The sequence below is a fragment of the Lissotriton vulgaris genome, chromosome 1_2, assembly GCF_964263255.1.
Source record: "Lissotriton vulgaris chromosome 1_2, aLisVul1.2, whole genome shotgun sequence".
In the NCBI taxonomy this organism is placed as follows: domain Eukaryota; kingdom Metazoa; phylum Chordata; class Amphibia; order Caudata; family Salamandridae; genus Lissotriton; species Lissotriton vulgaris.
Genome location: NC_141686.1, coordinates 93,532,809 through 94,686,241, shown reverse-complemented (window position 1 = coordinate 94,686,241; position 1,153,433 = coordinate 93,532,809). Strand labels below are relative to the sequence as shown.

The window sequence follows — 1,153,433 nt, the reverse complement described above, 5'->3', positions numbered from 1 at the left end:
GAAGGAAGTCCGTGGCGATCTTGAAGGATTTCCTCTTCTGTAGCGTGACTGTGGATAAGTCCTGAAACAGGGTCACAGGGTGGTCCCGGAATCGGAAAGGTTGCTGCCCTCGTGCCTCTCGGAGGATCCGCTCCTTCAAGGGAAAGTTCGGGAGGAAGGCCAGAATGTCCGGAGCGGGCGCCGTAGCTCTGCGGGGGCGACCCACCCAATGTGCCCGGTCTATGCGAATCCGAAAGTCCTCCGACTCTCCCAGGATCGCACGGAAGAGGGCCACCAGATACGCAGTCATGTCTTCACCCTCCTCACCGGACGGCACACCGCGGACCCGTATGTTGTTCCGCCTGGACCGATTTTCAAGGTCCTCGGCGTGGGCCTGTAACTCAATCTGTTGCTCCCGCAGTGGCAGGACTTCCTGCTGCAGATGGGTGATCTCCTCATCCCTAGAGTGACCCGCTTCCTCCACTGTGTTCACACGTTCCCCCAGGGAGTCCATCTCTCTCCTTACTTCGCGGACCTCCCCGGCCACCTCACGCTTGAGCGTTTTAAAGTCCTCCCGGAGGGAGCTAAACAGCGACTCGAGAAATGATCTCGTCACCGGGGGCTCTCCACCATCTGCCCCCCTGGTCGGGGCCAGGGAGGTCGTGGCAGGTTGGGCTCCTCCGCTGCGTAGGGCGCCGCGTCCCAGCATTTCCGGCAAGGTCCGGTCGCCCCGTCGCTGTCCCCTAGCATTCGACATTGTAGCTTAATAGGGGACGCTGAGGCTTACTGTCCAGCAAAGAAAGCAGCTATATGCCAGCCGGGAGCGGCCCACACAAAGAGCACCAGGAAGGCCGAGCTGCCCGGCCGGGGTTCACAAAATGGCCGCCCAGAAATGTCGAGGGGCCAACGCCCAAGATGGAGACCCTCTCTCCGTCTCCGATCTGAGATCCAAAAATCCGGCCGGTGGGCAAAGTCACGGTGCGACGTTCGCCGGGGTCCGCGGCTTCAGGGAAAGATCTTCCCCGGGAGTCCCGTTCCTCAGTCCCACACAGACCACCAGCCGAAGCGATCCCCTCCAGCGGGCCTCCTCAATCCACGGGCTGGCGTAGTGAGGCAATGCCGACTCCGCCTCCGCTCTGCACCTCCGCTCCGCTCCGCTCCGTACAGCCGCCTTCGGACAACTCCGAGCCGCTCGCGAAGCCGCTGCCGACTCCCACTCCGACAGGTCCTGCACTGCTGCGGGCGTCACACCCCTGAGGCCGGTCGTTCCGTCTTGCTCCGAGGGTCGGGAGACTCGCGGCTTCCGGCTCTCACTCAGGCCATTCAGCGGGCTCCGACCCGGCCTTTACCGATCAAAATCGCACCCTCGACGGCGCAAACCAGGCTCAACCGACTCTTCACACCTCCACCGTGGGCACCAGGCTCAGTTGCCGCTTGATCCGGGGGGGAATCAGCGGTTACAAGCGGTGCAGGAATTCAGGGGTCCGGGAGCTCTCGGCAAGTGCGACCTCTCAGCCCGCCATCTTGGCCACGCCCCGCACTTTTCTCTTTAAAGGGATATTGGCCGCTTTTAAAATTAAATGTTCCCCTGCAACAAATGTGAACACATGGATGTCGAGGTCTACTGTCCCTTGCACTCACGGTAAATTCCAGGGGGTTGAAATAAACCCCCTGCATGAATAATATCCATTAGAAAGGAAGTTTAGCAAGGCCACAATCCAGTCAGTGTGCAACATGATGACCTCCTCCCTCCAGGTTATTAAGGACAATGTTTACAGACCTGGACTTTTTTCTTTTGTGAGATAAACAAATGCATTCTGGGTCTTCCAGTCTTGTTTTGCTTCCAGTGAATTATAATAACACCCCTGAAAACATGATTTGTAGGTGACTGGAGATAGTGTCCTGGAGTGAGTTGGTCACTGTATTATTCATTCTAACCGCCTTTAGTACGCCGAAACCTTGGTTCTTCACCTCATCTCATGCTTGTTTCTAATTCCTCTTTTGTTTTCTGTGGGTTTCCGGTACGGTTTTCACTTCCTAAATAGTCGACTGCGAAACAGGCCAAGTGTATTCCCTGAACTGTATTTAGCCTCTCATGGGTTCTTTTTTTTCAAAGGTTCTATTAGAATTCCAAACCTGTTATAACTACTGCCTACATAGGTTGATGTTCCTTATATCACTGGGGGGAATTCTGATGGAGGTTTAGGTATCCCAAAGTATTTTCACAGTTTTCCTTGGAAATTCACTGTAAATATTTCCCAGATTAAGTGTAATTTACTTTCCAATTGGTCCATACATTTCATCAAAGCCATCAAATCCACATCAAAGCAGCAGCAACATGGGGTGTTGAACCAGAGCTAAATTAGAAAGAAACTACTTAACAAAAAAATAGAAACCCATCAGGAAAGATCTCTTCAATTTTGCAGTAGCCTTTAAAAAACACAAATCAGTGGTTTGAGGCCATGACAGCAGCCATGATGGCTACCAAGCGCGGAGCTCCTACAACCACAAAACTCCGGCGGTGGTTGTTGGGCACTTGTCCCGGCAAAATCCCGATCGATGTAGGGGAGACCGGCGGCTGGGCTTGGGCACTGTGGCAGGATCTGGGGGGTTCTGGAACACCTAGGCGGGTGTGGCTGCGAACACGAGCCACCACCCACTGAGGGACAGATGGCCTCAGAGGCCTGGCTGTGATAGGGACCATTGGGGAGCCTGAGGCCACCCTCCCGCCCCACTTACTGTGTCAGGCAGGGTCCCCCGCTCCTATATTGCCTAGTGGCATGCCACCTCTGAGTCAGCGGACTATCTGCCATGTGTTGAGTTTGCGCTGCCCTGTTGCAGGGCCTATATCCTCATGTCCTGAAGCCTGGTCTGCGCCGGGTAGTTGATCCTTCCTGTATCGAGGAGCAGAGAGGACATCTGGTCTACGCGAGCTGGGATCTTGCCGGCAACACTCCTTCTGGTGTGGTTGACCTGGGTGCTGCGGGTGAGCTATTTGTTTTTGTGGGCTGCTCTTTCTGTCACGGGGCGCAGATGACCCAGCCTGTGCCTGTGGTTGCTCTGGATGCCGTAGGGACTCTAGGATTGCTCTTGTGGATTCACTACTGGAACATTGCTGATCTGGTCCACTAACTAAGCTTTTTGGGTAAGTCAGTGGATGTGAACGGTCGCCAGGGCCAAAAGGGTTTCAGACTATTAAGGACTTGTTTAACCTACCCTGCATCCTCTTTTTTCGCGCTCTCCTCTTGCACTGCCTGTTGTTGCCACGACTTATTGATACCGGTTTTTGCGCTGACCCGGCGAGTTGCAGGAGGGGGTGCCAAGACTCTTAGGCAGGGACAGTCATTACTGACAGGAGATTCCTTCTGTTCCTGAGCCTCCGTCTACCTGTTGATCATCATAACAGGGAAAATCAATGCTAGACAGGTTAAACTCTTGCTCGATTACAGGAAACCACCTTGTCGCGCCTAATGAACAGGCGGGGGCCACCATGCCAATGCACCAGACCAACCAGACATGACAATTCTGCGACTGTGCTCCTCATCGATAGATCATCACTCGTCAGAATTGATGGCACAGAAAGGAGGATCTCAGAGCTAGAGGACATCCTTACTCAACCCAAATCCAAAGTAATAACATGATAAATGAGGATTTCTATGCCAGATCACGAAGAAACAATAACCGGATAGTGGGCATAGCGTAATCCACAAATACCGGCAAGATGAAATGAAATGAAAATAACATTTGTAAAGCGCGATGGCTACCCTGAGGCGTCCCAGAGCTATAGACAGGACGTGTACGTGGAAGGGAAGGCAGAGTGAGGGGAATTAGTGAAAGAGGAAAGTCTTTAGAAGTTTGCGGAAAGACAATAAGTTGGGTTCTGCTTGCAGCGGGAGAGGAAGAGAGTTCCACAACTTGAATGTGTTCTAGGAAAAAGAGCGGCCGCCGCATCTCGCTCTTTTGATTTTGGGGATGAGGGTGAGGTGGCCTAAAATTGATCGGAGCTGTCTGGGAGGCTGATAGGGGGAGATCAGTGACTGACATACATCCGGGCCGGTATTCCAGAGTGTTCTATGTGCAATACATAGGGCCTTGAACTGAATTAGTTTCCTGACTGCGAGCCAGTGGAGGTTTTTCAGTCCAGGTTTGGGGGAGAGTCGGCGTGGGATTTGCAGAAGGGTACGGGTGGCACAATTTTGGATAATCTGAAGTTTGTGAACAGTGGATTGAGGGGCCCCCAGATATAGAGCGTTCCCGTAGTCCAAGCGGGACAAGATGAGGCCCTAGACCATGATTTGTCTCGGCTGGAGTGGGAGCAGGGGAAGGATTATACGTAGGAGTCTGAGTAGGCCATAACAGGAGGCGGAAAGCATCACTGCTTGGTGGTTAAAGTTCAGTGATTGGTCCAGCCAAAAGCCCAGACTTTTTACTGTACTTTTGGGGGGGTTGGTGGGGCGGCAAGGCAGGCGGGCCACAGTAGGTTGGAATTGGGTGGAGGGGAATGCCCCAGAAACATCAGCTCTGTTTTTTCTCCATTTAGTTTGAGGCAGGAACAGCCGCTCAGATTAGGCGAGGCAACGTTTAGAGCCACCATTTTTATGCCAAAAGGGCGGACGATCTCGGCTAGGGAGCTCATATAAACGTTGAATAAGGTAGGGCTCAGGGAGGAGCCCTGAGGAACACCATATCTGAGTGGGAGACTGGAGGAGAAGGAATTGGCCTCAAAGACTTGGAAAGACCGATCTGCTAGAAAGGACCTAAGCCAGGTGATGGCTTTCCCTGAAACACCTAAGTTGTTAAGTCGGTGGAGGAGTATCTTGTGATTTACAGTGTCGAATGCGGCACTTAAGTCTAAGAGAATAATCGTTGCATTTCTCCCTGGTCAAGAATTTGTCTGGTCTCCTCCGTTACTGCGAGGAGGGAAGACTCGGTTCCGTGCTTCGGACGGAACCCTGTTTGGGAGAGATCGAGCAGGTGGTTAGCCTCCAGAAATCCAACCAATGTCGCGTTAATATGCTTCTCCACGATCTTGCTAAGCCAAGGTAATAGGGAGATTGGCCTATAGTTGCTGGGATTGTCTTGGTCAAGAGTGGGTTTCTTTAAGATTGCCCTAGCCATGGCGTGCTTCCATAGTTGGGGCACTGTGCATGATGAGATGGAGGCGTTAAGCAAATCCAAGACAGTTGGGAGAATGTTATCAATAGCCAGCATCAAGGTTCATGGTCCGTGTTTGTTTACACTTATCGTCTAAATGTTTGGCTGAGATAGCCTGTCTGGAATGTTTCTTCCGGAACAGGTGCACAGATCTTTAGGCCCCATAATACACTCTGAATGCCTCCCAGAGACCTATAATCGCACGAGTTCTGAGTTTACGGGATCGGGACTGCAGAACTGCAATGTTAAATGTGTCATGTTATATCCCGCTCAGCTCCATGTGGACTTGGAGTGGATTACCTCAGTTTTTTCCTCCACTGAGGAAGCCACCAAGTGACTGTTCTTGCAGAGTTGGCCATCCTCTGCTATAACATCTCCCTCCCTCTTGCCCCCTTGCCGCTGAATGATGACATCATTCTGGGAGTGGGGGAATTCTACCTGGTCGAGACCTCACAAACCACTACGAACACCATGGTAACTTACCTCTGCTTTAATGTGTATGCTTTACCGCTGCCTAGCCTCATGGTGGGTATCACCACATTGGTCTGTTCTTTTTACATTGTCTTGGACAGTGTTTGGCGATTGTATTTATTTATCGCTAAATGTTTTTTTTTATTGAGGGCTAGTACAGCTGACAGTTGGGGATGTCAGTTTGGGTGGGGTGATTTGGGTCTGAGCATTATTTTATAGGACAGTACATTCCTTATGATCCGATTGTATGCTTCACTACTCTACATTAACACCAAAAATCCGCGTCACATTCCATAGTCATTATATGTAGCAATATTACTCGTAGAAAGAACATTTCCCTAATATCCTGGAACATTCGAGGTCTGAATGACCACCGCAAGAAACATCGAGTGCTTGCCACTCTAGATCAACACTCCATTGATTTTGCTCCCCTTTCAAAAATACATCTGCCCCCTCCTCCCCCTCCGAAGCACGTCATGAACTTTGCTTAAAAATGGTGTCCCCATTGGTTTTTCTCTTCATTTAACACATATTCAGGAGGAGTTTGTATCCTATTTTGCCCGCATACGGAGGGATGATTCCGGATTCTGATAGGATCTTTAGAAACTGTAAAGTTCGCCAAAGTGAACATATATGCACCAATTATCGACTCTCCCCATTTCTTCCTAGATATTCTTGCTACATTACGACACTTGGAGACAGAAGGAAAATGCTACTTACCAGTATGCATCTGTTCTTGGCATGTAGAACTGCAGAGTTGTATACTTCGCATTAGATCACCACCTGGTGATGGGCTCGGATGATTGCACGTAGTTGTCGTCTTGGAAGAAGTCTTTGTAGTCACGAGATAGGTGACTCCTCCCTTGGACTATAGTGCATATGGGCATCGGCTCCATCAGATTGTTTTTCGCCATGATGGGAAATGATGGAGTTAGTAGAAGTAAAGAAAAAAAGGATGTCCATGCGTGTGCATCTAAGTAAGATAAAACTGGAACAGATACAGGTCCCGGGGAGGCGGGAGGGTGAGTACAACTCTGCAGCTCTACACGCCAAGAACAGATGCATACTGGTAAGTAGCATTTTCCATTCGAGGCATATGAGCTGCAGATTGTACACTTAGCATCGATTGTGCAGCAGTGTCTCCCCTAGCGGTGGTCACCTGTATCTGTTGCAGTAGTTTGAAAGAGAGTTTTAAGTACAGCTTGGCCTACTGCAGCTTGCTGCTTGGCTTGCACGTCAACACAGTAGTGTTTAGTGAAGGTGTGTGTTGTAGACCATGTTGCTGCTTTGCATATGTCCTCTAGGGGGATCTTTCCTAAGAAAGCCATAGAGGCTTCTAGTTTGCGTGTTGAGTGCGCTCTAGGAGGAACTGTTAATGTACGTTTTGCTTTTTGATAGCATATTTGTATACATTTTACAATCCACCTTGCAATGCCACCTTTAGAGATGGGGTTGCCTTCATGAGGTGGAGAGAAAGACACAAACAGTTGCTTTGTTTTTCGAAAAGACTTAGTCCTATCTATATAGAAGAGAAGAGCTCTTTTAACATCTAATGTGTGTAGAGCCTTTTCTGCCACAGAGTCTGGGTTTTGGAAAAACACAGGTAATTCTACAGATTGGTTTAAATGAAAAGGAGTTATTACTTTTGGAAGGAACTTTGGATTAGTTCTTAAAACCACTTTGTTACGATGTAGTTGTAAAAATGATTCTTGTATAGTAAATGCTTGTATCTCACTTACTCTTCTAAGAGAGGAGATTGCAATAAGGAAAGCTGTTTTCCACGTGAGGAATTGCAGTTCATATTTATGTAAAGGCTCAAAAGGGGGTCCCATGAGCCTTGTAAGAACAATGTTTAGGTTCCATACTGGAGAAGGTGGCAACCTGGGTGGCATGATTCTTTTTAATCCTTCCATAAATGCTTTAATTGCAGATACTCTGAAAAGAGACAGATGTTGTCTGTTTTGTAAATATGCTGCAATTGCTGTAAGGTGCAGGCATATGGATGAATATGCCAAGTTACACCTTTGTAAATGTAAAAGGTAACAAATGATATTCTGGATTAAGCATCTAGGGGGTCAATTTGGTTATTGTTGCAATAAATGGCAAATCTCTTCCATTTAGCAGCATAACAAGCTCTGTTAGTAGGTCTCCTGGCCTCTTTAATGATGTTCATACAGTCTGGTGGTAGGTTAAGATAACCAAACTCTAAGACCTCAGGGGCCAGATCACCAAATTCAGTTGATTTGGGTCTGGATGTCAGATGTCTCCATGGTTCTGCGTGAGCAGGGATGGAGTCAGTCGTAGCTTTTGGTGTGGAACTAGAGATAGTTCTAGCAGTGTGGTGAACCACGGTTGGCGTGCCCATGTGGGAGCTACTAGGATTAGTTTGAGAGACTGTTGTCTGAGCTTGCGCACTACTAATGGTATTAGTGGTAGTGGTGGAAAAGCGTTCGCAAATCTGCTTGACCAGTTCATCCATATCGCATTGCTCTTGGACTGCGGGTGCGGAAACCTGGCGACAAAGATTGGGCATTTTGCGTTTTCGTGTGTGGCGAACAGATATATGTCTGGATGACCCCACTTGTGAAAGAATGGTTGAAGAACCTGCAGATGTAGTTCCCATTCGTGAATTTGTTGTGTCTGCCGACTCAACAGATCTGCTATCTGATTGTGAACTCCTGGAAGGTGCTCTGCCAACAGATATATATTATGTGGATTGGCCCATCTCCAAATGTTCTGTGCGAGCTGGGACAGTTATAGAGAGTGTGTCCCCCCTGTTTTTGTATATAATACGTCTGTCATGTTGTCCGTCCGAATCAAGACAACTTTGTTCTGTACTTGTACTTGGAATGTTTTGAGTGCTAAGAACATTGCTAGCAGCTCTAGATGGTTTATATGGAACAATTTTTGTTGACTGTTCCATTGTCCTTGAGTTGTATGATGTAGGAGATGGGCTCCCCATCCTGTGAAAGATGTGTCTGCTGTGAGCACTAGTTGTGGAATAGGTCCGAGGAACGCTCACTCTTTTGTCAAGTTTTTGGTGTTCCACCACTGCGGAGAGCGATGAGTGCGGCTGTCTACCAACACCAGGTCTGTTATTTTACCTTGAGCCTGGTTCCACTGTTGTGCTAGACATTCCTGTAACAGATGCATCTGCAGTCTTGCATATGGTACTATGAAGATGCAAGATGCCATCATGCCTATTAGTCTCATGAACACTTTGGCTTGCAGAGGTTGTTGCTGTTGAAAAACTGTGACTAAGGCTTGAATGCTCTGTATCCTTGGTGGACTGGGATACGCTAGAGCTGTAGACGTGTTTATTGTAGCCCCTAGATACTGATGTATGCGAGAGGTTTGCAGGTGCGACTTGGTGTAGTTGAGGGTGAACCCTAAGTCGTGCAACGTTTGAATTGTCTGATGTGTGTGTTGGACACACTGATTGAATGACTTGGCTTTTATGAGCCAATTGCCTAGATAAGGGAAGACATGTATTTGTTGTCTCCTGAGATGTGCTTCTACTACTGCTAGGCACTTTGTGAATACTCGTGGTGCCGTTGTCACTCCGAATGGAAGGACTTTGAACTGATGGTGTTGTCCTTCCAGTACAAACCTTAAATACTTCCTGTGAGCAGAATGTATAGGAATGTGGAAGTAGGCGTCCTTTAGGTCTAATGTTATAAGGAAATCACCTTTTTGCAGCAGTGGGAGCACTTGTTGTAAAGTGATCATATGAAAATGATCTGATTGTATGTAATGATTGAGGGGCCTGAGGTCGAGAATAGGTCTTAGTGTCCCGTCCTTCTTGGGAATTAGAAAGTACAGCAAGTAAACCCCTGTTCCTTGATCTTGTAAAGGGACTATTTGTATTGCGTCCATTTGTAGAAGTGACATAACGTCTTGTTTGAGCAGAGTAAGGTGTTCTGTAGACATTGGACGCTGCCTGGGTGGTATATGTGGAGGTGTTGCTGTAAGTTCTAGGCAGTAGCCATACTGGATAATCTGTCGCACCCACCGGTCTGTTGTGATGGAGTTCCAGACAGGCAGGAATTGCGTTAATCTGCCCCCCACAGGAGTGGAATGCTGTTGGGGGAGCAGAGGGAAGTCCCTGTTTTGAGGTGGAAGAGGTTTGATTACTGTTGTTACCCCGACCTCTTCCTTTATTGTTGTTACCTCTATATCCTCCTCTAAAATATCCCTTGTTAGAGGATGTTTGTGTGTTGGATTTGAAGGATGTTGTGGTATCTGCACCAGTTTGATTGGAGCCCCGTCTATAGAAGGAGCGACCAAAGGAACCTCTCATTTGTGTGGACTGTACAGCTCCCATAGATATGGCAGTGTCTGTATCCTTCTTCATTTTCTCAAGTGCTGTGTCTACTTCTGGACCAAACTATTTGTTTTGATTAAATGGCTGATTTAAAATAGAAGTTTGCACTTCCTGTTTAAATCCTGAAATGCGTAGCCACGCATGTCTTCTAAGTACGAAACTGGTATTTACAGCTCTAGATGCAGTATCCGCTACATTTAGTGCGCACTTGATTGAGGCGTTAGAAATAAGTTTGCCTTCCTGTATGAGATCAGTTGCCTGTGCCTTATACTGGTCAGGTAGATGTTCTAGCAGTTTCTCTTACTGATCATAATGAGCCTTAACATATCGGGAAAGTAGGGCTTGTGTATTAGCTATGCGCCATTTGTTGGTAGCTTGCGCAGCTATTCTTTTGCCTGAGGCATCTATGACCTTGGATTCCTGGTCAGGTGGGGGTGCCTCACCTGACGTTTGTGAGTTTGCTCTCTTCCTAGCATTTGACACAACTAGTGAATCTAATGGTAGTTGTCCTTTAATGTAGGCTGGATCTGCAGGTGCAGGCCTATATTTTTCTCAATTTTAGGGTTTAAAATTCTAGTACGTAAAGGGTCTTTAAAAATTTCAGGAGCATGTTTAATGACCCCTTTTATCATAGGAAGAACTTGAACAGATCTTTGCGATTGTTCAAATGTGTCTAATAGAAAATCTTCCTCTACCTCATCAGAATGCATAGTGACCCCATGGTAAATGGCAGCTCTGTTCAATAGATGCCCAAAGCCAATGTTATCTTCTGGTGGAGAAGGTTTTGATGGGTATGCCTGTGGATCAGGAATATCTGGTATATCCTTTGGGATTGGGTACCCCCAGTCTGTATCATCTGTAGGGTATGGGAAAGGCTCATCTGTGTGTATCCCTGTTCCTAAATTATACTCATCATCATTTTGAGGTGAGTGTGGAGATAAGAGAGGAGAATGTGAAGGAGACATCTGTGGTGAATTGTTAAGAGGAGCAGGAGAAGAAGGTGTAGGTGAGGAAGGGTGCATAGGGGATGTGGCAGAGTCCTTCTTCTTAGCAGGAACCAAAGGTGTGGATGTTTCATCTGCCTTCCTTTTCTTGTGAGGTGTAGAGGACACCTGACCTGTCTTTTGGTCAATGTAGATCTTCTTTTGCAGAGGATCTGACTGGAAAAGTTCTTCTCCTTGAGGAACCTTTGTCGGTGCCGATTTCTTCGGTACCGGACGAGGTTGTTGCTTGTCTTTAGCCTTAGGAGTTTTACAGTGTCCTTTGGCGTAGTTTTCAAAGCCGAAGATGTTGTTATCGGTGTCGTGGGCTGTTTCGAGGTCTTGGATGCGTCAGAATCAGGCTTTGTCGGTTTCGGCACTGAAGACAGTGTCTTCGGAGTAGAAGCTGGTCTCTTCGGCTTGGAGGCGTCGGACGCTGGCTTCGTACCCTTGTCTTTAGAAGTCGACGGCTTCGGAGCCGAGACTTCTTTCGGTTTCGGTGCCGAGGGAGCGGGTGTGATCGGCACGTTCGGCTTGCTCGGTACTGAGCTACCAGAAGGCTTAGTTACTTTCTTCGGAGCCGGGCTCGATGGCGGGGCTGTCGATGTGGTTTTTCGGTCGCGAATGGGCCCCGGAGGCAAAGTGGTTTATTACCAATTTTGTGTGAAAATCTGAAGACCGCCTCAACGGATCTCAGAAATTTAAATTTAAATAAATTAATGTGTGAACTCCATATACCCTTAGTATTAAAAAGTATCCCCAGATAAGAAAATGTAAACGTCCTCTCAATACTAACTCCATCAATATAGTGTGTTCTATTCCTAGTTTTCTTTTTGCCTCACGTCATGACTAAGGTTTTCCTCAAGTTAATTTTCAGGTGTTTTTCAGTCATGAAGGTTGTGAAGTTATCCATCAGGAGTTGCAGGCCATTTGATGTCCTAGAAATTAGGACAGCATCATTGGCATATAATAAGACTGGGGTAACGCACTTACCAATTTTAGGAGCATCAGCTCTCAGACTCTGTAATCAAGAGTCAACTCCGTTATTATAAAGTGAGAATAAAAGGGGGGCGAGGGTACAACCTTGTCTAATCCCATGAGTAATTCTAAAGTGCTTTGTGCATTCCCCATTCTCGCCAAAACATATCCTTAAGTTTAAATGAGCATATATTTGCGATAAAAAGCGAATAATATCCTGTGGGGAACCCATCCCTTCGAGCGTCTGCCATAACTTATTTACTAAATCAAATGCACTAGATAAATCAACAAAACAAAAGTGAAGGGAGCCTTCCCTGGCGTGGGAGTATTTCCCTATGAGCAGCTCAAGGTTAACAAACTGCTCAATCGTTCCAATACACTTTCTAAAACTGTACTGGACTACGGACAAGATTTTTTTCCTTTACCCAGCATTCCAATCGGCCAGCATTATTCTGCCCATTACTTTCGATGTTGAATTGAGAAGGGATATTGGACGGTAGCAGCTCGCACTGCCTCTGTCACCTTTTTTAAAGATAGGGACAATCACACTCTCAGCCCAAGTTGCAGGTATCACCGCATTGATAGTTGCATAAAAAAAGTTATATAGGATAGGTACCCAGAACTCCATGTTATAACTAACAACATCGATAGGGTCCCTGTCCGGGCCTGCAGCATTCCCGCTGGCACTGTTCTTGAAGGCGGTTTTAATCTCATCATGGGAAATGATTTCTAATTTAATATTGTTTAATAAAATAATGTTACTATTCTCAATTATATTATTAGTGTGCTGTGTGGAATAAAAAATGGCTTCAAGATCAGTTAGCCTGACATCAGGCGTCACTAAGGTATCAACTTTAGCGGATTGGGTATCTTTAAATAATGGCTGCTCCATGGTTTTCCAAAATAGGATGGAATCTTTAGTCTCAGCTGCTTAAATCAAACTATCCCATGCATTATCTTTAATTTCCATTTTCCTTTGGTTTATTGCTTGGTTATATCGTTTCCGTAGGGTACTGATATCTTCCCTATTCCTGGGGATTGCTTTTAGTGCTTCCTTTAAATACCTATTAAGTCTAGAGCACTGCTGATTGAACCATCTTTGGCAATATTCCCTAGTTATCCTAGTCTTGCGTTTCAGGTCTTTACAGATTTCAACTGAGATGTTTAAGAAGGCCTTAACAATGTCATTACTTCTAGAAGAGTTATCTAGACATGTTATTATGTGGTTATTTAATTTTTGAACTATCCTTTCTGAAAAAACGGTAGGATCAACACCGATCCATTTTATAGAGGTCCCATTTTCACCCTGTGTTTTTATATCACCAGCATGGACACATGCTTTTGCTATGTGGAATATACTAGAATGTAATATTAGTAACAGAGGATGATGATCACTGAGTAGACAGGGCTGTACACTACATTTATATACAAGGGGCCTAGAGTTCCTTGAAATTAAAAAAAGGTCAATGCATCAAGATGACGTAGCTCCCTTAAATGTATAATTAACGCACATTCCCCCACGAGCATCCAGCTCCATAATTTCCAGATTATGTTTATACATGGCATAGTTTATTATTTCGCCATAATTATTGTGAGGAAAATGTGAAAGATTATCACCTAGTTCATCTTCATAGCCGCAGTGGGACCCTGGTGCAAGTTTACATGGTTCAATGTTGAAATCCCCCGCCCAAATTAAAATCGAATCGGCCCGGCGCTCTTTAAGAAATTAACCAGCTTTTCCTCTATTGATGAAATAATCTCATGTCTTGAGGAGTTGAAAATATTATTATAAAAATTAATCACTATAATATCCTGTTTTCCTTTAACTGAAAAGAGTTGAAACTGAAAATGCTGTGCTTTAAGAAGTGTTCTCTTTGAAGTCAGGGAGTAAGATACTGATATTATTACTTTTAAGCCTCCACTCGCTCTCCCAGCCTTTGATGGATTTGCTTTAGTGAAAATTGTTTTAAAACCATTAAAAAGAAAGGTTTCTTTGAGCCATGTTTCTTGTATTAAGACTAGGTCGCAGTTTTGGATGTTTTTAAGCCAAGTTATATCATGCAATTTGCTCTTAACCCCTGCGACATTCCATGTCATGGCTGATAAGATCACGGTCAGCCATCTTTATAGATGGGGTGGTGTTATTCCTGTGACATTGTATCTCAGCTTCTACAGAGGTTACACCAATACCAATAGGGGAGGATATCGTTTTTTTCCCTTCATAGGTATATGCCTGCTCTGTGCATGCTACTTCTACCAGTTTACTAGGCTGGGATATAATGTGATCACCATCATCCTGATCAATATAGTCTCTCCTTCCATTAATCTCTGTACAGTGTTCACTGTTATACCTTAACTTAAAACATGAGCTCAAGTCAGCAGCAATACTATTGGATGCCAAGAATGCATTGGACTTTCTGGAGTAGCCATTCCTTTTGAAGAACTTTCGTATCCCAAGCAGCTTCCAGGCCCTCACCCGATCGCTCTATATTATCCCTACTGCCAGGAATACAGTAAATGCCCTCGTATCAGCTCCATTTCAAATACTCAGGGGCACCCGGCAAAGATGTCACATATTCCCCCTACTCTTTATATTAGCAATGGATTGCCTGGCTCGTTACCTCCAGGAGCGACACCAGCATAGAGTGGTGTCCTCCTGCTCTGGAAAACTCTTACTATCAATGTATGCAAATGCTATTCTGATTTTCGTCAGACACCCAGATGCTGTGTCCCCACCGATTAGAAGAATTATCAGATTTGATAGGCATTCTGGCGATACCATCAAAATTAACATATTTCCACTTACTGATCAAGGCCATGTCTGCTAGAATACCCGGTTCAGTGGGTCACAGCTTTGCTTAAATATTTGGGAATTATCCTACACAGGGAGGTAGAATCCATTATTTGTTTAAATTATGACCTAGCCATAGATACCCTACGACACCTACCCGACACCTGGGCAAAGCTTCTGTTATCTCTGGCAGGCAAAGTGGAACTGTTAAAAATGGCAATTTTACCGTTGTTTTTACAAACTGTAAAAAATATTCTAGTCCCCCTTAACAAGCACTCTTTTCAGACACTCAAGTCCCTACTGAGTAACTTTCTCTAGGCTAGCAAGCCTGCTGGGATATGCTGGAACACAATGACCCTCCTGTACGATCGTGAGGGCATTGAGGTTCCCAATTTTGAACGGTATTATTATGTGGCACCATGCCACTATGCGACACATTGATACCGCCATGATGCATGCCTCCCCTACCTGAAACTTGAATGGGAACAGGTAGAGGGCGGACCTCTGACGTCAGTTATTCCACAGCTGCAGCAAAGCCCCAAAGACAGGTGCAAACGGTTGTTACAATAAGCTGGGTATGACACACTCTGGGTCAAAAAGAGGGGACCCCTTTTTTATTTTCCCTGACAATACCCCCTTTACACAACCCCTTACTGTCACTCACCTTAGAAAGAACTGTACAGAGAGCCCTGCGTAAAATGGCCTTATAGGAATTAGTCCGCCTGTATGGGGCATGGCAGCTCCTTACGTTATAACAATGTTAGGCCTGAGGTCACCCTACAGCCTTAGATATTTTACATTTTCAGGACTCCGTAGTACAGTTCGAGAAAAGATCCTGGCCAGTATGGCTGAACAACTGCAAACACAACTAAAATCTACTGATAGGGGACGTTGTCTCGCCGAGCAGCAAGATGACCACTCTTTGAGTGTGCTCTGCCGGCCGAGACAAAATCTGTTCATTATCCGATTTTCAATGAGACCAGCGGCGCTGGTAATTATAAGGAAAGTGTTCCCAGTGGTGCGGGGCACATAAGGGTGACATCCAGGAGGACTGAGAAGCCATGGGCAGCCGGCCATCCAGAAAGGTAGAACAGGCTACTATGGACTATTCAGGGACTATGTTGGGGGCAGCGCTGCCGCGTCGCTGCCTGCATCACACTGCGGTGCTGCTCGCTCCGGTGCAGCGGGCTGTGGTGTGGTGTTGGCGGCTATGTGCGACCCTGTGGAGGATCTTGAAGGACCCATGAAGGGGCAAAATTCCAATTTTGCATGGCCTTGTAGGCCCGGGAACCTGAGACGACTGAGGTCGCTATCTTGGAGTCGGAGTTAACAAGTGAGCGGCATCGCTGGGGAGATCGTGCTGGCTTGAGGGCGTACCAGAGCAGACCCAGGAGCAGATGAAACATGCAGTGGCAGGCGAAACGGACAGCGACCCAGATCGCACACTAAGGTGAGGTAACAGGTGGGGCCAGGAAAGACTGGAGATGCCAAGCCTGTTCACTGGGGCGAGCGCAGGCCCCTGGTGCCAAACTTAGCAGCAAAATTAGCTGGAGCTGCTGGTGGGAAACATTGAAAGTGTGCGCCCGGCTCAAAAAGCGCCTTGCTTCGAGGGACGTTAACAACACTCCTTAAGTCCAGGGGGTGTGTTGGGTGGTCACTCTGCACCCTATGCCCTGGGAATTACAGACTTGGGCAAAAGGCCTACATTCCCAGTCGAAACCACAATCTCTGCCACTCTACGGACATGGGAAAAAATTATACCAAACAGTTGAAATTAGCCTTTGATAATAAAAGGCTGACAAGGCAAATGGACTCTGGAACTGAAGGGGAGGGTGATAACCCCTCTACGGCAACAACAGAAGACAGAGGAGAGGATCTCTGCATGCTTTTGCTGGAGATGAGGTCCAGTCTAAAGAGCATTGACCCCAAACTGGATGTCCTAACCTCCCAACTGGACCAGAAGGAAACTAGTAGACACGTACGAATCAAGGCTGGACCAACTCGAGAAAGGCACTTTGGATACGCATGATTTTGAAATCGAGGCCAAAGAGCAGCTTTTGCAGACGGATAAAGTCTTGACCCTGATCAGAGCTAAGAATGACAACCTGGAGGCTAGGTTAAGACGCAACAACATAGGCATAACGGGAATCCCGGAGATGACGGCCATATTCAAAATAGAGGTTTAAGTGTAGGAGCTCCTGTGTGAGTTTTTTGGCTAATCAGTGGTTTCCATTGTTAAGGAGGCACATCGCACCTTGGGTTCAAAACCACCTGTGGGATCCGCTACCCGACCGATCTTGGCCCGGCTGTTGAATTACCAGGACCGAGATGTTGTGCTGCGCCTGGCCAGGGTACATGAGACCATACAATACAAAGGTAACACTATTTCATTTTTCCCTGACTTCATCCCCACGGTACAGGCAGCGAGTTTGTGCCAGCCAAACACCTACTTCTGCAAGCGGAAGTTCCGTACTCACTACTCCTTCCTGCCAAATTGAAAGTCACACAGGATGGCAATGCCCATTTTTTCAGATGCTAAATCAGCAATGAAGTTTGCCAAACGTGAGCAAACAGAAACGTGCTGCGAAGTTTGCAAATGCCCAAAATCCTGATAAAAGTCTCAGTGACAATGACTGAAGGCTGTATGGGGCTGGTGATCATTCTTTGCTTTGAAGCAAAAGGACACTGAGTATACATTGACACAGACACATAGAGGAATAGCTGTACATTTATGCAAACACCCAGCTGTTACATGCTATGACAATCAAGCCGCGACTTAATATATATGTTGTTGGTTCTCCTCGTTGTTGGTTCTCCTCATTGTTCTCGGCCACCCTGCCTCACTGCAGGGCTGTGTACCGGAGATCCCAACCCTCCAGTGAGAGTTCCCAAGTTTTGCTGCCAGGTTCAGATCTGGAGCACACTGTTCAGTTTGTTCTTCAGGGGGGGGCCTATTACACAAACTAATCGGGGGGTTGGTGTGGGTTGGGGGAGGGATTGTTACAGTTGGGAAGTTAATCAGGACAGCAATAAATAATGATGTTAACATTAATGCAGCATGCAGCAATGATCGCACCATTCCAAAGAGCTTGGAGCGGGGCTCGTGGGGAGGCTGCTCTTAGAGTGATGCCACATAGTGTAATCATTAACCACTTTAAACTAGACATACAGGATGTGGCTGGTCTGCACACACACCTCGTGTGGACATGAATGATTACAGGTTTTTAAATTGGAACATCCGAGGGCTGAATGGCTGCAGGAAGACCCGACTGGTCCGTTCTAACTTAAGTAGGCATCATATTGACATATGTTTGATCCAAGCAACCCACTTAAACAGCTTGTCTCATCTTAAATTATATCATAAACGCAGGGGCATACCTTTTCCTCTATTCTAACTATGCGAGAGGGGTAGCAATTTTAATCTGACAGGGGCTAGACTGGAAAACGATAGATTCACACCTGGACTCTGAAGGCCAGTTTGTGATTCTGGGCGGCATGCTGGGAGGAGTGAAGATGACACTCGCGGCAGTGTACGGGCCGAATCTGACTGCCCTGAAATCTTTTGTAATGTATGGGTCAAAATACAAATCTTAGGATATGACAACGTAGTGTGGGAGAAGGGTGGGGGGATTGATTTTAAGACTGTACTGAATGACACCCTTAACAGGAAAGGTACGTCTCACACTATGCATCCCAACTCTAGGGACGCTTTGAATGGTATAATAGAGGACGAGGTCTGGAGACACACTGGGGTGGCGGAGGGCACATGTACATCAGCCCACCATGGAGCTTGGTCCAGGTTAGACTATTGGTTGGTCTCGCAGGACATTGCAGCCTGGACTAAGGACATCACATATCTCCCTTGAACACTATCAGATCAGGCCCCTTGTTTACTACAGCGGACTGTCCCGGACACACCACAAAAAGTGTTTAATTGGAGGCTTGCCATAAACACCCTCCTGGACTACGCTTTCAGAGAGGAGATACACAGGGACATTGAAGAATATTTCGCCACTAATGCTAGGTCTGTATCCAAACAAGCAACACTTTAGGAGGCGTTCAAAGTGGTGATACGGGGGGAATGCATACCACGCCATGTTGGGGTGCTTAAGGCCATTAGAGGCACGCTAGTCGCCCTCAAGGCCCGCATCAAGGAGCTGGAAACTACATACTATATCACCAAAGACCCTAAGCTTTTACTGTCAATTAAAGAGCTCATTACGGAATTTGAGGAAGAGGCACAACGAGAGGTGAAATGTATGGGCAAGCACACCCAAGCTAGACGCTACAGGGAAGGGGATAGGACTGGCAAAAGCTTAGCGAATATGCCACACATCACCACTTACATATCTGAAATCATTGGAGAAGATTCAACACTAGTCAGAGGCACCCAGGAGGTCTTGGACCGGTTTACCAACTTCTACACCAAATTATACACCACTACCCATTAGACAGTGCCAGAGAGGGTCAATCTTTCTTGGACTCTATCAAACTGCTGTGGCTCGGGAGGGCACATGGAGAATATCTGGATGAACCATTCACATCTAATGATATTCTGCAGGTGATTAGCAGCCTGCACATGGACAAGGTCCCAGTCTCTGATGGTTTAACAACTGCGTTCTATAAGGCCTTTGCCGATTTGCTGGCGCCCGACCTCCTTGCGGTCTTTGAAGAGGCTTAGACTACTGGCATGCAATCCCCATCAATGCGGGAGGCGATTGTTCAAACGCTACTAAAACCCGGACAACCAAGACAGTAGATAGATTCCTATAGACCACTACCCTTGATAAATATAGATGCAAAGATATATGCGAAATTGCTCACAAATAGACTGCAACCTCTGCTCCCTCTGATAGCGAGGCCTGACCAGTCCAGGTTTATCCCTGGTAGATCTTCCACTCATAATCTCTGCACCTTTTTCACAGTGCTACATTACTTAAATCCTAAAGTAAAGGCGCTCGTGGTATTCCTAGATGCTACTAAAGCGTTTGATGCGTTGGAATGACCTTATCTATTTGCCACAGTGGGGAGGGTCGGGATCAGTCCGAATTTCATAGCACAAATAAGACTGCTGTACACAGCTCCTTCAGCCAGACTGCGTATGAATGGTATGCTTTCGGGCCCCTTCAGCATATCCAGAGGAACCTGTCAAGGATGCCCCCTTTCCCCTCTCCTCTTTGCTGTAGCGATGGAACCAATAGCGGCAAGGATTCGCCAGCATCATGCGGCTAGAGGATTGGGATTCAGCACCAGAGGATTCCTAATCAAGTAATATGCAGACGACATGACGTTATGTATCACTGACCCAGAGGTTAACTTAGATTCATTACTCAGGGAGCTTACAAAGTTTGGCGGTCTCTCTGGAATATTTATAAACTGGGCCAAGTCTACCCTATTTCCACTCACTGAGGCAACCAAGCATTTCGACCTGGACCATCCATTGAAATGGGCGGATGGTCCGGTGAAATACCTGGGCATCTGGCTAGGTTGGGACTAACAAGAAATATGGAACTTTAAATATAGACGTGCTGTCTAGTGGCTAGAAGGGAAAATAAAAACATGGACTAGACTGCTGATCTCTACAGCCGGTAGAATCGCTATAATGGTCGTATTGCCTACATTTCTATATTTATTTGTTAATATTCCAATACCGATCACCCAAACCTTTTCAAAAACCTCCGATCTTTATTAATCTCCGTGGTCTGGGTGGAGAAGCAAGCACGCGTTTTCTGGGAATTGCTCACACTCCCTCTCATGCAGGGAGGATTGGGAGATCTGGATATACTGCTCTATGCGTCTGCACAATCAATCAATCATTTGTAAAGCGCACTACATACCCGTGAGGGTCTCAAGGCGCTGGGGGGAAGGGCGCTACTGATCGAACAGCAGTGTCTTGAGTATCCTCCTGAAGGTCAGCAGGTCTTGGGTCTGGCGTAGGCTGTTCCATGTCTTGGCGGCGAGGTGGGAGAAGGATCTCCCACTGTGGTTGTTCTTCGGATGCGCGGGACGGTGGAGAGTGAGTGGTCGGTGGAGCGTAGCTGGCGGTTGGGGATGTAGAAGGAGAGCCGTCTGTTGAGGTAGGCTGGTCTGGTCTTGTGGAGTGCCTTGTGTTCCTGGGTGAGGAGCTTGAAGGATATCCTCTTGTTGACAGGGAGCCAGTGCAGGTTTCTCAGGTGAGGGGTGATGTGGTCGTAGCGTGCTACATCGAGGAGTTTTGGATGCGTTGTAGTCGTTTGATGTGCTTGGTCGGGGCTCCCGCATAAAGGGCATTTCCATAGTCGAGTCTGCTGCTGACGAGGACCTGGGTGAATGTCTTTCTTGTATCGGTCGGGATCCATCTGTAGATCTTGCGGAGCATGCGGAGGGTGTTGAAGCAGGCGGAGGAGACGGCGTTGATGCGCTTGGTCATTGAGAGCGTTGAGTCGAGGATGATTCCCAGGTTGCGTGCGTGGTCAGTGGGTGTCGGGCTGCCCCCAGTGCGGTCGGCCACCAGGAGTAGTCCCAGGCTGAAGGGTTGGAGCCGAGGATGAGGACCTCTGTCTTGTCCGAGTTCAGCGTCAGACGGCTGGTCTTCAGCCAGTCGACGACGGCCTTCATTCCTTCGCGGAGGCTGGCTTTGGCGGTGATGGGGTCCTTGGTGAGGGAGAGGATCAGCTGAGTGTCGTCGGCGTAGAAGGTTATGTTGAGGTCGTGCTGTCGGGCTACGTGTGCGAGCGGGGCCATGTAAATTTTGAACAGCGTCGGGCTGAGGATCCCTGCGGTACGCCGCAGATGATCTCGGAGGCTTTGTAACGGAATGGGGGAGGCGGCCGCTCTGGGTTCTGCCGGAGAGGGAGGACATGGACCAATCCAGAGCCTTGTCTCGGATCCCTGCGGAGTTGAGGCGTGCCCGTAGTGTGCGGTGGCAGACGTGTCGAAGGTGGCAGAGAGGTCTAGGATGAGTGCTGCGGTCTCGCCGTTGTCCAGCAGGGTCCTGATGTAATCGGTGGCGGCGATGAGGGCAGACTCGGTGCTGTGGTTGCTGCGGAACCCTGACTGGGAAGGGTCCAGGATTCTGTTTTCTTCAAGGTATCGGGTTAGCTGTCTGTTGACGATTTTCTCGATCACCTTGGCCGGGAAGGGCAGCAGAGATATGGGCCGGAAGTTCTTGAGGTCTCTTGGGTCTGCCTTAGGTTTTTTGACTAGGGCGTTGATCTCGGCGTGTTTCCAGATCTCTGGGAAGGTCGCGGTCTCGAGGTAGAGATTGATGATGTTGCGCAGGTGGGGTGCGATAGAGCGGTTTGCTCTGTTGAAGACGTGGTGTGGGAATGGGTCTGACGGAGAGCCGGAGTGGATTGTGCGCATGGTCTTGATGGTGTCATCGATGTTCACGCTGGCCCAGGCTAGCAGGGGGTCATGGTCGATGGTATGCGAAGGGTCTGTTGTGTTGCTGTCTGTTGGGGCTGTCTGGGTATTGAAGCTGTCATGGATGTCTGCTATCTTGCGGTGGAAGAAGGTGGAGAGGGAGTCGCACAGGGCTTGCGACGGCGGCATGTCGTTGGTGTTGGAGAGTTCCTTCACGATGTTGAAGAGCTCCTTGCTATTATGTGCATTGTTGTCGAGGCGGTCTTTGAAGGAGGTCCTCTTGGCCGCCCTGATGAGGTGGTGGTGGTTGCGGATGGCGTCCTTGTGTGCTGCGTGGCTGTCCGGAGTTTGTTCACTGTGTCATTTCTCCTCTAGTTTCCGGCACGCTTGCTTGGAGGCTAGGAGTTCTGGGGTGAACCAGCTGGCCCTCTTGCTGGTGTCTATGTGGGGGTTTTTCTTCAGCGAGACGAGGGTGTTGGCACTGTCCTCGATCCAGCGTCTGAGGCTGTGTGCAGCGTCGTCGGTGTTGGAGTGTTCGGTGGGTGGGCTGAGAGCGAGATCTGTTGGGTGCGATGGTTTGTGGTGGGCTTCTGGAAGGCGAAGTGGATACAGCAGAGGTCGGTCCAGAGGAATTTGGTGGTGTGGCTGACAGAGACGTGCGGGCTTGAGAAGACGGGGTCGAGCGTGTGGCCTGTGGAGTGGATGGGCGTTGGGACGAGTTGCTTTAGTCCGAGGTTGGCGAAGTTATCGATCTGTGTTGTGGAGTTGTTGTTGTTCTCAAGGTGAAAGTTCAGGCTTCCGAGGAGGATGTAGTCGGTGGAGGTCAGGACGTGTGCGCTGATCAAGTCGGCGATGGAGTCGCAAAACTGGGGGCGGGGTCCGGGGGTCGGGTTGAACGCACAAGCTCAATTTTTACATTACTAGATACACTCACTATGTTTCAGCCCCATGTAGCTGTGGCGGTTGGTACTGCAGCCCCAGTCCCCCTCGATGTGGCTATTTATCAAACATACCGGAGACTGAAGGACGGAATAGAAAAAGGTTAAACCCTTTGCTGGGCTTGGGACAGGCTGCGCACTAGAGCTCGCCTGGAGATATTGTATGCCCCCTCGGTCCCTTTACCACAAAAAAACAGTTCCCACAGATGGCAGATGGTGGGAACGTAGCGCTGGCAAGATCAATGAGATTTGAGACCTTTGCAGATCTCTATCCTAACGATACCTTCTACGCCCCACCGGTAACTACGGCCGAAGGCACAAGGAACTTCTCAGAGTTGTTTCTCTATTTTAAGATCAGAGCAACATGTAGACAACTACATGCCACCTTACCCAATCCCCCCACTCAATGACCAGCCCTCAAGCAGATGATCAGAAACGCTTTGCCCCGTAGACTGCTCACACAACTATACAGCTCCATGCAAAGCGTAGCACCACTAACTAATCCCAAGGCCCAGCACAGTTGAAAAGCAAACCCAGATGGTCAGATAACGGTTGAAAAATGGGCTTTCTGTTGTGGCCAACTCCAAATGCTCTCACCAAATTATAGACTGAGGTTAATACATTTTAAATATCTACATAGATTTTACAGGACCCCCTCATCGGTTATATCATATGGGTATCAGACCTGATGAGAGTTTCTGGAGATGCGGGTTCGTTCCTGCCACCTTCCTGCATATGTCCTGTATTGCCCACCTATTGCTACCTGCTGGGCGGACATATTTAGCAAAATTCAAGAAATACTAGGGGTACCTAGCGAACCTCAGCTGATCATCGGATTATTGGGATATGTGAAAGACACTGAAGCAGAGACCCGCAAATTACACTCTGTTGTTGCTTTTGTTAGCTAAACAGAGTGTCCATTCATTGGGGTGACAGGAGAGCACCCACGATTAAGGCATGGATACAAGATGTCACCTTCAATCATACTCAATTAACTAACTTTTGGGTATATATATCAACAGCTTCCAGACCCAAAAATATATGGGGTCCCTTTCTAGACTGGCTCAAAATGCTCCAAAATGATAACACTTCCTCCCCAGTGCGTGCAGAAACTCATGGGTCACAATCACGTGAATCACAAACATGTGAATAAATTCCCCAAAACGGATACTTTGAGTAGATATTATAAGCAGACACTTGCATGCCGCCTGTTGCGGGCCCTCTGTGAGAAGATAACAAACATATTAACATGTAGCAATTTCAATGTGGTCTAGCCAAATGTAAAATGTTTCTATTGGGCACTGTAGAAGTGTATATTGCTTCCTGACTGTTCTGTTGTGTTTCAAATGTACACATTCTTGTAGGATTCTACACCCGATCTTATAGATTATCCTCTGTGATGTAGAATGTGTACCGTTTTTGAAAAATGTCAATAAACAATTTTTTTTTTAAATCTCTACTGATGGCTATCTCAACTATATGCCAGTATGTCACAGCATTAAGTTATTAGGGCCATGCCAGTCACACAAGCATGGGATGGTTACTTAGGGCGTACCTTTATCTGATTTGTAATGAAAATACTGCTGGACCTAAACTGGCAGAAGATCTTTAAATAATCACAATTAAATCATCCACTTTAAATACTTACACAGGGCCTACAGTACACCGGCTCGCCAGCACTGGATAGACCCAGCTCACCCTCATTATTTAGCTGTTGTGGTGCAGAACATGCAGGTTTTTCCCACATGGTATGGGAGAGCCCTTCACTTCAATCTTACTGGGAGCAGGTTCTTGCATGTTGGTCCAAATGATAAACTATCACCTATTACTCAATTCGCTTATAACACTTATAGGATATGTCAAAGACATACCCAAAGGAATCAAACATTTCCCAGAAATAGCTTCACTCTGGGCCAAACGTAGGGTTTCCATATACTGGGGAAGCCGCAACACTCCTAGGGCAACTGACTGGATCATAGGCCTGACAGTCTGCAATGATCGAATAGAAACCTATACATTAATGCTTCCAATAACCTCATGGCCGAAATCAAATGGGGCTCCCTCCGAACTTGTTTATCTACAAAAACCATTAATGAGCACAAGTCTCACCATAGACACACCAACTTCTATTCCTACCTGAAATTTGCATATATACTTGCATTAAGTGATGCTGGGACAGCAGGTTCGAGACATAAGGAAACTAGATGGAAACTGGGTGTTAACCTTTTTGTGATTTTAATTTTTTCCCACTTTGCATTCAAGACATTGTCTGTGGATGTAATTATATTTAGATGTTACTTACTATTAGGGTTCTATTGCAGATGCGGCTCACTGTGGCTGAAACTGTTGTTTAACTAAAGCTGACATCACAAGTGTACTAAATGAATTGTTTTTGTTTGCCTTTGAACTAAATACAAATATAAAAAATTAAAAATAATAAACAAACAAATCAGGCAGTAGAGTTCAACAAAAGAAAATGCATGGTTTGAAACATGTAAAAGTTGTGAAAACCTAAAGAATAGCTTACATCCCACCAAACTGACCAATAAGGCATCCATGCAGAAGCTACTTTGCTAACTTTTCACAAAAAGAAAAGATACTCTTAAATATCCTTGGTGCTAAATTTCACGCACATACCATATGCCTGGAATACATAAAGAAAGGTGCCTTAAAACATCGAATCTTACAGAGCTGAGATATTGCGCTCTCAGCTCCTTTGCTACCTACAAAACAGACATGCCACAACATCATGCTTAGCCAAGACTGAGGAGATCCCGACCTTTAGCTCACTTGAGGCATATATTACTATATCAAAATGACTACGAGGGGCCAAATATCCTCAATATACAAAACTTTAATTCATTATTAACACACCAGACCCGTGTACCAAGCAGAGAGAAGCATGTAAAGGTGGTACAAACCCTCTCAAAGACGAGGAAAGGGCATTTGGGCTGATGGCACTTTGGGAATCTGCAGTATTCATGGGATACCACAAGATACAATTTAAGTATCTGCAAACGATTTACTTTACACTGAACCGACTATGGCGAATGCAGAGAAGTTCAGACTGAGCATGTGTCAGATGCCCAACAGAAGAGGGACACTACCTTCAGCGATCTGGTCGTGCAGGATCATTTGTCCCTACTGGGAAGTGTAGGTTCTGTCAATGGACCTACTTGCAAAAATGACCAAGGATTGATATGGGCAGAAAAGGCTTTCAAGCAATTTGGGTTACTTCTTGCCAAAAGAGATTTTGTCTAGAACTGAAGAAGCTGCGTGGCCTTGATTGCACAGATGTCAAAAACAAGCCTAGACACATGTTGCACTCCAAATATATAAGAAAGGCTAGGGGATGCCACCAGAAGCACCGGAAATCTGGGAGAAATGGCTTCACTATCGTGGTGGGATGGGGATGCAAATCAATAACTGATCAACAACTAAATTCAAGTTAAGCTAAGAAATTCTAAGGGATTCAGAAAGTTAATTAAACAAAGTAACAGCTGAAATGTATTAACAAGAATATATGTACAGAGAAGCATGTACTTGTGTTGATTAGTGACAAGTTGAAAGTATGTTTTCTTTGTTTATGCAATGTATATATATATATACATGACAATAAAAAGATTTATATTAAAAAAACGACGGAGATTTACTGAAACATGATGAATACTACTAAGGCAGAACAGCTGGCAAAAACACTAACTGGTAAATATGAAAATAACCCCCATCTTAGCCAAGTAAAAATTGAACTTGTGCTAAAGAACAACTTGCCTTAACGGAAAAATGAATAAAGAGAACAAATAAAGCATTAAATTTCCCCAATTTTCACTTGTGTAGCTGTGGGTGTGTTGTTGGCCAAAAGAAAAACAGATATTCCCTACAATGAAGGTGTTGCATTGGTTACTAGTAAAGGGCGTAGCTTCGGGGGGAAGGGCGGGGGAGGGGGTTGTTACAGACGCCTAAATTAATTTATTCTGTAGTATATAGTTGGGTACAGGTGCTTTGAATCGGATATGGTGAGCTATTTGTCAAATTTCCCTTGGGATTTTTACATAAACTTGCAAACAAAAAAAAACACACAAACTTGTCTCTGTTACAAAGCTCTTAAGAATGGTTAGTTTACAAAATATTGAATTATAAGTACCCCTCACAATTACACTCCTCTCCCTTTCTAATACTGCTTAAGGCCCCTCCTCCTGCTTTGCTTCTCGTTTAATGCTTTTTAACGCGGGTGATTTTTCAGACGCTTACACCATTCCCCAAATCATACTGACCAAGCTACGCCCCTGATTAAAGGAACTTTCCAGAGCAGGTCGTGATGGTCTCTCCTTTATTCAGGATTTCGTGACTCAGAGGTAAGAGCGATCCTTTTCAGTAGCTGCGGAACAGGTTGATGAATGAAGTCACACCAACAGATAAGTGTCCCCAAAAAGAAGTCTCAGTCAGTAGGAGGAAAAAGCCATTTACATAAAAAACCTCGAGGGAAGTGGTAGGCCAGTTGAAGATAACGAAACAAAAACCAATGACCACAGAGTAGCAACAAGGCAGGACGGGAAAAAGGAAGGAAGGAAAAACAAAAGAGCCATGAGCAAACTGAACCCCAACAGAAAATAGGACAAGCAGGAGCAAAAGTCATAAGGACAAAACGCAAAGCAGGCGGGTGGGTCTGTCGTACTGGCAAAAATGGAACTAGAAGCATGGTGGTGAGCGTTAACATCCAAACTGAATTCTTTTATATCAGAAGTAAGCAAGAAAGTGAAAACGCAGAACCGAGAAGGTAATGCCTTATAGATTTGGGCAATATAAACACAACATCATGAAGACTGCTATCTTGAATGGGCTGAATGTTTCATGTCCTGCCTCCATATTGACACTGACAAGGAACAGAGTTTCCTGAAATGGTGCCGCCAGCAAACAACTAGTGCGAATCATTTGATTGGAAGTACATGGAGAGAAACCCCAGAGATGGTCTCTCCCCATTAAACTCTTTTTCCCAGCTGTTGGCAAATACGAACTCCTGCAAAAACTTCAACCATCTACAGACAGGTGACAGACCCAGGTCACAACGTGCTCTTGTGTTCCAATTACCTCCATAGAACACGGCACTAGTCCCCCACAACTAGGCTAGTGCGCCATGGAAAGAGGACACTGCCATAAGCTCCTCTTCTACAATACTGATGGAGCACTATTGTTGTAAATAAATTCTGCTCGATGTAATCCACCTTAATGCATGTTTTTATAATGTGTGTGGAATTCCTAACATATAATAATAGAGTATACAACACATGAAATGTGCATAAGGCACAAGTATGATTTTCTTAGTTAATACCATGATATTGCTAATTGGATGTTATTCTGTCTTCCTAATTCCTAACTGCAGAAAATAAACGATAAAAGAAAAAGCTTTAATCTTCATAAAAGTATAATGTAGGGTTTTTAGAAATTATTCTCTGTTCTGCTAAAATAATGTAGGACTTTGAGTATACATATTTTGCCTGTTTCTGAATAAGCCTTTAGAGTTCTTTCCAGTCTAGGCAAGGGATGTAGATAGCATGAATGTAACCATTTTAATGTTTAAATACATTTGTAGCTAGGTTTTATTCCTCTTCCTCTCTTGGAAGTTATAAAATATTTAGACAAATAGTGTTTAGAAAATAGTAGTAAATTCTCTGTCAGCAAACTGTCACACCATTGTGGTTAACCAATAGAGGGTCTGGCTGAAGAAAGACAATGCAACATATTAACGGAAGAAAGGAAGGAGCATTCTATAAAGATTCCTGTGGAAAAGTGTTCCTCGGCTTGTTCACAAGATTGGTGACCGTTCCCTGGTTCGTGGTATGCTGAATGTCGTGCTGATTCCTGATTCTTTGGCTAGCGTTACCTGCTAATCCTGAGCGACTTTTCTAGAGACCTTGCACATCATCGGCTGGTGATGCTGCTCTTGCTATTACCCAATGGCCGTGGGGTTAGCTTTTCAGACTAATTGCACGCTGTGCATTAGTATTTTGGTTAAGTAAGTCAACTGTATTTGCTAATGTTTTCTCTCTCTCACTCCTCTATGTATGATGATCTAATGGCTTCATAAATTAGCGGTTATGATTATTGTGAATCTATTCTGTATCTTTGTGAACCAAATAATAACATTCTAATTTGTTTTTGTGTTTGACCATTCATTTTATGAGATATTAAGAAAAAATCTAAATAGAAGAGAATAGTGTTTGTCTTTATTCCTGAGTTTCAAGTTATTTGGCCATGTTTATAATGACTAAAGTTTAGCGTATTTCTTCATTAAAGGTCCTCGTTGAGGAATAGCGTTCTGTCTTTCATTATTTAGTCCCTTTTAGCTCTACCAAAGATTCATCAGAGGACCTTTGATATTGCTAACTGTGTGATAGTGATTTATGGGCCCGTCATTAGAGTTATGTTTCCAATAATTATTTAGTGGTTGGTGTGGATAAGTGAGATGACAAAAATTCCCCAACCCTTCCGCTGCATAAATATTGAGTGCCGAGACCGCGGGGATTCGAAGAACAAATGCCTTGAGACATCTGTCCTTTGTCCATTTCGGGCGATGCTCCTATGTGTTCTACAAATATTATAGCTGACAAAACATATTAAGTGACAAGACTCCAGGTATGTGGTGTGGCATCACTTTTTGCATGACTAATGTAGAAGAGACACTGTCTGTGCAGGAGCCTGTTCTTTGGAGCCATTTCTCACTGGATTGAAAGGTATGCTATCCTTTTTTCTCACCAGAAACTGTGCCAGTAACCATGCCTCTAGTATCCCTGCACTTCGTTTTTTTGTAATGTAGCCTCACAAAAAAAGTCACAGGGGTAGAAGTGGTAAGCCAAAGGTGCTAAGGAAGAATGTAGGGAATTTGCCAGATGTTTCTCAGCTAAAAGCAAACTCTATGGAAAAACAGTGTAGAAATAATCAGGGAACAAGGAATAACAATGAAATGTTTGTCTAAACTGCTGTGAACTCCTCAGACACTGTTTTCATTGTGCTGAGAAGCTAATCTGGGAGAAAATTACAAAAAACAAATTGATGGACAGAATGTAGATCAATGTCTTACATTCACCCCAGTACAAGGATCTGGGCCTAAATCCATCGTTTTTTGCACTCCACACCACCCTGGGTTAGATAATGGTTTTATGCAAATCAGCTCTGACCCTGTGCCCCATGGGAACAGTCCAGTCCGAACTACACAGCCATATCTTTCCCAGACCGGAATCAAGCATCCGAGGACCGGACCGGTTTCGAGGTAACACCTCTCATCAGCCCGGCTAGCTTGACTCCAGTGGTGTGGAGGCTCTGGGACCCACGTCTGAGCTACCCCAGTACACTCAGGGAGAAAATTACAAAAAACAAATTGATGGACAGAATGTAGATCAATGTCTTACATTCACCCCAGTACAAGGATCTGGGCCTAAATCCATCTTTTTTTGCACTCCACACCACCCTGGGTTAGATAATGGCTTTATGCAAATCAGCTCTGACCCTGTGCCCCATGGGAACAGTCCAGTCCGAACTACACAGCCATATCTTTCCCAGACCGGAATCAAGCATCCGAGGACCGGACCGGTTTCGAGGTAACACCTCTCATCAGCCCGGCTAGCTTGACTCCAGTGGTGTGGAGGCTCTGGGACCCACGTCGGAGCTACCCCAGTACACTCAGGGAGAAAATTACAAAAAACAAACAAGCATCACAGAAGGGGATCAACAATTTGAAAAACTTACAATCACTGCCCTACAGCATCTCCATCACAGTATGTGTTCTTTGCCAAATTGTATTAAGTGTTGCAGATATGTGTAGAGACTTTAATTGGAGACGTTGGATGTTTCTCACTGAATAGAATTAGCGAGATGCATCAGGCATTGTACTGCATTGAAGTAAGCTGAAGTAAATAAGCCTTTAAAATGTAGACCAATACCTTGGGGAAGAATGGAATTCCATACGGTGACACAGCTCACAAAAATGGAGTCGATGGTGCAAATACAAAGGTTGAAACTATATTTAAGTGACAAGTATTATTACATTTCAGACAAAAGAGGAAAAAAAGAGGAGGCAACTCTAGAGTAAGTTTCTATCAACACCAAGATATCGCAAGGATCTCTTGAACACATGGAATACACCACATAGAAAAATATAGGCCAGGGAAACACTTTGTGGTCGGTCATGGTAGAGAGATCAGAAGCTTGGGAGTGAGAAGCACGGTGTTGAACAAAACATGGATGTCATTGGTGATCAGTGGAGATGGACAATTTGTTGTTCTGGGGGATTTGGGTCGTTCATGGATGATCTTCCTGTAATGAGATGGCTTCTGCTGACAACTTTGCATGCAGATAGTGATGGAGATGCCTTAAGGTCCTGTGGCTGAGTATGTACTGAAGGGGGAATAACTAGAGCCTAGTCATGGTGCCGAAGAATCTAGGCGCAGCTAGACGTTGAAATAATTGGGTGGTGAGCCTCCAAAATGTAGTGTACAGAGCAACTGATTGACCCAGGGAGCATTAGGAATGGACTAGTGGGTTAAGATCAGCAACTTGCTTATGGCAGCCATCTTGGTGAGTGTGCGTGGAGGTGAGTGAGCAGCAAGCAGGTTGAAGAGAACCTGATTTACGAAGTTTGGAAATCTGCCATGGGTGGAAAGAGTAATGTGGGAGCCTGGGTATAAGGCTATCACTGCAGTCCAGTTTAATTAGTACTAATGAGGTGATAAGATTTGTAGCAGAGTGGAATGAGAGGTGAACGGTTTTTGCAAATCTTGAAGAGGTGGGATCAGGCAGCCATAGCAGTGGCAATGACAAATTCGGAGAGGCACAGATGGCAATGAAAGTAGACTGTGGTTTCTGGTGCAGGGTGACGTGATAATACGATCCCGGGGAACTGGATAGAGATGATGGGAGTGAAGAAGCTTTACTAGAGGCTTCGCTGAGGAAATCAGGTTAAAATAAATCAAGGTTCTTCATAGTTACCAGGTCAAAACCGGCCAGGGTCTCTGGAAACTGGACTTTTAGTTGGATGGCAGCCTGGATTGCATCTTTAGCAGTGGTCTCATTACAGCCCCTAGAGAAACAAAACATGGGCAAAGATAATTGATAAACAGGGGGTGCTATTTTGAAATTAATACATTCCTTGTTTGGAGAGTAGCTACCCATAACTGCAGAGAAGAAATGGGGAGGAGCTGAATCATGCCTGTAGTCTCAATGTGAAACAGGGCACCTCTTTACACTGCAACAGGATATCTTTATCAAATCTCTGCAAGGCTAAGACATAGGATCCCAACATCTGGTATAAAGGGGTGTCCATCATCAATACTGTCTCTGGGATCCGTTATGTGGGTCTACTACTTGCAGAGCAGAAAGAAGCCTAGCATTCCCTGACTCAGGAGTGAGGTATGTAAAGTCACTCCTAACCAGGTCAGTGTATAGTTCAATCCCTACTAAGGAATACTCCAGATCCATCCTTCATAGCCTTATGTACAGACAAGCTTCTCTGCCTTCCCCATCCAACTTGGGAACGGTTCAAAATAGCTTGCCTCAACAAGCATTCGCAATGCAATAGGTCTCGCATTTACACAAGTTTAAACTATTGGCATTATAAATGACATTGCCTTTTATTTAGGTTTTAAAAACGAAAACAAAAATAAAAGGCATTGTTATTCGCAATGTCAATAGCTCAAACTCGCGTAAATGCGAGACCTATTGCATTGCAAATGCTTGTTTCCCTTACCTTCCAGTTAACTGGTAACTTGCTTCTTGCTGTTTTCGCTTGTCCTTCGTTGATGCTGTTTGCTTTACAGTAAGATACGGGTGCATTATCAGACCTGGGGCATACAATAAACGGGTCGTCTTAAATTGAAACTTTCAAAGCTCTACACTAGTGTACTTTTCTCGTGCTCCATAAAACACATTCCCACCCCGCAGAGAGTAGTATTCGAAATATATGCAGGTGAAACGGAATATCCTTCGCAAGTGGCTTCTAATCAGCTGTTGCAAATTCTTCAGTTACAGGCTTGTGGTGAATAATTTCCTTCTACAGCGTGTGTGGCCTTCAATCATTTGAGGCCCTGTTTTAGTCTCTTCACGCACAAGAAACAGGACAAGACAGGCAAGCATCTGTGACACACGTTGAAAGGTGGAGTCGTGTTTTCCAGGCACCTATAAAACAATTCGTAACGCAGAAGCACTTAAGAGACAGTTCAAACCCCATAAAGTGGAAGAGATTGAAGAGCATTCTGGCAAATGCTTTTCACGGATGCAATTGCCATGATGCAGGCAGATATACACGCGCAGACGTTCAAACATTTGCACTACAAAGGGACACCATGCATATCAAGTAAGTGGAAAGAGCGCGTACTTTGCAAGAATGTGGCATCGACCCTTTGCCTAATAAAACACAAGCCTAGGCTCTTTGCATGCAAAAGAGGGAGGGGTCACATTTGGATCTGCTGAGAAAGACAGGATATCACACATGGGTACACTGAGGCAAGACATTTGTCTGGAAAAATGGGTTCATCTGCCTTGTAGTCTGTGAGGCCCTATGTTTGACCACGGATCGATTTACATTAACTACTGATGGAATCCGCATGGGGCCAATAAAGGGAGAGTATGTGGCGTATCAACCAGAGCTGCGGAATTTAGAACTAAGTAATATGGTTCGAGTCTCGGCGTCCTGTCAACATCCTGTGATTCTGGCCAAATCACTAAATCTCCCATTCCTACAAAAAATGTGTCCTTGTGTAATGAAACTGGTGCTCATGTAAGGCGCTCTAATACCTTCGGTTCGAGTTCAGGCGATATAAAACTGCAACAAAAAAAACAAGCCCACAAAGCTGCACAATGAAGTCACAGGCATACTGGAATTGCCCTGAAGATTTGTCAGATGGGCTCTCTCCACAGTGCAGCACAAAAGCGGGCCGTGCAAACCCCATAGTGGTACTGAGTGACACCATGTGTGCAAAAGGCGCGCAATACAGCAAGCGCACGTAAAAGCTCATGGGTTACGCCCTCGTTGGTGCTGGTATCTGGTGATACCTACAGTCTAAGAGATTTAATGCTGGAAATGGCAACTCGTCGTTTCCGTCTCCACAGGTCGGTACATCGTTCTGAGTAATGGATTTACTGCGCTTGAGGTGTTAGGCGCTATTTACAGAACACGTATTGTTTAAAACTGTCATTTGAGCTGGGGCTCTGCAGAGCGACCTTTATGGGGTGAACATATTCCAATCCTAATTTACTGTATGTTGTAGCGAAGAACATATTTTTGCACCCTTATATGGCACGAATTTGATCCAAAGATATTGAAACGCTTTCCATAAGCCCCAGTTATGTCAAAGGCGATCAGTTTTTTTGTTTTGCAGGCACGGGGAAATTAAGGGATTTGCCCAGAATCACAGGAGAGCCGACACCGGGACTCAAACTTTGTTCCCCTGTTCCAAAGTCTGAAGTTCCTGACAAAAACACAAGCACCTTGACAGTTTAGCTCTGAATGGGAAGTTACAGCTGACGAGACGTTTTAAATGCAGAAATTAATTTTAAAAAGATCTTGAGATGTGCGCGTGGCTGTTTTGCTCGAAGGGAGAATTTATACACTTTATTATGCTTTTTCTGATTAGAATCGTGAAAAGTCAAGTTCCGTGGTGAAATATTTGGCTATTAATTTAATTTGTGACGTTTGCTTACTGCCTGCCCATTGTCTTACTCACGATTTACCACACATAAGTCACGCGCTCGCCCGCGCCGCTAGACCAGGGAAGGGCGGCAAAACACTGACGTGTTACGGTTTATACTGATACAACAGAACGTGGTGGTTTTCCGTTCAAAGGACCTCTTTACTTAGCTGGTCTGACACAACTGCAATTTTCCTGCAAAAACGGTGTTGTTTTAAATGCTAACGAAGGTTCAAAGCCGGGTGCTTCACACAACGGCATTGATGAGCGCAGCACTCCCCATTCGAGAACAGCTCGCTGTCTGCTTTTCAAGAAATGTGCATTCATTGTGCTCGAACCCTCCCAAAAGGTCGGGAGCCCATTTTCCGTCGCTGTGAGTAGACACCCATTAAAACCAGTAACGCCTCTCCCCTACCTCCTCCATCGCCGAGGAACGCGCAGGAATGCCTGCCAAAATGCACAAAAAAAAATAAAAATTAGCCGCAAACGCGAGAATGAATCCTGCCCCTCCCGGACTGGTGACCTGACTCATGGTTGCCATGGCGATATTTTAAGAAAATACGCTTGCGACACCGTAAGTTATGTCACCCAGTCCTCAAGAGGCGGGATCACAGCCGGACAAATCATCCAAACAGGGGCATTGTCTAATGGCAGGCCTCCATTTCGCTAGGCCGGCCAATGGCAGAAGGGGCGTGGTTTCATGCCCCTTCTTGTTTACAAGAACTCTCGCCTGCAGCAGCGCATGCGCTGCAACGCAGGCTTCGACCTAAAAATGAATCCTACTTAAAAGGACTCACGGAGGTTAAAAATAGTGACTGATGTTAAAAGCAAAAGAATAAAAATGTGCATACATAATGGTCTTGCCCTAGACTGAAAACGTTCTGGAAGGAAATTCTAAGTCATGTATTGAATACCAAATACGACCCGACCCTAGAACTACACTGCTGGTCTTAGGAAATACAGAGCTAATTTATTTTATCTACAACAGACTACAGATTCATTACCAATATGCTATAGGACGCAAAACAGCTAATAGCACAACAATTGAAGTCCACAGCTGCTTCTACAATACAAGAATTAAACTATGAATGGTACTAGCAATGGGAAAATGGACATAGAAGATAAACGTAAGGGGTTGTAAATATTATAGCACTTGGCAACCTCTGAAAGATTATCTGGCGGTGCCAAGTTGCCCAAAATTGTTGTGATCACTCCGACATACAGGTTAGTCTGTGGACTATTTTTTAAGGGGGAAATTAAAATTAAGTAGTAAAAGATGATGTGGTAGAGGGTGTAAATGAAGACTGTGTAATATGTTAATAGCCTAAACACACCCTCGAGAATATCTGAGATGGTGAGGGGATAATATAGGTTTATGAGGTTATGGAGATGAAGTGTATTATTGTAATTTTGATAACAGGGCTTCAGCCTAATCTAACTGCAACCAAAATATAGTCGGAGAAACAAAACAAATAATATAACACAAATCCCTTTCAAAGCAACCAAATAATCAGAAACCAATTTAGTGTCAAAACAAATTATTAGAAACTAGCAGCCCGTCCCGACGTTGTCCAGGTAGGCTTTGCGAGGTGAAAGGTACTCACCAGCATTACTCACCCCGGACACGGGCAGCTCCTTCCTCTCTCTTACCAATTACCCCTTTTTGCCCACTTCCCCTCACCTGGCCTTCTGTTCTGAGAGCCTCAGCTTCACCTGTCCCGGCCATCCACCTGCGCACCTAGTTCCCCCCCCCAAATCTCCTGAGCCCAGTCACCTCATCCTCACACTATCACTCGAGTACACTCACCTCAGACTTCCCTCATCTCAGCCCACTCCCATGTGTACCCCATCACCTCCTCAGCCTATTACATTAAATCACTTCACCTTTTAATCTCTACACCCTCCCAACCCGTCAGTTACACTTTACACCTCAGTCAGACCCCTCACCTCATCCCACCCATGTCCTTGCTTTCACTTTCACTTCTTCAACCTACCAAAAGCGTACCTTTCCTCACCCTACCAGGAACTCCCTTACCTCTCTTCAGTCTCCTTCACCCCTCCGTTCACTCCGTACCCTCTCACCATGATAGCCCGCGTCATCCTCGGGGGCCGTCTCAGCCCCACGGCCCCACTGTCGCCACCGCTCTCTTTACCATGATGGTGGCGGACATTGCACTGAACTGGGTGTCGGTTCCGCACTCCTCCCCGCTCTCCTGGTGCACGCCGAACGCCGCGTTACTTTTCCTGCCCACGGCTCCACTTTCGCCGCCACTCTCTTCACCATGATAGTGGCGCACATTGCACTGAACCGGGTGTCGGTTCCGCGCTCCTCCCCGCGCCACGCCTACATGCCATCGCGTTGTATGCGCACATGACGCCGAACGCCGCGTTATGCGCCCATGAAGCCGAACGCGGCGTTCATATCACTTTTCCCCTAACGTTATTTCCCCCCCCCTAATGTATATGGTGTGGTGCTGTATAGCCTATATCCATCTCCTGGACCTCCCCTTTCCAACGCTGTATTGGGTGTTGTGATTGGTGGTGTACTTTTCGAGTTTACCCGCCTCAAAGGTTCCCAAATCTCGCTTTATAATAGTAGTATAGATATAGATAGTGAAAGCAAACAATTGTGTAATGATAGTGCAGCTAAGTTTAATGTTGAATTGCAGTGGTGTATATGTGCTTTAATGTTTATGTTGTTCCTGTTTTGTGAATTTGTGATGTATGTTTTGTGTAATGTTTAGCAATTGTAATGAAATCCTTGAATGTGTAAAAGGTAGTGCTGTGTGTGTTTGCACTCCAGTATTGTGAAAGGCTGTCCTTTACAAATGTTTTGGTTTTAAAAATTAGTGGTCCTTTATTAGTCCCCTACTTCTTTAGCTACTATGTAGATGTCTGATTTGCACAGCGGAGTTAATGCTTCTTAAATGTGTGAACAGTTGAGTGGATAAAGGCAAGCGAAGTGTGTGATTGACAAAGCTTAGTTAATTAGTATAAAGCAGCCCTGAATGTGGCACTTTAATTACCCTTACTGAAATGGCAATTTTGGTTACAGTTGGCCCCCTATTAGCGAAGTAGTACAAAGTGTAAAAGTGCCTTAGGGTTATGTCAGGTATTGCTTTTGTGTTTGCCCTCAGGTGAAAGTGAAATTTGAAGATGTAACTGAATGGTACTTTAAAAGGGCAATAGTGTCGCTGAAAGTTATCCAATTATGGCGAGAAAAGAGTGCGGTTGCTGCAAGTGGTGTTAATTAGCCTACAGCACAGTGTGTGTGAAGTTATGTCAGGTATTGCTTTTATGTTTGCCCCCAGGTCAAAGTTAAATTTGCAGATGTAACTGAATGGTACTTTAAGAGGCCAATAGTGTCGCTGAGAGTTATCCAATTATGGCTTGAAAAGAGTGCGGTTGCTGAAAGTGGCGTTAATGAGCCTACAGCACAGTGTGTGTGAAAGTATAAATAGAGTGAATAAATGAGTGATGTGGTTTGTTGTGTGAGCCCCGTGTGAATGTTTTATGTAGTCCAAAGGCTGTAAGTCCGTTTTGTATTGCGCAGCAATAGTATAGAGTGGCACTTGGAGCAAGCCTTTGTTTGTACTGTTGAAGTAATGTAATGTTTTAAACTCCATTTTGTATTGGGATGCAATTTTCGATAGTGGCACTGTGAGAAAGCCTTTGTTTGTAATTGTGAATGAATGTCGGCACTCAGTAATTGTGGTGTTGTTCTTGAAGTGTTGTCAATGCAAATGCGAGTAGAGAGTGGCAGTTCGACGAAGCCTTTCTTTGTAATTGTGAATTAAAGGCCGTCGTCTTTGGTTTTTTTTTATGTTCTCGAAGTGGTGTGAATGATAATGTGAGAAGATAGTGGCCCTGCAGGCAAGCCTTTCTTTGCAATTCCTAAGTAATGTGTCGCTCTCAGGTAGAGAGTGGCACTGCTTCAAATTATGGCAATGCGACTGTTCGTAGCGTTGAAGCTTGTGTGTGTCGTTTCCCTTGGCTAGCCCGGCCCTATTACGAAGGTGCTCGTTAGAGAAATCCGTGAAGGGTTTGCATAGTTCTTTTTGTAAGTACAGTGTGAAAAGTGTAAAATGTAGCGTGATTGGTTCTTTTGCAAGCCGCGCCCCTTTTTTAACATTGAGCACAGCGAGAAGGAACGCGTAGTGAAGAGGTGTTCCACGCCCCTTATGACAGCGTGCGTGTGCCCCGCCTCTTTTACTTCTTGCCGCGCTCCTTTGATGATGGCATTCAGGGACCCGGTGATAATGCGGCTTTAATGTATCGGCGATTGAAATCCCTGGGCATGTAAGTGCAATGCCATTATTTGTATTTGTGGCGCCCTGCAACCGGCGAGTGCTTTTGCAAATGTTTGTGTGCGTGAAGGCGGAGAGGCTTAAACTTGCAGCCCTCTTTCAGTTATACCCGGCCCTTCTGACAGCGTGCGTGTGCGGCGCCTCTTGTACTTCTTGCCGCGCCCCTTTGTTTATGGCATTCACTGGCCCTCTCATAACGCGCCATGAATGTATCGGCGAGTTAAGTCACTGGCCGTGTAAGCCACATGTCATTTGTTGTGTTATTGATAAACCGCTGCTTTTGCAATCTTTGTGCCTCAATTTGGAGTGCTTTTGTGTGTGCTTGAATCTGCAGCCCATGAGTTTGTGCCGCCCACAAGTTTACTTTGACACGCCCATGCTACTCCCTAACAGCAGAACAACACCCACAGGGAACTACTTTACCCCTAATGTTGTTTGCACTTTGTAATGTATATGGTGTCCATATGTATAGCCTATGACCATCTCCTGGAACTCCCCTTTCCAACGCCTTATTGGGTGTCGTGATTGGTGGTGTACTTCTGGAGTTTACCCGCCTCAAAGGTTCACAGTTCTCTCTTTATAATAGTAGTATAGATATAGATATAGATATAGATACATTATTTTTTCATAAATAATAGAAAACAAACCAAAGAATAATGTAAAAAATATTCATATTAATTTCATTTAAAAAGTAAACATTTTGTGGACTTCACAGCAAATCCCGGGTTTAGTAACATAATTTAAAGTACAAGAGGCGGTAAGAGGTCAAAATACTGCAGGGAACGGGTTAGGTAGAGAAATGAGGGCATGGAAAGTGACATACACCAAAAAAATGTGGTAAAAAAGAGTAGCATTGGGGAAGAGGAAAATCAATTTAAAAAGGACAAAAAGGTGAAACATAATAGAAAGAGGAAGCTGAAGCCCCCGGCATTTATTACCCCGTCAGTAATTTAAAATGTCCTCTATGTCATCCTATGACATAGAGGAAAGGGCTAGCATTATGGGGAAAAGGATCTGTGCAAACCTTGAGGAAAAACCAAATAGGGTACAAATTTTCAAGGTTAATTACACCTTTTTACACCTAATTTACACATTAAATAATACACAAAGGACACATGTGATAAAGAAATTCTATGAATTGATTTTCATAACCCAATTCATTGTACTTATATTGAAAATATTAAATACACGGTTTTGGTGAAATGTATTTGTGTTTTGTGAAGACATACAACCACGTGAAACAGTCCAATCTCAAAAACGTATTACTCAAAAAGGATAATTTTGAAACTTATGGCGAATGGTACAGGGAGCGAAAAAGTGAACAACAGGAGTGATTTTGAGTGGTGGCCCCCTTTCCCCTAGCAGGACACCTGTTCATCAATAATAGAAATGATTTATTAACTACCTCTAACAAGACACCTGCAAACCATTAATTCAACTGATCTATTAATTTAGGGCATGTAGAAGTAGGAAAGGAAAAGAGAAATGGAAGTTATAGGACTGGTGCTACCATAACTATCAACCATTTATATTCATTAGGTCTTGAACTTTTTTCTCTAATAATATTTTCAATGTATTAATTCCCTTACAACTGCATATTTACCTTTTTTGCTATTCTGAATGCGAACTTTGTCTGAAACAAAACGACCATTATGTTGTTTTGAGTGTGAACCTTGAGCTGTAGACTCAGCTCCTAAACCTTATCCCCCTTTCCAGTCCTTATCTTGCACCCAGGACAAAGTTGCTCTGCTGCGAGACTTCCCAGTATACACTAGCAACCCATTACCTATAAATTGCACATGGATAGATTCCTACTTATCTGTATACTATAAATCCAAATATTGCCTGCCTGCCTCCTTTTGTGGCTAGTATATCATAGAGGTACTGTAACTGTACAGTCCTTCTCCTTCCTGGATGGTACAAAGTTTCAACCTTGGAGCTCACGTTGTCTCCCTTGAAAAGGCTGTAGGCAAGTCTCTGTGGGCTTTGAAGGTTTGAATCTTTTTCCTGCAGGTTTCATACACATGTGTAGTGCTTGATTTGTAAAGGAATGAGTGCTGGTAGCCAAAGCTTTGCTCAGAAGCCCACATTGGGCACTATTAAATGTCAGGGTGGTCTTGAAACCACGTCGTGTCTCTTTGATACACTTCGAGACACCCACTGTTCCATTATCTCAGACTTGCAGGTTACTACTTTCTCCCTTTCTGTTTTTCCGTCTTTCTCTTTCTTTTTTCTCTATTGTATGGTTTCTCCTCTTTTGCTCTCAGTGATTGTCAGATGAAGAAAAATAAGTGCTAGTCCCCAAAAATGACTGCTGCTGGGCCCCACCGGCTCAAAATAAGAACTGCAAATACACAGCAAATACATATATTCATTTAGCCAACTTAACCAACTTAAATGTTGGGATAGAAATACAAAACAAAAGCTGCTTGTGTTGCTACGGGGCTTCCTACCTGTGCACTGTGTAAATAATTCTGACTCCCACGAAGTCTGGGTGCTCACTGACAAACTGCTCGGCCACATCTTTGTATGCTTGAAGGACCCACGCCCTGTCATGAACTGTCCCGTCCAGTTCGTAGACCTGCAATATTAACAGCAAATTGGGTGGTAAAAACTTAGCCTGCAAGACATTTTTCAAAAATATGAATTCTCCTTGTTAATAGGATGTGTTCTGTGTTGTGCAGAGTCCTGGTATGTCTTCTGGTGAAGGAGCAAATCTTCAAGAGTGCAGCGATAGTAGAAAGGCTGCAGATCTGGCAAAATTATTTTTTCCATACTATCCTTAAGGCAGAGGAAATTCTGCTGGGGATTCTCCACCGTGGCGACTCCTCCAACTGAGGATTTAACCCTTTTGCTAAAAATCACAGGAATTTCCATTACCACTTAATACTAAATAAGGCCCAGAATGTTATCACTTTATTAAGTCTTCACATGGAAGCCAGGGAAAGGAAAACATAATAACTTTATGAACTGTACACACGAGTAACATAAGAATTGGTACATGTAAGTAACATGAGGGAATTATCACATAGAAGGTGGTAATTAAATTACAGTGTCGTTCAACTGGAGGAGCTCAGAACTTTAACAGATTTTAAACATTCACGGGAAATGCCTGAGGACAAAGAAAGGAGATTCCTCAAATCCTGCTCCAGAGATTAATAGAGGTAGCACATGCCAGGCTGTCAGCAATTAACTGTTTAGTTCCTTCTTATTATTAAGCACACAGTGTGTTTCATGACCCCTTGCCATCCTGGTCAGGAACTCCAGATGGTGGGGTCCCTCTAGGCTGATCCTTTTTCTTTATTTGGCTAAAGTGTGTAGCACAACTGTTACAGCCTCAAAAGTTAAAGTACAACCCTATAAAAATGACACACAAGAGTATGTCCGGCTAACCAACAATTTTAAAACTATTCAGTCTCTACAAGAACTCCTATTTAAGGACTAAATATTGGAAGCACCACTTGCTAAAAGTTTGTTTATTGCCATCTTTGAAGAATACTCGACTAGGATCCAAGTACCTAAGACACAAAATAGTACCCTATGCACCTGCTGAGGTTTAAGCTCAGACCTAGGAGTGGTAGGGTCCTTTTAGCGGCAGGTCCTGTTTTATGGAATGCTCTTCCGCTGCAACTCAGAGTATCACCGTCCTTTGCCAGCTTCAAAGCAGCTTTGACACCCTATCTCATTTAGACTCCACTTCAAAATCAATAGACTTATCAAGGAGAGAGAATACCATAAACATGCCGACATTCATTCAGTCATTTCAATCAATATTATTTGACAAAGACTAAGACTAAGTAGAATATTACTTCTATGTGTATAATACTATACCCTCAACTTTACGTCATATTTTGTACAGAAACGGAGAGATCAGATTGTGGCAGAGCTCCAAGAAGTAAACCTCAACTGCTCCTTAATACCTCTTGTTTCAAAAAAAGATCCACTATCAAGACATCCTTCTCCAGAAACACGCTTAAGATATAGAATGTTCTTCCCTGTGGCTTAAGACTTCTACCTTCTTAGGCTAATTTACTATAAAATGGCTAATTGTGAATGTCCTATGAATGTCCTATGCTTCAACTCATATTTTCCACACCTCAATTGCAAGAATATATACCTTCATCCCTTGTACATTCTATTCGCTTACAAATTATGATGTGTTTCAACCACTCACAACTAATTTATGGTTCACTATAATCGTAATCTTGGCTACTTGTTGAATGCATATCTAAATCAGCCACTTTTTATATCCTGCTGTAGTCCATTAAAGCAAAATTTATTCCTGCTAGTATCATTGATATATTTATATTGTTGTAGTAACTATCAGCCGATCGGCACCTTAAAGCACGCTGACACTCTAACTGGTTTGTAGCACTATATCAAGAACTATAAATAAATAAATAAATAAATAGAACCTACAGTGTTGTGGAATGCAGTGAAATGGGCTGATCAGGCAGGCCAGACAGTATTTATCTGGCGTCAATATGTGGTTTGCTACAAGGAATTTAGAAAGTATTACACTTGCATATTTTTTTGTGTAACAAAGCCCAGAGAAAGTGCATTTTTACACCATTTTTACACATGCTAAGTTTCTCACTGTATGGGAATACATTATACATTTATTAAATATCTTTGGTGCTTCTTAGAATTACTGAAAGGTGGTGCTCTGGAACGTTTTCCTTCCTTCATTTCAACCTTACCTCTGCTCAAGGACTCCCCCACAACACATCACACACAGCTTCCGAGAACATAACCAACAGAGTAGAGTTCCATCTCTAGGAATATTCAAGTGCTTCACTTTCCTGTTCACAAATACAAACAAACTGCTGGTCTGAATCAACTTCATTAGGGGTTTTAGCTGCATTTTGTAGTGCCTCATCTATCCCCATAATTTTCAAGCACTCAATTTATGTCTACGTAACTTAATCAAGTGTATAAAAGATTTCTATTGCAGACCACTAAATGTATGGGTGAGAAACCAGAATCACATGACAAGTAGCCATCTATGTGCCAAAAACATTGAGGTGAAGTCACTTGGTCACCACTGTCGAGACTGGTGCAGGCAGGCAGGGTTCTGCACCAAAATTCCACAGCAGTCTTCAGAGTCTGTAGAGTGGTGTGGCTTACTGGTTAGAGGCGGCAGAGGTCGACCCGGGACCAGGGTTCGATTCCCGACGCGGCAGGGTCTTGGGCCATGGTCAGCGGACTCGATAATTCTCGCCTCGGTGCCTACTCCAACCATGGGTCCCACTCAGCAACTCTGGGCAATAGCTTGCTTAATCTCTACTAACGGCCCCATCAGCGCCGGGGATACTTGTCTTCACCTTGGAGATGCCCAGGAGGGACCATTTCACAGGAAAAGCCAGGATGGGTTCCCCAGCGGTATACAGCGCCGGGACGCCCCTTTGCTGGGGCAGCTGTGCGCTTTACAAGTATACGACATTTAACATTCTCGTTGCATCGCTGCTCTTCTTTGTCCTCTTCTGGATCTGTCTAATCTGAATTCCTGGCATCAAGGGTGCCTTCTAAATACTCAATTCAGGGGCGTTAAGGGGAGTGACAGGTAGTAACCAATGGGATACTTACCTCTAGGGTAAAGGTCCAACAATAAATATCTGCTATTGTGTAAAATTAAAAAACGAACAAAATACAAGTTCACTGGAAGGGAAGTAAGAACACTCAAACAAGTTATAATCATAAAAAGATAGTTCCTTTTTAGGTCTCGCTGAGCCAGCGCATGCTCTGAACTGCGAGACATTTAGTAAGTGGGTTTTGAAAGTGCTTACCCACAGGCTTTTGCTGGCCTCACACTTGCAGTTACACGCGCGTACGCAGCCGCCATCTCTCTTTCCTTCGTCACAGGTCATTAAGTGCATCGCGATCACTTTCCCCCGGCCAATGCTTGTTGTAGTTTGTTCTTGGGCTTTCTTGCATTGTCTTAAATTAGTGATATTTGTATTGCGTATATTCTGCCATTTGAACTTGCGTTGTGTTACATTAGTGATAGCTGTATTGCGTATATTCTGCCATTCGAATTTCGCGGCCACGTAATTTTCACGGCCGCACGGCCAATGCTTGTTGTAGTTTGTTCTTTGTCTTGCGTATATTCTGCCATTTGAATGGTCTTGTAGAACTTTGGCCGTCCAAATAACTTTCCAGGTTTTGAGAATTCGTATCATAAAGCAGAGTCTAAATCGTCACGTGATGGATGATGTGTTGCATACATTGTGCTCTCTTCCAGTTTTCGGTTAGGAGGTTGTGCCTTATTAATTGAGCTGTGGGTACAATATTTTGGCATCTGAGGGTAGATGCCTTTGCCAATTGCTTATACACCTTTGGAGCACATTATTTTCCACGTGTTATTCCCCAACTGTGTCAGAGGAAGGGAGGTAATTTTCCTTGCTCGCATTAGTTCTTTAGCACCCTGTCTACGCCATTATTACACTTGTTGTGCCACCCACTCTCTTCCAGCCTCTCTCCTCCTCCTCTTATCTCCTCAAATGTCTCAACATTCGGCTCTACAGCTAGATCTGCTGTCTCTTCCTAAGGCTATCTGCCCCATGTCCCTTCCTTTCTTCTCTCTCCCTCTGTCTGGCCACCTCTACCTCCCTCTCTATGATCCGCGACGCTCGTTATCTCCGTCTCTTCTTCCCACATCTTTCTAATCTACCGCTCCACTGTCCACCTGTCTCTTCTCTCCCCATGCTCTCCCTCACCACCTTAATTCGTCTCATTCGTCTCCCTCTCCTCCTCGGTCTCGCCCCGCCCTCTACCCGTCTCTCTTAATTTACTACGGTTCACTTATCTGCAGGGCCCTGGAGTGGCAGGCGTTGGAGGCTGCGCCCATCCCATGGCAGCTCACAGGCCCTCCTTGGCTGCGAGTCCCTGATAGGGAGGGCTCTGCAGAAGGTCGCTCACGCAGATAGTGTGACAGGGCACAGCCTTGGACGTCGCAGCACTGCTGCCCTTCACGCCTGGTTCCAACCTCTGAACGGTGCAATGTGTGCGCTCTGCCACTCCCTGAACTGCTGCCCTCCCCCACACCCATGAACTGAACCACCCCGCGGCACTAGCTTTTTTATGTTTGTTTCTGTTGCCCTCCATGTCTCTTGCCTTACTTCTGCCTTCCTTCCAGGTGCCAGCCAGTACACTGCTAACCTTGGTGCTAGGTCACGCTCTGCACTGCCGCCCTTCAAGCCCTGTGCCACTCACTCTGTGCGCCGATGACACCACAGCCTGCCCCACCCTCGGAACTGGGCGCTGCGACCATCTGTAGTTTGCACAACGCACGTCACAGCTTCTATCCCCGATGCTTTCTAGGCCATATTCAATGCTGCTGCACTTTTCATCCTGTAGGGGCTTAAAGAATTAGTTCCAGGCCCCAAGGTTTTGCTCAGAAGGCCACTGTCAACTTTATAGAAGGTCGCGTTGCCAAATACCAACGCTGCGTACTGTAATACCTCCATGCTCTCTGTCCACATCCTGTGTCATTCTCCACACTGTTACTGTGCATGCCTAAGCCCTAGTCTGCGGCACTCCTCAGTGGAACCCATTTTGTGACTGCTTCTGTCCATTTGCATGCACTGCACTTCATGCTCTGTACTACCCTCCCCAATGTTGTACTCTGTGCCATTCTGTGCGCCATTGTCCTCTAGGACCCGTGCCACTCTCTACAGCACCACTGCTCTGTGTCACTCTTACTACTGCCCTCCACTCCAATGTGCAATCCTGTCCTACTGATGGCACTGTTTAAGATTGACAACCCCCTGCCTAATATACTCTGTAGAAACCACTCGTCAATTGCTATGTGGAACTGTAGATACTTCTCACAAAAGACTAAACAAATTAGATAAAAAAATGATCTCCAAGATGAACCTACCTGTATACATGCATGTAATTAGCACACACCTATCTCCACAGCAACAAAGGGATAAACTGCAAATGCTACTTACCAGTATGCATCTGTTCTTGGCATGTAGGGCTGCTGACATTCATATCTGTGCATAGATCGCCGCCTAGTGTTGGGTCCGGATGATTGCACATTGTTGTCCTGGAAGAGTCTTCGAAGTATCACGAGATAGGTGGCTCCTCCCCTGGACTACAGTGCGCATGGGCATCGCCTCCATCCCCAGATTGTTTTTAGCCATTGGCAGAGATGGAGTGAACTATGTGAGTGATGACCATGCTATGAGCATATATATATATGAATACTGCAGCTGCTACAGGCGCCGGGGAGGAGGGCGGGCGATATGAATGTCAGCAGCCCTACATGCCAAGAACAGATGCATACTGGTAAGTAGCATTTGCAGTTCGAGGCATGTGGGCTGCTGAATTCATATCTGTGCATAGAATACATAGCAGTCCTCCTATTATTGGCGGCCGCCCGTGCCAGCTGCAGCAGTTTGAAAAAGTGTTTTGAGAACAGCCTGACCAACAGCTGCCTGCTGTTTAGAGTGCACGTCTACACAGTAATGTTTAGTAAAAGTATGTGTGGTAGACCATGTGGCTGCTCTACAAATATCCTCTAAGGGAATGTTCCCCAGGAAAGCCATAGAGGCCCCCAACTTTCTGGTGGAGTGGGCTCTTGGTGGAATTGTGAGAGTGCGTTTAGCCTTAGCGTAACAGATCTGAATACATTTCACTATCCACCTAGCGATACCAGCTTTTGAAATAGCGTTACCTTTGTGGTGTGAGGCAAATGCAACGAAAAGTTGCTTGGTCTTTCGAAAATCCTTTGTCCTGTCAATGTAGTACATTAAGGCTCTTTTAACGTCAAGGGTGTGGAGCATCCGCTCCGCCAGCGACTCAGGGTTTTGAAAAAAACACTGGCAACTCAATTGTCTGGTTCATGTGGAATTGAGATACAACCTTGGGTAGAAATTTAGGGTTAGTGCGGAGCACCACCCTGTTAGCATGTACTTGGAAAAATGGTTCTTGGATGGTGAGTGCCTGTAACTCACTAACCCTCCGTAGCGATGTAATTGCTACTAAGAAAGCCACCTTCCAAGTCAGAAACTGAAGCTCACAAGAGTGCAGTGGCTCAAAAGGAGGACCCATCAGCCTTGTAAGAACCACATTGAGGTTCCATTCTGGGGCTGGTGGTGTCCGTGGTGGAATGACCCTTTTGAGTCCTTCCAGAAATGTCTTGATAGCAGGAACCTTGAAAAGTGATAGGTGTTGCCTATTCTGGAGGTATGCGGCCATAGCAGACAGGTGAATGCGGATGGAAGAATACGCCAAATTGCATTGGTACAGATGGAACAGGTAACAAATGATGTTCTGAATGGAAGCATCCAGCGGGTCAATGTCGTGGTTTACACAGTAAACGACAAACCGCTTCCATTTAGCCGCATAACATGCTCTAGTAGTGGGCTTCCTTGCCTCCCGAATGATGTCAATGCAATCGGGGGGAAGATTGAGGTAGCCAAACTCTAGGACTTCAGGAGCCAGATCGCCAGGTTGAGCTGTTGCGGATCTGGGTGCTGAATGTCGCCATGGCTCTGCGTCAGAAGGCTGGGTGTGAGACGAAGCCTTTGATGCGGTACCACGGAAAGTTCCAGAAACGTGGTGTACCATGGTTGGCGAGCCCACGTTGGAGCAACCAGGATGAGAGTCATCGAGAGCTGCCTGAGCTTGCGTGCCACCAGCGGTATCAGAGGTGCTGGGGGAAAAGCGTACGCAAATCTGCCTGACCAGTTCATCCACATCGCATTGCCCTGCGATTCCGGGTGTGGGAACCTGGCGGCGAAGCTTTGGCATTTTGCGTTCTCCCTTGTGGCGAACAGGTCTATCTCTGGATGACCCCACCTTCGGAAGTACAGTTGGAGTACTGATGGATGTATCTCCCACTCGTGCATTTGGTGGCTGTGCCTGCTGAGCAGGTCCGCCATCTGATTGTCCTTGCCTGGGAGATGCTCCGCCATGAGGAATATGTTCCTCTGAATGGCCCACTTCCACATGCTCTGAGCCAGATGAGACAGCTGCGGAGAGTGTGTGCCTCCCTGTTTCTGAATGTAGTACATGGCCGTCATGTTGTCCGTCCGGATCAACACGACCTTGTTGCACAGATGTACTTTGAATGCCTTTAAGGCCATGAAGATCGCCATCAGTTCTAGTACATTGATGTGCATCTTCCTTTGCTGTAGTGTCCATAGCCCCTGCACTGTGTAGTGGAGTACATGCGCTCCCCATCCCTGGAGAGAAGCGTCCGTCGTCAGGATAATCTGTGGCACAGGCTCTTGGAACGGTCGGCCCTTGCAAAGGTTTTGTGGATTCCACCAATGCAGAGAGTTGTATGCTCGACCGCTCACCAACACTAGGTTTGTTAGTTGCCCGTGAGCCTGAGTCCACTGACGTGCTAGGCACTCCTAAAGCGGACGCATATGTAACCTCGCGTGCGGGACTATGGAGATGCAGGAGGCCATCATGCCTATCAACTGCATGAACACCTTCGCTGGAAGCGAATGCTGAGGTCTGAATCGTTGGATCAGCGTCTGGATACTGGCGATTCTTACTGAATTTGGCTGCGCAGTGGCTGCCAGAGTGTCTATTGTCGCGCCCAGATACTGCCGTATATGGGCGGGTTGGAGATGGGATTTTGGGTAATTCAGCGAGAATCCCAGATCGTGCAGGAGATGAATGGTGCGGGACACGTGGTCGGCGCACTGCTGTTCTGACTTTGCCTGAATGAGCCAGTCGTCCAGATAAGGATAGACGTGGATGTTCTGGCGTCTTAGATGTGCCGCCACAGTCGCCAGGCACTTTGTAAAAACTCTTGGCGCTGTGGTGACCCCGAAAGGCAGAACCCTGAACTGGTAGTGCTGGTCTTGAATTGTGAATCTGAGGTACTTCCTGTGTGAAGGATGCAGGGGAATGTGAAAGTATGCATCCTTGAGATCTAGCATAGCCAGGAAGTCCCCCTGCCGAAGCAGAGGGAGAACCTGCTGCAACGTGAGCATATGGAAGTGTTCTGACAGAATGTACCAGTTGAGGGGCCTGAGGTCCAGGATGGGCCTGAGGGATCCGTCCTTTTTGGGGATTAGAAAGTACAGAGAGTAAACTCCTGTTCCCCTTTCTTGCAGTGGAACGAGCTCTATTGCTCCTTTTTGCAGCATGACTTGGACTTCTTGCTGCAACAAGTGCAAGTGCTCGCCGGACATAGGACGGTTTCTTGGAGGTATGTTTGGAGGAGTGGAAGTGAGTTCCAGACAGTAACCGAACTGGATAAGAGATTTGACCCACCTGTCCGTGGTGATGGATTTCCACGCGGGCAGGAACTGCTGGAGTCTCCCCCCGACCGGTGTTGTGTGGTCGGGGGGCAGTGACAAGGTGTCACTGTTTGTTGGTGGTGGAGGACCTGGAGCTGTTGTTTCCACGTCCTCTGCCTTTGACGTTGTTGCCCCTGTAGCCACCTCTACCCTTGTTGGTGTATGAGGTTTGGGTGTTGCTTTTAAAGTACTGCGTGGATTGTGATGCCTGACCCCTTGAGGTGCCTCTGTTATTGGAGCGGCGAAAGGAACCACCTCAAAATTGCTGGGATTGGAGGGCCCCCATAGACTTAGCAGTGTCCGTGTCTTTCTTCATTTTTTCAAGGGTCGCATCCACTTCAGGGCCAAACAGGTGGTCTGGATTAACTGTTTGATTTAAGATGGTTGTCTGTATGTCTGGTTTAAACCCTGATATTCTAAGCCATGCATGTCTACGCAGTAACACACTAGTGTTGATAGCCCTGGAGGCGGTATCAGCCACGTCCAGTGCACACTTAATGGAAGCGTTGGTGATTAGCTTCCCCTCCTGAATTAACATTTCAGCACCCTCTTTGTACTGATCAGGTAAGTGCTGCAGAAGTGTTTCTAGGGTGTCATAGTGCGCCCTATCGTAGCGTGCAAGTAGGGCCTGCGTGTTTGAAATGCGCCAAATATTAGCTGCCTGTGCAGCAATACGTTTTCCTGAGGCTTCAAAGATCTTCGATTCTTTATCTGGGGGAGGAGCATCACCCGTGGTTTGCGAGTTTGCCCGCTTGCGTGCGTTGGATACAACCAAAGAGTCCAGTGGCAAGTGTCCCTTGATGTACGTTGGATCAGTGGGCGCTGCCTTGTATTTTTTGTCAATACGAGGATTGATGACTCGCGCCCGAGTGGGATCCTTGAAAACCTCAGGCGCGTGCTTCAGCACCCCCTTGAGCATAGGCAATGTCTTGACAGTCTTTTCAGCCACCGAGAAGGTGTCAAACAGAAAATCGACATCCACTGGGTCCGCATGGAGGTCGACATCATGGTTAGCCGCAGCTCTCTCAATCAGAGCGTTGAAGGCTGCTGAGTCCTCTGTTGGAGAAGTTTTTGCTGCAAAAAGTTGTGGTTCATGACCTGTCTGAGGGTCCTCAGGGTCGCCTCCAGCAGACCAAGGTTCATGGACCTCCTCCGGATCCGAGTACGCTGGATAATTGTACTCGTCCTCCTCATCTCCGTCGCCTTCCCCAGCGATAGAGTGAGCTGGTGAGAGTTCTAAATTTTGTGGAGATGCAGGCTCCACAGGGGCAGAAGTACCCGCAGAGTCCAACTTCCTTTTGAGTGGAATACGAAAATGTTCCAACACTGGCTCCAGGGTGATCTTCCTTTTAAGGAGAGAGAGTTTGCCTGTGTTGGCGTCGATGATAACCTCTCGACGCTCCTCGTCCGCGAGTGGCTGGAGCCGAGGCTGCGACACCACCAATGATGCTTTCGGCGCCGACACCAGCTTCAAGGGCGCCCCGGCCCCGTGTTTTGGAGCGAAAGCCTTCGGCGTCGTCTTCGGCGGCAGCGTGAAATGGATTGGCGTCTGCGCCTTTGCCGGTTTCTGTGGAGGCTTCGGCACCACATCCTTCGGTCCGGGAGCCAATGCGTCCTTCCGAATACGTTGAAGGGACTCCGTGACCTTCTTGGTCAAGGACAGTGAGGGCTGGGCCGGCTCGAGCGATTTCCCCGAGTCTGGAGTCGGGTCGGCGATCAAAGGCACGGTCTTCGGAGCCGACACATCACCACCCTTGGCCTTGTCGACCGGAATCGGCGCAGCCAGAGCTTCGGGGTCGTCTTGACGATTCTTCGAGGCTCTTTTCGGGTCGTCGACCTTCTTCGGCGCCGACGCGGCCGCGTCGGTCGTCTTCGCCTTCGGCTTCGACACCGGGGTCTTCGGGTCGGCCATCTTGGCGCGGCTCTTGATGTCGGCGGCCATTTTGGACGTCTTAGGCGCTGAGGCCTTTGGAGCCTTTAGTTTCACCAGTGCGACTTTCACTTTCGGTTTCGACACCGCTGGTGTGGACCCTGATGGCTTCACTTTCGGTTTCTGTACCGGGAGTGGCGCATCACCAATGTCCGTGGCTGGGCCCGGAGGCGGGGCCGTGGGACGAGTAGTAAGGTCTTGGGTAAGGCCCGAAGGCGATCCCTCGACCTGGGCCGTATAATGGGGATTGACCCCTGAGTCAGTCTGAGGATGCTCCTCCTCTGAGCTATCCTCCACGGTGGCAATGGCCCCGTCGTCGTCCCCTACCTCTCCGACGACTTCCTCAAACTCCTCGTCCCCCGCGTCGTAGTTTTCATCCTCCGACGCCGGGCTGGAGTCCGAAACTTGTAGGACGGTGTCGTCATAAACGTCTTCCTCAAAGATGTTGTCCGGCGGGGGCGCCGATAACTGGGCCTGGAGTCTAGCGGCCCTACGAAGCTTGAGAGTCTTCTTGCACCGGAACTTGGAGCAGGCCATACACCTGGCCTCATCGTGGTCCGGCGACAAACATTTGTTGCACACTGGGTGCACGTCGAGGTGTGAATACTTTGAGGTGCACACCGGGCACCTCTTAAACGGAGTTCGTTCCATGTTGAGTAGTCTGGAGCGTCGTGTAGGCCCGTCCGCGCCGACAGCACGCGGAAGGGCAGCAAGTGTTCGGAGCCGATGAATAAACAAAACCCGAACGATGGACAATACCGACGCAAATCCTAAAGACCTTTTGGTCTCAAGTTAGGAAAGTTAAACAACTATCGATTCCGACAGAGGGAACCGAAACACATCCGAACCCAATGGCGGAAAAAAACAATCTGGGGATGGAGGCGATGCCCATGCGCACTGTAGTCCAGGGGAGGAGCCACCTATCTCGTGATACTTCGAAGACTCTTCCAGGACAACAATGTGCAATCATCCGGACCCAACACTAGGCGGCGATCTATGCACAGATATGAATTCAGCAGCCCACATGCCTCGAACATGACCATATCCTTATCTTATCAGATACCAAATCCTGGCAGTCCTGTACCTCAGTCTCAGTTGAAGGGGGCAACAGAGGGTGATGTTCAGGATGTTGTCAAAGATATCAACTTTACCTGTTGGGGCCTCTGCCGATTCAACCTAATATTTGAATGTAATGAAGAACTACTGGACCCTGCTGTGGACGTTACAGAGAGGTCTATCCATGTCAGGTTTATTTAGAAAACCTCAAACAGACGCGAGTCAATCCTAATGAGCGAAACATCTTCATCCCCTTCCAATTGTGAACCATCCTGCACTGCACCCTGCTCTGTGGTATATTAAAACAAGCATTGGCGTAGCCAATAGGTCTCGCCTTTGGGACCTTATAAGTGTTTAGCCATGCAACAGTTAATGTTGTTGCAGTATGGCTATTGTGCTGCATACCTAAATACTTATAGGGTCCCAAAGGCGAGACCTATTGGCTATGCCAATGCTTGTTATAACTTTAACTTGTCTGATTTTTTTTTAACTTCACTTTTAGTGAAATTGTTAAAAGTTGGGAAAAAGAACCCTATTGAGTTGAACGAAAAATAGCAAAAAAAGTGACTGGTCACTGAAGGGAAAAATGCTCTTTGTGAAAAGACAAAGATACTCACTGGGCAGCTCTGACAAAAAAAAGCCCCATAAAATGTTAGCAAACATTTAGGCATCATCTTGCAACAGCAAATACAAAATGGAATATATACAGCAACCACTTTCTTGCTTGGCTAATGCCCGTTTCTTCCGTGCCCTGTGATGCGTTAGTATGTGGGAGAGCTGTCATTTTCCTTCCACAAACACACTACGGGGTGGGGCCAGATAAGGGAAATGTAACCTAGCGGCCAGAGCTGCCACCTTTAGAACTGAAGAACCAACTTTATGACCCAACTTCGACTCAACCTCCTGTGATCCTAGGCAAATTACTTTATCACCATATGCCAAAAAAGAAAACATCTGACCATGTGTAATGTAATCTGGTGATCATGTGAAGCGCTTTAATGTCCTTAAACTGAGTTTGCGCTACATAAAACTACCAAACAACCAAAATAAGGTCTGGTTTCATCCAGGATGGTGTGTGCTCTTTCATAGATGCCAACGCACTGCAAATCAGCATACGTTTTACATGAAAGCCGTCCCATGATATGCCATTGCGCGGAACTTGCCTGTCTGCCAGCAGTGATGGGTAAGGTTTTTTGTCCGGGTAATTTTTTTAACTGACAGTATGAAACAGCAAAATGAGTATGGAGGGCCAAAGTATTTTTAGAGCCCTTCCGATCTAACAAAGACCTTAACTAAGTGACTATTCACAGTGACACGTCTGAATCTTTAGAAAATCCAATGAAACACTCATAAATGTGAAATATCCACTGGTACAAGGTAAAACAACTTGCAAGATTTCTTAAATGGGCCTATACTGACAGCAAACAAACCAACATGGAAACTGACTATACCTGTGGCAGTAATGCCCGCAGTTCGATGTACTGGATATTGTCATCATAAAGCTCCTTTAAACCTTCATAAAAGTACTTCTTGAAGACCGGGGCGTAGGAGACGAGGCTGATAGTAGCAAGGAAGGCACCCTCAAACCTTCTCCAGATAGAGCTCTGGGTTGGATAGGCCTCCTCAGGATTCTCAGTCACCAGGGACATGTTCCTCACCAAACTGAGGAAAAACAACAGGATGAGAGCAGTCAGTAGGAGAAGGAGATTGTACATAGACAAACAGCAACAACAATTTCTAAATGTGCTTCATCAGAAATACTGAAACAGATTGCAGATAAGGAAATGTTCAGCTGTCTGCTCTATCCATAGTTTGGTCTACTCTACAGTACACAAGCAATTCTTTACCTCCAGCTTTAGCCTTCCTTCGTCATGCTACTGTGTTCTGTGCCACTTGAGTGCTTGTTTTTTCTAGCCATATTATTACTACCCTGAAATAACAGACTTTCAATTTGGGACGCACAGGATTTAGAGAAGTAAAGGCATACCCCCTGTATGTTTAATTTATCACTAGGAGTGGGTCCACCCCTGTCCCCTTGACTGTGTACATTACTTACGATCATACGCCTAACACCAAGCTTAATGTTTTCTGCAGCCTGGGATATGGGGTGGCCAATGGCCTCAACTCTTCCAAAACTTTCTTATCACCTTAGCACCCCCAGGAAGGCTCCAAAGCAAATTACTTTCCCATAAAAGAGATCCTAAAATAGTTGTAACTTATTTGTCCGTGTCCTTGTTGCATTCTACAGTGGCTTATTTAGTGGTATGTAGTGTTTTAGAAAGACTACTAACAAACTACTGGCAATATCAAATGAAAGTGGGTGCATTCAGAGAGAATGTTTTACAAATAAGTGTACCATGAATTCTGAAAAGGCTTCTTTGCATTTCATTGATCTAAATGGTAGTATCTTATTGGTTTTTTGATATTGTTAAAATAGAACACGCTTGCAGGCTACCAAGAACTAGATCTATCCACCAGCACTTTAGCTGCATCTTTCAAACTCATCGTATCTGCCTCAACCACCTTATCCATCTGTAATTAGGAGGGCATTCAATGGGTTTTACAGCCTGTAGGAAGCTGGCTTTTTATATACTGGACCAAAACGAGGTACACTGTATAAAGCCCTTGTTGGCTTACAGAGGCAAAAATTATAACACTAAATGCTCTCTTCTGTGGTAGTATGGGGGAGCAGTAGTTTAGGCTCATCAGAGGGTGGTGCCTAGCATTTATTGTACTCACAGAGGCATTGAATCAGTCGTTTATTTATGTACATTTTGATACAAAGAACTTAGTTATCAACTAAGTACTTTTTTTAAATACTGATTTTTACAGTTAAGTAAAAAGTTCACTTAAATGCATCTTTACGCAGCAATGCTTCCCTGGTGACTGAGAATCCCAAGGAGGCCTATGCAACCCAGAGCTCTGTCTGGAGAAGGTTTGAGGGTGCCTTCCTTGCTGAATCCGCCTTAATCACTGCAAGCGAAGAGCTTAGGAAAGCCTTGGATGGTGATGGGAAGGCCGCCTTGATATTATTAGATCTATCGGCGGCCTTTGACACCGTCAACCACAAATTACTAATTAGGAGACTGTCCGAGCTGGGTGTCCACGAATCCGCCACGACTCTACTGTCGTCATACCTCCCTGACAGAGCCTTCAGAGTCGAGTTAGACGGAACAAGCTCACAATCTTTCGATCTGCATTGTGGAGTGCCGCAGGGCTCATCTTTGAGCCCTACACTCTTCAATGTCTACGTAGCCCCATTGGTCGCACTGATCAGACAATTCGGGTTTTCAGTAATCAGCTATGCAGATGACACACAAGTGGTAGTGTCATTACCAACAACGAAGACGAGGTGGCTGAACATTTTAACATCTGTTTGTCCCACGTCAACAACTGGATGCTATTCAACTGGTTTAAATTAAACTGTAGCAAAACTGAAGTCCTACTGCTGGGCGCCAACCCATTAAGCTGGTCTCCAAAATGGTGGCCCACTGAGCTGGGCGAATGCCCCACACCAGTATCCAAGGTCAAAAACCTAGGGGTGATTTCGACAACCAGATTAACTGCCTCACGGCCAGCTTCTGGGCCATATTAAAATTGATTAGGAAGATTCGATCTTTTATTTCCCCTGACACCCTGAAAACCGTGGTAACTGCCCATGCCATTTCCAGGCTAGACTATAGTGATGCACTGTATCTAGGGATCCAATCACAGTACCTGAGTAAGCTCCAACGTCTACAGAATGCAGCTGCCAGACTGATCATGAACATTCCCAAGCACGAACCAGTGTCCTAGCGGCTGGCAGCGCTCCGCTGGTTGCTGGTCAGAAAAGAATCATTTTTAAGTCACTTTGCATCACGTTCAAGACACTTCAGGGAAGTGGTCCCTCTTACCTGACTTCTAGGATAAAGTACTATGTGCCGTCCAGGAACCTTAGATCTGTGCAACTGAAACTGCTTCAAGTCCCCAGGTTCAAGCAGGCTCGTTTGGGAGGTAGAAGTTTCCTGCTAAGATCTGCTAAACTCTGGAATCTCGTGCCTCTCTCAATTAAGAACAGTCCTAATCTCACTTTATTCAGGAAAGTATTAAAGACCTGGCTATTCCGAACAGACCTCTAATGCCTTCCCGCACTCGTTCTAGTCTCGACCCTTAGTCCTCAGCTCCAAGATGCTTCCGGGCATTGGCTGCGCTTTATAAATTTAAAATCAATCAATCAATCAATCTATGAGAGAAAAGGCATATGTTGCATAGTTAATTAAGGTTGGTTTCTGGGGGTCTCCTTTGGGACTTGGGGTCATTGGGGGACAAGGTCCACAGTACCACCAGCAGTTACTGGTTACCTGCCCTGGTGCGTCTGGGACCAGAGGTGCTGGTCTGGTCGGTAGCTTTGCGTGCTACGCCGATGGAAAGAAGGAGGCCACCTAGAAAAGGGCACTAGAGGGGGACAAGGGGACAAGTCCAGGAGCTCCCAACGGGGGGCTCAGGTCACAAGGGCGCAAAGCCAGTTCCTCGGTAACCGCGCTGGGGCGCTCTGTGCAGAGTGGAAAGGTCGGCTAGGCTCTGTGCATCCTAGGGACTTGTGGTTGTCGGTTTCGCTAGTTGAAGGTGCAAAAATGAGGATTGGTGGGCCATTCTGGTAGTGGGTTTCTGCAGTGCTTACGTCCCTTAATGGCTGCTCACTCTAGGTATTGTTAAAGACCGGACAGGGCTAAAACAGGCCTCTGCTCTGCAAGCGGCCCGGTATCCCGGGTATTGGTCCTGTGTGGCTCCGGTTGGTTCTGGTAATCTCACACTAGATGGGGGAACAGATTTGATCTCCAGGAGCACAGGAACCTCTTACTGGGGGGCGGGAGGGGCTTCTGCATCATGCTGGCTGGGTAGCAGCAACTTGGTGAACCAGACTTTGCTTTTCAGTACCTGTGCACTGCAAGGGAGTAGCTCCTCTACTCCGAGGGGGATTGCTGGCAGTTTGCGAAGGGCTGTGCATCTACCAGGGTTTTGGTAGTTGCTAAGCTGCGGGACAAGTCACTCGGTCACGACTGTCGAGACTGATGCAGGCAAGCAGGGTTTTGCGCAAAAGGCCACATCAGTCTTCAGTTCTCGTTTATTTATTTATTTATAAAGCCTTGCCGCTCTTCTTTGTCCTGTTCGGGATCTGTCTAATCTGAATTCCTGGCATCAATGGTGCCTTCTAAATACCTTCTAAATACTTAATTTAGAAGCGTAAAGGGGTGTGACCGGTAGTAGCGATTGGGCTACTTCCCTCTAGCGTGCCTATACCCTCTATAGGACCAATTCATGTGCCCATGTTGTGTCTTCACTTTTCTCTGCACCATGGCATGCAGCCTGAAATGGCAGTGTGCTTGATCGTGCTGAGGGGTCCCTTAGGGTGTCACAAAATTTGTTACAGTCCTTAGGGACTCTCTTTAGCCTTTTGCCATAGGCACCAGGGGTACTATTTACTTGGGACTCACAGGGGGTGCTAAAGGTATTGAGGGACCAATTGTACAGTTTTAGGGAAAGAGACCTGGCACTGGGGACCTAGACAGCAGGAACCCAGTGCAAGTCTGTCAAAATTGCATCAGATACCGGGCAAAAAGTGGGGGGGACCACGTAAAAAAGGGGCACTTTCCTACACAGCCTTATTGTGGAAAGAAGATATAACAAGATGATATTGCATTCTGAAAAAATCAAAAGTGGACCAAACTGACCGTAACAATTGCAGACCTATTTCCAATATCCCTACCCTCAGCTCCAAGATGCTTCCGGGCATTCGCTGCGCTTTATAAATTTAAAATCAATCAATCAATCAATCAATCTATGAGAGAAAAGGCATATGTTGCATAGTTAATTAAGGTTGGTTTCTGGGGGTCTCCTTTGGGACTTGGGGTCATTGGGTGACAAGGTCCACAGTACCACCAGCAGTTACTGGTTACCTGCCCTGGTGCGTCTGGGACCAGAGGTGCTGGTCTGGTCGGTAGCTTTGCGTGCTACGCCGATGGAAAGAAGGAGGCCACCTAGAAAAGGGCACTAGAGGGGGACATGGGGACAAGTCCAGGAGCTCCCAACGGGGGGCTCAGGTCACAAGGGCGCAAAGCCAGTTCCTCAGTAACCGGGCTGGGGCGCTCTGTGCAGAGTGGAAAGGTCGGCTAGGCTCTGTGCATCCTAGGGACTTGTGGTTGTCGGTTTCGCTAGTTGAAGGTGCAAAAATGAGGATTGGTGGGCCATTCTGGTAGTGGGTTTCTGCAGTGCTTACGTCCCTTAATGGCTGCTCACTCTAGGTATTGTTAAAGACCGGACAGGGCTAAAACAGGCCTCTGCTTCTGCAAGCGGCCCGGTATCCCGGGTATTGGTCCTGTGTGGCTCCGGTTGATTCTGGTAATCTCACACTCGATGGGGGAACAGATTTGATCTCCAGGAGCACAGGAACTGACTGTAACAATTGCAGACCTATTTCCAATATCCCTACCCTGGCAAACCACCTGGAAAAATATGTTAACATTCAACTTTGCAAACATATCGATCATTTTCATCTATTAGAAAAATTTAATCTGGGTTAAGCACTGAATCTGCTATGACACACATTGTAGATGATGCATTAAAAATGCTGGACCAGAACCAAGCCTGTCTTAGTTCTCTTTGACCTATCATTGACATTTGATATGGTTAGGCACGCAAATCTACTAGACCTTCTGGAACACCTTATGGGCCTTACAGGTCTAGTCCTTAAATGGTTCTCCTCCTACTTCCTTAAAAGATCTCAAAGAGTCACGCTTAATCTCCATCTCATCCACGCCGTTCACACTTGGGATCCAACAGGGATCATCTCTTTTGCCCTCCCTCTTCAACCTATTGAAGGAGCACCTAACAGATATTCAGAGCTCATCTAACATGCAATACCACATGTACGCTGACGATACACAGCTATACCTAAAAGTTCCTCCCCTGATGACATCAGCTCTCTCAACACAACACTAATGGAAATTCAAAACTGGCTATCAACTAATCACCTAAAACTAAATACTCAAAAAAATTCCTTCTAATCGCCCCACCCAACCACGCACTGATAATGGAAGAATGGCTGGAACAGCTTACAGCCCACAAATCATTGACTCTGCAAAGTCACTGGACATTACTCTTGATAAGAGCCTCAACATGCAGGAGCACATCAGTGTCTCCACCAACGATTTCAAACATGCTGTACAAATCTTGGGGACTACCAGGGTGGATTATGGTAGAACAACCCTATCTGGACTGCCCAGATCAAAATTTGCTCCTTTGAGGGCCTCGCTCAACTCTGCCACTAGACTCATCACTGGCTCTAAAAGATACAAGCACGTCATTGCGGATCTCAAATCACTCAACTGCGTCCCTTATGAAGCAAGAATTCAGCAAAAAGTTGCCTGCATGACACATAAAGCCCTCCACCACAATACCCCTAATGATTTCATCCAGAAACTCGGACTCTCAAGCGGCTCCAGAACAACCAGAAGCTCCAACACCTTTCTCCAAAACCCTCAGAGATTCCACAAGACGAAAAGCTACAACCATGCCTTCTCTGGGAATGCCTGAACTTATTACTTCATAAAATCAAAACAAATTCCTCGGTCATATCATTTAAGAAAGAAGTAAAAGAATTCCTTATGAACAAATTTCTTCCCTAGATCACGACTCTTATCTCCCCAGTCGCTCACATGATTAATTATCTATCTAACGCGCTCTTCCGTGAAACACCAACTTTAACCCCCTGCTTCTCAACACTGTCTGGAACCTGCACTGGCCTGAACGACGACTATATGTTATTAACAAAGGCTTTATGTTGTCAGTGAATTTGCATTAAATGTGATATTACTGCTTTTGCTACTTTGCAAGCTGTAATGCTGTAAAGCACTCTGATACCAGCAAGGGTCATGTTCGCGCTGTGAAACACTATTAAAATAAAATAAAGTGTGGATAGTGTAGAGGCAAATAGAGAACGAGATAAGGGATTTCAAGGCCTGAAAATGATCAAGTAACCCCGAGATAGGATCATATTCCATGCCGCAAGCTAACAGGCAGTTCACAGTGTGATAAAGATTGCCAAGAACGCTTATGTCTTCATGGAAGTGAGGGAATTGCCATCAATAGAAGTGAAATCGTGATATACTTAGCATGGCTCAGGGAACCACAAGTGTCACATATGTAGCCCGGCCTCATCACACATGTAGCACGGTCAGTGAAAAATCTACTAGTACTAGACAGAGATAAGGCTTTCTAAAGGAGACAGGCAAACATGATTTTTTCCACAGTAAACAATGACAACATTTTTGACAATTTTTATTTGATTTTGGCCTTTTTAAAAAAATGTACTTGGATAGTTTCTTCCCTGTTCAAGTCTTCTAGTATTAAGCCAGCTGACCTTTTCTTAGGCCGGTTGATCCTAATATCTCAAATGTCTATATTCGCTCTGCACTATAACAGGGCATCTCCACTGTCTCATTCAGAGCCAGTTCCACATTGGCAACATCATTCCAGGTGCCACTAGCAAGAGGGGAAGTGGAGTCCAGGTCATTGTAAGCATTTGATGTGACCCAATGTTTGGAGAGACAAAATGCTATTCTGACGCAGGAGTTAAACATCCTTCCACCAATAGCATTCTCATTCACAGTGTAGAGATTAGCAAAATCTACAACTGTGATGTCATCAGCAAACACAGACCCAAATTGTCTGCCTCTGAAAAAGCTCTTATTTAAGGGGATCATTTGATAGTACTTTAAGGGTTTAGTGAATAAATATTACCTTGAATAAGACCCTGAGCACTAAAAATTTGGTATGCTTTACATAACCCTCAACTTTACAGCATCAGGTCTCACCCAAATTGCCATGTTCCACAAATATACTATTGCATCAAAACTACAAATGAGGCAAATCATATAGTTAGCTATGGTATTCTGTGTATTACAACAGTTAAAACCCCACTCCTAAGACTGTGGAGAGGTGTGGCGCAGTGGCCAGTGTAGCTGACTTTAGAGCACAGGGTTCTAGGTTCGATCCCTGGCTCCGGCGGCAGCTCAGCTCAGTACTGTGTGACTCTGGGCAATAGCTCACTTACTTTCCACAACGGCCCCCAGGGCCTTGAGACCTGTAAGGGTGAGCAGTTCGCGCTTTACAATTATGGATTTACATTTTATTTTTTTTACAAATGCTGAAGAAACAGTCTCACAGATAGAACCAGAAGTAGAGAAGTATACCAGGGGTCTCCTAAACACAAATCACATTACAGAATGATTACTAAGCCCATAAGGGCTCCTCGGAGGACTAATACAAACCATTAGCCTCAGTTACTCCTGATAGATAATTCCATTGCAAAGCCACCACTTTCCAGAGAAATGTCCACTTATCAACCCACCTGTTATCAAAAGCCTCAATGTCACTCAGCTGCTTCCGGTAGCTCTCAAGCAACACCCAGTCCGAACAGTTAGGCGGTGGTGGGCCCACTGGGGGAGGATTGAAAAACTTGAACTGGACCAAACCCACATTTCTGAAGCAAATGTAACAATTGGGCAAGTATGAGGCCTTCTCCACTAGCCACTTGATGTTCAGAATGGCAAAATCATGCAAGTGCAAAGCTGCTCCTACATATGAAAGGAAAAGGCAGACATGGAGTGAAACGATGGTTACGACAAAGTCTGAGCTTGCAAGAAGTGAATCTTACATATTCAATGATACAATATTATTATTAAGCTTATTACATTTTAACATACAACACCAAATGATTGCTTCTGGTCCATAGTAGAAATGCAATAGGTAGCCTGTATTAATCCATAAAAAGGTATTTTTCAGTGGTACGAGAATCTTTGTCAGATATATGAGTAGCTTTGACCAGAAACTGATGACAAGAATGGTCCACCTACTCTCGTTACAAAACCTATCTCACTTTCCCCCAGCCCTCAATCTGGATTTTCGAGTCTTCCAGAATATTTGTAGTATCCACTTGAAAGGTGTGTAGGTTTTAGAGATCAGTCTACTATTGGACTATTGGAATCTAAGCACAAGATCTCTCAATGAGTATCTCTACATGGCTCTATGCATGTTCGCTAGAGAATGCGCACCTACCCTCGACTCAAATAGGACGGACTGCAAGGATAACAGAATGTTAACATGGGAAATATGGCAAAAAGATTAAAGAGAATAATGAATACAAAAAGAAGAACTGGTAGTGATAATGTGTTTTATTTTTTATTAGAATTCAATAATGATCAATCCATAATGAAGAAAACTTTTACTGTTACACTTACCTTAACCTCTATCCAAAGCCTATCCCTTATGCTCAACTGAACAGTTAAAATGTGTGTGAGTCCCTAACTTGCCATAGGGTAGGCAGAACAAAGCATATATTTTGGGAGAGGAGATTCTAGTTGCCCTTAGATACGTCCTGAAAAACGAAGAGTAACAAGAGGAGCAGGTAGGCCGACTTGAAGTTTTAAGCGCACTATAAAGCTTGAGGCATACTGGAGTGAAGTTAAGCCAATTCTAAAAAGGCAATGAATAAACAGCACAAGTATTGATGCACTCAACCATATGCTGCAACGACTTGCCCATTTCCCCATATTCGAGGGTTAATTTATTAACCATTTAATCAACTTCGGTGGCTCCCTTGACTCTAAAACAGCACTCCTAATTGATAAGTCCTGCACACTATCAAGGAAGCTATATAGTGTCCTAAGCTCCACATCAAGGAAGAGTCTGGATTTACTATTGAACAATGTGGAGGTAACTTGGTACCTTCGACTTAACACAAATTTTATAAGAACCTTGTCCTGATGAAGGTCCTATTGATATACCGAAACGCTGCGTCGACAACTTTTGCAATAAATATGTTTTTAAATGCCTTTCAAATGTAATGACACTGTTTTTAATTGTTTGTTTGTGGCACTCAAACACTTTTAAAGTAAAACGGTTTTTATGATTGTATCATCTTCCAAATAAATTGTACAATTTTTCTATTATATTTTCTTCTATTATTGTTTTATTTTTTTATTGAATGTTCACTTGTGATTCATTATTCATGTGGCAATGGTCTGTATCTAAGGGCAACTAGAATCTCCTCTCCCAAAATATATGCTTTGTTCTGCCTACCCTATGGCAAGTTAGGGACTCACACACATTTTTTCAGTTCATTACTCCTTGTCCCCCATTGGATTTAAAAGGAGACCTCCCTGTCCTTTTTGAAGCAACTGAACAGTTAGCCTTTCTCTAACTCTATTCCTTTTTCAACACCAACATAATCCTATTTATAACCCATTACTGAATACCAATTTATGTCAGGACCGGAGGCTCCGATTATGCTTTTCTCTCTTCACTTTATTCTGTAACAATTTTCCCAGCAGCCAGAAAAGCTATAAATGCCATAGTTTTTTTCACAAGGGGTACTGCTACACCAGTTATCTTTATTTAGACCACACCCCTACTTAGATAGGTCACACCCCTTTGAGGTTTGCCCCGCACCTTTTAGAGCACCACCAGGTTTTTTTTTCCACTCAAAGCCCTCAATCAATCAATCAAGACATTTATAGAGCGCACTACTTACCCGGAGGGTCTCAAGGCGCTTGGGGGGGGGGGGAGGGGGTGCTGCTACTGCTCGAACAGCCAGGTCTTGAGCTTCTTCCTGAAGGAGAGGTGGTCTTGGGTCAGGCGCAGGTCGGTCGGGAGGGAGTTCCAGGTCTTGGCGGCCAAGTAGGAGAAGGACCTTCCTCCTGTTGTCGTTCTTCGGATGCCGGGGACAGCGGCGAGGGCGTGACTGGCTGATCGGAGATGGCGTTTGGGAGCGTAGAAGTTGATGCGGTTGTTGAGGTAGCTCGGGCCTTGATCGCGTAGGGCTTTGTGTGCGTGGGTGAGGAGACGGAAGGTGATTCTTTTGTTGACGGGGAGCCAGTGCAGGTCTCTCAGATGTCCGGAAATATGGCTGTGTCGTGGGATGTCGAGGATGAGTCTGGCTGAGGTGTTCTGGATCCGCTGGAGTCTCTTCTGGAGCTTGGCGGTGGTTCCGGCGTAGAGGGCGTTGCCGTAGTCCAGTCGGCTGGTGACGAGGGCCTGGGTGACCGTGTTCCTGGTCTCGGTGGGGATCCACCGGAAGATCTTCCGTAACATGCGCAGGATGTTGAAGCACGACGAGGAGACGGCGTTGACTTGTCTGGTCATGGAGAGGGAGGAGTCCAGGATGACGCCCAGGTTCCGTGCGTGGTCTGTCGGTTTGGGTGCGGGGCCCAGGGCGGGGGGCCACCAGGAGTCGTCCCAGGCGGAGGGCGAGGAGCCCAGGATGAGGAACTCCGTCTTGTCTGAGTTCAGTTTCAGGTGGCTGGTCGTCATCCACTCGGCTACGTGTTTCATCCCTTCGTGAAGGTTGGCTCTGGCGGTGGCGGGGTCGTTGGTCAGGGAGAGGATCAGCTGGGTGTCGTCAGCGTAGGAGATGATGTTGAGGTTGTGCTGGCGTGCGATGGCCGCGAGGGGGGTCATGTAGACGTTGAAGAGGGTGGGGCTCAGCGAGGATCCTTGAGGGACGCCGCAGAGGACTTCGGTGGCCTCTGACTTGTACGGTGGTAGTCGGACTCTCTGTGTTCTTCCGTTGAGGAAGGAGATGATCCACTCCAGTGCCCTCTCCTGGATTCCGACGTTGCTGAGGCGCTGCACTAGAATGCGGTGGCAGACAGTGTCGAAGGCCGCGGAGAGGTCTAGGAGGATGAGGGCCGCTGTTTCTCCGTTGTCCATCAGGGCTCGGATGTCATCGGTGGCCGCGATGAGGGCGGTCTCGGTGCTGTGGTTGGCTCGGAAGCCACACTGTGAGGGGTCGAGGGATCCGTTCGTCTCGAGGAAGGCGGCCAGCTGCTTGTTGACGGTCTTCTCGATGACTTTGGCTGGAAACGGGAGGAGCGAGATGGGGCGGTAATTCTTGAGTTTGGTGGGGTCCGCTGTGGGTTTCTTGAGTAGGGCGCTGAGTTCGGCATGCTTCCAGCTCTCCGGGAAGGTGGCGGTGTCGAAGGAGGTGTTGATGATGTCCCGCAGGTGGGGTGCGATGACAGCGTCGGCCTTGTTGAAGACGTGGTGAGGGCAGGGGTCGGTCGGAGATCCGGAGTGGATTTAGTTCATCATGCGGACGGTGTCTTCGGTGCTGATCGGAGTCCAGGCACGGAGGGTGGTGGTGGGGGGCGGTGGTTTGGTCGTGGCGTGCGTCCGTTGAGTGCTGAAGCTGTTGTGTATGTCCGCGATCTTGTTGTGGAAGTAGGAGGCGAGGGAGTTGCAGAGGTCTTGCGATGGGGTGATATCGTTGTTGCCGGCGTTGGGGTTGGAGAGCTCTTTCACGATGTTGAAGAGTTCCTTGCAGTTGTGTGCGTTATTGTCCAGCCTGTCCTTGAATGCAGTTTTCTTGGTGGCGCGGATCAGTTGGTGGTGCTTCCGGGTGGCAAGCTTGAGGGTGGTCATGTTGTCCGGTATTGGTTCCCTTCTCCAGGCTTTCTCGAGGGCTCGGCAGTCTTCTTGGAGCTCTTGAGTTCGTCGGTGAACCATGGGGCCTTCTTGCTGCCGGGTCTGCTGGGCGGGGTCCTCAGTGGGGCGAGTTCGTCCGCCCAGTTGCTGATCCACTTCGTGAGGTTGTCGGCGGCCTGGCTGGGGTTCGCTGAGCTGGCGGGAGGGTGCTGGCTCAGGGAAGCGGCGAGCTGGTCAGCTGTGATCTTGTTCCAGCTTCTTCGAGCAACCTGTTGCTGGTGGTGGTGGATCGTCGTTCTTTTGAAGGTGAAGTGGACGCAGCTGTGGTCCGTCCAGTGGAGTCCGGTGGCGTGGCTGAAGACGATGTCTTTGCAGGATGAGAAGACTGCGTTGAGTGTGTGTCCGGCGAGGTGGGTGGGGGTGGACACCAGCTGCTTGAGACCGAGGTTGGCGAGGTTGTCGAGCAGGGTGATGGTGTTGCGGTCGTTGTTGTTCTCCAGGTGGAAGTTGATGTCCCCCAGGAGGATGTAGTCGGGGGAGGGGAGGGCATGCGGGCTGATGAAGTCGGCGATGTCCTCGCTGAATTGTGTGCGTGGTCCCGGGGGTCGGTAGATCAGGGTGCCTCTGAGGGTGGTTTTGGGGTCCGTGTGGATCTGGAAGTGCAGGTGTTCGGCGGTTGTCAGGGTGTCGTCGGTGTTGGTCTTGATGCGGATGGTGTCCCTGTAGATGCCCTGGCAACCTCACCCGCCCCTGTCCCGCCTTCAGCCTCCGAGCCAGTCCCGCCCCCGCACCGGATTACCCTGACAATAATGGGGATTTCCCGGAGGATTCAAACGATGATACAGGGTCTTTGCGATCTTTGCGCCCGGCTGGTTCTTCCACCTCTCTGCCGCAGGACAGCTCGGGCATGCTTGATCCGGATAAAATTATTCATCCCCGGTCGGCGGCCTGGGTCCCTGGGGAAAAGGTGGCTAAGTTTGTGGCCAGCCACCTCCGCAAGGTCCTGGAGAAGGAGGTTAGGGGTTGCCTTCAGTCTGAATGTCTGCACCCTACTTTGGACGGGAAGGTGGCCTGTACACCAGAGCTTGATTCCAAAAAGGCAACCTTCCTGGCCAAATATATGAAAGAACCGTGGAAGGGAATAGACCGCTCTTGGCGTTCATGCCAAGATAAACTGCTGGACGCCATAGGGCCTTTAACCAAGATCTTGGACTTGGCGGAGGAGGCCAAAGATTCAGGGACCGCCATTTCCCCGGAGGTACTCTCCAATGGGGCTCAGCGCGCCATAACATTCTTGGGCAACGCCAACTGTGCCCTGTCGACGGAGCGTCAGCGATCTCTGCTAATTAAGGGGGTCATTAGGATTGCGGTTTTTCCGTATCCTCGGGGCCGGCGGAAGCCACCGCCGGCCCCGAGGATGCGGAAAAACCGCAGCGGACTGACCAAGGACCCACCGCCACATTAGGATGGCTGGTGGGTCCTGGTTTCCGTCCGCAGCTTTTCCGCCGCGGCTGGCTTACAACCGCGGCGGAAAAGCTCTGATATGGTGACGGTGTCTCTCAGACACCGTCCGCCATATCAGGATGGGATTTTAAAAGTGCTTTTCCGCGGCGGGTTTTCCCGCCGTGGAAAAGCATACGGATCTTCACCTAGGGGGCCCGTTGCGGGCCCCCTAGGTGAAGGGGGGGTGGGGGTGCACATGGGGGGTACCTATGGTACCCCCCTGCATTTGCATGCAGAAAGCGGCAGGCACCGCGCGGTGCCTGCCTCTTTCTGCATGCAAATGCAATGCGTGCATTTTTAACATTGCCGCAGGTGCAGCTTGAAGCTGCACCCGCGGCAATGTTAAAAATAGAGGATGTGACCGCCAGTGTGGCGGTCACATCCTAATCGCACAGGAGGGGACTCCGCAGCCCATGCGGACGTCCCCTCCTCCTCAATGATCGCGGACGGACGCAAGTCCGTCCGCGATCATAATCGGCCCCTAAATCGGACCCTAAGGGGCAGTGGCACAAGGGGAGCTCTTCGGGGATCCCTTTGTAAAGGAGCTAGGAATGTTTGTGGCCACGTTTACCTCACTGGACAATGCCCAGTCCCACATTAAGACGGTTTTCCTGCCCCGGGACTCTCAAGGGGCCAGTCGCAGTAGGGGCCGAGCTACTGGCCGTGGTGTGCACTCCGTTCCCAACAGGGGACAAGGCTCCGGGCGAGGTCAGTACTCCACCAGCGCCATTTACTCCAAGTTCTACCCCACATGGGGGCAACGGTTCAGAGGTCGTGGTTTCAAGAACAACGCCAACAGAGGAGGCAATACCAGTAAGTGTTTGGCCAGGTGCACATCTTTGTATCGGGGGTCGGCTGCCGCGCTTCGAAGACGCTTGGGCAGGTATTACAACAGATGCTTGGGTTTTGCAAACCATCCGGGGGTTTCACATAGAGTTCTACAACACCCCTCGTCAGGGGTCAAGGCAGATGGAGGTCGCCGGGCGGTCATCAACCTCAAGGAGTTCAACGGGTGGTTGGTGTACCAACATTTCAAGATGGAAGGGATCCATCTGCTCAGGGATATTCTCCTTCCATCCAAATGGATGGTGCGTCTGGACCTCAAGGATGCGTACTTGGTGGTTCCCATTCATCCATCACACAGGCGGTTCCTCCAGTTCTGCTGGAATGATCAGGTGTACGAGTTCACCGCCCTTCCGTTCGGTCTTTCCTCAGCACCTTGATGCTTTACACCATGCCATGAGAATACAAGTGTTTTCTTGCTCTTCAACTCGTGTGATGCTTCTCCTGCAAATAAAGTGCTCTTCAACTTGTTTTCACTTCGACCGTTGCTTCTCTGACTCAGTTTTTTTTTACATTTGTTAATACCTATCCTGCTTTGATTGCCAAAGTTGCTACCCCTCCCACACCAACTTCACTCTTCCACACACACTTTTCTATTGCTTCCCAACCCCTCCTGGCCCTTTAAAAACCCAGGTTACATTTTTGGTGGGCCAACAACTGCCAATTGCTGGCAGGGCACTTTGTTTTCATAAAGGCGCTTTGAATATGTTTAAATATTTTTATTTACTGATCCAGGTCGCATTTACTATCTTGGAACAGGTAAATAAACAAAATAACGGGCACATCATGATGTGTGCTGGTGCATGTATGCGTCATCACATATGACATTAGACTAGGTATATCCATTGGCAATTGCTCGGCTATTACCCCCAACCCAATCTTCTTTTGCTCAAAGTGCCATTTCAGTTTGGACTCATCCATATGCAAATCAGTCTTGACCCTGCTCCAATAGGGACAGTCCAGCCTAAACTACCAGGCCAGATCCTCCTTGAACTAGATTACCAGCAATCCTAGACCGGTTTCGTCCTGATTAAGGCTCCCCAGTAAAGTATAGCATCATAGAATCATGATGTGTATACCTGCATATACCTCATAGTGCTCTTTTTAGGTCGAGCGTCAGCGAAAGACCTATTGTTTTTGCTTTCGGGGGAATCTGAGACAGCGTTCGGTTACGCGCCTCTGCTGTCTCAGATTCGCCCTCGAGGGCGCGCACGGCGCCGTGCACATCCCCTGCCTCCCATTCACAGCCTCTCTCAATCACACACAGCCACACTCACGCATGCGCGCACACACACACATACACCCACGCAGGCACAATGCATCGGGACACACATATACACACGCACAGCTAACAGACACACAGCCACACATATACATATACACATACAGCTACACACGCGCACACACACAGTTACACCCACACACACGCCCCACCCCCCCCACTCACCGGGCTCTTCTTGTTTCCAAGGCTGCCGTGCACATCCCCTGTCCCGCACACACACAGACACGCAGGCACACACACACACGCAGGCATACCCACGCACGCACACTACATACACACACGTGCACACAGACACACATACTGCCGTCGCCCCCACCCCGCCCCGCCTTCGCACACACACACACACACAAGCGCACCAAACCCCCCCCACCCCTACAACTAAACCCACTTACCGGCACTCCGGACATCTGCAGACTCCGCGGGGCTCTTCCTCTGGCCAGGCACTCCGTGGACGCGGGCTTCACAAAACGGAAGTCCCGCCCCACGATAGGTTTCGGTTTTGTCAGTGCGCGCGCAGGTCTTGTTTCGCATATTGCACTTGGCTTGAGTTGGCAGCCACGTAGGAGCAATCGGATGTTTCAGCTTTTCTGCTGGGAGACAGGAGGTAAGGTCAGGGAGGCGAACGGCCCCCACGGATTAATTGCCTTGATAGACATCGCGCTAATGAGCTATTGATAAAATGCTATCTGCTTTGGTGCATCTTGTGTTTCCCTGTGTTACCAGTAAAGAGCAAGAGGTCCTCCTTTTCACAATCAGCCTCGTCTGGCAGACGATCTGCCATTTGCACCCATGAACCGTGCCTGCACATTGCATGCTGTCAAAATGAAACGTATTGTAAAATCCCGTGTCTGCTTATTTTTTTGTGACTGGAAAGGTGCAAAATCTTGAAAGCTCGTGTTAGAACGGGTTATTGGTTTTCATGTGCTTGTTCTGGATGCTATTAACAATGTGTGGCTTTCTGTAACCGCACAACTCCATATACACAATCATTTGAATACCATACAATATAATGGCTAATCTTCCAGTAACTGCACATGAGGGAAAACATCCTCTCGTTCAATAGAGCATCTGCCTTTCTGGTTTAGTTTCCGATTCTGTATTCAAAGGTTCTGCTGCTGTGATACTTTAAGGGCGCTGTTTGCTTCCTCATGAGAGCTCTCCCTCCAGAATACGATGCTTAAACGTTGTATTAGGTGCTGAGCACCTGCAGTGCTTCAGTTTGGAATAGAACCCTTTACTGGCCCTCACAGAACCAAGTGACGGTGTCTAACATTAGGTGTGGGCTGAGATTATTTCTGTGAATCGACATGCGCGCTAGCCATCCAAAGAATAGTGCTACGGAGCCCCGTGCAGGTTATCTGGTGCTATAGAAGCAGAACTGCCCGATACAGTGAACAAGAGTGTGTTGTTAATTACTGAAATCACAACACCAGCGCCATGCGGGCATTGGCGCAGAGAGAATTACGGGTAAATTATCTCTGTGCCTGTAAACCAAGGATGGACAAGAAGCATCCACAATGACGACAACATATACATCGCACTTTGGCTTATATCATAGGCAGACACCATGGACGCTTTTTAAGATCTAGCTGTATATGCTGATTTTTTTATGAAACAGTCTAAAACCCAAGGTTTTACAGTGAGTTTTTAAGCTTCTTTTAATGATAACCTGTGGGTTCAAGGAACACTTTTGCATCAGAGCTTTTACATAGAGGAGCTTTTGGTATTCAGATATTTTACCACTTTATCATGAGAGTAGGTTTGTGGCAGTGGAATAGTGTGACAAGGGTGTCTAAGCAGACTGGCCTCAGTTGAATTACAGCAACAACAAAACAACAGATCACCACATCACACTAACAAAACTAAACACTACTATAACAAATTAGCAAAACAACAAAATACAACACAAAAACACAAATCAGCAGCAGAACACAATAATACACCAGCACAACACAACAACAAACCGTATTCAGTAGCAGTGTGCTATTAGTTTGTGTTCTTATTTGTTATACTTGTATTGATGCTTATCATTGTTGTGTCTATGTTGTTATTTTGCTGGCTAGTGTGTTCTTGTATGAGAAATGGGACTGTCAAATTGTCTTACTGAGTCCTGCTACTATCCTGTTATGCAGCTCCCTTTACAAACTTCAGGAAACATACTACCTTCTCATCCAAAGCAGCATATCCCATTATCACAACGCGCAAAACAATTACCACTGCCACAAAGAGAACAAGCATTTGCAATGCAATAGGTCTCGCATTTGTTACAGTTTAAGTTATTGGCATTGTAAATTACAATGCCTTTTATTTATCGGTTTTGAAAACCAACGCATAAATAAAAGGCATTGTCATTTACAATGCCAATAGCTCAAACACTCGCAAATGCGAGACCTATTGCATTGCAAATGCTTGTTCATAATTTGATTTTACTAATGCTGCACAGCATCAGCCGGTATTCAGGCGTATAGTCTGCGGAAACTCCAGCTGGTCCAAAACCAGGCGGCTCGATTAGTTTATGGCCTATCACGTTCCCATCACTCAACCCCTTTATTGAAGGCGCTTCATTGGTTACCTGTTAGGGAGCGAGCCCTATTTAAAATAGGTTGTATGGTTTTCCAGGCTCCCGCCTTCATCTCTTCCCTGATCAGGGAGTACACCCCCGCCAGAGAGCTACGCTCCTCCTCACAGTCATTCCTGCTGGTCCCTCGCTATAAGCGCAAAAAGTGGGGAGGGGACAACTTTTCTACCTTGGCACCCACCTTTTGGAACTCTCTCCCCGACCATCTAAGATCTGCCACGCATTATCTTCCCTTCCGGAAAGACCTCAAGACTTTTCATTTTAAACAGGCTTTCTCTCTGTAAACTGCTTCCACTCTCTTGAATACGTGGCTGCCATCTTTCTCCTATGGTACCCTCCCTTCACAGCGCCAAGAAACCACTAGGTGAATGTTGCGCTCTATAAATATTTTTAAGTTCAAATTCAAATCAGCCAAAAGCATTTTTCTTTGGCTAAGGAGTCACATAATCTGCAATAGAGCTAGCAAAGTCAACAGATAAAAAAAGAACGATCTATTGGCCATCTCAATGCTTGTTAATTTATGTGGGATAGTAATCAGAAAAAATATCAAAAACATGCATTGCATTAATAGCCATTAGTTTTTCCTTCATTATTACATAACAGAAACTTGATTTCTGTTAAAATGAAACCTGCAGTCAGGTAGGCTTAAAAATGGTCTTTAATATGAGCAGTTTGAATACACAACCCCCACGGACCTGGATCCAACTTCAACTGTCGAGAGTGAGGTTCCAGCAAGAACATTCTCAAAAGAACTTAGAACGAAGATACATCATATAATTAACATGGTAAAAATACTATAAAGAAACTAAACCATAACAATTTCACAATTCATTTTGAATTTCTCATTACTGTACTTCATCATAGTTTATGTTTACACTTTTTCTTTGAACAATGAAGAAAATGTACAAATGTCGGACCTCAAAACGTAGATGGACCCCCAGCCTTCTATAGGGAGGTAATAACCACGTCTTGGTTCATATCTTAGGCAAACCTACATCAGAATGTATATGGCTCGTCGTGTTATTACTTTTTAATGGAGAACATCATCTAAGGCAGAACAATTTCCCTTTGCAAATGGATGTCATGGATTGTAAATGGATTCTAAATGTCATGTTGATGATGATCTATGAAATATTTTTTAAAAAGGAGTTCTAGTGTCTAGCACATTTGTATTGACTACGACCAGCTCTGAATACCATTTCACTGCATCAGTCTCTCTCAAGCTGCTCTACCATTGTATGAATTTTGGCACTGCATGACCTGTTTGAGGGACTAGCCATTTGCACCATCTATTTATTAAACCACCTTCATCATTTGCTCCTGTGGTTCCGAGTACCATAGTGAAGATCTGAATGAGGGGACAAACACATAACATATTAACTCCACACCTAATACCTCCCCCGCTAATTACTGGACATTTTGTAATGAGGTCCTTTGTATTCTCATCAGAAGTGTCTGTTGTTCGGGGATGGACTGGTCAGAAGAAGGGTGCTGATCTATTCTATGCTTGTGCCTACAGCATGGAAAGCTCAGCCCCTCCGTGCGTAGTCACCCTTGCCTCCTTGAAGACAGAAAGAGTTTATTAACTTGTCTAATAGTGAAATAGTTCTTTTATCACCTTTCCTGCTCACATGACTACACCGAGAAGCCCCAGGAAAGGTCTATCCTCCATTAAAACTCTGACAGCACAAGAGGACTCCCTCACATGGGATCCTCCATAGGGACCAGCTCAGGGCGCAGATTAAGGAATCGGCAAACACTGTGCTATACATTAACTGAGTAAAATAACATAACAGAGTACAATAAAGAAAGTAGGCTGAAACAAATGCTGAATACTCACATAGGATTCTTGTCCCTGACATGGACAGGTTAGAACCCATGGACTGCGGTACATCTTCAAACTCATCTGCATGACATCACAATTTGAGAACTCTTCCTATCACAGCGGAACCTACACATATTCCCCTCATGAAACGGTCACTTTGTCCAAAGTCACATAGACACGAACCCCAGACCCCCTCTGAATTTGACAAAACCAGCTCTGCAGCCTAAGAATGGGTCACTTTTTCCCCACTCAATACCCCATGTTCAATCATGGCTTCTCAGTGGGTTGAATACATCTATTTCATGCATCATGTCAGCCTGAGGATGTTAATATCCCCCCCAATCTGCCTACTTCCGTTCACGAGTTCTGGTGGGCTGTTGCACGCAGTATATTTTGTCTAAAATGTTTCTCTATTCCACCATTGTATTTCAAGTCAGCATGTTTAAGTATAAATCGATTTTTATTAGCAAAATACTCAATGCGAAAATACATTACAGTATCGCCTACAACCCAGCGGGCCGGCAGGGTCATATTCAATCCAGGAAGGCAGGCAGGGAGATCAAAACTCACCCAATCAGTAAAATACATAGCATCACCTACAACCCATACAAGGCCGACCGCGTAGGTAAAAGGCATAAGTGGTAGGTCTAGAATCCACAATGAGTGAATAACAGAGTCCAGTGCACTGCAGGAATTGGGAACAGCAGCCTACTGAAGCCTGAAACAAACCATTAAGTGCAAGTGGGTCTGCTTTTAATGGGAAAAACAAAAGAACACCAGGGGAACCCCCCTCCCACCCCCACCCCATCTCTCTCCAGTGAGTACAAATCAAAAGAGAAAACAAACTAGCCTGTAGCTAACGAGTGTGGTACCCTACATTGCTAGAGAGGGTCATAAGGCCCTTCAAAGGTAGCTGCACTATGCTTCCACACCATCCTCGGGAATAAATTTCAAAATCCGGAGATAGGACAGGACAGTTCGCGGAATCCAGTGGATAGAATGGAAATAAAGGGGGGCCCAGATCTTAGCATATTTCGATTTATGGCCAAGGGTAGCCATTGACAGCCTCTCCATGCCTAAACGGCACCATAAAGTCAACATATTTTCACCGTTTATTAGGTAATCATTATTCTGTGCATAACTATTCCTAGATAGTTGCCGTGTTGAGTTTCTTCATGGTTCTTTACATGTAGACACTCGGGCTTACTTTTAATTTGTGCACAATCAGTAAGTTTACTATGATCGGCACGTGCGACTTCCAATAAATATCCCGTGCGCATGCGCACTTAGGGTACTGTGTGTAATGTTGTGTTTCTTTAACATGCACCTTTTCCTTTAAGATTCTTGCTTCCCTGCTCGGGACACTTCATGGAACAAGAATGTTGTACAGTTCTTAGAATAAGAATGTGACTGTATTCTAGGTCAGTTACGACCTTGGGCTGTTGGTGGATGAGGCGATTAAACTACACTGGAGAATTACTCTTCGTTTCAGTTTAATTTATTTTCGGAAACACCACATTAATATTGGCGACGATCCTACCTCGATGCCTCAACACACAGCCTTCCCCGATTCGATCTTCCTCCCCAGCGGTTGATTTACTTGAGAAGGAAGCGTTGTCTTCCCAGCGGCTGATTAAGCGAGTCAAGAAGACGTTTGTCGACTGGATGGTGCGGTGAGGAGTACAGCGGGAGGATAATTAGTTATAAGGGGACTTTAAAAAATAAAAAAATTTAAAAAATAACGCGCTCCACGTTAACGCTACAGTTTAAAGTTGCTCGCGCTGCTCGCGTGAAGGGGCGCGATCGGAATTGAAATACGTAGCGCGTTTCAGGCAAAGCCTCTCTGCGGGTCAGTGACGCATTGTGCACACGTGCACTTCTGTGACGTAGGACGCTGTGATTCAACCGCGTCCTTTGCGTTTCACTGACAGGAATAATTGGAAAAAGAACGAGTATTATCTAAACGTTCTCTTCAACAATTCAAAGAAAGGAATAAAGCTTTGCTTAAGGAAACAGAGAAAAGGATTATCTAAACGTTCTCTTTTTACTATTCTAAGAAAAGAACATTGTTTATAGAAACAGATTAAAAGAACAATATCTCTGTTTTACTAAGTCTTTATTCCTATTGTTAAAAGAAAAAAAAAAGAGAAAATAAAGCAGAGCTGAGGCGAAGAAGTCATTGTTACATAACAATACCTATTAAAAAGACAAGTATTTGATTCAAGTAAAATTACATGTTAAAGATGAATCTTTGAAGGAGAGCAATTTTAAATATTTACAAAGAAGAAGAACACAGTCTGCATTGTAATTCAAAAATATTAGTTCATTTTTTTTTAAGGAAAAAATGCAAAATGTAACCCAGCCTGCGTTTTTTTTGATAAGTCCTGGTGAACCAAACGTAAAATGGCAGAAATGGAAGAAAATTTTTGCAAATTACGCAAGAGTATGTGGCACAAACTTAAGTGCAGAAAGAAAACACTCATTATTATTGCACTGTTTAGGAGGAGAAGGTCAGGATGTACTAGAGCATCTACCAGAACTCACAGCAGCGGAACAGAGGAACTTAAATGAGTACGAAATAGCCATAGAACAGTTAGATCGTCATTACCTCCCAAGGTTGAGCACAATAATGGAAAGATACCATTTTGGACTAAGAGGTCAAAAAAGGGATGAGTCTGTTGAAGACTATGTATCTACTCTAAGAAAATTTGCTTCTTCATGTAAGTTTGGTCAAACGTTGGAGGAAAGAATAAGAGATCAGTTCGTATTGAAATGTGCTCATGACAGTATTCGTAAGGAACTATGGCTGAAAGATGAACCACCTTTGGAAGAAGTACTGGTAATAGCAAAGCAAGTAGAGCACATGACAAAATGTGTGGATGAATTAAAAGGAGAAAAAGAGAAGTTGGTTGAACCAGAGAAGAAAACTGAATCAAAGGTTGAGGAAGTTGTTTGTCAGGTTAAAAAAGAAGATAAGGTGGACAGTGGAAAAAATGACAATGGGATGAATAGATTTAATTCGAATTTTAATATGTCTAACAAATTTACTTGTTTCAGATGTGGTAACACTGGTCATTTAGCTAATGCTCAAAATTGTCCTGCTTTGAAATCTATTTGCAATGACTGTGGGAGAAGGGGTCATTTTTCCAAATGTTGTAGAACAAAGGGAAACAAAAGAGATAATACTGGTAAGAGATGGTCTCAACCACAAGTGAAAACTGTGACTTTCCAGATTAGTAGTGGTCCATTAGAACATCCCACACATTTAGTTAAAGTGGATAATGCCATGATTGAGTTCAAATTTGATTCATGTTCTCAAATCACTATGATTGATGAAGATTTGCTGCATAAAACATTTGGAAAAGATGTAAAGTTATTCAAAAGTGATATTTTACCATTAGGTTATGGCAGCAAACCGATAAAGATTTTGGGATATTTCATGGCCACTATGGAATTGGGATGCAGAATTATTCCAGGGAAGATTTATGTTACCAATTTTGGGGATGCATTAATTAGCTGGAGAGACCAACGTGATCTAGGTGTTACACTTAATCCGAATGCCTCACCTCAGGTACAAATACTAGAGGTAGAAAACCTGCCTGATATGTTTGCAGAAAAATTTCCATCTGTATTTAAAGATGAGTTAGGTTGTCTAAAAGGCTACAAGCATTGTATAAAGCTTAAAAAAGATGCGATTCCAATAGTAGCAAAGGTAAGCAGGATTCCACTTGCTGAACAAGGAAAAGTTCAAAAGGAAATTGAAAAGTTAATTGCAAACAACATAATTGAACCAGTAGAAGCAACAGAATGGTTGGCGCCGATTGTAGTAGCAAAGAAGCCAACTGGAGAAATTTGTTTATGTATTGACTTAAGAGCTTTAAATAAGGAGGTGGTGGTAGACAGATTTCCGTTATCTAATATAGATGAGATCGTAGGTACGTTAGAGGGTGCAAGGTACTTTACTACCCTAGATCTGGCATCTGCCTACCACCAGGTAGAATTAGATACCTCTTGTCAAGAATTAACCGCATTTATAACACCCATGGGTACTTTTAAATTCAAAAGAATGCCTTTTGGATTAATATCAGCGGCCTCTGTATTTCAGAGAATCATGACACATATACTTAAAGGACTTCAAGGGGTAAAATGTTATCAAGATGATCTTTTAATATTTGGGTCCGACATGAAAGAACACAATGAGCGTGTGTGTGATGTGTTAAAAAGGTTGTCTGACTCTGGTTTGTCTCTCAAAAAGGAGAAATGTAAATTTGGTTTGGAGGAGGTGAATTATCTTGGTCACTGCATTAAGAGTGAAGGAGTTTTTCCAAAATCAGACTTAGTTGCTTCTATCGAGAACATGGCTGAACCAGTTAGTAGGGATGAATTGTTATCTTTTCTCGGAATGGTAGAATTTTATGGAAAGTTCATTGTACATTTTGCGGATAAGACAAAGAATATGAGAAGACTCACTGCTAAAAGTGTTACGTTTGACTGGTCGGATGAGTGTAAAAAAGAATTTGAGGGAATAAAAGAAGAATTAAAGAAGGCTCCATGTTTACAAGCATTTGTCCCTGGTTTACCTACATATGTATTCACTGATGCAAGTGATAAGGGATTAGGAGCAGTTCTAGTTCAAAACAAACATGGTCAAGATTCCCTAATTGCCTGTGCATCCAGATGTCTTCGTGGTCCGGAACTAAACTATTCCGTTATTGAAAAGGAATCTTTAGCTATATTTTGGGCACTTAAGAAATTCAAGTATTTGGTTTGGGGAACTAAATTTATTGTCAAGTCTGATCACAAACCATTAAAAGAAGTTTTTTGTAAAAAGGGTTTAGATTCTATCTCTTCTAGGATTAGAAGGTGGATAATATCTTTACAGGAGTTTGACTTTGAAGTACAATACTTACCTGGTGTGTCAAACAAGGCTGCAGATTGTTTTTCAAGGTTGGTGAAAGGTGATAATATATGTTGTGATGAGGAGTACATTGATGAAGATGACTTTCTCAATGTTTGTGAGGTTACAGAGGGAGTAGTAGGAAAAGATGAGTGGAAAGAAGAATTGTTAAAAGATGAAGAGTTGATTAGAGTATTAGCCTTATTAAAGGATAATAAACGTCTAGACAAACCATGGTCTCTGGTCTCCCAGGAGTTGTCCATTTCTGATGGCATGTTAACTCGTGGTTTAAGGCTTGTGCCTCCTTCTTCTTTGAGGAAAAGGTTATTATTACATGCACACTCTGGTCATTTGGGCATAGTAAAAACCAAGGAGATGATACGTACCCAATTTTGGTGGCCTGGTATGGATTTAGAAATAGAACGTATGGTCAGAGATGGCGTTGAGTGTTGTGCAAGTGACAAAATTCTAAAAGTCAGACAAATGCCAATGGTTTGTAGAGATCTACCTAATCATCCCTGGGATGAATTAGCGATTGACATTTTGGGTCCCCTCACGGGAGTATCTGATACACCTTATCTGATTGTTTTAATTGATTTATAATCACGTTGGATAGAGGTATGTGCTGTTAATGACATAACCTCAAGTTCTATTATCAAATTTTTATCTGATATATTTATGAGGGAGAGTTTTCCAAATAGCATTTTATCGGATAATGGTCCACAATTTTGTTCTACCACGTTTGATGCTTACCTTAGCAAATGTGGTATAGTACATAAACGTTCATCATTATACCATCCTGAAACAAATGGTGTTGTTGAGAGGGTCAACCGTACGTTAAAGGAATGTATTCAGTTAGCTAGAGCTAGTGGTTTGAATTGGAAAGAGGCACTAAAGGAAAGAATTGATGCATATCGTTGCTCCCCTCACTTGACCACTGGAAAATCCCCTTTTGAACTATTCAAGGGTAGAGTTCCAAATACAATGTGGTGTCCAGGATGGATGAATCTGAATAAGGGGTTTGTTGATAATCGTGTTGGTGCTTGGAGAGAGAGAGAAATAGAAAAGCAAACTTGTAGGAAAACATACTTTGACAAAGTTAAATGTGTTAAGTTTCATGAGGTAAAGGTAGGTGACCTTGTAAAAATAAAGGCACCTGTAGGGAGAAGGTCTTGGTCAAAATACACTAATGTCAGACCTGTCATTAAAGTTTTTGGTAATGCAATCAAAACACAGGATGGGAGGATTTGGAACAAAAGTCGAGTTGTGGTTGTTAAGTCAAAAAACATTGCTCATACTGTCTGTGATTCTGACTCTAATCTTCTTGGTACTATTAATCCTTCTCCGTCCTGTTCCAACTTTTCATCTAATAATCGTGGGAGGAGTCAGAGATTACGCAGTGCTCCAATGTATATGAAAGATTACGTGTAGGCAATGTTCATTTTTCCTTTATTTGCTAGTTCTTTTTATCTTCTTTTAACTTTGATTTTTTGTGTCATAAGTTGTTGTAAAGAAGGGAGATGTGTAATGTTGTGTTTCTTTAACATGCACCTTTTCCTTTAAGATTCTTGCTTCCCTGCTCGGGACACTTCATGGAACAAGAATGTTGTACAGTTCTTAGAATAAGAATGTGACTGTATTCTAGGTCAGTTACGACCTTGGGCTGTTGGTGGATGAGGCGATTAAACTACACTGGAGAATTACTCTTCGTTTCAGTTTTAACTCCAAGAAGAGCCCAGCACGCCCACTACACCGTATGTGGAAAAGAGTCAAGGCGCAAACTTTCCTTTGGGCCGCAGATGAGAACGGGGCACCTTTGTATCCAGTACTAGGGGTAAGCTCTCCCCGACCAGCTTGCAGCAGAATATTTTTCCTTCTCACCTCTGGCACGTTTACCGCCCGGGGAACTTTCTACATTTAAGTCGTGAGGCAAGACACCCCCTTAACCTGTGCAGCATGCTGCAGCTCTGGGCGCCGTTATGAGTTTGAGAGGCGTTACATTCTGGCTCCCGCAATCTATGGTCACGCAGCCACACCCCAGGACATCAGATTTTAACTCTTTGGAGCACTAAACACTGTTCTCAAACTAGAGCTTATCTGGTAAGTCACAAGACCGACCTAAGTATTCTGGAGTAGTCTTAAATCTTGCACAGGTTTTAACCATGCTTTACTAAACATCCTCGCGCGTGTATCAGCGTAGACAACTTATCGAGTGATAGGTTTTTTCCCTCCATAGAACCGTGGAACTAATCTCTTACAGAAACTCTAATTCATTGAAGGTTTTATGTCGTACCCTTTTCATTGGGCTATTTTCGACCTCTGCATATATCCTGTGAACATTAGGTATGTAAAATTTCCATTCCCTCTGATTTCTAGATTTCTAAATTAATGGTTGCCCTTTCCATCCCCTAGAAAATCTTCCCTGTGCTCGTCAACCATACATTTCCATATATTCTGCTGTTCATCTTCTGACCTAACGTGCTGTGCCACATAGGTCAGAACACATCTAATTATGATTGTTTGAGTAGTTCCCCTATGGGGTCGCATGTGGAGCATGTTTCTTCAGCTTCCTTCCCCTCATGAGTACTGCAGTGGTGGACTCTGTCTAGTAAGTACATTAAGATTCAACTGGGTTGCAAGGTCACTTGGTGACAGTTTTCTCATAGTGAAGGTTTTTTTGACCACACAAGTTGTCCACCATTTTTTATTTAGTATACATTTTGTAGTTATTGGGCTCAAGAGATTACTCAATATGGTGCCAGTGTCCCTTCCCAAAAACATATCCACAATTGGTACTTCTGCCCCCTGTAATTCCCTAGTAAGTGGTACCCTGGGTGCCTATTGCCTCGTGGCTGAAGAGGGTACCCTGGAACCCCCCAGACCCCTCACTGAGACATTGCCACTGCCCTTGCAGCTTCCATGCCCCTGTGAGGTGAAAAACAACGTCAACATGGTACCCTGCCTGGGTGCCATGACAGCAAGCACTGCCAGAAGGTACAGGTAAGTAGGCCTTACAACCTTCAGGCAGGTTGCACTATACCACAGGTGAGGGCATATCTGCATGAGCAGATATGCCTCTACAATATTAGGGTCCATTACTTAATGTTGTGTCAATTAAGCCATAGTGTACATGGGCTGGGAACTCGACAACTCTAGTTCCACAGCACCATGATGGAGTCACTGAACACAGGAGTGTTTGGTACCAAAACACTCCTCTCAATAAATCCACACCAATACCAGTGTGAGATTTCGTGTACAATGTACTCAGAGGGCACCTCAGAGGTGCCTGCTGAAAACCTACCAGCCCTGGTGTGGTTTCTGACCGGCTGTAGGCAGCCAGCCACCACCAACAAATGTCTTACTCTCCTCTGTGTTTGGCCCAAGGCTGCTTGACTACACTACCACTAACAGAGCACTTTGGGTTTTACAGTGAACCCTGTACACTTTTGGGGAACACCTGGACTCTTGCAAGGTAGAACCACCTAGTGGTAATACCATATACAGAGCCAGATTCCTACAGTAGCTTAACAAAGCAATGTGTTGCCATGTGTTTTTTAATAACAGATTTGCCTTCTTTATCTAGTAACAGACTGATACTTTGTCTCCTCCTAAATAGTGGGCTCTCTTATCTCCTTTTTTCCCCAATTCGGCCATCAGCTGAAAATGGCATCCTGGAAATAGTCTCTATACAGGGTATATCAGTCAACAGCACCCAAATACCAAGATACTGCTGTATGGTCAGAATGACTGGGGCCTTGTGGTCCCCTCAATCACATGTGATACGAAAAGCGCCTTAGTTGGCGAGTCTCTACCTTCCTAACACAAATAATAAATATAAACACCTACTAAACACCACTATGAGGTACTGCCACCGCCGTGATTTCCCGGCCCTCTTTGAAGAAATCCGTAAGTTCCTGGAGCAGTGGTCACATATTGCGAACTGCTGCTCCAGGGACTGGATGATCCTCATAATAAAAACAGCCAGAGAGGTCATGGCCGTGTTGAGTTAAGAAATAACAGCATTAGAAGAAAAATTAAATACATCTACGGCTTTGGAAGAAGCCAAAGCCAGACTTGAGAGAATCAATACAGACATGAAGGATTTTGAGATCCATCTAACTAATAAAAGAACAAAAAAATTAAAAAAGGACATCAGGTGGTATACCGAAGATAAGGCATACCCGTACCTAAATCTGTTCTATTATCAGGATTGGAATCCGAGCCAGGGCCGTCAAGGATATATAAACAGCTACAGAGGGAGGATTATCAACTTCTACGACACATATTTGTCTGATTTGGACAATGAGAATGCTCAGAATATGGCAGAAGCACACTATGACCACCGTCGCTACAGGGTCAGGCAGACTTTACAACAACCATTCCGTGGTCAATCTCCTTTTTTACTGAGGGGACAATACAGAGGGAGAAACAGGAGATGATCACCAGACAGATGGCCCCTCAACATCTATATCAACAGCCGTACTTGAAAACCCGCAATCAGCAGTACTGGCGATAGACGAGTCGACTAGTGAGGTTGACCACAGTAACAATGATGTGCTACCGATTTTTAATCTTTCCTCAGTAAATTTGAATCAAGAGGAACGTGTGATTCTTAGTCGTGGTCTTTCGTTTGTCCCGTGTACCCGTCCTAGCCTGTTTAAGATTCATGAAGATCTTTCCTCCTTTTTTAGAAAAGTGGGATTGAAAAAATTCGTCTTTGATCGACCGATGGAACATGATGATGTCAATCAGTCAAAGTGTAAGCCTCCGTACCAGTTTACTCCAACTTTGGACATGGTGGGACCAGAGGTCAACATCTTTGAACAGAATGTGATCAAAGAGATAGCCCAGGTTATCAAACATCCCCCCCCCTACACGCAGTTACTTTTCACATCTAGAAAATATGGCCTTAAATAACATCAAATAAAGATCTCATTATAAAGCCTTGTGATAAGGATGGTGGGATAGTTGTCATCGATAAAATTGATTACAATGATAACATTTGCAGGATGCTTGCTAGTCCTCGGTATTATAAAAAAAAAATCACACCCCATGAAATTATCAAAATTGTATTTCTTTTTATTTATTTATTTATAAAGTTTTATATAGCGCGAACATGATCCTGAAGGATATCAGAGTGCTTTACAATTTGAGGGACATGAAGGTAATAGTTGCAGTACAGTCATCAAAAGGAATACCAACAAAAACAAATCAAATATGCATATCAAACAAAAGGTTACGAACAAAAGGAACAACAAAGGGAAATATAATAATTGGACCATAGAGAACTGGGAGGGGAGCAAGTGACTAGTAAAGCAGAATAATACCAAAGGCAGGATTTAGGGTTAGCAGACGATCCGAGACCCTTTTAAGGTAGGTAATTGTTCATGAAGCATCGTTTTACTTCTTATTTGAAAGCAACCTTGGAGGAGGTTTCTGCATATTACTGGTGGGAGAGAGTTCCAGAACTTCGGCGCAGAGCCGGAGAAAGCTCATTGACACGTTCTCTTTTTGTGAAAGATCTGTGGTTTCAGGAGGAGAGAGTTAGCACTCCTAGAAGGTCTACCCCCTCCGGATAATTCTAGCTTTTGCGCTAGATAACTGGGGGCTTTGAAATGAAAGGCTTGGTGAGACAGACAGGCAATCTTTAGCTGAATTCTTGCTTCATAGGGCAACCAATTTAGGGATTTTAAGACTGGGAAAACAACTATTCAAGAAATGACGGGCAGAGCATTAGATCGTGGTGACATCTGTCAGGAGGAATAAATTTTTTTGAATAAGTCTTGCCCTAAAACTCCAGCCTTGTATGGGTTACCGAAGACGCATACAAATTTCCTGGATCCTCCTATGCGCCCCATTATTTCGACTATTGGCTCAAGTACTGAGCCTTTATCCAAATATGTTGACTCTTATCTATGTCCGTTGACACAGAATTATGCCTCCTATATCCGGGATACAGGTGGCATCATCAGTAAAATTGAGGGTATGCTGTATAATTCCAACACAGAGATATTGGTAATGCTTGACATTGAGGCACTATACACCAACATCCCTCAGTCAAGCGTTACAATCGGTGGCATCACTCCTACAGAGATCTCCTGGAGAGAGACCAGATGGTTGTATACTTGAATGCCATCAGATAGTTCTTATGAGCTATTTTTTTACTTTGATGGATCTGTATACCAGCAAGTAAAGGGCACCAGTATGGGAGATTTGTGCGCTCCCAGTATAGCAAACACCTACATGAGGAAGTGGGAGATCAAGAATGTCTTCAATGAGGCTGCTCCATTTTTTGACAGTGTCGGAACGTGGAGACGCTTCATTGAAGACATTTTCTTTATCTGGAAGGGAGATAGTGACTCATTGCATGAATATATACTGTGGCTAAATGCAAGTGAAAGCAATTTGAACTTCACTGCCAAAAGCAGTTCCATCAATGTTGAATTCGTAGACATTTTGTTATCTGGATCAAAGAACATCCTTGAAGTCAGCCTGTTCAGGAAACCAACGACGAAAAATACTATACTACAATATGAAAGCTTTCATCCAGCGTGCCAGAAGGATTAGATTCCCTTTGGAGAGTTCCTTAGGGTTAGGCGAAATTGTACTTGGTTGTCGGATTTTCATAAACATGGAGATGCCCTGAGAACACGATTACTAGCTAGGGGTTACCCTCAGAGACTAGTCAGACATGCTTACAAAAGGGCTAAGTACTACAATTGTAACGCCCTTTTGGAGGTGATACACCGCGCCTCCAAAAATGAAGTGGTATGTGTCGTTAATCACTCTCCGTTCAATTTCAAAATCAAACCCGAACCTATATCCGGGTACATACCAGACCCCTCTCGCACAATAAGATGCAACAGACTACTATGACCGGCCTTCCAGTCATTTTAGGTAACCACAAATGTGTGTCTTGCCATGAGTATGGGACTGCCATCGTAACAGACTCCATCCAATATCAGGGAATCAATGTGAAGTTATAAGATCTTACAAATTTGCTGGAGCCAAAATATCGTATAAATGTTGACATGTCCTTGTAGGCTGTCATATATTGGGGAGACGTCGCAGGATTTTCTCATAAGATACAGTGAACATAAATCGGCTATCCGTACGAGTAAGGTCACAGCCCCGCTTGTCCACCATTTTTTGGATAAGCAACACTCTGAAGGAGATATTAGGTGGTGCATTTTAGAAAAAATTCGAGGCCAAGCTGGCACACCTATTGACATAGTTCGTAAGAGAAGGGAAACCTTTTGGATTTTTACCTTTGACAGTAATAAACATGGATTGAATGAGGACATCCAGTGGAATGTCACCAGACCTTGGTAAAGATCATCTGTGATCCCTGTTATACTGTGTTATTATCAGGTTGGGCATTCCCTGTATTAGACGGCTGTCTAATTTTAACACGCAGATGGGTGGTTGTTATTCACACTAGCCACCTTTAAGTCGAGTTGGTATTAGGATATTTTCTTCCAGGTATTATCATATTAGATGGCTGTCTATATGTAAAACCTATTAAGGTAGGTACTGCCACTATAAATAAATTATGGGAGTGCTTCATCCCTAGTAAGAAATAAGAGTGGTTGTGGAGAATGTTGAAATGTAGGCTAGAGTATTTTTATATGTAATTTCTGGATAATGACTATCTTATCAATAAGGTAGGCGCTATATCTGTGCACTATGTCCCTTGCTTTTAAATAATATCTATTGGACTGACCAGATGAATTGAGTTGTTGACACATATGAAATTGTGAGCTGTTAGTACTAATGATTTAAGTTATAGCCATTGTAAGTGAAATTGAGTTAGAGATGGCGACACTGCACACTGTGAGCATTTTATTATAGATAGACACATTTTGTACAATAGGAAATGGCTGTCTTACTACACAATCCATTGGGACAGGGACTACCATTAATAACAACGGTAGGATTATTCAAACCCTAGTAAGAACAGTGATATTTGATGATCGACAACATAATAATCAGTAAGAGTGTATCTTTGAAAACAGCGTCAATATATTATTAAAAACATTGCCCAAACAAAGATGGTGTGCCCTTTAATGAATGGTTAGTCGGTTGTTAGTTTTGACTAACACACCACGTGAACTCGTTCAATTGACGCAAGCTTTTTCCATCTGAGCACTACCCATAAAACATCGCGATCGGGTAGACGGAAAACGTGATCCGACCCTTCACGTGACCATCTCTCCACCGTGATGCCAATCGAGGATTTGCGCTAACAAAAGAAGGTGAGCCCAAGAGTCCACGCGGTCCCCCGCGTCCTTTTTAATTAAGTTAGTGGGCTTTTGTAAAAGTACTTTTGAGTTGCTACTAGCAGGCTTAGAGAAGCTGTTAGAACTAGCTGGATTTAGGGTGTTAATTGCACAGCCATGTCCCGCGTGGATAAGGGAACATCGTAGCAGGTTTGTAGTATCGGTGAAAAGCGCCGTACGTTTGGTGCCTTAAAGCTAGAACTGGGCTCTGTAGAAACAATGCCAAATCATATTATCTAACAGGGATTGATTGGAAGTATAGAGTTTGAGCCTAACCATTATTAGGGAATGTTTTAATCCACTATAGCCATGTGCTGTCTAGTGGCTATACCTTGTCAGATACTGGTGTAGAATTTTATTATAGTATACAGAAAGGGCAGATTACGATGTTAGACCCTTCCTGACTAACACTAAATTGCATAGCCTGTTGTGAATCACGATCATTTCCTTGGATGTAATATACCCTGCACCGTTTATTTAGTAATGCTTTTTTAAACATATGAACAAAAGTTACTTACCTGTAAACTGTGGTTCTCCAGTATTGGTGTCTTTCTTAGATTGTATAAACAAAGAGATTCTATCAAGGTGAAAAAGTGATAATTTTTGTGTTTAATTTTATGAGTGATACTAGGCTCTCTCTTAGGTTTAGAAAGATGACAGCACAATGTGCTTGATAAAATACCCCTTACACACTAAAAAGTTCTTTAGTGTCATGCTTCATCATAGGGGTCTTCCCGCCCCTATAACGGGACGGGCGTGCTACGACCAAACGAACTACGCGGGAGCACTTAAGTTGTGACAGAGGCTATGTGTGGGTGTAGGGGTGTCAGTGAAAGTGTAGGGAGGAATCCTTTCCTCTGTAAGAGGATTTACCTCTGTATTGTCTGTAAGAAGTAGTTGGCTGTTGTCTGTACAATTGCTGACTCTGGGAGGAGTAACGTTGTTGGCCTTGCCGATACTGATTTGAACCTCCTCGAAAGGAAGATGTGGAGCCCCGGCCTCTTGCACTCCAAAAGGGTTGTTTTTTAAATTGAAGAGTGCCGAGAGCACGAGCAGTGTCGGTGTCCTTCTTGATCGTCTGAAGGCATGTCCAATATCTTCGTCTGCAACTCTTGACGGAAAGAAGTGGCCTTTAACCAGCCTTGCCGCCTGAGGACTGCCGTACTCGCAAATAAACAGAAACCAGTAGAAGACACATCAACAGCACAATCAATAATCTCAGAAGAAATGGTTTCCCCTTCTTGAAGGATTTTTAGCGCTTCGGCTTTAGAAGGCTCTGGTATGAGATCAACAAGGGATGAAATGTCTGACCCCATTTGTTGATTGTAACTGTCGAGAATAGCTAGAGAATTGGCCGCTCGTACCGTAAGTTGCTGCCGTAGTGGAGAACTTCTTGCCAATAGCGTCAAGGCGTCTACCCTCTCGGTCCAAAGGTGCTGATAAAGGAGACAATGGATTTCTGGCCCGACGTTGTGATGCCTGAGTAATAATGGAATCAGGCTTCGGTTGTGCGATAAGACTAGCAGGCGAATTTGGGGGCTTTGTATTTTTTATCTAGTCGTGGCAGGTCAGCAGGAATTGAATTAGGGCTTTGCATGAGCTTAAGACCTTCTTGCCAAATGAAATCGCATGAACTTGTTTCTGTGGTTGATCTTTAAAATCATACAAGAAACAGTCCTCCTCTCTGGTGACCATAGGAAGGTGAAATCTTTTTGCCGCCCTTTCCATGAGTAGATGAAAACCACCTATGTCCACCGGTAGAGAATCCAGAGGAGCTGGAGTAGTGGGAGACGGTGTTTGAATTTGATAGTTATCCCATTCCGGAAGAAGGGATCTGTCATCCAGCTCACCCTCTTCTCTGTCTTCATCATCATTATCATCATCATCATTTCCTTCCTCAATGACCTGAAGAGCATCCTTGTGTTGTACTCTGGACACTGATGTCGAAAGCGTGGCAAGTGATTCTGTAGTAAGAGGCGGTTGAAGAGGCGCTTGAGGTGCTGGCGAGGCCTGTACTGAAGTAGGAAATCTAGCATGAATTGGAGGTTGGAAATAAGAGACCAAGGCATCCGTGCCATAGGAAATGCCAGTGTAGGTTGACTGTCACAAGCTGAAAATCATCAGAGTCCTGACATTTAATTAGAAGCTCAGAGGGACTGCGAGCAGCCCGAAACCTGTCATCTTCATCCGATTCATCATCATCATCATCAGCATCAGAAGAAAATTATTCTGCTGGAGGTTGAGAAGCAGTTTAAATTGGCATCAAGGTATCCAGAGAGTCTTGGTGGTGGTGTGATACACAAAGCTATTCTTGTTGTTGCAACTATTAGAATTGCTTCTCTTACTTTGCCCTCAGTAAGTAGGGGTAGTATAATCAGAGCAACCACTTGTTAAGGGTTAGGATATACTCTTCGGTGTTTTGTATTATTTGGTGAAATATGGCACGGTTAAACTCACAGCACTTTTATAATGTAGTGTGTGCATGTAGGTCCAATTAATATCATTTGACTGTTATTACCATGGGCTGTGAACTCATTGTATTTATACTTTTTTAGGTATCCCCTGGGTGTAGAGACATTGGTTGTTATCTGGATGGTCCTGATAAAGGTGGTGCTCATCATTTTCTTGAACCACCGAAACGCGTTGACCAATTCTATTTAGAACCTGCTATATGCAGTTGCTTTAAGTGGTCAAGGAGATTGTAACCATGTTTATGTCTCGGACTTTCCAGAGATATGTAGTTGTGAATGGAGTATGAATGTAGTTGAAGAGTTATGAATGTATGAGAGTCTGTTGTAATGCTTTTTTGTTGTTTCTTTACCTGGGGGTATTTGATTTTGAGATGCGAAGATGTTATTATATTGTAAAGTAATGTATACATTATTTCAACATTTATTTGAGATGTTTATCTGATAAAAAACAATAGGAAAGTAATTTTGATAAAAGAAAGAAAATGAATAAACAGAGTTAATTGTAAATGTTTTTGGATTTTGTCATGGTTTATTTGTGTGTACAGCCCATGTTAAATTAAATTTTGAATCGTAAAAAAGAAATGTAGGTCACGAGGGAGTTTTCCTAGTGTGTTTTACTGCCACCGCCGTGTACTCCCCAAAACAAGCTTAGGGGACTACTGAAATATTAAAAAGCACGATCTACACTACAAATTGTCTAACCAACGATCACCCTAATCTGCAACCCTGGGCCCCTCGATCTCGCACAAGGGTGGATCATAGAGGCAAAGACTATAGATCATAGAGATTCCAAAGTCAAATAACTCTAGATCATTCCAAGGTGGAACCTCCTTACCAGACTCTCCGATCAAACAAAAATCTGACCCAGGGGCAAGTCTGGAAATGATACTGCAATGATGTGGAGCACCTACACGATCTAGCCCAAGAAACAAAGGCAAACACAGACGCCATGCATCACAATCTTAGACCCTATGGAATGATTTTCAAAGTATGGCGGGAAGACTAACAGAAGGAGAGGCAAGGATTGGTACGCTAGAGGACTCTGCGTTGTCTTAGAAGAAAAGAGTTGATGCACTTACAAATAGGATCAAATCTCCAACTAAAGATATATTTAAGTAGGACGGTCACAACTGCAGAGGCAACTTGTGGATATTTGGGCTCCTAGAAAAGGAGGTAGATGACACAAACTCCTGTTGCCATGTATTACTGGCACTATGAATGAATTTGTACCTTTTAGTATTCGCGCCTTTATACCACTGTTGTGTATTAGATGATTATCTTTTGTCTTCTTTTAGATACTTCCACGAAACTTGATCAATAATGAGATTGATACATTGATATTGCGCATGTACGCAGTATGCCTTCTCTATGTCACTATGTTTAGAGACGTCTTTACCCTAACCGTATGCCGGTTGACTCACCCGTTAATATTTACACGCACAATGTTTCTTCTTTCTTACTGAAAATTTGCAGACTAGTGGAAGAATCTAACACTTACCATGACAATTTCAGGTTTCTAGTCACAGCCCTCCAACAATGGTGGAGGTCAGAGCTCAAAGCACGCCACCCCACTCCTCTGTAATCTCACCAGGTTTTAACAAATGCAATGTAATATGCCTCAATGTTCCTTTAGTTTTTACATCCAACCACAATAATAGGGGCAGATATGGGTCTCAGCCATTCATCTACAGACCAAACATTGTAAGGCTACTATGCCCAAGTTACTTATGTCCAATAGTGCGTTCACGTTTATCTATTATATGCTTTTTGAACCAAATTAGTTATTCGGCAGGATTGGGTAGTAAGCCAGTTGGTTTGGGATAGGGCAGCTTCTGGTCCAAAGAGTCCATTTAGATTAGGGGTGCAAGAATGCTTCCTATGCTAATTCTAAGGGATGGGTGGAGGGTTGGTATGGGTTGGGGTTTTTGTTCCAGTTTGATTGAATGTCGTCTTGGTCTAGACCTTCATCTCTCCTCTCTTCTCAATCTCTATTCCATCTTCCCTCCTCACTTGTTCCTCCTCGCCTCCTTTCGACACTATCCCAATACACACAATATTCTCCATCAGGACACCACATACATCTCCAGAGCATATATTATCATACCAAAGAACACACTCAAAAACAAGTCGTTTCGCTCAGGTTTTCAATTGTGGACCTTCCCCTCCCAAGACATCTTACCATTATTCTAAGCTATACCACTTACTCAGCATGGTACTCCAATAACCATACTCTCTTTAATCAGAAAGGGACTTAATCATCCGGTGAAACAGAGTGGTGGCGTATTACTGCAGCAAATTGAAAGGGGACATTATCCTCTTGCAGGAGACAGACCTACAATCTATTCATGATGCAAAATCTGTAGCTCGTGGATTGCAGAGATCAGCCTCTCTACTGCCTCACGTCTGGCTACCATATAACCCTGCTGGGAGTGATAATTGTCTCTGATCAATGAACTCTTAATACCCCTACCCCGACTTCCACCAATGCAATGGCACTAAAATGATGACTTACTGGATGACCATAATAATAGAGCAGAAATTGCCAAGGCCATTGACCACTTCCTTATGGAAAACCTCCCAGATGACACATCCCCTACCACAAAATGGGACACCTTCTAAGCCACCCTGAGAGGCACTAAGGGCTACCGCATATCACTAAAAAACAAAGCTATCTCCAACCATCTCAAGAAATGATGCAGAGATTCAGAAATTAAATACAAAACTCAGACACGCTAAAGGATCATTTGTCCTAACTAAACTCAGCTCAATATTAATATAATCAAATTCTTAGAGCGCATGGAAATAGATTGACAAAGCAAACGCTGGGAGGCTTTGCAATAACAATAGAGCCAGTAAAGCCCTAGCCAACTACTTAAAATATACGTAAAATAAAACCCTCATATCAGCCACAAGGAACCCAGATGAGGTGGTTACCTCATCAACACAAGGTATCCTCAACACCTTTAAATAATTTTATGTGAAACTCTACAACTCCAATGAGCACACCTCCATAGCGACAATCAACAAATATCTTGACTCCTGCAACCTCCCAAAATTCTTACAACAAGATACACTTGCCCTGAGTAAACCCATCATAGAAGACAAAAATAATTTGGTTATATGCACGACTTCTGAACACATTTTGTCTACTTGCATAAGAGCATTCAGTACTAATGTGATAGTGGTGGAATTAGTAATAATGACATATGACATGAGATTAATATAGCAATTGGCTACTTTCAAAGAGGCAGCCCAAAAACTCAGGGATTAAGCACTTTCACTATTTGAGGGCGCAAATACAATAACATGCAAATGTGTGACAAATTACTTGCTTTCTTTAGGCCCATCTGTAGACCCGCTGCTTACCTTTTGGCATTTTCTGTAAGTAGCTAAAGACAGTGCTCCGATCAATGAGGCTCTTTGCTCTGAAGAAGTGCATGCTGGGAGGAAAGGCCCCCAACCTGATGGCCTCATTCACCTCTTCCATCTTCAGGCGCATGAGCTTCTGGTTGGCAAGGTCCTCTTGTGCATCCAGTACAATGTTGCCACCGGTATGGATGAAGAGCTCTTTTTGGATCAGGGAATTGCGGTCGCTGGGCAATGGTCTGGGGTGACTGAAAGAGGCCAAACACAGGAGAAGCCACGCCAAAGGCCAGGTGCAGTGGAGGTCCATGATCACCAGTTTACTTGAATGGGGGACAAAACACACAAATAATAAACATACATTTAAAAGAAAAGGAAAACGAGATCCAAAAAAATGAAACCCATTTACAACACATGAGAGTGGAGTAGATTCACAGTGTTTGGAATACACATTTATCCTCACCCAGGCTGAAATTTTCTGCAAACAGCTGCCAGTTTGCCCTAAGTCACAAAAGAGTTGGATTACTTATTCTAAAACACTGGTAATTTAACTCTCAACTTAGTATTTCTGCCAAGTTTGCTGAGCAAAAACAGGAAAGGTCAAATCATTTAAAACAACAAAAATAGAAATCCAGTTAAACTGCATGGCACTACACCTCGTAACCTGAGCACAAACAACTCCAGATGAACTTGATATAGTCTCATCTGGGAGGAGCAGCTTCAGTCCCTGTTGCACAAAGGTCTTCGCAGTGCATGTTTGGGAAAAACTGTGACACTTTGGAGAGGCTGCCTAACAAAAAATAAAAAGTGAGAGGGAATGCTTAAATGAATCTGAAGCAATGGCGATTGTTCTGGTAGTGTTTCAATCCATTGCTTTTGTTATTTGTGACATTAAAGAATAAAGTCAAACGTACCAAAATCACCCTCTGTCCCGCCGCAAAGAGGCATTCTAGTTAAAATCCCCTATGAATGTGAAACAATTAAATTTAACCCGAGTTGTATGCTATTAGGCTCTGTTTCAACCATCAATGGAATTTTGGCCAACTGTCTTGTCTGCAGGGACTTGTACATTCCCTATTTCCATTCTAAGAATGGGCCCTACTTACATAAGAGCTGTTTGCTAAACATTCCCAACTGACTATAAGTGACCTTTGTAAAGTGGGGCCAGTTGATAGATATCCCTGCATGTATTTATGAATTGTATACACAGTGGAGTGGTGTGGCTCACCAGTTAGAGGCGGCAGACCCGGGAGCAGAAGTCGGCCGGGACCAGGGTTCAATTCCCGACGCGGCAGGGTCGTGGACATGGGTCAGCGGACTCGATAATTCTCGCTTCGGTGCCTACTCTAATCTGGGTTCTCACTCGGCAACTCTGGGCATTAGCTTGCCTAATCTCCACAACGGCCCCCCACCCCAACGCCGGGGATGCCTGGCTCCACCCGGGGGACTCCAAGCAGGGACCATCCCACAGGGAAAGCCAGGACGGGTTCCCCAGCGTTGCACAGCGCCAGGAAACCTCCGGGTAGCAGCGCGCTTTACAAGTGCAAACATAATAATAATAATAATAATAATAATAATCTAGGAAGCTGGCTCTGTATATAAATGAGGTATAGTGTCACAGAGTCCAGTGGAACCCCAAAGGTAGGCAGAGGTAAAAGTAGATAGCACTGCCCTTAAAATGTCTAAGAATTGACTTAGACACTGTAGGGGTACAGGGCTCTCTATTTGTGGTAGTGTGGTCCAGCAGTAAGGCTTTATCAGAGGGTAGTGTTAAGCATTTATTGTACACACTCAATCAGCAAATGATATCACACCCTCAAAGACTGAACTTCAGACAAGTTGGTTATGTATAAAAAAATATTCTTTTAGTTATTTTATTTCCTAGAACCAAGCAAGCCTGGCACAGGTAAGCAATAAATACTTTGCAGTAAAAATACAGTTTTGAATTACAGTTATATATATGCTTTGGTTTGGTTACAGTTTGAATTACTCGTAATGTAATATTGTGGAATATTGTACTTAGGCTTTGTTTTGACTTTTCAATAGCAGGTCATGTAAATTACTTTTCTGATTACTTTTCTTACACAGTGTAGTATACCTGGATACTACACTGGAACATTTCCTGTAAACAGGTAAGTAAACGCGTTTTGGCTATTCAGTTAAAGTTTTCCACACTTAGAAACTTTTCACAGAAAAATAGTCAATGCTCATCTAGTGTTATTGGCTCAAAGGTAAGTATTCGGTTGTGGGAGTTGGTATTCTGGGGGTAGACACGGGTCCCCCGGGGTCAAGGATGCACTCTCGTTACACCCTCACTGGCACTAGGGCGGCCAGGTACTGAGGCCCAATGTTATCCAATGGGGGATAGGGACCACCGGTTGGTGGCTGCTTTCGAGCAGGCAACAAGGTTGTGGGAGAAAAGCTCCTGGACTTAAACTCAGGGCAAATGGGGGTTCAAGACAGCACCAAAGGTGCTCACTCAGAGGCACTAGTGAGGCCGGGTGCAGAGTGCTGTTTTGGCGTAGGGCGCCCCGTTTCTTTCAATGGGGTTTCTCTGGTTTGCAAACACACTGCAGGCTCGGGGACGAAGGTATTCTGGGTGAGACCAGCACTTGGAGAGGTAAGTTGGAATACTGGGAGTTGGCGAGACACCGTGGGTTGGGCCACCTAAGGCCATGGGGTGTCGGGTTCAGAGGTGTCTTTTAGGGTCAGATCTTCTTACCAGCTCCTGGTCGTGGTTGGGGGGGACCTTCTGGATTTAGGCTGCAGGTGTCGGCTGGAGGCCTGAGGAAGATTAGGGATCGCTAGATTTAAGGTCAGGATCGCCGGGGAGACCTCCTCGTGATGTGGGCCACTTGAACTCGGGCCGTGGGCGACGGGTGCAAAGTGGTACAGACTCACAGATTTTGCCAGAGCTGCAATCTTTGGGTGAACTAATCCGGTGTTCACGAGAGACAAAGTTTTTTCCTTGGAAGGCAGGTCCACAGGTTCTTGAGGTTGCTGGCTGCAGGACACACCGGAGGTTCGCTGGTTCGAGGTGAGGACAGGCCGGTAGGGCTGGGGCCAAGTCAGTGGGCGTCCTCCTCTTCTTAGCTTTGGCACGGCTGTTCTGTCCTTCTTTTCTTGTAGTCGTTTCTTGACTAAGGAGGCAAAGTTCGGGGGTGCCCCTAAATACAAGATTTAGGGGCATTTCAGGTAAGTAAAGGTTGGGACCAATGGGTGGGCCCTGCCCATCCTGGGGTAGGAGGCTTAGCACCTCGTCCCAGGCTGTGTATTGTTTCAGGCCCCCAAGAGCAGCAGGCTCTCGACCCAGGGGTCCAGAAACAGGTCTGGTGGTGGCAGCTGAAAGCCGCCACTCAGCCTGGACACTAGAGTTAGGTTGTTTTTCATGGGGCATCTCTAGGATGCCCTCTGTGTGCATTTTTCATTAAATCCCACACTGGCATCAGTGTGGATTCAATGTGCTGAGAAGTTTGATACCAAACTTCTCCGTTTTTAGTGCAGCCATTAAGGGACTGCGGGGTTTGTAATGACACACTCCCAGCACCATATACAATTAATGGCAGCACTGCACTTAAAATGTTTAAGAATTGACTTAGACACTGTAGGGGTACAGGGCTCATGCACCTGTACCCTCACCACTGATACAGTGCACTCAGCTAGAGGGGCGATCTATGCCAGGGCAGTGGGTTGTAGGCATGGCACACAGGGATGCGTGCCATGGCGACACTTCACTTGGTTCTGCAATAAAACATGCAGCCTGCAAAGGCAGTGTGTGACTGTAAAGTTACAGGACCTCTGAGGGTGGCACAATAAGTGCTGCAGCCATTAGAGGCTTTCCATGGTCACGGTGCCCTAGGTACCAAGGGTACTATTTGCCAGGGGGTGACATGTGGCCAGAGAGTTCCAATTCGGTTTTGTCTTCAATGCAGTTTTAGTGAAAGAACATAGTGTAAGAAAGTGGCTCTGTATATACTGGAACCAAGTAAGGTACAGTGTGTACAGAGTCCACAGAGGTTTGGCAGATGCTAAAGTCAGATATAACCTTACTCTCAAAAGTGGTAGCTTGGTCGAGCAGTAAGGCAGTATCAGAGGACAGTGTAAAGCATTTGTTGTATATACTCAGTCAGAAAATGGTCTCACACGCAAGAACTGAATTCTAGGCCAATTGTTTTGTATCAAAAGATATAGTTGTTTTATTTTAGAACCAACAAGTTATCAAAATATACTTTCTCAAAATGAGTTACTTTAGTTAAATACTTTCCAAATAGGCAATAGACTTTTTGACTACAATAGATACAGTTGTTGCAATAGGCAACACAATTTCAAACACAATGCAACATTGAACGCAATGGGAATTTCTAGTTAAATGCAATTAGTTACTTTGTAGATTACTTTTCTAACCTCAGGACTGGATCCTAGATTCAGTCCTGGGACATGTCCTGTAAACAGTTAAGTAAAAGCTTTTTGGTTACAGTATTGATTTTTAAGGAATATTATTGTATTTTAAAAGTTGACAGAAACTTTTCCAGTTGAAATTACCAATGTTATCCTATGGAAGGAAATTAAATTTGCAGGTAAAGTATGTTTGCGTTACTTTTGTAATCCAGTGCTGGGGTCCTACGTTCAGCACTGGGAGATCTATCTAAAACAGGCAAGTTATTACATTTTTATCGTTGGCACGATTTTTAAAGAATATTTGTAAGTTTAAAAAATCTACACTTAGAAACTTTTTCAGCAAAAAGCAGGCAATGATATCCTATGGAAGGAAATTAAAGTTACTGGTAAGTACGGTTAAAATGACTTTTCACGGTCAGTACTGGGCTGAAAGGTGCAGCACTGAGGTCTCTCCTGATAACAGGTGAGTAAATCGGAATTTGTTCGGCTGATTTTAGATGAATATTTTAAAGTTTCAAAACTCCAAACTTAGAAGAATTTCCAAGTGAAACCAGTCAATGTTAGCCTATGGAAGAAAAGTGAGTTATCAGCTTTTAGGTAAGTACTCGACTGGCAGAGTTAAGGTTCTGGGCATAGACTCAGGGGTCTCCCAGGGTCAGGTAGGTACAGTTGGTACACCCTCAGCGGCACAGGGGCAGCCGGGTGCAGAGGTAGTTAGGCCCAAAGGTATCCAATGAGAGGCAGGGGGCCTTCGGTTGGTGGCTGCTGGCTAGCAGGCCACGCGGCTGTGGGAGCTGGGCTCCTGGTCACTTGCTCAGGGCAAATGGGAAAGTAGGTTAGGACCAAGGTTGCCCTGACAGGGGTACTCGGGCGGCTGAGTGCAGGGTGCTTTTGAGCCGTCGGGCGCTCAATGTTATTCAATGGAGATCTTGAAAAGGGAACAAAGGCTGCAGGCTCGGGGACAGAGATTCTTCAGGAGCGACCAACACGTTGAGGGGTAAGTTGGGATCTTGGAGGATAGGTAGGCACACGGAGTTGGGCACAGGAGGCCGGAGGGGGCCGGGTGCAGGGGTGTCTTTTGACGTCGGGAAATCTTAGCCTCTGCTGGTCGCGGTTGGGAGGGTCCCTGGTTCTGAGGCTGCAGACGTCGTCTGGGTCATCGAGGAGGGTCCTTGGGCACTGGATTCCAAGTCAGAATCGCCAGGGGGACGTCCTCAGGGTCTTTGTCCACTCTGGCACCGGCCAGGCTCGGCGGGTGCAGAGTGTGCTGAATTCGCGTTCCTGGCTGGCACCAGGAGTATTGCTGTTTGAGCAGAACCACTGCTCGTGGGAGTCCAAGTCTCTAAGAGGGTCAAGGCAGGCTGGTCCTCCGGGGTTCTCGCAGGAGATGACGGGATTTAGCAGGGGCAGGTTCAAGGATCAACAGGCCGGTAGGGCTTGGGCCAATTCAGTTGGTGTTGTCCTCTTGTTAGCAGCTGCACAGCAGGTCTTCTTCTTCTTGGTCTTCTTTCTTGCTTCGAAATCGGGATCTGAGGAAGGAAGGTTCAGGGTGCCCCTAAATACTAAATTTAGGGGTGTTACAGGTAGGGGAAGGGCAGGGACCAATAGGTCCCTGTCCTAGGGTGAATACACCCTCTATCCTGCTCCTCTCCTGTGGGAGGGGGGCAGGAGCCTATCTCTGATTGGGCAGGGCCCCCCATCCTCAAGATGGTCGGAGCCCGGAGTTGTGCTTCACTTCGCCTCTCCCACCTGAGAGGTGGAGTTGGCACAGGCTGGCACTCCCCCTTTCCTCACGTAGGGTTTCCCGCCAGTCTTCCCGCTAGAGTGGGGGTCAGAACCGGCAGGGGGCAGTTGCTGAGTACAGCAAGTGGCCTGGAGAAGCTCACAAAGGCGGCCGGCCTCTGAAGCTTCCCACTGCCCATCCTGGGGGAGGAGAGTAGACCTAGCACCTCGCCCAGGATGTGCATTGTTGCAGGCCCAGGAGAGCAGGGGGCTCTCCACCCAGGGGTCCACAACATGTCTGCTATTTGGCAGCCTAGGCAGCCCTTTCCGACAAGACGTGGATTGCAGGTTAGGTTCAGGGAGCATCTCTAAGATGCCCTCTGTAGTGCATTTTACATTAAATCTCACACTGGCATCAGTGTGGGTTTAATGTACTGAGAAGTTTGATATCAAACTTGTCAGTCTTCAGTTATGTGCTGTGTTATGTGCTGTGGAGTTCGTAATGACAACCTCACAGCACCATATACTCTTAATGGCACTTACAGTGACCAAGAATGGTCCTGGGTACTGTAGGGGCACATGGCTCATGCACCTGTGCCCACACCACTGGCATAGGTCACCCAGCTAGAGGGGGGACTGATATATGCCAGGGCAGTGGGTTTGTGGGCATGACACACAGGGATGTGTGCCATGTCGACTCTTTGTTTAGTTCTGCACCAGGATACTCAGCCTGAAAATGCAATGTGTGTGCGTCAGGGTGCAGGGCCCCTAAGGGTGGCACAATAAGTGCTGCAGCCCTTCTCTGAGCACAATGCCCTGGGTACCTATGGTACCATTTACCAGGGGTTGACATGTGGCCAGAGTTGCCAATTGGGTTTTAGCTTCAACACAGTTTTAGGGAAGGAACACAGGCCCTGGGCACCTGATTGGCAGGAGCCCAGAGCACACTCAGCAATTCAGCAAAAAGTGGGGGCACACCATGGAAGACAGATGGCACTTTCTCACACATAGGCCCTGGGTACCTGATTGGCAGGAACCCAGGGCACACTCAGTCAAAGTACATCAGCAGTTCAGCAAAAAGTGGGGGCAATCATGCAGAAAGAGGGCACTTTTTGACACACAATAGATCAAATATTTGAATTGTGGAAACAAGCAACTCTACCCAGGATCACAAACATTTATTTTTCCATTTTGATCTATGTCTTTACTTCTGATGTACATTGTGGTTCATTACCCTCAGACCCAAGAGGCTGTCAATAGATGGCTGCACTAATGAACTTTTAAGTGGGCTTCCTCATTCTTCACATCCTATTGAAGGTCCCACAAAATCAAGGTCTTGAAACTGCTTAACATCAGGAAAGAACCTAGATTTGGTACCTGCCAGCATCATTAATGGCTCTATAGACGTGCATGTGCAACAAAAGGGCTTTATTGAAGTGCATAAGTGATGAAAGGGCATGTGCAAACTACTACAAGAGACCTGGGATTCTAATGGTGCTCATATTTGCAAATGTAGCAGCTGGTTTAGTGAGATTAAATATCACACTATTAGAGCAAGCTTCCTTATTTGTTTGTCTTGTGGTGGGTGTTGTAGAATATACACTGACAGTTTCTTTATTTTTTTATTGGACTTGTGTGTTAGGTTCTGGAGACCAGTGTCTGTGTCCTAAAGAGGGACACATCACTGCATTTTAGAAACTTTAACCCACCAAAGTGCTGCACCCTAGGGACATTAGCCCACTACAAAGGACATTGTAGGAGACATTCCCATGACCCACTGGACCTATAGAATCTAACCACTCACACTGCACCGCATTCCATGGAAAGTAACCCACCACATTACATTGCCTGTATAGTAACCCTTCTCAATTCACAGACACTACACTTTACTGCAAGCTACAGTTATCAGGAAACTCTTACTTTTCCCTATACTTTACCAGAGGGAGCCTTCTGCCACCATGACCGAGCTCTCTGGATGGTAAATACAGAGACATTTAAAAAAGTTTATTCAATTGTAAAACAAATAGTAAACATATTTTCCTGTTAAATATTTATGTAAATTAAATGTATTTATTTAAAAATACAGAAATGCTACACTATTAACTTAATTTACATTTTAATAATTTGAATATATTAAATGAAATCAAATAACAAGTTGCTTAGCTCCAGTAAAGGTCTTTATGTTTGATACTGCAACCAAACGCAGATTCCTCACCATTAGAATACCCCCATGCACCCGACTGGATACGGACGATTTTAAACGGCATTGCTGCGTGTGCGAGTAGGTGGTGTTATGCAGCGCTGTGGTAGCTTTGTTCGACCCTAGAAGGGCCGATGGAGCCGCATATAAGAGCCACCTCTGTACGTCAATGTCAAATTTCGCTATTGACTGTCTGTATACTCTGATACAAAGCCCAGTTTTGAGCTCTCTAGTTTAGCACTTTTTAAATGAAAAAAGAGACCTTTCCACAGAACAGAAAGGTGGGAAGGCAGTGAGGAATCTGCAATTAGGGTAAATACAAAAAGGAAAATGCTACTTACCAGTATGCACCTGTTCTCACCATCTGGTGTTGGGCCCGGATGTTGGCACTTGTTTTTTGTCTTGGAGAAGTCTTTGGAAGTCACGAGATAGGTGACTCCTTCTTTGGATGATAGTGCACATGGGCATCGGCTCCATCTTCAGATTGTTTTTTGCCAGCAGGGAAATGATGGAGTTTTGTAAGAAACAGAAAACATGCCAATGTATGCTGTATCTAAATAAGATAATACTGGAACAGATAAAGGTAGCCGGGGAGGGGTGTGTGGATCTGCAGACCTACATGCCAAGAACAGATGCATACTAGTAAGTAGCATTTTCCGTTCGAGGCGTATGAGCTGCAGATCACACACTATGCATAGATTGTTTAGCAGTACCCATCCTTAGCTGCGACCACCCTTCTCTGTTGCAGTAGTTTGAAATAGTGTTTTGAGTACAGCTTGGCCTACAGTAGCTTGTTGTCTTGTTTGCACATCTACACAATAGTGCTTTGTGAATGTGTGCGGTGTAGACCATGTAGCTGCTTTCCAGATGTCATCTAATGTTCCCTAAGAATGCCATTGAAGCCCCTATTTTGTGGGTAGAGTGGGCTTTAGGAGGAATAGGTAATGTACGTTTTGCTTTGTGATAGCAAATTTGTATGCATTTGACAATCCACCTTGCAATTCCAGATTTGATATGGGGTTGCCTTTATGCGGTGTTGAGAAGGACACGAAAAGTTGTTTTGTGTTGGGGGTGCTAGGTGGAGCACGACCAAGATGGCCGCGCACCTGTGAGGCTCCAGCCCAGCCGGGCAGGAAAACATTCATTAATGCCATCCTGTTAATTGTAGTGGGCTAATATCGTGATCGCCAGTATCCCTGAGCCCTGCTGATCACAGCGGTACCCCCCGTGAATGTGTGGCCGCCCGGACAGCTGAGAAAACACTACTGCTTTCGGCGCTGGGAGCTGCCACTTTAACGCCTCAGTGGGCCGGCTTTTGTGGAGAACACAAGCAGGCGCTTCTCCCATCTGGGGTCAGAGAGAGTGTTCTTGGATCCTCCCTCCGCATTGTGAGTTCGCTGCTTCCCCCATAACTACTGATTACCTGACGGCCCCCCATTGGGACTCACCATCCCGAGGAGTGAGAGCGCCTTTTCCACACTGACGGGAGACAGAGACCTAGAACACGATGGGCCGCACAGACACGAAACAGACCAAAATACTCTTTGAGGCCCGCAGGGCGGCAAAGTCGCAATCAACAGACCCTGCTGAATTGGAGACTGCGAACAGAGGCAAAGAGGACTGGAAGGCACTCCTTATAAGTATGAAACAGAGCCTCGGCTCCATCTACTTGAAAATAGACACTATGAACTCCAGAATAAAAGCGATGGTCCATGAAATAGATCAACATGAGACGCGCATTAAAGAGGTCGTAACCAGAGTGTCCGACTTAGAGGATGGTGCTACAGCCCACAGCAGCCAACTTACGTGCATGGATAAAATAGTGCCAGTCATCACGGAAAAGAACGAGGACTTAGAAGCGCGCTCCAGGCGAAACAACGTGAGAATTTTAGGCCTGGCAGAATCCACCAATGTGGGCCGGATGGAGGACTTCGTCGAGAAGCTAGTCAAGGACTTATTCGGCAGAGAATCCTTCTTGTCTCACCTGGTGATTGAGCGTGCCCACAGGTCCCTGGCAGCCAGGCGGCGCCGCGCCCCATAATAGCTCGATTCCTGAACTATCAAGACAGAGACATGGTTCTACGGCAATACGAAAATACGACATTGGCGTTTTTTCCTGACTTCAGTTAATCAGTGTAGGATGCCAGGGGAAAATTCTACGCAGTAAAGAAGAAACTCCAGCTACAGGAGATCCCCTACGCAATGTTGTACCCGGCGAAATTGAAGATAACGCATCTGGGGAGGCAGCACTTCTTTCAAAACCCGCAACAGATGGAGGACTATCTCAAGCGCTACAGGAGGGCTGCTTCGTCAGGACCAGAGGCACAGAATCTGTCCAGGCCTTCTTCTCCTCTCATGGCACAGGACTGACAACGCCGCTTCCTTCGGCCTGTCTCCGGGCCGCGGGACTGCTCCGATTCTACTCTCCTGTTCTGTAGGGGTGATGTATGAACTTGATTACTACAATGTACTCTATGCATCTGCCCTCAATTTGCCCCGTCCCGCCGAATCTCACTGTTCGCACGGGGAGTGTGGCGGGTGTGAGTATGGAAGGCAAAGGGTGGGTGGTGAGCCCCTAGTGTTTCCCTCCATGGGCATTCCCCAAGGGGATCTGATGTGACAGCAATGTAAGGTTTTTGTAGGGTTGGTTTGCATAAGGGGAGGGAACTTTAATACCTGGCGAGTTGGGGTTGCCGGAAAGGGAGGGTACCTTTACAGCGGAAAATGATTACCTGTTCTTATGTATGTTACACAACGGCACACATAACTACAGATCAGATGCACAGAGGAAATGGCTGATACTAATTGAGATAAGCAGCCTATCACGCTACTAACATGGAATATCCGCGGGCTAAACAACCCGAGGAAAAAAAGACAAGTCCTGGGATACCTGGAACGACATCATGTCTCAATAGCCATGTTACAAGAAACACATATAGGCGCTGAAACCCCGCCCCAGTACTCATCACGCTGGGCATCCTACCGCTCTTTTGCTTCTTACTCCACTTATGGCCGGGGAGTGGCGATACTTATTAAAAGAGGGGTGCCCTTTGTGTTGGGAGGTACAGAAGCGGATGTGGGCGGCCGCTATTGCCTTATGTGGGAGAGACTAAATTCATATGATGTGACCTTTGCAAACTATTACGCTCCAAATTTCGACGACCCCCATACACTCCTACAACTCTGGAGTAGGATCCAGGAATTAGACACCATGCTTGTGGTTTGAGGGGAGGACTTCAATATGGTGATACAGCCACACCAACACAGGTCTACAGCCTCCCCTGCCCATTACACTAACACTTGTAGTGCACTCCAGGATCTCACGAGAGACCATTGCCTTATAGATCCCTCGAGGCATATGCACCCCAATGGGAGGGAAGGTACCCACTATTTGGCAGTGCACTCTTCCTGGGCCAGGCTAGATTACGTGTTTCTATCTGCTGGGATGGCGCCCTGGATTGTTCGAGCATCACACCTAGCTCGCACGTACTCCGACTACTCCCCTGTTCTTGTGGATTTGCAACCCCCGGCACCGCTTCCCCCCTACAGGTACTGGTGCCTCAACCCCCTACATTTACAAGATACCGCCTTTAAGGCAGAGCTAGAGCAGGACATATAGGAATTTTTTTTGCGCAACCTAAACTCCGTGCCCAGTGTCACTACTGTGTGGGAGGCCTTCAAGGTTACTTTCAGAGGGTGGTGTATTGCTAAAGGAGGGGGGGGTAATAAAAGCACTGCGAACTGATCTTAACCGACTGGAACGAACACTCAAGCAGCTGGAGCAAGACATTGCCACAAACCCTGCAGAACAAACACTTAAAGCTAAGGTGCATGACACCATGTCGGAATATGAGGAACTCGCACATAAAGAATGCAAACTCCGCAGCAGACCACACATGGCCAGAGTATATGGGTAAGGCGATCAGACCCCCTAAATTCTCCAACTATGTCACCACCTTACAGGACGCGAAGGGCTCTCTCCGCAGAAACCTCTCCGACCTGCTAGAGGTATTCAGAGACATTTATAGCACCACCCTTTATTCCTCCCCAGAGAGGGGACCCGCTAGATCTGCCAGCCTACCTGGATGACACTGCCCTAACCTGGTTGGGGGACACTCAAAGGAAATTTCTCAATCACGACCTTGAATTAGATGAGATAAAGGAGGCCATAATGCAGATGCAATCAGGACGCGCCCCCGGATCGGACGGTTTACCGATCGAATTTTATAAGATGTATATACACATACTTGCCCCAATCCTTAGGGAAGTCTTCTATACAGCTCGAGAGGAAGGTTGCTTGCCGGAATCAATGCGAGAAGCGGTACTCACTTCCTTTTTAAAACCAGGGAAAAACCCAACAAGCTGTGACTCATACCGACCCCTAGCACTACTAAACTGTGAAACGAAAATTCTTGCAAAGGTTCTGGCGACTAGGCTAAACCTACTTATGCAAAAGCTAGTACTGCCTGACCAGGCGGGGTTCATACCCAACCGAGCCACAGACCACAACCTCAGAACTCTAGCCTCGGTACTGCAGGACATAGACCCCAATAGCGCTGCAGTGGCGGTTTTCCTGGATGCCACTAAGGCATTTGATTCCCTAGAATGGGACTACCTGATGGGTGTACTGGGCCGTATGGGTTTGCCAATCTCCTTTCTTCAATGGATAAAGTTCTTATACCACAGGCCGTGGCATCGGTATTGCTAAATGGTGCGAGATCCCCACCTTTCCCCGTAACAAGGGGAACGCATCAGGGCTGCCCCTTGTCCCCAGTCCTATTTGCTTTAGCCATCGAGCCTCTTGCAGCAAAACTACGCCAACACCACAACGGTAAAGCGCTGATTTACCCGGCAAGACAGTTACTCATCTCACTTTACGCGGATGACATGACCCTTTATATTTGTACACCCCATGAAAATTTGAACCCTGTTCTCAGGGAAATCACCAGATTTGGCGTCATATCAGGCATCCAGATCAACTGGTCCAAATCATCTGTTTTTTCCCTAACAGACGCTACCCCGCAACATCAGTTAGATTATCCTGTAGTATGGGAGATGGAGGAAATTAAATACCTGGGCATCTATATTATTACTAGAAACAGAGATGCCTTAATGAGAGCCAACTATGGCACTGCCATGGTCAAAATTACTGTTAACATTATCAAATGGCTCTGTTTACCACTGTCTATGGGAGGGAGGATTTCACTGATCAAAATGGTCCTCTTGCCCAAGCTCTTATACCTATTTATTAACATCCCATATTACCCTGGCAACTTCTTTTTTAACACCCTCAGAACGCAACTTACACAACTCATTTGGGGAGAGAAACAACCACATCTCCGTCTCAACACTATGAAGCTGCCATACCGGCAGGGTGGGTATGACGTGCCCAACTTTGAATATTATTATTACTGCGCCCAGGCCCACTTCGCGGCGTACTGGTTTCACCCGCCGCCTTACATGCCCCATCTTGCCGTTGAAGATCGCTACATGGCACCAGCGCCCTCAGCGACTTACCTCTTCACACAGGTGAATGATCGCGGGCGGGACCCGTCCACGGTGGACTGCACGGTGACAGCTTGGTAGAAAATAGCCTGTAAGCTGGAAGCCCCGATGCTGTCCTCCCCCAATATGACTCTGAAACGTCACCCAATATTGACTATTACGGAGGAGGGGATTTGCCGTAGGATGCTCTAAAACCTGAACAATTCCATTTGGGGGGCTTATATGTCGAGGGACGATTCCGCACCCTGACTCAGTTCTTTGACCAGCGCACACCCACGGTCATGGACACATTTCTTTACACCAGACTACGACTTAGTGTTAAGGCGACGACCCCGGCCTTCTCAGAGGAACCACCTGTATTAGAGCCATTGCAGATGTTTTTGCAGAAAGAGCCCCCAAACACGCAGTGTCTTTATTATATAAGCATATCCAGGCGGCGCAACCACCCAAAACGAGCAAGGCCAGACGGGACTGGGACAGGGACCTAGCAATTACACTATCTGATGATCAGTGGGAACGAAGCTGCACACACACGGAAGCGGTCACTGGGAACAGCAGGCTACGGCACACTTCAAGTTCCTTCATAGGCTGTACCATACCCCGGTAGGGCTCCACAGATTTCACCTCAGGGATAATGATCGATGCGTTAGATGTGGTGTGGAAGGAGCAGGCTTTCTACACCTGGCGTGGGCTTGCCCACAGGTTGCACTTTTTTGGACACAAACATTTGCAGGCCTCTCCAATATGCTGGGCACCAGGCTGACACCTTGCCCTTTGGTGGGCCAGTTGGGCCTCTCGCAGGATGTAAATACCCCACACAGGAAATTCCTAGCCATGAGCCTGCTCTTGGCGAAGAGACAGGTCGCGAGCCGCTGGGGGAGGGGGGAGGGCTCCTAAATTAAAGATTGGATTCAAACCATGACTACATGGCAAGAAAATCTAGGCCATTATGCTGGCCAGTTACCCCTGAAATCCCGACCGAAGGACATTTGGAGCCCACTGACTAGTTATCTTCTGGCGCGGGACGCTGAGGGGAGAGATGGTACGCATGTGGAAGGAGTGGCTGGGGGAGATTTGCCTACAGAATCCACCTAATGTTGCTGATCTGATCAGAAGCGGTCGCTCCTCACGCTGCTCCCAGCTCCCTGCTGATTGGTATCGTAGCGCCAGACTGCCAGATTAATACTTGCTAGCTCGCATTGCTCACAAAATTAATAGTGCCTGACTGCTCATTATATTTGTATAATAGCGCTATACTGCGAAAGTGCGCTTTCACGATCATTGTACTGTGCTGTGCTGCCTTTGCCTAACTATATCTCTTGTGCCTGATTGTGCCGGTGCCATTGCCAATTTGATCGTGTTTTAAACTTTGTGCCCCAATCCTCTTTCGCTTTTGGCTCGCAGCCATCCATTTTGTTGTTTGTTGTTGTGCCTCCCTGCCCGGCTCTCCACCCCACTCCCGCCTCCCAGCTGCTCCTCCCTCGCCCCTCCCCCTCCACTATCCACATATGACAGATGCCTTTGCGCGCAGCGGTCGCGCCCCATGCGCGCCGAAGGTGTGCCAAAGGTAAGCCCGTCCGCGCCTGGACCGCGCCCAGCGCCAGACCCCCTGGTCCTCGCAAAACCCACTCCACCCGCATAACGTATGACGCCGCTACCCTCTCAGCACTCAACCCCGGCCGTCTCCAAGACTGCTACCAAGCTGCCCAAGGACATACCCATAGACCCTTCGCCTGCCACTCCTGCAAGTTCGACTGCACCAAGATCCACACCAAATCCACAATCTCCAAACAGAGCTCTGACACTAACCACCTAAAGTGCTTCCTGCTCAACACCCGCTCGGTCCACAGACACTCCATCGAACTCTGGAACCTACTCGACACTACATCGCCGGACGTCGCCTTCCTTACAGAAACCTGGATGAACGCCTCATCAGCGCCCGACATCGCCATAGCCATCCTGGACGGCTACAAAATCATCCGAAAGGACCGCACCAACCAAACAGGAGGAGGAATCGCCATTGTCCATAAAAACACCATCCGCATCACGACCAGTACCGACGATAACCTCACATCTGCCGAACACCTTCACTTCCAGATCCACACCGACCCCAAGACCACACTCAGAGGCACCCTCATCTACAGGCCACCAGGACCCCGCACACAATTCAGCGAAGACATCGTTGACTTCATCACCCCACATGCCCTCCCCTCCGAGAACTACATTCTACTGGGAGACCTCAACTTCTACCTGGAAAAGAAAAACGACAGCAACACCACCACCCTTCTGGACAACCTGGCCAACCTCGGACTCAAACAACTTGTCAATACCCCCACCCACTATGCTGGACACACGCTCGACCCAATCTTCACCTCCAGCAAGCACATCTCCTTCGATCACACCACAGCTCTCCACTGGACGGACCACAGCTGCGTTCACTTCAACTACAAAAAAACAACGACCCTCAACCCCCCACAACCTATTCCCAGAAGAAACTGGAACAAAATTACCACCGACCACCTCTTCACTTCGCTTCACCAAAACCCTCCTGCCATATCATCGGACCCAAACCAAGCAGCCACCAACCTCACACAATGGATCACCCACAGCGCCGATGAACTAGCACCCTTGAAAAACCATCAAATCAAACAAGGTAGCAAAAAAGCCCCCTGGTTCAACGATGACCTTAAGAAATCCAAGAGGTTCTGTCGTACCCTCGAGAAAGCCTGGAGAAAAAACCCAACCACGGACAACCTGGCCACCTTCAAGAACACCACCCGCAAACACCACCAGCTGATCCGATCCACCAAGAAATCAGCATTCAAGGATCGACTTAATAACAACGCCCAAAACAGCAAGGAACTATTCAACATCGTCAAAGAATTTACCAACCCCACCGCCGGCAACAACGACATCACTCCCTCCCAACACCTTTTCGACTCTCTATCATCATTCTTCCACAACAAAATCATCGACATACATAACAGCTTCGAAAACCAGTCTGAAGACCTATCCACTCCACCCACCTCCGAACCAAAACCACACTCTAACAACCTTAGCGCCTGGAACCCAATCACCACTGAAGACACCATCCGCCTGATCGCCAATCGACCCATGTCCCCACCACATTTTCAACAAAGCAGGCTCAATTATAGCACCCCATCTCCGCGACGTCATCAACTGCTCCTTCAACTCCGCCACCTTCCCGGAAAGCTGGAAACATGCCGAACTCAGCGCCCTTGTGAAGAAACCCACAGCAGACCCCACTGAACTTAAGAACTACCGCCCCATCTCGCTCCTCCCTTTTCCTGCCAAAGTCATTGAGAAGGGCGTCAATAATCAGCTTGCCGCCTTCCTTGAATCCAACAAATCCCTCGACCCATCTCAGTCCGGATTCCGAGCCAAACACAGCACAGAGACCGCCCTCATCGCAGAAAAAGACGACATTCGAACTCTACTGGACAACGGAGAAACAGCTGCCCTCATCCTACTTGATCTCTCCGCAGCCTTTGACACAGTCTGTCATAGCACCCTCATACAACGCCTCAACAACATCGGTATACAAGGAAAAGCATTAGACTGGATCATCTTGTTCCTTGCCGGAAGAACACAAAGAGTCCGCCTCCCCCCTTTCAAATCAGAGGCCACCGAAGTCATCTGCGGCGTACCACAAGGTTCATCACTCAGTCCCACCCTCTTCAACGTATACATGAGACCCCTCGCATCCATTGCGCGCCAACATAACCTCAACATCATCTCCTACGCAGACGACACCCAGCTCATCCTTCACTCACCAAAGACCCAAACACCGCCAAAACCAACTTACACGACGGAATGAAAGAAGTAGCCGAGTGGATGAAGAACAGTAGTTTAAAACTAAACTCGGACAAGACGGAAGTCCTCATCCTTGGTTCATCCCCCGCTGCCTGGGACGGCTCATGGTGGCCACCGGCCCTGGGAACCGCACCCATACCCACGGATCATGCACGTAACCTGTGCTTCATCCTGGACTCCTCCCTCTTGATGACCAGACAAGTCAACGCCGTCTCTTCATCATGCTTCAACATCCTACGCATGCTCAAAAAAATCTTCCGTTGTATCCCCACCGAAACAAGAAAGACGGTCACCCACGCACTGGTCACAAGCCGCCTGGATTACGGAAATACCCTTTACGCCGGAACCACAGCCAAACTACAGAAAAAACTCCAACGCATCCAAAACGCCTCAGCCAGACTCATCCTAGACATCCCTCGCCAAGCTCACATTTCCGATCACCTGAAAGACCTCCACTGGCTTCCCGTCAACAAGAGAATAACGTTTCGTCTCCTCACCCACGCACACAAAGCCCTTTACAAACTAGGACCCGAATGCCTCAATATCCGACTGTCCTTCTACACCCCCACTAGCCATCTACGATCGTCCAATCAAGCCCTCGCCGATATTCCGCGCATCCATAAATCCACCATGGGGGGTAGATCCTTCTCCTACTTAGCGGCAAAAACCTGGAATTCTCTCCCCACCCACCTCCGCCGTACACAGAACCACCTCTCCTTCAGAAAGCAACTAAAAACTAGGATATTCGATAAGTAATGCACCCCCTCTCCCTCAAGCGCCTTGAGACCCTCTGGGTGAGTAGTGCGCTATACAAATTTCTGAACTTGAACTTGAACTGGTACTGAACATACAGCGGAGGGGAGTGGGAGGGGCTGTGGAGCTACTGAATACACTAGTCCAGGGCCTCGCGGACATCAAACTGAGAGAACCTGATGGACAACTGCTAATTGATAAATGAACTGCATTACGAGACTGTGGATCATATGGTGCCAACTGATGTAGAGATCTACCACTATTTCTTTTATCTGTTATTGGAACTGCGAGTATGTCATTCAGACTGTGTATCCTGAGAGCAGGGAGCCGTTGACGGTAATCAAACGGGGGATGTTCTTACCGAAGTTGTAGATGCAGGAATGTGTACAATATTAATATGTATTGGCTTCTTGTTGATCCGCCGGAATGTCTATTACACTGATGTAATGCATCGTTCTCATTAAAGGTTTTTGAAAAAAAAAGAAAACAAATGTTGTTTTGTGTTCTGAGAAGGTTTCGTTCTTTCAATGAAATAAAGGAGTGTTCTTTTTACGTCTAGAGTATGTAGAGCTCTTTCTGCGACAGTTTGTGGTTGCAAGAAGAAAACTGGCAACTCCACAGACTGATTGAAGTGAAAGGGAGAAATAACCTTAGGGAGGAATTTTGGATTTGTTTTGAGAACCACTTTGTTATGATGGAGTTGTAAAAATGGTTCTTGAATAGTGAGGGATTGTATCTCACTAACTCTTCTAAGGGAAGTAATGGCCACAAGGAAAGCGACTTTCCATGTAAGAAATAGTAACTCACATTTATGCAGAGGTTCGACTGGAGGGCCCATTAGTCTTGTGAGAACAATGCTCAAATTCCGTACCGGTGAGGGTGGTACCCTGGGAGGAATTATTCTTTTAATACCTACCATAAATGCTTTGATGGCAGGTACTCTGAATAGCGATACATGCTGCCTATTTTGTAAGTAGGCTGCTATGGCAGCAAGGTGTAACCTAATAGATATGGATGCTAGGTTAGACCTTCGAAGATGTAATAGAGAACATATAATGTGTTGAATAGACACATCTAGTGGATTGATGTTGTTGTTACAGTATATTAAGAATCTTTTCCACTTGTCTGCGTAGCAGGCTCTAGTGGAGCGTCTAGCTTCTTTGATAACGTTCATACAGTAAGGGGGAAGGTTAAGGTAACCAAACTCTAAGACCTCAGGAGCCAGGTCGCTAGGTTGAGCTGTGCTGGGACCGGGTGTCTGATCTCTCCACGGTTCTGGGTTAAGAGGCGTGGGGAGAGGTGTAGTTTTTGCTGCGGGAGTACTGATAGTTCCAGCAATGTTGTATACCACGGTTGTCTGGCCCATGTTGGAGCAACTAGGATAAGTGTCAGTGAGTGTTGCTGCAGTTTGCGCACCACCAGTGGAATGAGTGGGAGAGGTGGAAAAGTGTATGCAAATCTGCCTGACCAATTCATTCATATATCATTGACTTTGGACAATGGGTGTGGATGTCTGGGGCGAAGCTTGGACATTTGGCGTTTTCGTGTGTGGCGAAGAGATCTGGGTCTGGTTGGCCCCACATGTGGAAAAATGGTTGAAAAACTTGCGGATGAAGTTCCCACTCGTGAATCTGTTGCGTTTGACGAATTAACAGATATGATATATTGTTCTGTACTCCTGGAATATGTTGGGCTAGGAGACAAATGTTCTGGGGAATAGCCCACCAGTTTTGTGCTAGTTGGGAGAGTTGTAGGGAGTGTGTCCCGCCTTGTTTCTGTATGTAGTACATTGCTGTCATGTTGTCGGTGTGGACTAGGACAGCTTTGCCTGATATTTGTTTCTGGAATGCCTTTAGGGCCATGATTATGGCTAGTAAATCCAGATGGTTGATGTGGAGTAACTTTTGTTAAGGAGTCCACCTGCCCTGCATGGTGTGATGCAATAGATGAGCTCCCCAGACGGAGAGCGATGAGTCCGCTGTCATGACTATCTGTGGAACTGGCTCTATGAACTGTCGCCCTTGGAAAGGTTTTTGGTGTTCCACCACTGCAGAGAGCGGTGAGTGCGACCGTCTACCAACACCAGATCTGTTAGCTGACCTTGAGCCTAGTTCCATTGGTGTGCTAGGCACTCTTGTAGAAGACACATCTGGAGTCTTGCATGAGGCACTATGAATATACAAGAGGCCATCATCCCTATGAGCTGCATGAACACTCGAGCTGGAAGAGAGTGTGGAGGCTGAAATTTGGTTATGAGGGTTTGCATGCTTGCTATCCTGGCTGGACTGGGATAAGCTAGTGCTTTTGAGGTGTCTATTTTGGCACCTAGGTATTGTTGTATGTGGGATGGTTGTAGATGAGACTTTGTGTGATTTACTGTGAACCCCAAATTGGTGAGTAGTTGAATAGTGGCGTGAGTGTGATGTACACACTGACTGTATGAACTGGCGTTTATTAGTCAGTCGTCTAGAAATGGGAAGACGTGAATGTGTTGTCTTCTGAGATGAACTGCAACTACCGCCAGGCACTTGGTGAATACTCGGGGTGCTGTGGGGACTCCTTTGAATTGGTAGTGTTGACAGTCCACTACAAAGGTATTTCCTGTGAGATGTGTAAATGGGAATATGAAAGAAGGCGTCCTTGAGATCTAGAGTGGCAAGGAAGTCGCCTTGTTAGAGAAAAGGAAGAACCTGCTGAAGTGTGACCATGTGGAAATGGTCTGATTGGATGTACAGGTTTAGGGTCTGAGGTCTAGAATAGGTCTCAGAGAGCCGTCCTTTTTTGGTATGAGAAAATACAGAGAGTAAACTCCTATGTTTTGTTGGTGCAGGGGAACTGGTTCTATTGCACTCTTTTGTAGGAGGGAGAGGACTTCCTGCTTGAGAAGCGATAAATGTTCTAACTGCATTGGACACTGTTTGGGTGGTATGTTGGGGGGGTAGAGGTAAGTTCTAGACAGTAACCTGATTGAACGATGTGTCTCACCCACCTGTCTGTGGTAGGAATATGCTACTTACCAGTATGCATCTGTTCTTGGCATAGAGGGCTGCAGAGTGGTACATTTATGAATAGATCGCCATCTGGTGTTGGGCTCGGATGATAGCACTTGTTTTTCTCTTGGAGAAGTCTTTTGTCGTCACAAGACTGGTGACTCCTCCTTTGGGTGCTAGTGCGCATGGGCATCGGCTCCATCCTTAGATTGTTTTGCCCTAGTAGGGTTAGATGGAGTAGTATGATAGAATACAGATAGAAATGCCCATGTAAGTGTATCTAAATAAGATAGTGTTGGAACAGACACAGGTTTCCGGGGAGGCTGGGAGGGCATGTACCACTCTGCAGCCCTCTATGCCAAGAACAGATGCATACTGGTAAGTAGCATATTCCGTTCAAGGCATATGGGCTGCAGATGGTACATTTATGAATAGACTATACAGCAGTTATCTCCCTAGCGGTGGTCACCAGTGTCTGTTGCAACAGTCTGAAATAAAGTTTTTAGTACAGCTTGTCCCACTCTAGCCTGTTGTGTTGCCTGCACATCTACACAGTAGTGTTTTGTGAAGGTATGCGGTGTAACCCAGGTAGCTGCTTTGCATAAGTCATCTAGAGGAATGTTTCCTAAGAATGCCATAGATGTTCCTAGTTTACGTGTAGAGTGAGCTCTAGGAGGAACAGTTAATGTCCTCTTTGCTTTTAAGTAGCATATTTGTATACATTTTACAATCCACCTGGCAATGCCTGCTTTAGAGATAGGATTGCCCTTATGTGCAGGAGAAAACGCTACAAATAGTTGTTTTGTCTTTCTGAAAGTTTGTGTTCTTTCTATGTAGTACAATATCGCCCTTCTGACATCTAATGTATGTAGGGACCTTTCTGCTACCGTCTGTGGTTTTGGAAAGAAGACTGGTAGTTCCACTGGCTGATTGATGTGGAATGCTGAAATTACTTTAGGCAAGAATTTTGGGTTTGTTCTAAGAACCACTTTATTTTGGTGTAACTTCAGAAATGGTTCTTGTATTGTAAATGCTTGCAATTCACTTACTCTTCTGAGTGAAGTAATAGCTATAAGAAAGGCCACGTAGGTTCGAAAGGTGGTCCCATTAGTCTGGTAAGTACTATGTTGAGATTCCAGACTGGGGAAGGCGGTAGTCTTGGTGGAATTACTCTTTTGAGGCCTTCCATGAAAGCTTTTATTGCTGGTACTTTAAACAGGGAAAGATGTTGTCTGTTTTGTAGGTACGCCGCTATAGCTGCAAGATGTACTCTAATAGAGGTGTAAGCAAGGTTACATTGCTGCAAGTGTAGTAAATAGCAAATAATCTGTTTAGTGGATGCGTCCAGAGGGTTGATGTTGTTACTGTTACAGTATACAGCAAACCTTTTCCACTTTGCTGCATAGCATGCTCTGGTGGTAGGACGTCTTGCTTGCTTAATGATTTCCATACAGTTTGGAGGTAAATCTAAGTATCCAAATTCTATGACCTCAGGAGCCAGATCGCTAGGTTCTATTGTTTGGGATCTGGGCGCATTATTTCTCCATGGTTCTGTGTAAGGTGCATGGGTAATAATCTTAACTTTTGATGTGGCACCTGTGAGAGTTGCAATAGCGTGGTAAACCACGGCTTTCTTGCCCACGTGAGTGCTACTAGTATCATTGTCATTGAATGTTGTTGCAGTTTCTGGACCACTAATGGAATTAGTGGGAGAGGGGGAAAAGCGTAAGCAAATTTGTTGGACCAATTTATCCATAGCGCATTGCCCTGGGACAGGTGGTGTGGGTATCTGGATTCGAAGTTTTGGCATTTTGCGTTCTGATGAGTGGCAAAGAGATCTATCTCTGGTTGTCCCCATCTTTGGAAGAATGGCTGCAGTATTTGGTTGTGCATTTCCCATTCGTGTATTTGTTCTGACTCTCTGCTTAGGATGTCTGCTATCTGATTTTGAACTCCTGGTAGGTGTTCGGCTAACAGATAGATCTTTTGAGGAATGGCCCATCTCCAAATGTCCTGTGCTAGTCTGGATAGTTGGAGAGAGCGTGTCCCCCCTGTTTTTGAATATAATACATTGCAGTCATGTTGTCTGTTCTGATCAGGACTGCTTTGTTGAGGATTTGCATTTGAAAAGCTTTTAATGCTAGAAACACTGCTAGTAGTTCCAGATAATTGATGTGCACTCTTTTTTGCTGTACACTCCATTTTCCCTGCACTGTATATTTCTCCATATGCGCTCCCCATCCGGTGAGCGATGCATCCGCTGTTAGTATCACTTGTGGAATCGGTTCTAGGAACGCCCGCCCCTTGGAAATGTTTGTTGTGTTCCACCACTTCAGAGAGCGATGTGTGCGGTCGTCTACCAACACCAGATCTGTAATCTGACCTTGAGCCTGATTCCACTGTGTCGCTAGACACTCTTGCAGTGGACGCATTTGTAGTCTGGCATATGGTATTAGCAGTATGCAGGAGGACATCATCCCTAACAGCTGCATGAACACTCGAGCTGTTAGTGAGTGTTGTAGTTGACATTTTTGGATCAACGTGATCATTGTTTGGATCCTGATTGGATTGGGGTATACTTTGGCTTTTTCTGTGTCTATAGTAGCCCCTAGATATTGTTGAACCTTGTTTGGTTGCAGGTGGGATTTTGTGTAGTTCACCGTAAACCCTAGCTGCAGCAATTGAATGGTCTTCTGTGTGTTCTGAAGACATTCTTCCTGTGACTTGGCTATTATTAGCCAATCGTCCAAGTAAGGGAAGACATGTATTTGTTGTCTTCTTAGGTGTGCTGCAACTACTGCTAGGCATTTTGTGAACACCCTTGGTGCTGTTGTGACCCCAAACGGAAGGACTTTGAACTGATAATGTTGTCCTTCTACTACAAACCTGAGGTATTTTCTGTGGGCTTTGTGAATTGGGATGTGAAAGTAAGCGTCTTTTAGATCCAGTGTAGAAAGTAAGTCCCCTTTCTTCAGTAAAGGAAGTACTTGTTGGAGCGTGACCATGTGGAAATGTTCCGAGTTTATGTATGCATTGAGAGGTCTGAGGTCTAAAATTGGTCTTAGAGACCCGTCTTTTTTGGGAATTAGGAAGTATAGAGAGTATACTCCTGTCCCTTGCTGATGTTTTGGAACCTTCTCTATTGCATGCTTTTGTAGCAGTGATAGTACTTCCTGTTTTAACAATGTCAGATGATCTTGACTCATTGGACGCTGTCTGGGGGGGATGTTTGGTGGGGTAGCTGTGAGTTCTAGGCAATAACCATGTTGGATAATTTGTCTCACCCACCTGTCTGACGTGATGTTTTCCCAGACAGGTAAGAACTGTGATAAACGTCCCCCGACCGGTGTTATATGGTCTGGGGGGAGTTGTATTAAGTCACTGTTTTGGGGTTGGGTAGCTGCGGTTGTTATTATTTCCGCGACCTCTACCCTTGTTGTTGTTACCTCTGTAACTGCCTCTTGAATTACCTCTGGGTGATGTTGGTGTAAAAGAGGTAGATTGCTGGCTTGTGCCTGTATTCTTTGACCCCCCCTCTATAGGTGGACCTACGAAAGGAACCCCTTTGAGTTGGCTGTTGTAATGCTCCCATTGATTTAGCCGTTTCTGTGTCTTTTTTCATCTTTTCTAAAGTCTCATCTGTACCTGAGCCGAAAAGTGTTTTTTGATCAAAAGGTTGGTTCAATAAAGATGTTTGTACTTCTTGTTTGAACCCTGAGACCCTAAGCCATGCATGTCTTCTTAACATGATACTGGTGTTGATGGATCTTGCTGCAGTGTCTGCCGCGTCTAAGGCGCACTTAATGGAAGTGTTGGTTATTATCTTCCCTTCCTGTATAAGCTGGTCTGCCCTTTTTTGATGTTCCTTAGGGAGATGTGTGATGAGTTTTTCTAACTCATCGTAATGCGCTCTATCATATCGTGCAAGTAGCGCTTGTGTATTAGCTATGCGCCAGCTGTTTGCTGCTTGGGATGCTACTCTTTTGCCTGATGCATCTATTATCCTCCTTATCAGGAGGAGGAGCTTCTCCTGTAGATAATGAGTTTGCTCTTTTACGAGCGTTTGTGACTACAAGCGAGTCCAGAGGTACCTGTCCCTTGATAAATATTGGGTCCTTTGGGGCTGCCTTATATTTTTTATCAATTCTTGGGTTTAATACCCTAGCCCTCACAGGGTCTTTGAATATGTCTGCTGTGTGATTGAGAAGACCCTTTAGCATAGCTAGTGTTCCTGATGTTCTTTGTGCAGCAGGTGGCGTTTCTAAAAGGAAATCCTCTATTTGAGGTTCTGTATGTAAATCTACCTTATGGTATTTTGCTGCCCTATTAATCAGCTGTACAAAACCTGTATTATCATCAGGTGGTGAAGGTTTTGAGGGGTATAATTCTGGGTCGTTATCATCATCTGACCCTGCATCATAATTCTCCCATGGGTCTTCTTCATCTGGGACAGTGTTGTCATCCCCATGAGGTTCTCCCTCCACAACGACATCACCCCCTCCCAAGCCCTCTGCGACTCCCTAGCTTCCTTCTTCCACAACAAAATCGCAGACATCCACAACAGCTTCGACAACCGACCCGAAGACCAACCCACCCAATCTTCTGCAGGACCCTCACCCCCCTTGAACATCCTTAACGACTGGAACCCAATCTCCACTGAGGACACCATCCACCTGATGAACTCCATCCACTCAGCTGACCATGCCCTCACCACATCTTCAACAAAGCAGACTCCATCATAGCACCACACCTCCGAGATGTCATCAACTGCTCCCTCAACTCCGCCACCTTCCCGGAAAGCTGGAAACACGCAGAACTCAGCGCCCTTCTGAAAAAACCCACAGCTGACCCCACCGAACTCAAAAACTACTGCCCCATCTCGCTTCTTCCATTTCCGGCCAAAGTCATTGAGAAAGCTGTCAACAACCAGCTCGCCGCCTTCCTCGAAACCAACAAATCCCTCGACTCCTCACAGTCCGGCTTCCGAGCCAAACACAGCACTGAGACCGCCCTCATCGCAGCAACAGACGACATTCGAACTCTACTAGACAATGGAGACACAGTCGCCCTCATCCTCCTCGACCTCTCCGCTGCCTTCGACACAGTCTGCCACAGCACCCTTCTACAGCGCCTCAGAGACGTAGGAATCCAAGGAAAAGCACTAGAATGGATCACCTCGTTCCTCACCGGAAGAACACAGAGAGTCCGCCTCCCACCATTCAAGTCAAAGGCCTCTGAAGTCATCTGCGGCGTGCCACAAGGATCGTCACTCAGCCCCACCCTCTTCAACGTATACATGAGCCCCCTAGCGGCCATCGCTCGCCAACACAATCTCAACATCATCTCCTACGCGGATGACACTCAACTGATCCTATCACTCACCAAAGACCCTAACACCGCCAAAACCAACTTACACGAAGGAATGAAAGAAGTAGCCAAGTGGATGAAGCACAGCCGTCTGAAACTGAACTCAGACAAAACAGAAGTCCTCATCTTAGGCACCTCCCCCTCCGCCTGGGATGACTCTTGGTGGCCAGAGGCCCTTGGAAAAGCCCCCATCCCGACGGACCACGCACGGAACCTGGGCGTCATCCTGGACTCCTCACTCTCGATGACCAGACAAGTCAACGCCGTTTCATCATCTTGCTTCAACATTCTTCGCATGCTCAAAAAAACATTTCGCTGGATCCCCACCGAAACTAGAAAAACGGTCACCCATGCACTGGTCACGAGCCGCCTGGACTACGGAAACACACTATACGCCGGTACCACCGCAAAACTCCAGAAAAACTCCAACGCATCCAGAACGCTTCAGCCAGGCTCATACTAGACATCCCGCGTAAAGAACACATCTCTGGTCACCTGAAAAACCTCCACTGGCTCCCCGTAAATAAGAGGATTACTTTCCGCCTCCTAACCCACGCACACAAAGCACTTTACGATCTTGGGCCCGAATGCCTCAACACACGATTGTCCTTCTACACCCCCTCCCGTCAGCTGCGATCGTCCAACCAAGCCCTTGCCACGGTACCTCACATCAACAAAACCACTATGGGAGGTAGATCCTTCTCCTACCTGGCAGCTAAAACCTGGAACTCACTTCCCACTCACCTTCGCCTTACTCAGAACCACCTAGCATTCAGAAAACAACTTAAAACTTGGATATTCGACAAGTAATTCCCCACCCTCCCTCTAGCGCCTTGAGACCCTATGGGTATGTAGCGCGCTATATAAATTTCTTGACTTGACTTGACTTGTATCACTGTCTACATCTGTTTGAGGTGTAGATGGTCTTGGTGTAGAAGGTGGAGGAATAGCTGGCATAGTGTGAGGAATAGGAGAAGAGGGTGTGTCTCTAGGTCGAAGAGAAAGGGGAGGAGTTGTATTTGTCCCCATTGTTCTCTTTTTAAGAGGAAGAGCTTTGTCATCTAGCTGTTCATTCTTCCTCTTTTTCGGTGATTTTGTCACCACTTTGCCAGTTTGCGGATCGATAAACAAAGTCTTTTGTTTTGGATCTGTCTGCTGCTCCTGTGTCGGTACCAAAGTTCTTGGTTCCGAAAGGTGCCTTTGTTTCTGAGCGTCAATGTTCTGTGTTTTCGGCACCGAGAATTTGCTCGATTCCGATTTTTTCGGTGTCGAGTAAGTCTTCGACATAGAAGCATGTTTCGATTTCGACATGGAATGTTTCGATGCCGAGCTTTCCTTTGTATGGAGCTTCGGTGTCGATCGTTTCTCGGATCCGACATGGTGGGAGGCCGAGAGTTTCTGTTTCTGTTTCGGTTTCGTTGCCGGGCCCGAAGGCGGGGCGTCGGAAACTTTCTTCGGTAGTCTGACCGGGCTCGAAGGCGGGGTCGGTACCACACGGGGTCGGTTTTTTGGTAAGGGGACGTCGTCACTCACGGTTTGTTGAGCGTCGATTTCTTCGACATCAGACTCGTCCACTTCCGACCCGACTCATCTTCATGTTCCTCTTCTTCTTCGAGGTGCTGGGCCTCGAACAGCTCCGGGGTTGCCTCCGACTGCATTCTCGAAACCTCGTGTCTTCGGGCTTGACGGTTTCTCATCGTCGACTTGGAGGAGAAAGGCCTCCCGGTCTCGTCGACGTAGAAGAAAATGTTTATTGTTGGAGTCGAAACGCGCCGGAATGGAAATGAAATCGCGTTCGATAACAATACCGTCGAATTGGAAAGGGAATACGCGCCGAAATATCACTTTTTCTCGAAGTCGATCCGGAGCGCTTCGATCCTCATCCGAACCCGATGGCGGAAAAAAACTATCTAAGGATGGAGCCGATGCCAATGCGCACTAGCACCCAAAGGAGGAGTCACCAGTCTCGGGGCGACAAAAACCTTCTCCAAGAGAAAAACAAGTGCAATCATCCGAGCCCAACACCAGATGGCGATCTATTCATAAATGTACCATCTGCAGCCCATATGCCTCGAACATGTTGTTCCAGACAGGAAGGAACTGCTGTATTCTTCCCCCGACCGGACTGAAATGGTCTGGGGGGAGCGAAGGGAAGTCATTGGGAAGGGGTGGAGACTGTATTGTTGGTATTGCCTCTACCTTTGTTATTATTGCCTCTGTAGCCTCCTCTTTGGTAACCTCTGGTAAATGTAGACTGGGTGGGAGCCTTGTAAGAGGTGGAGAGGTTGTCAGAGAAGTAGCCTCTGGAGGTGCCTTTGTAGAAGAGCGACAAAAAGAACGTCTGGGAGCTTGCGATTGCAATGCGACCCTTGACCCTTCCAGGTAGGTCGCTCCCCCTCCGCACACCACCGCCTGTGCCTGTTCTCTTCCTCGCTGCCCCTGTGTCTCTCTGCCCGGTTTCCTTTCTGCTCCCCTTACTGCAGCCATATCTCATTGCCCGGTTTTTCCTTCTGCTCCCCTCGCGCCTCTCTGCCCGTTTTTTGCTTCTGTTGCTTAGCTGCCCCTGCACTTCTGTGACCTTTCTGTCTTGTGTGCCACTCGTTTCCCCGTTTTTTGTGACCTTTCTGCCCTTTCTTGTGATTTTTTGCCCTCTGTGCCACTCGTTTCCCTGTTTTTTTTTGTGACCTTTTCTGCCCTTTCTTATGACCTTTGTGCCTGTGTGCCACTCCTTTCCCCCTGTTTTTTTGTGACCTTTCTGCTCTTTCGTGTGACCTCTGTGCCTCTTTGCCACTCGTTTCCCCCCGTTTTTTCAGACCTTTCTGCCCTTTCTTGGGACCTTTGTGCCTCTGTGCCACTCGTTTCCCCTTCATTTTTTGTGACCTTTTCTGCCCTTTCTTGGGACCTTTCCGCCTCTGTGCCACTCGTTCCCCCCCGTTTTATGTGCCCTTTCTTGTGACTTTTCTGCCTCTGTGCCACTCGTTTCCCCCCGTTTTTTTGTGACCTTATCTGCCCTTTCCTGGGACCTTTCTGCCTCTGTGCCACTTGTTTCCCCCTCAATTGTTGTGCCCTTTTGCCTTCTGTTTCCTTTGTTGCCCTTCGCCACTGCGTCCCCGCCCCCTGACTGCCCATTCGCTGCCCCCACCTCTTGCCTCCCAGCTGCTCCTCCCTCCCACCTCCTCATATAGGCCGGCCGCTGCGCGGTGAGGAGAGTGACCCTTGACCCTTCCAGGTAGGTCACTCCCCCTCCGCAGCGCACCGCCTGTGCCCGTTCTCTCCCTCGCTGCCCCGTGTCTCTCTGCCCGGTTTCCCTCTGTTCCCCTCGCTGCCCCCGTGTCTCTCTGCCCGGTTTTTCCTTCTGCTCTCCTCGCGGCCCCTGTGTCACTCGTTTTTGCCTTCTGTTGCTTAGCTGCCCCTGCATTTCTGTGACCTTTCTGCTTTCTGTGCCAATCGTTTCCCCCTGTTTTTTGTAACCTTTCTGCCCTTACTTGTGACCTTTTGCCCTCTTTGCCACTCGTTTCCCCCTCAATTGTGGTGCCCTTTTGCCTTCTGTTTCCTTCGTCGCCCCTCACCGCCCCGCCGCTGCGTCCCCTGCGGCTCCGCCCCGCGGGCGTGCGCAGACGGGCTTCCCGCCTCCCAGCTGCTCCTCACTCCCACCTCCCCACTCATGCCGGCCGATGCGAGGTTGCGCCACTGTGGCGCATGAAGCCCATCTGCGCCCGCCCGCAGCTGGACCGCGCCCAGTGCCAGAACCCCTGGCCCCCGCCACGACGACCGCCGCCACAACGACGCCAGCACTCTGCACGCTCTCAACCCCGGACAGACCCAAAACTGCTTCAAGGCTGCCCCGAAACGCACACACGGTCCCTTCACCTGCCGGAACTGCAGCTACACCAGCCACAGAGCCGACGAACCACCCGCCAAGAAAGACCTCAACCACCTCCGATGCATACTACTAAACACCCGCTCCGCAAGCAAACACGCCGTCGAGCTCTGGGACCAGCTCAACACAAAATCCCCAGACGTCGCCTTCCTAAAAAGAGACCTGGTTGAACAACTCCTCCGCACCCGACATCGCCATAGCCATCCCAGACGGCTACAAGATCACCTGCAGAGACCGCACCAATGGAGTCGGAGGAGGAATCGCCATCGTCCACAAGAACAGCATCAGGGTCTCGACTAGCACCGTCGATGTGCTCAGCACCGCCGAACACATGCATTTCCAGATCCACACAGACCCCCAACTCCACCCTCAGAGGCACCCTAGTCTACCGACCCCCGGCCCCAGTTCAGCGACTCCATCGCCGACTTCATCAGCACACACGCCCTGATCTCCACCGACTACATCCTCCTCGGAGACCTGAACTTTCACCTTGAGAACAATAACGACAACAACTCCACAACCCTGATCAATAACCTCGCCAACCTCGGACTGAGACAACTTGTTCCAACGCCCACCCACTCCGCCGGCCACTCGCTTGACCCAGTCTTCTCCTCAAGCCTGCACGTCTCCGTCAGCCACACCACCGAACTCCTCTGGACCGACCACCGCTGCATCCAATTCACCTACCAGAAACCCACCACACACCACCGCACCCAACAGATCCCCCAATGGAGCAAAATCACCGAAGACCCACTACACGCAAACCTCCCTCTCAGCCCACCCACCGAACCCTCCAACATCGACGACGCTGCCCACAGCCTCAGACGCTGGCTCGAGGACTGCGCCAAAACCCTCGCCCAGCTGAAGAAACCCCCCCACAGAGACACCAGCAAGAGGGCCAGCTGGTTCACCCCAGAACTCCTAGATTCCAAGCAAGCCTGCCGGAAACTAGAGAAGAAATGGCACGGTGAACAAACTCGGGACAGTCACGCAGCGCACAAGGACGCCATCCGCAACCACCACCACCTCATCAGGGCTGCCAAGAAGACCTCCTTCAAAGACCGCCTCGACAACAATGCACACGACAGCAAGGAGCTCTTCAACGTCGTGAAGGAACTCTCCAACCCCAGCTCCAACACCAACGACATCCCGGAGTCGCAAGCCCTGTGCGACTCCCTCGCCACCTTCTTCCATCGCAAGATAGCAGACATCTACAACAGCTTCAACACCCAGGCAGCCCCAAAAGACAGCAACACAACAGACCCTCCGCACACCATCGACCACATCCTCTTGCTAGCCTGGACCAGCGTGAGCGTCAATGACACCATCAAGACCATGAGCACAATCCACTCCGGCTCTCCGTCAGACCCATTCCCGCACCACGTCTTCAACAAAGCAAGCAGCTCCATCGCACCCCACCTACGCAACATCATCAATCTCTCCTTTGAGACCGCAACCTTCCCAGAGAGCTGGAAACACACAGAGATCAACGCCCTACTCAAAAAACCCAAGGCAGACCCAAGAGACCTCAAGAACTTCTGACCCATCACTTTGCTCCCCTTCCCGGCCAAGGTCATCGAGAAAATCGTTAACAGACATCTAACCCGATACCTCGAAGAGAACAGAATCCTGGACCCTTCCCAGTCAGGGTTCCGCAGCAACCACAGCACCGAGACCGCCCTCATCGCCGCCACCGACGACATCAGGACCCTGCTAGACAACGGGAAGACTGCAGCAATCATCCTCCTGGACCTCTCAGCCACCTTTGACACCTTTGACATCGTCTGCCACCGCACACTACGCGCACACATCACCGCCGCAGGGATCAGGGACAAGGCACTAGAATGGACCACCTCCTTCCCCTCCGGCAGAACCCTGAGCGTCCGCCTCCCCCCGTTCGGTTCCGAAGCCTCCGAGATCATCTGCGGCATACACCAAGGATCCTCCCTCAGCCCGACACTGTTCAACATTTACATGGCCCCACTCGCACACGCCTCCAAACGGCACGACCTCAACATAATCTCCTACGCCAACGACACTCAACTGATCCTCTCCCTCGCCAAGGACCCCATCACCGCCAAAGCCAACCTCCATGAAGGAACGAAGTCTGTCCCCGACTGGATGAAGATCAGCCGTCTGAAGCTGAAATCGGACAAGACGGAGGTCCTCATCCTCGGCTGCAACACATCAGCCTGACACGACTCCTGGTGGCCAACGGCACTGGGGGCAGCCCCGACCCGCACCAACCACGCACGCAACCTGGGAATCATCCTCGACACAACGCTCTCAATGACCAAGCAAGTCAACGCCGTCTCGTCCTCCTGCTTCAACACCCTCCGCATGCTCTGCAAGATCTACAGATGGATCCCGACAGATACAAGAAAGATAGTCACCCAGGCCCTCGTCAGCAGCAGACTCGACTACGGAAACGCCCTCTACGCGGGAGCCCGGACCAAGCTCATCAATCGACTACAACGCATCCAAAACGCCTCTGCACGACTGATCCTCGATGTACCACGGCACGGCCACATCACCCTCCACCTGAGAAAGCTGCACTGGCTCCCCGTCAACAAGAGGATATCCTTCAAGCTCCTCATCCACGCACACAAGGCACTCCACAAGACTGGCCCAGCCTACCTCAACAGACGGCTCTCCTTCTACACTCCCAACAGCCAGCTACGCTCCGCCGACCTCTCACTCGCCACCGTCCCGCGCATCCAAAGAACAACCACCGGCGGGAGATCCTTCTCCCACCTCGCCGCCAAGACATGGAACACCCTCCCACTGAGCCTACGATAGACCCAAGACCTGCTGACCTTCAGGAGGATACTAAAGACCTGGCTGTTCGATCTGTAGCAGCCCCCACCTCCCTCCAGCGCCTTGAGACCCTCGGGGTATGTAGTGCGCTTAACAAATGACTGTTTGATTGATTGATTGATTGATTGATTGATTGATTTGGCTGTGTTTGTGTCTTTTTTCATTTTCTCAAGTGATGAATCGACATTAGGCCTAAATAAGTGTTCCTGGTCGAACGGTTGGTTTTATATAGAATTTTGTACTTCAGGTTTAAACCCAGAAATGCGTGGCCAAGCATGTCTACGCAGAAGGACACTTGTATTGACGGATGTGGTATCTGCTGCGTCCAGAGCACACCAAATGGAGGTGTTAGTGATGATTTTTCCCTCCCCTATAAGATAATTGGCTCCGTTTTTAGGTTGAGGACCGACGGCTGGCTTGCCAGCCGGAAGTCGTAGAATTAATTTCTTTCAGTGGGTGCTTTAAACCTGCCTCTCTCCTCGTCTCTCCTCCATTGGCTGGCTTCCTAAACGGAGGCCAGCCATTGGAGGAGAGAGGCGTCCCTCGAAAGAAGCTCCGTCTCTTTCGGATTCGGGGGCGTGTTCGTGCTGTTCTTTCCACTTTTTAGCCATGCCCCTTTTGGGGACGGCCAAACACGCCCCCGAATCCGAAATTTGCGGCCGCCATTTTTATTTTTTCGTCTGCCGTTGAGGATCGTCTTGGTCTTGTTTTAGGACTTGAGCCCTGCTTGTATTGTAGGCATCGTAGAGACCGGGGCCTCTACGGGCATAACTGCCCAAGCTGCCGACTTTGCAGGTTCCATTGGGCGTGGGCGTGGCCCAGCGTGTAGGCGGGCACGTGGGTGTGGTAAGAACCAGGAGGTGGGGACTGGCCGACTTAAAAAGTTACGAATACAGCTGCAAAGTTTGAGTAGGCTGCGCTTTTACCAAAAGCGGCGTCTGGGCCAGTATCCAGCAGGTTTAAGAGGCTAAGCCTAGTGCCATAGCTGTCCCTACTTTTTTGTTTACGCACTTTTGCGACCTTTTGTGGGAGTTTAGATCACTTTTCAAAGCACTGTGATGCCCATAGACCATGTTCCCGCTCTAGCAAAGTGGATAAATAGAGAGAGTTGCTGTCTTTCAGGGGGTTACGGTGGGTGGGTTCGGGTTTCAGGGACCTCCGTACCCTAAAGGGCGTGGTTAGCACGGAAGCGGCGCTGAAGCGGCGGAGATGGCGCTAGCAAAGGGGCCTGTGTTGTGAGGGGCTCTTGCAGTGGGGGCGTGTCGTGGTGTCAGGGGCGGGTCGTTCTTGCCACAGCAGCCCGGCCCCATCCCCCTCTGCCCCGTGTCCCGGGAACTGAGCTAAGAAAGGCCACAGAGCTTGGCGGAGCCTGATGGAGCCCCCGGCCTGAGGCGGCCATGGAGTCGTGCCTCCCGCTGCTGCTGCTGGAGAGCTGCGGCCTGCTGCTGCTCGCTGGCGGTGAGTCCAGTTTACGGCCCGGGAATGGGGTGCTATGTTTAGACCTGAGGGCGCAACAGGGAGATGTCTGTGGAAGCCCCTTCCCGCGCCCATGGTGTCACCTTACAGCACTCGCAGGAACTTTCGGGCGAGTTCAGAGCTGGAGGGAGCCCCTCACTCTTTGTGCTTCCCGAGGCCACAGCCTTTGTCCCGGAGCCGCGTTGTTCGGCTCTCTGTCATCTTCCTGGCTGCAGGCGCTGTTGAAAGCGCAGAGTGTCTTGCACTGATAGCCAAGGCCAACTGCACGCACTCTGCACTCTGTCACGATGAGACCGACCTTTAGGGTCTATTACAGCACCTTTAGCATGTAAACTTGCCTCGCACCACCTACGCGTGTAAACGACGCATACACAGACTGATCGAAAAGGGCATGTATAGAATGCATGTGTACGAACGGCTAATGGGCCATGCATTCAAGGATAGAGTACTAGCCACAGCCGAGTGCCTTAATTTTACAGTCTATGCTTGCGGGTACAGCTACTACAATGTGCACATATATAGACACGTTCAGACGGCAAACGCTCCTTATTTACAAGCACATTGTGTCATTTCTCTATGTGATGCATGGACTGCCTGGGCTATTGTGTCTGCTTGCGGTAGCTCCGTTTCTCCGTACCGATTGCTCATGCTTTGCGTATGTTTGATACAGTGCGCAAGTATCGATTACTGTAACTGTTTGTATATGTACAGCTTGCTACTTCTTCTTGAACATGCACAGATAACTTTCTCTCTGCTCTTACACTCCTTAAGCTCAGTCTGTACATGTGCTAACTACTTATACATTGTGTATATGCGTAGATCTCATGAGCAGATCTTTTGTTAAGGCTTTGCCTGTGTCTCGTGTACACGCAACCCCAACAGGTAACTAATCTTAGATTGCGTGCAAATGTACTCTCTGGGCCCACATGCTGCTAGGGGTGAATCTGTGGGTCTTACAAATACAGGCTGCATGTGCGTATCAAGTGTGTGTACACACAGGTAGTATATATATATATATATATATATATATATATATATATATATATATATATATATATATATATATATTGCACTGCAAACATTTCTTTTGCAGTATACATGTGCCTCAGCACTGCGTGCCTTGATAGACTTCTCCTCCTGTGCTGTCATGTAGAGTTTATGTTTAATCTGTATATGGTTACAGACCGCTCATGTTTGTGCTCCTATAGGGATTGTCCTTGCTGTTTGCATTTAACCGGCTCTACATGCCAATGTGTGCCCGCAATCTGCACTCCTTACACTATCACTGTGCTTTGTGCAAGTGTCTTGTGTCCGTATACAAGGTCTAGGCACTGGAAGAGGCACTAGAAACGGCCTGTCAGCGTGTGAAACAGCCATTCACACTATTGTCGGTGTGAGTACGTGTTGGCCTGCTTTAGATATCTTCTCTTTTTTTTCTCATCAATGGACAAACTACTTGTATATCGCATACCATAACTCTGAGATACCCGGCCCACGGCCTCTAAAATGCATGCCGTTTCTCTGTTTGTTTGTCATTGCTTGTAAAATGTGCCTTATTTTTGTCATCACTGGTATCTATCTGCTCCTGCTTCTGGTTTTGCGAAGGACATACTGTGTCCCAGCTGTTGTACGCTTGCATTCCTTTTTGTCTACCAGCTGTACGTGAGCCAAGTTTTTTGGAGCAATTGGTATTTTTTTCCCCTGCAACATCGGGATAATTGTTGACTTTTCTTTTCCACATTGTTAATTCCTCCGAATCTCCCGTGTTAGCGCTGCAGGTGAAATGTTAAAAGCAGTCTAAACCAATGACAACTGTCCATAAGAAAATGATGGAGTGCAGTTATTAAATCTCAGGCTTTCAGTGGGGCTTTGTTTCTCGCCTCTCAGATCAGGCTCCAGTGCTTAAATCAGTAATGATCAAAGTATCCTCCTTTGAGGCATGAACAGATGAGCCAGCCCCGTGGTTCGGCACCCGTCTCTGCCATGGAGGTTGTAGTGTAGTACGAGCTCAACAGGCGGCGCTCCCCACGGGCCTATCTCACCCGCATGAGAGAAAGGTAAACCGAGTTTAAAAACGGAGCATGCCACGAACTTTCACAAAATGGTTAATTCACAGTTGCGCTCTTACTTGGCGACTACAGCTTCCAGTGTCTTTGTCGAGTCTATATGAAAGCGAGTTCTTTTTTGTTTTGTTTTGTTATTTGTGATGTAGAAATGTGATCAAAGGTTCCTGTTTTGTGTTTGCGTCTCTTACACGATCGTATAATTGTTACTGTGTTACATTTTCAGCTAAATAGTGGCCGTTACAATATGAATGGTCACAAAACAGGACGGAGATAAAATTTAAAGTTGGCATTGTGGCTTGAATTGCGCTGCATTGTGTTTACCGTTGCCGTGCTGTATTGTTGGTTTGATTAGAGTAGCTGCTCAGAGGAAACACAGACACAAACCTTCATTTCTCTTCTGATAGGCAGATTTTTCGATATCCTTAAAAGTAAAATTCAGGCAGTATTTTTCACAACTCGGCTCCAGGATCTGCTTGACTTTTTTTATCGGCCACCCACTGTTTCAAATGATCTGTAATAACCCATACTGTCGCTCTGTCTGGAGTAGGAGATTTGACCAATTTTCCACCACGCAAGCATAACCACTGTGGGGAGAAGTGAAATGCAGTGTTAGCGTTAAGCAACTTGGTGCCACATGTACTAACATTAGGAATGCTGATTTCCTAATTGCGATCAACTCTGAATTGCAATTAGTAAATCAGTATTTCTAATGTGTGAAACTGTGGCTCTGTGTGTGTCTGTGCGTGTGTGGCTGTGTCTGTGTGTGGCTCTGTTTGTGTGTGCGTGTCTCTGTCTGTCTGTGTGTGTGTGTGTGTGCGTGCCTATGTGTGTGCTTGGCTGTGTGTGTGTGTGTGTGTGTGTGTGTGTGTGTGTCTGTGTGGGTGGCTTTGTGTGTGTGGCTCTGTGTGGGTGTAAATGCAATAGGTCATGCATTTGCGAGCGATTAAGCTATTGGCATTGTAAATGACAATGCCATTTATTTAACGATTAAGCCATTGGCAATGTAAATGACAATGCCATTTATTTATCATTTATTAAAAAAAATGTCATGAGCAATGCCAATAGCTCTACCTTTAATAATGCAGAGACCATTGCATTGTAAATGCTTGTTATATTTGTCTGGAAGGTGCTGTAATAGGGTCTCTAGCTCATCCTAATGTGCCATATCGTACCTGGCTAACAGAGCTTGAGTGTTGGCGATACGCCATATGTTAGCTGCTTGGGACGCTGTTCTTTTGACGGAGGCATCCAAGAGTTTGGACTCTTTATCAGGGGGTGGAGTGTCCCCTGATGGCTGAGAATTGGCCCTTTTCCTAGCATTGGAGACTACTAGGGAATGTAAAGGTACGGGGCCCTTAATGTAGGCTGGGTCAGTTTTGTATTTTTTTCCCGATCATGGGGTTAATAACTCTAGCCCTCACATGATCTTTAAATACTTCAGGTGCATGTTTGGTGACCCCTTTTAGCATAGGCAAGATAGAGGTGGTCTTTTGTGAGGTATCAAAAGAGTCCAATAGGAAATCCTCTTCCACAGAGCCTGTATGTAAGTTAACCCCAAGGTATTGGGCAGCTCCATGAAGTAGCTAATTAAAGTCTGTTGTATCCTCTGGAGGGGAAGGTCTAGAGGGGAAGGTCTAGAGGGGTATACGTCCTACTGTGGAACATTAGGGACATCTGGAGTGTTGTAATCGTCCCAGGGGTCAGGGGAAGAAGGTGGACTAGGGTCCCCTAGTGGCTCTTCATCAGCACCCCACTCCCTGTGTCATTAGAGCTAACATTATCATCCCTTGATGGAAGGGATGGTGTAGGAGAATGGTGTGGTGGGGGAGGTGGAGGAGGAGGTGATTGAGAAGGGATCCTGAGGGGAGATGTGGCGATGTCCCGCTTTTTAGGTGGTGGAGCCTGTGCAGGCGTATCCAATGGTCTCTTTTTTTAACTTAGAGTGAGCTGACCAGTTTTAGGGTCTTTTACAAGAGTCTTTTGTGTAGGATCTGGTGTAAAAAGCTCTTCTGATGGAGGCAGGTCTTTCGGCGCCGACTTTTTCGGTTCGGATGCCTTACGCGGCACCGACTCCGGAACGGTTTTGTGGTCTTTTGGCTTGGAACCGTAATGCTTTACAGTCTCTGTTCTTGTCTTTGGAACTGGTTGTTTATTGGGTTCCGAAGCTTTTTTCGTCTCTGAAGGGTGTGATTCAGAACGTTTAGGCTTTTTGCTCGGCTCTGTGTTGTTGAAGGGTCGGTGTTTGTTGTTTTCGGTGCCGAGGGCTTGGATGTGGAGGCAGCGCTCGGCACGGAGGGGGAGGGCGATTTCTTTTTCGGTGCCAGGGACTGTGTTTCGGTACGGATAGCAGACTGACTCAAGCACGAGTCACCTGAAGGCTTAATAGGCTTCTTTGCCGAGACCGAGGGCGGGGCATGGGAAGCAGTCTCTCGGTGTGCACCTGGGCCCGAAGGTGAAGGTGTGACCGAAGCCTTTTTCGATGGCATATGGAGGGGGTCAGGGTCAACGTCTCTACTAACGACCCGCTGTGCTCAAGTGAGGTCTTCGATGTCAGTGTCCTCTGCTTCAGAGGCGCTGTGTTCTTCGACCCGCTCCTGTTCTGGTACGTTGACGCCCTCTTACAAGAAGTCGTCTGGAATGGATGTCGACGAGCGAGTGATTGTTCTTCGAGCTCGACGATCCCAAATGGTCTTCTTGGAGCAGAAAGAGGCACAATCTGAACAGTCTCGTGCTCACAGCGAAAGGCAGAGGTTACACACCTCATGCAGATCGGTGTGGGGAAACTTCAACCCACATCGAGGACACTTCTTGAATGGAGTCCTTTCCATGAGCCAGATGCCAAGGCCCAGGTAGGCCCGAAGACCCTCGTCGATGATCGGAATAGAGGACTTCGACATTGGAGAGATGCACGATGACTGGGGTTCGCGTTAAAAAACAATACCGTAGAAAGGGTGAAGGATTGCACGTCGAAAGTGGTATCGGTAACAGCACCGAACAGGAGCGCGATAAACACATCCGAGCCCGATGGCGGGAAAAAACTATCTGAAGATGGAGCCAATGCCCATGCGCACTATCATCCAAAGGAGGAGTCACCTATCTTGTGATTTCCAAAGACTTCTCCAAGACAAAAACAAGTGCAAACATCCAGGCCCAACACCAGATAGCGATCTATGCATAGTGTGTGATCTGAAGCTCATATTTATGCCTCGAACAGTGCGTTACTAAGAAACCTGCACATCACGAGAACACGTGAGGCTCTTCGAAGCATGCCTCCAAAGCACCACAGTAGTGCCAACTACGCTTGCCGAGCAGTCGGTAGTGTCCAGCAACTTGGCCATTCTGGATGGTGTGAGCTAGGTTGGGCCTCACCAATTATGTCCCATAAAGCATGGGAAAAGCTCATTAGCAAATAGCTGAAATTTAATGATCAGAAGGCTAGGCTGGAGGAAGGAGTTGGGGTTCACTCTATTAGTGGTAGCCTGAACCACCAAACTTTCTGCAGTACAATGCTGCAGCAAAAAGTCAGGATCGCCTGCCACCGGCTTGTGACACCTGGCAGGACAGGAACAAAGCTTGGACCATTTGCTCATAAAAGTGTCAGACAAGGTTTCATTCAATGCAACTCTGTTAATGCTGCAAAATATCTCAGACTTCCAAAGTTGGCCATTCTAAATCCAATACCTCTACTGCCTGTTTCATTACCAATGCAAAGGAGGTACTCTCTTACGTTGTTTGTCCAGCGGGAGAATACAAGCCACTGTTCCAGAAAGAGTCCAACCCACTGTTCTCCTTAAAGTTATGTATAAATTATCATCATAGTGTGGGGAGAAATAATCCCCCGTATTGCAGTTGTTAGCTCCAAAGGCTGGTTGACTATCATCAGAGTATGACCGAAAAGTTGTTCTGAGGTGCAGCTCTGCGGCACAGATATGGTTCTGGCAGAATCAGAATGGACTGGGAAAGGGGGCGTCAGTACAACTTAGGAATACAACTTTATTTGTGGTTGAGACAAATTTGGCTCACAGTTAGAAAGTACTATGGATAGGGGTAAGCCCCCAGTGCTACAAGTATCAGGGACTGCATTCTCAAAGGGATCTGCATAGATTTTGGTGCCAGATTGGAAGTTGGCTCCGGCATCGAAGTGGAACCTGAAAGAAGTTCAGGAAGCACAGATGGCTTCCAGGGCAGACACACTGGCGATAATCCGACTGGAGGCCTATGCAGATCCCTGTGACCAAAAGACACCAGAAGGTGCCAGCAGACTGTCAAAGATGTGCAACATGGAATCTTTAAAGGCCACAATCTGTTGTGACGTTGTCATTGGACCCCGTAACTCTGCATCAGCTGAGGAATTGCATCCTCAGCTAGGGACCGTGAACAAGACCGTGAGGCACCCTGGCGTGCTTGGGATTTCTCAGGTTGCGAGTGGCAGGACTGAAACGAATTCCATTTAGCCTGTTTGTGCATCTGCCTCCACTTACCAGAAGACTTGGACCGCTAGAAAGACCTGTCATGGGAAGGGTCCGAGAAGGAGGAATGGATCCGTGCCCTTAACTTCAAGTGGAAGTGGGACATCTGTCACTTCTCCCAGCATTTGGCACACCAGAAGAATGTGGAGTTGTGCCCCAAACTCAGAAACCCACCACCGAGGGTGTCATAGACATCTGTTTGTAACATTCCGTGCAAGGTCTATTAACTTGAGTTTTTGGAGGGGACATGATTCCCTTGCCCACTGGGGAAAAAAGAGGAAAGAGTTAGCGGCAAGCTCCGGATCTGCGCACGAAAAAGCAGAAAGAAAGGAATGGACGTCAACCCACAGAAGTGGAGCTTATATGCAGCTCTATTGTCACTTCTGGGATGAAACTAAGTCAACGGCAACTACACAGCGCCACCAACAGTGCATTGAGCAATACTGTTTAAAATGTTCTGGATCTGGTTTGTTAGAAGTATCCATCAAAAATTATTTCTGTGAAGTAAAAATTAAAAAGTTTCTACCTAAAATAATGATATACTTTATTGAATATTAATAATTATTAAAAGCGATCGGTAGAATTAAAAGAAATGTAATTATATTTTAATACAAATTAATGTTCCATGTACTTGAAATTGAAAAGTTATTAAAATATTTTAGAATAGAATAAATGTTTTATTTTTTAAAAATGTTTAAAAATCCCTGCAATTGCTTCTTCATTCTGTGCATGCTACATGTTTAGTTTTGCTCAATTGTTCTATTGTAACTAGTATTTCTCCTATATTTATGTTCAGGTGTTTTTGATCCTCTTTACAATGTCCTGCTATTCTGGAGGTTTTTGATACCATTTGCTGTTCCTCCACCTGAAGTGGTTTCTTTCCAAAGGCATCCACTGATAGAAGTCTTTTTCTTTTGTGGAGTTTTTTATAATGCAATCTAGACATTCGCACTAGTTACGTTACAGACGGAAACATTCATTTTTGTTAGGCAAGGGGAGATTAAGTTATTTGCCGAGAATCAGCAGTCCAGCCTTACTCCTCACTAAACGCCTCCCATTTAGTAGTAAGTATGCCACCTTTTCCACCCACTCCCCTGACTCCGCCCACATTTATGACTAAGTATTTAACTTACATGTGTGAGGATGTCCCGACAGAAAAGATGGGAGAGGTGGAGGTTTACACTTGTAGGTCTATGAATTGCAATTTATAGTAAGTAACTAGTACTACAACAGCCATGGTGCTTGTTGTGGATGGGGGGTGCGCAAAGAAGGGCACTCCTTGTGTGTAATGATTGTACACCAGCCATGGTTAGAATGATTAGTATACAGAAAATCAAAACTGAGTGTGGGGAAAGTCAGTGAGTGGTTAATGCATGTAGGTTCTTGGACTGTTTCTGGCATGTTTTTCCTCACAGTTTTAACTGCTCGGAAATATACTATATATAAGTTGGGATAATGATGAACATACAATGGGAACTGTAAGGCACATGTGTGTAAGGCAAGATAAAAAAGGGTAAAAGACAATAAAATGTAAGTAGTGCTCCTGTAGTAGTACTTTGTGTACTACAAAATGCAGTTTGTGAATCAAGCCCTGTATGTCTTAACAATAGCACTACTATGTTACCTTAGAATTAATTTTAGTAAGATTATTGCTTTTTATAAAATATATGGCATGTCTTTTGTTGCTCAGTGCTTGAAAGGTATTTTGTTTATATCTCAGGCTTCATTTGCATTTTGTGATGCAAAGTGAGAACGGATGTACGATGTAGAAAGGACCACTGGAATTATATGGCAGTAGAGGACCAAATTATGCAGCACAAAAAGGCAAATTATGCAGCAAAACCAGCACCAGAAATATTCCATTCGTTGTTCAACGTACCATCTATTAAAACGATCTGAACAAAGCTGTTCCTTAAGAGTATCAGAAAGCAATGCCTTGGACTTGCCACCAGCGATCTCTGAATCTCTGCTCATTAATCTATTTGTAGCCCTTTCAGAAGGAGCAGTGCCTTGTGCAAAGGGGGTAACGACCCAGAGGCCTTATTTGAGAGACCAGGAACATACTTCAGCTACTCCATTAAATAGCTTTTAAGGCAGAAGGAATGCGAGGTCAGCCTCGCAGCCGTGTATGGCACGCTGGAGTCAAGAGAGAGCCAAATCAGCCCGAGGGAGCAGACCAGGCAGAGGGTTGGATATTTTATCATATAAAAATGGAAGGCTTATTCGCCCATAGGATTGAAGTTTACACTATATGTACTGTTTGTTGGTGCATCTTTTCATGAAACAATAAAATAGATTTAAACAAAAATAGAAGGCAATCAGAAAAATCCCAAATAGTAACAGCCAAATCTTTTGCTGAGATGTGAAGGGAGACACTAGAAAAGTAGTTTTTTGCTTGAAAATTTTCTTTTTTTCTCTGTTTTTCCTTCAAACAGACAAACACATGCAACCAATGTCTTTCACCTAAAAATAGGCTTCTTCAGGGAAGTGCTTATAGATTGAAATCAGTCACGTATTTAGTAAATTACATCGTCACACTGTGACTGTGAACGTCTGTTTTATGCGACGCTTCTCTGTATTAGTAAACCCTGGAGCAAAAGCGTCAACCTCTGAAGAGTATCCAAAACAAGCATTTGCAATGCAGTAGGTCTCGCATTAATTAAGTTTGAGCTATTGGCATTGCTAAAAATTGCAAAACCAATGGCAACAAAAGTCTATAAACTGTAGGCTAAAAATGTTTTCATTTATTTTTGTAGCATTGGTGTCATGCTGCGCTTTAGATGAACATGTTTAAAAGTAAAGTGCACTATACTGCGATTGCTACAATAGTTAATTGTGGATGCGTTAACAATTGATGTTTGCACAGATGGCTGGTGGTGTGTCTGCCTGTAGAAATTGTGCACTGATGGCTGGTGGTGTGTGTGCCTGGTGAAAGTGTGCACTGCCGACTGATGGTGTGTGTGCCTGGTGGAAGCGTGCACTGACGGCTGGTGGTGTGTGCCTGGTGAAAGCTTGCACTGACGGCTGGTGGTGTGTGTGCCTGGTGAAAGCTTGCACTGACGGCTGGTGGTTTGTGCCTGGTGAAAGTGTGCACTGACGGCTGGTGGTGTGTGTGTGTGCCTGGTGAAAGCGTGCACTGATGGCTGGTGGTGTTTGTGCCTGGTGAAAGCGTGCACTGACGGCTGGTTGTGTCTGGTGAAAGTGTGGACTAATGATGGGGTTGTGTTTGTGTGTGTGTGTGTGGCTGTGTGTGGTTGTGTGTGTGGCTGTGTGTGTGGTTGTGTGTGTGGTTGTGTGTGTGGGTGTGTGTGTGGTTGTGTGTGGGGGGGGTGGGGGGATGTGTGTGGGGGGATGTGTGTGTGGTTGTGTGTGTGTGTGAGTGTGATTGTGAGTGTGATTGTGAGTGTGAGTGTGTGGTTGTGAGTGTGGTTCCGAGTGTGGTTGGCATAGCCAATCGGTACCGCTTTTGGGATCTTATATTTAGTTACGCAGCGCAATATCCTTGGTGCAACAACATCAACTGTTGCATGGCTAAACACTTATAAGGTCCCAAAAGCGAGACCTATTGGCTATGCCATTGCTTGTTTACTAGAGGAGTCTAGAGGACTAAGAATGAGGAATTACCACTAGGAAGAGGGACACAGCTGCAGCACTACCTGGAGTACCTAGAATGAGAAACAACCTCTCCCCAGCCACGCATTGGCTTAAGCTCATTTTAATAAAGGATGTGTGTAAACAACACTATTTCCAGAATTCTTAGTTTAACAGTGAACATAAGATTCCGAATGTCATCTTTGGGTTTGCATCATCTAGTACGTGTTTTCCATGCACATATGGAAATATCGGACTTCTATATTTAAGAATGGGAAAATAAACACAAAAGTAATTATTAACTATTAAGACAGCAGCAACACGTGTTCTGAAACAACAAGCATTGGAAATGCAATAGGTCTCGCATTAGGAAAGTTTGAGCGATTGGTATTGTAAATGACACTTTTGTTATCTATGTGTTGGTTTTGAAAATAGCAAAATTAATAGCTTTGTCAGTTACAATGTCAATAGTTTTAACTTTCGCAAATGTGACACCTATAGCATTTGTAATGCAATGTGTGTTGCATTTACGTGACTTAGATGTATTGATATTACAAATAACAATGGCTTTTAATTTTGTAAATAATTAACACTTAAATAAAATGTATTGTAATTTATAATGGCAATAGCTTAAACGTTTGTAAATAACTTTTGTGAAGATTATGTTCAGTGTATTTTATTGTGACGAAAATTCAAGAACATTGCATTTGCACCTACACACACACACAGAGCCACACACACACACACACACACACACACACCCACATACACACACACACACACACACACACATATAGATGTGGTGATGGTGGATCTAGGGGATATGGTGGTGGTGGATGTGGTGGTGGATGTGGTGGTGATGGTGGATGTGGTGGTGATGGTGGTGGTGATGGTGGTGGATGTGGGGGTGGATGTGGTGGTGGATGTGGTGGTGGATGTGGTGGTGGATGTGGTGGTGGATGTGGTGAAAGTGGTGGTGGATGTGGTGGTGGAAGTGATGGTGGGTGTGGTGGATGTGGTGGTGGATGCGGTGGTGGATGAGGTGGTGGATGAGGTGGTGGATGTGGGGGTGGGGGTGGATGTGGTGGTGGTGGATGCGGTGGTGGTGGTGGATGCAGTGGTGGTGGTGGATGTGGTGGTGGTGGATGTGGTGGTGGTGGATGCGGTGGTGGTGGATGCGGTGGTGGTGGTGCATGCGGTGGTGGTGGAAGTGGTGGTGGATGTGTTGGATGTGGTGGTGGATGTGGTGGTGGATGTGGTGGTGGATGTGGTAGTGGATGTGGTGGATGTGGTGGTGGTGGATGCGGTGGATGCGGTGGATGCGGTGGTGGTGGTGGTGGTGGGTGTGGTGGATGTGGTGGTGGATGCGGTGGTGGTGCATGTGGTGGATGTGGTGGTGGTGGATGTGGCGGTGGATGTCATGGTGGATGTGGATGTCATGGTGGATGTGGAGGTGATGGATGTGGTGGTGGATGCAGTGGATGTGGTGGATGCGGTGGATGTGGTGGTGGTGGATGTGGTGGTGGTGGATGCGGTGGTAGTGGTGGATGCGGTGGTGGTGGAAGTGGTGGTGGCTGTGTTGGATGTGGTGGTGGATGTGGTGGATGTGGTGGTGGATGTGGTGGATGTGGTGGTGGTGGATGCGGTGGATGTGGTAGTGGATGTGGTGGTGTTGGGTGTGGTGGATGTGGTGGTGGATGCAGTGGTGGTGCATGTGGTGGTGGATGTGGTGGATATGGTTGTGGATGTGGTTGTGGATGTGGCGGTGGATGTGGCGGTGGATGTGGCAGTGGATGTGGTGGTGGATGTGGAGGTGATGGTGGAAGTGGTGGTGGATGTGTTGGATGTGGTGGTGGTGGATGTGGTGGATACGGTGGATGTGGTGGTGGATGTGGTGGTGTTGGGTGTGGTGGATGTGGTGGTGAATGTGGTGGTGGAGGTGGTGGTGGATGCGGTGGTGGATGCGGTGGTGGTGGATGCGGTGATGGTGGATGTGGTGGTGGTGGAAGTGGTGGTGGATGTGTTGGATGTGGTGGTGGATGTGGTGGTGGATGTGTTGGATGTGGTGGTGGATGTGGTGGATGTGGTGGTGGAGGTGATGGTGGATGTGGTGGTGGTGGTGGTGGTGGTGGATGCGATGGATGTGGTGGTGGTGGATGTGGTGGTGGTGGATGTGGTGGTGGAAGTGGTGGTGGAAGTGGTGGTGGATAGGGAGGTAAATTATTTTAGAGGGACACACAGGAGTTTTGAAAAGTTGAAAAAATCAGGGTAATCTGTACAAACCGAAAGAGAGGTAGGTGTGTGTGTCTGTCTGTCTGCCAGCCACCAGGCCTGTAGAAATGCACATCTTTGTGCAATGCATAAGTCTCTATCTGACATGATCTGTGGACACCAAAGTGACGCCTTAAGCTTGCTGCCGGGGAGCGCCCTCATTGTGTGTTTGTTTTGAATGCTCAGGAAACGAGAGCATGTTGCTGGTTGTGATGTGCACAATGCACATCTTTGTGCAATGCATCAGTCTCTATCTGACATGATCTGTGGACACCAAAGTGACGCCTTAAGCTTGCTGCCGGGGAGCGCCCTCATTGTGTGTTTGTTTTGAATGCTCAGGAAACGAGAGCATGTTGCTGGTTGTGATGTGCACAATGCACATCTTTGTGCAATGCATCAGTCTCTATCTGACATGATCTGTGGACACCAAAGTGACGCCTTAAGCTTCCTGCCGGGGAGCGCCCTCATTGTGTGTTTGTTTTGAATGCTCAGGAAACGAGAGCATGTTGCTGGTTGTGATGTGCACCGTCTAAAGGGTTTCATCTCGGGGGATTTGATAGAAGTATTTTGTTTATCACACTAGGGCAGCGTGACAGTGGCACGCCCCTGGCTGCGCCATTCAAAGCCCCGCACCACACGTCATGCTTCCGCCCGCGCTGTCCCACGCTCGTCCATTTTCTATGGACTCTGCTGACAAAAGGGTCATTTCAGCAATTCCAGAATAATATCGAAACAAGAGCATTTACTGCCGAAGCTTTTTTGTGTGTTTCTTGTACATGTGAACAGTATATTTTACAAGCACCCGTGTGCTGGGAAGCGGGCTGTGCTTCTGCACTGTTAACATGACGTGCACTGTAGAGCGGGCTCAGCACCGATGTTTTATGGACTTTTAACAAACTGTTTTCAGGTCACAACCAAAGGTAGGTAATGATATGGTTGTGCATTTCAATGCTCTTGCAATTGTTTTTAGAAGCACACGCAGTAATATATCTAATACTGTTTATTAGATCCCTAGAAAGGTGATGCTTTGCAACCTGGCGGGCAGGGGAGGGGGCGGAGCGGGTAAAAAAAAAAAAACAAGAGGGAGAAGGGGAGAGGGGAGGAGAAATGCGACACGGCGGGCAGGGGAGGGGACAGAGCGGGGAGAGGGTGTGAAAGCAGCGGGGGCCTGGAGAGAGGGAACAGACGGCGATTTGGTGATGTGCATGCGCATTTTAGGTCAATGCGCTTGCGCATTGACCTAAAAGCCACGGGCACAGCACCAAATCGCCAGTCAGTTAAAGTCTGTTTAAAGCCCTATAGTTTCGTGACCTCAATGCGCATGCGCATTGATAGGTCACGAGACCTAAAAAACATGAGTGTGAGGATGGCACAACAGCAACCTGTTTTGCAGAGATCTGAGGCGCTATTAAGGTGGCATAAAGTGACATACAGCTAACTAGCTGCTAATAACTTCCTGCTATAAAGTGGGGAAGGTCACATTTTCCAGTGAGCTTTTATTATATAAAGTGTACTTCTCTTTTTAAAGTCTCATATTTGTTCCCCAGCCCGCTGTCACATGTAATATGAGCAGCGAAAGCAACGCAGTCCTCCTGCTAGAAAGAAAAAAACACACAAAAAACTTGTGTTCGAATACAGGTGGCCACATCCCGCATAATTGGCTTTATAAGGAATATTTATTGCTAAGAAATATGAAATTAACTCAAATACAAAGAAAAAGCATGGGGTCATTGCACAGCCTCGTCCTAGCCACCCTTGTGTGTGTGGTTTAACAGTATGACCTGATGTTTTCACAGCATCATAAATATGTTAAATGAGACGAGAGTGCGCTACACAGATTTTCTGAAATATTTATGACTTAACATGTTTATTACTCACCGCAAAACCACAGCAAAACAATGAGCAAGACCCTTTAAAAGTAAAATCAATAGTAAACATTTTTTTTTAAGTTACATTTATTTCTTTTAGAAGAGGCTTCTGGATTAAGAAAAGCATGAATGCAAATAGAGATTACGCCGTGAAAAAAATGAGTAGTAGGAGGAGGGGACTCTAGAATGAGAGAAAAAGTTTTGCGAAAAAGTTTAAAAGGTAAATGGAGAGGGTCGTTTAAATAAAAAGGGCTGTAGGAATCCTCTTGGGTATATTAAAAATGAAAACTTACTCTGCATTTTAAATAACATGCATTTGTAACACACGGACAGAGGGAGTGAGGACGTGAGAGCAAAGCAAATGGGCAGCCTGTGAAGATTTATGGCCCGATGAAGGAGATAAGGTGTGCGTGGTGTGAGGATGTTGTGAGGGCTGGAAGGAAGGGGCCCCATAAGAGAGACTCCGGATGCGTGGGGCTGTATATTTTTTTGAGTAAATGTGTTCTGATGCATTTTGAGCACGAAAGTGAAATGCAGAAACCTCGAGTATTAAACGTTTAGTAAAGTGGGAGGTCAAAGGGAAGAGATGAAAAAAGTGTATCTTAACAAAACTGAATCAGAGATGGAAAGCTAGTTCCGCTGCCAGTTGTGAATAAGTGCAGCGAAGACTTGGGGGCCAGAGACAGAGGCTTTTTTTTAAGTGTCAGGCGGAAGCAGGGATGCCAGGAATCAAACAGGGAAAGGCTGTGTGTGGGTTTGTGTGGGATGGAAAAGCAACAGGCTAAATAAACCAGCAACGCTGCCACAATTGCCACTAGGCCATGTTACATGTACCACGTCATACAGGAGCTAGATGCTGTACAACATGCTAAAATACAAGAATTCAATGAGGAGCGATGATGCAACTGATGTGTCATCTTTTTTAAAATTTGCCACGAGATAAGAAAAAAAAATAGAAAAACAGAAGTAGCCTTAAAGCACTTTTGTAATAAGGCGGAGGGGCCTGCAGCAACTTGCTGCCTATTCCTCCGAACCACCCAAAAAATATTTTTAGAAAAGAATGAAGAGGTAGGAGGCAACTAAGGAGTGAGTGGGGGGAGGCAACAGGCATGGTTGGGGGAGAGATAATGCAGCACCCAAAGGAGAGCAGAGGAGACGCACACAAGGGAAACAAGGACTGGGCGAGAAGGGAGGGGAGAATGCTAGCAGGAAAAGTGATGGGGGGGGAGAAGCACACGAGTGGTGGGCGCGAATGGTGATCACTTTCACGGCTGCGTTGATGTTCTCAGTGGCCGCACGGCTCACTGAGAACATCAAAGCGGCCACGAAAGTGATCACGCAGGCTGACAAATGGTGCGCGTGCCTGGCGCACATGCACTGTACCCGATCCGCCTGCAGCCTTTGGGAGAACTTTTAAAAGCCCCTTACTTAATATCTCGCATAGCGTCGCTTACGCAATAGCTAGGCGAGACCTAAAAACATGTGAGTTACTCAGAAATCCTTTGTGCTATTATTGATAAGCCGTGCTCGGCACAGAAAGTGCTCGGAGCGACTGCTGCGTATGTGTTCACGGGCAGGCTGTTTGAAGAAGAAAAGAATAAAAAAAGAAAATTTTCAAGCAAAAACCAACTCGTCTGGTTTCTGTCCTCGCATCTCAGCAAAAGATTTGGCTGCTACTATTTTGGAATTATTGATTCCTGATCACTTTTATGTTATAAAATGTCTAAAGTGTGACCAACTAGTAGTGGATCACTTGATGTGGGCAACGATCCTTATGTGTCAAATTTGTGACTACTTCAGGTGTGGCAGTGACGAGGTTCCTTAGCTGCCAAAAAATTTTCAGCGGTAGGTGGGGTATTCTGCATCATGAAGGGGGCCTGGAGGAATCAATAGGTCAGAGGTGGAAAGCCCTAATTGTACAGTAGCCTCCATTCCTTCTATCAGCAAAAGGACAGGCACTAGGGCGGTCAGACAGGTGCCACCCCACTGACGTGTAGTTCGTACTAATCCATAGGACCTGCGCATTGTTTGGACAACATAAACTAAGGGATTGGGGCCAAGACGGATTCCGGATACCCCTGCGGGATATGTTGCCCTATAGACCAGCTCACTCACAGTGCCACCGTAAGCATCCCTAAACTATCTGAGAGCAAATGGTTTGCTGGCAACCACTGAACATGACAACCCTGACCCCTCAGGGATCGTGGAAACAGTCCAGAACTTTTTTGCTTAGTCACTCTTACTCATTTATTGTCAGAGAAATATACAGAGAATACACAGTGGGACGTTTTCAATAATATTTATTGAACCATCGTTATTCTTGCACTAAATACGTGTGCTGCAATGATTAGTAGACAGAAGCAGATAAACGTGATTACTAGCACCAAAAGCGTAAATAGTAGATGTAGGTCTACCATGGTGCTAAAACAATGTATATATGCAGACAAATAAAACAAGGCAGTAATCAAGCATACTCCTACTGTGCGAACCCTACTCTAAGCATACCTAAAGTGTGTGTATGTGTAGGGCTAAGATCCCCCCCTAAGGGACGATGCAACCCCATTACCTGATGGGACAGAGTGAACGACCCCGTCTTGGTAACGAACCAGACACCCCTCACGAGATATCAGACCGCTACGTGGTGATTTCTCAGTATGGAAGGAACTCAGTGTCAGCGTAAGTGCCTCCTCTACAAATCAATCGGGATGCTCATGTTTTATAATAGAAAGTAGCCTTGTAATTTGCATATTGATTATTGATGTTATGGATATGTAGATAGTCCTGTTGCCCCGTGGATGAAAATAGTGAAGACATTTGTACATAGTGCAAAACGAGAATTTCTACATGATGGTCATGGTGTTGTGATACTGTTGTGTGAAGCTAGATTCGTAAACAAATTTAGTTTCAGGGAAATTAATCCAACGTTGTTGTGCACGTAATTATGTGCAAAAGGTCACAGCAGAAAATGTTATTTGTGAGGACAGTGTAAGAAATAAGCTGCTTCGCTACATGGGTATAACTTGGGAATATACCAACACCGGGCGCCGACTTTGGGTGGGGGTGCCGTATATTATGGTTTTAAAAGCAACTGCTGCTGCATTCTTTACCTAGGGCACTTTTCAGGCAACAATAAAAATGTCAAAATAACTGTTGATTAATGTTCTTCGTGGAGAGAGGAAAAGAGATCGGAGTTTTGCCCAGTGGAAGTTTTGACTCACTGTAAGGGAGCGCAGAGGGTCAACAAGCCTGCTGCAAAGAACATGTACCATGCAGATCACAAAGTGCATATAATGAAAATAGGCCTGTGGTTACTGCTTTTGTTTGAGAGATCCTATTGTTACTTGTTTCCGGGTTGGTGGCAGCATCCCGGCGCCATTAGAAAGAGAAGCGCACAAGGGCATACTTCGAGAATCTCATTCTTAAATTCTGCATTTGTGTTTGTTTGCACGATTTTTAATGTTTTATTGACTAACTGTGAACGAAACGGTTATCTTTTAACTCTGGATTCTCCTACAGGCTGAAGTAGTATTAACTGTACTGTTTAAGGCACGCAGCGCAGCTAATTAATAGCGCCGCCTTTTCTTACCCTCAGACAGCAGCCCCTCTGCCCCGGTCCACCGCGGCTCCCATGCCGATTGAGTGGAGGGCGGCTCATCTACCGCGGCTCCTGGTGCCGGTCTGGTGGTGAGAGCGGGCGCCATATTGGGAGGAGTCCGAGAGCACAGGGACCTGAGGCAGCGGTCCAGCTGCTCAAGGCTCCTTCACATAAAACGTGATGTGTTGGAGGGAGCGCAGCGGACGAGCGCAGCGGGCGCGACGGAGGCGCGCCGTAGTCGCGCTAGAGTCAAGCTCGTCTGCGCTCGTCCGCGAACGTCCGGGACTAGGGGCTAAGGATACTGCCTGCTCCTATACATACACATCCGCTGATTTACAAGCGCTACGACCAACTATAATGATGTGTCCACCCGTTCCTCACAACACGGCTAAACGAACTGCTCATTTAGGTATAAGCAACCCCGCCATTCCTACAGCCGACCCTGCTCCTAAGTATGCGATGCTCACTACCACACCTAGCACTACCTGCACATTTAGGTGCATATACTTAAACACCCGTTCCATGATCAAACATCAGACGGACATTTTTCTGTTATTAACGGACATACAACCTGACTTGTTGCTATTGACCGAAACCTGGCTCACCCCGGATTCTCTGCCGGACATTTTAGCCTACCAGCAGAATACTACATTCTGTCAGCAACTCGTCCAGGAGGGAAAGCTGGGGGAGGAGTGGCCATTATTGTTAATAAAAAACACCAACTCAGACAACTGTCATCTTTGCCTCTGCCCAAGACAGAAAATTTAGTCGCTAAATTAGACACCCCCAATGGAACACTTGCACTGGTGCTACTGTACCGCCCACCTCAAACTATGGCCACATTTCCATCTACCCTAGCTGAGTCATTGGCCCCGCTGGTCACCGAACATTCTAAACTACTTTTGGTCGGGGACTTAAATTTTTGGTTTGACAATATAACGCTAGACCCCCAAGCCGCAGAGATGAAAGAACTTCTTGATGATCTCAACCTGATACAATATATCCACACCGAGACTCATCAGAAAGGTCATAGCCTCGACCAAATCTGGTCTTCGAACTTACCAATTTCCTCAATAGATATAAAACCTTGTTGTTGGTCTGACCATTACAGCATAAGTTTCTCTTTCCAGCTAGACAAGACTATCCAATTTAAGCTACAAACCTGTAAGACCATTAGGAAATGGACTTCCATGGATATGTCTGCTTTCTTAAACTTTTTAAATACTTCCCTTCCCCCAGAGAGTACCAACGTGGAGGAGGCCGACCTCCGGTTTAAAGAATGGCTTACTTCAGCGATCAATATCTATGCTCCACCCACACGCCTTTGCAGCTCTAGGAGCTCGGACGCACATAAAGGGTTCACACCTGAGCTCAAAAAATTAAAACTGGAAGTGAGGCAACAGGAAAGGGCATGGCGCTCTCAGTATTGCCCTCTAGCCAGGGCTACTTACTGCCTAGCAAGAAAGGCATATCAAAAAATACTACATAACCATAAGACCGCCTACTTTTCATCTAAAATCTTAACCTCTACTAATAAGTCGAAAGAAATCTTCAGGATAGTGAACGACCTATGTAATGATGACAGAACCTCTCCTCCGGTAGTTCCTACACAAGCACTATGCAACTCCCTGAATGACTACTTTAGTGAAAAGATTTTATTGATCAAACAGCACATCTCCACACTTCCAACTTGTGCCCCTGTGGACGATATCTTTTTTAATCCCCTAACCTTACATTCTTTCCCCCTTATTGATTTGAAAGTCTTTTCAGAGTTACTATCTAGAGTCAAATCAGGCTCCCCTATGGATGTCTGTCCCCCTCAAATTATGAAGGAAATCGGTCGAGCCATTCCCAACAGCATGATGTCCCTGCTTAACAACTCTCTCACCTCAGGGACAGTCCCCGGTAGCTTCAAGCAGGGTCTACTGATAACCCTTACGAAGAAACCTGGTATTGATCCATCGGACCTCACGAATTATCGGCCCATTTCCCTGCTCCCCTTTTTGTCCAAAATGTTGGAGGCTCACATTACCAACTGCCTCTCAAACTTTGTGGAGGAATCGGGCTATCTTCAACCTAACCAAGCAGGATTTCGGCCTGGTCATTCTACTGAGGCAGTAATACTGGCCGTCCAGAACACCTTGAGGTCCAACGCTGACAATAATCTTCACCAAGCCCTGGTGCTCCTTGATTTGTCTGCGGCATTCGACACGGTTGACTATTCCATTCTGGTCAACCGTGTCGAACAGGCAGGCCTTAGAGACTCTGCCTTGGCTTGGCTAAAATCGTTCATATTCGAACGCACCCAGTCTGTCTGCCTTGGATCTTTTTCAGCTCCTAAAATCAATTCCTTTTGTGGGGTCCCCCAAGGCTCTTCCTTGTCCCCCTTATTATTTAATTTGTATATGCGGCCCCTTCTTTTTGCTTTAAGAAAACACAAAGTCACTGTATATAATTATGCAGATGACTTGCAGTTAGTCTTTGCACTCAACTCCCCAAATGCTGTGGAGGATTTTCAAGCAACCATGACCCTAATTCAGAGCTGGATGTCTCTAAATCATCTTAAATTAAACCCGGGGAAAACCGAGCTGATTTTGCCCGGCAAGAGCGAAATCAGTTGGAGCCCTAATTTCTGGCCTACGGACATGGGCCTCCCCCCTAAGAAATCACAAACAATAAAAAGTTTGGGGGTAACCATCAATGAGGACCTCACTTTAAAATTCCAGATCGGTACCGTGGTCTCCTCTGGTTTTTTTCAACTGAGGAAAATCAGGAAAATTGCACATTTCCTCACCCACACTGCCCTAATCCAGGTGGTCATGGCCCTAATCCTTTTCCACATTGACTTTTCAAACAGTCTCTATCTAGGCTTGCCCCTAGGCCAACTTAGAAGACTGCAGTACCTACAGAACCAAGCTGCCAGACTGATCTGCAATGTTCCCAAATGGGTCTCGATCAAATCTGGCTTAGAGACCTTGCATTGGCTACCTGTGGCCCAAAGAGCCGAATTTAAAGCCGGTTGTATCATTTTTAAGGCATTGCAAGGTAAGGGCCCTTCCTTCATCAAACAGCTGATTGGCGGATACGTCCCCTCACGCAGCTTGAGATCAGCCCACAAAGACCTACTGAGGTACCTCGCTTTAAGAAGAAACGACAGGGAGGCAGCAGTTTTCATTTTTTAGCAGCAACCCTGTGGAACTCTTTGCAGCTAGCCCTTAGACAGAGCAAGGATCTTCTTGCCTTTAGAAAGGCATTCAAGACTCACTTATTCACACAGGCATATTTGAAATAGAGACTTTCGTTGATCCACCCTTGTTATGTTTTTTATCTCTTTCCAGCGCCAAGAAGCCTCTGGGTGTATGCACGCTTTATAAATTTTAAATAACATAACAAATAACATAACTTGTAGTTTATAAGTTAAAATCTTAATGTAGAACAGTGAGCAATTAACGGTCATCAGAGCTGCATGAAAACTGCAAAGTATATGTTAGATTAGAGAGTTATGATCCCCCCCCCCCCCCAGTCTTTCATTATCCTAATTTTGTAAAATTGGTTCATTTGGGTACAAAATATTCTTATAATTAAAGAGAACCCCCAACCTCGGTGTTACGTTTTAAATGTTAACTTTGTGCTTCTCTAGACCAAACACTCTTAAACTAACCTGCCTACCAGTATGGATGACATGTGACATCGACACCTTGTAGTCCTCAGTCTTATGTAATGTTTCCTATAAATTGATTTACACACCCATGAATGCTTGTCTCCATGAAATATTTAAGTGATGTAAAGTGCTTCGACATTCTACACTGATGGGAGTTGCGCTACATAATTAAATGCATCTGAGAGAGAGCGGTTATGGAGACTTGAGGAGCGCTGTTAAAGGGTATTAATGAGGGAATCTGAGGCATAGGTGGTCATTGGGGGAGCAACAAGCATTGTCGCACTGAACGGCAAATTCAGCCCTGAACACCAACTCACTCCCCTACCTCTGAATTGTAAGGGCAGACTTCCGATTCTGCTGACCATGACAGCATTAACCAGACTGATGGATTTCCTGTTCCGCTCCCACTTGTTTGTCCCACTTATAGTCAGTGAGGGCTCTCTTCCTTGTCATAAGTTTGGGGCTTGCTCTATTGGTGCTGTGTAGTACAGGCAGTTCCATACATATTGCCATACTGACAGTCAGGCCCTGGTCGCTCAGCAAGCAGTTCACATTCCTAAATGCTTTCTTCTGGCTTTACAGCATGACTTCCCCATTCTTTCTTCAAGTGCCACACAGTGCCCTTCTTTCTCTAAGCGTCTCTCATACACTTGCACAAAAGCAGCTGTCTTAGCAACAATGCACAATTCACTCACATACTTACACCCAGAGATGAACTCAACTAAAACGTAAAGGGAACTCTTAAATCCCCAATGGTGGAAAACTAAAACACTACATACTGACGGCACTCTCAAAAGCATCACACAGTAGCATCCACACACGACTGGAAGCTGTCTCACACCCCTCCAGATCATAGTCAGTCTTACACCTCAAACACACTAACATTTTCACCCTACTGCCAGCAAATACACACCCATAAGAGTAGCAGTCCTTTACTACCAGAAGCACTCTTACAATCCTTATAACCTAGTAGTCACAAACTATTGACCGCACTCACATCTCTCAAGCAGCAGTCTGACACCAAACAGCATGCACACACTTGTACTTTCGCACAACCGAAAACATTCACACCCCTCATAGTCACCACAACCTGCCAACAACAATCTTGCACCTCTCACAGAGTAACTGTCACACATTATTGCTAGAATTCCCACAACCCTCAGAGACTAGCAGCGACTATCTGAAGCTTTTTCACACCACCCACAAACTAGCAGCAAAGGTAATGTCTTCTAAGGAACTAAAAGGACTTCTTAACTGGCTGGCAAGTTTGTGTGCGATATTGTGGATGCAAAAAAAAGCCAATGGTTGGATTAACAGGTCCATGAGTGCAAGCATGAAAGACTGTGTGCATGGATGATAAAGTGCACGGACGGGTGATGAGGGAGTGCAAGTGTGTAAACTTTCAGGCATTAACCGTTACAAGCCAGACTGTTTGGCATTGTAATGGTTGGCTGTTATGGTTCTGTCTCATGAGTCTGCTAATGGTTTACTGGTGCTACAAGGCTTTACTTTCTATCCCTGCCGCCCAATACAAAGAAGACAATTCAGTGGCACCTAGAATGCAATGCTAATGGTGTGCCCGGCTTGCTTAATGCATTAGCTGTAGAAAGAATATGCAATGATGCACACACTGCTTCTCTCAAGCCTGTTAAAAGAACAAGCATTGGCAAAGCCAACAGGTCTTGCCTATGTAAGAGCTACTGGCGTTGGCAATGTGTTTTTCCCAAGATGTACACCAGTTTGGCTGCTTTTCATCATGGCTTAAGGTTAGTGGCTTGGAGTGTCCTAGAGTGGAGGGGGGTGGGGGGTAGAGTGTGTAGACTGGACATTTTGGGAGTAGGGTTCACTGGTTTAGTGGCAGAGACTTTTGTAGAGTACTGTGTCACGGAGTAAAACGGAGTAGAGTGGAACGAAGTGGAGTGGGGTGGATTAGGGTGGAGTGGCTTGGAGTGGATTAACGCAGTGGATTGGATTGAGTCGATTAGATTGGGTTAGAGTGGGTTTGATTGAGTGGTGTGGGGTGGATTGGGGTGGGTGGACTGGATGGGGTGGATTGGAGTGGGATGGATTGAAATGGGGTGAAGTGAATTGGAATGGGGTGTATTATACTGGTTTGGATTGGGTGGGTTGTATTGGATTGGATTAGATTAGAGTAGGGTGGCTTGGAGTGGGGTGAATTAGATAGGGGTGGATTGGACTGGACTGGTCCGGAGGAGGGTGGATTGGAGTGGGTGGAATGGTTTGGAGTGAGATGGATTAGATTGGAGTGGGGTGGATTGGAATGGAGTAAATTAGAGTGTGACGGGCTCAATGGATTGGATTGAGTGGGATGGACTGAACAGACCTGGGGTGAATTGGATTGGAGTAGGGTGAGGTGTACTGAAGTGCAGTGGGTTGGATTTGAATGGGGTGGATTAGAATGGGGTGGAGTGGTTAGAAATGGGGTGGAATGGGGTGGTGTGGATTGAATTGGGGTGATGTGGAATTAATTGGGGTATTTTGGAATGAACTGGGTGGAGTGAGGTGTTCTGGATTGCCGTGGGGTGGAATGGAGTGCAGTCGAGTAGATTGTATTGTAGTGGGGTGGGTTGGATTGGAGTGAGGTGGATTGGTTTGAGTGGATTTAAGTGGATTGGGTAGGGGTGGATTCGAGTGGGATGGACTGCAGTGTTCAGATTGGAGTTGGGTGCATTGGATTGGGGTGAGGTGGATTGGATTGGAATGGGGTGGGGCGGATTGTTTTGGAATGAGGTTGGACATAGTGGGGCTGAGCTGAATTGTTTTGGATTGGAGTGGTTCAGAAAAGGGGGTGGTGATGAACAGAGTGTCTGAATTAAGCAGACCACTCTTACCCAGTCCAAAGATCAGGGCTTGATCCATCACCTTTATTTATCTCACTGCACCATCCCAGCTCAGAACCTGGCTATATGCAAATCAGTCTGTCCCTGGCCCAGTGCATCATGGGAACAGGGCAGACTAAACTACCAAGCCAATTCTTCACCAGAAAGGAGACAAGCTATAGCCAAGTTCTGAGCTGGGATGGTGCAGTGAGCTAAAAAACAGTGTTGGATCTAGCCCTGATCTCTTGACTGGGTGAGAGTATTCTGCTTAATTCAGAAACTCTGTCCATCACCGCCCCATGTTGTTAAATATTCTGTCCACCATAAGCGTGGAAGGGTATACTCAGATGTGAGTCCCTTGCTCATTGCACCATCAGGATTCAAGCAAGCCGGGCCGACGACGGCTGAAATGCCAGAAACCGGTCCCCGGTAGCTTGTTTCCTTCCCAGTGTAAGAATTGGCTTGGTAGTTTGGTTTGCCCTGTTCCCATCATGCACTGGGACAGGAACAGACTAATTTGCATATAGCCAAGTTCTGAGCTGGGATGGTGCAGTGAGTTAAAAACGGTGTTGGATCTAGCCCTGATCTCTTGACTGGGTGAGAGTATTCTGCTTAATTCAGAAACTCTGTCCATCACCACCCCGTGTTGTTAAATATTTTGTCCACCATAAGCGTGGAAGGGTATACTCAGATGTGAGTCCCTTGCTCATTGCACCATCAGGATTCAAGCAAGCCGGGCCGACGACGGCTGAAATGCCAGAAACCGGTCCCCGGTAGCTTGTTTCCTTCCCAGTGTAAGAATTGGCTTGGTAGTTTGGTTTGCCCTGTTCCCATCATGCACTGGGACAGGAACAGACTAATTTGCATATAGCCAAGTTCTGAGCTGGGATGGTGCAGTGAGCTAAAAAACGGTGTTGGATCTAGCCCTGATCTCTTGACTGGGTGAGAGTATTCTGCCTAATTCAGAAACTCTGTCCATCACCACCCCGTGTTGTTAAATATTTTGTCCACCATAAGCGTGGAAGGGTATACTCAGATGTGAGTCCCTTGCTCATTGCACCATCAGGATTCAAGCAATCCGGGCCGACGACGGCTGAAATGCCAGAAACCGGTCCCCGGTAGCTTGTTTCCTTCCCAGTGTAAGAATTGGCTTGGTAGTTTGGTTTGCCCTGTTCCCATCATGCACTGGGACAGGAACAGACTAATTTGCATATAGCCAAGTTCTGAGCTGGGATGGTGCAGTGAGCTAAAAAACGGTGTTGGATCTAGCCCTGATCTCTTGACTGGGTGAGAGTATTCTGCTTAATTCAGAAACTCTGTCCATCACCACCCCGTGTTGTTAAATATTTTGTCCACCATAAGCGTGGAAGGGTATACTCAGATGTGAGTCCCTTGCTCATTGCACCATCAGGATTCAAGCAAGCCGGGCGACGACGGCTGAAATGCCAGAAACCGGTCCCCGGTAGCTTGTTTCCTTCCCAGTGTAAGAATTGGCTTGGTAGTTTGGTTTGCCTTGTTCCCATCATGCACTGGGACAGGAACATATTAATTTGCATATAGCCAAGTTCTGAGATGGGATGGTGCAGTGAGCTAAAAAACGGTGTTGGATCTAGCCCTGATCTCTTGACTGGGTGAGAGTATTCTGCTTAATTCAGAAACTCTGTCCATCACCACCCCATGTTGTTAAATATTTTGGATTGGAGTGGGGCAGATTGTTTTGGAATGCACTGCATATTGGAGTGGGGCAGATTTGAGTGGATTGCTTTGAATTGGAGTGGGGCAGATTCTTTTGGATTGGAGTGGGGCAGATTGGAGTACAGAAGATTGGAGTGGGCAGATTATTTTGGGGTGGGGCAGACTGAAGTGCGGAAGATTGGAGTGTGCAGATTGTTTTGGACTGGAGTGGGGCAAATTAAAGTGGGGCAGATTGGAGTGGGGTGGGTTGGGAGGATTGGACTGTGGTAGGTTAGGTTGGGTTGAATTGGTGTGGCTGGATTGGAGTGGGGTGGATTAAATTGGTGTGGTGTGGAGTGGATTGGACTGAGTGGGCCGGATTGGTGTGGGGTGGATACGAGTGGGGCAGATTGGGTTGCCCTGCACGATTATGTGTTAAAGCATCATTTGAGAAATTACACATAGAAAGAAAGAATGTCACTTTGCAATAAAAAAAATATCAACGTGTGAGAACCACACCCACAAGCAAACACTAAAGAAAACATGGGTGCAAAGTGAGAAAAGAAGACTTGGCAAAATAAAAGAGAGTTAACTACAGAAAATAAATCTTTGCAAATTTGTTTGTCCTGCTGGGCACGCTTTTGACTGTCACACGCCTTCTGTTTGCAGGGCACTAAAAGTGAAAACAGAACAGAATAGTACCTCAATCACTTTGAGAGCAGCGGACAGGCACTGATTAAATTGAATCAATCAGTGTTTGGTCCCTGCTCCACACTGAGGAACAAAAATTATTTAAGGCCTGCATTGACAAATTATGAGGCTGTAAAGAAGAGTGCCATGCAAGCCAACAAAATGTAAGAAATGGGTGGGCTCTAAGCCCTTTTTGTTAACAATCAAGTCTCGCAAGCGAGACGCATGCACTAGCTCATGCTCCCGCAGGCTCGACCCTAAAAAGACACTCACAACGAGAAGAAAATGGTACCGCAATCACAGCTCAACCAGCATAACCTACAAGATCCTGAAGGGGTCCCCAGCAACGATCCTTATGGCTCTCCTAGCCCATTACACCCCAGCCCGAACTTTAAGATCTGCGGACTTAGAACTGGCTGTTGTGCCACGCTTTAAGCGGAGTAGGGCAGGTGGACGCTCATTTCAAGTTTGTGCGGCGGTCCTGTGGAACTCCCTGCCCCCGGCGATTCGTGCTGAGAGGGATCTGCTCTCTTTTCGCCGTGCGGTGAAAACCTTTTTATTCCCTTAGTTTTAGCACTGTCTGTTTTTTGTTTCGTTGTGTTGTGCTGCTGCCTTGTCGGGCGCCAGGCGCTCCTTAGCTGGAGCATCTGTGCGCCTAATAAAAACGCATAACATAACATAACATAACATAAGGACACTAATCAAGATGAAGCAGTTAATTGGTCCATGCCCCACAAGAAAGAAGGGGAAGGAAGCCAGCACGCTCTGGACAATTACGAGGCAGCAAGTAAGAGTGACAATGAAGTCAACGAATGGTAAGCAGAGGGTTGGCTCCAATCCACTTGTGGAAAACGCTATGGTTTCAAGCGACATGCGTTACCGCAGGCAAGACCTAAAACAAAACTCCAAGGAGAATCTGGGGAACACAGCTTGATTTTGGCATGACACATACAGATAGAGTTATGAGCTGCATACCCAGGTAGGAGCATGAAACACACTGAACATTTTACAAAAAAAGACATGCAGTAATGAACTAACAAAGACCGTGAACAGTCAGGTGTTACACGAGAGCTGTACAGTCGTGGTTTCCAAAAGTTGGTTGGTATCAGGAGAAGAGACATGAAATTGTGTGTTTTTGCTTAAATGTTTTACTGTAGAGATTAAAATAAAATCAATCACAATACATGTATCAGCACAGATTGCAAATTGAAATTTGCATTTTGATTTCATAATTCATAAATGATATGATGATGTAATGGTATGATTTAAACGTAAGCACCACTAATGGTTGTGTCTTTTTATAAGTTTAGGGAAAATTAAATTAAGTTAAACTAATTTAAACTGTAGGGCTATTGATAAAAAATTTAAAAGAATGTTATTCTTTATTCTCATTGTACCAATAGATAATTAGATTTAAAAATACTAAGGAACTGAATTAAACAAGCAATACAACCATTGGGCTGTCTTTGAAAATGGTATGAAATGGAATCAGTAACTGTTTGTTAGACTTTTTTTTTTTCAGTGGCTTTAGCTTTTTGACCTCTGGTTTTTGACCAATTTGTATTGGTTTTAGGACTCTGGGCACTTTACCACAGCTATTCAGTGATAAAGTGCATATGCACTCAATGTAAATAGTGTTATGATATGATTTCCATGATCAGGATATTTGATTGACTAGTTAGTCCCTACAACAGTGTACTGTGCGTGCCAAGGCCTGTATATCAAATGCTACTAGTGGGCTTGCTTAATAGTAATAAGGAGTTTGGCACTAGGCGGCTGGACAGGGCCGTAGTGAACTAAGAGAAAGGGGGGGGGTTGTCCTAGCCGTCACATTTAAATGCTGCTAAACCAATTTAATAGACTAAAGGCCATCAATTAAATCTATATGGACTATAAGCATTTATTTGCTACTTCGTTCTGTGCACTTTACTCAACATATAATCGTGGGTCAGGTAAGTGCGGATACGTTTCAATCAAGAACAAATTATACATATTATGGCAAAAAATAAAACAAAGACATACAAACTTTGTGATGAAATAATATGATGTAACAAACAATACATGAAGCGTGATACATTTATATAAACATAACACCAGTCTTAGTTTACAAACGGGGCAGCTACTAGGACAACCTTTAGCATCCACATTGTGTACCAAATTCAAGAAGCTGCTACCCACAGTGAAAGGAGAAACATTAGGCCCAGTGGTGAGACAATTGAAACAAAATTTCTACTGGGAGAAACTTAATTAAAAGCAGAAGTCCCCGCGTTGTGTAATGGTCTGAGACCCTGGGACAGCCGGATCACAAATCTATGGAAATCCTAGTCTCCCCTCCCCCCTCCCCCCTCCCCCCCCCCCCCCCCGATTCGAACACAAGTCATCTTCTGAGAAAGCGGAGACAACGAGAACTTACCGGACAGCCGTGACTCTCCAGACTACGAAATCCGGTGGGTGTGAAGATCAGAGTGGTATGTTCGCGGCTTGAAACGTTGAAACAACAGTTACGTCGATCGCGCCTCATCTCAAGGTCGGTAACCGCTGACCCGGAGGTGCAACCAGCGATCCACGCATAGAATGGTTCCGACGAACCCCATGCCCAGCACTCTTCACACATGACGGATCCTGCGCCTCCCCTGCACGCCAGTCCTATCCTGGGCAGCTTCGAGGCGTGATAGTTGAAGTTAAGGTCAAGGGGCATTGCACCGGATCCCCGGTACGGTTGCAGCACACGACGAGCGGCCCGCAGAGACGACAAGGCACGGGTCTTAACATCCCAGATGCCTGACCCCTAAATGGAGGCTCACCGGACTCTAACAGGACGGCTGCAACGCCCTTCTTATCCAACAGATACGTCCTCTGCATTGATGAGTGACAGAACAGTTGGAGTCAAGGAGCAATGCACCGGATCCTCAGTGCCGATGCTCACAACTAGTGGCACGCAGTGACGACGAGGCAGGGGACTTAATCATCCGGGTGCCTGACCCCAAAATGGAGGCTCCCCTAACTAACAGGGCGGCTACAGCGTCCTTCATAGCGAAGAGGTACGTCCTCTGAAACGATGGGATACGGCTCTCTCAGCTGAGTTAAGACAGCAGAGCTCCACTGTTTTTCCATCGGAACACAGCCCCTGATTTAACGCTACTCCAGATCGGATGATACAGGACATTGTATCCTGGGTGCTTGACCTCAAAATGGCTCCCCTAATTTCCTGACAATCGGCTGTTGCATCCATGATTTAACACTACTCCGGGAGATACAGGTCATTGTATCCTGGGTGCCTGACCTCAAACAACGAATGAGCACGCTACAAATCAGGTGAACCCAAAAAAAAAAAAAGAAAATCTACTTGTACTATAATCTGGTCAAAAGTGTGCAATCTCGATAAACCACAATGCCTGACCCTAAGATGGCTGCTCCCCCAAACAACTTCTTGTGGGGTGATACCTGATCACCTCACACCAATATAAGGTAAATGGACCCACAATCAATATCTAGACCGGAGCTCTACCTTACGGAAGACCTGAGATCCTGATAATCTGGAAACCGGCCACCTAGGTGTACTCTCACTAAGTCGTCACAATTGCCTGACCCTAAGATGGGGGATCCTCAGGGATAATTACCTCTTCAAGCCTAATTACTTCCACCACGAATCCTCTAACAACTGCGCGTGGAATGGCTACTTGTACATTGTATAAACTCTCCTACTACGAGCGACACTGTGTTCAGTTCTATCTGTCGAACCCTAACCTGAGGAATACCTGCAGGCATGAAAACTCTGATACCGGTCACCTAGATAGCAATGAAAGCCCTCCTTGGAACTCATCAGGTCTCTAATGGAGCAACGGTGCCACAACATAAAGACAACACTCAGCTCGTCCTCTCCTTAGGACCAATCCCACACTCGACAGGGCAAACATTCAAGACACCCACCCACTGGACTAATTCAAAGGCCTAACCATCCTCACTAGCTCGATCACCCAGAGAAGAGCAAAACTCAACCAAGCCCCCCATCCCAACTCTCTAGGACCGACAGACTGCTGAGTGAACTGAGTGGTAAACCACACTGCCAACGAGGTCAAATTGATTACTGTCACATCAACCTCCCTCCACTCCCACTCAACGAATTACACAAAACCCCATGGCCCAAACTCCTTCTCCATCATCTTTCCCCCTAATCTATCTCTCAAAGCGAAAAGAAATTTCAAACACAGACTGATTAGACAGCACCCTGAAACACTATTCGCTGATATTTATCACCACTCCTCCGAAGGACAGCAGAAAGTGGATCTCATTTTCCACACCCGGAGACCTGCTGATTGGAATACCATTGTGAGAACACACATATCCAAAATAACCAGCACCCCTCTCAGCTGCAAACTGACGACATCAACCTCTAACCGTCCGAAACGATGTGGCAACATCTCAGTGACCATTTACAGCAACGGTACAGTACTAATTCAAGCCAACAATGACAATTTAAGATTCATTTTACGCCCTCTTCCCCATGCTACGCAACCACTCCATCCATCTCCGACATGCCCACTCAAACAACACCCTGACCACCAACGGACTCACCCCCAGGTAGAATTCACAGACCAGCCTCAAGACACGCCTCGTCAACCCCAACTTACACCCCCCCCGTCGTCACCTCTCCCCACCCCACCCCTTGCCTGACTCGCTAAACACATCCCTCTCATCCAGTACTAATCTGGAGTACGTCTCACCCGAGACTTTCCAACCCCATGCAGAGCACCACCTCTCCCACTCTCCACAACACTACCCACTACAAGCAGCTAACGTAATCAACTCAGTCACTGACTCCTAACCCTCATCTATCACCGACAATCAAGAAGCTGACACTTGAACCAAAACAGGTGATGCCACACCACACGCTCTTGACCACCCCCAAGGACAATTCAGAAAACTCCTACACTGTGAGACACTCTCTCACTAGTCAGCTCCCCCCTTCCCTGGATAGCCCCGCTTGGGACTCCCAAAACCTGAACTCCACCACCCCTGCCTCTTCGTTCATGACTCAAGAGACTGACGATACTAGGAAAAAAATTGGAGATCGCAATACTGGGCATCAACAATATCCTATCGTACCTCTGTTCTCATCTGGCGCCTTCTCTACTCCCTCACCCTATTCCCACAGTGACCAACACTAAACTCGCAAGACGCCCCTCCCAAGGCTCATGGGCACTGCTGGCCCACTATCCCCTCCCTGAACAAACATCTAAGACCCAAAAGAACAACTGCAACAATGTCCATGAGTGAGGCGGTCGATTTTGCCAACTCCTACGATGCTACTTCAACATCCAACCCCTGTTCCAAAATCAAGGTTATCATGGGAATTGTAAGAAAACGCCCCACACCCAGATCACCTAGGCCTCCAGCCACCCTCACCAATGTCCCCATGATTCCCACAACGAAGATACTCAACATCAAGGAGACCAAATGCATGCTCATTAATTGCAGATCGGCCAACACACATGCCACTGAACTGGCAGAAACCATTCTCACCAACGACAGACATTTCATTCATTACAGAAACTTGGTTAAATGAGTCCTCCTTCACAATCATGGACATACTTGTCTCCCTGGGGTTCCCAATCATCAATAAAGTTAGAACGAAACTGTAAGATCCTCTTGCAGTTGAAAAGATCAAGATGAACGCAGGCTTGATAGTAAAGTATAATCCAAGTTTATTTATAGGTAAATTTGAACCCATCCAAGCCACAGCCAGCCCAAGTAACTGTTCAGCATAAACTAAATGTAAACATTCCAGAACCTTGAGAACAGAGTTGGAACAGAATCATGGGTGATGTCATATGTTGCTATGTTACATGAGTTACAGGAGAATATCACATATCTTCCCCCCAAAATAACAAAACAAAAGTTCAAGATACGTTATCAATCAAATACATGTTTTTTGTAGTTCTAGAGGATGTGCATAAGGCAGAGGTCTTCAAACTTTTTTATGTTAAGCCCCCCCAGCTGAATTTTTTTAGATGTTGGGGCCCCCCCACCGCCTGTCAGAAATTTCTGGAATCTGGTACATTACATAATCGACCGTCATCCGCATAACCCATAACATAACTAGGAAATAACTGATTGAACCTTCTACACCCACAGCCACTTAGAAAATTAGCTCAAAACTTTACTGCTTGAAGCTTACAATGGGCATTGTACATCTCAGTAGAACAAAACAAATGACTATGTCGTTCAGCACATTAATCCTTGCACATAATGTTCATATCGTTAGATTTGTGAAACCATTTCTATATATTTTATTAAAAAGGAGAAAGAATGGGAGATCATGGTTTCCTTGCTATATAGATCCCCATGGAGTACACCGGTTTTATTGTTTCAGATGTTCCAAACTTTCCCTTCCTGGAGGTTTAGGTGCCTTATTATTGCATGGTGTTCGGTATTCTGCAGCTTTTCCTAAAAATTGATGCTTTTCTCTAGCCTGCTTTCCCTGATTACTCAATTTTTCCACACGTGTTCTGCTGCGCCTGGACTACTAAAAACTCTGCTCCCACTGCTCACCCTAAGCCTGGTCTGTTGATGTTAAGTTTGGGTTATGCTAGCTTGCTCTCCGTGGCCTTTCTGCCCTACATTGCTGTAAAGAGGAACTGGACTACAGTGGACAACATAGTCAAGACTATCTGACTGAGTTCCAATGCTGACTGGACGTACTTTTCTAAATAAATGAAAATGCATGCTCCTAACCAGGTCTGTTACCACTGTTCAGGAGCTCCAGCTTTCCCTATCCTTTTAGTTGGGAACACCTTGATGCTTGTTAGGAAATCTTCGACTCACATGCCCCTAACATTATTGAAAAGCTATGCCTCCAAATGCACATTCCTCTGGAAGAACAAATAACAGCAGTGCTACCAGGTATTTTTGCACTCTCTTTAGCTTTATCTAAAAACAGAAGACTGTTGAACAAACAGGGCTTAGCTCATTCCCATTGCAAGAAGACTAACTTTGTGAGTGAACCTCAACCTGGCTTATCGCAAAAAAGGAGATGTCTTATCTCATGGTTGAAAGCAAGATGCCACTCCTTGAATGTCTTAAATGTATCGCTAGAGGAGCTCCTCACTGACCAGCCTTTCTTAAGTACTACCACGGATAATGCACGTTGAAGGTTGCCCTCCACTCTTGACTGAATCTACATACATCCAAGTGCTCAACGCCTGTGACCAACTAGTAGTGGACCCGCTCTCCCCCAGAAGGCCTGGCTACTCGCCTCTGGCTCCTCCATTTCCAGGCCTTACTCTGCTACCTTCATATAGTGTCTTCTGCTGCTTCCAATGGGACCATGAAGGGCAGTTACTTACTACGAGGGCTACAATCAGTTTTTGCCCTGTCAGGCCTCCAGCTGCACTACCTGCATCTGGAGTACAAACTTCCAGCAGGCATAGGTGCTTTGGTGATTGAAAGGTTGTACACAATTGTAAATACCTCATTGAAAACATGGGTTGGCAGTCACCATTGTCCTCTGCTAAAATGTCTTGGGTGTGCATGTTGCGCAGCTGTTGGGCATACCTCTTAGATATGCTTGGAAGGCAAAAGCCAGACCACAAGAACTTTGACCCCTGTGACAACACAGGAAGAGACAGTCCTTTGACAAAGTGACATCACGTCTTTGCTACTCAACTAAACGGCTTTCATTTTATCGACCTCAGAAACATGTATGGCTGAGTGGACCTACAGGGAATCGAACGTGTGACCATGGTATCAAGGACATTTCTGATATTATTCCATCAATAGGCAGAGTGGAGCTGCAGGGCCTCTAAGAAGTAGTGAAAACAAGAAAGCCTTTATTGGATGTTTAAATAGCACACACCACAAATCGAACAACATCAAATCGCTTTTTATGGTCTGGCTTGACATCGCAGCTGTCGCCAGACAATTCTGTGAGTACGACTAGAGAGGGGTTTTGGCTCCGCTCCCATTTTGGGAGCCAAAAGTACATATTTTGATAGGCCAGAAGTTGTGTGCTACCATAAAAAAGTGTCTGTCTTCCACCAGCTGTGATCATTTTGTTCAGCCAGCTGCTTGAACTTGAACTTTCAGGGGTACAAACAGGACATTGTAATCGTATTAAAGAGTCTTAGATAATTTATCTTAGTCTTTCTCTGGCAGCAGCACAAATAGGATGAGGGCAGTCATTAAGCTACATGGATTTTTAGGTGTGGCTTGTCAGTGCAACCGTCACCTGACATTTTAACGTACATCAATATTATTCTACAGTTCTTTGCTTCCATACAAATACATATGCTATTTTATTTTTTGGGGATTTTTATATAGCACGAATTAGAGCCGAATATATCGAGTATCAGAGTGCTTTACATAGCACCAGTTGCGTTACATGAGGACACATTCATTTTTGTAAGGCACAGGGAGATTACGTGATTTGCCCAGATTCACAGGATGTTGAGCGTCCTTTTCGAGACTCTAACCCGGTTCCGCAGCTTTGAAGTCAACCGCTGTAGCCGTAAGGCTACATCCTCTCCCCTAATTCCCTGGTAATGCTTCAAGTTACCTTACAACATTCCTTTAAAGTCAGACCCACTGGCTCTGCCAAAGCCTGTTAACCAAGGACTGGGTACATGTCCCACAGAAGCTCAGAAAGACAAGAGGATTCATTTACGAAGTCCAGTGCCTTCAAAGGCAAAAATAAGTGCAGGTTCTCACTAAATGGAGCTGTGGAGTAGAGATGGGAGTTTGCGGTGTGGATCAGGGCAGTGCTGAAGGCGGAGCAAGGGGCAGGGCTACATAGAACCCATAAATAGTCTGAACACAAGCAACCCAGGACAGGTTTCCCTCTTACTAGGATCCATCAGCCGGTTATAGCTTGTGTGAAAGCGGTCCTGGGTTGCGTGTGTTCAGATTCAGGGAGGACCTGGCCTGGCAGTTTGGGCTGGACGGTTCCTATTGGAGTAGAGTTCAGACTGATTGGCAGTATGGATGGGTACAAACTAAGGTGGCATGGTGGGCAAAAAACAATGAACTGGATGCAGCCCTGAGCAGTTGAGGGATTGCCAGTGGCTGAGATTAATTCAAGCATCCCATACATCACCTTACTGCTGTACATTGGATAACTAACAGAATCTATGGGAGGCTGGATAGTGCTTATCAGGTAATACAAATCGACTCATGGTAAAGCACATCTGAGAGCGAAGTAAATCCAAACAAGCTGGATTTAGAGTGAGCACAACTACACACACAGAACTAACAATGGTGTCCACACTGAATGTTGAATCAAAAACATCGAAAGGGATAGAATATTGACAACAAAATATTGAAGGTAAGTAAGTCTAGATTTTCTATACCAAACTCCACCGATATGTACCCACATGGTAAATATGTATCTTCAAGGTGCTTAGATGTGGAGATAGGAATAGTGAATCTATAAATCCCTCTATGCACTTACCCTTCAATATTTTGTCACTTGATTTTCTGTCCTAGATTTAGTATGCCACAATATTGTTGGTGTCGATATTGAGTAGTACAATCAGTGAAAATAACCATTATGAAAAAAACAAGAAATAAGTTTAAAAAGTGTCAAAATCTGAGTGCGCAAATCAAGAAAAAGCAAACAGGAAAAAAGCCGGTCTTGGCTCTACCCAGAAAATGTCACAATTCCGAGCAGGATAGGAGCCACTCAAAGCAGGAAAACACAGACAAAAATCAACACAACATTAGTAATAATACCTATTATTAGCAATGCCACTGTGCGCTCCAATGGTCATCCATCACACTCCTGAGCACACAACAGGCCACCAAACCCCAGACATGGGCGCGTCTCTGTAACAGGTGTGGCCATGTGTGCTCTTGTGCTTCCTCAGATCTATACCTGACCATCACCACACAGACAGGTGTTGATTTAACATGTCTCCCATCAGTACGGTGGTAGGGGGTTCAGCCACCTTACCTGAGGTTGCCACGGTTTTAAGAGTCCATGGAAAGACTGAACATCCTAGCAAAGCCTGTGCAGCATAGAGGGAGTCTGCAAACGAGCAGCGGTGGGCACAAACAGATGTGCGCACAACAACCTGCACAGCCCATGGCCATCCCTAGCTGAATACATTCAGCCAGTGCGAAGTGGCGGGAGCGGATAGGCCAGCGAGGCACACTAATATGGAGCATGGCGATAGTGGCTTGAGCATCTGTGTGCTGCTGACTGTGCCATACGGGCACTTGTACTCTCCTTTTCTGATGAACAGATCCGGTGCTCAAGGGGAGAAAATGATAAAGTGTCGGTTCTAAGCACATTTGAGCACCGGCCCAGTTAAAGCACTGTCTACCTACATACCTATTCAAGTGATATTTCTACTAATCCCACTAGGTATACGGCATTGCATATTTATACCTTAAGAGTTACAGAAATGTGTACAGTTGTTTTACAGTCCTTCCATTATTTAACACTACGGCTAAACTGGACGGTTTGCAGTTATCACACAAATATAATTGCATATTCATCAAGAAAGTATTTAATTACGGAACAAGCAGATTAAGGAAGTCTGACTAATACTGTGTGAGGGAAGTGGCAAGACAGAGCCCGTGCATTTTAATATATCAGTGCACATTCTTTAGCATAAACTTGAGACAAATCCGTAGGTGTGCCGTTTCAAACTCATAAATGAGATTTAGGAATCGTCTTAATCAACATGAAATGACTTCAGGAGGTAACTAAATCTCTGCTCTAAGCAAACACAATTAAGGAGCATTCACCATGACCTAATATACAGGACGATGCAGGCGTAACTGAGTTTAAATGGTCTCAATGAGTGATGGGTAAGCCTGGTAGCATACTTTTATTATATGTTAGAATATGGTGGACAAATGCAAAAGTTACACAAAGACACAGGAAGTTACGGATCTAAATTACAAAGAAATCACGGTCTTGCAGAAGCAAACCACTACATTTAAAACTGCCTTAAGGGGGCTGGTTGTATTTTGGGAAGACCGGTCAGAGGAGAATTCCCATAGTAAGCATCTAGTGACACAAGAGATTTGACCAGCGCTTGGAGGGCCTGTTAAGGAATATTATCAATGAAGCCTCCAAAGAAATCTTAGCTAAAAGTGCAGAGTTTTAGAAATCATTCACTTGAAACTGCACATGGGGTCTTTTGCCCGGGATGAAACCCTGCCATGACTGCCTGTTTGCAATCGAGTTCGCCATTGGATCCAGACCGATATTGTACAGGTGAGGTCGAGCGAGAGGGCTAGACGAGGAGAAACTCATTTTAAAGGATTGTGTTTCAAGGGGTGTAAAGCGTCACTAACGAGCAAATGGTATTTAAAAGACCTGTGAAGTACTCGGTGCGGCTGTGTGTGTTACCGGGAAGCGGTCTCAGCCCAGGTTGCCACACACGGGGGCGGGGGCTGAAACCCTTGGAGATTAATGGGCGCTGCGTGCCTGTATGCTCGTCAGTGTCTGAGAAGCAGGTTTGGACCAGACCCCATCCATTGTCAGAGTTGCAGATAGAGCTGAAGACAGCAGCAAAACGTTTTTCTTTAAATTACAAGAGTATAGCACCTCGCAAATGTACCTGTCACATGGGACAGGGGGAAGGTGAGATTTTAAGGTGGAGCGCGCACCCCCCTCAAGATGATGTCGCGCCCCCCCAGGGGGGGCGCCCCACAGATTGAAGATCTCTGGCGTAAGGTATCCAAAACCGCATCATTACTCTTCTTTGAAACAGTAGATAAATCTAAATTCATGGGACCCGAAAACACAGAAATCCTATTGAGGTTCCACATCCTATGATCTTGGGTTCTTACAGCATTTTGAGAACTTTTATTGGATCCGAAAATGTAACTTTAGAACCAGGAAGTTTGATAACTACAAAATCTCCAACTCTCACTACTGTATTCTTTGTTGATTTTCTGCGATCAAAAGATGCTTTTCTTTTTTGACGCTCATGCTTTTCTTTTAAACGCCAATCCGGCTCATCTAAAGAAATCTTAGAGACAGACTCACCCATATCTCTCACCCAAGAAGGATCAACAAGGGTACAGGGATCCCTACCCTTGAAAAAGATAGAAAGGAGACTTTCCAGTAGATGAGTATGGAGTCAGCCTATAAGTCTCAACCTTTTTAAGAACTTCTTGCTTTCAATTAAGACCTGAAGACTTAGCCCATGAGATTGTTTCCTTTAACACTCTATTAAACCTTTCAATCATTCCATTAGTTTCTGGATGATAGAGCGAGCATTTTTTATGACAAATACCTCTATTCTTCAAGAAACACTCCATTTGCTTTGGGACTAATTGTATGCCATTATCTGTGAGAACTGAATCTGGATATCCCTCTCTAGCTATGCGAGAGTCTAAGAATTGTATAACTTGAGAGGTGTCAGTATTGGGTGTGAAATTAATCTCAGGCTCTTTATTTAAAGTGTCTACACACTTGAGCGAATGCTTAACTCTCTTAGCAACCTGAAGAACTTCATCTAACGAGGGTTAATCTCTCAACCAAAGTTCTTCTCTTACTCTTTCGATGTTACATCCAAACATGAATTGGTCTCTTATCCTCTCATCACATAAACTCCCAAACTTACAAGAGGAGGGAAGTTTCCTTAATTGAGTAACATACCCCTCAACAGTTTCGCCTTCATCTTGTTTCTTTTTTGCAAACTGGTACCTTTCTAGTATTGTGCTGATTTTGGGTAAGTAGTGTTTATCAAGCTGTTTAATACAAATCTCATACTCATTAAGACCAGAACTTTCCTCATCACTGAGTTGGGGCAAATGGTCAAAAACATCTTGGCCCTCTGATCCAAGACAGTGAAGAAGGAGAGAAGTTCTGCGTTCAGCAGAAAGACTAACACCACAAACCCTAGCATCACGTTCAAAAACGTTTCTAAATTTCTTCCATTTAATTGTTGGTTCACCAGGTGACATTAGGAAAAATGGAGGAGCTGTGACGTTTTGCATAATGAAGAGAAATAGAAAATTAAGAATAAGGTTTGTAAGTAAATCTCCAAAATATTTTAACTGCAAATTTGTACATGAAGCACTATAATATTAGGTAAAACCAATCATTACAGTTGTAAAAGATGAGCATCACATAAAGGTTGTTTCAAAAGAAGTTGAAGGAAACCCAGCAGAAATCCTCAATTGTCACTGTTGTTCCCACAATATTGATGAATATCTAGTAATATTGTGCGTGTCACTGAGATGACACGCCGGAGACAGTTTCTTCACTTTAGCCGCAAAGGGTTAATTAACTTATGTTGCTAGTGTGCGCGTCACTTAGAAGACACGTAAGACTTGAATTGCCGATTTGCCCTCACTCGCAAGAAGTTCATAACGTGTAGCGCATTATTGTTGATGGTATCTAGACAACAACCACATTCCCACAAAATGGCCGTCACGTTGTCAGACACGTAAGTAAATTTGTGCAGAGCGTGACATTGCCTCCATGATGACTCAATGCGCACCAACGCCAAGGAGACGCACAGAGATGCAAAGGTGATGTAGTGATGCGAGACAAAGAACTTTGAGGTAAGCGTTCTTGAGATAACAATCGTGAGGAAGCAGTTCTTACAAAAAGAATGTATTCTTTTTTAAAAGAGAACTCGCGAATCAATGTAGCTGAGAGAAGGCAGTTTAAAAATGCATCATTTACGGCACCGCTGCACTTCAGGATAAACACAACCAAAAAGAAAAAAAACGATCCTAAGCGCTGGGGCTGCACAACACACTTGTCAAAGTTCACTGCTCAGACACAAATGTATAAGTGCTACAGTTACTTCCCAAACAAAAATTCAGTGCCAAAGTTCACACAGATCGCATAAGGCCAAATGCCAGTATAAGATCCTCTTGCAGTTGAAAAGATCAAGATGAACGTAAGCTTGATAGTAAAGTATAATCCAAGTTTATTTCTAGGTAAAGATGAACCCATCCAAACCACAGTAACTGCTCAGCATAAACTGAATGTAAACATTCCTGAACCTTGAGAACACAGGTGGAACAGAATCATGGGTGATGTCATAGGTTGCTATGGTACATGAGTTACAGGAGAATATCACAGAAACACCAAGGGGGTGGCATTGCAATAATCCACAAGAACATTTCCGTAGTGGAATCAGACTATATAACTTGTTTGAACACCTAAGTGCCACCTTTAAGACGAGCGACAACAAAACACTAAACTGCCACCTCCTCTACCATCCTCTAGGCTACCGCCCCTACATTCGGAGAACACCTTTCAGACCCGACAAACCAATGCTCTCTCCTAGACTCCAACAACATAATACTAGGTGACCTCAACCTACACTGGAACGATCAAAACAACTCTCTGACCCAATCCCTGAACGATCTTCTTCGCAACAACAATCTTATACAACACTGCACTGAAAAAACCCATAACAGGGGTGCAACTCTCGATGCCATCATTGCCCACGAAGACACAATCACAATAGATCACATTCTTCCTGTCGATTGGTCAGATCACCTTATCATCCTATTCCACATCAATCAGACGTGCCACCACCCACCCTGCACACAGGAACACTTCCACTGGGTGAGAAATCTTAGACAAATCCCCCACATCGACCTGGAAGAAAGGATAAGCGCACTCCTTCCCATCACCGCATGCGAACCTTCGACAACCAAACTCACCACGCACTACAATGAAACAATAATCTCCATTCTTGACCTGATTGCCCCCCTAAAACTAAAAAAAAAAACAGGATCATTCCTTCAAGATCCTGGTTCAACACAGATCTAAACTTGGAAAATAAGACAACTAAGAGCTGCAGAAAGACTCTGGAGAAACAACCTGTCAACAATCCACCTAGAGCTACTCAAATCCGAACACAGGGAATATAAAAAACACATCAAGATGAAGAAAACCTCTTTCTTCAGTGACGCATTAAAAAAATGCCCTAAATCGACCCAATGAACTCTTTAATATCATCAGACAACAAACCTCTAATCCCCCTCCACCTGCAGTGATGGCTTCCACAGAACTATGCCACAACTTTGCCACCTTCTTCAATGAGAAAATAAACAAGATTGAGCTCTCCTTGCACTACAACCTCCAAGCACCCGACTTAGGCCCTCCCCCCGGTAATGAAGAACTCAACCCACCCAATCACCCCCTGAACAACTGGAAATCCTTCACCCCATCTCAGAAGCAGAGATCTCCAAACTGATTACCAGCTCGAAACCTTTGTCACACTTCTTGGACCCCATCCCTGCTCAACTAGCTAAGAAACTCAATCCCACCCTAGCCCTGCTTTGGACCAAGTTTATAAATAGCTCCCTAAGAACTGGATTCATGCCAGATGGTCTCAAAATGGGTCAAGTCACTCCACTTCTGAAAAAACCAGGCTCTGACCCCAATGATCTCAACCACTTCAGGCCTGTATCTAATCTCCTTTTCTTAGCAAAAATCTTGGGAAAATGTGTCCCCTTGCAATTAACACAACACATTAAAAACAACAACTTCCTAAATCCTCACCAATCAGGCTTCAGAAAAGGCTGCAGCACTAAGACTGCGATCCTGAATGTCATACATGACATTCACACCTCACTTGACATTGATCGCCGCTGCCTTCTCATCCTCCTAGACCCATCAGCAGTCTTTGACACGGTTGACCACAAACTGCTCATTAATGTACTGCGGGAAAGGGTCGGAGCAGACGAGGTGGTACTTCAGTGGTTCTCCTCCCTCCTGCAGATCCACACCCAAAGTATAAAAATGTAAAACAGCACGTCAGATCTACTTCCCGTGAACAGGGGGGTTCCGCAAGGATCAGTTCTCTCCCTAGCACTATTCAATATCTACATGGAGCCCCTCACAAAGATACTCAATAAGGCCAACATCCCCTTCCACTTATATGCAGACGTTACCCAGATCTACCTAGAAACCTCCTCTATCAATGACATACAAAGTCTAAACCTCACCCTGAAAGAAATCCAACACTGGTTATCCCTCAACCACCTGAAATTAAACAAGGACAAGACCGAAATACTCATCATATCCAACAAAGCACAGACCCCCCTCCCCTCCCCCCCAAGTCACAACATGGCTAAAAACCATTGATGCTCTAAATTGCAGACTCATCCCAGCTGACTCTGTAAAATCACTGGGAATCAATCTGGACCCTAACTTAGACATGGTCAAACACATCAAAAATACTGCCGAGAGCGCTTTCATCAACCTAAAACTGCTCAACAAAATAAAGCCATTCATCCCTCCCAATGACCTCAAACAAGCCACCCAATCCCTGGTTTTGTCCAGATTGGACTACGGGAACGCAACCCTCACAGGCACAGCAAAATCCCAATTAGCCCCCCTCAGAACAACTCTAAATGCAGCAGCCAGGATGGTCACTGGCGTAACAAATTATGAACACATCACTCCTGCTCTCAGAGAGCTAAAATGGATACCAACCGAAATGCGCGCCAGCTTCAGAACAGCCTGCCTCCCTCACAAAGCCCTACATACTGGTAAACCTGCATACCTGGCCGCCAAACTCGACAAAGCCAGTCAGTCAAGGAACCTATGGAGTACTAACACTCTATTTCTCATCCCGCCAAAAACTTGCAGACATAAAGCCTCATCATGCGCCTTCTCTGGAAATGCGCCCAAAATCTGGAACTCCATCCCAGTTCATATCAGGACTAACCCCTCCTTTCAAAAATTCAAAAGCCAGTCCAGCGAACATTTCCTCAACCGATCTCTTCCGAATAGATAGCAGATGCTCAACATCGAATCCTGTACACTGCAGTATACAAACACTCTGTTAAGAGGACTGATCCCTCTCTTACCTCTCGTCTCTCTCCGGTTCTCCCCCTCACCGATCGGGATCTATCATGAATCATGGAGCCTATCGGCTATTCTCTGTGTTTGAAATGTAGTCGTTTAATATCCCTACGCTTAATCTGCTTCTCTTTGTGTTTGAACTATACTTGTCACGAATCACTATTCTCTACTACTGCCACTGCTTGATTGCATCTTTGATACGTGTTGTAAAGCGCTCTGATACCCTCGGGTCTGGCTAGAGCTACATAAAACGCCTAAATAAACAAATAAATAAATGTAATAAATAATGCCGACGTGTTTCGATTCCCACGGTGGTTTGTGGCATTCTCTTCAGGACATGGACTGGTTTATCTAAAGAACAAGAAGGGGGTATGAATTATACACTAGGAGTGACTCAAAACTTCCCAATTACTCGAGGTTTGGTTGTGCCACACACACAAGTAGCCACTGCAGTGTCTGGGTGCAGTTTTTACTGCCACGTCAACCTGGCAGATGCACCAACTCGTCAGCCCCAAACCTTCCCTTTTCTTACATGTAAGGCGCCCCTCAAGTAGGCCCAAAGTACTCACATGGGCAGGGTGCAGTGTATGTTAAAGGTATGACATGTACTGGTGTGTTTTACATGTCCTGATAGTGAAATACTGTGTATTTTGTTTTTCACTATTGAAAGGCGGTCTGTCCAATAGGCTATCATGGGAGCTGCACTTTAATATTTTACAAACATCATTTTCCATTGTGACAAGATAGAGCAATGGACTTTAGGCTTACTGAACTCAAAATTTAAGAATACATCTTTTAGTAAAGAGGATTTTTATATTGTGAGTTTGAAAAAGCCACTTTCAGAAAATGGGTATTTTCTTGATTATTTTCTCACACAGTAAAGGGGAGAGGGTCAAACAGCTACTCTACCACCCCGAACCGCCTAAGTCACTATACTACACAAGTAAAGGGGTGAAGAGGACAAAACCACAAATAATGAAATTTTACAAACAGTGACAAACTCATATGTTTGAAAAAACTGCCCTCACTCACACACAAATATGTGTGACATGCTTCATCATCGGGTCTGCTACGACGCCCTGGCGTAGCCACGCGCAGAGCGGAGCATAGGGAGGGGGAACATATAACGTGAAAAAATCACAAACACTAGTCGTGACAAACAATGTACTAACCAAGACGTGTCAGTACAAGACTGGGTACAGTGATAGGATAAAAAAATGCAGTCAAAAAAGGTTGTTTAAAACTGGCTCATGGATACCTGATATCCCTTTATTCGTTGGTTCCAAGGTCAGGATAAAAATTCAATAACGGATGGTGGTGTTAAGGAAGGACATTTAGGACCCTATAACACCCCTCCTAAACTGCTGGAGTCAAAATGTTTCGACCTAAGCGTGCCCCCAATCAGTAGGTCACATTGGTCTTCATCAGGACATCTATCAGTCCCAGTCCCATATGAAAACTCCTTACCTCGATAAGTAGTCAAGGAGATAATGATAGATCTAATTGATCTTGTCCATGTGGAGGAAGTTCCATCAACACAGAGTACATAAGCAAGTTAATTAGCAAATTAAACTCGAAATGGCATTGTTGGGGTGGAGTTCCAAAGAGCACAACTGCTCTGCTGGACGCCTCCATCACCTCTCGTGCCCCCTTGATCTGATGCCGCAAAGGTAGCGCTACATAAAACGCCTAAATAAACAAATAAATAAATGTAATAAATAATGCCGACGCATTTCGATTCCCACGGTGGTTTGTGGCATTCTCTTCAGGGCATGGACTGGTTTATCTAAGGAACAAGAAGAGGGTATGAATTATACACTAGGAGGGATTCTAAACTTCCCAATTACTCGAGTATTGGTTGTGCCACACACACAAGTAGCCACTGCAGTGTCTGCGCACAGTTTTTACTGCCATGTCAAACTGGCAGATGCACCAACTGGTCAGCCCCAAACCTTCCCTTTTCTTACATGTAAGGCGCCCCTCAAGTAGGCCCAAAGTACTCCCATGGGCAGGGTGCAGTGCATGTTAAAGGTATGACATGTACTGGTGTGTTTTACATGTCCTGATAGAGAAATACCGTGTATTTTGTTTTTCACTATTGAAAGGCTGTCTGTCCAATAGGCTATCATGGGAGCTGCACTTTAATATTTTACAAACATCATTTTCCATTGGGACAAGATAGATCAATGGACTTTAGGCTTCCTGAACTCAAAATGTAAGAATACATCTATTACTAAAGAGGATTTTTATATTGTGAGTTTGAAAAACCCACTTTCAAAAATGGGCATTTTCTTGATTAACCATCCTGTTTGCCTCTGCCATTTGTGTACTCACCGCCTGGGTTTGGAGTGACAGGAAGCTGGGGGTGTGCATTCACACTAGACAGACACAAAGGGGAGTTAAGGTGACTCATGGCCACGCTGAATAGACCTGGCTGCAGTAAGAGTAGTGGGATGAGTTCTCGTTTGCACCTGAATGGACTGTGGCTGCCTTACACAAATCTGTCTCCACCTCCTGTAGTGAACCTAGCCTGCACCAGGCAGAACTGGTTTATGTGTGCCGAAGGAACTTTGTTTGTACCAACTTCAAAGGAAAATGAGGTATAAATATTGGGTACTGTGTTGAAGGCCAGGCGCACTGCGTAAATTTTATGAAGATGGTTTTTGTTTTGAAAAGTTTTTGTTGAGGGTTCAATGAGTTTGAGGGTGCTCCAACAAGTGACGTATCCGTCCCATACGCCAAAAAACTAGTAGCTGGTTGAGTGCGTTACCATGTGCGTAAACACATCCTTGTGATAGGGCACACCTTTGGGTTCGTCAAAGACGCGACAGACTCCTGTGTTGTTTTGAAGTGAAACGATTTTTATTTTGTTGATCAAGGTTTATCATCAATGTTCACATATCTTTGTTTGGTAAACATTTTTTATCCATATTTGATTATATGATTCATTTAGATCGAGACTGCAGTTTGTTACACAACACAAATGCTCCGATGCATTTCGGGCTGGAATAGCCCTTTCTCAAGGAGCGCTGAAACATAATAGTAAACGCTTTTAAAATGTAAGACTGACATCAGAATCATGCATAAACGTACATACCATTTTAAACAATAGTGTAGATTCAATAAGTAAACATGCTACCCTATTCACCTATAGGTGTGTTGAAAATGACCTTATAAACCATGGGGGTGGGGTATTTTATAAAAAATGTGGCGTATTTTATGGTAAGACTGGGTGAAAATTCGATGTGGGGAGTGGGAAAGACTTACGTCAATGAAGATTAGCTGCTGAGATGGAGACCTATGGGGGGAAAATAAGGTTGTGGGTGAGCGTTTCGGACCAGGCGGTGAAACGGCGCTTCTACACCCATAGGGGCCCGACTTACTTGTGAAGTTGTGGCGCTTGCGTAGCACTTCTGGTTAACCTCCGTCATCCAGAACGGTGACCGGGATTTGGTGCGGAGTATTCCGCGAAGTGGAATTCTAGATTGGCGTAGTGAGGCTGGGTCATGTGACGAGGCATAGCAAAAGGACTGGTGGTATGCCTATGGTGAAAAGGCCATGTTGGGGTAGGAAGATGAAAACAGTGGTGTGGCGAGAGAATCTCGGGGTGGGTTGAAGAAGGATAAAGGGAGCGGGTATTTATAAGGCATGTGTTTATGGGGCATGTAACTCAGGTCGAAAACAAAATACATGAACCATACATTAAAAATCATGTATGAACGAAAATGAACTCTCAAGCTAATGCTGCCAAGGGGCAAATGTGCGAAGGACGGTACCACGTGGGTACTACAAAAAAGCACTTAGTTCAAAGCGGTCATTCAGACCGTACGGTTTCATCGCTTTGAGCCTGTAAATCCAGGCTAGTTCTCTTTGAAGGAGCAGTTTATTGTTGTCTTTCCCTTCTTTTTTATGGATGATTTCAAGGACCATGTACTTCACTTGGGCCACGTTGTGGTTAGAGCCATTAAAGTGAATAGCAACGCTGGACTTTTGATTTTTAGTACGGATGTTTGATTTATGTTCGTTGAGACGAACTTTGATTTTTCTAGCGGTCTTGCCCACGTAGATCATGCCGCAGGGGCATTTGAGAAGGTAGATGAGATTGGAAGAGTCGCACGTGGCGTCAACATTAAGTTTGATCTTGAAACCTTTCATCGGGTGGTTGATGTAATTTCCAGGAATGCCATTGTTGCAACTGTTGCAGTTGTGGCACGGGCGTGTGCCAGTGTGTGACTTTTGCTCACCTGGTGGTTTGGATAAACGTTCTTTGAGGTTTTCTGTTCTTGTATAAGCAAAAATTGGAGGTTCTTTGAAGAGATTCCCAAAATCGGGCTCAGATGATAAGATACGCCAATGTTTCAAAATGATGTTTTTGAAAGTTTTACTGGCTGTAGAGAATTTTGACACTAAAACAGTTCTTTTATTGTCTTCCATGGTTGTGGATCCTTTGAGGGCTTCCTCTCGTGTAATCTTAGATGCTTTAGTGATAGCCTTATCGATGGTTTCTTGTGGATATCCTCTATTTTGAAAACGTTTGGCCATTTGCATCATTTGACTGGAACATGCATCTGGATCTGATACGATTCGTTTAACTCTTAACATTTGGCTAAATGGTAAGTGTCTTTTCAGGGAATCCTGATGAAAGCTGGTATGATGGAGGGTGTTGTTGCGGTCAGTTGCTTTTCGAAACAGGTCAGTTTCTATTCCTGTCTCCGTGATTCTTATCATGACATCTAGGAAAGTGATTTCTTTCTCATTGATATTCCATGTTAGTATTATGCGATTATCCTTGGTATTTAGGACAGTCAAGGCCTGCTCAAGGGTATGTTTGGTGTTCTTCCAAATGAAAAACAAATCGTCAATATAACGAACATATAGTAAAAGATTGTCTGTCCTGTTCGTGTCGGTGTATATGTGTCTAGATTCGAATTCACCCATGTACAGATTCGCATATGTGGGTGCTGCACAATTGCCCATTGACATGCCGGACATCTGTAGGTACCACTGTTGGTCATGTACGAAATAACTGTGATAAAGAGTGTAGATCATAAGTTCCATGAAGAAGGTTTGAAGAGGTTCCGTGATTTCACTATTCAATAAGACGTTTTCAATGGCTTCAATGCCCCCACCATGGGGGATGGAGGTATATAGGCTTTTTACGTCCGCGGTGCAGAGGATTAATTGTGTGTTATTGGTGATGTTGATTTCGGAACGTTTTTTCAGAAATTCTGTTGTGTCCTTGATGTAGCTTTTGAGCTTGATTACAGAAGGTTGTAAATACCGATCAAGAAATTTTCCGATCGGTTCATGAAGGGACCCTCTCGTAGACACAATGGGTCGAAATGGTGGATTCATTAGGTTTTTATGAATTTTCGGCAACATGGTTATAGTTGGACTTTTGGGGTGTTCCACTATAAGGTATTTCCTAGTGTGATCATCAATGGTGCCGTCTTCATGTGCTTTGGTGACTAGTTCTGTTAGTTCCGTTTTGTATTGAAAGGTAGGATTGCCTCCAAGTGGCATGTATGTTTCAGGGTCAGAAATGTGTTCTTTGATTTTTTCTTCATACATGCTGGTGTTGGGGATTACAAGAGCACCCCCCTTGTCAGCTTTTAGGCATTTGATGGTTTTGTTGCCTGCAATGTTCTTTAGTATGTCTTTGTCTTTCATGGTGATGTTTTGTCTGGTTTTTTCGTTGAAATTTATTTTGGAAATATCCTGTCTGACAAGAGTTTCAAAAGTGTCTATACTTTTGTGAGTACAGGGAGGTATAAAGGTGCTGGGTGGACGTAAGCCTCGCAATAGGTCCGTTTTGGTATCGGTGGTTGGTGGTATGAGGTTTTCGAAGAAATGTCTTAAGCGTAGTTTTCTAGTTAGTTTAAAGGTACTGACTTCTAACTCGAGTAAGTTTGTATTACTGGTTGGGATGAATGATGTTCCTCTTTGAAGCAATTTGGTTTCGTGGGTGGTTAAATGTGTGTCTGATATATTTATGACTAACGATTCTTCCTCGTTTTGGCTTTCTTTTTGTTTGCTATTTGGATGTCTTCTTGATCCTTTTCCTGCTCTTTTACCCCGCCGGGGTCTTCTATTTCGCCTGGTGCTACCTCTATAAAAGGCCCAGATGTTGTAGGGGTTTCCTCTGCAGTGGTGGTTGAGGTGTGCTGCCTTGGTTCACGTGATTCTCCTGATTTAGTGTGTTCTATGGTTGTTCTTCTTGGTGGGCGGTTTGTGCTGTCGCTGCCTGAAGATGATGTGTCGGTGTTTTGGTTGAAAGGTTTATTTCGACGACGCTGGGCGTATGCATCCGCCCAGGTATAGACCTCCCCTAATTTGTAGTCCAGGGTGTCATTAGCTTGATAGTTCATTTTCGTTCATACATGATTTTTAATGTATGGTTCATGTATTTTGTTTTCAACCTGAGTTACATACCCCATAAACACATGCCTTATAAATACCCGCTCCCTTTATCCTTCTTCAACCCACCCCGAGATTCTCTCGCCACACCACTGTTTTCATCTTCCTACCCCAACATGGCCGTTTCACCATAGGCATACCACCAGTCCTTTTACTATGCCTCCTAACCGCGTCATATGACCTCGTCACATGACCCAGCCTCACTACGCCAATCTAGAATTCCACTTCGCGGAATACTCCGCACCAAATCCCGGTCACCGTTCTGGATGACGGAGGTTAACCAGAAGCGCTACGCAAGCGCCACAACTTCACAAATAAGTCGGGCCCCGACGGGTGTAGAAGCGCCGTTTCACCGCCTGGTCCGAAACGCTCACCCACAACCTTATTTTCCTCCCATAGGCCTCCATCTCAGCAGCTAATCTTCATTGACGTAAGTCTTTCCCACTCCCCACATCGAATTTTCACCCAGTCTTACCATAAAATACGCCTTATTTTTTTATAAAATACCCCACCCCCATGGTTTATAAGGTCATTTTTAACACACCTATAGGTGAATAGGGTAGCATGTTTACTTATTGAATCTACACTATTGTTTAAAATGGTATGTACGTTTATGCATGATTCTGATGTCAGTCTTACATTTTAAAAGCGTTTACTATTATGTTTCAGCGCTCCTTGAGAAAGGGCTATTCCAGCCCGAAATGCATCGGAGCATTTGTGTTGTGTAACAAACTGCAGTCTCGATCTAAATGAATCATATAATCAAATATGGATAAAAAATGTTTACCAAACAAAGATATGTGAACATTGATGATAAACCTTGATCAACAAAATAAAAATCGTTTCACTTCAAAACAACACAGGGGTCTGTCGCGTCTTCGACGAACCCAAAGGTTTGCCCTATCACAAGGATGCGTTTACGCACATGGTAACGCACTCAACCAGCTACTAGTTTTTTGGCGTGTGGGACAGATATGTTACTTGTTGGAGCACCCTCAAACTCATTGAACCCTCAACAAAAACTTTTCAAAACAAAAACCATCTTCATAAAATGTACGCAGTGCGCCTGGCCTTCAACACAGTACTCACATAAACCAGTCCGCCCCTCCGGCAGGCAGCACGCCCCACGTAACTCACAAATATGCAATATGATGAAATTTCCAAGACAACCGAAGCTAGAGCAAGTACACTAGCCTTCGGATCTGAAGAGACTGAAAGAATATACGCTCTCATAAATGAAGACCTGACTCAATCAACCTCAAGCCGCACCAAGGAACAATGTGTTAAACAACTGATTTATCTTTCAAAACGCAGGATCAACCAAAAGCTTCACGCAAACACTCATCAAATACCACAGGGCCCTGCGCATCCCCAGAGGATTACGCATCAAATTAAAACCATCACTATGCAAAAATTCAAAAGTGTTCCAAGAAAAATGGAACGCGATCCTAAACAAATGCAGCCTTGATTTAATTCTCCTGATCGTGGAGGAACTATCCACTATTCTGTTAGAACTAACAAAAGAAATCACTGACATCGAACAAGAACTCAAGGAAGCTGTCTCTCCAGAGGATCTATCTAAAACCTTAGAAGAGATCAATCTACAATTGGATAAACACACAAAGGAAATAAACGAACGAAAGATTCACAAATTTCGCCGGGACTACAAATTAGGGGAGGTCTATACCTGGGCGGATGTATACGCCCAGCGTCGTCGAAATAAACCTTTCAACCAAAACACCGACACATCATCTTCAGGCAGCGACAGCACCAACCGCCCACCAAGAAGAACAACCACAGAACACACTAAATCAGGAGAATCACGTGAACCAAGGCAGCACACCTCAACCACCACTGCAGAGGAAACCCCTACAACATCTGGGCCTTTTTTAGAGGTAGCACCGGACGAAATAGAAGACCCCGGCGGGGAAAAAGAGCAGGAAAAGGATCAAGAAGACATCCAAATAGCAAACAAAAAGAAAGCCAAAACGAGGAAGAATCGTTAGTCATAAATATATCAGACACACATTTAACCACCCACGAAACCAAATTGCTTCAAAGAGGAACATCATTCATCCCAACCAGTAATACAAACTTACTCGAGTTAGAAGTCAGTACCTTTAACCCCTTCCATGCTGATGACGAACCCCAGCCGTCATGCACTACGGTGCTCGTGTGCTGATGACGGCTGGGGTTCGTCATGGCCCGCCCCTGTTCGTGCTGCTTCAGCACACCAGGGGAATCGCGGCCGCATCGAAGGGGTTAAACTAACTAGAAAACTACGCTTAAGACATTTCTTCGAAAACATCATACCACCAGCCACCGATACCAAAACTGACCTATTGCGAGGCTTACGTCCACCCAGCACCTTTATAACTCCCTGTACTCACAAAAGTATAGACACTTTTGAAACTCTTGTCAGACAGGATATTTCCAAAATACATTTCAACAAAAAAAACAGACAAAACATCACCATGAAAGACAAAGACATACTAAAGAACATCGCAGGCAACAAAACCATCAAATGCCTAAAAGCTGACAAGGGGGGTGCTCTTGTAATCCTCAACACCAGCATGTATGAAGAAAAAATCAAAGAACACATTTCTGACCCTGAAACATACATGCCACTTGGAGGCAATCCTACCTTTCAATACAAAACGGAACTAACAGAACTAGTCACCAAAGCACATGAAGACGGCACCATTGATGATCGCACTAGGAAATACCTTATAGTGGAACACCCCAAAAGTCCAACTATAACCATGTTGCCGAAAATTCATAAAAACCTAATGAATCCACCATTTCGACCCATCGTGTCTACGAGAGGGTCCCTTCATGAACCGATCGGAAAATGTCTTGATCGGTATTTACAACCTTCTGTAATCAAGCTCAAAAGCTACATCAAGGACACAACAGAATTTCTGAAAAAACTTTCCGAAATCAACATTACCAATAACACACAATTAATCCTCTGCACCGCAGACGTAAAAAGCCTATATACCTCCATCCCCCATGGTGGGGGCATTGAAGCCATTGAAAACGTCTTATTGAATAGTGAAATCACGGAACCTCTTCAAACCTTCCTCATGGAACTTATGATTTACACTCTTTATCACAGTTATTTCGTACATGACCAACAGTGGTACCTACAGATGTCCGGCATGTCAATGGGCAATTGTGCAGCACCCACATATGCGAATCTGTACATGGGTGAATTCGAATCTAGACACATATACACCGACACGAACTGGACAGACAATCTTTTACTATATGTTCGTTATATTGACGATTTGTTTTTCATTTGGGAGAACACCAAACATACCCTTGAGCAGGCCTTGACTGTCCTAAATACCAAGGATAATCGCATAATACTAACATGGAATATCAATGAGAAAGAAATCACTTTCCTAGATGTCATGATAAGAATCACGGAGACAGGAATAGAAACTGCCCTGTTTCGAAAAGCAACTGACCGCAACAACACCCTCCATCATACCAGCTTTCATCAGGATTCCCTGAAAAGACACTTACCATTTAGCCAAATGTTAAGAGTTAAACGAATCGTATCAGATCCAGATGCATGTTCCAGTCAAATGATGCAAATGGCCAAACGTTTTCAAAATAGAGGATATCCACAAGAAACCATCAATAAGGCTATCACTAAAACATCTAAGATTACACGAGAGGAAGCCCTCAAAGGATCCACAACCATGGAAGACAATAAAAGAACTTTTTAGAGTCAAAATTCTCTACAGCCAGTAAAACTTTCAAAAACATCATTTTGAAACATTGGCGTATCTTATCATCTGAGCCCGATTTTGGGAATCTCTTCAAAGAACCTCCAATATTTGCTTATACAAGAACAGAAAACCTCAAAGAACTTTTATCCAAACCACCAGGTGAGCAAAAGTCACACACTGGCACACGCCCGTGCCACAACTGCAACAGTTGCAACAATGTCATTCCTGGAAATTACATCAACCACCCGATGAAAGGTTTCAAGATCAAACTTAATGTTGACGCCACGTGCGACTCTTCCAATCTCATCTACCTTCTCAAATGCCCCTGCGGCATGATCTACGTGGGCAAGACCACTAGAAAAATCAAAGTTCGTCTCAACGAACATAAATCAAACATCCGTACTAAAAATCAAAAGTCCAGCATTGCTATTCACTTTAATGACTAACCACAATGTGGCCCAAGTGAAGTACATGGTCCTTGAAATCATCCATAAAAAAGAAGGGAAAGACAACAATAAACTGCTACTTCAAAGAGAACTAGCCTGGATTAACAGGCTCAAAGCGATGAAACCGTACGGTCTGAATGACCGCTTTGAACTAAGTGCTTTTTTGTAGTACCCACGTGGTACCGTTCTTCACACATTTGCCCCTTGGCAGCATTAGCTTGAGCGTTCATTTTCGTTCATACATGATTTTAATGTATGGTTCATGTATTTTGTTTTCAACCCGAGTTACATGCCCCATAAACACATGCCTTATAAATACCCGCTCCCTTTATCCTTCTTCAACCCACCCCGAGATTCTCTCGCCACACAGCTGTTTACATCTTCCTACCCAACATGGCCGTTTCACCATAGGCATACCACCAGTCCTTTTACTATGCCTCGTCACATGACCCAGCCTCACTACGCCAATCTAGAATTCCACTTTGCGGAATACTCCGCACCAAATCCCGGTCACCGTTCTGGATGACGGAGGTTAACCAGAAGCGCTACGCAAGCGCCACAACTTCACAAGTAAGTCGGGCCCCCGACGGGTGTAGAAGCGCCGTTTCACCGCCTGGTCCGAAACGCTCACCCACAACCTTATTTTCCTCCCATAGGTCTCCATCTCAGCAGCTAATCTTCATTGACGTAAGTCTTTCCCACTCCCCACATCGAATTTTCACCCAGTCTTACCATAAAATACGCCACATTTTTTATAAAATACCCCACCCCCATGGTTTATAAGGTCATTTTCAACACACCTATAGGTGAATAGGGTAGCATGTTTACTTATTGAATCTACACTATTGTTTAAAATGGTATGTACGTTTATGCATGATTCTGATATCAGTCTTACATTTTAAAAGCGTTTACTATTATGTTTCAGCGCTCCTTGAGAAAGGGCTATTCCAGCCCGAAATGCATCGGAGCATTTGTGTTGTGTAACAAACTGCAGTCTCGATCTAAATGAATCATATAATCAAATATGGATAAAAAATGTTTACCAAACAAAGATATGTGAACATTGATGATAAACCTTGATCAACAAAATAGAAATAGTTTCACTTCAAAACAACACAGGAGTCTGTCGCGTCTTCGACGAACCCAAAAGTGTGCCCTATCACAAGGATGCGTTTACGCACATGGTAACGCACTCAACCAGGTATAAATATTGGGGCCATGACCCCAGAACTTAAGATTACTGATGAACTAAGGAACCTAACAGGAAGAAGAGCTGGAAGAGCTATCAGACGGAGTACTGCCCCTTTGCTGTTGTTGCTTTGCTGGGTTAGCCTGCATTTGCTGCTTATGTCTTCGGCAGGGAAAGGACTGGACAGTTCTTTCTGCATACTAGGTATCTCCAAGTGCTTGAGGTAGAGCTAGCCTCCTCTTGGAAGTCTCAGGGAAATCTAAGACTTCAAAATGTTCTGGGTACCGGCTTCTGGAACTGGATGTTACAGCTACCACAGAGGAGAAAGGTATCCCAACGCCGTCAACAACGCCACTGCGGCTCCTTGACCTGAAGTCAACGCAGAGGGCACCGCCGGCCTTCGCACCCCAACCCTGGTCTCACTGCCACCAAGCCACTGCTTGCACTGGCACTCTGAACCGCCTCGCTTCACACCGCCTCCCTGGAATCCCCGGTGACGCCATCACTGATGCCGCTGCCTGCACCGTGACCGGATGACAACGCTCCTGGAGAATACCGAGCACCGTCCGGCTTCGTACCACTGCACTGGTCTGATCGACGACCCTGCTCCAAGCCGACATCAACGCCGATGCTAGCATCATGGTTTGGGGCACCACCCGTTAATTACACGACGCACCACCCCGTCCCACAACGCAGCTTTGGCCCACCAACGCCATCGACTCCAACTCATCAACCGACCCGTCTGCAAGCAACACGACCTGGGGGCCCCACACCCAGCACTGCCCCGTCTTGCACCGCAAGCTTTTGGTCTACAGACCACAGCAGTCCAGCAACGACAACACCGCTGCCTGCACCGTGACCTGTCAGCATCGCAACGAGCACCGCCAAGCCTCGCACCGCAGGCCTGGTATCATTAACGCCGCTGGATGACAGTCACCACTGCCTGCACCTTGACCGGAGGGCACTGCACGTCGCAACGCTTCCCCAAAGCTTGTCGACGCCGGTGCTACTGACTTAAATCTTATGGAGTTTGACCTACAACTCATGTGACTTCAAGGGCCCGACAACTCCTGCACTAACTTCCGGAATCAATGACTGCTGACGTCACTCTTCCAGAGCTCACCACAAGGTAAAACGCCCTGCATCTCCAGAGGTACTATTTATGGGTTCACCCTGACATCATAGCTGGCCCGCGACGCTGCGACTGGCAGTACCTGTTGGATATGTTTGTTCACAACGCCGTGATAGCCCCGGACGGAGCTATCGACTTCAAATAACTGTATATTAAGCCTATTTTTGCAGTATTCGTATTTTGACCACTGTATGTTGGAATTTTATCGTTTTGGTCGTTTTACACAGATGAATACTGGATATTTTTCTAAAACTGCTTTGCTGTCCTTTTGTAGTGTTTTCACTGTATTGCTGTTTGTTATGTGCAAATGCTTTACACATCGCCTCAGAGATAAGCCTGACTCCTTGTGTCAAGCTACCAAGGGGGTGAGCAGGAGTTATTTTATATGTGTAATCCCTTTATCCTGACTAGATTGGCAGATTCTGCCTGGTTTATGATCATACTCTGGCCAACCAGAAAACGTATTTGTTACACTGTTCTGATGGGATCAGCTGTAAATAATTGAAGTACTTTTTTTGAATTTGTAGCACTTTAGATAATGTGTTGCAAGGTCTCTTTCCTCTAGTTATATATTGTTACATAGATGCCAATCCTTTTACATTTATCCAGCTAACCTCAATTGGTAGAAATGGAACATTCAGAAGTCAAAATCTCAATTAAGAATTCTTTGTTTGCAACAAGAGTCCAGATATTGTCTCTTAAGGGTGTTAAAGTCTTGATTTAGAGACACAATATGAAGAGAACAATAGTAAATCATTGAAATAGGAAGGTTCCTTTATTATGTTGTAGATTCGTCCTTTGCAACTCATTTTATTAAGATGGAATAACAAGTCAAGTGGGGGTAAGTAATATTTGGCAATGACTGAAGCGATTTTTCACCCCATTGAATCTGAATAATGTGAATTACTAGCAGTAATTTCTTACATGGATTAATTTCTTTAAACCACCTTTTGCCTCTGTTGCCTCCATGAGGGCCCACCTTGGTACTCAGCCATGGCAAGCATAGCACCATCTCCTCAAAGAGGGTTTCTGGGAGATGTAGCCTAGAGTTGGCGCAGATATGACCAGGAGCGGATTCTAAAAGGTTGTTAGTCTGTACTTGGTTACATAATTCTCAAGCTTTTTTAGATGGGAGCTTCCAGACCATGTCTCAGTGTATTCTGATACTAGCAGTCCTGCATTAGTAATGACAAAAGGCAACAATGCGAGTTCCAAAATACAAAGTGTAAAAAAACTAGACTCTATTAGTTACCAGCCTCTGACCTTGGACCACATTGGTATCTGTGCATGCAGACAACTAAAAATATGTGTACAGATTCCTTTCAGTCAAAGAGGGAGGGCATTGTGGGAGCGGAGGCAGGAAGTGACGGTAGGAAGCAGCACGGGATAAGGAAAATTATAAAATACAAATGGTCGGGAGCAGTGGGAAAGAGATAAGAGGGAGCAGCAAAATAGTATAATGACATTTTGCTTTTTTTGTATGCATAGTGTGTGCTTTCATTTAACCCAATGCATTATGGTAGTTGGAATTCTAGTAAACCTTAATTGATCAGTTTGGCTAACATTTTCTATAAGAAGTGTGTGTAAAATAAAAACTACTGAGCTGGAGTATGGGTTCCCTGAAAAAATGAAGTCATCTAGTGTTACCAACACTGCATTCAACAGTATTCATTTTTATCGAACTCAGTATGATGAAGGCCTGAGTCGACTGGGACAGATTCTGAGAGAGTGTGAGCTAGTCAGCCTTTCTGCAAGCCCATGGGCCTGCTGTGCTCTCTTCAGCTCCGAGTGTGTGAAACTTATTTGTGCTCCTGTCTGGAGAAGAGCTGAGTATTTAGATGGGCTGAGTTGACACAAGCCTGCTGCTTGCCAGAACTGTCTGCATTGGAATTTATGAGCCACAGTGACAGGGTTTCTGCAGAGTTTCTGTTTATAGGTGCTCGGGTATAAATAGATATTCCCTCACTTGAGAGATATTTCATCGGTTCACTTTCAACTTCTGAAGCTTCAGGGCGGGAGAGGAGAAAAGATGATAGTGCCTGCCAAAGAAGACGGGATAACAGGTAAGCCTGCTTTCTGGTTCCCATGCTGGTGTACAACATCTGTACAGTAGACACAATGAATTGTTTGATCTAACTTTATGCCCAACATGTGATGAGGCCTTTTACTGCTACAGGAATCATGTTGTGTTGTTTGCATGTTACCAAATGACTCCACATTACCAAGGATGTAGTGCTGCAGTCCAAGACTTCTGTTATCTGTCCAAAGAATTCTGGTGCCTGGGGTTTGGATATAGGGTCTACCCAAAGAAAAGGATTATACAGGTGTGCTAATATGAGTGCGAATCAGAAAAGGGATCTTTTGTTGTTTTTATTTGACCATGTCTCTTTTATTAGAAGGGTGTCTCTCTCCCACACTTGTGGTGCCCTTCAATGAAAACCAGCAGTACTAAGGAAAGGTGCAATGGTCTGTGAACAAAAAGCCAAGTAGTCCGATTGCATAGATTTTCAAAGGCTACTTGGTACAAATTTGCGCTGCACTTATGAAAATCTATGTAATCGCGATCTCAGGATGTTGTTTTCCATCCTTGGTGGCATGGAATCAAATGCTAGCTGGTAAATCTTCCTCCTAACAGTCCAGTGGTGGGGAAAGAGGGCTGCATGATGAGGTGGTGGGAGGCTGGCATCTGTGCCAGGAGGGGGGGGCAAGGGACAGTCCACTTCCCTTTTATCATTTAAGCATCCGGGATAAAAGCAGACAGGTTAAACGTCCACTGTGGCCCGATCTGGGGGAAGTATGTGGGGCTGGAGTCTCTTGCAGGGGAAAGTCAGGGTGGGAGGGATGGCTGGTACCAAGAACCTATTCGCCCCTCTCCCAGGATTCTGCATTTGCCACATAGGCGGTGGTGGCTGCAGTGGATGGCTTGTTGACACCAGGGTTAGGGCATTCATTGGTGCAGCCGGGGAAGTGGCACCAGGGCCCGGAGACCTGAGGGGCCCACTGAACCACTAGTTGGCACCCTGGAGCTCTTCATGAAGTTCACTGTTCTAGAACACCTTTAAAGTTAAAGAAAAGTGTGCAGCTAAACCGGTCTTTAGCACTCTGATGCTTGATGAATGAACCTAAATAAATAAGCAAATTGGGCGTGTGAGAGGTGGTTTTTGCACTGGAAGCCTACTACGGCTAGGGCAGCACCAGTCGAAAACTGGAACATTTCCGAGGACCACTCCTTCTAAAAAATAGTGAGATCTACAGCTAGCCCTTGTGCCTCACATCGATGACATATCACATGTGACGGCAGTGGTGACGCCACCTCACACCATGATCTGGCTGACAATCAGTTCAGTTCTTGAAAATGGACTGCATTCTGACTGTTGCAATCTTAGTTTACTTCCATTGCACGAATTAAATGGTCACAGCCATTGGCTAATAAGCGAAAAGCCCAGAACTGGAAGCAGCATCCTCGATAACATAAAGCATGGCTCTCAACTTACGCGCCTGTGGTGCCTTGGGTAGGGGATCTGCCGTATCCCCACAGGTCACCCACCAGCCTCACTTCTTCACCTGCCTTGTTGCAACAAACACCTGCATGGGAAGCGAATGTTAATACTTTTGTGACCGGCAACTGTGAAAAGCAACAAACAGCTAAAATTCGATGTAACTATGCAAGATGTCTGAGGAGTTCGAGCGCATACAGCTGGGGAGCAGGCACAGTAAGGGAGGGCGAGCAAAGACTGAGGCAAAGAGATCGAGCACGAAGGAAGGAGAGGGGCGATTCAGTCAGTGCCCGACAGAGTAATGAATGAACCACCTAACTAACTGCATGGACATTAAACAAGTCTGATTTAAATTAATTTACCGGTGCAGGGCAAATCTTGAACAACAACAAACTAAATTCAATTTGTGTAATTGGCGAGTGCAAAGCGACAGACAAATAAAACACTGTGCATCAGTCAAGCAGGGCGGGCTCCCGTGGGAACTTACGGTTAAACAAACAGCTGAGATTACTGCCATGAAAGGAAGCAGCTGCTCATTAACAATGCATGCACAGGGGAGGAGCCAAGATGGCGGACGGGACAGACGCTTGAGCTCCCGGCTCCGTGAGCCGTCTGGCTTCTTTTAACAATCCTGATCACTTCTCCTGACCTGCGCCGCTCTATCACCGTGGAATACCGGCACTGGAGTGACTGGCGTTCTCCTGATACCTTTACCGGCGGGTTTGGCAGCAGACTCGGTGTTTTCCCCGACCTCCGGCGCTTCCCCTGGTCCCTGTGTTGATGGCCGCCGCTGGACGCCGAGGGACGTGGACGGGAAGACGAGCTGGAATACCGCTGATGACCACGGGGGTGTAAAGCGCTAGCCGTGCGACCGGAGTCGGACCCTTTCATCCGGGTCGGACTCCCTCTCGCGCTGACGGTGGCATGAACGACGCTGGAGGCCCCCCGAGACTAGCTCTCCTCTGCCACTCTGAAGAGAAACGGGCGGACTCCATTTTGGTGCGTCTTCCCGCAGTGGACGGCCGGTTCTCACAGTAAACGTGGAGTGCTCTCTCCCTGTGCTGTCCCCGAGTGGTGCTCGGAGCTCCCCCGGTGGCTACACCCTTGCTTTATTGGCTTATGTGGTCACCCCCGTCTCGCCACTAATTGCATGCAGTGGAGATGAACATGGCGCCTGTTCTTCCTGCCGAGACGCGGGCTGACCCTGGGTATATAGTGCCTGCGTGCCCCTGTGCCCCTGTGCCATTGACAGTACCGAGGGAGCAGCGGGATAGTGAGAACCGGTGTTTGACTCGGAGTGACCCGACCCGTGGAGATGTCCTGGCCGCCCTCGTGGCGTTGAAAGTGGCAATGCGGAGCACTGCCCGGGCGCTGGCCCGGAGGCTCGATGAGGCAATGACTGACACGGGACGGTCCCGGCTGGAGGATCCCCCGCCGCCCCTGCTTTCTCCTGGAAGGGAAACAATGTTGCCGAGCGAAGGGACGGTGGTGAGGCGTTCTCATGGTTACAATGTAACGTGTCTACTCATCGACGAGGATACAGTTGCGGAGACGCCCTTCACTTTGGAGGCTATGACTTTGCCCACGAACTATCTATCGAGACCCAGCTCTTCACTTTCCTTGCCAAATGTTACCCTCGCTGCATTTATCACTGGAGCTTCTGTGGCACGTTACTACTGTGTTTGGGACCCTGCGGCACGATGCGTCTTCATTGTTCCCTTTCCTCGTAAGCGGCCATCTTGCTTCTCTGTCCTGGTTGAAGGTGACTCGCAGCAATGGACAAGCCTGGAACACTTCTGCCGGTCCGGACAGGGGTGATGGCTTGCCCGTTGTCGCTTTGGTTGGATCGGCTGGCGGAGACCTGGACTGACACACATTTTGCAATATTGGCTGAGTAGTCTTTAATGTCCTGTTTTTTGCTACACGTCGCTGTCGATCTCTCCTGATGTCTACTTCGTCTGCTGGGGGGAGGACTAGTGCTGTGCTGCGGTACTGGGTGTTATTGATTCGGGTCCACCAGTTTTCTGGCATTGTGTTGTATATGGCGCAGGATATAATGGCGGCGAGGGAGACCGGGAGTTCGGTTGTTGGGTGGGCTCCTCCCCGCTTTTTCCTTTTCCTGGGAGTAGTTGGGTAGTATACTCTTCTTTCTCTCCCTGGTCTTCTGTGAATTGTGTTTCTTTTTCTCTTCCTTTTTCCCTTTTCTTTCTTCTTCTCAATTTCTCTTCTCTTACTACATTTCGGGTTTTTTGGGGAGATGAAACACTCTGCTAGGGGGGGGGGTAGGCCGTAGCCTCTGCATGTGTGTAGGGTGGGGGGGTACATTTTAGTTGGTGTTTATTTCTATGGTGCCTTTTGTTATTATATAATTTCGTCTTTCCTAGGCCCGTGGTAGGCAGACTGGGGGATGGGTGGTGGCGCGGTGTTGGTTCGGATGTTGCGTCCTCTCTTGGGGTGTGCGTACTGTGTGACCGTCCTCTGGCTGGAACTTGCATGTTGCGAGCAGCACTGATTGATCCGGGTGTTTGTTGTCGAGTCCCACCTACATGGACCTAGTTTTCTTTTTCTTGCTTGTATTAGTGCGGAGTAGTACGACCTGACCTTAATTGTCGCGATGAAAACCTTAAAATTAACCTTCACTGATCCTGAGACATGGTAATATGGTAATTACAGTGTAATCCATTTAATGCTTGCCTATAACGAAAGATATTACTGTGTCGCCGTAAAGTCGCATTGATGCTCAAATGTTATCGTGGCCGGCCGGAAGGTTGTAGGCCCGTATTTGTTCTGACTTGATGCACAATAAAGGTTTTCAAAAAAAAAAAAAAAAAAAAAAAAACAATGCATGCACACAAATTAAAACCAAAAAATAGAAGACAGCGCACAGCCTTCCATAGCATTACTGTGTGCAAAATGAGTGAGCAGCAGAGTATGCTCCTGATTCCCCTATAGGGCAGCCTCCGTGTAATTCACACGCTGGGCTGTCCTACGCAGTGCCGTCTTAAAACGCATGCGCACGCTGGGCAGTCAAAGAATTTAACACTAATTTTCCATTAAACATTTTTTTTCCTTGAGTGATTGTGTAGGCAGGGCTCAGTGGACTGCTATGCCTGGCCTATAATGCTGTTAAGACAGCCTTGGCTCTACCGCCTGCAAACGAGAAAGGAAATAATGTGCAACGGCCTCCAGGCCTTGGGTCACGTCTTATAGGCAAGCCTCGACTTCTCAACTGTATGGGTTGATATAATAACAAACGAAAGCAATACTGGAACATGAACAAAAAAATCACTCCCTTTGAAGTCAAACAAACAAAAGAGCATCTGACATCTCATCACAGTCTTTGAATGCGCAGCAAATGTGAGGAGATCAGAGCAAGATTTACAGCCCAATTTACAGAGGAGCATGGAGCGAAACACAAGCGCTTGTGTGAACTGCTCTTAGACAAAGAAGAAAGTAGTTCATAAAAAACGTGCTAAAATGGTGACCAGTGTATTGATATATTACTTGGTCTCTGCTCTCAGAGAGGGCTAAACAGAGGAAGAGGCATGATTCATGTATGCCGTGGACAAATGGGGAGAAAGAAAATGAGAGCGATGAAGGAGATAGCAAATGGGAAACCTATGGGCGGGCTGAAGCCCAGAAAGTATATAGAACATCTCTTGAAGAGACAACTCAAGCGCTGGCTAGTAGAGACATACAAAATAGGGAAAAATACAGGCCTACGCCACTTGTATGGGTTTTATGAGCCTGGTGTTGAGGGGTTGTGTTCATTGTTTTATGAGTAATGGTGTTATGTGAGGATTTATCCTGTCTCGTTTCCACCATGTGGCAAGTATTGGCAAAGCCAATAGGTCTCACCTATGCAAGAGATATTGGCTTTGACAAGGTATTTTAGCTATGTTTACAGCAGCGTGGCAGTGCAGAATGGCAAAAGGTTGGATGCATCATATCGATTTTTTTCTTATGGCGGGACGGATATTTTACAGGGAGTTCTTTTCCCTGGAATCTTGGATTCTGAAGGCTTTGCTCATCCGCAAATCATTTTTATACCTTAGAAGGGTAAAAAGAAGTTAAACAAAATAAAAACTTCTCTACATACAGGCCAGGGCATGGTGCTGCCAAGAAAGTGCCATAAACCTCAACCTTTTGCAGCAGCGAAATGGGTGAGCTTCTCAGCTTTGACGGAAAACTATTTTATTTACCCATATATGAAATTATTTCAGCAATCTTGTGCAGTATTTTCAAATCACCCTGAATACTTATCTGAGAAGCAATATTTTAATTCAAGGCCTCAGTGGTGATGCACTCTTCGCCCGGTTGTGAAACTACCTGAAACTACCTGACAGCATGCATTTCTCAGACCGCTGCTGTTGGGTGGCACAGCTTTAGAAATGCATCCGGATTCGCTGATAAAGAAGGTATGCTGGTGGTTGAGCAGGTGTGGTACCCCCATAAAGGCCCGGCTTTGGCACTGGTGGCACCAACGATCTTTTTGGGCATCCATTCCCCCTCATATGATCTCCTTCTCAGATTCCCTCACTACCACCCGGCAAAAGTGCATCTCATCTCTCCATAGTCCCTTTCTAAAACATATTTTATTTGCTTTAAAGTGCTGAGAAAAGACAAGCTTTACTAATACACTCAGCTGGCCACATAAAATACAGCAGGTATTTTAACCCTCTGTGCTACTTTATGGCGAGTCAAAACTGCCACTAGACAAAACTAGATCTATCTCTCTCTCTCTCTCTCTCTCTCTCTCTCTCTAAGAGGAACATTAATCACAAGAGTTTTCATGGCATTTTTATTGCTGCCTGAAAGCTGGATCTGCAGCAGGTGCTTTTACATCACACCTTATTGCTAAACACAGTGACCCCCCTTACCCCCCCAGAGGTCAGTAGACTCAAACCCCAAATCGACGGCCAATGTAGCCGCACCGGTCGCTTGGAAAGTCACAGAACACTCATTTGTGGTTTGTTTGTGATTTTCCATTGCCTGCACAGTTCTTTAATTTCAGTTGATAACTTTTTCTTATGTAATTTCATGCTGAAGTAGTGTAATACTTCAGTTAGGTCAGGATGCGAGCATTAGTAAATGAGCCCTGTATTTCAATTTGGTATTTTATGCGTGCAGTTGCAAACAACTATAGCACAGACTGTTTCTTGTAATTTTCGTAATCTGATTAGTGACGTTGTATCTTTGTTTTCTGAACCTCTGATGTGGGCCCAGTATGTTTTTGCTGGTTTCCAAACGCACACAGAAATTCCTTTCTTTTGAGATAAACACTCAGTGCTGCATTTCTCTGTGGGGCGAGATCATACTTGCCACATGCTTTTATGTAACATCTTCAGCCCACTGTGACTTTTGTTTTAGGCAATTTACTTGGTAGATTATTGAGGCCTTACTTGCAAAGGTAAAAGTAAAATGGCATTTCTCAGAATGCACATATTGATGACAAAACAGCCACAAATGACAGGCAACACACAAGATAATGGGTCCCTTGGCCACGATTGATTGAATTGTACAGCATACAGTGATTTCTGGTTACATGTAGTTGATGTGGATAAATAAAAACATTTAGAGGCCTCCTATAAACTTAAACATTTACATCTTGAGGTTGACACAAACATACATTCAAAAGACACACCTACAAAGTATAGAATGAGTACCTCAATGAGATTTCTTGTCCCTTACATATTTCACTCTTGCTTTTAGGTTTTTGTGTAAGTATAAAGTATGATTTCTGTGGGAGTATAACTGGCAGATTTGGGACCACTGAAATTTTTTTCTCTAACATGCGCTTTGTATTATCAACGCATTAATTGCATCCTTCCTACTGTCTACATATTTAGGTCCCGGTTCACAAGATTGGCTGTATTTGCACCAATTGGGAACTAAAATCTATGCAAGGGGTGGGGAATTGGCAAACCATGGCATGAATTGCCTAGAGAATGTATAAAAACCCACAAGCACATGAGTTTTTGGCTTTTACAGAGTCCTCCCCGAATCCCAATATCCATTAGGATCTCCCCAATGCTGCTCCAGTTTTTGAAAGAGTTGAAGACTCATATTCAAAGAACACCACATCACAATGAACTAACCATCTATAACCGAGCTTCCTATCCTATTACTAGCTTACTTTATGCTCATCTTTGACCATGTACAACACTCAGCTGCCTTTTGGCTAGGTTTGTGCTATAGAAATACCACCTACATGAAGAGCTCATCAAATTAGATCATGTGATGCTATATAGCGTGAAATGCATATATCTGTGATAGATTAAAAAAGTGTGTCCTATTATGCATTAGTGCTCTTTCTCAGCCATGGCATATCAGGTCAAAATTAAAAATGTCAAAGATGGGGACTGACCCTTGGGCCACTTACAAGAATTATTGCTGCTGCCAGCCCCACAAGCCCAAAGGGGAACCTATGTCCTAGCTGCATGTTCCTATTATCCTTCCTTGTTTATGTCTCGCCTATGCAGCGCGCATGCGCTGAAAGGAGGACCTTTAGCCGTCGTTCTGCTCTTTTTCGAAGCACACACTCTTGCTTGTGGTGGCATCTACCTTGCCAGAGCGAGCAGTGGGCGCGTCACAAGCACGAGTATGTGCTTCGAAAAAGAGCAGACTGCTCGCACACACCACTTGTGAAAACAGCTTGTTAATTAGTGCAGCGCGCGCACCACTCGCATGTTTTTTTTTTTGGGTGCCGGGTGGGGCATGTGACCAGCGCATGTTAAACTTTTTTTCACCAGCGTATTTTATTCTATTTCATTTTATTTTTCAGAAAAGTACCGTAACATCCAAAATACACTGTACTTGTAACCCATTTCCCAGACCGCTTTACGGTGAGAAGTTTGCAAAAGACCAAACGAGGCGCGCAACGCCTATTGGGATCAAAGGGCTTCATTCCCCCCCAACCCCCCTTCGTGTGCGGCAGCCCGGGCTGAGACAGCTTCCCGGTCACACACACAGCCGCACCAGAGTACTTCACAGGTCTTTAAAGACCATTTGCTTGTAAATGAGGCTTTGTTTTTTTTTCACCCCTTCTAGAGCCCCTGCATCTCCACTCTACTGGAAGTCAGCACCCCGAAAAATGTTCTTAGCCCCCCCCCCGAAATTTGCCTCTAGTTGCACCCCTGGATCAAACATAGTGAAAGGGCAACCAAGCAGTGGGTAAACTGAAAGAAAGGCAAGGGTATTTAAAGGCACCCAGGGCATGCAAGGGGACGGGGGGCAGGTGTCGCAAGAGCAGAATTTGAGATTTCTTATTTTTTTATTTGATTCATGGCAGTTTGGATGGAATGTTTTTTTCGAATTTCTTGTTGAGAGTTAAAGAATAAATTTTCTGAACATTACCCAAAGCGCCTAGAGGCTATTCTGTTTGTTTCGCCAGGCTTGCAAGACCAATTCATCAGTGTAACCACAAGTATAACGTAAGTCTGAGAACAAGGGCCCTCTACATGTCATTTTGGGAGTGTTCCATCATATATCATTTTTTATCAAAGATTGTTGCCTTTACTTTTATTTTCACTGTTTATATCTGTGTGTATATAGTAGGACTCATGGAATACATCTGAAGTACATATGTATGACTTTGGAGTATATAAGCGATGGGACCGCTCTGTGGTGCTATACATGAGCACTATGTACCAGAAACATGCACTAAGTCTTTCAGAGATTGGACCTCAAAATGTAATTCTTTTTCACATACATGCATTGTATCGCAGAGGCTATACCCCAACGGGGGCATAAATAGCCGGTGCCATAACCAGTTTCTTGGTGGCAAAAAGTGCCCGAGAGCTGGAGGAATCCCCCCCCCCCGCCAAAATACTGACCCACACCTAAGGGACAGCTATGTCGCAGGGCTGAGGATACAGGCATGACATTGGCAGAGAACAACGGGGAGAATGGTTGGTATGGAAGCACACCGGAGGGCGTTGTGCCGAGACAGGACCACTTGCCTTACGATGCCTCAAGGCTGCCGAGGGGACCTCGCGGCTGGGTGAGTCAGCCTACCAAGAGGCGGTAGCCAACGGAGATGGCGCTCGCAGCCCAGCCCCCGCCGGTTGGCCGGGCACAACAGGAGTCCGACAAGGTAGCGAGTTGGGCCTAACTCCGGGACAGGGGCTACACCCCATTCACGCGGAAGACAAAAAACAAATCCAACCAAACGACCTGCCGGTAGAAAAAGTAATTTTGCAAAGATGTGCAATAAAGTATGCTTTATGATAATGCAAAAACATGCCACAATGCCATTTATAACTGACCAAAAGGCGGTACTGAGTACCCAAAAGAGATCTGTGTATTCCTAATAAAAACTGCGGCCAACAAATGACCACCACAAGAAGTGTCTACGTTGGCTTATTTCCGAAAAGGGATACCGTGCATTAGGAATGTGATTGGTGAGAGAGTGGAGCTGATGCGGGGATTATGTATTGTTATAGCGCTTAGAGTCAGAAAGACAGAGTTTGTGGTGGTCAGGGTGGCGGGGGCATGCCTGTGTTGTGGCAGTTATGAAGTTGCCGCATTGTATTCCGGTGGTTAGTCTTGTGGCATCGCGGTCGAGAGAGGTGTTTCTCTGTTTCCTACTTGGTCCCTATTGTAGTGTTTGATGATGGGCTGACCTGCCCTAATTCTTGCATCCGTTTGAAACATATGTGACGCATGGACTTTAGACGAAGGGATGGAGAAAATGTAATTAATTCTAAACATTTTGATGGAATGTTCTAAGAAGACTTGTACCTGGATCGACTGGTGAAACTAACTTGTTGCACGAGTGGATTGCACAATAGATTTCTCAACTTCTTTTCTGCCTTGAAGAAGTCCATTTGTGTATGGACGAAGCGCGTTGGCTAGTTTTTGCTATGCACATATGAACCAACCATAAAGACAATCATTGGCATAGCCAATAGGTCTCCCCTTTGGGACCTTACAAGTACAACAGCATCAATTGTTGCATGGGTAAACACTTATAAGGTCCCAAAGGCGAGACATATTGGCTATGCCAATACTTGTTTAATTAATTGTAATCGTCCTGTTGCCTGTAGCCTGATATTTTCAAGCAGAGGAACAATCCTGTTTATGCATAGAATGTAACATTCTTGTATCCCCCAAAAAAATTGAGCTCATACCTGTTACCTGTCCTCCCCAACCCATTAGTATGCAAATTACCACACCAAAGCTCTGGGATGTACATCTTCAGAGGGCAACCCTTAACTAACTCACACTATTGTCATTAACTTTATTAACCTAACGCAAACATACCCCAACGATTATGTCATTACTACAGAGTCTTTCAGGGACCAGAAGGGTCCTGCTATACATGCTCAAATTACACTATAGAAGTTACAAGGCCCCATGTTGGACATCCCGCATGCAGTGGGTGCATTTTAGTGAAGAGCACTTTGCACAGTGCGGTTTTTGTGCCCATGGTTACACTGTTAAAATCAAAACTACAAATCCCCAAAATGGAAATGGATTTTGGCTAAAAAGGCACGAGTATCTAACTTGGGGCAGCTCGTTGGCAATAAGTATTAGAAAGTTGAAAAGCGATTACTTCAGGTCCGAAAGAGAGATACCCTTCAGTCTCTCGCACTGCAATGCCTAAGGGTAGAGGTAAAACGTATTTACGCACAAATGAATGCTCTGCAGTGTAAATTCCTCCCTTACCTCTCTTCCCGGGGCCTGCGCAGTTTTAAGGCTGAAGGGTTTGGTTGTTCGAGGACGGCCACGCCAGCAGCTGGCTGGAAGTAAACACTGCGGCTGTCAGAGCCTCTTCCCCTCAGGGACTGACTGGCTGGAACGTCTCGCGGGCGCTTCCTCGGCCCGGCTTTCACTTCACTCTACTCGCTTCCTGTTGCTGTGGGTTTGTTTCTACGGCTGCACCTGGGCGAGCAGCTCAAAGGCTGATTTACACGGCGATAAGGGAGAACTGAAAGAAATAAAAAAAAAAAAAACACCATCACAAAACAGCCTCAGTCGGCCGAACCCAAAGCACGACGGATTCCATGCATGCCGCATAAAATACTTTGTTGGACTCGTTTTTTAAACATTGGTATTTATGTTCAATGACTCCAGATAAACCGTAGACTTGAAGGCTACGTTTATCAATAAGTGACGGATTTGCATATTCGTTACTAATACCGAGCCATGGCATGGGGCTGCGTGACTATTAATACGAACATGAATACAAATACCACTGATGCCTGCTCTAATCACTGCCTGCCAAAACGGGGTTTGGCACAAACACAGCTCTCCTATCTAACATACACGACAAATGGGGCTGGGTTGCCATCAGTCCGGTTTGACTCGAAAACAACTGAAAGGTTGCACCACGGCTTGCGCGGCTCACTGGGCCAGCCTGTATTATCAGTTAAACACTCCAAGCACTTTCAGTTTTCCGATTTATGAATACGACGTTCGGGCCCCATTAGAGAAAGTTGTGACTAAAATGTTGGCGCGGGATAGTGATGTCACCGCGCTGGCAATGGACCAATTACAGGGGCAAAACACAGACGTCCCCCACGCAGCCCCGAGGTGCATGTCCAGAAGGGGGCGCCGTTTAGGGGACAATCTAAGGCTCATGGAGATCGAGTTAGGAGTCTCTGATGCTCCAAAATCTCGTGTTACTACGTGGACCAATTAGTAGCGACTCTAGGACCTCGGTCGTGTCGAGATTGATTATGTCTGAGGGAACACCTGCCCACATTTTATTTTTTCTGGGGGGCTTTGTTAGTAGGGTCAGAAGGAACAGTTGCCATCTTTCGGCTATTGTGTGCTCAGGCCTGCAGAAAGTGTAATAGAGAATTTTTCTGAGTCTGTATTGGACATTAAATGGCAAGTTTAGGAAACAGAGCTACCACGTTGCCCAGCTTAACTAACGAGAAGCTCACCCAGCCCCAGATTTTTGTCTTTGCAGCATGAGATTTGTAATCCTTTGTTTTCCTATTGTGAAATATGAAATGCGTTTCCCAGAATTAAATGGGAACGAAACCTGTACTGGATGGATTACTCACGCTTAGCACTGGGAGACTTGATATCTATGTGGTATATTTTTTACTATTCAGAAATCCAATTAAACACAGGTTGGGACTGTTAAACAAGTATTAGCAAAGTGAACAGGTCTGCTTTTGATATGGTATCAGATGCAACTAAAGGTCCCACGACTATGTGTGGGTGTGTCCCTGCATTAGGTGAGCAGATGGCTCCTTATTACAGAGACTCGACTTTTCCTTCTATGAATTTTGCTCTAACAGTGAATTCTAGGAATTGTAGTCTTGCTTGATGTTCATTGCACCAATTAGACTAACACACCTAATAATGATATGTAAAAGCAAAGTCCAGGAATTAAAAAGTGTTTACCTGAAGCTACCTGGTCGCCCAATCGCACAGCTGCCAAGTTTCCTAGGTTCATGCGTATTATTATTATAATAGAATATTTGTAGAGTGTGCAACTACCCATGTACGGGCTTCCCGGCGCTGGCTGCAAACAAGTGAGAGCCCATGAAGGATTTAATCTGCTTGGATGAAAAGGTGAGTTTTTAACTGTTTCCTAAAGCTGGGTAAATTTGGGTCTGACCCTAAGTAGATCGGGAGAGTATTCCTGAGTTTTGAGATGAGGTAGCTGAAGGACCGCCCATCCCTCCTCTTACTCTCGTGACTGGGCACGGTTAAAGAGAGAGACATTATTTTATCTCAAATCTCTGGAAGTAATGTAGGGAGTAACAAGATGTTGGAGAACATTGGCTCCCAATAATACTTTACCCTGTGAGCAATAGAGGGACCAATTGAGAGTCTTCTGAAGAGACTGCATAAGGCCGAAGCAGATGCCAGACTCTTTTCTGCTTGAGCGGCCATTGAAAGGTCTTTGTCTAGGATGACACCTAGACTCTTTACTTCAGACTTGTGGGGTGGAGGGGCATTTCCCCAAGTGTTATGGTCAGACGAATTGGTCTCAGTGCTGGATTGTTTCCTCTCACCATTACCTCAGTCTTGTCTCTGTTTAATTTGAGGCACCTAAAGGCCATCCAGTTGGATTCCCTTTCCAGACAGAAGTTTAGTCTGTCAAAGATTGCCAAAGTATTTGGTGCCAGGGAGACAATAATCTGGGTATCATCAGCATAGGAGACCATGTGCGGCCATGTAAACATCAGAAGTGCAGCTTGTACCTGACCTTATCAACAGAAGAATGGCCTGCATGACTGCACCTCAAGCAGAAGAAAGGCATATGGTTGTCTTCCTGGTTACATTGAAACCAGAGAATTGGCCTGGGAATGACTGCACAGAACATAGTGAATCAACCTGTACAGGGCTCAGCTTTTCATACCATGAGGAAGCCTTCGCCTGTGACAGTCACTCCATCTACTCAAGAAATGCAGAAGATCACTGGGGACTGTACTGAAGCAGCATTGCCAGATTCACGCCTGCCATGCAAGCTAAGGGTGTGCACCATAAATATTGATGGAGCAGGGGAGTGACAAACATTTTTGTGTACCCCTTTTAAAGTCAGATTCTCATAACTATAACATGTATTAATGGTGTGAAGTGTATTAACTAACCAACCAAAGAAAAGCATACACAGAAAAAGTACACATGGGAAATTAACTTGCTGATTTTGCAATCATTAATGTATTAATCATGTGAAAATGTCATACTGATATACTGCAGTAATGCTTCTAATTAAATAGAGCTATGCATTTATGTTTATTGTGAGTATTTTTGTGGCAAAAGGAACAAGTTTGGTAATTAAACAATGCATTTATGTAGCTTTCCGCTAGGAAACCTCTAACAGGGTGACATTAGAATGGTGGAAGGTAAACAGAAGGGCTTTAATCCTAAATTCTAACGACTTTTGTATTTGTTTTCATATTAGTTTCCATTGAGACCAGTGCGGCCTAGTCATTAAAATGGCCGTTTTGCGAGACTCCGAGAAAGTATGGCTCTACGCATGCGCGACTGTGCATGAGAGAGGTTTGAAAGGCCTATGTCCGGGCTACTGATGTCAAGGTCAGCTTGGCCTAGAACACTGGATTGAAGCCATGGGATGCTCGAGTTTGTGAGCCTGGGAAAATTGAGTGAAGTAACTACATGATGTATAAACATTACAAGGACAAGATGATGAGTTGTAGGATGGACAATTTTGACCGTATGAGAAACATGGAAGTGACAGTGCAAAATTTGGACAATAAGGAGATGAGGTGATCTTCACCACCCCTCTAATGGACCAATGAGGAATGGGTATGGACCCTAAAGTTTCAAATTTTAGTTAGATAGATAGGGAAAAAGGGTATAAAAGAGCCGGTACGAAAGAGAGAAAAAAGCTATTCCGTAATTTATTTTCGCACCACGACATGCTGTCGGATTGAATTTAGGGTGCAAAGACTTTGAATTTTTTTTTTTACTTTAACTTTTGATGGGGTTTGAAATTGAATGCTTAGTCCTGATGGGAGTTAGTCATCGAGGAAGATAGAGAGTCAGATTTTGGGAACCTGTGTCGTTTAATCTTGTCATTTTCGATGAACTTTGTTATATGATTTTCTAACTTTCGTATTTCTTAACTGTTTCGCTAATGTATGTCAGATTCATTGAAAGAATTTTTGCTGGACAAAAATGAATTAAATGTTTAATAAGAAGAAAATTACGAGCTAATTGTTAGAATTAAATACATAAAGTCATGACAGAATAATTAAAATAATAAGAGAAATAAAGATAAATGGGAAATAGTGAAGTTAAGCTGGTCTTGATTTCTATCAACTAACTTCTACTAGCTGGTCCATCGACCGAAAAGTGGGGTGCCTTGATGTTATTTCCTATGAATCTAGAGAATGAGAACTAGTTCATATGTATAAAATATATAGAGTTTCAATTTAGATTAATAGGGTGCTCCGCTGTCCAGCAGCTCACCTTCTAGTCTCACAGATCTTGGGAGCGGTGTGATTGTGTGAGTGAGTGACTCGCGGTGCTATGGGCCCCACCGACGAGTAAAGTAAGGTAGCTCCTGAGTAAAATTAGATGAATTGGGAGGGTTGTTTGAGAGCCGCGCAGGAACAATATCAAATCTACAATATTGGTGAGACAGCATACCATGGATGAAGCTTTGAAAATAAATAGATAAGTAACTTTAGAATATCGATATCTAACTCCACCTATATGTATCTATGCAGTACATATATCTTCAAGGTATGTAGGTGTGGAGAGAATAGTAAATCTTTACTTCCATATATGCACTCACAGGTAAGAAAAATGGCTATGGACCTGGGAGGTACAATAATAGGGATCTATGGAAGGGGAGCTGTGGTGTCAACTCTTCAACCTCTTGGCACAGGTTTTTTTCCCCAGGCGCATCCGGTGTGTTCCCCATATTTGCTTTCAGTGTTTCCCCAAGGCAATCACTGCCACCGATTACCACTGTTACTGACTCCAGGAATTATTCCTTTGAGTGGGTAAAATGAGCTGAGACCTTGAACTTACAGGTGGCTCTACAGAAAATCAAGGCTGAGGAAGGCAAGTCCAGGGAAATTAAAAGGGAGACGCTGAGATTAGCGTACCAGGAGCAAGAGACAAGGAAGCAGGAAAGACAGGAATAACGGGGCCATGAGGAGAGAAAAAAGGAGTGTGAGAAGACAGAAATTGAAGAGGAAAGGAAGGGAACGAAGATAGAGAGAGAGGATAGCTGGAAAAAGAGAAGCTCAAGATGGCAGCTATGAAAAGGGACTCCACATCCAACTCTATCAGACTATATGCCAAGGTTCCAAAATAGCTTATGCATTTGTATGTCAAGGAATACAATACTTTAGAATAGTTAGTCAGCTTTAAGACTGCTTGTAAAGTGCAGGCCTTTAATGATGTGTCTGTAATGAGTTACTTGCACATAGTAGGTACCGGAGTCACTTGGCTGAGCAAATGAAGGAATCTCTGATCAGATGATTTTGGCTGAAACTTGCTCAGTACCTTCAGAGGTTTAAAGAAAACGAGAGAAGATTGTGTTCCATTGAAACCTGATTCATGGTGTGCTGCATAATTGGAATGAGTGGGTGAGAAGGATGGAGGTTTGTCTTGCCCTCACTCAAAGAGGAGTGCTCTACACCACATAGGCAATACCAGTCAGATCCGACAAAAAAAATCCAGAGAAGCTTGCAGTGTTAGCTGACAACTGCGCAGCTAACAGGGTTAGGATAGGGTTGGAGTAGTACGCATGAAAGCTAAGGGGAGAGAGGAACCCTCAATAGGCTGGTTCCAAACCAGAGAATAAGGACCAAGGAAATTCCCAATTACAAGAGAGGACTCGGGCAGAATGCGAATTGGTTTCTAAGCCAGGAACAACAGAAGGGGAAGGGAGGACAGGAAGGTTCTTCTAAGCCCCAAATGTTTACATGTTGTAGGTGTCATATGGAGGGGCATTACAAGAAAGACTGTCAGGTGAAATACCCTGTTTCAGCTGCACCCATGATATAGTGTGTGTTGACTATGGGCGAAAGGCCAGAGTCGGCTATGAACATTTGAGAAAGGGACCCAGATGCTTTGAAGCACATACATCAAAATAAAATGAGACTTTTGTTGAAAGCTAGTATCAATGTGAGCAAGGATCCTAACCTGAGAGAAAGAGGAGCCAACTGGAATATTGTTGAGAGAAAGTATCTCAACCCAGAGAAGATTTTCCCTAGTGCCAATGGCTATGTATGGTTGATGTAGGGGTGGGAGAAAAAAGGTGGTAGATGTCTCTTGGGAAGCAATTTGATTTCCTGTGATTTAGTACTAGAAGCCTACATAGCTTGGACCATGATAGCTGTGTTGACCAGAGCACATGCTGAATGTCTGTCTCAAGAAGACACTGGGCCCATCCCAGATTTGCCTATACCTGGTCAAAGTAGTAGGCGGACTAGGTCAGACTCTGAGAAGGCACCGACTAGGGTGTCAATCAATCCCTACTCCAGAGATAGAGGAGAATGAGACATCTTGTCAGGGGTAGTAAGTGCTATATAAATGCAATTTACAGTTACCATTATTTAACAGACTCAGGGGCATGGCTACACCATGGAAGATGGCAGACACAGATGTGGAGCTTTTTTTTTTTTTGCACTTTCATATAGCTCAAACTCGACTCGAAGGTATCAGAGCGCTTTACATGAGCATCAGTTGCATTACAGACGGACACATTCAGTTTTAGGTACAGGGAGATTAAGGGGCATATGTATCAATACGCCGTTTTGCGAATCTCAAATTGCGAGAATTTGCGATTCGCAGTTTCAGATTCGTAAAACGGGATGTATATAAAAAATTGCTAAAGTTTTGCGATTTTATAAACTTCACAAAACATTCGCAGAATATTGATTTGCGATTTCTTAATAGCAAAATTCGCAAATTAAGAAATGGCAAAACCCGGAATCTGCCACACAGGTGGAGCTTGATGACATCACAACCAGGAAGTGGGAGTGATTAGCTGCACCTGTTTGCCTGAGCCACAGTTAGAGGCAGTTTGGAGTGCGTTTGGAGGCTGCACAGCACATCGAGAACCCCAATGGAGTCTCAGAGGCCACAGGAGGGCAAGGAGGGTGAGAAAAGGAAAAGGAAACATAAATTCTCAGAGAAAGAGCAGGATGTCCTCATAGAGGAGATGGTCTGCAGCCATGAGCTCCTTTTTGGTAAGAAAGCCCTGAAAGTACCAGAACCAAGAAAAAGGAAGATTTGGCTGCAAATACAGGAGAAAGTGAATGCTATAGGCGTGACCAATCGTACCATCGAAGAACGCGCAAGAGGTGGTACGATATGCGCCAAAGGTCCAAGGAGAGCGTGGCAGCCAGACTAAAGGAGTCACAGAAGACCGGAGGAGGAACATCCACAGCAGTACAGCTACCACTCCATGAAGAGCTGGTGGAGTCCACTCCTGCCTGAGAGTGTAAGTGGTGTGGCTGACATTGACAGCTCCGACCCTGCATCCAGCAGTCGAGGTAAGATGCATGGCAAACATTTTTGTACACCTAGCCATAGCATGCACATTGTGTATAATGTGTAAAATAAAGACAACACTTGTCACTCCGGTCCACTCCTTACAACACACACAGCAATGCATCATGTGAGTTGTAGTTGGATGTAGGATAGTTTGTGAATGAGACATAGGAAATCATGCCTAAAATGTGGGTTACGGTTAAGGCAAAAAGACAGTGACAGGAGTCAGACAACTTAAACGTTTTAAACTTTATTGAGTCCAAAATGCAGATAAAACACAAACTCATGTGTCCCCCTTTACATCCACAGCACAATCCAGGGCACTTGAGGACAATGCAGAGGGAGAAGACATACCAATTCATTTGGAGCACTCCGATGATGGGGACTCAAGTGATGACTCACATCAGACAACCATTACACGCAGGAAGCGTACATATGTGCTCCCATTGGCTCCATTGGAGGACGACTTAGACGCCACAGGGGAGGCAAGTGAGGATAGGGTGGCAAGGCAGGTAGTGTCTGACAGTCGTGGACATAAAAGACCACAAAACAGTGTGGCAGCAATTGAGGCACGCAGATCAAGGCCCAGGAGCAGCACTGGCACCGAAGAGGAACATACTCTTTTTGCTGGACTTGAGCTCAACATGCTTGAAGTTCAGCGCCTGCAACACAAAGCATTACTTTAAATTAACAGGCAGCTGAGCACCCTCAACAAAAATCAGCGGTACATGGGGGAGGGCATCATGGCCAGGGCAGGTGCCATACAAAACCTATGTGACACTCTACAACGTAATTAAACTGCCAGGGACAGGGCTGCCCAACATGCCAATGCACAACTGCACAATTATACAAAGACGGTGAACCGCCTCTGCACCACCACCAGCAACTTCACCCGTTGCAGCATTACAATGCAGCTGCAAATGAGACACTGCTGCCAGGACATTGCGAGAGGGCTGGAACAGGTCACAAGCGCAGTGGAACAAATGCAAACTGCAAATCCTGGTGGCAGCACACTCGTGGTCTCTGAGGAGAGCGAAGAGACTTCGAGTAGAAGTAGCAACACTCCTACATTGCCTGATGCACGACGTTGCAGTGGCAGACAAGGTGCAGCAGCTAGGCAGACAACGGAGGGCACTCAGGCTGAACACCGACCTGCACCAAACCGTCACCGGAGGAGGTGAACTAAACATTGACACTTTTGTGGCAAGGGGTAAAGCAACCCACCTAAACAGAATTTAGCACATTATTGATCAGTACCTTCACTGTGTACAAAACATGTGCTGGGTGCTGCAAAACATATTGAGTGTGAAGTGTGAATAAACACATCACATGTAACAAAAAGCATTTTGGCTCTGCGAGAAGTTGGCCTGATATATGATGTTCCCTAGTTCTAGTGACCATCTTGTATCAGTCCAAACAACCCTTATGGTGATTCATTGTAAGTCAACCTTATAGACCAGCTATCCTAGTGGTAGAGTGGACAAAGCAGTCTTAGGCTAAACTCTTTTGGTATGTGAAGCCAGCTGTATTACCATATGTAACCCCCTTGAACACCAAGTGAAAGGACACCACACAGGATATATATTCAAAATATATATGTATTTATTACTACAAATAGTCCCCTGAACTCTTTATGAGCACAGAAGCAAACATGTTAAAACAATTCAATCGATAGATATACAAAGTTGCACAAAATATGGATAGGCCCTGGTGGCCCCTCAAACCATATACTAAGTAAGTGGTATAAGAACCACGAGTCGAACAATGGAAAGGCCTAGGGCCTTGGGAATCGCCGGGGCTACGCTGTGATAACAATAGTTAGGAACTAGGAGGCCCACTGGATCTGGTTGCAGTGTTTAACGGTACACGCATGCACTCATTGAAAGCAATGGGTGCATAAAAGTTACAAAGTTAAAGAAAAGGAAGTCTTCCGGATGGTCTAGAACTTAGGCAATTTAGACTAGGACACTAGGAATGTAAACCTACACGGGAGCACCGGAGTGCCAGCGTTACCTCACCCACAGGAAGCGGGTGCAGTGGTGCCAAAGTGTGTCCGGTTTCGTCGTGCTGTTCAATGAAGCCTGGAGATGAAGATGCTGCAGGCGGCCTGATGTGAAGAGTTCCGGTGGATCCAAGGGTGGATCTGAAGTGGTGAAGACCTGAAAGCAGAGGGGACAATGTTCACTGTCACTAATCAGTGACCGGCGTGGAACCAGGAAGGAACCAGGCGTTGTCGGGTGCCAACAGGTGATGTCGTGAAGCTTGTCTCTTCAGCAGCGTCGACTAGGCGACGATGACGATGTCCAGGAGTCACTCAGGAGCTGTCCCACGTAGGCTCTAGTTGATGGCGGAGTCGGCTTCTTGATTGGAGCAAACAGGCCGTGGCTAATGCAAGCCACGCAGGAAAAAGAGAAGGCTTCTCACTCTAACCAGCAAGGTCAGAGGGGTTGCTGCTTTTGGGAGCAGCAAGGGCCAGTCTGGAGCAACCAGACCAGCGTTGGAAAGTTGTTGTTTGGTCGCCAAAATGGCCACTAGCCAACGGACTAGTAACCGGATAGGCATGTCGAGTGGAACAAAGCAGAAGGGCCCCAGGCAGATCTCGTGAGAGTTGGAGGGCTGGTCCTTGGTGCAAATGTAGCTCGGTGGTGGGGCTTCTCAAGATCCCAAGCACAGCGATGAGGGTACCTCAGGGGCTGCGCAGTCAGCTTCCCGTGGACTTTTCAAGAGGTCCGGTCCCACTTCTCAGGTCGCCTCCACTCGTCTCAGTTTAGCAGGGACTGTGGATCGGGCTGTTAGATGTCTGGGAGTCTGGTTCTTGTCAACCTCTGGGCTCGGGCTCCGGCAGGAGGCACGGCAAAGCAGTCGTTGACTGCTGGATGGTGCCTGTGTTCACAGGGTGGCCACTCTTCGGCCACAAGGGAGATTCTTCAGTCTTCTGAGCAGCAGAACGTCGAAGGTCCAGAGTTTCTTCTTGTGTAGTCGAATTTCAGTCTGGTTCTTGTCAACCTCTGGGCTCGGGCTCCGGCAGGAGGCGCGGAAAAGCAGTCGTTGACTGCTGGATGGTGCCTGTGTTCACAGGGTGGCCACTCTTCGGCCACAAGGGAGATTCTTCAGTCTTCTGAGCAGCAGAACGTCGAAGGTCCAGAGTTTCTTCTTGTGTAGTCGAATTTCAGGGTAATCTGCCATATTGGGGCTCAGCGCCTACTTTTACCCAATCTAGGGGCTGGACTACCTACTAGGTCCCTCTTATGGGTGGGACCAGGAAGGGGGGTGGTTACACCCCCTTTCCTGTCCAGTTTCACGCCAGAGCTGGGTCTGGAGTGCCCCAGCACCGGTTTGAACTGGCCTTTGCACAGGGACACCTTGTGTGACCCGGGCATGTCTGATTCTATTCAGCCCTACCTAACCAGATACACAAAATCCTGTCTATGGTTGGTGCTAGCACCTCCCAAGGCAGGACACCCTTTGTCCAAACCTCCCTCGCTGGAAGGACTCCCAGCAGTTCACCTTATGGTCCCTAGATGTCCCTGAGGCAAATGCAATAGCATTTAAAATATTACACATCAAGCTGCAGTTCACCTCGCCGTCCCTAGATGTCCCTGATGAGGCACATGCAACAGCATTTCAAATATTATACATCAAGCTGCAGTTCACCTCGTCGTCCCAAGATGTCCCTGATGAGTAAAATTCAAAAACATTGAAACCCTTTCATGAATGCTAAAAATTATGCTAAGCTTATCCCATAATGCTTTGCAGGGCCTTTTAGTTGTATTTTTGCCCATAACCGTGCTTGGGGTGATTCTAAGACAATGGGACCTCCACTGATTTACTATTTAAAGGGAGCAGGAATGTATAGAACCTGGGAAGAAAAAGCAACACTCGTGACGGAATGCCCCCAGCGATTGTCACGCCCCCAGCACACACCCACAGCACAATGCAGACACGCCCACAAGGGACTACTTTGCTGGCACGGTTCTTTTACATTTTAAATGTATATGGTGGGCGTCTGTATAGCCTATGTCCTTCTGCTGCAACTGCCCTTTCCAACGCTGTATTGGGTGTTATGATTGGTGCTGTGGTTCCCGAGTTTACCTGAACAAAAGGTGCAAGTTCTCTCTTTATAATAGTAGTATATATATATATATTATATATATATATATATATATATTCAATCAAAACAGGTAGCCTTAACAGAAGCTCTGCCACACAAAGTTTTTCAATGAGCACGCTTATTTGAATCCATTTGAAGCAAGTCCCACCTTGAATGAGGGTCTATGCAGGCTTTTGGTAGGAGCTTGCAGTCATGGAACGAAGGCAGGCGCAGCGCCAACGCAGGTGGTGCTGCCTTGGACACAAATTCACTGCTGCAAGTACGCTTCCAGTCAGGTTCCAGTGCCCTCTACTGGGAGAACATTGGTTTCAAATTGCAAGGTTGAAGAAGCAGCCCCACTGTGGGTTAAAGGACAGTGTACTACAAAGCCCAGGATGCAGTGAGCCTGAGACACGCCCATAGAGGCAGGTGAGAGCTATTTGAGTAGACACTACCAGGAACTGTTTGATTGACCTTCACGAACACTGCCTCTGAGGAAAGGGTCATCTCTGAAACGTCTTTCCTAGGCCCGTGGTAGGCAGACTGGGGGATGGGTGGTGGCGCGGTGTTGGTTCGGATGTTGCGTCCTCTCTTGGGGTGTGCGTACTGTGTGACCGTCCTCTGGCTGGAACTTGCATGTTGCGAGCAGCACTGATTGATCCGGGTGTTTGTTGTCGAGTCCCACCTACATGGACCTAGTTTTCTTTTTCTTGCTTGTATTAGTGCGGAGTAGTACGACCTGACCTTAATTGTCGCGATGAAAACCTTAAAATTAACCTTCACTGATCCTGAGACATGGTAATATGGTAATTACAGTGTAATCCATGTAATGCTTGCCTATAACGAAAGATATTACTGTGTCGCCGTAAAGTCGCATTGATGCTCAAATGTTATCGTGGCCGGCCGGAAGGTTGTAGGCCCGTATTTGTTCTGACTTGATGCACAATAAAGGTTTTCAAAAAAAAATAAAAAAAAAAAAAAAAAAAACAATGCATGCACACAAATTAAAACCAAAAAATAGAAGACAGCGCACAGCCTTCCATAGCATTACTGTGTGCAAAATGAGTGAGCAGCAGAGTATGCTCCTGATTCCCCTATAGGGCAGCCTCCGTGTAATTCACACGCTGGGCTGTCCTACGCAGTGCCGTCTTAAAACGCATGCGCACGCTGGGCAGTCAAAGAATTTAACACTAATTTTCCATTAAACATTTTTTTTCCTTGAGTGATTGTGTAGGCAGGGCCCAGTGGACTGCTATGCCTGGCCTATAATGCTGTTAAGACAGCCTTGGCTCTACCGCCTGCAAACGAGAAAGGAAATAATGTGCAACGGCCTCCAGGCCTTGGGTCACGTCTTATAGGCAAGCCTCGACTTCTCAACTGTATGGGTTGATATAATAACAAACGAAAGCAATACTGGAACATGAACAAAAAAATCACTCCCTTTGAAGTCAAACAAACAAAAGAGCATCTGACATCTCATCACAGTCTTTGAATGCGCAGCAAATGTGAGGAGATCAGAGCAAGATTTACAGCCCAATTTACAGAGGAGCATGGAGCGAAACACAAGCGCTTGTGTGAACTGCTCTTAGACAAAGAAGAAAGTAGTTCATAAAAAACGTGCTAAAATGGTGACCAGTGTATTGATATATTACTTGGTCTCTGCTCTCAGAGAGGGCTAAACAGAGGAAGAGGCATGATTCATGTATGCCGTGGACAAATGGGGAGAAAGAAAATGAGAGCGATGAAGGAGATAGCAAATGGGAAACCTATGGGCGGGCTGAAGCCCAGAAAGTATATAGAACATCTCTTGAAGAGACAACTCGAGCGCTGGCTAGTAGAGACATACAAAATAGGGAAAAATACAGGCCTACGCCACTTGTATGGGTTTTATGAGCCTGGTGTTGAGGGGTTGTGTTCATTGTTTTATGAGTAATGGTGTTATGTGAGGATTTATCCTGTCTCGTTTCCACCATGTGGCAAGTATTGGCAAAGCCAATAGGTCTCACCTATGCAAGAGATATTGGCTTTGACAAGGTATTTTAGCTATGTTTACAGCAGCGTGGCAGTGCAGAATGGCAAAAGGTTGGATGCATCATATCGATTTTTTTCTTATGGCGGGACGGATATTTTACAGGGAGTTCTTTTCCCTGGAATCTTGGATTCTGAAGGCTTTGCTCATCCGCAAATCATTTTTATACCTTAGAAGGGTAAAAAGAAGTTAAACAAAATAAAAACTTCTCTACATACAGGCCAGGGCATGGTGCTGCCAAGAAAGTGCCATAAACCTCAACCTTTTGCAGCAGCGAAATGGGTGAGCTTCTCAGCTTTGACGGAAAACTATTTTATTTACCCATATATGAAATTATTTCAGCAATCTTGTGCAGTATTTTCAAATCACCCTGAATACTTATCTGAGAAGCAATATTTTAATTCAAGGCCTCAGTGGTGATGCACTCTTCGCCCGGTTGTGAAACTACCTGAAACTACCTGACAGCATGCATTTCTCAGACCGCTGCTGTTGGGTGGCACAGCTTTAGAAATGCATCCGGATTCGCTGATAAAGAAGGTATGCTGGTGGTTGAGCAGGTGTGGTACCCCCATAAAGGCCCGGCTTTGGCACTGGTGGCACCAACGATCTTTTTGGGCATCCATTCCCCCTCATATGATCTCCTTCTCAGATTCCCTCACTACCACCCGGCAAAAGTGCATCTCATCTCTCCATAGTCCCTTTCTAAAACATATTTTATTTGCTTTAAAGTGCTGAGAAAAGACAAGCTTTACTAATACACTCAGCTGGCCACATAAAATACAGCAGGTATTTTAACCCTCTGTGCTACTTTATGGCGAGTCAAAACTGCCACTAGACAAAACTAGATCTATCTCTCTCTCTCTCTCTCTCTCTCTCTCTCTAAGAGGAACATTAATCACAAGAGTTTTCATGGCATTTTTATTGCTGCCTGAAAGCTGGATCTGCAGCAGGTGCTTTTACATCACACCTTATTGCTAAACACAGTGACCCCCCTTACCCCCCCAGAGGTCAGTAGACTCAAACCCCAAATCGACGGCCAATGTAGCCGCACCGGTCGCTTGGAAAGTCACAGAACACTCATTTGTGGTTTGTTTGTGATTTTCCATTGCCTGCACAGTTCTTTAATTTCAGTTGATAACTTTTTCTTATGTAATTTCATGCTGAAGTAGTGTAATACTTCAGTTAGGTCAGGATGCGAGCATTAGTAAATGAGCCCTGTATTTCAATTTGGTATTTTATGCGTGCAGTTGCAAACAACTATAGCACAGACTGTTTCTTGTAATTTTCGTAATCTGATTAGTGACGTTGTATCTTTGTTTTCTGAACCTCTGATGTGGGCCCAGTATGTTTTTGCTGGTTTCCAAACGCACACAGAAATTCCTTTCTTTTGAGATAAACACTCAGTGCTGCATTTCTCTGTGGGGCGAGATCATACTTGCCACATGCTTTTATGTAACATCTTCAGCCCACTGTGACTTTTGTTTTAGGCAATTTACTTGGTAGATTATTGAGGCCTTACTTGCAAAGGTAAAAGTAAAATGGCATTTCTCAGAATGCACATATTGATGACAAAACAGCCACAAATGACAGGCAACACACAAGATAATGGGTCCCTTGGCCACGATTGATTGAATTGTACAGCATACAGTGATTTCTGGTTACATGTAGTTGATGTGGATAAATAAAAACATTTAGAGGCCTCCTATAAACTTAAACATTTACATCTTGAGGTTGACACAAACATACATTCAAAAGACACACCTACAAAGTATAGAATGAGTACCTCAATGAGATTTCTTGTCCCTTACATATTTCACTCTTGCTTTTAGGTTTTTGTGTAAGTATAAAGTATGATTTCTGTGGGAGTATAACTGGCAGATTTGGGACCACTGAAATTTTTTTCTCTAACATGCGCTTTGTATTATCAACGCATTAATTGCATCCTTCCTACTGTCTACATATTTAGGTCCCGGTTCACAAGATTGGCTGTATTTGCACCAATTGGGAACTAAAATCTATGCAAGGGGTGGGGAATTGGCAAACCATGGCATGAATTGCCTAGAGAATGTATAAAAACCCACAAGCACATGAGTTTTTGGCTTTTACAGAGTCCTCCCCGAATCCCAATATCCATTAGGATCTCCCCAATGCTGCTCCAGTTTATGAAAGAGTTGAAGACTCATATTCAAAGAACACCACATCACAATGAACTAACCATCTATAACCGAGCTTCCTATCCTATTACTAGCTTACTTTATGCTCATCTTTGACCATGTACAACACTCAGCTGCCTTTTGGCTAGGTTTGTGCTATAGAAATACCACCTACATGAAGAGCTCATCAAATTAGATCATGTGATGCTATATAGCGTGAAATGCATATATCTGTGATAGATTAAAAAAGTGTGTCCTATTATGCATTAGTGCTCTTTCTCAGCCATGGCATATCAGGTCAAAATTAAAAATGTCAAAGATGGGGACTGACCCTTGGGCCACTTACAAGAATTATTGCTGCTGCCAGCCCCACAAGCCCAAAGGGGAACCTATGTCCTAGCTGCATGTTCCTATTATCCTTCCTTGTTTATGTCTCGCCTATGCAGCGCGCATGCGCTGAAAGGAGGACCTTTAGCCGTCGTTCTGCTCTTTTTCGAAGCACACACTCTTGCTTGTGGTGGCATCTACCTTGCCAGAGCGAGCAGTGGGCGCGTCACAAGCACGAGTATGTGCTTCGAAAAAGAGCAGACTGCTCGCACACACCACTTGTGAAAACAGCTTGTTAATTAGTGCAGCGCGCGCACCACTCGCATGTTTTTTTTTTGGGTGCCGGGTGGGGCATGTGACCAGCGCATGTTAAACTTTTTTTCACCAGCGTATTTTATTCTATTTCATTTTATTTTTCAGAAAAGTACCGTAACATCCAAAATACACTGTACTTGTAACCCATTTCCCAGACCGCTTTACGGTGAGAAGTTTGCAACAGACCAAACGAGGCGCGCAACGCCTATTGGGATCAAAGGGCTTCATTCCCCCCCAACCCCCCTTCGTGTGCGGCAGCCCGGGCTGAGACAGCTTCCCGGTCACACACACAGCCGCACCAGAGTACTTCACAGGTCTTTAAAGACCATTTGCTTGTAAATGAGGCTTTGTTTTTTTTTCACCCCTTCTAGAGCCCCTGCATCTCCACTCTACTGGAAGTCAGCACCCCGAAAAATGTTCTTAGCCCCCCCCCCCGAAATTTGCCTCTAGTTGCACCCCTGGATCAAACATAGTGAAAGGGCAACCAAGCAGTGGGTAAACTGAAAGAAAGGCAAGGGTATTTAAAGGCACCCAGGGCATGCAAGGGGACGGGGGGCAGGTGTCGCAAGAGCAGAATTTGAGATTTCTTATTTTTTTATTTGATTCATGGCAGTTTGGATGGAATGTTTTTTTCGAATTTCTTGTTGAGAGTTAAAGAATAAATTTTCTGAACATTACCCAAAGCGCCTAGAGGCTATTCTGTTTGTTTCGCCAGGCTTGCAAGACCAATTCATCAGTGTAACCACAAGTATAACGTAAGTCTGAGAACAAGGGCCCTCTACATGTCATTTTGGGAGTGTTCCATCATATATCATTTTTTATCAAAGATTGTTGCCTTTACTTTTATTTTCACTGTTTATATCTGTGTGTATATAGTAGGACTCATGGAATACATCTGAAGTACATATGTATGACTTTGGAGTATATAAGCGATGGGACCGCTCTGTGGTGCTATACATGAGCACTATGTACCAGAAACATGCACTAAGTCTTTCAGAGATTGGACCTCAAAATGTAATTCTTTTTCACATACATGCATTGTATCGCAGAGGCTATACCCCAACGGGGGCATAAATAGCCGGTGCCATAACCAGTTTCTTGGTGGCAAAAAGTGCCCGAGAGCTGGAGGAATCCCCCCCCCCCGCCAAAATACTGACCCACACCTAAGGGACAGCTATGTCGCAGGGCTGAGGATACAGGCATGACATTGGCAGAGAACAACGGGGAGAATGGTTGGTATGGAAGCACACCGGAGGGCGTTGTGCCGAGACAGGACCACTTGCCTTACGATGCCTCAAGGCTGGGCGAGGGGACCTCGCGGCTGGGTGAGTCAGCCTACCAAGAGGCGGTAGCCAACGGAGATGGCGCTCGCAGCCCAGCCCCCGCCGGTTGGCCGGGCACAACAGGAGTCCGACAAGGTAGCGAGTTGGGCCTAACTCCGGGACAGGGGCTACACCCCATTCACGCGGAAGACAAAAAACAAACCCAACCAAACGACCTGCCGGTAGAAAAAGTAATTTTGCAAAGATGTGCAATAAAGTATGCTTTATGATAATGCAAAAACATGCCACAATGCCATTTATAACTGACCAAAAGGCGGTACTGAGTACCCAAAAGAGATCTGTGTATTCCTAATAAAAACTGCGGCCAACAAATGACCACCACAAGAAGTGTCTACGTTGGCTTATTTCCGAAAAGGGATACCGTGCATTAGGAATGTGATTGGTGAGAGAGTGGAGCTGATGCGGGGATTATGTATTGTTATAGCGCTTAGAGTCAGAAAGACAGAGTTTGTGGTGGTCAGGGTGGCGGGGGCATGCCTGTGTTGTGGCAGTTATGAAGTTGCCGCATTGTATTCCGGTGGTTAGTCTTGTGGCATCGCGGTCGAGAGAGGTGTTTCTCTGTTTCCTACTTGGTCCCTATTGTAGTGTTTGATGATGGGCTGACCTGCCCTAATTCTTGCATCCGTTTGAAACATATGTGACGCATGGACTTTAGACGAAGGGATGGAGAAAATGTAATTAATTCTAAACATTTTGATGGAATGTTCTAAGAAGACTTGTACCTGGATCGACTGGTGAAACTAACTTGTTGCACGAGTGGATTGCACAATAGATTTCTCAACTTCTTTTCTGCCTTGAAGAAGTCCATTTGTGTATGGACGAAGCGCGTTGGCTAGTTTTTGCTATGCACATATGAACCAACCATAAAGACAATCATTGGCATAGCCAATAGGTCTCCCCTTTGGGACCTTACAAGTACAACAGCATCAATTGTTGCATGGGTAAACACTTATAAGGTCCCAAAGGCGAGACATATTGGCTATGCCAATACTTGTTTAATTAATTGTAATCGTCCTGTTGCCTGTAGCCTGATATTTTCAAGCAGAGGAACAATCCTGTTTATGCATAGAATGTAACATTCTTGTATCCCCCAAAAAAATTGAGCTCATACCTGTTACCTGTCCTCCCCAACCCATTAGTATGCAAATTGCCACACCAAAGCTCTGGGATGTACATCTTCAGAGGGCAACCCTTAACTAACTCACACTATTGTCATTAACTTTATTAACCTAACGCAAACATACCCCAACGATTATGTCATTACTACAGAGTCTTTCAGGGACCAGAAGGGTCCTGCTATACATGCTCAAATTACACTATAGAAGTTACAAGGCCCCATGTTGGACATCCCGCATGCAGTGGGTGCATTTTAGTGAAGAGCACTTTGCACAGTGCGGTTTTTGTGCCCATGGTTACACTGTTAAAATCAAAACTACAAATCCCCAAAATGGAAATGGATTTTGGCTAAAAAGGCACGAGTATCTAACTTGGGGCAGCTCGTTGGCAATAAGTATTAGAAAGTTGAAAAGCGATTACTTCAGGTCCGAAAGAGAGATACCCTTCAGTCTCTCGCACTGCAATGCCTAAGGGTAGAGGTAAAACGTATTTACGCACAAATGAATGCTCTGCAGTGTAAATTCCTCCCTTACCTCTCTTCCCGGGGCCTGCGCAGTTTTAAGGCTGAAGGGTTTGGTTGTTCGAGGACGGCCACGCCAGCAGCTGGCTGGAAGTAAACACTGCGGCTGTCAGAGCCTCTTCCCCTCAGGGACTGACTGGCTGGAACGTCTCGCGGGCGCTTCCTCGGCCCGGCTTTCACTTCACTCTACTCGCTTCCTGTTGCTGTGGGTTTGTTTCTACGGCTGCACCTGGGCGAGCAGCTCAAAGGCTGATTTACACGGCGATAAGGGAGAACTGAAAGAAATAAAAAAAAAAAAAACACCATCACAAAACAGCCTCAGTCGGCCGAACCCAAAGCACGACGGATTCCATGCATGCCGCATAAAATACTTTGTTGGACTCGTTTTTTAAACATTGGTATTTATGTTCAATGACTCCAGATAAACCGTAGACTTGAAGGCTACGTTTATCAATAAGTGACGGATTTGCATATTCGTTACTAATACCGAGCCATGGCATGGGGCTGCGTGACTATTAATACGAACATGAATACAAATACCACTGATGCCTGCTCTAATCACTGCCTGCCAAAACGGGGTTTGGCACAAACACAGCTCTCCTATCTAACATACACGACAAATGGGGCTGGGTTGCCATCAGTCCGGTTTGACTCGAAAACAACTGAAAGGTTGCACCACGGCTTGCGCGGCTCACTGGGCCAGCCTGTATTATCAGTTAAACACTCCAAGCACTTTCAGTTTTCCGATTTATGAATACGACGTTCGGGCCCCATTAGAGAAAGTTGTGACTAAAATGTTGGCGCGGGATAGTGATGTCACCGCGCTGGCAATGGACCAATTACAGGGGCAAAACACAGACGTCCCCCACGCAGCCCCGAGGTGCATGTCCAGAAGGGGGCGCCGTTTAGGGGACAATCTAAGGCTCATGGAGATCGAGTTAGGAGTCTCTGATGCTCCAAAATCTCGTGTTACTACGTGGACCAATTAGTAGCGACTCTAGGACCTCGGTCGTGTCGAGATTGATTATGTCTGAGGGAACACCTGCCCACATTTTATTTTTTCTGGGGGGCTTTGTTAGTAGGGTCAGAAGGAACAGTTGCCATCTTTCGGCTATTGTGTGCTCAGGCCTGCAGAAAGTGTAATAGAGAATTTTTCTGAGTCTGTATTGGACATTAAATGGCAAGTTTAGGAAACAGAGCTACCACGTTGCCCAGCTTAACTAACGAGAAGCTCACCCAGCCCCAGATTTTTGTCTTTGCAGCATGAGATTTGTAATCCTTTGTTTTCCTATTGTGAAATATGAAATGCGTTTCCCAGAATTAAATGGGAAAGAAACCTGTACTGGATGGATTACTCACGCTTAGCACTGGGAGACTTGATATCTATGTGGTATATTTTTTACTATTCAGAAATCCAATTAAACACAGGTTGGGACTGTTAAACAAGTATTAGCAAAGTGAACAGGTCTGCTTTTGATATGGTATCAGATGCAACTAAAGGTCCCACGACTATGTGTGGGTGTGTCCCTGCATTAGGTGAGCAGATGGCTCCTTATTACAGAGACTCGACTTTTCCTTCTATGAATTTTGCTCTAACAGTGAATTCTAGGAATTGTAGTCTTGCTTGATGTTCATTGCACCAATTAGACTAACACACCTAATAATGATATGTAAAAGCAAAGTCCAGGAATTAAAAAGTGTTTACCTGAAGCTACCTGGTCGCCCAATCGCACAGCTGCCAAGTTTCCTAGGTTCATGCGTATTATTATTATAATAGAATATTTGTAGAGTGTGCAACTACCCATGTACGGGCTTCCCGGCGCTGGCTGCAAACAAGTGAGAGCCCATGAAGGATTTAATCTGCTTGGATGAAAAGGTGAGTTTTTAACTGTTTCCTAAAGCTGGGTAAATTTGGGTCTGACCCTAAGTAGATCGGGAGAGTATTCCTGAGTTTTGAGATGAGGTAGCTGAAGGACCGCCCATCCCTCCTCTTACTCTCGTGACTGGGCACGGTTAAAGAGAGAGACATTATTTTATCTCAAATCTCTGGAAGTAATGTAGGGAGTAACAAGATGTTGGAGAACATTGGCTCCCAATAATACTTTACCCTGTGAGCAATAGAGGGACCAATTGAGAGTCTTCTGAAGAGACTGCATAAGGCCGAAGCAGATGCCAGACTCTTTTTTGCTTGAGCGGCCATTGAAAGGTCTTTGTCTAGGATGACACCTAGACTCTTTACTTCAGACTTGTGGGGTGGAGGGGCATTTCCCCAAGTGTTATGGTCAGACGAATTGGTCTCAGTGCTGGATTGTTTCCTCTCACCATTACCTCAGTCTTGTCTCTGTTTAATTTGAGGCACCTAAAGGCCATCCAGTTGGATTCCCTTTCCAGACAGAAGTTTAGTCTGTCAAAGATTGCCAAAGTATTTGGTGCCAGGGAGACAATAATCTGGGTATCATCAGCATAGGAGACCATGTGCGGCCATGTAAACATCAGAAGTGCAGCTTGTACCTGACCTTATCAACAGAAGAATGGCCTGCATGACTGCACCTCAAGCAGAAGAAAGGCATATGGTTGTCTTCCTGGTTACATTGAACCCAGAGAATTGGCCTGGGAATGACTGCACAGAACATAGTGAATCAACCTGTACAGGGCTCAGCTTTTCATACCATGAGGAAGCCTTCGCCTGTGACAGTCACTCCATCTACTCAAGAAATGCAGAAGATCACTGGGGACTGTACTGAAGCAGCATTGCCAGATTCACGCCTGCCATGCAAGCTAAGGGTGTGCACCATAAATATTGATGGAGCAGGGGAGTGACAAACATTTTTGTGTACCCCTTTTAAAGTCAGATTCTCATAACTATAACATGTATTAATGGTGTGAAGTGTATTAACTAACCAACCAAAGAAAAGCATACACAGAAAAAGTACACATGGGAAATTAACTTGCTGATTTTGCAATCATTAATGTATTAATCATGTGAAAATGTCATACTGATATACTGCAGTAATGCTTCTAATTAAATAGAGCTATGCATTTATGTTTATTGTGAGTATTTTTGTGGCAAAAGGAACAAGTTTGGTAATTAAACAATGCATTTATGTAGCTTTCCGCTAGGAAACCTCTAACAGGGTGACATTAGAATGGTGGAAGGTAAACAGAAGGGCTTTAATCCTAAATTCTAACGACTTTTGTATTTGTTTTCATATTAGTTTCCATTGAGACCAGTGCGGCCTAGTCATTAAAATGGCCGTTTTGCGAGACTCCGAGAAAGTATGGCTCTACGCATGCGCGACTGTGCATGAGAGAGGTTTGAAAGGCCTATGTCCGGGCTACTGATGTCAAGGTCAGCTTGGCCTAGAACACTGGATTGAAGCCATGGGATGCTCGAGTTTGTGAGCCTGGGAAAATTGAGTGAAGTAACTACATGATGTATAAACATTACAAGGACAAGATGATGAGTTGTAGGATGGACAATTTTGACCGTATGAGAAACATGGAAGTGACAGTGCAAAATTTGGACAATAAGGAGATGAGGTGATCTTCACCACCCCTCTAATGGACCAATGAGGAATGGGTATGGACCCTAAAGTTTCAAATTTTAGTTAGATAGATAGGGAAAAAGGGTATAAAAGAGCCGGTACGAAAGAGAGAAAAAAGCTATTCCGTAATTTATTTTCGCACCACGACATGCTGTCGGATTGAATTTAGGGTGCAAAGACTTTGAATTTTTTTTTTTACTTTAACTTTTGATGGGGTTTGAAATTGAATGCTTAGTCCTGATGGGAGTTAGTCATCGAGGAAGATAGAGAGTCAGATTTTGGGAACCTGTGTCGTTTAATCTTGTCATTTTCGATGAACTTTGTTATATGATTTTCTAACTTTCGTATTTCTTAACTGTTTCGCTAATGTATGTCAGATTCATTGAAAGAATTTTTTGCTGGACAAAAATGAATTAAATGTTTAATAAGAAGAAAATTACGAGCTAATTGTTAGAATTAAATACATAAAGTCATGACAGAATAATTAAAATAATAAGAGAAATAAAGATAAATGGGAAATAGTGAAGTTAAGCTGGTCTTGATTTCTATCAACTAACTTCTACTAGCTGGTCCATCGACCGAAAAGTGGGGTGCCTTGATGTTATTTCCTATGAATCTAGAGAATGAGAACTAGTTCATATGTATAAAATATATAGAGTTTCAATTTAGATTAATAGGGTGCTCCGCTGTCCAGCAGCTCACCTTCTAGTCTCACAGATCTTGGGAGCGGTGTGATTGTGTGAGTGAGTGACTCGCGGTGCTATGGGCCCCACCGACGAGTAAAGTAAGGTAGCTCCTGAGTAAAATTAGATGAATTGGGAGGGTTGTTTGAGAGCCGCGCAGGAACAATATCAAATCTACAATATTGGTGAGACAGCATACCATGGATGAAGCTTTGAAAATAAATAGATAAGTAACTCTAGAATATCGATATCTAACTCCACCTATATGTATCTATGCAGTACATATATCTTCAAGGTATGTAGGTGTGGAGAGAATAGTAAATCTTTACTTCCATATATGCACTCACAGGTAAGAAAAATGGCTATGGACCTGGGAGGTACAATAATAGGGATCTATGGAAGGGGAGCTGTGGTGTCAACTCTTCAACCTCTTGGCACAGGTTTTTTTCCCCAGGCGCATCCGGTGTGTTCCCCATATTTGCTTTCAGTGTTTCCCCAAGGCAATCACTGCCACCGATTACCACTGTTACTGACTCCAGGAATTATTCCTTTGAGTGGGTAAAATGAGCTGAGACCTTGAACTTACAGGTGGCTCTACAGAAAATCAAGGCTGAGGAAGGCAAGTCCAGGGAAATTAAAAGGGAGACGCTGAGATTAGCGTACCAGGAGCAAGAGACAAGGAAGCAGGAAAGACAGGAATAACGGGGCCATGAGGAGAGAAAAAAGGAGTGTGAGAAGACAGAAATTGAAGAGGAAAGGAAGGGAACGAAGATAGAGAGAGAGGATAGCTGGAAAAAGAGAAGCTCAAGATGGCAGCTATGAAAAGGGACTCCACATCCAACTCTATCAGACTATATGCCAAGGTTCCAAAATAGCTTATGCATTTGTATGTCAAGGAATACAATACTTTAGAATAGTTAGTCAGCTTTAAGACTGCTTGTAAAGTGCAGGCCTTTAATGATGTGTCTGTAATGAGTTACTTGCACATAGTAGGTACCGGAGTCACTTGGCTGAGCAAATGAAGGAATCTCTGATCAGATGATTTTGGCTGAAACTTGCTCAGTACCTTCAGAGGTTTAAAGAAAACGAGAGAAGATTGTGTTCCATTGAAACCTGATTCATGGTGTGCTGCATAATTGGAATGAGTGGGTGAGAAGGATGGAGGTTTGTCTTGCCCTCACTCAAAGAGGAGTGCTCTACACCACATAGGCAATACCAGTCAGATCCGACAAAAAAAATCCAGAGAAGCTTGCAGTGTTAGCGGACAACTGCGCAGCTAACAGGGTTAGGATAGGGTTGGAGTAGTACGCATGAAAGCTAAGGGGAGAGAGGAACCCTCAATAGGCTGGTTCCAAACCAGAGAATAAGGACCAAGGAAATTCCCAATTACAAGAGAGGACTCGGGCAGAATGCGAATTGGTTTCTAAGCCAGGAACAACAGAAGGGGAAGGGAGGACAGGAAGGTTCTTCTAAGCCCCAAATGTTTACATGTTGTAGGTGTCATATGGAGGGGCATTACAAGAAAGACTGTCAGGTGAAATACCCTGTTTCAGCTGCACCCATGATATAGTGTGTGTTGACTATGGGCGAAAGGCCAGAGTCGGCTATGAACATTTGAGAAAGGGACCCAGATGCTTTGAAGCACATACATCAAAATAAAATGAGACTTTTGTTGAAAGCTAGTATCAATGTGAGCAAGGATCCTAACCTGAGAGAAAGAGGAGCCAACTGGAATATTGTTGAGAGAAAGTATCTCAACCCAGAGAAGATTTTCCCTAGTGCCAATGGCTATGTATGGTTGATGTAGGGGTGGGAGAAAAAAGGTGGTAGATGTCTCTTGGGAAGCAATTTGATTTCCTGTGATTTAGTACTAGAAGCCTACATAGCTTGGACCATGATAGCTGTGTTGACCAGAGCACATGCTGAATGTCTGTCTCAAGAAGACACTGGGCCCATCCCAGATTTGCCTATACCCGGTCAAAGTAGTAGGCGGACTAGGTCAGACTCTGAGAAGGCACCGACTAGGGTGTCAATCAATCCCTACTCCAGAGATAGAGGAGAATGAGACATCTTGTCAGGGGTAGTAAGTGCTATATAAATGCAATTTACAGTTACCATTATTTAACAGACTCAGGGGCATGGCTACACCATGGAAGATGGCAGACACAGATGTGGAGCTTTTTTTTTTTTTGCACTTTCATATAGCTCAAACTCGACTCGAAGGTATCAGAGCGCTTTACATGAGCATCAGTTGCATTACAGACGGACACATTCAGTTTTAGGTACAGGGAGATTAAGGGGCATATGTATCAATACGCCGTTTTGCGAATCTCAAATTGCGAGAATTTGCGATTCGCAGTTTCAGATTCGTAAAACGGGATGTATATAAAAAATTGCTAAAGTTTTGCGATTTTATAAACTTCACAAAACATTCGCAGAATATTGATTTGCGATTTCTTAATAGCAAAATTCGCAAATTAAGAAATGGCAAAACCCGGAATCTGCCACACAGGTGGAGCTTGATGACATCACAACCAGGAAGTGGGAGTGATTAGCTGCACCTGTTTGCCTGAGCCACAGTTAGAGGCAGTTTGGAGTGCGTTTGGAGGCTGCACAGCACATCGAGAACCCCAATGGAGTCTCAGAGGCCACAGGAGGGCAAGGAGGGTGAGAAAAGGAAAAGGAAACATAAATTCTCAGAGAAAGAGCAGGATGTCCTCATAGAGGAGATGGTCTGCAGCCATGAGCTCCTTTTTGGTAAGAAAGCCCTGAAAGTACCAGAACCAAGAAAAAGGAAGATTTGGCTGCAAATACAGGAGAAAGTGAATGCTATAGGCGTGACCAATCGTACCATCGAAGAACGCGCAAGAGGTGGTACGATATGCGCCAAAGGTCCAAGGAGAGCGTGGCAGCCAGACTAAAGGAGTCACAGAAGACCGGAGGAGGAACATCCACAGCAGTACAGCTACCACTCCATGAAGAGCTGGTGGAGTCCACTCCTGCCTGAGAGTGTAAGTGGTGTGGCTGACATTGACAGCTCCGACCCTGCATCCAGCAGTCGAGGTAAGATGCATGGCAAACATTTTTGTACACCTAGCCATAGCATGCACATTGTGTATAATGTGTAAAATAAAGACAACACTTGTCACTCCGGTCCACTCCTTACAACACACACAGCAATGCATCATGTGAGTTGTAGTTGGATGTAGGATAGTTTGTGAATGAGACATAGGAAATCATGCCTAAAATGTGGGTTACGGTTAAGGCAAAAAGACAGTGACAGGAGTCAGACAACTTAAACGTTTTAAACTTTATTGAGTCCAAAATGCAGATAAAACACAAACTCATGTGTCCCCCTTTACATCCACAGCACAATCCAGGGCACTTGAGGACAATGCAGAGGGAGAAGACATACCAATTCATTTGGAGCACTCCGATGATGGGGACTCAAGTGATGACTCACATCAGACAACCATTACACGCAGGAAGCGTACATATGTGCTCCCATTGGCTCCATTGGAGGACGACTTAGACGCCACAGGGGAGGCAAGTGAGGATAGGGTGGCAAGGCAGGTAGTGTCTGACAGTCGTGGACATAAAAGACCACAAAACAGTGTGGCAGCAATTGAGGCACGCAGATCAAGGCCCAGGAGCAGCACTGGCACCGAAGAGGAACATACTCTTTTTGCTGGACTTGAGCTCAACATGCTTGAAGTTCAGCGCCTGCAACACAAAGCATTACTTTAAATTAACAGGCAGCTGAGCACCCTCAACAAAAATCAGCGGTACATGGGGGAGGGCATCATGGCCAGGGCAGGTGCCATACAAAACCTATGTGACACTCTACAACGTAATTAAACTGCCAGGGACAGGGCTGCCCAACATGCCAATGCACAACTGCACAATTATACAAAGACGGTGAACCGCCTCTGCACCACCACCAGCAACTTCACCCGTTGCAGCATTACAATGCAGCTGCAAATGAGACACTGCTGCCAGGACATTGCGAGAGGGCTGGAACAGGTCACAAGCGCAGTGGAACAAATGCAAACTGCAAATCCTGGTGGCAGCACACTCGTGGTCTCTGAGGAGAGCGAAGAGACTTCCAGTAGAAGTAGCAACACTCCTACATTGCCTGATGCACGACGTTGCAGTGGCAGACAAGGTGCAGCAGCTAGGCAGACAACGGAGGGCACTCAGGCTGAACACCGACCTGCACCAAACCGTCACCGGAGGAGGTGAACTAAACATTGACACTTTTGTGGCAAGGGGTAAAGCAACCCACCTAAACAGAATTTAGCACATTATTGATCAGTACCTTCACTGTGTACAAAACATGTGCTGGGTGCTGCAAAACATATTGAGTGTGAAGTGTGAATAAACACATCACATGTAACAAAAAGCATTTTGGCTCTGCGAGAAGTTGGCCTGATATATGATGTTCCCTAGTTCTAGTGACCATCTTGTATCAGTCCAAACAACCCTTATGGTGATTGGTTGTAAGTCAACCTTATAGACCAGCTATCCTAGTGGTAGAGTGGACAAAGCAGTCTTAGGCTAAACTCTTTTGGTATGTGAAGCCAGCTGTATTACCATATGTAACCCCCTTGAACACCAAGTGAAAGGACACCACACAGGATATATATTCAAAATATATATGTATTTATTACTACAAATAGTCCCCTGAACTCTTTATGAGCACAGAAGCAAACATGTTAAAACAATTCAATCGATAGATATACAAAGTTGCACAAAATATGGATAGGCCCTGGTGGCCCCTCAAACCATATACTAAGTAAGTGGTATAAGAACCACGAGTCGAACAATGGAAAGGCCTAGGGCCTTGGGAATCGCCGGGGCTACGCTGTGATAACAATAGTTAGGAACTAGGAGGCCCACTGGATCTGGTTGCAGTGTTTAACGGTACACGCATGCACTCATTGAAAGCAATGGGTGCATAAAAGTTACAAAGTTAAAGAAAAGGAAGTCTTCCGGATGGTCTAGAACTTAGGCAATTTAGACTAGGACACTAGGAATGTAAACCTACACGGGAGCACCGGAGTGCCAGCGTTACCTCACCCACAGGAAGCGGGTGCAGTGGTGCCAAAGTGTGTCCGGTTTCGTCGTGCTGTTCAATGAAGCCTGGAGATGAAGATGCTGCAGGCGGCCTGATGTGAAGAGTTCCGGTGGATCCAAGGGTGGATCTGAAGTGGTGAAGACCTGAAAGCAGAGGGGACAATGTTCACTGTCACTAACCAGTGACCGGCGTGGAACCAGGAAGGAACCAGGCGTTGTCGGGTGCCAACAGGTGATGTCGTGAAGCTTGTCTCTTCAGCAGCGTCGACTAGGCGACGATGACGATGTCCAGGAGTCACTCAGGAGCTGTCCCACGTAGGCTCTAGTTGATGGCGGAGTCGGCTTCTTGATTGGAGCAAACAGGCCGTGGCTAATGCAAGCCACGCAGGAAAAAGAGAAGGCTTCTCACTCTAACCAGCAAGGTCAGAGGGGTTGCTGCTTTTGGGAGCAGCAAGGGCCAGTCTGGAGCAACCAGACCAGCGTTGGAAAGTTGTTGTTTGGTCGCCAAAATGGCCACTAGCCAACGGACTAGTAACCGGATAGGCATGTCGAGTGGAACAAAGCAGAAGGGCCCCAGGCAGATCTCGTGAGAGTTGGAGGGCTGGTCCTTGGTGCAAATGTAGCTCGGTGGTGGGGCTTCTCAAGATCCCAAGCACAGCGATGAGGGTACCTCAGGGGCTGCGCAGTCAGCTTCCCGTGGACTTTTCAAGAGGTCCGGTCCCACTTCTCAGGTCGCCTCCACTTGTCTCAGTTTAGAAGGGACTGTGGATCAGGCTGTTAGATGTCTGGGAGTCTGGTTCTTGTCAACCTCTGGGCTCGGGCTCCGGCAGGAGGCGCGGAAAAGCAGTCGTTGACTGCTGGATGGTGCCTGTGTTCACAGGGTGGCCACTCTTCGGCCACAAGGGAGATTCTTCAGTCTTCTGAGCAGCAGAACGTCGAAGGTCCAGAGTTTCTTCTTGTGTAGTCGAATTTCAGGGTAATCTGCCATATTGGGGCTCAGCGCCTACTTTTACCCAATCTAGGGGCTGGACTACCTACTAGGTCCCTCTTATGGGTGGGACCAGGAAGGGGGGTGGTTACACCCCCTTTTCTGTCCAGTTTCACGCCAGAGCTGGGGCTGGAGTGCCCCAGCACCGGTTTGAACTGGCCTTTGCACAGGGACACCTTGTGTGACCCGGGCATGTCTGATTCTATTCAGCCCTACCTAACCAGATACACAAAATCCTGTCTGGGGTGGTGCTAGCACCTCCCAAGGCAGGACACCCTTTGTCCAAACCTCCCTCGCTGGAAGGACTCCCAGCAGCAGGAGGTCAGACTTGTGTCTGTGGTGGCAGCATCCATTTTGTGATGCTGAGGCTCTGTTTAACTTTAACCGGGGTTCAGGTTCTGTACATGTCGTGTCCCTCTAGAAGGGTGGAATGCTACCCCTATCGCCAGAATTGGCGAGGGGGTAGTATTCCAATTCGTATGACACCTTACTCGACATGTTTTGATAATGTCAAACCAGAGTTAGCATTTAACCGCGAGGTTCATAATGCACTTAAGAGTATATGGTATGATGCCATCAGGAAACAGCTAAAGGACATGGTTCCGAAAGGTGCAGACAGGCTCACCTCATGCTAGAGCACCATCTCACACATAACCAAGCATTCTGCCTCCAGGATTGATAAGGCCTGCCATAGGAGTGACTTATAGGTCACTGTGTGTCCTTGTATGTGTTAGATATAGAGATACTATACCTAAAGCAAGGGGTGATTACACCACCTTGCCCCAGCTGAGTGATCAGCCAGTTGTGTCAAATAGTAAGGCCAGGCCAGATTTGGCACAATACGCGCTGCAGCCCCTGGTAGGCCGTAGATGCACCTATGCCCTGGGTACCTAGGGTACACTGTACAGGGGCTCACAAGGTGATCCATGTTCCAATTGGTAAGGCACCTAAAGTGCCTTGGCATAAATTTAGAGAGAGAACAGCAGGCTGTGGGTCTGATTGGCCACATTAAGTCATAAACCAGTGAAGCAAAAAGCAAAAATTTGGGGTGACCATAGGATAGCAGACCCTACTCTCCTACACAACCCCCCCCCCCCAAACGCAGGGACAATAGACTAACCTTGACCAGTTGTGTCTTCTTGTTCTAAGTGGAAGTACCTGGAGAGACCATCTGCATTACCATGGTCAGTCCCTGGGCAGTGCTCCACTGTAAAGTCCATCCCCTGTAGGGAAATGGACCACCTGAGTAGTTTGGGGTTTTCACCCTTCATCTGATTTAGCCACAAGAGAGGCTTATGGTCGGTCTGAATCTTGAAGTGAGTTCCAAATAAGTATGGTCTCAACTTCTTCAAGGCCCACACCACAGCAAAGGCCTCCCTCTCAATGGCTGACCAACGTTTCTCTCTAGGGGTCAGCCTTCTGCTAATGAAAGCAATGGGCTGGTCTTGACCATCTACATTAAGTTGTGAAAGCACAGCTCCCACCCCCAACTCAGAAGCATCTGTTTGGACAATGAACTCTCTGGAGTAGTCAGGACTCTTCAAGATAGGTGCAGAGCACATGGCCTGCTTCAGGTCATCAAATGCCTTTTGACAGTTTCCTGTCCACTGAACCTTTTTGGGCATCTTCTTGGATGTCAAGTCATTAAGAGGAGTCACAATGGACCCATAGTTCTTAACAAACTTTCTGTAGTACCCAGTCAGGCCTAAGAAAGCTCTGACCTGAGTCTGGGTAGTTGGAGGAGCCCAGTCCTTGATGGTCTGGATCTTACTCTCCAGTGGTTGAACCTGTCCTCCACCTACAAGGTGGCACAGGTATACAACTTTACTCTGCCCTATCTGGCACTTAGTAGCCTTGATAGTGAGGCCTGCCTTTTGCAGAGCCTCAAGTACTTTCCTTAGGTGGATCAGGTGATCCTCCCAGGTGGAGCTACAGACAGCTATATCATCTGGATATGCTGCACAAAATTCATCCAACCCAGTAAGGACTTGGTTCACCAACCTTTGAAAAGTGGCAGGTGCATTCTTCAGACCAAAGGGCATCACCACAAATTGGTAATGACCTCCTGGGGTTGAGAATGCTGTCTTGGCCTTAGACTCCTCAGCTAATCTGTTTTGCCAATAGCCAGCTGTCAAATCAAATGTGCTCAAAAACTTAGCAGAAGGCAGTCCATCAATGAGCTCATCTGCCCTTGGAATTGGGTGTGCATCTGTCCTTGTGACAGCATTGAGTCCTCTGTAATCCACACAGAACCTCATCTCTCTCTTGCCATCTTGTGTGTGAGGTTTGGGGACCAGAACCACTGGGCTAGCCCAGGGGCTCTCTGAATGCTCAATAACACCTAACTCCAGCATTTTCTGCACCTCAGTCTTTATACAGTCCCTGACGTGGTCAGGTTGCCTGTAAATCTTGCTTTTCACAGGAAGACTGTCACCAGTGTCCACCACATGGGTACACCAGTTAGTCTGACTGGGTGTCAATGAGAACATATGTCTGAATGACTGTAAGACTTGTCTGCAGTCATTTTGCTGTTGGTCAGTGAGGCTGCCACCTAAGGCCACACCATCAACTGACCCATCTTCAGGGTTCTGAGACAGCAGGTCTGGGAGAGGGTCACTCTCTTCCTCCTGCCCCTCATCTGTAGCCATGAGCAAGCCCATGTATTCCCTGTCGGCATATGCCTTTAGTCTGTTGACATGGAGCACCCTGTGGGGGCTCCTGGGAGGGCCTAGGTCCACCAAGTAGGTAACCTCTCCCTTCTTTTCAACAATTGTGTGGGGTCCAGACCATTTGTCTTGGAGGGCTGCTGGGGCCACTGGCTCCAACACCCACACCTTCTGTCCTGGCTGATACTCAATCAAGACAACCTTTTTGTCATGCCAGGCTTTTTGGAGTTCCTGGCTAGCCTCAAGGTTTTTAGTGGCCTTCTTCATGTACTCAGCCATCCTGGAGCGGAGGCCAAGTACATAATGCACTATATCCTGTTTAGGTTGTTTGAGAGGTACCTCCCATCCTTCCTTCACCTGACATAGGGGTCCCCTTACAGGATGCCCAAACAGAAGCTCAAAAGGGCTGTAACCAACCCCCTTCTGTGGAACCTCCCTGTAAGCAAACAGAAGGCAGGGTAGAAGGATGTCCCATCTTTGCCTACGCTTTTCAGGTAACCCTTCAATCATACCCTTCATGGTCTTGTTAAACCTTTCAACAAGGCCATTACATTGTGGATGATAGGGGGTGGTGAATTTGTAGTTAACACCACACTCCTTCCACATTGCTGTTAAGTATCCTGACATGAAGTTTGCACCCCTGTCAGATGCTACCTCCTTTGGAAAGCCCACTCTTGAGAATACTCCCAGGAGGGCTCTTGCCACAACAGGTGCTGTTGTGGTCCTTAGGGGAATAGCCTCTGGATACCTGGTGGTATGATCCACAACCATCAGTATAAATCTGTGCCCAGATGCTGTGGGAGAATCCATTGGTCCAACAATATCAATTCCCACTCTTTCAAAGGGTACCCCCACCACAGGTAGTGGTATCAGGGGGGCCTTTGTTGTGCCACCTGCTTTGCCACTGGCTGGGCAGGTCACACAGGAGCGACAAAACTCCTTTGTATCTTCAGACATGTGAGGCCAGTGAAAGTGAGCGACAAGCCTGTCCCAAGTCTTGTTCTGGCCTAGGTGTCCTGCTAAGGGAATATCATGGGCCAAGGTTAGAAGGAAGCCCCTACATTTCAGAAGTATGACCAACCTCCTGGCTGTACCAGGCTTGGGGTCTCTGACCTCTGAATAAAGGAGCCCATCATCCCAATATACTTTATGGGTACCTTAAGCATTCCCAGCAGCCTCAGCAGCAGCATGCTGTATGAGGGGTTCAAGAGAGGGGCAGTCTAACTCTGTTTCAAGTCTGCCCTTGAAGGTCCCCCTGCCCCAAGAAACTCAACCTGGTCAGGTTCAAGCTCTTCTGGGACAGTTCCTTCAGGGGTCTCACAATCAGCTTCCTGTGAAGGCTAACCATCACTTGTAGGTCGGAGGGAAGGCACTGCCTTAACCCTACTGCTCTTTCTCTTGGTAGGTGCTTGGCCCATTGTTCCAGGATCCAAGACCTGAGGTTCAGTGAGGCACTTTTTGGCCTGTGACCTGGTCACAGCACGGACATGTGATGAAATCCCTAACATCTCAGCATGAGTCCTGTACTCCACTTCTGACCATAGTGAGGATTCTAGGTCATTGCCCAACAAACATTCAACTGGGAGGTCTGTACTTACCACAACCCTTTTTAGGCCAGTTACCCCTCGCCAGGAGAAATTAACTACAGCCACACCATGTGTAGTAGTGACTTTGCTGGCGTTGGCCACTAGGTAATTATCACCTAGTACAATCTGTCCAGGGTCCACAAATGCTGGTGTCACCATGGTGACACTGGCACAGGTGTCTCTATAGACTTGAACCACTTTATTATTTATTAAAGGTGTCTGCCTGTACTTGCCCAGGATACTGGGCCTCACAGTAGTGATCATGGCTATGTCCACATCACCGATCAAGACAGCCTGTGTGGGGATCCTGACTAGGTCAGAACCCACCTCAGTACCTAGGGTTAACCCTACTACACCATTGGCTTGGGAACTACCATTGCTTACTGTACTAGGGCGTGCAGGTGCCTTAGGGGCTCCAGTTTTTCTACAGTCAATGGTCCAGTGACTAGTGTTCTTACATGTAGAACACCATGGTTTCCTTTGGCCATCATTCTTCTTCTTCTTTTTGGAAGTTTGGGACCCCCCTCCGTGGTTTGTTGGGGCCCTGTAGAAGACTTCTGGTCTTTTGGTTTCTGTTCCCCACCCTTCTGGTCTGCTTTCTTCTGATCACCCCCTTGGCCCTGGTTTTTCTGCTTAACCCTGGTTCTAACCCATTTGTCTGCCTCCTTTCCCAATTCTTGGGGAGAGGTCAGATCTGAGTCAATCAGGTGTTGATGCAACTGCTGGTTCTGACAATTATTTAGAATCTGTTCTCTCATTAAAAGATTGTACAATCCTGTATAGTCAGTGACTTTACTTCCCAGTAACCAGCCCTCCAGAGCGTTAGTGGCACAATCAACAAAATCAGTCCAGTCCTGAGTCTGTGTCTTCTGGGTCTCTCTGAACAACAACCTATATTGCTCAGTGGTTAAGCCAAACCCATCAATCAGAGCCCTCTTCAGGACAGAGTAGTTGTTAGTATTCTCATCACTAACTGCGAGGGGCTTTTCTCTACCTTTTTCTGAAAAGGAGAGCCATACGATTGCTGCCCACTGACTTTGGGGTACCTGCTGTACTTTGCAGGCCCTCTCCAAAGCAGTTATCCACTTGTGGATGTCATCCCCTGCCTTGTAGGGGGGCACAATCTTGCTTAGGTTTCTATTATCATAGGACCTATCTTTATCCTTAGGGATATTGCTGCCACCAGTGGGTTCTAACCCTCTCTTTCAATGCTCTCTAGCATAAGCAAGCTTCTCTTTGGCCAGTGCAATCTCAAGTTCCTGTCTTTTTATCCTAAGAGCAGCTTCTTTCATTTTGGCCTCATGTTCTTTCCTCTGAGGGGAAGTCATCCCTCTCTGAGTAGGGACTCTAGGGCCATTAGAGGCATTGGAGTGCTGGGAGTCACTTGAGTGATTCCTGTTCCTCCTATACCCCTGGTTAAGTCGACTTGGAGGCCTGAATGGGGCTGGCCCATCTTCAGCTCCAAGGTGACTTAGGTTAGCCTGGCTAAGCCTCCTGACTGTACCCTGGCTATACCTTTCTCCATCAGACTCTTCCCCTCTCTGATCTGAATCATCATCATCATCATCATGGTGACTACTGTCATCATCCTCAATGAGGACAAGGGGATCCCTAGCATCTTCTGTTGGAGTCAGGACCTCTTCATCATCCCCTTAAGGGGCTGGCTCAGAGGTTGTTAGAGCCTCAGACTGTTCCAAGAGCTCTAGGAGTTGCTGAGTGGTAGGGTTGGACCCTTGTGTCAGCTTCCTTGTTGAACACAAATTTCGCAACTCCTGAAAGGTGAGAAAAGCAAATCTGGATGGTGCCTGGGGTTGGTCACCCTCCACAGTTGGAATCCCACTAGTTCCTTCTGTGCCAGCCATTTGCTCTAGTGAGGTGGATTTGTTGCAATCTACCTACTCTATGTGTTCTCCTACTAAACCTTCTCTAGTAGTTGTAGTCAGGGTGTGCTAAGCCCTATCCTCTACAACACTAAGTTCAGTAGAACCTAAATATACTATCTTGTTTTTTATATGTACCTATAGGTACCTGTATGATCTTTCACAAGGTATTGGCAAAGATTACAATGGCAAGACAACAGCAAGCTCAAATCCCAACTGCTGCTCACCAATGTGAGAAGTTGGCCTGATATATAATGTTCACTAGTTCTAGTGACCACTTTGTATCAGACCAAACAACCCTTATGGTGATTGGTTGTAAGTCAACCTTATAGACCAGCTATCCTAGTGGTAGCGTGGACAAAGCAGTCTTAGGCTAAACTCTTTTGGCATGTGAAGCCAGATGTATTACCATATGTAACCCCCTTGAACACCAAGTAAAAGGACAGCACACAGGATATATATTCAAAATATATATGTATTTATTACTACAAATAGTCCCCTGAACTCTTTATGAGCACAGAAGCAAACACGTTAAAACAATTCAATCGATAGATATACAAAGTTGCACAAAATATGGATAGGCCCTGGTGGCCCCTCAAACCATATACTAAGTAAGTGGTATAAGAACCACGAGTCGAACAATGGAAAGGCCTAGGGCCTTGGGAATCGCTGGGGCTACGCTGTGATAACAATAGTTAGGAACTAGGAGGCCCACTGGATCTGGTTGCAGTGTTTAACGGTACACGCATGCACTCATTGAAAGCAATGGGTGCATAAAAGTTACAAAGTTAAAGAAAAGGAAGTCTTCCAGATGGTCTAGAACTTAGGCAATTTAGACTAGGACACTAGGAATGTAAACCTACACGGGAGCACCGGAGTGCCAGCGTTACCTCAGCCACAGGAAGCGGGTGCAGTGGTGCCAAAGTGTGTCGGGTTTCGTCGTGCTGTTCAATGAAGCCTGGAGATGAAGATGCTGCAGGCGGCCTGATGTGAAGAGTTCCGGTGGATCCAAGGGTGGATCTGAAGTGGTGAAGACCTGAAAGCAGAGGGGACAATGTTCACTGTCACTAGCCAGTGACCGGCGTGGAACCAGGAAGGAACCAGGCGTTGTCGGGTGCCAACAGGTGATGTCGTGAAGCTTGTCTCTTCAGCAGCGTCGACTAGGCGACAATGACGATGTCCAGGAGTCACTCAGGAGCTGTCCCACGTAGGCTCTAGTTGATGGCGGAGTCGGCTTCTTGATTGGAGCAAACAGGCCTTGGCTAATGCAAGCCACGCAGGAAAAAGAGAAGGCTTCTCACTCTAACCAGCAAGGTCAGAGGGGTTGCTGCTTTTGGGAGCAGCAAGGGCCAGTCTGGAGCAACCAGACCAGCGTTGGAAAGTTGTTGTTTGGTCGCCAAAATGGCCACTAGCCAACGGACTAGTAACCGGATAGGCATGTCGAGTGGAACAAAGCAGAAGGGCCCCAGGCAGATCTCGTGAGAGTTGGAGTGCTGGTCCTTGGTGCAAATGTAGCTCGGTGGTGGGGCTTCTCAAGATCCCAAGCACAGCGATGAGGGTACCTCAGGGGCTGCGCAGTCAGCTTCCCGTGGACTTTTCAAGAGGTCCGGTCCCACTTCTCAGGTCGCCTCCACTCGTCTCAGTTTAGCAGGGACTGTGGATCGGGCTGTTAGATGTCTGGGAGTCTGGTTCTTGTCAACCTCTGGGCTCGGGCTCCGGCAGGAGGCGCGGCAAAGCAGTCGTTGACTGCTGGATGGTGCCTGTGTTCACAGGGTGGCCACTCTTCGGCCACAAGGTAGATTCTTCAGTCTTCTGAGCAGCAGAACGTCGAAGGTCCAGAGTTTCTTCTTGTGTAGTCGAATTTCAGGGTAATCTGCCATATTGGGGCTCAGCGCCTACTTTTACCCAATCTAGGGGCTGGACTACCTACTAGGTCCCTCTTATGGGTGGGACCAGGAAGGGGGGTGGTTACACCCCCTTTCCTGTCCAGTTTCACGCCAGAGCTGGGTCTGGAGTGCCCCAGCACCGGTTTGAACTGGCCTTTGCACAGGGACACCTTGTGTGACCCGGGCATGTCTGATTCTATTCAGCCCTACCTAACCAGATACACAAAATCCTGTCTATGGTTGGTGCTAGCACCTCCCAAGGCAGGACACCCTTTGTCCAAACCTCCCTCGCTGGAAGGACTCCCAGCAGCAGGAAGTCAGACTTGTGTCTGTGGTGGCAGCATCCATTTTGTGATGCTGAGGCTCTGTTTAACTTTAACCGGGGTTCAGGTTCTGTACATGTCGTGTCCCTCTAGAAGGGTGGAATGCTACCCCTATCGCCAGAATTGGCGAGGGGGTAGTATTCCAATTCGTATGACACCTTACTCGACATGTTTTGATAATGTCAAACCAGAGTTAGCATTTAACCGCGAGGTTCATAATGCACTTAAGAGTATATGGTATGATGCTATCAGGAAACAGCTAAAGGACATGGTTCCGAAAGGTGCAGACAGGCTCAGCTCATGCTAGAGCACCATCTCACACATAACCAAGCACTCTGCCTCCAGGATTGATAAGGTCTGCCATAGGAGTGACTTATAGGTCACTGTGTGTCCTTGTATGTGTTAGATATAGAGATACTATACCTAAAGCAAGGGGTGATTACACCACCTTGCCCCAGCTGAGTGATCAGCCAGTTGTGTCAAATAGTAAGGCCAGGCCAGAGTTGGCACAATACGCGCTGCAGCCCCTGGTAGGCCGTAGATGCACCTATGCCCTGGGTACCTAGGGTACACTGTACAGGGTCTCACAAGGTGATCCATGTTCCAATTGGTAAGGCACCTAAAGTGCCTTGGCATAAATTTAGAGAGAGAACAGCAGGCTGTGGGTCTGATTGGCCACATTAAGTCATAAACCAGTGAAGCAAAAAGCAAAAAGTTGGGGTGACCATAGGATAGCAGACCCTACTCTCCTACACAACCCCCCCCCCCCAAACGCAGGGACAATAGACTAACCTTGACCAGTTGTGTCTTCTTGTTCTAAGTGGAAGTACCTGGAGAGACCATCTGCATTACCATGGTCAGTCCCTGGGCAGTGCTCCACTGTAAAGTCCATCCCCTGTAGGGAAATGGACCACCTGAGTAGTTTGGGGTTTTCACCCTTCATCTGATTTAGCCACAAGAGAGGCTTATGGTCGGTCTGAATCTTGAAGTGAGTTCCAAATAAGTATGGTCTCAACTTCTTCAAGGCCCACACCACAGCAAAGGCCTCCCTCTCAATGGCTGACCAACGTTTCTCTCTAGGGGTCAGCCTTCTGCTAATGAAAGCAATGGGCTGGTCTTGACCATCTACATTAAGTTGTGAAAGCACAGCTCCCACCCCCAACTCAGAAGCATCTGTTTGGACAATGAACTCTCTGGAGTAGTCAGGACTCTTCAAGATAGGTGCAGAGCACATGGCCTGCTTCAGGTCATCAAATGCCTTTTGACAGTTTCCTGTCCACTGAACCTTTTTGGGCATCTTCTTGGATGTCAAGTCATTAAGAGGAGTCACAATGGACCCATAGTTCTTAACAAACTTTCTGTAGTACCCAGTCAGGCCTAAGAAAGCTCTGACCTGAGTCTGGGTAGTTGGAGGAGCCCAGTCCTTGATGGTCTGGATCTTACTCTCCAGTGGTTGAACCTGTCCTCCACCTACAAGGTGGCACAGGTATACAACTTTACTCTGCCCTATCTGGCACTTAGTAGCCTTGATAGTGAGGCCTGCCTTTTGCAGAGCCTCAAGTACTTTCCTTAGGTGGATCAGGTGATCCTCCCAGGTGGAGCTACAGACAGCTATATCATATGGATATGCTGCGCAAAAGTCATCCAACCCAGTAAGGACTTGGTTCACCAACCTTTGAAAAGTGGCAGGTGCATTCTTCAGACCAAAGGGCATCACCACAAATTGGTAATGACCTCCTGGGGTTGAGAATGCTGTCTTGGCCTTAGACTCCTCAGCTAATCTGATTTGCCAATAGCCAGCTGTCAAATCAAATGTGCTCAAAAACTTAGCAGAAGGCAGTCCATCAATGAGCTCATCTGCCCTTGGAATTGGGTGTGCATCTGTCCTTGTGACAGCATTGAGTCCTCTGTAATCCACACAGAACCTCATCTCTCTCTTGCCATCTTGTGTGTGAGGTTTGGGGACCAGAACCACTGGGCTAGCCCAGGGGCTCTCTGAATGCTCAATAACACCTAACTCCAGCATTTTCTGCACCTCAGTCTTTATACAGTCCCTGACGTGGTCAGGTTGCCTGTAAATCTTGCTTTTCACAGGAAGACTGTCACCAGTGTCCACCACATGGGTACACCAGTTAGTCTGACTGGGTGTCAATGAGAACATATGTCTGAATGACTGTAAGACTTGTCTGTAGTCATTTTGCTGTTGGTCAGTGAGGCTGCCACCTAAGGCCACACCATCAACTGACCCATCTTCAGGGTTCTGAGACAGCAGGTCTGGGAGAGGGTCACTCTCTTCCTCCTGCCCCTCATCTGTAGCCATGAGCAAGCCCATGTATTCCCTGTCGGCATATGCCTTTAGTCTGTTGACATGGAGCACCCTGTGGGGGCTCCTGGGAGGGCCTAGGTCCACCAAGTAGGTAACCTCTCCCTTCTTTTCAACAATTGTGTGGGGTCCAGACCATTTGTCTTGGAGGGCTGCTGGGGCCACTGGCTCCAACACCCACACCTTCTGTCCTGGCTGATACTCAATCAAGACAGCCTTTTGGTCATGCCAGGCTTTTTGGAGTTCCTGGCTAGCCTCAAGGTTTTTAGTGGCCTTCTTCATGTACTCAGCCATCCTGGAGCGGAGGCCAAGTACATAATGCACTATATCCTGTTTAGGTTGTTTGAGAGGTACCTCCCATCCTTCCTTCACCTGACATAGGGGTCCCCTTACAGGATGCCCAAACAGAAGCTCAAAAGGGCTGTAACCAACCCCCTTCTGTGGAACCTCCCTGTAAGCAAACAGAAGGCAGGGTAGAAGGATGTCCCATCTTTGCCTACGCTTTTCAGGTAACCCTTCAATCATACCCTTCATGGTCTTGTTAAACCTTTCAACAAGGCCATTACATTGTGGATGATAGGGGGTGGTGAATTTGTAGTTAACACCACACTCCTTCCACATTGCTGTTAAGTATCCTGACATGAAGTTTGCACCCCTGTCAGATGCTACCTCCTTTGGAAAGCCCACTCTTGAGAATACTCCCAGGAGGGCTCTTGCCACAACAGGTGCTGTTGTGGTCCTTAGGGGAATAGCCTCTGGATACCTGGTGGTATGATCCACAACCATCAGTATAAATCTGTGCCCAGATGCTGTGGGAGAATCCATTGGTCCAACAATATCAATTCCCACTCTTTCAAAGGGTACCCCCACCACAGGTAGTGGTATCAGGGGGGCCTTTGTTGTGCCACCTGCTTTGCCACTGGCTGGGCAGGTCACACCGGAGCGACAAAACTCCTTTGTATCTTCAGACATGTGAGGCCAGTGAAAGTGAGCGACAAGCCTGTCCCAAGTCTTGTTCTGGCCTAGGTGTCCTGCTAAGGGAATATCATGGGCCAAGGTTAGAAGGAAGCCCCTACATTTTAGAAGTATGACCAACCTCCTGACTGTACCAGGCTTGGGGTCTCTGACCTCTGAACAAAGGAGCCCATCATCCCAATATACTTTATGGGTACCTTAAGCATTCCCAGCAGCCTCAGCAGCAGCATGCTGTCTGAGGGGTTCAAGAGAGGGGCAGTCTAACTCTGTTTCAAGTCTGCCCTTGAAGGTCCCCCTGCCCCAAGAAACTCAACCTGGTCAGGTTCAAGCTCTTCTGGGACAGTTCCTTCAGGGGTCTCACAATCAGCTTCCTGTGAAGGCTAACCATCACTAGTAGGTCGGAGGGAAGGCACTGCCTTAACCCTACTGCTCTTTCTCTTGGTAGGTGCTTGGCCCATTGTTCCAGGATCCAAGACCTGAGGTTCAGTGAGGCACTTTTTGGCCTGTGACCTGGTCACAGCAAGGACATGTGATGAAATCCCTAACATCTCAGCATGAGTCCTGTACTCCACTTCTGACCATAGTGAGGATTCTAGGTCATTGCCCAACAAACATTCAACTGGGAGGTCTGTACTTACCACAACCCTTTTTAGGCCAGTTACCCCTCGCCAGGAGAAATTAACAACAGCCACACCATGTGTAGTAGTGACTTTGCTGGCGTTGGCCACTAGGTAATTATCACCTAGTACAATCTGTCCAGGGTCCACAAATGCTGGTGTCACCATGGTGACACTGGCACAGGTGTCTCTATAGACTTGAACCACTTTATTATTTATTAAAGGTGTCTGCCTGTACTTGCCCAGGTTACTGGGCCTCACAGTAGTGATCATGGCTATGTCCACATCACCGATCAAGACAGCCTGTGTGGGGATCCTGACTAGGTCAGAACCCACCTCAGTACCTAGGGTTAACCCTACTACACCATTGGCTTGGGAACTACCATTGCTTACTGTACTAGGGCGTGCAGGTGCCTTAGGGGCTCCAGTTTTTCTACAGTCAATGGTCCAGTGACTAGTGTTCTTACATGTAGAACACCATGGTTTCCTTTGGCCATCATTCTTCTTCTTCTTTTTGGAAGTTTGGGACCCCCCTCCGTGGTTTGTTGGGGCCCTGTAGAAGACTTCTGGTCTTTTGGTTTCTGTTCCCCACCCTTCTGGTCTGCTTTCTTCTGATCACCCCCTTGGCCCTGGTTTTTCTGCTTAACCCTGGTTCTAACCCATTTGTCTGCCTCCTTTCCCAATTCTTGGGGAGAGGTCAGATCTGAGTCAATCAGGTGTTGATGCAACTGCTGGTTCTGACAATTATTTAGAATCTGTTCTCTCATTAAAAGATTGTACAATCCTGTATAGTCAGTGACTTTACTTCCCAGTAACCAGCCCTCCAGAGCGTTAGTGGCACAATCAACAAAATCAGTCCAGTCCTGAGTCTGTGTCTTCTGGGTCTCTCTGAACAACAACCTATATTGCTCAGTGGTTAAGCCAAACCCATCAATCAGAGCCCTCTTCAGGACAGAGTAGTTGTTAGTATTCTCATCACTAACTGCGAGGAGCTTTTCTCTACCTTTTTCTGAAAAGGAGAGCCATACGATTGCTGCCCACTGACTTTGGGGTACCTGCTGTACTTTGCAGGCCCTCTCCAAAGCAGTTATCCACTTGTGGATGTCATCCCCTGCCTTGTAGGGGGGCACAATCTTGCTTAGGTTTCTATTATCATAGGACCTATCTTTATCCTTAGGGATATTGCTGCCACCAGTGGGTTCTAACCCTCTCTTTCAATGCTCTCTAGCATGAGCAAGCTTCTCTTTGGCCAGTGCAACCTCAAGTTCCTGTCTTTTTATCCTAAGAGCAGCTTCTTTCATTTTGGCCTCATGTTCTTTCCTCTGAGGGGAAGTCATCCCTCTCTGAGTAGGGACTCTAGGGCCATTAGAGGCATTGGAGTGCTGGGAGTCACTTGAGTGATTCCTGTTCCTCCTATACCCCTGGTTAAGTCGACTTGGAGGCCTGAATGGGGCTGGCCCATCTTCAGCTCCAAGGTGACTTAGGTTAGCCTGGCTAAGCCTCCTGACTGTACCCTGGCTATACCTTTCTCCATCAGACTCTCCCCCTCTCTGATCTGAATCATCATCATCATCATCATGGTGACTACTGTCATCATCCTCAATGAGGACAAGGGGATCCCTAGCATCTTCTGTTGGAGTCAGGACCTCTTCATCATCCCCTTAAGGGGCTGGCTCAGAGGTTTTTAGAGCCTCAGACTGTTCCAAGAGCTCTAGGAGTTGCTGAGTGGTAGGGTTGGACCCTTGTGTCAGCTTCCTTGTTGAACACAAATTTCGCAACTCCTGAAAGGTGAGAAAAGCAAATCTGGGTGGTGCCTGGGGTTGGTCACCCTCCACAGTTGGAATCCCACTAGTTCCTTCTGTGCCAGCCATTTGCTCTAGTGAGGTGGATTTGTTGCAATCTACCTACTCTATGTGTTCTCCTACTAAACCTTCTCTAGTAGTTGTAGTCAGGGTGTGCTAAGCCCTATCCTCTACAACACTAAGTTCAGTAGAACCTAAATATACTATCTTGTTTTTTATATGTACCTATAGGTACCTGTATGATCTTTCACAAGGTATTGGCAAAGATTACAATGGCAAAACAACAGCAAGCTCAAATCCCAACTGCTGCTCACCAATGTGAGAAGTTGGCCTGATATATAATGTTCACTAGTTCTAGTGACCACTTTGTTTCAGTCCAAACAACCCTTATGGTGATTGGTTGTAATTCAACCTTATAGACCAGCTATCCTAGTGGTAGCGTGGACAAAGCAGTCTTAGGCTAAACTCTTTTGGCATGTGAAGCCAGATGTATTACCATATGTAACCCCCTTGAACACCAAGTAAAAGGACAGCACACAGGATATATATTCAAAATATATATGTATTTATTACTACAAATAGTCCCCTGAACTCTTTATGAGCACAGAAGCAAACACGTTAAAACAATTCAATCGATAGATATACAAAGTTGCACAAAATATGGATAGGCCCTGGTGGCCCCTCAAACCATATACTAAGTAAGTAGTATATGAACCACGATTCGAACAATGGAAAGGCCTAGGGCCTTGGGAATCGCTGGGGCTACGCTGTGATAACAATAGTTAGGAACTAGGAGGCCCACGGGATCTGGTTGCAGTGGTTAACGGTACACGCATGCACTTATTGAAAGCAATGGGTGCGTAAAAGTCACAAAGTTAAAGAAAAAAGGAAGTCTTCCGGATGGTCTAGAACTTAGGCACTTTAGACTAGGACACTAGGAGTGTAAACCTACACGGGAGCACCGGAGTGCCAGCATTACCTCACCCACAGGAAGCGGGTGCAGTGGTGCCAAAGTGTGTCGGGTTTCGTCGTGCTGTTCAATGGAGCCTGGAGATGAAGATGCTGCAGGCGGCCTGATGTGAAGAGTTCCGGTGGATCCAAGGGTGGATCTGAAGTGGTGAAGACCTGAAAGCAGAGGGGACAATGTTCACAGTCACTAGCCAGTGACCGGCGTGGAACCAGGAAGGAACCAGGCGTTGTCGGGTGCCAACAGGTGATGTCGTGAAGCTTGTCTCTTCAGCAGCGTGGACTAGGCGACGATGACGCCATCCAGGAGCTGTCCCACGTAGGCTCTAGTTGATGGCGGAATCGGCTTCTTGATTGGAGCAAACAGGCCTTGGCTAATGCAAGCCACGCAGGAAACAGAGAAGGCTTCTCACTCTAACCAGCAAGGTCAGAGGGGTTGCTGCTTTTGGGAGCAGCAAGGGCCAGTCTGGAGCAACCAGACCAGCATTGGAAAGTTGTTGTTTGGTCGCCAAAATGGCCACTAGCCAACGGACTAGTAACCGGATAGGCGCGTAGGTTGGAACAAAGCAGAAGGACCCCACGCAGATCTCGTGAGAGTTGGAGGGCTGATCCTTGGTGCAAATGTAGCTCGGTGGTGGGGCTTCTCAAGACCCCAAGCACAGCGATGAGGGTACCTCAGGGGCTACGCAGTCAGCTTCTCGTGGACTTTTCAAGAGGTCCGGTCCCACGTCTCAGGTCGCCTCCACTCGTCTCAGCTTAGCAGGGACTGTGGATCGGGCTGTTAGATGTCTGGGAGTCTGGTTCTTGTCGGGCTCTGGGCTTGGGCTCCGGCAGGAGGCGGCGGCAAAGCAGTCATTGATTGCTGGATGGTGCCTGTGTTCACAGGGTGGCCACTCCTTGGCCACAAGGGAGATTCTTCAGTCTTCTGAGCAGCAGAACGTCGAAGGTCCAGAGTTTCTTCTTATGTAGTCGAATTTCAGGGTAATCTGCCGTCTTGGGGCTCAGCTCCTACTTTTAAGGCAAATCTAGGGGCTGGACTACCTACTAGGTCCCTCCTATGGGTGGGACCAGGAAGGGGGGTGGTTACACCCCCTTTCCTTTGTCCAGTTTCGCGCCAGAGCTGGGGCTGGAGTTCCCCAGCACCGGTTTGAACTGGCCTATGCACGGGGACACCTTGTGTGCCCCGGGCATATCTGATTCTATTCAGCCCTACCTAACCAGATACACAAAATCCTGTCTGGGGTGACGCTAGCACCTCCCAAGGCAGGAAACCCTTTGTCCAAACCTCCCTCGCTGGAAGGACTCCCAGCAGCAGGAGGTCAGTCTTGTGTCTGTGGTGGCAGCATCCATTTTGTGATGCTGAGGCTCTGTAACTTTAACCGGGGTTCAGGTTCTGTACATGTCGTGTCCCTCTAGAAGGGTGGAATGCTACCCCCGTCGCCAGAATTGGCAAGGGGGTAGTATTCCAATTCGTATGACACCTTACTCGACATGTTTTGATAATGTCAAACCAGAGTTAGCATTTAACCGCGAGGTTCTTAATGCACTTAAGAGTATATGGAATGACGCTATCAGGAAACAGCTAAAGGACATGGTTCCGAAAGCTGCAGAAAGGCTCAGCTCATGCTAGAGCACCATCTCACACATAACCAAGCACTCTGCCTCCAGGATTGATAAGGCCTGCCATAGGAGTGACTTATAGGTTACTGTGTGTCCTTGTATGTGTTAGATATAGAGATACTATACCTAAAGCAAGGGGTGATACACCACCTTGCCCCAGCTGAGTGATCAGCCAGTTGTGTCAAATAGTAAGGCCAGGCCAGGGGTGGCACAGTACGTCCTGCAGCCCCTGGGTACCTAGGGTACACTGTACAGGGGCTCACAAGATTGATCCATGTTCCAATTGGTAAGGCACCTAAAGTGCCTTGGCATAAATTTAGAGAGAGAACAGCAGGCTGTGGGTCTGATTGGCAGGCCCACAGCCACATTAAGTCATAAACCAGTGAAGCAAAAAGCAAAAATTTGGGGTGACCTTAGGATAGCAGACCCTACTCTCCTACAGTCTCATCGCCTTCATTTCTTACCTTAAAGTAGTTTTGTGTGATCTCAGTCCGTCTCTGATGTCCAGCAGCTGCCCCGACTCCTACTGCTTCCCTGCCAGCGGGAGGTGGGCAATCATCATCCGATGTGTCTGTGTCGCTCACATCAATTGTGGTGCCTTTCCTCATAGCTATGCTATGGAGCATTGCGCAGCTTGTCGCGATTTTACAGCATGTCTCAGGGCTGTATTGCAGTGCCCATCCACTTTTATGTAGGCATCTGAACCGGCTCTTTAGTATTCCAAAGGTACGTTCTATGACGCTGCACATTGATCTATGTGCCCTGTTATACCTCCTCTCCCTTGCATTTGCTGGATCCAGATACGGGGTTAGGATGAAGTCTTGCACTGCGTAGGCACTATCACCTGCAGGGATACAAATAATAGGTAAGTCAATGCCCCCCCCCCCCCAAAGATGTAGTGGATGAATGTATGTGTGCTATTATTTTACCTAGCAGGTATCACTCTTCAAACTCTCCAGCACTCAGACGTCTGTGTATCCCACTATGACTGAAGATGAAAGAGTTGTGTGTGCTGCCAGGGTATTTTGATACAATGTTGTTGATAATGTACTTAGCATTGCACACAATCTGTACATTCAGGGAATGGTAGCATTTGCAGTTCCTGAACACATATTCTGATGCTTCTGGGGGTGTAAGGGCCACATGGGTCCCATCAATGCAGCCAATGACATGGGGGAAACGTGGAATTTGATAAAAGTCAAGCTTGGTTTGCTGTAATGCCTGTTGGGTGCTGGGGAAGTATATATGATGTACTAGCCTCTGCAGCATTGCATCCAGAAAGGCATGGACAAAGCGAGATAGTGCACTCTGTGGCACCCCGCCAACCTCTGCTATGACTCCTTGAAAACTCCCTGAGGCCAGGAGGTGCAGTGAGCACAGGACCTGCACATGGGTGAGAATTGTTTGTGTCCTGCGCGTTGGGTGTTCCAAAACAGGGTTTCAGCTCCTCAATCAGGTCCAAGATGGTCTGTGGGTGCAGCCTGTACTTCTCATGGATGTCCTCTTCAGTCTGCTGGAACAGCGTGATGCGCAACCTGAAAATACGTTCCTGTCACAGTCTCCTCTGTGCAAGGGCACGGATACGCAGCCTCCTGGCTATCACATATAGTACTGCCATTGTGGAAGTTTCAGTTGCATTGTGGGCTGCTTTTTATACCTTGCACCTAGTTATCACCTGCATGCACTTGGTGGTAATTGCGATTTCTTAATTTGCGATTTTCTCAGATTCGCAATTTGCGATTTTTTAATTACATTTCATTGCAATTTCTTATTTTGCGATATCCTGTTTGCAACTTTCGCTAAGAGAGAAAATCGCAAACTAAGAAATCACAAGGATATTAGCAGATTTCATGTTATCGCAACGTAAGAAATCGCAATTTTTTGGATTTCTTATTTTGCAATGCGATTGTGCCTCATGCATCTGAAATAGGGAATTTTTTAACGCAAACCCTGTTTTTTGCGATTCGCAGCGTTTGCGACTAAAAATTTGGTTGATACATATGCCCCTTAGTGATTTGCCCAGAATTAGAGGCTGTTTGAGCCTTCCGCCAGACTTTAACCTGGTTCCCCAGCATCCAAGTCAGCCGGCTTTTCCATTAAGTCACACCCTCTCTTGCCTCACAACATTTATCCTGAGCCTATTCTGTCTGTAACACACTAGTCATTTTGCTTTCTTTCTTCCTGCAGTATTCCAAAGTGCCATTCTGGTGCACCTGCGCTATATCCATCAACATTTTACAGATCGTCGCCCAGTAGCGTCTCAGTCTAGGGAAGTCCCAAATCATGTGCACCAACCCTGCGTCGGGGCTGTGGCAGCGCAGGCAGGCATCTTCCGCTCCCTGAAACATAGTGCTCAATCTGTGAGGGGTTAAATAAGCTCTGTGCAATAACATAAATTAAATACATTTAAATTTTGGATTCCGAGAGACCTTCTTGGAGAACCCCAATATAGTTTCCCATTCCTTGTCTGTAAATGCACGGCCCACGTCCCCCTCCCACTTGTCGCGTAGCGGCGTAACAAGACCACCTTCTCAGTTTGAATTCCGTGGGTTAGCCATTTTGTCAGTTGTGCCCCGTTTCCCATTAGGTATTGCATTGTAAGTAATACGCACAAAGGTTTCATGTGTCATTTATACACCCTCTGAAAAGAACTCCCCCACCGTGGTGATAAGGGCAGTGAAATCCAGAACTGAATATGAGACTTGAGAGCGGCAATCACACGCATAAGATTGCCATCCAGCAGGTCCGCGGTATTACGATAAATTTGTATTCCGAGATATTTAAATGTATCCGGTGCTATATGGAAGGACCAGGGGCCGAATATGAAGCGCCCGCTACTCACTGCGCTACCAAAGAAGTATGCATATGACTTGGTAGCATTAATAGCCAGGCCAGAAAGATCCCAAAATGACTCTAAAATGGAGGGCATTGGGTGGGGATCCGAGTCCATGTCTTTGATATAAAGAATGAGATCATCTGCATATGCTGAGACAGTGTGGGACGTACGACCACGCATTATTCCCTTGCAGGCGGCGAAAGCACGAAGTCTATGTAAAAGCTGCTCCAACGCCAGAATAAACAGTAGCGGTGACAAGGGGCAGCCCTGCCTGGTTCACCTCGCCACCACGTATGACCCTGAAATAGGCTGACCCGTGTGTGCCTGCGGGGTGTGGTTCGTGTATAGTTAGCGCACCCACGCTATATATTCCTTAGGTATACCAAAACGAGCGAGTGCATAGAACATATAATCCCAACGTAACACCTGCCTCAAGTCAAGGGATATATAACCTTCCCTAGTTCCCGTGTCTAGCGTGCCCAGCATGACCCGGTGTAGGCGTCTGATGTTGAGGGCAGTGTTTCTACCAGGTACAACCCCACACTGTTCGGTGTGTATCAGTCAGGGAATAAACTGACCAAGGCGAGTGGCCAACAACTTACTGAGGATTTTATAATCCGTATTAAGGAGAGACAAGTGTCAATAGCTCGATATGAGCAGCGCGTCTCTCCCAGGTTTTAATAAAGAGACCACTAATGCTTGCAATGTAGTAGCGGGGAGCCCACCCCCTTCCAATGATTTGCGGTAAATGCATTGCAAATGTGGAGTCAATAAGTCGGCATATATCGCATAAAATTCAACTGGCAACCCATCAGTCCCTGGGGTTTTATTGCGCGGTAAAGCCTTAATCGCCTGCTGTTTAAAGGCATCCCACTCCACCTGGTAAGTATTAGCCGACCCCGCGTTCTCAGAAAAATAATGGGCAATCGCCTCTGAGAGGGCATTGCGGAAGACCTGGTCCTCCAGCATCGTGGGTTGTAGTTTCCAAGTTGTAATGGGGGTGGGAACCATGCCCCACTGTACAGTCAATTCCACTGGGTTATGGTCTGACAGGGTTTTACCCATATGAAGCACCAAAGTAATGGACCCCAACAGGGCACCGGAGCATAGGAACCAATCTATTTGAGTGTGTAGTGTGTGTGATGGTGAGTAAAAGGAGTACTCCCTATGCCCAGGGTGCTTTGCCCGCCATGCATCATGGAGTTCCCATCCCTCCGCCCACCGCGCATGTCCCTCTGCTTGTTTCCTGCTTTCAGTGGCATGTAATGGATGATGAGATCTGTCTAAGACAATATCTAACACAGCATTGAAGTCGCCCCCTATAACCCAAGGATATTCAGCCCAGTCTGTCAAGGCCGTGCCCGGTGTATTTAAATATTTATCCTGATCAATGGTCGGTGCGTATATACAGCCCATAATCACATGTGCCCCATCCAACAATCCATGAAGTAACACATGTCTACCGTTAGCGTCTACTCTCTGCTCTAGGAACTTAAAAGGGACGTTATTCCTCATCCACAACGCCTCCCCCCTAGAGAAAGCTGAATATGTTGTAGTGAACAGTTGTCCCCTCCATTTTCTATGCAGCTTAGCTGCCCCATCAGTGTTAAGGTGAGTTACTTGCAAATAAGCTATAGCAACCTTCCTCCTATTAAGTTGCGCCAGGACCCGGTATCTTTTGTGTACGGAACCCAAGCTCCTCACGTTCCACGTGCAGTAGGTGTATGTATTATGTAATGCCATTGTGATACAGTGAGCGTACTTGCCATGTGTTCTGTGGGAGCTGAAATCCCGCAAGCAAGGACTGCCTACAAGCCAAGCATGCAACAACATAGAAATTCCCCAATACTAGGTTCACCCATTGAACAGCAGAGGACCAAACATTAAACAAAAGTCCCACATGGATCTCAAACAATAAAGGCATCATCGCAATCACCTGGGGGGTAAAGGCCAAAACTGCGATAGTTCGTGAAAACAATGTATTGCCCATTCAGATATGTCTTGGTTACATCAGCACACTTCTCTATAAAGCTTAGTTAGTCTCTCTGGACCCACGGAGCAGCCACCACCCTTAGTACATATATTGCAAGATCACTGTATACATTACCACTCCCAGTCATCTCGGAGCACAGCACTAAAAGTCTCTGGCAACCTGAGCTGTTATCGAGGGTAACAGCGTTATGCTAGTTTCAGAGTCAGAGCGCACTGTGTCGACATCCGACGAGTGCTCCAAGTTCACAGCAGCCTGGGCATAATGAGCAGCCAAAGCTGCCGCTGTAAGGAGTGCATCCTGCTGGCAAGTCGTGATCTGTTCCGACGTCGGTCTAGTGTCCACAGTGACCCTATTAATGCCAATACCCGATTGGGGTAGTCCAGTCATTCGTATCAGGGAGGCACGACGCAGTTGTCCCGACGGGAGTGAAGTCTGGGAAGTCTCTGGTGTAAAAGTTATCTCAAGCCAGTCCGCCGCTTCCTCTGGGTTGTCGAAAAAATATGATTTTTGTCCGTGGACGACCTTCAATCTAGCCGGGAACAACAGTGCATATTTCAGATTGCGTTCACGTAGGTTCTTCTTGACTCCCAAAAAAGTAGCTCTAGCTTTCTGGACTGCAGGGGTAAAATCCAGGTAGAGAGAGATTGTCTTGTTCTCAAAACGCACCGGAGCGCTCTCTCTGGCAGCCCGCAGGATAGTGTTGCGGTCATTGTAATGTAGGATGCGTGCTATCATTGGGCGGGGCGGTGCACCCGGTTGAGGAGGTCTGGAAGGCACCTGGTGCACCCTCTCCACGCTGTACAAGGATGTTAGGCCCTCTGTCGCCACATGGTCTCTCAGGCAGTCCTCTACAAACTGTGTGGGGTTGGATCCCTTGCTGCGCTCCGGCATACTAAGGATGCGAACGTTATTGCGGCAGGATCTCCCTTCCGCTGCATCCACCCTGTCCTGCAACCCGTTCAATTGATGCTGAAATTGTTTGAGTTGAGTGGAATGCTGGGTCTGCTGGGGGATAAGATCGTCCAATGCCAGTTTGTTCGATTTGACCTTGTCAGCAAGCTTTTTGTGGTCTGCTTGTAGTAAGCTAAGATTAGTGGACATCGCTCCCATGCGCATCTCCAATGCCGTTCGTGAGTCTTGTATTTCCTTCAAGATCAAATCCAGCAGCGTGGGGATCTGCACCGGTAGGGGGTATCACATCACTGTCTGAAGCATTGGAGGGGTCGCTGCCAAAAGTGTGTTGCATTGCGCCGTCCGAGGCAGCATACGCTTGTTTCTTTTGATTACGTCCCATCGCGCCTCGGCATCCGCCTGTCCGTCATTGCTCCAGGATAGTCACTCGGGGGGCCTCTGGGACACTACACCATGCAGCTTATCCTCGCAGGTCGGCACAGGTCTCTAGTGACCACAAACCTCGTGGGCACCAGTCTCATATGTCACAGGTCTTCAGAACCCTCCACGCAGTGACTGCACAGTCCTCGTGGGCACTGTCAGAGCCGCTATTCACCGTGCCACTCACAGGTATTGGGTCAGCCCTGGTGGGAACAGACCCGATTGCACCACCAATCCAAGCCAGGACGCCTCACCACAGCCCAGGTAGTCAGTAGACGGACAGCGTCACCATCACAAGCACATGTGTACCTGGGAGCTGGGGCGCAAATGTACATCCGAAGATTCTGCAGCTGCGCCTTGATCAGCACAGGAAAGCATTGCGCACCTATCAAAGTTGGAGGCAACGTGCACACAGTACCACATTGGATCTTCTTCAGATTGTAACCTACAGCGTGCCGCTAGGAGCAGCAATGTCCAGCATAAGCGCAGTTGCACATCCACACAGGCTCTTGTGTCACTCCTTTCCACTGTCATTCATCCCCCAGAATCTGCAGCACACGTCCAAAACAGTAGGGGGTTTGGGGAAAAGCGTCCCCGCCCCCGCACCTTGCAATCCCAGGGTCTTCTGCCAGTGCGCGGAATCACACCCGGGCGCCTCTTACCCCAGTCCTCACTCGCGTGGATCCCTGGCCCGGCCGGCCGCATCTGCCATTTTGTGCTCCGCAAACGTTGGTGTGACGCAGCAACTCAAAGGCAAATGCTCATCCCAGTCACCTCGCAGAGCATCGCCGAGCAGGGGCAGCGTCTCCAGTGTCCACGCCTATGCTGCCCTGGAGCGCCGTTAATACATCAGCGCCGTTAATACGGAGCCGTTCAGTGCACTCGGCTCCGCCCCTCATCTCGCCATGGCCCCGGCCGTCCGAAAAACCAATCGAAACGAGGCAGATCTGTCCAACTTCGACCGCCCAGGTTACAGCTACTTGATCCAGGGAAGTTCCACAGTTCAAGGGTGGGTGTCCCTGCCCGTGGGTCCAGCGAGACTCAGGATATTTAGCTGGGTGTCAGGGTTGGGGACGGAGCTCTTTCAGCTCACGTCCTCCATGCCCAGCAGTTGGCCACGCCCCCCTGTAGGTTAAGCCTTTTGTCTAGGATGACGCCTAGGGATTTGATGCTGTCAACAATGATAGGTTTGTTTTTAAGTATGTTCAGATTGTCCATCTATGATTGAACAGAAGGAGGCGAAGTGAGGTAGAGAGAAGAAGGAATTCTGTTTTGGAAGAATTCAGAATTAGATGATGAGTTGACATCCAATCTTGGATGGAGTTGAGATTGGTGTTGAGGATTGAAGTGTCTTGTGTACATGTAAAGATTGAACAGGGTGAGCTTGAGGATCAGGCCTGGAGGGATGCTTTGTCCTACGCCTTGTCCTACTGCCATTGATATAGAGAGTTTTCTATTTTGCTTTTTTGATCAGCTGAGATCTGCCCGAGAGGAATGCTTCAAACCATTTGAGCACTGTGCCTTCAAACCTCATTCTTTGATTTAAAGTGTTCAGAAGAGTGTTGTGATTAACAGTGTCAAAGGCTGCGGATAAGTCAAGAAGGCTCAGGAGACAAGACTCATCAGAGTCAAGTACTCACAGTGCTTTGTCAATCACTTATAGCTGGGCTGTTTCAGTGCTGCAGCCTTGAGTGAAACCAGATTGGAATTCGTCAAGAAGGTTGTTGTCCTTGATATGTTGGGAAAGTTGCTTCACTACACAACTGTCAAGAAAAGGGAGGTTGGTGATAGGGTGGAAATTATTGAGGTCATTCACATGAGCAGGTGGTTTCTTAAGAAGTGGGGTAACCTGTCCTGTTTTAAGGGCAACAGGAAGGGAACATTGGTTATGGAAGAGGTTTACCAGACTGGTCCAGTAGGAGAGCATATAGGTGTTGAAGTCAATGGCAATGTCACTAGGGATGGGGTCGATAGAATGGTTAGTTAGAAGGTTTAGTTTCTAGAATGCTTTTGAGGAGGGCATCTTCGGTGATGACGTCAAAGTTCTGCCACAAGACTGTGCAGTCCTCATGGGGGGTAGGAAGAGTGACTTAATCCACCAACGATTTCACTTTTTCATTAAAAAATAGTGCAAATTCTGCAGCTTTCTTGGGAGGGTCATCAAATTTGATGGTTGAGGGAGAGTTGTTGGTACTTTTGATAAGGTCAAGTAGCTTTTTACGTCTGTTCTTGGCAGAGTCGAGGAGGATTCTGAAGTGCATCACTTTTTCACAGAAGATGCATTTGTGGTAGCATGATCTTGCGTAACGGAGATTGGTGAGATTAGTGGTGTAAGAAGATTGTCTCCATTGTTTCTCCAGGAACCTCAAGTTCTTTCTTTCTTCATAGAGGGATTTCTTGAACCATGATGCAGAAGGAGTGGTCCTTTGCTTTTTTCTTTGTAATGGAGCAACATTTTCAATTACGACTGAAAGACTGGTGAGACATTGGGTGGCAAATCGTTGACATCAGAGTTGTGGTCTAAGGCTGGAAGTGATCTCATAGCTGCTTTGCTCAGAATATCAAGGTCAATGTTTTTGGTGTTTTGGAACCAGGTAATAGTCTTTTTAGGTTGGCCAAGTGTTACAGGATGAGATAGGTACTAAGAGAAAGGTATGAGGAAGTGGTCATGCCAGTTTACTGGTATAGGATCAACCACAGTTAGCATATCTGCTTTGGAGATAATAAAGTTGAGAATGGAGCCCTTAGAGTGTGGCAATTTTGTGCTCTGTTGAACAAGATCATTTAGTAAGAGAAATGTGGCAAGCCTGTTGGCAGCTGAATCTTCCAGAGTGCCCCAGTGAAGATTAAAGTCTCCAAGAAAAATCTGTTTGTCGCTTTGTGAGTATTGGTCGCTAGCAAAGTCAGTGAATTCCCCGGTGAAGGCAGAGCAGTCACCAGGGGTGATAAATGGCATGGAACCTGAAAGGGGAGCTGTGCTGTATTTTAAGCTCCAGAGAAAGGCATTTGAAGGTGCGGAAAGAACTGTTGGGAATTTTTCTTTTAATTTAAGGGAGTTTCTGAAGTTAACTGCCACACCTCCCCCAACTTTATCCTCTCTATCATTTCTGATAATGGAATAGTCCGTAGGGAGCAGAAGAGCGAAAGTCGTATGAGAGGTGTCATTGAATCAGGTCTCAGTGAGGAAAAGATATCACGATTGTAAAGATTGATGATGTCAGAAATTTCGAGTTTGTGTTTATTTGCAGATCTACAGTTGTGAAGCAAACAGCTCAACTCTGAAATGACTGTTTTGGTGAAAGGGGTGTCAGGGCTTTTAGGGACGATAGGTATAATGTTCCTGAATGTTGATGCATGGATTTAAAATGGCTAATGTTAGCTGGAGAGGAGAAGGTGTAAGGGTTGGAGTTAGAAGTATTGAAGCTAGCCAATAAATTGAAAATGTCTGTTGGGGACAGATTATGTTAGGCTTTTTGGGGGCGTAGGAGCAGGGTTTCTCAGGAGATTGGGGAAGTGAGTGCTCCCCAGGGGGAGTAGGGTGTTGGATAAAGTACCTATTTTAGCACTGCATGACCAGAGTTGTGGTCACGGTGTTGGCTGCGACGCCGTTCATACTGGCAGCTGAGCACCCCAGAGGTACGGGGCTGAACAAAGCTTTGGGTGCCTGGGATCGATAGTGCTGAGCTGCTGTACGGATTGGGACACGATGAGCGGGTGTGTCGTAGGACACATAATCCCGCCCAACTGTATGTGACTGCCTGACGCAGTGCCCAGTGGACTCCCCACCCTTGTACGTGAGCTGCATTACTTTCAGTGTGCCCGATTGACTGCTCTACACCCTGAATTAGAGTCTACGCCCCTTTTGATTTTGCTGCTGGTGGGGCACTGCTACGTTCTAGGCCAACTATGCAAAAAGCCTCTCTCCCTTCTGCATTGCATAAATTGTTGTGACTGGGGGCTGTTACCTGCACGCACGGAACAACTGTTTGTTCCAAAATGATATTGACTTCTGCTTCAACCACAGCTGCCATTATGTGCTGACTGTATGAGTGGCATTTTGTCAGTATACATTAGAATCCTTGCTCCATAATAGGAAAACATACCAATAAACACACTAAACAGGTGGTGATGAGAGAAGTTTGTTTTCCTGATTTTCTGCCAGCCGGCACACTAATCTCGGAAACACCGGCAACGGGCACTCCTGCTATGCCTACATCAAACAAATCAGACAAGATTTTGCCTGCCAATCAAGCCTCTTGCACTGCATTGGAGCATAAAATAGACATAGTGGCCCTTGATCTTGGATACTTAGGGCAGGATATTGTCAGATAGAGTGACCAAGACTGAGTTTACACTAGTGGTTGTAATGCCCTTTGTGTCTGATCTTATGACGGATAGGTGAATTGTGCAAAGAGGTGCAAGAGCTTTAGGAACGGACAAAGGACAGTTAGGGGCGCTCTCGCCACAATAACATTTGCATTATTGAGGTACTTGAAAAAATTGAGGATCCCTCAGTACAGCTTTATAAAGAAAGCTGGTTCTCGGAGTCAGTGCTATTAGGTGAACAGCAAAAAAAATTTGCTGTAGACCTCTGTCCCCTGGAGTACCACAGCACCCTAAAGTTGTGCGTTTACTTAATGTGAGAAGTTGGCCTGATATATGATGCTCACTAGTTCTAGTGATCACCTTGTATCAGTCCAAACAACCCTTATGGTGATGGGTTGTAAGTCAACCTTATAGACCAGCTATCCTAGTAGCGTGGACAAAAGCAGTCTTTAGGCTAAACTCTGAATGGCATGTGAAGCCAGCTGTTTTACCACATATACTTGAATACCAAGTGAAAGGACACCACATAGGTTGTTATGAAAATAAACAGATATTTATTAACTAACATACACCTCTGAACTCTTTATGCAATCAGAGGGCTAAGCACATGACAATACTCAAAAGGAAATACGAGTTCGCACAATATTTACAAGCGCGCCTTAGGGGCACGACAAACCATATACTCAAAACAATGGAATGCGAGGAAGGAAAGTACTGTAAGGAGATCCAGAGGCTGGAGGATCGCTGGGACTACGCTACAAACTAGATAAGTAAGGAGCAGGACGCCCACGGGACTCACGTGCAGAGTGGAAACTATCACACGGGATGCGTACCAACGTCTATGGATCGTACAGTTTAGAAAGTTACGGATTCCGGACGAACCCGGCTGGATGGAGGGAAAACAACAGTGGACCTGGACACTAGGATAGTATACACAGACTTTAGCACCTAGAAGCTTAAGTTACCTAACCCACAGGCTGCGGGTGCATAGGGCTGAAGTTGCGTCAGGTTTTCTGCGTTGACCCCGGTGATGCCTGAAACAAGGAGTTGCTGGCAGGCAGCCAGATGGAGGAGTCCGGTGGTTCCAAGGATGGAACTTAGAAGAAGGAGTCCTGAAAGGGAAGGGGACAGAGTCTCGGTCACTAGCCAGTGACGGTGCTGGAACCAGGAGGGAACCAGATGCTGTCGCCGCAGTCAGGTGAAGGAAGGGTCGCTTCTCTCTGTAGCTGCGCGGACCAGGAGCTGATCTTCACGACCAGGCTGGAGGCACGAGCTGTCCCACGTAGTCTGCTGCTGTTGGCGGTGTCGGATCGTCGATCTGGACAACAGGCCTTGGCTAAGAAAAGCCACGCGGTGGAACAAAGATGGCGTCTGGTGCGGACCAGGAGGGTCCGGGGTGCTTCTCGTTCACAGGGAAGAAAGGGCCAGTCTGGGGGACCAGACCAGCAGTGTTAGATTCTTCGGGTCGTCGTCTAAGAGGTCACGAGCCAGCCGGCAAGTGACCAGACAACAGGACAAGCAGCAACCAGGCAAAAGGGCCCCACGCAGAACTCGTGGATGCTGGGGGGCTGGTCTTTGGTGCAGGAGCTGCGTCGGTGTGGGGCTTCTCAGACCCCAAGGCACTCACTCGAGGATCCCTCGGCGGTCGTGCTCAAAGCGCTGTGCAGGTTTCGCAAGATGGCCGTCTCCACGTTGCTCGTCGCACCCACGGGTCCCAGCTGTGCTGTGGATGTGGGTAGAGGTCTGGAGGTCCGGGTCTTGTCGAGCTGGGTCGTCGGATTCCGGGATGGAAGGACTCCGCAGCAAACCGCACAGGAGCTTGATAGTGCCTGCGAAGCAGGATGGTCACTCCCTGACCATAGGGGAGATTCTTCAGTCTTCTGGAATCAGGAGGTCGAAGGTCAAGAGTTTCTTCGTGGAAGTTGTGAAGATTAATCTGATTTGGAATGGGACCAGCTCCTACCTTTATTCAGCTAAAGGGGGCTGCACTACGACTAGGTCCCTCCTCTGGGTGGGACCAGGAAGGGGGGTGGTTACACCCCCTTTCCTTTGTCCGGTCTTGCGCCAGCTCTGGGGCTGGGGTGCCCCAGGAACTGGTTTAGACCGGAATATGCACAGGGACACCTTGTGTGCCCCAGGCATGTCTCATTCCTTTCAGCCCTGTCCTACCTAATACACAAAATCCTGTCTGGGGTGGTGCTAGCACCTCCCAAGGCAGGAAACCCTTTGTCCAAGCCTCCCTCGCTGGAAGGACTCCCAGCAGCAGGAGGTCAGACTTGTGTCTGTGGTGGCAGCATCCATTTTGTGATGCTGAGGCTCGAGTTAACTTTAACCGGGGTTCACAGTTACATACATGTCGTGTCCCTCTAGAAGGGTGGAATGCTAACCCCGTCGCCAGAATTGGTGAGGGGTTAGTATTCCAATTCGTATAACACCTTACTCGACATGTTTTGATAATGCTATGCCAAAGTTAGCATTTGACCGCGAGGTTCATAATGCACTTAAGAGTATATGGTATAGCGTTATCATGGAACAGCTATTAGGACTTGGTTCCGCAAGCTGCAAACGGGCTCAGCTCATGCCAGAGCACCATCTCACATAATTCCAAGCACTCTGCCTTCAGGATTGTTAAGGACTGCCATAGGAGTGACTGATAGGAATATATGTGTCCATCTTAGGGTTAGATATAGAGATACTATATCTAAAGCAAAGGGTGATTACACCACCTTGCCCCAGCTGTCGTGCAGCCAGTTGTGTCAGATTTGGATGGCCAGCCAGGGGTGGCATAATACATGCTTCAGCCCCTGGTAGGCCCTGGGTACACCTATGCCCTGGATACCTAAGGTATGCTGTACAGGGACTGATAAGGTGGCCCAGTACCAATTGGTAAATGCACCTAAGGTACATGCTTGTCAATTTAGAGAGAGAACAGCTAGGCTGTGGGTCTGATTAGCAGGCCCACAGCCAGGGAAAGTTGTAAACCAGTGAAGCAAAAAGCAAAAATCGGGGGTGACCATATGATTGCAGACCCTACTCTCCTACACTTAACACCTTGGGTGCTAAGGGGTTTCCCGCTGTGTGCTGCTCATAAGGCTTTCCCATTGTTCATGACAAGGTCAGCTGGTCATAAGCACAGCTCAACCGTGCCTCATGACGAGCTGACCTTGTCATGAGCATGGAAGGGGTTAATTATTGAGAGAGATACATTGTCCATGGGACTTGGAGAGCTGCAAAGTTCATAACTAATCTGATTACAAAGCCTTGGAGCAGCAGCCATAACAGATGTTCCTGGATGTTAAAAAGGCATTAAGAAATCTGAACATCTCCTATGGTTTGATCTTCCTGGCCAAATTTAGAGTGGTGAAAGATGGTAAAACACTCTCATTCATGTCTACAGAGTATGTCTGCTCTTTGCTGGAGGAGACTGGATATGATGTAGGACAAGCGAAGCAGTGTTTGGTGCAATCAAGGAAAGCCAGGAACCAATAATGCCACTACACATGACTGCTGAAAACTCCAAATAGGGAACAGGCCGCAGTGGTGCAGGCCTCATTGGTCCAGGGTTTGTGGGGCCGACATAGTTCGGCTATACTCCTTGGCCTTAGAAATTTGGACGCGAAGGACATAGGATCAGATGTGTCGACAACTGGAGATGTCCCCTTGCCCCAGCAAGGTGCTAGTGTCACTCCCATGACATCTGATGATATTCCCTGACCACTCCTCATCGCTTATGTTGAGGTTGAATGTGCTGATCTTCCTGGCTACTGGAATGCAGGCGAGGGCTAGCCAGGGGAGAAGGTTTACTGGTTCTTGCATTTGTGCTATGGACCTGCTCATTTTAGTGGGCCATTTTGCTATCAACCCAATTTCAGCCACTTTCTTACCACTACATGAGGAAGCACAGTTACAGTATTAGATTTCTGTTTTGCTAGTGTCACCATTCTTAATACCGAGAGTGATAGAGTGGGCTGGCTTTTGGCATGGCATGGCTTATATGCTCTAAAATACCTCAGAAGCCACTCTGTGCAATGTAAGCATCTTAGGGTTGCCTGTTAACTATGCAGAAGGAAATAAATTCAGTATTCACATCGTATTATCAAACCTTAAACAGTGCTGGTGGTAGATCCTTAAGGGCTCGCATTATTATGTTGCCACTACGACACTTCGACACTGTCTACTGTACAGGCAGCTTCACTAAATAAAAAAAATTGAGGTTCAAGAGGTACGACTTGCGATAGATCAGCTTGTATGAGGTAAGACACCAGGGCTTGATGGGTTGCCCCTGTAGTTTTATGTTTTATATATATAACTATATATATATCCAGAAAAAAGAGTTGCCCCTCGATGAGATAGCACATGCAGGATGTTTGATGCTACTGCAACAGAGAGCAACACTCGTGGACAAACTCCTCCTGTAGAATCATCCTGCCGACGTGTTTCAGGCATCACACCCTTCTTCCTAGGCAGTTTGTGCAAATGATGGCAGGCGGAGACTCCCAGTACATCCCCTCACTATAATTAAATGATTTCACTCAGGTGAGCTGTACCACTGAATTCTAGGACTGGAAGTCCATTTATTACCCATGTGGGTCACTGCCATCAAGCGCACTTAAAAAGGCACTGAGAGCAAGGAGAAACTGCAGCACACAAGAAAACTTTCTAGCAGAACAAGAAAACATGATTAAGAGATTCAGAGAAGGGGCGTGGCTTGCGCGCCATCGGCTGAGGACGTCTCTCCTGTGAGCTCCGTTACGGACCTGAGCCGCGGATGCCGTGAGGACCCTTCATGCCGTTTTTCAGACGGCGTTTTTGATACACAGCAGTGTCGGAAGGTAGACACTCTTTAATGGAGCTATTTTGCAGCCTCGATGATCACAATATTGCCAACAATTTGAAACGGTAACTTTTCTCTGGCATTTCTTCACGAACGGCCGCCATTTTGTCTGATGCCGGCGCGAATGTTTATTTGCGCGTATTCTTCAACCTCCCTCTCATTCTGGCATTAACTTGTTCGGGACATTATATTAAGATGCTCCTTTTCCAATGACTGCTCAGAACCTTTATACTATGCCTATTTTACGCTAATGCGCAACAGTACCCCTCAAGTAAAACGGCCGCCATTTTGAGTCTCCTAGCTATGATGTTTTCTACTTCCTCATAATGGCTTTGTGGTGTCTGCCTCATCATTGCTTCATAACGCTTGCTTACCACACCTCCCATGACCATCTGCCTCCTGCATTCTGTTGTTATTTTGTTTCTACAAGCCTCGGTATTCCACCTTTTGCTTCTCCAGCCTACCACTTCATATTACTGCTGTGGCATATCGCCTTGCTCATGTTCTGATCTTGGTTGATGCCTTCTTCATGAAATTGTGTGGTTTTTCGCTGTCTTCGCACTGAATACTAGTGCGTTACTTTGCGGTTTCATATTTACCACACTGTGTGCCCCTATTATTTAGAGTGCATCTCCAGTCCGGTTCACAATTTACAAGCTACAATTTCATTGGATAATCCTTACCTCTGATATCCTAACCATGGCGAATGTTTCTACTTCACCGAAGTTGGTACAGTCCGGAGCCAAGTCTAAAAGGCCTAAAAATGACCCGCCATCCCCAATTAACTCTTCCAATAACCCTGTACTGGATTCTATCCTTGAAGAGGTGCGTGGTCTTCAACCTTTTATGACTGCTACTAATGCCAAACTACAGCAGATTGAGGAGCGCTGGGTGGTTATGGAAAACAAAGTTTTGAACTTAGAACAACGAGTGAGCGATGTCCAAGACCTCTCAACTAAGATTCCATTACTTGAACAAGAGATCCACAAGCTCAAGTTACACACCGAAGATTTGGAAAATCGTAACAGACGCAATAACCTACGCGTTTATGGTGTTCCGGAAAATTTGGAGGGGGCTGACATGGTCTCCTTATTAGAAAATTCCTCCAGGAACTTTTGGAACTCCAAACTGCGTCATACCCTCTTAACATCCAGCGAGCACATCGTCTTGGCCGTCTTAACTCCAATGCCTCCAAACCACGTGGCATCATTATGCTATTCTTGGAGTTCACTGAGTTAATGGCTGTTCTGAAGGCTGCCAGAGCCAAACGTCATCTCCAGTGGTCTGGTCATAACATTTTCATTTCCCAGGATCTATCTTCTGCTACAAATGCTCGGCGTAAAGAGTTCCTGAACCTCCGTCCCATGATGAGACAGCTCAACATTCAATATGGAATACTTCATCCCTGCTTCTGCAAGATCACACATAATGGTCGCACCAAGTCCTATGATGATCCACAGACACTTCGCGACTACCTGCTAAGTGTCTCTCCTTCCACTATGGACACTGCTAGCTAATGCTTTTCCGTCTCTCTTTGTTCTCTTTTTTTATAACCATTATTCTATTTCTTTTCCTCCTGATGTATCTTTCCGCTTTATCTTTATCAGATATTTACCTCACATCCTTGTGCTTCTCCTTTTCATAATGTCCGTCTCCTGTGTGCTCGTGGGTCATGTCCTCTCTTTGGTGTACCCTCGTCTCACATGCTTTGGTTACTCTCTTTCTCTCAGATCGAGCCTTTGTGCCTTGATCTGTTCTCTTTACTTCTTTCTGTCCTTAACTATCACTCTTTCCTCCTTTTTTCTTCTCTTTCTCTTTGCTTTCCTCTCCCTAAACGGTCTCTATTGTTTTCTATGTTTGTTCGATTGTTGATCCCTTATTTTCTGACTCTTGTTGGTTTTCACATGATGAGCATCTTACGAATCCACTATTTACCTATTATGTTTTGTCTCCCCTTTTATAGTGATTTCCTTGCCATGTGTCGATTCCACTTGTCACCCATCCTCTCCTCCTCCCAACATGTGTAATTTTGTCTCTTGGAATGTGCGAGGTCTTGGTCACCCTGTCAAGCGTCAGAAGGTATTGTCGCATTTAACCAAATTCCATTCACAGGTTGTTTTTCTTCAGGAAACGCACTGCTCAGACGTTGAATCACTCAAGCTTAAGAGACAGTGGGTGGGTCAGGTTGTGTTTTCTCCTGCTGTTAACAAAAAAGGAGGGGTTGCTATATTGTTCCATAAAGCTTTAAATGTTCAAATTATTTCCTCTCAAAATGATGATGAAGGTCGTTGGGCAATGGCAAAGGTTGTTATACAAAACAAGACGATGGTTTTATTGAATATATATGGCCCTGTTCGCCCAGATCCCAAATTTTGGAAAGACATCAAACTGCTCATTGCATCTATTGATTGCCCTGATTTTATAGTAGCTGGTGATTTTAACCAATGGTTAGATCCTTTTTCAGACCGTTTGTCTTCGAGTAAATTTCAACCTGACAAAACCCATAAAAGCTTTCAATCTGCCATTGCCTCCCGTCCTTTATATGATTCGTGGAAATTGTGTAATCCTGATTTATTGGAATATACTTTCTTTTCTAATGTTCATCACACACGTTCAAGAATAGATTATATTCTGATTAGCAAATCCCTTCTCCCCTCCATTCAAAAATCTGTTATTGGTTCCATTTTTATTTCTGACCATGCTCCTGTTTATACTACCCTGGATCTCTCCCTCAGCACTGCTAAATTTAGTCGTTGGAAATTTAATTATTTTCTTTTAACGGATGCCACTTTCATGAAAAAATGTACTGAATTTTTTAATGAATACTTTTCCTTTAATAATCCTGCTGACACTTCCATTCCTAACACCTGGGATGCTTTTAAAGCTTCTTTTCGAGCTTTTACAATTTCCTATGTTTCCACAAAAAAGAAGCTCAATAAGCAGAAGTATGAGGATCAACTTAAACAGATTAAAACTCTAGAGCACATATATTTTACTTCCAAATCCTCGTCTGCCCTTCAGGACCTGATTCTTGCTAAAACGGCACTTAATAAAATTCTCACTAATGAAGCTTGTCACACCCTCCTTAAAATAAAATCTAAATTTCATGGCGGCCAGAACAAAGCAGGGAAATTGTTGGCCAACTATTTAAAAGTCAAGTCTGAACGTAAAGCTGTCGGACCAATTTTTAATGATTCTATTAATAGACTAGTTACCTCCGATGAAGACATTGCTGAAGTCTTTCACAATTATTACCAAACCCTGTATACTGATGATACACACCCCTCTGATGCGAACTTAACGACATTTTTTGACGGTCTTCCCCCGCCTCCTTCCCTCCCCGATGATTTTTCCCACTTGGAACGTGAAATTACTCTCCAAGAAATTACCATGGCCATTCGTTCTCTTAAAAAATCAAAAGCCCCTGGTCCCGATGGTCTACCTGTTGAATTTTACTCCTCCTTCCATTCCTTTTTTGCTCCTAAACTCCTTCAATTATTTAATTCTTTTATTTTGGAGGCTAAAGCCTCTGGGTCCTTTTTGGATGCTCTCATTGTAATTATCCCCAAACCTGATAAAGATCACTCCCAATGTAAAAATTTTCGCCCCATATCTTTAATCAATTATGATTGTAAAATTTTTGCTAAAATCCTTGCCTCTCGCCTTGACTCCATTATCCCTCGCTTAATCAACACTGACCAGGTGGGTTTTGTTAAGGGAAGACTTGCTGCTGATAATGCTCGTCTTTTTTCCAATGTCCTTGCCCACAGTAAACATGTCCCCACCCCGTTGGCAGCCCTTTCGTTGGATGCTGAAAAAGCTTTTGACCGTATTAATTGGCAATATATGTTCCGTGCCCTCCATTGGTTTGGTTTTGGCCCAAATTTTATATCCTTCGTTAAGCTCCTTTATGCAACACCCCGTGCCAGTATTTTTGTTAACAACCAATTTTCTAGATTCTTTTCTTTGTCCAGAGGCACAAGACAAGGATGTCCCCTTTCCCCTTTATTATTTATTTTATGTCTTGAACCTTTTCTACAGCGAATTCGTTCCAACCCTGATATTACTGGTATAAAATTTTCCTCTGTTGATGTTAAATTATCAGCGTATGCTGATGATGTCCTCATTTACATGGCTAATCCCGAATCTTCCCTTCCACCCTTTTTGCGCGAAGTTCAGTTGTATTCCTCCATATCAGGTTATAAGCTTAATTTATCTAAAACGGAAGTTCTACCCCTTAACTCGCTGTGCTTCCAATACATGTTTAGTGATACTGATTTTGCATGGTGCCCATCAAAAATTAAGTACCTTGGTATATGGTTCTCTTCCTCTCTGAAAGATACCCTTAAATTAACCTTTGATTCATTAATTAGTAAAATTCAATCCCTTCTGCAAATTTGGTCCCCCTTGTTTCTATCCTGGTGGGGTAGACTGGACACCATCAAAATGATGATTACCCCTCATGTTTTATATACTGTATCTATGCTACCTTTCAAAATTCCCAAATCCTATTTTTCACGTATTAATTCTGTATGTACAAAATTTTTGTGGAATAGCAAACATCCCCGTATTGGTTTATCTAAGTTGATCCGTCCCAAAAATGAAGGTGGTGTGCGCTTTCCTGATTTTGGCTCATACCATTCGGCCTTTTTGATCAAACAATCCTTCTCCTTGGCATACAACTTCCTTGATACTCCTGTCCCTAAGTGGGTTCTTCTGGAACGCTCTCTTTTAAAAGATTTCTCATTTCAGCATATTACTTTTATGTCAAATTGTACCTTTATATCCAAATACCCCATTTTGAAGTTTTCCCAAACTTTGCTGCATCATGTTTTTTCCTCTAATCTCTCCCCTCTGCAATGTTTTTTATCCTCTATAGTTTGGTATAACAAATTCCTTAGATATAAAGGTAAATCGTTCTATTTTAAACACTGGAAAGAAAAGGACATAATGTTTGTACATCAATTTTTTCTTGATTCCTCCCTTATTTCTTTTCCAGTATTACAAAACATGTTTAATCTACCTTCCTCATTTCTCTCTGAATATTCTATTATAACATCTGCTATTCAATCTCACTTATCCTCTCTATCTTTTTCCTCCGAATCTTTTTCTTCCTTTACTCCTGTCACTCCACTTTATCCTCTTTTTTCTACTCAACTCCCTAAAGCTGCTCTTGTATATTCACTTTTACTGTCCAATTCTTCTGTTCGCTCTAAATCCAAAATAGAGACTGCTTGGGAGACTGATCTTGATGTCTCTCTTGACATTGCAATGTGGGATCGTTTATGGTCCAGGATTTTCAAAGTCTCTGTTGCGGCACGCATTACTCAATCCTTACTTTTTTTATATCATAGAGTTGTTATTACCCCAGTTTCTATTCATTAATTTTCCCCAACCTCTTCTCCCTTATGTTGGTCTTGTTCTACAGTTACAGGTACTCTTCAACACCAATTGTACGAATGTTCATCTGTTTTATCATTTTGGACTGATGTTTGGACTATATGTATGAAAATATTATCTCTTTCCTCCCAATTGTCCTTTTTACGTATCTTTTTAGGTTCTTTATCTGAGGATATTAATATTGTTACATCATCTTCTGCTAAACTGTTAGATCTATTTATTGCTCTTGCATTTAAAGTTATCTTATCGTGTTGGAAAGACAATTCAAAACTCTCGGTCCACACATGGTGGAATTATATTTGTGATGAACACAGAATTTCTATTGCTTCCTCCACCTCTATTTCTCTGAAAATTAAATCTGATCTATTATGGCTTCCCTTTACCTCCTATCTCTCCTCTAATCCTTCTCCCTTACCGCGTGCTCCTCATCCCTTATGATCCCTCTGGTTACCTACCCTTTTTCCTCTCTTTCCTCTCTATTCTTTCCTTTTCTTCTGTTCTCATCTTTCACTCTCTTTCCTCCTTTTCTTTCTCTATTTCTTCTACCCTTCTTTCCCTTATATAAATACCTATGGATTAATGTCTTTTATTAATATATTCATATGTACTTTTCCTAAATTTTCATGACACGCTTTTTGTATTGCTCTTCAATGCTTAATAAAAATTTCTTAAACAAAAAAAAAAGAGATTCAGAGAAAGAGGCTACCTTGACTGGGTATTAGCCAAGGCTCAGGAGAAAGTCAGTAACATAAAGAGAGAAGTTACATTGGAAGATAAACCCATCCAAGAAGAAGACACAACAACCAGAGTAATTCTCACATACAATAGGGAATTCAAAAAGATATCAAAAATCCTTAACCAGCCTTTCCATTGACCCTACTGTAGGTGATACAATACCAGATAGACCAAGTATTACATACAGGGGGTAGAGACTTTCTGGTCAAAGGAGATATTACAAACACACTTTCAGGCACGCAGTCTGGTCTACAGACATTTTCTTTCCCTGCTGCCACTGCAAGGCTTGTAGGAACAGTACTATGAGGAAAACCTATCATACACCGACAGGGGAAAGAAGTATCAAACAATTTCTGACCTGTGGAACCGTTTTTCTATTTACATCCTAGAGTGCCCCTGTAAAAAGAGATACATAGGAAGCACAACACTAGCTACCAAGAAACAACTCCCTCCTTAGTTTCTTTGCCTTAGAACAGATTAAGCAGTCACAGGGGAGGTAACAGGCTATTACAGCTAGGAAAAAGGAGTCTTGGCATATAATTAATCTACAATCCAAAAGCCGGGACTGGCTTAACCAAGACGAAGAAATGAGTATTCACCTACACGAATACTGATTTACATATTGCTAAGTCATGGCCTGGCTTCTCATATCGATATATTGTACATCTTGTCTTGAGATACATGTATGCGTTTAACTATAGTGAATTTTGTGCTAATTTGATAGGATCTTAACCCACACTGTGAGAAAAGCTCATGGTTTTATTTTTATTTTTATCATAGGAGTTCCGATGTGAATACCCTGGCACTAGCCAAGGTCATAAACTATGAACACTACATAACAATAGAGGTCTCTGACAAGCCGGCACTTTGCCGAATTCATGCATTACCTGTTAAGTTATGGATATAGCAGTTTGCTTAAGCTCTTGCCAATTATAAACTATTATTATAATATATATATTTCTGCTCCATTGTCTGCCACTTGCTCCCGCACTCCCTAGTGGGTGCTCTGTCACGCGAGGGCAGTCTTGCAGCAATATCACCGCTTCAACGAAATGACCAGCACTCTCGGGAGAGTTTAATACTCATACGGATTTATTCGTACACTAGAACGAACACGTTTTGGAGGTTTCGCCTTCGTCAGTGTCCCACAAGTGCTGGTCATTTTTTGTTGGAGAGGTGATATATATATATATATATATATAAAACTTCAAGCCCTGCTGAGTGCCGTTCTTTCCCTTTGAACTTTTTAGGGAGTAGAACCATTCTCTCTCTCTCTCTCTCTCTCTCTCTCTCTCTCTCTCTCTCTCTCTCTATATATATATATATATATATATATATATATATATATATATATATATATATATATATATATATATATATATGTATGTATATTTTGATAATTGTCACTGCCTCCCACATCAAAGAGGCACCAAATGTCCATAAAATTAATCTTTGATGTTTGTGAAACATAGAAAACATACTTTCACCACTTGTCTTTCGTGAGAGAGGAAACATCCTGATTTAGCATCATTACTTCATTAACAGAACACAATTCTAAAAGATGATTATAAAGGTAAATTAAATACAGCAAAAGTAGTTTTGGCGAAAGCAATGACATCCTATATGAAATCATGATTTTGCGTCATATGAGTAAATATAATTCTAAAAGATGCTAATACTCATCAAATCAATACAGCAAACACATTTTTAGCAAAAGTGCTGTCATCCAATATGCAAAATGTAGCTAGCACCGACAGTTCGCAGTTTTGAACAAGAAGTACCCTTCCCAGTGGATACTAAAGAAACAGTGGAAGACAGAATGTTGGAGAGTCACCCACCCGTGGATACCCCAAGAACTAGGTGTCCAAATTTATTGATTTGGGTTTACTGATTGGTATTTATTTATTTATTATTTATTTATTAATGCCATTTGTAGAGCGCGTACAATTACCCTTAGGCGTCTCGGCGCTGAAATTGCATTGAAGTCTCACCCTAATCAGGAAGTGCAGAGATGTGGGTTACTGATTGAATAGCCATGTTTTCAGTTTTTTTCTGAATTGAAAAAGAGTGGGGCTAGTTCTTATATGACTAGGAAGAGTGTTCCAGAGTCTAGGGGCCGCGATTGAGAAGCGGCGATCGCCCCAGGAGGCTGTTCGGCTGCGTTGAACCACTAGTTGGTTAAGGGAGGTGGATCTGAGGGTTCTTGGAGGGTTATAAGGAATCAGTTGCTTTTTAAGGAATCGAGGTCCTTGATCCTGTAATGATTTGAAGACTGTGCACAAAGATTTAAATTTTACCCTGTTGTGGATGGACAGCCAGTGGTATTTTTTAAGCGTGTCCGAGATGGGTGCAAATCTAGGTTATTTTGAGAGTACGCGGGCAGCAGCATTCTGCACGGTCTGTAATTTTTTAGTGACTCTGTTCTGGGCATTGAGCAACAGACCGTTGCAGTAGTCTAATGAGGAAAGCACTAGAGAGGTGACTAATGTTTTTGCTGCTGAGTCTGGTAGGTAAGGGATAATTTTTCTTACCATTCGTAGCTTGAAATGGGCGTTGGCTGCCACCTTGTTTGCATGGGCCATGAAGTTGAGCTGGTCGTCGAAGGTAACACCTAGGTTTCTGACTTTGACCGTGGGGCGGGGAGGAGTGCCCAGGGCCAATGGCCACCAGGTTGCCGACCAGACTGGGGAGAGATTGCCAAAGATAACCACCTCCGTTTTATCGGAGTTAAGCTTCAGGCAATTCCTTGCCATCCACTCGCCAATAGCAATCATCCCACCTTGGAATCTCTCCGCCATCCTCTGTCCATCGCCCTTTATAGCCAGCACCAACTGAGTGTCGTCGGCGTATGAGGTCAGGCTCATCCCGTGGGCTTTGATGACACTAGCGAGGTCCGACACGTATATATTAAATAGTGTCGGACTTAGGGATGAGCCATGGGGTACCCCACACGGTAACGACAACTCAGCCGACTGGAAGGGGCCCAGTGTAACCGCCTGGGTTCTGTTGGCCAGGAAGGAGGCAAGTAGATCCCTAGCAGTGAGCTGGATGCCCATCCTCTCGACACGGTCGACCAAGATCTTATGGTCAACCGTGTCGAAAGCAGCTGACAGGTCTAGGAGAACTAATAAAGCAGTTCCTCCTTGATCACGGATGACTCTTATGTCATCAGCTGCTTTGATGAGAGCGGTTTCTGTGCCGTGGTGTTTGCGGAATCCGAACTGCGTATCAACCAGCAGATTGTTGTTTTCTATATAAGCTGATAGCTGCTGGTTCATGGCCTTTTCTATAACCTTTGCTAGAAAAGGGAGACTTGCAATAGGACGGTAATTTTTTAGTTCACCTTTATCTAGCCCAGGCTTTTTAAGCAGCGGTTTGATCAATGTATTTTTCAGTGAGTCAGGGTAGGATCCGGATGCCAGAATAGTATTACAGATGGTGGTGATAATGGGAATGACTGTGTCTGGCACAGTAGCAAGTACGGAGGTTGGGCAGGGATCCAAAGCTGATCCGGCTTTGATCGTTTTAAATATGCTCATAACTTGGTCAGTGGTGAGGGGGCTAAAACAGGTCATAATGCTTTTAGGAGTGATCATGGGGGTAATAGCACTGCTGCTAGCCTGGTCAAGATTGAAAGCTTGATAGATATCGTTGACTTTAGCAAAGAAGAAATCCGAAAGGGCATCACATAAAGTTTGCGATGGGGGTGGATTGAGATCCGGGGCATTTCCAGCAAGGGTTTTGGCAATGTGATATAACTGTTTGCTGGAGTTTTTTGCAGTTTCTATGTGGCGTGTGAAATAATCTTTTTTTGCTGTTATTAACATAGCTTTGTACGTAGCCAGGGCTTTCTTATATTTTTCCTTATTTTCAGTGTCATAGGTTCTTCGCCATTGTCATTCCCTGTTCCTGGTATGTTGTTTTTGGGCTTTTAGTTCTGCCGTGTACCACTGAGCTTTAGGCATATTTCTGTTTTTTGAGATTGATTTGGTGGGTGCCAGCTGAGTTGAGGCTTCGCCCAACCACTTTTGAAATTGATTAGTAGCAGTCGTTGGATCGGTGGATAGCTCCGGGGTTGTAGTGTTGAGAAGCAACGTTAAATCGTTAGGATTGATGTCCTTCCAAGCTTTAAACGTGCCCTTGATCGCGGGGGTCACTTTTTTTCTCTGCGGACCTTTGATAGTAAGTCTGCTAAAGATGACTGAATGGTCTGTCCAGGTCATAGGGAGAACTGAAGTGATAGACAGTCCTTCCACGTTTGTAAAGATTCCATCCAGCGTATGGCCTGCCTGGTGGGTAGGAGTCGTGACCAATTGTCTAAGGCCCATCGTGTCTAGATCTGATACGAGGGTTATGGTATCCCTATCACTGAGAAGCTCTAGATGAAAATTGAAATCACCCATTATCGTGGTAGATTCTTCTGTAGCTATAGATTCAGTAATATTGCTAAGATTTGCGAGGAACGCAGATCTAGTTCCAGGGGGTCTATAGATCAGTGTTCCCTTGAAATTATAAGTGGGGGACAAGTTTATGTCAAAATGCATAAATGCGTAAACACACTATTACAATGCAGTGGAAGCCCTTGACAGACCACACACTTAGAAAATGGCTAGGGGATCTTCTTAAATGAATAGCCAAGGAAAATCAGAATATTGTCCCCTTTAGCACAGCTAAGACTGGAAGGTTCCGTGCTAACAGAATGAGATGCCATACTCCTGGTACTGCAGGCTAAGACGGATGAGATGCCCCCGTGAAATTTGGCACTCCTTTTATACTTTACTTATTACATGTTATCACTGCCTTTTTGTAACTGGATAGAGGCGACTGTATAATATAGATCCCTTATGTGAGTGTTTTGGTGTCACTGAGAGTGTAGAGCATTCAAGTGCTAGAATAAGGATGCACTGCTTAATACTGGGGCAGATATGAATATGTTTAATGAATCACTGAAGCACGGATGACTGTGATGACCGTTATCTGGTATACCTGTGATGTGGTCTAACTGTTTCTTTTTTTCTATTAATGCTCGATCTTTCCTTAATCAATAATGCTCCTGCTATACTAGATATGTTAAAATGATATGGATGATCATGTATTGAACATGTCAAGGTCACTTATATGTCGATGAAAATACAATAAAGAGCTATATAAAACAAAGAAAAACAATATAAACTCAAAATTGATAGCTTCAGCGGCTGTACATGTTTCAAGGAATAACTGCATTTAGGAGTTTACTGATTTATTAGTGACATATCAGTATATTTGAAATGCTTCCTTACTTTAACACATTGTATGTGATATTCCGTGTATTCACGATGTGCTAATGACTTTCCATTGTCAATATTACGATGATGCACACCATTCAATTATTTTAAAAGGTTTGATACAAATACTTAATAACTTTAAATATTTATCTTCATCTTATTTTCATCCAATAGCTATTCAATTGACTGAAAAGGATTAGGTCTGATATTGATATGGTTGAAACTATTTGTTAAAAGTAAGATACATTAAAGGATAAGGTGGGTGGCCGGCAGCAAAGATGACAGCTGCAAAGTTCTGAGCTTCGCAGCCGGTCCCGACATAATCCATTAACATCCTGCACATTGAGCCTTAAAATCCGGGGTTGAGACAGTGGAGGGCAGCCCCCGTCTTCCCACTTGTCGACTGTGCCACGTCCAGGTGCTGAAGCCGTATCCGAGGCGAAGCAGCAAGGGACACGGCACCGGGTGGCATGTGAGTGGCTGCTCAGCTGAAGGAGAAGCAGAGACCCTGAGCGTGCGCTGTGGACCAGTGGGGGTCGCAATAGTAGGAAAGGGCACCTGCTGCGGCCGTGGGACCCGCTGTATATTGGAGCAGTGGAGGACACCCGCGGTGGGTTCAACTGGCACGGAGGGGCTGCCTGAGACGCCAAGGCAGTAAGGAGGCCTCGGGTGGCCCTACTCGGAAGGCCCACCAGGCGGCCCTGATTTCTCCCCCTGCATCACCTGACACAGTCGAGGGGAATGGCAGGGGGGCCAGTACGTGCCTGCTAAGGGTGGAGTGGCTCCATCGAGTTCCTGGGGTGCTTGAAAAAGCGAGTAATCCAATGACCTGGTGTGAGCTGCGCAGCACAGGAGGCCGACAGAGACTTGCAGTCGGGAGAGTGGAGCACTGAGAGAAGACCACAGAGCTTTGTTACAACTGCCTATAGAGACCTGCGTGGCCTTGGACAGCACTGGGGAATAGGCCTTATGGGCTGCAGGAAGCTGCAGATCTGGTCACCGGTGAGGGGGCCCAGAGGAGTGCAGTGGGGTGGGAGCTTCAGAGACTGCTGTCAAAACAGAGTGGAGAGCCCATTAAGACTTACTTGTGGGCAACAGAGGTTTGAGACCCTGTGAGCAGGGTGTCTGCCCCTTGCCCTCCACACATAGCCTCCCCCTCCATCTTGCTTCTTCGTCCCCTCCCCACCTGGTTTGGTCCACTCGGATTCTCGCCGGCTGCACATAGTTGGACTGAGGGACTTGGAGCAGTGCTATGGGCAAGGAAAAAGGCCCCCTCAACCTTGGAGAAAATCGACAAATTCACCCAGCCAGCTGCGGATAGGCAAGAGTGCAGTGGTGAAGGGCCGCAACCAGGTGAGGGCCAGCTAGACTCTGTTGCATTTATGTTACAGGACAGCCACAACTCCGAGTCGTCACTGTAGGGGAAGATTGGAGAAGTCAATAAAGACTTGTCCCTCTTCCACCAGGACTTATGCAACACAATAGAGAGGGGTTCAGAGGCGGAATGAAAACTGTCAGTGGGAGAGGACGAAATGAAGACCTTCCAACCTACTGTGGCTCCCCACCAGGTTTAAGTGGGCCTTCTGGAGGCCAGGTCAGAGGACACAGAGGATGCAGAGGGTAGGTTTAGGCAGAACAATATCCAGATTGTGGGCGTTCCGGAAGGTACTGAGGGTCCCAGGCCCACCATTTTCATTGCTGATTGGATCACTCCTGGGTACCCAAGGGGGCTTTGTCCAATTGCTCTGTTGTGGAGTGGGCGCACCAGTCCAATGTGGCCAAGCCACCTCCTGGACCTCCCCTACGAGGCTGTTAATAGCAAGGCTCCTCAATTTTGTGAACAGAGATGTGATTCTCAGGGCAGCACAGACTCATTGACAGCTGCAGTGTGGATGAGCCAGGGTTATGCTTTTCCCAGACTACACTTTGAAGGTACAGCAGCAGCATCACACATTCCAAGCGATTAAGGAAAAACATCGTCCTATGCCAGTATAGTACATGTTACAATTTCCCACGCCCTTGAAGGCCATTCACAATGGCGGGACTTTGTACTTTGATATGCCAGAGAGCGCCTGAGCATGGGTGGAGGAGCGCCCAGTCCTCTGGTCTTGGGGTTGGGTGGGTGCGCTATTCCAAACACTAACTCCACCACCCTTGTGCGGAGGCAGCTGCCTTGTCGCAACAGGAGGAACAGAAGGGGACACAAATCAGAAGTGGTGACGCCATTCTGCCCGAAGCAGTTGAGATCATGGTCCACAGAGGGCTCTCATGGGTGCGAAGGAGAGGAGGAAGGAGAGTAGTGATAGCCACCCCTCATGGGGACAGTGGGCGCTTGTGGGGCTTTATTGGCTGGCACAATGTGTTGACTCATAGCAACTGTGGGTGTCGGGTAGCCTACCACTCTGTTTTTTACTTGCTTCATTCAGTGGGAGGGAGGTTGTGGTTGTATTAACAGTTGGGAATTCAAAGTTGGTCCGTGGCTTATGAGGCATAAGATAAAATACAAATCTAGACAATCTGTGCTGTGCAAAGAGCTACAACACTGGTATTCAAAACCTAGAAGAGCTACTTTCATATATGCAATCAATACCTTGTTTATGAATGCATTTGTTGAAAGTGACAGTTCAGGGAAACCACAAAAGAAAGTGTCACCAAAACCGATATCATTTGCACATCATTTATTACTTCAAAAAAACTAAACTTCAGTTGATATACTAACAATAGATTCCACGAGGGGAAGAAGGAGAGTGATTTAATGTGACACAGACATAGGTTCCAAGGAGGAACACACCATAGCCACCTTGGAACATGAATGGCCTAAAAGATAAGATAAAATGTGGGACACACCTGGCTTCCGCCAGGCAGTTCTTTTATTCAAGAAGTGCACCTTCTGGGTACCAATTTTTCATTTCTGGGTTGTCATGTGTATTCCTGAGTCTACCACTTGGGCTATACAAAGGAGTCTAGGATGGTAGCCATACTACTCCGAAAGACTTTCTCGCTTGTGGTGCAGGAGGTGAACACAGACCCCTTAGAGCGATTTGCGATCCTGTGAAGTACACTTGACAATTGTGATATGAACGCTGGGGAGTGTGTATGCTCTGCTGCAGCTGCTAGAACGGACGCTTGATGGTGTGGCCTAACACTTGCTGGAGGTTACGCCTGGGTTCACATAACTTTGGGGGGATTCCAATACAGTCATGGATCTGATAGCAGATACCACGTCAATCAATCAATCAATCAATCAATCATATCATTTGTAAAGCGCACTACTCACCCGTGAGGGTCTCAAGGCGGTGGGGTGGGGAATGCAGCTACTGCTCGAAAAGCCAGGTCTTGAGGAGTTTTCTGAAGGTCAGCAGATCTTGGGTCTGCCATAGGTGGATGGGGAGGGTGTTCCAGGTCTTTGCGGCGAGGTGGGAGAACGATCTGCCGCCTGAGGTTGCTCTTCGGAAGCGGGGGACTGTAGCGAGGGCGAGGTTGGCGGAGCGGAGCTGGCGGGTGGGGGTGTAGAAGCTGAGTCGTCTGTTGAGGTACGTTTGTCCGGTGTTGTGGCGTGTCTTGTGTGCGTCGGTGAGGAGCTTGAAGGTTATCCTCTTGTTTACCGGGAGCCAGTGCAGGTCTCTCAGGTAGGGTGTGATGTGGCTGCGGCGAGGGATGTCGAGGATCAGGCATGCAGAGGCGTTCTGGATGCGTTGGAGCCGTCTCATGAGTTTAGCCGAGGCTCCTGCGTAGAGGACGTTTCCATAGTCCAACCTACTGCTGACAAGGGCCTGGGTGACTGTTCTTCTCGTTTCAGTGGGGATCCACTTGTAGATCCTACAGAGCATGCAAAGGGTGTTGAAGCAGGAGGAGGAGACAGCGTTGACCTGTTTAGTCATGGAGAGGGTGGAGTCGAGGATGACCCCTAGGCTGCGTGCGTGGTCGGTGGGTGTTGGAGCGGTTCCCAGTGCGGTTGGCCACCAGGAGTCGTCCCAGGCCAAATGGTTGGATCCGAGGATGAGGACCTCTGTCTTGTCCGAGTTCAGCTTCAGTCGGCTGTTCCTCATCCATTCAGCAACGGCCTTCATTCCTTCGTGAAGGTTGGTTTTGGTGGTGTGGGGGTCATTGGTGAGGGAGAGTGTCAGCTGGGTGTCATCGGCGTAGGAGAGGATGTTGAGGTTGTGCCGATGGGCGACGCGGGCGAGCGGTGCCATGTAGATGTTAATCAGAGTTGGGCTGAGGGATGAGCCCTGGGGTACGCCGCAGATGATCTCGGTGGTTTCGGAGCGGAAGGGGGGAAGGCAAACGCTCTGTGTTCTGCCGGAGGGAAGGAGGTGGTCCAGTCCAGGGCCTTCTCTTGAATCCCAGCGTTGTGGAGGCGTGTTCGTAGTGTGTGGTGACAGACCATGTCGAAGGCGGCTGACAGGTCCAGGAGGATGAGGGCCGCTGTTGCTCTGTTGTCCAGCAGGGACTTGATGTCATCGGTGGTGGCGATGAGGGCAGTCTCGGTGCTGTGGTTGCTGCGGAACCCGGACTGGGAAGGGTCCAGGATGTTGTTCTCCTCGAGGTAGCGGGTCAGTTGTTCAATTGCGGTCTTCTCGATGACCTTTGCCGGGAACAGGAGCAGGGAGGGTGGTGCGTCTGCCCCGAGGGTGGTGCGTACCACACACCTTTGGTCCTGGGATGAGGCGCTGGACTTGGTAGATGTCTGGCGGCTGCACCACCTATCAGAGTGGCAATACACATACTATTCCCCCATGGTACTTCCTCCTACCTAGATTACTTCCTGTTGGCAGCCTCGGATGTTAGTTGTGTTATAATGAACGTAGAAAATAAAGAAAGCCCACTCATGTCAGATATCTGCAGAAAGACTTGTATAGATGTACATGTTAAAGAAAAAATACTGGCCTAAGCAGTCTATAATAGCAGACTAGAAAGCACAAATTGAGTCAGGACCTGGGGGAGGGAAGTAGACACAAGCTTAGTAGAATAGAGAAATACATTTAGAAAGAGCAAAAATGTAAAGTCATAGACTCGCATTGCAAGAACACTTCTCTGAGAAAATATACAGATAAAGCAGCACAGATGCACAGGATAAGTGGGAGGTTAGGCCATGCAGGGCAGTAGTCATGTAGGGAGTAGAGCATTGTTAGGTTTACAAGCAAGAGTCAAGGCAAGGACTTCGTTAGTGCAGCAGTGGTTTGAAAATATAACAAATAACATGTGCACGAGTCGCATTCCATAAACATGTGAGAAGATGTTTTTGCAGAAAGTATTACCATTTGATAATATGTTGTGCTTGAGTAAATGGTTTATTAAGTACACAAATATATGATGTATTTGCGATTACAAAGTTATAAAAAAAACTTTTAGCCACATTTTAAGTTGAAGCTCAGATTACAGTTCCATGGAGCTGACTGACCTACGGCGCTCTTTTTATAAACTCTATACTATATTGTCAACAGAAGCTGTTTTGTCTTTTTCTTATGTTTGGCAACATTTAACAGAACCAGTCAGGAGTTCTTCTTGACTTTCCCAACCTACTCCAGAGGGAGATGCTGCCTGCCCTCGATTTGAATAGGTACTGCGCAAACATATTAGGTAAGCATACATAGAGGGTTATACTAAAGTCTGCATATTCGAAGATGGGCAGGGATGGTACAAGGTTGCCGTCAAAAGGGAGGGAGGGGAGAGACCGAACTTTGTACCTTAAAATTTTAAATTGCATGATTATTTGGCAATTATAGCATGGAAATGCATCCATGTTTTTTTTTTCTGTAGTCAGGATGCAATGATATGTTTAGAGAAATTAAATGTGGTGATTCCCGGTACATACCAGAAGACTAGCTTTGTGAATTCCCCTTCGAAATAAAAGGGAAGAATAGCAGGCAGTAGTGCATTACCCAGGAGAAAGTTCCTGGAAGAGAAACTCAGGAGGAAACTCCTGGAAGGGACATTCCTTCGGGAAGTACCCGCAGATATCCCAGTTAGATTCGGGGGCTAGTGTAGGTATAGTGAGACAGGACTTGGTAACAAGTATGTGAATTCTGGTGTGATAAAGAGACGGTCATTTGATCGGGGCTGGCAGGTCTTTCTTTTAAATAAGTCAGACACCGGCTCCCAAATTATGTCGCAACCTTGGTTAGCGTTTCAGTGAGCCCCGAGTGGTATGCGGAATGCCGTGCTCTGTGATAAATTTCCCTCCATTCCTTGTGTGTCAGTGCCCTGCCCAAGTCCCACTCCCAACGGCATCTGCCTGCGTTGTATGTGTGAATGTTTGTGAGAAGCAGTTGTTGGTATAGATCAGAGATTCATTTCTTCTCTGATGTGCGGGTGATCAGCCATTTCTCGTAAGGGGTGAGGAGACGCTGCGCCCCTGGTCGTACCTCAGGGTGAAGGGCCCAGTGTCGCACTTGTAGATATGCTAATCTGTCTCCCTCCTTGATGTCGTAGTCCTTTTTTAGCTGCAGGAAGGAAAGGATGCCCTCCAGGTCAAAGAGATGCCCGACGCTTTGCAGGGAGAGCGTCGCCAATCCGTAAAAGCTGCCGGGTCGAGACCCGGGGTAAAATCAGGGTTGGCGAACAGGGGCGTTAGGGGGGAGGGGAAGGTCATCAGTCCATGCTTAGTAGCTACTTTGGCCCATACTTCCATAACTGTGCTACTGATCTGGGATGCGTACAAGTTGGGTGGCCTATGTCGCCTCGGGAGGAAGGGGACACCCTGCAGTGGCATACCTGCCACTGCCTGGTCTTGGAAGAGCCAGTTCATGCTCGACTCCAGCTGGTACCACTCCACTAGGCTTCGCAGTTGCGCCGCGTAAAAGTAGAGTTGGAGGTCTGGGACTCCGACTCCACCGTAAGACGTGTTTGAACCATGGTCGGCGGCCTTGCCACACGTAGCGGGCCAGTTCAGACTGTATCTGCTTTATTCAAACCTGAGGCGGACGAAGGGGGAGCGTCTGAAACAAATAGAGGATCTGTGGAAGGAGTGTCATCTTGATGGCAGCTATTCTCCCAAGCCAAGAAAGGGAGTGGCGCCTCCATCTCCGCAGTTCCTCACGCAGCTGTGTGCGGAGTCTACTGTAGTTCGCCTCTACCGTGGCTGGGATGGTGGGGCCCAGCAAGACTCCTAGGTACGGGACTGTAGTCCTGGACCACTGTAGATCATGTTCTTCTCGCACCTCTGACAAAGTATCGGGCGACAATGAAATGTTGAGGGCGATTTTTTATCTTTGTCAAATTCCCAGATTTTAAATATCTGAACGGTGTCTTTAAGGAAGAATGACAGTATGAGCCATCAGTTGGAGAGTCTGGCGGTTAGGTAATGGGACAGCAAATTGCTGGTGTCAATTGACTTTGCCCCGAACATGGCCCAACAACTGGTTGCTAATCCAAAAAGCCCATTGGTTGCAAGTAGATATAATTCCATGAATAAAGGCGACGACATAAAGAGTAACGTACTGCACAATCACAAGGGGCAAATCATAGAGAAGTGGCAGAGTTCGGTGCAAGTTGTCACACAGTCTGGTATAAGTGAAGAAGAAAGGCAGCAATATATTTCTGATAGGTGTCCTAGAAGTGGGGAAACACTATGTCAGATACAAACACAGGGAATCACAATAAAACATCCCAAGACAAGCCTAAATATTAATAACATATGCACAGAGATAGTAGTGGTGAAGAAAAATTGGACATCCAATAAAACATCAATTTACGTGGGTATTATTGAAAAAATAACTTGTTGCTACATGAGTACCATGGTGCTACCTGATATCAGACACCCTACTACCAAGGGTGCCTACAAAAGAGTGATGAACAATAGGCCACCACTCAACACATGAACACATGCGATATCCCAGCACTAAGTAGCGTAGTATGTTAGTTATGAATTTAGTCCAAAAAGTCACGGTTAGGAAGTGTTCAGCCCAAACTTGTTTATTGTCAGAATCTTCAGAAAGATGGTACATCCAACATCATGCGGTACCGCCAACACGTGTTTCGTCACATACATGGCTTCTTCAAGGCTGCAAGATATATGTTACACAGTAACAAAAGATAATGAGACACTAGAAATCGTTCCTGTATTTACATCAATGAGAAACTAGATTTCAAGGCAGGAGTTCACATGTTTCAGATAAAATATAGATCCTTAAGTCCAAGATCACGAAAAATGAAAGCACAGTCCCCAAGTAAAGGAACCCATAGGTGTAGCACCTGGATATATGCTGGTTATTTAGAGTTGAGGAAAATTCAGGAATGAGAAAAGAGAAAGTTGTTTATCAAGTATAGGTGCACCCCAGAGAAAAACATCCACGCCAATTTCAATATCTGGTATGTGTGAAAACTATCAAAAAGTGACTACCACCCGTCTTCCAAAACAAGAGCTAAGTATTTTTGTTGCTCAAACAAACCTCTTCTCTTGATCAGTATAGGTCCTGATGTTCCACTAAATACCCCTATGTAAGTAGTTGGCCAGATGAGTTTGAATTAAAATGTATATATCCATAGGGCCTAGGAGAACCGCAGTGCCCATGTAATACTCCTGGAATATATATAATAAAAGAATCACCCGTCATATTAAAGGCTTTTTTTTTTTTTTTTTAACTTTATTGTGCAAAAAAATATCATTACAAGTATGGGCCTACAACCACAGGGCAAGTATATGACATCCCAAAGCAGCGACTGATCCCTTAGAGGTCCAGCAGGGTACAGGATACAATTTCGGCAACACAGGAAGTAGTCAGGACACAGATGTTTTTATTTTTTTTAGAAAAGAACAAAAAGAAAAACAGAAGAACAAAACTCAAGGCGAAAAGCGTTCTAGGCGATGTCGGGCTCCGATGAGGGGGACCTGCAGTACCGGATAGCAAATCAGGAGGGCAACAGAGATGACTAGGGGGGGAGGGAGTGGGGAAGTCAGACAATCAGGAAAAAGGAGTGAATTATTTCCGGAACCTCAGGATCAGGGGGACAGAGAAATGTCCGGAGTGTCTTCAAAAGGGGGGTTACAGATGTTCCCTCTGTAGGTGTTCCATTGACCCCAAATGTTACTCCACGCCCTAGGCTTACCCCTAGCCAAGTATACTGTCTTCTCTCTAAACATGCACCAGTCCATATTCTCCTTCCATACCGACACGGTGGGAGGCCGTTGGGAACCCCACAGCTGCGCAATATCTCTTTTTGCGATCATGTTCCCAAATGCCCCCCCCGGGCCTGGGCAACGTTGTAGTCATTCGGCTCCCACACATTCAACAAACATCTACGAGTCTCAGGCAGCAGAGCGACCCCGGTGACACGCTCCATTACTGCATGTACACGTTGCCAATACGCCGCCACCTCACGACACTCCCAAAGGATATGAAGAAAGGTGGCACTCATTCCACATCCGCGCCTACACAACCCATTGCAACCAAACGAGGACCCGTAACATACACACGGTGAAGAAATTTGAACTGGACGAGACGGAGACGGGCAGGAATGGCGACCTCTTTCGGGGAGGACAGTGCAGACTGCCAGTCCTCGTCATCCAGCTCCAACCCGTCTCCGGTCCAGACCTCCCTGAGACGCACAAGGAGATCCACCCGATTGGTAATTAGTTTCTTAGAAATCAAGGAGATCGTACTATCGGGCAGATGACCGTCAAGTATACGGTCCTCGAGTGGAGAAGATTCAGGAACAGTAACACCAGATGTAAAGACAGACAACAAAGCGTGGCGAACCTGTGCATACCTGAAGAACTCCCGATCACTCAACTCGTACTCATTTTGAAGCATCGCAAAGGTCTTCACCGCGCCCTTCACCCAGAGATCACCCACTCTACTAATGCCAATCATATCCCAGTTCTCACAACCTTTCGTTGTCCAGAGGCATCCCAGTCTTTCAGAAGCATACAAAGGGGTCGCTCGTGTCAACCGATCATTCCATCCCATTGCCGCATTGGCATTTTCCCACACACGCACAGCAATCTTGGTGGGTCCCGTTAGGTTCCTCCCCGCCGTCCGAGAGTAGAGCGCTCTGTTGAAGTTACCGCCGGGCAACTGATATTTATCCATCTCGAAAGCCGGATTCGGACCGGGTGCATACGTGGCATGGTTGATGGCGGACAACTGGGAGGCCCAATAATACCTCCTGATGTCCGGGGAGCCCCCGTCATACCAGGGGAGAGTTAGTTTCGCAAGAGCGATGCGTGTGCGACCGTCCCAAACAAGCCTCCTCTGTAAACCTTCCACCTCCCGAAAGTAAGCCGCCGGAATAATGTCGAAAGAGTTCTGAAGTGCGTAAAGGAATCGAGGCAGCAACATCATTTTAAAGAGTGCCGCTCGACCGAGTGGCGACAACAGCAATCTACGCCACCGAGTCACGTCCAGCCTCAATCGTCGGAGAGGAGGAAGGAGATTATGCTCATGGCGGGCAGCTGGGTCTAACGATATATAGACACCCAAATACTTGAAGCCGGATTGTGAAATTTGAATGGGAAACCTACTTGGCAAGGGGGGAAGGCCGCCCGAGATGAAATACCACACGATTTAGACCAATTAATGATTAAACCGGAGTTCTTACCGAAAGAAGTGAGAACGTCGAATAGGACGTTAAGGGATTTACGAGGGGAGGTGAGGTACAAGAGGATATCGCCGGCGTACAACGAGACACGATCTTCAAAATCGGGGGCCCACTGAATGCCCTTTATCGACGGCTCCCATCTGAGCCAGGCTACAAGTGGTTCTAGAGCAAGAGCAAAGAGCAGGGGGGACAGCGGGCACCCCTGCCTAGTACCCCTCCCGAGAGCAAAGGACTGGGACGCTCTACCATTGACGACAACCTGAGCCAGCGGATCCGTATATAGAAGTCTCACCCAACTGATATATTCCGCACCGAAACCGAACTTCGCCAGAGTGGCCCAAAGATACGGCCATTCTATCGTGTCAAAGGCCATCGTGGCATCCAAGGAAGATGGCCAGTTCCGGAAGACTCTCCGCCCTAGCGAGAACGCCATGTAAGTGCCGCAAATTGAGAGCAGTGTTCGGTGCGAAATAAAACCGGATTGATCCGGATGGATCAGGTCACAAATTACAGTGAGTAGACGATTAGCAAGGACCTTGGCGAAAATCTTCGGCTCGGCATTTAATAGAGAGATAGGCCTGTATGATGCACAACGAGCACGAGGCTTGCCTTCCTTGGGAATTACAACTATAGTTGTCAGACGCTGGTCACAAGGGAGGGTGCCAAGATCACGTGATTCCATAAGCATATCGTGAAGATAAGGTGCGACTTTGTCCGGGCGCAGTTTGTACAGTTCAATAGGCAAGCCATTAGGGCCCATAGCCTTGCCAGAATGGAGGGAACGGATTGCGGTCGCAATCTCGTCAACCGACAGCGAGGCCTCCATATACTCTCGATCCTCCTCCGACAGGCAGGGCAGCGCGATGCCCCTCAGCAATAAACGAGAGTCATCCTCATCTCTATCGGACACCGGGGAGTAGACCACACGAAAATAGTCAGCAAAACACTCCACGATCTCACCAGGGTCAGTCACATTCACACCATCCGAATTCTGAATCACAGGGACCACACGATTCGCTCTTTCTTTCTTATCAAGCCAGGCGATCAATTTACCTGCCTTATCCCCAACATCATACAGTCTACCTTGCTGTTCCCTATACATAGCCTTGGCAGCATCCGTCACAAGAGATTTATAGTCAAACTGCTTCAAGCTAAGGGCGTGGAGTCTATCCTGGGTGACGCCTAAGTCTAGATCAGCCTCCAATTCCAGTATTTCCGCCTCCAGACTCACAACCTCCTTATTTCTAGCTTTCTTGGTCTCAGCTAATAAAGATAGGGCCTGTCCCCGAATAACAGTTTTGAAGGCTTCCCACAGGGACATAGAGGACGAAACGGATCCCTCGTTCTCCAGGAAGTAGTGATCCAGGGACTTTATCAGACTATTACGGGTCCTGGGATTGCGCAGATACCAAGGATTGATAGGGGCGATCCGCCCCGCTGCGTGTATCCCCGTATCGAAACTGAGCCACAGAGGAGAATGGTCTGAAATGCCCCGGGCCAAATCTCTGATTTCCCCGACATGGGAAGACTGGACAGCAGGCATTAGGATGTAATCAAGCCTGGAGAGACTCCCATGAGCCCCGGAGTGAAAGGTGTATTGACGTTGTGTCGGATGCATCAACCTCCAGCAATCCACCAGACCAAAGGTGTCTAAGAACCCACCGAGCCAGGATTGGGAGGTGGGAAGATCCCTGGGGGGGTGGCGATCCAAAATGCCTGAAAGCACAGAATTGAAATCTCCACCTATAAGGAGAAGACCATCAGGGAGCTCCAGCATCATCCGGCCAACATCCGAGAAAGTAGAGGTCTGGAGACCCGGGGGAACGTATACAGTAACCAATGAAAGAGTCTTGCCCTCCCACCTACCAGTGAGGGCGGCTTAACGCCCTTTGTCATCAAGGATTACGTTATCAATCTCTAGAGGGAGAGAAGACCGGACCAGAATACCAACCCCTCTGGAACCAGTGGTGAACCCAGAGTGTGCAACCAAGCGATAGCCCCACCTATTCATAGCATGACACACATTCCCAACAAAATGCGTCTCCTGCAGGAGTACCACATCAGGAGACAAACAACGCAAATATTGCAGTACAACACCCCATTTTATACGATCCCCCAATCCATTGACGTTCCAAGAAATCAACCTCAATCCACTACCCACCATCCCCTCAAGTGATGCATGAGTCACCCCACAAAGAGCAGGACACCTGAAACAGAGATAAAACCAATATGCCGCCTTGAGAGAGAAAAACACACACAAACACCCCGTCCCACCCCCCAACCAACACCCGTTACAAATCCCCCCTCCCTGCACCCCTGCAGTAGACTAAGAAGCCACCCCAACATACAGTGTGCCTGTCGCCCTAACAGTCCCATTCTACAAAAAGACCCTGGAGGAGGAAAGAGGCCTGTCACCACCCGCCACCCGAACGTGGACAACAATAAGACATAATATACCAAAAAAAAAAAAATCTTGCACCCAGCTGAGAAATGTCCGATGTTCGGAGGTCAGGGACCGAAAAGTCACTTCTGTGTAGGCTCACCACCCTCGGCACCGCGAGGGTGCTCCGTCCGATCACCTTGGCCAGCCAGGGAATCCAACCAGTCACTCACATTGTCCGGTCGATCGAAAAAGAAGGTCCATTCCTCATATTCCACTCGAAGCCTAGTAGGGAAAAGCATGGCGTACTTTAGTCCCAGGTCCCGAAGATGTCGTTCAACCCCCTGAAAGCCCATCTTTTGTCTCTGGACAAGTTGAGTAAAGTCCGGGAAAAATTTACAGAGGCGTTTTCAAAGTTTACTGGGCCGCTCACTCTTGATGCCTGCAGAATCGCATCACGGTCTCTGAAGTGAAAAAGTTTTGCGATGATAGGCCACGGAGGAGCGCCCGGCTTGGGCTTACCACCCGGAACACGATGTGCACGCTCCACTGCGAAAAACTTGCTCAGGCCAGAAGGGGCAAGATGGTTCAGGACTAGATCTTCAACCAGGAGGTCAACCGAGTGGGTCTCGGGATTTTCTGGAACACCTATGACGCAAATGTTGTTGCGTCTTGCCCTGTTCTCAAAATCCTCCAGCCGATGGGACATCAGGTCATTAGCCGATTTCAAATTGCCAAGTTCGGTTTGGAGTTCCGACACATCGGCCGTGAGGCTGGAAGTCTTCAGATCCAATGACTTCACTTTCTCATTGGTCTTGGACAGGTCGGCCCTGATCAGAGTGACATCAATGGCGACCGTGTTGATTTTACGAGCCAGAGCCTCATATTGCTGGCCGATGGTCTCCTTCATGTTGGTGATGGCGCCCATAATGTCCTGCAGGGACAAATCGACAGGAGCGGACGGGTCCTCTTTGGCGTCCTCCGGGGTACGGCTGGAGAGCCCGGGGGATCCTTTGGCTTGAGTGTACTGGTCCATAACATTTGTCTGGACCGGTCCCCCACGAAGAGGCGTCTTGGTCTTCCGCTTCTCGGCTTCACCCCTGTCCGCCATGTTGGAAGATGCGCCCCAGAGGGGCCCGCAAGACCTGGTGAAAATGGCCACAGGCAGGCCGTGCACCAACAAACCACGAAAGCTGGCTCGTACGGCCAAGACAAAGCCACAACTTGACCCAAAAGGCTGTGGTGATGAAGGAGTGCTTACACTAGATGGAGGCTGGCTAGGTTCCCAACCGAGCGAAACGGTCTCTCAATCAGACCATGCCAGGATCCAGAAACGAAACCGAAAGTTGAGGTAGGGCTACCAAGGAGACCCCACAACTGTTGTTGTTCAACTTCGTCCCGGATCCGCAAGTCGCCAACTCGCCTCCAGGTGGGACCCAAAAGTTCAAAACGATGTGGTTTCGGCTGCCCAAGTCTGATTTAAATTCCGAAAAGAGTTATGGACTCAGTCGAGGTTCATCTTCAAGAATCGGTCCAATAAGTCAGGATATCATCAGGATAAATTGCGGAGAGTGGCGAGGGTCCGGGGAGCCCTGTGCTCACGCGACCATCTTGGATGGGCCCTAAGCTCCTCCCTTAAAGGCTTTTCTTGATGCGTTCCTCACAAATATTTTCGGTTCATTAGTTTGAAACATGAATGGGAGCTCACATTCTTGACACCGCAAATAGTTGTTTATATTCACAATAATATTGTAACATGTATTGCGTCAGGCACAAATCCCCAATAAATGCACCTGCTCCAGATATAACCATGGAAGAACTATTTCACAGGCCAGCGATAAGTGTGTTTATGTTCACCACTTTGGTCTCACGGAAGTATACGTGAACTCAGATAACACTGCAAAAGATCAATATGTGTTTACCACTACTGTAGGTTACCGATATTCATGGAGCACACATACATTAGTAAAGGAGACAGGTCCAAAAGGGGCATAAGTCACTGGGTAAACAAACAAGGGATTAAAAAAGTGACACTTCTGTTATCCATAGGAAATTCACATATCCTTAGGAGACCATGGAGAACCCTCTCAAACACATGACAAAACTTTCCCTAGACAAGAACATACAAAAATATTGTAAACAATGATACAAAATGTATGTTCAGGAATCCCAGTATTAATTGTATATTTTTTTATGATTTCGGAGGTTGTAGCAGTGCACACTTTTCTAAAAAGTTAGCTTCTAGGCTTTTCCCTTCAAAGCTCATATCCCAAAAAAAGGACATTGAGGTGGGCTATCTTTTATTTTTTTAAATTAAATTCAGAGGCAAATCCCAATATTGTGGTATTTTCTCTGTTCAAGTGTTCCTCCAGGTCATCATCTGTTCGATAAATATCATCCACGTAGGACAATGCCTCTTCATCCAGATTTTGAAGTAATTCAGTTACTTTGGCCGAAAACACCCCTGGGCTGTTCTTTTACTCCTGGGGGAGTCTACAAAATTGCCGCTGGGAGCCTAACACGGAGAGTGCAGTTAAATACCTGCTTTCAAGTGCTATATTTTAGCAAAAAAACAATTGAGATATCTGTACTGTTGTTTTGTATTTTTTACGCACAGTGTTATTCATTAGGGCGGCACTATGTGCATTTTGTACTGCAAATGTCTTTGTGCAAGTATTTAAATGTCTGTAATATAAAACTAGACAATATGATTTGTCAAGTTTCATCACGGGAAACAAAGGATTATTAATTTGAGAGGTGCAAGTTTCAATCACCCCTTGGTATTCAAGTTGATCTAAAATCTTCCTGACCTGTCTTTTAGCTTCTTGCTTTATCGGATACTGCCTTTGTGGAGTCGGAGTATTTTTTAATGAAATAATGTGGTGGGTTGAATCCTCATTCCATCCAACCTGGTTTTTATATAATGCCGGGGCTAGGGCTACCGCTCACTCCCGTGCCTATGTGTATTTTAGATATTTGGGAACAGGGTTGAAAAAGGCTGGTAAAATTGCTGTTTCTCCCCTAGGGCAGTCTATGACAAATGCTGGTGGCCAATCTTGTTCAGCTAATAGAATGTCATAACCAAACGTCAGGTTCTCCCAAAAGAGACCTCTAACTTTCCTGGGCTTGTCCCCCTCCATTTGGAGTGTTATTTCATATAATGTATGTGGGACACTTACCCTAGTATCAGGTGTTTCCACCGTGATATAAACATTCAAGTCCACTGTCACCAGAAATTCCATCAGTTTCTTGCCAGCTATTGTTTCTTCTGCCGCACTGCCTAGCATTAGCAGAGCCCATTCCCTGTTCATTAGTTGAGTTCCCAGAATTCTGGGCATGCCTTCTTCTTTTTCAAATGAGGTTTTGATTTGGTTTTACCTTCTTTCTGGAAGTATAGACTTGAGCGTGCTGCTTGTCTCTGGACTTTGTACGCTATTCTTGTCTGTCTGACCGTCCTTCCCTCGCTGAGTTTTTCTTTTTTATGTTTGAAAAGCTTTATCTATACTACTATTATAAAGAGAGAACTTGCACCTTTTGGCCAGGTAAACTCGGTAACCACAGCGCCAATCTACACACCCGATACATCTATGAAAATGTCAGGGTGTGTAGATGGACATAGGGTATATAAATAAAAATAAAAAAACTAAACTAAAAAAATTAAGTTTCTAAACAAAGTAGTCCCCTGAAAGTAGCGCCGGCCGGGACCTAGCGCTGGCCGTGACGCGACATGCGTGATGACGACGTGTTGGAGCGGCAGACATGGAGCTGCGGTGAAGTGAGGAGCGCAGGCGCGTCATGGCGAAGAGGAGCGGAGCGGCAGCTGAGGTAAGTAAACCTTAAAATCAGGGCGGGAGGGAATCGGAGCGGGAGGGAGGCGGGAGGGGAGCGGGTGTGTACAGAGGGGCAGGCGGGAGGAGTGGGGGCGGGAGGGAGTCGGGACGGGAGGGGGTCGGGGCGGGAGCGGGTGCGTACGTTTTATTCACATGGAGTGCACAGGCTTCAAAAAGGTAGCCGTCATCCAGAAGGCTGGGGTGTGTAGTTGTCGGAGCGCTAGCAAATGGTTGCCTTGCATGTGTAGAGGAGCGGAGTGGCTGCTGACGTAAGTAAACCTTCAAATCAGGGCGGGAGGGAGTCGGAGCGGGAGGGAGTCGGGCGGGAGGGGAGCGGGTGTGTACAGAGGGGCAGGCGGGAGGAGTGGGGGCGGGAGGGAGTCGGGACGGGAGGGGGTCGGGCGGGAGCGGTTGTACTGCCCCCAGCCCCTTTCTGCCCCAGGCAACGCTGGGGCGGGCTGCTAGATGAGAATAAAGTGATAATGACAAGTAACATTAGCAAAGCAGGAGAAGAAGCAAAAAGTACAAGTAAAAGGAATAACATTGCTAATGTCAACTAGGACACCAAAAGCATTTTAAAAGTTTTTAACGGGGGGAGGATGGAGAAGAAAGAGGGGAAGAGGGAAAAAATGTGGAAATAAAACAGATATGAAGAGTAGCAGCAAAATCAAAACAATGTAGTTAACAATCAGAAACGATATATTATATTATATTATATTATATGATAAGCAAAAATTTGTAATCCAGAAGAATCGTAAAAACAACATTAAAATATACAAGAAGGAGAGAGTAAAAACCCTCAAGGAGGTTGAAAGTTTTCAGAGGTAACAGGAACTGGTTTCTTTTGGGCTGATCTATCTAGATATGAAGTAAGGGGTAACCAATACAATTCTACATTACGAGGAGGTTTACAAGCAGAAGCAAAGGAGACATCTAATCTATGAAAGTGACATAAAGAGTTCCACCAGTGGTGTGTGGAAACGTTCGCAGGAGATTTCCAGTTAGAGGAAATGTGTTGAAATGCAAGTGCAATCATAAGATCAAAGAGTCCTTTTGAGTGTGGGGGAAGAATTAGAGAATCTGAAAGACTACCAAGAAAAAGAAGGGGGAGTGAGCATGGGATAGAAAGTGAGAAAACATGAGAAATGTGAGACCAAACATGTGTCCAGAGAACAGAACATGAAGGGCAGAAAAAGAACATGTGGAGAAGATCAGCATCAGGCGTGTTACAAGACCAACAGTTAGAGTTAGAGAAAGAATTGAAACGGGAAAGGGAGGAAGGAGAGAGATAAAGACTATGATAGAGAAAAAATAGAAATTGAGTGAGAGATGCTGAGCGCGAGACTTTTAGGATTTTCGGGCCAAAGTTTATCCCAAAGAGAAACCGACCAAGTACATCCCAAGTCTTTTTCCCAGGACAATTCCAATTTGGATTTTATACGGTCTGGGTTAGGGGAAGAAAAATATTTATAGATGATAGATGCTTTGGGAAGGATAGAAAGCAGAGAAAGAAGAGAAGAAGGAGTGGCAGAAGAAGAGGAGGAAGGAAGTGAATAGTAACGGTCAAGAATAATTTTCATAAGAAGAGTATATTTCTGCATAAAAGAAAGGGACATTGAAATTGAAGCTGAAAAGCAGGGAAGGAGCAAGGCGATAAGCCCTCAAAAAGTTGATGGATCCAAATGATGCCTTTAACCCTATCCGTGCTGATGACGGAACCACTCCGTCAACAGCTGCGGTGGCGCTGTGCTGATGACGGAGCGGTTCCGTCATGGCCCTGCCGCTGCGCCTGCGCGGCGCTGATTTCGCGCCTGCGCGGCGCGTTCTATTGAGTGGGCGGGGCCATGACGGAACCGCTCCGTCATGAGCACAGCTCAACCGCGGCTGGTGACAGAGCAGGCCTTGCCGCGCGGCCGCCCCGCCCCCTTAGTACTGCGGCGGAAAAGCCGCCGCAGTGAAGGGGTTAAGTCTCCATGAGGTCCAAGAAATAGGCATGTAATGGAAAAGAATAAGGGTAAATATGGGTAGATGTAGGAAGGATTCACGTGTAATCAGTGGTGGAGAGAATAACGACTTGAAAAGAGAGGAAGTAAACTTGAAGAGAGGAAATAAATCATAAGGGGACTTAGAAGAGAAACGAACAATCTTATCAAAAGAGAAGGGTAATAAAAATGATTGTTCAATATCTAGTCAAAGGGGAGAGAAAGAGGAGGAATCCGAAGAAAGCCAGCGTGAAGCTTGACGGAAGAAAAAGGAATTGTGGTAAAGACGGAAGTCTGGTAGATTAACACCACCATTCGATTTAGGCTTGCGAAGGGAAAGAAGAGAGATTCTAGACTTTTTATTTTTTCAAAGAAATTTCGAGATAGAGGAATCGCTACGCTTGAAATATAATGCAGGAATGTGTACAGGTAGCATAGAAAGAACATAAATAAGAATAGGGGCGATTATCATTTTAAAGGAGTCAAGTTGACCCGACCAGGAAAGAAAAAGAGGATTCCAGGAAGAAAACAGCTGATCAATACGCGAGAGAACAGAGAAACAGGATTTAATTTCATGGGGGAAGAAATAGAATTAGAGAACCAGACGCCTAGATATTTAATTTTAGTTGTATTCCAGGCAAAGCCAGTGGAAGAGAAAAAGTGAGGGAGACAGAATTTTGTCATGGGTAGAATTTCTGTTTTATCTGAATTGATTTTATATCCAGAAACACAAGAGAATGCTTCGAATTCAGATAACAACGGGGAGATGGATGTTTCCAGATCTGAAATAAATAAAAGGATGTCATCGGCATATGCGGAAAGCTTTAATTGATTATCCCCATAGGGAAAGCCGGAAATGGAAGTATTTTGCCGAATGGAGGACAAAAAGGATTCAAGGGCTAAAACAAAAAGAAGCGGAGAAAGTGGGCAACCTTGACGAACTCCTCTCTGAAGGGTGAAAGAAGAAGAAAGACGGCCATTTACAAGGCCAGAGGCTTTGGGTGAAGAATAGAGTAGGGAAATAAGAGAAATAAATTTTGGGGCCGAAGCCATGCCACTTGAGTGAAGCAAATAGAAAGGACCAATCTACTCTGTCAAAAGCTTTTTCAGCATCCACAGAAATAGCGGCCATGGGAATAGAAAGAGATGGGGCTTTATTTAAAACATTCAAGAAGAGACAGGAGTTGTCAGATGTGAGTCTCCCTTTAATAAAACCACATTGTTCTTTTCCAAGAAGATGTGGCATAAAAGAATCTAAACGCAAAGCAAGTAATTTGGCAAAGAGCTTATAGTTGACGTTTACTAATGAAATTGGGCGATAATTTTTACAAAATTTGGGATCACGACCGTCTTTTGGGATGAGACAAATGGTAGCATCTTGAAAAGTTCCTGCACCCTTACCAGATGAAGCAAAGGATTGGAAGAGTAATAAAAGCTTGGGTAAAAGAAGATCAGAAAAATGCAAATAAAATTCCACCGGGAAGCCGTCTGGACCAGGAGTTTTGCCTTTAGTGAGGGAAGATAAAGCTGTAGAGAGTTCATGTAAAGAAAGTTCAAGATCAAGGGCCGAAAAATTAAGAAGTTTTCAAAGTAAGAATGAAGCATGGAAGAAGTAGGAGGTGATTCTGGAGTATATAAGTGTTCGTAGAAGAGTTGAAATTGTTCAAGGATGGCATTATCTGTGTGGAGGAGAACATTATCAAAAGAAAAGATGGATTCAATGGAAGTGCGTTCCTTGTGAGATTTAAGATAGTTAGCTAGGAGTTTCCCAGATTTGTTGCGTCCTCCATAGTAACGTGCAGTACGGCGAAGAAGAATAGAGGAATCATTGTCCGTGGTAAATTTGTGGAAAGAGATCTTCACTCGCAAGAGCTCTGGAGACATAGAATTATTAGACGAAGTATAGAATTGGTGTTCTAATTTTTTAATATATGCAAGGGATGACTTACGTTTCTGGAGAAACTGTTTCTTTTTCTTGGATACAAAGTCAATAATAAACCCCCTTGCAGTAGCCTTAAAGGAATACCAAAGGATATAAGGAGGAGTGTTGTGATCAGAGTTAATTTGAAAGAAGTCATCAGTACAAGTACGAAACGAAGACGAAAAATTAGGGTCAGAAAGAAGTACAGAATTAAAACGCCAGCGAGAAGGCTTGGGAAGAGGTGGGAGTAAATCAATGTCCGTGATAACAGGAGCATGGTCAGAAATAACAATAGGTTCGATAGAGGAGGATAAGAGATTTTGAGTGAGAGATGGAGAAAGAAAGATATAGTCTATTCTAGAGGACGAAGCATGAGGATGTGAGAAAAAGGAATAATCTAAAGTGTCTGGATGTATGAGTCTCCAGGAATCGGAGAGATGAGTTTGAAGTATGGTATTTAAGAATGGGTTGTGAGGTTTGTGAGGGATGAAGCGAACTGTAGATTTGCGGTCAAGGAATGGATCTATACACTGATTACAATCACCTCCTAAAAGAAAAAAATCATTATGTATTGCATACATTTGTTGGTAATTAAAGGCCAAAAAGAACAGTCAGGTGGAGTAGGACCGTAAATATTAAAAACAGTTAGGGAAATTGAATTAATCAACAAATTAACCAAAAGCCATCTCCCTTCCGAATCTTTCTCCTCTAATAGTAATTTACATTTCAATTTCTTATGAATTAAAATAGCAACTCCATTTTTCTTATTAGAAGATGGGGAGAATAAAACTGTACAAACCCAGTTTCTTTTCAACTTAAGGGATTCAGTATCATTAGGATTACTTTCCTGTAAAAGGACAATATCTGGGTTATAGGAGGATAAATGGGAAAGTACTCTCTGCCACTTAATAAGGTTATTAAAACCTTTTACATTCCACGATATAACTCTAAATTTGCAAATAAAGTAAACATGTTAGCATAAAAATTGCAAAGAAGTATGAAAACATGTGAAAGCTGAAACGGAAAAAAAATGTATAAGATTGAAAAAAGAAAATATAATCAAAGAGAAAGGAGGAGAGGAGAGAAAAGGAAAGAAGGGAGGAGAAGAAAAGAGCAAAGAGGAGACAGTACATATCCAAAGGACGACTGAGAACAACGTTCCTGAAAAAATTAAACACAGGAAAAAAGGTGAAGTGGTGACACTCTACAATACGGAACTTGCAAGGGAGAGGAACCAACCGCATCAGGACGAACACAAATTCAAAAGATGACAAGCTGACTCACATGGGCTCAAAGAAAGACACCAAGGATCTCTGTTGTAGGGAAGAAGCAATCTACAAAGAATATAAAATGGTAAAGAACATTACGAGACGTATTAACCGGGATGTATATTATAAATAGACATAAGAGCAAAACATAAAATGACATTAGGAGAGAAAATCCATATAGAACACAAAATTACCATAAGGTAAACTAAACAAGCTGTAAAAATAGAAGCATCATAAAATACTAAACAAGCATGCATAACGTTCGAAAAGTTATTAACAATTGAAAGATGTGACCCAAACATCTATAGCCAAAGACCAAACAAGAGCAACAGTGAAAATGTGGCAAGAAGAAAATTCAACAAGTGTAATACTAGAAGATGAGATGATCAGCCACTTGGAGAAAACCACATTGTTCTTTTCCAAGAAGATGTGGCATAAAAGAATCTAAACGCAAAGCAAGTAATTTGGCAAAGAGCTTATAGTTGACGTTTACTAATGAAATTGGGCGATAATTTTTACAAAATTTGGGATCACGACCGTCTTTTGGGATGAGACAAATGGTAGCATCTTGAAAAGTTCCTGCACCCTTACCAGATGAAGCAAAGGATTGGAAGAGTAATAAAAGCTTGGGTAAAAGAAGATCATAAAAATGCAAATAAAATTCCACCGGGAAGCCGTCTGGACCAGGAGTTTTGCCTTTAGTGAGGGAAGATAAAGCTGTAGAGAGTTCATGTAAAGAAAGTTCAAGATCAAGGGCCGAAAAATTAAGATGTGATGTAGAAGGTTTAGGTAAGTTTTCAAAGTAAGAATGAAGCATGGAAGAAGTAGGAGGTGATTCTGGAGTATATAAGTGTTCGTAGAAGAGTTGAAATTGTTCAAGGATGGCATTATCTGTGTGGAGGAGAACATTATCAAAAGAAAAGATGGATTCAATGGAAGTGCGTTCCTTGTGAGATTTAAGATAGTTAGCTAGGAGTTTCCCAGATTTGTTGCGTCCTCCATAGTAACGTGCAGTACGGCGAAGAAGAATAGAGGAATCATTGTCCGTGGTAAATTTGTGGAAAGAGATCTTCACTCGCAAGAGCTCTGGAGACATAGAATTATTAGACGAAGTATAGAATTGGTGTTCTAATTTTTTAATATATGCAAGGGATGACTTACGTTTCTGGAGAAACTGTTTCTTTTTCTTGGATACAAAGTCAATAATAAACCCCCTTGCAGTAGCCTTAAAGGAATACCAAAGGATATAAGGAGGAGTGTTGTGATCAGAGTTAATTTGAAAGAAGTCATCAGTACAAGTACGAAACGAAGACGAAAAATTAGGGTCAGAAAGAAGTACAGAATTAAAACGCCAGCGAGAAGGCTTGGGAAGAGGTGGGAGTAAATCAATGTCCGTGATAACAGGAGCATGGTCAGAAATAACAATAGGTTCGATAGAGGAGGATAAGAGATTTTGAGTGAGAGATGGAGAAAGAAAGATATAGTCTATTCTAGAGGACGAAGCATGAGGATGTGAGAAAAAGGAATAATCTAAAGTGTCTGGATGTGTGAGTCTCCAGGAATCGGAGAGATGAGTTTGAAGTATGGTATTTAAGAATGGGTTGTGAGGTTTGTGAGGGATGAAGCGAACTGTAGATTTGCGGTCAAGGAATGGATCTATACACTGATTACAATCACCTCCTAAAAGAAAAAAATCATTATGTATTGCATACAATTGTTGGTAATTAAAGGCCAAAAAGAACAGTCAGGTGGAGTAGGACCGTAAATATTAAAAACAGTTAGGGAAATTGAATTAATCAACAAATTAACCAAAAGCCATCTCCCTTCCGAATCTTTCTCCTCTAATAGTAATTTACATTTCAATTTCTTATGAATTAAAATAGCAACTCCATTTTTCTTATTAGAAGATGGGGAGAATAAAACTGTACAAACCCAGTTTCTTTTCAACTTAAGGGATTCAGTATCATTAAGATTAGTTTCCTGTAAAAGGACAATATCTGGGTTATAGGAGGATAAATGGGAAAGTACTCTCTGCCACTTAATAAGGTTATTAAAACCTTTTACATTCCACGATATAACTCTAAATTTGCAAATAAAGTAAACATGTCAGCATAAAAATTGCAAAGAAGTATGAAAACATGTGAAAGCTGAAACGGAAAAAAAATGTATAAGATTGAAAAAAGAAAATATAATCAAAGAGAAAGGAGGAGAGGAGAGAAAAGGAAAGAAGGGAGGAGAAGAAAAGAGCAAAGAGGAGACAGTACATATCCAAAGGACGACTGAGAACAACGTTCCTGAAAAAATTAAACACAGGAAAAAAGGTGAAGTGGTGACACTCTACAATACGGAACTTGCAAGGGAGAGGAACCAACCGCATCAGGACGAACACAAATTCAAAAGATGACAAGCTGACTCACATGGGCTCAAAGAAAGACACAAAGGATCTCTGTTGTAGGGAAGAAGCAATCTACAAAGAATATAAAATGGTAAAGAACATTACGAGACGTATTAACCGGGATGTATATTATAAATAGACATAAGAGCAAAACATAAAATGACATTAGGAGAGAAAATCCATATAGAACACAAAATTACCATAAGGTAAACTAAACAAGCGGTAAAAATAGAAGCATCATAAAATACTAAACAAGCATGCATAACGTTCGAAAAGTTATTAACAATTGAAAGATGTGACCCAAACATCTATAGCCAAAGACCAAACAAGAGCAACAGTGAAAATGTGGCAAGAAGAAAATTCAACAAGTGTAATACTAGAAGATGAGATGTTCAGCCACTTGGAGAAGTGGATGTATCCAGGGCACCACCAGATTGAAGTAGAATAAAATTCTTCAGTTCACCAGGATCTTGAAAGTTTTATTTTGGTGGGTGACTTTAAAAGTGCAGGGGTGGAACAATCCATATTTAGCACCCAAAGATCGTAGAGGTGCACGAAGATTGAGAAATTCCTTCCTCCTGCACGCTGTGGCATTAGAGACATCTTGGGAGAAGAACACTCTCTGACCCATCCAGGAGATTTGACGTTTGTATCTGGCTGGCTGCAAAAAGAACTGACAAGAGATCAGTGAACTTAAAAAAAAGAATAATGACACCTTTTGGTCTTGGTGAGTCAGATGAACGTGGACCAAGCCTGTGAGCTCTCTGGATGCTGAGAGAAGTGGTAGGAGACATGTCTAAGAGCTTGGGAAGGAAAGAGGAGAAAAACGTGACAGTATCATCTCCCTCCAAAGACTCCGGAAGACCATAAACACGAAGATTATTGCGTCTATTCCTATTTTCCAAATCCTCGGTATGTTGGTGTAGGGCTCTGACTGATTTTTCTAGGGAGGAAATTCGTTGAGAGTTTGTCTGAACCTCTGAAACCTGTTGCTCTACAGACGAAATTCTAGCGTCCATAGACGCCCATTTATCTTTTAAGAGTTGCATGTCTCTACTAGTATCTTCAACAAAGGGGCGCAAAGCTCGGATCTCCTCTAAGAGTAATTACATAGAAATTGGAGAAGATGGTTTATCCGGCGATAAAGGATCCTGCTTTAAACGCTTGGTGGAAGCATTACGAGGAGAGGATTTATTGGGCGATTAAGATGTTGAAGAGGAACGGTGTGGAGCCAACCCAGCCATTTGATCCACTGTTGTAGAGACGTTGGAGGGTGCTGAAGTGGGTGAATTTTGAGTAGAATTGGAAGAGATAAAAACAAATTTCGGTTTACGCAGTCTGCCCATACAAAGAGGTATATTGTAAATATTGCAACAATATTAGTTGAAGTGGTGAGAAGCTTATGCAGATGGCAGTAACTGAGTACAGTCAGAGTATGAGATAAATTAGGATGGAGGACTGAGTGGATGCACTCAGAGAGCTCAGGAAGACATGTAGGAACACAACATTCTCATGAGAACACCTGCGAAGTCATGAGTAAAATATTATGAGAAGTCACTAAAGCTGCATTGAAAAAGAGAGACATCTATGTAAAAAAACAATGATGTAAGATGTTCACAAGGTTAATGCCCTCTGAACCTCAAACAGTTGGTGTGATGTCAAAAGATCCAGCCAGCGTAATTGAAACCAAGTGTACAGTAGGAGGTAAAAAAAATTAATTAAAGAAGTTCAAGAGGCAGAAAGTGAATCAAGCATCCCTTGGAATTGCTGACAAAACCATCCAAAAAATGAGCAGGTGAAGAAGGAAATATTGCAGACAATGTTCACCATAACGTTAGTTAATTTGGAAAAAGAAAATAGGGATAGTAGTATTTCACATCTGGGTCAAAGCCTCTTGCATCCTCAACAATACTGACTGACCCTTGGGTATGGAGAAACAAAATGGTGGCCACTGCTTTATTGAGAATCCTGTGGCGTCACCTCAAAGTATAAGCTAGCAAAAGCTTGTGTGAAAACATTGCTGTTGAGGCATAAAAAATGAAGGGCAATGCAAAAAAAAAAGAAGCAAAGAAGAGGAAATCCGCTTACAATTGAGTTGGTAGTGTGAGGTCCGTGACTTGTAATTCAGCTGCGGGACCTTCGCGAAATGGCGGCGGACATCGTGACAGGAAACGCAATGTCAGGAAGAGCATCAAAACGGCATATTTTGCTGTGAAGAGGACTGCACCAATCTCCACAAGAGGTCCGGTGCACAGGAGGGTTCCCCAGCACTCAAAGAGATTCCGGCAAGAGGAGATATAATTATTTCGCTGTCCTGACGCGGCGGAGCTCTCTCAACCTGCCGACAACTAAAGCGGCGCCGTAACCACTCGCCTCCCTCTCTGAGTTTTTAATTGAACCCTGAAAGGAACGAAAGGAACGTGTATCAGTATCCAGATACCTGTCAAGTTTCCTAATATTGTCTCGATTCCTAAGGTTGTACCTTCTTTCGGAGGGCTTCTGTGGAGGAGATCTACCTCTGGATTGAGATCTGTTTTCTTTATTTTTCAGTTTTTTTTGTAATGTCCCACTTCTTTGTAGAAGAAGCAGGTGCCTGCTTAAAGGTGTCCTTCTCGGGACTACTCATCAGTTGTGGCTTTAATGCTTTCCCACCCAAACTGTCTCTGCCTAACTTTGCATATGCAGTCTCAATTATTTTAGGTAATTCATGCTCCATTGTAAAGGACTGAACTCCCTTAGGCATTGACGGGTTGCCACTGATGCTGTTTCCCCTTTAATATTTACTAATATTATAGCTGATACCTGGGGCTTAATTACCTAATAATTTCATCCCTAAGTTCAGAGCAGGTTCTGCTCCGTACTCATTTTGTATTTGTCTTAATACATCTGGTATTACTGCTAATGACGGGATACCATGTGTTCTGGTATATATGGCAGCGAAACCTGTCCCCCGAGAGGTACAATCCTCTATCTGTGGTGTTATCCCCATGGGCAAGCAGATTGTCAGCATTCTGTGTTTTTCATAAGGGCTAGTATTTGGGTATACTGCTTCAAGCTGTGTTATCCCAGAATTGCATTTGTTCACGTTTTGCAGGCATTTAACCCATTACTGCGTGTAAAGTTTGTGGTGTAATTTTAGTAGCTGTATTTTGAACTGTATTTGTTGTAGCCGTTGCTGGCTGGACCGTGAGTGTCCTCATGACGAATGTGTCATGTTTCTGTAAAGTTTTATCAATTCTTTGTGAAGTATAAGTAAGTCTCCTCCAGGGATTGTTTCAATGTCAGGATGTGGTGTGTAGGCTGCTAATACTGGCCATGTCACTCATTCTCTTCCGAGCGGACCGATTCTTAATTTATTTCTTGTATGGGAGATGGCGCCTTTAAACCAGTATAAATGTTCCTTGTAAGTTTGTGTAGCGATCACATGCCAGGGGCACAAGGTGCTCAGCATGCTTCCTTCTTCTTCCGTCACCAAAGGAATGACTGAGTATGTGAGTGCAAGGAATGAGGGACCACTAGGGGGTGAGCAACACACTGAGCACTACTAGTCCCAGAAGCCTGACGTTCAGAATGCCGGTCGTAGGATCCGGCGCTTTGGTCCACACCGAGGCTACAAAGACCCTCCTCATCTGAGGATCGGAGCTTGACAAACTTCCAGTAGCTTCCCGAGTTCCCGCTATGAGGAAGTCTCCCACTGGAGTGCCGCGCTATCTGGTTCCCGTTGTTAAGCTTGTTTCCAGTGTCCCCGAGTTCCTGCTTTCCATCTGCCATTGCTGGAGGAATTGAGTCCCTGAGCTCAGGCTGCAGAAGGTATTTCCCGCAGGAGTGCCGAGACTCAGACTCCCCCTTTGCTGGCTGCCGGTGCAGTTTTAGACGGAGCCGTTACTTTCTCTGCCTGCGCGTTGTGGGTCCTTTTCCTGCCGATCCAGTGAAGGAACTGGAGCGGTGCGCTGACACGAACAGTAGGGGTCTCTGAGACTAGCACGACAAACTACTCAGATTCTACTGTTAAATAGGTACCCAACCAACGTTGGCGGCACCATGTTGTGTAGTTCCTCTAAAACCTATAGATGATCTGCACGTTCGGACAGCATACACTGTAGGATTGGTGCCAGACTGATTCTGAACACCCCCACCGGGTATGTTGGCTTTTTGTACCAGCTCGATCACAGTGCCACTAGATTCTCCTCTTACCAAGGAGAGAATAGTTCCCTGCAACCATCGAACGTGACAACCTTGATCCCTCAGGACCCTGGAAACAATGTACTACTTTTCGCTCAGTCACTCGTGCTTACTTAGTCTGTCTTGGAGAGATACACAGAATAAACAGGCTGGGCATTTTCAATAAGTATTTATTGAACAGTTGGTATTCTGGTGTAAAATGGATGAGCTGCAACAACCGTTAGACAATAACAGATATAAATGATTAGAAGTACTATAAAAGTAAACGGATGGCAAAGTTCTACCATCTTACAGTAATCATGAATACATACAAGTATATAAAATACATGATAATAAAAGGATGCGTACTACTACAATGCCTCCCTAATTAGATGTACCTAAGTGCACCTAGCATGTGTGCAGGTGTTCAGCCAAGTATCCCCCTAGGATAAAGTCAACCCCATTACCTGAAGTGAGAGACTGTGGGACCCCGTCCTGCTCTCGAGTTGGACACCCCGCGAGGGATGTGTTTAGACCACTGCGAGCTGGAGTGTCTGCATGCAGGAACCTCAGCGTCTCTGGTCAGTGTGTCGGCCTGGAAGTCTTGGTCTCCTCTGTCTATCTTAGCAAGATGTGTTGTATATATTCTCATAGGTCTCCCCAGGGGTCCTACCTCGCTGTATAACTGTGTTGGACTTAGGAAGACGTTGGGCATATACTTTATACATAGATATTATACAGGAGATGGTAGTCCTGCTGTGCTTCCAAGAATGCTCATGCATAATGTATGAGATTTCAAACTAGGAAAGACCCGCGTTCTGAATGCAGTGTCTTAGCTAGGTAGAAGGTCAGTCCCTGTAAACAGTTATAAGTGTAATGTAGGGAAGAATATAGGTGAATGGTTACAATGTTACCTGGGCCTATATCAGGGTGCCTATATGGAATATAACAGCGTGTTCTGGGGAGGTTGAGTGCCTGGTGGTCCCAGGAGAGCGACTTTGCAGAGGAGAATAAGGGCACCATTACTGACTACTTCAAACTTAACATAGGTCCATAAGTTGGCGTAAAAGACACAAGGAAAGGTAGCTGTTACAGTTAGAGGATGAGATTTCCAGCCTCAAACTGCAGGTCCAGGTCTCCCCCGCACAGCCAGTCCAGGGCAGTCTCGACCTGGTACACCTGAAATTTCAAGGGAAGCTGCTGGATTTAGTGAGGCTTAACTGGCTCCACTTACAGGAGCAGGTGTATGAAATGGGGGATAAGGCCTGCAAGTTAATATACTGGCTGGCGAGAGCAGACAACGCATCCAGTCTGGTGCCTGAACTGATCAATTTCGAGGGCTTGATGCTCCAGGATGCGGATCTCTCAGCGGGGTAATTTACTTTGCACTTTGGGTCTCTGTAAGCTCTGTACCCCAGAGAGGGCCCTCCATATTATTTCCAACCTGCCAGTGCGAATACTTTTGGCCTCTGAGAGTGGTGACCTGGATCTCCCCCTGACAGCAGAAGAGATGCAACAGCTATCTTCCCTATTCCTTCCGGCAAAGCCTTGGCCCTAACGGGTTTCCCCTGGAGTTGTAAAATCGATACTCCTCATTGTTGATCCCTCATTTGATGGAGCTATATTGTGATGTCCTCATATGGAGATAGCTCCCCCCAGACATTACGGGCACTTCGCTCCGGGTGATACTGAAGCCAGACAAACCCCAACAGAATGCGGGTCATGCTACCCCATTTCGCTTATCAATCTCGAGATCAAATTTCTGGCCAAAGTGTTGGCTTCATGGTTGGCCATGGTGATAGGCTCGGTGATTCACGCCGACCAGAATGGCGTTATACTGGGTAGAAGCAGTAGACAAAGGCTCCATCACCTGCACGCGATGCTTGCACGCTCTGGGGGCCTGCCATGCGATGTGGCTCTCTTACTGTTTGATATAGATAGGGCATTCAACACAGTCCATTGGCTCTTTCTTCTGGTGGTCCTAGACAAGATGTGTTTTGGTGCCTGCTTCCGTAGGTGGGTGTTTATCCTCTACATGGATCTATGAGCCCAGGTCCAGGTGAATGATGCATTGTCTTGGACATTCCCCATAGAAAGGGGCACTCGTTTTCCACAATGCTGTTCTCCCTGGTGATGGAGCATTGGCTTCACTTATTCTTATTGATGCCAGCTTGAGTGGGTTTGAGTGGCGGGAGGTAGAGGACAGTGTTTCACTACACGCCGATGACATGCTTCTTTTCCTTCAGACGCTGTAGGAGCTTGGTGCAATATGGCGATGCCTTGGGATACAAAGTAAATTGGGGGAAGTGGTCGCTGGTGCCTCTTCGGGGGGAGTCGGTCTGGAGCGAGATGGACCTCATGCTGTGGGTGGCAGGGAACAGTTTTAGATACCTAGGCATTACAGTTTCTCTTACCAAGCAGCAATACTGTGAGTTAAATACATTTCCACTAATGTCCAGGGTGTAGCGCTCTAGTGCTCCGAGGGTCTCAGGTTGAGCCCCCGGAAGCACTCCGCACAATGTATCACTTTCTGGCCAGGCGTGGCCAGAAAGCTTTAAATAAAGGGACCGAAGTGGCACGGCACTTCCGGTCCACACCAGAGCAGCAACAGTGTGTGTGTCCTGTTAATGCGCATAATAAGCGACGCAGCGCTGCAGGCCTAGCCCGGCCTCTGGGTCCCCACACTGGCGACGAGGGTGGGATGCCCGCAAACTAAACGGCGCCAGCCGGCGGCATTACCTGCCTGACACCAGCCGACCCGATCACCCCAGCTGCGACGCCGGAGAAGAGCACCTACGACGGCGGCCACCGCCGGAATCAAAAGCTACACTCACCGGTAAGCAGCGTGAGCAAGGAGCTGCGTGTGGCACCGGCGGCAGCAACAGCAGGAAGGAAGCGACCCGGCGGCAGGCCCGGCAGTGCGGGCATGCGCAGAGAGCGAGGCGTCGTCACCAGGGAGAGAAACCCTGGGAGAGCGCGAGGCCGGAGAGGCGCTTTGAACAAATCGAGCGCGAGGCCCAGCAAGCACGAGAGAGAGACCCAGCGAGGCCAACCACACCACGAGGCGACGCAGTCAAGCACAAACGAGGGCAGACAGCGCCCCATCAAGCATTGGCCAAGGCGAGTCACCAAACAAGCACGAGCAAAGACAATCAACTATCTGTTGCACACCAGATTAAACAAACGCAAACAAGCACAAGCAAGTGCAACCAACAACCGGACAAACAGTGGCTCAAACAGGCACCAACAAACACGAGCAAGTGCAACCAAGGATACAATAGAAAGACGCCCAAAAGGCAAGCGCCCAGCCACCTCCCAGCACCAAAATGACCACAAACCCAGGAGGAGCATCTGGGGGAGCCGGCCAAGCTCAGCAGGCAGCACCACCAGCGCCAGCAGTGAATCTCGGAACACAGCCACCAATGCCGTCAGCCCACACACAGATCCAGGCACTACCACCTTTCAGCGAACTGATAGACCCAGGGACAGCAGCTCCCAGATGGGCTGTGTGGTTAGGACAACTTAACAACTACTTAACTGCCACCAGGGAGAAAGACAACGAAGTAAAGAGGTCCCTGCTGTTACATTTTGGGGGCACAGAACTGTACAAGCTATTCAAACATCTCCCGGACACAGGAGATGACGATGACTATGACGCAGCAGTCAACGCGCTGAACGCACATTTCGACCCCCAGCTGAACCCGCACTATGAGCGATTCAAGTTTCGCCAATCCAGACAAAGGGAAGGAGAGACCATGGACGCGTTCCATGCGCGATTGAGGGATCTCATAAGCACGTGCACGGATGATGACGAAAAGAAAGAAGTGACCGCACAGCTCATTCAAGGTTGCCGCAACAAACACCTAAGAACACTCATTCTAAGGCAACCGCGCATCACACAAATATTGATCCTGGCCAGATCCCACGAACTATCGGATGCACGCGCAACCGCAATGGAAGCGGCCCTGAACCCGCGGGCAGAAACAGGAACCGTGGTGAAGACGGAAAGGGTGGATGCAGTCCGCAACACCAGTCGAGGAAGCAGGGGAAGATGGCCGACCAGGACGCCACGCCGAGCGTCATGCGGATACTGTGGCCGAGACGAACACAACCAAGATGGCTGCCCGGCACGTGGCAAGACATGCTCTAAATGCGGAATACCCAACCATTTCGCAAGTGTGTGCAGGGGTGGCTCCCGAGGAAGAGGGGCGTCCGGAAGAAAACCAATCACGGGAGCGGTGAAACAGCTATCGCTAGACGACGCAACATCGTCTCGATCACACAGATCGCCGAGGCAATCCCAATTCGACGAATCCTCCACAGAGGATGAAGATGAATGCTACTACGTGTCATTCGTAAGTGAACTAAAGAAGCGGCGGAGACCACAGCCAAAATGCCAAATACACATCGACGGATCCCCAGCGACTGGCGTCATCGATACGGGAGCCACCGTGAACGTCATGGGAATCCAACACTATAAAGCACTGAAACCAAGACCCAAGCTAGTCCCCTCGAAGGCGCGAATACTAACATACGGCAGCCAGGAACCTCTCCCACTGCGAGGGAAGATGACGGTCCAAGTAAAGGCAGAAGACAATGAGGTGACGACAACGTTCCATGTCATAGACAAGGAAGCAGACCTGCTCGTAGGCAGCAACACAGCGGAAGACCTCCGCCTCATTGCGTTTGCAAACGCCGTCAAAGCGCTACAAACAGAAGACATCCTGGAAATGTTCCCCACACTATTCGAGGGCCTCGGCACAATCAAACGACCACTGATCAAACTACACATCGACCCCGCCATCCAGCCAATAGCCCTGAGGGACAGAAGGATACCATTCCACTTGCGCGCAGCCGTGGAAAAGGAACTCAACCAACTTGAAGAACAAGGTGTGATTGAGAAGGTATCGGGGCCGACGCCATGGGTATCCCCAATGGTGATAGCCGAGAAACCGCGCCAGCCAGGCAAAATCCGCATCTGCATAGACATGAGGGTCCCCAACAAAGCCATTCGACGGGAGCGGCACCTCACCCCAACAGTAGATGACATCCTGACGGACCTGAATGGGGCCCAATGGTTCTCTAAGTTGGACCTTAACGCAGGATATCATCAGCTCAGACTAGCCGAGGAGAGCCGCTACATCACAACTTTCTCAACACACCTGGGGCTGAGACGATACAAGCGACTAAATTTCGGCATCTCATCCGCAGCCGAAATCTTCCAAAATACAATTAAAGAAATCCTAACAGGACTTGACGGAGTGCTGAATGTCAGCGACGATATCTTAATTCACGCCAAAACAAGTGAAGAACACCACCGAAGACTGAAGGCCACCCTACAGAGACTCACACAGTATGGCATTACTTTACACAAAGACAAATGCCAGTTCTTCAGGAAATCAATAGAGTTCTTCGGATACGTATTCGACTCAGACGGAGTAAAGGTGGACCCCCGCAAATCACACGCCATCAAGAACGCTCCAGCACCGTCAACCGCATCCGAAGTAAGGAACTTCTTAGGAATGGCACAGTACTGTGCCAGATTCATACCCAATCTGGCCACCATCGCAGAGCCTCTGAGAAACCTGACGAAGAAAGACAGCTCATGGAAATGGACGGCAACAGAGGACAAAGCATTCCACCGAATCAAAGAAGCACTATTGGACAGCACAACAATGGCCTACTTCAACACTGCGAGGCCCACCGAAGTACTAGTGGATGCCAGCCCAGTGGGCCTAGGAGCCCTCCTGTCGCAAGAATCTGAACCAGGGGTGTGGGCCCCGTTAGCGTTCGCAAGCAAGGCCCTGACAGCGACAGAGTCACGGTACTCGCAAATTGAGAGGGAGGCGCTGGCAGTAAAATGGGCGTGCGCCCACTTTCACCTCTACATATCTGGTCACCCGTTCAGAATTGTGACAGACCACCAACCGCTAATTCCCCTATTCCGTGGCACCGCTCCACACCCACCACCAAGGATTGAACGCTGGGCGATCCAAGTTCAACAATACCAAATGGACCTAGTGTACCGACCCGGGGCGAAAAACCCGGCGGACTTCCTGTCTCGCCACCCCCCGTGGAAGAATCCCGCAATGCGGATCCGGAAGTCCAGACTGAAGAGTTCATCAACATGCTAGCGACAGGCGCATGCCCCTGCGCACTGACCGCCAACGTCATCATCTCCCATTATGACAGCGATGCAGTCGTCAAGAAGGTAAAAGAAGCAATACAATCTGGAACGTGGGTTAACTTCCTGAAGGATACCAATGGGTGGAACGAAGCAGACAGGACACGCTTACAACAATTCTGGAAGATTCACAATGACCTCAGCTGCGCTGACAATGGCCTCCTACTGAGAGGAACTCGCGTGGTCATCCCCAAAGCGCTGCAAGAGAGAGCAACCACCCTGGCACACGAAGGACACCAAGGCACCCGCAGAATGAAAGCGAGGATGCGGGAGAAGATATGGTTCCCCAACATGGAGGAGGACATCGAAGCCTGCGTGCGAGAGTGTCGAGCATGCCAAATCACCAGCAGCCCCGAAGTGCCGGCCCCAATAATCACGGAGGACCACGCCCCATCGCCATGGGCATGGCTAAGCCTGGACTTCGGCAGCTTCCCAGATGGGAAAGTCACCGTAGTACTAATAGACAACTACACTAAATACCCCATAGTAGAAACAGCAGCATCGACCAGCTTCGCGAACATTCGCCCCATCCTCAGCAAGACTTTTGCCCTGTTCGGCATCCCGATGGTCATCAAGACGGACAATGGGCCCCCATTCCAGGGGAGCGAGTTTAAAGAGTTTCTGAACAACCTTGGAATCAAACATCACCGAATCACCCCGCAATGGCCACAAGCCAACGGTGAGGTAGAACGCTTTATGAGGACAATAAACAAAGTACTACGGATATCTTCCGCGGAAGGGAGTGACCCGGAAGAAGCACTGCAAGCGTTCTTAAGAGAGTATCGCAGCACACCCCACAGCACCACCATGCAGTCACCATGGGCGTTGATGCTGGCCGGACCTCGGAAAGACTTACTACCCATGGCTGACAATTGGGTTCCCGCACCGTACTCACCAGCAGACACCCAAGAAAGGCGAAGAAGAACAAACGAGAAGGCAAGTTGCAAGAGGAGGGCCCAAACAAAGACCCTGAATCCAGGAGAGACTGTGCTGATCCGAACAAGGAGGCCAGGAGGAAAATTCAAGACTCCATTCGAACCGGAACCCTGGGTCATCAAGGAAACCAACGGAACAGCAGTCACAGTCAGCCGAGACGGAGAAGAGGTGACCCGCAACGTATCGTGGTTCAAGCAGATACCCACTCCGAAAGGACAGCGCTCAAATGGGGGCATACCTGTAGCGAGGGAAGAAGGAGAGAGTACAGCCACGAACGATACTTCGTGCCTGCCCCCGGACACTGCAGAACACCCATCTCTGCCATCACCGGGACCTCCTTGAGACCAGATCCCTCCGAGAGGCAAGTGGCAATATAATCTTAGATCCAATCCACGGCCCAATCACAGACTGGCAGATTTCGCATGTTGAACTGACTGTTATAGTTATTTTGAAAAAATCCAAGTTGGGAAGGGATGTAGCGCTCTAGTGCTCCGAGGGTCTCAGGTTGAGCCCCCGGAAGCACTCCGCACAATGTATCACTTTCTGGCCAGGCGTGGCCAGAAAGCTTTAAATAAAGGGACCGAAGTGGCACGGCACTTCCGGTCCACACCAGAGCAGCAACAGTGTGTGTGTCCTGTTAATGCGCATAATAAGCGACGCAGCGCTGCAGGCCTAGCCCGGCCTCTGGGTCCCCACACAGGGCGCATCGCGACATGGAGATATGGTCTACATTGCCATTGTTGAAGGTGGGGCAGGCAGTGCTCTTTAAAATGGTGTCCCTTCCCAGTTTCCTATAAATGTAAATCCGGATTTGTAAAGTGCAAACTACTCACCCTTACGATCTCAAGGAACTGGGGGCCGGCGTGGAAATGAAGTGAGCTATTGCCCAGAGTTACATGGTGCTGAGCTCAGCTGCCTCCAGAGCCGCGGATCGAACCGTGAACCCTGTGCTCCAAAGTAAGCTGCATATTACCACACTGCCCCCTTCATTTGACACACACTTTCTTTTCTGAACTACATGCCCACATCACCAGTTTGCTATGGGTGAGCAAAACTCCCAGGGTGTCCTCTACTATGTCGCAGTTGTTTGCGTTCAACACTAGACTGGGAGGGGCAGATGTTAAATTGTACTACTGAGCCTCGTAGCCAGTGAACATCAATGATTGGCTATGGGTCAAACAGGTGTCTAGGTATAGTTGGAACAGTAAACTATACTTGGTGAAGGTCAGAATTTTTTGGGGTTTTTAAGCTTTGGTTTTTACCTTATTTTAACATCTAACTATAACATCACTTTTTCTCATATGGTTATGTATTAACATTATTGATATTATAGTCATTACATGCATAAGTGTTTGGTCGTAGCACAGTTGAAGAATTCCAAATAATATATTCCATACCACACAGCTTTCAAGAGTGCCTGGTGCACTATTGCATACTGCCATAGCTATTGATCAGTACATCTGTATTGCAAACAAACGAAAATATTCCTACCAGCCGTCCACAATCTTAGTGCATCCGCAGGTACCATAACAACACAATGGAGCTCTGTATCTGTCAAAATAACATCTAACAGTGTAACCAGACACCAGTTACAAAGCACTGTATCAGCAGCATAGACAAAAACATAATACAACGTAATGGAGAAAATCAGGAGATGGCATTATGCCCATTAACAAAGAAAATATCCACACACAACGGAGTTCCCTTTAGTGACAGGGACTCCTAAGGCAGTGTGTGCTTTTAGGACCAATGCCTTATACTTTTTAGAATAACAAGGACCCAGCAGCTTCCCCGACAATAAAGTTTTTCAAAAAACAAAACAAGCATTGATAAAACCAAAAGGCTGGCACCCAGCACCAGAGATGCCTATTGGCTTTGACAATGCTTGGTTTACTATGTTGCATCTCCTCTGATAATTCACCTATGAACCGGGCTCTTGTCACTAAAGAAATCTGCTAGAAACCTGTTGATTTTTCTCTTTTTTTTCAACAAGTTTTTGTTTTCTTCGAGGTTAGGTGGACAGAGACAAGGGGTGAGATAATACATTGCATTGTACACAGCTCAGCCACCCCTCAATTCCTTGCTACCAAATGTTCTCATTACAAACTTACCAGAACTTTAAGGCAGAGAGACCAACTTACACAAAAATTTCAAAACCTGCACCAAATGTTTCGGAGATTGAGCATTGTCTGTTGATGCTGCTAAGTCATGGAATAAGCTTCCTGGTGAGATCCGGGCCTACTCCTCCTCACTACAGTATTTCCAGAAGCTACTGAAAACGTATGTTTTTAGTTTGCAAATTTGTTTTTCTCTATCCCAGTACCCAATTTTTTAGTTTACAAGCGCCAAGAAGCTTTAGCATATGTTTTATTTATAAGTAAAAAAATACAATACTCCCTATGTCAGAGTGAGACAACCAGATGAAAGAGAGTGTTAGGCCATGGACTGGAGCCAAGAGAAACAAGCATTGGCATAGCCAATAGGTCTCGCCTGTGGGACCTTATAAGTGTTTAGCCATGCAACACTTGATGCTGTTGCACCATGGATATTGTGGTGGATAACTAAACACTTATAAGGCCCCAAAGGCGAGACCTATTGGCTATGCCAATGCTTGTTTATCTTTTGCCCTGGCCCTGGCAATATTTTGGCATTTGCATACCTCCTTCACACAACTTCACATAGAATCACATTTCCAACTAGCACACCTGCCCCTTGCCCTATGCTTTCTGATTGGATGATCATGCATTCTGAACCCCTTTATGACCAACGGACGTGCACTTTGCGAAATGTGGTCTGCCTTCTTCCTGAACTCTACAGTTCTCAAACACGGCACGTTATAAACACCAACCCACAACCTGATCTCTCTCAAATACATGGAGGCAGCTCTTTTCACACTACACTATATACATGGGTAATATGTTGCATACAAACCCACAAAAAAACATCATCCTGAAAAGATGAAATAAAATTAATTCAAGAGTAAAGGAAACGTAAAATGGAAATATGGACAACATTACAGGCTAATAGGCCAGCGTCTGTTTTTTGAAGACTGGAGCTCCCATCGGGTAGAGGGGGATCAGGACAAAATTAGATGGAACATCAACCCCCCAAGCGCAAGTGACGTCACTGCGCTCTTTCCTCTGCCTCAGTTTTGCTCGAGTCCCTGCTCCCCAGCCCGTTTGTGGTTTGTGTCCATCAATAGGCTACCATCAGGTTTCTCATTCACATTACACATTAACTGGACATTGCACTGACAGTCCTTTACAAAAATCTAAATCTGAATTTCTCTGGCTCATTGTACTCTGTTGCCCCAACGTTCCATTGACATAAGCGCTTAGGCAGTGCAAGAGCCAATTGTTTCACCCAAAAATAAAATGCTACAGAAACTGGACTTTAGTAAATGTCGTTTGCAATTTCCAATTTGGAAAATAACACTCCAGTGCAAATATATTGAATTTAGCGTCTTTACGAGAATGCTCGGAAAATTACAGTGCTTGCTAGCCACACTAAAATCATGCCTTGCCCGTAATCAAATTTGTTTTGTTCTAAGTGCTCAGCCTTACTGATTAGAGCCAGCTCTTTTTTGGTATTACTTAATCAAATTTGGGCATCGTGCCAAAGGCAGGAACACAGGCCGGTCAAAGCTCACTGAACGCGGGTCAAACGGGGACTTGGTTCTGGCTCGGTCTGCTGTATACGGAATTGAGGCATCAAGGGTGAGAGGAGAGAAAATTTTTTGATTTCCTGCCAAGTAATCGCTTTATTCCATCACAAAAGGGCTGCATGGTTGTGCCAACCCCACCTAGAAAAATACAGAAATGCACAATTCTTCTGATGAAAAAATATGTTTGAACTGCTCAAACGGGGACTTGGTTCTGGCTCGGTCTGCTGTATACGGAATTGAGGCATCAAGGGTGAGAGGAGAGAAAAAATGTTTATTTCCTGCCAAGTAATCGCTTTATTCCATCACAAAAGGGCTGCATGGTTGTGCCAACCCCACCTAGAAAAATACAGAAATGCACAATTCTTCTGATGAAAAAATATGTTTGAACTGCTTTTGTTTCCAAGTGAAGTTTGAGAGACAGAAAACAAGTAAATACAGGCATGATGTGGCCCCGTTCCAAGCGTTTTTTAGATATTTATTTAACTTTTTTGATTTGGACTTAAGGAGATGACTTGAAGAAGGGGCAAAATTGCTTTGAACAGATGATAGATTGCAATTTGTTCTCGTAGCCTGACTGTTAAATTGACATCAGAAGACTTCGGGCTCACGCAACACTGTGTTATCAGTGGCTGCGTGATCTCCCCACTACATAAGCAGTGCAGTCTTCAAGTTTAGCTATATATCTGCATCGACAAACCTAAATAAAGACAATCAAACCCACACTAAGGTTACAAAAGACGTTCTAATGTAGTTATCTAGAGCAAGAAACCCACATGTAGGAATGAAATTATTCAAAACAACTGTAATTAAAATAATGAAGTGCGCACTTACCCAAGAGCCAATATAATAAAATGATGAATATTGAGACACAGACTTGCGAAATAACTGGCAGTAAGCCGAGAGTAGGGCTGTAACGTGTTGATCGTGACTGCACAGGTAATGGTTTGAGCACGAGGTGATCTCCTTGCTAATAAGCTCTGTGGTTAAAAAAAAGCCTCGCGTGAAGCAAAACTGATGGAACTCCACGGAAGAAACGCAAGGGGCCTAGAATGACCTAGAGCTTTTAATGGCGGCGCAGGTCTGTTGGCGTGCTTAGCAGCAAAGCGTTCCAAAGGCGACAAAAGCTCGAGATAATTGTGGCGTCACGTTTTAAAGTACTGCAAAGACGTTATTATTAGAGATTATACATGCTATTGGAATTGTTCTGCAAATTCAAAACAATTCCCATATTCATTAGAGATACACCTGTTATTTTTTAAGATTTATATACTGTGCTTTATGCAGCTTAAAGATCGCTTCAGTATATAAATAACAAGCGTGCGCGCGCCTCGGACGGCAGCAGGGAGAGAGGGGAGGGGGCCTGTGCCGGTTTCCCTTGTGGGAGCGAGCAGGAACCATCTGTCAAAGCTCACTCCCACAAGGGAATCACCAAACGTGCACACGTTGCCATAGAAGGCAATGCAAAGTGTGCACATTTTTGGCTGAAAAGGCGAATCGATTGCTAAAGGTCTCCTTCCTATGCAGCGTGCTGCACGCTGCGTAGGCGAGACCTAAAAAAGGAATCTGAGCTTAGGCACCGACTGGGGTCTGAGTGGACTCGCCTCTTGCTCTGAGTGAAGGACAGGTGGTCGGCCAGTTCCACACTGCCACTGTGCCTCAGTGACGTAAAATCCTTAAGGCCCCGCAGAAGGAATGGTAGGCCCCCCACCACCATGCCCATGCCATCGAAGTTGCAAATCACTCTGTAGAAGTACTTCACCTTTGCCACTTGCATCCACATGACATCAGCAGCAGTTTCCGTTTCCGTGATATATTTAGCGTCAAAGAGAACATTGTTATTCTTTTGGGTTTAGCATGCTCTATGTACATGCACACTAAAACCTGAGCTGTGTTAATATTTTTTAATATAATATTATGATTATTAACAAAATGTAAATTAGGCGCTGAGTGTATGTTCTCCTCACTGAAAATTAAATAAGCCAGTAGGTTTTAGGGAGGTCTTCCCTATTTTAGGTGAATTCCCTGATGCATACCTTTGTCAGGATCTGCCATGACAGGCAGGGAAACACAGCATTGGCTGCCACAGACAGGGAAAAAGCGTATTTTAAGTGTAGGCCGCTGTTTTTCTTTTTTTCAGATGTCTATTCTAGTGACTGGCTGGTGTGGACTCAGCCAACATAGATGACATATATATTCTGTACTTACTGGGAAAGGAGGGGGTTAAGGAGAAGTAATTGTTTATGACTGATCTAGAGCTGCCAAGCTCTTCCTCTTTGGCAATGAGACAGAAGGAACAGTCCAGACAGCTTGTGACTGTGATGTCAGGGGCAGGAATTAAACCACATCATTTAATCGACTACATTTTGTATTGTTCTACTTTTCTTTCTCTATTGTTTATTTTTTGTAATCGGAAAAACAAGCACAAACATTCTTGTTCTTAGTAAATTTCACTGCCACCACACAGCTATTTTCAATAACTTCAATAGGAATATGTAAATAGATGCTTAGAGGATAGGCTCCTGAAATGCAGTTATGAGGGTTGTGGTGACATGACAATTTACCATGTGGGCATTTAAGCATTTAATAGTAATATGTGTGATATTATTTGAATATTTCCAACATAGTGGCCATTGTGGCCATTGTGGCAATGTATTCATTCACCCTGCCAACTCGCAATTATCTATTAGGATTCTCAAGTCATTGATAATGCACGATCAGGTGACACAGTTATAGTGTCACTCGCAAATGAGGAATAATTTAAGAGTCTAGCATAAATACCTCTCCCTAGACCTGTGGTAGCAATGGAGAAAGTGTTAGCAGGTCTTGTGGTCACTTCCCTAACGTTATTGAAGAATGAGTGTGAAGCATACCAGGTCTGATTGTGGAGAAGTATGGCACATCTTAAAGTTTGGAGGTATGCATGCATTTGTATGCTGCACTGTCTTGGAACACCACCAGTTACTTTCCAGTAGGTTTCATGCCTTTAAAATGCTGGTAGGGCTGGAGCTGGATAAGCAATATCCATGAACGTCTACTACATATGACAGTCTCAGCTTCACCTCCACTAGCCTTTCAGACATACCAGCATGTTGGAAAAATGTTTGGATTTTTATAAAGGTCACTCCACCTTGGATGAAAATGGCATCTCTGCTACTAACTCCAAGGCCTTTCCCTGTCAAATATTCTGTGTTTTCTGATTTCTTACATCCTAGGACCTCTTGCTGGTGAATTGTTTGGTGCCTTGGCACATTGCCCTGGTACTTCATGCCTATAAACCAGGCGGGGAGGGCTATGGTTGGCCTTAAGAGTGCTGTTAGATGTTAAGAGTGAAAGATGAAGTTAGATAGCAAGACTCCAAGACACAATGACTCTGGTCCTTTGAGTGAGGTACAGGAGTATGGGGACGTTGTGCATGAATCAGCCATCTGGGGCGCCGTCTTTGTGGCCTGGGGCACCTGTTGAGACCACTGCAGATCACTGGGAAATTGCAACTGTCTGCATGGTGACTGATGGCCCCCTTTTGGATCCTGCTTGACTTTGGGGCTACTCCCTCCCCTTGCGCCTGGTGGTCACTGGCTCCCTCTGTGGACCTGAGAGGGAAGTTCTGGCCCATTCTGGAGTCAGGCTGGACTTGCTGTAGAGTGCCACAGATGTGTAGTGTGTGGACTCTGTGCTGCTGGAGTTTTTAAGTGAGGGTGGCCTTATATGCACAAATGGTGGCCCAGATAAGTGTTGAAGCAGATAATAGTAGTGGAGGAATGTGGTGTACCCAATGGGGTAACAGCTGTACCTTCAGTGCCTGACAGGAGCAGATTCGGTGCTCTTTCAGGTTGATTAGATCCCTCATGCACTATGGGCAAGGACAGACCGATTGGAGGTACCCAAAAAACGAAAATGGATCAATTCACTGCCTCTGGTGCGAATGGAGGACTGGCAGCAGATGGTAGTGAGAGGCCACAGTACTCGCGTTAACCAATGGGTGCCCGGATCCTAGCGTCTACTGAAGCATCGAGCCTGGCATTACTGGCGAAGATCGAAGCCATGGTGCTGGATGTCAACCTGCTGAGAACGGATCTATGCAATGTAGCAGAGTCGTCTATTAAAACAGAGCAGAAGGTGTCCACAATGGGGGAGGAAATGACCACTCCGAAAGCAGTGGTGGGCATGCTCGAGACTTAATCAAGTAAATTGCGATTCTCCTATTAACATGACCAGAGAATCTGGATTTCATTAAAGACACGGAGGCTGACATTATGCATTTATCCTTTAATAGCAACTCACACAGCCGCACTACATCACAAAGGATAAAGTTCTAGAGTCATAACAAAGGATGTATCTAGGAGATGATCTGCCTCTTTTAAAAGAATCGCAGCAGGAAGAACTTCAAAAGGAACTGAGAGATCCGGTAACGGGAAACAACTTCGTGAGATGAAACATCAAGGAAGGAACTTCAGCAAGTCAAAGGCCAGTCGGTTAAACGGAGTTGCCTGAAAGAAAGAGATGAGTAAGAACCAAGAGCCTGAAGAGTAAATTCATCACATGGTCATAACAAGGATTAAAATCAATTGAAGTAAATCTTAAAATCATGCACAAATACAATACATCAAAGATGTAGAAGTAATACCCCTTCAAGTCGTGAAAGGGAGGAGGGAGGGATAATGTCAGCCTCCGTGTCTTTAATGAAATCCAGATTCTCTGGTCATGTTAATAGGAGAATCGCAATTTCATTACAAGACCGGAGGCCACATTATGCATGTTCGTAGCCCCGAAGGACCACCTCAGACATATGCTCGATAGGCTTACAGTAATGACGAGCAAAGGTATTAGCATTTGACCAGTCAGCAGCTTTCAGAATATCATCCAACTTACCACCTGCCCAGAAGGACTTACTGGCCATAGCTCCTCTGACAGAATGAGCTTGGAACTTAGAGAGGTCAACACCAGCGAGCTTCATGGTAGACTTAACCCATCTAGCAATGGAGGTGGAAGAGACAGGTTTGAAAGGTTTCACAAAGGAAACTAAGAGTTGATTTGCGCCATTGGGGCGCAGGAGAGACATCCTAGCGTCATATTCTTTCATGCAAGCAACCACACAAAGTTTAGGTAAGGTGTCAAAACGAGGATAGAAGATAAAATCTGACATCGTTTTGGTTCTTCTAAGTAATTCGAACTTGACACCAAACATATCATAACATCTATTAGAAATGTCTAAACTTCTGACGTCAGAAACCCTCCTACAGGAAATTAAGCACAAGAGTGTAGCAAGCTTAAAGGAGAGAAACTTTCTATTAAGGGAAGAGTTATCTGGCCAGGAACAAAAAAGGTCTAAAATGCACTTGACATCCCAAAGGGTCTGGTATTTAGGCCTAGGGGGTCTCCTTAGTCTTATACTCTTGAGGACCCTACAAATGATAGGATTTTTACCTACCGATTTACCGTTGATAGGAGCGTGACCAGCGGAGATTGCGGATCTGAAGCAGTTAATAGAGCGATAGGAAAGGCCTCTGTCAAATTGTTCGACCAGAAAATTAACGATATTCACAACAGGAGTCTCCACGGGATCCAGACTCCTTTCCAGGCACCAATGAAACCATTTCTTCCAAATGCTGTTGTATCTAAGGTGTGTCCCAGGTGCCCAAGATTCTCCGAGGAGAGAGAGAGCTGTCGACGAAAGTCCAGACAGCTCGTTAGATTGCCTGACACTTTCCAGGCAAGAAGGTTCAAATTCCCCTCGAGAATAAGACGGTGATCTTCCCCGTCTGCGTTTGAGACCAGGCCTGGAGAGGCTGGGATGAGAAAGGGAATGTCGCATGCTAGTTCCAGGGCTGTCGGGAACCAGGCTTGGGACGGCCAAAAGGGAGTTATCAGGATTAGGGAGCATTGCTCCGATCTGACCTTCTGAAGGACCCTCTGAATCATGGCGAAAGGGGGAAAGGCATAACCCAGGAAGTGGGACCAGGGTTGAAGAAACGCATTCACAGCAAGAGCGCCCGGGTCTGGCATTCAACTGAAGTAGTTGGGAAGTTGGAAGGTGAGCCTGCTGGCGAATAGATCCACGTCTATGGGACCCCAAAAGAGGGAGAGGGAATTGAAGACGTTCACGTCGAGTTTCCAGTCCGAGAAGTCTATAAGGAATCTCGAATTCCAGTCTGCTGAAATGTTCGATTTCCCGGGGAGATATTCCGCCCTGAGGGAGATTTTGTGTTCCAGACAGAACATCCAAAGTCTCCTGGCAAGGTTGGAGAGATCCGCAGACCTCGTCCCTCCAAGGCGATTGATATAGGCTACAGCGGAGACGTTGTCCATTTTCAGAACAACGGACCTCCCTTGGATGGAGTGTTTGAAGCTCATAAGAGCGTATAAACCAGCCATCAACTCCAGAAAATTTATGTGTTGGGAGGACTCCGATAGGGTCCACACCCCACCGGTGTCCTGGTCTCCAAAGCGAGCACCCCAGCCATGAAGACTGGCGTCTGATTCTAGGACAAAATCCGGGGATGAGCCAAAGATAGCTTTGCCGTTCCAGGCATCTAAGTTCTCTAGCCACCAAAAAAGTTCTGTTCTCGCCTCCGGATCTAGAGAGACAAGGTCCCCATACCACAGACCTGAATTGAGGGCTTTCCTTTTTATTCTCTGAAGTGCGCGGTAGTTCAGAGGGCCGGGGAAAATGGCCTGGATGGACGAGGAGAGGAGCCCAAGAAGTCTGGCTAGTTCGCGGAGAGTTAAAGACTCTTGTTTCAGAACAGATCTGATCTCCTTCCGGATCTTGGCAATCTTCTTGGACGGAAGAAGAAGGAGACATTTCGTGGTGTCTAGAGTGAAGCCGAGGAATTCTATAGTCCTGCAGGGAGAGAGCAGGGACTTGTCTCTGTTGATGATGAACCCAAGGCTCTCTATCAGGTTCATGGAGGTTTCTAGGTCTCTTAGGAGATCTGAACGGGATTGGGACATGATAAGAATATCGTCCAAGTAAATGATGAGGCGGATACCCCTCTCTCTTAGAATTGTAACGACACACTTCATGATCTTGGTAAAGCACCAAGGGGCAGAAGAGAGGCCGAAGGGAAGAGCTTGGAATTGGTAGAGATGTTCCTTCCAAGCAAATTGAAGGAAGGGTTGATGTTCCTTGTACATGGGAATCGTGAAATAAGCGTCCTTCAGGTCTAACTTGGCCATCCAGTCCCCTTCCAGAAGGAGATCCCTCAGGAGGTGGATACCCTCCATTTTGAAATGGCGATAAACTAGGAATTTGTTGACTTCTCGAAGGTTTATTACGGGTCTCCAACCCTTGTCCTTTTTTTGAACGAGAAACAGAGTGCTTATGAACCTTGCATCGGACCAAGGAACCTCCACTATTGCGTCTTTTTTGAGCATGGAAGCGATTTCTTCCTCCACGATCTTTTCTTGATCTTCTGAGAGGACAAAGGGGTGGGGTAGGTGTGACTGGAGGGGAATCTGTACGAAGTCTATCTTGAAGCCCCTGACGGTTTCTAAAACCCATGGGTCTTGGGTAATTGAGTCCCAAACATGATAAAACTGTTTTAGCCTGCCCCCTACTATGGGGATAGAAGAAGGAGGAGTAGTACTTACTTGTAGAGTTGGAGGTGTTGGGGGCGCCTCGGCCTCTTGAGCCACGGTTTCTCGGGCCTCTTCCTCTTTGGGGGAAGAAGGGTTGTCTAGGGGGGTAGAAGCCCCTTCCTGTTCCTCTGAAGGATGAGTAGGGTCGTTGGTTGCCTCGGCCGGAAGAGCGACCCCTTCTGCCGGCCTGGCCAAAAAGGTTGGTGTTGAAGACTCGTCTCAGGTTGTTCTGGGCTCTATCAAGGGCAGTAAAGGTGTTTACATATTTGCCAATTTCTTTGATTATGTCTTCTCCGAAAAGGAGGCCTTTGGGGTTCTGGGAGGGTTCTTTCTCCGCCATGTCACCTAATTTGGGGTTGATTTTGTTCAGGATAGATCTCCTCCTCTCAATGTTCAGACCAGAGTTGGCGTTGCCAAGGAGGACGATAGCCCTTTGGCTCCAGCCTCGAACGAGGTCGACGTTCAAGGGGGTAGAGGAGAGGTGGGACTGCTCCGCCATATCTAGGATTCTAACCAAGGGTCCCAGGACGTCCAGGAGTCGGTCTTGGCAGCCCTTGAGGGCCCTCTCCAAGCCTTTTCTAGGGTCACGACCTAATTTAAAAAGGAATTTAATGAGGCTAGGGTCAAGGTTTGGAGTCTGGCAGACTCTGTCATCAATGGTAGGTCTGGGGGATTCAGACCTCATAGTGTTTCTGGTGTTTCTATCCAGAAGGTTTCTCAACCAGCGTGCCACAAATTTTGAAACATGATCCTGCGGGAACCATTTGGAGCTGTTGGGGTGAGAAATGTTTAGGGGGGAAAACATTTCCTCCCCGATAGGGTTTAGAATAATATTCTTTGGAGTAGGTTCCGGATCGAAATGGGAGTTGAGATCATGCTGGACCTCATCCAGGTCGAAGACAAACTCGTCTGAGGGGTCTTTGGAGGAGTTGTCATCCAAGGAGGAGGAGGGAGAGGAGTCAAGACCAACATTAGTATTTGTTTGAATAGCACTATTCCAAAGTGTGCCGCGAGGGACACCGTACACATTTGTGCCGCCATGGGCACCGGTCAAAGGAGTGTCCCGAGGGACATCAGGTTCAAGTGGGGCGCGGTGGCCTCCCATCCAAAGTGAGGTGCTAGGACCTCCTATGTTTTGAAAGGCGCTAGGGCCTGTAGTGCTTCCACAGTGTTTGGTCTTTTTGGGTCTCTTACCGTGTAAGGGGAGATCCTGGGGGTCACCTGGTCTTTTGGAGAGCATGACATCCCTGAGGGAGGACATCATGCAGGACTTAATTTCTTGTTGCAGGAATTTTTTAAGCGAATCGTTAATGGGGGCAGGTGAGCTAGCAGTGGCGTCATCAGAATCCACGTCAGACATGGTGTGGTGAAGAAGGCTTATTAACAGGTAAGGTAATAATTAGATCCTCCTATTACTCCTCTCCTTTTTTTTTTTTTTTTTGGTAGGTGAAGCCTCAGGCTATTCCCCCTTTTTTTTTTTTTTTTTTTAATTTATTTAATTATATTTAATTAAGGTAATTAATTATGGATGAAGGGTATAATTATAGTGAACAGTATGATAAAGGGTGAAATAGTGGGGAAGATAGGTTCAAGGCTACAGCACAGTATTGAGGCGGTAGGGAAGTATTGGAGAGACGAAGGGACGCTTAAAAGCGTGTTTAGATATATGCCCAGATGAGGAAATTGCAACTGTCTGCATGGTGACTGATGGCCCCCTTTTGGATCCTGCTTGACTTTGGGGCTACTCCCTCCCCTTGCGCCTGGTGGTCACTGGCTCCCTCTGTGGACCTGAGAGGGAAGTTCTGGCCCATTCTGGAGTCAGGCTGGACTTGCTGTAGAGTGCCACAGATGTGTAGTGTGTGGACTCTGTGCTGCTGGAGTTTTTAAGTGAGGGTGGCCTTATATGCACAAATGGTGGCCCAGATAAGTGTTGAAGCAGATAATAGTAGTGGAGGAATGTGGTGTACCCAATGGGGTAACAGCTGTACCTTCAGTGCCTGACAGGAGCAGATTCGGTGCTCTTTCAGGTTGATTAGATCCCTCATGCACTATGGGCAAGGACAGACCGATTGGAGGTACCCAAAAAACGAAAATGGATCAATTCACTGCCTCTGGTGCGAATGGAGGACTGGCAGCAGATGGTAGTGAGAGGCCACAGTACTCGCGTTAACCAATGGGTGCCCGGATCCTAGCGTCTACTGAAGCATCGAGCCTGGCATTACTGGCGAAGATCGAAGCCATGGTGCTGGATGTCAACCTGCTGAGAACGGATCTATGCAATGTAGCAGAGTCGTCTATTAAAACAGAGCAGAAGGTGTCCACAATGGGGGAGGAAATGACCACTCCGAAAGCAGTGGTGGGCATGCTCGAGACTTAATCAAGTAAATTGAAGGCGAGAGCGGAGGATGCGGATAGAAGAACCCGCAGATGCAACCTGAGGTTCCTGGGGCTCCTGGAGGGGGCAGAGGGAAGCACCCTGGAAACATTCCCGGAGGGCTGGATTAAGGCAACATTCACAACTGCGTCACTATCATAGCTCTTTGTGGTGGAGAGGGTGCACATATCGTTGGCCCTGCCACCGTGCCCCTAAAACTGTCATAGAAATCGTTCGTAATTACAGAGACTGCAACACCATTCTGCAGGAGGCGCGCAAGAGGGGAGATCCATCCTTCGAGAACCACACCGTACGCATCTTCCCAGACTACACAAGGGCTGTTCAATTACAAAGGCAATCCTTTAATGGTGTCAAGCAAAAACTGAAAGCAATGGAACTCACCTACATGTTGCTTTACCCCGCCAAATTGAAAGTGGTCCATGAATGCCAGTCAGACTTCTTTATGACACTGGAAGACGCAAGGGACTGGTTGGAGAACGGAGCAGTGATAGGATCCTGATGACACCTTTGGGAGGTGCCTGGGTGGGACAGAGCACGGCAGGGAGGAGGAGGGAGGGCACCCGCATCAAGGAGAAGTAGACAAAGGTGAAGCTCAGGCTCAAGTGTGAAGGTGGTGGTGTGTCCAGATGGCACTCTGAACTTGGAACTGCAGTGTCAGGAGAAAGCTAGGGTGGAAAGCATATTTTTAAAAACAATTTTGACAGGAGCCGTGCTGGATCCTCGGCTCCCGCTGACATATAAAAAAAGAAGCGCAGGCTCCCGCGTTTCTCTAATGTTTAGTCCCCAGGTGGGCCAGTTCCTGGGGGCATCAGTAATTATATAAAGAAGGGGGCACACAGGGCCCCTCTCCTATGGCTTATGAAAGCCACTGGGATCACCAACACCCCGGAGCACTGTATAATATATATGCGGGCGGGCCCTTCGTGCCCCGGAAAAGACCAAACACCTAGGCACACATAAAAGGTAAATCTGTTGATATAAACACAAGTATTAGTGCTACAATAAGGTACTCTTCAGACGGAAGGAACGGTCCTCAAATGCTGTTAGTATAAAGTTCAGTCTTTTAATTCCTTGCAAGATTCAATGAACAGTGAACAAACCAGCCGACATGTGCTTTGTCGCATTAAGGAGAAGTGCTCTGCGACTTCTACAGGGCTGTACAAAGATGAAGTGGGTCTGGATAGTCGCTCAGCCGGTGATAATTCGAACCCGGCTGGGCTCTTTCCAGTCAAGGCAAATCGGGATATCCTAGTGTGTCAGGAACGCGGTAAACAAAATGCATCCCGCAAAGGTAGATCGGGTTAGATCATTCAATCGACTTGAGACATCAGGCCAGAAGGGCTGTACGTCATGGGGGAGTTCAGTACTTTAAAGAAGTACCCAATAGTTTTAATGACGCGGTTCTGAAGCTCTCATATCATGTTTCTTAAATGTACTGGAGCCCCCACAGCGGATCACTCTGTTCCAGGTGACGTGAAAACCCCTCCTTTTAAGTACCTTCGTGCCCCTGTGGCCCCAGGGACTGCTACCTCCCCAGGGCACTGTATAGCATGTATGCAGGCGTACCCGCTGGGCCCACCGGCGCCCTGAGAACTGCAACCTCCCTGGGTCAAACAATGTAAAATAAATGACGGGGCTGGCATGGACTCCTGCAGCCCCGAGAACCACCACCACCCTGGTGGCTCAAAGAATAAAATAAAGGGGGTCCATTGCGAACCCCTGGCCCTAGGAACCACACCTCCTTTGGGTTTAAATAAACATTGGGGGAGGCCACGCCGCCCCCCTCGTGGAGCCATGGATGGCTTTGGGGACTTCAACCCCCCCACGGGCTTGCTCCTGCTACCTCCCGAGGTGCCTACCCTCTGGAGGTTTCTGTTTGCTTTTTGCTTGGTGTGAGCTGACAGCTCCCACCAAGCAAAATCAAACCTAACTCCTGTTTCTGCAAGCCAGAGCTGTCAGACATCTCCTGCTTGCAGAAAGCAGAGTTTTCATCTGTTTCCCTGCATGCAAATATGCGTGCCGTGAAACCGATGAAAACATTGCTCCTGCTAGCATGGAACTGCAATTTCAAGCAGCTCGCTGCTTGCGAGAGCAATGCCAGCTCCCACAGGAGTCGGGAGCCGGGTGGGACCACGGTGGTCTTGAGTCTCCCCTCATGGTCCCGGGGGAAGAGTTGAAAAAGTAAAAACAGAGGTCAGTGACGAGCAGCAAGCGACAGAATGATGGTCAGAAACAAGCAGAATGAGGCAGAATAAATGTCAGCAGCGAGCAGAAAGAGGCAAAATAGAGGTCAGAAACGAGCATCATCAGGCAGAATAAAGGTCCGCATTGAGCAGAAAGAGACAAAATAAAGTTCAGCAATGAGCAGAAAGAGGCAAAATAAAGGTCAGCAATAAGCAGAAAGAGGAAAAATAAAGGCCAGCAATGAGTAGAAAGGAGCAAAAAAGAGTCCAACAAGGAGCAGAAAGAGGCACAATAGAGGTCAGCAACGAGCAGAAAAAGGCAAAATAAAGGTCAGAAACGAGCAGCTTGAGTCAGAATAAAAGTCAGCAGAAAGAGGCAAAAAAGGTGAGAAACGAGCAGAAAGAGTGTGAATAAAGGTGAAAAACTAGCAGAAAGAGGAATGATAACGTTGAGAAACAAGCAGAGAGGCAAAATTAAGGTCAGAAATTAGCAGAAAGGCAAAAAAAGGTCAGAAACCAGCAGACAGAAGCAGAATAAAGGTCAGAAATAAGTAGAACAAGGCAAAATAAAGGTCAGAAACAAGCTTGCTGAGAATTGCTGAGACCACATTGGAGACCCGCCCCCTTTCTCAGACACTCTGCACAGGGGCCTCCTGGTGCACTACTGGTTGGGGGATGAAGTCCCCTTGGCTGCTGATGGTCGCCGGAGGCCAAGAACCCCTACTGTTGCGACAAGTAAGTCACCCACAGCTGGGCTGCTGAGATGTGGTCGGAGGCCCGCCCCCTTTCTCAACCACTCAGCACAGGGACCTTCTGGTGCACTGCTGGTTGGGAGATGAATTCCCCTTGGCTGCTGAGGGTCGTTGAGGACCAAGAACCTCTTTTGTTTCCACAAGTAAGCCCCCCGCAGCCGGATTGCTGAGACCTCGTCGGGGGCCCCACAACCCTTTCTCAACCACTCTGGAAAAGGCCCGGGCCTCCTGTGTACTTCCTGTTGCAGCGCCGTTGCTCGTGCTCACCTCTGGCACAAAAATATTCTACTCTGTTGCGGAGTGCGGACGTTATCTGTAACTCTCTGTTCTCAATGGAACGCTTAGTTGCCAAGTTCTGCAAACTCTGAAAAGTGGGATAGAAGTTTATGCTCAGGCCTTGTTACCATGCACAGACCCACTCAGAAACTCATGCTCTCACTCACAGTTCCACTCACAGTCTTATGTAGCCACTCCCAGACCCACTCAGACAAACCCACTCTCAAACTCACACAACCACTCACAGTCCTCACTCAGCGCCTTGAGACCCTCACGGGTGAGTAGCACGCTTACAATTCCCCGAATGATTGATTGACTTTCATGCACCTCTCACTTACCCACTCAGACACTCACACACCCACTAACGTACCTATACAGCCACTCACACACCCACTCTCAAAGGTTACAGGTTACAATTAGGAAATATAATTAAAAAAAATCTAAATTCAGTGAAAAAAACAAAGGTTACAGAGGCGTTATAGTAAGGAAATAGAATTGTAACAAAGAAAAAGATTCACTGAAAAAAACGAAGGTTACAGGGACTTTAGAGTTAGGCTCACATTTCACCTGTACAAAACCAGAGAAATTCAGCAGTTATAGTTACCTGGGCTAACTATAACTTTCACCCCAAAAATCCACTGCTTATGACCTCGCATATTACATGACTCATGATGGGGTCAGTGACATCACCCCAAAAGGAATTTACAACAACAGTGGCAAGAGATGGGATCTGAAGAAGATGGAATGTACACCAGAGAGCCTTGCTATCACATCAGGCTCTAAACACCAAGGCAACACTAATGTAAATACAAAAACAAAACCACTGGCATGAAGGCAACTAGCTGGTGTGCAGGTGTTCTTTTTGTGAGAGAGCAAAATGAAGTCACTCAAAGCGAAGTGACATACGTTGCTTGGGTGGGTTGATCCAGTTTCCCATTTTATATACTGTAGCGAGAGGAAGCAAAATGTGAATGACACAAAAACCGACGACGAAGAGAGGTGGATGAAAGCCCCTATATGTAAGTACAGTATACATATCTTAGTAAAATCAAAAGGTCTTGGCTAACGCCAACCTAAACATGCTATCCCTGTCCCCTTTCAATAGACCTTCAACAAAACAATATCCTCATGCAAGGCAAAACTGTGCTAGTCATTGACATTCGACATTCTAGCTATATTTATTATATTCCACTGGCTCTGAGCAGAGGTATTGTGCTGTTGGTAGAGCTGCACACATCTTTTGCCTAAAATTGTCACCTGGCTGGTTTTATACTGCCATAACCGATATTTTAATGTCCCAGGCAGTACAAAAATGAGATAAATTGCCTAAAGCCAGTATGTATATCTTCTTATCAGTACATACTTTAAACAGTTAATGTAAAAAGAAAATACTTTAAAATATGTTCTACAGTAGCCCTAATGATTCCTGACTAATAATTTGAGTAAAAAAAGACAGAGCGGTCATGTTAAATTGAATACTGTCATTGTCATATAAAGTTCTACTTAAGAATCACATCAGCCTTTCCAGAAAATTAAAATGTGAACTGGGGACAGTATTTCTCTGGAAGGTAGCAACCCTGCCTCTTCTCCAGCCCGTTCTCTGCTGCCTCTTCCCCTCTCAGATAGCAGTGCTTTGTGGAGGACTCTCTTTATCGGGGCCCCCCACACACTCTTTTAAAGTCGCTGGCAGGCTCTGATTGAAAGAGAAACTAATACGTTATTATTTTGTTTCTCTTCAATCCTGGGTCAGCCTGTATCAGCTCAGTTCATACTGCTCCCTGCAGCCGCTTTAAAGAGACACACATAGCACAGACACGCTGGGGGGAGGGGGGGGGGGTTCTCCTTCATGTAGAAAAGAAGACTGGTCCTCCCCCATGTCATGTCCCTATCGGAATGAGGACAGACACAGATCTTATATCAAGAGCTTTATTCTAGCACAACTTGTTCTCACCCTGTCCCTACTCTAACTGCCCTTTCATCCGGTGCGACCCCTCCTCTTCCCCTCACCCTGCTAACTCCACCCACCCTAACTACTAGACTGCTAACAATGCTATATCTCCCCCTTTCTTAACAAAACAGACTTTAGTCCATTTTTACAATGAGTCTCTTTGGTGGTTTGATATCTCGGCGAGGCCGCAAGGACCTGTCTGCATTCTGATCATCACCCAGCAGTTCGCTTGACAGACTTCCACTCTCCGGGACACCACGGTCAGACTCCTCGGAGGTGGGCATGTTGGTCATATCTCTCGAGGGTCCACTCATGTCTCGAGGGCACCTCTTGAAGTATGAAATGTTTCTCGTAATTCGGCGGTGATCCGACTCCGCCGTCAGCATGGTGCCATTCTGTTGAGTAACCAGCAAGGGTTAATTTCGGAATCGACAGTCTGTTTTCCGTTGTTGCTCCTGTTTGACAAGAACATAATCTCCTTCATGTAGGGATGAAGACCACGCTCTCCTCTTGACGTCTGCATACGACTTCATCTTCTCTTTATTATGTTTGTCAGTCACTGTTACCTCTTGGTGATTGCGAACTGGCGACACGGCTCGCAGGGCTCCTTCCCAGTTGGGGATGCGATTTCTCATCGGACGTCCTAGCATGAGTGTTGCCGGGCACTTTCCGGTGGTCGAGTGGGGAGTTGTCCTATAGGCTCGGAGGACTTCATTGAGGGCTACCTGCAGGTCTCCCTTCTCAGCCGTGGCCTGCTGAAATGTCTTTTTGATTGTGGCCATAAATCTTTCAATGGTGCCATTCGCCTGAGGCCAGAGAGGCATGATCCTCCTGTGATTGAAATCCATGTGTTTCGCTGAATTCCTGCCCATTGAAGGGGGGTCCATTGTCTGTTTTCACCTCCCTGGGGATGCCCCATTGCGCAAATACTTCATCAAGCACCTTGAGGGTGCTGGCTGCACTGGTGGACGGTACGAATTGCGCGATTGGATATCTAGAGTATTCATCAATTATGGCAACCACATACTTGCCAGAGAATAGTGGCCCTTAGAAGTCCATGGCGAGTTCTTGCCACACTCCCTTAGGTAGGTCAGTCATTTGCAGGGGGGCTGGCGGGTCTCCTTTGTTGGTCAGCTGACACAGATGACAGTCTTTCAGAGTGGACTCTACCATTTGGTCGAGGAGAGGAAACCATACACGTTCCCTGAGGGCTCGCTTTGTTGCCACTATCCCTCGATGACCTTCGTGTGCAAGATCAATGACACCTTGCCGCAATTGTTTGGGAACCACGATCCGTTGGTCTCTTAGTATTATTCCGTCTGCGGTGGCAGATAGTTCGTCACAGACGTGTCGGAATGCTTGCATTTCTTGTTGGCTCGCTAGGTCATTGTCTTCTTGAGGATCATGTCTCCACCGATTGGATTGGATCCTGCGAAGTACTTTCTGCAGGATAGCATCTTGTGCCGTGGCTTCTCGGATAGCTTCCATCGGGATAGTGGGTGGCAATGCTCTGTCAGCCACAAAGTGGATGTACTCCTCGGCAATGGAAAGGCCAGAATCGAAGATGCATGAGGATGACGAGACATATAGTCGGCCGGGTTTTCAGCCTTCCTGGGTTTGTGGACAATAGTAAAGGTATACTCCTGGAGTCTCAGGCCCCATCTCTCGATCCTCGGAGGCATTTTGGATCGGGGGTTGCCGTAGATGGTGACTAGCGCCTGGTGATCAGTGATCAAGGTAAAGTCTTGCCGTAAATGAAGACATGAAAATGTTCACATGCCCATACCACAGCTAAGCTTTCCTTCTCGGGTTGCGAGTATGCCTTTTCAGGATCGGACAAGCTGCGACTGGCATATGCAACGATGCGCCGCTGGTCAGAGTCATCGTCATATTGTGCCGAAATGGCCCCCAGCCCCACGGGGCTCGCATCGACAGTGATTTCCGTCTTCCGTCTCGGGTTGAAGTACAAGAGATTGTTAGCGGACTCCACTGCATGTTTGATCTCCCTGAACGCCTGTTCACACTGGGGGGTCCAGTCAAACGGCTGACCTTGTTTGTTGAGGATGCGAAGGGGATGGCTGATGGTCGCGTAATCCCAGATGTATCTGGCCATCCCTAGGAACGATCTTAGTTCACTGACATCCTGAGGGCTCTTGGTGTTGTTCAGGGTTGCTATCTTGTCCGGATCAGGCTTCATTCCTGCGCTTGAGAAGATGTGGCCGAAGAATTTTAAAGTGGACTGATGGAACTCACACTTATCTGTGTTTAACGTCAGGTTTGCATCTAACAGAGCGTAACAAACGCAATCAAGTGCTATATCATGTTCACGGACATCAGAGCCATATACTAGGATGTCATCGCTGTAATTTAGTGTGTTGGGGATGTGTTGAATAATTTGCCGAATTGCCTCTTGAAAGATTTCTGCAGCCGATGACACCCCAAAGCTCAGTCTCTTGTATCTGAAAAGCCCTAGGTGGGTTGCAAACGTTGTAATATAACATTGTAATATAACGGGACTTGGCATCCAACTCCAGCTGATGGTAGCCTTTGTTTAAATCCAATTTTGAGAACACCCTCGCCCCGTTCAGAGCAGAGATCATGTCGCTCAGGTGTGGCCCAGGATGACGTTCTCCCTCGATTGCGGTGTTGGGCAATCGCATGTCCACACACAGTCTCACCTTGCCAGTGGTGCCTTTCTTGGGCACTATGACCGCTGGCGAAACCCAGGTGGTCGGGCAATCCGTTCATTCGATAATGTCGGCGGACAGGAGGTCATGAAGTTCATCTTCGACGGCTTTCTGGAGATTAAATGGTACCCGTCGAGGGTGTTGAGCTACTGGCCTGACCTGTTCGTTAATGTATAAATGCATTTGACAATCCTTCATCTTCCCTAGCCCTTGAAACAGCCTGGGGAACTTGTTGACAATGTCTTGATTATCGTTGACTTTGAAGAGGATCTCAACAAGGCGGAGAGGCTCTGCTGTTGGTAGGCTGAGTAGACAGTCGGCTTCCGGACCTTTGATGACGTGTATGACTGCTGGTATGGTGATGTCGTCATGTTGTAATGTCGTTGGGAATTTTCCCAGGCATTGGAGTGGTCTTTTAGACATCCAAGTAAAGACTCGGGCTGGTGCATACGTCAGTGGCGGCTCAGGGCTCATCCTCTCGTATTCCGTTACTGGGATATAGTTCAGTGATGCCCTGCTGTCTAGCAAGAACTTGGTGTCATGATTCCCTACCTTTATGTCTAGACGTGGATATTTTTTTAGTTGGTCAGGGTCCGCAATCATGTTCACGTATTCAATGGTATATACGGAGTCTCTGGACGACGATCTAGAGTCCCGGGATGGTGATCTACGTTCCCATCTGGATCTTCGTGATTCTCGGCTTGAGTGAGATGAGCCTGAGGATACAGTGGATTTTCCTTGAACGGCCCTTATGTGGTGTTTTCTGGTGTCCGAGCGGGACGACCTGGTCGGTTCACCTCGCCTCGCCTTGTGATAATCCCCACACATGGCTTCGAAGTGGTTCGTCCGCCCACACTTCCTACATCTCTGGCAGGGCAGGCATCCACATGAGGGTAGTCATACCCACATCTGTAGCATTTTCTTGTCTTTTCTGGCCTTCTTTCTCTCCGCCCCGGTTCTCGCCTTTTATTCTCCGAGCGTCTTTGATAGGACGAGGGTTGCGATCTCCACTGCTTATCTTGTGAGCTTCTTCGACTATTGCCTTTAGCTTGGACGCGACGTACATGTTCATGGCTCACATGGCGCCCAGTTTCAATGGTGGTGGCGTGTTCCTCGGCTTGGTCATATATCCGCGTCATTTCTTCAATCTCATCTATGTTGTGAGGTTTTCTTAGCAGCCGCCTTCTGAGGGTTTCTGAGTGACACCCGTCTATGATTTGCGATTTTATGGCAGCATCAGTTGAAAAGGTGTCAAATTCGCAATGCCTTGATAGCCGTCGCAGTCGGGTGATGAAGGCACTCATCGCCTCATCCTTTCCTTGGCGTGCTTGGTGGAATGCATGACGCTCATAGTCCACATTTCTCTTATGGAGAAATTTCTTGTTCAGCGCTTTACGCACTTTGTTGTAGGTATCGGCGTCTGCAGGAGGAAGGTCCTTAATTATTTTGTTTATTTCTCTACCTGCCAAGTTGCGAAGTGCGATTAGCTTTTCTTTGTCAATGGTCACTTTAGATCCCTCCATGTAATTTTCGAAATCTTCAAGCCACTCTTGCCACATGGGGTCCATGCCCCCTCCTGTGGTTAGTGTTAGTGGTTCCGGGGCCCGCAGGTGTGACCCTCCTGCCACAATGGGTTTGGCTTCATTTCGCTGTGGAGAATTATCAGGAGTCACCATGTTGGTGGTGCGCGCTTCCCGCCTTTTTATGCCGTGGACTGGTCTGCCCACTGGTGCTTGGGAGTGTCACTCGCAGTCGTTTCTTCTCTAGATTCGTTTGGGCTTGCTCGTGCTTATTTATTAGTATTATTGTTCCCTTGTATTGTCTCACGTTTGATAAAGGTCTTTCTGTAATCCGCGTGTCTCGTTCCCACGTGTTAGACACTCTGCCTGACTTTAAGATGGCCGCCCCACATTGACCAATGAGTCTGTCCTTAAGTCTGCCTGACTTCAAGATGGCCACCGTAGCTGTCTGCATGCACTACTTTCTCCCTGCTCACTCGGCCCAACTCCTTCGCTTTGGACTCACCGGCAGTCGTTTTCAGGGCTCTCACCGCGCTCAGCAGCGCTTGGCAGCACACCTTCGTGGGGGCGATGTCCTCCACCCTGAGGCACTTTTCTTTCACCTTTGGGGCTTGGCAGAGTCGGAGTGGGCTCCCGACTTCTGCTCGTGCAGCGCTCACCCGTTTTGCACGCTTCACGCGTGAGTCGCGTTTCGGCGCGAGCCGCGTCACTTCTTCGAGCGATTCAGCGCTCGGTGTTTCGGCTCCCTCTTGGGTCCCTCTCGACTGCTGGAGGGATAGGGTCACCTGCTGCTAGCTTCTTTTCTCAGGCAGCAGCTCCGTCTCCCTTGGGCAGCGTTCTCTTCGCCTCGAGGCTGCCTGGGACAGGGCGCTCTTGTGAGGTATTGTGATTAGTGGGTTTGCCTGATCCCACCCTCGTCGCCAGTTGTCATGTCCCTATCGGAATGAGGACAGACACAGATCTTATATCAAGAGCTTTATTCTAGCACAACTTGTTCTCACCCTGTCCCTACTCTAACTGCCCTTTCATCCGGTGCGACCCCTCCTCTTCCCCTCACCCTGCTAACTCCGCCCACCCCAACTACTAGACTGCTAACAATGCTATACCCCACACTTTGGTGGCTGATGGATTGTCCATTACGCCCGTGCTGTGCCTGCTCTGCCCTTGCCCTACGCCCCCATGGCAACCCGCCACCTGACCCCCTCCAGTGACTTAAGACGCCACCCACAACTCACTGTGCCTGTGACCCTCACCCCCTGACCGCAACACCAAGCTGTTCTCCAGAAGTAAGCCACTCTGTGTGGTAAGTGAGGCACATCAATTCTATATTATTGTGCAATATGTTCTTTGGTGAGTGTACTAGATTGACAGACACGATTATTTTGTCCTCATATCATTTGTGCTGTTGCTAACAACATCATACAGACTTGCTGCCTTTAGATCCATAAGCCTGAAAAACATGTGAAGGCCAGCTCAGAACAGATGGCTTTGTGAACTTAGAGTTTCCAAAGTGTGCCCACTAACCACACCTTTGTGTAGATTCTTTTTAGTCTAGGTATCAATAACAGCAAGGGCTTCACTTTTGTTTTGAATGAAAAAATGGCCATCATAGCTCTGAAAAGCTGGTGCATATTATGTGTGCCGCTAGTTTGTTTGTACAGGATATGGGGAGGGAAACACTGATAATTCTCATGGCTGTTTTGGTAAGGGAGCGTTAGTCCTCCTGCCTAATAGTGCTTCCAATTGCAGTTTGCGGCCAATGAAACAAAGCTATCATAGCTGCCAAATGTCCTATGTACAAGTATGACTAGCTGCTCCAATGCAGGTTTTGTTGTTGCATTCAAAGGCTTGTGCTTTTCGTTTTATAAATGGTATAAATTACCCTCTTTAATACTGGTGGACCTGCCCCTTTTTGCAGGATTATCCTCAAACCTTTTGTCTTCTTCTTTTTTCTGACCTGTTTTTGTTAGTGTTAGGACTCTGGGCACTTTACCACTGCTAACTAGTGCTAAAGTGCATAGGCTTTCTGAATTGGGCAGAGTAAAATGATACCCAATCCTCAAGGGGCACATTGTTTCCCGGGGTAGAAGAGTCCGAGTTTTTCCCCCATTTAACTAGGTCCCAAAACCTTTTTTGGTTATTAGAGGAAGATGCCTCCAGGAGATCTGACCAGAACTTATCTTCCCACTCCCGTTTGGCTTCTCTAAGAGTTTTCCTGTAATTGAGCCTTGCAGCCTTCACTGCAACCATGTCCCGTGATTTAATGGCTGAAATGAGAGCTGTATGTGCCTCCCTACATTTCCTATTGTACCATTTCTGGGGATTTGTTTTGGTAGGAGCATTTCGGCACGGGAGGGAGAGAAGGGATTTTAACTGATCAAAGCATTTGGTATGTAATCCCATCACATTATTAGCCAAACCAAAATCCGCCCCAACAAGTCAATTTCCGACATTTCATTAAACACATTTTTTGCCACAGTATTAATATTGTCCCATAGACACTTATCCTCCATGACCCGGGACCATTTCAATCTCCTCCTATCGTTAGTAAGTTGGGCGTCCCCTGTGTAGGTGGCGATGGACTCCTCCTGTCTCTTTAGACCTGGTATCTTTAATGACAATGACAGCGGGTTGTGGTCGCTTTCCGGGCGCTGTAGTACTGCCATGTCGATTAGTAACTGCCAATGTTCCATATTCAACAAGATGTAGTCTATGCGGCTCTGCCTCTGCCCATTATCAAAAGTACTATTTGCTTTAATGTCCGAAGTAGAGCGGCCGTTACATGCACGAAAGCCCTTTTGCAGGCAGAATGCCATCCAAGACACTGCCGCCTCTGTTGCTTTTGCCCTCTTTGCCACTTTCAAGTCGGGGATGCCCCAGACAGAGTCCTCAGCCAAGCTCCAGGTGTCTTCCATATCAAACAGTGGTTCTATGGTGCAATTTAGGTCACCAGCAAGAATGGTGACATTTCCGCTGTCCATTTCCGAAATTATATGGTCGATAGTGTTCAACAAGGGCGGACTTCGACCACCGGGCAGACCTCTAGCATAGATATTAAGAATGTTTACATTTTGCTGATTCCCTTTGCTTAGTTTGATTTGGAGGAGATCCGGATGCTCAACAGGGAGTTCAGTTGGATGAAAACCCAGAGACTGTTTCACCCAGATCGTCAGGCCACCTGAGGCCCACCCTTTGCCCCCTTTAATTGCAGGTTTAAAAAAGTTAATGTAACCCAACTTGTAGACAGGCTCAGTTGCCCAGGTTTCCTGCAACAGAATGATATCGTAGTTGTCCACAAAGTTCGACCAATCAGTAGAGGCAAGGCGGGCCTTAATACCCGCTATGTTCCAGGACAAGATTTTCAAATTGTCATTCAAGTGGACCATGGAGGGAGGTTGCAAGGGTAAGGGCTGTGTAACTCCCTGTGGACGCCCTTTATCATCTTTAACCTCTATGTGGCTAACATGGTCTATTGGAACTATGGAATTATCCTTGATCGGGATCTCTTGAACAACTATGTTGGATGGTGGATTAAGTAGCAAAGAAACTGGACCTCCACCCTCATCTACTAAATTGCTGGGTTGGTATGGACTCACCATGCTGTGCTCAATAGGCTCTTGGGCTGCTACTTTAACAAGGAAAGTCTCACTGGATGGATCGTTGAGTCAATCGATAGCCTCAAGGCCAGAGAGGGGACCAAAGTGATTAAAGAGAAAGGGACGCTGACAGTCGAGTGGGGTTAATGCCAGGGGGTGTCTTACGGCTGGGGCCTGGCGAAATAAGGGGTAGGATTGGGGGGGTATTTGCCTATGTGGGTAAAAATACGATAAGGCTAAGGTTTGTACATCCCCCTGTCTTGCAAACCTCGGTTCTCGTCGGATGGCAACTACCACCCACATATCTTTGAACGAGATTAAGATACTATCTCCCTACAAGTATTTGGTCCCATGTCCCACCCAATCTACTCTCCTCACGAATAATATCTCTGTAGGAGTGGAGGGGGGTAACGGGCGGTTTTTATTTAGCCAGAAAATGACTTTATTGCGAAGGTCCCCATAAGACTCCCTGGTACCAGGTTTTAGCGGTGCTACACCTGTCAGGACAATCGTGTGTTGAGCTGCTTCAGGTGGTAAATCAACACAAGGAGTAGTTGGTCTTTTGCGTCCCCCCTCCCTGTAGTTGGTGAGGGCAGTACGTTGGTCTCTTTGCGTGCTAGGGGGGGCAGGGTTTGAGGTAGGTTGTGGGGGAGGTCCCATAGTTTGACGCCCACCAGTATTTTGTTTATCCACTGTTTTTGAATGTGGCTTTGGTGCCTGGGCGTGGGTGCTAGTGCCTGGCTTAGAAGATGTAGTGTTAGATTTTTCACCCCCTTTAAACGTGGTAGTGTTCGGCCCTGAGGTTTTATTAGAAAGTGGTTTACCTCTTGCCATATTGTTGTTACCAGGGGCCTTAATAGCTGTTAGTGTTTTGCTGGCACCCGTGTGATTTGTGCCAATTAGTGTTTGTAGCATCGCCTGGTTTGAATTAATCAAGGCCTCCATACTATCAATTTTTGAGGTCATGAGCCTTGTCCGCTCCAGGACAGGTAGAAGTAAAGTTTTAAACATGGCCTCCATTTTTGCTAACAAAACTTCGTCACTATTAAGGCACATGGGGCAGGTACTTGAGGAGCCCAAGGCCGAGAGAGAAGGGCATAGCATATTGGTAAATACAGAGGGGATTAGAGGGTCTGGAGGAAGCTCTGACCCCTGTCTCCTATCGTCTTGGGCTTCATTTACTTTAGGAATTTTTAAATCTCTCTCTCCCGACAATCTAGAGTCCAACTTTCTCTTTTTAGTGTTGGGACCAGGATTGGGTACAGGGTGGTTGGAGGTTTCAGCAGGATTAGAGTTATTAGAGTAGTTAAGGGGGAGGTATCCAGAGAGCTGACTAGGATCAGGCCCCCCACTAATCAATGAGTCATTATCATCATCCCCCTGGCTGCATTCGGAAGCTTCTAAACTGTGCCTTTCTTCCTTCAGAATATCAGCTGGTGGGCTCGCCCCTATGCTTTCTAGATGGACGATTACGTCCGTAGAGGTAGTGTGGACGCAGTTAAAGGCAGCATGTGGGGCAGAGGGCACAGGGGAGGTGGAATTAGCTAAGGTCCCCAATGACGATCGCTTGCCACTGATGAGATCTAATGAGAGTCTTTTCTCTACCATGGCAATTTCCTTCTCCAGGATTCCAGTACCCCGTGATATAAAAGCGTCAAGGGGGCCGGATACGACTCTCTTGGTAGTATGGATTTGCACAGATCGTTCTTTGCCTGACCGTAGCGGCATTGCAGTGGATACAGATGGCAGAGTTTTACAATAATGTCCGGCTGTATTAGCAACACCAAGGAACGGAAGATATTAGTGCGGAATCCGCCGCCTACCTTATGGCCTTCCAATCGACCAGGGGGGGTGGGCCTAGGCCGGACTCTGCCGTACTTGAACGGCCTCAAACGGCCCGCTCTTTGCCCGGTCTTCGCCCTGGTCACTCCCGCGCGCTCCCGCGCAGCGGGTGCTCCACCCTGTGTAAATAGGGGAGGGCAGTAGGCGGAGCCGGCAGGGAGAGCGGCCACAGGTGGTGCACGCAGGGACTCCTGGTCACTGGAGTCCCTGCTAGGCAGCTCGCAGCCCCGCCGGCGTCCAAGATCCGATGGTGAAAGCGATGACAGGCTCCCGCTCTCTCTTCCTGCACAGAGAGAGTCACACACCGCAGCGGGACCCGCGCAGCGGGTCCGGCAAGGCGTTGATTGGCAGAACACGCAAAAGGGCACACGGAGCTTCTAACGCCAGTAAGTTCAGTCAAACAATCCCACCAGGCAAGGGAGGCGCTGGGTTTAAATGTCCACTTGTCAGAGGCGGAGCCGGCAGGGAGAGCGGCCACAGGTGGTGCACGCAGGGACTCCTGGTCACTGGAGTCCCTGCTAGGCAGCTCGCAGCCCCGCCAGCGTCCAAGATCCGATGGTGAAAGCGATGACAGGCTCCCGCTCTCTCTTCCTGCACAGAGAGAGTCACACACCGCAGCGGGACCCGCGCAGCGGGTCCGGCAAGGCGTTGATTGGCAGAACACGCAAAAGGGCACACGGAGCTTCTAACGCCAGTAAGTTCAGTCAAACAATCCCACCAGGCAAGGGAGGCGCTGGGTTTAAATGTCCACTTGTCAGAGGCGGAGCCGGCAGGGAGAGCGGCCACAGGTGATGCACGCAGGGACTCCTGGTCACTGGAGTCCCTGCTAGGCAGCTCGCAGCCCCGCCGGCGTCCAAGATCCGATGGTGAAAGTGATGACAGGCTTCCGCTCTCTCTTCCTGCACAGAGAGAGTCACACACCGCAGCGGGACCCGCGCATCGGGTCCGGCAAGGCGTTGATTGGCAGAACACGCAAAAGGGCACACGGAGCTTCTAACACCAGTAAGTTCAGTCAAACAATCCCACCAGGCAAGGGAGGCGCTGGGTTTAAATGTCCACTTGTCAGAGGCGGAGCCGGCAGGGAGAGCGGCCACAGGTGGTGCACGCAGGGACTCCTGGTCACTGGAGTCCCTGCTAGGCAGCTCGCAGCCCCGCCGGCGTCCAAGATCCGATGGTGAAAGCGATGACGGGCTCCCGCTCTCTCTTCCTGCACAGAGAGAGTCACACACCGCAGCGGGACCCGCGCAGCGCGTCCGGCAAGGCGTTGATTGGCAGAACACGCAAAAGGGCACACGGAGCTTCTAACGCCAGTAAGTTCAGTCAAACAATTTTGTTTCTCACTATTGCAAGGACTATCTCTCCCACATGGTACACAGGGTTTGTCTGGAAATTTCTTTTACATGTAATTTCCCATTGGAAGCAGATAGAGATTTGGATTTTGTGGTACTGAACTCAAAAAGAAAATATGCATCTTTTGGTAGAGTTGTTTTTTAAATTGCGTGTTTGAAAATACCACTGTTAGAAAGCATGCAATTTTTTTGCTTAACCATTCAGTGCCTCTGCTGCTGTCATCTAAGGGAAGTTAGGGGGTGACATGACCTGGAGCCTCAAATAACTCTATGGAGCCAGGACTAGATCACTGCTGAAGACCTGGCAACTTTTCACCATGTGGAAGACATAGGAGCGGCCTGAGAGGGGAGGGTTTTTTTTTGGATAATTATCAGGGACCCCCTGTTAAGGATCGACTCCTGGGTCAGGGAAACAATAATTTTTTGAAAAGGTATACACCCAGGCAGACTTTAGCTACAAGGAACTGGCTAATTCGCAACACATCTTATGAACAACATATGATAGACACACAAGTAGTAAAAAACAAGTAGTACAACAGACTGTTATGATATCAAAAATATATTTTTAATCTCGATTTCGAAGGGTTAGTAAATATCACTGTGTATATATGATGTATATTATTATTATTATTATTGGACATTTATTAAGCGCCTGGTTACGCCACTGGCGTGTCCCCGCGCTATGACAAGTGGAGTGACTGTCCCCCCTCCTCCCAACCAAGCTATCTACAGAAACAGATAAGTTTTAAGTTTTTTTCTAAACTGGATTTCGGAAGATTCCAGCCGAAGTATAGTCAAGAATTTGATACATTGATTATGAATGGCAATTCCATGATACATTATTAAAACCAAAACCAAAACAGAAAAGAAAACAATTAAAAGTTAGTTTCAGAATTATTTCTCCAAATTTTGTTAGACTTGGGCTGTGTCAACGCGTTTCGACAAATCTTTTGTCTTCATCAGGACTTTAGAATATGCAGCCACTTTTTTCTAGATAGAATGAAACAGGTTTTAGATAAATGTATGGTCAACACTTTCTAGGTTACATTCAGCAACTTTTGTTTTGACTAACCGAAGGTGACCAACAATTCACAACAGTTTATAACAGTCCATTGACAATTTTTATATTTAATAAAAACATGTTATACGTTAGCTCCAAAAGCAACGTCAAATAGGATTCATTTTCTTAGCCAGGCTTGTGTATTGCATATGAATGATAATACAGAATCGTAGAAACCACAGAGTGCATTCATTTTGGTAATAGTAACATTCCTATATATCTATATTCCAGCGGAGCCAGATAAGTAAACATTTTCTTAAGATAGGAGAGGAAAAGGTACCTTCCCATCTACAAGGGTTACGTAACATTTAAAGGCTTATTCTTATTGGACAAGTTTAGACATCATTAAGGAGTTTATCAAACTAATTCCTTATCTAATCATTAATATATTAAAAAGTATCTGCTGATTCAAACAACCATTCTTTAGTTGACTATTTTAATGGCTGCTAACTGTGTATATATCCATGTCATCCCTCAGTTCCTCATCTCTAAACGAGTGGGGACAGCCAAACCGCAATATACATTCACCATGGTTTGTTGCAGCTATTCAGCGTGATACCTAATCCCTATTCACTTTCAGGGTCATTCTAACCATTCTCTTATTATCTCGAATAATATCTTACCCACAAAGAGAAATTGGTAGTAACCTTCCACTGTAACCTTTTTTGGAAGACTGCACAAAAATGATGTTGGGAGTGAGGCACCTTCTTTATATTAGATGTGGGCGGTATGTGATATCTGTTTAATAGAAGAGACAAAACATATTGGTATTTCAGTTTCTTACTACACATTTATTATTGGGGGCAAAACGAATTAGCAACTCTGACCCCTATTGTTTACTCATTGGAGGTTTTACCTGAGAAAGCAGTGTTCACTGCGTACTTCTCACTTCTACCTCCGTTTCCTTCTTGTCAGTCTTCAACATAAAATATGGCCAAGGGTCGATTTCTTTAGCCGTCGGCAAAAGAACGGTCCACTTAATCGTTTTTAGCGGGTAAGTTCCTATGTAAATAAATTATAAATAGACTCAAATCTACTTGTATTTGTTCTGATGTTATTTAATCATCTTCAGGTAGTATTTAATGTTACTGGTTTTTATTTTTTTCCATAATTTACCTCATCTAGTAAACACAGTTGTCCCAAACCAAACGGTGCGTGATGAAAACCCGGGATCTGTGAGGAGCCGCGGTCTTTAAGGGCGTTTTTCAATTCTAACCGCTCCCTGCGTTTTACGATTAATGGTGGTGAGACATAGGAATGCTAATGATTTTGTAATCCCCAAAACATCCTGATCACTGCTGAAGACCTGGCAACTTTTCACCATGTGGAAGACATAGGAGCGGCCTGAGAGGGGAGGGGTCCTTGAGCCTGTGTCAACCAGTGGTGGAGGAGTTGCTGAGGGGACAGGGCCATGTAGTGAGAGCAGGACTTTGTGCCACTTTTACAAACCCACACAAAAAACAGTCTGCGGCAGAGGTCTAAGGTTACAAAACCAGTGATAGATATTGCCTGTGCGGAGCCTTCACACACAAGCTGTACACCCACTATATGCAGAAGTTTCCAGCTTGGTTTGTGTTTCACTATGTGATAGCAGCTGCCTCAGCGAAACAGGAGAATCAGGTGACTCCATCGAACCATGGATGTACCCACCCATAAACCCAAACAGCAGCGTCCCTTGCCTGCAGATACAGTAGTGGGGGTCAAGGATCATGCGGTCCCTCAGGATTTCACTTTAATACTGTATTATTTCCAACTATTGGGTGCCCTTGTTTGTACTATCCTTATGTTGAGTTGGGGGTTTGCCGTGGTGGTGAATCTAAGCTCATAGGGAACACTTATTAGTGAGAGTTTCTATTGCAAGGGTTTTAGGGTGGGTAGGGAAATAGGCTGCCTATGAATTGGCGGGGGTGGACAGTTCAAAGTCAGCACCTCAGGGTTGTGAGGTTGTGGGATGTTGGGCAGTTCTTTGGGGGGGGGGTTTATAAGGCACATGCAGCTACAATGTATTGTTAGGCCAGGGGCTCTAGAGGTGCCCGTGCACCTTAATAAAATGGCAATGGACTTTTTGAATCACACAGGGACTTATGCCAGAGTCACACTGCCCTGTGATGGTGCAGCAGAAACTGGGTATTCTTCCATTGAATGTTAATGGTCTGGGAGGCAAGGTCAAGCGGGGGTGGTCATATGATACCTGCGGAGGTACGGCCCAGACATTGTTTTCCTTCTGGAGATGCACCTCATTGGGCATTCATGTAAAATGTTCCATAGAGGCCGGTATAACATATTGGCCCATGCAGGTTTTTCTATGGCCTCAAGGGGGGTTGCCATTCTGATTTAAAAAGTCAGTCCTCTTTTTGGACGGGAAACAAGGGTGGACCCACTAAGAACATTCGTGCCAGTGCCAGGCACATGGCACAATAGACAGCTTCATCCTATCTCAGTATACCTGTCACCCCTAAGCACTCCCTCCCACCCAATCGATGTTCCAGGTAGACTCTAGACAATATTGGAGCACTACTGCTCCTCCTTCCCAGGGGGACATTAGTTGTGGCAGGAAACTTAAACCTGTCCCTTTCAACCGAGCTTGACAGATTTTGCCATGACGACGGAGGAGGGGCGACACAGGTGGGATGTTGGTAGGGGTCTGGCATGTGCCCTCCCCCCCTAATCGCACCCTGCAATACTTAGTGAGGCATTGTATAACATTGAAGAGGCCTTTGTCAGAATGATCACTGAACGAGAAGATCAGCTGAGTATCATCAGCATACGAGACCACTCTGACACCATAGTCTTCTATGACCTGGGCAAGTGGTGCCAGATAAACATTAAAAAAAAGGGGGCTGAGAGCCGATCCTTGGGGTACTCCACAACTCAAGGTTTTATTTTCTTTGGAGACGAAAGGTCGACACCAGACCTGCTGTGTTCTTCCCGACAAGAATGATCTTATCCAAGCAAGGGAAGTGCCTCTAATCCCTAGGTTGTGTAATCTGTCCAGCAAGATGGAGTATGAGACAGTATCGAACGCTGCGGACAGATCGTGGAGCACCAACATGGCCACCTCGCCTCTGTCCACGCTCTCTCGAATCGTCTCAGAGACTTCCAGTAAGGCAGATTCCGTACTATATCCGGCACGAAATACGGACTGTGAGTCATGAAGGAGACCTAGTAGGCGGCTAGTTGTTCCTGGACAACTTTTTCCAGTATCTTGGCAGGTTTTGGGAGGAGTGAGATGGGCTGATAATTACTAAAAACAGCTGGGTCAGCCTCAGTTTTCTTCAAAATGGGCAGGAGCATGTCCTGCTTCCATGCCTAAGGAAACTGACCTGAGGATAAGGAAATGTTCCAAACAAAAACTAGAGGGGCTGTGATTACAGGTGCAAGAATGGTGAAGATCTGGGCCGGAACTGAGTCTATTGGAGAGACAGATTTGCATTGTCGCATTTTCAGCAGATCAGTGTCCAAAGATACTGGTTCAAAACTAGATAACAATTTGCCCTGTGAGATGGAAGTATCGTGAGCAGGGCTGTCCGGCCTGCAGAAAGTGGGTTGTTTAAAGCCAGTAAAGATGTCAATGATCTTGTTATGAAAAAAATCGGACAGGCGGTCGCAAAGTTCTTGACTGGGTTCGATCTTCCTGGCAGCTGTCGCAGGGTTAGTGAATTTCTTGATAATTGAAAACAAGGATTTCGCGTAGTTCTCTGCTGCCTTAATTTTATTCGTAAAAAAGTCTTTCATCATAGCCCGTTTGAGCTTATGAATTTTTTTTAGCACGGCTCTGTAGGTGGCTTTGGCAAGGGGGTCATAGGAGACTCGCCAGAGGCATTCAAGCTTCTTGCATTCACTCCTCTCTTCCCGTAATGCTTGAGAAAACCAGGGTGCAGTAAGCTGGCCATGCGCCGAGGACAAAGGTTGCAAAGGGGCAATGATGTCTATAGCTGAAGAAAGTTGTTCATTAAATTTAGTTGTTTTTAACAAGAAGGAGAGTAAGGGCAATTTTACATATATAGACATGTGAGGTGGAAACTCCTGGTCCCCGGAATTAATGGCAATAACAAAGGAGGAGTTTCCCCTAGATGAGAGAAAAAACAATTTGCTCTTTCTTGTAAATATGGCTAGGTAAGCACAAAAATGCCCCCAATCCGTTAGCAGGACAGTAGTAGTCCTTTAAGAAGACCCCTCACTCACCAACCTGGTTGGTGACATGCTTCATCACTGGGGTCCCACCCCATAGGCCGAGTGCCTATAGGGTGTGCTACGACACCTGTCTACAGTGGAGCGGGATATTGTATTCTTTTTTATATGTGCAAATTATAGAAATGTGAGGGTATATTAAAAAGGGTCAGTACTACTCCGTTCAAGACTTTATTCCTGAGCGTCTGAACCTTAAATAAAACCAGTGTGGCACCTTTGCCCAATTATGAAGGCTTTGGTGTCTCGAGAAGTGTAATATAATGTAAAAATTTGATAAAAATAGCCAAGTGTGCTATATGCTAGAAATTATAAAGTAAACTAGGTCTACATGTTTCAACCAATGAAAAAGATTTTTTGGTTTTCGTCAGGACCGTGAGATTTACAAGGGGTGGTACGCACACGCTAAGGCGCGTCCTGCCCACATGTAATTTACAAACCACAAATATGGGTCTGAGTGTAAAAAGTGTGTTCAATCCTGGATTCAGGAAAAAACACTGAAAGCTGTTTTTGTCGCTTCTTGGGCTTCGGATGAAAACAGGACGGCGATTCTCCGTCACTTCTTAGAAGTGGTCATCTGTCGGTAAACCTACTGAGTTTCCGTGCACGAAGCCCCGATGTGGTGGGCATATTTGGAGTCCCAATAAGCCCACTGGAGGGCTATACTAAAGGACTCCCAATGACAATGTGATCTGTTTTGAGAACGGTCTCCTAAATAACAAATAATTCAGATTGTGATGAAGCCGTGTCGAACGACTGGGGGTCCAGAAAACTGCTCTGGACCTGCTTCTATCGTTTCTGGCCAATAGACCACAAGCAGTATCTCTAGGACCCTACCAATCATCGAAGGTGTCTCTGCCGTGTGGGGTCCCTCAAGGCTCATCCCTGAGTCCGACACTATTTAATATCTACGTGTCGGACCTTGCAAATGTCATCAAAGCATTTGGGATGAGCCTGACCTCCTACGCTGATGACACCCAATTGGTACTGGCTATCAAAGGGGACGGGGAGGAAGTGGCCAATCAATTCACGAGAGGAATGATGGCAATAGGTGACTGGATGGCCACGAATTGTCTGAAACTCAATTCAGAAAAAACTGAAGTGGTCATCTTCGGTCACCTCTCCCCGGGCTGATCACCTGTCTGGTGGCCACCATCTTTCGGTCCCCCGCCGAGTCCAGCTAGCAAAGTGAGAAATCTAGGCGTCATCTTCGATGCTGGCCTCAATTTTATGGCACATGCGAATAAAACTGCGGCTTCAGCTCATATGAAATTGAGAATGATTAGGAAAATACTACCTTTCCTACCGAACACGGCCGGGAAAACACTGGTCAGCTCACTAGTCCTGTCCTCCTTGGACTATTGTAACGCTCTATTCTTAAATGCCCAAGTCCGAGTGACAAATAAGATGCAGTCAATCCAAAATGCAGCCGCACGAATGCTGGCTGGGATCCCCAAGTTCGCACCAGTTACAAACATCATTAGGGATCTCCATTGGCTCCCGATACGCAGCCGTATCAAATTCAAATCGCTGTGTATTGTTTACAAGTCACTCAATAATCAAGGTCCCCACTTTCTCAAACAGAATCTTCTCCATCATGTCCCAACCCGATCTCTTCGTTCCTCTATTCAGAACCTCTTGGCTGTGCCTCGCACTAGAACAGTCACCTGGGGCGACAGGCGTTTCCTGGTTGCCGCCCCTAGACTCTGGAACACCCTTCCTGCACATATCCGAGCAAGTCCCTCCCTGTTCACATTCCGCAAACAGCTAAAGACGTGGTTATTTGACCAATAGCCTTGTATATCTTCTTTACCCAGTTGCTGATCCATCCCTTAATTAGCGCCGAGACGCCCACGGGTATTCGCCGCGCTCTACAAATGTCAATAAATAAATAAATAAATAAATATGTTATGTGAGTTGTTTTTCTAAATATATATGTATAAATATAATGTAGATTTATGATTGATATATCATGTGTAATAGATTATGTTATCTTGAATTATCAGAAGTACCAACTTTTTTTAGTGTGAACTACATTAGGACAGGAGTCTTTAAGAATAGTAAAAGTTTTTTGGTAGATTAAAAGGAAAATTGTGAGGTCATGCCTTTCTTTAAGAAGTCTTCCAAGGGGAGGCAGGGCAACAAAGGGACTCCTTCAGGCCATATGATTTCCACATTTCCAGGAGACTCTGACAGAATAAAAAGACATTGTCTTCCCTGGTTCCATGGCCACCAGATGTCTCTTTTGATGATACAGTGATAGCCCATGTAATATCATATATCTTAGGAGCATATAAAGGGGATAAGAGAACAAAAAGATTAGCATCATTGGCCATGTGGAAGATATTCAGTCAGGATTCCCAAGTAGAAGCCACAGCTCCACCCCGACATATTCTGAGATAATTAAAGGGTCCTTATCCCGTCAGGGTATTTATCCATCATTGTGGAAGATAAGGAATCCACCACCTCAATAGACTCAGTGGACACTGATGTTCCCGCTTTAGGCTATAAAGATCTAATAATAATTCCCTTGACTGACATAAACAAAGTTACACCAAAGGTTGATGACTTATTAAAAATGGGGGAGGTTGATCTTGCTCAAACAATTAATAAAGACCCTCCCAAACCTGAAAAAGTATATGAGGGAACAGTGTCCTTAACAGGAGACATTTCAGTGAAATTAAGACAAGACAATAATGGAAAATTGCTGGAATAAAAGTCAAAAGATATGTTAGAATGGGCCAGCAAGATTCCTCAAAACTCAAATGAGGGAAATGGATATTATACTAGCACCCCACAGATGAAGTTTGATTAAGGGGCACAATGAAAAATATATTAGGAAGAGGATAAGGGTTATCGTGCCATGACCACCACTGTAAAGGGAATACAGAATAGAATTAAGAGATTAAGCCTTGTTGCTGATGACTGTTCAAATATATGTAATTCAATATCATTTAAACCAGATGCAAAGCCAGTTGTAAGGGACATAGGATATGATCTAGAAATCAAGAATGTGACAGGAGAGGATGAGAAAGATAAAGAAATAAACTCAGTGGAGAGTGAAACTAGAAGGGTTCTTGACCGGAATGTGGCAAGAGGCTGAGAACAGAAATGCAGAAATATATAGAAGAAGATTAGAGGAACAAACTGCTTTTAGAGAACAATAAAGAGGAAAGCAGTAGTACAACAAGGTCTGGGCGTCTATTTCGCGCAGAAGGTATGATCGAGTATGATCGAGTTAGGACAAAGTTCCCCTCCAGCTGAAGTAAGATCCCTTCATGCACGAAAAATGCAGGGAATTACATGTTTTAAACCGAGAAAAGAAAGGAAAGGAAACAGTGATGTGACACCCAATGAAATAGTAGTAAAGGGAGAAAATAGTTGGTATAATGTTGTCCCATTTACTAATAACCTTGTAGGATGAACAGCAGGCATGGTGCCACAGATGAAAGTGTGGCCAAGAGCAGCATCCTTTGACCCTGAATTGATAAATATGGCTGATTTATGTATTTTTCAAGGTGATGGGGATCCAGAGTGGGATTATGATTATATGCAACAAAGTCTGTGTGTGTGGAGAAATATGTTTTAAGGTCTTACACACCTTATGAGGGACATGGTGACAAGAATACCGCTGTATTGCAGATGCCACTGGTGTATAAAACACAGGGAGCACAGCCTGTCTATGTTCCATGGTAACACATAGATAAAGAAAATCTAAAAAAAAGGCCTGCCTCCATTACATGAAGAAGCAGGGAAATGGAAAAAAGCATTTGAAAATGCAACAGCTGGGATACCTTTAGATTTTGGGGACGTAAAGAGCCTTTTGAGCTCCATAGTAGGGGATGAGGTGGATAGTTTAATGAGAAGTGCAGTGACACAAGGAGTAACTATTACTAAAGGAAAACATGATGGGTCTGCTTTTGGAGTAGTGCGCTTTAGAGTGTGGACTGAATTAAGGAATAGGTACCCAGACCGACCAGATATTGGAGCATTGATGACACAAACTATGTCTTCAGGACAGTCCTGTGCAGACTACATAACAATGATGCAGAAGAAGTGGGAAGCAGATGTAAGACCTGTAGACATGGGAGGTATTTGTAGATTATTCTACAATGTTTTAAAACAGGGGCTACCATGAAATATACAAGACCATTTAGATCAGGTTGTGGCTTTAGATGTAAAAACCTGGGCAGAAATACAAGCACATATTATACATTTTTGTAGATAAAAGGAAGAAAGAGAAAGGATGAATAAAGACCAAAGTGACAGAGCCCAAGCTAAACTGGTGACACAAAAAATACAGAAAAATGAGAAGGAAAAGACAGAAAAAGAAATGACTGTGCAGGTTCCTGTTGCAAACAGGAAGCAAGGAAAGGGTCAAAGAGAGGGGAGACAGATGCAAGGAAGAAGACATTTTAAATGCCATTACTGCTGTAATATTGGACATTTTATTGCTGAATGCCCATTAAGAAGAGTGATGAATTGCAGGGAGTGATAGGAATAGGGAAGGAAAGGGAAGACAAAATGTGAACACGTCAGGGCCAGCACCTCAATATGGTCCTTATCAGTATGCCCTCTATCCCCAACAACAAATAACTCCACTACCACAGGTTTATTCGCTGAGAGTCAATGCAACATGTGATACCACCAACACTATTTACATTTTAAAATGTCCATGTAGAAAGGCTTATGTAGGTCAAACAGAGAGAAAATTGAAAATCCGACTTAATGAGCACAAGAGCAATATAAGGACTAAAATGATTAAATCCACCATAGCCACCCATTTCCTGGAAGCTAAACATCAAATCAGCCAATTAAGAGCATGCATTATTGAAATCGTGGAAAAAGAGAAGGCACGGACAATAAGAAAATGCTATTGAAAAGAGCGAATTACTGGATTTATTATCTAAACACAATGAAACCAAATGGACTTAATTACAGAGTTGAATTTTTGTGTTATTTATAATTATTTCAATCATCGTGATAATATGTTAACTGTGGCACGTAATATCCACTGTCCTCGAGTGCATTGGGCGTGCATAACACACACTCTTATAGTCAAGTCAAGTCAATTAGTCTTTATTTCGAATAAAAAATTCATAAAAGACACAGGTAAAAACAACAATTCCAAATAACAACATTATACAAAGAGACCCCCATTACATTAAAATTAATGTAAAACATTAAAATTGATAAAACAGTTTACAGATTCTTTGCACGGATAAGCCACATCCAACCCAAAAATTTGGCTACACAAATCACAGATTTAGTAGAGCGTAAATCTCTTAGTTTGAGAAGGGCTGTGTGGCTGTCCCCACAATTTAAAGTTTTGCAAATTGGTCTCAACCATTTTAGTCTGGGCTGTCGATATACAGGGCATGCAAAAAATACATGGCCCAGACTTTCTGCATGAACGGGGCAAAAGGGGCATTTATCACTGGAATTCTGTGCCCACTTAGCAGTAAAGGACTTGATCGGTAAGGTTCCCACTCGGAACTGGTGGTACAGCTTGCGATCAAGCGTCTTACCGATCAAGTCCCAGTATGGTTCCAAGAAGGGGGTTAGTTTGTGCATCAGAAACTGACCTGTTAGGTTGTTAGCAGCTGAGAGGGAGACCAAAGCAGATTTTTTAGCAGCCCAGTAGAGCTCTTTGAATTCAACTTTTGATGGGAAGTTTGAGCATTCTGGGTGTAGCCATAGTTCTGGGAGGCCCATCAGATATAATATGCGCTTTACCTCCCTGAACCAAGGGATTTTTTGGGCACCCCACAGTGCTCTAACTTCACCAAGCTCTCGGGAAAATAAGCTTAGTTCTTCAGTCGTCCAAAGGCGACGCCAAAGAGCAACAAGACGGTACTGGGCCATCTCACCCAGCGGTTTACATCCTAAGTCTAAAAGCAAGGGAGTAATGGGGGAAGATTGGGGGACACCCACTAACACACACTCTTATAATAGACCAGACCAGACTAGTCATCCTCACAAAGGGCTAACCCATCCATACATAATAAAATGACAGCATCATTGAAGCTAAGCAGGGTCGACCCCGGCCAGTTCCTGGATGGGAGACCGTCCTGCGAGACTAGTGTTAACCATCTATAAACAGCAAGCAGGCGTTTTTATTTAGTCCTTGTATCGCGATAAACCGCAATAAACACACTTAAACGATCTTAAGAAGAATTGTAATTAGTTAACATATATTTAGTCGGATCCACACACACGTCATAAGATTAGTGCATCACCGTAGAGTCTAAAACGCTGGCATAGTGATTTTTTTATTCTTATCTTTATTGAACAAACACAAGAACACAGGAAGAGTGCTTATCACTTTAAATAAGAGGCCAGCGACGTGACACTTGAACACAGCGCGCAAACTGCGAAGGTCGAGTGAAGTACACGCCAGCCGTACGCCGGCTATACGGTAAAATTAACAACTACATCTGATACCGCATGGATTAGGTTGGTGTAACCGGATAATGTACTAAAAGAGAGAATGCCGTAAAAAACATTAGGCTTCTTAACCTCGACACGCCTTAAGCAAATATATGCGCGTTATTAGTTTAACCGGCAGAGCATCGCGATTGTGATCATGGGCCATTTAAACAACAACCTAGGGAGTTAACACCAACAGGGATGCTTTTCATAGCATTAGCAGCATCACAACTAGGAGGAGGACATAGCACATACGGAGACACATAGTCAATGAAATAAAATAAAGTACAGCATATGTAAGCGCCGAGGCGCTCAATGGGAGGGTGGAGGCAAATCTATAACAATACTTGAACAAATGCTATTTACTTTTACAGATTTTCTCTTGATGAAGGCATACATATGCCGAAATGCATTGGGAATACAATGGATGTAATAGAAGAATGTAATTGAAGAATGTATTACATGGCATTTCGAACGAAAATTAACTGATGTGAAATCAAACATTGGTGAAGAATAAAAACCAATATTTGAAATTTCAAACGATGGAGAAACTATTTATTCACATAAAAAATCTGAAACATATTGTTGAAGTTAAGCTGGATACACAGCAAACTACCAAGTGCCATGGGAGACAGTTCAAAAGTTTTTTGGACCGCAATCAATAGCTTTTCAGTATACACTCCGGATTGGGGAGTGATTCCTAGGAAAGCACAGAGAATTTCAAAAATGGGAATTCAAACAAAGCGGTGCACGACCATCACTTATAATTCTAAAAAGTTTGTTCAGCAGAACCACTGTGGGTCTACGTGGCCCGGAGAGAAAGGAAGGGGAGGAAATATCTTACTCTACCTCTGTCTCTTTTCTTCCTATCCATGAATATTTTCGGTGAACTTGCAGCCAATGCCATTTCATGTCACGTTGTCTGATGATGGGCGCTTGCTCTGCTTCATTTTAACAATGCGCAGCTGGCTGTATGATTGCTGCATGATTAGTTGAACGAGTCTGTTATCCGTCCCCCACACCTCAGGAATGAGCAGCCAGAAATAGTCTGCTGACTACCTTCTGTATCACTGTACCGAAGTGTGTCTGTAAGTTTGTCTACTGCAAGAGGGATAGATGACTCCTTCCCACATACACAGAACAATAATTGGGATACGAGTCCCTTTAAAGTAACACAACTACATTACTGTTTCCATCTATTGAAAATGGAGAATACAATTATGACAAAGGACTGAATATTGTGTTTCATTTAAATTGCAATATCTTTTTTGTGACTGCGATTATTCTCCTGGAAGGAAAGGAATGGAAGATTACAGTGTAGAACTAGTTTTTGGAAAGTTGTAGCTGTAGAGCAGTTGTGTCTGGTGCACTGCCTCCTGCTGGATACCAAGGGTGGTCTCTAGATGTGAATAGGTGTCTACCTACTCACAATAGGGAGGGTGTTGGTGTTGGTATTGCATTATATGCATTCATTTGAAGTGCTGTTATTTTTTGATATGCTGTCTTTGAGTGTCACAATGTATTGTGATTCATTGGGATTCTTGATATTTTGCGATTGACCTTTCATGTGCTAATTATATGTCAAATGACTGATTACCAGTCCACAGTTTAGGCTCCCTAGTAGCAACGAAGAAGTGGTCTGTGTGTGTGAAAGATGGGCAGAAAAAGGTCTGGCTGTCCTAACAGACACTAACTATGGGTTTGTTTTGTAATATTCTAGCAACAGAGCTCTTGGACCCTGAGCTTGCACAACGAATTTCAGCAGGCCCACTCCGACTATCATCCGTAAGGGGTTGATAGAATTAGTTTCAGGGGATGGTTCCTATGTGGTCGCCTGGGACATTTATGGCTGCTTGGCACCTGGTTTTCATGCTAGACTGGGTGACACGTTCATTTGCTGTGCTCCCACGCAGTGTCAACAGCCCCGTTATCTCAAAATAGACAAATCCCTTCAGTTAGATTAAATGTACGTGAGTGAGCACGTGTCCCCTCTGTGAGGAAGTGGGGGGGGGGGCACGCTGAAGTGTGTTTACCATTACAGAGCAAAATAAATGTGTTTTTTCTTTGGAAAGGATACTTCTGCCCGTGCCAAACATATATCTTTGCACTGGCATTCTCTACCATAGGGGCACAAAGCACCAAGCTGTCCCATGATGAACAGACCTTTTGCACAAACTCATAAATGAGGAAGTTAACAAAATAGAACTTTAGACAGGATGTTTCAAATACTGCTTCTCTTGTAACAATGGGACATGAAGCAGCCCGTCCGCCTTCCAAGTTCAGCAGAAAGAAAAATGAGTTGTTAAAATTATGCACAGAAAAATTAAATTTTACATTCCCTGATTTCTTTCCAAATGCCCACAACGCATCACATTGATAATGCCCCTGTGAAATGTGGAACGCCTGATAATTTCGCAGAGTACAAACAGTGATTTTTTTTTTTTAAAGAAAGAATAGTTACTGAGAAATGGCCAGCATGGTCTTTGATGATAGGATTCATTAAAGGGTTAAAGAAAACTCTTTTGGACTGGCTTTGAAATAACGATTGTGGGCCACAGATTCTGGGCATTGCGCCAAGACTAAACCACACACTACAACAGTTCTCTGTGGGTATGAACAGAACTGGTTAAAAAAGAAATGTATTATTTGCAGCGGAGAATGGAAGGCAATGCAAATTCTTAAATGTATATTAACAGAGTGATGGCATTCAAAAGTCCCCCACCCCATCTCCCAGAGTCATTTACAACAGGAGACATTTGTTGTTTTAAAGAACAAAATAATACATTACATTGAGCAACAAAAAAGCTACTTAATCAAAAAGCAGGGGGAACATAGGACCCTCCTGCCGGTCATATCTGCCCAGGATCACACAATTTGGTCAGGTTAGGTAACTGGCCATCTCAAAAAGCACAATGTTTTCGTTCTTCTTTTGCTTTTGAAGATAATATTCTTTTTAGGTTCTTTCCTTCATTCCCCTACAGAGTGTAATGCTAAAGGTTTTCACCCTTTCTGGTTAGAAAGCTCCACTGGTGCAAATATGTTCTATAATTCTGACAATTTGGCCCACACATTGCACCACTACTAATTTCTCACTGATTTCTCACCTAGCAATGGGTCACAGGACAGGGGATGTTTGGTAAAGCGTAATGCATGTGTGCTAGCTGCAGATAATTATCAGCGTGATTTAAGAGGCACACCTTTCCACGATGGAGATATAGCTCTAATTCTGGTTCATGCTTCAGCAACAAAACAGGCTCACTGCAAAATTCCTAAACAGTGGGCACGGCTAGAAAAGTACTGGAAAGGGGCAAGATTATAAGGTTTTTGCCTAACTGAATAGCACAAGGAGAAGTACTATTTTATGTATGCAGAGTTGCAGGAAATATATCAAATGATATTGTAAGGTGAATGGGCTTAAATGCTTTTTGAAGCAGTGCATTCGCCAGGGGCTACAAAGAATTGGACAAAGAGTAGTAATATTATGTTTATTTATTGATCTTTAGTAATGAGTATATGCCAATGCAGAAGGATAGTGTGCATTGAATAACTGTGCTTCATATTATGATGTTTCAAGGATATAATGTGCACACATTTAATATGTCTTTTCATATACAGGTGCAGTCTTTAGGGGTGTGTGTGAACAGGTGTACTGTAACAAAAACCACTTGTCTCTTTTGTGCCATGTAATGCGGCGCCAAATTATGGCAACAATATCATTATATAAGATCTCTAAATTAGCATTTCTGATTATGCCAGGGTTCCTTCCATAGTAGGGTTTGAATACTAACTATTACCTTATGCTGACACGTTCCACAGATATACATACAGGGGCTGAAGGTAATGGTAAGAAAAGTTACAGGGCTGAAATGCCGTTTGGAGTATGTGCAAAACTACTAACTTGCATGTTTTAAGGGTTTTCACCAGCTTTTCTTAGAAAAATGTTCCCATGCTGAGAAAGGTTGGATTTTTACTCCTTAAAGTGGCAGACATAATACTTCTTCCGAGGTTGGATAAAAGTGGAGGTGTAGATTTTCGCACGAGCAGAACTACATCTGCATATTTGCTCATGCTTAAATGCAGTTCACAAATATTTTCTAGGAGTACTATTTCCTGACCTACTTCTGTAAAGTCTTGTGAATTAACAACCATGTATATCTGCACTTAATGAAAGAACGTGGGTGCACTTTATTTCATAACTGGGCACCTAATTAGGTCTGGCATTAACAATGACCTTCTGTGTTTATTAAAATGTTGTCTCCCACCCTCTCTCTCTCCATGAGGGGATTCCTCACATCAACAGGCCAACAAATACAACATGCACAGTTGGGAGGAGGATGTGTGCAGACAAAGGAGGGGTTATGGACAAGGTCCAATGGGAAGATATGCCTGCCTTCAGCAATGCTTCCTTTCATCACACGCCTTTTTTTTATGGTCCCTCACATGTTGGCCGAGATGGCATGATCCGACTGTTTTCCCTATGTTGGTACAACTCCAAGTTCTGCCAAATAGCAGTAAGACTTTGCAGACAATGCACTGTTTGCGCACAATACAATACTGGAAAGGGCACACCAACTGCACCTCGTCATTTCCCTCCTCCCCACAGACAGACCATTTGAAAGCCTACAGATGGATTTCACAGACTTGCCTCCCACCCACAAGTACAAATATGTTTTGGTAATAGTGTGCATGTCCAGCAAGTGGACAAAAGAGTATCCCACCAAGAACTGTGATGCAGAGACTGGAGCCAAATGCCTTATAAAAAAACTCATTCCGCAATTTCGGATTCCATCCCTCCAGAGCTCAGATCATGACCCTGCGTTCATCTCCCATGTAATAGCGGAACTATGAAAGGGGTTTGGGGTCACACAGAAATTACATTGCTCCTATCACCCACCCGCAGCGGGTGCGGTGGAGAGGAAGAATGGGGTGTTGAAGAATAAGATTAGAAAAATGTGTGCATCAACTGAACTTTCATGGGTAGATGCACTACCACTAGCCCTGCTGGCAATGAGAAGAACGCCAGATAGGGTAACAAAGCTCAGCCCCCACGAAATAGTATTTGGCCGCCCCATGAACATTGTAGGCCATATGTCCACAAGCTCCACTATTTATGTTTTTGCAAGAAATTAACAGAGACCTTACGTTATCTTCACAATCAGGTTCTGCAGGCTCTTCCAGAAGCAGCAACTCCACCGCCACATGACCTGCAGCCTGGTTATTGGATTTGGGTAAAGGCCCACACCCGACAGCACTGCCTCCAGTCAAGGTGGAAGGGACCACACCGGATCATCCTAACTACAACAGCAGTAAAGTGCCAAGGGCTGACATCCTGGATTCACCGCTCCCACGCCAAGAAAGAAGAAGGGCCCGACAGCAGAGAATAAGTTCCACCAGCAACATCATTGACATCTGAGGTATCTGAGGCACCTCTCCGGTACAACCTTCGATCCACCACGCAAGACAAGACCAACAGGAAATAAGAGGCAGATACCTGCTCGGGCAGGCTAGGCCTCCGACAGAAGACAGAAGACCCCAGAGGCAGTCACCTACTGCACACGATAAGTCCAGGCCTCTAAGTATCACTCCTCCTCCAAAGACGTCTGTCTGCCTTCCAAGGGAGTGCCAACTATCATGTGCTAGTAACCTCTGACAGTACACCATCAAGGCACCAACGTTTTCTTCTAAATGGTTGACTGGCGTCTGCACCAATAGACCCCTAGGAGGTGCAGAGCCCGCTAGATAGAGTTGCTGGTGATGCTCCAATTAGGCACATAGCGGTGCATCACCCGCTAGTTATATATCAAAGACAAGGCTTTGGAAGATCATAGAACTGAATTGAACACTTGGTTAAGGGTATGCAATGACCTAAGTAGACCACAATTACGACAAATGCCAGCAACAAGATCTGGAAGGCTTAGATCTATACAGGTAAGGGTAGAAGAGTAATCCCTAATAATTCATGTAAGGTTATTGTGTCCTGGAATACAATGATATAGTGTGCTGGAACTAACAGTGCCAAATCCTCCGCTATTGAGTGGGTTAAGAGACCTTATTTTGCAAGACATCAAACAACAGCACAAGATATCGCAGACATGTGACTTGACATTTTTAGATGGCGTGATTTATACAATAGAAGAGATCGGATCTGGTCTTATCAAAGACATTAACTGAACAAGTGAAAGAAAGGAACAATGCAAAGCACAATAAGCCAAAGAACAACCAAGGGCCTTGACTCACCTCAGCAAGGCAGAGTCCATATACTTAAACAACCAAAACAAGCGCCAATACTGAGATCCAATATACTAGACAACTTTGTCAAAAACTCCAAAGATCAATTTGAAGTCCTGAAGTGGATTGAATCCATCAAAGTTAGTTTTATTTTCATGAAAGACAGAATACAAAACATTATTTTCAATATGTGTGACAACATTAATCAAGGAAAGAACAGACGTAGACACACAAATGGCAGTGCAATAAAATACAGTACAAAAAACTCATGCATACTTGTAAACTGACTCGAAACCTGATTCCGCTCACACTCATACTACTACAAGCAAACACAAACTCACAGAAACAAGCGTCCAAAGAAAGAACATCACGTAACCTGCGTTCTCAAAAAGTAAAAAATTGCTTTTTACCAGCGTGGGATATTAAGGCAGAACTAAATATGATTTACAATGTCATCCTACCTCCCCAACTATAATTCGGCTTAAATATTGCGAAACTTAAACATGCAATTACATTTAAACGCAGGCAACAAAAAGGGAGGATGACATTGTAAATCATATTTACTTCTGCCTTAATACCCCACGGTGGTAAAAAGACATTTTTTACTTTTTGAGAACGCAGGTTACGTGATGTTCTGAATTTTGACGCTTGTTTCTGTTCAAGTTCAAGTTCGGGCATTTGTATAGCGCACTGCTCACCCAGAGGGTCTCAAGGATCTTGGGGATGTGGTTCATTATTTGTCGAATAGCCAGGTTTTAAGTTCTTTTCTGAAGGAGATGTGGTTTTGAGTGAGTTCCAGGTCTTGGCGGCAAGGAAGGAGAAGGATCTGCCACCCATGGTGGATTTTCGGATGCGCGGGTCAGCGGCGAGGGCTTGATTGGACGATCTTAGTTGGCGGGTGGGTTTGTAGAAGGACAGTCGAGTGTTGAGGCATTCGGGTCCTAGATTGTAGAGGGCCTTGTGTGCGTGGGTGAGAAGGCGGAATGTAATTCATTTGTTGACGGGAAGCCAGTGGAGGTCTTTTAGGTGTCCGGTGATGTGATCTTGGCGAGGGATGTCTAATATGAGTCTCGCTGATGCGTTTTGGATGCGTTGGGAGTTTTTTCTGTAATTTTGCTGTGATTCCAGCGTATAGTGTGTTAACGTAATCCAGTCGACTCGTGACCAGTGCGTGGGTGACAGTCTTTCTTGTCTCGAGGGGGATCCAGCGGAAGATCTTTTTGAGAATGCGAAGTACGTTGAAGCAGGAGGATGAGACTGCGTTGACTTGTCTGGACATCGAGAGAGAGGAGTCTAGGATGAGCCAAGGTTACGTGCATGGTCTGTGGGTGTGGGTGCTGTGCCCAGAGCGGAAGGCCACCAAGAGTCGTCCCAGGCAGAGGGGGAAGATCCTAGGATGAGCACCTCCGTTTTGTCTCAGTTGAGTTTTAGGCGGCTATGTTTCATCCATTCGGCTACTTCTTTCATGCCTTCGTGAAGATTGGTTTTGGCGGTGTTAGGGTCTTTGGTGAGGGAAAGGATTAACTGGGTGTCGTCGGCGTAAGAGATGATGTTAAGGTTGTGTTGACGCGCGATGGAGGCGAGTGGACTCATGTAAACGTTGAAGAGGGTGGGACTGAGTGAGGATCCTTGTGGTACGCCACAGATGACATTGGTGGCCTCAGAGTTGAATGGGGGAAGTCGAACTCTTTGAGTTCTCCCAGCGAGGAATGAGGTGATCCAGTCCAAGGCTTTTCCTTGTATGCCGATGTTGCTGAGGCGTTGTATAAGGGTGCTGTGGCAGACTGTGTCGAAAGCGGCGGAGAGGTCGAGTAGAATGAGGGTCACTGTTTCTCCGTTGTCCAGGAGTGTTCGGATGTCGTCAGTCGCTGCAATGAGGGCGCTTTCGGTGCTGTGTTTGGCTCGAAACCCGGATTGAGATGGATCGAGGGAGTTGTTGGATTCAAGGAAGGCGGCGAGCTGGTTGTTGACGGCTTTCTCGATGACTTTGGCTGGGAAAGGGAGGAGGGATATGGGTCAGTAGTTTTTAAGTTCTGATGGGTCTGCTGTGGGTTTCTTCAGAAGGGCGCTGAGTTCGGCGTGTTTCCAGCTTTATGGAAAGGTGGCAGAGTTGAACGAGCAGTTGATGACATCACGGAGATGGGGTGCGATGATGGAGTCCGCTTTGTTGAAGATGTGGTGGGGGCAGGGGTCGGTTGACGAGCCAGAGTGGATTGAATTCATTAGGCGGATGGTGTCTTCAGTGGTGATTGGGTTCCAGGCGCTAAGGTTGTTAGTTGGCAGAGTAGGATCTGAGGGGGGTGGGGAGGGTTGATCGCTCTGAGTATTCTCGAAGCTGTTGTGGATGTCGACAATTTTGTTGTAGAAGAAGGAGGATAGCGCATCGCAGAGGTCTTGGGAGGGAGTGATGTCGTTAGATGCTGCGGTGGGATTGGTGAATTCTTTGACGATGTTGAAAAGTTCCTTGCTGTTGTGAGTGTTGTTGTCGAGACGATCCTTGAATGCTGATTTCTTGGTGGATCGAATCAGCTGGTGGTGTTTGCGGATGGCTGCCTTGAGGGTGGACATGTTGTCGGTGGTTGGGTTTTTTCTCCATGTTTTTCCAGGGTGCGGCATAGCTTCTTGGATTTTTTAAGGTCCTCATTGAACCAGGGAGCATTTTTGCTGGCTGATTTGATCTGGTGCTTTTTCAGGGGAGCTAATTCGTCAGCACTGTGGGTGATCCATTGCTTGAGATTGGTGGCCGCTTGGTTTGGGTCCGATGAGAGGGTGGGAGGGTTTTGGTTGAGTGATGTGAGGAGTTGGTCGGTGGTGATTTTGTTCCAGTTTCTCCGAGGAATAGGTTGTGGGCGGTTGTGGGTCAGGGTGGTTTTGTAGCTGAAGTGAACACAGCTGTGGTCCGTCCAGTGGAGAGCTGTGGTGTGATCGAAGGAGATGTGCTTGCTGGAGGCGAAGATAGGGTCGAGCGTGTGTCCCGCTACATGGGTGGGGGTGTCAAAAAGTTGTTTGAGTCCGAGATTGGCCATGTTGTCCAAAAGGGTGGTGGTGTTGCTGTCGTGTTTGTTTTCAAGGTGGTAGTTGAAGTCTCCTAAAAGAATGTAGTTCTCGGAAGCGAGGGCATGTGGGCTGACGAAGTCCGTGATGTCATCGCTGAATTGAGTGCGGGTACCTGGAGGCCTGTAGATGAGGGTGCCTCTGAGTGTGGTCCTAGGGTCGGTGTGGATCTGAAAGTGGAGATGTTCGGCGGTTCGGCTGTGAGTTTGTGTTTGCGTGCAGTAGTATGAGTGTGAGCGGAATCAGGTTTCGAGTCAGTTTACGAGTATGCATGAGTTTTTTTGTACTGTATTTTATTGCACTGACATTTGTGTGTCTACGTCTGTTCTTTCCTTGATTAATGTTGTTGTCACACATATTGAAAATAATGTTTTGTATTCTGTCTTTCATGAAAATTTGAAAATAAAACTAATTTTGATGGATTCAATCCTCTTCAGGACTTCAAATTGATCTTTGGAGTTTTTGACAAAGTTGTCTAGTATATTGGATCTCAGTATTGGCGCTTGTTTTGGTTGTTTAAGCACAAGAAGCCATCATTGTTAGGAGCAATATTGACACCAGTCTCAGGGATAATAGTGACTGCGCTGATAATAATATTTGCAAAGGACATTGAAATACCATTCATCTATGGCCGGCAGGGAGATGAGGGGTCAGAAGATGGTGATTTGGTATCAGATGGAGCAATGTAGAAGCCATCTTTCTTGTATGATACCAAATGCTGTAAGCTTTAGGGCCCTGCTAAGGTGACATAAAAAGCAGTGCACAAATGCTTGTACTTTTCTAGGTTTGATCAAGAATAATACATGGCAGGGAAGATGATCAAGTAGACCCAGATATTTCAGCATAGCATATTTTGCAATGTGTCTGGCCCTTTCTATTATGTTGCAATTATTAACTGGAAAAGCACCAGACTTATATCTTACATTACAGTGGAAAGTCCCAGAAGCTGCCCATTTGGGTCACATGTTGGCCTATAAAAGCTGTCACCAATGTCACATCTTTGGACATTCAGTGACTTTGCTGATGTATCTGTGCTACACGTTAATTTGCTGTTTGTTGGTCTCCAATTAACTTTGCTATCTTATGTGCTGACAGAGAGTGGTATGTGTTGAATCATTTATTATTTATTATTTCAGCTTCTACAACGGTTCTGAAGACAGAGGAAATACTTTTAGGGAGATGGATAGAATTTCCACCAAGACTAATTTTCAGGAAACAAGCTGGTGGTGATGAGCAAGGACAGGTGAATACCCTTTATCTTGAGTGCATGGAAATATCCAGTAGGTGGGGCGCTCTGGTGGCATCAGATAATGATGGAGTAATTTGGAAGGTCCTGATTTTTCTTATACCTGGTCTGAGACCGCGGGCTGTTTCTGATCCAGAACTCTTTTAAGAAGATCCAACCAGGACAGAGATAGTTTATACACACACTGCACCCTTGCTAGTACGTGTTTACAGTGCACAGACCACGTTACCTGTTGTGCCATCCCCCTCCAATGATATTGAAGCACTTGCAGCAGTCCCACCTTGTCTCTGGACATCAGCTCCAGATGAGGTAGGACTGATTCTATCTGCAGAACCATTTAAGATAAAGTTGAAGCCAGGTGCACAATTGCCACGTGTAAAACAGTATCCACTGTCTAAAAAAGCAAAAGAAGGTATTAGAGGGACAATACAAAGACTGAAGGATCAGGGAGTCTTGTATTCCTGTCCATCGCCTTGTAATACAGCAATTTATCCTGTAAAAAAAAACCAGGTAATGTTTGGAGGATGGTTCAGGATTTTCACCCCCTTAATGCCATAATATTAGTAGAGTTCCCCATAGTGCCAGAGCCATCTGTGATATTGAATAATATACCAAGTAACAGCAAATGGTTTTCAGTGGTGGATTTAAAGAATGCTTTTTTTAGCATACCTTTACATCCTGACAGTCATTATTTGACACCCTCCAGTTTTGATGGTGAACAAATCCAGTACTCTAAACTCCCACAAGGCTATTATTGTGAGTCTCCATCTGTGTTTAATAGAGTATTGAGAGATGATTTGTTACATTTCCAGTCAGACAGTACAGTTTTGCAATTTGTAAAACAGAACCTGAATGTGTTCTGGACACTCTCAATCTCCTAACGCTACTTGCTACTAAGGGATACAAAGTGGCCAGGAAAAAATTACAGTTTGTGCAAAAAGAAGTGCTGTATTTGGGCCAAGTGTTGTCTGCAGAGGCAAAACGATAGCGGGTTCTAGAATACAAACTATACATGATCAACTCAGCCCAAGACAGTAAAAGACATGCAGAAGGTTCTAGGCCTTTGTAATTTTGTACGTCAGTGGGTATTTGATTATGCTACCATTATACAACCACTATTGTATGCAATGAAGCAATCTAAAACTGACAACACATGCATACAGTGGAGTGCATTTCAGACATTGAATGAAGCAATTGCTTCAGCCCCAGTGCTAGCAAATCCAGACTATACAAAGAGATTTTTTATGTTTTCTGCTGCCACAGAGGGTTCCATGATATCAGTCCTTACTCAAAAATAACCAATGTGTCACAAACCCGTCGCCTATTTTAGTGGACAATTAGAATGAAAGGTCACTTTCCTTGTGAGCGAGCACTTGCAGCAGCAGGTTTTGCAGTAGAAAAGAGTAGTACTATTACAACAGGATGTGCTGTAACATTGTATGTTGAGCACTCTCCATTCGCTGTGGTGCAGAAAAGCAAAAGTACACTGACCACTCAAAGAGCAACAGGTTATGAAGTAATACTGTCAAACCCTTATATCTGCATTGAGTGTGTACACTCAGTCAATCCTCCAACTTTTTTAGGCACCCACTAGACCCCACTGATCATGACTCTAGTGCAACATTGAAGGAGGGCGATCCCTTGGCATATGAGGACCCCTTGTCTGATGGCCGACAATTGTTTATTGATGGTTCCTCATGGATAGATCAGGAGACAGGTAAAAGACATACAGGTGCAGCTGTTGTTGAGGCTATTGGTACCCCTACTGATTACACCTTGCACACATTGTACCTCTTACCCTTGCTATCCCAAGACTCAGCCCAAGTGGCTGAATTAAACGCATTGAAAATGGCCCTACAGCTTGTCAGAGTCAGCCAGTAACAATATACACTGATTCAGCATATGTAGCTTCCACAGTTCACTCAGGGCTGAAGAGATGGGAAAGGCGAGGATTTTTAAAATCTGATGGGACACCAGTAGCGCACCAACATCTTTTAGCTGACCTTATTGCTGCATTGCAAATACCATGTCAAGTAGCAGTGGTTAAGTGCCATGCACATACAAAAGGAACAGATTTGGTGTCTAAGGGAAATGAAGCTGCTGATACAGCAACAACAACAGCAAAGGGGTAAGTGGTGCTCCATCGTGCCAAATTGTCCGTGTGACGGCAGGTCTAAACAAAGTACCCTTCACTTTTCTATTGTTTTGTACGTTTTATACTGAAATTAGAAAAATGTATCTCTGTCCCATTTTTAAAAGCAACAGCCTGTACTCCTATAAAACTGCTATTATCTATGTACGAAACTTGGAAAAAATCTCAGTATGTAACGCAGTTATTTGTTATAAATGACGGCAATGAAACAAAGGAACAAACTTGCTCACTTAGAAAGACTGAATTATGAAGTCATGTAAGCACACCTGCCGTTCGGCGTCTGTGCTCATTCAATTTATGTGATGAATTGGTGTCTCCTGATGTTTTTTTATTCATATTTGTTTCTTTTTCAATTGTAAATGGATTTCAGACTTTTTATATAGCATGCTTTTGTGGAAATTTTGTATGATCCGAATAAAGCTTGTTTGACTTGACTTAACTTGACTGGATTTCCAGATCTTCTTTATAGATCAGCAACTTCAGGTAAAGTTATAATGCCTGTCATTACTTATAACAGCCCTTCGACAACTTAATTTACCAACACACAATTCTAAAAGAGTAATGATGGATGAATTACATAAAAGCTGGTTTATCCCTAATCTAGGACCATTAGTTGATGTATTTCTAGCTTCATGTCATGTGTGTTATATGTACTCTAATAAGAGGTAACCAAAAATGCCTTCATCCTCCATTCCAAGACCAATAGGTCCTTTCATAGAATTACACATAGATTTTGTAGATATGATACAAAATAGGAATGGATATAGGCATTTGTTAGTAGTGGTGTGTTCATTTTCACGATGGATTGAAGCAGGACCCTGCTCCAGGTGTGATGCTGACCAGGCAGCCAAATTCCTGGTGAGACAGGTCATACCTAGATGGGGGGTTCCAGCGGCGATAGGCAGCGATAATGGAAAACACTTTGCTAACACAGTATTTCAGCAAATTACTACACTATTAGGAGTGGAACACCAGTTTACCACCCAGAGAGTAATGGAATTGTTGGGAGGATGAACGGCTTATTGAAAAGTAAAGTGTCAAAAATGTGTGAGACACTGACAAATAATTGGCTTTACTGCCTCCCCCTTGCTCTGTATGCATTGAGAAATGCCCCTTCAAAAGATCATCATTTGACCCCTCACCAAGTCGTAACAAGTAGGCATTCTAATTTTTCTTTTAAACAAAATCAAATGATTCGTTTGGATACTAAATCTGCATCAGAAAGTGTTTGGCAAGAAGTGAATGCATACATGTCTGCCTTAACAAAAGCTGTACAGGTTTATTCTAAACAGGTTCAGCTGCAACAGGCCAACAGTACTCCACCACCCCAGCCCTTCTCTACAGCCACCAGCATCGGTTCCTGGGTCTTCGTGTGCAACTTTGTGAGAACATGGAAGGAACCAAAGTTTCTAGGCCCCTACCAAGTAGCGCAGAGCATGCCAACAGCAGTAAAAATGGAGGAGATGCGAAATTGGGTGAATGTAATGGACATTATTCTATTTTTGGCATCACTCCCACAATGAGTGGAGGAGGCAATGGTCCAAGAACAAATTATACAATGAAGAGACAGCTAAATTATATTTTTCATAGTATAATAATGAGTACAGTGGTTACGATTATTACTCTGATAATTTGCTATTGTATTATATGTTATGTAGATGCAAAAGATCCCACCCATATGGAAGAAGTTTTACGCTTTCGTAGAGCTGTTTTCAATGAAACAGATATACAACCTCTGCATGATTCTCTACTTGATAATTTGTGGTACAAAAGCATGCATGATATAGGTACCAATACACAAAATGATAGTTGTTATCTATGTTCTCTTATTCCCCATGCCATAGAAACACCACATTTAGTGTATCCTAAAGAAGTGCCTGTTAATATGACAAAATGTTTATTGCATCTTTTCTTGTGTAGGATAAAAGCACAGTTCAGCCAACGCATGTTAGTCCTATGGCAGCCAGAGTTGATACAACCCCTGAAATTTTTCACATTTTGACAGATAAAATTGAGATAATGAAAGAGATATCCAGAATGAAAGGAGCAGGGCAGAAATATAGTTATGCAAATTGGGAGGAAGCCGTATTGGAACAGGGTATTCTAGGGAGATCTAATCCACCATCCACCTGTAATAATTATTCTGCCAAACCTTTGCCCCCACATTGCGCAGCCAGTCCAGTATTAAGAATTGAAGCATCAGTATTTGCCAATAATAAATGGTTTACTGGAGCTAGATTTTCATGTAGGACCATATCTTTATGGAAAAGCACAGAAACAGAAAACAATTTGAGATTTGATGATATAAAAGCATCATGTCAGCAAGTATGGGATGAAAACATCCAGAGATATACATGGACTGGAACTAAACATCATCCTAAAATGCCTGTGAAACTAATGAGATTTTTTCTTTGATTTCAGGGAAATGGGATTGTTAAATTGGGAAGGAATCTCAATTGCAGTTCAACTATTTACAATGCCGATATGCAGGGCGGTACCTCCAGCCTTATGGATTTTTTCTGGCAGTGTGGAGCTAGAATATACACTCAATTACCCCCCGACCGGAGCGTAATCTGCTCTGGTGACTTTGCATACTCCATCTATGGTAATACCAGCAAAAGAAATAAAATATTTGCATTCCATGAGTAAAGCATCAACTTTGCTGCATCATCATGGAAGAAAAAGGATGTCTGAGTACTTTGGAACTTCAGTGTGGGCAGATGTGCCCTAAGAGTATAGGTTGTTCAATGACGCCCAAACATTTTTGGGAAGTCTGATACCAATGTTTCAAGCAAAAGCAACTGCTCGCTGGGTTCAGATCACCCGCTGGGAGCTAATGAAAACCATAAATGCTACTGAAGATGGCTTTAATGCAATTAAAGAACAGCTGCGTTCACTCAGACTTATGGTGATGTGAAACAGATATGTTTTGGACTTAATGACAGCAATTGAAGGAGGGGTATGTAAAAAACTTAATTCAGTATGCTGTACTTTCATATCGGCGAATGATGAAGATGAAGGAAATCTAACTCAGGCCATATTGACTTTGCATAACTTGCATACACAGATGAAGAAAGAGGGGGGTGCTCCAGATGAGTTGTTCACTGGCTGGTTTGATTGGGTGCCATCCTTGATGTTGGGGTTGTCTAAGGCCTTGTTGCCTATAATAGTTCTGTTGCTATTGATCCGCCTAGTATTTCAGGTTATCTTAGCATGTTACAAGAGGGTTACAGCTAAAGTGGGAGGTATGTTCCCTATAAGGAGAAATAAAGAGATGCAAAATATAGAATTTGAAGAAATACACAGGGGTAGTGAGGAAGTAGTCGAAGAATAGACTAGAGAGGGGAATGAAAGGACCTAATTATTCAGTTTTATCTGTCATATGCCCACACACTGTGAAATATCATGTAAAGACATAAAAACTGTATAATGCTGTTTAAATGGGCATGTTAAAGTTGCACAATTGTATCTGGAAAATACCTAGAGCCTGCTTTCAAAAAAAGGTCTAAATGCGGTTTGGTTTAAGTGTTTTTTTCTCTTCATTGTATTCGAGCTGAGAACGTCATGCCTAGGATATTTAACAGGAAATTCAGAGCAACAAGAATGTTTTCCATTGTAGTCTGTAAGTTTGGCGTGAGAAGTCATGAACAACAGGAAAGAGCTTCTCTTTAAATAAATGTATGTAATCTGGATGGGACATAACGGACAAGCAGAAAGCTTTTTCTAATATGAACATTGTATTAAATATTGATCTAGGCCAAAATTAGTATTATAAGAAGTAGACTTGAAGTGTATGTAAGTTGAGACTGACTTGTGCTTCGCTCATAGCACATCACTCTCCCAGCTGAATCAGCCTGGTATGTACAATAAACCTTTTTGTGCTCCCTTTTGTTACAGATGTAGTGATTAATTATTTGCACTGCTTAAAGGATTTTTTACCGACATTAGTAAAGCGCCCAAGTGATTCCTGGCTGAACCTGAGACGTGTACGGGCGGGAAATGGATGTTCGGAGCCTCGCTTAGAGAAGATCCTCTGCGACTGGGCAGAGAATGCCATGCATACAAAGAGGCAGACTGCGGGGCTCAACGGAACAGTGGACACAGAAGACGGACAAAGAGAAGAAAGTAGTGCCTAGAAAAACAAACATTTGCAATGCAATAGGGCTCGTATTTACGCTAGACCTATTGCATTGGTAACGGAAGTGCGGGTGGGCAAGAAGGCACAAACAGGAGTGTGGGGTAGCTGAGAAATCACGGACTGTAGAGGTGGAGGGGAGTAAAATAGTTTTCGAAAGTACAAAGTGGTTCGCTCACCTCTACTTTGGACCGGAGCACTACCAAATCTTCTGACTGTCCTAGCAGGGAGTGTTCATGCACCCATATCAAAATATGTATTCTAACAGAAAACTATAAAAGCAGTATTAAAAGGAACCACTCAACCTTCTTTCGTACCTGATGTCTTTCAGCGATTTCGAGTCAGCTGGGCTCCTGACACCTCACAGACTTCCTGGAACACCAAATGCTAACACCACACCTGAAAGAAGTGGTGCCGTCTCAGGGACCCCTTTGGTGATGGGCAAAGCTAGAGGCATGCCCCACATTGAAGCTTCTCTCTAGTAAAATTATTTGATTTGATTTGAGTTTTGTAGAGCGTGGTGTGTGCCCATGGGCGTCTTGGCGCTGCCTTGTGCTTGAAAGAGGAAAACTACCAGAAATCTATTCTACAAAGGAGGAGTAATAAGCCAGGTTTGTGTGATTTTCTGAAGCTAAGGAAGTTGGGTGGATTTCTCCAATGCCGTGGCCTTTGATTCCAGAGAAGGAAGGTAGCATGAGAGAAACTTCTGCCACTCCAAGACGTTTTGTGAATTAATGGTACTGACACTTTCCTAGCTGTGGCTGAATGAAGCGATCTGTTAGGGGTGTACCAGGAGATTTTATTCTTAAGAAAATCAGGATCGGTGTGATTAAGCGTTTTGTATGCTATACAGAGTGCTTTGAAGGCAAATCTCTTTTTGATGGCAGGCCAGTGAATATTTACCCTGGCCTTTGAGACTGGTTTGAATTTCTTAATTTTTTAAGACCTTGTACTGCAGCATTTTGTAGTCTCTGAAGTTTTCTGAAGATGCCCTGCTGAGCCCCAACATAAAGGGCATTACCATTATCCATCTTAGATAATGCAAAGGAGGTTGCCACTGTTTTCTGCAAGTCAGAAAGTAGGAAGGGGAACATTTTCCTCAACGCTTTTAAAACATGGAAGCAAGAAGAAGTGAGTTGGCTGGTCTGATCTTTGAAAGAGAGACTGGAGTCAAAAAAGCTTTGCAAGTTCCTTATTTTGGATACTAAGAAGGAAGAGAGCAGAGAGATGGTGGCCACTAGGTATTGTTCTAAAAGGAGGTATCCCGTCTGAAGAGGAGCACCTCTGTCTTTTTGGAATTTAATTTCAGACAATGGGAGCTCATCCAGTTAACTATTGCACTAAATGCACTTATTAAATCGAGAGGTCACCTCTTTAATGTTGTTTTTCATGGATACCACAATTTAGGTATTGTTATCGTAGGATAAAGTGGAAATGTTGTACGATCTTATAAGTTCCATAATAGGAGCCACATATATATTAAATAGTGTGGGGCTAAGCGAACACACTTTCGGGATGCCACAGGCTAGGTTAAAGGCTTAGAGCTAAAATCTCCCATGTTGACTGTTTGCTCCCTGTCAGCAAGAAAGGAGCAAAGTAACTTTAAGGCAGAATTTTAAATACTTACCTCATTCAACCAATGTTTCACATATAACCTTTTGTACCCTCACAAGGCACATAGATATTTTAGTGATACTGTTTTACAGAGTAAGCTCCCCTGTTTGGATCATCCTGGTCCCACTTCTTTCAGCCCTCCAACCTCCAGTTCAACATTTGCAAAATGCAATATGTACAACATGTATGTTAATAGCTTCATCAAAGAAGAACCAACCTTGTCTTGTTTGGTTATTTGCGACTTGAGTGGTGACAGAAACGAAAAGACAACAAATATAAATGATATAGATATTTTTAGAGTATCAAATAGGTCTATAATAATGATTGAGGTATGTTAAATCATAAATGGTGTACAAATAATTGGTTGTGGAGGATCCAGATAGGGAAGGGCATAAGACACATTTAATATGGGACCTATATCTGTAGAGCTAGGTCTTTCAAATGGGGCCATATAAGGAGGTTTACTTTGATTTTGTCCATGCTGTGCTATATTTTATTCCACCACAGATCTGTTGATTCTAGACACAGGTTTATCATTAATAAGCAAGTGTACAGAATGCAGCCAGAAGGCTTTAGAGAGCTAATCAAGCATGAATATTGTGTGTAGCGTCTGCTGGCGACCCCAAAATGGCCACCCGAAGATCAAAGGGCAAATGGTATTTTATTTGTTGTCCAAGTGGACGATTAGGTAGAGACCAAATGTTCCTGTGTAAGATAAGGGAAGGTGTATCTAAAGTGTCGTTTTCATGGAATACATAAGTGCCAGAGTGTGCTTCGAACTTGTAGCTGCGAGTAAGCAGCAGTGCAGTGGAGAAGTGTGGCTCAGGGGTTAGAGGCGGCAGACCCGGAAGCTGAGATCGGCCCTGGACCAGGGTTCAATTCCCCGCCTCGGTGGGTCTTGGGCTAAAAATTCCACGGACTCGATAATTCTCGCTCCGGTGCCTTCTCGACTCACGGGTTCACACTCTGCGACTCTGGGCAATAGCTTGCTTAATCTCCACAACGGCCCCTTGCGGCGGGATGCCTGGCTTTCACCTTGTGGATACCCTGCCGGGGTTATCTCACAGGGGAATACCAGGACGGGTTCCCTAAGCAAGCGCCGGGACACCCACTGCGGGTAGCTGTGCGCTATATAAGCTCAAATACATTTACATACACTGCATGAATCGGTATGAAATATTGAATGTGAAGAATAGATGTGAGAAAATGGGGTTCTGTTCCAGTAATTCCCCACTTTTTGCCAGCTTTTGATTCAACTTTGACTGTAAGATTAATAGGTCCCTGGTGGTCATGTTGCCAGTGCTCTTTCCCTAAAACGATTCTACAATTGGCCCTTCATGCCCACTGTAAGTCCCTAGTAAATGGTACCTAGGGCATTGGGACTGAAAAGGGACCCCTCACCTATGCCATGCAGACTGCCACTGCAGCATACATGGCCTGATGCAGACAAAAAGACAAAGCTTTTGTTAAAAGAAAATATATAAAGTTTGTATTTTGTTTTTTAGTTTTAAATAGTAGCAAAATTCAACTTTCTATGATTTATGTCTCTGCCTGTGGTTGTTACAGTTTAAAAATTGTAGTTTTAACCTGCCTGTGATTGGATATTTTATCACCTGTTTTGTGTTTTAAACTTGTGTTTTTTCCTGCCCGTGATTGCTTCCATTTAACATGTTGAGTTGTGGGATTTGCAGTCCAAACTCTGTAGTTATTCCCTCTCATTGCGGATGACTTTCAGTTTTCCCTCCAAATTTCTCCTTTGTTCTGTGCTAAGACCGGTATGTTAAAACAGTGCACCCCCAGCCACCATTTTGTGTTCACAAGCCAGTGAAACCCCCTCCCCCCCCCAGCAACATGGATATTCTACATCAGAGGGTGCTTCTGTGAGCTGTTTAAACTGTGTTTACTAGGGACTGTGCACTTCGTTTTTTGGCCAGTACAGGGAGTAGAGTTTAATTCAAACAGTATTGCTAGATTTCAAGTTAGTGAGGCCTTTACCTGCGGAAGTCCAAAGTGAGGATTGAGCCTGTCAGTCTTCTAGGAGATTCTGAGCAGGAAAAGCAGCTTCCAACTCCCTAGCCAGCAAACCTTGTCTGAGGTTGCTGGGACCTTATATGGTCTGATATTGTTTGCCACATGTGTACTCTGATTGGTGGTTGTAACGGATGCTTCTATTGAATTAGGGTTTCTGTCCTCATAGGTTGGGTAGTTGAGTGTTCTGGTTTCTGGGTCTGTGATTCAATCAATGTAGGGTTGGGACTGGGGGTAGGGTTAGGATTTCTATTGGAAGTAGGGACTAGGGTTTCCTGTGTTATTGATAGTTGGGACTAGGGTGGGACTAGTGCTAGGGTTAGACTTTTATTTGGAAGTAGCGATTAGAGCTTCTGGTGTGATTGGTTGCTGGACTGGTTGTGAGACTAAGAGTAGGGTTAGGCTTTCTATTGGAAGTAGGGACAAGGGCTTTCTGTGCCATTGGTTGCTTGGACTTGGGGTGGGACTACTGGTAGGGCTAGGGCCTCTATTGTACGTAGAGATTAGGGTTTTTGAACTAATTGGGTGCTTGGACTAGGGCTAAGATTGGCTGTAAGGTCCTGGTCTCCTATTGGTTATAGATTTTTAGGGCTAGTGTTGGGATTGGATAGTGTTAGGGCTAGGGTTCCCATTGGCTGACAGGGTCACCTGATTACTAGGGCAATAAAAGGCCAGGCTTAGGGCATATCAGCCCAGACTTCGAGTCTAAGGGCGGAGAGGACAAGGGCAGTTGCCTGTTTGAGCCAGTGAAGGGCGGAGAGGACAAGGGCAGTTGCCTGTTGAGCCTGTGAATGACGGAGAGGACAAGGGCAGTTGCCTGTTTGAGCCTGTTCGAGACTGGTCAGGGCCAGGGCCAGAAATGCTGCCCAATATACACACCTCCATTATGCATCTATATACTTTCAATGTACTTATGGATCTATATATTTAACACTTTCTTCTAATTTAGCATTTCCAATGCATTTCCCTATTTCTCAGCCTATACTTCGCTCAATGTATCCTCTACATCCACTCTCTCATTTAACCCCAAACCCCATACCACTACTATGATCCCCAAAATAACCCTTTCTAGACTCTCTCCTACTCTACCCCTCCTTGCATCATCTTACACCTCTTTTACTATAACGATCCCCCAAAACAAACCTTTTTTAACCTCTTCCCTCTTTTCTACCTCTCCCCAACCCTTCTCAATCCAAATAACTGACTAACATATCCACCACTAAAATTACTTTCATGTTTCACCATACTAATTCAACACTAATCCTGATGGGTTCCAGAGTAGCATGCTACTTGCGCTTCAAAACCCCCTTCAGGGGTAGCAAGCGCTATATAAATACAAACCTCTTTCCCTTCACTATCCCGCCACCTACCCTTCCGTACCCAAATAACTGAATAACTTATCCACTACTCAAATTACTTCATATTTTACTATACTGATTTTCAACACTAATCCTTTGAGTTCCGGAGTGGCTTGCTACTCGGCAGAAAAGCGCTTCAACATCCATCAGGGGTAACAAGTGCTATATGAATGCGAACCTTTCTTCCCCTTTTATCCCTCCGCTATCCTTTTCACTCCAAATAACTGAGTAATATGCACCACTGAAATTACTTTCATATTTCACCACATTAATTCACCTCTAATCCTTTATGGGCTTCCTGAATAGCATGTTTAAAAACCCCATCAGCGGTAACAAGCGCTATATAAATACAAAGCTTTTTTTTCCTCCTCTATCCTTCTGCTATCATTCCAAATCCAAATAACTGACTAACCTATCCACCACTTAAAATGTACTTGCATGTTTCACTATACTAATTCAACACTATTCCTCTATGGGTCCCGGAGTAGCATGCTACCCGCCGAAAAAGCGCTTCAACGCCTCGTGAGGGGTAGTTCAGGAATCACAAGTCATACCATTCCCTGAATATACAAGTTGTGTGTGATGCCAAGCACATTATCACTGACATTGTAGCTAAATACCCAGGCAGCACCCACGACTCGTTCATCTTTCGCCACAGTGGTATCCACCGCCTACTCACTAGTGGGGAATTTGGAGATGGCTACCTTCTAGGTAATTGCATAGGAAACAGTGACACAATAGTAAAGCACAGCAGTGGCAGGACAGGGTGTAACCTATTTCCTCTTGCCTCACAGGTGACAGTGCGTATGCAGTCCAGGACTTCATATTGACCCCATACCTAAATCCTGCAAACATAAGGGAGCAGAGGTACAACAGTGCCCACACTGCCATCCACAGTACCATTGAGCGGACCTTTGGCATACTCAAGAGCCATTTCAGATGCCTACATAAGAGTGGGGGAACACTGCAATACAGCCCTGAGACCTGCTGCAAGATGGGGTTGCGTGTGCCATGCTGCATAACATCGCCACCCGTAAAGGCACCCCAGTGGAGCTCAGCGATTCAGACACAGCAGATGAGGAGGGCCCAGCTCCAGGATGCTGGCCAGCCGGTGTGATTGGAGCGGCAGCAGGGCGACAGAGGCGGGGTGACATAACACAGAACTATTTCTAGGTGAGAAATGATGACACAATGCTATGTATTCAGGATAAACTGTGTTTAATATACTTTAAATCAGGATTCATAATATCACACAGCCTGTGTGGCACACAATGTGGTTAGTATTATAACGCACATGTTTGGTTCACAGTGCAAAAACAATAGATTGTCACTGTTCCACCCATTGCTATTAGTATGTCCTGGCACCTCAACGGCGGTGCTGACGTCCCATTGCTCTGTGCCCTGAGTGCACATTCACCTCATCAGCGGCATCTGCAGCCCTGCCATGACGCTCACTACGGCGCCTGTACTGTTGGGGGGTGGAGTAAGGCTGCTACGGCTTGATTGTGCGTCCTCCTCCAGGGAACTGAGGACTCCTGTCCCACCAGTAGAAACTGTCCGCAGCTGATCCACAGCACATGTGACCTGTAGTAATCCCCTGCCCATGTCCTGACTGTTGTATGCAACCTCCCGCAAGCATGCTAATGCTGTGCCGGGAATGGATAGAGGTGGCTGAGGCCAGTCGGTTAACAGCCCTTGTGAAGAGTTCAAGGCATGTGTGTAGGCGCTGAGTTTCATGGCGCCTAGCAGCACTGTCCGCCCGTATCTCCACACAGAGTGCCTCCAGGCCACCCGTAATGCCCCTGAAGCCCACCCTAAGCTGTCTTTGAATTTGACGTATTCCTCTCCCCTGCAGGAGCTGTGCCTGAAGCATGTTTCCCTCGAGGCCGCGGAACACTGACTGCTGCAGATGTACCTGGGGTTGGACGGGCCCAGCGCCAGGATGGAATGGCAGGTGTGGGACTTTGAATTGCTCGTGGTCTGGATTGTGGCACAGACTGTTCCTGGACTTCATTGGCTTCGTCATCTGTGTCACCGAGTTCGTCCTCCAGAGATGGCAATTGAGCCACTGTAATGCGCCGGGGGCGTTTGGGTGAGATGACTGGGCTGCCCTCCTTCTCCTCCTCCACTTGCCCTGGTACTGCTGCGCTGTGGGACTCTTCCTCCCGTCCAGGCCTCTAGCCCTGTGTTTCTTGTGGTGCTGTGGACGTAAATGCAGACATTAATTTGCTGTCCAGCCTTGCATTGGTAATGCAATAAATTGACTATTTGGTTTATTACGTGGGTCCTGACTGTCTGTATAATTCCTTCACTCATACACACATACTGCTTGAGCCTAGCTGGGTTTCACTGTTACACTGTTTGTTTGATGTAACTACATCTCCCTAATGCATTGCTGTGGTTGTGTGTGTGCCTGCACTGGATTGGCATCTGTGATGTGTGCCTGGGTCTCTCATGGGGTGGGGGTGGGTTAGGTTGGTATCAGGGGTGTGATGGCATACTTCTTCCCTTGTCTTGGTCCTGGTAGGTCAGAGCTGTCGAGGTCAGCCACGCCGCTCACACTCTCCGGTAGTAGAGTACCCTTCACCAATTCCTCCATGGGCGTGGAAGCGGGGGCAGTGGATGTCCCTCCACCAGTAGCTTTTGCCTCCTGCAGCCTGGCAGCAACCCTGTCCTTCGAACGCGGGTGCATATCATACCAGCGTTTTCGCAATTCCTCGACGCTGTGGTGGGTGACGCCTATGGAATTGACCTTATCTTGGGTCTCCGTCCATATTCTCCTTTTCCGGGTCTCTGGCACTCTGAGGGATTTTTTTCCAAATAAAAGCTCATGGCTCTGCACCATCTCCTAGATGAGCACCTCCTGCTCCCTTTCTGAAAACTTCTGCTTTCTCTTTCTTTGGCTTTTACCCTGCTGCTCCTGTGTAGCCATTTCTCCACTCTCTGTTGCACTGCACTGGTGCCTCAGCACTCCTTCCAGCCTCTCACTATGATTCTGAAACTCAGGTGCAGCATGGGTAGTCACACTTCCTGGTTGTGATGTCATCAAGCTTCAGCTGAGTTTCAGATTCCCAGTTTTGCGATTCCTTAATTGCGAATTCGCAAAATCTGCAAATTTTCACTTAAGGAATCGCGAAACGGGTAATCGCATAAAAATCTGTGATTTTTAAGAAATCACTATTTATTTGCAATTTTTTGTTTACATACTGATTTGCGATACTCAAAATGCGATTCACTATTAATCACAATTTGGGAATCGCAAATTCGTTTTTTCATACATATGGCCCTTTGTGAGCTGTATTAGCTCGATCACGCGTTCCGTAGAGATTATGGGAAACTTGCATAAAGCTGAAGGGCTGAGATCTAAGGCAGTGGCAGCTGGGAGTGATGAAGCAGTCCTCTTGTTGAGGTTAAAGTGGTTGTAAACTACCTCTATTTCTAAAGAAATGTTTTAGATTATCACAACGCTGTTGAGTGAGCAGTATTTTAGTTGTAGCAGGTGGGTTAGAAAAACTCTGGGCCCGATTCACAGAACTAACTTAAGACAAAATCCTAAACATACTACCAATTTGGTATTCACAGAAGGCACTTACTCATTTTGGTATTTACAGAAGGCCCTTACTCATTTTGGTATTCACAGAAGGCGCTTTGGGCCAGATGTAAGAAGCCGTTTGCGATTCGCAAACGTCCGAATTCTCAGAATTCCGGCATTTGCGAATCACAAACGGTGTTTTGGTATGTATGAGCCAAATCGCAAAATAAGGAATCGCAAAAATTTTGATTTCTTATTTTGCTCAAGCATTTAAGGAATCACAATTTTGTGATTCCTTTAATGCTATGCATCAAGCATTTTATTTTTGCGAATCCTCATTAAGAAATCGCAAATTACCACCAACTTGAAGTTGGTGGTAATTTGCCAATTCTTTCACAAATGCACTTTTTTGCATTTGTGAAGGTGGCATGTGGCGCACATACATGCCCTTAGGGCATGTATGTGCGCCATATGTACACACATGTAAATTTCAGGGGTGCATCAGGGTGTCCTTATGACACCCTTGCGCCCTTGAAATTATTCTCAATTTGCGATTCTCAAATTGCGAATCGCAAATTGATGATAACTTCACATTCATTCCTGTGGGCCTCCTGGCCCATAGAAATGAATGGGAAATTATTCCTTAATTGCGAATTTGCAAATTACGAATTCGCAAATAAGCAATAATAAGAAATCGCTAAAAATTGAGATTTGTTGAGATACATACCATTTTCCAATTCTCAAATAGCGATTCTCATAAATCGCTATTTGAGAATCGCAAATAGGTATTTTGATACATCTGCCTCTTTCTCATTTTGGTATTCATAGAAGTTAGGAGTCCATACTTTAGGACTCCTAAATGCCATCTGTGAATACCAAAAGTCTTAAAGTTAGGGTTTTTCTCAGTTTAGGAGTAGTAAAGTTCTCATAACTTTAGGACTCCTAAATTGAGAAAAATTCGAACTTTAAGACTTTCCGTATTCACAGAAGGCATGTAGGAGTAATAAAGTTAGGACTCCTAACTTCTGTGAATACCGAAATGAGTAAGCGCCTTCTGTGAATACCAAAATGTGTAAGTGCCTTCTGTAAATACAAAAATGGTAGTAAGTTTAGGATTTTGTCTTAAGTTAGTTCTGTGAATCGAGCTCTCTGTACAGTATAAAAACAGTTCCCAAGTCCAATTTGTGGCAGGCAATCTTTTCGGTAAAGTAACTAATTTCCTCTGAGATTATCAGGCTTTTATATTCCTGAATCAATAGTTTGTATTTCTGCTTTTCATCTGGGACACATCTGGGACATAACTACTTCTTCAGACCCTTTCTTGTTGACGACAACTTTTCTTTAAGTCCCTAAGCTTGGAGTATTCCCAGGGGGACGAGGGACAAGATCTATGATAGTAACCTTAAACGGGACAGTTTATAAGCAACATCCTTAATCCAGTTAGAGTGACTGGAGGCTGCTGCGTTAGCTTCTTGAGTGAAACTGGGTTGAGAAATCTCAAGGTTCCTTATCAGATCCATTCTGTTAACTTTAATCCAGGTCCTAACCAAATTAGCCTGGGTTGTTTGGTTTGATACTACTTTTGTTTGGTTAAGTTTGTTGCTAAACTGCATGAGTGGGAGGATGTCCGCCAACTGTAGCTCAGGAAGTTTAGTAAAAATACCATAGAGTATGTGTCCTGCATAGTGTGTAGGGGAATTCACCAGTTGTTTCAGATCAAAACCCAGAAGATTATCGATGAGTGTTTTTAAGTCATCATTTTCAGGATCATCTAAATGGAAGATCAAGTCCCCTAATACTGTGAAAATGCCAAGTTGCACGCTTCCATCAAGGAAGTAGCTGAGGGCTTCTAAAAAAGTGGCTCTAGGACCTGGGGGTCCATAGACCAGGAGTCCATGAAACTTCGTATTGTGATTTACTTTGTAGCTAAAAAAGAGGGCTTCACAATCAGTAACATTTACCTGGAGGCAGGAAATCTCTAGCAAGTCCTTAGGTAAAGCAGCGACCAGATCTGGAGCGGCACACTCATCAGCCCATGTTTCCGTAAGAAAGGAAATATTAGTGCTATACATTTCAAGGTACTCGGAAAGCTCATATGGATGTTTAATCATTGAATGTGCGTTCAATATAGTACCCTTTCGTTTTTGAAGTTGCGTTAAAGGAGGTATTATGGGAGCTGTCTTACTTACATGGCAAGAGAACTGGCACATATCACAGATTAAAGCTAAAGTGATTTCATGCAGTGCGGGTAACCTTGCTTTTAAATTGGAGTAAACAATCCATTGAATACTTACTCATACATGCCAACATTTTAGGACAGGGACATGGAAGATTTCAAGCAAAAAATCAGGAGAATGAAAATTCCCCATTGACTTCTATTGTAGAAAATGCAATTGCCTGAATCGGGTCTTTTGGCATGTATGCTTGCGAGCCAGACTTCCTTGCGCAGAGTGCAGTTCGGCTACAGCGGGCGCAGACGGGCTTGCTTGTGGGGTGCCCACTGAGCACATCCGCTGCGCGGACATGCTGTCATGTCCCATATATAGGCCGCCAGGAAAATAGGTGGGTCCAATTATAACTCGAAACTGGGGTCCAGCAACACCAGAAGCCTTCGCAGGCTCCCTTGTGGGAGGCTAGATGCCGGCAAATAAAAGAATAATTAAAATACGAGTGTGGAAAGAAATAATAAAATAAAGATATACCAGGTATTGAACCCACAAAAATATGGCGCCCAGTCTACACTGAGCCAGATAGCTCTTGAAATGGCACTGGTGTGCCTACAAGGAACAATCAAAGCAGAACATCCATAAGCTACCAATCTGATTTACCTCACACCAGGAATGCAACTAGATCCAACCTTCATGGGGCTAACACTTCCAGCAAGTGGTGTGGGTCATGAATTTCAAGCAATGTGGGCAGAGGTATCTTTATAGCCAATAAGAGGGAAAGAAGTGACAAACTCTGAAGTTTAAACACATCCAATCTAATTATGATTGAAACATTAGAGTCCATGGTTACCCCTGGATTCCTGAATAGGGTTGAATTGTTTTTCGGGGTCTTGTTTGCTAATGCCATATTGTTTGTGGGTGGTGTTTGATCCTTTTGGCGCATATGAATTTTTCAATTTGTGAGATGTTTATTTTCCTAGCAAGGGATCATCCTTTATGCAGCCTCTTGAGGCAATGCCCTTTTAAGTATGAGTCAAAGTCAAATGGGGTTTCATACGTAAATCTAATGTTTGTACTATCTGCATATCAGGATTAGTTGAGGTTGAAGGAGGAGATTAGGTCTGGTGGAGATCTAAGGCAAGTGTTATAGGGGGTGGAACTGTTGGGCACATTAGTCGTGAGTTGAATGGATGGACCTAAAGGGGTAAAGTGAGATGATGATCTGTCTGATGGAAAAGATGCAATCTGATTCAGTTTGCTCACTGCAATCTAATGTTATCATCATCATCATCATCATATTAATTTGATTTGGTCGAATTAGTCCTATAAAGTGCATAGCAACATCATTGCATAAAACAATCAAGAAAACAAAATACATCTAGACACATAAAAGAATCAATGCAAAATCAGAGGGTGGGTTAGAGCAATCTCAAGTTACAACTCCACTACATTTATGGACTGAACATGATGACAAACAGGGTGAAAAAATGTTGCGCATATTAAGCAAATATATGGTTCACGCAAGAAAATCAGAGTAAAAACAGAGCACACTTAATAGGACCCCGCATTATAGTGGCATAAAACAACAGGTCATGCTTGAATACATTACATTCAAATCCAACGAACATATCGGACATAAATCATACATAGTTAAAACAAGTAGACATAATGTGCAGAATAAACAAGTATAAAAACCATCCAAACTTATCAAGGTTAGGACAATATGATTTTATTCAATCTTCCTAAAATAGTAATACAAAGGCAGCAAATCACAATTAAGTTCATTAAATTCGGAACCAGCTGGGCCACGAGGGCAAATCATCAATCTGTACAAAATAGGCAGATATGTAAACCAACAAATCTATTTGGGGCCAACACAATATATACTTATAAAACTCACCGGGATGATGCTGGTAAAAAAAGAAAACAACAAATGGCTTAAAAAACAAAACATTAAAATCAAAACAATCTAGTCCAGCAGGACGCCGGGCAGTCATAAAAAATCTCGTACAGAAGATAAAGTGCATAATGAATAAGAGATCAAGCAGGACCTGAACCTATGTCAGACACCTTCCACAGCCTCAAAGATGAGGCCAGGAAGCAAGTGACGACATTGGGCACATGAACATCCGAAGTAACTGGAGGTACACAAGAGGGGGCCGTACCTGATTCAGAGATTTCAGCAGCTATAATAAGATTGTCCTTCGAGGAAAATCATAAAAACCACAAAAAATACAAAATGTATAAGATCCTGAGCAGAACAATTATCGCAAGGTCAGGGCATCAGCTTAACATCCTGAATACTGCGTGTTGGACGAGCCAACAACAGATGACATTGGTTGAGCCTGCATCTAGTAAGAAGAAACCGGTGATGACAGTTGGACACATTAAGCAGATATGGTTCAGCAGCAAGCCCTGTTAGGATCAAAATATGTCCTTGCACTGAAGCTTTTCAAGTTCTAACCCCTCTCTCTCTGCTTTCCTCCATGACAGAAAGTGAATTCAGCTCCAGGAGATATCTGCCTCAAGATGTTACAGGGTGAGTCAAACAAGGCAGCTCTACCTAGCTTGACAAAGGTATCTTGTATGTTTGCCAACCATTTGATTGACCTCCACCCTTGGAGCTGCAAACAGTCCATGACTTTCTCCACGTGCAGATGATTCTTGGGTCTCAGCAAAATCATGAGTCACCTGAACAGCAGATGCAGAGCAATAAGGTCCGTCAAATAGGGCAACCACCATTCTCATGGACCGTAACATCATGTGTTGAGGCTAGGACTGCCAAAAGACATCTGCTGAACCCATTCTCCTCCACTTGGAGCTCCCTGGAATCAATGTACCCCCACACGTCACTACTGAATGTAGCCACTGAGAATGATTTTGTCTGGTCGATCTTGGTGAGTGCTCCCAGTGGTTTGCTACAAATTCTAGAAGAAACTGAGAAAACCGCCCCAATAGACCAAGACAAGGCTAGTCGTTTTGATGTTTTCTAAGAGGGCCAGGTATATCGCTCTTGAAAAACACACCTAAGTAAGTATAGGTCTACACACTAGGTTCAGTCATTGATCGCACGTGCCTTAACCTGGGTGAAACCCATAATGGAGTTCTGAGAAAATGGAACCATCCTCTGCCCATGACATGCCCTCTCCAAAATAACCCTTCCCATCAGCTTGACCCTATCAGAGAAAGAGGTCTAAAACAGCTCAGTAAGGGCCCGATGTAGGTAATCCCAGATTACCGATTCTTAAATACCGAATCATACCGATTCGGTATTTAAGAATTGGCAATCGGGATGTAGGTAACTTTACCGATTTAATTACCGAATCGGTATGATTCGGAAAATTACCAAATCGGTATTTACCGATTCGGTAATTGCCATTCATTCCTATGGGCCTCGGTGCCCATAGGAATGAATGTCAATTACCGAATCGGTAAATACTGATTCGGTAATTGGGGGAAACATCGAAGGGTGGCAGGGTGTCACTTTGACACCCTGTTGCACCCCTAAATTGTGCATGGGTGCACATGTTGCAGACATACATGCCCTTCTGCAACATGGCACTGTTCTAAAAGCAAAAAAAATGCTTTTTAAAGGGTTTTCATTATTTACCACCAACTTCTAGTTGGTGGTAAATAACGAATTATTAAACCCCTGTAGCACTCATTACAGTGCTACCTACATGTCAAAATACAGATTCGGTAATTTTACCGAATCGGTATTTTACCGAATCGGTAATATTACCGAATCTGTATTTTAACATGCCCCTACATCCCAAACTCCGAATACCGGTCGATAACGGCCGACATTGGCCGTTACCGACCGGTATTTGCCTCCCTACATCTGGCCCCAGGTCTCTGAAACCCTTTTTTAAATACAGGCATAATAGTAGACCGAGACCAGGAAGACAGGAAACCAAAAAAGGGCTGATAAATTAAACAAACAAGGTCAAATCGGGGCCAAAAGCCCAGGTGACAATTTAATCAAGTCGGAGGGAATCTGATTGGGTTCACAAAGGTAAACTCAGACATGAAGTCTAAGTTTCGACCTGAAAGCTTGGGGCTCAATCCACAAAGGTAAACGTAGACCTGAAGTCTAAGTTTACCTTTGTGGATCAGGCCCAAAGTGTTTGTTGCACTCCTATTGGCTCCTTAGGGTTGTTACCTTATCTAACATGACTGTCCCATTAAAAGGTAATGACGACAGTGTGCAAGAGGAAGACTTGTCAACTATGATGTGAAAGTATTGGCTAAGATTATTTCTCCTTGAGTGGGCAGAGGTATGACTGTGGAAGTATTTTTTTAGAGCTTGCCGATAACGGGTTGTCCTTCATTAAAATGGCTGCTGCATACAGCATAATGACATCTGAGCCTCTTTATGTCTTTACATCCCCATCAGCATTTATGACATGCAGAAGACACACCCACCCTTCCAGGCACAACAATGGATGTGTTTTTTGCTGCAGTCATGGCCTCTGGGTGGATGTCCAAAAAGCCTCCTACCAATATCCACTCCTTCCTTAATAACCCACAGCCTCAGTTCACCCTCCCCAACTGCTCCACAACTAGCTCCCCACGCCACTCTCCTCCAGTAGCAGCCCAGCAGTGTGCTACCCCTATGCAGGCCAATAGATTAAAATGCTGGTCTACATTGTGGCTTTAGGAGAAACAAAAACAGGTCTGGCCACTGGTACCCCACCTCCTTCCTTCACAGCAGCCAGTGTGTGCACTATCAACTAGTAAATCTACAGACTGCCTGTGCCCACCCTCATCACACCTTAACTTGCAGCCCCCACACAACTCTCACTCCAGCCCACAGCCTCAGACGCAGTGCTCCACCCTTAGGTGCTTGCTCCACCTCCAGCAGCTTTCGCCTGCTCTTCCCTCTTGTACCACAGCACCGCTCCCACAAACTAAGACCCCCACAGCCTCAATCCAGTCTCCCTTCCCATTCCATCCCACAGCCTTTTACACCCACCCTGTGGCATCTAGTACTATGGTAAGAGCAGATATTCTGTGGGTGCATTTGTAGACATATGTGCATGTTTACAAGTGTTGAGTCATTGAGTGTGTGCTGTGTGAAACGTGTGCCCATGTAAGTGCTGGATGACAGTGAGTGGTGTGAATGTATGCTTAGCTTTGTGAGTGCTGAGAGGAAGGTGAATCTAAATGAGTGCACGGTGAGTGGGCTGCCCATGTGACAACTGGGTAGCCAGTGTGTCCATTTGAGTGGAGTCGGGCTATGTGAGTAATGGGTGAGCAGAGTGCCATGTGAGTTCAGTGAGTGATGCACCTGTGTAAGTTTAGGGTAAGGAGTGTGCTTTGGAGAGGGGTTCGGGCACTTTATACATTTCTAAAATTAAATTCAATTAAATTGTATTCCTAGATGCTCTAAGTAATTTACTATGTTATTGACGATTAGCAGGTAAAGTTTCAGGTGTAATTTAAATTCGGATTAATGTAATGCCAATAAGTAACTTGAGTTGACAAAATAAATCATCAGATGTTCAAAAGGTCAGCTTGTTGAACATACCTAAACGCACTCTAGAGGTGTGCTAGTCACTGAAGGCCAGACCCAAAGCCTGAGTCATTAAGATTTTTGTAACCTGCAGCCAAAAATGAGCCAAGTCTTCATGTGGCTCCTGCCGCCCAACCCCTTTTGTCAATCACCAAACCGCCTCTCTCTTACTCTAGTGGTTAAATTGTGTAATGTGAAACTAGGATACTTGGGATCAAACCGTTTACTTGTTGACAACATTGTGTGATCCTAGACAATTACCTTATTTCATTGTGCCTTCTTTTCCTTTGTCATCTCATGTGAGTGTACCTTGATGAACTTCAATTTAGGATGTGTGCTCTACAAGAACTTAAAATATGTTTCAATAGATTTTAATGTTGCTCCATATGTTATTAAAACCTTAGTAGGGTTCATATAATAATGTCCTTGCATCTTTGTTCACTAACAGCATCATCATTGGAGAAATTGATGTTTCTAGGTTTATGTTTAGAAACTGTGGGGTAGATTTGCTAAAATCCATGCAACACAACGCAGCAACCAAAGGTGAACTGCATTGAGTGTCAGGGAAGAGCAAGAAAGCACCATATCTCGTAAGTTAGCACTGATGCACATTCAGGCCGCCTAGTGCTACAGACACATCTTTGCACGATAGTGCAAGGCCTTGTGTGTGATGTTTACAATTCTTTTTGCACTGCAAGGGTACCATCCTAGTTCAAAATACAATACCTAAGCAAACTTTTCCCACGTTGGCTGCATGCTGAACAGTGCAGCAGATGCAAGGTGGGAAATGTTTGGAGAAATAAAAAACATTTTCTTTCTTAATGCCCTGCCTCAAAGAGGCAGTATTTTCTTGCCACAAAACTCTCTCTACTATTGCTAGTAGATAGGGCTTTACATGCAAACCATGAAAACATGGAACCCTCATGCACTTCCCTTGGGACATCCTCTTGACAAAAATAAAGTAAAGAAGAGCAACGCACTCCTTTGCATTACCTTCAGGCAACATTGCAGTGCAATACAAGCTTTGTGCTCAAACGTAAATTCTAAATAAACATTTACAAACTCAGCGTGTAATGTTACTGAATCTGCTCTAAGACTTCTAATAAATGTCACTTAATGCAGCAGTTCATTTTAGTGTCCTTAAGTGAAACATTTCCACATTAAAGAAATACACTTTTTGAATGTTGAAGAGTCTGTAGCACATTTTTACACGACGATTTAGATATGGTGTAGAGGGCTTTGTTTGTGTTATAGCGCATAGAGGCAAGCCCAATAATGTTCTGTGTTCTGGCTTAACAGTCCCTATTAATTTTCTGCCTGCTTCACACACTGCAACCAACTAAGGCAGAAGGCTTTAGGGCCTTGACTCTGATTTCCTTTACATACAACAGATCCATGGTACTCAAAGTCCTGCCTGGGGGCCGCATGCAGCCCTCCAGACCTTCAGATGTCCTGCAAAACTAAATTCAGGAACACATTAATGTTTTAATACATCTTGCAATCAATGTGTAAACATATGATAACGTCTATTCAGAATTAAAAGAGTATATTTCATTAACACACAGAAGTGTTACACCTTAGTACATCAAAATAGATAAGTGCATTCAGAAGCATTTTATTTAAAACGGATTGCTTGAAAACTGAGTGTAGAAATATGCAGGCTTTGGCACACTCTGACACAATGCCAATAGTGAACTAAGAGGCAAGTCAGTTGCTACGTCGAACCTTATGAGTGGTCAGGTTTGTTATTATCGATTGACAACATTAGGGTTTATGACATCAGACACAAGAGGTTTGTACAGCAAATATCCTGAACTCATGTATTTAAAGGTGCTCTCGTATCTCATAATGAAGATAAAAGGAAGGGCAAAGTGAAATTAGGCAATTGCCTAGGATCAAACAATTGGATCAAGTGGGGAAGCTGTGATGGATCCTAGGTTTTCCGGTTTCACATTGTGCAATTCTATTTCATTTCAATTCAGTAATCAAGTTACTTCCTTTTCTACATTTGCCTCTCCCCGGCTAGCACGTGTGGATGAAAGGGAAGAGGACTAGTTCTTGGGCAATAATTAATCTGCGTTGATTCAAAAGCAGTGGCTAGGTAATGATTAATGTACCTCGTTATACAAACATGTGAGGATGCTGATATCAGCCTGAGAGTAAACAAGGGGTACAGGGAGGCCCCAAGGAATCATTCCAAAGGCAAGCAATAGTAATCAGCATTTAACGCGTTTCCCATTCTGAATCAACATATCCTAGCCACCCATCCCACGCCTGGACCCCCTGCCTTAATGTCCTTAGTCAGACCCCCTTAGACAGTTCAAGATAAGCGGGAATCACTTGCAACATTTTGCAGCAGTGCACATGATACACAACGGCAAGCAGTGTGGCAATTATACATCATTAAAATGGACAAAAATTACTTAAAATCTTAGAGCATTCTAGTGCTCATGTTCTTGTTCTGCTTTGCTGATTAAAAACAAGTTATCTTAGAACAAACTGCTGTATCTAAGTTATCAGTGTGCAGAGAGAACACTGGTGTATTGGGTAACAGATAGGATCATTTAGCGTTCAGCTGTTCTTCAACCAATTCTAACAAATGTCACTTTTTCGAAAGTTTTGTGGCACATTTCTACATTTTATTAGACGTTTTAAAATTGAGCGGAGGGTCTCACTTCTAGCTTCCCTTTTGCACTATCACTGTAAATAAATCCTGTTTCTCCTTCCTAGCCTACTGCCCTGCAACTTAATAAAAACGGAATTTTCCATTGTACTAACTGTCAACAACAACTATCAGGTAATGTATTTTCATTGCAATTTTCGTCTGCAGTCATAATATAATTCAGTTGTCTACTTACCCTTTGTCCAATTTGCAGTTTCTTGAGGTTTTTAGACTCGATTGGTGGGCTAGGATCCTGCTGGCAGCAGTAATGCTACCATTTAATCCTGCACATTTTTGGATCCTGTTGTATTAAAAATAGACCCCCAACTTAGAAATTAATGGCGGCCCCTCGGTCACTGCTCTGTTTACAGCGACCGATAAATAAACTTCAGGGCTCGTGCAGAGTAGTCACTTCAGCCCTCCTCCAATTGCTCAATCCCTCATGGACCTGCCTCTGTCCTGTTTTGAAATCCAACCTAAAGGTACGGTCAAATCAATGGCTCATTGGCATTCAGACTCTGCATGTTCTGTTTGCCTTAAACTAACAGTGACAAAAGCGACTGTAGGAATCAGGAACCCCTGCAACATAGTCTATTCTCCCTCCTGCACCCTCAGCTTGTCTTGTGACCGCTGGAAAAATTATCGTTGTTGTACCGAATATGGTTAGATGAGGGCACAGGCTCCATATTGTCCCAGTTCTTTTATCTCATGTTATAATCCATTAGGCTAATCATTATATACACACACACACACACACATATATCACAACCCCGCCTCAACTTCCACCAACTGTCAACAAGACTACGCTCTGCCTCCCTTTCACTTGCTCATACTCCCGCATCTAACGAAGCAGTAGTGGAGGACACTCCTTCTCCCACATCACAGCAAAATCCTGGAACAGCCTCCGGACCATCACCTCACTTTTGGAATTCTGAATGGCCCTGAAGATCTGACTGTCCGAATAAGCCTCCGGGACCTGCAAACACGTGTATACCCTACCGGGTGATTAGCTGTGCTTTATAAATCATTATTATATATATATAGGAGGCCCTCATTTATAAATGATCCTTGTCTAACTTTGATGTCAAATTTATTATTGCCGCTTTCAGCATAAGTGCAGTTCACAGTACTTACGAAAGATGTGAAATTTAGGAAAGAAAGGTATGTGCTGGAAGGGTAATCAGATGGGTTACAAGTGCAAGGTTATGGATAATGAGTTAGTCCCTCTATTTTTGTTTTGTCGATTTTAGATCGGCCTTCGATCTTGTTAATAGGACCCTACTATGGAGAAAACTTGTAGATTATGGTATCCCGGGCTCATTACTGATCCTCATCAAACTACTGTACTCTGAAACCTGGGTTCAGGGTGCGGCTCGGTGACGGCCGATCATTATCTAATAAAATACCGGTGACACGTGGTCTCAAGCAGGGTTGTGTCCTTGCACCATTACTTTTTAACTTATTCATAGCCGACCTCTCTGAATCATTGAATGAAGTTAACTCACATCCACCGAGGCTAGCGGGAAAACAAATGTCGAATTTGCTATATGCAGACGACGTGGTGTTGATGAGCCACACAAAAGTAGGACTGCAAAGACTGATTGATCGATCACTCAAGTATTCAAAGGATAACCAAATGGTAATAAATGAGTCAAAAACAAAAATAATGGTAGTCACAAGGAGCAGAAGACAAAAAAATAAATGGATGCTGGGACAAACCCAATTAGAACAAGTTGATAGCTATTGATAGCTATCGGTATCTTGGTGTCCTATTTAACGAGAGCGGAAGTTTTCTCCCCCAAAAGAAGGATATCTCTAGGAAAGCAAATAGCTTGGTTGCCGCATTCAGACCCATACAAAAGAAAGTAACAGCCTTAACATATGGTCCTTTATTAAAAATCATATCTGCCAAACTACTACCAACTCTAACATATGGTGCCGAAGTCCTAAATGGGAAGGATGCGGAGCTAATTAACAATGCAGTGGCAAAAACATATAACATTCTTTTCAACCTACCATGTAACGCATCACAGGCACAAATAAGGCTGGAGTTTGGGATAAATAATCAGCTTTATGCCCGGCAAGGCCAAATTTTAAAAGTATGGAACCGGGTAAAAAATGACCAGGTTAATCAATTGGCACAAACATTATGGAAAGAAGTAAGAAACAATAGGAAACTTCAAGCCTGGGTATACTTAAACAAAGCAAAAGAAGATTTTGGATTAACATCAATTTGGGAAAATACTATCACCCAGGAAAGTTTTAAAAAAACAATTAATAAGCTGGTCATTCATCTATCACTGCTAAAAGATAAAGAACTACTTGTAAAAAGAAAACACTCCTGGCCAATTGTAAACGATTATAAGAAAAAACAAGTCCAGAAATATCTAGAAACTCCTTGGTCTGTCCAAAGTAAGCGAACATTTATTAGTGTGCGCTTTGGTCTATGGCCAGGTTTGTGTCATCTTCCACCGTGGAAGTTAAATGAAGGCAATATGATCTGTAGGTTGTGTAAAGGAGGACAAGAAGATATGTTGCATCTTTTATGTTTGTGTCCTGCGATAGAAGGAGAAAGGAAAGTAATCCTCAGGCGGTTATTCAATGCTAGAGGTGTAAGAACTTGTAGACAAGCACTAATGGCGTGCTTAAGCACGAACGATCTACTAATGAACTCCGCTTTTGTAAAATTTTTATCTATGATTACAAAAGGCCTTAAGGCAAATCTTATTTAGAGTTCAGCTTTTTAGAAGATTAGTAAAATTATCTGTTTATGCTCTTAAACTTTTTATTGTTGAAGCTATTTTTTTTTTTAAAGTGTACTTTTTTGTAAGATTTTAATTAATCAAACAAATAAACTTAAACTTGATAATGAGTTAGTGAAGAATTTATACACCCACAATTAAATGATAAAAGGGTTAGATCCATGTTCATCATCCCACCTGTTATCTGTACCACTGCTGGGTGGTCTACACTGGGACACTGGTTGGCTTAGATGCTTGGCCCAAGCATTCACTGCAGTCATGCATGACAGATTTCTCAGTTTTAATGCTAATTAATTGCGTACTCCTTCATTGATTTAAGCATCTGGAGTGGGTACTTTATTGCTGGTGTTTCAAAATGTTATGAAATCGTACTTGGGTAATGTTGTGTGGTTGCTCTTGTATGTTCATCTAAAGATTTGTCCTCTTGATCTCCCGGTTCCTGCTACCAGCTTTATCATTTTGGCTCTGAGGGACAGTGCTTTCCCCAGGAAGTGAGTGCTTCTCACCACTGCCTCGGAATTCTTGTTTCCAAGAAGGTATTCCACCATGGTCACAATTGTTCTGATGTCGGGATTAATGGATTGTGGTCCATATTTGTCTTTTAATTGACATGTTTGTCTTGCTGGAAAGCAACAAAAGTCAGTGATTTGCTTGTGAAACAGCAGCAAGGGCGTGAATGTGTATCATCAGAAAAACATTATTGCGGCTATTTCAGCCATATCCTCTTATCATCAATTAATAAAATGGAAAAGACAAAGAGATATGTTCCTCAAAATATGAGCCAATGCCAACGTAAGGCAATACAGGGCCTCAAAGATCATTCTTCCTTGGTTATAAAGCAGTCCGACAAAGGGGGAGCCGTAGTGATTTGGCCTAGAGAAAAATACGTAGCTGAAGGCATGAAACATGTGAGTAATGACACATGGTACCGAGCCTTAACGGAAGATCCCACAAAACAGATTCAGGGTTTGATCACTGAAGTCTTAGAGTTTGATAGACAAGAAGGGTTTTTGGGCACGATGGAATTTGTTTTTTTAAAATAAGAAATGTCCTAGAATTCCGGTATTATATCTTTTACCAAAAATCCATAAGAGCTTAGTTAAACCACCGGGGTGACCCATAGTATCAGGTTGTGATTCATGCCTTGAGCCAATATCCAAATACGTGGATTTTTTCCTTAAGCCTTTTCTGAAAGATGTCAGGTCGTATCTTAAAGATACTACGGATTTTTTGACAAAAGTTGAAGGGATAACATTCAACCCATCTACACAAATAATGGCCACGATGGACGTAACGTCCCTGTATACACAGATCCCCCAAGAGGAAGCCTTAGAGGTAATTGAGTTGTATCTAGAGAGGAGAGAGAAACCGCACAGGGTACCTACGTCTTTCATTTTGAGACTCGCTGAAATAGCCTTGAAAAAGAATTACTTTTCATTCAATGATCAGTTTTACATGCAAGTCAAGGGCACTGCCATGGGGTGTCCTTACGCCCCAGAAATGGCAGTGCTCTACATGGCACAATACGAAGAAAAATTTTTGGACAGTGACAACCCTTACTCTGGGAACATCGTCCAGTGGTTGCGCTATATAGATGACGTCTGGCTCCTGTGGCAGGGGAGCCAGACAGATCTGTTGGCGTTCCACGGATGAATTAATGCCAGACACATTGATATTAAGTTTTCAATGGAAGCAAGCACAATCAGAATGACATTTTTGGATGTGGAATTGACCTGTATTGAGGGTGTTTTGAAAGCATCATTATATAAAAAGTCCACTGACAAGAACACCATCCTGCATCATAAAAGCCATCACCCTAGAAATTTGAAGGCAAATTTGCCCTATGGCCAACTATTGCGGATACGCAGAAACTGTACGGAGATAAGTGATTATGATAATCATGCCCAGACATTCTGCGAAGAGATGAAACATAGGGGCTATCCGAAGAAACTTTTAAAGCACTCCTACAAAAGAGCTCGATTCACGCCACGTGAGTGCCTTCTACAAACTAGAGAAAAGAAAGAGCTAGACCGCTTGGTATGTGTGACTACATTCGGACCAGACACACACAAGATGAGACAAGCAGTGCTAAAAAACTGGCATCTCTTAGAAGGGCTTGAATGTCTTTTTCCCCGCCCCATCTTTGCATACAAAAAGAACCAAAGCATAGGCCAACAAATTGTGAGAGCAGATCTTAAAAAACCGAAACCTAAACATGATCTGTTGTCACTCTGGAATATGAAACCGGTGGAGGGCCACCATAGATGCGGAAATTGGGTCACATGTCCAAATACCATTGAAGGGAATGAATTCCAACATCAGGATGTTAAGTGGAAACACTTTGGCTTCTTCAATTGCAGGACAAAACATTTACTATACGTAATTATTTGTCCATGCAAAAAGATCTATATCGGAAAAACAAACCAACAGGTAAACCTACGTATAAGCCAACACAGGTCGCGTATTAAAAATAAGGTACTAACTGCCCCTATGGTTGAGCATTTCGTAGAAAAATCTCACTATGAGAATGATTTCAATAGGTCAGTACTCTTCACAATGAGCAATGTACAGCGCCCTGCTGATGTTGACAAGGTGTTGCTACAGAAGGAAGCATACCTTATCCTTAAGTTTAACAGTACATTAACTGGCCTTAATAGCATGACAGAATTGTCTAGAGTCTGAGAAGGTGGGTCCACCATAAACACTAAGCTCTGGAATGCCTTTATTGACAATGAGTAAGAACCATGAATAGTGCCACAGACTCATAACCTGTCCTTGTTTCCAACATTGCATACTGGTGTTTAATGAACAAACTCCAATGATTAGATAGTGGCATTACTATTAATACCTGTGCCAACACTACTCTTTCGCGACATACAGAATAATACATCGAAAGACAGCATATTTTTAAAAACTTTTTCATTTTTGAGTCGAACTACGTCTCCCATAATGCCTTGCAGTAGATGTTCGACTTTTCAACCCATCATGGCCGCTGCTATAATTCAGGCGAACCAGAGGGTGCTTGTGAGACTGCACACAGCGTTGAGGCAGCAAGGTAAGCGATTAAATGAAGAAACGCTTGCCTTAATACATTTTCCGGCATTGAAATACACACGGGTGACAGCATGCCTCATTTAATTGTTTTCACACAGAGCGCTCGAGAGAGAGTTGCTTTCAGACACGGCCCTGACTGGGTCGTTAGGAAGTTTGGAAAGAAGAAAGAACAGCCTGGTAATTCATAAACCAGGTATGCCAGTATCTTTTAAAAGATAAAAAGATGTATATGGGAAGCCATTCACGTCAAAATTACAGATCCCCATATACCACACCTTCAACCATGGGTAAGAACCTCCTGGTGGAGGCTGCATAAATCGAAATCAGACCCAATGATTATGCACACACGTGATCCATAAGCGGAGAACCAAGATATACCGCTTCAGACAACACCATACCCATCACGTGCATGAGGGTCTTTATTCACTGGGACATCCTCGTTTCCTGTATACCTAATGGTTGAGCAGGACAAGTGATCCATTCCCCTTTGATGATTATATGCTACTTTGGAAAGTGAATGGATCCATAATCCATCTCCCTCACCCTTGATTAGCAGTGATGAATACACCACATTGTGAATGTACCACAGCAAACTTCTCTGTTTACTGTTGTTAGTTGCTGACAGCCGCAAAATTAAATAAATTAAAAAACGCGAGTGGGTACGAGCATGGTGTGCACCACGTCACCGCAAGTGCTGCCTTCCCCACGATCAGCTTGCTATAATGCACATGCACACGTGCTCTCTTGTGCGCGTTGTAGCAAGCTGATCGCCGGCAAAGTAGCATTTCTCAGAGCCCCAAATGTCTCGGCCGAGACCAGCGCATTAGGTGGATCAGGCCGAGACCTAAAAAGCACAATAGTATTTAGAGGCTAGCCGAGTCCTGCAGTGTGTACCTACTAAAATAAATCAGCAATTTGGAAGCCGTTTTTAAGACCCTCTGAAGAGAATAAAAGTAGATGCTTTGGCACCAAAGCTAAGAAAACTTATATTGACATGATGCCTGAGAACTATATTTGTGGTCTGGTAGTGGACTTTTGGCATACACTTTTGTAATGGTCCGTGGAGTGAAAAACGTTCAATGTGATCCTAATCAGCTGTTGTCCTTATTTCAGTTTGTAAAATGTGTACGGCAGCTCTGGGTTCAGAAAAGAGGTCTTTTTAAACCACTGCTTACGTTTTTTAATGATATAAACAGTGGACATTAAAACGGATCCCTTCCAGGCTAAAACATTAATTAATTTCTGAATAATGAATGTAAAAGGGTAAAGGTAGCCATGTTGTTTTCGTTTCACATGCTTTACTTAATCTTGCATTCCCAGTGTGTGCTTTTTCCAAGATGGTGGTACTTTTCTTTTCAGGCAGCATATTACTCTTGTCTAGTGCATAATTTGAATTGAGTCGCATCCAGGTGTTTATAGTGGGGCACAATTGGGTTATAGCTGAAAGCAGTGCGAGTTTCTCTGTGTGGCAGTATAATGTTCAGTGGGGGAGAGGATGTGGCACTATGGCCAGAGCTGCCAAATTTACCTTCATAACCAGTCCACCCGACCACTCTCCTGTGGGAGCACATTCCCGTGCTTGACTTTAGAAGGCCCGCTAGACCATAGATGCCCTGGTGTCTTAGCACCAGCAGGGTTAACCTAGTGGTGGCAAGTGTGGGTTAACCCTGATGGCCGTCCGAAGCATCAAACACTAGAGCAACTGTGACTCTGTCACTGAGGTCACAGGACCCTTGAGGCCAGTCCGCCTCACACATTGATACTTCCATTGGCCTTGTTTTATCAGTATTAGTGCAACTCGTCAGGGATCAGCACTGCAGGATTTGCACGCACACCAAACTAGGGGGCATATTTTCAAGCACCTATCGCCACCACAGCGTCACTCTCAGTAATGTTGTGATGGCGATAGTGGCCTCACCTTATTTACAAGGCAGCATTAAGGGCCCGATGTAGGTAAATCTATATGTAACACTTCATAAATACCGAATCATACCGATTCGGTATTTATGAAGTGGTAAATTAGAGGGGGGGAGATGTAGGTATTTCAGATTCGGTAAATACCGAATCTGTAAGATTCGGTATTTACCGATTCTGTAAATACCGATTTGGTATCCCCCATTGATTCCTATGGGCCTTGAAGCCCATAGGAATCAATGGGCATTACAGATTTGGTATTTACCGAATCGGTAAATACCGATTCCAGCAAGGGTGCAGGGGGTGTCACTTTGACACCCTCTAGCACCCTCAATACTGGCTTGTGTGCCAAGGGCATGTCTGTCTGTCACATGGCATAGGTGTGCATGCACACATGTGCATGCACACCTGGATTCGGTATTTTAACACCCAATTGGATTGGGTGTTAAAATACCGAATCTGAAAGGCCTGTGGGACTCAGAAGAGTCCCACCTACATCTGGAAGATACCGAATCGGTAAAAATACCGATTCGGTATTTTACAGATTCTGTAAATTTACTGATTCGGTAAATATACCGAATAGGTAAATACTGGCCCCCTACATCTCAAAGTGCCAAATACCGGTCGGAAACGGCCGATTTCGGCCGTTTCCGACCGGAATTTGCCACCTACATCGGGCCCTAAGCCATTAATGTGGCTTAACGCTGCCTTGTAAATAAGGCACCCTTTCACACTGTATTTAACGAGAAAGGGGCGTGCAATGGGTGTTGCGGTGGGCGTTCCACTGCAAAACCTATTGATTTGGATGCTGCCCCCTATTTACAAGGGTTGCATAGATTGAAGGCAGCGCCAAAATTAAGACCAGGTAAAACCTGGTCTTAAACAGGCAAAACAAGACGAAATGCTTTATTTCTTCCAGTTTTTTGCTGTTTCCATGAATGCTTCCTTGTGCAGCACACATGGGTACAGCAAATTGCCTATGGTTGTTTATGTCCCTTCCTGCACATAAACAATCATTAAAAAAATACATTTTATAACTTCTATGTGTGCCGCATTAAGTAGCACACATAGAAGTTACAAAACGGCACTCAAAGATAGTTTATGTGCAGGTCCCCCTTCTTGCACATAAATAATCTTCCCCTCAACACAGGCACCCTTGTACTATGGTGTGAGGGTGTCTGCGTTGGTGCTAGGCAGCTAAAGTATGTGCCCACGCAAGGGGAAACACAGGACTGCACCCTATTCTACTAAATATGGTGCAGCCCTGCGTTTAATAGAGATGAAGCGTGTCGTTAGCCTTCTTGGCTTAACGATGCGCTTCACCACATTATTGAAAATATGCCCCTATGTGCACAAACTTCATGGTCTCTCTGCTTCATGTACAATGTGAAATGCCAAACAAATACTAGAAATTGGGATTTTTTGCTCTTTCTGGCTGCACCCCTTACTCCGCCCACTGACCCAATCTTCAAGTTATTTCCTCCCTCTGATTCGCCACAGATCTACTTTTTTCCCACTTTGACCACTGCATAAACCCAGAACTTAGTGGCAGCTCCTCCCTGGCAGAAGTAGTGGACTGAGAGTGGGTTATAAAAAAGAAATCACTTATCTGCCGGCTGCCGCCTCTCCTCCCTCCTCTTCCTTCTTTGTGAATCGCAAGCAGGACGCACCCAGGTTTCCCTATGCCAATCACAATGCTACTCTCACCATGACAGCAGCGTCAAGGTTGGTCTGAGCACCATGGTTAGGTGCTCAGACAGTGACTGGGAGCCCAAGCATGTTCTCCACCCAGGCAGTAGAATACAGCTAGTGGAGAACATCAATCAATAAATCAATCAAGGAATTTGTAGAGCGCGCTACTCACCCGTAAGGGTCTCAAGGCGCGGGGGGGTGGGGGTCGCTACTGCTCAAACAGCCAGGTCTTGAGTTGTTTCCTGAAGGCGAGATGGTCCTGGGTCACCCGGAGTTGGGTGGGGAGGGAGTTCCATGTCTTGGCTGTCAGATAGGAGAAGGATCTTCCTCCGGCGGTGGCTTTGCGAATTCGTGGGATGGTGGCGAGAGCGAGGCTGGCGGAGCGGAGCTGGCGGGTTGGAGTGTAGAGTGCAAGGCGGTTGTTGAGGTAGCTGGGGCCCGCTTTGTGGAGGGCCTTGTGTGCGTGGGTGAGGAGTCGGACTGTGATTCTCTTGCTGACGGGGAGCCAGTGCAGATCTTTCAGATGGGCAGAGATGTGGCTGTGGCGGGGGATGTCCAGGATGAGTCTTGCCGAGGCGTTCTGTATGTGCTGTAGTCTTTTCTGGAGTTTAGCTGTGGTTCCGGCGTAGAGGGTGTTTCCGTAGTCCAGGCGGCTGGTGACGAGGGATTGGGTGACCTTCTTCCTGGTTGCGGTGGGCATGCATCGGAAGATTTTTCGGAGCATGCGTAGGGTGTTGAAGCAGGATGCTGAGACGGCGTTGACTTGCTTGGTAATCGTGAGGGAGGATTCCAGGATGAAGCCCAGGTTGCATGCTTGGGCCCAGGGCGGGTGGCCACCTGGAGTCGTCCCATGCAGAGGGGGATGATCCTATGATGAGGACTTCCGTCTAGTCTTAGTTAAGTTTCAGACGGCTGAGCTTCATCCATTCTGCGACCTCTCTCATCCCTTCTGGGAGGCTGGCTCTGGCGGTGTCTGGGTCATTGGTGAGGGAGAGGATCAGCTGTGTGTCGTCGGCGTAGGAGATGATGTTGAGGTTGTGTTTGCGTGCGATGGCTGCGAGGGGGCTCATGTAAATGTTGTAGAGGGTGGGGCTGAGCGAGGAGCCTTGTGGGTCGCCGCAGATGACTTAGGTAGCCGCCGACGGGAACGGGGGGAGGCAGACTCTCTGGGTTCTTCTGGCGTGGAAGGAGATGATCACTCCAGGGCCGCGCCTTGGATTCCGGTGTCGCCTAGGCGTTGTATCAGGGTGTGATAGCATATAGTGTCGAAGGCTGCTGAGAGGTCCAGAAGGATGAGGGCGGTGGTTTCTCCGTTGTCGAGCATTGACCTGATGCCGTCGGTAGCTGCGATGAGGGCGGTCTTGGTGCTGTGGTTTGCTCGGAAACCAGACTGTGATGGGTTGAGGGATCTGTTTGTCTCGAGGAAGGTGGAGAGTTGTTTGTTGACCGTCTTCTCAATGACTTTGGCAGGAAAAGAGAGGAGCGAGATGGGTTGGAAGTTCTTGAGGTCCGTGGGGTCCGCGGTGGGTATTTTCAGGAGGGCGCTGATCTCTGCGTGTTTCCAGCACTCCCGGAAGGTGGCGGATGTGAAGGAGCTGTTGATGACGTCCCGGAGCTGGGGTGCGATGATGGAGTCCGCTTTGTTGAAGATATGGTATGAGCATGGGTCGGTAGGGGAGCCGGAGTGGATGGTGCTCATTGTGCGGGCAGTATCTTCGGTGGTGACCTGGGTCCAGGTGCAGAGGGTGGCGATTGGGTGCGCTGGTTCGGTGGTTGTGTGCGTGGTCTGTGCTCCGAAGCTGTTGTGAATGTCGGTGATCTTGCGGTGAAAGAAAGAGGCGAGTGAGTCGCAAAGGTCTTGCGAGGGTGTGATGTCATTGTTGCAGGCGCTGGGGTTGGAGAGCTCTTTGACGATGCTGAAGAGGTACTTGCTGTTGTGGGTGTTGTTGTCCTGACGTTGTTTGTATGTAGTTCTCTTGGTGGTGCGGATCAGTTGGTGGTGCTTGCGGGTGGCGTTCTTGAGGGCTGTCATGTTCTCTGTTGTCTGATCATGGCGCCAGGTTTTCTCCAGGGAGCTGCAGGTTTTCTTCGCGTTTCTGAGGTCGACAGTAAACCACAAGGCTTTCTTGCTGTGGGGTCTGCTGGGTGGTTTCCTCAGTATTGCGAGTTCATCGGCGCAGTTGGTGAGCCATTGTGCGAGGTTGCAGGCCGCATCGTTGGGGTCTGTTGTGATGGTGGGAGGGTTCTTGCTGAGGGAGGTGGTGAGCTGGTCGGCGGTGATCTTGCTCCAGGTCTGCGGGGGGCCTGTTGCGGGTGGTAGTGGGTCGTGGTTTTCCTGAAGGAGAAGTGGACGCAGCTGTGGTCTGTCCAGTGGAGTCCGGTGGAGTGGCTGAAGGAGATGTACTTGCTGGAGGAGAAGACGCGGTCAAGTGTGTCGACGGCGTAGTGGGTGGGGGTGTTCATCAGTTGCTTGAGTCCGAGGTTGGCGAGGTTGTCCAGCAGGGTGGTGGTGTTGCTGTCATTGTTGTTCTCCAGGTGGAAGTTGAGGTCTCCTAGGAGGATGTAGTCTGGGGAGGTGAGGGAGTGCGGGCTAATGAAGTCTGCAATGGCTTCGCTGAATTGAGTGCGTGGTCCCGGGGGTCTGTAGATTAGGGTGCCTCTGAGGGTGGTTCTGGGGTCGGTGTGTATCTGGAAGTGCAGGTGTTCGGCGGCTGTGAGGGTGTCTTCCGAGTTGGTTGTGATGCGGATTGTGTTTCTGTGGACGATGGCGATGCCTCCTCCGGTTTGGTTGGTGCGGTCCCTCCGGGTGATCTTGTAGCCGTCGGGGATGGTTATGGCGATGTACGGGGCTGAGGAGGCGTTCATCCAGGTTTCCGTGAGGAAGGCGACGTTGGGTGCAGTAGTGTCTAGGAGGTTCCAGAGTTCGACTGCGTGTCAGTGGACAGAGTGGGTGTTGAGCAGGATGCACTTGAGGTGATTCTTGCTGGTGGTAGGCTTGGCGGGTGCCGGCCCGGGATGGCTGCAGGTGAATTTGCATTCTTGGCAGGTGAATGGTCCGTGGGTGCGTTTCGGGGTGGCCAGGTGGCAGGCGGGCTTCCGGCCGGTGTTGAGTGCGCGGAGGGTGGAGGCGTCGTAGGTTCGTCGGGTGCGTTGGCACCGTTGAGATCCAGGGATCCTGGCGCTGGGCGCGGTCCAGGCACGGACGGGAGCAGACGGGGTTGCCTTTGGCGCGCCTTCGGCGCACAATCGGCGCGCCTGCTGCACGTGAACGCTGCGCGTGAACGCTGCGCGTACGCGCAGACTCTGCCATAAATGGGGAGTGGGAGGGAGGAGCAGCTGGGAGGCATGAGGGGGGTGGCGAATGGGAAGGGAAGAGGATCCAAGAGAAAAGGGGGCGGGCCGCAGGGGAGCAGCGACAGGGAGCGGGGTGCAAAGGCGGGAAAAGCGGAAAACAACAAAAATCACTCAGTCAGGGGTACCACACGGGGAGAAAACAACAACTGCTGGCACAGAGAATGAACGAAAAAAGGAGACATAGGAGTCACAGCCTCAGGGGCGGCAGCGAGCGGGCGGTGGTAGCAGGGACACCTGGTGCACTCAGGAGGAGCCACGCAGCGGGTGGAGCGACCGGCTCTGACGAGGTCAGGTCAGGTCACCACTCCCCGTCGAGTGGAAGCGCCTTATATGTCCAGTGGGAGGGAGGAGCAGCTGGGAGGCAGGAGTGGGGTGGCAAATGGGAAGGGGAGGGGGTCCAAGAGAAAAGGGGGCGGGCCGCAGGGGAGCAGCGGCAGGGAGCGAGGAGCGGGGTGCAAAGGCGGGAAAAGCAGAAAACGACAAAAATCACTGTCAGGGGCACCACACAGGGAGAAAACAACAACTGCTTCATGTAAAGTGCGCATGACTGTTTGGCCGGCCCAAGACGGTCAGCCAAACAGTCATGCACACTTGGGAGAGGGCCAACACTCCCCCCTACTTTGCCCCCCTGAAAACTGCCTCAGCACAGAAAAATTAAATAATAATAACATTGCACTATTATCATTTTCTTTTTCTTTTTTGCAGTGCTGAAATGCAGTGGGGTGACGCTCCTCCGACTGAGCAGAGGAGCGGAACTTCCATAGGTCTGGGATTTTGAAAGAAATGGCCATAAGTGGTGGAGCTTTTCGGGTCAGTTGGAAACACATTCGCTGTGCTAAGTAAGGGCATTTGAGTCTGTTCATAATGCATCTTCGATTAGTCAGTCAGGTGAACAGTGCACACCTACCCTGAAAAAGAAAAGGATGCTGACAGATCACAGCCATCCTCCTGCATATGCAAACAAACATTCTGATGCCAATTTGTCCAGTGTATTAGTACATGAATCAGAACTTGCAGGATCACCCTGTTCTGGCATCAGTAAATGAACTGCTTCCAGGTACTAAAAACTCTTCAGCTTCTTTTTCCAGAGAAGGAAAAAGATGAGGAAACACAACAAAGCGCTCCAGATGAACACTCAGTGGCAACACCTCCATGGGAAGCACAACAGTCACATTTAGGACGTTTCACTCTCCCCATTGGATAAAGATGAATCCTCTGCCCCGAAAGCACTGCCAACAGCTGATAATTAACATATTCTTGCTGATGCTGCGCAGCTAGATGCTCCGCAGGCGTCTACTGTATTGAACAAGTTAACAATCTATAGTCCAACGAGAGCAAGTGGGCAAGAGCTTAGAGGCACTCCCATTTCATGAGGTGAGAAAATTATACGAGAGACTACAGACCTAAGCATTAAAGCTGTGAAAAATATACAATCACAGAAACGTAATGCGAAAACATGCCAGAGCTCCTTATATTATGCACTATATATACACAAAAGCTTGAAGCACCGTGAAACACCTGGAAATATAAAAAGCGTTACGCTAGCACACCTCGAATGAGCAAAGAGTATGAAGATCCTTCAAATCCCATGCGCTTATTAAGAAAATGCACAGTAAGTATCGTTGCAGTCTATATTCCAAAGATGACTCTGGGCAAGGATCACATATAAAGGAAACATACCAACAATGATACATCATTCCTATACTATGTGCCTGGCCTTGGACAAACTTCCCTTCTCTCGACAGACCCCAGGATTGTAGGAGGTGCAAGGGAACAAGCAGTGGCGGGAGGGAGATGCAGGAAACAGGGAAAGTGCAACAAAGGGAAAAGCAGTGACGGGTTGGGGGAGGGGGTGATCAGTGACGGGGCATGAGGGATGGGTGGGAGGAGACGGAGCTATAAAGCATGAGCTCTATGTAGAGTGCTGAAAAAGAATTGAAAAAATTAGGTCCAAAAGTGGTTGTTAAAGCGGGAGCAGTGGTTGTTTTTAAGTACTTGGTCCATGCACTGGGGAGGGCTAAACACTAAAAGAGGCATTACAAAGAATGCCAGGTACAAATGGTGACAATGAATATGAGACAGACAATGGAGTGAGCAAATGGGAAGCATGTGGGTGGGCGGAGGCCCACATATTCAGTACAGCAGTCTCTTCGAGACAGTACATGCACTGTCTAGCCAATACTCCAAAAAGAACTGACGTGTGAGCTTCAGTCGTACCAGCGATCCCTGGCCTGTCCAGAGCAGAAATCAATATACTATACCTGTTGCAGGTCCTGCAATGGGTGAGTGCTGCTCACATCAGAGGAAGGACTTGTCTGTGTTGGCTCCCGAGACTGAGGAGATGCACATAAGAAATACCCTCCAAATAATATAAGAGATGAGGGTTTACTACTCTAGAATAGTCCTCGAATACTTGGTGAGTGTTTGCCAACGTCGCAGTACTTCTGACAAATGGGGAGAGTAAAAGTACGGCACGTTACATACATGCAAACATTTTAGAACAGCAAAGAGGGAGATTTTAAAAACAACAATCGAGCAAAAATCTTTTCCCCTATTGACTTCTAATGAAGCAGAGGCCATTTCAAGATGGAGACACCTAAAATAATGCCATTTATGTATTCAGAATTGGGAGTCTCCAAAGCTCTTGGCATGTATGTGTCAGTGCAGATTAGGAACTTGAACGAACATGGGCCCACAACCCTGGACATGTGGGCTTCCGTTTGTCCATATCTATAACCATTTTGGTCTTGGTCACAGAGGAAATGTCAACTGTACTTCAGCGAGCGATAAAGTACCATAATGCCCCCTCTGCCTGATGTCTAAATTTTGAAAAAGCTGCCAAATAGTCTTATGTCATGTGCGACAGATCAGGACATATCACACATATTAGTACATGTCTTACCTTTCACCTACACTGCACCCTGCCCAAAGGGGTAACTTGGGCCTACCTTAGGGGTGACTCAAATGTACTAGAAGGGAAGGTTTGGGCTTGGCAAATGGATGCACTTGCTAGGTCGACAAGGCAGTAGAGACTGCATGCAGATGCTGCAGTGGCAGGTCTGAGCCAACTTTTGAAAGGCTGCTTGTGTGGGTGACACAATCAGTGCTGCAGGTCCACTAGCAGCAATTGACTTGCAGGGCCTGGGTGCACACAGTGCACTGTACTAGGGACTTAGTAGTAAGTCAAACAAGCCAATCAGGCAAACACCAATCCATATGCACAATTTACATAGGGAGCACTTGCACCTTTGCACTGATCAGCAGTGGCAAAGTGCCCAAAGCATCTAGACCAGCAAAAACGAAATTCAGTACACAGCAAAAAATACAGGAGGCAGACGCAAAAAGACAGGGGGAAACCGTGCCAAGATGCCAGGTCTAACATTTAATGCATTAATTAACTATGAAGACTGCTTTATTAATGCCTATTACAAATTGGCCAGAAGGGTCAGTGAATTGCAGGCACTCTCTGTACACCCTCCTTGGAACATCTTCGATCCAGACAATCTGGTACTCTGGACACATGATTCTTTCTTCCTATAGGTTGTGATGCCTTTCCCTATAGGCCAGAATATTACACTGCCAAATTGTTTTCTCCATCTCATACTTCAAAGGAGGTGAGACTCCATCGTCTGGACCCAAGGAGAGAGGAGTAGCACTACCTTGATCGCACAAAATGGTTCCAGGCAGACAATCGACTCTTTGTGGGGTGCCTAGGGGCTAAGAAAGGTAAGGCTCTACTGAAATGGACCATCTCAAGAGGGATAGTGCTATGCATGAATATCTGCTATGCATTAACCAAATAGCAACCCCCTGAGGGCTTACGTACTCATTCCGCCAGAGCCAAGGTGACGATCACTGCGTTAGCCCAAGGAGTCCCTGTATTGAATATCCGTCAGACAGCAACATGGGCATCTCTGCACATGTTAACCGAGCATTACTGCCGGATGGACAGTCAGGTCCATTGTGACGGGCACTTTGTCCATTTGGTCCTGTTGGATATCCTGGTTTAAATCAGCTTTGCTACCCACCTCCCTGGAGGCATTGCTTGGGTTTTTTATTTTAAGATAAGGAATCTGTGGCTAGATGTCTCTATCAGATTAACAAGTTGCTTACCTTTGGCAACGCCTTATCTGGTAGAGACTCTATGTAGCTGCAGATTCCTTACAGGCCATCCCATCCTCCACGCTCACAGAACTGATTACAGTGTGAGGGTAACCCTTATAAGGGCTTTAGAATTTCAGTCCAGTTGTCAGTCTTCATTGTGGACCTGCATTCTTGCTGTTGACAGTTGCAAAAAGAACTGACATCATTACTCCGGGTGGCATTGATATAGGCACCGCACATCTAATTGCTGGCGCAGACAACACTGACACAAAGCTGAACGACGCCACCTACCGACACACAGGGGTACTGCTTGAAAACTTCTGTATCTAGTCTGATGCCTGGGGAATATTGTAAGGAAAGGAATTTGCGGCTAGATCGAGTCTCCAAAGATAAGTACGTCATTATTCTGGTAAGGAACAGACTGTAATAGTTAGAGGGGCCAGGTAAGCAATTGCACAAGTAGAGGGGTGTGGCAGGGGAGAGATAGATTAGTAGGTCAGGTCTCATTGGGAGCAGGTTGTGAGAAGTTGGCCTGGTATATAATGCTCACTAATTCTAGTGATCACTTTGTACCATGCCAAGCAACCCTTATGAAGATTGGTTGTAATTCAACCTTGTAGACCAGTTATCCTAGTGGTAACGTGGAGAAAGCAGTCTTAGGCTAAACTCTGAAAGGCATGTGAAGCCAGCTGTATTACCATACACAACCCCCTTGAATACCAAATGAAAGGACACCACACAGATATATATTGAAAATATATATTGATTTATTAACTATAAAATCCCCTGGACTCTTTATGAGCACAGAAGCACAAGCGTTAAATCACAAGACAGTTTAAAGTACACAAAAGTTGCACAATATGGATGAGCCCTAGGGGCCACCTAAACCATATACTAAGAAAGTGGTATAAGAGATACCAATCAGAACGGGAACAGGCCTAGGTCCTTGGGAATCGCTGGAGCTATTCGAGACTAGCAATGATTAAGTTGGGAAAGGCCCGTGGGACTCGGGTGCAGTGTCTAAAGTGCACGCACTTTCCAATGTAAAGTCTATGGTGCATAAAAAGTACAAAGTTAGTTAGTTCGGAACCTTCCGAGTGACCTAGAACGCTGAAACTTAAGACACAGGCCCTTGAGATGTGTACCAGTGTAGGAACACCGGCGGAGCTGAGTTACCTCGCCCACAGGAAGCGGGTGCACAGGGTCGAAGTAGTGTTGGGTTTCGTCACGCTGGTCGATGGTGCTTGGAGTTGAAGATGCTGCAGGCGGCTCGATGTGAAGAGTTCCGGTGGATCCAAGGGTGGATCTGAAGATGTGAAGACCTGAAAGCAGAGGGGACAATGTTCAAAGTCACTAGCCAGTGACTACCGTGGAACCAGATTGGAACCAGGCGATGTCGGGTGCAAACAGGCGTTGAGGTATAGCTTCTACCTGCAGCCACGTGGACACCGGGGGTCGAGGACGTCCAGGAGTCGGTCACGAGCTGTCCCACGCAGGCTTCTCGCTGTTGGCGGTGTCGGAAACCTGATCGAAGCAAACAGACCTTGGCTAATGCAAGCCACGCAGGAATCGAAAAATGCTTAACACTCGAACCAGCAAGGTCAGAGTGAGTGCTCCTTTTCACAGGAGCTTGGGCAAGTCTAGAGCAACCAGACCCGCATGTAGTTTTTCGGTTTCATCGCCAAGATGGCCGCTGACCACGTGGCTAGTGGCCGGGATGGCGCATCGAGTGGCACAATGCAAAAGGGCCCCACGCAGATCGTGGAAATGCTGGAGGGCTCTTCTTCGGTGCAAGGGCTGCTCGGTGGTGGGGGTTCTCAGTCCCCAAAGCACAACATCGAGGATGCCTCGGTTGCTGTGCAGTCAGCTTTTTGAGTGTCTTCCAAGAGGTCCGGTCCCACGTCACTCGGTGCCTCCACGGGTCCCTTCTTTGCAGGGACTGTGGATCGGGCTGTGAGAGGTCGGTGAGTCTGGGTCTTGTCAGGCTCTGGGCTCGGGCTCTGGCGAGAGGCGGCGGCAAAGCAGACGTCGAGTTGCTGGTTGGTGCCTGTGTTCACAGGGTGGCCACTCCTAGGCCACAAGGGAGATTCTCTTCAGTCTTCTGTGCAGCAGAATATCGAAGTCCAGTCTTCTTCTTGTTTAAAGTTTATTTCAGGATGATCTGCTGTGCAATGGCACTGCTCCCACTCTTATTCCCAATCTGAGGGGTGGATCACCTACTAGGTCCCTACTCTGGGAGGAACCAGGAAGGGGGGCGGTTACACCCCCTTTCCTTTGTCCAGCTTCTCGCTAGGCCTGGGTCTGGAAAGTCCCAGGACCGGTTTCGACTGGCTTATGCACGGGGACACCTTGTGTGCCCCGGGCATGTCTGATTCTATTCAGCCCTGTCCTACCCAATACACAAAACCCTGTCTGGGGTGGTGCTCGCACCTCCCAAGGCAGGAAACCCTTTGTCCAAGCCTCCCTCGCTGGAAGGACTCCCAGCAGCAGGAGATCAGACTCGTGTCTGTGGTGGCAGCATCCATTTTGTGATGCTGAGGCTCTGGTTAACTTTAACCGGGGTTAAGGCTACACACATGTCGTGTCCCTCTAGAAGGGTGGAATGCTATCCCCGTCGACAGAACTGTCGAGGGGATAGTATTCCAATTCGTATGACACCTTACTCGACATGTTTTGATAAAGCCAAACCAAAGATAGCATTTAACCGCGAGGATTATAATGCACTTAAGAATATATGGTATGGCAATATCCTGGAACAGCTTAGGGAGTGGTTCCCGACAGCTGCAGACAGGCTCAGCTCATGCTAGAGCACCATCTCACATATTTCCAAGCACTCTGCCTCCAGGATTGAAGAGGCCTTCCATAGGAGTGGCTGATAGGAACATATGTGTCCAGTTTAAGGTTAGATATAGGGATACTATATCTAAGTAAGAGGTGATTACACCAACTTACCCCAGCTGAGTGATCAGCCAGTTGTGTCAAATATGGAGGCCAGGCTAGGGGTGGCACAATACATGCTGCAGCCCCTGGTAGGCCTTGGAAACATCAATGCCCTGGGTACCTAGGGTACACTGTTACAGGGGCCAATAAGGTGAACCAGTTCCAATTCGTAATGCACCTAAAGTGCATTGGCAGTAATTTAGAGAGAGAACAGCAGGCTGTGGGTCTGATTAGAAGGGCCCACAGCCACATTAAGTCATAAACCAGTGAAGCAAAAAGCAAAAATTTGGGGTGACCATAGGATAGCAGACCCTACTCTCCTTCACAGGTGATGAAAATTACATTATCATGAAAAAGGAAGGTAGGAAGCATGAGAGTGTCTAGGAGTCTAGTCACAAAAACACAGCAAAGTAAGGAGAAAGTATGAAAGGATATAGGGAGAAAATGGCACAAGCAAAGAATAGAGAAGGAAAGGAAAAAAATAGACTGCATGCACAGAGCAACCTTGGCCAATGCCCTGTGGAGCTGTCCTATACAGCTATAGAGGAGTCTGGCCCCTTGGCCGTCACCTATCCAGCCGGTCATCTGACATTGTTTTTCCTCCTCTCCCCATTTGTGTCTCCTTCCCTCCCCCTCCTCCTCCCCCTGTGATTCTTTGATTCAAATTGATGTGACTATGTAACCTGTAACTCGCTGATTCAACTGATATAACTTTATCCTGTAACTCACTGATCCTCATGTAAAGCGGTCTGATATAAAACTTTGCAAATAAATAAAATAAATAAATACATACATAAAAACACCCAGTGTGTGCTTTAGAGTAAAAGAAAGAAATTACCCAAGATTAACTGGAGGCCAGGAAGAGAAGTCTACTAGAGTTCATAACCTGTTGAGGTGGGTTGAAGCAACAATACCAGGATGGGGTACACATGGGAGGAAGAGAACTAAATGCAGGGAATGGATCCAGGTAGGAAAGGGATCCAAGTAGAACTGGTACATGCAAGTGTACAAGAATGCGGGGAAACGGACAAGTCAAAGTGGTCAAGGCTCTGTAGGACTGAATGGAAGCGGTAGCCTAAGCATACAGAAAACTAACCACAACACCAGGGAAGCTGGCACAAAAGAAACAACATGTTAAATTTAATGCCGGAGGCTGAAGGAACAAGATACTCCCATAGGTTCCCCTCAAAATTGTCTGCAAAGCCTATTAACTGAATTGTCTTTAGCAAAGATGTGGGCTGTTTGCCCTTGCAAGTAAATTGAAAACAAAAATGTCATAAGACCTAAATGGATACAGGTAGTAGGAGGCACCTTCCAGTCATCATCCCACCCCACAATCCATGGTTAAAAAGGGGAAGAGACAACTGTGCCACAAGATCAGCAGGCTCAGGTCTAGGGGCAGATTTACTAACAATTTATGAAACACACTGCAGCAAGGCAAGATTCTATGCTGTTTATTGTGAATGAGAGAGAGCTGAGAAGGGCCATATTTAAACTATATGGCACACTTCAACTCTCAAGTGCTTGCACACTTGTTGCTGCTTAGCAACAACGCAGGCACCCTTGCATTATGCTAAAAGGGGTGTTACGGGCAGGAATATTTATGGTCTCATTTCTGTTTCTGTTCTCATTGAAGCAGGAGAAAAGAACATCTTCCCTTGTCCTTTGCTCTCTTTTAGCTTAATCACCTGTGGAAGAAAAGCATGGCCCGTTTACAATGCCAGCATCAGTGCAAACAATGCCCTTATGACCTTACAAGAATTACACTTTCCCCTAGCTAGCTACATACTCACTGCATAAGTAATACAGGGCATTGGAAGACATATGTGACTGTGTTGATTTCTAAATGCAAAAAGAAAAGATTCAGAACTATGATTACTAAAGAAGTCTTTTCTGTCCCTCTCTTACCTAAAGTACATAACAGTAGACCCACAGAGAGCAAGAGACTAGCCAACTATTGACAAACAGAGGCCTTCACAGGAGGGCACTGCATTAAAAATCAGGGGCATTTCATCAGATAAAAAAATGTTGTACATTTTAATATCAGGGCCGCCTCACCAAGCTGGATACACCAAGTGGATTGGCCCTGCTCAGGCCTGGAAGTAGGGAAGTTTGAAACAATTTCCAAGTCCAAGGTATTTCGTTTTCTGAGGAATCTTAATATCACACTGTGGAACTGCCAATAAAATACTTTTTGCCGTTGGTCCCCTTGAAGCTTTGGAGCAAAGTTCCCAAACTTCTTTGGTGCCTGAACTACTACAGGACGACAATTATAAAGTCCACAGGACCCCATGTGGAGTAGTTTTAGGTTCTCAGGGGCAGATTGATCAATGGGTTGCATTGCCTTTGCACCATGCAAGGGGGCACAAGGACGACACAACTACTAAAACAGATTTATCAAGCCATGCAAGGTCACCTTGCGTGGCTTGATAAATTTAGACTAACAAAATGCAGCAACATTTTCTGTGTTGCATTACTCTGTCCTAGGGAGGTGGTTCATGGCTGTTGCATGGGTTTTCCCATGCATCCACCCAAGAATGTTAGGACATACCCAGATTTACCATTCCTGGTAGACCTGGGAATGGGGCAAAATGATATGCCTTCTCAGGTCAGGCATAATGAGGATAAATATCTTTATTTCTCCTCTTTTGTTCCTACATAGAAAGAGGAAATGCCTCAGAGGATTGTTTTTGCGCAGGAAGGTGTCTGTTCCTGCACAAAACCAGCCTGTCTGCAAAGCAGGCACGCATGCACCATGGCACACGGATGCCTGCATTGAAGTTTGGCAGCACATTGTGCGCCAGTGCAAGCAAGTACAGGAATGTGCTATATTATTTTAAATATGGTGCAATCCTGTCCTTACTCTTTCACCCAGCAAGGTAGCTTTCTGCACTGCTCTGCATGAAATAATGATAAATCTGCCACTCAGGGTGACTGGCAGATGGAAACAGCAAAGTCCAGTTCAGGTCCAATTGCCACTGGTCAACTAGCATTCTTCACAGGAATGTCCTCTTCGGCTTTTTTAGGTTCCTGGAGCCGCCCAGGGGATCAGCCTCATCATACTTGGATACCTTTCTTAACTATTGTTTCAAAAGGAAGGGGGTCCAAATTACTCAGGTCCTTCTTGCCGGTCACAACAGCCAAGTGCAGCAGATTCCGTCTGCCAGGCATCCTTTTGCAAGTTCAGCATTTTTCTGAGCAATGACTAATGATGAGGGTCCAGACTTGTACAATTCATCGGCCTAAGGGGGGGACACCCTATGACACTCCTAGTTCCTCTATGACCAATGGAGTAAAGCATCCCAGGTCATGACAAATCTATTTTTACCATAGTTCCTGTTTGCGTTACTCTAATAAGGCCAAAAATGCATTGTCTCAGGACAAATCCACTATGTCAACGGTCTTTGGCCACACATAACTTGGGCTCTGAGGCTGTGGGTATGAGTGGGGAGTGTACCATGGTAATCCTAGTGCGTCCCACATCTAACACTAAAATGCAGTTTGAAGCACTCTCTGTACCCACAACAAACCCAGAGACTGAGGCCTGATAGGTCACAACAAAGCACGGTCTTTCAGTAAAAGGCATTAAATACACAAGAATTGTCTTGGCATCTTGTTCTCTCTCTGCCAAGTGTTAGATGTGGCTCAACAGACCTGTAAAGCAGGATTGGACATTACAGTGTCAACAGGATGCTCACAGCCTCCGCTGTGAATATTCTGTGGAATTCCGAGGGGTCATCTCTGCCCATTCAGGTCAGCCTATTGCTTGCTTCTGGGATGCAGTTCACACATTTTGCACACTTATTACCAGGCTTGAGAACAGTCAAGTGAATGCTGTTTAGCCTGGTCACAGCTTAGGCAGATTAATGGTAATTTCTATTTATTATTTCTATTTAATAAAAATTCCAAATCACTATGGTTTTATATCGCGGACAGCAAGACCTGCCAAACCAAAAATTGCTTTTAGGAATTTATTGCTTTAGGGACTTTGTCATGTTTATTTTCAACATGTTACACTTTTAAAGTCTCCGAACCTTGTTGACTGCAACGCCAACATAGGAGTGACTAATATTTAAAAGGGAGGTTTTTACCTATTAAAAAGGGTTAGTTTAACAATTTGCTCGGCCCGCTTTACACTGCAGCAGTCAGGCTACAATGGTAGCCCTGATGTCATGTTTCCTTGTCGTACTGAGTGGAGTGTAGATCTCAGGTGACTTTTCCATTTCCATGCCTTGGATGCAGTTAGTTTCTGCATCATACACAATGGCCTTAGCATGCCAATCAATGATTAGCCAATGACTGAAGGTTTTAGGGTTCATAGCACATACACTGTGCGCTGACAGCAGTGCCATGCTGAGCCATGCCATCTTAGTCAACAGGCTTTCAGAGATAGGAATCAGAGGCACGGTCTTCAAACTGTTATCCTCTTTCCATTTGGATAGGGCTCAATCGGTAGAGGCCAGAACCTTTCCCTCAGAACAATTCACGCTCCCGTGTCGGGTACCACAGGGCTCGGCTTTAAGCCCTACGCTGTTCAATCTATATGTTCCCCTCTGGCTAAAATCATCAGGAAGTTCGGCTTCTCAGTGGTCTCATATGCTGATGATACACAGCTAGTCGTATCAATTTACAGCAACATTGAAGAGACAGCAGATAGTTTCAACTGCTGTATGAGTAAGGTCCCTCAGTGGATGAGTCAGAACTGTCTGAAATTGAATGGGGGAAAAATAGAGGTTCTCCTGTGTGGTTCGGACACCTCAATTTGGACACCCAGATGGTGGCCGTCCTGTCTGGGAAACCTTCCTGTCCCGGTGCAAAAGGAAAAAATCTAGGCTCTATTTTTGACGATAAATTGTCCTTTAAAACCCAGATCAGCTCCCTCACCTCTTTGATCTTCTTCATCTTAAAGATGATTAGGAAAATTCACCCCTTCATTCCTCCGATATCCTTAAAAACCCTGGTGACGGCACTAGCCTTGTCCAGGCTGGATTACGGAAATGCGATGTGCGTAGGGATCCAAACGCAGCACCTTTAAAAGCTGCAGCGTCTTCAGACTGCTGCTGCCAGACAGCTGCTGGATAAACCAAACTTTCAGCCAGTCTCGCCCAAATTGAGAACTTTGCAGTGGCTCCCAGTGGCCAAGAGGATTACTTTAAAATCCCAATGCCTAATGTTTAAGGCACTCCAGGGGTCTGGTCCTCACTATCTGAAGAGTCGACTGAACTGGTACTTACCTCCGAGAAATCTAAGGTCTGGCCACCATAAACCACTACAAACACCCAGGATCAAGAGAGCTCGCTGGGGTGGAAGAAGTTTCCTGGTCGGGACTGTTAAAACCTGGAACATGCCCCCAGACAGGATAAAACACAGCCCTACACTTCTGGCCTTTAGAAAAGCACTAAAACATGGCTCTTCGTCAACTAACTCCCACACACCTCGTCACAGTTGCAGCCATGCTGTGTTTCAGGGTATTAGCACCTAGACACCTTCGGGCAGTTGTGCGCTCTATCAATGCTCAAATCAAATAGCGTTCAGAGTCTAAAACAGCAATACATTCAGCAAACAAAAGAGGTTGAGCATGTAAAAAATGAGCAATTACTCATGCCCACTTCATCATTTTAAACAAGAGTTTGTCTTACAGCAAAATGAGGTTTTCATCATGTTTCAGATTTAGTTCCAAACATGCCATATTCATTACAATGGATGCACATTCAGTTCAAAGCTTCTCGTATTACTTAAACGTTGACCATATTTGTTTTAAGGCATAACAAAATCATTTCAACTGCGGTCACATTCATATCAACATATATCAGATTCAGTTCAGTGTAGGTCATTATCATTTTAACACTAGTTAGATTACTTTCAGTGCATGCCATACTCATTCAATTGTGTATCACATTCATTTTAACATAGGGCAAATTAATTTTAACAATTGTTATAATCATTGCTATGCATGTCTTATCCATTATGACATGAGTAATGTTTATTTCAACAGATCAAGACTTATTATTACACTTGTCATATTCCTTTGAATGTGTGTACTTACAAATTCAATGAACATGTTACTTGTGTGAACATATGTCATGTATGTTTCAACATGTGTCAGAATTGTTTCAAGATGTGCAATATCCATTTCACTGGATGCTGTATTTAATTCAAAGCTTCTCATATTCATTTATGAGTGTGCCATATATCTTTTAAGGCATGCCAAATTAATTTCAACTATACTCATCTTCATATGAACGTATGTCATATTTAGTACAGAGTTAGTCATATTCATTTTGACACTAATCATATTTATTTCAACGTATCTTATATGTGTTTGAACATGTCCCATAATCATTAGACCATGGCTTGTATTCATTGCTGATTGTCTGACATTCAGTTCATGTGTGTCACAGTCATTTGAAAAAGTGTTGCATTCAATTTAATATGTATCATATTCATTCCAATGGATGTTGATTCAGTTCAAAGCACTTCATATTCATTTAAGTGTAGGCCATATTCATTTTAATATACATCAAATTAATTTCAACTGCAATCATATTCAAATAAGCATGTTTCATATTCAGTTCAGTGTTAATCATATTCATTTTGACACCAGTCATATTTATTTCAATGTATCTTATATTCATTTGGACATGTGTCATATTCATTTTAACATGGCTTGTATTCATTGATGTATGTCTGACATTCATTTCATGAGTGTCACAGTCATTTTAAAGAGTGTTAGATTTAATGTAATGTTTGACATATTCGCTCCAATGTGGGGCATATTCATTTCAGCACCAGTCTATGTCATTTCAATAAGGGTTATATTCACTGCAGTTTTTGTTGTATTCTTTTCAGCAACACCATATTCGTTTCAACATAGTTACTATACATCTCAGTATATATTTTATTCAGTTCAGAGTGTGTGTTATTTCATTTGTCTACTAGATAGTATATTCATTCTGCCATGTTTCATATTTGCTTTAACACATGTTACATTCATTCTGGTGTGTGTCAAATACATTTTGCAGCACCCCATGCATTTCAGGTGATGTCTTATATGGGGATCTGTAATTTTGACATGAACGGCTTCCCATAGATGTATTTGTTTAACGCTGTCAATCCAAACGTTTTTCGAGACCACATGCTCAAATTAGTTTTTGTATACTTGGACAGGTCTTGCAGGATTGAACAGCTTCCGCCAAGGCGCGGATTTAATACTTCTCAAATTAATCGAGATAAGTATATGAGGTATGTGCCAGTTTTTTAATTCCTGAACACGAAGTGCAGTAATTTGCACACCGTTCCCAGGCATTACAATAGCGTTGTCATATATTTTTTTCAAATAGGATTGCGATAAAGAGCGGTCCCACCTTTGTCTTCCCCCTCCATCGGCGCTGCCGCGCGCACATGGAGGTAGGTAATTCAGGTGCACTAGAAATGAATTACAATGAGATGACTTGCCTCATTATGTACCCAGACATGATTCGCGCTTTATTCTCTTGTTTGTAGTTTTACTCAGAGACCCACAAAATAACGCGCCCCCAATAAGGAATGTGAATTATATCCCTCGCCTGATCCGAAAACAACCAGGTACAAGTTTTTCAAAATCAAATAGTAGTGGTAGACATGAGGCGTACAGGTTGTCAATAAAACTTTATCGTTTTTTTGCATCCTATACAGATAAATAACAAAGCCCTGATGAGGGTTTGGGAATTGATTACCCGAACCTGAAACGCGCGGCACACTCACAAGAGCCAGACACCACATAACAGTGTTATGAAAAATAGGCATTTGTTTTGTTGCTCTTATTAACTGACGTTTGATTTGTATAAATCTTGAATGAAATTGATGTGGATACATTGAAAAAAAGAAGAAAAAGAATTTTGGATTGTCGATTGTCATTTGGATGTTTTTTTGCTTCATTTGTAATTTGCGCATTGTTTGTTTTGTCTTAAATGTAATAGGTTTAGATGTGTAAATAGTGATTTTTGTGTATTGTACATATGTAAACCTTTCCTGCCTAGAAAAAATTTTTTGCTCAAAAATAGAAGTGAAAGGTATAAATAAAAATACCCGACCAGATCTAATGAACTTTTTTATTTGGTTCTTATGAAAAGTATAGTATAAACAAAGAGAGTGTGGGCACTCACGTGTTTTTTGCTATATTTCAGCCATAAAAGCACGTATAAAATTTTTACAATTCAATAAAATGTGATCGATAGCAGCATTAGGGAACACAAATTATTAATATACACAGGTTACACAGGCATCAGAGTAGAAAGGCATGAGAATCAATTTATCTGATTAAAACCTAGTATTTAAAATTATAATTTAAGGTTAAAATCATATAAGAACTTTCTTAAAAATAGCTTAAGACTAACATCCGTTTTCAGTAAGGCATTCAACTTTGATCGAAGACAGCCACCAATAGCTAAATTACATTCTTTAGCAAATACGTTCTTTTAAGCCACATGGCGAGAAGGAATTTTGGACTCGCCACAACATATACTGGTGCTGTATCAGATTTTAGGATCCTTGGGAAGTCTCAGTAATTTCTAATAACCAGATTTCTGCACAGTTGAATGATCCATTTTGTCCTTGACAACTTATATGCTGAACAAAATAACATTACATGGGTCATTGTTTCCTCCTCCACCATACATCCTGGGCAAAAGGACTTATTAGTTACTGCATACAGCGGGAGTGACCCATATCTGAATTGAAGGTACAGTTTCCTTGCTAAAGGCGGCTGAATTAGATCTAATACATGTTCAAATTGGTATAGTGACTAAAAATCAAGGAGCCCATAGGTTAGGCTAGTAGTTTTTACTGCCTGAATTAGGCTGGTCAATTTGTGGTCTTTCACGGCTTTAGCTAATTGTTTTTTGGAAGTAGCTGCACATACTTCCTCAGGGCTAGTTCATAGGTCCTCCCTCCCCATAGCACGGAAGGAATCCCTAACAAACGACAATCAGGGTATACTACCGGCAGCCCCCAGTAGTGACATTACCGCTTCCAATTCTTCCCTATAGTGTCTGAACGCGGGTGTACTCCACAATCGCCGCCAGTATACCAGCGGTCCTGTCGAGATTAAGTCCACTATTGGGAGAATGTCCAGGTTCATCCGTAACGGAACTAGAGCCGTACTTACTGGCAAAGCCAGAATGTTTCTGATAAGCTTATTTTCAGTGAGTGATAGGGCATTGGAGGGGCAATGTCCCCACAACTCTGCCCCATATAGGGCGGCAGACCTAGCCTGAACTTTGTAAATCTCAAGGCTTATGGTTCTCACCGCACAGGTCTTGTGGACTTTCATTAGTCCTCCTATTCCCTGGGCTAGTTTCAGATTGGCTTTCTCAATTTGGGGGCCCCAACCCATCTTATCATTTATAGATAGCCCCAAATAATCAAAGATGTTAACTCGCTCTAATGGTCTGTCATCCATCAATGGATGAGGGCAGTTAGTGGAGTTGGTATTGAAGACCATATATTTTGTTTTATTGATGTTAACTATCAGATTTATTTTCTTACAGAACTGGTCAAACTCCTACAACATTCTCTGCATCTCCATCGATGACTTTGAGAGGACAAGAGTGTCATCCCCGAACATTAACGCGGGGAATTTAGGTGTCACTATTCTCGGGGAATCCAGGTCCTTTGCGGCAAGCAGATCATCAATAAGACTATTTAAAAATAAGGAAAAAAGGGTCGGGGCTAATACGCAGCCTTGCCTAACTCCCTTTCCAACGGGGAAGGGCGCTGTTAGTAGGCCATTCTTGCGATATCTTACTCTGGCTTATGTACCTCATGGAGGCGTTTAAGTTGGTGGCAAAGATATGGCGGAACTCCCATGTCCAGCAAAATACTCCACAGCTGGTCACGATCCACCATATCAAACGCCGACTTCAAATCTACGAATGTAAGATACAAGCTCCCCCCCTTCGAGAACTACATGCTTCCGGTAAATTAACTGGAGCCTAAACAATTGGTCTATAGTTGAAATTTTAGATCTGAATCCAGCTTGCAGCGGAGTCAATACATCTCCATCTTCCATCCACTCCTGTAATCTGCCCAATAGTATTCTTCCATAGATTTTCTGCGTGACATCAATAAGACTGATAGGCCTGTAGTTTGCAGGCTCAATCGGGGACCCTTTTTTAAAGATAGGAACAATCTCCGCGCCTACCCAGGTCGGCGGTGCCGGGAGGCCATAGAGAATTCCGTTAAAGAGTAATACTAAATATGGTGCCAACACTGTCTGCTCGTTTTTATACAGGTCCCCTGGAATCCTGTCCAATCCGGGTGCCTTATTTGGTTGGAGCTTTACTAAAGCTGATACTACCTCGCCCATTGTACATTGAGGTATTTCCTGTGAGAGTTCAAAAGTAAAATTGCGTTGCGGTGCCTTACTGTCACTCGAGCTAGAGTATAATTCTTTAAAATATAGATGGCAGGATTCTTCATCAATATTAGGATCAGTGGCAGTCCTGCCCTCAGTTTTCCGCGAGTGCACTAAATTCCAAAAGGATCTACTGTCCTTTGAGTCTAAAGCAATCTTAATAGCCTGCCATCTATCTGCTTCCCAGTCTAATTTGGCTTTTTTATGGTTTTCCTAAATTCAGCCCTTGCTTCCCTAATGCAATCATTGTTACTCCCCTTGAGTGCAAGCAACAAGATTCTTTGTGCTGCGCCACAATCCCTATTGTACCAGAATTTTTTTATCACTGCCGGGTTTGTATTTATTCGGCCCGCTATTGAAAAAGAACTCTCCTAGGGTCTGGACCATTTCCAGGTGTATTTCCCCGAGGTCACTATTAGGGCCTAGGCTCAATCTGTCCTGCGTTATGTGGCTTGCCTTCTCCAGTAGTGGAATAATACTTGTACAGAGCTATCGGCCAACATTTCTGGGGATTGGTTCATTTTAGCCCACCTAATCCGCCTCCCCCCTTGGATGCCTACCAGATTATTATGCTGCAAGGTATCTCCAGTAGTGCCCGCTCCCCCCAACTGGAAGTCCAGCAGAATGATTAGAGGGTTGTGGTCACTTTCACAGCGTATGTTGACGCTGAAATCAACTACATTGTGCCAGATCTCCAAACTAAGCATTAAGTAATCAATTGTTGAAGCTCGGCCGCCTATCTCAAAAGTGGGATGCCCCAGGCTATCTCCAGGGAACCGCCTGTTACAAACCCTTAGGGAATAGGTCAGTGTTAATGTTGCTAGATGCAGAACTAGGGGTGTCCACCCCCTAGTTGGGTAGATGTTAGGTGGGGGAATTGACCACCCTTCATCCTCATCACTGCTTATAATTTGAGCAAGGCCATTGAGGGCTCATTATGGCAGTTCAAATCCCCCCCAATTACAAGGTGGGTACCCCCCTCAAGTGTACTTAAAAAACTTGCCAAAGAGTCTAGGGTAGCGGAAGTGGCACCGTACTGCGCTGGCCTAGGGAAAAGATTAATAATAACTAATCTCGGGAGGTTACTGTGTGACAGGAGAATACACATGATATCTGGAGAATGCGTGTTTACTCGCCTTATCTTGCATCCTAGATGAGAGCCCACCCATATGCATAATCCCCCCGAAGGTCTACTCATAGGCCCCTTAAAGGCTGGTTCGCAGTATGCCACATAACCTGCTCTATACTGAGGGTCTACGACCCATGTTTCCTGGAATAGGCAGATCTCGTGACTATCGATGTAACCCCCCAAACGGGTTCATCCATTTTGTTCACAAGGCCTGCTATATTCCACAATAGTATTCTTAAGCCTCCAGGCATCAAACGTTTGCCCCAGCGAGGGTTTACCTCGTACGTCTCAGCCAATCCCTGGGCAGCAATTCCAGCATTTTTCGGGAAAGGTTCCTTTGTGCATTGATCCAGAACAGCACAGTCGCAGTTTGGGGCATTTATATTAATGGGGTTCTCCCCCACCCCCACTAAATTGGGCATCAATGGAGATCCATCGATCAACCGCCGCTCCTCCACATTTGAAAGGGTTTGGGAGGTTAGACCCCCGCCCACTACCGCACTAGAGGTTAGACTTTGTCTTGGTAGTGCGTTCAAGCTAGTAGTCGTAGGTGGCAGTCAATCTACCAAATCCAGGATGCTAAATCTGTTACTGAGCGGGACAGAAAACTGTTGACCGTTATAGCTACCCCTATTCCATTCAGGCTGTCCATAGTTGAGCATGTGGTGAGGTGGGGGGTAAAAATGGCCTAGGGTGTGGGCCTTAATGATGGAACCTGAAAATCTCATGGAACCCAAACACACGTGACCCACTACTCTTGAATCCTTGAAGTTTATGACAATACAGTCTCCTGGAGAATTTTTCGATCTGCTCCCCAAACAATTCACTCTTCTCACACATAAAATCTGACCTTGGACTTCTCTCGGGAGCGGTATATTATTATCTAGCCAGTGGATCGTTTTATTTTTGAGTTGGTCATGTGATTCAACCTTCCCTTGGTCTAGTTCTGGAACCCCAGTCAGTATTGCAACATACGGTGCACACTCTGGGGGTAAATCTAGGTGTGAATGGATATTCTTGACAGCTGACCCTATTTTATTTCCCTGGGTAGCAGTAATCATTCTCTGTGTTTTAGGGGCTGTTTCCTCGTGGGTACGGGACCTGTCACTAGGCACCTCTGGGACTAGTGAATTATTCATATCCCGTACTTCATCTCTACCTACAATGCGGGCCATTGGTTGCATGCTCTTATTAGAATTGGCTCCAACAGACAACCCAATACCCCTTGGGCCCGAATCACAGAACTAACTTAAGACACAATCCTAAACTTACTACTATTTTGGCATTCACAGAATTAACTTACTACTTTTGGTATTCACAGAAGTTAGGATATTGTCTTAAGACAGACATGAGACAGACTTAAGACAAACTTAAGACAGACTTAAGACAGACTTAAGACAAAATCCTAACTTCTGTGAATACCAAAAGTAGCAAGTTCATTCTGTGAATACCAAAAGTAGTAAGTGCATTCTGTGAATGCCAAAAGTAGTAAGTGCATTCTGTGAATACCAAAATAGTAGTAAGTTTAGGATTGAGTCTTAAATTCATTCTGTGAATCAGGCCCTGTGTATCCTCATTCGCTACATCGTGTGGCCTATCAAGGTTCGCTATAGTGTTCTTAATGTCATCCACACTAGAAACCATCATTTCTTCAATATTTAACAGTTTGCTTTGAATTAATGAGAGTCTATCCACTATAGGTTTCAAGGATGAGGCAATTAGTCAGCTAATTCTTTGCCAGTAGACATCGTCTGTCTGAGGTGCTCCATTGCCAGAGTCTTTCTCATTCAATGTGCCAGCGGTGGCGCGACTGTCCTGGACCGTTTGTGTGGCAGAGGAGTCCACCGTAGTCACAGCGCTGCATTTATTTGTTTTGAAGGCTTTTGGGTTTCTTCCCTTCTGTTGGGCACCCGCTCGCTTCCTCTTAGCAATTGCACCCTGCGTCTGCTCGAGGGGATGCGACACACTTTTACCACCATCCATTGCTCGTGTGGCAGGGCCACTAGTCCGTTCAAATGATGAGCCACTCGGCAGAGGAGCTATCTGTACCGATACCTCGACTAAATTTGATGCTCCAATATCCGAGATTTGCCGTTCGCAAGTACCTGTGGTCGGTGCTAAGGCAGTGGGGGCCAATTGTAAGTGTTTATCTGGGGTTCGCGCACTCACTAGCCCCCCCAGAGATGAGCGTTTGTTAAAGATTGGGTCCATAGAGAGGCGCAGTTCTGTGATAGCTATTTCATGCTCTAGAACTGACGAGGCTCCTATTATAAATTGGTCCAAGGTCCCGGTCACGTACCCAGCGCCTGTACCCTTCTTCCCCTTTCCCTCGTGTGCAGGCATCTTTGCAGAAGTCAATAGTTTTTATATCATTAATCCACTTACTTTGTCTGGAGCCCGGTTTTGTAGCGTGTCAAATGTCAGAAGGGGGGCCCAGCCCGGCCTTCCACGGTCTCCAACGGGCACAAACGGGGCCGCCCTTGGCCCGGGCTTTGCCCGGCGCACGCCCGCGTGCGCGTTCCGCGATGCGGGGGCCCCGAGCCGCTAAGTAGCGGAACAAGGAGGCACAGGTGAGGGCGGTTGAGGGGCTCCTGGGCGTTGTAGTCCGATTCCCAGCGCAACAAATGCCCCAGCAAGAGTCCGCGGCTTCGAGCGGCTCCCGCGAAGCGGGGGCTGGGAAGCTGCTAAGTAGCGGAACAAGGAGGCACGGGTGAAGGCGGTTGGGGGGCTCCTGGGCGTTGTAGTCTGATTCCCAGCGCAACAAATGCCCCAGCAAGAGTCCGAGGCTTCGAGCGTGAATGTGTAGTTAATGTCCTATTCCACGAGGATCTTGTTTACTTTTAAGTTTTCAGAGCATACCATTAGAAAGACTAGGGAATTGTTTGTTTTCCCGGATGTAAATCTTTGATCATATTATGCCTTTCTTGACTTCTAAAGTCATACGTGTTTTCAGGATGCTCTTTTTATGTAGATGTTGTTTTAGAAGAATTTTTTGTTGCAACCTTGCCTGTGCTTTGATTAGCAATTCTTGTAGGTCAAAGCTTTGCAGCTCCTTCTCTAGCATTTCGAATAGCTAGGTCCTGTGTGGAAACTCTGTGCCTCTTTCAATGCTTTGCTGACAAGGTCATTTATCTCACTGTGTTTTCTCCTCATTGCTTTGAAAAGATCAGCATTAGCATCTCTTGGTTGTATGACAGAGGCACGCATGGCTAAATCACGCATGCCTCTACCATGCAGCTCGAACAACGAAATATGTCTTAACCACGCATTCTTTTACCACGCATGCATTTACCATGCAATTTTGTTGTAAAGTCATGTTTGGTAAAGGGATATGCGTGATTAAGATTGCTACTATCCCAACCCCCCTCTCTGCCTGAAGCCCAAGAAATTCTGTCCTCCTTCCTTGCTCCCCCCGCCCTTAGGCCTAAAACCTATCTTGTCCTGTCCCGAAAACTACCCCTTCCCCTCCCCTGCCCGGGGGCCTAAAACCCTGCCCCCTTTAAAAAAAATGACCCCGCCCGCCCTAAAACTTAATCCTCTTTGCCCTTAAAATTACTCCAACCCCCTCTCCCCACCCTGAGCAATAAAACCCTGCCCCACTTGGAAAATGCTGCCCGACCTCCTGCCCAGAACCCTAAATCCGACCCCAACCCTTAGAAACTACCCCCCCAACCGATCCCTAGCCCCACTTACCTGTCCACATCTGGAGCTTCCTATTCCAACTCTTTCTCTTCCCAACCCCCCCTTCCGGACACTAGACTGTGCTATCTGCCTTAACCACGCACATGAGTGATTGAGGCAGATGTGTGGTTCAGGCAAGCGTGGTTGCGCTTGCGTGGGACTGGCACACGTGGCTCTGCCCGCGTCGATACATCTGTTTCCAGCATCTCTTCCCCGGTTAATGTATAGTTTTGGTCGACCTCTAATAAGAAGATGGTTGTACATTGTGGGAGGCTCATTGTTTTCTTCCAGAAACAGCATTTGAGTTTTCCAAATGAGGTGGTATCAATGCATTTGCCCCAAATCTCACCTTCATATCATATGTGCTTACAGCTTTTGCCTGAATAATTTAATTCAAGTTGTTTTGGATTTCCCAACTGAAAGACACCTCTTTCACATGATGTTTTCCCATCACACTAAAGATAGTTACGTGCAAGAATTAGAAAAAAATTATTTTCTTTTGGTTGACTTCCTACAAGATGAGGCTTGGTTATGTTTTTTTGCTTTGGCCTCACACCAGGGCTCTCAAAGGAATTTATTTTCAGCTTTTCGCCTCATAGTACTTTTCTGGAGCATACACTTCGAGTGTTTGGGCTACAATTGAATAGCCAGTTTAGAGCAATAATGATGTTTGGTTTGATAAAGACATCTTGGAGACATTCAGAAAATTGACTTAGGAATGCATTCCGCCCGTTGCTTATCATTGGGTTTGTAACTCACATTTGCTGGCTTTATTTACTTTAAGCGGTCCAGTTCGTGTAGGGCACTCCCGTTACCCAAACCTTGTTTACTGTATTCTTCCAGAAACTCGCTTTCTGTAAAGAGGTCTTTAAATCTTGTTCTTATCTTGTCACATTTGCTATCCATTCGAAGTCAAATGCCAGGGTGCGTCTTACAGGGAGCTTGGTCTTTATTTTTGTTTCTCTGACTTCAAAGTGAGAAGAATTATGTGACGATCATGCTGGCTTTTGGGGGCTGATTGAAGAAGGCTGTAAAAATGTTATATTGTTTATAGCACACAACAACATTTAAATGCCTGTAAATGAACTATGCTGGCGATCAAATCAATACATTGATTGATGGCATTCCTACACATTATCGTTTGAGCGCTGTATACTTGTCGGAGGGATGGTCAGAAACAAAATCTAAGAGGCCGGACTATGGGCTCAGTTTTGACTGTTTTTTGTGGTATACAATTAAAAAAATCTCAATCGATCTACAGTCCTTCTTTCTTTCTTTTCCTTGTCCTTTTTTCTTTCTATGTTCTCAGTGGTTTATTGTGGTTTTCTAAATACTTCTGTCCCGTTTTGGTGATCTGTTGCTACTTGCCTTGGTTGTTCATTTACTGTTCTGTTAACGTCTCTTCTCTTCTCTTCTCCTCTCCTTCCTTTATAGGTTCCAGTGCCAAAGAAGGACACACCCCAGGAGGCTCAGATAAAAACAGGAGAAAAGGCGGTGAGTATCAAGGTTTTCTTTTATTATTCCTCTCTATAGGAAAGACCGCCACCAAACCGAGAATGTGTGCCCACAGACTATAGGGCTTTATTAAGGTGATGAAAGGTTGTGAAGAAATAGATAAGACAGCGCACACACATGCACCCAGGTTCCCCTTTTCCTCCCTGTTTTTTCATTATTGATCCAGGGGACACGATTTCCTGAGTCTTAGTGATATTTATGTATTTAGATCATGGGCGGTGGGGGGGAGCTTTGTGCGAACAATAAAGTTAAAGGTGAAAAAAATAGATTAAATAAAATACTTTAGCTCTTGTTATAACTCTAATTTTGTTCTGTCTGGTCGGGTTCATGCAATGTAGTGAAAGAGAGAGGGAGTCAATAACCAACCCCCACTCTCCTTCCCTGTCCAAGCACTCACTGCGATAGCCGCAACTCTCCTGAGTTGCCGCAGCATTGTATTGGCTTTCCTGAGGGGTCCACCACTCTTCGGACCAGCTCTCCACATCGTTGTCTTCTGGGTCCTCTCGGTTTTCTTGGACTTTGAATCGGCATGTGGAGTCCTCTTTCTCCGCGTTCGGCGTCGTGTCTAAGTATGGGTGAATTTTGCGAATTCGCTGTCCGTGAATTCACGCGAAATGGCAAAACAAATCCGCGAGTTCGCATATTTTCCTGCGAACTCGCAGATTTTTTTGCCATTTGCACAAATAATGTGACACGTGTGTCTGTAACTTTGCCACCGCGAGGAAAGGCACGAGGTCCCTCGAGTGAGCTGTCCATCATAGTGAGGAAAGGGCGGGAAGACATTGCATACCCTACTGTGTGTGTGGCGGGGCCAAAAGGGCGGGGCTTCTATGTGAGTTCACATGCCTCTTGTTCATAAAGGGTCAGCGACCGATCAGAGCAGCATATGAGAAGAAAGCAGCCTCCTGGTCACAGGAAGAACACGGGGATTGCGCTCGAGAAACTCGCGGATGCAAAGACCTCTATCAAGGACTCTGTACCTTTGCCACCGCACCAATAGGCGCCGAGGTCCCTCGAGTGAGCTGTCCAATCCATCACAGTGGGGGAAAGGGCGGGAAGATGTTGCATACCCTAGTCTCCAACCGGTCAATCGCGAGCTACAGGTATCTCGCGGAGACCCCGGGTGTAGCTCGTGTAGCCTTTCAGTAGTATTTGGTGATATTTTGGGCTATTAGGCTTTCCGGCTCCATTTGCCTGCCCTCTCCCAAACCAGCTGCTCGGATTGGAGCCAAGCTGGGGTGGGGGCGGGCGAAGAGGAGGACACTCCTCTCCTGGAGCTGCAGACTCCTCTCGTGAGAGTCTGACTCTTGTGACATCATCGTTGGGTGCCAGCGCGGAGCAGTGGGAGACGTGACTTCCACCGCAGGTAAGCTCAATGGTGGAATTAGGGATCCCGTGGGAGGGATGGCTGACAAGGCATCAGAGCGCCGGTTAGGAAGGAAAAACGAGTGGAACAGAGGGCAGAAAGGCACCAAAAACGAGTGGAACAGAGGGCAGAAGGGCACAAAAAATGAAGCAAAAACGAGTGGAACAGAGGGCAGAAAGGCACAAAAAACAGGGAAAAACGAGTGGCACAGAGGGCAGGCGGGCACAAAAAACGAAGGAAAAACGAGTGGAACAGAGGGCAGAAGGGCACAAAAAAAGAGTGGAACAGAGAGCAGAAAGGCACCAAAAACGAGTGGAACAGAGGGCAGAAGGGCACAAAAAACGAGTGGAACAGAGGGCAGAAGGGCACAAAAAAACAAAGCAAAAATGAGTGGAACAGAGGGCAGAAGGGTACAAAAAACAGGGGAAAACGAGTGGCACAGAGGGCATAAGGGCACAAAAAACGAAGGAAAAACGAGTGGAACAGAGGGCAGAAAGGCACAAAAAACGAGTGGAACAGAGGGCAGAAAGGCACAAAAAACGAGTGGAACAGAGGGCAGAAAGGCACCAAAAACGAGTGGAACAAAGGGCAGAAGGGCACAAAAAACGAGTGGAACAGAGGGCAGAAAGGCACCAAAAACGAGTAGAACAGAGGGCAGAAGGGCACAAAAAACCGAAGGAAAAACAAGTGGAACAGAGGGCAGACGGGCACAAAAAACGAAGAAAAAACTAGTGGAATAAAGGGCAGAAAGTCAAAAAAAACGAGTGGAACAGAGCAGGAGGGCACAAAACGAGTGGAACAGAGGACAGAAGGGCCCAAAAAACAAAGCAAAAACGAGTGGAACAGAGGGCAGAAGGGCACAAAAAACGGAAAAACGAGTGGCACAGAGGGCAGACTGGCACAAAAAACGAATGGCACATAGGCAAAATACAGAATACAGAAATATAGGGGGCAGCTAAGAACAGAAGACAGAACGGGCAGAGAGGCACGGGGGCAGCGAGGGGAACAGAAGGGAAAACCGGGCAGAGACACGGGGCAGCGAGGGGTACAGAGGGAAGAAAAAGGGGCACGGACCACGTACAGGCAGCGGGGAAAGACAGACAACAGCAGTCCCAGACACAACAATGAAAATACAGGCAATACAATAAAAGCAATAAAACGTTGAAAGGCACATGTGTATAGGTTACCGTTACTTGGCAGGCGGGTAAAAATAGATACAGCCAGGATCAGCAGTAGGATTTTCGTGCTGCTGTCTGATTGTTCACTTTCCAGAGCCCTTGGGTACCACTGCCTCTTACAACTCTGCAGTTATCTGTGTCCAGTAGTCAAGGCCAAGCTCATGATGAGGTGGGGGAGGAGTAGAGGGGTATGGGGGGCATGGGATTGAGGGGGTATGACTGTTAAGTCATGATTCAGGGCCACTGGTATTATGTGGCACTGGGGGACCAAATTATGCAGCAAGTTTGACAAAATCATGCAGCAAAAAAGACAAATTACATGGTGTATTGCAGCTAATTTTGTGATAGTACTACTTTATTGTTTTGTAATTTGTAATCGTTAGCAGTGTCTCTGAAATTTTGGACCTTAATTTGGGACCTATTATTGAAATGTCTTGAAGCGTCACAAATCCAAAGTCATTCCTTTTGGTGTTCTAGGGAACTCTTAAGTCAGGCCTGTCTTGGGTATTTTGTTCAAACCACAGTATGGGCTCTGATGAAATTAGGCTTAAATTCAATGAAACTTGGCGTGGGGGGTCTCTCAGAAAAATGCGTGAGTTGCTTTGGGTTCAGTAGCTCCCGACGATTTTCACTGGCCAGAAGTAGCTCTGACTACACAAAAGGTTGGAGATACCGGCCCTAGTGTGTGTGGTGTGGGGCCAAATGGACGGGGCTTCTATGCGAGTTCACATGCCTCTTGTTCATAAAGGGTCAGCGACCAATCAGAGCAGCAGATGAGAAGAAAGCAGCCTCCTGGTCACAGGAAGAACACTGGGATTTCGCTCGAGAAACTTGCTAGTGCGAAGACCTCCATCAAGGACTCTGTACCTTTGCCACCACGCCGATAGGCGCCGAGGTCCCTCGAGTGAGCTGTCCAATCCATCACAGTGGGGGAAAGGGCGGGAAGATGTTGCATACCCTAGTGTGTGTGGTGGGGGGCCAAACGGGCGGGGCTTCTATGCGAGTTCACATGCCTCTTGTTTATAAAGGGTCAGCGACCGATCTCAGAGCAGCAGATGAGAAGAAAGCAGCCTCCCGGTCACAGGAAGAACACGGGGATTGCGCTCGAGAAACACGTGGTTGCAAAGACCTCCATCAAGGATTACATCTAATTGTAGGCGGTAGATATAGGGAGGAAGCACACCTGCCTAGCCTAGACCGTACTCACTAGTTGTTTGGGCTGATTATTATTTGAGCTTCAACTCGGGCATGTGCAAAATCCGCCCGTGAGCGAATTTGAGAATTTTTCTGCAATTTCGCGAGATTCGCGGATTGCGAAATTGCCGAAAATTCACAAATTCCGCAAGCGGAACGGATTTTGCGCCCATACTTAGTCTTGTCCCCGTCTTTATGCTGTTCCTTGGCGCGCTCTTCGACTTCCTGCTTCCGTTTGTCGTTCTGGCTCAGCGCCTCTTCCTGGGCTGGAACCTCCTCTTCAAGGCCCCCTCTCAGCTGCTTGGCTCCCCAGCGAGGCGGATTTGCCGTCAACCTGCAAGGGGAAGGTGAAAGGTTTAAGCCATTGGTCACTTCCCCTTTTCTTCTCATGCCCTCGCTCTGCCCATCTCCAGGCAAAACAGCACCAGGTAGGGATCGGGGCTCTGGTCGTGTCTCTCCCTCACAATACTTTAATCAGTAAAACTGTATGTGAGTACAAATGTTCTGGTCATTTCAATTGAAGATGTGTTGTCTGTAATGGCAGTACGCTACCATACCATGCATATTCCACGTTACCCTCCTCCACTCTTCTCTACTCTGCACCACTCCGCGCCACTGGACACTACTCAGCACCACTCCACATTATGCCACTCCACTCCACACATCATCACTGTACTCTTCTCTGCAGCACTCTACTCTACTCTACAACACTCCACTCTACTCTGTGCCAATGCACTGTACCCCAAGCTACTGTACTATGCACCACTGCACTCTTCGCTACTGCAACCTTCACCACTCCACTCTATGCCATTCTGTACTGCAATATTGCACTCTACACCACTTTACTCAAAACCAATGCTCTCTACACCAACCACTCTACACCACTGTACTTTACTCCTTTCTGTTCTACTCTGTGCCACCTCACTCTACGCTACTCTGTTCTACTCTGCATCCCTGTACTCTACGCCACTTCTCTCTGCACCACTCTTCTCTGTGCCACTGCACTCTACATCACTCTACTCTGTGCCACTGCACTCAATGCCAATGCACCACAGACCTTACTACTACACACTACTGAACTCTACAATAGTATACTCTGTAACACTGCTCTCGCTGCCACTCTACTTTATGCCACTCCACTGAACTCTACACCACTGAACTCTATGCCACTGCACTCTATGCCTCTTCACTCTACTCTGAAACAATCTACTGTCACTGTAGTCTACAACAATGCAGTCCATGCCACCCTACTATACACCACTTCACTCTAAGATAACATACTCAGCAAAACTGCATTCTCTGCCCAATCTATTTTATTCCACTCTATGCCACTGAACTCTATGCCACTGAACTGTGTGACACTGAGCTCTGTGCCACTGCACTCTATGCCAATTCACTCTAAGGCACTGTAATTTACTCAGCACCTCTGCACTCTATGACACTCTACTCTATACTACTCCACTCTACTCTGAAACAATCTACTCTGCCACTGCAGTCTATGCCACTCTATTGCACTCTGTGCCACTCCACACCATGCCAAGCCACTGCACTCTAAACCTTCGCACTCAACGCCACTGCACTCTACATCACTTTACTCAAAACTAATACACTTTATGCCACTGCACTCTATGTCAATCTACTCTGCAACACTGCACTGTATGCCACCATGCTCTACACAATTGCACTCTACATCACTTTACTATGCACCACTGTACGCCACTGCACTCTACTCTAATGCACTTTATGCCACTCTATTCTAAACCACTGCACTCTACACAACTGTACTTCGCAGCACTGCACTACCACTAAGCTCTCTGCCACTAAACTCTGTGCCACTCTACTGTGCGCCACTCTGTTCTCTATGCCACTGCACACTACTCTGCACCACTCTGCGCCACTTTCTGCACTCTAAGCCAATGCTTTCTACGCCACTCTAATCATCTGCGCACCACTGCACTCTGACACTGCACTGTACGCCACTTCACTCAACGCCTCTCTACTCTACTGTAAACCCTGTACTCTATGCTAGTCCCCGACTTTACTATGCACTCCAGCACTCTGCACCACTCAACACCACTCTTTAACACTGCACTCTACACCAATGCACTCTATGCCACTATTCTATGCCACTTAACTCAAACCTTCACCACTCCTCTCTACACCCCTTCACTTTACTCTGAAACAATCTACTCTATGCCACTGCACTCTGACACTGCACTTATTGCTGCACTACTCCACTCTGCACCACTCCATTTACCCCATTGCAATCAATGCTGCCCCACTCTACTTGACTTCACTGCGCTCTGTGCCACTACTCTGTGCCGCTGCACTCTACCCTGCACCACCATACTCTACCCTGCACCATTCCAGGCCACTGCACTCTATGCCTCTACACAGCTCTACACCACTCCACTCTGTGCCACGCAATCTACGCTGCACAACTCTACGTTGCTGCACTCTACACCCCCTTACTCAAACTCAGTGTATCCTGCATCACTGTACCGATGTCAACTACTTTGCACCACTGCACTTTACACCAATATACTCTACAATATTCAACTGTATGCCACTGCATGCCACGTTACTCTATACTGTTGTACTCTGTTACTGCACTCTATGCCACTATATTCTACTCTGCACCACTGTACTCTACGTTACTTCTTTCTGCACCACTCCACTTTACTCTACTCTGCATAACTGCACTCTACACCACTGCACTCTACGTCACTGCACTCGATGCCACTCTACTGCATTCTGTGTCATTGCACTCTGTCACTGGACCACTCTACTGTATGCCAATGCACTCTGTGCCACCGTAGTCTACTCTGCACCACTGCACTAGACGACACTCAACCCTATGCCACTGCAGTCTACAACACTTTATTCCAATCTGCACCAATCCACTGTATGCAACTCCACACTACGCCACTCAATTTGATACCGCTGCACTCTAAGCCACTGTGCTCGACACCAATGCTCTCTACACCACTTTACTCAAAACTAATACTCTACACCACTGCATTCTATATCAATCTACTCTGAACCACTGCACTATACTCTACGTATCTGCAATCTATCAATCTATGTCACTCTACACCATTGCACTCTGTCACTTAACACTGCACCACTCAATGCCGGTCTAATCCACTGTGCACCGATGCACACTTTGACAGTGCCCTCCACTCCAGTCGAGGCCACTCTTCTCTTCACCACTCAACACCAGTCCACTCTGCAACATTGCACTTTATGTCACTACTTTATACCACTCCACTCTACTCTGCCCCACTCCTATGCCACTCTGCACCACTGCACTCTACAACACTCTACTCTATGCCTCTTCAGTCTACTCCACTCTATTCTACTCTCTGTCAATCCACACTATGCCACCCAATTTTATACCATTGCACTCTTTAAACTGCACTTGACACCAATGCTCTCTACTCCACTTTGCTCAAAACCAATCCACTCCACGCCACTGCATTCTATATCAATCTACTCTGCACCACTGCACTGTACTCCATATACTCTACAACGCTGCACTCCATGCCACTCTATACCACTGCACCCTGTCACTTAACTCTGCCTCACTTAACAGCACTCTAATCCATTGTGCACCACTGCACTCTTTGACACTGCATTCCACACCACTCCAGTCTAGGCCAATCCTCTCTGCACCACTCAACACCACTCCACTCTGCAACACTGCACTCTTCGCCACTACTCTATACCACTCCACCCTGCACCACTCCTAGGCCACTCTAGTCTACTCTGCACCACTTCACTCTACGACACTCTACTCTATGCCACTGCAGCCTACTCCACTGTATTCCGCTCTGCGCCAATCCACTTTATGCCACTCCACATTACGCCACTTAATTTTATACCGCTGCACTCAACACCAATGCTCTCTACACCTCTTTACTCAAAACCAATACACTCAATGCCACTGCATTCTATATCAATCTACTCTGTACCACTGTACGCCACTATTCTCTACTCTTCGCCACTGCACTGTCACTTAACTCTGCACCACCCTACACTACTGCACTCTACGCCACTCTACTCTAGACCACTGCACTCTACAACACTCTACTCTGCCACACTGCACTCTCTGCCACTGCGCTCTCTGCCCCTACACTCTATGCCACTCTCCTCTATGCCACTCTACTCTATGCCATTCTTCTCCACGCCACAGCACTCTACTCTGCACCACTCTACGCCATTCTACTGCAGTCTACACCAATGCATTCTAATGTGCACCACTGCACTCTGACACAGCCCTTCAGGTACTGCTTTATCTTTTGCATGTTGCGAAATTTGAGGTTAGACCTGCCTCAGTCAAGGTTCAGCTGGCAGCCATCCCATGTTTCACATTTGCACCAAATGCACAATCTATATGGTTAAAGTGATCCTAAAAGGTTAATTCAGAGTATTCCCACCGGCTTGAACACCTCCGCCCACTTGCGAACTAAACACTGTACTCCGACAGCTAATGTGAGGTCCACTTTAGCCTATTCAGAAAGCCACCATTAAATTCCTATGCTGGAAAACGACTTTTTTTTCTGGGAGTAAAAACAGCAAAACGAGTCAGTGAGACCCATGCATTCATCGTTATGGGACTTATCATTGAATTTCCAAAGGACCCACATTTATTTCCAAAAAACAAACTTAGTTACTTCTAAATGATCTAGTTATCCTTATTGCAATTTTTCACAACCCAATCACTTCCGCAGAAAGAACTCTTCACTCATAGGACATCAAAAGATGCTTAACTTTCAAGATGCAAACACAACAGGTGATGGACCGAATGTGGATCAATGTCACACACTCACTCTGGGCCAAAATCCATCGTTTTTTTGCACTCCACACCACCCTGGGTTAGACAATGGCGATATGCAAATCAGCTCTGACCCTGTGCCCCATGGGAACAGTCCAGTCCGAACTACAAAAGCCATGTCCTTCCCAGAACGGAATCAAGCATCCGAGGACCGGACCGGTTTCGAGGTAACACCTCTCATCAGCCCGGCTAGCTTGACTCCAGTGGTGTGGAGTGCCTGGGACCCACGTCTGGGCATCCCCAGCGCACTTAGGGCGGAATATGCAAACACAACAGGTGATGGACCGAATGTGGATCAATGTCACACACTCACCCCAGTCCAAAGATCTGGGCCAAAATCCATCGTTTTTTTGCACTCCACACCACCCTGGGTTAGACAATGGCGATATGCAAATCAGCTCTGACCCTGTGCCCCATGGGAACAGTCCAGTCCGAACTACAAAAGCCATGTCCTTCCCTGAACGGAATCAAGCATCCGAGGACCGGACCGGTTTCGAGGTAACACCTCTCATCAGCCCGGCTAGCTTGACTCCAGTGGTGTGGAGTGCCTGGGACCCACGTCTGGGCATCCCCAGCGCACTTAGGGCGGAATATGCAAACACAACAGGTGATGGACCGAATGTGGATCAATGTCACACACTCACCCCAGTCCAAAGATCTGGGCCAAAATCCATCGTTTTTTTGCACTCCACACCACCCTGGGTTAGCTAGCCGGGCTGATGAGAGGTGTTACCTCGAAACCGGTCCGGTCCTCGGATGCTTGATTCCGGTCTGGAAAAAATATGGCTGTGTAGTTCGGACTGGACTGTTCCCATGGGGCACAGGGTCAGAGCTGATTTGCATAAAGCCATTATCTAACCCAGGGTGGTGTGGAGTGCAAAAAACGATGGATTTAGGCCCAGATCCTTGTACTGGGGTGAATGTAAGACATTGATCTACATTCTGTCCATCAAATTGTTTTTTGTAAATTTCTCCCTGAGTGTACTGGGGTAGCCCAGACGTGGGTCCCAGAGCCTCCACACCACTGGAGTCAAGCTAGCCGGGCTGATGAGAGGTGTTACCTCGAAACCGGTCCGGTCCTCGGATGCTTGATTCCGGTCTGGGAAAGATATGGCTGTGTAGTTCGGACTGGACTGTTCCCATGGGGCACAGGGTCAGAGCTGATTTGCATAAAGCCATTATCTAACCCAGGGTGGTGTGGAGTGCAAAAAACGATGGATTTAGGCCCAGATCCTTGTACTGGGGTGAATGTAAGACATTGATCTACATTCTGTCCATCAAATTGTTTTTTGTAAATTTCTCCCTGAGTGTACTGGGGTAGCCCAGACGTGGGTCCCAGAGCCTCCACACCACTGGAGTCAAGCTAGCCGGGCTGATGAGAGGTGTTACCTCGAAACCGGTCCGGTCCTCGGATGCTTGATTCCGGTCTGGGAAAGATATGGCTGTGTAGTTCGGACTGGACTGTTCCCATGGGGCACAGGGTCAGAGCTGATTTGCATAAAGCCATTATCTAACCCAGGGTGGTGTGGAGTGCAAAAAACGATGGATTTAGGCCCAGATCCTTGTACTGGAGTGAATGTAAGACATTGATCTACACTCTGTCCATCAAATTGTTTTTTGTAAATAACTTTCAAGATGGACTGCAGTAACTTTTTGCCATGGAGAATCTGGAAGACCTCTGACACAGAAAGTTAAAGATCATTCTGCAAGAAACCTAGCTAGTTCATGAGCACTCGATTTGGGAGTGCCCCCGATAGACATTTCTAGAGCTGCAGCATGGAGGAACATGTACACCTTCACAATAAACTGCTGCCTGGAGGCAGCCACAAATCGAGATGCAGCTGTAGGACAGTCAATTTTTCGGCATGTATTCAAATAAGGCGAGCCTATTTCTTTTAAATCCCATCAGCCTACTTTACAGTATCAATCGATTACAAATCCTAGCACTAATTGCTATTCTGATTGAAGTATGTGAATCTATGAAATATCGAATGCTGGAGAAAAAAACAATTTACTTACCTGTAACTGGTTCTCCTGGTTGGTATCCTTCTTAGATGTATGTGCGACCCACCCTCCTCAGGCCCACTTCAGCCATTTCTGCTGTGGTTTTATGTTTCCGCTACGCCTCGTGCTACGATGTCGGAGGTGTGAACTCCTCTGTAAGGGCTGAGTCACCGAGCGCTCTCACCTAATTGGCCGAAGGTGAGAGCTTTTCTAATGAGGTGGATGTATTAATAAAGTGGGCACCGGCTGAAGCCTTTACCTATGCTAGTGCCCTGCACTGCTATTTAAAAGTTACTGAGAGTGACCTCCCATTTCGATGGCGGGTAGTGAGCGATTCAAACATGTGAATTTATGAAACATATCAATGCTGGAGAACCACGTTTTCAGGTAAATAACTTGTTTTTTTTATATCTGAATATTCGTGATACTCTCCTCCACGAAGGTCCGAGGACAACTTGCCCCAGGGAAGGGGACTATTCTCAGATGGAGCCTGCTGGGAAACTGCATGGCAACCACAAATCAGAACCAAACACAAGGAGTCCTCCTAAGGAACTCTAAGCTGAGCAAGGAAGGGCACAGTGAAAAATAATAAGGTTCGGAGAGGGAGAGGCCAGGTATGGAACTCAGCCAAAGACAAAAAAACACCAACTCTCAATACTGCCAGGTAATGGATGTTTATCGCGGTTTACCTTTTCTACTGCCAGCCAGGACCCAGAACAGGAAGTGTATAAACAGACATCCAGCTGCTGCTTCCATCTAAGATTGGGATTCTGTCGTTGCCCAGCAAAAGGAAGGGAAAAAGAAAGAGTCACCGTCTTCTTTTTGAACCGGCACCAGTGCAGTTCTGCACACTATCTAAATCTTGAGTGCCTCATTTCTAGTCTCCAACCTGCACTTCGCACCAATGCGCTCTACTCCACTTTGCTCAAAACCAATCCACTCCACGCCACTGCATTCTATATCAATCTACTCTGCACCACTGCACTGTACGCCATAAACTCTACAACACTGCACTCTATGCCACTCTATTCCATTGCACCCTGTTGCTTAACTCTGCATCACTTAACAGCACTCTAATCCACTGTGCACCACTGCACTCTTTGACAACCTAGTCTCTAACCTCCTCCTGGGGTTTCGTCACCATCCCGGGTAACACAGCTACGCCGGTTTCCTGACAGTCACCACCTTTCCAGCAGCTTCATGGGTGTCTCATCAAGCAAACAGCTTAGTGTTGACAAAAACTCAAGCGAGTCTTGACCTTATCAGGAACAAAGCTGCTCTAACATCGACCAAATCCACAGCCCTCTCAGTATACATGACCATCCACTTGATGCAGCATCTGCCTGTCAACCAACCTACTGGCCCACTTCCGCTACAAAAAGCATACACTAACTCTCCAAGGAAAAACTGAACGGTGCATAGCATGATTGACATGAAAGATGTGATCATCACCTAATACTTCATTATAATCACTTACGATAAAGCACAAATGTAGTATTTGCTCCCTAAATTGAACTGCTAGACATCAACATGAAACTGAATCACTCACTTGTTCAAAATGATGCAAAGTCTGCAAACCCCACCCTCTATCTCTCAAGAGGCACACTCCTCCAAAGGACCGCTCACCCAACACTATCTCTCCTGAAGACACCATCGTATACACCAGCCCCAGTGCTTCAGAGCATTCCTCCACAGACATTGCCTTTACTGACTGGCTATGACTGGCTTCTGCACATGTCCTTCCCTCCCAGACTTCCTACTGTGTTGCACGCGAGCGACAGACAACCAATGTGGCCAGTGCTGTGGGAGCAGCTCAGAAAGCCTGTGAAAAACAAGCACCAGGTGGTGATTAGGAACCTGCAGCACTGGAGTGTTAAACTTAAGAGTGAATTCTGATGAAAACATTTCCTCCAAACCATAGTGCTGCTGGGCTGGAAATGAAAAGTCCAGGGAAACTAACTTTCATTTAAACATGTACACAGCTTCCTAGAGAACCACAGTTGACCAGCCCCAGAGCACAGCCAGTGGATTACAACCACTTGAACAGTGATTCTCTTGTCACAGCCTATAAAGATCTTTTAAGAGGTAATTGGAAGGATGCCTTGCCTAGACAAGAAATTTAAGACAGCCCTGGGCAGGGAGTTCTTGTTAGCCTCACTCGCTAAAGAAGCACAGACACACCTTTTGTTAGAAGTAGAAGCTCAGCCAAATAGGAGCAATAAGAAGTCCCAGGTGTCAAAACCTGTTCGGTGGATAGAGGCAAGCAGGAGTTACTGGGCTTCAACCCCGGGGATTGCAGCATTTTACCACTGATGTCCAGGACCCTGACCCACTTTGATTAACTAGTCCGCTGAACTCTACATCAGGTGCATAGAACCCAATGAAGCACAGTACGTACCTTCTAATGTAGAGTTCTAATTGCAGGTTCCTTACCTTAGAATATTCCCCAAGGCGTCAGACTAGATCCGGAGGAATTTTTGAGCAGTACCTTTGCGTGCCGGCAGGTGGTGTCGATCCGCTCTGGATGTGACGTGAGTGGTGCCTATCTCAATGCCACCTCAGCATCCTGACCTCAGCGCATTTCTTTATGTGCCATCAGCGCAGCGAGAGATACCTCTTTTTTTTAGCTTTTGTTCCCCGCATTTCTTTATGTGCCATCAGCGCAGCGAGAGATACCTCTTTTTTTTTTAGCTTTTGTTCCCAGTGTGCATAGGGATGTCTCCATAAAACCTGTGGAGTTTAAACCCTGTGGTTCCTGGCACAGACAGATGTCTGTGACAGACCCCTACCTGGTTTGTCTCTGGTGACTGGAGCCCGACTACGTCTCTAAGGCCTGCTCTGTCAGACCATAAATCCCAAGGCAGTTCAGGAGCACTTCCTGAAGCTCTTGATCACCCAATGGCAGCCGAATCCATGATGTTCCAGGTCTTGGTCTCATGGAAGGTCCTAGGCCCTTGCACTAAGTCGCTCCTGATGCTCATCATTAAATCAGATTTGTTATCTTGTAAATCACATAAGTAGTCCTAGGAGTGTAAGGAGTCGAAGCGCTCTACGACTTTCCTTAATCAGTCTAAGTCTTTGCATGGAGGGCAGAAACAGCACAGCTTTAGGCCCCGCTCCCACGCATCTGCAGCGGAGCCTGAGTTTGGGACCCCTCTGCACCTCCCAGAATTTTCCAGAACTGGAGCAAACCCCACCTGGTTAAAGGAGATTTATGAGGATATACACCTAATATTTGAGTGAGCAGACCCCACTAGACAGCCTTCATCCCCCTTGTGTTTGACCGGTGCCCCCACTGGATTCCTTCCATTGGGTTCCCCCTCGGCACCAGTCAGGTCCTTTTGGATCTGTTTGTGGGTCTAGACTGACTCCTAATGCAAGACCACAACCTTCCCCAGAGCCCTTTCAAGGGGCTCTGTTCCAGGTGTGCCAATGTCCCATCGCTATACCAGACTCTGATAGGCAGCCGGATCCGCGCCACTCTACATTGACTCTGGCACCAGTCAGAATTCAACCTTCCAAATCGCAGCCAGGGCCTACTTTTTTTAACAGATCTTGTGGGTAATGCAATTGTTGAGGATCTGAGGATCCTTCTGGTTATCCCAACCCCATAGAAGAGTCCCAGGATAATTTGTATGAGGAACTGGCAAATGCCAGTGGTTTGAACACTTCCACAGACACTGGCTTTGTCTCGCCTCCTAGTGTGGCTATGGAGAATGGGGCTTTATTTGCCTGATGGTGAGGCGGGCGGCTGAGGTTCTGGACCTTGCACTGTCCTTGGTGCATTATTCAGAGGTGCTTCTACTGGGAATCGCCCGTACTGAACTTCTCCCTTTTTACGAAGTCCTCACAGATATTCTGCTTGGGGCATGGGCCAAGCCCTGCACAGGGGCTCCTGTGCACAGGACAATTACCTGCGCAATCGCCCTGCTCCTGTGTGCTCCAATGGCAAGGACACAACAAAGTTCACCATATGCTGCGGACTGGATGCTAATAACTCGCTAAGCAGAGCGATTACTTCTTCAGTGGCACTCCATTGGCACAACTGGTTGAGGTCTACTGGTTTTTCTGGTGATGTCCAGACATCCTTATGGCTATGCCCTTCACTGGCGCTCACCTTATTAGTGATAAGGCATATTCGGCGCTCAATCTCTTTAAGGACATCAGGGCCACCGCCCTGACATTGGGACTCTCAAAAGCCCCATGGCTGCCATACTCTACCTTTCACGGCTACAGTAAGGGCTTCCAACCATGTTCATTTCAGCCCAGCCACTACCGCCAATAGGCTCCCCTGTCCTTTCATGGCCATGGACGCAGGTCCTGTGGGGCCCAAGGCGGAAGATCTGTCTAGTCACCACCACTCCCCACCCACCAGTTGCAGTCTCCAAGCCCTTTTTACCCCCTTACCATCATGGGCATCCGATAGGTGGTAGAATCAACCACCACCTATTCCGATGGGCATCCTTCACATTGGACAAGTGGATGCTTCAAACTGTTCATTGGGTTTACGCCCCTCCATTCACTAAATGCCCGCCACCAATGCAATCATCCACAGCTAGGCTGACCATCGACCACCTATACCTGCTAGGTCAGGAATTGCAGGCTCTTTTGGCCAAAGTAGTTATCGAGAGGGTGCCAACATCAGAACTAGGTTGTGGTTGCTATTCCTGCTACTTTCTAGTGCTAAAAAGGACAGAGGCCTCCATCCTATACTAGAGCTTCACCTTGTCAACTACTGCGAGCCTACAGATCCTGAGCCTCAATTGTAGGTCCCTTGTTAAACACCATGAGGATATCCATGAGCTTCTTATGGATTACTCTCCTGACTTGCTGGTTTTAACAGAGACGTGGCTAACTAGTGACTCATTGGCTATCCCAGCTTTAGCCCTTCCCTCCAACTATCTCATTCAAACTCAGAATAGAGCTAAGGGTAGGGGAGGGGGATTGGCGGTGATTTTTTAAGCCATCTATTCCTGCACTCTTTCCCCTGCAAAGATAGCCAACTGTGAAAGCGCTCTTTTTAAGTTAAAGGTCACTGACACCTTCACTTTTACTGGGCTGGTGATTTACCGCCCTCCTGGATCAGCGAGTGCTTTCCAGGAGTCGCTGGTTTTAAACGTCTCTGCTCTTATTATGCAGTCAGCTAACTTTAGTATACTGGGGGATCTCAACCTCCATTTGGAGTCATATAGTTCCCCGGCCATACTTAAGTTTCTGGGGGATTTGGAAGCCTGCCAACTATGTCAACTGGTTGTAGGATCTTCCCACTTAGCAGGTCACTTATTGGACCCGGTGTTCTCAAACATCCAGGGAATTTCAGTCTCCACCCCCAGTCCTCTTAGCTGGACGGACCATTTCCTGGTACAGATCTCTGTTAAGATTCCAGCCAGCATTGGGGAAAAGCCTCCTCCCCCTCTTTGGAGACGAGCATGGCAAAAACTTGATGGGGCTCTGTTTGAGGCTAGACTAATAAACTCCCGGCCAGATTGGCCTGTTAACTTGGATGAGGCGGATCTAGTCTATAGAGAATGGATCAATGAGTCCTTGGATTATTTTATACCTAGGAAAATGTCTAGACCCAAATGCAAACAGTCCCACTTATGGTACTGTGAGGCACTCTCAATCAAAAAAAAGCAGTGCAAGGTACTTGAACGTATCTGGAGGCGATCGTATGACTCTGTTGCCAAATCCAATTTTAGAAGTGCCACTAAAGCCTATCATAGGCTTATAAAAAAGACCAAGGCTAGCTATTACACTGATCTGATCAATGCCAGCACTAATCGCACTAAAACTATCTTCGCGCTAGTGAAGGAGCTTACTAAACCACCTGTCGGGACTAATAACATCATAGTGTCTGACTTACAATGTGAAAATCTGGCGTACTTTTTTATCAACAAAGTTCAAGTGATCTATAATACATTCAATTCTGGAGGCCCGTCTATGACTTATAGATCTGTTACAGATCCACCAGATCTTCCTTATTCCCTCGTAACTTTCCCACACATCTCTCAGACAGATATGGAACTCCTAACTTTAAGAATCAAATCGGGGTCCCCGGAAGATCCTGTCAAACCAGAGATGTTTAGATTGTGTCAGAACTCCATCATGACAGAAGGGCGGGAACTGATTAACAAATCTCTGCAGTCAGCCACGATCCCGAAATCGTGGAAGCACGCCAAGGTGATCCCCTTGCTAAAAAAAACCACCCTGGACTCTTCCAAGCCAGAAAGCTTCCGGCCTATCTCCTTGCTTCCGTACTTGGCCAAAGTTACGGAGGCTCATGTAAATTCCATCTTGACGGGTTTCTTGGAGACTAACGGGATCTTGGAGGAGTCTCAGAATGGATTCCGTGCTAAACATAGCACGGAGTCGGCTTTACTAGCTGTTATGGAACATCTAAGGGTGGCACAGGACATGGGCAGCACCTCAGCTGTGGTGCTGCTGGATTTGAGCGTGGCGTTTGACACCGTTTCCCATGGGATCCTGCTTAGAAGACTGTGGGAGATAGGTGTCAGAGATGAAGCTCTGGACTGGTTCGTGTCATTTCTATCTGACCGTTCCTTCCAGGTTCACGCTCCCCCATACTCATCCAGCAGTTATCCATTAGGCTGCGGTGTCCCACAGGGCTCTGCCCTCAGCCCCACGCTGTTTAATGTGTATGTCCGCCCCTTGGCCATAATGGCCAGGGAACGTAACATCAAATTAATATCCTATGCGGATGATACGCAACTGATTTTTACCTTTTCTAATAACACCGTGGGAGATCAAGCCAAATTTCAAGAGGACATTCTGGCCATTTCCAGATGGCTAACAGAGAACTGCCTTCAGCTAAATTCATCTAAGACTGAAGTCCTCCTTATTGGCACTGATACTCAAAAGTGGGATGAGCGGTGGTGGCCCCCTACATTGGGCCCCCCTCCCACGCCCAAGAGGGAAGTTAAAAATCTGGGCATGATTCTAGATGACGCACTCACCCTGGATTCCCACGCAAAAAGAGTCGCTGGTACTTGTTATGGTCGCCTGCGCTCTCTGAAACCTATCCTCGGCTTCTTTGAACCTTCCATCCGTCAGACAATTGTCCAAGCTATGGTCTTATCCCATCTAGACTATTGTAATGTTCTTATGCTTCGGTCCAATCTGACAGTCGTTAATAGACTACAAAGAGCCCAGAACGCTGCAGCCCGTACTTTGTTCGGTCTGCCAAAACGCTACCATACTTCACAGGTCTTACGTAGACTCCATTGGCTGCCCGTTAAACAGCGTATTCAATTTAAAGCCTTGTGTGTTATTCACAGAATGTTGCATTGTTTAGGTCCCTAAATCTTGCAAGGAATTTGTTCCTTTTATGTCCCGCCACGTGTCCTCCGCTCTGCAGATCTTTCCCTTGCCTGTACCATCAAGATCCGGAAGTGCAGAGCTGGAGGCCGATCTTTTAAGTTCCTGGCTCCAAAACTCTGGAACTCTATCCCTCTGGATGTGCGCTCCATCACTAATCACCTTCAGTTTCGAAAACATGCTAAAACTTGGCTGTTTTCTTCTATCTAGGGCTCCTTTTGAGCAGGTACTCTATCATATCCCTCTGGGTGTTATGTAATTGGGCTTGTCTGCAAGCGCTGGGATGCCTCGTTGCTGGGGTAGCCATGCGCTATATAAGCATTTTATAACATATAACATAACATAACTTCCTGAAAAAGGAGACATTCAAAATGCTCACGTTTCTCAGGTCTTGTCTGCCCTATGCCTTGGAAACTGAATGGATGGCTATTTTCACATACCCTTTATGCCAGCCCACTGACGTTACCCGTGGCTCACATTGGACCATGAGCACTTTCAGTTTGCTGTGCTCCCCTTAGGCCCTACTAGCACCCCTTCAATATTCACAAAGGTGATGGTGGTGGTTGCAGCCCATCAGTGGAGGTTAGGGGTTCCAGTCTTCCCTACCCTCAGGCAGTCATCAACAAATTCAGACTATGGCAACCTCTCACATTCGCTGGAGTTCACTATCAATGTGCTGAAGTCACACATGACTCCCTTCTCAGATGCTCTCATCAGAGAGATTTGGCAGTCTGTGCAGTTTCTGGCCTATCCTCCAGAATGGCAGGTCCAGAATATTCAGGCTATGACTCTGATGTTTCACCCTCTATCCTGGATTTCGGTGAGACTGACGCTGAGGCTACTGGGCTTCATGCCGGTAAGACATGATGTTGGCATTTGCAGTGGAACCTGAAGTCCAATGAGGGCAGCACAAGGGCAATATCCATCCCCTTGTCCAGATTTTGGAGGGAACTTCAAAAGATCTGCAGTGGTGGCTGACGAACTGCAATCGGGTCAGTGGCAAACTCCTCTACCTTCCCCAGCTAGAGCTCACAGTGGTGGCAGATGCCTCACTCCTGAGTTGGGGTTTCCAATTGGGAGAGGTGGAGACCAGAGGACTCTGGTCTCTGGCGGAGTCTAAGCTCCACATCAAATTAGTTGGAGTAGAGAGCAATCCATTTGGAATTGAAGGCCTTCCTCCCTTTCATCAAGGTAAGGCTAGATCAGGTTTTCACGGACAACACCACTGCCATGCAGTACTGCCAGAAACAGGACAGGGTGAGGTCATGGAGCCTGTGCCAGGGGACACCTTCCTGGTTGTACAACACCTGTGGGGTTCTTTGAATACTAGGGTGGATAAACTCAACTGTCCATGCCAGGAAATCATTAATGACATCTTCAAATTGAGGTGGGGCAAGGACTTTTCCACTATTGAGGATTCATTCGGCACTGGCAAAAACGTGCAATGTCAGCACTTCTGCATGCTGGAGTATCCATGGCGGCTCTTGCTTGGAGATGTGTTTTTTCTCGAGTAGAATTCAAGACTCCTGAATGCCTTCCTGCCGATACCACTCCTTCTCAAGAAGATTTGGAAAGACAAAGCCCTTCTTTCTCATGGCTCCTGATTGGGCACTGAGGTTATGGTCAGGGGTGTAGCTTAATAAATATTATCATGGGGTGTGAGCAATGATGTGGACCCAACTAAAAAAGATATTGGGTGGCCTGGGGCATGGTTTGCGCTGGGGTTCAGTTAGTGGAATTTGTTTGATGTTTGGAAAAGTAAGGAACATTCTTGGTAGCATTAATAAATATATAGAACGTCAAGCTGGCAACACTTTTACAAAGTGGCATAATGCAATGTTACAATTATATGGAATACACTAGCATATAGGCACACAAATTAGGGCATAGAGCCACTCCAGTAATATGTTGCATGTTTGGCTTGGGTGATTGAATGTAGCATTTTTTACCTACCTTCTTTAAAACAGATCATGGTTTGAAAAATGAGAACTGCAAGGTAAAAAAACTGTGCATGGCATTTATAGGCTCTAGATGTGTACTAGGGCAAACTTAAATCAATGAGCATTGGGCCTTTTCTCTGATGCCCACACCCTGCCTTCACCATCCACTGTTCAAATACTAGGTATTGAGCCAGGCATCCAGTCCTCCTTTATATTCGCCTTAGAACTATTTGCTTCCTTGCTGGACAGTGATCTGCTCTGTTTCCTTGACTATGGCAGTCCACCTCCATGATTCCAGTCTGGCTAGTTTGCACAAGGCCCCAAGTGGCCATTGGCAGTACTAGAATATAATTCATATTTTGTAAGTGTGTGGCTTTCGTCAAAATAGTTTATTCCCTTTGGAGTTCAGTAGTCCCATTTTTCCAGTTGCTGCTGGCTGGCATGCTGGTTAAACACTTTTTTGTTTGCTGTAGCAGATTAGCTTTTTCTTTAGGAGTAGAGCAGCATCCCCCACTATTATCCCTGGGCACTTGCAGGCTGCCCCCCTCATCCCACTGCTTGAAAGCAGCAGGGTACGTGGGGATGCGGAGATCCGACCAAATGTTAGACTAGGTACTGCAGGAAGAATGGAGCAACATGGATGACGAACATTGCTTATGTGTTTTATACTGTAAAGATTTTAAGTAATCCTATGGTTAATAATAATAAACTTGCCTATTCCCGGATTACTCATCCAATGGCTGTTTAGAGCGAGCTGAGACAAAAGTCTGCATATATTTTTGTCTGAGGAAAGCTTTTTCGGTGAGAGGTAGAGTAAATTGCTGAGGTGAATTACATGGGGTGGATTTCCAGATCTGTTTCTCAATGTCGTACTCTGCAGTAGTTATACAGTCATCATGCATATAACAGACCCAATCAGTCAGCCATATGGGACATATTACATGACTAACAGTAAATATAGGTGAGGGATCTTCTACCCCAATCCCCCAAACCCCCTTGTAGGTACGCCCCTGAGTATGGGATCCCGAATTCCGTGCTGTTCCACCAACATCGTAATTGGGCCCACTGTCTTTTTTACAGGTGTAATGCAAATAATCTATCCGTTGATTATTATTTTTTTAAGAATATACATTCATGTCTTTTTCATATTTCTCTACAGACCAGCCCACATTACCCCACCTGTCTGGAGGAACACATCCTCAAAATAATCAGAAAAACTAAACCATCACCTTCGGAAGTTGCTGTTCACACAACAGGCAAGCCCACTGAAGGTAAAATGTAAACAAAAACACAATTATCACAAACCATAACTTTCTTTTCACAGGTGTCTATAAAATAAATGGAATGCAAACAAAGCATTGCTAAACGAATATAAACTTTGTAATCAATAACAAGCCTAGAATGTCAACTAAATACTTTCAAAACATGTTCCCTTGAATGATGATATCAAAAGCACATGTACACACCAAATCATAAACAATTTTTTTTGGCTTCCTTTCTGTACAGATCAACCCATCGCACACCACCTGTCTGGAGGAACACTTCCTTAAAAGATTTGAAAATCTAAACCCATTTAAAGTAAAATACGAGAAACTCAATTATCACCAAAAATAACTTTCTTTTTTCAGGTGACAACTTAAAATACATTTTAATGCAAACATAGCAATACCTAAGTTTTTTATTAAAAAATAATTGTAGGCTGTCAAATAAGTAATTTAAAAACAAAAAATCCTTTGCAGGATTAAATTTAAAACACATTCATATACCAAGTCACTTATAAATGTTTGTATCTTTTTCTTCTTTCTACAATCAGATAAAGATTGGCATCAAGAAATCAGGCAAGATATATCAAATCAAGCAGGGGAAACAGACCACTGAGTTACGGTGGCTACTTTTGTTGTAAGGGAAGATTAACTGAGCCCAAGAGTCATTGGAGATGTGTGCAGTAATATGCATCACATTGCACAGGCAGAGCGATTACTCTTGGTGATTCTGTTAAAAAAACAGAGGATTATAACCACTCTGCCTCTGCAATGAAGATTAAAGTTCGACAAAATATTGAACAAATGAAAACCCACGCATCCACCTCCAGTGAACCTTCTGGTTAAGTTTTGAGGGAGGTTTCCTAAAACAAACCTATGCATCTAGCTAGTTGTATGCCCACAATTCCTAATCTACTAATCTATTAGAGACAAAAACAGACAAGTATCCCACAACGAGTAACCCCTCAAACCTACTCAGATATTAACATCCTGATGAATTAACAGTAATCTTTACTAATGAATCTTTCCTTTTGTATGATAACAAATTCCTCTAAAATGAATACTCATTTTTAGCACCTGCATAACCTTGCAAAAAGGGCGAATAATTATATTTTGATGATGGATGGTACCTTTAAATCCATTCCAGTCCCTTCAGCCAAATATACGCTAATCATGCCAACATTAATAACACCTCTGTTCCTTTAATGTACAGGTTACTGCCTGATAAGCAAGATTCAACCTATACTGAATTTTTGTCAATGATGAAAATGAAAAATCTAAATGAAAGTCCTAGAAATGTGATCATTAATTTTGACTTGTCTATGATTAATACCATTACTAAATTACGCCCAGAAACCCAAATTCAAGGATTTTGTTCCCACTTTTCACAGACATTTGGCGAAGATGCCAAAAGCATCCTTAGTTGAAAATTCCATATTAGACAGTGAACTACAATATCAATTGAAAAAACTAATTGCATTATGCTTCGTGCCACCTAACAGTGTGGATTAATAGTACACATCAATTACTGAATCTTACTACTTTACACAAAACAACTGGAAATTGGGCCCCTAACTATATTATTTTGAAGACACATGGATTGGCTTTCTAAGCAGGTCTTGTCACAGGAGGTAGCCAAGGTTCCCAATTGAATGGGGTAACTGTTACTCAACCTATTTAGACGGTGGTGCGAAGACTAATAATGCCATTGAGGGATGGCACAACCCCTCCAACAAATCCATTGGAAAAACTTACCCAAACTTTTATCCGTTTTTGAAAACTTTGAAAAAGGAGAAAAGATACTAAGAAATGAGAAAATTATGTTTAGTATGGGAAGCGCATGTAAAATCAGGGCGCGCCTGTTGCGTGGTGTCATTGTCAATGAATGGAGGCAGAAAATCTATTTTTTAACTAATTTGGTTACGCGCTGGGTTTAAACTAAAAAAAACTTCAAAACTTTATTGGCAACTCGTATCTGAACACTAATGTTAAAACGGGCCATTTCATTTAAATTTGATAAATGCTGATTTGAATAGCAATAGAATTGCCTTAAAAGAAGTTCGGTTTTGAGAGTGATGAGTAAAATATTTTCTTTGCATCTTACAGATACAAAGAATAAAATAGCCCCGATGAGAGATCAGCGACACTGTGCCTGATCTCGAAACGCATCAACACTTTCATAGGGTGGAATAAAATGTCATCTCTACGATACTAGGACCGGCTGGTCCAGTATTGATTTGATTAAGAGCCATTCATTTGCTTATAATTCCCCGTTGATTGGTTTTTCCTATTTTTCCCATTTTTTGATTGTAATGTTTGTTCTAATGTTGTTTGTGATGTTTGATGCAAGAAATTTTCTTTTTGTACTGTGTAAAGAATCTGTTTTTCATGTATGTAAAAAGTATATATAGGTGTGTAAATATTTAATGTATTGTTGTTTTCTGTCATATAGCATGTCATGAATTGAAAAAGATAATAAAAATTGACACTAAGTAGGATGTCGAGGGGGATCACAATAAATTGATCTTTTCCCTCCTAATAAGCTTGTAGAGATTTTGTGAATCGGGCAATTTGTGTCATATATTCTACTAGCAGCCCGCCCCAGCGTTGCCCGGGGCAGAAGGGGGCTGAGGGCAGCATTTCAGGCTTGAGTGCACTCCCGGCCCCCGCCCGCCACAACATTGTCTGTGTCCCGGACAATGTCGTGGCGGGCGGGGGCCGGGGCGGGAGTGCACGCAAACCTGAAATGCTGCCCCCAAACCCTGAGCCGTACCGCAGTTGTTCTGGGCCAACCTCCCGCACCGGCTCCCTCCCGTCCCGTGTCCCAGAGCCTTACCTGAGCCGCCGCTCCTCCCCGAGCTACTCACTTCACCGCCGCTCCTCCTCGTCATCACGTACGTTGCGGCCAGCGCTACGTTGTGGCCGTCAGCGTCGCGGCCGACGCTACTTTCAGGGCACTACTTTTTTTTAAAGTTATATTTTTAAATTTACGTTTTTTTTTTTAAATTTTCTGTAGCCTATGTCCATCTGCACACCCTGAGGATTACAACAATGTATTGAGTGTGTGGATTGGCTCTGTGGTTCCCGAGTTTACCTTGCCAAAAGGTTTGTGTTCTCTCTTTATAATAGTAGTATAGATAAAGGGTCTAGCCCCCACCACGTGTTTATGGACCTATCCCCTTTTGTTCCTATAAAAACATTATACTTCGGCATCCCTCTTTTTCTTTCCAAACCCTTGCAAATAATACAAAATCAGGCTGCTCTGCTGAAGAGTTTACATTGGCTTCCGGTTGCCAAGTGGTGTGCTTTTAAGATTTGATGCCTTATCTTCAGGTTTCTCCACGGCAGGAGTCCGAAATTTGTTAACAACATGCTTATCAAATATGTTTCTACACGGAATCTTTGCTGAGCCCATAAAAATGAATTACTCACCCCTCATTTTAGATTACAGCGCACTGGTGGTGCCAGGTTTTCTAACCTGGCCCCCTTTTTCTGGAATTCTCTCCCTTCTGAAATTCGCTTTTGCACTTATCTTCTTGGCTTTAGAAGTCTCTTAAAGACTTGGCTCTTCCGACAGGCCTTCTGAACTTTTTTCTAGAGCTTGGATTTTGACCAGATTAGTGACATGAAACCTCCCAGGTGTACGTGCGCTTTACAAATTCTGTTTTAACATAACATACTCAAGCAACAAAATTAATGACTGAGTATATTAATACAAATGCCTGAGTATTACTAAACTACCCTACCCAATTCCCTTAAATCCCTCGCATCCCGTGCCTAAACGGTTATGTTGCAAAATGTACCTATTTTAAATGTACTTTATTAGGGGAGAGAATTTGGACTTATGGCCAGAGCTGCTGACTTTGGAGGTGGGGAGCCAGGTTCAAGCCACTGCGTCGGCTCAGCAGCCTGTGATTCTGGGCAAATCACTTAACCTGCCGTGCCTACCAAAAATGAATGTGTTCTTGTGTAACGTAACTGGTGCTCATGTAAAGCACTCCAGTACCTTCCGGGTCGAGTTCGTGCTATATAAATCTGCAAAAACAGGAAATAAATAATGTTTAAAACTAATTACCATAACATATTAAATTCAACTTATTTTTTATATCTAAAAATGAATAATCTGTATTAAAATTGATAACTGAGAACTAATACACTTCCCCACCCATACCCTTACACCCCTCACTTCCAGGGACTAAAGGGTTGTTTCAACCTTTTTTTAAATTATAAAATTGTTAAAAATTAATTAAATATTGTTTATGCTTGTAAAATTACTAGTCAAGTATTAACATTAATGCTTGAGTATTAATACGCTTCCCCATCCAATACCCCTAAATCCCTCACATCCCGTGCCTAAAGAGTAATGTTACAATTCGTTTTTGTAATTTTTTTAATCAATACTAAAATATACTCCTTATTGACTCTTTATTAATAATACTAATGTGTTACAATTAATATCTGAGTATTAACACACTTCGGGCCAGATGTAGATAGCTAAATACCGTTCGGTAATACCGAAAATCTTTAGATTTTAGTGTTACCGACCGGTATTTAGCAATCCCCAATGTAGGAAAGGAATCGGTAATAAGAAATCGGTAAATACCGATTCCTTATTACCGATTCCTAATTTATTGATTCGGATTTACCGAACACCCAAATCGGTAAATAATCAACGGTAAAAATGAGATAAGAGATGTAGATAAATTTGGTGATACTGAATTTCCACAAATTCGGTATTTAAGAGTCGGTAATTACTAGGGGTGGGTGGAATTTGTGTAATTGCGTTACGCAAATCTCTGCGAAACGGTAAAAAATCTCTGCGAACACGCGAAATTGCTTGTTCGCAATGCTTTTTTCCTGTTCGCTATTGTTGTTTGCATGCTCGGGGGAAAATATCTCTCGAACACGCACTTTGAGAACGCGAACAAGCAAACAATTTTGCAAACTCGCGGAACGCTGAATTTTGGGCAATTTCGTATTCTCCGCGGAACGCAAAATTACCCAAAATCCGCAAATTCCGCGAGCGCAGCGGTATTTACCGCCCAGGCCAAGTAATTACCACTGACTAAAAGCAGGTGGTAATCAGGTGCACTGTATTTAAACAGCCCCAAAATGCAACAATGTGATCACTATGGCGGCCCTCTATGCTATTGCAAGGCGGCTTCGGCAACAGGCAGCAGGAGTGAGGATCTGGAGACGGGAGGAGCGCGCTTACAGACAGCGCATCACACTCTTCCAACTGACTGAGGCAGAGATCCATGAAAGGTATAGGCTACACCCCCAAACCATCCTGGACTTGATAAGGGACCTGCACCCACTCCTGGAGCATCTAACACCAAGGGCGCACGCTATAACACCACATGTGCAGGTGCTCTGTAGCCTACACCTACTTGCATCTGGCAGTTACCAGGGGGTGATAGATGCAGTAGGTGGTGTGTCACAGAGTTGCCTGTCCCATTTCTTTAACAAGTTCCTGGATGCCATGATGCAGAGAATGCATCACTACATAAGCTTTCCTACCACACAGGCGGAACTGCAGAAAACCAAGACAGACATTTACCAAAAGGCACAGTTCCCGCATGTTATAGGGTGCATTGATGGGACACACATTCCAATATGCCCAGCTACAGCCACTGAGTACATCTATCGAAACAGAAAATCCACCCAATCCATTAATGTGCAGGTAATCTGCGATGCATCCAACTTAATCACCGACATTGTGGCCAAATTTCCAGGGAGCACCCACGACTCATACATTTTCCAGAACAGTGGGAGCTACACACGCCTGGGCGTGGGAGTATTTGGAGAAGGATACCTGCTAGGTAAATCACTGTGACACAGCCTAATGTATACTGCAGGTGAATGTGTTGTTGACTGTTATTAATGGCACTGTCTTCCCCACCTAGGTGATAGCGCTTATGCTGTGCGGTCTTTCATCCTCACTCCTTACCTAAACCCATCAACACCAAGTGAGAGACGATACAATGTGGCGCACAAATCAACATGAGACATTGTGGAGCGCACGTTTGGACTATTGAAAAGCAGGTTACGCTGCCTCCACAAAAGCGGAGGCGCACGTCAGTACACACCCATCATCTGCTGCAACATCATCCCAACGTGTGCTAGGCTGCATAACCGTGCTACTAAGAAAGGCACAGCAGTTGAATTAACTGACTCTGAGGACGATGATGATGAATTTGCACAGCCAGAACTCAATGCAGCAGGAGTGGTGCCAGCACCAGATGGGAGACAACGACGGGCTGAGATCACACGCAACTACTTTTGAGTAAGTAAGGAGACACAGTCAGTTGTTGTATTTAAATGACGTAGTTTAATATATTGGCACTACGCCATCACATGAAGGGCTCAACATGGCAGTCCTATAACACCATACAAAGATGTCATGGGTTAAGTCACCCAGTCAGCTAGACTAAATGTGGCTTGCATTAACGCCTGCGGCCACGTGGAACATTACTCCATTCCCTTTGCAGACTGTCGTCACTGGCAATCGATCCAGCGCCAGCAGCTTGACGTCTGCTGCTCCTCCTGGACTCAGTTGCAGGAGGCGTTACATTGCTGCGACTTGTTGTCTACTCACTGTCCCCCACATCACCTGCACCAGTATTGGCAGCTTGATAATTTAGGAGCCCTTAAAATGCAGTGGTAACTTTCACAAGCCCCCTTGACACATCACAGCTGCAGTGTGACATTCCTTTCTTCATGGCCACGGAGCGCCTGCATAGCAGAGAAGTGGCAGTGGAGAGGCGGTTCACCGCCTTTGATTGATTCTCCATTTTCTGCTTCTCCCTGCGCTGTGCCATCCTGTCCTCATCAAGGTTGATGCACAGCAGCCTCACTGACTGGGACATGTCCCTCATGGGATTCACATTGCCTCATTGGGGAATGGGGTCAGGGAGTGGGGGCGCAGCTTGGTGTGCATGCATCTTACCTTGTTTGTTGCCAGCTCTGGCTGAGCTGTCTGCATCCCCGATCCCGCTGACGCTCTCAGGCTCAATGGTAGACTCCACCAGCAGTTTCAATGCAGTCAGTGCAGGTGCTTTATTTCTTCCTCCATCTGTCAGGCTGGCTTGTTTTTTCCTTTCGGCCATCTTCTTCTTTGCCAGGCTCCTGACGTCGTACCACCTTTTCTTGAGTACATCTATTTCACGGTGGGTCACTCCAATGGTATTTACATGTTCCTGTATTCCAGTCCATATTTTTCTTTTCTGGGATTCTGGCACTTGCAGTAACTGTTTCCCAAACAGCTTTGCGTTTTCTCTTGCCACCTCCTCAATCAGGACCTCCAGCTCCCTTTCACTAAATTTGAATTTTCTTTTCCTTTCTGCACCTTCATTTCACTCTCCTTAATGGCCATTCTGCAGTTTGTATCAGGAAAAGTTCTTTCAGTTGCTCCTGTGTTCTCCTCTGCACTCCATGCCTCTCCAGCAGATTCAGATTCAGTGCAGCTGCATGGGTGTGGCCACTTCCTGGTTGGGAGGTGGTGTGGATGCACAGGATTTGCTGATTCCTCAATTGCAGGCATTTTGAATTACCGATTTGGTATTTACCGATTTGGTAATACAGATTCGGTAATACCGATCGGTATTAAGGATTCGGTATTTATTTTTCCGAATTTTACAGAATCTGTAAAAATTACCGATTTTTTACCTACATCGAAAATACCGATTTCTTAATACCGAATCGGTAAAATTTGGTATTAAGAAATCGGTTTTTCACATTTACCTACATCTGGCCCTTTATGTATTAAAATTAATGCCCGAGTATTAAAATACTATCCCTCCCAAAACCGCTAGATCCCTCACTTACATACCTAAGAGGTTATGTTAAAATCCATTTCAATTTAAATTATAATACTTAAAATCGAAAAATTACTTAATATACACTCTTTTTAAATTACTATAAACAAAAATGTATTTATTAATAATTCCATTTTGAATGAATCCTCAAAAATTAAAAGTAATACCTGAGCATTAATACCCAAGCTTTAAAATATTTGCTAAATTAATTAGATTATTGCATTACATTTTAATTATTGATAAAAAATTTAATTAAAACTCACCTGAACAGTTACCTTAGCCATAAACGTGTTGTAAAGGCATGCATTGTAATGGCACCTGCGTTGTAATAGCATGCATTGTAATTACATACATTGTAATGGTTCCTCCGTTGTAATGGTTTCGTTTCAATTGCACATTGTGGTAATGCCTGCATTGTAGTGATGGTTACCCCATCACAATAGTTCTTGATACTCGCTAATCAATATTCCCATTCGATTGGAGGATTTTCAGGGTTAGCTTAAAAACTTGGTGGGGTACTTATTGATTGGTTGAAGCTCGTTTTTAATTATCAGTCTTGAAGTGCTGGTAAGTGATGTTCAGGGCAATCAAATTATGATTTCTTTTGTTATTTCTGAACAAGGTTGGTAGCATAGTACATATATGTATATATATATATATATATATATATATATATATATATATATATATATATATATATATATATATAATATATATATATCCTCACACAACGTTGCTCTCTGGGTTGCAGTGGCCCTGAGGGAGGTGGCGTGTACACCGGCCGAGCACGCCGGTAATCCAATGAATCCAACAGTTCCAACGTAGTACCACACGCTCTCAGAGACCCAAAAACACCACACAAAGTCAGCAGAGTCCAAGGGTGTTTATTAACACCTACTACATGTTTCGGCTTGCACAAAGCCTTGATCACGTAAGTGCCGTATCGTGCATGCAAGTTTTAAATAAAGTTACAAACAGTGACATAAACACAAACAATGGACCCTGGTCTCAGTCGAATTCAAAATCGAGGCAGCCATCTTAGAACAGTCAATTAGTACTAGCAAATGAAATAACTGCCCATAGCAAATACAAAGCCAGATAAAATAAACATTTGGTCACACTACAATGCAAAGAAACAAATGAAAATTGCAAAGCTGTTGTCAAACAGGGCGTGGTGTAAACACTTGTGCCGGAGCTCGACAATGTAAATGTAAATGTACAGGAATTTATATAGCGCAAATCACCGAGCGGTTTCTAAGCGCTTGCTTAGGGAACCCGTCGTGGTATTCCCCTGTGAGATAACCCCATCAGGGTATCCGCAAGGTGAAAGCCAGGCATCCCGCCGTGAGGAGATTAAGCAAGCTATTGCCCAGAGTCGCAGAGTGTGAACCCGTGAATCGAGTAGGCACCGGAGCGAGAATTGTCAAGTCCATGGACATTTTAGGACTCAAGACCCCGCCGAGCCGGGAATTGAACCCTGGTCCCGGGCTGACCTCTGCTTCCAGGTCTGCCTCCTCTAACCAGTGTATTACAGAACAGGGTTGAACCCGAGTAGTCAAAGGGACCTGGGTATTTAATTATTATAAACAGAGGGGTCCCCAACAGATATGGAGTAGGTGAAGAACAAAGGAAAAATCAAGAAATTTTTCAAAAAATTAAAAGGAAAAAATCAAAATTGTTCTAGAAATGCAGTGTTTTATTCACCATGCATTCATGTCATCATAGTCGAGTTATTCAATAAAGAAGATCAAATTACACACTTAATTGTAATTGGTTCATGTGCCCATAGAGAGAAGGAGGAGGAAAGGGGAAGTAGTAAAGTTAACAAGAAAGTTGTGACTCACTTTACATTCAATAAGGACAAGAAACATACATTGAGATTCTAGTATAAATTCTGAATGATCCCTATCCAAACAGGGTCATATACAATATCCAAAAAGTCTGGAAATTTTCAAAAGAGTCAAGCTCCTATTAAGCCGTACAAATCACGCCGGTGATAGGAGTTGAGGGTGGGTAGATGAACAGTCTACGTTTCGACCCAGGGTATTGTAGGATAATTGATCCTTACAGTGCGGGTCTTCTTCAGGACAAGCGGGGGAGGAGGGATGGGCAAACCTCCTAGGGTTAAAGAGAAAATTTAAAGGTCAAAATTAATTATCACAGGGCAGTACGTCCCTAACAGAACCGTAGCGGGGAAAATACCGCCCGGGAACAACGTTAAAAACACCGAGGGCTAACCATGAGGACATGTTATCTGTGAGGTCTTTACCTGCTGAGAGTTGCAGGTCAGGGTGTGACCAGAATGCTTAGAAACAAGCCGTGGGTTGCAATCTGAGGGTATCCGAGCTCTTTTAAGATATTAAGAGTCCTAGATGGAGCTACATTATTTTCAAGACCAATCCGTGTCTGCAAAGAAACATGAGGATCTAATGAGTTTGAACGTCCCGAAAACGGGTACAACTCTAATGTTGCTTTGCTGAACAGGCTAAACAATAGCCAAAAGGTCCTACCTTGTTGGGATGGATGCCTCGAAGTTGAGTAGTTGCAACTGATTAAGGGTCTGAGGGGAGAGCTGCCTTGTTATTCAAAACGGCTGGGCTTTTTGGACGCGTATTTCACTGGCCCTTTAATTTCTTTTCCCAGACACGGACTGTGAAACCTTCCAGCGCGTCCCACCTCCTGGCCTAATCCCGGACTCGGGAGACGCTACCTTATTTGAGACACCATTCACAACAAGGCATTACAGGTGCCTTTGGGTAAGCTCGTCCTGACAATCAACCTCTAAGTATCGCTTACTATGGGACGTTTTTCCCAATATTTCTCAATAGTCCTCCGTGTCTCCTTTCTAGATACGGATTTTTGAACTAGCCCAGCCGTTTTGAATAACAAGAAAAAACAAGGGTGGCTGGGCCCAATGGGAAGGAGGGTAGGCAGGGCCACACTAATATGAAATGGAAATATTTGCCTATGCCTCCGAGCTAGTTAGAGTACACACTGGTTCATGTACAAGTAAACCACAATTTATTAGTTTACCCAAAACAGTTTATGTTTTCAATTTATACTCAATTTACAAAAAAGAAATTCAGAAAAAACAGAACTAAGACCACTATCAACCTCATGTCTTAGCCATATACAATTTCAAAAACACTTTATACATATATACAGTGAACCAAACATATATTTGACATTTTGACAAAAAGTGACTTTTTACCATAAATAAATATCACCATGAATACATATATAGAACATGGACCGCATGACCTTGCACATTTGTGAATGAAAAGAACTTTTGCAAACACTTATGAAACACGGGGAGAAAAAAGAAGACAGTGTTTTCAAAAACAATTCAACTCCCACGACCTGAACAGGAAACAATCAATTAAATTTCAGGAACATTGCCCATTTCTGCGTCAATAACAATGGCCAACTGGCCAATGAACAAGAAAAAGGGGGTGCCGACGCGTTTCGAATCCTGATTAGTGACTTGCAGGATTCTCGTCAGGGCAGTGTGAATCTAGTCCATGGGAACTTGTGTTAATCCTGCCCACAGTCAGTCCTGTTTACATGGGAATGTCGTCTAGGCTTTATGGTTTACGCTGCGTTATTCTTGGAATCTTTGCCACTCTGTGCGATGTCTTAACCCACTTGAGGTTCTGCTCGTATAATTTTTGGACACCGGTCCGCGGTGACCGCAGTAGGGGTTCTGATTCTGTAACCGTGTTTATCCAGACAGTGAGCCGCTTAGTGAATCGCAAATGTTCATAAACCTCCGCTCAGTGTACTTGCTCCAGACCGGCAGACAAAGGGATGTGAATGTCCCTGGCAATTTTATTGCACAAATGTGCAAGGTCATGCGGTCCATGTTCTATATATGTATTCATGGTGATATTTATTTATGGTAAAAAGTCACTTTTTGTCAAAATGTCAAATATATGTTTGGTTCACTGTATATATGTATAAAGTGTTTTTGAAATTGTATATGGCTAAGACATGAGGTTGATAGTGGTCTTAGTTCTGTTTTTTCTGAATTTCTTTTTTGTAAATTGAGTATAAATTGAAAACATAAACTGTTTTGGGTAAACTAATAAATTGTGGTTTACTTGTACATGAACCAGTGTGTACTCTAACTAGCTCGGAGGCATAGGCAAATATTTCTATTTCACGTTTTGAATAACAAGGCAGCTCTCCCCTCAGACCCTTAATCAGTTGCAACTACTCAACTTCGAGGCATCCATCCCAACAAGGTAGGACCTTTTGGCTATTGTTTAGCCTGTTCAGCAAAGCAACATTAGAGTTGTACCCGTTTTCGGGACGTTCAAACTCATTAGATCCTCATGTTTCTTTCCAGACACGGATTGGTCTTGAAAATAAAGTAGCTCCATCTAGGACTCTTAATATCTTAAAAGAGCTCGGATACCCTCAGATTGCAACCCACGGCTTGTTTCTAAGCATTCTGGTCACACCCTGACCTGCAACTCTCAGCAGGTAAAGACCTCACAGATAACATGTCCTCATGGTTAGCCCTCAGTGTTTTTAACGTTGTTCCCTGGCGGTATTTTCCCCGCTACGGTTCTGTTAGGGACGTACTGCCCTGTGATAATTAATTTTGACCTTTAAATTTTCTCCTTAACCCTAGGAGGTTTGCCCATCCCCCCCTCCCCCGCTTGTCCTGAAGAAGACCCGCACTGTAAGGATCAATTATCCTACAATACCCTGGGTCGAAACGTAGACTGTTCATCTACCCACCCTCAACTCCTATCACCGGCGTGATTTGTACGGCTTCATAGGAGCTTGACTCTTTTGAAAATTTCCAGACTTTTTGGATATTGTATATGACCCTGTTTGGATAGGGATCATTCAGAATTTATACTAGAATCTCAATGTATGTTTCTTGTCCTTATTGAATGTAAAGTGAGTCACAACTTTCTTGTTAACTTTACTACTTCCCCTTTCCTCCTCCTTCTCTCTATGGGCACATGAACCAATTACAATTAAGTGTGTAATTTGATCTTCTTTATTGAATAACTCGACTATGATGACATGAATGCATGGTGAATAAAACACTGCATTTCTAGAACAATTTTGATTTTTTCCTTTTAATTTTGTGAAAAATTTCTTGATTTTTCCTTTGTTCTCTAATCCTCTAACCAGTGAGCCACACTTCTCCACAATGCGTCAATGCGTGTATGCACAACCCGAGTGATGTCACTGACCATGTCATGAATGATGTAATATGTGACATCATCAGCATTGGATTGCGGATGCGCGAAATATATAGTTAGTGCAACTAACTATATGTGGAATTTCATTGGTTTTATATCAATAAAATGTCCAGCTAACTATATAGGAGGAATTTCAATGGTTTTTTATATGTTAATTCCTAACTATATAAGGCCTAAAACCTATGGTTTTTTCAGTGAATTTCAAAGGTTTTTATAATGCTAATTCCTAACTATATAAGGCCTAAAACCTATGTTTTTTTCAGTGAATTTCAAGGGTTTTTTAAATGCCAATTCCTACCTGAATAAGGCCTGAAACCTATGGTTTTTCAAGTGAATTTTCAAGGTTTTTTAAATGCTGATTCCTAACTATATAAGGCCTAAAACCTATGGTTTTTTCAGTGATATATATATATATATATATATATATATCTATCTATCTATATATATCTATATATATATATATCTTTACGGGGACAGTACAGCGCCTAGTTCTGGGTCACCATACTTACCCCTTGACTTGTTTCTTTTTGATGAAGCCCGTTGCCCCTTACTTTATGGAGTCTTAATATTATCCCGAGAACCTTGCACTGACCGCAGCATAGGGTATGCTGCAACAGATCACTGCTCTCCACTACAGGAGATGCAGAGACTATATAAGCCAACTGTTGCTGATTTACGATGGCACAAGGTCGGATTAAAACTAGAGCGCTTTGGTATTGTCTACCCAAGCAGCAGGAAGCACCCAGAGTGAGAAACAGCAGAAATATATAAGAGTAAAAACTATCATATCTAAACTACAGCGATGCAGAGAAAGTGACTGAACGCGAGTTTTGGTCCGCGTTTGAGAAATAGAAGTGCCCACCCACGATTCATATTTGCACGTCTTATATAGGCGGTGCGCAGTTCTTATCGCTTCACCCGCGATCAGTTTCTAGGCACGCCACTAGATGGCATGATACCTACAGGTTGCGAAAGAAGACTCCTGTTTGAAGGCTCGCCACGTAATTTTTATTCCTCAAAAAGGTTCACTCTAACCAGCTTTTCTGACATAATGTACTGACACGCACATATATTATATTCGCTCCTACGCAGACCACGATCTCTACGAAAACTTGCAAAAATGTATTTAGTACTGTCCAAACACGGTTTTAGGGCAAATCTACCTTGTTCGACTTTCTGTAATTTATGTGTGCAGGTCTGTGTGGGAAAAACGCAAGAAGAAATACAGAGCGCATTTTCGGATACAAAATAAATAAATAAACACAAGCACGTTTGCCATTCAGCATCTTTTTGCGCAACTGGATATTTGTATGGTCACGTCACCGGTAGAAAACAAAAGCAAACAATGTGCTTGTACTAAAAAATAAGTCTGTATGGAGCTAACACATAACCTTGTGCTGAAAGGGTTAACTTGTCTTGGTTAAACACAGACTCCAGACCGATGGGAAGTCATCCACGCCTAGGTTCCAGGCTGGAATTGAAGGGATTAATGCCTCTGTCGGTACCTTTCATCCCCGTGTGTCAGAACCGCAATAATACAGGGCATCCACGCGACCAGAAAGTTTGTGATAAAACCTCTCTACCTCTTAACAAGCCAGAGGGACCGGGGCAGATAAAATCACTTTATTGAGGCCTGCTCTTGTGGGGCTTCATCTTTGGATTCTTGCTTGCCGCCAATAATATGCCATTCACAAACCCTCGTTAGTTTTGCTTTTAGAGCGGTTGTGTACGAAGACTGCAACCCTGTGGTTGCCCATTTTAAAAATCCGACATCCTCCATTGCCACTCACCTGTCTTAATGCTCAACGTTACTTTATCCAAAAAACAGAGGCAGCGTAGCGGGGCCTACAGTAACTTATGAAGGAGCGGTGCCAGCGGACAGTTGCAAAGCTCCCTCGTGTAAGTTTATCACGCATGCTTAGTTCTATTGGGCGTTGGTTCGAGGTTCCAGTGGGGCACCAGGACATGTTTATTTATTTCGCTCCGTTCCTGGAAGGAGGAATGCTTTTGAAAAGAGGGGTATTTTTGGAGAGCCAGCACTGTCTCGAGTTTCTTTCTTTGTTTGGGCATAATAAGCAGCGGCATCATATACAGCCTAGCAACACGCATCACCATTAGGCTCAACTACGATTGGGCGAGGGGGGTAGTCCAGCCGTCCAATGGGAAGCGTGTTGCCATGGGAAATGCAGCAGAGGTTCGGCAGGCCTAATTTCTACTGGTGAATGTCAGTGCGTGCGCCTGTAAGGGAGCCGCAGGTTGGGCAGGGAGTTCTAGGGAAAGGTATGGCATGGGGATGGTCTGCGGGCAAAGTCCGAACACTCCAAGGGGAAAGATATGCTTCGGGTTTGACATCAGACAGTTCCCGGGAGTGACCCAAGTGAGAAAACACGTTTACACCAGGCCGCTGTTTACCTCAACGTCGCCTTGAACTCTCTCAAACACCACGACGTCTCCTCTGCTCCCGGGGCTCCCTCAGCACACGGGAGCCCCGAACCAGCTACTCAGGCCAGCATCACCCGGTCTCCCCCTCGGTACGGGAGACCGGACATCGAAGGCTTCCCCCAGGCAGGGGGAAGTGGAAACCACATCCTAACGGCCCCGCCCACAACCAGGGGGCGGCCATCTTAAGGCAGCTCGGGCCGCGGCGGTGATCTCGGGGGGCAAAACGAGGGGTGGGCACCCTCGAAATTAAAATAAAACACATAAAAATAAAAGAGAGAAGCCCCCCTAGCCCCCACCCCAAAAAAAAAAATTCCAAAAATTCGCGGGGGTGCGCGCACGGGTGCGCGCTTATAGATATATAATTTGTTTCTCTTTTACTTTTCTCAGGAACCACTGGAGGGATTTACACTATTTTACCAAAAGCGTGATCTGCGTACCAGACACTACCATTTTGACAAGTTTGGTGTAATTCCCTTTAGCGGTTCAAGCTGTAGCCGTGTCTAAAGGTCCTATGGAAATTAACATGGGGAAAACACGTTTTGGGACCTCCCTTTTTTCTCAGCCCCCACTTGACGAATCCCCCCCAAACTTTCAGGGAAGGAGCGGAGAGGAGGGAGCCATCTACTTTGAGAAATTTGCGAAGATTCATCAACCAGCACCAAAGTTATTCCCAATAGAATGTTGGGGATTTCCTATGGAAACTAGGTCCTAACTATATATACCTACTGGCTACCGCCAGTAGGTAATATATATATATATATATATATATATATATATATATATATATATATATATATATATATATAAATTCCAACCGGAAGGTTAGTGCAACGCCTTTTGCACCAAACCCAGTGCGCAGACACAGCTGAATAAATCCAAGCCAGACTTACTTCGGATATTCTTCCTTTATTTCATAAAGTGCAGAGGTGCAACACACTGCCAAACAGACGCGTTTCGGGCGTGAACGCCCTTGCTCACTGTCAGCGGGTTAACGGTACAACATCATGTTAAATACATCAGTTAATTGCAACAACGCGCCAAAAAGTTCCTCAAACAATTCAGTGCAGTCAAAATAGGACTATAGCAGGGACCCATTCTCAAAACACACACATGTTGATTCCGCCATTTTGGAGTGGTGTATGGTTGAGTTGAAACAAGCCATGGTTTAGATTTTAACAAATTAGAGGTCTCGGTGTCAAAGATGGAATCAAGGGTTGATGATTATGACAACGGCACATTTGATGAAAGAATAGTCAAATGTAAAGTGCAAGTGCATAGATATCTTCAATGTGCAAATATTGACATGTGCAAATACGCAAGGATTTATGACTGTGCAAATACGCAACATACTTCCTGTTCAAATACATTAATAGTCAAATGAAGATATTTCATATATATACACGAATTAAAATCTATTCTTTACACTTATTCTCTTGTGCCTCAATTCCTAGTTTGTCATTCAATTAAAACCACAATTGTTTATAAAAATCAAAAATTATTTACAGAAATGAAGATTCCATATAGTACTATAACCTCCATGATTGGCATATTGTAGGCTCTGTTGATGTATTACATTGACTGGGTTCCTGAAATTTAGACTTAGAGGATCAATGTATGGGCGCGATAGATATAAAGCAAGTTGATGTTTAAGTATTACTGTACCGTAAGCAAAAGTGCAGAAATTATGTGAAGGTGAGGGAGTGCTAGGATGTCCTGCTAAAATAAACAGGAAGACATCAGGGTTAATGTGAAACAAAACAATCAAAAAATCTTTAGCTTCGCTGCTTCAGTTACATTTAAAATATGCTACTGCATAAAAATTCATCATTGCCCATTAGTTGCACAGGTGGGTGTAAATGGTTATGACACAAGATTGAGGCCTAAGGTCCCTGCCACAGACCCTAGACTTACCTATGGATAAACAGAATCATAAAATAAACAATGGATTGGCGGATACAGCGATATATTCAGAAAGACAGCTAAAGAGCAACTATGTGTTTGTACAGAAGAGGTAGCCGGACTGAAACTACACATTCGCCCATAACATTATGACTGACCAACACTATCAGAAATATTTACAGAAAGGTGCTAAGATCTAAGATATATATATCACGTTCACATTGCTGCTTGAACGACCCTCAACCAGACAACGCTGATGCCGTCGGTAGCAGCAGCCGCTACCTTAATGTCTAGAAGTACTGGATCCCGCCAAATAGAAGGAAGCAGAGACGGCACACCAGGAAACCTTGCACAAAACCCTTTATTGTGCACTCGTTAACCCAAGACGACGCGTTTCGGCGTAAGCCTTTTTCAAGTAACCGCCATTTTGTTTTTTGCCATACTTATAGTCCCACAACTATTTCAGTACACAATAGACATAAAGAAAATACTTAATGATAAAACATTAACAATGAAAAGATAAATACAACAAATTATGTTTCATTATGTCAACAATTCAGCATTCATTATATGCATGTTGGTGAGTGCGTCTAGTGCGGAAAGTAGGCGATGTCAGACTACCCCGCTGCCAAAATTATTAGTGGTCGTAATAGTTGTTGACAGTGAGCCTTACCGGGAACAATAGCAAATTAATATATTATGCACCAGGGACCCGCATATATCAATGTCAAGGTAAATAACCCTCGTGACGTAGTGCCTGCATCGGCTTGAATCCAACCGATGACTGTCGACTCGCCGCTAGGTATCATGGGAAATGTAGTCTGATACCGCGGATCGGGACCGTAGTCCCGAGGTAATACATGGGAGCTCCCTGATTTGAATGCGTGGTTACTGCCCTTAGATGGGGCTATGTCAATAGAGGAGAGCTCCCCTCGTAAATGGACCATCATATAAGATTTGCCAGGGGGTGATGGGCGGTAAAAGGTCAAGGTATGAGTGCTTTAATTTAGGATGAGTGTAAAGTGAGAAATTACGATCCAAATGCATGTGTATATACAGTGAAAATTCAAAGAAAAACATAAAAATTAAGTGACAACCAACTCAAATTTCGATCCATTATCCTGAGTATGGTGTCATGTTCCTACGTTCAACTATTAATGCATTACATACAATTCAAACAGTGGGGATAATGCCATACAGTCTACCAAATCCTAGAGGCTGAGCCACCCCACTAATTGTCTTACGCATGTCTAAACATAGGAATTTTTTAAAATAAAACGTGAAACGGTGTAACACACAACTCATTCATCACAACGCGGATGTACTTCTGCTTAGTCCCGGTCAGTACTAGGAGCCTATATGGGATGCCAATTCTTCCCCATAATTAAGTCCTTTTGGGGCCTTACTCTCCATGTCAATGATTCTTCTGGACTCTCTCATCCTAAGCTGCGTTTCACGATCCCCACCCCTAATAGTTCTGGGTATTCTATCTATCCCATAGAATCTTAGGCTGCCATTGTTACTGCCATGTTTTTCTTCATAATGGCGAGCCATGGGGTAATTGTGGTCTTTATTAGAGATGGCACGAAGGTGTTGCAGAATCCTAGTTTTTAGTGGATGCTTGGTGCTTCCCCCGTACTGGAGCCCGCACGGGCATTCCAGTACGTAGATGGCGAAATCGGTATTGCAGTTAATGGGTTGACTAATGGTGCGCGTTTGACCTGTTCCTGTTTTGTAGCTTTTACAAGATTTACCATTGCGGTCACATTTACAAGTCCCACATGTAGTGAAACCATTGGGAATTGGGGGCCATTTCGTGTTTTTGTCTTCGCCGGGATAGCTTTGAACTAGTTTATCTTTTAGGGATCGCGCCCTTCGGTACGTTATCTGTGGTCTGTTACCCACTAGTTCCCCCACAATAGGGTCAGATGTTACTATATTCCAGTTAGCTCGCATTATTCTTTCCAAGGCCCAGGCTCCCCTACTATAGTTAGTTATCATCCGGGGTGGATTGGGTCGGGTGCTATTCTCCAATTCTTTCCTTCTGGAGTCACTTTTAGATGTACTAAATAGGACTTCCTCCTGTTTTAAACCTTGGACTTTGGTCTGAGCACTGTTTAGCACCTCATCACTATATCCCCTTTGGGTGAAGCGTTCTATCATGGCCTTTTGTTCCAGATGGAAATCGGTATCGGTGCTACAATTGCGTCGAGCCCTCAAAAGCTCCCCATAGGGGATACTTCTCTTCAGGGGAGTCGGATGGTGGCTCGACGCATGCAGGACCGCATTTCCAGCTGTGGCTTTCCGGAAAAGACGTGTTGTCAAATCCCCATCCTTTACCTCTACTGCCACATCCAAAAATTCACAATATGTTTTACTGATTACATAAGTGAATTTGAGATTAAGGGTGTTATTTCCTAGATGGCTGATGTACTGTCTCGCTAGTGTTTCGGGGCCGTTCCAGATTATAAATAGGTCATCGATGTACCTGACCCACATGAGAATGTGGTCAGTGTACATCTCAGATTCTTCAGCCCAGACAACCTGTTCCTCCCACCAGCCTAGGAAAAGATTCGCTAGGCTGGGGGCAAAACAAGTCCCCATTGCGGTCCCAGAGAGTTGCCGGTATACCGCCTTTTCAAACAGAAAAATGTTTTCCTGGAGACAGAATAACATCATTTTTTGTAGCATAGTATTATGCCTCCAACAGTCCACATGGCGACTCCTTAAGTAGTGCATACAAGTTTCCACACCCTTCACTTGATTAATACAAGTATACAGAGAGCATACATCCATACTGATCATATAGTATCCCTCCTCCCATTTCACATCATGCAATCTTCTAAGGAAGTCTGTGCTGTCTTTACAGAATGAGTTCAGGTTTTGTACATATTCATTCAAGTACAGATCCAGGAATATGGATGTGTTCTCCAATAACCCTCCATTGGATGAAACAATAGGACGCCCTGGTGGTCTAGTGGGGTCCTTATGGATCTTGGGGAGGAAGTATATACAGGGGATGCGCGGGTTCTCTGTCTTTAGGAATTTGTACTCGTCAGTGTCTAATAGACCAGTGTGGTACCAGTCCCCAAGTAGTGAATGATATTCCTTAATGGTACGTCTATACCTTTCCCAATTGATGAGTTCATAACATGACGAGTCACTCAACTGTCTCATGGCTTCTTCTTTATAGTCCTTGTAGTTCATTATTACTACATTGCCCCCCTTGTCGGAGGGCTTGATTATAATGGAGCCATCGTCCTCTAATGCTTTCAATGCATTTCGTTGTTCCTTGGTTAGATTGTCCCATTTGGAATTCTTAAAATTCATTCGAGTTCGTTTTAGCTCATTCATTACCACTTGGTTGTATGCTTCTATGTTGTCGAATGGGACATTAGGATTAAATTTTGTTTTTAGTTTCAGGCCACTGTGTTTGACTCGTTCGCCTGTTACTCCACAGGCTTGTAGTATAGTATGTTCACTTCTCTCATTCGCATCAGCCGTTTCCAATGTGTACATGTCTTTCAGTAGTTCCAAGTCATGCACCTGCAGGTTGCTGATATTCGAACCCACTGGATCCGGGGTTTGTTGCTTGTTACTGGAGCGAGTTGCATATATTTTCATCAATTTTAATTTCCTAATGAAAAGAAAGAGATCCACCCTGGTATCCACATAGTTCAGTGGGGCACTAGGGCAAAAGGATAGACCCAATTGTAGCACCGAAGTCTCAACTTGACTCAGGGTTCTGTCAGAGATGTTTACGACAGTTTTGTTTGCTTCATTGTATTCTTGATCAGATTTGCACATTTTGGTTTTTCTGTGTTTCCTTTTTAACTTTCTTCTTCTACTGGCATCCCGCGTCCTCTTCCTCTTACTTTTTTGGTGGAGCTTTTGCCCCTCGATGTTTGGCCCCTCGTTTGTACTCTGTTCTGTTGGCCTGGATCGTTCTTCTGATTCAGAATTTCGAACTCCTGATGAATGGTCAGCGGAAGCTCGTCTAAAGGGATACCACGGGTGCGGTCCTCTGTGTCGGTACTCAAATCTGAGCTTGATCCAGATGTGACTGTCGTAGACTTTTTATTACTTACTAGTCTGGCCCTGATGTTTTTTTGTGCTTTATCGTATTTCCTGGCATACTTTAGTATCCGTCCCTCTGCATAGTCCCGTTTGTCCCTAATGAACTTGCGTTGTTTCTTTTGCTTGATGGTTTCTTCGTAATCTTGCAATCTCTTTGGGAGTGTCTTATTAAATTCCTCAAACAATTTTTCAGTTTTGTATTTCTCCAGTTCAATCCTGAGTTCCGCTAGATCTTTGCGTGTCGTCGTGAGATCAATTTGAGCATACTTTACGAGCATTTCAAGCATGCCCTTACAAGTCTTGGCCATGTACGATGCCCATTCCGTAAGCAAGTCTTTATTAGGATTGTCGTAGGTTGGTACAATACTGATCCTCAATCCTCTAGGGACCCTGCCCACCTCGATATAGTTGGTGAGGGAGGCCACTTCCCACCACTTATTAATTTCTCGTTTACTCAAACGTTCTAATAGTGCCAATTTCTGTTTTAAAGTGGGCTCTCCGCTGCTTGGTGCTTTACTGCTTGCTACGTTGATAGACGTAGTATCTTGCTCCTCACTGAACAGGGACAGGGCTTCAGCTTGCCTCGCTGTCTCCCATTCACTCATCATACAGCTCTAGGTTTCCTCGCGCCACTATTGTTGCTAGTGGCAGCTGCGTTTGCCTCCGTGTTCGGACTTGGAATTATGCGCGTATTGTTCCAGCGCTGGGGCAGAGGCACAGTGCTGCAGGCGGGGGGAGATAACCGGTCGGCAATCTCCTTCGAAACTCCCTCCCCGTTTCTCAACCCCACACACACAGCCCGGCTTACCCGTAGTGTTCCGCAATCTTCTCCCAGGAGGCGGTCGGAGTCGTTTCACTTTGAATCACGTTCACATTGCTGCTTGAACGACCCTCAACCAGACAACGCTGATGCCGTCGGTAGCAGCAGCCGCTACCTTAATGTCTAGAAGTACTGGATCCCGCCAAATAGAAGGAAGCAGAGACGGCACACCAGGAAACCTTGCACAAAACCCTTTATTGTGCACTCGTTAACCCAAGACGACGCGTTTCGGCGTAAGCCTTTTTCAAGTAACCGCCATTTTGTTTTTTGCCATACTTATAGTCCCACAACTATTTCAGTACACAATAGACATAAAGAAAATACTTAATGATAAAACATTAACAATGAAAAGATAAATACAACAAATTATGTTTCATTATGTCAACAATTCAGCATTCATTATATGCATGTTGGTGAGTGCGTCTAGTGCGGAAAGTAGGCGATGTCAGACTACCCCGCTGCCAAAATTATTAGTGGTCGTAATAGTTGTTGATACCGCGGATCGGGACCGTAGTCCCGAGGTAATACATGGGAGCTCCCTGATTTGAATGCGTGGTTACTGCCCGTAGATGGGGCTATGTCATGTATTACCTTGGGACTACGGTCACGATCCGCGGTATCAGACTACATTTCCCATGATACCTAGCGGCGAGTCGACAGTCATCGGTTGGATTCAAGCCGATGCAGGCACTACGTCACGAGGGTTATTTACCTTGACATTGATATATGCGGGTCCCTGGTGCATAATATATTAATTTGCTATTGTTCCCGGTAGGGCTCACTGTCAACAACTATTACGACCACTAATAATTTTGGCAGCGGGGTAGTCTGACATCGCCTACTTTCCGCACTAGACGCACTCACCAACATGCATATAATGAATGCTGAATTGTTGACATAATGAAACATAATTTGTTGTATTTATCTTTTCATTGTTAATGTTTTATCATTAAGTATTTTCTTTATGTCTATTGTGTACTGAAATAGTTGTGGGACTATAAGTATGGCAAAAAACAAAATGGCGGTTACTTGAAAAAGGCTTACGCCGAAACGCGTCGTCTTGGGTTAACGAGTGCACAATAAAGGGTTTTGTGCAAGGTTTCCTGGTGTGCCGTCTCTGCTTCCTTCTATTTGGCGGGATCCAGTACTTCTAGACATTAAGGTAGCGGCTGCTGCTACCGACGGCATCAGCGTTGTCTGGTTGAGGGTCGTTCAAGCAGCAATGTGAACGTGATTCAAAGTGAAACGACTCCGACCGCCTCCTGGGAGAAGATTGCGGAACACTACGGGTAAGCCGGGCTGTGTGTGTGGTTTTGAGAAACGGGGAGGGAGTTTCGAAGGAGATTGCCGACCGGTTATCTCCCCCCGCCTGCAGCACTGTGCCTCTGCCCCAGCGCTGGAACAATACGCGCATAATTCCAAGTCCGAACACGGAGGCAAACGCAGCTGCCACTAGCAACAATAGTGGCGCGAGGAAACCTAGAGCTGTATGATGAGTGAATGGGAGACAGCGAGGCAAGCTGAAGCCCTGTCCCTGTTCAGTGAGGAGCAAGATACTACGTCTATCAACGTAGCAAGCAGTAAAGCACCAAGCAGCGGAGAGCCCACTTTAAAACAGAAATTGGCACTATTAGAACGTTTGAGTAAACGAGAAATTAATAAGTGGTGGGAAGTGGCCTCCCTCACCAACTATATCGAGGTGGGCAGGGTCCCTAGAGGATTGAGGATCAGTATTGTACCAACCTACGACAATCCTAATAAAGACTTGCTTACGGAATGGGCATCGTACATGGCCAAGACTTGTAAGGGCATGCTTGAAATGCTCGTAAAGTATGCTCAAATTGATCTCACGACGACATGCAAAGATCTAGCGGAACTCAGGATTGAACTGGAGAAATACAAAACTGAAAAATTGTTTGAGGAATTTAATAAGACACTCCCAAAGAGATTGCAAGATTACGAAGAAACCATCAAGCAAAAGAAACAACGCAAGTTCATTAGGGACAAACGGGACTATGCAGAGGGACGGATACTAACGTATGCCAGGAAATACGATAAAGCACAAAAAAACATCAGGGCCAGACTAGTAAGTAATAAAAAGTCTACGACAGTCACATCTGGATCAAGCTCAGATTTGAGTACCGACACAGAGGACCGCACCCGTGGTATCCCTTTAGACGAGCTTCCACTGACCATTCATCAGGAGTTCGAAATTCTGAATCAGAAGAACGATCCAGGCCAACAGAACAGAGTACAAACGAGGGGCCAAACATCGAGGGGCAAAAGCTCCACCAAAAAAGTAAGAGGAAGAGGACGCGGGATGCCAGTAGAAGAAGAAAGTTAAAAAGGAAACACAGAAAAACCAAAATGTGCAAATCTGATCAAGAATACAATGAAGCAAACAAAACTGTCGTAAACATCTCTGACAGAACCCTGAGTCAAGTTGAGACTTCAGTGCTACAATTGGGTCTATCCTTTTGCCCTAGTGCCCCACTGAACTATGTGGATACCAGGGTGGATCTCTTTCTTTTCATTAGGAAATTAAAATTGATGAAAATATATGCAACTCGCTCCAGTAACAAGCAACAAACCCCGGATCCAGTGGGTTCGAATATCAGCAACCTGCAGGTGCATGACTTGGAACTACTGAAAGACATGTACACATTGGAAACGGCTGATGCGAATGAGAGAAGTGAACATACTATACTACAAGCCTGTGGAGTAACAGGCGAACGAGTCAAACACAGTGGCCTGAAACTAAAAACAAAATTTAATCCTAATGTCCCATTCGACAACATAGAAGCATACAACCAAGTGGTAATGAATGAGCTAAAACGAACTCGAATGAATTTTAAGAATTCCAAATGGGACAATCTAACCAAGGAACAACGAAATGCATTGAAAGCATTAGAGGACGATGCCTCCATTATAATCAAGCCCTCCGACAAGGGGGGCAATGTAGTAATAATGAACTACAAGGACTATAAAGAAGAAGCCATGAGACAGTTGAGTGACTCGTCATGTTATGAACTCATCAATTGGGAAAGGTATAGACGTACCATTAAGGAATATCATTCACTACTTGGGGACTGGTACCACACTGGTCTATTAGACACTGACGAGTACAAATTCCTAAAGACAGAGAACCCGCGCATCCCCTGTATATACTTCCTCCCCAAGATCCATAAGGACCCCACTAGACCACCAGGGCGTCCTATTGTTTCATCCAATGGAGGGTTATTGGAGAACACATCCATATTCCTGGATCTGTACTTGAATGAATATGTACAAAACCTGAACTCATTCTGTAAAGACAGCACAGACTTCCTTAGAAGATTGCATGATGTGAAATGGGAGGAGGGATACTATATGATCAGTATGGATGTATGCTCTCTGTATACTTGTATTAATCAAGTGAAGGGTGTGGAAACTTGTATGCACTACTTAAGGAGTCGCCATGTGGACTGTTGGAGGCATAATACTATGCTACAAAAAATGATGTTATTCTGTCTCCAGGAAAACATTTTTCTGTTTGAAAAGGCGGTATACCGGCAACTCTCTGGGACCGCAATGGGGACTTGTTTTGCCCCCAGCCTAGCGAATCTTTTCCTAGGCTGGTGGGAGGAACAGGTCGTCTGGGCTGAAGGATCTGAGATGTACACTGACCACATTCTCATGTGGGTCAGGTACATCGATGACCTATTTATAATCTGGAACGGCCCCGAAACACTAGCGAGACAGTACATCAGCCATCTAGGAAATAACACCCTTAATCTCAAATTCACTTATGTAATCAGTAAAACATATTGTGAATTTTTGGATGTGGCAGTAGAGGTAAAGGATGGGGATTTGACAACACGTCTTTTCCGGAAAGCCACAGCTGGAAATGCGGTCCTGCATGCGTCGAGCCACCATCCGACTCCCCTGAAGAGAAGTATCCCCTATGGGGAGCTTTTGAGGGCTCGACGCAATTGTAGCACCGATACCGATTTCCATCTGGAACAAAAGGCCATGATAGAACGCTTCACCCAAAGGGGATATAGTGATGAGGTGCTAAACAGTGCTCAGACCAAAGTCCAAGGTTTAAAACAGGAGGAAGTCCTATTTAGTACATCTAAAAGTGACTCCAGAAGGAAAGAATTGGAGAATAGCACCCGACCCAATCCACCCCGGATGATAACTAACTATAGTAGGTGAGCCTGGGCCTTGGAAAGAATAATGCGAGCTAACTGGAATATAGTAACATCTGACCCTATTGTGGGGGAACTAGTGGGTAACAGACCACAGATAACGTACCGAAGGGCGCGATCCCTAAAAGATAAACTAGTTCAAAGCTATCCCGGCGAAGACAAAAACACGAAATGGCCCCCAATTCCCAATGGTTTCACTACATGTGGGACTTGTAAATGTGACCGCAATGGTAAATCTTGTAAAAGCTACAAAACAGGAACAGGTCAAACGCGCACCATTAGTCAACCCATTAACTGCAATACCGATTTCGCCATCTACGTACTGGAATGCCCGTGCGGGTTCCAGTACGTTGGAAGCACCAAGCATCCACTAAAAACTAGGATTCTGCAACACCTCCGTGCCATCTCTAATAAAGACCACAATTACCCCATGGCTCGCCATTATGAAGAAAAACATGGCAGTAACAATGGCAGCCTAAGATTCTATGGGATAGATAGAATACCCAGAACTATTAGGGGTGGGGATCGTGAAACGCAGCTTAGGATGAGAGAGTCCAGAAGAATCATTGACATGGAGAGTAAGGCCCCAAAAGGACTTAATTATGGGGAAGAATTGGCATCCCATATAGGCTCCTAGTACTGACCGGGACTAAGCAGAAGTACACCCGCGTTGTGATGAATGAGTTGTGTGTTACACCGTTTCACGTTTTATTTAAAAAATTTCCTATGTTTAGACATGCGTAAGACAATTAGTGGGGTGGCTCAGCCTCTAGGATTTGGTAGACTGTATGGCATTATCCCCACTGTTTGAATTGTATGTAATGCATTAATAGTTGAACGTAGGAACATGACACCATACTCAGGATAATGGATCGAAATTTGAGTTGGTTGTCACTTAATTTTTATGTTTTTCTTTGAATTTTCACTGTATATACACATGCATTTGGATCGTAATTTCTCACTTTACACTCATCTTAAATTAAAGCACTCATACCTTGACCTTTTACCGCCCATCACCCCCTGGCAAATCTTATATGATGGTCCATTTACGAGGGGAGCTCTCCTTTATTGACATAGCCCCAACTACGGGCAGTAACCACGCATTCAAATCAGGGAGCTCCCATGTATTACCTCGGGACTACGGTCCCGATCCGCGGTATCAGTCTACATTTCCCATGATACCTAGCGGCGAGTCGACAGTCATCGGTTGGATTCAAGCCGATGCAGGCACTACGTCACGAGGGTTATTTACCTTGACATTGATATATGCGGGTCCCTGGTGCATAATATATTAATTTGCTATTGTTCCCGGTAAGGCTCACTGTCAACAACTATTACGACCACTAATAATTTTGGCAGCGGGGTAGTCTGACATCGCCTACTTTCCGCACTAGACGCACTCACCAACATGCATATAATGAATGCTGAATTGTTGACATAATGAAACATAATTTGTTGTATTTATCTTTTCATTGTTAATGTTTTATCATTAAGTATTTTCTTTATGTCTATTGTGTACTGAAATAGTTGTGGGACTATAAGTATGGCAAAAAACAAAATGGCGGTTACTTGAAAAAGGCTTACGCCGAAACGCGTCGTCTTGGGTTAACGAGTGCACAATAAAGGGTTTTGTGCAAGGTTTCCTGGTGTGCCGTCTCTGCTTCCTTCTATTTGGCGGGATCCAGTACTTCTAGATATATATATATATATATATATATATATATATATATATATATATATATATATATATATATATATATATATTTCTCCAGTAGGTGCCGCTGCCGCTATGTACAAGGATATAAAAATAATTCTACCTTTCGCGTCTATTCTGTTAAGGACACTGCGGTGAGGATTAAACTTTTCCTTCTTTGCTGTTTATTAATACGATTGTCACAGTATCCAATCAAAATAAACCTTTACGGAAAACTGTTTTTCCCATCATCATGTCGCACACTTTTACCCCAATCAGCTCATCCCATGTGTTATAAACTACCTCAACACCATTTTCAAATCCTCTCTCTTTGCCTTGTTGGCTTAAACATAGTAATCAGTAAACAAAACCAGAGTTCATAGCCAGTTACTAAAGTTAAAAAATTAGCCATAGAAGTGTGTCTTCTTGAAGCAATGTCCGGAAACTGGAACTGTCCAGGATCATCCAGGGGATGGGAACTTCAAAGTGCGATTATCCATTTCCTACTCTTTCCCTCTTGTTTGTGGTCATTGCCTAGAGGGAAGAAATGTAAGTAGTGTGTGTAATTTCCATATTGTCAGTATCATACTAGTGCAGTAATTAAAGCTTTACAATAATAGGGAGGTGTGTTGCCTGTACACAAACAATACCAAGTCCTGTGGATCAAATCTCAGGGTGAGAAAACTCTTGCCTCCAAGTCCTTAATAGAATTGAAAATTCTTAGACGCGAAAGCTAGAATTTTTCTATTCTATGTCAGGACTGGAGGCTACGGATTATGCTTGATCAAAGCTTTACCAATACCACCGAGGATATATCTAAAATCAGTTTATAGTAAAATGAATTAAACGTGGCTTCAGCGGACCAGTCCACTGCTCTCATAGGGCCTGATTTAGATATTGGCAGATGGGTTATTCTGTCACAACGGGGACGGATATCCCGTCCGATGAAATCTAATTCCCATATGATATTTTGGGATTTAGATTTCGGAGGGCTTGATATCCGTCCCCTTTTTGATGGAGTAACCCGTCCACCGATATCTAAATCAGGCCCATAATTTCACAAAGCTGCTAACTCAATGATAAAGATTGGGATGCCATTGCTCCTCTTACCGAGTGAGCCCCACACTGTAAGTGCTGCCGCCTTCCCTGAGATCTGCACAACAAGATTATAGCCCACATCCAGGCAGCTCCAACTCAGTAAGCAATTACAGCGCTGAGTATTAGAGTGCCAGGCGGGGGTAAGAGTGTGGGAAGAGAACTACAGGGAAGGAGATCTGAAAAGGAAAAGTTAGTAGACAAATATAACATTTTGAACAAGAAGACTATATAGCCCACAAGGTCTTGCTTCTCTTCTATGCTATCACCACTTAAGCACTTTGTTCATCAGATATGATACTTCTCTTATCTTGAGATTCCTTTCTGCAATAAATGCTTGTAAACATACTAGTAAACATACATCACAGACTCTCTGCAATAGTAGCTTGCAAGTTCAGAAGTCATTCTTTCCTTTCATCAAACCAAAATGTACAACCAATTGGGTTTCATTTCAAAGGTAATGCTCTTTTCATAAAACAAATGACCCTTGAGCCTGGGGCTTCTATGACCAGTCTGATAGCTACGTGCGAAACACGCCTACTAATGTAATGACAATGTCCGCTACTTGTAGTATTGAACAAACAATGAAGGGCAGTCAAGAGTCCGCTTCAATGCAGGATCGCAATGTCAGGAGCCGGCTTCTGTGCAGGGTCTCGATTGGACACTAGGGGCCTCACTACGATGTCAACACCGTCTCGGATTCAGGAACAGTAAGACTCGCACCGGCGGTTTCGCCCTACTGATTATGATGGGACTGTTCACTGTTCGGTCGGAGTCCCATTGTTCCCTATGGGAGCCCGTGTTTTGCCCGACAACACAGGCTCCTATGGGAAAATGGAGTATGCATGTAAAGCTAAGCACCTTGTCTCAGACACCCCACAGTGGCAGCCTTACCTTACAGTGCAGGATTTTACAGGGAGTCCCTTAGGTACCCCTCTAAGCCCCCAACCGAAGGCGGCAGAATGAAGTCGACACTGCTCGGGCCCCCAAAGTCACTTTCCAACAGCCTTTTCGTGTCAGACAGGTCGAACGAAAAGGTTGTTGGAAATCAATATCATAATCATTCTGAAACGCTGTTTGTAAAGGTGCAAGATGTGGTTCCGACCGACACGGCTACTCAGAGAGCCAGTCTGTAAACGATTCGGAATAACCACACGGTTTACTTTCCGACCAGGAACATCATAATAGGTCAGGTGGATTGTAAACTGACTAGTCAGTTGGGAGGGTTCCGACACGGTCTAGGAAATTCCGACCGTCGGGTGGTGGAGGCTTTCCCACCGACATCGTAATGAGGCCCTTAGCACGATGCTCAACTTCCCCAGGGCCGCTCTGCAAACTGCTCTCTTTTGCGGGGGAAATTGGAGCTCCTGCTCCGTCAGGAAACTAGGAGTCATTTGCAGCTCCCCAAGGGCAGGGCTGCTCATATTGTTTTGGGCCACACACATGATTTCTTCCCCCCGGGCAGCTGGGAAATGTAGTTCCTAAAAGGAAGGTAATGAGGAAACCAAACCCTGAGCACAGGAGAAACACCCTTTTCCAAATTCCTGATGGAATAGTTATTGAAACCTTCATAATGTATGTTGTCAACATGAATCAGACCCCGTGTCTACAACAGGGTGGGGCATCGCAATCACCTGCATGTTGAAAGGGACAAATGCCTTTTTCCACAACATGTCACACCTCTTCGATTACTAACAGTAGAACAGTACACTGTTTGGGGAGGGGACCTAGAACGCATGCTGCGCTGACACAAACTTACATCTATCTTGGCTTCCGCCATTAGCCATTTAATCAATTTTGCTGATGTGGTGGAGGAGGCCAAGCTAAAAGGCTTATTGATGGGCAATAAGTAGTTGCCCACCAGTGGACTGTCTGAATTTTCTAGTGCGATCCTCGCATTCTTTTAGATATTGAACAATACACCGGTTTGGACTGTCAGGAAAACTTGGATACGAAATTTGTTACAAATGGGTCTCGGTTCTTTTAGACAACTAGAGAGTAATTCTTTCAAGGGAAACATTCCAACCTGTTAAGTCCAGTGCCTTAACATCAGAAACTCTTCTACAGGAGACCAAGCAAAGGAGCATTGTGAGTTTAGCAGAGTTGTTTCCTGGTTAGATCTGCATAAGCAGGCCATCTCTGAAGAAAGTGTAAGATGATATGAACATCCCATTAGCCTCTGTATTTAGGTCGAGGAGGATTAGACAAGCGGACATCTTGCAGAACCCTTTTTAAAGGGGGATGTTCACCAACTGGTTTCCCGCTTACAAGAGAGAGACCGGCTGAAATAGCTGAATGATAGTTATTGACCGACGTGTAAGCTAGGCCCCCAGAAGCCAATTCTGCTAGAAAGTTGATCAAAATTGTAACTGGGGCAGCCCCCAAGGTATCCAGATTTCATTCATTGCACCAACCCAACCACCTTTGCCACGCTGAAGAGTCTCTTCTATGGGTGGCTGCAGGCCAGGATTGGGTGAAGCTCTCCCATTGTTCTGATAGGCCGGCCAAGATCCAGCGTTTCCTGAAATTTGCCAGGCCATAACATGCAACAGATTTTGGAGGATCAAAGGATGTTGGGGGCCTGATGGTTTGGTCAGACGATCTGGAAGCAAGGGAAGGCGGGCACGAGAGTCGGAAGACATCTCTAGAAGTACCGTGACCATGACTGAGCTCTCTACAGAGGGGCCATTAATATTAAATCCACCCATTGGATACAACCTTTAGCCGACACTATGGGGATCTTCTGGAAGGGAGGGCATAATGCAGATGACCATGCCAATTTTGAAGAAAGGCATCTGTGGCACTGGCCCTTGGATCCAGTCTCCAGGAAAAAGATCTCCTCAAGAGTGGTGGAGTGATAGGCAAACAGATCCATGTAGTATGGAACCCGTTGATGTTGTAAGGGTTGAAAACCAAAATGGTTCAGCTTACAATCGCTGGAATCGTCATGGTGTCTCGAGTTTCAATCTGCCACTATGTTGTTCTGCCCTGAGAGATACTCTTCTCTCATTGAGAGGCAGTTTTGGAAACAATACTGGTAGAAACTTTTCACAATGTGTATATCAGGATTTGGGATCTTGTTCGCCCTAACTTGTTTATGTATTGGACTCCTGAGTTGTTGTCCATTAGGAGCAGAATGCAGCAGTGCAACTTGTGTGCCGGTAGAGTTTTGATTGCGGAAGACCATGCCAGTAATTCTGAGCATCTTATGTGTAGGCTTGATTTGTCCAGTGCCCAACGTACTCGAGCAGAGATACTTCCGCACTTGGCCCTCAAACTCCATAAGCTGGCATCTGATCTGACAGTAATGTCTGGGTGCTAGCCAAAGATGGCCTTTCCGATCTAGGATGACATGTGATCTAGCCAAAATTGAAGTTATGCTCTGGTATCTGGGGTCAGATTTATCAGATCCTATATGACAACCCTCTTTGTAGATGATGCATTTTTTTTACTTTGGAGTGTCTTGTAGTGTAGGGGGGCTGGAAAGATAGCCTGGATAGAGGAGGCTAGAAGTCCTACTATCCTTACTAAATGTCTCAATGAGAGCGGGTGTCGGGCTAGGACTGATTTGCTTTCTTACTGGCCCTTTGGGGACATGGCCTCAAAGGGCCGTGTCCCCAATCTGAAATCCCGATCTGAAATCCCAGGAATTCCATGCACTGTGAAGGAGTAAGGAGAGATTTTATATCCTTTATCAAAAACACCAGGGCCTGGAGAAAGTACATTATTATTATTATAACATTTCTCAGGCGCGCAGCTACCCGGAGGTTTCCCCCGCCATCGGACACACGCAAGAAGAGAGAGACACCCTATTGATTAAATAACCACATTTTTAGGTCTTTGCGGGATTTGTAATAAATAGTTTCATGCCGGAGTTGTAAGGGGAGTGAATTCCACAGTGAAGGAACCAAGCAAGCAAAAGACCGACCACCCCAACGTATTTGTTTGATTCTGGGGACTTGAAACTTTGCCTGAGTAGAGGATGAAGAAGACGCGTAGGGAGGTAAGGGTGTACCAAGGCACTGAGATACTGTGGCGCTGCACCGGATTTAATCTTATGCATATAGCATAGGGCTTTAAATTTAGTGTGATTCTCCATCCTAAGCCAATGCAGGTCACGGAGAGAACCTGAGATAGAGGCCTTTCTAGATTACCGACACAGTATTCTGGCTGCATAATTCTGGACTAATTGCAGTTTTCGAACCATCTCCTTATTGGCTCCTAAATACAGGACGTTGCCAAAGTCCAGTCTGGACACAATCAAGGCCTGGATAACTGTTCTGTGCTTAGAATTTGGCAACATTCAAAGTATTTTTTTGAGCCATCTTAGGATGGTGAAACAGGTTGAGGCGACCTTAACCGCTTGCTGCCTAATAGATAGTTGGTCATCTATGATTATGCCAAGATTACGGACTGATTGTGACAGTTGGGGGAGATCACCCATTTGAGGCGGCCAATGTTGGGGACCCCAGAGAACTTTGTTTCTTCCGAGGATAAGAACTTTCCCCCAAGTTAATTTCAACCTGTTGATATGCATCCAGCTAGCTATCTTTTGCAGCCCTACCTGGAGAGAGGACACATTAGATGCCTCCTTGGTGAGAGAAGATTAACTGGGTATCATCTGCAAATGAAAATATGGTTAGCCCAGCCTCTTCAGCTATTGTGGCCAGGGGGCTAACATAGATATTGAAGAGTAATGGGCTTAGGCTAGATTCCTGTGGCACTCCATACGGGCAAGCATTGGTCTTAGAGCTTGCGGACAGAGAAAAAATCTGAAAATTCCTGCCAGTCAGAAAGCTCGACAGCCACTTGAGTGCTGATCCGACAATGCTCAGAAAACGTAAGACATATAGAAGGGCAGTCTGAGACACAGTGTCAAAAGCAACACTCAAGTCAAGCAGTATGAGTGCCACAGTTTATCCCCTGTCAAGATGTTGGCGAAGAGTTTCTGTGACTCCCAAGAGCGTGGATTCTGTAGAGAAGCCAGCTCTAAATCCTGATTGTGATATGTGTAGGATTTTTTGGGGAGTCCACAAACTGGGTCAGCTGCTGATTGATATGTTTTTCTAAGATTTTAGAAAACGCTGGGAGTAATGAAATCGGGCGGATGTTAGATGGTTCTGCCGGATCAGCATTCATTTTTTTTAGCAGGGGGAGAACCATGGCATGTTTCCAACCCACTGGTACTATTGCTTCACATTACGAAGCATTAAGCAGTTCCATAATAACATTGAGTAGTGCTAATTCCAATTTTTGAAGAATGGGAATGGGGAGAGGGTCCTTGGGAGAGCCAGATTTAAGGCTAGTTAGGATGCGACTGAAGAATGGAGTATCTAGAGGCAGCCAGTTATCAATTGTCTTGCCAGATCTTGCAATAGTGGCCTGTGTCATTGGAAGAATTGTACAGCCTGATGTAGAGACATTGATCTTTAATTGCTACTCCACATTAGTTGCTGTGGTATTAAAATCTGTATAAATGTTTTCTATTTTATCAATAAAGAACTCTGCCAGATCTTCACATTGTGCTTCATTTAACACAGATGGCCCTGGTTGGCAAGTTGCGCCTGACAGCTCTTTCACTACTTTAAATAGGACTTTAGGACTATTATGTGCCAATGAAATGATGTTATTTACGTGCTCAGCACGAGCAGCGTTACACAGGGCATGATAATCTTTTTTTGCCAGTTTATACGTTCGTCTTGATTCTGGCATATAGTCCTTCCTACACCGTCTCTCTAAAGCTTTAAATTTGGTTTTTACTACTTTTAATTTTTCAGGGAACCAAGGGGCAGGAGGGCGATGATTGTTCATTTTTTTGTTAGACGTAGGAAGACATACATCAATAGATGTCGTCAACCACGTATGAATAGTGTCAGCATCTGCTATATTGGTTGAATTGATGGCAGGTATATTATTCTTAAGATGTTGATTAAATAGATCTACATTTAGATTCTTCCAGTTTCTAAACCTCGCCTTGGTAAAAGAAGTAAAGGAGTTTTCGCACTGCATCTCCAGTTTCACCTTAAACCCAACCAGAAAATTATCTGACCAGAGTATAGGGAAGGCTGCCTGGCATGAGATACTAGCTAAATTGGGAAACATGGGGTCTAATAGATAACCTGCCTAATGAGTGGGGCCTGAGTTACAGAGTAGAACATTCATGGCTGCCAAATAGGCGGTCAAAGTGGTGCTGATAGTGCATGTAAGGTCATTAAAATGAATGTTTAAGTCTCCTAAGAAAGTAAAGTTAGTTGCTTCCAACAACAGAGGAGCGATAAGTTCTGGGAACGTCGATGCCCATGAACCTTCCGGTCCCAGAGGTTGATAAATCAGGATCCCAGAGTAAGTGAATTGTGATGTAAGCGAAAGTTTAAAATAACTGGCTTCACAGCCTGTAAAGGGTTGGTCCTCCTATTTACAAGTGTAAACATTTTTTAAATTACATAGTCCAATTCTAGTGGGCCAGGAGAGTGGATTTGTCCTGTGCCCTCAAAAGGATGTTGTCCAGATACATAATCAGCTGGACTCCTCTGGCGGGAAGGTGCTCTACCACCAGTTTCAAGACCTTGGTAAAGCACCAAGGGTCGATGGATAGCCCGAAAGGAAGAACTTAGTATTCGTACCATTGACCATTCCAGTAAAATTGGAGCTTTTTCCTGTTGGGATGGAAAATCAGAATTGTGAGGTAGGTATTTTTCAAGTCTAGACGTACCATCCAGTCTGTGCTCTACAGTAGATCCCTGAGAAGATGGATGCCTTATTGAGAGGTGGAGGGTGGTTTGATTGGAAAGGAGACCCGAGAACTCTGTTTTAGTCGTCATAATGAGAGGAATGAGTGGGGATAGAGGGCCAGGGAGGAAAGGTGTCTCTGGACCAGGGGCCAGCACTGAATAAGCATGGTCAGGGATGAGGTTCTGTGAAATCCGGTTCATAGTGGTTGTATGCTGCCCTCAGGTGACCTGGCTGCAAGCTCACCTCCCCTGAAAGGTGTTTTCAATGTTTATAACCTGAAATTCAATTTCTAGGTTGAACTTCTTGACTTTAGGCAATACATTATAGGGGATCTGGTTTGGGATAAGAAACAGTTTAGCCATGGGTGGAATTGGTAGCAGCAGGAATGTTTTTGTTACAGTAGTAGTTCTGATAATGGTAGTACTTGCCCCAAAACAGTTTAACAGTTTGAATTAAGTAATAATATGGCACAGAATATACAAGTGAGTATTCAGGAGAGCTTAGTACTCTGTGGGGGGCTGGGTATGATTATTTTGCTATCCTATTCCTTTGCCAAACCTTTAGATTGTGGCTAGAGAGCGTTGTCATCAGGGTTGTCTGCCAGAATTGTGTCTTGCCAATTTGTAGTCAAAATATATTGCCAATCACTCATGGAAACTGACTCTTAGATACAGTTGTAATGTAACCTGATGAAAACCTGTGACGCCTGCAGGGCAATGAGGAAGCTGCAGACCTGGTGGTGCTTGTCCTCCGGAGAAGATAGTGGTGCATGAACCGGAACAACAGGTGAGGTGGTGGAGGAAGCTTAATGTAACTCAAGCCTCACTTTAGGAGTTAAAGATGTCAGGCCGATTGTTTTAGGGAATCTGACATCATCCTTCCACAGTGCAATGACCAAAGCACCCATATCTGACAAGAGGAGACAGCAAAATAAGCGCTTGCTGTTAAAATCTGTTGTGCACCTGAGGGACATTGTTAGTTACCATGTCAACTCGGCCAACACAGTCGGTCTTTTTCTCTGTGTTAACACACCCAAATCCCACCTTTTTATTTAAACCCCTTAAGCGCTTTGCAACTTTCCTCCCCTGCACCCTAAAAAACTCTAATCTCCTTTTAATTCTACTCATCCCTGAACCCTAAAACTCCATATCCCTTGTATTTGTATTTGTACCCAAACCTGACCCCTAAAAACCCCTTATCTACCTTTACCTCACCCACGACTGAAGCTTCAAACCCCCTAACCGTCCTTTACCAACCCAAACCCTAACAAACCCTTACCTCTCTTTACCACCACACAATCCCTTAACGATGAAACCCAATTGACACCCCTTACCTCTTCTCTCCCCTGAACCTTAAAAATCCCTTACCTCCTTTTATCTATACCCGCCCCTTGCCCTTAAAAATGTCTCATCTCCCTGTTCTGCTATCGCCCAAAAACGCTTAACATCCTCTTACCTCCCTTTATCTATACCCACCCCTGAACCCTAAACCCACTATTGGCACCCTATACCTCTTTCATCCCCTACATTTTAAACCCCCTTACCACTCTTTACATCTACCCACCACTGAACCTTAAAAACCTTTTACCTATATCCACCTCTGAACCCTAAAACCCCTTACCACCCTTTGCCTCTACCCCCTCTTAATGACTAGAAGCTCCTTACCTACCTTTACCTCTACCCACTCCTGAACTGTAGATGGCCCTTACCTCCCATTACCTCTATGCACCCCAGAACCATAAACAAACCTGACCTCCCTCTATTCTGCACACCCCTGAACCCTAAAATACTATTTGCTGCCCTTTAACTCTTTCTTTCCCGAACCATAAAAACCCTTTACCTCTTTTACCACTATCCACCTCTGAACCCTAAAAACTCCTTTAAGTCCACCCACCCGAACTGTCATGTAGTGCCTATAAGCCTATATAGGATCTGCGTGTTTACACAACATAGACTGTAGGATTGGTGTCCAGACTGGTTCTAGGCACCCCCACCGGGTATGCTTGCCTGTATACCAGATAGCTCACAGTGGCACTAGAAACCCCTCTTATCAAGGAGAGAATAGTTCTTGGCAACTATCGAACATTACAACTCTGTCCCAGAAAGGATCGTGGAAACAGTCCATTACGTATCGCTCAATCCCTTGTACTCACTTTGTCTCAGAGAGATACCCAGAATAAATGGTGGGGACGTTTTCAAAAAGCATTTAATGAACTAGCGTCATTCTAGTGTAAAATAGGTGTGCTGAAAGAAACAACCATTAGACAGAAACTGATATAAATGATTATAAGCACCAACAATGTAAAAGGATGGTAGATTTCTACCATAGTGCTAAAACAATGAAAACAGGCAGGTATATAAAAAACTTGACAGTAAAAAATGTGTACTCGTAAGTGTACCTAGCATGTATTTAGGTGTTTTAGCCAAGTATACCCCTAGGATAAAGTCAACCCTATTACCTGAAGTGATAGATTGTGGGACCCAGTCTTGGTCTCGAGATGGACACCCCGCGAGGGATGTCAGACCACTGCGAGTTGGAGTGTCTGCATGCAGGAACCTCAGCATCTCGTGTCAGTGTGTCAGCATGGAAGTCCTTTTTCTCCCCTCCTGCCTCAGCAAAGAAATAGTGTTTATATACCCAAAATGGTACCCTCAGGGGATCTACCTTGCTTTGTCATGTCGAACTTAGGATGACGGAAGGAATGACCCTTATACATAGTTATTATGCAGGTGATGGAAGTCCTGCTGAGTTTCAAGAATCCTCATGCATAATGAATGAGGATAGTTTTCAGGGAAATCCCCACGTCCTGATAGCAGTACCGTAACTAGGTAAAAGGTCAGTCCCAAGAACCGTTGTGTAGTGTAATGGAAGGGGAAATATAGGTGAAAGGTTAGGTTGCTACCTGAGCCTATATTGAGGTGCCTATGTGAAACATAACAGAATCCTGAAAATGTCTTACCTTCCTCTACCTATACCAATGGCTAAAGCCTAAAACCACCTTAACACTCTGCATCTCTACCCACCACTGAACCTTAAACACATCTTACCGTTCTTAACCTCTACCTCTACAAGCCCTGAACCATAAAAAGCCTGTACCTCCCTTTACCTCTACTCGCCTCTGACCCCTAAAACCCCTTACCTCTCTTAACATTCTCCTGCCCCAGAATGCTAAACAAGCATTTACAATGCAATAGGTCTCCCAGTAGCGAGATTTTGAGCTATTGGCATTTTTAATGGCAATTCCTTTTATAATATTTAAAGGCATTGCGAGGGGTGAGAGGGGCGAGGGGTGAGAGGGGCGAGGGGAGGGTGGTGAGAGGGGAGAGTGGTGAGAGGGGAGAGTGGTGAATGGGGAGAGTAATGATAGTGGAGAGGGGAAAGAGTGTTGAGAGGGTAGTGTTATCACATTTGTAATGCAACATGTTTAGTATTAATGTGACTTAGATGTATTGATATAACAAATAACAATTGTTTTTTCTAAAATAATATTTAATACTTAAATAAAAGTAATTTTAATTTATAATGGCAATATCTTAAACTTTACTATAAAACTTTTGTGAATGTTATGTTCAGTGTATTGTGGTGGTGTCCCTGAGTGTTGTGGTGGTGTCCCTGAGTGATGTGGTGGTGTCCCTGAGTGGTGTGGTGGTGTCCCTGAGGGATGCGGTGGTGTCCCTGAGTGATGCGGTGGTGTCCCTGAGTGATGTGGTGGTGTCCCTGAGTGATGCGGTGGTGTCCCTGAGTGATGCGGTGGTGTCCCTGAGTGATGTGTTGGTGTCCCCGAGTGATGAGTGGTGGTGTCCCCGAGTGATGAGTGGTGGTGTCCCTGAGTGATGTGGTGGTGTCCCTGAGTGGTGTGGTGGTGTCCCTGAGTGATGCAGTGGTGTCCCTGAGTGATGTGGTGGTGTTCCTGAGTGATGCGGTGATGCCCCTTATTGATGCGTGGGGGTGTCCGTAAGTAGTGTGCCGGTGTCCATGAGTGAGGTTAGGGTGTCCCTAAGTAATGCGGTGTTGGCCATGAGTGTTGCCCCAGAGTGATGTTTGTCTATAAAGTGATTTGTAAAATGTAAATGAGAATGTGAGCATGTTTACATAAAAAAGTAGAAACGAGTTTGGGCGCGTAAATTTCAAATTTTAAACAAAAGTATTGTAAGTAAATAAATGTAAAGCACATGCTAAAAGGTTAAATATCAACTTTTTCATAAATACCCAGTGGCTAATGCAGATGCAGAGATGGTATTATTTACCTTTCAGAGATTTCAAATGTGACATTTTGCATTTTTTCTATGGATGGGCTCAGTATTATTTGCCACAAAATAATAGTATCTATTTTTAGAATGAGCATGTAGTGTGCTGAAATGCTCTTATTCCGTCTGAGAGTCGAAGCCCCCTTTCCCCGTGGCAGCAAACCTGAGCACTTTTCAGAAGGTGCCCCATCTTCAGTGGCGCCCGTCCCCCCTCCCGCAGATATGCAAGGCAGGGCTTCTTTTGTCTTGCAGGCGTACGAGGAACAGGTGTGAATTGGCGATTGCCCAGGCAATTCTGCATGAAAACGGGCCTAGACCGTGACACTCCCAGCTCCAGCCGAGTCACTTCCAGCCCCTCGCCTAGGTGTCTCCAAGTGAACTGCTGTAGGCAGTTTCAATAAACACACTCACCCCGACAAAAGCATAGCATACAGGGAATGCCGTGCATTGAACGATAAAGGTTATCAGAGCTGTATCCCTTCACCATTCTTTCACTCATGTAAAAAGGCGCAACTTGCGTTGGAAGGACTGTTAAGGAATTATATTACAATTCAAAGACAAAACGTATTTCCTGGAAACTGTGACAGTGTAACATTATCTTAAATGCGTGTTCATACACAAATGTTGACTGTCACCATGCCAAAGTTTGTGTGATTTTGGAGCTTGACCTTTCCAAATGTTGCCATCTTTCGTAAAAAAACTCTTTTAAAAGAGCACTCCGCAAGCAGCATTTCTTTTAGTAAAGACTTTCAGTGAGCTGGTCTTTGCATGGGAGCCAAAAGGAGCAGGGGAGTGAGCGAGTGGGAGGGAAGCCTGGCGACAGGGGGCTGGGGAGATGATCCCTTTGAAGGCATTGCGCAGAGGGGGGCGGGGGAGGGGAGGCGGGGGAGAGCTCCTTTGAAATGCGGCTGGGGAGCAAATGGCAAGCTCGTGCACGAGTACATGCACTTGTCGAAATCCGGCCGCCTGGTTCAGCTCCTGTTTTGGCCACTATAGATCGACCATCTGCAATGCGTAAGCGCATTGGCAGAGGTCGACCTAAAAAAACTTGCTACCCCCAGATAATGACCTAATTGTTTACAGGGTTTTTAAGGATTAGAAGCAGGTAATGGTGAAGGGAGGTAAGTCCCACCTCAAGTAATAATCACAGTCCTTGTCAAAGTAAAACACTAAAGCCCCTAATTAAACGTGAGCTCACCCCTTGATAACCACTGCACAGTGCAGATATGCTTTACTTAGAGGCAATGCATAAAGTATTTATGCAGTACTAAAGCAGTAATAAAGTTGAAATGCAAAACAATAAAAATCCCAAAATGAATTACAAAAATGGATTAAACAAAATTGCACCAACACGACTAAAATCTAATAAGGGGAACCAGGGATATGAATGTTTTCATTTTAAAAGTTAATATAGCGCCTAGAAGCACAAAGTGCCAATGATAGTAATGGTTGTGGTAGCAAGTCCCAATCCACTACAGGAGTACACTTCTAAACCCCTAAGGACACCATTGGAGGCACCTCTAGACTCACAAGATGGCAGGTAGGAAGAGACTAGTTTACTGATTAGCTGAGAAGTTGCAGAAAATGCCTCTTGTACATGTTATATCCAAATAGCATTGAACAGGAGGTTAGCCTTATGACCCATGGAGTCCACTTCTTTTTCTTGGTAGAAGTCCTTTAGAGCTCTTCCCACTCCTCAGACGGCAGGTTCAGCCCTATTCTGATCTTCCACAGCACAAGGAGTGTTCTAAAGTGGGTTGCTGGAGAATTCACATTTACACCTGGCTCAAGCATGTGGGTGAGAATGACCCCTGGGGATGCCCTAATCAATGGGGGTTAGATTACCAGGGCGAATCCTACCCACTTTGGGCATTTTCCAAATGGCAGAATACTTTGGCCTCACTAAACCTGGGCTCTGAGGTCTAGGGCTGTAGATAGTGAGTGCATAATGGTAATCCCAGTGTCCTCCAACAGACATCAAACACCCAAAATCCAAAGTTCGGCAGTTCCTATAGCCCCATCAAACATAGAGACAGAAGTCTGGTAAAATGAAAGCTGAGCTTTTAGCAACTAGACAGTGGCTACACACAAATTGTTTTAGCAGTTTGTTTTCCTTCTTTAAAATGTAACCCAAATGTTATATTTTAAACCCCAGCAAACCTATCAAGTATGGTGAAGCATTAAAGCAAGATTTGATACTCTAAAGTTGAAGAGGATGCTCAAAACCCACCCCAGTGCTCACTGAAAACCAGTTCTGGGGTATCGCTCTCTCCCACTGGGGTTGATGTGTGGCTGACTAGAAGGACAACAAACATTGGCAAAGCCAATAGGTCTCGTCTTTGGGACCGTGTAAGTACTTAGCCATGAAGCAGGTTATCCTGGGTGCTACAACATCTACTTTTCTTAAACTGTTTGATACATTTCACCTTCGTGCCGATGGTACTGAAAAGAAAACAAATTTTGTAAGAGGCTGTGAAGTGTACCTCTTGCTCGGTGCAGGACGGCGCGACAATGGGTGAATCAGACAGTGAAGTGAAAAGGAGACACATGGGATGGCGGAGAATGGGAGGAGGCAGTAAATGGCAAAGGAAAGATGAATCGGGGACTGTGAGGAGGTGTGAGAATTAAGTGGGAGCAGAAGGGGTGAGCCAAAAGAGGAATGCATCGTAAGACAGATAAGGATAGATTGTAAACTTCAAAAAGTTCCTCATTGTTTTGGGAAACAGAACTGCATTGGTATAGATGGCAGCTTTGAAGGTTGTGACAAGAGGCCTAAACACTACAGTGCGTTTGGAGTGGGTGCAACACCTGAGAATGTCCAAGGCTGTGCTGCCACATGAATGCCCCTACATCCTGCCAAAATGAATCTTATTGTAATTTGCTGCCCTTGTAAAGCAATCAAGCGCCCATGGGTCGGCAGTGATACACAGAGCAGTCCAGCCCCTTTGTTGTGCGCTCTATACTATTGACAGCTCTCTGGGTATTTTAATACACAGGGCGCCCCCTAAGCTGGTAAAGCGGGCTGATGCAGAGTTGTTGCTCTTAGTTCTCTCTGCACGAACTCTGTGGATAAAGCGTAGAGCGAGGCGCTACACGAAACACATCGTTACTATTGCTACATGTCACGCCTCCGAAATGACAACAATTTTCGTGTACATTTTCCCCAACCATTCTGCTTTTCCAGGCATTAGGTTGTGTTGCACAAATAAAAGCTTTTGCAGATCGCTCCTCCCGCCTCAATCCCACATCCTTAAGCCTGGTGCATCTGCCTGAGTTGAAACCCACCCTCTGTGGATCTTTGGGTAATAAAATTTTTATATAGCGCTTATAAGCCACTTCTGCCATTTTGAAGCTCTGTAATGATCAGACAGTACTATTAACCAATTCAATACAGCTAATAAAGGGATCTAAAACTAAACGCCACAAGATTCATCAAGTGCTGCCCTGCTTGGACTGGTCGGTGAATTTAAATACATTTTGCTGTTGGTAAAGAATGCGCGTTCTTCTGTGTGCGTTATAAATTTGCGCCTCACTTGCACATTGAAGGAGATGCTTCACACATGCGGGAACTTTCACATTGACATCAACACACAAGTGCGTGAACAAAACCCGCAGGAAGACCTGAACTGGAATGACTTATTTGTATGGAGGTTGTAGTAAAAACTCTGTCCGATTTGTAATACTTGATTTTTGGTTGGCCCTTCATAGGGTCTGTAATTCAAGTTCATTACGGGCCATAGTGAAGGTAAGTATTTAATGTATAAATGCTTTTCAATGCGGGAAGGCTGTTCTGTGCCAGTAAGATACATAAGTAGACACGCTATACATTAATTGAACAAAAGACGGAAAGTGAAAAAACACTGATGTGGCGCTGTGAGCGGCAGCAGTTGGTCCTGAGTAAGGATTTACAGCGTGGACTGGGTGTCAACATTCCTTCTCCTTTCAAGACAGCCGCCATGATTTGATGTCTTAAATTAAACGAGTTGGGCGAGCTGTGCACAATGAGAGGCGCGGCCGCTTTGGTTCAATGTCTAACAAGAGAGACGCATTTGGAATGTATTATTAGTGGTCCTTCGTGACCTTTGGATGTATCATCTGGTGACATAATGGCAGATCAGTGCTATAGTTTACACAGAGTTATTTGTGTAAAAAGGAAGCAAGCTTTGTTAGACTTTCAACAAGAACACGGTAGACACAACACGGGGAGCATTAAGTGTGATTGGAGTCTACGTGGGACCGCGAGGGGCGTCAACACGTTTAGCAACTTCAAAAGAAACCGCGCCTGGATCAAAGAAGCCGAAAATATATCAAAGACGCCGAAAATGGAGTCGGGAAAAGAAAGGGATAGGGTAAAGCATTTATGCGCCCTGGATCAAAGAAGCCGCGACAGCTGCACGACGAGTGCGCTCTTGTGCGTGTTCTAGCAAGCTGATGGCGGGCAAAGTAGCATTTCTCAGAGCTACTAAATGTCTCGGCCGAGACCAGCGCATTTCTCTGAATCAGGCCGAGACCTAAAATGGGAGTCAGGCTCAGTTTTGAGCTACATCTGCCTCTAACAGTGAAAGACTGTTTGAAGTGCACCAAAGGTCTGTGCACAGCCCCCATGCAATGCTGTCAAGGAGAGGACACCTCCCCTTACCCAAGGCTCATTGTTCCTCTCCTGGTAGCAGTTCACACCTCGCCACAGGCGAGCCACCAAGCTGTCAGGTGACTATTGAATACTTACAGAAAGGCTTCCAGAGGCTTTGGGCTGGCAAAAGCTAATTTTTCAAAAGTACCTTTTAATATATTAGTTAAACCAAATTCGACTTTACCATTAAATTGGATTTTGTTTAACTAATAAAAAGTGTCCTTGAAACATTTCTCTTGCTATTACTGATCTGAAATTGGCATTGTAAGAAGTTATAATGTAAATCCTTTTTTTCCTATGGAAGCAAGCAGCCTTGCTACAGGGAAAATAGCCTTTATGCTTTTTCACTGTGAGACCATGTGGAATATTAAACTTCTACGTGTCCTACTTTTATATACCATGCACCATACCCAGGGCCGGACTGGGAACCACAACCGGCCCTGGCAAAGTGCTCGGCCGCCACCCCCACTCGGGGTGGTTGGAGGTGCCGCCAAGCTCCTTGCCGGGGCCGGTTTTTGGCCGATTTTGGTACAGGGACGATTTTGCAGCTATGCTGCAAAAACGTCCCTGTAACAAAAACGGCCCCCTGGGGCCCAAAACCAGCCCCCACTCGTGTGGCGCACCGGGGTACTGCCTGGTGCCCGCTATGGCCAGTCCGGCCCTGACCATACCTTATGGGCAATAGGGCCTACTTAGAGGTGACTTACTCCTATTTAAAAGGAATGTTTAGGCCTATGAAAAGGGTTTAGTTTGACAGGTCGCATTGGCAGTTTAAAACAGCATAGCCTAGCTTCAGTGGCAGGCCTGGAAACATGTTTTATGCTGTCACTTTCGTGGTTGGTACAATGAGTGCTGCAGCCCACTGGTGACATTTAACTTGTAGAAACTAGGTTTACTATGGGTACCATATACTAGCGACTTACAGGTAAGGTAAAGTTGCCAATCAGGAGAATGCCAATTTTACCATGTTGAAAGAATGAGCACACACATTTTACCACTGATTAGAAGGAATAAAGTGCATAAAGTGCTATGGTGAGTAAAAACAGAGTGCAGCTAAAAGACAATTGTGGTGAATCTGTACAAAGGGCATATTTCCAACACCCCACCTCGTTTGATCTCAAGCTGCTCATTGAAGCTTAAAATACCCTTACCACCATTTGACACTACCCACCACTAAACCCTAAAACCTTTTACTATCCTTTTCACACTTACCCACCCTTGAATTCTAAAAATATATTTTACGTTGCTTGGTTTCATGGAATGCTAGGCTAGCTAGCATCCATGGAATGTGCACAATTGATTTGTGGGTTGGCTAGGAGGTCAGTTGGAGGAAGGACACTCTACTGTGAGCTGTGTTTCTCCATGCTCCTCGGCTTCAGTAGCCTAAGGAACCATGGAAGACTGTGTGTCTATTGACATTATGGACTCCCCCTTACACACCAAATCAGGTTTATTGATATGCACCCAGACCCACACTTCAATCCTGAGAGGTTTCACACCATGCTTAGTATCATAATATATTTTAGTATTTTTATGCACGATTTCCATCTTATTCAGTACTTGTACTATTGACCACGACTCCATCCTCATTGCAAATACCATTCTGGACTATATTTAGATATGGGTTTATGTCCTCGCTTAATCATGAATGGTGTTAACCCGGTTGTATCATTGCTTGTGACCGTCTTGCCCACTTGGGTAATCTAATCACAATTTTTTACAATGGCTAACTGAATGGTGCCCTTCAAAACACGGTTACATTTCTCCAACATTCCTTTGCTACTGTGATTGTATAATGAAGTAGTCCTATGTTTAATTCCTAGTCCTTCAAAATACGTTTTAGCCTTGTTGGACAGGAATTACACCCCAATGTCACTCACAATAGATGCAGGAATGCCCTCATATGTAAAGGTATCATCAAAAATTCTAGTACATAATTGGTATCATCCTTATCAACTGCTCTCGCTACAACCTTTGAAAATAAACCAATTAACACAATTGCGATTCGCACTTAAGGAATACCTTCCCATTCATTCCTATGGGCCAAGTGGCCCATAGGAATGAATAGGAATTGCTCCCGCAATTTGGGAGTCACCAAGAGGCACTCACCAATTGAGGGTGCAATTTCAAGGGTGCCAGGGTTCCAAAAGGACACCCTGTTGCACCCCTGAAATGTCATATGTGCACATGTGGCACACATACATGCCCTAAGGGCATCAATGTGTGCCACATGGCACTTTAAAAAAAGCAAAAAAGTGCTTTTTTAAAGGAAATCGCTATTTTCCACCAACTTTAAGTTGGTGGTAATTAGCAATTCCTTAAGGCTAAAGTGCACTTTCTTTTGTGCTATTTACACTGCATTTAAGGAATCACAATTTGCGATTCCTCAAATGCAAGAGCAAAATAAGGAATCGCAATTTTGCGAGTCCTTATTTTGCTAGTAGGTTTCAACTTACCTACATTACTCGCTGCCAAATAGCGATTGCAAACTCGGAAATATAGCGCTCGCTATTTGGCCACCTACATCTGGCCCTATATGTTTATCAGACTCTGTAACTCACGGACAGTTTGTATAGGGCCAATCAAAAGTCCCCAAGACTTTCCTGTCCCCTCCACCCCCCAGGAATGTAGTGTCTCCTACCCCCCTGAGTTTTAGGGTAGACCGTTCAATAGCTCTGGATGACATACACAGGATTCCATTATATGGTCAGGCTTCAGTAAGGAGAAGAATCTTACATCTCACTGAAGTTACTACACCTATTTAGGACTTGTAACCGTATTTTAATAGTTTAATAGCGTTGCCACTCGCCTTGAAGATAGTATTTTCAGCAGCCTGAGACGATCAAATGTCAAGTTCGCTCTGCCTCACAGGTGTGGGTTTATTTCACAAAACTGTTCAAAACAGTAACTTCCTTCTTTCGATTTTTTTTCCTCTAAGTGTGAACTGCCAACTGTGATCACTTTTAAAGCGCATAGTAAATCGTATTAGTTGCAGGCTGGGTGAGACCTTGTGGTTTCTTGTTGGATAGTTGTATAACGCGCCATGCCAGCAGTGGTTTGCCTCAAAGCGCTGTGGGGCCTGGGGGCTTTGCATAATTGTTTTGTGGCATAGTCTTGCTTATTGTTCTCTGATTCTAACTCCTGGTGTTTTGCACCCTCACACCGCTGTGGAAACGAAAGGGATGGCATTTCATTGTCCCCACCTCCCTCTGTGCTTATAACAAACACCCACGGGTTTCAGCAGGCTGGGTCTTACCCAGACCCAGCATGGCCTGTAATGAAGCAGGTGTTGATCTTCCTTCAATAATATACTAACAAAGCCTATTTTTCTCAAAGTAAATGTGGGTCAAAAGGTTGGTGTGAGTATGGAGATGAGTGGGAAACTGTAAGCTACTACACTGTTGTGGTACCCTTGATAGTGTTGCATATGTTTCTTTTATTGTATTGGATTATACTGTGGTTGAATGTACATTTGATTTTACCAGGATTACATTTGCAAACATTCACAGATTGTGTACTACTTTCATGTGCAGTTCCTCAAGGGCAGATTGAAATATTTGCACCGTTATTGTCCCTTCACCTCCTCTTTTCAAAATAGACACAGTTGTCCACTGATCGCACCCCATGGTCAAAACAAACGTTGCAGTTTCTTCTCCTCAAAGTAATGACAGGAAACATAAGGTATATTTATGGAGTTTATTTGATGAACTACCCAGAGTGTCCTCCCTCATCAAAGGCTCTCATTCAACTGCAACTACATTGTGAACATTTTGGTAACCTTGATAGTGTTGCATGTGTTTCTTTTTATTGTATTGTATTGTATTGGATTGGATTATACAGTGGTTGCATGTACATATACTTTTACCAGGATTACATTTGCTCGTATTCACACATTCCCAATGGTTCTTCATATTAAATACATTCTTTTGCCTGAACAAATATGGCCGGGATGCCTGTCACCCCCTCCCAACACAATCCCCAAGGATGGGAAGACGGACGCGGTTCTGAACTTTTGGAAGGCGGGAGGGAGTTACCCTCCCGGCCGTATTTATTAAAATATGAAACAAAATTAAAACATTAAAATGACAGTTTCATATTATGTACAATTTTATATTTATGACATTACGATGCAGACATGTTCATTGGCTAACCTTAACAAATCTCTAATACAAAGGTTCTCCTAGCCGAGTCTAAGCATCCTGCAAATGCATACTTTCTAAAATAAAAATTGTACATCCTAACATTACGGGCCAACGGCAAGGTCGTAACCGGTGTCAGGTCCCCACTACCAACATTCCCCCCTCACGGTGTGAGGGGCGGGCGCACAGAGGACTGTACCTCTGTGCCAACTTCCAATTTCCCTTGTATTAGCGGGGGCCCCTTATTTAACTCGACGCCATCTTAATGGTCGTCCGCGGACTCGTGGTAGGTGTCTAGAAGGTAGCGTGGACCCCCCTCCCACCCCACACTGCTTCTCACATCCGCCGTCGCGGATATCCTGGCCCCGGGAAATTCGTAGGAGGGGCATCTCGCCGCCTCCTCCCCTGGGAGGGGCCTATGACCGCCTTCCCTTCGGCGACCTCATACTTAGTGGGTGCCGCCTCCCCGTGTGAGGGGCCAATGGCCGCCTCCCCCCGGGCGCTCCCATCCATAATGGGTAGCGCCCCCTCTAGGGACCTTGAAATTACTGCTCACCAATCATGACCTTACCGCCCGACCAAAAATAAATACGACGTTTTAACTACCTATTGAAGAAAGAAAATTAATTTTTACGTTGCAATATTTATCGTCTTTAACTTAAACATTCCACACATCTTTCAATTAGACTGTGATACTATGCCTCACTGGGGAAAAATTGTTATGCAGCAAATCATTTTGCAGTACAGACATCAACATCTTTATTAACCACTACCTCGGGAGAAAAGGATATTATCAAAGCAAAAAACCAATTTTATTGCAATACTAACGTTGCCATAAGGGGCTGGTGGGTGGGTCAAAAATTGCTCCTTGTTCCGTCGAGGGCTCACGTGCAACGAGACGGTGCAGCTTCCAAGCACAGGAACAAGAGGATGCTTCTTTGGATTGTTGCTCCTTTTATTCTTCTTCGGGAGGGCGTGTACCCTCCTCAGGTACGCCTACGGGGCGTGGCCAACGGTGTAGGTGTCTATGACAACCCTCCTTGGGCGGGAAAAAGGCGCGCCCCGGCTACGCCGCTTCGGGCATACCAGCCGAGACGCGCCCCCGCCCAAAATGGTTTCCCGGGGGGATCCGGGCCCTCTACCATACGTTCGGGGGGGACCGAGTGGTACCCCTTTCCATATGGCCGGGATGCCTGTCACTCCCTCCCAACACAATCCCCAAGGATGGGAAGACGGACGCGGTTCTGAACTTTTGGAAGCCGGGAGGGAGTTACCCTCCTGGCCGTATTTATTAAAATATAAAACAAAATTAAAACATTAAAATAACAGTTTCATATTATGTACAATTTTATATTTATGACATTACGATGCAGACATGTTCATTGGCTAACCTTAACAAATCTCTAATACAAAGGTTCTCCTAGCCGAGTCTAAGCATCCTGCAAATGCATACTTTCTAAAATAAAACTTGTACATCCTAACATTACGGGCCAACGGCAAGGTCGTAACCGGTGTCAGGTCCCCACTACCAACATTCCCCCCTCACGGTGTGAGGGGCGGGCGCACAGAGGACTGTACCTCTGTACCAACTTCCAATTTCCCTTGTATTAGCGGGGGCCCCTTATTTAACTCGACGCCATCTTAATGGTCGTCCGCGGACTCGTGGTAGGTGTCTAGAAGGTAGCGTGGACCCCCCTCCCACCCCACACTGCTTCTCACATCCGCCGTCGCGGATATCCTGGCCCCGGGAAATTCGTAGGAGGGGCATCTCGCCGCCTCCTCCCCTGGGAGGGGCCTATGACCGCCTTCCCTTCGGCGACCCCATACTTAGTGGGTGCCGCCTCCCCGTGTGAGGGGCCAATGGCCGCCTCCCCCCGGGCGCTCCCATCCATAATGGGTAGCGCCCCCCTCTAGGGACCTTGAAATTACTGCTCACCAATCATGACCTTACCGCCCGACCAAAAATAAATACGACGTTTTAACTACCTATTGAAGAAAGAAAATTAATTTTTACGTTGCAATATTTATCGTCTTTAACTTAAACATTCCACACATCTTTCAATTAGACTGTGATACTATGCCTCACTGGGGAAAAATTGTTATGCAGCAAATCATTTTGCAATACAGACATCAACATCTTTATTAACCACTACCTCGGGAGAAAAGGATATTATCAAAGCAAAAAAACAATTTTATTGCAATACTAACGTTGCCATAAGGGGCTGGTGGGTGGGTCAAAAATTGCTCCTTGTTCCGTTGAGGGCTCACGTGCAACGAGACGGTGCAGCTTCCAAGCACAGGAACAAGAGGATGCTTCTTTGGATTGTTGCTCCTTTTATTCTTCTTCGGGAGGGCGTGTACCCTCCTCAGGTACGCCTACGGGGCGTGGCCAACGGTGTAGGTGTCTATGACAACCCTCCTTGGGCGGGAAAAAGGCGCGCCCCGGCTACGCCGCTTCGGGCATACCAGCCGAGACGCGCCCCCGCCCAAAATGGTTTCCCGGGGGGATCCGGGCCCCCTACCATACGTTCGGGGGGGACCGAGTGGTACCCCTTTCCATATGGCCGGGATGCCTGTCACTCCCTCCCAACACAATCCCCAAGGATGGGAAGACGGACGCGGTTCTGAACTTTTGGAAGGCGGGAGGGAGTTACCCTCCTGGCCGTATTTATTAAAATATGAAACAAAATTAAAACATTAAAATAACAGTTTCATATTATGTACAATTTTATATTTATGACATTACGATGCAGACATGTTCATTGGCTAACCTTAACAAATCTCTAATACAAAGGTTCTCCTAGCCGAGTCTAAGCATCCTGCAAATGCATACTTTCTAAAATAAAAATTGTACATCCTAACATTACGGGCCAACGGCAAGGTCGTAACCGGTGTCAGGTCCCCACTACCAACATTCCCCCCTCACGGTGTGAGGGGCGGGCGCACAGAGGACTGTACCTCTGTGCCAACTTCCAATTTCCCTTGTCTTAGCGGGGGCCCCTTATTTAACTCGACGCCATCTTAATGGTCGTCCGAGGACTCGTGTGAGGTGTCTAGAAGGTAGCGTGGACCCCCCTCCCACCCCACACTGCTTCTCACATCCGCCGTCGCGGATATCCTGGCCCCGGGAAATTCGTAGGAGGGGCATCTCGCCGCCTCCTCCCCTGGGAGGGGCCTATGACCGCCTTCCCTTCGGCGACCCCATACTTAGTGGGTGCCGCCTCCCCGTGTGAGGGGCCAATGGCCGCCTCCCCCCGGGCGCTCCCATCCATAATGGGTGGCGCCCCCCTCTAGGGACCTTGAAATTACTGCTCACCGATCATGACCTTACCGCCACAGGCCGGATAGTTGACCGGCTATCCGGCCCCCCACACTCTTACTAAAGGTCATGCTTTTATAAACCCATTAACCATGCTACGAAGTCTCCTATGAGTAAGACCTTCCCCTCCCGGGACAAATGTACCCCATCCTCGAGATACATGTGATTCCCCCGAATACATCCATGCGGAATACAGTGCAACTGCGCCGAGCGAAACAACCTACCAAGCTTGTTGTTGACTTTCTTTACAGAATGATTCAAAGCTGATACTGAAAGGGCCCCCCGCCACACCTTCCTGGGAATAGTGTGGGACCATGCTATCGTGCACCCGGGGACCCTTCTTGCCAACCAGCTAACAGTGGATAGAATTCTCTCGAGTAGTACTCGCCTACCGAGTGTCACCAAATCATTGCCCCCCAGGTGTACTATGATTACAGACGGCGGTGACCTTGTCCGCCCTAACAGTCCCTCAACAAAACGTTGAAACTGGTCAATACAGAGCCCGCCCCTTCCGTAGAAGGTCACCCTGTACCCGTATTCCCCAGCTGCGTGAATCATGTCACCTGCTTTGAATACGTCCGCGGCACGCCTCACTTATGAGTGGCCCACGACCCACACCACTCTCTCCTCAGTCGGTGATCTTTGACCGCTGGTCCCCAGGTGTCGGGTCGACTGCACAGTACGCCCCGCATCGTATGCTTGCGAAACTGTAAACCAAACAGAAGACAAGAAGCGTGAGTGCATGACATTGGCTTCACAACATGTGCAACCGCACATACCTTTTATAACAGTTCGAGGACCAACGCCCCAATTGTTTCACCTGTTCCACACTTTGACCCCTGGCTGTAGCCTCTGTAGCAGCCCCGATCCTAAAGGAATGGGTCCCAAAATCGCCCGGGTCCAGGCCCGCTGCCGCGATTGCCATTGTAAGCACCCGCTGAAACTGAAACCTAGTCAGTGGGGTGGCATCGGTGTGTCTCAGCAAGCTTCCCCCCCATGTTACAGCCCTTTGCGCTAAATATTCCTCAACGCATTTCACCGGGCACATGGGGGACCCTCGCATGCGCTGGACAACAATACTGTCCCCCATAGCACCTTCATCGGTCTTGGACATGGCTATTGTGATTACCATTGAATCACCCTTGATCATAATGTGCTCCCGACACAGTCCTCCCCCCACATCCTGCTTATTTTTTGCCACCAGCTCGCTCACCCGCATAGCCCCATGGAATGCTAATGCGAAAGCGGCCCGGAACAGCACTGCCTCGGACTGGGAGGAACATGTTGCGGGGAGTACTGACATCAACAGGGACAACCTTTCTAACCCAATCGGGCGCCTCTCGTCAGCTCTATGACCCTCGAGGCGTTGCCACCCACGTAGTGCCTTCTTTACCAGAAAGGACGATGTGGGGTCCTTGATGCCATGCGCCTGTGCCATGAATGCAATGGCGGCCCGGTGCCTATTGGCCGTTGCCGCAGATCGGCCTGCCTTGTGGAGTGCCACTAAAAACTTTAGAACATACTCCTCCTGGCCCCAATTATCCCCTCCTGCTGGACCCAAAAATGCACAATAGGAACGAAACGCTCCTTCGTATGCCTTCCTTGTCCTGGGGGCTAGGCTTGCTCCCACGAGGTCCTGTAATCCGGGGCACCGAGTAACCAGAGAGCTTTGGGAAATGGTGCTGCCACTAGGTCCGCGGAAGGTAGATAACCCCTGAAAGCCTGCATATGGGAACGAGTGTGCATCAGCCGCTAGGTTTAACACACCCGGCACGAGCCTCGCCCTAAACTGTACGTTCAGTCTCATGCAAAGTAGTACAATTTCTTTTAGTAATCTCAATATCCACTTGCAGCGTGCTGCCTGATTATTTATACATTCAACAACGGTCATGTTGTCGGACCAAAACACCACTGTGCGATCACGAAACTCATCCGGCCATGCCTTCAGAGCCACAAAAATAGGGAACAGCTCAAGGAACCCAATGTTACCTGTTAGCCCACTGGTGTGCCACCACGTCGGCCATGTTTGTGCCGACCATCGATTACAGAAGATGGCGCCAAATCCCACGCTCCCTGCCGAGTCGGTCCACAAACCCAGCTCGTCCGAGGACGCTGGTGCCTTGCCCCACACCAGTCGACCATTGAAGTCCGCCAGAAATGCCAACCATATGCGCATGTCCTGGCGAACCTCTGCAGACAGTCTGGTGCGATGGTGTCCTTCCTTGAGACCGACCATGGCTTGTGCAATAGAGCGGGAAAAGGGGCAGGCCATTGGTATCATTCGTAGGGCAAAGTTAAGCTGGCCCACTGTTTGTTGCAACTGATGGAGAGTAACCTTCTCTTTGCTAATGCACAGTTCCAAGGAAGCCCTGAACTTCGCTACCTTTCCCACCGGCAAGCGGAAACATCCTTCCACTGAATCAAGCTCAATTCCAAGAAACTCGAGTGAAGGCGATGGTCCGACCGTTCTGCCGGGTGCCAATGGCACCCCGAACCTATTCATGAGAGTGCAACATTCCTGTAACGAGTGCACATTTCGTGTCGCCAGCAGCCCCCAGGAACAAAAAATCGTCTAGGTAATGCATAACCTGGGTATGGCCAGTGGCTTTGGTGAACGCCCATTGCAGAAAACAGAATTTTTCAAAATAAGCACAAGAGATAGAACAACCCATTGGCATACATTTATCCATGTAGTAGCGTCCCTGAAACACAAAGCCTAACAGACGCTGATCCTGTGGGTGTACCGGGAGCAACCGGAACGCTGACTCAATATCCGATTTAGCCATCAGCGCTCCGGACCCCAGGCGATTCAACCTGGCGACGGCCTCATCGAAGGATGCATACCACACCGAACAAATTCCTGGATCAATTGCATCGTTCACCGAAAGACCCCTTGGGGCCGACAGATTATGAATTAACCTAAACTCACCTGGGTCTTTCTTGGGGACTACTCCCAACGGTGAACAAACAAAATTAGGGACTGGCGGGTGCCTAAATGGGCCAGCAACCCGGCCCCGGGCAACCTCTTTTGCAATCTTACTTTCCACCACTGCCGTATTCTGCTGCACCGACAGTTGATTTTTACATAGTGATTCTCCCCGAAAATCCCCCGCCGGGACGTGGAAACCATACGAGAAGCCATCCCGCAACACCCCAGCGGAGATATGATCAGGGTATTCATTTAGCCAGGGGATCATTGCCATGATATCTACGGGGGTAGGTAGCGGTACCCCTTGGTTGATGTTAAACCTGTTTGGTCCCTCCTCTACCCCCTGTATCACCATTCTTGGCTCTGCACGAACTCTCAGCGTGCGAAGAGTGTCCACACCCTGCACACTCATGCCTGAACTTACATGTCCCTTGTGGCCTCGTGCACTTGCCTCTGTTAAAGTTCCAACAAACCCCTTTTTTACCTCCGTTCCCACCACTCCTTGGTTGGTGGTCACCATTGGCGCCTGCTCGAAAGGGTGCCGCCGAATGTTGGCGGGAGGGCGCCGACCCATTCCCGCCAAACGAAGATGACTTGGTCGGGCCCGGCAGGAGCTGCTTCTGCCAAGAGATGGAGTCGAGACAATCCCACGTCAGAGATGAATCGTGCTCCTTGGCCTTACGAAACTTACTATCATAACCCAACCATTCATTGCCTTCATATGATTCATAGAAATCCATTATACGCGTCTGATAGCAGGCCAATTCGGTCAACACTTCGGGCACGTTCCCCCATGATAGCGGTAAACATCGCAAATGCCCTGGCCCAATTTGAGATCGTCTCATCGACCCTGAATCCCGCCATTTTTGCCCGCCACACATTCGGATGCCACAAATCTTTCTGACTTTTAACATACTCCACCTCGTGGTGGTCGGTCAACAGAGAAAACATATTTACATATTTATCTGCCCAAATCAACTCTTTCGTGGCCAGCGGAATATGTTGGACCACCTTTTCCCTTCTTGAGGGTATCGAACCCTCCCTCGCCATTGGCAATGGCTGCTTACCCGAATCCGTAGCTGGTCCCGCTGTCTTTCCAACGCCAGACGCCGGTCGTTCCGAGGGAACCTGTGGGGAGACAACAGGGAGATTCGCCTTCGCAGCATCTCTCGATTGCCGCAACTGCTTCATTAGTAATCTGGCCTCTTCGGCCGTGTCTCCTGGCGCCGTAGCACCTACGGTGTTTTTGCCCAACCATGCGGCTAACTGGGCGGCCAGCTCCGGAGGCATATCCTCCTCGTTAGTGGGCGTCACTACAACCGGAATCGGTTGGCCTGCGTCGGGGATCGGAACCGGGGTCTCTGCTGGAGTAACTGGGCTTGCCGGGGGTGACACGGGAACTGGGGCTTCCCCCCCTGCTGCCCTGTTCCTGGCCCTTTTACCTCTTCCAGCGGGGACTACTCCCGGCAATGCTGGGCCGATTACCTTCTTCGGTCTGCCCGAGTTGTTCATTGCCGCCATCTGTTTTTTCATGCTCGCCATTTCCTTCATTAGCATGCGGAGCATCTGTTCAGTCCCTGCCTTCTTACCGGGCTTCTTGCCAGGCATCGTTGTCGGATATTCGATCCTTGTTGCGAACGAGGTTCTGGAGGTCCTGGATCCAAAAGTACGGAGTCGCTGAAAGAGAAACACAAGAATTACAAGTTCTCAAAAATTGCTCCTTGTTCCGTCGAGGGCTCACGTGCAACGAGACGGTGCAGCTTCCAAGCACAGGAACAAGAGGATGCTTCTTTGGATTGTTGCTCCTTTTATTCTTCTTCGGGAGGGTGTGTACCCTCCTCAGGTACGCCTACGGGGTGTGGCCAACGGTGTAGGTGTCTAGGACAACCCTCCTTGGGCAGGAAAAAGGCGCGCCCCGGCTACGCCGCTTTGGGCATACCAGCCGAGACGCGCCCCCCGCCCAAAATGGTTTCCCGGGGGGATCCGGGCCCCCTACCATACGTTCGGGGGGGACCGAGTGGTCGCCCCTTTCCATTCCTTTTGTCAATCTTCACCCCAGCTTAATTTCATCCCTTCCTTCAATAAGTTGAATACATTCCAGGTTTTTCTGACAAATTTCTTACAAACTTTGAGTAATACTTAATTATTCCTAGGAAGGATCTAACCTCCTCTTTATTGCATGGAACTTCTGCATCCTGCATAATCTTTACCAATCTCTTGGTCTTACCCCACTTTCATCAATGCTGTGTCCCAAATAGGTGACACTGTTCACCTTGTTGTGCCATTTTTGTGCTTTGACAGTTATACCCTTGCATTTCAAGATTTCAAGCACCTATTTAATCTCTCATCCTGTTCTTTCTCATGTTCAGAGAATACTAGAATGTTGTCTTGAAAATAACAGATACCTTAAAAATGACAAAATAAGGCTTGCATTAATCTCTGAAAAACTGCGCTCGCTGAAGCCAGTCCAAATGGCATGGGCTAAGACCTAAATGCTTCAAATAGTGTTACACATGAGGTCAAATGATAAGCTGAAGGATAAAGCTCAATCTGATGATATGCAGCATACAAGTTATTACTGATAAACCATTTAGCTTTACCAATAATTTAAATCATTTCACTTATATAGGGCAGTCAATCCAGTCAATCTAAATTGAAGTGTTCAAGTCGCTGAAAATCAAAACATACTCTTAGTGAGGCATCAGGTTTTTGCACCACAATCAGGGCTAACCAGTCTGAGGACTCTATACCTCCAAATATACTATTGTCACACCTTTTAACTGTCTCCTGTTTGACTTGGTACCTGATGGCTAATGGTATATTTCTTACTTTTTGTACTTTAGCCCTGCTCTAATTTAAAAAAAATAACAATTCTATGTTTGAAACCCACTGTTAGAAATTGGGTTTCTGGTTGGCAGAAATATGCACCCTGTCCAAGCAGAACCCACAATCCTAGTCAGAGTGAGTCACAAACACATCTTCAATTAACCTGTGCTCACCCCCCTGGTAGACCACACCCGGTTAGACATATAGGGCCAGATGTAGGAGCCCTACCGACCGGTATTAGGGTTTTCAGATGTAGTGGGCCTATATTTTACCGATTCTGTAAATTTACCGAATCGGTAAATTTACAGAATCGGTAAAATACTGAATCGGTATATTTACCGATTCGGTAAATCCACATGTAGGTGGCACTCCTAAGAGTGCCACATGCCCTTAAGAATCGGTATTTTACCACACAATCCTATTGGGTGGTAAAATTCCGAATTCAGGTGTGCATGCACATGTGTGCATGCACACCTGATTCGGTAATTCTTAAATTCGAATTACCTACATCTCCCCCCTTCCTATTTACTGACTCTCAAATACCGAATCGGTAAAATTCGGTATTTAAGAGTCGGTAAATAGGAATTAGCTACATCTGGCCCATAGGGTTTAATTTAATTAATGAAACAAGATCAAATAACAAAAATCACATAAGTAGGACCACAGTTATGAATTAAAAATAAATAAGCTGAAATGTAGTGCTTCGATCTGAAATCTCTAAACTGGCTCCCATATGAGGCATGGATACAGTTAAGAATTGCCTGCATGACCCACAAAGCCCTACCCTTCAACACCCTGAGGTACCTAGCACAAAAACTGGAGTTATATATCTGCTGCAGTTCCTCTAGAAGCACCAGCAGCTTACTGTTGAAACCACAGAAAGTTTATAAAAGAGAAAACCTACAACCGAGCCTTCTAGGATATTGAACCTCGTATTTGGAACTCCCTGTACCCAGATATCAGACTGAACCCCTCGACTGCATCATCCAAAAAAGAAGTTAACGTGGTATTGATGAACAAATGTCTGTTCTAGAATCCAAGAGTTCTACTCCCCAGCACACTGTTCACGCCCATGTTTATCACTTGCCTGTTAGGATTTTGTTTGTTGATTTGTTGGCTTTGACTATGAGGTGGTGTCCTCCCTCCCCGTGGGAGCTGCTGCACCCTTTACCGTTTGATTATACTGTTGTTTGCTTTACATGTTGCCTCTTTCCTGAATATTTGTAAAGTGCCCTGATACCATTATGGGTCATGTTAACTTTATCTAAAACTTTATAAATAAATAAATAAATAAATAAATAAAGTGCCAACTGGGGCTATGTGGTCGGGCTAGACCAGGCCAAATCCAAAAGTTCAGGCAGATCGCCATGGACCACAGTTCAGATACAGTGACCAGCATTGGCCCACTGCAAAGCACCTTGTTTGCATCAATATTGAGGACGAGTTGTCAGGAGCAGAGGAGGCAATGCGTAGATGACAATCCTTAGGATGAAGGTGATTCATCCACTCCGAGCCTCACAAAGACGAAGATGCTGTGGAATTTTAGTTTGCGATCTGAACATCATCTGCGCCAGCTTGTCACCTATGTACTACGTGCACGGCAGCCATTTTAGATATCATGGTCTCCCTGTCCACGATCGATCGCCAGCGCGCCCCTCTGACCCAGCAAGCATCCTCCGCGCACCCTGGCTCCCCCTTCCTCCTCCTTATGAGCATGACCCTTCTGCATGACCCTGTCCTTGGGAGTCACGCCAGCGCCTGACCAACACCTCCTCTCCTCCCATGAATGCCCCTCTGTCGACAAACCTCCCCTCTGCACTGGATTGTCCACGCAGCATGAATACCACTCCATTGATGGCCCCTCACCCCGTGTCCGACTGTCCACACAGTGGCCATTGCCTAAGCCGGGAGATATCATTTACTGCCCCTTATTGTATGAGGTCGCTCTCCTTCAAAGGACCCTCTATTGATCCAGGCCTCCCCACCCCCTGTGAATGATCAGGCGCACACATCCTAAGACTCGACGGAGCACTCAGCTGCGTGATGACCCCCTCCTCTTATCAGCAGGTTGAGGACCTCTATTGTGAAGGTATATGGGGGTGGGATTGACACGAGGATTACGGGGATGTCTTTTCCTTGCTTTACAAAGTTCTGATTGTAATAAAGAAAGGTCACATGCCATAAACCAGTGTATAAGAGACCAGGCCTCCGAGAGGCTGTTAGAGCACCTCGAGACGATACCTTGTTGTCTGATCTGATGTGTTCTGCTCCGTCGGAATAAACTTCTGTTTCCTGCCCTCTGGTCTCCGGCGCCTGCCTCATTGCTTGGTAAACTTGAACGGTACAAGGGCGGTTAGCGCCGGGCAAATCTTGAGAAAGGTCCTAGCCCTACCTTTTTCCACAATTGGCGTCCCAAAGCGTGGGGCCCATCAGCGACACGTGGATCCAGTGGGAGAGGTCCCGATGACAGAGTGAACGACTGCAACGATCGGGAAGAGCTCGTGTCCGATAGACCCTCGTCTGACAGCCGATCATCCGACCTTCACTAGTTCTGAACAGACCTCTCTCGAGTGATCTACGGTCCTGACTGGGAACCATCAGGAGTGCCGCGAACATCACGAAGGAGAGAGGACGATCGGGCGCTGGATCCAGAGGACAGGAAACCGTCCATGCGGTCCGGGTAAGGTCGTGTAAACACGACGAACTGAGAAAAAATTGTTTTGTTTGGATAATACTAGTATTACGCTTTGTTGAAACCTCTGGAGATTCGCTGTCTGCAAACGGAGAAAACAACAGGCTCTCTCTTTGCAAACAGTGAAGGATAGGTAACGCAGACTTTTGTCCCCGTTGTAATCCGTCGTGCCCATCTTCCTCCCCCACTGTTTCCCGGACTGTCGTTCGTGGATTATTGTCTGGAGATTCTTTTTCTGCAAACAGGGAAGAACAAGGTCTCTCTTTGCAGGGAGAGAAAGAGTAGGTAACGATAACTTTTCGTGCCCACTTATTCTCCCCACTGAATTGTTTTGATTGACCGATTGTTCGGTATTGGTTCGTTTGAGGTATTCACCGCCGGCAAACAACGGAGAATAGAAATTTTCTGTCTAGTCTTTGCCCGCCGTGATAAGATAGGTAGTGCAGACTTTTGTCCCCGTTGTAATCCGTCATGCCTATCTTCTCCCCACTGGTTGGTAGCCTGTTTAGCCCGGACCGCTTATTAGAGATGAACCATCCAGCTCCACTGGAGGGCGCCCCTAATAAGGACATGTTCACTAAGTATGGACTAGTCGCTATAGCTTACACTAAACTATGGCATAAATATACGAAAAAGAACCCTGAAAGTCAGTGGCCACTGATAGGTTCCTTTAATGAAAATAAAATAAAAACATTAGAAATAGCGCTCCAGAAGAATAAGACCACGCCCACTATGCTCGACAGTATCGGCATGTGGCGCAAAGAAACGGAACAACGAAAGAAAAGAGAAGAAGCAAAAATAGGGAAAGAATTACGAAAGGCAGCCCACCTGGCCGCAAAGCAACTAGAAGAGGAAATAAAAGAAAGAAAAGAAGCTACACAAAACAAAGAATCAGGGTCAACAGGCCAATGTCCTGTTAGGACCCCCTCTGCGCTCTACCCTGAATTGCCCTCCAAACAACGGGCAAACGATGAGTTACTGCTAGGTCCCCCAATCATCTACATGCCCCCTCCATATGCTCCCAGCCAACCAAACCTGCAAGCCCCGAGTGTGAGTGAAAGTGACCCTAGTGCTAGTGCACCGGCCCTCACGGCCTCCGCACCAGCCACATTAACAACTTCGTCAGACGACCCCGAGGCTAGCAAACAATCATCAGCCAGGCTAAGTAGGTTAAGCAAAGATGAGCGGGATGGGATCAACAAAATAGCAAAGACATTGGTAGAACGAAGGGAGAGCGAAGAATACACAATGAGCATATATAATTCACATGCCGACAGCCACAGACGGCATTTCATCTTGCGATTCAGCTACCACACCCTGAACGCATATGAAGATAGGTATCAGAGTAAGGGTCCCGCTAAACTAACAACACTGTATAGGAAGATTGATGTTGGAGATGGGACCGAACGTGAGGCGACGGAGCTCTTCATGCAAATGCTTGAGGTCTTCCGCCACCTCGCGGAACAGAAACCAGAAGCCAAGGTTACAGTCCCTGAAACAACCTCGGTAGAAGTAGCCAATACTATGATGCCTATCAGAGAAGCGGCTCCTTACTGGATCCCGCCACGGGGCCAGGGAACGAGCGATGATATTAATAATGAAAATGCAAAAGGGAGGGTTGTGTACAATTGGGTTTACCAACCATGGGACCGACAGGATATCCTAACCTTCAAACAAACCCTGCCCGATTTAAGAAAGAACCCGACGGCATTTTATACCGAATTAGGCACAGCCTTGGGTTCGACAATAATGACTTTAGCGGACATTGACTTGTTCTTTGGGTTATGCCTGCCAGCTGATGTGTGGAAGCAAATCCGGAAGGCTGACCACACGGATCTGTTTGGACATACCTGGGACCAACTCGGTAAACTAGATAGACAGCGAGAGCCGGGGAGTAAACCAGTGAAAGACATACTGGAACTCCCCGACAAACTGGTTCAGAAGTTAAAAACACTGGTCCCGGAAAGAAAAGTAGACTGGTCGATAGTCACGGCCTGTCGACAGAAACCCCAGGAAGATGTGTCAGAATACTTCTCCCGATTCGAGACAGTGTTCTCCGACTACAGTGGCCAAGACATGACCACCGCAACCGGACAGCACCTGTTCGTGCAAAACTATGTAAAGGGACTAACACAAGAAGTCTCCCAAAAACTGCAGACGAGTGAGAGTAGTTGGGGGGCCTCCAAACCCGCAGCTATCCTTCAGATGGCTCAGTATTATGAGCACCAAAAGAATGAGAATGATAGGGCGTCCGAGAAAAAGAAGAAAGATTTAAAGGAAAGGGTAATGATAGCCCAGATACAGGGTATAACGGTAGGACGGGAACACCAAAGGGGGAACTACCAATCAACCACCCCCAGAGATCTACCTCCTAGAGATCACACCCCAACATCCCACACTGGACGGAGAGACATTAGCAATGACCAATGCGCCTTCTGCAAAGGGCTCGGCCATTGGAAATCCCAGTGTCCGGTTTTGCTAGAAGTGAATAGAAATAGAGACTCCAGGGATGTGGCAGGTGGTCCGAGAAATAGAGTACAAGGACGAGGGAGCACCAACGACACCAGCAATGACAGATCAGGGAGACTGAACACATTTGACCGTCCCCGACAGAACCAATATCAGCTGTCCGAAGGTGAAAATGCCCCCAACTTTGCATAGGACTGCCAGGGGCAAGGGGGGGATCCAGTCGAGCTCTGTGTTGACCAGCAAGGTCCTTATGTCACCGCTAAGGTCCTGGGTACAGAGTCTCCATTCTTGGTAGACACTGGGGCGACACGTAGTGTGTTATCAAAACGACTGATTCCAAGGGCACCCTTGTCTGGCTCACACATAACGTCGATAGGTTTCGATGGAACGCCCTCCACTAACCCCCTGTCCGTACCTATTACCTTTGACCTAGAAAACAACACCACTGACGCGACATTTCTACTCTCCTCCAACTCCCCTGACGCCATTATGGGCATTGACTTACTGAAACATTTTCGAGCTACCATTAGGTGTTCCCCAGATGGAATACGAGTCATCCTGTACGACAACCCAGACATGCCCAGATCCCGTCCCCCACGACACATGTGCTCCATAACTGACGCTGACCTGTCCCTGCTTGACACCCTGCCTCCGTACCTGTGGGCCAAAAATGACTCTGATGTGGGGCGAATGATGATTGATCCTATTCACATAACTGTACGACAGGACGCTATGCTCCCGAAACTCCCGCAATATCGGATATCGCCAGAAGGTGAGAAGGCACTGGTAGCGATCATTCAGTCTCTGGTAGATGCAGGAGTGGTTGAAGAGGTGGTTAGCAACGTCTGCAACAGCCCAATCCTACCTATTGTTAAGAAGCAAGGTGAAGGAGATGAGAAAGCGTACCGCTTCATCATCGACTTACGAGAGGTTAACAAAGTGGTTGTACCCCAATATCCTGTAGTCTCTGATATCACCACCATTCTGACCCTCATCCCGTCCACTGCCACCACCTTCACTGTTATTGACCTTAAGAACGCATTTTTCTCTATCCCCATTCATCCAGACAGCCGTTATCTCTTCGGCTTCACTTTAAAATCCCGCTCGTACCGATTTTGTAGAGCTCCCCAGGGGTACACTGAAAGTCCCAGCATTTACAGCCAGGCCCTCAAAAGACAGCTGGATGCCTTCCGGCTACCAGAGGGAGTGGTGTTGATCCAATATGTCGATGATATCCTTTTGGCGGCCGACACCACCCCGCTTGCCACGACAGCCACTGTCCAGCTCCTACACTTTCTTGCAGAAAATGGCCATAAAGTCTCCAAAAAGAAGTTACAGTTCTGTCAGCCACAGGTGACTTACCTAGGCCATCTTCTGTCCAAAGAAGGGAGGAAACTTACACCCGACCGAATCCAAACCATCCTAGACACCCCCATCCCAAAAACACAAAAGCAGGTCCGCTCCTTGGTTGGCCTAACCTCTTTTTGCAGACAGTGGTTGCCTAATTACAGCCTCATTGTGAAACCATTACTTGCCCTGCTGACCAAAGATGTCCCCTCCCCGCTTCCTTGGACCGCTGAGTGTCCAGCCTCCTTTAAGGAATTATGGGATGCACTCTGCTCAGCGCCTGTCCTAGGAACCCCGGATTACTCCAAACCCTTCTCCCTCTTCACCCACGAAAGGGAGGGATGTGCATTGTCTGTCCTAACTCAATCAATTGGTCCTAAGCAGCGCCCTTGTGCCTACTTCTCCGACACTCTTGATCCTGTAGCCAGAGCTTTGCCTGCCTGCCTTCGAGTAGTAGCCGCCTCTGCTGTCTCTATCCGTCAGAGCGAGGGAATTGTACTTTCCAACTCCCTCACAGTGCTAGTACCCCATGCCGTCGACACCCCTTGAACCAGACCAAGACCCAACACCTGACTAGCGCACGACTGACAGGGTACGAGTTGACTCTGCTTGCACCCCACATCACCCTAAAGAGATGCACGACTTTGAATCCTGCCACATTGTTACCCCTGCCTGAAAATGACCCCGACATTCCTCCCATCCACGACTGTGTGACCCTCACGGACGAACAAACTAGGAGTAGGGTTGACCTCCGAGACACTGCTTTTCCTGACCCCGATGGAGAGCTATGGGTAGACGGCTCATGCATCAAACTCCCAGATGGCACCACTTCAGCTGCCTATGCAGTAACCACAGCCCGAACAGTAGTTGAGACAGCCTGCATCACACAACGATCTGCCCAGGCAGCAGAGCTGATAGCCCTCACCCGAGCATGCATCATAGCCGCAGGGACCACCACGAACGTATATACGGACAGCCAGTATGCCTTCGGGGTGGTCCACCATTTTGGGCTCCTGTGGAGGGAGAGGGGATTCCTGACGTCCCACGGCACCCCGATCCTCCACGGAGATCTAGTCTCCGCTCTGATTGAAGCAGTTCTCCTCCCCAAACGATTAGCGGTGATAAAATGTCAGGCACACAAAAGGGTGACAGACTTGGTCGGACAAGGGAATGCATTGGCCGACATCACTGCACGAACCACAGCCGAGAATAGGACGGTGACACGCATGTACATGACCAGGTCACAAGCAGAAACATGGAGTGACACAAGGATAATGATCAGAGACATACAGTCGGCCAGCACCCCTCACGAGCTGACTAAGTGGGCAAGGGTGGGTTTGAAGGATGAGGAGGGCTGCTGGCGAACGAAGGATGCAAGCAAATGGTTGCTACCCGACTCATACCTGATTCCCATACTGACAATGGCTCACTCCCCCGCACACATAGGATCTGCACCCATGATCGAACTCATTTCCAAAGTCTGGCATAACGACAAAATCCCTGACTCAGCCAGACGCCTAGTTCAGCAGTGCCTTATCTGTCTGCAACACAGCCCCGGGAAAGGAACTGTAGTGCCCCGGGGAGGGTTTGGGACCCCCAATCACCCCTTCGAGGTCCTTCAGATGGACTACATCCAACTAGAGAGATGCCAAAGCCTGAAGTATGTACTAGTCATCGTGTGTGCCTTCAGCAAATGGGTAGAAGCCTATCCAACCCGTGACAACACTGCCATGACTACTGCCAAAGTACTACTGAAGGAATTCTTCCCTCGCTATGGCCTTTGTCGAATTTTATGGAGCGACAATGGCCCCCACTTCATAGCTGAGGTTATCCAATTAATCCTAAAGGGGTTGGGGGTGAAGCAACGATTTCATGCAGTCTTCCACCCCCAATCCGCCGGTCTAGTGGAACGCCATAATGCCACACTGAAGCTGAAACTGGCAAAAATAGTGGCCACCACTGGACTTAACTGGCCGGATGCCCTCCCACTGGCTTTGTTATCGATGCGCTCCACTCCCACCAAGCACCATTTGACCCCCTACGAGGTCGTGTTCGGGCGACCGATGAATCTCTGGACTGCTCCCAAACCGACCTCCATTCATGACGTCCCGGACGTCCTGCTGTCTGATTATTTGTGCAAGTTAACTAAAACGTTGTCTGTCATTCATCAACAGGTGCAGCAGGCCATCCCCGATGCTTCCAGGGGCCCCGGCCATGACATCCAACCGGGAGATTTCGTATTGATACGAAATTTCCAGCGAACCAAGAGTCTGGAACCTCGGTGGACGGGCCCCTGGCAAGTGCTGATCACCACCCAAACGGCACTCCGAGTGGAGGGGAAGAAGCACTGGCTGCACGCGCATCATTGCCGGAAGGTCTCTGCAAACCTGGCCACGACAGAAAATGTCAGCGCCCAAGAAGAGCTCCTGAGCAAAGACCGGCCGATATTGGACTGATATCCCGATACTGAGGCACTCGAACTTGCAAAATTCTCTGATCCCACTGTGCCATCCAGAGAAGGGTATTTCCTGCGTCGAAAGGAGGGAGTTTCGGCTAAGTAGGCCACGGACTAAGTTAAATCTCAGAACGGTGACCTAAACACAATCAAGGGTTGCCGGGAGAGAAGCTAAACGAAGTCTGTGGTTCTGCCCACTACCGAGCCCCTTGAAGGTGATGGAAGCGCCAGATAGGAAGATGATGGAAGCGCCAGATAAGAAGATGATGGAAGCAACAGGAAATACCCAGTATAGAAATCCAAAGACTGACAACCTGCACAAATCAAAGACAATCGCACTCTTCATTGTCTTCCTCTTCTGCCTCCTCCTCATGACCTCCTTCTGGATTCTGGAGGAAAGCACACCGGCTCATGAGACATTGCTACCTACTGCACAGCCAACACCCCTGAAAGAGCATCACCTAATCTCTCTGTCGCCTCAGCTCCGAGAAAGGCGCAGGGAATTCTGGAACAATTCCTTCGTGCAACTGTTGCACCAACACAACCTTGCTGCGAATGCTACGAACTGTTGGATCTGCGGGTTGCTCCCGCATGCCACTGGACACTCCATCCCCTTCATCCCTTCACCCTTCTCAGTTCACGGCTCTTGCCTCGCCTGGTTGATCCTCATGCAAGAAAGCCACAAGGACAACGCCACCTCCAGCCGGACAGTGTCACACTTCTACTCTGGGTTCTGGCTGAACAAAACAGGAAAGACCCCTGCTGCCCTGTGTCCTGCGCTCGCAGGCGCCACCTTCATCAAAGACATTCCAGCCAAAGAACGAGTCGAAGTACAGGTGCTCCACAATCCAGCCAGAACCACCTTCACTCATCTGCAAAAACAAACTACCGCCACTCTGACTGTGGCCCTGTCTGTTATCAATGTCACAGGTCTCGTGTGTCTCGAAGGCCATGGAACGCAGCTGGTGGGTCACAGCGCCTGCCGAATCACCAGAACATTGGACTCAGCTGACCCCCCTTCCTTTGTTGCTTCTCCGAACATGTACTTTGTGTGTGGCACCAAAGCTTACACCTGGCTCCCGAAGGGTTGGAAGGGTATCTGTTACATTGCCTTCGTTCTTCCACCCACATATGTAGCCCCTGCCAACCATCACCGGCAGAGGCGTGCAGACGACCTTGGACAAGCCGACTCCACCGGAGCACAGTTCCTGGATGCAGCAAAGGGACTAGTTCCTCTGTGGGGCCCAATGGCAAACAGCCGTGCTATCCGACACCTGACCCAGGCAGTAGAAACAACGATCAACATCACGGCTGGCATCCTCGCCAACAACACTGCGGAGCTTCAGGCGGTCCGCCTCGTGACCCTTCAAAATCGTCTTGTCCTAGACGTGGTCCTAGCCGACCGAGGAGGAGCATGCCGCATCATCGGATCCAGCTGCTGCACCTACGTGCCAGACAACTCGCCTTCAGTCTACAAAGCCATTGAGCACCTCCACAGACTTTCCTCAGAGGTTCACCAAGAACAGGAAGGATGGTCGCTTGGGAGCTGGTTTTGGGACACTTTGAAGAATTGGGGTTGGAAGTTGTTTTCCTTCGTGCTGATACCTGTTGTAATATTATGTGGGTGTTGCCTAGGTATCCAATGTCTGCCACCTTTGTGCGGCCTTGTTTCTAACTGTATGTGCCCAAAGACTTTGGACTTCTGAAATGAGCACATGAGCCCCCTCTATGAAGTAGAAATACGTGGCCTTATGGGGATAAATCCAAACTGACAAGTTGGCGAGACATGTTAAAAGGGAGGACTGTGGAATTTTAGTTTGCGATCTGAACATCATCTGCGCCAGCTTGTCACCTATGTACTATGTGCACGGCAGCCATTTTAGATATCATGGTCTCCCTGTCCACGATCGATCGCCAGCGCGCCCCTCTGACCCAGCAAGCATCCTCCGCGCACCCTGGCTCCCCCTTCCTCCTCCTTATGAGCATGACCCTTCTGCATGACCCTGTCCTTGGGAGTCACGCCAGCGCCTGACCAACACCTCCTCTCCTCCCATGAATGCCCCTCGGTCGACAAACCTCCCCTCTGCACTGGATTGTCCACGCAGCATGAATACCACTCCATTGATGGCCCCTCACCCCGTGTCCGACTGTCCACACAGGTCCGAGGCCATTGCCTAAGCCGGGAGATATCATTTACTGCCCCTTATTGTATGAGGTCGCTCTCCTTCAAAGGACCCTCTATTGATCCAGGCCTCCCCACCCCCTGTGAATGATCAGGCGCACACATCCTAAGACTCGACGGAGCACTCAGCTGCGTGATGACCCCCTCCTCTTATCAGCAGGTTGAGGACCTCTATTGTGAAGGTATATGGGGGTGGGATTGACACGAGGATTACGGGGATGTCTTTTCCTTGCTTTACAAAGTTCTGATTGTAATAAAGAAAGGTCACATGCCATAAACCAGTGTATAAGAGGCCAGGCCTCCGAGAGGCTGTTAGAGCACCTCGAGACGATACCTTGTTGTCTGATCTGATGTGTTCTGCTCCGTCGGAATAAACTTCTGTTTCCTGCCCTCTGGTCTCCGGCGCCTGCCTCATTGCTTGGTAAACTTGAACGGTACAAGGGCGGTTAGCGCCGGGCAAATCTTGAGAAAGGTCCTAGCCCTACCTTTTTCCACAATGCCTCGTAACTGGGATGGATGCACTGCACAGTCGGTCATGCATTGCAGTTGAAGCTTGCAAAAGCCACGGCATGTGATCGATCCTTGCAAAAGCGGCGATGTGTCGGAGTTGATGGCGATGTGCTTGTTCCGACCCACACAATGGTGTTGATGTGTGAATATTTGCAGTAGCAGCACTTTAAACCCACATCCAAGGGTCCAGGACTGGGTTGGCACCACTTGGCAGGGCAAAACTCACTAATGGCAGAGACCAGGTGCTTTAGCATGGAAGGTGGAAGTCCATCAGAGTAGCAGTCCAGCAGATTTGCATTCCTTTCAGCAGCACAACAGTCCTTTTTCTTAGCAGAGTTTCCACAGGTCCAGAGGTTTACTGAGTTGGTGGTCTCAGAGGTCCAATACTTATACCCAGTATGGCCTTTGAAGTGGGGAGACTTTAGAGAGATGCTTTTAAAGTGGTCAGAGTCCTTGCCCTTTCTGCCCTGGCTCCAGACTCACTACAGGGGGTTATGCAGCCCTTTGTGTGGGGACAGAACACAGCCTATCCAGGTATAATTGTGAGGCTGTGCCCAGCTCTTACCTCTTATCCTGCCCAGGATGGCCCATCAGGACGTGGATAGCCCATCAAGTCACACCTAAGCTCCCAATCTTTGTGGCTGTCTAGACGGAATGGACAAAGCCTAGCTGTCACCAACCCTAGACGTATATTTAGAGACAGGCAGCAGGCACCAAATGGCTAAAGAAAATGCAAACTTTCTAAAAGTGGCATTTTCAGAATTACAATTTAAAATCTGACTTCACCATACATTGTGATTTTGAATTGGGATTCCTGAGACAGTAAATTAGGATTCCAAACTCTTCCCATTCGCAAATTACACATATAAAATGTAATAAGGTAATTCCAATGTTCTCCTACAGGCGAGATAGGCCTTGCAGAATTAAAAAACGAATTCAAGAGTTTTTTTACTACTATGACGTGTAAAACCTAAAAGTACATGTCCTTCTTTTTAAATATACTGCACCCTGCCCTTTGGCTATCCCAGGACCACTCTAGAGGGTATTTGAATGTATTAAAAAGGAAAGTTTGGGCCTGGCAAGAGGGTTAACTAGCCAGGTCGACATGGCAGTTTGAAACTGCACACACAGGTTCTGAAATGGCAGGCCTGACAAACTTTTGAAGGGCTACTTAAGTGGGTGGCACAATCAGCTTACTGGGATTATATCACAGATCTGGGAAGCATAAAGTGACATCTCGTTATATAGACTCGGAACTCATAGTGGGCAAGCGCTTGTTTACACAGTGCTGAAAATCGCCCGATCTCCTGCGGTGAGAGCGTGGTTGCAATCGCTTCTCTGCTGGGCACAGGCGAGTGTGTGGCGCTGCATCGTAAGGACGCAATAGGTATCCATATACAGCCACTCGCGGGGAACTGGGATGTGATTTTGACAGACTTCCACACAATCTGGCGGAGTCAGGTTGAGGAGCCGACCCGTCCACTTGAACTGAATACGAGCTAGATTCCGGGAAGCGCGATTGGATCATAAGACCTGCACCAGCTCCTACCCCTGAAACGTGTTTAGGAAACCAGGCACAAGCCACTATCTGACTACTGTCTAAATCAGCTAAGACAGTATACACCAAGGCGAACATTGTGTAGCATGCACTCTGTGTTATAGGGAGCAAAGTAATTCATGTATACCCAGGCGCTGTGTGCGGACGAGCGAACAGGTCTAGCAGGTAATAGATACAGAAGTGCTTCATGTTGCTATGATTCAATGATATAAGTTCAAATGTAGGTATCAATGTGATATTTCATTTGTTACATCAATCTTGTGTTGCAAACAGCCTAATCATTTATGTTCACCAGGTTAACGAATCCATGCTAAAACTACCAGGCCTATTATACATTAACTTTTAATTTATAGATCTTTCATTAGTAACTTGGCCCAGGTGAAATAAGTGTATTGAAATGCAAATACACTGTAAGTGTAATACCTGAATTGTAGTGGATTATTATAATTTTGAAAAAAACAATAAAAACACATTTGAACAAAAAAAAGTAGGTGGCCCAATTAGTCCTGCAGGCATTCTAGCAAATTACAAAAAACAATTTGATGGACAGAATGTAGATCAATGTCTTACATTCACCCTAGTACAAGGATCTGGGCCTAAATCCATCGTTTTTTGCACTCCACACCACCCTGGGTTAGATAATGGCTTTATGCAAATCAGCTCTGACCCTGTGCCCCATGGGAACAGTCCAGTCCGAACTACACAGCCATATCTTTCCCAGACCGGAATCAAGCATCCGAGGACCGGACCGGTTTCGAGGTGTTCCTCTCATCAGCCCGGCTAGCTTGACTCCAGTGGTGTGGAGGCTCTGGGACCCACGTCTGAGCTACCCCAGTACACTCATGGAGAAAATTACAAAAAACAATTTGATGGACAGAATGTAGATCAATGTCTTACATTCACCCCAGTACAAGGATCTGGGCCTAAATCCATCGTTTTTTGCACTCCACACCACCCTGGGTTAGATAATGGCTTTATGCAAATCAGCTCTGACCCTGTGCCCCATGGGAACAGTCCAGTCCGAACTACACAGCCATATCTTTCCCAGACCGGAATCAAGCATCCGAGGACCGGACCGAGGGATGCTCAGACGTGGGTCCCAGGCACTCCACACCACTGGAGTCAAGCTAGCCGGGCTGATGAGAGGTGTTACCTCGAAACCGGTCCGGTCCTCGGATGCTTGATTCCATTCTGGGAAGGACATGGCTTTTGTAGTTCGGACTGGACTGTTCCCATGGGGCACAGGGTCAGAGCTGATTTGCATATCGCCATTGTCTAACCCAGGGTGGTGTGGAGTGCAAAAAAACTATGGATTTGGGCCCAGATCTTTTGACTGGGGTGAATGTGTGACATTGATCCACATTCGGTCCATCACCTGTTTTGTTTGCAGGCATTCTAGCAGCATTTAATCTACAGTTCTAGGGACAGGTAGTGCACTTTACTAGAGGCTTAAAAGTACATTAAATAGGCTGATTCTCGATAAGCAAATGTTACCATGTTTTGAAGCAGAGAACACGTGTACTTTAGCACTGGTTAGCTGCGCTAAAGTGCCCAGAGTCCTAAAGCCAGCAGAAATGAAGGCAGCTCCTGAATCTACTAAAACATAATTTCCAATATTATACATTTTTACTACACATTTGGGATTTTAACCCTTATTTCTCCAGTTTTCTCCACATTATACAGCATTTCTGATGTATTCTCACACAGCATTTATAACTGTTCCTAGTCATCGTTGATGGTTAGAAAAGAATACTCCTCTTGAATCCAGCTACTATCCCTGTTGGTCACATAGTTTACATTCCTTTGACGCATTTGCCTTTCTTACTACCTTTACTCATTCTAACATACGGCCCCATTTTCTTTATCAGTTCATATATGTCTGGCAGGACAATCTTCATCATTAGCCCAGTGGACAGCACTTTCACATCTCAAGCATGCCCCTTTATTGGTACTCTTGTGTGGCCTAAACCCCAGTTTGTGTTTTTTAAAGTAGTATTCTTTAATTTATGCATCGACTGAATCTATTGCATCTTCCTTAGCTAGATTTGTATTTGTATTTGTATTTGTATTTTAGACTTGTAGAGCGCCTTATCACCCCGGGGTCTCTAAGCGCTTAGCAGACGAGTGAGTACTGGCAGGAAGAAAAACCGACTAGATGTTACCCCATGCCTCTTGAAAGAGCACAGTTTTTAGCTCTTTCCTAAAAGGCAGGAGTCTGGTTTCTTTGCGCAGATTTTCAGGCAGTTGGTTCCAAGCTTTGGGCATTGTGTGGGAAAATGTCCGACCCCCGATGGTGGATCGTTTAATCCTAGGGCAGATCAATAGGGCGGCGTTGGCTGAGCGTAGGTTCCTGTTAGGGGCATATGGGACAAGGCGTTTTTTGATGTATTTCGGGGCTTGCCCATATAAGGCTTTCTGCGTAATGCATAGGCCCTTGAACTTGGCTCGTTGATTCACTGGCAACCAGTGTAGCTCCCGGAGGAGGGGGGTGGCCGGTGTCCTTCTTGGTTTATTATATATAAGTCTGGCCGCGTCATTCATGACGATCTGGAGTCTCTTGGTGAGTTTTTTCGGAATGCCGAAGTACATGGCATTGCCATAATCCAGTCGGGCCAGAATTAAGGCTGACACTGCTCGTCTGAGAGTGTCTGCCTTTAGGATGGGAGCTAGCTTGCGCAGTTGTCTCAGGAGGCCTACACAAGTGCCCACCACCGCCGAGACCTGGGCTGACATAGTGAGATTTGTGTCGATGATTATGCCCAGGCTTTTTACTGCTGTTGCCGGTATTGGGGCGTTGCCTAATTCGGATGGCCAAAGGAGGTCGCACCAGGGGCTAGATGACGTTGTGATAGGTAGAACCTCCGTCTTGTCCGGGTTGATCTTCAAAAAATTTGCCGTCATCCAGTTGACTGTAAATTTTAGAATATTCTTCAATTTTTGATCAGCCATAGGGGAATCGCCTATCTGAATGATGATCTGGGTGTCGTCGGCATAATTATATATGTTGCAGTCCATCTGATTCAGAGATGAAATGAGGGGCTGCAGATATGTGTTAAACATCAAGGGGGACAAGGCAGAGCCCTGCGGGACGCCGCATGTGATTTTAGCAGCCTCTGACACCATGTTATCCAGTTGTACTTTCTGAACCCGTCCACCAAGGAACGAGGTCAGCCAGGCGTGGGCCGTGCCCTTGATGCCAAACTCCCCCAACCGCGACAAAAGAAGGTCATGATTGACCGTATCGAATGCCGCGGAGAGGTCGAGTAGCACCAGGGCACAGGGATCTTTATTATCTGTTTTAAGACGTAGGTCATCTAGTACTGATAACATGACTAGTTCCGTGCTGTTGTGGGCTCTAAACCCTGCTTGGTTGGGTTCGAGTAGTGCGTTACTCTCCAGGTGGTGCGAGAGGGCGGACAGCACATGATGTTCTAGTATTTTTGCTAAAAAAGGCAATTGAGATATGGGCCTGTAATTCTTTAGAATCTTGGAATCGGCACCAGCCTTTTTTAGCAGGGGGATCAGTCTTGCTTCTTTAAGAGTAGATGGGACTAGTCCCGAGGTAAGGGAACTATTTAGGAGCGATAAAATGTCCTCCTCAAGGCCTGGCCATGCTTGTTTAAATATCTGCGGGGGGCAAGGGTCCGCTGGGGAGCCTGATTTAACTTGGTTCATCACTTTTGTCAGGGAGTCCTTGGTAAGTAGGGGTAGGGAGGTTAAAGGCTCTGTGATTGCGGGCGGGAGAGTTAGCGGAGTTTCCGGGCAGTCGAATCTAGGGGTGCTTTCGATCTCTATCAGAAGGTCAGATATCTTTGAGGTAAAGAAGGATTGAAATTTATGGCAGTCCTCCTGCGTAAAAGAAGGCGGTTGTTCCTTCTTTTTCCTCAGTTCAGTAAGTACTTGGAAGATTTCCTTCTGAGGGTTAGGTGCTGTGGCAATTCTGCTCTCGTAGAACTCACTTTTTCTAGTTCTGATGGCTTGTTTATACAAGGCGAGCTTTTCCTTGTATAGAGTCTGGCAGTTGAGATCATACCCCTTCCGCCAGGCTCTCTCGCACTGACGCAGGGCCCGTTTTAGGAGTCTCAAATCGTCATTGAACCAAGGGGCGCTTTTGCCTTTTTCCCTGATTTTTATCTTACGAGCTGGGGCTACCACCTCAATTGCAGATTCTAGTTTTTGCGATAGCTTTTGACTGGCCTTCTCTAGGTCATCTTCAGGTAGTCTGTTTAGGTGGGAGGGTTGCAGTAAAGTAGATAGCAAAGTATCCGGATTAATGGAGTTCCATCTTCTCACTACCCGCCATTTGTCGGCTGAGATGCTTTCTTGTTTCGGGAAAGCTAAGCTACCCTGTAAGAGGTAATGGTCTGACCAAATGCAGGGCAATGAAGTGACTGGGCGCAGGGCAGGAACAGAGGTCCATATCAGGTCCAAGGTATGGCCCTTCATGTGTGTTGGGCCTGTCACAATCTGGGTTAATTCTAGTGCGGTCATTGCGTCTTCAAGCTGTTTAGACATAATGTCTCTAATGGGCTCCTCCCAGTGGAGGTTAAAATCGCCCATTACCACAAGACCCTCATATCTTGTACGGAGGTCGTGGACCAGACCCAAGAAAGGTTCTAAAAATGTTGGGGGAGTTTTGGGCGGGCGATATACGATGATTATCGTGAGGCAATTTGTGGGAGAGCAGAACTTGACGCCTAGGATGTCAGCTCCCTCAATGCATTCAGCACAGATAGTTTCTGCTTTAAAGGCATTATTATATAGCAGCGCTACTCCTCCCCCTTTTCTGCCATCTTTTCTGTTATGAGAGATAGCACCAAAGTTGGGTGGGAGGGCGGCCACTAGGTCGGGTGCGGAAGAATCATCCAACCATGTCTCCGTAACTCCTAGAATATCTATATTCCCCTCCTGGAGCAGGGAGAATACCTCTAGATGGTGTTTTTGGAGCGAACGAGTGTTCAGCAAGCTGACGCTCAATGACGTTACCGTTGCTCTCCTTCTCTGATTGGTTTTTTTTTTGGCTGTTTCAGCTGCGGGTTTCAGTATGTTCTCCCGCCTCAGAATCTGCTGTGTAAGTTGGCTGATGGAATAGGTAGTGCTATTAAGCGCAATTAGGTTTTCCTTGGAATACCACGGCGCTGAGCCAAGGGTCCTGGCCCCTGGTCCCGGCCGATCGCGGACGGGCGCAGACGGGCTTGCCTTTGGCGCGCCTTCGGCGCCCCGCCGGCGCCCCCGCTGCGCCCGTCCGCTGCGCTGCCTGTATGAGGGTTCCATTGTATGCCCACGAGGGCGGGAGGGTGGGCGTGGCTAAGTGCTTGCTTCTTAGTCCCCCAGCCTTCTCCTCATCTAATATGGCCGCCGCTAATAGTCCTACCTCGAGGTCAGTGACCAGGGAGCAGGGATAGCTTAGGATAGGAAAGCAGATAGATTTTGAAAAGCAGGACCCGGCTTTCCGCCTCAGGACACTGCAGAACAGAGCGTTTTAGGCAGAGGGTAGGTGCTGTGCAAAATAGCAGTATTCACAGTGCAAAACACGCACTTTAAAAAAATGCAACAAGTATTTTTAAAATTTGTTAAAAATGACCAAACGCTTTCGCGCACAAATCGTAGTACTCACTCACTCTCAATCAGTGAGGAGAATGAAGGAATCGATTCTTTTATGCCCACGAGGGCGGGAGGGTGGGCGTGGCTAAGTGCTTGCTTCTTAGTCCCCCAGCCTTCTCCTCATCTAATATGGCCGCCGCTAATAGTCCTACCTCGAGGTCAGTGACCAGGGAGCAGGGATAGCTTAGGATAGGAAAGCAGCTAGATGTACTACCTAGGGATCACCTAAGTGTTCTCATTTATTATTTTAAATCAATATGCAGTTAATTCCACACTACGTGCTCTATCGAGAGCTTCTAGAGAAGTCCGATTATGTGCATTCCACAACTTCTCTTGTATGCTTTTGTTAGACGTATGCATCATTTGTTGATCTCTAAAATACTCATTGTTGTTTCCAGTGAAAGTACAATTGACATGTCACAAAACTATCAATAGTTTCATCATTTGCTTGAACCTTTGAAAATCATTTATCTCTCTCCAATATAACAAGCGTTTTAGTGCCGAAATACAATTCTAATTGCCCGGAGGTTTGTGCATGTAATGCATTGTTATCAGCTGCTTCTGCAGTGATTCATGGTGGTAGTGTTCTATAAACCCTCCAACCCTCCTTGCCTATGCAATGCAACAAAGTAGCTTGCTTTCTATCTTCAGATAAACGTTCACCTCAGAAGCTAACATGTATGTGAGAATGGTAAAAAAATAGTAATATTTGCCACATTTTACTATTTAATTTATACACTAAGAATATTTCTACTAATGATTGATATTACACAAAATAATTAATTACAATAAATGAAGTCGTCGCCATCATCTGGAATCAGAATATAAATAAAAATAACATTAAAACTACTAAATTGGTCATCGTTGTCAAACTTGTCAGCATCCCAGCTTTTTATTCTTAATATTTCTTGTTGCATGCATCGGTAACACTTCTTTGCTGACCATTCCTTAGCTGCATTTGAAAAATGATGTTCCTGGAGCACTATCTTTGTTCCTCACTGCAAGTTCTTCCAGTCCGTGTACTAAACTAACATCAAGTTTGTAGATTTTGTGACATCCTGCGAAGTAAATATGTGTTATATGTACTTCAGACATTTATTTGTTGCCGCTGGATTCAATTCTCTCCTTTGTCCACTAGATGGAGCACAGATTAAGGTAATGCAATACACACACTAATGTCTTTGAGATGCTTCTTGGTTTATAACTTCAGAGAGAATGGGCTCCTACAGGTAATTTTATCAATGACAGAATCTTGACTGGTGCTGGCAGAAACACACGCAGGGATTCACACACACCAGCTCTTCCTGCTCATCACAGTTTGAACATAAATCTACGTGGGACGAGGGAAGAAAAATATCTGATTCTTCAATATTGATACGGGGCAGCAGTTGACATATATATATGCACATCGCATGCTCAGCAAGCTGACAGCCTATACAATTAGAGTGTGCAGTATAAATACATCAATAGCACATAAAGTGCTGCCTCAGCTCGCTTTCCCGCAAAGATATTATGGGTTCTTTCTACCCTGGGGAGTTTGTATAATCCTCGCCAATTTCTTCTCCTCGCAGTGAGGGGAGGAAAAATAAGGCACATTTAAGGAGGTTTTTTTTGCACTCCCCAGAGCGGCCTCTTTCATCAAGGCCTCCCATCCAACGGCCCTGGTACAACTGATAACTTTCTGAAAACATCTCTAGTGTTCTTGCAAGGAACCTATCTTACTGAACATTTCTTACAACAGCACACAACCATTTTCTTTCTTGGACCATGAATTACGCCGGCTACAGCTTGTCCAAAATCAGGCAGCTAGACTGATTTATCGACGGCCTAGATACCATCATGCTCTCCCACTTCTGAAGCACTTGCATTGGTTACCCGTTACCCATAGATGCTATTTAAATTGGGGTGTCTTATTTTCAAATCATTAGCGGGCTTAACTCCTTCTTAAGTAGCAACTAGGCTAGAAACCATCGGTCCTCCTCAAAAAATCTTCTGGTTGTTCCACGCTTTGTGAGGAAGAAACATGGGGGGTCGAGCTTCTCCTTCCAAGCCCCTCGTTTCTGGAACTCCCTTCCTGATAATCTACGATCCTCCCTCTCATACTTGGAGTTTCGTAAATGTCTGAAGACCTGGTTATTTACTAGGGCCTTTGTGGTCTAATTGTCGTCTTGTTCTGCTGCGGCCTGATCAAATTAGCGCCATGAAACCTTTTGGGTATACGTGCGCTTTATAAATTCCCTCAACTTCAACTTCAACTTCAACCTACTGTTACCACCAGTCATGACCCACAATATCTGACTGCTCTTTCTCCCTTGCTCTCTGCCTCCCTCTGAGAGTGTGGGAGAGAACACGTGCGCTTCTATGGGCAAAGCATTGCTGCACTATCAGATATCTCCCTTTGATGTTACACGGCTAGTTTAAACCTGATGTTTTTAATATATATTTTAAAAAAATTTAAGGTTTGTGGGGGTTCATGCATTTTGTTTTTCCATGAAATCTTTAGACATTGGACTATAACTTTATATAAAGTCTATTAAAAAAAGAGTCTTTGTAAATTGATATAACGTAAAGAGAGAGACTACTTTTATATACAGATACAAAGGCTTTTGTTGATATGAAACCTTATTGCACAGGTCGTTGTCATTAGTAGTGACAGCAGAAATTATCGGTACGCTGAATCAATTTAACATGCCAAAGGGTCAGGCTGTCCCCCTTCATATTAGAGACCAAGAAATTGATATGCGGAGTCCCACACTGATTGTCCCTCTCTTTTCACCATGTACATGACACCGCTCACCAACATCATTCAATCACAAGACATCACTGTCGTGTCCTACTCAGATGTCACCCAACTTATCCTCTACATGACAGGCAAGACAGCCACCAGCAGAACCAACTTCACTAATTGCATGACGATAGTAGCAGACTTGATGCAAACCAACTGCTTGCAGCTCAACTCCGATAAAAAGGAGGTACTGGTCTTCCGCAAGAGGAGTTCCCCAAGGTACTCCACCTGGTGACCATCGAAGCTAGTACCAACACCCACACCCACACAAGAAATCTAGGGATCATCCTAGATGACAAGCTCAACATGGCGGCTTAAGTCAATGCAGCATGCACCTCCTGCTACAGGGGGTCAATACTGCCGGCCCACTGTAACAAATACGACCCCCAGGGGCCCAAAAACAGCCCCCATACTACCAGCCAACTGAGGAAATACCAAATGCCCGATACGGCCAGTCTGGCCCTGCTCCCACGCCACGCCACACCCACATCACACAGCCCCTCAGGAATGTTTCTTGGCTCCCAATTCACAAGCGTAGTCAATTCAGACTTCTCATACAAACATACAGTGTGCAAGCGGCTGTTCATGTATTCTGATCCTGTATGTTTGTTTGTTACAGTGGGTCGGAAGTATTAACCCCTGTAATAAAATTGGCCAAAACCCGCCCTAGTAAACAGCTTAGCCGCACCCCTGCCCCAGCAGGGGGGCTGGCCGAGCAGTTTGCCAGGGCCAGTTTCAGTTCCCAGTCCGGCCCCGCGTAGGAGGTTGAGTATGAGTCTTGCAGCGGTGTTCTGGATGGTCTGGAGTCTGTGTAGGAGTTGCTTGGAGATTAGCGCAGAGACAGCCTTGTCTTTGTCCGGCCTGCTGGTGATGAGTGCCTCTGTGACAGTCTGCATGTTGTCCTAGGCAACCATTTGAAGATCTTTCACAACGTTGGTTGTGGAAGCAGGAGGTGCATGCTGCATTGACTTAAGTCGTCATGTTGAGCTTGTCATCTAGGATGATCCCTAGATTTCTTGTGTGGGTGTGGGTGTTGGTACTAGCTTCGATGGTCACCAGGTGGAGTATCTTGGGGAACTCCTCTTGCCGAAGACCAGTACCTCAGTTTTTCCTGATGTGGTTTCTATTTCTAACTATAATGTATTTTTAGATGTTTGTATGGATTTTATGTCTAAGAGACATTGTCTTAGAAATAGACAAAGAAATAAATAGAAACCTAAAAGCACGTCTCTGGAACCAAAGACTGGCATGTAGCAACACACTAGGTACCCCTAGTGCAATGCTCACATGTAGGGTGAATGAATGGCACAGCAAATGTGCAAGGGACCACTAAGTGAGGTTACCACATGACAATTTAGCAGTCCTGAAATTTTCTTTCAGGGTTTTTTTTAGTTATGTTTGACAAATTCATCCCTGTGGGTGAGTCAATCTGTTGGCCACCGGAACTTGGTCAGTCCCCACCACCCCCAGTCAACAATCAGGGCATGAACCTTGATCAGGATCTGTCTTTCAAAAATCCGATTTCCATAGTAGCAGGCCTGAAGCCTTGGACTTACTTCCATTTACTGTAAGAAATAGAAATTGAACCTAAAACAACTGTGCTGGAATTCCCTCCCAGCCAAGACTATGGTCTCTCTAGCTGGCTAAAATGCTGGCAGATATTAGTTTGACGACTGCGGAGACTACTATGTCTCTGCCATGGTCAAAAATTTCCTACGGCTCGATGGAGCAGGGCCGTCGGAGAATCGGCTATATTTTCACCTATATAACAGCAGATATATAGCAGTTTTTTAGTGCCCATCATTGCCAGGAAAAACCTAGCGGTAAGGGTTACTGAAAATTGCTGAATACCCCCTCATGAGAGAGAACTCCCATGTTGAGGGGGGCATTAGTTTTTTCCCAAAAATAAAATCCAACTTTGAGATTTTCTTTCAGAAAATAAAAACACACTTACTTTGTCATATTTGATTGAACCGTCCAGCAAAGTTACAATGGATTGGGAAGACGTGCCTTGACTTTGGTTCCTGTCAATGCTCGAAATGTCTGCTGGGTCAATGGACATTTTAAAATGTGTCCATCAGCACCAACGGAGTCATTTACTCTATGGCCCTGGCAGACGAAAGGCCGGCCACCCAAATTTAAATAAGCCCCTAAATGTCTTAAAGAACATATGTGTAAAATTCGAGCTGTGATATAAATAGTTTCTTGTGTGTCAATATTTAAAATAAGATGTTTATTAAATGACTTTAGGTAAACAGAAGTCAAGTAATGTTAGTCACGCCTACTTGACAATAGAGTAAGTTAAAATGGCTGTCCTGTACTCCAAACAAAAAAAAAGCTTTATTTGTTGTTGAATACCCTTTCGAATAGGATTTGCAGAATGTCTATAGTTTTCTTGTGAAACATTTGCATGTTCTAAAGCTTACATCTATGAGTTTTAAAATGTTTGCTTGACAGTTCCTATCCCCGGGCGGAAGCCGTATTTTGCCTCAGACAAGAACTTGTTATCAACTGCAGAGTCTTCCAATTTTTCGAGGATTACCTGCCCTAGGATCTTAATGAAAGAATCCAATAGGGGGATAGGTCTGTAACATGAGTAAGCAAGGGCGGAAAATCCGTTCCGCTTGCGGATTTTGTGGATTTTCGGTAAATTTGCAATCCGCGAACTCTTGCGAATTTACCAAAAACCCGCAATTTTGCACGCAGCGGATTTTTTTGCTTGGTGATACAATATTGCGGCGTGCGGCGTTCACTTACCGTCATTCAGCGTTTGCCGAGTTGTTTTTCTCGATATTTTGCGAGTATTGCGCCATTTTGGATCTTGCTGCGGGATCCCGCGGGAGTTTGGCGACACATCGCGAGAGTTCGCAATTGCGAACATGTAGATGCAGCAGGCAGCAACAATCTTGCACTCGCGAAATTACAAAATTTGCAATTCTGCACAAGAAATCCACTAGCAAGCAGCATAAACCTTCTGAAAATGATGATTTTTATCAGAATAACTCCTCAGGTTGACATTTGCCTGCACTTTTTTGGATTTGAGGCCTTTTTGACTTTCTTTGGATCACTTTTGGATTAGAAATCAACTTTCACAAGTAAGTTTGTTTGGGGCATTACAGTTGCTGTTGTGCAGAAAAACGAGTTTTGCAAAACTGAAAGCACTCAGCAGGTGCAAAGGTTCACTCATCATTAGTAACCATTCACTGTAGTGCTTCCTGAGGGGCCCCTCTAGAGTTCAGTTGCCTATGTTTGTTTGGGGCATTACAGTTGCTGTTCTGCAGAAAAACAAGTTTTGCAAAACTGAAAGCAGTCAGCAGGTGCAAAAGTTCAAACTCATCTTTAGTAACCATTCCCTGTAGTGCTTCCCGAGGGGCCCCTCCAGAGTTCAGTTGCCTACTTGCAACTATTCTATGACCCTGCTCTGACCCTCACAGCAGGCTCATAGAATACCTACAAGTAGGCTTCAAAGGTCCTGGGGAAAAAAATTGCACTGCAACAGAAAGAAAATTACAGATAAGGAAGCAGGTGCCAGACTGGAATTTTAAAACAGTGACACATTAATAAATCAACCCCAAATTAATTCATGTCAGTTGAAGCAGGGCAGGTGTGCTTGCTTTCCCCCCCCCCATAATCTACAGTGATGAATCAGAGGGTGGCAGTGATGTACCAGAGGGTGGCATGGGTGAATCAGAGGGTGGCAGTGTTGAAACAGAGGGTGCTGTGAACCCGTGATGATGAACCAGACGTTGAAACAACAAAGTCGCGACCGTTGCGAGCCGACAAGTAAGTTCGCAATTGCGAACTGGTACAAAACCCTCACAAACTGGCAGAAACCCTTGCGAACACAAAAATAAATAAAACACGAGAATTCACGGATTTTGCGGATTGCGAGTTCGCAAATACACAAATTCGCGAACGCCAGATTCGCAAAATTTGCCCCTGCTTAAACATGAGGGATTGTTTCTGTTTCCTTTTTTGAAAATGGGGAGTACAGTAGACTCCTTCCAGTAGTTGGGAAATGTCACCTCTAACTACAGCGCAGAAAAAGTTTGTTAACAGAGGAGCCCAAAAAGACGGGGTCTGTCTAAATACTTAAGCAGGCACCCCATCTGTCCCAAGCACCTTCCCAGCAGAAGATTTTAAAATTGCTCTAAAAAACTCGATAACTTCGATAGAATTACTTAAGGTGAAGGATTCACAAAAGAGGGGGTCGGAATCTCCGCCGTGGGGTGTGGCGACTAATCTTTGCTAAAAAATTTGGAAAAGTGGTAGAGCTACTCCTCAGCAGAAATATGACATCCTGTTTCAGTTGATTGGCGTCTGTGAAGTATGGCCTATTAACAAGTTCCCCAAAAAACTTTGAGTCCCTGAGGGCAAAGGCAGCTTACTGGTCTCCCAAGCCTGTTTCCTTATGCCATGTTTTCTAGATTCTCAAGTGGCTTTGTAATGGGACCTGAGCAGTCTAACCATCGCCATGTTATGAAGGGAAGTATTAAGGGCCTCTTTCAGCTGTTCTTCAATACAAAATGAGCTTAACCATTTAAAAAGGCATGGTTCCTTTTGCTTAGGGTGAATTTATTTTATTTTATTTATTTTGAAAGTTTTATATAGCGCGGACAAGATCTTTGCAGATATCAGAGCGCTTTACAAAAGAAGGGGTACATGAGGGAGCATAGTCGAACAGGTAAGTCAATAAAGCTAGCAGTACAAAAAGGTGGGGGCAAAGCCAGTCATGTAAATCAATAATACAAGTAATACAAATAAGCAGTGGGGTCAAACAAGTAGTACAGATCGGTGCAGAGTCTTTAGAGAGTCCGAAATGATAGTTCAGGTGTATTTAGCCATGAGGATAGCTTTTACTTCTTTCTTAAAGAGTATAGTGGAGGAGATGAGCCTTGTTTCGGCAGGGAGTGAGTTCCAGATCCTGGGTGCCATTCCTGAGAAGGAGCGTTTATAGGTTTTTTCCTTCCGGAATCTTCAAGGTTTCAGCAGAAGATTGTTTGTGCCTCTAGTGTTTCTAGCGCCGCCAGAGATTGTCAGCTTCTGAGTGAGGTAGCCAGGTGAGTTCAGGTGTACCGCTTTGTGTGTCAAGCAGCCGATTTTCAGATGTATTCTGGCTTCAAAAGGCAGCCAGTTCAGGGATTTCAAGTCAGGGGAAATGTGAGAGTGTTTTTTTGACCCAGTGATGAATAACCAACAAGCTAGATACAAGTTTGCAGACAGCATTATAAAAACCCCTCTACATCCTCAACTTTTGCGACATCAGATACACGTCATTATAAAAAAAATTGTTCCAACGTGCACTCTAGTATTCAATGCTACTGTTATCTATAGGAGTGCTTCAAATCACCTGCGCCATGTCCACCGGTGCTCAAAAGCAATAATGATTGAAAGTGCAAGAAGAGACTCTCCGGGCTGGTGGAAGCACTAGTTTTGCATACCTTGTGGTATTAATCCATATGTATCAATAGATGATTAACTTTCAAACCAGAAGTTCATTCATTCATAAATGTTATATTTTTTCATGTAGTGCATTACACCTCATGCCCAATCCATGAGTTATTATTCCATTGATTAAACCTTCCTTGCAGAAACCCAATGCATTTCGGGTCGTACAATTGACCCTTCGTCAGGGGTCATGTCACAACTAAATGAAAACGGAAACAGGAGGCCCTTCAATTTAAATTGTTTAGTAATTTTTTAAGAAATAATAAATAATAGTGGGAAGGAATAAACAAAAGGATGCCCAGTGTTCGAAAATCCAGCGCATGATTAAATGTGCATAGGTGCCGAAGTGATTGAAGAAATAAGTAAAATAAAAGAAGAAGAAAAGAAGACTCAGACCGTTACATCCCAAAAATTTGTGAACAAATGAGTTATATCGCTGGTTTAGGCAAGAATCCTAACAGCAAAGTTTGCACTGTGAGCGTAAATGATAGTTCAGACAACGATATTGGTGATTCTTAATTTCGGAGTGCTTACTGTGAAGTATTAATATGCTGCGTCATTATGAAGTTAACATAAGTTCAACTGTGAGCTATCTCGTACTTTTAATAAGTACAAAACAAAGTGCAGAAATACATACGGAAGACTCGGGTGATCAGTTTCGCTTGCTGATACTCCCCCCGAATGCCGGGCGGCAGTCACAACGGAACGTCGTTACGTTAGTTGTAAAACGTGAGCCGTCTTAACCCCTTCGCTGCTCATGACGAGCTGAGCTCGTCATGCAGTGCACTGGTCGTGTGCTGATGACGAGCTGAGCTCGTCATGAATAATGGGATCCTGCATTCCTCAGCACACAGCGGGAATTGCCTTAGCAGTCAAGGTGTTAAAGAGAGGGGGATGAGCCAAGCTCGCGACCGTGATGGCCGCACGGTAGCTCGGCTCCGCCAGCCTTCCTGCCCAACACACAAATCCTGATACGCATTCTGCTCCGAGACGACATACTCGGGAAGATACGGAAAGACAGAAGAAAGCTCGTACTCACCATCTGTCCCGGGGGCTCCTGCGGGCAGCAGATCCGATGTTACACCCCTGCTTGGTCCGGGGCCTCCGTGGCGTAGAGACCGGGGACTTGCCTGGGGAGGTCAGCTGGCGAGATGGTGTCGACGGCGGCCCCTGGTGGAGAGGAGAGGTCGGCTGAGAGAGGCCGTTGTGCGGTTATGCCGGTGGCGACTGATCGGGCCCGGTCCAGCACGCCGTGGACGGGAGAAGACCGCGTAGGTGGCACCCCCCTTCGTTGCCTTGTCCGGCCATCTTGAAGCCCTGCGCCCGGTGTCGGTGTGTGGCGCCCGCGGAGCGGTGGCACTGGCGGTCCCCCCATTGGTGGCTCTCCTTTCTGCACCCAGATTGCCATTCCTGGGGCCTGAGGGGCTCCCGCGGGGACCTTGCTTGAGAGCCCGCTCCAGGAGTTGAGGCACATGGGGACGCGCTTGGATCTGCAAGATGGCGGCCGGCGCCCTGAGTCACGGATTGAACCAGGGCGGCGAACTTGTGTTGCTGAAGCGTACGGGGGCCTGGTCATGTGAGCGTGAGCCCACGCTTGGGGATGTTCTTGATGCCTTAAAGACTTTACGCGCGACCCTGGCCCTCGACGCCCACGTGCTGGATAGAAGGACTGCCGCCATTGCTGTCGGGCCGTCCCTCATGGACGCGGCTCGACTCCGAGTGTGTGCAGTTTCGTCCCCCTCTGTTGCTGTGAGGAGTGCTGCCGCCGTGCATCGACAAGACAGTACACCGGCAGCCCCGGATCCCAGGGTCGCCTTGATTGTGGCGGGCGCGGGCGTGGGCACCGCGCCGGTGCCCGTTCCCGTTCGACTGATCGGTGAAAAACGTAGATTGCCGATTCGAACTGCCTCGGCGAGGTCCCATTGTTATCCTGCGGGGAAGACTCTACTTTCCTGGGCGGTGAGACTGCACCCACACTTTTTGTTGTTCCCGTTGTCGTTGTTGAAAAGTCTAGACTGCCGCAAAAAGTTCTTGCTTGGCCGCTGGTTGCCGGAGTCCTCTGGTTTGCACCCTTGGTCCGTCCTGTTTCGACCATACGGCCTCTCCACTTTGAGTTGTTTGCAGCCCACTACTCTACCACGCATGGTAGCGATGGCTAGGAAGGGACAGGGGTGAGCCGGTTCTGGACCCGGAGGACTACTGGTTGGCGGATGGAGATGAGGAGTGCCCTCAAAGACGATAATATGGACGATTCCTCCGAAGGTTTATGATACCCGAGACTATGTCGATTTCGTTTTGATGTTGCATCAATGTGTGTGAAGGCGGGGGGTAGGGGCCGAATGACTCGATTGATGGCTTTCCTCTCCCCCTGGTTCTTTTCTCTTTTTGTCTCTTTCGTTTCCTTTCCCTCTCTCTAACTTTTCTATATTTTGGGTTTCCTATTTAGGGCGACAGGCACGCTGCTGGGGGGGGTAGGCCGTAGCCTTCTGCAGGGGTGCAGGGTGGGGTGGGTGGGTTGGGGTCTTTTTCTGGCCGTTTTTTTTAGTTTCTATGGCTCTTTTGTGTCCTTTTCTTAGGACGCCGTGGCTGTGCGAGTCCCCCATGGTGTGATTGCTTGTGGGGATGGAGGGTGAGCTACTTTTACTTTATACGATATTGATTGCACATATATCCTGACTTGCACGCCCCACCCCCGATAACGTGGTCCTCAGTCATTTTGCTCGCCCTTATCGCTGTGGGGGCGCGTGCAGCAGCACGGCGTTCCTTCCTTTCTCCCTTTTAGTGCTCCCTCCCCCTTTTTTCTTATCTTCTGGGTCAGTATAGTGAATGACTGTAACTCCAGTTGCCGCTCTGGTTCATTAGTTATGTACCAGTATAATAATTTGGTGGTCGACGGGCACGTGACGTGCCACGATGGGCACTGATTGGAAATATGGCATCTATATTCTGATTGCTGCGAACTATTGCTGATAACCGTTTTTATCATTGCCTTAATGTTTTGATGTTTGATTCGTGGCCCGCTATGGGAACTTGGATGATTAAACTGTAACTGATCCTGCTATAATTTCGATTATAAAATTAACCTTCTTTGATCCTGCATCCAGCGGTCGCACTCAGCTCCTCTACGATTGAACTACTTGCTTGCAAATACTGGGTGACTGCCGTGAAACCCCTTATTGATTTACGTGCTTTTCATACTGTTTCGTGGCCGGCCCAATTGGTTGTAGGCCCGTATTTGTATGCTACTATCTGCACAATAAAGGTTTTCAAAAATTAAAAAAAAATAATAAAGTGTTAAAGAGACCCACATCTGTGTCTGAACGTGCTAGGGTCAATAAAGTTCACTGTGTTTATCCACATGTATAAAAACGTATATAAAACTGAAACAAACATAGATGATGTTAAAAAAGCCCAAAAATAAGAGTGAGAGAAATATTACGGTTCAAATGAGGAAGTGGGCGGGTGGGGTACTATATCGCGAAAACTATCGTAAAAACGTGATTTGGTGTTGGAAAAATATGAAAGAATACAATTAAAATGAGGACGGATACTGTAACATTTAGTGGAATTGAGTTCAGAGTCCTAAATTCAATACTTTTTGCTTACGGCATCAGAAAAGAGATATGAAACATTATAGGCAATTCTAAGGAGAATAGACAAATAAAAATCACAATGGGCAAAGAAAATTATAACAGATTTCAACAGATGTACTCAGTTGTAACGCCTTTGTAACTTAGTGCTATAAAAAGCATGTGTATTCAATCCTTTCATTCATTCCTTGTGGCTGCAAAGCATGAAGTTTTTTTGTCCAGGAAAATTCAGATCTCGCCAACGCCTTAGCTGATTCAATGTCGTTTCTCACTATCAAAGCTTCAAGGATGGTAAAATGTAGCTGTGCTATATTGTGTCTGGCCTCATGCCAATGTGATGCTACTGTCGATTTCATGTTGAGGTTTCTTATATTGCTTTTGTGTTCTCCAACTCGTATTTTAATTTTGCACTCGGTTTTTCCAACGTAGATTTTACCACACAGGCATTTCAATGCATATATCACATTGGATGTATCACATGTGCTAGAGTGCTTTAGTTCGATGTTGTGGCCTTGTGTTGGATGAATTAATTTGTTGCCAACTATGGCATTATTACAATGTTTGCAATTCATGCATTTTTGCATGCCGTTATGTTCTTTTTGTGTGGGTAAACTTTTTTTTTAAAGAAGTTCCTGTAAGTTTTGAGATCGTTGCATAGCAAATGTAGGATGTGCTGGAAATAATCTTTAAAATCTGGTTCAGTGTGGATGATGGACCAATGGCGCATGAATATAGATTTAATCGGTTGGATTGTGTCGAAATTTTTTATTACACATACTATTTTGTCTGATGGTTTTGGGATATTCCTGCGCAGTAGCTGTGTTCTCTCTAGTGTTTCTACTCTCTTGGTGGCTTTATCCAGAATTACCTCAGGGTACCCTCTCTGTTTAAATTTCTCTCTGAACTTGCACATAATTGTCTTCGTTTCTGTTGGATCTGAGGTTTTACGTTTTAATCTTATAAACTGAGAGTAAGAAAGATGGTGCTTTAGAGAGTTTTGATGAAAGCTTCGAAACTGTAAGCTGTTGTTTCTGTCTGTCTTTTTCGTGTGCACACTCATTTTGATCTTACCCTCCTCTATCTGGATCAATACGTCTAGAAAAGCAATATTGTTTTTTTCAATTTGATGTGTGAATTTGACACGATCATGAATCTTGTTTAGTTCTCGGATATTGTTTTCAAGTTTATCAATGTCGCCTTTTCAGATGAATTAATGTCATCTATGTATCGCATGAATAATTCCAAGTTTTCAGTCCATGCTTTGTTGTTGAGAATATGATCTCTAGCTTAGTCATAAAAATATTGACGTACAAAGGCGCGCCTACGAATCCCATGGAGGTTCCTTTGTTCTGGGCATAGAATGTGTCATTCCATTCAAAATAGCTATGCATTAATGAGAATTGTAGAAGTTCCAGTAGCAGAACTTTTTCAGCTCTAGGTGTTTCATAATCAAGTAAAGCCCACTCCATGGCTTCTATACCGTCCTTATGAGGTATTGAAGTATAGTGAGCAGTGACGTCGATAGTACATAGTATCCAGTTTGTTGCCTGGTCTGTGTTCAGCTCTTGTAATATGTTCAACAGGGTTGCAAAAAGCTGTCTAGATAGCTCCCTATCGGTTCTGACAGTGATCTGCATGCTGATACTATTGGGCGAAAGGGCGGTTTCTCTAAGTCCGTGTGGATTTTTGGGACCATGTATAGTTTTGGTCATCTTGGGTAGATGGTAAAAAGATACTTTTTTGTGTTCTCATCTATCCATCCCATTTCCATTGCCTTTGATAGAATCTCTTGTAAAACCTTTTGGTATGCTGGTGTTGGATCATGATCAAGTATGGAATATGTATCACTGTCTTGAAGATGGTTTAATACACTTTGGGGCCGATTACGATGGTGGGCGGACAAAGTCCGCCCACCATCGTTGGCGCAAAAGGGACCGCCCGCCATAGGTGCAGCGGTCCCACAAAATGAATTAGGATGCGCCCGCCACACTGGCGGGCGCATCCTGTATGTTTACATAGTGGCGGGTGGCAGCACCCGCCACAATGTAAAAATACATGTTTTGCATTTGCATGTACAATGTGGCAGGCACCATGCGGTGCCTGCCACCTTGGTCATGCAAATGCATGGGGGTACCATAGGTACCCCCAACGTGCAGCAACCCACCCCCCTGGGGGCCCGCAACCGGCCCCCGTAGGCGTTCTCCGCCTGTCTTTTTGAGGTGGGAACTCCGCTGCAAAAGACAGGCATCATAATGCCCAAAGCGATGCCTGCACGGCACTGCCTCCATTGCCCCATGATACCGGGTCCCGCAAGGCGGGCGGAAAAGGACCGCCTTGCGGGACCACGGCGGACGGTCTTTCCGTCCGCTGCGGTACCATTCGCATTCCCACCGCCACCCCAATTCGGTGGTGGGAATATTGAGGTTGATGGCAGGAAGTCCGCCACTGCTGGACCAGTGGTCCTCACCGCCAGCCCGGCGGTGGCGGACTTCCCGCCATCGTAATCGCCCCCTTTGTGTATAGAAATCTGAATCTAGTACTACCAATGCATCTCCTTTGTCTGCTCTTTGGAATGTAAGATGTGTGTCTTTTGCCATATGATTCAAAATACTCCATTCTGTTTTGGAAAAATTGACCTGTTTAGTTTTCTTAAAATTGATTGATCTTAACTCTGCTTTCACCAGTCTCTTGAATGCATCGATTGATTTGTGGGAGATCGGTGAACAGAATGTACTTTTAGGTCTGAATGTCTTAATTGGTGGATCACTTGGTGCAGTTGTAGTTGGCTCAACGACAGCAAAAAAATGTTTCAACCTCAATATTCTACTGAACTTGAAAAAGGGTATTTCAGTCTCTGCCAGGTTTCTTTTCTATGTAGGGACATATGAAGTGCCTTTGTTTAATACTGCTAATTGTGCTTGTGACAACTTAACTTTGGAGATATTAACTACTAAGTTGCTCTCGTCTTGATTCGAGTTGCCCTTTTGTCTGTCTCATTATCTGGATCTTTTCCCTCTCCTTGTCTTGGTGCGGATTTGTCTTGTTGATGATTGGATGCAGGGCTTGTCGATAAAAAAGAAGCCTTAGAAGTTTGAGGTCTCTCTGTTGTTACTGCAGTCTGGGCTGATGGTCCGCCATTCTCCCTTAGTGGTGGACGATTTCGAGCAGTTTCAGAATCAGATACCACACTTTCCTCTGATGAACCTGATGTTTGAGGTTTTTGCCATTTTCGTTGGTGCTAAACTTCGGCCCAAGTATACACTTCATTGAGTCTATAATCGATTGTGTCTCGACGAAATTTCATGATTTTCCGGTCTTTGGCATCCTGGTCAAGTTTAGTATTCACCTATAGTAGTAGCTCATCCCAATTTTCCGGTGTTTTTTCCGATAATTCTCTTTTAACAAGTTCAATTTCTTTATTGATTTCAGTGTGTTCGATACTTCTATACCTCAGAAGGACAGTATAGAAGCCATGGAGTGGGTTTTACTTGAACATGAAACACCTAGAGCTGAAAAAGTTCTGTTACTGGAACTTCTACAATTCCCATTAATGTATAGCTATTTTGAAAGGAATGACACATTCTATGCCCAGAACAATGGAAGCACAAATTGTATTAAGCCTGCTGCTATCTCCTCAACGTACCTTGCTCTTTGCACATCCCGCACCCCTGGTGGAGCTCTGCCCCAGGCAACCCGGTCTGTCAAGGCAAGTGCCGATTGAACCGAGGGTGCCGAAGGGGTCTGAGCGGACATACTTTCGGGTGTGGAGGCACTTCCGGCGCTGAGCGGTCTAGTCGCTCGCCAACCTATACGTATTTATTCCATGTTAGGACGTACACAGCGGATGCGCGCAGCGGGCGTGCCGATGGCGCAAAGGCAAGCCCGTCTGCGCCCCTCCGCCCCTAGACCGGGCCTAGGGCCACAACCCCTACACAAATTAAGACAGTACATGAGAGGGTAAGTTACTCTAAGAAGGAGCTACTCTTACTGAGACCAAAGCCCTGCTGCCCCACACTACCGCCACTGTTGGAAGTTAAACACTGCCCAAAGTGTCAGTGCACTTTTGAGTTTTCACACTGCGGTAGTCTAACTACACCCTCGGCCCTCTCTACCAGACCAGATAACAAAACATACAAGGCAGGACTAATCAATTTGCGTTTATTAGTGAAACATAATTCCGAAATGGCAGAACTCATAGAATCGCAAAACCTAGATATTATCTTTATCACCGAGACCTGGGCTGAGGAAGCTTCAGACACGGATCTAGTACTAGCCAATCCTGAGGGATATACAATCATCAGAGCAGATAGAAAAGGGAAACGGAGGGTGGTTTGGCCATCATTGCCAGAAACAAACCAAAGGTGAAAGGCTCAGACCAAGGCAGTAATCCGGACTGCAAACTCTATCCTTCCAAATTAACATTACGAGCAACTATACATTTAACAGCCTTTTGATCTGCAGGCCACCAAAAGCCCAAACTCCTCTGACACAACTACTAAGCCCATTCCTGGAATCCAGTGTAAGGAGCTCAGATTTCACTGTTCTAGGCGGCTTTACCGTTCACCTAGAGAAGAGTGCAGATGCAGGCACGGCCACACTGATAGATGCATTCACTAATTTAGCCTTGGAACAGATCGTGAAGAAGGATACTAATAAAGCGGGGCACACTCTCGACGGAATTTTTACCTCCAACAAGAACATTGAGATAATTGAAATACTTCCCGTTCCATGGTCAGACCACAAGGCTATAACCTTCTTCTTAAAGGTGAAAAAGAATGTAGGGGCAGTTTCCCCAACCCCACCACCCCATCCTATGTCATATTTAGATTGGTCGAGACTAGACCCCCTTAAACTAAAAGAACAACTCTCATTTACCATTCCTGAATTAATACCAGGGAGTAACGGCACCACTTCTCAAATCTCCAGCTGGATAATGGCTGCCATTACAATAGCAGTACCGTTAAAAAAAGCTACCTTTCGGGAAAAAAAGCTGTCCCAACCATGGTTCTCCGAGTCTCTCAAGGCTCAAAAACGAAAATGCTGAAAATTGGAAAGGATATGGAGAGTCAATTACGACCGTATACTGAGCGTATATAAAAAAATGATCTTTACAGAAAAAAGTATCTACTTTATTCAGAAAATAGAGGAGGCAAAAAACTCTAGTAAAGAACTGTTCACTACTGTCAAAAAATTATCTACAATAAAAACCCACAATCAGGTGCAAATCAGCGCTGACTTCTGTAACATCTTAGGTCAATTTTTTATAGCTAAAGTGACCTCAATATATGAGTCATTTAAATCTGCTGACATGCAGCCCCCTACATCAGCAAATCCCGAACTCAGAGAAGAAAATTCTCTAACAAAACCAAAACCACTGTTTCAATTTTCGCCGCCCTCTTTAGGACAGGTATATCAGGCAGTTATGATCACTAAATCAGGGGCATTTGTGGACCCATGTCCACAGAAAGTACTTCACCTATTCCCTGAGCTCCTAAGTGAACAATTGGTCAGGTGTATGGCCCAAATAGTGAACTCTGGTCACTTCCCTGATCTTTGGAAATCCACATCAGTACTACCACTTCTAAAGAAACCCAACTTAGATCCACAAGAACCAGGGAACTACAGGCCTATAGCCAGGATACCTTTCGGTGCTAAGGTTCTGGAGAGATTGTTGAACAAACAACTGGTCCAATTTCTCACAGACACAAACGTCCTTGACTATTCTTAGTACGGCTTCCGAGAGGGACACAGTACTGAAACAGCCCTGCTGATGGCAGTAGAAGAACTCAGGAGTGTACTGGATGCCGGAGGGAGGGCCACCTTGATCCTGTTGGATCTTTCGTCGGCCTTCGACATGGTCAGCCATGATACACTCCTGGGTCGACTTGCAGAGGTTGGCGTACATCTGGACGCAAGAAAACTCCTGGCATCATATCTGCACAATAGGACCTTTACAGTCGAGCTGGGGGAAGCAAAATCCAAACCTCTCAGCTCCCCCTGTGGGTTTCCACAGGGATCATCGCTAAGCCCAACTCTTTTTAATTTGTATGTAGCGCCTTTGGCAGGAATTATTACGACCTGCGGCTTCCTTCCAGTACCGTACGCAGAAGACACCCAAATTGTGGTTTCAATCACAAATGACACCTCAGATACAGAAGATAAATTCAAAAACGGTATGCTGCAGGTTAGCCAATGGATGCAGAGAAACTGCCTGAAACTGAATGGTGACAAAAGTGAGGTCATGATACTAGGAGAAAGTAATAAAGTCTGGTCAGGGAACGGTGGCCTGCTAATCTCAGCAATTGCCCATCCAAGGTCAACAAAGTGAAATATCTGGGTATGACACTGGACAACAGATTAACGTTTGACGCCCAGACTAACAAACTAGTATCCACCATGTGGTACATCCTGAAAATGATCAAGAAGCTCCTGCCATACATCTCCATTGACTCCTGTAAAACTGTGGTCACAACGCTGGCTCTGTCGAGTCTAGACTGGGAATGCCCTGTACGCCGGGATGCAAGCCCAGGACCTAGCTAAACTACAACGCCTGCAAAATTCAGCAGCAAGGCTGGTACTGGACATTCTCAGGTGTGAACCGATTTCGCATCACCTGGACACCTTACATTGGCTTCCCATGGTAAAAAGAATCAAATTGAAATCTGTCTGTCTAGCTTACAAAGCCCTTCATGGCTCTGGCTCGCTGTTCTTGAGAACGAATCTAAAATCATACGAGCCAGGAGAAACTGATCCAGATCCCCTGCTTCAAACAAGTTAGGTGGGGAGGAAGAAGCTTCCTGCTACATGCAGCTAAAGACAGGAACCGGCTCCCACTTGCAATCAAAAACAGCATCTCACAGTTTTCTTTCAGGAAATCGGTAAAAACATAGTTGTTCACTTCTGGTTAGCCGGTTTCTCACTTCCGCACCAGTCTTTCTGTACCTCCAGCACCAAGATGCCCACGAGCATATGTGTGCTTTACAAAACCATAAATCAAATCAAATCAAAGAAAATCAAATCAAATCATGGGATTCGCAGACGCGCATTCGTACGCCAATATTTTTATGGCTAAGCTAGAAACCATTGAAAGGTGAGGGACTGTGTAGCCCCAAAACCAAATGCACAGCTTTGTGCCGCTAATTTAGCGTGCACCTCTAATTTAAACAACTAATTACTTTTGTCCGCAATATTCCAAATGTTAACCATATTTAAACTCTTGTATGTCCAACTTTTGTTATCTCCATTTCTTCCAGAGGTCCAACACTCGGGGTATAATGCCAATTTACAAGTTTCTTATATTCAAACTGTGCCCATCCAGGCCTTTTAGTAAGAATATGATTGATGCAAAAAGTCCATCGCAAGCAGTCTTTAATATTTCATGTTAAAATACCCAATGCATTTCGGGCTGCCAAGTGCCCTTCGTCGGGGGTTACTGCTTGACTGATAAAATAACGTCTCCATCCCTCGTCATGATTGCTCAAAGATTGCTTTGAGCAATCATGACGAGGGATGGAGACGTTATTTTATCAGTCAAGCAGTAACCCCCGACGAAGGGCACTTGGCAGCCCGAAATGCATTGGGTATTTTAACATGAAATATTAAAGACTGCTTGCGATGGACTTTTTGCATCAATCATATTCTTACTAAAAGGCCTGGATGGGCACAGTTTGAATATAAGAAACTTGTAAATTGGCATTATACCCCGAGTGTTGGACCTCTGGAAGAAATGGAGATAACAAAAGTTGGACATACAAGAGTTTAAATATGGTTAAAATTTGGAATATTGCGGACAAAAGTAATTAGTTGTTTAAATTAGAGGTGCACGCTAAATTAGCGGCACAAAGCTGTGCATTTGGTTTTGGGGCTACACAGTCCCTCACCTTTCAAAGTTTTCGTAACTAGTGGCAGTAGGGCATGCCTTCCAGCCAATCTGCACGCAATCACGCCGAAGGATGGATTAATGTGAAGTTAAAAGAAAACGTGGTTTAAAAGGGTGTGCATTCCCTCATCTTATATAATTTTCATAAGCTAGAAACCAATCACATTCTCAACAACGAAGCATGGACTGAACACTTGGTATTATTCAAGCGATACATAGATGAGCTTTTAGTCATCTGGAAAGGCGACATCGATAAACTTGAAAACAATATCCGAGAACTGAACAACATTCATGATCGTGTCAAATTCACACATCAAATTGAATAAAACAATATTGCTTTTCTAGACGTATTGACCCAGATAGAGGAGGGTAAGATCAAAGCGAGTGTGCACACGAAAAAGACCGACAGAAACAACAGCTTAAACTTCCAAAGCTTTCATCAAAACTCGCTAAAGCACCATCTTCCTTACTCTCAGTTCATAAGATTAAAACGTATAACCTCAGATCCAACAGAAACGAAGACAATTATGGGCAAGTTCAGAGAGAAATATAAACAGAGAGGGTACCCTGAGGAAATACTGGATAAAGCCACCAACAGAGTAGAAATACTAGAGAGAACACAGCTACTACGCAGGAATATCCCAAAACCATCAGACAAAATAGTATGTGTACTAAAATTTTCGACACAATCCAACCAGATTAAATCTATAATCATGCGCCATTGGTCCATCATCCACAGTGAACCAGATTTTAAAGATTTATTTCCAGCACATCCTAAATTTGCTATGCAAGGTTCTCGAAACTTACAGGAACTTCTTAAACAAAAAGTTTACCCACACAAAAGGAACATGCGTACGTCCTTTCAAACATTGTAATAATGCCATAGTTGGCAACAAATTTATTCATCCAACTCAAGGCCACAATATCAAACTTCAGCACTCAAGCACATGTGATACATCCAATGTGATATATGCATTGAAATGCCAGTGTGGTAAAATTTACGTTGGAAAAACCGAGCGCAAAATTCAAATACGAGTTGGAGAACACAAAAGCAATATAAGAAACCTCAACATGAAATCGACAGTAGCATCACATTGGCATTAGGCCAGACACAATATTGCACAGCTGCGTTTTACCATCCTTGAAGCTTTGAAAGTGAGAAATTACATTGACTCAGCTAAGGTGTTGGCGAGATTGTAATTTTTCTGGCAAAATCTTTTTTAAGCTTTGCAGCCACACCGAATGAATGACAGGATTGAATACACGTGCTTTTTATAGCACTAAGTTACAAAGAGTTACAATTGAGTATATCTGTTGAAATTTGTTATCATTTTCTTTGCCCATTGTGATTTTTATTTGACTATTCTGCTTATAATTGCCTATAATGTTTCATATCTCTTTTCTGCAGCCGTAAGCAAAATGTATTGCATTTAGGACTCTGAACTCAATTCTACTAAATGTTACAGTATCAGTCCTCATTTCAATTGTATTCTTTCATATTTGTTCAACACCATTTCAGGTTCCACTTCCTCATTTGAATCGTAATATTTCTCTCACTCTTATTTTTTTACTTTTTTAAAATCATCTATGTTTGATTCCGTTTTCTATAATTTTTTTTACATCTGTCAAGACCTCCGTCACCATTGTAAGTTCATTCAGAAAGCGAAGCAATAAGAATCGACAATTCAAAATCAAGTCCAAATATCCGCAGTGGCGGAGGAATCATCGAGTAACATCGTTGTTTGTCAAACGATGTTTGTCCGAAATGAATGGTCTGACATTGAAAAATGGACATCAAAGATGGACGCAGTTAAAAACGAAAAGCCGGTCTAGTCTTTTTGGCCGCGCAGACAGTGGCCGTAACAAAGCGTACGTTCAACTAACGAACTGCGCACTTCAACTGTCAAGTTCCAGCGCTCGCCACGTTTTTCCTGACGACCAAGTCTTGCTGAAATCTCCTGTTCAAAATCTTGCCGGTGAAGAAATATCGCATGCGCAACGTAGGACAAGCAAAGACAAGGTATCCCAGTGCTCCTGTTTAGCTGCTGCTAGACACACCGGGTTGTGAATTATTGTTTGACTTTTGGTGCAACTTGCATTTCACGTTCAGAGGAAAATGTAGTGTTCCCTTGAGAACTCGATAGTGCAATTAACTATCTGAGTTCATTCTAGCCTCCTTAGTTTACTCATAGTTAGGTATTCCCAGAGTCCAGGAGTACAGGAGATATCTAGTTTCTAAACAGTTGAAAACATTCCAGATAGCGCCTTCCAGTCAAAGGTAACAAGAGATACTTAGTAGTCATTAGAGACCATTGAAAAAGTGTTGGATAGTGTGTTAATGATACTGTGTTATGCAGGTACAGGCGAATTAACATAACAAGCAACAACTACGAGGGAGAAGCCTTAGCCCAGGTTCTGAGGGTAAGAGTCTCTTGATTAGAATCTGTGTAATAGAGAATTAAGTGGAATTGTGGTTACATGTTCTGTTTGCCTACAGGTGTTAACTATTACGCCAGCAAAAACCCAAGGTGACGACGACGGCAGACCATTGAAGGTTGTCACCCGCTGTCAACTGCGGGCTCTCTCTCTCTTTATCCACTTCTCCTTTTCCCCCTGCTTCAGGGGTTACCTTGAGATACTTTTCGGGTGGCCCTTGGGGCGGAGGGGCGTTGGGACCTATGTTGACTCCTGTGGTTCCTGGCCTTCGTGACAGATTGCAGTGCCCGTAACCACCTGAGTCGACATGGCCGAGGGTATAGACCTTAAATCCTTAGCGGGAATCTTAGATGGGTTACAAAGCCAACTCACGCAAACAGCAGAGGAAAATAGAGTCCTTAGACAACAGGTAAAAAAATCCCAGCAACAAACGCATCATTTGCAGCAAAAAACAAACTCTCACAGGTACAACTCCTTTGCCAGCTCATGATCCAACACATAGTTCAGCGACAGAGGTAGCAACCCAGGTAGTGCATTCGTTAGCTCCCATCATTCCCTTATCTAACCCAGAAAGATTCAACGGGGATCCTCACATGGCCCAGATTTTTATCACCCAGTGCGCTTTACATTTTTTGTGCAGGCCAGTGGTTTTTAAGGAGGACCAAGCCAAAGACGCCTTCATGCTGTCCTATTTGAGTGGTGATGCCGCCGCCTGGTCCATACCATTAGTCTCCCGTAATGATGCTGCATTATACGATTTTGAACTTTTAAAAAAAGAGTTTGACCGATGAACCGCCAACCAAGCCACCGATAATGAATTATTGGACCTCAAACAAGGGAACTGTGAGTTAGTAGCCTACATTGCTCAATTCAACAAATTAATTGTAGAGACTGATTGGCCCGATAATAAACGCTTGGCAATATTCTATTGGGGCCTTAAGGATGAATTAAAGGATGCACTAGCGCAGATTCCCAAGCGACCGCAGGATATTTCTGAGTTGATAGATTTGGTTCTGCAAATCGAACATCGGCAGTTCGAGAGGTGGTCGGAGAAGAAGAAGGAATACAGAACATTTGTACCCCGTCTCGATTGAATCAAGCCCGAAGGAAGTAAGCCTGAAGTCAGCTCCGGGGAGGAACCCATGCAAATTGGTTCAATTAGAGGCCCACTTTCTAAAGAAGAAAAGAGAAGCGGAGAACCAACAATTTGTGTTTGTACTGTGGTGGTTCTGGACACTTTGTAAGGGAGTGTCCAAAAAAGCCGAAAATGAATCAAGGGTTAAAAGACAAATCCCATCAGTAAACGGAGTTCTCCTGATGGGATGCTCAGAAGAGTCAACTCAAGGACAACAACAGTTGGTTAACACGCTACAGTCGGCAGCGCCTCATTTAACTGTTTCCTTCTCTGTAAAGTTCGGTATGTAAGAAATCAAGGAAGTCTCCGTCATGATTAACTCCGGTGCTACTGGCAATTTTTGCGACATGAAGTACGCTCAAGAGATTGGAGTCAAGGCCATTCGGAAGAAGCACATAGAGGTGGTGAAGGCTGTGGATGGCACCAATTTGACTTCCGGCCCAATAGTCGAGGAAACTGAAACCTTGGAACTGGAAGGATTACAGGGACATCGAGAATATATTAGATTCAATTTGATCGATGCACCACAATTCCAATTGATTTTGGGATTGCCGTGGTTGACGGAGCATAATCCTGTCATTGACTGGGAGAGAAGGACAGTAAAAATGACCTCAGAATTTTGTCAAAAAAATTATTATTCCAAGTTAACACAAAACTCGAAGGATCTCCAGCTACAGAATTGGCTCAGTTTCCAGTGAACATTTGCATTGTCGACTCGCATGAAATTCCTGAGGAGTATCGAGACCTCGCAAGTGTGTTTGACAAGAAGAATGCAGAAAAGCTTCCGCCTCACAGGGAGTATGACTGCAAGATCGATTTGGAGGCTGGGGCGGTCTTACCATGTAGCCACATATATGCACTTACAGAAGCCGAGAACACTTACTTAAAGGAATATTTGGATGAATACACCAAGATAGGATTTATACGGCCGTCTCAGTCACCAGTGTCGTTGCCTCTATTTTTCCGACCCAAAAAAGATGGAACCTTGCGCTCATGCATTGACTATAGAGCCTTAAGCCAGGTTACTTTTAAGAACCGGTACCCTTTGCCACTTATCTCTCAATTGTTGGATCAGGTAAAAGGGGCCAACATTTATACGAAGCTAGACTTACGAGGGGCCTATGAGGTTCTGTGAAATCTGAACCTGTGTTTAAAATATCATTATTCTGCTATGATTCTGATATCAGAGAAACGAAAATGGCAAGTTTAATATGTGTGTGTATTTTCATCACGATACAATGATGCATGCAGGAGTTATTGGCAAACTCATTCTGAGCCCACAGGCTCCATGTTGTGAACAGCGTCCATTTTAGTTGTTGCCCTTTACATAGGCATATACATGAGCCAATGATTCTTAAAGGACACATATTCCTTAGCTTGAGTTCTTCCTGACTCCCATTTGACCTGAACAGGCTGAATCTGCCTATGTGATGTTGGCCTCACCAAACCAGTCCATGCCCTCTAGTCAATCTATATTAAAGATCTGAGCAACTTGTTGTGTTCATTGGCCTGAGCAAGATTAGAAGGCCGACTACAGTAGCCATGCCTGTTTATGACCCACAAGCATCCCTTATCCTACATTTCTATCTTCCACACCTGGCTCTGTTTCTCTGCTTCTGGGCTTTTACAATGGGAAAGTGACCGTTTATATGATGGGGAGGAAACCAGTTCTATTGTGAGTTTCTCCGGCCTGCAGAGGAAAATATGTGAAGTTTGACATATGTTCATGATGGAAGATGGGTTGGACAGTTTGGGCAAGCAAACTGGTATTTGTAATTATAACATGCTTTGGTAGTAACATGGGAGTGACCTACAATGATGTGTTTCAAAGCAAGAATGTGAGCCTAGGGCCAAACTTTTTGGATAAAAAGCCTGCCTGAGAAAGCTCAGGCAGGCTCCCTCTTTCAGCTGTAAAACTACGGTTGGACGACGAAGCCTCATAATTAATTATAATAAAGATGTCTTTTAATTTTACAGATTGGCTGTCAATTCCTTTGCTGCTTTATTATGCAAACTGTTGGATAGATCCCTGTGATGGAGAGTGAGTAATTTTCTACTTGTCCTCAAATGGCGCATCCAACTGTGGGCCTTATCATGGAGTGGTTATCTGCAGGAGTATTTTGTCAAAGGATGGAAAAACTACTGGGGAAGACAAGACAGAATTCTACCAAAAAGAGGTACTCTGGGCACAGGGTTTTCTGGGGGATTATCTGTCTCTGCGGCCCAGTATGTTTTTTGATTTTTCTGACTTAAAACTCTCCTAAAGATGTCACTCCTGACTAAGGAACCCATTCTTTTTTTTGCTGTAAGTATTTTTTAACAGACTGTTAGTGCAGTGGGGAATTGACAGTTACAATTTGGATAAATATTTGTGTATATGCAAATTGCAATTTGTATAGGCAGTTAATGAAGAGATATTTTCTCCATCTGCTTTAGTTGAAGAAAAAAAGTGGGTTGCTCCCAGTCCTTTGTGGTTCTGAGTCCTTAGTTATTTATTGGTCGCAGAAATGTGACGCGGTCCTTAGTATTTATTGATACTCTTGGTTGCTTTTGTAGATTATCACTGGTTGCTTTTGTTAAGATAATCTTTGGTTTGGGTACCGGTACATTTGGTTCATTTGGTAGGCCTTTGGTTGCTGTCGTTCAGATTATCGCAGGTTGCTTTAGTTGGATAATCTTCCTCAGTATTGGTTCCTTAGTATTATTTGAACACTGCAGTATTCAAAAACCGTGGGTCACGTACATTTGCGTGTATATCGTTGGAGATAGCCCCATGAAGTTTGAAACCCGACTAGTGAGCGCAGATGCCTGGTCGCGGTATTTTGTTTTGTATTAGTACTGACTAGGTTGCAACAAAGGATTCCCGGTTGGAGGATTCCGGTTGGAACTCCAATTTATGAGCTCTCTTTAAAAGTCTGTGAGGCTGTCCCTTTTGCAGCCTTCTGGAAATCTGTTGAAGAATTAAAAAAAAAAAAAAAATAGGAACAAAAACGTTTTTGTTGTAAATATGGTTTACAACTAGTATTGGCAGGTTATTTTTGAAGACAGTCTGTAGGCTGTTCCTGGTTTCTGTCCTAAGTGTTGACCTATGGGTTAAAATGTGTGTTTAAATGTCTATGTTGTTTGTGGGTTTTGTTGTAAATTGCGACGGCGCTACTTACAAGAAATGGTTAGAGCGCGCTGTTTTGTGTGTCCTGAGTGTTTGACCCCCCTTCTGTTTTGTGTCTGGAATGAGCTCAATGTATGTATGTGTATGGGTCACGTTCAATAGATGTAAATAAGGCTCCAAAGAAAAAAAATGAAAAAACGAAATTGCCTGTTCTTTAGACGGACGGTGTTAGATGTTCACAGCCAAGTCTTTTCAGCTGCAGTATATCTAATAAGAATGTTCATTTCAGCCAGCACCTCTCTAGTTAAACACGGGTGGTGGAATTTTGCAAACAGTCCTTTTTAAATAAATGTGGCGTAGTAATCTCACACATTCCCAGTTAGGCAGCTGCGCCTAGGCTTGCGTGTTAATATGTATCTAAATAATAGGCTAGGGATGTAGTGAGCGTTTTACATGTAGAACAGTCACAAATAGCAATAATTAGGTTTCATTAGGAGAAAATAATTGTTAATTATGAAAAATAATTATTAAAAACAAGTGCTACAAAAATCGTTTTTTAATATTTGTGAAGCTTAACACTCATACTATGACGCCCTAGCATTAAAATGTTTGATTTAAGTTATGTTGTACCACGAAAATGACCAAACACTTCTGTGCGCAATTTCCCTTACCCTAGGCGCAAACAAGCTCATTTCTATAAGGTATAACTTAGTAATTTTAAATGTATGACTCATAAATTAGGTAGTATACATTCTAGTAATACCCATTATGCAATAAAATTGTAGAATATTTATTTCTTAGTACCTAGAATACCAAAGTCGATTTTCAGATAAATAGACTGTTTTAAATGGTTTCAGGGCCCCTTTTTAAAGTGTCTCTTTAGTAAATACATACATTTAGATCTTAATATATATGTTTGCAGGTTGTGCCTTCTTATGATTCAGCGAGTCAATGTGTCATAGAATTACAAGAAGCTTTTTATTCTGAAAAGACTAGTATGTGTGTTATTAGGTTTGGTGATTTATTCAGTAAATCTAGGTTAATAATATAAGAGTAGGGAGATGAATTTTAGCGCAAAAGAAAAAAAAGAGAGAGAAATTATTGTTTTAAATAGAGTGAAATATTGCAGGTGTTTAAACTTACTGGCTTTCGTCAGCTTCAGTTACCACGAGCAGGGGACTGGCAGAACCTGTATAACGTGTTCCAGCAGTAGCGGCCAAGATGTTATCTTGTAAGGCTGTCTTGTTGACATTTGTGACCTTTTAATTAGGGCCTCGCCTGTGGAATGCAGCATGACATGGTTAAACATGCATCTGATGCTAACTTCAGCTGCCTCTTAGTATTTAAATCCCTGCCCCTGCCACGGTCCTGACCTGAGGTCACTTGAATAGCCTGACTTGCTCCAATAAATTGAATTCCTGCTCATGTTCATAATTTAAAAATATCTTCTTAGAGCGTTACAAATCTGACATTAGCTGGGATGGGATTTTCGTTTTTGGGAACTAAAATGAGCAGAGGATGCAGGGCACATGTACAGCAAATGATGATTGCATTTTAGCCAAAGAATAAATAATAGCTCCAGCATGTTCCCACAAAACGCTTGTTGTTCGGTAAATTATGTCATCAACACATTTATCTCAAATTAGAAATACGGCAGGGCTGACACAGCATTGCATCCCGCTGATAATAATAAAAGGAACACTATTTAATTTGTAAAACTGCAGCCTCATTTGTCAGTACCCTGAAGGATTGTAGAGCCCACACGTGGTTTGCATAGCTCCCAGTTGCTTTCAAAATGCTGCACACAAGCGCTTTATATGAGATGTAGTTGATTGTATATGATTTAAATCTGTAACCTTCATTCATTGCAGGCTGGCTTGTTCTCATTTGCCACATTCACATTACATCTGCGTTAAAAGCGCACATCTGAGATAATAAACAAATAGGAAAGGTATTCCTCATGCAAAATTGTAGCACCTGCACTTCATGTCTTACAAATTAAGCACTGTGTAAAATGAGGGAACATGATTTAAAAAGGGCAAATATAAAAGTGTTTTCTTTGAAAAATACCAAAAACCTTTTGCTAAATGCTCTGCAGAAGTGATATATGGCCTGAGTGAGAACGGGCGTTTTTGCAAGGTACATGGAAAAAAAGTTACAGGTAAGTAATGAAAAGTTTTTGTATGTCACGTTGTGTCATGTTTTGTAGTCTGATAAAAAGTGTTATAATTGATGTTGTATTATGAGAAATGTGTGTGTTGTGTATCTTTTCTGCTTCTTCCTACAGATAATTCATGGATTAATTCACAAGACACGTGAGTTGGCTGGTTGAAGAGAAATGTTTTTTTTTGCATAATTTCTTTAAGAAAAAATGTGTGTGTTTATGTTTCATTTTTACATTTGGTCCACTGAAACGCGTTATTTGACACAGCGAGATTGTATTTGACAGCAGAGTATCAGTTGCCTAGTGCTCTTCTGTCAAAAGGAGGGTATAGGATTTTAGACTTGACAATTAAGATTGGGCTGCAGGTTTATAGTGTAAAGTACATATGCCATAATATTGTGCATGACCGCTTATTCATATATGCTGTTTGTTTGTCTGGGCTGTTTTTCTTTGTGTTTTATATACAGCAAGTATATCTGATGGCCTGATATGTGTATTTTTAAAATTTTTGTGTGTGTATGTTCTGTTCTGTTCTATGGTGCTACTTTGAATTACAAGTTCCCCTGTGTTGTGAAGGAACACATATGACGATATGCATTGTTTCACAATAAATTGGATGAATTTGTATTAAGATAAATTTCACAGATATGGATCTCATACTGTGGGCGAGAAAGGCAGCTGTTTTACCAGTGCATGCCTAAAATTTGGCTGTAATGATATTTAAAAAAAACTAAAATGATATACTGGATCAAAGTGTGTCAACCGTTGTTAGTCACTTACTGCCCTTTTTCCTTAAGGACAGGCAGCTCTGCATTTATGTATCCTTGATTGGGCCTAAGGATGGAATTATAGATCCGTGACTAAAGGTGGCCTAATTTCGATATCGCATTTTTCTGATCGCATTTTTGATTCCTGAATAAGCCTATGGATTCCTTTTTTTCCCTGAAGAGACAACTGAACATTAGTTAGAATTACCATATAGGGTGTAGTTGTCAGCGGTAGAGTTAAATTGGTGTAACATTGGTCTTTCATGTATCCCCGTGCACTTGGTGCTGTGTCACATGCCTTAGGCCACCCAAGCAAACTCTTGTCCTTCCTATAGATTTTTCTTTTTGCTTCTTCCCTGACCAATGTTGCATCATGTTGAGTTATTGAAGATTTTAGTTGTGTCCTACTTCCATTTTCCCTTCTCCATCTTCCTTTCACCAGTCAGCCCATTTATTATTATGGGTGTATTGTTCATGTTCACACTTCTAGACTGCAGTGATGTAGTAGGAACCCCCTTATGTCACATACATTCCCTTTTGATTGATGAGACTAGTTTTCAAGAATTTTCTTTAGGCCCACTTCTAATGTCTTTTCAGACTGACTGTCAGGATAGTGATAGCCTGGTTAATTGACCCAATACAAGTTTTCCATCTCAATAGGAGATTTTCCATCTCAATAGGAGATATCTCAAGTTTACATTCTTTTTAGTACGACATATTTTTAATGTCTATTTTTAATTTTTCAGTTCTCTTCTGTTTCCGCTGTTTCAATTTTTTTATAAGATGTGTTCTAATCATGCAGATACCAGGACTCTCTAGTTCTTGTCCTCTTGTCTGCACAGTTGATCATTAGCCTTTGTATTACATAGCGCATTTGATGCACATGGTTTAAAGAAGGGACTTCTTCATGTCCTTGATAATGTGTATTATGTCATTTCTCTTTTTGAGATGTTCTAGATAAGGAGTTTAGGAACACCTAGGCTTCATCATTAAGGAGAATATGTATTTACCCCATTAAATAATGTATGCCATTAGATAATGCCACTGTGTGAGGGCATCCATTTAGGTTCCCATGACGAATTGCCACTCCTTTGCAGATTGCAGGCCACTTGCTTGCAGCCTTCAAAAAGCCAACCCATTAACTGTTTTTGTATCTGACTTGAAGGAAACTAACAATTGTGTTACATTTCCTATATCAGAAGGCTGCGGGATCTTCCAGAGTCAAAAAGGAAGAATGTTATCCTGCAGACCGGTGGAAAAAAAAGCCTGGTCCCCATCAGTGAGCATGGCAGACGACTACAGACTTCTTGGCCCTGCAATTCCTGACAGCAATCAGCAGCATGAACAGCAATCAGCAGCGTGAACAGCAATCAGCAGCGTGAACAGCAATCAGCAGCGTGGGCAGCGGTCATCAGTATGGACAGCGATCATCAGCGTGCCTCCAGTGGTACCTCCTAAGCAAGCCATTTGTTTCATCAGAAGGCGTTGTAAAAAGAAAAGAAAAAAGGAGCTGATTTTCTGTTTTGCCTCAGAAGTTCAGTGCAAAGATGCGAAGGATCCCTGCTTTTGATGGCAGGACTGTCATCCACTTTGTGCAATTTGTTCAAACTGTCATGTGCTTGAACCTCTGGCAGCGCGCGGTCCCCTGACCCCCTTGGCCTGAGTTTTTGGCCTTTACCCACACACACCTCTTTTCCCTTTGCTCCAGCAGAAAGGCAGTGCACCTGAGAATCCAAGTTTGGAAAAGGCACTACATTCCGGTGCCCATGAGAAGAGCAGCTTGATCGTCCTCTAACACTAAATGATGAGTGTTGGAGTCGGAAAGGAGCTACTGATCTTGAGAGGTTGTTTCTCAGTGGTGCTTGTTTCTGCACGAGATGTTTTGTGCCCTTGATCAATGAAGAGCACATTTCCTGAGGTGTCACAGAGAAGAGACACTGGTGCATTTGTTTTGAGACATTGAGACTTTGAATGAACTGTGGGTGTTCCAGGAGGGCACTCCTACTGAGCATGAAAAGGCCTGGATCGAGAGGCCCAACGCGGAAGAAGATGATGGAAGCGGATTTGATGGACAATAGAAGCCTTCCAAGAGGCTTATAACGGATTTTGGACACAGCTGCTAATATAGACTGAGTAATTGCCTATGTAAGGGCAAAGGGTCGTCTGAGGTTCTGTGAAATCTGAACCTGTGTTTAAAATATCATTATTCTGCTATGATTCTGATATCAGAGAAACGAAAATGGCTAGTTTAATATGTGTGTGTATTTTCATCACGATACAATGATGCATGCAGGAGTTATTGGCAAATTCATTCTGAGCCCACTGGCTCCATGTTGTGAACAGCGTCCATTTTAGTTGTTGCCCTTTACATAGGCATATACATGAGCCAATGATTCTTAAAGGACACGTATTCCTTAGCTTGAGTTCTTCCTGACTCCCATTTGACCTGAACAGGCTGAATCTGCCTACGTGATGTTGGCCTCACCAAACCAGTCCATGCCCTCTAGTCAATCTATATTAAAGATCTGAGCAACTTGTTGTGTACATTGGCCTGAGCAAGATTAGAAGGCCGACTACAGTAGCCATGCCTGTTTATGACCCACAAGCATCCCTTATCCTACATTTCTATCTTCCACACCTGGCTCTGTTTCTCTGCTTCTGTGCTTTTACAATGGGGAGGTGACCGTTTATATGATGGGGAGGAAACCAGTTCTATTGTGAGTTTCTCCGGCCTGCACAGGAAAATATGTGAAGTTTGACATATGTTCATGATGGAAGATGGGTTTGACAGTTTGGGCAAGCAAACTGGTATTTGTAATTATAACATGCTTTGGTAGTAACATGGGAGTGACCTACAATGATGTGTTTCAAAGCAAGAATGTGAGCCTAGGGCCAAACTTTTTGTATAAAAAGCCTGCCTGAGAAAGCTCAGGCAGGCTCCCTCTTTCAGCTGTAAAACTACGGTTGGACGACGAAGCCTCATAATTAATTATAATAAAGATGTCTTTTAATTTTACAGATTGGCTGTCAATTCCTTTGCTGCTTTATTATGCAAACTGTTGGATAGATCCCTGTGATGGAGAGTGAGTCATTTTCTACTTTTCCTCACCTATCACTTGGTAAGAGTTGCAGAGGGAGATGAGTGGAAAACAGCCTTCCGGACGAAGTACATACTATTTGAATATCAGGTCATGCCCTACGGGTTGAGCAACGCTCCAGCGGTGTTCCAGAATTTTGTCAACAATGTCCTTCGGGAATATTTGGATCGCATAGCCGTGGTGTATATCGATGACATTTTGATATATTCAGATTGTCTGGAAGATCATGTCAAGCATGTGAGGTCCATTCTGCAGAGATTGCTGGAAAACCACCTTTTTGTTAAGCTTGAGAAGTGTTAATTTCACGCTGAGAAGGTGGAGTTTCTGGGGTTTGTTCTGTCTGCTGATGGAGTATCGATGGATAATTCAAAGGTTCAAGCAATACAGGAATGGTCGTCCCCAAAAAGCGTGAAAGAAATACAGAGCTTCATTGGCTTCGCCAATTTCTATCGGAGGTTTATTCCTAATTTTTCTACCAAGGTTGCGCCAATCACTCAGTTGTTAAAGAAAGGAAGAATGTTTGATTGGTCCCCGGAAGCAGAGTTGTCCTTTCGAACGTTGAAAAAGGCCTACATCACCGCACCACTTCTAATGCACCCAGATCAGCCTTTCTTTGTGGAAACTGATGCGTCGGATTTTGCAACTGGTGGGGTGTTATCTCAGCGAGACAAACAACCTGGCCAACTCCACCCAGACGCTTACCGGTCCAGGAAACTGTCAGACCCCGAATACAACTATTCCATTGCAGACAAAGAACTGTTAGCGGTCAAGGAAGCCTTTCAAGACTGGCGGCATTATCTCCTAGGGGCGAAACATACAGTGACAGTGTTCACGGATCATCGCAACTTGCAATTTTAGAAATCTGCAAAAACACTGACCCCACGGCAATTGAGATGGTCACTGTATTTTTTCAGAGTTTGATTTTGTGATGACCTACAAACCTGGTGCAAAAAATGGCAAGGCCGATGCTCTGTCGCGAATGAATTCTTTTGATGAAGTTCGTGTTCCAGCCCCTGAGCCAAATGTGCCATTGGATAAAATTATAGGAACCATCCATTTGGAAGAATTTGCAAAAGAAATACAAGACACCTGTTCTTCAGACGAGTTAAAAGCGTGGACAGATTCAGAGAATAAAAAGACTCTTGTTAATGGCTTGCCTTACTACGAAGGGAAGCTGCACCTGCCAACCAAAGAAATGCAAGAGAAGGCAATGAGAGGTTGCCATGACGACCGATTGGCAGGTCATAAGGGAGTGAAGAAAACTACTGATTTGATCAAGCAGCATTTCTGGTGGCCTGGCATGGGAGCTCACATAGGGCAGTATGTATCATCGTGCGAATTATGCATTCAGGGAAAACCTAGCCGTCAAGCTCCTCAAGGTTTGCTACAACCCTTGCCAAACGCCCCTTACCCCTGGCACACAGTATCCTTAGATTTAATTGTCGACTTGCCATCTAGTCAGGGTAACACAGTGATTTTGGTACTGGTGGATTTGTTTACAAAAATAGGCAATTTTATCCCTTTCAAATCAGTACCCACAGCCATACAGTTAGTACAAGCATTCAACCAACACATCATTCGGATTCATGGGATTCCTCAGGTAATCATAACTGATCGAGGCACCCAATTTATGTCAAAGTTTTGGAAAACATTCATGCACAATATAGGTGTGGATTCACAATATTCAACCAGTTATCATCCTGAGACCGATGGTCAGACAGAGAGGCTGAACCAAGAATTTGAGCAATACCTGTGCCTCTATTTGTTGGAACAGGATGGGAACTGGTCTGACTTATTGTGGACCGCGGAATTTGCTTATAACAATGCAGTGCACAATTCCACTGGTTACACCCCTTTTTATTTGAATTCAGGCAATCATCCAAAGATGATTATGGGTAACCAGAATAAAGATGTACCCGCTGTTACTAGTGAGTTAAGAGAATTGAGAAGGTGCTATGGGAAGGCTTTAGAAAATCTAAGTAAAGCTAAGGCATCATACAAGGTCCAGGCAGACAAGAAAAGAAGAAGAGGGGTTGAGTATAAAGTGGGAGAGCAGGTGTGGTTGTCCACAAAACATTTACGGTTGAAAGGGAATGGGAAATTCCAACCTAGATTCATTGGCCCGTTTAAAATCTTGAAGATTATAAACCCTGTGGTAGTTAAGATCCAATTGCCAAAAACATTAAAAATCCATCCCACATTTCATGTATTCCTGCGAAAAAAGAATCCAGAGAATGTTAGATTCAGTCCAACCCCTCAATCAGTAATGGTAGAGTCAGGAGAGGAATTTGAGGTTAGCAGAATCTTAGATTCAAGAGTGACAAAAAAACAAACTGTTCTATTTGGTTGAATGAAAGGGGTTTGGTCCAGAGGAGAGATCTTGGGAACCTTCCTCTCATATTCATGCCCCGAGATTGGTTCAGAATTTCCATAAAGCACATCCAAAGAAGCCCAAGTTGGGGGAACCCCTTTTGGAGGGAGGTACTCTCAAGACCTCCGTCACCATTGTAAGTTCATTCAGAAAGCGAAGCAAGAAGAATCGACAATTCAAAATCAAGTCCAAATATCCGCAGTGGCGAAGGAATCATCGAGTAACATCGTTGTTTGTCAAACGATGTTTGTCCGAAATGAGTGGTCTGACATTGAACAATGGCCATCACAGATGGACACGGTTAAAAACGAAAAGCCGGTCTAGTCTTTTTGGCCGCGCGGACAGTGGCCGTAACAAAGCGCATGTTCAACTAACGAACTGCGCACTTCAACTGTCAAGTTCCAGCGCTCGCCACGTTTTTCCTGACGACCAAGTCTTGCTGAAATCTCCTGTTCAAAATCTTGCCGGTGAAGAAATATCGCATGCGCAACGTGGGACAAGCAAAGACAAGGTATCCCGGTGCTCCTGTTTAGCTGCTGCTAGGCACACCGGGTTGTGAATTATTATTTGACTTTTGGTGCAACTTGCATTTCACGTTCAGAGGAAAATTTATTGTTCCCTTGAGAACTCGATAGTGCAATGAACTATCTGAGTTCATTCTATCCTCCTTAGTTTACTCATAGTTAGGTATTTCCAGAGTGCAGGAGTACAGGAGATATCTAGTTTCTAAACAGTTGAAAACATTCCAGTTAGCGCCTGCCAGTCAAAGGTAACAAGAGATACTTAGTAGTCATTAGAGTGCATTAAAAAACTGTTGGATAGTGTGTTAATGATACTGTGTTATGCAGGTACAGGCGAATTAACATAACAAGCAACAACTACGATGGAGAAGCCTTAGCCCAGTTTCTGAGGGTAAGAGTTTCTTGATTAGAATCTGTGTAATAGAGAATTAAGTGGAATTGTGGTTACATGTTCTGTTTGCCTACAGGTGTTAACTATTACGCCAGCAAGAACCCAAGGTGACGACGACGGCAGACCACTGAAGGTTGTCACCCGCTGTCAACTGCGGGCTCTCTCTCTCTTTATCCACTTCCCCTTTCCCCCCTGCTTCAGGGGTTACCTTGAGATACTTTTCGGGTTGCCCTTGGGGCGGAGGGGCGTTGGGACCCACGTCGACTCCTCTGGTTCCTGGCCTTCGTGACAACATGCGGATAAACACAGTGAACTTTATTGACCCGAGCATGTTTAGATGTGGGTCTCTTTAAGACGGCTCACGTTTTACACCTAACGTAACGACGTTCCGTTGTGACTGCCGCCTGGCAGTTGGCGGGAGTATCAGCGAGAGAAACTGATCACCCGAGTCTTCCGTAAGTTTTTCTGCACTTTGTTTTGTACTTATTAAAAGTACGAGATAGCTCACAGATGAACTTATGTTAACTTCATAATGATGCGACATATTAATACTTCACAGTAAGCACTCTGCAATGAAGAATCACCAATATCGTTGTATGAACTATCATTTATGCTCACAGTGAACACTTTGCTGTTAAGATTCTTGCCTAAACCGGCGATATCACTCATTTGTTCACAAGTTTTTTGGATGTAACTGTTTGAGTCTTCTTTTATTTTACTTATTTCTTCAATCACTTTGGCACCTATGCACATTTAATCACGATCTGGATTTTCGAACACTGGGGCATCCTTTAGTTTATTCCTTCCCACTATTATTTATTATTTATTCAAAAATTACTAAACAATTTAAATTGAAGGGCCTCCTGTTTCCGTTTTCTTTTAGTTGTGACATGACCCCTGACGAAGGATCAATTGTACGACCCGAAATGCATTGGGTTTCTGCAAGGAAGCTTAAATCAATGGAATGATAACTCATGGATTGCGCATGAAGTTTAATGCACTACATGAATACATATAAAATGTATGAATGAATTAATTTCTGGTTGAAAGTTAATCATCTATTGATACATATGGATTATACCACAAGGTATGCAAAACTAGTGCTCCCACTAGCACGGAGAGTCTCTTCTTGCACTTTCAATCAAACATGTCATTATGTCCACTTCCTTCTGGGAAATCAAATATGCCAAAAATTGACTGTGATCGACTTTATCCCATCTAAGGTGGATACCTTTGTTTTTGGCATACTCAAGTGCAGATGAACAAGTACATTTGTGCAAATTTGGTAGGGGACAATTTAAAACAATAATATTAGGGTTATGGTCGCATATATTGGTGGGGAGGACATAAGAATCCTGTATGAACTGGAACATATGTAGAGATAACAGAATGAAGTCATGGATACCCTTGTCATTACTGGTAAAGGTTAGCAGGCTGGGTTCACCAACTTTGAAGAAATCAGAGCTAAAAAGAAGATATTGGGGCATATTAGCAACGCTTTGCGATAAATATCGAAAAGCGCGCTTAGCGCTCATTTTTTTTACCACCGGCTATTTCATTATTAGCAACGTGTATCTCCAAGGCAATAAAAAATCCAGCGATAGCGGCGGAATGCCTGATTATCAGTGGAAATTCAGCGATTAAATATCTGCGATAGTGAAATCCTTTGTAATAAGCCAAGGTGGTCTCAGCCTGACAATCCACTTCCCACTGAAGAGATGGCTAAGTCAGGTTTCAGTCAGGCTTAAGGAACCAGCGATAATCGCGGTTAGCGCAACTTTTTTTATCGCAACGCGGGTTTGCAGCCGCATTGATAATAGGAGGTAGTCGTGTTAGCGACTGTATTCATGGGGTCTCACGATGGTACTGCCTACTTTGCATCTCATTAGCGATGTATATCGCTGAGATGCTTAGCCTTCGTATTTCGGCTGCTAACATGCGATAATGCCTGTTAGCGCCACCTTGGTGATAGGGTGATAATAATATTGCTGCTTTAGCGGGAAAAAGTGCTGCTAAAGCGGCGATATTGCCCTTGATAATATGCCCCTATGTTTCATAACTCTCTGGTTTAAAAAAGTCCCATACGATTTGTGCACAAAATGAGTTAGGATTTCCTCTTGACAATTGGTGACCCCACAAACCCAGTCGCCTCTTAAAGGGCAAAAGGAGATGTTAAAATCGCCCATCCAGAGGATAGCACCCCTATGCGGTTATCTCAAGCAGTTGTCCAATATAAAGAAGTCTAATTTCCTGACCAGGTCAGTGGGTTGGTTTGCAAAATAATTGAAATATAAGTTATTAACAAAACGTCCGGGGGAAGCTAAACTTAAAATTCAACTACAAGAAATCGCACGTAATAAGTGGTCCTAAAAAGACATGTTCAAGCCTTCACCACATAGACGGGATCTAATTTCTAAAATAAAGAGCTTTGATTACCATGGGGTCTTGCTGACAACAGATTTGAAATTGTAGACCCTCTTGGCCTGGAGAGACTGTAAATTTGATGGGGCGATGGACGCTATCTTCCGGTTCTCTAAGAAATTTGGGCATAAGCCTATCACGAAATTAATTACCCTTTGTAAGAGTAAATGTTCGGCTTTGGGGATCTATGGGGTCGGTGCATGAGGTTATAGTCCCTGTGGCTGTGTTCATAGAACAGAAAATAGATTTTCATGCAGGTTGTTAGCCACACCTAGGAGTACCACAAAACACACAAGATGATGGATGGAATGTTGCACAGTGGCAAAACATTCACGCCCAGTCACAGATCTGGGTTTAATCCATCGGCTATTTTGCTCACTACGTCACCCAAGTTCAGACATGGCCATATGCAAATCAGTCTTGACCCTGTGCCTCATGGGAACAGTCCAGCCCGAACTGCCAAGCCATGTCTTCCCTGGACCGGAATCAAGCATCCTAGGACCGGTTTCTGGCTATCAGCCGTCATAAGCCAGGATAGCTTGACTCCAGTGGCGTAGTGAGCACGGGACCCACGTCTGTGCATACCCTTCCCACATAGGGCGAACAGCAAAACACAAAAGATGATGGATGGAATGTTGCACATTGGCAAAACATTCACCCCCTGTCACAGATCTGGGTTTAATCCATCGTTATTTTGCTCACCACGCCACCCCAGTTCAGTCTTGACCCTGTGCCTCATGGGAACAGTCTAGCCTGAACTGCCAGCCATGACTCCTAGGAGTAACGTCAGCCTTAGTGTCCATCTGGAAGTCTGTCTCCCCTTTTTGGAGGACACAGTTCAGGACACCCGTTACTTTTTTACCTCATTTAAACGAATGACAATCGAAGACTGTAACTTGCTTGAACTGTTCTTGCCGCCACCAGAGTCACTTGTCTTACTACCACAGGAGATACTTGCTGCTATTCCCGCCCCAGCAGCCCTAGCGGCACGCACGCCACTCACGCCGCCCGACAGCGCCATGAGGCGCTGAAAAGGACGACAGGGTTCCCGCCACGAGAGAGCACCTGTTACGTGGCTGACTGTTCCTGCCACCACCGCAACTAGAGTCACTTGCCGCACCACCACCGGAGATACTTGTGGCCATTCCTGGTTCAGGGAACTACACACCCCAGCATCCCTAGCTGCGCGCACGCCACTCACGCCACCGGACAGCACCAGGAGGCATTGAAAAGGATGACCGGGCTCCCGCAGCGCGGGAGCACCTGTTACTTCCCTGAACTGTTCTTGCCACCACCACCACCAGAGTCACTTACCACACTACCACTGGAGATACTTGCACCCATTCCAGGTTCAGGGAACTACACGCACCAGCAGCCATAGCGACGCACACTCCCCCCACGCCCCGGGACAGTGCCAGGAAACGTTGAAAAGGACAAGGCTCCCGCAGCGCGGGACGCACGCGGGCGAAGCCCGGGCCAAGGGCACGCCCGTCAGAGCCCGAAAGAGGCTGGGCTGGGCTATATTATTGACAAATCGTGATACAGACCATATGTATTGGGTGGCTTGAACAAGGTACATGGTCTTAGAAATTAACTAAGTAATAGCAATTAACCGGCATACCGGGGTCAAATCAAATCTGCATGAAACTATGAGTAAGTGCATGTCGCTATCAGGGCAGGGTATGGTAGGAACTTTAGATGCCTTCTTATTAAGGGCTGAGTCGGCATTGGTCCATGAAATAGCGCTTACAGAGCGTAGACTGTCATTAGAGCCTCACTACCCTGCAACTCGACTGCCAATGACTGCCCCTGTGGGGAACATTGATTTGGTGGATAACTCTCATGATACTAATACGCCGCATCCTCCGATAACTGTTCTGGAACTCAACCTGGAGGTTCCCGAAGCAAGTATCAATATGCCAAAGCCCAATATGACCACAAGGGGTCAGAACACCAAAACCTGTCAAGGGAGCATCTTGCTCCTCCACCTAAGAAGAGGAGGGTTCAGGGCTCTAATAAACAAACCAACCCCCTGTCAAAGGTGCTGGGACGGAAACAAAAACCTGTTGGAAGAGAACCTACCCAAGTACTTACTGCCACCCTGAAGGATATTATATTATTAAGTTCGGCCCCAACCCAGGAACAGGAGGACTTCTGGGATAAATGAAATATGACTGTGTCAGGTCTTCTGAGTCCGTTGTTGCAAAAGCTAACACAGTTGGAGGAGAGGCTATTTAACATAGAACAACTAGTAAACAGTCCTTCCACTGCTTCGTTTAGTTCCTGTCAATGCAGAACTAGGACTGCCCCTTCTAACAGCATTGGAGACCCACATCCTATTCAATTGAAAGGTAACCCTGCAAACGGGAGCATCTCATTACAACGGGCACTTCACTCGTCTAATGATACTAATAACTTGGCCTCGACATGACTCCCGGGGAAAGGAGCTGTGTTCACTTCATTAAACCAAGTGGAATTCTCCAACTCGAAACATGGCAGGCCCTGTGGCCAAGATGAACCAAAGGGGCGTGATCCTAGTAGGAAGGCCCACATGCCTAGAGATGGAGGACAGTTGATAAGTATTCCGGACAACAAGACTTGACCAGAAGCCCAAGGAAGGTACATCTTTCCCCAGACACAACACCCTATACAATTGTCTTGGCTAATGTCCCTCCCTTGCCGCTCGGTGTTGTAGAACACTGGTCAACTTTGAGAAACAAGTTCTTACATTTTTTATTAGCTAAGACGGGAATCTCTAATGAGCTATTCACAGAATTTAAGATGGCACAGCGTATTGGTTGGGTGGGAAGTTCTACCAAGTCTTTACCTGGCGATTGCATTGTATTATCATTCAGGTCACCAGGTATGGTTCAAACTATATTGGACAGGGTAGGTAACTGACCCATTAGAGCTATTGGGATTAGCATCTTACCACTGGGCTTCTTCTATAAACCTCATAGCCTTCCATTGTATTTCCCAGAGATGGAGAATCCTTGGGGACCAAGACAGACCAGGTATGCAGTCCTAGTCAGTAATCATTTTGATGTCTTCAACTCTTTAGAATACATTGACTGACTGGCTTCCAAGAACCAGCACTTAATTTATGATAGGGGTCCTGCTGGGTGCAGTTTGGACAGTCCATTGGAGCAGGGTGCAAGAATAGACTCCCCAGAAACAGTGGGCGGTACAATTCCAAGCATCGGAGTGAAGGAGGGCACAGAGTGGGATGCTAGTAAACTGAGCGTGGCTCCCTCCATTAGACCTTGTGAGCACTTACCTCAATCACCAGTACCACCTTGCGCTGATAACCTTAATATTTCTAAACTCGCCCCCTCTACTACCCTGAATAATTCTGAGTATTTCGCTTGGAATATTATCTCCTGGAACATATCAGGGTTGCGCACAAAGTTACAAAATCAAGAATGGTGTAACTATATTGTGAACCACAAGATACTGTGCCAACAGGAAACCTGGTCCATAGAGGCATCTCATATAAATGGATTTAAAACACTCCACACATCTTGCAGGACAGCCTCCAACTGGAAGGGTCCTTGAAAATTCCCTGGGTAAGGTTCGAACATAATTTTATGAAGGACCTTGGTCGCCCAGAATATTTTACGGACGCTGAGTCAATGCACGGGAGCTCCAGAAAAGCATTACAAAAAGTGGGTCTCCTGTTATTAGATACAATGAAAGTGTATGGGGAAATTTTAAAGCCCAGTGTTAACCAACATCAGTTAATATTAACCAAGAGAAGCTTGGAACCATATTTAACTTTTGTGCCGGGTGGTTTTGATAGACTGCTTTTAACTAGATTTAGATTGGGCACTGTTCACAGACTCGTGACCTTCCCACAAACTAATGATTGGTCACGGACATTACAATTACGTCCCTGTGACAAACGCTCCGATCAATCTACCATTCATTTAGTTTTAGTTTGTAAATTTTATATAGAGACGAGGAAAGTGTGGATAATTCCAATTTTAAAACAACAGGGGTTGAGGCATTGTCGCCCTGCTTTTATTAAACTTCAGTTTATGGAGAATAAGCACATAGCTTGGAGGGTAGCCATGTTTTTGAAGAAGGTGCTCCGTTTAAGGGAGAGTATCATTGAAGATTAGTTATTATTCATAGGGGCACTCATCCCCATTTTAGATAGTTTGTCACTGCAGTGTTATTTATTCTTTCTGTTTTTAATCTGTTTTAATGTTGCCATCTGATCACTGTATTTATTTTGTGTAATTTACTGCCTAACACTATATATTTTGTATGTGCTTTTATGATTGTTAAAAAAGCTGTCGAATAAAGCTTAAGAAAAAAAAAGAAGACTGTTTAGCTAGCTTATGTCAAAAAAACACTCTTTGACCTTGATTGGCTAAACCTTTTTCAATCTCCAAGTGAAATCTCTAGCAGTTCTAAATACATGGTAAAGCCTCTTTTTCTTCAAGACAGAAACCAGGCTATATTTGTGACATGCCAAGCCATGACAACCGTCCCTTGATATTTAGACCTAAAGCAAGTAGTGGGTATGGGAGCTTTTCTTACATGGGTTTCAAACACAAAATGCCGATTTAATCTGATGCGTTTTAGATTAAACACTTTGCACTTTTTGGTAGCCCACCCACAGAAAGGTTCCTGGTTTCTTTCTCTTCTGCCTTGTCCCTTTTAAACAGACACTGGTGCACTTTATATTTTCTTGTGTTTCTTATGTCCAGCTCAGGTCGCAATTTATATGGCCTTTGTTGTGTACTTTTGGCTTTAGATCTTTCAAAGTATGTCTGCATCATCATGAACTGTTAGATTCAGAAATTATGTTGCTCAGCTGTTGTACGATAGGTTTAGCAAGCCCTTTTTAGGTTTCGCCTGCAGGGAAATCAATTATTTTTATTATATCTTAAAAGGTCCTTCTCTTATCAGTTTCCAAGGCCAAAGTACTCATCCCAATCTGCATTAGTGGGTGGAACATTTTTCTTACATTAAGGTTGCACAGCATTTACTCATTTACTATTTACAGATGCTTATCTTTCCCTGGTTGCATGCATTTATGATACTTAGCGGAAGATATTGATCACCTCTTATTCGTTTGCCCGATCTGTCATCAACCCTGTAGCGTGTGGCTTAAACCAGTTTCTCGGTCCTTGGGAACTAGCTCTGCGATGGTCGCTAAGAGGTTACTGAATTCTGGCTTAAACGAGATCGCAGTAATAGGAGTAGCTAAGTTTCTGAGTTGGGTATGGGTATTACGGATGAAAAATGGGGAGACTCAATAGCCATGACATTTTCACTTCTGTTATTGAATGTGTTATGTGAAGATGGGATTTTATGGGTTTTATCATGATGTGTTTAAAGTCTTGTGCGTAGGATATATTTAATCTTGTTTTACGAATTGAATCTTAAAATGTAATAATAGGAATTTATTTGAACAATCGCAATAAAGACTTTTTTAATTGAATTGAATTGATACTTAGCTTATACTAAAGCTGTTCGCACTGTTTTTATTATTTATTTTACCTGGTACAATACATTAATTCCGTTAATTCATCAAAGAGAGACAGACGTTTCAATCAATGAAATAGATTACAACACAAGGAAATGAGGTATACAATTCGCAGATATTTAGGATGAGGATTAAAAGATTGGATAAGCCCTAGGGGAAAATGTCATAGATATACACAGACACTTTAATAACCCTGCAGGGGGTTTGTCTCCACAGAGCAAGGGGAGCCCAGGCGCAAAGACCCCACTCCCTCATCTTTCTTCCCCTGTTTTTATAAAGAGTGGCTTCAATGTTATGAATGCCTAGCAATCTGGCAAGCAACATTTGAAAAGTAGGTGCAGTGTTATCCTTCCATCCTGCTGCCCCCAGGATCCGATGGACTGCTAAGCATATAAACAAGAAAGCCTCCTTATCCCATTCTAAATCAGACTTATTACCAATACCAGATATCATAAGGGTAGGGGATAGATTTACCTGAATATCTAGCAGTCCCAAAAACTTCTCAATCTCTATACAGATTCCCCTCACTTTTTTACATTGAAAGAACATGTGGATTAGGTCGGCAGGTCCCTCCTGGCATCTTGGACACTTATCGTCCTCCCTTTTGCCCCATTTAAAAAGCTTGGCTGGGGTATAGTATAGATTAAAGAGGACTTTATATTGCTGTGCCCTTAGGTTGGTGGAGGCAAACACTTTATTCGCAAGCTGAAGAGCGTTATCTAGGTCAAAATCAGGGTCCCCTAATTTCGTCATCCATGATTTTTCAACTTTGTCCATATCATCTGGTATTGAGTCGATTAGGGATTTGTAAATATTTTAATCCGAGCTACGCCTCCACGCATGTGCTCGATTATTTTAATGTTCCCGCCTGGATGGATACGAGGCCCTATCCCATACATTATTTGATGAATCTGAAAATACTTAAAAGTATGAGTAGAAGGGATACCAAATTTAACTTGAATATCTGTAAAGGTGAGTATTTTCCCTGTACTCTTATCAAAGATGTCCCCCAATTTTCTGATTCCTTGTTGTTCCCAAATAGCTCCCATCCTATCATTGCTTAATTGAGGGAAGACTTTAGAGTCCCATTATGGGGTATAATAGTTTAATTTAGGAATTAGTAATGTCTTCTGGATAGCCTTCCACATTTTCCAGATACCATCCGTAATTTTGTACTTTTTCTATTATAGTACCCTCTTTCTGTTTGCCGTAACAGTAGCCCTTGAGCATCGCCACACACTAATAGTTCGAAAATAGAAGGGGGATCTAAGGACTGGGTTTGGTTAGGAGAGGTATCCAACATTATAGACTCATAAGGCATGCCCATTGGTAGAATCTGATATTGGGTGCTGCCAAGCCGCCCCTCTCTTGCGAGAGTGATAAGTATGTTAGAGACCTTCTGATTTTGCCATATGACCATAAGAAATTTGAAAATACTGCTTCTATCCTTTTTATCCACCCCTCACCAACCAGGAGCGGAATTGAGCGGAAGAGATAAAGGATTTTTGGTAGCATAGTCATCTTCAAGACATTTACTCGCCAAATTAAAGAAAGATGAATAGTATCTATTCTTTTTAATTCCTGCGTAATGGAAGCAACCAACGGAGCAAAATTATCTTTGATTATTGAATTGACTGCCGGGGTTATCCTGATCCCTAAATAGGTTGCAGAGTCGACCCACCTGGTGTCCTGTCTTACCATATTGTTAGTGCATATTATTTGATTTTTATTTTCATTAAGATGGTATCCAGAGTAATTACCAAAATCCCTAGCCATGTCTGTAAGAGCTTTTATTGCCGATTCTGGATTCATAGTTATAACAGCCAGATCATCGGCATATGCCCAAATTTTTGTCTGATACCCCCTACACATTACTGGATTGATTGCCTCACATCCCAAAAACTGCAAATCATGGGGTCTATATATAGGGCAAACAGTATTGGGGAACATGGACACGCCTGTCGGGTCCCACGAGATATTAAAATCTCTTCCGAACTTCCCCCCATTATCTGAATCCGGGCCCTTGGTTCGCGATACATCGCTTTGATTGCACTGATTATTTTGGGACCAAAACCCCTTCGTACCAATATCCCCCACAAAAACCGCCACCTAACACGATCAAACGCCTTCTCAGCGTCGAGGAGAATCATCACCATCTGATCCCCGGGCAGCATGGATATCGAATAGTGTAATCACCCGTCTAACATGGTGGGTTGTTTCCCGACCCGGGATAAACCCATGCTGCCAAAGGGACACCAGACCCCATTCACTGTGGAGATTTCAGAGACTGTTAAGATTGTTATTACTTTGTTGTGCAAAGCAGGTGCATTGCCTATTCCTGCATCATTACCTTTCTTTGCACTTTGTAAGCATTATCGGATCAATTTTCCTACTACACAAGCAGTCTAAATTGCAGTTAAAGGGGGCTTGATTGTAATAGTGCATCAGGTGCAGTGACACCAGGACCAACAACTCTAGGAACCCTACAAAACATCTAATATTGCTATATTTTACAACTGAACAGGCAGTCACAAGTGCAGTTATCTTTCAGGCACTAGGGTCATGATTTGACTGGTGCAGCCGGTGCAGAGGCACCGGGGCCACATGTTTTCATAACTCCACTAAACACCAAATATTGCTATATTTTAACCAGTAACAAGGCAGTCTTAAGCACATTTATCTAGCAGGCACTAGGGCCATGATTTTAATAGTCCAGCAAGTGTAGTGGCTTAGACCAAAAGCTCGAGGCAACCCACTAAACACTGATTATTGCTATATTTTACCTACTAAACAAGTGCAGTTATCTTGCAGGCACTAGGATCACGATTTGAATGGTGCAGCAGGTGCAATGGTACTGGGACCAAAAGCTCTGTGCATCCCACTAAACATCTATTATTGCTATATTTTACAGCTAAACAGGCAGCCACAAGGGCAGATATCTTGCAGACAACAAGGTCAATGTTTGAATGTGCAGCAGGTGAAGTGGCACCAGGCCCAAAAGTTGTCAGAACTCCACTGATCACCAAATATTGCTGTATTGTACTAGTAAACAGGCAGCCTTAAGAGCAGTTATCTAGCAGGTATTAGGCCCAAGATTCAATAGTGCAGATTCAATAGTGCAGCCTCCCGAACCCTCTCCACAGAGGGATCGGGCTATCAGATTGTTTACCGCACGTCGTATGAAGGGAGTCTCCCTGAGCTCTGCTCGGTACTTTCTCTTGGCCTTCTGGATTTCTTCAGATCTTAAATTCAACATTTCTTCTTTTAAAAGATCTGTCTTTTTATGGGAAACTAAGACTTAATTCAGAGGATTCTCACAAGAAGTGTTTCTACTGCCTTCACCCTGATCACCAGGTGAAACACTGCAAAATCTGCAGGACTTTCTCTCCAAAAACCTTGGGCGATAGAGGACGTCTCCTGTGGCTACAGAAGCTTGAAAATAAATACAATCCTTTATCTGATGAGAAGAGTGATTCCTCATTAAAGACCACCGTTTCTAAGAAAAGAGCTGGTGAGGCGGAGCTGGTATCTCCTAAGATTGCTAAGGTGTTAAAAAAAGCATCCCCACACCTCAAGACATGAAAACTAGCCTTCAGCTTCTAAAAAAGAACCAGCTTCTCCTAAGGGTCAGTCTATGCCCTCTACACCTTCTAAAACGTCTTAAAAAATGAAGCAGGCATCTAGGTCTCTTCCAGGGACAACTTTACCTCACACAAAAGATGCTCCGTAGACGAAGCCGTCGTTGACACCTTCGTCAACGGGAACTTCCATTGCCACCACTATGACGACATCTACTTTCACTTCACCTCAGACAAAGATGATCACTCTGTCGGCATCTTCTCTGCTAGTTTCTGTGAAGGTGAGACCGTCATTGACAACACCTTTGTCTTCTTTGTCGAACCTTCGCCAACGGAAACTTTGTTGATTCCGTGGCTGTGGGTGCCTCTCAAGAACAAGTCTTTCTCATCTGTGCTGGCCTCATCGACGGTAGCCTCGTCGATGGAGCCAAAGACTTTAGGTCAAGATCATCGTCGATGAACATCGTCAACATCAGGACCATCGCCGGAAGGCATGTTGATGAAAACTTAATCTACAACATCCTTGTCGGCGGTTTTCATGACGTCGTTGTTGACCCTAGTTTCGTCAACTAATCTGACTGCATCCAAAGATAATATAGAACTTCTACCTAAGAAAACCTTCTCAGGAAATAATAATGCTTATCCACACTTCCCTATGTAAGGTGTATCCCTGTCCTTCGGAGGACATTTTTGATTAGGGAGGAGATGAGGAGGAATCAGAAGATGATGGGATGTTTGGGGTCGCTCGCAGTCCATCTGACCTTCTAATTAAATTCCAGGAGAATGAAGATGAGGACTATGTGTATTACCCTGAGGTCACCAAGCAAGAGATGCAAAGAGAATAAACAATCCAAATGCCTGTTTCCCTGGTCTCAAACTTAAAACATATGGTAGCAACTTTCCTCCTTCAGAGCCGGCCTCTTCAGCGCCTCAGACGCCTATTGCGCAGCCTTCCTTGCTAACTAGGCCCTCTTCTTGGGCTTCTCCGTTACCTAGGACAATGCAACAGCAGGATCTGGAGGTTCACACCACTGATAAGGATAGAGAAGAGGGCGAGTTAGATGAGATATGCCTTCTCAAAGAATGGATAGTCTATCAGATCCAGACACCATCACCTTCCGCTCCACCTCCAATAGATTCACCACCTGATCACAAAGGTGGTTTTCATACCATTATGGAGAGAGCAACATGGAAGTTTCAGCTTCCCAAGACAACGAAACAAGCTGCTTGTTTCTTGTATGATTTCAAGGAACAGACGAAGAGACAGGTTCGCTCTATTCCCATAGTAGACTTCATATTGCAAGAGGGCTTAAAAGTAATTAAGACACCAGCCACAATTCCGGTAGTCTTGCAAAAGTTGGAGAAGAAATATAAGGCCCCTGATAATTTGCCTGCCTGCCTTATCGAGCAACCTATGCTGGATTCTGTGATCTTGCAAGCAGCCTAATGTCGTTGCAAAAATCCTGCTTCCCCACTGTTGGCCCCTCCGGATAGAGATGGAAGACGTCTTGACACCATCAGAATTGTTTTTCCCCACCATGGTGGCAATCACCGATAGAGCGGCCAATTCCCTTGCCATTCTAGGCAGATACGACGGCTAAATGTAGTCAGACATTTGGCCCTTTATAGAAATGCTACCAGAATCCAAAACTGAGGAGCTCAAAATTCAGCAAGAGGGATAAAGGATCTCAGCTGAGATCATCGATTGCGCAGTGGATGTTTCCTTCACGGGATTCCACCAAATGGCTGGGGCTGCGGTCCTGAGACGACAGGGCTGGCTAAAGGCTACTTTGTTCTGACAGGAAGTTCAGACGAAGGTAATCGACATGCCTTACAGGTTTGTCTTCCTTTTGAGGAGGTTACAGCCAGTACAAGCAGTACCAGCCATATCAGGGTCAATCAAGGTACCCATCATCACAACAGCAACAGTCTTTTAAACAACCTCCTGCCACTTCCTACAAGCACTACATGGGAAAAACGGCCTTCAGAGGAAAGGATAACTTCAAGAAGCAGCAACAGACACAAGCTGCTGGCCACAGTTCCCATCAACTCGGTCAAAGTTGGTGGAAGAATTGCCTGCTTCCTTCTCGAATGGTCTACAATAACAATGCACAGATGGGTTTTAGATCTTATTTCCAACGGTCACAACTTGGAATTTCTAAAGATTCCGCCAAACCGCCCTCCCAGAGGTCGCCCTCCTGCTCATCTGAAAGAACTTTTGTCTCAAAGATAATGTTGAGAAAGGGAGCAATTGAAGTGGTACCAGCTATACAGCGAGGAACAGGGTTCTATTCAGTGTTTTTCCTCATAAGGAAGAAATCGGTCCCATCTTAGATCCTTCGTTGTCTCAACAAATTTCTAATAAAGCGGGGGGCGTGGCTTGAAGAGCCAACATGGCAGAAGCAGCCTTGTCAGGCTCTGCTCGTCCAGGCCAAAATCCTGCCGTAATCCGCCTTAATTCTGTTCGGAGAAACAGGAGGCTGGGTACAGAGACCCTGACAACACCTGGAGAGCCGCTTGCGGCAAGAGATTGAGCTGCAAACCCGCGGAATGAGCACGCCGTCCATTGAGGGCAGGGAGTGCACGTAGCCGGCCGGGACACATTTTGGGCCGCCTCTGCTCAGATTCTGCGAACCCCAGTCGCGGCACTGTGGCCATTCGAGGGACAGGCGCGAGGCTCTGGAGGTGAGCGGTGCGCAGAGAGCGGGGAGGCCCCCGTGGTGAGTGCCGGGTCGCAGCCGTGGCTGGAGGCCGATCCGGACCTGCGGTGGGAGCGGGCCTGCCCCCACGGCTGTCTGCCGCCCTGAGAGGGATATCAGCGGAGATCACCCGGCAGTGCTCGTACTCCGGTCGCACCTGGATGGCCCCCTTGGTCTGGAGAGTGCCTCAGAGAGGATCCTGATTTCAATGGGCAGCGCATGTGCCTAAGTAGGAGGCGACACGCAGGTCCCGATGCGGCCCGCGTGAAGAGCCTGCGGTTGTTGCCGGTGGAGCGCGTTGGCCGGTGTCGCGTTCTCCCCGTTTGACCACATCACTGCGGGGATGGACGGACCCAGCTGGCAGCAACGGTGGAATTCCAGGGTGAGGAATGGCAGCAGTATGATGTAGTGGCTGTAACCTCCCCCTCTGCCGATCCTCGCAGAGCACAATTGGAGGCTTGCAGAGTCAGACTGGTATATGTGTGGGCGAAGAGGGGCAGTTAGGCTCCTAAAGTGACCCCTTAAGCCTTGGCGCCTCTGTTCCCCTCCTTGAACATTGCAGACGGTGCACCTGAATCCTGGTGTCTTGTTGGTGGAGTCAAGAGGGTAGAGGGGCAGTTGGGCTCCTAAAGGCACCACATAAGCCTTGGCACCTCTGTTTCCCTCCTTGAACGCCTGAATCCTGGTGCCTTGTGCTGGAGTCGAGATCTACAGCTGACACCCGCTGGAGTCGAGATCTACAGCTGACACCCGGTGGGGAGGTGCCGCAGGCAGGTGTTCCGGTGAGTCTGGTTCCCATAGGGGGCCTACTTGACGGGCATTTGTGGGTTGCAGAGGCAGTCGGGCTAGGCTTGGTGTGGCTTGTAGCTCAGGGTCAGCTCGATTATGAGCGGGCCTGCCTGCAGTGCATCCCTAGTGCATGTCTGTCGCGATACCCGCGGAGTTCTCCTGCAGTCGTTCCTACCTTCCCCCACCAGCGAAGCCACTAGGCTGGTGTCGAAACTCCGGAGAGCCCCCGCTCCTACCTCTCCTAGCCTACCGTCATAGACAAGGACAAACCCGGATGGGCAACTGCCAAACAGAGCACCCTGATCATTATGCCACATCTACTAGGGATGCTACCGGGGGAGACGGAGGAGGGTCGGTGCCGGATAATGCAGAGCTTCTGGTGGCAATCAATGCCAAGATTAGCGCTGTGGGATCGGAAGGTTCCTTTTTGCGTCGGGACCTATGAAAAGCAGTGACCGCATCATGGAGTCGTGGGTCTCGATAGTTGAGGACACAGTGACTACATTACAGAAGAAGGTCAACAAGCTTAGGGTAGTGTCCCAGGAACTTGCGTCCCGGGTGGAGGATGCGGAAGGCTACGCTAGACGCAATAACATAAGTTTTGTGGGCTTCCCGGAGGGATGTGAGGCCACCTCAATGGTCCGCTTTGTTACCCAGTGGCTCACAGCTCTCATGCTGGCGGATAAGTTATCCACCTGTTTTTTGATAGAAAGCGCCCACTGGGCGCTGACCAAGAAACCACCCCCTGGAGAAAGCCCGAGGCCAGTGATCGCTAAATTGCTGAACTATGCAGATCGAGATGCTGTCTTACAATTCACCAGAGCGCACAAAGATAAACTCCTGTATGACTCAAGGCCCATAATGATTTTCCCGCACTAAACAAGCTTGGTTCAACAACAACGCCAATCATTTAAAGCAGAAGAGCTTAAAGAGATCTTAACATGCAATACATGTTTCTATATCCTGCCCGGATGTGAGTCATATTTAACTCCAAATCTTACTTCTTCGACACACCGGAGGCAGTCTTCGCCTGGATGGATGAACGGGCGCACCCCAAACCACACACGCCACTGGAGCCAGAATCATCCCGGGGCTCACAACGAAGCAGATCCCGGAGCACCAAATCAAAGAGGAGACATGGATTGGGGTCCGATTGGTGCTCCTCAACTCCAGAACGTTCATCCTGAAACATGCCGGACTAATAATGCACTATGGCTCTCCTGTAACCAAGACTATGTAATAGGGGGACTATCTTGTTTCTCACTGAACTTTGAACTGGTGTGGACGCCGAACCGGGGGATTGCTTTGGCCTAGTCATTTTCATCTCTCCTTGTTAATGTTGGGAGGGTGGTTTGAATACCATTAGTGGGGGTCCCCGGTCCCCCTAGTTGAGGGCCTGGTGCGCTCCTAGTTTATGGCAGTATTGGGTGGGGGGTGGGAGGGTATGTTGGATATTGAAGGCGTTGTACATGGGGTTGATGTTATTGTTATTATACATGCAGACTTACCATACAGACTCTGACGCAGTTGGAATGACATTCACACAGACATTTGATCATGACACAAACGGGTCCCTCCCCCCTCAGGGATCTTATTGTGGTATCCTGGAATGTAAGAGCTATGCTCAATAAAATCAAAAGAGGTGCTGTCCTACGCCAAGCTAGGAGATACGAAGCCGACATCCGGCTCTTACAGGAGACCCACCTTCTTGGCACCAAAACCCCATGCCTGGTCAGATTCGGGTACCAGACCCTATGCCATGCAGAGTTCATCAGGGTATCAAAGGGGGTTGCCATCCTTGTACACCGTTGAGTCCCCTTCCTGCATATAAAACATTGGGCGGATCCGGGAGGTAGATTTGTCAGCTTAACGGGCACGTTGTACGGAGAGCTCATCAATATCGGAAGCATATATGCTCCGCCGCCGTTAGGGAACACCTTCGTGGACATGATTTCCGGGTTATGGGGAGAACTCCCAAAGGCCTTGACCCTCTTGGGGGGGACTGGAATGACTCTATGGCCTCGCGAGATAGACAATGTAGCTCAGACCCCAATTCCCCCGTGGGCCCATCCAAATTGAATCTCCTGGCCACTACACTGGGCTGGTCAGACATCCGGTGTAAATATCACCCTGCCGTATTAGGCTATACATATATATCAGCGGTGCATGGCTCACAGTCTCGATTGGACTATTTTTTCACACCTCACGCCTCCATCCATAGGTTCTCACAAGTGTCCCATCTCCCAAGGGGACTCTCAGATCATTTCCCGGTCTCCCTCGAGCTTCATACTTGCTCCCTTAGGCCCCCCTTCAGATGGCGGATGTTCTTGTGGCATCTTCAGGATCCAGACTATCAAGCAATGCTCACCACAGCGGTATCGGACTATCTAAACGCCCACGTAGATTCAACCCCATCCCGGGGTATCCTCTGGCAAGCACTGACACCCACTATTCGTGGGGCAGAAATTAGTTTCCAAACTAAAGAGAAATGTGCACGAACAGCACATTAGGCTGATTTGGAATCTTGCCAAGAAGCCATTGTGACACAACTTAATCTTTATCCCAGCCCTTCCCCCCAACATAATTTGCTGCAGATGCAACAGAATATACGGCAACATATGGGAGAGGCGAAAGACATCTCGGTGGCGTCGCAGCACCATATATACCAATGGGTGGACAAATCGAGTAAAATGCTCCATAAGCTATGCCAGGTAGACAAATCTCCCGCTACCGTTCCCACACTCCGCAACTCTGACAGTGCTTTGTGCTCATCTCCAGAAACAGTGGGCAAAGAATTTGCATGACATTTTTCAGCACTATATGGTCGACATGAGTAGCTTACTGATGCTCTTATAGCAGAATTCCTCTGGGATATCCCACCGGGGAAATTCCCTGATCATCTACGAGACCAATTAGCTGCTCCCATCACGATGGAGGAGTTGAGTGCTGCCTTACTCACCATTTACTCAGGACGAGCCCCCGCACCCAACGGTTTCCCCATAGAGTTTGTGAGACCCCGTAGGCACGTATTTATTGGCAGCAATACATGATGCCCAGGAGCAGGGTATATTATCCCAAGATTGGCACCACACGGAGATTTTCCTTTTCCGCAAGCCAGGTCACCCATCAGAAGATCCCTCATCGTTTCTCCCATATCAATTTCAAACCCAAACTTTTGGGCAAGGTGCTGGCAGATCGTCTACAGTCATGCGTTTCTGATTTGATTCACCCAGACCTTGACGATGGCCCTGGAGTTGGGACTCCCTGCGGCTATATTCTTAGCCGATATTGACAAAGCATTTGATTCACTTAGCTGGGTATATCCAACTACTTGTCGCTGTTAATTTTGGCCTGCAGTTTTTAGCATATGTCCGGTTGCTATATAAGGACCTAACAGCCTCGGTCCGCATAGCAGGACATAGATCAGCCCCCTTCCCGATCCATATGGGCACACGACAGGGCTGCCTCCGCTGCTCTTTGCCTTGGCTGTGGAACCTTTAGCAGCATGGGTCCATAGTGACCCGTTGCTTTGCGGATTTGAGTGGCCCCGGTCAAGATCGGACTGAATTGCATTATATGCGGACAATGCCTTGTTCTTTCTGATTGACCCATAGATTTCATGGCCGCTTATCCTGCTGATGCTTAGAGTGTTTGGGGAGACTACAGGGCTGCATATCAACCTCTCCAAGTCTGTGCATTTTCCGGTGTGTGGGAACCAAGGACAAGGCACTTGGGCGATGCAGTTATCACACGCGATTGGGGGCTTCAAGTACTTGGGCATGTCTATATCGCCTTGCCAAAAGATTTCATGGGCGCATAATATCAACCCTCTGATTACGAGTCTGGGCAATGAACCAGCGATATGGTCGGCCCTGCTAATCTCACTATATGGGGGCGCTGCCATCTTTAAAATGGTTTCTCTACCTAGAATACTTTATATATTACACAATTTCCCTTACAACATACCACATTCCTGGTTTGCGCAAATCAATGCAGTACATATTAAGTTCCTATGGAATTGAGGGGTGATGCGTGTGGCATTACATACATGCACACAATCTACATACTGTGTGGTATCGCAGCAGCAGATGTATGTGGCTACCCACCTGCTTATAATAAATGATTGGTGGTGCAACTCCCCAACCGACCCGACATATACGCTTGAACATACAGCAATGGAGGGGGTCCCCCTTCTTCAGCTCCTGTACAGGTCAAGGAGCCTGGACAGCTTACCTCCTGCAAGTAGAACGGTGATCCGGCTCTGGCGCTACACAGTGGGGCAGATGGGATGGCGTGGCCGCCTGACTCAGGTAGCCCCGCTATGGCATGGTACATATCTACGCCCGGTGACGGACCTAATGGGGTTCCGTAAGTGGGACCTAGTGGGTATATCCACCCTGGTGGATGTGCTGCAGGGAGCCACATTGAAATCCTTACGAAGGCTACAAGAATTTTAGCTACACAAGACATAATTCTAAAAATTCCTTCAAATACGCCACGTGTTGAGCCCTTTGATATCAGCTATAGAGACCCTGCCCGAATTCCATCCTCTGGAGGCCACTTGTTAATGGGTGACCTGGGGCCACATAAAATCCGACAGATATACCAAACATTGATAACGCATACACGAACAACACTCCATTATACTAAGCTCGCCTGGGAGGATGATATTCAAGATCTCACAGATGACGACTGGGCCGAAGCCATAGCTATCCCTCGGGGCGCAGCGATATCTACATGCTACCATCTCATACAATTTAAGTATTTACACCGTGTGTATTACACGTGATCCAGACTCTGAAAAATGGGCATTATCCAATCCCTACGGTGTGGTAGGGAAGAAGGAACATTCCTGCACACAGTTTGAAGCAGCACGGCTCTGCAGCCATTTTGGCGAATGATATCGTCCTGTCAGGGTGAAGTATTATTCTGGGATCTCCTATTTGACCCAAAACATTTCCTTCTTCATAGCACTGAGGGGATAGGTGGCAATAGGTGCAAACAGCACCTGCTATTCCTGGCCCTTTCTATTGCTAAACACACCATAGCCCAGTTGTGGAAGGGAATGTCCCACCCGACCATGGGTAAACGGAGAAAAGAAATGGAAAGCTGTATGGGGCAGAGATTGCAGTGTTTTAGGCCCGGGGCTGCCCTCAGAAGCATAGAAAAATATGGGCCCGCTGTGCGGAGTATCGGAGTATAGACATACCTCGCCTTCCATCGTTAGACCTTGACAGGGATTGCCACACGCATGAACGACAACTAACCTACTCACACTACAGTATGCTACGGTCTGTATTCTTGTTAACGTAAAGTCTCTACATTTACTGAAATTTGGGGATGTCTGCACTAAGTTCATGTTGATCTACCTGCAGGTTGTGCAGTTGTTGCGTATGTCAAAATGCTATGGGACTCCTGACTTATGTTATGGCCTAATTGCACATTTAGGGCGAAGGTTACTTACCAACCAAATCTTCTAGGCACCCGACTAAACACTGATTATTGCTATATTTTACATTTAAACAGGCAGTCACAAGTGAAGTTATCTTTTAGGCACTAGGGTCATGATTTGAATGATGCAGCAGGCACAGTGGTACCAAGCCAAAAGTTGTCATAACTCCACTAAACACCAAATATTGCTATATTTTACTACCAAACAGGTAGTCTTAAGTGCAGTTATCTAGCAGACACTAGGTCCATGACTTCAAAAGTGCAACAAGTGCAGAGGAACTGGGGCCAAAGGCTCTAGGCACCCTACCTACCACCGATTACTGCTATATTTTACAACTAAACACGCAACCACAAATTCAGTTTCCAGGCAATAGGGTCATTATTTTTTTGGTGCAGCAGGTGCAGTGGCACTGGGCCCAAAAGTTTTCAGAAAACCTCTAAACACCTAATATTGCTATATTTTATGACAGTCACAATTGCAGTAACCTTGCAGTTAAAAGGGGCTTGATTTGAATGGTGCAGTAGAAGTAGTGGAATGGGGGCGATTGGCTCTAGGGACCCCACTAAATGCAGATTATTGCTACATTGTACTACTAAACAGGCATTCACAAGTGCAGTTACTAGGGTCATGATTTCAATGGTACTGCAGGTACAGTGCAACGGGGCCAAATATTACTAGAACTCCTCTAAACACCAACTATTGCTATATTTAACGACTAAACAGGCAGTCACAAAAGCACAGTTTCCTTGCAGGCACAAGGGTCATGATTTGAGTGGTACAGCAGGTGCAGTGGCACCTGGGCCAAAAGTTGTCATAACTCCTCTAAACATCATATATTGCTATATTTTAGTACTAAGCAGGCAGACACAAATGCAGGCACTAGAGGCATGATTGGAATGATGCAGCAGGTACAGTGGCACCAAGACCAAAACTCCTCGAAACACATAATATTGCTCTTACACCAATTAATTGTATTATGTTACTCTTTCATTTAATTTATCAAACTTTTACTATTACTTATCCGCACTATACCACTAATAGCAGTATAATATATTGCCTTTTTCTACACAAACAAGTCATAAAACTTACAGCTACAACTTACAACACAAACAGCTTATTATTAATCATATAGGAGAAACCTAATGCATTTACCAATGTTTGTTATTAGAAGATATGTGTACTGTAGTCACTCTTAGGAAAGCATGAATTTTTATTTTTAATGTCAGTTCAGTCCAGAGCCTATTCGTACAAATTGCTCATTGATTCTTTTTAACCTACTTAAATTGAGTTCAACTGATTGTGAGAATAAACTAGTACATTGTGCTTCCTACCTCAAATTGTATTTTATTCAGCATTTTAACCTTTGTACCTGTTGGGTCTGTTGCAAAAAATATATTATTGATTTGCTGAATAAAAGTACCAGACTGACTGAGTTTTAAAATGACAAAAGAGCTATATAATCATGCACAGACTATGCTTCCTCATAATCTAGTTCATCCTGCCATATAGTTTAGTTTTCCATTGCCTCATAATTGTTTATTTTGGAGATAGCTTCAGGGCTGTCCTTCTTGGAAGCTGCATTCTACAGCTCTGTTCTTAAAAAGGAATCACTGAACTCCTTCACAAACATCTTCCACTTTTTTTGCCAGATTTCAGTTGCTTTGGCTTTCATCTCTGGGGACATTGCGCTGTATCTGTGAATAAAGAGAAACACTGGTCAAGCCTAGTTTTGAAACACAGATTTTCTCAACAGCAACACCTATGGTGGAATAAAACATCAAGTTAATATTTTATCCAGTCAGAATCAAATAGTTTTATAGGTAAAGGAAAACAGAAAAGACAGATTATTATAAAAGAAAGTTTATTGATGTTATCAGTGTAAAAATGAGTTAAAGAAACATCTGAAGCCGGGTTAATGAAGAAGTGGGAGGTGTACCCATTGGAAGAAGAACTCTTAGGATGATCAAATCTGGAGAATTGGGGCTAGAGTTGCAATTGGGGTGTCGCCACATTCAGAGGGAGTAGTATCTGATGTGGGAGTAAGTTATGGAGTGGGGTAGGGACTGAGTCAGGTGTTCAGTGCCAAGTGTAGTGCTAACACATTTCAGACACCGGTTGCATGAACATGAACAACTTAGAGACCAGTGGTAGTTTGCGCTATATAAAAATAAAATAACATAACAAAAAAAAAATAACATAACATGTATTTACAATACAATATAGTGTTAAGCTACAAACTGGCACACAAGTAGACCTTCAGGAGGAGCCATTGATGTACAAAAAGATAACATCTTCTTGTCCCTTGTTCCGCATGTTAATGGGAATGTGTGAACTGGAACATGTCAGCCTAGGGCATCAATCCTGACAACACAATAGCCTCCAGCTAAATACCAAAATGGGGTCAATAAACTGCTGTGGTGAGGCCTGGTGAGCAGTTGAAATATGCATTAGCGTTTAAGTGTTTTCAGTATTATTTCAGATACTATCATATTGAAAATCAGAGAGAATGACAAGACATAGGGCTTTGGATAAGTAGCATTACATATTTTTAAGTCAATATTTGGAGTCACATTTGAGACTGAAGAAAAGAAAGGATTGCAATTGGCCTGCGAAGTGGCATACAAGAAAGGTTATATCATTAATACAATACCCTCTAAGTTCCCACTGAAACAAACAGGAGAACAATAAGTTAACCAAAAGATAGGAATGAATTTCCTTGAGTACATTTTCCAGAGAAGTTGAATAATAGAACATGTGATTATGACCATTAATTGAATAGATATCTTGACATGTACTTTGTAAAAACAACAGGAACACAAACATCATAAAATATCAGGTAATGTTATTTGTTTTTAAAAGTGAGGTTAAAGTACTGATCTAACAAAAGTGATAATATATCTATAACATGTAGCATTGTAGTATTTTGATATAAATGTATTTATGTGATTTTTTTAAACTCTTTTTATTAACAGTGCTCAGTCTGATTGACATATCCATCCATAGGTCACATTGCATCGGATAAACAGGCAGTGTAAGGCATACAGAATAATCACAGTTAGCCAGCATCAAGACAATCACAGTGGAACTCATTACCCTAGGCCTCCCCCATCCCCCGGTATCTTCTCCAAGGCCCCCATATCTTCTTCCACTTTTTAGGGCAACCCCTGCTCTTATAAATGGTCTCTTCTGCCCTTTGGCACCAGTGCAGGTCCCGCTCCCACTGGTCCAACGGTGGGGGCGCCAACGCCACCCAAGCCCTGGCGATATTCCTTTTGGCCACGCCAGCCACCAAGGCCAGCCAGAGTTCCCCATGCCTGCTCCAATCAGTGGGTCCCTTTATCATTAAAAGCAGCCATTTGGGTTCGTTCGGGACCGGAGACCCCACCACCTCTGTCATTAGGTCCGTGACCTTGGTCCAGAAGGTAACAATCTCTGGACAGTCCCAAAGAATGTGGTAAAAAGACCCTTCCCCCCCCACATCCCCGAGCACACAGAGAGGCCTGGCACCCCCCCCCCATGTATACGACAGAGTGTGGGGGTAGTACACCCAGTGCAGAATTTTAAGTTGCACCAACCGGAACCAGACTCTGATCACAATTTCCCGCAGGCTTTACAGGGCGTCCCGCCAATCGTCGTTGTCCAAAGGGCCCAGATCCCTCTCCCAGGTCGCCCTTGATGACACCAACAGGTCCGGCATATTGTTGATTAACTTGCGGTAGATCATGGACATTGGCCTGTCCAGAATGGGGTCTAATAATAACCGATCCTCCATGGGGGAGTATTCCGGGACGGACATGCCCCCTCGAATATGGGACCGCAGTGCGTGTACAAGACGCATGTAGTGATAGTGCTGCGAGGCCAGCAAGTCATATTCCTTCTGCAAGTATGCAAACGAGCGTAGGGCTTCACCCTTCCACACGTCCCCCAAGTAGTCAATGCCAATAAGTTGCCAGCCCTTAAAGCCCTGCAGCCTGGTCACTTCACTCAGCTGCTCCCTAATCCAAAAGGGAGTCCGGCCCGTCAGGGACTCCGACCACACTAGAAATCGATTAGCTTCTTTCCAGCACTGGACCACTACTCTGGTGTGTGAGGGCAAATCAGTGTACAGTAGAGACTCGCATTTTCCTCCCGGCATTACTGAGAAATTTACTTTATAGGCCGGCTCAGACCTATCCGTGTCCCAGTCGTTTACCACCTGGAGTTGGGACGCCCAGTAGTATAACTGCACATCCGGAAGGGCCAGCCCACCGTCGTACACCCCCCATGCCAGCTTACGAAGCATGATCCGTTGGGCACCCCCATCCCATAGAAGCGTCCGAACTGCCTGAGACACCCTCTTAAAGAATCCCGGCGACACCGGATATGGGGTGTTCTGGAAAATATACAGTAGGCGGGGCAGTGCCAGCATTTTGAAAATGTCCGCCCTGCCCATCATGGATAGAGGTAGTGTGCGCCAGTGGGTCACATCGTGAGTAGGCGCCTCAAATGGGGCTCGAGGTTTCGAGTGAAAAACTCTGCCTGTCTCTCGTAATAAATACTCCCAAGTACTGGAAACCATCACTTGCTACCACCGCCGGGCATCTGGATGATAACCGCAGAGGTGGGCCGGACAGAGGAAAGATGATCGATTTTGACCAATTGATCCTGTAGCCCGACTAGCTTCCAAAGAGTTCAAAGCGGTGTATTGCCTGCGCCATCGACTGGTAGGGCCTAGCCATGTAAAACACGATGTCATCAGCATATAGGCTAATTCGCTCCTCCCACTCATCAGTAAAAGCCAGGCCTCGAAACGAGCAATCCCTTCTAATCCAATGCGCTAGGGGCTCCAATGCCAGGGCAAATAAGAGGGTGGATAGAGGGCAGACCTGTCTCGTACCTCGCCGGAGCTGAAAGGCTCTAGAAAATGTGCCATTCACCCGCACCATAGGTTGATTGTACAGAAGGCGCACACAACTGCAGAAGATCGGCCCGAAGCCCAACCTCCGCAAAACCATGAAACGGTATGGCCATTCAATACTGTCAAATGCCATTGATGCGTCCAGCACCCTCAATGAGATCTGCGTGTCCCCCACCCCTTCCGTCATGTGCAGTACGCCATACATACGTCGCAGATTGTGCCTGGTACTTCTGTGCGGCATTAAACCTGACTGATCTATGTGGATCAGGTCAGGCAGGATCGGGAGCAGCCTGTTCGCCAGGACCTTCGCTAGTACCTTCGCCTCCATATTTATGAGGGACATTGGCCGGTAAGAGGAGCAGAACTCAACTGGCTTGCCTTCCTTGTGTATAACCACAATTGTGGTCTCTCTCTGGTCTGGTGGTAGTATGCCTACCTGACGTGCTTCTAGGTACATCCTGAGGAGGGGCCCCGTGACTATACTTGATTGTTTCTTGAATATCGCAACCAGCAGCCCATTAGGACCTGGGCCTTACCCGATTGCAGGGAACTGAGCGCGGCTCCCACCTCCTCCCCGGACAGAGCCGTCTCCAGGACTATTTATGTGAATTATTCACTCTTGATAAAGCAGTTTACATGTAACAAATATCAGCTTAAGTGTGTAGACAAAGTTTTAATATATCTTGAAGTTTGAAATCATTACTTTATGATTAAAATACATGATAAGAAGAAATTATTTAAGTGCATATGCTATTTCATTTCTGAACTGTTAGTGAAATCACCAATGTATCACGGTTCACCTAACATTTAATGAAATAATGAGGCCTTGAATTTTGATAGGTGTGTAAAGACAGAGTGCCATATTTGGGACCTGGAAATGTAAAAAGAGGTTAAGAAGTAGAAATCGGGGATCAGGTGGCGAGACCTCAGCGGGAGGACAACATAGTCTATGGTGGGTCTGTTTCCTCAGGGACTTCTGCAACTTCTTTCACCAATGAGAGACCCCATTCACCATGTGAAAGTAAGACAATTGTGAGCAGTGTTGTGCCCATCAAGCCTGCAACTCATAATGTAAGTCACTACATGTGGCTGAGCATCAAATGAAGGATCATCTTTTTTTTTTTTTAAAAACCTTTATTGTTGCATTCAATAAAAATACAAGTATGGGCCTACAACCGCGGGGGCCAGCCGCTAGACAAATTAAAATCTCCGACATCACAGTATGACACAGCTCATCAGCCGACAACCCAAGGGTCCGGCAGCGATTCAGGATAAAACTTGTATTAGAATGCACGACTGGGTTCCAGGATGAGACAGAGGTTTCATTTTATATTTTATAAGAGAGGATCAGGTGCCATACAATCAAACAGAATGCGGGGGACAGGGTAAGAAACAGGATATGCATGTAATAACCACTATAATGGAGAATTGGCGCAAGAGCATAAAGATCGGTACAAAAAAACACACACTATACATTCCATGTTGCGCCAGTACTTGGATCCTGCCCACCCAGGAATCAGGATATCATAAAAGCCTAAGCACGAAATACAAGCGCACAATAAGAATCCGAATGATTAGTAGCTATACTGATCCTTTAAGAAAAGAGAGAGAAGGAAAAGAAGGCCATAGAAAATAAAAAAGGCAACATTTTTTTTTTTTTTTTAAAACCCCAGCCCCCCCACCCCTGCAAATGGCTACAGCCTAACCCCACTAGCAGCGTGCCTGTCACCCCTAATAACTAAGCCCCAAAGGTAAGAAAAGGAACGGAGGAGGGCATATCCATGTGGGCTCCCAGCCCCTATATACCCCCCCCCTCTGAAACAGCCACCCCCTATCACTAAAAGACAAGTTTATGACAGCAATATAGAAGAAAGTAGAGGGTACCGTGAGACACCGCCCAGCCTCTTAGAGCAAACAGTTGCAGGTCCAACACTTATGTAAGCCACACTAACCCTTCCCGACCCAGTCGATCTTAACCTTGGCCCTTCCAGGCAAGAACACGAACCCCTCCCAGCGAGACCCAAAGGCACGCAAAGAAGCAATAAAGAAGAAAAGAGTCATCAGAAAGCAGCCCATGGCTACCAGCAGGCAGTGAGTCCACAGGAACTGTAGACGCAGACGAACTTTCCCTCCTAGTTGAACAGTCCCAATGTATCTTGCACAGGAGTCGTAGCGTCACCAGGCAAGGAGAAGATGACCACAAAATGAAAGGAAAGTCACAAACAAAAGTCTCCGGGAGGGGAACGCCTGGCGATATCTCCAAAGCCGGTGGTGGTGGAAGGTTCAGCAATACTGTGACATCCTCGGGAACACTGTCTCCCAGGGCACCATCCGATGGTTCCAATACGTGTTTCCTCACGGGGTTCTCGCACGGAGCCAAAATGGCCGTGGTATGAACGGCTGCAGATTCCTGTTCCAACAATAAGGCTGGGCCCGGTTCCACCAGGAGCATCTCAGATAGGCGCGTGTCCAATTTGCTCAACAAAGTATCCACATGTGAGCGAAATGCCCAAAGTTCTGCCCGTATTGACCTCAGCGATGGCTCATGCACTGTTCGATCCATATTCTCATGCCCGATATCAGTCACAATCACCTCCCCGGGTGAATCTGGCATCCTCGGGGGGGACAGACAGGACCACGAACGTGCAAATGCGAAGGGTGACCAGTCTTTGTCCGCAGCCACTGTCAATCCAGTTAAGGCCGCAGGCCAGAGACCCCGAACCACCGAACCCCGGCGGGCGCAAACCGGGACCGCGGGATGGGGGCCCCCACCCGCAGCCGGCAGCAAGCAGACTCACCCCTCGGTCGATGCTGAGCAATGAAAACGATTGCTGCCAAATTCGGGCTGAATTAAAGCCTCCACTCCCGTCGACCGGACCCAGCCCGATTCTCTTGGCCGATGTTGTTGCACTACAGCCCGGCTGTGAAAGTACTCCAGGCCCCGGCTTCACCGCTGGAGTAGGCCGCAAACCTCAACTCGATGGAACTTCGTCACACAAGCCGATAAAAGTTTCCAGATTTCACCATCGGAGTGCGGAACAATTCATGCACACAGACTAGGCGTAAAGTCAGGATAATATACAGGATATTGTGGCGGGTTTCGGAGGTCGGCGGAGCCGGGATCCTAAGCAGCCATCTTGCTTGCTGACGTAGCTCCTCCCCCGAAGGATCATCTTTATGTGTGCGTTTTACATGAATTATCTTTTTGATTTTTGGACATGCGTCTGCTATGTTTCCGCTTACTCTTAGTTAAAATTACGTCCCCAACATCGAAGACAGAAACACCACTAATATTTTGGAGAAAACTCATTTCTGCTACAGTTGTAAGTAGGCTCTCTAAAGAATATAAAACTCCCATTGCGGTGGCACTTAGGTTTGTTATCAACTAACCAGCAGTTTTGTCCCTTTTTACAACTATTGATCGTAAATACGACGGCCATTTACTGACCCAGTGCCAAATAAACCACACCTACCAAAAAATCTTTGCTCAAAACATGTAGGTTTTGGCTAGATTCTTAATCTTCTCTTGGTGTCGGCCCCTTTTTTCTAAAAAATATCACGTATTTTGCTCGCTCACACATTTGGTGATACCTATAAGCCCTCTGCTGAGATCTTGTGCTTTATGGTTCTTTCTCAATCTACTCACTGTAAATATCTGGTACACACTTTTTCTGATGAGCTGCTATCTTAGTTGCAAGCTTTTTGTTTTTTCAGTTTTTTCAGCACGAAAATATTTGTTTTCGAATCATGAATTATGTCTTTGGTTAGTTATACAGCATAGACACTTACCATTGTATTGTATTATTGCAGATACCTAGAACCCCCATTTCTTTCTTGGAAATTGTTTTTCGGCCCTGATGAAGGTGATAACATCATGCTTTCACCAAAACGTACGTAGGCCAGCTACACACATCTGAAAATTCCAACTTAAGAACATTGCCAAAGAAAGGATTTTTTCAAAATCAAAAAGATGGACTGATGCCCTTTTTGAATGTATTTTTATAAGACAAATTGACTAGTGTCTCAGATGTGTTTGTCTTGTGAATATATTTGCAAAGTATGAGAGCCAGTATGTCTGAGAGAAATGAACGGAGAGAAAGGGTGTATGAGAGAATGAGTTTGATTTCACTTTTGCTCTGTTCTTTTCTTGTGGGGGTTATTAACTTATACAAACATTCATGAATGGAGAAATAATAGAATGTGATTTCTCTTCTGTATCTTTGTATGACATTGTAAATAATCTTATGCTTTGTATTTTGTGAGAACAAATATTTTTATATTCAAAAAAGAAATATATATATAATAAAAAATGCTTTTTGATAAATAAAACACAATCCAAATAAAAATCAATTCTTTCTATTTTCTCTTGTATCTGTGCTGTATACTAAATTACTACAAGCAGAGCTATTGCCAATAGTTAAATCAGATAGGTTAGACTAGAGGATGCTTCAGTTTGTATTTCCTTTATCCCCCTCCTCTTGGACCTCAAATAATCAAGGGGTACCTTAGCTTTAAAGCAGTCCCCTTACTCTTTCCTCATATTTTTCCTGGGATGATCATGCTATATCTCTTTCTCCAGATAAGTTTGTTGTGTCTTGAGGAAGACAAGTTCTGAATTTACAACCAAATAGCAAGTTGGCCAAACTCTTCCTGGTCATCCTGTGCGGGGTATCAACATGTCTAACACAACACACCCTAGAAGTGGGACTGCTTTACTTTGGCTACCCGCATACCATTCCTCAAAATGGCCGTGAAGTGCTCAGTGCATCCAATAGCGCGGGGACACGCCGAGATGGCGTTACTGAGCGCTCTATAAGCTCTTTATTATTATTATTATAGCTTAGGGTCATAGTGGTGTGATTTTTTGGTTAAGGAAGCCCATACATTCAGAAAATTCCTTTAACACTGGGCCACTGAATGGCGGCCCATTATCTGATTTAACAACTATGGGGATGCTGAAAGTTGAAAATATTGTATTTAAAGCAGCAGCAGCTGCGTCTATGTGCTGCAAATAGGCATGACTTTAAGGAATCTAAAAACTTCATCAGTAATCATGAGTCTGAGTGGCCAAAGAAATGCATGGTGACTTATTTCCAGATCTCCCTGAGTATGTCTATGATTGCACAGAGTATTATGTTTCCTCGGAGTCTGGCAGACGCGGAAGGAGCCAAGTCTCTGCTTCACCATCTGCGAATGGAATCCACACCTTTTATCTCAGCAGACGTTTGCTAACTATGTTGTGACCCGGTGCTTTAAATGTGCTGGTACTCACTGGCACTATTTCCACTGTCAAGGAGAGTACCGGTACTCGGGTCAGATAAATAAGGTGGGCCCTGGACTGGTGCCCGAGGTCCAGATTAGTGCAGTTTTTTGGTAGCATTTTGGCAGTTGCCGTATGTATTATTCGGATGTGGCATGCTGCCCGATGGCGCCTGAACGGCCTATTGGAGGCCTGCCACAGGGGCAAGAGGGCCTCTTCTCCCTTTCTAACCAGATGGAGGCTCTCCTTGACCTCACCACCCCAATACCAGGCATTCATGCTGGGACCATGGGGGAACGTAGGTACAAAGGGCCATTCTCACCCCTTGGCCTCCCACTGGAGTCTGACTGGCTTTATCATTACTCACTTGCCCCTGCGATTCCACTCCGCCTGCCTGCTGGAACATTCAGTCCATGTTGGGCAGGGGTGAGGTGGTGAAGATGGCTTATGCAGCCTCCCTGGTGCCCAGGTGAGGTGGGAGGAGGCCAACTGACATTCCCATTGGAGGCCAGTATTGTTCTTCCCCTGACCTCCACCCTGCTTGACTCTGCACATACTCGGCACCCTGCAGTGCTCATTGCCTGCCACTGCAAGCTCTCCAGCCGTTGGGCCTCCTGCCAAGGGGAGAGGAGGAGAAATGAGGGTGAGTGGAGGTGAAGAGTGAGGGGGCAGGAGCAGAGAGTTTAAAGTAGAACAAGGTAGAGAGGCAAGGGGTAAGCTCAGACAGAGATATGGAAGAGATCCAGACAGCTCTGGAAAGAGGTAGAGAGGCGTGGAGAGGGCAGATTAGAAATAGAAAGACTGATGAGAAAGACTGATAGGATACAATTGGAGTAACAAGAGTGGGACAGAATTAGCTACACACGGTAGAGAGGTGAGTGCAGGAGGGATCTCGAGTTTAGAGATATTAAGACAGATAGAGAGTGTGTGTTTGAGAGGAACAGAATCAGGAGGTATTTCAAAAGAAATTCGTGGAATGCTTGTTTGTGTGTGTGCACTCTTGAACATTTTAGGATTGCGCCAAATGCAACTAAGTAGTAACATTAGAAATATTATGCTATTAAGAAGCTGCACATATTACAAAACAAGGAAAGATGAACATTTGGTGTTGGACCTTCATTTTGTATAACGAGTTAACACATTTTGTTTGGATTGATGTTTTGTTCTGTCCCGCTACAAGTGTAAGTGCCAGTCTCTCTCTCGTCCTAGAGCACATTGAATATTAGCCTGAAAGGGCTAAAAGTACTGTTGATGGCTTGGCACAACCAGGGTTTTTATTGTTAATCTGCACATGTGGAAATCTATCCACGCCCCCTAGCTCAATTTGATGAGTACCTGCACTTATTTTTCCCCATTTAAAGCACTGCAGTGACCCGTATGAGGTTGTTCATCAACTGCATGGCTCAATGCTTGGGGAATCATGAGGGGAGTTCTTCTGAGAAACAAAATATTAATTTGAGCTGCAAGCTGACCCTTCATGTAGCAAGAACTACGCAATTCCTGGAGACTGTAGCGTAGATGCACTTTTTTGACACTTTACAATTCTCACCATTATTATGTATTGATGAGTTCAAGCCACTACTCGAACAGTGAGGTCTTCCTGTGAGGCCTTGACAATTTTGATTGTGTCCAAGGCGAATGGATGATCGATCTTGCTGAAAGTTGTTCTACTGTGCATTTGATGCCGATTGCTACCGTTGTCTAAAGGGAAAGGTGATATAGACATTTGCAGATTTTGATCCTTTCCAGGCTTGTGACTGAAGGTTAAGCAATATTCTTGCAATCTCAGTCCACACTGTTCGATATGAGGGGAGAATCTTAACTTGGTGATAGGTCACTACCAAGAAGTCCTTCCCACAGAGAAACAAATGGGAGTGAACAGCGGCCTGTGTGACAGCCACACATTTCTACTATGTTTGGATGCATTTAGTTTCTATGCTTGGACATCTGGTGCATGAAGTGAGCCACCCAGGTACATCAGGTTCAAGATCACGATTGGCCAGGTTGGCACTGAGGTCAACAGGACTTATATTGACAATAACAACTGTGTATAATTAGCCATTTTCTCGACTCGAGCAATGGAGGACCTAATTGTTTCAAATTTGGCAAGACATCACTAACCCTGGGTGTAGTTTGTGTAGTAGGGCTATGCGTAGCTACGCGAAGTACATTTTGCACGCCACACCTAGCGACGTGATATGCATAGCGCGGAAGGGACAATGCTGTTCACACTGAATGCACAGTGCCGGATGCTTGTCCGCACTCTGCAATCAATGCAAACGGCATCTTGCACAGTGCAAGCGGTTGTTTTCTGCCGCTCGAGTAGATTTGTACTCAAGTGGCAGCTTTGTCAACTCTGACTGGTAGTTTTTCATCGCGAGCATACGCGACCACTCGCAATGAGAAACCTGACCTCCCCGTGTTGAGAATCTTGACTGGAGGTTTATTTTTACAAGCGCCCGATCGGCAACTTGATGTTGCTGATCGCGAACGAGGAAAAAGTTTTGCAGGAATGTTGATTTTGCTCCCTCGCGGTCGCCAACTTGACGTTGAGGATCGCGAGCAAGCAAAAAATGCCCGCTACGCTATGCATTTTTGCACTGTGCTACGTGCAGTTTGCGTAGTGCATAGTATCGCAAACTACGCACGCTCCGTGAGCATAGCGTAATACTACGCCCAGGGTTAGACATCACTAAGTGTCTGGTATTTTTGAGAAGTCTTGTGCTATTGGTATGAATTGAGGAAGTGACCCTATATATTATTAATAACTCTAAGTATGTTTTAATATTTTTAGTATACTATTGCAAACTCCTGATTTCTACGCCCCAGCACTCTCGATACCTTCTCAGTAATCTGGCCATGCCTTCTCAATGGATTTATGTAGAACCTAAAAGTGTTCACATATCTGTTGTTCCGTTTATTTTATCCAATCTCATTCACATCCATAAGAATTAAAGCTTCTACAAATAGAAAATATTATGGCCAGTGATGATTGAATCTCATGGGTTGCAAACAGCGCAGGTGAAGCAATCGCTTCTTCTTCTAAGCTAAAATAAATTACACTGACGCTTAGAATGTCCAAAGGGGATTATTTTTTGGCAGTGTCTGCAAGAAGGGAGTTGTGAAGACAATGCACCCAAGCGACAAAGAGTAAGGTAAATAGAGTCAAATAATGAGACTTACTTCAGGGAGTTTAAAGACAGTTGTTTTAAGGTTTTCAGGTCGCTCTTCATCCCTCCGATTCCCATGAAGACTTCATAAAAATCATATGACAAGCCTTTGGATCCGAAGAAGGGCGGACTATCATTGCTGATCACAATAGGGTGTCCCTGAGCCATGGGAGCTGCAGCTGGGTGGTTCCTCAGATCCGAGACTAGCATCAGAACCTGTCAAAGGAAAGAGGGAATGTCTATTTATACAGATTTGTACAGCATATGTAGCATGAACAAGTGTGTTGATTAAAGCGTTCTGGCATTTATGTCCTTAGGGAGGTTGAGATTGAGGCTATTTTATCAGTAACCTTTGGAGGAGAAGACACTATTTTGAGACTGTTGAGGTACCTTGGCCTGTGAGGCCATTGAAGGTAATTCAGTACAATGTAAGTTATATAAAGAGGGTAGAGGAGTTGATGTCACGATAACCTAGTACGAGGGAGTGGGCCTGGTGGGGTATGTCCCTTAACTGTCCCTCAAATCAGTTCTCAACTAAGTCCTCTTACGGAATACCTTCTTTCCCTAGACTCGCCCGTCTCCAATGACGGTTGTAGCTTCATCACCGTGGACACATTTCGGTATCTGGACTCACATACGCAAGCCTCATCTGCTTTTCGATGCACATACGCAAGCCTCATCTGGTTTTGTATGCACATATACAAGCCTCATCTGCTTTTAGATGCACATACGCAAGCCTCATCTGCTTTTAGATGCACATACACAAGCCTCATCTGCTTTTGGATGCACATACGCAAGCCTCCTCTGCTTTTGGAAGCACATACGCAAGCCTCATCTGCTTTTGGAAGCACATACGCAAGCCTCATCTGCTTTTGGAAGCACATATGCAAGCCTCATCTGCGCTCCCTCCTCTAATTCCAGCTATGGATAGGGTCTATGAAATTTAAATCCACAGGAGACTGCAGGCTGTTCTGCAGAACATCAGAGGCCGATGATGTGTCTGGGCTGGACTTTCTGGCTTCTGTGCTAAAAGGGTTTATGTTTTAACTTCTCTTTGTATTATGTATGATTTGTACTTTTGTAAGCATTAATGACTAGACTTATTTCAGCCCCTCGATTTGAAGAAGATAGAAAAAAGTAAAGTCTCAAGCATACTCCTTATTTCCTGTGACCCAAAGTTATTGAAATCTTTCATTCTACAATACACAAGATGTCAAATGTAATACTTGAGATAGCGTGGAAAGTAATATTCCCTCTAATTATTTGTACGGATGTGCACTAATGCAATTCTTCTGTGCTGTTGATATAAAACAAAAGTCACTATGAAAGTGAGAACAATGTATGGAATCATATTTGCGTTAAAATATCTTTCTAAATACATTTCTAACTTATCACTACTGCTCTTACATTACCTTGGACTCTTTCTCATTTGTAATTGTAAATCGTATTTATGTAGCGCTTAGTGCTCTGACGAGGAATTGAAGTGTTTTATGGCGAGAAGCGCACTACTTTGAAACCCAAGATTAGAGTTTAGTAGTGTAAGAAATTAGGTTACTGATTGAGGGGGCGGGGGTGAACCCCTTCTCAAGCAGCTACCGCAAGTCTTTTCAGTGTGAAATTAATAGGTAAACCTTAATTTAGCCTGTGATCAATACTTGGGTAGCTTGGCACATGGCAAACAGGCTCAACTTAAAGGCAATGTGTATTGTGCAGCAGTTCTAACAGTTATATAGTGAAAACACACCCCAACCAAGTCAGAAAAATAGAGTCATTTTTAATAAATAAAACAAGCCCAAGATGACAAAATCCAATCAGTAGAAATGTGGAGTCTGTCGTCGTCATTAAGGGTTCCGTTAAGGGAGATTCGAAGACCTGCATCACGGATGTGTCAAGCAGTGGCAGTTCCGAAGAGGTGTGGGCTACGGAGGGGATGCATGTCTTTGCAATAGGCCCAATCCACGCTGCAGCGAAGATGCGCCGGTTTTGCTCGGGGTTGCGCTGCGCAGCAGAGGAGATGTATTGGTTCCACTGGTCACATGGGGGCTGGCAAGAACATTAGGCCCACCCCCAAGTGTCCAGGACTTGGGTGGCACTTCTTGGCAGGATACACTCACAGATGGGAGAATTTATACACTTAGAAGATTTCTCTTAATCATTGATATTACACAGAATAATTGATTAAAATAAATAAAGTCTTCACAGTCGTCTGGAATCGGAATATAAATAAAAATAACAAATTAAAACAACTAAAGTTGTCACCTTTGTCACACTTACCAGCATTAGAGTCTTTTCTTCCAAATATTTCTTGTTGCATGCATCAATAAAACATCTTTGTTAACCTTTCCTTTAGCTGTATCTGTTTCTGAAAAATGTAAGTTTCTGTAGCACTATCCTTGTTTGAATATACGTGCTCTTTGTTTACAGTCTCATTGCGAGTTCCTCCAGTCAGTGTGCAAAACCAACATCAAGTGTGTAGAGTTTGTGATATCCTGGGTAAATGTGTTAGATATGCATCAGCCATTCCAGTGGCGGCTCCTCCACTAAAGTGGAGGAGAATCGCCCTGCAGGAAGAAGAGAATGATAACACCATGCTAATATCATTTTATTTTTCCTTACTGGCTTTGTTGGTGCGGGGCAGGGTTAGGCTGCCCTCTGAGCGGGGGAAGGAGTGGTGAGCACTTTCTAAGTGCCCATGACTTTTTGACCTGCCGTCTTGGGCTGGCCAAACAGTCATGCGCTCTTAGCATGCACTCCACCCGGCTGAATTTCACAGCCTAGTGGAAAACATGTACAGCATCCCACTCCCTGTATGAGCTTTGAAGCACGGTGCTCAGATCAATCATGACGCTGCTGCAGCGTTGTGATTGGCTAGGGGAGTCTGGGAGCCTGTGCGCTTCCTGTTCGTGCATAGGACAGACAGAGGAGAGGCGGCGTCCGACAGGTGAGTGGATTTTTCTTTTTGTGTGTTTTTTTTGTAATTTGACTCACCACTACTGCCATGTAGCAGCCGCTACTCAATTTAACTGTGTTCTCACTGGATTCAATTGTCTCTTCTGAGCACAGATTAAGGACAGGTAGTGCACACAGTCATGTCCCTCAGATGTTTCTTTGTTTATAACTTGTGAAATATTTCACAGAGAATGTGCTCTCACAGGTAATTGTATCAATGACAGAATCTTTAACTCGTGTTGACAGAAACACACGCAGGAATTCACACACACCAGCTCTTCGTGCTCATCACAGTTTGATCATATATCCTTGTGGGACGAGGATAAACAAATATCTGATTCCTTTATATTGATACGGTGCAGCAGTAGACATTTACATCCACATGACATGGGCAGCAGGAGGTCAGCTGATAAGATTAGAGTGCGCAAGCAGTAGCTGGAACGTGCTTTCAGATCATAAAAGCACTGAGGAAGTTTTTTGATCGACTTCCGTTATCGGCGAGGAAAACAGTCGCAGTGGCCTTAATAAATTCTAGGCTGGATTATTGTTACGGCTTATATGCTGGATCCAACAAAACCGTCCTCCACAGGTTACAAATGGTCCAAAATGCGGCGGCCCGCCTTGTACTGCGTTGGCCCCATAGGTCTTCAGCCTCAGCAGCACTTAACACCCTCCACTGGCTGCCAATAGGTAAAAGAATTTTGTTCAAAATTCTTATAATTACCTTTAGGGCATTTCATCAGCAAGGCCCAAAATACATATGCAATGGGTTTAAAAGACATCACCCGACGTGCTGTCTGAGGTCTGCCAGTCAGAATCTACTCACACCCCCTCGATTCAAGCTGGCTACAAAAGGTGGTAAATCCCTTTTTAGGTCTCGCTAGACCTATTGTTATTGGGTCGGCTTTCAAGGGAGGTCGACTGGTGCACGAGCGCCGATTGCACATCGTGGACGCGCACGCCCAGCCCCCCCCCCCAGCCGTGCACATCTCCAGATTGCCAGCCATGCTTCTCAGTCTCGCGCTCACACACACTGTATACACCCCCCCACCTACTCACGTGCACACACACACACTGCATACACACACGCTCACACACACACGCTCACACACACACGTGCACACACACCCCCTCCCCCCCAACCTGCTCACGGGCGCACACACACTCGAAGTGCCCATCTCTGTCTCGCTAGCCTGATGCACCAAAAACAGCCCCCCTACTCACCGGGCTGACTCAGGACTCCCCCCGCTGCTCTCCAGGCCGGTCTTTCCTCCTCAGGTGTGTAGGGTCAGGGGCTCAGGCTCGGCAGCAGACGGGGCTCTCCATGAGCACTGGAGCCCCGACGTCCGATGTGATGTGCACGCTCACGGCACATGGAAACGCGCGCAGCGTGACTTTGAGTGTGGGCCCGTACAGCTGAGGTGCATGCTCCCGACGTTATCCTTCACTTGTTTAATCGTTTTTTTTTTTTAAATGGCCTTCGTTTTAACGTTTTTTTTTGTCGCGGGGCACCGTTTCTTACTGCAGAATCCTCTTTATTGGCACAAGTGCGTCACTGAAATATAAATTAATAAAAATATTTTCATTTTGCCGGACGGCGCTCGCTCCCGCCCGCCACGCCCCCTCCTGCGCTCGAGGTTGCACAAGGAGGAAGCACGTGGGCAGCTGGTGTTCGGAGCTACAAAGGGGCAGGCGAGCCCGTTGGTGATATTTATGTTCCTTTGTGGGGTGCCCTGGGCTGGGAATGTTGTGTGTGCGGCTGATTCCGTGGTCTTGTTCGTGCAAAGTGCATCCCTGGAGCTGCCCATGTGTTTTGTCTTGTAATTACCTATTGTGACGGAAGGCGGCCTCACTGAATGCTCATCATATATGTATGTACTTGTGTGCATATGCAAATGTATATAATTGGGGTCTATTGTGCTTTGCTGATGGTACTGATCTGTTGGATTTTCATGATGCGCTCAGGTTGACGCGTTTAATACATCGCAAAGTCCACAACTTCGTCACCTTTAACATCGCACGTTGTTGCAACCCCAATGCATTGATTGCAATTGGCAAGTACATAACTTCTCAGACGAGGAAATCGTAGGTCATGACAACACGTCGAGGCGCGGACAGAGGCACAGTGATGAGAAGGTCGCCACCCTGCACAGATCGCTATAATGATGTGCAAAGGTGACCAGCTGGAGTGATGGGGCTGAGCAAAGCAGACAGGAGCAGGCAATGGATTCTGAATGCAAGAGGTTAAGAAGGGGAGGGGAGGGGGGGGAGGGGCTGGCGTGGCAGCAGGTGAAGAGCGAAAGGAGGCAGAAACAAAAAGCGCTGCAAGTCTGAGAGCAGTCAGGCGCCTCCTTCCAGTTTTGGGAGTTAAGTGTGTTCCGGTTCAGAGGGGACCGACCTGGTCTAGCAGTTCGGGCTGGACTACTCCTGGCCACGGTTGCTTTGCACCCCAGCGCCTCGACTGGGGTGCCAACCGCTATAATAATGCAATAACAAAACAATGGGGGAGAACAAGTGTAGGCGCAAGGGCAGGGATTCTGAATTGATCACACTTCTACAGACCCTCAGAGGCACGGGCGACAGGCATCGAGTGGGGAGCGGACCAGGGATGATTTAATGAGGTACACTTTTACTTTATAGAGGGCACACCTAATCTGGAAAAAACGAAAACCATAATATTGTGGAAGCGGTTGTAGCAATGCAAAATAAATTAACTGAGTAGGGAGTTCAGCTGGTTAATGTATCTGCTACAGGAGCGCACGTGCGTTCGCCTAGCTCAAGATGAAAACTGTGAGGGGCAAACTCAAATTATCTTTAACGCGATTAAAACCATCGAGAAGGGGGGTCCCAACACCTGTTTGTGTACTGCTTTCTACAACTGCAAGAATAGCAGCAAGCGCTTTTTAAAAACCTTTATCGACCCAACTTGCACATTTTATTACGAGGGACAACATTCCGGAAAAATCTAAAAACAGTAATCTTGTGTACCTGATACAATTATCAGAGAGAAAGAGACGTGAACATTGGATAATTTTAACCCAGTGCACTAAAGCGCTTCGATGCCAGCTATTTTTACAGCATCAAACACAGTAGACGGCTCTGCTTAAAGAAATTCCCTTTTACCGTCAGGCAACAGGGTGGAGGCAGGAACTACAGTTATTCATCCAGGATCACAAGCATTGCTCAAGTGAGGGAGCCCAGAGTAAAACCGCAGTTTTCTAGCTTCATTGATGGGGATTTAGCACGGAAACCACGTGTCGCCCGTAGGCAGAGTGCTGAATGCAGCCGTTATGAACTTCACTTTTAGCCGGCGCAGCCACGTTCCGTCCTAGCTCACCCTGGGTTCCACCCCGGGACTTCCATCTCACAGGTTCTCCCTGCAGCCACAGTTCTGGGATAGGAGGGCAAGGAGCCTGCCCTTTGAAGTGGGGTTTGCAGCAGAGGGCTTTTCACAATGTACTGAAATTTAGACATATGAAAGGTCGACAGTGAGAATTTAAGAAAATAAAACAACCTCTGTTGCCGCCACTCAGCTGACCTCAACACCTCCCCCCAACAGACTTCTTGGCCTTTGCCTAGTAAAACTCGAACCCCTTTAATTAGATCCTGGTGGAATGGCGGTGACACAGGAAACTCTGCAGGATCTATGTTAACAGACTCATGGTTGGTGGAAACTCCCTGCAGGTGTAACGGTGGCACCTTTATACCTGTAGGAAACCCCCAGCAATGTTTCCAAGCACTAAAGAATTCTGGAGTGCAGGCATTCATCCACCCATCATTCATCCACCCATCCTTTCATCCATCCATCCAACCATCATTCATCCACTGATCTTTTCACACATCCATCCATCCACCCTTTCATCCATCCATTCATCCACCCTTTCACCCGTCCATCCATACATCCTCCATTCATCCACCCATTATTCATCCATCCACCTTTTCAAACATCCATCCATCCAACCTTCCCTCCATCCACCCATCCTTTCATCCATCCATCCACCCATCCTTCATTCATCCATCCACCCTTTCATTCATCCATCTACCCTTTCATCTATCCATCCACCCATCCTTCATCCATCCACCCTTTCAACCATCCACCCTTCTTTCATCCATCCACCCTTTCATCCATCCACCCTTTCATCCATCCATTCATCCACCCACCCTCTCATCCATCCATCCACCCATCCTTCATCCATCCACCCTTCTTTCATCCATCCACCCTTCTTTCATCCATCCACCCTTCTTTCATCCATCCACCCTTTCATTTATCCATTCACCCTTTCATTTATCCATTCACCCTTTCATTCATCCATTCACCCTTTCATCCATCCACCCTTTCATCCATCCACCCTTTCATCCATCCACCCTTTCATCCATCCACCCTTTCATCCATCCATCCTTTCATCCATCCATTCATCCATCCATTCATCCATCCATCCATTCACCCACCATTCATCCACCCACCTTTTCATACATCTATCCATCCACCCATCATTCATCCACCCACCCTTTCATCCATCCAACCATTATTCATCCACCCACCTTTTCACACATCCATCCATCCATCCACCCGTCATTCATCCACCCACCCTTTCATCCATCCACGATCTTTCATCCATCCATTCACCCACCCTCCATGCATCCACCCTTCATGCATTCACCCTTTCATCCATCCATCCACCCATCATTCACCCACCCACCCTTCACCTACCCACCCTTCACCTACCCACCCTTTCATCCATCTATCCACCCATCACGAAACACCTTACAATAATATCGCGTGACTGTATTAATAGACACTGCTATTTATTTATTATAACACTCCTTACAATGCAGTCAATTAGAACAGAGGAATGTTGCAGTCAATTTGAACACCGAGCTTCCAATGCAGTCAATTTGAACAGCGTGACTGTATTAGCTTGACTGTATTAATTGACTTTCCAACACTGCTTACAATGCAGTTATGTTAACTTTAGTGCCGGAGCATGGCATCGAACGTACTTTCCCGTCTTTTGTGCCACTATGTGACATCACGCTTACTTTTCCGTCTTTTTATGACTTCATTTGGAGCGTGCGTGTGTAGAATGCAGTCAATTTTACTTTTGTGCCGGAGCGTGACGTGACAGTGCGCTTACTTTCCTGTCTTTTAATGACTGTATTTGGAGCGTGAATGTATACAATGCAGCCAATTAGAACATCGCATTAACGTTTACATCGTAAAGTACGTTGTTGAGGCTTTCGTTGCTATGCATTACGATGTAAACGTTTAAGCGTTGCTGTGCCTTGCGATGTAAACGTTATTGCGAGGTTCTAATTGCGTTGTAATGTCCTTGCGAACTGATCACTTCGTTGTGATCATTCTAAGAATAAACCAGAAGCTGGAAGAAAGGCAGTTAATTTGGCTGTCAAATGTCAATTTACAGTCAAAGGTCATCCCGAGGTTTTTGACCTCTGAAACGGGTGTATGACACTCACCAAGCTCTGAGGGCCACCAGTTTGGGGACCAAGCAATGGGATTAGCGCCCAGCATCAATACTTCGGTCTTACTGCCATTAAGTTTAAGGCAGTTGGATTGCATCCACGAATTAACGTGGCGCATGCAGTTATTGAAGCGGGCGGCAGTTTCCTCCACTTTGTTGGTGACTGAAATAACTACCTGTGTGTCATCCGCGTAATACACTATTGAAAACCCGTACTGTCTTATCACTGCTGCCAAAGGTGTCACATAAATGTTGACAATTTTTACAATGTTTACAAATCTGCACAAGATCCGTGGAATATTAAACACATTTTTCAAAAACGATTTGTGCATTGTGTCTTCTGTGATTGTTTTACTCTGCTCCACACTTACTCAATTCACTCAAATGTGCGGTAGTGGACAGATCACTACATTTCCTTGTGCCTCGTGTCCCCTTCCTGTGAAAAATAGATGCGGTTCGAAGCACTCCTACGCCACTGTTAAGCGCCATATCCATTAACTGGCGACAGTAGTTGTTTATTTGGGTGTTTCTTTTTTTGTTTAAAAGTTACATGGGAATTACTTTACCTAACAAGCACTTCACGTTTAAATGGTACTCTCCGAAGACCGAAGTAGCGGTAGAGTGTATTTATTTGGCGCAAGAGGTACTTTTTTCTGCTCTGGTTTGTGTCTCTGTGTAGCAGAGTTATGTGTACAGCGTTGACAAGCTCAGTGGTATGTTACATGAAACGCGCATTAATCTGCAGAGCTGCCAGTGTTTTGTTCCCAGGTGTTCATTCCCGCTGTGGCCTCAACATAGAGACTGTGACCAGGTAGTAATATATGACAGGGTGACTTCAATAGTTAATCAAAAGAGGACTAGCTGGGATGGGGTTGGTATGATATTATATTGTAATCATACTGGTGACTCAGTATTGTTTTGTCAGGGGGAGATGGCACCTGTTGGGTGTCTTTAGAAAGCCCTCACCCACCAACCTAGTTGGTGGCATGCTTCATCATCGGGCCCACCCAGTGACACCTAGCGTGTCCCGGGTGTGCTACGACGCCTGGCTACAGCGGAGCAGGTATGTCACTGTGTGTGCGGTGAAGGGTGTTAAGTAAGTGAGTTTAAAACGGCTTGGCGGAGGTCCCAATACCTGAAGGGTAAGAATACTTTATTAAATGGGCCTCCGCCAGCGGTTAAAAATAAGGCAGTGGGACGTTGGGGGCGGGTTACGACCTCCTACGTCCTTTGGTGTGTCAACATGTTTCAGCCAGTGCCTTATCTGTAATCTGGCTTTCTTCAGGACTAGTAAAAATGTGTGTGGTTAAAATAGGGGTTGTGTAGTGCAGGCTATGTGTCTACACGCCCTAAAGTGTATCTAACTGTGAGAGGGGGGGGGATTCCCTTCTCAAGATCACGCTATTTTTAGGTAGGTCAGACTTCAAGGTTATTGAAGTGGCATGGGGTTGACCAGGATTACTGGTCAGAGCCGGCGTGGGACCTGTTGTGCCTCCTTCGCAGAACCGGTTCTGCGAAGGAGGCACAACAGTAATCCTGGTCAACCCCATGCCACTTCAATAACCTTGAAGTCTGACCTACCTAAAAATAGCGTGATCTTGAGAAGGGAATCCCCCCCCTCTCACAGTTAGATACACTTTAGGGCGTGTAGACACATAGCCTGCACTACACAACCCCTATTTTAACCACACACATTTTTACTAGTCCTGAAGAAAGCCAGATTACAGATAAGGCACTGGCTGAAACATGTTGACACACCAAAGGACGTAGGAGGTCGTAACCCGCCCCCAACGTCCCACTGCCTTATTTTTAACCGCTGGCGGAGGCCCATTTAATAAAGTATTCTTACCCTTCAGGTATTGGGACCTCCGCCAAGCCGTTTTAAACTCACTTACTTAACACCCTTCACCGCACACACAGTGACATACCTGCTCCGCTGTAGCCAGGCGTCGTAGCACACCCGGGACACGCTAGGTGTCACTGGGTGGGCCCGATGATGAAGCATGCCACCAACTAGGTTGGTGGGTGAGGGCTTTCTAAAGACACCCAACAGGTGCCATCTCCCCCTGACAAAACAATACTGAGTCACCAGTATGATTACAATATAATATCATACCAACCCCATCCCAGCTAGTCCTCTTTTGATTAACTATACATATAAACCGGGGATCTGGACTAGCTATCTGGTCCTCTCTCTCCCTCTTGATACACGCACAGGGTGACTTCAATAACATAGTGTGACATCACCTAATCTAAAATGAGGTTTTAGCATGAAATAAATAACACAGCATCATACCACTACACGCAACATCATTCAACTGCACAGAATTATACTCTACACAATACCACATAAATACAGCCCACATAAACCACTGTCACATAGCAACACTCCACATAGATACTACAGACTATGCCACACAATTTCAAGCAGCATAATTCTACTCAACTCTACAGTTTCACCCCACACAATTCAACTCCACACCTTTCCATTTCACACCACATAATTGGACACCAAACCACTTCATTCAACTCAACAACACAATTACACAACACACCACATATATCCAATCCATAGCACCAAATTCCACATCATGCCACAAAATACAACACACCAAATAATTAAACTCCACGACATACCACACCACAACACAAAATACCATTACACATAATCACACTTCATAACTCACAATCCCATTCCATGTAATTCCAGTATGCTCAATAACACATAATTAATATCCACACAATCCCACTGCACACTATGCCACTGAATTCCACTACACAAATCCACTCCACACCACACAACTAACAATACCAATTCAACCCACATAATTCCTCTTCACACCACATGATTCATCCACTCCAAACAAAAACATATGGCTAAAAGACATTGTCATTTACAAGACCAATAGCTCTAACTCTCACAAATGCGAGACTGTTGCATTGCAAATGCTTGTTGTACTAGGCACCAAGGCCTGGAATAAGCTTCCGCCTTTTTTACGTTCATTTTCCCAAGAAATTTCTTTCAGGAAGGCATTAAAAACCTGGATATTCTCTTTGCCCGATGCAACATGTAGGGCTTTGGTGTAATTTGTGGTGTAGAGTGTAAGTCATCCTTTTCCCTCCAACTCCTCCATCTGGGTTGGGCGTGCGCCAAGATACTCCTTGGAGTGAAAGTAGCGCTATAGAAATGTCTCTTACATTACATTACATTACAATATGAATAAATCGATAGCACATAACGTGCTGCCTCCTCTCGGTTTCCCTCAAAGAGATTATGCGTTCTTTCTTCCCTGGGGAGTTTATATAATCATCACCGATGTTGCACTTTCTTCTCCTCAAAGTAACGACAGGTAACATAAGGTACATTTAGGGAGTTTACTTAATGAACTCCCTATAGAGCGGCCTCCCATCCAACGGCCCTGGTACAACTGATAACTTTCTGAAAACATCTCAACTGTTCTTGCAAGGAACCTATCTTACTGAACATTTCTTACAACAGCACACAGCCAATTTGTTTATTGGACCTACTGTTACCACCATTCATGAACCACAATATGTCTGCTCTCTCTACCTTGCTCTCTGCCTCTCTCTGAGACCGTGGGAGAGAACATGTGCCCTGCTACAGGCAAAGAATTGCTGCACTATTAGATATCTCCCTTTGATGTTACACAGCTAGATTAAACCTGATGTTTTTTAATATAAAACCACCTCTGGTTTGTGAGGGCCTGTTGCATTCTGTTTTTTTCCACAGAATTATAAAAAGTCTATTAAAAAAGAGTCTGTAGATTGCTATAATGTAAAAAGAGAGACTACTTGTATATTCAGATACATAAGTTTTTATGATATGAAAATCTTATTGCACAGGTTGTTGCCATTAGTAGTGACTGAAGAAATTTTTTAGTGCGGTGAACGAATTTAATGTGCAAAGGGTCAGACTTCCATCCTTCATATCAGAGACCAAGACATTGAAATGCAGAGTCCCAAACCCACCCTTTTCAACATATACATGACACCTCTCGCCAATATCATTCGATCACAAGACTTCACTGTCGTGTCCTAGACCGACGAGACACAACTTATCCACTACCTGACGGGCAAGACAACCACCACCAGAACTGACTTCACTAACTCCATGACCATGTAAACCAACTGCTTGCAGCTCAACTTTGAAAATACAGAATTACTAGCCTTTGGCAGCAAGAACCTTCCATGGGACTCCACCTGGTGGCCGTCGAAGCTAGTACCAACACCCACACCCACAGACCACACAAGAAATCTAGGGATCAACCTTGACAATAAGCTCAACATGACAGCTCAAGTTAATGCAGTGTGCACCTCCTGTTTCCACATCCTATACACACTGCGAAAGATCTTGCTTCAGGACAACAGACTGCAATACAAGCATTTATCATCAGCAAGGGAGGGGGGCGGGGGGGCAACGGCAACAATCTAATCCGGAATCTCCAAGCTGCTCCTGCATAGACTTCAGACCATCCAGAACACTGCTGCAAGGCAGCACCTACGACCTCCCACACCACACAGCTCCCCAGGAAGTTTCACTGGTACCCCATTTACATCCGCCTACACTTTCACCAACCTGCCAGACACCTACATACGGCCTCACTCTTACTCGCGCAAGGTCCCCACCTCCGCAAAAGGGAGACTGGAGTTCGCTCATTCTCCTACATCACACCCTGTAGTGTAGTTGCTATATCCCTGGTAGGCTCTGCGCATTGGAATAATATACACTATAATTTTGACATAGGACTGAGGTCAGTATGTCTCTCTTGAGTACATTAAACTAAATTACTTGTGTGTGCCAGCTAACTCAGAGGTCACTAGAAACTTCTTGAATGAACAAGAAGGTATTAGTTTCTGACAACCACATAAACATGACAACTTTGTTTCCCTTAGAGTCAGAACAAGCTCAGAATTGTGGAAACAATAGATAACCGTTTCACTCAGTCAATCATGCATGCTTCGTTTCTACAGAGTTGCACAGAAATAGATAGACGGGCGTTTCAATAAAAAGGGTTTATTGAACCATCTTAGTTCTCATGCAAGATATATGAACTGCTACAATCGTAAGACAGAATGCAAATTATAATATGTACAGCATTAGCAGTAAGATAAAATAATACTGTAATAGCATGGTTTGTAGCTATGACGTATATGAATAAAAATACATACACAACAAACACAGGCCAAAATACTCATTTGGTGCTTCTAAAATAATCCTACCACAGTGTACCTAACCTAAGTGCAGTACGAGGGAAGAAGTAGGTGCTGTTTAGTTATAGTCTAGTTTAGTTATAGTTGCCAAGAGTCCCTCTAGGTCCTAGTCTGCTCCATACCTTGGAATGAGAGAGGTTGGAATCTCTTTCCCGGGTCTCGATCTCTAACACCCCTCAAGGGGAGTCAGAAACACTGGAGCTGGATTCTCTACGAGGAGGAAGGCTGCGTCTGGTCAGTGCGTCAGTTGGGGACTTGACTTCCTTTCAAACTTGCCTTGGCGAGCCGTGTCGTGCAAGTAGGCAGGCAAACCGTGGACTGAACCGGGGTTTGTCATGGCAAGTGAAGGTATATTTATACCTTGAAGGTGTTTAGGAATGCCAGTATTGATGTAAAAGTCGGGCATAAGAACGTCATGAATGAACCCCGAAGGTCTAGATGTTCATGCATAATAAATGAGTTCTTGGAGAAATCAATATCCAAGCAAGGGGAAGTCCCAAAGGCTTAAAAGTCTGGTTTTCCAAGAACTCGTTGTAGGTGGGGATGTAGGTGGCCATGCCTGTATTTGGTTAGCATGAGCAACGCCTAAATAAGGGCTGGATGTCTATGCCTAAATAAGGGCAATGTGAATGGTACCTATATAAGGGCATAAATCGGTACATTTATACGGAATCTAAATTGACACACAACCCTCACTCCACTTTTGTATGAATGACATTACTAAATCCTAAACATGTTAAACATATCTAAAATATAGCTACATATGGATGGCTAAGAACATGTCTAAAAATACATTGTAAATAATTAATATAAAACTGTTGTGATGCATAGAATGCAATGGCGCTGTACATATTAAAGGAGTGTTTCATTCTAAGCATAAGTTGGCAATGAATGCTAAGTGAATGATACATATATATACATTTATGAAATGGCTCGTAAATACAGAAGAAAAGGGACCAAAACCATTTTATTTCAGATTACATATTCATTTTGTTGCGGACAAGGTCACATATTGTCTCTGGAAGCTTTCAAAGAATTCTTGTTCTCTATGAATAGTTCTACTATAATCAGATTACTTGTGCCAAAAATGAAAAATACAAATTTGGAAAAAAAACTAATCATAGGAAAAAGTTCCAAAGTTAGTTCCTTGTTTTTAACAACTGAATGTCAAATTCAAAGTCTCTCAGAACACTGCGTGCCAAAATGAAAAGTCAGTGTCAAGGCTTGGAGAAAACATGAAATCTTCTATGTCTGTAGGCAAAAAGACGTCTACCATTGTAGGTGAAATTTGGATTACTTCGTTTAGAAGACTAACCACACATAGATGAGAAGCATCGCTGTCAGCATTGGTGGCATCATCAATGTTCGTATCGGATGTTACCTGCGTGCCTGTTATTTCCTCTCGTACCTCAGCATTAGCATTTTGCGTCTGTGAGATCTCAACGAATGCCGTCATCAGGATTGGTAGCCGCTGGGGACAACACAGAGCATGGGCCGTTACAGGGTCCAGCAGAGTATCGATATCCGTAGGCATGACTGATGGGAGTGTTAGACAGATGTCTAACACGCATTCTTCACCGCAAAGCAGGCAGCGTAGAACAGGAAACAGCCGTTACAACGCAACTATTACAACGCACACCGTTACAACGCACACCATTACAACGCAGGATCCTTTACAACGCATGCCTTTACAACGCATGATATTACATAGCAGATACTATTACAACGCATGCCTTTACAACGTAAGTATAGGCAAGTATATCATTTTATTTAACCTTTTTTTTAATTTCAAAAATATTAAAAATAATTAAAATAAATTAATGAAAGTTATTTTATATATATAGTTTGGGTTTTGGGGTACAGGGGTATTTTTAGGTTTCAGGGCTGGGTTTGGGTTTTGGGGTACAGGGGTATTTTTAGGTTTCAGGGCTGGGTTTGGGTTTTGGGGTACAGGGGTATTTTTAGGTTTCAGGGCTGGGTTTGGGTTTTGGGTACAGGGGTATTTTTAGGTTTCAGGGCTGGGTTTGGGTTTTGGGGTACAGGGGTATTTTTAGGGTTCAGGGCTGGGTTTGCATTTTGGGGTACAGGGGTATTTTTAGGGTTCAGGGTTGGGTTTGGGTTTTGGGGTACAGGGGTATTTTTGGTTTCAGGGCTGGGTTTGGGTTTTGGGGTACAGGGGTATTTTTAGGTTTCAGGGCTGGGTTTGGGTTTTGGGGTACAGGGGTATTTTTAGGTTTCAGGGCTGGGTTTGGGTTTTGGGGTACAGGGGTATTTTTAGGGTTCAGGGCTGGGTTTGGGTTTTGGGGTACAGGGGTATTTTTAGGTTTCAGGGCTGGGTTTGTGTTTTGGGGTACAGGGGTATTTTTAGGGTTCAGGGTTGGGTTTGGGGGTACAGGGGTATTTTTAGGTTTCAGGGCTGGGTTTGGGTTTTGGGGTACAGGGGTATTTTTAGGTTTCAGGGTTGGGTTTGGGTTTTGGGGTACAGGGGTATTTTTAGGTTTCAGGGCTGGGTTTGGGTTTTGGGGTACAGGGGTATTTTTAGGTTTCAGGGCTGGGTTTTGGTTTTTGGGGTACAAGGGTATTTTTGGGGTTCAGGGCTGGGTTTGGGTTTTGGGGTACAGGGGTATTTTTTGGGTTCAGGGATGGGTTTGAGTTTTGGGGTACAGGGGCATTTTTAGGGTTCAGGGTTGGGTTTGGGTTTTGGGGTACAGGGGTATTTTTAGGTTTCAGGGCTGGGTTTGGTTTTTGGGGTACAGGGGTATTTTAATTTTTTTTTAAATACCTAATCTAATATTTAATATATATATATATATATATGTACAAAATAATTATTTGAAAATAATTTAATTTATTAAATTAAATTAATTTAATTTTAATTAATTACATTTTTTAAGAAAATAATTTACTTACCTATACTTACGTTGTAATGGCATGCGTTGTAATAGCATCTGCTATGTAATGTCATGCGTTGTAAAGGTATGCGTTGTAAATGCATCTGCATTGTAAAAAATGCGTTGTAACGGTGTGCGTTGTAAAAGTTCGCGTTGTAACGTCATACATCCGCGTAGAACAGGTAAAGGTCTGAATGACAGAAACCATGTGGTATTTAATCTCGTTGACGAGGTAAACCTTGAATTTGGACGATGCGCTCACGACACTTCATCTACAATAGAGCTCGCTCTATGGTGCTTGGAGTGGCGTTGGTGATTTGGCTTGCCATATCGTTGCATTAGGAGCAAAAATAGGATCCCTACAACGAGTCCAAAAAAGTAGCGGCAGTCCACCAAACACAGAATGCACGAAGTTGGGAAGTATTCCGAGGACTGCTTGAAAAGGTGCTAACAGTCCTGAACACATGGTCCTAAATACATGTACAATACCGCTTGTTAGACCTGGCATTATTGGTGTGAGTCTCCCTTCCATTTTGTCGGACTGCCTCCTCTTTTTTTATATGTTTTTGCTGGTTATATGCTTTGGGCACTGTGCCACTGCTATTCAGTGCCACAGTGTAAGTGCTCCCCATGTTAAATTGATGTACTAATTAGTGATTCCATGATTGGTTTATTTGATTTACTTGTCAGACCCTAGTCCAGTGCATCATGTGTGCCCAGAACTTGTAAATCAAATGCTGCTGGTGGGCTTGCAGCACTGGTTGTGCCACCCACATATGCAGATTGTAAAGTGTGTCTCAGGCCTGCCATTGTAAGGCCTGTGCGCAGTCTGGTACTGCCATGTCAACTTGGTAAGTGCAACCACTTGCCATTCCCTAAACCTTCCCTTTGCTTCATATCAGACACCTCTATGGTAGGCCCCTGGGCAGGGTGCATTGTAAGTTTAAGGTAGGACATGCCTTGGTGTGTGTAGCATGTCCTAATAGTAAATTACAGTCATTTTCGTGTTTCACTATTGCAAGGCTACCTGTTCTCCATAGGCCAGAATGGGCAGTTAGATTATTATATCTTATAATCCTTACTGACTCAGGGAACATGGTAGAAATTCGAATTTAGTATGTCTGAACTCAGGATGATAAAATACATCTTTTAGTAAAGGTGATTTTAACATTCTGTGTTTGAAAATACCACTTTTAGAAAGTAGGTATTTTCTTGCCTAACTATCCAAAGCCTGCCTCTGCTAGGTTGTGTATTCCTTGTCTGGAGTTTGAGTAAAAGGGTTGGGGGATTCCAGGAGACAGAATGAGTCAGCCAAGTGGTGAATAGGGAGATCTGCATCTAGATGGGAGGGAGGAGTTGCACAAGGGACCTGAATAGGGCTGGGCCTTCACTCCACATTGCTGGCTCCACCTCCTGCCCTGCACTGTGAAAGGAGAGAAGTAATCATGTCAACAAAGTGCTCCAGGGCTGTGCCTTCCCTCCCCTGTGCTGGCTCCACCTCCTGTTGGGCGACTGATGACTATGCTCTGCACTGTGAAAGGAAGGAAGGAGTCATGTAAACAAAGTGCTCAGGAACTGGTTTGGACTAGGCAGAGGCCTATCTGCCTTCAGAGAACAAAGGATTTTGGGGTATAAATATTGGGACCCAGTCCCTAGAACGTTAGATCATTTCTGGGAACAAGAAACCTTTTGCCAAGGAGAAGAACCAAGGAAGCAGCAGGAGTTTGGACTGCCCCTCTGCCAGTGTGCTGTTTGCTGGGTTGGCCTGCAGGGGTTTCTTTATTGCCAAGGGAAAGGAGAAGGAACTTTTTAAGGACTATCATCATCTTACAGAATATTCTCCAAGGGCTTGAACTTGTGCTTGCCTCCTGTTGAAGTGTTAGGGACAAAAGACTTCATCCCCAGTTCCCCTCAGAGTTTTCTTGCTGGGAATTCTGTTTTCCAAAACTTGCGTGTCGCTGGGAGCTGGAAGCGCGACGCATCGAGAAGAAGCGTGACGCCGCTGCAGCTGAAATTGTTGCATCGCCGGAGAAGCGTGCCTTCGCTGCATCTCTAAGGAAGCGTGTCTTTGTCAAAGCTGCCTGCTTTCGCATCACCGTAGAAGCTTGACGCCATCGAGAGAGTTGCCATCGCATCACCGGAGGAGCATGTCACAGGGCCTGTCACGGCTTCAAAGTACAGAGTTGTCGCAAGTCTGCCAGGGTGTCATCATCGCATCGTTGCTTCAAAGGAGCCATCTTCTCGCATCGCACCAGGATCATCGCATTGCATCGAGGTGCCATCTTGCGCATCGCAACCGGACCGCAAGCCGAGAACCTCGCATCATCCCCGCACCGGTCAGGATCATAACGTATCACCTACTCTGAACAAGCATTGAGGCACGATGCATCATTTCCCCTGGATCACGGAACCAGCGCATCTCCCCGTTTGGGAGCCTTTTGTTCGTTTTGCGTTACGCATCCAGGTACTTCTTTGAGAACTTTGTCGCATTTATCATCAACTTGAACTAAGCAACTTTTATCATCTTTAAGTCAACTTTGAGTATAGTATTGTGGATTTTTGTCGTTTGTGGTCTTGTGTTAAGCCTATATAAAGAATAATTATTTTTATAAAACCTGTGTTGTGTCATTTGTAGTGTTTTCATTGTTTTACTGTGTATATCAAATGCTTAACACACTGCCTCTGAGATAAGCCTGTCTGCTCGTGCCACGCTACAGAGGAGGTGAGCAGGGGTTATTTAGGAGTGTAATCCCCGTATCCTGACTGAGAAGTGAGGGTCCCTATTTGGACAAAGGTGAACACCATTGCCAATTAGAGACCCCCAGATCTAACACCGCTCGTATCAGACATGTTTAAGATAAGTTCCAACATTTCTGAGAAATGTACAGGGAAGTTTATACTCAAATGTATCTCGGCAGAAGTCCTTGTGACGTGTAGATCATAGGTTTCTTTGGCCGAGGTCAGTGGCACAGTTTGTTGCAAAAGAATGGCTTTCATTCTGCCTAAAGTATCAATTCGTATCGTAGAGATGTTCAGTGAAGGCCATAGAGGCGACTCCCTGGCTGTCTTGGTTTGTGGAAATAATACTTGCATACAGCAAGTAACCCTGGATGAAACAGTCACTAGATATGGGATACCTGGCAACATGCCACAGCAGCTCGGATCATTCAACATGAGGTAACTTCCATTAGAAAGTAGTCAAAAAATTGGATTAATCACTGCAGCTGGTGAGCCTTGCAGGTGACAGGATAAGTTTGTAGTGGAACCATCACAGGCCCCGTGTACACTAATACCCTGACAAAGTAGAGAACCGCTTACTGCGTTTTTACAGTTAGAACCGTTAAGAAACACTTCACCCCCCCCACTCCAACATCTGTGTGTGTATGGTAAATCCCAGGATGTCTTGATGTATTCTTTACCCAACCTTTCATATTTGCCTGCTGATATATGTTTTAGGCAATACTGGAAATGGAAAATTGTAACAGGCAGAGTCATTTTACCATATATGATCCGCTCAGTTGCTGGTTTCTCTGCCACTGTGAATGGTAATTTTTCCAGTTTTTCAATGCTCAGCACCGTATTTTCTGCTTCCCGTTGTGCCAGTTTGATCTGTTTATCAGAGAGATTGAATTCTGAAAACAGTGACGTAGTGTTGATTAAACGCCAAGGCACATAGCCTGCACGCATGTTTTGTAGCGTCCAGGCTAATAGCATGATATAATGTAATTGAGACTGACCACGTTGCAACATGAAAGAGATTTTTCTAAATTAATACGACCAATTTCTCGTATTCGTTCTGCAGTTTCTGCTTGGGTAATCTTCCATATTTCGTTATAAGCAGCGTAGATACCGGCATATATGAAATGTTTTTGACGCGGTTTTCTTGGTTCTAGCAAGAACTCCCTAAGGTCAGCACCATCTTTAAGTAAAGATAAGTGTTGTTTTACATCCTCAAGTGTAGATCTCTGTAGCCAATCAAGGCATAGTTTCCCTACACTGTATGTTGTTACTACCCCAGGATGCTGTCTTCGAACATATCTTGGGTCTGGCCTATTTATAGTGAAACCCTGTGTTTTGTTCAGAAATCGATCTTGACAGTTGTTTTTGTCTGTGGGCCAGAGCAACAATTTTTTACATTCTAGATCTGATCAGTCGTGATGCAAAATACTATGTACGTCGACCTCCCCCGTGTTAGTGCTATTACTTGCAGATATAGGTATGGTCGGTGTGTTCATGTCTTTGATCTTGGCTAACCCAAGGCAAGGCGTCTGTTGGATAGTGTCATTCAAAAACATTATTTGCTCAGGGATGATACAGGCTCTAAACAAAGCTTCTACTCCCTGCACTTGCCAATCTTTTGTACCCCAGACAGTTTTTGTCTCAATGTTGTCTTTCTAAAAGTCGAAACCCTGTCTAGACAGTTGGGCAATAAAGGCTGCAGAATAAATCTATTTTTCGTTCCTGTCTATGTTCATATTTTTAGAATAAAATGATTCTGCGTTGGATAAATTGAATCCTGAAAAATATGAAAATTGAATTGCAAAAGTTTTTGAGCTGCCCTTTGGAGGTGTAGGACAATGTTCCCATTGGTTATACATATATACATTTCTAGGTATTGAAGTTTTGTGCAAGAAATGATGACCATAATGGTTAATACAATACATTTGTTCATAGTCTGATGAACCCTCTAAATATTTATGATTTGTGAATACTGCAGACATTTCTAGATCAGACAATATATTATTAACAGCCTTAGAGTCCCAATCATCAGAAAAGGTACTAGAAGTAATAAAGTCACTAATGAAATCTTGAATAAGTCTGGAATCTTCAAAAATCTCAGACGGGCCAAAAATGTCATATTCAGTTCAGTCCCAAACTATACCATCCAGTATAGCAACGGCTCTGATGTTCACTGCTGACAAGTCTCTTTGTTCACGATGGGATGATTTGTGTGGCTGGAGAAATAAGTTCACTCTTTTACTTGCTGTGTCCATTTAAATATATCTTCCATTAATCAGCATACCCAGAGTTATTACCAGAACTAACCAAAGTAGAAAGAAGAATATTCCCAAAACAATCCATAGTTCAATCCATGGTGAAACCAGATAAGTCTTTTTCAGGAGATGAAAAAAGTTTGTTGCTTGTTTTTTAAAAGTTCTTTGTGTTGGCGTCGTTTCAGGTTTGTTGGGATCCTCAGAAAACGTATCAAAGTTAATGAAATAGACAGAGGCAGTTCTGTCAATGGTTTGAATTCCATCAGGATTCATTGAAATCTCTGGAACCACTTGATCACTTGTTATTTCGTTGTAAACAGGTGTAGCAGGATGAACTGTTATTTGGGTTTCAAGGGGGACGAGTTCCATAGCTTTGTTGCATAGTCCTTCTTTTCTCCCTGCAGAATCTTCAAAGGTGATGAGTCTCTCAGTTTGAACCACTTGGATTGTAGCTAGAGGAGTGCGTCTGCTACATTGTTAGAGTCTACTTGGCCTACTGCTTAGTATCGGCCACATAGTGTGGTTTTATCAGGTCAATGGACACAAATCTTTTCTCCTTTTTACCAGTAAGGGGCGGCAGTAGTACTATTCTTGATCCATGGATTGCTAGGACAGGTACTGGTTGGCTGTAAGAAGGCCCAAATTCTTCTTGTCCGCATTCTTTTATCTGACTAGATCACCAAGCATTGGGATCCAGACAGGCCTTGCTGGGACGGTTGGTTTTTCCCCAGTGGTGGTTGGCTTCAGGAACACGTTGCTTTGTTTCGATCTTAGTTCATTTAAATCTCTCTAGCAGCATAAAAACCCGGAAACGCAAGCGCACAGCCCTAGACTGTGATATTGACTTAGCGCTACAGTAGGAGGTAGAGAATCGATGGAATAGGGATTCTATTTAATTATTCATCTCGAGCCGTTGGCTCCTAATTTTTTTTTAACATCTCAATTCGGATATTTAAAAATTACTACTTGGTCGCATACTTACACTATAAAAGATTTATTTCACTCACCCGCTGCTTGAGTGGGGCAGAAAGCTTCTGTGAAATAAGACTAGGCCATTACAGCTGCGCCATCTTAGGTCAGGGAGAAACTGTCCTATTGCCTTCACCAGCGCCATCTTGCGAGGCGCTCTAGGGGATGGGCAGGGCTCTCTTGCAGCATAAAAACCCGGAAATGCAAGCGTGCAGCGGGCGCGCCGGTGGCGCACCAGAGGCAAGCCCGTCTGCGCCCGTCCACACCCAGGATGCGCCTAGCGTCGGCCATGCTGCCCGTCGGGCTGTAACCGCGGAGCGCCTGGTCTATGACAGGGATCAACTTATAAACGTCGGTAAGATAATTAGCAAAGTGACATACTCTACAGCTCATGAGATAATGGAGGGAAAGGTTCTCACATGTGGACTGATTAACAGTCGGTCACTTGTCAAGCACCATGTTGACGTTCTAGGCTAATTGAAGATATGAGTCTAGACGCTCTGTTTTTGACAGAGACATGGATCAGGGCTGAGTCAATGGTGGAAATAGGCCTCGCTTGCCCTAATGGCTACAAAATCATTCATAAGCCAAGAACTAGTGGCAGAGGGGGAGGAGTGGGAATCATTTTTAAGGAGAAGTTGAACTTTATGTCCCTATTGATAGATAAAGTAGAGGGGATTGAAATCATGGGCTTTGCGCTGCAAACACCTAGAGGCAGCCTAGCGACTGGACTGTTATGTTACAGACCCCCGGGTAGTGAAGTGAAGTGAAGTGAGGATTTGTAAAGCGCGTTGGCTACCCAGGAGCGTCCCAGCGCTGTAGGAAGCTTGAGCTGAGTCAGAGAGGTGGGAAGGGGGAGCATATTGAAGTTTTAAACCGGAGTTTTACTGAATAACCAGGTTTTGAGATGCTTCCGGAAAGTGAGAAGGTTGGGTTCGGATCTGATGTGGAGAGGGAGGGAGTTCCAAATTTTGGCTAAGTTGTAGGAGAGCGATCGGCCACCACATCTGGCCTTCCTGATGCGTGGTACTGAGGTGAGATGGGAGGTCGCGGATCTAAGGGAACGGGTGGGCTGATAAGCTTTCATAAGGGTGGAATTGATGGAGGGGCCTGTTCCCCAGTAAGAGCGATGTGCAATGGACATGCTCTTAAAAACGATTCTGGCTCTTACAGGGAGCCAGTAAAGGTCTTTCAGTCTGGCTCTCACTGAGGTTCGGCGAGGAATATTCAGGAGGATTCTTGCCGCACAGTTTTGGATAACCTGGAGTCTGTTAAGTGTGAGTTGGGGTGCTCCAAGGTAGAGGGCATTTCCACAATCAAGGCGGGAGAGGATCAGTCCATGAACCATAATTCGTCTCGCGTTGAATGGAAGGAGAGGGAGAATCTTTCGAAGTAGTCTCATCAACCCGAAGCAGGTAGCAGCTAGCTTGGTGACCTGCTGGTTGAAGGAAAGGGTGTGGTCGAGCCAGATGCCCAAGCTCTTGATTTGCTCCTTGGGTTGCGGGGGATTACCTAGACAGAGAGGCCAGATGGGATCAATGGTTTTTGTGATGTTGTTACCAAGGAGCATTATCTCTGTTTTATCCCCGTTTAGCTTGAGACAAGAGCCGGACATCCAGGTAGCAACTGCTTCCAGGCATTTGTGTAGGCTATGATCGAAATTTAGGGGAGGGTCCAATGATACCACTAGCTGCGTGTCGTCCACGTAGGAAACGATCTTCACCCCAAATGGGCGGACGACATCAGCTAGTGGGCGCAGATAGACATTAAAAAGAGTGGGGCTCAGGGAGGAGCCCTGAGGCACTCCACAATTCAGATGTCTACTGGCAGAGGAAAAGTCCCTCTCAAAAACCCTGAAGGATCTGTCAGTCAAGAAAGATCTCATCCAGCTGAGAGCAGTCCCTGTCAGTCCTATCCCCTCAAGACGATGGAGTAGGATGTTATGATTGACAGTGTCGAAGGCGGCACTTAGGTTAAGTAGGACGAAGGCCGTGTATCCGCCATCGTCCAAGATCCTTCGTGCCTCCTCCGTCACTGCAACTAGTGCCTTCTCTGTTCCATGACGGGGCCTGAAGCCGGTCTGGGAGAGATCTAAGATGTTACTGACTTCTAGGAAGTCGGTGAGAACGGAGTTGACATGTTTCTCGAGGAGCTTACTGAGCCACTGTAGCATCACGCAATATCAAAACTTCCTAGATATCATTACAAATTTAACCCTGACACATGCTAGAATGATTGTTTTGGGAGATTTCAACCTTAGGGAAGATGGGAAATGCAGTAGCCACCTGAGCGATCTAAAACATACGTGTGCTAACCTGAATCTTGTTCAATTAGTGGAACAGCCCACGCATCAAGGGGGACACACTCTTGACTTATTGTTCTCCAATCAGGCCACCTCCAAGATACTAAATATATTCCCCCAGTCCTGGACTGACCACTATCTTATCCAGTTTGAGATTAGGCAGCCCTGTTTAGAGGCCAAAACCAGCCAGCAGAAGTCCTACAGAAGTGGGAGGGACTGGGCAAAATTAGATAAGTCTGGCCCTCTCCTACCTGATAAGGAGGATAACTATTTCTCATCATCGGTGATGGTTGAAGAGAATTACAAAAAATATACCAGTTATATGACCGACACTCTAGACCAGATAATCCCTATAAAGAGGATAAAAAATAGGAATAAAATCATGGCCCCCTGGTATAATGAAGACCTGAAACAACTGCGTATACTCCGCAGGAAGGCGGAAAGGAAATGGAGAAGGGGATATACTGAGGATGGCAAAAAAGAATTGAGATCTATACAATCGAAATATAAAAAACATAACATAACATAACCTGTTTAAATAACAAGGTAAATCACAAAAATTGTTAATACACTTAATTCCAATAATGAATACCAAGATGATACAGCCGGTGGGTGGTGACTCCCCCAGCCAGCGGTCCTAGATAACTTCCCGATCCTCACTGAGGACGTTTTCAAAATTCTGGCGCATAGTGTCATGTCTGGGTCCCCTTGTGACCTTCTCCCTCCTAAAGTCTGGAAGACCTTTGGTAAAGACACCTTTCCATGGTTGAGATAGATCTGCATTCAATCACTGGTGGAAGGAATTGTCCCGGCCAGCTGGAAACACGCGGTGGTGACCCCTCTGATTAAAAAACCCACCCTTGATCCATCAATTCCAGCCAGCTTCAGGCCCATCTCTCTCCTGCCCTATCCGGTCAAGATCCTGGAAAAAGCAGTCAGCCGGACGCTGTCGTGCTTCCTGGAGGATAACTGCCTGCTTGATAAAGATCAATTTGGGTTTCAACCAGGCCATGGGACTGAGACGGCGCTCGTCACCATGATGGACAACCTGCGCATGCGAGCCGACAACGGGAATGGAACTGTTTTAGTGCTTCTCGATATGTCGACAGCATTCGACACGGTAAATCACTCCATCTTAGTGGAAAGACTCAGGAGGCTAGGGGTCAAGGGACGAGCATTGCAATGGTTCCAGACCTATTTGACGGGCAGACAACAGGTTGTGTCCTTAGCACCGTTCTCCTCTAGTAAATCGCCGGTAATATAAGGAGTGCCGCAGGGCTCCGCGATTAGTCCTATTTTTTAAATATCTACCTACAGCCCCTGCTTCCTATTATTAAATCTTTCGGAATCAGCTTAGTTAACTATGCTGATGACACTCAGTTGGCATGTTCTTTAGAAGGAGAACATGCGATCTCCGTGGATACCTTCCAGCAATGCATGCAATGCACGGCTGGTTGGCTCAGGAGAAACTCCCTTCAATTTAACAGTGGAAACACCGAGGTGCTGTATTGCACCTCTGCAAGGATACCTAAACCTCTACCCTGTGAATTCAAACTGACTCCTGAGGAGGAATCAATAGCGCCGGTTAAGAAGGTACGCAACCTGGGGGCTCTAATCAACGTCAACCTCCAAATGGAGGCCCACGCAAATAAGACCGCTAGTGTATGTTTCTCCCCTAATCCGGTTGCTACGAAAAATACTCCCACTATTACCTACCAAGTCACGCTCATTGGTGGTAAGAAGCACCGTGCTAAGCAGGCTTGACTACTGCAACTCTCTGTTTTCAGGTGCCCCACAATACATCATTAAGGGACTGCAGAGAGTTCAGTCTGCAGCGGCAAAATTAGCACTCAATAGGCCGTGAAGTTCATCCTCTACCATGGCTCTGAGAGAGCTGCATTGGCTGCCTATCAAGGAAAGGGTCCAGTAAATCTCTATGTCTGATCTTCAGAGCGGTGCATAAGTCAGGACCTATTCCCCTGCAGGAAAAATTCATGTGGTACCAACCTAAGAGGCACCTCCGCTCCCCCAGCGCCGGCCTTCTGTCAGTTTCTAGGTTCAAACGGGCCAAGGCAGGAGAGAGGGCATTCAATGTTGTGGGTGCCCGCCTTTGGAATGAACTCCCCCTGAATCTTAGACAAGTAGCTACCTTGCTAGAATTCCGAAAGAGCCTTAAAACCTGGCTATTCCCTAAAGCCTAGTTCCCTGCCTCCTGTACAGCCGGCTTAACCTTCCTTCCATCAAGGTCGTCCTCCTCAGTCAGAAGCGTCAGGATACCCGTAGGATGACAGTATGCGCTATATAAATATTGAATTCATTCATTCATTCAAGTCCTGTAAAACAGCCAAACGATCTTTGATATCAAACTTCTTATTTTCCACCACTGTTCCATGACAATCAAGATCCGGATCCAACATTTTTGTCCCAAATAGGACCTCATATGTAGTGACACCCCCTAGAGAACCTCTTGGCAAATTGTTTAAAGACCGTTGGACCCCATAAAGATGTTTCACCCATCCATCACCCGAACCTAATACCCTAGCTGTTATAGACTGCTTTATGTCCCGGTTTTTTCTTTCCACAAAAGAATTTCATTAATGCTGTACTGTGTGCATTTTACAAGAGTTTAGGTGTCTGTAATCCAAAACTAGACAATATGTATTGTCTGGTTTGGAAACGGGAAACAAATGATTGTTCATTGATGAGGTGCTTGTTTCAATCACCCCTTGGTATTCAAGTTGATCTAAAATCTCCCTGACCTGTTTTTTAGCTTTTTGCTTAATTGGATACTGCCTTTGTGCAGTTGGTTGATTTTTTAACGGGATTGTGTAGTAAGGTGAGTCCTCACCCCACCCTACATGATTTTTATATAATGCTGGGGCTTGGGCAACTGCTCATTTCCTGGCATAAGTATATTTTAAATGTACTGGAACATGGTTGGAGAAGGCTGGCATAATGATGTCTTCGCCATGTGGGCACTCTCTGACACATTCTGGTGGGCAGTCCCGTTCTGCAAGTAGTATATCATAACCCTTTGAAAGTCGCTCCAAATGAGTGCTTTCACTTTTCTTGGTATGTCTCCCTCCATCCGGAGCGTTATTTCATATAACCTATGAGGAGAACTAACCCTGGTGTCAGCAGTTTCAACTTGAATGTCTTCAGTCAGGTCCACTATCTCTAGACATACCCTTCAGGTTCTGGCGAGCTATTGATACTTCTGCTGCACTGTCCAACATTGTCTGAGCCCATTTTCTGTTCCTGAGCTATGTTCTCAGAATCCTCGGCATGTCTGATTTTTAGACCTTCTACCTTCTTTTTGGAGATTTGAGAGTTTGTTTTGTTTTTCTGAACGTGTTGATCGTTGGACTTCACAAGTTCTTCTTTTTGATCTGACCGTCCTCTTCTTTCGGATGTCTGTGACGATATCTGAAAGGTACGAGAGGAACGTGTATCAGTATCTTGATACCTGTCAGGTTTTCTCAAATTATCCCTATTCCTGAGGTTATACCTTTTTTCAGAGGGCTCCTTTTGAGACCAATGTCGGGATTGAGAATCTTTCTCTATTGAATGTTGTTTATTATTTTCCCACTTATTTTTAGAAGATGTAGGATTATTTTTAGTAATGGCCTTTTCAGGACTTTCAGACAGTTGTGGTTTAACTGTATAATTCTATTAATCTTTGTATATTACTAAGTAATTCCTCGTCCAACATGGCTTCAATGTCAGGGTCAGGTGTATAGCAGGTTAAAACCAGCCATGTTGCTCCTGGTCTACCTAGTGGACCGAGCCTGGTAATGTCATTTAAATGTTTAAGGGCACCTTTAAACCACAGATTATGCTCCTGGTATGTGAGAGGAATTTCAATATCCTTGAAAGGAATATATTCCGTAGGTGGTTCATCTTCTGTGTAGAAGTGAAACACGTGTGTTACTGGATTTGATTCTGGGAATACTATCCATGAATAGAATACCTCTGTCTGGTGATATTCATTCATGTGCCTCTATCACAAAAACTGCTCTACCACCTCTTGGTGTTGGGCCATGTTTTATAAGTTTTAAAGTGATGGCTCTCCTTAAATTTGGAGGAATGTTTATAGCATTCTCATCGGTTTCATTAAAACCTGTATTGTCAAAAACTGCTGCGACTTGGTCGAGTACAACTTCTGTGTTATTATCCCCGCATAGGGACATTGTTTAGTGAAAGTTGCAGAGTAAGTTTCAAGGGAACAAAGATAAGGTGCACAATATTTTGGAACACTGTATCCTTCAACGTTGAACAAACCAAATAGCTAATACATAGGATTTTCGTCCCACTCCGCTATGGCGGATATTATCCCTACCCACTCCAGACGTCTTATGGAGTATTATGAGTAGAGGGTCTCTGAGAAAAGCATGACTGAGTTACTTCAGTATCTAGTGTTGGGCGCCATGTAGTGTAGTTCCTATATCCCTGTTAGGCACTGCGCATTTGAATAATATACACTATAGTTTTGACATAGGACTGAGGGCAGTATGTCTCTGTCGAGTACATTAAATGTAATTACTTGTGTGTGCCAGCTAACTCAGATGTCACTAGAAACTTCTCGAATGGACAAGAAGGGATTCGTTTCTGACAACCGCATAAACATGACAACTTTGTTTCCCTTAGAATGGAAACTATCTCAGAATTGTGGAAACAATAGATAACCGTTTCACTCAGCCAATCGTGCATGCTTCGTTTCTACAGAGTTGCACAGAAATAGATAGACAGGTGTTTCAATAAAAAGGGTTTATTGAACAGTCTTATTTCTCATGCAAGAGATATGAACTGCTACAATCATAAGACAGAATGTGAAGTAGAATACGTACAGCAATACGTACGCGTGCATGATTTTCAGTGGCGCGCCACTGAAAATCGTGTATGGAGCACTCTCAGCACCATTTTGTCCTATTTATTATGTGGCCTGAATGACTTGAAGAATTGAAGAAGCAGATGCTAAACAAACAAACGTTCGTTTTAATTTCTAAAGCCTTGATGAAGTCAGAGATGTAAAACATTGTTTTCTGACGAAACACTTGTTGGCTCGATTTGATGGCTACATTTGAAGAGATGAATATTTGTAGTTGAAATTGAAGAAATCTGAAGAAAATAAAGTAATGTGAATATTCAACGGAATTGGACATTTATTTTCTCCACACGTTGGTGCTCAGGATAACTGTACTTATTGCTTTAGACCGGGTTCTCCCTACTCAAGTCAAGTCAAAGTCGCTTTATTCGGGATTCACTCATAAAAGCACTTACAATAAAACATTTTTAAAAACATTTCAGTTAAAAGTAAGACTTAATAGACAAACAAATAGATTAAAAACCTAGATTTCATTACAGAATAAAAGTTTACAAATTTAAATTTTACAGGTAAAAAAGCAGACAGTCTTGTAATGCAATAAAAAAGACAATCAGTTACCCAAAGACCTCTGTCTAATAGACCATGCCCATCCTAAAAATTTGGCGGTAGCTATTACCAAAGGCAGTGAAGTGCTAGTGCGTATAATTCTTAGAGCTACAGCACTGCCAGTGGTACCTAAGTTCTTGCACATTAGTGTTAGCCAGTTGCGCCTGGGTTCTGCATAGAACATACAAGCAAATAGGAAGTGGCCAATTGTTTCCTTGTGTGCTCCACAAGCTGGAAAGTTACTGGTAGATGAACCTCCCCACCTGCCTGTCAGAGATCTAAGGGGAAGGGCACCTGCTCTAATTTGGAAAAAGGAGCTTCCTGTCCCTTGGTGAGGTTATAGCATCCCAATAGAGTTCAAGGCTGGGATTCAGCTTAGCTTCTAGGAATACTCCAGCCATAGACGCTGCACTGTTACCACTCCAGTTCCGAGTGGCCACCTTCTCCCAATACATTTCTTTTAGGACTTTTTTAGTTGGGAATGAGGTTCCCACTGGGTTTTCCCAGAGTATACAAAGACCGAGGTCGCCCAGCGTTGCTCTAAGTACATTCAGCCAGCCAATTTTGTGGAACACATCCGTTTTAATGATGTCTACAAACCCCTCGGCATAGTGTGAAAGCTCAGGTGTAGTTTAGAGCCTCCGCCAATATAAAATTGGACGAAGCCTGGCCAGATCTACGACAGCCTTCCTGCCCAGATCGTACCTAAGGGGCAGCAATGGAGTACTTTTGGAGAGGACAGTAATAGTCTGGAAGAACTTATTTTCTGATGTTTGAAGTGACTGGAGCTTCTCAAAGCCCCACAGCTCTGCACCATAAAGTGCAGAGCAGAGGGCCTTGGCCTCATACACCTGCAGTACTGGTTTTATTGGTTTGGTCATGGATTTTCTATGCTCCAAACCAAGAGCACCAGCCAGTTGTCTGTGCCTTAATACTGTGATATCTATATGCTGGGACCATCTAAGATCATTTGATACGTGGATACCCAGATACGTAAAGGCATTAACTACCTCTAAGGGGCGGCCATTCATGACTAATTTAGATCTAAAACTTCGGTGGGGATTAAAAACCATAAGCTTAGTTTTAGCCACGTTAACTTCTAATCCATGTTCCCGCAGTATTGGTCAAAAATAGATGTGCTCGCTGTAAGCCACTCGGAGTCTTAGATAAAATCAAAGTGTCGTCTGCAAACATTAAAATCGGTATCTTAGTACCAGCTAATGAAGGAGCATCCACGTTAGCAGACAACATATGAGCCAGGACACCATTAATATACAGAGTGAAGAGCGTAGGAGCCATCGAACACCCTTGCCGAACTCCCCGATCCACCGGGAAGTCTGCGGTGACCATTCCCTGCCCCCCCCCACTGGATCTTAGCAAAATTTGCTTCATGTAGCCTCATTAACATTGACAATAGTTCTTCTGGTAGACCCAAGTTCTTCAATACCAACCACAGCTTGGACCTAGGGACTAGGTCAAAGGCAGCCGGCAAATCGACAAAAGCCGCATACAGGCTGCCCTTGTCCAGCAGCACAGTCCTCCACTGCAATAAAGTAAAACGGAAAACCTGGTCCACCGTACTGGTAGATTTTCGGAACCCTGCTTGGAATGGAGACAAAGCGTTGTTCTCCTCTGCCCAGTCCAGAAGCCTATTGACAAACATCCTCCCAACCACCTTTTGGATGCTGTCAATTAAGCTTATGGGCCTATAATTCCCTGGTTGGGATCGATCTCCTTTCTTGAATACAGGTATTATGACTGCACCTTGCCAAGATGTCGGTACAGGTGCGCCCTGGGCAACTGCATTGGCAAGAAGAAGGATGTACTTGCTCCAGAGCTCTTTATCATTAATAAAGACGTCCGCCGGCACCCCGTCTAAGCCTGGGGCTCTACCACTAGACAATGTATTAAGGGCCATCATTACTTCATTACTGCTGAAGGAGTTTTCTTTATAATAAACAGACCTAAAGCTAACCATCAGGTTAGCAGGCTGTGCTTCAGCATACTGGGGCTTAAAGTAGTTGTCCCAGTCCTCCTCAGATACGTTGTTATTAGGAGGTTCGGAGACTCCCCCACCCCCCTACCCCACTTTACGATATTCCAGAAATGCCTAGAGTCTTTTCTTTCACTAGCGTCCTTTAACTCTTGCCAGTGGAGCTCGTCCCAACTCATAAACTGTGGGCCTCAGTGGCGGCCCATTTCCCTGGAGCACCTATTTTGCAATTTTCTCTACAGGAGGACATAAGTAACTAGTTTGCGCAAGTGACTGTGCCACTTTTCTTTGTTATAATCATAATACGAACAGCGTTAGCAGTAAGATAAAATAATACTGTAATAGCATGGTTTGTAGCTATGACATATATTCATAAATATACACACAGAAATAACACCGGCTAAAATACACATCTGGTGCTTATAAAATAATCCTACCCCAGTCTACCTAACCTAAGTGCTGTATGAGGGAAGAAGTAGGTGCTGTTTAGTTATAGTCTAGTTTAGCTATATTTGCCAAGAGTCCCTCTAGGTCCTAGTCTGCTCCATACCTTGGAATGAGAGAGGTTGGAATCTCTTTCCCGAGTCTCGATCTCTAACACCCCGCAAGGGGAGTCAGAAACACTGGAGCTGGATTCTCTGCAAGGAGGATGGCAGCCTCTGGTCAGTGTGTCAGTTGGGTACTTGACTTCCTTCCGAACTTGCTGTGGCGAGCCGCGTCGTGCAAGTAGGCAGTCGAACCGTGGACCGAACCGTGGTTTGCCATGGCAAGTGAAGGTATATTTATACCTTGAAGGTGTTTAGGAATGCCAGTATTGACGTAAAAGTTGGGCTTAAGAACTTCCTGAATGAACCCTGAAGGTCTAGATGTTCATGTACAATGAATGAGTTCTTGGAGAAATCAATATCCAAGCAAGGAGAAGTCCTTAAGGCTTAAGAGTATGGTTTTTCAAGAACTCGTTGTGACATACATGAACGGATGTAGGTCATGCCTGTATTTGGTTAGCATGAGCAATGCCTAAATAAGGCCTGGATTTTTATGCCTAAATACGGGCAATGAGAATTGCACCTATATGAGGGCATAAATCGGGAAATTTATATGGAATCTAAATTGACACACAACAACTCAAGACATGGAATGACCTCCCTCAACACATCACAGCCTCCTCTTCACTTCTTGAGATCTGCAAGAAGCTAAAGACCTGGGGGCATATTATCAAGGGGGTTTATCTCCACTTTTTTGGCTTTAAAAGCCAAGAAAGCGGAGATAAAATTATCTCCCTATTACCTAGCTGTCGCTAACACCAGTTAGCAACAGCTAGTAGGAGATAGCGACCATCTTGGGCCCGCTTTGCATGTCAGTGATATTTATCACTAATGACATGCAAAGTTGGCGTGCCAAGATGTTAGCGACTGGAAACAGTCGCTAACATCGCTATCTCCTATATTACCAACTTTTGGAGATATTGCCGCAGGTCAGCGATAATTTTTTGTCTCTAACCATGCAATAGCGATAATTATCGCTATTGCTTGGTAATATGCCCCCTGGCTCTTTGTATAAATACCTTGGGGATCACACACCTGCCCAAGAGCCTGAATACCCTCCTGGGTGATTAATGCAGTATACAATGAAAATAACATAACATTGCAATTAGTAAGGTATTTTGGCTGATGTGGTTTCTATTTCTACCTATAATGCATTTTCAGATGTTTGTATGAATTTTTGTTCTATGAGACATTGTCTTAGAATTAAACAAATAAATAAGTATAAACCTAAAACCAAGTCTCATGCTGAGATGTTTTAAGGCATGAGCAAAGTGTGCTTTGGCCCAGGGCCCTCTCCTTTCAGGGGGGGGGGCATAATAGAGCAAGCTCTGTTCTGCAGAGTCTCGTTCTGATGACTTTGAATCATTCTTAAACGTATTGTTTTAAATACTGTTTTCCTTTCCTTTATTTTTTAATGTGGGTGATGTTTGAGGGTCTTTTACAGGCAATTTACAGAAAAATAGTGTTTGTTTCATGCAACATTCATAAAAAAGTTCTTTTAGAACAAAACAGGACCACACATATGAGAAATTGGAGGGTGTCACATAGACTACTTGCAGTAAGCTGGTGCTGTGTTACAATATTGAAAACACACGTCATTATCCCTGAATATTAGATGCAAAAACATTTAAAATTTGGACGAGTTTGTCTCCACGCTGTCAATTACCTAGCCAAAGAGGGCATGAAAGAGCTGAAATTGGATCATAAATTCAAAGCTGTTCCGAACAGGGGACCCCAAAATACGTTTGGCCCAGGGCCCCCAAAATCCTTAAGATGCCCCTGGTCTCATGAAAACAAAGACAGGCATGTGGCAACACAATAGGTAGCCGTACTGCAACGCTCACATCTAGGGTGAATAAATGGCACAGCAAATGTGCTAGGGACCCCTTATTGAGGTTACCATGTTAGATTGTAGCAGCCCTGGAAGGTTCTTTCAGGGTTTTCAGTTATTTTTGGTAAAGTCAGACTTGTGGGTGAGTCAAGCTGGTGGCCCCCGGGACTTGGTCAGCCTCAACACTCACCACCTATCCCACCCCCAGTCAACAACTAGGGCATGAACCCTGGTCAGGATCTGTCTTTCAAAAATCAGGTTTCTTAATTTTTTGCATACATTTTTGGACTTCCTTCCATCTACTGTAACAAGTATAAAATCAGCAAAAAATAACATTGACGGAATTCCCTCCCCTCCAAGACTATGGCCTTCCTGCCTGACTAAAAGGCGGGAAGACATTAATTTGATGACAACGAACACTGCTATGTCTCTGTCGTAGTCAAACTTCTCCTACGACCTATGGAGTAGGGGCAGTTGGAGAACTGGCAATATTTCCAACTACCTAATTGCACAAATGTAGCACTTATTCAATGCCAATTACTGCCAGGAAAAACCTGGTGGTAGGAGTTACTGAAAATTGCTGAATGTCCCCCTCACGAGAGAGGACTCCAATGACAAGGGGGGTGGGGGGTTGTTTTTTTATTTCAAAAAGAAAATTCCACTTTTGGATTTTCTTTAGAAAATAAAAAACAGATGTAACCTTGGCGCATGGCTCTGCCATATTTGAACGAGCCGGCCAGCTAAGTTACAATGAATATGCAGGACTCGCTTTGACAGTGGTTCCTGTCAATTCCTTAAATGCCTGCCAGGTCGATGGGCATTTCAAAATGTGCCAGTCAGCACCACCTCAAGGGCTACAGAGTAATTTACTCTGTGGCCTTGGCAGAGGAAGGTCGGCCACCCATATTTAAATCAGCCCAAAAATGTCTTAAAGAACATCAGATTGAATCTGCAATATAAATGGTTTTTTGTGTGTCAACACTTAATGTAAGGTGTTTATTAACTGATTTAAGGTAAACATAAGTAAAATAATGTTAGTCACAGCTACTTGCCAACAGAGCTAGTTAAAATGGCTGTCCTGTGCTCCAAGCCAGACAAAAAGCATTATTTGTTGTTGAATAACATTTCGAAAAGAATTTGCCAAATGTCTATAGTTTTATTATGAAACATTTGCATGTTTTAAAGCTTAAATCAATGAGTTTTAAAATTACAAAACAGCTATATAATTGCCACCTCCGGATATAGATCTGTAAAAAAATTGTTGTCCAGAGATTTTCATTTGTGATATGTGTTTTTGGACCATTAGAGAAGTATTGTAGCTAGGGTAGACATTGCTGATCCAGGCTGATTTTTTCTGAACGACATTTTTGAAAAATGGCAGATGTGTTGCAGTGGTAATGTAATATTTCAGGAACCAAGAAACCTGTATACTTCCTTTTGGTGTCAAAGCATATGTTTTGGGGGGCAAGTAGTCTGATAGAGACAGAAAATAAGCCCTCGGAGCAACCCTACCACCATTTTCCAAAATGTTGGCTTGAATAGACGAAGAAGAGACATATATAGAAATGAAACAAATAATAATGGTTTTTAATTTTTTTAATGTATACACCGATGCTTGTGATTTGAATATGAAAAAAGAAATGTTTATCACTACTATTTTAGACACATTTTCATAGTTCTTTTAATTATTTGTTTTGGCAATAGCTTGTGGTACATTTGCAGAATGCTGAACATTTGAGAAGAGAATATGGACAGGATGATCTTTTTGTAGCACAGATTTTGCAAGAATATGTATGTGCGCCTTCTGTGGGTAGAGGCTTTAGAAATTTCGTAGGCTTTTGTACCCCATCAATATCTTCCCAACCAACCAAATTCTCACTGATCTTTCTCTACAAATGCATGACCCAAAACATTTACACACCTTCTGATGAAGTAGAACACTATTTTAATGTGTCCACACACAGAATATAACATTGGTGGAAGGTCACTTAGGGGGACTCATCTCTTGAACTTACTGTATTGAAGATCGTCATTGAAGATTGTCAAATGTGTGACAGTCAGAACTATTTTAACCACACACGCACAGCGTATTTGTCCACATATTTAAAGTCACATTATTTTTCTATCTTAGCAAATCGGTTTAAACATTTCAGAGGTTCAGCATTTAAAGCTCCATGGATTTGCTCCAATTTTGCTCATACTGTCATCGCCCATAAGAATATTTGCCTTGATAAGAACCCTGGGCATCTCTTGTACAGAATATGAAGCAGAATTAAGTGTCTCTTCTCTCCTGTTCCATTACTCTTAGAATCCTTGACTTATAAACACTGCAACAAATCTAAGTAGTACAATAATAACATCTATGTCATTTGACATTACAGTGACTCAATTGAAACCATTTTGAACAGCCCACTCCGCATGTGCCACAACACGAAGACCAGCTTCCTCTAATTTGCTAAGTTCTTGTACAATATGTCCTGTACCTTTTAAACATATCTATGCAGGCACCAGCTCCTCACTGACAGCCATTTCAATTGCAATAATTGGATATTCAATGTTCACTGAAGCATCAGCAATGAGTTTATCTTGTTCGATGTGTAGGACCATAATTTATCAAGTTGCACAGGTATAGGTGTCAAATGTTTAATGTACACAAGATCAATTGTTCCAGTTGTAGACATTCGTCTGATTCTCTTGCATTCTTTGACAGATAGTTCAAGATAACTGTCGAAGCAATGTGCTGTTCTTGCAAGCTGCAGACTGACTTTGATATATATAGAACAGTCTGAATGACCTCTCCAAAGTTTGCATGGATGAAATCTTGACCATTCCCAATTGTGACATACAGTCCACAAAAACAGCAGTTTTCAATGAGGACAGCTTTTTGAATTGAAAGTTTTTTTTCAAGTTCCTGTACGAGTTTGTGCTTCATTGGTTTGGTTGCAGCATCTCCATCAAATAATGTATTTGTTGGAAATTCATTTCTTTCTTTTGCTACATCCATCTCTTTATTTACTCGCGAAAGTAGTTTTTTTGTAATCTGTTTTGTGGTGGCTGGTTGGACAAAACTCTTACTATTGCTATTAAAGCGTGGAAGTTTAGCTTTAGCAATTATTTCGAACACCTTTTTCTCTCTCAATATAAATCTCTCCTGCTTCAGTTCTGGATATAGTTTCTATCCAGGACATCTAGTGTCTTTATATTGTTATCCACATTATTTGGCCACAAAGTTGTGTAGTTGCACAGGTTCAGTCATTTCATCAGGGTTTTCTTGCTGCTGCATGAAATGAAGAAGGCTGTCAACATGTTTATTAAAACATTCTCCTCTCTTTCCCACAAGTTTGTGGTGAGAAACAGTTTCACAATGCTCCATTAATTTTGAATTTGTCATCTCTCTGAAAATAGGACTTAGTGGTAAACTAGCTGCCATTGACCAACATATTCACTTTTACGTGTCTGACCAGCAATCCCCTTGGAGCTTTTCCGTGATCTTTGGATTGTCTGTTCCAGTTTCATATCTGGAGCCACAGCATTGAACCTTCCCTCTCTGTCTTTCACTACAAAATTTCTTTGGATGAATTTTCTGTAGAGGAATGGTTTTTCCACCTCTTACTTGTTCATTCTTTCCAAATACCAAGACCCATATCTCAGGTAGTTTATGCAATCAAATTCACAATACACAGTAATCAGTGACTCCACAGTCTTCACGTGCAGCTCTCAATCACCTTCCTGTTCAGCATGTATCAAGATTTTCACTAGAACTATCCAGTGGCGGCCGACATGGGTGGTGAGGCAGGCGTGGGGAGTTGAGGAGAGTGGTGTCGCACAGGTGAAAATAAAACTTATCTTGAGGCCGCGTTCCACGTCTTCTCTACTCCGGCTCTCCTGCCTCCGACTCTGACAGGTACAGGAAGCAAGCAGCAGACACCCTCCACAAAGCCAATCACAACGCTGCAATGCAGCATTGTGATTGGTCTGAGTGCTGTAACACAGCGCTCAGCCAGGGAATGGAAGGGTGGGCATGTTCTCCTTGCAGGCTGTAGTTGTAGCCTGCATGGAGAACAGGGAAGTACGCATGACTATTGTGGGCAGCCCCAGAGGGCTGATCAAACGGTCATTGCTGACTCAGAGTGTGCAAACTACTCCTCCACTGCTCCGAGAGCAGAGCAACCCGCCCACCGCCCGCCGCAAAACAGGACGACAGAAGCATAAAATGATAATAACTCTTAAGTTATTATTATTTTATGTTTCTCATTGCTTAAAATCAGTGGGGCAATGCCATAGCGGATTAGCCACCTCCGAAGCTATCATGTGTAAAACATTTCCCCAGTACTTGCAAAGTACTGGTTTTTCTTAGCATTCATTGTCATACTCTACAAACTTGGTTTTCATGTTTTCTGATTTTGAACTGAGTGTATTGAACATTGCCTGGCTGTGCAAACTTACAAGTTTCATTCAGGAAAATTATTTTTTATATCCAACACAATACAGCTTTAGGGGAGGCCATAGCACAGAATCAGCGCTTATTAAGTCTACTGAAGAAGTCAGGGAGGTTTTGGATATGGGAGGCAACACAGCCTTGATAATGCTCGATTTCTCAGCAGCCTTCGACACGGTTGACCATGATCTCCTAATAGATAGTTTGTCGGTGTGCGACATTCTGGAAGCGATTGCATTCCTTCCTAACAGACAGATAGCAAACTGTGGCCTTAGATAAGTTTAGCTCCAACACTTTTCTACTCCCTTCTGGGGTCCCTCAGATATCCTTACTGAGTCCTACTCTTTATAATGTATATTTTTCATCTCTGGCCACTTTGATTAGAACATTCAGCTTTCACTTAACTTCTTATGAGGATGACACGCAAATAGTGGTGTCTCTACTATCAAATCAGAAAGTGGTGAGAAATTCTATGACTGCATGAGGTCAGTTAAGACCTGGATGATGGAAAATTGTCTAAAACTGAAGTCGAGCAAAACAGAAGTGATCATCTTTGATAACACCAATTTCTGGTCTCCAGGATGGTGGCTGGAGGAGTTACCCTCACAGCACCTGTCAGGAAAGCTAACAACCTAGGAGAAGTAATTGACAATAATCTCACTTTTGGAGATCAGGTGAACACAGTTGCTTCTGCAACCTTCCAGATGCTTAGGTTGAGAAGGAAAATATTGCACCTATTGCCTCTGGAAAGCCAACAAATAGTGATTGCCTCCCTGAATTTATATAAACTAGATTATTATTACAGCTTGACCTACAGCGAAAAAACCCCCAAAATGAGGCCCAAACCTTCTTCAGCGGGAGAGTATTCTGGGAAATCAGAGAATAAATTCCAGCCCACCGAGGAACTGCCTTTTTCTTTATCCTTCAGTCCGCACCGAAGAAGCAATATGATAAATTCAGTTAAATCAGCTTTGTGAACCCCGGCATCAAGTAGAAGAAGATCCATGTCCTCAGCCTCTTTGAAACTTTCTGGTAGACTGGAACGTGTTGATGGCTTGTAGTGAATTTGCACATAATGGCAAGGCAGTTGGGTAATAAGTTTGCAGCTTCGTTTGTTTATATCTGCAGCTGACAGCTTGTTTTCCAGCAGCTACTTCATTGGTACAGTCTTGAAAAAGCCCAATGGCAGTATCATGTGAGCTGGATGCTCCACACAAAGAAGAGTTGTTTTCAAAATCAAAATTATCAAGAGCAGTAATTGTAAATCCTTACCTGGGAAAGTGTCTTGGAAGTGGTGTGCGGTAGGATTCACAAGATTTTACAGCATGAGCTATTAACAAGTTTATGCTCCGTTAGTAGCTCATTATAACTTGTTGATACACAATCCTATTCATTGAAGTGATTATCTCTCTGCTTTTGCACTTGTCATAGATTGCGTGGGCTGTCGTCATGTGTAGCAGAGCTTTCTTTTTGCAGTGATGTAATTCATAAAACATGATTTGGAAAAGACAGTACATTTGCACAGCATAAGCCTGCCTGGTCATGTGTCACTTCTTCGCTTATGTCTTCAAAGCCATAATCAATGTTGTCAGCTTCTGTTCCGAACTCAAGGACTTTAGCTTCTAACAGTTTTGCTTTTCTGATAATAAACAATGATGTAAAAAACGTTAAGACAGCATCAGGCATTCTTGTTGACTCCCATGTTTTGCAGAACTCTGGTGCATCACAAAATGTGTCATTATGTCCAAAATCTAAATCTTTTAGGATGTTTCTTAAAATGGTTCCTGCTGATTTTAATGCATCCTGTGATCTTATTTTGGCAGCAAGAACTTCAGGAGTCAAACGAGCTGAGAACACCATAAGTGGCTATATTCTTTTTGTTAGTCTGACAAAAACGAATTTTGCCATTGTACATTTTCACCAGAAACATCTTAATTGTATTATTATGGATCAATACAGTTTCATCAATGTTGACCATTATACAGCTGCAAATACATTCACCTCACTGTATGTATCAGCTACTCAGCTAAAAACGTAATCTTGGAAGAAACTAGCTACAGATAAAAATATGTTTGCCCTTTCAGACTCACAAACTATGTACTTTGTTCTTTCGTCCTTTGGCCCATGTTCTGGCTAAACCACAGATAACACATTGAAGATCCTCTGCTTTTTGATCGGTTGTTGGAGGTGGAGAAGGGGTAGACATCGATTTTCTAAGTGGATGGGCATTGTGTTCTTGTTGTGATTCACTGGTTTCTGCTACTTTTTTATATATTGTTTCAGGCTTTTTTCCAATGTATACAACTCGTAGCACTTGTTGTTACAATGATAAAATATTTGATCTTCTCCACCCATCAGTTTCAATCTATTGTGAACTTCGTCTTGCTGTATTTCTGCATGGTAAGGTCTCTTTTGTCCAGCTGCCGTTAATGTTAGCTTTTCATCTGAATTACTTTGGCATATGACACATTTTTCTTTGTTGAAGGAGCCCTACGATTTTGTAGTTGGTAACACTCTGTCAGGACGTAAAGATCCGCTCCTACTACCTGCTTCGCTCTTGTTTACTAATTTGATTCAACGGAAACCCTGAAACAAAAACAATATTAAAATGACGAATATGATGGCTCAAAACACATTAAAGAGTAGAAATTTTAGAATATGGTGGAAGAGTTGCTCTAAAGAGTTATTTTTTGTCTCTATAAGACTACTTAACCCCTAAAAGCTACGTTTTGAGATGAAAATGAAGTATATAGATGTAATGGTTCCTGAAATATTACATAATTACTGCAACACATTAGCCAGTTTTAAAAACTTCATCCAGAATAATTCGGCCCGGATTAGCAATGTTTTTCCAAGCTAAATTACTTTTCTAATGATACAAAAAACACAAATAAAAAATGAAAATCCCAGGAAAACAGTTGATTAACGGAGGTATAGCAAGGGGCCAGGAATATATATATATATATATATATATATATATATATATATATATATATATATATATATATATATATATATATATATATATATATATATATATATATATATATATATATATATATATATATATATATATATATATATATCCGCTCCCAGGTTCCAATATATATATATATATATATATATATATATATATATATATATATATATATATATATATATATATATATATATATATATATATATATATACATATATCCGCTCCCAGGTTCCAAATTTGTTTGAAAGAACCACTCGGACACCTCGAGTGCTTTAACTTGAAGCACTCGAGGTGTCCGAGTGGTTCTTTCAAAAGATTTGGGAACCTGGGAGCGGATATTCACAAAGCGCCGGCTTTGGTACTCGGACCGCCCAGACAGCCTTGGAATCTCTCCTGGCACTCGTGGAGCGAAATATATATATATATATATATATAGATAGATATATATATATATATATATATATATCTATATATATATATATCTATATCAAAAGTCCCAAAGTAGTAGTGCTTTCAGATCACAAAACAAACGCGACTCCACTGCAACTCCAAGGGTGTTTATTCGCCTAACAACATGTTTCGGCTGCGGACAGCCTTGTTCACGTATACATATATATAATTATGCTCAGCCATGCTTCCTCATCATCTAGTCAGTCCTGCCATATAGTTTATTGTTCCATTGCCAGATAACTGCTTATTTTGGTCATAGTTCCAGGACCGCTTCTTCTTGGGACTTGCATTCTAGAGGTCAGTTCTTAAATCGGAATCACAGAACTCCTTCACAAACACCTTCCACTTTTTATGCCAGATTTCAGTTGCTTTGGCTTTCATCTCTGGGGGCATTGCGCTGTACCTAGAAATGAGGAAAAAAACTGGTCAAGTCTAATCTTGCAAAACAGGATTTCTCAACAGCAACACTTATGGTGGAATAAAACACTCAAGTTCATATTTTATCCAGTCTGAATCAAATAGTTTTTTAAATAAAGGTAAACAGAAAAGACAGATTATTATAAATGAAAGTTTTTATTGATGTTATATGTAATCAGAATTAGTTTAAAAAATCATCTGAAGTTTGGTAAATGGAGAAGTGGATGGTGTACCCATTGGTAGAGGAAGTTAGGTTTACCTAACAGGGAGAATTAGGGCTAGAGTAGCAATTGGGCTATCGCCACATTCAGACGAAGTAGTATCTGAGATGGGAAAAAGTTATAGTGTGGGGTAGGGAGCTGTGGTGTTCAGTTCCACGTGCAGTGTTAATACATGTCAAACACTGGTTGCATGAATATGTATTTACCATACAATGTAGTGCTAAGCTACAAACTGGCACACAAGTAGACCTTCAGGAGGAGTCAACGCTGTACAAAGAGCTGACGTCTTCCTATCCCTTTCCCTGTTTCGCATGTTAAGGGAAATGTGTGAACTGGAACATGTCAGCCTTGGGCATCAATCCTGACAACACAATAGCCCCTACCTAAATACCACAATGGGGTAAATATGGTGCTGTGATGAGGCCTGGTGAGCAACTGAAATATGGAGTAGCGTTTAAGTGTTTTGAATTTTATTTTGGATATTATCATATTGAAAATCAGAGAGATTGACAAGATATAAGGCTGTTGATAATTAGAATTACATGTTTAAAAAGTCAGTATTAGGAGTCACGTTTGAGCCTGAAGAAAATAAAGGATTTCAACTGGCCTACGAAATGGCACACAAGAAGAGTTATAACATCAAAAGAATTCTCTCACAGTTCCTACTCAAACAAACAGGAGAACAATACCTTAATCAAAAAGTAATTAAGAAAGGACTGAATTTACTTGAGTACATATTCCAGAGAAATTAAATAATGGAACATGTGGGTATTACCTTTAATTGAATAGACATCTTGGCATGGACTTTGTGAAAACAAAAGGAACATAAACCTCATAAAATATCAGGTAATTTTTATTTATAAAAAGTAGGTTAAAGTACTGCTCTAAGAAAATTGATGATATATGTATACCATGTAGCATTGCAGTATTTTAATATAAATGTATTGAAGTGATTTTTTCCTCCTTGATAAAGGAGTACCCATGCAACAAATATCAGTTTAAGTGTGTATACAAGGTTTTAATATATCTTGAAGTTTAAAATCTTCACTTTATGATCAAAATACATGGATAAGGAGATATTGTTTAACTGCATACGTTATTTCATTCCTGAACTGTTTGTGAAAATGCAAATGTATCAATGCTCATCTAACGTTTGATAAAATTATGAGGCCTTGTATGTCAACAAGCTCATGAAGACAGAGTTTAAGGCCTGGAAATAAAAAAGGGGTTAAGAAGGAGCAGATGGTGGATCAGGTGGGGAGACTAGAGTGAAGTACAAAATTGTCTCTCCTCAAGGAATTCTGAAAATATTTCTGCTAGTGAGAGACCCCATTCAGCATGTGAAAGTAAGACAAATTGTGAGTGATGTTGTGTTCATCAAAAAAGGAACCCATACAGGGCCAGACTGGCTGTAGCGGGCACCGGGCTTTTCCCCGGTGGGCCGCTAGGGTGGAGAAGTGTGGCTCAGGGGTTAGAGGCGGCAGACCCAGAAGCTGAGATCGGCCCTGGACCAGGGTTCAATTACCCGCCTCGGCGGGTCTTGGGCAAAAAAATTCCACGGTCTCGATAATTCTCGCTCCCGTGCCTTCCCGACTCATGGGTTCACACTCTGCGACTCTGGGCAATAGCTTGCTTAATCTCCACAACGGCCCCTCGCGGCGGGATGCCTGGCTTTCACCTTGTGGATACCCTGCCGGGGTTATCTCACAGGGGAATACCAGGACGGGTTCCCTAAGCAAGCGCTTAGATACCGACCTCGGTCAGTGATTTGCGCTATATAAATACATGTACATATAAATACATGTACATAGGGTGGGGGCCGGTTTTGGAACCTTGGGGGGCCGTTTTTGTTACCGGGTGTCGGCAATATCGGCCTCCTGTAACAAAATCGGCCGATTCCGGCCCTCGCAAACTGCTCGGCTGCACTCCCCCTCACTCCAGGGGGGCTGCTGAGCAGTTTGCCAGGGCCGGTTTCTGTTCCCATTCCGGCACTGATCGCATAATTTGAGTTATCACATTTGACTGAGGTTCAAATAAAGGATCATATTTGTGTGTGCGCTTTTTACACTGATCATCTATGCTATGTTTCCACTTATTCTTTCACCACATTTTTCTTGGGACGATCATGCTATATCATTTTATCCATATAAGGATGTTGTGTATCGAGAAAGACAAAACTCTAAGTTTACAACCAAATATCAGTTTGACCAGAGACTTCCTGGTCAATTTGTGCGGAATATCAATGTGTCTGACACAACGCATCCTAGATGTGGGGCTTCTTTACTTTGGCAACCTGTGTACCATTCTTTAGAATGGCTACAAAGTGCTCAGCAAGTCCAATAGCCTAGAGCCCGAATGGTTTGATTTTGCGGTGATGGAAGCCCGTACATTCAGCAAATTCCGTAAAAATTCGGCCACTGAATGGTGGCCCATTATCAGATTTAACAACTATGGGGATGCTGAATGTTGAAAATCTCATATTTAGAGCAGCAGCAACAATGTCTACATGCTGCAAACAGCAATGACTTCAAGGAATCTGAAACATTAATCAGTTACCATGAGTCTATGTGAACAATGAAATGCATGGTGACTTATCCCCAGATTTACAGGAGTATGTCTGACATTGCGAGAAGTATTATGTGTCCACAGAGCCAGACAGACACGGAAGATACCAAGCCTCTGTTCAGCCATCTATGAATGGAAACCACACCTTTTGCTTCAGCAGTATTTTGGTGACTCCTTAGTGACCCTTATAAGGTTGTTCATCAACTTGCAGGCTCAATGCTTTTGGAAGGATGAGTTGAGTTCTTCTGAGAAACAAAACATTCCTTTGAGCTGCAAGCTGACCCTTTATGTTCTGAAAAGCTTGCAATTCATGGAGACTGTAGTGTAGATGCACCTGATTGACTCTTTCCAACTCTCACCATCATTAAGTATTGATTAGTTCAGCCACTGCTCGAACAGTGAGGTTTTCCTCTGAGGCCTTCACAATTTAGACTTTGTCCAAGGCGAAGGGATGATCGTCTTGTTGAACGTTGTGCTACTGTGCATTTGATGGTGTTGTGCTGCAGTTGTCTAAAGTGAAAGGTGAAAAAGAAATGTGCGGATTTTGATCCTTTCCAAGCCTGAGAATGATGGTTAAACAATATTCTTGCAATCTTAGGCCACACTGTTTGATGTTAGGGGAGTATCTTAACTTGGTGATAAGTCACTACAGTGAAGGCCTTTCCAAAGACAGATGGGAGGCCACACATTTCTTCTGTGTTTGGATGCATTTAGTTTTGGTGCTTGGGCAGCTCGCGCATGCAGTGAGCCGCTTAGGTACATCAGGTTCAAAATCAGGATCGGCCAGGTTGGCACTGAGGTCAACAGGACTGGTATTGACAATAACCTCTGTGTGCAAAATAAGCCATTTTCTCTGCTGGAGCAACGGAGGACCTAATTGTTTCAAATTTGGCCTGACATCACTGGTTCAATCTAATTGTCTGGTATTTTTGTGAGGTCTTTTGCTATTTGAACGAATTGAAGCACAGGCACTATCATATGTTTTTTGTGATTTACTGCTACTATAATGTCTACATGTTATTCTTTCCTTGTTAAGCGCTCTGATACCCACGGGTCTTGTCCGCGCTATACAAAACTCTATAAATAGAATAAATAAATAAAATATTAATTGGCTCTAATTGCTTTTAAATATTTGTTTAGTGTATTACTGCAAACTCCTGATTTGTAAGGCCCAGAACTCTTTATACTCTGGTAATTGGGTCTACACTTCCCTAGTGTATTTACAGACAGATCCAAAGTGTTCACATACTTTTTGTTCTGTTTATTTTATACAATGACATTCATAAGCATTAAAGCTACTAAAAATAAAAAAGCCAGCAGCCAATGATGATTGAATTTCGGGGGTTTCAAACAGCATTGGGGAAGTAATCTCTTCTTCTAAGCAACAATGACTGACACCTGCGCCTTAGAATGTCTGAGGGAGATTGTTTTTTGGTGGTGTCTGTCAAGAAGGGAGTTATGAAGACAATGCACCCAAGTGACAAAGAGTAAATTAAATTGAGACAAATACTGAGACTTACTTCAGAGAGTTTAAAGCCAGTTGCTTTAAGGTTTTCAGGTCGCTCTTCATCCCTCCAATGCCCATGAAAGCTTCATAAAAATCATAAGACAAGCCTTTGGATCCGAAGAAGGGGGGATTATCATTGCTGATCACAATAGGGTGTCCTTGAGCCATGAGAGTTGCAGCTGGGTGGTTCCTTAGATCTGAGACTAGCATCAGAACCTGTAAAAGGGAGAGGGAATGTCTGTTTTTACAAATTTTACAGATTTTTGCAGGATAAGTAGCATGAAGAGGTGTGTTAATTAAAGGGTTGTGGCATTTATGTCCGTACGTGTGCTGAGATTAAGGCTATTTTCTCAGTGCATTTTAGAGAAGAGAGTGTAGAGCTACCTTGGCCAGGCAACCCATTGAAGGGAATTTAGTACAATATGGGTGATAGAAAGAGTGCGAAGGAGTTGATGTCAAGATATCCTAGCATGAGGTTGTGGGCTGGTGGGATGTGTCCCTTACCCTCCCCTCAAACCAGTTCTCACCAAAGTCCACTCACCAAATACCTGCAACCACTGGACTCTCCCTGCCTCCAGTGAGGGTTGTAGCTTCATCACCTTGGACACTTTCGAACTAAGAGAGAGAATGAGTGGTGTCCCAGTAACTGTCAGAACACCCAGGCCTAGTATGAGCTCCCTCCTTTGATTCCAGCTTAGGATGGGTTTTGAAGAACATAATATTTACACTTTTGTGTTGAAATCAAAATGTTTATGAAGAGTAGAGAGTAAGGTGTCAACCCCTGGCAACACTGGTCAACTGCCTCACACACCAGATTCCAGAAGTCTCTTCATCCTCACAGAACATTAGATGAACATTACCCTGGATCATAACACAGCCCCTTCCTTAAACATCAGTAAAGATATAACTATACACATACAAAAATAAATGCATAAAATTATGAAACAACAGCAGTTATAAAAATGAAATGAAATAAAATCTGTTTTTCACTTAACATGTTACAGTACAAGCCTAAAAATCATTGGTCACCCATCACATGCAAAACATTCTCATCCAACTTCTTTGGTTTGTAATTCACTTGACCACTAGTTATTTTTCCTCCCACCGGCATTAGTTTATAAAGGACACAATCACTTGGGGCCCGATTCACAGAATGAACTTAAGACTCAATCCTAAACTTACTAATATTTTGGTATTCACAGAATGCACTTACTACTTTTGGCATTCACAGAATGAACTTACTACTTTTGGTATTCACAGAAGTTAGGATTTTGTCTTAAGTCTGTCTTAAGTTTGTCTTTAGACAAACTTAAGACAAAATCCTAACTTCTGTGAATACCAAAAGTAGTAAGTTCATTCTGTGAATGCCAAAAGTAGTAAGTGCGTTTTGTGAATACCAAAATAGTAGTAAGTTTAGGATTGAGTCTTAAATTCATTCTGTGAATCGGGCCCTTGTTCTTTTTCTTCCCGCCGACATTTGTATCAAATCTACTCTTTTCTGTCTCTATCTTTTCCCATAACCAACACTGCATCTCATTACAAGATGAGACATTCCTAGCGTTCCACCACCTTCCAACATTTAACAAAATCATATTTCCTTTCATCTTCTTTATGCATTTTGGGTTAGACTATTTGGAACTGCCCTTTGTACGAGTCGTCTCCACAACATGTTCTTACCGAATAGCCTTCCTTAAACATCCTCGGCGTTCTTTTCAACTTACTATTATGTCTTTACACATATTGATTCTTGTATCTTTTCATCCTTTCGCATAGATCCTGTTCATCCTGTTATAGGTGGGTCTGGTGGCTCAGAGGACTAATCCTTCCACTACAGGGGCCTGTGTTTGACCTCATGGTCACAGGTTCTAATCCCAGTGGGTCCACTCAGCCTTTCATCCATTTGAGGTCGATAAAATGAATACCATTGAGTTGGGTAACAATATACATCTGTTATTTCAGCACCAAGATGCCCCGTTGCTGGGGTGAATGTGCGCTTCACAATACATGTTATGTTATCAACAACTCCAAAATTCACTCTTTTCATCCCCACACCGCCGATGTGCCAACCACTCTTCCTCTGAGCAGGTGAAAGGATGCTTCCCCTGTAACATTATGCCGTGTAGTTCGGTAATTCCACCATGTGTTTTTCACCTCTTGTCGCCAATTCAACCTTCCACCTATTGCCAACTAAATACACTCACCCAACACATGGTTAAAGAACTCAACAAATCCATTCCTGCACTGGTGATAAACTCGAGTTCTGAAATCCCTAATCCCCTGTTTTTAAAGAAATTATTCAAACTCAGTCACAAATTGTAGACCGTAGCCTGAAATGATTTCTGCTGGACAACCCTCCCTCCTGAACACTTCTTCACAAAATAATATGACTTTACCTCACTCATGAAGGCAACTTCGGGACATTTTGAAAAATAATCTACCATTACAACAGCAAATCCATTCTCATATCCCAAAGATTTGAATAGACCAGTGATGTCAATGGCAATTCTTTCACATGCTCTGTTTGGCAATGTTACAAGCACAATGAGAGTTTCCACCATCATATGAGTTTGATCACTGCATGTGTAAGATATACTATTACGAATAAACCTCTCAACTGACCTATCCATACCAGGCCAATAAAAATGAACCTGAGTTTTCCTTTTCATGGCAGACATGCTCCCATGTCTCACATGTACCAAATCCAACAGTCTATTTCTCAAACTCGTAGGCACCACTAGTCTGTCCCCTCTACGGAGAATGCCATTTTCCACAGAGAGTTAGCTTTTTTTCAGTATGCACCAAATTTCCAATCAGTAATTTTTCCATCACCAGTTGCAGAACTAGATCACTACAAGTTGCTTGTTTTCATTCATCCTCACTAATGGCTTCATCACACACCTCCTGCACACTAGATACCAAACATTCATTGTCATCCTCAACAACATTGTCCTTCAATGCCACGCACGATAACCAATGTGCATTGGCATTCTTCACACCTGGCACATACTTAACGTCAAAGGTGTATTCTAGCAATTTTTACAACGATTTTGCCATTCGAGGTGTTTCTCGAGCCACACTTCTTTTTGGAAACAGGTCTACCAATAGCCTATGGTCATTGCGCAATGCAAAATGATCCCCAATACATATTTCCTAGAATGCTGTATACTCCACCAATACGCCAATGCTTCTTTTTCAATAGTTGAATATGTACCCTCCGCTCATCCCAACGTCCGTGATGCAAAGGTAACTACTCTTTCTACTCCATTCTTGTTTTGCATGGGAAAAGCACTTAACCTGTACGCACTGGCATCAGCAACTACAATAGAATACTGGCATGTGGATCGATTGGTTTTAATGCCACTGCCTTGATGATTGATTCTTTGATTTTCTTGAACACATTCTCACACTCACTTGACCATACAACCTTAACAAACTTTGAATAATATTCTGCCAGACCGTGAAAGTAGCGCAGTTGTCCCTTATCTTTTGGTGAAGGTGCCCTCTCAGTTGCTTCTAACAACTTTATTTTCAGTTTCACTCCTTCCCCTGATAGGGAATGTCTCAAATAATACACCTCATTCACCTCAAAATTACACTTCTTAACACCAATTGTCAATCCGGCTTGCTCCAACTTAGCCAATACGCAGTCCATCACAACATTATGTTGCATGACATCAGAACCCTAAACTAGAGTGTCCTCCTGGAAACACAGCACATTTTTTTGACCTGCCAAAACATCTTGCTTAACCCTTTGGAATATGGTGGATGCTGAAGGCCAGACCGAAAATCATTTTCACAAATTGATACGCTCCATGTGATGTTATGAAGGAGGTCAGATGTTTAGAATCAGGATACATACATTTCTGGTGATAGTCATTCGATAAATCCAAAGTTGAGAAATACTTGGCATCTCTCACTTCCATCAACATTTCATTGATGTTTGGCAATGGATGGCGATCAACCCATATACACTCAGTCAGGTCCCTGAGATCAATACACATGCATAGTTTCCCATTACTTTGCTTGGCCAAAACTACTAGACTTAACTGCTTCAATAGGTTCAATAACCTTCCATTCACACAATCTGTCAAGCTCTTCCTTCAATTGATCCCGTAATGCTAATGGCACATTACGAACCTTGTGCACTTTTGGATTAACACCCTCCCTCAGTACAATGCGGTGTTCAATATTTTTCAAGCATCCCAATTTCCCTGTAAACAATTTTGGAAATTAGGACCTCCATTTTTCATGCTGACTTTGTTCTATTAAAAACACTTGATCGGGATGATCAGAGTCTAGGATCATTCCCAACATGTGCTGTTCTTTCCAGCCCAGGAAGACTTTGCCCTCTTTACTTCATACAGTTTTACCAACAGTGCATCTATTCTTGAACTCTACTTGAGCTGTGAAGCATCCCATCACTGGTAACAGTCCCCCACAATACCCTTTAAGTTCTACATCCGCTGGTAATAATTCAAATTTTCCCACACTCTCCCACAGTGGTTGATCATCAAGTGTGGAAGGTGAACAGGAATCCGCCCACATCCAAATTTGTTTTCCTTTGACTGTCACCTCACACTTTAGTGGACTATAATAAGTTCCAACAGGAGACTTAATATCACATGCAACCATGACTTCCCCACTATTATCTTTCACACAACCTGTTTCAACATCATCTGCCATGTGCTTTGTAATGCCACATCTATAACACTGTTTACCTCTATCTTCAGCATATGTTTTTACCGCATGGAACTAGTTATTTCTCCCATTTTCCGTTTGTGCTACCATACTGACTTCATTCCCTTCTAAATGATCTGCCTTTACTTTTGTTTCGCATTACAAATAATGGGATAACCAAAAAATCGTCACCAGACCTGGGTATAATGCGGAAATGAAAGAGTATTGGTTTGTGACTTATTTATGGAGAACTAAATTCAATCTATCTAGTGTGTGCTGCATTCATATTCAACACTAGTATTTAATAGCATGTAGAGAACCACTACGTACCAAGGATATATTTCAAAGACATACAATGAATATGAAACAGGAGCGCCAGAACAAATGCAATTAAATTAAAGTCCGTTTATTCTATATACTAGAATTAAATCACAATTTTATATTTGATATAAGGTTGCAAAAAGGAAAAAGGGGGGGCAATGGGCGTGCTCGTGGTGGGTAGGTGTAGGTGAAAGTCACGGGTTAGAAAGTACACAATTCAGATAGTTTCAACATGAATCTGGTAAAGAAGACCAATATACAGAGTCCTGTCCATTGTTAAACATTTTTTACAATACTTTTTTACAGATTTTTATGCATCAATGCAATGTCGGAAAATGGGCAGGTGGAAGCAGTACAGGCCGCGTGTTGGTGGAGAGCGTCGACGTTTTGACTGAACTACTGCAAGGAGGGTAATTTGAACCTCTGCTGTGAGTCTTCTTCAAGACGGGGTAGGGCAACATGAGAATAGAGAATACTAGATAACTTGGGCGCTGAGAGACTAGTGGGCGTCTGGGGATAAAAGTAGTGGTGACAATGACCTATTCCTGGTACCACGATGGCATCACAGGTGGGTCAAGGATCCAAGCTGGGCCGGTAACATCTGTGAAAAACCATGCCAAGGTAAGTATGGTGAAGCATAGTGTGACCTAATGCTCAGTAAAAGGGTTAGTGGATCATTCACCCCCTGATTAAGGTCTCTTCCACTTGGATAGCCTAGTCTTGTGAAGTCCTCAATGGAAGTCAAGACCCTGGAGTTGGGCATACATAGTATCCAAAGCCCGAATAAATCGGGAATTTCTAAAGAAAACAGACATATGGGTAGGTATTAAGTGTCATCGTACCACAACTTCAGTTTGTTATGTACTTATATTTACTTGTTTTTCCTTTTTTTTAAACCATAGTTATGTAACTAATATAAATGCATATTCATCATCATATGACATTCAAAGTGGTGTTTTCATTGTTCACAATAATCATCCATATACTTTTTTGCACATACAAATTTTCTCCATGAATTCTTCTATACACATGTTACTACTGGAGCATATTTAGTTTCTGGCCCAATGCATTTCGGAACGAAGTTCCTTCCTCAGGGGCTGTATTCTGTGCAACTCTCTGATGTTTTTAACTGTTGCTTCGAAGAATGTTCAGGATACAGTATCTGCTGTCTCTGCAACGACACGGAAGTAAAGACGACTTCCCTCACTGTATATGGCTATTTCAGAATCCCTTTTGTTCGCTCGTGATTGTAATTGTGATGTTAGCTCGTACCGCTGTGACAGGATGGTTATTTCAGATCGTCTGTGTTCGTTCCCCTGTATACTCGGTTGAGTAACGCTGCTCTTCTCAACCTCGTCCGTGTCTGCTGGTGTTCCCGGCAAAATTTCCCGTCAATTGCTTTAGGCGCGTAAAGCAATTGACGAGAAATTTTGCCGGGAACGCCAGCAGACACGGACGAGGTTGAGAAGAGCAGCATTACTCAACCGAGTTTACAGGTGAATGAACACAGACGATCTGAAATAACCATCCTGTCACAGCGGTACGAGCTAACATCACAATTACAATCACAAGCGAACAAAAGGGATTCTGAAATAGCCATATACAGTGAGGGAAGTCGTCTTTACTTCCGTGTCGTTGCAGAGACAGCAGATACTGTATCCTGAACATTCTTCGAAGCAACAGTTACAAACATCAGAGAGTTGCACAGAATACAGCCCCTGAGGAAGGAACTTCGTTCCGAAATGCATTGGGCCAGAAACTAAATATGGTCCAGTAGTAATAACATGTGTATAGAAGAATTCATGGAGAAAATTTGTATGTGCAAAAAAGTATATGGATGATTATTGTGAACAATGAAAACACCACTTTGAATGTCATATGATGATGAATATGCTTCATATTAGTTACATAACTATGGTTTAAAAAAAAGGAAAAACAAGTAAATATAAGTACATAACAAACTGAAGTTGTGGTACGATGAGTATTATTTTAAATTAACTAAAGGTTAAGAATTGTGAACACTGAGTTCATTAGGAACAGTGCACACTAGAGCAGGTTTTCCTGTTCCAGCTCTGAGTAAACATATACATGTGGAGCCAACACATGTTTTTAGTGTAGCACCCTTGTCTAATTAGGTTGAATATATAGTAAGTGATAGTTTAAACTAAGAGTGCGCCTCTCACCCCCTCGTGGGTACTTTCGGTAATTTTAGGTATTAATTGTCCCATATTTAGAAAGCAACATATCACAAGTCGGAACAGTGAAAACATCCCAGCACACTGGGATGAATGCCAACAAAACAGGTGTGGGAAATGAACAGTTACATAACTCAAGGGCTCGGGGGGTACCAATGCGGCGGTGTTACCTGGATATGAAGAACAGGCGCCTACCGAGTTCAGAACAAGGAATGAACTGGCAGATGGCAACCGGTTAAATGCAAGAAGGGCGATGACGGCCCGTAAAGTGTGCATGTAGTGCTCACGTAAGGAGTCAGAGCCCCGAGAGGATGGAACCCAGATGTCACCGAGCGGGATATCACCGCTGGGGGGGGTCAAAGGTGAAGAATGGCTAGGTGATGCCGAGGCTGCTCAGAGCAGGCAATATATCTGGAAGTCGGTGTTGGGAATGGATCCCTAGGAATGCAATATGATTTACAAAAACACACATCAAAAAAGGCGCGCGTTACAGTGAGGATATATACAGTGTAGAAAATAGTTAAACACGCAAATAGGCATGCAGGGTTTAAATTAACCCACTTCAATTTCATGCATCGCACCTATCTGACTCCGATTTCATTGAAGCGCATTTCGGGGGATAGGGGGGACAGCTGCCCTAGATGTGGTACGGAGGGGGCGGGGTTCCTATATTTGGCCTGGGACTGCCCATTAGTCAGGAGTTTCTGGACGGAGGTGGTGGAACATATAACCTCTGCCACCGGCCTCTGGATAGACTTGAACCCACTTCATTGCTTACAGACTCTGGTCCCCAAACCCAAGAAAAGGAACCTTTCCTACAAACTATTGCAACTAATGTCGGTACTGGAGAGACGTAGGGTAGCGATTACCTGGATGGGGGGGAGAGTTCCTGAGGTGCCTGCCTGGCTTAGGGATGTGAGGGAGTGGTCCCTGGCCGAGGAGACACATATGCAGCTTACACACAGGGACGGGAAACTGCAGGATGATTTACTCGCCTGGCGAGTCATGTGTACTTCAGGGTTGTCTCTGAGTGATTTGGATGGTACGAGTGATGAACTGTTCTCACCAGTGAGGTCAGGGTCTGATGGGGAGGGGGAGGGGGACTGTTAGGTCTTTTTTTATTGTAAAGGATTGTGTAGTGCTTGGCTGCTTCCTCATGTTTCCTTCCTGTTTATATCATGATTCTGTCATTCCTCATGGACTTAGCCTGCCCTGATGACGCCTATACCCACCAGTGCCATAATGAGGTTATCAAACTGTCTACACGTGTTTTTATTGATGCCAATTGAAGGGGGGGAATGTTTCTATACATGTTGTATAATTAAAAATAAAGTTAAAAAAAACACGCAAATAGGCAACGATAATACAGTGCAGATATATACAGTGACGGCGTATAGTCCGATGTAATTTACAGAAACATACATGAAAAAGGAGCGCATTATCGTGTCAATATGTACAGTGTAGATAGTAATTGATTACGCAAGTAGGCAATGATTACACAATGCAATTATATACAGTGAGGCATGTATCTCATGAGCCCCATAGAGGTGAATAAATTGATTGTGATGTATCCGAATTAAAAAACATATGATTATCAGACCATAATCAATTCAAGGAGAGAATTGAAATAGCAATGTCATACAAGATGTATTAAGGCAGCACCGGTCATTACGCAATCCAATACATGTATTCAATAATCCATTTTTCGACTGCCACACACAGAAATTGCTGGTATATATCATGTATTAGATAAAGAATCTTGCCTATTTACATTCTCATCTCAAGGAATAAAGCTGCCTATTTACAAGCTAGGGTTACGGGGTGACAGAGTGCCCAAAGAGGGTGTGTAGACGTGTTTAACCAATGTGGAGGGTGGCTGCCTGTCTGACTATCGCTTCGTATTCAAACCCATCCCAATTGTATCAAATGTGTGAATCCATTTGCTTTCATGATAGTTAAGGATATGTGCGAAACTGCCACCTCTAGGATTTTTGTGGACTCTTTCAATTACCCACCATTTTAAGCTCTCGGCCGAGTGCCCAAATATGGTAAAATGTTCCACTAAGAGGGCACCTTGTGTCCCACAGCGTATTCTACTGCAGTGTTTTAAGATGCGACATTTGACTTTTCGTATCGTCTGGCCAATGTATAAGAAATCACAGGGGCACTGGATGGCGTATATCACCCCTGATGAATTACAATTAGTGTGTTCCTTCATGGTGTAGGTGTAATCATTGTGTTGGAAATCCTTGATTTCCTTGGTCAGAGGGCAAGCCTTACAACTACCACATCTAAAATGAACATTGATCGGGGCAAAGTTTCCAAAGGGGTAATTGGTAAGTATGGGCGAAATTTGCAAATTCGCAAAAAAATCCACGAATTCGTGGATTTTCCTGTGAAATCGTGGATGTTTTTACAATTTGCACTGGAGTACTTTCTACTGGCTAATCCAGTAAGTGCAAGAACAGCTGTGCCTGGTGGCAAGGAGTAATGTAGCCTTTTACTACACTGCAGCTGCGTAAAGGGCCAGAAGATTTGTCTCCAGTGACCATGTGTGCCTGTAACAAACACGCAGTTTGTTACAGGCACACGTGGTCACTGAAGACACATCTTCTGGCCCTTTATGCAGCTGGTGTTATTGGCAGTCCAGCCGAGCTGCCACGGCTGTCTTCCTGCAAGGTAGCAGTGTTTGCTTTTTTAAGCAATGCTACCCATTGCAGTTTACGTTTTCGAGCTCCCTCCTCCTGTTTTTTTCTGGGTATTTTTTTTATCTTCTGCTTTTTTAAATGCCTATACAACGAGCGGAAGCCTGCGCCTCCCTCCACCTGGTTCGCACTGGTATGATTAACATTACGGCGATACCACAGTGTTGGACCTAGATATGCCAGGTCACTTAGGGTAGCCTGGCCTAGGGTAAGACAGTCACTCACTTGAGGCACATGTGTAAAGGTTGCTCAACACCATGCAGTAACTTAATGCAATTCCACGCTAAAAAAAATGACACTACACCATTAGATTGGAAAAATATGGACTGTTTTATAAAAATAGATCTGTTTCACTATATTTCTTTTACACCAGTATTTCTCCTTAAACACTTTTTCACTTGGAATAATAAATAACACTTTACAAATTCATATTAGGCTTGCCTTGTCAGTTCCATCAAATTCAACACTCCTTCACCCACCAATTTTCTAATGATGCGTTACCAGCAATGGAAAAGAGAAGTGATTAAAAGGAATCAATATACACAGTTCCCACAGTAAAGCATTGGCATTGTAATGAATGATAAGTTCCCACTCTTTAACACTGTTCCTAGCAATTACACTCAATGCTAACGTTTTGGGAATAACACCCCGTAGGTTTCTTCAAAACTCTTCAACCTCCTCCCACCTATCAAACCCAGTAGAAGATTGGTCTCGATCTCACTCTTTACACACACACACCCTCCTTGTTAGGTGGGGTTCAGGCAGGTTTCCTGACAGAGTGGGCTCCAGGGGCTGCTAGAGGAATCAAAGGATGATTAATCTCAATCAGGACTCTGTCCCGGATCTATTAGCATGCAGTACCCTGGCTTCTGATTGGAACTTCCCAGGACCGACTTATCTGGGCCAGACTCCTGCCTCTAAGAAGGAGTGTCTCAGTACCTCCACAACCCTCTGGTAGTCCTTCCCTCTTCACCTGGGAGGCTCAGCGATCTCGGCGGCCACCTTGCTGTAGTGGCGTCCCTCCCGAGCCCCACTTCCCCAGCTTACTTGTGGTGTGTGTGGCAACTGTCCATGTCCTCTCTCGGCCACCGGATGGTCTACCGTATTTCCAGAGACCTTTTCCCCCTTTGTAGCAGGCACAGACTGTTGACCAGCCCCCAGAGCGATGAGCCTTCCCTTCCGCTGCCGTTCCGGTGAGCTCAGCTGCGGGGGATCAAACCTTTGAGCTGATCGGCGGTCCTCAGTCCTGGGGTGGCTTCCGCTGGACGCAGTCAAGCCTCTGCTTCCTTCCGGTGCCGCGCTGACGAGGAGACACTACTCCCCAGCCCTTGCCTCACGGAGTGTGCGCTGCAGCCATTACACTGAAGTGCGAGGCCGCCATCTTCCGAAAGGAGGTTTCACTGGCTTCCTGACAGGCGCGGCCAGAGGAACACTTCCCTCAGGCGGCGCTCACCTCGCCAAACTCCTCAGCGACCGGCCAAATCTCCTCGGCTCGAGTCCTCTTGAGGAACTGGGCCAACAGGACTATCTACTCACCGGCACAACATCAGAATAACCCACTGGTCTCCGCAGAACCTGGAAACGCGGGTAAGTGAGGCGAAGACTTATTTTGCTCCGATCTCCCTCACAAACCAAACGTGGTAGGGAACAGTAGAGGGTGACACCTCACTCCTTCTCCTGACGTCCAGCCGGGCAGGGCTCCTTTGACGCTCTCCACATTCCAGTTCTCTCTTGGCTTGTAACTAAACAATCTGCCACAAGGAAGTTTCTCCCAACTGGGCCAAATCAGCAGCAAGGGAGGTAGATTCTATGTATGGGCAGTAGACCTCAGTGGACCATCAACCCTGACAAGATCTTCCTTCCCTATTCACTGCCGTCAGTGCTCCAGCCAGCTCCTCTCAGATGCCCACTACTTGGTACCCTTCTAAAATGGCTGCCCAGCATTCCGCCTTATATAGGCTGACCCTCAGAGGTCCAGAAGGGACCAGAAGGTTCTTGAATGCCCTATTCTGTCCTATGGGTCAGATCTCAGGTGTGACAGTTGTGACTGTTGAAAACCACCATTTTGTATCTCTGGGTGAATTCTAGTCAGGAAAAGGCACCTAGGCCTGAGGTAAAAATCTACGAGGGCAAAAGAGCATCTATCCCCCAGGTCAACACCATAAAAATCTAGTGGACACAAAAAGATTAAAAAGGTATGAGGGCAAAAAGGGGACAAAATAAATAATTATGAGAAGGGGCTACGCAAAAGGCCAGACAGGTCTAACACGCGTCCCCCCAGCTGAAAGTGGGGAGAGCTATCCAACCCCTTGGGAGTCCTCATCACTAAGGCGGAAATACCTAGAGAGGCCGTCTGCATTGGCGTGGTCCACTCCAGGCCGATGTTCCACCCGGAAGTCCATTCCCTGTAGGGAGATGGACCATCTCAACAACTTGGGATTTTCCCCCTTCATTTGCATCAGCCAACGAAGGGGTCGGTGGTCAGTCTGAACCAGGAAGTGCGAGCCAAACAGGTATGGCCGCAACTTCTTCAGAGCCCACACCACCGCAAAAGCTTCCCTCTCAATTGCACTCCACTTCCGTTCCTGGGGAAACAGTCTCCTGGATAGGAAAACTACAGGCTGATCCAGACCCTCTTCATTTAGTTGCGATAACACTGCCCCAATGCCATGTTCTGATGCATCCGTCTGGACAATGAACTCCTTGGAGAAGTCTGGGGCCCTCAGGACCGGTGCTGCACACATTGCCTGCTTCAACTTTTCAAAGGCTTGCTGACAAGCCTCTGTCCAAACTACCCGTCGAGGTTGTTTCTTTGAGGTAAGCTCTGTGAGAGGCGCTACAATAGTGCCATACCCCTTCACAAAGCGACGGTAGTAACCTGTGAGGCCCAGGAAAGCTAGGACCTCAGTCTGGGTCTTGGGGGGTTCCCAGGCCATGATTGCCTCAATCTTTGCCTGGAGGTGCTGCACTGTTCCCCTACCCACCAAGTGTCCAAGGTACACAACTGACCCCTGCCCAATCTGACATTTGCTGGCCTTGATTGTCAATCCAGTTTGTTACAGGGCCTGGAGAAGTGCTTGCAAATGTTGCAAATGGTCCTCCCAAATGCTTCTGAAGACAGCAATGTCATCCAGGTAAGCAGCGGAGAAACCCTCCATTCCGGAGAGGACCTGATTCACCAGCCGCTGAAAAGTGGCAGGGGCATTCTTGAGCCCAAAGGGCATCACACAGAATTGGAAGTGTCCCTCAGGCGTGGAGAAGGCTGACCTTTCCTTTGCTCCATCTGTCAGGGAGATCTGCCAGTACCCTGAAGTAAAGTCAAAGGTACTCAAGTATTGGGCAGCTCCCAGCCGGTCAATTAATTCATCCGCCCTAGGGATCGGAGGAGCATCAGTTTTGGTAACTGAGTTCAGTCCCCGGTAATCGACACAGAACCTCAGTTCTGGAGTGGTGCCTGGTGGAGCGGCTTTTGGCACTAGAACCACCGGACTGGGCCAGGGGCTGCTGGAAGGTTCTATAACTCCTAGCTCCAGCATCTTGGTCACCTCTCTATGGATGCTAGCCTTCACCTTGTAGGACAGCCGGTAGGTCTTTGACTTCACTGGTGGGCTGTCCCCTGTGTCCACATCATGGGTACACAGGTGAGTCCTTCCCGGGACAAGGGAGAACAACGTAGAGTACTGCTCCAGTATCTGGCGGCAGTCCTCCCGCTGTTCAGGAGTTAGGGTTGGGGAGAGAATCACTCCCTCCACTGACCCATCCTTTTCTTGAGACGAGAACAAGTCTGGGAGAGCTTCGCTTTCCGCTTCCTCTCCCCCATCAGTCACCATCATTAAGATGACCACGGGCCTCTCATGGTGGGGTTTGAGTCGGTTAGCATGTAGCACCCGTAGGGGCTGTCGAGGGGTCTTAAGGTCCACCAGGTATGTGGCCTTACCCTTCTGTTCTAACACCTCAAAGGGGCCTGTCCAGCAATCCTGGAGGGCACTTAGCTCTCCAGGCTCCATCACCCATACTTTCTGGCCAGGCTCCAACTCCACCGGGTGAGCGTTGTGGTCATACCACTCCTTCATTACGGCCTGGCTGGCCTTCAAGTTGTCAGAAGCTTGCTTCCACAACTTCGACATTTGGCTCCTGAAGGCCAGCATGTAGCTCATCACATCCTGGGGGGTTTCCTGGGAGACTTTTCCCATCCATCCTTCACCAGGCTGAGAGGACCGCATACTGGGTGCCCATACAGAAGCTCAAAGGGGCTGAAGCCCACTCCCTTCTGTGGCACTTCCCTGTAGGAAAATAGCAAACAGGGTAGGAGGACGTCCCACTTCCTCCGCAGGCTTTCAGGCAGACTTCTGATCATGCCCTTCAAGGTCTTGTTGAACCTTTCTACCAGTCCATTTGACTGGGGGTGATAGGGAGTGGTGAACCGGTAGGTCACTCCACACTCCTTCCACATTGCCCGCATGTACGCTGACATAAAGTTGGTCCCCCTGTCGGACACAACTTCTTTGGGGAAACCCACTCGGGTAAAGATACCCATTAGGGCCTTAGCCACCACAGGTGCAGTGACAGTCCTCAGAGGAATTGCCTCTGGGTACCGGGTGGCATGATCCACCAGAACCAGGATAAACCTGTGACCAGCCGTTGTTGGTGGATCCAATGGCCCTACAATGTGGATGCCCACCCTTTCAAAGGGGGTGCTAATGACAGGAAGTGGTTCCAGGGGAGCTTTCAGCTTCACCCCTGTTTTCCCATTGGCTTGGCAGGATACACATGTCTGACAGTAGGTGTTAGACGCCACTTTCATCTGAGGCCAGTAAAAGTGGGGGACAAGCCGAGCAAAGGTCTTGTCCTGACCTAAGTGTCCTGCCAAGGGTATTGCATGAGCCAAATCCAGCAGAAAGGCTCGGTACCGTTGCGGGACTACCAATGCCCTTGATGAACCAGGTAAGGGTACCTTGGGTTCACTGTAGAGGAGTCTATCCTCCCAGTAGGTGTGGTAGTGTCCCGCAACGTCCCCTGCTGCATGGGCTTCAGCCTGTCGCCTCAGTCCCTCAAGGGTAGGGCACTCCTTCTGGCCCTTACAGAACTCTTCCCTGGTAGGCCCTCCCTCCACATGCCACTCAGCAGGGATGGGTAGGTCCTCCAAGGAGACTACTTCCCCCTCCACGGACTCCTGGTCCACCACCGCAGGTGGCCGATCTGTCACATGGGGTGTGGAAGCCGAAGCAGGCTTCTCCTGTCTTCGGGTCTGTCCCTTTTTGGCAGCGGGTTGGGCCATTGTTCCAGGCTCCAACCCAGGCGAACTCCCTCTCCGGGCAGTCGCAGACCTTGTGCTTACACAGGCCCAGTCAGGTGTACCCAGCATCTCTGAATGCGTCCGGTATTCCACCTCTCTCCAAGCATTGTGCTCCATGTCATTCCCCAGCAGACAATCAACTGGCACGGCAGGGCTTACGGCAACTCGAAGTGAACCTGCAACCCCTTCCCACTCAAAGGGAACCTGGGCCACCGGGTAGTGGCCCATTCTACCGTCAGCCATCGCGGCAGGGTGGAGTACATTGGGAATCACCTGCTCTGGAGACACCAGTTGACTCCTTACCATAGTCATACTGGCTCCTGTATCTCTCAGAGCCTCCCCTCTCTGGCCATTGATGGTGATCCATTGCCCATACTTAGTAGTATTTGGGGGCACCTGGATCTTAGGAACCATCTCCCGTTCTCCCAGGGACACTAAGGTGACACCCGCCCACTCACCCCCCTTATCTAAGGGCAACTCCTCCCCGAGCGCTACACTAGCTACTCCCGGGGCTTTTCCTCCGGTGGGAGGGGGTGGTCTCTTTGGGCATCTGACATCTCCCTTATAATGTCCAACACCACTACACTCGAAGCAATGGACAACCCTTGGCTGCTGGCTTTGGCCAGGATGAGGGTTTCTGGGCGGGTTAGCCTTAGGGGTGAAACCTGTTCCCTTTCCCTGGAAACTGTTTTGGGTACCTTTAGAGAACTCCCGCTTTTTATCTCCCCCCTCCTTCTTCTGAGGGGCGCCCTGTCCGGCCTTGTGGGAATCCCCTCCAGTCCCCTTTGAGAACACCCGGGTACTTGCCCAGATGTCCGCCTCCTCTGCAAGCTTCCGGGGGTTGGTCAGCTTGCTGTCCACCCGGTGTTGGCACAGCTCGGGAAAACATTTCTTGAGTAGATGCTCTTTAAGAAAAAGATCATGCAACCCCTCATAATCCTTCACCTCACTGCCCTGTACCCAGCCCTCCAATGCCTTCCTCGCATAATCCAGGAAATCCACCCAGTTCTGGGTGCTTAACTTGGGGCTCCCCCTGAACTTTTGGCGATACTTCTCCGGGATTAGCCCAAACTTTATGATCAATGCTAACTTCATGGTGGGGTAGTTGGTCTGCTCCTCCGGTTCTAAGGCTAACAAGGTGTCTCGACCAGTAGGAGGCATATACTTGTACAACCCACCCCCCAGTGCTTTTCCTGGATCCCATGGGCCCTTAAGGAGACCTCATAGGCAGCCAGCCATTTGGCTATATCGTCCCCCTGACTGTAGCTGGCCACTATATCCTTAGGCAGGTAGGGTCTGGGCTCCCTGGTTGGTTCTCTGGATTAGCTGCCACCATTTGGGGAAGGAGAGGGTCCTAATTGCAGGGCCTGGAGTTCTAACTCTTTTAGTTTGAATTCATGAGCAATACTCCGCTCCTCCCTCTCCTGTTCTAACCTGGCCAACTCCCATTTCAGTTGCCTCTTTTCCCTCCTGTCTGTGAGTTCCGCTTCGGTCAAGCTTCCTCCGCAGACACTACTGCCCCTCCTAGAGTAGGTCATTGAACCTGGAAGTAGGTTTCCCACCTCAGGGTGGAATAATCCCTCTACCTCTATGACCGTGTCCCGGTCTGTCCCCTCATCCTCCTCCTTCCCTTCTCTATGTGCTTCCACCCAAGCCCTCAAACTGGTCTGGAGTTCCCCCTTCTTGGCACCACGCTTAAAGAACACTCCCATTTGTTGACAATAGTCCTTAAGCTGGGCCACAGAATAAGTGTCCAGTTCTTCCAGTGCAAATTCCATTTTGCTAAAGGCAATTCAAGGTCCAACACACAAAAAGAATAGAGTTACAAGGGCAACCTGAAGCTACCTCCACCCCACCACCAGGAATAAATTTGGAAAAAGCAAAAGTAAAAATTAGGAAGTCCGCCAGGAGAAAACTCCAGGTGTAGGTTAGTGCAGAGTAGTCGCAACCACAGTTCTCATCCCACCGCTAGACACCAATAAGTTGGACCTAGATATGCCAGGTCACTTAGGGTAGCCTGGCCTAGGGTAAGACAGTCACTCACTTGAGGCACATGTGTAAAAGTTGCTCAACACCATGCAGTAACTTAATGCAATTCCACGCTAAAAAAAATGACACTACACCATTAGATTGGAAAAATATGGACTGTTTTATAAAAATAGATCTGTTTCACTATATTTCTTTTACACCAGTATTTCTCCTTAAACTCTTTTTCACTTGGAATAATAAATAACACTTTACAAATTCATATTAGGCTTGCCTTGTCAGTTCCATCAAATTCAACACTCCTTCACCCACCAATTTTCTAATGATGCGTTACCGGCAATGGAAAAGAGAAGTGATTAAAAGAAATCAATATACACAGTTCCCACAGTAAAGCATTGGCATTGTAATGAATGATAAGTTCCCACTCTTTAACACTGTTCCTAGCAATTACACTCAATGCTAACGTTTTAGGAATAACACCCCGTAGGTTTCTTCAAAACTCTTCAACCTCCTCCCACTTATAAAACCCAGTAGAAGATCGGGCTCGATCTCACTCTTTACACACACACACCCTCCTTGTTAGGTGGGGTTCAGGCAAGTTTCCTGACAGAGTGGGCTCCAGGGGCTGCTACAGGAATCAAAGGATGATTAATCTCAATCAGGACTCTGTCCTGGATCTATTAGCATGCAGTACCCTGGCTTCTGATTGGAACTTCCCAGGACCGACTTATCTGGGCCAGACTCCTGCCTCTAAGAAGGAGTGTCTCAGTTCCTCCACAACCCTCTGGTAGTCCTTCCCTCTTCACCTGGGAGGCTCAGCGATCTTGGCGGCCACCTTGCTGTAGTGGCGTCCCTCCCGAGCCCCACTTCCCCAGCTTACGTGTGGTGTGTGTGGTAACTGTCCATGTCCTCTCTCGGCCACCGGGTGGTCTACCGTATTTTCACAGACCTTTTCCCCCTTCGTAGCAGGCACAGACTGTTGACCAGCCCCCAGAGCGATGAGCCTTCCCTTCCGCTGGCGTTCCGGTGAGCTCAGCTGCGGGGGATCAAACCTTTGACCTGATCGGCGGTCCTCAGTCCTGGGGTGGCTTCCGCTGGACGCAGTCAAGCCTCTGCTTCCTTCCGGTGCCGCGCTGACGAGGAGACACTACTCCCCAGCCCTTGCCTCACGGAGTGTGCGCGGCAGCCAGTACACTGAAGTGCAACGCCGCCCTCTTCCGAGAGGAGGTTCACTCGCTTCCTGACATGCGCGGCCAGAGGAACACTTCCCTCAGGCGGCGCTCACCTCGCCAAACTCCTCAGCGACCGGCCAAATCTCCTCGGCTCGAGTCCTCTTGAGGAACTGGGCCAACAGGACTATCTGCTCACCGGCACAACGTCGGAATAACCCACTGGTCTCCGCAGAACCTGGAAACGCGGGTAAGTGAGGCGAAGACTTATTTTGCTCCGATCTCCCTCACAAACCAGACGTGGTAGGGAACAGTAGAGGGTGACACCTCACTCCTTCTCCTAACGTCCAGCCGGGCAGGGCTCCTTTGACGCTCCCCACATTCCAGTTCTCTCTTGGCTTGTAACTAAGCAATCTGCCACAAGGAAATTTCTCCCAACTGGGCCAAATCAGCAGCAAGGGAGGTAGATTCTATGTATGGGCAGTAGACCTCAGTGGACCATCAACCCTGACAAGATCTTCCTTCCCTATTCACTGCCGTCAGTGCTCCAGCCAGCTCCTCTCAGATGCCCACTAATTGGTACCCTTCTAAAATGGCTGCCCAGCATTCCGCCTTATATAGGCTGACCCTCAGAGGTCCAGAAGGGACCAGAAGGTTCTTGAATGCCCTATTCTGTCCTATGGGTCAGATCTCAGGTGTGACAGTTGTGACTGTTGAAAACCACCATTTTGTATCTCTGGGTGAATTCTAGTCAGGAAAAGGCACCTAGGCCTGAGGTAAAAATCTATGAGGGCAAAAGAGCATCTATCCCCCAGGTCAACACCATAAAAATCTAGTGGACACAAAAAGATTAAAAAGGTATGAGGGCAAAAAGGGGACAAAATAAATAATTATGAGAAGGGGCTACGCAAAAGGCCAGACAGGTCTATCACACAGCAATGCCCGACCCTGTGCAGTCCAGGTGCAGAATAACTCAAAAGGGCAGGTAGGTGTAAATTACCACCACCAAACCCAGCATTGTGTATGTTCTTGAGTGCAAACCAGATGTCTTGTCCCTCCCCCCTCCGTCTTTGCTTTGTCCTAGTTTTTATATCTGTAAGTGCTTCCTGTTGAGGTTTAATTCTTGGGACCGGCGCCTCACCTCGTAGCCTACTTGTAACTATTCTCTGACCCTGCTTTGAGGGTCAGAGAATAGTTGCAAGCAGGCAACGAGGCGCCAGGAAGCACTTACAGGGTTACAGCAGCAGGTGCCCAAGTTGAAGTTAATTTCTTTGTAACCCTGAAGTAAATGGTTACAAAGAAATTGACTTCAACTTGTGCACCTGCTGCTGTAACCCTGTAAGTGCTTCCATGAAAATGTATCCCGCTCGCGAATTCGCGCATTTTCTGCGATTTTGAGAGATTCGCGGGTCGCGAAATCGCGGAAAATCAGCAAATTCCGCGAGCGGAACATATTTTCTGCCCACACTTAGTAATTGGACATTTGGTGTTTTAGATGGTAGCAATGATTTTACCAAGACATTTCTAAGGCTTTTGCCCTTCTTGAATGCGTGCATGGGAGGGTCTTGTACCCCAAGTCATCTGCAACCAAGTGCCAATGTTTATTGATGGTTTTGCGAACGAATGTCATTGCTCTTGATGCAGAACGTGGTGACACAAGTTAATCTCTCTGGTGTAGAAGAAATCTTATCCTTGGGTTCCTATAGTTGTACCAGGCTCTTTTGCGCGCTTTTTTAAGGAACTTGATGGGGTAGCCCCGGTCTCTAAGGCGGTTAAGTAGAACTGCAGACACTGTAAAGTAGTCCTCCTTTTTGGTACAGTTACGTCTGATCCTCAGGAATTGCCCATAGGGCAAATTGTCCCTGAGGTTACTTGGATGGTGGCTTATGTACCTCAACAGTGTATTGCGTTCACCTATATAGGGTGGTGTGAAGCTTTTCTTCCTCTGTTTTAATGGTGATGTCCAGGAACTGTATTTTTTCTGTGTTATGCTCTAGGGAGAACTGTATGTCCGTTGACCTGCTGTTTAGTCATGTATGAAAAGTATTTAGTTGGATCTCTGTACCATTCCAGATCATCAAAACATCGTCTATATACCTTTGCCACATTTTAATGTTGTCTCTGAATGGATTTGTGGGGCTGAGTACAAATGGATGTTCATATGCATCCATGTAGATGATAGCTAGATTGGGAGCAAAACTTGCTCCAATAGCTACACCCTTCGTTTGAAAGTAGTAGTCATCCTGGAATGCAAAACATTATTTTGTCATTGCTATTTCCAAAAGGGCAAGGATAAATTCTGTGGGTACTCGAGTGTGTTTCGGCCTTTTGTCTAAAGTCGTCCTGATGACATCTAGGGTAGCTTCTTGTGGAATGTTCGTATATAACAAGGCTATATCCATGGTAGTGAGTATTTCTTCACTAGGGTTAAACGACAAACCATCAACCAAATTAATGGTTTCCATGGTGTCACCCCAGATAAGTGGTAGTGTTGATAGCAATGGGTTTTAGAAAATGATCGATATACTTGCAAAGTGCTCCAGTGCCGAACCACATCCCGAAATAATTGGCCTCCCAGGTGGATTGTGCATGCGTTTGTGGATGTTTGGTAATGTATGTATTGTGGGCATGCGAGGTTGTTTGTTATTCAAATAGTCATGTTCATGTTTACATAAATAGCCCTCTGCTAGGCCTTTACCGGTAATGTTCTTTATGAGTATGACAATGTTATAACTAGGGTCAGAGTTAAGTTTGGTGTAGTTGTCACAAACGCCAAGTTGGTTGAGAATCTCCTGTTTGTAGTCAGAAGTATTTTGAACCACTATGGTGGGCCCCTTGTCTGCAGGTTTAATGATAATATCAGGATTGTTTTTAAGAGAGTCAAGGGCTACTCTTTCACTTTTGTAAATGGTCAATTTGACGTGTTCCCTTTGATTGAGAGAGTGCATCACATCCCTCATGACCACCTCCTCAAATGCCAGGATTTTATGAGACATTATCTGTGATGGAGGATTAAAGGTGGAAGAAGGCTGTAAGCCTGTGCTGGTGAAGGATGGATTGAAAGGTATTTTGGTGAAATAATATTTTAACCTTACTTTCCTGAAGAATTGATGTAACTAAATTCAGGTACAAATTGTCAGGTAAGTTGGTTGGGACAAAAGATAGTCCGTTCTTAAGTACCATTTCTTCATCTTGGCTAAGAGTATGCCCAGATAGATTGATTATCGGGTTCTCTTTGTCAGCATTAGCCATGTTTACCAACGGTAATGTTGGCGACGTGTCTGAATGTCGCTGTGTGTCTCCGGGGGGAAGTGTACCTACTTCTTGGCCCTGCCCCTGCCTCTGTTCCATACTGGTTCTCTCTGTCCCCTGGGTCGTCCCCAAGATCCTCCCCTCCCCCTGGGTTCTGACCATTGCTCCTCTCCTAAAAAGTAGGGTGGTGGATGTTATAAGTATAACCTTGTGCATGTGTGTCCTGAGTCTTTCGTTCTCGCAGTCAGAACTGCTAGGCGAGGAATCCGAGAAGGTAGCGTACCTCCTGAAACCTCCTCGTCCCCTGCTGGAGTATCTCCCTTGTGCATCTTGTTTAAGGACCCTTCTTGTAAGTAAGGATAGGTCACCTTTTTGTCGTAGAGCTATATGTCACAAGCTAGTTTGTCAAGTTTGGTTGTTTGTGTGAAGGTATCACACTCTTTCAAAGTTCTTTCAAGTCTCTCAGGTGCCTCTTTGGCATTTGTGAGTGATTTGTCATCTACAATCTCTTTTCTCAACTCGGCAATCTCTTTCATAGGGCGTTTGACTTCCTCCAGGGCAGTTTCAACGTTGAGCACCATCCAGTGCCTAGAGCAATTGTTGGAGACAAAGTTAAAGTTCTCCTTAAATTTCTGGTTGTCAATAAAGATTGCTGGTTCATTCCTGACTTGGAGCCCTATTGGAATAACATTTGCTTGAAGGTATTTGGTCAACACGTGTCCATGCAGTCTTGCACGAATAAGCTTTTTCTGTAGTCGTTCAAGTTTATTTATTTTTTCATTAAGGGTAAGGTCGACGCCATAGGTGGAAGCGTCAAGGAAGCTAGAGTCTATTTGGCTCTTCAGTAGTTTGTCGATGTATTCCTCGCTGTAAGCTAAGATTTCTCTCTCAGACATGTCCTAAGGTACTATTGTATAGATAAATGTTCAAGAGGAATAAATGTTCTATATTTCACAGTATGCACATTGTATTTAAAGAGGGAAAAAAATTGTATTATATACATATATATATAGAACCCTCGCAGGTGTATCTGCACAAGATTATCATTACAAATAATGGGGTAACCCAAAAATCGTCACCAGACCTGGGTGAATGCGGGAATGAAGGAGTATTGGTCCGTGACTTATTTTTGGAGAACTAAATTCAATTCTATCTATTATGTGTTGCATTCATATTCAACACTAGTATTTAATAACGTGTAGAGAACCACTACGTACTAAGGATATATTTCAAAGACATACAATGAATATGAAACAGGAGCCCCAGAACAAATGTAATTAAATTAAAGTCCGTTTATTCTATATACTAGAATTAAATCACAATTTTATATTTGGTATAAGGTTGCAAAAAGGAAAAAGGGCGTGCTCGTGGTGGGTAGGTGTAGGTGAAAGTCACTGGTTAGAAAGTACACAATTCATATAGTTTCAACAAGAAACAGGTAAAGAAGACCAATATACAGAGTCCTGTCCATTGTTAAACATTTTTTACAATACTTTTTTCGACTCAAGTAATGCAAGAAGGGTAATTTGGACCTCTGCTGCGAATCTTCTTCAAGACGGGGTAGGGCAACCTGAGAATAGAGAATACTAGATTACTTGGGCGCTGAGAGACTAGTGGGAGTCTGAGGATAAAAGTAGTGGTGACACTGACCTATTCCTGGTGCCACAATGGCATCACAGGTGTGTCAAGGATCCAAGCTGGGCCGGTAATATCTGTGAAAAACCATGCCAAGGTAAGTATGGTGAAGCATAGTGTGACCTAATGGTCAGTAAAAGGGTTAGTGGATCATTCACCCCTGATTAAGGTGTCTTCCACTTGGATAGCCTAGTCTTGTGAAGTCCTCAATGGAAGTCAAGACCCTGGAGTTGGGCATACATAGTATCCAAAGCCCGAATGAATCAGGAATTTCTAAAGAAAACAGACATATGGGTAGGTATTAAGTGTCCCATATGTATAAAGCAACATATCACAAGTCGGAACAGTGAAAACATCCCAGCACACTGGGATGAATGCCAACAAAACAGGTGTGGGAAATGAACAGTTACATAACTCAAGGGCACGGGGGTCCCAATACGGCAGTGTTACCTCAATATGAAGAACGGGTGCAGCCCTCCACGCGGTTGTCATCCTGCCGAGTTCAGAACAAGGAATGAACGACGGCAAACAGTAATTGTTGCCTACTTACGCGATCAATTACTATCTACACTGTACATATTGACTCTATAATGCGCTCCTTTTTCATGTTTGTTTCTGTAAATGACATCGGACTATATACCGTCACTGTATATATCTGCATTGTATTATCGTTGCCTATTTGCGTGTTTAACTATTTTCTACACTGTATATATCCTCACTTTAAATCGCACCTTCTTTAAGTGTGTTTTTGTAAATCATATTGCATTCGTAAGGATCCATTCCGAACACCGACTTCCTGATATATTGCATGCTCTGAGCAGCCTCGGCATCACCCAGCCGCTCTTCACCTTTGACCCCCCAGCGGTGAGAGCACGCTCGGTGCAATCTGGGTTCCATCCTCTCAGGACTCTGACTCCTTTCGTGAGCGCTACGTGCACGTTCTACGGGCCGTCATCGCCCTTCTTGCATTTAATGAGTTGCCGTCTGCCAGTTCATTCCTTGTTCGGAAGTGGCAGGACGACAACCGTGAGGCGCATTGCGCCCGTTCTTCATTTTAAGCTAACACCGCCGCATTGGGACCGCCGTGCCCTTGAGTTATGAAACTGTTCATTTCCCACACCAGTTTTGTTGGCATTCGTCCCAGTGTGCTGGGATGTTTTCACTGCTCCGACTTGTGATATGTTTGTTTCTCTTAATACCTACCCATATGGTGCAGAGTAGGACTATCGCACAAAAATATCTTTGGACAGAAATATTTTCGCAAAAATAGTGTGGGGAAGAAATATCGACGGCAAAAATATAGTTGACAAGAATATCGACTGACAGGTAAGTAATATCGATTACTTAAATATCTTTGTAATAAATATTGTTTACAAAAATATAATTTACAAAAATATCTATTTATTAATAGTTTTATGTATTTTAGTGTTTTTACTGAGAATTGTTTGTCATTTTAATATATGTTTTAGAGTTTTACTAGTTAGTTTTACTAGTTATTAATTATTTTTAAATTTAATTCTGTGTTTTTAGTTCCGTAGCGTGTTGTGGGTTTGCAGGATAATAGGGTGTGAAGTAATTCAATTTTTTAACATTTATTGAATAATTAATGTATTCGTTGATTAATTATTAATAGTTTAATAAATAGTTGTTAATTAATTTCAATTAGTCAATTAGCCCCTCCTGTGCTCATGACGAGGTCAGCTCGTCATGAGCCACGGCGCTCTGTAAATTGTGTGAAGGGTGGTAAGTAATTAATTTTTTTATTGATTAATTATTAAATACTTTTTAATGAATTACCACTAATTAATTAGTAATTATGAAATGTAATTGTGTAATTAATTTTAGGTGTGTGTTTTGGTGTTCATATGTGTAAATGATGTGAAAGGTGGTAAGTAATTCATTTTTTATGGATTCATTAATAAATAAGAATACATTAATTTTCATTAATGAATAAGTAATTATTACATTTAATTGTGTAATTAATTGTAGATGTGTGTTGTGGATTTTATAGTGTTAAATAATCTGTAATTTTTTTTATATTATCATTGTTAATAATAATATATTTACATTTATATATTAATTATGTTAATATTGGAAATAAAATTTAATAAAAATGGTGATGGTTTTGTTTTTTATTGTTTTGCGGATCCAGGTTTTTCCCTACTTTTGCACTCACTGGAGTGGGAATAGTAATTTTTACCCCTACACTATCCAGCGCTTTCCCTACTATTGCACTCACTGGAGTGGGAATAGTAATTTTTACCCCTCCGCTATCCAGCACTTTCCCTGCTGTTGCACACACTGGAGTGTGAATAGTGAATTTTACCCCTTCGCTATCCAGCGCTTTCCCTACTGTTGCACTCATTTGATTGGGAATAGTAATTTTTCCCCTCCGCTATCCAGCGCTTTCCTTACTGTTGCACTCATTGGAGTGGGAATAGTAAATTTGACCCCACCGCTATCCAGCGCTTTCCCTACTGTTGCACTCATTGGAGTGGGAATAGTAATTTTTACCCCTAGGCTATCCAGCGCTTTCCATACTGTTGCACTCATTGGAGTGGGAATAGTAAATATATATTCCCCCACCAATATCCACCAGCGCTTTCCCTACTGTTGCACTCATTGAAGTGGGAATAGTATTTTTTACCCCTACGCTATCCAGCACTTTCCCTACTGTTGCACACACTGGAGTGGGAATAGTAAATTTGACCCCACCGCTATCCAGCGCTTTCCCTACTGTTGCACTCATTGGAGTGGGAATAGTAATTTTTACCCCTAGGCTATCCAGCGCTTTCCATACTGTTGCACTCATTGGAGTGGGAATAGTAAATTTCCCCCCACCAATATCCAGCGCTTTCCCTACTGTTGCACTCATTGAAGTGGGAATAGTAATTTTTACCCCTACGCTATCCAGCGCTTTCCCTACTGTTGCACACACTGGAGTGGGAATAGAAATTTTACCCCTCCGCTATCCAGCGCTTTTCCTGCTGTTGTACTCATTGGAGTGGAAATAGTAATTTTTACCCCTACGCTATCCAGCGATTTCCCTACTGTTGCACTCACTGGAGAGGGAATAGTAATTTTTAGCACTTTGCTATCCAACACCAACTACTAATGTTTTTATTTTGTTATTAAATGTATGTATTATTTTTTTAAATAGTTGAATGTGCTAATTAAATATAGAATATTTTATTTCAAAATATTTATATATGTGGTTATTTTATTTTTATATAATTTAAATAGTTTAAAAATTAAATCAAGATAATAGTTAATAAAATGTATGTATTTAAGTAAATATATGTATATGTACAATTTTTGGGGTTAATATTTATTAAATTAAGTTTATTTGTTATAATTAGTTAAAATATTTGACATATAACGTATTGTGTTAATAATATTAATATTCTTTACTTAATTTATTTTAAGTTATGTTATTTTTTAAAGTCGATATTTTTTACATCTATATTTTTTACATCAATATTTTGAGTCAATATTACTGTACTTAGCTGTTGGGGATTCAATATTTTTGTAATCGATATTTTTACATGGATATTTTTTCCATCTATATTTTTGTAATCGATATTTAAACATGGAACCCACCATATGTCTCTTTTCTTTAGAAATTCCTGATTCATTCGGGATTCGGATACTATGTATGCCCAACTCCAGGGCCTTGACTTCCATTGAGGACTTCACAAGACAGAGCTATCCAAGTGGAAGACACCTTAATCAGGGGGTGAATGATCCACTAACCCTTTTACTGAGCAGTAGGTCATGCTATGCTTCACCATACTTACCTTGGCATGTTTTTTCACAGATGTTACCGGCCCAGCTTGGATCCTTGACACACCTGTGATGCCATCGCAGCACCAGGAATAGGTCAGTGTCACCACTACTTTTATCCTCAGACTCCCATTAGTCTCTCCGCGTCCAAGTAATCTAGTATTCTCTATTCTCAGGTTCTCAGGTTGCCCTACCCTGTCTTGAAGAAGACTCGCAGCAGTGGTCCAAATTACCCACCTTGCATTAGTCGAGTCGAAACGTCGACGCTCTCCACCAACACGAGGCCTATACCGCTTCCCCCTGCCCATTTTCCGACTTTGCATTGATGCATAAAGATCCGTAAAAATGTATTGTAAAAAATGTTTAACAATGGACAGGTCTCTCTATACTGGTCTTCTTTACCAGTTTGTTGTTAAAACTATCTGAATTGGTACTTTCTAACCCGTGACTTTCACCTACAACTACTCACCACGAGCACGCTTATTCCCCCTCTTTTTCCTTTTTGCAACCTTATCTCAAATATAAAATTGTGATTTAATTCTGTAAATAGAATAAAAAGATTTTAATTTCATTTAATTTGTTCTGGCGCGCCTGTTTCATATTCATTGTATGTCTTTGAAATATATCCTTGGTACGTAGTGGTTCTCTACATGTTATTAAATACTAGTGTTGAATATGAATGCAACACATACTAGATAGAATTGAATTTAGTTCTCCATAAATTTACTTTGGTTTCATCACACTTCAATTCCCTAAATATTGTGCGTGTTGTCAATGCGTCATGCAATCTCAATAGATTTCTCTAATGAAGGATCCTTCAAACCCAATAGTTTCTCTTGTAGTTTTACATTACTGGTTCTATTAATCATCTAGTCCCTTATTATTTCTTCTTGTAACTCCTTAAATCTACATGAAGCTGCCAAGGTCCTAAGTACAGTCCCATATTGTTCATTTGTCTCGCCCGGTAGTTGAGCTTTGAATTTTTTTTATGTCTTTTCTACAACAATGCTCAATTTTTTACCAAAACTTTCAATGCAGACATACTCATCAATCAACTCGTCAGCATCTCCCCATCTGTTTTCTTGCTGTTACATGCCAATATGGGTAATGTTTTTAACACTTTTCTGCCTTCAACACCTAAACAGTGTTCCAACATTGTCAGCTTACATTTGGCCACATAAACATCCCCACCGACTGCCTCCAAATATGTCTTAAAAGATTCCTTTGATCTTCCTGAGCCATCCAGGCAAGACCGAGATCTTGTAAAAACATAGGCGGAGAAATAGACTTTATAAATGCAGAAAATTATGAAAATAATAATAATAAAAGTTGTTACCGTAGTCTGGAAAAATAAAAAAAGTATTGACCGTTGTCTTAGTTCTTGACCAGGAAATATGCTGGTTTGGTAAACGATTTCAAGATCCAAATTTTTTAGTTCTTCCTTGAGGTCCTTTTGTTCCCAGAATAATGACTGTGTTAAGTAGTTTTTATGCAAAGCACTGTGCCTTTTCTATTTTCACTTGCTGCTGTAGAAGTCTGTCCTCGATTCCATTGATACTCCAGTGGAGGAGCAGCCAACAATACTGTTGGAAGTCCTTTCATAATCCCTGTTGCAGTCACAACAAAAGACACAGACGTTTGCATGGAGCACTCAGCTCCAGGTGAGATTTCCCTTCTTTAATCACTTTTCGAATCACGTCCTGCTTCCCTTGATCACCCTCCCATCGGGAGCGAGCGAATCAGAGGGCATGTTCTCAGCACGACTTGTTATGCAGGAGTCAAACAATGCATGTGGCGCTGCACGAGCATTGTGCGAGCCAGCGCTTAGCAGCTGCATTTAAAATAACGAATCATACTAGGTGAAGAAAGAAAATAAAACCCACCACATATCCCACACCAGCAGGTGTGTACTTACATGCTGATATTATCGCTCAGTTGGTGGGTCCTTAGTCATATTGCCACGCTGCGAACTGTAAATGAAAACAACAGTTACCCCCGACCACGTCAACTCTCAAAGGTAACATCCACGTGAATAGAAACTGCTCCAAATCTGCTGTGCTTCTCAGGATTCCATCCTCGTCACAACTTTTCGAGAACGTAATCTTCACACTTTTGTGTTTAAATAAGAAATTGTATTAAAAGTACAACATAGGATGCCAACTCCTGGAAAGCGCTGGTTAACTGACCATCCATCAGATTCCAGAATCCTTGTCATCCTCACAGAACACTGGATGGCCAATACCCTGGATCATTACAGTCGGGCCTCTGAAATTCAAATCCACAGGAGACTGCAGGCTAATCTACAGCACATTGTAGGCTGCAGATGTGTCTGGACTGGACTGTTTGCTTATGTGCTCAAAGGTTTTATGTTTTAAATTCTCTTTGTATTATATGTAATGTGCACTTTTGTAAGGATTAATGAATAGCCTTATTTTAGCACTCAAAGTGAAGAAGATAAGGAAAAGTAAAGTCTCAAGCTAACCTCCTCTTTCCTGTTACAACATTCTCCGAGCACACAAATAATATAGGCGCTGAGATCGTGGTATCAACAGTTCTTTATTCCAGTGTTCAATTCCACCCTTGTGCTTGGACTTCCCACTTGCCAAAACGTGTTTGGTCTATGTGCTGTCAGTATAACAGCAGACTACATCAGGGCTGGACATATATGTGTTGTGTTTCTTCTAATAATGGGTGTGAGGAAAGCATGTACTGTGTAAACATTCCAAAGATCAGAAACAAAAATATGTTTGCCTTTAAAGGGTTGTCATTGGGTGCGAGTGGTCGCGTATGCTCGTAACCGCTCGCGATGAGAAACTACCAGTCCGCATTGAGAAAGCTGCAGTTCGAGTATAAATCTACTAGAGTGGCAGAAAACGACTGCTTGCACTGTGCAAGATGCGGTTTGCAATGATTGCACAGTGTGGACAAGCATCCAGCACTGTGCAATCAGTGTAAACAGCATTTTACACAGTGCACTATGCAGTTCGCGTAGCTTGCGTAGTGCGAAGTGCACTTTGGGTAGCTACGCGTAGCGCTACTACGCAAACTACACCCAGGGTTATAATGCCTTAAGCTTAGTTAGAAAGGTCCACACCAAGCGATCCATGTGACGAACATTGTTTTTTTTTATTTTTTACTTGTTTTTATTGAAAGCACTGCATCAGAGCACATCGTAAACATTTGCCATTTATATATTACATTATAAAAATCCTTACTTTACACTACCATCTCTACTCGTGTCGTGGATTACTATACACTGCAGTGTGTTTTGAGTTTAAATAGTAACTATGGAACACAAAAAAAACAAAAAACTGCAAATTAAAGAGCAACAGCAACCGGCAACATCAATGTTCATTATGCGGATGGTCAGTCAATTGGTAAAACTAGTTTAAGGCTTTTGTGAAAGGGCTATTGGAGTGTTTCTGCGTTGAGTACCAGTGAATTTTGGGTGGATGGCATTGTAGGTACATTGGTATATGTTGTGGGGAGTGGCCCCTTCCCACTGACAAGTGTGCTCAGTAATCAATGAAACATGCTAGTTTCTTCACTGGTTTTAATTCATTTTCTCCAAATTTATTTCAACATGTGGACAAATCAAAGTTTCATGTATTTTCAATTTCCACTTTGGGCATCACCTATCACGCACAGGAATGTTCCTCATGTTATGGTTATTTTTCATTACAACAGTCATTATTCGGCAGCATTATTTTCTATGGTCTATTTTGCTTTCTATCATTGCATATGATTAATACTGTGATACTGAATAATAGGACAGTGAATTAATTGGTCCTGTTTAATTTTTTATATACCCCTGATGAAGGGTCAGCTTTACTTGACCCGAAATGCATTGGGTGGATGTTATTTGTTGACCATTGGAGATATAATTGAGACAAATATGGACATTTTTCACACGAATCACGGAAATTGAAAATTCTTTCTTTGTTATTGTAGGTACATTGTCACTATCACTTTGTGTTATCGCAGCAAACACTTCTGTTAAGATTTATCTCCATTCTATCAAATCTCTCTCAGCATTCTCATCCACTCTTACTGCCCTGAGGCGACACTCCTCCGCCGCTCCCCACTCACGTACATCATCCTTCTATTTATCCAACGTAGGGTGAACCCGATAGAACCAGTGGTTTGCAATACGTCTCTTAGCCAGGACCAGACCCTGTATTGCAAACTTATGTTGTGTCCCTTTCTTCGGCGTTGGGAGTAAAACCTAATATACATTGTTTTATGGAGGCTTCTATTCACACTGCTGTGGCTGTGCGAATGGATTGTACCACCCAATTCCAGTACATTTGTAGATGCATGCAGCTCCAGGTCATATGTAAGAATGTGGCGGGTCTGTACCGCATCGTGGGCAGGATGGGGTTGGTCCTGGGGTAGACCGTGCCTGACGCTGCAGGGTCAGGTATGTGTGATGCAAATAATGGAATTGGGTGAGATTGAACCTCCTGTTACTTGTTTCTTCGGCCACCTGTGCTAGAGCTCTTTTCTACTCTCTAGCGGTCAATGGGCTAGTTAGTTCCTCATCCCATTTCCCCGATTGCCGAAAGGTTAGTCCCATGGTCTTTCTTCAGTGCTTTATATATAGGTAAGATAAGGTCCCTACTAGAGCCTGGATCGAGCACCATCATCAGCGTGTGCGACTCCTGCTGCTCCTCTGGGAACGTAGTCCACATCTCACGAACCGTAATCAAGATCTTTGCGTACTACAGAAGGTGCCCAGCTGGTATCTGGAACCAGTCTTGTGCCTCGTCAAATGTCAGAAAGGCTCCGTTCTGGTATAGATATCCACCAATTCGCATCCTCCCTCATACCAATTCGAAAAGTCCATGGTTGCATGAAAACTCTGGAATCCCCGCAACCACCTTAGCGGGCTGGCATAAAGTGTCCTGTGGAGAACCAGCACAACTGCCTGCTCCCAAGCCTCCACCACCTTTCATATTATATAAGGTCAATCTTTGGGAACCATAAGGAACCTCTGTAATTGCCTCCCATCATTCCAGCTCCCCAGTAACTCTGTCTCCACCATACGTTCCTCCATATACAACTGTGCTGCGTACTGTAAAAAAACCTGCTATATGGTACAATCTGAAGCCAAGGTCTCCTGCGTCCATATCCAGCTTGAGCGTCTATAACTTAGCTATGCTCCATCCCCCGCCAACTCCAGTGAGGTCAGGAGACCATTTATTGCGTCAAATGTGGACTTTGGAATTCTACAGGAGTTCTGCAGAACATAGAGGCAGCGGGGGAGAAACACCATTTTCGATACTGCCACCATCCACATAACCAACAGTACCAGTTTGTTCCAAAATTGTATCGATGCCCGCAATCCTGTAAGAACTTTTCCTTTGATGAGTTTGAACTGGCTCTCTGGCCGATGGGCCACCTGGATGCCCAGATATCGGAAGTGATCACATTCCCAGTCCAATCCTACCACAGAAAGGTCCTGGGGGGCCTTCCGCGCAAGACCTGCAAGCAGAAATAATATTGTTTTCTGCCAATTAATTAGAAAGGCCAGAGGCCACTCCAAATGAGTTTAATATTTCCAGGGCCACCAGGATCACCTCTTCTGGTTCTATAATATAGAGAAGCGCATTGTCTGCATACACGGAAAAGGCATGCATACGGCCATCTACCACTATACCCCATAGTGCCATATCTCTCCACAGTCTCACCTCCAAGGGTTCCATCGCCAGTGCGTAAAGTAGCAGGGATAGTGGGCATCCCTGTCGTGTGCCCCTCTCAATCTGTTTACTCTCTGACACCTGTCCCCCATTCCGCACTCTGGCTCTCGGTGGGTAATAAAGCAGTTTAATCCATGCAACATATTCCCTGCCAAACCCACTTCTCAGCACCTCCCAGAAATATTCCCATTGCAGCGTGTCAAAGGCTTTTTCGATGTCCAGGGCAGCAACTGGCACCCTAAATTCGCTGTCGGCCACTGAGTGTAGGACATGCGATAATTACTGTAGGTTAATATGTGTTCCCCTTCCCGGTATAAGCCCGCACTGGTCTTCATGTACCAGGGAGGTCACAACTCTTCTTAGTCTCATGGCCAAGACCTTAGTCAACAATTTAGCATCTACTCCCAGCATGGACAGGGGACTGCATGCAGCTGGGTCTTCTAAGCTTCCACTGGGTTTGGGGAGCATAATCACCTGCGCCTCTCTCATGGATCACGGCAGACATCCAGCCTTTTTGGCCTCCTATAGGGTTTCCAGTAGGCGTGAGAGCAAAACATCTGCATATGTCGGATAGAATTCAGCAGGAATTCCATCCAGGCCTGGTGTTTTACAGTGAGCCATGGTCCATAGTGCTTCCTGCAGTTCTTCTAGTTGGAGTGCTGCTTCCAATTCCTCTCATTCTACCCACATCCACTGCACATGCAGTCATCCAATATGTCTCTTCTATCAGGTCAGGGATAGTGCTCCGCCTGGACTTGCATTGTGCCCCACCCCAACCCCAGTCGTCACACACTTCCACACATACCACTATCATCCCTGTCCACTAATACCCTCAAAGCTGATACCAGCCAGGAGGCACGATAATCCAGGTAAAGAAATAAGAAGAGAAAGAAATAGAAAAAGAACAAAGTGGGAAATGGCAGTGTAGAAAGATCGGAAAAGAAAATAAATAGGGAAGAAGGCGCTGTCTGCGCGTTCAGCAGCTGTGTCCATCTGAGTCCATTCCTCCATCTACAGAGTAGAGGAGGTGAGCACCACCAATGCTTAGTGCATTGTTCAGTAAAGAGGATACGATCTGTGATACAGTCTCTGCACACAGCACCAAAAGGAGTAAATGTCTGGGCACGGCAAAGGAGGGAAAGGGTTCGGCAAAGGCAGTGCCAAGAGGCACCGCAAGATGCTCCGGGACAACATCCAGGGCATCACCAAGCTGGCCATTCGCTGCCTGGTGCGCCGTGGCGGAGTCAAGTGCATCTTTGGCCTCATCTACGAGGAGACCCGCAGGGTGCTGAAGGTTTTCCTGGAGAACGTGATCCGGAACACTCCCGCCCCCGCCTTCGGTGCTTGGATGTCTGGCCCATGGTCTGTTTGGGTGAAGATAAATTCTTGGCGTTGTTGTGTGGTGGCCGTGTCATTACGTGTATTTACTACGTGTGTTCATGTAGTGCCAGTATGCCCGTGTCTAGGCGCTGACCGTCTGCTTCTGGGTGCTTATTGTTGATACAGGTGTTGTAGGATTGCGTTGCTGTCCTGGTTTTTCACTTACAGTTGGGCGCTGTGGTTCCAGGTCTGGTGCTTGTCGTCTGCGCTGGTTCCTGGGCTCCTCTTCCTTGATCTGCGTGGTTGAGATTTCTGTCTCTGGCCTGCAGCCTTGCCTCCTGCTTGCCCCTGCTCTCGTTTGTTCTATGGTAGGGCGTACCGGGGGGTCTTCTCCCTTTGGGTTGCTTCTTCCTGCTCGGCTTGGCGTGGGTTCCTTTCGCCTCTGTGGTGGCTGTTTCCTTTTTTCTCTGGCTCTGCCTGTGCTTGCTCCTTGGGTTCCCTGTGTTGTTGATGTCTCCCTGCCTGCTTGCTTACGCCATTGCCCTCTGCTGCACTTGTCTCGGTCGCCTCTTGCTTCTTCAGTGGTGGCCTGTTGGGGGTGCAACTCTGTTCCCCCTGCTTCTGGCTCTTCCGCTGCTCCCTTCCCCCAGCTGGTGGTGGGTCGGTGTTCCTGCTCCTTGGGCTGCTGCGGGTTGGGGTGTCCTGTTGACTCCTCTGAGTTCCTGTTGGCCTGCCGCGGTTTTCTCTGCTTTTCTTTGCTGCTCCTCTGCATCCCTGCTTCTCGGGGTGTCGCGGGTGTCCTGGCCTAGCCTTGGGTGTGCTGCGTCTGCCCTTTTTTTCTGGTGCCCTTGCCTCCGCTGCAGGCTGGCTGTTGTGTTGTGGCCTCTGCTCCGCTTGGGTGTCCTGGTTCTTCGCCTCCGCTTCCTGGCTTCTGCATGGTTGGCCGGTGTTTGGGGCTCCTGGTTCCTGGCTTTGTTCCTCCCTTCCCTTGGGCTGCGCCTGGTTCCTCTTGCTCCTTCCCGGTGTCGTGCCTGGTGCTCTATGGGGTGCTCTTCCCCCTCTGCCTGCTCCTGGGAGGCTCGTGCTGCCTTGGGTGCAGCTGTTCTGTTCTACTTTGCTCCGGCCTGGGGCTTCGGGTGTTTGTCCCGGGGCCTTCTGTGTGCTTGGGTTGCTTCTGGGGGTCTGGCTGCATCTGCCCTGGCTCTCCCTAGGCTTGCCTTTGGCTTGCTTCTGGTGTTTCCTGGCCGCTCCTCTTGGTTCTGTTTTAGTTCCTGCCTGGTTTGTTCCTGGCTGGGGACTCCTGGGGGTGTCTGGTGGCGTTTTTCTGGCTGGTGTGGTTGGGCGCCTGCTCTTCTTTTCCCTGGTGTCCATGGTTTTGTTTTCCGGTGGCGGTTCGCCTTTTGGTCCCTGGGGTCCCGGCCGCTGCTGTCTGGGCCTGGCTGTATTTTGCTGCTGCCTTATCCTGGCGTGCTGTCTGTTTCCCCTCTTCTGTTCTGCAGTTCTCTGGGTTGGGGGCCTGTGGCCGTGCTCCCCTGTCTGCTCCTGCTTTCGTCTGCCTGCCTGGCCTCCTGGGGCTGCCGGTTGCTGTTGGCTTCCTGGTCTGTCTGCACTCGGGTGTGTTTGCTCCCTGGGTTGTTCTGGTCTCGTCTGGTTCCCATGACTGGGTGTCTGCTGGGGTTTTCTTCCACATCCTGGTAGGTCCTTCAGGGGTCCTGTGGCTACGGGTCTGCGGGCTTCCTGCTGGTTCGGTTTGGCCTCAGGATGTGCCTCCTAGGCTTTCTGGCTGTGCTGTCCCTTTTCGGGCTGCTGTTGGGAGTGTTTTGCGGGGCGTTTCCTGGTTCTTTCCTGGTTCTGGTGTCCTGGCATGCTTCTGCCTCCCTTGCTTCCCCGGGCTTTGTTCCCGGTGTGGGTCTGTTTGGGTGCCCCATCCCCCCCCTCTCTGGTTGGGGTGCGGTTCTGTGGTGCGCTTCCCTCTGTGGGACCCTCCCGCCTGGCTGCGGGTTTCCTGCTGCTTAGTCCTCTGCCATCTCTGCCTCCTCCAGCTTCCGCTTTGGCGGTTTCCTCTGTTTTTTTCCGGCCTTCTGTGTGGTCCAATGGTTGTGTGCTGGTGGTTCCCTGTTCCTCCCTGCCATTTGCTTTGGTCTGGACGCTGCGTGGGCTCCTTCCGGGGTTTGGTGGGGCCTGCGGGTCCTCCTGCATAGTCGGGTTGCTTGGTCCTGGCTTCCTGGTTCCTTTGGCCTTTGTTTGCCCTGGTTTGTGCTGTTTGCTTGGCTCCTCTCCGGTGTTGCTGGGTTCGGGCTTTGTGGTCCTTTGGTCTGGGTTCTGTGCTCTGTACTCACGTCCTGCCTTGCATTCCCTCCCTTTTGGGGTCGGGGGTTTCTGGGGGCTGTAGCCAGTGGCTCTGTGCCCGCCATTGTTGGGCTTGTTCGTTGTTGGGTTCCGATCTTGTTGGCCTTTCCTTTGTATGTCGGCTTTCAGCAGTTTTTTTTTCTGGGGGCGTCTCTGGGCAGTGGTCTTTGGGTTGGCCTCCTTTGCCTGTGCTGTTCTGGGTTTGGTGGCCTTCCTGGTTTGGTTGGTGGCCTCCTTCTCTGTGGTTTTTTTTTGGCCTCCTGGGGTTTTCGGATGTCTTTCCCCTTCCCTGTCTTTTGGTTTAGTTTGGTTGTCGCTCCTGTTCGGCTCCTGGAATCTTGTTGCTTCCTGGGCCCCCTCGGCGGGGTTTTGTGAGTTTTCCACCTCTGGTCTCTTTGGAGCCAGGTCTTTCGTTTTGGTGTGGTGGGCCAGTTTCTGGCCTGTGCTTTCTCCTTCATTGTTGGTCTGGGTGCTTGTGCCTGCGCTCTGTTGGCCGGTTCTTTCTTTGGCATTCTTCGGGACTGTCGAGATTTGCTCTGTGTCCGTGTGGCTGCCGGGTCCTGTGTGCCTTCCTGTTGGTTCTGGGCTTTGCGGCCTTGTCCGGTAGGTTGCTTTGGCGTTTCCTTTGAGTCTTGGTCCCGGTTGCCCTGTCTCCGGTTTCTTTGGTTGGCGGACTCCTTGTTGGGGCCCTGACCTTCTGTTTGTCTCTGGTCCTTGTTTATTTATTTTATTTATTTATTTATTATACTTCTAAAGCGCTCTGTCACCTTGCAGGCATCCTGGCGCTAAACCCTTTCAGAGATACGCAATTGTGTGGCCACGCAACAGCAGTTAACTAAATCTTCGGGAAGAGCCAGGTTTTTAGCCTTTTTCTAAAAAGCAGAAGCTCACTAACTTGTCTAAGTTCAAGAAGCAGGGCATTCCAGAGCCTAGCAGCTGCCACCTCAAAGGATCTGCCACCTGACCTCACCTCCCTAAATTTAGGTACCTTCACTAGCTTTGCCCCTGAAGAGCGCAAGGTTCTTGTGGGCACATACCAGGAGAATTTCTTTTAAAAAGAGACAGACCTCAACCCATTCAGGGCCTTAAACACTAGGCAAAGAGATTTAAACTGATCTCTTTGTCTCAGCGGCAGCCAGTGTAGTTCCTCTAATGCCTGCGAGGAAGAGGACCTTCTAGGTCAGCCAAGGACTAATTTGGCTGCCATGGATTGGGTCCTCTGTAGCCTGTCCAATAAAAAGTTAGGAGCTTCCAGCAGCAGGGTATTACAGTAGTCTAATCTACTGAGAATAGTGCTGCGTGCTATGTATGTATGTATGTAAGTATGTATGTTCTTATATAGCGCTCGATTTTACCCTTGGGCATCTCGGCGCTTGCCTTGGGAACCCGTCCTGGTTTTTCCCTGTGAGATCACCCGTGCTGGGCATCCCCATGGTGAAAGCCAGGCATCCCTCCGCGGGGGGGCCGTTGTGGAGATTAAGCAAGCTTGTTGCCCAGAGCTGTATAGTGTGAACTTCTGCTTAGAGTGGGCACCGAAGCGAGAATTATCGAGTCCGTGGACAATTGGGTTCAGGACCCTGCCGCATCGGGAATCGACGCTGGTCCCAGGTCTGACCTCAGCTTTAGGGATTGCCTCCTCTAACCAGTGAGCCTTTCCGTGGTACAATAAAGCACCTCCTTTTCATAAACATTAAATTGCAGCGAGTTTACCCTAAGCCACAATGCTGTGTCCCGCAAACAGATATGAAACCCTTCCAATGAAGTTGACTGGTCCCCTTCCAGAGAGATGATCAACTGAGTGTCATCAGCATAATTTACATAATTTATGATGTTAATCTTATGTTTTCTGATGACCATCATTAGCGGTTTCATGTAGATATTAAATAGTATGAGGCTGATGGCTGAGCCCTGCGGTACACCATGCAAAATATTGGTGAAAGAACATTGAAAAGGGGAAAGGGACACCGCTTGCTGTCTGTCCCATAGAAAAGACTGGAACCATTTCATGGCAAGCCCCGTTACCCCCACCTCACTCAGCCTTCCCAACAGAATTCCCTGGTTGACTGTGTCGAAGGCCGCCGACATGTCAAGCAGAATAAATACTGCTGACTGACCCCTGTCTGACCGCCTTCTAAGTTCGTCCACGACGGTCACCAAGGCCGTCTCGGTGCCATGAGACGGCCAAAAACTAAAATTGGACCTCCTCCAATAGATCATGTTGTTCTAGGAATTTGGAGAGAGTGCTGCTAACTACCTGTTCCACAATTTTTGCAGGAAAGGACTGGAGGGATATAGGCCTGTAGTTCTTAGGACAATTCGGATCCATGGACGACTTTTTTAGCAAGAGTGTCACCACTGCTTGCTTCCATTGAGGTGGGACAGTTCCAGCAGTAAGTGACTGATTGCAGATGTGATGTAGTGTAGGAAATAGCTCATCCTCAAACTCCTTCCAGATTTTGCAAGGCAGCGGGTCTAAGGGAGAACCAGAAGGAATCTCCTCCGCAATTCCATAAAAATCCACTGCTTCACGGGGCGGAAATTCAGATAGAGAGTGAACCAGGCCCCCCTCTAGAGCAGCCCCAGCCCCCTCTAATGCAGTTCCGAGGGTGTCCCCCCACAAAGCCTCTCCCGACTCAGGTTGAGGAGAAACCCCACCAGAGTTATCAAGTTGAGGAGAGGCCCCGCCAAGGTCGTCAATAATCTTTTTGATTTTTTTATGGAAGAACCCCGCTAGGTTCTCACGTAGTTCTTGGGAAGGGGGATCACATTTCTGACACAATCTGGCTTAGTCAGACTATTCAGGATGTTGAACAAGCTTCTAGAGCTATTAGGAGCATCAAGGATCAGGGAGGAAAATGTTCAGCCTTGGCCTTATTATTCGCTTTCTTATATTCCTCCATCTTAATTTTCCAAGTGCATTTGTCCTCCTCATTATACCCATACCTCCATTTCCTCTCTGCATGTTTACAGTCACGTTTCATATTTTTCAAACTTTCATTGAACCAGGAGGCCAAAGGTCTACCCCTCTTACGATGTTTCTTTAAAGGGGCTAACGAGTCCAGGGCCAACGTAATTTTAGAACAGAGCTCCTCACCTCGCAAATCAGAGGAAAAACAGTCTTCAACCAGGAACAGTGGATCCAACCCTCTTTTGCGTAACAGAGTCTTTCAGTCTCTACTCAAAAATTCACCCCTCAGATCAGCAACATGAGGCTCTTGCCTAACGCTGTTCACATGAAATTTAACCAGAAAGTGGTCTGTCCAGACCAAAGGTAAAACTTCCCCCAAGAACAGATGATTAGCCTCTGATTAGATCTAAAGTATGCCCGCCATTGTGAGTGACCTTGGATACTTGCTGGAGGAGACCAAGGCCTTCACATGACTGAAGGATATTGGCACAGCCCCCCTCTAGAGGGCCACTAGGCCATAAATTAAAATCCCCTAAAATCACCAATCTGCAGTGGGTAGCAGCCATATTAGTGAAGGTCTCCAGCAGTACTTGCTGCTGCTGAAGACTAAAGGCCCCCGGGGGTCTATAGCATATAATCCCAGTTAGAGCCTGGGCGGAAGCATCCAAGATGACAAAGCATAGAAGATCAAATCCTGGAACCCTATCAACATCTATAGTAGCCACTTTTAAAGTGTCCTTATAAATTAGCCCGACTACCCCCCCCCTTCCCTTGGCTCTTGGTTTGTGAAGAATCTTGCAGCCGGGGGGGCACGCTGGACCCAGGTCAACATCACAATCCGAGCATGTCTAGGTCTCCGTCATGAACAACACCTCCAGTTCATGAGTTTCCAACAGCAGTTCAATTTCCGCCTTATGCCTATGTAATGATCTGACATTTAGGAGCCCACAAGAGAGGAGATCCTTGGCCAGGAAATCAGACAGAGGCAAAGCCGACTCCTCGAAACAAACAGTCCCCATACCTTTGCCCATTACATCCAGGTGACAAAGTTCAGCCCTAGAGTAACCGAGCAACTGGTGCCCGCTGACTGTGTCCACCTCCCTAAGACCACGGGCAGAGTGGCTGGCACTAGGCGCATCCTTGGCGCGGACGGGCGCAGACTGGCTTGCCTTTGGCGCGCCTTCGGCGCACCACCGGCGCACCTGCTGCGCGCTCGCTTCAGCATCAGTTTAAATGTCCTCCAGCCCCCAACAAGGATTCAAGCAAGCCGGGCCGAAGAAGGCTGAAATGCCAGAAACCGGTCCCCGGTAGCTTGTCTCCTTTCTGGTAAAGAATTGGCTTGGTAGTTTAGTCTGCCCTGTTCCCATGATGCACTGGGCCAGGGACAGACTGATTTGCATATAGCCAGGTTCTGAGCTGGGGTGGGGCAGTGAGATAAATAACGGTGATGGATCAAGCCCTGATCTTTGGACTGGGTAAGAGTGGTCTGTTTAACTCAGACACTCTGTTCATCACCACCCCCTTTTTGTAAATCGTTTTTGGCCACTATAGGTGTGGCAGGGTATACTCAGACATGAGTCCCTTTCTCACTGCTCCATCAGGATTCAAGCAAGCCGGGCCGAAGAAGGCTGAAATGCCAGAAACCGGTCCCCGGTAGCTTGTCTCCTTTCTGGTAAAGAATTGGCTTGGTAGTTTAGTCTGCCCTGTTCCCATGATGCACTGGGCCAGGGACAGACTGATTTGCATATAGCCAGGTTCTGAGCTGGGGTGGGGCAGTGAGATAAATAACGGTGATGGATCAAGCCCTGATCTTTGGACTGGGTGAGAGTGGTCTGTTTAACTCAGACACTCTGTTCATCACCACCCCCTTTTTGTAAATCGTTTTTGGCCACTATAGGTGTGGCAGGGTATACTCAGACATGAGTCCCTTTCTCACTGCTCCATCAGGATTCAAGCAAGCCGGGCCGAAGAAGGCTGAAATGCCAGAAACCGGTCCCCGGTAGCTTGTCTCCTTTCTGGTAAAGAATTGGCTTGGTAGTTTAGTCTGCCCTGTTCCCATGATGCACTGGGCCAGGGACAGACTGATTTGCATATAGCCAGGTTCTGAGCTGGGGTGGGGCAGTGAGATAAATAACGGTGATGGATCAAGCCCTGATCTTTGGACTGGGTAAGAGTGGTCTGTTTAACTCAGACACTCTGTTCATCACCACCCCCTTTTTGTAAATCGTTTTTGGCCACTATAGGTGTGGCAGGGTATACTCAGACATGAGTCCCTTTCTCACTGCTCCATCAGGATTCAAGCAAGCCAGGCCGAAGAAGGCTGAAATGCCAGAAACCGGTCCCCGGTAGCTTGTCTCCTTTCTGGTAAAGAATTGGCTTGGTAGTTTAGTCTGCCCTGTTCCCATGATGCACTGGGCCAGGGACAGACTGATTTGCATATAGCCAGGTTCTGAGCTGGGGTGGGGCAGTGAGATAAATAACGGTGATGGATCAAGCCCTGATCTTTGGACTGGGTAAGAGTGGTCTGTTTAACTCAGACACTCTGTTCATCACCACCCCCTTTTTGTAAATCGTTTTTGGCCACTATAGGTGTGGCAGGGTTTACTCAGACATGAGTCCCTTTCTCACTGCTCCATCAGGATTCAAGCAAGCCGGGCCGAAGAAGGCTGAAATGCCAGAAACCGGTCCCCGGTAGCTTGTCTCCTTTCTGGTAAAGAATTGGCTTGGTAGTTTAGTCTGCCCTGTTCCCATGATGCACTGGGCCAGGGACAGACTGATTTGCAGATAGCCAGGTTCTGAGCTGGGGTGGGGCAGTGAGATAAATAACGGTGATGGATCAAGCCCTGATCTTTGGACTGGGTAAGAGTGGTCTGTTTAACTCAGACACTCTGTTCATCACCACCCCCTTTTTGTAAATCGTTTTTGGCCACTATAGGTGTGGCAGGGTATACTCAGACATGAGTCCCTTTCTCACTGCTCCATCAGGATTCAAGCAAGCCGGGCCGAAGAAGGCTGAAATGCCAGAAACCGGTCCCCGGTAGCTTGTCTCCTTTCTGGTAAAGAATTGGCTTGGTAGTTTAGTCTGCCCTGTTCCCATGATGCACTGGGCCAGGGACAGACTGATTTGCATATAGCCAGGTTCTGAGCTGGGGTGGGGCAGTGAGATAAATAACGGTGATGGATCAAGCAAGCCCTGATCTTTGGACTGGGTAAGAGTGGTCTGTTTAACTCAGACACTCTGTTCATCACCACCCCCTTTTTGTAAATCGTTTTTGGCCACTATAGGTGTGGCAGGGTATACTCAGACATGAGTCCCTTTCTCACTGCTCCATCAGGATTCAAGCAAGCCGGGCCGAAGAAGGCTGAAATGCCAGAAACCGGTCCCCGGTAGCTTGTCTCCTTTCTGGTAAAGAATTGGCTTGGTAGTTTAGTCTGCCCTGTTCCCATGATGCACTGGGCCAGGGACAGACTGATTTGCATATAGCCAGGTTCTGAGCTGGGGTGGGGCAGTGAGATAAATAACGGTGATGGATCAAGCCCTGATCTTTGGACTGGGTAAGAGTGGTCTGTTTAACTCAGACACTCTGTTCATCACCACCCCCTTTTTGTAAATCGTTTTTGGCCACTATAGGTGTGGCAGGGTATACTCAGACATGAGTCCCTTTCTCACTGCTCCATCAGGATTCAAGCAAGCCGGGCCGAAGAAGGCTGAAATGCCAGAAACCGGTCCCCGGTAGCTTGTCTCCTTTCTGGTAAAGAATTGGCTTGGTAGTTTAGTCTGCCCTGTTCCCATGATGCACTGGGCCAGAGACAGACTGATTTGCATATAGCCAGGTTCTGAGCTGGGGTGGGGCAGTGAGATAAATAACGGTGATGGATCAAGCCCTGATCTTTGGACTGGGTAAGAGTGGTCTGTTTAACTCAGACACTCTGTTCATCACCACCCCCTTTTTGTAAATCGTTTTTGGCCACTATAGGTGTGGCAGGGTATACTCAGACATGAGTCCCTTTCTCACTGCTCCATCAGGATTCAAGCAAGCCGGGCCGAAGAAGGCTGAAATGCCAGAAACCGGTCCCCGGTAGCTTGTCTCCTTTCTGGTAAAGAATTGGCTTGGTAGTTTAGTCTGCCCTGTTCCCATGATGCACTGGGCCAGGGACAGACTGATTTGCATATAGCCAGGTTCTGAGCTGGGGTGGGGCAGTGAGATAAATAACGGTGATGGATCAAGCCCTGATCTTTGGACTGGGTAAGAGTGGTCTGTTTAACTCAGACACTCTGTTCATCACCACCCCCTTTTTGTAAATCGTTTTTGGCCACTATAGGTGTGGCAGGGTATACTCAGACATGAGTCCCTTTCTCACTGCTCCATCAGGATTCAAGCAAGCCGGGCCGAAGAAGGCTGAAATGCCAGAAACCGGTCCCCGGTAGCTTGTCTCCTTTCTGGTAAAGAATTGGCTTGGTAGTTTAGTCCGCCCTGTTCCCATGATGCACTGGGCCAGAGACAGACTGATTTGCATATAGCCAGGTTCTGAGCTGGGGTGGGGCAGTGAGATAAATAACGGTGATGGATCAAGCCCTGATCTTTGGACTGGGTAAGAGTGGTCTGTTTAACTCAGACACTCTGTTCATCACCACCCCCTTTTTGTAAATCGTTTTTGGCCACTATAGGTGTGGCAGGGTATACTCAGACATGAGTCCCTTTCTCACTGCTCCATCAGGATTCAAGCAAGCCGGGCCGAAGAAGGCTGAAATGCCAGAAACCGGTCCCCGGTAGCTTGTCTCCTTTCTGGTAAAGAATTGGCTTGGTAGTTTAGTCTGCCCTGTTCCCATGATGCACTGGGCCAGAGACAGACTGATTTGCATATAGCCAGGTTCTGAGCTGGGGTGGGGCAGTGAGATAAATAACGGTGATGGATCAAGCCCTGATCTTTGGACTGGGTAAGAGTGGTCTGTTTAACTCAGACACTCTGTTCATCACCACCCCCTTTTTGTAAATCGTTTTTGGCCACTATAGGTGTGGCAGGGTATACTCAGACATGAGTCCCTTTCTCACTGCTCCATCAGGATTCAAGCAAGCCGGGCCGAAGAAGGCTGAAATGCCAGAAACCGGTCCCCGGTAGCTTGTCTCCTTTCTGGTAAAGAATTGGCTTGGTAGTTTAGTCTGCCCTGTTCCCATGATGCACTGGGCCAGGGACAGACTGATTTGCATATAGCCAGGTTCTGAGCTGGGGTGGGGACAGTGAGATAAATAACGGTGATGGATCAAGCCCTGATCTTTGGACTGGGTAAGAGTGGTCTGTTTAACTCAGACACTCTGTTCATCACCACCCCCTTTTTGTAAATCGTTTTTGGCCACTATAGGTGTGGCAGGGTATACTCAGACATGAGTCCCTTTCTCACTGCTCCATCAGGATTCAAGCAAGCCGGGCCGAAGGAGGCTGAAATGCCAGAAACCGGTCCCCGGTAGCTTGTCTCCTTTCTGGTAAAGAATTGGCTTGGTAGTTTAGTCTGCCCTGTTCCCATGATGCACTGGGCCAGGGACAGACTGATTTGCATATAGCCAGGTTCTGAGCTGGGGTGGGGCAGTGAGATAAATAACGGTGATGGATCAAGCCCTGATCTTTGGACTGGGTAAGAGTGGTCTGTTTAACTCAGACACTCTGTTCATCACCACCCCCTTTTTGTAAATAGTATTAGGGTCCCAGCATTCCTCTTGTTTTTTTCTGTCGGGAGATGGTCATCTCAACTTTGTTATGAATGGAACGTGGATAACGGGACCCGGAGTAATGAAGATTACCGGTAAGTAATAGAGCATCACATAGGAGACAGAGCGTGAGGTTGCATGAGCGCTCTAGACTGTATTTGTGCCCAAGGAGAGGTACAGTACATTGGAGACTGGATGCATCTGAATGTGTGTGTGCATAGGAGTATGTGTGTTTGTGAAGGGCACAATCCAAGGAAGACATTAGGGGCCATATGTACAAGGACTGGCGAAAACTATAGCTAACGCTAGTCATGACCAATCCCAGCGCCGTATTGCAGTGTTGCTGGCTGACTACTTTCTGTCCCTGGAAGCAGACTCAGGAGAGCAGGAGCAACGAAGACACAGGACCCAGCCTTGAGGTAAGATTTCTCTCATTCAAATATTTTGCATCACCAGCTCACACCCCCTCCCGCATCCACACCACATCCAGTGTCATTTCCAGCGTTTGCCACCTCCCAGCTGTCCAGTCCCCTGCAGCACTTTTCAATGGCAGCCGCTGTGGCCCATGCTCATGGAATGCTTCAACTTCAAAATCCAGACCAACCCCAACCCCTGCAGCACCCTCATCTGCAGGCCACCCGGGCCATGGACATCCACTCTCTGATACAATTGTAGACCTCATTGCACACCCCAGGCTTGCCCATCGACCGATGACATCCTACTCGGCAAACTCAAGTTCCACCTGGACAACCCCAGTTACCAGAACACCAGCTCCTCCTGGGGAAGCTCCCCAACATCAGACTCAAGCAGCTAGTCACCGCAGCAAGCCACATAGCAGGACACACTGTTGACCACGTCGCCTCCACCAGCAGCAACTTCAACTACAGCCACACCATCGTACTCTCCTGGACCGACCATCATTGTATACATCGCATCTTCACCATGCCCACTGTACACCATCCCCATAATCGCCCCCCTCGCAGCTGGATCAAGTCCACCGAAGAACATCTCGTCAACTCCCTCAACACCACAACTCCGCTAACGCATACAGACGATGACACCACAGCGCGCAACCGCCACCGATGGATCTCCAACTGCGCCGACACCCTGGCACCCCTTAAGAATGTAACAGGAAAAACTAGCACCACGTTACGCTGTATTTGCAAAGTGATGCATTTAGGCATTTGTGTAACCTTGTGAAACCCTGTGCCACATCATACCGGCATCAGGTATGATGTACTCAGAGTGTGCGTTCCCATGCGACAAGGCCTCATAGGAGTGGCACAGTGAAATCCCTCAGATTTCACTGCGACACTTGTAGGACGGCACTGCGTCAGTACCTTACTCGGGCCTGACCTCCAAAAAAGGTCCAAAGATTGGCTACATGTTTGGACCTTTTTTTGGGAGATATATATGAATTTGAAAAGAAACATCAAGTCTGTGATATTTGTTACGTGAAAAGCAACAAATAAAAGAAAGAATCTTTACAATGACGAACACGTGTGGAAATGTGATTTAATATTGAGTGCTCGGGACTGACTTTGAACTGATTTTGGGGAATTTCCCTCATATGTGGGAAGGGTTTTGTGGTTCCGTTTTGTTCTTAGAGCACCGTTTACAAATATTGAGCCTAATATACTTTAATACCCTGTTTTGCGCAATCCTTTACCCTGACACTTTTCTGATTGATCAAAATCAAAGTGCTCAGTATTTCAGAATTTAAGTGTCTAATAAAATGTAGGGTGTACATTTTTAAAGAATCACAATGCATTAAAATAACGCATCTCAATGAAGAGGTGCGCAGGCATTTTGCTATGTGTAATTGCTCAAAATCATATTGCGTTCACTTACAAACTCACCGATACGATCCGGAGCTTCACATGTAATGTGACTCAGGCGGTATTATTAATGGTCGCCATATTGTTTCCTTATATACATAAGTATCATAGAAATGAGACTGCACTAGCTGATATCACTCTCAAACATGTAAAGGAATCTTCGGCGTCTTGTTGTAATGCCTTTGAACAATCAATACAAAACACACATTTGTGAATTCAGCAAACTACAGTTTGCACAAATGCTAAAATCAGAGAGGTAAAATTATTCTTCAGTTCATTTAAAACTTCCTATGCTTATATTGTTACATTGTTGATAGCCGAATGTTGCTGGTTGTAGGGATAATCGTAAATAATAAAAGTAGTAAATGCCATTGACAAAGGCCTTTTAAAAATAGTTTCTTAAAAGTGTCTGGAACCAGTACGGGAAACTGATAAGAGAAGCACACGAGAGGAACAACAGAAAGACCGGTAAATAGTGTGCTACGGCCAATAGACATGGAGAAAAAGTAAGTGGCAAGCACATGAACCAATGAAAAGCACTGAAAGTAAGGGAGCAGGATGTAGGCCCCTTTTTAGCTATATATTTAATGCCAAAGATTTCACAAGTGCAGGCGTAATCTAAAAATGTTGCACTATGAAAAGGACTGTATAACCGCTGAAATGGTGGCCACCTAAAATATATTGAGTTCCAGCAGTAATGCACAATATAAAGCAAATCTCAGGATACTGATGTCCATCTTGTATACAGTTATGATTAAAACTTGCCTTTAGAATACAGCACTATGATGCATGCCCCCATCAGAAATACTGTGCACATGGATGTGCAACGGTGTCCTTCAGAATAGTATGCCATCAAATAAGTTTGCCCAAAACATTTTGCCCAGGCAGTGATGAAAGATAAGTGATGTACAGAATAAGGCCGTGGAATATCACGTGGTAGAAGGGAGGCTTCCTCATAATTATCTGCTGGGGGTTGTTTGACACCGTTTATATATTAATCTCAGCAGTTCATCCGTGTTACCTAAAATCATTTAGACTAATTTATTTATTTATTTATTTATTTGTGTATTTTGTAAAGCGCGCAGCTACCCCAACGGGGTGTCCCGGCGCTAACAGAACAGGCAATAGATGGACGCACACAGGTGCTTAGGAACCAAAGAGGAAGCTTTTGAGAGATTTGCGAAACTCAAGCTCTGACCGGCTCAAGCGGAGGGACAACGGAAGCTTATTCCAACGCTGTGAGGCACAGATTTCAAAAGATTTTTCCCTCCCATTCGGGATCTTTTGAATCTGGGACTCACAAGCAGAACTTGAGAGTTGGAACGCAAAGTTCTGGAATTGCAGTAAGGACGTAGAGTGGACTTAAGGTGAGCAGGTCCTTTACCCTTCATGGCTCGATAGGCCAGTGTGAACTCGATTCTTTTCGAGATGGGGAGCCAATGTAATTTGCGGAGGTAAGGGGATATGTGATGCCTGGGTGGAATGCCCTTCACCAGACGAGCTACCGCATTTTGGACAGTCTGAAGCTTATGACACAGACCTGCTGTAAGGCCCAGGTATAAAGCGTTGGCATAGTCCAGATGGGAAGTTATCAGGGCATGGACTATGGTTTTTCGATTATCACTGGGCAGATCATTTATCAGTTTTTTATGGTTCTGATCTTTGAGAAGCAGGCTGCCGCAACTGTTTGAACCTGGGAACCGAAGGAAAGCTGGTTGTCCCATCGGACCCCTAGATTCCTGATTGAATCCTTAGGTGCAGGGGCCTCACTCAAATCTTCCGGCCACCAGAGATTAGATTCCAGGGGGGACGGTAGATTAAAAAACAAAACTTCTGTCTTTTCTGCATTTAGTCATCCATTTTGCTATGTTCCTGAGGCATGACTTTAGGAGATCAAATGTAGTGGATGAGGGCTCATCAAAAGAAAAGAGGAGTTGAATATCATCAGTATAAGAGGTAATACCAGCCTTTGCAATCATTTCAGCAAAAGGGGTGAAATACACATTAAAGAGGAGCGGGCTCAGCGATGAGCCCTGAGGGACTCCCCATTTAAGTGGCCTAGCTAATGAGGTGTAAAGAGGGGTACGTACCTGCTGGGTACGGTTAGATAAGAAAGAGGCAATCCACTTTAACACGGTTCCTTGAATCCCTATGGCCCTCAGTCTTCTCAGCAGAATCTTGTGAGAGACGGTGTCAAATGCTGCTGAAAGATCCAGCAGCACTAACACCGCCCTCGACCCTCGATCCAGCGTCCGCCACCACCACTAGTAGAGATTGACTCATTTATGAGGATGTTAAAATCCTTTGTTTTTTTGTTTGGCTTGTTCCTTTCATACAATTAGGCCTGCATACAGTAGTCGGTCTGCTGAAAAAAGAATGTGCTCCTATACAATTATTTAATTACTTGAACCTTGTTAATACACAGATCCACTTATAGATCAGTTCTTGATACTATTAGGACACACTAACAGTTCTGTTGTAAAATCCCAAATGCATGCACAGCCCTGCTCCCAATAATACCAAAAGTGACTAAGAAGTCTGTTTTGCTAATGTAAACACTTTAGTTAGAGTTATACTCTTAATGGGAACTCTGTTTTGTTGTCTAACCTCTCTGTCACCTAGACTTGCACAAGACTCTATTTTTGATTAAAGAGACTTGCATATAAGTTTGTTCATGATACACCACAGTCTCACACAGATTTTTTTTAAAGTATTTTATATAGCTCAGGCTGAGTTCCAATGAACAGCTAAAACAAAGACATTTTATTGTACCTGGTGCATCTAAATTGTGAGGACGGTATGGCTAGTGCAGGATTCAGTAGTGACATCATTACCGAAATGAAAGGCTGTATCATGAACACTAAAAATAATATTTTGTTTTGTGTTTATGAACTTCTGGCCCTTTTGTATATTCATTCTCTGGCACAGCTCTTTTAATACCACCACTGTTATATTGTTCTTATACTGTGGGATTGGATCCTTCGGAGACACTCGCTCTCAGACCATGGGCCAGATGTAGGTAGCTTAATACCGGTCGGTAACGGCGGAAAATCTGTACGTTTCCCGTTACCGATCGGTATTTAGCCCTTTCCATTGTAGGAAGCCCTAAATAAGGATTCAGTAATTTACCGATTCATTATTTTAGGAATCAGTAAAATACAGATTCCTTATTTTAAGGAATCGGTAAATTACCGAATCCTTAAAACCTATGTAGGAGGAGCTCAAGTGAGTGAATTTCTGCTTTAAGGATTCATTATTTACCACCAACTACAAGTTGGTGGTAAATACTGAATACCTTTAAAAAAGCAATTATTTGCATTTTTAAAAGTGCCATGTGGCCACGTGCATGATTCAGGGGTTTTAATGTGACACCCTGCCACCCTTGAATATGCTCCCGCTATTACCGATTCGGTATTTACCGAATCGGTAATAGTGAATGGCTTCCCATTCATTCCTGAGGGCCTCCAGGCCCATAGGAATGAATGGTATGGTATTCCTCATTACCGAATCGGTATTACCGATTCGGTAATAAGGAATATTACCGAATCGGTAAATTTTACCGATTTATTACCTACATCACATTTACCGATTCTTAAATAGCGAATCGGTATTTAAGAATCAGTAAATTGTGATTACCTACATCTAGCCCTTTGCCGGTTATTGATTCATCCACATAGACCACACCAATGTCAACTGTTCTATAAAGGACTGGACAGTTCAGCAGTTTCAATTTCCAAGTGTCAACACCTCTTTCAAACATGGAAAATGTAATATCACCCACTTTAAACTGTGCCACTATGGTCATATTTAAAAAAATAAATTCTTACCCCCAACTATTTTTGTCTACTCGATCAGTGGCCCTTGTCTTGGAGATGCACTTGTTTGAATCATTAAGAGTCACCTAAACATGTAGTTACTCAGTCATTGAAGATCAGAGTGAGCATATCAAGCAATATCAACACTTTTAACTCTTTGTAACAAAACCCCACTTATACCATCTGAGGTTATGCATTCCACATAAAGGCACTATACAACCATTGACAATCAACAGTCAAAATGGCAAGAGCCAGAGCTAGGAAAACACAAGGGCCTACTGCATAGGGAAACACTCTTGTAACAGATGTAATCCTCTTGCATGAGATAGCACTGAATATTATAGTTAAGCAAAACGAAACATAGCACAGTATGATATAAGGCGAAAGTGCTGAACTTGAATGATCAGAATGTTAAAAATCACCATATTGAAGAGAACAGTTACTCCACTTTATGTGACCTTGCTGTCATTAAGTAGTCTCACTTGCTAATTGCAACCGAAGAAAATGAGTCACAAAGAATAATAAATCAGAATAATACTACCTTATGTACATCACACAAGAAAAAGTAATTTACTTTAGTTTGGGCTTGTTTTAGATATCCTAACAATGTTATTTTCTCATAATGCTTTAGCATCAAGAGTCAGTGGACCTCATTTGTATTTGCAAAGCTAGACAAATATTTTTGAGTGTTTTTACTAAGGAGTATCATCTTTTTGCTATCTCAAGGAATTGGTAAGTTACAAACGGGCCACTGCTTTTCTGACATTTGAAAACCTAGAACTGCTTGTTAAATATAACTAAGCAGTGACCTGCTCACACATGGTGGTCTTTGAGCAATAGAAATAAAAACATTCCGTTAGCCCATGTTCGTGCCCTTGTCGTGCAGTTCTCCTCGGGATATCTGGCGATGGTGCAACACTTGCCACACCCCTATATTTACACTGAACCAAAACAAGCACAATCCTTGCACACAAATTTTGTATAATTCCCGCCACGTGTTTTTTCTTTTTTGAAGAGCAAATAATCCTGTAGGAATTAATGGTAAATGGCACTTTTGAGACCCCTTTTATACATATTCATCAAACAGAAGAAAAGTTATTAATAAAACAAAAAATGCCATTGCCATAGAAGCTCTGATTAAACCATAATTACAACGGTGCTACCGCCTCAAGTGAAAAAAATATAGTATTGTTATAGTGTCACATAAATTATGAAAAACACAGGTAGGAAATGCTGGGCCGTTCCCAATCTTTAATTGGAGAGCTTTGGCACTTAAGTAGCTTGGAGGGAATAGCACATTGTTCTTCTAATATATATTTAAATATTCTGCTAGAAAAACAGATATTTGTAGGAAACAGATTTAGAGTGTTGACGGTGTCGTAAATGAGCACCATATAAAGGAAAAGCTCTCTTGAGGAATCGTAAGGTGTACATTATCTGGGCACCACTAGGTAAGTGAACACTAGGCACCACTTCCTATGTAGCACACAATCAGTGAACTTCCAGATAGCAAGTTTGCTTGTCTGCTTGAGTCTGGAATATGGGCCAAAGATGTTACCTCACTTGCATAGACCCAGACGTCAAGGAAATGAGTGCTGGCTTCAATGGGATCACAGTGGTGCACAATGTACCCTCTTGTAATGCATATAAGAAAGACATTACCGTTATTTATTAAGCCCAGAGAAAACTCTACTCAAACAACAACCACAACCCCTGCAAGGGTGAACAACAAATGTTTCTAAATTAACCTGTGCTTAATCCTCTGATAGATTAGCACAAAACCAGCCAGGCTTAGCTTGGAGGCACTGCGTAAAGTATGTATGCAGCACACAAACAGTAATAAAGTGAAAACACAACAAAAGAAAAATCCCAAAGTAATTTAGAACAAAAGAGTACATTTTAATAAATAAAAAGAGACATAAATGCCACAAATCCAATCACTAGAACTGAAGATATACTTTTTAGTTATAGCCCCTATAAGCACAAAATGCCACTCGTGGTCATCTGGTTGTGCTAGACCAGGGGAAAGTCACAAGTTCAGGCTGACTTCGATAGAACGTGAGCCAGATACAGGAACAAGGTTAGTCTAGCTGAAAACGTTAGCTTCTCAAAGTCCGGCGTGAAGTGTTTTGTTTGAGGTGGGCAAAGCTGCGAAGAGCAGGGACAGCGTTGTGGATGGTCATCGCTGTTGCACGAACAACAGGCGCGGTGTTGAGGACAGATCCGGTTAGGCATCATTGACAGTCGTTGCTGGAGATTCGCTTTGGCACTCACCACAGGTTTGTTTGCTGTAGTGCAAAGTGCAGTCAAATGTTCATGTTTCTTCGACTAGTTGCTGAAGAAACATGTGATGGTCTTCAAGAACAGGTGGAAGAAACATGTACATTTGACGACTTGCAATACTTCCATTTTTCAGAGCTTGTTGTTTTGGGAAGACAGCATTTGAATATTTATTATTGAAGTTGATACACTTTCACAATAACGATTTTATTTTCTGCCATCTGAGTCTATCCGGCCAAGTGGTGCCACCCCACAGCATCTTTCAGGAAAGAGCTTAAAACGTGGCTGTTCTGTCTCTAATTCCTCCTCCGCCGCTAGGGTTATGCTGTGTTAGGTCTGTTAGCGACGGGACACTCTGCTTGAGTAGCTGAGCGCTCAATAAAACTCCTGATAACATAACATAACATAACATAACCCCAGACTGGGACCTTTAAAAATGGGCCAAAGGTGCTCTCCAAGCTTTTGTGGATTCTGCTGAACTGTTGCATCTCCTCTACTGAGCAGTTAATCCTCAAGCAGAATCAACACATCACAGCTTTTGCATGGATCGAACCGTCACAAAGACCCACATTGTCTCTGCAGCATGATCAGAACTACTGCTGTGCGATGCATCCTTGACGCAGGCCCTCGCATCCCTCATTGATGGCAGCCTCAATGACAATTCCTCATCACAGCCTCTCAGCTCCTCATAATAAACCAACGCACAACTATGACTGTGCGACACATCCTCGACGCTGGTCTTTGCAACACAAGCACTCTGCGACAGAATCCTCGACAATGACACAGGACCTCAGTCTGCAGCCTCGCCCCATCTCAGAACTGACACATCGCGTTCAATGTACAACGCATTTTGACGCAGATCCTCACAAAGCTCCGCAAACCATGACTTAAGGTACACTGTTTAGCTGGCCTAACTGGGTCTCTGTAGCTGGTGCGGCCTGAACTTGTGATTTTGTTTTCAGTCTGGTGAGGTCAGATATTCACAGTTGGTGCTTTACGCATCTTGTTGCTATTTTTTACTAAAATCTTTTAAATAAGCATAACTTCAGTTCTACTGAATGGATTTCTATTGTTTTGGTCTTGTTTTATTTATAATTTACTCTCTGTTTCTAAACTGGTGTGAGATTTTTTTGTGGTGTTTTGAAGCGTTGCACAAATACTTTACACATTGCTGCTGAGTTAAGCCTGACTTCTCTGTGCCAACCTACCTGAGGGTTGAGCACAGGTTAATTTAGGGTTTGCTTTGGATTGCACACTGATCAGAATTGTGGTTGCTGCATGAGGAGGAGTTCATCCCCTTCAACCAGTAAACCAATTTCTTACAGAATGCCAACAGAAGTTAATTCAGAAAACCAAATCCTTCACGGGCGTTCTAATTTACAGACCCCCTGGTCCCAGGTCGGCCTTCCCCACCAGCCTGTTGGAAATCCTTGAACCCTTCATTGATGTGCCCAATTTTACCATCCTTGGGGATTTCAATTTCCATCTGGAAAACTCCAATTCATCTGATACCGGTTCGCTTGTCGATTCCCTGGCCTCCTGTGGCCTTTTACAAAAGGTAAACTGCCCCACCCACTCTGCAGGCCACATTTTAGACGGGATCTTTACTAATGACACCAGATTGGAATTGGGCTCTCCCATCCCCCTCTCGTGGTCCGATCATAAGGCATTTCCCTTTGACTTTGACCCCGGACTACAGGATCCGCCTCTTAAGGAAAATAGTGTCTGGACTCTCAAAAGGAATTATAGAGGCATCAATAATGTAGCCCTCACCCCCTTTATCGCTAATTTCATCTCCTCCTCCAAACCCGACACTGATGCTGCCGCTCTGGAGCTGATTAACACCATCTCAGAAGCAGTCAATACTTTAGCCCCTGTGAAACCCCACTATTGTGCCAGGAAACGCCCTTCAACTCCTTGGTTCTCTGACTCCCTCAGATTACGTAGACAGGAATGCAGGAGACAGGAAAGACTCTGGAGAACTCATCTTGAGCCTGAGGAAAAGACCAAACATAAAAATCTTATCATAGGTTATAAGGCCGCAATTCTAGCAGCCAAACAATCCTATTTCACCGACCTGACCACCTCCCTCAGCTCCCCTAGAGATCTTTTTAAAATTGTGGACTCCCTTTCTCTCACTCCGTCTCCCGATCCCACTGTCCCGACACAAGAACTCTGTGACCAGATCTCCACGTTTTTTCACAACAAAATCGTGGATATTCACTCCGCTTTAGAAACCCTTAACTCCACCCAAGTTCACGTCCCATCCCCAGACCTTATGCCCAACCCCACTTTGCCTCCAGCACCTCCAGAGCGCCTGTCCAACTTTCCCCTCCTCTCACATGAAGGCTTAAATGCTCTTCTAGATAAACTTAAATCTGGCTCCCCCTGGACACCTGCCCTCTCAAAATTTTGAAAGACTGCAGAGAAGTCCTTCTCCCCCCTTACCTTGAGGTTATGAATCTGGCAATTTCTAATGGTGTCTTCCCTGCATCTTGGAAGCTGGCTATCGTAAAGCCCTTATTGAAAAAGCCTACTTTAGACCCTGGCACTCTCAAAAACTTTCGTCCCATATCCCTTCTCCCTGCCCTAGCCAAGATGCTCGAGGTTCACCTCAATCACCATCTCAGCGCCTTTCTGGACAAAGCTAGCCTGCTTGACTCTTCACAGCATGGCTTCCGAAAGGCGCACAGCACCGAGTCAGCCCTCACAGTGGTAGTCAACAACATCCGCGCTAAGGTCGACAGATGTCATTCTACCATTCTGATCCTGCTCGACTTAACAGCCGCCTTTGACACCCTTTCCCCAACCATCTTTTCTAGGCGGCTCGGTGAGATGGGAGTGGAAGGACCAGCATTTAGACTTCTGACATCCTTCCTTAACCAATGCTCCCAAAAAGTCAAACTGGGTGACTTCCTTTCCTCTGCTAAGCCTTTGCATTGTGGGGTCCCGCAGGGCTCATCTTTGAGCCCTACGTTGTTCAACATATATGTGGCTCCACTGGCAAGGCTTGTTAGATCTTACGGATTGGAAGTCCTATCGTACGCTAACGACACCCAGATAATGGTCTCCCTATGGGGGCGTGGCTTAAGCGCTGATGTAGATGGAAGCGGGACTCCGGAGCTCCTCCGCGCCCGCCTCTCTACGCCACATATCCTGACCCCCGGCTCGGACCCCGGACCCCCATGCATACATAGGAGGGTCTAGGGAGCACAGGGGGTGAACTTGGCGACCCTGGAAGCCCTGAGGCTGCCCGAAACGGACTTTTGAAGCTGAGCCGAGCGACCGGAGTAGCGGGCACTCAAAATGGCGGCTGTTGTCTCTGCCTGCTCTGAGTGAGGGTGAGGAGCTGACGGCGACAGGGGCCACAGGAGGGCAGCAGGAATCGCCCACATTGCGCGGAGAGTCCCCAGCGCCGAAGGAGTTGGGGGCGCCGCCTGGCATTGCGGAGTTGGAGTGACCCGGGGCGGCGAAATATCGAGCTGCCTGACCCCAAGATGGCGGCACCCGCGGGACAGAGGCTGCCCTGGATCTACCAGTTGCGGAGACCCCGAGACATCACTGCGAGGTGGGTCCGCCCTGCTGCTGAGGCGAGGACCCCGATGCCCCTCGCCCTGGGGGGAGCGACGCCTGATTTCTGTGCAGGCCGGCGGAGAGCTGTCTTCAGCGGGGGGACCCACGGAGACGGAAGGGCTTGCCGATCACCTCGGAGATATTTACAACAAGGGGTGGTGAGGGACAGAGTCTCTGAATTAAGCAGAAAGCTCTTACCCAGTCAAGAGATCAGGGCTAGATCCAACACCGTTTTTTAGCTCACTGCACCATCCCAGTTTCAGAACCTGGCTGTATGCAAATTAGTCTGTTCCTGTCCCAGTGCATGATGGGAACAGGGCAAACCAAACTACAAAAGCCAATTCTTACACTGGGAAGGAAACAAGCTCCCGGGGACCGGTTTCTGGCATTACAGCCGTCTTCGGCCCGGTTTGCTTGAATCCTGATGGTGCAATGAGCAAGGGTCTCACATCTGAGAATACCCTTCCACGCTTAGGGTGGACAAAAATATTTACAACAAGGGGTGGTGAGGGACAGAGTCTCTGAATTAAGCAGAAAGCTCTTACCCAGTCAAGAGATCAGGGCTAGATCCAACACCGTTTTTTAGCTCACTGCACCATCCCAGTTTCAGAACCTGGCTGTATGCAAATTAGTCTGTTCCTGTCCCAGTGCATGATGGGAACAGGGCAAACCAAACTACAAAAGCCAATTCTTACACTGGGAAGGAAACAAGCTCCCGGGGACCGGTTTCTGGCATTACAGCCGTCTTCGGCCCGGTTTGCTTGAATCCTGATGGTGCAATGAGCAAGGGTCTCACATCTGAGAATACCCTTCCACGCTTAGGGTGGACAAAAATATTTACAACAAGGGGTGGTGAGGGACAGAGTCTCTGAATTAAGCAGAAAGCTCTTACCCAGTCAAGAGATCAGGGCTAGATCCAACACCGTTTTTTAGCTCACTGCAGCATCCCAGTTTCAGAACCTGGCTGTATGCAAATTAGTCTGTTCCTGTCCCAGTGCATGATGGGAACAGGGCAAACCAAACTACAAAAGCCAATTCTTACACTGGGAAGGAAACAAGCTCCCGGGGACCGGTTTCTGGCATTACAGCCGTCTTCGGCCCGGTTTGCTTGAATCCTGATGGTGCAATGAGCAAGGGTCTCACATCTGAGAATACCCTTCCACGCTTAGGGTGGACAAAAATATTTACAACAAGGGGTGGTGAGGGACAGAGTCTCTGAATTAAGCAGAAAGCTCTTACCCAGTCAAGAGATCAGGGCTAGATCCAACACCGTTTTTTAGCTCACTGCACCATCCCAGTTTCAGAACCTGGCTGTATGCAAATTAGTCTGTTCCTGTCACAGTGCATGATGGGAACAGGGCAAACCAAACTACAAAAGCCAATTCTTACACTGGGAAGGAAACAAGCTCCCGGGGACCGGTTTCTGGCATTACAGCCGTCTTCGGCCCGGTTTGCTTGAATCCTGATGGTGCAATGAGCAAGGGTCTCACATCTGAGAATACCCTTCCACGCTTAGGGTGGACAAAAATATTTACAACAAGGGGTGGTGAGGGACAGAGTCTCTGAATTAAGCAGAAAGCTCTTACCCAGTCAAGAGATCAGGGCTAGATCCAACACCGTTTTTTAGCTCACTGCACCATCCCAGTTTCAGAACCTGGCTGTATGCAAATTAGTCTGTTCCTGTCCCAGTGCATGATGGGAACAGGGCAAACCAAACTACAAAAGCCAATTCTTACACTGGGAAGGAAACAAGCTCCCGGGGACCGGTTTCTGGCATTACAGCCGTCTTCGGCCCGGTTTGCTTGAATCCTGATGGTGCAATGAGCAAGGGTCTCACATCTGAGAATACCCTTCCACGCTTAGGGTGGACAAAAATATTTACAACAAGGGGTGGTGAGGGACAGAGTCTCTGAATTAAGCAGAAAGCTCTTACCCAGTCAAGAGATCAGGGCTAGATCCAACACCGTTTTTTAGCTCACTGCACCATCCCAGTTTCAGAACCTGGCTGTATGCAAATTAGTCTGTTCCTGTCCCAGTGCATGATGGGAACAGGGCAAACCAAACTACAAAAGCCAATTCTTACACTGGGAAGGAAACAAGCTCCCGGGGACCGGTTTCTGGCATTACAGCCGTCTTCGGCCCGGTTTGCTTGAATCCTGATGGTGCAATGAGCAAGGGTCTCACATCTGAGAATACCCTTCCACGCTTAGGGTGGACAAAAATATTTACAACAAGGGGTGGTGAGGGACAGAGTCTCTGAATTAAGCAGAAAGCTCTTACCCAGTCAAGAGATCAGGGCTAGATCCAACACCGTTTTTTAGCTCACTGCACCATCCCAGTTTCAGAACCTGGCTGTATGCAAATTAGTCTGTTCCTGTCCCAGTGCATAGGTGTGGCAGGGTATACTCAGACATGAGTCCCTTTCTCACTGCTCCATCAGGATTCAAGCAAGCCGGGCCGAAGAGGCTGAAATGCCAGAAACCGGTCCCCGGTAGCTTGTCTCCTTTCTGGTAAAGAATTGGCTTGGTAGTTTAGTCTGCCCTGTTCCCATGATGCACTGGGCCAGGGACAGACTGATTTGCATATAGCCAGGTTCTGAGCTGGGATGGGGCAGTGAGATAAATAACGGTGATGGATCAAGCCCTGATCTTTGGACTGGGTAAGAGTGGTCTGCTCAATTCAGACACTCTGTTCATCACCACCCCCTTTTGTAAATCGATTTTGGCCACTATAGGTGTGGCAGGGTATACTCAGACATGAGTCCCTTTCTCACTGCTCCATCAGGATTCAAGCAAGCCGGGCCGAAGAGGCTGAAATGCCAGAAACCGGTCCCCGGTAGCTTGTCTCCTTTCTGGTAAAGAATTGGCTTGGTAGTTTAGTCTGCCCTGTTCCCATGATGCACTGGGCCAGGGACAGACTGATTTGCATATAGCCAGGTTCTGAGCTGGGATGGGGCAGTGAGATAAATAACGGTGATGGATCAAGCCCTGATCTTTGGACTGGGTAAGAGTGGTCTGCTCAATTCAGACACTCTGTTCATCACCACCCCCCTTTTGTAAATCGATCACCTCGGAGAGGCTCCCGGGCTGGTGGAGGTGAGGGAACACTGCCTGGCCAGGGGAGGCGGACTGCTGGGCGCCCACGTGTTAGAGGCTGACCTGGGACTAGTACTCGGAGGCGCTGAAGAACCTGCGGCTTCCCGGAGAGGGGGGTTCTCCCTGCGTTTGGAGCGGAGACCCTGGTGCCCCTCTTCCTGGGGGAGCGACGCCCGATCACTGAGTTTGTTGGCTGCCTGGTGCCCCACCTGGTGAAGGGCACAGGGGTGCGGAGGTGCCGAGCATCTGAAGCAGGTAGTGACCGACGGTGCTTTGGGTCCCTTTGGATCACAGGAGAGGCACACAAGTCTTGACCCACGGCAGAATGGTGAGAGGAGGCAGAAAGAAGGGCTTTGAAGCACTGAAACTGGATGACCCGGGACATCCCATGGAGGAAGATGAGCCGGCGCCTGGCCCGGGGAGCTCGACCCGCCCACGAGATCCGTCCCTAGGTGATATTATGCAGGCGATAGTAGCGTTGCGGGAAGCTCTCAAAAAATGGATAGACACCATCGGATCGGACCTGTCCTTCTTGAAAGACGACCACAGGAAGCTGAAGGAGCGAGTGACGACCTCGGAGGTAGCCTTGAAGGACCTACCTGGGGATGTGGCTACTCTGACAGCATCTTTGGCGGAGGTGGCGCAAAAAGTTCGGGTGCTGGAATTCAGGGCCGAGGACAGCGAAGGGCGCTCCAGGCTTAACAACCTCCGCCTAGTGGGTGTCCCGTAGAAAGCAGAGGGCCAGGATGCGGTCTCCTACTTGGAGGGTTGGTTGCGGACTGAGGTGGCTCCGGAGGGGCTCTCCCCATTTTTTGCCCTAGAGCGGGCCCACAGAGTCCCGGCGCGCCCGCCCAAATCCGGAGGTCCGCCGCGACCGATGGTGATGCGCCTCCTGCACTTCCGAGATCGCGACCACATTCTCCTAAGGGCCAGGGACCTGCCGGACTTGCGAATTGACAACAGCAAGGTCATGGTTTTCCCGGACTTCACCAGAGACGTACAAAGAAAGCGGGCCTCTTTCATGGTGGTCAAGCAGAAATTGAGGTCATTGCAGCTGCCCTATGCCATGTTGTTCCCGGCCCGACTGAAGGTCATCGCTGGAGGACACACACACTTTTTTCTTACGCCGCAGGAGGCTTGGAGCTGGTTGGATGCTAGGGGGGAGACCGGCGCAGGTACCCCCGCAGCGACCTCGCCTGGGAAGTGCTCCGCTGAAATGACGCCGACGTGGAGGCCTGGCTCCCCATCGGGGTGGCAGCAGGAAAGAGCTAAAGCGGTGCTGGCCATCAGCCAAGGGGATGCCAGCCCTTCCAGTAGTGCATCGGAACAATCGAAGAATGACATTCTCAGCCCTGGCTCCAGTAGTGTGCATGATCTCTCGGAGACGGACCTACCGGTGGTGACTCCCCAAACGGCGGATGGAATCCTTGGCTGAAGTGGATAGGTGGACACTCGACACGTTTCTGTAAGGTACTAGGCTGTGGGTTGAGACTGCCTCCGGGCGCTGAACAGCGGGATGTGGATGCCTCCTGGGGCTTGTCACTGCGCTATGGGGGGGTGAGCCGTGGGGGTCCTCCTAAATGTTCCAGGTGGGGGCGGGGGGCTTCGGGCCGGTTTTGGTCGGCGTCCTGGCCCCCCTAGCCTTCTTTTTTTGGGATACATTTAATTTGCAAGAGTTTGGATGGGGATTCCACGTTGGTTGTCTGTCCTGGGGAGTGGGAGTTGGGGGAGTTTACTTGGTCAGGTTGGGGGGGGGGGGCAGGGGGTGGGACCTGGGCGTGTCAAGGGGGTCGCTGAGGGAGTGGATGAAGCACGATGGGAACTGCAATGGGACCTGGCTTAGGTTACAAATGTCTCACGTGGAATGTACGAGGGATGCATACCATGCATAGACGCAACAAGATCCACTCCTATCTAGTTAGGCGAGGCATTCACTTCGCCTTCCTCCCGGAAACGCACCTATTAGCTAAGGAGGGGAAGTCGCTGCAACGGAAATGGAGGGGACAGGTCTACCACACTGGTTACTCCGCCTATGCTAGGGGGGTGGCCATTTGGATAAGGGCGGGGGTACCGTTCCAATGCACGCGGCAACTAATTGACCCAGAGGGGAGGTATGTTATGGTGCGAGGCAAACTGGATGGGAGGGACCTAACATTGGGTTGTCTGTATGCCCCGAATGTAGAACAACCTGCCTTTTTCTCCTTGCTGTCCAACAAGCTGGCCCCGTTTTTAGTGGAACCCTTGCTCCTTGGAGAGGACTTTAATAGCGTAACTGACACTGCGCTAGACCGATCGCACCCCCCTCTACCGAATGCACCGGCTGGCAAACTGGCGCTTGCACGTTCTGCCTGGCAATGCCAATGGGATCTGGTTGACTCGTGGAGAGCTAACCATCCGTCAGATAGGGACTACTCGTTTTTTTCCGCCCTTCATGACTTACACGTCCGCATAGATGCCTTCCTGTGTTCCCCGGACGTGCACGCAGAGGTGTGCCACAGTGAGTATCTTACGCACACGGTCTCCGACCATAACCCGCTACTTGTGCAACTGCGATGGTCGCAGCGTCGCCCACGAATCCCTGCCTGGAAGCTGCGCCCAGAGGCGCTAGATGATCAGATCTTCCGATCCACAATCGCCTCGAACATCGAGGCGTACTTTCAAGTCAATGCGGGCACCGCAGGATCGGCCGCGATTGAATGGGACGCCTTCAAATCGTTAGCGCGGGGGCAATGCATTGCGACGGCGTCGGGAGTTAGGAAGACCTTGCTAGCTGATATTACATGAGAGGACGAGAAGCTGCGAGTGCTGGAGAGAGCAAGGCCTGAGCGGCCGGACACTCATGAGGCCCTACTCGAGGCGCGGGAACTGGTGGCGGCGACGGTGGAGCGTCTCCGGTGTTTTGACTACAAGGCCTATCTCACACGCGAGCACTCGGAGCGTGATAAAACAGGAGCTCTTTTGGCCTGGCTGGCCAACCCGGCTCGTCGTAGTGTGGTAAATAATATTACCGGGACTGTTTTTCTATACATTACATAACAATAAGAATAGCTCATACAAAATGAGAGGCAGTGTCCGTGGTATCTGAGTCATACGGGCTTTAATTAAGATGACTCGAGTCAACGAGAATCGGGTTCCATCACCACTAAGGTTCAGGAAGGGATATCTAACGTTTTATTAACATCACACATTATATATAGTAAAATCATACAATTACAATGAATACAGTAGGCGGAAACAAGTGAAGAGAGAGAGAGATAAGAACATATGGGCGTAGAAAAAGGCGTGTTAGGAGGCGTGCACTTGATGAGTCAGAGAGATGTCATAGGTGGGTGGATGCATAGAGAAAGTTTGCACGGTCAGCAGAAACCTTTAACCTACATGTGCTCGCAACTGGCCATGACGTGAGATTAACGTGTAGCCGGGGAGAACTGGGGGCTGTGACTTTAGCACTAGCAGAGGAGTCTGGAGTCTGGAATCTGCGATGTCAGAACGACCTGCACCTTTGGCATATCTGATATCTTATGTTTGGAGGATGTATTGTCTGAAGTAAAGGTCTCTCGAGCAGAGGCCGTTCATCACTGAATGCTAGTGGGTGCATATATTTCTTCATGCAATGCACGGGGCCATGGGCCTACTATGGCAACGGGTCAGTAAATCACTTACATGGAGACAGGAAGACTGGGCCCTGTGCTCTGCAGGCGGAAATATGTTTACCTATTTCACTAGACTGGAATGTGTTTTTGCGGAGGCTGGGCAGATAACGGTAGGTAAAATACCGTCTTGGCAGGCAGGCCAGGCTGGGCACCTCTCGGCTGGGCAGGGAGTAGGGGAGAGGTCAGGGATGCATACCAAAGCTGCAGTGTTCAGAGACAGAAGAGGCTCGGAGCCTGATTCAGGGCCTGGCTCGACTGGGCCAGAAAAACGTGGAAAACGTGTGCTTTGTGATATTTAAAAGTGTGCCATGTAAATGCATTGGAAACGTAGGCCTTAGTGCGGAATTCATACTTCATACATGGAAGGCCTAATAACTGACATGTTAACATTAGACGGAAATGCAGGGGCATTATCATGACAGGCACGGGAAGGGAATTACATGAACATACATGGGGCACGGGTGCATGGATAGGGTGCGAGTGGGGGACACACTGACTACCAAAAATTCTATTTCCCCATTCCCTCCTTGTTCCCTACTGCGCCCTTTAGGATACATCTATTTTCATAAGACCATCTATCTGTTCATATAACATCATTTGTTCGTCTTTTTTCATTCGAGCACGGGAACGTGAACGTGGACGGGGAATGCAAGCAGTGGCACACAAGCCGCAAATCGCTGGGCCACATTGCAGACAGAGACAGCAACTGAATAATATGAGCAGTATTATTCCTAGGAATGACAATACTTTCCATCCCCAGGCTGATATCACACTCCAGAGCCAACCGGACCAAGTCCAGGTACCAGGATTATGGTGTATCTGATGAGCAATCTTATGAAGCCTTGTTATTGCTGCATACACTGATGGTGCGTTATTAGGAATAAACACGCAACAACTGGAGCCGATCACTCTACAAGCTCCGCCCCTATCGGCCAGGATGACGTCAAGAACAAGGCGGTTCTGAAGAACAACAAGTCTCATAGCAGACTGCTCTTCGGTTAAGTTACCTAAGGCAGAAGTAGTTTCGTTCACTACTGCTTCCAAAGTTCTTGTTAATCTACGTATTAATTTACTATTTTGAATGGAACCTATGAAGAAAAAGAATCCTTTATTGAAATCTGTATATTGCTCCAATGTTGTCTCAGTCTGATCGACAATTGGGGACTCGATCTCCCTCTTATGTCTTACATGTTCGAGTCGGGAATCTCAATGATAATTAGATGGGGCTAGAAAAACAGGTGGCAGTGTGGAAAATGCAACCATATTCCTATCGATGCCCAGGCTGCTGGCGCAAACCGCCTCTTAGTTCCCATGTTGAGTAATTACCAAAATAAAGAGACGGGCGCTGGAAGCAGGAATCAAGAGCAGAGTTTATTACTCATGAGGAGAGCCAGTCATTTCGGACACGAAACACAGTGTCTTTCGGGAGGTGCTCTAACAAGTGAGCTGAGACTCTGGCTTTTTATACTTTACAGAACACAGGATAACACAATCGGGACGGTGTGACGCAAAAGGAAAGACATCCCTATAATCCTCGTGGTGATCCTACCCATATACATTCACAATGGGGACCCTTGACCTGCTGATAAGAGGGGAGGGCAATCACGCAACTGAGTGTTTTGTAGGATGTGTTACGCCTGATCATAGCCCAAGGGGTGGGGTGGCTAAGACCAATAGAGGATCCTTTGAAGAGGAGTGACTTCATACAATAAGGGCAGTAAATGGTATCTCTTGGCTCAGGCGATGGCCTCGGACATGTGTGGTCAGTCGGACACGGGGTGAGGGGTCATAAATGGAGTGGTATTCATGCCGCATGAACAATCCAGCGCAGAAGGGAGGTTTATCAACAGAGGGGCATTCATGGGAGGAAAGGAGGTGTTGGTCAGGCGCTGGCGTGACTTCCCAAGGACAGGGTCATGCAGAAGGGTCATGCTCATAAAGAGGAGGGAGGGGGAGCCAGGGTGCGCGGAGGATGCTTGCTGGGTCACAGGGGTGCGCTGGTGATCGATCGTGGGCAGGGAGGCCATGATATCTAAGATGGCTGCCGTGCACGTAATACATAGGTGACCCAGAATGGCTGCCGTGCGCGTAGTGCATAGGTGACAGGCTGTATGGCTTGTTCATGTGAGGAGAAGGGAGGGGTAGCCAGGGTGCTCAAATGCACGCAGGAGGGAAGCCGGGGATTTTATAAAAACGGACAGAGAGGCCATGGCCCAAAATGGCTGTCATGTACATATGGGCACGGGCTTTCATTGGCAGAATGATGCGGTCAACATTTCAGGGTATACGTGGTGCCTACAGGGAGGCGGACGGGAGAGGGCAAATGAACGCCGCTTAGGTACATTAATTTTGCTAATTTCCACAGTCGCCGCTTTTAACATAAGCGAGTTCATTTTCCTATCCTTCCTAGTTACGGGGCGTACATATAAACATGTGGTTGATGAAATAGCATTTGTCAATACTAACATATTGCATAAAAATCATGAACAGTTGATGTGATGGGCAGAATGCAGCACATAGGAAATTGTATTTGTCGAATTCCTATCATTTCAAAAGCACTACATAGCATAAATGTTTCTGACTTAAAAAATGTGACCAATGAACATCTTGACCAAGTAGTTGAGGGCGGAATTTAGTTCAATATACAAGATTTCTTCGTCCCAGTGTCTTTTTGTCAGTGAGCCATCACTGGTAGGCTCTAGTCCGAGTACTTTCGTTGGCGCTGTTGAGCACCGGCGGTGGAGCCATAGGTCCGGCTCTGTTCTATCCTTTCGCGTTGCAGGGTGCGGTCAGTCCTCTGCTGTTAGACCACAGTCCTGTTTCCTAAACAATCCGGTTGGTGGCGCCTTATGCTCGGCACCCACAGTTCTATGGCAGCACCCTATTCCCAGTGAAATGCAGTTCGTTCCTTTGGCAAAAAGTCACGTGGAGAAGAGGGTGAGTGAAGTTCAAAATAGTCGATAGGGGAGAGGGTGGAGTTGGGTCAGAGTTCCTGGGACACGCAAAAAGGACCAAGGGAGCAAAGGATAACAAGCAGGCAGGCCCATCCATCGGGCTCAAGGAAGGGGGACGGAGACTCCAGGCACACGTGGGTTTAGCAGGCGAGTGGCTTCGAGGTGGCTCGCCGTTTTTCATTTTCCACGCTGAAGTTGCGGTCTCGTCCCGTATCCTCCTGTTGCTCTGCGGCTCCACCTTCGGTCGAGGTCACACGAGTCCCAAGATCCGCAGCCAGGCTGTACGCCACTTCTGACCCATCTCCTTCGGTGATCGCGAATCTTTGAATAGGTACAAGACAAAGTTTCAGTGAAATGGCAAAAGAAGATATCTATGCATGTGAATTCCTCCCTCAATTCTACGCATTTGGGAGATACGCTCATTGGTCACAGTCAGATGTTCATTGCCAAGCAGTGCACGTGTCAGCATTCCTACTGAGTTTATGGCAGGTACATCCATCGGCCCATTTATAATTCGAGTGATTACAAGATAATATTTCCATCAACTGTTCATTACATCATTTTCAACATTAGCGCAGCATTTCCCTTCAGAACTTGTTAACATTTTCAGACAGGGCGGGGGCGCTATAGTCGAGAGTCGGGCAAAACAAGATTTCCTCAGGGGTCAGCAGTTACCCATGATCATTATGTTTATACCTGGGACAACAGGAGTGGTTCTATCAAAAATGGGGCGAGGATGCTTCGGGCGCTTGCGCTTGGGTGCAAAGGGGTGGGGCAATCTTGGTATTGGATGTCAGTCTAGACGTTGGCGTTCGTCTCTGTAGAACAGACATTGGATGCCATTGACATACAGTTCCCCTATAAATGGCCAGATTTGGGGGACTTTAGTCGTCTTACCTGTCCTTTCCTTCTCAGCCAATTCAAGTTCATTCATTTTACAGAAAGGAGAGGCAGTAACATGGCGAGATACAATTATTTTAAGTTTCGGCCAATTTTCGCTGAGCACCTTTGCGTTTAATATATATCAAATCAGACTGATGCCGGTGGGGCACAATTTTACAAATGAAAGAGAGAGAATAGGCAGACTCTCATAGAGAGTGAGAGTCGCCAGCAATCTAAACGAGCCATTCGGTACACGTATGACATGTAGGGAGAGAGAGAGAGAGAGAGAGAGAGAGAGAGAGAGACGTGTACAGAAATAGGTCATTTAGTGCGCTCACAACACGGAACAGCAAAGGTTAGGTAACATGCAGATACAGACAGAGGGAAGACATAAATCCGTACATTATACACAAACTCAGACAGGGAGGACGGCACATGTATTACACATATATAAGACATTCACGACAAGACAGGAAACAATTGTTAGCCTACAACATCTATTTTTATCCGTATATCCTACGTATCTTTACTATCCTGTTTTATCTATGTGCTTGCTCTTTCTACCCTTCCCCCCTTTCCCTTCTCGCTTGTCACGCCTGCGAGCGTTCCCAATTACCAATACTCACACCTCGGCTGGTCGATCAGTGATTAACCTGGTCGTGCTAGTTACCCATGGTTGGATCTTAGGCCATTTTCTGTTCCCTCCTGTGGTGGGAAGTTCTCCAGGCTGAGGCAACGGCAAGCATTGATCGGGAGAACAGTCGGACAGCTTGGCTATATCTATAAGAGTGTGGAAAAGGGGGTAGTGCATTTTGAACATCAGCAATATTTCTAACTTCCTAGACGGGTGGTGCCGTGGCAACCCTTACCTATATAATTTTTCTTTGTCCTTTCCCTACCTAGTCAAACGTCCAGTTACATTATTTAATACGTCATTTCTAGTCAATTTTTTTTTTTTCGTCATTCAGTACCTGTCCAGTTTCTGTGTCAGTCTATCCTCTCAGTCGCTATGTCCTAAGGAGGAATAGTCATGTCAAGTCTACGTCTTTTCTTTAAAAAAAAAAAAACCTATCGTTATAACGACCACACACATATTCCCTCTTTTCCTGCTTCGTCGGTGATCCGACCGTCGCTCTTCCACACTTCAGCCGACGTTCTGACGTGACCTGCAGAAGGGAGGAAAAGAAGGGGTGGGGGGCAACATTCAAAGCACATCATCATGCAGTAGTTTGAAAATGTTTTTACCTACCATATACTCGCCCTATCTCCTCGTACCGCATTCCCTTGCCCTTTCGGCATTTCAGCCCAGAGGGACCAGTGGTGTCATATAGATAATCATTGACGATCTGAGTATCTACATGAGCTACTTGGTCGTAACCCTCTTCGTCGGGTGCAAGGGTGACGGTCAGGAGGCATTTCTGCGGAGTCGTTTTGAGGGAGTCTAAAACACCTTTCCTGGCTGCCTGCGATACATAATTGTAGCTGCCAAATATCTGATCCCTTTTGATCTACATCCTTCATCATACTTACTCTTCGCTCGCAGTAGTAAGGCATTACAAAACTCATTAATGCAACTGCAACGACCATGCTTTCTTCTTCAAAATACTTTTAATAAACGGAATTGGTAGCAGTTCATTGCATAAAGTGCAGCAGTGCAAATAAAATCGCATTGAAATTACCTTACAGAGTAAACATGATGCATGTCAAAAAAATTCATTTTTAATCAATTCATAATTCATTATCCAATACTCATTCTCTATCTAAATTACACCAATTCATTTTCCAACTCCTAATCAGTACCCACCCTAAGTCAATTCATTGTCCAAGCACATGCTCAATATCCTTCATATCTACTTTCATTATCCAAAACGTTATATATATATCTCTCGGGGTAAAAAGTTGCATGGTCATGGTACAATAAAGTTCATTCAAAAAGTCTCATTTTGTGTCGGCGCCATTTTGGGTGGGGTCAGGCGGGTTCCAGCACAGTCAGGATGTCTCTAGTCTTGCATGGCTGGCCCTGAGCCTTCCGTTGGGAATTCAAAAAGTTTCGTGCTATAAGGTTAACAGTCTAACAATATGGACCATGAGTCAAAGAGTGGGAAGGGCGGCAACAATTTTCCTACCGGGTCATCCTGGTGTTCCTCCGGAACTGAACAAGTCTGTGCCGTGGCTGCATTTTTAGCCATTTCTAATCCGAGGCTGGTGCCGGCAGGAGTTGCACCGATGTTGTGGTTCCCGGTGAAGGGGGCGGGGGCACCCATGCAGGGGGTCGGGGGCCCCCCGGCTCTTATAGAATCTTCAAGGTCGAGGAGAGGCGATATGGAGCGAGTGCCCGTCCTGGGCAGAAGACCGCTTTATGATGTTGACCCTCTTTAAGTAAGAGCATTGGGGTGTCGCTGGAAGCCTCCACCTGGAGGGAGGTGGGGGAGGGTCGTTCGCGCCGCCTCCCCCTTCCAGCGACCCCGCGCCGTTCCTCGGCTCCGTCGTCTTCGATATCGGCCATGCCAGCCATTGATGATGGGGGGGGGGTGGTCGGCGGCTGAGGCAAGACAGCCCCCCCCCCTTTCCCTTGACACGTGGCGGGACTACCTGTGCCTATGCAGGCGGCGGCATGCGGTGAATTTGGCATCTGGCAGGACTACTTGATTTGCCGCCGTTTTCGCCTTGGCTTCGGCCTTTGGCAAGCAGGCGATGGCATGCGGCGAATTTGAAATGTGGCGGGACTACTTGATTCGCCGCCGTTCTCGCCTTCGGCTTCTGCCTTCTTCGTGGGTCGGACCAGGCGAGAGACAGAAGGGGGGGGGGGTGGTCGGTGGCTGAGGCAAGACAGCCCCCCCCCGTGGCCTGCAGGGCAGCGGAAGAGGAGAGAAGGAGAGGACTCTGCCATTCTTTGGACCGCCTGCCCAACATCATCTCCTCCCAACCGTGGTCAGGCGGGCCCCTCGTACCTCGAGGCCTCGCCTTCCGGATGGGCGTAACTGCGGACCTGTTGCACTTCGGGAGTTTCCGGAATGGGGGTAGGTACCTATTTGATTGTTTCTATTTCATGTGACCGTTATTTGGGCGTGGCGGGCAATGAGGCAGGCATGTTGGGAGCAGGAACAGGCAGTGAAGCCTAGTTACCTCGCGGCTATGTTCTGCTATCAAATCTTTTCGCCATTTTATATTTCTTATTACGAACTGTTTCTAATGTTACTTATTTTTGGTGAAGTCAAAAGCTCATCAGGGGGTTACTGACTTAGCCTGATTTCCTTTTATTTTTCTTTCTCTTCCTTAGCGTGTTTCGAGCTAAAGCTTTCTGTTAGTAGGGAACGGTGATCACTTCATATTTTTATGTGTCCTTTTCACTGGGGGGGGGGGGTGGTACATCTGGACGGACCAGACGAGTCCCCTCCAATAAATGGTCCGGGGTGGAACGAGATTATCGATCAAAAGGGGAACATATATTCCTTCATTAGGGTATCATCCTGGACGGACCGAGCGATGTACTTCCATTTACCAGGGTAGCCTCCTGGACGGACCAGTCGGTCTATTTCTACTAAATGGCCCATGAGTAGAGAGCATATGTCCTCCATAAGAGTAGTCTCCTGGGCGGACCATGCGAGCTACCCCACAATAACCAACCAGTGGGGAGTGGGTAGGACTGACGAATTCACAAAGGGGCATAACCTACCCTTTTCTGCTTGCAAAGACTAGATAGAATATCTCTATTCCACGTTGTTTGCAGGCGGAAAATACCTCAAGCGAAACAATGCCTGGAACAACAATGTCCAGGTTTTCAATCAATCAGTGGGGAGAAAAACAGGCATGACGGATTACAACGGGGACAAAAGTCTGCATTACCTGTCCTTCGCTATCCAAAAAGGAAGACAGAATATTTCTACTCGTCTCAGTTTGTAGACAGGGAAGATCTCAAAAGAACAACAATCGATTATTAATCGACTTCAAACAATCCAGTGGGGAGAAAGGTAGGCATGACGGCTTAATACCGGGGACAAAAAAGTCTACATTACCTACCCTTCTCTATCTGCAAAGAGGGACGACGTTCCTATTCGCCGCTGTTTGCAAACAGAGAATGTCTCGTTCTCAAAAGAGAACCAATATGTCAAGTAGCCCTCAGAGCTAAATGAACCAATACCAACAATGCCAGTATACAAATACTGGTTTTCAATACAAACAATCAATCAATCAGGTGGACAGAGCCACCCTACCAATCAGGCGTAAAAACACCCTACTTAATCTTACCCGGACCGGACCATACGGATAGTTCTTCGACTTCCTCCTCCAGCGCCCGATCGTTCTCTTACTCCATGTAGCATTCCTGTGGGATTCCAGTCAGGACAATAGGTCACTGAAGAGAGGTCCGTTCAGAATTGGTGAAGTTCTGCTGATCGGCCGCCGGGCGAGGGCCCTCTCAAGGCAGGCATGCCCCGATCATTTAGACGTTCACTTCTTCGTCTGGATCTCTCTTACCGAACCCTATGTCACTGATGGACCCCGCGTTGGGACGCCAATTGTGGAAAATGCAACCATATTCCTATCGATGCCCAGGCTGCTGGCGCAAACCGCCTCTTAGTTCCCATGTTGAGTAATTACCAAAATAAAGAGACGGGCGCTGGAAGCAGGAATCAAGAGCAGAGTTTATTACTCATGAGGAGAGCCAGTCATTTCGGACACGAAACACAGTGTCTTTCGGGAGGTGCTCTAACAAGTGAGCTGAGACTCTGGCTTTTTATACTTTACAGAACACAGGATAACACAATCGGGACGGTGTGACGCAAAAGGAAAGACATCCCTATAATCCTCGTGGTGATCCTACCCATATACATTCACAATGGGGACCCTTGACCTGCTGATAAGAGGGGAGGGCAATCACGCAACTGAGTGTTTTGTAGGATGTGTTACGCCTGATCATAGCCCAAGGGGTGGGGTGGCTAAGACCAATAGAGGATCCTTTGAAGAGGAGTGACTTCATACAATAAGGGCAGTAAATGGTATCTCTTGGCTCAGGCGATGGCCTCGGACATGTGTGGTCAGTCGGACACGGGGTGAGGGGTCATAAATGGAGTGGTATTCATGCCGCATGAACAATCCAGCGCAGAAGGGAGGTTTATCAACAGAGGGGCATTCATGGGAGGAAAGGAGGTGTTGGTCAGGCGCTGGCGTGACTTCCCAAGGACAGGGTCATGCAGAAGGGTCATGCTCATAAAGAGGAGGGAGGGGGAGCCAGGGTGCGCGGAGGATGCTTGCTGGGTCACAGGGGTGCGCTGGTGATCGATCGTGGGCAGGGAGGCCATGATATCTAAGATGGCTGCCGTGCACGTAATACATAGGTGACCCAGAATGGCTGCCGTGCGCGTAGTGCATAGGTGACAGGCTGTATGGCTTGTTCATGTGAGGAGAAGGGAGGGGTAGCCAGGGTGCTCAAATGCACGCAGGAGGGAAGCCGGGGATTTTATAAAAACGGACAGAGAGGCCATGGCCCAAAATGGCTGTCATGTACATATGGGCACGGGCTTTCATTGGCAGAATGATGCGGTCAACATTTCAGGGTATACGTGGTGCCTACAGGGAGGCGGACGGGAGAGGGCAAATGAACGCCGCTTAGGTACATTAATTTTGCTAATTTCCACAGCAGTAGGAACGCAATATAACACGTTCCACCCCAATCTAAAGGCAAACGTACATAAGCTGTCTGACCACAAATAAAATAGGAATGGCGGAAGTTTCGAAAGTAGACTTTCCTTTATCACTGAACTCGACCACAGTATTACAATCACTGTGTCCAAGATGCACTGAACCATTCTTTCTAACGCATAATTCGCCTTTCACTGGTATGACGGTTATAAACGGCACATCTGAATTAGTCTCAGACTGGACGTTCAGGATCATAAGGTTAAGGGAAAAATTTCCTAATCCATACACTTCATTTTCTAGATCGGTTCCTGTCCTTTGGGGAAGACCGTCCTCGTCTGGAAAACATGCTTTATTCATAACTGTATTCAGGTCTCCCCATATCCAATCGCCTTGGGAAACTGTGGACTTACTGTCTAATGAGGACATTAAAGCAAACCATGCCCCGCACGAACCATTATGTGAAAACGGATAAGGAAAGAGGGGCAGAGCTCCCTTCATTTTGTGGTAGGGTGGGAGTCGGCCACATACCCAGCAATCCGTGACATTGCTGGTCTGGTGAGAGTGGTGTAACATTCAGATAAAAGTGTTGTTGCGCAGTGCTAGTCGATAGGATAATTCGTGAGGTGGCAGGTCACTGAATGTGTGCTCTACAGTGTCATTGAAGGAAGAATGTACATGTGAACCAAGAGGAGGAAAGAAAACATGTAGCGTCAAGCTTATACATATAATCGATATACTTAGAAAAAACATGATGATCAAAGTAATAATACATCTGCTGCGTAGGTTTTTGCAATATTTGTCTTTCATTTGATTTCGCCTATCTCTCTGACTATTTGGGTCTATGGTCTCATACATGTCAGGAACCTGTCTAACCGCTTCACCCGAGGGGGACTTAAACAATTAAACGCTGTCTGACTTACTAGACCGTAGCTTGGACCGATACTCCTGCTGCGGAGTTTTTTCTAGCAAAGGGAGTTTAGTGTCTGTTATCTCCGAACAGTTCTCAGAGTCTTTCGCAAAACAGTCTTTGGAATCCTTTCCCGGGCCAAGTCCATGAAACCGTTTTACATGATGGGCATGGATCCAGCCCTTTCTTCCCTCCACTTTGATAGCCGTCCTCGTCGTCAGTAACACAAGCTTCGGTGACTTCCAACGCGGCTCCAGGGGGCTCGACCTGTCGAAATTCCTTACTAAGACCAGATCGCCAGGGAGGATGGCGTGGTCTTTAACCAGGGTGTTGTCTGGGAAAGCGGCGGCAACCTGTGAACGACAAGAGAGTAGTGCAGACATCAAGGAAGCCAGGTAATCTGTCAGCATATTACTGTCTACATCTGTGATTTTTCTTGGCATAGGCGTACCCCACATATTTGGCGGTCTACCGAAAACTACCTCATAAGGAGATAGTCCTGTTCTGGAGTGAGCTACCATACGCATGTAAAAGAGGGCAACCGGCAACGCTACCATCCAGTCTACGCCTTTTTCTGCACAGACCTTCGCTAGTCGTGTTTTTAGAGTCTGATTGTGACGCTCTACGAGGCCTGCTGCCTCGGGATGTCGTACGCAATGGAATTTCCACTGGTACCCTAACAGGAGAGATACTTGTTTCATGAGTTCAGAAGAGAATGGCTGACCATTATCTGAGTACACGACACGGGGCAAGCCGTATCGCAGGAAGAATTCACGGACCAACTGCTTAGCAGTGGTCACAGCAGTGTAATCTGGGACTGGGTACGCTTCTGTCCATCTGGATAGGGCACATACAACTACGAGGACATACTTGAATCCTCGACATCTGTCCATCTGAATATAATCCATCTGGAGGACTTCGAAAGGGTGGTCAGGAGGATGAAATCCACCTTGTTCCACGGGAATGCCTTTGCCTGGATTGAACTGACAGCAGATCATAGAGGTACGTACTTTCTGTTTCGCTGCTGCACGTAAATGCTTGTTGAACCAGATGTTCTGTATACTGTCTAACATGGCTTTTTCTCCTAAGTGTGCTGGACTATGTGCTGTATTTATGATAGCTTGAACCATAGAGTCGGGGAGAAACCATGTGGCTTTTCCTTTTGCCATCCATCCCTGATCTGTCTGGACCCCTCCTTGTTCAGTCCAATTCTTGATTTCGTCTGGAGTGGCATGTGTCTGTATGTCGAGTACATCTTGTGAGGGATCCCTGACTGTCATGCAATTTGTCTGTGATGGTACTTCAGTCTTTGTCGTGTCTGTTGTATGAGTCTGAGCTTAGCTTAGCTGTTCGATCTGCCAGGTCGTTACCCTGGGAAATAATGTCAGTGACTTTAGTATGTGCTTTGCACTTCATAATGGCTATTGCTGTAGGCAGGTGTATCGCGTCTAACAGAGCTTGAATCAGGGGACCATGCTGTATCTTGGCTCCGTGGGAGGTCAGAAAACCTCTCTCTTGCCAGAGGACACCGAAGTCGTGAACGACTCCGAATACGTACTGTGAATCTGTGTATATGTTTACTTTCATGTTCTTGGCTCGTATACAGGCTTGGGTCAGAGCGATGAGCTCTGCTGCTTGGGCAGACAAGGTGTCAATTCGCTGTGTTTCTATGACTTCAGTTTCGGTGGTCACTGCATATGCGGCCACTAGCTCTCCTGTACTTGTTCTCATACATGAACCATCCACATATAGTGTCAGGTCTGGGTCGGACAATGCAATGTCTGTCAAGTCTTGTCTTGGCTTCGTCACTGTGTTAATGACTTCTACACAGTCATGTGGTGCAGGGTCTGCTGTGACTGAGGGCAAAAGTGTAGCAGGATTTAATATATTACAACGTCTGATCTCTATGTGTGGCTGGAACAGTGTCAATTCATATCCTGTCAATCTTGCTATAGTCAGGTGCTGTGTCTGTATCCTGTTTAAGAGAACTTCCACTGAGTGTGGAACCTGTACTGTCAGGGAATGTCCTAACACTATGGAATCGCTTTGTCTGATTGCTAGCGCTGTTGCTGCAACTGACTTGAGGCACGCAGGCAGAGCCTGGGCCACTGGATCTAATGTACTAGAAAAGTAAGCACACGGCTTGTGTTTTCCTGCTTGATCTTGTGTGAGAACAGATAATGCTGTACCATCGCGTTCGGTGACAAAAAGTGTAAAAGGTTTACTGTAACATGGTGTCGCTAAAACTGGTGCTTGACATAGAGCTTTCTTCAGTTCATCAAAAGCAAGTGTGTGTTCCTGAGTCCAAGGGAGGACAGTCGAAGTCGCTGCCTCCTGTGTTGTCAACTGTATGAGTGGCTTGGCTAGATATGCATACTGGGGAATCCATTGTCTGCAGTAAGAAGTGAGGCCAATGAAGGCCCGTACTTCCTTTTGTGTCTTGGGCTGTGGAAGATGTGCAATTAACTGAATGCGGTGTCAGCTGTCTCCCCCTCTTGGACAGCAAGTGCCCAAGGTATACCACTTGCTGGGCACAGAATTGTAGCTTTGAAGGGGACACCTTGTGTCTCTTGTCTGCCAGGAAATATAAGACTGTCAGTGATGCACGCTCACAGTCTCGTTCTGTCCGTGCTGTGATCAAAATATCATCAACGTATTGAAGCAGTGCAGTGTCAGTAGGCATGTGAATACTGTCTAGTTGTCTTTTCAATGCTTGACTGTAAATACTAGGACTTTCTGTGAACCCTTGAGGAGCTCTCGCAAATTTGAAGCTTCGGCCATTTAAACAGAATCCGAAGAGATACTGTCTTTCTGGATGGATTGGGACACTGAAGAAAGCATTTTTAAGGTCTATGACAGTAAAGAACGCTGCTTCGGGATCAATGGCAGTCAATAGTGAAGAAATGTCTGGGACCACTGGGTACTGGGGTATTATGCACTTATTCAATTCTCGGAGGTCAATCACCAGTCTATAGACCGGTGGTGCATTCGGGTCAGTTCGTTTAAGGATTGGAATGATAGGAGAATTACATACATTGGAGTCAGTTTCTACAACCACCCCTTGTGCAATGAGTTCGTCAACAATTTTCAGTAAGGCAACTACAGCCTCAGGTGGTAACTTGTATTGTCGGATTCGTGGCAGTACAACTCCTGGCTTGAGTGTGACACGGTATGGTGTAATGTGCATGTAACCTACATCAGTCAGACCTTGCGCCCATAAATGCTGTGGTACATTTTGAAGTCTGGGGTCAAAATCTCTCAATACATAATGTCCTTTAAAATCACGTAAAAACAATCTCACTCTTTCCGGAGAACAACAAATCACTGCTCCTAGTTCTTGCAACGTTTTTATACCAAGCAAGTTTTCTGGACATGACTTCGTAAGTAACAAGTCTGTAGTGCGGGACAATGGACCAACTTCTAGGGAAACTGGCTTTGACACTTCGTTAACAATAGGCTTTCCTGAAAATCCCAGGGAAACATTCTGTGAGCCTGAGAGGGGTGCCCCTGGAACCTCGTCATGACTGATGGTAGTTCTGCTCGCCCCTGTGTCAATCAGAAACTTTCTGTCTTTCCCTAAAACCTGACTATGTACATAGGGACCTTCTTGATCTACAGGAACCTCAATAAGGGGCAAGCCAACCTCCCTCTTTAGGCTGTTTCATGAGTACTGTTGATAATCGGGGTAATCTGACTGTGCATACTGGTATATTTGTTGCGTGACATGTTGTGTGGCAGCAATGGGTTGGGGTACAGCTACTGTCTGTGGCTGATTCTGTGGAGTTTGAGCATTTTGCGGGATGTGTTCCTGTCTAGGAGGACGTGGTCTTTCTTTCGTCTTGCCTGTAGCTATATTGTGTTTCAGGACAGCACATTCATTTATATAGTGACCTGGCTGTTTACAGTAGTTGCAGTTCCCTTTGACAGGTGCTGCGCCCTTTTTCTGACCATCTGCGGCTGGAACTGATTGGGCAACTAGTACTTTCATTTTCGTGTCTTTCATGCGTCTCTTTTCGTGTTCCTGCTCTTCTCTAATTCTGTTCTGGTGATACTGTAACATTTGTAACATTTGGGAAGGACTATTTGCTTGCCAGGTACTCTCAAACTTCAGTACTCTATTTTTAATCTGGGGTAAGGAATTCTCGACTAGTTTGGTCACAAAAAGATGTGGGTATGATTCACTACTTGTCTTTAGTCCACTATTAATAAGAAAACATTTCTCGAATCTAGAATAAAAATCACTAGTGTCTTCATCTTGTTTCTGTTTGCAGGCAGAAATAGCATCCCAATCTTCCTTTTTAGTGGTCAATAATCTCGGCAGAACCTGTATCAATAACTCTGGTAATTCTTTAGCTTTATCCCCGAGACCAGTACCAGGGACTCGTGTATTATCTTCGTTTTCTAATTCTGTCAAGCTAATCTTTTTCTCACCCACCTCCCATTCTTTTTCTTTAAGTTTCTCATAAATGCCTGCTGGCAACAGTACTTTTAACATTTTAATTGTGTCAGCATATGTATACTCCCCCATACGGAGCATGTCTTTTAATTCACGGTGGAACCCTGCTGGATCTTTGTCGTGACAGGGTAGTAATTTTTTCATTTCCAATAATTCCATTTTCGTCAAGGGTGTGTAAACGTATACTCGTTGAAGTGTACCTGCATTATCTCTAATGGGATGAACCTCTCGTAAGGGATTCTGTCTGTCTATGTAAAATGTTTTTCTTTCTCCATGTGGAGCAGGAATAAAACGTGGGGTCAGGAAAGTCATGTATTTATGTCGTTGTTCTAGTATGACATTAATTAAATCGGTACCTAGGCCTCTCCATCTTACTAGGAGTAAATCGTCCAATATATTATATAGGGGACCTGGATCAGAATGCTGACTTTCATACAATGTGATGAGGTGTTGGATCATGTAAATACCAGCTAAACGCTGTTCTTCCGGGGAGAGGCTCAAAAATGCTTGCGCTACTATATCATCTTTATATATGGTAGAGTTTCAAGCCCATTGGACTGCTGACCGGGCTAGTTCCTGTTCATGCATAGTACTAAGTTCACTATAACCTACTCGTTGTTTCAGTGCTTGGTCAGTGGCTTGAAATAGATGTTCAAGAGAATATCATTCTGATATGGGAGAGAGAGAGCGTTTACTGTGTGCTAGGCGTATGGGTCTATCGAACGGTCTGTTCAACGGTCTTGCCCTGCCTACGTAATTTATTTTACTTGTGTCCTTAATTACTAACTCATCGTCCTCTGAAACTTCATCGTCTTCTTTCTCGGCTTCCTTTTCGGCCTGTTCTCTCTCGTGTATCTCAACAATTTCTTTGCGGATTTTTCTGTACATGGCTTCTACACAATTCTGTTTATCATGTTTACCATCAGCTATGTTGTCACTCCAGTTTGTCAAGACTTTAAGTGTTTCTTTATTTGTACTTGGCTGGTCTTGTTCCCTTATCAAAAAATTAATCAAAAACTGTAAGATCATACGTTGAAGCTCCACTTTCCTATGTGCCATGGCCTCGTGGACACTTTCTGATCCCTCCCCCGTTCTAATGAAATGGTATATTTTATCTAAGTGATCTTTCATGTCCGGTAGGATACTCAAATAGTTTGCAACGCGTCTTACACGCAATGAGTATATGAGCATTGAACCTTCACCTGGTACTGGATCATATATACAATCAGTAAGGTACTGTCTAAGGGTTGCGTATGTAGCTGCCTTTGGCGTGCGCTGTAATGCTAGATCTCGTAGTGATGATCGTTTTAACTGAGGCGGGGTGGAGGGGCCTCCTCCTGCCGCCGCTGCTAGACTTGAGTCGTCTCTTAGTGTCAGTGCTGCCGCTGCTACTGCGGATCGTTCTTGTGTTATGGGTGGTGGCAATTTAAAAGGGTTAGTAGGTAGTGTTTCCACGACAGCGTGACTTTGTGTAGGGACAGTAACAAGAGTAGTCGTAGGAGGATTAGTTGGAGTATTAGTTAAATTGGCAGGAACGATAGGGTTGGGAGGAGAATTAGTAGGTGGTACACGTACATTTACATACTCTGGAGCAGCGTCATCTAAATAGGAGGAAAGGAAAATGTCCGCTGCGGTCTGTTTGTGACTACGGATTTTAGTCGGGACCAACGGTGGCGGCAAGTCACTGGGTACTTCCGGGGTCACTTTAGGTAGGCCTTCGGCGAGAAGGGGATACATGCCTTTAATAAGGGCATTTCTTTATCGGTCTAATTGTTCTGCTCTAACTCGTTCACCTTCTTCTAGTAGTTCTTTTTCTTTGGCTTTTTCTGATGTTTCTCTACTTCTCTCTGCTTTCTGAATTTCTTTCTCTGTCCTTCTATGCGCTTCCTTACGCCACAATTCTATGGCATCTTTCTGGGATTGTCTGGCTTTCTTTTTCCAAAGTGCTTCTACTCTCATGATGCAATCAGCATCCCATGTCCCTGAGACAGGCCATCTATATTTCTCCTCCAGATCTTTAGTGTAGTCTACCCATAAGTCTAAATATAGTATGGCATCTAAGCCATGTTTGTGGTACATAAAATGTCCGGGAGTGTCCCTAGGCGGGACGGGAACTGCCTCTTCGAGTATCCCTTTCCTGGTTCCTATCTGACGTAATTTCGAAAACAGTGGCATGCTTGAACTTACTTGAACTTACTTGAACGAAAAACACATTAAGCACAATAATAAATTGCAAACAATCATTCATACCACGACATTATAACATTGGGAACAGATACTACCTTGTACAAAGAATAACACAATTCTGAAAATCTCGAAATATAACACTAGAATACTGGATGCACTGCTAGAACAGTACAGTCATACCGGTCCCGTAAAGAGACACGTCATACCGCATCCACCTAGGTGGACACGTCTGGACCAGGTCTGTGTACCCAGACCCGTCTTGACCGGGCTCAAATACTGAACCCGTCTATATGCGTTCCCAACAACGGTACTCACCGGGAAGCAAAACTGAAGGCCTCGGAAACTCAACACTGGACTGGACTGGACTGCTACGGCTTCTTGCTGCTACGTATGCGCCTCGGAACAGGTGGGCCTCCGGATACCTCGGACCTTGCTCTCTCGGCTTGGGCTCTGGTCGGGACAGTCCGCACTCCTCACCGCCTCGTGTGGATGCCTGATCGCAGTCTCCGTCTCCTCCGTGGGCCTGAGGGAGTTAGCAGGAAAACCCGCGGATGCGCACAGATGGGTCCGTCACGGCTGTAGAAGGGGTCAGGGGGCTGCGCTTACATCGCCGGCGCGTGGGGAAGGGGACTCGTCCCTATTCGGGCGCCAGATTATGTGGTAAATAATATTACCGGGACTGTTTTTCTATACATTACATAACAATAAGAATAGCTCATACAAAATGAGAGGCAGTGTCCGTGGTATCTGAGTCATACGGGCTTTAATTAAGATGACTCGAGTCAACGAGAATCGGGTTCCATCACCACTAAGGTTCAGGAAGGGATATCTAACGTTTTATTAACATCACACATTATATATATTAAAATCATACAATTACAATGAATACAGTAGGCGGAAACAAGTGAAGAGAGAGAGAGATAAGAACATATGGGCGTAGAAAAAGGCGTGTTAGGAGGCGTGCACTTGATGAGTCAGAGAGATGTCATAGGTGGGTGGATGCATAGAGAAAGTTTGCAGGGTCAGCAGAAACCTTTAACCTACATGTGCTCGCAACTGGCCATGACGTGAGATTAACGTGTAGCCGGGGAGAACTGGGGGCTGTGACTTTAGCACTAGCAGAGGAGTCTGGAGTCTGGAATCTGCGATGTCAGAACGACCTGCACCTTTGGCATATCTGATATCTTATGTTTGGAGGATGTATTGTCTGAAGTAAAGGTCTCTCGAGCAGAGGCCGTTCATCACTGAATGCTAGTGGGTGCATATATTTCTTCATGCAATGCACGGGGCCATGGGCCTACTATGGCAACGGGTCAGTAAATCACTTACATGGAGACAGGAAGACTGGGCCCTGTGCTCTGCAGGCGGAAATATGTTTACCTATTTCACTAGACTGGAATGTGTTTTTGCGAGGCTGGGCAGATAACTGTAGGTAAAATACCGTCTTGGCAGGCAGGCCAGGCTGGGCACCTCTCGGCTGGGCAGGGAGTAGGGGAGAGGTCAGGGATGCATACCAAAGCTGCAGTGTTCAGAGACAGAAGAGGCTCGGAGCCTGATTCAGGGCCTGGCTCGACTGGGCCAGAAAAACGTGGAAAACGTGTGCTTTGTGATATTTAAAAGTGTGCCATGTAAATGCATTGGAAACGTAGGCCTTAGTGCAGAATTCATACTTCATACATGGAAGGCCTAATAACTGACATGTTAACATTAGACGGAAATGCAGGGGCATTATCATGACAGGCACAGGAAGGGAATTACATGAACATACATGGGGCACGGGTGCATGGATAGGGTGCGAGTGGGGGACACACTGACTACCAAAAATTCTATTTCCTCAGGAGCTCGGTCATCCTTGAACTCAGGGATCACTCGGGAGTGGCGCGATTTGACCAGCAGGGTATTAATGAGCTATATTATGACTACTACACGGAGCTTTACCGTAGCCGGGTCCTACCGTTAGTAGACGAATTCCAGGGATTCCTGGAGGGTCTAGATTTGCCGGAGCTGGTAGAGGAGGACGCGAAGCTGCTGGGGAGCAAAATTGAGGAGAGGGAGGTGAGAGTCGCCATCAAGGGTATGGCGAGGAACAAGACGCCGGGCTCTGACGGTCTCCCGACGGAATTCTATCTCACCTACATCGATCTCCTGGCGCCTCGACTGGCGTGGCTTTACAATGAGGCGAAACGGCTGGGCAGCCTGCCGGTGACCACTGGCGAAGCGCTTATTGTCCCTTTATTAAAACCGGGCAAGCAGCCATGGGACAGGGCGGCATATCGTCCATTGTCCATGCTCAATTTAGACTACAAGATTTTGAGTAAAATCTTGGCGTCGCGCTTGCTCCCCCATATGTCCACGTTGATCCACGTGGACCAATCCGGCTTTATCCCGACCCGCAACACGGCGCTTAATATACGACGGCTCCTGCATGTCTTGGAGGCTGACACCTATGACGGAGGTGAGGCGGTGGTATTCGCAGTTGACATGGAGAAGGCCTTTGACAGCCTGGAATGGCCTTACCTTTTCCATGTCATGCGCACAATGGGACTAGGCGAGGGCTTCGTGGATTGGACGACGCTGCTATACCGGAACGCAACGGCGAGGGTCAGAACTAGAGGAGTTATATCTGAGATGTGTGCGGTGGGTAGGGGCACCCATCAGGGGTGCCCTCTCTCCCCCCTATTGTTTGCCATAGCGGTCGAACCACTTGCGGCGCGAGCCCGGCTGGGACAGGCATATCAGGGGCTGGATGTCTATGGACAGGTGCGCCATATCACATTGCATGCTGATGACCTGCTGATGTTCTTGGCGGACTCGGCTGCCTCTCTGCGTGGGGCTAAGTCCCTCCTACAATCATTGAACAGGGTGTCAGGCCTCCGGGTGAACTGGACGAAGTCCTACCTGTTCCCGCCCCGCCCACGCAGAACATGTCCACAATCCACGGACGGGGTGACATGGGAGGAGAAGAGTCTTCGCTACCTAGGTACCTCGATCTTCCATGATAAGGCAGACATCCTCGAGGGCAATATTGGGTCGGCGATCAGGCTCACTAAGGTGAACTTCGACTTCTGGAGCACGCTCCCATTGTTGCTGATGGGGAGGGTGGCGCTCCTTAAGATGGTGACCCTGCCGAGATTGCTCTATTTTTTCAGGACCCTCCCGATCTGGATCCCGGTGAGCTACTTCTGGCGGCTAAAGTCGATGGTGATTGGCTTTCTGTGGGGGGCGGGCAGGCGCAGGGTGGCGCACAATACACTTCTCCGTCCTAGGGCGGAAGGAGGACTAGCGGTACCAGACTACGAACTATACTACCTGGCGGCTCAGCTGCAGTGGCTGACACAATGGGTCGCGAGAGCCAGGAGGGGGGAGGACGGGTTCGGTTCAGGTGTTATCCCGGATTGTTCTGGCCTCTCGATGGGGGACTTCCATCTCTCCCAGGAATTTGCGACGGCCCGGAAATGTTGGAATAGGTATCGCCGGAGGGGCCGTATTGCAGTCCCGTACGCACCTGAGATCCCGCTCAAACTGTGCGGGGCACTCCCTCATGGGGGCTCATGGCACCGATTGGAAAGCTGGGAACTGCAGGGACTGACGTCCGTGGGGGACCTTTATGAGAATGGAGTGCTACTGCCTTTTGACCTCTTGAGAGACCGCTTTGAATTGGCGGAGGGATACTTCCTCCTTCATGCGGCACTGACTACGGCGATCCGCAAGCATTGGAAGACGGGCAAGACGGAACCGCCACTGTCTCTGGGCTGCCAATACGTGGTGACGGTGGAGGGGACGGTCAAGGCTTTTGCGTGCCTGTATAAGCGCATGATTTCGGAGGCAATCACCCCACTGTTGTCTCTGAAGGCGAAATGGGAGGCAGACCTGACGACGGAGATCCCTGAGGAGGCGTGGTCTAGCATAGTGGAACGAGCCTGGAAAGGAACGCGCAACGCTAGGTTTCAGCTGGTGCACTTTTATGTCCTGCATAGGGCTTACCTGACCCCTGACAAACTGCATAAATATTTCCCGACCCATCCGGCGGCCTGCCCGCGATGCCCGGCGGACTTGGCTGATTTCCAACACATGTTCTGGTCCTGTCCAGAGTTAAGTTCCTTTTGGCAGGAAGTAGTGGATAGCCTAAGGGAGGTCACGGAGAGGGACTTGCAATTCACCATGGCACACTGCATTCTACATTGGTTCCCACACACATCAAAGAACAATATTACTAGTAGGTTTCTGGACCTGGGACTACTTTTAGCGAAACGTGCCATAACATCCCAATGGAAGGCGAGTAGGGGCCCCACTGTAGAGAGATGGAAGGCTGAGCTTAACAAATGGGCCCGGTGTGAGGGGGAGCTCCGTTTGCAGTATGTGCTTAGGGCAGGCACTGACACAGCTCTAGAGAGGGCCAGGGCCTGGGAGAGGTTGGTCTTAGACCTCACACTTTTGGACCTGGGTGATGATGACTCCCCTGCGCATAGCCCTGCTCCCGCGGCGCCGCCGTCTGTGGTGGTGATGGCCTAGACTCCTTCCCTTGTTTCCCTACTTCCTACGTGATGATTGGCTGTTTCTATTGATTACTCCTGATGGTCTGTTTCGGGTCTGGCTTAGACGGGATGGATGCAAGCTCGCTCTGATGGTACTCTGACATGCCTTTAGGGAGAGGGGCGGGGGTGGGTAGGACTGGGAGAGGGGGGTTGGGGGGCTGGGCGGGAGGGGGGATGTTGTTCGGGGGTGGAGGGGAGGGATTGTCTAGTTTGTTAGGGAATTACGGAGATGGGGGGAATGGGGGGACCGAAAAGCAGTCCTGCCATCTTCCGGACAACTGGTTGTCGCTGAGCCATACTAACTTTTCCAGCTCATGACTTTCTTCGTTATTACGCCGCTCGACCTCCGGGGTGTGAGCTAAATGGCTGTGTGACACATGCAATGGAGAATCATATTTTACAACAGACAACGGTTGGAATGGTATATGACCTGTTTGTACAATTTATTTCGCTGCAATAAAAATATATTTACCAAAAAAAAAATAATGGTCTCCCTATCCCATTCTGTGGAGTCCACGGCCCTCAACTTTAAGAATTGCATGGAAGCCGTGCACTGGACGTCCTCAAACTTCCTTAAGCTAAATGGTGAAAAAACCGAGATCCTCATCTTCGGTGGCAATCAAGATCTCTGGTCGGCGGATTGGTGGCCACCCTCCCTTGGAACCTGCCCCCTGCCGTCCCTAGTTGCCAGAAACCTGGGGGTCACCTTCGACACCACACTGGCATTTGATAAACAAGTTAGCAAAACTGTGTCAACTTGTTGTGGGGTTTTGAGGATGCTCAGGAAGTTAGTACACTATCTCTCCCCCGATGCCCGGAAACAGGTGGTTATTGCTCTTATCTCACCCCGCCTGGATTATTGCAATGCCCTCTATCTTGGTATCTGCAAAAAACTCATCCACCGCCTACAGACTATTCAGAACGCTGCAGCCAGGTTTGTGGTGAATGCCCCAAGACGTGTTTCTGTCATAGAAATCAGAAAAAATCTTCACTGGCTACCTGTTCAGGCCAGGATCAACTTTAAGGTCCTGGTTCTGACCTATCGGGCCCTACATGGCTTGGGTGCTGAGGACATTGGGTCTCTCGTGTCCTTCTATACCCCGGGCAGAGCCCTGAGATCTGCTCACAAAAATCTCCTGGAGACCCCCCGGATCGCCAAGGCCAGATGGGGAGGGAGGGCTTTTTTCTCCCTCGCCCCAAGCTGTGGAACACGTTTCCAACCAACCTTAAAACTCAGCCATCTCTTGATGGCTATTTGCTGAATCCTACCTTTAAGCTCTGCTTCTTTCTGATGCCTCCGACCACTCAGTTGTTTTTCCAACTGATGCGCCTTGATGCCTCCGGGTTAAGTTGTGCTCTTACAAATCGCCAATTCATTCATTCATTTACTCATTCAAGAGAGGCAAAATGTTTGGGGTAGACCTTACAGAGAGGGCCAGGTTCAACAATATTGTTAAAGAATATTACATATCACAGAAGGGGTTTTTCAGGAAGGACAAACATTGTAATCTGCATCTAAAAGTACAACTACTTCCACTCTTTCCCCTTTTCACCCCATATCTTACAAAAATGAAATATGTTGACCAGCCATGAACTCAGGTAAAGTACAGTGGGATGCGTGAGAAAACAGAGACACTGGATAAACCACAATAACTCATCACACTGCCAGGCATGGACTTCTACTGGTTACATTGTGTATCTAAAACAATATAAGATTTTTTGGCAATTGTGAATATCATGTTACATGTACAGTAAGCATATAAATTGATATACTGTCACAATAGGTCTACATTGCAAGCTCTCTTGTCTGGTGAGGACTTCTATCCGTCCTGAAACTGGAATGTAAATAAGATTTGATAAACTCTGTTATCATGAGATAATAATCTTTCACCATCTTTAGGGCAAGTGACTAGCTTTGATTTAATTTCCAGACTCTGATGCATGCAATGTTACACATTGGATATACGTTCTGCAAATTGAAATGTACAAATGTTAGTATATAATACCATCTCTAACATTAAGTTAATTACCTCTCTTGAATTACCAATACCTTAAAATCGCATGTACATCACAATATATAAAAGTCTTTAGTGATAGGATTCTTTCCTTTAGCTTTATGTAATACGGATCCCAATGTTCAGTCATTGAATATAGTTTGACAATCCGTGTGGATCTTAGATTCAGTATTTTAACACATAAGTTAGTTTTTTATTCATAATTTAATTTTTGAAAACACTTGTCTATGGAGTAGTTTCATATTCCAACAATACCTTCCATTGCAAGTTGTTCACTTCCAAAGTTTCTGCTGTCATTAGTAAAAAGATCATGGTTGCAACAGCAAAGTATCTCAGTTATTTAGCAATGATGCAGTGAATCATAAGGAAAATAATACTTGATCATCCAAGATAGGTTCTGCCATTCCAAACAAAGTTAGAGTTCAGGATTCATGGGAAATGTAGTTTTTTTTTGTCAGTCACCATCCTATCGTGCATCACCCAAAGGCACAGAGCTTTTCACCCAGCAGCTCTAGCATTTCTTTTCCTTGACTTGATTCAAAGTATGATGATGCTTATGTACTAGCAGAGACATATCACAGGGCTGCACAAGTATCCCCAGCCCATTATGAAATGCAAAATATGAGCTTGAACAACTGTTGCACCTCGAGGGCACTTGTATAATATGCTCCAGCTTGTACACTTGTTGAAACTCTTTTCATAATGGAGTTTTCTACTGGTCAGTAATGTAACTTCATTTAAATGTAGTTAGGAGATGAATGAGGTGCAGTGCAGAAGCATACGTAAGCCTAGAGAGGTTTCTGGTGGTTTATTTGGGTAAAATCAACAGGTAGATATGGACGAGGAGAATGGGTTGCCTCCTTTGTCTGAAAACAATACAGGCCACTTTTATCTGTCCCAATTCACAACCATAAATAAGGGGCCACTCTAGACTCCAGCAATGTCGATCAATCTATGACAGACTGTACATAAGTCTTTTTGAAGAAATCACTCGTGTTGCACGAGCCTTCTTGTACACAGACTTCAAAACATGAAGGAACAAGTGCACCTTTTTAGATTAATTTCATTGTGACAGCCACATGAGCCGTCACATTGCTGATGCTGAGACCCTCTTTTCTCAGTCATAGAAAAAAAGTAATTCATGTCCTTGAGAGGCACTCATTTAGGCTGGCTGGAGTGAAGTTGTGTCTTGTAGACTGTTTTTACATAGTAAGAAAAGTTCAAAGGACCACCGAAAGAAAATGTTGATCAGGCAGGATGAGTTGTAGTGTTTGCTGACCCTAAACTGCTCCCTGTTGCTGGCCTGCAGTTTATGGGACTACTAGAGTGTAACAAAATCAGACAATCCCTGCAGGCAGGCAGTGCCAGTGATTACATGGGAAGAAAACTCTATAGGGGTAAAATACCGGTTAGGCGGCACCCCTACAAGGCGATAAATATGTTAAGTTCAAGTCAAAACTGTATAACATTGAGAAGCAGACATCTACCACTCCACCTGGAGTTACGAACACTGTCATTTTACCTCCTAGGTGTCCGGCACTGATCAGTTCTTCCCACTCATTGCACAATTTCATCATGCAGTTCCACTTTTTCTTATGTGCCTACCTGGTTGGAGACTGGACAGATTTCTAAGGGGATATCCATTGTCCTGGAGAGTTCCAATGCCACTGGATGCTTTAAGATGGCAAATCCATGGCCTATGCGGGAGGTGTTCAGTAGTATTGCATCAAGGACATTCCCATCGGCTGGTGTGCCTTGCCAATCTGTAGGGAAAGAGTCAAGAGTAATAAACTGAAACAAAAATGGAACACATAGGAAATGTAAAAAAATGTGGGGAATAGAGGTACAAATATTTAGATAAAAAAGCGAAGATAGGAGGTACAAAAACAGAAGTAGAAAGAAACAGAGAAAAGAACTGGAATACATTATGGAAAATGGAAATGAGAAGAACAAGGTAGAGAGGTAAGAGTGGTTTGGGTTATAGGTAGGTGGGGGTTTCATTGTATTCCAATGTTTACAATAACGTTGTAAAAATCAGTGATTATTAATATTTACTATTTTTTGCTCTCTAAAAATCATAGGTATAGCATATTGTTGGGTGAAATTGACTTACATTTTCTTCCCTCCCTCCTCCATTCGTATTATTAATTCTTCCTTTCTTCGTTCTTTCTCCAAATTTTCTTCTCTAGACCTCTTCCATTTACAATTACTCCTCCCCAAGTAACGTTTTATTATTTCCCTCACCTTCCTCTCTGTCTCATTTCCCACCTCTCAATCTCCTCTTTTAAGCAGTCCTATACAGTGTCCATGATGCATTTGGATAGGGATATCTTTGCACCCATTAAGATTGTATTGCAACAGAGAAATGCACCTTCCTGCTGTACTATTCTTCATGCAAATGACAGCGATTGACTGAATGAAGGTTTTCTACTTGGGACATGAGGTCTACATAATGTGAGGGGCCCACTGCACTGTTATTGCTAACCAGTATTACACTGCCCTGTTCTTTGTCTCAAGATACCAAGAAATTGGTTAATAAATGTGGCAAAACTGTCTGATCCAGGCATATTCTGCTCTACATGGTCATAGGGGAGGAATTAATATGCAAACTGTTAGCTCTATAGTCTTTGGGGACAGCAAACTCGACTGCTGTGCGGGATGCCTTGCGTCGTATCACTGTATATTTCACATCGTGAATGAAGCTTTTTGTTTACATAGTCTCAGGTCTTGTACACTTGACCCCTTAAAATATAGCCCTCCCTGTCCCTCCTTTTGTTGATTAATTTGATTTCAAAGCTAGCACAAGGACTTTTTAGGTTGAGCTCTCTCGACCTATTGTCGCCGAGTTGCTCCTCAAGGGAGATCGACTGGTGCACGAGCGCCGATTGCACAACGTGGACGCGCATGCCCAGCCTCCCGGAGCCGTGCACATCTTCTGTCCCGCAGGCAAACCAGCATTCAGTTAGACAAGAGATGGCATGCTGTTCACACACACACAGACACACGCGCACACACGCACGTACATTGCCCCACCCCCACCCCCACTCACCACATCAGCACACACACACACACGCACATTGCCCCCCCCCACTCACCACATCGGCACATTGCCCCCCCCCCACTCACCACATCGGCACACACAGGCACACACTCACATTGCCGCCCCCCCACTCACCACATCGACACACAGGCACACACGCACATTGCCCCCACCCACCCCCCACTCATCACATCGGCAGGATGTCAGTGAAGAGACCCTCCGGAGGCTGCCGCAGAGTTTCTCAGCCCCCGTACCTCCACCTCAGGTCTTGCTGGGTGCTGCTGTCAGGTCCCAATCAGAGGATGCTAGCTTTTTGCGGTGTCTGTTCCCTCCGGGGTGCCGGAGGCTGGAGATCCCAAAATGGGGGCTGTGTGTATATGTGTTGTCGCACTCTCCTGCCAGTGCCGCTCCCACTGCTGCCCGCTAGGTCCGGGGCCCCCTAAGGGACAGCCCAGCACCTCTGGGACCATCAGCAACAAGGTCCGGGGGCCCAGTCAGCTGTGGATGTCCCCGCCAGGTCTCCGTTCCCGCTGGCTGGAGCCCCGGCCGGAACCGGCTCTTCTGAGTTCCAAAATGGTGGCCAAATGGGATGTCAGTAGAGAGTTCCCTCCCCAGGGTCCGACCGCAAATGTTCTCAGCCCCCACACTTCCCTCACAGCTCCCACTGCGAGCCGCTGCTGATTCCCAGGTGGAGAGTGTAGGCTTGGCCGTGATGCTCGCTCAGTCACGGGCTCCTGCAACTGCAGGCGCTAAAATGGTGGCTGCAGCCTCGTAGGCCTGAGCGTTCTCCTACAGGTTCTGGTCATTCGGGCTCCTGCAGCTGCGGGTGCTAAAATAGTGGCTGCAGCCTCGTAGGCCTGAGCGTTCTCCTACCGGTTATTTCACCACTGTCCACTAGATCCGAGGCCCCGCAGGGGGGCAGCCAAACACCTCCGGAGTCATCGGAAATTGGGCCCGAGGGCCCAGTCAGGTGCACAGTATCACAGCCAGCTTGTAGTTTGCGCCTGGAGGGCCCGCACGGGACCTGCACAGCGAAGTACCCAAATGGCGGACAGGCGGGATATCAGTTGAAAGGTCCCTCCTTCAGTACCGACTGCAAGACTTCTTGATCCGCCTCCTACAGGTGGGCAGGGGATATGCACCCGCTTTCCCTCGGCGATTTTACCTCGTGGGCGCGCACGCCCAGCCCGGCGCCGTGCACATTCCCTGTCCCACATTCAGGGCCATAACTCATAGCAGAGCTGTTTACAGCGTGTTCTGTGTGTACCCCGCGCTCGGGGAGTCCTGTATCGCAGCGCTCCATGCGGCGCTCAGCCCAGGGCACCAGGCACTACTCCAAGGCCTGCCTAGCCCTCCTGACTGCGGTGGTGCTGCGGCCCCTGGGGGAGCAGGAGAAGCGGATACCGCTGGAGGCGGTGAAGAGAGGCATCCTGGAGGGGCTGGGGCTGCACAGACCTCCGCCCACCCCCCAGAGGCTGGACAAGGAGGCGCTACAGAGAAAGAGACGAGAGTCCATCTCCTAACTCCAAAGTGTAAGTCTGCCGATCTCTTTAACTTTTGTTGAATTCATGAGGATGATACACGTATATAGCGCAATACTGCAAACTGCATTTCCTCTTGGCGCTCACAGACTTTAAAGAATAACTGACTCCACAGCGTGGCTTATTATCGGGTGTCAGTCCGTGTGTTTCTATTCTAACCACTTCCGATTTTGTCCTGTGATGGAAATGATAGATCTTTTTGCTGATGCTCACATTGAATAACAGAGGAAGCCGTGATTCAAATCCGCTTTCTATTCATACTGGTTTCAGTTCACTCCCAGGCTTTTCTTGTTATCACCGAGAAGCTTCAACACAGAATACCTTTAACAATAGGATACTATTGAGAAATCTCAGCGGGGCGCACACTCCACGAAGAGATCTGTACGAATCTGCAAGTTACAGTTCTGCATACTACCTGAGCGGACTCAGCTTTTCATCATCCGGAGGTTCACAAAATTAAGTTGGCAAATAAGGGCGTTGTTGTCTTGTTACAACTGTGATTACTGATGTTAACTTGGCAAGAACAATTTTCGATTCTAACTTTTGACATACCAGCCCCTTTCACCCTCTCAGATATTGTGTGTGTCTGTCTGTGTCCCTCTCTCTCTCTCTCTCTCTCTCTCCTGACTGGCATTCAGACTCCGAGTGTTTTGTTTTGAAAGCGTTTAAACATTGCAAATACTCCACCTTAGTGTTTTGGTTTAAGTAGATAACAGTACAATAAAAGCCAAAATAATTTGATAATGATGCATTTCTTAAACATTTGAAAAACGCTATGCATTCTGTCAAAATAAAACTCGTAAGTCAGAGTGACTCAGTGTCCTGTTGATGTATCATGTTAATTGGTCCTTTGTGCCTTTTGTTATTCACGATTCGCCTTTTGCACCTCTGCATCTAGCACTCTTGTTACCTTTCTTCTATTCGCTGGGAAAAGACACAGTGCACAGAGCAACAATGCGTTGGAATACTCGTAAAAGAACGTTTTCTTCGTACTTGCTTTTGTACTTGGTGTGCTTTTTATAAACATGGATAATTGAAAATCCCTTTGGAAAATAACAGGTTGAGGCTTTAAGTAGTACTGCGCTATACCAACAGACGAGAAAAGATTTGTATGGGGCAAATAAAATAACAGATTCTCCTGCTGGTTCAGTTCTTTTAATCTACCAAGGTCCGCACAATTAACCCCTGTTCCAAAACTACTAGCAGACAATTATGCTCATGGCAGAGCAGCTAGCGGTCAAGGCAAAGTGTGAATAGAATAACTGCGCATTGTTGCTACATTATACATACGACATCTGAGTTGAGTTATAACTTTTGATAACCTTGTTACTGTTGGTTATTTTGTTAAATCTTATTTCAATAACTCAAGGCTGCTACATACACTGCAAACATTACTGACATGTTGCCTGTCCATGTTGCCTCCCGCCCGCACACCCTCCCTCTTTGTTGCCTCCTGCCTAAACCGTGTTGCCAACCGCCCGCCCTCCCTCTGTGTTGCCTCCCGCCCGCCCTCCCTCTGTGTTGACTCCCGCTTAAACAGTGTTGCCTCACACCCGCCCCGACACCCACCCACCCTCCGTGCTGCCTCTCGCCCACCCACCCTCCGTGCTGCCTCTTGCCCACCCAGCCACCCTCTGTGCTGTCTCTCACCCAAGTCAAGTCAAGTCAGGAAATTTATATAACGCGCTACATACCCATAGGGTCTCAAGGCGCTAGAGGGAGGGTGGGGAATTATTTGTCGAATATCCAAGTTTTAAGTTGCTTTCTGAATGCTAGGTGGTTCTGAGTAAGGCGAAGGTGAGTGGGAAGTGAGTTCCAGGTTTTAGCTGCCAGGTAGGAGAAGGATCTACCTCCCATAGTGGTTTTGTTGATGCGAGGTACCGTGGCAAGGGCTTGGTTGGAGGATCGCAGCTGACGGGAGGGGGTGTAGAAGGACAATCGTGTGTTGAGGCATTCGGGCCCAAGTTCGTAAAGTGCTTTGTGTGCGTGGGTTAGGAGGCGGAAAGTAATCCTCTTATTTACGGGGAGCCAGTGGAGGCTTTTCAGGTGACCAGAGATGTGTTCTTTACGCGGGATGTCTAGTATGAGCCTGGCTGAAGCGTTCTGGATGCGTTGGAGTTTATTCTGGAGTTTTGCGGTGGTACCGGCGTATAGTGTGTTTCCGTAGTCCAGGCGGCTCGTGACCAGCGCGTGGGTGACCGTTCTTCTAGTTTCGGTGGGGATCCAGCGAAATGTTTTTTTGAGCATGCGAAGAATGTTGAAGCAAGATGATGAAACGGCGTTGACTTGTTTGGTCATCGAGAGTGAGGAGTCCAGAATGAGGCCCAGGTTCCGTGCGTGGTCTGTTGGGATGGGTGCTTTTCCAAGGGCCTCTGGCCATCAAGAGTCATCCCAGGCGGAGGGGGAGGTGCCTAAGATGAGGACTTCTGTTTTGTCTGAGTTCAGTTTCAGACGGCTGTGCTTCATCCACTTGGCTACTTCTTTCATTCCTTCGTGTAAGTTGGTTTTGGCGGTGTTAGGGTCTTTGGTGAGTGAGAGGATCAGTTGAGTGTCATCCGCGTAGGAGATGATGTTGAGATTGTGTTGGCGAGCGATGGCCGCAAGGGGGCTCATGTATACGTTGAAGAGGGTGGGGCTGAGTGACGATCCTTGTGGCACGCCGCAGATGACTTCAGAGGACTTTGACTTGAATGGTGGGAGGCGGACTCTCTGTGTTCTTCCGGTGAGGAACGAGGTGATCCATTCCAGTGCTTTTCCTTGGATTCCTACGTCTCTGAGGTGCTGTAGAAGGGTGCTGTGACAGACTGTGTCGAAGGCAGCGAAGAGGTCGAGGAGGATGAGGGCGACTGTGTCTCCATTGTCCAGTAGAGTTCGAATGTCGTCTGTTGCTGCGATGAGGGCGGTCTCAGTGCTGTGTTTGGCTCGGAAGCCGGACTGTGAGGAGTCAAGGGATTTGTTGGTTTCGAGGAAGGCGGCGAGCTGGTTGTTGACAGCTTTCTCAATGACTTTGGCCGGGAACGGAAGAAGCGAGATGGGGCAGTAGTTTTTGAGTTCGGTGGGGTCAGCTGTGGGTTTTTTCAGAAGGGCGCTGAGTTCTGCGTGTTTCCAGCTTTCCGGGAAGGTGGCGGAGTTGAGGGAGCAGTTGATGACATCTCTGAGGTGTGGTGCTATGATGGAGTCTGCTTTGTTGAAGATGTGGTGAGGGCAAGGATCAGTTGGGGATCCTGAGTGGATGGAGTTCATCAGGCGGATGGTGTCCTCAGTGGAGATTGGGTTCCAGTCATTAAGGATGTTCAGGGGGGGTGAGGGTCCTGCAGAAGATTGGGTGGATTGGTCTTCGGGTCGGTTGTCGAAGCTGTTGTGGATGTCTGCGATTTTGTTGTGGAAGAAGGAACTAGGGAGTCGCAGAGGGCTTGGGAGGGGGTGATGTCGTTGGAGTTGGCTGATGGGTTGGTAAATTCTTTGACGATGTTGAATAATTCCTTGCTGTTGTGGGCGTTGTTATCTAGACGGTCTTTGAATGCGGCTTTCTTGGCAGACCGGATTAGTTGGTGGTGTATGCGGGTGGCATTTTTGAAGGCGTCCCTGGTGCTGGTGTTAGGATCTTTTTTCCAGGCCTTTTCGAGGGAGCGACAGTGTTTCTTCGATTTCTTAAGATCATCGTTGAACCAGGATGCGTTTTTGCTGCCTAGCTTGATTTGGCGTTTTTTCAACGGTGCTAGGATGTCGGCGCTGTTGGCTAGCCATTGGGTGAGGTTGATGGCTGCTTGGTCGGGGTTTGAGGTGTGGGCGGGGGGGTTTAGTAGAAGCGATGAGGAGATCTGGTCGCTGGTGATTTTGTTCCAGTTTCTTCGCAGGGTGGGTTGAGGATGGCTGTGGATTGTGGTCTTATTGTAGGTGAAGTGAACGCAGCTGTGGTCCGTCCAGTGATGAGCTGTGGTGTGACTGAATGAGACATGTTTGCATATTATCTGGACGGAAAGGTCTCTGGGGTAGAAGCTATTCTATACTGACTGTGAATGCGTGTATATGCGCCTGAGTGTCTGCATGAAAAGCGTGGGGCCCGGGGCCTTCCATGGGAGCATGGCAACAGAGACTATGAATTACTTGCACTAAGACAGGTCGGCCCTTTGGCTCTGCAGCTGAAGAGGATGTTTACTGAAGCTAGTAGGCAGGAATGTATTTTCGAGGAGCGGAACAGATAACTCGAAGGTTATAGTCAGTCTTGGCAGGCAGCAGGCTGAGCTGAGCGCGAGGGGCCGCGCTGAAAGTAAGTCAGAGTTCACGGGTACAGAGGCAGCCTGGGCTGAGGCTGTCAGAGTCAGAAGCCAGAAAAGAGGCTCGATGGCAGAAATTCAGGGCCTACTCTGCCAGAGCAGGAAAACATGTAAAGTACACTACAAAAAGACGGTGGCATAGCATACTTAGGAACGGACTATTCAACCCGTTCAGGGTGGGTCTGAAAGAGGACATATTGACGTTGGACGCAAATGTATTTGCGTCTTCATAGCTGGCACAGGAGGGAAGTTACATGCACTTTAGGCTGGTACATGGAGTCGGTGGGGTACGCGCTAGGGAACACAACTTGACCATAAAATTTATATTTCCTCATTCCCTCCTTGTTCCCTACGGACCCTTCATGTTATATCGATCCTCATGAATCGATCAGTTTGTTCTTGTAACATCATTTGTTCTTCTTTCTTTCTTTGACGTTTTGAGATAAAACTGGAATGTTCAATACAAGATGTGGCACACAGTCCACAAATCGCTGGCCCGCACTGAAGGCACAGGCAGCAACTGAATACTAGGACTAGGCCAATGCCTAGGAATGATAGGATCTTCCATCCCCAAGCTGTTAACGTTGTCCAGAACCAACCGGACCAAGTCCAGGTGCCTGGATTCTGATGTATCTGATTTGCAATTTTATGGAGGCGTGTAATAGCTTGATATACAGATGGTGCGTTTTGTGGAATGAAAACACAGCAACTTGACCCGATGACCTTACAGGCTCCACCTCTATCTGCCAAGATGACGTCAATCACAAGACGATTCTGAAGAACAACAACCCGCATGGCGGACTGCTCTTCTGTTAAGTTACCTAGGGCGGAGGCAGTTTCATTTACTACTGCTTCAAGTGTTCTAGTTAATCTGCGTATTAATTTACTATTTTGGACAGGTCCTAAAAAGAAAAAGAATCCTTTATTAAAATCGGTATACTGTTCCCATGCCGTTTCTGTGTAGTCGACAAGTGGGATATCTCTTCTGGGTCTATTCTTTACTAGATTTGTATTTCTGTGGTAATCAGGAGGAGCTAGAAAAACAGGTGGCAGAAGGATTGCTATATAACAGGTACCATCCCAATCTGGAGGTAGGCGTATGTATGCGGTATGACCACAAACAAAGTAGGAATGACGGATAGCTTTGAAGGATGATTTACCATGATCACTGAATTCGATCACAGTAGTACATTTACTATGACCTAAGTGTACTGAACCTTTCTTCCTGATGCATAATTCACCAGTAACTGGTAGTACTGACATAATGGGTAGAACTGGTGCAGCTTCCGCTTCAACAGTAAGAATCATAAGACTATTTGTGTAATTACCTAATCCATATACTTCATTTTCTAGATCAGTTCCTATTCTAATGGGGAGTCCCTCCTTATCTGGGTAACAGACGTCGAGTAGGACCAAGTTCAGGTTTCTCCAAACCCAGCCCCCGTCGAAAACAGCAATGTCAGGATCTAAGGAATTAATTATTTTAAACCAAGCACCACAGGAGCCATTGTGAGTGAACGGGTACGGAAAGAGGGGCAGAGCTCCCTTGAAATTCTGGTAGGGAGGGAGTCGGCCACATATCCAACAGTTTGTAGCATTGTTAGTCTGATGGGAATGATGTAGCATACTAATGAAAGTGTTGTTGCGCAGCGCAAGTCTGTAGGAGGGTTCGTGTGGAGGTAACTCGCTAAAAGTGTGTTCAGCAGAAACATTGTAAGCAGATTGTTCACGCTTGAAAATAGGGTAGTAGATAGGTAGAAGGATGCTAGCAACAATTATCAGAAGACTTAGGAAAAACATTATTAACAGTGTCACTATACAGTGACTACGCAGTGATTTACAGTATGTACGTTTCTTGGCTTCTCTCTCTCTCTATCTCGATCTAGGGGATACATGTCAGAAACTATTTAACCGATTCACCTAGGGGAGGACTTAAACAATTAAACTGTCTGACTTGCTAGATCGGAGCTTCGATCGGTATTCTTCTTGGGGAGTCTTTTCTCGTTCAGAAACCTTAAAGTCTTTTGGCTCAACACAGTCTTTGGTGGGGGTGGACGAGTCTCGGTCTGGTTTCAGTTCATGGAATTTTTTCACATGACTCGTATGGACCCACCCCTTTCTCCCTTCGATCTTCACGGCGGTCCTTGTGGTGAGAAGGACGGTCTTCGGCGATTTCCAGCGGGGCTCCAGCGGACTCTTCCTATCAAAATTTCGCACCAATACTAGGTCCCCAGGACGGACATCATGTGGCTTTACATCAGTGTTGTCAGGGAAGGCTGCGGCAACCTGTGAACGACATGATTGGAGTGCAGACATCAAGGAGGCAAGGTAATCTGTCAACATGTTACAATCAACATCAGTAATCTTTTTCGGAATGGGCGTCCCCCACATATTCGGTGGTCTACCAAAAACCACTTCGTACGGAGATAGCCCTGATCTCGAATGGGCAACCATTCTCATATAGAATAGTGCCACTGGCAGGGCGACTATCCAGTCGACCCCTTTCTCCTGACATATTTTGGCAAGGCGTGTCTTTAATGTCTGATTATGCCTCTCTACAAGGCCTGCGGCTTCGGGGTGTCGGACACAATGGAATTTCCACTGGTATCCCAGCAATAAAGAAACTTCTTTCATTAATGCGGATGAGAATGGCTGACCGTTATCTGAGTACACGACACGAGGCAAGCCGTACCGTGGGAAGAATTCACGAACCAACTGCCTGGCAGTGGTCGGAGCAGTGTAATCTGGGACTGGGTATGCTTCGGTCCAGCGGGACAGAGCACAAACAACTACGAGAACATATTTAAATCCTCGACAACGGTCCATCTGGATATAATCCATCTGGAGGACTTCAAAAGGGTGATCGGGAGGATGAAATCCACCTTGCTCTACAGGGACGCTTTTACCTGGATTGAACTGACAACAGATCATGCAAGTACGCACTTTCTGTTTCGCTGCTGCTCGTAAGTGTTTATTGTTCCAAAGGTTTTGTAAACTGTCTAACATTGCTTTTTCTCCTAGATGTGCTGGGCTATGTGCTGTATTAATTATGACTTGGACCATAGAATCAGGGAGAAACCATGTAGATTTTCCCTTCGTCATCCAACCTTGATCTGTCTGGATCCCTCCTAGTTCAATCCATTTCTTTATTTCATCTGGAGTAGCATGTGTCTGAATATCGATAACATCTAGTGTGGGATCTCTGACTGTCATACAATGTGTCGGTCCGGTTGTCTTTGTCATGTCAGTTGTCTGAGTGTGAGTCAATGCTGTATGTTTTGCTGTCTGGTCTGCCAGGTCATTACCCTGGGAAACGGAATCTGTAACTTTAGTATGTGCTTTACACTTCATGACGGATATGCCTGAAGGCAGATGTATTGCTTCTAACAGGGCTTGAATGAGGGGACCGTGTTGGATCTTGGCACCGTGAGAGGTCAGGAAACCTCGTTCTTGCCATAACATGCCGAAGTCGTGTACAACTCCGAACGCATAACGGGAATCAGTGTATATGTTGACATTTCTGTTCTTGGCTAGAATACAGGCTCGGGTCAGAGCAATAAGCTCTGCCGCTTGAGCGGACAGCGTGTCAATACGATGTGTTTCTTTTACTTCGGTTTCAGTGGTCACGGCATATGCGGCCACTAATTCTCCTGTACTTGTTCGCATGCATGAACCGTCCACATAAAGTGTCAGGTCTGGGTTTGTCAATGGAACATCTGTTAAGTCTCGTCTGGGCTTTGTTACTGCGTTAATGATCTCTATGCAATCATGCGGGGCTGGATCTGTCATAATTGTAGGTAACAGTGTCGCGGGGTTCAGAATGCTGCAGCGTCTGATTTCTATGTGTGGCTGGAATAGCGTTAATTCGTAACCTGTCAGTCGTGCTATGGTCAAGTGCTGAGTCTGGGTTCTGTTTAAAAGAACCTCTACAGAGTGTGGAACTTGTACTGTTAACTGATGGCCTAAAACAATTGAATCGCTCTGTCTTATTGCTAACGCTGTTGCTGCTACTGACTTTAAGCATGCGGGGAGTGCCTGAGCTACTGAATCCAATGTACTTGAAAAATAAGCACAAGGCTTATGTGATCCTGCTTGATCTTGAGTGAGGACAGACAATGCTGTACCATCACGTTCTGTAACAAAAAGTGTAAACGGTTTGCTGTAACATGGTGTCGCTAAAACTGGTGCTTGACATAATGCTTTCTTTAATTCCTCAAAGGCTTGTGTATGTTCCTGAGTCCAAGGGAGGACAGTCGAAGTCGCTGCCTCCTGCGTCGTTAACTGGATGAGTGGTTTAGCTAGAAATGCATATTGAGGAATCCATTGTCTGCAGTACGAGGTGAGGCCTATGAAGGCCCGCACTTCCTTTTGTGTCTGAGGTCGTGGCATATTTACAATTAACTGAATGCGATCGGGAGTGAGCTGTCTCCCCACTTTGGACAGCAAGTGACCCAAGTACACAACTTGCTGAACACAGAATTGTAGCTTCGAAGGAGACACCTTGTGTCCCTTGTCTGCCAGGAAATGTAAAACTGTCAGTGATGCTTGTTCACATTCGGGCTCACTTCGTGCGGTGATCAGTAGGTCATCGACGTATTGCAGTAAAGCGGTGTTAACTGGCATTTGAATACAATCTAGTTGTCTTTTCAGTGCTTGACTATAGATGCTGGGGCTTTCTGTGAATCCTTGAGGTGCGCGGGAAAATTTGAAACTTCGTCCATTTAAACTGAACCCGAAGAGATATTGGCTCTCAGGATCAATGGGTACACTGAAGAAAGCGTTCTTGAGATCAATTACAGTGAAGAACGTTGCTTCTGAATCAATAGCAGTCAATAGGGAAGAGATATCGGGGACCACAGGGTACTGTGGTACAATACATTTGTTCAGTTCTCGAAGGTCAATCACCAACCGATATACTGGCGGTGCATTGGGATCAGTACGTTTAAGAATTGGGATGATAGGTCAATTACAGATATTGGAGTCGGTTTCTACGACCACTCCTTGGGCAATGAGCTCTTCAATGATTTCCAGTAAAGCCACTACAGCATCGGGCGGTAACTTGTATTGTCTGATTCGGGGTAGAACAACTCCTGTCTTGAGTGTAACACGGTATGGTGTGATATGCATACAACCTACATCAGTTGGGCCTTTTGCCCACAGGTAATCTGGTACATTTCTCAATCTGACATCGAATTCTCGCAACACATAGTGACCCTTGAAATCCCGTAGAAAGAGTCTAACTCCCTCCGGGGAACAGCAGATTATAGCTCCTAGAGCCTTCAATGTTTTAATTCCTAACAGATTTTCTGGGCATGAGTTCGTGAGTAACAAATCTGTAACTCGTGATAATGGACCCACAGCCAAGGGTACTGGTTCCGATACTTCATTTACAATAGGCTGTCCTGAAAAACCAAGGGAAACATTCTGTGAGCCTGAGAGGGGTGCCCCTGGGACTTCATTATGGCTGATTGTGGTGCGGCTTGCCCCTGTGTCAATTAAAAACTTTCTGTCTTTTCCCAATACTTGACTGTGTACATACGGACCTTCTTGATCTACAGGAATTTCAATAAGAGGCAAGCCAAATTCCCTCTCTAGGCTGTTTCATGTATATCGGGGGTAATCTGGATATGCAGATTGGGCATACTGGTACATCTGTTGTGAAACTTGCTGAGTCGCGGCAATGGGCTGTGGTACTGCTGCTGTCTGTGCTGTATGAGATGGGGCATGCATAGACTGTGTATTCTGCATGGGCTGTACATTTTGTGAGGTCTGTTGCTGGACCTGATCTTGTCTAGGCGGATGCGGTCTCTCTTTAGTTTTCCCTGTTGCTATGTTATGTTTCAGAACTGGACATTCATGTACGTAGTGACCTGGCTGCTTGCAATAATTGCACGTTCCTTTAACGGGAGCTGTAGTGTGACTTGTCTGGGTCCCACCCTTCCTTTGCCCGTCGGCTGGGACCGTCTGGGCTACTAACATTTTCATTTTCGTGTCTTTCATACGCTTCTGTTCTTGATCCTGTTCTTCTCTAATTCTATTCTGATGGTATTGTAACATTTGTAACATCTGGGATGGCGTATTTGCCTGCCAAGTACTTTCAACTTTGTACACTCGGTTTTTAACTAATGGTAGTGAGTTCTCGACTAATTTTGATACAAAAAGGTGTGGATATGATTCGCTACTTGGTTTTAGGCCACTATTAATAATGAAACATTTCTCGAATCTTGAATAGAAGTCACTAGTATCTTCATCATGTTTCTGTTTACAGGACGAGATGGCGTCCCAATCTTCTTTTCTAGTTGCCAATAATCTTGGCAGGACCTGTACTATCAAACCTGGTAATGCTTTAGTTCTGTCCCCAAGGCCTACCCCTGGGACACGTTTGCTTTCTTCGTCTTCTATTTCTGCCCATACAATCTTTTTCTCTCCCACCTCCCATTCCTTTTCCTTTAGTTTCTCGTAGATGCCCGTGGGCAGCAGTACCTTTAACATTTTCATAATATCATCATACGTGTAATCCCCCATCAGTAACATATCTTTAAGCTCTCTGTGAAAACCTGCAGGGTCTTTATCATGGCTCGGAACTAGTTTCTTCATTTCTAACAGTTCTAACTTAGTCAGTGGCGTGTGTACATATACACGTTTCAAGAGGTGATCCGCACCCATAACTGGGTGTACTTCTCGTAAGGGGTTCTGACTTTCAATGCCACTACCGCATTGCATGTGATACATTTTCCTTTCTGGAGGTGGAGCGGGAACATATTCAGGACTTATGAATGTGTTATATTTATGTCGTTGTTCTAGAATTATTTGTATTAACTTGGTACTGAGACCTCTCCATCTATCCATGAGTAATGCTTCTAATGTTTCATGTAAGGGACCTGGATCAGAATGTTCGTTTCTGTATTTTGTAAGGAGGTGCTGCATCATGTATACACCTGCTAATTTCTGCTCGTCTGGGGAGAGGTTCAGAAATGTCTGTGCTACTGTGTCATCATTGTACATATCCGGATTTTCAGCCCATAATATGGCTGACCGGGCTAGTTCTTGTTCATCCATCGAATTGAGTATGTGGTACCCCACTCGGTCTCTAAGTCTTTTATCGGTTTCCTGGAACTGATGTTCCGCAGAATTCGGGTTTGTTAAGGCAGAGAGAAAAACTCTCTTGCTTTCCGGACGGATACCTTTCCTAAGGTAAGTTCCCTTACCTACGTACGCTATAGTATCTGTAGGTTTTTCTGGTTCTTCAAGTTCTTCTTCCTCCTCGGAGGAAGCGTTTTCTTTATCTTTCTGGTGTACTGCTATCACTGCTTTTCTAATTTTCTTGTACATACTGGCTATGCAAGTCCCCTTATCATGTTTTCCTTCAGCTATATTTTGACCCCACTTGTTCAGTGCATCCAATTCACTTTGATCTGTTCCAGGCCTGTCTCGTTCTCTTATTAGACAATTTATGAAAAATCGTAGTATCTGTGCTTGAACGTCAACTTTCTGTTTCTCCATGGCATCCTTGATACTGTCAGGGTCTTTCCCTGTCTGAACAAACTCATATATTCTATCTAGACGGTCCTTCATTCCTACATAGCATAGCAAGATATCAGTAGCAGATCTTAACCGTAGTGATGCCAATATCATTAGATCGTCTTTTCCAGGTACTGGATCATATCTGCAAACTGAAATGTTTTCTTTTAATGCGTCAAGGCGGGGTGACCTGAACGTGAGAGGACTCTGCATGTCCCTGAGATTGAATCTGTGTGTTAATGGCGGGGTCCGAAGACCCGCGGTCGCACCTCCTGAAGCGGATGCTTGGGCATTATCTCCTTGTGGAGTCTGTATCTGAACTTGAATTTGTCGTTTAGTAGGATCAGGTAGACGTGGTTTCGGTAGGTCAATTTTGGGTGCGGGAAGTGGCGGGGCTGGCGGAACGGGGGAGGTCTGTCGCGGTACCGGCGGAACATGATCTGGGGGCGGGGTGCCACCCCTGTCCCTGTCAGTAGGCAAGGCACGAACAGGCAGATTGGTGTAAGCCGGTGCTACATCCTCTAGATAAGAATTTAGGAATATGTCTTTAGTAGTCTTATGCATTACTTTAGTTGGAACTAATGGCGGCGGTAAGTTTTTCGGTATTTCTGATAGGGCCTCAGGTGTACCCTCGGCCGCGAGATACATGCCGTTCACGAGATTGTTTCGGGCACGGTCTATTTGTTCTGTTTTTACTCGGATCCCTTCAGTAACTAATTCGTTTTCTTGGGCTTTTTCTGATTCTTTAAGTCTGTCTTCTCTACGGAGTGCTTTCTCAGCACGCTTATGTGATTCCTTACGCCAAAATTCTATGGCGTCTTTCTGAGATTGTCTAGCTTTCTTTTTCCACAATGCTTCTTCTACCTTCATGATGCACTCGGCATCCCATGTTCCGGTAGCAGGCCATCTGTGTCTTTCGTCTAGGTGTTTAGTATAGTCGGCCCATAAATCTAGATATAATATGGCATCTATGCCATGTTTATGATACATAAAATTACCTGGAGTGTCCCTAGGGGGAATAGGAATTTCTTCCTCTAGTATCCCTTTCCTAGTTCCTATCTGCTTTAACTTGTTGAAAAACGGCATCTTGTTTACTTGGTACTGAATGCTCAACCCTAACTACTTAATACTGGATACAGCTAGTTTATACAAGAAACACAATAATGCACATTAAAACGGTCACATTCATACCACGACATTAATCACATGAAAAGACATTTGAGACATAGATGACTACCCCCTATACTGGATGTACTGCTAAACAGTACAGATACACTGGTGTAACAACAGTGCAGACCGGACTTGTGTACCCAAACCCGTCTAGATACGTCCCAGCAATGGTACTCACCGGGAAGCACGGAAACAGAAGGCCTCGGAAAACTCGACTGGACTGGACTCGACTCGGCTCGACTTCGGGAAACTTCGGAAAACTTCGGAAAACTGGTGGGCCTCTTGACACCTCGGACCTTGCTTCTTTCGGCTAGGCTCTGGTCGGGATCCTCCGCACTCCTCACCGCCTCGTCTGGGTACTGATCGCAGTCTCCGTCACCTCCGTGGGTCAGAGGGAGATGCAGGAAATCCTGCCGGTACGCGTAGGTTCCATCTAACTGATGGCAGGGGACATAGCTTGCAACGCACCAACCGGCGCGTGAGGTGGGGGAGGGGTCCTTATTCGGGCGCCAAAATGACGTAAATATATAATTTACTCTCTTAATTTCTATGCAGGTAAGTACTCAATCAATAATAACTCAATCGGAAAGAAAGAACCAGAGTCTGTGGTGTTAGAGTTCTTAGGGGTTTTATTCCTCAAAAGGAATGGTCATGACAAGATATCATGTTCTTCCCACCACAGGGGTGGAAGAAGGGATAGTAAGAGCGCGCTACATTTTATTGACAATACATAGCTTATATACTTAATTCATGTCATAAGCAACAGTGCAGTAGGCGTAACAGCTGAGAGAAGACAAGATAACAGTATACACGTGATACTAGTACGTAATCAGAAGGCGTGGACTAGGCGTGAACTGGAGGTGTGTGCTAGAAACGTCACAGGTAAGTGTCACAAAGGGGTGGCACCAACAGAAATGTTGCAATGTCAGCAGAAATCGGAAGCTTGGATGCGCGCGCAGCTACATGACGTGTGATTGACGTGAAACTGGAGGGTGCAGGGATTTGACATTTACACTAACGGAAAGAGACAGTAGTCTGGCATGTCAGATCAACTTGTACTTCTATCATATCTGATATCTGATGTTTGGGAACCATATTATCTGGACGGAAAGGTCTCTGGGGTAGAAGCTATTCTATACTGACTGTGAATGCGTGTATATGCGCCTGAGTGTCTGCATGAAAAGCGTGGGGCCCGGGGCCTTCCATGGGAGCATGGCAACAGAGACTATGAATTACTTGCACTAAGACAGGTCGGCCCTTTGGCTCTGCAGCTGAAGAGGATGTTTACTGAAGCTAGTAGGCAGGAATGTATTTTCGAGGAGCGGAACAGATAACTCGAAGGTTATAGTCAGTCTTGGCAGGCAGCAGGCTGAGCTGAGCGCGAGGGGCCGCGCTGAAAGTAAGTCAGAGTTCACGGGTACAGAGGCAGCCTGGGCTGAGGCTGTCAGAGTCAGAAGCCAGAAAAGAGGCTCGATGGCAGAAATTCAGGGCCTACTCTGCCAGAGCAGGAAAACATGTAAAGTACACTACAAAAAGACGGTGGCATAGCATACTTAGGAACGGACTATTCAACCCGTTCAGGGTGGGTCTGAAAGAGGACATATTGACGTTGGACGCAAATGTATTTGCGTCTTCATAGCTGGCACAGGAGGGAAGTTACATGCACTTTAGGCTGGTACATGGAGTCGGTGGGGTACGCGCTAGGGAACACAACTTGACCATAAAATTTATATTTCCTCACCACCATCCTTCTGTGTTGCCTCCCTGTTGTCTAACCACCCACCCTCCATCACTGATGCCTATCTCTCACTGTTGGCTCCAACCCACCATCCCTCCCTGTTGCCTCCCATCCACCCTCTCTCCTTCCCTGTTGCCGAAATGTGTTTCGTTCCAAACGCCCTTCCTAAATCCGTGTTGCCGTCTACTGCCCTCCCTCTGTATTGCATCCTGTCTACCCTCCCTCTGTGCTGCCTCTGCCCTCCTTCCGAGTTGCCTACTGACCGCCATTCCTCACTCTGTGTTGCCTACCATCCACCCTCTGTGTTGCCTCCCACATGCCGTCCCTCCTTCTGTGTTGCATCCTGATCTATCCTATGAGAAAGGAGGGGCCCCTACAATGTAAACAGTTAGCTACTCGTAGGGAAGGTAAACTATGTAGAGAAAGGCAGTGTAGCTAAACTCTAAAGGAATTGATACTCCCAAAAATAGAATCTAAACAAAATAATAGACCCTTTATAACAATCAAATAAATGTGTGCTGAAACAAAAGTTTATATGAAAATCCTTTAATTTATTATATATTATTTGTTTTTAGTATATTTTGTTTGTTATTTATATCTTTTATACAGGATTTATTTACTTTTTTCATTCATTGTTTACATTTTAAGTAGAAATTTGATGTGTATTCCCTGGTTATCAAAAAATATTAATAAGTGAGAACAGAAACATTTACATAAACATAATCACATATATACATTAAACCCCGTGATATACGAAAATATTCAGTTGTTGGTAAATTGATGAAGGCAATGCGGTTGAGTGGAACTACGCGCGTTTCGGCCTGAGGCCTTCGTCAGGTGACCGTCATTCGTATATTAAACATAAAACAAAAATCGTGATTAAACACAACAAAGGACAGGATGACGTATCAACGTTTTTGCCTCTTGTGATGACACATTTAATATCATTAGTCCAGTGTTAGGTATTCTTATTTACTCCTGCCACGTGGTTTAAGTGTCCATCACATCACATCGTATATTAAAAGGTATAGTGAAGCTTTGGAATCCTTAAATTTAGAGGACTGGTTCTTAAAAATCTGGCATTTCTGAAGTATATTTTTTTCGCACAGTGAGCCACCAGAGATGTGCAAGCTTTTGAATCACTTTCTGTTTTTTTAAATCTGAATCTTGATTTAATCGCGGACATCGGAAGCACCAGCGTAACAGAACCCCCGATAGAACGCTCTGGCACCGGTAGTGTAAGAGACAAATATCCTCAGCAAGCACAGCTGAAAGCGCCATTAAATCAAGATTCAGATTTAAAAAAACAGAAAGTGATTCAAAAGCTTGCACATCTCTGGTGGCTCACTGTGCGAAAAAAATATACTTCAGAAATGCCAGATTTTTAAGAACCAGTCCTCTAAATTTAAGGATTCCAAAGCTTCACTATACCTTTTAATATACGATGTGATGTGATGGACACTTAAACCACGTGGCAGGAGTAAATAAGAATACCTAACACTGGACTAATGATATTAAATGTGTCATCACAAGAGGCAAAAACGTTGATACGTCATCCTGTCCTTTGTTGTGTTTAATCACGATTTTTGTTTTATGTTTAATATACGAATGACGGTCACCTGACGAAGGCCTCAGGCCGAAACGCGCGTAGTTCCACTCAACCGCATTGCCTTCATCAATTTACCAACAACTGAATATTTTCGTATATCACGGGGTTTAATGTATATATGTGATTATGTTTATGTAAATGTTTCTGTTCTCACTTATTAATATTTTTTGATAACCAGGGAATACACATCAAATTTCTACTTAAAATGTAAACAATGAATGAAAAAAGTAAATAAATCCTGTATAAAAGATATAAATAACAAACAAAATATACTAAAAACAAATAATATATAATAAATTAAAGGATTTTCATATAAACTTTTGTTTCAGCACACATTTATTTGATTGTTATAAAGGGTCTATTATTTTGTTTAGATTCTATTTTTGGGAGTATCAATTCCTTTAGAGTTTAGCTACACTGCCTTTCTCTACATAGCATCCTGATCTATCGCCCTCACTCTATCGCCGTCACTCTATTGCCCTCACTCTATCTATCGCATCACCACAGCATCAATCTGTCCAACCTTTTAACAACAACTGGTTCAAGTATGTTATCTCAATGTTTCAAGCTTTATTACAAATGAAACAAAAAGATGTTAATATTTCACTTCTGTTCTTTGATTTTCGTCACAATAAAATACAATGGACATAATCTTCACAAACGTTATTTACAAAAGTTTAAGCTATTGCCATTATAAATTACAATAACTTTTATTTAAGTATTAATTATTAAAGCCATTTTTATTTGTAATATCAATACATCTAAGTCACGTATATATAACACATATTACATTACAAATGGTATAGGTGTCACATTTGCGAAAGTTAAAACTATTGGCATTGTAAATGACATAGCTATTAATTTGGCTATTTTCAAAACCAACACATAAATACAAAAAATATGTGTCATTTACAATACCAATAGCTCAAACTTTCCTAATGCGAGACCTAATGCATTGCAAATGCTTGTTCTTATTTGAAAGCTCAAGTTCAAGTTCAGAAATTTGTATAGCACACTACTCACCCATAGGGTCTCAAGGCGCTTGAGGGAGGGAGTGTGCATTACTTATCAAATAGCCAGGTTTTTAGTTGTTTTCTGAAGGAGAGGTGGTTCTGTGTAAGGCGGAGGTGAGTGGGGAGAGAATTCCAAGTTTTGGCCGCTAAATAGGAGAAGGATCTTCCTCCCATGGTGGACCTATGGATGCGCGGAATTGCGGCGAGGGCTAGATTGGATGATCGTAGTTAGCGGGTGGGTGTGTAAAAGGACAATGGTGTGTTGAGGTATTCGGGTCCTAGGTCATAGAGGGCCTTGTGTGCGCGGGTGAGGAGGCGGAATGTTATTCTATTGTTGACGGGAAGCCAGTGGAGGTCTTTCAGATGACCGGAAATGTGAGCTTGACGGGGGATGTCTAATATGAGTCTGGATGAGGCGATTTGGATGCGTTGAAGTTTTTTCTGTAGTTTGGCTGTGGTTCCGGCGTAGAGGGTATTTCCATAATCCAGCGTGGGTGACTGTCTTTCTTGTTTCAGTGGGGATCCAACGGAAGATTTTTTTGAGCATGCGAAGGATGTTGAAGCATGAAGATGAGACGGCGTTGACGTGTCTGGTCATCGAGAGGGAGGAGTCTAGGATGAAGCCCAGGTTACGTGCCTGATCTGTAGGTATGGGTGCTGTGCCCAGGGCCGGTGGCCACCATGAGTCATCCCAGGCAGAGGGCGATGATCCTAAGATGAGAACTTCCGTTTTGTCCGAGTTTAGTTTTAGACTGCTGTTCTTCATCCATTCGGCTACTTCTTTCATTCCTTCGTGTAGATTGGTTTTAGCGGTGTTTGGGTCTTTGGTGAGGGAGAGGATCATTTGGGTGTCGTCTGCGTAGGAGATGATGTTGAGGTTGTGTTGTCGCGCGATGGATGTGAGGGGACTCATGTAAATGTTGAAGAGGGTGGGGCTGAGTGATGAACCTTGTGGTACGCCGCAGATGACTTCGGGGGCCTCTGATTTGAATGGGGGGAGGCGGACTCTCTGGGTTCTTCCGGCGAGGAACGAGATGATCCAGTCCAGAGCTTTTCCTTGTATTCCGACGTTGTTGAGGCGTTGGATGAGGGTGCTGTGACAGACTGTGTCGAAGGCGGCCGAGAGGTCGAGTAGGATGAGGGCAACTGTTTCTCCGTTGTCCAGTAGCGTTCGGATGTCGTCTGTAGCAGCAATGAGGGTGGTTTCGGTGCTGTGTTTGGCTCGGAAGCCGGACTGTGAGGGGTCGAGGGAATTGTTGGCTTCGAGGAAGGCTGCGAGCTGGCTGTTGACGGCTTTCTCAATGACTTTAGCAGGGAATGAGAGGAGTGAGATGGGGCGGTAGTTCTTGAGTTCAGAGGGGTCTGCTGTGGGTTTCTTTAGAAGAGCGCTGAGTTCGGCATGTTTCCAGCTATCTGGGAAGGTGGCGGAGTTGAAGGAGCAGTTGATAACATCGCGGAGATGGGGTGCGATGATGGAGTCTGCTTTGTTGAAAATGTGGTGAGGGCATGGGTCGGTTGGCGATCCTGAGTGGATGGAGTTCATCAGGCGGATGGTGTCTTCAGTAGTGATTGGGTTCCAAGCGCAAAGGTTGTGAGGGTGCTGTTTTGGTTCGAAGGTGGGAGGAGTGGACTGTTCTTCGGGCTGGTTTTCAAAGCTGTTATGTATGTCGGCGATTTTGTTGTGGAAGAAAGAGGATAAAGAGTCGCAGAGGTTTTGTGAGGGAGTGATGTCGTTGGTGCCGGCGGTGGGGTTGGTAAATTCTTTGACGATGTTGAATAGTTCCTTGCTGTTGTGGGCGTTGTTGTCGAGTCGATCCTTGAATGCTGATTTCTTGGTGGATCAGATCAGTTGGTGGTGTTTGCGGGTGGCGTCCTTGAAGGTGGTTAGGTTGACAGTGGTAGGGTTTTTTCTCCAGGTTTTCTCGAGAGTACGGCATAACTTCTTGGATTTCTTAAGGTCGTCGTTGAACCAGGGTGCCTTTTTGCTACCATGTTTGATCTGGTTGTTTTTCAAGGGTGCTAATTCGTTGTGGGTGATCCATTGTGTGAGTTTGGTGGCGGCTTGGTTTGGGTCCGATGACATGGCAGGAGGGGTTTGGTTGAGCGAGGTGAAGAGTTGGTCGGTGGTGATTTTGTTCCAGTTTCTTCGAGGAATAGGTTGTGGGGGGCTGTGGGTCTAGGTCTTTTTGTAACTGAAGTGAACGCAGCTGTGGTCCGTCCAGTGGAGAGCTGTGGTGTGATCGAAGGAGATGTGTTTGCTGGAGGTGAAGATAGGGTAGAGCGTGTGTCCGGCAAGGTGGTGGGGGTGTTAACAAGTTGTTCAGGTTGTCCAGGAGTGTGGTGGTGTTTCTGTCGTTTTTATTTTCCAGGTGGAAGTTGAAGTCTCCCAGTAGAATGTAGTCTTCGGAGGGGAGGGTGTGTGGGCTGATGAAATCAGTGATGTCTTCGTTGAATTGTGTGCGGGATCCTGGTGGTCTGTAGATGAGGGTGCTTCTAAGTGTGGTCCTGGGGTCGGTGTGGATCTGGAAGTGAAGGTGTTCGGCGGTTGCGAGGTTATCGTCTGAGCTGGTCGTGAATCGGAGGGTGTTCTTATGGATTATGGCTATGCCACCTCCTGTTTGGTTGGTGCGGTCTTTTCGGATGATCTTGTAAGCGTCCGGGATGGCTATGGCGTTGTCGGGGGCGGATGAGGCGTTCATCCAGGTTTCTGTAAGGAAGGTGACGTCCGGCGAAGTGGTGTCGAGTAGATCCCAGAGTTCAGTGGCGTGTCTGTGGACCGAGCGGGTGTTCAGCAGGATGAACTTCAGGTGGTTAGAGTCGGAGCTGTGTTTGGAGGTAGTGGGTTTGGTGAGGGTCTTGTTGCAGGCGAACTTGCAGGAGTGACAGGTGAAGGGTCAGTGGGTGTGTCCTGGGGCAGCATCGCAGCATTGTGGGGTGCGTCCGGGGTTAAGGGCAAGGAGGGTAGCGGCGTCATACGATAAGAGAGTGGAGAGGTTATTGTGAGGGCCAGGGGGTCTGGCGCTGGGCGCGGTCCAGGCGCGGACGGGCGTAGATGGGCTTACCTTTGGCGCACCTTCGGCGCGCCTGGGGCGCGTCCGCTGCATGTGAACGCTGCGCGCAAATGTATTTTACATAAGTGGGTAGTGGAGGGGGAGGGGCGAGGGAGGGTCGGCTGGGAATGAAAGAAATGAAATGAAAGAAGAGACTTGCTAAAGCGCACTGCGGCCAAGCGGCTTCCTGGCGCTGAGAACTGGGGCCTGACTCTACAGAGAATCCGAAGGGACTAGCAAGGGAAAGCCTGGGCGAACAGGAACGTTTTCAGGGCTTTACGGAAAGAAGTGTAAATAGGAATAGAGCGAATAAAGAGAGGCAGAATATTCCAGAACTGGGGGGCAAGAACCGAAAAGCGGGTGCCCCCTGTTCTGGATTTACGGAAGCGGGGAACTTGGAGAAGAGAAAGAGAAGAAGAGCGGAGAGTGCGAGCCAGAGTATAGGGCGTGATCAAGGAAACAATAAAGAGGGGAGCGGAGTGGGTGTAGGCCCGAAAGGCCAGGCAGCCCAATTTAAAGAAGGATCTGAAGTGAACAGGGAGCCAATGGAGGGACTTGAGTACAGGCGTGATGTGGGAAAATTTGGGAAGGCGAAGAATGAGACGGGCTGCCTGCTTTTGGATGGCCTGTAGACGTCGAGTTTCGGAAGCAGGTATGCCCACGTAGAGGCCGTTCCTATAGTCAAGGCGAGAGGTGATAAGGGCCATGACTATGGATTTAAGGGCATCCGTGGAGAAATACCGGGAAACTTTCCGGATGAGACGGAGGGATAAGAAGCAAGAGGATACGAGGGAGCTAATTTGGGCATGCATGGTGAGGTTGTGACTGACCTTAATGCCCAAGGTTCGGACAGAGGAAACTGGTGAGGGAGAGGAGCCAAAGGATGAGGGCCAATGAGTCGGGGATCAAGGATTGGAGGGGCCACCCGTGAGGACAAGCTCCATCTTGTCCGGGTTGAGCTTTAGATGGTTAGTGCTCATCCATTCAGAAATAAAAACTAAGGTAGAACTAAGAAAGAGAGGGGAATCCGAAAAAGTAGAAAGGTCAAAAACGAGCTGGAGGTCATCCGCGTAATTGTACACGGAGACCCCCTGCTCGCGGAGAGAAATAATAAGAGGATAGATGTAGAGATTAAAGAGAAGAGGGGAAAGGGAAGAGCCTTGGGGCACCCCGCACACGACTGATCGGGGAGGAGCGGAGAAGCCTGAAAGATGGACCGCTTGGGACCTGCCTTGGAGGAAGGACGCTAGCCAAGAGAGTGCTGTTCCCCTGATGCCCACTGCGCTGACACGGTCAAGAAGAATGGCATGGTCGACCGTGTCAAACGCAGCTGACAAGTCGAGGAGCACCAGAGCTTGGGGAAGATTGATGTCCGCTTTCCCCTTAAGTTCGTCCAGAACAGCAATGATCACAGTCTCTGTAGAGTGTCCCGGTCGGAAGCCCGCCTGATGGGGGGCCAGGAGGCAATTTTCCTCGATATACGAGGACAGGCAAGATGTTACATAACTTTCAAGAATCTTCCCCAAGTAGGGAAGAAGAGAGATAGGCCTGAAATTGGCGGGGAGAGAAGGGTCAAGACCAGGTTTTTTAAGAATAGGGAGAACCATAGCGGTTTTAAAAGAAGTGGGAACAGAGCCAAGAGCCAGAGAAGTGTTGAGCAGTATAAGAGGGGGGGGGGAGTGGGGGGGGGGGGAAAGGGCAGCTAGTGAAGAGAACTTTAAGAATCCGAGCCGGAGCACATTCCGCCGGGGAGCCAGACTTGACTTTTGAAAGCAAGTTAAGAAATCTGTCAGTGGAAATAGAAGGAAAGTGATCCAGAGAAGAAGAGGGCAGAGGAAGGGGTGGAGTGGCACAGGGTTGACAAACTACGGGAATTTTAGCTTTAATATTGGCAATCTTGTCAATGAAGTAATCGTTGAGTGCAGAGCAGAGGGACTGAGTGGGGGCAGGACTAGTGCTAGTGCGATCGGAGGTGGCAAGTTGCTAGACAAGGGAGAAAATTTCCCGGGATTTGTTTGCAGAGAGGGCAACTCTCTCCGTGAAGTAATTTGTTTTAGCCGTCAAGATTGCCTTTTTATAGCTATTGAGAAGAAGTTTGTATTTAGCCCGAAGTTTAGGGCAATAATTAGGTCTCCAGTGGCGTTCCGAACGCCTGAGATTAAGTTTAAGATCTTTAAGCTCCTTCGTAAACCATCTATGTGCATAATGCGGGCGGACAGATTTGACTTTCTTGAGTGGAGCGACCTGATCACAGGAAGAAAAGAGCCATATGCTGATGGCATTAGTCTGTGAATCAAGGGAAAGGTCGGTAAGGTCAGTCACTGAGGAGACCAGAGAAGATGAAAGGAGAGTGAGGTCCGTGTGGTTCCAACTACGGGCTAACACGTTCTTAGGTAGGGGGGGTTTGACGGAAGAGGCAGAAAGAATACTGAACGAAATAATGAGATGATCGGACCAAATGCACAGAGATATAGAAGGGGGAGAAACCTCACGGCGCAGTGACCAAATTTGGTCCAGAGTGTGACCCTTAACGTGGGTCGGGCTGCGATATGGGACGTGAAATTTAAAAGGAGGTGGGAGCGGGGTGGAGGGGTGGGCTGGAAGTCACAACAACAACAATATGGCTGCAATCACGAAAGGGAACCAGACGAGGTTGGGGTGGGTAGAGGCGCAGGCACAATCAGGCACAGTTAGAACAGAGGAACGCAGTGAGAGCCTGTTAAAGCGCTATGCTAGTACACAAGCGCTGCAATATGCTAACACAATCGCGTTACGCTCTGATAAGGCAATGCGGCAATTACAGATGGACAGGACGGAGCGCTGTACAAGTTATATCACCAGTCAATGCAACAAATGAAGCGCTACGATACCAGTCCAGTCAAAGAAGTAAATGAAGCGCTACGATATCTGCAGGAGCCAGGGAGCGAGGGGAGCGACCGCTACTGACGCTACTGTACTACTAAAGCAGTACAGAGACTGTGCTCCTTCCAGGCATGTGCACAGATCAATATGAAATCCATTAAATATACCACTGTAATTTGATTTCGTTAAGTTCCAAGCTTCATATTGACATTGTGGCATAGAAATGAAAATTGAACTGGATGATCCTGGGTCTGTATCATGAATATGTTCTAATTCAGAATTTGGAACCAGAATGGGTCTGTGAACAGTGGCTGGCTCTTGTTTCTAAGCTGCACTGTCTGAAATGTATTCACTAACTCGTAGGATTTCTGAGTTAATGTATGCTCTGTAGGCAGCTCAGTTTCAGCAAAACCATCAAATGGACCTCTTCTGAGCCTATTTGTTACTGATATGTATTGCAGCTTTTATAGGAAGGTTTTACAGCCCATGGCCATGTAAATCTAAGAACAGGAGTAATAGGTACATCGCCTTATGTGTGGACATTCATTCTAAAGGCATTGTATGCACAGTGATCTGGTGGTGCTTCTCCTCCTGGATTGACACTGTCTATAAATCAGCTGGCCACTACACAGTTCTGGGGCTTTACACATGGACAAAAGTGCACATTGATTGGCTAAACATGGCCCAAAGGGTCATTGTGGGGGAATCCATCACAGAATAGAGCTTAGAGATAAAGACTGCACCTCTACAGCTTTGGTTATCTTACTGGACCTGCTTTCTCTTGGGCAACTCCCCTTGTACTGACCCCAGGCGCCTGTTTGTAACCCTATGATACCTTTTTGCTGGCACATAAGTAGGCGTTTGAACATCTCGATTTGGAGCATGCTGGGAAGCATAGTGCGATATACAGCTGATGGAATGGATGTACTGACTTATGTGAATCAATTCCATCAATTTGCATAGATTCTAAAATTCCATCAATACTACATAGATTGAAATAACACAAATGATTGTTTTTCAATGTTGATTAAAAAGAGATTAGACATTAGCTGCTTTGATTACAGCACCTTACTTACATTTCTGAACTCATTGATTTAACACAGTTATTTGAAAATTGGCTACAGGAAAGAGATTTCGAAAGAAAGAAATGATGAGGGATAATTCAAATTTTGCTAGCATTTCTTCAATTAATCAATCAGATATTTCAGTTGCCTCAAGATCAAGATTAACCTATGCAAGTAGGGGGTAAACAATGGCCTTTTGATTGAGAATGAAAAGGAATACGGGCGAAAATCTGGACTGTGCCTGAATTATGGTGATGCTTTGCATATGCTTCAGTCTTATACTAAACAATTGCAGAAAAATGTATGAAGTGTCCAATCATCTCCTGAGAAAGAGTAAAAACAGAAGATTGCTGTCTTTCATTTACTGAATCTTCTATGAATAACACAGTCAATCTTTTGTTTCTCCTACCAATTACCTTATGATGAGAAAAAGACAATCTTATTAATGCATCACCACCAATGGATAGTGGTAACTGTGCATTGAAAAATGTTAGGAAAGTTCCTAAGATGATACCAATTGTTGATTGTTCACAGTTAACTTGCAGTGAAAAATACCTATTTGCCTCTGAATTATCTTTTGGATATCATAGTGAAGCTCTTTTTTTGACATTATAGCTTATCCCTAGAATGCAGTAATATTTGAAATTCAATGGTTAAAGAGGCATAATTAATAAGTCATCGGGCATACTAGAACATTTTTCTTAACATAGTTTTATCATGACTATTGTTATGCTTCATGAAGCTATTGGTCACCAAATGATAAGATAGAGAATGCCATCCTCCTTTGGCCCTGTGTGTTCTTGGGTCTTATGTCAGGTGAGCACTGCCCTACTACTATTGTGGTGTACTTTCCACCAACCCACCAACTTTTCTGTTAACCAATTTGGGGTGATCGGGGGGCCAAAATGGGGAAGTGGAAATTGCAGGGTGACAAGGACGTTGCTCCCAAGCCAACTCGTAGCACCATCCTTAATTCCTTCTTGTCCGTGATATAGGAGTGATCAACAAAGAAATTGATTTGGCAGAGCGGCGATTATCCTGGGATGCAGGGGATTGCCCTAGTACTTTGCAATCGGCTCTAGCAGTTCAATAAGCCCTCCATTTCTATTTAGGCCCTGCTGATTCTTCTGCGGATCCACCTAATCTCCCAGAACGTCCCCTGTGATTCAGGAACACCTAACCGTGAACACCTCACCTGCAATCTTAAATAAAAGTGTTTGTGAGCCTCAGCCAAGAAAAACGCCAACTTAAGCTAACTGGTAACACTCCGCAACAGCCTAATACCTCGTGTCACTGAGGTCCTTCTGGGGATCATCAGGATGATTTTGCATTTCTCAATTCAGTTTTGAATGGTATTTTGGATAGACTCAAAGATGTTATCATGCAATGTGTTGCCCGACTGGTGGAAAGACTACATATTTAGTATTGTAGATTTGACCAGGTTCTGCCCTACAATTATCAAAAGCATCAATTCTCTTTCCCCCTTAGTTTCTGGCAACTAAACCCTTTCAATTGTTCCTTGTACACACGGTGGCATGGGTAGGCCCCCTGGTCCTTATTCCTCCCTCTCCACCCATTCTGTTCATCCCTTTGAGGCGATCACCGAGCAGCCCAACCTACCAGCCATTGAGCAGTCAAATAGCTCTTCAGTTAGTTATCATGGTGGTGAGCCCAATTGGGGTCCATGAGAGGGCTACCAGTCTGATAAAGGCCTACATAGTCTTAACCTGCCTCAAGCCTGCTGCTGTTACATGGCGATCATGACCAGGTTTCAACAACTTAACCCTAATGCCATGAAATTTATGCTCCAGCTGAAAATATAGTGTGTCAATGGTTGTTCCGAAATGACAACTTTACTATTAAAGAAAACAGTGACTTTTTTTGTGAGGAAGGTGGGGTGATTTTACCCTGCGGTGAAAAGCCTGAAGGGGGATTGTCTGGTCAACAGTTGCAAGTCACCAAGTTCGGCTAGACGCTTGCTTCCTAGCACCGACATGCAGCACCCATAGGATAAGGGCATAAAAATTCTCCTGCTTGGTTTCTTTTATCGCCATGTGTTCCAAACCCACATGCCAATATCACCCCTGGGCACACAGACCATAGAGCATACACTAGTGCCCACAACAAACAGATTTCTCCCTCTGTCAGATCTCGATTTTAACGACTGACTTGCAGGTACCCCATCCCTACCTCCCAGCCCTATGGCTAGTAGGCCAAAACAGACATCACATCCTAATGCCGCCACGCCTTTCCTCCACCAAGAGTCAATAATGAAATCTCTCTGTTGGAAGAATGCAGGTATTAAAACTGAGCTCCTGGATCCTGAATGGTTAAGTTCATCTCTAAGTTCTTAAATTTCCCAAAAACTACTGAATAGATTTACACCAAATACCCGAAAGTGTGATCTGTGTAACCAAAACTAGCTTTCTGCCAAATTTAGTGTAATTCTGTTCAGTGGTTCAGGCGGTAGGTGTGTTGATAGGCCCTATGGGAATTACTTTGAAAACACACCCTTTTTTTAACCCCATTTTTCTCAGACCCTGCTACACAAATCGCCCTGAAACCTTCCCTGAGCAAAAAGAATCACCAGGCATTTTTTTGAGGAAAGTTTTGTGAAGATAACTAGATCCTAACTAAGGGCGGCGGAGCTTGAAAAAAGCTCAGTGGAACTCCGCTCCCTCCCATGTGCAAGATGTACAATGTAAGGTTTTTTCATAGTAGAAGGATGGCGAGGAGCACGAAGGAGAGCAGCCAGGCAGAGGAGAAGGCAGCCACACAGGTAAGTGCCTTTAATTTTTTTTTTATTAATATGGGAGGTAAAGGAGCTAGCTAACTCTGCTCCGCCACAGAGTCCGAGTTTTGCCTAAACCCCGCGTTCGAAATGGAGCGCGGTGTTGGCAAAACTCTGCAAACTCCGCTCGCCTCGGGTTAATCCTAATTAGAACTACCTAATGGCAACTGCCAGTCGGTAATATTCATAGAAATACATATATAGTGCTGCTTCCAACGCTTTCTATCAACAGAAAGGCGCTCCAAGTAAAGCTTCAAATTTTTTATTCCATATTTTGGCAAGAGAGGCAGATCACCATCTTGCCAAAATATGGAATAAAACAGTTCAAAGCATTACTTGGAGTGCCTTTCTGTTGACAGAAAGCGACAGAAGCAGCTCTATGTAAATAAGGCCAGGCGCCGGTGTTTTATGAGCACCCCCGGTGATTAGCTCGTACACCAGTTGTACGTGAAAATCTGGGCGATATTTATATATACTTACTTACACATCCATTCAAACATCTAGAACACCACTGACACACCCACTCACACATGGATACAGACCCCTCACATAATATATGTTTGAAATATTTTTAGTCATTAGTAGTACACAAAGTATACTAATTTAACTTTTGTAGTAGCTTTGTATAAATGTTTAAAACTCATAAACCTTTAGAAAACACTCACAATCACCGGATGATGTCATGAGTGATGTCACTGACCATGTCATGAGTGATGTAATAGGTGAGGTTATAAGCATTGCAGAGCAGGGACATAAATGATAGTTCGCTCAGCTAATTATAACTGCAGAATTTCACCAGATTAGCCTGACTTACACTCCTGAGGCGGAAGCCGGGAGCCACGATTGCCAATTTGTTTTAAAAACACTGAATAATAGCTGTTTTTTAAAAATTATTTCACCTGTTGTTGCACGTTAATCCAGAGCACTCGCCCCTCGTTGGAGCTGCTCTCAGACCGCACAGCCGAGGTAAACGCTGCGGCGGACCGGACAACTAATTTGCCGCCAAATCGCAGGGCAGTGAGGCCACGCCCACCGCCCTTAGGCCACGCCCCCCCCTGTAGACTATATAAGACGCATTGAGTAAATCAACCGCATTAGCCTGACTTACACTCCTGAGGCGGAAGCCGGGAGCCACGATTGCCAATTTGTTTTAAAAGCACTGAATAATAGCTGTTTTTTAAAAATTATTTCACCTGTTGTTGCACGTTAATCCAGAGCACTCGCCCCTCCTTGGAGCTACTCTCAGACCGCGCAGCCGAGGTAAACGCTGCCGCGGACCGGACAACTAATTTGCCGCCAAATCGCAGGGAAGTGAGGCCACGCCCACCGCCCTTAGGCCACACACCCCCTTCCGTCCTCATAAAGATGTGCCCCTTCCGGACACGCAGCGGACGAGCGCAGTGGGCGCGCCTAAGGCAAGCCCGTCTGCGCCCGTCCGCGCCAGTACGAGCCCAGGGCCCAGCACCCTTACTCCCCGTACGGGAGCCCCCACTTCATACTCGTCAGACACTATCAGGAAGCTAATACCAAACACCCCTGATCTCTGTCTCCATTCAATCTCCCCAGAGGAGAAGCATGACAGTTGTAGACATTGTGCGTATAGACTCACCAAACACTCAACCCGCGAAGTACGGACAGTCAAAATGGCTCTACTTAACTGTAGATCACTACCAAAACATAGTACCGAAATAAATGTACTCATTCAAAACTATAACCTGGAAGTACTATTCCTCACGGAAACATGGATCACTGCCTCGTCAGATCCAGACATAGTCCAATCCCTCCCTCCAGGCTACACGATTAAACACCTGGACAGACCAAAAGGGACAGGAGGAGGACTCGCAATTATTACTAAAGCTCATCTTACCTGTCAGCTTAAGGACAGTCCAGTCCTTGACTGCGAAAATGTTCAATTCTCGCTACAACTTTCACCGGAAAAACTCTGTCGGGTATACTTATTTACAGACCTCCAGGTCCTCTCGAACAATTTCCCAACTCCCTGGTAGAGACTACCACTTCCCTAGCCTGTTTATCCCCCAACTTTACAGTGCTTGGAGATCTCAACATCCACTTCGACGATCCAGGGAATAAAATAGACATCAAGGAAGACCTCTCAGCAATCAGTCTTTCCTTGAAAAACCTCCAGCCCACGCACAAAAAGGGTCACCTCCTGGACCCCATCTTTTCAAACATACAAGAACTGTCTACCTCCGCTCCTCTTCCCATCCCATGGACAGATCACCATCTTATCCTGTTCAACATCCCTACCTCTCGTCAATCCACTCCCAACCCTACACCCCAAGCACCATTCCCACCCGTGGAACAAATTAAACACGGATGCCTGGTCCCTCCAACTCTTAGCTACCTCCCCCACCCTGAATCATGATCCCTCGCTAGCAGACAACCAACTCCGAGAATGGATAACATCGTCTTTGGACGCAGTCCTCCCTATTAAAAAGCTACCCAGTAAGAAAAACTCTTATAAATCCCCCTGGTACACACCGGAACTACGAGATCTACGCAAAAAGTGTAAAAGACTGGAGCGGACTTGGAGAAAAGACTGGACTCCCAACAATAAAGAATCCTATAAAGCAACTATGAAACAATACAAACGTCTCATCAAAAAATCACAAGCCACTTACTACGAAGAAAAGATCATGGCTGCATCCAACTCCTCCAGGGAGACATATCGCGTAGTAAAAAGTCTCCTGAAAGTACCCGAACCGCAACCAGTTGCCGATCCCTCGGGTACTAGATGCACCCAACTCGCTGAGTTTTTCTCGGCCAAAATTTCAAAAATAATAATGACCTTTCCAAATACCAATTCCGCCATGGGCCTCCCACCTGGGCCCGTCAACCCAGATTTACCAACGCTTAATGCTTTCCTTCCCGTCTCAACCGAGAAGCTGATGGATACTCTCAACCGGGTGAAGAGTGGCTCACCAGACAACCCATTCCCCATGAGCAAACTCAAACTAGTAGCACCCATTATAGCTCCCTACCTCTCGACGCTGATAAGTGCCTCGCTCACCAGCGGCATAGTTCCCATCAGCTGGAAAAACGCGGTAGTCCGCGCACTCATAAAAAAACCGCATCTGGACCCCCTGGACCCCTCAAATTTCAGACCCATTTCCCTCCTTCCAGGCATTAATAAAGTGGCGGAGAGAATCGTCTATGAACAACTCTCAACATTCCTAGAGTCTAACGGTCTTCTCCGTCGCTCACAGACAGGATTCAGACCTGGACAAGGTACTGACACCGCCCTTCTAGCAGTGATTGAGGAGGTAAGGTCTATTCTAGACGCAGGAGGATCAGTGGCAGTGATCCTCCTGGACCTGAGCGCTGCCTTCGACACGGTGGACGATACCATTCTCCTACACCGTCTCCAAAAAACGGGCATCGCAGACCTAGCTTTGGCATGGTTAAAATCGTACTTGGAAAACAGGACTTTCAAAGTAGCCGACAGCCACGGCCAATAAAAATCTCTCCCCTTGAACTGTGGAGTCCCTCAGGGCTCCTCCTTGAGCCCCACACTTTTTAATGTTTACATGGCCCCCCTGGATGACGTCGTCACTCCATTCGGCATTAAGGCGGTCATGTATGCAGACGACACACAACTAGTCGTCTCCATCAACCAAGCAGACCAATCAATGGACAAACTAGTTTCCTGTCTGCACAACATCTCCATCTGGATGGGCGACTCCAGGCTCAAACTCAATGGAGAGAAATCCGAAGTCATGCTTTTGGGCAACCCAAACAAACTACCCTCAACCCTTGCCTGGCCAGCCAGCATGGGCATCCCTCCCACACCAAAACAAGAAATCAAAAGTCTTGGCTTTTGGCTGGACCAGGAGCTCAACCTAAGAACCCAAGCAAGAAAGACAGCCGGAACCTGCTTTGGGCTCATGCGAGTAGTCCGCAAGATCCTCCCGCTCATTCCCCCCCAGTCTAGAAAAATTCTGATGCAGGGCCTTATTTTATCAAGACTGGACTACGGAAATGCCCTATATCTAGGTGCACCCATAGCTACCATAAAGAAACTGCAGCACACTCAAAATGCCGCAGCAAGACTACTGACGGGAACAAAATCAAGATGCTCAGCCAGACCCTCCCTCAAGGCCCTTCACTGGCTGCCCATCCAAGAACGTATCTCCTTCAAAGCCTTGTGCATCTCCCACAAGATCCTACAAGGCAAGGGCCCACCAATTCTGAGACCCTTGGTTAAGCGCCATAAATCCTCCCGAGAACTGAGATCAGACACCCTGTTTTTAGCAGACATTCCCAGAATAAGAAAGGCTCACGCCGGCGGTCGCAGCTTCTCTTACAACGCCTCTAGACTCTGGAACAGCCTTCCCCTTAACATCCGGAAAGAAAACAATCTCCTCGCATTTCGCAGACTGCTAAAAACCTGGTTGTTCCCCAAATAATTCCACCTATTGGAGGTATGTCAAGCTTTATGTTAGCGCTGGGACGCCAAATGGGTAGCTACGCGCTTAAGAAATCCTAAAATCAAATCAAATCAAAACCGGTTTTGTACGAGATAAATCTGTGCCTAACCATAACAGCCTTGTTACCTTAGGTTTTTTCAGTGGAAAAAAAATAATTATATATATATGTATATATATATATATATATATATATATATATATATATATATATATATATATACATATATATATATATATATATTGTGGTTGTATGGGTAAATGAGTGGGTGTGTCAGGAGCTGTATTGGGGAGTGAGTGGGTCTATGAATGGGTGTATGGGCAAGTGAGTGGCTGTGTGGGTGGGTTCTGGGTGGCTGAGTGGGTGTGCAAGTGGCTGTATGAGAGACAGAGTGTCTGTATGAGTGGCTGTATGGGTGAGTGAGTAGATGTCTGAGTGGTTGTGTGGGTGTGAAAATGGGTATGTAAGCAGCTGTGTGAGTGGGTATGTAAGTTTGTCTCATGGGTGAGTGAGTGATCGTGTGAGTGAGTGGGTGACAGTGGGGGTGTGAATAGTTCTACGGATGAATGAATGGCTGTGTGTGTCTGGCTGAATGAGTGATTGTGTATGTGTGTGAGGGTGAGGAAAAGTGGCTCTGTGGATGAGTAAGTAGGTGTGTGAATGGTTGTAAACGTAGGTCACTGGGTAAATGAGAGGTTGTATGGGTGTGTGAGTGGTGCTGTGGATGATGTAATCAGTGATGTTGTCAGTGATGTCATTTGAGATATATTCAGTGATGTCATGAGTGATGTCTCTGACCATGTCATGAGTGATGTAATATGTGAGGTCATAAGCAGTGCATTGCAGGGATGCAAGTAATTGTTAGCTGAGCTTACTATAACTGCTGAATTTCACTGGTTTTGTACAAGTGAGATTTGAGGCTAACTATAACATCCCTGTTACCTTTTTTTCCAAAGAGTTTCTAAGTTTTTCAAAATTCTATTTCCAAACTATAATATCCCTTTAACCTTTGTTTTTCTCATGGAATTTCTAAGTTTTTTTTAATGTTATTTCCTAACTATAGGTCTCTACAACCTTTGGCTTTTTAAGGACTGGTAAACCTGAGACAATACCCATTCCGTACAATATTTTAAACCCAGGCATATTGCGTGATGGAGTGCCAATCTGTCAGGAAATGAGTAATACTTCCTCTACCAGAGTGGGTAATGGAAGAGGGGTAAGTAGAGATTCATTGTTTAATGCCTGCTGCAGGTTTTCCTCCCAGAGCAGGCTGGTGGCTAGCTCTTCATTTGGGCTGAAGACGGTGTTGCTGTTAGTAAGATCTACGCAGTTAAGTTTCTTGGCAACCTTGGTACCATTGAGGGGTCTGAACCCTTTGTGGGTAAAAAAGTAATTGGTAAAGCTTATAGCTGTGCCTTCACTGTTCTTTTTGTTGATCGAGACCTACTGCCTTTAGGGTCTCCATTTCAAATTAAATTCGGGCCATTTAATCATCTGTATGGCTGCTGAATAAGGTGAATCTGGAGAATGGAAGATTGAGAGTCCGTTGTTGGGATTCGTGTTTGAGGGCTGTAAGGTCGAAGTCAAGAGTGGTTTCTTAAGGCTACACAACGACAGTACTTGTGGGTAGACCTGGGCGGTAAATTCTGTTCCACTCGCAGAATTTGCAGAGTTCGGGTAATTTCACGTTCTGCGGCTTCGGGGAAATCTTTGCTTGTTCGCGCTTTCAAAATGCGTGTTTGCAAGATATTTATCCCTGAGCACGCAAACAGCATTTATGAACAGGAAAAAAGCATCACGAACGGGCTGAACAAGCAATTCCGCGTGTTCGCTGTACTTTTGCGTGCTTTGCAGAGCTTTGCGTAACGCGACTATGCAAATACCGCCCACCCATATTTGTGGGCAGCCAGTAATGATGAATCAGTAGCAGCACTAATTATTTGGTTGGGAACCATCATGCCATTGTTCACCATTTCAAGAAAGTCCTCTCGTTTATCTCTAGGGAGGTCTACTGCAAATGCTTGTAAAGAGGCTCTCTCATATGTACTTCCAGCCTTCATGGTGGTGGCAGTTATACCACAAACCTTGCATTCAACTGAACTCCTTGTTTGGTGATACTGTAAACGAAGGAGTGATGAATGCTGTTTTCCGCAAGGATGTCCACAGAATCAGGGGGAGGGTCTGAGCTGATAAACAGTGGGACTTGGTCTGGGGGTCTATATTTCTTTAGTATCCTCGACGCAGCAGACTTGGCTGAAGCCGTTGTGAGGAACAATTTCGTGACTGGTTCTAATAGGCCCAGACCCAATTGCAGGAGAGGTCTGGATGCAGATTGGTAGTGAAGTGTCTCGAGAATTACAGGTGTAGGTGGTGTAGGGGCTGGCATTGGAATGTTCAATTTTGAAACGCCTCTCACCAGGACCTCCTGAAAAGTGGTTATATCATCCACTGGAGAAACCCTTGGTTGGGGGAATCAGACAGTGTTAGTGCATATCTGCTTGCACTGGGAGAAGAACCTTGAAGAATAATAGGTCGAAAGATGTCTTGTGCTTGTTCTTGGCCTGGGCCCTGATGCATGATGGTTATGTGTGTGTCTGGAGGATTGTCATGATCAGGAACGCCGAGAACCGTGGCGATGCCCGGCATGGTGCAAATGGAGCTTCCACAGGTTGTGTGCTAGCTGTGGAGTTGGAAGAGGCGCCGGAGACACTAGAGCAGATGGAGGAGGCAATGGAGGAGGTGGAAAGGGAGGAGTAGGAGAGTCTGGCAGCACTATAGGGGACAAAGGAGAATATACCCTGGAGTACTCAGAAACCGGGGATAATGGTGGACATCTTGGCCCTGATTTCTTCACCTTTGCCTCATGTCTAGATGGTCATGATATTGACAGACAGCTCAACATTCACTTTGTCCTGCATCTTGCCATCGACACACTCCTCAATGTCGATCTTCTCTTATGTATCGACTTTGACACACTCCTCAACGTCAAACTTCTTCGGCACCTTAACGTCATAGTCTCCTTCGTAGTTGACCGCCTATGTCTTGACATCGACCGTCGTGCCTCTTCGACGTTGACCCAGCTCTCAACTGTGAACATGTAGGTTTCGTACCGTCTCTCGACATTGATGCTTGTGACGTTGACCTGTAACAACGTTGTTTTTGCATTGGGCTTCTCATTTTGGATCTCCCATGACTAGAGTCCTCAGAGGAAGGTAGAAGAGCCCTGGTAGAGGACTGACCCTCTCCTCAGTCTCAATGTCCCACCTTCTGATTGCATCTGCTGCCTGTGTCACTCCTCTGTATCAGGGTGCGCTTGGAAAAAGTTCCTGCAATGTGGACATATGTCAGGAACATGGCTCTTAGGAAAGCAGATGATGCAGACATCATGGGGGTCTGACTTGGCTTTCTTTCTTCCACAGCAGGACACTTGTCAAATAAAGAAGGAATGTTATTTGACAAATGAAAAACTATTTATGTCTGAAAAAGGCAGAAGAAACTTGGGACAGGTGAAATCTATCGAGTGAAACAGTTGTCAAAAATTCCCAATTGAGATTTTTGATAAAAAATAACCCTAAAAGGCTGAGCTTATGTAGCGGGGTGGCGGGGTCTGCTACTGAGAGTGACTGGTGGTCAGCTGACAAACCTGATACCCCCCCTCTTTCACCGCTTCAGGACCCCTGGGAAACGGAGTCCGAAGCGTGGTGGAATCAACTACCATCCAGAAAGGAGGAATGTACATTTAAAGGGGCCGTGGCTTTAGGAGAAGACACTCCCCCCTATGACGTGCTGCTGTGCCGAGCGAGCCTACTGGAGGAACAAAATACGCCCCCCAATGACGAGCCGACTCAAGGACTGGACAAAAAGCAGGAAGTGGAAAAGTCGGTGTGTCTCGACACCTGGAGAAGGAGAGGAGAGCGACGGGAGACTGTGGAGGACGGAGTAGGATCGAGTGAGGACCTTGCGGAGGAGCGGAAGACGAGAGTAGCAGTACCTGGAGGCCAACGTTCCCAAGCATCGCCCAGCCACACCCACGGAGGAGTGTGGCTCGCTCAGGTGCGTGACAGAGTATCGGGGTGGCTGGGGTGGCGTGGTAACGCCGTGTAAATAGTGTGTACATCGTATTTTGCTTTCCGCCCCCATCTCTCCCTGAAACGCCCCCCCCCCCCCTTACCTTCTATCCTCACCACGCTTTCCGTCACCTGTCCTGCACTTAGTCGCTGTATATAGCACAACGCACGGGTGTCTGCACTTCCCTGGGATGTCAAGGAGAACAAAAAGAGGATATTTCAGAGCTCTAAAGCCCTCTCTTTCCTCTCCCGCATGTGGCACTGGGATCCTGCCAAAGAGAGAGAACAGGTATCACCAGAGGAGGAGAGAAGGCGAACCAGCCCCCGAAGATTCCGTGCCCTCGCAGACACCTTGGACCCTGCAACATTAGCTCATGAAAGACACTCACAGCGGAAGAAAAAAACATTTATAAAAATAAAACCTCATTTACCAAGCTCTGTTGTTCGAGTCCCTCCTTCTGAACCGCCACAGCTTAGTGCTCCAGGATCCTGTCACAAGGAGCTGGAAAAAAGAACTGTTGTTGGAACTTATAGAGTGCATCGGTTACCCTGAGGTGTCCTGGCTCTAGTAATTGTCCCCTGGGTAAAGAAAAGGTAAACCGCAATTACTGGTTAAAAAGCCAGTTCTTTAGACTCTTCCTAAATGTCAGGAGATCTCTGCTGTTTCTCAGGAAAAAAGAAAGGCCTTTCCAGGCTTTTTCAGCCCGCACGACAAAGCTTCTTCCACCCCAAGAGGCCTTTTTTGTAAGTGGTACTATCACCAGCTTGGCTTCCATGAAATGCAGGGTTCTTTTAGGCCAGTACCATTGTAAATGCTGTTTCAAATGCTCTGAACCTGTGCCTTTGAGAGCCTCGAAAACTGTACAAAGTGCTTTAAAGCGCACCCGTTTCCAGACAGGCAGCCAGTGAAGTTTTTTTAAATTCCTTGGAGATGGATGCAAATTTAAGTGTGCACGAGAGCAACCTCGCTGCTGCGTTTTGCAGCAGTTGGAGTTTGTTCATGAAGCGTTCCTGTAGGCTCAGATAGAGGCCATTACAATAATCGAGCCTGGACAGGATAAGCGCCATGACCACTGTCTCATTGCTGTCGGCCGGTAGAAAGGGAAGAATGTTGTTGATCATTCTAAGCACATAGACAGTGGCAGATGACACTGCTTTAATATGATCGCCAAAATTAAGCTTGTCATCAACCATGATACCAAAGTTTTTTACTCTCCTTGAGGGTGTAGGAAGACTGTCCATTGTTATAGGCCACAGTTTGGGGGTCTAAAAGTTGGTATCATTCCCAAAAAGGATAACTTCTGTCGTGCCTGAATTTAATTTTAGGCAGTTTTGTGTCATCCACCTCCCCACAGCTTCCATACAGCCGTGGAACTGATTATCTGATTCAGTTCCCTGACCAGGCTGCAGCGCCATGACAATCTGTGTGTCATCAGCGTAGGATGTCAGGTTAAAACCAAAGGAGCCGATCACTGAGGCTAGGGATGAGACATACACATTAAAGAGTAAGGGGCTAAGCAAAGACCCCTGTGGCAATTCACAAGGCAGGATGAAAGGTTTCGAGTGAACTTCATCCAGGCCAACTATTTGTGATCACCCATATAAAAATGATTTTAGGAGCTTCCACGCTTTACCTTGAACCCTGCATGGCAACAGATGGTACATCAATAGATCATGATGGACAGTATCAAAGGCCGCCGACAGGTCGACCAGAACCAGGGCGGCCTTACCTCCCTTATCCAGAGCTTCCCTAATCTCTTCCGTAGATTTAAGAAGTGCAGACTCGGTACTGTGACCTTCTCTGAAACCATATTGCATAGGGTCTAACACTTGGTTTTCACGTAGGAAGGCACTGAGGTGCAAATTCATTCATTCATTCTTCGCAATCATTTTCACTGGTAATGGAAGGCGAGATATCGGTTGAAAGTTGTTTGGATCCTTAGGACCAAGGCTCGGCTTCTTAAGCAAGGGTAGAATAGATGCGATTTTCCCCAGTTTTGCAAAATGCCCTGTTTCGAAAATGGCATTAAAAAGGGAGGTCAGTGCAAGGGCTACGGGTGCCGGGGTGCGTTTGATTACCGAGACCGGGCAGGGATGAAAGGGGAACCTGATCTCGCTGTCAAGAGGAGGTTCTTAGTGTCCGTTAAGAATATTTTGGCAAATTTGTCAAAGACAAGAGGAGGGTCCTTAGCTGACCTTCTTCTCTCCAGCGAAACCTCAGGCTCTGCGGAGCTTGGGATGTTAAATACTGAAAAAATGACTTCCACCTTATTCAGGAAGAACCTCGCGATGTCCTCGCATAGTTCCTGATATGACTCAATTTTTGCTGGACGGGGAGAGGCCAGATTTGATACAGTATTAAAAGATTTCTATTGCCGGATTTTTTGCTAAACTGACTTGATTTGCGAAGAAAATGTTCTTAGCATTAAATATCAGAAGCTTGTATGAGGGAGGACTTTGTATATCTTTGTATCTGATTCCTCATATGTTTCCTTCCAATTCCACTCCAAGGTTTTGAAAATGAGTTTCTGTTTCCTCAGATCCTCCATATACCAGGGAGCTGTTGGGTGAGATCTTTTGGGAAATCGAAGTTTGTATGTAACGGACTGGCAGTTGCTGTAAGCGCCACCTCTAGGTCATTGCCCTCAATTTTATTCCATGTCTTGCTATCAATCTTACTATTAGTGCTCCCCCCGCTGACACCATGAGCGGGACAGGTCAGCTCGAACAGTACAGCTGCATGATATTCCATGTAGAGGGCAGCACGCCCGTGCAGGTGAACTGAAGAAACTGCCACTTGCTGGTCTGGGCGTGATGGAAAAACTGGTGGACACTGGGCGCTTTAAGCGCAGACGCTTTTTCCCATTTACAAAGGGGCAGCCTATGGGGCTGCACTGTCCTCTTTCCCTTCATCGTTCTTTTGAAAAGGGTTTGTGAAAGAGATTTTTGACCTTACAATTATATGTACATATGTACTCATTACCCCTTTCTAAATGCAAACTGCAGAAAATGGCTAATATATTCTTTCTCATAGGCTGTACAATATTCTTGTCTGATGTGTTTCTACAGGCCTTCCTGAAGAAAGATGAACATCTACACTTAAGAAAATATATTCTGAAATGTGCTACGGAATCCCCACATACCAGTGGGGCTATTTAATGCTCATGACAATGTAGATCCCCTGAGAGAGAGTCCTATATATCACTATCACTAGATATGGTTTTTTTGGGAAAACATGTGTGATTAGATATAAATTCCTATGTACCAACCATGAAACACTGCTTTGATGCAAAGTGCTGCAAGGTTCTGCTATCCACTAGTTTGTAATATTTTTGCTACCTTTCCAACACAAACCTTGAATTTTGTCAGAAATGAAATACAAGAAAGTGTGGTTTGTAATACAAAACTAACACATACCCTGTGCAAACTGGTAGTAAAGCTAATGTTTTTACACTCAAAAACATATTGTTAAACATCATTAATGTTGCTGTTTAATGTAGACTAAGACAGTTTAGAATATTAGAATATTGAGAGCTTCATTGAGGACAATGGAGCAGTAGCAGGCTTTAACTGGTGCTATAGGTCCATTGCTTTCAACACTACATTGTCTGAAACCATATCCTCTGCGTCTTTGTCCCCTTATTTATACAAAATATGTGGACTATGCAGGGAAAAGAGAAAGTCAGAGCCTGTGCACCAGAGCACACAGGAGACTCATCCCCGGCCCCACTGTCCTCCCGTAGCCCCATGTCACTGTAGCCTTGCAAACAGAGAGGAAAAGATTGTGGTCACCTCTTGGGTCTCGATGGCTCAGCTAAAGACCTGGAAAGACCAAAGGTAGCTGTCACTCTTGTTCCATAACTGTTGCTGCGGTTATTCAGTAGTTAATAGCTATATCCCCATATGTGGCTCTAATTATAGAATATTTACAAAGAGCTGTGAAATAAAAGCTTTGGAGCGGTTTGTGGCTTTAAATCCCTTCTGTCTCTCACAGTGGCAGCCGCAAGCATAGAAAAGTAGTGGGACAGTGCAGGAGACAAAAAACAAAAACCTGGAAATGGACGGTGGACTCTGTCCACAACGATAAAACACTGGCAGATACCTTGTTGAACCATTCCTGCCGATTTGATGAACTGCTCTCTGCAGGTCTGGATATTAAGTCCACCTTGGGACCCAAACTGGACTCTCTATACATAGAGGTGGAGCTCCTTTGCGAAGACTGGATGCTGACGAACATCTAAAGGCCATGTAAAATAATGTCAAATACCTATGAGGCCGCATCGAAGACTAAGAAGGGGGGTCACAGAGAAATAAAATCCGCATAGTGGGCCTCCCCGAACGTGCTGAGGTCTAAAGCGTGGAACTCTACCTGGAAAATTGTTTTGCCCACACAATCCTTCAGGGAAAACAATCACCTTCTCTCGGTAGAGAGGACCCACAGGGTGCCACCCCTACCCCCATCCGGGCGCCCCCGTGACAAGTTGTGATACTTTTACTTCATTATCATGACAGGAACCACATACTGCAGGTGACTAGGGCGCAGGGCCTAGGCATGGTTGAGAATGCTCAAGTTAGGCATGGGCGGAAAATCCGTTCCGCTCGCGGATTTTGCGGATTTTCGGGAAATCCGCAATCCGCGAGATTCGCGAATCTCCCGCAAAATCCGCAAATCCGCGAGCAGCGGATTTTGCTCGCACTGCTCGCACTGTTCGCGTGAGTTCGCGTGAGTTCGCGCCCCGCGAATAAGTGCAAAATTGCAGAAATACGATCTTAGCAAAACTGAAAGTAACTACTTACCAGGTTCAAAAGTTCAGGCTCATCATTTGTAGCCATTTCCTGTAGTGCTTCCTGAGGGGCCCCTCCAGAGTTCAGTTGCCAGTTGAAACTATTATGTGACCCTGCTCTGAACCTCAGAATAGTTACACATATGCCACAAAGGTCCTGAATTACAGCTAAGGGAGACAAGCAGGAGCCAGGCTGGAAGTTAAAATCCATTAATCAGCCCCTAATTCATTATTGTCAGTTGGGGCAGGGCAGGTGTTGTAACTAATTTTGCAACAATGAAAGCACTTAGCAAGTGCAAAAGATCACTAATCAGGGCGCACTAAGGAAGCAGGTGCCAGCTAAAAAAATATTCTGTGACACACTAATCAGCCCCAAATTAATTCAGGTCACTTGAGGCAGGGAAGGTGTGCTTTGCTTTGCCGAAAATAATGTACACTGGACAACCAGAGGGCGTGGTGATGAAACAGAGGGTGGCATGGGTGGGCCAGAGGGTGGCATGAGTAGTCAGAGAGTGGCAGTGGTGACAGAGAGTGGCAGTGATGAAGAAGAGTGTCCCAAACAGGCTGGACACGTAGAAACAACAAGTTCGCGAAACTTGCGACCCGACAGGTAAGTTCGCAATTTGCGAAAGTGTACAAAACCCTCGCGAACTGGCAGAAACACGGGCGAACACAAAAAAAAAGAAAAAATCCGCAAATTCGCGGGAATTCACGGATTTTGCGGATTGCGAATCCGCAAATCCGCAAAATTCGCGAACGCGAGATCCGCAAAATTCGCTCATGCTTAGCTCAAGTGCATATCTACCCGGACTACACAATGGAGGTTCAGAGGCGCAGATCCTCCTGTATCTAAGTGAAACAGAGTCTAAGGGAACACAATGTAAAATATGCCCTCTGATTTCCTGCCACACTTCGAATTCCGGACGAAGCCACTACTACATTCTTCACGACTCTAGAGGAGGACTTGAACTGGCTTGAGCAAAAGGGTCATGCACCTCCACATGGAGTCACGGCCAGACCCCACACTTTGTGGCACCCACAGAAACATCGAAGGGCGCGCAACAAACACCACCCAAGGGTTCCCACCCACCAAAGAATAAGCAGCAAAGGAATGGGCACATGTGGTGACGAGCGAGGAGAGACGCGATGGATCCCGTTCTCCATTGGCCTCAGGTTCAGAGGTAGAGATCCTAACAGAAGGCCCGCCATCTTTTACAGACACACAGCTTGTGGTGGTGCAGGGTGGGGGGCCTTACCATTACCCTGTAAACATCCAAAGAACTGAAGTGATAAACTTCATATAGGCTTGGAGAGCATCTGTGAGAATTCTCCCGTGTGTAATTGGGATGGGGAGGCAGTACAATGCTAATGTTTTATATGGATGCCTAGCTGCGGGAAATGTGCTGTGATAAATGGGCCTTACTTGGTCACTGTATTTGCTCCACCCCCACAAACATTGTATTGCTGATATAGACATTGTTTATTTTTATTTAGTTTATAGTGCATATAAGTACTGATGGCTGGACGCCTGTTGGCGAACTGGCCAGGGAATGGGAGTTGGGGATTTTTGTTGTTCAGATTCCATTGTTCACACCGCAAAGGAGCATTTACTAATCATAGTTTGCAGAGTATCAGACATGTACTGCAGGGAAGCGACTCTCAACGACCCAACTGTTTGCGGGACGGATGTTATTCATACCACCATGGCCTCAATACCGGGTTTACAATGAACACCCAACCTGTTACTGATTTGGAACGTCGGAGGCCTCGCAGGTTATACAAAATGCTACAGGGTGTATCAATACCCGTGGAGACGTAAGATTATAATTGCACTCCTGCAGGAGACCCAGCTGACTTCCTAGATATTAAATATGATGCGCCGGCGATGGAGAGGGACACTGATGGGGAGCAAATAGTCAGGCTACACCAGAGGCGTGCTAATATGGGTGGTTCCTGGGCTCCACTGGAAGTCTTATATACTTGCATTGACCCTGAGGGCCACTATGTCGTGCTAGAGGGACTTTTGGATGGACATCCAATATTGCTGGGCTCGTTATACGCACCCAACATAAGCCAGTCCTCCTTCCTGCAATCACTATCCCGGCACTGTTTTGCAACCCAATGGCTCCGACCTACTGGGGGGTGATTTCAACTGTACCCCCAACTTGGATTCAGATTGTTCACACCCCCAATTCTGGTGCGCACACAATTTCACTGGCACAGCACCTAAAGACATGGGCCAACAATCTCCAGACACAGGAGGCGTGGTGTAGTTTACACTGAGTCGACAGGGAACACTCACATTATTCAGGGCTGCATGACCTACATACCAGAATCAACCTACTATACTGTTCATGAGACGCTATCACCAAGGTGTCCAGTTCAGATTATCTCGGTCACACAGTGTCTGATCATTGCCCCTACAGTTACAGTTGCAGTTGTTGTGAGGGAAAAGTAAATCCAAAACTCCCACTTGACGCTTGCCATGGGTAGAGCTATGTGATGGCCAGCTTCGTTCCTCACTAATGGGCTCAATCGGGTCTTACTTTTGTGACAACGAAGGAACAGCATCCGGAGCCAGGATATAATGGGATGTGTTCAAGGTGGTGCTACGTGGACAAAGGATAACGGAGGTATATGGTGCTCATTTGGCAGACCGCAAGGAATCGGGCACCCCGGAGAAGAAAATTTGCCAATGTGAGCGGGCACTCTCCACTGACCCGTGGGCTGCAACCCCACTGGCCCAAGCCAAGATAACATAAGACAACACTCGACCAATTGTGTGCTTTCAAGTACATGGATACTGTTAGGGATTAGCCGGCTTTTCCCTTTTCCTTTCCTTTTTTCTGAGAGCTTGTTTCCCCAGGTGTCCTCTCTCTGTTTCCTTGTTCTTGGTAGCCTCCGCCCCTTTCCCCTCATTTGTATATAGGACGCCAGCACCATGGCTCGGTGCTTGGTTTCTTACCTGGCTGGCGTTTTCTTTCGTCCAGAGTGAGAGTGGGGAAAAATAACACGTCTCGTTGTTTAGGCAAGTTCTTCTGCACTACGCGGAATAGCTGGAGGCGGCGCCACGCTGAACGAGGCTTCGTTTCGGCTGCCCGGATGGGTTCCACATCGGACGCCTTCCCGCTAGTTGCGGATTCTTCAGAGTCGTAAGCTGAGCATTTGAGCTTAAGTGCTCGAATACGTACTTGGGACATACACTTTTGTGTTATTTTTGGATCAAGGGTTTGCCTCGGAGACGAGGGAACTACGGCAAAGCCGATTTCCGGGTTTTGAGTACCCGAGGTACTTCGTTATGTGAGCGCTTGGACTTATTTTTGGAAGCATTCCTAGCTTCGGGCGTTTCACTTAGAACGCGCTTTTAGTTTGTGGCCACAATTAGGTTACTTTTTGGGAGACAGCGTAGATTGCTGTAAATCAAGTTTTCGGGGGTTTTTTATGTCAGAAGCATGACTTTTTCCCCTTCGTGAAATTAACGCTGGACTACGTAGAGTCGGTCTAAGGTGGAACTGTTGGACTCTCGCTCTCCTTTGGATGATTCAGCTATGTTACACAAGTAAGGAGGGGATTGGGTTGTGTTGGGCATATATAAGTGTGTGAGGATAAGGATTCAGGAGAGAGAACACTGGGCTATTGTGTTAACGTTCTGTTCTTCTGTGTTTCTTTTCTTCTCTGGCTGCAGGTTAGAAGACCGTTCCCTACTAAACTGAAGAGGGTCTGCCTAGCTGTAACATAGAGAGAGCCTTGGCGTTACTCTTTCTTTGTTTTACTTTTTCCTACCTTCTCCCTTTGCTCGGTCCGCGGTCACGCTGTATATAAGGGCGTGTGGCGATCCGAGTGGAGGCAGAGGAGTGGGGCCATCCTCGCTTCCGTGGTGTGGGTCGAGTTGGGGAAAGATCCAACAGAAAACCAAGCCCACGAATTTAACACCACCAGAGCGAGAATGGATGAGGATGGGAATGAAGTGGATGAGAGGGTCCCTACAGTGCAGGAACTGATGGGGGCTGTTAATGCCCTTCAGATTAAGGTGCAGGAATTACAACAAGAGAATCAAGGGTTACGTCAGGAGATGAGTGCTGGGAAGGCTAAGGATCCAGTATGGGGAATTGGTAAACCCTCTGTACTACAGCCTGCCACTTTTCATTTTGATAGAAGTGCGAGTGCTAGTAATCCCCCTTTGACGGTTAATGTAACTACTTCCACCCCTGTCCCGTTGGCTGTCCCAGAGAGGTTTACCGGAGATTCTAGTAAATACAGTGTGTTTATGAATCAATGTCATTTACACTTTATGTGTCGTCCAGCTTCGTTCCCTAACCACTCTTCTAAAGTAGCGTTTGTTATTTCCTATTTTGCGGGTACTGCGGCTTCTTGGGCGGTGCCATTGGTGGACAATGATGATCCTGTTTTGTATAACGATGGGGCATTTAAAGAACAGATGCGTTGTCTTTTTGCAAAACATGCTTTTATGCAAGCCAGCGACGCAGAATTGTTGAAACTGAGACAGGGAAAACAGGATTTACTGACCTATGTGTCCACGTTTAATCGGTTAGTGTCCGAAACCCATTGGCCGGTTGATAAAAGAACCTCTTTGTTTTATCAAGGGTTGTCAGAAGACCTGAAAGATATTGTCTCACAGGTGGTGAATCCTCCGGAGGACTGTGTTGAATTCATCGATCTAGTGGTGAAGTTGAATCATAGGCTACTAGAAAGGAGAGGGGAGAAAAACCGCTTTCAAGTATCCCGAGTGGTTCCTGTTAGAAGCGAGGTAAAGAGCACTGGAGAGGGCCGAACAACTCCGGAACCTATGGAAATAGGAGGAGTAAGGGGCCCCCTCACAGCCGAAGAGAAGAGTAGAAGACGATCTCAAAACTTGTGTTTATATTGTGGGCAAGGAGGTCATTATGCCAGAGATTGCTCTGTTAAACCCTCTTCAATTACATCAAGAAAAGTGGTAGCTTGTGTGCAGCCACCTGCGGAGTTGGTGATGGGTGATAAACTTAATCCATCATATCAGATTTCTGGTATAGTCAAGAGAGTCCCTAAACATTTCATGATTACTGTCTGTTTAGTTATATCCAACAGCCATAGGACTCCTGTTTCAGCGTTATTGGATTCTGGTGCCACAGGTAATTTCATGGATATCAAGTTAGCGGAACAATTGAAAGTGCCCTGGATTATGAAAGATCAACCCGAACCTGTGAGGGCCATAGATGGAACCGAGTTGTCCTCTGGTACTATCACTAGACAGACTGAACCCTTGTGTATGATCTGGGACAACGGACATTCCGAGTACCTTGGGTTTGATTTAATTGATGCCCCTTCGTTTGGTATTGTGTTGGGGGTTCCTTGGTTGCAATCCCACAATCCCAGGATTGATTGGTTTCGAAGGACTGTGACTCTTGATTCAGTCTATTGTCTGCAGAGTTGTTATAAGGTCGCCGCGGATTGGGTTACTCCTTTATCTTGTGCAGTAGGTGATGTGTTGTGGTGTGATGTGCAGAAGATACCAGAGGCATATGTAGAGTTTGCCGAGGTGTTTGACAAAGGACGAGCGCGGGACTTGCCTCCCCATCGTTCCTTTGATTGTCGAATTGATTTGATTCCCGGGGCTACTCTACCCTGTTGTCGCATCTATGCCTTATCTGGACCAGAAGAACAGCATTTGAAGGAGTACATAGATGAGATGTTGGTTAAGGGGTTTATTCGTCCCTCCTCCTCTCCTGCTTCCTCGGCTATCTTTTTCATTCCCAAACGGGAAGGTGGCCTCCGCGCCTGTGTAGACTATAGGGCGCTCAATAAGGGTACTATTAAGAACAAGTATCCCCTTCCCTTGATACCCGTATTGCTCGATCAGCTGAGGCATGCAACGGTTTTTACTAAACTGGACCTCCGAGGGGCATACCATCTCATACGAGTCCGTGAAGGCGATGAGTGGAAAACTGCCTTCCGGACTAAGTTCGGTCTGTATGAGTATTGTGTTATGCCCTTCGGGCTATGTAATGCTCCGGCTGCCTTTCAGTTTTTTATCAACGAGGTACTAAGGGAATATCTGGATTTGAGCGTGATTGTCTATATAGATGATATTTTGATATTTTCCAACACTGAGGCTGAACATGAAACACACGTTCGCCAAGTCTTACAGACCTTGAAAGAGCATCAGTTGTTTGTGAGACCGGAGAAATGTAGCTTCCATACTGATAGAGTAGAGTTTCTGGGTTTCCTTGTATCAGCTGAGGGCATTCGAATGGATCCACGGAAGATCAAGGCTATTACCTCGTGGTCATCGCCTAAATGTGTGAAAGAGGTGCAGGTGTTGCTTGGATTCGCAAACTTCTATCAGAGGTTTATCTCCCATTTCTCGGAGATAGTGGCCCCCATGACTGTTTTGTTGAGAAAGGGAGTTCCTTGTGTGTGGTCCTATTTGGCTCAAATGTCGTTAGATCAATTGATTGAGCGGTTCACTTCAGCCCCTGTTCTTGTCCATCCTGACCCGGCGTTACCCTTTTTTGTTGAAGCGGATGCTTCCTTGGGTGCTGTGGGGGGGGTCTTGTCTCAGCGAAATGCAGAGACAGGGTTTATGCATCCTATAGCTTTCTTTTCCAAAACCCTGTTGCCTGCTGAAAGAAATTACACAGTAGCTGAACGTGAATTGTTGGCCATCAAGCTATCTTTTGAAGAGTGGCAACATCACTTGTGGGGGGCTCGCCATTCCATTACCATTTTTATGGCCCACAAGAATCTTGAGTTCTTCAGGTCTGCTCGTGCCCTAACTCCTAGGCAGATGAGGTGGGTTTCATTGTTCAATGAATATGATTTTTTAATCACCTACCGGCCTGCCGCTCAGCAATTGAAATCAGATGCCTTGTCCAGAATACATGTGAAACAGAATGAGTGGGGGACAGACAAGGACATGGGGTCTTTCATTCCATCTGAAAAGATAGTGGGCAGTATTTCTCTGGACGGTTTTTTGACTACTGTGAAAGATAAATTGAGAGGACTAGATCTGACTCCTTGGGCTTCCCAGCTTTTCTTTTCTATGAGAGACGGATTGTTGTATCGCGAAACACAATTGTTCATTCCTCCTGCCTTAAGGGACACAGTGTTGAAGTGGTGTCATTCTTCTGCTTTAGTAGGTCATCCCGGAATAAATAAAACCAGAGAATTCTGTTTAGGTTGGTTTTGGTGGGAGTCATTGACACATGATGTTCAACAGTTTGTGGCTTCCTGCCCTGTATGCGCTGTGAGTAAGCCATCTCACTCCAGTCCGTCTGGCCTGTTACTGCCTTTACCTGTACCCCCTGCGCCATGGCATACGATTAGTATGGACTTTGTCACAGATTTGCCGTTGGAGTCAGGTTGCACGGTGATTCTTGTTGTGGTTGATTCCTTTACAAAGATGGGCCATTTCATCCCCTTATCCAAACTGCCTACCGCTAAGGAAATGGCTTTAGTATTTGTGTCATCTATAGTGCGATTGCATGGTTTACCCTCAGCCATTGTGTCCGATAAGGGTTCTCAGTTTGTGTCACGTTTTTGGACTGAGTTATGTGAGGCGCTACAAATGAACATCTGCCTTTCATCTGCTTATCATCCTCAGTCCGATGGTCAGACTGAGAGGATCAACCAAACAATGGAACAGTACCTACGATGCCTGTTGACTTCGTTGACTTGTAATTGGGTGTTAGCCCTCCCTCTTGCAGCAGAATTTGCGTATAATAACAGCATTCATTCCGCTGTTGGCATGTCCCCCTTTTACTGTTCTATGGGGTTTCATCCCAGGGCCATCCCTATTCAACCCTCTGGTCATGTGCCTGCAGTCGATTCCTTGGGAATAGCATTGGGCAAGATTTGGGGCTTAGCCCAGGAACATCTGGTGAAGGCCAAGGAGGACATGAAGCGGCAGGCTGATAAACACAGGGTCCCTTCCCCATCTTATGCAGTAGGTGATCGTGTTTGGTTGTCAACAAAGAACTTGAGATTGGAAGGCTCTAGGAAACTGCAGCCAAGATTCGTGGGTCCTTTTCCTATAGCTCGGGTGATCAATTCTGTCGCGATGAGGCTGGAGCTACCTGATGAATATCGCATTCATCCGGTGTTTCATACTTCACTGTTAAAACCATATAAAGACACCGATCAGACTTTGCCTCCTCCCCCTCCCGTGATGGTTGAGGGCGAGGAGGAATTTGAGGTCAACGCTATCCTCGATGCAAGGAGGAGACAGGGGAGGTTGATGTACTTAATTGATTGGAAAGGGTGCCCTCCTGAGGAACGCTCCTGGGAACCAGCTACCGGGGTGCATGCTCCTCGATTGATCAGACTGTTCCACCTCCGTCACCCGTCCAAACCCCGTCCTGTTGGGAGGCCTTTGAGGGGAGGTACTGTTAGGGATTAGCCGGCTTTTCCCTTTTCCTTTCCTTTTTTCTGAGAGCTTGTTTCCCCCGGTGTCCTCTCTCTGTTTCCTTGTTCTTGGTAGCCTCCGCCCCTTTCCCCTCATTTGTATATAGGACGCCAGCACCACGGCTCGGTGCTTGGTTTCTTACCTGGTTGGCGTTTTCTTTCGTCCAGAGTGAGAGTGGGGAAAAATAACACGTCTCGTTGTTTAGGCAAGTTCTTCTGCACTACGCGGAATAGATGGAGGCGGCGCCACGCTGAACGAGGCTTCGTTTCGGCTGCCCGGATGGGTTCCACATCGGACGCCTTCCCGCTAGTTGCGGATTCTTCAGAGTCGTAAGCTGAGCATTTGAGCTTAAGTGCTCGAATACGTACTTGGGACATACACTTTTGTGTTATTTTTGGATCGAGGGTTTGCCTCGGAGACGAGGGAACTACGGCAAAGCCGATTTCCGGGTTTTGAGTACCCGAGGTACTTCGTTATGTGAGCGCTTGGACTTATTTTTGGAAGCATTCCTAGCTTCGGGCGTTTCACTTAGAACGCGCTTTTAGTTTGTGGCCACAATTAGGTTACTTTTTGGGAGACAGCGTAGATTGCTGTAAATCAAGTTTTCGGGGGTTTTTTATGTCAGAAGCATGACTTTTTCCCCTTCGTGAAATTAACGCTGGACTACGTAGAGTCGGTCTAAGGTGGAACTGTTGGACTCTCGCTCTCCTTTGGATGATTCAGCTATGTTACACAAGTAAGGAGGGGATTGGGTTGTGTTGGGCATATATAAGTGTGTGAGGATAAGGATTCAGGGGAGAGAACACTGGGCTATTGTGTTAACGTTCTGTTCTTCTTCTGTGTTTCTTTTCTTCTCTGGCTGCAGGTTAGAAGACCGTTCCCTACTAAACTGAAGAGGGTCTGCCTAGCTGTAACATAGAGAGAGCCTTGGCGTTACTCTTTCTATGTTTTACTTTTTCCTACCTTCTCCCTTTGCTCGGTCCGCGGTCACACTGTATATAAGGGCGTGTGGCGATCCGAGTGGAGGCAGAGGAGTGGGGCCATCCTCGCTTCCGTGGTGTGGGTCGAGTTGGGGAAAGATCCAACAGATACCAGGCCTGGCTCCTTAGATCTGACTCTCCCAGACATCCAATCACCACCATTCGTGATACGGAAGGATGCCTTGTTAACTCTCAGGATATCAACTTGCCTTTTGTTTATATTACATCTCTCTTTATAAAGCTCTCCTGATATGTGATCCAACAGAGATGTGATTCTTTCTAGAGAATATAGTTCTCCCATGAAACCCACAAACACAATTTAAGGCACTGGAATCTCCAATAACAGAGCCCGAAATCGAAGACTCCATTCAACAGATGGCCAGAAGAAAAACTCCCAGAGTTGATGGATGGCCCTTGGAATTCTATACAACATTCTGCATGCAACTAGCTCCTCGCCAACACCTCCGTGAGGCGGTACTGGTGGTGCTTTCCAGGGCCAGGAAAGGGACTCGTTACAACTTGGCTCCTACCGGCCATTGTCCAGTTTTAATTCCGATTACAACATACTTGGTAGGGTGCTGACTAATAGACTAACAGAAGTTAACCAGCTTTTAATACACCATGTCCAAAATGGATTCAAACCCAGCAGATATATCTCAACCTGCACAGACTTGGCCTGCTACAGGAATGGGCACGCTCAATGGGCAAACCAGCCTGGATTGCCTCGCTATATACTATGCTCGCTGGTTTTGGAATAGGCCCCCGATTCCTAAAATGGATCTCCTTATTATATAACTCACCAATGTCACGAGTCAGGAAGGGCCGCACTATCTCGGACCCAACTGATATTGAGCAGGGCACCCTGCCCCAATCAGCTTTGCACTAGTGATGGAGCCCCTAGCCTGTGTGCTACCCCAACACATGGCTGACTGGGGTGTGAAGAGACACAATAACTGGCATGTAATCTCGCTGTATGGAGACGATGCACTGATTTATCTCTGCGGTATTACCCAAACTGATGGCACTGCTAGACCAATTTGGCCGAATATCAGGCCTCAAGGTGAATCGGGGCAAATCACTTTTATTTCCCATGGTGCCCCTGACCCCCGAGCAGAAGGGAGACCTACCCCACAACCCACTCCCCTGGTCCTGCGACACGTTAAACACTAGGGGATCCAAATTTACCACTCGACAATGGAGTTAACTGATGGTAACTTTGGCAAGGTGATAGCCAGTACCCGATCTTCCTTATTGTTCTGGATGAGACTGCCGCTCTCTGCTCTGGGGTGTATAGCAATATCTAAAATGCTTCTGTTGCCCAGACTGCTTACCTCTTTGCAGCCTTCCCCATTTAGTGGCCCTGGAAATTGTTTTGAGATCTCAAGTCACTACTAACATCTCTCGTATAGAGCCAGGATAGGAAACGAGACTCTCACAAAACTCTATGCACCACTAACCGAGGGGGGATTGGGAGCCCCAGATTTATTTATTTATTTATTTATTTAATTATCCATTTATAGAGCGCCTGGTTAGGACTCAGAACTCAGAACAAGGTAATAGGGAGAGAGACGCCGTCAGCTGTAACATCTGTCGTATCGGACGTATGCTAGTCATCCTGCTTGTCCTTTTTTTCAAACAGCCACGTCTTAAGTTGTTAGCGGAATCTACTTTCACACATCTCTGTTCTCATATTCATTGGAAGGGTGTTCCAGATCTTGACTGCACGGTATCTGAAAGAACGACCCCCCATCCTGGCTCTGTAAATTCTTGGTATGGTGACCATAGATTTGCCCATAGATCTTAGATTTCGTCCAGGGATATAGTGGGTTATTAATGGCTGCAAATATTTTGGGCTGTTAAGTGTCAATATCCAGTGGCAGTAGCACATTGCCTTGAAAAGTACTCTTTTTTCAATTGGTAGCCAGTGCAGTCCTGCCAGTGCTTTCTTCATACTGGTTTTTTTAGGTAGTCGAAGCACCAACTGGGCAGCTGCATTTTGAACTCTCTGTAGTTTTGCTAGTCCTTTCTTTGTGGCCCCTAGGTATAGCAAATTCCTGTAGTTCAGTTGGGAAGTGATTACAGCATGTACTATAGTTTTTCTTGCTACGGGCGGGAGGAGATCAATGATCTTTTTCAGGGTTTTTATGGCTCCATAGCGTTTGCCGGCTACTTTCCTGATCTGGTTTTCAAAAGTCATCTTGTCATCTAACCAGATTCCCAGATTTTTGACTTCTGCCTTGGGGGTGGGTACTATGCCTAGAGATTTGAGCCACCATGCGGAAGACCAGATGGAGGGTGCCTTACACACAATCATTACTTCTGTTTTGCTTCAGTTTAATCTAAGGCAGTAGTTAGACATCCACTCTGCCACATGCGCTAGACATTCGGAGAAGCAGACTGCAGCTTGCTCTTGATTCTGAGACAGCAGTACAATCAGCTGCGTGTCGTCCGCGTAAGACACGATTGACACATTATATTGCTGTACTAGTTCTGCCAGTGGAGCCACATACAGGTTGAAAAGTATTGGGCTCAAAATTGAGCCCTGTGGTACTCCCTGTGCTAGTGGGAATATCTTAGATAAGTGTTTTTGTTGTGACACTTGAAAACTCCTTCCAGAAAGGAACAATGTCATCCATTTCAGTGCCCTGTGTCTGATGCCACAGACTTCAAGTCTTTGTAGAAGTAGTTTATGAGATACAGTATCAAACGACGCACTAAATCCAACAGGATCAGTGCTGCTGTTTGTCCCCCATCTGTCTGCTTCCTCAGTTCTTCCGTAGCTAGTAGAAGGGCAAATTCTGTTGAGTGGGCCCTTCTAAAACCTGACTGGGAGGGGTGTAACAAGTTGTTAGAGTTAATATGTTCTGTCAGTTGTTTATTAACAATTTTTTCAGCGATTTTGGATATATCTTTTTAACCTTCTCTGAGAAGAAAGCTGCTATCTTGTTGCAGCTTTCTACAGATGCTTTAGTGTCATCGTTCTCTATTGGTGTTTTTAAAGATTTTAAAATAGAGAACATTTCGCTTGGGCGTTGTTAACTTTCTTTATATTGTCTGTGTAGAAGGTGCATCTGGATTGCTTTATCAGTGAGTGATAGTCTTTTAACTCTTCTCTGTAGATCTTTTTGGCCTGGCTACAGTATTGCTTCCTCCATTGAGGCTCAAGTTTCTTACATTTAGATTTAGCTGTTTTCAGCTCATCGCTGAACCAAGGGGAGGTTGCTTGTTGTCTCTTAGGTGTCCTCGTGCTCCAGGGGGCTATCTCATCTAGTGCCTCTGTGATCCACAAATCCCACTCGTTATTTGCTCTGTCAGCTTCCTCATCTAATGTGGGGGGGTTCCTCATTAGAGCCTGTTGGAAGGTGGTGGAATTCCACTTCCTGGTGGTAATCGCCTTTGTTTGTGAGTGTGACTTTTTCCTAGGAAGCGGTGTTTTGAATGGTACTAGGTGGTGGTCTGACCATGGTATAGGCCATGGTGACTCCACTTCTAATTCTTTAATGTTTGAAAAAATAGGGTCTTAATATGGCCCTTTTGATGTGTTGGGTTTTCAACTTTTTGTACCAAGTTTAGTATTCGAAGATCTTTGCAAAGTGCATCTATAACCTGATCCAGTTTATTGTCGAAGTGTATATTCAGGCCGCCAAGTACTAGAAATTTTTTATATCTTAAGGCGGGGGATACTATCTTCTCTTCCAGACTCGCTATGAATTGTGTAGCTGGGCCTGGTGGTCTATATATCAGGAATCCAGTTATTGAGGTGTCTTCTGCAGCCCTGATCGTAAAGAAAAAAGACTCACACTTTTCTAAGTCTGCTCGTTTTATTTCACATTTTATTGTGGAAATGTGGATTATGGCGATCCCGCCCCCACTTGGCAGATCCTATCCTGCCCTGCCTTACTAGCCTGTACTCTCTTGGAATGGCATCCAAAATGTCTGGTGTGGAGTTTTCATTAAGTCAGGTTTCGGTTAGGAATAGGACATCCAATGATCTTTCTCCTAATAGATCGTGAATCTCGTATTTGTGTTTGGCCACAATATGAACAATATTACACAATTTATTTATTTCAATTTATATAGCGCATTATCACCCGGGGGTCTCTAAGCGCTTGTATTTTATTTATTTTATTAATTGCAGTGGCCCATGCGCTGGCTGGCCACAATACTATGGAGTTGGGGTGCTGGGCATCCGGGCTGCGCCAAATACGGTACTGGAGTGGCGTATGGGATCCGGGGAAAACAATCCCAAGGAGAACAGGAAACATTTTAATGTCCATGACCTGCTACTGTTGTTCCTGGTACCTACACAAGGTACAAACTTCACTTCCCTATGCCCCTAATCTGCCACTACTGGTCCTTCCTGGCTGTACAAAATTGCCTGGAGATGGCAGAGTAGATTAGGGCTGGTTTCTCCACATCGGGAGACCTGTTTTCTGAATCAATTCTCTGCATGTTCAAGAACCTGATGGATGATTATGGGGTATCTCCAGGTTCCTTTTTAATATAAGCATTCCTTACACACCATATGCTTAGGTTATGGGGCAGAATGCACAACAAACCCAAGGCCGCAAGATTATTTAAAACTTTACTCGTCCATGTTACCGGCAGATGGGCCATCACTATGCTGTATACTCCTTGTGACTGGACATCGCTACCCCTCTGGCAGCGCTTCGTGCCTACTGAGACACAGCACTCTTGACCACATTGATCAATAAACAATGGGAAAAATGCCTGGGGGTTCCAAAGATCATCTCAATAAAAGCTAGGCTCAAATATATGCAATTCAATTACCTCCTTCACACATATCTCACCCCTCACAGACTGGCTCCCCGATACTTGTCTTTGTTGTCACACCAAAGAGACTACATTCATGCATGTAGTATGGGAATGGCGACTACTGAAAATTGTACTGGACGACAGTGGCTTATATACTCACGGGGGCCACGGGCACCATAACCTCGGTGCACAGCTCTCACTTTCTGCTGGGTGTCACAACATGCACCTCAAAATGTAAAACCCACAACAAATTCCTAAAGCATTGATTTTAGAGAAATGGAGACTAGCCATGTCCTGGAAATCACCATCGGGTCTCCCCATGCGACCATGGCTTGCTGACCTCCATAGAGCATTTATGGCCGAGCTCGAGATATTCTGAGGAAACGTTCCAGCCCGCCCTGCTGTCCTCAATCTACCATATTGGGCATCATACCTCATGGATGTCGAATGGAAGCTAACCCACACTCCTCCTGGATTGCCTTCCGCTTAGGGCCGTATTACCACAAACAAGGTCACTTAGGTAGAAGCATGATTAAGGGGAATCATCCTCCCACTCAACAGGGGCACCCCCACTTTCTCCTCCCCACACGGCCCTCCCTTCTCCTCAGCATCCAACACATTCATGATATACCCAAGCTGTGGCACTCAAGCATCACACAACCACCCGCACAGGCCTATTAATAAACTGTAACTCCCCTATGCAAATAGATTCACATGTCTTAGGCAATGTATAATATACCCTGCTTTGCTAGTTGATTAGAATATTTCTAGATACGAATGATAGAGATTGTTATGTTGATAGTTGTATAAATGTGATATGGATACACAGTGTAATGATGAATATTGCACTGTCGCTGCCGCTATATTTCTAAACATCCTTACTGACGGCTTTTTTGTACAGTTCAGTTGTTATGCACCATGGTAGGCTTCTACCTCACTTAGAGCTTTAAAAGATAGTGTTGTTTCTGAAACTTAATAAAAATAGGTATGAACCCACAGAGAACTTGCACGGAAATTATGTAAAGGCAGAACCAAACAGAACTTGTACTATGACTCAATGGTTCTGCAGTACTGTTAGATATACCACTGCACTCAAAAATTGAGAAAGCAAAGGAAAAATGAAAGAAATTGTATTAAAACAAAGCAAATCTCTTCATATATTGAGCCTGGCAGAAAACCTTTAGGCTTCAACTTTGAAACCAGAGATATTTTCCTAAGAAAGTCAACAATTGATAAAACTCTGGACCCTGTGGAACTCCAGTGGGACTTAGAAAGGAAGTAAAAGCCCCACAGGAGTGATGTGGCACTATGTTATTGGCTTTATGGGTCCAAAATAGTCCTGGCCCCTTGATATAACTCATTAAAAAAGTTGTTGTCAAGAGATTTATATCTTTGATTTGTGTTTTTGGATCATTAGAGAATAATTTAACTCGGGTAGACATTGATAATATGGGCCACATTTTTCTGGATGGCATTTTTACGAATGACGGATGTGTTGCCGTGATGATGTCATACTTCAGGAACCATGAGACCTATATACTTCATTTTGGTGTCAAAACATAGGTTTTGGGGGGTCAAGTCGTTTTATAGAGACAGAAAGTAACTCTTCAGAGCATCCCTCTCTCCTTTTTCCAAAATGGCGTCTCTATAATTATATGTTTTAACCATGATATTGGTAATTTATTTTAATATTGTTTTTGTTTCAGGTTTTCTATTGATTCAAATTTGTAAACATGAGCAAAGCAGGTGGTAAAAGAGGATCTTTAGCTCCTGACAGAGTGTTGCTTACTACAAAATCTGAGGACTCCTTCAACAAAGAAAAATGTGTCATATGCCAGACTAATCTAAAAGAAAAGTTTACATCAATTACGGCTGGATAGAAGAGAGTTCGAGATGCTGACAAAATATGACATGACGAACTTCACAAAACATTGAAACTGATGGGTGAAGAAGATCACAAAATGTTTAATTGTAAGAACAAGTGTTACAAGTTGTGTACAATGGAAAAAAAAGCCTGGAAAAATGTTGTCAACAAATAGCAGAAACCTGTGAATCACAACAGTAATCTGAGTCTTCTGAGATAGCATCAACAACCAAACCCAATGCCATCCACTTAGAAGATCAATGGCTACCCCTCGTCCACCTCCCAAAACTGATGATCAGAAAGCAGAGGATCTTCGATTTGTGTTATCTGTGATTTATGAAATTCAACAATAAGACCAATGTTCCTGAGAGGAAAGAAAGAATGTGCAGAGTGCCTGGGCCAGAGTGCTGGAACTGGACAGTCAGCAGGACTTGTTATGTTGCCCTCACACACCCCTAGAGGGTGTCATGTTTCATCATTGGGCGGTGCTCCTCGTTGGGCTGGTGCTGCAATGCCCAACAAGTCCCCTATAGGGTTGCTTTAGCTGTGAATTTTTACGAGGCTGCCGTATGATGAGTGCAAATGGGTGTAGAATGCAGGTTAAAACTGGCAAGGGAATTCCAACGCTGTACTTTACTGACAGGATTACCCTTCCAGGGATAAAAAACCTAAAGTGGGTTGGTGCTACCTCTGGTTTTTAGAAAGAGCCCGGGTAGTCTGAGTGTAGAGATAAAGAACCTTTTTACCATCTTGAGAGAGGGAACCTAATTGTGGTCACTCCTTCATGAATGTGTTGACATGTTTCGTGCCTGAGCTGGTCATAAGTATCCGGGGCGCTTCATCAGGACAAAAAATATAAAAACATATAGTGAATAAACTACCCCACTCTGAGTGGAGCCCTTTTGTGCTACATACTGTGTGTGTGTGTTGTATAATTCCTGGTCTGACCTGTAGGGATAGAACAGCATAGTGACAAGGACATTAAAAACACTGGTAGAGTGGTTCATAATCCATCAGTGAGTTCCCTTGGCCATGGACCGATCCTTTGGTACCCCAATCATGTATGGTGTTAACTTGAAAAAGGAAGAGAGGGGGGCATGGCTTAGCCAGCGATCATGGCGGTCGTTTAGAGCGTGAGCTCCGACCAGCCGATAATCATCATGCCTGCATATCCTGGCCCTGAGCGACTCCAAGGGCACCCTGCTCGGCAGTTCATCGTCCTGCTCTGGGGGGTCCGTCCATCAACGGCTGGGGCCCCGTGGAGGCTCGGCAGAGTGAGCGGCAGTCCGGCGAAGCGGAGGGGCCTCGATTTTGGTGCTCCCCGGGATGGGTGAGCTTGGCCGGCGGCGGCCGAGGACTGCAGGGGCGGCTGTGGACGGAGCGCGGCTCGCTCACTGAGCTGTGGAGCTGCGTGCCTACATCCTGGGGCCAACCGGCCTGGACCTCCCTGGGACCACGATAGGGGAGCTGCGGCGACCGGCGGACTTATGGAGAGACCGGCTCCCGAGGCTGCCGACGGGCGTGGTCGCCATCTTGAAGGCTCTGCTCAGTGGGGCCTGCGGACAGAGACCGCTTTGGGGCTCTGCTGGTCCACGGGGGCGTCCCGTGACGGAGGAAGGGCCCAGGGCCCACCCCCATGTGTCCCGCATTACCGGAGGTGCCCCGGAGTGCCTGACTGCACCATCTATACTGTGGTGAGTGGAGCCTGCCTAGAGGGGGTTGAAGGGTGCTCGAGGCCTCTCGTGCATGCCGTGGACGGTTGGTCCTGCTGGGTGGAGCCCCCTCCCGGAGGCTTGGGAACTCGGAGGCTAGATCAGGCTCCGGTGGGAATTGATTGCTGGCCCCTGGAATTGTGTCGGTGCGGGGGGTCCAGTGGATTGACTGTATGTGCGCTGCTTGCGAGTGACCCTGCCTGTGCTTGCCCGTCTGGACAGCGCTTTCCGCTCCCTGGGTGTGAGGTTCGGGGGCCTGGTCGGGCCCCGGTGGTGGCTGGTGGTGCCCGGTGAGCGGGGCAAGGAGAGTACCTACAGATTCACCCCCTTCTGCCTTCTCTACCTGTAGAACTGCACTGAGCTGGTCGGTGGGCGGTGGTGGTGGAGTGGTCAGTCCGTCCGGGCTTCTTCGAAATTTGCAACTCTCTACTAGTAATTGCGCCTGGCACGAAGGGGCCCACTCTTGGCTACACCTGCAGTGCTCGCCATGACACGGGGCCACGCGGGTAGTGGTCCCTCTAAACAGAGGACGCTGGACAAATTTACTGAAGCCGGTTCAGAGGCAGGCGCTGCCGGCTCACAGGCTCCGGCCCAGGACAATGTAGCGCTACTGGCCGGGATAACACAGTCCAGAGACATGTTGGATGCCAAGATCGGGGCAGTTGGGGCGGATGTTATGCTACTCCGCCAAGACCTGCGGAACGCAGTTGAAAGGATAACCGGTGTGGAGACCCGTATCTCCGAAGTAGAAGACGATATGTCCGTTCTGAAGAAAAAGATGGCGGCGATGGAGAAGGTGCAGATGGGCCTGGCCATGCGGTTGGAGGATGCGCGGAGGAACAACCTCCGTTTTGAGGGATTTCCGGAGGGATGTGAAGGGGACAGTGTGGAACGCTTCTTGGTCCAATGGCTGGAGAGTTGGCTCCCTCCAGATACTCTCTCCCGCTGCTTCGTGGTGGAACGAGCCCATCGGGCCCTCATGAAGAAACCTCCGGTTTGCTCGCGTCCAAGGCCGATAATCGCAAGGTTCTTAAATTACTCTGACCGAGATGTTATCCTGCGACAGGCGAGAATAAAAGCCCCGCTCATGCTTGGTAATGCCACTATCCTTATTTTCCCGGACTACACGAAAATGGTTCAACAACAGAGACAATTGTTCCTTGCAGCTAAGGCCCATCTCCGTGGCCTCAAACTCCAATAGGCCTTGCTTTACCCTGCGAGGCTACGAGTCATCTACAAGTCCCGCACACTGTTCTTTGACTCCCCGGAGGAGGTGTTTCAATGGACAGACGAGACGGTGAAGATCAGGGTCAATGCGCCCTTGGGAGGTGACTCTGATTCTTCCTCAAGTGGACTGGTCCGGGAGGGACTGCGAAGTCAACGGAGGCGTCGTAGGAGATCGGGGTCTGGAGGAGTATCTCGTGCAGGATCTACATCTCCGCGGCCTGACCCGGGGCAGGAGCAGCAGAGTAGGGTGAAATGAAGATGGTGACTCTTGCACAGAATCCTATGTTGCTTTAGAAATGCTCAGGTGCCTTCTATTGGGCTGGACACCTGCCCGGTCACAGCGGGTGGGTGGGAGTAGTGACTCCCTAGTTATGGGGTGTGTTCAGGGGATCCATTGGAGGGGGTGGCTCTCGGTTCCCCGTTGGGGACTAGGCCGTGATCCGACCGCAACAGGTGCTTCCATGTTGGGAGGTGCGGGGTGGGGGGTGGCGGGGTGGGAGTTGGTGGTTGAGTTGGGAAGAGGGGGCCTTTGGTTGCTCTTAACCTGCTGCTGTCTGTATATTGGGATGTATGCATGCTAGACTGTTGGGGACTTCGTGGCCCATACAGTGCCATCGTCAAATGTCACCTTTTCAGAGTGAGGGGCGGGTAGCTCCAGGCACACTACGTATCTTTAGTTGGAATGTGCGGGGGGTTCTAGACAAGGTGAAGCGGGGGCGGTGCTCAGATATACCAAGAGAGCCGGGCGGATGTCTTGCTGCTCCAGGAGACCCACCTACTGGGAACAAAAGTGCTTTGCCTCCATCGCTTTGGGTTACACACATGTTTATCATGCAGGCGTTACGAGGGGGTCCCGGGGGGTTGCAGTTCTCATACATCGCAGAGTCTCCTTTACACACAAACAGAGTTGGTCCGACCCACAGGGCAGGTACATCTTCGTCCAAGGGAAGGTTGGGGGAGATAGGGTGACCTTTGGTAGTGTATACGCCCCGCCGCCGCTGCAGTGGCCCCTGGTGGAGAAAGTCATGTTCCTCTGGAGTAGTATGCCCGACACCCTGGCCATGGTTGGGGTGACTGGAATGACGTTATGGACCTGCGCCTAAATCGGTGGCGGAGGGGGATGACTGACGTGGATATAGACGTGGATGGACCCCCACCAAACTCCGGGCCCTCGCCACGGGATTGGACTGGACTGATGTCTGGAGGTTTGGGCATGGCGCGAGCCGGGAGTACACTTATTTCTCCTCAGTACATGGATCGTTTTCGCGGCTGGACTACTTGTTTGTCCCTAGGGGACTGGCGCAGAGGATCCTGGCTTCTAATATACTACCGAGGGCTCTGTCGCATCACTCTCCGGTGGCCCTTACATTTAGAGTTGGCCCGGTCGGGCTCCCGTTCCGTTGGCGCATGTCGGGATGGCAGTTGTTACAGGCTGCCTACAGTCTCGGGAAATTGACAGTTACCTGACTACCAATCACAATTCGGTTGACTCCCAGATGACCCTTTGGGAGGCCCTTAAACCTACCCTACGTGGGGTGGACATTTCCTGGTGCGTGGCGGCTCGGGCAGAGAGGCGGCGGGATCTGGTGCGGCGAGAAGCGGAACTGGAAACGTTAGAAGCAGGAGTAGGGAAGAGAATGGTAGATTAATAGGGCGGCGATTTGTCCTTGCCCAGCAGCAGTAAACAGCAGTTTTACTTGAGGAAGCGAGGCAGACCTGTCTTGCCACCCGTAGTCGGGTGTACCAATGGAGGGACAAATCCTGTAAGATGCTACACCACCTGTGTCAGGGCACTCTTCATGCCCAGCCGCTGCCCCAGTTGTTGGACTCAGCGGGTTCACCGATCTCGGAGCCGTCTGCTTTCGCGGAGAGCATTGCAGCATATTATGAGGGACTGTACGCATCTCTGGAGTGCCTACCGGCCGAGCAAGTCATCGACGATCTCCCCCGCGGTCGGTCTCTGATTATGTTCGAGACCTGTTAGACAGGCCTTTCACGGATGAGGAGCTGGGCTTTGCCCTGGGTGAGCTCAACCCGGGTAAGGCGCCGGGCCCCAACAAATTCCCCTGTGAATTTTTTTAATGATTTCATGTGCAGCTGGGCCCCCGCCTGTGCCCAGTGATCGCCCAGTGATCGAGGAGGTGCAGGAAAGTGGGGTGCTCCCACCGGATTGGAGGCATGCCGAGGTGGTGGTTTTTCTGAAGCCGGGACGACCTCTGGAGAGCCACGCGTCCTACCGCCCGATATCGCTGATCAATACGGAGGCCAAGGTCATCGCCAAAGCCCTAGCCAACAGGCTTATGCCCTATATTATGGACCTGGTCCACCCTGACTAGGCGGGCTTCATGCCCCCGGTGGGCCACACAACACAATATCAGGCGTGCCCAGGTGGCGGTCTCGGTCTGGAGGAGTCTGATGAGCGGGCTGCCTTGTTCCTGGCAGACATGGACCGTGCTTTTGGTTCCTAACTTGGACCTACCTGTTCGCCCTGCTACGGCGCCTTAACATAGGCCCTCGCTTTCTGGCCTACTGTTGTACACCGGCCTTACGGCCTCCGTGCGCGTTGGGGGGGACTGTGTCTCGGCCCTTTTGGTTCAGAGGGGTACGCGACAGGGGTATCCCCTCTCCCCATACCTATTCGCTCTGGCCATGGAGCCTTTACCCGCGTGGGTGCGCATAGACGCCCAGCTCAAGGCCTTTCGCTGATCCCCGGATCTTACAGACAAAATAGCACTATACGCAGACGACGTATTGTTCTTCCTTACGGATCTTGATCGGTCGGGCCGTGGCTACTGTGCATCCTGCAGATCTTTGGGGAGTCCTTCGGCCTCTATGTTAACCCGGGTAAATCCACCTTGTGGGTGCTGGGCGACGGGCGATCGGTGGGTGAATGAGCAGCTGGCCTACAGTTGGCTTCCGGGGGAGTGAAGTACCTGGGAGTCTTTCTGTCCGAAGACGCAGGAGTCTCTCACGTTCTTAACCTTACCCCGATTTGGGATCGCACGCGGGCGGATCTGAAGGTGTGGGGTCGCATGCCACCGTCCATTTTTGGGAGGTCGGCTATATTCAAAATGGTGGCGCTCCCACGGCTTGTGTATCAACTACAGATTCATCCCTACCCTATTCCGCCTCGCTGGTTTCAGCAAGTTAATTCGGCACTGGGCGGGTTCCTGTGGGAGGGTGGGACCGCCAGGGTTGCGCTACGGACATGCTTTTGGTCCACATACGTAGGGGGCCTCGCTATATCGGATATATTCTCATACTACCAAGCCACGCATCTTTTGGTCCTCAATGACTGGTGGTACAGGGACAGGGGAGATCCAGCATACGCTGTTGAGCGCCACCTGATGGGCTCGTCGTCCATCCATGCCCTGCTTTACTCGGCACCGCTTCGGCGGAGTCTTCCATCCGCCACGCAAGTGTTCTTCTCCATCTGGCCAGGGACAGACTGATTTGCATATAGCCAGGTTCTGAGCTGGGATGGGGCAGTGAGATAAATAACGGTGATGGATCAAGCCCTGATCTTTGGACTGGGTAAGAGTGGTCTGCTCAATTCAGACACTCTGTTCATCACCACCCCCTTTTGTGAATCGATTTTGGCCACTATAGGTGTGGCAGGGTATACTCAGACATGAGTCCCTTTCTCACTGCTCCATCAGGATTCAAGCAAGCCGGGCCGAAGACGGCTGAAATGCCAGAAACCGGTCCCCGGTAGCTTGTCTCCTTTCTGGTGAAGAATTGGCTTGGTAGTTTAGTCTGCCCTGTTCCCATGATGCACTGGGCCAGGGACAGACTGATTTGCATATAGCCAGGTTCTGAGCTGGGATGGGGCAGTGAGATAAATAACGGTGATGGATCAAGCCCTGATCTTTGGACTGGGTAAGAGTGGTCTGCTCAATTCAGACACTCTGTTCATCACCACCCCCTTTTGTGAATCGATTTTGGCCACTATAGGTGTGGCAGGGTATACTCAGACATGAGTCCCTTTCTCACTGCTCCATCAGGATTCAAGCAAGCCGGGCCGAAGACGGCTGAAATGCCAGAAACCGGTCCCCGGTAGCTTGTCTCCTTTCTGGTGAAGAATTGGCTTGGTAGTTTAGTCTGCCCTGTTCCCATGATGCACTGGGCCAGGGACAGACTGATTTGCATATAGCCAGGTTCTGAGCTGGGATGGGGCAGTGAGATAAATAACGGTGATGGATCAAGCCCTGATCGTTGGACTGGGTAAGAGTGGTCTGCTCAATTCAGACACTCTGTTCATCACCACCCCCTTTTGTGAATCGATTTTGGCCACTATAGGTGTGGCAGGGTATACTCAGACATGAGTCCCTTTCTCACTGCTCCATCAGGATTCAAGCAAGCCGGGCCGAAGACGGCTGAAATGCCAGAAACCGGTCCCCGGTAGCTTGTCTCCTTTCTGGTGAAGAATTGGCTTGGTAGTTTAGTCTGCCCTGTTCCCATGATGCACTGGGCCAGGGACAGACTGATTTGCATATAGCCAGGTTCTGAGCTGGGATGGGGCAGTGAGATAAATAACGGTGATGGATCAAGCCCTGATCTTTGGACTTGGTAAGAGTGGTCTGCTCAATTCAGACACTCTGTTCATCACCACCCCCTTTTGTGAATCGATTTTGGCCACTATAGGTGTGGCAGGGTATACTCAGACATGAGTCCCTTTCTCACTGCTCCATCAGGATTCAAGCAAGCCGGGCCGAAGACGGCTGAAATGCCAGAAACCGGTCCCCGGTAGCTTGTCTCCTTTCTGGTGAAGAATTGGCTTGGTAGTTTAGTCTGCCCTGTTCCCATGATGCACTGGGCCAGGGACAGACTGATTTGCATATAGCCAGGTTCTGAGCTGGGATGGGGCAGTGAGATAAATAACGGTGATGGATCAAGCCCTGATCTTTGGACTGGGTAAGAGTGGTCTGCTCAATTCAGACACTCTGTTCATCACCACCCCCTTTTGTGAATCGATCTTCTCCATCTGGCGGCAGGCGCTGCGCAGGATGAGATGGTGGAATGTTCTCACTCGGGAGACCCCTCTTTGGCACAATGGTCGCTTGCCCCAATTGGTGACCCTTAAGGGTTTCGATGGGTGGGATGCAATATGTGTCTCCTCTGGGAGACGTGATGTCGGGTGATACCTTGAAGTCGTTCCAAGATCTGCAGAATGACTTTGAGATGCCCCGTTCTCAATTCTTTCGCTTTCTCCAACTTCGACATGCACTGATACCTTACCTGACGGGCATAGACACTCTTCCAGACTTTAGCCCACTCGTAGCCCAACTGTTTATGGGGGAGCTACCAGACAAAAAACTGTCCCGTATATACCAGTCCCTGGTGCAACATTGTTCTCCAGACATACAGAAGTTGTGGGAGGCGTGGGTGGGAGATGTTGGGGAATTAGAGGAGGAAGACTGGATGGAGGTCCTGGCGAGTCCTAGGGGGGGTGGCGATTTCCACACGTCTGAGGCTTATACAATTTAAATACCTCCACCGTACATACTTCACCAGGGAACGTCTGTGGAAGGCAGGTAGGATAGGGTCTCCTGATTGCCTGTGATGTGGCTCAGAGGTAGGCACACTTCTGCACACAACATGGGTTTGCCCGGCGATGCACAGGTTCTGGACTGGGGTCTTTCGATGTCTATCAGAGGTACTGGCATGGGAACTGCCCAGAGAACCGAAATTGGCCTTATTACATGTTATTGAGGGGGTCGGAGGCAATCGATACAAACGCCACTTGTTGTTGCTTGGGTTGACCTTGGCTAAACGTGACATAGCTAGAGCTTGGAAGGCGCCCCTGGCCACCTGGAAGAACGGCATGGACTTCTGTATGGGGCTGGAGCAGCCTATTTTCCTGGCTAGGGGATGCCCCTGTAAGCACTTTCGGATTTGGAAAGGGTGGGCGGAATCAGTGGCGGCTGGTGACATTTGAAAACAGTGGGGCGTAAAAGTTGGGCATGACAGCAAGCGAAGTGAGCAAGCGAAGCTAATGAAAGTGGGTACAGGTTGGGTCCTCCTCTCAAAAGAAAATTGGAAAAGGATTGGCAAATGGCGATTTTTAAAGTAAAAGTATTCTGAAACAGACTGCCGGGCTGCCTGAATAGTACACCAAGTCTGTTTATGTGGGCAGGTGGGAGGCGGGGACGGAGGGCAGAAGTCCCTTCTGGCATCTAATGCTACAAGCGGCCTCCAGCCCTCCCTTTAAAAGACCAGCAGTGAGAGCACAAACCGCACTGGTGCAAACTGTGGACACTGCAAACAGCGGCTGCAATCTCACAGCTGAAGGAAAACACGCAAAGCTCTCAAGGCTTAAACTCCTGGAAACCAACACAGCGCGAGATACATGTCATTAAACAAAAAGAACGAGCGTGAGATCAAGGTCATTGAATAAACAAACAGCATGTGATTAATGTCACACAGCAGCGAGTATTATTGTCCTTAAACAGACACTGAAACGCCTCTCCTTCCATAGCACGGGTGAGCAGGCAATAAAACGAGCATATGCTGCCACCCTTCACTTTTCACTGTGATACAACCTCGCAGCACCAGTGGTTTCGGGTCCACTCACTATAATGCAAAATGCCCACCACACTGAGAGCCTGCTTTGTGCTCCCGCTCTCTCAGCACCACGGTTTGAGAGACAACTTACTGTTCAGCAATACCCCAGTCCCCAAACGCTCGCGCAACAGGCGAGTGTGCACACTTTTCAACTCACACCGCCATGGAGTGTTTAATACAGTGCTTCGGTCGGTAACTTCATAGCGCCGCTATTGCTGTGATATAGGCTATATCATATAGCGGTGTGCCAAATTATTTAAAGTCCGCATTAGCAACATACATCTATCTTCCCTCTGGCTCGGGCTGAGCCCAAGTTCTCACCACATGCCAAGTTCACACCACAAATACGGAATTGTGTATCATTTTCGCGCTATGTTGGATTTTAGCTTTAGAGAATCAAAGCAGATGCAAACTGCAAAATGAAACACTAAACGTAACTTTCCTTACCTTCCCGCCTTCAAGTTCGTGGCGACTCCAGACGTCCCGAGCCCGCCTTCCTGTTCTTCAATTCGTCACTCGTCACGCAGGAAGCCAGGCAGCCTCCCTCCCCTCCACCACAGCACAGCGCTGTTATTGGTTCGGCCGGCTGCGCCAACACCACGTGATTTCTCTGTATGCTGCAGCATACAGAGAACAGGGAGAGTGGGAGGGGTTACTCGAGGGCAGGGGGGAGCGGCTTTCTTAATACAGTTAATACTGTCTGTTTGGACAGCCTTCGTGAGGCTGCCCAAACAGACAGTATTTACAACAGTGGGAAAGCCACTCCCCCCTGCCCTCGAGTAACCCCTCCCACTCTCGCAACCAGGAACTTCATCTTTCTCGCGTGCAAGAGGGCAGAAACAAATGGTAGTTCTCTACAATTTGTTTCTGCCTTCTCGCACGGCGAGAAAGCAGTGGGGCGGCGCCCAAACGCCCCCATGGAGGATCCGCCTCTGGGCGGAATACATTGGGCTGGACCTGGACCCCCTCCTGGAAAGTGACTCCACTCTGACATTTTAAGTACAAGGGAGTGCTGGAGAACGTTAGTAGTGCTCTGATGGTTCTGGCATTTACTCATTGTTTATCTTATTGTTCTAAGTGACCTGGTATATGGTAGCAGCGCAACCCGAGGCAGGGGTTGGGGGGGTGTTTATATTTTATGAAAATGTCTGACACTGCTGTACTCGTTCCATTGCTGTGTGCAACAGACTCCAGTGATCGGGGCTTTGCATTTATATTTGTGCAGACTAATAAAATGTGTTTTAAAAAAAAAAAAGGAAGAGAGGAAAGGATTGTATAACAAGAAGCAAGTGAGTATCCATGTTGAAATGAAAGACAGTAAGACTCAGGTTAAGTACCGCTGTGGGGCCCCCACTGAGGTGAGTTTGCACAGTGATGTCCACAGAAGACATTGTCACTGTGACCCCAGTACTTGTAATCCAAATGTATCATACTACTTTGTTTCTGGGATATGTATCTCAGGCAAGGCCTAGTGAATGTGATTAATCACATGGTACCAGAAAGACATTAGAAAGATCTAAAACCCCGGTTGACGCTGGCTGGTGCATTTCTTCATTAGCATATTGTATCTAACATCACTAAGAAATGAGATGATATAACATTTATAGATTTTTTTTATATTGTAGATGGCACATATTTCTAACCACTTGCATGTAAACTCGGTTGTTTAGCACATTGCTGGTATTAGCCACATAATGTCATGCCCCAAGTGGAGGATCTGTAGGGCATGAAACATCATCATAATCATTGGGTACAAACCAAATTGTGGACACTTATGATACAAACGAACAAACATACTGTTATGCCCTGCATAGTACTTTCTTATCTTGCAGTTTACCAGTCCACCTGCTTCTCAGCCACTGTGTGTGTTTGGAGTAGAATGTTGGGAATGCTGTGATGCGTGGAATGTTGGGTGTCTGACTGAGTGAGGTATGACAGTTACAGATGGGCTAAGCAGCAGGCAGGCTGCTTCTTGTGGGGTTTGCAGTGGCATAGGACCAAGGGCTGATTACTGGGCTAACCTACTTTACCTTCACCTGTTACCTGGACTACTTGTCTGATGTACCAACCTACCACCTTGCTGTACAACTGGAATAAAGGTACTTAAGAATTTATATTGCTACCAGCGTCTACTTTCTACCACAGATTACAACATATTTTGGCGACGAGCGACAGTTGGTGACGTTCCTACATGCCTACTTGTCTCTACAGTTGGTCTAGTAATCACAAGATGACATCTGCACAAGTCCACATGAAGAGAAAAAGCCACAGGTCTAACTTGCCTAGACAGCATAGAAACGACGCAACTTTAAGCGCACTAAAAGCGACTTATGAACAGACTCAAGAGCTTCAAAAGCAACACAAGATGTCACAAGCAACAAAAGAAATTGACACAGCACTCTTCGCAGCCCCACCAGTGTCCAGTACATCGGACAGCCCCAACAACAGAGTGCTGTACAGTGTGGTTATGTGTACACCCACAAGTCCAGCGCCTGCAAGGAGAGTCTACTTATTGGAAATCACTTTGTACTTGACTACATGTTACTTGGGCGCAGCACACATCAAGATTTACATGGAGGGTTGTCCTGCTCCAAATCCGTCTACTGCCAGGTGTTGGCGCTGCTGTGGAGGTGCCTGAAGAATGACTTTGTATGATACAGGTTTCTACAGTCTGCGCAAGGTATTATTTCCAGATATGGGCACAACGTAGAATTTAAATGCCTACATATTGTCTCTGTCTGCTTCCTCTCATCAAGGTGTGGCGCATGTCTACTTCAGGAGCAGAGGTTCTTACACATGGCTCTGCACTTCAAGTGAAGCAAGTCTGGTGTGGTAACTGTTTGGTGTTTTTTTGTCACTCAACCATTCTTGTTGCGGTTGTATTTGTGGACTTCTGGGGTAAGTTTATTTTTACTCATATTTTGGGCCCCAGCCGTCTCCTCCACATTTGGCAGTTCAACCGCCCTGTTGTAGTTTAAAATTACACCGTGCGCCATGCTCAGTGCGCGCACTTACCTTCTTGTGGATTCTTTGACTTTCAGTGTTCAGTGACGCACAATAATTCTATGTCAGGACAGGAGGCTCTGATTATGCTTTTCTCATTTCTTTAATGAAATGCTCAGCAGCCAATAAATGAACAAAAAACTACATCTCCCATGAACCCCAGGGAGTAACCATAGAGTACAGCGTATAAAAGGTCCACACACTAGTCTGTCTTCCTCTTTCTTTGCTGCTCCGCAGCCAGTTAAGTGCATTATCTTTCTTACTCTACTGTTTATGTGACATTGCTTGGCATTCTACTGTTTATGTAATATTGTGCCTTGTTGCTTACTGTCGCTTTGTGCTTTGCCATTGCGCAGTGTGTCGCGCGTCTGGGCTTGGGCTCCGTTGTTGTTTCTTCGCGCTTATTCGCCGCTTCAGCGTGCAGTTTGTATTGTTACCGGAGCGTGTGTCTCACCTCCGTTTTGGTCGCCGAGCGCTTCCTAGCTGCTCGCGCGCTTCTTGTGGAGCGGGAGCAGGGGTTCCGTTTGTTTTGGAAGCGCGAGCGCTCTTCGGCGGTTCTCACTGGCAGGCGACAGTCGCGCATGCGCGCTGTCCCATTTCCGGTTGTTTTCTCTTCAGCTGGTTCAGTGACGGCGTTTGTTGACGTCTTGCCCACGGCCTGTCAGTGCAGTTAACCCCGTCTGACGCCGAGGTCTTTTAGGACTTTGGTAGTGTATTTCTTGGCATTGGCTCTGCCTAGAGTGTTGCTTGGTGCAGGCTTTGGCTCCCTCCACGTTCTAATTGCTAACAAGTCAGGTTTCTTCCTGCTTTTAAGCCTGCTTTGGGGTTATACACTCCCCCTTGACTGGTGTTTCCAACACTCCATATTTCTAGTCGTCTTGTGGGCTTTTTACCTCTACCTTGGTGTAGAATGGCTGAATATTTTGATGACGTAGAAGACGACTACTACTATGCTGATGAGGAGGAAGGCTCCTTGGAACAGGACTTAGTTGAACAATTAGACAAGGGTGTTCAACAGTCCGTTAACAAAGCACTAGTACGTGCTATTAACCCTTTGAAGCGTCATCTCAATCTCTATGCTCAACAGCAGGGCTGGTTGCCTGCTTCCAAGAAGACGGCGAAGTCGCCTGTTAACCCTCACAAGACTGACTTTCAGCGTCTGGCCAAAAGTTTAGCAGCTGCGCCATCCTCAACTGCTGGTCTTCACGAGGCTGATTCAGACAATGTGCTATCTTCAGCATCTTCAGACCATGTTTCTCCTCCACCTAAAAAACGGGTCTGTAAAGAACATTTTGTAGACGCTCCCGAGCGTCCTTCGGTGCTCAATTTCGAGCCTGCAGACATAATCCATCCAAACTCTTCCTCATGGGTGCCTTCTCCAGCTGTAGCAGCCTACATTGAGGCGCATATCCGCCAACCTTTTGAGGCTTCAGTTCGTGCCCGGTTGCGCTCAGAGTGCCCGAGGCCTGATTTGTCTGCCCACTTGGCTGAGACACCAGACGTTGACCCCATGATGGTCACGTATTTGAAAAAATATGCCAAGGACCCGAAGAAGGGCCTTGATAGATCTTGGCGGTCTTGTCAAGATAAAATGTTAGACCTGCTTGGGCCTCTCACTAAGATTTTGGACCTTGGTTTCAGAGCACAAGAAGCTTCTGCCCTTGTGAACCCAAAGGAGATGATCGAATGGGCGCAACGGGCGATTTGCCAATTGGGTAATGCAAATTGTGCAATGTCTGCGGAACGTCGCAGGTCCATCTTGTTAAAGCTTGACCCTAGACTCTCTGAATTGGCCACTTCTGAGTCGGGCCCTGAGGCGGACGGCCTCCTGTTTGGTCAGCCATTCCTTAAGGAACTTACGCGCTTTGTATCCACCTTCAGTGGCATCGACAAGGCGCAGGCCTCCTTGCGGCGAGCCATGCGTCCGGTTTTTGGAAAGGCCGGACGAGGTAGGGGACGCTCGTTCGGCCGTGGCTCTGCCAATCAGTCCCAGAGAGGCAATTCCTCTCAACACAGAGGCTCCTACGACGCAGGTTATTCATCGAGAGCCAACTTTTATCCTTCCAGAAAAGGAAAAGGCCAGTACGGCAAAGGACGTTCCGGTGGTCATCAGGGACAATACCAAGATTCCCACTCTACAGGTGAGCCTGATTCATGCATGCGATGTGATGTTGGGGGGTCGCATTCAGTTTTTCCTGCAGAATTGGCGCATGCTCTCCGGCGATGCTTGGGTGCTACAAACTGTTCAGGGGTTCAGAATAGAATTCTATCACCCGATGCATCAGACTTGTCCCCCTCCTTGTCTGCGTTTTTCTCTTCAGGATCAGGTTTGTCTCTCCGAGGAGATAGACTCTCTTCTCAAAAAGGAGGGCGGTGATTCCAACCACCCGTCATCCAAAGGGGTTTGCCAGTTCTGTCTTTCTGGTCGAGAAAAAAGGGGGCGGTGCTCGTCTTGTTCTCAACCTGAAAGACTTCAACGGCGGAGTCGTCTATCGACATTTCAAGATGGAGGGCATCCATCTGTTGAGGGATCTCCTTCGAGAAGGGGATTGGATGGTCAGGCTGGACCTCAAAGATGCATATCTCTCGGTTCCGATTTACAAACCTCATCGCCGTTTTCTCCAGTTTCTCTGGCAGGGAGTCTGGTACGAGTATCAGGTTCTCCCGTTCGGTCTTTCGTCAGCACCATGGTGCTTCACGAAGCTGTTGAGACCAGTTGTGGAACATCTTCGGTCGCTGGGTGTCAGGTTGATTATTTATCTGGACGATATTCTCCTTATGGCGGATTGTCCTCTCAAACTTCTTCAACATCTGGAATTGTCCATCACTCTTTTACAGTCTCTGGGGTTTCTAATCAATGTCCAGAAATCGGTTTTGGTTCCAGCCCAGCGTATCGATTTCCTGGGCTTCCAGATCGACTCGGTTACTTGTCAACTTCTCTTGCCCAACCAAAAGATGCGTTATATCAAGAGAGAGTTGACGTCTGTTATTTCCAGACCGACTGTGTCGTTGAGGTCGTTGGCACGTGTAGTCGGTCTGCTGGCGTCATCCATTCAGGCGATTTTTCCGGGTCCCCTGCATTACAGGGCAATGCAGCGCCTGAAAATTCTTCATCTCCGGAAAGGCCTCGGATATTCCGATCAGATTCCTCTTACGGAGGAGGTCCGGTGGGAGATGCAGTGGTGGTTGGACCACATGGAGGCCTGGAACGGCCGAGCCCTCTTCGGTGTGTCTCCGGATCTGGTGATAGAATCCGATGCCAGTCGGTGGGGCTGGGGAGCCCGTTGCGGCTCGGTCTCGACCGGGGGTCGTTGGTCCCCTCACGAATTGAAGCTTCATATCAACTGTCTGGAACTCCTAGCGGGTTCCTTTGCGATCAAATGTTTTTCCCCCCTGCAGACCAGTTGTTGTGTCCTTCTCCGGATGGACAATATCTCGGCAGTCCGCTATGTAAACAAACTGGGCGGGACCAGGTCCAGAATCCTGGCGGAGATCGCCAAAGATTTTTGGCACTTCTGTCTGCAGAAGAAGATCACTGTTATTGCGGAGTACCTTCCGGGATGCCACAATCAGATAGCGGACTGGCACTCCAGGCATATCCGGGATTACAGCGATTGGAGGCTGCATCCCCGGGTCTTCCGTGCTCTCCATCGGCGTTGGGGTCCTTGCCAACTAGATCTCTTTGCCTCACGCCTCAATGCGCAACTTCCGCATTTTTACAGTTGGAGGCCGGACCCTCAGGCTCTGGCCACGGATGCCTTTCTCCAGCAGTGGCCATCGACCCTCTGCTATGCCTTCCCTCCATTTCTAATGATTCCCAGGGTATTGGCCTACTCCAAACGATTTCAGACGGATCTGATTCTGATTGCCCCTCTCTGGAGGGCTCAAGCGTGGTTTCCGGTCCTTCTAGAAATGTGTTCGGCCCCACCGTTTCTCCTTCCCCCATTGTGGAATCTCCTGTTGGACCCTCTCGGAGGTCCTCATCCCCTGATCCTCTCAGGCTCCCTCCCTCTTCTCGCGTGGAGGATCTCGGGGATCGCTGGTCGCTCCCAGGCCTTTCAAGCGACGCTTCCAAGCTCCTTAGTGAAGCATGGGCTCCCAATACTCACAAACGGTATAAGGGGTCTTGGAAGCGTTGGTGTGATTGGTGTTCACAACAACAAGTTGATCCCGTTTCAGCAGATATCAGCATGATTGTTAATTTCTTGGCCTCCTTAGCCACCTCTGGTCTGGCTTATTCGACTATCAACGGTTTCCGGTCTGCTATCTCGGCGGGTCATGCCCACATAGATGGGAAACCCGCGGGTGAACATCCTTTTGTTTCCAGGTTGCTTAAAGGAGTTCGTTTTGCAAAACCTCCCACCCCTAAGTATGTTACCTTGTGGGATGTTTCAGTTGTCCTCAGATTTTTGGAGGCCTGGCCTTCCAATACTTCCTTATCTCGCAAGCAGCTATCTGCAAAACTGACTATGTTGCTATGTTTGGTCTCATGTAAGCGCGTGTCGGATGTACACGCTTTGGATCTGGCGGGTCGCAGCTTCACTCCTGAAGGGGTTTCCTTTCGTCTCTCCAGACGTACCAAATCTAATACGCCTTCTATTTCTTATCCTTCTTTTCCTTCTCACCCCAACCTATGTGTGGTTCAATGCCTGAAGGATTATGAGGTGAGTACCGCTTCTTTGCGCTCAGACATGCAGGGTCAGCTTCTGATTGCGTTACAAAAGCCTTTTCGCCCTGTCTCACCAGCCACCTTGGCGCGCTGGGTGCGGGGGCTTATGTCTGAAGCTGGAATTGATGTTTCTGTGTTTGGCGCACACTCTGCACGTGGAGCGATGGCGTCCAAAGCCTATTCCATGGGTGTTACTCTGTTTGATATCATGAAGGCTGCAGATTGGTCATCTGCTTCTGTGTTTAAGACTTTTTATTTCAAGCCTATCGATAGTGTTGCTTCTGTGGTGGTGGATCAGCTTTAAAAAAGCATAATCAGAGCCTCCTGTCCTGACATAGAATTAAAAATTTGCAAACATTCGTGACAAGAATTTTCAATTCTATTAAGGACTAGGAGGCGAGGATTATCCCACCCGTGTTTCATATTTGTATGCTAATGTATTATGACTGTATATACGCAGTTACAAATACTTCATTCCTTGTTCTCCCTCCCTGATTTGTTGTTCAGTAATATTACTTTGGATATTATGGCTTCGTATCTTCTTTCCAGGTTCAGACCAGAAGTGATGATGTTTGTTCCTCGGCGGAATCAGTTGCTCCTCCTGGTTTCTGGACCCATGGTTCTTCGGCTGCCTTTTTCAGGATCCTCTGGATGACAGTGGCCTGTTTGGAATTGTTGTTCCTGTTGTATTTAGGATTTTACTTTAACTTGGACATTTTCCCACAAAGAAAGAGGAAGACAGACTAGTGTGTGGACCTTTTATACGCTGTACTCTATGGTTACTCCCTGGGGTTCATGGGAGATGTAGTTTTTTGTTCATTTATTGGCTGCTGAGCATTTCATTAAAGAAATGAGAAAAGCATAATCCTCGCCTCCTAGTCCTTAATAGAATTGAAAATTCTTGTCACGAATGTTTGCAAATTTTTAATTCTCCTCTGTCTCTGCCTCACTAAGCAGCAATGTTGGGCGCACATTCTCGCCTACAACCACCCAGCACAGCGTCACCTAACATAGACTTCAACAGAGTTATTTGGAGCATGAAGCCTTATGAGAATCTCGTGTTCAAGGTGAATGAGCATGAGGCTGTCTTTTTTTTCTACACCGGTGGTGAGTGACAGTTGTTTTATTTTCAAAGTGACTACCATCCGGTTCCAGGATATTATTTTTCTTTTTCACGTTCCACACCTCGATTTCAAGAAACTGTCACATGAAACTGCCACATTAAGAAATGTCTTTATTGAAATGCGGAAAACATAATTGGAAGGCTTATTGGAGCAGTTCTTTTCACGAGTGCAGTGTTGGATTGTTCATGTATTTTCTTGTATTCACTGTCAAGTGTTACACTGCCACCTAGTGCAAGTTCGATTTTGACTGAAATGTTCTTATGTTTTCTGACCGAGTGAAGTTTATCCACACCATCTACCTTTCTGTTCCTGTACTTGGAGTTATGAAGTCTGATGCTGAAAGTTTCGATTTTTATTGCCTTTTTATGCAATATGTGTGTGAATTTTGAATTTATAGTGTACATTTTGCTGTGTGTGTGCATTTTTTTCAATGCTTATTTATGCTTTTCTCATTTACAGAGTCTGTTTGCTGTCACTTGGAACTAATTTACTGTCAGTTAAATATGTATGCAGAGTTTCTTTACTTAGATGCTATCTAATGAAAAATTCATGTTCATAGCATAGGTGTTTCAGCTTCCTCATGTTATTCTCCCTCACGGAAGGGACGTGTTTATTCTTGTTTAGGTGGGTAGCTGCACTACGTTATCCCTTATATTAGGGATGGGTATGGGTTTGGTTCTAGTGCCTTCCCATAAAGCGTTAACGCAACCCCTAAACAGGGGTGGGTTTGTGGTTATGGTTCTCATAAAGTGTTACACGTTACAGGCCTCCTCATTGAGGCGGGTTTGTGAGTGTGTTTCCCACTTACAGTGTTCAATATAGTAACCCTTTCTCGGGGTTAGTTTTACTCAAGCCTACAATTCCCATTAATAGTTCTTTGATTGGTAACCCTTCTCTCGGGGTATGTTTGTGGAGTTTCCTCCGTTTAACATAGCATGTAACCCTTTCACTGGGTTGGTTTAGGTTCATGGGTACGATTCCCACTAATTGCTCTTTCATTTGTAACCCTTACACAGGGTATGTTTATGGGGTTTCCTCCATTTAACATAGCATGTAACCTTCCCTCTGGGTTGATTTATGATGCCCTGGAAAATTTCTGTGTTGGAGGTGGAACATTGCAGTGTTGGTGTTTTACAAAAAACATTTAATTTACAAGTGAGATGCATATGCTCATACATTAGGCTCAATCGAACTCTATTCAATTTTACTTAGTTAATCATTCTCACACGCAATTATTGACACAACTCCTCTCGCTTAATGACACAACCCTATCCAATGCTTTTTCTTAGTTCCTTATGATAACACTCACCTCTACTGACAGAATGCATGGTTGCCTGGTACTTACTAGTCTCGCCGGCATGGAAGAAATAAGGCATATCGACTCCTTTAGAGGCAGGTATTTCCAGTGCATCCTTGAAGTACCAAGTAGGGTGTCCACTATCTTCGTTGGCAGACTGTGCAGAAGAAGAAAAGCAGGTTTATGTGTCCGCCATAAAGTACTTAGTCTGTGAGTATCCAATCTTAAAGCACACTTAACTGCAAACTAGAATGGGAGGAGAAGTAGATGCCTAAATAACTGGAGCCATGCGTGTCAAAAAACTGACATTCTGACCCCACCTAGAAACATTTATAACTAACATAATTCAGCACCTCAGGACAGCTGTCAGTCATAGCTGATATTGTTGCATACAGTGAGTCATTGCTTCTGCTTTACAAGGTTTGTTTTCACTCCCATAGGTGACACAAGAGAAATTAGTTCAATGCACCAACGCTTGAATGTGAAATATAGATTTTTGTAGCCCTGCAGAACCCCACCCAATACATAATTAAAGTGGCGCCAATGCTTTTGGTGAATTAACAGTCCCTTAACATGGATTCTGGGATGCCGTGGTGATTTGAAACAAACCTATGTCGTTCTCCTTAATATCACACATATACAAACTGCACTACGAAAAAGACACTTCAACTAAAAAGCGTTGTATTTCAACAGTCTTATTCTGTTGTTCAGCACATCTAAAATAGCCACACAAAATATTCTTAAAGCAGCACAAATGAATGTTGAAACATCGAGAATAAAATGAACATTTTCACAATAGTTAAAATGTCATCAAAAAAATCTAACACCCTAAAACCTACTTCTATTCGCTATACTAGGAGAGCATGGAGTAGTGTAACTTGCTTCTAGAGTTTTTAAAGAAGAATCAGCGCACAGCATATCTGTTTACAGTAAGAAGCTGTCATTATCAGTAGTAGGGGAGGCTGTGTGCCCTGCAAAAGGCAAACACACCTCACATCAGCTCCTCACCTCCCGGACTCCCTCGATATCCGTTTTCATAAGAAAGTGCAATACTGAAGCATCTCTGGAATTATCTTTCACAATATTCTGGGGCGACGGACCTCTCCTGACAAATGGTCAAGTGGCCTTTTATACTGTATCTAATCTAAGATGGGCATTTCACATATCACCCTAGGAATGCCTGGCATAACCAATGTGCATCAAGATGCTAGTCCAAGACACATTCACATAAACAAATAAGATTTAAAAATTGCAATTCAGACTATGTCTGAGGTACTTGAGGCTGTCACAAGTTCTAGGAAAGCTAGCGACAGACGACATCTGCGTCACAGGCAGAAATGTTGATGAATCTGCAAAAAAACAGAACATGGAGTCTCGGGATACCCAAGATGGAGTTGGACCTCAACATAACCTTTAATTGAATGTTGCTCATCCATGAATACCCTTGAATATTGTGAGCATCCTTGGCATTATGATGCTGTTTGTTAGACCTGGTACCATTTACGTGAGTCTCCATGCCATTTTTTCACTTATTGCCTCCTCTGTTTTTGATCTGTTTGCTGGTTTAGATGTTTTGGGCAATGTGACACTGCTATTCAGTCGGTGACAAACTGGAGTTCGTCTGAAAAGTCAGTGCTGGATTTTTATTGGAATTTAATTTTATAATATTTATGGCGTAAAGACGGTAATGGTGTTCTCATCGGAACAATCATTTATCTTACAAAGACTTTTATGCAACACAAATCATGAACGAAGAACTCGAGTTTTGACTTGTCTATTCTAATGCATTATTGGAAATGAAGTGTTTAGCATTTCAATAGTAGCCTCTACAGCATTTCCATTGGTAGGCAAGTGGTTAACTTAAAGGTTAATCGGGAAGGAAGAGGGCGGGAAATGTTGGTTTAAGTAGGGAGGGGGTAGTATGTGAATGACTTCCTGCTGGGACAGAGATGCAGATGGTTGATTTAAACGCTTGTGGCAGGTACGGAAAAGAAATGTGTGGCTGGTAGTTTGTTAAAGGAACGGAAGAAGAGCGGGTGCTCAAAGTACGGCGTGTTAATACATGAATTTGAGGATATAAACGCATTTAAGTGGGTATAGTCAGAGGGGATGGTTACGGGGAGAGTTGGTTCATGTTAAAGTTGGTGGGTAGGAATGTTGTTGAAAATAGGGGTGAAGGAAGGAGGGCAAGGGTAGGAAAGTTATTGAGGGCAATTAAACGAGGGAGGCTAGTTTTGAGTAGGGAAAAGACGATTGTGTTTGCATAAGTAGAGGGTACTTTCGGTGTAAAGAATATGAAAAACATTGGTTTGCCCAGTAAATTGGGGGTGACTATTTAACATCATTGACACAGTGTTTCATTAAGGGAACACGTGAGTAAAAATGTAATGTAAAGCGGTCCTATGAGAAATGTCATTAGTAATATGTGATGATGAATAATGATTCATGTTAATATGTTAAAATTAAGTATTTATAATTACTGTGTTATTGTGATTTCAGTGATCCCTGTAAAGGGCGATTGCAGCCCAAAATGCATTGGGTATTTGTGAATAAACACTTCCTTCGACGAATTTTGCCAAAGTCTTGTTCATGTAAAGAGGTCCGGATGGACACATTCTGAGCATTAGAAATTTAGAAAAATGCAACCGTGTGGCTAGATTAAAAATAAGAAGGAAGTGAAAAAGAAGAGGACAAGCAGTAAAGGAACACAAACAACAGATAGATGAACATTAGTGAATAATGAAGGCCGGGATGGCACAGTTCGGTTGTGCAATTGGTTTGTGGCGGAAATACGCCACTTTTTATGATGTTGTCTTCAATAGGGTGTCAAATGGGCTGGCATTGCTCCAGTTTGCACGCCAAACAAATAATAAGCAGAATAAGCTTGAAAAACAGTTAAATTATGGTGTGATCCCATTCCAATTAATGATATACCACTGCTATTCAGTGCCACAGTGCAAGTGCTCCCTATGTTAAATTGATGTATTGATAAGTGACTCCATGATTGGGTTATTTGATTTACTTGTCAGACCCTAGTACAGTGCACCATGTGTGCCCAGTGCATGTAAATCAAATGCTGCTGGTGGGCTTGCAGCACTGATTGTGCCACCCACAGAAGCAGCTTGTAAAGTGTGTCTAAGGCCTGCCACTGCAGAGCCTGTGTGCAGTCTAGTTGACTTAGTACGTGCACCCACTAATCAGTCCCAAAAGCTTCCCCTTTCTACATATCAGACACCCCTAAGGTAGGCCCAAGGGCAGAGTGCATTGTATGTAAAAGGTAGGTCATTTCCTGATATGTGTGGCATGACCTGATAGTGAATTAAAGCCTATTTATTTTTTCACTATTGCAAGGCTAACTGCCCCCATAGGCCAGAATGGGCAGTTTGATTATAACATATTTTAATCCTAACTGGCCCAGGGAACATGGTAGAAATTCGAATTTATTATGCCTGAACTCAGGATGATAAAATACATTTTTAGTAAAGTTGGTTTTAACATTCTGTGTTTGAAAATACCACTTTAGAAAGTAGGTATTTTCTTACCTAACCATCCAGCCTGCCTCTGCTAGCTTGTGCATTGCATGTCTGGTTTGTGAATGACAGGGGCTGGGAAGCCTCCAGGAGATAGGGTGAGTCAGCACAGGGCTGAATAGACCTATCCGCATGTACACTGGTGGGAGGAGTAGCACCTGGGCCTGAATAGGGCTGTGCCTGCCTTCCACAATGCTGGCTCCACCTCCTGTGGTGTGTCTGAGGACCCTGGCCCACCCTGACAAAGGAAAGAAGAAGTCCTGTAAACAAAGTGCTCCAGGACTGCACAGAACGGGTTTGGACTAGGTACAGGACCCTCTGCCTTCAGAGGACAAAGGAGTTTGCAGTATGAATATATGGTCCCAGACCCCAGGACTTTAGATCACTTCTGGAACAACAAGACACACCTTTGCCATGGAGAAAAACGAAGGAAGCTGCAGGAGTTTGGACAGCCTCCCTGTCAGTGTGCTGTGTTGCTAGGTTGGCCTGCAGTGGTGTCTTCATTGCAAAGGAAGAAAAGGAGAAGGAACGTTTTAAGAACTTTCATCATCTTGCAGAATATTTCTCCAAGGGCTTGAACATGTGCTTGCCTCCTGCTGAAGTCTCAGGGACAAAAGACTTCACCACCAGTTCCCCTCTGAATTTTCTTGCTGGGAATTCCATCTGCAGAAGCCTGCTTGTCGCTGGGAGCTGGAAGTGCGACTCAACGAGAAGAAGCATGTCGCAGTCGCAGCTGTTGCTGTTGCCGTCGCACGTCTTCACAGCATCGCATCAAGGGCACCATCTTATCGCATCGGATTGTCGGATCGCGGCGCCATCTTGCCGCATCGTAACCGGAACGCAGTACAAGAATCAACGCATCACATCCTCTCCGGTAAGGAACAAGACACATCACCTCTTTGCGCAAGCATTGAGGAGCGACGCATCGCCTCCCCCGAAGCAAGGAACCAACGCATCACCCTCCCTACGAACATTTTGTTTGTTTTGCGTTACGCATCCGGGTACTTTGTGAGAAACGTATCGCATTTATCATCAACTTGAACTAAGTTACTTTTACCATCTTTAAAACTATTTTGAGTACAGTATTGTGGATTTTTGTCATTTGTGGTCTTGTGTTAAGTCTATATAAAGAAGACTTCTTTTTATAAAACCTGTGTGGTGTCCATCTGTAGTGTTTTCATTGCATTACTGTGTGTAGTCACAAATGCTTAACACACTGCCTCTGGGATAAGCCTGTCTGCTTGTGCCAAGCTACCAAGGGGGTGTGCAGGGGTTATCCAGGAGTGTAGTTCCCTTTCCCTGACTTAGAAGCAAGGGTCACTATTTGGTCAAAGGTGTATACCATTGCCAACTAGAACCCCCCAGTTCTAACACTGTTATAATGGATCATCATGTTCACTCTTGACATAAAGGTGGCCAACTTTGGCATATTGTGGGCATCCTAAGCATTACAGTGACCATCGCTGGCATTAGATGGTAAAACAGTTATAAGGCAGGCAGAATCATTTGATGTGTAGATGCTGTACTTTTTTTTTACCTGTGAAGACTTGTTAAAAATGACAAGCTAATACTTGCGGATCAAAACTGAATTTCCTGGGGGGGCATGGCCTGAAGCATGGCCGAGTAGGACGTACTCGGAGCCAGCTCCGGCAGGCCGAACTGATCCGTCGCAATATTAATGCATCCAGTGATATAAAACTTGCCTACAACGACACCAAACACCCTACGGACACCGGCGGCCTCGCTTGACCCTCTTCTTTGACGTGCAGACGGCACAGGACCCACTGGAGCTGCCGCGAAGTCCGTAGCCCGGGGGAGGACTAAGATGGCGGCGCCCGCAGCACTGTAAGGGGGAAGGCGGCTGCGGAAACGGCAGGCCGCCCGGAGGACACGGTGAACCCGGCTCCACAGTTACCGGCTCCACCTGCGACCTGATTTCACTCCTGGGGCTTGACGAGTTCCTCCGTCCGGCTCCGGGCACGGGGGAGTTGCGGATCGGGAAACCGACGTCTCCCGCTCGCCCCTCCCCCATCGTGGCGGTCCAACTTATGCGATGACGGAGATCCCCTGAATAGTGCCCGTGGGCAGGAGAGAGAGTGCTGCTGCTGGCCGCCGGCAACTGAGAACTCTGCGCTGACCCCCAGAGACTGTGTTATGCTGCCGGAGGGGCCGCGGGGACACTGGTGATTAGTGCGGCTGACTTGCTGGGCCCTCCTGGCTATTGTGGGTGACAGGTGACCAGACGCAGGCCCGGCCGCGGCTGGGGGGCTCCACAGGTGACGGCTTTCCCTGGTGCCCATCGGGCCGCGGCGCTCTGCGAGGCTGGAAAGAAGAAAGGCAGGGAGGTCGCCCATGCGGGCCACGGGTTCTCCGTGGCCCCACGACAACTGGGTCTGAGTCCGACAGAGCCGGAGCCCCGGGGGAGAGAATAGACGGAGCTTGCTACCCCGGACTACATAGGAAGCAAGTACTGGGTCTGGGAGTGGACGGACTTGGTCCGCCTTGCCGCTCACGCCGGAGGGGCTGGCTGGGACGCCCTGAGAGGGCCGGGTACAGCGGCACTCGAGTACCGCCCCCCCCCCAACTCTTCCCCCCCTCACCACCGTCCCCCCCATTCGGAACTGGATGTGTGGACTGCGAGACGCCTGGGCAGGACCTCGTGGCCGGGCGGCACCGTTGTGCCTTAGCCCCTTGATGATGTGCACGGGGGCCCACTAACCCCGAAGGTCTGGACCTGTGATCGACGCTGCACGGTACTCATCGGGGTGCTACCGATGGGGCCGGCGGTGAGACGCTGCAGTGGAGAGCCGAAGTGGGCATCGGACGGGAGCCGCGGTTGTTACCCCCCCCCCCCCCCCCCCCCCGCACAGCGGAAGCCCCAGGGCGCCATGGTTAAGAAAGATCCGGCTCCCAAAGCCCTGAAACAGGGCCCTGTTGATAAGTTCGTGGTGGCGCCGCAACCTGGAGGAGCGGAGGGGTCAGGGGCGAGCTCGGACACGGCCCTCCTGATGAGTGCAATACAGGCCTCGAGAGCGGACATACAGGCATCCAGAGCGGCCTTGGAGGTGAAGATAGAGGAAGTGGGAGTGGAGGTCAACCTCCTGCGGCAGGACTTCCGAAATCTCACTGACAGAGTCACCACGGTGGAGGCGAGGCTGGGAGAGGCGGAGGATGTTATACAAACCCTGCGGAAAGAAGTTAAGGATTTGAAGGACTCCCACAGACAGTTGCAGTGGAAGGTGGACGACGCGGAAAACAGAGCAAGGCTTAACAACCTTCGCTTTGTAGGAATTAGAGAAGGGATCGAAGGGTCCAACGTGGTGGATTTCCTGCATGACTGGCTCCTCACGACGCTGCCCCAAGTGAAATTCTCCAGTTGCTTTGTCGTCGAGAGGGCACACAGGGCACTCATGGCTAAGCCTCTGGTGGGTGGACAGTCGAGACCGATTATCGCGCGCTTCCTCAACTTTGCCGATAGAGATCTTATCCTTCGCGAAGCCAGAAAGATGGTTGACATACGGCTCGACAACTCTCAAATAATGATTTTTCCGGACTACAGCCAGGTGGTGCAGAAAATCAGGTGTTCTTCGACGCAGTTAAGGCTAAATTCCGAGACCTCAAGATCCAGTATATGCTCCTATTCCCAGCTAAATTGAAAGTAATCTATAAAGAAAAGACGCACTTCTTCACGCACCCGGACGACGCATGGCAGTGGCTGGAGGAGCGTCCGCCCTTCCGGTCTCGAGAGGAGGCTGTACGCGGCGCTGCGCTGGAGGCCCCTCTGACCGGTAGCCTCTGGGAGATAGTACAACCACAGAGGAGATGACGGCAGCGAGGAGCAAGGGGGACGCAGTTGACACCGTACCCCTCGCTGAAGGGGTCCCTATGGAAACAACATGACCCAGGATCTCCAAGACGAAATGATCAGGCGGGATCTAGATACCGGGCCTTGGCAGATGGTAACCGTACTGAGAGGGAGAATGACACAGGGGGTGACACGACAGGAGGTGAGGAGGAGGAAGTACAAACTCCCCACCCGCTGGTCGCAGCCATACAGGAGATGGAGTGCGAATCCGCTCAGGACACGGCCCGACACAGGGGGAGGGCTAGGGCCCAGGCATCTGAGAGAGACTGAAGCTGGATGGAGGAGATATCGGCTACGCCGCATGGTGACACGCAAGTGCCCTACATGCCCTCTATTTTTCTTTTCTTGTCATGGAGTGTTTGTTTTAGTCTATCTCTTTTCGTGCCACGAACTGCCGTACGACCTTGTGCACTCTGTGGCCCTTATTCATTTGTTATTTGGTTGTTGTTTGAGTGATAGGGTGGGGTAGTTGGGCATAGACAGGAGAACTCAGAAGGGGCAACAGACCTTTTCCAGCCAGTAAGTCCTACCGTAGGAGGGAGGAAGATTGTGGGACTGATGGGGGAGGAAGGTGGGGTGGGGGAGCGGGGGCGAGATGGGGTTGTTTCTTGGTTCGGCACAGTTGGGGGGGGCAGAGGAGAGGGGGAGATGGGGGGGGAGAATGCATGTCATGTTAGGCGCACGCCCGAGTTCACAGAGAGACACCTCCACACAGATATCTGACTACACTGAGCTACGTACACACCAGGATGCCGATAATGGCAGGGATACCCACGGGGACCAAAGGGGAGTTAGCATTCTAACGTGGAATGTAAATGGGCTTGGAAGCAAGATTAAAAGGGGGCTGGTCAGTTCCTACATTAAAAATGTGAGCCCCGACATTACACTACTCCAGGAAACGCATCTCAAAGGGTCGAACTGTGCCTTCCTAGCTAGGGGACAATATAGGGTACTAGCGCATGCAGGATACACTTCAGGATCGAGGGGAGTAGCCATCCTCATGAAAAAGACCACACCGTTCTGCATAGCTCAAACGTGGACCGATTTTACAAGGGACGTACGTGGGGTGAAGGGGACATGGAATAGGCACGAATATACGATACTCTCAGTATGTGCTCCCCGAAATTGCAGGCCAACACGCATAAGAAGGTAGTAGAAATACTCCTTGACACAGCAGACACTATACAGATTCTAGGCGGGGACTTCAACGACGTGGTGGAACCGGGGCAGGACCGAACGGGGACGACCAATAGGGATCATGCACGAACCCCCCTCTCGAGAATGGTTACTACCATGGGACTTACGGATGTGTGGAGGTGGTTGTACGCAGACCGGCAAGCCTACTCCTTCTTCTCAGGTGCGCATAAGGTACACTCGAGACTGGATTACATCTTCATGTCCAGACAGCAATTAGCAGTAAACGATACGGCGGATTACAAAGCAAGGGGGATTTCTGACCACTCCCCGCTCCTAGTGCGGCTGGGGGCGAGAGGGGATGGGACTGCGAGGTCCTGGAGGCTGACGGCATGGGACTTGCAGAATGTGAGTGTAGCGAAGGGTTTAAGAGCGGATCTGAAGGTCTATGTAGCCGACAATGAGGGGACAGTCCAATCCAAAGTCATATTCTGGGAGGCTCTCAAAACGGTGATGAGGGACAGGATACAAAATAGGTTGGCTACGGAACGGAGGAAACTCCTGGCGGATACGGCGTCACTGGAGGCGACTATTTTAGACCTGGAGAGAGAATATCTGATCTCGAAAGAGACGAGAACCCTCCGGAGGCTGACGGACACTCAAAAACAATATCAAGAATTAGTCACAGGGGAGGCCAAAACCCAAGCATTAGCCACACTGCATAGGCTGTACGATGTGGGGGATAAGTCGGGCAAACTGTTGGCGTGACTTAGCAAAAAAGAACGCGCAGCGCGTTGGGTGGAGCATGTCAGAGACCCTACTGGGACACGGCTGACTACGGATGCTAGCATTGCCGAGGCATTTGCGACCCATTATGAAGGCTTTTACTGGTCTAGAGACCTAGGAACCTCTGAGGAGGCGTTGCAACATATGGACACGATTGAGTTACCGGTCCTATCTTCTGAAGCCCGTCAGGGCCTAGAGGCGGACATTACCCTGGATGACATCACTGAAGCCCTTGCCCGGCTTAGGCCGGGTAAGACCCCAGGGCCGAACGGGTTCCCGGCTGAATACTTTAAAAGCACGGCGGACCTCCTGACGCGTCACTTGAAGGGATTATTCGAAGGGGCATTGCAAGAAGGGAAACTTCCCCCAGATCTGCGCATGGCAATAATCGTCCCGATTCAGAAAGAAGGGAAGCCGCAAGCTGACTGTGCGTCGTACCGCCCCATTTTGCTCCTGAATACTGAGGCGAAACTCCTGGCCACCATCCTTGCAGCATGCCTCCGTACGGTGATATCGGATCTGATATATATGGATCAATCAGGGTTCCTCCCGTGTAGGGCCACTAGATTAAACCTCCGCCGCACCCATAATTGGTTGCAAGAAGTAAGAGAAAGGGAAGACCCGCATTGGTTTCTCTCCCTTGACGCAGAGAAGGCTTTCGATGCGGTCCACTGGCCTTTTCTCGAGGGTGTTATGTTATGTTATGTTATTTAAAATTTGTAAAGCGCACATACGCCCAGGAGCTTCTTGGCGCTGAAGAGAGATAAAAAAACATAACAAAAGAGATACCAGCAAGAGTCACTATTTCAAATAGGCCTGTGTAAAAAGGTAGGTCTTAAATGCCTTTCTAAAAGCAAGGTGATCCTTGCTCTGTCTAAGGGTCAAAGGTAAAGAATTCCACAAGGAGGCTGCTAAAAAGTGAAACAGCTGCCTCCCTGTCGCTTTTTCTTGAACCGGGGTACCTCAAGTAGATCTTTGTGGGCTGATCTCAAGCTACGTGAGGGAATGTATCTCCCAATCAGTTGCCTGATGAACAGGGGGCCCTTGCCTTGCAAAGCCTTAAAAATGATGCACCCGGCTTTGAATGCGGCTCTCTGAGCCACAGGAAGCCAGTGCAAATTCTCTAGTCCTACTTTAATCGATTCCCACTTGGGTACTTTACAGATCAATCTAGCAGCTTGATTCTGCAGGTATTGCAGTCTTCTAAGTTGACCTACAGGTAGGCCCATGTGGGAAAGGACTAGGGCCGTGACTACCTGAATCAGGGCAGAGTGGGTAAGGAGGTGTGCAATTTTTCTTATTTTTCTTAGGGTGTTCTGCAGAAGTTCGGCTTTGGCCCAAAATTCTGTTCCTGGGTTAAGCTGCTTTATACCGAACCCAGAGCGAAAGTGAGAGTGAACGGCGCCACGTCAAAGGATTTCCCAGTCCAGAGGGGGACCCAACAGGGCTGCCTGTTGTCCCCCCTCCTCTTTGCACTCACGATTTGAGGTCCTGGTATCTAAGATAAGGCAAAATGTAAATATCAAAGGGTTCAGACGGACTGGCCTGGACTCCACAGAGGAAAAAATATCGCTTTACGCGGATGACATCCTCCTCTACATTACCCGTCCGGAAACCACGACCACAGAGATCTTTCGGGAACTAGAACAATATGGTAGGTACGCCGGTTACCAGGTGAACTGGCACAAATCGGTCCTCTATGATCCGAAGGGACGGGGAACTTGGCCGGACTTACCCGGTCGATTGCTGGCGACAGTGGAGGGGTTTAAATATCTTGGAGTGTACGTTACCCTGGATCGCACACAGTCCTACCAACGCAATGTGGAGCGAATATTCCTAAACTTCGTGCAGGACGCTGCTAGATGGCGGCAGCTCCCTCTCACTTTATTGGGCCGGGCGGCTATGCTCAAGATGATCACGCTACCCAAATTCCTATATGCCCTGCAGAACGAACATTATCCCCTCCCGAACACTGTCTTTAAGAAAATATACGCGGAACTTAGGGCCCGATGTAGGTAAAATTGATTTACCGATTTTTAATTACCGAATTTTACCGATTCGGTAATTGAAAATCGGTAAATAAATGTGGTGGACATGTAGGTATTTCCAGATGTGGAAATACCGATTCTGTAACATTCGGTATTTACCGATTCTGTAAATACAGAATCGGTATTTCCCATTGATTCCTATGGGCTTCAAAGCCCATAGGAATCAATGGGAAATACCGATTCTGTATTTACAGAATCGATAAATACCGAATTTTGCAAGGGTGCAGGGGGTGTCACTTTGACACCCTCTGGCACCCCACAAATAGGCATGTGCGCCATGTGGCAGACAGACATGCCCTAAGGGTATGTCTGTCTGTCACATGGCTAGGTGTGCATGCACACATGTGCATGCACACCTGAAATCGGTATTTTACCACACAATAGGATTGTGTGGTAAAATACCGATTTTGTAGGGCCTTTGGGACTCAGAAGAGTCCCACCTACATCAGTGATTTACCGAATCGGTAAAAATACCGATTCGGTATTTTACAGAATCGGTAACTTTACCGAATCGGTAAAGTTACCGATTCTGTAAAATTGTGCCACTACATGCCAAATCATGTATACCGGTCGGTAACGGCCGAAAATACCGATTTTCGGCCGTTACCGACCGACCTACATCTGGCCCTTAGTTCCTTCCAATGGTTGGGCAAACATCCTAGAGTGGCACTGACTACACTCCGTCATCAATATTGCGGTGGGATCTCCCTCCCGAATCTTGAGGCATACTACTGGGCGGAGCACATTGCCCCGATCAACGAATGGCTACATGCGCCGGCTGATCATCCTACCTACGCTCTTGAAAGACATAAACTCTCCCCTAAACCGTTGCTGTACTACTTATATGGGGGGTTCGACGACCACCGCTACCCCCCGCTACGAGTCTCACTCTACAGCTGTGGAACCAAGCGATGAGTCGCACGGGCTGGGGAAGGAAACCCTCCCGACAAACACCGATATGGCACTGCTGGTGGCTCCCGGAGCTGAACAAGTTAAAAGGGTTCCAGAGGTGGGACGACATTGATATTTCTACCTTGGGGGACATAGTGGCGAAATGGGACTTGAAAACGTTCATGGCCCTGAGGTCCGAGTTTGGACTCCACTGCGCGCAGTTCTTCAAGTATGTCCAGTTGAAACATGTCTGGCGAGCCGAAAAGACACAGATGACCGACCTACCGGAGTATGCCCCTTTGGAGGGTAGGTTACTACAGGAACAGATTCAAGAGAAGGTGGTGTTGCTCACATATAGAACACTAACTAACAATATGTTAGGAGACCTAGAGAAACTTAGGAGAACATGGGAGAATGAGGTGGGTGCCATGGAAGATTTAGATTGGGAGATGGTCCTAATGCATCCCAGAGAGGTGGCCATTAAATCCCGTCTACGGCTTATTCAGTTCAATGTCCTGCATAGAACATACTTTGACAGAGTCAGGCTTCATAACATGGGCAGGGCGGAGGACACTAGGTGCAGGAACACGGGAGTCGACTTTTTCCATATGGGCTTGCCCACTAATCCAGGGCTATTGGAATCACGTATTCACAGAGTTAGGTGAGGTGTTGGAGATTCCTATCGACTTGGACCCCAAACTGGCCCTTCTGGGCATGACCAATGATGTAGACCATGCACGTCCTCTGCTGATCTTTTTGGTACTGGCGCTGGTGGTGGCCAAGAGGGATATAGCTAAACACTGGGGTGCGCCTGAGCCGCCGGTAATGGAGGAGTTGGGGAAAGGACTGGATCTTTACATGGCCGCTGAAAGGGTCACATACAAGGCGAGGGGATGCCCGAAGAAGTTCCATAGGGTGTGGGGAAAATGGAGGAAGTTCCATGGGATGGACGGCGGGCTAGGACGTCAGCTTACTTAGCAAGGTTTCAGGAGTGGGGTTGCGCCACCCTGTGAGCCCCGGGAGGCTGCATACAAAGGACTATCATACGAATACCTATTAGACGGTGTTCTATTCTGCTGTGTAACGAGTTGGAGATGTGGGAGGGGTGGAGGAGCGCGGGAACGGGGAAAGACATGATGATGACATGCTGTATTGTTGAGTTTGATTAAAATGCAAATAAAAATGTTTATAAATGGAAAAAAAACTGAATTTCCTGAAAATGAACCCAGGTATTTTGAGGCAAAATTTGTTTTGTTCCAAAAAATGACTTCTGGAGGTGAATTGAGACAGTTTACCTAAATGGCCAGTATATGTTTGATGGGAATGTGCACATTTTCATTGATCAGAATTAGCTCTCTTTACAGAAAGGCTCCTGATCAACATGGACCCCAACACGAGGCAAAGCCAAACACTGCTCCTTACACTATATTAATTTTGTTACCTTACCTAACCTTGAAGATAATTTTCAACTTATCCTGAAATTATGTTAAAGCAAATTATTTTGACTTAAATATAAATTTATATTTTATTTAATGCAGAGGTGTGCCAAAAAGAGAACACTTCTTCTCTAAAATATAAGTGTCACTCTGGCTATCAATAAAATGGTGTTCAAAATTTTAGGTGCTTACTTTAAGTCATTTGGCCATTTCTGGGTAGTGCCTCTGGATATGTTAAATAAGCATATGTCTAACACATGTTGAAACTTATTCTATGTCAGTCAGCTAAGCATTGGTGGCATTGCTTTTCATGTGGGTGATGCAGTCAATCCTTTTCTGTGCAGCAGCTTGTTATCGGTAGACATCAGGTATAACATTATTTTTTGCTCATTTAATTATAATCTGGACATAAACTATGCTCATAACGTCAAGTGGTGTTTAGTTTTTGCACATCACAGAAAAGGTGAAGCGTTAATGAGGTGGCAAGGAAAAGGCCTTACAGGAGAATACACCAACACTTCAAAAGACTTACACTAAGATTCATCAATGTCCCGATGTGCGAGTCCTTAATAGCGATTATTAAGGAATCGCTATTAATGACTCGCAAAACTGGATTCATGTAGAAATCGCAATATTATTTGCGATTCCTACAGCTTCCTTATTTGCGATTAGCAAATTGCTAATTGCAAATAAGGAATGACTCCCCATGCATTCCTATGGGCCTAGAGACCCATAGGAATGAATGGGGATGCGATTTCAAGGGTTGAATGGGGATGCGATTTCAAGGGTGCCAGGGGTGTCCAAAGGACACCCTGTAGCACCCCTGAAATGGAAATGTAGACTGATGTTGCGCACACACATGTCCAAAGGACATGTGTGTGTGTAACATACAACTTAAGTGCATTTTTCTAAGTTTCCGCTATTTATCACGAGGTTTGACTTCGCGGTAAATAGCGGCCCAAAATTGCGAATTCGCATTTTTTAAATGTATCATGAATTGCATTTAAGGAATCTCAAATAGAGATTCCTTAACGGCAATTGCTCACAAATTTGCGAATTCTGTAATAGTGATTTTTGCATTTGGGATGATGAATCCGAAATGCAAAAATTGCGCTCGCAAAGGCCCAGATTCTCAGAATCTGGCCCTTTGCGGGCCGATTTTCGTTTCATGAATCTGGCCACCTATACTAAAGCGTACTCCGTGGAAGAACAGGTTAGAAATCAGTGTAGAACAAGATGTGAATGAAATGCTTGAGCCTAACTTACTAAACCACTGTGAATGGCTCTGGCAGTGTTTCCATCCTTTTTACCCCAACTGCTGTGTCTTGAGACTCCAGCAAGGTCTCGAATACCAGGCACAGCATTAGTTGTTCTCTAACAATAAGCGGAAACACTCCTTTAGCATCAAGTCTCTAAAGAGAACTTCCAGTAAAACAGGATAAGGAAGAGAGACATTGTAGAAATAAATGCAACAGGTACAAAATAAGTGCTTAACTCACACTTTGAAACAGGTGTGTTTAGGTTTTTAGGCGAGGTTCTAATTGTACCTCAGACAAAGAAGGTCTGGGTCGGAGGCGGAGGCTTGACATTGCTAGCAGCAATTCTGAGGAATAATTGTCCATCACCAACACAACATCTGGAGGAGCCCAAGAGTTAAATACTGTAGGCACGACCTGATGATCAAATATGGTGGTGCCTTTGAATTCACGTCGAGGCCAGTATAGTGTGCTTAAATACATGCACAGGAAGTCATGAAGATAGTGAACTTAATGCTGTTTCCCCGGAGAGACGACCGGAGTGAGGAAGAGTGAATCATCCACCATATCAGCGCTGGGATTTTTGAGAACTTACCAAGTCCGTTCAGGAGGCATATGATCCAAAATTACAACGGGGTTTGCGTGCGCCAAGGGAGGACTAATAATACCTCTTTAAATGAGGCACATGATTCAAAAGCACAACAGGGTGTGCGTGCGCTAAAGGGAAGACTAATAATACCTTTTTTAATAGCCACGAAACAGGGTTTATATCTGTTTAATCTCTCCCAAGTCGCCATATGTCATCCACCAAGGGGAACAGGATGGATATAAATACAGCGCAATATGAAGTAGAAATTACCCTGATGATCTAAATGAAAAGATATGAAACTGAGGAACAGACTCAAGAGAAATGAATAAGATGATATAAGGACGGTTTCGAATAGCTGTCTCTGTCCATCAAAGCAAAGACTGGAGAGGCTACTGTCTCCAGTTTTAGGCTGAGTTGCGAACCGACGAAGAATGATTGTACTAGTGGTCTGACATGTTACATTTTAGATAAGAGACACAAATTCCAGGTTTTGAGATCCTCTGGTGAATTGCCTCTGGCTGGTCCTGATGAAGGTGGTCCCCATTGCTGTTTTTCCACCGAAACGCGTCGGCCATTTTCTCATTTAGACCCAACCGTTGGTTGATTTTTTGGACAAGGATGCAAAACAACAGGACGTTTTTTGGTTGTATTTGAGTTGTGTATGTTTAGGATGAGTGAGTGAATGTGTATGAATGTGGTTCTCTACCTGGGTCATTAGAATTGTCTCGCTTTTAAAGATATATGTTTCTTGTATATTATGCATTTACAACTGAATTTTGTGCATATGTATTTAAAGAAATTTATGTGATGTATATTGAATACTTTTTTACATCTAAAAAAGAAAAAATATTTAAGAAATGATAAAGACTTCAAAATACAATAAATAACTAAATCAAAAAAATTGAAATGTGGTTTGTGTATGCCTGTGATATCAGAGGTTATACCCAATAGTAAAGTGTTTAAAGGTCATGAGGGAGTTTCTTTTTGTTTCTATTTGTTTCTTCCCCTCTACTCCTTGACCTGAAAGTAAATTTGAGAGGGGGTCCCTACTCTTATCCAGTTGTTAGTGAACTGAATGGTCTGAACAGATAAAGGTTTACTCCAACCATCAAATACTCTGTTCCATCTCACTAGTAGGTCACCGTAAAGGAAGCTTCCTGGACTCCTTTAAAGCAGCACAACTCAGAGGCCCTAGAGCTCAGGCCCTGAACCTTCAGGAGCTCTGCACATAGACAAAGAGATGCTGGCCTGGGACAGAAAGAGGTATATCTGGACCACTCAGTGCCTGCAGATGTAGTATAACCATCAGGATTAGAGTTTCCCAAATAATGAACACCTGAGATATTTTCTTGAAAGGTGCAAAAAATAGCCATGTATTACTGCTTGGCCATCAGGGGGGTTCCTGGTCCTGTACCATTGATCACAACCCCTTGGAAAACTGGGGTACCTTATTTCTGTAAATGGTCGATACTTCTAGGTGGCAGAGATGCTCCATTACTACTGCCTCAGCGGCCACTAGTGAAAAACAGACTTTTTCAGGTTTTGAGAATTCTTCTAGAACTGGATACACTGTTATCCATGAAGGTTAAAGATGACAGATGCTTGTATGACGTTACAACGCATGCCATTACAACGCATGCCGTTACAAAGCATACCTTTACCCCGACTTGCTGTTGGGGTGCGATGGAAGTTGGAGTAGTATAATTTACTAATCCAACTCCAGTGGGTGCAACAGTAGGGAAGGTGTTGGAGTAAACTCCAAAACCTTCTACCCACTGCAACAAGCCTTTCTCGTTGTAACAACATGCATTGTAATGGCATGCGCTGTAACGCTTCCGTTGTAAAGACTGTTTCCTGTCACAGGGAGTTCAAAAGCTAAGCAAAGTGCTGGCACACCAATACCATGAGACGACGAGAAAGCAGGCCGGTTACAGAGCTGCCTGTGAAAAGCAAAACAATTATTTCTTCTATAGTGCTCAACAGGAAAAGACATACACCTCTAGAGAAAGTACAACGAAATCCGCACATACAAAGTAAAAAACTATTTTTAAAAGGTTTGTCCATGATCATGTAATCTTTTTTTATTTTTTTTATTGCAGATTCACAGGAAGCTACCAGCAAGCAATCAGTTATTCCAGTTATTCACCAATATTAGCGCATCTCACCGTCAGTAGAAGAACACACAGCCATTTAGCCCACACCCCGGAGGTTGGGCGGCAAGTATCGTTAGAGCGCTGTAGATACAAACTCGTACACAAATGTGAGCATTCAATGAGCATTCTGAGCATCTGCTTTTCTTTTTTTTAACCCTTCCCACCCCCCCAATGAACCAGTAAACACATTATTAAACCTCCAACAATGCATACACAAAACTAGCAGCAGTTACACTTCTAAATCCCCCCCCCATCCCTCCGTGCCCATATAGTCTTTCACAGTTCGGAGCCTCAGATTTCCGGTACCACGTGGCACTCTGCGTGTTTATTTTGTCTCGTCTTATCCATCTTAGTGGTGTCAAGGATGTCCCCGTGCCCTGACCTATACCCAACCTAAAAAAAAAACTCACACCCCCCCATCCAGCCCGTGATAGTGTCGCCACTTGGACCAAACTCTCCGGAATTTTTTGGGGCACCCCCTTGCCTTATAAGTAACCCTCTCAGCTGCCATATATAGATCTAATCCTCTCCTCCACTCCTCCAGTTCCGGTGGTTCCGGTGCTCCCCAATGTTTTGCGATGTCCCTTTTTGCTACAACCAGTGCAAGGACCAGGAATGTAAGAAGTGGGCGAGTCAGGTCTACCCCATTAGTCATGCCTAGCAGTGCCAGATTGGAATCCTGTGGGATCGAAACCTCCAAGACCTCCTCTAATTCCTTGAATACCTGTGTTCAGTATGTTTGTATTGTGCCACACGTCCATATAGTATGATAGAAGTCCCCATCACACTGGTGACATCTAAGACACCGTGGGTCTTCTACCTTCCCCATTTTGCTAAGCCGTAGTCTATCATAGTAGGTTCTATGGAGTACATTAAATTGAATGAGTCGCAGTCTTGATTTGATTGCCACCTCTCGGGATGCATCAGCACTATTTCCCACTCCAGGTCTTCCATCTCTCCCACCTCTGCCTCCCACGTGCCTCTGAGTTTCGCCAGGTCCCCCAACATATGATTAGTTAAGGTTTTATAGGTTAGGGAGACTGCCTTCCCCGTTATCTGCTCTTGGAGGAGCCGCCCCTCTAGTGGTTCATATTCTGGGATATCTGTGAGTGTGATGTTTTGGGCTCGCCAAGCGTGCCGTAGTTGGATGTATTTGAACTGTTGTGTAGCATGTATGATTTGAGTACTGGAAAAGATTTCAGCTCCCCTTTGGCTATCACGTCTCCTATAGTGGAGATGCCGATATCGTCCCACCTTTGGAAACCTCGCAGCTTGTTAAGTTCTGCCAACCATTGGCAGTGCCACAGCGGTGTCTGCTTGGGGGCTTCTTATCCCATCCCATGCGTCTTGTGGCGTTTGTCCATGCATTGAGTGTTATAGACGTTGCCGGGAGGAGGAGTGCCCTTCCAGCGCCCCCGTAGAGATAGCACAATAGGTTTTTGGACGACATTTTTGTTCTCTCCAGGGCGTAAGTCGGGTGGTCCGCCGGGGCGTGGGACCAATCATTGATTGGTGTCAGATGTTCTGCCCAGTAGTAGGCCTCTAGGTTAGGGAGCGAGATCCCCCCCACTGTATTGGTGTCTCTGAAGCGTGGACAGAGCCACCCTGGCATGTTTGCCTAGCCAGAGGAAGGATCGCAGATCTGCATGAATCCTGGTGAAGACTGCCGCAGGTATTGAATAATATTCGTTTTGTAGGGCGTAAAGGAATTTGGGTAGAGTGATCATTTTGTACCGCTCTGCCTAAGAGTGTAAGTGGGAGCTCTCTCCAACGGTCCATATCTGCTACCACATTCAACATGATCCGTTCCAGGTTTCTATGGAACGAGAGGGTCGCACTCAGGGTTATAAAAATCCAGAGGTATTGGAAGCCTTCAGTGGACGTCAGTAGTCTCTCCGGCAGTCTTCCCCATCGGTCTCGTCCCCCAGGGTCATAAAGAATAGATTTGTGCCAGTTTATTTTGTGTCCCGCCTGCCCACCATAGTGCTCTAGTTCCCGGAATAGCTCCGGTTTAGTTATGTATAGCAAGACATCATCCGCATACAGCGAGATCTTTTCTTGTGTCGGGTCCGTGTCGTTGCTTGTAAAGCCAGAGATGTCTTTGTTGTGCCGGATCCTGGCTGCGAGTACCTCAAAAGTGAGTGTGAAGAGGAGGGGAGGCAGGGGGCAACCCTGTCGGGTGCCTCTCTGAATCAGGAACTCACTCAACATTTTCCCATTTACCCTCACCTTGGCTTTGGGCCGTGTAGAGGAGCTGGAGCCACTTGATAAAGTTTGGTCCGAAACCAAACTTGTGAAGCACTGCAAATAGGAATGGCCAGTGTACCGCGTCGAATGCCTTCTCGGCATCCAGGGAAAGGAACCAATGTGGTTCGCGCCGCCCCCGTACTTCCTGTAGCCAGTTATGGGATCTCCTAAGGTTCAGTTTAGTCACCCTATCTGGTAGGAAACCTGATTGGTCTAAGTGTATAAGGCCTGGAATAACCGCTCTCAATCGGACCGCCAAGATGGTTGCCAACAGTTTGACTTCCGTGTTGAGCAGGGAAATGGGATGGTAGGAAGCACAATTCTCTCGTGGCTTGCCCTCCTTGTATATCAGGACAATTGTTGCCATAGCAAGATCCGGAGGGAGCTTCCCCTCCTGGAAGGCACCAGTAAAGAGGCCTTTAAGATGGCGAGCCAAGAGGTCCGCCGCACGCTTAAAGAGCTCGGCTGGGAAACCATTCGGGCCTGGGGTTTTTCCCGGTCTCAGCTTGGCAATGGCGTCCGTAATGTCATCAGTCGTTATGTCCGCCTCCAGCGCCTCCAGGGCCTCAGGGGGTAGGACCGGTAGGACCGTCCGATCCAGATATTGTATTGCTTCCTCAAAAGTTACAAGGTCACGCGTTGCATAGAACTGTTCATAGTGCGTAGCAAATGCTTCTGCTATCTCGGTGTCGGTGTTAACAGTAGTCCCATCGGTGGTATCAATACTGTCTATCCATCTAGCCATTCGCTCCTTTTTACTGAGCCACGCCAAAAGTTTTCTTGACTTGTCGCCCACGTCATATAGACGGTGGAGGGTGGCGAGGGATTGGGTCTTAGCCTCATTAGTTTTCAATTCTCTATATTGTCTCTGGGCATCAAGTAGCCGCCTAAGGGTCTCGCTGTTTTTATGGGTCAGATATTCCCTCTTCCATTCCAGGATAGCCTGTTCTAGGGCAGCAACCTCGGCCTGAAGTTTACGTCTTTCCTCTCCCAATCTGCATTTTATCCTGTCTCGTAGTACCGGCTTTAGGGCTTCCCAGAGGGTGACGATCTATTCCACCGTAACCTCATTTTCTGCAATATATACCTTAATGTCTGTTCGAATGCCTCTCAGCATGGCAGCATTTTGAAGATCCCAGGCCGCTAAGCACCAGGAACCTGTGCCCCTGCCCTGGTTTTGCCCCACCCTCACAAACAGTGGCGAGTGGTCTGATATGCCTCTGGCCTTATATTCTGCAACATCCTATACCCTCAGGTACTTTCGGGACATGAAGACATAGTCGAGTTGCGAGAACACCCTGTGTGCCCCGGAGTAGTATGAGTAGGTTTGCTGTGCCGGGTGTAGCCACCTCCAGACATCCGTAAGTCCTATAGTGGACATCTGACTGAACAGTGTGGTCTGGTGCCCTTCTCTCCCTGCGTCGCCGGATCTGTCGAGTCCTATATTCATAACATCATTAAAGTCACCTCCCACCACTTATATAGTGTCTGCCGTGTCTAAAAGGATGTTCGCGAGCGCTGTGAGCGTACGGGTCGATAATTTGGGTGGTGCATAAACTGAAATTAGCGTGTACTTGTGTCTATTCCAGGTACCCTGTACTTCAGCGTATGTCCCCTTTGGGTCTATCCAGGTGCGTGTGGTGCAGAATGGTGAGGACTTATTAATAATGACTGCTACCCCTCTGGAGTCCGATGTGTAGCCCGCATGAGCCAGAACTCTATATCGGCCTCTAGCGATGAAGGCACATTGTGTACATTTGAGGTGTGTTTCCTGTAGTAAGGTGACATCCGGGTCCACCTTTTTGATATAGGCGTTCACTTGGCCCCTCTTGACCTTAGAGCCTAATCCGTTGACATTCCATGTCAGGACGCTCAGTCCCATATCTCCTCAATGTGGGGTGTCTAAGGTACTTGCCATTGATAGATGTGATGGCTGTATGTGGTTAGACTCTGGCATGTGTACGTGGTGTGTAGGTAGGATGTGCGCTGCTGCATTATCTCAACTGTTGTCTCCCTCCCCCAACTGTTCCCACCCGTTCCCCTACCTGAATGAACTTGAAATCCACCTCTCCCACCCCCCCTCCCCACCTCCCTCCCCTTCCAGTCTCATCCTAGCACAGGACATAACTTTCCGTAAGAGTAGGCCTATCGCCCACCCACAGATCCCTCCCTTCAAAAAATCAAAGAACAGTAAAACAGAGAGGTGTGTCAACTTGCGTGCTCCCCTATGTCGGGCTGCCATTTCCATTTTCCAAATGCACCATCGTCCAAAGGGCGTGTATCTCAACCCCACGTAGCATGCTCAGTGGCCCGAACCACCACCGTTTATGATTTGGACTCTTGAGTCTCTGATTCGGGCGCACTATGCTGTCCAGACATGTCCTGCTCTAGCACTCGGATCTCCTCCACCAACGGATGGACAGATTGTCCCCCTTCCTCCTCTTCCTCCCCTCCAGATGTGCGGCTATCGAGGCCTTCCTCGTCCTCGCCTTCTGAGCGAGCAGTGGATCGTAGAGCGACAGTTCTTGAGCCTGTCTCGGCAGCACCTTTCGGAGATGCCGAACGTCCTTTCCGTGTATTTCCCATACCACGGCCTCGATAAGGTGTCGCCGGGGTTTGTCTCTTAGACCTCCTGGATTTCAATCTCTGTGCCTTCGGTATTTCCCACTGGGTTGCACTTCTGAAGGACCTGTCCAGCAGATCCCGTCCGATGGTCTCTCTGCTGTTGAGGATCGGGCGTTCCTCCAGCCATTGCCAGGCATCCTCCGGGTGTGTGAAGAAGCACCATCAAAAAATGGAGGGAGAAGGAGGTTAGACCAAACCAGGTCGGCCTCCCGTCAGTATATGCAATACAGGAACCCAATGTGAAGGGTCCAGAGACCTGGTTGGTATTGTGTGGTTACTGCTTACTAAGTCAGTGTGTACCAAATCATGTAAGAAAGAAAAATTTCTTTCTAGAGTCCCCTCACTCACCGGGGTTGCCCCACGGTGACATGCTTCATCATTGGGGCCATCCCAGTTCTCTACGAAAAGGGGCGTGCTGCGACAAGGCGACTACGCTGGAGCACTGGTTTTGTGAGATGACTATGTGTGGTGTAAGTGTGGTGATGGTGGAGTGGGTGTGGAATTAAAAATACCGTGCTAGTGGGCCTCAACAATTTATTTTGCTCCTAGTGTGGTATAAAAATTAAAAAGGGGTAACACTGTATTCTAACTTTAATTGAGCTAGATCAGTGTTATGGTCGACATGTTTCAAGGTCCCCCAAGCTTTTCATCAGGACCATACAGGGTCCAGCCCTGTATTGCCACTCCTGTATTCAAATGAAAAAAGTGTTCTAAAAATAAATACTAATTATTTATATTTTACGCTGTTAATAATAAAACATGCGTGTTTTTGTACATACGGTTTGTAATTTACTTCAAATGCTGTAAAAGAGAATAACAGTTGTTTAATTGCAGACACCCCCTTCCGAAAAAGGGGGGAAACAACTCACATGCATCTCACTTCATCTAGGGCGTGGGTGTGCCCTGGGCACCATACTGGTGCGTGCTGGTTTTCAAACCGGTGTGGAAAAGTAAAGCACTGTGAATCAAGTGGTTTAGTGGTTTCACACACAAAACATAAGACTTAATGTGACTATTGACAAGACACACAACATATACACACAAAAATAATAACATGGCAGATGGTATATTTACATAAACGAGTGTTTGGTTACACCCCATGGTCTTAGGCAAGGGCAGGAACGCCTCGTGGAAACATTGCTGAAAAAGGAGGTTCAGGGTAAGGGTTATAATGCTCCTTTTCTATGTTTCCTTCTAAAGTAGCTGGTATCCTAGCGATATAGCGTCGTTTTGCACTTACTTCCTATCGGCAAACCCGCTCGGTACTACCTGATGGCTCCTCCCCCGACCGCATACTAAAGCAGAACGGGATTCCCGGTGTATTTAGATAGGTCGCGCTTCCGGGTTGCCGGGCTTTCTCTAATGACTAGAGTGTTTTTCGGCGGCCATCTTAGGAGTATGTCATCGCGCTCGACGCGAGTGTTTAGTAATTCCAAGTGTAACTTCGGGGTTAAGCCGAAATTGAAGATGTAAATTAATTTAGAGTGATGCTTAGTAGAGGGGCATACTCGAAAAGTAATTTAGAACACAGGTTTTTTGGGGTCGGATGGATGATATTTTGATTTGTTTTTGAAAAAAGGGGTTATTTTGAACTCAACCATATTTGTAAAAAACGTGTTTTTAAACACTGGATAGGTGGAGTATGTCGTCATAGGGACTTGTACCTGTTTTATTTCTGAAGGCAATGGAGGGTTTTGAATGATTTTGGAAAGGCTTATAAGTTGGTTAAATACCTTTCTTGTACAGTATATATACAATCAGCTCGGTATGTCTGTTTTTCTTCCTGGGAAAAGAAGGAGTTAGAGTTTTAGGAGTATGGTAAGAGGTACTTTCAGTTTTTGGCATCTGTCTTTCACAGTTTTTCCACAGTTCTTTAGCAGGCCTAGGGGCGAAAAGTCCCCCATGGGATTTCGTCATTGAGTCCCAGGGTGTCAGTATGTAAACGAAACACCCATCTTTGCTCTCTTTCATGGAGGATTCTTTCCAGGTTGTCTTTATTTTTCACTACCTCTACAACTACCCAGGTCAGATCGTTTGGTATATGGTTCTGTTCAATGAAATGGGTAGTCATTCTGGTTGTGGCTCGTTTGCACCTTATGTTACTTCTATGCTCCACTATGCGGGTACTGACCTTTCTAGTGGTCATTCCCACATAGTGCAAGTTGCATGTGCAAGTTATCAGGTACACCACTCCACTGGTGTTGCAATTGGAAAAACCCTTCAGTTCCCATTTCGTGGTATTGTTGAAGGTTATAGTTTTGGTTGGGGAAGTCAAATGACAGACCCTACAGTTGTTACATGGGAAATGTCCATTCGGTAATGGTTGGGATCTTACTGTTTGGGTTGTTGGTGTGGGACGGGTATGTACCAAGTAATCTTTCAAGTTTTTCCCCCGTCTATGGCTGAACATTGGGGTTGGTATGGTTAGTCCACCACTGTTGAGTATTGGCCAATGTTTTTTGATTATTTTGGACACAGTGTCAGAAACTTGATTAAATGTAGTGATGCAAATGGGTCTATTGTTCTCAGGTTGAGTTCTCTCCTTTGGTTCTAATAGGGCTTCCCGATTGTTGTTTGCAGCTCGTTTCTTAGCTTCTTTTATCAGTTTGTTTGGGTATTTTCTGTTTCTCAGCTTGTTGCCCAGGTCCTCCGCTTGGGTTAGGTAGTCAGATTTTTTGCTACAATTCCTGCGCAAACGAAGGAATTGCCCAAATGGGAGGTTTTGTTTTAGATGGCGAGGGTGGAAACTGTCAAAGGCCAAGAGACAGTTGCGTGCTGTCTCTTTGAAATGAGTTGTTGTTACCAGTTTGTCGGACTCAACATGTATATTTAGATCCAAGAATACCAAATCAGTCTTGCTCATTGAGCAGGTGAATTTCAGGAAAGGATCCTGTCTATTGAGCCAAGTCAGAAAAGTTTGTGCTTCTTCTTCTGTGCCTTGCCATATCAACAAAATATCGTCGATATAGCGTTTCCATTGCAGGATTTGGTGTCTGTGGGGATTCCTCTCATTCAGTATTTTGTTTTTCTCCAGTTGATGGACGTACAGTCCGGCTATGCTCGGCGCGAATGTACTGCCCATACTGGTCCCATGTTGTTACTTGTATAGAGTTGATTCAAAACGGAATGGAAACGCTATATCGACGATATTTTGTTGATATGGCAAGGCACAGAAGAAGAAGCACAAACTTTTCTGACTTGGCTCAATAGACAGGATCCTTTCCTGAAATTCACCTGCTCAATGAGCAAGACTGATTTGGTATTCTTGGATCTAAATATACATGTTGAGTCCGACAAACTGGTAACAACAACTCATTTCAAAGAGACAGCACGCAACTGTCTCTTGGCCTTTGACAGTTTCCACCCTCGCCATCTAAAACAAAACCTCCCATTTGGGCAATTCCTTCGTTTGCGCAGGAATTGTAGCAAAAAATCTGACTACCTAACCCAAGCGGAGGACCTGGGCAACAAGCTGAGAAACAGAAAATACCCAAACAAACTGATAAAAGAAGCTAAGAAACGAGCTGCAAACAACAATAGGGAAGTCCTATTAGAACCAAAGGAGAGAACTCAACCTGAGAACAATAGACCCATTTGCATCACTACATTTAATCAAGTTTCTGACACTGTGTCCAAAATAATCAAAAAACATTGGCCAATACTCAACAGCGGTGGACTAACCATACCAACCCCAATGTTCAGCCATAGACGGGGGAAAAACTTGAAAGATTACTTGGTACATACCCGTCCCACACCAACAACCCAAACAGTAAGATCCCAAGCATTACCGAATGGACATTTCCCATGTAACAACTGTAGCGTCTGTCATTTAACTTCCCCAACCAAAACTATAACCTTCAACAATACCACGAAATGGGAACTGAAGGGTTTTTCCAATTGCAACACCAGTGGAGTGGTGTACCTGATAACTTGCACATGCAACTTGCACTATGTGGGAATGACCACTAGAAAGGTCAGTACCCGCATAGTGGAGCATAGAAGTAACATAAGGTGCAAACGAGCCACAACCAGAATGACCACCCATTTCATTGAACAGAACCATACACCAAACGATCTGACCTGGGTAGTTGTAGAGGTAGTGAAAAATAAAGACAACCTGGAAAGAATCCTCCATGAAAGAGAGCAAAGATGGGTGTTTCGTTTACATACTGACACCCTGGGACTCAATGACGAAATCCCATGGGGGGCTTTTCGCCCCTAGGCCTGCTAAAGAACTGTGGAAAAACTGTGAAAGACAGATGCCAAAAACTGAAAGTACCTGCTACCATACTCCTAAAACTCTAACTCCTTCTTTTCCCAGGAAGAAAAACAGACATACCGAGCTGATTGTATATATACTGTACAAGAAAGGTATTTAACCAACTTATAAGCCTTTCCAAAATCATTCAACACCCTCCATTGCCTTCAGAAATAAAACAGGTACAAGTCCTTATGACGACATACTCCACCTATCCAGTGTTTAAAAACACGTTTTTTACAAATATGGTTGAGTTCAAAATAACCCCTTTTTTCAAAAACAAATCAAAATATCATCCATCCGTCCCCAAAAAACCTGTGTTCTAAATTACTTTTCGAGTATGCCCCTCTACTAAGCATCACTCTAAATTAATTTACATCTTCAATTTCGGCTTAACCTCGAAGTTACACTTGGAATTACTAAACACTCGCGTCGAGCGCGATGACATACTCCTAAGATGGCCGCCGAAAAACGCTCTAGTCATTAGAGAAAGCCCGGCAACCCGGAAGCGCGACCTATCTAAATACACCGGGAATCCAGTTCTGCTTTAGTATGCGGTCGGGTGAGGAGCCATCAGGTAGTACCGAGCGGGTTTGCCGATAGGAAGTAAGTGCAAAACGACGCTATATTGCTAGGATACCAGCTATTTTAGAAGGAAACATAGAAAAGGAGCATTATAACCCTTACCCTGAACCTCCTTTTTCAGCAATGTTTCCACGAGGCGTTCCTGCCCTTGCCTAAGACCATGGGGTGTAACCAAACACTCGTTTATGTAAATATACCATCTGCCATGTTATTATTTTTGTGTGTATATGTTGTGTGTCTTGTCAATAGTCACATTAAGTCTTATGTTTTGTGTGTGAAACCACTAAACCACTTGATTCACAGTGCTTTACTTTTCCACACCGGTTTGAAAACCAGCACGCACCAGTATGGTGCCCAGGGCACACCCACGCCCTAGATGAAGTGAGATGCATGTGAGTTGTTTCTCCCCTTTTTCGGAAGGAGGTGTCTGCAATTAAACAACTGTTATTCTCTTTTACAGCATTTGAAGTAAATTACAAACCGTATGTACAAAAACACACATGTTTTATTATTAACAGCGTAAAATATAAATAATTAGTATTTATTTTTAGAACACTTTTTTCATTTGAATACAGGAGTGGCAATACAGGGCTGGACCCTGTATGGTCCTGATGAAAAGCTTGGGGGAGCTTGAAACATGTCGACCATAACACTGATCTAGCTCAATTAAAGTTAGAATACAGTGTTACCCCTTTTTAATTTTTATACCACACTAGGAGCAAAATAAATTGTTGAGGCCCACTAGCACGGTATTTTTAATTCCACACCCACTCCACCATCACCAAACTTACACCACACATAGTCATCTCACAAAACCAGTGCTCCAGTGTAGTCGCCTTGTCGCAGCACGCCCCTTTTCGTAGAGAACTGGGATGGCCCCAATGATGAAGCATGTCACCGTGGGCAACCCCGGTGAGTGAGGGGACTCTAGAAAGAAATTTTTCTTTCTTACATGATTTGGTACACACTGACTTAGTAAGCAGTAACCACACAATACCAACCAGGTCTCTGGACCCTTCACATTGGGTTCCTGTATTGCATGTCCTTGTATAGCACCTTAAGTTTCGCCGGAAAGAGAAGCATGTACGAGATCTTTAAGTCTCTGAGTTTCGCCTTCACGGCGTCGAAAGAGCGCCGTTGTTTCTGGACTTCCTGACTGTAGTCTGGGAAGACCATGATGTGTGCGTTTTCTAGACTGATCTCACCCAGTTTCCTCGCCTCTTTCAGAATAAGGTCTCTGTCAGTGAAATTAAGAAAACGCGCAATGACCGGTCGCGGTCTCGCCCCCTCCGGTGGTTTTGCTAGGAGGGCCCTATGCGCCCTCTCAATAATGAAGCGAGGTGAAAATTGTACCGCTGGGAAGGTTTCCATGAGCCATGTGCGGAGGAAGGACACCATATCCGCTTTCTCGATCCCTTCCCTAAATACAACAAAGCGCAGAATATTGCGTCGCGCTTTATTTTCGGCGGCGTCAACCTTCCATAGTAGTTGGCGGTGAGATGCTTTGAGCTCCACCATGTCTTTTTGCAGGGTAGTGATTGAATCCTCGGCCTCGCCCATCCGCGTCTCTGCAGAGGTAACCCTGTCAGATAGGTTTCGGAAATCCTGCCTCAGGAGTGTCACTTCAGAGCACACCTTGCCTATCTTGACCTCCAGGGCCACTCGAAACTCCTGGATATCAGTTCATGAAGTCTGAATGGCCCCCATCAGCAATTCGGTGTCCGAGCGCGCGCCCAACGCGGCAGGGAGGCCCTCCGCCATAGGACGCGGCGCAGTAAAATTGTCCATGGGCCCCTGTTTAGGCACTTTAGGCGGCATATCCTTCTTCCCCATGTCTCGTTGGAGTAGTGCGTCAAGCACGCTGGGCGAATGGTGAGTCACCCTACCCCCAGGCGCTAGTCACGGCCTGGAGGATGGTCCACTGTATCCGTGTCCCCTTAGGTGTTCTGGGGTCAAGAGCCTCACCTTATGGGTCTCATGGGACACTGTCGTCCCCTTTCCACCTTTCGTGCTGTTCAGGTCGCCGGGAGTGGTGCCAGGAAGGTCTACCGAGCCCCCCTTCTCTGATGGTCACTTCCAGGAGTTGTGCCCCCAGCCCCGGGCAACGAGTGGTGTTTCTTGTATCTGGGCTGGGTATTAGCGGTGTGTGGCAGGTGCACAAGGCGGACCCTGAGGAGTTCTCAGCGCCGCATCAATTACCGGGAGACCGCTCCGTCCGGGCGCCCCCCAAGGCGGCTGTCTATGCATGTCAGTCCGGCCACAGAGCGTCCGGGCCGCAACGGGGTCTCAGGCCAGATCGGGGGGCTCTCTATCCCCGGCTCGCGGCTCCGGCCATCATCTTGGCGCTACCCTGAGTTCCGCGCAACTGCACAGCGGCTCCCTGTGGGCCTCTCCACACATCTAGTCTCTGGCAGGGCCAGCAGCTCCCGTGTCACTGCCTCTCACCTCACGGGCCTCCCCGGCGGGGTGTCGATAGTCCCTCTGCACCTCGCGTTATATCACGGACGCCGCCGCCGCCATCTTGGTGAAAGGGCAATCTTCTCCGGAGCTCCCAGGTGGGACCCTCCAGGGGCGGTGTTGGCTCCCCCGCAGAATACGTGGCCTCAAATACCCCCTCGAGCGATCTCAACCTCGTCGGGGGCAGTGCTGGGCTGGGGGTCCGTATTCAAGCACAGGCCGGAGGTAGTGCAGTGCTCAGGAGGATGCGTGTCCCAGGCACGGGAGGGGAGCCAGGAGCCAAGTCGCGGCGTCCTCAGGCACTATTTCGCGGCATCGGCCACCATATTGGTAAAGTCCCCGGTGGTCTAGGGGGACCGGGCGGCCTTCCCCACAGTCTCTGCTTCCCACAGGGCCCTCCAACCGCTCCTCACCGTCTCGTCCTGCGGTCGGCTGGAACGATGGGGGGGGGGGCGATCTTCAATATGGTCTCAGCTCGGCAGCGCCACACCTGCCGCCATGTTGATTAAGGGCGCCGGACCGGACGGGACCTCCAAACACCTCACCGGCACCTCTGATCAGCCCGTATTCCCTCAGGGGCTCCTGCACTTGGACCAGACAGTGCCGTCGCCCACCCGCGGACCTCCTGCGGACCGGATAGCCCTGTTTCAGCGCCGATCCCGGACCTCCGTCTCAGCAGACGCCATCTTGCCGCCGTCAGAGTTCCCAATGTTCTGGCTTAAAGTCGGCGCTGTGGTGCAGGTTGTCGTGGGCACTTCGTTAAAGTAGTCTCCACAGGGTCCGATTGCTCTAGGGCAGCTCCTATGTAATTTTGGTGGTTCTTGGTTCGATATTTTAGACGGATGTTGAGGCAGCTCGCCGGAGCTCCGGAGAGTCACGTCCTAGCCAGTCATGCTGCTCATGATCATGTAATCTTAGTGCCTTTTCCTGCTATGCACCTTCTCAGCTGCAGTGGGCCCCTCCTCTGTATCTCTCTTCCTCAATTGGGCCAGCTGGAGAAACTTCTGAATGATAAGGTGAGGAAAAGAAAAGGTCTCAGGCGAAAAAGTGGGTGTAAGGATGTGTACACTGTGGGATAGGACAGGACAGAGGCACACTTGTATATGAGTTGTGTAATTTCAGTGTTTCTTTCTGCAACAAATATAGGGGCAGATTTTCAAAACTTTTGCGCTGGTTTAACGTCAAAAATGGTTTTGCACTGGAAAGTACCCTGTAAGTAGTGAAAGCAGTGCCAAGCACTGTTTTGTGTTACTTTGCGCCAAGGGGGTGTGACATGGATGGTACATGGCGTTCTCATGCAACCATCTATGCCTTTTGACGCAAAACCATCTTTACAAAGATGTGTAAACATGGTTTTGCGCCAAAAGTTAACGCCCCTTCAAAGGAGGCGCTACCTGGAGAAATGATGTCATTTCTCCATGCTTTTCCGACTTTCCATGCATGCTGCACTCACTTTTTCACTTTCTGTCTCATTGTGTCTTTGGTGGGGCCTTTGCTTATTACTTTCTAGGCCACAAAGTACCTGAGCACAAAGACTGTGGAATATGTCACCAAGGGCTGCAAAGGTAAGGAAATCATTAGTGGGCGGGTCCGTAAGGGGGACGATCGATCAGTTTATTACCAGGGCGGCCTCCATGCTGGAGCATGAGATAGCCATCACCGAGCGCCGCATATCAACTGAATTCCAGAATAAACACTCATCATTAGGACCCCTCCAATTAGTGGCTTCACCGACGCCTACTCCGTACAAGGAGAGATCTTCTCACAGCGATATTGGCACTCCTCTCCTGTTGAAAGATGCTACAACATTATCTGAGCCCAACAGGTCATATAGTAGCAAGGATTCTAGTGCTGATCCTGTCCTAGAAATAATTTCGGAAGAACCCCTGCCTCAGAAACACTCGCGCCCCACTGCAACAAAAAAACCAAAGGGCATACATCAAAGAGGAAAAAAGGGGGAAATAGACACAGAGGTAGACAGGCTAAACTGACCAGGACCCACCCACATTCCCCAACACATCAAACTACAGGAACAGGGAACATATTAGTAAACACAATCTCAGGCCAGATTCCAGTGCCTTTTCCCCCAATTCATGACTTAATAGGGAACATTGAAGTACTGGTGAAGTCACTACTTCTTCCACTAGTTGAAAGAGTAAAGAGAATAGCTGACCTATTGGGGACCATGGAAGCTGCCAATAAATCAAACAGGTTTATTAAGGGAATTATCATTAGTAATAAAACTGTAACAGTGGAATCAGCAACGCATAACACCAATAAGGCAAATAAAATTCTAGACCTACACATACACTACCAGATAAAACACAGACTACAACGACTGCCATTAAACCAACTAGGACCGATGGACTAGCGGGACATGAAATCCGGTCAGCGGCATCACGGGGTAACAATGGGAGGGGCAACTTAGATACAAGAAAAAACACTGGCCCCATTTTGCAAATTGATCTTTCGCCAGGAGCGGCCCCTTATGTTGCGGTACTGACTAGGGTCCCAGAATTACAAATAGGGAAAACAGAAGGCTATCAGGAACTTAAAAATAAAGTCATTTACTGGCTAAGGAATAATAGACCACTACCCCCAAATATCAATGGGGAAATTCTGAATGTGAGAAGGCTCAACTGGGGGAGACAGAGGCATAAAGATACCCAAGGCGATGCCATATTAATCAACTTTAGGGACCGCAGGGTTATCCCGTACCTCAATGACTGGTATCAGGAGAGTGGGGGGTTGGGATCCAGATTCACGATTTGAATTATTTCTACCCCAGGTCCCTACTACCCCGTCAACATAGCCAAATAAATCCCTACCAGGGATCGTGGGGGTCCCTGCATTTAACATCCCTACTCTAAACAGATTTGATGCAATCACAGGATTAGATGGAGTAGACTGACTTACTTCAGAGAAACGTATGGTTCTATGTGCATTAAATCACATCGACTGGTCAAATGCCTCAAACGGCTCTCCACCCCTAGCATCACAGTTAAATGTGGATTTAAGTAAACACATTGTCACTAAAAAGACCTCCACACAGGATAGTTTGAGTAGTGATAGTGAGGGGGGTGTGAGTGAAGCAGACTATGTATTCAATATAGTCCCGGACATTCCTACGGCGCCCTTTGTAGATGGTAGTCTTGACAACAGCAGTGTAAAATCCCATTCAAACAACAATGTCAAAGTTTTAAGATATCCTAACCAACCAACTAGCTTTTTAAACTACTTTCAGGAAATATATGATATGGGTGTTACACATCTTTGTCCATCTTGTACGCCCTTAGATAACCCTGCTGATCCGGCCAACTTCACAATGGGACTTAAATCTCAATTAGTACAACCAACAATAAGCCCTCCCATAGTAAATCTCGAGGGGCGACAATCACCCACCTGTCCTGTGCCTCTCGTTGGAAGTGTTGAAGTTATTTCTCCTGAAGTCACTGAAATCGGCCCCTTATTGAAGCCTGTACTTCCCAGCAGCATCATTAGCTGGAACGTGGCAGGCCTGCTCGCCAAAATTAATGACCCGTTGTGGCAATCATTGACATTAAATTATAGCATCATATGTGTTCAAGAAACTTGGGCTAACAAGGAATTACATATTGTGGGTTATAAAACTTTTTTTACTACAGCTACCCCCAGCCAAAGTGGTAGGCACAAGGGGGGTCTGTGTACCTACATTTCAATCACCACTGGACCCTTAAATGTTAAATTCACCACTAATGAATACTATCAAATTTTAATTACATCATGGGGATACCTACAAAATATGGTCCTGGTAAATTTTTATAATAATATTCCTCCCGTACTTATAGAGCGTGTCATCAACAACCTCTTGACGGATCTTATTAAAATCGAGGAGCATAGGATAGGAGACATGGCCCTGCTGTGGGTGGAGGATTTTAATTGCCCCCTATGTCCCCGAGGAATAGCGTGTTTGTGCGGTGCGGGAGACGACTACGAAGGGGGCCCGAGTCATTTTACCCACACAAAACTAGGGGAGCTATATAATTCTATATCGGCTCAATTCTCTTTGTCTTTCATTAACGAACTCTGCACACCCACTAAAGCATTTAGACCAACTTTCAATGGGAGAGGGTACAATTCGATTATTGATTTTACTCTCCTATTAACCCGTTATGTAGGTGTGGTATTAAACTGGGAGATCAATGATACTGCCCTTAGCGATCACTACCCCATTGCTGTAACATTGAAGGCTAGGGATGGTGATTTAAGTCACAAGAGCAACATCATATATAATCTAACGCAATACTGGTATCGAAACACGGGTTATGTATCAAATGGGAAAAGGTGTCACCCACAAACTTTTTACAAAATCTTGTTAGGAACGCCAATGAGGAGTTTAAAATTTGCCTTTCAATTGAAGAAGATGTTCATACCATTGTTGGCTCATTTACAAAAATCTGTTCAGGTATAAAACAACTTTTGACCAGAGTACCCCGTAATCCACCAAAGGGGTCTCAGGGATGGTTTAACGGGAACTGTACTAAGGCGCTTGCCGCACTGAAAAAAGCTCTGCATTCTTGCCCAAAATCTAGAGAAAACATCCAGTCAGCCTGACTTGCCTATCGGAATGCCCTAATAACCAGGAAGAAAGAGCTAAAAATGCAGGCATGGTCAGCCCTGCACGCAGCCTCCGAGCAGAAGGATAACACTGCCTTCTGGAAGGCAGTCAATGCCCCGTTTTTTCAAGCCCATCAGGGCCCCCAAATAGATCAGCACAAGACTGGGTTACACACTTTGAAGGTCTCTATAATGAAATAGACCTCCCAGGAATAACACCAAAAAACCCTGAGGTACTGTCGGCCGAGATACAGAGCAGTTCTTTCCCATTGGGCATCTACTTCCATCTTGATGAAGTGATCAAGGCACTCACAGAAAGCCCGGCGGGGAAGGCTCCAGGGCCGGACTGCGTTCCAATAGATGTTTTCAAAAGTGTACCTGACCTTTGGGCACCTCTGTTGACCAGAGTGCTCAACTCCTCAAATAACAACGGGTTCATCACCACCTGGTCGGAGGCTATAGTAGTTCTGATTTATAAAAAGGGGGATAGGAATGATCCTGCCTGCTACCGGCCAATCTCGCTTCTCGATGGCCTAATGAAGGTCGCAGGCAGGATCATTCTAAACCGAATGCAGGACTGGTTGGAAGAACATGAGGTGGTTTCCAACCTGCAATATGGGTTTAGGGCAGGTAAGGGGACCGTTGAGCAGGGACTCAATCTAGCAATAATAACAGCTATGTATATCCACGCCAAAAAAATAAACCTCTTTATAACATATGTGGACTTAAGCTCTGCTATTGATTGTGTCGACCATGGAATGCTTTGGCAAACACTATCTGACATTGGTCTGGACAATCAAATCCTCACTTTCATCAAAGAACTCTATAATAGGGCTGGTGCAAGTGTTAGATTTGGCAGGATGGGTGAGTGCTCTGACATGTTCAGAATCCGCAGAGGAGTAAGACAGGGGTTCATTTTAGCACCCCTGCTTTTTACTCTATATATAAACAAGGTTGGATCCACCCTGACTGAAGTCTATCACGATTATCCCACAGTAAATGGGAACGCATTCCCATACTCCTTTACGCGGATGACACGGCAATTATGTCCCAGACCAGGGTTTGTTTACAAAAGGCAGTGTCGAAATTTTCAGATTTCATGAAAAGTAGAGGCCTCCGCGTGAACGTTTCCAAAACATACACTATCTCATGCGGACCCAAGAACCGAAGAACACCCTGTTCAATTGTTCTAGACGGTAGACAGGTAGAGCTTACCGACAGATTCTGCTACCTTGGTGTACATTTTGAGAGAAAGGGCTCATGGAAACCTGCAGTAACTGCCAGGGGGCTTGCGTTTACTAGAGCTACTGGAGCTCTGGTGAATTTCGCAAAAAAGCTAGGTGGAAGACCAGTAAGAGAATTGCTCCAGATTTTTAAGGCAAAATGTATCCCTACTGAGACATGTGGGGTTGGACTCTGGGGGATTGAGTCGGTAGAAACCATCCAACAAGTTGAAAATCGATTCCTACGCTACCTATTGGCCACCCCATAGAGTACGGCAACATATGTGACACATATGGAAGTAGCCTTGCCATATGTTACAGACACTATTAAATTATCCCCAGTCTTGCTATGGCATAATGTATGGGTTAATCCAGAGACCTCCCTGAATAGAGATATAATAAAGGATTGTTTGTCATCTGATGGAGCCACCAACATCAAATGGTTTACCTATGTTAAAGACCTACTGCAAGCAATTGGGCATCCTGAATATTTTTCCAACCCAGATAGTATGGCGAACGTGTCTAGAACTGCCCTTAAAAAACTCCTCTTACAACTTTTAGAGAGAAAAATATGGCGGGAAGAAAGATCTAAGAATACAGTCATGGATCACTATCTGATTACTGTTAATAAGGGGGCCCAGTTGTATCTTTTGATCGAACAACCCCCTTTCAATCATATGCTCCTGACTCGTTTTCGCTTAGAGACTTTCTTTAGACTGATAACCTTCCCACAGTGTAATGACTGGTCAAAAGAAAAAAGAACCTGTCCTTGTGACGATGTTTCTTTTCAGTCTAACATTCACTGTATTCTCTTTTGCACCTTTTATAGCCATCCGAGGAAAAAATTGCTGAAACCCCTGCTTGTATCATGGGGCTTGAGGTCTTGTAGAGGGGCATCAGCTTCCACACCCCCGACGAGTCATACCCAGAAGGTCAACCTGGTTGCGTTCGGCCAGGCTCTATCTAGAGCTCGCCCGAAGCTTACTGCTGTGATAGGTGAGGCGGTTAGTGGCTTCGATGGGTGGGTGCTGCAGGCGGCTAATGCTTCTACAAAACGGACTACCGTGTCCAGGTTCCAACGCACTCCCTCCCAACCCTGGTTCTCTCCCGAGTTGAGGGAGCTGAAACTAGTATGTAAAAAGCTGGAGCGAGCATGGAGACTTGGGTATAGTTCGGAGTCAAAGCTCGTCTTACGCACAGCCCAAAATGACTACTATGCTGCTATTACGATAGCTAAAGGGAGCTACTACGCAGGGAGAATTGCTAAAGCAGAAAATAATAGTAAAGAGAACTTCTCTATCGTTAAAAGTTTTGTATCCCCTGCTGCTGATACTGCCATTCTGGCCTCCTCTGCTCAATGGTGCGAGGACCTGTCTAATTTTTTTATTAACAAAATTACCAGGATTCAACAGGACGTACTTTCTGCGCTACCAGCGGATTGCCCAGTGGCTGGCCCTTTTTTACGCTATGCCCCTGCAATACGGAACAGTTTACGGACTTTTCGCTGGTTGCAGATTGTGATGTACTGCCTCTCCTCCAATCTCTTAAATCGGGCTCTCCCTCTGACCCTTGCCCTGCCCCGGTACTTTCAGAGGTGGTAGGCATTGTTCGTAGTGAGGTTACTCACATAGTGAATCTCTCTCTATCCTCAGCTGAGGTTCCTCTTAGCTGGAAGCGGGCAGAGCATCTGCCGCTTTTGAAAAAACCTGGGTTGGATGCTACTGTTCTTGGGAATTATCGTCCCATATCCCTTTTGTCAGCACTGGCAAAAATATGTGAGAAAGTGGTCTTTCGTCAACTGGAGAGCTTTGTTGAGACCTCTAATGCTCTTCATCCAGCTCAATCAGGCTTTAGGGCGGCCTATAGCACGGAGACAGCTCTGGTTGAGATGGCGGAGTCGATTCAGGAATGTTTGGACGGAAGCGGCAGAGCGGTCCTGATTTTACTGGACCTCTCTGCCGCGTTCGATACCGTTCCTTACGAGCTCCTCCTCGCCAGGCTGTCTGCTATCGGCATCGGGGGAGGTGCCCTGGCCTGGTTGTCCTCATTTCTATCAGACAGGACACAACAGGTCTGGATGCCGCCCCATGCCTCAGAGCCCAAACCACTCCTCACGGGGGTCCCACAGGGATCTACCCTTAGTCCCCTACTGTTCAATATTTACATCACCCCCCTGGTATATTTAGCGGAACAGTATGGGGCTAAGATTATAGGGTATGCTGATGATACTCAGCTGCTGTTTACTTGGCCAGATGATCATCTGGATATTACAGCAGTCCAACTGTGTTTGTCCTCAGTCTTTCGCTGGCTAACTATGGCCCAGCTGAAATGCAATGAGGACAAATCCGAGGTGCTCTTCTATGGCTCTTTCCCTTCCAATTTCAGGAATTCGCTTTGGCCCCCGAACATTCCCAGCCCCAAGGTGATGGGAGGCCCCGCGAAAAATCTTGGCATATGGTTCGGGGAGGACCTAAGATTTGAGGACCACATAAAGAAGCTATCTGGGACATGCTTTGTCACGCTGAGAATGTTACGAAGATTCTTTTCACTGCTCCCTAGAGAAGCTAAGGAGACTGTCGCTCGTGCTCTCATCCTGGCAAGGTTGGATTATGCGAACGCCCTGTTTAGCGGCATTCCAGCTTACTTGGTTAAATGCTTGCAAATCATTCAGAATGCCGCTGTCCGTCTCTTATTCAACGTTCCGAGATGGAAGAGTGTTCGCTCTGATTTGTGTAATCTTCACTGGCTGCCTGTATCCCAGCGCATCCTGTTTAAATCCTTGGTGCTCTCGTTTAGAGCAACCCACGACCAAGGACCTGCCTATCTGAAGAAGAGATTCACCTTTTATGCCCCCACTCGAGCTCTCAGATCATCCACTCTGTTTAAAATGTCTCTCCCTTGCTTCAAGCGAACTAGACTAGGGGGGCCAGTCCATAGTTGTAGTCGCTGCTCGTGCCTGGAATGCGCTCCCTTTTCATCTGCGCTCCACTCACTGTGTTGCCCAGTTCAAGAAAAATCTGAAAACCCATTTGTTTAGGAGTGTCACATAAGTTCCCTCTGTTTTTCCTCTGCTTCTTCCCAATCGCGACAGGATACTCCCAAGTAATGGAGCGCGTTATAAAACGGTTTATACATACATACATACATACATACATTTGATAAATTAAGAACTCTAGAAAATGAACGCATCATTGGAATCGTATCTTCTTTTCTGACAGCTACCGTGAGGTACAGAAACACGATGTAAATCTAAATTTGTACCTGTTTTTGCCGAATATGCAGAATGTTTAAAACTCCAAATGAATTTTCTCACTAGGCCGCTGTACTATATCATGAAATTCTTAGATTTTAATGTTTTTAACAAATGTTGTACCTTTCTTTAATTATGTATTGTAAATGTAGTCACTGAACCAGCATCAGAACTGTTTATTTTAAATTTGAATTTTATTTGTATGCTTTTATGAATTCGTTTTTACAATTCGAATAAAGCTTCTGGAATTGAAAAAAAATTGACTTCCCCAATAAGTTTTCCCTTTTCCCTGGGGTTTCACCTGGAGATTTCAGTGCATGTTTAAAGCACCCACTCAGCAAACCTTTTTGGTTTCGAGAAAACAAACTCCAAGACCATGATTACATTTTTTCATGAAACAAAAGTAAACCACACCAACCTTCTGGGTGTTTTGTTGACATTTAATATTTAAATGGCCGGCAAAATATGTTGGGGTAGGTGCACCCCACAGTAAGTAGTACTGTGGGTAGGCTCTGGGGTTTCCACCAGCTGAGACTCTACTGAGGGTAATCTGACTTTTCCCGTATTCTAAATGGAGCAATGAAACAGCTTTATTTGTGGTGCTGGAGGAACAGTCCACCCACTCCCCCAAGCTCTAAATAAGTATCTCTGTCATGTCAATTTGTTGTGTATTTGGTACAGTTTGTTATGCTGCAAAAACACACAGTGCTCATGCGGCTTGCAACCATTGTGTCATGCCTTTGGTAGTGCACGCTGCATGTCCAGCAGATGCATCTGTACTTCTGCGCTGAATCCTGGGATTCTCAGTCAGGCGTGATCTTCCAAGTAGCAGAGTGCTACTGATCTACATAGAAGCAGCATCAGCAGCATCCAGAGGAAAACTGCATCCCTGCCTTCTGGATTGTCTCCCCTACTTGTTTCTTGAGTGAATCTGAAGATGCCCTGTGAAGCACCACCATGCCAAGCCGTGGCAGACGCTCAAGATACCCTAGGGCCATCGGCATCCAACTTGCTTTCTTTGTCAGGACGTGGTCCCTGTGTGGTGCAGGGAGTCAATGTGATAGAGAAGTAATACAGGAGCCCAGGAAGGAGGATGCTGCAGTTTTCTAGTTTGGTGAGGACAAAGGTATTAGCTAGCATCGCAAGCAGTGGAATGGAACAAGAATCTTGAGGAAGGCGGAGCAGGCATACATGGTGGCGAAGAGAATGGTGGAGAAAGCCAGTGATGGCTGTGGAAGTAAACAATGGTTGCTGGTGTCATATGAGGGAAGAATATTATACAAGACAAAGCAGAACGCAGAAAGGGGTGGGTAAGGGGTGATGATAGATGTCAAAGTTTCACTACAGATGATGGCAGAGAAAGCAGGTCAAAGAGAAAGCAGGTAAAATATATAAAAACATTTCTTTATATTTACCACGTCAAAGCCTGCCAGGGTCTCTGGAAACTGTGCTTTTAAGTGTATGGCAGTTTCGATGGCTTCTTTAGCAAAGGCCTCATCATTGTACCTTGAAAAAACAAAAGATGCGCAAAGACGTCATTGATGGTGCTATTCTGATATAAATAAATCCCTAGTATCCTAATCGAGAGCAGTGCACGGCTACTACCGAAAAAGGAGGGTGAAAGAGCTAAATACTGCCTTCGGTCTCAAGGCTAAGATGCTTACCTTTTCAATAGGGAGTTTTTAAGAGAACACCAGTTTAGCCAGGATCAAGAGATGCCACCTATCAACCTTGGCTCTGGGGTGGGATTGGAGGTCCCAAAGACCTCGCTCATCACTCCAGCAATCTTCTCCCTGCCATCGACCCACCCAAAACCCATTTCTTCACGCTTTTTCTTAGGACTGCCTAAGTATACCCTCAGGAAACGTGGGGGTCCAGCCAGGCTGAAATGTAGGACAGACACACCAAAGATCACACCAAACATCCGACCAAATATCCCACCAAAGATCACACCAAACATCCGACCATAGACCACACCAAATATCCCACCAAATATCCCACCAAAGATCCCACCAAAGATCACACCAAAGACCACATCAAATATCCCACCAAAGATCCCACCAAAGACCACACCAAATATCCCACCAAAGACCACACCAAATATCCCACCAAAGACCACACCAAAGACGCTTTGTGTTGTCATTACATTTGTTTTGTACTGAACGATATTTTGACAAAGAACTTATGATTTGCATGATGATCCGTTTGTATGTTTTTAAAAATTAATGCATTTTATGACAAATGTGACCGTCTTCCTTGAAGTCCCTTCTGATTTCAGAATTTTAATTATGTATTATTAATGTTTTTAGTGACTTTTTAATATTTTGGAGATCTTTTGATTAAATTGTACTTATAAGTGTTTTGATATCCGGATCAAATTTTATGCCAGTAATTCATGGGTGGATGTATGTGGATGCATGAGGAGTGTTCATGAATTGATGTGTGAAAAGGTAATTATACTTTTTGACTTTCAGACTCCAAAGATCCCACGAAAGATCACACCGAAGATCATATCAAAGATCACACCAAAGATCACATTCAAGATCACTTCATACTTCAAACTCATATTTACTTTTGTCAGATGTTGAAACAATTGGAAATAGCAAGAGCTCTTTTGCTTTTGATATTAAACAGTTAATGTTCACCATTTCAATATGTTTGCTTCTGTAACTAAAGCGTGCTAAATTTCATCTTTTTTTTTTTTGATGATCAACTTTATTGATTTTTGAAACAACCAAAAAATAGTAATAACAATACAGCACTTAGATCAGTATTCAATGGTATGTCAAGTGTGCTAGTGGCACTAATGTACATACATGCACAACAATCAGAGTACATCGCAAAAACAAGCAATCAAAAGGTGAAGAGACAAGCATACAGACCTATTATCCAAACTGGTTCATCCGTTTATCCCATATCTTTTGGTGTTTGGCTGGTCATCCCATGGCCTAAAATCAAGGGTTTCGCCTGGGCAATGCACTAGTCTACCCCTCTACAATACTTAGCTATTTTGGGAGGGTCGGGATGTGTCCATGACTCCCAGGAGGAGGTGTAGGGGATTGTGGGGTACCTGCCAGGCCAGAACGTGTGCAAGTTCAGATTCTATCTTATCCCAGTATTTTATAAGTCGGGGAAAAGACCAGACCATGTGGTAAAAATTCACTGATTGTTGTCCGCAGCACCCGCATTCAGGCGAGATGTGCAATCCTGCCCTATGCAGGCACTCTGGGGGTGAGATAAGCGGTATGGAGGTAGTATATTTGGATGAAGCAGAGTCAGGTGTAAGTGGTATTGGTCTTGGGGCCATACGGGCCTCTCACCAGTCTTCATCCTCCAGAGGGCTGAAAAATAATTTTTTTTTTTTAAAAAGGAATGCCAACATAGAAAGCATTGGTGTAGTCCAACCGAGATAAAATAAAGGCACGTATGACTGTCTCCTTCGCAGCCCTAGGCAGAAGGGGGAGAAACTTCCTTAGGGTTTTAAGCAGGCTGAAGCACGTGCCGGCAAGCTTCTTGACCTGAGTGTAGAAGGAAAGGTTCTCCTCGAACCACACCCCCAGATTCTTAAAAGAATTTCCAGCAGAGGTAGGCAGGGGGGATTCAGGTGGCCAGAGAGTGTCCCTAAACTTAGGTGGAAATTTCACATAGAGGAGAATCTCGGACTTCTCTTCATTGCATTTAAGCTATGCAGAGGCAAACCATTTAAAAACAGAGGACAGACAGCGCTTCCCAGAAGAGACAGAGTCCGTATTTTTCTCCCATGTAAAGAGAAGCTGTGTATCATCCGCGTAGGCAATAGTCTTCGCCCCCAGTTCTTCTGCCAAGTATACCAAAGGTGTAACGTAAATGCTAAAAAGGAGGGGGTTAAGAAAGGACCCCTGTGGTCACTGTCAGGGTAGTAGAAGAGGACGGCGGAAGTCAGACCTAGTTGACCCGTCTATCCAGGAAGGACCTGATCCAGCCCCAGCCCGTGCCAGAGACCCCTATCTAAGTAAGGCGCATGAGGAGCCATGAGTGCAGGACCGTGTCGAACGCCGCCGACAGGTCCAGCAAAATCGGTGCTGCCCTGCTGCCGGCCTCCAAACACTCTTTGATGGCTTCCGAGACCTTCACCAAGGCTGAATCGGTACTGTGGGAGGCCCTAAACCCGGATCTCCATCGCTAGCATGAACAAGAGTGGGGAAAGGGGACTGCCCTGTGTCGTACCTCTATGGACCGAAATATCTCAGAGAGGGCCCCATTATACTCTGAGTCTAGGGTTGGAACATAAGACCCGAACGAAGCGACAAAACTGCTGACCCAAACCCATCATTGTTAGTCCATCCTCTAGATAAAGCCAATCAACTGTGTCTAAGGCCTTTTCAAAATCGTCAAGGAGGAGTGCTAGGTAGGGGGTGAGCATTAGGCAGTTTGCGAGGGCTAGGTGGAGGCGTTGCAAACAGTGTCTAGTGCTGCATGCTGGCATAAAGCCACACTGGTCTGAATCAGTTTTCTAAGGAAGGGGTGTAGGTGTTGAGCCAGTTCCGTGGCATAAATCTGAAGTTCGGCGTTGATTAGTGAAATCAGCTGATAGTCTGCACAAGCTGACGAGGGTGCCTGGGTCTTGGGGATGACCACAATGGTCACCATGTCTGTTTCAGGGGGAAAGGCTCCAACCTCTGCAACATGGTGGAATAAGGTGGAGAGGGGGGGACTAGCAGCTCCCAATAGGTGGCATAGTATTCCTGAGAAAATCCATCTGGGCCCGAAGTTTTCCCGAATGCCAGTGAGGAAATTACAGTACTTACTTCTGGGGTGAAGGGGAGGTCCAGGCTGGCACCTCCAAGTGCATCAGGCAAGGAATATGGGCCCTCTCTGGGACTAGTAGTTCTAGGAGGGAGCCCTCCAGCTTACGCGCTGAGTATAGGCGGGCATAATAATCAGCGAACGCCTGTGCAATCTAGGCTGATGTGTGGTGAGTGACTCCAGAGAGGTCATGGATTTCAGGATGATTCGATTTGCCTGGGGGGTATGAGGCCAGTCTGTGTAGCAGATTCCCATTTTTGTCACCCCATATACCTGGGCGACAGCCGAGTGCCATAACAACTTGGCCGATTCTAACGAGATTTGCTTGATCTTTTCACGCACAACTGCAAGTTGCCTGTCCTGAGCTACATCTGGGGCCCTGGCAAGGTCCGCCTCCAGCCGAATTGCTTGCGCTTCGAGCAGAGCCAGATGCCTGTCCCGGGACAATGGCTGTGCTTGGAGATAGCTCCTGGCCACTCCTCGGATGGTGGCCTTGCATGTCTCCCAGAGGGTACCCGGGAAGGTACCCAGTCCAGATTCATGAGGAAGTATTGCTGCAATTCCTCTCCTATAGCCTTTTGGAACTCTTTGCTTTGCATGAACCAGGTGTTTAATCGCCACATCGGTTGCAGCATGCCAGGGGTTTTGCTAGATGCAGGAGCAATGCTGAATGGTCCGAGATTCCTCGGGGGAGAACAGCCATGACAGCAACACTATGGCAGTCGGGGGCAGGCATACAAACCTTGTTGATACGTGTGTGAATATGATGCGCTGCTGAGGTGTGTGTATTGGGGGGTTTGAGGGTTCCAGGTTCTCCACACATCACAGAGGCCCAAAGTGGCCACCCATTCAACCAGCTTCTTTGCCTGTGTTGCCCTAGCAGGGTAGGGTGTGCCCGTAGAATCAAGCGTGGGCTGCATAACCGCATTAAAATCACCTCCCAGAATTGTCTGTGCTAAAGGCAGGGTGGAAATAACGTCAGTAAGGTGTCTCAGCGTGGTGTAAGCATAGCGGGTGGGTCGTATATGGATATGAGGTTAAGGGTGTTCCCCTCCATCGTTCCAGAGAGAGTTACAAACAGCCCTTGTGGGTCCCTATTTATGTGGGTGGGAACAAAGAGAAGGGTCCTCTGCAGGTGGATGGCCGCCCCGTGAGCCTCTGTCGAAACCCGATTGCCACACCCTGTCAAAACCATAGCGTGCAAGAAAGTAAAATTGAGTCCCCAGGAGGTGGGTCTCCCGGAGCAGGAGGATATCAGGGGCATGTCGTTGGGCATACTTCAAGACTGCTGTACGCTTGATGCGATCAAGCAACCCATTGAAATTCCATGACATGACTCAGAGAGAGGTATCCCCATGAGCTATGTGCATCATATGGAGCGTGTGGTCTAAGGGGGTTATGGAACGGTATCCCGTCGGGCCTTTAGTGAGATGCGAGGAGGGTGTGGCCCCCTTGCTCAAATTGCATTGTGTGGGATCGCAGTGCATGCGTGGTATTCCTGTGTTAGAGTGCTGTGAGCAATAAACATAAAAAAGAACAATATAAAACATAAATCCAAACATCGGACAACGGTCCAATCCCTCCTTCCCTACCTCCCCCCACCCTACACTTATGGAACTGAAGCATCTGTCGCCCTACAAACTAGAAAAGAACAGGCTAAAATAGAACGCTTAGCTTGGGAGTTGTGTGGTGGACCGTTCCTCCGGTATCAGTTGAGGGTGCAGCATTGACAGATTTCTCGGGGTTCTACAGTTCAATGGGACACAAGTCCCTGGGCTCTTGGGAATGAGGCCTTTTATTTCCTTTGCTGTTGCTCTCTCATGTATCTTTAAAATGCTGAACTTCGAGAGAGGTCTGAGTCTAGAGTTCTGGGGGGGGCCGTGCTCGATGGACAAATTGTCCGTGGATCTATTAGTTGTCGAGGTTGGGAACCCGTTGGGCTGATGGTGTTTCTAGGGTCTCAAGTGGCTGAGTCTGGCGATTTAGAGTCTTCTTTGTGGCCTCCGCGGCCATTTCGTGATTGTGTGCACCTCATGCGCGGTTTGGGAATCAGAGGACGAGGGCCTGTGGCCCAGAGGGTGCGGGTGGAACTCACAATTGTAGTCTCTTACAATTAAAGAGAACCAAATTCAGAAGGACGCACATACTTGAGTCCCTTCCACCCCAATGTTGCCTACCTGCTCACATAGTCATCCGCCCTCCCTCATCGATCCCCCACCCCCCACCTGTGTTTTCCCTCTCAGCACCCGTGCTTGACTACTCCTTCAGTACGTACAAGGAGGTTTTGGTCCTGAGAAAACTGACTGGCCTGGACCTCGATATTTGCAAAATAGAAAAAAGTGGCTAGCCAGACTACTTTGAAATACAATTATAACACACACAGCCAATGAGTGCTGCGTGGCCAAGCTATTAATTTAGCAAAACATTTATTTTCAGTTCAAAATCAGATTTTCAAAGTTTATAAAAACATGACATCAAAAGGAAAACACACCGCCAAAAACAGTCAAGTCAAAGGCAAAAACAAACAATTGTGTGCACCATAAATACAAAATATACAGACATGAAAACTGAATCTTCAAACATTCACAAGACACCAAAAATGCAAATTAGAATCAAATACATAGAATCCAAATCAATTGTAAATAAAGAACATGTAACGTGAAAAAGGCAAAACAAAACCAGTCCTTAAACTAAAATGCCAGAGGACAGGTGGAATTAAGAATGGAAAAGCAACTGCCTGCCTGTCCACAAAACCTGTGACTAAGTGTTCTGTCTGGTTGCACACAAGGGCCCACGTCAGTGGGGTGAATTGATCCCAAGTTGCACACTTCCTTCTTGTCACAGGCTGGGGGTCAACGCGTTTCGAACCACCATAATTCAGGGTTCTCCTCAGGACAGGGACTGGGTACAATATTCACTGCACCGCGTGCACAATGGGTTGCAGGGGTGAAGCACTGTAAAGCAGGACAATGGTCTTATATTTTTGTAAGAGGTGATTATCATAATATTCATGTTCAGGATTGCTAGTGAGTGTTAACATAAGTCTGTGGTCAATTGATGATGTATCATGCCTTCAAAGAAGGGACTAGCAGCTTCATCCACTATGGAACTGGAGAAGCGAGCAGTTCCCTTCTGATGCATTGGAGTGGTGTCACAAAAAGGCAATGAGATGGTTAAGCGCAAACAGAACACAAGCAAGAATCGCACTCCGGAGGTGAGTGGCACTGGGTGATGCCCAAGGGGGCTCTTCAGCTGGTGATGTATGAGGTTAGTAATGAGGGATACATCAGTAATGGGGGGCTCTGCCCTATATGTTTGCTCCTGATGGATATGAATATGCAAATGCTGATGGTGCGATTGATAGGGATATGCAGCAGTGCTGAGCTTAAATACTTCTATGGGGTAAGAAAGTGCTCGTTACTAGGGTGTATGCTGGAGAAATAGTTCCACTACCCATACTGCATATCTCTCAAAAGCATAGTATGACTGGGTGGCATTGGGGCAATGTAGGTGACATGTCCAGGTATTTTTTGGATGTGGGTAGGCAAAGTATGATCCGAAACAGTCAGGAGTAAATGTACTTATGAGGTTTTCATAGTCCATTCTTGGTTCTTGATAGCTGTGTTTGACCCCATCAGATCTTACTCATTGACCAGTGAATTTTAGCGGCGTCCTGCAGTTAAAACCTCAGTTGTATTTCAATTTAATTTTAGTGAAGAAGATAAATATCCTGAGCATGTTCAGATACATGCCATCTAACATCAGGTTTATCAGAGATGCCTACTTCCTGTGAGTCATGACACTAGAAACAGAGTGAAGCAACCCGCCAAATGCTGCTTTGAGATCGAGTGAAATGAGGGCTGCAGATCCTAGATATCTGAAGAATTATTTCCTTCTCCAAGAATGTTATGGTAAAAGAGAGGAGGGAATTGCATCTACAACTGTTTGTAACCTTAGGATGTGCAAAAGATTTTTTTAGGAACGGAACTAAGGTTTATTTCCATGAAACATTTCCTTTTTAATAGAGTTGATACAAATATATCTGAGAGTGGGAAAAAAGATGGATATATCAAAGTGTAAACTGAATCAATCAATCAATCAAACAAGACTTGTAAAGCACAGCGAATCAGCTGTGAGGGTTTATAGGCTTAGAGAGTCCTGCTGCAGAAGTAGGGCTTAGTTGAACAGTCCTTTCTTGAATTTCATCAGAGGGGATGAGGTCCGAGGATCTGCGTTCCAGGATCTGGCCACAAAGAAGGAGAAGGAATGTCTTCCGCTGTTGCTGCAATGAATGCTATGGATGTGGTTGAGGGAAAGGGAGGCAGAGTACAGGTGTCTGGCAGATTTGTGGAAGTTCAGGTGGTGGTTGATGAATGCTGATCCATGGTTGTCCAGGGCTTTGTAAGTGTGGATCAGCATATTGAAGTGACATCTCTTCTGAATGGGGAGTCAGTGGAGCATGCTGAGGTGGGTGGTGATGTGGTTCCACTTGAGTGGTGGAGGACGAGTCTAGCCGTTGAATTCTGCATTGTCTGTAATATCTCCAGGAGGTGTGTTGTGATTCCTGCATGGAGTGTGTTGACATAGTCCAGCCAGTTTGTGACTAGGGCTGGGTAATGGATCATCTAGTGCTTAAGGGCAGCAATTTTAAGATCTTGCGGAGTGATAAACTGTATGCCGGGCATGGGTCAAGTAGAACCAGAAGAGACAGCCAAAGCAAGAGTAGAGTATCTGCATACAGAAAGGAGATCACGTTCTCTAGTAAAATGCCTTTTGTAATTAGAGGTCTATCAAGAGTTTTGAGAATTTCAATAGAAGTTCTTGAATCATTTCACAAAGAAAAAAGCAACGAAGAGCAGTATTTTAATGGTGAAAAAATTGGAAAGGATGCCACACAGTGCTTGAGGGGGTGACACAGATTATGTAGCAAGATGGATTCATGAGAGTTGAAATTTAAAAAAAAATTATTTTGATAAATGAAGTGGGTGAGAGATGCAGACCCATAAGTGTGGATGTGTTTCATAAGATTGTTGTATTCTCTCAAGGTGATGTAATTGAATTCAGGATTGGTTTATAAACAGCCCAGTCTCCAGCGGCATTCACGTTTTTTGCAGTGATTCATTGCTTGTGTTACTGCCAGAGAGATCCAAGGTGCAGAAGGACATGCTTGTTGATTGCATCCTGTTTTTAATGGCCAGTTATGTCCAAAGCTGTTGTAATCAAGGAATCATATTGACTGCAAAACTTGTCATGCAGAAGGACATGCTTGTTGATTGCATCCTGTTTTTAAGGGCCAGTCATGTCCAAAGCTGTTGTAATCAAGGAATCATATTGACTGCAAAACTTGTCAAGCGAGTCGGCTGGAGCCCACAAGTATTCAGGGAAATTGAAGGACAGAGTTCTTGGGGGGCCTGGAATGGAGGAGCCCAGTTGAATGAGATGACAGCCTAGTCAGACCAGACTAACAGTACCAGATTACAGATGTTGATTCAAGTGTGGCGGGCCTTATAAATTTGTTTTCCAACTCGCTGTTAGACTCGACAGCCTTGAGGGGGTCTTACCCCCAACTTTGTGCCTGCCTCTTCCACTTTCCTGACCTCAGTTTTGCTGATACTAGGACTCTGTGCACTTTACCACTGTTATAGTGCTTGCGCTTTCTCCCCTAAACATTGTGTCATTGGTTTATCCCCAACTGGCATATTTAATTTACTTTTAAGTCCAAAGTAAAGTGATACCCCCTGTACCCAGGGCCTGGAAATTAAGTGCTGCTAGTGTGCCTGCAGCACTGATTGTGCCACCCACTTAAGTAGCCCTTTAACCATGTCTCAGTCCTTTCACTGCAGAACCTGTGTGTGCAGTGTACACTGCCATGTCGACCTGGCAAAATAAACCTTTCACAAGGCCCAAACCATCCCTTTTTATACATTTAAATCATCCCAAAAGTAGACCCTGGACAAACCAGAAGGCAGGATGCAAGGTATTTAAAAGTCAGGAGATGTACTTTTGTGTTTTACATGTCCTGGTAGTGAATAACTCCTGAAGTTGTTTTTCATTTCTGCGAGGCCTATTTCCCCCATAAAATAACATTGGGATTACCTTATTTTGTAATTTCCAAATGGGAAGAGATAAGACTCCCAAGTATGGTGTCTCTGGAATCCTAATTTAAAATCCTAACATATGGTGAAGTTGGATTTGTTGCCTGTCTCTGCTCACATGTCTGGGGTGGGTGACAGCTGGGCTTTGTGTATTCCCCCTAGACAGTCACACACATTGGGAGCTTAGGTGTGATTTGATAGGCCATACTAGCAGGATGGGAGGGAGGAGCTGGACCCATCCTCACTTAACTGAATAGGCTGTGTCCATACAAAAATTGCTGCATACCCCCATGAAGTGAGTCTGGAGGCAGGGCAGGACCTCTGTGCATTTCAAAAAACTGTCTTTTAAGTTTCCCCCACTTTAAGTACTGGACCTCTGACACCACCACTATAGTACACCTCTGGACCTGTGGATATTCTGCTGTCTTGCTGTGCTGACCTGCTGCCTGCTGCCCTCTTGCTGTGAGAGAAGAACTGGACCTGGAACCCATCTTGAACCCAGGACCCCAGAGAGATTCAGAGAGATAGTCTGCTGGCCTCCTGATCTGAGGCTCTGGGGAATACGAGGCTCCCCATAACTCCTGGGCCTGTCTTCAATGAGTTCCTGACCCCCAAGAGGTGCCACCAGTGTGGTTCTCAAGCTCGTAAAGTCAAGTTTTGGGTTGTTAGCGAACGCAAAGAGATCTGTTTGTACCTGAACTTCACCACTCGCACTGGAAATCAGTGCAAGCCGCACCAAGTTCATCTCTTCGCACAGCAAGCATCATCCTCAGGTGTGGATTGCCACCACTAATCCCCACCCCATCCGTCCAAAATGCCCAACCTCCTTTTCGCGCCCTTTCGACCATCACAAGGAACGCTATCATTGCTCCCGACAACTTCTCCCTCATGAACGGGACTCTTGGCACTAAACTTGAAAAGGTAAAACTTCAGCAGGACTAAACTGGGACTGTATCCAACACCCGTTCCATCGTGGTGTGCCTGAACTTTTGGATTCGACCCAGTCCAGCACGACCAGATGGCCCCGTTTTGGGCTTTCTGTGTTTAGGGCGCTAATTTATAGTTTATTCATAACTCCAGTTCAACTTATTGGATCTTTGTTGTTTTTGTCTTGGCTCATTTATAAAATTAAGCTCTATTTTTCAAACCTTATGTGGAATCATCTGTGTGGTGGTTTCACTGTTTTACTGTTTGCAGTGTTGCACAAATACTTTACACTTTGCCTGTAAAGTTAAGTCTGACTACTCTGTGCCAAGCTAACAGAGTGTGAGCACAGGTTAATTTAGGGTTTGCTTGTGCCTTATCCTGACAAGGATTATGGTTACTGCTTTAACAGTGCTATTAAGTCAGTCAACCAAGAACCCAATTTCTAACAAATGTGATCACTGGTGAGAACATGACATGTGTTTATGCAGTGTCATACAGTGATTTGGTGTACACCACTTTTCCACTTCCAAGACCAATTCAAATTTTTAATTCTACCTAATTGGCCTTTTTGATTTTTCTTCAAAATCATGTTTCAGGCTGCTGGATTCACAACCACAAGCATGGAATTTGAGCTGTCCAACCCAGAGGTATACACAGTGGCCCAGCTCAAAAACCTATGCAAGGTGGCTGGGCTTCTGATAAAAGCACCACCAAAAAGGTGAAGCTGCAGACAGCGATGAGGGCCTGGGAAGAAGCTCACTCTGTACTAAATGAAAACACAGCTGAGGATGATGGGCTGGATGATGGTCCAACTGAGGAACTACCTACACCAGATGAGGAGGGGGTGGCCCTTGAATTGGAGCTTCCTGCAAGGGTAGAGAGCAATGTCTCTTCCCACGAAATGCCTCCAGAGGAACTGACAGAGAGAAGATAGGAGATAGAAGTCAAGTTGCAGATGGCTAAATTAAAAATGAAGGCAGAGGAGAAAAAGGCTGAAAAGGCCTTGGAGGAGATAAGGATGTTACTGGCTCATGAAAGCTGTCTAAAGGAGATGGACATCAAGGCCAGACAGGTGGATTCCAACAGTGATGGTGGTAGTTTACCCGTAGTACCTGAAGGAGAAAAAAGGGTTTGTACACTTAAGAATATGGTGCCTAGTTATGTGGCGGGAGATGACATAAAGAAATTGTTTTCTCCTTTTTTTTTTTACAACCAACTTTATTGATTTTATTAACCGAAGAACAACCACTCAGATGTTTGATAGGGTACATCACAAAATCAGATAGGACACATGAAAAGCAAGCAGCATCAATTATAAATGGGAGATAGGTACAGATGAAAAAGCGATGTTAAAGAGGCCTAAAAGTCACGGTGGCAATCCTGTCAACCCAGTTGGCCCAGCGATTTTCCCCATTCCCGCTTGTGTTTGGCAGGGTAGCCTCTTGCCTCATCTACAGGTTTCTCCTGTACACCAATCTAGCTTTTTACGCTGCTCTTCCACAGTGGGAGGTGCAGGACTTAACATTTAGCTGAAATATCTAATTTTGCTACCACAGTAGCTACACCTAGAAATGAGCTGTCAGCCTGGGTACCCCCAGATACCTCCAGAGCCCCAAGGGGGAGTACCAAAGGAGTGTGGGGACCTCCCGACCCAGCACAGCATTAAGCTCAGTTACTATATCTGTCTAATATTTGTGTATTGCTGTACGTGACCACATAATATGGTAAAAGTCCCCTGGGGTCTCTGCGCATTCAGGGCAATCAGGGCTCGTGATGAGAGCGGCCCGACACAGTCTGGCTGGGGTGAGGTAGGGGTAATCTGGATTAAATGGTTATGACCTGAGGGGCTATATTGGCATTGCACCAATCATCATCCACTAAGGAGCCCAGCCATAGCTCCCATCACATACTAAGGTGATTTATTGTGTTAGATGTGTTAATAATAATAGATCGATAGATCTGAGATATGCCACTTCTTTCTAAAGCACACATCAAAGGCTTGGCTTCCAGCAGGCTGAACTCCAGGATGGAATTGTCATTGGGGACATGGGTGGTGATTGCAAGCCTAAGTTGTAGATACTTAAAAATTATGTGGAGTAAATAGAATAAGCATCCTGCAACTCTTCAAAAGTGCGTATGTGAGTCTCGTACCAAATATCGCCCAATTGTGTTGTGCCAATAAAGTCCCACTTTCCAAAGTCCTCCAGTGCAGCCACCTCTCCCAACCAAGTACTGTGCAGCAAAGGGGTTTGGAGTGTAAGTTTAGCGTCCCAGTGTGTTTGTCAGAGTGCGGTCCTCCATCAAAGAATATCGCTCGGGTCACTACTGTAATGGTATTATAGATCGGAAAGCCATATAGCATCGTTATAATCCGAGGGAACCCCTGGGATTTTAGCTCTAGCTGGTACATGGTCCATCCCCCAGGGAACCAGTCATTGATCATAAGAAGTTGGGTCACCAGATGATAATAGAAAAGATTGGAGATCCTCAAACCTCTGTCATAGTGAGCACGTTGGCAGTGGGCAAGGGCAAAATGGGGTCTGGAGCTAGCCCAGAGAAACGCAGTGGAATGTCTATCTGGGACCAATAGCGTGGTAGGTGCCGCGGGAGGTTCTGGAAAACATAAAATAGTGAAAACTTAAATAGAACACAGTTTGAACTCGGGAACAGAGTGGCTGACCCCTCCATAATGTAGGATCAGGAGCAAAATTCAGAACTTAAGGTTATTGTGTAGGTGGCAGAGGCATTGCCCACCAGTAATGCAGGTAGATGACCCCTCAAATTGTGGGGCTCCACGAGAGATTCGCGTCTTCAGCCTGGATGGCAGGTGGAGTGGTGGGCCATATTTAGGGATCATCCTGGTTTGCGGCTGAGTCTTGCACCAGTGGAGGCAGAGCGGAAGATGCACAGCGCCCAGCCTGGACCTGCTCCCCCAGTGTGTAGACAATTTAGAGGGCTAGAATACAAAGGAGTCACAGGTGTGCATGACATGACTCTGCGCGGCCAGACAGTTACGGCCTGACACAATGTGGCTGTGATCATTATTTATGCAAATTATCATAATTTGTTCTGTTTTCTCTTCTCTTCCTGTGCAGACAGTGGAAATACTCTGTTATGGTTAGTATATGCAAGCTTGCATGAGTGTGCACCACCCACACTACCATTGTTAATAGACTAAAATGCACCATTTATATAAAGGGATGGAAATAGGAGAGGTCCTGAAGAAAGACCATTGACCAATAGAGGCAGAAAGCAGTGCTGAAACATGTCGACCAGTGGTTTGGAGGGGGGAGGGGTCATAATATACCCTTAGGAAGCCACCAGAATGAAGACAGCCGCAGATGCCAGTAGGAAACCCCTGATCCTACTACCAGTCATTGGCAACCCTTTTGAAAGTGTAGGCATCAACATAATTAAACCTTTGGACACCAAGACAACCTTATGCAACAGGATTTTCCTGGTCTTGGTGGACCATGCCATCTGCTATGCAGAGGCTATGCCTTTGAGGACAATGACTGCACCAGTGGTGGCTAGAGCTCTGATGGGGATCTTTACCCATGTGGGGTTCCCCAGGAGGGAGTGTCTGTCAGAGGCACTAACTTTATGTCCACATACATGAAACCCATGTGGGATGAGTGTGGGGGTAACCAAACCAATAGACCTTAAAGTGCACGATTATGGACCAGCCCGAGCCCATGAGGCATAAGTGGGACGGCCTCCTGCCATGCCTTCTCTTTGCCTACTGGGAAATGACACAGAAAAGAGTACAGCCTCTTTAAACTCCTCTATGGCCACCCTGTTAGGCTACTTCTGAGCCTTTCAAGGGAGGGGTGGGAGCAAGCTCCCAGGAAACTCTGCCAGGATGTGGTCAGCTACATTCTGGCCCTCCGCAACTAGATGCACCACTTCTAGGAAAAGGGAAAAAGTAATCTGAAGGCCAGTCAATAAGTCAGGAACCTCAGGTATAACCAGAAGGCCACTCTGGTGGTGTATCAGCCTGGCCAGAAAGTATGGGTCATGGAGCCAGTAGAGCCCATAGTTTGCAGCACCCCTGGACTAGCCCATACGAAGTGAAAGAGTGAGAGGGGGATCCACCTACTTGGTAGACCTCCAGATGCTTAGAAATCCCCTAGGAGTGCTCCAGGTGAATAGGCTTAAGCCTCAGTTTGAGACATCCGAAGTGAACATGCTCCTGGTGAAAGATGAAGGAGGGGAAAAGGAGAGCGAGTCTCTCCATGACCTCCTTTCTGCACAGGAACATGGTGGTTCAGTGGAAGGTATCAACCTCTCGTCTTCCCAGGTCCCATACAAGAGAGCAGCTATTACTGATTACTGGGACAGTTTGCCTCTCTGTCTTTCTTACCACTGGACTCAAACACCTGTATGTCCATGATATTGACACTGGAGGAAGCGTACATGTGAAGAACAATATGCACAGGTTATCAGATAAGGTGAGGACCAGTACAAGGAGGAGCCCTCCAAGATGCTGGTGTTACTCGTGATTGAGCCCTCCAGTTGTCCTTGGTCCAGCCCTGTTGTGCTGGTACTGAAGGCTGTGATATATAGATATATAGAGCCTGTATGCTGTGTTAAGTTAGCATGAGCTTTTTAGGAGTTTAAACGCCATTTTACCTTTCTTCTGCTTTTGCACACGACACATAAGCTGCTGCTTCGCTTTGAGCCTAGTAGAATGTTTTCTGTTCATACGAGAATAATATGTTGTTGCACTGATATCAGTCTGGCTTGGCGAGCTGTGTCTGTACAGTGAGTGCTGAAACCTTCAAGGATATCTCAACACAGTAGTTGTTATGAGCACTGATCTTTGCACGTTCCTAGACCTAACAAACATGCAGCTGCAGCCAAGTTCTGGCTTTAGGCGCGTTTTATATTGCTTTGCACAAGAGCATACGAACACACTTGATGGTGCTTCACATGCAGAGAGCTGGTTGCTGATGATGTGATCCCCTACCACTAGGATCTTGAGGTATGGGGACGCTCTGCTAAAACCCAAAAGAGACCTTCTTAGATATCATATAATACACTAGCTAGGGAGGGTGAGAATTAGGTTTTATTAAACCCTATTCATTTTAGCATAATACTATGCTTTCACCGTTTGTGTTCTATGGACTAGTGACTATGCTGATTACTTTGTTTCTTATAATATATTTGCTTGTATTAGCTAAGATACTGAGTTTGAGAACACTGCATTAGTGAATAAACATTTCAAATATGCACGTGTCCACTTTTACTCCTTGTTCTGGATTGAAATGATAGTATAACGAAAGAGTGTTCATGTGTTCCACGTTACCTGAGGTGTACTAAGTTCATGTTCTGGTTTGTCTAAGAATTGGGAGTTTATGATAACCAATGAGACACTGTAGCTAGTCTGGTAGGGGATTTTTGGGTACTAAGGTAAGCTTTGGCACACCCTAATTCACTGAGGTTCCAAGCCTCTATGCACATTTCTGTCTGAGCACGGAATCCCTGCGACATCACGCCCAATCGTTGGTGGTCTTATAGCGTGATACTTGAGTAGTACATCATTCAGTCCTTAACACCTTCACTATTGTTTCTGGTTAACGGTGGTGTCGGACAAACCTACCTATATTAGTATAGGTCTTTTCAAGCTTGAATCTTTCTAAACGGTTTCCTTGAATTACTACCCAGTTGTGCTACAGGGTTGACTTTGTACCTTTTTCTTTCTGTGTCACTATGGCCGCGGTGGACATTTCGCAGCATAGTCGCATTGCGGTGCGCAATCATTTGCAAAATGTAAATGTGTAATGTAAATGTATGAAGCTTATATAGCGCATGACTTACCCTGGGGCATCTCCGCGCTTGCTTAGGGAACCCGTCCTGGTATTCCCCTGTGAGATAACCCTGGCAGGGTATCCACAAGGTGAAAGCCAGGCATCCCACCGCGAGGGGCCGATGTGGAGATTAAGCAAGCTATTGCCCAAAGTCGCAGAGTGTGAACCCGTGAGTCGAGAAGGCACCGGAGCGAGAATTATCAAGTCCGTGGAATTATTGAGCCCAAGACCCGCCGAGGCGGGGAATTGAACTCAAGCTCCAGGTCTGCCGCCTCTAACCCCTGAGCCACACTTCCCCAATCATAATCATAATGTTTCCATGGATGGCATGGCAGTAATAATGGTGGTGAGTGCAGAGGTGGCTTACCCATACGAAATTTTGTATTCGTGGGTGACCTTCCCGGCGGTGGACAGAACTTCAGGTGTGTTCCATACGTACACTCCCGCTGCTGTGCCAAATGAGTATACTCCGTATAGGGCACAGGAAATTCCTATTTATACTTGGCAGCACCGCGTTTGGTTTAATGGCGCCCTACCCCATTCATTATCAGCTCCGAGGTTAGGTCCTTTGTCCATTCCAGGCGCAACTTGGCCTGTCTTGGCTGGATTTACGCCTCATCCTCAGCACGGAGCTTGTCCCATGGCTGAAATCAGACGACTACATGTAGTCGCAATTAGCGTGATTAGGTCGTTAGTGCAATACATCACCCGCAATCCCCCGGGCGGGGCCCCGGGTGGTGCGGCGCTTCCTGTCAGACAGGGCGGTATGAAGCTCAGTCCCGTTATGGTCAACGCTGTGATGGGCAAGCGTTCCCAGGAACAGGATGACTTTCCTTCCTGGCTTGCCGAGAAGTTTGACCAGCTGGAAGCTGTATTTCCTAACACGTCTCCTGGTGAAAACACAGGATTCTGACAATTGGCTTACCTAAGGATTTGACCCCCGAAATCGGTGACTGTGAGACATGGGGTAAAACATTTGCGGCGGTCTACGCGAGGTGTTACGGCACCCCGTCAATGACTGTCCTGCCGACGGTCCTTAAACGTGTTCAGGATGACCACGGACCGGAGGCTGCGGTTGAATTGGGTATGCGCATCTGTGGCTCCTTTAATGTGGTTTACGATCTCATACTTGCTAATGTCAAGGGGGATGCAGTGAACTTTCAGGTTGCCAATGCTTTGCAGGCGGTTCCCGATGCGATAAACCCCGACAGTTGGCGAAAATTATTGTGGCGGCTTATAAAACCGTGGGCCGCAATAGTAGGGGCCTCAAGCCTTTTTCTACTAAAGAGAAAAAACAACCCCAAGGGCAGAAGTCGGAGAGCGACAAACAGCCCAAGTCCCAAAAACAAAATTGGCCTAAAAACAGAAACAGGGAAAGCAACAGCAACAACAGAAACAGGAGTCTTGTCCTGTGTCTCCATTGCCTGCGCCCACAGAACGTGTTTATGACTTGCGTGATTGCGCAATGACAAAATCACCTGATCGTTTTCAGGTTTCTGATCAACGCTCTCCTCGTTCTTTACAGGAGTCATCGGCTTTTTCTTCCGGTGGTGGAGGAGGCGGCAGGGGTTCGGGCGGCCAGCAAGGACGTGACCAGCCCCGACCGAAGGAAGGCAAAGGCAAGCAGGACGATTCTACACCGAAGAGACCCCAGTTTCAGAAAAAGAAAGTCGCTGCTTTAACAGCACACAGATACGCCACAGATAGTGAGAACCCAGCTTCGGAATCAGACATGGGCTCTGACCTTGCTGGACAGCGCAGCGGAGATTACCATACTGCGAGAGGCCCTGCGTCCACTACTGAAGGTGACAGCGACTGACCGTTATGTTGTTGTGGAGACAGCTGACACTAGAGTAGCTCCCCCTGACAGGATCTATGAAATTGTCTTATTCATTGAGGGTGACATTCAACGCACTATAAAAGGGGTATTTTGGGAGAATCTTACGACTACCTATGACATTTAGTTAGCGGAGGCTGACTGGCCCCCACCTTTTGTGCTCGCAGCTCCGAGAGGGGAGGAGGTAATCCTCCCTAGTTTTGCGCACACAGTCTCGAAGGAGCATGCGCTGAATTTTGCAGAAGAGTGGGCTAAGGCCCTTGCGCCGGCTCTGTACCGTACTCACAGTGGATGGGATACATTTTCCCCACACCACGAAATTCCTTTACGGTTTATGTCACAGGCTCAACCTCAATATCCCATAAAGCGTGAAGCGAAGGCTTCCGTTGCGGAAATCCTTGAACAATTAGAATATCAGGGTGTTATTGAAACTTGTGTGTCACCAATGAATAGCCCTCTTTTTACTGTAACCAAGCCTGACGGTTCGTATCGTTTGGGATTGGATTACCGGCATTTAAACTCACATTGCCGTACTTGTGCAGTACAAAATACTCACGGCTCTGCTTTAGTGGATAGTCTCGTGCGTAAGCGGTTTAAAACCACGCTTGACATTTCCAACGGTTTTTATGCCCACCATTTGGATGGTCTTAGTTCTCAATGGACCTCCTTTACTTGCGGCGGTGTCAAAAAACATATCAAACGTTTACCGATGGGCTACAAGAATAGTCCTGGAGTATTTTCTGCCCGCATAGTTTCTCTCTTGGAGAGAGTTGACCCAGATGCTTGTTCATATGTGGATGACATTTATCTCAAGGATGACGAACTGTGGGAACATCTGTGTCTGTATGTATGTATGTTTGTATGTATGTATTGGCATTTATATAGCGCACTACTTACCCGTAGGGTCCCAAGGCACTTCGACCGCTGCGAAACCCTTCCTGGCTTCCCTGAGAGATGGTCCCTTAATGGGTATCTCCAGGGTGAGACCAGGCATCCCCGGCGGTCTGGTGGGGCCATTAGTGAAGATGAGGCAAGCTAATGCCCAGAGTTGCCGAGTGTGATCGCTGATCAGAGTGGGCACCGAGGCGAGAGAATTATCAAGTCCGCTGACCCTGGTCCAGAAACCTGCCGCGCCGGGAATCGAACCCTGGTCCCGGGCCGTCCTCTGCTCTCGGGTCTGCCGCCTCTAACCAGTGAGCCACACTACTTCACCGCTTAATTTGTAGCTTTGCAGACTTTGGTTACAAATTCAACTTTGCAAAATCGCACATTGCAGAGTACACAGTGTTGTTCCTGGGCTACGAGCTCAACAATGAAGGTCAAGGATTGGCTCCTCACTTCTTGGACAAATGCGCACAGTTGCGCGCTCCAACGACTCTGAAATAATTACAGTCTTTGCTGGGATTTTTGAATTTCGGGACAACGTACATTCCTGAATATGCCCAGCGTATCAAGCCTTTGTATGCTTTGATACAACCAAATTTTACAAAATCAAACTGGCTGCCTGAGCACTCAGTTATACTGCAATCTTTGCAGGCTGATCTGCTCGCTTCTAAATACTTATTGACTCATGATAATCACACAAACCTGGTGATAAGAATCATCCCTGGGACGGTGGGTTTCACATACCTTACTTTTAACAAAGGAGATACAGTACCTATTGCTTACAAGTCACACTTGTACACTTCGGCTGAAATGCGATTTTCCACTGTGGAGAAAGTTTTGACGGCTGTGCAGATGGCGATTCTAAATGAACGGGCTCTGTCACAGGGAAAACGCATGTTGGTTGTTACCCCGTGTCCTGCTTTGGAAGCAGTTACGAAAGCCAGTGTACCTAATTCTAAAGCTTTGCACCCTCGGTGGATACAATGGGCAGCATCATTGACGTCTCCGGATGTCACGTTTATTTTTGATGCCTCCTTACGGTCGCAATAGTTTTTGCAATATGAGTTTGTTCATCATGCTCCTTTGGCTATGCGGCCTTTGGAGGATTTCCATTGCATCATATACACCGATGGTTCGGCGCAGGTTGCGCATGGTTCTAAACACGCCTACGTTTCCGCATGCGCCATTGTGGTAGGTGCCATGGTGAACGATGAGTTTAAGTCCAGAGTCTTGCACATGCAGACTCTAGGGGACTGCACCGCACAACTGGCAGAGCTTCGTGCTCTGATGCTTGCATTGGGGTACGTTGATCCTAGTGTGACAACTCTTATCGTAAGTGATTCTTACTACTGAGCCCAGTCTTACAATGAAAACTTGTTCTTTTGGATTCAGAATGATTTTCAGGATTCCAAGGGGAGCACAATAAAACATAAAATGATCTGGGTCCGAATGGCTGAGCTTAAAGAGCAGTTGCCACTCGTGTTTGTAATTCATACTCTCGGACACCAGCGCGTGGGAGTCCATGCTGTTGGCAGCTCGCTTGCTGATGAAGCGGCGAAATCAGCGGTATCAACATATTTAGTTGCAGCAGTCACACGGTCCAAAAGTAAGATTGATAATGATATCTTGGCGGCAGTTGCTGCCAAGAGAGATAAACATCCTGCGGGGTTCCCTTCGAAGTACACATACCACTTAAGTCCCGATAAGGTTCCTTATGGGAAGATTCCGTAAGTTGGGGAGAGGTTGATTCTCAACTCTGATCACAGATTTTCACTGATCACAGCGGCCCATGAAGGGGTTGCGTCTGCGCATGCAGGCGTTTCAGCTACTGTGTCTCAGTTGCAACAACGCTTTTGGTGGCGGGGACTGTACAAACAGACGTGTGACTATGTCCTTCAATGTGACATTTGCCAGCAGATTAAGCCTTCAACTGCTACGCGTCCACCCCAAACACAGTTGTTCATTTTTAAAAAAACGTTTGGTTGTGTTTATTTAGATCACTGCGGTCCTTTTTCTTCTGATACTGCGTATAAGTACATCTTAGTAGCAGTTGATACATGCACACGCTTTGTTTGGGTCTGGCCTCATCGCAGCGCTGATTCACGGACTGTCATCAGGGAATTGCATGTCTTTGTAGGGATTTTTGCCTGTGGTACTTTCCATTCGGATCAGGGTCCTGCTTTCGCCTCTAAGGCGTATAGGAGTTTTCTGGGGGTCCAAGTCAAGTTTTCGTCTCCATACCGACCTGAGGGTAATAAGTCAAGTCAAGTCAAGTCAAGTCATAAAATTTATATAGCGCACTACATACCCAGAGGGTTTCAAGGCGCTTAGGAGGGGGAGGAGGATTATTTGTCAAATATCCACGTTTTAAGCTGCTTTCTGAATGCTAGGTGATTCTGGGTGAGGCGAAGGTAAGCGGGGAGTGAGTTCCATGTTTTGGCAGCTAGGTATGAGAAGGATCTGCCTCCCATGGTGGTCTTGTTGATGCGAGGTACAGTGGCGAAGGCTTGGCTGGAAGAGCGAAGTTGGCGGGAGGGGGTGTAGAAGGACAGTCGAGAGTTGAGGCAATCTGGTCCGATGTCGTAGAGTGATTTGTGTGCGTGGGTAAGCAGTCGGAAAGTAATCCTCTTATTGACGGGTAGCCAGTGGAGGTCTTTAAGGTGACCAGAGATGTGTTCGTTGCGTGGGATGTCTAATATGAGCCTGGCTGAGGCGTTTTGGATTCGTTGTAGTTTCTTCTGGAGTTTAGCGGTGGTACCCGCGTAGAGGGTGTTTCCGTAGTCCAGTCGGCTCGTGACTAGAGCGTGGGTGACTGTTTTCCTTGTTTCGGTGGGGATCCAGCGAAATGTTTTTCTGAGCATGCGAAGAATGTTAAAGCAGGAAGAGGATACGACGCTGACTTGTCTGTTCATTGAGAGTGAAGAATCCAGGATGACGCCAAGGTTCCGTGCGTGGTTTGTCGGGATGGGTGCATTTCCGAGGGCTTCCGGCCACCAGGAGTCGTCCCATGCAGAGGGGGATTTACCTAAGATGAGGACTTCTGTTTTGTCTGAGTTCAGTTTCAGACGGCTTTGTTTCATCCATTCGGCGACTTCTTTCATTCCTTCGTGTAGGTTAGTTTTGGCGGTGCTGGGGTCATTGGTGAGAGAAAGGATCAGTTGAGTGTCATCCGCATAAGAGATGATGTTGAGGTTGTGTTGGCGTGCGATGGCCGCGAGGGGGCTCATGTATACGTTGAAGAGGGTGGGACTGAGTGAGGATCCTTGTGGTACGCCGCAGATGATTTCAGAGGCCTCGGACTTGAATGGTGGGAGGCGGACTCTCTGGGTTCTTCCGGTGAGGAACGAGGTGATCCATTCCAGTGCCTTTCCTTGGATTCCGATGTTTCTGAGGCGTTGTAAAAGGGTGCTGTGGCAGACTGTGTCGAAGGCTGCAGAGAGGTCGAGGAGGATGAGGGCAGCTGTGTCTCCATTGTCCAGTAGAGTTCGAATGTCGTCTGTTGCTGCGATGAGGGCGGTCTCAGTGCTGTGTTTGGCTCGGAAGCCAGATTGTGAGGGGTCGAGTGATTTGTTGGCTTCGAGGAAGGCGGCGAGCTGGTTGTTGACAGCTTTCTCGATGACTTTGGCCGGGAATGGAAGAAGCGAGATGGGGCGGTAGTTTTTGAGTTCGGTGGGGTCTGCTGTTGGTTTTTTCAGAAGGGCGGTGAGTTCAGCGTGTTTCCAGTCTTCTGGGAAGGTAGCGGAGTTGAAGGAGCAGTTGATGACGTCTCGTAGGTGCGGAGCTATGACGGAGTCTGCTTTGTTGAAGATGTGGTGAGGGCATGGGTCTGTGGGGGATCCAGAGTGGATGGAATTCATCAGGCGGATGGTGTCCTCAGTGGAGATTGGGTTCCAGGCGTAAAGGGTGTTAACGGGGGGAAGATGGTCAGCTGATGGTAGGGTGGGTTGGCTTCCGGGTTGGTTGTCAAAGCTGTTGTGGATGTCAGCAATCTTGTTGTGGAAAAAAGAGGCTAGGGAATCGCAGAGGGTTTGAGAGGGGGTGATGTCGTTGGAGTTGGCCGAGGGGTTGGAAAATTCCTTGACGATGTTGAAAAGTTCCTTGCTGTTGTGGGCGTTGTTGTCCAGTCGATCCTTGAATGCTGTTTTCTTGGCTTTTCGGATCAGTTGGTGGTGAGTACGGATGGCGCTTTTGAAGGCGTCCTTGTTGCTGGTGGATGGGTCTTTTTTCCAGGCCTTTTCAAGGGAGCGGCACAGTTTCTTGGACTTCTTGAGGTCATCGTTGAACCATGAGGCCTTCTTGATGCCAAGTTTGTGTTGACGTTTTTTCAGTGGTGCTAAGGTGTCGGCGGTGTTGGATAACCAGAGGGTGAGGTTGGAGGCGGCTTCGTTGGCGTTAGAAGAGAGGGCTGGGGAGGTTTGAAGGAGCGATGTGGAGATCTGCTCCGTGGTGATTTTGTTCCAGTTTCTTTATAGAGTTGGTTGGAGGTGGATGATGGGTTTCGGCTTGTTGTAGGTGAAGTGAACGCAGCTGTGGTCAGTCCAGAGGAGATCCGTAGTGTGGCTGAAGGAGACATGATTGCTGGAGGTGAGGATGGGGTCGAGTGTGTGGCCTGCGATGTGGGTGGGGGAAGTGACCAGTTGTTTAAGTCCGAGGTTGGCTAGGTTGTCCAAGAGGGTGGCGGTGTTGCGGTCGTTGATCTTTTCAAGGTGGAAGTTGAGGTCTCCCAAGAGGATGTAGTCTTTGGAGGGGAGCGCGTGTGGGGTGATGAAGTCCGTGATGTCTTCACTGAATTTTGCGCGGGGTCCTGGTGGTCTGTAGAGGAGGGTGCCTCTGAGTGTGGTTTTGGGGTCGATGTGGATCTGGAAGTGAAGGTGTTCGGAGTTGGCGAGGTTGGCGTCCGAGCTGGTCGAGATGCGGATTGATTTCTTATGGACGATAGCGATTCCACCTCCTGTATGGTCGGTGCGGTCCTTGCGTGTGATCTTATAGTCATCAGGGATAGCGATGGCGATGTCAGGGGCGGAGGAAGCGTTCATCCATGTTTCCGTTAGGAAGGCGACGTCAGGAGAGATGGTGTCTAGTAGGTTCCAAAGGTCAATGGCGTGCCTGTGGACTGAGCGGGTGTTGAGAAGGATGCATTGTAGGTGGTTGGGGTCGAGAATCTGTGTTGTGGTCGTAGCGGAGATGTTGTAGGTGCCGCTAAATTTGCAGGAGTAGCAGGAGAAAGGTCCATGGGTGTGTCCAGGAGCGGCTTGGACGCAGTTGGGGGGACGGCCGGGGTTGAGGGCTAGGAGGGTGGCGGCATCGTAGGTGACGCGGGGGGGCTGGGCAGCGCGAGGGACAGGGGGTCTGGCGCTGGGCGCGGTCCAGGCGCGGACGGGCGTAGACGGGCTTACCTTTGGCGCACCTTCGGCGCGGATTGGGCGCGGTCTGGCTGTCCGATCTCATTTGCGTGCAGCGTGCTCTTAATAATCTCCCTAGAAGGTCTCTGTGGGGCGGACCCCATACGAAATGCTCTTTGGTATGAAGATGTATGTCCCGGACCTTGACCGTCTAGACGCGGTCGGTTCGGGTGCCTCCTTTGACGTAGATGAACATTGCAACGTTTTACAGACTCTACAAGAGACCAGAGACAGTCTTGCAAAGGAACATTTGCCCTCCACCTCGGATGATGCGTTGTAGATCCCGGTAGTTGGCTGGCTACCCCAGTTTGGAGAACTGGTTCGAGAGAAGATCGACAACAAAAAGGAATCTGGGCCCTCATACCGTGCTTCGGTTCCCATGCTTGAAGTGAAGGGCACAAGAACAGTCATTTTACCACCACTTCCGGGTCGTAAAGAGAACAGGTATATCTCCATCGACAATGTCAAAATACACAGAGTGGCCGATTCTTCTTAGCATGACACCGGCGGTCTCATGCCAATCTATAGTGAGAAATTATGTTTTGGCCACTGCTTCGGATTGTGTACCGGAGGTGGTCCTCGAGATGCCTGCAGTTTCCAGGCCGTTATTCAGTGCTTTTCCTGGTACTCTCTCTGATGATACAGACTACACCTACCCAACTGACTTATCGATGCCTGATTTGAAAACTCGTTTAGCCACAGAATCCAGATTTTCATTTGACACTGTTTCACATACGTCGGAGAAGCCCACAAGGCTAGGAGCCTATGCGACATTGTTGTGGGCTTTTTGCTCTATATCTTTTTATGTCAGTTGGTTTTGTGTTTTATTTTTTTTCACTTATAAATGGACATTATGTTGAGGAGAGAACATGCATTAGACATCTGAATGGAACATTGGCTCGCCACTCCTCATCACATTCAGCACACAGATTGAAAAGAGACTTGCTTTTGTTAACATCACCGCGTGGCCTGTCCTGGATGGAATAGTCTGGGATGCAGTTAAATTTCAAATCCATGGTCCGACTGAAGTTATTATTGTTCCTAATGTACTTAGAGTTAACATGGGGGATGTGGTTCAACAAAACATACGTTCTGATGATTGGGATGTTCAGGCCGTAGAGGCTTTGTTTGCTGATTTAAAGTATTATGCTGCCTTTGATGCTCAAGATTTATATTTAGAATCTGCTAATTATGGGGATTTGTTTTGCTTCCAACATTTTGGCAATCATTACTTGCACAAAACTAATTCTAGGAGAAGTTCTGTGAATTATACCCAGTGGGAACATTGCCCAGCTCCTTTAAGAGGCAGCTCAAACACGTTTTTGAAAAAGTACACTTATTTTACCGACTTTAATCAGTCCAATCCCTCCTCCTTTTATTTTAAAATGATAAATAAATCCATGTCCAAAGTTAGACTTACCGATACTAAGTTATTGTATTCGAAGTCCTTTCTAGACCAGCTGGCTGTTGGTGGCTCGAGTTATGGAAGGAAACTATTGACCTTAAATCAGTTCGGGGTTCTAAGAGTTGGCAGGTACAAGGCACTGAGGCCTTTCACAGTGCATGTCTCATCCCAAATCATATGTTGTTTTTGAATTCTACCATCTCACAGACAACATGCTTTGGATTGGCTACTTCTAAAAAATTAAATACTCCTTCCTTCCCTGATTTGGAGGAATATACGGGTTGGGAAAATTATACTAAATTTTCAATTAGAGAGTTGTAGACCCTTTTGCTAAATACATCCTTTAATATATCCAGTTTGCATCCCAAGGGTTGGTTGATGTGGCACAGAAGTGCTGATTCATGCCAGCATCGGTTTTTGGGCCTTGCTGAGGGTTTTACACCGGTCAGAGTGGATCTCCGTTTTGAGAGTGACTATTCTGTGACCACTTATTCAGTAGGCAAATTGTGTCAGAATTGGCTCAAACACTCTACATTAGTGTCAGTTAAAATGCATTTATCTAAACTGAGCGAAGAGGTTGACTTGAATGATTTCATAAAGGGCCCGGCTAAAGGTAGATCTAAAAGATGGATCTATGCCATTTATAATGAACTCTGGAAAACATCACAGATTGAAGCGGCTACCCGCCTTAGGGCTATTGACCAAGCTAATTTAGAAAAAGTGCTTGCAGTTGTGGACAACAGCATTAATACCCTTTCCTCCCGAATTTACACATTGGAATATTGTGTCGTCTGTTGTTGAAATTGTACAAGATGAAGTGTCTGTTTTGTACCATGGTCAAAATCAATTGCGTTCTGTTATGCAGTTTGCGTGGACCTTGCAGACACTGAAAAATGGAAAAGTGCCTTGGACCTATGTTGATGTCACATCTCTGTTTGCACCTTTTAATCTAACCAAAAAACAACGTTTGCTTTTCATGAGAGATGCTTCTTTTTCAATGTTACACATTGAATACTAAGAGTCTTTGCCCTTTTCAGTGGTCGAGGCCACGGCTGCAACGTGGCTAATCCACAGGTTGATTACTTTACCTTTTGCGCTTTTCCAGTTTACGAATTGCATGAAGTATTTTGCGATAGGCAGGTACGAAACGCTAGGCACCTCCTACTTGCATGAAGCCTGGTCACTCCCCTTCACTTATAGGTGTCTTAGAGATGGGAAAGAGGTTTATCTGAAAGGTGATGAGTGTACGGAAACGCCAGATCACTCGTTGATGTGTAGACACATCCAATTGCATGGTTCTTGTAATCAAGACTGCCCTAATTTGGCATGTGTTTGGAAAGGTACACCAGTGCCTGCTATAGTCCCGACTTTCACCTTGTTGGCAAACGGGAGTTATTTACTTTTGAATAATGAGGATTGTTGTGGGTTATTGAAAGGCATAGCTTATGTTGTAACAGTCAGTGAGTGTGTGGTTTACTGTAAAAATTTGCTGTATCCACTCCCACATGGGAACCTCTTTTTTTCCATCTGGCCGAGGATTCCGGCCTTGAAGTTTGAGTTCAATAAGATAAGCAGAATAAGAGCCTTATTGTCACAGAAGGAAGTTGCCCTGACATCTGCTCGAGAAACATTTGTCCTTCACGTAGCTAACACCCGCACAGATGTGCATGCCTTATTGAATACTGACCTTCCTTTACATTTTGGTGAGCTGATTCATACAATCTTTAACGCGTCCTCCACTTCGGGGCTGGCTCATTTTTTTTAAAGTAGTAAGCAGTGGTCTAGTGACTTCTTTCCAAAAAATATTTGGAGTCATTCCTGCTTTCTTCCACTTGATATTCTCCAGCCTATTTGGTGGACTTCCTGTTCGACTGGCGTTGGCTGCTGGTTTTTTATTTCTTTTTTGTTTAATTCAAAATGGATGCCCGTCCTGTGTTCGCAAACGAGCGGGAGCAGTTAACACTGCTTCGCAAAAGGATGCTTGAATACTATTGTGTGCTGTCCCTTGCCACCTTAAGTGCATCGTATGGATTATCGTTTCGATTTTCCTATTTCACCTGTGTCCAGCCTGTGTTTCATTGCCTGAGCTGTGATTTCATTTGGGTCCTGGATTTGTGTCTCTGCAATTTGGTGTCTCCTGATGTGGATTATGATCATCTCATGAGTCCTTCAGTTACTCATGAATTGCTTTGTTCTGACGAAGGGATTGTGGCCTTTGCAGCGATGCACGGAGTTCTGGGTCGTTGGAATATATTCACAGCGGCGCAAGATTTCTTGGCACACAGCTTCATTGAGAACCCACCGAGTTGTCCTCTGATGGTACTAGAGGCTCCGGTAATTGAAGAGCATGTATGTTCTTTCTCTCTATTAAATTGGATGGCTGAGTTGTTTTCGGATGATAACAGTGACTTCCTTTTGGAAGCGGTTGCTGATTATTTTGCATACTCAGTTTTAGGCTAACTGCTATTGAGGCCTTTGATGTCATGATTTTTTTCTTCTCTCAGATTTTTTCCGAATTATGATGGACATGTTTTTTAATCAGACCTATTGGCTTTACTGACAGTGGAAATGACAATGTCGTGCTGTTGAGATTTTGGATTTTTGGGCGGACAACATTTTTTTTCCTCACCTACTCGATTTCGTACTGAACGTTTTATTGAACTCTGCTTTCAACAATTGCGTCCCTTTTCTTATCTTATATTATCTGATGCGTGCTCGGATCAAGGGATGGTGATATATAGATATATAGAGCCTGTATGCTTTGTTAGGTTAGCATGAGCTTTTTAGGAGTTTAAACGCCATTTTACCTTTCTGCTGCTTTTGCACACAGCTTTGAGCCCAGTAGAATGTTTTCGGTTCATACGAGAATAATATGTTGTTGCACTGATATCAGTCTTGCTTGGTGAGCTGTGTCTGTACAGTGAGTGCTGAAACCTTCAAGGATATCTCAACACAGTAGTTGTTATGAGCACTGATCTTTGCACGTTCCTAGACCTAACAAACATGCAGCTGCAGCCAAGTTCTGGCTTTAGGCGCGTTTTATATTGCTTTGCACAAGAGCATACGAACACACTTGATGGTGCTTCACATGCAGAGAGCTGGTTGCTGATGATGTGATCCCCTACCACTAGGATCTTGAGGTATGGGGACGCTCTGCTAAAACCCAAAAGAGACCTTCTTAGATATCATATAATACACTAGCTAGGGAGGGTGAGAATTAGGTTTTATTAAACCCTATTCATTTTATCATAATACTATGCTTTCACCGTTTGTGTTCTATGGACTAGTGACTATGCTGATTACTTTGTTTCTTATAATATGTTTGCTTGTATTAGTTAAGATACTGCGTTTGAGAACACTGCATTAGTGAATAAACATTTCAAATATGCACGTGTCCTCTTTTACTCCTTGTTCTGGATGGAAATGATTGTATAACGAAAGAGTGTTCATGTGTTCCACGTTACCTGAGGTGTAATAAGTTCATGTTCTTGTTTGTCTAAGCATTGGGAGTTTATGATAACCAATGAGACACTGTAGCTAGTCTGGTAGTGGAGTTTTGGCACACCCTAATTTACTGAGGTTCCAAGCCTCTATGCACAGTTCTGTCTGAGCACAGAATCCCTGCGACACCTGTCCCATCAGGCGCCACTCAGGAACTCACGTTCTGTGTGGACTAACAGGGAGGGACTCAATTTAGTCACCAGAATTGACACCCACCCCATTCCCTGAGTTCATGAGCTCATTGACAGGCTGGGTTCTGACAGATTCCTCAGTACCTTTAATTTAGCATCAGGGTATTTATTTATTTATTTATTTATAGAGTTTTGTATAGCGCGGACAAGACCCGTGGGTATCAGAGCGCTTCACATGTAAGGATAGGTTACAGACAATTATGGAGGCAATAGTAACAACAGATATACATGGGTATAAGGTCTAAGGCGATCAGCTATAAGGGGGATTATAAGTAAGAGTTATTCGGCCTATCCAATTAGTATTAGGGGGTGAGTGAGGTAGGGTTGTATAGCATAGCAGTGCAAATATCATGTGTAAATAGCATTAAGGAGTAAAAAGTATTGCCATGTATCCGGGATCCTAGGCAATAAAACAAAGTGAGGTAGAGGGTACATCGTATTGTCTGCGAGTTATGGATATCAGATCCCTGTGATTTAAGTTAGTAGTAACGTGTGTGTCCAATGTATAACATGGAATCAATCTGATAGCAGATAGTTGATCTTCAGGAAGTTCCAGTCGAGGCTGTCTCTCTTTCGTGAAGATATTCTCATCAGTAACCATTATTCTTCCCTAAGAGAGGTATTTGCTCATCATGTAGTTCTTCAGTTCGCGTTTGAATGATACCAAGTTTTTAATCTTCCTGATGTTGGGAGGTAGTGAATTCCAGACTCTGGGGGCGGCTCCTGAGAACGCTCGGTTGTAGGTCTTTTTCTTACGGAAGAAGGCTGGCCTCAGTAGCAGTTCTTTAGCGCTTCTCGTTAGTCTGTTGCTTCCTGATAGCTTAATTTTCTTGGCGAGGTATCTCGGCATGTTGTAGTGAACAGCTCTGTGGGTAATACAAGCAATCTTCATTTGAATTCTGGCAGATTGTTCTAATTGAGGGGGACAAAGATAGTTCAGCATTCTCTACCCCACTTCCAATTTCGGGTAGAGCCCTTTGGCTTTAAGAATGCCCCTTCCACCTTTCAAAGGTTGGTTTACATGGTCCAGGCTCATGAGGTGGCCTTTTGTGCCGCCTACTTAAACAGCATTGCTTTCTAGAGTTCCAGCTGGGAGGAACACCTGCATCACCTCCAGGAGGTGCTGCAGGCGCTGCAACAAGCAGGCCTGACTATCAAGGCGGGTAAGTGTCGGATAGGGCAGGGTTTCATGGTGTACCTAGCTCACCTGGTAGGTGGGGGCAAGATACAGCCCCTCCATGCCAAGATTGACACAATCATGGCCTGACAACCACCTACAACTCAGACTGACTGCAAAGGAAAGGGTTTTAAGTATTTCAGATATTAAGGAGGTGCTCTACCATGAGTGGACGCTATAATAGTCAGGTGAACTTGGTAAGTAAGGTGCAACAGGCGAGCGGAGAAGACCCCCTAACCACTCAACAGTATGCTGCAAGAGCTAACATACAAAACAACTGCTACATTAATGCCTATGCACTCAAGAACAGAAATCTTTCACAGTTGTGTAAAGTTATATCACACAAATCAGAAAAAGCCAAAGTCAACAGAGAAACAAGCATAAAATATGACGTAAAGATGCTTTGAGAAGGTTTAATAGTTCCACAACCAGCCGACACGTGTTTCGTTGCGTGGGAACAGTGTCTTTGCGACTCCTCAGGGCTGCGTTTGAGGTAAACTGGTCAAAAGGTCGCTCCACCAGTGATATGTCCGACCCGGCAGGGCCCGTGACCACGTAGATGAGGATCCACAGAGCGTGTAATTCCGGATAAAAGAAACGCTGCTACACAGGTTTGGGTCACTCCCCTGTGTCTAAAGACACAGCGGAGTGACCCGAACCTGTGTAGCAGCGTTTCTTTTTCTGATTTGTGTGATATAACTTTACACGACTGTGAAAGATTACTGTTCTTGAGTGCATAGGCATTAATGTTACAACTCAGACTGAGGTGAGAGCCTTCCTTGGCCTCACAGGATACTACAGAAGATTTGTTAAGGGATATGTCCCAACTAGGCATGGGCGGAAAATCCGTTCCGCTCGCGGATTTTGCGGATTTTCGGGAAATCCGCAATCCGCGAGATTTGCGAATTTCCCGCAAAATCCGCAAATCCGCGAGCAGCGAATTTTGCTCGCACTGCTCGCACTGTTCGCGTGAGTTCGCGCCCCGCGAATAAGTGCAAAATTGCAGAAATACGATTTTAGCAAAACTGAAAGTAACTACTTACCAGGTTCAAAAGTTCAGGCACATCATTAGTAGCCATTTCCTGTAGTGCTTCCTGAGGGGCCCCTCCAGAGTTCAGTTGCCAGTTGAAACTATTATGTGACCCTGCTCTGAACCTCAGAATAGTTACACATATGCCACAAAGGTCCTGAATTACAGCTAAGGGAGACAAGCAGGAGCCAGGCTGGAAGTTAAAATCCATTAATCAGCCCCTAATTCATTATTGTCAGTTGGGGCAGGGCAGGTGTTGTAACTAATTTTGCAACAATGAAAGCACTTAGCAAGTGCAAAAGATCACTAATCAGGGCGCACTAAGGAAGCAGGTGCCAGCTAAAAAAATATTCTGTGACACATTAATCAGCCCCAAATTAATTCAGGTCACTTGAGGCAGGGAAGGTGTGCTTTGCTTTGCCGAAAATAATGTACACTGGACAACCAGAGGGTGTGGTGATGAAACAGAGGGTGGCATGGGTGGGCCAGAGGGTGGCATGAGTAGTCAGAGAGTGGCAGTGGTGACAGAGAGTGGCAGTGATGAAGAAGAGTGTCCCAAACAGGCTGGACACGTAGAAACAACAAGTTCGCAAAACTTGCGACCCGACAGGTAAGTTCGCAAATTGCGAAATTGTAAAAACCCTCGCGAACTGGCAGAAACACGGGCGAACACAAAAAAAAAAAAAATCCGCAAATTCGCGGGAATTCGCGGATTTTGCGGATTGCGAATCCGCAAATCCGCAAAATTCGCGAACGCGAGATCCGCAAAATTCGCTCATGCTTAGTCCCAACTGTTTTCCCATGAACATAGCTGACTTCCAAGAAGCAGCCCAGATTGGTGATCTGGACACAGGCTTGCCAGAAAGCCTTTCATACCCTCAATGAAACCATGTGTACTGCACTTGTGCTCAAGGCACCTAATTTCTCCAAACAATTCCTAGTGCAGACAGAATCTTCAGAGCATGGCAATACAATAGTAGAATGAGGAGGACCTTGACCAACTGGTAGCCTTTAGTAGCAGGAGGTTAGCTCTACAGGATCAGAGGTGGAGTGTGATTGAGAGAGAAGCTTTTGCTGTGGTCTGGGCACTGAGGAAGTTGAGACCATACCTGTTTTGGTCTCACTTCCTGGTTTAGACAGACTACAGGCAACTCAGATGGCTCATGCAGAACAGGGGAGAAAATACCAAAATGTTGAGATGGTCCATCTCTCTGCAGGGATTGAACCTTAGAGGGGAGCACTGTCCTGGGTTAGACCACGTCAATGATGATGGTCTCTGCAGATTCTTCCACCTTAGTAACGAGAGCTCCAAGGGGCTAGGTAGCTCTCCCCACTTTCAGCTGGATGTAAAATATGTTAGGCATGAGATCATTAGAGTGGTCTTCACCCCTGCATTTTGCCTGCCTTCTCCACTTTTCTCACTTCAGTTTTGCTGATACTAGGACTCTCTGCACTTTACCACTGCTAACCAGTGCTAAAGCGCTTGCACGTACTCCCACCTAAACATGGTAACATTGGTTATTCCACAATTGGCAAATTGAATTTTTTTAAAGCCCCTAGTAAATTGGTAGCCCTGTACCCAGGACCTGGAAATGAAATGCTACTAGTTGGCCTGCAGCACTGAGCCATGTCTCAGACCTGCCACTGCAGAGCCTGTGTGTGCAATTTTACACTACCATGTCTACCTGGCAAAATAAACGTTTTGTAAGGCCCAACCCTTCCTTTCCCTACATTTACATCACCACTAAGGTAAGCCATGGACAATCTAGAGGGCAGGATGCAATGTTTTTAAAAGGCAGGGCATGTAGTTCTACGGTTTACATGTCCTGGTAGTGACAAAACTCAAAAAGTTATTTTTCACTACTGCAAGTCCTACCTCCTCCATACAACATTGGGATTACCTTGTTACATTTTATAAGTGTAATTCTCAGGTGGGAAAAGATAAGAACCCTAAGTCTGGTGACTCTTAAATCCTAATTTAAAATCCTAACTTATGGTGAAGTCAGATTTTAAATTAAAATTCTGAAAATACCACTTTCAAAAAGTTGCCATTTTCCTACTTTAGCCATTTGGTGCCTGCTGCCTGTCTCTTATCTTATGGCTGGGGTGGGTGACAGTTGGGCTTTGTGTATTCCCTTTGTATATAGCTGTGTCTGAACTAAGGTGGTGAAGCAAGCTAAAGAATGATGATAAATCTGTGACTGGGGGTGAGTGTCTGAAAAGTTTCAGGGCTCTGTCCATCATCTCCTTGTGGTTGCTTTGTTCCCCCTAGATAGCCACACACAATTGGAGCTTAGGTGTGTCTTGATGGGACATCCTGGCAGTATGGGAGGGAGCAGCTGGACCCAGTCTCACTTACACCTGTCCTGTACACACAGAAAGGGCTGCATACCCCCCCTGTAGTATTCTGGAGCCAGAGCAGGAAGATCAGGACCTCAGGGGAATTCAAAGGCTTGTCTTTGAAGTGTCGCCCACTTCAAAGTCCAAACCTGGTGTAAGTACTGGACCTCTGACACCAGCACTACAGTACACCCCTGGACCTGTGGATACTCTACCAGGAAGGGCTGCTGTTCTGCTACAAGGACTGCCACTCTGCTGGACTGCCACTGTGAAGGAGCTGCTGCCTTGTTGTGCTGACCTGCTGCCGGCTGCCCTTTTGCCTGTTTATATTAATGGATTTATAGAGTGCTACCCAGCGCTGAAGAGAGGCAGTGATGAAGTGAGGGAAATGGGAATCATCAAGGGAAGAGCCACGTTTTGAATTGTTTCCTAAAAATTAGTTAATCTCTTAACAGTCACATTTCTTTGGGCAAGGAGTTCCACAGCCTGGGAACCAGATGCAATGCAAAAAAAATCTTCCTACCAATCCGGATCTTTTTATCCTTGTCGTCTTCATGAGAAGGTCTGAGGTGGATCTCAGAATCTTCCGGGGACACATGGGGTGATGAGTATTCTCAGTAGGGCTGGTCCCTTGCAGTCCATGGCTTTGTGGTCTAGAAATAAAGAATTTTATTCGATCCTGGCTTGGATCGGCAGCCAGTGCAGTAGTTTCAATTAGACTTTTGCTGAATGTTGTATGGGTATGCCTCGGGTCTGTTCAGGGATAATGGTTAAAATCTTCCAAAGCATACAAAGTGGCTGCTAGTTTTTTAGCTTGTATTTCTATGGAAAGATTGTGGCCTAGCCACATTTCCAGGGATTTTATTGAGCTTTTTGGAGTGGGAGGCTGCCAAATTCTAGTGGCCAGCTAATGGTATCCCTTGGCACAGAATTGGGTAGGAAAAACTGGACCTGAAACCCCATATTGAACCCAGGACCTTGTAGGGACTCAAAGGCCAGTCTGTTGGCCTCCTGATCTGAGTTTCTGGTACACAACATGCTCCACACAGCTCCTGGAATCACCTACAGCAAGTTCCTTATCCCCACGAGGCCCTTGTTGTTGTTCTTGAGCACTTAAAGTCAAGCTTTTGGGCTCTTCATGAACTGCCCGTTTGAGACGGAGCTGCACCGCCTGCATTAGAAACCAGCGTGATCCGCCAGAAGTTCATCTCCTCACACAGCAATCATCATCCTCTGGCATGGATTGGCACCGCAAGGCCCCAGCCCATCCGTCCATGACACCCAGCCTCCTTTTCGTGCCCCGCCAACCACGGGCTGCAACATTCTCCTTGCTCCTGGCAAACTTCTCCCAAGCGAATGGAACTTTTGGCACAAAACTTGAGAAGGTAAAACTTCAGCAGGACTAATCTGTGACTGTATCCGGCCTGGGCTCTATCATATTTGGTCTGGACTTTTGGATTTGACACAGTGCGATCAGATGTCTCCGGTTGGCACTTTATGCATTAAACGCTATTTTATAGTTTATTTTTGACAAATTCATGACTCCGGTTCTACTAATTGGATTTTTGTCATTTTGGTCTTGTTTTATTCATAACATTATTGTCTATTGTTCTAACCCGGCGTGGAATCTTTTTGTGTGGTTGTGTGACTAGGGGGCGGAGGGACTCTCCCTTTCTCCAACACCCCCTTGATGTCTGTTCCCCTCTTTCTCATCTCTACATGCCCTCCCCTCCGAGGAATACATTCTGCTGGGAGACCTCAACTTTCACCTGGAAAAGAGCAATGACAGCAACGCCACCTCCCTCTTGGATAATCTCGCTATCCTCGGACTCAAACAACTTGTCACTACGCCCACCCACATCGCAGGTCACACACTCGACCCCATCTTCACCGCCAGCAAACATGTCTCCTTCAGTCACACCACTGCTCTCCACTGGACGGATCACAGCTGCGTACACTTTTTCTACAACAAGACCACAACTCACAACCACCCTCAACCTACTCTACGAAGAAACTGGAACAAAATCACTATCGATCAGATCTCCTCATCGCTTCTTCAAAACCCCCCACCTACTCCTCCAACCCCGACCAAGCAGCCATTAACCTCACCCAATGGCTATCCAACAGCGCCGACATCCTAGCACCATTAAAAAAACGTCAAATCAAACTAGGCAGCAAAAACCCCTCCTGGTTCACCGATGATCTTAAGAAATCGAAGAAACTCTGTCGCTTCCTCGAGAAGGCCTGGAAAAAAGACCCAAACACCAGCACTAGGGACGCCTTCAAAAACGCCATTCGCACACACCACCAACTAATTCGATCTGCCAAGAAAACCGCATTCAAAGACCGACTAGACAACAACGCCCACAACAGCAAGGAATTATTCAACATCGTCAAAGAATTTACCAACCCCTCAGCCAACTCCAACGACATCACCCCCTCTCAAGCCCTCTGCGACTCTCTAGCTTTGTTCTTCCACAACAAAATCGCAGACATCCACAACAGCTTTGACAACCGTCCCGGAGACCATCCCACCCAACCTTCTGCAGGACCTTCATCCCCCTTGAACATCCTTAATGACTGGAACCCAATCTCCACTGAGGACACCATCCGCCTGATGAACTCTATCCACTCAGGATCCCCCACAGACCCATGCCCTCACCACATCTTCTAAACAACAACAGAAATTGCAGGTGCTGCCAATCACTTTACTCTCTTATTTTCGATTTGAACATCTGACCATAAAACAAATGTTACTAATGACCAAAATGTGTCCTTTTTAATTAAGTTTTTTTTATTTAGAGGAGTATTTGTTTTCTATTTTTAAATCTCACCCATTTAGAAATTTCAATGAAAATTTTTTTAAGACCTTATGCACAACAACAAAAGATTCATTATTCAAAAAAGGAACAACACTTTTTTGTCACAAGTAGAAATTTTTAGACTTTTTTGGACAACATGTACTACATACATTCAATCATACCACTCACAAACCACACTATTTACATATATACACACACAACAAAAAACATATAAATTGTATCTACAATGTAATAACTTTGATTTACAAAGAAGCCTAGAAAGCAATCATATTTTTCAAAAACATTTCAAAAATAAATATCCCAGGTTTTTTGGTTTTTAAGGCTTGAAAAGTCTACGCGTTTCAAACTCATATAGATGAATGAGTTCTCGTCAGGACCAAGGTCTGTGAAGAGAGAAGGGGAAACTTATTGGTATGCTATTTATTATGACCACACTGACTACCCCTACTGCTAGCTTCTGTCTCTTACCTCTCAGTCACTGGAGGACCAGAAGTACAAATGAAGTTGCCTTGACACCAAACTTTCTAAAAAAATGGTGATAAATCCCATCAAAATCTATCAGTATAAGGCCATGTCTCACCACAATCATATCACAAATATTCATATCATGCTTACATGAATGGGTCCGGGCTCCGCATTGATAGGAGGTGATGTGGTCCGGCTGTGTGTAAAAAAACGGGGGTGTATTATGAGTGATCAGTAGTTCTGTTTATTGTTCTAAAAGCGACATGTGGCTGGAAGGAGAGAATGTTTTCTCACCTGTACAGCCGTCAATCTGTCCAAATGGCCGGCTCGGTACAAAGTCTCGTTGGACGCGTTGTCCGTGCGTGATGACTGAGTCTGGGGAACCGAGAAAGGGAGAGTTTTTAACAGTGATTGAGTGCGAGTGGTTTCGGGGGTAAAATGGAACGTGGCTGGAGTAAGTCTTACCTTTTGACGAGTACCACGGTGCCGAACAGCGTTTCCTATGGCTGGTCGTCTGAATAGCGCGAGCAGCGTTTCCTCTGGCTGGTCGTCTGAGTAGCGCGATGCTTCCGGGTCCGCAAAGGATCCTGGGAGTATGGGCGGATGCATGATGTTGGCTGTTTACATTCTTTTAAAGGGCTACGAGGCTTGTTAATTGGGCGCTCAAAATTCTTCAGTAGTTCGATTGTTTGCCAGAGAGTCATTGTATTGATTTCAGCTGACTCAAGATCCAGTGATCCCTAGTGGTAGAAAAATTCGGGGTGGCAACCAGTATAGGGCATTACTGGAAATGACGTGGCTTGGTATGAACACATGATAGAACTCGATGATGTATTATTGATGTTCCATGGTTGGAAAAAATTGGCTTAGTTGTAATCTTTTACGATCATGTGGGCGGGAGAGTCATTGTATTAATTTGAGCTTGCCAAACGTTCATGCAGTCTATGGATGTGACAAAATCCGGATGGCATCCAATATTTGGACATTTCTCAGGGTGATTGTATTTCCTAATATTTTATGGACAGAGTGGTCAGTCCAAGGTGGCGTGGACTGGTATCAACTGAGATTAACATGACAGAACTTGATGTCATATGGATTTGATGTGATTTGGAACACTGGTGTCATGACTGGTGTCTTGAGCAACTGTAGAGAATTAGAGTTTATACATTTCTGACATTTCGTTTAACCCATGGAATGCTGTGTTGAATTTGACTATTAGCATCGCTTCCATTTTTGTTAGTTTTGCCTCAAGATTGCCACCTCTCGTGTCACTTTCTACTTTAGCGATGACTGTCCAGATTAAGTTTGTCTCATTGTGTTGTTTGTCTTTCCAGTGGTTCACCAAAGGAGCTGTGGCTACATTGTTACGAATTCTGGATTTGTGCTGTTGTATCCGTAGGCGGACTTCCTGATTAGTCTTCCCAATGTATGCCAATTTACAAGGACAGACAATCCCATACACCACATTGCGTGATTTGCAGTTGGAGAACTTTTCATGTTTCCAACTGATGTTGTTGTAGGTGAAAACAGAACCTTCGACTGTGGTGTCGCAGCATGTGCATGTACCGCATTTGTGGTGTCCCTGGATTGGTGGAAAATTTAACATAGTCCTTAAGTCTGGGTTTGGTTTTTTGGGCAGAGCAGCTCTGATTAGTTGATTGGCGACACTGTCATTCTTTTTGAAAGCAAAAAGTGGCTCTTGGTTGAATGCTTGATCTAAATTACGCAGAAGGTGCCAGTTTTGTTTAACCAGTTTTTTCAAGACGTTAGAATTAGGGCAAAATGTCGACACAAAAACTAACCTGTCTGTGTCATTCTTTGTTCGTCTTTCGAGAAGGCTTTCCCGTGGCGTCCACCAAGCTCTTTTGGCTGATTTTATTAGCAGTTTTTTTGGGTAGCCCCGTAGTAGTAGATTTTCCGTGAGTTTATGCGCATGCTTCCAGTATTCATCTTTGAGTCGGCAGTTACGTCTCAGACGTAAATATTGCCCATATGGGAGGTTTTCTTTCAAACTCCGCGGGTGATTACTCCGGAAGTGTAGTGCCTTATTTCGATCAGTTGATTTTTTGTATAGCGTTGTTATCAATTCTCCTTCATATGGGTACACTTCTACATTCAGGAATGGCATTTTCTCTGATGAATGTTCCATGCTGAATTTTATAGTTGGTACTCTGTTATTTATCCAATCATGGAATCTTTTAAGTTCCTCTGTTGGTCCAGTCCATATGAAAAAAATATCGTCAATATAACGATACCAATGGCTTATCCATTGTATGTAGGGATTGTTCTTATAAACGAATGCCTCCTCATATCTAGCCATGAATAACACTGCCAGTTCAGGGGCAAATGGGCATCCCATTGCCACGCCACTGACTTGGAAATAGAATTCTCCATCAAAATTGAAATAATTCTTTTTTAGTGCGAATTCTGCAAGTTTCAAGATGAAATCCGTTGGTATTGGGTGAGGTCTTGGTCTTTCCTCCAAAAATGATTCGAGGACATAGATTCCTTCATCCTGCGGGATTGAAGTATAAAGTGAAGTAATGTCCATTGTCACCATTACTTGAGAGTTTTTTTCAAACTTTATTGTCATCAACTTCTGAATAAAGTCTGTTGTGTCTTGTATATGAGATTTTACTGTAGATAAGAAGGGTTTCAGAAAGAAATCAACGAACTTGGAGATAGGCTCCAATAAGGAGTCGCAGCCAGACACTGTAGGGCGTCCTGGGGGCGTCTTTTCCTTCTTATGTATCTTAGGCAATACATAAAAAAGAGGAGTCCTAGGGTATTTTATTTTTAGGTACTCAAACTCTTTTTGCCTAAGAAATCCCTGTTCAAAACCATCGTCAATAATCTTGTGAAGTTCATTTTTCAAGTCCAAGGTTGGATCTTTGTTCACTTTTCTATAACATGTCTCATCATTAAGTTGCCTTTTGACTTCCATTTTGTACAATTCTTTGTCCCAGATGACAATTGAGCCACCTTTGTCGGCCTGCTTTATAATAACCGACGTATCCGTTTTTAAATTATTTAGAGCTTGTGACTCTGTTTTTGATAAATTGAATTTCAGATGTTTTTTCTTTTTCTCCATTTCTATGACTGCTGATAGTAAAGTCCTTTCGAAGGTAATCACCTCCTTGGGTATTTTGTTTGTAGGAGGACAGAAAGTTGATTTGTTTCTAAGTCCTGTTGTTTCAAGCCTAGGTTGGTAGGGCTGCTCCATGAAGAAAGTTTTTAATCTTATTTTCCGACAAAATTCAATCACCTCTGTTTTTAATTTTACAAAGTCTGTATATTTGGTAGGGACAAATGTGAGACCTTTTGTTAGAATTTTTTCTTCCTCAGGTGTCAAGATTTTATTAGACAAATTGAAAATTGGTGACGGTGTTAGTTTTTGTAGTTGTGTCGTCTTGTTGACATCTCCCATGTTTGGGGGGCAAAGCGAGTTTTTCCACGTGGTTTGGGTTGGCCTCTGCTTAAAAAAGGTCCTTGGTGTTGTTGTTGGAATCCTTGATTTTGTTGGAATCCACCCCTCCTGTTGTTGTTTCTCCTTGGTGGGGGGTCGTCTCCTTCGTTCCCACTTTCTGATGATGTATCTGAGAAGGTTGTAAATTTGTTAAACGATCTTCCCTGGTATTCTTGTAGATGTTTTCTAGAATCTGCTTTAGAGTAGAAATCAGATTGTAGGTACGGGTACACTTTTTCCAAGCTGAAGTTTTTTTTATCTTTTTCGAATTGCACAGTTTTTTGGTTGATTGTGTCATCTTTAAACTCTCCAATCTCTTTTTGTAATTTCTCAAGTAATGATTTTGAATCTGTGATTAGTTGATTTGTGGAAATTGCTGTTTCAAGTGCCTCTATTTCCTCAATTGGAGGAAATAGAGGCACTTGAAACAGCAATTTCCACAAATCAACTAATCACAGATTCAAAATTATTACTTGAGAAATTACAAAAAGAGATTGGAGAGTTTAAAGATTACACAATCAACCAAAAAACTGTGCAATTCGAAAAAGATAAAAAAAACTTCAGCTTGGAAAAAGTGTGACCCGTACCTACAATCTGATTTCTACTCTAAACCAGATTCTAGACAACATCTACAAGAATACCGGGGAAGATCGTTTCACAAATTTACAACCTTCTCAGATACATCATCAGCAAGTGGGAACGAAGGAGACGACCCCCCACCAAGGAGAAACAACAACAGGAGGGGTGGATTCCAACAAAATCAAGGATTCCAACAACAACAGCAAGGACCTTTTTTAGGCAGAGGCCAACCCAAACCACGTGGAAAACTCGCTTTGCCCCCCAAACATGGGAGATGTCAACAAGACGACACAACTACAAAAACTAACACCGTCACCAATTTTCAATTTGTCTAATAAAATCTTGACACCTGAGGAAGAAAAAATTCTAACAAAAGGTCTCACATTTGTCCCTACCAAATATACAGACTTTGTAAAATTAAAAACAGAGATGATTGAATTTTGTCGGAAAATAAGATTAAAAACTTTCTTCATGGAGCAGCCCTACCAACCTAGGCTTGAAACAACAGGACTTAGAAACAAATCAACTTTCTGTCCTCCTACAAACAAAATACCCAAGGAGGTGATTACCTTCGAAAGGACTTTACTATCAGCAGTCATAGAAATGGAGAAAAAGAAAAAACATCTGAAATTCAATTTATCAAAAACAGAGTAACAAGCTCTAAATAATTTAAAAACGGATACGTCGGTTATTATAAAGCAGGCCGACAAAGGTGGCTCAATTGTCATCTGGGACAAAGAATTGTACAAAATGGAAGTCAAAAGGCAACTTAATGATGGGACATGTTATAGAAAAGTGAACAAAGATCCAACCTTGGAATTGAAAAATGAACTTCACAAGATTATTGACGATGGTTTTGAACAGGGATTTCTTGGGCAAAAAGAGTTTGAGTACCTAAAAATAAAATACCCTAGGACTCCTCTTTTTTATGTATTGCCTAAGATACATAAGAATGAAAAGACGCCCCCAGGACGCCCTATAGTGTCTGGCTGCGACTCCTTATTGGAGCCTATCTCCAAGTTCGTTGATTTCTTTCTGAAACCCTTCTTATCTACAGTAAAATCTCATATACAAGACACAACGGACTTTATTCAGAAGTTGATGACAATAAAGTTTGAAAAAAACTCTCAAGTAATGGTGACAATGGACATTACTTCACTTTATACTTCAATCCCGCAGGATGAAGGAATCTATGTCCTCGAATCATTTTTGGAGGAAAGACCAAGACCTTACCCAATACCAACGGATTTCATCTTGAAACTTGCAGAATTCGCACTAAAAAAGAATTATTTCAATTTTGATGGAGAATTCTATTTCCAAGTCAGTGGCGTGGCAATGGGATGCCCATTTGCCCCTGAACTGGCAGTGTTATTCATGGCTAGATATGAGGAGGCATTCGTTTATAAGAACAATCCCTACATACAATGGATAAGCCATTGGTATCGTTATATTGACGATATTTTTTTTCATATGGACTGGACCAACAGAGGAACTTAAAAGATTCCATGATTGGATAAATAACAGAGTACCAACTATAAAATTCAGCATGGAACATTCATCAGAGAAAATGCCATTCCTGGATGTAGAAGTGTACCCATATGAAGGAGAATTGATAACAACGCTATACAAAAAATCAACTGATCGAAATAAGGCACTACACTTCTGGAGTAATCACCCGCGGAGTTTGAAAGAAAACCTCCCATATGGGCAATATTTACGTCTGAGACGTAACTGCCGACTCAAAGATGAATACTGGAAGCATGCGCATAAACTCACGGAAAATCTACTACTACGGGGCTACCCAAAAAAACTGCTAATAAAATCAGCCAAAAGAGCTTGGTGGACGCCACGGGAAAGCCTTCTCGAAAGACGAACAAAGAATGACACAGACAGGTTTGTTTTTGTGTCGACATTTTGCCCTAATTCTAACGCCTTGAAAAAAGTGGTTAAACAAAACTGGCACCTTCTGCGTAATTTAGTTCAAGCATTCAACCAAGAGCCACTTTTTGCTTTCAAAAAGAATTACAGTGTCGCCAATCAACTAATCAGAGCTGCTCTGCCCAAAAAACCAAACCCAGACTTAAGGACTATGTTAAATTTTCCACCAATCCAGGGACACCACAAATGCGGTACATGCACATGCTGCGACACCACAGTCGAAGGTTCTGTTTTCACCTACAACAACATCAGTTGGAAACATGAAAAGTTCTCCAACTGCAAATCACGCAATGTGGTGTATGGGATTGTCTGTCCTTGTAAATTGGCATACATTGGGAAGACTAATCAGGAAGTCCGCCTACGGATACAACAGCACAAATCCAGAATTCGTAACAATGTAGCCACAGCCCCTTTGGTGAACCACTGGAAAGACAAACAACACAATGAGACAGACTTAATCTGGACAGTCATCGCTAAAGTAGAAAGTGACACGAGAGGTGGCAATCTTGAGGCAAAACTAACAAAAATGGAAGCGATGCTAATAGTCAAATTCAACACAGCATTCCATGGGTTAAACGAAATGTCAGAAATGCATAAACTCTAATTCTCTACAGTTGCTCAAGACACCAGTCATGACACCAGTGTTCCAAATCACATCAAATCAATATGACATCAAGTTCTGTCATGTTAATCTCAGTTGATACCAGTCCACGCCACCTTGGACTGACCACTCTGTCCATAAAATATTAGGAAATACAATCACCCTGAGAAATGTCCAAATATTGGATGCCATCCGGATTTTGTCACATCCATAGACTACATGAACGTTTGGTCAAATTAATACAATGACTCTCCCGCCCACATGATCGTAAAAGATTACAACTAAGCCAATTTTTTCCAACCATGGAAAATCAATAATACATCATCGAGTTCTATCATGTGTTCATACCAAGCCACGTCATTTCCAGTAATGCCCTATACTGGTTGCCACCCCAAATTTTTCTACAACTAGGGATCACTGGATCTTGAGTCAGCTGAAATCAATACAATGACTCTCTGGCAAACAATCGAACTACTGAAGAATTTTGAGCGCCCAATTAACAAGCCTCGTAGCCCTTTAAAAGAATGTAAACAGCCAACATCATGCATCCGCCCATACTCCCAGGATCCTTTGCGGACCCCGAAGCATCGCGCTACTCAGACGACCAGCCAGAGGAAACGCTGCTCGCGCTATTCAGACGACCAGCCATAGGAAACGCTGTTCGGCACCGTGGTACTCGTCAAAAGGTAAGACTTACTCCAGCCACGTTCCATTTTACCCCCGAAACCACTCGCACTCAATCACTGTTAAAAACTCTCCCTTTCTCGGTTCCCCAGACTCAGTCATCACGCACGGACAACGCGTCCAACGAGACTTTGTACCGAGCCGGCCATTTGGACAGATTGACGGCTGTACAGGTGAGAAAACATTCTCTCCTTCCAGCCACATGTCGCTTTTAGAACAATAAACAGAACTACTGATCACTCATAATACACCCCCGTTTTTTTACACACAGCCGGACCACATCACCTCCTATCAATGCGGAGCCCGGACCCATTCATGTAAGCATGATATGAATATTTGTGATATGATTGTGGTGAGACATGGCCTTATACTGATAGATTTTGATGGGATTTATCACCATTTTTTTAGACGGTTTGGTGTCAAGGCAACTTCATTTGTACTTCTGGTCCTCCAGTGACTGAGAGGTAAGAGACGGAAGCTAGCAGTAGGGGTAGTCAGTGTGGTCATAATAAATAGCATACCAATACGTTTCCCCTTCTCTCTTCACAGACCTTGGTCCTGACGAGAACTCATTCATCTATATGAGTTTGAAACGCGTAGACTTTTCAAGCCTTAAAAACCAAAAAACCTGGGATATTTATTTTTTAAATGTTTTTGAAAAATATGATTGCTTTCTAGGCTTCTTTGTAAATCAAAGTTATTACATTGTAGATACAATTTATATGTTCTTTGTTGTGTGTGTATATATCTAAATAGTGTTGTTTGTGAGTGGTATGATTGAATGTATGTAGTACATGTTGTCCAAAAAAGTCTAAAAATTTCTACTTGTGACAAAAAAGTTTTGTTCCTTTTTTGAATAATGAATCTTTTGTTGTTGTACATAAGGTCTTAAAAAAATTTTCATTGACATTTCTAAATGGGTGAGATTTAAAAATAGAAAACAAATACTCCTCTAAATAAAAAAAACTTAATTAAAAAGGACACATTTTGGTCATTAGTAACATTTGTTTTATGGTCAGATGTTCAAATCGAAAATAAGAGAGTAAAGTGATTGGCAGCACCTGCAATTTCTGTTGTTGTTTAGTAGCTTGTGGCAAGCAGTGCTGTTGGGAGCCCGAACCCAGTAGCTTTTAGCTCACCACATCTTCAACAAAGCAGACTCCATCATAGCACCACACCTCTGAGACGTCATCAACTGCTCCCTTAACTCCGCCACCTTCCCCGATAGCTTGAAACCCGCCGAACTCAGCGCCCTCCTGAAAAAACCCACAGCTGACCCCACCGAACTCAAAAACTACCCCCCCATCTCACTCCTTCCATTCCCGGCCAAAGTAATCGAAAAAGCCGTCAACAACCAGCTCGCCGCCTTCCTCGAAACCAACAAATCCCTCGACTCCTCACAGTCCGGCTTCCGAGCCAAACACAGCACGGAGATCGCCCTCATCGCAGCAACAGACGACATTCGCACTCTACTGGACAATGGAGACACAGTCGCCCTCATCCTCCTCGACCTCTCCGCGGCCTTCGACACAGTCTGCCATAGCACCCTTCTACAGCGCCTCAGAAACATCGGAATCCAAGGAAAAGCACTGGAATGGATCACCTCGTTCCTCACCGGAAGAACCCAGAGAGTCCGCCTCCCACCATTCAACTCAGAGGCCACTGAAGTCATCTGCGGCGTACCCCAAGGGTCCTCACTCAGTCCCACCCTCTTCAACGTATACATGAGCCCCCTCGCGACCATCGCTCGCCAACACAACCTCAACATCATTTCCTACGCGGACGACACTCAACTGATCCTATCACTCACCAAAGACCCTGACGCCGCCAAAAGCAACCTACATGAAGGAATGAAAGAAGTAGCCGAGTGGATGAAGCACAGCCGTCTGAAACTGAACTCAGACAAAACAGAAGTCCTTATCTTAGGTACCTCCCCCTCCGCATGGGACGACTCTTGGTGGCCAGAGGCCCTTGGAAAGGCACCCATCCCGACGTACCACGCACGGAACCTGGGCGTCATCCTGGACTCCTCACTCTCTATGAACAGACAAGTCAACGCCGTTTCATCATCTTGCTTCAACATTCTCCGCATGCTCAAAAAAACATTTTGCTGGATCCCCACCGACACCAGAAAAACGGTCACCCATGCACTGGTTACTAGCCGCCTAGACTACGGAAACACCCTATACGACGGTATCACCGCAAAACTCCAGAAAAAACTCCAACGCATCCAGAACGCATCAGCTAGACTCATACTAGACATCCCACATAAAGACCACATCTCTAGCCACCTGAAAAACCTCCACTGGCTTCCCGTCAATAAGAGGATTACTTTCCGCCTCCTAACCCACGCACACAAAGCACTCTACGAACTTGGACCCGAATGCCTCAACACAAGACTTTCCTTCTACACCCCCTCCCGCCAGCTACGATCCTCCAACCAAGCCTTTGCTACCGTACCTCGCATCAATAAAACCACCATGGGAGGTAGATCCTTCTCCTACCTCGCAGCTAAAACCTGGAACTCACTCCCCACTCACCTTCGTCTCACTCAGAACCACCTAGCATTCAGAAAGCAACTTAAAACTTGGATATTCGACAAGTAACTCACCACCCTTCCTCAAGCGCCTTGAGACCCTCCGGGTATGTAGTGCCCTATATAAATCCTTTGACTTGACTTGACTTGACTACAGCAGCCCGAGGTCTGGAACAGGACAGGGCCTTGGGACACATCAAACTCCCGTGACGAAGAAGGGCGCTGTTTCTTTAAGTGGACGGAGTTCGACCCCGACCACGCCCCTTGGTCAGCTGAGACGCCGGAACTAAAGGCCGAGCTTTCGGAGAAGCAGGTGTGTTCAACACCCGGAGGAGTCGAGGAGTGGAGGAGTGCAGAAGGAGACGAGCGGAGTAGAGTAAGCAGACCCGGTGACAAGAGGGACGCGGAAGAAGGAGCAAAGGAGGAGACGAGCCCAGCTGTTACTGTGCCAGGAGGCCAACGACACGGCGCTTCGCCCAGCCGCACTTCAAGGGAAGTGTGGCTCAGCCAGGTACGGGACCGTATCGTGGGCTGGGCGGGTAGAAGAGGTTTTAAACCTCCATAGAGCACCCGCAATCATTAATCCTTCACTGAACCCCTCCCTACTGCACTGCCGTCACGTCGTATTGTCCTGTGGGCACGAGTGCTTCTCCTCACCCCCTTTCCCTGACGCTCTCAGTGTATCAGAGCCCTATACTGAGTCCGTTTCTCTTTCTCTTTATTTCATGTAAAACGAGACCGACAAGCAAAACGGATGCGACTACTATAAGTCCACGCGACGGTGGAAAACCAGGGGGGGACTACAGGAAGGAGAGAAGTTCTCCAGCCCGTCGAGTCTCGGAACCTCCACTACCATATTACCGAAACATAACGTGGCGCAAGCGCTTGTTAAAAGCAATAAAGCCATCCTTACCAAAACCCGCCGAGTTCGTGTTTCCTTCGGTCCCGCCATAAGCGGTGGAGAATGCGGGCACCTCAGTAGCCATCTGTCAACCCAAGATGGAGGAATTACTACAGACTCTGGTGAAAGGACAAGAGCAATTAGGATGGGCTGTCGAGCAACAACTAAGAGCCGCCCAAGCCGACAGAGAGACATTCAGTAATACGGTGGCCACACAGATGGAGGGGCTACAAAAGATAATAGGGGACCCCAGCAACCCGGCATATAGAGAACCCCGGACAACACACCCAACCCCTTCTAGTATCTCCCTCCAAAAATACGTCCCCGGTGACGATCCGGACGCATTTCTAACCAATTTCGAGAGGGTGGCGTTGGCATGCGGGTGGCCAGTTGAGAAATGGCCTTTCTTCCTTGCTCCATTGTTTACACACGAAGCACAGGCAGCTTATCAGGTGGCCAACGCCTCAGGACAAACTCCGTATAGCCAGATTAAAACTATAATCCTAGACCACCTGGGAATGGACAGTGAAGCCTATAGAGTGCGCTTTAGGAAGGAAAGGGAGACCCCTGGTGATAATCCTCAAACGCTATTCTTCAAACTGAAAATGGCCGCCGACAAGTGGCTAACGCCATTAACCAGCTCGAAGGAAGAAATCATGGACAAAGTGTATCTCGAACAGTACCTAGAGGCTCTCCCCTACGCGACCCAGAAGTGGTTGAGACAGCACTCTATGCTGACTACAATGCAGGCTATGGAAATGGCAACCACCTTTGCTAGGGCACAACCTAAAGCACATCCATTCGAACCAGAAAAGACTGTCAGACCAACACCTCGTTTTGAAAAGAAAACCTGACCCCCTTCTGATGTACAACCCCTCTGTCCCATAAAGCCAGATGTCCCGATCTTCAAGGGGCCACAATGTTTTGAGTGTGGGATGTGGGGCCACATAGCCCGAATGTGTCCACAGAAGAGAACACCTGAAGAGCCGATGGAAGTCGGCTACCTACCGAAACCAATCATGTACTCAGTAGAGCTCGGAGGAGCGTTTTATGTAAGTGTGAGGGTAAATGGGACCAGGGCAAAGGCACTCCTGGACTCGGGTTGTAAGCAATCGGTAGTGTAGGGATCCCTGGTAAATGAGGGTCAGGTTGTCCCAGAGACCTTGGTTCACATCAAGTGCGTCCATCGGGATGTGAAAAGGTACCCTGTAGCTTACATTCCTTTACAAATAACGGAAGGGAAGACACTAGTGGTCAAAGTGGGTGTGTTAGAGACACTACCAGAGGAGATCATTATAGGGACAGACAATCCCCAGTTCCTAGACACATTTAGGAAGACTCTGAAACAAGAGAACCCTGGTTCTCCTAAAGCTAGACCAGCTATGGTTACAGCCGATCCCTGGATCATGGACCGAAGTTTTAAGTTCGCCCAGGCCAACGATGCCAGTCTGTTTAATGCGCGGGAACAAGCACACCAAACACAAGACGACCCCAATCCCCGATACCCCCATTTCCTGATTCAAAATGACCTGCTATACCGACAAGGGAACCCTACAGAGGCACCACAGCTACTCGTCCCTCACGACTTTAGGGAACAGATAATGTATTACTCTCACACTCACTTATTAGCAGGGCACTCCGGAACGGAGAAGACAACACAAAACGTGCTACGTTACTTCTATTGGCCGGGAATGTACAAAGACATAAAAACACACTGCCAAGCATGCAACATCTGCCAAAAGAAGAACACTACCCGTCCACCAGCCGTACCCCTGCAACCCTTACCGATAATCGGTGTGCCCTTCGAGAGGGTTGCCATGGAGCTGATCGGACCTCTACCGAAGACTAAGAGGGGAAATATGTACGCGTTGGTAATCGTGGACTATGCAACTCGGTTTCCGGAGGCATTTCCACTCCGAGCCCCAACCACAAAAGCCATAGCGGTTCGCTTCCTTGAGCTCTTCTCACGGGTTGGTTTTCCGAAAGAAGTGATTACAGATCAAGGTACGCTTTTTATGTTCGAACTTATGCGAGAGGTGTGTGCCCTTCTGAATCTCCACCAGATCCGGACCTCCGTCTACCATCCCCAAACGGACGGACTGGTGGAACGATGCAATGGCACCCTCAAGGCCACAATGAAGAAAATGCTGGAGGTTAATGGAAGTGAATAGGACCAAATCCTTCCCTTGGCCCTGTATGTCATAAGGGGACAAAGACAAGTAGTCTTGGGTGCTCCTCGTTCGAAATGTTATACGGAAGACAACCCCGTAGTTTACTGGAAATGACGAAGGAAGTCTGGGAGACTGAACAAGAGGGTGAGACCAGGAGTCTCCTCGAGTACAGCCAGGCATTGAAGAGGTCGTTGGGAAAAATCAGGGATCTGGCCTACTCACAACAAGAGAAAAGCCAAGTCATATAGAAGACCTCCTATGATAAGGGGAAAAGATGGAGGAAGTTAGCCGTGGATGACTGGGCTCTGGTTTTACTGCCATCAACAACAAGAAAATTCCAGACCGAATGGCAGGGACCATTCCAAGTTATTGAGACAATCGGGAAGACGACATACAAGTTGAGAATATCGTCCAAGAAAACACAAATATATCACATAAACATGCTCAAGAAGTGGATTGGACCTCCCCCCCTCGCACATAACCTCACGCTGCCCACGGGATCTAGTACGACGACTACGATGGACAGTCTTGTCATCAACGAGGATCTCCGAAGCACGCAACAGGAGGAGCTAAGGAATACACTTCGGCCCTTTGCTCAGCTGTTTTCAGATCTACCGGGAAAAACAACGTGCATAGCACATAGGATAGAAACCCCAGAAGGAACAGTCATCAAACAGAGACCGTATCGAATCCCGGCAGCCCGAAGACCAGCCATTCAGAAAGAGATCCAAGAGATGCTACAGATGGGAGGGATCCGACCCTCAAGAAGCAAATGGTCTTCGCCGATTGTCATGGTCCCCAAACCGGATGGCAGCATACGTTTTTGTATGGATTTTCGCGCCCTGAATGCAGTGTCCTCTTTCGATTCGTATCCCATACCACGCATCGATGAGCTGATTGAAAAACTGGGACACGCCAAATACATCAGTACCATTGACCTGACCAAGGGATATTGGCAGGTGCCACTTAAGGAAGAAGACAGAAAGAAGACAGCATTTGCAACCCCCGATGGGTTGTATGAATTCAACGTCCTACCCTTCGGCCTTCACAGGGCACCTGCAACGTTTCAGAGGATGATGAACGAGATTCTACGAGAGCATCAAGCTTTTAGCTCTGCTTACCTAGATGATATCATCGTGTTCAGTTCATCCTGGGAAGAACATCAGCAAAATCTGACCACTATCTTGACCCAATTACGGACCACGGGTCTGCACATAAATGCCAAGAAGTCCCGGATGGGCTTCCAAAAAGTAAAATATCTGGGTTACCTATTGGGCCATGGTTTAATCGAACCCCACATTGAGAAAATTAGAGCCATTGCCGAGACACCTTTTCCCCAAAACAAAAAAGAGATGAGGGCTTTCCTAGGTTTGATAGGTTACTATCGTAGGTTTATACCCTCCTTCTCCGACCTAGCAAACCCTCTCACTGACACCCTAAAGAACGACTTTAAACCCGCAGGGTACAGGGAACCAACAACGGAAATGTGGTCCGCCTTTAATGCTCTAAAGAAATCCATCACCACCAGTCCAATGTTGAGGTCCCCTGACTTTAAACGCTCTTTCATATTGCATACAAACGCCTCAGACTACGGGGTGGGGGCGGTATTGTCACAGCTATCTAACGAGGGGGCTGAACATCCGATCCTTTACATCAGTCGGAAATTGTTTCCCCAGGAGGTTAAGTATCCGACTATCGAGAAAGAATGCCTGGCCATCAAGTGGGCCGTAGAAAAGCTCAGGTATTACCTGGAGGGGCATCCTTTTACCCTCTATACGGATCACGCTCCTTTATCATGGATGAGCAGAAACATGTCCAACAACCCAAGGGTTCTTCGCTGGTTTCTCACCCTCCAGCCCTTTTAATTCACGGTCTGTCACCGTAAAGGCAGGGACAATGGCAGCGCTGACTTTCTCTCGCGTTACCCTCTCCCCGATCGGGAGAATCCAGGGGGGGTGGTGTGTGACCAGGGGGCGGAAGGACTCTCCCCTTCTCCAACACCCCCTCGATGTCTGTTCCCCTCTTTCTCATCTCTACAGCAGCCCGAGGTCTGGAACAGGACAGCGCCTTCGGACACATCCAACTCCCGTGACGAAGAAGGGCACTGTTTCTTTAACTGGACGGAGTTCGACCCCGACCACGCCCCTTGGTCAGCTGAGACGCCGGAACTAAAGGCCGAGCTTTCGGAGAAGCAGGTGTGTTCAACACCCGGATGAGTCGAGGAGTCGAGGAGTGCAGAAGGAGACGAGCGGAGTAGAGTAAGCAGACCCGGTGACGAGAGGGACGGGGAAGAAGGAGCGAAGGAGGAGATGAGCCCAGCTGTTACTGAGCCAGGAGGCCAACGACACGGCGCTTCGCCCAGCCGCACTTCAAGGGAAGTGTGGCTCAGCCAGGTACGGGACCGTATCGTGGGCTGGGCGTGTAGAAGAGGTTTTAAACCTCCATAGAGCACCCGCGATCATTAATCCTTCACAGAACCCCTCCCTACTGCACTGCCGTCACGTCGTATTGTCCTGTGTGCACGAGTGCTTCTCCTCACCCCCTTTACCTGACGCTCTCAGTGTATCAGAGCCCTATACTGAGTCTGTTTCTCTTTCTCTTTATTTCATGTAAAACGAGACCGACAAGCAAAACGGACGCGACTACTATACCCAGAAGTCCACGCGACGGAGGAAAACCAGGCGGGGACTACAGGAAGGAGAGAAGTTCTCCAGCCCGTCGAGTCTCGGAACCTCCACTACCATATTACCGAAACATAACACGGCGCAAGCGCTTGTTAAAAGCAATAAAGCCATCCTTACCAAAAGCCGCTGAGTTCGTATTCACTGTTTTACTATTTGTTGTGTTGCACAAATACGTTACACAAAACCTGCAAAGTTAAGCCTGACTGCTCCATGCAAAGCTACTTGAGAGCACAGGTAAATTTAGGGTTTGCTTGTGCCTTACCCTGACTAGGATTGTGGTTACTGCTTGACCAGGGCTTATACCTCAGTCAACCAGGAACCCAATTTCTAACAATCACCATTTTTGTTTTATAGTGGAAAAAATGTAAATGAATTTAATTGTGTCAGATCTAGCACAATAATCAACCTGACTGTTGAAATGACTAAGAATAGCAACACTGGTCATACTGCGTAAACAAGGAGCAAGAACATTTCAGACGGTTTTCACAAAAGTAAGTAGCTGGTTCAGATGACCAATTTTCCAAAATACTGAATAGAGTAACAAGTAATTAAACCAGTTGTAAAGACGAGCAATTCGGGAGATAAAAACATATTGAATTCTAAATGGGAAATGAATAGAAATTGATTTCATACTACATCTCCACCTTTTTCCTTAGCATGCACACAGCGAATGGCCTTGCAGACAGAAGGGGAGGCAAGTGCAAGGTCCGATGGTACATCAGTCCGTGGCTCAGTTACAAAGAGGTTGTCCAACTGAGTTTCTAAAATAAAATCTGTATTTTTATTGTTGTTTACCCAAGTATCGAGCATTAACGTTCATCAGAGATGTGTCTATTGTAAAGTTATCAGTCATGTGTGGTGATTTTGACGCGAGGTGTTTGTCAGGAAGGAGATGAGACATCCTTAAGAGTGTCAAAAGTCTCTTAAATTCAAGTACCTCTTATCTTCATATGAAGGGAATTACAACAGAGCGGATCCTCATGCCTGCAGCAGAGCTGGCTATTACTTACTAGAGGCTTGATGTTGAAAGGACGTAGTGGCTAGTGGATATGGCCAGGATGTGTTATCGGCCAGGAGCAGATGAGTTTGCCTTAGATGGGCCTTTGGCTCACCAACATTGGAGTCTCGTCCCTGACAGCTGAGATGTAGATAAACTAAGGGAAGAGCAACGTGGGGTGTGGCAAAGTCAGCTAAGATGACGCACCTGCCTGATTGAGGCTCTGCGAATCGGTTAGCGCCTTGTTCACAATCCGTGCAGAGGGGGCCACCAAATTACACCACCGACTCCAGCTTAGCTAAGGAGACGGTGACACAGCGATCCATTGATTATGCAGTCCCAGAGATGTGTGAAACAAGATCCACGCTGCGAGTGACGCAGACCTAACATGGCAGTGCCTGTGAAGCAAGGATGAACCCACTGACTGCGTATCAGCTCAAGCAGACCCATCGTGACACACCTGCTACAACGCCCAGTGGTGACATGCGGGGCGCCGACAATAGCGAAGCAACCCAAAAGCGACGGACACCCCAATAGGGGCGGAGTAGTGCGGCCAGGATGGCTGTGGTCTCTCTGCAGTGTAGGCCGGTCAACTGAGCAGCATCGGGCTCGGAACGCAGTAACGGGTGCCTCGGAGCGACAACCTTGGTTCCGGCGGGGCACTTTGACCCAGGTGCCCCCTACACCCATGCTATGAGAACACTGCGGACAGCTCAGATGAGCAGTGGTGAGAGAAATGCCTGACCCAATAAAGCAGCCCACAGTAGAAGCAGGTGAAAAGGACTTTGAGCGCGGGCCTCCACCACTGACTCTGGTGTGTTGAGCACCCAAGCGAATAGGGGTCTCATACCTGTAGTAGGCCACACACCGCCCAAATCCATGGGAAAAAGCGCCTATAAATTGACACCAGCGACCAAGTAAAGCCCTAAATGCCACCTGGAGATTCTAACATGGGGGCCCACAGCTTTGGAGACACAGACACTAGGAGCCATGCTGGCCAGCACTCTGAGAGTCGTGACCACGGTGGCGTGTTAGCGAGTAGGCCCGCAATCCCCTCCTGCCTGGCCCCCACTGGAGGCTCCAGGACGCATCATTCAGTGAAGTGGGAAGGCCTACCACATTAGGAGGGCCTGGCCAAACACAGCCTCACATCAAGTTCAAGCCCCTCAACACCATAAATCGAGGGGCAGCTGTCCACAGCAACGCTTGTACAGCCCATAGTAGGAACTGCGCTTCACCTGCTCCGCTGCGGCCATGCTCCGGCTTCTCATGTCAGAATAAAGCTTGAACCAAGCAACAAGCACAGCTGCTGATAACATGCTAGGACTAAGCATAGGAATATGCACATATCAAAATGAAGAGGCGTGCATCATTTCATACAAATATGGGGAAGCTTCAGTCCCACGCTGGACCTTCTACCTGCCACAATACAAGGTAGTATTCAAACTATTAAATCACAGCTTGAAGACATAGAGCCGCCCTCCGTACTAACCATGTCTGACAAGTTAGATAAGGTGCTGGCCACCAATGAACATTCCAGAGTCACAATGGAGTAACGGTTCAGCACCCTTGCCACAGACCTTAATTTACTGTGCGTCGATCACCATAAATTGGCGGATAAAGTTGAGGATGGGGAGAAAACAATTGCCACCTTACAGCCACTAGCCTGAACACAGAAAGAAACACTATGGACATTGCCAAACCGCGTGGCGACCCTGGAGGAGCGTGCAGATGATCTAGAAGGACGCTCGAGAAGCTGCAACATTTGCGTCCTAGGCCTGCCAGAAGGAATTGAGGCTACAAAAACCATCGATTACATGCAATCCTTGATATGCTCCTTCACACCTGCCATGGATCCAACTGCCTTCTTTTCAATAGAGTGTGCACACAGGGTGACAGTCCGCCATCCGCCCCCAGGATCCCCAGGATCCCTTCCCTGCCTAAAACAAGTAAAGTTTCTCCATTACAGAGACAGAGACATGGTGCTCCATGCTGCCAGAAAACATGGGTCCATCCCAGTCGAAGACAAGCACATCCCGCTTTTTCAGGATTACACTTGAGCAGTACAGTGCCATTGGTCCTCGTCAAATGGCGTCTTCGCCTGGATGGCATTCAATATTCACTGTTATTACCAACTCGCCTCAAGATCATGTATGAGGGTACCACCACATTTTTTACAGTCCCCGCAGCAACCTATGAGTGGATCAAGCAAAATTGCCAAAAGCACCCACACTCAGCCTCAAAAGGCGAAAAGCAACCTCAAAAAGTGAAGGGCAGACACAGCCGCCCCAAGAGACACAGTGTGTGACCTAAATCCATGACTCGCACCCCGGCTGCAGGATCCCCAAACTTTGAGCAAACTGCGTCAAACACAAAACAGGGGAAATATTGGGACTCTATCCCACACTCTGGCCCATTATGCTGCAACTCCTTGGATATTTGGATGAGACTATAATTATGAACAGGACCTCTCACTAGCACCCCGGCTGCAGGATCCCCAAACTTTGAGCAAACTGCGTCAAACACAAAACAGGGGAAATATTGGGACTCTCTATCCCACACTCTGGCCCATTATGCTGCGACTCCTTGGATATTTGGATGAGACTATAATTATGAACAGGACCTCTCACTAGACAGGTAGCATCCACCACACCCAGCGGTCATAGTACAAATGGGGCGCTTTAATGCCTAGGCTCATCACTGGTCTCTGGTAGAAGCATGGCACAGCAAGTACCCCAACACAAGGCCATACTCCTTTCATTCTATCCCAAATAACCTCAGAGTTGGCCTACATCTATTCCTATGCTCTTCACACATAATTCCCATGATCCACAACACTGAATATTTAGGGTGAGTCCTATCCAATCATGACACACACACAGTCTCTTTAGATTGGCAACAACCCCTACCCCCAGTTCCCACTTGGCATCTGCCGCGCGACTAGAGGACCAGGTGTTCAGGCAGGAACAAAAAACACGCATCCACAATTATTTTCATGAAAACGCTAAATCGACAACCACAAGAGCAATAGAATGGGATGCGTTTAAATTTGTGATTAGATGAGAAGCTTCGCGCGCATCCGAGATGGCCGTGTGAGCACTGGGCTCCCCGGACCATCGCCGCCTTCCACATCTATCCTGAACGAAATCCTGATTACGAAGACGGGTTTTTGGAGATGAAACTCAGGTGATAGACTAGCTGCTTTAAAAAATTGATTCGGACTTCGGGAACCGCCACTACGACATCCTGAACTTTTGAGGCCCACCCCATGGCGACGCCTAGGGCTCGAGTCGTTGAGACGCCCAGGCAGTAGTTGAACAACAACGGCCGCGGGGCTCTGCTCATTGCCTTGGAGTTAACTTTCGGTTTCGCTTTTGGGTCTTTGGCCTTATCCTATCTTAGGATCGATCTGGTTGCCTGAGGTCTAGCCAAACTCTGTGAATCCACTGTGTGTCAACGGTCGCAAGTGTTTGTGTGCTGAGTTGCTGGTGCCTGCTTTTGAAGACTCCGCTGGGTTTGACCGCGAAGGGCCATTTTTACCCAGTCTCACAGGCCCCTCGGGGGCACATTGCCCAACATGGCGGGCAGGCCCGATAACGAGTAGCGAAAAACCAAGAAACTCCCGCTGCAGATCTCCTTGTTGAGGATCTCATCCTAAATTACCTCACCCCCAAAGGCCTAAGTAAACTCTTTGCTGTGGAACGTGCGCACCGAGTGCCGGGTGGGAAGCCGAAGCCGGGTGCCCCTCCGAGGCTAATTATCGCCAGAATTTTCAACTTTAGAGACAGCGACGCTATCCTGCAGACATCGCGGCCCAGTGAAGTTTGAAAACACAACGAGGATGGGGTTTCAAGGAGTGAAGCGACGGTTGAGGGACATGGGCTTGAAATACGCCATGCTATTTCCAACCAGGCTCCGTGTCGAATACGAGGACCGGACGTTTTTCTTTGATCGTCCCGAGGGAGTGAGTGACTGGCTGGATACATTACCAATGCGGAGCGATCAAACGGAACACTTAGGTGGAGGGGAGGGTGGCGTGCCGGAGCAAGAACAACAATGACAATGTGGCTCCTGATTTCCGAACAATTAACATAACATACAGCTTGTTTTGACATCTTTCATACTTATGTGATTGACGGTGGCACACCCGAGGGTGGTGGGGGGAGTGGGGCTCTTTCCTCCTCTGGGTTTCTTTTTGTAGACTAGTTTAATGTTAGGGCGACAGGCACACTGCAAGTTGGGGTGGCTTTTGAGTCTAACGCAGGGGTGCAGGGTGGAGGGTATTGTAACGGGCCCATGTTGGGGGGTTGAGGGGGGAGTTTGTGTATGTTTTATTTTCTCTCAAGGCAACGTATTGTTTTATGTTTGGATCTGGGTACTGTGTTCGCTATGGGATGGATTCTGCATTCCTTTCCGGGATGGGGGTAGTGGGTTGAAACTACTGTGTTGGAATGTCCGTGGGTTGGGGAGTAGGATAAAGTGGGGAGTAGTATTGCAACTGCTGAGACGCCTCTCCCCCGATGTTGTGTTGTTGCAGGAGACGCACTTGATTGGAAACTCTTGTCACGCTATGAATCGGCGAGGGTATCGTCTCGCTGCACACTCTGGGTTCACTACTGGTTCTAGGGGCGCAGGCATCCTAGTCAAGAACTCTCTCCCCTTGAAAATAGACAACATGATCCTTGATGACAGGGGGCGCTACGCTGCTCCCACAGGGAGGTGGGAGGGGAGGACTGTCTCGCGGATTTCTTTATATGTCCCGCCTGGTCTACAGACCTCGACTTTTGCTGATCTTGGGCGTGTGGTACTGGACTTCCGGATGGTATCCTGGTTATGGGCGGAGATTTCAATTTGGTTATCTCCGGTAGTGTAGATCGCTACCCCCTCCCCCGAGACCTCACTAGGTCACAGTCTTGGATAAGTGGGTTTTTGGAGACACTGGGTTTGGTAGATTGTTGGAAGTTGATACATCCGGGACAGGTACAATACACCTTCCACTCTGGTGCCCATGGCAGTCTCTCTAGACTTGATTATGTTTTGATGCCGGCGGCACAGGCCTCCTCTGTCAGGGAAATTAGGCATCTGGCCCGGGGTATATCAGATAACTCCCCACTGTGGCTCCAGATCGGCACTAGTATGGGTGCTGAGGGACGAGTTGCCCAGATCAATCCCTGGTATCTTTACAACCCCAAAACTCGTGCTGAGTTGATTAAGTCCTTGGATCAGTACTTTGCTGAGAACGAGGGATCTGTGTCCTCTTCTGTGTCACTGTGGGAGGCATTTAAGACAGTCATCCGAGGACAGGCATTATTGTTAATCGCTGGAGCCAAGAAAAGTAAAAATGAGGAGGTGGTCCGTTTAGAGACTAAAATAACTGTACTAGAAAGGGATTTGGAACTAGATGTGACTCGTGACAAGCTTCATGCCCTTAGCCTCAAACAACTTGATTATAGGGCCCTAGTCACGGATGCCGCTAAAGTCATGAGTAGAGAGCAGCAGGGCAGACTGTATGATGTGGGAGATAAGGCAGGGAGCTGATTGCTTGGCTGGATAAAAAGGAGAGGGCGAGTCGTGTGGAGCCTGTGATTGAGAAACCTGATGGAGTGTGTGTGACTGACCCAACTGAGATTGTCGAGTGTTTCGCGGAACATTTCCGGAATGTGTATTTCCCAGTCTCCAATAGACCGGAGGAAGACTCCCACCTGTTGCTGCATTACATTGCATTGCCTCGCCTGTCGGATTCAGATAGGGACCTAATGGAAGCTGCAATCTCAGCAGATGAGGTGGCCCTCGCTATTCTCTCGCTGCGCTCGGGCAAGGCTATGGGCCCTAATGGTCTTCCCATCGAACTCTACAAGTTGCACCCTGACAAAATGGCGCCGTATCGCCGTGATATGTTTCTAGAGTCGCAAGACATCGGCTCCCTTCCTTGTGATCTTGCTACCATCGTTGTGATCCACACGGAGGGGAAACCGCGGGATCGCTGTGCGTCCTACAGGCCCATTTCGCTCTTAAACGCCGAACCAAAGATTCTCACTAAGTTGCTGGCAAACCGCTTGATAAAAGTAATTAGTGACTTGATTCACCCGGATCAGTCCGGTTTCATCCCACACCGCAATACAGCACTTAACCTGAGGCGCTTGCACGGCGTTCTCGCGAGGGCGGCGTCGCTGCGTGAGCCCGCCATTTTGGGTTGCTTGGACGCTACGATGGCCTTTGATACAGTGGAGTGGCCCTACCTCTGGGCTGCTCTTGTGAACTTTGGTTTCGGTCCTCGTTTCATCGGCTGGGTGAAACTTTTGTATGAGGAACCATTGGCGCAGGTAGTAGTGAATGGTCGTGTCTAAGCCTTTTGTTCTTGGGAGGGGTACGCGGCAGGGCTGTCCGTTGTCCCCACTTCTTTTTGCCCTTGCCCTGGAGCCTCTGGCTGCCTGGCTCCGATGGGAGCCTTCGATGAAGGGTATCCAGTGGACCCCGGAATTCGAGGATCATATATCGCTTTATGCAGACGACATTTTGTTGTACCTCACGTCCCCTCGTAAGTCGTTGAATGTATTGTTTGATGTGCTCACCTCCTTTGGTAGGAACTTCGGCCTTGTGATCAATTGGAACAAGTCCTGTGTTTATGTGCTCTCGGGTGATACCCCCCCCCCCACTACCGCGCGGATGTCCCATCCAGGTGTCGCAGATGGGATTTAAGTACTTGGGGATTTTCATAACTTTAGATCCTGTGGCTCGTTACGATCGTAATCTGCTTCCTCCTCTTCAGAGGTTAAAATCTGACGTGGCGGGTTGGTTCAGGCTACCGCTTTCACCACTTGGGTGCGTAGCTCTTTTTAAAATGATGTCCTTACCACGATTTCTATACGCGCTCCAGAATGCGTTTGATGTTGTTCAGGCGAGTTATTTTCGGGAGGTGGAGAGTCTGTAGAGAAAATTGATCAGGGATGGGCGCTCGCGTATCGCCCTCGCCAAGCTCACACTTCCCTGGTATGACGGAGGTATAGCACTTCCGGGTATCAGGCGATATTACTGGGCCTCACAGTTGGGAGCGATTAACCATGGAATGTATGGACCAAACTCTAACCCTGCATTCAAGATGGATAAGTACTTGTTACGGGTGGGGACGATAACAGGGCCCTTTATTCTCAAGCAGCGGGAAGGGAACTTTCGGGACCCACCAAGATAGTGGTACGAGTGTGGCATGATGCGAATGCGGCAACGGGATGGAGGGATCGACTGACCCGCGCGACTCCGCTTCACGCGTCTGAAAGTCTGGGTTGCCTGTGGAAGACGAAAGGATTTGAAAAGTGGGATATGATTGGTATTAGGAGGGTGAGTGATCTGTGGGTCAAGGGTAAAGTCAAGACCTTCGAGGCACTGAAGGTAGAGTATGAGCTGAGTGATAGGGAATTCTTCCATTATGCACAGATTACCCACGCATTGAGTTCGGTTTTTCCTAAGGGTACTGACATCCCCGAATTCTCCCCACTAGAAGATCGGGTGCTTGACGGATACGTGCGGACAGCACTATTTCTTTGATATAAAAGAAATTGATCAATAATCGAACGGGTCTGTTGGTGCGGCTCAGGGAGGTTTGGACCAGCAATGGTTTAGAGTTGGATGACGAGGACTGGCAGTCGGCGCTATCCTCGCCTAAGGAGGTCGCGATTCTGGCCCGTCTCTGACTTGTTCAACTTAAAATACTACACCGGATATATGTAACTGGACCGAGCTTGATTCGTATGGGTTATTCAGTGGACGGGTTATGTAGGCGTGGTTGTGGACTGGTTGGAACCTTCCTTAATATAATTTGGGAGTGTCCGGAGGTGGTGGTGTTCTGGAATCATGTACATGCTGTGATGGAAAGAGTCACAGGTGTGGCATTATTGCCCGAAGCCAGGCGTTGCCTGTTGAATGTATGGGAACCAAATGACTATGATGTGGCGCAGACGCAGTGGGCGACCCTTGGGAATATGATTGCTAAGAGAGATATCGCATAGTTGTTGGGCTCCCCGCGGCCGCCCATGGTTTTGGCATGGAAGGAGAACATGGACTGGTGTATGTTTAGGGAGAAGACGGTGTATGTGGCACGGGGTAGACCCAGGAAATGGAATAAAATTTGGAGCCAGTGGAACTCCTACAGTGGGGATGTATGTACGCCTCCATTCGTGGAGACCCCAGAGGTTTCCCATTCCTCCTGATCCGGCGTTCCAAGTCTTGTGCAGCTTTTATGATTACTGATTTTGTCTCCTCACTGGCCCCTCCCCTTGCAGCAATGATGTTTGTATTATACTGTACTGCAGTTACACTCCTTCCTGAACACAGATCCGAATGTATTGTCCTATTGCCTTGTATCTAAGTTCTTTTTCTTTAATAAAATAAAAATGATATCAAAAAAAAATTTGTGATTAGAGGAACACATATCCAGCACATCTCAGGTATCCGCAAAACCCTGGAACGGCGTATATTAGAGGAAGAACTAAGGCTGACTACACTGACGCAGGCAGCAAATAAGAATGAGGCTCAAGTAGTGGGCGCTAAAACCGCATATGGGGAAGTGCTAGCGGACCTCAGATTATACCATTTCAGAGCGCTTGCAGCAAGGGCGCACAGAGAGGGAGATAGAGCAGGCATCCTACTGGCATGGCTGGTTCAGTAAGATACTGTCCCTCACGCTGTAACTGAGGTGAACACTATCACTGGTGCGGCAGTCCGCTCCCAAATGGACATTACACAAGCAATCAGCACCTGCAATGCCGGACTATATACAGTCCCTAAACATGCAGTCCTAGTGGACAGATTTCTAGCTACTCACCCATTATCGTGCATAACGGCAGCTGACAGAGCTACTCTTGACGCAAAAATCACGCCAGCAAATGTGACACAAGCAATACAAAATCTGCCAAGAATAAGGCCGCAGGTCTCGATGGCCTCCCATTAGAATGTTATCATACATTCTCTACACTGCAAGCACCACGACTGGCAGAAATATATGAGCTGGAAAGGGGGAGAGCTCCCGCATTCCCTCAGAGAATCACTGACTGTATCCTTCTTAAAACCAGACCGAAACCCTTGCCACCTGGGATCCTATCGACCCATTGCTCTATTGTCTGCAGACCATAAAATGTTCTGCAAGATACTGGCGGAGTGCTATGCGTCAGGTCTCCCAACCCTAGCGCACCCAAACTAATGTGGGATTGTACCGGGAAGATGCATCTCCCATAATATTCGCTGGTTGTTCCATGTTCAGGATCAGGTACGGGGTCGATACCCCCGGGACGCGTGCCTGGTCCCTAGACAATCTGGCATGGCCATACCTATTTACGGTGCTGCGGCGATGGAAGTGGGCCCTAGACGGCGTGCATACACAATTGATATATAGGTAGCCTGCCTTTAGGGTCAGACTAAGTCGCATTGTGCCAGCCCTTTCGCAGTATCAAGTGGGACACTGCAGTGATGTCCACCCTCCTTGCTGCTCTTCTACGAGAGAGGGCAATCAATGGGGAATACCATTAGGGTGAACCACACAAAGCATATCACTGTATGCAGATGACTTACTACTCTACATAAAGGACATTACATCAAATCTTACCCCAACATTTGCGACATTGGCAGACTTCAAGACAGTAGCCAGCCTCAAAGTCACGTGGGTTAAGTCAACAGTATATCTGCTCTCTGCCGATCACCTGCCGCGGGAGGTGCATGTCAGAGGAGTCAATCTCACATGGATCGTACATGCTCTGCGCTATCTAGGGGTACGCCTATACCCTTCTCCACAGGACATATACAAAAGTAACCATCAAAAAGCTCTGGCAGGCATCCGCTCCTCGTCGGCTTCTGGAAGACCCTCCCCTTGCCCCCCCCCCCCTGAAAAATAGCTGTGGCTAAAATGGTTCTTGTCCGACGCCTACTTTATCACTTTGTCCATCTCCCATTAGCCCCTCCTCACTCCTTTTCCCAAGAATTAGACACACTCTTATTCACCTTACACGGGCGCAATTGGTGCAGGCGAGTAGCCCTGGCCAAAATGCAGCTTGGGTGGACAGAGGCGGACTGGGAGCCCACTCATTTGAGCCATTCCTAGCTGCCCAACTTCAATGCCTATTGCACTGGACGGCAGGACGACTACTAGGGGAGACCAACACAGTCACTGGACCGATATCAATCCCAATGATCCAACATATTCTAATTCCAGGAACCAGAACAATACCAACCCACCCATTAAAGGTGACAGTAGAGCGAGCTTGCATACAGCGGATCCATTGTAAGTCACATACAACTCCACTCTATTCCACACTTCTGCCATTAGTAGGCCTTCCTATAGAACACAAGCACTACACTGAGCGAGCTCTCCAAGTCTAGACAAAGCCCTCACATACGGAAATAGGATCTATGTTCGCAGACAGCCACCTATGTCCCTTCGACAAAATAGTAGCCGATACGGGCCCACCCAGAGACTAGTTCCTTCTCTAAGATCAACTGGTGGCATATTACTGCTGAGTCTGGCATATGCGCAATAGAGAACCAGCAATGCACCCTGTCCTTCACGCCGTTCTCCAAATGGGACCTGGATGCCACATAATGACTTGGATATACAGGGCCATTCGTGATCTAATAGCAGTGTCACTTACACCCCTACAGGACAAGTGGGAGGCAGAACTCCAAAGGCCGTTACATGACCAAGAATGGGAACAAACACTAGAATACCCAAAGAAAGTATTCCATAATCCCCAATTTAAAAACATACAATTTTTCATCTTGCATCATGCACGCCTAATGCCCGAGCAACTTCAAAGACACTACCCGAACACCCCATTCTCATGTCCAAGGTGTCAACTCCCCAGTGTGACTCTCTTTCACATGTTTTAGAATTATCCAGCACTTCACTCCTTTTGGAGCACAATGCACTCCACACTGCAAGACGTAACAGGACTCACAGACCTTACAACATGGGATACCTGCGCATTGGGCATATTCAAACATCGCAAACACCAAGGTGCACTTTGCGTCTCTGGTCCTCCTATTAGTGAAGCGGGAAATTGTAACGCACTGGAGAACTCCAACGGGGCCCCCATTGTGAGCCTGGGTAGGAGCAGTCTCTAAATGGGGGGCATCAGAAGAAGAGGCCCTGCAATACAAGGAGGCCCAAGGCATATGTAAATGCTGAATCTCCATGCAATGGGTGACGCTCCTACATACCTTTAAACATACTCTAGATCACACTAGGTCAACCTGTGTCGTCATCACACCCCCCACAAGGCACACCGAATGCATCCACCTCCGAAGTAGACCCCTCTCAACACACGAACATGCAGAGCATGTACACATGACTACCCCGAGCTTCTAGCGCCCTTTCCACGCAAGTGCAATCGTGGACTCTATGCACGGCTCATCCAATCCCATCCTTCTGTCCCTTCCCTCACACAGTGCACCCCCAGTTCAATGTAATTACCCCTGTTTACTTACGGTGACCTCACTATGATTACTGGACTCTTGCAGCTGTCCATGTTCAAGTTTAAGACAAGAAGCGATTACGAAACAATAAAATCGTAACCGCCCTCCTCCTTAGGTATCGATCAGAACACCAATGCGAAATTGCAACCAACTGCATGTATAAGCTCTTATGTATAACTTGGTCGTAGTTTTTGTAACATTTTACTAATGAACAATGAAAACCAAATAGAAAATTGACTACAAATAAATTAAGGGGAGAGCAAGACAAATGGAACTTGAGCTCAGCAGCTCCTAGCAGGAGTATCATAGCTGTGCTAAACAAATCTCTGCCACTCAATTTTGGGAGACCTGACGAGATAATTAAGCGCAGAAAAACTAAATTTAGTTTAGATGCTCTGGCTTGTAGGGCAACTTATGTGGTATCCTACCTGCCTGAATATTCTTGTGAAGTTAAATGCAGGGAGCAACTAGAAATAGTAAAAACATTGACCCCCTTATCCACTATACGTGGCATTTTTCTATATTAGGTTTGCACCCTCACAAGCACTAATGTGTTTCTCAGCAAGCTCATTTATGTATTTTAGAATGGCAAGTGAATATGAATAGGGCCCCAGTCTTCAATCAATCTATCAATCAATCAAGTAATTTGTAGAGCGTGCTACATACCCGCTAGGGTCTCAAGGTGCTGGGGGAAGGGGGGGGGGGGCTGCAGCTAGTGGTCGAAGAGCCAGGTTTTGAGCAGTCTTCTGAATGCCAGAAGGTTTGTGTTCTGTCGTAGGTGGAGGGGGAGAGTGTTCCAGCTCTTGGCGGTGCGTTGGGAGAAGGATCTACCTCCGGAAGCTGTTCTGTAGATGTGTGGAACGGCGGCCAGGGATAGGTCGGCGGAGCGGAGTTTCCTGTTGGGTACGTAGAAGGAGAGTCTGCTGTTGAGGTAGGCAGGATCGGTCTTGTTGAGTGCTTTGTGTGCGTGGATCATGCGTTTGAAAGTGATTCTTTTGTCGGCGGGGAGCCAGTACAGTTCTCTGAGGTGCAAGGTGATGTGGTCTCTGCGTGGGACGTCTAGGACCAGTCGTGCGGAAGCTTTCTGGATTCATTGGAGTCTGCTGATGAGTTTGGCCGGGGCTCCGGCATAGAGGGTGTTTCCATAGTCGAGATGGCTGCTGATGAGGGCATGGGTGACGGTTTTCCGAGTGTTCGTCGGGATCCATCTGTAGATCTTGTGGAGCCTGTGCAGGGTGTGGAAGCAGGCGGAGGAGACTGCGTTGACTTGGCTGGTCATGCTGAGCTTGGAGTCGAGGATGACCCCCAGGTTGCGTGTGTGGTTGGTGGGTGCCGGGGGGGGTCCCAGAGATGGGGGCCACCAGGAGTCGTCCCATGCTGAGGGGTTGAGCCCAAGGATGAGGATCTCAGTCTTGTCCGTGTTCAACTTGAGCTGGCTTGCTTCCATTCAGTCTACGACGGCCTTCATTCCCAGGTGCAGGTTGGATTTGGCGGTGAGGGGGTCTTTGGTGACGGAGAGGATGAGTTGGGTGTCGTCGGCGTAGGAGATTATGTTGAGGTCATGTAGTCTGGCGATGGGAGCGAGGGGAGCCATGTTGACGTTGAACAGCGTCGGACTGAGGGAGGATCCCTGAGGGACGCCGCAGATGTTTTTGGTGGTTCCGGATTGGAACGGGGGGAGGAGGACTCTCTGGGTTCTGTTGGTGAGGAAGGAGGTGGCCCAGTCCAGGGCCTTGTCTCTGATCCCTGCGTCGTAGAGGCGTGTGCGATGTGTGTGGTGGCAGACGGTGTCGAAGACGGCGGAGAGGTCGAGGAGGATGAGGGCTGCAGTCTCGCCGTTGTCGAGTAGGATTCTGATGTCGTCTGTGGCGGCGATGAGGGCAGTCTCGGTGCTGTGGTTGCTGTTGAAACCAGATTGGGAGGGGTCCAGGTTGCTGTTGTCTTCTAGGTAGCGGGTGAGTTGGGTGTTGACGTTTTTTTCGATGACTTTAGCTGGGAACGGAAGCAGGGAGATGGGCCGGACGTTCTTGAGGTCGCTCGGGTCGGCCTTGGGCTTCGTAAGTAGGGCGTTGATCTCGGCGTGCTTCCAGGCCTCGGGAAAGGTGGCGGTGTCAAAGGAGAGGTTGACAACGTTGCGTAGGTGGGGTGTGATGAGGCTGTTGACTTTGTTGGCGATGTGGTGGGGGAGAGGGTCTGACTGGGAGCCTGAGTGGATGGTGCTCATGGTGTTGATTATGTCCTCGGTGCTTACGTTGGTCCATGTGGTCAGAGAGACGTGTTCGTAGTGGTAGGGTACATTGGGTTCATTCGTGGGTTGAAGCTGTTGTGGATGTTGGTGATTTTGTGGTGGAAGAAGGTGGCGAAGGCGTCGCACAAGGCTTGCGACGGCGGGATGTCGTTGGTGCTGGGGCTGGGGAGTTCTTTCACGATGCTAAAGAGCTCTTTGCTGTTGTGTGCGTTGTTGTCCAGGCGGTCTTTGAATTAGGCTCTTTTGGTGGTCCTAATGAGGTGGTGGTGGTTGCGGATGGCGTCTTTGTGGTCTACGTGGTTGGCGGGTGTTCTGTCGCTGCGCCAGGAGTTTTGAGTTTTCGGCAGGTGCGTTTGGAGGCCAGGAGCTCTGGGATGAACCAGCTGGCTCTCAGGCTGGTGTCTCTGTCGGTGGGTTGTCGTACTGGTGCTACGGTGTTGGCACAGTTTTCCATCCAGAGTCTGAGTGAGCGGGCCCCGTCCCCTGGGTCGGTGGGGCTGATCGGAGGGTCGAGAGTGAGGTGGGTTTCCAGCTGTTCTTTGGTACCTTTGCCCCAGCGTCGGCGGGGGATGTGTGGGGTGCGGTGGTGGGTGACGGGTTTTTGGAGGGTGAAGTGGACGCAGTGGTGGTCGGTCCAGGTGAGCTCGGAGGCGTGGCTGTAGGCGACGTGTGGGCTGGAGGAGAAGATTGCATCGAGCGTGTGGCCGGCGATGTTAGTAGGGGTAGTGATGATCTGTTTCAGTCCGAGGGTGGCGAGGTTGTCGACCAGGGTGGAGGAGTTGCTGTCGTTGTTGTTTTCCAGATGGAAGTTCAGGTCGCCGAGCAGGATGTAATTGGCGGAGGTCAGTGTGTGCGTGCTGATGAGGTCGGCGATGGAGTTGCTGAATTGGGAGCGTGGGCCGGGTGGTCTGTAGATGAGGGTGCCTCTGAGGGTGGTTTTAGGGTCCGTGTGGATCTTGAAGTGCATGTGTTCGGCGGTGGTGAGGGTGCAGTCGGTGTTCATGGAGACCCTGATGGTGTTCTTGTGGACGATGGCGATTCCTCCTCCGGCTCCGTTGGCGCGGTCTTTGCGGGAGATCTTGTATCCGTCGGGAATGGACACTGCGATGTCTGGGGAGGAGGTTTCGTTCAGCCAGGTCTCGGTCAGGAAGGCGATGTCTGGGGATGCGGAGGTGACTAGGTCCCAGAGCTTGACGGCATGCTTGCGTGCGGAGCGGGTGTTCAGCAGGATGCAGCGCAGTCGGTTGGGTCCCGTTTCTGTAGGTGCTTTAGCGTCATTGGTGCAGGTGAAGGTGCAGTTTCAGCAGGTGAAGGGGCGGTGGATGCGCTTGGGGCTAGCTTTGTGGCAGGTAGGCGTCCGTCCGTTGTTGGGCGCAATGAAGGTGTTGGCGTCGTAGTGGAGTCGTGCTCTGTCGGTGGCGGGAGGGCCAGGGGTCCTGGCTCTGGGCGCGGTCCAGGCGCGGACGGGCGCAGACGGGCTTGCCTGAGTTCTGCCGGTGAGGAATGAGATGATCCACTCCAGTGCCTTCTCTTGGATACCGATGTTGCTGAGGCGTTGAACTAGGGTGCGGTGGCAGACAGTGTCAAACGCTGCAGAGAGGTCCAGGAGGATGAGGGCTGCTGTTTCCCCGTTGTCCAGCAGGGTTCTGATGTCGTCGGTGGCTGCGATGAGGGCGGTCTCGGTGCTGTGGTTGGCTCAAAAACCAGACTGCGAGGGGTCGAGGGATCCGTTCGTCTCGAGGAAGGCTGCAAGCTGTCTGTTGACGGTCTTCTCAATGACTTTGGCAGGGAAAGGGAGGAGCGAGATGGGGCGAAAGTTCTTGAGGTCGGTGGGGTCCGCTGTTGGTTTCTTCAGTAGGGCGCTGAGCTCGGCGTGCTTCCAGCTCTCCGGGAAGGTGGCGGTGTTGAAGGAGGCTTTGATGATGTCCCGCAGTTGGGGTGCGATGATGGAGTCGGCCTTGTTGAAGACGTGGTGGGGGCAGGGGTCGGTCGGAGATCCGGAGTGGATGGTGTTCATCGTGCGGGCTGTGTCTTCGGTGGTCACCGTGGTCCAGGTGCGGAGGGTGGTGGTGGAGGGCGTTGGTTCGACGGTTGGGTGCATTGACAGTGCGCCGAAGCTGTTGTGGATGTCAGCGATCTTGCGGTGGAAGAACGAGGCGAGAGAGTCGCAGAGGTCTTGTGAAGGAGTGATATCGTTGTTGCTGGTGCTGGGGTTGGAGAACTCCTTGACGATGATGAAGAGTTCCTTGCTGTCGTGGGTGTAGTTGTCCAGTCGTTCCTTCAGTGATTTCTTCTTGGTGGTGCGGATAAGCTGGTGGGGCTTGTGGGTGGCATGTTTGAGGGCGGTCATGTTGTCTGTGGTCTGGTCTAGGAGCCAGGCTTTCTCGAGGGTGCTGCAGTTCTTCTTGGAGTCCTTGAGTTCGTTGGTGAACCAGGAGGCTTTCTTGCTTCTGGGTCTGCTGGTAGGATTCTTAAGTGGCACGAGGTCATCAGCGCAGTCGGACAGCCACTTCATAAGGTTGCGTGCTGCTTCGGTGGGGTCCGTTGTGCTGGCGGGTGGGTTCTGACTAAGGGAGGTGGTGAGCTGTTCGGCGGTGATCTTGCTCCAGCTCCTGTGGGGAACCTGTTGCGGGTGGTGGTGGCTCGTGCTTCTTCTGAAGCTGAAGTGGACGCAGCTGTGGTCGGTCCAGTGAAGCCCTGTAGAGTGGCTGAAGGTGATGTGCTTGCTGGATGAGAAGACTGGATCAAGCGTGTTGCCGGCGTAGTGGGTGGGGGTGTTGACCAGTTGCTTGAGCCCATCAATTCTAGGATCTTATATTTGCATTTCTTTCACAATCAGATCTTACTGTGCCTTCCCTGAACTGGTAGGGCTTCTGCCCTAGCTTTTACTTCTCATTGCCACATTTGCTTTATCTTTGCATTTTGTGTCCCAGCCATGTCAAGTCAAGTCAAGTCAAAAAATGTATATAGCGCGCTACATACCCAGAGGGTCTCAAGGCGCTTGAAGAAGGATGGGGGATTACTAGTCAAATAACCACGTTTTGAGTTGCTTTCTGAATGCTAGGTGGTTCTGAGTCAGGCGAAGGTGAGTGGGAAGTGAGTTCCAGGTTTTGGCTGCCAGGAAGGAGAAGGATCTACCACCCATGGTGGTTTTGTTGATGCGAGGTACAGTGGCAAGGGCTTGGTTGGAGGATCGTAGCTGGCGGGGAGTAGAAGGATAGTCGTGTGTTGAGGCATTCTGGTCCGATTTCGTAGAGTGCTTTGTGTGCGTGGGTGAGGAGCCGGAAAGTAATCCTCTTATTTACGGGGAGCCAGTGGAGGATTTCCAGGTGACCAGAGATGTGTTCTTTGCGCGGGATGTCTAATATGAGCCTGGCTGAGGCGTTCTGGATGCGTTGGAGTTTTTTCTGGAGTTTTGCGGTGGTACCGGCGTAGAGGGTGTTTCCGTAGTCCAGTCGGCTCGTGACCAGAGCGTGGGTGACTGTTTTTCTGGTTTCGGTGGGGATCCAGCGAAATGTTTTTTTGAGCATGCGAAGAATGTTGAAGCAAGATGACAAAACGGCGTTGACTTGTCTGTTCATCGAGAGTGAGGAATCCAGGATGACGCCCAGGTTCCGTGCGTGGTCCGTCGGGATGGGTGCTTTTCCAAGGGCCTCTGGCCACCAGGAGTCATCCCAGGCGGAGGGGGAGGTGCCTAGGATGAGGACTTCTGTTTTGTCTGAGTTCAGTTTCAGACGGCTGTGCTTAATCCATTCTGCTACTTCTTTCATTCCTTCATGTAGGTTGGTTTTGGCAGTGTTAGGGTCTCTGGTGAGTGATAGGATCAGTTGAGTGTCGTCGGCGTAGGAGATGATGTTGAGGTTGTGTTGGCGTGCGATGGTCGCGAGGGGGCTCATGTATACGTTGAAGAGGGTGGGGCTGAGTGAAGATCCTTGTGGGACGCCGCAGATGACCTCAGTGGCCTCTGACTTGAATGGTGGAAGGCGGACTCTCTGGGTTCTTCCGGTGAGGAACGAGGTGATCCATTCCAGTGCTTTTCCTTGGATTCCGACGTTTCTGAGGCGTTGTAAAAGAGTGCTATGGCAGACCGTGTCGAAGGCAGCGGAGAGGTCGAGGAGGATGAGGGTGACAGTGTCTCCATTGTCCATTAGAGTTCGAATGTCGTCTGTTGCTGCGATGAGGGCGGTTTCAGTGCTGTGCTTGGCTCGGAAGCCGGATTGTGAGGAGTCAAGGGATTTGTTGGTTTCGAGGAATGCGGCGAGCTGGTTGTTGACCGCTTTCTCGATGACTTTGGCCGGGAAAGGAAGGAGTGAGATAGGGCGGTAGTTTTTGAGTTCGGTGGGGTCAGCTGTGGGTTTTTTCAGGAGGGCGCTGAGTTCGGCATGTTTCCAGCTTTCCGGGAAGGTTGCGGAGTTGAGGGAGCAGTTGATGACGTCTCGGAGGTGCGGTGCTATGATGGAGTCTGCTTTGTTAAAGATGTGGTGAGGGCATGGGTCTGTTGGGGATCCTGAGTGGATGGAGTTCATCAGACGGATGGTGTCCTCGGTGGAGATTGGCTTCCAGTTATTGAGGATGTTCAGGGGGGGAGTTGGTCCTGCGGGGGGTTGGGTGGGTTGGTCTTTGGGTCGGTTGTCGAAGCTGTTGTGGATGTCTGCAATTTTGTTGTGGAAGAATGAGGCTAGGGAGTCGCAGAGGGCTTGAGAGGGGGTGATGTCGTTGGAGTTGGCTGAGGGGTTGGTAAATTCCTTGACGATGTTGAATAATTCCTTGCTGTTGTGGGCGTTGTTATCTAGTCGGTCCTTGAAAGCGGCTTTCTTGGCATTCCGGATCAGTTGATGGTGTATGCGGGTGGCGTTTTTGAAGGCGTCCTTGGTGCTGGTGTTTGGGTCTTTTTTCCAGGCCTTCTCAAGGGAGCAACAGAGTTTCTTGGATTTTTTAAGATCATCGTTGAACCAGGAGGCCTTCTTGCTGCCTGGTTTGATTTGTCGTTTTTTCAGTGGTGCTAGGATGTCAGCGCTGTTGGATAGCCATTTGGTGAGGTTGGTGGCTGCTTGGTCTGGGTTTGAGGAGTGGGCTGGGGGGTTTTGAAGAAGCGATGAGGAGATCTGGTCGATGGTGATTTTGTTCCAGTTTCTTTGCAGAGTGGGTTGGGGGTGGTTGTTGGATGAGGGCTTGTCGTAGGTAAAGTGAACGCAGCTGTGGTCAGTCCAAAGGAGAGCTATGGTGTGGCTGAAGGAGACATGTTTGCTGGAGGTGAAGATAGGGTCGAGTGTGTGACCTGCGATGTGGGTGGGGGTAGTGACAAGTTGTTTAAGTCCGAGGTTGGCGAGGTTGTCCAAAAGGGTGGTGGTGTTGCGGTCGTTGTTCTTCCCAAGGTGAAAGTTGAGGTCTCCCAGAAGGATGTACTCCTCGGAGGGGAGTGCGTGTGGAGTGATGAAGTCTGTGATGTCTTCACTGAATTGTGCGCGGGGTCCTGGTGGCCTGTAAAGGAGGGTGCCTCTGAGTGTGTTTTTGGGGTCGATGTGGATCTGGAAGTGCAGGTGTTCGGAATTGGCGAGATTGGCGTCTGAGCTGGTAGAGATGCGGATGGATTTCTTATGGACGATGGCTATGCCTCCTCCTGTTTGGTCGGTGCGGTCCTTACGGATGATCTTATAGTTTTCCGGGATGGCAATGGTGATGTCTGGGGCGGAAGAGGCGTTCATCCATGTTTCTGTTAGGAAGGCGACGTCCGGAGAGATGGTGTCTAGTAGATTCCAGAGGTCAATAGCGTGCCTGTGGACCGAGCGGGTGTTGAGCAGGATGCATTGTAGGTGGTTAGGGTCGGATATCTGTTGTGTGTTCGTAGATGAGGAGTTGTTCTTGGTGCCGTCGAACTTGCAGGAGTAGCAGGAAAAGGGTCCATGGGTGTGTCCAGGGGCGGCAAAGGCGCAGTTGGGGGAACGGCCGGGGTTAAGGGCTAGGAGGGTGGTGGCATCGTAAGTAATGCGGGAGGGGTGGACAAAGCGAGGACCAAGGGGTCTGGCGCTGGGCGCGGTCCAGGCGCGGACGGGCGTAGACGGGCTTACCTTTGGCGCACCTTCGGCGCGGCTGGGGCGCGGTCGCTGCGCGTAAACGCTGCGCGCAGATGCATCTGTCATAAATTGATAGTGGGGGGGAGGGGCGAGGGAGGGGCAGCGGGAGGCGGGTGCGTGCTGGGGAGCCTCGCTACGAGGCACAACAAATAAAATGGCCGAATACAGTAAACAAACACCAAAACAGGCTGCCAGTCTTAATGTCCTGATGATGTCCCAATATCATTTGATGGGATCAACACGTTGTCGAAAAACAGTACCAAGACCCCTAACATTGATACATAATTTAATATGTGGGCATTTTACTTTCTGTAATATATGACATAATTTGCTTGTCTTTAGTGTAGTCACGGGTAAAATGTCGGATTTTTCTTTTGTTTCCCACTTTGTTAATGTTCTCTATGTCTTAATAAAAGAAGGTGTTACTCCATTTGGACAACTAACAGATTTCATCGTATCTCAATGTAAAATTATCTGAGATAAATTAAGTAAGGGGACCCTGTACCTTGAAAAAAATATATATATGTAGAACTATACATGTATCCATATAGTCATGCAAGGGATAGCAAAATAGCCCCAGTAAGCCAGGTACGCACCATGCTAACAGTACCATTAAGCTGGCAAGTCCTCTTCCCCGCACCCACCCAGCCAGCTGTTCCTCTGCGGCTATGCACACAGTTATTCATATAAACACACACACAAACACCCACACCCACACACAGATACATGTAAACACATAAGAGCATGCTCACACATATGCACACATTCTAGTAGTGTTTCTTGGCCTTTGCCCACCTATGGCTTCTTGCATACCTACAGACCAGCAGTAGTAATACTGGCTCAGTAACTCATTGAGCCTCCAGCCCGGAGGGCATCCAAGTAAGACGTGAGACGGGCGCTGACAGTTCCAAGCCACTTAATGTTAGATCTCACTAGAATAAGGGAATGGAGATCTGGAACCAACACCTCAATCTACTGAGAATTGAGGAGGCCTAGAACATATACAGAGTAGGCCAATGCTACACTGAACACAAATATGGTCACAGGAACAGGCTCCAGAGGACAAAAAGACAGGCCAACACTAAGAACAGGCACATGCTCAGGCAGCAATGGCCGTTTGATGCTCTATACTAGTGGTTCTTAACCTTTTGAGTGCTGTGCACTTCCACTGTATAATTACTGGAATTTGAGGATCTCCACTGAGTCCTTATTGAAAGATGGGGACCATCACAACCTAAGTAATTTCTATGATTTGAACCTCAAAACAACACATTATCCTACAAAAACATATAGACAACAAACAAATGAACAAATATTGGGGTAGTTAGTTTTAATGCACAACCAAATTTGGAAAGGTTTTCAAATTTTAAATTTTGCTTCTTTAGTTACATATAAAGTTTATTAGTTTAAATGTATCAAATCTAATATTAGTTAATTTTGTAAAACATCCGCGGACCCCCTACCCCCCCCCTAATTCCCCCCTAGAGGGCTCGCACCCTCCAGGGGTCCCTTGACAACAGGTTCAGAACCACTGATCTATACTTTTCTCTTATCGGCTTACCCGCAGAAATCTCTGAAATTGAGGGAAAATGGTTGAAATCTAGGGGTTGGACACAGGTCCAATGGCTTTCTTCCCATGAGCCTAGCAAAACGTGCCTACATGCCTGTTTGCTGTCGCCCTCTGCAGACACGACCTCCATTTTTCTGCTGGAATTCCGGAGAGCACTTAAAACCTAGCTGTTCGATGAGTCACCTGAACGATCATGAACCTCCACCCCCTGGATACCCTCTCAGGTGATTAGTTGCACTTTATACATCCACTGATTCAATTGTTGCTTGGGTCCTACCTCTTAGGCACACACTGAGCATACAAGATTAGAGTGTAATCAGAGTTACACCTGTCGAGAGCCTGCCACTCATTCTCTCATCTCGCTAGGTAGGTGGTGTAGGTTAAATGGGATTGCAGGCTTCACACAAATCACTTTAATGCACTGAGCTGTTTTAAGGGATATGAGGGAGATGCAAACCAAAAACTGCCCCTGCTGAGCATATTACCTTGCAATTGTGTAAATAATTTTCACTCCCATGAAGTCCGGGTGCTCACTGGCAAACTGCTTGGCCACATCTATGAACGTCTTCAGAGCCCAAGCCCTGTCATGCTCTGTCCCGTCCAGTTCGTAGACCTGCAATATTAACAGTAAATTAAAATCATTTATGCTAAAGTGTTTTATTTATTTATGCATGAAGGAAAAAACTTCACCTGCGTGGCAGTTTTTATATTTCATCTTAATTGTTCTTTCCACTATTAATGGCACACATTCGAGCCTATTCACAAACATAACTTACACTTGTGAATTATTTACAAGTGTAAGTTTACTCTTACACTTTTGAGTAACATTACTACTTTGAGCTACTCACAATTTCCGAGAGTAAAGTTACTCAAAGTGTAGGCTTACTTGTCCCCATCAACTGAAATGGGGATTGGAGACAAATTTATGTGTGTAAGTTACTACCACCAAAATGAAGCAGTACCAAGCAGTACCAAGCCCAGCACCACACATGGTTAACTACTGATACTGCAAAAAGGAGGTAGGGACTAAAAGAAAACGTCAAAGGGAATAATACTATTTTTGGGGGGAATACATTCTTTATTGGTTTCCTTGACAAAAATAAAGAAGCACTACCGGATTCCCCCCAGCAAACAGCACACTGACAGAAGGGGTAGGCAAGTCCTCAGATCAGCAGGCCTCTTGTCCTTGGTTACAGGGTTCCTTGTCAGAAGTGATCAAAATTCTTGGTTCAGGGGTCCTTCTCTTATACCCCTTTTTGGCTTTGATCCCTTTGTCCATACAGGGGAATTTCCCAACATCCTGGGTCCGTTGTGGGTGGAGCCAGGCAGTAGCACCTGGCCTATTCATTGCGCGTGGCTGGGTCCTCAGACGCCCCGCAGGAGGTGGAGCCAGCATTGTCACTGGCAGGAGCAGAGCTATCGGCCTCCTGGCAGGAGGTGGGGCTAGGATCGTCCATGGCAGGCACAGAGCCATCAGCCGCTTGGCAGGAGGTGGAGCCGGCATTGTATCAGGCAGGGCAGGTTATCAGCAACTACTCTCCCCCTACTCTCAACGCAAATGTCCCACTCATCCCACACTGACTCATCCAGACCTGTGGAGCCACCCAGCTCCTGTCACACACACGCAAGACCAGCAGAAACCAGAAATGGTTAGACAAGAAAATAGACACTTTCTAAAAAGTGCTATTTTCAAACCCAGAGTCCAAAAACCATCCACACCAACGGATGCGTAATTAACCCCGAGTTCAGGGATACCAAACTCGACATTGCACCATGCTCCCCGAGCCAGCTAGGATCATAGCATTAATAATCCCGGCGGCCCATTCTAACTAATGGAGAGCAGGCTACCTCGCAATAGTGAAGAATGAAGATGGCTGTGATTCACTATTAGGAAATGCCAACTTGGTCAGGCATGTCCTACCTTATACTTACAATGCACCCTGCCCGTGGGCCTACCATAGGGGTGACTAACATGAAGTCAAGGGAAGGTTTGAGGGGCTGGCAAGTAGGTATACTTGCGCAGCCCGCGTGACAGCACTAGGCTGTACGTGGGTCTCGCAATGACCGACCCGTAGACATTCTTTTACGAGGCCGCTCTTGTGGGTGGCACAACACACTGGAGTCAAGCTAGCCGGGCTGATGAGAGGTGTTACCTCGAAACCGGTCCGGTCCTCGGATGCTTGATTCCGGTCTGGGAAAGATATGGCTGTTGTAGTTCGGACTGGACTGTTCCCAGGGGGCACAGGGTCAGAGCTGATTTGCATAAAGCCATTATCTGACCCAGGGTAGTGTGGAGTGCAAAAAACGATGGATTTAGGCCCAGATCCTTGTACTGGGGTGAATGTAAGACATTGATCTACATTCTGTCCATCAAATTGTTTTTTGAAATGTTCTCCCTGAGTGTACTGGGGTAGCTCAGACGTGGGTCCCAGAGCCTCCACACCACTGGAGTCAAGCTAGCCGGGCTGATGAGAGGTGTTACCTCGAAACCGGTCCGGTCCTCGGATGCTTGATTCCGGTCTGGGAAAGATATGGCTGTTGTAGTTCGGACTGGACTGTTCCCATGGGGCACAGGATCAGAGCTGATTTGCATAAAGCCATTATCTGACCCAGGGTGGTGTGGAGTGCAAAAAACGATGGATTTAGGCCCAGATCCTTGTACTGGGGTGAATGTAAGACATTGATCTACATTCTGTCCATCAAATTGTTTTTTGAAATTTTCTCCCTGAGTGTACTGGGGTAGCTCAGACGTGGGTCCCAGAGCCTCCACACCACTGGAGTCAAGCTAGCCGGGCTGATGAGAGGTGTTACCTCGAAACCGGTCCGGTCCTCGGATGCTTGATTCTGGTCTGGGAAAGATATGGCTGTTGTAGTTCGGACTGGACTGTTCCCATGGGGCACAGGGTCAGAGCTGATTTGCATAAAGCCATTATCTGACCCAGGGTGGTGTGGAGTGCAAAAAACGATGGATTTAGGCCCAGATCCTTGTACTGGGGTGAATGTAAGACATTGATCTACATTCTGTCCATCAAATTGTTTTTTGAAATTTTCTCCCTGAGTGTACTGGGGTAGCTCAGACGTGGGTCCCAGAGCCTCCACACCACTGGAGTCAAGCTAGCCGGGCTGATGAGAGGTGTTACCTCGAGACCGGTCCGGTCTTCGGATGCTTGATTCCAGTCTGGGAAAGATATGGCTGTTGTAGTTCGGGCTGGACTGTTCCCATGGGGCACAGGGTCAGAGCTGATTTGCATAAAGCCATTATCTGACCCAGGGTGGTGTGGAGTGCAAAAAACGATGGATTTAGGCCCAGATCCTTGTACTGGGGTGAATGTAAGACATTGATCTACATTCTGTCCATCAAATTGTTTTTGAAATTTGCAAGCCCACGAGCGGCATTTGTATTTACAAGCCCCGGCACTCTTGGTGCACTACACTAGGGACTGACAGTAAACCAAATAAGCCAAACATGGATACAATCAATACATCAATTTAACATAGGGAGCACTTGCGCTGTGGCACTGATCATCAGTGGCACAGCGCCCAAAGCATATACCAGCAAAACATCGTAAAACAGTGGAGGCAAACAGAAAAAATGGAGGAGAGACTCAAGCCAATGATGTCAGGTCTAACACGTGTCCCCTCCAGCTGAAATGTGGGGAGAACTACCCTTGACCTAGGGAGTCCTCTTCACTAAGGCAGAAAAATCTGGACAGACCATCAGCAAATGTTGAGTAAAGTCCATCCCCTGTAGGGAAATGGACCACCTCAACAGTTTCGGATTCTCACCCCTCATCTGCATCAACCATCTGAGGGGCCTGTGGTCTGTCTGAACCCGGAAGTGAGTCCCAAACAGGTAGGGTCTTAGCTTCTTCAGCGCCCAGACCACAGCAAATGCTTCTCTCTCTATCGCACTCCACCTCGTTTCCCTGGGAAGTAACCTCCGACTGATGAAGGCTACAGGCAAGTCTTGGCCCTCTTCATTCACCTGAGCTAGAACAGCCCCCACGCCATGCTCTGAAGCGTCCGTCTGGACAATAAATTCTTTCGAAAAGTCGGGTGCCTGGAGTATAGGTGCTGTGCACATTGCAGTTTTCAGGGTGTCGAAGGCCGTTTGACAGGCATCAGTCCAGATCACGTTTCGTGGCTGCTTCCTGGAAGTCAGCGAAGTCAAGGGGTGCACAATGTTACCATAATCCTTGACAAACCTCCTGTAGTAACCCGTGAGTCCTAAGAAGGCTCTCACCTGAGTTTGGGTTTTGGGCGACGCCCAAGCCAGGATGGTATCAATCTTGGGTTGCAGGGGGGCAACCTTGCCGCTCCCTACTTGGTGACCCAAGTACACCACAGAACCCTGCCCAATCTGGCACTTACTGGCTTTGATTGTGAGGCCTGCTCTGCGCAGGACCAACAACACTTCCTGGAGGTGGCGCAAGTGTTCCTCCCAGCTGGCGCTGAACACTGTGATGTCGTCCAGGTAGGCGGCACTGAAGTCCTCCAGTCCAGCCAAGACCTGGTTGACCAACCTCTGGAAGGTGGCAGGGGCATTCTTCATCCCAAAGGGCATCACCCGGAACTGGTAGAGCCCATCTGGTGTGGAGAATGCTGACCTCTCCTTTGCCCCATCAGTCAAGGCGATCTGCCAGTACCCAGACGTTAGATCAAACGTACTAAGGTACCGGGCAGCCCCCAACTGATCGATGAGCTCATCAGCTCTGGGGATGGGGTGCGCGTCGGTCTTCGTGACCGAATTGAGCCCTCGGTAATCCACACAGAACTGGAGTTCCGGTGAAGCACCAGGCGCTGCAGCCTTCGGGACCAAGACCACTGGGCTGGCCCAAGGACTGCTAGAGGACTCAACCACCCCTAACGCAAACATTTTGGAGACCTCCTCCTTAATGTATGCTCGAACCTTGTCAGTCACCCTGTAAGCCTTGTGCTTCACAGGAGGGCTGTCTCCGGTGTCAACATCATGGACACACCAATGAGTGACACCCGGAACCAAGGAAAACAGATCCGGGAATTGTCCCAACAGTTGGCGACAATCCTGTTTCTGCTCAAGGGTCAGTGTGTCAGAGAGGACCCCACCATCCACTGACCCGTCTTGCTCTTTAGCACACAGAAGGTCAGGAAGAGGCTCACTCTCCTCCTCCATTCCAGCATCTGTAGCTAGGAGCATGCCCACTTCGGACCTTTCTAAGTGGGGCTGCAAACGGTTGACATGCAGGACCCGCAAGGGGTTCCTGGGAGATTTCAAGTCCACCAAGTAGGTGACATCGCTCTTCTTCTCCACAACCTTAAACGGTCCAGCCCACCTGTCCTTGAGCGCACAAGGTTCCACAGGGGACATGACCCACACTTCTTGACCAGGCTGAAGCTCTACCAGAGTGGCATTCCGGTCGTACCATTGCTTCATCTCCTCCTGACTGGCCTCCAGATTTGCCTGAGCAAGTTCTCTGAAGCGCCGAGTCTGGTTCCGAAAGGCGAGCATGTAGCTGTATACATCCTGGGGAGGTTTCCTGGGAGATTGCTCCCACCCTTCCTTGACCAGACTCAAAGGCCCTCTTACCGGGTGACCGTACAAGAGGTCAAAGGGGCTGAACCCTAGAGACTTTTGCGGCACCTCTCGGTAAGCAAACAACAGGCATGGCAAGAGGACGTCCCATTTCCGCCTCATTGGTTCTTCAAGACCCATAATCATGCCTTCACGGGTCCGGTTGAATCTCTCAACCAGCCCGTTTCCTTGAGGGTGGTAAGGAGTGGTGAACTTGTAGGTTACCCCACACTCCTTCCACAGAGACTTCATATAGTTAGAAATGAAGTTGGTGCCCCGGTCTGACACCACCTCTCTAGGGGAACCCCATCCGGGAGAAAACACCCATCAGTGCCCGTCCCACCACGAGGGCCGTCACTGTTCGGAGAGGGATGGCCTCCGGGTACCGTGTGGCATGGTCCACCAAGACCAGGATGAACCTGTTGCCCAGGGCTGTTTTGGGGTCCAGGGGCCCAACAATGTCAATACCCACCCGGTCAAAGGGGTGCTGACCATTGGAAAAGGTTGGAGGGGAGCCTTCTGCTTCCTTCCGCTTTTCCCACTTGCCTGGCAAGTGTGACAAGTCTTGCAATGGATGTCTACATCCCTTCACATCTGAGGCCAATAAAAATGGGTGACAAGCCTGTCATAGGTCTTATCCTGCCCCAGATGTCCAGCTAACGGAACGTCATGAGCCAAACCCAGTAGGAAGGCTCTGAAGCGCTGGGGTACCACCAGCACACAGGCTGACCCAGGCTCAGCAGCCTTAGGCTCGCTATACAGGAGGTTGTTCTCCCAGTACACAAAATGTGACCCTGACTGATCACCTGAGGATTGGGCTGAGGCCTGCTGCCTCATGCCCACAAGAGAAGGGCACACCTTCTGTTCGGCGCAGAATTCCTCCCTGGAGGGACCACCATCCTGCTCCAATGGGTCAGCTCGGGCAGGTCTCCCAGTTCGGCAATTTGTTCCCCTGTGGGCTCCAGGGCATCCCCCTCAGGGTCTACCTACTCCTGGACCACGGGAACTACGGGGGCCGGTTTCCCGCGCCTCCTGCCTCTTCTCTTCACAGCTGGGTCCTGGGCCGTACTTTCAGGCTCCGGGACCCCATCAACACCCTTACTCGCTGTCATCGATCGAGTGGTTGCACACACCCACTCTGGCACACCCAACATTTTCAAGTACGCCTCCCTCTCCACCTTAGCCCAAGGGGAGTCCTCTAAATCATTGCCCAGGAGACAATCGACAGGCATGGCGGGCCTTACAGCAACCTGAAGAGTACCTGAAACTCCCCCCCATTCAAAGGAAACCTGAGCTACCTCACACTCTTTCTGGGAGTTGTCAGCAGCTATCACAGGGTAGAATGCGTGGGGAACCACCTGCTCTCTGGACACTAAGTGACACTTGACAGCTGTCACACTCGCTCCGGTGTCTCTGAGAGCTTCCACTCTATGGCCATTAATGGTCACCCACTGCCTATATTTACTAGTGTTACTAGGCAGATGGGGTGGAGGGACCATTTGCATGTCTCCTAGCGAGACCAGGGACATTTCTGCGGGACCCCTCCCACCGGGGACAACCATCTCCTCCCCTCCCAGGGCTACACTCGCCAACTGACGGGGGGTGCACTCGGCGGTGCATTCGATTTCCTCATGGGACACTGGGGGTCGTAGTACCGGTGTCCCGCCTGCCCACAAGTGTAGCAGGTTAGGGGGCCCCTATGAACAGGTTTACCCGTCTGGGCCCCTGGCTTCTTCTCAGGGGGAGGCTGGGAACCTTTCCCTTGGTTCCCTTGGGGATTACTTTGGGGCCCTTTCTGAGACTCCTTCTGTTTACCCTTGTCCCCCCCACTCTTCTGCTGGGGACCCTGCCCACCTTTGGCTGAGTCTCCCACTGGACCCTTGTGGACCCTGGTACTGGCCCAGCGGTCCGCCTCCTCAGCAAGTTTTCTAGGGTTAGATATCTTGCTATCAATAAGGTGCTGGCGCAGCTCTGGAAAACAGTTATTAGACACATTCTCCCAAGCAAACAAATCATAAAGAGCTTCGTAACTTTCCACTTTGCTGCCCTTCACCCAACCATCCATGGCTCTGCAAAAATAGGACACATATTCAACCCACGTCGTACCAGGCAACTTCTTACATTCTCTAAAAGCTTGTCTGTACTTCTCGGGGTTAGGCCATACCGCAACATTAAAGCATCTTTCATATGAGCATACGACATCCTATCCTCAACAGGCCTGTCTAACAGTGTATCTCTCCCCTCATTCACAAAGCAACCCCACAACCCCGCTCCCCAATTCTTCTCAGAGACCTGGTGCGCCAACAATGCTAACTCATATGCTTTAAACCACTGACCAATATCTTCGTTCCTATGATAATCTTTTATCACATCTTTGGGAAAATAAAACCTACTTTCTGCAGGCACAGATGGGATGCTGCCACCAGAGGGATTCAATTCTAACTTCTTAGCTTGGATGTCCAACTCCCTCAACTTGGTATCACGCTCCAAAGCTAACTTCTCTCTTTCAAAATCTAACCTTTTGGTCTCCAAATCAGCTTCTCTTCTACCTCTTGCATTTTCTAACTCCAACTGCCCATTTATCTTTAGCCTTGCCATTTCCATGTTGTATGCACGCTCCTTCGCCCTTTCTTCTCGTTCTTCAGGGGAAAGACCTTTGGAGGACACACTGCTTCCGGGAGAGGACTCAGGCCCATTCGCTGGCGCCTCCTCTCCCCCTTCCACTGGTGGTACCACCGCCGGATCAGTGGGATCTCTGGCTTCCAACCAGGCCTGCAATGCTTTCAGATATGTTTCCTTAGCCTTGAGACCTTTGGTAGGAACTTTAAATTTTTTGCAAAAGAATTCAGCTCCTCCAGTTTGTAGACGTCTATCTTCGCTCTGTCGAATTCCTCCACGACAACAACAGGGGTAGTGACTCCGTTGTCACTCATGGTCAAAACTGGCAGTATTAAAAAAAAATCAAGCTCCAGAAAAGCGGAAAACCAAAAATGGAATCCTTCCAAGTAGATTGTGACTGCGCTATGGTCTGCTTTCACTATGTAGCGCACACTAATCACTGCACATGGGTCATAAATGCAAAGTTCAAATCCTCACCGCTGACCCACCAATGTTAGAACCGGCTGTCTCTAGTTGGCAGAGGTATACAGTTCTGACAAATAGGGACACACCTTTTCTAGTCAGGGAAAGGGGATCACCCTTTGATAACCCCTGCTCACCCCCTTGGTAGCTTGGCAGAGCAGAACAGGCTTATCTCAGAGGCTGTGTGTTAAGCATTTATGACCACATACAGTAACCAAGTGAATACACTACAAATGGACACGACACAGTAGTATTATAAAAATAAGGATTTTTATATAAGGCTTAGCACAAGACCAAATATCGACAAAAATATACACAATCTTAATAAATACTTTTGGAAGGGAAAATATAGTTCAAAGGTAGTTTCTTCTTTAGCACAAAGTCTTTTCGTATCAAAGCAACTCTTCTTCTTGGCAACACAGTTCTTAGCAACAGTGTAACCCACACGGGAGCTACACGACGTCGAGGCAAAGTTAATCCAAAGGTTCGGCGTCGACCGCGAGGAGCGCTACGTCGAGCCCGGAGTCACACGGACCCCCAACAACACAGTACCTTGGAAAATGAAGCACACGATGATCAGCGGCGTTGAGCAATCCGGCGTCGCGTCTTCGGTGTCCATCAGGCCTCAGTAGTCGTCGATGTCGATGATGATGTTGCAAAGAGTAAGCAGCGCTCACGGCGTCGAGGGGGCACGAAGTCAATGCGATCAGCAGCGGTGCAGACACGAGGTCCCTTGGAGCTGGAGCCGAACTCACTACTCACTGGCGTTGCTGCTGGCGTCGATCGGGCCCGGCGGCCGGCGTCGAGGAAGCGGGACACTGGAGCCATTACTCACTATGTCGAGCTGGATTCGGCGACGTCTGTCGGCGTCGAGATTGCTGGGTCTTTCAGAGGTGCTGGATTCACAGGTTCCAGCAAATAGCACTTTAAGCAGATGAAGTCCTTTAGCCCTGTGACTTCAACAGGAGACTGGCACTCTTCCAGTCCTTGGAGATTTTCTTAGCAAGCGTGAGAGTACACACACAGTTCCTCTCTCCTGGTTTCCTTGGCAAAAATAAAGAAGCACTGCAGGATTCCCCCCAGCAAACAGCACACTGGCAGAAGGGGTAGGCGAGTCCTCAGATCAGCAGGCCTCTTGTCCTTGGTTACAGGGTTCCTTGTCAGAAGTGATCTAAATTCTTGGTTCAGGGGTCCTTCTCTTATACCCCTTTTTGGCTTTGATCCCTTTGTCCATGCAGGGGAATTTCCCAACATCCTGGGTCAGTTGTGGGTGGAGCCAGGCAGTAGCACCTGGCCTATTCATTGCGCAGGGCTGGGTCCTCAGACGCCCCGCAGGAGGTGGAGCCAGCATTGTCACTGGCAGGAGCAGAGCTATCGGCCTCCTGGCAGGAGGTGGGGCTAGGATCGTCCATGGCAGGCACAGAGCCATCAGCCGCTTGGCAGGAGGTGGAGCCGGCATTGTATCAGGCAGGGCAGGTTATCAGCAACTACTCTCCCCCTACTCTCAACGCAAATGTCCCACTCATCCCACACTGACTCATCCAGACCTGTGGAGCCACCCAGCTCCTGTCACACACACGCAAGACCAGCAGAAACCAGAAATGGTTAGACAAGAAAATAGACACTTTCTAAAAAGTGCTATTTTCAAACCCAGAGTCCAAAAACCATCCACACCAACGGATGCGTAATTAACCCCGAGTTCAGGGATACCAAACTCGACATTGCACCATGCTCCCCGAGCCAGCTAGGATCATAGCATTAATAATCCCGGCGGCCCATTCTAACTAATGGAGAGCAGGCTACCTCGCAATAGTGAAGAACGAAGATGGCTGTGATTCACTATTAGGACATGCCAACTTGGTCAGGCGTGTCCTACCTTATACTTACAATGCACCCTGCCCGTGGGCCTACCATAGGGGTGACTAACATGAAGTCAAGGGAAGGTTTGAGGGGCTGGCAAGTAGGTGTTATCCTCCAAGTCCTCGGGATCAGCGGGATGATGAAAGTAAAGCCACCACCTGATCTAACCGGACCCAGAAAGCTATGATAGCCTGGGTCGAGGAAGGATCAAGTGAGGGCAGAGGGGAAGGAAACAGGAAGGAAAGGAAGGGGACAGCAGGGATGGAGATCTGGAACGACAAAAGAACAATAATGATCGTATCTCTCTTTAACTTCAAGGAGGTACACATGAAAATACTCAAGATAGCGGTTCCCTATACCTGTAACGAAAATAAGAGAGGCCCTGAAGATAATTCTCTTCCCCTACTAACTGGTCCTGGATATGTGTATGAAGCTTGTAGGTTCTCCACCTGAAATACACAATCAGCCGTGACTTTAGCTAGGGTATACCTTTTCCCTATTTTACCAATGACAAAACTGCTCAATAGTACATACCATAACAGAACAGATGAATGGCCGAGATCACGTTCCACCATATCCTAACAAGGACCCATTTATGCATTCGAATCAAACCAAAGTAAAAGGTTGGGGTTACGTCACCCCTAGCAGATATAAGTACAGTACCTGGTCGAAGAGCCCACAGGTCTATGTCCGAAGGAAGGGCTCCACAAGACGTGAGAACCGACAACAGTGCTACTCCGCACGAGCCGATGAAAGAAGGCTCAGCCAACGGAGAGCTTCGAGAACAGGAAACTCTACACGTCCACCGCACGAGCCGAAGAAAGAAGGCTCAGCCAACGGGGACGAGTAATAGCAAACATACAACAGCCCCGGGCGTACTCCGCACGAGCCGCTTAAAGAAGGCTCAGCCAACGGAGAACACCTCCAGGACTTGGGAAATACTCCGAGGTAGACGAGCACGGAAACAAAAGAAATGTTCCCCGCACAAGCCGGTGCAATAAGGCTCAGCCAACGGGGAATCATACAAAATCGGCAGGAAGGATCAGTGAGAACCAGGACAAGGAAACACAAGGAACAAGCACTCCCAAAGACGAACCTCCTACTCCAACTCCGGGTCAGGTACAAAAATATCCGACGCCTTTCTCCGTAGGTTCCGCCCTGACAGTAGAATCCGACTCCTGACAGTAGGTATACTTGCGCAGCCCGCGTGACAGCACTAGGCTGTACGTGGGTCTCGCAATGACCGACCCGTAGACATTCTTTTACGAGGCCGCTCTTGTGGGTGGCACAACACGTGCTGCAAGCCCACGAGCGGCATTGTATTTACAAGCCCCGGCACTCCTGGTGCACTAGACTAGGGACTGACAGTAAACCAAATAAGCCAAACATGGATACAATCGATACATCAATTTAACATAGGGAGCACTTGCGCTGTAGCACTGATCAGCAGTGGCACAGCGCCCAAAGCATATACCAGCAAAACATCGTAAAACAGTGGAGGCAAACAGAAAAAATGGAGGAGAGACTCAAGCCAATGATGTCAGGTCTAACAACCATCATTAAGCTAGTTACACAAGCTATAGAAAATAAATGGGTAACATACAAAGAAGCAGAGTTCCTAGTTAACCTGAAACCGAGGATGCCGGTATTCTATATAGTGCCAAAAATTCATAAGATACAACGGCCACCACCGGGGTGCCCGATCGTCTCGGGGATTCAATCATTGTCAGAACCATTGTCACAATTTTCAGACTATTTTCTCAGAGAGTGTGTAGTCACACAACCCTCATATCTACAGGTTACCACAGAGAATCTGTGGCTGAGAATCTTGAGAATCTTGGAGGACACCACTTATGACCAACGTGACCACCTGTTGGTCACCATAGACTTAGAATCTCTCTATACTAGTATCCCCCAGGAAGCCATGTTGGTGGCAGCAGCGCACGCACTGGGGGAATATGAGTGGTTCTATGACACACCACAAACTTTTGTGTTACAATGCATGGAGATCGCCTTAACCAACAACTTCTTTGCATTTGTATTTTTGTATTTTGTATTTTGTATGGGGTATTTCTAAAGCGCAAACTGTCGCTCCGGAAGGAGCATCCTAGCGCTGATAGACTAGTAGGCAGGCCTAAGGTGAAAATCTAGATGGCTGCCATTACAAAGTTGTCCGGCAAACTGAAGATCCAGGTTTTTAACTGTGTCCTGAAGGCATTTTCCTGTGTGAGTAATCTGAGATTTAGGGGCATGGAGTTCCAGGCCTTAGATGCCACCACTGTAAGAGTCTTTCCTTCTTTGGTTGTAAGCTTGAATCTTGGGATTTTGATTAGGTTACCTCCCGACGATCTCAAGCATCTCAGCGGGTCATATCGAGTAAAACATTTCCTCAGGTATTTTGGGCCTGTCCCGTTGAGGGATCTGAAGGCGGTTACCAGGATTTTGAAAAGAATCCTTTTTTCTAGAGGCAGCCAGTGGAGGGATCGAAGCGCAGTGGAAGCAGAGGATCTTCTAGGTAGTTTCAATACTAATCTAGCTGCCGCGTGTTGCACACTCTGTAGTTTTTTTTGTGAGGATTTTTTTATACTGGCCATAAGTCCGTTACAGTAGTCTAATCGGGATAGTATGAGGGCCACTGCGACCGATTTGCGAGACTCGGTGGGTAAAAAGTCAAAAAACTATTTGAGGGGCTTAATAATGCTGAAACAGCTTCCTGCTGTGCACCTTACATGCTGGTCAAAAGAAAGGGAGGAGTCGAATAGGACCCCTAAGTTTCTTGTAGTTTCTACTGAGGAGGAGGGGCGGGATAGTCTTCCGGCCACCAATCCTTGGAAAAAAAGAGGCCTCCTTTCCCAGTGGTAGAATCTCTGTTTTGTTAGTGTTACATTTTAGATGGTTGTTGTCAATCCAACAGAATACATCCGTCATGCAGGTCTTTAGATTTTGTTCTGCTTTAGTAGAGTTTTTGTCTAGGGAGACCACGAGTTGGGTGTCATCGGCATAAGATGTTACCAATATGCCGAATGACTCTATTAATGCAATAAGTGGGATCATATAGATATTGAACAATAAGGGGCTTAAGATCGAGCCCTGGGGGACCCCTGTTGTGACCTCTTTGTCTTTGGAGAGAAAAGGGGGCAGAGAGACTGATTGCGATCTATCGGTCAGGAAGGATATTATCCAAGCTAGGGCAGTGTCAGTTATCCCTAAACCTCTGAGTCGATTGATCAGAATCTCGTGGGAGATGGTATCAAATGCTGCCGTGAGGTCCAATAAAATCAGGACAGCCTTATTACCTTCATCCTGTGAAAATTTAATGGAATCAGTGAGCTCTATGAGTGCAGTTTCGGTTGAATGTCTTGGGTGGAATCCTGATTGTTGCGGATGTAAGATGTCATGGGTATCTACGAAATTCTTTAACTCTTGATACACTATCTGCTCTGTTATTTTACCTAAGACTGGAAGGAGTGATATTGGGCGGAGATTTGACAATTCGGTGGTAGGTTTATTAGGCTTCTTCAACAGTGGCTTGACGATCGCTTTTTTCCAGTCAAGGGGTACGATTCCTGAGCTCCATGAGGCATTGACGATGGTATTAACCCCTTCCATGCTCATGACAAGGTCAGCTCGTCATGGGTGTTACCTGCGCTGTGCGTTTGACGAGCTGACCTTGTCATGAACAATGGAAAATGTCAATAGCCAGCGCACAGCGGGAAAACCACATAGCAGCCAAGGTGTTAATAGTGGGGTTAACTATGTCGATTAGCTGATGTATTATCTGAGGAGGGCAGGAGTCGGAAGGTGCTCCAGGCCATAATGACTTCTCTAGTTTGAAGGAGGGAGGCAGATCGAAAAGTGCTCAGAACGTGGGGTACATTGTTGACACTCTCTAGTTGAATAGTAGGAGCATCCGGGGGAAGGCTAGGGAAGTCCTTTTGGATGAGCGCAATCTTCTCCTCAAAGTAGTCTGCAATTTGGTTGCAGAAGACTTCTGAGACTGGGAATGTCGGCTGGAGAACTTTAGGGTGCGTAAAAGATTGAGAAGACCGTTTTTTGCTTTTGTTGGGCATCATTAATGGCCTTAATATAGTATTCTCTTTTGGCCAGCTTAATATTGGCCAAATAGAGTTTACGTTGTTGGACATAGGCTAATTTGGCAGATGGATCATAGAACTTCCTCCATTTGCGTTCCATTTTCCTACATAGTAGGTGACTTTCTGTTAGCGCCTGCGAGAACCAGGGGGCATTAGATTTTTGCTTTGTGCCCTTACGCTGGTGGGCTGTAGGCGGAGAGCGTTCTGTGATGACTTGGTGCATCCAGGAATGGAAATTTCTTGAGTCATGAGAGGCGTCCCCTGACATACTAGGCTGTTGCAGCTGGCATGGGGGGTTTGCTTTTAACGTCTCGGCAACCTTCCTCCAATTTATATAACAGGTTAACTGTTGATGAGTATAAGGTCTTTTGGTCGGGCCTGGGAGATTGATATTAAATGGAATGAAACTGTGGTCTGTCCAGATTTGTGGGACTGGGTTAAGAGTAGAAAGTGCCTGAAAATTAGAACAGACTCCGTCCAGTGAGTGCCCTGTGAAGTGAGTGGGTGACTCCACCAATTGATGCAGGCCGAAGATATCCAGAGAATGGTAAAAATGAATGGCTTGGGCGTCATTTCTAGACTCTAACTGTAGATTGAAATCCCCCATGAGTGTAAAATGTGGGTAGCACACCAGTAGTTGTCCTAGACATTCTCCTATTGAGTCAAGAAATGGAGCGGCGTTACCTGGAGGGCGATAAACCAGACCCCCGGAAAAGGACGCAGAGGCATTAAGCGAGATGGAAAAGCCTATTCCTTCTGCCCCCTTCAGCGGGCCTAAGTTGAATGTATGGCATTTAAGGGCATTTCTACTGATTAGAGCAACCATACCCCCTCTACCTAGTTGTCTGTCCTGTCCATTTAAGGACCAGATGTACCTACAAATCTCCGGTACTTCGATGGGGGCAACTTTTGCCCCGAGCCTGGCATGCATTTACGTCGGCCAATTCGAGGCGCATTATATCAACCATGACTCTAATCTCTTCCAGAGGAACATAGTCCTCTGGAAGAGATATATTGACGATGTGTTGTGTGTGTGGCGAGGCCCCGAAAAAAGATTACAAGAGTTTCTTAAATGGCTTAACAACCTAGATCCATGTTTGAAGTTTACATGGACCATTAGTAGGTCCACTGTAACATATCTCGACCTTGACATCCGTGTGGAGGACAACAAGTAGGTGACAAGTGTTCCCCAGAAACTCACTGATAAAAATTCTCTACTGCATTACAGATCATATCATCCACGAGCACTTCGTGATAACTTGCCGGTGGGGCAGTTTTTGAGGTATCGTCGCAACTGCTCATCAGTGCACAAATTTAATGAACAGGCTTCGGAATTGGCAATCAAACTGGGCGAACATGAATACCCAAAGAAAGTGATCAAACAAGCACAGAAACGTACATTTAACACCCCACGAGCAGCCCTCCTTGAGCGCACTGTTAAGAACAGTGAGGAATGTATCCCAGTGGTCACCACCTTCGGACCTATGTCAACCAAAATACGACAGATTGTTAGACATCACTGGCACCTCTTAAGCACTAAAAACATGCAGATGCCTAAACCCAGATTTGCTTTCAAGCGGTCAGCGAATTTTAGAGACCGCCTGGTCCACACCCGACCCAGACAGGGAACACATGAGACCAACCTACCACATGGACACTATCCGTTTGGGGGATGTTCGGTGTGTGATCTAACTGCACCTAGCAAGAGTGTGACCCTGGCAGGGAATAAAACCTGGCACTTGAACAAATACAGTAACTGTAACACCTCTAATGTTATATACAGGCTCACCTGCCCATGCGACCTACATTATATAGGTCTGACATCGCGCAAGGTAAAGATCAGAATACAGGAACACCTGAGCACTTTACGTGCAGGTCAACTGACCACGAAACTGGTGCAACACTTCCAAGAGTTCAGACACACCCAGAGAGACATCCGGTGGGTGGTATTGGAGAAAGTGCAAGGAGACCAGTTCAATATGGAGAGGAGACTTAGCACGAGAGAAACCAGATGGATTTACCAGGAGTGAGCGGACCACCTGGGCCTCAATGACTTTAGTGATTGGGGAAAGGTAAACACTTAAATATCACTATGTTTTAGCGAGTACCTAGGGAGAACAGGACGCACACAGCCATACGTAATAACTTTCTGATTTTAAATCTAATGTAGATACAACTAGACACGTAGACCTGTCTTTGTCTTTTGATACTCCTTCAACAAATCTGAATGCACTGTACAGTACTGACATTAGATTTGAAGCATGAATATTGACAGCAGTAAGTAGTAAAGTTTATCACCCCAATACCATCCAGTAAACACCAAGGGTGAACAGGATGCCTTTAGACACTTATTACAGCTTTCTCATTTACAGATAACCATTGGGCAAATATGGAAGCTGTTGTTGTTCACTAGCACACCCTCAATAAAGTTAAATAAAGTTATGTAGATTCAAATGAAGTATAAGGTTTTTTGCATTTAGCATGATATCCGGACATTGACAGCCACAGCAGGTCACCTGGCGCCATGTACAAATGATCGAACACAAGGCTGGTTACTGATTCGATTTAACGGCACAGGCATATGTAAAATGAGCAAAGTGTCGCTACTCTAGTCATTTTTCTACAACTGGTCTCTAGTAGACCGGTTCAATATAAATTGCACATGAGTCTTTAAGTAAAAGAAAAAGTATGTATGCATGGCTCTTAATACTTTAATTCCTGGATGCTTGTACCCTGGATACCACTGTGCTGTATAGTATGGCAAACATTACAAGATGGCAGATACATTTCCCCGGACGTTACATTTTCGGCACCCGCGATCAAGTGATTACGTGATGACGCGGGTATCCCAACGAGGCTATAGAGTAGCTGGTAGAACCGGAACCCGAACGGTGCAGAGACAACGCTCCACGCCACACGAGGTCCCGGTGAGTTAAAATCAGCGCATACAGTAGCAGTAGCACATAGACATAGTGCAGAAGTATTAATTGATCAACGCGTGATTAGTACCCTAGCAAGTTGAGCCAGATAATATAAAATATGATGACGGCATAACCCGTATTGGCAGGCTAACGCTGGGAGAAATGTGTAGAGAATCCCCTTGGGAGCATGAGAGTGTAAAGCGCTGTAACACAGCAGTAGAGACCATACACCACAATGGAACAAACATACTTCAGTAGAGATCCTACCCCACACTGGAACATACATACTTTTGGAGACTAAACTCACTATTTTCTATGTTTTTACAGGCTGACGGTGGCAGTACGAAGGACTAGACAGTGAAAGTGACTAATGCACATACCCATATGAGTATACAGGTACAGGTATGCCTGTCAAGTGCCTAATCACGGTAAATCGCTTGTGACATGCCAGAGGGGGAGTTTTATAGATTTTATCAACTTAAGACAACAGTGCCTATTGACAGGGTTGCGTTGTTTTTCCTTTTATGTTGTTCACAGGAACACATATGAAATCCGGTGCAGGGTGGAGTGATAGACCCATGCCCTGAAGAAGTTACAGTAAGTTTTCTAGGGGCAACGAAACATGTCGGCTTTTTAAAGTGAGCAGATACACAGCACAGAATAAAAACTATTTGGCCAGTGTGGTCTAGCTCGGTTTTATAACACTGGACTAATGCACCATATGGATTGGCACATTTTCTCCTTTTTTTGGGTCCAGACCTGTAGTACACTAGGTTGTACAGGCAGGATTTGACACCCTAGCACCACACACATTTTTCTTTGTTTTCATTTCCTTGTGCACTATCACATTCCTTCTGTTTGGAGTGGTGGACGCTGATGAAGAGAACCTAGGCAGCAGGCGAGTACCATCCTGCTAGCCTCCATGGTGTTACTCCCGTGAGGCTCCACCATTCCTCTCTCACACTTTTTCTCTCTACTTTTCCTCTCCGCTCACTTAAAGCTATTTCTTTGAGGGAAGGGAGGGCTGAATAGAGGAAGAATTACTTTTGAAAACAGCGCAACCGTTTTTAATTAACTTTTTTTGTAAAATGGTGACCCAGATCCAGTAAAGCGAGACGGCAAACTGATAGCCGCTGCTCCATCTACATAATGTTAGTAGCTGGCCAGGATTAGGCGGACTATATTCACCGCAGGAATAGGTCCCGAGTTGTATATGACCCCAAAACCCATACCCGCCCTGAACCCTAACATGTCCCCCCTTGCAACCCAAAATCCATTCCTACCCTGAACCCTAAAATTACCCCTTGCACCCCAAAACCCATATCCACCCTGAACCCTAACATTTCCACTGGCAACTCAAAACCCATACCCTCCTTGAACCCTAAATTACCCCTGGCACCCCAAAACCCATACCAGCCCTGAACCCTAAAATGTCCCCCCTTGCAACCCAAAACCCATACCCACCATGAACCCTAAAATTACCCCTGGCACCCCAAAACCCATATCCACCCTGAACCCTAACATTTCCCCTGGCACCCCAAAACCCATACCCGCCCTGAACCCTAAAATTACCCTGGCACCCCAAAACTCATACCCATAATAAACCCTAAAAGGTCCCCCCTTGCAACTCAAAACCCATACCCACCCTGAACCCTAAAATTTCCCCTGGCACCCCAAAACCCATACCCGCCCTGAACCCTAAAATTACCCTAGCACCCCAAAACTCATACCCACCCTGAACCCTAAAATGTCCCCCCTTGCAGCCAAAAACACATACCCGCCCTGAACCCTAAAATTACCCCACTGGCATCCCAAAAGCTGAACGCTACCGGGGCAGATTTACAAGCCAACTGGCATGGGTGCAAATTCAGGACAGTGAGTGTAAAAATTCAGGACAAAGGGTCAAAATTCGGGACAAAAGGTAAGGTTTACAGACATATACCTGCTCTGATGTAAGTAAGTAAATAGACAACCACTAAAGTAAAAGTGAAAATAAATTTATATTACGTTGAGACAATTGTGCACTTCATGGTTTGTCAGTATACGCGCGGCTTTAAGCAAATGTGCAGGTCTTTTTGTGGTAACAACCCCCCCCCCCCCACCTTTCCAGCTCCCAGACAAAACACCTGATGCCTTGTCCAGCCAGTCTGGCCTTGTTACCACCCTCCAATGGCGCCCATCATCTTCACATAGACCCTCTCTCATTTGTATTTAATTTCTTCTATAGTGCTACTCATTCCAAGTATGTGGGGCAGAGCTTTGGAGTGCGTTACAACACACACATATTATAAAGGGACAATCAATCATATAAATGGGAAAGTCAATGTATAGGAAATGTTGCTTAATATAATGGGGCTTACAATGTGTAATCATACATTCATCCCTCATTCAGTCTCTCACCATTCATTCTGTCCTTCCATCTGTGTGTCCAATAATGTCCATATTCATCCATTTACAAACCTATCCATCACGTTTCCTTCCATCCATCATTTCACTTATCTATCCCTCAATCCACCTTTTTACTCAGCCATCATCCATCCCTTTACCCTGTCACCCTATCCATCCATACACTCATCCATCCACTCTTCCACCCATCCATCCAGCCATTCACCCGTTCAGTCATCCATTTACACATCCCCTTCCTCTTTTAATTCCCCTTTCACTTACCCATCCATCCTTCGATCCACCCACCCATCCATCTACTCATCCACTCATGAATCCATCCATTGAAAATCATTCATCCATCCTTTCCCTCATCCATCCAGCCTTTCACTCCTTCATTCATTGATCCATCCTTGTGTCCATCTACCCGCCCTTTCACTCACTCATCCAGCCTTACATCCACCCTTTCACTCATCCGTCCATCCATTCACCCTTTCACTTATCAATTCATCAATCCACCCTTTCACTTATCAATTCATCAAATCATCAATCATTTCACTCATCCATCCACCCATTCACTCGTCCGTCATCCACTCTTTCACTCATCCATCCATCCATCATTTCACTCATCTATCCAGCCATCCATCCACCCATCCCATCCCATCCCTTCACTTACTTACTCACTCACCTTTTCACATTAATTATGAGACCTATCAAGAACTCCACCCTTGCTGTAGTTCCTAAAGCAAGGGGTGGGGTGGAGCAGGGTGCACTATGCCCCTGCACATAGGCAATCTGAAAAAGTGAAAGGCATGAGTCATGCATGATGCACAGTGCCTTGACGTGGAGCGACGGACAGGGTGTGGTTTCCAGAGCGTTAAGTGGGATGAAAAAATTAAGGGGGGTCTCTCCAAAAGGGTGTTTGATGTAATAAAATGCATGGCTTGAAACACATAAGCTAAAAATCTGTGCTTAATATAATGTGCCGCCCGACTGGTATTTTTGTTGCTTCTGTCATTGCATCCAGATATATAATACAACAAGTAAAGTTACACTTGGAACAAGTAATGTTACACCTACAACAAGCCAGAACTATTGGCTTTGTCTATGGGTGTTAGGTGCATAAAATATGAAAGCAGCAACAATGGCTGCTATACTATAACTATAATCCTTTCCTTTCAACTTCTTTCACCGCCTTCCTTTGGCTAACTGGATTCTCATCTAGCAGCAGCATGGGCGTTTTTGCACTTCCTGGTGACAGAATGCCCTACCCTGGACTGAGGCTGTAGGAGGCCACCACATGCTGTGCCGCCCAGACTGACCCATTGTCATTCTGTATGTGGCAATCAGCCCTACACAGAATGATAATGGGTGGGGTTGGGCTGCTCTTGTGCACAGGGGAGTGCGAGGTGGCCCCATCAGGGAGCTGAGGCCTTTTGCAGGGAACAGCTTTGTTCCCTGCAATGCCTAAAATGAAGGCGGACGGTTGGATGATGTCCTACCTGAGGATGAGCCCTGGCGTCATGCCTCCCTCCGGGATGCATTTGTGCACATGGGCGTGCACAGGGGGGGCAAGGAAAGGCCCTCCAGGGGAGGGTGCAAGCGCCCCTCCTTGCCCCCCCTGCGGACACCCATGGGTGCATGGGATCTCCTTCTCTATGACGCGCGCTGTCTCTCTAACCACTTCGTGCCAGTACCCTTCCAGTTGCGGGTAGCTCCACATCACATGGATGTAGTCAGCTCCCACCTCCTGGCAGTGAGGGCAACTCGCATCATCTCAGTGGAAATAGCGATTAATTCTGTCAGGTTTGATGTACGCTCTATGCAGGGTGTAAAAACGAATTAACTCTAAAGGAGTCCCAAGGTCCACCTCTCATTTACCCCTTAGCCCCTCCAATGGCCTTGTGGAATCCCGCCGAATGGCTCAGTAAAGGCACGATACTGCCTTGATGACGCCTCCCGCAAGGCTTATGTATTCACATCCGGAGTGTGTGGGTGGTTCGGTTGACCCCTGTCCCCAGTGCCTGCGTATGGCCCCAGTGACCGCCCCATATAGTAAAAAGTGTCCCTGCAGAATGTCCCAGTTTGCTTGTAAGGCCGTGAACGTGAGCAGTTCACCGTCACCATATAGGTCCCCTATTTTAGTGACTCCTGCTTGCCCCCATTTCTATAATCCCCCCAGTGGCCCCCATGTGGGAGCGCCTCAAGTAACTCCACCGGCATCTCTGGGGAGTAAGGCCATTTTGTTTGTGTCTTCTGGAGACACCTAGCCCAGCAGTTCTGTATCACCCCGTGTTCCGAAGAGCTTATCTTACGCTGTTTAATGGTGCCCATTAGTGTGCTCATGACATCCACCCTATTCGGGGTGAATGGGGGCTTCCTCCTGTCCGGATCTAGACTACCTGCCACCCATTGCGCAAAGCGTTGGAGTTGTCCTGCCAGGTAATAATTCTCCATAACCGGCACTGCTAACCCTCCCCCATCTGCGCCCTTCTCAACGTAGCTAAGGCCACTCTGTTTCTGCCGGACCCCCAGATAAAAGTTGTAATAAGTGAGTCGAGCAAGCGAAACCAAACCCTGGGGATCCACACCGGTAGGGTGGTTAAGAAATATAGCAATCAGGGCAGGGCTATCATTCTCAGTAGGGCAATGCGCCCCGCCACAGACAGGGGTAGCGTTCCCCAGAAAGCCATACAACCTTTTAGCGATGGCAAGGCCCCCTTTACATTCCCCTCCTGAACATCGGAGAGGTCATGATGTACTTTCACCCCTAGGTATCTAAAATAATGCAGCTCCCATGGTAGGTCGCGCAGGTCTATGGGGGGGCATCTCCTGTCACCGGAAAGAGTTGTGACTTCTGCCAGTTAACCCATAGTCCAGAAAGCGTTCCGAACTCTTCCATCATGCGCCGGGCCCCCTCTAAAGCTGCAACAGTGCATTTTAGGAATAGCAGGAGATCGCCGCATATAATGCAATGTGATGTGTCTGGTCAGCTAGTCGGATACCCTCATATGGCGTCTCTGAGCGTGCTACACAAGGAAGTGGCTCTATCGCTAGAGCGAATAATAGGCGGGAGAGGGGGCACCCCTGCCTCGTGCCCCTCTCCACCCGGTACTGCGTGGAAATGGTGCGGCCCGTGCGAACCCTCGCTACCGGGTCCTTATATAGTATTTTAACCCACTGGAGGAACCACTGTCCAAGCCCCATGCACGCGGGCACCTCATACAAAAAATTCCCAATCAAGACTATTGAATGCTTTCTCAATATCGATAGCAAAGATCGCCCCCTCCGGAGCTTCCTCCATACCCCCCTGTAAAACTGCGAAAAGACGTCTGATGTTAAGGGTGGTATTTCTACTAGGGATGAGTCCTGCTTGGTCGGGATGGACATCTTCGTCAAACCTTGCAGTCCGTTCCCACATGGTCATCAAGCCGCACAGGGATGTCCTTGAATTGGCGCTGTGCAGGCATTGAAGGGCACTGTGTCGGTTTTGATCGGCCCAACGTTGTCACTGCATCGATTTTTGTAGAAGAACAGCTGCAAAACCTTCATTGAAGGCTCAAGACTGGATTGGCAACGTTTAGAAGGGTAATCTCTGAGCATTCAGGTGTAGGGACAAAGATCTCATCTATGTGCGCCTGTGTATGGTGGGCCGCGGAGGTGTGTGTAAATTGCGTGGTGCGGGGGTGCCATGTGCACCCTGTATCTCAGAGGCCCAGTGACTCGGACCAGTTCTTTTTTTTTTTAATTAAATTTTTGGAAACCTTTATTGTGCATGAACAGCAGACAAATACGGGCCTACAACCACCTGGCCGGCCACAAGATTGTGAGCACTGTTGCGAGCAATACGGTACATCGGCAGCAAGGCGACATTATTAAGCAAGCATATAGCGTTACACTGGATCATGTTATACCGCCGACATACAGGAAGATTGAGGTTAATTTTGAAGGTTTATAAAACACATAAGCAAAAATGAAGTCCAGGAGAGCCATAGTCCAGTCCATCACAGTACAAAAGTAATAGGCAACGTTCAGCAGGCGAGTTTCATGAGACACAGGAATTTTCATTCAAAATATCAGCGTCGCAGAGGTAACGACAGGAGAGGTAAGCAAACACTACGACGAGAGCAAACGCGAACCCACCCAGCTTCAAGCCAAACTATAGCCCCAGGGACAGAAAAGGACAAAAAAGACGAAAGAAAAAGAGATAAGGCCCATAGAAACGAAAAATTGAACATATAAATCCCCCCACCCTACACGCATGCAGAGGCTACGGCCTACCCCCCCCCCCTTGCAGTGTGTCTGTCGCCCATTAGAGTACCCGAAATATAGAGATAAGAGACAGAGAAAAAGAGAAAGGAAAAGAAAAAGGAACCATCATAGAAAGCCGGAGGAGGGCCAATTATAGATATTCCCAGACAATCCCGCCATGCAGTCCACCACCGCCCCGTAAATTAAAAAGACAGTATCAACATCAGGTAAAATATGAGACGGGCGAGGCATACCAATTCGCACATTTCAACTTATATTCGTAAGTGTTCCAATCCGAATCCCCGCCAACCTTCAGTCCCGGTCACAATACACAGTTTGTCAGCCTTGGCCAGAGCGCGAGAGTCCCCCCAGACTCGGCGTCCGAGGGAGTCCAGATCCATATATTACCTGAAAGCAAAATGGCCACCATCGATGAAGAAGAGGGAAGTAGGGACAAAATGGACGTCCATAATCAGTAGCCGAGCAGCAGGCAATCAGAAAAAGTACCCCCAAACACCAAATTCGAAATCCAGTCCATAACTGGAGGAAGGGTACTCGGGAGGCGTTAGGCGCAAGGGGATACATATGTAACAACAGTGAAGGTCGGGAGTACCACGTCAGTCCCAGAAACAAAGTCTCAAGTTCTGTAGAAGACTGCAACAATGTATCCCCATCAAAGCCACCGAACTGCCCTGTGCTGGAATCGCTGCATCGGGAAACAATCACCACCTCACCTTCAGTAGCCGGCTCTTCAATCTCTCCTGTGACAACTGAAAAGGTCGAGTCCATACCGTGCCAAGGATCTGCCACACAAACCCGCTTCAACTGTTGCGCTGCTTCGTCTATCCGATCCCCAAGCTGACCGGAGAGTGATCGCCATTCCGCCCTAAGCTCGACGAGCGCAGCAACGATGTCCCGGCAGGTCAGCTCCTTCTGAGCGCGAGGCTGTCTCTCCGCGCGCGGTGGGGGTTGCAATGGAGCTGCCAGTTCGCCGTCGATCAGGGAGACGATAGCAGGGGGCGAGATCACCTTCGCCACTGTAGAAGGGGCAGCCGCCATTTCGGTCGTCCAGGGGGTGCACGCCAGGAGGAAAGCTAACCCAGCCCCAGGGAGCTTAGGGTCCAGTCGTGTGAAGCAAGCGGTTCAGGAGTGCTGCACAGAGGAAACACTACCACCTCGCAGCAAGCAGGGGACAAGCCATGGGGCGACCCGCCCAATGGCCGCCGCAGGTCAGCCTCAGCGTCGGCCAGGGGAACGAGAACTGCACCAAACACTGCCCCCCAACACGTCGGCCCCCCGAAACGGGGCTCTCGGGTGCAGCGCTGAAATTCCGTTCCAAACCCCCTGTGACGGCTCCAAGAAACAGGGAAGATCACGCTCCCAGGGTCTCAGCTGGCGGCGGCCGTCCTGAGGGTCCGCGGCGGCAGGGAGCGGCGCCGGTCTCGGAGCGCGGGTGTGGAGACCAATACCCGGCACGGCGCTATCTCTGGGAATCCGGCAGGCAGGGACTCCGGAGGAACACCCAGAGCACCAGTGCGGTCGTGGCTACATTCCGCAGCGGCTCAAGCACGGATTTGTGAGCAGGATGTGGGTGCAGAACGCACAAGCTTGCGGAGCCGGGAATCGAGCGTCCGTTCAGGTCGCCATCTTGGCTCCTCCTCGGACCAGTTCTTGAGCTGTACTATATGCCTCTGAGCACTCAAAAAAATAATATAAACTGGTATACCCAAATATACTTGTACTCCAAATATTCAGCAGACCACAAATATAGAATTCCAAATAACATTTAGTCAGCCAATGTCTCTTGGTCGTCTTTAAAGTTTATTCCAAAGTTCCAGGTAAGTTCCAATTATATATCTTCACGTGTAATATAACGCTGTCTAAATCAAAGTCGTTCCACTCCAATCCTGCGTATCTGTATGTAGGGGCGCCTCGTATCTGATATATTCAGCCAAGTCCCCAATCAAATCCGTTGTAAGTAAATAACGTCTCTGTTAGCAGCGTTATATTACACGTGAAGATATGTTTCACGACATGTATGGACATTGTGCCAGGCTAACAATTGAAAGGAGGTCGGATATATAAGAGAGGATTAAAAATAGTTTTTTTCAGCCCTGTGGAAGTCTATGTGTGAAATTTACACACGACGAAACACGTGTTGGCAACATTATTATCCTCAATTGAATTGATGTACTGAAGATTATTTTCCGAAATTGGAACTTACCTGGAACTTTGGAATAAACTTTGAAGACGACCAAGAGACATTGGCTGACTAAATGTTATTTGGAATTCTATATTTGTGGTCTGCTGAATATTTGGAGTACAAGTATATTTGGGTATACCAGTTTATATTATTTTATTGAGTGCTCAGAGGCATATAGTACTGTTCATTTCTGTGTGCAACAGAAAAATTGGGGTGTTGGATACATGCCCTTCCTCTAGACGCACCTAAATTAGATTGAGTACGAAGAATACACTTATCCCTGATATAAAGTGAGGAGCGCCCTGAGATTGTTTGTATCCCAGTTTTCTAGTCAGTTCTTGAGCTGCTTTGCTTGCGCCGTTCAAGAGGCTGAGGGAGGACCTGTTCTGTCAAGGGCCGGGGAGGAAACTGCATTAAAATCGCCTCCAACAATCGTGGTGCCCAGAGGCATGGTGTTCACCAAGGCAGCGGTATGAGTGTAGACGAGAGCATCGAGGGGGGCATAGACAGATATCAGATTGATGGGGGAGCCAGCCAATGAGGTGCAAACTGATACAAAAGATCCCTGAGGGTTGTGAGTCCACTGGGAGAGGAAAAAGGGCAGAGTGCGCCTAAAGAGGATAGCCACCCCACGGGAGCCCCTGGAGAAACCGGAGTGCCATTTTCTATTGTATCCATAGCGCGCCAGGAAGGGATAACAATTTCCAAGGAGGTGCGTTTCTTGAAGCATGAGGATGTCTATGTGGAGGCGTTGCGCATAGTGCAGGACCGCCGTGCATTTATGCCGGTCAAGAAGACCATTAAAGTTCCACGATAGCACATGGAGAGACGCCCTAACAGTCAGGTCAGGAGGTATCTACTCTGGGGTGTGCAGTCTGGCAGGGTTGCGTGAACGTTCGTAGGAGCCCATAAATGTATGGGTAATCACTTGCAATAAGGATATACCTGTTTCTCGCAGAGGAAGCATGTGCCATTCCGTGGGTGCTGAAAAAAAAGGCAAACAAACAAAAACATAAAAAGAAAAACTTTCCCAACCCTCACCCTCACCCCCACCCACCACCATACACTTTGAGAACAGAAGCATCTGTCGACCCCCATATTAACAATACCAAACTACAGCGCTGGTATTGGGTGCATGGAGGACCCCTCCAAAAGGACGGACAGGCAATGGATCGGCATTAGAACTAAAAATTAAACTTAGAAGTCTACCAATGTCAAAGAGCCCCATTGAGGGAGTGACCCACCCCGATAGTCAATGGACAGCATATCAAGCCCAACAGGCCCTCAAAGAGTCAGAGTGCGAGAAAGATCCGAATTTCTACATTTCCTTTGGCTGCTATCATTTGGGGAGGTGATTTTAACGCCTTTCTGGACGCTACCTTGGATAGAGTTGGCAACAGGGAGACGCGGCCTAAACAAGCTGTTGACGTGCTCTTGGGCTGCTGGACGCAGATCATTTGTATGATATTTGGCGTCTCCGACACCAGGCTGTCGGTTAAGTATCTTCATGTCCTCGGTCCATGGGTCCTGGTCCTGTATAGACTTTTGGCTTGTCTCTGAGATAGTTTGTCCTTGGGTAGTGGGGGTGACACATGAAGCTTGCAATCATTAGGACCATTCCCCTGTACTCCTTTAATTACAAATTCCCACTTGTGAGAGACCGCCCTTTGTGTGGAGACTACAACCCTCTGAGTTAATCGATCCAGTATTCAGGCAGACAATTGCTGAGGCATTTAATTTTTTTTAGAGAGAATGAGGGGTCTGTGGACAGCATGTGAGTGATTTGGGAGGTGGTTAAAGTGACCATTAGGGGATCTTGCATGGGGGCCCAATCCGAGGTGCTGTGTGATATTCGACGGAGGATCCAAAAATTTGAGTCTGATATCTCTAAGCTTGAACGTGAGTATGAGTTTGATCCTTCCACCTCTAAACTGGCTGCAATACGGGAGCTTGTCACGGAAGACAACAACAGGTTTGACCAGGAGCTATTGCACTGCTCCTGTCGGAGAACTGCTCGCTACTATGGTGAAGGAGGCCACCTTGGTCGCTATCTTGCGCAAAAACTAGCAAAGCAGCGCAGTCGGGAGCATATAACGGAACTGTTGGACGGGGACGGGGTTGCCCGCTACTTGACAACAGCTACTCGACAACAGAGCTTTGCGATACCGTTTGGCAGTTTTACACTCAACTCTATGCCTCTAGGGCCTCTCTGCCGACTGTAGAGATTGACGCATATCTGGATGATGTTGCGTTAGGGTGGCTCTCTAATTTGCACGGCGAATACCTTATACAACCGGTTGATGAAGAAGACGTTAAAGAGGCCATAATGTCCCTGCCGACCTGTAAGGCTGCTGGGATGGACAGGTTGCCCAGTGAATTCTATAAAGCTTATTCGTCGGATCTGGCTCCCAGGTTCTTGGAAGTTTTAGCGGAGGCTTATGAGAAGGGGACACTGCCGCATTCCCTTGGGGAGGCTTTGCTTGTAACATTATTGAAACCTGATAAGCCTCCCAATCAGTGTGAGTCTTAAAGGCCTCTCTCAATCATTAATATTGATGCAAAGATCCTGGCAAAAATGATTGTCACCAGGATACAACAGCTGGAGTCTCTTCTGGTTCTGCCTGACAAATCTGGGTTTGTCACTGCGTGCTCTATGGCTCACAATCTACGCACATTTTTTTCCACCTTACATTACTTTGACCCTGACTTCCAAGCAGTAGCTGTGCTGCTAGATGCAGCAAAAGCTTTTTATTCTCTACAATGGCCTTTTATGTTCACGGTATTGACTAGGATGGGCTTTCTGCCGTTCTTCTTCCAATAGCTTAGAGTTCTGTACAATTCTCTGGTGGCCCGGGTTCGAGTTAATGGTTGGGTGTCAGTGTTGTTCCCCATCAAGAGAGGCACGCGGCAGGGGTACCCCCTGTCACCTATGCTGTATTCGCTTGCCTTGGAGCGCCTACCCTTTAAACTCTGTCAGAAACATGCCGCGGCTGCCTTGCGGTTTTGGCAGACCCGGGGGCCTCTCCCTCTATGCGGACGACATGTTACTTTATGTCCGTGAATCCGCTGTGTATCTGCCTGCACTCGTCAGGGAGTATGTAAAGTTTTAGAGATTTTCAGGACTAGGGATCAACTGGTCAAACTCTGTGGTGTTTCTCCTTACGGTGTATAGGAAAGAAGTGGAGCTGGATTATCCACTAACCTGGATGTCCGATCCAGTAAAATATCTAGGGGTGTGGTTACACAGGGATCCGGATAAGGTTCTATCGGAGAACTATGGCCGTACAGTCACGTGCATCACTGAACTGGCTGAGCGGTGGGCGCATCTGCCCCTTTCATTGGCAGACAGGATAGCCGTTGTAAAAATGTCCTTCCTCCCTAAACTGCTTTACTTCTTTGTCAATATTCCTATAAAGTTGAATGTGGCAGTTTCAAACTTTTCAATCGTCACTGCTGACATTTGTATGGGGTGTTAAGAAACCCCGTTGCAGGTAGAACCCTTTGGTTCAACCCTTTGACTAGGGCGGATTTGAGGCCCCTGACCTTAGACTATATTATCTGTGTGCTCAGGCGCAATTCGCGCACTATTGGCATTTACCCCAGCGTCTTCAGCCTCATGTGGCTATTGAATCGGATGCTGTCCTTCCAATGCCACTGCAGTGGTGATCCTGTATGGGGGCTCGGGTGGTCCACGGACTGAAATAAATCCTGTACAGTGCACGGCGTGGGCATGGCGAATGCTTGCGAAACGGACTCAGCCATCCTATTTATATGCTCCATTGATGCTCCATTGATATCTCTGCAACATGGGAGACGCCGGCCTTACGTGAGTTAGCTAAAGCAGGTATCTCTCGGTTGGGTGATTTATACAAGAATGGTCAATTCAAAACATTGCAGGAGGTGCAGAATGGTACGGATCGGGGTTTTATGTTTGGCTTTACATACGTCAGAGTCCGGCAGGCTAGTCGTGCAGTCTATCCGGAATACCCTGTGGAGCCAACTACTCTACGGGCATTGCAGGCGATACTGACTGGAGAGGGGCGTAAAGGCTTAATCACTAAACTGTATAATGCTTCCTTCGGTGAGCGAGAACAGGGCGATCACCCCTCTTGTCTACACTGGCAGGCAGCATTGGGAACCACTCTTGCGCCGGAGGTTTGGACAGCGTGCTGCCAGCTTACTAGTCACCTAACAGCTAACTGCAATCTCAGAATTACTCACTTCAAATTCTTACACTAATTATACTACACCCCTTCACAACTCTGCAGGTATGGTCTGCGAGAGACTGCTAATGCGTGCGATGTGGGATGGCGGATGCAGACTTCTTACATGTGGCATGGAAGTGTGCAGGTGTATTTGCTTTCTGGACTGCTGTGGGTAACATGCCTACTAATATTGTGTTGTAACTTGTGCACTGCACTCCTGAAATATGCTTACTTGGAAATGTTAAATGCCTTAAACCCTATAATAGGTAAATTGTTGCAGTTTCCATTTTATTTGCGTAGAGGGCTATGGAGAATGTTGGGGTGCTAAGACAATTCCTATGGTAAAGAAATGGCTTTGTGACTTGCTCTACTGCAGGGACCAGTTGTTGATCTATGAGGAGGAGTTACCAGAGACTTCTCGTCCCAAGGACTTTTGGGTCCCGACCAGGCCTGCTGTGAACCTCTAGAATTGTTTGCACTCTTTATACCCTCATGCCCACTGAACTGGCTTACGCTGCTCCCTAAATGTCACCTTGGGTCCATTGTGCTTTCTTTCCCTGTTCACAGTAGCGGATTTCATGTAAGAGCCCATCCATTGCCATCATTGTTATTGCCTTGTATATGACAATTTACTGATGCACAGGTATTTTCTGAATGTACTAGAACTATGATCTTTTTCTGCCTGGGGGAGGGGGGTTACAGTGGGTCTGTCTGATCCTACTATTCTGTATCAGATTTGCATTTATTGGGTGCTCCTGTACCTGTTGAAACCAGTAAACATTTTTTTTAAAACAAAAATCTGCACAGACACAAGGCAAACCATTTTGCAGGATTTTACAATTAGGCAGAAACTGACTGTGAAAATACAAAAATGTAAATTGTACCGGATGTAGTGTGGATCGCAATTCGAGGTACTGGACATTGTCTTCATAGAGCTCCTTTAACCCTTCATAAAAGTATTTCTTGAAGACTGGGGCAAAGGAGACGATGCTCATGGCAGCTTGGTAGGCACTTCTGAACTTTGCCCAGATGGAGCTCTGGGTTGGATAAGCCACCTCAGGATTCTCTGTCACCAGGGTCAGTTTCCTCACCAAACTGTGGAAAAAGAATCAGAAGTGATTCTTCACTAAACTGTGGAAACAAACATTAAAAGTGAGAAGAATCATGAGAAGCAGAAAGAGCATCTTTGGAGCTAGTGCAGCAAATGCTGTAGCCTCTTAAAATACATAATCGAAAAAAACAGAACTAGAATGCAGATAGGCACTGTTGATCATCCATTTTAACAATATTCTGATCTAACATAGGGTACACACACCTTTCTTAGTCTCCTAACTGCTCCTAAATGCCTTTTGTGAATACCGAAATTCGTAAAGTTAGGATTTTGTCTCAGATTACCTTTGTGAATCGGGCCCATTAGGTCTTTCTCTTTTGGTACTTTTGCCATCTTGGGCCATTCATATTGTTGTATTTATTTACTTTTGCCACCTCTATTGTTTGCAGCTTGTTTCATTTACCTTATCACGAGGGGCTACAGGCTTTAGCATGCTATACTAATGGGTGATTTTGCCACACTCAGCAATGTCAACGTTCATAATTCTTTAAGCCACTTGTCTCTTCATCGTAAAGAAATCTCTGATGACCTATTCAGTTGAATGAGGTGTTGTACCAAATACTAATGAAATATCAAATGAGATAGGGGTAAAGACCAGGCATTTGAGAAAATATACATATAGTAAACCTAACATTCCATATTCTTACCTACTGTTGAACCTGGCTGTATCTGCAGGGTTACCCCCAAACGTTTGTCTTCACTCCTCCTGTTTGGCTCAATGGTTTTAGTTGGCCGTAAGATTCTGTGCACTATGTGTGTGTGCACTCACCCTAAAACATGGTTGGTTACGCTTGATCAGCACATTTAATTTACTTGGAAATCACTAGACAAGCGGTACTACATGTACCCCACGAATATAAATTAGATGCTACTAGTGGGCCTGCAGCATTTACTGTACACCCACAGAATTAGCCTTTTTAAACATGCTCAGGTCTGCCATTGCATCCTGTGTGCAGTTTTAAACTGACATTTCAACCGGGCAAAACAAACCTTTTGCCAAGCCTAAACCTCCCTTTTTCATTGTAGTTGTATTTATATAGCTCTTACTACCACTGAAGAGGCGCTGAAGCGCTTTCTGGTGAGAGGCACGCTAATTCGGAACCCAGCTGTAGAATAATGGTGGATTAGTAGAGGGAAATTAAAATTGCTTTTGACATTGATGGGAGTGGTGCAAATTGTTCTCCTGAGGTAGAAAGGCTGGGAGGACTGTTGGCGGCACATCTGGCTCCTGCCACTGCCCCAAAAACGAATGTACCAAAAACCAATTCTAACAAAGTTGTGAAGGGAAAGGCAGATAGGGCAGAGAGCGTGCAGCAGCGGTGTCCCCAAGGTTTGGTAGAAACCAGGGCTGTTAATAATTTGTCACCAGCAATCCAGCCACAAAAACAAGCGCCGGCACTTGTGAGTAGCGGACCAGCGCCAACTCAGAGAATAAGACTTAGGAACGTAAATCTTCCGCCTGACTGTGTGCCCTATGTGGTGGTGCTGACAAATGTTCCACGCTTTGAAGAACATCCTGCTCTACCACATGGGGAGTCTCAAGAATCATTGAAAAATAGAACAGTGGCCTGGTTAAACAAAAATTGTGGTTTTCCAACTCACTATTATGATCAAATTATTTCAACAGAAAGGGTCAACTGGGTTGGCCCCTCGAGGAAATCAACAACTGGGGATTGTGTGGTTATCAATTTTAAACATCCACAACATGTTGCTACAGTGTTATTGTGTGCATCCTCACTAGTGCATAGCCCAAACAGTGTCTGTGTGCGTCCATTAGGATATTTCTATGCGCCTGGGCCAATTACACCCAAAGACTCTCGAAGTTTCAGGCTAATGTCCCAAACTGGACCACCCACACCGGCAGCACAATATATGTATAATATTGCTAGCCATGGAGTGAATGGATGACAGATGCCTGTACAGAATAATAATGCTGTTAATCAGAGTTGGAGAGGGTTTAATGTGGCCATACAGAAAAGATTTGAGGTGTTCTCGGGCCTGGATGCTTGTGATTGACTTGAGGAGCATGAGGGTCAAAGTACTGCACGAAACCCTGTAGCTCAGCCAATAGAGGCAAAACAGCTCACAACACACAAGAATAATATAATTTGTTGGAATATTGCTGGGCTGGCCACTAAGATGCAAGATGAGAACTGGGTTAAATATATTAAATGTTTCCAGATTATATGTTTACAAGAGACTTGGTCAATAGAGTGTGAACTTTTCATTGAAGGATACAAGGCATACTTTGTACCTACTATAGCAGTTAGCAGGGGCAGGCCAAAGGGGGGGGGGGTGGCCACGTTTATTTCCGTAGCTATGACATGCACAATACAAAGAAGGGTATCAAGTAACCCTGGCATTTTAGGCTTAGTTTTAGCCAAAGATAATTGTATGGTTGGTTTGATCAATTTTTATAATTCTACTAACACATGCACAGCTTTTAACAACCTAAAAACCTCAAATGACTATGTTAGCTCATCAATGAAGGACTGTTCACATAACCTAATGATCATGGGTGATTTTAATGTTCACCCATGTGGGGATCCTCTAATGAAAAATCTTCAGGAAATGCATTGTGCTAGACATGAGGGCATGCACTTAGAACATACACTGGAGGGGGACTTTTTTAATGACTTACTAAATGACCATGATCTTACATTAACAATGGCACTGTGCGATCCCATGAAGCGCTTTGATACTCCAACTTTCAAAGGGCATGGGAAAGGGACATTTATTGATTATATGTTAGTTACTTCGCCAGTGCAGGTTTTTGCAGATTCATTCACTATTGTAAACAATGAATTTAGTGATCACAATCCATTGACTATCCACCTTAGGGATCCTTGGGTGGTTAATACAAGTTGCAGTCGGTCCATGGGCAGGGTAATGACAACGGATGGAAGACGCCGCCTAAAATGGGCCATGTGTACCCCTGAGCATATATATAAAAACATCAAAGATACCTGTAGTGATGAAATTAATAGCTGCACTCAGGTTGATTCTAACCCAATGCAGGTCCTGCCTGCATTTCAATGTCTAACAGACAAAGTCTCCATCTTAATGACAGAGCCAGCAAAGAAGTCTGGGAAAGAGAGACCGCGCTGGTTTTATCAGGAATGCTCTAAAGCCGCACGCAACCTGAGATCTGCCCTGGCAGCAAACCCACAAAACAAGGAGACAGCCAAAGGGTGTCGCAAACAGTTTAAACTAGCTACTGCCACTCGTAAAGAATCTTTGAGGAACGAGGCGTGGAATGAGATCTTGGATCCACAAACCCTGAAAAATAGTTCTAGATTCTGGGCGGTAGTTAAGAAATCATTCCTGGTGCAAGATCCAGGAGAGGGACTAGAAAGTGTTATAACTAAGGAGGAGTGGGTAGAACACTTTAAGCAACTATACGGCGGCACAGTGGACAATATTACACATATTGACCCCGATAATGGGACAACCTCCTTCAGAGTAAATAAAGGAGAGGTTATGGTAGGGATAGAGGGGCTTACAGCTGGTAAAGCGCCAGGACCGGACGGCTTACACCCAGACCTTTTTAAGTCTGATCCCAAGTTTTGGGCACCGATTGTTGAAGCTGTTATCAATGCAGCCGCTAGAGTTGGGTGCCCATTTTCCTGGGGGGTTTCCACCATTGTCCCGATTTTTAAAAAAGGGGACAGGGATAGCCCACTCTGTTATAGGCCTATCTCCCTAGTTAATTCCATGGTTAAAATAGTGGGGAGAATTGTACTGCAGAGACTTTCTGACTGGGTGATGGACAATAACATCATGTCCATCTCACAGTATGGCTTCTGCAGTAGACGATCAACCATAACACAATGTACAAACCTTTACTCAATACTCAGCAAATACTGTATTGCCCAAAAAGGTACCGTCCACCTAGCCTTCATGGACCTATCCTCAGCCTTCGACTGTGTGAACAGGGGAAGGCTCTGGGGGTCCATGAGGGAGAAGGGAGTGGACAGTGGGATTGTCAATTTTCTAGCAGATCTACATAGTAACACAAATGCGAATGTCAGTTATTCCCAAGAGTTGTGCGTAACTGAGAATTTTAGAACTGGGAAGGGAGTGCGCCAAGGTTGCATATTAGCCCCTTTCCTTTTTAATTTTTATATAAATGATCTTGATAGCGTTTTGCAGGAGGTGAAAGCTGATTGTCCTAGGGTGGGGAGAAGGAGTATTCTCGTTCTTTTATACGCAGATGATGCGGTCTTAATATCTAGAACTGAAAAAGGTCTCCAATTGTTACTCAATGTTTTCAAACAGTTTATGGAAGAAAGAGATCAGCTGGTTAATAACTCGAAATCATTTATTATGCAAGTTGGTAATCGACCAAAAAGACATTACACATTCAAACTAGATAATGAAGTAATTCCATTTTCTAATACATTCTCTTATCTAGGAGTCCTTTTTGATTCTAAATTGTCGTGGGGTCCACAACTTGCAAAGAAAAGATGTGATGTGGTTAGGGTTAATGCTTCTATTTTTAATTTTGCTTCAAAATTAGGGAAAAAGCCAACACTCGCAATGATGAAATTATATGATGCTAAATCAGTAGCAACTGCAGCCTATGGTAGTGAACTTTGGGGTTATATGGCTTGTGAACAATTACAGATTGCAGAAAATGCATTTTTAAAACGCCTCTTGTGTGTCCCGGCCGCCACTTCCAACTTTGCATTCCATGAGGAGTTGGGAGCAGAATATTTGAGCGATATTCTCTCCCTAGGCCCATTGACCTGCTGGTTGAAACTGTGGCTAAGCCAAGACATCCCCTAACACACCTGATTGTAAATGATTTCATTTCTCATGATAAGGCACTAGGTACCCCATGGCTGAAGTACCTAAAAACCAGTTTCTGTGAGCTGGGCCGCCCTGAATTATTTGATCGTCCGACTGAAATTGTAAAAGGGGATGTTGAAGCAATTAAGCAGTCTTTTCTCCAGAGACGGAAGGCCGTGAGGGAGGGTGTTGAGTTACAGAAAACTAGTGTAAGAAAATATATCATGGTTAAAACATGTATGACAATGGAGCCTTACCTACTCGGCACATTTAGTACCCATGAAAAGTTCTTGTTAACAAGATTTAGAATGAGCTTGTTCCATCATCTGCTTATAAGACCAAAAAAAGATGCTTTTAGTAAACTTCCTGTATCCTGTGGCTGCGACGGAAAATCTCCACAGGATATGCTGCATTTCATGTTTTTATGTAGATTTTATGAATATCCGCGTAAACGCTATTTGCTTGATCTTTTAAAGAAACTCAATTTTAATCAGATATGACCAGCCTTTTTATATTTACAATTGTTGCACAGTGATAGTATCCTCCAAATAATTGAATTTTTAAAAATGTCTCTTAGAATGAGAATTTGTCTGGATCAATGAATGTTAATATACTATTAAATTACAGTTCTGTGGAATAGGGAAATTTATTTTTGTAATTACACTTCACCAATGTTTTATGTATGTACAGTATGAAATGTGTTCTTTTATGGTTGAATCAAACCGAAATAAAGTCTCTTTTGAATTTGAATTTATGTGAAGCTGTATAATTGGGTGATATCAGCAGTGATTGAAAGATGGTTGGGACCCGTGGTGCAGGAGCCATTAACTATATAACGGTTCAAAGATCATTCAGTACTGGAAGCCATGGCTAGGAAGTTTTTTTGCATCGGGCCCTAGGATTGAAGATATCTTGAAGACAGCTAATTGGTCAAGTGCTGTGTCTTTGTGAACACAGAAAAACCGGAATACCGGAAATAGAACCCAGCTATGGGTGGAGAGAGACTTCCAGTGGAGTGGAAAAGTTTGCTGATTCATAAAGAAGTATTTATTTCTTGAGTCCCCTCACTCCTCAGGATTTCCCCTTGGTGACATGCTTCATCATAGGGGTCCTCTAAATCCGCTGCGGATTGAGGTGTGCTATGACTTGCAAAGTTACGTAGGAGCACTTATGTGAATTAAATGTGTAGTACAGTGTTGTGGAATGGGAAAAGAATAAGTTAAAAATACTTAACTAGAGGGCGAAATATTTTATTCTAATTCTCAATCAGTATGTTTAAAAACAGGGGTGAATACTAGGAAAAAACAACATAACCGTGATGAGTTAGGCGTCTCCAGTATTAGGTGACATTATTTTGAGTCTCCCCAAAGATCTTCCTCAGTACCACACAGGGACCATCCCTGTGCGTACCACTCCTAAGTGACCTGTAAATGGGGTAACTAAAGAAATAGTGAAATACAAAGTGCCACACCTAATGTGCGTGCACTATTGTTCTAATACATACGATTTACTCAATGGTACGTAGTATTTTATGTACGGCTCAAATGTGCCCCATGATCTCGAGGGGTTGAGGGGCTCGTAGTCACACTTTTGTCAGAACGTGCCTCACCGGTAATACACCTACTCGCTCCCCAGAGACCCAATGATGGAGCTAAGGGAAACCCTGGTGAGTGAGGGGACTCAAGAAAGAAATTCTTCTTTCTAAATCAGTAGACTTTCCCACTCCTCTCAAGTGGAAGTCTCTCTTCACCCATAGCTAGGTTCTATTTCTGGTATTCAGTTTTTTCTGTGTTCATTACTGAGTAAGGAGGGTGAACCTAGCCGACAAACCTCTACCTCCCCCCTTTTATGAGTGTCTGTGTGTTTGAGAGACATTACTTCAGGGTAGGTGGCACAAGAATACTCCACGGTTTGGTGATATGAGAATCGGGATTTCATGAAAGGCACAGATTCTAGAATTATCTCTTGTTAATTCACCTATATGGTGCTTGAATACATTAAAAAAAGATAAAAGATTAAGGGTATAGAAAGTAAATCTAGTGGGGGTAGAGGAAATAAATGAGAAAGGTCCATTTTGGTACTTAATTATCTTGCCTTTGAAAATGCCAGTAAGAGAAAAAGTTAAGAGACAAGGGGATGAACAGGAAGATGGTTTCTATTGGCTTGACAAAGGTACAAGTAAGAAGTAGTGGACTTTTGGAGTAGTTAAAGCATGAACATGTTATCTAATAGGGTATTTAAGCCTGCCAATGGAGGCGTTCTAGCTGAAAAGTTTCAATTGTGTTATGTAAGGGTCGTTTAAGGTAGTCTGAGGAAGTAATTAAAGAGATACGCATCAATTACTCCTCATATGCCACTCCATGCTGACATTCTGTACGAGATGGAATTCTTCTTATATGCTCTGCACCCACCTGTTATCAAATGCCGTGACATCATTCAGTTGGTTCCGGTAGCTCGCGAGCAAAACCCAGTCTGAACAGTTAGACGGTGGCGGTCCCACTGGAGGAGGTCTGGCAAACTTGAACAGGACCTTGTCGGCATTACCGAAGCAAATGTAGCAATCAGGTAAGTATGATGCCTCCTTTACCAGCCAGTCAACGTTCACCAAGGTATACTCATGCAAGTGCAAAGCTGCTCCTACAGGGGTAAGGAAGAGGTGGACATGGGATGAGTTTAAGGTTATGGTCCAAACCAAGAACTTGAAAGATGTGCAACTCATGTAAATCAGCTATGCCACAACTCTTTTTATTACCTATAGTTAATAAATCTGAACACACAGTCCAAGATAAGAATTAGATCTGCTCACATGAGAAATTGGCAGGAATAAAATAGATAACTCCATACAAGAAGATCTTTGTTAGAGATAAGAGATAGTCTTGGTCAGAGAAATGCAAATTCAACGCAAATCTTTCCAGAAAACATTCCTTGAGGAATCCTTTACTAACATATCCACAACCCATCACTACAAAATCTAATCAACTCTTCCCTCCCCCTCCAACCTCCTAATATTCTGAATTTCCTCAGATTTTCTGTAAGACCCTCTGTATGCCTTGGAATCCCATCATAAGAGTGTTTAATGAGTCTGACTTCTGAGTTTGCTTCTTAAATATTGATCATACCTTTAAACTGACAGTGAATGAGAAATATGTTCAAAATAAGAATAATGAAATGAAGAAAGAGTATTATGATGAATTAAATCAATAATTCATTATAACAGATTGTTGCCATTTTCCATTAGGTAAACAACAATGACAAACACAATGTAAATTACTGTACTGATTAAAATGTGGCTCTAGCTCAAACCCTAACCCTTGCACTATCTGAACTGTACACCTTTTACCAAGCCCAACTCTCACCCTTCCACGCACCTCAGTCCTACGTCGGACCCTAAACAAATAATATTTTTAAACACTTTATATCTACTTTTGATTCTGTGACTGAACATAGCTGATCCACTCAATTCAGTGGAATTGATCTGCTTCATCAAACAATAAGTCATTGTACATTATAAACAACTTTAGGTTATGTGCCCAATAATTTCTGGCGCAAGGCAATATCCCTTGGAACTGGCAGCACATTTAGCAAGGTATGTCAGCCAGAGTCTGAGGTGGCTGGCGGGGATGGCAACAAGACATCAAGGCTGGCAGTACGTACTGATTACGGTACAGTGATGGGGTGAATACCCCTCTTTGGTCGCGCTTCATATATGTTTTGAACACTAGCCTTTTAGAGTCAAATGTGTGCAATTTGTCATGAATATTCGCTGAGAGCTTTTCCATGGCAATTATATTGCAGATTTTACCCCACCAGAGATGTACTGGTAGGTAATTGGCTGCTTCTAGATCTGAGAAAGGGATGAACTTGCTGCCCAGGGGCGGCTCCTCCGGTAAGGCGGAGGAGCATCGCCCCACTGCTTTAAGAGCAGTGCAGAGGAAAAATAAAATGAAAATAACAAAACATTATTATCATTGTATTTTTCCGTTCCTAGGCGAGGGGCAGGGCTGGCCAGAGCAGGGGTCAGGGGAGGAATGGTGAGCACACTTAAAGTGTTCATGGATGTTTGACTGGCCGGCTTGGGCCGGCCAAACATTCATGTGCACTTTGCATGCAACCCCCAGGCTGCATTACTCAGCCTGGTGGGGACCATGCACAGGCTCCTTGTTCCCGTCTGAGCGCCGATCCAAGGAGCTCAGATCAATCACAAAGCTGCAATGAAACGTTGTTATTGGCTTAGGGGAACCAATCACGATTTCATTGGCCTAGGGAGCCTGGAAGCCTGCTTTCTTTTTTTTATTTTCTACACCGCCTCCCCACCACTGTACCCTGCCAGTCTCCACTGTAGCTACCACTATGAATTGTGATAGGAGTGTGTCCATGAGGATAGTGAGTAGAAACACACTGTTGTCCTCAGCATCCCAGTGGAGCACCACCAGCAGTTCTAATGCCAATAAAATGTCTGTTAAGTGCTTGATATGTGATAACATTTCATTCCAATATATCTGATTCCATGGGCTTGTCAACCACATATGGCAAAAGTGCCCCTCTCTCCACAATTGTTCCAGCATCATGCTGTGCCTCTATTCCTAACATGTAAACAGGTGAGGACAGGTACCAACAGATTAACAGCTTAGAGCAGTGATACCCAAAGTACTGCCCCAGGGGCGCATGCAGCCCTCATGACATTTCCATGCGGACCCCTGATCAACAGCACCACTGGGTTGCAGTTCACTCGCCTCAGCACTAACATTAAAAAGATGTTAAATATACAGGCAAGCCTTTATTTAAAGGTTAGCTGAAGTTAAAGAAAGGAAATAACTAGGTTCTTCTGCACCACTTAACTTGAGGAACTGCTTCATTTTCAAAGCCATCTTTCAGCAAAAGTGTAAAAATATGATACTGTCCTTTCATAATTCAAAAAAGTGTATTTCATTAACATATAGAACAATTTCACCTTAGTATATCAGCAAATTGAGAAGTATTTGTTTCAGTGATAGTTTTCAGATATGAATTTAGAAACATTCATTGTTCCCCCTACACTGACAACAATGCAAAAAGTGTACAGAGGCTAGTCAGTTGTTATGTGTACTCTTAGGCTGGCCTAGCTTCCTATTATACAAGAATGACATTATGGTTAATGTAAATCAAACACAGGAGAAGGTGTTGTACATTATACATTCTGAAGGTATGTATTTCACTTAGTGGTTCTCTGCCATATTCTCCCCAAGTCTCACCCGAGATCACTGTTCCCAGGTCTCTTTTCCAAGTTTGAACATAAAGTTTGAACATACTTGTATTTGGGTTTTATGAGCCTGTCTAAGCCGGTGCTCTGAAGAAAACAAGTTAATTACCTGAAACTTTAGTTCTCCAGTATTGGAATCTTTCATAGATTCACATGCCTGAATCATTCCCCGTCGTCGAGACGGGAGTCTCCGGTATATAAAAAAGCAGTGCTTAGTAGTATAGAAAACTGAAAAGAGGGCTAGGCTCATTTCCCTTTTGCAACCCATAGCCTTTGTTATGTAAAAAAGGCCCAAACTTTTCCCTAAACCAATAAGAGCTCCTCACCCTCTAGAACACTCCTGAGAGAACCTTCTGCCCCTCAGATTTTTCGTGCACTTGTGCATATAATACACCTCCTGTGCCAAATCCGAGGTGAGCCTCTCAGAGGAGGAGGGTGGGTGCATGTGAATCCATGAAAGATTCCAATACTAGAGAACTAAAGTTACAGGTAAGTAACTTGTTTTCTTACTCCAGTATTGAAACTTTCATAGATTCACATGCCTGAATCAGAATAGCGAGCAGTGAAAAAACAAAGCACATTTCTCTGATACATTTCATAAGCATGCCATACCATTAGAAAATGAAGCATAATCCCATATACACATATATATATATATATATATATATATATATATATATATATATATATATATATATATATATATATATATATACACTTCTATAAAAATGTGACTTTGTAAACAAGAGAAAGTATGGATGGAGGGATGTAGAAAAGGCTCACCGTTACTGGATGATATTCCGCAGTACCGCCTCTCCCACTGCTGCATCTGATTCTGCAGCTGCCTCCAAGCAGTAATGCCTGGTGAAGGTGTGCGTAGATGCCCGGTCGCTGCTTTGCAGATATCCTGGATTGGCACTCCTCCAAAAAGCGTATTGGATGTGGCCACCGCCCTCGTGGAATGGGCACGAACTCGTGCATTCAACGGCTTTCCAGCAGCTTGATGACAGTAGACAATCGCACTGGAAATCCGTCTGGCAATTCCCCTCTTCGACAGCGGGAAACCTTTCCTGGGTGCGCTGAAAGCGACGAACAACTGAGAAGACTTGCGAAACGCCTTAGTTTCTTTCAGGTAAAATTTCATACATCTTTGAACGAGTGCAATACTCGTTCTGCTGCTGTTGACGGATGAGGAAAGAAACATTTCAATACCAACGGTTCGTTCAAATGAAAGTCAGTTGGCACCTTCGGAATGAACTTCGGGTTTGTCCTGAGTATCATTCTATCTTCTTGAAATTGTAAGAAAGGCTCCTGAATCGTGAGCGCTTGAAGTTCCCCTACTCTTCTCGTTGAAATCAATGCAATGAGAAGGGCCACTTTCCAGGACAAGAACTTCAGGTCTGCCCTGTGTATCGGTTCAAATGGTGGCTTCATCGATTGAGAGAGTACACTATTCAGAGTCCATAATGATGGAGGAGGCTTCACTGGAGGAAAGACCCTGAATATTCCCTTCATAAACTGTTTGATAATCCTTGATGACCATAAGGATGGGCCTGACGATGATCTCCTGTAGCGGGATAACGTCGCCAAATGCACCTTGATGGAGGCGTGTGCTAATCCTGACTTTGCCAATAGCAGAATGTAAGGAATAATTTGATGAAGTGCAGCAGTAAGAGGGTGTACATTCTGCCTCTTACACCACAGACAAAACCTCTTCCATTTCATCCTGTAGGTTTTGTTAGTACTTTCTGCTCTGGCCTTGGACAGGATCTCTCTACACTCATGTGAGATGTTCAGATGGCTAAACTCAGGAGAAAGGCTGCTAATCGCAAGGATTTTGGGTCCGGATGGAGCACCTGCCCCTTGGACATTGTTAGAAGCGATAGAATTGGACGCAGCCGAATTGGACGGTCCTCCAACAGTAGCAGCAGTTCCGTGAACCAGTGTTGTCTGGGCCACCACGGGGCTACTAGGATCAGTCTGCATGGCTCTTTCTTGATCTTCACCATTATGCGGGGGAGAAGTGGAATTGGAGGAAACCCGTAGGCAAAGATGCCGACCATGCCATGGAAAATGCATTCCTCCAAGATCCCTTCTGGGTAAGCCAGCTTGCGAAGTACTGGCATTTTCTGTTTTCCTTTGTAGCGAAGAGGTCCACTATCTGTGTTCCCCATCTTTGAAAGGCGCTGTCCAGGATCCCCTGGTCTAGCTCCCATTCGTGGCAGGACGATTTGAGCCTGCTGAGAGTATCCGCCTTGACGTTTTGATCCCCCGGGAGGTGTTCTGCTGCCAATGATATTCCTTGCTGAAGAGCCCATTCCCATATCTCCTGGGCCTCCTGAGACAGGGAGAGAAATCTTGTTCCCCCTTGCTTGTTCACATAATGCATCGCCGTGGTGTTGTCTGTTCTTACCAACACCGGCGAACCTCTTATCCTTGGCAGAAAAGCCAGCAATGCCAATCGGATCGCTCTGAGCTCCAGCAGATTTATGTGTAATTGTTGCTCCTGCGCCTTCCAACGACCGCTGACTTGAAGGTCCTGAAGGAAAGCTCCCCATCTTTCTAACGACGCATCCGTCGTAACCACTAGAGGAGCCGCTCTTGCCAGAAATGTCAGTCCTTGAGACACATTTGCTTTTTGCGTCCACCACTTTGCTGCCTGTACCATCAATGGTGTTACCCCTATTGTATCGTCGAAGGATCCCTCCTCTTGACGCCATTGGAGATCGATCTGCTCTTGCCATGGTCTCATCCTTAGCCTGCAGCAAGGTACCAGGGGAATACAAGATGACATCGTGCCTAGTAAGGATTTGCACCTGCGGACTGAAAGAGACTTTCTTCTTACAAAGTCTTGGATGAGGGACACAATCCTTAGTTGCCTTTCCTCGTAGGGAAACGCCTTGTTGCATTCTGTGTCCAATTTTGCCCTAGGAATGTGATCACTTTTTCTGGGCGGAGGTTTGATTTTCCCTCGTGGAGAGTCAATCCTAGTTTGGCGAATAAGTCTATGCAGGCCTGTGTTGACGCTCTGGTCTGTACCTTTGATGGTGCCTTGACTAACCAGTCGTCGAGGTAAGGAAATATTTGATGTTTTTGTTTACTCAACACAGCCGCCACTGGAGCCAGGCATTTCGTGAACACCCTTGGCGCTGATTTCAAGCCGAATGGCAGTACCTTGAATTGGTAATGTCTTCCGACTACCCAGAACCGAAGGTACTGTCTGTGTGCAGGATGTATCGAAAAGTGGAAATACGCATCCTGTAGGTCCAAAGTAGTCATATGATCTCCTGGGTTTAATAACGGAAGGATGTCCTGCAGAAACACCATCCTGAAAGATTGTTTCTTGAGATGTTGTGTTCTATCTAGGACCCCGATCAATATTGTGACCTCATGCCCCTATACGGCTATAATCAATTGATATCCCTATAATGGCATAACCGATCAGAGCCATATTTCAGTAACTCGTCTCTGCAGCTCATTACAGTACATGACACAGCAGAAGCCACTTCCTTAGATTCCTAGATAACACACCGAGTTCTTTCGACAGCTCAAACCCCCCAGCAACCTGGGAAAGCCCTGCTTGCTTTGTTTTGATTTGTAATAGAACTCCTAACGAGCACTGTAAGAACAACCAGTTCTTAGTGACATCTTTATTGACGTCTTATGTCCAAAAACTTACGTCAAATGCGGCACCTTTCAGGTATAAATAATACCAACGTTGCCTTAAGCAAACACGACGGTGGTGGTGAATACAGGAGCAGAACAGCTGTCCCTTGCAGAGAGCCCAGCAGATGCGAGAAGCCCAAGGACGCTGCCCCTCCTCCTTGGCGCGCTGAGAAAGACGCTGTCTTTTCTCCTGCCGAGAAAATCCAGCTCTGGTGTTTCCAGCCTACCCTTGCGGGTGACTGGAATATCGAGTCCTGAGAGGAGATACCAGACCTCCAACATTCTATTCAAGAGGTACGGTGCTGACTAAACCCTTAGAGCGAATTCTTGAAGCAAACCCTTGGCAAAACCTACTAAACTAAACTGCTACTCACTTACTCCCTCCCACGTATTAGGCTTAGGTCAGGTACATTGGGTAGGCATAGTTAGAAGCACCAGTTGAGTACGTTAGCCAAATGTATATATGAATGTATATATTTTATTCATTTTAACCATCTTATGGCTAAGAAATAACCCTGGGCGTAGTGTGCGGAGTGGGGCTACGCGGAGCTACGCGAAGTGGGCACAAAACTACGCCCACCCGCGCACTCCGCGTAGCCCCACTACGCGCCGCCCGCTTCCTTCCCGCACTCCCTAAATACCTAAATAAAAGGATAGAAAGCTTTTAAAAACACTTACCTTGTCCGCCACGTCCCCGGGGCTCCCTCTAGCCGTCCCGCGATTCGCGCCGCCACCGATTCAGATACTAATGCGCATGCGCGGGCGCCCGCGCATGCGCATTAGTATCCGAAATGGCGGCGCGAATCCAGGGACGGCGAGAGGGAGCCCCGGGGACGCGGCGGACAAGGTAAGTGTTTTTAAAAGCTTTCTATCCTTTTATTTAGGTATTTAAGGAGGGCGGGAGGGAGGCGGGTGGCGGCCGGCTACGCACCGTCTGCGGAGCGCGCGTAGTGCCGCCTGGCTACGCCCGCTACGCAAAATGCGTAGGAGACGGCACTACGCGCACTCCGTGCACGGAACGTAGCTGGCTACCCACCCTTACTAAGCAACCATATCCATGCTTTTACAGTATTATTTCGTGATACTCCTTTTACTGTACGCACCTTTTATAATAACAAGTCTTGCAATTGTGGCAATTCATTTCTCTTCCATGAGAAGAAAGACTGTTCAATAAATAATACCTTTAACTGAAAGCGCCTGTCTCTCTATTCTCTGCATAACTGGTGAAAGTAGTTCTGCACAACTGACTGAGTGAAATAGCTGTCTATTGTTTCACACGACTCCAGAGATTGACTCTTATTCTGAGGAGCAAAGTTGTCATGTTAATGCGGTTGTTGGAAAACTGAATCCCTTCTTGTCTGAGCCAGGGAAGCTGATCACTTCCTATTCGGTCAAGAAAGTTTCCAGTGACCTCAGAGCTAGCTGGTACAAACCCAATTAAGACTAACATAGTCAGTAGAGACCGAGGAGACCGCACTCCTACGTCTACACTGCTGTTTATGTTATTCCAATGCGCAGGGCCTATAGGGAAAATAGGAACTACACTACAGAGATAGGTGTTTAAGGATCTGAGATCCAGAATGGGGCGCCACTGGAGCTTGTTTTGCTTGATAAGAAAAAAATGGGAGTAAAACCCCTTGTTTTCCTTGGCTTTCGGTACCGGTTCTATTGCTCCCTTTCGGAGCATTTTCCGAATCTCCTGCCGGAGCTGATGCAGATGGTTGGCTTTCTAGTGCATCGGTGGCATACAAGGAGGCGCTTGAAGAAATTCTAGGGTATGACCGAATTGAACTATTTTGAGGACCCATTGGTCCGTTGTTATTTTCCGCCAATTGTGAAGATAGTGAGCAATCTTTCCACCCAGGGGAGCATCTGACATTGCCGGAAGATGGAGGTTGTCATTGTCGACGGGTGTTGTCCTTTCCTCGGCCACCCGTCCTCTTGGAGTTGATTTTGTGTATCCTCCTGATTGACGCTGGCTGTACTGTTGACGGTAAGGCTGCGATGAGGACGGATAAGAAGAATATCTCCCCTGTTGGTATCCTCTTCTATACGAGGATTGTCCTCTACCCCTGGAGCCACGAAAAGGGGTTTTCCTGTATTGCAGTGCTCCTAGAGCCTTTGCCGTATCTGTATCCTTTTTGATACTCTGCAGAGTATCATCAACATGCTTTCAAAATAACTCTTCTCCATTGAAAGGGAGGTCTAAAATGTTGTTTTGCACATCCGGCCTAAATGCTGTTGCTCTCAGCCATCCCTGCCTGCGTAGTACCGCCGCTCCTGACAGGGATATAAACGCTGTGGTCACTATATCCATAGCGCAGTCTATGACTTCAGCCGAAGTCTTCTCCCCTTCCATGAGAATCTTTTTCGCTTCCTGTTTCTCTGGGTCCGGCACCTGGTTTATGTATGGAGACAGGTCACACCACATCTGCCTGTCGTACCTTCCCAAGATAGCAAGGGCATTAGCAGCTCTCACTAACAGAGCCGACATTAAGGAAAACCTTTTTCCCGCATTATCCAACCTTCTGCTCTCTTTGTCTGGAGGTGTTGCAATCGGAGCAGATGGGTTCCTGGATTTCTGTTGTGCCGCCTGTGTAATAACAGAATCCGGTTTGGGATGATCCAAAAGGCAAGCAGGAGCATCCATGGGCGCCTTATACTTCTTATCTAGTCTGGCCAGAACCGGCGATACCGTCGCTGGCGTCTCCATGACCTTTAATCCTTCCTTCCAAATATGGGACACTATAGGCAGGGCTCGCATGGATTTCCGATACGAGTCCTTGAAGTCGTATAAAAAACATTCTATCTTCTCCTCTGTCATGGTCAGTGCAAAACTCTTAGTGGCCCTTTCCATCAAATTATGAAAACCACGAATGTCCTCCGGTGGAGAATCTACCGGTTTCTGTGGAGGGGTAGACGGTGAGGGGGCGATATAGTCATGCTATTCTGCACTTGTGTCCGCAAATTCCCCATCCTCATGATCGTCATCTGAGGAATCCTGTTGTGCCGTCGGTGGTGGAGACCTAGCAGTACGTTCCGGCACAATCTCTCTCCTCCGAACCGGTGTCCCTGGTACTGATCGTGGACGTGGAGTAACCTCTGGGGCCTGTAGAGCGACTGGAGTCGCTGGGTATCTCTTCCTATAATCTTCCAACATGCCTTGTAGATCCCTCAACAAAGAGGATGGCACACTTGTCATCTCCTTACGTTGCTGTTGGCGATAGCGGTGCTGTTCCTGAAGTTGTTCCTGATAACCCCCATATTCCTCCTCAGAATCCTCTTCTTGGTACTTGACCTGCAATTGCGAAGGGCTACTGGCAATTCCATACTCGTCATTCCCTTCATCTGAATCTTCCTCTTCCAGCAGGTGAGACGGCAACAATGGGGAGATGTAACCTCTGGTGTTATAGGTTTTTTCCGAGGCATCAACCTTTTTTCTGGTGTCTTTTCCCTCGTCGACGAGCCCGTCAACGAGATTCCCATCGCCGTCGTCGACGCCACCGTCGAAGTCGTAGTCACCGTCGACGCTGTCTTCGTCGACGTCGTCGTCCTCGTCGATGCTGCCGTCGTCGACACAGTCCTCCTCGACGCTGCCGTCGTCGACGACGCAGTTGACGCTCTTGTCGACGCTCTCGTCGACGCTGAAACCGTAGACGGTTTTTTCTCACCAGCTTTAGCATTATCCTTCTTCGTCGACGACGGAGGTGTTTTTGTCGTCGTCGATGATCCATTTTTCGTCGACGGTCCCGCCGACGGTGCTGAAACAGTACCCTTCTCCTCAGAAGGCGTAGAAGATGACCTCTTGATGGTAATCTTGATTTTCTGAGGTGATTGTGGTGGATCTGAGGCGGATTTCAGAATTTTACCTCATCAGCAGAACCCTTCTTCCCCTTATCTGAGACTAAAAGGGATTTTGAGGGACTGTGCCCTGAAGACCCTGGAGTGGTCTTTTTTGGGGCCTTCTCAGGTCTTTCCCTTGAGGAATGTGTCTGAGGAGATCTACTTCTCTTCTGAGATCTCTTAGACGCCACAGATTCCTCTTCACTCTCGCTTGAGAGGATCTCCTTTCTGGCCTTAACCTTCTGAAGCCAGATCAGTAGCCTTCCCTCAGGATCTCTCAAGGTCTTATTTAAAGGGGTACGACATACCTTACAATCTGCTGCCTTATGGTCTTGATAGAGGCAGTAGATGCAGTCCTTGTGAAGGTCATCTGTATAAAGTCTCTTCTTAGAGCAGGTGGAACAAGCTCTAAATAACCCTTTCTTCTCTTTCTCAGACATGGTAGATGAACAAACCTCAAATCTAGTCAAAATACTGTAAAAGTAAGAATTTGAGCAGAGCTCAAAGGAGACTCCCTAGCACAACGTGCAGTAGAAAAATCTGAGGGGCAGAAGGTTCTCTCAGGAGTGTTCTAGAGGGTGAGGTGCTCTGATTGGTTCAGGGAAATGTTTGGGCCTTTTTTACATAACAAAGGCTATGGGTTGCAAAAGGGAAATGGGCCTAGGCCTCTTTTCAGTTTGCTAAAATACTAAGCACTGCTTTTTTATATACCGGAGACTCCCGTCTCGACGATGGGGAATGATTCAGGCATGTGAATCTATGAAAGTTCCAATACTGGAGTAACCTATGTTATTCCTTTGCGTATCTGCTTGTCTGAGAACAATGCTTCCAGGGGGTCTTTTCCCTGTCGGCTAATAGGAACACCTTTTCTGACCTAGGAGCTGTTGCTTTTGAAAGGCATCTTTTCTGTCAAGCCCCCAGCAGGCATGAGTTTGTCTCTTGGGAGGAGTGTTCTTTCTCAAAACAATTCACCCAACAAAGGATGATTATGTATATTCCAAGTGTTCAATCTGATGTTGCGAAGCCCGGATGGGGAGTCTGAATTATGCAGTATGGGAGTCAGCGGTGACGGGTATCTGGTGGAGCCCACCATTCATACCAATACTCTAGCAGTATGATAGTGGCTTTGAATAGCGTGGCAATCCCACGCCATGTCCTTGAAGGAAGCCATTGAAGGACAGCATGTGTTAGAAATTAAGTTATTGGTTGGGAGGTGGAAGCTGCACTGAGGAAACAAAACCACAATCCTTGTTAGGGTGCACCACAAAGAACGCCACATTAACCTGTGCTTAACTCTCAAGTTAAGCACAAAATAAGTCAGGCTTAACTTATAGCACAAAATAAGTCAGGCTTAACTTATAGGCAATGTGTAAACTATTAATGCAGTGCACAAACAGTAAACAAGTATTTGCAATGCAATAGGTTTTGCATTATTAAAGTTAGAGCTATTGGCATTGTAAATGGCAATGCCTTTTATTTATGTTTTTGTTTTTAAAAGATAAATAAAAGGCATTGTCATTTACAATGCTAATAGCTTAAACTCTTGCAAAAGTGAGACCTATTGCATTGCAAATGCTTGTTTAAAGGACGCCCCAGACACAACCTTCAGCGATAGGACAAAACTGCAAGCTTATCTAAACAAGTCTATACCTGAATACAGCGTGCTTCGAAGATCAGCACATGCGCTGCTCAGGATCGACCTAAAAAGTCTCTGTTTTAATAGCATTATACAATATGGTCGGGTATACAGGGAAGAGCCGATTCTGCAGCTAGGATGGCTAGAATGTTCAGGCAGTGTTGGATAGTTGTCAGGGGCTATTCATTCGTTGCCTTTTATAGGATAAAGAACATTCTTTTCTGCTCCTAAAAAATGTAATAGGTGTCAGTCATAAAGGGCTTTTATGTTAAGCGCTACACATGGAACATTGTTTAATGTAATTGATACCTAGTGCTAAGTGGTCCTTTTTTCAGTGACTTTGTGTGCGTGTGTATGTATGTGTGCGTGCGTGTTCATGTGTTTGGGTTTGTTTGTGTGTGTGTTTGTATGTATGTGTGCGTGTGGGATTGTGTGTGGGTGTGTTTGTATGTGTGTATGTTTGTATGTGTGTGTGTGTGTGTCTTTCTCTGCAGATTATAGGTTCACATCTCTGCTGGGCAGCCTCTGCCTTTCATCCTTTGGTGTCATTCTCCCTCTGACACGTCATTGGTTTCACACGAGGAGTGACTTAATACCACTCAATCTTCAAAATCATTTCATTTGATGACGAATCGTCATGGTTACTTATTTGCTAGGGAATCACTTTAAAATATAATGGCCTAAATCTGCCAAATGATGAGAAATGGCACTGTACCATTAAAAGTACTGCGGTCTTGTTAAGAAATGTTAGTACTGTTAATCAAAAATATACCAGGCTTCTTGAAACGAGCCGACTGCAAGATAGCTGTGCTATGATAGCTTTTTAAACTTAACTGTACCTGTCAAACTGCCTCATATCATGAAGCCCCATCACCTCTCCTCTCACAATGTCAGTGAAGTGCCCCTCCATTTTATTAGTACTGATAGCGCAGGACATATTCCTGGGCATACTTAAAGCACCTAAATTACAAAAATATAGGAAGTAACTTGCCCCACTCTCCCTTAAAGCCAGAATTAGATCAAACCCCTGTGGAGTTTCTTGCTTTCCATTGTAGAGGGAATTTAGCCAGTGAGTTTGGACTGAACTGTTGCTACTTGAGCAGAAGCTACGCTGATCTGCATAAGACTGGGCTCTTCATATAATGGGATAGAGGCCAAAACTATGGACTGAAATACAGCCCAAAGTAATTTCCAGTGCTGAGTTAAATTCAAGCATTCACCCATCACCTTTTCTATTTTCGTCAGCGCGCTGTGTATAACACTAAAGGTATCAAGCTGCTTTTCACTGACGAGGCCGCTGATAAGCCAAAACCGGTCTAGAAGTATTAATACATATCTAAATACTTATAACACATATTTACTATTTAGAAAACAAAGCATGAACATATTTTAAAATATTCTCAACGTACTTTCAGATTAGACTGGTGTCTGCGGTCTGCGCATGGGGGTTATTCGGTTAAACAATAGCAATCGTAAACCTCCAAATTGAAAGCTTGCCTTTCACACTGACGCTTCATCACTCACTACTTCCATAAACGCTGGTTTCAAGGGTAGGCCATAGAGGACAGTGCTAATTTGAGCCTGTGGTAAATGTGAAAGCGTGTCTCTGTGCGCTCGTGTGTGTGTGTGTGTGTGTGTGCGGCGGCGGGGGGAGGGTGGTGTGTGTGTCTCTGTATGTGTGTGTGCGTGTATGCATTTGCGCTCGTGTGTGTGTTTGTGTGCGCGCATGCGTGTGCGAAAGCAGGGGGAGGAGTGGCTGTGTGTGTTGGGGCTTCCCAAGAGACCGGAAATGTGCACACACGCGCGCGCCCCGGCGGCTCGCTCCAATCCCATTCTTGAAGATGCGCGTGGCCATCGCTTGTCTCCTGGAAAGCTGAGCCGGTGACTATAGGTCTCTGGCGACACAGCGCTTTCGGGCGCTAATCGCCATGAGACCTAAAAACTAAAAACACAACACAAGAAAAATTCCAAACCAATTTAGAAAAATTGAGAACATTTAATAAATAAAGTAACATCAGAGCGACAAACATCCAATCAGTAGAATCGGAGATATCGCATGTCAAGATTTTAGGTACGCTTAGAACCTAAAGGCACAAAGCGCCAATTTTGGGTATCTGGACAAACTCACCAGTTCACTGTCCACGATGCAGCTTAGGCTGCCACAGGACAAAGTTTGGCCCGCTGAGAATTGCAGCTTATGTACATGGTGTGAGGTCTATGACGCATTGCTTGGGCAGAAACTTGTTGTGTCCCTCCAGCTCAAACAGGAAGTCAGCCAATTGATCCTTGGAGTCACTCAGGTTACCCTGGGATGTAGTTAAGCAGGTCCAGTTTTCGTTCCTTGTGAGCAAAGCAGTCCTCATGCAACAGGGCTGTATTAACTTTATATTATTTGTTCATTTATTGTAAATTTTCCTGGAAATACATCCTATAAAGTATGTTTTCTTCGATGTTGATTAATATCACCTTTCCATATGAAGCTTCTATCACATATGGTGGAAGAATATTCCTTCTTCTGTAATGTCAATAAGCTCATGCTTCTATCTCATTTAGTGGAAGAATATTCCTTCTTCTGTAATGTCCATAGGTTCAGGAGTATTCTGAAAAGTGTCTCACAAAGTCAAATATTTATACCTGGCGCTAGCCTGTGTGTGTGTGTGGGGGCTGGGAGGAACATCTTGCCATACACAATTGGTTTTCGAAAGTTCGTCCCTTTCCCTATCAAGTATCCAAGAAGCCTGGGGTGACAAAAGGCTGGTGTCAGGGTCCTTTGTGCTGGAGGCAATACCTTTAAAGTATATGAAAGGGAAGTCACAGCTCTGCCCCCAGCCATCCTGGCAGGATGCCCGATCTTGTCCACACCTAAGCCCCTTTTGTCAATCAATCAATCAATCAGGGGTTTGTAAAGAGCGCTACTCACCTGTGAGGGTATCAAGGCGATTGGGGGGGGGGGGGGAACAAGCCGCTCCGGATCAGTTGAAAAGCCAGGTCTTGAGGTCCTTCCTGAAGGTGTGGAGGGTTGGGGAGCGTCTCATGCTGACCGGGAGCTCGTTCCAGGTTTTGGCTGCGATGTAAGAGAAGGCTCTCCCGCCCGTTCTGCTTCTGTGTATGCGGTGGGCCTCTGCCAGGGCGAGGTCGGCGGAGCAGAGGTTCCTCTTCGGTGCGTGAAAACTTACACTGTTGAGGTATTTGGGTCCGATGTTGTTGAGGGATTTGTAGGTGTGGAGCTGGTAAGCGACTCTCTTCTCGATGGGAGCCAGTGGAGGTCTCAAAGGTGCTGGGACATATGCTCGTGGCGCGGTGTACATAGGACGAGCCTGGCGGCAGCGTTCTGGATGGTTTGGAGCTTGCATAGGAGAGTTTTGTTAATTCCGGTATATAGGGTGTTTCTGTAGTCGAGTCTACTGGTGATGAGCGCGTGGGTGACGGTCTTTCTGCAGTCGGTGAGGATCCATTTGTAGGTCTTATGGAGGATGCGGAGGCAGTTGAAACTGGTGGATGAGACGGCGTTGATGTGGCGGTTCATGGAGAGAGAGAAGTCCAGGATTATGACAATGTTCCGAGCGAGGTCTGTCGGGGTGGGAAGGCTCCCGAGGGCGGAGGGCCACCAGGTGTTGTCCCAGGCAGAGGTGCAGGGTCCGAGGATGAGGACCTCGGTTTTCTCGGAGTTGAGCTTTAGGCAGCTGTCCTTCATCCAGGCTGCTACGTCTCTCATTCCTTCCTGGAAGCTGAGTCTAGTGGTTTCTGGGTTATTGGTGAGGGAGAGGATTAGTTGGGTGTCGTCAGCGTAGGATACAATGCTGAGTCCATGCTGTCTAACAATGGCAGTGATGGGTTCATGTAGATGTTGAAGAACGTCGAGCTTAGCGAGGATCCTTGGGATACTCAACATACAAAATTCAGTGGGGTTGGAGAGAAAAAGGGGAGTCAGACCCTCTGGAATCTGCCGAGAGGAAGGAACGCATCCAGTCGAGGGCGGTCCCCAGTATACCTGCGTTGTGGAGTCTGGCAGCTAGTGTGGTGTTAGACAGTGTCGAAGGTTGCTGAGAGGGCCAAGAGGATTAGGGCTGCGGTGTGTCCCTGGTCGAGCAGCATGCGGATGTCATCTGTGGCGGCGAGGGGGGCTGTCTCGGTGTTGTGTTAGCTTCGAAATCCGGATTGGGAGGTGTCTAGGATGGAGTTTTCTTTGATGAAGGTGATTAGCTGGGCATTCACAAGTCTTTTGGTGACTTTAGCTGCGAACGGGAGAAGGGAAATAGTTCGGTTACATCTATACATCCAGAGTAGCTTGGGAGGCTGGTTCTTCTGGCGGGAGCAGTGTGCCGTTGAAATTTGTGCTGGTCTGCTCCATCCATCATTGTGCGGAGGCAATGCCAGTGGCTGTTTTGAAGAGGACTGCCCGGCCGGAACCGCTCCAAGTTCACTCTTTCACTTAGGTCGTCAGGCCCTCTGGAGGGTTTCCTCCCCTGTCAAAAATATTCATGGACATTCATGGAGCCAGAATTGTGGTCATGGCTTTGCCACCCCGTCAGATCCAAACAAATTTGTCAGGGACTCTGGCAAGGACTGCTACATTAACAATATAGTGAATGTGGCCTAAAGCACTCAGAAACTCCACATGGTAAGACTGAAACTCAGTAAGTTTCTCACCCACAATTGCTGTTACAGATACTGACAGCAAATACCTACATATCCATACTAATATAATAAAGAGAGAGCCCAAAACTTTGAGGCGGGTAATCTCAGGAACCACAGCATCAATCACAACACCCAATACAGCGTTGGAAAGGGCAGTTGCAGCAGAAGGACATAGGCTATGCAGACGCCCACCATATACATTTTAAAGGTAAAAGAACCGTGCCAGCAAAGTAGTCCCTTGTGGGCGTGTCTGCGTTGTGCTGTGGGCGTGAAAAACGCTGGTTGCGTGTGCTATGTTCCGCCCTTCATGCCATGTCTCATATTGTTTGCTAATCCCACCCTGCTCCCTTTAAAGACCCCTGCACCCCATAATCATAACCCACCTTTACTCCTTAAAATACCCCAACACCCTTAAACACTAACCTATCTTAACCCTATAAATATACCCTGTACCCCAAAACCCAAACCTATCCCTAAACCCTAAAAATACCCCTGTAGCCCAAAACCCAAACCTAGCCCTGAGCCCTATAAATACCCCTGTACCTCAAAACCCAAACCTAGCACTGAACCCTTAAAATACCCCTGTACCCCAAAACCCAAACCTACCCCTGAACCCTAACAATACCCCTGTACCCCAAAACCAGCCCTGAACCCTAAAATAACCCTGTACCCCAAAACCCAAACCTACCCCTGAACCCTAAAAATACCCCTGTACTCCAAAACCCAAACCTAGCCCTGAACCCTTAAAATACCCCTGTACCCCAAACCTACCACTGAACCCTAAAAATACCCCTATGCCCCAAGCCCTGAACCCTAAAAATACCCCTGTACCCCAAAACCCATACCTATCTCTAAACCTACCCCTGTACTCCATAACCCAAAACTATATCTGAAACCTTAAAATACCCAAACACCCCAAAACATATACCTCAGTACCCCAAAACATATACCCCTATACCTATACTTACCTTATCCAAACATTAAAAAAAACATGCTTTTAACATTCATGCATTTACAGCAAATTTCGTTGTAAATGTATGTGTGGTAAAAGCATATAAAATGTAATGCCATGTGTTCTAATGGCATTGCGGAGTCATGGTACTTTCCTAATGAAAGTATGCGGAGTGATGGTATGCGGAAAGAAAGTTGCGGAATAATGGGTGTTTACCCTCCCCCGGTAAGTACATTGGTGGCACGGTGGCCCACATCTCCAGCAACATACTCATATTTTTTCACCACCCATTTGAAAAATGCACAGGTCTCTCTCATTGATGGCCAGCACTGACAATCACTTTTAGACACACCTCCCGCGACAAGTTCTAGAATAGCGAACTTTTGAGCTGGGGAGCTACGTTCGAATCTCGGCATCAACTCAACATCCGGTGATTCCAGGCAAATCGCTTTGTCTCCCAGTGCCTACCACAAATGAATGTGTTCTTCTGTAATGTAAATTGTGCTCATGCCATGTTGTCGAGTTCGCGCTATATAATATTAAAAAGAAAAATAAAGTAGGAAAACTCGAGTTCACACTCTACTGAACGCGCACTCCTAAATGCATCAGCAGTGCACTGTGAATCGGAGCGTTTCACAGGCCTGTCACAGATAAGAAATGCTAACAAAACGAAATCCTACAAAACAATATACTACTGGCCGGCAGCAATTCATACCCGGACAACGTCGGGACTGGCTGCTAATATGATATATATGCAAAGGTAGGGTCTGTGGAGCAGATACTCACAGTGGATAAGAAAAACCATCTAGCTTGCAGCTGTGCCCACGGATCTTGGTGATCAAACGGGAACATGCAGGGCAATAACAGCAAGGGTGTAGAACTAAATACACAACCACGAATCGAAAAGAAGCAAGCAAGTAGGAGTGCACTTATCAGGAAAGAAAGGAAAACAAATCACACACATGGCAGAAAGCAAGTACAAACCACACAAGGGAAATGGAAGCTAAGACAGCAGGAACAGGAAGGTAACAAACTGGAAAGTGTTAAAAAGGGAAAGGAAGTAGGCACAGAGGAAAAGGTGTGTACAGAAAAGGAGACTTCAAGGGCGCACAAAAAAGTGCTGGTTCTGAATTCAAGGGAGCACTGCAGGCAGTGCTAGATCAGGAACTAAGATTAGCTACAGCTCAAGAATCAAGGTAGCACTGCAGGGAGTGCTAGTTCAGGAACAAAAAATAAGCTGCAGCTCAGGAACAGGAAACAAGAAATAACTATAGCTCAGGAACTCTGGAAATAAGGATAGCAAAAACTCAGGGACAAGGAGTCAGTCAAACAACTACACTGCTGCGATGTTCTTTACTTTGACTGAAGGGATCTGGATCTTAAAAGAGGTTGCAGTGTTAAAATGCATCAGGTGTGAGCAGGCTAGCACCTGCCAGCCACAGGTGTGCTGAGTTTCTCCACCCATTCTTGGTCTGCAGGGCTGTAGATGAGGCAGTGAGCAGGGAATTATAGGAAATTGAGTTTTTCGCATGAGCTGACTGGCTTCCACAAAACCCAGCATGGACAGGAATGGATGGGAATTTCTGAATAGTTTCCAAGAGGCAGGAATACAGTGGAAGTTCTGGAAGTGGAATTTGAACACTGGAAAGTCCCACAGGTATGCCCCCTGCTGGTGGGCACAAGGGTGTTGGGAGCTAATAATGACAGAATTAATTAACTGTCAGGAACACAGGATCGGGCCTTAGGGGAGTCACTTCTTAGCAAACATTGTCAGAGTGCTATTTTAAAAATTCTGAAAATGCACATAATTTCAAGGTTTTTTTATTATCATTTAATATTGGCTAAAGAAAACGTCATTTTCACATTTCTTAATTATTTCTTTATATATGTTTACATTTGCAGATAATGCCTTTAAGATCTGGGTGTTTTTTCATTGGCAAATAATGCCTCCGAGGAGTATTTCCACTCAGATAAAAAACCCTAGATAAACCGTCACCCTTATATATGACAAACGTTATCACTACCCAGTTAATATTTTGGCAAACATCAAATTGTACAGGTTCTATCTTGTCGATGAGTATTGCCACCAAAACAGTAAAGTAATAGTAGTGCACATTCTATCAATTTAATTCATTTTGGGTATGGACAATATTACACATATCAGACACTCTTAGTCTCTCTCAACTTGCTCTACCATGTTTTTTTACAATTTTGCCATTGGATGACCTGCTCAGTAACTTGAACCATCTATTTCTTAAAACACCAGACAGTGAGCAGATTAAGTCAGAGCAGAAGATACCAACCATGTATTTTCTGAATTACGCTTTGAGTTATTCCACATTTCTTCATCTGGCAGAACCTGGTATCTTGAGAAAATGTCTCCTACCAACGTCCTATTTATAGCCTCAAAGTTTATGTTGCTCTTTAGAACTACCTCAAGAGTGCATCAATCCCTATTGGTCAAATACTGTAAGAGGGTAAAGGTCTGGTTGATAAAACTGTTTTGGTTGTTGAATTAGGAGATGCATTGTCAAGGACTGGGCAAGAAGTAGGTCTATTGAGTACGCTTTGTACCTGCCTGAAAAAAGAGGTCTCCTTCCAGTAGCCAGGGTGACACCATGTATGCATATTTTACATGACAAGTTTCTCCTGTATCCTTTAGTTCTTGATTGAAGATGTAGACTGTGGGAAGATTTATGATTATTTCACACAGCACAGTGCAGCAAGCCACCTTTCTGCATTGTGTGAAAGGGAAAGAGCAGGAATGTGGCGTATTTAACAGATTACCATGCATTCCTGCCTTTTTCTCGTGCTGGCGCACAGGATGCAGTCTAGCGCCAACGCAGGCAACCTTGCACTGTATTGCAAGGGTTCCTCCCTTGCAGACAGGATTGTTTTATGCAGGAAGGGATATCTTCCTTCACACAAAAATCCTCTGGGGGATTTTCCTCTTTCTACATTAGCTGCTGAATGCATCACACACAGAAAGAGGAAACACTTAGGATAAATAAAGGCATTTCTCCTTGTACGCCTCACCTGGGGAGGCATAGCGTATTGATGCATACCCAGGTCTATCAGTAATGGTGAATCTGGGAATGCACCTAAATGTATGGGTGGGGTGTGTAGGAACACCCACATTCAACCCATGGAACTCACCCCCGGGACGGGTTTTACACAACTCAGATATTTGCAAAGCGTTCTGTTGTTCTAGATTTATCAAGGCATGCTGGGCCATGCAAGGTGGCCTTGCATGGCGTGATACAAAATGATAAACCTGCACCTGTGTTGGTGAAACCATCAAGGCCTAAACCTCTCCTGACATCAGATAAGAGCTGAGCAGGTTACAGGCTCAGAGTCCGCAGATCCACAAGGAAATTGAAAAAAATAAATATTTACATTTACCTCTCCACGGCCATCGTCTCTCCTCCGCTTCTCTTCCTGACAAGTCCTAGAAGCAGGAAGCACACAGGCTCCCCTAAGCCAATCACGACGCTGCTATCTGCAGCATTGTGAATGGTATGAGCACCGAACAGTGGGAGCCTGTGGATGTACTCCACCAAGACTTTGCAATACAGCCTGGTGGAGAACATACTAAGTGGGCATGACTGTTTGGCCAGCACAAGACTGCCAGCCCAACTGTGATGTGCACTTAGCGAGTACCCACCACTCTTCCCCCTCCTCTTGACTGCCCAGCCCCACCCTCTCTCGCACCTAGTCCTGAGCCACTACGGAAAAATAAAATGATAATAACATTGCATTATTATCATTTCAGTTTTCCTTTTTTGCACTGCTGAAAAGTAGTGAGGCGACGCTCCTTTGCATTAGCAGAGGAGCTGCCGCTGGAAGCATCTATGTTGGGGAAGCAGTGCCAAGGATGGTTGCAATGCCCATTGTTTAAAAGGACTTCAGCCTGCTCCCCCACCCACCTCATTTACAGGTTCGGACCACATATTTTCCAGACTGTTCATCCACAGATTTAAGTGCATAAAAAGTATGGGAGCTATGTTAAAGTGATCAATAGGAAATACACTCTTTTACATTATGAAAATTCAGTTGGTTAATGTGGTCATTACAGATCTCTGTTTCTGTAACCAGTCATAGAACTGAATTCTGGTTGGTGCACTGGTGAATAGTGACATTTATAGTGCTACAAGGTCCCAACATGCAACTGAAAGAGCTGTGAATATGAAAGTCATAACTTAAAATTGACATTATAGTATAAGAACGACTGCAGCAAAATGTGTAGCGAGATTGTTAGAAATGGGGGTCTCTAGTTGGCAATGGTTTGCACCTTGTTCAAGTAGGTACCCTTCCTTCTAGTCAGGATAAGGGAGTTACACTCCTAAAATAACCCCTGCTCACCCCATTGGTAGCTTGGCAAGATAAGTCAAGCTTATCTTAGATACAAAAACAACAGTTGATGGACAGAATGCAGAACAATGTCATACATTCACTCCAGTACAGAGATCTGGACCTAAATCCATTGTTTTTTTTGCTCGCCATGCCATTCCAGTTTGAACCCAGCCATATGCAAATCAGTCTTGACCCTGTGCCTCATGGGAACAGTCCAGTCCGAACTGCCAAACCAGGTCCTCCCTGGACTGGAAACAACTATCCTATCAATCAATCAATCAATAACATTTGTAGAGTGCACTACTCACCCGGGGGGGTGGGTTGGCGCTGCTAGTGCTCGAAGAGCCAGGTCTTGAGGTGCTTCCTGAAGCTGAGATGGTCTTGGGTCAGTCGTAGGTGGATGGGGAGGGAGTTCCAGGTTTTCGCAGCCAGGTAGGAGAAAGATCTTCCTCCGGAGGTGGTTCTGCGAATACGTGGGACGATGGCGAGGGCGATGTTGGAGGAACGAAGCTGGCGGGTGGGGGTGTAGAACGAGAATCGACTGTTGAGGTAGTCGGGGCCCATGTTGTGAAGCGCTTCGTGTGTGTGGGTGAGCAGTCTGAACGTGATCCTTTTGTTGACGGGGAGCCAGTGGAGGTTTCTCAGGTGGGTGGATATGTGGCTGTGGCGAGGGATGACTAGGATGAGTCTTGCGGAGGCGTTTTGTTTGCGTTGGAGCCGAGTCTGCAGTTTGGCGATGGTTCCTGCGTATAGGGTGTTACCGTAGTCCAATCGGCTGGTGACCGGGGCCTGGGTGACTGCTTCTGGTTTCTGTGGGGACCCATCGGAAGATCTTTCGAAGCATTCGCAGGGTGTTGAAGCAATAGGACGAGACGGCGTTGACTTGTTTGGTCATCATGAGGGAGCAGTTGCGTGCATGGTCGAAGGGCGTCGGTGCAGTGCCCAGCGCCGAGGGCCACCATGAGTCGTACCAGGCGGAGGGGGATTGTCCGAGGATGAGGTAGCTGGTACCTGCTTCCGGGCTATCGGGATGCTAAGGCGTGTTTTCCCCTATTTACCAGACCATTACAGGAAAACACTGGTCCAGGCTCTTGTTATCAGTAGGGTAGACTACTGCAATGGTTTGCTCCTTGGAGCTAACGAGGAGCAAATCAAGAAACTACAGGTTATACAAAATACTGCAGCAAGGATTGTCATGAATGCTCCACCTAGGACACCTTCCGGCCCCCTACTGACTCATCTACACTGGCTTCCTGTGAAGAAGCGAGTTCAGTTCAAGACCTTATGTACTATACATAAGAGCTTAATAGGGATGGGCCCCAAATATTTCATTGACATCTTTCAGCCCTATATCCCAGGGGGCTCTCTGCGATCCAGCAATCAGCAACTGCTGAAGGTGCCCAGAGTTAAGAAAGCCAGGCAGGGTGGCCGTGCATTGGCTCATACCGGACCCACACTCTGGAACACACTACCGCTGGACTTAAGGTCCATTACCAACCATATGAACTTCAGAAGAAATCTAAAAACCTACCTGTTCCCTACCAACTAATGATCATATTACATCTGGCTACACTTCTTGTTCTCACTCTCATTTGCAGTTATAGCGCGGAGATACCCCTTCGGGAGTCTAGTCCGGCGCTTTATAAGCATATAAAATAAAAAATAAAATAAATGAGGACCTCCATCTGGTCATCTGGAGTTGAGCTTGAGACGGCTGTGCTTCATCCAGTCTGCTACCTCTTTCATTCCATCCTGGAAGTTGGCTTTGGCGGTGGCTGGGTCCTTGGTGAGGGAGAGTATCAGCTGGGTGTCGTCGGCGTAGGAGATGATGTTGATGTGTTTTCATGCGATGGTGGCGAGGGGGCTCATGTAGATGTTGAAGAGTGGTCGACTGAGTGAAGATCCTTGAGGTACGCTGCAGATGGTCTCGGTGGCCGCGGATCGGAAGGGGGGAAGGCAGACTCTCTGGGTTCTTCCGGAGAGGAACGAGGTGATCCATTCCAGGGCCTTTCCATGGATTCCAGTTTTGCTGAGGCGCAGTATTAGTATGCGGTGGCATACGGTGTTGAAGGCTGCTGAGAGGTCCAGGAGGATGAGGGCGCCGGTTTCTCCGTTGTCTATCAGGGTTCTGATGTTGTCTATTACTGCGATGAGGCCGGTCTCAGTGCTGTGGTTGGTTCGGAATCCGGACTGGGAAGGGTCGAGCGAGTTGTTGTCCTCGAGGAAAGCGGTCAGCTGTTTGTTGACGATCTTCTCGATGACTTTAGCCGGGAAGGGGAGAAGAGAGATGGGTCGGAAGTTCTTGAGGTCCTTAGGATCTGCTGTGGGTTTCTTCAGGAGGGCGTTGATCTCTGCATGTTTCCAGCTCTCAGGGAAGGTTGCTGACGTGAGTGAGCTGTTGATGACGTTCCGCAGGTGGGGTGCGATGGTGGTGCCGGCTTTGTTGAAGGTGTGATGGGGGCACGGGTCGGAGGGTGAGCCGGAGGGGATTGTGCTCATGACGTGGATGGTGTCTTCACTGCTGATGGGGGTCCAGGAGTTGATGGTGATGGTGAGGGTCGCTGGGTTGGTGTCCGGCAGTGGAGTTTGGGGTCCGAAGCTGTCGTGTATATCTGCAATTTTGCGGTGGAAGAATGTGGCGAGGGAGTTGCAAAGTTCTTGTGACGGTGTGATGTCGTTGTTGCTGGCATTGGGGTTGGAGAGCTCTTTGACGATGCTGAAGAGTTCCTTGCTGTTGTGGGTGTTGTTGTCCAGTCGCTTTTTGAACGAAGTCCTCTTGGTGGTCTGGATCTGCTGATGGTATTCACGGGTGGCGGCTTTGAGGGCTGTCATGTTTTGTGTCGTCCGTTCTTGGCGCCAGGTCTTTTCGAGCGTTCGGCAGGATCTCTTACCGGCCTTGAGGGTGTCAGTGAACCATGAGGGTTTTCTGGTGGTGGTCTTGCTGTGGGGGGTTTTCAGAGGGGCAAGGTCGTCGGCGCAGTTGGTCATCCACTCTGCGAAGTTGCGGGCTGCGTTGTTGGAGTAGGGTATGTTGGTGTCCGCAGGAGGGTTCTGGCTCAGAGATGTGGTAAGCTGGTCAGTGGTGATTTTACTCCAGCATCTTCGGGGGATCCGATGCGTGTGGTGGTGAGATGTGGTCTTCTTGAAAGTGAAGTGTAAGCAGCTGTGGTCGGTCCAGTGTAGTTCTATGGGGTGGTTGAAGGCGATGTGGTTACTGTCGGAGAAGATGGCATCGAGGGTGTGGCCGGCAAGGTGGGTGGGGGTATCCATCAGTTGCTTGAGTCCGAGGTTGTCGAGCAGGGTGGTGGTGTCGTTGTTGTTATCCAGGTGAAAGTTCAGGTCTCCTAGTATAATGTATTCTGGTGAGGCTCGGGCGTGTGGGCTGATGAGGTCGGCGATGGTTTTGCTGATTTGTGTGCGGGGACCCAGGGGTCTGTAGATAAGCGTTCCTCGGAGGGTGTTCTGGGGGTCGGTGTGGATCTGGAAGTGTAGGTGTTCGGCGGTGGAGATGGTGTTTTCGGCGTTGGTCGTGGCGCTGATGGTGTTCCTGTAGATGATGGCGATCCCTCCTCCTGATTTGTTGGCGTGGTCCTTCCGGGTGATTTTGTAGCAGTCCGGGATAGCTATGGTGATGTTGGGGGCTGAGAAGGCGTTCATCCAGGTATCCCAGACTGAGAATGGCCTACACAATTTGTGGACAATCAAACAATCTGCGGAGTGCGAGAATTCACAAATATGTCCACAATTCATTTGCACCTTTGGTCTGAAATTGACTCCTGCCAAGGGCATAAGTAAATCAATTTCCATAATGGTTTTGAGAATAGACTATCTACATTAATGGTGGGGAAAGCAGGTAAGAGAAGGTTTTTTCTTCAATGAGGAAAAATATTTTCCCAGCACAAAAAAACATATAAAGTGCAATTGCACAAATGTATAGATATGCTTCTGTGAGCCATTATTCACTTCATACAAATAAACATGCACAGCTGCCTTTTTAGTTCTAGCGTGAGCCAGCGCACAAGCGCTACTCTGCGAAGAACTTTGGTAGTTGAGTACGCAGAGAAGCTTCTCCCACTCCCCCGCCCTTATTTTTCATAGGCTTGTGTGTTTGTCCTTTGTAAATGCTGGCTTTTGATTCATTATGAGGCTTGTTAGTCCCTCCTTAGTACAGCCATGTCGTCATTTGTATCCTCTCATGGCTACTGGCCCCTTTACTTGGTTGTTATACGGGGCATGTACTATTAGCTTTGTGCACATCTAGCATCACGCCGCTTTGTCCGTGCCTTTTCCTCTACTCCTCCCCCATGCCCGCCCTCCTGTTGTCTGTGCCTTCTCCCCCCACCCCCCAACCAATGTTCGTGCCTTCTTCCACCCCCGCCCTCCCGTTGTATGTTGTGCCAAGTTGCACTATTTGCAATGCAATAAGTCTCGCGTAAATTAGAGACCTATTGCATTCCAAATGATTGTTTCATTTTGAAGGTTAGCGCAGTGCCTGCTTCACGGATGCCGCGCTAGTGGTTCAGAATGCTTTTTTTTTTTACTTTAAAGATGAGCGCAGCCCAAGCTTCACGGCTGCCATGATGTGTGATTCAGACCCTTTCTAATTGTTTAGCACCTCTACTCTGGGGGAAAGTGTTGCACCTTGCCTACTTGTATACGCTGGCCCTGACTGCACGGAGAGGGAGGCACTACATTATAAACTATAGTACAGTACAGGAAATGTGTGGTGTGGAATTGTGTGGATAGGTTTGTCTTTTTGGTGGTGAAAAAAACAAATAGGTTGGAGCTTAGATCCAGATGAGTGTTTGTGGGCGTTTTCAAAAATAAGAAAATGTGAATCAGTGTGTTTCTTCAGTGAAAACAGGCCTTCAGGTAATTACACACAATACACATAGTATAAATTTACTGCAAAATTTATGATGGGAAATCCTCCAGATTAAAAATCTAGCTTTGGAAATTAGCCTAATTTATTATTTAAAACGCTGGCGAGGCTCCTAATTGCATTTGTTATTATATATGACACGCTCAGATTTGAGAATCAGACCCGGCGAGATTTTCCCCCAATTTCAATTTTGAAATAAGAAGATTGTTTGTGTGTCCGCTTTGGCAACAGTCCTATTTGTCTAAGAGCTCTGTTCATAACGAGAGAGTCAGCGGCGCCATAAACGGGGTTAGCAGCTAAGTGGTTAAATATGTATTAAAATAACAGTACGATAATAATACATATTTTGCACATTATTGAAAACATTTCCATTTGAAATGCTAGGAATGCCATAGTTTTTATTCCAGTAGTATAAAATGTGTAGCTGCTTTGTTAGCAGCTAAGTGGTTAATTGTGTATTAAAAAAAACAGTACGATAATAATACATATTTTGCACATTATTGAAAACATTTCCATTTGAAATGCTAGGAATTCCATAGTTTCTATTCCAGTAGCATATAATCTGTAGCTGCTTTACTTTTGTTTGAATGCCCGCACACAGAAAGTTAGCTCTCAAGTTCTACATTACGATGACCCTACTTTATTGTGATAAAATGACAGGGATTGTAGCCCCGCCCTTTACATCAAATTTGAAACCTGTGTGGTTTCAATGACAACAGATCTGCCCATTTCCTTACAATGATTGGTTCATAAGGTTTTGCTACCTACCTCTTTAGGTTTCGCCTGGGGCATGGAGCGTTAGCTCCGCCCCCAGGAGAAATCTCTAGATTTCAGTAAGGACACTTGAATACGCCCCTCTGTTCCATTGGCTAGCTCCATAAATGGAGGCTAGCCATTGGAACAGAGATCTGTCCGTCAAGGCCGGACCAGATTCGGGGGCGTTCCCACAATTTTTTCCCTCTCCACCCACTTCTGTTCGTCATCACAGCGGTGGGTGTGTGTTATTTTTTTTTTCGAGTGGGCCTGTTTTGTTCCTTTTCAAAGTGTCTGTTGTTGGAGTTGGCTGCAAGATTCGAGTTTTTATCAAAAAAGGGAGGGAGGGCAATTGATCACTTGATCAACGGACACTGTTTACCACTCAGAATGGTGGAAGGTCCAGTAACAGCTTGTGTCCGTATCTAGTACAGAGGATGCAATAGAAAGGTTGCTGAACTGTTCCTGTGGAGAGATAGGGGAGGTTTAGCTGGCGTGACCAAAGGTGTTTGAATGACACCCTAGGGCATCCATTATGTTGGATGTAGTTGCCTCACACACCCAGAAGGATGTCATGCTTCATCATTGGCGTTTGCTCCTCGTCGGGGAGGCGGTGCAACCCCCGACGGGCTCACCTCAAAGAGGGACTCTTTGGCGGAGATCTTTTTATCCAACAGCCTTATGGTGAAGTGGGGGTGTGTGGGCAGGATGGTGTGTTGTTATGATTGGGATATTAAAATGTAGCAAGGGGTACCGGAATTCACTTTATTCTGGGGGTCCCCTGGCTGCAATTAAAACATTGGGCTAGCTCGCTAGGTATCAACAGGTTAGGTCGAGTGACCCTAGAGGAGACTAGAAGTGAAAGCGGTCGACATGTTTCTCGCAAGGGGTAAAGTCACCCGCGATTCATCAGGACCTTACATGCAGTAGGCATAGGAGAATCCACAGAGGTAACATACACCACACACATGACACAAGCATGTTGTTCTTTTCCTCACTTTTGTAAGGTCCTGATGAATCGCGGGTGACTTTACCCCTTGCGAGAAACATGTCGACCGCTTTCACTTCTAGTCTCCTCTAGGGTCACTCGACCTAACCTGTTGATACCTAGCGAGCTAGCCCCACGTTTTAATTGCAGCCAGGGGACCCCCAGAATAAAGTGAATTCCGGTACCCCTTGCTACATTTTAATATCCCAATCATAACAACACACCATCCTGCCCACACACCCCTACTTCACCATAAGGCTGTTGGATAAAAAGATCTCCGCCAAAGAGCCCCTCTTTGAGGTGAGCCCGTCGGGGGTTGCACCGCCTCCCCGACGAGGAGCAAACGCCAATGATGAAGCATGACACCCTTCTGGGTGTGTGAGGCAACTACATCCAACATAATGGATGCCCTAGGGTGTCATTCAAACACCTTTGGTCACGCCAGCTAAACCTCCCCTATCTCTCCACAGGAACAGTTCAGCAACCTTTCTATTGCATCCTCTGCAAGATTCGAGTTCCCACAAGGTGATCAGGTAAAGAGCATTTTGTTTATAAATGTGTTTTCACTTTGTAAGTTTATGCATTTTGTCCGATGCCCTCCCCCCCTCCCGTTGTCCGTGCGCTGTTCCCGCCCCCCCTCCCTGTGCCCGCACCCGCTTCCCTCCCGCTGTCCGTGTGTCATATTTTACCCTGGATCTTGTTTTGCAAGGAATGCGTGCGTACTTGCACCAGTGAACTATGAAACCTATGCCTTAATCGGTAGCTTGCCCTCATGTGTTTCAAGCCTCGTTTTAGTTTGCAGTCGGCTTTTCAGCACAAGAAACAATATTTGTAAACTGGCGCAGTTAACCCCGATATGTTAGGTGGCTACCAACTACTTTCCCGCCCCCTCCCGCTGTCCGTGCCTTTCCTTGTGCTGCAGTCTCTTTCGTTCAGTTGCTGCCCGTGCCTTCCTTGTTTTTGTTTGATTTGCCAAAGATTTGGGGCATGCAATATTTACATCAATGTTTACGTTTATCACTGGAAGTCCAGGTGAGTGCCTTGCCGTTCCCGCCCCCCCCTCCCGCTGTCCGTGTCTTTCCCGCCCCCCCGTCTCGCTGTTCATGTCTTTGCGCTGTCCGTGTCTTTCCCGCCCCCCTCCCGCTGTCCGTTCCTTATCCGCCCCCCCTCCCGCTGTCCGTGTCCTCGTAGGTGCAAAGATGCAAGGTCACTCCATGTACATAGCGTCTAAGTGACCCCATGCCATGCCTTAGCCCATAACATCAGCCCATGCTAGCTCTTTTAGCCCACATAACTTTGTGTGCTGTATTGTTTGCGCCATTCTCAAAGTGACAATGAAACTATAAATTGCAGAAGGATCGAGGGTGACGATATCATACATGAGACTACTTCACAGCTACATAGAATCAGAAGCATTTACGCATTGCTTTGTAGACATTTCTTGTTTTATTGTAGGAGGCAGGAAGTTTAGCACTCTAAGAGAAGGTAGTATATCGTTCCCTGTTCCAAGAAAAGCGTTCAATCTTTTCGCGCTCCGCCGGCGCTGTGAGTGATTCATTAGAGAAGTTAATTGTTGCTAAATAATCACAGCAAAAACATTTTTCGTCCAACCATGGGTCAGAGGCTTTTTCCGCTTTTCATGAAGTTCGGCCATCAATCCTCACTGTTCTTTGCTTGAGATGCAGCTGACGTCAGATGCCACCGACCAGGGGGCCAGAGAAACCACCCACGCCAAAGTTCCCATGTTCATCAGACATCCCTCGACTCGGGCTCCTGGGGAGCACAGATCAGAGCTCCCCGGGGCAAGCAAGCAGTTTTGAAGTGCTGGCGATGGGCAACCCCCTGGGGTTACATCAACAGGGAGCCTTTGGTTTACTAATGGTTTCCTCTGATACAGACATGGCACCCACTGTCTCCCCTTCGTGAGTGTGGTCAAGGTATATGGAAGGCAAATGTTTCTGTTTGTTGCCTGAACGACACTTTGTTTGTCCAAGATTTTGAAATAAAAGTAGAAATAAATGATAATTTCTTAGAAATGACTGGTTATTTTAATATTTTGTAAACTGGTTCCTGTTCATGTGAAGGGCCAGAAAATCACTTACCATTCACAATCATTTTAATGGTATGTGGAGCCCCAACGTCTCCAAGAATATATAAACCACTGAGATAGTAGTTAATGGCATCCCACGAACCCGGTCTTATGTCTCACCTTCTACTCTATATGCAACTACTCTGTGCTCTTCTGGGATCTAGTCCCTAGGTGTGCAACAAGCAGCAGAGCAACGCTGTCAAAAGTGTGAAGTTATCTCTCATTATCCAATGATCAGCAGGATGGCATATGCCATTTTTTAAATATCTTTTAGACCTTGTGGTGTAGAGACCACTCCGGTGATTGTTTTGCCAGTGGTTTAATCATGTGCTGCTTTACATATTTAATTGAGGCAGGCCAATTTCAAAGGACTGTATATGTGGATTTTGTTTTGGATATATTAAAAAAGACAATGTTCCTCTCCACCTTGTAGGTGGCATAAAAGTGACTGAATTGCTGGTGGCGTTTAACTAGAACTGGGTGAATGCAGGTTCTTGGTTTGTGATTAAGAAGGATCACCTTTGCTTTATGTTTTTTCTCTAATTAGAGTTTCCTCACAGAGTAATTAAAAAGGCCAGTGTTGAGGTTATATCTATGCTTGCTTATAGAGAGGACGGTATTACCAACAATTGAAATTGTATTATTTTGGGGAGATGTACAGTGTGATCATTTTGGCAATTGATAGTTAATAATGGCGGGATTTCGAACTTGTTAGGGAAGTGATATCCTTGATATATAAGACGCTCCCTAACAATGTAACTAACTACCTGACGTATTTGAGGGAAATATGGGAGAGGGACCTTGGGCCCTGGAGTATGTAGACTAAGAGGAGGCATTGATGCACCAGAGGGCAAGTGGCCATGAAAGCCAGCCTCTGCCTGAAAATGCCTGCTGTATAGCATATATTAGAACCCGACAATATGAGGCTATACTGAGAAATGCCTGTTTTAGGTTAATTATTCTGTATGTTTTATGCCGGGTATACCTCACTCACGGAAAAATAAATAGGTATTTTCATGTAGTGGGAGCAGCATGGTCAAGATGCGGGAAGGTGACAACGGAGTTACTCCTCATGTTCTGAAGTTGCCCGTTCCTCACTATCTGCTGGGTAGAAGTCACAAACACTGTTGCAGATTCCATTGAGAGAGGTCCCATGCACCCCATGGTACTGTCTATTAAGCTAAGTCCAATGTCACAGGTGGGTCTCAGGACCTGACTTTTATTCTCACAAAGCGGGAAATCACTGGGAGCTGGAAGGCAAATGGGGGACTACGAGCGGCAACATGGCGAAGAGAGCTGGAGAGATGGACAAGATATAAAAATTGCAGTGCTGCTCCCTGAGGATCTATTTGGCCAGGGCTCATTGGATATGGCCAGGGTCTGGGAGGATCTGATAGACTGTATTATAGATCCATTCCCCCGTCGCCAATGGCATCACCAGGTCTTCCCTTGGTACACAGACAAAATATCGATTTTTAAATATCGATATGCAAAAATATCGAAGTTTAAATATCGATATACAAAAATATCGAAGGTAAGTAATATCGACAGTCTAAATATCGATATTGGTATGATATCATTAATATCGAAGTTGTAAATATCGATGTTAATAATATCGAAATTAATAACTTTGATGTTACTAATATCAATTTTTAAATAAATTTAGTGTATATTATATTGTATTTATTATGTTTTATTATTTATTTTTAATGTTATTTTATTAAATGTTGTCTTTTACTACTGTAGCGGGTTGTGGGTTTATAGGGGAATAGGGTGGGAAGTAATTTAATTATGTTAAATTAATTATTAATTAGTAGGAATTATTAATTAATTGAGAATTAATTTTTAATTATTTTTAATTAATTTATTAATTGATAAATATGTTCTGTAGCGGGTTATGGGTTTATAGGGGAATAGGGTGGGAAGTAATTTAATAATAATTAATTAATTGATATATGTTTGTACATATTTTAATTAATAATTAATTGGTAATTAATTTCTATTAATCAGTTTATTAATTATTATAATTTTTTACATATTTATAATTATTAATTAGTTGGTAATTAATTATTATTAATTATTTAATTACATTAATTATAGTAATTTTTTATATATAATTTATTGTTATTCTTAATTAATTAATTGTGCAAAATAATATTAATTATTAAATTAAATTAATTACAGCAAATGTGCTAATATATTTATTTTATTGTTATTGTTAATTAATAATTAATTGGTAATTAAATAATAATTAATTTTGGGTACAGGGGTATTTTTAGGGTTCAGGGTCAGTTTTCAGTTCATGGGTACAGGGGTATTTTTAGGGTTCAGGGTCAGTTTTCAGTTCATGGGTAAAGTGGTATTTTTAGGGTTCAGGGTCAGTTTTCAGTTTTTGGGTAAAGGGGTATTTTTAGGGTTCAGGGTCAGTTTTCAGTTTTTGGGTAAAGGGGTATTTTTAGGGTTCAGGGTCAGTTTTCAGTTCATGGATACAGGGGTATTTTTAGGGTTCAGGGTCAGTTTTCAGTTCATGGGTAAAGTGGTATTTTTAGGGTTCAGGGTCAGTTTTCAGTTTTTGGGTAAAGGGGTATTTTTAGGGTTCAGGGTCAGTTTTCAGTTTGTTGGTAAAGGGGTATTTTTAGGGTTCTGGGTCAGTTTTCAGTTCATGGGTAAAGGGGTATTTTTAGGGTTCAGGGTCAGTTTTCAGTTTTTGGGTAAAGGGGTATTTTTAGGGTTCAGGGTCAGTTTTCAGTTTTTGGGTAAAGGGGTATTTTTTAGGGTTCAGGGTCAGTTTTGGGTTTTTGGGGTACAGTCGTACAGGGTAAAAATAAAATAAATTTAAATTAAATAAATTAAATGAAATTAAAAAATATAAAATTACATTAAATTATTACGTTTTTAATTTATTTTAAATGTATATGTATTAGTTTTAATTTTTTTATTATGTTTTAATATTTTTATTTAATATTTGTAACATTATATGTATTTTATAATTATTTTTACATTATTATTAATACATTTAAAAAAACGATATTTTTAATTTCGATATTTTTGTACTACGATATTATTTTTTCGATATTTTTGTACTTACCTCGTTAGGGATAGGATTCCTATATTTTTGACTTCGATATTTTTGTTCCGATATTTTTGTATTTCGATATTTTTGATTTCGATATTTTGTCAGACATTCCTTCCCTTAGTTGTGGCTCCTTTTTCGTAATGCTGACCTGCTTTCGCCGTTAGCTGCTGGTGCCTGTTCTTTAAAAAAAATGTTTTATTGAGCAGATACATAGGGCATATCAGAATAGGCATTATTAATAGTTGTCATTTAATCAGTCAAATGTTGAGACGTTTTTCGCAAACGTGCCATTGTGCCTAATAATATGGACTTTTTATTATTTTTCTATAATATATTTCTCCTTGGCTAAATAGGATATCCAGTGCTGTTTTACAAGATCTCACTCTGCTTCATTTTCAATCTCCTTCATAATTTGTCAATTGTACATTTTTGGGTACCAACCAACAACCCTTTCACGTATGCCTCCTTAAACTTCTTGGTTCAACTCATCTTATTGAACCACTCTTAATATGTTGCCACTCTAGTTGTCTCCCAATTCTGTAAGATCAAGTATCAGGCAACTACAGAAGTAATAGAAATGAATATATCCGCCCCTTTTTAGGTCTCACCCTGCGAAAGCGTGCGAAGCGCGTTCTCGCTGCGAGAACTGTAGGCTCAGCTGACAACGAGTGGAGACAAGAGATGGCCACGCGCAGCATTGTACAATGGTCTGGTCACATGCGTGAGCTTCTACCATAGACAGATCACGACGCGCGCCTCGTGAACAGTTCACCTGAAGTTCGGCTTTAAATTTCGGTTTCGTTTTTTGTACTCGTGCGTGGTGAGGCGCCCTCGGGGGAGGAGGAGGCCGTTGGAGAGGAGGAAGGAGCGGCAGACATCCCCTACTCGGAGACCCGGGGTGAAGAAGAGTAGGGCAGCGGGGAGTTGGGGCCGAGCGTCGGCGCCTGCGGAGGCACCACGACAAGCAGCAACGGAGGCGGCAGAAGTGCTGGAGGAAGGGCAGCAGGGAGCAGGGGGAGTCTGCGGAGGAGCAGCCACCGCCCCACAAGCCCAAAAGACTGGTGCAGTGCAGCGTTTACTGCGAAGAGAATGACCTCCCCAGGCACCAGGATGGCCCAGAGCCGCTGTCGTCCGCCGACCTCTTCTTTCCTGGTCTGCTGGAGTCGGGGACTCCCCTCTACCCGAAGCCGGGATGGCTGGTGCTCGCCTGCTGCCGGGCCTGCCTGGAGTAGCGGCTGCTGAAACCCTGCCCTGCTGCAAGAAGGCGGTGTGCGAAGAGTGCCTCAAGCGCCTCCTGGGCTCGCAGGTAAGTGCCTCTGGGGTGAGAGGCTAGGTGATGTGGAGTAAAGTCTCAAAGATTGGTGGGGGGGGCTAGAGAACTATTGGCGATATTAAGTGCTCAGTTGGAGGTGGTCCTAGAAAGTGTAGTGGTGGTGCATGTACTGTCATACCGGGTGCAGATATTGTTGCGGCTGGATAAGGGAATGGTGGCAGATGGATGGGATTACTGTGTTGGAACAGATGCTGATAAACAGGAAGTGTGAGGGCATGTGATGAAAGAGCAAAGGCTGTTTTCAGAGCAGGTGACAAAGGGTTAGATAGAGCGATGCAGGTGCAAAGTACAGGGCACGTAGTAGGTGATTTTGATGGATATGTATTCTGACTATGTGTTCTGTAGAATAGACCTTTGGGTCAATATGAACAGTCTGTATAAATGTATGACGTCTGTTAGTGAGTATGCAGAGTCAGTAGGTGTGTTTGTGGTTAGGCATGTGGAGTCTCGGTGGCGCACTTAGAGCATGAGTGTATGGAGTTGATTGATGAGCATGTGGAGACAGGGCAAATGTGAGAGTTAATGGGTAAGCATGTGGAGTCAATGTGTGAGACCGTGGTGTTGGGTGCGCATGGGGAGACTAGGTGAGCTTATCGAGTCTAGGTGAAAATGTGAAGTTTGAACATGTGGAGTCTGGTGAGCGAGTGAAGACTTGGTGAGTATGTGAGGCATTTAAGAAGTTTGTAGGTGAGCATGTGGAGTTGGTGTATTAGCATGTGGAGCTGGTGGGTTAGCATGGGGAGTCATTGGTTGAGCGTGTGAAGTCTGTAGGTAAGTGTATTGAGCTAGTGGGTGGAGTCAGTGGGGCAGTGTGTGAATTCAGTGGGTCAGTGTGTGGAGTCTGTATGTAAGCATGTGGGTTCTGTGAGTGACCATGTGGCGCCAGTGTTTGAATGTGTAGAGTCTGTGGGTGAGCGTATGGCATTTGTGAGTGAGAATGTTCACTCTGTGGGTGAATATGTGCCCTCAGTGGGTGATTCTTTTCGAGTTGGTAGGTAGGTGGTAAGGACAACAAGGCCAAAGGTTAAGACTTTGTGAGAGCCAAAACATTTTGGGTGAGTGTATGGAGACTCTGGAAAGATGTAGCACATTTATACCCTTGCCTGATACAGCTGCTCTGTCATTGTTTATATACATAGCTGGATTTCACCAGAACTGCGCTTTCTCCTAAAAAACACCTGCCTCGTACAGTTTCTGTACCCCTTTACCAATTTCTACAGTTTTCCATCAAGAAACGTACATTTCTTTTTCTCTTTTTGTTTAAGACATAGTTTTGTAAACAGTGACTAGGAAGTCCATTGTATCGTTTTCATAGTATTTTTTAGATGAATTTGCAACAGTTACTTAGTGTGCAAATGTTTGTGCAGTGAGTTTATCAGGGATAATGGAGTATAGGGAGGCCCTTGAGATGTGTGGAGAATTTCTGGACCACTTTGAGACTGGCTGTGTGTGACTATGCACAGTTATGAGTGAGAATGAGGAGGATGTGGGCAAGTGTGAACAGTCTGTAAGGGAGAATGAAAGGATTGTGTGGGGAGCATGTAAAATCTTGGAGAGTGTGAGGAGACTGTTGTGAGAGTGAGGTTAAATGAGTTATTGTCGGCATAGGGCATTAGGTTATAATGCAGTTGTAATAAGTTGAGCGGGCTATCTGTCACGTTTGTAATGGAGTACCCATCCAACAAAATCTAAATGCACTTGTAAGTAATGTGGATGGGATATCAGTCACGTTTGTGATAAGTATGCTTCCTCTAAACTCTAAATCAGGTCTTTAGTTTGCAGAGGACGCGGGGAGGGCAAACAGGAAGTTGTATGTGAGATAGGCATACGTAAGTGTGAGGAAATCAAGAGTGGAGATTGCAAGTGTGTGGAGTCTTAGGGAGTGGGTGAGGAGGTTATGTGTACATGTGAGGAGGCTGTGGGTGAATGTAATGGTGCGCTTAGTCCCTATAAAAGGGTTATGAGGAGGTTGAGTGTGAGTGGGCTACACAGGAAAATGTAGAATCTGGAAGAGAGTGCAAAGAAGCTGTGAAGAGTATGCTCAATCTGTAAAAGTGTGTGAGAGTGCTTTAGGTAAGTGTGGGGATGCTGAGTGCAGGGAGAATGAGTTCAAGTATATGGGTAGTGGAGTCAGGAGGCTGTGGGTGAGTGAGGAATCGGATAGTGTTTGGAGACAGCGAATGAGGGGAGACTTTGAGAAGCAATGTGAAGACGCTGCTTGTGAGGAGGCTCTGGGTGAGCGTGTGATGACTAAATGTGTAGGAGACGGCACCCAATTCTTCGGAAAGAGTGGTGAGTGTGAGGAGGCCGAGCACACTGCGCACTCACACATTGCTCACTCACACTACTTTAGGTCGCACAATCACACCCCTCACACACTAACCCCTCGCACATTTCTCACTCACACTACTTTAGGGCACACACACTGCACAATCACACCCCGCACCCTCACACACCCCGCACCCTCACACACTCATTACACTGTCCCCTCTCACACTGCCACCTCTCACATTCCCCCTCACACACTGCACCCTCACACACTGCCTCCTCATACATTAGCCCCCACTCGACGCCACCACAACATCACTCAGCGCCACCACACCATCAATCAACAACTGGTTCAAATATGTTCTATCAATGTTTCAAGCTTTATTACAAATGTCACAAAAAAATGTTAATATTTCACTTCTGTTATTGGATTTTCGGCACAATAAAATACACTGAACATAATCTTCACAAAAGTTATTTACAAAAGTTTAAGCTATTGCCATTATAAATTACAATAAGTGTTAATTATTTAAAAATATTAAAATAAAAATTGATGCAACGCATTTTCATACACAATGCCAATAACTCAAACTTTAATGCTGCGATCCCTATTGCATTGTAAATGCTTGTTTAGTGCCTTGTTTTGGCTCTGCCTAAAAAAAAAAAAAATAGTGCCACCCCTGCTTCTGGTTCGATCCGTCTGTGAAATCCGGGACTTAACGCATCAAATACTTCTTCCCAAAAGTGCACAACCATTGGACAGTTAAAAAAACAGTATGCAGCCAGTCTCCGCCCCCCAGCTGCTCACAAGGAAAGCAGCGATCCTCTGCCTCTGGATACAGTTTATGGCGGGTTTTCGAGTATAATATGCAAACCAACAGGCTAAAAAAACACATTCTCAGAGGGCCCGATTCACAGAACTAACTTAAGACAGAATCCTAAACTTACTACTTTTGGTATTCACAGATGTTAGGATATTGTCTTAAGTTTGTCTTAAGACAGACTTAAGTCAGGATTTTGTCTTAAGTCTGACTTAAGACAAACTTAAGACAAAATCCTAACTTTTGTGAACACCAAAAGTATCAATTTTAGGATTTTGTCTTAAGTTAGTTCTGTGAATCGGGCCCTTAAAGTTTGCAGCTCTTAAGGTTTTTTTTTCCTAATTTCGAGATCACCTGCCATTCGATCTCGGAAAAAAGTGCACTGCGTTGTTAGCGTGATCTTTTTAAGGACCTTTTCACCAAGAGGCACTCCTCTTGGCTCTGTAGCAATCTATACCAGTCTCCATACCCCCTCTTCTTTGTCTTAAAAAGAGCAGTCGTTATTGCAGAGGAGACTAGATTTAATTGGATGCAGCATTTTTTTTTAGTAAGTGCGTAGTCTGCTGGTATCCAAAAAAGAAAAATCTTGCATCGATCTCAGCGGCTAGGTTGTATATCCTGCCAAGTTATTTAATTTGCCCTAACCAGAAAATGCCCCAGTTTTTTAAATTCATTTGTATTTCAATACCTTACATGGCTATTTGGTATTTGAAAGCCCAGTACTTTGCATTCCTAAAGCTGTCATGAACGAAGGTATCATGGTCAATCAGCGTCTCTTTACCAAATAGATCTGCTACCGTGTTGATGCCTGCTTCAGACCAGGGTATTAGTTTGCGACGTGTGAGTAGGCGTGGGCGGAAAATCCGTTCCGCTCGCGGATTTTGCGGATTTTCGGGAAATCCGCAATCCGCGAGATTTGCGAATTTCCCGCAAAATCCGCAAATCCGCGAGCAGCGGATTTTGCTCGCACTGCTCGCACTGTTCGCGTGAGTTCGCGCCCCGCGAATAAGTGCCAAATTGCAGAAATACGATCTTAGCAAAACTGAAAGTAACTACTTACCAGGTTCAAAAGTTCAGGCTCATCATTAGTAGCCATTTCCTGGAGTGCTTCCTGAGGGGCCCCTCCAGAGTTCAGTTGCCAGTTGAAACTATTATGTGACCCTGCTCTGAACCTCAGAATAGTTACACATATGCCACAAAGGTCCTGAATTACAGCTAAGGGAGACAAGCAGGAGCCAGGCTGGAAGTTAAAATCCATTAATCAGCCCCTAATTCATTATTGTCAGTTGGGGCAGGGCAGGTGTTGTAACTAATTTTGCAACAATGAAAGCACTTAGCAAGTGCAAAAGATCACTAATCAGGGCGCACTAAGGAAGCAGGTGCCAGCTAAAAAAATATTCTGTGACACATGAATCAGCCCCAAATTAATTCAGGTCACTTGAGGCAGGGAAGGTGTGCTTTGCTTTGCCGAAAATAATGTACACTGGACAACCAGAGGGTGTGGTGATGAAACAGAGGGTGGCATGGGTGGGCCAGAGAGTGGCATGAGTAGTCAGAGAGTGGCAGTGGTGACAGAGAGTGGCAGTGATGAAGAAGAGTGTCCCAAACAGGCTGGACACGTAGAAACAACAAGTTCGCGAAACTTGCGACCCGACAGGTAAGTTCGCAATTTGCGAAAGTGTACAAAACTCTCGCGAACTGGCAGAAACACGGGCGAACACAAAAAAAAAAAATCCGCAAATTCGCGGGAATTCGCGGATTTTGCGGATTGCGAATCCGCAAATCCGCAAAATTCGCGAACGCGAGATCCGCAAAATTCGCTCATGCTTACGTGTGAGTTTGCCACTTATCAATGGGATACCTAAAGTGGAATGTTATCTGCGTATGCAGTGGGTGCATTTGAGTATCTTAATGCTGCTTTTCAACATTTAAGCGCAGTGTCCAGTAAGGAAGGTAGGTCTCTCTGAGGTGTATGACCTGGCAATAGCAAAGCATGTAGTGCACCACTATCAATGTCTGCTTCAGTCTACCCTATTTCCTGAAGGTTACCGTCCCGCCGTAAACTCCTTGATAGTTTTTTAGATCGATTTTTTTTTTTTTGCGTTGTGTGACTTATTCTGTGGTTTTGGTACTTCAAAAAGCTTCACTTTTCTTTAATCATGCCTACTCGCAGCCACAGATACCAAGGGTTGAGCTAAGGGTTAACAAGACCCAGGTCGGTACACTGACAGGGAGGTTACACAACCACACTATGTTTCTCTTCACAAGCACAGCAGCAACAAAATCGGCAGCACATTGCTCGTTGGGCAGGCGACGTGGATTCATCTGTATGTGCTCTCTGAAACGCCTCCTAGGATTGGTGCACCCATCCATGAGGCAGAGCTAATCCTATGACTGCAAACGTTCCTTGTCCTTAAGAAGCCACGCTACCAGCTGAACTCAGCTAATATGTGTGACTAATTAGGGACTGGTGATGCAGGACTTTATCCAAAATATCTTGGTATAACCCGTGATGCATGGCACTTGGCAGAACTGTTGGCATGGGGCTTCAGATTGTTTTACATTAATTAATCACAAAGACCTTGGGCTTAACGATGGGACTGCTTAGTGGAATTGAACATTTACTTACGAGATCTGAGCATAATTTGCAGGTTGTAAGTTTGAATGCTGGCAGGGCAAACACAGCTTTACACCCTTCCAGAGTGGATACAATTAAAACCATGGGTTGATTAATAGTCACACCACTTATGTGTATTGGTAGTGACTGCAAAACTGTGAGTATATGTCCTACGAAGAAAACAGTATTGTTGAATGTGAATAAATGAATGGAACTTTTTGAGTGCACTGCAGCCCAAATTGCATGTAGGAGCCGGGATCTGGCACGGCGTGTCATCCTCTTGAATGGCCTTCTTGTGTAGTCAGTTTTTGAGGGAGATCTGGGCCTCTGGCCCAGTATGTCTCATGGACGATGAGAGAACCTGGCTTCTGTTTTGTAACTTAATTGCAAGTAAAACTGCAGTCATGATGATGGGTGCCCAGACCACTCTGAGCCTAAACAATAGGAGGAAGCTCAGGAGGAGACTGTTGTGAGAGTGAGGTTAAATGAGTTATTGTCGGCATAGGGCATTAGGTTATAATGCAGTTGTAATAAGTTGAGCGGGCTATCTGTCACGTTTGTAATGGAGTACCCATCCAACAAACTCTAAATGCACTTGTAAGTAATGTGGATGGGATATCAGTCACGTTTGTGATAAGTATGCTTCCTCTAAACTCTAAATCAGGTCTTTAGTTTGCAGAGGACGCGGGGAGGGCAAACAGGAAGTTGTATGTGAGATAGGCATACGTAAGTGTGAGGAAATCAAGAGTGGAGATTGCAAGTGTGTGGAGTCTTAGGGAGTGGGTGAGGAGGTTATGTGTACATGTGAGGAGGCTGTGGGTGAATGTAACGGTGTGCTTAGTCCCTATAAAAGGGTTATGAGGAGGTTGAGTGTGAGTGGGCTACACAGGAAAATGTAGAATCTGGAAGAGAGTGCAAAGAAGCTGTGAAGAGTATGCTCAATCTGTAAAAGTGTGTGAGAGTGCTTTAGGTAAGTGTGGGGATGCTGAGTGCAGGGAGAATGAGTTCAAGTATATGGGTAGTGGAGTCAGGAGGCTGTGGGTGAGTGAGGAATCGGATAGTGTTTGGAGACAGCGAATGAGGGGAGACTTTGAGAAGCAATGTGAAGACGCTGCTTGTGAGGAGGCTCTGGGTGAGCGTGTGATGACTAAATGTGTAGGAGACGGCACCCAATTCTTCGGAAAGAGTGGTGAGTGTGAGGAGGCCGAGCACACTGCGCACTCACACATTGCTCACTCACACTACTTTAGGTCGCACAATCACACCCCTCACACACTAACCCCTCACACATTTCTCACTCACACTACTTTAGGGCACACACACTGCACAATCACACCCCGCACCCTCACACACCCCGCACCCTCACACACTCATTACACTGTCCCCTCTCACACTGCCACCTCTCACATTCCCCCTCACACACTGCACCCTCACACACTGCCTCCTCATACATTAGCCCCCACTCGACGCCACCACAACATCACTCAGCGCCACCACACCATCAATCAACAACTGGTTCAAATATGTTCTATCAATGTTTCAAGCTTTATTACAAATGTCACAAAAAAATGTTAGTATTTCACTTCTGTTATTGGATTTTCGGCACAATAAAATACACTGAACATAATCTTCACAAAAGTTATTTACAAAAGTTTAAGCTATTGCCATTATAAATTACAATAAGTGTTAATTATTTAAAAATATTAAAATAAAAATTGATGCAACGCATTTTCATACACAATGCCAATAACTCAAACTTTAATGCTGCGAGCCCTATTGCATTGTAAATGCTTGTTTAGTGCCTTGTTTTGGCTCTGCCTAAAAAAAAAAAAAATAGTGCCACCCCTGCTTCTGGTTCGATCCGTCTGTGAAATCCGGGACTTAACGCATCAAATACTTCTTCCCAAAAGTGCACAACCATTGGACAGTTAAAAAAACAGTATGCAGCCAGTCTCCGCCCCCCAGCTGCTCACAAGGAAAGCAGCGATCCTCTGCCTCTGGATACAGTTTATGGCGGGTTTTCGAGTATAATATGCAAACCAACAGGCTAAAAAAACACATTCTCAGAGGGCCCGATTCACAGAACTAACTTAAGACAGAATCCTAAACTTACTACTTTTGGTATTCACAGATGTTAGGATCTTGTCTTAAGTTTGTCTTAAGACAGACTTAAGTCAGGATTTTGTCTTAAGTCTGACTTAAGACAAACTTAAGACAAAATCCTAACTTTTGTGAATACCAAAAGTATCAATTTTAGGATTTTGTCTTAAGTTAGTTCTGTGAATCGGGCCCTTAAAGTTTGCAGCTCTTAAGGTTTTTTTTTCCTAATTTCGAGATCACCTGCCATTCGATCTCGGAAAAAAGTGCACTGCGTTGTTAGCGTGATCTTTTTAAGGACCTTTTCACCAAGAGGCACTCCTCTTGGCTCTGTAGCAATCTATACCAGTCTCCATACCCCCTCTTCTTTGTCTTAAAAAGAGCAGTCGTTATTGCAGAGGAGACTAGATTTAATTGGATGCAGCATTTTTTTTTAGTAAGTGCGTAGTCTGCTGGTATCCAAAAAAGAAAAATCTTGCATCGATCTCAGCGGCTAGGTTGTATATCCTGCCAAGTTATTTAATTTGCCCTAACCAGAAAATGCCCCAGTTCTTTAAATTCATTTGTATTTCAATACCTTACATGGCTATTTGGTATTTGAAAGCCCAGTACTTTGCATTCCTAAAGCTGTCATGAACGAAGGTATCATGGTCAATCAGCGTCTCTTTACCAAATAGATCTGCTACCGTGTTGATGCCTGCTTCAGACCAGGGTATTAGTTTGCGACGTGTGAGCTTGCCACTTATCAATGGGATACCTAAAGTGGAATGTTATCTGCGTATGCAGTGGGTGCATTTGAGTATCTTAATGCTGCTTTTCAACATTTAAGCGCAGTGTCCAGTAAGGAAGGTAGGTCTCTCTGAGGTGTATGACCTGGCAATAGCAAAGCATGTAGTGCACCACTATCAATGTCTGCTTCAGTCTACCCTATTTCCTGAAGGTTACCGTCCCGCCGTAAACTCCTTGATAGTTTTTTAGATCGATTTTTTTTTTTTTGCGTTGTGTGACTTATTCTGTGGTTTTGGTACTTCAAAAAGCTTCACTTTTCTTTAATCATGCCTACTCGCAGCCACAGATACCAAGGGTTGAGCTAAGGGTTAACAAGACCCAGGTCGGTACACTGACAGGGAGGTTACACAACCACACTATGTTTCTCTTCACAAGCACAGCAGCAACAAAATCGGCAGCACATTGCTCGTTGGGCAGGCGACGTGGATTCATCTGTATGTGCTCTCTGAAACGCCTCCTAGGATTGGTGCACCCATCCAGGAGGCAGAGCTAATCCTATGACTGCAAACGTCCTTGTCCTTAAGAAGCCACGCTACCAGCTGAACTCAGCTAATATGTATGACTAATTAGGGACTGGTGATGCAGGACTTTATCCAAAATATCTTGGTATAACCCGTGATGCATGGCACTTGGCAGAACTGTTGGCATGGGGCTTCAGATTGTTTTACATTATTAATCACAAAGACCTTGGGCTTAACGATGGGACTGCTTAGTGGAATTGAACATTTACTTATGAGATCTGAGCATAATTTGCAGGTTGTAAATTTGAATGCTGGCAGGGCAAACACAGCTTTACACCCTTCCAGAGTGGATACAATTAAAACCATGGGTTGATTAATAGTCACACCACTTATGTGTATTGGTAGCGACTGCAAAACTGTGAGTATATGTCCTACGAAGAAAACAGTATTGTTGAATGTGAATAAATGAATGGAACTTTTTGAGTGCACTGCAGCCCAAATTGCATGTAGGAGCCGGGATCTGCCACGGCGTGTCATCCTCTTGAATGGCCTTCAGTGTAGTCAGTTTTTGAGGGAGATCTGGGCCTCTGGCCCAGTATGTCTCATGGACGATGAGAGAACCTGGCTTCTGGTTCTGAACTTAATTGCAAGTAAAACTGCAGTCATGATGATGGGTGCCCAGACCACTCTGAGCCTAAACAATAGGAGGAAGCTCAGACCAAGTTTGCAAGTGAGGACCTTGGGAGTCACCAAGGACTCTGACCTGTCAGAGACCTCCAATAGGTCATATTATGAGTGCTGGACTTTTCATTTGAAGAGTCTAAGAAAGAATGCTCCCAGCCCGTCATGGCCGCCATAGTTCAGTCCAAAACAGAGTTCTGAAAGAGTGCATCAGTAGTCTTACCGAAACACTCACTACAGACACTGTAGTGACTCAAAAATGAAACAGCAACAAGAGAAGTGTCCATGTTGTTCTAACACAAGGAGCCCTTCATTGCATTCCATTTAAATCCCTTTGCATGATCCGCAGAGCGATGCTCAGTGAGGACCCACTTTTCCTACATCGTATATTCTCAGTGGAATCCAAGAATTTACCTTCAGTCCTCGACAAAATTCAAAGTTATGCCCACACACATTGTAAAAAGCGGGTAAGTGGGAAACTTCTTTCTCTGTTTACCACCAAGGTCTGGGACTCCCTACCAATACAATTTGGGTGGGTAGGATAGAAAAGCATTGTGCGAGTGCTCATTGGATGTATTAGTACTGGGATAGCTGAGCATTTGGGTGGTTAGGACAGAAAAGCCTTGTGTGAGTGCTCATTGGATGTATCAGTACTGGGATAGCTGAGCATTTGGGTGGTTAGGACAGAAAAGCATTGTGTGAGTGCTCATTGGATGTATCAGTACTGGGATAGCTGAGCATTTGGGTGGTTAGGACAGAAAAGCATTGTGTGAGTGCTCATTGGATGTATCAGTACTGGGATAGCTGAGCATTTGGGTGGTTAGGACAGAAAAGCCTTGTGTGAGTGCTCATTGGATGTATCAGTACTGGGATAGCTGAGCATTTGGGTGGTTAGGACAGAAAAGCATTGTGTGAGTGCTCAGTGAATGTATCAGTACTGGCAAAGCTTTGCTTGTAGGTGGTCAGAATTGAAAGTCACTGTGAGAGCTCGCTTTGGTGTCTCAGTACCGGGATAGCTTTGCATTAGGATGGTCAGGATAGGAAGTGATTATGAGCGCTTGCGGGTATCTCAGTACTAGGATAGCTTTACATAGGGCCAATCATGACAGAATGTCACTTTGTGCGGTTGCTTGGGTTTTCAATACTGGGACAGCTTTGCATATGGCTGGTCAGGACAGAAAGTGATTGTGTGAGAGCTCGTTGAGGGATCAGTTCTGGGATTGTAGCTTTGCATCTAGCTGGTTAGGATAGAAAGTCACTGTGAGACCTTGCGTCTGTCTCAGTACTGGGCTATATGTCAATGGAGCTGGTCAGGTTAAAATTCATTAGTAGGTGTCTCAGTGCTGGGATTGCATTGCTTGTGGCAGGTCAGGATAGAACATCATTGCAAGGCCTTGGTGGGCATTTCAGTATTAGGACAGATTGGTGTAGCCAGGTTAGGATAGGAGCCTACTGTGAGAGCTCGGTGGGTGCCTCAGTGTTGGGATTGTTTTGAATAGGGCAGATAAGGATAAATAAATCAATCATAGCATTTTTAAAGCCCACTACATACCCGTGAGGGTATCAAGGCACTAGGGAGGGGGGGAGCTACTACTGATCGAAGAGCCAGGTATTGAGGAGTCTCCTGAAGGTTAGAAGGTCTTCGGTTTGTCGGAGGCGAATGGGGAGGGTGATCCATGTTTTGGCGGCGAGGTGAGAGAATGATCTGCCGCCAGTGGTCACTCTTCGGATGCAGGGGATGAGGGCGTGGTCTGCGGAGGGAACCTGGCAGGCGGTGGTGTAGAGGCCGAGTCGTCTGTTAAGGTACGCTGGTCCGGTGTCGTGGAGTGCCTTGTGTGCGTGGGTGAGGAGCTTGAAGGTTATCCTCTTGTTGATGGGGAGCCAAGTGCAGGTCTTTCAGGTGGGGTGTGATGTGGCTGCGGCGGGGGATGTCGAGGATCAGGCGTGCAGAGGCGTTCTGGATGCGTTGGAGTCGTGTCAGATGTTTGGTCGGGGCTCCTGCGTAGAGTGCATTGCCATAGTCCAGTCTAATGCTGACGAGGGCTTGGGTGACCGTCTTTCTAGTTTTGGTGGGGATCCACTTGAAGATCCTGCAAAGCATGTGGAGGGTGTTGTAGCAGGAGGAGGAGACGGCTTGACCTGCTTTGTCATGGAGAGTGTGGGGTCGAGGATGACCCCTAGGTTTCGTGCTTGGTTGGTGGGTATGGGGGGTGCTCCTAGTGTTGTTGGCCACCACGAGTCGTCCCAGGCCGAGTGGGTGGAGCCGAAGATGAGGACCTTTGTCTTGTCCGAGTTCAGCTTCAGTCTGAGAGCTTGGTGGGTGTCTCAATACTGGGACTGATGTACATGGGGCAGGTCAGGAGGGAAATGCTCTGGGAGAGCTTGGATGGCATCTCAGTACTGGGATTGCTTGCACGGAGATGGTCAGCATGGAATTGCATTGTGAGAGCCAGTTGGGCATCTTCATACAGGAATTACTTACATGGGCTAGGGCAGGATGGAAATGTATTGTGAGAGTGTTGTAACTAGGTTTATCTCCTTTTAGGTTGCTCAGCCAGTATGAGTGAGATGTCTGCGTGGAATGTTGGTGTGCGTGATGTCAGAGTGAATAGAATGTGTGTGTGCCTGGTGTGTGTGGAGAATGTCAGTTGGTGAGTGAAGGCTGAGCAACATCCATCAAGCTCCTGGTGGGACCTAATACTTATCATATTGAAACCAACTAATAAACACCTGACTTGGATCAATTACCTGGCTACCTCTACATTTTATCTTCTTTTATTTACAACAGAGAGCTTAATGGGTAAGTATTGGAATTGCTCTTTATGGGGTAGGGTGGGATTTAAATGCATGGGGAGAGCTGGATGGTACCTCCGTACAACTTTTAACGGGGCAAGTCAGATGGACAGTGAAAGCTCCAAACATATTTTTGCAATGCTCTGCTTGCTGAATCGTTACACCAGGACAGTTGCATGGCTGCAAAAATGTGATCATGTGTCAGAAACGTTCAGTGCACTGTTTACAGTGAAAAAAGAACAATTGATGGACAGAATGCAGAACAATGTCATACATTCACCCCAGTACAGAGATCTGGGTCGAAATCCATCATTGTTTTGCTCGCATGCCATTCCAGTTTGGACCCAGCCATATGCAAATCAGTCGTGACCCTGCACCCAATGGGAACAGTCCAGCCCGAAATGCCAGGCCAGGTCCTCCCTGGACCAGAAACAAGCATCCCATTGGGTGCAGGGTCAATACTGATTTGCATATGGATTGGTCCAAACTGGAATGGCACGGTGAGCAAATAATTGATGGATTTGGGCCCAGATCTCTGTACTGGGGTGAACATTGTTCTGCATTCTGTCCATCAATTGTTCTTTTTGTATTTGTCACCCAGAGTGGGACGGGTATGCCCAGACGTGGGTCTCATGCTCTCCATGCCACTGGAGTCAAGCTATCCTGGGTGATGAGATCATTGCACCTTACAAGAGACACATCAAATAAAATCGAAACATTTTGAAACCTCTTTGGACCCAATGGTTACCTTTCGGCATTTTCTTCAGGTAGCTAAAGACGGTGCTCTGATCGATGATACTCTTCGCTCTAAAGAAGTGCATGCTGGGAGGGAAGGTCCCCATCCTGGTGGTTTCTATCACCTCTTCCTGCTTCAGCTTCATGAGCATCTGGTTGGCGCGGTCCTCATCTGCATCCAGCACGATGCTGCCACCCGTAAGCATGGAGAGCTCCTTTTCCATCAGAGAGTCGCGGTCAAGGGGCGACGGTACCAGGTGATCTACACAGGTCAAGCTCAGGAGAAGCCACACTGAAGGCCAGGTGTGGAGGACTCCCATGATTACCTGTTTACTGAGGGGGGAGGACAAAAATACACAGGTCAATGCACATTTTAATGTACATATGAGTGCATTTCTAATTACAAGTAAATTATGTTTAGTTTGAATGAATTTTAGTTAGCATAACCAGCCTGGAGTTTACATGACTAGGCCAAAGTAAACCAGTGTTGATATTCATTGTACAGTGAGGGAAAAGAAATATGGTTTTAAATTACATGAGTGTTTCCTACATGCATGTCTCTCTTTTGTTGTTTTTTCATTTCAGAAAACAAATAAAACAGAATTAATTTCATTGCACTGTCTACTTTCCAAGCTGAAATGTATTCTTTTGTGTTCCTCGAGAAAGAACCCATGTGTAGAATATTTCTGTATTTGTAACAAATTTAAGTTTGTTTGTCCGAATCTGCTCTTATAATCCATTCATTAGTTGTACTGTCCTAGGTACAACTTATTATAATTATGCAGAAAAGTCAATATTACTAAATGTTTCTAATTTGATGTGTATTAATTTCTTGAGAAATCATTGGTTTATGCCATTATTAGTATAGTCCTATTATATTGGATTTCGCCATTTCGAGTGTGTAATTATTACTACCTGAAACCTTTTAGATTGGCTTTTTTTTTTTTAGAGATGTGCCAGACATTTTGCTTACTTCCACGAAGGCAGACGCCAGGTCAGTCTGTCTATACTTAGGGGGATATTCTCAAGCCCCCATCGCCACCACAACGTCACTTTCAGTGACGTTGTTGTGGCGATAGGGGCTTAGCCCTATTCAAAAGGCAGCGTTAAGCCTCGCTAATTGATTTAATGCGGCCTTGTGAATAAGGCCCCCTTCATGCTAGGTTTTGCATGAAAGGGGCTTGCGGTGGGCGTAAGTAGGAGGTAGCGCCAAACTTAAGACCAGGAAAAATCTGGTCTTAAGGTAGCGAAACGAGGAAAAATGCTTTATTTCTCCAGTTTTTTTTTGCTTTTTCCATGTGTACTGCCTTGTGCAGCACACATGGAAAAAGGATGGTGTCCCTTCCTGTACATAAACCTTTTTTTATATGCTGTTTTGTAGCTTACATTTGTGCCGCAGCAGCACACATGTAAATTACAAATTGCCATTAACCCACCTTCCTGTACATGAACAAACCTCCCTGCTTGCAGACACCCTTGCATTCTCGTGCAAGGGTGCCTGCGTTGGGGCTAAGTTGTGAAACTTAGCACCATCACAGGGGGAAATGCAAGGCTGCACCTTATCCTTGACAATAGGGTGCAGCCTGGCGTTTCCAAAGTGGCGGAGGGAGGCGTTAAGCCAAGAAGACTAACTCCTCTCTCACTTCCTTGAGAATATGGGGCTTAGACTTTTCTTGCTTTCCGAACTGTACAGACCCTGAGCTAGTTTGTCTATTGGTTTATGCTTAGACTTTCCTTTTGAACTGAGCACACTTTATGCTAGTCTTTTGTGCTGAACTGTTCTTTGGTTCTGGCTCTTTACCTACTTTGTTGAAAACCTTATGTTGATCTTCATGCAGTTTTATTATTTGATGCATTATTAATGCTGATTTGTATTTGAATAACTAACTATGGGACGCGCTGCTGCAAGGGACAAGTGGAAGTCCGAGATGCCAACCTCGGCAACTTTCTCTGGCGTGGGACTCGGTTTCCCAGAACGCATTGCTCCAAGCTGCCTGAGAAGAGGAGCCTCGTGTGATGCTTTTTTAGCACCACGAGACTTCCGCAGCATGGGAAACGCTGCTACTGGGGATGAGGGGAGACCCGAGACGCCAACCGCTGCAACTTTCTCTGGGGTGGGACTCAGTCCCCCTGACCGCATTGCCGCAAACCGCCCAGGAGGAAGAGGAGGAGGAGCCTCAATGATGCCTCTTCCGCGCCAGGAGACTCCTGCAGCGCGGGAAGCTCGCGGGACGCATGCAGGCATACCCAGCGGTGCCTGGGCTAAGTCTAGGACAAGGGCAGGCCCGGTCCACGGCTGAATGTAGCTGGGCACTGCCAGCCCCCTTAGCCCCACCATCAGGAAGTTCCTGCAGCCAGTTGAGAGCAGAGGCAGCTGATAGAGGTACTGGCGCAAATGAGAGAGTACTGTTTTTGGTTGTTTGTAAGGTTTTTTAAATCATGCTGCTTTGACCTGTACCCCGTCCCCTAATGCACATGTTATAAAAACTGTAAAAGGAAAAAACAGGCTGCGGCACGGCAAGGGCAGCGTCCTACTGATACTGAAGTAATGGGTAGGCATAGAAACACTCTAGCCCAAACAGCCACAAGCTCCACTCTGGATGATTTTTTTAGAAAAAGCAGTGGGTGCAATTAGCTAAGAAATTGAACTGATGGTAAGAAGATTATCTTTAGTCTCCCCCCTTACCCTCTCTCCCGGACTTGACCAGGTAACATGAGGCTATTGACATTGAAATCGAGCCCCATCCACCGTCTCCACTCTCTCCTATAGTGAATATCATCGAGAATTTAATTGTCTCCATTATTGACTGTGTAAATATTCCAAAAGTCCCTGTCTCGACCGGGGAAGAGGCTGTATGATTGTGAGCAATCCCGTGGGGGGGGAAAGAAAAAGGAGAGAGGTGGCCAAAAAATCCAAAAAACAGTGCCCTGTGATGAAAAAGAACCAGCAAGATCTAACAAAAGAGGGTATTTTTAGGTCCAGGGGAGGAGAAGGGAGGGCGGTACTTCCCGATCATGGGGATTCCTTTTTTAGGTCTCGCCTAGCGGTGCAGCGCATGCGCTGCTTGCTTTGCGAGACATGCAGTATACACTATAGGTAAGGGAAGCCCTGCCCACTCCCCCGCCCACTTTTTCATTGGCTTGTGGCTATTTCCTTTGTAAATGCTGCCTTCTGTTTGGTTTAGAGACTGCTAGTCCCGCCTTATGACAGCCATGTCTCCTTCCACTGCTATTGGCCCCTTCACTGCATGTTTGTGAGCACTACTTTGTGCCTGTGTCACCCCTCCCACAGTCAGAGCCTCCTCTCCCTCCCCCTCCACTTCTGTTGTTCGGTCCCTTTTTAACGCCCACCCACCGCACTCTCATTTGCCTTACATCGTACACATGCGTTGTGGGTGGGGGAAAGGTAGGCACGCTGTCCCAAGAAGGCAGGACATTGATACCATGGAGGCGGGAGCCTACCCTGCATTTTCTTTCGTTTATGGAAGACGCAGCATCAACAAAAAACTGTGCAACCCGAGTCGGGTAGAATATGTGATGTTAGCAGGGGCATCTCAACCAGGACCTGTGGCAAAGAAACACAAGAGTGCCTGTTGTACATAGTTGTTTGTATATATGGGCGGAGATTGTTTGAGATCACATTTTCAGAAACCAGGAGGAAGATGTAGCATAATGACTAGACATGCCCATTTAGGAGCTGGGGAGAATGTCACACATGAAATCTTAAACCTTGGCAGCTATGCCTCCGACATTGCTGTTTGTTTTTTCTCTCCCCACTAGCATGTCGCAGTGAGGCTCGCAAGCAAGAGGTGGATAAACCAGCGGTGGGATACTGAGCAAACGCAGCAAATCTATATGGATTGAAGTTTGGGAACTCCAGGGAGGACTGCACAAAAGTAAACTTGCGCTATGCGAAAATTTCATTTTTATACGGTAGGCAAACAGCAGCTTCATTGTACTTTATTGCTCTCTGTAGTTGCCGTGTGTCTGCTTCCTAGCAATAAACATTAATCAAACCATCTAATACCATCAGGCGAGTCGCACACAGAATAGCCTCAGTAGTTCTTTCGCATTTGCTACCGTATTTCAATCAATTCTAAGATATGACCACAACCTCAGCTGAGCCAGGTTAAAAGCGGCACATTAATAAATAGCCTTTTTATAGTTATCACGCTGCACAGCATGCTCTGTGCTTAGTAAAATAGATAATTTCTTTTGCACAGCTGTCCACCGTTATTCTTAATTTCGTTCCGCCTGGAGTTTGAGTGAGAAGACTCGTCAAATCAGGTATTCAAAAGTGCCACCATCTTTTCACTAATATATAAAAGTAGTGGTTTCACGAATCTACTTCAAATTAAATGTTCAAAACATAGACAACAGCGTGCTTTGTTGTTTGGAAAACTGGCAGCGCACACAGGTGTTTTATTGGGATTTTTATTTGCTATTTTGATCAGTGTTTATTTGAGCCACGTCAAAAGTAAACAATTTCTGGACACGGTGCCTGCTGCTGTGTGCTGTCTGAGCGCACTGCAGCCAACTTTGTAAGTGTTCTAATGAGGTTCGCCCATCTCTGCAACAGGGAAACCGCCATGGAGGGAGAAATTGTTTGGCATGAAGTGACCGGTTTAAGCACTACTGCCAACCATTAGGAAAGGTGGAAAACACAAAATTAGTAATTCTAAACACAAGTGGTATAATATTGCAAGTTGCGCAAATTTGCATTTCGTTGTATTGCCCTAGTGTGTCCTTATCAGATGCGGGTGAATTCAAACCTTGATCTCAAGCATTCAATTACACACCGGATTCTGCTTTCTCATTGGTTGAGTGGGTTCTGTTGTGAAATAATATGTTGATGTTGTGTTTAAGTTTTGTTGTCAGATTGTTGCAATGTTGATCATTGTTCGGTGTGTGTAGCCGTAGATTTAGGAATGCAAGTATGCCTTTTACAACGTTGGCGTGAGCTACAAAGCTATGGCAAAAACATGAATACCCAATTAGAAATCTTCTTTTTGTCTGGGGGACAGTAGTTTTTCAATTGTAGCAGCAAAGGCATTGCATTCTCTGCAATATTTGCTTTCTGCTCTAATTCTAGTATACTGTTGTTAAATAGAACTCTGGAAACTTATATACAGGGCTTAAGAAACTGGGAGGAGGTCTCTCAAAGGGGCGTGGTCAATCTAATAAAGGACGTGGCTTAAAACAAGTAAACTAAAAATCGGTGCTTAACATACTGTGCCACACTACTGGTATTTTGCTGCTTCTGTTATAGCATCCACATATATAATACAACAAGTAACAATACACCAACAACAAGCCAAGACTATTGGCTTTGTCAATAGCTGTTAGTTGCATATTACTAAGGACATTTGAAAAATGTGCTGCTTCTCTGTGCTTGTTTTATGTTTTAATAGCACCATGGTGTTTGAGGACGCGTAATATCTAAGACTAGATTTTCATAATCGCACTAAACCAGATATGGCATCAATTGGCATTCTAAAATATAGAATTTATAATACTTGTTTTGAATATTATTGCTGATTACATATTGTTTTCGATCTACATATTTAGTTAAACGTTTCATATGTATAAGAAGTACAAGGCTGCAGTTCCTGCTTATCCTATGCCTTCTAAACAAAAACACACGTTTTTATTAGCAGTTGCTTACAGTATTTCCGTATTTTTTCAGATTACATTTACTATGTGCCAATGGAGTTATTGTAGACTGCTGTGTGTTTGCCAATATTATTTTCATAGTTTTGGACCTAGCTAGCGGACTTGAAGAGAAGCTTGCTTTACTTTTGGATTTCGCTCGAGGTTTTTTTTTTTAGCTGTAGCTTCCTCGCGCTTATCACACCACATTAATATTACTCCTTGCCTCTGCAATAACAACTTTGCGTTTCTTGTGAGGCAATATTTTTGTTTTCGTTCTACCTGCAGCCCCCTTGCCTTTGTCTGACTGCATTATCATTGCTACGTGCCTGTGCAACCAGATGTTTTTGTTTTACGCTACAGCTAATTACTAATGCAGTCAGTCGTTTATTTAAAACAATATATCACGATTATGTATTATTACTATCATATTTTCATAAAACAATAATAAGGCGAGACCAATTGGCATGATCAATGCTTGTTTATTCAGGTTAGCCATAATTTATATCGGGCGCTTTGAAGCCCAAGTTGCCAGGCCGAGGCTGCATTGAAGAGCAACTCTGCCTTGTGGCAAATGACTTAAAGGACAAATCTGACTGTAGTATGAGTTGTAAAGGAAGGAGTGATGAATCTGCTCATGCTGTCCAAACTGCCCATATTGGCAAACAGGGAGCTGCCCATTCACAAAAGGGTAACGCCCCCACACCACCTTCAATCACCAAAATATCTTAATTCTGCCAAAAACTGATTACCCGGGGGGACATCGGGGAGCAAACGGCTATAAGGCAAGACCTTAGAAAAGGGGTGGGGAAAAGTATAGATCAGGCCCACTGCCTTGGCCATGACCAGCACTATGGCAGACAACTCGCCACTAATCAAAATCATAAAAAACTTGCACCCACAAAGTAAGGAGGCGCAAGATCTGCTTAACCTACCCCCATATTGCTCTCCATACACATTGATATTAACAAGAGTTCCACCATTGTAGATAGACCAACATGAAGATTGTCAAAGTCTTATTAATGAATCCGCCGACTGGCGTATTAGAAAAACAGGTTGTCAAGTGAAAATAGAGAACATCATTATGACACGTAAGGTAAGATGGTTAGGCCACACAGCGAAATCAGTGGAGGAAGATCGTGTAGCCTTAAATTTTAAAGATCCCAGTTGTGTGCACTTTTTGTTAAGGTCCATGACTGATATGGGGAGCCTGGCTCTATAAGGGCGAGTTCTCTAGATTTCTTTTATGCTCCCAATACAGGTCCCAGCCTTTGCCAGCGCCAGGCCCACAATCAGACCAAACAGACTAATTATCCCTCTGTAGAGCCTACCGATCATAGAAATTGCTTTGAAGTTCTTTCTGGTTTGTCAGATATAGATTGACAGTTGGCCATGGCATGCTTGGAAGGAGAGCAGGTTCAGGTAGGTGGCGTGGATCTAATAAGTAATGCCTCAGTGGTAACGAACCTTGAGGGGGAGGCCGAAGAAGTGGCATTATTTTCCGCATGTACCGCGGATAAATCTGTCAACACGGGGCTAGTACTTTAAGAAAATATGACCACTACTTTTAGAATAAAATCTTGGACCATAGCGGGAGTCTGCACAAAACTAGGAAATGGTGATTGGTTAAGTTTCGTTGGAGGCTGTGATTTGATTTGCCTACAAGTAACTTGGTCCCCAAATGATTTTTTTATAAATGAGTATCGCTCTTTTTGTGTCCCAAAGATTCCATCTATATCAGGAAGGGCCACGGGTGGTATTGCGATGCTTATAGCAGTAAAATATGCATCTGTAAAAGTCAATTGCATCTGTTCCTCTTTCAGGTATCAATTACTAGAGATCTCAGGCTTGCCCCAGGTTGATCTGCTAATGGTGAACCTATATTATAACATCTGCAAGATGAAATTAGTAAAGTCTCTGCTAAGAGTCAGCCATTATGTATCCTATGGGTGGGAGAATTTAATTGTACTCTTTGTAAATGCAGCACCCAACGCGTTTGTGGGATGGAAGACAATGATGGCCAGTCAATGGGTCATATTAGCCACTCATGCTTGGGGGTAACTTTAAATGCCATTCTGGTCGTAAATGATTAAAACTTTCTAAATGATTGTGTCTATAATTCTATTTTACAGTTTCCAACCTTTGTTAGAGGGAGCGGGAAATCTCTATCGATTTTATATTAATGATCAAGAACTTTACTGACCTGGTTCAGGATTTTAAAATTATACCAAATTGTTTGAGGGATCATAACCCGCTCAAAGCCACTCTTATCATAAATACACAGATGGGAACCTCCGAAGAATCTGTGATCCAGTATAATCCCAATAAGAATTTTAGCTTGAAATGTGACCAGGTAGTGGAAAGAGGCGATAGTAGTCCCTGTTTTTAACAAGCATTTACAATGCAATGGTTTCGCCTTTGGAATAGTTAGAGCTATTGGCATTGTAAATGACAACTTTTGTATCTATGTTTTGGTTTTGAAAACCGATAAATAAATGGCATTGTCATTTACATTGCCATTAGCTTAATCTCTCGCAAATGTGAGACCTATTGTACCCTACGGATGAGCTCAGCAGACAGCAATTACTACCACACACACACACACACCCAGAGCCACACACACACCCAGAGCCACACACACACCTTAACCGGTATTATTTCATGGTGCTCTCAAATGGGAGGACAATGATAAAGGAGCAACCGTGAAGAAAACGAATTGCTCACAGTGACACTGTTTGGAAAAGCTGGGAAGCCAGGAGTGAACCCAAGGTTTTTGGGTCAGAGAACCGCTGCTACGTTTTGCCTCCGGTTCTACAAAAGAAAGTTTCTGACTGATCATTTTACGCAAGTGCACTCACAACATAATTTGCTTTTTCATAAATTGGGGCAGCAACAGTGGGAACATTCCAGTATAGGGCAGGTACACCTTGGACAGAAAGAGTACAGCCTTTTACAATTACAGAACAGGTCAAATTCGGGCAGCAGCAAAGCAAGCTTTACTTCCTCACAGAACAGGCATGTCAGCAGGAAAGCAAGCTTTCTTTACTCATAAAAGGACGCAAGTCCAATATTTCATTCCCTACTGAACATATCCAGAAGCGTAAACAAAAACAAAAACAAACTTTCAGCGCTCACAGAATATGTACAGTTAAGGAATGACTGACAAGTAGATTACAGACATATCTGGAATGTGCTCAAGTCTCAGAGTACTGTATAGGTGGATAAACAAATGAATACTTGAGTTCTGACACAAATTCTCACTTAGACGATACTCCATGTCAGCATCCTGAAAGCCCTGCTGCTAGGACAGGGAGACTTGCCCACTGTTTGTGTTGATTCTTGGATTTTCCATGGATTGAGAAGTAGCAATACCCATAATATCACTGTATTTTGGATCAGCACAGCTCAATATGCTCAGGACAGGTACAAATGCACCATTCTCTTCTAAAATATTCTGAATGCGTGTGCGCAGGGCTGGATTAAGCAAAATAAGCATGTGCTTAGGGCATCAAGGGAAAAGGGACACCACAGACATTTTCAATTGCCGGATTTACATGGACCATATAATGCAAACTTGCAAATGGTGCAGCTGAACCTATAAAGTGGAAGTATACAAAAACAAACTTTATCCATCTTACTCGAAGTTTAATTTCATTGTGAAATAATAAAATGTTAGTTTACATGTTATTGATTATTTTTTGAATTAGAAATATATGGGGCACCAAAATCTTACGTGTTTAGAGCCTCTAAAGGTCCCTATGTAATCCCAGTCTCGGAGCGACACTCGTTCAGTGTTAAGAGCCATAACAGATATTTGAAACAAAGATCAGTGGGGAAAAAGGGGGGGGGGGGGCAAATGAGGGTCATGAAGATCCAGTAAGGGGGCGGGACGGCAGTGAGACCTCTACAAGCTAATTAGATGCAGCGAGTGATCCACAAACAAAAGTGGAGGTAAGGAGATGGATGTGGGAGCTGCAAGCATCCGAGGGGCAGCGAAGGCTTGGATAAGAAGGAAGACAGTGAGGGCTCGCAAGAAAATGGGAGTAGGTAAGAGGGTTGTGCTGAAAAGGGCAGTAAGTGGTTGGTGAGACAGCGAGGGCTCTGCGCAGCAAGAGAAGCAACAAGCGCCTAAGAAGGGGCGCTCTTCAAGTGGTTAGAAGTCCGCTACTAGATATATTTGTCTAACTCGGGGCAGCGACCATCGCTATTGAACTCGGTGCCGCTACTCACCGTCACTGTCCTCGGCATGCCGTCTACGGGACATGATCACTGCTCTCAACTGCAGGTATGCGAAAACACAGGAGTTCCGCTGGGTTCTGTCTGGTGCTCTCACGTGCAAATGGAAGTACCGCGCGCCGCCTTCACTTCCAGTACAAGTCACTCGGAGCGCGCGCAACAGTCAGACCAGGGCTCTCCTGGACAACAAACCCTTCAGCCGCCTCCTGCAGAAGAACACACCCACTTTCGTTTATTTCCTTCTGGGGTCAGCGTGCGATAGAGCAGAGCATACCGGGATAGACATAAAAGACACATCCCGGATTTTAGGCAGCCAATATTTTAATAGTAATCAATCTTTGCTCAATCTAATGTTGTTGCTGGGATTGGAAGACCTCGGCGGAATTCGGGGAGATATCTATTGGCATCACTGGTTTGTGCACCCGTGTGAGTGTCAGTGAAATATTTAGAACCTTGAGCCCACGTGAATATATTAGCGACAATTTCTAATTTGCACCGGCACACGGAGGGGGTGAGGGGGGACGGCGGGAGGGGGGACACGGAGGAAGGCAGGACCACACGGAGAGCGGGAGGGGGGAGAGCGGGAGGAGGGACATGGAGGAAGGCAGGACAGCAGCAAGCACGGCCCGGCCGGACCAGATTCGGGGGCGTTCCCGGCTTTTGGCTGACGTAGCATGACGTAGCCAAAAGCCAAAAATTCTCGGGAACGCCCCCGAATCTGGTCCGGCCATGACGGACGCCTCTCTGTTCCAATGGCTAGCCTCCATTTATGGAGCTAGCCAATGGAACAGAGGGCGTATTCCCGAGCAACATACTGTACTCAAAAGATTTCTCCTGCGCAAAAGCTGCTTGCGCAGCTTTTTTGCAGCCGAAACCTAAAAAGGGGCGCGAGGGTAACGGGACTGAGGGAAGCTTTGGGACTTCTAGAAGGAAGGGAGGGCCCCCATCGGTAGAGGAGAGAGAGAGAGACAGAAGGTCACAGGGCTCTAATGAGGTGCACAGGGTCCAGATACACCTGTCCGGGCCTGCACAGGGGTCGTACTACCACGGGTGCTTCCCGGAGGCACCCCCGCGCCAAGGCTCCAGTACCGGCCCATTCCATGCAGCGCTTCCCGTCAGACGGAACCACCGCCCATAAAGAGGGGCGACTCGCGGCCTGTCACTCTGTGCCCCGCCCGCCCTTCCCCTTATGAAGGACATTACTCCGTACATCGGGGCTCATCTCATAAAGTACAAGCAAAGGAAACATGTTTTACATAGATGCTGAATGTAGATACACACCCATGCCTGTCTGTTCCACTGGACATTGCACCAACCCAGCCTCTAACGTAGTTCTCAAATGTTTATTTAATGACAGCGCCTTTATCCGGCTGACTTTATTCTCACGCTGTGACCACTCCATCTTGTCAGACCTGGCAGCACGCGTTCCGAGGCCTCTGCAGCCTCAGACATGTGTTCACCGCTTCAGCCCCTCTCCAAAAACCGACCGTTGCTTTCTTTATATTCCTATTATTGACCCAGCATGACCCTCAAATATCTTCAAAAGTCTAAAATGGAGGTGCATTTTTATAAATTCGAGTTATCATATAGCACGGACTTAGTTCTAAAAGTCAGAGGAGCGGTGGGTGCAGAGTTCGGGAACCCTGTAGGACTGCACAGTGCCTGGGACACACCTACTGTGTGCGTGGGGTGGCGGTGAGCATTTGTCTGTCTATACATATTCACACAATGGACAGGGTGATAGACAGCTTGGAGGCCACGCACACTGTGAGGGGCCTTGGAGGTCCGGTGCTCACCTGAGGCCAGTCTCTGAGTAAACGTCATACATTGAGCTGGTCATCCCTGCACTCTTCCCAGCCACCGAACACATCCTGTAGCTGGCCGCCCTATGACCCCTCTCCTCCATAAGGGATATGTCCTTTATTACATTGGTAGGTTGACCCCTTGCACCACAGCTAGCCAGCCGGCGTGTGTCCGTCCCATGGGCCAGTTCTTAATGGAGACCCTTCTAGGCCTTACCAGAAAGACAACGTTCTCTATTTATTCCGTTATGCTACAGCAACTCATACTCCCCACAAGATAGAAGAACAAGTGCACCCCTCAGCCAGTCACTCCCACCCACCGGGCTCACCTCAGTGCTTTTTTCCATTCACGAAGGACACCAGCCCGGGGTACTCTTGGGGGCTTCACCTCCCCCCTCGGGCTGGACCATGGGCTCTGTGAACACAAGCCTCACGCGGCCCCGCCCACTTGTGGACTCCAAGGCCACAGCCCTCCTATGCTCACTGTGAACAACCTGCTTGGTGTACCCCCGGCTCTCTCCCCTTCGCCCCTAGGCCGGTCCCTGCACCTTTCTAGCTCGGACCCTACACCCAGGCCGACAATCATCCTAAACTGACCTACGGATGCCATCAATATACACCCCCCCCCGGCCAATCCCCTCATAGTCTAACTCACAGGACTACCAGCTTGACGTGCACTCAATTAATGCTCCCCATGCACGGGTAGAGGGCTCCCAGCCAGACTCTTCCTCCTGGCCAGCCTCCCAGGCTCACCTATGGACAACACCAGCTTCGGATGCTCTCGGCCCCTCCCCCTTGTGAGTGGGTCTCTTTCCCTCCAAGCCTGTTCCCTGAGGTTCACCTACACCGGCAGAAGTGCCCCCTGCCTCTCCTCCCCTGGCCAGCGCCCTGGCTCACCTATGGACTCCGAGTAGATGTGATCCAGCATCCCCTCCCCTAGGCCAGTACCCTCTTTCACCTATGGGCGCACTCGCTTTACATGTCCTCTGACCCTCCTACATTTGAACGTGGGTCTATTTCCCTCCAGGCCAGTCCCCTCAAGATGATACATTCCAGACTGCTGTGTCCTCCCCAGGCCAGTGCCCCTGGGTCACCTACGGGTGCCAGGTAGAAGTGCCCCAGCCCTCTGGCTCACCTGTGGATGCCAGCTAGAAGTGCCCCCAGCCACGCCCAGCCCCTGTCTCACCTATGGACACCAGGTACAGGTGCCCCCAGCCCCCGGCTCACCTATAGACACCAGCTTGATGTGCTCCCGGTCCAGGAACTCGAGCGCCACGGACACGTTCTAGAGCTTCATCTGCCGGAAGTTGGGCCGCTGGTGGTACTTGCGGTACATCTTCTTCTGGCTCAGCACCTCGAGCAGCGCGATGAGCTTCAGGCCGTCGGCCAGGTCGCGCTGCAGGTCCCCAATGCGCTTGTGCATGCACTTGAGGTGCTCGTTGCACCAGCGCGTGAAGGTGTTCTGCTGGATCTTCTTCCAGGGCGCGTCCTCGGCCAGGTCCTTCTCCGTGGCCGGCATCTCGTCCGCCTCCTCCTCGGGGTACAGCAGCTGCGGCGACGCCGCCGGGTCTGAGTAGTAGCTGTTGTTGCTCATGGCGACGGGGCGGGGGTCTCGGGCCTCTTTATCGGGGATCGCAGAGGGAGGAAGGGCTTCAATTTAGCACGGTGTGAGCGGGGCCAGTCCCTGCGGCTGTGCTGAGCTCAGGGCACCGAGGTCCGGGCTGCGAGAGGTCCCTCCTTTCCTCTGCCCTTCTCTTTCCTTCTTTTTACTTTAATTCCCTCTTTTAGTTTATTCTTCTTTCTCTCTTCTTTTCTTTCTTCGTTTGTTGTATTCCCCTTTTCTGGGGTTCCTTGCCCGGATCCCAATAGGTTATTAGAATTCCCTCAAATACAAAACTCAAAGGGTTCCTATAAATTCCTGTGTTCTTCTTTCAGAAAGTTGGCAGCGAGTGGTTGCAGAGCGTGGGCCGGTTCTCCTCCCACCCTGGCAGAGTGCCTCCTGGTTGCCGCTTGTTCTCTTCGCTCTTTCGGTTTCTCCTCGGAGTACAATCTTCTTTGCCTTTTTTAGAGCAGAAAAGTTTCCACGCCGGCAAATAGTGGTTTTGTTGCTGGCAGGATTCCCTCGGAAGCGGGCTCGGGATACAAGGCAGTGAACGGGGGACCGGGAAGCGCCAGCGCCAAGATCACACGGAGGGATGAGTAAGCGCTGAGAGGGAGTGAGGAGAGGCTGAGCTCTGCCCAGGGGTGTACCGCACACACTGGTGCATTAAAGTGAGCGGCGGTGCAGGAGGAAGGTTTTTAAGAAAGCTGCTGAGCTGGTCGCCCCCTCCCGCCCCCACGTCAGAGCCATGGCGTCCCAGGAATGCCTCTGCCATGACCATATACAACGAAGGGATGAGCAGGCGCTAATCCCCCTCCCCCGCATCACTGCGGGCGCTAAGGATAGCCAGGGGCGGGCCAGGCTCCCCCATGACACCCTGGTGTATTTTTAGCGTTCCTGATTCAGTGCTGGGCTACGGGAGACCACCGTCCCAGCCCCTGCTTTGTTTGAGGAGCGGTGACGTGAGGGGCCCCTTGCCTGCGCTGACATATGCCAGCCACAGGTGGCACCGACCCCAAGCTCCCGTCTTCCTTCCCCACCCCCAGGTCCGGTCCCGTCAATCACTAGCTGAGAGTGGGGGACCAGATCACACAGGCAACTTTAAACCCCGCCCTGTGGAGGCCGGGCGCGTCACCAGGACCCCGTCCCCAGGTGTCTCTCTAGCTCTGTGGTCTTCCGGAACAGCAGGGAGCCTCCTCAGATTCCTAACACCGAGACAGGAGTGACGGTCGGGAAGAGACACCGTGACTCGTGAAAGGGACTACAGTCAGGGGAGAGGCACGGCCGCGCAGGGTCAAAAGGGGGCCGACGTCTGCACTGAAACAGGACACAAGAAACAGGATGTCCCTGTTCCCTCACATTGTCAAAGGAGGAGGGGGCTGCCCCTTTACTACTAGAGCTGGCATCTGTACTTGTTCCATCCAACTAATACAGAACAGGCATTTCTACCCAGCCTCCTCCAGGGCAGGCGTCTTTGTGTGCGCTCGCCACCTGGCTTGGGAGCTGGCTTACCCCCCCCCCCCCCCCGAGTAGGCATCCTTAACTGCCCGCCGCTTCGGCTCACATCATCCCTTCCCTCCACTCGCACACAGGAGACACCCCTGCACATCAGAGGAGGTCATGGGGATGGGGGAGAGCGGGAGGGGGGACGGCGGGAGGAGGGACACGGAGGAAGGCAGGACAGCAGCAAGCACGGCCCGGCCCGACCAGATTCGGGGGCGTTCCCGGCTTTTGGCTGACGTAGCATGACGTAGCCAAAAGCCAAAAATTCTCGGGAACGCCCCCGAATCAGGTCCGGCCATGACGGACGCCTCTCTGTTCCAATGGCTAGCCTCCATTTATGGAGCTAGCCAATGAAACAGAGGGCGGATTCCAGAGCCACATACTGTACTCAAAAGATTTCTCCTGCGCAAAAGCTGCTTGTACAGCTTTTTTGCAGCCGAAACCTAATAAGGGAGACATGAATGACTCTGCATGTTGCAGAACCATATAATTGATTGATGCGATGGTAAAGGTCCTGGGTAGGGTCCTCCTTGCCCGTTAAGAAGAGTGCACATCCACAAACGGGGTCCTGTCAAACACACAGTAGGGCGTTAGAAGGGGCATGGGGGCACGACGGAACAATGCGCCAACCTGTCCCTGATTATCAGTAAGCACATGACGTCCAAGAAGAGCGCTATAGATCATTATGGATTGTCTTACCACTCAGTGTTGATAAGATCCCCTGGTTTCACTTTTTGAAAGGTAGTTTTTATGAGCTATGCCTAGGCCACTTTTTTGAATATTCCCATATTTTTCCCCCAAACTCCAAAGATATTATCAAACAGGCTTCCTTTATTAGGTGCAATATGCGTAATCGTCAGCCTTCAGGCCTTACAGGAGCTCTCCCCCCCCCCATTACGGCCATACCACAGTTTTACCTAACTTTCACCACAAATCTCCAGACTAGATTTGATCCCACTAGGTTTTGGGCAGGCACTGTGAACATTTTGGTAGCTTTCCCTTGTCAAGGAGAATGGTTGGACAAGCTCACGCCATGCCCCTGTAACGACTTATCTAAGTAGAGCACAATGCAATGTGTACTATTTTTTGCACGTTATAAGTCAGTGAGTGCCAGATTTCTGCTCCCATTATTACGAAAGCTTTGACCGTGCACGTATAGTGATGGCTTTAACGATCTGCACTCATTGGCTTCTACTGACATTTGTATTGTGGTAGCAAACTTCTTCAGGGGCACCGCTGTGATCAGAAAGTGATACGAGTAAAATCTGCTTTTGATTGCCAGGGAGCGGCCCGCTAAGCCAACCTGATTTTTTGTTAAGGGGGGGGGGAGTAGGTCAGTATGAACCGGCAATGGCCCCCCTCACAACTTGATCCTTAATAGCCCCAATTATAACATTCTAACTTTCCTTGCAGTGGGCACCTAATGATTCCATGGTCACTTATAAATTTCTTTTGTAGGTAAATCTATTTGTTTCTTTAACGTACATTGTCCCAACCTACATGTAGGGATAGAGTGGGTGACATGGACTGGTCTAGCTGCTCTGATATTTATTGATAGTGCACCTGGGACAATTAGGAGACCTTAAAACTATTTTATTTATTTCCTTTATTTTATTTACCTTAATGACCTTCCAGATCCGGAAACAGATTAGTAACCTCGGTGACCTGGCCGACTCTTTATGGGCCCTTTTTTTGGGGCGTTTATTTTTAGTTTTTTGTCACCCAGGTCCTGATTGTAGTCTTAGCACATTATTCTATGTTATAAACAAGATGCACTTTATAGATAATGATATTTAAACTGGTATGGAATGTCATTATGTTCTGATTCAATTTTTTAAATATTGTAAATTTTTTAGTATGCACTTTTATGGTTCACTGAACCGAAATAAAGTTTATCTGATGATTAAGTAACTACCTTTTGCTTTCTGTAATGATTCGTAAAATGAAGAAATCTATAAAGGTTTGACTTTGAATTGTGTCCTGTGGTTTCTTTTATTTGCACAATAGCCATCATTTTATAGGACTCATACGGTCCCAGTCTTGCATCCCAACGTTTTTGATGTATTAATTAAAAACATTCAAATAAGTTAAACTATAATTTTAAACAAAAGCATATGGGCTATAGACGCTCCAACAAAAACCTCTTTATAACAAATGCGATTGGCCTGTTTCCACAGTATGCTAAAGCCAAATTAATTCTGCCTCACACTGAAATCATCTATTCACAGGTGCTAAATGGTCCCATGTTATAAGAGAAAAACAAAAAGTGATCTGAACTGCTGCTGAATAAGAGAGTAGCTGTACTCTCCCATTCGAAATATCTGTGCACTTAAAATATTGTTTGGGACCTTCTACTTACCCCGGGAGAATTACCCTTCGTTGTTTCTTGGTGTGTGTGTGTCATTAATAAGAGGACCAACCATATGCAACTCAGTTTTGACCCTTCCCCGGAAGGCTCAGTGCAGCCCAATTTGCCATGGCAGCATGAAATGAATTGGTACTTGTAAAGCGTACTTATACCCCAACCGGGCTTTCCTGGCGCTGTACGCATACCGCTGTGGAACCCTTCCTGGCTTTTCCCTGTGAAATGTCCACTCCTGGGCACCCCCAAGGTGAATTTCAAAAGATGGGGGACCCCACATCAATACACGGCAGGTAGACGGGGAACTGAACAAGTTTAAGAACAGAAGGAACATGCCAAGGGGATATTATGGGTGGCCTAGAATAGGTCCAAAATGTATGCATCACTCTGAGCCTAAGGGGATATTTCAAAGACACATAGTAGAAGGAATTATATCGAAATATATTTTATGATACGTTACGACAATTCATTCTTTTTTTCTCATTTTCTTAGACCATTTAAGGTTATAAATACACAGTAAAACACATTCCTTAAATGGAATAACATAAATACTAGACAGGGCCCATACTCACGTAGTTACTCTCACCAACACTCACACAAAAATTCATAAACAATCATACTTCACTTCACACAGTTGCCACCGATGTATAAGATGAACAAGAGACAAGGTGGTATACAGTCACAAAAAAGGTTTTTTGTAGGTTCCAGAAATGGAACAAGCGCCGACACGCGTTTCAGTGTGTCGGGCTACACCTTCATCAGGGCGGAGGGGAGTGGGGCAAGAGACAAATGGGGGCCACAGGCGATAACTGGTTTCCTGTTGAGGTAATACGTTAGAATAACATTAGTCAAGTGAATATCCAAGAGGGGTTCAGAGTGATCAAGTTTTCAATAATAGAGACACAAATTAACTAAAAAAGACAGTACGAGTTACACTCCAGGAGTTAACGAGACAGGCCATCAACTAGAGTTGATGGCCTGTCGCAGTTTGTTATTGAGCCCGGAATGTTTGGTGATACAGACGATGTTTTCCTTGGTGTTGTTTTCCTTACTTTGAAACATGGATTCTCTGTTATAGTATCGAGCTCGTTTGAAGGCTTCCTTTACCAGCCGTTAAGGATATCCACGTAAGATATGTTTTTCCTTTAGTATATCTCCCTGCATGAGGAAGTCTCGCATTTCTGTGCAATTTCTCCTAGTGCGGAGAAATTGGCTAAAGGGAACACTGTCCCTTTGACAGCGTGGGTGGTAGCTGCTGTATTGGAGGAGGGTGTTTCGGGCGGTGGGTTTAGTGTATAAGGAGACAGAGATTTCATCATTGTGATGTTCCACCCAGATGTCCTGAAAAGGGATTTTGTCACTGCTAGAATGACATGTAAATCTAAGATTGGGGTCTGCAGCATTGAGCCAGGCGACATACTCTGCCAAGGAGACGTGGTCCCCCTCCCAGATGAAGAAGACGTCATCAATAAAGCGAGGCCATCAACTCTAGTTGGTATCTGCTCAATTTGAATCAACCAGAGAATCCCCTACCCAAACCCATTTTCGCATTCAAAAGGAACAGGAACCTTAAAAACTACCTGGTCATGGGTAAACTACCTGAAAAAGCACCCTGTACTCAAAGTTCCCTAATAGGACCCAATCCGGTGATGGGCAACCACCAATGTGGATCCTGTCAAGCGTGCCCCAATGCCATCATAGGTCCCAATATTGACATCACACCTCACACTATCTGTCTCAGTAAAATGACCAACTGCCGATCCTCTAACGTAGTTCATATCATTCTATGCCCATGCAATATCCCCTATGTTGGAGAGACCAGTAGGGAGATCAGACTACGTATTGGGGAACATAAGTCCAATATTCGAACCGGAAGAAAGGGTGCCCCACTGGTGGACCACTGGATCTCCAAAAAACATCTAGAAAAAGACCTTAGGTGGTCCATTCTAGAGAAAATACGAGCTGACCCTGGATTTAACCCCACCGCGCTAAGGAAAAAGAGAGAGGTGTTCTGGATTGTATACCTTGACAGTGTTGCGAGGGGAGTGAATGAGGAATGCCCCTGGAGTAATGCCCTTACGTAGACCCCCCAGGATTCAGCAGGCCCCAGACCCACATGTTCTTTATATGCTGTACCTTTTGCTTTCTATATCCCATTAAAGATATGGAGACCATTAACTACTCTTCTAGTCTCTATCTTAAACTGTAGTTCCTACTCAAACCTGACTGTTTTCCTCTTTGAGGAATCCTAACCCCCTCCCTAGTTAGGTTTATCTCATCCTAGGAAGACTCTGAATTTCATGTCTGAATTTTATGTCTAATCACTAACCCCCTTTAGTCTTTTTGTTGAATATCTTTTTAGACACCCCCGCTACACATACCCATCCCCTTATATGTTTCTTTTATTTGTAACTCGCACTCGGACTAATATCCGATTGATCAGTCATTCTTCCCCATGAATAGGAACCTATCCTTGATATTCCAATATGGCCGCGCCTCGTGTCCAAGACTCCCTTGATATCCGTCCTTTCTTTCTTTCACGGCTCAGTGGAAAAGCCGCGATTCCCTATCCGGGTCATCTCCCCGGCGACCGGTTTAATAGATCCTTGGAGCCCCCCCTTCAGTCCTTGGTCTGGTCTCCGGCAAGCGGCCGATGTATTTCCCGGAGGAACGATCTCCCTAAAACAGGTAAGAAACTTCCCTGCTGCCACGCTGCGATATCGAGTCTTGACCACGCCGCGTTATTGATTCCTTGATATTGCCCATTCAGCCTCGAACTTGGCGAGAACCTATGTTTTAATCTACCCTCACCTCATTTGTTTCCACTATAGGAGACGTTGTCCCCTTCAGCCACTACGCCTCTCGGGAGCCCTTTGAGGAAACGGGCTTCCCGCTACCTGCCCCTTCCTCCCGCGAACCTCCCGCTGGAACCAAAGACGGCGTGCATCGTTCTAACGGCAGGTGTACCCCATTGAATGAATAGGTAAGACGCTCCTCATTGTACTTCCCTGGCCACACTCCCTTAACGCTCTACCCTGGGGAGCTAGTCCCTTATCTTATAGCGCCTGCATTTATTCTTTACCTTTAGGAGAGAGTCCCCTCTGGAACCAAAGACGGCGCGCATCACTTAAACTACAGGTGTACCGTATTGAATTAGTAGGTAAGACGCTCCCCTCTGTATCCCTCTGGCCACGTTTCGCCTAACGTTCCACCCTTATGAGCTAGCCCTCAACCTTATAGCCCCTATATTTATTCTTTACATCTAGGAGAGATTTTCCACTACCCTAATCTATGCCCCAGGAGCCTTCGAGAGGAACGTGCCTTCCCTCCTTCCATTCTAGAATCCATATGTAGTGTGACCTCTATTAGAGGTAAGTGTTAGACCTCACCCTAAAATGCTCCACTCCATTCCTTTTCCTTAGGTTTAAAATTCCTGCCCCCGTGTGTTATTCTTTACCCTGTAAGTATGTTCACCATGTTTCTTGACCCCATCCTTATCTACCTGCCCCCCCTCATTCAGAACTGTTTTCTGTGGGTGTGAGTCCTAATTGTATGCAGGCCATCTAGTCTCGTTAACTCCTGGAGTGTAACTCGTACTGTTTTTGTGGTAAATTTGTGTCTCTATTATTGAAAACTTGATCACTCTGAACCCCTCTTGGATATTCACTTGACTAATGTTATTCTATTACCTCAACAGGAAACCCGTTATCGCCTGTGGCCCCAATTTGTCTCTTGCCCCACTCCCCTCCGCCCTGATGAAGGTGTAGCCTGACACACCGAAACGCGCGTCGCGCTTGTTCCATTTCTGGAACTTACAAAAAACCTTTTTTGTGACTGTATACCACCTTGTCTCTTGTTCATCTTATACATCGGTGGCAACTGTGTGAAGTGAGGTATGATTGTTTATGAATGTTTGTATGAGTGTTGGTGAGAGTAACTACGTGAGTATGGGCCCTGTCTAGTATTTGTTATTCCATTTAAGGAATGTGTTTTACTGTGTATTTATAACCTTAAATCGTCTAAGAAAATGAGAAAAAAAGAATGAATTGTCGTAACGTATAATAAAATATATTTTGATATAATTCCTTCTAGTATGTGTCTTTGAAATATCCCCTTGGGCTCAGAGTGATACATACATTTTGGACCTAACCTATTCTAGGCCACCCATAATATCCCCTCGGCAGGTTCCTTCTGCTCTTAAACTCACCCCAAGGTGAATCCAGGCATCCCAGCACTGTTGGAGATTACGCAAGCTATTGCCCAGAGTTGCACCCATGATTAGATTAAGCACTGAGGCGAGAATTATCAGGTCCGAGGAAATTGAGCCCAAGACCCGCTAAGGCAGGAATTGAACCATGGTCCCGGACCAGAACTCTGCATTAAGGTCTGCCGCTCTAACCATTGAGCCACACTTCTCCACTAATTGCCTCTAATCGACCACATAGGTAACCAGAGGCCTTCATTTTTCTGCTGTGGGGCTGAGTACCAAACCTATTCCACAGAGAGCCACTTGACCCACCCCAACAACTCGAACGAAAAACTAAATAGATATTTATACAGCGCAACTTTTGCATCAGAAGAAGCATCCTGGAGCTTGCGAGACAGGTGGGAGCAGAGGGTTACAGTTAACTGAACAGCGCGGTTTTCAACTGTGCCTTAAACAGGCTTTCGGAAGGGATGTACCGTAGGGAGAGCGTTCCAGAGACTTGGCACCGGAACCGAGAAAGATCTGCCTCCAGCTCTGGCTTGGCATTATCTGAGGATGCACTGGAGGTTGAAATTAGAGGCCCAGCGAGCCTTGCTGGAGAGTGGTGTTTGAGCATGACTTGGATGTCTCTGGGACTCGTTTTGTGGGGAGCTCTGTAAGTGATTTTAGGGAGACTCGGTGAGTTTCAGTGAGAAGAAACCAAAAGGAAAGAAAAGAATGCAAGAAAAGTAACCACTCGTAATAACTCTGTGTAGAGTTGCTCTTCACTGATTTTGCTGAATGTGTCATCATTGTGCCACTATTGAAAAGGACCAACTGCATGCAAATCAGTCTTGGCCATGCCCAAAGGGGAACAGTCCATCTCAAACTACTAGGCAGCAACCCGTCCGTAAGAGAAGTATTCCAAGCAGGTAAAGTTTATAGGGCAGAGAGCTAGGTGATTCCTCTGGGGGAGGTCTTTGCCTCTTATGGAAACTGACTAAACCCAACATGATAGAGAGAAGGCTTTAATTCATCAGAGCCATTGTTAAATACCTACGGTTTGCTTCCCACCCCACTTTGTGCTTTTGCAGACAACTTTATGTATATGAGGCTTGACTCCTCCCTAAAAGAGACAGTCCTCCCAGTTCAAACTGCTAGGCCATATTCCTCCTGAATGAAGTCCTGAGTCTAGTCATTTTCTTCCAGTTTTTCCATTATATGTAGGAGTGTGCACATCTGAGCCTACAAAAGAATTGCTGGCTGCAAAAAACTGACCTGGCTGGATCCCTATGAGACGGGGGCCAGTTGGCAGCTCTGTCTTCAGTGATTTGAATATTGTACTTTGGGGAATCTAATGTTTGTAACTTAGAAGAAGTTAAGTGTGGACCAGGATTGCAAGCATGCCCTGGTTCACATTCATGTTGCACTTGTTTTAAATGATGTCCTCTGCAGTCATGTCCTTGTGCACTGAGCCCCGTTTTTGGGTATCCAAAGTAATATGTGGTTCTTTATCCTCAGAAGCAAGAGGTTGACAATGCGTTCATGTTACTTTGCAGACTCCTCAAAAAGCCCATGTTCCTGACTTGTGCAAGGCTTATGCTTTAGGACTCTCGTACATTGAATCACTTTTGTCTCATGGTGCTCTGCATGAGGCTTAGGTGTATCGTATCACTGTGCCATTTTATGTTTTTTTATGGTGCTCTGCGTGGTGCCTTGGTGTTTCACCCACCCCTCTTCCCTGCTGCTATTAAAACAATCATGCCAACGGATGTCATGTGTGCAGTTTGTGGGATGATCTGTGCGCATTAAATTCACTCATTTACGGGGGCGTTAGAGGGCGCCAAGCAAGATGGCCGTACCTCTGTGAGGCTCCTACTGCTCAGGACAAGATTCAACGGCCATCCTCCTCTGATCCATCTCCATGCTCCATGCACCTGTAAACGACCACATGAGGTAGACACAACGCTCGTCCGCCTCTAACAGCAATTATGTTGCAGCAAATCGGCGGAAAACCCCCTGTACCAGCCTCCGCCTCGGCCGCACCAGACTGCATCAAAATGGCGACCCCGGCAATCGCAACAGCTTAACCTGTTGCGTGCTCATGATGAGCTCAGCTCGTCATGAGGCACGGTTGAGCTGCACTCATGACGAGCTGAGCTCGTCATGGCCGTTGGAACGTTCGCACTAGGGGATAATTTCCCCGCTGTGCTGAACGTTCCAAAAAGGGTGTGGCCGTGACGAGCTCAGCTCGTCATGAGTGCAGCTCCACTATACCTCATGACGAGCTGAGCTCGTCACAAGCACGGCGGCGCCGCGCGCCGTCCCCCTCCCCCGCAGAGCAGGTGAAAACGCCCTGCAGTGATGGAGTTAAGGAAACAATCTGCGGCGCTATGACTTACTGAATGTCACTGCACACTGTTTCTGAGGGGCTCTAACATTTACTTCGCCTCGCTCACCTGATTGGGGACTCCGCACCACCTGCTGCAGCGAATCGGTACCCTCGTAGTGAGACCGTCAATCGACTTCCATTGCTGCCCTGAGACTCCGGACTGGCACTGTTTGCAGCGGCTTCCCGCCAGAGTGTCTCAGACTGCGAGCTGCCGGCGGGTGAGACGAGACGTGCGCTGGTGCTGCTTCCAAGGCTGGGGGTGGGGGCTCTCTCCAAAAACTGACGTAGCCTTGTCAGGACGCTGAGGTCCACGACGTGAGAGGAGGATTTGTAGGCCTGCTGAACTACCCACAACAAGGAGGCTGCCCGGTGAGTCTGCTGTAATAACTTGCCGTATATATTTACAACAAGGGGTGGTGAGGGACAGAGTCTCTGAATTAAGCAGAAAGCTCTCACCCAGTCAAGAGATCAGGGCTAGATCCAACACCGTTTTTTAGCTCACTGCACCATCCCAGTTTCAGAACTTGGCTGTATGCAAATTAGTCTGTTCCTGTCCCAGTGCATGATGGGAACAGGGCAAACCAAACTACAAAAGCCAATTCTTACACTGGGAAGGAAACAAGCTCCCGGGGACCGGTTTCTGGCATTACAGCCGTCTTCGGCCCGGTTTGCTTGAATCCTGATGGTGCAATGAGCAAGGGTCTCACATCTGAGAATACCCTTCCACGCTTAGGGTGGACAAAAATATTTACAACAAGGGGTGGTGAGGGACAGAGTCTCTGAATTAAGCAGAAAGCTCTCACCCAGTCAAGAGATCAGGGCTAGATCCAACACCGTTTTTTAGCTCACTGCACCATCCCAGTTTCAGAACCTGGCTGTATGCAAATTAGTCTGTTCCTGTCCCAGTGCATGATGGGAACAGGGCAAACCAAACTACAAAAGCCAATTCTTACACTGGGAAGGAAACAAGCTCCCGGGGACCGGTTTCTGGCATTACAGCCGTCTTCGGCCCGGTTTGCTTGAATCCTGATGGTGCAATGAGAAAGGGTCTCACATCTGAGAATACCCTTCCACGCTTAGGGTCGACAAAAATATTTACAACAAGGGGTGGTGAGGGACAGAGTCTCTGAATTAAGCAGAAAGCTCTCACCCAGTCAAGAGGTAGCTTGTCTCCTTTCTGGTGAAGAATTGGCTTGGTAGTTTAGTCTGCCCTGTTCCCATGATGCACTGGGCCAGGGACAGACTGATTTGCATATAGCCAGGTTCTGAGCTGGGATGGGGCAGTGAGATAAATAACGGTGATGGATCAAGCCCTGATCTTTGGACTGGGTAAGAGTGGTCTGTTTAACTCAGACACTCTGTTCATCACCACCCCCTTTTCTAAATCGTTTTTGGCCACTATAGGTGTGGCAGGGTATACTCAGACATGAGTCCCTTTCTCACTGCTCCATCAGGATTCAAGCAAGCCGGGCCGAAGAAGGCTGAAATGCCAGAAACCAGTCCCCGGTAGCTTGTCTCCTTTCTGGTGAAGAATTGGCTTGGTAGTTTAGTCTGCCCTGTTCCCATGATGCACTGGGCCAGGGACAGACTGATTTGCATATAGCCAGGTTCTGAGCTGGGATGGGGCAGTGAGATAAATAACGGTGATGGATCAAGCCCTGATCTTTGGACTGGGTAAGAGTGGTCTGTTTAACTCAGACACTCTGTTCATCACCACCCCCTTTTCTAAATCGTTTTTGGCCACTATAGGTGTGGCAGGGTATACTCAGACATGAGTCCCTTTCTCACTGCTCCATCAGGATTCAAGCAAGCCGGGCCGAAGAAGGCTGAAATGCCAGAAACCGGTCCCCGGTAGCTTGTCTCCTTTCTGGTGAAGAATTGGCTTGGTAGTTTAGTCTGCCCTGTTGTTCCCATGATGCACTGGGCCAGGGACAGACTGATTTGCATATAGCCAGGTTCTGAGCTGGGATGGGGCAGTGAGATAAATAACGGTGATGGATCAAGCCCTGATCTTTGGACTGGGTAAGAGTGGTCTGTTTAACTCAGACACTCTGTTCATCACCACCCCCCTTTTCTAAATCGTAATAACTTGCCGGCCCTACCTGCTGCTTTGCGACTTTCCGCCCCCCCTCACAGGAGTTTTGCGGCCTTCCCCTCGTGTGGGCTGCTCGCACTGGACTGCTGCCGGCCTGCGCACTCCCCTGCTGATTCTGCCTGCAATATGCCAGATGAGGACACTGCCTGAAGTGTCCCATTGTCATCCTGCCTGACCTATATTGCGGAATTCTGTGGTAAGGGTAAATAAATCCATGTAGCCGAGGTGTATATGAAGAAGATGGTACTTTATTGCTACAGTCCTTGGATGGTAAGATGACAAGTAAGCAAGAGCCCCAACAGGAGCAGCCTCCTAGCTCCTTAGCCCATTCTCTCAACTGACACTCCCCAGGCATCCCAACACTCTGTGAGCTCATCACTCATACCAACATTCTACAGCACATCCACACTGGCTGAGCAGCAAGGACCATGAATCAGGAAAGATGCATTGCATTGAAGATCAGATACAACACATTCGCTGACTGCGTAGACAGCTGTGCAAAGGCCCTTATAGCCACCATTTGCCAGTGACGCTGGCTCTTATGGATCATTGGCGCCACTATTTACCCTCACCACCGCATGTTGCCTGGTTGACTGCAATAAGAAGTGAGGCAGCCCGTCCCCCCCCCCTTGGATCCTGAAGGCTGCAGACCCATCTAATCTCCACACACCTGGTTCACTAATCGCTGCTGGGACAGGAGGAAGCACTGTGTATGACAACCAACGCCCTCCCTTCTAGCATAATCTACGACACCCTTCCCAACCGACAAGACGCCTTTTGCCCCCCCTACGGAGCTCATACCTTGCCATGGGCCACACAGATGCTCAGCAACCTAAATTGGCTTTCAATGCCCGGAAATCTTTGTGGTCCTAGACGGTTATGGAGGGCAAACAATCCACGGCTCCTGAACAACCCATGTCCTCTGACGATCTGAAGGCCCTCATTCTCGCCATACAATCTAGCCTTACCTCCATTGAAACTAAAATGGAAGACTATGCTTGTGGCCACTTTTGGAAGGGAAACGTTCTCCTCAGTGTTCATCATCGAAAGGACACACCGCTCATTGGTCCCCCTTCCAGTACCTGGTGCCCCTCCCCACCCTATTATTGTGAGGATTCTTAGCTACTGGGACCGGGACGCTGCCCTCCGACTCGCTAGGTAACATAAAAAGGTACTCTTTGACAACAGAAGTATCAATATACCCGCGCTTCAAACTGGCTGTTCAAGAAGGACGGAGAAAATTCCTCCCAGTGAAGAAAAAACTTCAACAAATGAACATCAAATATGCCATGCTTTTCCCTGTGCGTATCCAGATCACCCACCTAGGGAAACAGCATTTCTTTACAAACCCTCAACATGTCTATGACTTCCTAAAAGCTATACCAAAGCTGGCGACGGACAGCTCATCCCCTTCCAGGCGCTCCCATGAAGAAGGTGATACATCAGACCTAGAATGACCACAATACCTTGATCCATGGTACTGATGCCCGTCTCCACTGGACATGCTCTAACGGGGCGAGCCTTTCCTCCTCACTCCCTCATGCTATCTGATGGCCCGCACACCCCGTGCTGAACTGTGATGCATATCCTGCTGGTTGCAACCACACTTGCTGTGGACTGGAACAGATCACAATCCATACCCCCCGCCACCCTTGCTAACGCAAGGGGTTACTGGCTGCCCTCTCTCAACTACCCACTCAGGTGAACCCTACACTGACTTAGTTCGAAATGGTTACTATGATGGTCCCACTATCCCCTGTTGGGAATGTAGTCCATGGGGTCTCAAGGGGAGGGGGAGGTGTATATCACTGCAGGTTTGGGCTGCTGATGTGGGAGGGGATTGAGAATGTTTTATACCACTTTTAATTGTACTAATTTGCATACGCATGCCTTTGCTGACTAATCAGATTAAACAACATACATTCTCCACAATTATCAAACTGCACCCCTGCCGTGGAGTCCCAACCTAGTCCCCCTAATTACAATTTCCTGACATGGAACGTGCGCGTCCTGGGCGACCCTCGCAAACGAAGACATATCCTGTCTTATATAGATTGTGATAATATTCACTGTGCTATGCTCCAGGAAATGCATCTCGCCTCCACCACACCTATCACATTCGCATCCCGTTGGGCGTCCTCCAGATGTGTCTCATCTTACTCCTCATATGCCTGTGGCACTGCTATCCTAGTGAAACGCACGCTTCCCTACACTCCCATGGGATCCAATTGTGATCCACATGGTAGATTCAGCATGCTAGGAGGACGATTGTTCGCCCAATCTATTACCCTTGTCTCTTGCTATGGGCCTAACACTGATGATCCGAAATTTTCCCGAATACTTATGGACAAAATACTCGACATTGGTTCAACGCACCTGGTATGGGGTGGGGATTTTAATGTAACCCTATATCAGTCAATGTACAGATCACAACCACAGCCCCATCATTACTCTAACGCACACTACACCCTCAACAGCATTGTGGCAGAAAGCTCCTGTTGCTCACTCCTCCTGGTCGCACATAGATGGCTGGCTGCTTACTAAAGGACTAGCACCTTGGATGTCACACGCGTCTCACCTCTCGCGCACATACTCCGATCATTGACCTGTCCTCCTCACCCTCACACTGCCTCATGAAGAATCCCCCTATATCTCCTGGCGCCTCGCCCCTCAGACACTACTAGTCCCCGTCTTTAAGGAGAAATTAGAACAAGAAATATCAGATTTTTCCCCCGTAATGACAAGTCACTCCCACAATATTCCACGGTATGGGAGGCCTTTAAGGTCACTATATGCTTTGTCGGGATTGCCAAAAGTTGGGGAGTCTTGAAAGATATTAGCGCCACACTTAGAAAATAGTACTTGAGATTAAACAAACAGAACTGCTAATACAAACTAAACCCACTTCTGAACTGCAGTCACACCTGCATAACCTACTTACGGAATACCAAGAGAGCTGAACGGGAGTGCAAATTTAGAGGAAAATACCACCAAACGCGCCGATACGGAGAAAGGGAAAGGCTGGGCAAAGCATTGGCCTCCGTGATCCGCCCCCCTAGATTTTCTAACACGGTTCTAGAAATCGAGGATGGACAAACACAAAGAAACACCCGTCATAGTTGACGCCGTCAAACGCTTCTACAAACACCTGTACAAAACACACTGAACGCAGCCTGTAGACTTCACCCCTTTCTTTGAAGATACTGCCATTGCTTGGCTAGGAGATATCTAAAGAGAATTCCTTTTTGCGCATTATGAGGAGGAGGAGATCATCTCGGTATAATGCAACTACAATCAGGCAAGGCCGAATTTGACAAAACGTACCATCACCTAGTCATCCCTGTACTGCGACATGTCTTTGAAGAGGCCCGTGAATCGGGTATCCTCCCCCAAACTATGCACGAAGCGCTCATTATCTCCCTACCAAAACCGGGTAAGCCAACTTCACAATGTGACTCATACAGGGCCCTATCCCTCATCAACGTTGACGCCAAGATCCTAGCCAAGCTGATCGCAAATCGCAGCAGTCCCCTTATGCCCATCTTGGTCCTCCCGGACCAGTCAGGGTTTGTACTGAGCAGAGGCAAGTCCCACAACCTACGCACTCTGTTTGCGATCCTCCAGGACGCTCACCCCACAATGAACGCTGCTGCAATATTCCTTTACGCCACCAAGACGTTTGATTCCTTGGAATGGGACTATGTTGCCTTTGTCCTACACAGTATGGGTTCCCCTCCCCCTTTTCTGGACTGGATACATTTAATATACACTGGTCTGTGTGCTACTGTGATGGTCAATGGTGCTCAATCCTCCCCGTTTAAAATAGCTAGAAGCACTTGACCAGGGTGCCCCCTCTCGCCCCTTCTATTTGCCCTCGCTATTGAACCCCTAGCCGCTAAGATCCGACAACATTTCCATGATCATGCCTTCATTTACCCAGCGAAACAAATACTAATCTCCTTATATGCGGATGATCTCACCCTTTTATCTGCAGAACCCAAGTGAAAGTCTTAACCCCATCCTCAGATTACTTATTTTAGTTGGTCGTCTCTCCGGGGTCAACATCAATTGGGGGAAGTCTCAGATATATCCCCTCACAGTTGCCACTCCACGCTTTGCACCTGACTATCCCCTTAAGTAGTGTAATGACACACTTGCCTAGCTTGGCATAGTCATCTCTTGTGATCGGGAGGAGCTGATGAGGGCCAATTATGGTTGCGCACTTGACCTAATGACTGAGAAAATTACCAGATGGAACGGCATGCCCCTCTCCCTGGCTGGAAGAGCTGCCCTTATCAAAATGGTGGTCCTTCCCAAGCTGCTCTCCCTTTTCATTAATATTCCCTATGCCTCCAGCTGCCATTTTTTTAAAGAGGTTAAAACTCAACTTATATGCCTCACTTGGGGTGGGACACAATCCAGGCTGCGATGCAACACTTTCAAGTGGCCCTTTGATGCTGGGGGATTTGAAATACCAGATCTGGAGTTATACTTCATCTGTCCTCCAGCTCACTATGCCTCAAATTGGATAACCCCCTCCCCCCCCCCACATGCCCCATCTTGCAATAGAAGATGGACACATGACCCCGACTCCATGCACTGCCTACCTGAGTACCCATGCAGTCCCGCAACGCTTTGCCTCTACCACTGTGCAATGCACTTCCAGCGCTTGGCACGAACTAGCTCAACTGCTGCAATGCATCCTACTATACTCCCCCCTACTTCCCATTTTCAGTAGACATGATATCCTGGAAACACAAGAGGGTGGCTGCCGTCGTCTCCTCCGCAAACTATCCATTCAGACCTGGGGACAACTCTACATCGGGGGCAAGTTCTGCACCAGCAAAAAATTCTTCGGCACCATATCTCCTACCCCATTGGAGCGATTTTACTATGTTAGACTGTGAGAGAGTGCCATGTTGTTTGGAAAATTGTAGGGGGGCACCATATCTTCCGTAGTCAGCAACCGCATATTTAGAGGGTATACTAACGTGTGCTTTTAGAGATATGATAGTATCTTGGGAATTAGTGCAATGTGTAAACTATGCATTCATAACGTTACAGATTAATGTAGAGCCTTAACAGGAGTGTAATACTTTATATGATGTAGAAATGCTACTAAACGTGTGTATTGTAGGATTAATAAATGTACTATATTAAGAGTTGCACGTGTAGGAGATAGGATGTGACGCTTTAATGTGGAAAAGAGCTTACGTTTAGAGATGAAATGTAATGTTGTCTTTGTAATGGAATAGAGTGCATTGCTTATAATGTAGAATCATTTAGAAATGCATTTAAACGCGTAAAGGCCTGGGACATGAAGAAAAGCCAGTAGAGGCCTAGCTGTAATTTCTTTAGTTAGCACTGGTTATTCTTGTGAAATAGCTGCCTGTTCGGAAGGGTGCTGTTCTCAGCGAATATTGAATTGTAACTTTGGATGTACACAAGGTTGCTTCTCACATATTTCAGTTGCAGGTGCAAGGCCACGAAGCTCGTTAGTTAGAAAGATCCATTGTTTGGAAGGTAGGCCGGTAGGAGTGTGGACGAGTAGGTGCCAGAGGAATGTCCATCTGCAACATTTGGCGGGAAGGTGCCTGGGATCCAAGGACACCTCAACGAACGCTGGATGGAAGGATGCCATGCTGGAAAAATCCGAAGGCCAACACCTGCTCAGAGGGGTGTGCCTTGGCCCTATCTACGATTTTGGGAGTTTTGTATTAGGGACAGACCCCGAGGGTGGAGAGCAGATTCTGTCAGGAGGCTGCTAGAGCAGGATTTAGGCAATCTTAGACAGCCTGAGGGAACTTAGGGCAGAGTGGGGTGTAGCAAGGAGCATCTTAGAACGAGCTCAGAAGTTTAGACTACTTATTTGAGAAACGTGAATGCACTTCTTAGGGAGTGTTCACGGCTGACACCTTTACTCTTGCCTGAAGGGAATTGTTAAGTAGGGATGTCACCTTAGAGTTAGTGCAGGGACAAATTAACCTTTCCTTTCCTTTCCTTTTGTAAATGCAATCCAGACTTCAAAGAGGGACAGTAATTGGATGCCTGATGTTCCTAGAATTAACTTTGCTTTTTATTCGGAGTCGTCTGAGACTCCTTCATAGGATTATGTTTGTATTAGTGCCAGTCTATTACTTGAACCTCTTGCTGAGGTGTAAGTATGTCCAATTATTTTTGGCTTTGTAATAAACTCTTAACCTTACAAAAGCTGTTTAATTACGAGTTTGGAAACCTCCCGTCTATAGTTCTTAGTAGACAAAAAGGTCCAGTCGACCTGTCCTGGGATTCTGGAGAATTGATAAGGTAAAAATCTAGATAAGAATCCCAGCCCCTTCAACTGCGCCAAAACGAGAAGGCCCTTACTCCCTGCTTCCCTCAAGAACTCCTCATCATGTCTCCCTTGCACGCCCTCCTGCAGCAAACTGCTCCTACTCCCGTTGTATCATTACTATACCGCACAATACAGAGAGACAGGACATACAACCCTACCCTGGCCAGGAGTAGATGGGAGGAGGAATTGGGGCTGTCCCTCTCTGACAACCAATGGTCCTTCTGCTGCAGACAAGCTGTAGGTATATCTGCCAGCAGCAGACTGCTGGCCGATATACCGATAGTATTATTCACTACAAATATATTCATTGACTTTACTACACACCTGCGCGATTACACTGCCTGCGCCTCCACGATAGTGACCGCTGTGATCACTGCGGGAGTGAGGGAGCAGACTTTAGGTACGTAGCCTGGGGCTGCCCGCCCATTCGCAGTTATTGGACGGAGGTGTTGACGGGGCTGGACCACATGACAGGGCTACATCCCTGATGATCCCCTACCCGCACCTTTAGGTTACACAGAGCCACTGGCCGTCAAGGTGCGGAGATACGTATCCCTTACACTCCTCCTCGCCAAAAGACGGATTGCTTGTAGATGGGGTAGAGGAAGGGCACCCAAATTAAAAGATTGGCTACAAGATCTTATCTATTGTCAAGAGCAACTCCACATCTATGCAGAACTCCTACCCCACTCCTCCCTTCCACGTGACATATGGGCCCCCATCCAAACAAGCCTTCGCCACAGATTCAACCGCTAACCCCTGCAGCAATAGGGATGGGTCTCACACAAGAGAGGTGAACTGATAGCATGACAGACTCCACCCAGACCAGGACGCACCGTCCAAGGAAGACGACAGGTCACCAGGTAACTTCATTCCATAACTCGATATTCAGAATACGTCAACACACAGGCATCTTACACCTGTAAATCTATACAATTGGTTATGTTATTCTTTTGTTTGTTGTTTGGAAGACACATCTCATGGCTTTATGCTGATGCTAGCTCAACTTCTCCCAACTGACACGGCCGGCCCATAGTGGTTGTAGGCGGCCTGCTGTATATTCCATTCCCCGCCTATAATGTTTTTTTTTTACATCTATCACATTTCAATGCTGCCCGCTCTGGGATGTAGGCACCATGCTGTGGTCAACGCTTTCTGCCTCTAATAAAGGTTTTGAAAAAAAAAATATTCACTCATTTGCAGTACACAATAACATCCAGGCTCCACGTTGTACATTCTGGTCTTGTGTTTTTTGCCTAATGGCCTCACAGCTTGGGGTTACATTGCGATGCTCTGTGAGGGTACATGGCGATGCTCTGTGAGGGTCTTTTTGCCAAACTGTGCTGTAGTGGGTGTACACTCAATGCCTACTCCCATTCATATTGGGGGAGACTGCTGCCCCCACAGAGACTCTCTGGAGATTGATTGATGTTGGCATCTACTTCATAGTTCAGGGACGCGGGCTTCTTACCCCTACCCAAGAGTAGTGTCTACAGATCCTCTTGTACAGTCAGTGGCCCCCTATATCTGGGATCCGTCACTTACCCCAGAGAGTAGGATGGGTTCTCTATGATCACCTACTGCCCAGGACACAAGATCGTGGTTCCATGCAACAGCATTATGGCTATTCTAGCTTCCCTGTCCTCAGAGCAGCACATGGACCTGCACCTCAGAGATCCTCTAGCAGGTTCACCCATCTCTATTTGTGTAGCAAGACACATTTATTTCAAAGACCAAGCTATAGAAGAATGCACTGACCAGATCTTGACTGGCTGTTGCAGCCACCTTTCCCCGGATTTGGCCAGTAGGATTTCATTCCCACTTGGAATGTCTGGTCTGTGATTTCCAATCCACATGTCACTGGGAAGAATTATGGAAGATGGTCCTGCTGATTGTGCGGGTTGTGATTCCTAAATGATTAGCCCTGAATTCCTCCAATTACCCTGGTTTTCAGGATAGTCAGGACGTTGTACTCTTTTTAATGTCATCGGAAGCGCCCAAGCACCACATGAAATGAAAACGAAGCACTAGAAACGCTGACAAGGTTCATTGTCACTGTTCCCACCAAAGCTGGGACGATGTTCAGGAGAAACCCTGTTCCTGTCTCGATTCTTGGTGATGAGCTGTTCAACAGCCCAAGAAAGGAGACCCTTACTTGGAGGACAGGCAGAAGGCCCATGAAAATGAGACCAAGGTTGATGAAAGCACAGGAAACACCAGGCTCTACGGACAAGCCTGGCTGCCAAACAAAAAATACCTTTTACAGACTGAATGCTAGTGGAGGCGGGTGTCAGCCCTGTCGATTGCACCACCAGGCAAATATCGCTTACATCTTGTAGCCAAGCTTTTTTAGTCTGCCTTGAAAGCACAGCTGTCACCTTACCTGATGGGATCAACAGAACATTATCTTTCAAAGAGCTGCTGCGAGAGAGGTTTAGGCTCTTTCCAAATGTTTTGTTCCTCCAAGTACAGCATTTGATTCTGCAGAAGCTGTATGCTTCCGCTGAAAAAGAGTGCATGTATTGCAAGTTTTGCCTTGTGGGAAGGCTGATGTGTAAAACAGCTGGGCTAAGTTGGTTATGGCGGCAAGACAATGATCAGGGCTACAGTACTTATCTGATTCTGTTATGATAAAGGCAGTGGGCCTGCCGTATTTTATTGTTTAAAACATGTGTTAAAGTCACCAGGCATTTCTGCATGAATAGTTTTGACTCCGTATTAAAGCCTGCAGAGAGGAACTTTATATGAAATCTCACAGATTACCATAGTAGGCAAGTGTTTTAGTGGTGGTTACCCCATTATTACAAATGATGGGGATAGAAGATTTACACTATGATAACCCTTGTTAGGCTTTCTGCGGAGAGACAGTATTTTGCTTTTGTGAATTGTAATTTTGAATATATTTGTAATTTTTAGACTTTATGGTTATGTTGTGGAAATGTTAACGCTCAATACAGTAGCCCTGAGTTGATGATGGTGGCAAGCCAATGATCACGGCGAAACATCCGCTTGATTCAGTGAGAATATGTATGACTAATACCATTGTTCTGATCTGACGAAGGCAGTGGATGTGGCTTATTTATTGTGAGAGAGTATAGGCTACAGGTGTTATTGGTTCATTGGGAAGAGTTATGCCAAATTCCATAGGTTTGATCACTTTATTATGAACATTTAAGACAAAGTCAGTTGACCTGACATGTATTGTGCAAAGCATGTGCTAAAGGCAATAGATGTTGAGGGTGGAAGGGTATTACACTGTGAGAAAGCCTGTAGGCGGGTATTTTGTATTATGGAATTTCAGAAGCAAGGCTTTTTATGTTGGTGACCCACTTCAAACAACCATGGGGATAGAAAATTTGCTCTCTGATACTCCTTATAAGATTCTCTTAAACAGTAGTTCACATTGTTTTGTAACCTGCACCTGTGGGCCAATGATAACAGATTTAGTTTTAATTGGTTCATTGAAATACGTTATTTCAGATGCCACAGGTCTTAACTGGTATTATGAAAGGCTATAGCAAAGTCAGTAGAGCTGATTTTTTATGAAATGCATATGACCTGATTTAATATGAAATGCATATGTTACAACCATTATGCATTTAACAGATACTACACCATGATAAATCCTGCAGAAATGTATCTTGATACATGAGATCTCATGAATTACCTTTGAAGGCAAGGATTTTTATGCTCATTACCCCTTTTGGCTAACTGTAGATGGGGAAGATTTGCACTGTAATAACTCATGCTTGAAGCTCTTTAGAAAGCCTGACAGGCTTACTTGTAATGAATTAGTTAAATATGAAATAAATACATATATTAATAAATATTTAGTTAAGATATCATATGCACTTTATTTTAGTTATTTTTGCACAGCACTTTTTTGTAAACATTAGACCTTACGCTCAGCTGTATTTTGCACATCATCTACCTTTTTTCCAACCTGGCTGGCGAGTTAAAAAACCGCTAGAGACGATCTAATCTCTCTGTTTTTACATCAGTGCTTGCATAGGAGCTAATGGGGAAACGGATGTATCTGTTTTCACCCATTTGTTCTGTGAAAAAATTAGTTCTAATGCTGTGTTCTGCATATGTTCCATGACCTGGTGTGTACATATAAATTTGCACTTGCATCTTTTACATTATATATGTTTTATGACCCGGTCCATGTGTATAGAGCATTTGCAATAAGATGAACATGCACTAGCACTTTAATCTTAGCACTTTATTTCTAGCACTGATGTCTGGAATGGACTGATGGCCATAATTGTGCGGCATGTATCTTCTGTAAGGTTGTGCTGTAGGTCGATTTTTGAAGTTGTTTTCGCTCACAATATTGGACATGATCTTATGAGTTTGGTTTAGATTTTCAATCCGATACAGTGTGAAGGTCCAATTTATAGTGCTAGAATCCATTGTCGATATTCATGTATGCACTAGGCACTTTATTGAATAGCGTATTTGCACATTTATATGACTGATGCAATGTTTTAAACAGGTACTAGGTTTGAATTTTAAGAGTGGACTCTATCAGTTTTTTGAGCATATCTAATTCGCATTATGAACGCTCTGATTCTGTTATAATTTCAAAATGCTGTTTTAGATTTTGCACGTAGCACTTTTTTCCATCTGTGTATCCTTGCAATTTGTGACCAACATGATTTCAATTATTATAATATCTAGTATTATTATCTAGTTGCACTGTGCACAGACTATTACAATTGGCTATTCAATATGTTTACCAAGAGCGTTCCTACCATCGTGCATTTTTTAGCTATTGCCTTCCTGTTCTGTGTTTTTATGTGTGTGGGAAACATTGAGCCTTGTTTTTAAGGCTATTTGTGCACTTTACTCACTTTTGATCACTTTAAATGTCGTCCTAGCTAATGGACGCATCATGTGGCCAAGCTTCCACGAGGAGCGAAAAGCATCATGGAGGGCACTTGCCTGTGATATTTTATGCCGAAATAAAAACTCTGCACTGCTTCACCACAATCTTCTATGTGGAGGTCCTTTATTTGCTGGAGGACATTTCTTGAGGTCCGTGCCTGCGAGCTGTGAGCAACTGTCCCTTGACGAGGAGGAATGGGCAGGATTTGTTTGGATATACATAAATATATGTACATTTACGTGCGTAGATGGGGCTTGGGTCATCCCTCTTCTGCTATTGGTATGAATGAGTCATTTACCTTCTGCTTCCAGCTGTTACCGCATATGTCAAGGGGTATTGGGTCAGCCCACCTCAGCCATTGTCTCTCTTGCCCAGTGAATGATAGCATTTATTTGACCACAGGTGCACATCCTCCAGAAAATGTGTGTGCTTCAGTGCCGGAGCAGCTGGGCCATACCTTAGTTTCTATTTTCTCATTTTATATATCCCCTTTCATTGCTTAAAGTATGCACATGTGTCACATTTCCTTGTCTAATGAGTGACACTCTAAGTGACCTCTTATTGCAGCCAGTGGCACAACCTTGACGGGGCTATCCAGCGAAGAGAAAAAACAGTTCTGTTTGTCCAGTCCCACATGTCTATAGAATCATTAACAGGATGGCCGCTTTAAATGGCTTTGGGTGATCTCCAAAGATAGCAACCCAACCTGGGATCTGTTGGACTTGGCCCTTTTTGCAGGGGTATCCCAGAACGTTTTGCCTTGACCCTGTATTTTTATTTTTTTTTTACCTGTTGTTGGTAGTTTTATGACTCTGAGCACCTTATTACTGCTGACCAGTGCTAAAGTGCATGTGCTCTCTCTTGTACACTTGGTAAGATTGGTCTACACCTGTTTGACATATTTAATTTACTTGTAAGTTCCTTGTACAGTGGTATCCCACATACCCAGGGCCTGTAAATTAAATGCCACCCACCGAAGTAGCCTTTCAAACCTGTCTCAGGCCTATGCCAACGTAGGGCCTGCGTACACAGTTTACTGCCTCCCTGACTTGGCATATAAAGTGTTTGCCACGGCTCCAACTCCCCTTTTGCTACATGTAAGTCACCCGTTAGGTAGGCCCTAGCTAGCCCTGTAGGCAGGGTGTTGTGTAGGTAAAAGGTAGGACATATGACTTAACTGTGTGGCATATCCTGGTAGTGACAAACAGCCTATTTGCTTTCTCACTGCACTGATGCTGCTCTCTCATAGGGTTGCATCAGTGATTCCCTGATATGTGCTTCAGTGGTAATTCCTGACATAAGAAGGGTAGCGTGCCCATGTTTGGTATGTTTGGAATAGTAGTGATAAATCCTGCTTATTGGTGGAAGCAGATATATTATTACTATTTTAGAAATGCCACTTTTAGAAATGGGCATTTCTGAGTGCTGTTGTGTCTTTGTGCCCTTCCTGGATGTGTATTGACCGTCAGGTTCTGACTGACAGGGGAGAGGGGATGTGCATTCGCTCTAATCAGTCACAAAGGGGGTTGAGGTGTGTCCTGACTTTGCTGGATGACTCAGACCTTGGCTGAATTTAGAGTTGCAGGAGGAGGAGGAGTCTTCCCTTGCACCTGATTCAGCCTTGTCTGCATTTGGAGTGGTGGGAGGAGTAGCCCCTTCACCTGAATAGGGCTGTGCCTGCCTTACACAATGCTGGCTCCACCTCCCTGTGGTTTGTCTGGGCCCTGGGCTTACAATGTTAATGGGGGTGTTGTGCACCTCAATGTAGTGTTTGAAGTGCCCCCAGAACAAAGACATTAGTACTATAAATATGGGGCTGTGATCCCATAATGGGAGAGAAGACACTGCATGGACTGCAAGAGTGTGTGCCAGGAGGAACCGCCGTCTGTGACTACCTGCTGCCTGCTGGGTGGCTGAAGGGACTGCCATTCCGCTAGCGGACCCTGCGTGCTGGCCTGCATGTGTCCTGTTCTCTGCCCCACTGACCTATCAGGGCTTTTAGGCTTGCCCTGTGTGATTTTTAATGGGGCATGCTCCTTGAAGCCTCAAGAGAGCGATGACCTAGCAGTGAGGTGCAGGACCAGAGGTGGAAGGAGCTGCCCCTTCCAGCGCGGCTGCTTGTCAGCAAAACCAGCACAAGGAAACCTACAACGTGGCTGAACGACCGGGGTGGCCAAGTGGACTTCCTGGGGTTGCCTAGCCACACCCCCAGAATCCAGCGAGGAAGCCAAGTCATTGGCGGCTGCCGGAGGGAGTCCCCATCCCAAAGCGGGACCAGCAGTGATTTCGCCCTGAGTTCAGCCACAGGGGGCGTTGTGCTGTCCAAAGAGCCTCAGGGGCCCCCGTGCAACCACCTGTTATATTCCATATAGGTACCCCAATATAGGCTTGGGTAACATCCCAACTTTTCACCTATATACCTCCCTACATTGCATACATATCGGGCTGCCAGGACTGACCCTTTACCTAGTTACAATACTGCTTACAGAATGTGGGGTTTTCCCTGGACAATAGCCTCATACATCATGCATGAGGATCCTTGTATTCTTGGAACCTCAGCAGGACTACCATCTTCTGCATAATAACTATGTGCAAGGTTCATTCTCAATGTCATCCTAAGTCCGACAGTGGCACAGCATGGAAGAACCCCTGGGGATACCTTTGGGTATATAAGCATCACGTCTTGCTGAGATAGTCAGAGGAGAACAGGACTTCCAAGCTGACACACTGACGCAAGACGATGAAGCCCCTGCATGCAGATACTCCAGCTCCCAGTGGTCTGACATCCCTAGCGTGGTGTCCAACCTGAGACCAGGACGGGGTCCCACAGTTTCTCACTTCAGGTAATGGGGGTTGACTTTATCCTACAGGGATTCTTGGCTTAATACCTACATACATGCTAGGTACACTTAGGTACATCTAGTTAGGGTAGCATTGTAGGAGTACACATTTTTATTGTCATGTATTTTATATACTTGCCTGTATTTATGGTTATAGCAAAATAGTCGAAATCTACCATCCTTTTACTTTGCTCGTGCTTCTATTAATTTATATCTGTTACTGTCTAATGGTTGTTTGAGCACACCTATTTAACACTAGGATAATGACTGTTCAATGAATACGTATTGAAAAACGTCCATTCCGCTTATTCTGTGTGAGACTAAGTGAGCATGAGTGACTAGGTGAAAAGTAGTACACTGTTTCCATGGTCCTGAGGGATCAGGGTTATCATGTTCGATAGTTGCCAAGAACTATTCTATCTTTGGTAAGAGGAGTTTCTAGTGGCACTGTGAGCTAGCTGGTATACAGGCCAACATATCGGGTGGGGGTGTCTGGAATCAGTGTAGATACCAACCTCGCAGTGTATGTTGTCCAAACGGGCAGATCTTATGTAGTTTTATAAAAACGAAATGACAGCCCCTCGGGAAAGGGAAGGGCGGCCGTGTGCAGGAGTCAGCTAGGAGAACGCTGCAGGCTTTTGCCTTCTGTTATTGAGAAACCTGCAGATTGGGTCATATGGGGAGAGAGGGCATGGCTGGCACAGTTAACCTAAAGTAGTGGCAAGTACCCTCTCCTGTGTTATTGCCAGCTGCACCCCGTGTCGTGGGCAGTTGCCCCTCACTTCTTGGGGGCAGAAAGGAGAAACCTCGACAGAGACCCACAGTCCACCACTGGAAACAGGAGGGTTTTGTAAGTCCCGATCAGGAGTGGTAATTACTGCACATCCAATAAGAGAGGCCAGGAGGCTTCTGTGCTCCACACTGTGGAAGAAAATTACCAGATATCGGGCAAGAGGAGTGTGGGGAACTGCACCATAGGCCCTTCGGTGATAGTAATTGTACTCCCCACCTGATGCAGGTGCGCAGCTGATAGTTTGTGGACATCTGGCAATTTATAGGTGTTGTGCCTTGATGCAATGTTACATATTGCAGGGATATTCACAGTGATGGTGATTTTCTAATGTGTGCACGCTACTATAGCGCACTGCTGATGATGTCTATGCATAAAGTTTCATGCTAATTGTAACCCTACCAGTAGTTACTGGTCATCCTAGCTATGATGTTTATGACAATTTCCCGATTTGCAAAGTGGTTTGTGTAATCCCTGTGATATCCTGACAGGTGCATAGTGGCACAGTGATATATTTGATTGCAATCTAATATGTTTTTATGAATAATACAAAGGATATTTTTATATAACCTTGTGTAGAGTCTCTTTTGTGGTGTGCCTAGTGCGTCACTGTTGTGTGAGTGTGTTGCACAAACGCTTTACATATTGCCTTTGGGATAAGACTGACTGCTCTGCCAAACTACCAAGGGGGTGAGCAGGGGTTATATTCAGTGTGTCACTCCCTTACCCTGACTAGAGTGGTGGTTTCTGCTTGTCTTACGTGCACAACCTAACCAACCAGAAACCCCATTTCTAACAGGCTTCTAAATGTTTGTCATACCACATTTTCAAATGCACACACCGTGTAATCAGAGCAGAAATAAGTCATTGTGTTTCAGTTCCAAGTACACAAACTTCACTACAATGTTTCTGGCCCAGCAATTGGCATTGATCACAGCTGGAAAGTGACATTAATCTAGCGAGTCTGAACCATCTTGTATACATGTTTTGACCAGTTTCCTGCTTGGTTCAAATGCTAAATATTAATACAATGCAATCATTTAAAAGGACATTTTAAGTTGGATAAGATGTTTGTCAACAGCCAATTGTGCTATAGCTCTTCTATTGGCTCTATCTAGATCCATCTCACACAGTGGCATCTTGGACACTTTCTTTCCTATCAATCAATCAAGCAAATTTGTATAGCGTGCTCAAGGCGCTGGGAGCGGAGGGATCTGCTACTGCTCGAATAGCCAGGTCTTGAGTTGTTTCCTGAAGGAGAGATGGTCCTGGGTCAGTCGTAGGTGGATGTGGAGGGAGTTCCATGTCTTGGCCGCCAGGTAGGAGAAGGATCTTCCTCCGGCGGTGGCTCTGCACATGCGTGGGACGGTGGCAAGGGCGAGGCTGGTCAAGCGGAGCTGGCGGGTGGGTGTGTAGAATGTGAGGCGGTTGTTGAGGTACTTGGGGCCCAAGTCGTGGAGAGCCTTGTGTGCGTGGGTGAGGAGTCTGAACGTGATTCTCTTGCTGATGGGGAGCCAGTGCATGACTTATAGGTGGGCAGAGATGTGGCTGTGGGGGGGGATGTCCAGGATGAGTCGTGCGGAGGCGCTCTGTATGCGCTGTAGTCTTCTCTGGAGTTTGGCTGTGGTTCCCACGTAGAGGGTGTTCCCGTAGTCCAGTCGGCTGGTGATGAGGGCCTGGGTGACCGTCTTCCTGGTTTCGGTGGGGATCCATCGCAGGGTGTTGAAGCAGGATGACGAGATGGCGTTGACTTGTTTGGTCATCGTAAGGGAGGAGTCCAGGATGAAGCCCAGGTTGCGTGTGTGATCTATTGGCTTGGGGGCGGTACCCAGGGCAGGGGGCCACCAGGAGTCGTCCCAGGCGGAGGGGGATGATCCTAGGATGAGGACTTCCGTCTTGTCTGAGTTCAGTTTCAGGCGGCTGGTCTTCATCCACTCTGCGACGTCTTTCATTCCTTCCTGGAGGCTGGCTCTGGCGGTGGCGGGGTCGTTGGCGAGGGAGAGAATCAGCTGGGTGTCATCTGCATAGGAAATTATGTTAAGGTTGTGTTGGCGTGCGATGGCTGCGAGGGGGCTCATGTAGACGTTGAAGAGGGTGGGGCTAAGCGAGGATCCTTTGGGTACGCTGCAGATGACTTCGGTGGCCGCGGATCGGAACGGGGGGAGGCGGACTCTCTGGGTTCTTCCGGTGAGGAACGAGATGATCCACTCCAGCGCCTTCCCTTGGATTCGGGTGTTGTTGAGGCATTGTATTAGTGTGCGGTGGCATACTGTGTCGAATGCTGCTGAGAGATACAGGAGGATGAGGGCAGCTGTTTCCCCGTTGTCAAGCAGGGATCTGATGTCGTCGGTAGCTGCGATGAGGGCGGTCTCGGTGCTGTGGTTAGCTCGGAAACCGGACTGTGAGGGGTCGAGGGATCCGTTTGTCTCGAGGAAGGCGGTGAGTTGCTTGTTGACGGTCTTCTCGATGACTTTGGCAGGAAAAGGGAGGAGCGAGATGGGGCGGAAGTTCTTGAGGTCCATGGGGTCTGCAGTGGGTTTCTTCAGGAGGGCGCTGAGTTCGGCATGTTTCCAGTTCTCCGGGAAGGTGGCGGTGGCGAAGGAGATGTTGATGATGTCCCGGAGTTGGGGTGCGATGATGGAGTCAGCCTTTTTGAAGACGTGGTGAGGCCAGGGGTCGGTTGGTGATCCGGAGTAGATGGTGTTTATCGTGCAGGTGGTGTCTTTGGTGCTGACAGGGTCCAGTTGCAGACGGTGTTGGTCGGGGGCGCTGGTTCGGTGGTTGGGTGCGTGGTCTGTGCGCCGAAGCTTTTATGTTTGTATGTATGGAAGCCCCAGACTGCCAACTCTATGCACAGTACAAGCCCAGTTTCGGCACTATTGGATTCACCCTGTGCCAGTCCAGCCCCATGTGCGGTGGAGATGGGCAGAGTTGCGCCAACTCCACTCTTGGTAGCAGTGTATGAACCACACAAGCGACCCTGGGAAGAGGTTAACACTGTTGATTCATTAAGTTTGAGCTGGGAGGGCTTAAAAAACAGAGCCAAGCTGGAAAATCTGTACGCCCCATCTATGCATGTTGGCCTTTCACCCACATGTCCCTCCTTTAGTTGACAAGGGCTTGGTGGCTCTAGACAAAACAGCTTGGCCTCAATACATTTGCTGATCCATATACTGCGGGTAACTTCCGATCTCCTCCGGCCGAGGAGAAGGGAGCGTAACCAAAATTCGCGGAACTATTCTTGTACCATCGCTTAAGAGCAGCGTGCAAGAAGAGGCATGTGTCCTTCACAGAACCTCCACCTACATTATTTGCTCTTGAACAAATGCGGACATGCTCTTCACAGCGTAAACTCATTACACATCTGTACAACAACATGCAAACACACCCAGTGATCACATCCAAAGCGTTAGCAGACTGGAATAAAGAGCTAAGTCCAGAGGAGCAATGGAAGTACTGGTGCGGTCAATTGCGCATGTTATCTCCCAAATACAGGTTAAGATTGATTCACTTCAAATTTTTGCACTCCTTCTATCATACCCCTACACAGTTGCACCAGATGGAGATTAGATCCGACACTAGTTGCTGGAGATGTAGGGCTTCACCCGCAACCTTCTTACTCTTGGTCTGGTATAGTCCACCTATAGCGAAATATTGGGTTGCTATTTTCATCACCAATGGGGAAATTTTGGAAACCTCAGTTGAGCCTACACTCCTATTAGGCATACTGGGATATGTAAAAGATGCACCAGCGGATTCCCGCTGTCTACTCGCCATGCTACTACTGCTGGCAAAACATCGAGTAGCCATGCATTGGGGGTCAGCTACAGCCCATCAGTCAAAAGCTGGCTACAGCATATCACGTTCTGTCATACCCAACTATCACTGTTTTGGGAATGAATGCCTACCTCCTCCAGGCTCAAGGATATTTGGGAGCCAATGATAGCTTGGTTCTGCAATAGGGCAACGGATGACAACAACGGGCCTAGCCTCCCCGCTAGTAGTGAAACAGGAGGGATCGCTCCACCCGATCGCTCCGATGAGCACATGGGTGAGATCCCCTGAGTTGATGATGTTTAGTAACTGTTCAGTAACTGAATGTGAAATAGGACTATGTTGATGTAATAAAATATTGCCTCTCTACTATAGAGAAATGTATAGCTGTTCATGCAAACTTGACTTAAGAACTGACCTGTTGTTGTTTAACAATGTCAATTATTAGCGCCGTGACTGGTGCAGACTATTGATTTATATTGCCAGATTGCTTTATACAAAATATCAAATGTATTTAAAGGGCTGGAGTGGCATTGCAGTGAATGGCAGCACAGCTGTCTCATGATAAGGGCACAACAGTCATCGGCTGGAGACACAACCGTGCTTGGATTGATAACGCGACCGTCACTTGACTGGGAGCACATTATTCGGTGAGGGAGGCACTTCCCATATAGAGGGCGTCCTCTGTTCACCAAATGCTTGGCTTTATTTCCCTATTTCCTGTATCTTTGAAGGATCACTGAAGAAATTTGTCCTGGCGGCTTGCAGAAACGTGTTCTTCCCTTTGCTTTGATTCACAGCCACCCCACTACTTGTGCAAGGAAGTTTAAGGCAGAAAATGCATCCTGTTGTTTTTATGGTAATTTTTCCTACCCTTTCCTGGTCCGTGCTCTGTACCTTAGCTTTGGGGATTTGCTCATTGCCATTGACCTCCTATAAGCGAGTTAAACCCCATTTGTTGTCCCTTTTTAATTTCAAATCTTTTTTATTTAAGAATGCAAAGAATGCAAAAGAAACGAAAAAGAGACAGAGAATAATGCATGGGTGTATACATAAGATCCAGAAATGGAAATGATATAACTAACATACATATCTTGAGAGAACTACATATAACAAGTCATGAGCAAATAGTACACATTCGATAAGCATTGAACATAATATCCAAGCATAATAATAAAAATAATAAAGGATTTTATAAAGCGCCTGGTGACGCCATCTCGGCGTGTCCCCGCGCTGTGGAGAGAGTAGCAGGAGAAAGTGAGCGACCTAGAGGGTAAAGAGGTGGGTTTTTAAAAGTCTCCTAAATAAGGTCTCTGTCTCTGCCAATCTAATGTGCAGAGGAAGAAGGTTCCAATTCTTGGCCGCCAGCGCACGAAAGGAGCGCCCTCCCATTCTGGCTTTGTTTATCCGGGGGGCACACAGAAGCCCGGTACCCTTGGAGCGCAATTCTCTGTTGGGCATATAAGGGATCGCAAGATCCTTCAGATATTCAGGGGCTACCTGAGAGGTAATCCTGTAGCATATAAGGAGCGCTTTAAACAAGATCCTCTTTTTTATAGGGAGCCAGTGAAGGGCCTCCAGTGTAGGCTTGGAGGCAGCTCTTCTGGGAAGCCTAAGGACCAATCGGGCCGCCGTGTTCTGGAGAACCTGTAGTTTTTTAATGTTCTTCTCAGTGGTCCCTAAGAGTAGAACATTACCGTAATCAATACGGGAGGTGACTAAAGCTTGGGTCATCGTGCGTCTGGCCTCTAAAGGAAGGAGGTCCAGGGTGCGATTTAAGGTCTTCAATACACCAAAGCACTTCCCTGCTAGCTTCTGGACGTGGCTGTCAAAGGAGAGTCTGGGATCAACCCATACACCCAGGTTCTTTGCTTCTTTGCACGGAGAAGGCATAGGACCCAAACAAGGAGGCCACCAGTCCAGGGTCCAACTAGCCGAGTTACCCCCATCACAAGCACCTCTGTTTTTGAGCCATTGAGCTTCAGGCAGTGTTGGTTCATCCAGCCTGCAAGCTCCTGCATGCACGTTTTGAAATTAGCAGCAGCCAAGGTGGGTGCCTGGGATAGGGAGATAAGGAGTTGGGTATCGTCGGCATAAGATACTAATTTTATGCCGTACGATTGAACCACCTCCGCCAGCGGGGCCATATAAAGGTTAAACAGGGTGGGGCTCAGGGCAGAGCCCTGAGGCACCCCCTGTTCTAGGGCAATGCTGTCTGAGAGGGAATTGCCTCTCTGAACCTGGAAGCTTCGGTCTATGAGGAAGGATTTAAGCCATCCCAATGCCGCCTTGGTGACCCCAGCCTGGTTTAGACACTGTAGCAGGATGGAATGAGCTACAGTGTCAAACGCAGCACTGAGGTCCAACATTATGAGCGCCATCGTATGACCCTCATCAGCTCCTGCCCGAAGCGTTTCTGTTGCTCTCAGGAGGGCTGTCTCGGTGGAGTAATTGGTCCGGAAACCGGACTGGGAGCTATGCAGGGATTTATTAGCTTCAAAGTGAGCCATGAGTTGTTTATTTGCAATTTTTTCGGTCACTTTTGCAAGATAAGGTAATAGAGAGATTGGTCTCAGGTTTTCCAAGGTGTCCTGACTTACATTAGGTTTCTTTTTGATTGGCAATACAATTGCCTTCTTCCAATCGAGCGGTACGTGCGCTGAAGAGAAAGATAGTTGAATTATGTGCCTAAAATAGGGTTCTAGTACCTGTAAGCTCTCTCTGAGTACTTTCGGGGGGGCAGGGTCACGAGGGGAACCCGATTTGATGCTCTTGCAGATGTTTATAAGAGTATCAGGAGGGGGAACCGAAAAGTATTGGAGGCAAGACTCAGTAGAATTAGCAACAGCACTTTCTATAAAATCACGGCCGGATGGCAACTTGTCAGAAAAACTGGCATAGATGTTGGTGATTTTGTCTGAAAAGTAGAGTGCAATCTTATTGCAAGTTTCGACTGAGTTATTGCAAGGCACATTATCATTAGTGAGCACAGAAATTTCTTTAAAAATTTTAAAAAGCTCTTTAGAGGAGTTCTCTGCCTCCCCAATGCGCGTCTTGTAATGCATGGCTTTAGAAATACGGATTTTTTTATAGTATTCTTTTGCGCTTGTTTATATTGCAGTTTAATAGCTGGGCAAAAGTTAATACGCCATTCGCGTTCTAACTTTTTGCAAGCGGATTTGCTTGCTTGGAGTTCTGCAGTGTACCAGGGAGTGGATTTTCTGGGGTTATTGAAATTTTTCAGGTTGCGAGTGGGAGCGGTTTTTATCTAGGGCCCTTAAAATTCTGTCCTGCAACTGACTGTACGCTATTTCACAGTCAGTGCTTTCGAGAGAGTCTCCTGTTCCAATCAATTTGTTGAACGTATCCTGAGAGAAATTTTTCCATTTCCGGCGCTGGTACCGGAGGTCCGTGTCATTTTTTTTAGGATCGGGCTCAGATCTCTGCAGGTAGAATGGAACAATGGAGTGATCTGACCAGGGTACCGGGATAGGAGAAAGAGCGTGCACTCTGGAAACGTTCCCAAAGATGGGGTCAAGGAGGTGACCTAGTCTGTGAGTGGGATCAAGATTTATGAGATCTAGCTGCAGAGACTGGAGAGCAGACCTAATGTCCTTCGCTCCGGAATCGAGGGGGTCATCGAAGTGAGCGTTCATATCACCTAGCACCAGGAAATTATTCTTCCTAATAGCAAGGTGAGCGGTGTTTTCTAGAAGGCTGGATGTAAAATCATACAGTCTCCCGGGAGGTCTAAGATATAAACCCTGGTAAACAAATGTAATGTAAAATACGAAGAGATGGCTAAGAACGAATGAAAGCAGGGGAATAAGATAAAGAAAGGGGCTGGACTGAAGGAAGGGAGCAGTGGGGAAGGAAAACCAGACAGCAGCAGCGTAAAATGTGATAATAAACTTAGGTCAAGACAGCAGGTTCACAGCGCCGATATAGAAGCCCATTTAGGTGACAGTAGCGAGGTATGAATCAGGAGATATGTCAACTAAACAAGCCTAAGGTGGATCGTAGCAAAGCTCGAGTGAGTCAAGTGAACTCCATAGTTTGGTATGAGGTTTTCGCCAAGGTGATGAGTGGAGGACGTCATTATCTGCACCCCTCAATGAAGCCAGCCACTCCTGCCACATATTAAAAGAAACATCGGAAGCACTCTTCCATCTATACAGTATGACTTTACATGCAAGTGTGAGCATGAGGTCCAGTAGGTGCCTATCATGTTCCTTTGCTATTCTCGGGTCAATTGCACCCAGTAAGACATATGCGAAGTTTCTGGGCGGCCGATAGTGGAAGATTCGTTGAATATTTGTTGTCCCTTTTTACTGCAATTCCCCCAGGAACTCACTACATGCTCTCAGGATTCGAGACTGTGCCATGTTATTTCCCCTTTTTGTTTGTCCTTTTTATACTCCAAGACTATGGCATGATATACTGAGTGCCTGCTTCTTATGCTATTAATAGGAATAGAGTTGTGGATCAACTCCTATGGATTACTGGGAGTCCTAAATGGAATATGAAGCATTTTCACGATATTGGTGAGCATATACCTCTGATGTCTTCTTTGTGATTAAGCTGGATTGTGTGATACATAGAGGCATGTGGGTGTTGGTACTAGATATTTATCCCTTTTGTGCTTTGTTTTTATTTTAGGTACATTTATTGCTTGAATTTCGTTTTCTATTGCCTGTGACCTGCCTTGGAAAGCCTATCTTGAATGAATAGGCCACGTTATAACACATGCATTTAGAACGCATGCCATTACAACGGCGTCATTACAACTAATGCATTGTTACATCGCATACCATTACAACACAATTCATTACAACAACTTGCGCTCGATGCTAGAGTAGTATAATTTACTATTCCAACTCCAGTCTGTGCAATAGTAGGGAATCCAACACCTTCTGCCCCCTACAGCAAGTCATTGTAACGGCTTGCGTTGTAATGGCATGCTATGTAACAACGAGGTCGTTGTAATTGAACGCGTTGTAATGACATGCTTTGTTTCTCATGCTGGGTAAATTATGTTTCCCATCTTGAACATCCACCTTGAGTGAGTCACATCACATCAGGAGGATTCCTTCCTATATTCCTTTTTATCTCTTTCACCTTATGCCTAACCGTCCACGGCTGTTTTTCAGTCAGCATGGAGGGTTAATCCTCAGGTGAGAGGAGGGGCTATCTCAGTTTCCATGGTACCAGGCATTCAGGTGAGTTGGACTGTGGCATGTGAGGTCGGCCTGAACTACTGATTTTGTCCGATTCCAGCATGACCAGATAACCTCATAGGCGTGTACAGCTTCTAAGTGCTAGAAACTCTTTTATTCTTTAAAAATTCATATCTTGCTTTCTACTATTAGATTTTTGTCGTTTTGGTCTTAATTTATTTATACTTTTATTGTCCATTTTTCTAACCCAGTGTGAAGTCTTTTTTGTGGTGTTTCCTTTGTGTTACTGTGTGTTGTGTTGCCCAAATACTTTACACATTGCCTCTTAAGTTTAGTCTGGTTGCTCTGTGACAAACTACCGGAAGGTAGTACAGGTTATTTTTTAGTATGCATCTTACTTACCTTGCCTATGATTATGGTTCCTGCTTCAACAGGGTGCATACTTCTGCCAACCAGAAAATCAATTTCTAACTGCTTGTGTTATGCTCCTGTTGGAATCTACCACCATAGACTCAGACCCTCTGTGCCACGTACCAGGGAAGCATCTGTTCCATTAGGTACACAGCGCAGGGGAACCATCGCCCACATCAGGGGTTGGAACACCTAGTACCTACTTAACCTACTTTTCTCACAGCAGGGAATCGCTGGCCAACCAAAGGCAGCTGAGAAGCCTTACATCCCAGTAGAAGACCATGAGGTCCCGCCAGATCCTGTCAGATTAGATCCTACATAAAGCCCTCTATCACCCACTGAGTCATGCTTACGCCATATAAGACTGTCAGTAAATAAAACAAATAAATAAATAGTGTGATGTGCAGCACCAGTGAATAGGACAGATTTTGTCTTCCCCGTACAGAACACATGAGTTTTTGTGTTTGGTGAATGAGCTCTAAACTTATATGGGAGTGGAGAGAGAATGATTTAGGAAACAACATAATCTGTAAATATTAAAACAAATATGTCAGCACAAGAGACAGCAGCTATCCAAACAGTGTTGCATGGATGCAATGTTCCCCCTAACAACCCCCTAGCAATTCAGGCACAGCAGTCTTTAGCTTAATGTGACTCGTTACTTCACAGTCAGTTACATCGGGAGACATTTCTCTATGGTTTTTAAAACAGGAATGCCATGTTATCATGTAATTGCTTCAGCAGTATCTTTACATTGCATTCCTTTACATCTGCCTTCCTTTATTTTGCATGTAAGTAGGTAACAATTACTTGTAATGTAAAATGGATTTGTTGAGTGCTGCTTGCCACTTATTAACCCTTTTTAGGTCTTGCATAGCGTTGCAATGCAGCGCGCTGCTCGGTTTGCGAGTGTATAGTGGGGGGAAGTATAGTATAGCGAGAGTATAGTGGGGGGAAGCTTCACCCACCTTCCCTCCATGTTTTTGATTGGCTTAAATCAGAAATTCTGCTTTCTGATTTGTTTTAAGCTTGTTTGTCTTTCCGGCTGATGGCCATGTCCTCATTGTTATATACTGTTATTATCTGTGACCACGAGATGGCACACGAGATGGCACATGGCTCCGCCTGTGACATCTCGTGGCTGTCTCTGGCTGTTGTGCACATGCCTTGGGCTGCATCCTTTGAATGTGCTAGCTGTCATCTGCTGTTTAGAACTGTGGCATTATGAACCTGGCACAGCACTTATGAAGACGTGTTTCTAATAAACTCCTACTTTACTCAACTCCTCGAGTCCTCCAGTCTTTCCTACACTGGCGACGAGGGTGAAAGGAATTTCTCATCATTTTATTCAAGATTTCGTTAAAGAAAATAACAACAAAACAACAAAGAAGAGTATTATCGGCAAATCTTGTCTTACTCGATCTGAAGTCTTTGCAGCGACGCAAGCGGATCCTCGCAGCTACTCCGACGACTCGCCCTTCTATTTCGGAGGTATTTAACGTCTTTTCATCGTTTTTTCAGACTTTGATGTCTCTCTCGAAGCGCGAGTTACCAGCGCGAGTCTGTATCCGTTCCACGAGCCTCTAACTTCACGCGCGCATGCGCGAACTACGTGGAAGGCGTCATCACGTCACACGCTATCAAGACAAGAGCAATTTTCTCTAAAGAGAAAGCAATTTCCACGGCGGCCATTTTAAGTTGGGAATTATCATTGGATTGTTTTTTCTTCTCCGTTTTTTTTCACTTTCAAGTTGTTTTGCTTCCTGGAATTCATTCTACACGATAGTTTTTTCAACTCGACCTCATATAAAGGTACATTTTCAACCAGCCTTATATTAAAAGTACTTTTATTTTGACTTTCAGAAAAAAACTTTTATTTTTGTTGTCTCCTTTACACATTATAATAATTGTGTTACATCAACAATTCTAACATGAGTGGAATTGTCCCTCCTCCTTCGTTTTTGGCTAATAAAGGTGACCCTCCCATGGAGTGGGAAATATGGGAACCTGTTTTTCTAGCCTATGTTGAAGTTATGGATGGCACTGAATGTGAACCTGAGAGAAAGTTATCTCTTTTAAAACATTGCCTAGGTGGAATTGGATTAAAAGAATTCGTCACTCTTCCAGCCTTAACAAATCCAGGAGAAAAAGATGTGTATGAATGTGCAGCAGAACAACTAAAAATTAGATTTGGAAAGAAAAAGAATGTTGTTATGGAGAGATTTATTTTTTATTCTCGCAAACAATCTGCAGATGAACCGATTGATGACTTTGTATCGTCTCTCAGATCTCTTGCCGTAACGTGTGATTTTGAACATATAACTTATGAACAGGTATTGAGAGACCAAATACTGATGAGAACAAATAATAAAAAGGTCCAGGAAAGACTTTGGACAACCTCGGATATGTCTCTAAATGCAGCCATTGACATTGCTAGGTCAATTGAACATTCCGAGAAATTCGTAAAGGAGATAAGAGGAAATGAAAAGGGAGATGTTTTTAGCGTTTCCAAAGAAGGAGAGAAATTTAGGAAACCATTTTCTTCTAGAAGTGATTTTGCTAGTAGTAAGAGTGACTCAAGATTTAAGTACACTAAAAGTGATAAGAAGAGCAACACTCAGTGGATTTGCTTCAGATGTGGTAGTTCAAACCATTTAGCAAACTCTAAAGTTTGTCCTGCCCTTGATAAGATGTGTGTGAAATGCAATAAGAAAGGGCATTTAACAAAGTTTTGTAAGTCTACCACGAAAAAAGTTAACATTGTTCAAGATTTTGATGACTATGATTCTAATGAAAATGATATCAATACGGTCATTAATATTTGTGGTAGTGAAGGTGTAAGTAAGTTTCCATCCTGTGATGTGATTATAGAGGGGAAAGTAATTAACATTTTTGTGGACACCTGTGCATGGTATACATTATTGGGTTTAGATGTGGTAAAAAAAAATTGGCCCAACAAGATTTTACTTGAGTCTGACATTTCTCCAGGGGGTTACACCGGACACAGGATTGAATTGGTAGGTTATTTTTGGGGGAAAATCACCTTTTCTGGGGAATCCACATATGGTAAAATATATGTCGCTAAGTCTGGGCAACCTCTGTTAGGATGGCCACACCAAGATCAATTGGGTATTAAAATAGACCCTAGAGCTAATCCCCCTGTTTACTCTGTTACTAACACCAATGATCCAGATCGTAATCTCATGGTTGATAATCTGAAGTCTGAGTTTCCTCATGTGTTCAGTGGAAAACTCGGTCAGTTTTTGGGTTTTAAACACACTATTAAACTCAATGATGGTGTTGTTCCTGTTCGGCACAGAGTCAGGAATGTCCCTCTTACGTACAGAGATAAACTTAAGGTTCTTCTCAAAGATTTGTGTGACAAGGATATCATTGAGCCCATTGAGTCCTCCCCGTGGGTTTCCCCGATCGTTATTTCGGTTAAATCCAACGGCGAATTGAGACTCTGTGTTGACCTTCGCAGTTTAAATAACTCTATTTGGGTGGATGCTCATCCCTTGCCAAATCTGCATGAGATGGTTTCAACATTGGGAGGTGCTGTGATTTTCTCATGCATAGACTTGGCAAGCGCCTATCATCAAGTCGTTCTAGATGATGATTCAAAAAATTTGACGGCCTTTATAACGCCAGAAGGCCTCTTTAGATACAAACGCATGCCTTTTGGATTGGCTAGTGCCGCTTCTGTCTTCCAAAGACTGATGAAAGAGACACTTGAAGGGTTGACAGGAGCAATCGCCTTTCAAGACGATATTCTTGTATTTGGGAAAAATGTGGAAGAGCATGATATTAATTTAAGGAATGTCATTTCCGCTTTGTCTTCCAAAGGTCTTACTCTTCGCCTTGATAAGTGTAAAATAAGAGAAAGAGAAGTTGAATATTTGGGACATTCCATAAGTGGTTCTGGGATCAGACCTAAGCAAAAACACGTAGAGAGCATCATTAAAGCTCCGGTGCCTGTTTCAAAAGAACAATTGGTAGCTTTTTTAGGATTAATAGAATTCTATGCCAAATTCATTCCTAATTTTTCTTCCAAAGTTGATTCTTTTAGGCCACTTCTAAAGAAGAATGCGAGATTTTTATGGTCTGATGTTATGACGGAGGCATTTCAGAATCTTAAAGCGTTTGTTGTGAATGCACCGTGTTTAAAACCTTTTGTTATTGGGAAAAAATGTACCATCATGGTAGATGCAAGTAGCACAGGGTTAGGAGCCGTGCTCATGCAGAATGACTGTGGAAAAGAATGGATAATCGCTTATGCTTCAAGGGCTTTGAGGGATGCTGAAAAACACTATTCAGTTATTGAGAGAGAGTTATTGGCGTCAGTTTGGGCAGCCGAACATTTTAAAACATTTTTGTGGGGAACAAAATTTACTATCAAGACGGACCATAAGCCTCTCATTTACATGATGGCACCAGGTGGAGGTCGAACTTTATCAGCTCGCTTAGCCAGGTTGGCATCTAGGCTACAGTCTTTTCATTTTGAGATGGTGTATGTAAAGGGGAAAACTAACATTCATGCTGATTGCATGTCTAGGTTGCACACTCCCTGCGATCTTCCATCTGACAATGACGAATGTGAGGTTGCGTTCACTTCGCAAGACATCATGTTGGTGTTTGGGGAGAAGTTTGATTTGAGTAAAGAGTCCTGGGCAAAAGAAATGGAGAATAGTGTTGAATTGAATCAAGTTAAGAATTACATTCTACAAGGATGGCCTGAACAAAGGAAGTTTTCAGGTGACATGATGAGTTATGCCAAAGTTCAAGACGAGTTAGCTGTTGAAAATGGGGTTCTGATGCGAGGTGATAAATTCATTCCTCCTTTTGCTTTAAGAAATACCATTATTAGTATTGCCCATGAGGGGCACTTAGGAATTTCTTTCACCAGGAGACGTGTGAAAGATTTCTTTTGGTGGCCAGGAGTGGATGGTTGTGTTGAACACTATGTCCAAAAGTGTCCAGAATGTGCCAACAGTGATAAGTCTGCTGTTCCTTTACGTCCTGAACCTTGTCCTGTAGAATATCCTCTTGGTCCTTGGCAGAAATTAGGGCTTGATTTCATTGGTCCATTCTCTGTCCTACCTGAGCGTGAGAGATTTGGGATGGTCTTGATAGATTACTTCTCAAAATGGCCAGAGGTAAAGATGGTTAAAGAGATTACAACTAGAAACGTAGTGGAGTTTTTGGATGATGTTTTTTGCAGGGAAGGAATCCCAGAAGAAATAGTGACGGACAATGGTCCACAGTTTACTAGTAAGGACTTTCAAAGTTTTATCACCAAGTGTGGGATTTTGCACAATAAAATTGCTGTGTTCCACCCTGAAGCCAATGGCCAGGTTGAAAGATTCAACAGAGTTGTGAAGGAGGCGATCCAACTTTCTGTTAAAGGTCAATTAAATTGGCGTAATGCCCTTCAATCTATGTTATTGTCTTATAGGACATCTCCTAACTCTGTCACTTTAGTTAGCCCATTTGAACTTTTAAGGGGTCGGAAACCCAGTACTCGTTTAACTCCTTGGTGGTTGAGGAAAAGTTTGGGTGAGAATGGTCTCTCCTCGAGAGTAGATTATGAGTTGGTTCGAGATAGAGTCAGCGCATATAAGGATAAGATGAAGGAAAGGATGGGAGCAAGGCAGGGATCTGTTAGCAAACATATCATATCAGTTGGAGATCTTGTCCGTATCAAAAGGAAGGAAGGTGTTCCGAAAGGGGGTCAGATTTGGTCCCGTCCCATGGGAGTTATTGAAGTTTTCAAGCATGCTGTCAGGATTGAGGATGGGAGTGTTTGGAACTTGAACAGAGTTTCTGTATTTAAAGGTCAAGGTGTGCCGTGTGGTGCTGTTGTGTCAAGGGATGACAGCAATGTTTTTCTTGACTTTGAATCCGGTAACGTGGGAACTTCTTCAAGTTGTCTTTCAAGTGAGAATGAAAATCCTGAGGTTGTAAGGACCTTTCCTTCCTCTGTGGTTTCAAAAAAATGTCCTAGGCCTCACCGTCTCCCCGAGAGATACAAGGATTTTGTCATGAATTAAAATTTTAGGATTGTATAGGTTGTTTTTTTTTTCTTTTCTTTCTTTCCTACTTGAATTTTGTCATGTATTAAGATTTTACTACTGTATAGATTTGTTTTTTTTTTGTTGTTTTTTTTATTTACAGGAAGGGAGGTGTGTTATATACTGTTATTATCTGTGACCACGAGATGGCACACGAGATGGCACATGGCTCCGCCTGTGACATCTCGTGGCTGTCTCTGGCTGTTGTGCACATGCCTTGGGCTGCATCCTTTGAATGTGCTAGCTGTCATCTGCTGTTTAGAACTGTGGCATTATGAACCTGGCACAGCACTTATGAAGACGTGTTTCTAATAAACTCCTACTTTACTCAACTCCTCGAGTCCTCCAGTCTTTCCTACACTCATTTTCCTCCTTCCATGTCTATCAGCTCCTTTACTTAACAAACTCTTTTGTTCTCTGCCCCACCTCCCCATCCGCAGTCCGTAACTCTGCCCACCACCACCCCCCAACTCACGATCATGCCTTCTTGGACGCACGCACTTTTGTTTATAATGCAATTGGTTTCGCGTAATACGAGTCCTATTGCATTTTTCAATACTTGTTTTCTCCTGGGATTGGCTGGCACATAGTCCCCTCATGGCAACAGGACCCCCCGCCCCACACATGGATAACCTACAAACATAAATAATACACAGGACACAGTGTTTTGGTTGGAAAGAAAATGCTGCAGGATTTTATTACATACAACATATGTAATAGATGGGTTATCTTATGGGTAATCCAAGGGCAGGCCGCATTCTCGCCACCTGCCCGCCTGATGAGCCGGGCAGCACAGTTTATGGCCACCTGTGTGCCGGTATTCTGCACGTGGCGGCGAGGAGCGGCAAAGAGGCCTGAATCTGGCGAGGGGGACTTAAGTACCCCTCGCCCGGCCTGCCGCCCCCCGAAGCACGTCACTGGGCCCGCCCCGTTCCCTGCTGGACCCCTCCTGCCCGAGGGAGGAGGGAGTACCTGCATGCAAGGGGGTGGGGGGGAGCCCCCCGGCGACTAAGGTGCCGCCCTCTTGATGGCCACCGGGTGGCCTCGGGCAGCTGCAGTCTCGCACTTTATTTTGCCTGACCTGACCAGACGGCTATGTTATGCATGCGTCGTCCAGCAGCGCTATACAGATGTTCCTGCGCATGAAGAGGAAGGTGTTTACCAGGATCCAGGCCGCCGCCCAGCAGAGTAGGAATAGAAGTGCGCTGCGCCTGAACACCCACAGCTGCAGCCTCTTCAGCTGACTAAGGGAAGGAGGTAAGTTTGATCTTTTTTTTTGTTTCCTCATCACAGGTCGGAGACCCTCGGTGGTGTGAACTTAGAGGATGCTGAGGTGTGTCAGCGGAGCTGCACAGCCAGTGCTGCTGGCGCAGGGGTGCAACCTGGCCACAGTTCATTGAAAGTGAACAATAGCTTTATCTAGAAAAATTACTGTATGGAGGACAGAACATCGCCACAGAGTTGGCTCAGGGAACCGCTGATCTGGTCTGTTTATTCCACTGAAAACTGGATTAAGACACTCCTATCAGAGAGAGAGAGGGGCGGGGGTTTAGAGCAAGTTCTTCGGACGAGGCAGTGCTTATGTTGGCATCGCAGATAGTGAGAAAGGAAGCCCAAAGGTAGCTGAAGGCAGAGGTTACACGAACCTGACGGACACTCAATATTATACACCACCTCAACTTTAGTGTCACTCACTAGCCTAACGGCCGCTGACCCACAACATGAAACGTGAACCCATCGGTGAAACACAATGCGTTTTCAAACACAACGCACATCCGGTAGTGCCAAAAGTTACTTCAGTATTCCGTGCCGTTTGCGGAGCATTACAATGATGAGAAGATCGCAGGGTTGTTTTGAAAGGGAAGGCTATGGTTATTCCTCCTTTAATGTTTTAATTTGTGCTAGCTTTAAGAGTTACATCGATACGGGGAAGGATTTTGCCAGTAATCGGGTTACTGCCTGTCCTTATAAGGTAAGAGGCACGCATTTTTTCCCTGTGGTTACATTTACCCTTCTGCCCAGTACTATCCTTGGTGTTTCCTTGGCAAATTGGTTTGTTTCATCCACCGCTTGGGACAGATTTGTAATATAATGGGTTTTGTATGTCTTCCTTACCATTGTAACTAAATTGACATTTGCTAGCTCTTCTGTAGCATCTCATCATGGAAAACAGCTGCTGGGGTTGCAGTTTATTTAAAAAGTCAGGCTCATGTTTAATTTTAACATACTTCTAAAAACCTTTGTGTTCTTTACTTGTGGTATCATACCACGCTAGGCCCTCTTTTCACATGCTTAGCTTTTTTGATTATTTTCCTTTATATGGAAACCATCACATGATTCAAAGATGTAAATAACAGTTTGGTCTTAAATTATATCTGTTCAACGCCCCAAGAGATCTGCTTCTTTATAAGTTTGTCAGGACCTTATTTCTTATGTGTGCTGAGTTCTTCCTCAGTCTGGCTTGGTAATCCTTTCCTGTTCTGGCTATTTTGCCTATAGCTGCTTTCCTGTAGTACGCGGGGTCTGTTTTCATATATTCTGTGTGGACTGTTATAGGGAAATAGCTATCACTCTATAGAAATAGATGTCATTCAACATAACGTGCTTGGGTAATTGAGTACATGAACCAGAGATCTTTGTTCACTATAAATGTTTTATCATCATTGATTTTCTTTCCCTGACATTCAAACGGCTTACTGTTCTGTGTGGTCTGGTTGTTTAAAAGTATGTCAAAAACTGAATCTCGTGTTTAGAAAATGCCTGTCTACCCGGGGAGTAACCACGCCACAGAGCTCTGTGGCTGTACTCATGGTTTTTTCTTGCACTGTTTTACTCTTTATTTTTTGTCATTTGTAATAAATTGATATTCTGTTTTGCCCATGTTTAGGGTTTGCTCGACAGCCCATTTGTTGCGAACCTTATGTAATCAACAGAAAAAACGCTTTAAGAAGCACTGCTGAAGAGGAGCTTTGGCCTTCTATATGTTGACTTCCTGAACTACAGAATTTGGTTGGACAGAGGCTGTATATGTATTATGCTTTTTTTCCTTGTTGGAAAGCTCATCCTCATTACAGCAGACCTGATTTGACTATGATGGCAAGCCAAGGATGCCTTCTTTTAGATGCCACAAATCTGATCTGGTATTATAAAAAGTCACAAATAAGGCTGTAGACATGACATTTATTGTAAGAAGCATATATTAGGCCTCAAAGGGTGCGTTATTACTACACTATGATCATGCCCACTAGAATTATGCAAGTCTGTGCCCATTGTTTTTTTTTATGCACAATTAATGATTTGCTAAATTTTTCCCGAAATCTTAGCCCAGACAATATTAGCATGTGAAAAAATTATGAATACTAGCAAAAATGTCTCATTGTGCCGCATAATTTGGCTTTTCTATGATTTAGTCATACTGCCCACATAATTTGGTGCGCCCCTGCCACATAATTTTAATGAGCCTGACTATGGTAAAACGTGTACAAAAGTATTTTAATACATGTAATCTCACAGATTGCAATAGAAAGAAGGATATTGATGATGATTAACCTTTATCACAAACCCTTGGAAGTACAAGATTTGCACTATAGAAATCCCTGCTAGGCCCACTTAAGAGGAGAATGTAGTTTTGCTAACTGTACTGTGATACACATTTTAAATGTTATGACTGTATGCAAATGTTTGCCTTCTGGGAAAGCAGGCTGTGAGTTGGTATGGCGACAAGTAAATTATAAAGGCCGAAGGCCCTGATTTTATATTAAAAATAGAGGTTTGGACTATACCATTTCCAGCTGAAAGGCAATAGTTCTCTCCATGTGTTTCCATACCTGGCGTGTCACACAGTTTGATGCTTATTTTCCCTCCATGTTAATCAATCAATCAATCAGAGTACTTGTAAAGCGTGCTACTCACCCGTGAGGGTCTCAAGGCGCTGAGGGGAGGGGGGAGCTGCTACTGCTCGAAGAGCCAGGTCTTGAGGAGTCTTCTGAAGGCGAGTAGGTCTTGGGTCTGCGGTAGGTGGGCAGGGAGGGTGTTCCAGGTATTGGCAACAAGGTAGGAGAAGGATCTGCCACCGGAGGTCATTCGTTGGATGCGGGGGACAGTGGCGAGGGCGAGGCTGGCGGAGCTGGCGGGTGGGAGTGTAGAAGCTGAGTCTGCTGTTCAGGTAGGTTGGTCCGGTGTTGTGGAGTGCTTTGTGTGCTTGGGTGAGGAGCTTGAAGGTGATCCTCTTGTTGACGGGGAGCCAGTGTAGGTCTCTCAAGTGGGGGTGATGTGGCTGCAGCGAAGGATGGCGAGGATCAGTCGGGCGGAGGCGTTTTGGATGCATTGTAGTCGTCGTAGGTGTTTGGCTGGGATTCCTGCGTAGAGTGTGTTGCCATAGTCCAGTCTGCTGCTGACGAGGACCTGTGTCACCGTTCTTCGTGTTTCGGTCGGGATCCACTTGTAGATCCTGCGCAGCATGTGGAGGGTTTTTTTGTAGCAGGAGGAGGAGACGGCGTTGACCTGTTTGGACATGGAGAGGGAGGAGTTGAGGATGAATCCTAGGTTGCGTGCAAGGTCGGTGGGTGTCGGTGCTGGTCCCACTGTGGTCGGCCACCAAGAGTCGTTCCAGGCTGAGGGGGTGGGTCCGAGGATGAGGACCTCAGTCTTGTCTGAGTTCAGTTATAGACGGCTGCTTCTCATCCAGTTGGCGACAGTCTTCATTCCCTCGTGGAGGTTGGTTTTGGCAATGTGTGGTTCCTTTGTGAGGGAGAGGATGAGCTCGGCGTAGAAGATGATGTTGAGGTCATGGTGGCGGGCCACTTATGTGAGGGGGGCCATTTAGACATTGAACAGCGTTGGGATGAGGGATGAGCCCTGGGGGATGCCGCAGATGATGTTGGTGGCTTCGGATCGGAAGGGTGGGAGGCGGACGCTGTGGGTTCTGCCGGAGAGGAAGGACGTGGTCCAGTCGAGGGCCTTCTCTTGGATTCCGGCTTCTTGGAGACGTGTCTTTAGGGTGCAATGGCAGACCGTGTCGATGGCAGCTGACAGGTCCAGGAGGATGAGGGCTGATGTTCGCCATTGTCTAGTTGGCGCCTGATGTCGTCCTTGGCAGCGATGAGGGCTGTCTTGGTGCTGTGGTTTCATCTGAATCCGGACTCGGACGGGTCCAAGATGTTGTTGTCTTCGAGGTGGCGGGCCAATTGTATGTTGACTATTTTCTCGATGACCTTCGCCGGGAACGGGAGCAGGGAGATGGGCCGGAAGTTCGTGAGGTCCTTGGGGTCTGCCTTGGGCTTCTTGAGGAGGGCGTTGATTTTGGCGTGCTTCCAGCTTTCCGGGAATGTCGCTGTTTTGAAGGAGATGTTGATGACCTTCCGTAGTTGGGGTGCGATGGTTGAGTCTGCTTTGTTGAATGCATGGTGTGGGCACAGGTCTGACGGAGATCCTGAGTGGATGGAGTTCATGACCTTGCGTGTCACGTCGTTGTTGACGTTGGACCAGGAGGTTGGTGCTGGTGGTGTTTGCAGGGGAGGCAGAGTCTGGCGTAGTTGGGGCGGTCGTGGTGTTGAAGCTGTCATGGATGTCAGCGATCTTGCGGTGGAAGAAGGTGGCCAGTGAGTCGCACAGTTCTTGTGAGGGCGGGATGCCGTTGGTGTTGGCGCTGGGTTAGAGAGTTACTTTACAATGCTGAAGAGCTCTTTGCTGTCGTGTGCGTTGTTATCCAGGCGGTCTTTGAAGGAGGATCTCTTGGCTAGTCCGATGAGGTGGTCTGCGGGTGGCGTCCTCATGAGCTACGTGGCTGTCCGTTGTGTGTTTGTGGAGCCATTTCTTCTCCAGTTTCCGGCATGCACCTTTGGAGGTCTGGAGTTCGTTGGTGAACAAGGTGGCACTCTTGCTGGCGTGGTTCTTGGAGGGTTTCTTTAGCGGGCGAGGGTGTTGGTGCAGTCTTCGATCCACTGTCTGAGATTGTGGGCTCCGGCATCTGTGTTGGTGGAGTCGGTGGGTGGGTTGTGGGCGAGGGTGGTGTTCAGCTGGTCTTTGGTGACTTTGCTCCAGCAGTGGCGAGGCAGCTGTTGGGTGCGGTGGTGCGTGGTTGGTTTTTTGAAGGTGAAATGGATGTTAAAGAAGAGTAGATGTTTCAGCACCCAGGTTAATGTGCTGCATAGCTAAATACATATAAGATCCCAAAGGTGAAACCGATTGCATTGCAAATGCTTCTTTATTTAATGTATACATGCTAATATACCCTACATACACCCCCACACATAAATATATCTAACACTTAAATTCACCAGTTATAATAATTTCAAGTAGCTATAACTTGCACCTCAGCCATGCACAGTGTTGTAATCAATGATGTCATTACAGTTCTCATCAGTGATGCTATCAATGATGGTATAGAACAAGTCTTGAGTGTTGTAATGTGTGAGCCATAAGCAGTGCATGATGAGGATGTCAGTTATAGTTAACATTACAAAAATCAAATCAGTGGAACCGTGGTTGTAGATTTTGAAAGGTTTCAGATTAAATTAGTGGCAATAAGCACAACGTGACACTCACAGTTCTCTAGTAACACTGGACCAGGTGAAAATCACAAATTCAGGCTGACCTTAATCGAGTGCGGGTTGGATACAGGGACCAGGTTTGTCCTGGTAAAGGTATTACCTGTTCACAGAGTACAAGGAGCCGCAGCAGGAGCTTAGCGTTCGTTATAACCGCAAGGAGCCTGTTCTCAAAATGAAGATCTGTTTGCCACTAGAACTTCGCGTTGGCCAGAAACATGGCCAGTTGCTGTTGGAGTGAAGTGTCGGTCCCCACTGGAGCTTGGCATTGGCTGAAAATGCAGGCGGTTGGCCTCACACCCAAGGGACTTAAGCTCCCTGTCTGGAAGGAATACACATCACACCAAAGGATAGACAATATCAGTCAAGTGACCATGGACACTAGCAGAAAGGCACAGTTGGTTATGGCTGAAAACTAACAACTTGCCTATAATTGGCATTTTCAGAATAGTAACTTACAATTCGACTTTACCTTTAAAGAGGATTTAAAATTACAATTCAAATGAGTGTACTGGGATAGGAGGGTGGGAATGCTCTTTATTGCTCCGATTTTGGGCAGACGCAATAAAATACCTACTTTGCTTTCCTTTAGGTTTTCAGCACAATTTAGAATCGTTTCTTCGCCCATGTGATAATATTTTTAAACAGTCAATGCTTCATTTTACTTTCTTCTGTGGTTTTCATCAGAAATATGCTAAAATTCTTATAATGCTGTTTATTAAGTCTAGAAATTTGACTCACTGTACTCAGCCATTAGTCTTTCTGAACCAACTGCGCGATAATGAAACATGTTATGTTTTATGTACGCCTATTTTTAAGGGCTGCTGTATGCTCCAGAGGCTCAATCCTCATTGACTAAGCTGTTGTGTTTTTAAACTTATAAGACAGGTTTTTAATTCGTAAGGGTAAAAGTCTGATTAATGCACTGTTTTAGTTTCCTAAAGCACATAGCACTTTAAGTAGGCCTTTTTATAGATGTTATACACAGGCTGTTTTGAATCATTATATCTGTATATGTATAAGTAGTTTCAGGATTGGTTATGTTGCTTCATTGTTTTTGTCGCATACTTTGATGGCTCTATGCCAGTCGAATAAAGTGGATTTGATTTGAATTTTATTTGAGTGAAAAAAGTATTTCTCTACATGCTCCCAAACTGAAGGTATCCCTTTTTAAGTGCAATATGGTAACCCAGTGTTATTCTATGGGGGACAGCCTTGCTACAGTGAAAAATAGCTTTAAGGTATTTTACTGTCAAGACAGGATAAACGTAAATACACAGGTCATACTTTGTAAATACTATGCACTCTGCCCCATGAGACTTTAGAGCTTAAGGGTGACTTATAAGTCTTACAAAGGAAGGTTTAGGCCTGGAAAAAAGATTATTTTGCCAGGTCGAAATGGTAATTTAAAACCGTATTACAGGCTGCAGTGGCAGGCCTGAGGCATGTTTTACTGTGCTACTTTAGTGGTTGGCACAGTGAGAGTTGCAGTCCACTTACAGTATTTAATTTGAAGGCCCTGAGTACACATAGTACCATTTACTAGGGATGTAAACTTAAATTAAATATGCCAATTACATGAGAATGATGAGGAAATTAAATAGAAACTTCAATACAAGGACCAGAAAACACCATCCATGTGAGCGTAACAGTAAAACAAAACATCACAATTCACCAGAAATGGCAGGAAATAGGATATCTTATTGTTGAATGTGTAGGAGGTTATCCCTATGACTGTGCTTGGTGGGTAGGTGTGGATTCATAGCCTGGTTAAAAGTGAATGTCCAAAGAGAGTGGGAATCTCCAGCCCTCTATTTTTGAGTTGAGATCATCTCTATAACAGAAACAGACTCCCTCAAATACAATACATTGAAATACCTAACCCACACCATTAAGACTTCAGGCAACAAAATGCTTCACTATCACCTCCTCTACCATCCACCAGGCAACACATACGCATTTGGAGAACATCTGGCAAACCTGATCACACACTGCTCACTTTCAGACGCAAACTACATAACTCGGACACCTAAACCTTCACTGGAACGAGGTAAACAACACTCTGATACAAACTTTAAATGAGCTCCTCCACAATAACAATTTGACCCAATACTGCACTGAACAAACCCACAACAAAGGCTCAATCCTGGATGCCATCATAGCTCACGAAGATACAATCACCAAAGACTGTACCCTCCCTGTTGACTGGTCAGATTACCATCTCATTCTCTTTCATATCAATCATAAGACTCATCAACCGCCTAACACAAATGATCACTTTTACTGGACGAGAAACCTTAGACAGATCCACTCGAAGAAATAGAAGAAGAGCTACGTACACTCCCCCCTCCACAGCAGGCGACAGGTCCACAACAGAACTCATCTCACAGTACAATGCGGCTCAGACTGCCATGCTGGACCAAATAGCCCCCCTGAAACGGAAAAAAACCAAGACCCTGTGGTTCAACACTGAACTAAACCTGGAAAGAAGACAACTAAGAGCTGCAGAAAGACTTTGGTGCAATAACCCTTGGACAATCCACCTTGAGCGACTCAAAAAGGAACGTAGGGACTTTAAAACGCACATCATAAATGAAAAATCCACCTTCTTCTGCGGTGCACTCAATAATGCTAAAAATCGCCCCACAGAACTCTTCAATATCATCAGACAACAAACATCCAAACCATCACCTTCTGCACTTGCGGCCTCCAAAGACCTATGTAACAAATTTGCCAATTTCTTCAATGAAAAAATATCAAAGATAGAGCTCTCACTTAAGGATCACCTCTGTCCTCCCAATGAAGGCCCGCTACTCTATAAAGAAGACATGAACCCACTCAGGCATTCCACAAACAACTGGATAACATTCGAACCCGTCACTGAAACTGAAATTATTTAACTGACTAACAGATCCAAGCCTTCATCACACAATGACACCCTCTCCCCGCTTAACTGGCTAAAAATCTCAAACTCTCTCTAGCACCACGCCTTTCGGAGATTATAAATATCTCCCTGAAAACAGGAATCAAGTGTGACTGCCTCAAATCGGTCAGGTAACACCATTACTGAAAAAAGCAGGCGCTGACCCTAACGACCTCAACAACTTCAGGCCGGTCTCCAATCCCCCATTAATAGCAAAACTACTAGAAAAATGTGTTCTCCGTCAACTCACCCATCACATGAACAACAATGATCTCATTGACCATCACCAGTCTGGCTTTAGAAAAGGATGCAGCACAGAGACTGCCATCTGGAATGTCATTGAATACATCCACAAATCACTGGACTTTGACCGCTGCTGTCTGTTCATACTCCTGGACCTATCGGTGACCACAAACTACTCGGTTTGACACGGTCGACCACAAACTACTCTTCAACGTACTCTGATAAAGGGTAGGAGCAAAAGGAGTGGTTTTACAATGGTTCACCTCCTTCCTGCAAAACTGCTCTCAAAGAATAAAAATCAGAAACTTCACGTTCGATCTACACCCTATAACCAGAGGCGTTCCCCAAGGTTCAGTTCTCTTACCCGCACTGTTCAACATTTACATGGAGCCACTCACCATCATCCTCAAAAGAGCCAACATACCCTTCCACCTCTACGCTGACGACACCCGGATCTACTTTGAAACCTCCACCATAGCGGACATGCAAAGACTCAATAATACCCTAATAGAAGTCCAAAAATAGCTGTCCCAAAACCATCTAAAACTCAACCAAGACAAAACGGAAATCCTCCTCATAGCCAACAAAGAGCAGACCCCCCGAATCAACGAATGGTTAAAGTCTATTGATGCTCTCAACTGCATTCTCATCCCAGCAGACTCCGTGAAGTCACTGGGAATAACTTTAGACCCCACCCTTGACATGGTCAAACACATCAAGAACACTGCAAGATGTGCTTTCTTCAACTTAAAACTACTAAACCAAATTAAACCCTTCATCCCTCCAAAAGACCTTAAGCGAGTCACGCAATACCTTGTGCTATCCACATTAGACTCCGGGAACGCCACCCTCACAGGTACTGCTAAGCTACACCTTGCTCCTCCTAGATCTACCCTAAATGCAGCAGCCAGAATGGTGACAGGAGTGAAGAAATATGAACACATCTCCCCAGCTCTTAAAGAGCTCAACTGGTTCCCAATATAATTGTGTGCTAACTTCAGAACTGCCTGTTCCACCCACAAAGTTCTGTACATTGGCAAACCCACCTATCTATCCGCCAAACTCAACAAAGCGGGACAGACAAGAAATCTCAGGAGCACCAACACTATGCTACTCATCTCCCCAAAAACCCGCAAACAAAGACCTTATCTCTGTCTTTCTCTGGAAATGCACCAAGAATTTGGAATGCCATACCTCTACATGTCAGGACGAACCCTTCTTACAAAGAATTCAAACGCCAGCTCGAAGTGCTGTTCCTCAATCGAGCTCTCAAGAAATGACAAAGGTACTACAATTACTGATCCGCCATCAACTGACAATCCAGTTACTACGATAAGAACAACCCCTTACAGTATCTTACTCTTGCCCCGCACATTACTCTCCTTGACTATTACCACCTCCACTACTACTCTGCATTCGATTGCTACGTGACTTATACTGATCAATGACCCATCTTTGAACACTGTGTTCACTGTTCCACTCTCTGTTTACTCAACTGTTATTCAACAAATGTTGTAAAGTGCTCTGATACCTTAGGGTCTGGCTAGCGCTATATAAAACTCCAAAATAAATAAATGGGTCAGTAAACAACCAACTGAGAGCAACAATGATCAAGTTGGTGGGAATGGACCTTTGAAAAATATATAGACGTGAGGGTTTTGAAACCCATTCTAACTATTCTCCTGTTTACTCCTCCATTAGCCCTCAAAATGAGCACTTGGTCACTGAGGAAACCACCTAGAAGCCGTGAGGAAATGTGAGATCCTGCAGCAGGAGAAAAAATGACACCATTCACACTCTTGGTGCAGTAGAACACTTAGATTCTGGCAACCCACTTGAACTACACAGATCCATACCAAATGAATAGAAGTGTTTGGATTCACAGTGCAGCAGCTGAGATGTAGCTCATGTGTCCACATTTTTATTTCTAAAGCACTAATCATAATTTCTATGACAAAAGCATCCCCTTTAAGAAAAAATGTTTCTAAGATATTAGCCACGGTCAGCTAGCCTACAATCTACCGGATGCTGCAACTTTACTAACAGCTGCTTCTAAGTGTAGGCAGACAGCAACAGGCACTCTTCAAAGGGAGCTCTGTATCCTACTACAAGAATACGTAGCTTATAGTGTCCCTACAGGAGCGTAGAGGAGCCTAGAGAGACCGAGCGATGGGTCCCCCAAAGAACGATGATGCCACACCCTAATCAACCGAACTCGCAAAAGGATCAATGATGTCCACCCAGGAGCGGGAATGCTGCAACTCAAAAGAATCTACAAATCCTATTTTTAAAGGACCATGGAGTCCATCCAGGACCGGTAATCCTGTGGAATAAACGTGGTTAGTATGGTGAACATCAGGAGCAGCAGGGAGAGAGATAGAGGAATATAAATAATGCTGAGCAGAGGGTTTAGACCGTGGCTCTTCAGGTCCAAGTAAGGAAGATGCCACAGGAGGATGCTCTTGTACTCTCCGACCTTACCTTGATTCCTAGAGAGAACACATGAATGTAAGGTTTAAAAGAGTCAAGGTGGGGCAACATTGGAGTGCTCAACTTAAGATGGCAAAGGGAAGGAAGAAAAGCTAAAAGGTGAGAAAGAGGGAGGAGCAGTTGAAGCCCCATCACAGCTTTTAAACTAGGGAACTGCATTGACAGTCATAATTGCCTGCAGACTTCAAATATCAGAGCTACCCACCTACTCCTTAGTTGTTACTCTGCACTCTACAGCTGATGGCAGTGACCACTGTCACCCTGAAATGTTGCTGCCAGCTGGAGAAGCAGCGTGATGCCTAGATGTCTTCTCTTCCTCCAGTTGCTCCAGTCCCATCTTCTGTAAACATACAACAGCCAACCCACATGCTGTCATAACACTGGAGGCTGGCTGCCTTGGGCAGATGTCAGTGGTACCACAGATGGTGGGACAGCAGTGCAATTACTCCGAGGCAAATTGACATTTTTAGAGAAGCAAATATATGCTTTCAGCTGACCTCTGTCAGAATCAATGGACGTGGGAGGCGAATCTTGATCGTGGTCTGATGAGTTAAATCTTCTAAAATGGGACAGTCTAACAAAAGATTTATTGTACTGTAGAATATATTTAGAAATTGCACAGTACTGCACTTGGTGGGCATTTTTTAAAACTGATTTCTATTATTTACTCTGTAAGTCATAGTAATGGATATCTTTCTCAGTTCATGAGCACCTGTGAATTCCAACCCATAACTTTCCACGATTTTTCCCTGACCTAAAAATTCCATTTCCATTTCCAAGCTTTATTTCGATCATTACAGACCATAAAAGCAACAGATAAAAAAACACATAGTACATTACATTTGTTTAAACATCACAAGATATAGCCAATACTATAATACTTGATAAATTATTGGAGTTTAAAAAGCATTTATAACAGTCGATTCATACTTAATAGGTTCAAACCAGTGGAAAACGAAAAGGTATATTTAGGCTGTACTAAAAGAATTTAAAAACTTGCAGGGCCTAAGCCACATGGAGTTAAGGAAATGGGACACAGCAAAAACAATCGGGGGTGCGTTCCAGTTCGCATAACTCTAAGAGCCTCCCGTATCTGTCTAAACCCCATATTCCTGCATATTGGTAGAATCCCGTGCCTTCTGGTTGCCTTATAACCTGGACAGAAAAAAACCGTGCATAAGGGTCTCTTCCTGGTTGTCACATGCGGGACAGCCGGGAGGGGAGGCTTTGGTCCATTTGCTGGTAAACGCATGGACTGGCAGGCAACCCCATCTAAACTGGACATAGAGTTTCCTTGACATGTGTGCATAGACGTCATCAAGGAAGGTCTCAAATAAATATTGGTCTTTAAAGTTTAAAAATTCAGAAGTTAAACAGCCATGTTTAGCATTCCCGTGGAGTTCACCCAGTCTAAAGAGCCTGTACGATTTCACTAACTCGAGGCGTGAAATAATCCAGGACGCTTCCCCCGGGTGGGTCCATAAATTTGGCCAGCCTAGTCTAAAGAACAGGTCTTTTATATGTGCCAACCATAAATCACCCCAGGATCACCTTGAGTTCCGACTGGTAGACTGATAATTCGTGTGTCGCCCATAGTCTGCTCCAAAAGGTCAAAGGTCGCAACTCGATTTCCTCATTTATGGGTCTGAGGCCAAGGTCCATGTGTAAGGGGATGAGAGGGGTACTTGGCGGTAGACCCAAGAGTTGTCTCATGAACTTATTCTCGGTTCTGACCAGTGCATCTACAGGGAGGTGTCCCCAATGTTCAGCCCCATACATAATTGCACTCCTGATTTGAACTTTGTAAATCTCCGTAAGTGGGCCCAGTTGTCTTGGTGTTATATTCCTATATAGTTTGGCTAGGCCCCCGGTCATCTGTGCTAGCCTCAGGCCTGCTTTTTCTTGATGCGGGCCCCACCCAAAGGTTTCCGTCTTCGTGACACCCAGGTAGTCATAGACTGCCACCCTGTCCAACTGGATGCCATTTAGAATGGGGTTGGGGCGAGAAGTTCTATTAGGTTTAAATACCATATACTTGGTTTTTGCTTTATTAATCTCTAGCTCCCTGTCTTTGCAAAATATAGAAAAGGAGTCAAGAATCCTTTGGAAGCCCATGGGTGATTTAGAAAGTAGCAAGGTGTTGTCCGCAAACATCATTGCTGGCACCTTGTCACGGGCAAGCTATGCGGCATGAATGTTGGCAATTCGGTTCAGTTGTTTGACCAGAGCATTTATATAACAAAACAGTGTGGGGGCCAAAACACACCTTTGCCTTACACCTCTATTCACTGGGAAGCCTGAAGTCGATTCCCCGGGTTTCTCATATCTAACCTATGCAAAGTTTCCAGTGTGTAATCGCTTGATCAGGGTGAGGTGATAAGGTGGAATTCCCAGTCCTTCCAAAACTAGCCAAAGTTTGTGGCGAGGTACCAGATCAAACGCTGATCTAAGATCAACAAAGATCAGATAGAGGCTCCCACCCTCTATTGTCACCGTCTTCCAATATAATAAGTGGAGCCTTAAGATTTGGTCTATGGTGGAGATGTTTTTATGAAAGCCTGCCTGATATGCACTTAGCGTCTCACGCTCTTCCATCCAGGTCTGGGGACGATCTAGAATGATCCTGGCGAACAGCTTTTGCGTTACATCAATCAGGCTTATCTATATATATAAAAACGAAAGTATGTCTCTCTGTTTGTCCTTTATGCATTACTACACCATTCATCCGATCCGCATGAAACTTTAGGAAGTTGTTGAGTACACTCCCGGGAAGGTTTCTGGCAAAAAAAAAAATTGTTAAAAGGTATTGAGTACACTCCCACAAAGGTTTTGGCAAAATAAAAAAGAAAAAAGAAAAATTAGTTAAATATCGGCCCCGCAAGGCCCTCATAATCTTTCCAATACTGAACGTTTACAGTTTCCGGTGCGACTCGCTTTTACAATGCCCATCAACAAAGCACAAGGACAATCGCTGCAAGTGTGTGGACTAGATTTGGATAATCCGTGCTTCTCACATGGACAACTGTATGTGGCCAGCTCATGCATCGGAAAACATTCTGATTTATTCGTGTACGCACCAGACGGAAAAACAAAAAATACCGTGTATCCACAAGGACTCGAATAAATAAACAGAATTAAAACAACACTTTAAAATGTTTTCCATATTAAAATGAATAAGTTTCAATAAAAATGACACAATGTAAATTAAATGTTATCATAACAAGTTTCCTTAAATTTCCTTTCTTCTTAGATCGCAGCAAAGCGTGATGGGTAAGCTAGTTGGTCTATAATTTAAGGGCAGAACAGGGGATCCCTTTTTGAAACTGGAAAGATTTTGGCCCATAGCCAGGTGTCTGGGATTTACATAACGCTTAATATGACATTAAATATTACACATAAATATGTGCCCCAGACGTTAGATTCTTCCCGATATAAGTCCCCGGGGATCTTATCTAGTCCAGAGGCCTTTCCAATGTAGTGTAGTTCCTATATTCCCAATAGGCTCTGCGCATTGGAATAACATAAACGGCAGTTTAGACGTAGGACTGAGGTCGACTAGGTCTCTACTGAATATGTTAGACTTAATTAGGTATTCCAGCTAGCTCAGAGGTCACTAGAAACTTTCTCGAATGAACAGGGAGGAGTTAACTTCCCTGATTAGACAAGAAGGGATTAGCTTCTGACAACCGCATAAACATGACAACTTTGCTCCCTCCAGAATAAGGAGTTTTTCTCCAGAGTTGTGTGAAAACAATAGATAGTTATTTCACTCAGTCAATCGTGCATACTTAGTTTAACCAGAGTGCAGAGAAATAGAGAGACGGGCGTTTTCAATTAAAGGTGTTATTTATTGAGCAGTCTTCTTTTTCATACAAGAGAAGTGGATTGCCACAATTGCAATACTTATCATAAAGTAAAGTGCGTACAGTAAAAAGAGTATTATGAAATAATACTGTAAAAGCATTTATATGGTTTCTGAGCCATATGATACTTAAAACGGATAAAATATATACAATTACATACAATGATAAAAGTTGACTAAACGTACTCAACTGGTGCTTCTAAAATACGCCTACCCCGGTGTACCTAACCTAAGCCTAGTAGGTGGGAAGGAGTAAGTGAGCTGCAGTTTAAGTTAAGTTAGTTTTGCCAAGAATCTGAATCAAGACTTCTCTAAGGGTCTAATCAGCTCCGCACCTTGGTTTTAGAATGAAGGAGGTCTTGTAGCTCGTTCTCAGGACTCGATCTCCCAGTGACCCGCAAGGGTGACTGGAAACACTGGAGCTGGATTTTCTCGGCAGGAGAAAAGACAGCGTCTTTCTCAGTGCGTCAAATGGGAGGGACGGCTTCCTTCGGCACTCGCATCAGCTGGGCTTTGGGCAAGTAGATAGCCACTCTGCTCCAAACCACCGTGTGTTGCTTAAGGCAAATGCTGGTATATTTATACCTGGAAGGTGCCGTGTTTGACGTAAGGTTGGACATAAGACGTCAATAAGAACCGTCACCAGGAACTGGCAGTTCTTTCAGGACTCGCAGGAGTTCTAGGACAAATCAGAACAAAAGCAGGGGAAATTCCCAGCTTGCTGCAGGTTTGGTTTATTTAAACAACTCGTTGTACTTTCTAGGAGTCTAAGGAAGTAGCCTTGCCGTATTTGGACTGCATTGGCTATTACTAAATATGGATATGATTCTTATGCCTTTTATAAGGATATGATTTGTTATAACCACATTAGGGCATAAATCGGGGATATTTAATTAGGGTCCTAGATACGTTTACAACACCAAGAGGGAGCTTCCCAATAGCGCTCAGCACTTCAGTCAGAGAGAACCAAGTCTTGCATCCGCAGATATATTTGGCTCACTGGGCGAGCTCCCAGAGGAACTTGCAGTTCTAACCAAGGACCAAAACTCCCTCATATCTCTGTTGGTGAGTGCCTGTTTAATCGCGTTCCATCTCTCAGAATCTCACTCATCTTTGGCATACTTTACACTATTCTTATAGAGAACCCTCCTAGTTTTTATCAAAGATCTATCTTTGGTTTTTATGGCATCAATAAGGGTACTCTTTGCCGTAAGGCAAGTGTTGTTATACCAGGTGGATTTCGGAAACCTTTTGCCCTTAGTGTGCATCAGGGGATTAAAAATATTAGTTATTCTGGTGGTCAAGTCCGAGTGTATGGCCGTAATTTTGGTCATGGTGTCAAGAGTGCTTAGAGTTTGCGCTGCCGTTTCCATCGCCTACAAAGGAGGAATGATTAATTAATAAAGTGCAGCTACCTTATCCGGTGACTTCTTCAAATTATCCCATCTGATTCTCCTTCTATTATTGTCTAGGGACAGACTGGAATCAGAAAAGGGGTCTGTAATGGGGGGACCATAAAGTTCTAGGAACTGGAGTTCAAGCACCAAGGCATTGTGGTTGCGGTGGTGTCTTGGCAAGACAGCGAAATCAATCTCCCAATGCCAGATTCTTGCCTCCACTAGAATATATTCAAGTTGGGAAGATTGTCCCGTTCTATCAAAGGTGTGATTGCCTGGTTGGTCTGACTTGGTGCGCCCATTACAAGCCCCAATGCATGAGTTAGTGTTACCGCATTTATCGGTAAGACCAAAAGTGTCCCAGCTCTGACCGGAGGAATAAGTGGAGGAGGGATTAACTAAAGAGAATCCACTACAGTGAGCAGAGAGTCAGTAGGTACGGTTAGTAGTTCGAATTGGCAATTATTGAAATCACCACTTATCACCATCCTAGTGTTTGGGGGAACAGGTCAATAAGCGTGGAAAACATGCCTATGGTTTTGGATTCCTGAGCCATTGCGAGCGGGCGAGAATAGATATTGATAAAAGCAATCTTGATTAAGGCGCTAAAAGTAAGGAGAGTACACTAAATATCATCCGAGGAAGTGGCCAGCAGCTCAACAGTACAGTCCAGGTGAGTTGCAACCCACATGGCTAGCCCTCCCGATGGTATACCTCTGCCTCCCATTGTAGCGGACACATCAAATGTTGCAAAGCCCCTCATGGCGCTATCCTCTCTAGCCCAGGTCTCCTGGAACATGCACACATGATAATTTTGTACAAATTGTATCCAATCAGGGTTATGAAGTTTATTTTTAATTCCGGCGATGTTCCATGACAGCACCCTCAACTGGAGGCCCAGACTTGCCGTGGTGTCTTGCGCAATGGGACCTACAGTGTTTATGGCTAACGTGGGCTCCTGCTCCATCAGAGTGTTGGAAATTCCCACTTGTGGTAGAAAACTGTTCATGGCCCTGGGTGCAATTTTGGGATCCATGATATAGGGGATTCGATTGTTTAATGAAGTTGAAAGTACATCAACGGGACCTTGTGCTCCAAGTTGAGGTTCATGCTGAGATACCATGGGTCGCGCCAGGAATATCTGTGGACAGTAGCCCACTAGTAGAAAAGTTACCAAATGAGATTGAGAGTCAATCCACTTCTTCAAAAAGGGCCCCATACCTGTTAGCTACTGCAAAATTATACTGGATTCGAGAGGATTGGCCAGATGTAGAGTGGGGGTGGAACAAGTGGGTTGGAGCTCTTGTGGCTGGGGTCCATGATGATGAGTATTTGCAGGCGTAAAAAAAGTCCAATGTGTGCAATTGTATTCCTGTGGGCGGTGCATGGAAAGTGGAAAACTGATGAGCCAAATACTGGACTGTCCTGGGATTACTAAAGTTGATGACTATGCAATTGCCATTGGTTGTCTTGGGATTCTTACCAACCCAACTCACTATTCGGACCAGTAATATCTCACCCGTTCTATCATAAAGGAATTGGCCATGTCTGGTGAGCCAAAAGAGGCACTTGTTTCTTACTTCCAACTGTGTCTCTTCCTGTCCTGATTTTATTTCGGGGACACCGGTCAAAACTATAACATAAGGGAGTGAGGCTGGTGGTAGTTTAATTATTGACAAGGCCGGAGCGTCCAGACCAGGGCCCTCTCTAGGTGCTAGTATGGGCAATGCCTTCTCGGCTGACTGGACAGTGTGTACAGGTGCGTCTCTGGATAAGCCTCCCTGATTTGAGTCCGAGTGCGAGCTCGCAATACAGTTATTGTTGTTAATGTTAGAATTACGAGCCCTGGTTTTATCAGCATTCATAGAGGGAAGACATAGTGGACTACAAAGGGAAACACCTCTAGGTAAGGGAGTTTGCACTATACTATCCGTCTGTATGCTGCTATCTTTTTTCTCTGCTGGGGCCGACGGTGTATTAGCCAAAGGATTGTTTAGTACACACTGGGCAGATATCTGCCCATTGGTTTGATTCCCTAGGTGGACCGCTAGTTCTTCTTTGACAATGTCTCTCATCTGTGCCTCTAGTTCCACGACCAGACTCCTCACCCACAAGGGGCAGTCAGAGTTTTTATAGGAATTGGAAGGGGATTTGGCTACTCGTCCCGGTCTAACTGGATCGCCCTCACCAGTGCTTATTTCTGAGCTGGGTTTTTTAGTTGGGACTTTTCCTTTTCCCGTTTTCTGTCTCGCAACTTTTGGTACGGTAGTGTTTGTTCTGCCTTTACAAGTTTTTGATTTTACTGGGGAAGTTTGTGGGGGTGATAGCATGGACCTGCTATGGCCGGAGGAGGATATTAATGCACTAGGAGTCAGATCTAACCTGGTTTGAGCTGAGGAAGGTGTTTCTGTGAGTTTGGGGAAAAGATCGTGAGTCAAAGACAGCGGCCTTTCTGTTAGCTCGATTTCTGTCGATACTACCCCAATGGCTCCTTGGATCATCTTGTCAATGGAAGTTTGGGGACGTGGGGCTGAAATTAATACTGAGGGTTTTTTTTGGGGTATACAGCCACGTTTCCCCTTGTCTGCTAGGAGTAAAAAATACGATAGATACAATCCAATGCAGAGCCTAGTCCCAGCAGAAAATATAATGCAACCAACTCAAAATTAGAGTGACAAAAGGGAATACAGACAAAGACCAATAAATACAGAGTGGTGAGAGTAACAAGGCCTAAACCCAAATAGGTCAAAAGTGCAACATGCGTAGTACAGTTAGCAGCCAGGAAGGCTTGTAAACATGGACCAAAGTGGAAAGACTACTAGGACTAAAAACACACTAGCCCAACTCGGTCAAAAGTGAAAGGTGCGTACTACAGTTAGCCGCAGGGAAGGCTTGTAAACATGGACCTAAGTGCAAAGGCTACTAGGACTAAAAATACACTAGCCCAAATGGGTCAAAAGTGCAACGTGCGTAGTACAATTAGGAGCAAGGAAAGCTTGCAATCATGGACCAAAGTGCAAAGGCTACTAGGACTAAAAATACACTAGCCCAACTAGGTCAAAAGTGCAACATGCGTAATGCAGTTAGCAGCAACGAAGGCTGTAGACATGGACCAAAGTGCAAAGGCTAAAAGACATTGGGCCAAAAGGAAACAGTATAAAATGCTTGGGGTAGATTTGACAACAGTAGAAGCATATATAGAATAACAGTCATCAAAATATGTGTTACAACAACCCTGCTTAAAGCGTAAGACAAGTCCCAGGGTGCTTGTTCAGGCCACGCTGTGGTAAAAAATATGCCCAGTCAATGGTGGCCAATCCAAGGGCATGTAAAAAAAAAAAGGAGGGGGGGGGGGGGACAGTAAAAAAAAAACACACAGTACCTCTCAGCCGTCCCTGATGGAGCACGAGGAGTTGAACACCTAAAAACATAAGAGGGGTGGCCCTGCGCTGCCTCTTACTAAAGATGACGGGCAAGAACGGGCCCGCCCTTGGCACAGGCTATGCCTAGGAGCGTCCCCGCGCACGCCCCGGACCGTGGGCCGCCGGCCTCCTTTAGTAGTGCCTCTGTGCGCTTAGGCTCCTGGATGTTGTGGTCCTCCTGTTGCGGGAAAGGTTGTGCAGGCTCCGATATCCCCCACAGTGTAAAGCGGCTACACACGCCGCTTGCTGCAAACCTCATTTAATAGCACCTCTGCGGGCTATGGCTCCTGGAAGCGCTATGGCTCCTGGAAGCTTGCGCAGACTCCGATATCCCCCACAGTGTAACTCACAATTCACTGGTTACAAGAGGTGAACCTTTTATTTTGTAAGAGCTTCTAAATTTGTTAAAATTTAAGAAACCAAACAGCAGTTCCAAATTGTCATATTCCCATCATTTCTCCAAAGAACACAGTATGTGATTAAAGAATAATGACTTTAATTGACTCTGCTTACAGTGGACTCTGCTTACAAACCATTGCTGTAGTGTTGCTTCAAGAGTACGGCTTATACATCATAAAAAATAAATACAGAGCCTGTCTTCAGCCATGCCCTCAACAAAAACAAGAGGGGAGTGTTTGAAACCCTTCTGATGAAGAAATAAAACACCCTTATTACCAACCGCCCTCTTACACCCCTCATAACTTACTAGCCAGGTTATACTGTAAGCGCTGACACACCCTCAAAGAGTATTAGTCACATGCTACCAGAAGCATTCTTATTTCCTTCAGATCCCAGTAGTCGCACTAATCAGCCAGCAGTCACACACTACTAAACGCACTCTCCCACCTCTCATCGACTAGTACGCACACTCTGTCGTCAGCATTTATCCACCTCAGAGCAGTAGCATGACTGCATTCTCAAATCGCACTCCCCCTAACAGTATCACACTACCACCCGAACCCCCTTACAGGCTAGCTGTCCTCACCACTGATAGCACTCATACCCCGCACAAACTATTAGCAGCATTCTCATATTCCTGAGAGTCTAGCAGCCAAAGCCAATGACTGCCCTCCCACAATTCTCAAAGACTTGATGTCAAATTCCATTAGAGGCACTCTCACACCCCTAACAAACAAGCAGCTAAGCAACTTGGTATGGCTGCTACACTTAAAGCTCTTCTTCATTGGTTGGTTAATATTGTGAACAAACAAGTGGTTGAATGCAGGAATAAGTAAATTGGTGGATGAATAGGTGCTGAGTGCAAAGATGTGTGATTCAGAACATGGATGATGAAAGATTCAGCGCACAGATGTATGTATGATGTATACAGATGAATGTATGAGTCACTGTGTAGATGGAAGCCTCAAGGCGGTTTCAGTTCTAAGATACTACTCCCTCTGGCTAGAGCTGTAATAATGTCCCATGTCGATGCCCTATTTGATGTTTCGTGATTTGTGTTGCTATGTTATATATAAGTTATATTACTTAAAAGGATTGCCAAACACAAAGGGAACATGCTTCATCATTAAGTCCTCTTCTGAGTGGGAAAGCAGCATCCACCTGAGTTGTGATGGCTGTAGAGATCACAGATCCTGCTGACCACCCCATGAGACCCCCTGTTTACGTTCTCATAGCACGTACATGCTAATGATACACAAATCTTATCTTCTGTCCTTCAAATTTAAATTTCAGACTAGGTCAGGGCTATCTGACACAATACGGTGTTCTGTTCTCTAATGCCAAAATTAATTTATAAAATTTCTGGCCTAGTAGGTTCCACAGGACCATCTCCTCGCTTGTTGTTTTACCCAGATACTCGGACACTTTCCTCACCTATCAAGAACCTAGGAGGTTTGCTTAATCCCAAGAGGTAGCTGCATTCCTTCCAGTGTTGCCACAGCTATATTTCAACTATTCAATATTAGAAAATTCCACAAGCACCTTCCTTTCTGACAGCTATGTGCTATGTTACTAATCATCAATCTTGTAATGAGCAAACTGGGCTACTCTACCTGAATTTTAAAATTTTCAATACTTATTCTCTCCCCTAGACATAGGGTGACCAACTGGCATGGGTGCAAATTCAGGACGGTGAGTGTAAAAAATCAGGACAAAGGGTCAAAATTCAGGACAAGAATTGAGGACAGAATGTCAAAATTCAGGACAAAAGGTAAGTTTTACGGACACATCAGAAGAGGTTGTGCAATGGTATATAAGTAAGTAAATAAACAACCACTTAAGTACAAGTGAAAAGACGTATATATTAGGTTTAGACAATTGTGCACTCATGGTTTTTCAGTATGAGCGCAGCTTTGAGCAAATGTGCAGGCCTTTTTGTGGTAACAATACTGGCCTCTCCCCACCCCCCTGCCCCCCTCCACCCTTCCAGACTCCCAGGGAAATGCCTGATGCCTGGTCCGGCCAGTTCGGCCTTGCTACCACCCTCCAATGGTGACCCTCCTCTTTAAATAGACCCTCTCTCTAACCTGTATTTAATTTCTTTTTTAGTGCACCTCATCACAAGTAAGTAGGACAGGGTGTCAGAGTGCGTTACATCACACACATATTATATAGAGACAATGACTCATATAAATGTGAAAGTCAATCTATAGGAAATGTACTTAAGATAATGGGGGTTACAAGGTGTAATCATTCTTTCATCCATCATTCAGACTTTCACCATTCATTCTGTCCTTCCATTTGTGTGCCCATCCATATCAAAATTCAACCATTTGCAAACCTATCCATCATCTACCCTTCCATCCGTTCATCATTCACCTCATCCATCCCTCCATCTACCCTTTCACTCATCCATCCCTTCGTTCATCCTTTCACCTTATTTATCTGTACGCTCATCCATCCACTCTTCCACTCATAAATCCATTCCCAAAGTCGCGGCCAACTCCAGCCACAAACGACCATGGCACAAACTCATCTCCGGAGACCTCATCAACCATCTTGGAGAATTCCACCTCCCCGATGAGAATAGGGATATCAATACAGTATATGCCGCCTTCCACGAATGGATAGTCACAGGGCTTGATGCCTTAATTCCGCCCAAATGGACTAAAACCCGCAGTTCCCCCTCTAACCCATGGTACAATGACTCACTCAAATCATTACGGAAAGAGTGCAAAAAAGCCGAACGCGAGTGGAGGAAAAACTACTCAGACATCAACAAAACCCTCTACCTATCTAAACTTCGCACCTACCACAAGGCGATTCGCACTACTCGAGCCTCCTTCTACGCAAAGGAAATCGAGCGCAGCTCCAATCCCACTAAAACCATTTTCAACTTAGTCCAAAATCTCCAGAAAACCCCCAATCCAGGCTCTTGCATCACCTCCTTGAAACAATGCGAGGACCTTGCCACCTTTTTTATTGAAAAGGTTAGGAAGATCTACGCGTCCTTTCCACAAGACGATGCTACGCCCACTAATACCCCCCATTCGGCGGCAGAGACATCAAAACTGCTAAGAATACCTGACATATTCATCGACGACCTTTCTAAACTATGCAGACAGGTCAAGTCTGGTTCTCCAGCAGACCCCATGCGACCGTCCAAATTCTTGGAATCACTTGACTTCTTCCTCCCCCCGCTTGCCAAAATACTTAATCTCTCCTTTTCCTCAGCGGTGGTCCCCACCTGCTGGAAATCTGCTTGGGTGTCACCCATCATCAAAAAACCCACATTGGACCCCAATAAACCCGAAAATTTCCGGCCTATTTCACTGCTCCCCTGGACGTCAAAACTGGCCGAGGCTCATGTCAACAAAATACTATCCCACCACATGCAACAAAACCATGTCCTGGACCCTTCCCAAAACGGCTTCAGACCAGGTCACAGCACTGAGTCGGCTCTGCTAACCACTACGGAGCACCTTCGAGGTATCCTAGACGCCGGTCAAAGTGCCGCGCTGATCCTGTTGGATCTCAGCGCGGCCTTTGACACGGTCTCACACAACATCTTGCTGAAACGACTTGAGGCCATTGGGATTGGCGAATTAGCACTTGAATGGTTCCAGTCTTTCTTAAAAGACAGGTCCTTTCAAGTTTCAGCCCCACCCTACATCTCTCAACCCCATTCCATCGGACAAGGGGTCCCCCAGGGGTCGGCGCTTAGCCCATCCCTTTTTAATCTATACGTCCAGCCTCTCGCAGTGGTGGCAAAAGAGTGGGACCTTACGCTGGTGTCGTACGCTGACGACACACAGCTGGTCATCACACTCTCAGAAGGTCCATCACCTTCGGCAACCAAATTCAGAGATGGCCTCGCAGCAGTCGCACAGTGGATGACACTCAACTGCTTGCAGCTAAATGCCGGGAAAACGGAGGTCCTCCTCCTGGGAAAAAACCCCACCCTCTGGAACAATCATTGGTGGCCCTCTGTGCTTGGCCCCACCCCCGTGCCAAAAGATGTCGTCAAAAACCTAGGTGTCTGGCTCGACTCCTCACTTAACTTTCAGTCCCACACGAAAAAAGTGGCAGCCACGTGTGTGGGTCTCATGAGGAGCCTCAACCCCATACTTGGATTCTTTGACTCCAAAACCCGCCAACTCATTATACAATCTATGATTCTTGCCCGGCTGGACTATGCCAATGTCTTACTCTTGGGGGCTAACAAAGCTGAACTTGCAAGACTGCAGCGTATCCAGAACTCGGCCGCCAGAGCAGTGGTTGGTCTCCCACGTAGGTGCTCTGCCAGAGCCACCATCCGCAATTTGCACTGGCTGCCAATTGAATCTCGGATCCATTTTAAAACCCTGACCATGGCATTTAAAATTCTCAACGCTGATTGTCCTGAACTCCTGCGCCCGCTTTTGGTACCATACACTCCCCAGCGCAATTTGCGCTCACTGGGACAACACCTCGTAATGGTCCCCCGAACTAAGCTCTGTAGAAAGGGTGGACGTTCCTTCAAAGTCCTAGGGGCTAAGCTGTGGAACTCCCTTCCTCCACACATCCGTACCCAAACCAATCTGATCGCTTTCCGAAAACAACTCAAAACCCATCTCTTCTCTGTCATCTAATTCCTTTGTTGGTTCCCCCTTCCCCTCAGGTACTGGTTAGGTTAGCGCCGGGACGCTCCGTTGCTGGGGCAGCTGTTTGCGCTTTAACAAATAAATAACATAACATAACTCATCCATTCAGCCATCTATCCTTTCACCCATCCAACCATCCTTTCACTTACTCATTCATCCATCCAGTCACTCATCCTTCCACCCATTCACCTTTCAGTCATCCATCCACCCTTTCTCTCTCCATCCCCCTTTCATTTAGCCATCCATCCTTCCATCAACCCATCCTTCTACTCATCCATTCATGAATCCATCTATTGAGCCTATCACTCGCCCTTCCTTTCTCTCATCCACCCACCCTTTCACTCCTTCACTCATCTATCTATCACCCTCCTGTCCACCCACCCTCCCTTTAACTCACTCATCCAGCCTTACATCCACCCTTCACTCATCTATCCATCCATTCACCCTTTCACTTATCAATTCATCAATCCATCCATCAGTTCACTCATCCCTCCCCTCTTTCACTCGCCTGCTATCCACCCTTTCACTCATCCATCCATTGTTTCACTTATTCACCCATCCTTTTACCTGTTCATCTACCCGTCCACCCCTACATCCATCTCTTTACCTTTTCTCCCATCCATCCTTCCACTAACTCATCCGCCCATCCTTTCTCTTATTATCCATCCATTCACTCTTTCACTAATCCATCCAGCCATCCCTTCATTTACACACCTTTTCACATTAATTATGAGCTGAGCCTTTGTCTGCTGAGTTACAGACAGAAGCAGCCCATCAAGGACTTCACCCCTGCTGTAGTTCGTAGAGCAATGGGTGGGGTGGGGGAGGACTCACTATGCCCCTGTACAAAGGCTATCCGAAAAAGTGGAAGTCATGAGTCATGCATGATGCACAGTGCCACTGTGACATTGTGGTGTTTCCAGGGCTCTAAGTGGGATGAAAAAACTGGAGGGTCTCTCCAAAGGGGGTGTTCGATGTAATTAAGGGCATGGCTTAAAACACCTAAGATAAAAACCTTTGCTTAGCATAGTGTGCCGCCCGACTGGTAATTCGCTGCTTCTGTCATTGCATCCAGATATATACCCAACAACAAGTAGTGTTACACCTACAAGCCAGAACTATAGGCTTTGTTGAAAATGCGTTCGTTTTAAAATGATGAGACAGTGAAAGACCCATAAAGTTGTTTTTTAACTTCTTTCACCAGCTTATTTTTATGAACTAGATTCTCACATAGCAGCATGGGCGTTTTTGTTTATTTCTTCCACCTGACTGAATGTCCTGCCCTAGACCGAGGCAGGAGGAGGCCCACCACATATAGTAAGAGCACAGCCTGGCCCATTGTCATTCTGCATGTGGCAATCAGCCACAGACAGATGACATTGGGCGGGGCGGGCTGCTCTTTTGCTCAGAGGAGTGCGAGGTGTCCACATCATGAAGCTGAGGCTTCTCGCAAGGGAACAGTGATGTTCCCCAATGCCCAAAATTACAGACAAGAGGCATCCGTAAAAGGGATCGTTACGAACAACGGACATGACGTCCAAATCACGGAACGTCCGTGAAATTTACAGACGGTTGGTCACCCTACCCAGACAATGGCGGTAATTTGGAGAACATGGTACTCCATCACAAATGCAGCAGAGTCCCATGTCCCGAAAACTGACAGTTTGCCTTCTCTATTTAGAGTTGGGTAAACAGTTGTGTTTCCAACAAATGTTTTCTGCTGGCAGAAACCTTACTCAGATGGCTAGATTAACATCCATCGGAGGTAAGTACCTCAGTTCATCTGCCCTATTTAGGGTAAACGTTCTGATGTAATTTCTTTCCTGCTTTGGACTGCCAAGAAAAGTCCAGTGGTCCCGGACAGAAAAAATACATTTCCATTCCACCTTCCATCCTGGAAGAAAACTCCCAGGGTATCTTGGTCACTAGTTGTTTTTTCAAAAATGAATTCCCACTTTGGGATTTTGTTTTTGAAAGAAAATTGCTGAATGTCTGTATGAAACATAGCGCTACAGGAGCAGAGGGGCACTTCCTGAGACTGAACTATGGGCTCAGTGAGGTCAATGAAGCCATAACCTAAGCACTCTTAAAAGGGTCAATTATGTCTACCCAGAAGCAGTGATGCTACATCGCAAGGAAGTTTATAGATTTCATTTGTGAGGGACTATGGTGTCCATCCAGGGCTGGAAATCATGTGAAATAAGTGTGGTTAGAGTGTGGGCTGTTCCTCATGCCTATGCCACTTTGTCCATTTTCTCAAGCAGGGACATTTTAAAGATTTGGGGCCCTGGTCCAAAAATATTTTGGGGGCACACCTTTCGTAATAGATTTGAATTTATGATACAATTTCAGCTCTTCCATTCCCTCTTTGGCCAGGTCACTGACACTGCACAGGCACACCCCTCCAAATTCTAAATGTGTTTACATCTCATATTCAGGGACAGTGACGTGGTTTTAATATTGCAACACAGCAGCAGCTCGCTAATTTTACTGAAAAAATCTCTGTAACATCCATTTCCCATATGTGAGGTTCTGCTTTGATCTAAAAGTCAATTTTGTTGTGGATTTTACATGAAATAAACATACTGACACACATGATCCACAGTAAAAAATTTTAAAGGAAAATGGTATTTAAAACAATCTGCTTAAGAATTATTCAAGGGCATTAGTGCGATGCTCTCTGCAGAACAGAGCTGGCTCCATCAGGGGCCCCCTGAGAGGCTGGAGCCAGGACCATCTTTGCCCATGCCTTAAAAAGTTTCTGTCTCGAGGTTAATTGCAGCAGGCATAGGGAGGCTTTAGGAAAGAGATAGGAAGGAAGGGGGAGGAAGAGAGAATGCGATCATAGAGGAAGAAGAGGGGAGCGAGCGAGAATGGATGGATGGAAAGAGAAAGATTGTGCACGGAGATGGAAGGATCGGGGCTGGTTTAAGCATCTGTGCCACAGCTGCTTTTTGTTTCCCAGTCCACATCTGGATTGGCAGACATTAAATATCAGAGCTTACCGCCTGCTGCTTTGTTGCTCTGCAACACTCTGTAGCTGATGGCAATGACCACCGTTACCCTGAAATGCTGCTGCCAGATGGAGAATCAGCTTAGATGTCCTGGTTTCACAGCCGCAATAGCCATACTGTCTGCATTTATAGAACAACCACTATTTGGCTCAGGCTGAGCAATACAAGCACATGCAGTCATGACGCTGGAGTCTTGCTGCCCTAGGCAATGGCCAGTGGTACCACAGAGCTTGGGGCATGGAGCAATGGCACAGAGAAAAAATGAGAATTCTAAAAAAGCAAACATACGCTGTCAGCTGAGCTCTCAGCTGACAGCCTTGAGAATCTTGAAAGTGAGTTGGCAAGAAATCTTTTAACATATGACAGTCTAACAGAAGATGTATTATACTGTCGCCTAAAGCAATTACATAATGCATGCGACATTTCGTGAGTCTATTTATAGTCACTTTCCTCGTTTTCTTTCTCTGTGAGTTGAGCACCTGTTAATTCCAATCCACAACTTTTCACTCTTCATCCTTGTTTGGAAAATGTTCATAATATAGTCGTTTGAAGCTGTGAACTTTTTATTTTGTAAGGACGTCCCAATTTATTTTCAATATTTCTCCAAATAATACAGTATGTGAGTTTGCCGGGCAGCAATCCCTTCTCCTAGGCCAGTAGATGTATATACTTTGCTGCACTTGTGGACCACAGATCGCCATCTGCCTGGTGGAGACCTCTATACCTTCAGAGGAGCTGCCACCACAGTGGCTTCTCTCAATTCACTGTTAGTGTGCTGAGCGGCCGTCATGTTTCACATGGCTGCTCAGCAAACTTTTTTTGTTTTTCAAACACAAGCTTCCAAAGTCAGAGTTCGTTTTGAAAGGCAAATAAATAATGACCCAGACACCCTGTTCTGTTCAGGAACGTAGGGCTTTTTCTGGTGGTCCCAAGCAGAAGCAAAAATACATGAGAACCTTTGCCCTAAATAGGTCTGATGGTCTGAGATACTTACGCGGGTGGACTAATGCCCATCGGGTCTTGGGTGTAAGGTTTCAACCAGCAGAAAAAATTAACGGAAACATGACTGATTTACCAATTCTAAATAGAGACGGAGAAGCACCAGTTTCCTGCACACGGTACTCCACAATTTATGGTGAACTAACATGTCTGCTCAACACTAAATAACCCTCCTTCGACAAGTGCAGAGAATATGTATTGGAGAAAGTTCAGTTACAGTAGTTCAGTTTCCTCATTACAAGTTTGATTATTAAGATCATAGCTGTCAGGAAGGGAGGTGCATGTCGATTTTTCTAATATTCAATAGATGGACTATAGCTGTAGCGACACCGGAAGAACTTGAAACGTGCAGTTACTGCCTTAGAATATGCAAAGTCCTAAGTTCTTGCTAGAGGGAGAAAGTGAAGAGTGTTTCTGGGATAAAAAGTAGTGAGGAGATTGTCTTGTGGGGCCTACTAGGATGGAAAATTAATATTTTCAGTTTTAGAGCATTTCAGCATTAGAGAACAGAACACCATACTGTGTCAGTTAGCACTGAGCCAGTCTTAGATTTAAATTTGGAGGAAAGAATAGGAGATTTGTGTATCGTCAGCATGTAAGTGGTAGGGGAACCTAAACAGGGAAGTCTCATGGGGAGGTCCCTGAGTCTGTGAGCCCCACACTGTGACATCTTATAGAATCTTGGTGACTGGAATCTCAGAATGGAATGTACAATTGTAGGTGACAGAGATTCCAGCCAGTTGGCCCAGGCTTGTTCTCAAGTAGAAGGTTTATTCCTGCTGTCAATACTTTCAACGAGTAAACCCACCTTGTTAAATCCTGTAGAAGAATTATTGAAGAACAGGGTGTAATGCTGGCGACAAGCAGAGTTAAGAAGAGAAGCCTGGAGTCCCTGATGTGATGAGTATTGTCTTTTGAAATGGAAAAATGGCAAAAAATACGAACAGTTTGTTAGCCCATAGTATTTTTTTCTACATGCAATATTTCCAGCCTATTATATTTCTTTCTTTATGCAACATTTTGCATTTATATATGTGTATTGTTTACATATTAAGTTGTTTTGTATATATTCATATTAAAACAGAAATACATAATTAATAATTATGGGTTTATTATATGATGAAATTGTTTGACGAAGATGGATGTATGACATCTTAGGGAATCTTGGTGTCTGGAATATCAGACTGGAATGTAGAATTGTATGTGACGGAGATTCCCACCACTGACAGTTGGCCCAGACTTCTTCTCTTGTAGTAGGTTTATTCCTGCTGTCAATACTTTCAACAAATAACCCTACATTGTTGGATCTAGATACATGTAGAAGAATTATTGAAGAACACGACGGAATACTGGGGACAAGCTGAGTTAAGGAGAGAAGCCTGGAGATCTGTGACGTGATGAGAGGTGTCTTTCACAGATCAGAAGTGCAAGAGTGGCTGATTTAAAAAACGGAATGCATGGGGATCCCTCACAATGCTATCAAGGAGTCCAAAGCCAAGGACATTAGATTAATTCAAAAGGCTTGAGTGAATCTAGCGCAAGCCGATGTGAGTTGTGATTCGATGACATCAAAGCTCAACGCTGCATGCATCAACCAGAACGCTGCATGGAGCGGAAGCACGGAATACAAGCCGATGTGATGCAAGTTGTGATTGAATAACGTCAAAGCTCAACATTATGTGGATCAACCAAAACGGTGACGCGCTGACGTCTATCTATAAAAGATGAAGATGCTGAAGAAATTGAATGAAGTAGCTGCTAGTGATATATTTTTGAGTAGACATCCAATACCTAATGAATCCACTGATATTTTTGTAAACGATTTATGAATTTTGGCTGTAAATGCAATTATAGGTCTTTTCATGATGAAATGTTAATTGTCAAATGTTACATAAAATGTGTGACATTAATTTACAGGAGAAGCTGTCATCAGTAGATGATCTAACATTAGGAAAAGCCTTAGATATTGCTCATCAGTTTGAAGAAATTAAATTTGCTATGAAGGAATGATCTACCAAAACTACTAGTGAAGTACAATTAGGGAAGAAGGTAGAAAATAAAGTACTTAGTGGGAGAGACAAATCCAGAATTCAAACTCAGAGTCAAGGAATAGAGACAAATGAGTATGTATGCTTTAAATGTGGGCTTTCAGGTCACTTAGAAAATGACAGTCATGCCCAGCAATGGGACATATTTGCATATATTGCAAAAGCAGAGGCCATTACCCTAGAATGTGTAGGAGCAAAAACAAAGACAGTAGTGTTAAGGTAATCAAACAAAACACTGGTTACATCAACAAAGTCACACAAAAGGTAGAGAATATTCCAGATGAGTACATCTTGGATATATATGAAATCGATTTAAAAATGTGATGTCCCTATTTGTGTCATAAAGATTGAGTGAAAAGGCAATGGCAGAGTCAAGTGCTTGACACTAATTGGAGATTAATGGTATAATTAATACAAAGATTTATGTGGCTAAAGAAGGGTCTTGTTTGCTGGGTTGGCCACAACAAGGGGATTTGATGATCACACTCAATTCTAAGCATCTGATCAGGTTTTGGGATAAAATGATCTAATTCTTCAAGTTAGTGAAGATAAAGCCTTGGATGAGATAATTTGTTTCCCATAGTTTTCTCATCAGAGTTAGGACTACTAAAAAGATCTCTTCATAAAATCATCTTAAAGCATGGTGCGTTGTCTAAGGTACATAAAGTCAGGAATATTCCCTTACCCATGAGAGAAGTGTTAAAGGAAGAATTGGAAAAATTGTGTAAGCAGGATATAATAGAGGGAAAATAATTTTTAGAAAGGTTGTCACCACTAGTGGCAGAGCACAAATTGAATGAGAAAATCAGACTGTGTGTCGATTTAAGATATCTGATTGAATGTGTGTGGGTGGATCGGCATCCATTGGCCAACACTTGAGACATGTTCGCGAAGCTGAAGGGGGCCAACGTATTTTCCACTTTAGAACTTTCCTGTGCATATCACCAGATTGCACTACATGAGCACAGCAAACAATATATGTTGTTCATTACACCAGAAGAGGCATACAAAAGGATGCCATTTGGTTTAATATCAGCATTTACAGTCTTTTAGAGTTGTGCATAAACTATTTAAGGATGTAGAAAATGTCTTATAGTTTCAAAACAATTTTCTTGTGTCTGGGAATACAAAAAAGAGCATGCTGAGGCGTTATGCAAAGTATAAACCGTTTTGCATGATTATGGGCTCACTTGGACTAAAGATAAGTGTAATTTCGAGATGGAATCAGTTGAATATTTAAGCCAAAATATTGGTAAACATGGAATTTCACCAAAACACAGTCTGGTCAAGGAAAAGAAGATTCGCCAGAGCACTACAGCCAAAGGCCTAACAGTGACCTCCCCTGTGTGGCCCTTACTCGTTTTGTCTCCGCTGGGACATACTGGTTTGAGCATACCAAACTGTCATGCACCACAGTGTGACTGGCAGAGGTATCTCTCAGAGTAGTGATTGGGATTCCATTCACCAGTAGGTGGTGGAAGTGTCTACTCCCCTCTGGAATCGCTAACTCACCATTTTGGCCCAATTTCCAGTTGAAGACAATGTGGACTTCCTCATCTGAGGTACTACCCCAATAAGCTACACTGGCAGCCCCTAGGTCTCTGGTGTGATTTCCTGTCTTTTGACAATTGTGACACCATGTCCTATTGGGATCCCAATTCTTACCTTGGTACCAAGTTTTAGCTGGTAAGATGTCTTTGGGCCCACCCTCCAGGACAGGTTTCTGGAGGGATACCGGAGACCCCTCTCTTTTATCTTCAAGGTGTTCCCCCTCTTTCTCCTGGGGAAGATTTTGAGCCCCTTTCTTTTGGTCACCCCCTGTAGTTGTCTTGGTCTCGTTAGTCTTGACCCAGTTGTTTGCCTTCTCTCCCAAATCTTGGGGAGAAAGTAGACCTAGGTCTACAAGATACTGAGGCAACTGGCGAAGTTCACGTGTGGTTTCAAGGTTAAGGCAAAAGACTGAGGGCCTGATTGCGAGTTTGGCAGTGTTGGAGCTGACCGCCACACCGGTGCTCCGAACCAAAACCGCCAAACCCTTATGCAGACCGCCCAATGTATTCCAAGAAGAATCCTAGTCGGTGGTCCTGTGGTGGCTGTCCCACAGCAGTGCCTTTCAAAGGCTTGCATTTGAGCCTTAAAAAGGCAGCACTTTGCAACCACAACTTCGCGTTCCAGCATGGCATGGCCTATTAAGTACATGCTGTGCTGGAACTGGGGGTGCATACAGGCAGATGGGCACCCCCCCTTCCACAGAGGCACCAGAGTTTCCTCACAGCCACAATTTTCATGGTGGGCTCATCGCAATGAAAAATGCGGCAGTGAGGAAACTCGTAATATGCTTGGTGGTGCCGCTGGGCACTGTCAGCATATTGCGGCCTCAGACTGCTGCATGACCGCAGAGGGATCAGGAATCTCCGGCGGTAGCAGCGGTCTTATGGCGGTCCTACCCCCAAAGTCATAATATGACGGTCAGACTGTCAGTACGGCGGTAGCCGCACCGCCACTGGGGTTTTGGTGGTCCATCAGTCTACCAAACTCGTAATTTGCCCCTTAGTCTCCATGGTCTTTTTACTATTTCATTTCAAAGAGTTTCAAAGTTCAATAATACCAGTAAAAGTATTTTGGTTCTGTAATTCAAAGAATGGTATTGAGAGGGCCTGGATCTCCTGCTCGGACAAGCTTTTAGATGTGGTGGATCTTTAGAACTTGCAGAACAAGCCAAGGAATTTATGGATTCAGTACACTGTCTTGCCTAATGGGGCTCAATGAGCTTTTTGTTTTGTCAATAATGCCAATGTGGTCCTTACGCTGGAAAGGTAGCCTTTTAAAAAAATTAAAAAATCGTTTATATATTACCGAGTAAAAGACAATTAACAGTACAATATATGAAGTGTGATACAATCTTGTTGTTTAAGAATCATTAAAAATTGTGGGATGGTACAAGCTCAGAGGCTGGTCCAGGAGCTCAGGGTTTCTTTTTTCAAAAACTATTTTGAAAAGAAAATTGGGATATAGGCCAAGGATTTTCCTCACCACAAAAAGTACAGCTCTCACTGATGGGAGTGTTTGGGAAACATGGTTTTAGGACTACATTACGCGTAGGAACAGTTGCAACAAATATTAGTGACCGTAGGTGAGGACTGGTTCCAATCTCTTCTCAAAATGGCAATTGATATTCCTAGATTGCGAGCATTTCACTCTCACCTTCAAGATCCCCACAGCAAAAGTTGCAATCTGATCCTATTTTCTAATTTACAGCTGATCGCTCTGAAACTTTCTGATATTCTTGGTCACTGACAGGCCTTTATAACTTCAGCTACCAGCCTCATATTATCTTCCTGGATCCCAGGTACTATCAAGACTTATAAGATAGCTTGGTAAGGTTGGAGTTGTTGGTGTATGGGAAGGAAATACTCACATTTTTGCAAATGTCCCTTCCGTTCTGAATATCATTGCCTCCTTGATCATTGCCTCCTTGGTTTCTTTAGGCAAGTCGTTCAGGACTATTAATCACTATGAACCAGCTACTCTGATGGCGCTGAATTTTGTGAGGACAAACTCATAAGGGGAACATCCTTTAGTATGTAAATTGCAAATATCAATTATTCCACCCCTCAAACTCAGTTCTTCCTCAACCTGTGATGGTAAACAAATTTTGCAAATGTCATAACATGGCCTTGCAATCAATGACTCCCTATCATTGGAAACTAGTATTACTCATCTGCTTGATTTACTTTTGAAAGAGACTCAAATGATAGTGTTACAGAAGTTTCTGCAAGATAGTATTCTCCTTTTCTGCTACCAGACATGTGAAGAAGGCCCCCACTAGTGTAACAAATCCTTACTTTCCTTCTTATCCAGAGTTGTGTGTAGTAGTATAATAAGAATAGGGTTGCCGGCTGTTCACTAAAACTGATTTTAACAGATGAAACCTGTTGTAAGGTAAATTCCAAAGATGACCAGAGGTATCCAGGAGGTATATTTCAAGTAGAAGATTTATTGGATGGTACAGTAGTATGTTACAAGTTTGATAGAGGTCTTAAGGAGATCCCACCAGGAAAAGCATGGTTGCTGCTCAGCCCACTCTCTTCAACTGTAATTCTCTCCACACAAGCAGGCATACTAACATTCCACTCTCTCTGTCATCAGGCAGTCTAACATTCCACACAGTCATCACATTCATTCTGGCTGAGCAGCTGAGGAGGAGATGCACTTGTAGGAATCAAGGTATAACAAAACCCCACCAAAGGAAATATTTGCTTTTCAATACAAACCAGGAAACACTGGATTTTGCAGCAATTTTACTCATTTTGTCCACTCAGGAGGCAAAGCAATAGAGGTGCAGTCTCTACCCCTAAGCACTTTTCGCTGATGGATATTCTTGCTCTGATCCTTTTGAGGCATAGTAAGCTAACCAATATGCCCTTTTGATAATCTACAAGTTCCAACAACTCTCTGGACCTCTTTCTAGGCCAATGTAGGGAATATAACATGCCTCACATGAATTCAGCACACTGTTCACTGCATATTACTTTGTATTGGCCAGCAGACCAACAGATGATGCATGATGAGGGTCTCAGTCAGGGGGAAAGAGACACTACCATGTTGTTATCCTCCTTAACTGAGAGCAGGGTGGTAGGGGCGCAGGACACGTGGAACGCCGGCTGGCCCCCCCACACGGGCACCCACACAAGAATAGGCAGCATTGCCACTCCTAGACACTGCTGGAACTGCACACCGGACCGGGACCTCTCCCTTGGACCAGCAAGGCTGACCAGACACCCAGACGGACCCTGCCAATCGCCAACAGGCAACCACCTCCCCTAAGCCCCCAGGCTGAACTGAAATTACAGGGGCACTGCCCATGTCCGGAAGGGGTCAGAACGCGCACCGGCACTGGAGGCGCCCTGCCGAAAGAGAAGACTGGGAAGACGCTGAACAAGATGGCTGCCGACCAGGTGACCACAAGACTAGACAGTGTGCTGGCTGCCATGGAGCGATTGGAGGAGTCGTTACAATCGACCAGAACATCACTAGAGTCTAAAATAGACGGCGTCGCCATAGACCTCACACACCTGAGGGAAGACCATAAGAAACTGGCGGACAGAACCAAGACACTGGAAGGCACGGTGACGGTCCTTGCACCCCGAGTCGCCCAAACTGACAAGCAAGTACAAGACCTCCTGAACAGGGTAGAGTTCTTGGAAGGCCGCGCAGAGGATGCGGAAGGGCGGGCGCGCCGGAACAACATTAGACTTGTGGGGATCCCGGAGAAATGGGAGGGCAACCACCCGGCCCAGAGGGTGGAGGACTGGCTACGAGAAACACTGCCGGAAGATACACTCTCGCCCTACTTTGTGGTGGAACGGGCGCACCGAGTGCCTACGAGACCGCTTCCCACAGGCTCCAACCCAAGGCCGCTACTCATCCGGATACTGAACTACCGAGACAGGGACACGGTCCTGCGTGAGACCAGGCGGCTCGGGGAGATACGGATAGACAATGCCACAGTTATGTTTTTCCCGGACTATACCATTCAGGTCCAACGCCAAAGACACTCGTTCCTGGAAGTAAAACGGAGGCTGCGCACGGCAGGCCTTAAATACTCCCTCCTTTTCCCTGCAAAGCTGAGAGTGGTCGCGCAGGATAAGACATACTTCTTTAACACCCCAGAGGAGGTGGGCTCCTGGCTAGACAGTGGCACTGACACGGCACCCCGGCAGCCACAGGGGTACGAACAGAGGCAGAGGACACGTGGTCCGAGACGTCGACGCAGGAACAGACACCAGCAGGCCCGCCGCCCGGAGGAAACAACACGACGATCTCCGCCGGCGGAACAGGTTCTCCAGGAGCAACGAGATGCACTCAGGAGAGTCTCACAACTGAGCAGCTCGCCGGCATCGGAGGGTGCACCAGGAACCAGCCCGAGGGCTGTCCTCAGTGACGATGAAGCTGTTTGTGGAATTCCAGACTCACAGCTCTCGGTGGACTTACCGGACATCACACCGCAGACAGCTGACCTGCTGAACTGATGACGCATGGAACATCAACATGGAGTCGGCTGGGACGGGGAGCAGGCGACGGGGGCTGGCTGAACGCTGGGGCGCGGCTGGTGCCCGGTGCTGCCGGAGGCCTCCCCCCCCCACATGAACTTGGGCCATATGGTGGACGCAGACGCAGTGAGTATTGCCCCTGCCGCATAGACACAAGCGGGAACCGGTGGTGGCGGGGGGCGCCTGGGGGACTTTCTTCCTTCCCACACCACCCTCGGTCAACTGGCCCTTGCGGAAATGGGAGATGTTGAAGACAGGGGCCCGGGAGCTGCAATAGGTTTTAATTTGAAGCAAAGACTAAGGCTGCCTGATATTGTGGAGAAGTGTGGCTCACGGTGTAGAGCAGGCAGACCCGGAAGCTGAGGTCAGACCCAGGACCAGGGTTCAATTCCCGACGCGGCAGGGTCTTGAGCTCAAATGTCCATGGACTCGATAATTCTCGCATCGGTGCCTGACCTAATCATGGGTTCACACTCTGCAACTCTGGGCATTAAGCTTGCTTAATCTCCACAACGGCCCCCCACGGCGGGATGCCTGGCTTTCACCTTGGGGATGCCCTGTAGGGGCTATCTCACAGGGAAAAGCCAGGACGGGTTCCCAAAGCAAGCGCCGGGAAACCTCCGGGTAGCTGTGCGCTCAATAAATGCAATAATAATAGTAATAATAATATTATATGACATGTATGGCCCGGGGAAGGACACTAATCTCCTTCTTTGACTATTCCATTCAACTACCGAGATAGTGGTTAGCACACGTTGCCCCCTAGACTTGAAAGGTTGTCCCTCATTAATGAGAGTATGGACGGTGGCCCATTTCGCTACTGCCCCTTTGGTATTTCGGTGGGGTACACCCACAGGTGGTTTTTGTTGTTAATTGTTTGCCTACCCTATAATGGTTTTTGGTACTATGCTGAGTGCACTGAGGAGGGTGGTCATGGGAGAGCTGAGTGGAGGGACGAAATGGGCCTGGGTAAAGCTGCTGATTGTGGACTTAGGGGGTGATGCATGCACTGGTAAAATGTCTGCAGTAAAAATATGTACGTGGAACATTAGAGGCATGCACACACCGGCGCGTCGTTATCAAATATACTCCTACCTGAAAAGGCACCAGATTCACATTGCACTATTACAAGAAACTCATTTAAACAGGGCGGATGTGGCCGCACTGCGCCGCAGATGGAGAGGTCAGCTGTATGCCACGAGTACTCATCGTATGCCCGTGGGGCGCTACTATGGGTGAAGCCGGGTACTCCCTTTACAGTGACAGCTACAAATGCGGACCCAGAGGGAAGATACGTGATAGTGAACGGCCGAATAGATGGGCAGCCTGTGGTGTTGGCATCCATATACGCCCCAAACACTGACCAGGGGAACTTCCGAGCATGCATCTCAGAGAAATTGGCGCCCTGGCACGGAATCCCGTGGATTCTTGGGGGGGACTATAACACGGTATTAGACACTGTGCTGGACCGCTCGACTCCACCCAAGTCTGAAGCACAGTCTCTTGGAGCCACAAAGGCTCTCACCCAATGGGCGACACAGTGGGATCTAAAAGACGCATGGAGAGCACATAATCCAAACACCAAGGTTTACTCCTATTACTCAGGGGCGCACGCGCTACATGTCCGCCTGGATGGATATATGGTCTCACCGGAGCTACTGCCACACATAATGGACTCACAATATCTTGGCCGCACACACTCGGACCACAACCCACACACACTGCAAATAGCATGGGAACGCCCCCACCCGCCCATCCCCACATGGCGCCTGCAGCCGGCTCTGCTGCTGGACGCCCCCTTACGAGACTCCTTACAGGCCTGCGCAGCGCAATATTTCACAGACAATTCAGGCACAGCTTCCTCCCCGATGATTGAATGGGACGCCTTCAAGAATGTGTTAAGGGGTCACTGCCTGGGCACTCAGGGGAGCATGGGGAAAACACTAGAGGCTGACCTGCGACGGGTGGAAGCTGACTTGCTCCACCTGGAACAGGAAGCAGTGATGGGCACGGGCGACCAATTACGCGCAGCCCGTGAGGAACATGCAACACTGTTGGAACAACTGAGACACATCAACTACGCAGCCCACTCGGCGCGTGTGCATCAATACAGTGATAAACCCGGAAGGTTTTTGGCCTGGCTGGTCAAACAAGAGAGCCGCACTGAGCCAGTGTCTGCCATCAGAACGATGGAAGGAGAGATGGTATACACCCAGAGTAAAATACATCTGGCCTTTACGCAACACTACCAGGCCTTATATAGGTCGCAGTTAAGGGTCTCACCTGACACCATAGCGGAATATCTCGCGACTATTCAGCTACCGTCCCTTACGAATGCGCAGCAGGAGGAGCTGGGGGCGCCTTTTACACAAGAGGAATTGCGCGAGGCCATTTTTGCCCTCTCCAATGGCAAATCGCCTGGCCCGGATGGCATACCTGCCGAATTTTTTAAGGCATGCTCAGACATACTGACTCCGGAGCTGCTTAAAATGTATAATGCCGCCATGGAGGACTCGGCGCTCCCGGATACACTTAATGAGGCTACCCTGGTTTCCCTTTTGAAGCCCGGTAAGGAAGAGACATGCATGGGCTCCTACAGGCCCTTGGCCATGCTAAACACGGATTACAAAATTTTCACTTCTCTACTAGCCCGGCGATTGGCCACCGAGGTCCAAGCCCTGGTCCACCAAGACCAAAATGGTTTTGTACCGGCGAGGAGTACCTCACGCAATATCCGTCGCCTATTCCAAATTCAGGACGTCGCCACCGCACAATGGCCGAGATCGGGTTGTCTGGTCCTAGACCTAGAAAAAGCCTTTGACTCCGTGGAGTGTCCCTACCTCGGGGCGGTGCTGGGCAGCTTTGGCCTGGGCAATGCATACGAGTACATGGTTGGACTACTTTACCAACAGACCAATGTACGAGTGCGGACAGGTGGCTTGCTCTTGGAGTCGGTGCGGGTGCGCAGAGGGACCCGACAGGGCTGTCCCCTGTCGCCACTTCTCTTCTCCCTGGCCATAGAACCCCTGGCGGCATTGTTGAGGGCGAGGGGAGCGGAATGGGGGATCCCGCTGGCTGATGGTGTCCATATAGTCTCGCTCTACGCAGACGATTTACTTCTATATGTGCGAGACCTCACAGCTGTGCCGGACTCACTGTCCGAAATTTTCCAGACGTTCGCTGACATGTCGGGGCTCAAGGTGAACTGGGCGAAGTCCGGAGTATACCCATTCGGCCCGGACACGCAGGAATGCGACGTACACTTAGGGGTTGTCAGACTCACATTGTATCCCACGACTTTTAAATACCTCGGAGTGCATATTTACAGGAACACGCAGAATATATTGGAGGGCAACCTGGGGCGCGCTATATCCTCGCTGCGAGCCCAGAGGAACTTCTGGAAGACACTGCCTCTAAATGTGCCCAGCAGGGTAGCACTAGTCAAAATGATAGCGCTGCCCAGACTGCTCTACCACTTCGCCAATATCCCACTGTATGTTCCCACAAAAATATTCCGCGACCTGGAATCAATGGTACGTAACTTAATCTGGAACACAGGGCGCCCCCGAGTGGCTCTGGCGAAACTCTACTCCCCAACTACGGAAGGGGGGATGGCAGTCCCGAACCTAGAGCTGTATTACCTGGCAGCACAGCTACAATGGGTAACACTCTGGCTGAGCGGCACACACTTAGATGACACAGCCACCGCTACTTATGTATGGACACACACGCAGGTGTGTGCATTGTTCTACCCCTTAACGAAGGGACCCCGCCCGCTGCCAATACACATGGCTGTGGCCCGAAAGTGCTTTCTCCGTAGCCTGCGGCTGACCCGGGAAGTCAAGCCCTACGCCCCGCGCTTCCCCTGCTGGAGACCCCCAGGTGGAGCGGGACAGTGTCACAGCGAGCCCTAGAGAGCTGGACTACGGCTGGGGTGGAAACCATGGGTGACCTCTATGCAGACGGAGTTATGCTACAATTTGTGGAACTAACAGAGGGCACGGGCCTGCCGGTGGGGCAGTTCCTGCTACATGCGTCTATACTGCGGACGTATACGGAGTCTTGGGGCGATATCCAGGATGAACCGCCAATGCACCACCTAATACAATACCTGCATGTAATGGGCAACTGCTCCCACATTGTACACTGGCTCGCACAGGCCTTACTCATGCACACGCAGTGGTCCACACAACCGATACGAGACAAGTGGGCGGCCCTCAGAGGGAGGGAATGGACGGACAAAGAGTGGACCATGATCCTAGCCAGCCCCGTGAATGTCCCGCGTAACTCCCGCTTCCGGACAATCCAATACTACGTACTGCATCAGGCATATTTATCACCAGACAAAATCAACAGGTATTTCAGGATCTACACTGCCACCTGCCCCAGATGCAACCTGCTAGGCGCGGATATTTTGCACATGCTCTGGCACTGCCCTTCTCTAGCCCTGTACTGGGGAGAGGTACATTCGCTCCTGACAAACAGCACCGGCCCAGGGTTACCACACACATGGGAGGCTTGCATTCTGGGATTGTACAAAAGAAATAAATTCAATAGAATAGAGGCTAGGTTCTGGGACTTAGGCCTTATCACCGCCAAGCGACTAATTACTAAGCACTGGAAGAGGACAGAACCACCCATCCCTAAATACTGGTACGCTTCCTTCACCAACTGGGCAAGGGCGGAAAGCATGGCACTACACCGGGAGGAAATAGCGAACTTACGAAAATTTCCGATCGCACAGATATGGAAGGACATCCTCAGCACATGCTCGGAATGCTGGACATAAGGAGCCTGCAGAACTATGGGATGATGGCTCCCCCTCCCCGCACTGAATGTAATAAACGCCCGACAAGTGGACCGCAGGCCCGGGCGCCCGCCCACACGAAGCAACAATTGTCTGTGACAAGGAATGATAACCACCTAGGCCTCATACAGGACGCACCCCCCCTCACGTGCACTCTCCCTCTCCACTCCCCCCCGAACATATTCCCCAGTTTCATTAGTTCTTTGAGATCCTGTTTCTCGAATATGGCTCTTCCTTGCACGAGTACCACACCTGTGGGACACGCTTAGATGCCCAGACAGCTGTGTGACTTGAAACACGATGCGTCTCCCCACCATAAGATCAGGCCATACAGCTTATCCAAATATCGCAACACCCGCTGTACTGACGGTCGGAGGGGTTTTGACGCTCTGAGACGGTGGCATGCACAGAGACACAGACAGGCCGAACACGAGTACTTCACACCCTTGCCACATAATGACATGCGCACAGGGTCTGTCAGTGAACATTATGAGTCTCAGTACGGCGGACGCCGGATTGCTCCTGGAAGACTCAACCACCAAGTTGGGACACGTTGAACCAAACTGTCGAGTTTAACAGAGTTATATTCCCCTTGTTTTTTTTTATGTGTTTATAAAAAGACAAAACAAGACGTCACTTAAATGCGCAGTTTAATTATGAGCATATGGGAGACTTATGATGTAATAATGATATTTCACAGGATGTTGTGGTCACCGGAGGTATATGCCTTCCTCTGTTTTCGTTTCTTTTACGAAATATCGCAATGTTGCAGCCGGCCCGATGGGTTGTAGGCTTAGCTATATGTAATGCTCAATGAATCAATAATAAACGTCTTAAAAAAAAAAAACTGAGAGCAGGGTGGCACATTTCTCCCTGAAAGCTAAAGTGTCAAGATTGTGGCAACAAAGTCAGTGTGTATACGAGTCTCTGGAATGAACGTCCTCACTTAAGGCACTGTAGCTAGCACTCCTGGTCTTAGATTTACATGTTGATGGTCTAAAAAGCCTTCTTGTAAAAGCTGTATCCCTTCAACAAAAAGGCCACGACTCATTTCATGAGAATCTTCAGCAACCAGGATTAGGCTCAAAAGAGGTCCATGCACCTTTTTTTGCTGAAGCTGACCTGCCTATATAGCATACATTAACTCAGAAAATCGACAAGTTAGTGTATAAATTGCAGACTGAGCAGCTTAGAAACATTAAAAGACAGCCTTTGCTCTGTGTTCTCAAGTATGGAGCTGGAGACAGCACAATTTATTCAAAAATAGGTAAATGAACCCGTTCTGAGACTGCATACTCATCATCATAATTTTTTCTCGATTTTATAGATAAAATCACAAAAGACAAGTAATTTAAAAACAACATACAGAATATCAATATCATAGTCATTCATATTTTAAAACTCCTGCCAGAAAGGGTACAAGAAAGAAGCATATAAAAGGTGAATTCAGGAGCTGTAAGAAAAGTAAGGCTGGCCTAACGTGGTTAAAATTGAATGGTGATAAAATTGTGTGTATAAAATTGTGACGCAGATATACTATATTTTGGGCAGAATATAACCACATGTAATGTGTCATTGATCTAAATATTATCTCAGTTGCAGGGGGGCAGATCTGAGTATTTAAAACAATCCTGGTTAAAAGAGACCAGACGGTGAAATACATTTACCCTAAAATAGGTCAACAGTCGGCACTGATGGCGAGATATCTCCCAGATGAGATAAGGTTCAATATTACTAACTGTTTTCACCAACAGCACGTGCTGCATAGAATGTTTTGTTAGAGCAACATCTTTGCCTTCTGACCTGAGATTGTCCATAAGCGCAGATTCAACCCATTTTCCATCTGAGTGAGTTATGCTTGTGGTGTTAACAAACATATCCGGCCTCCCACTAGCCCGCAAGCTACGTGCCACATACGCCAGCCATGGGATCTGTAGGGTCTTGTCTACTTGTAAGCTGTCTTGCAATATCAGTCTACTAAAACTCAACTCCTCCTTTGTCCAGATGTTTTAATGGATTAAGGCAAATGTTATGTTATGTTATTTATTTTTTGTATAGCGCACGGATGCCGCAGCCAAGAGGCGTCCTGGCGCTTGGAGAATTGGATAACACAACACATCAGAGAAGGCAAGAAAACAAAACTAAACTGTAGAGAAGAGGAAGGTCTTCAAAGCCTTCCTAAAGAGAAGCAAGTCAGGGATTGAACGGAGAGGAGCCGGCAGAGAGTTCCAGAGGGCAGCCGATCAGCCAAGTAATCCATACCTAGTTTTGTAAGGTGTCCTTTGGCAAACGCCCAGGAGACTCCTTAAAAACGTATTTTCTGCGACTTGGAGAGGAGCAACCTGGCCATATCCCAAGATTCCACCGCCATAACACACTAAGGGGATACATTTAGCCCTGTAAATCTCTAGAACCAATAGGAGGTGAATGCACCCCAATCGGCGGAAAAAAACCATGACACCAAATATCACCCTGCTAAAAGAGGAAACATTTTGATTAATGAGCGCTTTGCCAATTGAACTCAGAATCCAGTTGGATCCCAGGTACTTGAACTTATCCACCCTTCTAATGTGTTGGCCATCTATTACATGCTTCATTGTTTTTGTTTTTGATGGGCCAAAACTCATGAGGTGATTTTGAAAAATTAGTGGATAGGTCAAGGCTATTCATGAATGTAATAAAAAGAGAAAGAAACTTATTCAGGCTTTTAGCAGTAAGGGTCATTAGTACTGTGTCGTCCACATATAGTAAGGCAGGAATGGGACGACCTCCTACTCTGGGGACATCAACACTGCAACATCAAGGACCTGCTCTAAGCTGTTGATATAAAATATAAATAAAAAAGGCAACCCTGCCGTACCCCTCGCTGAAGTTTAAAGTGCTCACTGCATTCCCCATTGGGTTCCAAACCAAACCTACCATTGTGCAAATCATTCAAAAAAGTAATTAAAACTATTATTATTAAGGGAAATTTAAAAAGCGCCTGGTTACGCACCGATAGCGTGTCCCCGTGCTGTGTGAAATTAAAACTATATCGTCATCCATCTGTTCCATCATCAACCAGAGCATAGAGCGGTTAAATCTATCATATGCCAAGCTGAGGTCCATGAAAGCCAGATGGATGGCCCCCTTCTTGGCCTTAGTATACTGGCAGGTTAAAAGATATAGATTTAAGATCTGTTCTACTGTTCCCCACCCAGGGCAAAACCCATACTGGAGGTCAGACAAAAAGCCTTGCGCCCCGGCCCAATCCGTAGGGCGATTTTATAAGATCCTACCAATGATTTTCACCTCCGAGTCTATGAGGGAAATGGGTCTAAAACATGCCGGCTCTGATTTGTTGCCCTTTTTAATGATAGGGACTATCATAGAGTGGGGCCATGTGGAGGGAAGATGAGTAGACACAGCAAAGATTAAGTGCAGTGCAGTTTCAGGGCCCAGAAGTCTATACAATCCTTGTATATGTCACCAGGTACCCCATCAGGCCCTGGTGCCTTGTTTAAAGGCAACTGGGAAATAGCAGCTCTGACCTCCAAGAGGCTAAAAGTTAAGTTACACTCTGCCTAAGGGCCATTTACAGGCACTGGCACCTAATTAAGGCTCTAAAGGGCCCTAAAATGATCCACCCAGGCCTGAGATGGGATGGTCTTCATGAAAAAGTGGCGAGTTGATGACACCCCAGAAGGCCACGCTATTGCGCTGATGACTAGCCATCACCAACTTGTCCCAGATCTCTGCTTTGATTTGGTCTTTACAGGCTCTCTTAAGCGACGCCCTGGCTTTCCTAACTTCTTCCTGACAGTGGGGCTTAGCATGCATGAGATTCCAGAGGTCCTTATGGGCTCTAGAGAATTGTCTGTCAAACGATCTAACCACACAGGTGGCAGGCAAAACAACGATTTTTAAGGAGTGCCGACTTATTAAACCAGCAAATATTAGTACATGACGCCAGGATCCTCGGTGGTGGCTCTGCATCTTATAGACAGGTTAGAAAATCATAATGGCACGAGCCAATCAAGTTTTGAGTAAAGGCTGATGGAACAATGCTGGCCCACTTTATCCCTCGGCCCTGGTTAACCGGTGTGGTGGATGCCTGGTAAGCGGGTGTAGAGCTCCCCACTTTATTATCCCAATAAAATGAAGCCATTAACGGGTTAAGGTTGCTCAGATGATGTTGTAAAACCTCAAAGTCTAAAAGTGTGGCGAGCAGACAATCATAGACAAAGATATAATCAATTACACTACATTGACCTCCGCCCTTAGAGGTAGGCGTGTAAGCCTCAACAGGATAATGTTTGCTCAGCAATAAGTTCACCAGATTAAACTCAGAGATAAGGTTGTTTGCCGCTTCCCCTTGGCGTGTGTTTAAAATGTGCCTAGGTTACAAATGGTACAAAAGGGGTTGGTGATGGACGGAGCATCTGTACCAATCAAACACTCGCACACAGTCAACAGATCTGGGTTTAATCCATCACCTTTCTTTAGCCCACTCTGCCACCCAGTTCAGACATGGCCATATGCAAATCAGTCTGACCCTGTGCCTCATGGGAACAGTCCAGCCCGAACTGCCAAGCCATGCCTTCCCTGGACCGGAAACAAGCTTCCTAGGACCGGTTTCTGGCATTACAGCCGTCTTCAGCCAGGCTTGCTTGAATCCAGTGGCAAAGTGAGCAAGGGACTCACGTCTGTGCATACCCTGCCAACCTATGGCGAACAAAGTGGTACAAAAGGGGTTGGTGATGGACGGAGCATCTGAACCAATCAAACACTCACACCCAGTCAACAGATCTGGGTTTAATCCATCACCTGTCTTTAGCCCACTCTGCCACCCAGTTCAGACATGGCCATATGCAAATCAGTCTGACCCTGTGCCTCATGGGAACAGTCCAGCCCGAACTGCCAAGCCATGCCTTCCCTGGACCGGAAACAAGCTTCCTAGGACCGGTTTCTGGCATTACAGCCGTCTTCAGCCAGGCTTGCTTGAATCCAGTGGCAAAGTGAGCAAGGGACTCACGTCTGAGCATACCCAACTTATGGCGAACAAAGCGGTACAAAAGGGGTTCGTGATGGATGGGTTACAAATGGCCCTTCAAAACCAGATTCCTTATTATTAAAACAGGAGCAGCATAGGTGCAGTTTAAAATCTCCCACCAACATAATTAGGGTAAAAGGAGGTTCTGACAGAAAACAAAAACATCCATAAAACATTTAAGACCAGCCATTGCTACCATGTCATCTTTCTGGTAAACTGCATTATAAAAATTAATGAGGAGCAGTCTACGTTTGTTAGGGAATATTAAAGGGTGGCAGGATAATTTAACATTTGGAATTTATCACCTGAACTTTACAGTTATATTCTAATTCAATTAGGGTTGTGTGGCCACCACTAGCATGCCCACTAGAGGAGCGGGTAGCTGAAACTGAATGGGAGGAATAACCATCAAGATACAAGCAACTCTTGATGTCCCATGTTTCCTGTGGACAGATCAGACCAAAGTTCTTCAGAAAGCCCAGCCCATCGCCATCAGATAGTTTTCTCAGGATCCTGGCAATATTCCAACAAATAACCTTGATAGAGTCATGAGTCACAATCACGGGATCCTTATTTGGGATGGCTGAGTCTGAGGGTCTATGATGGGTGTAGAATCCAGTCAATCAGGGTCATTGAGCTCGCTCATTTGGAGGAAATGGTTGCTCAGTAACAGGTGAGTGGTGTTAGATGGAGCTTGTGCATTTGCAGGGTGACACCGTAGCTTTCCCTGTTGCAAGGTCAAATGTACCTTGAAACAAATGTACTTTGAAACTTTTGAAAATTGAGATCAAATGAATTGAAGATGGCAGAGGATTTCAAGTCATAACTTCAAAAACAGCAATACTTTTTTTTCTAAATATCTTTATCGGTTTTTGACAAATATAATAGTCATTATAGTTAGATTCATACGATGATCATATTACATGCTTAGGGAAATACAACATTCAGTCTTCACAGTATATAGACTATTGTGGTAGGATAATGTAACACATTTGAAAACCCACATTAAAGGCCAAAATAGGACTATCCTTCACAGCAATATGTTTATTTATTTATTTTATTTAAAACATTTGTAGAGCGCGGCTGTCACCTGGCAGGTATCCTGGCGCTGAAAAGCTTACTCCTGGGTTGGAAGCGATGGGAGTTGATAATGGGGGGTGAAAACGGAGGGGGAGAGCTAGGGGAAGAGCCATGTTCTTATTCGTTTCCTGAAAGGTAGGAGCTGTGAAATTTGGCGAATGTCGGTGGGCAGACTGTTCCAGAGCTTGGCAGCAGCTACTCTGAAAGATCTTCCCCCGATCCTGGCCTTCTTAAATCTGGGTACTGTCACAAGGCAGGCGGTCGTGGATCGTAGAGTTCTGGTTGGGATGTACCAAGAAAACATCTGTTGAAGGGGTCTTGGTCCTGATCCGTGTAATGCCTTGAAGACCAAGCAGAGAGCCTTGAAGGCTATTCGTTGCTTCAGTGGAAGCCAATGTAGCTCGGCTAAGGCAGCGGTGGCCGAGGATCTCCTGGTCCATCCAAGGGCCAGTTTGGCTGCTGCCGACTGGACTCGTTGGAGTCTGTCCAAAAGTACCGTAGGAGATTCGAGCAGTAGGGCATTACAATAGTCAAGGCGACTAAGAATAGTGCACCTGACTATCAATGCTCGGGCCTGTGGTGGTAGTAATGGTAGGATTTTACGTAATGAGCGCATAAGGGCCGAGCAGGTCGCCACTGTTTTGGTTACCTGCATTTCCATGCTAAGTTTGTTATTTAGCATTACGCCCAGGTTGTGAACACTGGCAACAGGTAGCGGATTATCTGGGTTTTCCGGAGGCCAGAACTCCACGGGCAGAAGGCGAGGGATTCGGCTCGCAGGACAGAACAAAACCTCGGTTTTAGAGGAGTTGAATTGGAGGGAATTACGGTGTAACCAGCCTGCAGTGTCTCTTAGGCAGTCGTGGAAGGCTTCCATGGGGATGGAATCTTCCCCCTCCCAAGAGAAAATGAGCTGGGTGTCGTCCGCGTAGTTTACTGTAGTCATATTATGGGTTTTGATTAAAGTGACCAGTGGCTTTAAGTAAACATTGAAAAGGATCGGACTGATAGAAGAACCCTGGGGTACACCGTGAGGGACTGGGGAGAAGGCAGATTGGAAAGGGGGGAGGGATACAGTCTGTTTCCTATCTCTGAGATAAGAGTGGAACCAGAGCAGGGCAGTGCCGTCAACACCAGCCTCTCTCAACCTCTCCAGCAGGATCACGTGATTGACAGTATCGAATGCGGCAGACAGGTCCAAAAGGATCAGGGCCACGGCTTGGCCCCTGTCTGCCCGCACTCGAAGTTCTTCCATGGCAGTAAGCACTGCTGTTTCGGTGCCATGGGCTGGACGAAATCCGAATTGGAAGTCGTCCAGAACGTGATTCTGCACAAGGTGTGTTGACAGGCAGGTGCTGACCCATCGTTCCACCACTTTCGCTGGAAAGGGCAGAAGTGATATGGGTCGAAAGTTGGAAAGGCACTCTGGGTTCAGAGATGGTTTTTTCAGTAGCCGGGTGATGAGAGCTTGCTTCCAGGGGTTGGGAACGAGTCCGCAGCATGGTCAAATTTTGCCATCCATTTAGGATTTTGGACCCATTAATTTAGGTTCTACTGCAGAGTGCAATACTCTGTGGGTAAGCAGTATTGATGCAACTAGCACACTAATCATGAGTAAGGCCATGCAAAGCCTTTCTAAGTGACCTGGCCACCAATATAAAGTCAATTTAGACTTTTTGGAAATGCCCAAAAAATGATAAACCCCAGATAATCCAAATATTATCTGATTCTGCTCTGCTTTAAAACACAAAGGGCCCGATTCTCAGAACTAACTTAAGACAAAATCCTAAACTTACTAGTTTTGGTATTCACAGAAGTTAGGATTTTGTCTTAAGTTTGTCTTAAGACAAACTTAAGACAGACTTAAGTTAGGATTTTGTCTTAATTCTGTCTTAAGTCTGTCCTAAGTTTGTCTTAAGACAAACTTAAGAAAAAATCCTAACTTCTGTGAATACCAAAATTAGTAAGTTTAGGATTTTGTCTTAAGTTAGTTCTGTGAATCGGCCCCAAAATGGTGTATTGTGGAGTATTCAAAAGGACGACTTGAAAATGCAATCCACAGACAGAATCCATGTCCAGGCAAAACGATTCACAATGAAGCATCACAGAATGTCTTTATGCGATGTTGGTACCCGCAAGACTCTGTTCAGCCCTGCAATGGTAGATTTTTAGCTCAAACGCAGCAAAAAACCACAAGTTAAAGCCCCTTATCAATCGCGCCTAGTATCATACATATTTTCAATTATACTCACTAACATATGTTTTTCAATCTGCATTCTATTTTCTCCTAAGAGTTATTCAGGACAGAATAGGAAGTAACCCAAGGCCGAGTTCAGGCAGAGAGTATTTGTGTCTGGAGCAACAAGGACTACATGACTCCTTGTCAGAACATGTAAAAGATAGGTCTGGAATAAGATAGAAGCCGTTTATGTGTTTTATGCAATGTGTGTTACTGGTTGACTGCTTTATATAATTCCTGGTCTGTGATTGGTGGGAGCATCTGTGCTAGCTCAACAAGCGATTTAGTGCAGACTCTTCAATGTACAATTGTTTGGATTGCCTGTGGGGAATCTAGGAGTTCATTATGATGGCGTCCGTCCGCCATCCCAGAGGTGGAGGACCGTTCGCAGGGGTAGTGGCGGTCCCTCTGTGCGAATTAGGATGTGACTGCCGCTATGGCAGTCACATCCTGTATTTTAACATTGCGACGGGTGCTGCTTGAAGATGCACCAGACAAGGTCTGCTATAGCCCCAGTTGTTTGCACTGGTCATTGAAACTTCTGCAAGTATTATCAGGAAGAAGGACCGGGGCATACCACTGCAGGACAAGGGAGCATACCATTTCCTTTTATGCAGATGACATGCTTCTATTTCTGCTAGACTCTGGAACCGGTTTAACTTAGTATCCAGACCCTGCGACTGCTGGGAGAACTAGGGAGACTAAGAAAGAAGATGTGTGTCACCAGGACATTGTTAGTAGAGAAGGTAATTTCCATGCTGTACTTTACTCGTTGAAGAGCACTGTATATTTTGGTGCACCCTGACCATCCCCATTATGGGGAGAACAGTGCTCACAAAGATGATTATTTTTCCAGGGGTACTCTTCTTATAAGTAAACCTCCTGATCTGGAACCCTCAGTTCTGGTTCCAGACCCCAGATACACTGATTCACGATGTAATATAGAATGGTGGTACCTTATGCATTATACTACTCACAACTAGAGAGAGTGGACTGGGAGTCCCAGATTTTGAATTATACGATAGCATAGCCCAGATTCAGTGGTTGGCTTGATGGGCAGCTGGTCTTCAAGTGCAATAAATAGAATGCTTTGGGTCCTCGCATAGGGAGGTGACCTTAGTGGTCCTTGTCCTTGGAGAATGCCTGTCCTTGGTAGCCTTCCCCAATTTTCTGAGGATAGGCTTAAGGTGCTGGCGGAAATGTATAAAATAAAGCACACCAATTTCAACAATGCACTGATTATACAGTTGGCCGGCCTGCCTACTCCGCGAGGAGGTTTTTTTTACAGCACATAGGTTAGCTACTTGGACAGACCTACTCATGGTAGGACACTGCTACCCCACCGAAACCAGAAGAATGGTCACCCAAGGACTACGGCAATGCCCTCAATGCAGGAACCACGGCCACACTTCAGAAGAGACTCCAACGCAAACAAAGCGCCTCCGCATGCCTCATCCTCGGACTCCCGTGCCACAGCCACATCCCCACCCACCTGAGAGAGATCTGTACTGGCTCCCGGTCAACAAGAGGATCACCTTCAAGCTCCTCACCCACGCTCACCAAGCAAACCACAATGCCAGGCCAGCATACCACAACGAAGACTGTCCTACACCCCGAACCGCCAGCTTCGCTCCATCAATCTCGCACTCGCTACCATCCCACGCATCCACCGAACGACCACTGGTGGAAGATCCTTCTCCCGCCTCGCAGCCAAGACAGGGAACACCCTCCCCATCCACCTGCGCCAGACCCAGGACCTGCTGAACTTCAGGAGACATCTCAAGACCTGGCTTTTCGACCAGTAGCTGCTCCCTCCTCCACTCAGCGCCTTGAGACCCTCTCGGGTGAGTAGCGCGCTCTACAAATGATTGATTGATTGATTGATTGAGGATAATCCGAGAACTGTTGAGGTACTCATCACAGACGCTGGTCTGTCGGCATGACAATTCCTGATATATGTGTCAGTGACCCAAGCAATACAAACTTTGCCGCAAGCACCATGAGGTGTTGCAAATTTGTCTTTCATTTGGAGGCGGACACTAGTTAGTTCCCTGTCTTTACAAATCAGCCCTACTAAGGCAAATCTAACCCCATTTCAGTGAAAGTAGGAGGCTAGGATAGGCCGAGACCTATGCAAAAAAGCATGGGCTGGAATACTTGAACATATTCACTAAGAATCACAAAACCCTAGATTCCAATACACCCAGTTTAGTTATCTCCATGTGGCGTACCTTTCACCACCTAAAGTGAATAGAATGAGTGGGGCAGGAGGTAGGGGGTGTCGAAGATTTTTTTTTTTTTAACTTTTTATTCGTGACTGTGTCAGATATTACATGTTACATTTATTCATTTTACATTGTATCAGTCTTTTCCTTTTTCTTTAACAGAACTTTGGTGTATTAATTGTCATATCCAGTTTTTCATTATATCTTACATTTCTCCAGGTATAGTTCCATTGCAACATTTATCATTAGCATTCAAATTGCAATATCGCCTATATATAAACTGTCCCTCAACCCCTTCCCGCCCCCACCCCGTCTCCCGGCTATTTCTTCGTACACACTTTGTAGTTTGGATATATGAGCTTTTAGTCTTTCCAGAGAGTAGTGCAATCGTCAGGCCTGGTTATTTTTTTTTAATTAAATTTGTACTTTATTACACCTTTGCAAGTGCACACAGCCCTCATCGCCTACAACCCGGAGGCCGGCGGCAACAGTAGTTCACACCCAAATCCCAGCGCAGAGGCCACAAACAAAGTTCGGTGTGCAAGGGCAATGCAGTCAGTTCAAATGTATAAAGTCAACTTATAAAGACAGGAGGATAAAGTCTCCTGGAAGGGAGAAACGAAAGGTGCAGTAAACCACAGTACCAATTCAAAGAAAAACCTAAACCCCCACCCCACAAACTAGCCAGCCTACCTATACCCGTGTCCACCCGCCCACCTGCACCAACCTCCACGCCTATAGCCAAACGTAGAACCCACAGTCACGGACCCAAGGACCCAAGGAAAGCAAAAAATTGAGAAGGACTATGCAAGTCACCACCCAGCACAGCTGTCATAAGCATACACACATCACACTGCACAGGTGAGACTCGGGCGGGGTCCCCCACCCACCTTCAACATGGAAGTTGTCAACCACAATTCTCATCAAGTTCAACCATCGCCACTCCACTCTCCTGCAGTTCATCCAACTCCTCCCCCTCAGGATCCGACTCACCATCCCCCCGAGCACTTTGGAATTCCTTATATAACCCCCAGAAGTTCTTAGGGCGACTTTTTGGGGGAAGCAGTTCACTATACACCTCCGATTGCGTGCAACAGTACAGCAGATCCGCCTCCCAGCGTTTCCTAGTAGGGACCGGTCCCCTCATCCAGCACAACGCAACCAGGCGCTTGGCCGTCAGCAACGCCATATCAGCAAGTCGTCTCAACGCCACTGGCAGCGGTTTAGAGAAACCCAGCAACGCCAGCGCCGGGCAGGGCGGAATCTCCACACCCAGGATGGAGCTAAGTTTCGCGAAGACCTCACTCCAGAACTTATGAATGCTAGGGCAAGTCCAGGACATATGTAGAAAATCAGCTGTAGGGGAGTGGCAACGCTCACATTCCGCAGACTCCCGCAGCCCGTACCTATATAGCCTGTCCGGCGTATAATACACCCGCTGCAGGTACTTAAAGTGAATCAAACGGTGCCTACTATTAAGTGAAATTTTCCTAGTGTTCGCGCAGCAATAGTGCCACATCTCGTCCGAGATCGGGGACTGAAGGTCGCACTGCCAGGCCAATCTAGCCTTGGAGGGGGGGCACTGCGGGTGCCCATCACCAAGTTTCTTAAGAGTAGACACCAATTTACGGGAAGAGGGGGTTTTAATTACATACGTGAGCTCAGGCACTTCCTGCGGCTCCGTCAAATCCGGGCCCAGTAATACCAGAGCAGCTCTACGAACCCTGTGGTATTGGAAGCTATGCAATAGTGTCGCCCCAGGGTGGGACTGGAGAGCCTGCTGCGACGTCTTCATAGTGCCATTCAGGAAGAGGTCCCCCATCTTGTCGATGCCCAACTCCCGCAACGCTTTCAGGACGCCTTTTTCCGTTAGCGGGGCTAACCATACTGCCCACTCCAGTCGCAGTAGAGGAGAGTACAACAGCACACTCTCTCGGGAGCGGACCATTTCATGCCAGGCGTGGTTCGTGGCAGCAATGGAGTCCAAGTTGCCGACCCTTCGATCGGCCGGATAGCATATCGTGGCCGGAAGAGGTGCTGGGTCTGCAAAGAGACGTTCCAGTTTCACATGCGGGATGCCAGGGTCCCCGTGGATCCATGTGTGGAGATGTGCCCCCTGCGCAATCCTATAGTACCGTTCCAGGTCCGGAGCCCCCAGACCCCCGCGCTCATAGGGAAGAAGGAGCGTTTGCCATTGAACCCTTGGCTGTTTGCCCCCCCACGCAAGTTTAATAAGTGTTTGGGTGAGCTGTCGAAAAAAGGCTTTAGAGAGGACTACAGGTATGTTCGTGAAGAGAAACAGGAATCTGGGAAGCACCACCATTTTCATAAGCGCTATCCTACCCATTAGGGACAGCGGGAGCCTGCACCACACCTCCACATCATCCACCAATTTGGAATAGGCGACCCCGTAGTTCTCACGTATCAGGATCTCAGGGTTAGTGTGAACGCGGATCCCCAGATAACGTATGGAGTCTGTAGTCCATTGTAGTGGGTACTCCGAGTCAAACGGGAGAGTTACCGGAGTCAGAGGCAACGCCACTGACTTGTTCCAATTGACACGAAGGCCCGATAAGGCCCCGAACCGCACCACTTCCCGCAAGACCGCCGAAAGATTCGTCTCCGGGTCACGGACATACAGCAGCGTGTCGTCTGCATAGGTTGAGATACCGATCTGGTAAGAAGGGAAATTGATCCCCTCAAATCTGTGATATTCTCTTATGGCGCAGGCCAGGGGCTCCGCTACCAGAGCATACAACAGTGGGGAGAGGGGGCAGCCCTGCCGAGTGCCCCTGCCGATTTCGATTGGGGCAGTGACCAGGTTCCCTATCTTTAGCCGCGCCGTGGGTTTATAGTACAGGGCCCCTAGCATCTGCAGGAAGGGTTCTCCGAGCCCGTACTTACGAAGGACTCTGAGCATGAACGACCACTCCACTGAGTCAAAGGCCTTTTCCATGTCAAGGAAAATGGCAACAGCCTTATTTTCTTGCCGGACATGTTGAATAGTGCCCAACACAGTGCGGATGTTATAGGTTAGGTTACGCGCAGGGACAAACCCCGCTTGTTCCGGGGCAACCAGGTCCGGGACCAGAAGAGCCAGACGTGTCGCCAGAACTTTCGCATATAGTTTCGCATCAACGTTAATCAGCGAAAGCGGCCTATAAGAGCCACATTCGTTTGGGGGTTTGCCCGGCTTCGGAATGGTTATGAGAAGCGCCTCCCTCATAGATTTCGTCATGCTGCCTTGTTGGCAAATATCGTCAAATAGAAGCATCAGGTATGGGACCAGCTTATCCTGAAAGGCTTTGTAGAAAGCCACCGTTAGGCCATCTGACCCAGGAGCGCTACCCGACCTCATGCCCTCTAGCGCCTCCGCTATTTCCACCTTCTGGAACGGGGCCATCAGAAACTCTCTTTGCCAGTCGGCCAAGAAGGGCATCTGTAAATAACTCAAGTAGTCGTCGATTTCCTCCTCAATGTGGCCCGATTTCGACGAGTACAGTGCCGTGTAATAAGCATGGAATTCCGACAGGATGTCCTGTTCCTCCGACACCACCTCACCAGTAGCTGTCATCAACTCCTCGATCACTAAGGGCGGCCTGCTGTTGCGCATCAGTTTGGCAAGAAGGGAGCCAGGGCGATCTCGTTCCCCATACGCGCGCGCTGTGGCATATTTGCCCATATGTTTAATCTCCCTGTCCGCCTCTTCATGAAATTCCTCTAACAGGGGTTTAAGTTCGGCAGTGACGTCGGCAGAATCCGTACCTCCCGCCCGCCGTTCCAGATCAGTCAACTGTGCTTCCAGCAATTTTAACCGTTGCCTGATGGCCTTGAGCACCCCCGAGTGCTTAGCCATCGTCATCCCCCTGATATACACCTTAAAAGCATCCCAGAGCACCTGGACACTATCCACCGACCCCACATTAGACGAGAAATACACATCTATGTCTTCGGCCAGTTCCCCTCTAAAGGCTTCGTCTAGGAGTGAATACGGGGGGAACCTCCAGGTAAACGGGGGAATCCTCCTAGGTGGGGCAACCAGTTGTAAAAGTAGTGGCGAATGATCAGACAGCGTGCGAGGTAACACTGCGCAACCTTTCACCGAATCAAGAAGGGACCGGGAAATGAACCAATAATCAATCCTCGTGTGCAGGTTATGGTAGGCTGAGTAATGGGTGAACCCGCCCTTCCCAGGGTGCTTATGGCGCCACACATCAAGCATATCAAGTTTCACTAGTTCCGTTAGTAGGAGCATTGCTGAGGCCGCCGGGGTACTAGGGGAACCAGCCGACCTATCCAAGTCTGGGTTCAAAACAAAATTGAAGTCCCCCCCCACAGCATCCTAGAGCCCACATATTGCCTACAGCTGTCCGCGAGTGTGGCGTAGAAAGAGGGGGTGTCATAATTGGGGCCATACACATTCACAAGCAACAAATCGTGTCCTTTCCCCACACACCGAGCAACCACATACCGACCCTCCGGGTCCACTGCTACCTGTTTTAGCGACAACTGAGATTTGGGATTAGCCCAAGTGATCACCCCTCTTGCATGCGTAGTGAACCCTGCAGCAACACAAGCGTTCCCAAGACCCCTCATCTGCAGCATAGGACTGGACAATGGCAGGTGGGTTTCCTGCAGAAGAGCAAGATCAATCTGGTGCCGCTGCAAGTAGGCCAGGACCTTCCTAAGTTTTCGAAAATCGTTTAGTCCCCTCACATTCCATGATAGCAGTCGAAGAGAGCCAGGGCCGCTCTCCGGCACTAGGGTCTCAACATTCGCCATTGTAAATCAGAGAGCACATCAGGGTGGAACAGGTGGCACCGTAGACACAATCCAGTAGCTGGCACAAGCAAACCCCCCCCCCCCCCAACCGTCCCTGAACAGCCCACACATCATGAGCAACAAAAGAAGAATAGGACAACCGTCCACCCCCCCACAGCCGACCAACCCCAACCCGTCAGACAGAGCACGTCGCCACCCACCCTGAACCCCCCCCCCAAAGCAACACACTACAAACCCAAAGACCCTCTAAGGGGCCAAGAGCCGAAAGCACAGGGGCAGAGGTTCCCAGCCAGACAGCGATACAATCAAGCAAGAACCAGATACCACAGTAGCTCCCCCACCCTACGCCCCAGTGTCGTTTGGCACCCACCCCAGCCCCAGCATAAGCAAACTGACAAATAACAAACCCCTCAGTCGGAGGAGAGCTCCCCCCAGTCCGAATACCAGGCAGCAAACCACGGCAATACCATATCCCTGCAGCATGTCACAGGCAGCAAAAATCACACCTCACAGAGTCAAAGAAGTAGGTTCATAGGACCTGCAGTAGTAACAAGACGTGCACTCGCGACCCAGCCAAGTTGAAGATAGGGTCGCAGGGTGGATCACCCCCGGCCGTCCATAGAGGCGGCCTCCTCCTCATCCTCATGTTGACCCCTCGGGCTGTTACGTTGTTCCTTGGCCCACTCCTTTAACGATTTTTTCAGGTCTGCTGGGTCCGTAAAAAAGTGCGAGTGCCCCTGCTTGTTAATTCTGAGTCTCGCCGGGTACAACATGGCGTAGTCTAACCCCATGTCTCTCATTTGTTTTTTGTATGGGGCAAAGCGCTTCCTTTCCTCCTGTACTCTCGCTGTAAAGTCAGGATAGAGGGAGATGTTCATGCCCTCGAATTGTAGGTTTCCTTTCTCCCGTGCCAGCCGGAGTGCCAAATCACGGTCCCTATAGTTCAAGAGTTTTGCAATGATCGGCCGCGGTGGTAGGCCAGGCTGCGGCTTCGGTCCCAGGGTGCGATGGGCTCTCTCGACAATGAACATAGGGGAGAAGACGTCCTCCCCTAGTAGTGTACAGAGTAACTTCTCCACGAACAGCTCCATCTTGCCAGTATTGGTAGACTCCGCCACGCCCGTGATGCGGACGTCGGAGCGCCGTGAACGGGCGTCCAAGTCCTCCGTCTTGTCTTGTATAACCTGGAGGAGGGGACTGAACTGCTTTCGGTCTTTATCCCATTCCGTTTGGGCCTCCTCCGCTTCTGTCAGCCGCCGCTCCGCCATATCCAGCCTCTCGGCATGTTTGTCCACCCGTTCAGACATGCGGTCCATCCTGAAGGAGAGAGCATCAATATTCGTGCCAATTGCCGCCATACTGTCCTGCAAGCCCTTTTCCATGGTGCAAAGCATTTCGCGGATATCCGCACACAGCGAGCTATCAGCAGTCGCAGGCTGAGTTGAGGTCTCCGGAGGCGGCCCCTCCGCACCCTTCGGCGTCCGCTGATCGAACGACAGTTTCGGCTGGTTTCTATCTCCCTTCCCCATAGTGCACTCGATGGGTCGGTAGCAAGGCGCCCCGCAGCCAGCCAAGGAGGCGTCGGCCAGTGCCGATGTGCAGAGAGGGGAAGCGAACTCCGTGGAGCCAGTTGTTGTGTAGCAAGAAATGGAGCCAAGATGGCGGCCGCAGGCCGTTAGTTACTGATAGGCCCCGGGAACAGCGGAGCACACCACCGGGCGCGCACAACAGGGCAGATCCCGCTGCCGACAGAGGAACAGCACCTTCTCACTCCAGCACACTTCCAGACCACCAGGCCACAAAAGCCCCAATGGCGCGTCTCAGGAGAAGGCGATAGCCGACAAACGTCTCCGGGAGGGTACAGTTTCCCGCCAAGGGGCTCCGGCGCCTTGCCGGCGCACCTCCAGGCAAGAGCAGTTGTTCCACGGTTAACACGCCTCCGACAGCAAGGCGACCTCGTCCACTCCCTGGACCTCAGCTCAAAAGCACTCAGCAGGAACTGCAGAACAAACGCCGAGCCGGCAGACCGAGTCCACTCCGGTATCACATGCCGCACGCAGCGTGACGCAGGCCGGGCAGCCCCGCAGGATAGGCCGTGGATTACGGCCTGGGCCGTCACTTCGCCCTCCGCCGACCAGCGGAGCGAAACCTTAACCGATTTCGACCGGGGAAGGTCCCTCACCAGCACCGGGGGCAGCTGAAGCGATACCCACAGTACTTAGGGCCAGCCAGGCGCCAAAAGGATAGTTTTGTCGGATAGTAAAGGGGCTCAGGCGAGGAGCTCAGCGCTCACACGTCTTTCATGGACGCCGGCAAGCTCCGCCCCCTCAGGCCTGGTTATTCATTGCATCTTGTCTAAGTATCCGTATGTGCAGGCATTCCATATATCTGGCATACAATCAGATGGTATGCCACTGCGTCATCTCTAGGTCTACATCTTCCAACTCTATCAGCATTCGTTCCCATTCTTACGCAATAGGATATTTACGTAGGCCCTTCCCTTCCTCCCTACGCAGCTCTGCGGTTTCCGCTTTGCCCCATTTCAACAGGTCTAATCGCCATAATTCTACATTTGGGGATCTGGGCGACTTCCACCTCATAGTGAGAACTCTAAGTGCCAACAACAGGGCTAAATCCAGAAATATCGCTTGTGCCTTACAGGTCTTAGTCATTTTCCTGTGTCCTATCAAGCAGGGTAGTGCCCCCTCAGGGATCTGCAGGGCTGTTACAGCGTGTAGTATGTTTCTGATCGTCCCCCAGTAGTTGCGTATTCTCGGGCATGTCCACAACATGTGGAGGATGTGTGCTTCGTCCTCTTGACATCTAGGGCAGTTGTGGGGGGTGACAGGGAACATCCCGTGGAGCCTGTGGGGGGTGAGATATGCCCTATGTAGAACCATGGCTTGTATAAATTTGAATTTAACATTTCTGGACACCCTCCTATGATGACCCAGGATGATCTTCCATTCCCCGTCTGTTATGGCCTCCCCTGTATCTGTAACCCAAGTCTCCCTGAGTGCTGTGAGGGGCAAAGCTGCATGTTCTCTGATGCCCACATAGAGCCACTTTACTAGGTGTCCACCCGTCCCCATATAGTTGAGGAGATGAACCAATTTGTGCTGGTCTGGCTTGGTGCGTTGTGGGACCAAGGTGCGTCTTACATAGTGGGTCACCGAGGTGTGTAGGAGGTACAGTCGTTGTGGGGCACCTGTGTATTGTGCGAATGAGGCATGATCTAGTAGAGTGTCGTCCCCAAACAGATCTCCCACTCTGTCCACCCCGGCCGTCAACCAGGGTTGTAATCTGCGTTGTGTCAGGTTCCCTTGTGGCGTTGGGAGTCCTAGGAAGGGGATGTTGTCTGCATAGGGAATGGTCCCTGTCGTGTACGACAGCGCTTTTTGCCAACATTTCAAAGAAATGTGTAGTAGGGGGTGGCAGTCTCTGGGGATCTTAGCAGCGGGCAGTAGAAGGGAGTGAAGATCTCCGCGTGCCAGTTTGTCTGCTGTGAAAGCAATCTCGTGTAGGTTCCTACCCGCCACCCAGCGCGTTAGCCATTGGAGTTGGCTTGCGTAGTAGTAGCTTCGTAGGTCTGGTACTCCCAGACCTCCCTGTCTGGTATTCAGTTGTAGTTTCTTGAGGCTTATTCGCCGTCTTCCTGACTCCCATATGAGACTGATTAACAGTGTGTTTAGTGTGGTAAAAATTTGTTGTGGGAGTAGTACTGGTAAGTTTACGAAGTAATACAGTATCCGGGGAAGCAGGACCATCTTTGCTATCGCCACCCGGTCCATTACAGAGAGGGGCAGGGACTTCCAAAAGCTCACGCTACCCTGAAGGCCATTGACTGCCCTCCGTACATTACCCTCAATCTGGTCCTCCGAACTCCGATATACGTTAATGCCAAGATATTTGAACGTGGTTGGTGCTACCTGGATCTCATAGGTTCCAAACTGTATATGGGTAGGCCGCTGTCCGTCTCGGAAAAAGAAGCCCAGGGATTTTCTTGGGTTTATGGCCAGGCCAGATATTTTCTCAAATCATTCAAAGATGGCCGCTAGTTGTGAATCATCATCCTGCAAATTACGGAAGAACACCAGTATATCGTCGGCGTATATGGAGAGCAAGTTATGGATGTCCCCAACTGGTATGCCCGTCTCCGCTGCCTTATTCGGAGTGCAATTGCTAGGGGTTCTAATGTAAGTACGAATAACAATGGCGACATGGGCATCCCTGTCGGGTGCCCCTATGGACGTCATAACTGTCCGAGGTGTACCTGCCTGTGCGTGCTCTAGCCGTTGGATTCGTGTAGAGTAGACAAATCCATTTTATCAGGGCATCCGGGAAGCCAAAGCGGCTCAGAACTTCAAACATAAAGTCCCATGCCAGTGAATCAAATGCCTGTCGGAGATCTAGGGCTATGCAGCCGGCGTGTGGCAGTTCTTGTGGGGTGGTCGACATGAGGGCGTGGAGTCGCTGCGTATTCTGAGAAGTGGTCCTCTCTGGGAGGAAGCCACATTGGTCAGTGTGGATCAGGCCAGGGAGATGGGCTTGTATTCGTAAGGCGATAGCTTTGCTAAGGATTTTATACTCCGAGGAGAGCATGGAGAGGGGTCTATAGTTGCTCATGTCAAGGGTGTCCCTGCCGGGTTTCGGAATGGATATTAGTAAGGCCTGCATAGCCGTGACTGGTAGATGGCCGACTTCATAAGCAGTTTTGTAAATTTTTTCCAAGACGGGTGCCAGTGTTTCGGAGTAGGTTTGGTAAAATTCCCCAGGAAATCCATCCATACCCGGAGTCTTACCCCGGTAAAGTGTGTGGATAGCTATTTTTATTTCCTGTTGCGTTATGGGCTTGGCTAGGGCCGTCTGAATCTCTTGGGTCAGGGTTGCAATTGCCAATTCTCCTAGGAAATCTATCATGTCATCTCTAGTATCTGCAGGGGGAGGAGCATAGAGTCCCTCTAGATGGGTCTTGAACACAGTGTTGATTTCTAGTTGTGTGTTGACCTGTCTGCCAGTTTCATCCCGGATGCTGGTAATTACTGGGACCTCAGGGGTATCTCGGATCAGACGTGCACCGGATCTATCCGCCTCCGCCTGCTGTCGCCTCAGATAGTCCCGATAATCTATAACCCTTAAGGTTTCCAGGATTTCTGCATGCTCAATGTTACACAATTGTAATTTGCCTTTGCGCTCTGGGTCAATTCCCACCTCAGTCTCAAGCTCTTTCAGGCGATTCTCCACTTCACATAGTTTTCCATGAATTTCTTGCCTGGCTCCCACCAATCTACCTATTGCAGCTCCCCTTATCACAGCCTTCATTGCATCCCACACTACCAAGTTCGAGGACGTGGAGTCCCAGTTTTCCCTGAAATAATTGGTTGATGTGTCGGCAAGGTGTGTGCGGAACGGCCCGTCTTCCAGTAGGGAGGGGTTGAGTCTCCAGGTGGGGACTGGTGAGGGTGTCCTACCCCAGTGTAGGTCTAGCGTTTGCGGCTTATGATCCGAAAAGGTTTTGGCAAGATAATCTGAGGACGTGCACTTTGTCAGTAAGGAATTGGTGCAGACAAATCTATGTAGTCAGGTATGTAGGTTATGCAATGGGGAGTAGTATGAGTATTCTTTGTGTGTTGGGTGTAGCGAGCGCCACACATCTGTCATGCCCCATCCCTGAAGCCATGTCCTAAATGAGTCAGACAATTTGTGTACCCCTGTCGCCTGGAGGGCAGGGTGTGATCTGTCCAGGTCAAGTCAAGTCAAGTCAAGTCAAGAGATTTATATAGCGCGCTACATACCCAGAGGGTCTCAAGGCGCTTGAAGAAGGAAGGGGAATTACTTCTCGAATATCTATGTTTTAAGTTGCTTTCTGAATGCTAGGTGGTTCTGAGTAAGGCGAAGGTGAGTGGGAAGTGAGTTCCAGGTTTTAGCTGCCAGGTAGGAGAAGGATCTCCCTCCCATGGTGGTTTTGTTGATACGAGGTACAGTGGCAAGGGCTTGGTTTGAGGAACGTAGCTGGCGGGAGGGGGTGTAGAAGGACAGTCATGTGTTGAGGCATTCGGGTCCAATTTCGTAGAGTGCTTTGTGTGCGTGGGTTAGAAGGCGGAAAGTAATCCTCTTATTGATGGGGAGCCAGTGGAGGTTTTTCAGGTGCCCAGAGATGTGTTCTTTATGCGGGATGTCTAATATGAGCCTGGCTGAAGCGTTCTGGATGCGTTGGAGTTTTTTCAGGAGTTTTGCGGTGGTACCGGCGTATAGGGTGTTTCCGTAGTCTAGGCGGCTCGTGACCAGTGCGTGGGTGACTGTTTTTCTAGTTTCGGTGGGGATCCAGCGAAATGTTTTTTTGAGCATACGAAGAATGTTGAAGCAGGATGAAGAAACGGCGTTGACTTGTCTGTTCATCGAGAGTGAGGAATCTAGGATGACTCCCAGGTTCCGTGCGTGGTCCGTCGGGATGGGTGCTTTTCCAAGGGCCTCCGGCCACCAAGAGTCATCCCAGGCGGAGGGGGAGGTGCCTAGGATGAGGACTTCTGTTTTGTCTGAGTTCAGTTTCAGACGGCTGTGCTTCATCCATTCGGCAACTTCTTTCATCCCTTCATGCAGGTTGGTTTTGGCAGTGTTAGGGTCTCTGGTGAGAGATAGGATCAGTTGAGTGTCATCTGCGTAGGAGATGATGTTGAGGTTGTGATGGCGTGCGATGGTCGCGAGGGGGCTCATGTATACGTTGAAGAGGGTGGGGCTGAGTGAAGATCCTTGTGGTACGCCGCAGATGACTTCCGAGGCCTCTGACTTGAATGGTGGAAGGCGGACTCTCTGGGTTCTTCCGGTGAGGAACGAGGTGATCCATTCCAGTGCTTTTCCTTGGATTCCGACGTTTCTAAGGCGCTGTAGAAGGGTGCTATGACAGACTGTGTCGAAGGCTGCGGAGAGGTCGAGGAGGATGAGGGCGACTGTGTCTCCATTGTCCAGTAGAGTTCGAATGTCGTCTGTTGCAGCGATGAGGGCGGTTTCAGTGCTGTGTTTGGCTCGGAAGCCGGATTGTGAGGAGTCGAGGGATTTGTTGGTTTCGAGGAAGGCGGCGAGCTGGTTGTTGACCGCTTTCTCGATGACTTTGGCCGGGAATGGAAGGAGCGAGATAGGGCGGTAGTTTTTGAGTTCGGTGGGGTCAGCTGTGGGTTTCTTCAGAAGGGCGCTGAGTTCGGCGTGTTTCCAACTTTCCGGGAAGGTTGCGGAGTTGAGGGAGCAATTGATGACGTCTCGGAGGTGTGATGCTATAATGGAGTCTGCTTTGTTAAAGATGTGGTGAGGGCATGGGTCTGTGGGGGATCCTGAGTCGATAGAGTTCATCAGACGGATGGTGTCTTCAGTGGAGATAGGGTTCCATTCATTGAGGGTGTTCAAGGGGGGTGGGGGTCCTGCATAGGGTTGCGTGGGTTGGTCTTCGGGTCGGTTGTCGAAGCTGTTGTGAATGTCTGCAATTTTGTTGTGGAAGAATAAGGCTAGGGAGTCGCAGAGGGCTTGAGAGGGGGTGATGTCGTTGGAGTTGGCTGAGGGGTTGGTAAATTCCTTGACGATGTTGAATAATTCCTTGCTGTTGTGGGCGTTGCTATCTAGTCGGTCCTTGAAGGCGGCTTTCTTGGCATTGCGGATCAGTTGGTGGTGAATGCGGGTGGCGTTTTTGAAGGCGTCTTTGGTGTTGTTGTTTGGGTCTTTTTTCCAGGCCTTCTCAAGGGAGCGACAGAGTTTCTTGGATTTCTTAAGATCATCGTTGAACCAGGAGGCCTTCTTGCTGCCTAGTTTGGTTTGTCGTTTTTTCAGTGGTGCTAGGATGTCGGCACTGTTGGATAACCATTGGGTGAAGTTAGTGGCTGCTTGGTCGGGGTTTGGGGACATGTGTCCTACTTATACAGTGCTATATCCCTGTGTGGCACAGGAGTGTGGGGTGCGTGAGGTCCTTATGTCAGAGACAATAGAGAGAAAGCTCACCTCGGTTACCTCAAGGGTCAACATATCACTATACAAATACAATCATGTACCCCGTCTGTGAATCCCCCTCTCCCACCATGGTTTGGCTGTGCATTCAGGTTATATTAAAAGAAAAAGGATACCAAGTTGACCTGGAGTTCCAGGTCCCATTCGTGTGAGGAGTCACTCTTGGGCATTGTCCAAAAGGTCATCCGCCGCTCTAGGTGTGACAGTCGGGAATAACACCATACTGTTTTCCAAGTCCAAATGTACAGTGCTGCCTTCAGTGTCCGTATTTATTGGTTCACGTTCCTCCCTGAAGGAGCCCAACAGTGCTATAGCATCTTCCTGTCCTTGTTTCTGTTGGTGGGCAGTAGGTTTGCGCCGTTTCGGTTCTGCGCTGTGTGCACCTGATCTGCCCTCCGCATAATCCGATCCGTCCTTGGATCCGCTGGCCGTTGAAACTTGGGTTGAATCCTGGTTCTCCTCAATATCCATCACTTCTAGCCACTCTTCCACGTCCGTGGGGCTTTCAAAGAAGTGAGTTTTATTATCGTGGATCACCTTGAGGCGTGCAGGAAATAACAGGGCATAGCGGAGTTTGGCTCTTTGGAGTCTCTTTTTCACCTCATAGTAGAAGGACCTCTGCTTTTGCACCAGGTTGGTATAATCCGGGTATAGTGAGATACATTTATTCTCGTACTCGATGATGGATTTCATCCGGGCCTGTCTAAGCAGAGTGTCCCTATCTCGGTAGTTAAGAATCTTCACAATAAGTGGCCACGGTGGTTGTCCCGGTCTCGGTCGGCCAGTGGGGATCCTGTGTGCCCTCTCCACACAGAAGAACGGTGATAGTCCCTCTGCAGCTACGTTATCTCGGAACCACTGCTCCATGAATTCCGTTGCGTGGGGCCCCTCACTGCATTCCGGAAGTCCAATAACGCGTATGTTGTTGCGTCAATTGCGGCCTTCTGCATCCTCCACACGGTCCATAAGAGTTTTCACCTGTTGTTGGATTTGTTGGATGGATTCGGTGTGTTCCGCCACCGTCGGGGTAAGGTCCATCAGTGTCATCCCTTGGTCTTTGTCTTTGTTCGCCAGTTTGTCTGCTGTTCTACTGAGAGGGTAGAGTTCAGTGTTAGAGGTGTGGAACCTCCCTGGCTCGCGTCTGGAGTAGGCCCCGTAGATGTTCCTTCTTTGCCATCCGTGGTCTTTGCACCTTTCCGTACCATGGTTGTCGTCCAGAGGCCCACCCAGTGGCTGGGGCTACGTCGCAGGGCAGGTATCTATCACCTCTCGTGTTTCTCCCCACTCGGTCTCCCGACTCAATCCCGCGATCTTTCTAGACTTCGACAGGTAGCCGGTCTATCGACAGGGTTCTAGGTAGGGCACTGTTGCTTGGGAAGTCGCAGGTCACTCTCACCTTCTTCCACTTCAAATGGGCGACAGGGACCAGTTCGTGGGGTGGGTACCAGTTTGCGCCGTCTCCTTGGACCCAGAGTGGGTGATCTTCTACTCCTCGCCTAGGGCTGCAATGGCGGCTCCCTCTGCGCCCCCATTCGTCCACGGGGCCGTTCCCGCGTCTTCGCTGGGTTTGGGGCCGACCGTCCTGGTCCCCACCCCTCCGGCGTACTGCAGTTCTAGGCCGGTGGTTCCCCTCCGTCCACTACCCCCACCTCACGTATGGTAGTTCCAGTGGCTCTCTCCGCATCCCTGGCCCCGACCTAGGCCGTCGGTTCTGGCAGTATCCCGCCTTTGCGATGCTCCAGTAGTGGCAATGGCAGCGGGGAGGGGGGAGAAAAGGGAACTGGGGAAAAGCAGATGGGGTCAGTGCAGTGCTGCCCACGGTGTCTTTGTGTGCCCCCCACTCAGTGGTAGCCTCACTGGGCTCCAGTCATGGACGTCGATGCGGTGTGGCTCCGGGGTTCCGGCAGGCAGGGCTCCCTTCCATGCGCCAGCCCCCTCCTCCAAGTGTACGCCTCCAGACCCCCCAAAACTCACACCAAGGGTATCGGGGGAGGGGTTGGTCTTAGCTCTCACCCTCTGGGCTCCGCTAGTAAGCGGGCGGCGCATCAGCCAATCGCTTCAGGGCAGCCTCTCGTCACCTCGGCAGGTAGCGTTCCGTTTCCCGGGCACAGTCCGCACTCGAGGCCCCGGCTCGCAGCGTGGGGCTAGGCCGCAGATGTTCCGTTGCGGTTCGCCAGGCAGCCGCGGCTCCCGGAGTCTCCAAACCTACGTCGAGTCAAGCGGGGGCTCCAGTGGCAGAATCCCACCTTCAGTGTCGCAGGACGGCCCTCCGTTACGGCATTCAGGATTGTTTTTCCCCCGGCGGCACCGGAGCTCTAGCAGCCTCCGTCCGCCATGTTGGCTTGCTAGCCAAGCCCCCGGGGTGTCCAAGATGTAACGAAGTAGACGCTGACCTCATTCATATGACCGGGTCTTGTCACAGGACAGAGCCACTCTGGCGAGCTGTTATGGAAGAGCTGGTGTGTAAACTAGAAGGAGAAATCATGGTTAAGTACCATTATTAAGGTCAGTGCACTCACTGAAAGTGTATCAACCAAAGACTTGCTTTATGATGCTGAAAATCAGCAAACAAGATAACTGTTGAACAAAGACCTCAGCCCTGATCCTCCTTGAATTATCAGCAGCCGTCAACACCCTGTCACACTACACTCTTCTACACGGACTTCATCAGATGGGGACCCAATGTAGCACTTTTAAATGGATCATTTCCTTCCTCACTGGAAGATCCCGGGGTGTCCGCCTCTTGCCTTACACCTCAGGCCCACAGAATATCATCTGCAGCATTCACCAAAGGTCCTCACTGAGTTCAACCCTGTTTAACACGTACATGGCCCCGCTGGCCACTCTAGTCAAATCCTATGGTATGAATATCATATCATACACTGACGACACTCAGCTCATCCTTTCCCTATCCTCAATGCCCACTTACACCAAAACCTATTTCTACAGGTGCATGCCATCCAAAAGGTAGCAGCCAGATTCATCAGCCCACATCATCCCTCACCTCCGAGCGCTCTACAGGCTCCCAGTCCAAAAAAGGTACCAGTTTAAACTTCTGACCACGTCTACAAGACCCTGAACAATAAAGGACTAGCCTACTGCAACCACAAACTAAACTTCCACCAACCTGGCAAACAACTACTCTCTCCTTCCCTCTCCCACAAGCCACGCTTCCACAAAAGAAGAAGCGGCAGCCACACTTTCTCCTACCTGGCCGCTAAGACCTGAAACAGCCTCCCACTCCACCTCCGGACTGCACCCACCCAATACAAGTTCAGAGACGTCCTAAAAACCTGAATGTTTGATTAACAACTCCCAGCAGCAGTAACCCTAGGCAGTTGATTCACCATTGTAAGTCCCTGATCAGAGGCTACCCTGGGAGAGATAGTAGGTCAAGCAGTGTCTCTGCAGACAAGAGCCAGGCATGACAAAAGATGTACAAGGGTAATCCCAATGTTTTTTTCTTCTGTGTTTTATATAGGGCAAATTTGACCTGAATGTATCGGGTATAAGAGCGCTTTACATGAGCACCAGTTGAGTTACATGAGGACACATTCATTTTTTTGTGTGCATTTTTTGTTAGGCACAGAGAGATTAAGTGATTTGCCCAGAACCACAGGATGTTGAGCATCGTTGCCGAGACTCAAACCCAGTTCCCGAGATTTGAGGCCGACCACCCTAGCCGTTAAGCCACATCCTCTCTCCTATGGCAGAAATGGGCCTTGCAGTAATGAAAATCCAATTTGGGAGTTTTTTACTAACAAGGCATGTAAATCTTAAAAGTACATGTCCTGCCTTTTAAATACATTGCACCCTGCCCTCTGAGTTATCCAGGGCCTACATTTGGGGTGACCTATTTGTGTAAAAAAAGAAGGTTTATCTTGCCTGGTCAAAATGGCAGTGTAAATTGCATAGACAGTCTTTGCAATCGCAGGCATGAGCCATTATTAGAGGACTACTTAAATGGGTCGCACAATGAGTGCTGCAGACCCACTAGTCCTGTGCACATGTAGTGCACTTTACTAGGGACTTATAAGTAAATTAAATATGCCAATTGGGGCTGAGATAATATTACATGTTTAGGGGAGACAGCACAAGCATTTTAGAACTGGTTAGCATTGTTGAAGAACAGAGAGTCCTAAAGCCAGGAAGGAAGACCACCCTAAAGCTGTCAAGTCTACCACTCAGCTTATAGGAAAGCCTGTTTTCTATAATTAGACTCCTTATAACGTCTCATTTCCAAATAATAAGTACTTTAATCATTCTACGTACTTATTAAGTTGGTGTTAAACATGGCTCTAATCAATGGAAGTTTAGGTAATTTGGAATCTGATAACTTTACTTGACAAAGAGGTTCACAACAATCATTGTTAGTTATATTTGTATTGATTATTATGGATCTAAATTAACCACAACTATTGAAATTAGGCGTAGTTCCTGGAGTGATCACTCTCAGCTTTGTGCCACTCTCAATTTAATATCAGCTGATGTGAGGGATACAACTGAATCCCCTTTTGTATTAAGATGACTCTTGCATTTAATATACGCTTGGAAGGGTGTTTAGACAGAATATCAGAAAAAATATTGACTAGACAAAATATTGTGTCAAGAATATCGAGGACAAAAATATCTTGAAGGTAGGTTTCTCTGGGTAAGCAAAGTTTTACTTTCTATAACTCCACATATATGTACCTTGATTATATAATATCTTCAAGGTATGTAAATATGGAGTTAAGAACAGTAAATCTATACTAACCTATTAGCCCTTACCTTCTCAATATTTTTGTCCTTAATATTTTTGATACAATATTCTGTTCACACAATATGTTTGTTACAGATATTCTGTCAGAGATCCTTTAGGAAGGATAACTTACGTGATGATATAATACATTCTTTGCAACAAATCTTGAAAGCGCTCCGTATCAGTATATGTTAGACCTGGTACCATTGGTGTGAGTCTCCCTTTAATTTTTCAATGATTGCCTCCTCTGTTTGATATGTTTTGCTGGTTTAGATGCTTTGGGCACTGTGCCACTGCTATTCAGGGCCACAGTGCAAGTGCTCCCTATTGTAAATCCATGTATTGATTAGTGGCTCCATGATTGGCTTATTTGATTTACTTGTCAGTCCCTAAACCTTCCATTTTCTACATATCCGACACCCCTAAGGTAGGCCCTAGGGCAGGGTGCATTGTTTGTAAAAGGTAGCTCATGCCCTGATGTTTGTGGCATGACCTAATAGTGAATTACAGCCTATTTTGTTTTTCACTATTGCAAGGCTACCTGTCTCCATAGGCCAGAATGGGCAGTTTGATTATAACATCTTATAATCCTAACTGACCCAGGGACATCGTTGCAATTCGAGTTTAGTATACCTGAACTCAGAATGATAAAATACATCTTTTAATGAAGTTGGTTTTAACATTCTCTGTTTGAAAATACCACTTTTAGAAAGTAGGTATTGTATTGCCTAACCATCCAACCTGTCCCTGCTAGCTTGTGTATTGTGTGTCTGGTTTTGTGAGTGACAGGGGCTGGGGGGCTCCAGGAGACAGGGTGAGTCAGCACTAGGCGGAATAGACCTATCTGCATTGGGAGTGGTGGGAGGGGTAGCGCCTGGGCCTGAATAGAGCTGTGCCTGCCTTCCACAATGCTGAAACCACAGTTGATGGACAGAATGCAGAACAATGTCATACATTCACCCCAGTACAGAGATCTGGACTTAAATCCATTGTTTTTTTGCACTCCACACCGCCCCAGTTCAGACATGACCATATGCAAATCAGTGTGACCCTGTGCCTCATGGGAACAGTCCAGCCCAAACTGTCAAGCCATGCCTTCCCTGGACCGGAAACAAGCTTCCGAGGACTGGTTACTGGCATTCCAGCCGTCTTCAGCCCGGCTTGCTTGAATCCAGTGGTGTGGAGAGCATGGGACTTACGTCTGAGCATACCCATCCCACTCGGGTGACAAATGCAAAAACAACAGTTGATGGACAGAACGCAGAACAATGTCATACATTCACCCCAGTACAGAGATCTGGGCCTAAATCCATCGCTTTTTTGCACTCCACACCACCCCACTTCAGACATGGCCATATGCAAATCAGTCTGACCCTGTGCCTCATGGGAACAGTCCAGCCCGAACTGCCAAGCCATGCCTTCCCTGGACCGGAAACAAGCTTCCAGAATGTTGGCTCTACCTCCTGTGATGCGTCTGATGACCCTGACCCACACTGACAAAGGAAGAAGGTGTGCACTGGCAGAATGCACCGAGACCTGGTTTGGACTAGGTACAGGAACCTCTGCCTTCAAAGAACAAAGAGAATAGTAGTATAAATATGGGGCCCAGACCCCAAGACTTTAGATCACTTCTGGAACAACAAGACAAACCTTTGCCAAGGAGAAGAACCAAGGAAGCTGCAGGAGTTTGGACTGCCCCTCTGCCAGTGTGCTGTTTGCTGGGTTGGCCTGCATATGTTTCTTTATTTCCATGGAAAGGAGAAGGAACTTTTAAGAAACTTTCATCATCTTTATTTTTGTCCTCATTTCTGCGATTTTCATAGTTTTAGCAAACCAGGTCACCTTGTGTTAGTTAGGAGAGTAAGCCGCCCAGGTTAAAAGAGGCGAGACCATGTCTTAAGAACCTAAAAATTCTTTGAGTTCACTACTGCGAGGCCACCATGATGAATCCCTTGAACTTGTATGATTGTGTTATTTGAAATGATTGGACATCCCTTCCTACCCTAGTCCAAGTTCCTGTCCCAAAGTTCCCAATACTTCGTACGTTTGCTATCCCATCTGAGTTTATCCAGTTTCCTAAACTTCTTGACTGAGCAAAGCCAGTCTTCCACCTTAGGAGGAGATGAAAGTATCCAATGTATGCACACCTCGCGTCTGGCCAGTAACATTAAAGTGAATATGTGATATTTCTGGTTTTATTTAGAACGATACCAGGTTCATTAGTGTCCAAAATGCCAAAGATAACAGTAAATGTGCTTACCTTAATATCAATGTTTAGGGCTTTATCGACAGTCTTACCAATTTCATTCCAGTAAGTGTCAAGATGGGCACACAAATGAAACGTGTGGATGGCGTTTGCCTTCATCTCACAGCATTTGGGACATTTTTTCGTCATCTGGTTGTTCATTTTAGTTAATCTTTCAGGCGTCCAGTAGGACCTGTGCAAAGTAAAAAGATGGTTTCTCCTAAGAGGTGCAGATAATATAATAAACCATAAATAAGTGCAGGATACTTGCCAAAGTTGTTGCAAGTCTTGAGCCGGGAAGATGTTCTTCCAGATGTCATCTAGTGTGTTAAAATCTATTTCATCCCTCTGAATCAAGTACCAGTACCATTTCGAGATTTCTTTTCGAGCTGGGTCTTTTAGTATTTCTTCCTCCAATTTCCCAGTATGATCTGACACTGTCTCTTGTTCTATGGACCAGCTTGCCAGCTGGTAGTATTTAAACCTTGAGAATTGCTGTGTTTGTTCTTTCCAGTAGTGCATCCCAGCTTTTCAGGCTACCATATTCTAAAAGTTCTCCCCATTTCAATATTCCTTCTTTTTTAGAGGGTCGGCTCGAGAGTCCTTCATGCATTCTGGTGTTCCCGGAGAATTCCATATTGGTGCAAGCGGACTGTAGTACAGGAACTTCCATATTTTCCTTATCTCGTACCATATTTTGTACGCTGACTACAGAACTTTTAATTTGATTTTTTTAAGTACTTAGGATGGCCGAACTTGTAAACACATTGGTCATAGTCAGTTACTGCTTTCCAATAGGCGGTGTAAAATTTGTGCGATTTAAAAAGTATCTTGATATTTTTAAAGTGAAAAGCTTTATAATACCTCTTAAGATCTGGGCTAGCTATCTCCCCTCGGTTTTTCTTTTGGCAGATCTTTTTCCAAGCTAACTTATCATCTCTGGAGGCCCAGATAAAGGTGTTTATTTCGCTCTGAATCTTTTTTATCCACAGTGGTTTAAATTCCAGAGGAATTGCATTAAATAGAAACATGAACTTTGGCAGGGTGGCCATTTTAATAACATTAGCTCTCCCCATAAACATAAGAGATAAGCAGTTCCATGACTTTAATAGCCTTCTCATCTCCTTAACTTTTAGATCCAGATTTGCTTGGGCAATCTCATTAATGTTATTTAAGACTTCAATTCCCAAATACTTAATTTTATTTTTTATTTTTTGATTCTAGCACTGGCATAGTGGTATTTCAGTGCATGACCTCTGTCTTCTGGTGATTAATTTGATAGCCAGAGATGCTCCCAATATCTGTTAATATACTCATTATACTATTAAGAGATTTGTTAAGGCGGCTTGTGTCGATCATTAGGTCATCGGCATATAATGCCACTTCCAGATTTCATCCATTGAAACTAAAGGGAATAATTTTGTGAGACCTCCTTATCTTATCAGCGAAGGGTTCTATATAGAGATTAAAAAGATGGGGGGAGAGAGGACACGCCTGCCTGGTGCCTCTTTTGATCTGAAAACTTTTAGGATAAGCTGCCATTAATAAGTATTCTTGCCATGGGGCCTGAATAAGTATTTGTGAATGCTCTTGAGAAGTTTTTCCCTAGGCCATAGTGAAGAATTACTTTTTGTAAAAAATACCAGTTCACACGGTCGAATGCTTTAGCAGCATCAAAAGTGAGAACAGCCAAGGGTGATTTTTCCTGAACAGTGATATCCATTGCTTCAATAAGTTGATGGGTGAGATCATGCAACTGTCTCCCCCTAATAAAACCCTTCTCATCATTGTGGATAAGTTTATTTGATAGAGACCCAAGTTTTTTTGCTAAGATCTGTGTAAATATTTTATAATCATTATTAAGGAGCGATATGGGGCTATACGACTCGCAGTTTAGGGGATCTTTGCCAGGTTTTAAAATTAAACTAATGGTCGCCTCATTCCAAGTATTTTGGAGCGGGGAGCCTTCTAAGTAAATACTATTAAAAAGAGCAGCTAGTATGGGGGCTAAAGAATCCTTTAGTACCAAGTAAAACTCATTTGGAATAACATCAGGGCCAGCGGCCTTTCCTTTTTTCAAATTACTTAAAGCTCCATAACCTCCTCCGTTGTGATAAATGTGTTTAGTGGGTCACTGGAGTCTACATCCAACTTGGGAAGTTGTGGATTCTCTAAGATAGAGGCCTACTGCTGAAGTTGAGGGTGAAAGATCTTAATCATTTAAATGACTGGAAAAAATCCACAAAATCATCTTCTATGTCTGCCCTATCTTCTACTCTTCTTCCTCCACTGCCCCTGTTTATCGCCATCATTTTATTTCTATTGGAGTCGGTTGTAAGCTTCCATGCTAGTAGTTTTCCCGCTATTTTCTCCATGCTCATAGTTTGATAAACAGCTAGCCTGCCACTTATTCCTAATCCTTTCCTCCAGATAGAGTGCTAGGTCATTTTTCTTTTCTAATATCTCTCTCTTAGTTTTACTTTGTTCTTCCTCCGAAGTTTCTACCTCCAGCTTTTCCTGTTTTTCTATTATTTCAGCGTCTAGCTGGGAGATTTTATGCGTTCTTTCCCTGTTATTGCTTATTGCTGTACCAATTAAAACCTCTCTGAGCATGGCCTTATAAGCATCCCAAATTAAATTACTGGGAGTTTCCCCAATAACATTGTCGTTAAAGTAATTTACAGTCACATTTTTTATCTTGTCTATTACTTGGTGATCCAGTAGAAGAGTACGATCTTACGTCCATCTTTTCTCCCTTTGCATAAAATTATAACATATATCTAGCTGGACTAGAGAGTGGTCTGACAGGTGAGCGGGGAAGTGGGACACTTTTTAAATCTTTTTACTAAGGAGTTTGTCAATTAAAAAGAAATCGATTCTGGAAGCATGACCATATTTATGGTTCCTTTAAGCATATCTGTTGCTAAGATCCCCTCTAGTTTCCCAGATATCAAATTCAACCCCAATTAATCTTTAAATCTGTTCAACCACTCTCTCATTTTAGGGAGGTTTAAGGCTCTACCCAGTGGGTGTCTGTCCCTTTTAGGATTTCATAGTATATTAAAATCCCCACCTAATAAGACTGGAGTGGACGTTATTATTAGCTGCGCATATAGGGACTGAAGCGGTTCAGGATCGTCTGTGTTAGGACCATAGTGCCCTACCACAGATAGACAACTTAATTTTAGCTATGGCCCATCTACCTCTTGTGTCTGCGCTAATGTCTAATAGAACTAAATTTGATGATTTTTTAATGATGATTGATACACCTTTAATATTACAAGATTGGCTTGTACAGACACTATTCCCAACCCATTTTTCTTGTTTTATGATATTGAGCCACTCTTCTCTTTGTTAGTTTGCCTTCCCATTGTTCTCAGCTAATTCACATTCCATGTCAGAATTCTTAAATTGACTATCATAATAGAGCATGCCTCTGCTAGCTTGTGTATTGTATGTCTGGTTTTTTGAGTGACAGGGGCTGCGGGGCTCCAGGAGACAGTGTGAGTCAGCACTACGCTGAATAGACCTATCTGCATGGGGAGTGGTGGGAGGAGTAGCATCTGGGCCTGAATAGGGCGGTGCCTGCCTCCCACAATGCTAGCTCCACCTCATGTGGGGCATCACAGACCCCAAGACTATAGATCACTTCTGGAACAAGATGAACCTTTGCCAAGGAGAAGAACCAAGGAAGCTGCAGGAGTTTGGACTTCCCCTCTGCCAGTGTGCTGTTTGCTGGGTTGGCCTGCAGTGGTTTCTTTATTGCCAAGGAAAGGAGAAGGAACTTTTAAGGAACTTTCATAATCTTGCAGAATATTTCTCAAAGGGTTCGAACTTGTGCTTGCCTCCTTCTGAAGTCTCAGGGCTACAAGACTTCACACCACCAGCTCCCCTCTGAATTTCCTTGCTGGGAATTCTGTCTGCAAGAAGCCTGCGTATCGTCGGGAGCTGGAAGCGCGACTCAACAAAAGAAGCGAGTCTTCGCCACAGCTGTGTGCCGTCGCATCACCGGAGAAAAGGTCGCCACCGCAAGGGCCGCCGTTGCAATACCGGGGAAGCATGTCGCAGGGCCTGCTGCTGCTCCAAAGTTGCATAGTTCACTGCACAGCCGTCGGTCGTGCAGGGAATATCTTCACATCGTATCAAGGGCGCCATCTTATCGCATCGCACCGGATTGCCGCATCGCAACCGGAACGCAGTACAAGAATCAATGCATCACCTCCTCTCCGGTAAGGAACAGACACATCCCTTACTCTGTGCAAGCATTGAGGCACGACGCATCGCCTCCCCAGAAGCAAGAAACTGACGCATCACCCTCCCTGTTGACCTTTTGTTTGTTTTGCGTTACACATCCAAGGTAATGTTATGAGAAACTTGTTGCATTTATCATCAACTTGAACTAAGTTACTTCTACCATCTTTAAGCCTATTTTGAGTATAGTATTGTGGATTTTTGTTGTTTGTGGTCTTGTGTTAAGTCTATATAAAGAATACTTATTTTTATAAAACCTGTGTGGTGTCCATCTGTAGTGTTCTCACTGTATTACTGTATGTGTTCACAAATGCTTAACACACTGCCTCTGAGATAAGCCTGTGCGCTAGTGCCAAGCTACCAAGGGGGTGAGCAGTGGTTATCCAGGAGTGTAATCCCCTTTCCCTGACTAGAAGCAATGGCCCCTATTTGGTCAAAAGTACCTACCTCTACTAGAGGGTATACAGACAAAATATCGAGTACAAAATATTGAATTATACAAATATCGACTACAAAATATCGAATGGACAGAATATGGTCAACAAAATTATCGTTTTTAAGGTAAGTAATGTAATATCGATTTTTATAAATATAGAAAGTCAAAATATCGAAGTATATAATATAGGTTATTAAAATTATCAAATTTTTAATATTGAATTTTTTTAAAGTGTTTTGTATGTTAGTATATGCGTGAAAAGTGTATATTTTTTGTACTTTATTTTAAGTAATTAATTTTATGTTATTTAATTTTTGCATAATTTAATTCTGTAGCGGGTTGTGGTTTTATAGGGGAATAGGGTGGGAAGTAATTTAATTAAAATTAATTAAATATGTTAATTTATTTATTGGTATTTATTTTGAATACATTGTTAATTATTTTTTAATTGGTGATTAATTTGTATTAATGGTTAATGGATAATTAAGTGAATTTAATTAATTTATTTTCCGTAGTGGGTTGTGGGTTTATAGGGGAATAGGGTGGGAAGTTATTTAATTGTAATTAATTAAATGTTTTTATTTATTTGTTGGTATTTATTTTGATTCAATTGGTAATTAAAATGTTTTTAAATAATAATTGTAAATTGGTAATTAATTTGTATTAATAGTTAATGAATTTTAATAATTAATATATTTTTTAAATTGATTAATTATTATATTGTATTAAATTGTTATACACTCCACATTTGCCGGTGGTTTGATGCAAGCTGTCAGCGGATGGTTCGGGTCGAGACACCGGAAGTATTAAATTGGTATTTACTTTTAATTACTTTTTTATTGGTATTGATATTTCATTTATATTTATTAATATATTAAATATTTACTTTCTCTACTGTTAAGCTCACTAGAGTGGGAATATTCATTTTTATCCCTACGCTATCAAACGCTTTCCCTACTGTTGCACTCTCTGGAGTGGGAATAGTAATTTTTACCCCAACGCTATCCAACGCTTTCCCTACTGTTGCACTCTCTGGAGTGGGAATAGTAATTTTTACCCCTACACTATCCAATGTTTACGCTACTGTTGCAGTTGCTGGTGTGGTAATAGTAAATTTTAACCTCTTGTTATTTTTAATTAACATTAAGTTAATATATATATATGTGTTAAAAAATCAAGTTGTATTTTATTTTTTTTACCTTAAATTAATTATTTATTAATGTTTAAATTATTTAAGTATTTTTAAGTATGTTTTAATTAATTATAGTTATTATTTCATTAATTTTAAATTATTTTTAAATTATTTTAATACATTCGATATTGTTATTAAGTATATATATGTATTCTATATTTTTGATTCAATATTTTTGTTCTTACCTGTTTGTAGATATGATTTCGATATTTTGTCTTTCAAAATTTTTACTTCGATTTTTTTTGTCTATATTTTTGTAATCAATATTTTTTCAGTGTCCCTACTAGAGACCCCCAGTTCTAACAGTATAGATATTACCTTTTTTGAAAACCATTTGATTTCTTCAAGAGAAGCTTTCTTAATTATAACAAATTTGTTAAATGGTTCTGCCAAGCCAGCAATCCATTCATTTGGATAAAAAATATACTAAGCTCCAAATGAAACTAATTTAAAAAAAAGTTGGTGACAAAGTTTTGGTTCTCACTTTAGTTAGCAGTGAATCAAGGCAATATGCATACATTTTGGTAACTGACAGCGAAAACCCTAGGGAAGGATATTATTTAAAAAACCCTCCTGATTTACAAAGGTACCTGGTGTGCTTATTTTAATAGGTTACATGCTCCAACTGATATAACTATTCCAGATGTCATGCTACTATCTCCTCCTCTCCATTTAAAGCAATAGAGTTCTCACGGGAAGAGATTCTGTATACAATCCTAGAACTTAATATTACAAGAACCCAAGGGCAACCCTGAGTGCATGCTTAAAGCACATCCTTCACTGTAGTTAAGACATCATGAAACCTCTATATGACAATTGCCTGACGAGAGATGTGATTTCTCAGTCTTGCAAGGGTAGTAACATTATCCCTCTTTATAAAAAAAAAGGGGGCCATAACTTACCAACCAGTTATCATCTAATTGCACTCCTGGACGTTACTGGGAAGGTTTTTGATAAATGATTAATAAATCGTTTGTCTTTTTGGGCAAATGGATTGCAGCCTTTACCAGTCCAACAATCTGGATTTCATAAGGCCTGTTCTTCAAGAGATATTATGTTTCTGAAAATGGTGAGTGAGAAATATGTGACATTTCTGAAAATTAAGCTTTATGTGGCGTATGTAGATTTTAGGATCGCTTTTGACTCTGTAGATAGAGCACGTTTATGGTATAAACGTGTTAAATTAGGCATTCCGAGTCTCGGCTGGTATGCCCGAAGCGGCGTAGCCGGGGCGCGCCTTTTTCCCGCCCTGGAGTGGGCTGGCCTAGACACTGACGCGGCCGGGCCACGCCCTCGGGGCAGGCCGGGGCGGGTTTACGCCCGCCCTGAAGACGGATAAAAGGAGCAACAAGCCAAGGAAGCATCCTCTTGTTCCTGTGCTCTGAAGCTGCACCACCTCGCTGCACGTGAGCTCGAGACGGAACGAAGAGCCAATTTTGAGCGTTGTAATCTTTCTTGTTTGTTTTGCAGATACTCTGTCGGAGAATGCCTAAGAAGGCGGGAAAGCGAATGACTACCGACCAGATGCTGCGTGTTCTCATGAAAGAGGTGACCGACCTAAAGAAGCGAATGGCGGAGAAAGACGAGGAAGGGGGGCCGAAACGTCCTCTGGCAGGAGCAGCTCCAGGAGGAAAAGGCAAGAGGCCCAGAAGGGGAGCAGCTGGGGGAGACGTCCCAGTTCCCTGTACTCCACTCGAGGCACCCACCCCTGTGCCAGAGGAAGGGAATCCGATTCCCGTGGTGGTCACCCCCGTGTCCGGGGAGGATATGCCGCCCGAGCTGGCAGCACAATTAGCAGCGTGGTTGGGTAAAGGTAGCAAGGGCGCCACGGCTGACGACGCGCAGGTGTTGATGAAGCAGCTGCGGGAAACAAGGGAAGCGACGAAGGCACCATCGCCGGCTGCGGCAGTAGAAAAACCACCTGGGTCAGGTCCAGTCGCAGATACAGCTTCCGGTTCAGGTAAGCGGCCATTGCCGATTGCGAGGGATGAGTCGGCACCCTCTCGAAGGGAAAAGTTGGGTCAACATGTCCCTCTGGCTATCAAAGAGAAGATATGGGCAGGGGAGTATATTAACATCTTCTCGTTGCTTACCGATCATTATGAGATGGAGCATGTTAAGAGCCAAAAGGAGCTCATGCATCCGAGTGTTTGGCGCGCAAAGATGGCCGCCTTTAAGGTAAATGAAAACATTGGTAATTGGGGCAAAGCATGGGGGGTTTTTACATCCATCTTGGGTGAACGTAGGCCCGAATTGCTGCCCGAATTGCCGATTTATCAGTCACGGATCATGGGGTATTCAGTATCTCACGAGGGCAACCATTGGTTTTGTTACGATAATATTTTCAGAAAAGCGAAAGAGCATGATAAAAACTTAACTTGGGATTGTTATGATTCTGTGTCCTGGTCCAAAATGGAGGATTCTGGTATGTTGAAGGTGCCATTGGTAGGGAGTAACGTTGGCGAATCCTCCCGCCAATATGCGGGGACGCCCTTTCGATCAGGTACGAGTAACGACAATCACTCGAGGCCAATCGGCAACACAGGTAAAAGGGGGGTTTGTTGGAACTTTAACAGGGGGAAATGTACTAGGCCCCAGGGGTCATGCAAATTTAGGCACGAATGTGGGGGGTGTGGGCAATCATCCCATCCTGAGTCCATGTGCAGAGCCAAAACGGGTGATAACGGGGGTAGAGGAGGCGCCAAACAGGTCTGACATAGTCCGAGGGGCGCCTTTACCTACTCCGATTGATACCATGGCAATGATTCCCTGGCTCAGCGAATACCCGGATCACGCTTCCGCTGGGGTGTTGCGGAACGGATTTTCATATGGTTTCCGCATCCCAGTAGGGGAGTTTCAGGGTATAGCAAAATGTAAAAACCAGATATCGGTCTTACAGCATACGACCGTGGTACAGGAAAAGATCGGGAAGGAGGTGGCTCGAGGTCGAGTCGCCGGTCCATTTAATGTGCCACCAGTTGCTAACTTTGTTTGTTCCCCTTTAGGGGTGGTCCCCAAGAAGGACCCGGGTGAGTTTCGGCTGATACATAATTTATCAGCCCCACGTGGTCTTTCCGTGAACGATGCGATAGACCCGGAAGTGTGTTCGGTGCGGTACGCATCCTTCGATGAGGCCGTAGCCATATTGAATCGCCTGGGGCCCGGTGCGCTGATGGCAAAATCTGATATCGAGTCAGCGTTCCGGTTGCTCCCGGTACATCCAGACGATCAGCGTCTCCTTGGTTTCATGTTTCAGGGTCACTATTACATGGATAGGTGTATGCCGATGGGGTGCTCTATATCGTGTGCCTATTTCGAAAAGTTCAGTTGCTTCCTGCAATGGGTCTTCACAAAGAAGACGGGGTTTCAACATGTTATGCATTATCTCGATGACTTTTTGTTTCTGGGGGCAGCCGGGGATCCGGAATGTGGGCAGGCTTTGAATGCATTTTGTGTCTTGATGAATCAGTTTGGCGTGCCATTGGCACCAGGTAAGACTGTGGGTCCCTCGACTTGCCTCGAGTTTCTGGGGATCGAGCTCGATTCCGAGGAAGGTTGTTTTCGTTTACCAGGTGACAAAGTGTTAAGGTTCAGGACATCCCTGCAAATATGTATAAGTGAGTCTAAGGTTAAGCTACATCAATTACAGCAATTGGTGGGGCAGTTGAATTTTGCCCTAAGAGTTATACCGATGGCCCGCCCCTTTTCTCGCTCGATCGCTCAAGCCATGGTCGGCCTGAAGGAGGGTCATCATCGCACAAGGCTCTCGGCAGAGGTTCGCCAGGACATGCGCATTTGGTTGGCATTTCTGGCGGATTTCAATGGTCGAATTGTCTGGAACAAACCGGCCGTGTCCTCTGAGGAGCTGGGGCTGTGGACAGATTCGGCAGGGAGCATTGGTTTTGGTGCCATATTCGGCACTCAGTGGTCGGCACAAAGATGGCCGTCATGGTGGCATGATAGTGGTCTGACAAGTAACATTGCTTTCCTAGAACTTTTTCCCATTCTGGTGGCCCTGAGAACTTGGCCCGAGGGGTTCAGAGATCACTCTGTGGTATTCTGGTCTGATAACATGACCGTTGTTGAGTGTATCAATAGCCAGGCAGCACGATGCAAATGGATTCTGAGATTGCTCAAGGAAATTGTGTTATTGTGTATGCAATTGAATGTACTATTTAAGGCAAGACATGTCCCGGGGGTGATGAACCAGGCGGCTGATGCGCTTTCTCGTTTTCGTATGCAGGCCTTCTGGGGTTTTCTGCCCACAGCGGACCGGGTGGCAGCACCCTTTCCCGAAGCTCTCTGGTCTCTCGGTGCCCCGAATTACAGAACCTCGTGGGAGAGAGTTTAGCACCCAGGACGAGGAAGGCATATGAAGGGGCGTTCCGTTCCTATTGGGCCTTTTTGGGGGCAGCTAGAGGGGAGCTTTGGGGCCAGGAGGAGTTGGTAGTGAAATTCCTGCTGTCGTTACGGCAGGCAGGCAAATCAGTGGCTTCGGCCCAGAGGCATCGGGCCGCCATTTCCTTTGTGGCTAGGGCTCATGGGATCCAGGACCCGACAGCGTCTTTCGTTGTGCAAAAAGCGCTACGTGGGTGGCAACGCCTTGAGGGTCGCAGAGTAGATGAAAGGCGCCTGATAGGTCTGGATAGGTTGGCCCGGTTATTATCTAGACTCCCTGCAACATGTTCATCCCAGTATGAAACAGTGTTATTCCGAGCCGCTTTTACGCTGGCATTCCATGGGGCTATGCGGGTAAGCGAATTAGTGGCGAGGAACAAGCAGGACGTGATGGGGGGACTGTGCCAAGAGCACGTTCAGATCAGAGGGGAGACAATGACTGTCTCGTTCGTCAGGTCCAAGACCGATCAGGGTGCAATGGGTGATTGCATAATCATACAAAGGATCCCCGGGTCCTCCATGTGCCCGGTGAGTTGTGTAGAGGAATATTTAGCACAAAGGGTGGCATCATGGGGGGGGACCTTGTTGAGACACGCTGACGCCACCCCACTGACGAGGTTTCAGTTTCAGCGGGTGCTTGCGATGTCGATTACTGCTGCGGGCTTGAACCCGGGCGAGTTTGGGACCCATTCCTTTCGGATAGGGGCTGCTACAGAGGCTACAGCCAGGGGTCTGAATGTCGAACAAGTTAAACGTGTGGGGCGTTGGTCCTCCAATTGTTATAAGAGGTATGTGCGGTTGCACATGTTGTGAAGCTGTAATGATGTACTCACGCTTCTTGTTTTTGTTTGGTTTCAGTTGCGCAAGCCTACGAGGCGGGGCGGACTATGCAGTCGACCCAACACCGGGCCAGCGGTCAGACTTCACCGGCTGTGAAAAAGGAGGTGTGGGTCGTGGGCCACTCATACGTGAGGCGTGCCGCGGACGTATTCAAAGCAGGTGACATGATTCACGTGGCTGGGGAATACGGGTACAGTGTGTCCTTCTACGGAAAGGGCGGACTCTGTATTGACCAGTTTCAATCATTCTTTGAGGGTTTGCTAGGGCGGACGAGGTCACCGCCGTCTATAGTCATAGTACATCTTGGGGGCAATGATTTGGTCACCACTGGTAGACGACTTCTTCTTGAGGCGATGCTTTCCACTGTAAGTTGGTTGGCGAGGAGAGTTCCAGGGTGCACGATTGCATGGTCACATATGATCCCACGAAAAGTATGGCGGGGGGCTATTTCTGTTTCTGCTCTGAATCATTCAGTAAGAAAAATTAATAACAAAGTGAGTCGATTGTTCCGTTCCAATACACTGCATTCTATTTCGCATGGTTGTATTACTGGTGACAGTATGTATTTGGGGGATGGTGTTCATTTGTCCCGGGTGGGGAACGAGTTACTCATAGGAGACTGTGTAGCTTGGCTAAAGACTTTAAGACATGACCTTTAGGTAGGAGTGTTGTGGGGGGTCCGGATAGCCGGTCAACTATCCGGCCTGTGGCGGTAAGGTCATGATCGGTGAGCACTAATTGGAAGATCCCTATGAGTGGGCGTCACCCATTACGGATGGGAGCGCTCGAGGGAGGTGGCCATTGGCCCCTCAACGGGGAAGGCGGTCCCTTCTAAGGATGGGCCGCCGAAAGGAAAGGAAAGGCGGTCAAGGCCCCTTCCTGGGTAGGAGGGGCTACAACCCCCCTCCTGGAGAATTTCCCGGGGCCAGGTCATCTGCGACGGCAGATGTGGTAAGTTGTGTGGGGTTTGGGGGGGGGGTCTACGCTACCTTCTAGATTCCTCACACGAGTCCTCGGACGACCTTTAAGTGGCGTCGAGTTTATAGGGGCCCCCGTCAAGTCAAGGGAAATTGGTAGTTGCACTCGAGGTACACCTCTGTGCGGTCGCCCCTCACAAGTGAGGGGGATATTTCTGGTTAGGGATCTTGACACCGGTTACGACCTTGCCGTTGGCCCTTAAACGTTAGGATGTACAATTTCAAAATTTCAAGTTAGATGTTTTGTAGGATGTTAGTTCGGCTAGGAGAACCTTTGTATTAGAGAATATGTTAAGGTTAGCCAAACATCGCAATGTGGTAATGAAATTGTACATAATATGAAACTGTTATTTTAATGTTTTAATTTTGTTTCATATTTTAATAAATACGGCCGGGAGGGTCACTCCCTCCCGTCTTCCAAAAGTTCAGAACTGTTTCCGGTTTCCCATCCTTGGGGATTGTGTTGAGAGGGGGTGGCGGGTATCTCAGCCATATGGAAAGGGGCGACCACTCGGTCCCCCCGAACGTATGGCGGAGTACCACGATCCCCCCGGGAAGCCATCTTGGGCGGGAGGCGAGTCTCGGCTGGTATGCCCGAAGCGGCGTAGCCGGGGCGCGCCTTTTTCCCGCCCTGGAGTGGGCTGGCCTAGACACTGACGCGGCCGGGCCACGCCCTCGGGGCAGGCCGGGGCGGGTTTACGCCCGCCCTGAAGACGGATAAAAGGAGCAACAAGCCAAGGAAGCATCCTCTTGTTCCTGTGCTCTGAAGCTGCACCACCTCGCTGCACGTGAGCTCGAGACGGAACGAAGAGCCAATTTTGACCCACCCACCAGCCCCTAAGGACAGCAAGTGGTTTTGAATAAAGTTTGATGTGGTAACTCTTTTTTTTGCAGGTCCGGATTATTATCGTGATAACTTTGAATATGCAATAAAGAAATGGTCAATTTGGGGTATGTTTTGCAAATAAAGTAATCCTGCTCTAGTGTTGATCAGTAGCATGCTTTTAATAAAGTTGTTGCGTTTAACTGTTTTTTAAGTAATTTAGTCATTTAGTTTAGAACTGTCGTATTTATTTTGGTCGGGCGGTAAGGTCATGATCGGTGAGCACTAATTGGAAGATCCCTATGAGTGGGCGTCACCCATTACGGATGGGAGCGCTCGAGGGAGGGGGCCAGTGGCCCCTCAACGGGGAAGGCGGTCCCTTCTAAGGATGGGCCGCCGAAAGGAAAGGAAAGGCGGTCAAGGCCCCTTCCTGGGTAGGAGGGGCTACAACCCCCCTCCTGGAGAATTTCCCGGGGCCAGGTCATCTGCGACGGCAGATGTGGTAAGTTGTGTGGGGTTTGGGGGGGGGTCTACGCTACCTTCTAGATTCCTCACACGAGTCCTCGGACGACCTTTAAGTGGCGTCGAGTTTATAGGGGCCCCCGTCAAGTCAAGGGAAATTGGTAGTTGCACTCGAGGTACACCTCTGTGCGGTCGCCCCTCACAAGTGAGGGGGATATTTCTGGTTAGGGATCTTGACACCGGTTACGACCTTGCCGTTGGCCCTTAAACGTTAGGATGTACAATTTCAAAATTTCAAGTTAGATGTTTTGTAGGATGTTAGTTCGGCTAGGAGAACCTTTGTATTAGAGAATATGTTAAGGTTAGCCAAACATCGCAATGTGGTAATGAAATTGTACATAATATGAAACTGTTATTTTAATGTTTTAATTTTGTTTCATATTTTAATAAATACGGCCGGGAGGGTCACTCCCTCCCGTCTTCCAAAAGTTCAGAACTGTTTCCGGTTTCCCATCCTTGGGGATTGTGTTGAGAGGGGGTGGCGGGTATCTCAGCCATATAGGCATTAGTAATTCCAGCTCCAAATACATGATACACCTAGAGATGAGTTTAACTGGGATACTACTGTCAGATTATTCATTATGTTTATCACCTGTTCAGTAGTACTGAGAGGGGAATGGGAGTAACATGATTGGGTAAATGTAATTTCCACTGCTTGAAGAAGATGGATTTGATTTGCGAAGAATGGCTATCTTTTAGGAATAACTACATATTTAAGTTTCGCTTAAAAATGGTCTTGCAGATGAAACGTTTACAGGATGATATGCATCATTGTTAACAGATAAAAAATGCGCATATGAATTGTTTGTTTATAAATTGTGACTTGATGCAACTTTATTTGAAGACCAACATGCACGATGAATATTTATAAAGTTTACATTTGGCTATATTCCCATTGGAAAAAAAGTATGGGTTAAAAGGCCCTATTATCAGCCTGGTTGTCAATACTGTAGTGCTGAGAATCAGGATACGAGTCATGTTTTAATTTTTTGTCCAGGTCTTTTATATTTACAAAGAAAATACATTTGACCCATTATTTTAAAGGACTCAATTGAAACACTTTGCTTATGTTAAACCCACCAACTGTGAATATTTACTATCGCTTGGTGAAATTCTTTGGGTTCTTTCTTAACTATTTAAAAATTGTACATTAATGTTGCGATTATTAGTTAATGTATGATGGATTAGAATTGTATACTCTATTTTATGATTTTATGTGTCAAAAGCATCTTATGTGTATTTCAAATGTTTTCTGTGGAAACAGTTCTGTAAATAAATCAATAAAAACACAAACAGATGAACCATCCACCAGGGCGCCCCATAGTCTCTGGGAGAAGAGCAGTCTTAGAACCAGTAACTTTTGTGGATTGGTTCCTAAATCCCCTACTGTCCAAACTGAGGTCTTACAGCAAGGACACAAAACATTTATTGAATTTATTGAGATACATCCGTTATGACCATGAGAAATAAGCTCAGATGTAGGAGCTCTCTACACAAATATACCCCAGGAGGAAAGCCTTTGAGTTATTGAAACCCTCCTTATGAAGGAGGAATGGGCATTTAAAGCCAAATTTGCCAAATTAAATTTGACTTAGAAATAGTTTCAATTTGAAGGTACCTTCTACCTCAAACACCATGGAAAATCGATGCGTAATTTGCTATACATATACCATTTTTGGGAATAAAAATATTTGGGCCAACAACCTATCTCATTCTAACATACATATTTCATGCTGTTCTATTTACATTTTTATTATTTGGCTAGGGAACACTAAATCCACATCTGTATGTTTAGGCTGGCTAAACACACTCTGTCCTCACCTAAATTTTGTTCTGTCAGTGAACAACAGATTTGTCTTTTCTTGATGTCATCATCACAACAGTAAAGGGACATTGCAGACTAAATAATGCACTAAATCTAAGGATCCTGTCAGAAGGAATTGCTCTGACTTAGGAGAATACAAAATCGAGGCAGCATACCTATAGAAAAACTCAAGGAACAATGTTACCCCAAGCACCTAGTGGACCGGGCAAATAAATGAGCTAGAAACAATCACAGGAATGCATTTCTTGAAGATAAAGTCAGAGAGGTGAAAAAACCATTGATTCGTGTCTGCACTTACACATGCGCTTCAAATGAGATCAAAGGAATTGTTAGCAAACACTGGCATATTTTCAGGAGTAATAAGTATAACTTTGAGAGACAACTATTCTCCTTAAAATTGAATATTTGTTTGAGAGAACTGTTGGTACATACCAGACCCAGGATTAAGGAAATTGGCATTCAAGGAACTCTGTGGCATATGCCCAGAATCACAGTCCATTTTCATGTGAAGAATGACCTGTATGTCATTTCAGCACCCAGACCAACAAAAAAAAAATGTGGGCACGAAAATGCCATGTGAACCAAGACAGCATGCCAGCTGTAATTCCACCAACATCATTTACCTCATAGAATGTCCAGGTAAATTAATATATATAGGCATGACTTTGAGAAAGGGGAATACTAGGATTTGTGAACACTGGAGTATTATCAGGTGTGGACGCAACATCACCCTGATGACTGCCCACTTTCTCAACAAAAATCACATTGAAAACGACCTATACTATTGATATAACTGCTTCATCCAAGAGCAGTACTCAGACACCTGGAGGTCGCATTCAAGGAAGTGTGCAAGGACCTACCGCCGACCTGTCTGGTGCTGTACCTAAAAACCAGGGTGCACATTTTTTATTACAGACCCCTACAAACTTAATTTTGCCCACAGCTGGAGATGGAGGGCCTCCCCCCCTCGAAAAAGGCAGTGATTATGACTTAGTTGAACTCTGTCAAGCGGTGGAGGAGGTTAGAGTCTCGCCTCGGGTCAACGACCTAACTACAAAGATGCAGAATCTATTGAATCAGGGGGTCAATTCTACTCCATGTCCGATGTTTCGGCAGGCTCTGATGGGGAGTTTGGCGAGGAGTTGATTAATGAAGACCACTCGCTTTCAAAAGATTGGGCTGATGACTGTATTCAAACTTCCGAGGAAGTTCCGATTTCCTGGTGAATGAAGGAGTTCCCAACACAGTTCGCAGGGTTGCGGAGGTGCAGAACCCTCTTGCAGGTGATAACTCAGGTGTGATAGACCAACCGCAGTGGGAAGGGGTTGGTGCAGCATCTGAAACCCAGGCTGAATTCTCATAACTTTTGGAGGGAGATGAGGAAATTACACTAAAATCTATCTATAATTTGCAAACCTCGATGTACAGATTAATCATGGCTCATAGAGAGGAGACCAAGGCAGAGGGGATCCGCACCCAAGGAGCTGTTCGTAAACTGCAGAACTGCAGAACTTCGCCGCTTAGCCATATCCAGCAATGAAACTAATTCGAGAGTACAGGAGACTGAAGTTCGGATCTCTGCTGTGGAAGATGAGCTCTCCACACAGAAAACGTCTATCAAGGATTTGGAGAATACTAGACAAGATATTGACTGGAAATTGACCGACCTGGAGAATCGCGCACGGCGCAATAATTTGCGCATAACACTCGTCGTTTTGTTGCGGAATTGTTTTCGGACGCTTTTCCAGATCTCAAAGGATGGGTCTGGGATAAAGAAATTATAAGAGCTCATCGCTTCCCTTTTAATCAAAAACGCGATCGGTGGGGGGGGGCGGGGGGGGGGGGGAATAAGAACCCAAGAGCTATTCTCATATGCCTTCAAAACTATTTGCTTCTTGAGATTTTGTATGACTTGGCTAGACCTTTAAAGACTAGAAAGGGCTTGGGGCATGAGTTCTTTGTACGGCCCGATTTCTGCTAGGCAACAGTGCAGCAACGCTGGATGCTTAAACAGCTAATGGCACCAATTCAGTCTAAGGGGGGACAAGTATTTTTACTAAACCCTGCAAAACTCAAGGTTGTGCATAAGGGGAAAACATTTTTTTTTGTGTCTGAGGTTAAAGCACAGCAATCTTTAGATGCAATGTAGCAGAGACAGGATAAGGATCACACAATTTTCTCATGCTTTTCGTGGTTTGCCCCTTTTCTTTTTACTGGGGGTAAGGCATACCATGGGCCTGGCTGGCTCAGGTAGAATCACATAGTTTATACTCACTTTCCATCAATGAGAGCATTTGCCCTTAAGTTTCCGGTGGTGGGGTTCTGGGAGGAGGGTGGGTCGGGTGGGGTGGGCTGGGGGGCAGTGTGGGTGGAAGAGGGTGCTATGTTGGGTGCAAGGATGTACAGCTGTAGGACGCTTAGTTTTGGTGTTTAGGATCTCTGTGTGGTTGGTGCCAAATTTTGGAATTTTTAGTTATTGCATGCTTAATTGCAGAATTGTACTAATACAAGAAAATGGTTAAATTTTCGATTTGTTCCATTAATGTTTGTGGCTTAAATGATAAAAGAAAAAGGTGTATAACGGCTCAGATGTTTAAAGCTATGCAGGCAGATTTAATCTGTATACATGAGACCCATGTTTCTTGGACAAACAGAGGATGGCTCAAGGGTCTCGGATTGGAGGTTGTGGGGTGCTCTTGTCAAACCTCTACAATAAGGGGGCTGGCCACTTTAAAGAGGTTTGGGTTGGGTGAAGTTAAAAGAATTAAAGAAGCCCCATTGGGACGATGGGTTATTGCTGAACTCAAACTTGGGGGATCGATTATTTCTATTTGCTCGGTTTATGCTTCTACTGTCGATGACCCCACAGTCTTGCATCAATTAAGTGTGGAGTTAGCTCTATGGCCACCTCGGTTAATATTATGTGGGGACTTTAACTTGCATTTGGATGAAACATTTGACATTTGCGGAAATACTCCATATGCAGGGAGAAAAAAGAATGTATTCAAGGCAGTTAAGGGGATTGTTCAAGAACATCGATTGATAGATGTGGGGTATGAAAGAAGGGGGAACGTTTGGTAGCACTTTTTTTTCTGCCCCCCATCAAAGACACTTTAGGCTGGATTATTTTTTTGTTGCTAGGACTTTATTTAATGTACTTGCTCAAACGGAATATAGGGTGTTTCCAAAAATTATATCGGATCACAATCCCATTACTCTTAGTTTTGACTTAAATATTCTATTCAGCCCCCGGTCGTGGTCCTTCGTAAGCTCCGGTTCGACCTATCCAATGTTGGGCATATGAATACCTGGATTCCTGAGTTTTTTGCCAATAACAGGGGATCCGTTTCTGCAGAGGTAGTTTGGGATACATTTAAGTGTGGGGTTCGGGGAGAAACCTTGAGCTACTCAATAAGAAAACAGAGGGAGACTCAAAAGAAAGAGGAAGCAGAGATGAATAATCTGAGACTGTTAGAGATTCAGCTCATGCAGGATTGTAACAAGGGACTAGCCACATATATCATTATTAAGGAGCTACTGGCTCATAAGGTCAAGATCCATCAAGGATTTGCTATAAAGTTTGCCCAGCAACTTGCTGCTTTTCGAACGGAGGTCTATGAAGTAGGAGAAAATTCAGGAAAACATTTGGCCAAAAGGGCGAGGCAGAAAGCTGTGTTTGCTAGTATTGATAAAATGAATAATACTGCAGGGGCGACTGTTAACAAAACTGCTGATATACTTAAAGTGTTCTGTGA

General features: G+C 46.0%; 2 protein-coding genes across 9 annotated transcripts in view; both read right to left on the bottom strand.

Moving 5' to 3' along the window:
• Positions 1-384,217, bottom strand: part of LOC147733979 (adenosine deaminase 2-like) — a 496,154-nt gene extending 111,937 nt beyond the window's left edge. Inside the window, exons 1-8 of one of the 5 annotated variants that reach the window (XM_086952890.1) lie at positions 198,852-198,948; positions 198,252-198,513; positions 188,580-188,670; positions 93,703-94,022; positions 62,586-62,811; positions 54,649-54,859; positions 41,398-41,525; positions 31,942-32,032 (exon numbers count right to left, since the gene is read on the bottom strand). In XM_086952890.1, the coding sequence (XP_086809016.1) occupies positions 31,942-32,032; positions 41,398-41,525; positions 54,649-54,859; positions 62,586-62,811; positions 93,703-94,009 (963 nt within the window). In that variant the 5' untranslated portion in view covers positions 94,010-94,022; positions 188,580-188,670; positions 198,252-198,513; positions 198,852-198,948. Of the gene's footprint in view, positions 1-31,941; positions 32,033-41,397; positions 41,526-54,648; positions 54,860-62,585; positions 62,812-93,702; positions 94,023-96,421; positions 96,441-188,579; positions 188,671-198,251; positions 198,514-198,851; positions 198,949-293,014; positions 293,065-384,029 lie in introns of those variants that run through there. The other 4 variants (XM_086952891.1, XM_086952889.1, XM_086952892.1 and 1 more) reach the window with 4 other exon arrangements.
• Positions 384,218-575,703: 191,486 nt separating this feature from the next.
• LOC147733978 (adenosine deaminase 2-like) lies at positions 575,704-1,090,307 on the bottom strand. 4 transcript variants are annotated; one of them, XM_086952886.1, is made up of 11 exons: positions 1,090,166-1,090,307; positions 1,067,885-1,068,103; positions 1,005,134-1,005,453; positions 956,822-957,047; positions 949,393-949,603; positions 918,446-918,573; positions 842,798-842,888; positions 802,502-802,610; positions 723,469-723,626; positions 635,047-635,249; positions 630,414-630,726 (listed from the first exon to the last, which is right to left on the bottom strand). In XM_086952886.1, exons 3-11 carry the CDS (start codon positions 1,005,438-1,005,440, stop codon positions 630,615-630,617), a joined length of 1,545 nt encoding a protein of 514 aa, XP_086809012.1. In that variant the 5' UTR covers positions 1,005,441-1,005,453; positions 1,067,885-1,068,103; positions 1,090,166-1,090,307; the 3' UTR covers positions 630,414-630,614. The 4 variants fall into 4 exon arrangements, with proteins under 4 accessions (XP_086809014.1, XP_086809010.1, XP_086809013.1 ...); XM_086952888.1 differs by lacking the exons at positions 630,414-630,726; positions 1,067,885-1,068,103; positions 1,090,166-1,090,307 and adding an exon at positions 575,704-576,205; XM_086952884.1 differs by lacking the exons at positions 630,414-630,726; positions 635,047-635,249; positions 1,067,885-1,068,103; positions 1,090,166-1,090,307 and adding exons at positions 575,704-576,205; positions 587,852-588,054.
• Between the last annotated feature and the right edge of the window lie 63,126 nt (positions 1,090,308-1,153,433).

Coding starts and splice junctions, on each gene's coding strand:
- LOC147733978 (XM_086952886.1), bottom strand. CDS start 1,005,440: ATGGGAGTCCTCCACACCTGGCCTTCAGTGTGGCTTCTCCTGAGCTTG. Junction 918,574..949,392: donor TGCGATCCACACTACATCCG/GTACAATTTACA, acceptor TTAATATTGCAG/GTCTACGAACTGGACGGGAC. Junction 802,611..842,797: donor CCCTGGCAGGCTTTGACGTG/GTAAATATAAAG, acceptor TCTTCTGCACAG/TCTGCCAACGAAGATAGTGG.